We start from the raw sequence: 1,021,688 nt of genomic DNA, 5'->3' as shown, positions 1-1,021,688 counted from the left end.
GGGGAAGGTTAGGGAAGGGGAAGGTTAGGGAAGGGGAAGGTTAGGGATCAATTCATTCCTTGTATCAAAACATGACATTTTATACTGACTGCAGTACTTGCAAACCCAGTGCATGTTAAAACAAAAAGTGAAGTTTTCTGAGAAGTGAAAAGTTTATGATATTCGTTGACTCCTGAGTGGTGCTTGAGGTGTCAGTGTAAAACTAGAGACCTTAGTTACTGTGCAGTAAACTAGACCAGGCAGTCACGGTGTGTTTGATACTCCACTGAAATGCCTCAAGTTTTCAGTTGGTAAATGTTTACCCTACAGCAAATGTGAGGAGTTAGTTATCTTACTTATTTGTTTGGGATAGTTGCATGCACATGGTTATTTCAAAGTAACTGAATCTGTAATTTGCTTATCCTGTTCAGAGTACTTTGGAATAGTTTTGCTTATTTGTCTGGCTGAGATCACTCAAAAAGAGTGATCTAAAGAAATGAAATACATTTACTGTGGCTTTGATAAATCACATTAAACTTGAAGTACTCACTGATAACTTAAAATATTCATTTAAACTGAGCTTCATATAGTTTAGTTCACTTCCAAGATAAGATCAGATTGAAAACCATCTAGAAATTGTTTCACTTACATAAACCAAGACAAAGATCAGATGAAGTAGTAACTCTGAGACAGAACACTTTATAACTATATAATTTTGTCTCTTTAATCCTTATTTAATCTCAGAAACCTTTAAGACTTCTCCTAAAGTATCTTTACCTTCAGATCACTAGGACATTTATTTGATTACTGTATAACTAGAGGCAGCCAATAATGCTGGATAAAAGCTGTTTGCCCTGGATAAACAGGACAATAACTGCTGTGCTTCTTCCATCCTTCAAAGGAATGACTTTACTGTAGGAGAGTCAAACTTACATTCACCAGCAACACAATCAATATTTGAAAATTTGCCAGTCTTGTAATATCAGATTTGCTTAGGGCAAAGCAGAAGCATCCAAAGTCTGCAGCAGAAATGTGTGTAGTGTCCTCTAGCCTCTAAGCAGGTTGTTGTGTTAACTACCTTAAGTCACCTGGTGACCAATTAGCTGATTTTAGAAATGCCCCATGAAAAAATTCTCATCACGGCACATTTTGAAATATTTGCTTCTAGAACCTTTTTCTCTGCAAAATATATAATTTTACTTCTCACTGAAGCATAGACAAACTTAAAAAGAGTGACTTTGGAACAAAGCTAAATCATATTGTGGAGGGTAGGTGGCAAGACATTAGCAGAGATTATCAGTATTTCAATGTAAGCTGCTCTCATCCAGCACAAGTAGCAACAAGGACAGAGCCCAAGTTTTGGAAAACGCACAAAGATACGCGCTTACATGTGGACAGACACACTGAGTCATGGATACACATGGACATGTCTGAAGGAACACAAACTCATGTGCCCACATTTGCATCCCATCCAAAAAGGCAACATATTTTCTGGACCCACCTCATAAGAATTCGGAACAAATTTTAGTTGGCCTAAAATCTCAGAACAGTGGAAAACTATGGCTTCTTTTGTATACCAATAAATAATAGAAACCAAATCAAACAAAATAAAATAAAAAACCAAAACAAAAATCCAACCCACCAAAACCAACCAACCAAACAAAAACCAGGAAAAAAACCAAGCCAGAAATAAAACCAAAATTACAGAATGAGACACTTGTTCTTAGGGATCTCTATGTATGTGTCAGCCTGCACAGTTCCTTCCTTTATCATTCTTCCTTTTAGTATCAAAAAGAATTATTTGCTTTGCCTTTGGCTGTGGTTTCTGAGAGGAAAACTCAATCTCATGCCAAATCTACTGCCCAACACACAGATCAATAAATGTGATGTGGCCAGTGACACTGATGTGGAGGGGCTGAAGGAGCCCAGCCAGAGATGCAGCAGAAATGGGGAAACTGTGGCAGGACTGGGGAAAACTGTGCAAGAAATGGGAAAATTTGTCAGGACACAGCAGGCACCACAGGGTGAGTTTCAGTGCTTGGGCAGACATCACTGCCCCTGCAATCAGTCCTGACCTTTCCTAGGGAAAAGGCAGAGCACTAGAGGCAAGCAGTTCCTCCTGGGTTTGATCCATGGCATTACCTTGACCTAAACTGTCCAGCCTTCACAGGGACAGCAGACAAGATTAAATACTAGAGAAAATTAATAAAATCCCTAGTTTAATTGGCAGCTACTACCGATATTAAATAGATCCTCTTAAAGAATAGTGTTTCTGAATCACTAAGGTTGAAATGTAATTGAAAATGTGCTTATGAGAAACATTTTTTGCAAAGCCGGTGAAACTGTGAGGATTAGGTTGAAGTATCCAATGTGATCAATATCTTGCAATCGCATTAAGGCCTCGGGAAACAGGGACCCTCATTCCTTCCCATTTCCCATTTTCTGTTTTCTGTTTCTAGGCACCATCATAGGCAATCAGACATGAACAGAAAATGAATTTGCTACAAGCTGGTAGCATTGTAAGTGGCTTTGATATAAGTGGAACAAGGGTCGGTAACTTCTAAGCTCCAGTAGCCTGATAAGAATATTAAGTCTACCATTTATCCCCAATGAGTGCTTGATTAGCCATATAGTGCTCTGCTGACAGAGTTCACTAAAAATACATTATGCTAATAACACTTGAGTGCCAGCAAAACTGGGGAAACCCAAGTCTTTACACAAAGAATGAGTCATTATGGTATTTACCTGGCAGACACAGTTATAGGCAAAAATATGGGGGGGGGGAGCGGAGACATCTTAGTCCTGCTTGCAAAGATATGAACAGAAACAGAGGTGACTTCTCAAAGAACATTAGGATTAGAATAAATAAAAATAAACACCCTGTGTTGTCAAGCTGGTGTGTGGAAAATAAAGATTGCTTAGTTTTTCAGAGCAGGCAGCTGCTAGTGGAGATGAGTCACTTACCTGTATTTATCTTTGTCTGAGCAATGTCAGATGGCTACTCATCGGAGCCTCTTTCTGCCTGGTTTAACACCGGGAGCATTTCCTCCTTACTCTGTGCTCAGACCACAGTCGGGAATTCCCACTGCAGTCCCACAGCTCCCTGCTGTTCCCAGCCCACTGCCATCGCCCCTCTCAGCGGAGCTCCTGCCGACACAGCCTTTGCTCTCTTCTCAGGGAAGGATTTGTAGTCTGTCTCTCTTCTCAGCACCAGCTACAGGTGTTGCATATCCCAGCAGCCATCCAAACTGTTCTGCAGGTGTAGGAGACAGCTGGGTGTGGAAGTTCTTTGCTGCTTCAGATTAACTCACTGAATCTGTTCTCCCAAACACTGAACACCCAGGTCCTCCTCACGGTTCTCCTGTCCTCTACTGCAATTAGCACCCTAATTAGCACACCTAGCAGGGCTCTGGGCTCCATACAGAAGCCAGACCCATTCTATCTGCCAGCTACTGCACAGGCAAATTGGGGCACAGCACCTGGCCATGACTCACAGCAAGGGCAAGCAATCATTTCACAGGCCTACAACTGAGACTTTTGCACAAGAGGATCGAGCTTGGAAAAAAAAAAACAACAAACGTGATTAATTACAGCTGGTCAATTTTATTTTTCTGCAAATCTTTAAGTAGCCAAAAATGCTTTTTAAGCCCAGCCAAAATTAAGTCAAATTTGCCAAAGAGTTTCAAAGAACAAAATAACATTTCAAAAGGCAATAGAATGTCTCCTCGATTTCAAAAATAATTGATTTTTAAAAATCTATTTTAGAGGTGCTGTAAAAATATTTTCAAGAGTTGACAAAGTTGAAACCAAAGTGTTTTCTTTAGAATGTGTAAAATGTTTTAGGGTACCTGAAACATACCTCTATTTGTAATGCTTGATTTTACCCAGAAAATGGAAGAATAAAAAATAACCTGGGACTCTACTAACTTTGAGAAATATTGACAGTGAGCCAAACCCTCAGCTACTCACAGTCAACTATCACAAGGCACCAAACTGTTTAAACGCAAAGGTACAAAAAAGCTAAGTAATCTGATCTATTGTAGCTGCTTGCACATGAAGCAGTAATGTGAGAAAGGTCCAGGCCATGGAGAAATGCAAGAACTTCCATGCCACAATTTGTCTCATGCTAATGTAAGTGCCTAAAATAGGTCTGATAAATCATGCCTTAAAAATGCCCATTTCTTTTCACTGACTACAGGGGAAACAGGTGACTAGTGTTGGTGTAACATTCTACCTTATCAACGTCAACAGTGGGGTGAGATGAGTTTCTGCATTTTAATAATTCACCAAAAAAAAAAATTGATGTGAAAGCCCCAAACCAGGAGGCCAGAACCTAGAACAACTGAACAATGGATAAGATATAAATTCTTTTTGCTTACTCTGGCATTCAACATTTTATGATCTATTTAGTCTCCTGTGTTTTCCCTCCTTTACTTACCTTTTCTCCCATTTAACCCTCTCATCTTCCTTTTTTATCCACCCATCTCCTGTCTTTTTTTCTTGAAACATCACAGCTTGATAGCTGATTTTTAGAAGCTACTGTTGACAGTGTCCACCTGTTTCTGTCATCTGCTGGCTATCTTTCATCACCATTGGGAAATGAAAGAGAACACTTTAAAAACCAGGAGCATTATGGGAATTGCCCCGACACGGCAAACTGTATCCTCAGTAGGAAATGACATTAGATGTGGCTCCAAGCAAGGATTGCTCTGTTTTTTCAGGCTTTAACCCTGAAATACCACTTTCATTACCCTCCATTTTTAAATTTATTTTCTGGACTCATATCTCCCTTTGAAGTATTGCTATGAAATCAAGTATTCCTGGAACCCTAATCTCATTTTGTGTCTTGCCCTTCAAAGACCTACTGTGAATTCTAGATGCAATATTTTATGTTTTATATTCATCTGGTTCCCTTACAAGCAAGATATCAAAGTCCTTAATGGAGCCTTAGAAAATTTTTCACTTGGTCCAAATCTGGCTGATGATTTCACCGTTGATTTCCAAGTTAAAGGGACAGTGACCAGATTAGAAAAACACAACCCCCATACCCAAGCAGAAAAGAGTTTTGTGTAGAGTTAGTTAATAACAAATTTAACATTCTTTTGGCATTATATATGTGTATGTACATTTATATATATACATGCACTGCATCTACCTCTTAAATTTCATTTCACTTTCAGATAGAGCTTTTTGATTGTGCCAACTGCACCCTACAAAAATACAGTAATACAAAAATGAAAAGCAGTCTGTATTCTAGTTGTAAAAAATCATGTATTTGACTACACCTCTGAAGAGAGAGAGCAAAGCCTGTATCACCTCACTCCATAAAAGCAGTTTACAGGCACCAGACAACTAAATAGAAAATATCATTCCAAAGTAACTCACCAGGCTCCTGGATGACTGAACTGCTGATCACTTTGTCTGGCTGTATGGAAAGTTAATGCAAGCTGAAAGTTTTCAATTTATAGCAAATAGTGTACTTAAGCAGCAGAAAATTATATACTTACTGTTCCACTCCAACTGTGTGTGATATATGGAGTCTAGTGGAAAAAGAGAAATAAAACCAGGTGGTAAATAATCAAACTATTCTCTTCATTAGCCTTGGTATATATTCTACAGTTTTGCAAGCCATAAGAAACCACATGCAATGCTAGTGCCTTTTGTTTTCTACTGTCCTTTACTTTTTGCCATTTATATTTCCAATATTTCCCCTTTTTCCTTATTGTTCCTTTCTTCTCCCCCTTCTGGGATTCTGAAATTGTGATTCGTCAAATTTACTATCATGTTTAGGCAAACTTTAGTTTATAAAGTTAATTATCCATCACTATAAACATGCCAGTGTAAGTTCTCCAGCTAATCATACAAAGTTCTATCCTGCTAACCTGATAGATTCTCAGTTAATGCCAAGAATATAGGACAGGGCAGAAGGTTTTGCTGAGCACTTCTGAGCCTGATTTTTGGCAGTGGAAAGGTGCACATGCAAACTACATTTGAGACACAAGAATTATGATCAGGTAAAATCCTACCACTGATACCTAAGAATTTCATCATGGTAAGCCAACAGAGACTTCAGTAGATACTAAACATGAAACAAATTAAAGACACTGCAAAATGAGGTTTTATGAAAGCAAACCATCATTCTACCTTCGGGTTTACATCTAAAGTTACTTTTATGGAAATTTGGGACTTTGGGCCCTTTTTTTGATTATTCAAAATCTCTTATATTCTGTCTTTTTCATATTCTATGCTGTGCTCTTGGCAAAAACAGTGAGCCATGTTAGACTCAGAAACCGTAATTAGTATCTGTTCATACAAATGTTCCGGCCTGTTTTTTCTCATTACTCAAACTCCATACACAAGACATGTTTAGAAGCATAGATTGTTTCCCTACTGCGCTTCTAATTAACACTTCCATTAGGACCCAGGCAGAGAGCATGGAACATACTGAAAGAAAATGCTGTTTACAGAAACGGTGATAAAATGTATACAAATTTGTCCTGCAAAGTGCAATCAAGCCAGCTTGTGTGACATGTGGATGTGCTTCTCTGTATGTAGGCACAAACAGATGTGCTACACTCACATGCAAGACTAATTTGTTCATTAACATTAAAAAAAACCCTAGATGAATAACAGTCCATTAATTTTTATAATTACTTCTTGCATGCCCATATCATTGCTCAGTTTAGTTTCTGAAGCCCTTGGTAGCTTCAAATTGGCTGTCTGGCATGATCATACTGGATAGTTGAGTTGTCTTCCATTGGCTAATATATTAGATTTACTTGGGAAATTTGAATTAACCTTAAATCAAATAAAAATCAACAGTTTAGCTTTTTTCTTTTCCATCTTTAAAGGCAGAATGGATTATCGAATGGATTGCTAGGCATCATAAATAGTTCTGGATTTCTAGAAGAATTGATTTATGCCTTTGAATAAAAACATGCATAATCTTTTCAGTTTTGCATATGGTCAATACAAAGCCAAGTGGAAAAAACCTCCAAGGGCTGTAACTGAATTTCACCTCCAGAAATCCCATTGTGAGACTCAGGAGAGTCGGTCCACAAGGAAAGAGATTAAACAAATAGTCTTGTGACCTAAAGTGCAATAGGATTTGCACTGTGAGAGTCAGTTTGAAAGCCTGACAATTAGGTGCAACTCAGGTTTGTTGATAGGGGGATGTTGCTTTTGTTTTTAATTACATTTTATTGAACAACCAAATGATAAGCATCAAAAGACAAGATTGTCTTGGATCATCAAAGATGGGGTGGGGGAGGTTGTTTGTTCTGTGAATTCAGGCAAACTAAAAGAGCTTTTTCTTGTGTTTACCTGAGTAATTAATGAAAGACCAAATTGCTTTTGAGCCAGCAGGCTGCAGTTAATTGGAGTTATGTGCATTCAGTGAACTTAGTGATTTGGCTTAAAAAGGATTTACAGTGTAGGTGACAACCCTTTTCAGGGAAACATAACAGCAAAAGCTGAATTTAGAAGACAGCTTCCAGATGATGTAATTGGTGTGGAGAGCTTTCTCTTTCAGTTAAAGTTTGAAAGTGGAAAAAGTACTGGGTAAACTGAGCAAAATGCTTGGGAAAGGTTTAAATAATAAGTTTAAAAAGTGGCATACAGACATTCAGTCTACTGCGAAAATCTTTTTAACTGGCAAGATCAGTGACTTCAGTGAAGTTTGCCAGTCTACCCTAAGGAAAATCATGTTTGTAGGGACAGACTTGTTCTAGTTTCTAAAGTTATTACCGTGCCTATTTTTCTAATATATCTCACTAAGGACTGGGGACACACTGTGACGCTCTTTATCAGATGTAATAGCATCTAATAATCTATTATTATTTTCAAATAATAATAAGACAATTTGCTTTTAAGTATATGACTCAAAATGTCAAGAATTATCTGCATTGGTAATTCTTTTCCAGTAGAAATGCAGATGAACTGTATTGGGATTTCCCAATACTATCAAGCATAAAGTGTAATCAAAGTAGTATGTGAAATATCATTGTCATCACTGGGTTAGAGACCAGGCCTGGATGTCTTTACCCTGAGCCCTGCTACTGGAATATCTGCAAGACTTTCTGGGAGGTAGTAAGATATTTCAACAGTTTTATTTTTAGACTATCTGTTGGGACTAAAATTGTGCAGTACATTAGAAAACTTCTTTCAGCCTCAAGTGCTGTGGCTGTCTGCAAGGGCTGAAGTATAATCTGTGTTTGAGTTGCTATGGGCTAGTTTCCCAGTTGCTTCCTTTCTAATTTGGTAAACCTAAGAGTTCCATTACATTTTAATACGCAGTTCGTGAATTAATAGAAAAAGCTGGCATTTTCATAGGACTATAACTGTTTTTACCAGTATATTTATATCAGTTTTAGTGTGTACTATATTATTACTTACAAAGTAGGTTCAAAAATTACATTTACAAAAAAGATTTAATTGAATAATTTATTGAATTGAGGGGTTTTTTATTATTTAGAACTAATATATGGTATTATTATTCCTGTGAATATATTATTTCCCAATATAAAACTTCTGCAGAATCTGTTGAATGCAGGTTTCTGAGTTAATACAAGAAAATACATACACAAAGGAATTTTTCACTTTTCATGATCCAAAATCAGTATTAAAAGGAATTACAAATGAGGGGAGGGAAGGGGAGGAGAAGAGAGGACAGGAGTGGAGAGGGCAGGAGGACATAACATATGGATGATTAATTCTAGGCACAGAATCCAGCTAACAGGCTCCTTTTCTTATATGGCTTGTACAGGCCTGCATAGATAATTCAGATATCATAATGCCAAGTCACATAATAAATAAAGTCCCAGTTATACTCATCACCTCGTGTTTTGGCCAATGAAACATTTGGTCTCATTCCATCCTATGGGATCATTTGCATGTAAAACAAGCCAGAAAGTTTTGCAAAGGAGAAATTGTTCCTGGGGTGAAAGATATGCAGAGCCTCAGACATGTGCCAAGCCCAGAGTTCCTTTAAAGGCATAACAATATGAGAAGTTACTCTTAAAGTGATTTGGGGATAAATTATGTTTGTTGCTGCCTAGTTTGTAGCATAGAAACAAGAGGCACAAGGGGTTTCTCTCACACACACCTAAAGATCCCAGGACATAATTTTGCTGCATACCTCCACAGGAAGCAAATGATGCTTCCTCAGTTATATCTAGAAAGGGAAAACTCATGAAAAAGATCTTTTCAGTTCACTAGACAGCACAAGTGTAAAGAATTCTTTGTATTTTCTGCACATTGAAAAAAGAGAACAGGAAATACATCTGTTCAATGCTTTAATAAGCCCCTGGTAGCAATAGGATTGATCCACAAGAACTGTATTACACTGGACGACTTGTAAGCAACCTGTTACCTGATGGAATTTGCAACCACATATTGGGCATGAAGGACATTCCTCTCCCTATCATGAGGAATCTCACCACGGGCAGAGTGTCCAGGATTCACCAGGTGCCAGAAGCCAACTTAATCCAGTCCCCTCAAATATCTTGAAGCATTCTTTGGAAGCTCTTCCCTTGTCTTCCAAATCGTGAAATATTTGAGGGACAAAGAAGGAGATGCAAGAATGACAGCGAACATACTGATAGCACTGTTGTCAGGGTAGGATTCAAGTCCCTGCCCCATCAAAGATAATTGTTTTTTAAAATGTACAAAGGATTCAGTAAGACAGATCACAAATTAGAATATGTTGCAATATGGTGATCAGCAAACACCATCCAGTGTAGAAACATGTGCTTGAGTAACTGCAAAAATAATTTACAAGTAAGTTCTATAATCAGTGAGCTATTGGCTAAAAAGAAGAGACCACACTCACCTCAGCTTTGCTTTCTGCAGATTTGGAATTGGTTTGACACTACTTTCCAGATCAATTCCTCAAGTGACCCACACAAAGAAATGTCTACATTTACAACTCTTGACCTAGAAAGGGATCAGTACTTCCCTCTGTTTCCCTTTATATTTGCAAGTATATGTCTCCATATTTTTCCAATGACAAAAGCTGTCTCTAAATCCCTCACATCAAGGATATCCAATTTTTATTTTTATTTCTATTTTTTGACCATATAACTGAGTTTCCTGAAATCTAATGGAATGTAGAGGAAGAATGTTCATTCTCAGAAGCAAATTCTCAAATAATTTTTAATGCATTACTATGGTACTTTATATACAAAGTTTTAACAAACCAAATATTTAAAACCATTAAAATTTCTCATTTTTAATGAGAATTTTTAAAATTAAATCAATGCATTCGAAGGAGGCTGTAAAGAGAGGAAAGCAGTCTGAAGCCCAAAGCTAGGAATCTACTAATTAAGATATGCAATAAAAATGTTAATCAAGTAAACTTAGGGAGGATGGGGGAAAGTGATTACATAATCCTCTTGGCACTGTATAATGTCTCAGTGCTCTCACACAGGAAAATAATGAGTAGGTAAACAAGAGAGAAAAAAAGCCAGGTCCTTTGATTGTGGTCCAAAGAAGAAACCGCTCCAATTGGCATCTCTAACCAATATTAGCTGTTCAAGGAGGAAACACTGAGATCTAAGAGCTCTCTCTAGTGTGCCAGCCTGGGGACAGCTAACAGAGACTAACAAAGGAGCCTGAGAAACTGGAGTATTTAAGATGATTTTCATTGAGTATGGCCAGACCAATGTCTTTTGTTATTCTGTTTTTTATAACTCTATTCCACCATTGCAAAGCTATAAGTAAACAGGATATTTGATTCTGTGTTCTATATTGTAGATGTTTCACTGCTGACCAACAAGGAGGTGCTTCACTCAAACTTGCATGGATCCTTAAAGCGAGGGCTTTGGGACTATGACCGTCTGTAGCCTTGTTGCCCAGTAAGTGTAGTGCTGTTTGTAACAGGCTTTGTGCTAGGGCAATAACACCAAATTTGACACCTATCAGGCTCTGTTTGAACTTATTTTGGCCTAAGTGGAGCCATATTTAGTCTTGCTTAGTGGTAACAACAATTATCTAATCATCATCATGGCTGGGCTTCGCGAACAAAGATTTGGGAAGGGCTCTACCCACATTTGTTGCAAGCGCGTTGGTGGCTAAAAAGGCCAATACGAGAAAGGCATGTCCGGTTGCAAGAGGCACAGCAGAAAGACTCCTTAGGTGGTATATTCTGCAAGGTTCGATTCTTTCTGCGTTGTCTTTTCTCCTCAAGGGTGATCCTGTGTGCTTTCTCAAAAGCATCAGCAGCGTTGAAGATAGTGTGTCTCCAGGCCTCCTGATTAGAGGCCAGAGTAGACCAGTTATGTTGATCAATAAGGCCAAGGCTGAGCTGTTGTTTCAGGGAGTCCTTGTATCTTCTCTTCAGGGCTCCTCTCTTGCGGCAGCCGGTGGCAAGTTCACCATAAAGCAGGATCTGAGGGAGGCGGTGGTCCTTCATCCTGGAGACGTGCCCTGGCCAATGCAGCTGTGTTCTCAGCAACATGGCCTCAATACTTGTGACTGCTGCTTGTTCTAGAACAGATGTGTTGGTCACATAATCTGACCAGTGGATGTTTAGGATTGTACAGAGGCAGCGTTGATGGAAGCGTTCTAGGAGATGCAGGTGGTGGCGGTAGATGACCCATGATTCAGACCCGTATAAGAGAGTAGACAGCACTATGGCTCTGTAAACACTGATCTTTCTACTTTTCTTCAGGTGTTTATTTTGCCAAACTCTTTTATGAAGCTTTCTGAAAGCACTATATGCCTTTGCTAACCTGTTGTCTATCTCTCCGTCAATCTTACCATCCAAGGAGATAAGGCTACCTAGTGACCTTCTCTTAGATGGATGGCCTTACAGGGCTAAGCGAGCTCCATCTGCCCAGGACAATTATCTAATAATCCAATGACTATTACCTACTTTGTTTTAGCTTGTGAACAACTGTATGGGGTGATGGCAAGCAGGTACTCAGTGCAGAATGAGCTATTTGTCACCCTGCAATAAAACAAACAGTAGAGGAATACGGGCATGGGGTAATAGAGGGATGTTGAAACTATGGGCACAGGATGACACCAGGGCCCACAGGGCTATAAACATTTCACCAATGATCAGTTAACAGTCATTAAAGGAATGCAACCATGTGAGCAGGGTAAAGATAGCTTTAAGGATAACAAAGAGAATAATGACCAGGTCTCTAACACAAGCTAAATGTACTACACACAGTAATGTGGAAATGTGAACTGGTGATGAAGAAGCAGCAGAGCACAGATCATATTATAGAACATATAAAATTACTCCAGACAGACCCAAAAGTGAGGAGGAAGGAAACATACATCGGCATTGAAGTTCTCTCAAAAAAGAACTCTTCTGCTGATGACTGGTTGTAACCCTTTTCTCCAGCCCTGAACCAATGCCTGAACCTTATGACCCAGAAACACAGTGGAAGTATGATGGTAATACCAGAGACCCATGGAGATACTTGACTCTTTATGTGTACCAATCTTAACTGTATGTAATTTGAATCAAAAGTGTCAATACAATGGGCTAATGGCTATTCTTTGATCAATCTGCTAAGACTTTGATTAGAATAACAATAAAATCCCTGTTTGTGTATGATATATTCTTATTTTCCATGTTAGAAGATGTTAAATGTAGCAAACAGGTGAGAATAAATGCAACTTACTCTGTAACTTGGCTGCAACAAACTGGCAGCACTTGCAGGATGCACAATACCTCAGTGTATTTCTCAGGTGTTTCAAAAAGGTGAGAAGATACATCTCCACCAAGATGTTAAGCCATTTTAGGAGGTAAAAATAATATGTAAGTCCATACACACAGAGAAGGCATCTTCCCAAATTACCCAAGAATCCTCTGGTTTGGAAGCAGAATAACAATGAAAAAACAATTCAGGATTGTCCCAACTTCATAATAGATTGCAATTGCTATCATTGGTATCTGCAGCTCCAAGCATGATGCTGGGCTGAGAATTATTTAGAACCGTCCATTTATCTGTCACAGATTCATAAACTCATAAAATGCTTACCAAATTGTACAAGCATGTATTTCAGAGCACTTATTATTTTTGAATAAAATCTACTTTGTGACTAGGAAGCAGAACAGTTAATCACAGCAACCGGCTAATTTCTGGCAAAAAATAAACTCATTGGTACTAATTTTGATAACGTTCTCTTGTTACATCACTAACACTTGTAGCATTAAACTTCCTGACCTGAATTATTTTCATTATGTTTATATTGAATTATTTTGTCCAATACAAAGAATATTATGAATTAGGCTTAGAGATATCATTCAGGTTAGGTGGAAATCACTCTGTAAAGCTCAAACACTATATTTATGAATTGCCTGGCTAAAAGTGTCTACTATTTTGGGATTCTCTATCTTGATTTCAGAAAGGTTACCTGTTTGAATCATCCTAACATACCTTCCAATTCTATTACTTACTTATCAAAACAGTAATAAATGATTTGCAGTGTGCAATTTTTATTGTAACTGTGATACTACTGTAACTAATAAACATAGCTATTAGGATATGACTTCTTACCTGGAAAAGCTCCAAAAGTATGTGCAGTTTGACTTCACACAACAAATTTGGGGGAGGGGCCAGGTTTTTTTTTTAAGGAAAATATTCATATTTACATGAAAAGGTTCACTTTGTTAAGATGTGTAATGCAATATCAGAAAAATAAAAAAAGAATTATATTAATTGAACATGAATATATAATATCTATATGGAGATCACTCCTCATTACTTTTTTAAATCAACATATTTTAAAGAAATTATTTAAAAAGGGAAAAAAATTAAATTTACATATTATATATACTGTAGAAAAAAGCAAGAAAATTGTGATTTTTGTATCCGAGACAGTGACGTGTATCTCTTCTACTAAGGTAAAAAAGAATATGTCATAAAATCTATGAAAGTAGGGAAATTAAATAAATTAAAATATTTTTTTCCTTCTTTCCCTAGATATCAAAGTTAGCCATAGTTTTATAAAGACACCTTAGGAACAAAAGAGGTATCTGAATTACCTGGGCACAGACTGGTCTGGCTATTAATGCCATTCACCCTCGTGCACAAAAGCTACTCAGAAAGTACATCTGAGACATTGTACAATCTTAGTTTTGATTTTAGTCTCTTGGCTTTGTTTTCAATGGCAATATATACAGTTTTCTGTATACGAGTGGTGTTTTTCACATAATCTTCAAGTAGATATGGATTTCAGCACAATGCAGGTATTTCCAGAGGTGAAATACAACCCCAATGGAATGCAGGTTGGGAACAAATCATGTATATCAAGGAGGAGAAGTCTGGAGAATTAGGCTATAAATACACAGAAACAATGACAAGCCTCTAACCCTTAACTGTGTAGCACTACAGCCCAATATAATAATTTATGATGTCAATAAAACTGGATGGAACATCAGCTAAAAATGCCAGTAAAAAGGAAAAAATTCTTTTCCCAAACTATCAGTGACAAAGAAAAGGTTAAACTGCAATGAACATGGCTTTTTTCCCTTTTCAATCTGGAGTTTTGAAGAAAAAAAAATGAAATTTACTCTACTAGCTAGTCAGTGATGTATATAATTAAATAGAAAGGTTTTGGAGGATGTGATTTCATGGTTACCGTAGCAACTAGCACCTAGATGGTCCATATTCCTGTGCTCTTCTACCATGAAAAAATTTAAAAAAAAACCGTAAACCCATCTATGACCTACTTGAAAACAAATATGTTTGTACTGTTTAAATTCCCATTGTTCTTCACAGGCATCTATTATCACTTGGAATCAGGGATAATCGTACTCTGGAAAGCAATTTGCATGTGGCTTGACCTGTAGCACAGCAGTGGAAATCCTATGCAGTCACATGCAGCTCAGTTTGGCCATGCATGGCTCTCATTCTGCATGTGGGGAGAAGAAAGGAAGGGTTTAAATGGCTGTTGCATTTCGCAGCCTAAGCTACTTACATTTAGAAAAGTTTTCGATTTATTTTCCAGCATCACTCAAGTACTTTGATCCCATGCCTTTAAGAACAATAAACTTTTGAAATCTTATTTGTAGTGAGCAGAATTAGAAAGTTTTCCCCCAAGCTCACCTTGCTGTTGTTCCACCATGAGCTGAAGATGAACAGAAGGAGAAGTGCTGATATTGCCAGGGAGAATTCTCCAGTATTCACGTTACCAAGAAAACCTCCACCCCTCTCTCATGTTGCACCTGAGAACTCAAGAGAAAAGGTTCAGCAGAAGTGTTACAAAGGGTATAAATTTTATTATCTATTCAGTACTTGTGGACACTACTTAAATTATTTGTTCTGAGTTTAGAAGTTCTCTAGTTTCAAATCTTTCTCCTATGAGTTTTTTAAAGGATGCAATAACATTCAAGAATGAGAACAAAAATTCAGCCCAACAAAGTGAATTACCATTTTTTAAAATTTAATATCTCTTCCCCCAAAGGCCTCCTGTAATCTTTGACTCACCAGAAGTTTGCTTCTACTATATGCACATATAAAAGGTAGAATTAATATTAACATTGTCAAAAAGGGAAGAAGTTGTTTTCTGTTCTCTATTGAAATGTCTGGATATAATTCCAAACAAATTTGAAAGCAATTTCTTAAAATATCTCTCTCTCTCTCTCTATTTTTTTTTTAAATTTTCATAAGCATAAGTATTTCTTTCTGCAGTATCAGAGGTGGAAAAATACAATAAAACAAGATTGAACACCTCTTCATCACCTGTTCATTTTAGGTAGTGATTTACTATGCAACATATACAAATGTAATATATTTATTTATTAACTAAATATTTCTTATTAGAATGACAGCCTCACTTTTTACATTCCTTCACTGTTTTCCCTCTGGGTCTTCCAATCTTGACTTCTAGAAATATTAACCTTAAATCATAATCATTTCCATTGTGTGATCAGAATAGCAATACTCTGTGCTGCCAGGTAGGCATACAAGAAACTACTACCTTGTCCTCCTGAATCAGTTCAATCTTTTAGAATAACAGTGGGAAAAAGCCCAGTTTTAGAAATAAGGCTGGGGAGAGGTTTTATGCAGTCAATGTTCTGCAAGCTTCTTCATAAGCCTTCATGCACTCCAAGTCTTCACTGTACCTGCCAATCCATATGCAGGAGACAGGTGTTCATCCTTCCACTTTGTTAACTACCTTGTCACAATACATCAACATTTATGTATCATTTTGTGGAGGTTTGGTTTGCACAATTTAGTCTGCATTTCCACTGTGCTTGAGTAGGATTGAAGAAGTACCTGTTAAAGCTACTGGATTACCTTATGTTTATAAAGCTGTTTTTAATGATTACATTTAATATTCCTATTACATAGCAAATATTTCAAGTCTCTTCTGTGCTCAATACAGGTAGCAATTTTGCAGTTTTAAACCAGGGATCATTTGGCTGCCTCCAGAGGTTAGGCAATGTTTGCATTGTATTTTCACTTGGGTACACAACTGGGATGGATTACCTGTAAGCATGGCAAGACAAGCAAGCATCTAGCAGCTTTTTGATCTCCCTCAGGTGCACCCAGCAAGGACAGACATGGTGTACCCTGTATAGGCCTATCTGGGAATTTAAGTAAGACCACTGAATCATTTCACCTACATTTGAAAAGAGTCATCATATGTGAAAAACTTACATCAGGATCAGTGTGTGGCGTTTAATCCAGAGAGCTATTGGAGACAAGAACAAGACCCATATAAAATTTCATAGAATCATAGAATGGTTTGAGTTGGAAAGGACCTTAAATGTCATCTTTTTTCAACCCCACTGCCATGGGCAGGGACACCTTCCAGTAGACCAGGTTGCTCAGAGCCCCATCCCGCTTGTCCTTGAACACTTCCAGGGATGGGTCATCCACATCTTCTCTGGGCAACCTGTTCCAGTGCCTCACTGCCCTCACAGTAAGAAATGTCTTCTTTATATCCAATCTTAACCTATCCTCTTTCAGTTTGAAACCTTTCCCCCTTGTCCTGTCACTACATGACCTTGTAAAAAGTCTCTCTCCATTACTCTTGGAGGCTCCCTTCAGGTACTGAAAAGGCCACAATTAGGTCACCCTGAAGCCTTCTCTTTTCCAGGTTGAACAATCCCAATTCTCTCAGCCTTTCTTCACAGGAGAGGTGCTCCATCCCTCTGGTCATCTTGGTCGCCTCCTGCGGACTCACTCCCACAGGTCCATGTCCTTCCTGTGCTGGGGACCCCAGAGCTGGAGGCAGCACTGCAGGTGGGGTCTCACCAGAGCAGAGCAAAGGGGCAGAATCCCCTCCCTCCCCTGCTGCCCACACTGCTTTGGATGCAGCCCAGGATGGGGGGTTTCTGGGCTCCCTGTGCACATGGCTGGGTCATGTCCAGCCTCTCAACCACCAGCACCCCCAAGTACTTCCCCATGGCTGCCCTTGATCTGTTCCCCCCCCAGCCCGTGTTGATATTCTGAATAACGGGGTGCAGCGACCTCAAGCACTCTGGTGATGTTGGTGGTCAGCACGGCACGTGAGTGCACAATCCTTGCCTTGGCATCAGTATCAATTGGCCGGTCTCAGACCAAAAACTTAATGTTGTTCACATGTTTTGTAGGACACCTAAGGGGGACTTGAACCCTTTGGTCTCACTGCAATATAAATGTTAACACTTCCCACTGTACCAATTAAAAATGCAAAATGAACAATTCATAAGGTTAATAAACAAAGGTGTGTTTTCTGATACAGTCTGTTATTTGTCTTAGGTAAACTGCCTCAGATATTTGACATATGTCCAGCTCTACAGAAATGTGAAATATGCTGCGCCTCCTGACTTACGCTGCTATGACTGAAAGTGGAATTGGAATTATGTGAGGGGAGTTTAAGATGCTTCACCTTCAGTAAAACATACCCTGCCCTCTTTCTTCCCAACATCAAATACAACTGCAAATATGACACTGTTCAGCCTATGGAGTCATAAAACACATGCATAAATCACAGATAGATGAAGAAATGCCGGAATTTCTGAAGCATATCAACACTCCCTAAAGTATTCCTAACATAACCCTGTGCACTGTCAGGTTCCAACCAAAATAAGAAAAGGAAAGTTGGGAGGGCTAATGTTCACACACCATCAGTCCAAAGTTATTTAACACAATTGTTTCTGTAATTGCAGCTCCCTAGAAATGTTTGGTGTTCAATGGTCCTTGAAAATCAGACTTCCAATTGGCTGATGATGGGTTTTGTTAGATGCACATGCTGAGTTGGGAAATTCAGCTGCACACATCAACACTAGGGATTTCTCAACACTGCCACAGGTTTTGGGGTGAAAAGGGTCTTAATAGGATCTAGGGTATTTTTCTTCATACAGAGATACATCTCTCTCACTGAATTAGTAACGTGTATAAGAATCTAAGCTACTGAAACTCAATAACTGTTTTGAACCGGGGTGAGAGAAAAATTACAGTGACACCAGGAAATGCATTTTCTAGGAAAGGTCTTAAGGAACTCAAAATTAACCATTTAACCACTAATTACCACCATTACCTTTGATGAAATAGCTGAGTCTGAGATGTTGCAGACAATACAAAACTGAGGTTGTCGAAAAAACTTTGCAGATACCTTCTTTTTTTTTCAATTAGCAGTATATGCAAATCATCCCTCAATTCCTAATCAAGTTAAATGTGTTGCCTTCAGACTTTATCAACATGAATGGTGACATCATTAAACATTAAGAAATATTCAGGTATTTTCTCCTACAGGGGACATCAGTTGACGAGAGTCCTGCTTCAGGGGTGAGGAGGCAATGTCTTGGGACTGTAAAGGTGGGGAGCACATACCCCTGTCCAGGACCACATATTGTCTCCACATCTACTGAATGGAGAAATATCAAAAGGACTGAAGGAAAAAGGTAGTGGACTGGTCCAAAGCTCTTTGAGGTTCTTGTGTGTCCTGTAGCCCCTTCTAAATCCACACCTGAAGATACAATAATGACAAAACAGGATGACAATTACAGCTTATTTTACAGAGGCATCCTTTCTGCAGCAACATGAAGTATTACAGTCAATAACTTCGCTGCCTCAGGAAATATTGTGCTGGGTAAAATGATATCCTTGGGAGAACAGAACTCTGTGTTCAAACACTTGATCTCACTTTATAAATGAGACTTTTTTCTGATGGTGAAGAAAATTACAGCCCATGTGTAGGAGCTCTATGAGCGTGTTATGAATCTCAGGCTGGCACTGAGGAGCTCTGACCCTGGAGAGCAGCCTGATAGAAGTAGCCTAGCATTCCATGGGTTCAGATCCCAAACTACACCTCCTGCCCATTTGACTTGGTGATAATACCCTGGACTATCAGCTCTACAGGGTGAGGATGCAGATTCAACCTCCTCATCACGTGGAGCAATGGCAGATCAATGAAGATCCAGCGTTGCCAGAGCTGCGATCTGTGAGCACATCCAGCCTGAGGAGGTAACCCCAACATTCCAACAAAAGAGTTCCTAATGTCCACTTAGTGTGGATACTGCTTCAAAATCCACTATTCTTCCCAAAACAGATCACACCTATGTTTTACAGAGGTGTGCCAGACCAATAGACTGCCAAAAGTGGCCAAGTTCATAGGCACTCTCTAAATATTCTCTTTCTGCCATCGCAGTGAAACTGGTTACTGTGGCAGATGTTCAAACCAGCCAGGGCATTTTTTTCCTTATCCCATCAATTAAAATCTTCAACAATAGTAAAATCCATAGGAAAGAGACCAGCAAATCAAATCCATTACTGACTGGTATATGAAGTTCAACCAAGACAACTTTGCAAAGAAATGAGCTGTGCAAACAAAGCTGTGTCTATCACCATCTCCTGCACGCTGCCTGGGTAATCTGCATATTTAAAAAAGCTTCCCAGGATTCATGCCTGAAAGTGCATACCGAGGAAACTGAAGCCAGATGGCTAGATGTCACAGTGACTAAAAAACTGCTTTTAAAGAGGTAGGTTTCCAACAATTAATAGTCCAGATCTTCAGATAATGTAAATCACTGAAGTGAATTGCACAGTTCTGATTTACACTGCCACATAATCTAGTTGTGTGTGTTCAACCCTTATTTTCAAAACACTTAGCACAGATTGCTCAGATAACTTATTTTTGAGGTGGGGAGGGGGGAACCAAACATCCATTTGCTGAAAGCCTTTAAGGATATGACATATTCTGAAGCACTCTAAAACATAACTACGTGCTAATTAAAACTTCATATTTTTAAATAATATACCAGGGAAGAGATATAACTCCAGCTGGAGTCAACATCCCACTACAGAGAACAGACCAGGCGGAGTTTCCAAAGGCACAAATGGCAGTGAGGCACCTCCCATCAAGAACTGGTGATGACAGGTCAGGTCAGACAATTCTGCTCTCCCTCAGTATCCTAATGGAGAGATGTCAAAGAGCTTCTGAAGACAAAATGACTGTCACAATTCTTTGCTGATCAAAGGAAAATTTTCAGTTTAAGTTTCAGCTTAATTCTTAGCACTCATGGAGTGGCTAAAAGATATTATACCTCTTCCCACCTGGTGGACTCTTGTGTTACACCATGCATGGCAGTAATGAAGACAGATTAATGCTATTTATTTGCTGACAGTGACAAGAGTAGCCTGTCTTTTTTTCTGTATTTTATCATTAAAGTCTTGTTTTTCAGCCTCAAATAGCCCCAAGACAATGCACTGTAATAATTAAGTAGCAAAAAAAACCCCAAAACAAAACAAAAAACCCTCAACAATAATAGGCTGGATGAAGTCAACAAAAGGCAACAAATTCTACTCAGTGCTGACAATCCAGCCTTAACACGCTTCTGAGTTAGGAAACAATGGGTCTAGTTTTTATAAAGCTTTTCCCCCTTTTAAATTAGTTTCCAGGGATCCCTCTTCATCAAGCAGTATAGGTAAACATTAAAAAAAAAATGCAAACCAAAGAAACTACAACAAAGCTGGGCAGGTAGTGCAGCACTGGAGCACATTGCACAGAGAGGCTGTCAAATCTGCAAATTAGTTTTTCACAGCCCAGCTAGACCTAGACAGAGCTGACCTGATCCCACAGTGGTTACAGTCCTGATTTGTGCTGGGGTTTTGACTAAAAGACCTTCAATGGTCGCTTCCCAGTGATGTTTTTATGATTTTACGATTCTATGAAAACAGCTGCAAGATGCTGTCCTGATGGGGGATGTGCTTGGACAGCCAACACCTTGACAAGAAAACAAGTAATGCCACTGTGTTTTGATAACTTATGTGCAGCCTGAGACTTTCCCTGTCTGCCAGTGGTGGTATAACTTTTGCTGAAACAAGTAGGCAAAACATCCCCCAATGAAAATAGTTATACTTTCAAGCACGGTTTTAATTACAATGACAAAGACCATTGATTTTCACACAGGGAAATAAATTTATTCTGATGCTTGTGCTTACAAGATCCAGACCATAAGTATGAAATTCTTGGCTTACTACTTCTGAATTCTTGAGCTGGCTTCTTTCATCTGTTTTATTTTTCTTTTATTAAGAATTAATTAAAGCTATCAAGCTCATCTTTCTGATTGAAGTCAGCCTCCTCTGCTTGGGTAAGTATAGGCAGTACTTACAGCTGCAAGCAGTATAAAGTCTATTTTACAATTATTTTTTATTTTAAAGGGTCGCTGCCAAGGTGATCAGCATGAAAGCTAAATAAGCTTTCAACCTGCCTCCTTTGCTCTGATGCTAATATAACTAGTAAAATCTTGCCAGCAACACCAGTTTTAAAAACCATCCTTTGAAGCCATGACATGGCAAAAGGCTTCTTGAAATCCAAGGAGAGTTCATCTGCTGTGGCACTCCTGTCAGCTGTCACTGTCCCTTTTGAGGAGAAGTTAATCAAATTTGTTCAGCCTGACCTCTGCTTTAGCCAGCCTGGACCTCTCTAAGGCTGGACCTGTCCAGTGCTCCCCATCAGGGTCCTGCTCACTGCTGCAGCCAGGCTTGGCTCACTCCCAAACAGGGGTGTCAGGTCAGCTCCCTGCCCTGCCTGGCCTCTCATCTGCCTCCTCCAGCTGGCAGGGAGTCCAGCCTTTCTGCCACTTGTCCTTCTCCTTCCTCATCTAACTTAGGGATAATTGGTATTTCTGCTTTAATTTTTCCTCTTTGTGACGGGGGGGGGGGGTATGTACATCCTTCCCAAATTCAGTAGTTTCATGATTATCCACCACCACTGGCTGAAATGGGGCTGCAGGGACCGCAGGGCGAGGAGGGAGGAAGGCCCCCCAGCCCAGGACTAAGTTGTAAAATTTTCCTTTTATTTCAAATGTTTGTTCACCATTAACTTCATTTTCTTTTACTCAGATCAAGTGCATTTATTATGTGGAGAGCTGGTAGTGATGTTTTTAATTAAGGTTGTCTAATAATTTCCTTCATATCATTTGGTTTTCAGTTAGTTTATAACTCCAGGAATGTTAATCATTCTGGGCTAAATTTTACATGCTTTGTTTCTGCCTAAAGTGGAATTGAATATGAGATCATCAGCTACCCTGCTCCTGCATCCTATTTTTTTTTCCCAAAAATATTCTCTTGCTTTAGTAAAGAACAATTGTCTGGGAGCCAGATGATCATAAATTGCAGTTTCATAATTTCTACTCCATAATGCTAATAATTCTGTGCAATTGTATCTGTAATCAAGTAAGGTGTTATGCATTTTTTGCATAGAAAGCAGAAAATTGTCAGTCCATCAGATTAATCAGTGAAGCAATGGAGGTTTTCAAAGGTTGTACAAGGTCACCAGTGAAAACAGGGATTAAGACTTCATGGAAGAAATGTGCTGTTGTCTGCCATACACAGTGCTTCTAGACTGTTTTCTTTTGCAAAATATTAAGCAGAAGAAGCCAAGACATGAAAAGAATTTGTGTAGCCATCAGATTTTGCACTCTGATCGTAGAGGATATCCTGCATACCATCCAACACATCAGAGACTCAGTTGAGCTGGGACTACTAGGCTTTTTCAGCATCATTATAGCTGGCTGAAAGCCTAAATGCAAGTTTGTAGGATCAGCTTGGAGAGTCACACATAATTTCTAAAAGTTTAAATAAAAATTCACTGTAATTATTCCAAAAAAAAGGAAAGAAAGAAAAAAAAAGAAGTCGAGTTTCCATTCCACTGGACATTTCAGTAGTAATGCTGAGCTGGAGTCTTGATGACCTTTTCTTTTTCTCCTTCCATTCCCCTCTTCTCATTGTCTCACTTATCTCTCACCATTCCCTTCTTTGCAAGGTTAAGATTATATGCAAAATGGAAATTCAGGATTTCAGATAAATTTTCACTCTTTTTTCTTCTTCACTGTGTCGCCTTTGGGAAGAAGACTGCCCTCAAAAACTCTCCATTACTTGTAAGATTAGCTGCACTCTGGGGCAGACACAAGGAGACACAACCCCTAGGGCTGCTCAGCAGCAGTAATTTGGGTCTGAGCTCCAGAGAGAACTGTTTAGTTCCCAGAACTCCAGGCAGCGAGGCTGCCCTCTTTTATTCTAATTACTTCTACTGTCTTCAACAAATTGGCAGAAAGGCTTTCAAGCCTAGCCTATACTCTTCCAGCATCCACCAGTTCAAAGCAGGTACCTCACATCTTTTTTCCCCTCGCGATTCGTCTGCCCAGAGGTCTAAAGGGGCACAAGGAGTTCAACAGACATTGAGCGCTTCTGTCCTGCTCGGTGAAGAAGAAGAGTTGTATCAGTGGCCCAACCCCATTTACCTCAGCCATGGAGTAGCTTCATTGAAGTTACTCTTAAAGCATGCAGGCTTTGCCCCTTGTGAGGAAAGCTGCCTTCACCTTTGGCACTGAATGCAAGATCACTCACTCCTCTGCTTCAACTATAATTCTTAGGTCCAATGGATAAGGAAGACAGCCCGACTCTAAAGTTCTCCTATTCTGTAAGGTTAACCTTCACTTTAATCCTCATACTTTCCATTCATTTTTGTGAGTGTGATTTCTTGAATATATCAGGTCACAATCTTCAGTAGCAGAAAGAGAAGGGGCGAAAACCATTGTTAGACAAGAATGCTAATTCTGAGAGCGAGCATCGAAAGGTTGAGTCAGCCTGTGCCACATTGTGAGAGTTCAGCAATGCTCCATTCATCTGTGTGACAAGCCTCATTATAAGGAAGCTTTTTAAAAGCAATTCATTCAGAGGAAGCCTTGGACACAGTTCCAAAAGCAGAAAATAAAACCTAGGAGAACTGGGGAAAGCAAAAAGAGCAGGCAGGAGAATCAAGCAGGAAGGCATACAAAAAATCAGCTCTTTTGCAAGTTCATTTTTTCATTATGTTTGACATTCTTTGGGAGACAGAACTGTGCTGCACACTTGTGGCCTCAGGCACTGAAGCTGGAAGAAGATATTTCAAGAGCTGCAGAACACACACATAGCTGCATAAAACAAAAACTGAATTGACAAGATTGTGATGCTAACTTGCTCCAGAATTACATCAGCCAAGATAGTCTATTTTGAAGTGTAAAATTGCACATGGTTTTAAGTATTTTACCACTTATTTGGACCTTTGGGTAGTGATGAAAGATTGTGGTATCTAAAGTTCAGCTGAAAAATTAAAGTCAAACCCAATACAAACATATTAGACAGATTTCCTGATGAAAACAAGCAGTACCTGGAAGTTGTGTGTGATTTTCTGGGAGATGAGAGACACCGTCAGTACCAATTCTGATCAGACAGATAGAAAGATACACAACTTGATGAAGCCCTATGGGTTCTAACAACCTTTGTGATTGTCATTTTTAAGTTAATCCCACCATCACTGAGCAATTAAAAGAAAACAAAGTGTTTTGTGCTCCCTCTGGTGTTCTGGAGCAGCAGGTAGCTGACAAATGCTGGACCCAGAGCTCTGCTGTTTGACACAGTTTGGTGATGAAGAAGAAGAAATAACAAACTCTGACTTTCAGTGTGGCTTTGTGTGTGGCTGGTTTTTTTTGTTATTAAACAAAAGAACTAGAAAGGCAACATGTATTTTACCCATTTAGAAGAAAAGTCCATTTCTCTTTCTGAGATTGATAGAAAAATAATTTCTAATTATTTGAATTGGGTGAACTTAAAGGTGCCTTGCAAAATTCACCTTCTGGCCAATGCTTGGGACAAGGCTGTGAGACTGAGTGACTTGCAACAGTACAGCTATTGGCAAATTCTCTCCAGGTACTTGTTGCTATTAAGATTTTCAGTCTCAGCCTAAGCTAATGGTTGATCAGGCCTCAGCTAGGCTTATTAACCGAGTAGAATTGAGGGTTTAACTCGGATGCTCAGAGCATGTATGTACAAAAGACTTCCTATTAAAAATAATTTGAAAGAGATGAGAAGAAAAACAAATAGTGTTTTCATAAAAGGAAATTTGTACTCATTGGGTTTACAGGAAAATACAAATGAGTTTGAAATAGGTTGAAGTGTTCAAGGCCAGGTTGGATGGGGCCCTGAACAACCTGGTTTAGTCCATGACAGGGGAGTTGGAACTACATGGTCTTTAAGGTCCCTGCCAACCAAAGCCATTCTATGATTCTGGCATCTTTTGGTGCAAAGTTTTTCCTGTCCTACGCAGCATCCACAGGCACTATGTAAAGGGACAGTTCCTCTCTCACAACAATGGTAGTTCTGCTGGCAGTTCCTGCAGGAAGAGGAAGGTAGAAAGGGTGATGTCAGAGTGCAGGATGATCTCATTACTCCTGAAAAAGAATCACACCTCATAGTAAAAAATGAAAAGAGATCAGAAGTTCAACGGGACTTGTGAGATGAGATAGATTTGATTTATGCTGAATGAAGAGCCTCTCAACTTTCAAAAGAAGAGAAGCTGACCTTCTTCACATAAAAAATGTATTGCTCGATTTTTTTATATCTGTTTAAAGCTGGGTTTTGGTTCCAGAACTAACTAAAGGAAAAACATGCATTGTAAATATAAAGCAGAATATGAAAAGTACATGCACAAACATCAGTGAAGCATATAACCCTAACCTTCTTACTGGAAAATTGTGATGTTCTAAAGCACCAAAAAAACAAGAACATTGGAGTTTAAATACACTGTTATGGCCTTAAAGCTATAAAATAATATTCCTCTACCAGTACAGGCATAATTCTACTACTTCTTTGTCCTTTTTTTCTACCATATTACTACTTCTGCTCTGGAACTGCATTCATGTAATCTTTCTACATGGGCCACAGTTGCAGAGATCATTTGCAGAGTTCTCCTTTGGCAGCATAACTGCAAATCAGCCTGGTCCCAAGGCGGATACAAGACCCCCAAGGACAACAGGATTGCATCAGCAGAGCACCTGTGTAAACAACTGGAGAACTAGGCCACCTTCCTGCTGCATCCCATAGTTTTTACCTTATCATGCTCTTCATCATTTATAGAGTTGCTCCCAAAAGCAGTTTCAGAGGGATATAAATCGCCTTCCTTCAGCAAAGAAATTTGCATGAGGCACACACGAAAAAGACGTGAGAAAATTCCACTGGCCTTTTGATTAACTCCAAGGAGCAGAACTTGCTAACATAATGAAGCATGACACATCATCAGGATGCTGCATTTTTCTGGAGAAGTGTCAAACAATATTATGAAGCATGAATACTGTGCATTATGGAAAGAGAAAAAGATTTATGTTTTATTTCAACCTCAGCTACCAGCCCACCACCCTTAGGGTAGAGATGTTTCCGTATTCAAGATTACACAGTTTAGAAAGTCACATAAAATATTATGGCATGAATAAAAGTAAAAGTATAAAATCCAGACCTTTTGTTGTTGAAGGTGGTAGGTAAATTCCATCCTTTCTATGATAATATTTTTCTTTCTTTAAGGACACCCTAAGAAAAATTAATTCTTGCTTTAAAATAAAATGGACAAGGAATAACATAAAAATTGAACTACTTACATTATTAATTTGATTCAATTTTGTAAAAGATAGGTAGGTTCAAAGAACAATTTTCTTGTGATTCACTGAAAAATGTGTTTTTAATGGGAGCTCCATGCTTAAATATTCTGGATAGTTCAGAGTGATGATGTACATCTGTGTACTATTTCCCTCTGTGAAAATTACAACATTTATAAATTATGTTCATAACAGCCCAAAGCCGGAGAGAGAGAGATGAGATTTGGCAGCATTAGGGTCTAATTTTAGAATGCACCCAGTTGTCTGATAATATTTTACGCCAGAGATGCTACTATGCTTTATTATGAACTGCAGCTTATTATTGGTAATATATTACAGAAAAAAAGCCCTCCCTCATTTCTGCAATGACTTTTGTATGGCTAGAGCAAGTGGAAAGGAGCTTCAGCTTCTGGAGAAACAGCTTTAATTCCTAGACTAAGACTCAGCTCAGGTTTTATCCCAAGTGATGGAAGTCATCTCACAGGATCTGGGAGAACTGCTGGTCCATTCTCCCCAAGAGACTGTAAGGGCTGCAACCTTCACAACCTCTTTTGGGCCATCCCATCCTCCCTCTCTTTCAGAACCACTTTCAGCCTGGTTTGGAACCCTGCACCCCACTTTTACTTCCTTCTGTGCATTGTCATATATAAAAATGATCTGGTTCCATACAAGATTTCCTTTCTAGTCTCTTTTGACTTATCAAAAGTCATTATTGCTGCTGAAAATGTTCTTCACTGACTTGAAGACTCTACAATTAAGCCTTAACACCACCACTAAATGATGTAATGAACCATTTTAGTGAGAAAAGTCTCTACCAAACAGGCAACTGAGCTGCTAATATCTCATTCTTAGCACTATCACAATATTCATCAGGGTTATGTAAAGATTTGGACCTAATTATTTCAAAGAGATTTCTCTGAAATTTTCCTGTGTTCTTATCAAAATTTGAGCGAAATATTCTAAGGCCATTGCCTGAATTTCATCTTCTTAGAAATAAAAATTGCACAACTGGAATAATAATACGAAAAATTAAAGAAGAAAGAAAAAACCCAAAAAACAAAACAACAACCAAACCACAACTGGCATTAAGATTCATTTTCAACTGAAATAACCAGACCAATTTCATTCCTTTTGTACCTAATCTACGATAAGTAGAAGGAAAACATAAGCACTACCCTGAAATGCTGCAGAAGAATGACGAGGTTAGTGATACCTGATCACTGTGCCCAGTTATTTTCTACAGATCGATTCCTGCACAGCATGGTCTGCTTGAGTGGTGTGAAAGATCAACAGCTGTAAAAACAGAGCAATAGCTGCACTGAAGTTTTACACCTGCATGCAGAGTCCCTCATCAACTGCATGAACTTTGTCCCTTAACTATAAGGCAGAGGGGCTTTTAAGGTGTCATGCTGCTGTTTCCTTAGTAAACAATGGGCATAATTAAAGCTATTATGTATCCTCCAGGCAAAAGGATACCAGTATTAAGTTGGAAAAATAAGGCTCATGATTTAACTGGCTAGTTTTGTAATTCTTCTACTGGAGATGAGAAAACACGGCCAAATGAAAAAAAAAAAGGGGTAGTAATTTTTTGTTATTGCACAGGGAATGGCTGCAACACTTAGCTGTAAATGCAGTTCATAGAAAAGTGTTATTAATAAACAGAGTTCTGACAAGAAAAGTTTAGTTTAGTACAGCATAATGTAAGTTTTGCTGGATTGCATTGCATTTAGTAAACAGAGCTTACCTACAGATCCAATATATCTATAGCTGAGAAAAACATGAGATTAGCAGAACCACTTTGAAACTGTGAATTTAAGACCAGAAGTCAGTGATATAGTAACCACTTGCTGCTCTCAAAGGAAACCGAGAAATTAGCAGAAGGGTCGGGTAGAAGAAAAGAGGTGTAATTCATCATTCTCTGAGCACTTTTTTTTTTAGCAGAAAAATGGTGCTAAGATGGCTGAAAGAATTTAGTTTGGGGTTTTTGTTTCCAGAACCATCAACTATGTAAATGATACAGACCATGCTGATAAATGGTTAAAATGGAATGGAACAAACCCGAAAAATAAGAATCCGTGGCAACAGCTGTCCAAAGCAGAGCATCTCCGTCTTTCATTTAGAAGCCTCCAGCAGGTTGAGTGAGTTATTCCGTGCTGCAGAAATGCCTTTGGGATGTGCTCCTGCTGGCATCCTTGTACCACCTGCTTGGAAAGTACTGTACCATGGGCCTTAGCATTTGCACAGACTTCTGTGAGTGGGAAATGTCATCTTCCCTCTGATGTCTCAGTTTGTAGCTACAAAGGACGTGCAGGCACAGGCAGTGGCCAGGCTTACAGAGGCAAGACACACACGTGCAGAGAGGGCTCTGTGACACTTAGTTCAGTGAGGCTGGAATCTTCATCTCCATTTTTCCATCTCAGCAAAGCGATTATATGGTGAATGAACAGTAGATTTCATGCATGTGAAATAAGCCCTATTCTATACTAGCTGCTAAATGGGGCTTCGGGAACATTGCCCCCTCAACCTCTGCCTTAAGGCTTTAAAAGCTTCCTGTTAGAAACATCTTATTCCCCACAAAAATCTATTCAGGTATTGATATGTTTTCCTTTTGAAAATATTTCCCATGTCATGGCTGAAATTATTTACATAATGATAGACCTCATGTTCTCCCCTTGATATTTTCATAAACAACATTTTTACTTCTCGGGGGAAGTGGTCTGAAAAAAGGTTTCTGTAGAATGGTTAGGCTGGGGAATGATTAGAGATACGGTATCTGGAGAATAAAACTAATTGCACCCTACAGGTTATGGAATAATAATAATATATAAAAAAATAAGCATTGAAAACTGGAGGGGCCAATAGAACTGAAATTGGAACTTAACACTAGGTAGGAAAAGTGTGTACAATAATCTTGCATTGTGAGGAAACTATAATAAACAGTTATGCTGAATACATTTCTTGGAAGCAGACAGCTGGTGAAGTAAATAGCTTTCCATTTTGGTTTTTAGATTGTCTTTGATGAAAAAATCACTCATTTAACACAGAATATTTTATAATGAAGGTCACCAGCATTTTACTGACATTTACTGAATTCTTTCACCACAAGACATATTTTACCTATTTAACAGTAATATTTGGTCTGCTTACTCTTTGATGCATGTGCACCACATCTTATTCAGGACAGCTACTGGTGGGTACCCCATGTTACTGAATGCTGTAGTCAATTGCATTTTGATCAATAAAGAAAAGTTACTTCCTTCTCAGAGCAGTAGGCAGGTGGGGACTTAAACCTGATAGTTTAAGAATTAGTATTTAACTGAATCAGTATTTCAAAAATCTTAAGATCTCCTTTGACTACTCCCACTGGCATATAAAGTCCAAATCAAGCAATCCTCTAAAAAATGAATATTTGTTAAGTATGGAACCACAGAATCACTTTGGTTGGAACAGATCTCTAAGATCATCGAGTCCAAACATAAGTCTGACAGTGCCAAGTCACCACTAAACCATGTCCCCAAGTGCCACATATATGCATCTTTTAAATACCTCCAAGGATGGTTACTCTACCACTTCCCTGGGCAGCCTCTTCAATGCTTGACAACCCTTTCTATTGAGCAATTTTCCCTAATATCTGACCTATGTCTTCACTGGCACAAGTTGTATATCTTTTGTTACCTGGGAGAAGAGACCAACCCCCACCTGGCTACAACCTCCTTTCAGGTAGTTGTAGAGAACAATAATCTCCACTGAGCCTCCTTTTCTCCAGGTTAAACACCCCCAGGTCCCTCAGCCGCTCCTCATAAGGTTTGTGCTCCAGACCCTTCCCCAGCTCTGTTCCCCTTCTCTGGACTTGCTCCAGCACCTTAATGTCCTTCTTGTAGTGAGGGGCCCAACATCAAGCACAGAATTGAAGGTGCTGCCTCACCAGTGCCCAGTAGAGGGACAAGTAAACAAAGAGTAAACAGCAAAAAAGGGAGGACTCTCAATTACCTCTAAGACGTTAAAACAAACATCAGTTCCTCCTAGGAAGACATAACCCACCAGACTAAAAGATGGTTTCTAAGCTTGATATTTCATTGCAGTGAGAGCACTGGGGCAGATCCATCCTGGTAACTAGTTGCTTAATTTTTATGTATTCTTGCATTTACAGCAAGTAATTTAAACTACATTCACTCTGAAAAATTAAGCCCTGGTGCTGCATTTCAATCTTAAGAATTTATGTCACTGCCAGATGTTAGAAGGACACAGGAAATAAACATCTGAAAGTAGACAGAAGCTTTTTGTGGCTGGCTCAATTTACAGCTCTAAGATTTTCTTTTTGCATATACCATAAGCCTGTAAATCCCATATTCCAAGATTCCTACAAATAATTTCCAAGTACCTGAGTATTTTTCCAATATTCTGGTTACTTCCATTCAGCTGACATCTCTGGCTTATTGCATTTAAGAAACAAACAAAGCAGTTTTAAACAACATCATTTTAAAGACAAATTACCTTTCTGAATCTCCAAAGAAGTAATCTCACTCAGACACATGAAGATCTATTGTCCTCTCATCCCTAGGCACAACTTCCATTAGAGCAGATCAAGGAGGGAATACATTTTCTCGTATTTGGATTTTAAAAACTATCTCAAATCAGACCCATGAAGAATATTAAGGCCATTTTAACAGACAAGCCATTAAAAAAGAGAGTAAAGCACATACATTTTACTGAGCAGAAACAGCAATGTATTACACACAGGTTGCCACACTAGCACAACTCCATTTTACTGACTTCAGTATATTACCCTTGCCCAACAACACCAAGGTAAATAACAAAAATAGATAAAAAGAAAAAAAAATCAAGGCATAAGATTAGAGTCCCCTTCAGAAGAATAGCATTGGGTCTCATTGTGGGATCTCTGCAGTTAACTATAAAAATCATGGAAAGAAATGAGAGGTGTAGAGCTGTCACAAACAACATCCCATTCTCCTTGCAGATAACCTTCATTTAAAGCTTCCTAACCTGTTTGTGCTTCAGAATCCATAACAATGTTAATGTAGAAATTTTAACTTCAGTTATGCAGTAAACGTGAGCATTGGGCTAAGCTAGAAATTTTTCTCCTTCCACCACAGAAGCCACAGATGTTACTTCATGTTTCCGTGTGCAACAGCTTCAAAATCAGCTTCAGGCAGAAGTAACTGGAACAGGTGAGGACTTCAACAATGTGTGACCACCAATTGGTACCCCAGCAAATGCTGACTAGAGACATTCAGTGGAAAATGAGATAATATCAGCTTCTGCTTTTCTCACTTTTCAATGTGCTCCTGGAACAACCAGCAACGTATATACACACATAACATACAAGTATATCCTACATACCCTATATAATCTCCCTTCACTATTTCTTGTAAGAGGTGAACAAAGACCATTCAGTACTCTAAACCTGACAGTTATTCTCAGCACCCCAGAGTAACTGCCCTCCATGTGCTCCATTTGTTTTGGAGTGGAGCCAGATAAAACACTCAAAGCTTAAGTTCATTTTTTTCCCCCAAATGCTTCTGTATTCTTTTACACTGTTATAAAGAAAAAAACACATTGTGTAGTGTCCTGTTAATACTAAAGGTTCATTGTTCACAGATGGATTGAAAAGTGCCTGGGAATAAATCAAAATAAAGATTTTTTACCAAGTCACCGAAATCCAAACATTTTTTGTTACAACTTTATATTTGACATATGGAGCATTTACTTAATATAATATCAGTGTTCAAGCTCTTTTATCCCTTCCTCTGTTACCATGTTTAAGAAGGGGCAACAAAGCCCAGTGTGTTCTAACTTTCGACTGACTTCCTTTGTGTTTATAGTATTTCTTGCTGTACCTTTTGGGTCTGAGTATATTAGAAGAAAAATTATGTCCCCTCCTACTGATACTTCTGTCCTTTGGCTCAACTAATTAAAGTATTATCTTCTCTGATGGATGCGCTCAACTCCTTAGCCAAACTAGTTTGGTACAAGCTCCAAAGGAGGCAAAGGCCTGAGCTGTGACCAGGCCAAGAACTTCTCCTGTTCCAACCTGTTGTCTGAAAATCCTCAAAGGAACAGAGTGACACAGTGAACATCAGTGCATACGAGCTTGGAAGGCTGATCATGTAATTAGCACATGAACAGCGGGTGGTTTTTCCCAGGCTCATTGATCAAGAAACAAAGAAAGTTGTGGGTACAAGGAGTCTAGTGCACACCTTTTCCACTCCATGAAATTTGCCTACAAGCCAACCACTTTATTCTATAATTATGACAGTCTGAGCAAGCCTTCTTCGAGTTCTTAGCCAGGCTAAGCAGCCTGGCTGCATGGTAGTGATCTCCCCTGGAGATAGGACACCTCTTGAGGTTGTTCCTTGAGACACCAACTGCAAACCTTTGGTAAATGACCAATATAATTGATAATCTTGTACTGTAATACACTACTATTTTGTTTCTTGGAAATTCTGATTTTTGTCTTGGTAACTTTGGTTTTTGTCTTGTTCAAATGATTGTAATGGTAATATTGCCAATAAACTTTGTTAAGCAGCACTTTAACAACATCATATTTCAATTTTAAAAAAAAAGTGACGTTATACCTTAACTGCTGAGAAGAATTACGTATAATAATAGGTGATTATTTCTTAGGTGAGATGTTTTTAGATCAGCCATTTAAAAAAAAATAATTCTCATAAAGCATTATTTCCCCGGAACTAGAAGAAAAAAGGAAAACAATCAGTTTCCATCCTCACCATTTCCAAGTCTATTTCTTAACAACTTCTCTATTAGAGGAAAGACCTCTTTCTCCAACTACAGCAATAACAACAATATCTCTTTTACAAGAGAATTTTCTTTCCTCTGACCCAGGAACAGGGCAGATTTATCTCCCTGTCTTCCGACTACTTCTAAAATACATGATTTGGATTGCCAGCCACCACCCACCTCCTCTGTTTGCAGACAGTGCATAGAAAATGGGGCTGCAAGAGGTCACACAGGTATCACTTCTGCCATGAAGACCCGGACATTTCACCCTATCACAGCCACTGACACTCAGTTCCTTGCTTGCACACTCTGGTGGACAAAGGAGTGCTTTCAAGTTGCGGTCCATGGGATGACCTGCACAGATCATTACCCTCTAGCAAAAGGTCAGTACAGACTTCCACCACTCCAGCTGGGTCTGAAACAGGCTGTCTACTCTACCTTTAGCTTTCATACCACCTTTTGTCATGACCCAAGTTCTTGGGCAGAGGCTTTTATGTAGTTACCATATATACAATAAAATAAAACTTAGTCCTTATTAAAGTACGCTTAGTACATATGGGTTCATTTAGGTTTGTCACCAGGGAAGGCTACAAGCAGAGTAAATATTGTGATTGTATGAAGTACAAAAAAGTACTACTTATGTTGATCAAAGTCGTTCCCATTCTGCCCCCAGTTCAGCACAGCAGTGGAGTTAGTAGCTGTTTAGTTAGTGCTTACACACAAATAGCTGGCATTGCCATGTTACCACTCAATAGCAGGTAAACAGAAAGATTTCCAATTTCTAATGTCAATAGTCATTATTTTTGTCCAGTCTCTTGCCCAGTCAATGGTTGGGATGTATAAGTGTGTGTCCTTGCTGTACACTGTGAAGTGCAAAGGACTCGTGATAACTTATTTGCACAGGCCCTTTGTGTTAATCTGATTTTGTAGTAATTCTGTGGACTAAATAAAGTTATTTTGGTAAAAGTCTCACCAAGGATACTAAAATATGAGCAACTGCACCATTTGGTACAATTCATTTGCTGAATCAGTCCTATTAGTATATCATAAAATATTCCTCTACTTTATCACATGCTGGGACTTCTCTTCTGGATTATTTTCTTCATTGCACCATTCAAGAAAAGAGTACCATATAAACAGTAAAATTAGAGGCCTGAGCTTTGTGTAAGATTCTTTATGGTAACTTCTGTGCTGTTTATGTTCGTCTTTCCTTCTTTCCTAGTACATTCAGCAGTGACAGAAGTGACAGATGAGATTAAGAGTTATCCTCACATGTACTGGGGAATATTGGCTATTCTACAGTGCTGGTATCTTTTCAGATAAGACCAGTAGAATTTTAATACCAAACCATATAGATGAGCAAATAGCATTTACAAATAGGATTAAACTGCTTTGAAACCTCAACAGGTATACTTTTGCCTCCTAAACTATTTAGGGATTTTGAGAAACTCTTAGAAGATATTTGGTGTGAGAACAGATGCTGGTTAGTTGAAGTCTCCTCATTGTTTGAAGTCAGGTATGATTCACTCTTATAGATAACCTAACAAAACATTATGCTGCACTCACAACTCCTGTTGACAATAATGAACTTCTGATAGTATTGCTTACGTATGTTTCTCAAATTATGCCATAGTGGCTTCAACATGAAGGCTTTCACTGTTAGAGAAGGATTGGGAAGAAATATATATGTAACTGGCCAAACCAGAAAAAGTTTTCATTGTAGAGCAATCTATAAGAAAACATTTTCATCATCCTTTGTCATATAGAAGAGCACAAGAAAGCTGGTGACCCAGGATTTGGTGCTATTGCTTATTGCCACTGAAACAGTGGCTGTTCTGCTAATAGGCTAAGATTTTGCCTTCTTGTTCCAGCAGTTGCCTTTAACAGCAGGATTTAATGACTACAAAAGACAAATGATTTGCCAAAGATCTGGCCTCAGTCCCCTTGCCACTTTCCTGGAGCTAAGATGGCAAAGGTCTCACAGCCTCAAGAGTGACTCAATTGCCAGTACAGGGGGCAGAGCCTCTTTGCCTTCCCTGGCAGAGAGAAATTATCCACCTCCTTCCCTGGTACTGCTATCCAACACAAATATCCAGAAGCTCATTATTAACCACATTAAATGTGTTAAGTACCATACATATTTTCTTCAGCTTTGTATTATGTGCACTGTGCTAAACTGAAACAATTTCTTTTTAGGGTCTGTAGTCCCATTTTCTGACCTATGTTCTCTGTCATTTTTTTGCTTTGTTGCAATATGATCCCTCCCAGTAAAGAGGGCTTCAGCCTTTCCTAAAGAGAGTGAAATGCTATGTGCTTTCATAAATAGAAATGCTTCAATTATTCTTTGATTCCTTTGCACCTCTGTAACATGATGGGCTTTCATTTAGCAGACCATCTCCATATGAAAACATATCATTTGGCAACCTTGATGCAGACTTTTCTTCTGTTTATGTGAAATATGTACCTATTTCACCTACGTATTTTAACCCAGACTCTACATTCTTTGCTGTCACTCTTTGGTTCACAAGCTTAAAAAAACCCTCTCTTTACATCTATTTCCCTGCTGTCATATTTTCCTTTAGATATATTCTGAAGAAAGCTTCTTTTTGTGAATTGAAAAATGTCATTGCATGCTTTGTACTGTCTAATTTTTCATCTTATTAATACCGATAATATAATGTATTTGAACACTGCAATATTTTCATAAGATTCATTGGGGGTCTACCTTTTTCCAGCACTACTCTAATGAAGCATGGGGGCTGAAATAGATAGCCTGCTGACCACCTGAACCCAGAAAGATTAAAATGTATGATTCAAAGCTGTTTGAGGGATATACCTTCTGGAAGAAAGATTCCTGTAGTGCTCTATCATTAACATCTAGACACTTCATACTGGAAAACTCTGAGGAAAGTAGAAATTCAATTGCTTCAATAGCCAAAAATACACATTCAGGCAAAATGCTAGGGACAGGAATAAGGGTTGTTGAGCTGAATTTATGCTATCAATTAAGCTATTTGAAGAAATTTCTTTCTCTTCTGTAAAGACTAAATATTTAGGTAACTCAAAAATAAACAGGTAACTGAAGCAAAATACCGCCTCTGGTATTTCTCGTAAAGGAGGCAGAAAATGGCACCAATAAATATCAAGCAAAGAGAACAAATGAAATATGCTGATAATAAAGCTTCCCATGAAATTTTAGCCTCTGGAAATTAGGTGCCAAGAAAAAGGTATAATTAATGAATTGGAATACATACAGAAGTAAGATCAACTGTAGAGCAAATACACTATTATCAGAAATTACTTCTTGCAAATATACATTTGATGGACAGGGAACTGCAGGGGGTTTTAAAAATTTCAAAATGCAGGTTTTGTGAGAGCTGTTAAGTAGGTAGAAAGCTTAAAAGATTCAACAACAGTCATTTTCATCAGAATTGTCTATAATAATAAGTGTTGTCAAAAACCTTAAATGCAGAAAATTTTGTGCATGTCTGCTTTGAAATAGCTGTAGTCAATGAATATGGAGGCAATACCTTGGCTTTGACTTCTTCTAGACTCCTAGAAGTTAAAGTCTGTGTCTGGTATCACAGCCCAGGTATTTTCTACAGATTGTTAGAAGAGATATCCAGTCTCTTCTGACAGTCAAAGCCAAAAAACTCTTGGCTCTTGGTCAAGTGGCTTACTGACTTTGCTGAGGTTGAGGCTTAAATGACTTTTCAAAATAAAATTTACAGACAGCTGAACAAGAACCTCACCTGTACTACTTAAAAGGATATATTTAACTATCAAAAAGAAAAGTTATTTTATTCCAAATGGAACCGTTCTTTGTTATATTAATTATGTTTTGTATCTCCTAGTCTTCTCTCATCAAACACGCTGTGATTGCAAACCGCAACCTTTCTGGCTTACTTCATCAATGTTAAATCCAGATGTATTACACAAACTCTCCGCTGAGGACCATCTATTGTACTTGGAAGCCCTGAGAATTTGCTTCTGCATGGAACACTGCTGCCAAGTCAGAGTCATCTGCACTTCAGAGGAATATAAAGCGGTAAAAATCAAATTCTGTTTGACACCTTGATCGTGCCTTGAGGCTACAAATCTGATGGGTTTTGATTAGCGAAAAACATTGTGGTTGTGAGAACAGGTGGAATATGACAATTCAAGATGTTCCTAAAATGTAGTAAAGGATAAATAGACTTCAGTGTCTTTGACAGGTACTTCTAAGAGATAACTATAACTGCTTTAGTCTCGAAGGCTTTTTGGCCATGAATGAAACTTTTGGTAATCCGTAGGCATTGTGACAAATCATCAGCTCTCCTGCATTATTTTTAGGTATACTGGAGTTCAACCTACCTTCTCTGCTCCCCAGGCTATTGGGAGACTTCTTTGGCAGTTGCAAAGTTGGATGGGTTGCTATTTATCTTGCTGTGAAGTGGAGTTTTCTCACATAGCAAATCATCTTACAAGGTGTTAACATTTCCCGTTCCCACTCATCAAAACACTTACCACGAAACAGATGCACCAAAGATAAATCGAGTTTGAACTCATACTTTGGTTACCAGGATTCACTTTCAACAGATTTGTGCAGATCTGTACAGACACAATTCAGATAGGAAGATAAAGCTGAGCTGACCAAGGAACAGCAACCTGCTGTCCTCTAAGGACAGCTTAATTAAAGTAATCGGTTTGCTTTTCTCTCTTATATTCTGACACTCTATGGTATTTTGCACTGGCCAATAAAAAGGACAGGATATCAAGATTTTACTCTCTTTTTACTAGCTGTTGATGGCCCCATGAGTTATTCCCTCCTACAGCATTACAGCAGAATTTAAGCGTCCTGTATGTAGGAGAGTTTTCATTGCTTCTGTGCCCTGCATCATCTGTGCTACAAGATAGGGAAAAAATGGAAACAGCACAAAATAACTCAGTTGGATAGGTTTTCAAGACAAAAACTATGCTTATAGGTGAAAGAAATTAAAAGTAACATTGAAGTTTAATACCACCACCTAATATTCTCCTCCTATTTGTGATAATTCATCTTAAATGAGGAAAAAGACTTTAATTTATCATAGCTGAACTGTGTTTTCTTCTTTTGCAGAATTTGTCCCGTTGATCCTCATAAACTCTCAATAATCCAAAAATGATCGTTACTGTCAGGTACATTAGTATGTTATTACCAGAATAAATTCTTTCAGTTTTGAGTTGTTCAGGAATTTTAGCAAAAAATGTTTGCTTAGGGAAGATCGCAAATTAAAGTACCTGCTTTTCACTAATAAATTCACTAGGAATGTCTTTCTTCAAAGCCTAATGAGTAGTCATAAGCTTTTATCACTATGAGAATAAAGATAACTAATTTGACAGTTCTGCCTTCAGTCTTCCTCACATTTATTTTATATCAAAATTGCTCCTCTGACTTTCCTGAGACTGCTTCTGCTTTGTACCCTGTTTTGAAAATAATCATATCCAAATTCTTTTGTTTCAACAATGTCCTCATTTTTCATACATGCAATTCTGAAGAAACAGTGAATGGGGCTACCCTTTGTTTGTATGTGCTCCTTTGAACTGGAAAGCTAAGTCATATGCTGTGCAAACTCCCTTGATGGCTTGACAAGAAGGGATACAATTTAGGTCTGCTGTTTGGAAGATGTCCCTCTAACTTGTTCAAGCCCTGTCATTACTACCAAACAATCCTTTAATCAGTGACCTCTCTTCTCCCATATCAGTCAAAACATCCTAAAAAACTCATCCAAGGGGCTGGTTGAGGACAGAGAAGACCAGTTTTTTGCCAGTTCTGTAGTTACATGCCTCCATAGTTTCACCGCTCAGTACTTTGTACATATGCACCAAGAGAGAAGAAAATACGCCTACAGGAGGTACAGCAGCCAATGCCATATTCAAAATACAACCCGGCACCTCAAGTGTCAGCACAGAGACAGGAAACTTTTCAGAATTTGTTCAGGGCTGCATACAATACCTTGCTAACTCAAGTCTTACTTGGTTAGTACATACATAAGGTACTATTGATACTTTTTAGCCTGTAACTGGGCTGGATACTAATGTTGATGCTTTTAATTCAAACATAAAAGGAAAAAAAATTGTATGCAAAAAACTACTGTGAGAAACAGGCTGTAATCCTCATACCTGAGGGAGCACACGGATGCATTTGTGCCTCTCTGTGACATGGGGGCTCCCAGAGGTGTCTCCCTGTGATCCCCTTGTGCTTTCATGCAGGTGCTGTTGCAAATTTCCTCAACTTCCAAAACACGTGCTTTTTTTCAGGCAAATCCTTGCTCTCTCTTTTCATATCAAATTATACCAAGCATCTAGGACAAACACAATATGGATGAAATTAGGAGAAAACCCACGATTCGTCTAGTTGTTGTGGGAGCTGCTTACAATAATCTGAAGCCTAATATAGTTTGATAACTATTTTATTTCCATTGCTTTATAAGAAAACTCTCAAACAAAGCAGAGCTGATGAAATTTCTAGTCTACAATCATTTCAGATAAATCAAATAAATTACATGACCAAAAGGTTACACAAATTATTTAAACATCTGAGTGAAATCTTATGGGACCCATAAACATTTCTCAATGATGAAACATAACAATAAGAGTTTTCTTTGTGGAGGTTATGCTGAGGTTGTCTTGGATTCTTTATATATAAAACCATTAAAAGTGATTCCTGGGATATATATATCAAATGAGATTCCCTCCACTCCTTACTTGTAGCTAATATTTCACTAAAATCTACTAGCGTTGCAGCTATTAACAATACAATATTCTCTATACAGGGATATGTTGAATGCTTACTAAAGCACTGAAAAAATAGTACCTGCTTATTTTACCCACTTACAAAAAAAAAAAGGTTATAGAATATGAGCTACATATAATTTCTTTGACGTATTACCTGTCTATATTTCGGTTTCTGAACAGTGTGTAGCACAAAAGGATTCTTAAACATTTAGATACAATGGGAAATTCAAAAATTGCAAATTAAGATGTTGCAGAACAGTTCATTCAAATATCTCTTCCTGGTTTACAAAGATCCCAGTGCTCTGTTCTCCTTGCCATTTTAAAATTCCCAAGCATGGTATCACTTGCCTTTGTAGCTGCAGTTTACTCAGTAAGTACAAGCTAACATCCCTCAAGCATGGTATGATGAATAAATATGGCTTTACACCACCTTTCCTATCCTCCCAGGCTAGATACTTCCATGGCTTATGAAATAAAATCAACAACAATAATACATTAAAAATAGTCTGCAACATCTAAACATTGGATGTACAATAGATGTGTGAAGAAAGGTTAGTGGATGTTCAAATTATTACTTCAAAGAGCCTGATCTTGCATCTTTGAAGTAAATAAGAATTAAATCATTGTGTTTCTTGCAGAAGGTGCTTGTCTTGTAAGGTCTTTATGTAGGATTGGTTGTTCTGTAGTGTTTGTATGGGGTGATGAGTCTTATACCTGCAGCCAGTGTCAACATATATATCCAGAGTATTTTGTTCTAGAGCATAGACTTGATCACTTGTTCAGGAAAACATTATTACGGATTTCAATATGTAAATGTTACAGTATCAATTATTTATGGGAGGAAAGTATTAAGAATGAACAGCAAAACACAAACAACTGTGGAAAGATCTATAGTATTAACAATGCTGCTAGACTTTTTCTTGTTGTCTTGGACATAAATTGCAAATAGAAAATATTGTTGTGCCATTCTGTCACAAAATTATAGATTTAAAACCACTAAAATTCAAGCCCTAGTAAATGAAACTATTTTTTCTTGTCATCCCTCAGGACCACAATGTTATTACATAAGGGAAAAAGAGGAATAAGACATATTGTTTCTACAACTAATTCTCAAAAAATATTTATGTATTTTATAAAAAGCAGATCACCTAGGGGTAGTTTGTCTCTGGATTGTACTGTTAAATTTAGTCATCCTAAATATATGTTTCCAATATTCCTGCCTTGTATAGACCTGCAACATCTCAGGAAAAGACATCTGAATGTCAGCTATTTTGTGTCATCCTGTTGATAATTTGCAACTTCCACTGTTGCACTTACACATACACGAAAAAATTATTTCAAATGTTTATTTCTTTTGTAAATCCAAATAATCTTTTGTGAAGGAAGAAAGGAAAAATGTATTTCAAAACAGTAAAATGTAGCAGGAACCATATTCTCACTAAATTGTTTGGAATTATCATATGCAAAGGGCATTTGTCAGCGGAACATGTGCAATAATACTCTATAATAGCTTGCTTTTTTTTACTATTTCACTGGCTATAGGATTCTAAAGATGAACTATTAGCTCATGTGCTGATTAAACATTCAATGTTACCATAGTCAATGAACACTCCTTTTCAGATGGCTATACTAGACTTTTACATGCTCTGTTCATCACCACATTGAAACACATTCCTTGAATTCTCTTTCAGACAAGAAATTTGCTGAGGAGATACCACCATCAAATTTTTTTGAAAGAGCACTAAATAGAGAAAACATAACAAAAACAGCTAGCATTTCAGATATACAGAGCTTTTTAGTTCAAATCTAGCAATAAAAGTCTATTCCTCTAATCTTGTTGCCAAGATCTGTCTCAGGAGCATGAAAATATCCCTTCTGTATTAGAGACAATTTGTGTCTGGCTCTTTAATGTGACCACTGCCCTACATACCTTAATAACAAAGTTTACTTGCTTTTTAGATCAAGACGAGTTCGTTTCTAGTTTCCCTGTAGTGGCAAAACAAAAGTTGACATTGGTTGCTGCTTTACTATTCCATGAAGCCCCTCAACCCATGAACCTACAGCTGTCATCCTTCACATAATTCTCATTTTAGGAACTGGCAATCTACCAGCCAACAAGCCCCCACACCAGAACCAATCTGGAGTTCAGTCAGACAAAGGTTTTTCCCATCCATCCAGATGACAGTGACCCTGACTTGATTTTACCCTACCTCTTATATGCTGGCCATACAGGTGTAACAATGCAGGGGAAAAAAGGAAAAAAAAGAAAAAAAACCCACAGGTAGCTCTTATTTTGATGGATGTACTCAATAAAAATTCCATTAGGTTTTTTATATGATTTTTAGTGCAGCTTGGGTTGTTGTTGATGTTTTTTCATTTTTCCCCCTATTTTTCTTGCTGTTTTTTGTTTGTTTTGCAAGCCTTAGTTCTTAGCCAGGTGTTTTACATTAAGAAAGGGACCTCACACTTGTTTGATAGCCAACACAGCTATTGCAAATATAACTAACTTTAACCTTAGTACACCTGTAAACTTCATTGTTAGCATTACCAGATTTTGTAAAGGCTTTAACTGTAGACAGAATCAGATCAGATGATCATCTACAGCAAAATATTTCTCTAGTCAGTAGAGATGCAGGACTTCCATACAGATTTGCCCCCCTCTCTGCTTCTTACTTGGGAGGGACTCACTCAGCCTCGGTCCATTCTATCTTTGGTTTTCTAGCTGTGGTAGTAGGTTTCCTGTCACTCCTACTCTTTGGGAACAATACTGGGATGAACTGCTCGGCTCATATTTGATCAATGAACATGAAAAAGATTTTTTTTTCTTTTTTTTTGCTTTTCGCCAAGCTGGCTATTTTATAACAGCTGGTGACAACCTCCAGAAAGCTTAGATCCAGCTGCCAATCTCAGCAACTATCTTGTCCTTAAGGCTATTCATTAGTGGAAAAGCAGCATGTGAGTGCTGATGCATTTCTATAGCTCACATCCCCAAATACAACAAAAGCAGATGAATTTACAATGTTGTCAAACCACTCTATTTTAATGGGCTGAATATAAATGTTTTACTTAAAACAGCTATTTACCAGTTATGACAATAGGGTTTTAGTGAATATTGAAAATGCATACAACAAAATGCAAGAATGAGGGGAAAAAATCATATAGTGGCTTTACTGAACAGGTATCCTGTGACAGTACAAAGGAGCCACTATCAGAAAGACCCTCAGGAGCAGACCTTTTATGGACACATGCTCTATGGGGCATGCATACCTTCCATGAGAAACAAAGCAACCTGGAAAAATTAATTTGGAGACCACCAGGAGAGTCAAAGACAACTTTGAATAACGTTTTCTCCTTACTGTCAAAATGTTTACGATCGTGTATCTTCCATGCTAAAAATATTCCCGTTGCTTGAATAGTACACTTGGGGGGAAAGGCTAGATGATAGCCAAGCATGCAGCTTCTTTGAAGAATTTGACCCAGCAACAGGATTTCCAGCTTCTTAAAAATGACTCTGTTGGCCTGCCAGATGTAACATAGGATCCAGTTTGCTGACTACAAGCTACAAGTATCACTACCCAGTAATACTACACTGGGTCAGTTAGTTGGTATTCAGTAGCTTGGTGTACTGTGGAAAAGCTGTACCACAGTCTGCCAAATAAGGGAAACTTATAACCCCAGCAAGAAAAAACTGGTCCAGTGCATTGTTGTCACAAGGCGGTGATAATAATTTTCCCATGGAATCAAGAACTCTCCTAGAGCAGCATAAAATGAAACTGGCTCAAAACACAAATTATCCTGTGGATCAGTTGGTTTCCTGATGAAACAGCCCCGTGTCACATCAAAGTCTGCCTGCACACACACTGCAAACCCTTCTATTTTTTTAGCTATCAACAAATTATTTCTCTGTGGGTAGGTTTTGGATATAGTTTAAAGGCCAGATCTGGCATTCTTTGATGTGAGTAATCAGCACTGAGGCCAGTAGCAGTTTCTTAGTAGAACTGAAACAGCAGTAAACAAGTTAACTAACTTCCTTAGCATCTGAAAGCTTTACCTTGACAAAGCAGAAATGAGTAGTGAGGAACTGTCATAGCTTGAGGAGCACCACAAATGAAAATGGGAGGTGAATGTCCCTGCACATCTTCTGAAGTCAAAGAGAGTTGGTGTTACTCTGCATCCTATGCTTGTGTTGCCTTTGCATCCAAACTCTGGCTAACCCCATGCTAGTCCAGCCAGCAATAGCAAAACCACTCCAGAGTGGATAGAACAGCAGTTTTGGTATTATTGTCCTGACAGACACACTTTTATTGGTAGGTAGAGAGCGTGTGCCACAGAATCAAAGCCTGGTTGAGGCTGGAAGGGACATCATGAAATCATCTAGTTCAACTCCTTGCTAAAGCAACATCATCCTGGGATTTTTTTCATTGTTGTTTTGGGGATTTTTGCAGTTTGTTTTTTTTTTAAATCATTAATGCAGGATAATTCCATAAGAAAAAATGAAATACCTGAGTGTAGGGTCTCCTAGGATAGCACTGGAAACTTGAGAAGAGGGAGCCAAATCTGACAGTCTCACCTGTATTAGCTAGTAAAGAAGTACTCACAAAGAGTGATTCAACAAGAACAAATCCAGATTCCCTCGAGAGAAGCCCTGGAATGAACTAGTGTCTGTGGAGCAGACAACACAGGCTCCAGAATCCAGAAGTGATGCCAGAGCTATGTGATTTTGCTGCACAGACTCATGCAGATGCATGACAGGGTCCTGCTAATATACCAGCAACCACCTCCCTCTGCAAAAGGGGCTTTTCTCAGGCTGACTGAGCCGTGTGCGAGTTTGATGCTTCCTGAGCATTTGTTACTCTCCATGTGTGCTCACAAAAGATGCCAGGGGCCTCAGTGCCAGCACAAGTGTCTTGCTTGCTCTTCTGTCACCACAGCTTTGCCTTCACACCCCTGACTGAAATAGCTTTGCTGGCAGAATCCAGGGTGGATCTGTGCTTAGTTCCTGGAAACAAAGGAAAAGCACTTAAGGGAAAAGAATGTTTGAATAAATTTGTAATGTGTTGAAGATTGAAATACAGGATAAAATTTAGATCTCTATTGTTGTTACCTAGCTCGACATCTGAATTCTTATTATTCTGTTCAGGTTCAAAATCCCACGCTTCATCATTGTGATCTCTGAGTGCCTGCTGGCAACATCTGAGATTTTCAAAGGATTCTAAGGGAGGTTGAATTTTGGTGAGATTTGGGCACCTGAATTCTCCCACGATACCTAGATAATCCCAGTACACAAAAGTTTTTATTTTTAGTATTTTTATAAGTTTTTATTTTATTCTGGAAATTGTTTTGGGGGTCTTTTTTTAATAGTTCGGGGTCAAACACCAGAAATCAGTCCATGACACTAAGAAATTCATTTCTTAATGTTAGATCCTTTTCCAAGATTAACAATTGCATCACCAAAACCAAACACACACAGGACGTACAGGTCTCAGGAAAACCACAGTCCCTCTGAGGGTGAGGAAAGATTGTATTAAAAAGCAGACAGAAAAGGCCACTTTGGGCAATTTCTCCCCAGATTGAAATACGGGACCATTGCTGGAAAAAAAAAGTATCACAGATGGCAAGGCTCAGGCTAAAGGAAATCTAGTTATAGCAGAGGAGAAAAGCATATGTTCCAGATACATACTATAAATAGACTAGGTACTCTTATGGGATATATCAGCATACAAAACAGCAGCAACAGAAGAGGCCAGAATAAATGTGCAGGTGTTTTTATTTTTTTTTGAGTCCTGTCAGTTTTCTGCATGCATCTAGTGGCATTACAGGGATTTTTTTTCTGTTTCATCATACATTTTAAAATCTACTGTTTGATTCAAAATAAAGCTAATTTGCATTGGCACAGTGACTTAACTCACTGCTATATTATTACTGTGTAAGTAGGTGTAACAGCAACTGCAAATAAATGCTTGCTGATGGAATCCCAGCAGGGTTTCTGATGAGTTTTCATTTTGTTGAACCTTACCCAGGAAATTATTGTGTAAAAAGCTTTGCTCTTAGTTCTTTGCCTGAAATGTTATTTAGCCACACCTGGCCAAATTCATGACAATTATACTAACTATCCATAGAGGACATACCAAAAAAATCCCATCCCTTTTTAAATCATTGTCTCAAACCCCACGTATGAATAGTGAAAATATCCCCCTCAGATTAATATGCACAATGAGACTTCTGATCCAAATGCTGTTCACTGTATAACCTACATAGAGAAAGATAAAATGAAAGCTTTAAGGTGGAATCTAGGTGACTCACCACTGGAATATTCTAACTGAAATTATTTTACAGTAAAACATGTCATTCAAAGCAGAAGTATTTATTATTATGATGGTTTTGGCAAGACATTTGATTACGTCATTAGAGTTGATTTTCATTTTAGTCATTTGGGCTGAGAGCGTCTCCAATTATTTTGCTGTTTGAGGGTTTAATGGCTCATTCCAATCAATTCAGAATACCTAAGAAATGCTGCAATGGGCCCTGCATGTCCCACATTCTACAGTCTCCTATGAAGGAATTATTTAGGTCAATCTTTCTTACCTACAGTATAAAGCAGGAAAAAAAGTTTTCATTAAATGGCTGAAGAATAGCTATTGATGCTTTTATATAAATCCACAAGAGTAACCACCAAAAGGACATACAAAATCCACTGCTAATATTATATAAAGATTTGCAAGTCTCCTGCAAATATTACCACGGTGATTATTTGAAAGCCAACAAACAAGATTAAAATAAATGTTTCCCTTTCCTACACTAGCAAATGAGAATTTGCCAAAAAATGGGAATTGAAATGAGTTTTCCTATTGATTGCTGTGAATGTTTATGAATTCTTTTAAGTGATAATGATGAAAATTAGCATCCAATGTAGAAAAATTGATAAAGTACCTTAAAAAAGACCACTCTGTAAGGTTCTATAGAGGAACTGCACCAAGATTTACAAAGCATGCTGACCTACTTTTTTTTTTGAAATCCCACTCTAAAAAATCTATACGCTCAAGGCACTATGAATTTTTTTTTCCAGCTTAAAGCTAAATTTACCTTCCTGTTTAATTCCAAAATGGCATTCTATTGCACAGATTTTATTTACCTGTGACATGAACGTCACTGAGCAGAATTCCTGCACCACCAGGAAGTGGCCAAACCAGCCACCAACGCCACCACAGTGTGCCACCTGCCAGCACAGGGAGGAATCGATGTCCTGGTATGATTTACAAGGGCACCATTTCGAGTTCCATTTAGTTCAGTACACCAGAATAAACAAAACATAACAAAACATCTATCCTGTGAAAAGTCTCTGCTTCACAGCTTAGCTTTTAGTACTTACAGCTTTCAATGCCATGGGAAGACTCGCCGAGCTATCTTGCCCTGCTGAGAAGCCATGATTTGGAAGAGCTACCTACCTGAATCAGAGCAGAGGTTACAACAGGTGTCAAGATTCTGGATATCACTTCAAGATGTTATTCAGCTGTGGAAACATTTATGCATGGCCAAAGGAGGAGAGGGGGTGATAGCACAGTCACTTGAATATCCACACAGAAACTTAACTTCTTTAAAAATCTGTATGAAATATTTTGAGGAAATTACTATGTGTATAAAAAAGTCACAATTTACTTTAGAAATGTAAATCTCTCACATCACATGACTTCTTTTACGTGGTTTATCATTAACTTGCCATGGGTGTTAAGCAAGAAGCAACATGTGAAGCAGAGTGTAGAGCACACCGTGTTTCTGGGAAACCATTATGTGGATAGTCTCAGTAATGAGTAGGAAAACGATACCTTTTTTTAGATTTGGGCTTTTTTTACATCACAGTGCCACCACTCATTTGGGGAATACCGCTGTAGCTGGGATCCTACAGGTGTTTTGGAAGGACCTCTCCTGGGAGTCAGCTCTCACTATCCTGGTGCACAGCAATCTCTCCTCTCTGTAGAAAGTAGCTGCTTCTGTTTCTCAGCTTCTGCTGAACTCAGCACTCAGTGAAATGTCCAGTCTCCTGCAGGGGCAAGGAATCAATTTTCCCCATTTGCCTGCTGGCTGCTGCCTTGGCTCTGTGGGAAGTCAGATCCCAGGTCTGGGATCCCACTCGCCTGCGAGCAGAGCGAAAGCAGGAGCTGCTGCCTCTCCTGCAAGCGTAATTTCCATCTATTTAAAGAGCTGTGATTCACAAATCATAAGAACTCCAAATTTAGTGGAGCAAATTTTAGAAAAGCAGAAGTCCTGCCCTTTCTTCCCACTTGGCCACAGGTCTCAGGAGAAACCTGAGCCTGGGGAAAGGTGTAAACTCACCAACCCACCAGGAGCCAGGTGCAGACTGGGGAAATTTTGCTTTAGAAGCAAATGTGATTGTGTGGGGGATTTTTTTTGTTGTGTTGTTGGGTGGTTTTTTTGTAGTTTGTTTGTTTGTTTTTTAAATTTACTTAGGAATGTAATGAGAAAGCAAGCATGTAAAATACACAGTTCATTTAAAAAGCAATATATAAACAGAATTTTATCAGGCTGTCCTGGAGAAGATGTGATTGTTACCTGGGCAAAAATGCTTTATATAACTCCCTCACCGAGATCTGCATGATAGACTGACTGGCAGAGCTATTAATTGATTCTTTGTATTTCTGATCTCACTAGGGCCAGCAAGCGTTCCTAAAGGTTTTTAATTCCTCATCATTACATCCATTATGTTCACCTCTGAGATGTCTAAATGAATTCCATGTATAATGGCAATGTTATATAAAATGCAACATGACAGGAATACTTAGAATTGTTCAAAGCCGTGCTGTGGAAACCAACCTTATTTGTGCTAGCCATCCAATATGGGATTTGCATGCTTTGGTTTTCTACAGGCATACTGAGAAACTCAGCTCTGTAAGGGTTTAGGCATTGCAGGTGGGGTAGTGTTATATCCCTTGTGGCTCCACTATGAACAGAAAACCAAACACAAACTAAAATAATCTATACAGGAAGAACAGGCATGCTGACAGAGATTGTTTGACATTAGAAAAGCACAGCTACAGCTGCCTACTCTTTGTTACAATATCTACAGTAAATCTGGGGATAATGCTCACACAAGAAACAAAGAACTACCACAGAGGACACTTATATAGGAGAAATAGATTCTGAAAGGTGTCAATTTAAGTAATTTAACTACAGCAAAAGAAAAATAAAGCGGTTCTCTAAAATCTGAGCCTTTCAGTTGTGGAAAGCAGCTGTGAGAAAAATCTAGCCTTTCTTTGGAGAAGCAAAACAGGACAGTTGTATGATATAGGCAAGAAGCTGCATTCCTAGATGTATAGTGTCCTTTGCTTATCTATACAATACAATGTTAATAAAAGACTTATATCTGATTCTGTACCTGAACTGCCAAGAGAGTGGGGTTGGACTGGATAACCTTTAAAGATCCTTTCCAGCTGAAGTCATTCCATGGTTCTGTGATCCTATGCTATGGTTTCCGGCATGGCAAAATGCTCTGGGTTCATAGAAATGTGTACATTCATTGATTCATCAGTATTATCTTGCTCTGGTGCCAATAGTAGCTACCTCATGGGTCTCATTCATCCTGGGAAGGTAAGAGAAGGGCCACTCAACATGTGAGCAAATTGTACTCTCCATATGTCCTTTGCAGGTTATGATTACCTAGAAAAACTGGTAAGACATGGCTTTAGGACTTGCATGATTTGTAACTTAGAAGATGCCCCAAACTCTGCTGAAAATAAGCATAGTTTATTCTTCTGCCAGCTGAGTCCCAAGCTTCTTTTGGGCTTGCCAAATGTCTGAGAACAAATGCCCTGCCTGAAAAAAATCAATATGAAGAACAATTTGAACACAAAATGAATATCTGTGATACAACACGTATGAGAAAAACCTGCAGCACTCTTGACGATTCAAATCCATTAACACATAGATTGTTAGTGCTGTATGAACATAAAGAAACGTTCCTTTTTTGACTTTGTACTAACCTGTATTTTCTCCTAAATATCTGCAAGCCATATATTTTTTTTTCAGAGAAACAGCTATTAAAAGACTCCTTATAATGAAGAATTGAGGTAAAGCAGCATATGTTTAATATCTCTAAGAGTAACAAAATCATTGGTTCCTTCATATCATCAAAGATCCTTTCCTAAAACACATCAAAGCAGAAATCTGTGAAGAGCATCTAGGGGTCAGCACTGGCAAAATACAAGGTGAGAGCAGAAAGATTAAATGATTTTTTGGTGTTTAGTTTCTCTGGTTTTAACTTTGGAATTTGGATCTCAGACTCAGTCTCTCTCATCAGAAGATCTGAATCAAATCAAGGTGCAGATAGAATAGGTTGTGGACTGAATAGATCAAATGAACACCAACAAATTTTCAGGCTCAAATGATACTTAGACAGCAATTTAGCTGGAATTTCAGGAATAAAATATCTTGCCAACTAATGGTGTATAACTTCTGTGCCTTTCTGCTGGGATGGGGCCAAAAATCTAATCAAAAGGTTTGAGGATCTGACATACATGAAACGTCAAATTGATAAACCTACCAGGAAAATGAGTAGAAGGAACAGATGGACTGCTGCACAAACAGGAGAAGAAAAACCAACACACCCTTTGGAGGGGAAGTCCAGACTCACAGACTGTTTGATTTTTTTTTGAAGGAGTCAAAGGCATATAGATAAAAGAGGTCTTGGTAGTGTTAATCTCAATGGATTTCACAAAAGCTCACACCATAGGCTCTTAAGGAAAAGATACAATCATGAAGTAAGAGAAAAGTTACTTCCATAGGTAAATAATTGGTCAAAAGGAAGGAAAAATACATGAGTAAATGGGAAGTTTTCATAGCAAAGGAAAAGCCCACAGGGGTCTGTGCTTTTGCTTTTCAGAATATTCATAAGTGATCTGGAAAAAGGGTATGACCAAATTTGTTGATGATACCGAGTTTTTAAGGATGGTGGTACAGATTAAGTATGAGAGAACCACTCAAAAGACCTACCAAATGAGGCAGTAATTGATGGTAATGACAGCTGAAGTTCAAGATAGGTAAATATAAAGTGTTGCATAAAAATAATTCTAGCTTGCTACATGAAATGATCGACTCTAAGATGGTTGCTCCTATTTGGGAATGAGAACATGGAGGGATAGCAGTTCTAAACTGATTGCTTGGCAGTGGGTAAAAAAACCAAATAGAAAAGAGAGCAAAACTGTTACACCCCTGTATAAATCTGTAATACACACACCATTCAAAATTGTGTACAGGTCTGATTTTCTGCAACCTGGGAAGAGTAACATGGAAGGGATGAAGATTCAGGCAGGGACAACAAAGATGGAAAAGGTAGGAAATTGTTTCTATAAGGGGATTTAATCAACTAGGACTCCTGAGCTTGAAAAGTTAAAAATAATAGAAGATGTAATAGAGATCAATAAAAATCATGAGTGGCATAAATAGAATTCTGAAGAAATTGCTATAACTTCCTACATAAGAACTGGGAAAGTTAGCAGGTGTTGAGTGCAAAACACAAAACAAAGGATCCTCTCCCTGTGAAGTTGTGGAACTTCCTGAAGCAGGATGATGTGGATGTTTAAAATTCAGATGCCTCCTGAACGTTAAATTCTTGAGGGAGAAAATTTGCCTCACCTCATATGAAAAGAAATAACCTCTGATACAGGCAGTCCTTGAGCCACAAACTTTCACAGTTTGAGAGGAAATTTTGCATGTAATGTCATTATTGTATGCTTCAATCCACATATACTAATGGCCACTGTCAAATCCTACCTCATTGAGCTGAAGTATTGTACAGTATGACTGTTCTTATGTTCCTACCCTAAAAATTTCCCAGGCACATTAGGAAAATGAATCTAAGGAAAGGTAGCAAATGAACCAGGGTCTACAGGGCTTAAGTGAAGCATTTAAGATAAATGTAAGAATATTTTAGTTTACTAGACATACTTTCCAATCCATTTGTATTAGATGTCTAATGGCATTTATTTTATTTCCTTTTGCCATATTTCTTTGCTCCCTGCAGGAAGAAGGAGGAACTGAAGGTGAAGATGCTAAGGAAGGTCAGGTAAAGATCACAAAGAAAAACAGTAAAGAAGATTTTCGGAACCAAGAACAGTTAGCTTATTCTGAGTTTAAAAGACCATATAAAACGTAAGAATAGATTAGAAGACTGATACAAATGCACAGTTGATATTTATAAACAGAAGGGTGAAGGAGTTGCTACAGAAAACTTTTTTATCATTCTTCAGAATTGTGAATCTGATGTCACACCTTCCCTACTTACACAGGAAATGACAGACTTAAACTCTTCTTGCTTTTACCCTTCTCTGAAAAGCTTCAAAAAGACTCTGCAGAACCACATCCTTCCAACACCTAAGAATACGACCCCAAACCTATTAAAGGCATTGTGCTTACAAAATTATTTAATTAAATTTTTTCCAGAGCTTCCAGAGAAATCAAATTAAAATTTCATATTTTGATGTATCTGTACTTTCCGAACAAGAAACAAATAAATGTGGTTTAGCAAAGTGTAAAACCAGGCTTTATTCTTCCTTCCAGTTACAACTTTCTTTTTGTCAAACACTTTTTAAAAATAGATTTCTGCAAGATTCTCTGCATAATCACACCACTGAAAATCCTACTCGGCAGCTGTGTAAGACAGTCACTTAAACTATCCTGCACAGGCACTGTGATCTCTGTATATGTGGTATTTTCTACAGTAAGCTCATAAAAAAAATTTCATAGCCATTAAATGTTTAACTGATGACAAGAACATTTAGTTTCTCTTAAGTGAAAAATTATTGCATAAGTTTTTTGTAAAGACTTAAATCCTATGTATTTCTTTTGTAAACCTTAAAAGGAAGAATTTGAACAGACACACCAGAAAGATAAGGCTTTGACTGTAACTTTTGGTTTTTTTCTTCAAAATACAAAATCCTTGAAATAAGGAGGGGAAAAAAGGAAAAACTTCTTAATTCTTACCTTGGCAAATTCCCTCTATAGAAACAAAAAGAGATAAACCTACAAGGAAGAAAATGGAAGACAATTGTCATAGCAACCATTTAAGAACACAGTCAATACAGGAAATAATCTCATTAATCTCTTTTTTAATGAACGACAAGACATACAAAAATATCCAGTTAAATAACATGAGAATTTTTTTTTATAAATAGTATATTAAATCTCACTTTTAAAAATTTTGTACCTTAATTGCAGAGGTTTTGACTCATTCACTGCATATACAGCCCGTAGGGTCACAAACAAAAATAAAGATAGCCAGTCCTTCTGTTTGTTTAAATTCCCTAGACCATAATTAAGCCCAAATATTTTTATCAGGAGACAAAGACAAGGTGATAACACTTTTAAAAACCAGGAATAGATACTCTTGCACTGAAAATAAGAGTATTAGAAAATTAAACTAGTCCAGGGGTAGAGACTAAGAAAGTATAATCCTAATTACCCTTTCCCATTTTGTTGCAAGCCAACCTACTATGCTACAGAAATCTCAGTGGCTTCTGAGTAATATCTTCAGTTCATGAAACCACACCTTTTTTTTTTAATATTGACATCAGCCATTTGCTTATTTTCAGTCTCAATTTTACCATATACAGCAATCAAACCCTGCTAGATTTCTAGGTTTAAGATAAAACACAGACACTTATTTACTCTCCCTTTGGGGATAATCTTGACACAAGTAACACTTTACAAGCCGTGTTTCTGAAGGACTTACTTTCAGTCACTACATGCTGAAAGACTCGTTAGCAGATCTGGATGGAGAACATTGTTGTTCATTAGTGAAATTTTATTAGAAACAGAAGAGCATGAGACAGCAAATATTTAATAAACTGTTCCACCCTTTCCAAAGAAAGCCAAAGTGTTAAATACAGCCAAAGCCTGCTCATCTAAGAGAAAGCTAAAAATCCTGCAAAAAACCAACAGTTTCATCTGCTAGTAAATAGTTTTGATAGGATTCCTATTTTTTCAGCACAGGAGAATTTGCTCCAATAATAGGTCATTTGCCATTCCTCAAGTTTTCAGAAACAAATTGCATTTCCTACAAACCGTATCCTCTGTGTAGCTATTTATACTTTAAAAATCAAACAAAAATACTGCATGAGCTAAATAAAAAGGCTGTTTGTTGCATAATTGAAGGCTGCAATTATTTTCCAGGAAGTTAAATGCATCTATTTCAGATCCTTCAAGAAAAAGCCCTATTATTGCAACTATTAAACCCTGCATATTTCTGAAGTCTAACTTTTTACCCTGAGGGCTTCCTTCTTCAGATGCAAGAAAACAAAATGCAGAAACTTATTGCAGTAGAAAGGATGGGTTATAAATTTGATCTCGCTCACTCATTAAAGTGAGTTTTAAGGCTTTTAAAACGCTTTAACAGATCCTAAACTTTAAACCTCATTCTCCACTTCAAACCCAGGAAAGAGAGTGTTTACTGAAGCATTAGGTCACATCCACTCCTCCCTTGGGAGGCCCCTGGGAAGCACCCTTCAGTTCCTGGGCCAGACAGCACAGCGTGGTCCTCAGCCAGGGGGAGCAGCAGAAGCACTTTGTGTCTCCAGACTTGTCCCAAAGAGCTGCCCTTTCAAAACTCACACCTCCCTTGCATCCCTGTCATGGCCAGACCTCACAAGTGCTCTCCTCACAGCGGCCTGGAGCAGTCACTCGTGCCTCTTCACCACCATCTCTGTGCTCATGTGTGTCCCTCACTATTGCTGCCCCAACTGTTTGCACAGGGGAAAGCTGTGCTCTCTGTCAGGTGAACTTTTGACAGCAGACCAACTATCCCAGCAGCCACAGCTTCTCCACAGGAATGGGTGGATTTGGTGGTGGGAGGTAGGCAGGTACTTACTGCTCTACAGACCTGACAAAATCCAGCAGTGGGCACATTTGTGATCAAGGACACCCTTGCTTGGTGGCTTCCCGAATACCTGGTGCTCTGAGGTGGCTTGAATATCATTATTTCTTTCTCCAACATAGCCAAATCATAGAATAGACTAGAATAGGATAGAACACTTTCCATTTGAAGAATACTACAGTGATCATTTAGTGAAACTGCCTGACTGCTCCAGAAGTTAAAGCATGTTGTTAAGGGCATTGTCCAAACATGCAGCACAGCACTCACAAAACTAACATCGTGTGGGTTTGCTGCCATTTGCTAGTGAAAATTATCCAAAATTCAAGGTGCCAGATCTGCTGTGACTTTGCAAGACTACCCTATGGATGTGTGCCATCCTCCACTCGACAACCACTGTACTACCACCAGCCAGCAGCACCTCAAGCTGAAGGTTTCCTCCATTCTGCTGACTGGTTTCATACGCGTATAAATTTTGCTACAAAACCACTACTAAACTACATTCAAATTTTGAGCCATCATTGATTGAGGAATGTAAGAGGAATATATTCCCTCTCCTATACAAACCTCTGTTTCTCTCTGTCTCCCTTCCCCCTCCTCCCTCCTTGTATGCATCTTCTACATCCTTGTTCTTGGCGAGTTGCTGGGCAGATGTGGGTGGGAAGCTGAAAGAGTCCATAGGTGCGGGTGGCTGGGAGAGTCCATGAAGGGGTGTGTGTGTTGGAAGTGGAACGGCCATTTCAGTGGCACAGAGACCACTTAAGAAACCACTGTGACATTCAACAAAAGTCCTGGTAACCTCATTCCTAAGAGCACACAGAGGATGGGAAGAAGCTTTGGGCCTAGAGTGATCCATCATGTGATGTGGACATAAAGACTTAAAGAGTTATGCCTCGTACTATGAACTGTCAGACATATAAGCCTCCTTCTGGTATTTTAGGTCCCTGGCTAGCGCAGTTCTTATTTAATGTGTTTAGTCTTTCATCTTGGAATAACTAATTCATTAAGTCAAATGCTCATTTATTGGATTTCAGTTTCATCATTTGTTGTTTCATGTCTTCTGAGGATTTTGTTAAAACTCTTGATTAAAAGTTCATGCTATTTTCCTTTTGATGCTTGGCTCCATTTAATGAAGTCGCAACAAAGAACGCGTTGAAAGAACACAAAGAACACGCATCTCCAACTATTGTTGCTTTGTCCTTACCTTTCATGAAGGAAAGTGATATGATTTGTTTTCTATATAAACACGTTGATTTATGTTGTGCTTATACAAAATCAGAGATAGCTGAACACATTTGAGGGATTAAATGTTAAGCACAGAAGAATAAAATTATATTGTGCAAGCATCAAAATTGCAAATTGCTACTGGAAAAGAAAGAGGTTTAAAAACCCAAAGAAATATTTTTCTATTCATTTCCTATTGTGGGAAATGATATTACATATCAACACCCTCAGAGAAGATGAATCTCCAGCCCGGAAACCAATAAGAAACTGAACTGTTTTACAAAACCTTCAAAAGTTGGTGTTTCTTCCTTTTTTTAATTTTGCCTTTTTTTTAACTGCAATACAGTAATTATTCTCCTTGTCTCTAGTTAGCCTCAAAAATATTGTCAACAAAAGCATCAGCAGAAGTCTGTAATCAGCTCTGGAAGAATCCACATGAATTTATCTCCTGAATTTCTAAACTGAGGTTAATGAATGAACAGTCCTTGAACCTACATTGCATCTTGAGTATACTTGCTAATGAGGATGATCTACAAAACAGCAGAACACACTGAAACAACTTCCAAAGGGACTCATAGAATTCCTGTGCCAAGCAAACACACATTATAACCAGAAGTCACACAAAGTCCAGCTGCAATGGACGTGGCCACTTGAAAGTGGTCACTGATGACAAACTGCATCCTACAGGGATTTCTGTGAGAGCCTCCAGGCCTATGGTTCCAGCAGCCAATACATGTGCATTATCATGGAGAAGATCACTTGTAGAAACAAATTCAGTGACCTATGACACCATCCATAGGCAAAATATTTTTCCAACAAAGCACAACTAGCAAGATGACCAGCTCAATGGGGAATTTTACCTTTGTAGCTAAGGACTCAGTTGCATATGTATGTCCTTTCCTTCTGTGCAACTATCTCCAATTTGTACTTTGTTTTTTATGTGATTAGCTATTTATACTTCCAGAACTAATAAAGACATATAGCAAAAGGAATCAATAAAAGGTGTATCATTTATCCCTCAGAGATTTCAATGTATTCTAGTTAGATATTGTTGAACATTTTTTTCACTGATAACATTATAATCCATTAATTTACTTTCTGTAGTCATTTTTTTTCAAAGAAAAGATATTTTTTTTCTACACACCAACCGATTAGTCAACAAAGCAGTGAAATTACAAGGTTCTAAGACTGAGAGAAGTAACACTTGAAACAAAACAGAGAATGTAAAACTCTTTCCACAAGCTTACTGCAAGTGTCACCAGCTATATGAGATGATATGTAAGAATACTTTATAATTTCAAATAGGCAGTAAAAAAAAAAATCACTTAAAAGTACATAATTACCAATGAATTTGAGAAATGCTCATAAAACAATATGTGAAAATTTCCTGAAAACTGAACCAAAATGCAACATAAGGATACAATCACAGTATTTGCTTACAAACAAACAAACAAAAAAAAGCTGATTGAGATACAACCTATTTAGCCTGTTTTGCACAGAGTCCCTATAGAAACATGTACGGTTTTACCTATGTTTATATATATGTGTGAATATGTCTATAATACCAGTATACAACAAAATACTTCTTAGCTTTAACACAGAAAAAGTGAACTACCTCTCAAAATATAGCATCAAGAGAATTTAGAAGCCAACCCATTTTTCTGTATCATATAACCTTGCTCAGAGCAGGGCTAACTAATGTGGAGGTTGAGAGAGAGAAAAAAATACAGCATATCAGCATGAACAGTGCTACACGCTACAAAATAGAAGGAAATTATTTCTGAAAAGTCAGTCGGAACAAGAGCAATACCAGAGTGGCTCCATGGACTGGATTAATAAAGACCAATTGCTTACTGTCTCTTGTAGTACAAGAATGAGGGGACACCAAAGAAACTTGGGAGGTTCAAAACGGTAAAAAGGAAGATGTTGTTCATACAATGTGATCAAGCACTGCAGCATCGTGTTCCAAGATGATTAAGGTTCTTAAGGTTCCAAGGTGCTTAAGGGTGCTTAAGGTTCAAAGGACAACTGAATAAATTATTAGAAGAGATGGTTGTTGACGGTTATTAAATATAGAAAAAAAAATCATTGTTTTTGGAAGTCTCAACCACATATTGGAAAAATACTTTGAAGAAGTATCATTAAATGTAAGATCTGGAGGATTTTTATATGTGGGTATCACACCAGAATAAATGCAAACTTATTAAAATATGTTGCTCTTAGTGTGTTTCTGACTCCAGTTTCTGGTTCTATTTATTATCATTCATCACTGTGAAAAGCTCCCTGGGTAATCTCATGTGGTGTTACTCTGCCTGTGGTCCATGGACCAACATTGACTTGTCAGATATAGTGTGTGAAGTGACTACAGAATCATGTGAAAACTATGCACTCACCTTCCTGCAAATGCAAGCAAGTGGGACAATAAATCGGGTAAAAATAAAATGCACAAATAAACATCCAATAGTTAGCCTAATAAAAAAAAAAAGTTGAACAAAGACACTGAAACAGTCGTGTACAGAATAATTTAAGGATTTGGGAGTGGCATTGTTTTTTTCTAAGAAGATTTGAAAGCAGCAATCTGTATATACATTGGCTGCCTTAATACAGCCACACTGTTACACATTTTCCTCTTTTTCTATAATACAGCCACACCCACGCAGCTAGTTACATGCTAAGAAATAGGGACTGAACCAACCTGTATCAAGAAGGGTGTAGAAGACATAGCTCCAAATCCAATGTAATATCCCTTTAAATATCCCTGTGTTTGGATTAATACTGTAAGCAAGTCTCATTTCACAAATATATTTTGAAGTTTTAAATCAGAGAAGAGCATTGTCACTTATTTTATTATTGTCAGTACAACTGTACATGAAGTCACTTTTTCTTATTTAAGTCAAAAGCAGAAGAACAAAAGCAACTTGTTTTGTTTGGAGGCTTTGGTTGCTTGGAAGCACTGGAGAGCTGAAATACTTGAGTAAATCAGACAGCACAATTTGTGGTTCATTTTGTCTCCTCCATCTTACTCTGACAGCTCAGTCCTATGTCGTTAAATCTGCAAACAAGAAAAACAAGTAGTTTTGTGAGTGAAACTTAAGAAACTCACCTTCCTGTGTCTTCATGTTTTATTTCTGAATTTTTCCAATCTGTCAGTTTTTTTCTTTTCGGTGGGGCATTCACACTTCCAGTGTAGAATCTGGTGTCTCATAAGGCAGTTGAGCTGGTGTGACAGTCTTTATCAGAACATATGGGTTCACAAAACTGTTTTGGAAAGATACTCCAGAATATAAGGTGAACAAAGCCAACAGGTTTATATGGTAACAACTCTAAAAATCAATCTATATGGTTTCTTGGGGAGGGTTTATTGGTTTTGGGGTTTTTTTGTTTTTACATTTTCATCAATGATAGATGGTGAGAGATCCTGGGTCTGCTTTCCCAGGATCAGAAACACAGAATCTCATCTCTCAAAACAGAAGGACATGACAGAGTTGGGCATAGGTCAGTGAACAGGAAGAATCATAGAATCTTAAAATCATTTAGGTTGGAAAAGACCTCTAAGATCATTGACTACAACCATTAACCCAGCACTGTCAAGGCCACCACTAAACATGTCCTTAGGCACCACATCTACATCTCCTGTCTTCAAGTACATCCAGGGGTGGTGACTCCCCCTTCCCTGAGCAGCCTGTTCCAGTGTCTGACCACCCTTTCAGTGAAGAAATTTTTTCCTAATATCCAATCTAAACCTCCCATGGTACAACTTGAGGCCATTTCCTCCTGTCATGTCTCTTGACACCTGGGAGAAGAGATCGAACCCAGCTTCGCTAAAAATTCCTTTCAGGCAGCTGTAGAGAGTAATAAGGACCCCCGAGCCTTCTTTTTCTCCAGGCTAAACAGTCCCAGATATCTCAGCCACTCCCCTTTAGACTTGTGCTCCAGACCTTTCCCCAGCTCCATTGCCCTTCTCTGGACTTGCTCCAGCCCCTCAGTGTCTTTCTAAGTATTGAGGAGCCCAGAACTGAGCACAAGACTAAAGGTGCAGCCTCACCAGTGCCGACTACAGGGCAGTGATCACCTCCCTAGTCCTGCTGGCCACACTATTGTTGGTACAAGCCAGGGTTTCACTGACCACCTGGGCAAACACTGGTTCATGTTCAGCCACTGTCAACCAGCATCCCCAGGTCCTTTTCCACTGGGCAGCTTTCCAGCTGCTCCTCCCCAGGCCTGTAGCTCTGCCTGGGATTTTTGTGACCCAACTGCAGGACCCTGCACTTGACCTTGTTGAACCTCATATTGTTGGCCTTGGCCCATCAATCCAGCCTGTCCAGATCCCCCTGTAGAAACTTTCTGCCCTCCAGCAGATCAACGCTCCTGCCAAATTTTGTGTCCTCTGCAAAATGACTGGGGGGACACTCTATCCCCTCATCCAGATCATTGATAAGCATATTAAACCGGACTGTCTCCAATACTGAGCCATGGGGAACACCACTTGTGACCAGCCACCAGCTGGATATGACTCCATTCCCCATCACCTTCTGGGCCCAGCCACCCAGCCAGTTTTTTGTTCAGTGATCAGTGCACCTGTCCAAGCCACAGAATTCCATCTGCTCCAGGAGAATGCTGTGAGACACAGTGTCAAAGGCTTTAGTAAGGTTCAGGTTGACAACATCCAAAGCCTTTCTGTCATCTACTAAGCAGGATCACCCTGTTGTAGAAGATCAGAGGTGAAAAGATTCTATGTAGCTACTTTTCTTAATATATTCCTGTTTATAGACATATGAACCTTGTAGAATGAAGTCACATGAGCCTTGCTTACTACAGTAAAAATACATACACACACATAACATCAACTCGGGAACTCCAGGACACAGGCCTGTGTATGGATTAAGCCCATTTTTCTTAGGATGTATGTCCCATTAAAGTTCTGTAACCTCCTATCTCAGATTAATAAGATAATAAATAGAAACATAAAAGTAAAGAATAAAATATGTGTGTGCGTGTGTGTTTGAAAATTCTTCTGTATTTAGGCATGATGGGAATACTGACCACTGATTTGATTTTACAACACAAGACAAGTTGACAGCAGAGAACTCATTTATCCTTAACACTGTGCACAAAGTAAATATTCAGCCTTGTTGTTTGAATGTTCTGTCTGGACACACTGCTCACATACAATGACTACATCACTTTGAACAAGCTCAGCTACCCCTACCAACAAACCTTTGTGGTTTAAATTCCTCATTTTTTTTTTATATCTTCCATCACCACCCTTGGTGTGGTCGCGGTGGGGTCTGCAGCCCCCTGAACTGAGGAGGGTGAGGCTGGGAATGGGATCAGCTCCTCTCCCAGTTTAAATCCTGCGTGATGGCAGTGTTGCAGAACACTACCTTTGCATCAAGCTGGGGACACACCATGATGCTACTATGAGTGGTTTTGGTTTGCTGAAAGTTTAACAAATTTTGTGAAGGCCCTGAAACCCTGGCCTAGCTTTCAAAGGAGGAGACCCCTTTGAGATCTCTGGTCACCTCTGACACTTCCACGTTGACATGACTCCAGATGGTATCCACTGTAACATTCCCAGCTGGGCCTGGGATCTGCTGCTTCAGCAAGTCTGCAAGCTCCTTCCTCCCTCCCTTGCAGCCTCCTCCCACAGACTGGTAATTAGTGCAAGTGTAGGACTGTATTAATTGCAGCAATTGTCATGTTTAGATTTATGGGTTAATTGGTAATATCTGGTGTAACGTTTTCCCCTCTGGATATTTTTGATCACAGTAATTAACCTCCCTCATCCAGGGGAACAGACGCTCATTGCTGCATTCTCCAGCAGCCCGCAGCGAGGGTTCTGGTAGGATCCCTCTTCACAGGTGCCATGGTGGGCTCTGTGCTGCAGGGTGGGGATGCCCTGTGGTGTCTCCCCTCCATACATTTGTCTGGCATATCCTCAGGAAGCTCCGGAAAGCAGAGGCTGTGCTGTCTTGCCTTTGAACCGGCAGCTATAAAGCTGCTGCCAGTGATGCCTGTTTTTAGGAAGAGGCTGGATCGTTATGGCCAGCTTCACTTTCTTATTATTTCTTCAATTTCTATAAATGAAAGAAATTTCTATTATATTCTTCCACTTCTATAAATGGAAGTGGAGATAGGACCATGAGTGCCAAGCATAGCCATCTGATCCCAGAGCCCTTCTACTTCCTCTCCCGCAGTACTGATGGTAAACAAGGATGAACGTCCCTCTCTGGGTGTGGCTGGGACTGGAGAGCAGGAGATGGGGGGAAAGAGTTGGGTTTGTAAAGGTCAGCGCAGTGTTCCAGCATGGCTTGCTGTCTGCCCTGTGAAGGGATCTATTAAGGCAGGTTTGCTCTTCCCACTGTGCTGCCTGAGCCTTCCTGGATGGGTGATGCATCTCCAGTGATGCTGGTTGGACTCCTTTAGGGCTGGGGCCGTATTTGACTTTTGTTTGCAAACTGCAGCAGCCTGGCCATGGAGCTCTGGATAAGAGGAGACCCATTGACTCACAGCTCATCTTGCTGTTCTCCAGCTCGTGATGTGGAGATGCTGCTGAGAGAAGCCTTGAGTTTCACCCTTCATTCATACAGTGAAACACTTGGCTCTTCTGAAATCCATCTCCAACAGCAGCTAGTGGGTAAGGAAGGTGCCAAGTTACGACTAGCTGGGAGCACATCTGGAGGGCTTTCATGGAGAACCACTACTGGCAGTAGGCCTTGGCACTGAGACACGCAAAGCATTTAGTGTAATGAATCAATAGTCTTCATTTGTTGAGGGTTTCCTCCCCCTCAGGAATTCTTCCTTTCTAATCTGAACTCTAAATCTCATTTCCAAATCCAGTCCCTCTTTCAGGAGTGGGGTAAATCTTTGAGCAACACGTGCTCAGCAGTGAGAAAGCCAACTCTTTGGCCAACAGGTATATCTGGGTGATTTTTCTATCCAGTTAATGAGAATTTGGATTTTAGTAAATTTTCCCTCACTGGGCACAAACCAGGAGCAGTAACAATGGCAGGAGGATGGACAAGCTAGGACACTGCCCTGGGAACATGTGTGGCCCTGTTTGAGAAGGCAGAGTGACACCCTGGGGAATGAAGCCATCCTTTGGCATTCCTTGCACTTCCAGCTCAAGCCCATGTGAAAGGCTGGGATTTTTAAAGGTGTTGAACTTATTGCTCTTCAGTCCTAAGAGACTGGGGGGAATGTCTTTTGAAGGCCCCAGCTTAGCCCAAGATAAGCACAGCTTGCTTCATTTTTTAATTGGAGCTTTATTCATTTTCTGTTTTAAATTGGAGGTAAAGTGAAAAATCTCAGGAGCAGCTGCTATGACATGGGTTGGGTATTCACAGGTGGGGGCAGCAATTCACAAAATTCCATCAACATAGCCCAAAATTCCATCAAAATAGCCCAAAAGTCCTCAAAATCCCATCAGAATAGCCCAAGATTCAGCACAAATGCCACCAAAGCCACACGAAATCACACCAAAACATCCTAAACTATCCCTGAATTCCCCAACGCTCCATCAAAACGCAACAAAATTCCACCAAAACAGCCCAAAATCACACCAAAATACCCCAAAATAGATGAAAAATATGTCCAAAATGCCCCAACATCCACACAAATCAACACAAAATTTCCCAATAATATCCAAAAATACCTCAAGATATCCCAAAATATCCGAAGAATCCCAGAAAAATCCACCAAATTGCACCAAATATTCCCATGAAATTCCCACCAAAATGCTCTTAAATCAACTCTGAATCCACACAAAATATGCAAAATTTCCCTGAACCCCCCTAAAATCTATCCCAAATTCCCCCAAATTCACATAAGATGCCCCCAAACACTCCAAATTACTTCAAAGTCACCAAATGCCCCCAAATTCCATCAAAATCCACCCAAATCCACCTAAAATCAATCAAAGTTTATTCCAGAATTACCTGAGTTCACTGAGAATATCAAAAAATTCATCCAAAAAATATGAAAATTCCTGAAAATTCTCCAAAATTCACCAAAGGCCATACTAATTCACCCCAAATCACCCCAAAATGTGTCCAAATTCACCACAAATCTATCGACAATGCCCCCACATCATCAAAAATTCACTCAATTCCCCACTAAACTATCTCAAAATCCTATCAAAAGCCAACTAAACACCCTAAATTCATCAAAATTTGTCCAAATCCCCCAAAATTGATCCTAACACCCCCCTCCCCACCCTTTGGTCTCTAAAAATCTGAATATGAGCCATTCAATCAATTGGATCTGGTTTGAACCAGTCGAAACTGGTTTGATTGGTTTGATTTAGTTAGATCCAGGTTTAACCATTTTGAACTGGTTGGATCCAGTTTGAAACAGCTTGATCCAGTTAGATTCAGATTGAACTGGTTTGATCTGGTTTGAACTACTGGGATACAGTTTAATTCTGTTTGTTCCAGTTAGATCCAGATTGAACAGATTTTATCTGGTTTCAGCTGATGAGATACAGTTTAGTCCACTTTGAACCAGTTGGAACTGGATTGAACTGGTTGGAACTGTTTGGATTCAGCTTGAATTGGAAAAAGAAAGGGAATGTGCCTGGAGGAAATAAAAATACTCATAATAAGGTTGAGTTATAAATGTATTCAAATGATTTATTTTTAGTATGTTCTTAGCATATAATCATGCAGGCTGCTCATTACAAAATGCATGTCCCAAGAGCCCAGGGCTCCATCTGAAATACCAACCCCTTTGCACAAATGCCGAGTAACAAATAAAAAAATAAATTATCCACCTAAATAGCATTTAATGAGATTTAAATGGCGAAAAGAAACAAAGTAGCGGTAGAAGAAGGTTAGGAAAAAAAGCCTGGCAAATTGCCTTCTGGTTTTAGTATACAAAAGAAAAATAACAGGCAAATAGAGATTCAGCAATGAATAAAGGAGTATCAGTGAGCTGGAAGACAGAAATTGGTTGGTCAGTAAGAAACATCTGAGGTGTTTGTGTGCAGGGTACACCACGGGTGTGTATGCTGTAAAATGAAACAGGAAAACTGAATACCATTATAAAATGGAAGAGCAGACGCTAAAGAAACAGAATCAAGCTTTGTAGGATTTAGTTTTAATTGGTTAAGGTCAGTAAACACTGGATTTTCGCTGGCTTGTCCATTTCTGAGTTTTTAGGATACCTATGTCATGATTATAGTTCCCGAACAACACAGCAGCAACTGTGAACTCCTGGAGAGGAATTTCTGGGTCTCCAAAGCTGCTGAAGGGAAAAAAGGCTAAAACTGCCTGGAAATTACATTTCACTGGTAAGATCAGCAATCAAACCTTGGTTTTAACATATTATTTTCAAGGAAAGTACAAAATCTAATCCTAAACATCTTAATTATAGCAAAAATGTCAAAGGTTATACACATGAGAAAGTAAAATGTGGAAGTAAGAAAAACAGGGCAACTGGTATAGACTAATTAATCCTAAATTCAATTATAAAGTACAGGTATTTCAGGATGCAACAGTAAACAGACTTCACCAAATACTTACTGAGTCAGCAAGAGATGATTCTATGCTATTTTTAGATGAGGTTTTGCTAAGTGGCAAGGACAGAAGAGCTGATTGCAGAAAATAACCTTGAATGGGGTGATCATGAACGAATTCAATTTAAACTAGGATTAATAAACTATGGATTTCCATTTTTAAAGGACAGACTTTGGAATAGCAGAGTCACTGATGAATGAATGTAGAAGAGACTTGGAATTTCTTTCAGTCGAAAAATAAAGGAAAAATGTGGAATTCATGCCCTAAGGACAGGGTAAAATGTTGCATCCATACATAAAGGGCCTTCTCCCATTTGCACTGATTTGAGTAGCTACATCAAATTCCATCTCAGATGTAATATACACACAATCAGAAACACAATGGTTCTATGCCTACGATGCTCTCTATTCATTTGTGTTCATTCATCTCAGGATGGCAAGATCTCTGTATGCTATAAATAGACTGTTTTTTCTTAATATTATAAATCCTGGTCTTAGTAGATGTGTTGATGAGGCAGAGTGCCTGCCAGTACTTGACAAAGACTTGATATTCATCATTATCCACATTACTGTGTCCTTGCATACTCGGAAATTAGTTGCCGTCAAAAATATTCTCAAGACTGACCACAAAGAAAGATTTTTTCCACTTCAATCTGTGAGACTGAAATGAAATGTCTGGAAACCATCTCCAGGCTGCTCAGACTTTCCCGTGTTCCAGCTGTTGCCATGAGACCTCTGGATGAAGTGACCACATGTCAAAAATTCTCAAAACACGCTAATAGGCTAAAGATGAACGGAAAAAACTCGCTGTAAACAAATACCATTATTAGCAGATGGAACATAACAAATCAGTAACAGAAGAGGATGGTAACATCTAAATGAACTCACTTATATTATATCAGTTCGTTCTGTGCTGTCAAGCAGAATGCTGTTATCTACCTGCCTGCCCTGGGAGGGCCTAAAAGTGTAAGGAATACCATTTGTGCCTATCTGACACAAATATATGCACACACAGAAAGTGATTCTGCAGTAAGGGCTTGGATTACTTGGTTTTTTAAAATCAGGAACTATCAAGAAACAATACAGGAATTTTGAATTAATGAACAATTAGCAGGTTGAATTAAAGCAGAACAGAAAGTAGAGGAACATATTTAGCCATTATCAGATAAGTGGGAAAAAACATTGGTTTGAAACCAGTCAGAGATTTATGGTTTTGTTTTTTTTTTTTCACAGATTGTTATTCATTGTTGTTGTTGTTTTGAGGAAGCACTGTTTTGGGTAACAAAGTTTTTGTCATTATCAAAGAAAGGGCAAGTGTATTCACATGAAAGTGGACAAACTTTGTGCCAAAGCTGTCACCCAAAACTGAGGAACTTGTTATTCTGCACATAAAAAGAGGGACATTTCAGCACCCAAGTGGTGAAAATGTTATATTTCAAACAAAAGTATAAAAACATTTCAAAGCTGAGGTATGAGTTCAGGATCGAACAGAATCACTATCCTCTGGAAAAAAAATTAAGACACAATCAATTTCTCTGTTATTACATTATACATAACATCAATATGAGTAAATGTGTCTTAAGCTAAATATATTAACATAGCTGATACATCTTACTGTTATAATATCAATATGTGACTGTGTCCCAATTTCAATATATTAGATTGATAAAATATCAATGACAAAACCATTCCTACTCTTGTAATTATAAACCTATACTTGAGCTGAGATGTTATCACAACTCCTTGACTTCTCCTAGCACTATTAAAAAAAAAGAGATAAAATAGAAAAGATAAATAAAGATAAAGAAATGCTACAGACTTTAATACCATCTATTTAATTCTATATTAAGGTTGCATGCCAAGAAGCCTTGATTTTTTTTGACTGTAGGTGTATATACAGGTCTTGTTATATAGTTTGCTATCATTTTAATCAATTATGCTAAAATATCAAGTTACTTGTTTTCCAATTCTCAGCTTCAGTATTATCAGTAATGGCATGATTCTCACAAATTTAAGAAATAATCCAAAGTTCAGTGGTCAATCTTTCATTGATTTTCACAAGCAGTATGTCAGACTTCTGATGGTGTAAGCATTATATATGACAATATTTTATCTCTTAACCTACAAATATAGAATAAGCAAATAGGAACCTATCTTTTTGACTATCATCATGCTGACACCAAAAGAAAATTCTGTTACATTTTCCTGTCCTGGTAAATTAATTTACCATTTTGTGCAATTGAACTGTGCATCGTATTTTTTATTCCTCTGTAACCAAATGTGAGTACTGTTTAACTCACAGTGGGCATATCAACCTTAGCTTTACAATTGTAGCTTTGAGTAGCCTGAATGCACAATTGCAAGCAAGCACATTGTCCTTATTTTGTACAAAACTAAACAATTCTTTTCAGCAGATGCTTTCAAAGGCGTGCGCGAAGCAGTTTTATTTTTTTTGTCAACTGTTCAACTTTTACCACTAAACCTTAAGTTAATGAACTAAAAAAAAACCCCACACTGTAAGCAGGCCAGTGTCCTTAGGTTACTAGTCCAGTTTACCTTCAGTGTGAAAAGATCATCCTTGAAAGTACTCACAGTCTTCCTTTCCAATTGGCCTCACTGTTATTTGCTCAAGACGTTCAGAAAACAGAGCCTAGTAGCAAATACCCTTTTCCTCTAAAAGATCTGTACACTAATTTTTACTGCACCACCCAGCTTCACCTCTGTTTCATTTCAATCACTTCTGATTTTTCTCAATACTTAGAAAATTTGGTTTTGAACTAGCAGTCTTGTGTTTTTATGTTCTGTGATCGTCTTTTCCAACTAAGGTATTGTACATTATGTTCTGTGATCGTCTTTTCCAACTAAGGTATTGTACAAAGTCACTACGTGATGGTGTAGTCCAAAAACTGTTTCTCCCTGTGTGCAGGTAGGCACAAAACATGTATCATATGCTTATAGTAACAGTACTCCAAAACTACATCAATGTTCCCCCTTTTTCATTTCTTTGCACTGTTTAATTCTTAGAACAACACAGGGATTAGATGCCAATTTTGACATAAATGATTGTTACTGTAGTGCATTCAGGAGAACTATAGATTCCGGAGAGGAAGGCAAGCACCTCTGAGAACATAAGGAAAAGAAGGAGTGAGAGGATACTTAGCAGCCCACAGGAAGAAGTAAACTAGGTTGGGAACTAATAAGGAGAGACAAGGTGATTATTTTCCAGGCACTGGGGTGATAAATTTTCTCATTCAACGTAAATCCACCAGAAGAGACTGCAAGGAGGACTTTGCTTTCATTGGGCTGCCAGAGAGAGGAAGACGAACTGGTCTGGAAGATGCTCAAGTAACTGCTCATGGGTAGTAGCTCACAGGTCACATTAAGGGTGGATTATTAGTTCCTAGTGAAAACCAGGTTTTTTCACTTCTCAGTGTGATTTTGCACAGCCAGAACAGGGTCCTGGCAGTAACTCGTGCTGATTCATCAGCTCTCCTAGATAGGGGAGAGGGGGATCAGGGGGTGCTCAACAATATGAAGAGGAAAATAAATGTGTTAGATACATGAACGCAGTGCTATAAAGTTAGCCCTGGCTTGTGAGCCCAGTCCCTCTAGTATAACCCCTTCAACACCCTGGTGAGGGGGATGAATTCCACCTGAGGAAAGCAGAGCATGCCACAGAGGAGCTGTGCATTGCATCCCTGGGACTGCCTCTGCTGCTCGTGGCCAGTGGAAATCGTCTCAGGGAAAAATGTGGAAGCAACTCCTGCTCCTTGCCCACACAGGTGGAGGAAAACCCTTTAGGCAGTCTTTCCATTCTCTTTCTCTTCTGACATTTTGCATCAATAAAAAGTCTACACAAACTGGGGCTCTTAAAATGAAGCTGAGGATTTAAAATGAAGCAGCTACCACTGCAGTCACGTCCACGCAGCTTCTCTCCTCACCCAGTAGCATTTCTTTGGAAAAGGACATTGTGATACCTCGCTTGTAAATTGTGTGATATAAAATTAAGTTCTTTGCCCTTCCTTGGCAAAAGGAAATATAAAAATCGCTACTATAAATACTGCATCCATCTTTTAAAACATATAGCTTTTAAGACTGTATCACACATGGTGAAAACAGATCAGGAAAACAGATTGAGGCTTTTTAAACCATTGGTTTTATCCTGCCAACTGCACTTATTCCCACTGTCATTTACTATCAGCACTTTAGTGTTAAAAAAAAAGTGTAAAGACTCAAACATATTCTTGAAAAATAGTATAAGCTGCATGCTAATGAAGCCACTCTTCCTGAGGGTCTGTCTCCTGCTATTTGTCAATAAAGACATTTAAGTTTCTATAGTAAATAACATCTGCTCCTAAGAACATATTGCAAAGCAGCAATAAGAAATAGAAGGATAACAAGTACCAGGCATTGTTACTTTGCTAAGAGAAACACTAGTGACTCCCTCCATCAATCACCACCTCTGTCCCCCCAATCTCCTGAAAATAGCATCTTATTAATTGATGTATCATTCAAAAAATTTGAATTCCAGAATATAGTAACACAAATATTATAGAGTGGACAGATCATTAAAACAGCAGAAATATTTGTGAACTGTAAATAACCAAAGAAAGAATAGGATTTGTGCCATCATTCTCAGCGGCACATACAGCAATTTTAAGAAGCTGAAGCTGACATCTGAGTGACTTCTTAGCAAATATTACCCCTGGCTGCACTGGCAGATTCCACTGGAATATCTAAGACTGAAACACTACGTGACTGCTGCCAAGCCAGGACTGAGCCTTGGCTTTTATATTCCTTCTTACTGTGTTTTGTTCTGGTTTTGTTTGGTCATTGGTTGTTTTCCTTAAGAAATAATTAATTTGTGAAAGTATTTGGATTTCTGCTTTACGTTATTTTAATACTTAGCAATTAAAAAAATAAAAAGAGTGTGCAAATACTTTCCAGTGGGCCCAAATAAGATTTATATATTCTTATCTCTTAGTATTGCTGCTTTGTGCCATAAAAGCCGTGAGAAATATGTGAGCATTTGAAGGAAGGCATAGCCAAGAGGATATACAAGTAATTTAGTTCTTATCCCAAAAATAAACAGCATCATTGTAGTCTGCATAGATAAGCACTGCTCCAGTTCCATCAGGGGGTTCTGCTGCTCTCTATATGGCATGATATTTATCATTCATTCAATGACCTTCAACCGTTTACTGTGCTACAGTACCTTGACTCCTTCATAAAGGCCAAGTTTTATAGATTTAGAAAATATTATTCTTTCTGTATGGTGGCTTTACATAGGTCTAGATTTGCCCTCAGGGTAAAGCAGGGCAACACACCTTCACTCAGGTGTATCCACACAGATCTGCCAGTGACTGAATTTTACATTAGCAATCACAAGACAAAATACAATCTTTAACGTATTGATTGGAAATTTGTATTACTAGTGGGGATGAGGCACATTTCTGATCCAAAACATCCCCAGGATGTTTGAGTACTACAGGACTGGAAACAGCAAGTATTCAATCTACTGGTTCAAAGGAATTCAGGGATGTATCCAAATGCATTTAAAGCCTTCCACAGAAGTTTGCCCCTGAAGCTTTCTGGAACTGTCCCAGAAGGATGAGTTGGCCAGCAGGAGGGTCCCACCTCTCCCTGGATAGCAGTAGAACATTTCTGTAACTTGAGAACATCACCTGGCTAAAGGCAGGTGCAGAGATCTGTGAGTCATTCCTACTGAAATAACTTGTGTTAACTGCCCTGCTGTAAGAAGGAAAAAAATAAAGCCGTATATGCTGGAATTTGAGCAGAGAAATGTGACATTACCCTCAGGAGACTGCATGAAGGTGTTTTACTGAGATTAAAAGGAAAAAAAAAATAAAAAGTCACACCAAACCACTTGAAGCATATGAAGAAGTACAGCCTTTGCAGTTCCACTAGGTAGGATAACAGTTATAAGGGCTATTAGACTCCATATTACAGATCAGCAGAAGAGGTCAGGGACATATTTCAGCAAAGCAGTATATCTCAGCTAGGCAGAAGGAAACATTTTAATCTTCTTTGGGCTATTCACTGGGCTAAATCAAATGATATAAGCAATCATTACCGACTTTAAGGACCAGGGCTGCACACAGAGTCCCTGGATTTCTGTGGCTGTTGCCAGAAGTAAATCAAAATTAGGGTGCACCCTCAGCGCTAGAGAGAGTTTCCTTGAGGAAGACTGAGGGATCACTGAGGGTATTGGATAGGCCAGAAGTCTAAGAAAAGAACCCATCTGGTTGTGCAATAGTTGAACAGATCTGCAGTGGGGCTGAAAAGACAAGGAAGCCTTTTAAAGAGGTTGTTTGAACTCCTTACATTTAATGGTAGTGGTAAAATGCCAAAAGAGCTTCCTTGTCATTTTTTCTTCAATTAAATTTGCATTCAAATGTAAGAAGAATTAAAAGTAGACAGGGAGGATATGTGAAATATTTTGTTTTCCTCTAATATTCATTTTAGGTTTAAATAAAAATTGTAAGGTTCAAAGCTCAACCACTGGTTTCAACATGACCTAATTTCAGGCAATTTAGATCTGAGTATGGATACAAATTCCACTTTTCAACCCTCTCCAGCAAATATACCCCAAACTGCAGGTGAGCACAGGTAGGCGGGAGGACTTTAGGGAGGAAGGACAGTCTAGCTAAATTGTCCCACTAACTGGGGAGAGAAAATGTCCTTTCTGCAATGTCAGTAAAATGCAGAAATCAAAATTACAGTATTAAAAATAAATGTGACATACATTTTGAGAGGTGTGATATTGTTCTGCAGAAATGTAATAGTACAAATTCTTGGTCAGTCTGGGATATTTAGAAAGGTGTCTGTGGTTTTATTTTCCTTTATGCATACTCGTTGCCTGTTAGGAACATTTATTCAGTTTCACAATAAACATTTTATGCTTCTGTGTCCTGCAAGGTCAACCAAGCTTACGAAAACCAAGCTGCTGTCTGTCTCCCCTACCTCATCACTAAAATTCCCAGACAGAACGGAAACTCCAAAACTCATCAAAACACTATCAGATAGACTGGAGAGAATTAGAGCTGAATACTAATTTTAATACCTCTATTATGTATGCACAAGACAACTACACTTGAGGTTGAAATAAGCAACGCATCTTGAAGGACTCTTGTTTATTCGCTCTTTCCTAAAAGAAAAAAAAGGAACGATTCCTTCTAATGAAGTGAGAAGGTGAGGGTAGTTTTACTTTGCGAGTGAGATAGTTAATGAGGCAATATCCTCTTGAATCTCTGAGATAAGCTCTAGGTCAAAAGTAGACAAATTAGCATAACATTCATATTAATATATTTCAGAATCAGATACAGAAACAACCTGCACTCTGAAACCTGCCTAATCACAGACAGCTAATTTTCAAAGGAGTTTTGGCACTCATTATGGTGATGGATGACAGAACTAAAAACATCAACATTTCCTTGAGATCTGCCATGCTTTGTAGGCACTTCTCTTATGTACCCCATGAATTGTATTTTCTATTTTTCATAATTTATTTAGAAACTCAGAGAAGTAAAATGAGGTCCCTTGTTGATGAAATTTTGGCATGCTGCAACACTGCCTTTTTGTACTTGCAGCATAGATAAGCCAGCATGGTATCATATTCTAGTACCCAGCAGTTGTAGTGCTGCTATTCTAAAACTATTATCATCATATCACAATGAGAAATACATACAGACATTTCTAAAAACACACTCACACCTGCAAAATACTCTGTATATGAAGAAAGCTGCTTGTATTTATGAACTTTCTCATTCACAGATATAGAGATACATACACACAAACACCTCTGCTCTCACAGCTGTGTATACAGACTGCAGCCACTGTCAACATGTACCAGTCCATATGTTGCTATACGTAAATTATTAAATTACTTTCCTTTCCTATAAAATGAATTTAAACATTGGTATGTTCTAAAACATTGACAACTCTGGGCTAGCACTGCTGATGGTGTCTAGTAAGAACCAAAGAGAAGGGAAAGGATGTGTGGAAGATGCTAATAAATAAATAATAAATTCAGGGAGTAAAACCAAAGAGGTACCTAGAACAGTTTCCTAAAGTTCTCATAGATTCTGTTGATGAGACTGGTTTAGACTGCCTGCAATTCTGTGGAGTTCGTCTGGACTAGCCAACACAGTGAGTTTGATTTTAGGACACAGTGCATTCCTTACAGTCTCAAAATTCACTGCTGTTGGAGAAAACCAATTTTGAAATACAGCATTAATCATCAATGAAAATGAAATGCAGCCCTTTGCCCTGTGAGCACTGGGTTTGGATAAATAGGTACTCAGGGACCCATCTTAAAAGTGAGTTGAGCATCTTTGGAGGCGATGAGCACACTCAGCTTACACCGCCTACATGGGAAACTGATGTCTTTTGGCATCTTCTGGGTTCAGGCTCTTTTTGATTACACTGAAAAAGAACACAAAGGGCTCGTGCCTTAGGCAGCGCAAATTAGCCAAAAGCGTATATGCCTAAAAATAAGAAATGACTGGAGAGTGCAAGGCAATGGAAGGGATGATGGGAAGATTCATCCTGCAACTTACTGGAAGACAAGCTGACCATGGGCCTCCCAGCAGCAGAAACTGGAGAGCAAGCCAAAGGAAGGAAGCTCATCTTATCAGACATGAGAGCCGACAGCATGTTGGCAGCTGTGGACACAAATATGACAGCTGTGAGTCAGGTTACAGCTTTCCCTCTCCCGCCCCAGGGCCTCCTCTCCCCCTCTCATTTGTGACAGGAAGAAAATCTGCAGCTCACTGGGTGCCACAGCAATCAATGCTACTGTGGTGTTTGTTAGAGTGGTCACTTCCAGCTCACCGCTGGAAATGGCTTTATCACCTAAATATTTTTTTTGCTCAGTTTCACAATATTCTTCCTCATGCATCACCTTTTCTTGCTGTTTTCTGAACAAGTTATGGTCATTTCCCTCCCTTTTCTCTTCAGGGCTGTGCAAGACTTAGCATGACACACTAAATGAGACATTCTCTAGGCTCCTTCCAGCACTGTTATGCAGGTGAAACCATTGTTCTTTAGGAAAGAGCTCTCTCTCTGCTGGTACCTTCCTAATCATTCATTGTTGTGTTGTGTTTGCAGGGTAAAGTTTGCAGGGAGGGGGCTACAGGAGTGGCTTATGTGAGAAGCTGCCAGAAGCCTGCCCTATGTCTGACAGAGCCAAAGGAGGGGCAGGAGGTAATCCAGGTGCCGGAGCAGAGATTCCCCTGCAGCCCGTGGTGAGGACCATGGTGAGGCAGCTGTGCATCTGCAGCCCATGGAGGTCCACAGAGGAGCACAGATCCACTTGCAGCCTGTGGAGAACCCCATGCCAGAGCAGATGAATGCCTGAAAGAGCCTGTGATCCCATGGGAACCCCCTGCTGGAGCAGGCTTCTCACAGGACCTCTGGCCCCATGGAGAGAGGAGCCCACACTGGACTTGTGACCTCATGGAAGAGACCCATGATGGAGCAGCCTGTTCCTGAAGAACTGTATCCCTTGGGAGGAACCCCACACTGGAGGAGGACAAGAGTGTGAGGAGTCCTTCCCATGTGAAGGAAGAGACAATGTGTGATGAACTGACTGTAGTCCTCATTCCTTGTCCCTGCTGTGCTGCTGTGGGGCAGGAAACAGAGAGAACAGGGAGTGAAGCTGAGCCCGGGAAAGAGGAAGGGGTGGGGGAAGGTGGTTTTTAAGATTTGGGTTTATTTCTCATTACCTTACTCTGATTTGATTGGGAATAAATCGAACTAATTGCCCCAAGTTGAGTCTTTTTTTGCCCATGACAATAACAAATGAGCAAACTCTCCCTGCCGGTATCTCAGCCCACAAGCCTTTTGTTATATTTTCTCTCCCCTGCTGTGCTGGTTTAAAAGTTAACCAGCAAGGCAAAATGAACTCAATTCAAAAGAGAGATTTATAAGTCAGAATAACAATTTATTAAAATAATGCAATAAGTACAATTATACAGACAGACAATTGGTTTTAATCCACAAAACCCAAATGTACAAACCCAGCACCCTGGGGTATGAACAAAAGTGGTGTACCTTGGCCCACCCCCCGAGTCCAAAGCAAAGGGAGAGGGAATAAACCTGCTGGTGGGAGAGCTGCTGCAGTCTGGTCAGAAGTGGTGATTGCAGTCCAGTCGAGGGTGGTGGTCTCAGCCTGGTTGGGAGCAGCGGTGGTCTGCTATCTTCCTCTGGGTCCCACGAGAGAGAGCCCCAAGGCTCTGAAACTCCCAGTTATATACTCTCCAGTTCAGGCAGGAGTGCTCAGTCCCTCCCTCAGAGTAGGGAATTCCATAAAAGGGCATGTGGATGCTCAGTCCCTCTTATCAGAGCAGGGAATTCCATATAAGGATATCAGAGCGGGGAATTCCATAAAAGGGTACAGGAACATCTTCCCACCTTGCAGGCCTCTACTGACAGCAGTTTTTGGGAAATGGCATGGAGGCTATAGAATACACAGTTTTGGGTTACACCCATCCAGGGATGAATTGGTCCCAGCCGTTCTAACCAGGACACCTGCCTAAATGAGGAGGGTACTGAAAGGACAGCTTTGGTGGGCACCTGCCATCCAAACAGGGTCAAGTGCACCACAATTATAAGCATTATACTTTGGGTCTCTTATGGCAGCTTGGCTGGGCAAAAGCTCAAAGGTAAGCAGAGAAATTGTTTGTGACCTTCCAGTGTTTGGACTTAGTGGCATGAGGACTGCTGACAGCACAAAGCAGAGTGGCTTACACCCACTGTAAATTCACTTGGCATCCAAAGGCTTCTCTTGGTCAAGCCATTGATATTCCAGAGGGATTTTCACATCATCCAAGGACCACCTTGTGCTTTGTGTCCAGGGCTTAAATCGTTATGCCTGGTCATGTTCTCGCGTGATGTAAGAACAAGAAATTAAAGCCATTGTGACCATTAGCTAAGAAATACCTCAACAAAGGAAGCCTGATCTGCCAGGTATATGATCACTACATAGACATGAATGCAACACAGTATTTTAATTCAGTTTAAAACCAAGCATCTTCACCCAAAGATGCAGAAAGAAATTTTAAATAAAGGCAGGGTAAACAAAACAAAACAAAAAAGCATTACCAAACCAGAAAAAAACCCAAACAAATCACCAATAAATCTCTAATTCCTGCTTCCAGCAAAATTTATCTGTGGCTAAGAAAATTGCTTGTGAAAAGCTTTTGTTCTCCTCAGACTGTAAATATGAACCTTTAGTATAGGTAAACAGGTAACTAGAAGTTTCCTATCGGTTTTCTAGAAAGCTTATAACACAATAAAAGGAAAAAAAACTCAATTAATGATTTAGGGGTTGGTGGTGGTTTTTTCCTTGCTGTCTTTACAGTGCGTTTCATCTTGTATCTTTAAGCATTATAGATTCACAAGCATTATGCAAAGCATTATGACGATAATCGGCACAATGGGGGTTCAGTATTTAATGAAAGTAACTCTTGTTTTTAATTATAGCATTTAAGATCATCTTATTGTCAAGTGAAATACAGCCTTGCCTTTCTGCGATTTGGCATCCATGGTTGAATTTAGGAAATATCCCACCACCTTCTCCTTTGACAATAAACTTTGACATTTCCAGGTAACTGTATACATGTTATATACTTTGTCTGGGAGCTTTCCAAAGCCAGGACTGAACAGCAAACAAATGAAATGCATTGTATGAACTTCCTAGTGGAAAATATTTTATTAATTTTAACATACTGTAAACAGAGGAGGGCAGAAGTTCAGTTTTAGGTATCTCACTCCAAGATGCTTTTAACTTCTGGCATATATTATTCCCCCCTTTTTGCAGTTTCTCCCTCCTAAAAAGTAAGTCCTGTGAATAAAACAGCCCCAGTGCTAGACTACTTGGAGCAGACACTTAGGCAGCAGGTAATTAGATTTCACACATTTTATATTTTCAATTATTTCATTTACACTATAATCAATGTTTTTCACATGTAAGGAACACTATATTAGACTAGAGATTTCTATCTTGAAAGAGAAACCAGCAAACAAAAGAATAAAAACCGTGATTAACAAAATGTTCCAGATCCTGTTTGTATACAAATGTGCACCATACCTCAGCACCAGCAAAAAGGAATTGTATCCAGTTACACACATTTCAAGACCAAAAAGAAATCCATAATTGCTCTGTTTAATGTTTGTATCTTTTGTGTATATTTTAACCATATTTGCAATTTGCAAAGCTATTTGGCTGATGGCACTATTATAAATCTATTAAATCCATCCTTTGAACAGATGGTGCTATAAAATTCTATTGTATCTGGGAAGAGGTGTTTGAAAACATAGTATATATGTTTTCATGTATAGACATACATGTGATGACCACAAAAGCTATGAAAAACAGGTAAGTACACCAATTGGGAGGCCCAGTTTCCCAGGATGGCTGATCAGTATGTATTTTTCATATCAAATGCCATCTATGCAATGCTTGTAAAATAATACCCATTGGGTTTTGGAATAAAAATCTCCACTGGTACCTTAGCAGTATCTTTTTCCTGAAAGCTTTGTATTCCCTGTGGACAATCTGTTTCAGCAACAAAGAGACAAACAATGTATCATGTTATTTAGTTTCTCAGCATTTTCAGATGTATTTCCTTTTTCTTTTTTTTAATGGAATAATCTGTTATTGGTGTAAGAACCCAATAGAAGTTTAAACATTTATTTTCATCGTAACAGTAGCAGTAATATTTACTCATTGTCTTTGACAAAATTTTTTTCATGCAAGTATGCAACGGAAACAATAAAAAGCCAACAGTATATTGTCTGATTTGATGTATATAAGCAGCTGGCTCCAAGTGCTGAAATTTGTACAACATGTTGGCATAGTTCAAGGAGAGCAAATTTGCAATGAATGATGATAATTTGCAGTGAAAGAAATTAGTGCCTATTTTGATTAGGAATTAGCCTTCTGTTCAAATTTCAGCAGAGTAATGTATTCATTCCTGGTTAGAGCATTAGCTGGGTTGAAAGGGTGAGAGAAAAGCTGGTGGACAAAGGGAAAATTAAAAAGTAAAAAGATCAAAGAGCTATTTCGCTAGTTCAGTAATAAGGCAGCTTGTAGAGTTCAAACAAATCACAACCAGTGTGTTACCCTGGAATGCACATTTACCATGGTACCCAACCTTTGCTGAGGTAGGAGCTCCTGTTGTTCAGTTTTTACATTGCTTACCTTGGATTTTTGCACCTAATCACACCCAAATTGCCCAGTTTGAGGGGCAGGTGGAAATGTTACCATACCATGACAACATGCAGCAGCTGAGGATATGTTATGCACTTCATAATTACATTCACAAAAATATTGCACAGCTAAAATTTTGCTTCCTTCCCATTAGCACAGAAATACAATTCATCAATCATCTTAAAGCAATTCAAATTAAACCTACAGAGTTTCAGAGCTACTGAAATCTTCAGCTGCCCTGATATGGTTCCTACCCAGGGGGCCACAATTCTTTCAATTTCTAGCCAGGAAAAACACATTTCCAGAAAGAAATTCAGCTTTATGTATTAAAAGAAAAAAGTGGCAGAGAACAAATGAGTCCTGAGCAATCTCTGCTCAGCAAAAGTCAAAGTGTTGACTGTGATGGAGTGGAATCTGGAAGGGTCTGCCATTCAAGTGTGCAAGCTCTTTGAGGAGTTAATCTATGAGAGAAGCTTAAAAAAAATTCCAGTATTTCTGTTGTGGTGCCAGCTGTCAGGGCCCTGACAGTTTACCTCGGCACTGGATCTTCAGAACAAAGGAACTAGGTCATGAAACAGAAAATTTAAGCATATTCCCCATGAAACTCACCTTAAAAGATGAGCATTCAGGTTACTAAGTCAAGGACTGAGAAGTCAGAAAATGACAAATTTAGGAGTGTATGTTCAACCTTAACTCCTCCTCTTTGTGTATGTGCACTGTTGAACTACTAATTATATGACTGTAGAAATAATTGCATGTAAAGACCATATTTCAGTGCATGGCAAAAAGGAGGGCTGTTATTTAATTTTAAATGATTAATAAAAACAGGGGTTTAAAACATCTCATTTAATATTGTGCTTACCCACCAGTGCTTCTAAGTTATTACCTGGCAATTAAAAATACTCTTTTGGAAATCTGAAATTAAAACAATCAAAATTAGAAAAAATATTTACAAATAGTCTAAAGAAATTAGGCTATTTAACTGCTAATAATGTCTTCTACACAATGAGAACAGCCCTCTGGGTTTTTCCCCCCTGCAGAAAGATATCCAGTGTCTTCCCTAATGGCCAATTTTTTCCTCAATTAATATAATGTAAATTCAGGCTATGGAATGAATCTGGACTCAAGCATTAAGAAAGCCTTAACCTAAACCCAGTGAAAGCATTTCAGTACCCACACCCATTGGGAAAGAAGCACCTGGGCATTGGCAGCTTGGTCTGAGCAGAGACGAAGCAGTTTCAGCCAAGCTGTATTTTGTCACTGCAGAGACACAGGAAGAGCAACTGGTCTGGTATTTCTGGGGCCCACTCAGGCCACAGCAGAGACAACTTTGCCAAAAGCTATACACCCTTCTCATACCCCAAGATCTCCAAATTCAATGAGGTTCTCCTAGCAACACTGATTTCTTTACCACAGGAGAAAGCAGAAAACTAAAGCTTTGTTTATGAAGGGGAAAGATTAGGACCGCATGGGAAAAAGAAGTTAGTTGTTTCCTTTGCAATTTTAGGAATTGGAAGACATCATCTTTTCTAGTATCCTCCCACACAGCCCCAGTAAGTCTCTACCACCCCCAAGCTCCTTCCTTTAGTCATCTACCTGCCCTCATTCACTGTCTTGGTTTCCCCACTGTCTCCAATCGCAGTTCAGCTCTTTGGACCCCAGGCTGCTCTAACTCCACTGTTCAGCAGCACCTCTACATCTCTGGGTTCCTTTTTATTCTCTGTGCTGCTCTTCCTTCATCACTGCCTCTGAAATGAGGCAAGGAAAGGTGCAGCAGCAGAGAAAGAGGAGTGTTCCCTCTGGATGGAGCTGCGCTGAGAGGTCTTCTCTGTTTTCTCTCTTGGACACCAAGAACAAGTACAGAAAAGCCAAGGCAAGGACTTTGATTGCCAACAGGAAGACATATCCTGAAGCTCTTGCCTATCCAGCTATTAATTTTTCAGAAGACAAAATCATCAATTCTTTCAGCTAAAGGCTTTGACACAGATCTCCTTCATTTGCTGGGAGCCAACTTCAACTTCCTTATGAAGACACCCTTCAGTGTACAGCTCCCACTGTACACTGGGTTTATAGCCAAGAGAGCGCAAGTTTTCAAATGCTGATCCCCTCCACAAGAGCAGTGCTGCTCTTAGTTCCCTTCTGTTGTGCTCCAGATGGCAAAGGAACAACAGTCTGTATCTCCTCTTGCATCCATAAGGTAATGCAATGCATTTGCCTTGTCCCACTTTCTACCCAGCCACAAAACGCACGTACTGCACAAAACACTCCTAAGTTTTGCAAAGTTCTTTCCTCTTTTGGAGAAAACAATACAACACTACCATAAATCAAACTTCAGTCTTTAATGAACGGGACATTTCAAAAGGAGAGACAAAATCTTTCACGAGGATAAATAATAAAGCTGGAAAAAAAACCCAAACATGGAAGCTTTCGGGAGTACATTCTTCACACCATGATTTCTTCAGGTTATGGATTTATGGGTCAAGTCTATTTAAAACACCAGCAATGAATGTATGGTACCATGTACAAGACACAGAGAAATAAGGCAGATTATATCTAATATGTATTTACAAAGCCATCGCTCATAAACTGCTCAGAGAATAAATGTTTCCTAAAGCCATTTTAAGCACACTGAAATATGCTCCCTGACAAACACAACCTCTTTACAACCTCTTCCAAGTCAGAAATGGTTTTCAATTTAAATATTGGAGGCACAGTTTTTCTGAAGCATTATAGAAGTGGTATATCCTTCTGCATAAAGTGCTTCCTTAGTAGAGATAATTGAGGATGGAAAATACATTATTTTTCTGTTCTATCTACCATGGCAATTAAAAACAACAATTAATTGTGTCAAGGTGTAAAATGATGATTTTAATTACACTACCAGAGTAACATAAGAGGTTCACATGCAGTGACTGCATCCTTGATTGGTTCAGGGTACTACAGAAGAAAAGATAGAATTGCTTCCCTAGGGCAATGTTCTCCACCTCATTCATGTTGATTTACTTCACAAATAACCTCACTAACTTATTTTATTGACCTCCCTAGTAGCAGGCTTTTGAAAGTATAACCAAGATATTTTTCCTTTTTGTGGAAGCTTTATTATTTTACTCTATTTTTAAATACTACTGAGAGAAGTACCTGCCATACACAGCATCATATTTTACAGTCTGTCTTGTAATTTAAAATTGCTTATGAAAGTAACAGAAATATTTCTAAAAGAATGAAAAAGCTGATTTTCAACAACATTCACAGTATCATTCAGGACTCACAAAGTCCAGATTTCTTACTCCCATTGCTATCAGACTGAAGCACATTTGGGAAGCAGAACACTAAAAAGACTCTCCTTTTTTTAATTATGCCTTTACCTCTACCATCATTGAAATAGCATGCCCTGAGGCAAAATAGGGAGAAACAGCAAACTCTTGCCTGAAAAGTTCATAAAGCAAACATGATCCATATACCTAAGACTCTATTCCCCTTGTACCTTCAGGGAGAGAGGAATATTATTGAAATTATTAAGTTCATTTTACTGTCTAGTGCCTTTGAATAGTATTGTTAAATTGGAAAAAGAATATCACTGCACTCTTGAAGCCAGGGTCTCTAATCCAGTGCTAGAGGCACAGAGAACTGTACCCACATGGTGCAGAAGATATATTCAGATTTATATTAGACATTTCAAGCTGAAGAGGGCAATTTCATACTAATGCAATATCCTAGCTTAAACAGCTTTGTCAAAACAAGTTTTCCTGTGGTTTCTGACCCTTTTTTTGGTTGAACAAAGCACTAATACAGAGATTGTCTTAATCACTCTTGTTTTTTATTCAAACACCTGTGCTGGGCCATATTCATAAAGATGTTTCATATCCCATCATGCATCTCCCAGATGGTTTTTATTAAAGGTCTGTGGAAAGATTTTCACCTTACCCACTTCCTTGCTTCCTCATAACAGTTAATTAAAATACTTCCATGGAGATGCACAACATGGACCCACTAACTAGTGTCAGTCATTGTGCAAAAAATGATCCAGTGTGTTGTAACTGTTTTTTTTTTGTCATGGCAGCCTGTGTTCTTATTGTGATTCAGCAGAACTGCTGAGACATCAATTACTGTGTGTGGTTTCTAAGAGCTTTTGTAATTCATGTTTCAAATGCCAGCTTCACCCACAAAGCACAGCAGTCCCATAATCTACAAAATAAAATTTGGGGCTCAGTTTCCATTTACCTAAACTTCTTCAATAATAAAAATGTGTCTGCTGAAGACATCTGTTAGAACTCGGTAACATCTAATTTTAATGGAAAATAATAGAGTTCAGCTCCATAAGATTAGAGGTTATAGGCTAGGCCTTTTGGCTGGCTTGGCATTCCTGTTGAAATGTTCTGCCAGCCAACTTAATATATGCATTAAAAAATCCCAATGACTTGATGATTTCCTCCTAAGACTCAAAATAGAGCAATAGTTCCTTCTCTTAATGCTTTGCTCCAAGACATTGTTGAGCCTATGGCAGTGTCTGTTTGATGGGACTGACAATAATATTATTTCTTTTCACTAAAAATAAAGGCTTAATGAGGCAAAATCTAGAGTTAATTATATGTTGGAAACACACTCTGTTGGAGAGGAGGTGGAGTTGCAAGAATCACTGTATTTCAGGCCAGCCTTGCTTGCATTCCTGGGTTTCAGATACTGAATTTTGTCAACCCAAAGCTTGAGATTTAGAGTTTTTTTCAGCTCAAATTCAGTCTTCTGGTACAAGTAAATTGCTAAATGGCATACAGCTATTGTAGAAGATGTTTTTGGAAAATAAATATAACATCACCAATCATAACAATCAAACCATCTGTGACTTTTAACCAAAGTTTTGCATTTCTTTTTAATCCAAAATACTGTGAGAGATATTTATGATTCCCCTGGGTAACATATACTAGCAAAATAATCAGATTTGAAATGCCTGTGAAAATTATGAGCAGAAAAAGGATATACTGTCACTTCATCCAGCTTGTAACAGAGCACCCAATCCAGTGAATTGCTAAGTAGAACTGCTCACTAGGACTGCACACAGAAAGCTGCAGAGGCATTCACTAAAGACTCAAATACTACTAAATAAGTCTCTGTAAAGCCAGCAGAACCTGGGAAGATTGTGCCATCAAAATCAATATGCCCCATGTGAAAGCTGAGTAGCAGAAGTGTAAGATTGGAAAGAAAAATGATCAGCCAGCCTACAGACTTGCTGTGGGTGTTGCAGAGGTCTGAATGGCCTGCAGGGCTTTCTGAAAGACGGCAAAGCATGGGTCAGGTCAAGGTTTGGGTTTTACAATTCCTCTGTGCCCAGCTTTCCCTCGGGGCATGTGCCCTTACTCTGGCTGCCCCTTTCCCAGCTCAGCAGCTCACATTCCTTCTCCTTCCTTTCTACAGCACTGCTTCTAAGAAACTACCCATATACAGACAGCGGTAAGGGGTGGAAGAATTAGCAAATCTGCCACTTATATGACTCATAAGGTACATAAATTGCAATGCAAGAACAGGAGGGTGCCCTGGAGTAACTTCACAGACCACCTCCCCAACTATCACCATGCTTTCCTCGGCTGTCACTCATCAATAGCATTTTAATATGCTATGGTCCTGGTGCCCCACTATATTACTTCTGTCATAATCATATGCAGCTCTACAAATCAAGTGAAAACCTGGTGGCAAGTATTTTTATTTAATTTTGAACAAACCTGCAATATAAAGTTTGTAAGTAAGTAACCAAGTTTTTGACCAAAAAAACCAAAACCACCCATTTTCACTTTTTATTAAACCTAAAGTCTGTAAAATAATCAACACCTCTCCAGAGCCTTTTGTTCCTTCCTGTCTTCTCCTCTGTACTAAGACAAGGGCATCATGCTGATGTAGCTGACTGTGTGGCCACAGGCACGAAGAAGGCAAGGGGGATGCAATCAAGGAGGAAAGGAATCACATTAACAGCACTTTAGAGGCTCTGTGGGTACGGTTTCAGACCTGCAACAGAGCCAACTGAATCCTCACCTCCATGGAAAAGACTCTTACTGCTCACCCGCAACACACACCTCCCTTGTACTGGATCTGACATTCACCCAGTCTCCAGGCACAAGAGTTGTTATTGAGCGAGAGAAAACAAATTCACTTTCCCCACCGCCCCTTTACCCCCTCCAAGTATTTACTTCCCTTTCTTTCAGGAACAGCTACTGCACATTCACCTGAGTGCCACACCATGCTAAGGAGAAACAGGAGGAGTGTGAGCCTGACAGGGAAGAGCTGGACATGTAGCAGAGGGGACCCCCTTTTCAGAGACCAAAAGCAATTACATCAGCTGAAGCCATGTCACGAAAACACATCTCCAGGGAGTGGGGAATAATCCTGCAGACTTAGCTAAAGAGTCAGGAGGATAAGCAATACTTACCTGCTATTCACTCTTCCAAGTGCATGGCTAGGGAGCAAAAGTGGAGGAAAAGACAAGCAGAAGCTCTAGTAATCTCCCTCTCTCTCTTTAGTCCTTAGGTAGAACAGCTGAAAACAATGTTTGCCAAATGGGCTAAAGTACCTACTCAGCACCCCGGAGTGGGGCAGGTTAAGAGGATGCTGAAATCACAGCCACAGCCCATTCTTTTTTCTGCCCAGGGGTTAATCACCCATCTCCCTCTTATTTGGGATGTATTGTAAAACAACAGGCTAACTCTTTACAAGTGGAGGGTTGTTTTTATCATCGTGGCTTTTTTTAATGAACAATTTTTTTTTAAGCAATACTATCGGTTTTTTAGTGCTACACCACGTACCACTTTCACTCCTCTGCTGTCTTTAATGAAGCTTTCTGCGTGCTGGACACACCTGCAGAGCTCTTTAGGAACAGAAGATTGGTCATCATCAAGCAAATATTTCTTCACCTCTCACGACTCTATTTATGATATACTGATTAATCAATCATCAGAGAGATTAAAGGTCATCTTTATAAAATAAATGGCTTATGGCTACAGCAAATCATGGCTTTGAGATTTATTGGAAAAGGCTGTAAATTGTCAGTCATGTTATTGCACAAATAAATCAGATACTTACTGCAAATTGATTAACTGATTCCAATTTTTTTAGGAACAAATTGTTGCTCCAACCTATTTTTCTCTCTTCTTGGACAAAATGATTGCTTTGTAGTCTGAGTGAATGATTGCCTGTATGTTCAAGGCCACAGTTATTGCTTTAAGTTGCTTCACACACATTAACGTTTTTTGAGTGTCATTCACCACAATTTGTTTTCACAGGAGCACCGCTCTCTATTTGAAAAGACTGAATGGTACAACAGCTGTATGAGATGTTGAAAATAATATTGCAACAGCATAACCAGCATTATATTTATATATGGAACAACCCTACAATTAATATAGGTAGGCTTTTTCAAGTTCTATGATAAAAATAGAGGACTAAAGGTAATTTCCTGCACTGAAAGAGAAACATTTAAGACCCTCTCGTTATATCTGGCTTGCTATATCAGTACTGTGGGGTGAGGAGGGAAAAAAAGAAACAATTGAATGCTTCAATAACAGAAAATAAAATTGGCTGAAATTCAGGACATTCATTGCTGACACTACAATGAATTTTCTTAGTGAAAATAACTGTACAGAGGGACATGAAATTAGAAATTAAGAGCTGACTAAACACATTTAACTTACTCTTACAGCATTTGTACCATGTGCATGTCTCAAATAAATCCGCCTGGATCACAGCTAGTAGAAACATTGGTGGAACTTCCACTGTCAATTCAGATTACTCTTTGTTTCATCTCAGTGCCTTGCTGCTCTGACCAGCCCCCCTGCATGCCCACAGGATCCCTTCTGGGGCTAAATAGTTAAGCTTCTCTCACCAGCTAAAACCCAGGCATGGCACCATGGCTAGATCAGCCCAGGCATGTTCAGGTGGGTGGTATAGACAGGTCTGCACCAGGTTTTTCTCCAGCTGCAGAGACCTGTCCTATGTCGCCAACAGGTCTCGTATCCTGGCGCATTCTCTTGGCATGTCCTGCCGCAGGCACAACCTGCAGTGTCACCTTAGCAGAGCACAAATGTAAAAGGCTGCCATCTCTGGCACGTTGCAAAGAAGTATAGATTATTAAAATTCCTTAAAATAGCTAAAACACCTCAGGATCAGAGAATGGGTTCATGAGGATCATGCTTCAAAACACCCCAGAACCGGGAGGGGGGGAAGAGACGTTCACAAATGCAAGAGCCTTCAAAGCCACTTGGAGAAGGGTGTGTCAGCTCAGCTTGTTGCTGAGAATTTTAGAACAATGCCGCCGGAATCTGAAAAAAAATAAAAGCATCCCACTTGAAGGTACATCATGAAAATTAGCATGGATATGTGAAAAATATGGAACAGGCAAATTTTGTGCACAGAATATAAGACAGTCCAGAGGAGCCTATGGGTGAGATATAGAAAGCTGTGTTATAGATGTGAGTCTGGGACCATTCCATGTGCAATCCTCTGGGACTAGCCAGGTCTCCCTAAAATATCACTGAACTGAAGGACCTGGAAACAAGTCATTTATTGCCTAGTTCAAGTATTTTGGTGGAGTAGGAGTGGATTATTAGACTGGCAGGTGATGACACACATTTGCAGCATATATGGTTTGGGCTTTACTTCAGACCAGATTAGGCTTCTTGTATGAGCCAAAAATCCACCCACACAGGATGTTCACAGTAAAGCAATACCAAAATCTTGGCTCTGTTGGATGTAGGTCCCTACATAGGCAACTGCAGGAAGCCTTGCATGGTCTTTTTTTCATGCAGAAGATTGAAGCATGTCACTGCTCCTCCCATGATTGCCTGAGAAGTCTCACATGCAGCCATAAGCTCTCTTTCTCTTTCTGCTCATTTCTGGTGCCTTCTTCCCAGCCTCCTTTCTTATTCTGAGTTCATTCAATGTCCAAACAAAGGCTTTGTGAGCACAGATGAAAACTTTGGTTGTGCTACTGTGGGACAATATTGGGAGTGAGCAGACAGGGATCCTCCTGCAGAAGGAGGGAGGAATAAGACATGTTAAGTCACAGCTATCCACGGAAACCACTTCATCACCAGCTAATCCAAGGCACTGGCATGGCTCAATCAGCCAGAGAGGTGGGACTGCAATGTTGTCTAGAACTGAGCTCTGGAGGGAGAAAGCAGAAGCTCTTAGCTGTGATATGACATTGCTAATTCTTCACCAGACAGATCCTGGAAGCTCAAACTTGCATTCAAGAGAGTAGCCATGGCTCTGTGAGGCCCCATCACCCGGGTTTCTAACAGACAGCGGCTCAACAATGCACAAAGGGGTCTTCAAGCAAATAAAATCATGACAACCCTCACAGTCAGACTTTGAGAGTGATATGTATCACCTTGCTGCAGCTCTGTGACTGACATCCTAACTCCAGCAAAAGCCTTGGATATTCCTTTTCATCCCATCTGCTTTCTCTTACACACCCTCTATAAACTTGATTACAAAACTAGTTGTCTTGCTCTGGATAAAATCTGAAGCAGAGTCCAAACAAGGGTCCAAACAGGGTCCTGATGTAGGCTATGATGGGGAGTCTCCAGATATTCCTTTGTTGACATCTGTGTGGCTCAGAAATAGGGATCTGTTTCAGCTCTATAAAACTTTCTATTTCCCTGGGTGTCCCACCGTATGAGCCCAAGAGCCACAGGGCACCTTAAAGTCTGACTGGTTCATCTGAGTTTTCTCACCTGACCACCTGTACGAAGTGTCTGTAGCAGAGACACAGTTGTGCCGTGTTTTCAATAAAAGAGACTTCATCTTCTTGAACGTAATGTATCACTTTGCTGGTCATTGTGCATGCGATTGCTGTCATAAGGTTAGTGCATTGCTTGGATTGTTAACAATGAAACATTATTCTACCATCAGTAACAGTTTTGGGCCTTTAGGACACAGGCTGATGTCGGTGTCACTGGAGTATGTTTCTGAAACTTCTGTGAGAATAAAGGGAGGTGTTTTGCCATTTCTTGCTCACGGTGATCAGGAAGAAAGAAGCTGCAATTCTTTAAAACAGTGGTAGAATACAAAAAAAGGCTCAGCAAAATAAAGATGAAGCAGTTAAGGAAAGGATCTTGAACAAAAAGACTGACTGCAAATGTGAAGGAGCTTATGTCTTCTGTCCCTTAGCATACCATAAAGGAGCTGTTCTGAACATTGCAGGAGCTCTCACTGGTCTGAAGATCTTCAAGTGGCCCGTGCGTGGTTGGCACACACAGGATGCCCTTGTGCTGCTATGAGACACTTGTTGTGTTGCACCCCTGTGTCCTCCACATGGCTTGGAGCACATTTGGTGCATACTAGAAGGAGAACATCCAGCTTAGTTCCCTTGAAAGGATTCAAGTTTGCACACAGCAGACTAACTCTGTGAACCAAATGTATGCCTGGGAAGGTAGGACGACCTGCAACTCCCTTTGAAACAGTTCTAGCCCTATTACAAAGAAAATGCAAACACAATCCCAGCCACTTCTGTTACACACGCATAATGGCTGGGGGAAATGTTTATGCTATCATGAAGCAGCAGGTCTGGCAATGTGGACAGCAGACCTGATTAGCAAGTCTGATTCATCCCAGTCCCTCATTAGAGTCTTACCCCTTTGCATGTACAGCAGCTCAATAGCTCCTAAAGCATCCACTTTGCCAACATGAATGCAGCTGAAAAGGAGATGTTGTTTTGTCTCCAGTGTGTTGGAGTTCCTATTTTCTTTGTACTGGAATGGCCCCAGCAGCTGTGGGTTGTTGGTCATAAAACAGACAAGCTTGAGGATAAATGTTTTAGGGCACAGATTTAACTGGCACCCAGCGGGTCCTGAAAGAAGAAGCATAAAGATAACAGAAATGTCACATTTTCCCCTCTGAGCCTGCACAAAGCATAGTTCAGCCAAGTCACAGAACCTGGGCCAGGCAGTTAAAAGGTCTGGTCACCTCCCACCTAGGAGGAGAGGGTACCAGGCACACTGTATCACCGACTACTACTCTCCCTCAGCCCTTCATCTGATTAGGAACTGTTGCTTTCAAGGAGGTACAATAGGAAATTTGATGCTGTTTTTTCTGTAAACAAATTGATCAAATCCCCATTATCAAGACTGGTTTATTATACAAGAGCTCGTAACTTTTACAGGGGCTAAAAATGCCCCCTGAAAGTGCTACATGCTTGTTAACATATCTAAAACCCAAAAGGTGACAATGTTATACATGGAAAAGATTCTACTAATCAGTTAGGAGTTCATCTCACAAACACTGATGACTCACAGACAAGTCAAAATTTACTGGTCTTAAAGGCTCAATAATACCTAATAACTCCGTTTAGGAACTTTTTGGGTAATTTCTTCATGCATACTGACTCCCATGTGTCCTATATACTTATCTGTTGCAAATGAGTCTTAACCCATAGACTCAAAAAAATTCGGCATTAGTTAGAGCTAGGCTGATGTTTCTGTGATAGACTCCTTCCTGCAGATGCCTGCAACACCAGACAGTCAGTGTAAGGTTACTGAATTTAATGGAGCAAGGCTGATTATCACCAGCTGAAAGCCCAGTCCTATAAGCATGACAAGTTATTTTGGGTGTATTTTTTTAACTGTATCTTGAATACCTTTACAAAGTTGGACAAAAGTTTCATGCTTTTTACAATGAGTTCTAAAAACAGTAAAAATCTCTGTAAATGTTTTAAAGATTTAACAAAGCCAAATAAAAAAAAATCTCTGCAGGTTCATCCGTTCCAATTCTGAAGTTCCCTGTGGGCACACTGCTTCACAGAAACTCTTTTCCCAATGTAACAGAATATCCTTTTAATGCAAAAAGCCGTATTGTTATTCTTAACTCTTAGACCAATATTTGCTTTAGTTACATCATAATGAAACACTTTCTATGGAAGTCAGCTGGGGCAAAAAAGTCCCTATGGAACTGTAACAAATAGAATGTGCCACCTAGCTCGCTAATTTTAAAAGATCACAGTTATTTTTTCTGATAAATCTGGTATGATGCCTGTAATATACTTTCAAGTAGAACCAAGCAGAGCTGTTGAACTTTGCTTTTCAAATATCTTCTTTTCTTTTCCTTTTCCTGTTTTGCCCTGAGGTCTCTGAACTTTGGCAAGCATATGAAAGTCCTCAGAATCCCCATGATTTTCTCTCTCTTTCTTCTGTTACTCACCATCTTCTGGGTTACTACTGAAAAAGCCACACTGTTTAAGCCAGCTGTAGGTGCTCCAGTGTCTCTTGACCCAAAGAGCCCAGCGAACATGACTGCTATTGAGCTCCCTTTAAGGTGTCCAAATATGCAAACATCTTTCAAATGATGAAATTCAAATAAAAGAAGTAAATTTCTCATACTTAGAGACTTCATTAACTTATTGCTCTGAATATTTGAAGTGTAAGGAATAAGCAAAACCATAATATATTATCTTTCTTATATTGCTTAAGAAACTCAAAGCCTAGTAGACCTATAAAGCCCACTTACAGATGTCACCAGAAAAGGGCATATCTGGATGCATTATCCAAATTTAGACATTTAAATGCCATATTGTACACTTATGATGCTGTGATTTGATCACCTGAGTGAGAGATTTACCTGTCCTACTGGTACATTCCAGCTTGAAAACTAAGAGCACAGAATAAATCCTGAGGCTGTTGAAGTCAACACAGAAATTTGCATTGTTTCCAAAAGGATAGGATCTAGCACAGTGCAAAATCACTGTAGAGAAACAAGTTACAAAAGCTACTCTTCATTTGGCTTCAAACCACTGTATAATGACACAAAATTTTTGTATTCCTTTGTTGAGCAAATGAATATCCTATTATTTTAAAATAAGCTCCAGCCTATCTTTAATATATCCTACTACTCCATGAAAGAGTTTGTCAGTTTGAAGAAAAATATTGTCCTTCCTTTTGTATGATTGGTTTTAATACTGTGTTAAGCTGTTAAAAAAAAAAGTCATAATAACCTTCCTCAGGTTCTCTTGGTGGCATTGCCACCACTGAGCTATTATGTAAATTATTGCAATCTGGTTAGCTCCTTCCGTCTCTTTTCTTAACAAAAGGGGTCTGCAAGTGCTAATCAAAATGTTCCAATTTACATATTAATGAAGTTTTCATAATGGCATTTGCTTCATATGTAATATGAATGGTATGGAGACTTTTCACTCTTCTTTAGAGCCACCACTATATTCTGATTTCCTGAAGTAGCTGAGGTACATTTGAAAACAAACTGTAAGTGCATCACAGTGTATCTCTTTATATATATCAATATTTCTACATGTCTTTGATATCAGAATGATACATTCCAATGCTTGAATCTTAAGCATAGCATCACTTGTGCCTGTGAACAATTATTTACTCACAATCCCTCGAACGCTGTTGTTGCAATCATTCTGCAAAATGCTAAAGGCACATTTTTCTGCTGAGACTGCTGAGCACAAATAAGTAGCGAATCTTTTTTTTTTTTTTTTTGTGGTTTAAAAAAAAAACATAAAGAGGAAGAGGGGGATGGAGAGAGATAGAGAAAGATCAAGTTTTAAAAATACCGCAACCCACTCCTAAGAAAAGTTGGAAGGTAAAAAATTGCCCTGCCAGGACAAATGTTGAAAAAGCTGGGTGGGAAAGCACGTTGAGTTTCTCTTTTCCATTCTGTTTTCTGCTTTGCTGTTATTTTTAAGTATGGCAACCACAAAAACTGTGCTCAGTGTTAGATGTTTAAAGCTTTCTAATTAAAGATCTGGGATCACATCTATCTGTGAATCAATACAGAGGAGTGTATCGATTGCCACTTTCAGTTGAATAGCCAGATGTGAACAGTGTTATGTCCCTTAAATTCCTGATGTAAATTTTTAGGGTATGCCAAACAATATGGGGTATTCCAAGTGACAAATTGTCATTCGTATTCAAATTGAATATCCAATTCCTTCTTTTTATAGCTTTCAGTCATGGGATCTTGTTCTTTACCAAATTTTTGCTCCCCGCTGAAAAAAGGAGATGAAGTTAAATATCTGTTTGTTAAACTAAATGGACCGTGTAGAATCTCTCAAAACAATCCATTTTCTTTAACAATTTTCTTTATTCTTATTTGAACCTTTTCTAATGTTTAACTATTTTCTTCAGGAGTGTACTGTAAACTTGAGCATTCTAGAAATGTTTATTCTCAGTGAAGAAAAACCATAGTAGTCATCAATTCCCTATGTTTCTGCTCTAAAAAATCCCATTTTTTGACTAGAATTTTAACTGGGAACTCATTTTCAATGGCACAGACACTGTGATTTATATTACTGAATTTGTAACTCTACGAGACTTTTTTTAGGGTGTTCTCAACACTTCAAGATAAAAGATTCTTTGTCTTTATGAAATCTGATATTGGATTACTTCCATGCTCAATGAAAAGTATTTTAAGCTTTAAACTTTACATAGCTTTAAGACTCCATCAAAACACAGACTTACCTGGGTTTTGATAAAACGGCTTAAGTGTAATTGATAGGTGTTTACAGCACTTTACTGACATCCTCTGCTGGAGCACAAGTCAGTGTTTGTCTAAGAACACTGACCCAGGAGCTTACAAAAAAATCCTCTCCAACTATTCAGAAACAAAAAGATGAGAAAATAAATTTTTGTACAGAATTTCACTGATTCTCTCCACTTACTCACTCAAACAAAATTTTTCCTTTAAATTCTAATCCAGAGCCAATGGAGCCAATATTAAGCAGGCTCCAATGGAAGATGTTTTCAATCATTGAAAAAGAAACCCTAGTAATGGTTGTATCTGAAGCTTCATGACAAATACTTCAAAAGCAGATTGAAGACGTGTAGGAGTTGCAAAATGATATTAAGAAAAGGATAATTTACACTGAATTTCAGGAATGCACTTGAGAAAAAGATTGATTCAGCTACAGAGAATATTCCCAGGGGTGTTGATAAGTGTTTCATGGCTTCGAATATTTAGAAGCAGTGCTAAAGAAAAAATATCTTTTCTTTTTATATTAGTTCAAAGCATTTGAAACTGAAGCCATATTCATTTTTACTTTTTGCTCTTCTTTTTTGAAAATGACATATGATCAATATTTTTAATTTACTGAAATAGCTAGTGTTTGAAAAATGATACATTTCAATAACTGTTGCTACCACACTTTCACTAAGCAGATCAGAATTAATTCAAAAAGGGCAGAGAAAATAGTCAGTCAAAATGTAATAATAAGAATTTAATTCCATATTTTTAGAAGTGCATTTTTTCCACCAGAAAACCTGGCACGCATGAAAATGTAGAACACATATTCAGGATGCTTTAGAGATCACGCCTGCTCTTTGCATCTCCTATCCTATTCTCAATGTTTTATTCCCTAAAGGGAGAGGCGGGGACAATGTACAATGCCAGCCATCGTGTCCATGTCTTATTTTGTCCTGCAGGGGAAAGACGGAAAGTTTGTTGCATAAGGTTCTCCTTAACAAGACAACTTATGATCCCATAAGAGACAGACAATCCTTCGAGCCACGTGAACTTCTTACTAAAAACATATGATTGAGGTCCACATACCTTAGAGACCAGAGATGACCTCTGAGAGCAAAAGATGCAGGTTGGCCATCCTGACCTAACTCCACACCATCACCTAAAACAGGAAATAACACAACCAGTATAATTTAGCACATATGTTGCATGGAACATCGGGTAACAGATAAGGAAGAAAACACTGGAAATACCGCTTTGAAACCTGTTTTTTTTTCTCCATAAAGCCTGTAGGAGATGCATTCCAACCTTTTTTAATACATTTGGTATCTTTTTCAATACAGCCCAACTGGAGCAAGGGTTTGCATGAATGCTGTGAAACAAAGAACTAACCTGCTAAAGTAGATATTATTCTGATTCCATGACAGTGGTGAAAGTATTATTCTCAAAAACTGAATGGCTCAGTTTTGAGGCACATCAATAATCTTTTGTAGTTCTTTGCTATTCCAAAAGGCATGACCCATATTCAGAATCCTGGAAAACAAATTAAAACCTCACCTGCTTGGAAGGACAAGGCAACATCAAACACAACAGTTTATAGGTGCCTGGAGAAACAAAACATAGTGCTTTGTGGAGAGTTCTCAATTTCTAAAAAGAACAAATTCACTGATCCATATAGTCTCTTTTACTTCTCATCCCAGATCAAATGGCCCAACAGGGTTCTTTGTACAGATACTCAAAAAGACTTTACAGGCAAAATGATTTTGAACCCAGCAAAACTGCCCTGCAGAATTTTCTATTTTCGTACAGATCTGCACTACATTCTGCCTTTCAGAAAACTCCAGCAGAGTTCCTCCTATAACATCATCTATCTATCAGATTCGACCTGCTTAGAACAGATTTAGCAAAGAAGTGGAAGCAGAGAAGCAAAAGGTTTTAAAGCATTCCCTGGGAAATACAGTCTACCAGGCATCAGCATGAAATTACAGGGGAGGAAGGAAATGGGAGAGAAGCATATTTCTAGGCAGGTGTTGCATCTGTGACATGCCTGGTTGAGGTGTGGAAGGGAACAATAAAGATCCACGCTGGCCAGTTGTTACCCAAGAAAGGCTCAAATAATTCAAGCACTCCATTTGTGTGAGTATTGTAAAGATTAAAAGGTGTATGGTAGAGAAATGGTAGAAGTGGCAGGGAAGAGACAGAACAGAGGGGTATGGTGGAGAACCTGGGTCTGTAATGGTGAGAGGAGCCTGGCTGGTGAAAGCAAAAACCCTTGTTAGGAACTAATGAACCTCCTTGCACTTAGGAATTACAGGATATTATAGTACATGTAACCAGGTCTGTAAAGAGCTGCAAGGGAAGATAACACAAACCTGGACCGCCTGTGTTGACAATTTTCCTCACCGTGGGAAATTTATTCCCCACTAAGTGTGGAAATGTATCTAGTACTAAATCCACCTCTGGAACACGAACTTAAAACTTCCTAATAAACATATTGCTTACTTCTGTTATCCACCCTTTTTATCCCATAAAGATAAATAAGTGATTTGAAACTAGGTGCCATGGAGTGGAAATGGGTCCTATGTACCTCTCTGCTTTTACTTGTAATGAAAGACAATCCTGTTTCAATAAAATTAGGTTTGGAGTCCAGCCAGAAACTTTTTCTGTACTGTAATTTCATTTAATTTAAGAGAAAGGTGTTTCTAGCTATAGCTTTCCAGCTATGGCCAGGAACACAAGGAAGAAAACATGTAGTTGACTGACACTTAGAAGTGACAGATGTCATTGTTCTGGAAATACTAGGATAGAGAATAAACTTGGGGTAAGCAGCACTGGTAATCTATTACTATACTCTCCTTGTAAATAAACAGAAGTCCTCGTGTTTTCACATTTTAAAAATTGGCATGTCTAATTTATTAGCAATGAGGAATTATGGAACAAAATGCCAGTGAGCAAAAGGTGATGTTTGCAATTTATGATAAGAATTTGAAGAAGGCAATTTACCTGGAACCCTGAATGAACAGGTTCAATTTAGAGTGTTTGTCTACTGTATCTTTATCTCAGCTTTACCTGGGACATACAGCCCTCTGACTTGGCTCTACATTTCAAATATATAAGCAAGCAGAAAAGTATTTTGGGTCCATATGTCTGGAGACCAGTTGCTGTCCAAAACAATCACTTTCCCCCTTTTTCTAACACTTACTTCCCAAGTAAAGCTAAAAAGCCTATTTCAAGTCCCCTCACACCAGCTGTTAACAGAAATGTCTTGCTTTTCTATGGTATTTCTGTTGGAAAAAATTGCCAAGGTGTCCAGACTGTTGAATCACGGGGAAGTTGAGATTTAACCTTGGCAGAAGGCCGTGTGATTGACATTTCCATTGCCAGAGTTTGTCCGAGTCATTTCAAGAGCCAACTAGATTTCATTTTGCCTTATCTGTGGGTTATCATTCTTACAAGAATCATCTCATTCTGGCAGGATCTTGATTTAAGGCTTTAAAAGTCAGCTAGGCTCAAACTGATTTTGCAAGGTCACAAACACTGTAGGTTCACTCCATAATATGGAATTAGAAGATTGAGTGCTGGTCCTTTCAAGGTCCTAGCAACAGTTAGATGTGCCTCACAGTCTCATTCCCAATTAGGCAATTTTTAAGGCTGTCAGCAGCTCACAGTTTTGTCTCATGGTTCTCACCTCCATAATTCTTCCAGGTGCACAATCCTGACAAAAATTTGCTTCCCTTCCATTTGCAAGCTATGTGGAGTGCCATCGTTTGTGTTACATTTAGATAAGTACATACTCCAAATTTCACCCCATTAAATAAGATTTCCCTTCCCAAAAAATGTCTGCTGCTATAATTGCCTGTCTCACCCGTGGGGGCACAGAAAATGGAATGCCTGCTTGCACTACACATATGAAGGATCATCCATGCAAAATTATTACCATGTTTGATTTAATTGCCAATTGTTTTATTAATTGACAATAATTAGTTATTGTGAAATATATCGCTGCTTTTTGCACTGAGCCATTCCACAGGGAAACAAAATAAGCATGGAACTGTTGGTAAGTAATTGAGGGACATAGGTGTAATGGGTTTACTGTGAAAACACTGGGAGTTAACTTGCAGGTTTTACCATTCAATAAAACCCCTTTGGCTAATCATTTTTTTATTAAGTTCTCTGAAAGATGGTAGCTCACACAAAATCCCAGGCAAGCAGTCATCATACATGTGTGAACTGACTCTGGAATGTAGAAGTCCCACTGTGAGTGCAGTTCAGAACTGATGCAGACTGCATGCATATGAGCAATAAATGTGATTAGAGGGTCCTGGAATGAACTTCTCATAGGTTAGTCTGTCTACATCAGATCAATTATATGGAGCAGGCACTGCATGGCTAATCATGTGAAACACTGCTAATATGTCATAGGTTATATGAGCAAGTTTTCTGTGTTAGAAATCCGAGACAAAAATCAGAGAGTCTTTTACTTAATAAATTTTTGGTGTTTTGGTTGTTTTGTTTTGGTTGTTTTTTTTTTAATTTTGAGTATTGACAGCAAACTTTAGTTGGGTGTGTCATGTCGACATACAGCTCTGTATACTTGAAATATGTTACGTGAGGTAATGCCATTTACAGCGGGGGGGAAAGCCCAATCCTATCATATCTTAAATTTTGAGGTAGAAGCTACCAGTTATTTTTAAATGTCTTTGTTTATCTTTGCCATTGCTAATTTTTACTGCTTGATATCTCCTCTTTTAGTTGTTCTACGAAGTAATTGCTACATGCAACATTCTCATTAAGACCAAAAGAAAAGAAACTGCAAGGAAATGTTTTAAAATTGCTTCAGAACCTGGAAAGAATGAGACAAATGTTTACAATATAAAATACTAAAAAGGTGCTTTTTAATCAAAGCAGTCAACAAGCTACATAAAGTTTTATTTTGATAATGACTGCGAAACAGCACAATAATTATTACTACTTGTTACTATTTGCATTGCGGTAAAAGCAACAACAGAAAGTCACAAATCCTTCCCCACACAACTTTGGTCCCAGTGCAGCCATGCACTTAAATAAATATACAACTTCAGGTAAACCTCCTGAATTCAAAATGCAATTCATGTGCTTCAACTTAAACGATGTGTTTAACGACTTTCCTCGGTCAGGAGCTTAAAACCTATGAATCTCTTTTTGGAGCTTAGCAATATTCAGCTATAAGATGCTTTATCTAAAGAGGAATAAAGAGAGGAAGGTTCGTTTATATTTTTCCTTCAATCTTTCCCAGAAAGAATAATTTCCATTCAGTCAGAAAATTGCTTCCTCCTAAAAAGCACAACACAAACACACATGTCAGGGACTTCTACCGGATCATAAATATAACTATCCACAGTATAGCCACCCAGGCATAGTCCTGTTATTTATTACATACCGTAAAGAACATCTTCTTCCCATCATTTTGAATTATCCTTGATGCCGTGCTCTGTACCTTCAGCAGGGCACTACTCTTTGTTAGAAAAGGTCACTGAAACCGAACATGGTGAGCAAACTGAAGCCTGGCCAGTAGCTTGTTTTCCAAACAATAGCATTTCAATTCCAGTTTCCCGATGGAGATGCTTCTATAGCTTGCTTATCTTTTCCAGCACCATTACCTGCAGTCAGAAATTCAAGGACCATCAGACAATAAAACCCCTTTTTTGTCACTTTTGTCTTCAATTTCCCATAGCTGTTACTATTTGTCATCCATTTCCTCTCACACACAAGCAAGCACTTCAGCCTACTTGTGGCAGCTTCAGAAACTGGGACCAAAGGGAGATATCAAGGTCAGATTCACCATTATGAAGTTTTCTGAAGAGGTGAAAATGTTGCTAATTAAAAATATTATTTTTGATGTTCTAACTAAATAAATTAGACTATATTTTCATCTGTTTGACCAGTAACATGATATCTTCTGGTCCTGTTGTCAACCATTCTTTAAAATTTTCATTGTTTACAGATGTGCTCCCAGTAGCAAACTGTGCTAGCATGACCAGTGCTGCAGCTGGCCAGTGTTCATCAGTGACATGGAAGAAGAGGCAGCCCATACCAACAAACCCAGAGATGATAATTACTAGGTGGGGTTCAAGCTAGAGACACTGCATGGGAATACAACTGGTCAAATATCTGAAGCATTTTCACATCTCTCAGCAATATTCTCTACTTGTTTTTTTGATTAGTGTCACAAATCCTTTCAGTTCAGTGTGTGGCAGTCAATAATTCATACTCATGTCTAAAACACAACTATTTAAGAATTTTAGTCAGAGACTCGACCGACACCAGATGTAATGTGACAGGGTGAGGTACAGTGTCTAACTGGGTCGTGAAGCTTTTGTAAGGCAGTTATTTATCACCATTAAAGGATTTTTCTATCCTCAGTGAGCCATATACTGCAGAAAGTATGAGTCAGTGTGTGCAAGCAGCTGGAGAAAGCTCAGGACACGGAACTGGAAAAGCAAGTGAAACAATGAGCTCCACAGGTAAGCTACTGCTCAGTGCAGTCCTCAGTGACAAAGCAAGGCTCCAAAACTAAAAAAAATCACTCTTGCAAGTGAAATCACTGACTTATTCATCTCCCTGCATTTCCAGAATTACCTCAATATGTCACTTGGGTTCCTGAACCATATTGCTTCCTCAAGCACAAAACCCAGTGCTGCATTCAGAAGAGCCACAATGCAAGAGGAATGAAAGGAGGTATCAGGTAGAACAAATAAAGAGTAAGATATTTATATGAGTAATGAATAACTTGCTTATAGCCTACAAATGTGATTTTCCAGACACTATGGTGAGTATGTATAGATCAATCTGCCTTCTACCTGGAACAGTAACTCTGCCACTCTGCTCTGAGGTGACTATCGCATGTGTAGAATTCCTTGACCACGAATACTCTACACCTGTTGAACAGCAACACAATCAGTACTTTACAACTTTGTGAGAGTTCTGGTGAAGGAAAAAGTCTTCTGAAACCTCAGTACCATCCTGCTGCCTGGTGGACAGAGAAATCTCCTCACCCAAGTCCAGTGTAAACCATATCATCAGGTTTTTAGGAAAATTTCTGAAGAGAAGGAAAGAAAAGCACTGAAAAAGAGAAATGCATCATAAAGCTGACTAAAAGTAAAATCTGTCTCAAAAAAATGAATTATTTTGATGTATTTTTTGACACTTCCCTTTGGCTGGTCTTAATTATGGTCCTTCAGTAGTAACATTTTGCCTGATATTTTCTAGAAACAATTTGAGCAATGTGAAAAACGTGAAATCATCACCTTTGATGAAAAATAATTGACTGATAGCTTCAGTCCTGCTTTCAAAAGTGATGTGTAATATGGCAAAGCCAGAAGCAATGTGTTTCAGCAGCATCTGACATGAGGAGCTGAGCTGTAGCCATGTAGAGCCACACAGGAGGGGCAGTGTCATCATTTAAATGCAGCCAGGAGCTAAGCATCACACAGTCTCTTTCTTACACTGATACCTGCAGGATCTGGGAGAGAATTGAAGGAATAAAAATGAGAAACCTCGTGGGTTGAGATAAAGACACTTTAATAGGGAAAGAAAAAGCAATGTGTGCAAGCAAAGCAAAACAAGGAATTAATTCACCGTTTCCCATGGGCAGGCAGGTGTTTGCTCAACTCCAGGAAAGCCAGGCTCCATCACACATAATGGTGACTTGGGAAGACAAACACCATAACTCTGAACATCCCCCCTTTCCTTCTTCTTCCTCCAGCCTTAGATGCTGACCGTGACACCATATGGTATGGGGTTGGGGTCAGCTGGGGTCAGCTGTCCTGGCTGTGTCCCCTCCCAGCTTCTTGTGCTCCCCCAGCCCGCACACTGGTGGGGTGGTGTGAGAAGCAGAAACAACCTTGATGCTGTGCAAGAACTGCTCAACAATAACAAAAACTCTGCACTTCTAATGCTATTTTCAGCACAAACCCAAATCACAGCCCCACACTAACCATTATGAAGAAAATCAACTCTACCCAGCAAAAACCAACACATTATCCACCCCTTACTCCATATCACCTGCATCATGCTCAGGTCTCACACTCTTCAATACAACCTCATAAACCACCACCACCATTTCCATGCTTTGATATCATACACAGATGTAATTCTCTTAATCTGTGGAACATATCTACAAAATGTCCATAAAATGCCCATTGAGTTCATTTATCCATGACTTGGGGCTCCATCTGTTATGGTGGTGACTCAGGACCCCCAAAGGGGAGGCCCTGTGTTGTGGGGAGTTATTGGGTACCAAAGGCAGCTCAGGTCAGGTCACTGCTGCACTGCAACTGCTTCTTGTAAGGCTTATTCTCCATGGGTCCAGGTGGTTCCTGCTACAGCAATTCCTATAACATGCAGCTCAAATCATGAATTATAACAATTTAAAGGTAAACCCATGGCAATATCCACCCCTGGTTTTTTGGAATTGTTTTCATATATTGTAACAAAATCCTGCCCTTGTTCCCAGACTGGCTGCAACAAGGGGTTCTTGTTATAGTAATTACAGTCACCACTATGAGTCCACATGGGCTGCAGAGACTCATGGTCTTCACCACAGATTGCAGAGGAATCTCACACTCACCCCTACTCCCATGGGATACAGTTCTGCATGAACTTCTCCCATGTGAGTCCCTCCCATAGGCTGCAGTTCTTCACAAACTTCTCCAGAGTGGGTCTTTTCCACACAGTGGAGCCCCTTCAACTCAATTTGACACCGGAGTTCCAGCCTGTCCAGCACAATGGCACTGGAACAGCAGCACTGCCCTGGCCATTTGCCAGCCCAGATGCATCCCCACTGCCATTATCAAAACATTCCCAGGCCCAGCAGAGTGAGGTGATCAGCAGCACAGCACTGCAGCAAGCAGAGAAAGCAAAGAGCAGCACTGATGAGCATTAGGCTTTAACACACAGTCAGGCAAGTGAGCCCCGAAGCAAGCACAGGAGCCAATCATTAACAGCTGAATGGCAATAACAGTCATAAATAAATCCTATTGGGCACATTCCAAGCAAATCTGTCGTTATTCTGAACCATTCAAGCCCCATGTTGGTAGCCATAAAGGACCATAGAGAGTAAGGTGATATCTCACCTGTCTGCCACAGACAGAACTCAGGAAGGGGCAAGCCCAAACCATACATCTAGAAGCATCACCTCATGAAATGGTGGAAACAGGTCCAGTCTTCAAAGGAAAAGGATAAGAATCTCTTTGCCTTCTTCACTGAGATGATTCCTTTGTGGAATTAATCACTGTCAAGGTGAAAATTATAAAATAAAATTATGTCAATTCATTCTATAGTGAATGCAGACAAGACTACATAATAAAAAAATGGGGGGTAAATGACAATTGAATTAAGCAATATCAAACTCTCATAAATTTATGTAACTTGTCTCTAAAGAAATTAAGTACCACAGCATGCTCCATCAATGACCCTGCACATTTTTGCTAATATTTTTCCATAATTGATGTCAAAGACCTATCTCAGACTAATGACATTATGTTTGCAAGTTTCTAGTTCTCTCATCAAGGAACTTGGAAAGTAATTTCCCAAAGACTTCATCTATTTCTTTCTTCATTTTCTTGAACTCTCATAGCTATGAATTATTTGCATTCTAGTAATTCTCTTTCCTCAGGACACTAGAAATTTTCCTTTATGATCAGGTCTACATCATTAAGACTACGGCCCTGAATCATTTAAGAATACAAACTTGTTCTCAACTTCAGAAGATATGTGGTCTTTTTAAAGCTGCTGGAAAAAATTATAATTTGAAGTAATACATGTGTTTTACAGGCCAAGGTCTAATTTTTTTCTCTTGGGCTGTACGAGTCAGCCAGTGGAAGGAGCACAGAAGAGAGAATGGAAGAATGGAAGGAAGGATGGAAGGATGGAAGGAAGCCTGCTTGCAGCCCAGGCACACAGGTTGGGTTCTGTACGACACAAATACGCATCTTCTCTCTTCCCTGGTGAGTGTGACCAGGTTATCACCTCCTCACATATCCCAAACTATTCGACATGTTCCTGTTTTCTACAGGAACACTAGATCCCCTTCCTGCAAACAATTGCAGTTAGGTGGGAACCTGCCCAATGGCTGGCATCACTGTGGCTGTGAAAGTTGTTTGCTAGTGTGGAAAGGTTTGTAAAAAATTGAAAATTCATTCAGTGCAATGTTAAGTGTTGATAATTAGTTTAATTAGGAAATGTAATCCTCACCCTGAGCAGTTTGTCATCTCCTGTCTCTTCTCAAAATCTGTTGTGGTTTTTCTTTTTTGGCTCCCCAATCTCGATTTTAAGTAGATCATTTTCCCATTTTATTTTTCATTTATTGTAAATACAGCAGCAGAATCCTTTGTTAGTTGAAATACCCTTTAAAATTGAACATTCAGTACTGCTAATTATGTTCTTGACTTATTTATGATTATTAAAGAGATTTCCCAATCCACCCTTCACTCTTTTTTTGTATATATTTTTAAAGAAGTCTTCTGTTTATAATTATTTTTACATTGCCACTTAAACAAACTTGCATCTGTTGCCTTTTTTCCCTCTAGACTGAACCAGGATGGATTTTAATTACATCACCAACTGTTTCTAAAACACTTCCTAGAGTTTCCACTAGACTCCCTCTGCATGATAAAATCTTGACCAATACAATAATAACCAAAACCTGTTGGGGCATTTCATGTTTTCTCAAAGTCAACTTTCCTGTGGTCCAGAATGTTCACTTTACTTCCACCAGCCCCCAAGAATATTTTGAACTCATGATATTGTGATGTCCAGGCGTTTCTTTGCTTCAGTCCTATTAATCATCTTTGATATCTTTCCTAGGACTTGGTCCAAAATAGCCTCTAACCATCTGAATACTTCAATAATCCATGGAAGAAAGCAATCCTGAAATACCTCTCAAAATGTGTTCCTCCTCTTCATTTTTGTATTGAGTGGCATCCAAATCAACATCTGAGTAATTAAAACTCTGCCAGGATCAAACATCCTGCCTTATTATAGAAATCTCCAATGTATAAAAACATTTGCTGATTCTGTGTTATTTTATTTTAACTACCCTAGAGATGCAAACTCTCTCTGCAGCATCCTAGAACCAACTTACCATTTCATGGCTCTAATTTCTATACAGATTTCTATGTCAGCCACAATATTTCTTTTCACAAATCAATGTTCTGCCTAACAAGTTCACTTACCTACTGCTTTAATTTACTTAACCCTTTGGCAGATTCTGTATTCTTCATATTATATTTCTTTGCAAAATTTTTTAAAATGTATTTAACTTACAAAATTATATATATGTATAAAGCATAAAAAATATAAAAACATAATATAAGTGCACAGACAAACATTGGCAAGATGCATATACACAGCAGAAAAGAATTTAAATTACTGCTTCAGAATTTAATTTGAAAGCCATACTAAAGTCTCTCTGACTTCCTTAGTTGAATTACAGGTTTTGTAGTCACAGACTCATGATTCTTCCTTGCTCTTGGTAGAAATGGATATCTGTTTACTCTTTCAAGTGGAAAATGGGTGTTGATAGATCAGACAGACAGAGAAACGGAGATCAGAAGACAGTTTAATTAGATTTTAGATCCCAGAGTCATTGAAAAATGGGGGTGCAGCTTTCAGGGTGCAATACTCGAGTGAGGGAGTTGGGGTATGAAGAGAGAAAAATATCCCAGTCACTGAAGTAAGGCAGTAACTGAGAGCTGTCTCAGGCAGTGGAAGAGCACAAAGACAGCTGGAATTGCAGGGAAGTTACCTGTATAAGTAGGATGAAAAGCCTGCACAAAATCAAGCGGCTTTTTGCAGGATTCAACACAAAATGTGGAAAATTTCACAGGTTGTTAAAAATACTTGGAATTATGTACTCTGTGACTCCTGACCATATTCATGATTCTTCCCTAAATTAATGCTTTTTTCTTCTTTTACTTCACCTACCATCAGCAAAAAAGAGAAAAATATTTATACTCCCATCCGTGTTTGCAGGTACAATTCTACACATGAATTTTTAAAATATTTCCGGTGGCATATTTCCCATGGGCTATCCTAAACAGGTACAATTTGACACATGAATTTCTAAAATATTTCTGCTTGTATATTTGCAATGTGTTATTCATTTCAAAGATCACAACAGGCTGTAGCAGGTCCAGCCTTCTCAGTCAATCCCCATACAGGCCATTCTCTTAAGAGCTGGACTCAATGACACTTCTGGGTTCCTTCCAACTCAGAATATTCTGTGACCCTGTGACTCTGCATTTCTTTCAACTCACTAATCAACCTTCTCATTATCTTCACCAGCATTTGGCCTGTGCTGAATAATCGTTTTCCAATTAGTCTTATGGTTCTCACTTAAATAATTATCCAAACACAAATAAGTTAACTCCATTCTGGCAGAACTTCCACAGTGTCCATCTACCTACAAATGGCTACAAAATCTTCAGCCACTTGGATAGTGAAGTTTTTTATACAATTTTTCTAAGTAATGTCTTAGAATCCAGCGATAGCGATGAATTTGGAAAGAAAACTTCAACTGAGTTCTGAATTTCAGGAAATTATGAGATCATTTACATCAACGCCCAGATGTTCCAAACTGATGGCACCACCTTGTATTTTGAAACTTTAAAATTCCCACATATTCAGTGGGATAAGAATAGCTTAGAAATACACTGGGAGAATTTCAGCATTGGGAACCCTCTACTTGGGAAATCCCAGGCAGGGTAGGGTGAATATATGGATTACCTTTGCATTCCTCTGTTACGGCTTAAATCGAGTATGGAAAACCTGGGGAAAGGTTTAAAACTGTGGTTCTTGAGGAACTAGGTCTTGCCCAAAGCATATTGTCCTGAGCCTGCTGTCCAGCTACACAGGGCACATCTGAGACTTCGAGCTGCCCTCAACTGTGAGGATGCCAGACCAGCATTTGTACAAACAGAGAAGAATCATAAATGTGTTCACCTGCTTCTTTGAACACAAACTTGTTCACAATGAGCACCAAAACCAATTTGGTGTCTTTACAACGAACTCAGCTCTTCTAATGAAGGCACAGAGGCACAGCAGAATCTGGAGAGAAGCACCAGGGGCTAGATGGACAGGCAACCTTTTTTTTCCTATTCCAGAGCTTGATCATCCATGTTCTATCACAGCTCCTCCATCACACCTTATCGCATTATTTTGGTTTTATCAACCAGAATGCTGATAGTAGTTTCAAATACACTGGGGGGAAAAAAAAGATTCTGATAAATGTCTTAAATATAAACATCTTCCATGGAGCTTAGTTCATTTTTCCAGAAAAAAAAAAAAAGAAAGGAAAGGGGGAAAAAAAGCAGACAGAAAAAAATAAAAGACTGAACTTTGCCTTTAATTCACTCTTGTTAAATCAGCTACATTTGCCAGGTGCTAAAAACAAATGCTAGGTAGTAAGGGAGAGTCATCAAGACTCCTTTTTCTTTTTTATCACTGGCCTTTGTTCACATCATGATTGCGGTGTAGACATGACCATGGAGCTCTCAGTTTGCAGATGCCCTGAAAATGGCATTAATGGTCCACATTGTTCTTTTACCTATGCTGGAAAATTATCCACATCGAGTAGATGAAAACTTACAATACCAAAATATTACTGTCTTTGAAACTCTCATTTTCATAGTAATTTTAATTCAGTGCATACACTGGGGTTAGGGATACAGGCAAGAAGGTGTTGCTCTGCTTTTATATTCATTAAAATAACTGTATGTATTTTGATGTTAATATTCAGGCTACCTCATGGCATTTACTTTGATTTTTTTATAATTGACCAGAAAAAAATCCTCTTTGCAGCCTTTTGACTGGGTCTTCTCTGTAAAATATAGACACTGGGAAAAATATTTCCCACATTATGCCCCCTCTAATTGTTATAGCTCTATTATTGCAAAGGATGGAAGGCACCTGTCTACCTTTGATGAAAAAAAGGAAGGAGCAAAAGAGGAAGAAGGACATCTGGATTACCTTCCCATTGTACAGTATTATGGTTTGAAAGCCTTGTTATTTCAGCAAAGCTTATTTAATTCTCAGTTTTCCCAGAACAGGACAACAGAGTCCAGAGAAGTGGCAGATACAGGAGGTCCCTACTCATTTTCAGCACTCTTAGTGATAAGGCTTAGCAAAAGTCTTTCTGATATGATTAATGACAGGTTTGACTCTGGGAGGTAATTATAGGTTTTGACAAGAAGTTTGAGACTTTGGGGATGAAAGTGACTGTGAAGGTTTCACTGAGAAAACCAACCCCTGACAGGCACAACATGCTCATTACAGAAATTCTGAAAAAGCACAGAGATCTATAAAATAAGCTAGATACAGAAGAACACACTTTTATTAACCCCACTGTTGCTGATGGCATATGCATCCTCCTTGTTGTTTGGGGACTAATGTGATTTGTAACCTCGGTAACTGCAGACTTCTGAAGACACAGAGGTTCATCTGCTTGTGAACTCCCTCCCATCCTCCCTCCTTCACCCTTTTTCCTTTGAGGGTTAGGCAAGGGGAGTGGAGGGAGGGAATATCAGATAAATAGTGTCATGAAAAATAAATTATGACTGATCAGAAAGTTCTTCCCATAATGCAACTAGTTTATTTGCTGCTAACATTTTTTTAATTGTTTGGGTTTCAGTGGTGCTATGAATAAAGAAAATATAGAAGTGGCATGTGCATATCAGATTCTCAGAATACTTATTTTCAGTATTCTGAAATACAATGTCTGAGAACTGGAGCAAAACCTAATTAAAAGGGCTTCCTCCAAGGAGAAGGTCCTTAAAGACAGCAGGGCTTCCAGTAGGAGCTCTTAGTTTCTGCAAGTGTTTTAGGCTCTTCAGAACACACAGAACAGCTGCTTCAACTACTGTGGGGACTGACCATCATGTTACAACTCAAAAATACACTGACCTGGGTTTTACTACAGACTCTGACTTCCCAACCCTCTTTGTGATGGAGTGGGAACAGCCTGCATCACACAGCAGAGAGCAGAGCTCTAATGTCAATTCAGAACAGAACTCTTCCCCAAAGAAATATCTTTCTTTTCTTGCAGTGAACAAGAGAATCAAGCATGAGAAGACTTATTGTCAAATCTAAATGTATTTATGATTCACACACTCCTTTATACATCTTGCCACTATCAGGTACAGACCTCATTTCAGTAGTACCGCCTGGCTCCTCTGTGCCTTTTTGTCAACATAAAACAGCTGTAAACCTGCCTGCTCTGGCCAATTAAGTTGTTTTGTATTTCTGGAGTGGCACAAAGGAAAGCTACCCCTCCTCCTCAGTATGGTTTAATAAAACAGGGATATATGGGGCACACAGGAATCACAAAAGTCAGAGTGGAACAAGAGTCATGGGCCAGATTCTTGAGCTGCAATAAAACAGTGGCAATCCAAGGGAGAGAGAGCAAATTATGCTAGCTGGGATTCTGCCTCTGAGATTCCACAAACGCTGTTTTGTCAGAAAGTAAAATGAAATTATTAGGCTGCCTGTTACCAACATTCCCAAAAATGCTCTTCTCGAACCATTTGTGGGAGTTTGTGAAAAAGGGACATATTTCCAAATTAATTTTATGAGATCATTCGCATTACTTCATATTAATTGTGAACAACTGCCCCAGTGCTGCAGGGGGTTATCAAGATGGCCTGGGAATCATCATGTACCAAGAGGATACACCCTGGATTGGGGAGTCAGCATGGGGCCATTTTGCTGAGTTTTGAGTTCAAATCAAACCAGAAATTTGGCCTGGACTTCAGACCTGCAATGCGTAATTAAAACCTTAACAAGCAGAAGTGAGTTAAGTAGCAGAGCTGCCCCAGTGAGGTAACGTGAATTTTGCTTCTCCAGGCAAAACTAGGTCCTCACTGTTACTATCCAAACTCACATACTTCACTGCATTAAAAAAAGTCTGTGATGTGAATTACCTCACTGCATTGATCCATTTAACCTAAATTCAGATACCAGCAATGTAGAAATTTCCCCTTAAGCTAGTCACCATTGTGCTACTTTAGGATAAAAACTACCTTTGTCCGGAAATGCCTATTTCACTGGTGCCCTCTGCATTTCAGTTAGATAAATCCTGGATTTGTCCTCCTGGTCTTCACCTGCAATCAGTGATGGGAGTGAGCAAGATGATCTAAAGAACAACCCAGAGTGTTGGTGATCCGAATTGTCCCCGTGTGCTTCCTGTCTCTCTCTGTACTGATTGAAAAGGGAACCAAAACTGGTGGTTATCATGAAATAAACACTTTGAGAGTGAAGCTTACCTCTTGAGGCTCACTCAGTTAAGTGGCTGGAATTAGGTGGAAGGCATCTGGACCTTTCTGTCTAACAGGGATTTGTGGACTACACATTAATCTTAGATGTTAATTTAACGATTTGTCTTTATAGGAAACACATGAGGAACAAGAACAGATGAAATACTGCAGCACTGGTTTTTGTGACTTACCTGTATCACTTAGTTTCACCTTCACTCCACAGTGGAAGAAGAAGCTACTGGAAGATCATACTCTCAGGACCAGGCAGGAGAACAACAAGAAAAGACAGACCACACCACACAGAGCAGGGAAAATTATGTAAAATACGAAGCCTTAATGGTGAACTAAGTTAAAAACCTGAAAGGAAAAAATGTTTGAAATTTTAGAGAAAGTTATTTCATTCTGTATCTCCAGTAGCTTTTCTCAATTGACCAATATATTCCTTCGAAGCAACTTCAAAGTTATGTGCTTGAGACTTAGCAGAAATCAGCCTTTATGCCTGTGTATAAAATGCTCACACAAGAATTGCTTGCATTCTCATCCATCCAGGGAACAAAGTATCGTGGGATTCATGAGGCCAATTGCACCTAATCAAGGATCAGATAAAAAGCGTCCCATTTATTTCAGCAGAATTACAGTACATAGTTCCATTTTCAAATAATCACCGTCAAGACATAAAATAAAAATTCAAAAAGACATCTGTCAAATAAAATTTTAATAACATATGAATCAGAATAAGTTGTGGCCTATTGCTTGAATATTCCAACAGTAGAAAAGGAGGTTAAATTCAAATAAATTATTCATTGAGACTAGTTGCATATGTCTAGTATGTCTCCTTATAATTTAAACAAAAACAGGCATGGACCACAGAATAAAATGAGATTTTTTTAAATACTTCCTTGAATCTGGATGATGCAATTCCCTATCTCATTCCAAAATAATTATTAAACGCATTGAAAAAATACTAATAATGCATAAAAAATATATTCAATTGGCAGACGGCAGATACATTATTTATTACTTCAAGTTATTGATGAGCTTTCATACCAACTCGTCATTCTGTTTTGCTCTGTCACTCATGAGCTATAAGATCATCAGTAACTCATAATAAATAATGTATCCGTAGCCAGTCCTTTGGGTAACTACCCTTATTTATCTAGATATATGCACACAGATATGCACTTTCTCACTAAAAGAAGTGGTCAGCACATTAAACATTGCTGATTTGCAGAGGTTTCAAACTTACAAGCAGAGCATTAAAACAAGGGATTTGGGATATTACAGGTTTCTTTGTCTATGTGTGTTTTTTCATGCTAAGAATGCATTTCTAGAATGATATGCAAATATGGAAGGTTTTAAGGATCTTTTCAAAGCGTATTTACGATAATTCAAAATCATAATGAAACCTTATTTTAACAGATTTAATGTAAGCAAAGGGGACAAAATGAATACAGAGATTGGTGTGACTTACTTCAATGAGATGTACACTACCAAGTTTATGAATAATATTTGGTAAAGGTTAACACGGAAAATAAACTCAAGATGTAAATTATTCTTATAAAAATGACAATTACACACATTATTGAATTGAACAAATGATATTATTAAGAATAGATGGATTCTGATACAACAACATTTATAAGCAAATCTCTAATACTTTTTCATCTGTAGCCCAAATATTCTTGAATATTGCACTGAAATGATGACACAGAGTGATTACTAATGAAAATGCTCTTTGTTTTGACCGGCATGATATTTCAAAATTATATACAATGAAGCTAATAACTCTTTTTTCAACTAATGAAGTAAGAATTAGGTTGGTTCATGTCAACTATACAATAGTATTCAAAATGTTTAACCCGTTAACCTGAGTTACAATTTGCATTTTCAAAAAGCAGCTGGAAGATACATTTTCTACATGCTTTGTCTTTGGGGAAAAAAAATTGCTGGGGCCAGGTGCTAGAGTCTCTGAGTCTATTTGCTGTGTAGTGGAATACGTATTTTTCTATTGTTCCATCTACCTTGGTTTATAACTTACTATGGACAATCAGGGTTTCTAAATGACTGAGAAGAAAATATACATATATTAGCTACATAAACCAGATGAATTGATTAAATGTATAAGTAGGACGAACATGAACCACCGGTGCATTTCTTATTTTAAAAAAAGCTGATATGATTGTATAACAATGTAAACCAAATATTTCCATAGGGAGATGCAACATTAATTCTATTGTATAAGGTTTTGACAGCAATTTATGTAGAATATTATGGGGATACTTTGTGTAGTTCCAGTCATGCACATTCAAGGAGACAGCTTCAAACTGGAACAGAAAGAAGAACATTGTCTAGATTAACATGAGGACTAATAGAGATTTCTTTGTTCTACTCAGAGAAAAAAAATTACTGTTCATGTAAGTAGATATGTATATTTTGCAAATGTGTGTGTGTCTGTGTGTGTTATGGGAAGACAGAGATAAACATTCAAAAGAAAAACTATTTACACTAAACGACAGTGTAGTCTTTGGCACATGAACAAAAAGGAGGAAAACATGGCCAGAAATAAGTTTGCACAGAAAATTAGGAGATTTCCAGGGGAGTGAAGTTTTAAAGCACATTTCTAGTGGAAGTAATAGGCAGCACAAGGACCCTGACTGAAAAGGGAATTCAGCAAACCTGTGAATGTCATTAGATAACACAAGGCAGACTGTGGCTGCCCCTGACAACCCCAGGGGCCTTTCCTATGCTCTTGTAGGCCACCATATGATTTCTCCTGAATAAAGGCTAGCACAATTACATACAGAACCACAAGGTCTCATCTCTCAGTGGTCAGAAGAAAAAAAGAAATAATTAAAAGAAGTGCCTAATCACAACGAAGCAAACAAACAAACTCCCGCAACCCTACCGGCTCTCAGCTGCTTTCTCGGTGCCCAGCACTAAGCCATATGGCTGGAGCCTTATCTTAGCAAGGCACAAAGAGCTGCACTACCAATTTATTCTATTTGTATAGCACCTCTCATCGCAACTGAGAGGTGAGAGGCTGCTCAAGAAGAAGTAACAAATACATATGGCTTTTACATATTCAAAGAGGTACTTATGGAATCAACAGTGACTCACATCAACTGAAGTCAGTAGGTATGGTAGCTGAACGCACAGAAATAAAGAGATGCCATGCCAAAAGCCCTCAGTGCTTCCCACTGACTTCAAAGACCCGTGTTAGGAGAAGGTCCAAATTAATTTTGTACATGTTATTAAAGTTTTCCATCATCCAAGGCAGAGATACGCTGAGGCCTCAGGGCTGCAATGAGCTCTGTGGCAGAATGTGTTCGCAGAGAGGCTGGGAGGGATCTGAGCACCCTGATCCAGCTGTACCCAATGGAGGCCTTTGCTCAGCTGCCGTGTAAGGCTCAGAGACTGTCACATGCTGGAAACCAGAAACCAACCTCAGCCTCAGCAAAGTGTAGCAACTCAGTCCCCACATATGGGCTCACTTCACACGGTGTGCACAAAGCAACCAATTACAGCAGCGAGCCAGCAAAGTGTCTGGGCTTTTTTTTTTTTTTTTCATAAGAATGAAACGAACTAGTTCAATCCCCCACAGAATCTCATTCTTCTCCTTTTTAAAGCTAACATCTGCTGTCATATCCCAAATAGCACACCAGAAAGCAGCAGCCTGGAATTTCTCAAATGTGTAAATTTTTCATATTGCACTGAGACTGCAACAGCCTCACCTAACCAACTGGATCTATCTGTCACCTGCCAAGCAGCACTTGCAATTTGTTTACAGCCAACTGCAAGGACATATATAAACTCCCCCAGATGAGGAAGATGTTGAATTTACACAGACAAGTGACAAACGAGCTTGGAATGAGAATGCATACAAGAATAGCCCACAGTATGCCATTATATCATGACATAAATATATGACAACTACTCTAATCAATGCCCATGGCAAACGTTTCCGAGTGCTACCACCACTAGAGTAATTTCTCTGTGTTGCAGTTTTTCCCTTATTTTCTTTTTCCCTTCAATGAGACATTCATTCTAAAGTAATAATGAGTAAAAGAAGGCACCTATTAAAATTAGTACATCATACTGTACTGGGTTTTGGGACAACAGTCTGATAACTGCAGTTAATGTATCTCATTTCTTGTAGAACAGTGTCCAGGCACCAGTAATATGCTCCACTAGAAATATATACACACCCTGTGGTAAGTTACAAGAAGAGATAAAGTAAACTGTAAGCTCACTATGTCTATCATTACATCTAGACTCCAATTATAATAAGAAGAATAGCCCATCATATGTATCTGTAGAGTAAAACAAAACAAAGCTTTCAGCATATATGATCAGCAGTCTTTCATAAAAGGAGTAGACTCTGCACAAGCATTAGCATGAGATTCAGGCTTCCTTTTGTCAAGCAGCATTTCCAGTTCTTTCAAAGCTTGAAAACCATGCCTCTGTAGAGAAACAAAACATAAATCCTCTGGGCACAAGTGAAATCCTCCCTGATCCCTCAGTATGAGGCTTACATTGCAGGAGGTGTTTCATAGATCTCGGGCTAATCCTCTGGAAGTGAAGGACCATTTTTGAAGACAAGGAGAAAGTGCCACCAACCATGGCAGTTTTCCCAATCTCTACAGATTGTTTTTGGAGGTAAGACAGGTCCTTGTTCCAACCTCTAATACCATTAGCAAACGGTCTTTCTCTTTGAGAAGGGTAGTCTGTAGCTAATAAAATCTCCTGCCTAAGCACACATAGCCCCAGAGTTTCAAAATAACAATCCCACTTTTTCAGTTGAAGCCCATCCCTGGCACTGACTATTCATCTCTCTGCACTGTTTTTCCAGGAAGCTATAGTTTAGTTGAAGGTGGTTGGAAAAGCAACACACCTTTGTTCACAACAAATATATAAACCAAATTTTTCTGCCAGAGAGAGCTGAAGCAGGAATCACTGCCCAAATGCAGGCCAACCAGTACTGGCTGAAATCTAATCAGTCATGACTGAATGAATTTTTTTGTTTTTGCTGTCAGATGAATCCAAAACATCAAATCAGGAAATGGAAAAGGTAGCAAGAAAATAATCTGTTTCTCAAAAACACAAGAGGTAAACCATATAGAGCTCTAGATTATATATTTGTAAGAAATAAACAACTGTAAGCAAGAACAATGAAGCTTAGATTTGAATCCTAAAGAATTCAGAAAACTGAGACTTTTTCTCTTTTTTTGAAATTTTTTTTATCAAAGGAGAACTCAGCAGGGAATGATCTGACTCCATCAACTGCTTCTATCTCTAATGAATATAATCCAGAGGACACCAATTTCAACTAAATATTTGGTTCAAAAGGATTAATGTTTTCTTCCATGTCAGTAGACATCATTGATTTTTAATGTCTCATGCAACTGCCTACTGAAGGCAAAGGAATAAAAGACCTAGATTTGTCCCCAAGTATCAAGACAGGACACTTTATCTACACCAAAGATATTACCAGCTGCTGCCTGGCCTTTCTATTCTCTATTTCTCTATTTTCTACACAGAAAAATAATCAGGGAAGGTGCCTGGGAAGGTGACATGGCCCATTTGGACCAAGTTCTTATTGTGGTTAACCAGAGGGATGGGACTTTTATATTAAGCCTTGTTGTTTATTGTCCGTTCAGTAAAGATCTGACTGTAGTTCAAGGCACACAGTATGCATTATTGTTTATTTGAAGTAAAGTGTGCAGTACTTTCAAATCCTAAACCAGTTATGGACTCAGACAATGCAACAGAATCATCACTTCTGCCACAAAAACAAACAAATTTACAAATAAACAAACAAATGAAACCCCCAAACAATAACAAAAAAAACCCAACCAAACAACAACAAAAACCAAAATAACAAAAAACCAACCAACCAACCAAAACCTAACTAGAAGAGGGACAAGAGTGGCCTGAAGTTCTTTAAGAAAAAATAGTAATTGCACTAAGGAGGAAAAAGCTTCATTATGCCTTTATCCAATCCAGTGCATGAAGCAATTTTCAGCTCCAAGAGTAATACAATTTACATTTAGGCTTTCATAGCCCAGAAGAGCTGTCCCAGTTGCCAGGCTAAACCAGGGTAATTCAGGCAAGTAACCACTGTGCTATTTTAGATACCCTAGAGTATTACCTCCAGCCTTGCCTCCAGCTGCCATGGATCTTCCCCAGTCCTACAGTACATTCTCTACCCTTGTGAAGGTGTCTGAGGTACCTAAGGGCTTCTATCTACATACTTAAATCTAGGCAGCTGAATCCCACCGAATATGCTTTCTCTATTTTTATGCTGGGTCAGTAAAGAAGATTATAGTCCAAGCTCCTCAACAGCCCTGGGATGAGTTCTATGCAAAGAGGATGGTTGCTCCAGCTTAACAACCCCTATGTGCAAAAAGCAGCATAAAGAGGTCATATCAGAGCTGAAAATTGGGCCAAAGAGAGTATATTTTCCTCTGGATGCACAGTTATAATTGCTATTATGTTTAGGGAATTGGGCTTGATCACTGAATGGAAAACACTTTGCAATTAAGAGGGTTGAAAGCATAACTAGATTTGAATAATTGATGTTAATTTCCATTTGCAGAGAAGACTATCATAATGTTGAATCCAAATGCCATGCAATCTTCTGGTCCATTCCCTCATTTCTTGATGCCATAAATTACAAGGTAATGCTAACTGGAGGGCCTTGTACAGAATTGCTGCATGGATCACATCCCATTACATCCGAAATCAGGAAGAATCCGTGCTTGCATCACTCATGTTCATGAAGAAAGTTCTTCCCTTATTTGGCTATACAATTAACTTGAATGAAACTGAATGTAATGCCTCGAAAACAATACTAAATTAAATGGTAATGCAGTAATCCATCAATTACAACGGGGCAACTAATGGCTTGAAATAGCTTTGTACAAGAGTTTCTAGTTGGTTTAATAATATAATTAATACTATGTACTCACCATTAAAGTAGGAAATAAAATATTGTTTTAGTTAATCTCTTCTTGTCATTGACAGGCATGTGCAATGCAATCAAAATTAATATTCATTGTAATGTCGTGCCTCAATATGCAAGTATCTACAGAAAACCTAAACCCCAGAATTTAACTACTAAAACATAGTTTTAACATTGAACTTATTAAACATGGGATTGCTGTAAGCATCAGAAAAAGTGAACACAGTTTTAATAAACTTATTCTGTCCTAAATAATAGTCACACTAGCTTTACACAGGTTAGAGAGGGAGGAGGATTTGAGTGATGCTGGGAGTTAACAACCTCAGTATTCAGTTGGTTCAAGTCTTTTAGAGACACTACCAGAAGCACAGAAAATTGAAAAAAGATAAGTGCAAATTATCTGGCCAGCTGTGGTGAAAAGGAACAAAACAGAATCTATATTTGGAGAACTGAAGAGAAGCTCGCTCCTCTGCTTTCAGATGTTACACATGCAGATGATCAGTTACTTTAGATTTTCACACTTCCCACTGACATCAAACAAAGCTCGAGAACTGCAGGAATCCAAAGCCACATGCGTGTGTTTAGTGCTCTTTCCGTGACAAGCATGCAAAGGGATGCACAGCAGGTATCACCCTTTCTAGTCTCCTCCACTAGACCCTGGATCTGAATTATGCCTCTCCTGGTTTATTTAATTTACAAAAGCAACCTGTTCCATTGCTGACACTTGTAAAGCAGCCACCAGTGCCACTGTACAGAGCAGAGTACTCATATTTACTTTGCAGATCCTGCAGCTTTACCACCTTCGCCATCAGCCAAGGGTGGGGCCTGGGAGCAGGAGGCTCAGGAGCACAGAGGGAGGATAAGCACCCTCTCCCACCTGGATCCCACCACAGGAACATGCTTGCAGGCCTTCAGGGAGGGAAGGGAGGCTTTTTTCCATTGCTTTCCATTACTTTGTCTCTCTTGCAGAGCTGCTGTCTGATGGCCAAAGCCGAGGGCGCAAGGGCTGCTCTCCAAGTGCTCCTGAGGCGCCGCTGGTGCAGGGGCCAAAGCCAGAGGGTGAACAGATGAGCCCATCTCATGTCCCACTGCTAAAGCCATCCTGCTCAAGCGATCTACAGATGGCAGAAGCCCCTCACAGGGAAAGCCATTCTGAAGTGTGTCATGTGCACGTGCATGCTGGAACTTAAAAGCCTCGCAGCCCACTCCTTTGAACACCTTTAGATCAGACAGCTCTGCACACAACAGTTGTTTAACACTTCCTACGCATCTACAACATAGCTAGAAAAAGGAATCCAAAGCTCTGATTTCATGCTTTTTATGGAAAACTTACCCAAAAATCCTGGTTAGTATAAGATGTGAGCTGAGGACTCAGAGTTTTAAACACTAAATCTATAAACAGAAGGAGGAAAAAATATACATGCAGACACATTACAATTCACTGTTCTGTGTTTGCAGTGGCCTTTGAAACAGATATAAAAAAAACCTTTATCACAATAGGGATTGCTCAGAGGCTCCCCAGGAGAAATGACTTGCTCCTACACGGCTTTGGACCAATGAACTGGAAAGCACAGATAAGGATATTGGCTCCTCCTTCTTTCACCTTTCCTTCTCCCAGGTTTTGTCTCGCCCAGTAGCTGAATAGATACAGTTGTTTCTGGGCTGTGGAAAAGCAAGGGAATGGCGGTTCTGCTTTGCTTCCTAATGCTTTCCCCTGACTCCAGCAAAGCAGCCTGTGGGCAAATATATTCAAATAGAATGTTAGCACATGCTACAGAGGTCACTCACAGAGTAAAAAGCTATCTTGTATTATTTACAAGAAGTATTAGATAACATTTTGGCCACAGAGACACAAAGAAGCACCGTGAGCTCATTAAAGCTCTAAAGTGCATGTAAAGCAGAAGGGTGTCTTTTTAAGAGGTTATCAAAGGATCCCACATGTGTATCAAGTCGTCTCCAACGGAAGCAAAAAGAAATATGCCTGTTAACATTAATGGGAACTGCAGATTAAGTAGAAAAGCATTCAATCTGACTCTCTGAAACCCAGGGAATGAGTATTTCAGTAATGCTGAGATTTTAACAAGGGATTTAAAGGAATCTATACATTTAAGATAAGAAGCACACCCATTAGACGTCATGCCTAATAATTTGCAAATGTTTAACATAGCCATACAGATAGATTTTTTTGTTGTTGTCCTGGTTAGAACGGCTGGGACCAATTCATCCCTGGATGGGTGTAACCTAAAACTGTGTATTCTATAGCCTCCATGCCATTTCCCAAAAACTGCTGTCAGTAGAGGCCTGCAAGGTGGGAAGATGTTCCTGTACCCTTTTATGGAATTCCCTGCTCTGATATCCTTATATGGAATTCCCCGCTCTGATACCCTTATATGGAAGAGGGACTGAGCATCCGCATGCCCTTTTATGGAATTCCCTACTCTGAGGGAGGGACTGAGCACTCCCGCCTGCATTATTTTAATTGTGTACAATTATACAGACAGGCAATTGGTTTTAACCCACAAAACCCAAATGTACAAACCCAGCACCCTGGGGTATGAACAAAAGTGGTGTACCTTGGCCCACCCCCCGAGTCCAAAGCAAAGGGAGAGGGGGTAAACCTGCTGGTGGGAGAGCTGTTGCAGTCTGGTCAGAAGTGGTGATTGCAGTCCAGTTGAGGGTGGTGGTCTCAGCCTGGTTGGGAGCAGCGGTGGTCTGCTGTCTTCCTCTGGGTCCCACGAGAGAGCCTCAAGGCTCTGAAACTCCCAGTTATATACTCTCCAGTTCAGGCGGGAGTGCTCAGTCCCTCCCTCAGAGTAGGGAATTCCATAAAAGGGCATGCGGATGCTCAGTCCCTCTTCCATATAAGGGTATCAGAGCGGGGAATTCCATATAAGGATATCAGAGCAGGGAATTCCATAAAAGGGTACAGGAACATCTTCCCACCTTGCAGGCCTCTACTGACAGCAGTTTTTGGGAAATGGCATGGAGGCTATAGAATACACAGTTTTGGGTTACACCCATCCAGGGATGAATTGGTCCCAGCCGTTCTAACCAGGACAGTTGTTGTTTGCACTTTAGAGGGGGGAGAGGTTGTGGGAAAAATCAGGTTTTCTTGCTGTATTTGTTTTATGCCTGTTAGGGAAATGGAAATAAACAACACAGTATACCATAAAACCCAAGGGGTCAGTTGGAAAAAAGGTTAAAATGACTATATGGGACAGAGTCTTCGATGACCTTGTGCATCCTGTCCCTTAAATGTAAGCTGCCTTTCAAACCAACAGTGTTATGTATTTCATGAGTGCCTGAGGAAGAACAATAAAAATGCAGAAAGTATAAACATCAGGCTTCTGCGAGAGAGCTAGAATAAGCTAAAATTAAGAATATAACCTACCCAATTAAGGGCTTCTTTTGTGTTGCAGTCATGCCTAAGCACTTTCAAATGTTGAAGGAGATGATTGTGAATATTTGTGGCTATACTTCTGTGTCACTCAAGAAGAGGAAAAACTGCATGAGAAGCTTGGGTTTGGGGGAGAATGAGCACAGAAAAAGGAGTGTAATGAAAGCGTAGGGAGTTGGGAAGTGAATGGGGTAAAAAAGAGATCAAGAGGAAGAGAAAAAGTAATTTTGAAGTCATTTGATTTTGAGGTAGGATGAGGGAATTGCTTAGGGTTTGGTTTTTTTAATTGTTTGGCTGTCTACAGCTGTCCTAGGTGTCTCAGTGTCTGGAAAAGATTTGAATTATTAAAGCATGAATAACTAGCAAAAAACCTCCTCATTAAATTATGAATGAATATGTTTTCGTGCCCCTTAGCAGAAAAATCCTAGTTCTAAGAGAAATCTGATCAAGTGTAGAACAGTGTCACTCAGAAAACACAGCTCCTTTGCACTGCTTGGGATCTATGGATAGTGGGATCATGGATGTGAAGCTGGGAACAACCCTGTGTGACCACCTTCTCCTATAATTTATTGAGTGCTGTCATGGCATGTGGTACTGTGCAAACACTGCCCTAGGGTGTTTATCCTCTAAATCAGACACAGATAATAGAAGTCAGACACAAAATACCAGGGGAGAGTCCAAACCAGATGGAGACAATCCATTTTACATCAGACGTGGATGTGACTTTCTCCTGGGCTGATTACTTCTCGTTAGAAGAGCGCTTTGCTCAAGGATTTAATTGAAAAGTGGCCGTCAGTGCTACCAAGACAAAGAGCTCCCTTGCAGGAGTGCAGGGTGAGTGCAACAACGGTAAATTAAGCCCAGGGAGACGTCTCAGGGACACCCTATGACTGAGGACAGTTTAGCTGAGGTTCTGGATGCAGCACAGCCACGTCATGTAGTGCCACCCTTGAGTAATTACTACATTACAGAGTGGCTGTTCTGCATCTGCAGAACACAGACAGCACAGCACACCGGCCTGCTGCCTTGCTCAGAGCCAGCTTTTATTTCTGTGCCTGCTCTTACACTGCACAGACCATATTTTACTCAAGAGAGAAGAAGAAAACTGAGTTATACTAGTGTAGTGTTTTGCCTGTGTCAGCTATTTAGACTGTAAGCTCTTCATGGGTCTGACCATGTTTATGTATAGGAGGAGGATGTCACAATCTGACATGTGCTGAATAATTCCAGACCATAAATTTTGGCAAACTTGCTGACACACCTTTAAAATAATCATAATAAATATCCCCCCAAACAGAGCTATCAGGATCCTGAGGTCTGTCAGCTGCATTTCCCAAGGCACCAAAAGTCTTCACCAAGACAGTAACACACTAAAATGAACTCCTGGGAGATTATTAAAGTACAGAAAGCCCAAGTGACTCAAATTAGAGTACTTTCCACAAAGCAACCACTCTGTCAGTGATCTTCCAGCCCTGATCTCAAGAGAAAAGGGTAAAACATTTCCAGACATGAACCTGGGGACTAAAACTTTTGTAAGTCTATAGTAAATTTCACAGCCCTTATAGTTATTAGTTAAAAAACTTTCTTGGTCGCATGTTCACTTGCACTCTTACAAATTTCTTCAAGTTCTGGAGGGTCTGAACAATTCTCTTCTGTTCCTCCAGCTTATCACCCTTCCCCAGCATTGACATACGCTCTACTTCCAACAGACCTACTACTGTTTGTCTCCTGGTCTAACTGAGATTCAGCTAATTAAAGTCAGCTTATATTTGAAATTTTCTGTTTCTATTTTGAACCTGAAATGTGTGCAAGAAAGTTTATCTCCTCCAATAACTGTACTATCAGTTCTAATACAAGATGTTATCTGTATCTGACTAAAAAGTTACTGGGCAGAAAGCTAACCTCCTTAAGAATTTCCAGAGCAAAACTTCATATTTACCCAGTTTTTCCACATATACCTTTACGAAAAACAAAATAAATACTATTGCAAACCTTTTGACTATGCAAACATTTCCTGTTACTGAACAGAGACAATACTTTAGGCTCGATTTAGCACATGAAGAAATTTCAATTCCAGTATTATAAGGTCTCATCCTCTCTGATCAGCTCAGCTTTTTCTGCCAAGTCGCATCTTTTCTGGTATACAGCAGTCACCCTTCTTATTCAAGAGCACGATTCCCTATAGGACTCCTATCCAGCCATTGTGCACTAGAGGAGAAGTCACCAAAACAAAATTTATTTATTTGCTTCAATAATTACTGCAAACTGGATTCTTTGAATCCTCATTCACATTTGGTCTGTTTTGCTCTGCAGTTATTTTCACTGGGATGAATGGGACACTTGAAACCTAATGCATGCCTCAGTGAGGGTAAGTATAGTGGAATCAGGCCACAATGATGGATAAAGTAAACACATTCTTTTGTTGCCACCCATCCTATTCTTAAAAACCTATTTAAAATAGCCATCAGACAAAGAAGTTGATGAAAAGACACAAAATGAGGCCACGAATGAAAACGTAATTCAGCTTAAGAATTCTAACCCAAATGGCCTTGAGAATTAATAGGCCATTCATGGGAAGAGAACACCCTCAATAAAAACAACTATTTGTGTGAAAACCTCCCTTTATACCTTTAATTTTGGCAGGGCTTTTCCTCCTGAGCTTCTGTTTTGCATCCAGTCCACATGTACGTGCTTCAGTCCACATCCAGAAGGAAAGACAGACTATCTGTTGTACATATAAGCATAGATGAAATGAGTTAAAAATATTGCTGCAACTACAGGACACCAAAACTCAGTGACTAAAACTTCATGATGCATTTTGATTAGTTGCATAACAATACCTAGATTACCACACTATTTAGAAACTACAGACTTCCAATATTTTGGAAGCAAGAGTGAGTGTATGTTATGCACGAAGAAAGCATTCAGACATCTGTAAACCATAATATCAAACTTTGTACTTACATATAGAAATAATTTCAATGCAATTTTCCCCCTTTACAATAAAGGGTAATTATAAAGCTTGCAAAATGATGCCATAATACTTTGGAAGATTGGGTGACTCACTCTGTTGCAGGGCAGCAAAGACTTTCTCTCTGTGGTGATATTTTCCTGAAAAAATCATTCACCAGCTGCTCTCAACTATGTAATGATTGACAGTATCCACCCCAAAGACTCCTGAGCAATTGGCTACAGAAATATCTTTTCTAACAATTTGTTATGCTTTATCCCTTCAGTGTCTTATTTTTTGTCTGTCTGAAAAGCTCCTTAACTCATAAATGTCTGTGCAGCCTTGCTGTTATCAGGATTTTGTTCAAGTTGTACTTTCTTTTTCCTGAGGAATGAGTGATATTATTTCTGGTAACTGCTATGACTTTCGTGATATACTTGAATTTTCTTAACATTTTTCTATTTAATGCAGGCAAAAGAGACCAAGCATGAAATCACTTATGAAAGAAAGAGACTTACTCAGTATAAAGCAAAGGCTAAATGAGTTGTGTTTTGACTTTTTTTTTCCCCCCATGTTGTTCTCTGTTTAAAAGCACTTGAATGCCTGAATATCTGAGAAGTCATTGCAGAACTGGGAAAAAATAAAGGGGGCCTGGGGAAGCATACTGAATCTGGAACTACAATTTCATCCAAAGAAAAGGCCCAACTTGACCAAGCAGGAAGTTATTCTGACTGAATCAACCAGGAACAGTTGATAGAAAGAACTCAGAAATCAAAGAAGTCAACCAAAATGCTTCAAGATGAGACATCTGATGAAAAGAATCTCATATGCTGTGCAAGGCTGGAGTCTGCAAAAGATTGCACAGGCTGCTGCAAAAGGAACATGCCAAGGCAATATCCCTTAGTGAGAAGAAAGAGCTGCATTAATTTTTTCAACAGAGAAGGACTTTGTTAAATGTACCAAGGGCAGAGTTCATGACCATTAAAGCAGATTATGCATGACATTCCTGAATAGGAATGAGAAAAAATAAAACTCAGAATAATCTCAAAGAAAAAAACATACTTTTGTGGGCTAAGAACATGGCAGTCCCTGGTCCACTACAATTTGCATGGTGTGATAAAGCCACTGGAGAAATAATCATAAAGGCACAGAAAATATCTCAACAAATTATTAAAGGGATGTGAAGAACTAGGTGCTAAAGTCAATGGTCAAGTTCTCCTTGTTCTTGAAGCTTCAAGAAACAGAAAGCAAAGGCAAGGATCAAGAGTCTCAGTGTCCTCAATAATCAGTAAAATGTGGAGAGTTTAATAAAATAAGATATATACATATATAAAAAACTTGTTTATTACATACAATGATAACTGGCTAAGGGCAGATAAGTAAAATTGATTTTTCTCCTGACACCTCCAGTGTCAGGAATGACCTAGTTAGCACAAAGTATGAAACCATGAAATATGAAATGAATTCTCCCAAAAAGGATAAGTCAGGTGATTGTAACACATTGGAAATAAAGAAGTCTAAAAGAAAATCTGAAGTCTGTTAGGGACTGAAACAAAAGAAAACAATAAAAACATTACAGAGTTCTATGTTCATCTCAAAAGTGCAAAAGATATTTTATAGCAAAAACTGAATCATGTTAGCAGAAAATTAGCAGGTCGTGGCTGACATTTTTATACTGGTTGTAAGAAAGTACATCCTTGTTCTAGACTACTTAGACTCACTTCCTTCAGGCAGACTTACTAGACAATACTTCAGTTCAACAGTTATTTTTGCTACCCACTATCTCTGAAATAGTGGGTATGACTATGTAATTTTTAGCAAATTACATGTTTTCACACAAGCTGCTGAAAATCTAAATATGAAACATGGAAAACCACTCTAAAGCCAGACTTTTCCCCATATTTAGCAGTGCTAGATTACAGTTTGGGACTGGTGTAATATAGATTGCAAGTTGATAACATCTGGTTTGACAGAAATCATAAAATAAGAATGTCTGCACTTATGTGAGAAGCACTAGAGACTTCCAGATGTACAAGACCAAGCTCTCACTGTGATTTGGAGGTGAGGAAACTTCCATTCATTCCCAAAAAAGACAGTTAGTAGTCATGAGGTCACAGACAGCAGTAGCACCTGGGAATTAGCACCGGAGGCCCGGTCTCACAGACGCACTTGGAAAAAGCAAATATCCCTTTCCACAGTGGGAGATAATAGGGAAGACCAGAGCTGATGTTCCTGCCATTCTGTCAGACACAACAGGCTGACAACTGCTTGGCCTTGGGGCTTGGAGAGACCAGAAAAATAGCACTGCTGGAGTCCATGGAGAAACACAGATGTCTCTGGAGCAACACATGGCACTTCAGAGGCTACAGGAACGTTACTGGTTTATAGGGGGGAACACGTCTGTGTAACCTCACCATCCTTTTTGCTGTCACTAGTTAATATCACTGCAGAAAGCAGGAATGGGAAGCTGTACCTGTAGGAAGTCGGTGCTGGCTGGGGATCTGAACCGCTGGGGCTGTTGTGCTGTTTGGAGTATTAGATTACACAACAGTGAGCTGCCAGGCTCTGTACAAAGCAAAAAACATCCCACCCCCTGATTCGGAGGGACTATTGGCCAGATGTGCCATTAGCAAAGGGGAGACAGCTCTGGGGACAATTTAGCTCATCAACAGCATATTGCTCCCATGAGGGGAAAGGGCCCATCCTGCTCCCGCTCTTCCCCTTCCCCAGAGACTCATCCAGGTTTTTGTGGGGATTGCTCACTATCCTGTAGCCCCTTTAGAAAGATAGATGGGGGGGTAGGGGTCTGAAGAAACCACGAGGTTAATTCCCAAGACAAGTTAAGGAGCAAAAGCCCAGGGCCATGATTACTAGCGGGAATAGGAAAGGTGGGAATGAGACCCCCACTCCCTTTCAGTAGCAACGAGCTATTAATTTGCCTCAGCCATGTCTTGTGGAACAACAGCCCACAATCAATCTCTGCTCAGCATTAACTGCAGCAGCAGAGCGTTTCTGACAGACTAAATGCACACAATAAATAGCAAGGAGAGACAGCAGGCGGTTTTGCTGTTCAGTTCTCCAGCCTTCAAGTTCTGGAAATGATAAAAACAAAAGTGTTGCCCCACCCTACTTCCAGAAAAAGGTCTCACATTCCTCTGACCAATGTAAATCTACAAAATACTGAAATTTTTCACTGGAATGGAAGCAGCAGTGAATACTAATTATTAAGCAGTTACTAAGTATGGTTGCCAGCTGAATCACATACACTCAGCAGAGGACTTGCTGCGTTTGTATGGGGTGAGGCAGACATTGCTCTGTAACAGGACTGAGCCTTGTGTCAAGTAATGCAGGATCCTTGTTATAATTTCCAAACAGATGTCATTTTGTCATAGCTGCCGACATAATTTTGAAGATAAGAAGATTTGGAGATTTAGTCCGTGATGTTTTAAAGCTAAACACAGACAGGATTAAAGCTTTAAATTTAAACATAAGCTAGATATGGCCTTGCGACACAGGGTCATATCAAACATATCCCAAAAAACATTTTGGAAAAAAACCACCATAAAATCTTTAACTTATTGGAATTGTGGTACTAATGTTGCTTCAATTATTATTTTAGCATCTCATACATTATTAACTACTCTTTTCACAGAATAATGTAGCAAGAAAACCTGACCCAATATTGCTGTTCTGGAAAGAAAAAAAAAAAAATAGAACTAATGAGGCTTGGTTTCCTTGGATTAAGTTTTGTTGACTTTCACGTCTAGGATGATGTAAAACTCCAATGCAAGCTTTTCTCTGTGAGTGGAACTGCTTAAATGAACATCTCCTGTGTGGATTCTCTGGTGTCTGGTAGGTATGAGCTCACGCTGTAGTATTTTTTTTTCAATCAAGGATATTACAGAGCTTCTCTTTTCCACCCAGCCTCGTATTTCCAAACAGCTCTGCAGCATTTATAATATGTACTGTGTTCAGTTTTGACTGAGTAATCCCAAAGGGTTTGAGTCTGGTGTGAGAAAAGAGACACAGGCCCATCTGAAAACACAATGATCACTTAACACTTCTTTGAATGGACAACTTTTAGTGGGTTTATATTTAAAAAGAGAAACACTACGTAATAGATGAAGATGCAGCAGGAATTTTTTCACAATCTCCAAGTTACTTTTAAGCTAATCAGCTTGGATATGGGTACAGGTAGAGGTAAAACGTAGAGTTAAGTGCACAGACCAGGGAAACTAAAGGAAGGGTGGCCCATTCTGCTCTCTGGCCTGCTACAGCTGATGTACTGACACTCAGACTCATTTAGGCCAGTTCAAAGGTTAGATATATGTTCATTTCCAGGTAAGCTGAACTTACACTTTGGAACACAACAGTTTGTGCACACAAAGCTATATCCCGTTGTAGTCCTGATATACATCACTATAAATATAAATCAAATAATTTCAACAGAAGGAAATGACACTCGCTTTGGGGAAATGAGTCCAACTCAGGCATGAGAACATAAAGTCTTATTTTGAAAAGAATCTACTCTGTGATTCTGGGTCCAGGGAAAAGGAACTAGTAAATGCAGTTGTAACAAGTTTTTAAATACAGTGTGAGGATTTTCTTTTACTGATTACATAGTCTTAGTAATGAACTCTCATTCTGTCTAGTCATCTAGACTCTACATCAAACCAGCATTTGCTTTCTATTGAGGTTTGGTCATGCCCACATATACTATAGCATGCCCACATCAAACCATACCCCAGACAAATAGTTTGGAACCAAATCGAAGTTTCACATTTGAAAGAGTAAAAGAAGGACTCCCAGTGCTGTTGACAGTGACTGAGCCAGGTCTTATGGGAATTTTCAAATAATTTACTAGTATCTACTCAAACTTGTTCTGCTAGACACAGAATCACTATTGAAAAAAAATACTGCAAATGCTTATCAGTGTCCATCACTTTTGATTCCTTTTAACAAGGCTTTCAAATGAAGATTTCACGCAGTCATGCTAATGGCCTAAGCTGGTAAAAATAGTTTTATAAAACCTACAGCGAATAGGCTGAGCCCTGTGATTATCCTGCCTGTCGTTAGACATTTTAGTAACTTGTCCATGATCTCTTGACCCCATAGATGTTCAATGTTCATGAATATTTCTAAGGTGGAAGGCTTAGCCTTCATGTTGCTTCGTACCTGCACCATTGCTGATGCAATTCAAACAGTTTTGCAACTTACTGAAATATTAAGGCTAGATTTTTTAAGGTCTAAAAGGCATTTCCTTTTGGGGGCTTCTAGGGCCTGGGGTGAAGAGGACAATATGCCATTCCCATGAACTGCAAGGTGAAAGAAGCAGTTATGTTGTCCTGCAGAGCTATTAGTTCCTACAAATTAACAGATTAATTCCTACAGGTGACTATCACCCTCTCTGAGTTCAATACACAAGTAAAGGCTTGTGTGCTGAATCTTAATTCATGTACTTGTTTCTCTCTATTGATTTCTTATTATTGAATTTTCAGAAACATGTGCATTAAGAGAATCCTGTAGCTATCATTTTATACTTAGGCAGAGAAATGGTTAAAAATGAAGCCATGACACAGTGAAAGCCTCATAATCTTCAGAAATGGTTGTAAACTAAAATGTTTTTGACCTTCATTTGATTTTCAGAGGTTTTTTTTAATCACTGTGATCAGAGATGTTCTCTTTTCAGGAAAACAGATAAAGGTCTGAAAAACAAAGCTCTACAGTCTTGTTACCCTATTTAGGATGTGAAAACTGTTTATCAGTATAAAAAAGACAAACCAGTATCTCCAAACCTCAAACAGATCAACATGTTTGCACTGGGTCATCACTCTTGTGTGTCACAGCTGTAGCGGGACCAACCTGTCATCTGACCCTGCTGTGGGACAGAGACTGAGAAACATTCAATGGGTAGCAGGAGAAGGTGCCCATCCAGAGCTTTAAAAAACAGCAAAGAACCTCCAATAGAGATGTTAATGTGGGGAGGTTTTCTGTACTGAAGAAATCTAGAAAACATTTCTGGACTGAGAGAAAAGACAGCCTTCTTTGCAAGGGTACAATGGGCGGGAGGTGTGACTTATCCGGCAGATCCTGCGTAAAATGCAAATGTTCAAGGTTGTCATCCAGAAAAGATTTGGTTTGGAGGGTGAAAATTCCCATTACTGTAGATATTTTTTTCTTGAAGAGGGACTGGAAGTCCTACCTTGCATTGCCTTTTAAATGTAGTCCATCCACAGAAGCAGCTGGGTCAAATGACTGGATTTTTGATTACAGTGTTTCTTCTTTCTGGATTGTTCCTCACTGATCTTTTTATGTACTCCCTTTCTTTAAGAAAATAATATTTATTTAATATTAGTTTAGGACCAGACAAGAACATTTTTTGGAATCATGACTGTTCACTTAGATATTTTTTTATTGCATTAGTCTGTTAAAAAGGACTGGAGCCCAATGGTGTGTGATGTGATACTAAGTCCACAGGGTCAAAATATTTCTTGACAGAAACAATCAGAGAATGCAGAATGCTGTTCTCACGAACCTCTCATAAAGAAGAGACCTGGATAAGGGTGGGGACCAGTGTCAGTGGTCTGATTATTCCAACCATAGCACTTCTGCTTCTTAGTTCAGTTGTGTCTACAAGAATTACTTAGCATGGAAAACGGATTCAAACATGCTGATGGCTGCAAGCTGCAATGCATCTCTCTTATCCTGTGAGACACCAAACAACTCCTTTTTTTAATACACAATTATAAGTGCCCCACCCCAAACAGAACAGAGAAAGAATTCTTTTTCTCAGAAAAATGATGCTCTGGTTTAAAACTCTCATAAGAACCAATAAATATGATCAAATGCTTCTTCAAATGTCAAAAATCAAAATTTTATGCTGTCCATGGGGAAAAACTACTATGCTTTTTCGTCACATGCCTCTACACATCTCTGTATACACACCATTTACACGTGTCTACGTACCTGGCTCTCTGTACACATACACACAGAGTGCAGACATTTGCAACACTCAGCACAACATACTCATACTTCCCATGACTCCCTATTGCCCAAGAGCAGACTGAATACAGGTGGCCTCATAATAGCAAGCATAAAAATGACAACCATTTTTTTATTGTAGAATAATCCACACTGTCAGATGCACCACCATCTGTGTTATTCAGTGCTGCCTGCTGCCACCAGCACTGGCCCATTGTTGGAAAAATTACAGGAGGAGATGCCTGGCTTTATGAGAGAGCTTGAAACCGGTCCCAGAGTCAAGTGTGACATAAACCCCAAAGCTGGACTTATGTCTGTATTCAAATGGTGTCCCCGCTGCTACACAACCACAGGCATATCTGAAGGGGATGATCTCTGCTATTTCCTTGTCTGAGACCAATGAGTTAAAATAATCAAGGCCAGAAAATGCTTCACATGGTTGTGAGAGAGGAATTAGAGATCCCGGTGACTCCAGCTTACCTAAAACATTTGCCTGTGCAGCTGTCATCGCTGCGGTGCCGCAGAAACGCTCCCAGCACCAAGGCTGTGCATGAATCAGACACCAAACCTGCACCAGCTTCCACAGGACTGCCAGACTCCAGTTGTTAGTGGGTGAATCCTACAAGAACAAAACCTTTGTTGCAGTTTTGGGAACGTTCTCTTTTAATTTTCTGTTACCCATGTGCTTTATAATCATGACCTAATGAATCCTGGTCAACAGCAGTGTTAAGATAAACGTGCTCTGTGCAGAATAATAACTAAGGGAATGTTAAGACCTCCTCTGCCTGTGTTCAGCTCTTTGTTTTCTTCCCTTTTCCCTCACAGCTCCGGTGCTAACAAAGAATACTTTCTGATATGACAAATACTGTTGCTGGCAGTTTCATTTCTAGTAGATTGGTGCCTGTTTTTACTGTATTGCAGGAACTTCTATTTTGAGAACGAAAAGGTTATAAAACCCATTATAAAATTAAAACATTGTGAGGCTGAGGGATATTTCCATAATCACGTTTTGAATACTTAGGAAAAAATCTAACCAAACAATTACATTTCATAGAAAATACAGTGTAGTCACAAAGATTTTGTAAGCCTTTGTTTGGCCTTTCTCTACATATGCACTCATAATTAAAACCACCTACTGTATAAAAAATAAAACCTGCCAGATGGACTAAAGATTCGAGGTAATAATTACAGATTACACATGGACTAGGTATGGTCCCAGTTGTCCAATTCTACCCATGAAGAGCCTGAAAAAATGTAGCAGTTTTTCCTACACAAACAGTGCTTCCAGGGTGTTAAAAAGGTTGTTCACCACCATAATATTTTGATGTGGCTTTATCAGTGAAACTATAGTGAGCAAATCCAAAAGTCTTCAGAATGGCTTAGTAGTAAGGCTCCCTGCTCTCCACAGATTTGTATAATTTTCACACTGCTTCCAAAGAACTCTATGATTCCAGCCATTCCCATATACTCCTCAGCTGTGACAAGCTGTATTCTTTTTCTTGTCATCCAGGTCTTGAACAATCTGAAGTCAATGGGTATATGTTAGTCATCCACCAGCAGTTTATCTAATGTGACACTTTCTGCTATATTTTAATAATAAATTAATGCAATAATTTCATATGATAATGCAATTTAATACACTCTTTTTCTTTGCTCTGAAAGAATTTAAGAGTGAACACTGAAGCTTGTCTGATTCCAAAGTTATGTCTTTCAAAGTTGGTCTTCCTTTACTGTTTCCATACAGCCCTGACACATCTCAGCTGAGTAAGGTCATGTAGAGAGGCCCTGTTACATTCTTTCTTACAAGGTGTAATAAACTTACAATCATGACATCTTTTTCACTGACCATTCTGTTATTCAGAACAAAGGAAGTTTTAATTTCTTCAGACTGCTGTTAAAAACTTCCATATATTTGCTAGAAAAATTATAATATATGAACACCTCTTGGAATTAGGAAAATAAAAAAGGAAAAGAAAAAGATATAAAAATCTGAACATGCAGTAAACACTGTAAGTTGTGTCTGAAAGGACAAAACTGTACAATTGATGTAGATTGTAACCTTCGAAGAAGGATGCATCAAGAACATAATTAGGCATAAAAAATCATGACTGATCTGAAAATGCTTTCAATAGGTATAAAATTTCCACTATATTAATGAAACATACATATTTGATTGCTTTGTCTTTCACTTTCTTACTTCCAGTGTTATGGATATGAAAGAAAGGGATTTAAAAAGAGAAATCAAGAAAGTATAAAGCAGAAGATTAAACTGTGCTTTTTTAGTTCAGCCTTACATAAAATCCATCGAATTAAAAAGGATTAAAAGCTTTGTGAAATTTTCTTGAAAAAAAGTAAAGCAACATTTGGTTAAAAAAAGTTTGTTAGCTAAGTGAAGTGAATGTAAAATCTTGAACCTGGTGTTTCTCACTGGTATATTAAAAGGAGACTCCAGAAGCTCCAAAAGAGAACTCCATTAGGTTATATATTGTTATGCTGTAGCTATTCTATTTCATTTTCTCTGTTTAAAACATAGTTCTTCATCTCTATTCCTATTAGTAGAAAAGCATATGCAAACAATTGCACTCCCACATTCTTAAAAATAAATGTATTTATTAAAAATGAAATCCTGGTAAATCTGGAATATATTTAAATTAAATTTAGCTGTAAGAAAGGAAAAATACTGAGAACTTCACAGAGCATGAAAATTAACTATGATATGTTAATTGAAGTTGAATTTCAAACAGAACATGGAATCTTGTGGAGCTTCAATTACGAAAATGGTACATTCAGTTCAGCATAATAACAGTGTTCATTCTACCACACACTGAAGGGGGTTTTTTGAACTCAAAAGTCAAGAATTGTCAAGAAATGTGAGCACCACATCACACACAGCGTCTGCTGAGTATGGGTGTTTTCCAAACACTGATAGGAGCAGCATACTGTGTCACTAGAAGAGGGATAGTGAGTATCTTGCCACAGAAATCCATCCACTGCAGATCGCAAATATTACCACATTTAGAACAAATATTTGCCAAGGTTACTTGTACCAGCAGTTGTTTTTCATGACTGGATTGACAGTTTGACTAAGTCCATATAATTTTCACAGTTGGAGTTTCATGATTTGTCATGCAATGGTGGCCAGCCTGGCGCAGTGGGAAAGCCCACGATCCCATAAACCCCCCAAATGACGTGCCGGGATTTACCGTGTGAGTGCTGATCCACTGGGGCAGGGTCCAAATCACAAATCATTCCTTTGCCTCACAGGCAGGAGAATACTCCTGATCAACAACAGTACAAGGATAGCATTCCGATCCGGAGGTTTACTTGTTGTTGTGCTGCTTTTTTTCTGTTTCTGTGCATTCATGGGTTATTGTGCTGACAATACAGACAAAGACAAGAAAACATTCAGCTCTAGAGTGGAAATAGCTCCTTGCATGCTCTTTGGGCTATAATCTCAACTATTATTAATTTCTTTAAGAACACCCATCTCTACCAGTATAACTAAGGGAAAAGGGTGGTTGACACTTGGCAGGTCTGGAATCTAAATGACTTATAAACCTCTGTAGCTGATTCTCTAATTCACAATAATTTGTATTGAGTATGATTCTTTGTGTAAAAAGGACTTACTGGGCTCATTATAAAGACAAAACACTGGAATATAATGACGATTGGCAAGAAAAGTAAGGAGGAAGAGCACAGCATAATGGAAAAGAAAATGGAAAAAGCGAAATATGTAAAGGAATAAAGAAGAATAATCCTAGTTTTCTTTCAAAATGTCTTCCAGTAGGGCTTCCTTATGCCATCTACAACACACTCATACAGTGTCCCAAAAACCTTTCTCTTAGCAACCCCTATTGAAAGTTGTTGTTAGTAACGTATTGATGACTGAAAATTTAACATGTTCTGGAGGCTGATTGGGTTTCCAGCCTTACAGCTATTATTTCATCTCTCATTGTTACTCTGCTCATTTATGTGGGTTTCTTTGTTTTTCTTGTGGCAACATATGTGCTCTACGTCAGGTTCATTTCAGTTCATGCACCAAGGAATCCTACCTCATCTCCCAAAGTGGAACTCAGAGTAGTAGCTGAGACTACCAATTTAATCTTTTGACACGGATACTTTCTCTGGCCCAGAAGCCAACAGTAGCAAACTGCAGTGCAAAGGGGAGAGATAGCAGAGGGAGGACAAAAAGTCACTGAAATAAATAGCTTATAAACAAGTGCAACCCAAAGGTGAAATGAGCCTGTGGGTAGCTGTTGCTCGATTAATGGAAGAAATAAGGTTAAAATACCAGCTCTGAGACAGCTAGCTGTCACAATGTCAGAGCTCAAGAAAGACTTTTTTTTTCCCAGACAGAACATAAAATAACTTCTCCCTTTCATAACAGGGACATCTTTGCAAGCTATGTGTTACAAAGGAAGCCTGTTTCTTTAGGAGAAAAACAACATGCTTTCTTGACACAAAGACAATACTGGGAGCTCTGGGGCAGGTAAAAGGGATGGCAACATCCAGCACTCCTTATTTTTTATATTCCCCAAACTGCAACCAAGCAACTACTCAGCGTCCTACTCTGCCTATTGGGGAGTGCTGCATTTTGGACTGAAAACTTGCTAAGAGCCAAGCTTATAAGTAGCTACTGAAAACATTATTCTTTCTTTCATCTCTGCATTGCTTATTGAATATTTATGTGGCTCTGACTTTCTACCACCGTCAAAATTCCCCAGCCATATCCTGGCAACAAACCTCTGCTTTATCCTCTCTGAGGATTTTTAACTTCATTTCTGCTCTGACAATTTCCTGGTGCCTTTTTATTTAATACATCACTTAATCTTTTTTTTTTTTTTTGTGTGTGTGTGTGGGAACAGGTTAAGTGCCCTCCTGTTCCATTATACAGCTCTAGCACACTACTCCTCTTCCATAATTAAATATCTGCAGAAGAAGTGGACAGGCACGATGATGGATGCGATGGAGCACGGAGGAGCGATGGTGGGGTGGGCACATCAGGAGGAAGCCAGTACCAGTGGGAGCATGCTCACATGGAAAAGCCAGAGAGAGGGGAGATGCAGAAGCACTGTGGTTTGGCAGAAACAGTTGTGCAGCCATTATTCAGATGAGATCTCTCCAGCCAGAGAGCTAGAAACTACATATCTGTGAAATAAGTATACGGTTTTGGGTCATTAAGCCAACAGTATCTCTGTTCTCTCTCTGATAGGGGCAATAACATTTGACTGCAATTTTTAAGAATGTCTGTGGTCACAGGAAGGTTAGATTTTCTATTTGCCAGATCTATTGTTTGTTTGCTTCTTGGCTTTCTACATGAAAAAAGAAGTAAAAAACATTCCTGACCCAAGGATAGATAGCTAAAGTAGAGCTCAGATGTTTTTTTCACTATCAAATGGTACTCTTACGTGTTATGCTTTTCTTAGGTTAATCTAAGAAAGGGTGGGACAACAGATCTAACCCTTTTCCTGTAGGTTAATAATGTATTATTGTCTGCATCTTTTTTTCAAGTACTACCTCTGCCAACAAAGTTGTTTCTTGAGCTAAGCAAAAAATACAGATGCTTATGGTTTTCCTTGACTTGAGAACTTCTAGAGGTAGTGATCTTTTAGTGTAAAACAGCTTTCTTTCCTTTTTTTTTTTAATTGGGTATATCTAAATGTGATAGAATCTTGTCCATCATAATCTCACTTTTAAGTACTATACACCCAAATTAATGATTTGGAGGATTAAAATTTTAATCCAAAGCACTTGAAAAGAGACAGAGATCTCTTTGGATGACTGTATCACTTCAGAACCACAACACATATCTCATGCTGTACTAGTCTAATTTGTTGGGGTTTGTACCCTCACGATACTGTATCCTCATTACTTACTTCAAATATGGGAAACCCTCCCCAGCAAGAGCTCAATGTTTGGGATTCAAAGTGTTTAGCTCATCTGTCTTGAAAAACCAAACAGGCAAATCACCTTAAATTTTCCATGATACAGAAATTTGCACTAAGCTTCCAGTTCTTATGGGGAAATTTTTAGCTTTACAAAACATTAATTTTTTTCTATTGGATAATGAGTCACATAAATATTTTCAGCTCCCTTATCTCGTCTGGCCCTCAGAGGAAGGAAACATCTTTCAGCACTAGATGCAGGGCCATACCACTGAAGGATTCAATATGGTCATAGCTACCCAAAACCCGCCCATCATTGTCGCAATGAAACAAAAATATTTGCATTATTATTAATTCAAAATAATAATCAGCATGGCCATTTTAATGGCTCCTACAGCACTCAACTGGAACTTCGCTTGCCATCCATTCCTGTCAATCACCGTGGAAAAGCTCTGTCTGAAAGCAGAACTGATTCTGCTCAGCATGGAAGCTGAAAATACAGCTACAAGGCAGTTAGTGTTAATATACTCCCAGAAATGACATTAAGGTGGTGAAAAGTTCGATAAATACGAGTAAACAAATTAAAAGCTGTGACAAAAACACGCTCATACATATACTTACAGTGGCTTAATAGACTGAGTAATGTGGGACTTCCAGAAATGCAGGGAAAACTGGTCTGCTTTTAAAGCCATACAGACCAATGTTTTAAAATAAAAAAAAAAAAGGGCCTTTCTGAAAGCCTTGTTTCATGGTTTGCAGTCTGTCCAGTCCTCATTTGTTCCATAAGATACATCTTAAAATGAAATTGCCTGAATGAAGGATTGGATCTTTAACTTAAACAAAGTCTTAAACAGATCTTCAGCCCTATTCTCTTGTTCCTGTGCCAAACGACCGCTTGTTCATCTCAGACTGCAGTTAAATTCCTAAAGAAAAGGGACAGAAACCTTTTTTTTTTTTCCCCTTTGGAAGTAGCAGGCATTGCTTTCCTCTTACCTCAGGAGAAGAAACAGTGGAAAGCAGGTGCTACATCCCACCCTGTCCCTGCAATTCGCTGCCGCAGTGCCGGGGTTGCCTCACTCTTCCCTCGTAGGTGACCCAGGGGAGCAGGGCTGGAGGGCAACAAGGCCATGGAGTTGCACGAGGCAGATTGACCCACTGGGACATTTTCTGTAATTGCCTCCTAAATGAAGAATCCAGAAGTGACAGGGTCTCTGCTAACTGGATTAGATCTTGCCTCCTTCAGTACATTGCAGTGAGATCTTCAAACTAGAAAAGTTTCTCCTTTTCCCTTGCTCTTGCTCTTTGGCTCTCTTTTGCTGACTTTTCCCCTTTCCCTTCTGCCTTCCCTTCTCCCTTCCTCTTTCACATTCTTATTCTCTTTTTCTTCCTTTCTCTTCCCTTTTTAGCTTGGTGTGGGATATATTCAGGCCCCCCTTTCAACAGAGACGAAACTGTTGCCATGAGTGCAAAAAGATTCTTTGATGTTGCTGCAAAGATGTTCAAGGGCACAGAAACATCTTGCTAGCTAAATCTGTAACAGCTCTTTCCCTAGGAGTTCAAAAAAGGAACTGGGCTACAAAATATTTTGGAGACCTCTGCACTTCATTCAGCTTTCTGGAAATGAACTTGTAGTGGTTTAGCTCACATTTGTGCCCAAGTGGCAGTTAAGTTGGAAAAAGTGAGAAGATATAGAAAACCACTCTGTCTTGATCACCACCTGCAAGAGGAATGTATATCCACCTAAGGAAAATGCCCATGTCAACTTTCCTGCAGAACAAATAAAATTATTACTTGATCATAATTCGTACAACACACCAAACCTGCACCTGGAGCAAATTTTTACAGTGGGGCTATGAGACTTGAAAGGCAGAATCCATAATGAAAATTATGACAGTGCAGTTGTTCTGCTAATAATATAGTAATTTCAGCCACTTAAAATAATACTGTGGCACAGAAAACAGGGAACTGCACTACCAGACAGCAAGAGTGAGTGAACACAAATCAGCACAACCATATCATCAGACCCACTTGCTCGCTGTAGGTTAAATATTTGAAATGATATAAAGGGGATTCAGCCACATGATGCTGACTTTAATGGGACCCCACACAGCTAAATCCCCCCCATACAGCTACCCCCACATTTCTGATATGATAATTAAGCAGCGGGGTTGCGTGCCCTGCTGCCTTCATTCAGCCCTGCCCTGTTCACCTCAGAACAGAAGCCCAGTACATCCAGTAAAATCAGGCTTAGGGCACCAGTACACGAGTCTTGTACTACTGCACCCTGTTGCTATTAGAAAATGTTAGCTAGAAACATTTACAGAGTTAACTAAGCAGGGATGTTCTAGGCCGTAGCTGTGATCACTGCAGGTGAGTTCAGTGTCATGAATGGTGTTGATTACTGATGGTTTGTAAGGTTTCCAGACTATCAGATTACACAGCAGCTCATGGCCACTTTGCAATTATGTAACACAGCATTAAATAGAATTTTCATCAAAACCCCAATAAATAATGTTCTCATTTTCTTTATTTTATGAAGCTAACCCTTTACCAACATTTTCACCTGGAACCCCCTATTCGATATTACCAGAGATTAATTTGGCTCAAATTCCACAGACTTTAAAAGATGCATTTTACTTTGATTTTTCTTCTGTGTTATCCACTGTGTTCTATTGAGGGTATCACACTTTCACAGGACAGCTCGAAATAATTCTGTATTTTAAAATGCCCAAATCCATTTATTTTTAAACAAGCTATGTTAGTGTTATTAGACTCTATTTTAGCTTCAAAACAGTGTATAACAGTGTATAAGCTAAAAAATTCTGCCTATGTTAAATTGTGCCCCCTAAGAAGGGCCGTAAGCCTAGCAAATAAAAGCAACATTAGAGATTCTTCAAGCATTCATTAAGAATGAAATAACTTTGTTCCTGTGATCACTAAATTAAAAAATAAAACCCACCAAAACAAAAACATGACCCCCAAAAAACCCCAAAACGACCACCAAAATGTCAAAATGTAACAATAATCACTATCACCAGTAACAAATGATTATCCACAGGAGCTCAAGTTCTGCTGAAACTAAGTAGATGATTGTCTTCTAAGGCTGCTTTGGTATCTATTCTAGGTGACTAATACAAGTGAGAAAGTACACAGGATAACAGGTCTAATAGTTTAAAATAATTTGGGAGGGGAATATTTTTCTTAAACTATGTGATAATGCTATTAGCTCCAGTAACTCGAGCCTCGGGGTGATCCCATACCAAAGCCATCAGACAATATCTGAGCAGCAGAGTCTCTGACCCCAAGAGATTTGTAGGCAGAGACAGACCTAGACAAGACCAAAAAAATCTGAGATCAACAAGTGGTAGAGAAGCTACAAGCTTGTACTGCTTGCATAACTTGAGGTTAATACACAATATTTATTCATCACTAGGTATAAATCTGAGTAACTCTGAGTAAGCTCAGCAGCAAGAGATTACTTGTCATTTAGTTATGTGTCTGACTTAAAAGGATTATTTTAATACTGATATCAATATTACTTGGTTTGCACAGGCTGAGTGTTTGCCATGCTGTGACTGGAATTGGGGACTACAGAGTGTATCTTACTCTCCTAATGCCAGTTCTGTGGCTTGTTTCTGTCAAAGAGGAATCATCGTAAATCCCTGCTGTGATTGCAATGTGAGCTACTATTATGAAGGTGTGAGGGGAGAAGAGTACTTCTGTGTGCTACTTGGAATCCAAATTGAGATCTGTTCTGTCAGAATTATTCTACTGGTAAACAGACTTTTCCATTAGTTTTTATGGCCTCAACGTAGGAAATTATTAGGATAAGATGTACACAACTAGGGACTGTCATCCAGTTATTGAACTTGGAGTTATGATACAAGGATCATGGGGGAGAGTGAGAGAGAGAAAATGTGAGCTTTCTACCCAGAACAGAAAACACCAAAGCAACATTCACTGCACACTGTAAAAATCAATAATCTCTGCTCCTGTTAGAAGATACAGAAACAATAAATTAAATAACCACAATGATGACTAGTGACAACAGCAGCAAGAAAATAACCAACTTAGAAAAAAATTAAAGCCAGGAAAAAAAATCAAATAATTAAAAAACAGAAAAGCAGAATATTTGTGAAATAAAGGCATATGTATCCAGGTAGCAAAGAGAACCTATTAAATGATCAATACTAGTTGTCATATATATATATATATATGAAGAAAGATTCAGGGAAGATTTTTTTTCAAGTCAACTTCTTTCTTGCTTGTGCAGCTTTCAGCTACAATATTATGTCAACACATTTAGCAGACAGGTTCATGGCACGAACGTAATAAAAACAAATAAATAAACTGTCTGTAAAAGTGCCTGATGAATATCATTAGGTCTGTAAATACTACTGAGGTAGTGTTTTTAAAAGAATCCACGCACCACAGCCAACAAGAATTAAAATGAAATGCCTATGCACTATTGAAATATATTAACAAATATTTTTCTTTCCTCTTGTCATGATGTTCAAAGTCATTTTGTGTTCAAGTGCTGTGACTATTTATCAAAGACCTCTACTGGTAATTTGTAGGGAAATCATCTATGTTTTAGTTTAGACAAAGCATTAATTTTTATATTCAAGTAAAGGTCAACTACCATAGCCAGATGCAGCTGTAATGGAAATGTGTTCTGCTGAACAATGACATAGTTTTTTCCATATACTGTGTCAAAAGCCTCTTTAAATTAGACAGTACAGTATTAAAACAGCACAGAAAAAAAGCAGCCACTAATCCTTCAGTTTTCAGGTATGATAAGGAATTAGTGAGATGCGAATTGCAGGACTTGGACAGGAAAACAGCACCAAGAAGAAAACACCTGAAAAGTCCGATTTATAACAAAGGTTTGGACTTCTTAAAAATAGCAAGCACTAAACTATTATGGATAGCATTTTATATATTTATGTACCAGGTTATATGTATTTATAGGTTTTATAGAATTTTAGCCAATGTTTTTTAGAACAGAAGAGTAAAATATTAGGAATGGTTTGGCCACACTGAGTGAAGAATTGGGGGAAATTTGTGCTTAAAATACCAGAGTATTTGCACTGTCCTAGAAGTAAGTAAAGAGTCTCCTCTAATTTTTATGTACCTTTGGTGACCTCTTCATGAACTCCTCTCACATAATCATTTTGATGCGACAGTAAGAACTGAGACAAAATTATTTATGAACGAGATTCCAGTTTAGTAACGTTAGGATCTCATTTTCCAGGTCCAAGTGAAAACATATTCAGAGTACTAAAAAATACATAAAAAGTTACAGTCTATATCACTGAGTGCTATGTATAATCGATAAACGTTTATCTTACAATTGCCAAGTTCACAAGGACTTTTACAAAGCCGCATGTAAGTATTTCCATGAGAAAATAAAAATTATGTTAAAATTTGAATTCCAACTGAGGAGACTAAAAAAGGAATGTGCCACAGCGCTTTTCTTCAGAAATAAAACTACATTCTTGTGAATTTGCTGTTAAAACTGTCTCCCTGTTGTCCTTGATACATTGCTATAGATTATGATTCAGTTCAATCTGAAGGGTAGCCTGAAAGACAGAGATACAGATCCAAGCAGCCTTCACATCATTAGATTCTGGAAGCTATGCAGACCTAGATTGTGAATGAAAACTCTGCTTAAAGGCCGCCAACCAAGATCAAGATTTCAGTTGTATTTGCATTTGTACAAAGCCAGAAGGGTTTGGTTGAAACTGTAGACTTTCCTAAGCCAGTATTTTTAAGCTTCAGTGTCTAAAGAAATCCACAGCTAGACAGAAAACAGAATTCTTTTTGAGTTTGCTTTTATCCCCTACAAGAAGCAAAGGTTAGTGTTTCACAAATTTTCCACTGACAGGGTTTAAAAAACCCCTCTAATGACCCAGAGAGCGTTGAAATCTTTCAAAACAGTAATGTTTCATTTCTGCCATGCTAACATGTAGTGACAAAACAGAATTGATGCAAATGAGAAATGCAAAATAACTCATTTCAGCATTTTCCAAGAAAAAAATTGCCTTAGAAGAAGAAACACAGATCCAGCTTTCACCATTCAGTAAACTACTGCTTATGTTTCTGTTGCCTTTTTTTAGAACAGCAATTCTTATTATGCTAAGAAGAACAAAGGCAATACAACCAGCCCCCCAAAATAAAATAAAATCAAGAGTTCTTTTGAAGGAACTACTTGAAGTGCTCAAACACAAGGGGCTCGTAGTCTAATGTAAATGGTTATCTCAGTGGTAAAAAGAACGTTTGTATCTTTTTTTAAGTAAAGATGACAGGGATGGAATGAATCACACCCAAACTTGGGCATCAGCAGTGCCAATACCGAAATCTGAGCTGGCCCTCGTGGGTCACTGGCATAGGCCATCAATCAAGGGAAAGAGGCAGTTACCTGGTTTAGTTTAGATGTGTATCTTGGAATGAAATGAGTCACACCAGGTGCACTGCGGTCCCAGCTCAGGCGCAGACTGCTGAGGTTGGGTCAGAAGACTCTCACCCATGGGGTGCAGATCACAACAAGAAAAAAGAGGCAGGTATGGTTGTCGTACCTGTAAAGCATGCATTTAACCCTGGCAAGTAAAAAAAGAGAAAGGTATGTGCCATCCACACATGCCCTTTTTATGGGAAGTTGTTGCACAAACACGGTGGCTGCAATGAAAAATCCTCACAGACAAGTTTGCCTTCTCGCTTCCTTTTTTCTTTCTCCTGAAGGACAATATAAGATGCAGTTTGCAATTTAATTAAATGTGACATGTGTTGCTATAAGCCACATACTTGCAAGTACAGTATTTATGCCAAGTATGAGCAATCCTAGAGTAATTATGGTTTATGTTTTACAGAGGGCATGTCACTCGGCAGACAAGTTTCATGAAAGGACTGAGAAAAAGAAATGCCAAAAAAAGAAAAGGGAATTACGGGCCAGAGGGTTTAAAGCTCCCAGCTGAATAAAGTGAAACTGGAAAGTCTCTTAATGACAGAGAAGCAGATATGACAATAATGATAATAAAAAACTAGAGGTTAGAGTTTAAGGTCAGACTGCCAAACCAGACACTGCGCTCAGGCTGTTGAGAGGCAATTACTCCAAGACTTGCCAGGAGAAGTACTTTTTCCAAAGATCTGCCCCAGAGCCTTTGGGGTGTAATTCTCTTTCAATGCTACAAGCTGGATACAAAAGGCAATTTCAGGAGGTGGATAAAGAGAAGTAATGTCTTCCAGGGGGGTGCCTGGATGCTTTCATAGGTAGATTCTGTCTGAAAAATCATGCTACAGCTTTCATCACTGGAAAAAAGCCATATGGGAGATCAGGAGAGTCAAGAAAATACATATGAATATTTAAACCACAAATTTCACAGAATATTCTGAGTTGGAAGGGACCCACAAGGATCATTGACTCCATGTGAATGGCCCATACAGGGACCAAACACACAACTTTGGGGTTAGTAGCACCCTGCTCTAACCAAATGGGCTAATCTCAGGGATATATATATATAAATATTTTGGTAGTGGATACAATTTTCAAAAACACGTAAATGGAAACTACACTTATTTTTTTGTCACAGAATGGATATTCAGTTTAGACTGGTTGATATACTATAAATTGCTGTGATTACAATTGTACTGGCATTTTTCATATCATGGCATTGTAAGATATTTCAGTATCAATTAAACCATTATAAACTTGTAAATCTCCTTTCCCTTTCTATGTGAGATTCAGCTATGGTGGCAGCAACATTGCTACACTGAAATACTCGGGGAGGAGGTTATTTCTAATTACACTGAGACACTAAAAATTGCACAACCATCATGTTAAGGAGACTAAAATGTTTGAACGTAGTAAAACATGCTCAGGGTACAAATCCTAGGCTTCTAAATAATTTATTTGAAAATTATTTCTTTTATTTTCACACTTAGCACCTTGCGTGAAAAAAGATATACTTTCAGGACACTGAATCACTTCTGCAGTCACACAGAAAGGAATCAAAGAAATGCATAACACTGTATAAAAAAAGCACCAGGCTAACAAAAATATCAGTTACTACAGGAATGAAGTTCATTATTTTCTGTCTATCCATTTAATTGTAAGAATTGTGAAACCAAGTTGACCACCATAGGCTATCCCAAGCTCTTGGTACTCTGCCATTTCTCCAAAACCACCAAGATAACTGTTCGCTTTTCTCTTTCTATCTTTAGATTAAGGTTTAGATGGAAACCCCTGATTTAAGCATTAACCTTAATGCCTTGCTCTGAAAGTGAATGTGATACTCAATCATTTCACCCAGTTTCAGAAGCAGAGCCTCAGAAGTCAGAGGAAAAATTGCATCTTGTTCTTTCATGACTTTCCTGATGAGTCCAGCTGTCAACAGGTTGCTACTGAAGAGTTAGCTTTCACTGAAATTTCAGACCAACTACACTGAGACCAAAGAGAGATTATTTTGGATTTTTCACATATAAACATGTCAAAGAACTGTTTTTCCATGATAGCTCCTATCAAGAAGTTGCATTATGACACGAATAAAAATCTCTTCACTACAATCCTTCTGTTTACAAGGAACATATGTGATTACAGAGTGTAGATACTTCTAATTTTCTGTAAATTTCACCACAGTATCAGCTCCATGAACAACTAGATTTGGACAGAGCATTCCATTTGTGTTTTTATAAGCGCTGAGATAATGAAATCTACATTTCTCTCTCTTTCTACTGGAAATAAATTTTATTGGATATCTCAAGTCTGCATTTATTTTGCTTTGTTTTTGTTGACATCATCTCACCATGAGCTTCTAGAATGGTCACTGTATATAATGGACACGCATTTCAACTCCTAAAAGCATGACCTTGCATAGTGAACTGCTTAATTTCATGCTTTTTCTGATGCTCCAGTCCTCAAGGTGACCCACTGCTCCTCCATAACAACAATTGCTCACAACTTTCGCGATCAGCACATTTCATTATCGGACTCCTGCTTTTGTGCCAAGCACTTTAATGAAAATATTAAATAAGACTGTCCCAAAAATTGATCCTCAAGGGGCTCCACTGATAGTCTCAGAATATCATTAGGCCTTACATTTTAATACTAATTACATTGTAGTGTTTACATTAGGGCAGCGATGCCAGACTCAATGCTCTGCTCACACAGAGCCCTTGCCCAGAGGAGTCAACCACCTGAACTGAAAAGACAAATGGAGATGGCCTGGGAGCAGCATTCTGCTGTTTTGAGAGGGCCAAAATCTAGACATTGTTATGGCAGCTGTAATGAAGATTGTTTAATAGTATAACATTGTTTAAAATTTAGATTTCCGCTACTTGCAGACTAAGAGGGGTGGAAAAATATCCTGCTATATCTTACTCGACTACAAGAATGATGATCTGAAGTTAGAAGAAAACTGAAGTTTCTAAGCAGCTGGTTTAGGAAAGGAAAAGTGATAAAGACACTTTGCTGCCCATTATAATGCTTGAAGAAATATTCATAATATTTTTTGGATGTTCTTCACAAATCTGTCAAACAAGGCTTCTGAATGAGATTCCTAACCATTTAATAGAAACATTTTTCAATATTTGTTTCAGTATTTCTGGGAAAAAAATTATGCCATCTTTCACCAACACAAAATTGGTTTGATGACAATAACCAGAATCCGTGAAGAACTGTTTGCTTCTGATTGTTGAAGTACTGCAACCAGAAAATACTTAAGGGAAATATCATTTATATTTTTCATCTCGGTTTTCCTTTGATCCTTTATATAAATTGATGGTAATATCTGAATTGATTTATTTAAAAAATTGATTAATTGAATCATATACTTCGTTAAGAACTTTGTCAGTATATCACTGATAGCAACAAAATTTTACCATTGTTAGCTGGACTAACATCCTTCATAGTTTACTGTCAACAAGAAGTATAAAGCAACTGAAATTAGTACATATGTGTTTTCCTGGCACTTGGAATTTGCATTTTGCCAGTGTGGGTATGATGTCAAAACATAGTGACAGTGTGCATGCATCCAAGAAAGCAAGCCTACAAGCAGTGAGCATGGAACAAAAAAGAGTATCCACAAAAAAATCAATTTTTTGTTTTCCTTTTCCTTTCTGTAGTATAGATTTATTGCACTTCAGTGGACTGGTTAAGTAACTAAATAGAAGCTCTCCAAAAGCTATTGAGAAAACATCCTGACTGATTGCAAGGCAAAACTGACAGAAGTGCTACTACTACTTACAGCTTATACAGAAACGTTCATATTCAGAGTGCTTGACAGACATTAAATTAATCCCACTGTATCTTAATTCTAATTGCCACAGGGATTCAGACTGTTCAGAGGCATATCTGCTGCAAAAGTTAAGTGTCTGTAGCACCCTTCTACTGCAGGAAATACAGTTAAGCTCTTGTTTGTTATTTCAGTGAGAATATTCCTTCAAGGTTCTTTTCCTACATCTTAAGATGGGGCTCAGACGAGCTCATTGGTATCTTGTTGGCACAGCCTTATTAATCTGTCAGCCGTGTAAAAAATGGATGGAGCTGAAATTTCTCATTTGAGAGTTTTATGATGGTTACTGTGGTAGCCAAAAATGGCAATCTCACCTGTTATTTTTTATTTTACTCCTAAGCTTTCACATACAATAAAGTAAGAACATAACAGTCTTTACACGTTCTCCTGCAAGGGCAAAAATAATCCACCAAAACAAACCACAAAATACTTTTAAGCGCAGTTTCAAACCCTCTCTTCACCTCCCTTTTTAAACCTCAAATTTTACATTCAGTACGTTCAGTACATCAGTTTCTGACCAACTCCCTTCCAAGCACTTACACACTCAATCAGCTCATCTTGGATCAGAATTACAGGAAGACCAAATGTTTTTGGGTTTGACAAGCCAATTTCTTTCATGGTCCGAGACTAATATTTTGGAAAGGATGATTTCTTCAGCCCCTGTCACCTTACATCTGACTTCATTTGCACCCAACCTTCTCCTTGGAGCACAGTGGACAAAGCCCTGATGAAGTTGGAGAAGTACATATGCACAAGCGGATGGAAGCAAGAACTGTACGAGGTGCTGCATTCCCAGCACATCAGAAGGCTGAGCTTGTATTTGTGGCATTTATTAATGCAGAACAAAGGAAAACACTGCAAGAATTCAGAAACTGAACATCAGCACTCTGCCAGCCTTCCTTTGCGATTTTGATAAACTCTCAGAAGTGCTACATAGGCAGGATAGAGCGTTTGTAGCGTGTGCCCTGGAATTACTGCCTGCCTTTATTATAGACAGTCAAAGTGAGCTCTCAAGGATTACGCTCACAATGAAGACCTGGTTTTGGTTTCATGGTACTATGCAGAGTTTTAAAGGAAAAATTAAAAATTCTCCCTGAAGAGAAGCATTTGCAAAGTACTCACCAAAGGTACAGTCGTGCTCAACAAACAGAAAGGGTTTTAGCATCCTGCACACTCCGTGACATTTTTTGTAGAAAAAGGGTAAAATTCAAGCGAAAAGAATGTCAAAATGCAAGCATAGAAGGGCAGAAAAGTTTAGGTTACTGAACAAATGTACATTCTTTTCCTTTACATCTTGTGCACATAAAGCTAATGATGATTCTTGTGAAGTCCTGCCAAACAATTCAACCTACAGTAGCAGAAGCATAATAATATACAATTCCCTCCTAAATGGATCACATAAGAGTGAAGTTAGCTCCAGGAATAGATCAATAGATCGATCAATCTATCTAGCCATTTGGCACTCATGAATTGTTTACATCTGCCTAAATGGATTTTGTTTCCTATAAGACTGGACTCCATGGGCACCTTGCATTGTTATGCTGTCTCTACAATTATTTCAGGTATTAGTAATCCAAGAAATACAGACTTGGGGATTAGGATGGTTTGTAAATTTTAACCTGTCTGTGCCATCAAATGCTGTCACTTTTGTAATACCATTAGCAAAGGTTATGCAAATTAACATTTTGTTTCTATTTTAATTAGTATTAGTAAGGTGAGTGATCAGTGGGGCAAAAACTTAGCACACTGCTGATAAGATTGTGGCAGGACCCAGTTCTCAGCTCTACTTTTTTCAGTCTTTTACTAGACATGAGGAACTGCACTGCTCTTTACTTGCCTCAGTAGAGTGCAGTTTCTTTTACAAACATCTTTTTCAGGAATATAATGAAATCTTTGATTCTGGGACAATTAACACAGCAGAAATAAAGGTTCTTGGCCATTATTTTCATGCTATCCAAGTGCTTTACAAATATCTTATTAGGTACCATTTGCTGAAAGAGGGGTGGAAGTTTTTTTTTTAAATTTATTTATTTTGCTTTGTTTTGCTTTTGTCCTTCTATGCAACAAAGCCCATAAGGGCTTCTTTACTGTTATCCCTTGCTGCTGACTTTGAACCATATCTGTGCTTTAAGACTGTGGGAAGCCACAGAATAAAAGTCAATACTAAGTAGTTTTGTTCTATATTTCCTGATGCTGCCTTTGCTAAAAATATCTTAGGCCTGAAAAAAAAAAATAAATCAATAAACACCATTTTTATCATCATGGCTTTGATTGTCATGCTCCAAAAAAAAATCTGAAGAGCAATTGGCTCCACAGACAGAGAGACTAGAACTGAGTAGGTCCCATTCTCATCACGTCATGTGACAAGCAGGCTGAATACCAAGGGGAATTAAACTTCCACTTTTCTCTTCTGGTAGCTTAAAATGAGGCCATTTGGTGTATATTTAGCAAGGACCCTGAACAAAACAAGCGTGCAGCAAAGATTTCACTCTTCTTCCAGTGTTCTTTGCACTGTGATGGCTATTGTTTGCCATTCCATAAGAAGGTAATTTACTTCCAGGACAGTTCACTTCAACAGTATTTTTGCCATTAGCTTCAGTGAGACTTGGGTTCCTCAGCTCCTCAGTTTTTCTTTTCTCTTTATATCCCCTGATTCTCCCTCTCTAGTCTGTCTTCCTGCTTTATAGCTTTTCATAGAGACTGGATTCCAGTTTCACCAATTCTTTTTCCTCTTTCTGAATAGCATGGGATTTTTTCACATCCACAATATGGACATAAAAGTAAAAGGATCCTCATTTTCATGGTGTCATCTCAAATCTTTGATTGTTTCTGTGATCCACAATTCAGTGGCTTGATAAAAAGAAAGTAGCAGTGTAAGAAATAATGTTCCTAATCTTCAAGTGTTTCACTGTCACTGACAGCACAGTAGTGCAATGGCTTTTATGAAGAACATATTTACAGGCAGTAGAGAAATCATCATACACAATGAAAAAAAAAAACCTGAAGAAAATCAGACCTGGGTAAACAGTTCACACTGAGATCCATAGTTGTTGTCAATTTTAAAGATTCATCATGTGACTTAAATTCTTAAATTTGCAGTGAGTTCAATACAAAATGAAGATGTTGAAGGGTACGTCCAGGCAGGATGAAGTCCATGACAACACTGGAGTTACTTGTGTGGGTAGACCTCAAACATCCATGAACAAGTTCACCTCTCATCTGAGTGTTTGGAACAGAATCTTAGTTCCCAACCTTAATCTCAGCAAATACAAGACTGCACACACATGAAAATCTGCATTTGCAGATACCAGTATCTTTCTGGGTACACACTAAACATACTATAATGCTTCTCTTATATGTAAGCAGTAGGACTTCCTTTGCAAAGAATTTTCATCTGTAATATAAGCAAAAACAATGTATAAAATAATTTTCTCCACTTGCAAATAGACCCTTTAATTAATTTGTAAGCTTCACTTAAGGGATATAGTACTTTTAATTCCTAATAGCTGGCTCTGTTGCTGATAGTTAAGAATTCTTTTAGGAGCTGTGCATCCAGAGGTTGAAGGTTAGCTCTTGAAAAAGCATATTGCAGAACAGATGCTATGTTAGGCAGATCCTACAGTTTTCCCATGTAAGTTCTCTGTTCCTTAAGTTTATTGAAAGAAGAAGATTATGGAAAACTACAGAAGAGAATGTCAAAAGCAAAACATTCTGTAAAATTACATTCTAACTAAAGCAGTAAGTTAACTAGGTGGGTATTGTAACAAATAGTTGGCTGTGAAACAGGAAGTGAGTTGATAGACAGTTTAAATATATTTGGAGTTAAAATATGGATTTGAAGCTTATTATATTGCCTGGGTTCCACGATCAGTTACAGCTAACCTACTCCTGTACAGTTTTTTGCAAATACAGACCTAGGGCATATTTACATTATCCTAAAATAAAACCACTTTACCATTAATGCTTCAGACTAATTACTCATTGGAAAACAGACTGATAAATAATGCTACAAATATAGGCAAGGTATTTTCTAAAATGTTATAAATATTATTTTTGACATCTTTCATAGTATATTAATGCATATTATTTTGCATAAAGTCAAACTTAATAGGAAGTCATACACGATTTCACAGGACACACAGCAAGAAAAAATAAAATGTCTACACCCATTGTATTAACACAGCACACAAAAGTTATGGATTTTCTAGTAGGATAGTTGTTTTCTTCAGGTATAGAGCACAAACAAAACTTCTGATTACTACTTCTTTTGGTGTGTTGGCTTTTCAATCACTTCATAATTCTTTAGGCAATGTAGCTATGCACAAATGACTTTGTTTTACTGTACCTGAATGCCAAAGAGTAAGTCAAGTGTCTCAATATCGATTAACAAGTGTTATAATTTTAAAATCAAGCTTGTGCATATTCTATCTGAATTGCATTGGTTTTGGTATGACCACAGTGCACAGAGGACCCAGTGTGGGTCAAAGAATCCTTGACAACTCTGCCACACACTGTCTCAAGACTCTGCTAATCGTAGGTGAAGGCAATCACAAAACAATCCAAATAACTTCTTAGGGAACACCATCAACAAATTCATAACAACTTCATAAAAATCCTCACAGGGCAACATTTCCCACTTACCGCTGTTTGAGGTCAGAACTTCACCTGGAGTCTGACTTCCAGATATTGGCTGGGGATCCAGTGTGTGGTTTTCAGTTAGTCACTGTGCCAGTAAAGAATGAAGTGAGTGCCTTACCTGGCATGCAGCACCAGTGTTTCTGGGCAGATACACCTTAGAGAGGCCTACACACCACAGCTGCAACCAGATCCCAGTTCTGTGACGCACCACAACACCTTTGACAGTGGCTTAAGCTTCTGTGCCAAGGGTTGACGTGCTCAGAGACATTTCCTTGAGCTCCACCTTGTTCCCCACACCCTGCTGTGGCAACAAGCTTGAACCCAAACCAAGAGGCTGTTTCCTGATGCCAGGAAAGACATTCAGCTGTGCCCATGAAACAACCTCTCCTCCCTTCTTCCTCCAAAGGAAAGGTGCAGGCCAGATGGGTATCTCCTGTGGCACATTCCAGGCTCCGGGCTCCTGCCTGGATAACCCTGCCTCTAACACAGGGGGGTCTGAATTCAGGCACAAGGACTGAAGACATCACCAAAAAAAGCAACACAGAGAGGTTACACATGTAACTTATTCTACTTAATACCTACTTCAAAGCTACAATTACAAATAAAAATTATACTTTAGGCTTATTAAGCTGTCAAGGCTCCAGCAGTGTTCTGTGGGAAGACAGGGGTGCCCTAGTACACTGTGGCACCTTAGGATCCAGCTACAGCCTCTTTAAAACTATTGGGAATGGCAGTCAAAAGAGGCAAAAATGTTTCTTTGAATAAAAGGTTTTTTTGTTTGTTTGTTGTTTTTTTTTTTAATGGAATGTGCTGGTTATCTTTTTCCTCTTCCTCTCTCTCTCTCTTTTTTTTTTTTAACTGGGATGACAGGAGTAGGATAAGGAAAAGCAAGAACGGGGTAATCAGTAAGAATACAGGCTTCTGAAAATACAAGAGTCAAAAAGGGACAATCACCTGCCTGACTGTTATCCACAGCAGCACTCTGCCAACCACAGGATGGCTGCAGCCCAGGAGGACAGCAGGCAGGTAAGAAAACCTGCATTTGTGCAGGTCCCAACAAACATACGACTCATCTCCACTTATTTGGCCTTTGCAACAAATGTGTCTCACCCCTGAGGTGAATGATTTTGTTGGTACAGATTTTCGTCATCAGCTCTCTCTGGAAACTGGCAGGTTAAGAGAAATTTTCATTATCACAGTTCATGAAGCGCCCAGAAATCAGATCTTTAAGGCAATCAATTGTAGTTATGTAAAATCTTAGGCTGCATCCAGCTTCTCCCACTTTGCTCATGCTACTGTAACTGCATGATTTCAGTGGAACAGATTCTGACTCTTAACAATAGAAATAAGATGAGAGTTGCCCCCAAAATTATGTTTCAGGGAACACAAGAAACTATGCAAGAAAGATAATGTATTTGAGAACATTTTTAATAAATAATGTGACAAAAATTACTTTTCTGATTATTGGATCCTCAGTATGCAAAATTATGGCTAAAATATGAGGTTTCTTACATGAACATAATGAAAACATTAATCACATGGATTTTTCCTTTAGTACTGCACACCCTTTCTATGGAACCTTTCTTTAAAAATTAGCTAGATGAAAAATTTCAGTCCTCGGTAAACACCAAAACACTTTTTTTTTTCTTCTTTTTTTTTTTCCATTGGGGCTAGTCCTGATAGCTGTCAATAAACAAACACACATTTTTCCATTAGCACCAATGACAAAGAAATTTTATAATTACAAAAAAGATCATAAAATCTACAGACAGAGGACATCATTTGGCAAATTCAATGCAACTAATGCCTCTATTTCAGCTTTAATGACAATCCAATGTTGAGAGAGGCCACAGAAAAATTGGTAATTTTCTGTAAGTCCAGGAAAAGTGAGAAGTGTTTTGATTATGGCCCACATTTACATTTGCTACTTTACCGTCTGTCATCATTCAAATATTCCAAATACAAACATAGAGCATTAACAAAAAGATGAAAAATATCCCAAACAAATGCTTAACATTTTCAATAAGACAAAAAAAAAGGTTAATAGTTACAATGGTTTACAAACAAAGTCTAGTGATTGTGCTTTTAAAACCAAAAAAAAAAAAAAAGATAAGCAGTGCATTACAAAAAAAATTCATTGCCAAGATCAAACAAAACTTCTTTAAGTGGCACTTCTTCTTTAAGGTGAATTGACACAAGTAGAGGTCTGAGATTTGGGCCAGTAACAGTTGATGATATTACCTAATCATTATTAAAAATGTCCATTGATTTTCTTTTCATAAGCACTGTTGAAACTGAAAATTAGAAAAAGTTTCAGATAACCTTGCTCATGCTATGATTAGGCAAATAGCAATCACATTGGCTTACCTCCTGCCTATCCCAAAGGACATTTTTAATAAGAATGTACTTAATGATGAAAATGGAAAGACAAATCAAAGTACCACAGGGGATTTAAAATGAGTACATATTTACAATAAGAGCCACCTCATCCCAAATTAATTTTACTTGCATTCGTCAAACTTTATCATCTGCAAAAGGTTAGCAAGAGACTGGCAGAAAACAAGACACACAGTCTGTATTGAAACCGCAAGGTACCGTTTGCCCTGACTGCAGATGAAACCCCGAGAACCAAAGGATGCTCTGCACGATGCTCACTTTGGGGATCTTTTTAATCACTGGCTCACTGGTGTACTGGCAGTGCACTGAGCACCGCCTCGATGGGGAGAAACCTCGGGATCCCAGGCTCTGGAATTCCCTTCTGTTCTACTCCAGAAGCAGCAGCTGGCCCAAGTACCACGAAGAGCAGCTGACCTGCCTTCTCGGGCAGCGAAGGGGATGCGCTTTAGCGTTACGGAACAGGCAGGGGCTGTTCCTAGTAAGGAGGGCTTAGAAAGAAAGAGTAAAATAAAAAACTAGCAATCTGATGGCATGAAGAAAAAAAAAAGGAAAAATTGTACACTCTGATTGCACTGAACATTATTTCTGGCGTCAAACATCATCAGACTTGAGGCATCTTAAGTGATTTTTTTTTTTCTGATTAGATTTTAAAAGCCTGTTACAGTACATGTCGTTGTCTTCAGCTTTCTGTTTCCTGTATTGGAAAAAACAAAAAAGAGGACATAAATTACTACATGTTAAATTTTATTTTTTAAAATTTGTTTTACATACCTCTTAGAGATTTGCTACCTTTACATGATAATTACTACTTCTAATTACCCACAGCAGTGTGACTGTATGTTGGCCACCCTTTCTACAATCAGGATTTAAATTGAATTAATATCATTAGGCAGGAGGAAAAAAAAAAGTTCATTTATCAATATCTGAAAAAATACAGAATGATAAACTATCAAAAGCTGTGAAAGGTGATGTCAATGTGTTCTTAGATGCTCTAGTTCTTTATTTTCACTTTCAAAATAATCTGGATAAGGTAAAGTGCACTTTAAAATACTGTATTTCTGCAAGTTCTATTCCATAGGTTTTAATGTGTTGACAATTATATTGTGCTATATATTATTTGGTTTTTATGGTTTTGACACATTCTTAAACTTTATTTTCTTGAGTTGGGCATAACTTTAATAGACAGATAAATGTACTAATTTTTCTGAACAGAAATTTTTCTGGTTCAAGAGTGTTTTTTCTTGGCATCTGTCTAAACACATAACATAGCCTTATCTTCAGTATTACAACTGCAGTTACCTCCATCTCTTCTTCTTCTTCCTCTTCTCCTTGTTCATACGCTCCCAGTACTTGCATTTCTGCAACATTCCTTCGGGCTAGATTTACTTGATCTGCCCTCTGTCTGCCTCCTGATCCTCTTGACGACATAGAGCTGGAGGAGCTGGGATCTCTAGGATTATTTGATGTTGGAAACGTTGGTCTAGAATATGGCAGGATGTCCTCTGTATAATTAAATGCATACATTGTTATGGTTACAAGCCCAGAGATACCGTGAACCTAAAATTTCTGCATGCAGTTGATCTATTTTACGTTTTATGATTCCCAGGAGGTTTAAAGTGATGCCTAAAAGGAATATGAAATACATTGTTTCCATAACAGCATTATAGAAGCTTTCTTGAGGAAATTTATAGTATTTACACGGTAACATTCTCCACAGAAAAATTAATTCATGATTACTGTCCACTTCATTTCAATTTAGCATCCTTGCTCTATGTTCTACAGGAAAATGAAAAAAACACTCCTTGTGGTATATTTTCCATATGACTGAGTAGGAGGAAATGACAATATATGTATGATACAAGGAACTCATTCCACATAAATACTGGACCCTGCATTTTCTGGACTGAGTCTGAACCACAATTAGTGGTCATGTTTCAAAATTTCAGCATCATCCTCTATGGTAACCTTCTAATAACTTTTCTCTATAGCAATCCACTGTAACCAAACTCTTACTCATGTGTCAACTGAACCAACTTACTACCCAATCACCCCTGATATTGCCCATGGATACCTGCAGGTAGCAAGGACCAGGCATTTGTATCAATCTGTGTTAAAAGTCTTAGTGAACACTTGGCAAGTCCCATTAATCATGTTCCATTAATTGGTAACCTTACCAACTTCCATATATAAGAGATTACTTTGATTAGATCTAACTCATACAATGCTGTGTCAGTTATAAATACTAAAATTAATGCTTGACTACTAGGGCTTTCTTATGTTTTAAGCAGGACCGGGTATCATTCTGGCCCTTTTCTCCTTTGTGAATAGGCAAAATGGGCCAAGGGCAGATTCTTCAGTAGAAAAGTGAAGTATCTGCCTTATAGGTCTCTATCTGACTTTACTTAGTTCCCTTATAAATCAGATAATAATCAGACAGATTAAATATAACTAGACTATAAATGTATAGGTGGGAGCAAGGACACTGATCCTTTCAACTCTCAAGGAATATTTCTGTTTGGGCTTCCTCAGCATTAGCTTTAATACATGATGGGTCTAAGGACAGCAAGATAGAAAATCTGCTTTTCCTAAGCTTGTATTTCCATTTTACTCTAAAAAGAACCTGCAGTGTGACCTAAATTAACACTGTATAATCACAACAAATGGTGGCAATTCAGCAGACCTAACTTCACTTCAGCAGCCTGAGAAGAGCTGGCCTGTTCCCTGTGATCAGCACCTACTACTTCAGTAAAGCCAGGGCAGGCAAAACAACCTTGAAGAAGATGAGTTTTTGCTGGTGTGCCGTCTCGTTTTGGTGCTTTGTTTCCTCGCAGTTTCCCGTCGCTCTGCTGTTCCTGGGGTTCTCTCCGCTCTCCCGAGTTCGTCCGCACGTCCGAGTGCTGCCTCCCATCCATCCCGTCCCTCCCCTTGTAGCTGGCTCCTTTCCTTTCCGCAGACCTGTCTGTCCTCGCCTCTATGGAAGCAAGTTTTGGCAGCATGACTGGCCGCACCTCCAGCTGGGATTTGGACTGGGCCGTCGGTGATTTTATAGCCGGAGGTGGCACAGGAGGAGGTGGCAAGTCTACAGAGGGGAAAGAGAATAATGATTACCATGACATCATACACCAGTGAAATTAAGACATAATATTTAACTTGAACTGAAGAAACAGATGCCCTGTTTACTTTCAGCCCTCCCCTCTGCCCTCCTCTCTCCACCCCAAAAAGTATTATGTTACTGTTCAAACTGCTGATGGGTATTTTTCTGAAGCTGGAGCTCTGAAAACATGAAGTAAGACCTCTCACTGCCTTTTCAAATCACAATATTTTCTTAAAAATCATTTACCAAAAACTGCAATAAACTTTAAGCACATGAATATTAACATGCCACTCATGAATATCAACACGGAATTAAGGATACTAACATGATATTGCTGATATTTATCATTTTTGCTAAGTCCATTCAAGAGCACAGCAGCTTGTGCTACAATTGCTCAAGGTCTTTGGTGTAGTGAGCATTAAAGCAAGCTAGCTGGGGTCTAAGAATGTATATCAGGTCCACTGCTGACATATATAAGGATATTTATATATAATTATATATTATATATTATATATTATATATTAATTATTGAATTTTTCTTTCAAAATAATAGGTTAAACTAACATATATATCCTTGATGTCTGGGGGTATGTCATGAGAGATAAAAAAAATAATAATACAGTCAGCCAATGAAGTAACAAGCTCTCAGGAAGAACAAAAAAAAAAAAAAAGAAAAGACACACAGGACTTTAGAATTTGTCTCTTTAAATTAGCACAGCTTAAGGGCTTTTAAAATTCTGAATATTTTAAAATACTATTTATAAAGTATGCATATATTTTATTTTGTTGTATTTGTCTATTCCTGCATTAAGACATAAAACTAGAATGTGCAAGTTGTTTATCAGGATTCAACAGTGCTCTGTGGAATACAAAATACGAAGAAAAAATATAAAAGTCGAGCAAGGAAGCAACAACACAAAAGCAGTTCACAACAAAGCTGTAGGAACAATTCACATGGATATAAGAGAACTGGTTAAAAAAGGTGAGATGACAGAGATGTTTCTGAGGTTAATATTCTCAAGTGAGATTGTTAAAAAAGAAAATAATGCCACTATTAAAAAAATATAACTTCAGCATTTTATAATACCATGCATTCATTCTTTCTACTTCTAGAAAAATCTTGGAGCAGCTGTGTTTTTCAGACACCGTCACTATATATACAGCTAATTCTCAGTCTATTCAAGAGAATGTTTTAACCGAAATTTAACTAAATTGGGCCAAAAATAAAGGTAGTACTCCTGAACAAGAAAAAACAGGCATCTAACATATACATATCAATTCAGATGATCCTTGTGGGTCCCTTCCAACTCAGGGTATTTTATCTATAAAAATAATTTCATTTATGAAATGGGAAATACTAGATTATAGACTGCAATGTAAAAAGGCAGATCTCTGGGCAATGGGCTGAACTTGTTTATCCGAGGAAACTAAAAACTGAAATGGAGACCCAACTTCTGACACAGTAAGATATGAAATACAATATATTTTGGCAAGAAAGCACAGAATTGGTTATGTTGCATTCTTTTGTTATCCGTAACTGCTTAGACATGGTTTACAGAGGTAACCTCTGCTCAGTGCACAGCCTTAGCAATGTAACTCTGTAATTCCAGCCATCGGAGTAGCACTCAGACTACCTCTCCTAAAATTGCCCTGTGAGGTCCTGCCACCAAAGAGCAAACCAAACCACTTTCACTGGGCTACCCAGTCCTGTAGATGCAAATTTGGATTTCTGGATCCCAAGGGCCCACAGAGAGGTCCACGAGATCTTAAGTGTCAATACCTGCTGCAAAAAGTGTTGGTCTGGAGAAGTACATAACCTTCTACAATTCAACAACTATGTTAAAATTTGTGTGAAGCCTGACTGAGACCTCAGAGTAGTGTGTAATATGTTCCTTGAAAGCCCAGTGCATAAGGCCACATCAGATCCAGACTTGTAGCAATTACAGAATTTGGACAAGATTTAAAAAGTAAGATAAAGTCTGTATCAGGCTGTGGAAATTCCAACGTTTTCCTTTCCGAGGAAAACTTTGTTCTCACAATATGCCTTCTCTCAGAAGAGGATACACTGATTCAGAAGTGGATGAAGACACTCAAACCCAGAAGTGTAGGCTTCTGGAACCACAGCTGTTCACGTAATATCCTTCGTCTCACATGCCCCATTCACTGTCTCTGTTATAAAGTTATCAGAGCGCTGAAGAGCCATTCTGTTGAGCCTGCTGAGGTAAAGGGAGTGTAGGTACTTAACATCAGCCTTTTCAGACACCCCTGGAGCCAGTGTCCAACAGGTGTGGCACAGCAGTGCACTGGCTGAATACCAAAGGGAAGGAACAGCATCTTTCCCATAGCCTATAAAACACAACTTGGAACAAACTACTTTATTCAAGAATTCTATCCAGCTGCACAGGGCAATGAACAAAGTGGTGTTAAATCTTGACTATGGAAAGGAAAGATGCATCGATATAAAAAGTTTCATAAACCAGCAGTAGCTCTATGGTACAGCAATAACTAAAGAAAAGCGATATTCTCTTTTGAGAACGTTTTTGCAACCTCCAGGGAAACTATAAAAATCTTCATTATAACACAGTACTTCTCGCTGAGAAGAATCCTTTACAGAGGAAAAAAAAAAAACCTTTTCAGAGGTCAACACCATTACACCCCTGTGGTATTTATTTTAACAGCTCAGATCACAGAGAAAATCCAGATTCAATCTGCCTCCTCGAGTACAAACTGGCACACTCCTTATTAAAAGCAAAATGGAAGCTTCCATTGTAAGGAATAAAAAGTAAATCACAAAGCAACATCAAACCAATATCAGGAACTCAGAAGTATTTGTTAAAGGTCAGCTGTGCTCACATGTTTAATTCATGTCGTGTATTACTTATACTGCTTCCCATGTAACTCAAACAATTAATAGATGCCATTTCATAGCACAGTCTACAGGAGAAACCTTCCAGATATGTCTTTTGAAAGGAGTGATGATAATTTTCTAAATGAGAACATATACAGGAACCATGGGATAAGCAGAGGAAAAATAATCTGCTAAGTTAGTTTGACACTAAAGTGGAAAAACCACAAATAAGCACAAAAAGACGAATTGTAAGTAGTGACAAATGAAGCCTTATTAGCCAACTCTCTCTTTTAAACTCTTATCAGGCTGTAGATCTCCACAGTCATACCCTGAAGAAAAGAGCAGAGTTACAGATTTGATGCAATATTGGAGAAAATCCATGGACGTGCTCAAGGTCAGGCTGGTCGGGGCTCTGAGCAACCTGATCTAGTAGAAGGTGTCCCTGCCCACAGCAGAGGGGTTAGAACTGGATGATCTTTAAGGTCCCTTCCAACCGAGGACATTCTATGATTCTATAAGGTACAAAGTGAATTTTTTCTAATGCGTGTTTGTGCAGGCATGCAAAACTGAATATTGCTCCTGACTTACAAAAGGTTTTAACAGCATTTAAGATGCCTAGACACATCTTAATCTGAGCTACTATTATTCATGTACTGATGTTATTTTCGTGCTTTGTCTTTCAAGAAGCATGGCCCAGACTGCACACAATAATCAGATGAACAAATAGATACAGCAAAACCCAATAAGATGCATAAAAGCAGTGGGTTGTTGCCTTTTTTTTTTTTTGCCTTTATGTACATTTACATAATTAGCAAAACAGTTTTCATTCCACAAAACCTCCCCTAGTACCAAAATCAGTATTTACAAGATACCAAATATTTCACAGTGGACCCAGAAGTAAGGACTGAGAAAAGGGCAGGTATCTGAAAATTATTATCATTCAATAACAAGCTGATTTTTAGCAGAGGTAAGAAATGCATTCCTACTTATTTTCTACCTTGCTGAATTGTTTTTTGTACAGAGTAGATTTTTTTGTACTGCATAGGCAGAGGGAGACAAAAGTACAAATGGTGTTGGCATGGATAATGGTTTAACATTTCCAAGTGAAAATTCGAGGAATATCTGGCAGATGTTCAATTTCTCCTTTTGTGAGAAATTCAGCTGCCCTCACGTCATGTCACTGGTAACACAGCTAAATAACTCAGTTATAGTCTCAACCAGTCAGTTGAGAAAATGTTTAGTATTTTTGTCACTTAGAGATTTAAAAAAGAAATAAATCAAGATTTAAAATCTCATGTGAACTGTCAATGGCATAATTTCTATTGAAAGACCCACTGAATTGAAACAATGGCAAAGCACTTTTATCCTTTTTATCTGAATGCTTACAATTCCGAGGGCTTGAAACTACTGATAAATCAATTCAAGACACTTCAGAAGAGACTTTTAGATATATATATATATATTTAGAAAAGACAAATGTATTCTTTTAAAGTTTGGTTTCTCAAATTAAATATGTAAGTAGGTCAGACAAGGTTGAGAAGGAGGATCCATCTGCTAGTTGGGTCATGCAATGCACTCTTAGTAAGCTCTCTTAAAAGGCTGGAGGAAGAGCAATTAAAAATTCATACATTTTAATCCTTACCACCTACTGAGCTAAGATTTTTAGCAACAAATATGATGAACATTTCAGTGTCTGGATGACTGTCAAGGAACAAAACAACTGAGCCGAAATCCCATTTCACATAAAGTAGCAACTGATTTGAACTAATGCTCACAGAAAATACAAAATTGTTACTACTTGTACAATGCAGAGTAGATCAGAGACCACTCTCCTCTACTATAGTAGACCTCTTACTGGTACATTACTGACAAACACACCTTCAGAAATACCAATCTCTTTCACAAATCTTGCTGTACAAAGAAAAAAAAAACAAAGAATTTTTTAAGACTTATATATATTGCTGCTGATAATACTCTTGGCATTTTCAATCACTGATACAAATATTTATTTATATACCCTTTCTGTCAACTAATAATTTAAATTCTTCATGACACTGGTATTTAATGAAACTTCTAGCAAATACTAATTCAGGTAATTTGGGAACAGCAGAAAATTCTTTATGTGTGAAAGTAAATTCCATTTTAAAGGCTGAGAAAGTAATGAAACAATGCATTTTTCTCCTTTTAGTAGTTATGGAATGCTTCTAGCAACTAACAAATTCTTGAATTCAGAATATCTGGGTTTTTTTGGCCTCTACTAAAAACACAGGTATGTTCACCCACTATGAGGAAATAAAAAATCGTTGTATCAGGCACTCCTTTATAAAGATGATAAATAATATCGTGACATTAAGCCAATGGAAAAACTTAAGTATATCTGGGAAAGGTCAATGGTGTTTAAATGTTTCATTCATGCATCCATATCGCTTTTCTCCACTTAAGGAAAGCAATTAGTAAATGTTATTTTATAGCTAATTCTAACAGGACACAATAATACTAGATGTGGCTATTAAAACGAATGGTTAGAATCTACAGTAAGGTTCCAAATATGCCTATGTAAATAGACTGAGGGGAAAAAATAATTTTAAAAAAATCAAATCCAAACAAGCCCTTCAACCTTTGAACTGGGCTTTATTGGATCTGCAGAAATTAAAGCCATAATTTGCTATTCCCTGAATGACCACACTGTATTGCACTCTAAAGAGGTTAGTGGAAATTCTTTCCTAATTAGAAAATATGCTGAAGTAAGCAGGTGCTACATAACACAAAACAAATATTGATCATGATTGTCAAATCTATTGCAATATCTAATGATGATGCTCTATGATTTAGCTCTGTATAACTACTTTTACAAAAACCCATCATCAAATAAGACCCACCTCTTATCATCTCTGTGTTAGGAGCAAATGGCCACATAAAACTCCCGTTCAGATTTTATTTCTGATGTCCTAGCTGTTGTGTTAGTATTGAGGTTTGATGCTCTGCCAATTATTTAGCGAAGAGCATTCTCTTCAAAAGAATAAAAGCTGATAAAACGTCAATAAAATCTTGGGAAACGCCATTACAGGAGTCTCATAAACATAACGTTTCTGGTACAGTTTTGGGATTTACACCTTGTGTTGTCCTTTCACAGAAGCAAACACACACAAAACCACTGTAGCAACCTCTCGAAATCAGATAATATTCCAACAGCTCAGTTTCACTGACAGAAGGGGCCTGGGCAGAAGCCAAGAGGCCCAGGTGCACTGTGTCATGCCAGTATTTTAACGCAGCCTAATATCAGATAGATGCTACTGAGAGAAAATACCCAGAATAAAGTACAGATAATAGCACGGACAACCACTCATCGCTAAATTACTTCTGCTCATCGTGCTTTGAGCTTTGTATTAAATTTTTTCATCAAGTGGCAGGAATCACAGGGAGAAGTGGTTCAAAACTCCCTTCTTGTAACCCCAGATAAGGATCTATAATATTACGCTTTCATATGATAATGGCAAATGATGCCCCTCTTTGAAAAATTTCAGACTGGTAATGAAAGTCCTAATCAGATTGTTGTTGCAGAGGAGGTGGGGGAGCGATGCCTTTCTTTCCCTTACCCCCCCACCCTCCCCTGTTAGCAAATTCAGCAAACTTGACAAGATGAGTTAAGTCTTGGAGAATTTATCTTACATGAATTTCCAACAAAGCCCGCGGGTTGTTTTATAAAACTGGAAGGTAGTGCTTTAATAAAAGCTGCACCACCTGAGGCATTTTCATTAAAGGCTCTCTCTAGAAAACATCACAATGTTTGCATTATCCTCCTACACCCCCAAGAGAATACAAGCACTACCTTTTCAGCAAGAGGTGATATTGTGTGTGAAGGCACGAGAGAAGATGATTAGATTTGCTTTTACTCACAAAGTAACCGCTTGCAACAATGCCGTGGTCGGATTAGAATTCATTGATTTGTGTTGTCCACCACTGGGATGGTGAATTTTTTTTTTTTCAGGAAAAGATAAAATTCTGCAGGTTTTAATAGTCAGTCACATGACTGAAGATTTTAATCCTAACCACACATTATTCTCAATGACTGTACTATTTATGCTATCTGGGCTCTTAAATAATGACGGTAATTAGCCGATTAGGACACTATAGAAAACAGGTGCAAGGCTCTGGAGTGGAAGCATCAATGTACGGTATTAAGGAACTCTGGCATTTAAAATGATTAATCTGTTCCGCGTGTTTAGCAACAGGAAACACAAATCACTGAATTCTGAAACATAATGCTATCTCTGTGGAAAAATTTCACACACACGGGCTGAATGGATATTTAGAAAGGTTCACTGACGTTTTCAACCGTTTCAGTGGACTCACCATCTGTGTAGACTTCTCTGCGCAGATGTCCTGGCTGGTGTTTTTGCTTTTTGGCAGGTCGGACCTTCTGTATTACAACAGCACTCATGTTGCTGTCGGTAGATACAGGGCTGGTGGGTCTAGGACAGTGTGATGCATGAAAATGTCTACGGCCTGGAAATTGTTACAGAACAGTATTATTTTTCTTACCTTAGACCCTTCACTTTTTTTAACAGCAGAATGACTAAGTTACACAAAACCTAAAAAGACATCGCTGGAACAATAGTAAAACTCATCCAGTTTTAGAGTGAGCTGTAACTAAATCAGAGCATTTCCTATTAGTAGGCAGGCTGGCTTAGTTGCACAGAAATTATCCAGTTGCTTAGTAGCTGGTAGCTCCTGCCCCAGGAGCATGAACTCCATTGGCAGGCAAGCACAAGCAGCATTCCCACTCTGCAACTTTCTGAAAACAGCAAAATGTTTCCCTTTCCAGACGGGTTTCACCTCCCCTAGCTTGGGCCACGTGAGTTCACAGGTGCCATAAGCAGAGCAAGTCACCAGCAGGTCTCAGGTGCAGAAGCCCCCTCTGCCGCCTTGAGTGAATTATCAGGAACTGTAGGACTGGACTTTATCACAGCTTATTTGCAGATAAGCAGCGTCAGATCTTTAGGATGTGTAGTGAGGCAGAGGTAATATCAGTATATAGAAATCACTATATAACATGAATTTAACTGTTGCACAATTACTAGAAACTGGGTATAAAAAGACCTTTAGCAAATGCATAAACCTACACACATGTAAACACACATATTTATATGAACTTATGTGTACAGAATGGATAAAATCCTGGCCATGTGGCTATGAATGGGAGTTTTGCTACCTACTTCAATCGGCCAGGATTTCATCCAGAATTACTAAATTACCTCCCCTCTCGCTCTTCATGATGAACAGCTGTGTTGAAATGGAACAAAGGACTGTTAACTGGGAGAGGATATCAGAAATGGGAGGAAGGTTGAAAATCTGTGGAGTCAAGAGTGGACACACTTGTGACGGAGCACCTCTTCTCCAGGTCTGGCAGTTTAATACGACTGATTGTCAAAACATGAAACTTGTATCCCAGCCTGCTGTATTCTCAATTCTTAGCTGAACTATAACAATATCCATTTGGTCTAGTCAGGTTACTGATTACCTGTATATATCCAGTGTTATCAGTACCCAGTATATTGTATTTCAAATATCGTATTTCATATGTTCAATGATGATTGAGGAGAAAGGAAAAAGGAAAAAACATATGCATAAGGCCTTGCTGCACATGCATGATCTATAATCCAAACTGCAACTCATAATATCTGTCAAATTATGAAACCAACACAAAGTCAGCTTGTCCCAATAATACAGCAGTAAGAGGTTGAACAGGATTCTTCAAAAGAAAAACATTATTTTTTTTTCAAATCCAGGGGATTTGAAAAAATAGGTTTACTCTCTATTGGACATTTCAATACAGAGGGATTAAATCTTCTCATGAAGAGTGACTGAAAACACTGGGAGCCTTGTACTGGGACATGATAGAATTCTGTAAGGCTTTTTCTGTTGGGTTTTTTCCCCTCATTCAGTTCTGGGTGCAAATCCACCAGCAGGGTTGAGGTTTGTCAGTGATCAATGAGACCAAAAGATTAGGAACTACTTATGAGAAACAACGTAGGGTAGCAATCTATTTGAACTGTTTCACAAAAACTTTTCCTGACTCTTCCACAAGTGTTAAGGCACAGCCTCCACACCTGAATTTCTAAACATTCTAAGAACAGGAATTCAGAAAGCATTCTGTGGGTAGATTCAACTCACAGTGGCCACATTTTTTTTTTCCTCCCATCAAACTCACCTCCTGCTGCATCCTGCATTTGACGCCTGGCTACTTTCAGACCAGCGTATTCCGCAGCTGCTGCCACAGCCTGTGCAAAATCTGCATCGGTAAAAAACGATCCGTCGGAGGAGCTGACACTGGACCGCCCGCTCGAGATGTTGTCTTCTTCAGAGGCTGAACCCCAGCCATTGATCATGGACCCCGTCACAGAGCTCTCCAAATCCCCAACGCTGGAGGCAGGGGTCTGCTCGAGGCCACGCAAAAGGAGCCTCCTGTTTTGCATCTTGGCAACCTCTATGTCGGCCTCATCCTCTTCCTCCTCCGGTGCGTCGGTATCCATGTCAGAGACCAAGGGCCCTGAGATGTATCCATAGGTATGTGGTGGGGAGATGGGCCTTGGAGGGGGTGGAGGACTCACAGGTTGACGTCTGCACAAAAAGACAAAGGAAGAATTGAAGCCACTTAACACAGTCAGAGGAAATAGGAGACTGATGAAAACACTTCTTTTATTTCCCAACAAGCTTGACCTGCCTTTTTAAATCACCAGAATTTATATCTGGAAGGTTCAGCACTGTTTGCTTTTTAGTTCTTATTTTTGCCTTAAATCAGAATTGACAGTTATGTAGTTTGATATCTACCACAAAGACATCTGAATATGGTTCCTTTATCACTGATTTTAACGAAAATGGGATTATTTTGCATAAAGCTGTTCAGTTTCCCTAGGGTAGTACATGTACAACTAGGCAAAGAGGTGGTTACAGATCATGTGACCATTAAAAAAATTATTTGTGCACCCTTGAGAGTATGAGCAAAAGAAATGTCTGTATATCTCTACAAGCTTGAAACTATTGACATCAAGAAATGCATCTATCCAAACAGATTGCTCCGTGAAAGTTGTCTTCCCTCCACCCACCCCAGTGACTCAGAAAGATATGAAAAGAGAGACTGCTATTTCATTATTTTTTCAATTGGCCTAGGTGATAAAATAAAAAAAGAATTCTCTACTGTAATGTTAGTTCTTGATGTTAGGGATACCAAAATGCATACAGAGGTATAGGTTAATTTATTTTGATCTTAATTTGTCAGTAATGGTGTGTCCAGCTTAAAGAGGCAAAGTATTAGATATCATTAGATCTATGTTCAAGTTTAGTCACTACTTCGCTCAGGAAGTCCCAGATAGCAACATGGTCATTAGTTCTTCACTGGGCCACAGACATGATCTTTAACTGCCATTTCTCTGACAGGAAAACACACTTTCTGCAATAATGGTTGTCCTGTTAGCTTTGCTCACCAGGAATTTTTACTGCAGCCTGCAGTAAAATTTGAAAATTTCCACAGTAACTTTCCTTTCTCAGTCTTATTATCTCATTGAGAAATGATGACTCTCATAAAATAATATTTTCTTTTGCATGTGTGACATGCAATTTAAAAAAAAAATTAATAAGTAGGAATACATATTCATTTTGAAAGGCAAGAGCAAGTTGGAACTTCTGTGGACTACATCACCTAGCCACTGTTTTTCACTTGCTGTATTAAGTACTGGACAGAAAAAAGAACAGGTCACTTACGAATATATATCCAATAATCATTTAATAACACCACTTCCCCACTCCCAAATCCCAGAAGCCGCTGATGCCTGGGAATCTCTACCTGCTTTGACTAGAGACCTTGCCCAACAAAGTTTTACTGCCTTGATTTAAAGCTCTTGTGACAACTGTCCTTGTGATATATTTGCCAGGCTTCCTATTCTGCAGGTTTTAGTATTAGAGGACAGGCACCTGTTTACGAAATACATTAGGGTTCTTGAAAATATAGCTTGGCTGCCAACCTTTGAGGACAGGCCAATTGAGAGCAGCTGGTTCATGGGCATATAGAATTAACAATACTTCTTCCACTTTATCCGATGCAGTGGTTCTCACTTTGACAGGGACACTGTCCTACCTCAGCTCTCGCTTTAACATTGATAGCATCTGCTATCCCACTAAATCTTTAGGGTTTTTTCTCTCCTTGTTGACTCTTCTAAAGCATGGATTTCTGTTTCAGTTTGCTATATTTCTACCAAGCTGACCAGACAGAGAAATATTACAGTACACCATCACTACCAGAATCCTATTCTAGATGCCTGGTTCTGATAAAAAATTGAGAAAATATTCAGCAGTACTACAAGTAAAGCTCATGAAAAGTATGACAAACAGTATGTTAGACATTATTTTCAGTATAAAACCGCCATTTACAAAACTCCTGAAATTAATACAGAGAGACACCACTTGTAATCTATTCTTAATTCCAAAGTATTGTCACACCATATTCAAAATGGAACTGCCCCTTCCAGAATGGGCTACAGCTGTTGAGCACAGTACACCCAACTCCTACACAGAAGCCATGGGTCATATCAGTGCCATTAGATGTAACAGGCAGTCAGCCAAGCCTTACAAATCAAATAAAAAGAATGATATGAATATTTTAAAACTGATGAGATGGATATGGCAAAAAGAAAAGAAACAATGTCTGAAAAAAGACAGAAAAGGCAAATTTAACACTTCTGTGGACCAACATACCAAGGCCAATGGAAATTACAGGAAAATATTATTAGCCATCTCCTAATAAAAAGAGTGATTTTAAAGACTCAGGAACATAGAGGAAAAATACCCAGCACAAGAAGTGTTAACACAAAGAGTAAAGAAAACAAACCAAGGCAGATCAAGTAGAAGTTGAGAGCAAAAGTAAAAGCAGATATAGGCCCTTTCAAAAAAGATTCATAACTACTGCTTACTTAAAAAATGGGAAACATAGACACGAACTAACTTTTCAAACAGACATTCTGGAAAATACATCCATAAATGTCCAGTAAGCTGTATTAATAAAACCAAAGTTCTACAGTCTACTCAGTAAGATCAAATTAATTTCATCATAATGGGCCTGGATTTCACTAAAAATAGAAACTATAGCTAGAATATTGTAGGTAAGTTTATATATTTGTCATAACAAACAATGTGTGCAAACCACTGGAGGAAAAAAATAATAAAAGAGACATAATTTGGGACACAAATGCTGTGCCTTCTTTAAATAAAGCAAGACAAGTAAGCATCATACATAAAAAGCCTCATTCAAAATTCACTGTTTTATGGAGGAGAAGCTGTGAGAGTGTATATGCAAAATAGTTTGTACTAAAAGCAACTCAGAGAAGAAACAAAATTTCCCCGCCACAAATATCTATCTTTATTAATGTCGGTCATTCCTTTAAATAAGGGTAGATGGAAATGTTAAGAAAATTTTGCAAGCCGTAATTTCCCGTATTAGGATTTATGAGAGGAGGAAAATCTATAGGTTATATAAATTATATATTTATATATATTCATACATATTGGTGACAAGTTAATTGCACAGTTACTGTGAAATAATGCATGCTATTTTATGGTAATAATGCAGTAAATCTATTGGAAACAATGGAACTGTAATTATATGGTAAGCTGTGTTAACGATACCACTTTAATATCCTGATGACTGTGAATTTAACTTATGTCAGCACCGTACGCACCCTAAAGTGATATACGGCATTTCTTTCCGTGGTATGATAATAAAGCAACTTAATCACCTAGTTCTTAGCTTAAAATAGTTCTAGCATCCTGGATTAGAAGTTAAATATCCACAGAATAAATATCCAGAGGGAAAATCTTGGCCTCACTGAATTCAACAGGAATTTTCAGTAGGGCTAGGATGACTCTCGTCACACCTCTCGCTACATTTGCATTCACACACCTCCGGTCAGGTTGGTGTTGTGTGTGTCCCAGCTCCTCCTGACAGTCCTGTAACATGGGCTGGAGTTCTTCCTGGGGAGAGGGGGTGAGAGTGGCAGTTGACTGGTGGCTATAGGAGACAGCGGCTGGAGAGGAGGCTGCTCCTCGGACAGGTGGAGTAGGACCTCGCTCATCTTCTTCCTCTTCCTCTAGCTCATCCTGCTGCAGGTACATCCTTGCGGGTGGGACAGGACAAGGAATTTCTTGGTCATAGCTAAAATTAATTTTTTAAGAAAATAAGGACTTAAATTTGTACTGTGTAATTAGCATATCTGTTACATGTATAAATAGCCCAGAAACAAATCACTGTTCTATGCGCTCTTGAAAACAGCTTAGTAACGATGCACTGAGTGGATGTACACCACTGTCAATAAGTGCTCTCTAAACAGCCACACTACAGCTAGATGAGCAGCACCAGAATGGTGCTGAAGGAAGGTCTCACTGCCAGCTTGTAGGGCAAATTACAGTTCAATTAACCAGTGATTAAAGTTGAGAAACGGTTGATGTCTTCATCTTTCTTACCTTTCATCCACTGAAAGGCTGTAATCTTCACTATTGCTATGGGGGGGTGGATGTGCTGGAGGGGGTGGAAGAAGATCTGCCCAGTTCATCCCGGCCTGCTTGGGGGCCTTTGGGGTCCGAGCACCCTTCTTGTGCCCTTGACTCCCTGTGAATAAAAAGCAGCACACACTTGTAATGTTTTTAACTCTCTCCTCAGCACTAGCTGTGAAAAACAAAATAACTGTAGCCCCTCCCAGATGCTCTTGTATTCTCTGGGAATTTACTCTTGTGCTGAGTTTGGAGCAAATTTCCATTCCTGCTTTTTATACCAATTTCTACTTGTTGCTTCTTTGCAGAACAATTCTACATTTTAAATGGTTGAATTTAACCAGAAACTTTACGTAGTATGGAAAAAAGCACAAAGGATACAAAACTTTAATTGTCAACAAATAGTCAAAATGCGATAAAACTATAAATGAATTTTACAAGCAATGTCATTAAGAGTGAGCTTCCTACTTCTATTAATTACATTATAGATTATCATCTAAAACAAATGAGCTGTAGACATATTTTCTAAAGTGCCTTTATACTATTTAATTGCTAGAATCTAATATACAATATTATACAGATATGATCTATTAAAATTCCACTGTTGCATTAAGTCACTGAATATATGTAATTTGTACTTGTCCACTGAAACATTTTAGGCACAATGAAATTACTACTTTTAGTCTAAATGGCAGGTGCAGTTGAAAATAATTGCTGGAAGAACTAAAATAACAGAAGAAAAACAAAAAGAAAGGTTGATTAAGTATTTCACAAATGTTTTCAACTACTATTACTGGAAAATTACAGCTCATAATAAAACAACACAGTTTTAAGAGTTCAAATAACTTTGAATAGACCAATTATTCAGGTGGTCTTGAATTTTAAGTTTGGACACGGCTGTGATGAGAACTGACTCAACCACTGTTCCTTAGTATATATTTTAATTCTCCTTTGTTAATGTTACTCCTTTACTGTAGATAAAGCGACTATTTTTGAGCATGTTTTAGAATCCTTCATATTTCTCTCTTAAACTGAAGCATGATTTTATATTCCCACAGTTAAGGCTTATGCACATGATTAAATATGTTGCAGTGAGATTTAGGAAGCTTGTTTTTCTCGCTTCTGTTGTCTGAGATTTTCCACTCTTACAGACACTAAGAGACATGTTTTGGGTACGTACAATTATTTTTCTGGTATCTCAGTACATTAAGCAAGACCCTAACTATCCCAAGGCGACCATCATCTGCATTCTCTACCCTAAGCACCATGATATATACTGGGTTCAGCACAACTGATTTATTACTCTGGTCACCTTGCTTCATTCCTGCTGGAGTCCTTGGTATGGGACTATAAATTGTCAGACTTCTGAATAACCCTAATAGGCATCAGCACGGAGAATACCACCTTCTCATTTTTAATTTGCAGGGCTTCATACCCCTGAGATGCTCCACGCTGAATTTCAAGTCTTAATGTCATTGAGCACCGGCTCAGCACCACATCCAGATGTTGTAGACCTGGGAACAGGCAAAAGGCTGTCTCCCAGAACAACACCCCTGAGCAGCCGGGAGAACTGGGAGCTGTGATTATCTCACCCCAGCCACTGGGGATTCAGGTCATCCAGAGGCACAGCAGGCTCATCAGCATATTTATGTCTCTGCTGTTAGTCAGAATCGGTCAAGACAGAGCACAAGTTAGCACTGAGGGAACTGGACTATCAAAGGCAACAGCAGAACAGAATGTGGAAAGTCCTTGTCTTGATTAGCAGATGTAAAGTCCAGGGCAGAAGTGACTTGTGACCATAACTCACCCTATAATTGGTTTGATGAACATAAACAGAGTCTCAGACTTACAGTAAAGCCCCAAACCAAGCCCATGCATAGTTTCTGGTTTAGGTCTGAATATTTCATATAGCTCTACTAGAAATCAAACCTGAAAGTGAACAGGTTATACCACAATGATAAAGAGTAACTTTTGAATTAAACCATAATCTGTGCAATTTAAGTGCCCAGGTCAGCATTCTCCAGCACAAAAAGCTGTTTTGTTTCAACATTTTCACAAAGGATTTTTAGATAATTTGTACAGGAGATAACAATAAGAAACAAAATTTAATTTTAATTATCTGCTGCCTACATCTGAATGATGTACAAGAATAATTTTGACATAGAGTGACTGAAATCTATAGAATTTTTTTCCTCAAAAAAATGCATGGGTTTAATTTATAAAATGAAGAATTTCTTAAAGCAGTTCTCTTAGGTATCACTGAAATGCTCTGGTATCTTGAGCCTGTTCATGAATAAGGTTGTCCTGGGCGAGTAGACCCAAAATAGTCTTTTTTTTTTTGTGGCAGTTGAAAAGAAATTTCTATGACTTGCCCACCTGGAAACCATGACATTAACAAGTAGGGTATTAACATAAGGAAATCTAACCTCTATTTGATTTCATGACTTTCACAATTCTGGACCATCAATTACTTAACTGACATTTAGATGACACTAAGCAATCATGAGGATGCAACAGAAATATAAGAACCTTTTGGGCCAGTTTTTGTGCTGTTCTCCTGTCAGTGGGTTCCTCCTCACCATTCCTTCTCTAAGTCCAGTAGACAGTGCTAACCACGGCTACAGTGACCAAATACAACAAAGCCTAAAGTTTGGAAAACACTGTAGATACTCACCAGATGTACTACTGCCTCTGTCTGAGCTGTTGTAGGATCCACCTGTATTCTGGTCGTATGACTGGTTGTAGGGAATAGTTGGAGCAATGTTGTCATTTACTCGATAATCTGCAAGTTTAATAGTATAATTAATGCTACCCTTCAGAAACACATCTATGTACCTGCTTTAGAACACAAAGTAAGATCTCCTGAAAATAGTGAGGAAGAAATAAATTCCTTTTTTTTAGTAAGCAAAATCATCCTCCGATCGTGTTTTATTTTTAGTTTGTCTCTAATTGTAAGCTTAAGGAAAATCATGGGAACTTAGCAGCTCCACGTCTAAAATGGAGTAAAATGAAATCCTATGCACAGGGTTTTCACAAAGCCTCTGCAACAATTAAGTTTCAAAGGAAATATATATATATAATATATATATATACACACATTACCTGTGTGAACATTTTGCATACAAATACACTGTCACCTTGATTGATTTTCCATGGTCTCCGCCTAATTTATGCATGCAGGGCAACCAATGGACTGTGGTATCTACTCTTTGTATTTCAAAGGTGACAAACCCACACAGGAGCCAGCCCTGTATGACAAGGCTGAATGATCTGCTGGAGCAACAATGCAGCTCCACTGAATTTGGTTTGCAACAGAAGAGATCTTTGTTTCAGGTCTGTTGACTCCAAGGAGATTTCTATTTACACTGGATCGTGCAGGTTCTACAGGCAGGGCCTTTTTCTGCTAATGGCTGTAACTGTAACTTTCTTCTCCAGTTCCAAAGCATTTGATACATATATATTACTTTAAAAATCTAGATTTGGCAACCAGATCTGTAAAAATTTATCAGAAGTAAAATACTCATCTGGCACAACAATACTCTCACGCTAAAAAGGAATTGTAATTTACAGAGAACAGAAAGGAGCTGAGTTACTCTTCATACAGCAAATAAAACTGCGTCACAAACAGAACCACTGGACATAAAATAGTGACAATGAAGCACCGCATGTAACTCATCGAAACAGTTATTTCCCATCACAAAAGCTATAGGTATAATCAGCAGCAAGATGGCTTTGACTTAGGAAATGAGAAAACCAAGATCAGAATACTGACACATAAAAAAGCAAATCAAAACAAAAATAAAACTAAGAATTCTGTCCCCATCTGCTGCAGAAATGTTTGTGACAATGTAAGCATGGGAAAAGGAGCAAAATGATAAATTCCACACCAGAGTGTATTCTGTAATAGTTACTCAGCCTAGTTGCATTCCACAGACCATGCTGAAGCCCTACATACCACATATGTTTACACAGAGGATAAACAGTAAATCAGCACTCTGAAACATGTATATAGGACTGTCAGCAGACAATGCTTTAAGGGGGCCTTTCCACACTACAATATGCCAGAGAATATGCAGCTGTAATATACACAGTTTGAAAGATGCAGTGTCTTCCAGCGCATAAAAATCAAACGTGTTTTAATTCCCAAGCAGATACGTAATACACAGTTCACGAAAGAAAACAATTACAAAAAATACAGCTTTCACCCTCTAGCAAGGAGCCAAACCCCCTGAATTTTCTTTTGGCAGGTTTATGTCAAGGGAAGGTGTCACATTTTATATTGCCCTTTGGACTCCTCTGTGAGTAGATGGGTCCGGTAGAGAAATCAACATTCCTGTAAGGAAAGTTTTCTTTTTACTGGATCACTTATCACTATGCCATCACTTGAGTTACAACAATCCACGTAAAAAGTTCCAAGTTAGAATGGGTCCAGTTCCTAGGGATACTGTTTTGCAAATCAGGTTATTAAAAGAGGTTGCATGGTAGCCTGGAGAACTAGCAAGAAATCACATACCTATTTCTTCCAACTCTCACACAGTGTATTAAAGAAACATGCCCTCAAGGACACAAAAGCCCATTCTGATGTTTCCCGTTAACACTGAAATCAATCTATTAATCTATTTTTAGCTTCTGGATCCACAGACTTCAGTCAGGGTAACACAGGAATTTAGTTTCCAAACCTGTGTGCGGTAACATTGCCTCTCAATACAAGAATCGAAGGCTTGCTAGGAACATGTCTAAAACGAATTGGATCACTCCATTTGTGTCCCCAGTGTACAACATAATACAATTTTGCAGAGTTTGATATGCAAAATTTCATTCGTTTACATGAACATGTAGATTTAATTAGTCTCCATCCACGACTGGGAAGAGTGGGTTGACCTATTTAAAATTTAAGGTAGAATATAATGTGACTACCATGCATCTGGCTTATGAATAAAATATCTGGCCTCTGTCCTAACCAATCCCTTAACTACTATTAAATTTAAATTAATCTCATATCCATAGGAAATGTATTTTATTTAACTCTTCTCTAAAGATACAGCTTGTTATGTTTTTCAATAAATTCAATATCTGAAGGTTATATTGTGGTGCTAATTAACTTTCTGACACTGCTAGCTGTGGATTTCTAAATCTAAAGAGGCAGAAGTCTAAAAGCACCACAGAAGCCTGTAATTGCTGAACCTGAAAGCTTCAGACTCCCAGCACCAGAAGGTCAAAGCTCCTCTGATGCCTAAAGAGGAGAAACAAGCTAAAAGCTCTTCACCTTTGTTTAATTTGTTTTGCTCCATAATGTTGTACTGTATGGGTGGAACCTCTTGCTTTTGCTGAACAGAGGGTTTCCAGTGTTTCTCATTCGTGTCCCCGCTGCCATTGTTAACATTATTGCTGATATTTGACTGGATGAGTTGAGTGGTGGCATAAGGAGTGGGCTGCCCAGGCTGGCTGACAAATCTTCCGTCCTTTAGATTTGGACTATTGAAGGTTTTCATCTCATTCATTTTGTTGCTGAGGTCCACGTCCCCATACACAGTTGACTCAGGCAACATCAGGTTTGTCTGCTTGTTGTCCAGCTGATTGTTGTAATTTGCTATACAATCGGCTAACCACAGAGGAGAGAAAAGAGAAAAGGTCATTCTGTTCGCTTACACTGTACCTCCAATGAAACCCCCTTTAAAATTTCTTTTTTAGTGCATAACTACATGGCTTGCATCCATGAAGCAGAGATACTCAAGCAGAGATACTGTCATTTGCTAAATAATTTATAGAATATTATTTACCTTATAAACTACTGCTCCAAAAGTAGGGTTCACTGTTTTGTTTCACTGTAAATTCGGACCTTCTGAATTGCATCTACAATGACTTACCTTGCTGGGCTTTTCTACAGGGCCCATATAAACATGCATATTTTTAGACATTATTCTCAAAGCAGCATAGATATTCAATTAATAATTGTGATTAAAATAATATGCACTGCAGGGAAAAATTAACCAAAACTTAATAGTGGGAATAACTAAACAGTGACAATCACCTCATGACATCTCAACAGCATTTAGATATTCTTATATTTGTGATAAGAAATAAAGATACACAGATTTTTATAAAACAGAGTGAAAAATGATTACACATAGCAGAATTAAAGAAAAACAGTACAATGGAAAAGGTAACTCAGTACCCAGTAGCAAGCCTTTATTTGATCATTGTTTCCTTGTACAGTCTTATATTTGATTTGAAACAAAAAAAAACAAAACCAGGAAAGCAATCTGGAATTTTTTCTAATTTTTAGTTGCTTTGGATATTGCAAAATACTTAGTACCATAGTAATACCAGTGTCCTGTATGCTAAAGATATGTCAAAAAGACAGCACAAATTCATTCTTCTCAGAGTTTACTGTATCATGAGATGCACATATTGCAGAGAGTAAATCAGACATGTGCTGATGCTTTGGACACTCCTGTATGAAACAGTGTCCCTGCCTTTCCACGTTCTCTTGCCTCTGTGTGACAGCAGATCCACATATTTTTTTCCTCTCCGCATCCAGTCCACCAGGAGAATACTGAATGGAGTAAAATAGTCTGTGGGTCAGCAGTCAGAAGGCTTAGTGAAACTAAGCATTCAATGATCCTTAAGCAGAAATTCTCATTTTCCACTTGATTAATTCATCAATAATTACATAACACTCACCAGGAATATACTTTTGCTCTTTTAAAAGATGTGGTATTTATGCTAATGAATTTGATTCAAAGCCTGAAGTCCACTACCTGTGGCCACAATGAATTTACTGGAGAGGATGCCAAGTAAAACTACATACAAAATTCAAGATTTTACCATTATTCTAAATGAAATAATCAGTAAACACAGAGGATGTTCAGTTTCAAAAATATTCCCTAATACATACATATCTTTGAGGAATATTTCCTGAGAAAGAGATATAAAATTCTACTTGAGGATAAAAACCACTGATCCACATTTTCAGTGACTAAAGAACAATATCAGAACATGCCACAGAGAGCTTATCACTGTACACTTCATGCCCTCCAGCCTGTTTCCTTGAAGGTTTTTCTGGTTTGATATATTTTTCTTTATTTTGATATATTTTTCTTTCTTATGTGAGATGTTATTTATTGCTTCTGTTATTTATTGCTTCACAGTCTTCAGCTTCTTGACTTCTACTGTTTAAATGTTTTCATTTCTGCTTTTTCTTTCACCCACTGAATTATATTCTATAATATAAGAGTCATTTATACATTTTACCTCCTTCCATTTGCAGCTACCTCCGATTTGTGTGTAAGGCAATATAATCAATACAGTATGTGCAGTAGGTACATTTTTTTACATAGACACATTAGAATTCCTCAAACAAAGTACTTAAAATTGATTTACCTATATAACAGAAAATTTATTCTGTTAGATTTTTTTATAACATTAACTTTCAGAGCAATCTGTTCCCATTCTGTAGACTTGGAAGACAGTGCTATACTTAAAAGCAATTAAAAAACCAGCTACTTAGCATATTCAGAGCTAAGGGGGATATCCATCGCTGCTGCTTCAGAGCATAAACCAAGCCCAAGCTGACAGAATTAAAAACACTTGTCAGATTTTCCAGGACAGAAGAGACCATTATGAACACATTTTCTGACCCCTCAAGCTCAAAAGTTCTACTTGAGAGGAAGGATTCCCTTTGCAACACAACCAAGCTTAACATCAAAGCCAAAATGAGGAAGAATCCACTGCAGCTCATTACAAGATGTCCAAATAGTTTGCAACCCTCAAAAATGTGCATTCTCTTCCTTTCCTGAACGTGTTAGGTTTCAATAACTAGAATTTGCTATGTCTGTCCTTGCCACAGTGCAGCATCCCTGTATCAGAAATCTTTTCACACAGGTAGTTGTGGATGTGATATCCTCAGGCAGAGTGAGATCCAAGTCTCTAATGTCAAAATCTCTCATCTGAAGAACCTGGCACTGGTCACTGCCAGACAGCATAATTGCAGGAGATGAATCACCATTACCACCATCCATGAATTACCAACCATTAGAGCTGGTTTCACGTTAATTACAGGAGGTAATGCTGCTTTGCACTTATGCAACTTCACTACAGGTAATCATACTCCCTGTCTGAAATGCTGGGAGATGCTGCGAGCCAAAACCAGCTAGAGATGGTAGTGGAAAAGACTCATTTCATTCCTAACCAGTAACACAAACTGGGTTAAAACAAAAGGAACCTAAGGTCTGTTTAAAACAAAATGTGCAACAATTAGCACCTCAAGATATATTTCCCCAACAGTGTTCCCGTGGAACTCGTGAGATTTTCTTTAAGTGCACCCAGTCTGTCCAACCTCCCAGGAACTACCATTTAACCTAACATTTTGTAATTGCTTTTAGGGTGTGAAGTTAACTTTTTTATGCACACACCCTAACCAGAACGCCAGCTATCCACTTTTGTACAGAATGGCTCTCCAAGGGAAGTTCTGAATGTGCCAAAGTAGACTGACTTTGCTGCAAGTACTGTAGCAATGTTTTATTTCTTGCTTCCCATCACAGCCAAACCAGAAGGAAAATTCTGTGTCATTTCAGTACTTCTCCTTCTCCATCCAATCAACAAGGAAGTCCAGAACAACCTAAAACATGTCAATGTGACTTTTGGTAGCACTGAACTTCGCAGGGATTCCTTCAGCCTATAGCTTGCCACAACTATCCAAAGGGGACCAAAAAAAGGATGCAAAAAGGGACCAAAAGCATAATCATGACAGAGAGGACAAACTCTATTAAGTCTAAATGCACTGGAAATAAAAAGCAAACAAACCTGCACACTTTCTCGGGTATTAGAAGCATATACTCTGTAAAGAAGATTCCTTAGCAAGGTAGAAACATATCTAACCTGGTCGACTGTACGTTGTGAGGTTGCTATCACTGTTTCCATTGCCAGAGGTGCAGCAGTTGATGGAGCAGTCATTGTGATTGTTCCCTGTGTTAGGCCAAGTATCTGCTAGCCATGGCTGAGTGGCTGGTTCACTGATGTTTAGGAGTCCTGGCCTTTAAAAACAAAGCTTGGTCATTTCAAAAATTAAACAAAAGCATTTCCACATTGCAGTTACACTCTTCTCAAAAGGTGAGATATTACGAAATACTATCACATGTCTAAAGGCTTGAGCATTGGAAAATGCAGCTTGAATCAATTATTTAACAGTTTCTAGTCTCTTATATAACCTAGTCCTTGCTAAAACACTAACGTGAACAGCCATGGACAACATCTGTTCATTTTGCTGAACTACACATGTATATTGGTGTGTAACCTTTAACTGTCACTTTGGTCTTAAATTTTTTTTAAATCCTTTTTCTTAGAAGATTGTATTTTTGTTTTTCTGCCCCTTCACCCTTTCTTTAAGAAAGTCAGGAAATTGGCAAGTCAAACAAACAAAAAATTCACACATGGAAGCAAGATGGATATGGATAAATAAGAGCCAAATTTGGCTGTGAGTAGTCCCAATTCTAGGTGATTTATGGAGCCAAGTTCTCCTCACCATTAGACAGTATTACTGTAGTGGATCAAAGGGAACAGGAGATAACAGAAACCTCTGTGGTTGGGAGCATTTGGATCTCACTAACCACACCGAGTGGGTGATACACCCTTGCTAATGAGGAAGCCACTCTCTCAATCTTTATGTGAGTGGAACAGCAGCAGCTCCTAAGAAAGTTTAAAGTAACTGGAAATACTTAACAGCTTAAAAAAAATCCACATATGAAAGCTGCTTACTGCCTGCATTTGGAATAAAGCATATTCCTGCCATCAGCAGAAAGAAACAGCATTTCTTGTTTTCCGAGTTGCTGAATTTTTCTAGTGAGTGTTGAACGTTTCTGATGAATGTTCTGTAGAATGTTTGGTGCCTCTGAAGTTTTCACACTAAAAATGCAGTGGATGTTATAGTCCCACATAAATAGCATCCCGATACGATTTAAAATTGCCTTTGATAACTAAGGTGCTTTTAAAAATAGACAATTTTACCCACTGTCATAGATATATATATATCTATATATATAACACAGTCTCTCACAGGATTTAATGGGCAACTTTTCACTTAAAATAGTGCAGAAACTAGCTTCCGTAATATTAAATGCGATAATCTTCAAAAATAAAATATGTTAATCCTCTTAAACAGCAAGTTGAGAACATAAACTGCATGCAGTTAGTTGTGGGGGATAGAGTCTGTCAGTGCTGCAGGCTTAAGTCATAGTCTTAGAATGACATTTAAAAGTTCTATACATATATGTGTATATATATATTTCTGTACTGCATATGTCATCTGACAATTTAACATTGGAGGTGATGAGGCTTGACTTGCTGTCAGGCTTACAAACCAGCCAATGCACATATAGTAAAGAAGTTTTTTTTAAAAAAAATCTGAAATAAACATAGGGCTCTGTAGGTCTGTGAGCAGGTCAGTTGATTTGAAATATCCTGCTTTTTTCCCTGCCATTCTGCTCTTCCAATGAAACTACACCTCAAAGCTTTCAGAGGAGACAAAGCATTCCAGAATGTTTCAGTGCTTTAAAAGACCCACGTACTGGATTTTTGGATAGAGAGTTAAAGATCCTTTGTTTCTAAAATTTACTTTGCATTCACACCCGCTGTCATGTAAGAAATTTGTGTGAGGTGTGTAAGTAGGTGAGGATTCTACCAAACGGAGCCATTTAGGTGGGACTGTAGGCAGGAGATGCTTGCATTCCAGCTCCATGGTCTGGTGATGATCTGAGAGTAAAATTTCCAAAGATCTTTAACCTTGGCAACAAATTCCTGGAATCCCTGAATTGCTGTCCTGGGTCTGAGTAACACTGGACTGAGCAAGTGGCTGTGTGGATGCCTAGATGGCGGCTGGAGTCAATCCACCACAACCGCCATTACTCAAATCCTGTCTAGAAAAGGGATTGCTACAAAAATGGGTATTTTTTCAGCATCGCAGAAGTGGGGATTATGTTGAAATATATCACTGTGACATTTTGAATTCTGAAAAATGCTTTAACGTGCTCACATAACCGCACTTGGCAAAAATGCTAAACCTTTCCAAAACACTGCATATATAAAGTAAGGAAGTCAAAACCTTAGGTTTGGAAATCAGAGGAAGGTTTCATGTGCAAAAAATAACTTTTTTTTTTTTTTTTACATTGCAGAAGTATGTTTCATATTCTACAAAATAAGATACATCCCACACGCTGTAAATGCTATATATGCAAATGTACAAACCCAGCGTAGATGTCAGCACCTTGAATCAACTACACTGCTAGATTATGGCACTGCTGTTGAAAAATAGGACAGTAAAATTGATGCTGCTTCTCTAGCCCTACCAAAATGACTGTATATGATGTAGACACTTCTGGGTTCATTTCTGTCCTCTGAGTCTATATGAGTGTGCTTTGTCTAGCTTGTGCTATAGGAAGAGCAAGAAAGCCCAGTGGCACAAAGAACACAAAGGCTGTTAACTGTGTATCTTTTTGAACAACCTTGTCAGGGAAAAAGAGGGTTCATCTCTGTTCTCTCTTATTTTCTCACTATCCTGGAGTGAAGGCAGCAGCCCAGTGACTTACAGATTTGTCCATTAAAAAATCACAGGGTAACTGTTCTAGAGGTTTCCCTCCATGCATTTATGGCCACGACAAAGCAGCAGCATCCAGTGCTGGACAAGAGATACCTGCAATTGCCCTTACCATGTGAGGTTCAGCTGCAGCAGGAGCTGAGTAGCCTCACCTCTGCACAGCATTCAGTTAGACTGGAAATGTATTATTTTATGACTAATCTTCACAATTACCAATTTTTGTTGCATGATCCTGCAAATTAGGAACCACAAGATGCCACTTGTGAAACAGGAATTGATACAGGAATTTGTTGCCCAGCTGGTCTTCGAGATTTTAGTGTTTATTTCAGCATCCCGCCAAAACTGAGATGCTTATAAAAAGGCATGTTTGAATGTGACCTAGAAAAAAAATGGTGTGCTACTAAAGCACCACTGCTTTGACCTGCCTTTTTCTAAAACCTTTTATTTTTTTTTCCTGGAGAAAACTCCACCTCTATGCAGGGAATATAAATTACTGTTTTGTTCATTGCCATTCATTAAGTAATAACGTAAAACCAGTGAACGTATTTTAGTTAAATCCTCAATCTGGAATGGGCCAGGTTCTCAAAGTGGGGGGCTGTAAATTTAAAACCTACCTGTTCCCCTCTCCTTCAGTGCCCCGTCTCTTGTAAGCAACGCTTTAACTATTTTGCATTCATAGAAAGATTTTCTCTTAAAATGTCACCTTATAAGCCGTTTATGTCTTCAGCAATTTTTTCCAATAAATGTTTTCTTTCTTTGCAGTATTTGTGAACCAGCTATATTTCTTAATCTTCATAAATGCCATGACTTAATTACTTTTACTCCCTTAATCAGGTGGTAAGCCAGGTCTTCATTTCAAAGTTAAAGCGCTCCCTCTGCTGCTCATTTTTTGAGATGCAGTTTTTACAGGTTAACAAAGCTTAAAGTATTTCGACTAATTTTTTGGAAGTCAACCTAAAAATTCAAACCATCTACTCTCCTTCTAAACAGAAAAATAGATGACTACAATGTATAAATTAATACAATGAACTAAAACATATCTTTGCAAGAGATTATTCTGCCATCACTTACAAGGCCATTGTACTTCTGGCATCCTTAAATTTAGATGCACATGATTTATACCTTTAAGAATAAAGGACATAATTACCTGCCTCCACTGCTTACGGCCTCTCCTCCTCTTTGATACGTTACTGAAATAATTAAAGAGAAAAAAAAGGAAATAATTTTAAAATCATAAGAGTCCTGAAATAGCAGTATTACATTTGCCTTTGTTTCATTTTACCTAAGACAATAAATGTGTGCTGTTTATACATTAATTCTGAGTCTCATTTTGCAAGCTAATGCTTCAAATCAAAGTTTATACGTAATATTTGCTAGTCTTAGCCCCAACAGGGTTTTATATTTCAGTTCTGTTCAGAAAAACACACACACACACACACACACACACACACACACAGAGTGTATTGCTTAAGAAAGCAGGAAGCCATACATCAGGTTGAACTTATCCTTAACATAACTCTGCTGACTTCAGTGGAGTTACTCTGTGGAAGAATTTAGGTCATATATTTATTTCATGAATGGCTAGATGTTAAAGCTTTGCCCTACCTTATTATTCTGGCATGATTAAAGAGGTATCATGATTCCATAACAGACCTTATTTCCAGTGTAAACAATGGCTCATTACAGCTCAAGCTACTGCAAAAATACATTCACTTTCTGAATGTTACTGCACTACACTCAGGGAACAAGCACACTCTAAAAGTCCACAGAAGCTCCACATTTTATAAGATTTTACAGATGGATTTATAAACAAAACTTTCTAATCTAAAAATTTAAATGTGTGAGTCTTTCTAAAAAAAACATCTGGCAGAAAAAATATTTTATAAATCAGAAGAAATGATTTTGCTGGCATTTCAGAAACATTCTGCATTAACAAAGTGGATGCCCACATGCAGTTGTTTGATGGCAGGGATTGCATATCCTTCATAGGAAGTATGGTGTTTGAAAAGTTCATTTTTAGGACGCAAACATCTAAGAAGAAAGAGTGCTATAAATTCTGCAGGTTTGCACTGGGTTTGGCAAAGGGTTAAGGAGATTTCCTCCCTGCAAATGCTGATGGATTCTACACTTTCCAACTAGGAATGTGTTGAAAACAAGCAGCCAAATTCTGCTGTTTAGTAGAACTCCAAACTGGGAGTCTGCAAGAGAGAGATAAATGCTGGCAGTGATCACAGTAACAGGATTAAAATGTAGGATGCATTCCTACAGGTAAGTCTTTTACTATAGTTAATGCTAAAGAGGAGGGTCTGGTTCCAGTTAAAGTCAAAGGAACAAATGACTGAGATTGTGGATTGAAAAAAACAATTTTTTTTCCTTTTAATGTTGTACGTGTTTTATGTTTATCCCAATCTCTTCTTTAAAAATCTCAGGGCTATTTATTTTGGAGCTCTGACATATCTTAAGGAGCCCAGATTTTATTTTTTTAATGTTAAGGATTCAACTCAGAAAATACATCTTAGCCAACCTGCCAACCACAGTAGTGTGCCACAACTGAGACTGCAATATAAGCTCTCTGTTAAGCTAATTAAGTAACAGCAAAATAATAACAGTTTGAATTAGTCTGGACCATGGATCTCAAAGGCCTTCAGAAATATTATGGGCCACTCTGACTCATGCTGAACAGCAAGCAACTCCACTGAAAATAAGAGTATGACTTTTGAAACAAGGTACTATCCAGATTGATTAAAAGCCAGTGGATAAGGATCTAACCCAGTACAATTTGCTCTGTGGGGATGAGCACGGACAGACATGAGTTTGCTTCGTCTGCGGTCCAACTTGAAGGACGTAGCTCAGCTGCTCCACAGAGGCCAAATTAGTCCAGTGCTGATTATGAGCTAATATGCCCTGCCAACCTGAGTGTGCAGAGGAGGGGGTAGGAGGTTTTTACCCTGCCTGGATATCCATGTCCTACAAGTCTCACAGACCTCTCGTGAAAATAAAGGATTTAGAACACCGGAGGAAGAAACAACCTGTCTGTTCACTCAGGCCGTAGCTACAAGGAATGCAGTACACCAGTGGGTACTGAATGTGTTGAATTGTATCTACTGTAGAGGATGAGCTGCTCAGCTGCCAGACTGTGGGACCCACTGAAGGTCAGCTCTACAGAACAGAAAGGCTCTCATGGACTTTGGTGGGCTGTGGTTTGAATTGGATCATATTTGCACACTTCCAAACAAAGGGAAATAGAAGATGATTTTAAACGCGCACCAAATTTTAAATGCACCTCTGTTTAAGCAGAACAGGATAACTATTTTAAAATTTCATAGCACAAATATGGTTTAAGGCAGCAGGCAAAGAAATCTAACAGCTATAACATTTTGATTTTCTGTATCTTCTAAAGTAGACAACTCCTAGGTCACTGGATTAACGCAGATTCAGAGGAAAGAAAAGGAGCAAACGTGTCACCAACTATAATCCCACTGAATCCCTTTCAAGTCAGCATCTGGGTTCTGCTAAGTCATTCCTCCTCCATCAGAACCACATTTTTAATCCCTAGATGCAGGAGGCCACACTGTTCCACTGTAATACACACGAAGAGAGCCCAGGCTGTACAAGCTGACAAGATCATGCTACAAAATGGCATGCTGGCAGGAAATGGTAATGCTGCAAAATGGTACACACAAACAGAAAAAACTGTCAGCCACGAAGCAAATACACGCTACTTAGAGAACAAATAATGATAGCTGTCATTAATGGAACTGTTTAAAGGAACCCTTCAGAACAGCTGGGCTGGTTGGTTATGTCAGAAAAAGAGAAACAGTACCACAAACACATGCTTAAGTAACAGAGAAGGGGGGAAAAGTGCAAATATATACCTGTTGGTGTGAAGGTAAAAGACGGGACTGAAAAATCAAAACAAAATACAAACTGGTTATTAAGCTGAAGAGAGAAAGGGAAACATACCACATTAGTATAAACCTAGCAGACAGCTGAACATAAAATAAATGTATATAACTAACCCAGTAGTCCAGTCACATTGATATAAAAATAAAATTAAAATTGCAATTCAGAAAGAAGCTTGTCTCTGCAGGTACTATTCTGAAAAGAAAAAAAAAAAAAGCTTGATATTCTATTGTGCTCCTGAGGAGACCTGATTGTGGTTTAGCCTTTCAAATCCCTCTCAGTTTGGTATTTTAAGGTTTTTTTTCTGAAAATCCTAGCACAAACAAAACCCCCACACTGTTAATCATTTTAGAATGCAGAATGACAAATTCCTTAACAAAGCCTTATCAAGGTCCTATTGAATCTTATCTGCAGTTCACTAAGTAAATGCTCATTACGCTGAACTAATAGGCACACTTAAGTATTCAGTAAGGAAATAATAATCATAAAAAGGAACAAAGAGAACTGCTGTTTTACTGTCTCTGAATCAAGAATAGTACCAACTCTCCCTGTAATAAAGGCACTAAAATCGATTGCAGCAATTAATTTTTGTTTTCATAGATGAGACCCTTACACAGAGTTTTTCTTTCTTTCATAAATAATCACAAAAAAAAAGAGTAGAATATCTCCCTAGATGTAACACCTTTCTACCTTTCAACCCTTGGCTTTAAGAGGGAAAGGTTAACGACGGAACAATGACATTGCTTGACAATCTTCTCTCTCACAGCTACTATAAATCCTCTTTGGATCAATAGAGTCTCTAATCCAAATACAGAGCACCAGCATCTGCTCTTCCTATTAGCACATGCTCCCCCTCCTGTTGACAAGACAGTATAGTTTCCCTACCACTGATGGGCAGAACAAGGCTAACATTGCCCTTTTCAATCTAATGACAGCAATGAGAAAGGTAAGAAAAACAATAAAATATTCACTAAAATAGCCTTGAGACAGAATTTGATCGGCAAACCTGGCACAGAAAGAAAAGGTTCTGGTTAAGTGAATGACTTCTTAATGTAGTTTCTGTAACAACTCTGATGTTTGGAGGGAGTGCAGAGCGTCTTGTTGTTATAATCTAGGATATGCTGTAGATTTCCCCCTTTTACCAAGCCAATTTATTTCCAGGGATATGACACCAAGCAAAGAAAGGAAAACCTTGGAGCATTTGCCCATTTCAGGCTGCATTTATAGCAAAGCTCTTTATCTTGGGAATTCCATTGTATTTTCTTTGGGCTAGGCATTTTCACACAGTCAAGTTTAATTTAGCTACACTCAAAAATAAAGAACCATAGTAACAAGCTTTCATTAAAATAGAAGGTGCATTTAAACCCCAGCTATTCAAAAGAGGATCAAGAATATAAAAATTAATTTGCAATCACAAGGACATGAAAAAAAATCTCAAACTACTACCTTGTTACTCTTCTGTGAGCTAAGTACTAAACCTAGTTTAGTTTCTTAAGGCACTAAGAAACAGATGAACAGAGGTTCAACTAAAAGAAATTTTATCGCTACCACACGAAAGAACAACTTATTTCTTAGAGGTTCTATTAATAAACTCTTCTGAGTGTGTAAGACTGCTAGTACAATATGTATGTGTGGGAGTAGTGAAGTATTTTAACAGCTGTCAGGCCTGAAGCTAAATATAAAAATAAATTAAAAAATGCAGGACTGAAGAAAGTTTGGGCTTGCAGTTGTGATTTGATGCCCTGCAGAGTGGCAAACTACTTTACAGTCTATATTTCACTAAAGACTGCTTTTTTTTCTTGAAGAATACTTGATACCGGAGATACAGACCCTACTTTTCTGTACAGTTTCATTTAAATCCCCCCAAATTACACAAAAGACATTTATACAGCTATTGGAAAAAAAAAAAAAGCTGTTTTGAACAATAGCTGATGTCACTGAAGTAACCATTTTTAAGGACAAATTGTATGTCTTTTGCTTAATCATAGGTACTGCTGAAAGCACAGTGATGTTAGTTTGATAGAACTGTAGAAAGGCAGTATGGCAGCATGCTATTAGTAAAACAAAACAGCACAGGCCAATGCAGCAGAATGTGGGAGTCTGTCCTAGCTAAGAAATCCCAGGAGAACAGAATCAACGGTGGAACTCCTTCCCAATTCCAGTGGTTACAACTCCACTACAGCCACTGTGCCTGAAGTCTACTGTGAGCATTGATACTTAGTTAGCAGGGAGGACATCTCAACTCTGCAACACTCCAGAATTATTTCCATCTTTCCACTCACTCATGTGCTATTTTTAGCACTGCTTCTTTTACATAGCAACACATTGTTACTGTTTAAAAACATGTGTTAGATTTGCCTATTTTTCTTGTCCATCACACATTCACTCTTGAAGGGACTAAAGAATCTCATGACACCTTTCATACATTAAGATATGTCCACCTTTTAAGCCTAGGCCTATCTTTTGATTGCTAAGTATCAAATATTTTCCTGCTATTCCTTCAAAAGCAGGATCTCCCATTTTCTGATTCATTCCAAATTTTATAGCTCTCGCTCTAGGACTGCCTACGAGGTACTGCTTTGAGATGTAATGAACTGCAGCCCATTGAATTCAACTTCAACTTCAGGGCTTAATCAAAAGATTACTGAATCAGGAGGAACCCAGTTTTTATTCCAGAAGATCTTACGGGTAGAGATTCTAGCTTTGTTTGTCAGAGACCATACTGTAAAGCACAGCTAGTCCACTGACAATGTGATATAAAAAGTGTCAATAACATGAAATAACACGAAAATGGAGGATGCTTTAAGCTGGCCCCACTGCTGCCGTTCTAACCAAATGCAGATGCAGGATGTGACAGCCCCAGAATTCAGTCCCAGCGAAGGGTCTCACAACAGCATTTATGAAAAGAGCCTTGGAAAGCAGACTTGACTGCTGTGCCTCTGCAAACAGCCACTTCACCACATTGCCCCAGAGCAGAAGGAAATCCAAGTACACACACCAAAAGCATCGCTGTGATGTACACCGCTGTTAGCGTTCTCAGCAGCAAGCAAAGGGCTGAACAGGAGGGTCAAGGAACCACCATCCACCTGGCTCCTCTTCAGATGGTACAGTGTCAGACAGCAAGGAAGCTCCCAGCCTTAAATCCATCTTTACATTTCTCCTTTGTAGGAGTATCTTTATGAAAAGCTAGTCTAGGTATTTTGATAAAGACTTATGCTTTAAAGCCAGATTTCACACGTTATGTAAATATTGCTGCTCTCTGCATTGGCTCCTGATCCACACTTCCTGGAAGCATTGAAGTAATCTGATAATTCCTGATTGGGGTCTTAGAAGAACAAGAGACTGATGACCAAGTAAATAGCCAGCAAACAGGCATTCAGCAGCCAGCAGACTGAAACACATAATACGGCACCTTTTCTGATACCAGCATAAGTACTGGTGAGTCCGTTCCGCTTCTTCCTGTGGCGATACAACCAGATGCTGAAGACCATAAGGATAATCCAACAGGCTGCACCAATTCCAGCAATAAAGGCAGGCTGCTTTACAACATCAGAAATCTGCTGGGCTAAGCTGACTTGATCTTCTGAAGACACAGGGTTTCCATGAGAATCTGAAACAGAGACACCCAAAATAGCCAATTAATTTGAATGAACAACTGCAAAAGGTACCATGAAAAGAACTAACATAACTGTAGTCCAGTTTTTCAAGGCAAAATCCTTAAGATTACTCTTCAAAATCTCTTTCTACAGGTCTAGATAGAAATGTTTTGTTTTCCATACAAGACAGGTACCTCTAACATCACTGACTTTTGTTTGTTTAAGAAATCTGCTAAAATCAGGCTACCAGGTATACAAATAGAAAATAAGGCTCATAAACGACAAACTTTTGGACTGCTATGTATTATATTTTTTTTCATTTTAGCAAAGAAACATCAGCTTCAGAAAATTATTCAGGAAATCAGCAAAGAACACAGCAAGTAAAGGAAAGCTCAAGCTCGAATCATGAGTAGTAGGCTCTGTCCATAGGTAGAAATCAGCTCCTCAAACACCCACTGAAAATCACAGAATAACAAATTCAAACTACATTCATGAGGTTGGTATTGATACATTTTAATCCAGCAGTTCCTGAAAGATTACTTAAATCTTGTATTACCACTCTAATGTACTCTTTGCAGTCTCGCAGTCTCTCACTTTGACCTCAATTAAAAAAAGGTGGATTATTTAAAAGGATGTAAAAAAGCAAAAGTATAAAATAACCAATCCTGCCCTCTTAGACGTGGATGTAAAAGCTAAAGGATAACTAAAAAATGAATTGGCAAAAATAGCCAAGCAGCCTCATTAGTACTGAACAGGCAGTGTTTTTCAAAATCAGTTTATCCTTAAATACCCCATGTCAAAATAAAGAACATGTATTTTTCCACACACTATAATTTTTTTTTAAATAGAGACCACACCTGCAAGATTTGGTCTTTTCTGCTCTTGCTGAACAGAACTTTTGCAGGAACCTTCTAGGAACAGCAGTAAGAAGATCCAGTTAGTGACTAACGCTTTCTAACCAAAGTGAAGCAACTGAAAGACAAAATACAGCTTTCCTGATGTGCTTTACCACTACAGTGAGTGCTTACTGAAAATTTCATTACTACACAGGGTGAGGGCAAGAATTTGAAACCTTTACTCAGAGCGGATATTGCTTTACACATTCCACAGCTTAGTCTTTGAAATGCCTGTTTTTACTCCTGTGTAAATCCAACAGATAGTTGTTTTTTACTATTGGTAGTGACATGAAATTCAGAACGAGAGATAAGTGTTCTAAGGAGAAAGGTGCTGTTATTAATTCTATTAATGTGAACTATGTAAGAAATGAAAACCTATTTACTTAAAAATAATACCTTTTCCCTAGAATCTAAGAAGGGAACAGAATTTTTTTTTACGATGACATCTTGGGTTACTTCAAAATAAGCCGAAACAATATAGAAGAAATTGAAATACAAACAAGAGATTGAATCACAGCAAATTATACAAATGACAAACCTCCTCTGGAAAACGATATCTTTTTGAATGGGAAATGGTTAAATTAATAAGCTTCTTCCAGTGAAGAATTCCACATTCCAGTCTTTGCAACATTAAAGTCATATATCTATTTTGCCGAGAAATCACCCCTGTCTCTGACTGCCACCTTATTGGAAATTTTATTTCATATTTCAGGTCCCTTTATCTTCTGTGATCCTAAGTGCACTGCCTAGCCTGAAAGTTCACCAGGCAGACTCATTCTTTTCTTACTAATACACCCTTTGTGTCTGCTGGGTTTATGGATTTCATGCCTATTTGTGCAAGGTTAAGATGGGTTGCTTCAGATTTTATGGAGACAGTCAAGTGAAGTTCCACACAAGTGGCCAGATGGGCTTAAATGTATAAAGTATACTGTGACCAATGAATTAAAGCTGTCACTCTCTATCTCATCTTTTGTCTCTCTGCAGCTGAGGCCATATTAAGATATGAAAACTTGCATCATCAGTCTCTTTTCAAAATGCATAATTTCTGCATTTTTAAACAGCTACACTACTTTCTACAATGAAATGGAATAGAGCTAAAGATTTATGGAGAACCTATGGTCCTGAATAAATTCGGAAGTCTAATAAATATTTTTCTCTTAAAATATATATATTTAAAACAATAAATCCAGGAGAAAAAAATAATCACTAACTCAAAAAACAAATAAGAATGCTTTTTAAACATGTCAACCATTCAGCCATACAGAAAGACAGTACTTTTACATACAGAAACATTTTGCATTGCTCAGTCAATGCCTGTCTGAAGACTATAAAATCCTGTAGAATCTCTTTGAACATTTATTATTCTAATTTTTAATTAACATTAATTTCATGCTATTATTTGACTTGTCATTGCAAGCAAAATAATATACTTTCTTTTAAGAAATTAGGCTTATGGCACATTGTATATGGGTGGACTGTTAGAGCTATTCCATTAGCTGGTATTTATTTTTACACATGGTGAAGAGAAAAATGTGTCTATATTCACACTCAGCATCAGACAAAAGGAGATGGAAGGGATTTCAAGAGGTCCTATTTGACCCATGTCCTATTTCTAATTCAAAAATAGAAAGTAAGCTAAATATAAAGCAAAGGGAATGAAATCTAGTGAACTCCTTATCCCTAAAAATTTCCAGGAACTTTATCTCGGAAGCCTTTCTTTGAGAAGGACATCTTCCCTCTCCACAACAGCCCTCAATCCTCAATGATCAGTCATGAAAAAAGCTCTTGAACAAAAAAAAAAGTACTTTTTCTTCGTCCCAGGAAATTTCTGGAAGCTTTGATTGAAATATAAATGGTTCATAATGAACATTCCTGTTGCTGCTTGCACTCCTCGGGGAGATGTGCCAAAATAATAAGTGAACATAAACATTCTACAGCAAAGTGCATCCTATTGCCAGAGCAGCAGCCGCAGCATTTAATGTACTTGAAAATGCCTCAGAGTTGTTGGAGCAGGCTGATCCCACAACTCCCTAAAACCAGCATATTATCACAGTGACTCATTGCCTTCTTCTACCCCAAGATAAGAGCATTCTTTTTAATCACAGATAATGTTGCTATGGCTATTGCTCATAAGCTATTCGATTTGACTGTCTTGAAGCTCCAAGTCTCAAACTTCAATGAAAACTAATTAGAATTTACACAGAGAAGAACTGGAACCTCTAAGTCCCTGATGTTAAATATTCATATAAATAATAATACCGTAAAAGCTATCGTTAAGTTGCTAAAGCATAAATTAAAGATTAGTATACAATTAAGATTGGAATGCCAAAGATCCAAAAAAGACTGGAAATTCCAGGTTCACAGGTGTGCAAGGAACCTTAACCTGGCCTTGCACATGTACAACCTATAGAATGGTACTTTTCCATATGCGTGTTTCATTCAGTACACAAAATGTACAAACAGTAAGGAGAAATATCTAAGTGCTGTTAACATTGCTAATTCTGAAAATTAAAAACTTGCAAAACACCTGGAAACTGTAACATATTGTCCAAGTGTCTTCTCAAATATATGTCTGTGATGCAATATGAAAATTATTTGGTAAAATATTACCAACATAAGAATATGCTATTTTGTCTCCTTTGCAATTATGTATGCTTCCAAAACTGGTAAAATATCATTATTGCACTTCTATCTTATGACATACAGTTTGAGGAGACAGCACCAAACTGGTTTGCTGAGACGGGAAAAAAAAAAAAGATTATTTTCTTCAAGTAGTTTTCAGGCCACAAACAAAAATATCAACAAAAAAAGGGGTTGACAGAATGCCCTGAAGACATGCTAGCTAGTTCCCAAATCACATCTCCTAAATGAAGCAATTAGAATAATAAAGATTCGATGAGACTTTCTTCTGTTTTGTACACTTGAGACATCCAGTGGTTGAATATTACAGTCAACCTTTAACTGTGCAGTAATTGTGCAGGCATCTAATAACAAATTACTGCATACCATATATTCATACAAATTGTGTGTTCGAGAGTAACATTAACCACAGTTGTAGGGCTTCTCAGAGCTGGTACTGGAAACAAAGTGTGTTGCAATATGTTCCAATGTCACTACTTATTTGTCAATGAGCATAGGTAATACTGCCAAGCTCCCATAGGTAGTAACCTATTACTTTGCAAAAGTTAGGCTAGAGATCAGCAAAAAAACGTTGTGCCAATTCTCATCTTTTTGTATAAAGCATTTTTGTAAACGATGGCTTCAAGTTACATGTTGTGACAAGACAAAAAAGGTCTACTGAAATTCTATGATTTTGTTTGTCCACAGCACTGTATTATAAGCATAATATAGCAAGCTGTGTCTAGGTCTCAAACAATAACAATTTCTTTTCCTTAACAACAAAGCTCTTGCAGTCTTTCTTTATGTAAAATACCACATTTTATTTTAAAACAAAACAAATTGTTTTCCAGACCTTGGAATTCCACAGAAACCTCTAAAAGGTCATTCAAAAGCCTAGAGGAAAATTCAGAAGCCTCATGGGGGGGGGTGTGCTTTAAGAAGGCATTTTTCAGTTGATCTCATGATTTTAAACACTGGAAGGTGATTTTATGAATAACAAGCAAGTTATATTGTTGTCTTGTCCCTGGTGGCACGGGAAGTCTGGGGTACCACAGCTCAGTGAGCTGCTTCATGTCAGCTGAAACGTGGAAAATGAAAAAGCTTCGAGCTTACAATTTGTACCTGTCTTTGTAACAGGTTAAGTGTGTGCACAAGGTCATTTATCACAGCTCAGCTGATGCATGGGACTGTGATTGCACGCCTCAGCTCCCAGGGAATCCAATGTCTCCTGTCCTCCCCTCTTGTTCTCATTCTGGAAGGTGGCCTCCAAAAGGTGAAGCTTCCTCCCGTCACAGGTCTGGCTGAGACTCTGCCCAGGCATGTCTCATCTGTGGGGAGCACCCCACACAGCACACGGACTCAAACTGAGGTCACTGTAGAAGACAGTAGGTTACACTGAGGAAAAAACCCTCTTATTTGGATGCTCCAGAGCCAGCCACAACCTAGCCTCACATTTTTGTAAGAAAAACACATTATGCGGAAAGAGATGTCAGATTTTAATGAAAAGTTCCTTAAAAAAAGTGAACCTCTAAATCACATAGTATATTCTGTTTCCACACATGGAATTCTTATTTTACTTTTTTTTAAAAAAAAGGAAAGGTTGTACTAATTCAGATATCAGGAAAAGACTTCCTAAAGGAATAGTTGGGGTCAGTGCCAGATATGTAGAAACCTGAAGCTGTTGGTGGCAAGCATGTAGCTCCTAGAGCATGTAGGTACAGGGAGTGAGAACAGCTTCAAACCTTCTAAAAGCAGCATCCCTAGTCCTCTTCCCCCCCCCTCCTTGGCCTCCCTTCCCTCTCTCTGGAACCAAGTAATTTATCGCTGGTGAAAAGTGCCAACTGATGACATCAACAAATTAATTTCCTTTCTTCAGAAAGCTACCAGAAAACTCTAATGTTCCACCCCCATGCTGGGAGCACTTCTAAAAACTAAGAATGCAATTCCTTGAGGGAGCTTGTTCCTTGAGGAAACTTGTATCACAGGGTAGAGTTGGATAAACTGCAGCCACTCTTCTACCTGGATGATTTTAGGTTGATCTGTGCTACCAAAGAATATTACTCCTTAAATTTAAGTACTAATTTTCAGCAACCTTCTGCAGCACTGTCTAGGTATTTATTTGTAATGCTTCCCGTGGCATGGATGTCCACAAGACTCCTGTCTCCAGATCTTCACCAGGAAACAACCAAATTATGGGATCTACTACAGCATATCTAGAACTGGCCATGTCACTTAATTGGAAGCAAGCAGTGAAGACTATGAAAGCAAACTCCAACCACAAGGAAATACATGTATTCTACTAGACTTGCACATCTAAACACCTTTTGAGGTGTGTGATTGCTTCTTGTTTTCTAACATAGTGCCAGTAAAAGCCAGGAATCCAGGAGCAGGCAAAAATCTTACCCTGACAGTCTCACTTGTTTCTTTTTCCACATACCAAAACCTCAAAGTGATTAAGTTCCATTATAAAATTCACCTTCATTTAGTATTTGCTTATCATCAGAGAAATGGCAAAAAAAAAAGTGATTATGAAATCTTTGGCTTTGAACATTTGAGGTTATCCTCATAAGCCTCACTAACGTAGAATTTTCAGAACTTAAGCCTGGAAAGCTGACTGGAAAGCTGACTGTAGGAAGCTGTGAATGGCAGCTGGCTGTAGGAAAGAGCAATCCAACAAATAACTATGGGGTTTTCCTGTACTAATTCCACATTAATGGAATATCATACAAGCAGTGTGTAATTTTGTTGTAAAATCTCTATCAATGTAACTGGGAGTCATATGCCCGCACAATTTAACTAAGTTAAAGAGGGGCTTCACTTTAATAGCAAAGGAAATGTACATATAATTTTCCATATTAGTTGTTCTGTCCTGTTTTCTCATGCTGTTAATTATAGATTTTTAAATACAAAAAGTGAAATAAGAAGGAAGATCTACTAATGATACAGAGACAGATGGGACATAAAGCCCAAAGCAACATGGTGAGTTTGCTTTCACAACTATATACTGTAAGGATAAGGTATTTTGCTACAGGCATACTAGTAAAGCAGCACATGACTATACTTAAAGGTACTTTAAATAATCTTCAGGTAACCAACAGCAAAGATGCATTTCTCCCAGAAAGCTCCAGGAGCAACGCCCCTGATGTGCATTTATGACAGAGATGTTTGGTGTTAATGAAATTAGAAGGTCAAGATTATTGTAAATCATCTGGGTACCTCCTTTTCCTGTACTCAGGTTATTTACTAGCTCTCACACAGAGTTGATATTTATTGTGCCTAATTTTAGCATGCTTGGTTGTTTTTTTTTTTCAATAAAGATAAAATCTGATGAAGACAAATTACATCCCTAAACTAAAGTGATTCAAGACTTAGTGATTCATGCTCCCCTACATGTTTTATTACACCAGTCTTAAGGCTGAAAATTCACTTTGAAAAGTCAACAACCAAACTCCTCAATTGGAGACTAAAAAAACCTGTGTTGTTATAACCCCATCTTTAGAATGCAGTTCTAAGGGAAGTTTTAAACCAGAAATGCCAAATCCTGCTATTCCAAGGATCAAGTAACGCTATCTATTTCACTTGTCTTGAAAGTATTTCCGGTGCCATAAAAGACAAAAAGTAAACAAACAGAAATCATGGAAACCAATAGGCAGGATTACCAGCAAGCTTACCTAACTGGATAAACTGGGGATCGCTTTTCACTCCAGGTCCTGCCCCAGTACTCGCTGCCACTTCCACACTGTATCGAATACCAGGAACTAGGGAGGGGATGACTACGGAAAAGGTGGTACCATCCACTGTCTTGTTTATATGGTATCGACTTTCATTGCCAAGACACCAAACCTGAGGGGAAGTAAGTGCATGGTATGTATAAATGTTCAACATTCAGCACCAAAGGATAAGCAGAGTGAAAGATGACATGTTCTTTTCTTCTGGATAAAGGAATTAAAACTTTGTCACTACTTGAATATCTGCAGTCATGGATTGCTGTCCTAGGCACTCTACGAATAATGAAAAGGTACTTTTTCTTCCAAAGAGCAGATCCAACTACTACAATTATTTGATGCGTTTTTCATAAATCATTCACAGTTCAACTGGTGTTAATAAAACTAAAAGCATTAGTAGCACAGAACAAGAAAGCGAAGTCCCGTAGCCAAGAACTGTTCACATAAACAGCTAAGTAAGAGCATTCAGTTAAATGAATTTGCCATTCTCTTGCTCAGGAATTATTTGTCAAGCAAGGCTTTCATCACTGAAGTGCATGAGCAAGTCTTTCATCACATGACATCACAAGAGAACTGATGCCATGCTGGAATCCAAATTTTTTTTTTTTTTTTTAAAGATGGCAGCAAAAGGCAAAGACTGAGTGATTTTCTGTCTTCTAATTGAGAGACAACAGCATGACATCAGATCTCATTTTTTTAGATCTAGACCAGGATACAGGTCTAGCGACTTCAAATCACCACTTTGCAAATTATATCAGTGACATTAAATGACATGGGAGAAACAAGATGATATTTTTATCCTTGTAGGCCTGAACCATTGATGTGGCAAATGCTTTTTAAGATTATGGTTGAACAATTCAAGGTGAAGTAGCAGCCAATCTAGGTCTGCGAAAAAAAAAGATGAAGCTGTGTTGATTTTGGTTCTGTCCCCTTTCCACAAATGTATTGCTCTACAAAGAACATCTATCCAGAAAGTTAGTTAAATTCAGTACTTTATCTATAAAAAAGCAAACCTGGCTGAGAACAGCAGTACATCTGAGCCTGGGCTGATTGTACATAGGAGGGAAGATTTTGCTTTTGACATATGGAGCTCCTAAAAGATTTAGTACCCAGATAGCTGCTTTAAATCCCTCGTGCAATTCTGCTGCAGTGGAGACTGCCAGGTGAGTGAGCTCCAGTTTCACATGTAGAACAATTGCCACGGCCCTTTCTGCCTGGACACTGGAAATTTTATCTCACCTTCAGGATGTTGTAAGACCCTTTTTCCTTCTCTGAATGCCAAGGATTGAAACAAGGCTAGTGGGACACTGTGAGGATGTGAAATGTACTTTAAGTCCCTTTGAAATCGAATCCCAACACAGGATATACATAAGTGCTGCTGCAGAGCAGGTCAGAGCGCACAAAGAGAATCTCCTCTTTGTATTCCGATACTATATAGAGACTTTTTCAGTCAGTACTTCTAGTAAAATTACTACTAATACTGCTCTTAAATCCTAGAGGATGGTCATGAAAATGCTCTTTGGTAAATAGGAACTCGATTAAGTGTTGAAGAAAACATTTAAATCTACGTTTTGACTGCAGTAATTTTCACAGAAATTGTTACTTGCCACCCTGTAAAATGGTGCATATGCAAACAATGGAAACAATTTATTACCTGCTTGTAACTATGAACTACTAATTCAGAAAAAAAAGTTTTGTTCTTAGGCACTCAAGTACATGAATAAATGCATGATAAAAGAAACAATAACGTTATGTTAAACATCAGGTTGTTCAGTACAATACCATATTAATTGTATACCTCAATAGGCAAGTGAAAACAAACTTTTAGAGTGCTGTGAAACAAGGATGAATTCACATTACAACAGATGCATAAGTGAAGAAAGAATTAGTACAACAAGAGAATTTCTAACTTCATGGTAAGAAAGAAAAAAATGGTTTCTGCCGTGAATTTGAATTTCTGGCTTTTTGTTTGTGATACTGACACTTGTTCAATTAAGATGGTATACTTCTTCCTATTTAGTTTATCCTTTAATTAAAGTAGGTATACTCTTGCCTTTGATTCGAGTTGCTGAGAAAACAATGAATTCCCACACATATGCATATCTTTTTTTTTTTTCTGGGAGAAAACATAAAAGATAGAAAAACAAAAAAGGAAAGAAAAAAGAGAAAATTTCATGTGACTTCAATTCGTTTTTTTTCTTGTTATTAGTTTTTAATCTTAAATAAGTAGTTCTGCATTTATTTAGTTTTCAGACAAAACTAGTAATTACACGTAGCAACTTAAAGAGCAATGACATATATATTCATTGTGTCTGTTTTCTGTCCATGGTGAAAAGCACAAAGGAAAATAACAGCATCAACACAAGAAACATAGATGTGAAACGTGCCAGTGTGCCATCTACTGCTACACAAGCACTGCAGGACACTTGCTCCTCCATCTGATAGCCTATTCCCTCAGAATGCTAGCAGGTGGGGTAGGTATTATATCTACTTGGAAATGGGAATTTCCTGACTTTTATTGTGGTGTCCTTGCAATCTTAACATTCCCCTTATGCAGTTTCTTGTTGGAAATAATTCCATCTCTCCAGCTCAAGGTCTGTCTTTAAATGAAATAACTTCACAAGTATTTTTTTTCCAATTACATTATATATCTGAAACTGAGCCATAAACGGATTTTTTTACCAGTTGACCAGGTTCTGAAAAGGGTTTTATTATTCTAAATTGACCATGAAGCTTAGCAATCTCTTCCCTTTTCCATTTCTACTCAGGGAAAAGAAACATCAGAATGAGTTTTGATGGCTAGGAATACATGTTTATAGCACTGTGTTTAAACCTGAAAAGTAGCCAAGACATTCTCATTTGAAAGATTTTCTCAATCATACACATTTGCAGAAGACTGAAACCAAAGCTCCTGTCTCTCCATGGCTACAAAGCTTACTTGATATCCACAACTAGACATTCAAAACATCCGTAGCTTGCTTAGGAAAAATAAGCTTCATTTACTTTGCTATGTAAATTATCACAAAAAAATTTGAACTGAAAATACAGTCTATGTTTGTAAACGAACATCAAATAATAAATATTTATGATGTACTTTCAAATAGTTAAAAGTTAAATAGCATAATGAGAACTGTGTTTGGAAGAAAAGAAAAATTTCTGTACACTAAATAGATTTATTATTATACAAGCACATTCTTCTCTTGAAAGTTTTCCGTTTGTTTTAACTACCCAGTTACGCATAATTTACTCAGATCTTAACACTGTTAATTATTATCCCTAAGCTTTTCAACTCATTAAGCCTGTTTATATTTACTACCTTGGCCAACACGGTTCTCATACAGGTATGGTTCCCTCTCTACTTGAGTGTGCATTTCTCAAGTTTTAATGAAGGCAAAGGATGTATCTGTTTTAATTAAGAGTGTTGACCCTTTGCTTTGATTTATGGAGGCTGTTTTAATTCCCTTTCCACCATCTAGGCAGAATTACTAAATATGGAGTTTGAGTCAAAGCAGTGATTTTCTATCCCGTTTTCTCTGAGTAACCAGAAGATGGAGCCAAGCACCCACGAACAGCCCATCCCTCACTACCTGGCCATGCTCGCTCTGCCAGGGGACCAAGGCATGCCAGCAGTACCTTATATTCCTGAACCATCCCGTTCTGGTTGTCCTCGGGGGGTGGCTGCCAGGTGACCACGATTGCTGTCCCGTTCCCATCGTTCTTAGTTACTGAAACACTCTGAGGTGGAGCACTAGGAGCTGTTTGTTTGGAAAGAAGGATTGAACAGTTATGTTTGTCACACTCAGAAGCGAGGTTTTTAAAGAGGAAGATGGTTTCTGGGCTATACAAACGCAATCTTTTGTGCCCCATCCTTCAATGAGGGCAGCCCTGACTACAGGGTAAAATGATATGGAAGGAAAGTGTGTCAAACTGCAACCAGGCTCCTGGGTTCTGCAGTAGTCTTGCTGTGTAGGACAGGAAAAGTCCCACTCATCACTAGACTCTCCAAGCTCAGATACCCTTTACCTGAATGTCACAGTCTTGAGCATTGAATTCATCAATGGTCTCAAATCACCTCACCCAGCACCAACAGTTTTGAAAAATAAAGAATCTAAATTGACCTCAATCTAAACTTCATTTTCCTCTAGTGTGTAAATAATAATGAGTAATATGAAACTTATTAAAATCAGGACAGCATGTGTTAACACAAATATTAACACATTTATAACAATAATTTATGGTTTGCATTTGAAATAGTCCTCCTAAAAACCGGATGCTTAGCTGATGCAGCTATGCACACCTCTTGAACCACTTGCAGCAATAAACTGGAGCTACAGGGCATTTATAATGGGGAAGGAGGACAGAAAGGGAAAGGTTGTACACCCTAGCAGAGGCACTGAAGGCACTGGCCACCTTGCATACTCATTATGCCTGTGCAGTAAAAAAAGGAAGAGCTTTATGAACCTTCTCCTTTTAACACATGTATGAGATGGAAATGCATAATTTAGTCCACTATATCTGTTGCCTTCATTCATCTTTTTACTTTGTCTCACTGATTGATCCAGATATAAAAGCCTTCTAAAAAGCATGGTTTCCATTCCCTCAGCTGCAGTGCTTTGATGATTTCTGTGGTGTCTGCTATCTACTCAAGATAGTGATTAGCAAGTGCTTGAATCTGACAGAAGTCACTTGTGACCAGCCCATGAACTCAGCAGGGAGGAGTGCACACTGCAGGGAAGATAAAGAAGCGCATTTCTCATTGTGTGTTGGAGGGGATTTTTGCACATCCCTCTCTCTCTGTCTCTCATGCCTGGCTCTGAATATTTACTTCTGTGTCACCAAACAATTCACATAATGATCAGTCCGACACAGCCTCCTCTGCCACAGATTGCTGCTCTCAAACGGCACGCACTTCAAACAAAATCAAATAATGAACATATCAGAGGAAAGCTGGCCAGACTGCTACTTCAAAAAGGAAAGATGAAGACAGTCTGGCTCCTACTTGCCTTCTTCCAGGGTCTTTGCAAATTTCACTTCACTGTCTGCTCCCTGAAACTCATTAAAAAAAGGGCGGGCCTTGATTTCGTAGTTTACGCCTTTCTTCAGCTCGGGAATGATAACGCTGTTTTTGGTGGGAGTCCTCACTTCAAAGATTAACCACTCTGACTCTCCGTAGGATGCTGGTGTAGGCCGGTACAGAATCTTATATCCTTGAATGTACTGGGATTGCTGGTCCACCTGGAAAGACAGCAGAACACAGAACATATCCATAAACAGACAGGAACCAGGGACGATGCCCGTGACACTGTGCCCGGTCCCTGGGCCACCCGCTCGTGTTACTCAAAGTAAACATCACTGCCCCAGCAGACAAAGGTTTCTTGCATTACAGCAAATTACAGGCCTGACTCGAAAGTGCATTAATCTGTTTGATGCTGGTAGAACTGTGCTGGTTTCCCTGGATTTAGGAAGGCATTAAAGGTGGATAACAGAGTTGTGTAATATGTCTCAGCTCCACGAAACGAACAGTCTTTGCATCCACAGGGTGACACAGCTCAGCACAGGCCGGACTTCTGCCCACCTGAATTTGCACAGCAGCACAGGGGGCACACAGGGAAAGAGTGATCTACAGTGCCACAGCTCAGGGTGATGAATATGGAGATCAAAGAGAGAGCCTGCCAACCGTCCTGAGATGTCGAAGCTTCCCAAAACCCAAGCAATGAGCATCACTTCCTGCCAGCTTCACTTTGGAGAAAGCGAATTGGAAGGACAGCCAGCTGGCACCTTCTCCATGGTTGTGGCTGGGCTCTGTCAGATCTGTCCAAGCACTTCCCCCATGTCCACCCCCTCATCAGGAGGATGTTCTGATGGAAGGAAAGGGCCGTTCCAAGAGGGCTCTGGGGAGGCTCATAAAACTCAGTATGGTAACATGGATTAGACTTGGAAACATAGATCAAGTTGATGCTTAGTGCTCCTGAGTGCTTTTTAGACCAAAGTAATTTTATATCAAATGTATGGAGAAAAAGATCTTAATGTAAATAAGGGTGCATTCAATATGTTTGGCTATAAGTGAAACAGAAAGCTATCATATGCATGTGATCTGTCATGAAGCATACACTATCTTTTAACTACCAATTTCAATTTCTAGTGGATAAGAAAGTCCAATTACAACCACAATAAAAATTTTTGAAGTGCATCAGACTTTCCCTATTTTCAAAAAATCTCATACAGTAATATTAAAAAACTGTGTGCTTGCAATTTTACTCCGAAAAGCAACATATTTCATTTTTAATAATCACATAAAGAATCTGCGTGTTAGCTGAAAGTGAGGTAATGCTTATTTTTGAAATTGTAGAGAAGCCACAGGCTACCCCAGAGACTGACAAAAAATGCCTTTCTGGAAAAGGTTGTTCTATAAGGAAAGGTCAAGCAAAATCGTGCTAGGAACCTTGAAGATGTTTCAATGTTATTAGCTAAAACAGGAGATTGCCTGTTGCAGGTGGCCATGTTGCAGGTGAGAGTGTAATTACTGTGCAATAGTATTACTGTAATATGGTGCAGCACATATTATTGGTATTCTTGCAGCACTGAGAAGCCCTGGCCATGGACCAGGACTCCTTTGGGCTACGGCTCTTCTACAAAGTCAAAAATCCCTTTGTTCCTGTTCAAAAAACCCTGCCATGACATGGCAGGGGCTGCAGCCTGTGCTCGCCCACACTATCCCTGCCAATATACTGACATGTTCCAGTGGAAGTCCTAAAAAGACCTCAAAGCTCACTCCCTATGGTTTTACTCCTGCACCTGGTATAATTACATCCCCAATTTTTTCTTCATTCTGCATTTCATTTTAAAACTGCTCTTCTTTGAATTATATTTTCTTACCTCATTGTTCACTATTTGCAGTTTCCCATGTTGCTCTCTGTCTTTATTTCTAGCTCTGGATTGCCAAAAGTCTCTCACAGTGAGCCATTTGTAATCCTTTCTCACACTGACGCCTCAGCCTTGTAAGTCTACCTGAATCTTTTTTTATGTATATTCCCATCCTCCTTGCTTCAGGACTCCTAGAGTATTGTTTCCTCACTCCCTCATTTCCTCTGTGATATCCTCCACGTGGCCAACTTCCTGCTGCCTCCCATCACATGTCAGTGTGACACTGCCCTTTTCATCTCCTCTCTCTGTACCATATGTACTCCCAGGACAGCAGGGAAGCATAGGTTCAGATGAGGCTATATGGAATTGGGTGTGTTTGTCAGTATGTCTGTAGGATGGAGGTAACACTTTCAAACAGAATTATGCAGTATTTCTCTGCACTGGTGGCTGACAGACAGGGAAGTGCCTGTGCTATCTCATTAGGGGACTGATACACTCCCTCCTGAAAGCAGTGCAAAGGCTTCAAATGACGTGACTTAGGAGGCCTTTGATCAATCCTTTAGATTCCAGAGGAGGACTCTGAAACTCTCACCGTGTTGTAAACAGCACTCTCTATGGGGACACAGATGGGGAAAATGGGACAAAATTTAATGAAGTAGGAAAGCAAAGCCCAAGTCTCTTCATTCCAGAGAAAAAGGATCTGCAAGCACACAAACCACACAGCTTCCTGAAGTGTGACTCCACTGCAGTCAAAGCAGGACAATTCAGCTGTACCTGTAACCACCACCATAACACAGATTTATACTCACAGTCCAATGAACTTCAATTGAGGAGGACGAAAGGATAGTAGGGTTGTGCAGATGTAATACCACATCACCCAGCTCTCTCTGGACCTGCTTGTGATCCACACCTTGGCTTGTTGGTGGAACATCTGTAATAATTTAAGATTCCATTCTCACAAGTACATATGATTGTTAAAATAAATACACATAAATACAAATGAATATATCAGAAAGTATATGATGCTATCACCTACGAAGTTTACCCTAAGTACTTCCCAATTATGTAAGAAAAAACCTACATCAATTATTTTCCTGAGTAAATCACCAGTGCTGAGGTGGTACCAAATCAATACACTGCACTTCCTCAGAGAGAAACATGAGGGAAATGCTGCAGAAAAAGACACACCACACTAAAGGATGGCTTTGGTAAATGGCTAAAGCAGCATTTCTGTATTCTTTCCTGTTGGGAAGAAAAAATGTTCTGCAAATTCCAAGAGATCAGGAAACCTGTAAAGAACGGCAGAACCAGAAGCTGTATCTTCAGATAAATTCCTGGCAAACTTGCTGTGTTTAACTACAAAATCATGTAACAACCAAAGAAAAAGAAAAATTAGTCACATGGCTGCAGCTTCTCTGATGGCAAGTGGCTTCTGTAAACAGGAGGCACAGCCTGGGTGAGTCCTGTCTGCATTGTTTGATACTTGGTCCATCTTATAGCTAGAAGAGTTATTCGTATGAATGAAGGGACAAATTCCTCTCAAAATATGCAATGGTGCAATGGAAACATATTTTTTGCATGCTGAGCCCTTGAAAAGCATATTTAACTGAAATAGATGACTGTCAGATGCATAAAATTTATAGGGCAGCACTAACAATGTATCTAAAATAGACACATGCTATGGACAGCAGACTAACACAGTTTCTGTATTGATTTCATACCTCTCTCCTTGATCACTTAATTTTAAAGAAATACCATGCTGAGTATCATTAAAAATCACAGGCTGAGAAATTCATGAAAAGTACTTGAAATTCTTACTTTCTTTTTTTTTTTTTTAATTAATCTAATTCCAAATGTAGAGTAATGCATTACATAAACTTTGCTCCAGCCCTACTACTTTCCTGCCGGACCTCCTCTAGCGAGAAAGCAACATCAGGAAATCTTCAAGGGTTCTGTTCTCTGAAGATTGGAATTTCCTGGGAATTTCCATAGCTGTCTGCTTTCAAGAAGTGCTAAAGTATACAGAATTTCTGTATATATATATATGTACAACTACTCTAATAAGTCACTGCAGGTGTGTAGACTATCTTGAAAGAGGAGATGATGCATTTACTAAGTGTCTTCTACATCAGTGAGTGCAACAGTTGTAAAACATGCTTTTTGCATGGTGGTCATATTCTCCATTTACCAGCTTTCAATCCTGCCTAAATATTAGTGAAACCATTGTAAGGCTGCACCAGGACAAGCCGTGAGGCCTGCTTTCCTTCCAGAAATACAGTTCCCATTCATACAAAGCCTATGTCACCCTGAACTTTTATCATACGGTTTCCTCAACATATTTACAAGAAGCTGGTATTTCTTCAAAGTTTAAGAAGCAAACTGAGGTTTGTGTGCAGTCTGTGAGTGACAAATCTGGATTCTTAGCAAGCAACACTGATAACAACGAAACAACAAAACAAAAAAACTCTCCGATGAGTCACTGCTATTTCCACGTGTAGTATGTTCTGCCAAACAGTCCATTTATCAGAGTATTTCCCTCCTCCCAAAGTTTGAAAGCATTAAAGATAGAAGCTTCTGTTTGGAGTGTTGCCTAAACATCACCCTGCTTAGAATGTAAGAGGAAAGTCAGTGGAATAATTAGTTCTATCTTCGCTAGTCAAAAAAGATGAGTCATCAGCAATATGAATCAATCTATTCACAGGCTCAGCCATTTGCACATCTGTGCTATACAATGATGTGTGTGTTTCCTCGTTTCAGCTCCAAGCTTCCAAGGCAGGGACTGTCAGTGATAACACCTAAGCATGTGGTTGGTAATGTTGGTAAAGTGCAAAGATGAAAGTAAGTTAGGTTCCTGGACTGGACATGCATTATAGCAAGACAATACCACCCTCTAGACAAAAGTGAACTGGGAAATTTTTGAACTTTTTTAGCTAGACCACAACTGAAACAAAACTGAAATGGTATTGGAAGAAGAGAAGAACCTCTTTAAAGAACCTGACACTTGATTGTATTTCTTACTATTGAAGAAGACTTTATGTATTGGTTGTTATTTTCACTGAGGTTTTGTGTGGTTCTCCGGTTTTCAGTTCTACTAGGTGCTCAGAGAACAGCAAAGCTTTTCCATGTTACTATAAACCATTCAGTTGAGTGAACAGAACATTTGCTGTTTCTCAGAATCAGGTCAGTGACCAGTTGATTTGGGACAGACACAATACCTTCTCTTCAAGAATGAAACCACACTACGCTCCATGAAGAACAGACTCACATAGAACACTGCAGCCTGCCCACATAATAACATGTCTTGCTCTATTTCCAGGAGTCAGGAATCAGTAAAAGGTTACTAAATCTTTCCTTAGTAACAGACTTAGGAACCTGTGCAACCCCTCTGCTGTCTACATATATCCACTGAAATTGTCATCCATCAGGAGAAACGCATAATACCAAAAGACAGCAATGTGAAACTGGTCACTCCCCAGGGGAGATCAGAAAGACTTGCTTTCAGACCAATTACAGAAAAAATGAGAAGTCACCAAAAGAAAATGCTTTGTTTCCTCTACAGAACTTCCTTTCAAAAACAAACACGTACTTACTTATGCAAACAAAGAAACAAATATATAACACAGACACTCTTAATAAGCCAATGGGTCAGTTTCTGCAGTGAGTAGGAAGAGCAGAAAAGTAAACAAACAAAAAAAGTATGATCTGTATCACTTTTCCTTTGAAAAAGAGTATTTCTAGTTTTCCCTTCTTAAAAATCTAAGTCTTTCTAGTGGGAAAATACAGGCTTCAAAGTCGCAATGTATTATTCCCTGTACATCATCCAAAGTGTCATTTATTTGCTACAGTGAACACAGCTATTTTTAATTTTACATTACAGCTCGATTCAGTCCAAAGCTGGACTTCAGTCACAGCTGGAGTTGGTGCATGACTCCTTCATCCACTTCTACCCAACCTTTTCTTTCACTTGGTTATCTGTAAGCATTGTCTCTCTTCCCTACTATTTTACTTCCAACAGTTGTATTATTGAAATACTTTTAACATACTGCCAAAACCTCTTCTTTACTGCCTCATGATGCCAAATTCCTTCAAATTTTAAACTTTTCTCTTTCCTAATGCAGCAGAAATCAACTTAGATTACATAATTTTTCTCTCTCTGTCTCAGTCCTAAGCCTCATTTGATTCACTGAACATAGTAATAACGTTTCCATGGAATTTGAGGATTTGTGTGGTAACTCAGAAAAAGAAAGATTACTTTTGTTACTAACAGGAGCTGCTATTCTGCAAGATGTAACTATCTTTGGATAAGAGATACTAGGGTTCCCTTAGGCAACGCCACATGCTGTCAGAGTCTATGCCATAGAGAAATGCAATTTTAAACACAGTATTTTACTATAGTATACATTATAGCCAGGACAGGCAGATAGTCAAAAGCTACCAGAATTCCTGCATCTGGTATCACTTAGTCCACTTGTGACAGCTGCTGTGGACACCCAAAATGTTCAGTATCAAAAGCTTACCTTGAGTTTTCACTGGATCAGATATTTGGCTTGGGTCACTTAGTCCATATGCATTAGCTGCTCTCACAAGGAACAGATAAATCGCATTAGGTTTTAGCCCTTTAACTGCAAAACTCTCCATTTTCACATTTTCAGCTACAGTTTGCCAGCTGCTCCCAGATGCGTGGCTAAGGATAAAACACACACACCAGCAGGTTAGCACGTGCTTCTTTAATAACATATTAAACACAAACGTACATACAGCAAGATCACGAGACTCGTATACCTGAAGGCCTCAATTATGTAAGAGGTTGGTGTTGCACCTGAATTCAAATTAGGTTGCCATGACAATGTCACTGTATTTCTGCTGACATCTGTAACCTCGGGTTTTGACGGAGCACTAGGAATCAAGTTTGGGTCAGTGGGTCTTGGTGGCTGCACTGGGACTCCAAACTCTAACAAAGGAGAGAGAGAAACGCTGAATATGGACAGGACGCAGCTGTAAGCTCAGTGCTGTTCACACCTGCACTGGCAATTTATGACAGAGTCAGATAACTTCTGCATTTCAATTGCTGATTTCCCTCTATGTATTCTCTCCTTGCAGAGGAACCCTAATTGATTTACCTTGGACCTCAATGTATGCACTCCATGTAGCTTCGCCACTCGGGGTTGAAGCGATGCAGGTGTACCGACCGGTGTCACCCAGCTGAATGGGGAAAGAGCAGAATAAATATTTGAAACAATCAGGCACTCAGTGGGCTAGAAAAGTAATTACAGCTCTCTATGTACCCCCATGAATATGGATGAACGTATTAGAGGCTGCAAAAACTTCAAACTACAAACTTCTCCCATCAGAAGTTATGATTTCGTGTGCTGCAGAAGGAAAACGGGTATTTATTTCTGAGCAGTCACAACAGAATTGGAAAAGCCGCACATTCTAATTTAGTGTTGACTATTCTGTAATGAACAAAGTGAAAGCAAATTTTGTAGCATTTATTCCTTACTCTGCAGAGGTTCTAACAAATAAATTGAGAAGGAACTCAGATGACAAGACCCCATGCAACTGTCAACCCTCTACGTAAGTAATGCCTGGGGATTTATCAGGACTGAGCACTGGAGAACATGTCATCCTTAAATCAAAGCTTAAATATTCCACAGGGTACACATGGGGTTCCCTGTGTTAGTATAAATTTCAATCTACAGCAGACCCAAAAAGGAATCTCCATATGCTATTCTCATCCAGTCCTGAATGTTGGATTATTTGTCCATATGTGACTTAATCACATTTCATAAGAGTTTCTTTTTTTCCCCTGAAAGAAATGCTATCTTCCTAAGGTCCCAGCCTCACCAGATGAGCTGGACAGAAGTGATCAAGATTCAGAGGTTCAAGCTCTAAGCCAGTTTAACTTGTAATTGGCAACAGGGCAACTCTAGGGAATATGGTAAAGTGATGTATTCAGCCTAATTTCAAAAAATTACTACATTTCAAAACACAGAAAAGATGGCAGAGAATAAGCAGTATGACAAAATTTAACATTTTTAAAACATTTTACACTGTGCAAGGCATGACCAGCAGCAGTACTGACCAGGTACTAGAACTCCCTGAGGAGTATTTGACAGGGGGTTAACCATTTTAAACTACAGTACACTGAGGAGTGAATATGTTTAAGCACTAAAAATTCTTTTGAAAAAGATGTGCACATGGTTCTATTACCGCTGTATGCTGAACAAAGGTTTTCTTTATAAACATTTGAATTAACTAGATAATTTTAATCTACTAGTGCTAAAGCCCAAATAATTTAATGATTTGTCTTACTGAAATACAAGTTTTGCTTTCCCTTTCATGTTTCAAGTACCAAATAATTCCCTTAATTAATACCTTTTAAAAAGCATTTTTCCTTATGAAATCTGAAATAACGTGCCCTAGGCAGGTGTTAAGCGTAAAGAATGAACTATCTGAAAACACAAAGTATCAGACATTTTCATACATTTATGTAACATTTCATTAATTCTAAATGTAGGATTTACTACATCTAAAGTGCCCAGAGGTGGAAAAAACCAAAGCGAAACGAACAACAAGGAAACCCACTGGCCATTTCAAGCTACCTTGGCATATCGGATCTGCAACGCTCCCGTCTCCAACTGCTTGATGCGAGAGTCCTGGGTGGAAATGAGGATTCCATCCTTTTTCCAGAGGATAGTGGGCATTAAAGTGCCTGTGGCCACACAGTTCAGTACTAAAGTACCATCTACAGCTACGGTCTGATTCACAGGACCCTGTCGAATGACAGGGGGAGGCCGGTCTGCAATCACTGCCAGGAGAAACAACAGGAAAGAGATTTCTGCAACTGGAAGCAATTTTCTAATCATCTAAGCAACAGCAGTTGCTTGAGGCTTAGAAACAAACTAAAGATAATTAAACAAGTAATTAAAGTTGGAGGCACGCATTATTCAGGGCAGGGTGCATTATAATGATGCACAACTACGGAAGTTTAAAATGATTCCCAACACAGGATTTTCAGAACGTAAAGAGTATTATTGCACATTTCACTGCAGTACCCGCTAGGCACTCTCTATTCCAATGTCTTTATAAAGTGATCATGGAAAACGAAAGGACTTCCCAAATTCTTTCATCTTCTACCATTTGGCAGGCCTGCATAACAGAACTCATACTTCCAGCATTTAAAGACAGAGAAAAAGGACGTGGGGCTGTCAGGGAATAACCTGAAAAACACGTACTACTTAAAAAAACATTCATCACGTTCCAGCAACTCATCTTGGTGCTGCTTCCCAACTGGGAGATGCCCAGCAGTGGGGTAAAGTAAACACAAAGCTAATAGATAGAACTACCATATTACTGAAATTTCAACTCAGAAATATTTTTCCAGTAGTTTCTGACTTTTAGTTCTGTGATGACTTAATCTGTCAACATGACTTCAAAGCCACAAAGAAAATCCCACAGTGTGTTTACATCAATTTTAATGCATCTTTCATGGGTTATTTAATAACTGTACAGAGAAAGGTATAAAGCAGTCTCAGTATTCACAGAAAACAATGACTGTCTGCATGACTGTCTACCAAAAAAAAGGTAAAAGTTATCTTATTGTGTTTCAGTGATCTGCTGTACCTGTATCATCCAAGATGACATGGACTGATGATCTGAAAATAGCCATAACTTTAAATGACATAAATCTGTTCAACAGTGTCACGGGGCTCACGTAACTTAAAAACTGGTTTGGTAGCTGAAATACAAACCTGAAGTTCTGATAATTTGTGAACATCAGATATTTCTAAATTACTTTTCATAACAACAGACAGGGTGTTAGTACTGCTTTTTTTGGCTAAATTCCAACACCCATAATTTCATTTGCATGTTCAAATGACACTCTGTTTTCAACGGCTTAATTTATCCTTTAGTTCTTGTCCCAACCTGTTGCATTGCACTGTGAAGGCCATTAGTATCTTTCTCTGCAGAGACAGTCAAAAATAAGTCCACCTAAAATTTGTATTTGACTTTGACAAGTTTGTAATCAGCTTTGCAGTTGCCAATGGCAAGAGTCTGACCCATCTGTGCTCTAGGGGAGAAATCTAATGCCACTGAAATTCACAGTTAATTTGAATGCCACTGAAGTTGATGGCAACTTCTATTATCTTTAAGAATACCCACGTATCATCATTCAGTATATCCTGTCTTCACTTTCATGAAAGTACCAAAAAATTACTGTCCCAAGACATTATAGAAAACAACTACCCATCAGATATCCATATATCAGATATATCAGATATCCATATACCTTAAAATCATATCTCTATATATATTTATCATATATTTACCTACCATATATATCAAATATCCATGTGTCCAGACATATAATCCAGTGCACAGAATAAAGACAATATATTTAAACTGGTTTTTTTCCAAGTTCAGATGACATACGTCACCAGCCGAAAAACTCATTTCCTTAATTTTCTCTTTTAAGTTCATCTCTCACTTTGCCACAGCCTTCTCCCCAGTGAAAAAATTGGATAAAAGAGGATCACAAAATGTGGTTTATCACTTGTGAGAAACCAGAAAGGATGTAGTCCTATTCCTCCAATCTCAGTTCGGGGGTGTACATAAAAAATTTTATTCTCCAGGTTCACTGCATGTTTCTAGTACTGCATTATTTCTATGTTTTCTGTAGTGCAAAGGGCTATTTTATATAAACTATTCTCAGACAACAGCTTCCCTCCTCTTAGAGTCTCTGCACTTATCCTCTTTCTCCATAAGTGCTAAGATTAATATTTTCCCTGAGTATCTTTGCTGTTAAAAATATGGAGTATTTCTCATAATTAGAAACTGGCCTCACATTAGCATGTAGTACTGCTTGTAGTCATGCTCCCTGTAGCTTTTTCATCCTAATTTTTTCCCAACTACTCCTAAAAAGAGATGTATAAAAATTTTAATTTGTATGTTATCCTGCTGATCTCCATATAGGCTGAGGTTTTTTCATTGCTAAAATAGAATATTAAAAAACAGGGGAGATGCTAAGCAAATGGACACGCAATAATAGGGATAAAGAGCGAGTCAGGAAGTAATCTGAAAGTAAACTCAATGTAGTGGGGGAAGGTAAAAAAGAGTCAGATAAACATTAACAGATTTGACAAAAATCCATAAACTGAACGTACTTACCAAATACAAAATGGAAATAGAGTGTAACACAATATCCAGAATTTTAAACCCCTGACAGAGACGGCCAAAACAGGATTTTTATGTTCAAAGACACATGCAATCCACATTTATGCAAAGCAGATTTCAAAGCAGTGTCACATCACTCCACTGCTGTCTTCAAAACAAAAACAAAAACTTGGAAATGATAAACTGAATCCATGATTACCGTCTGTAACTTCCAAGTAGGCTTTTGTTATGATACTTCCTGCAACATTTAAAGTCTGGCAGATATAGTACCCAACATCAGATCTCTGGACATTGGTGATAGTGAGGTCTCCTGTCTGGGAAACTGAAAATCGGCTGGATGACTGAGGGGGCTGGTATGAGAAAAGCAGATTCTGCAAGACGTACAGGAAAGAAAACGGGGAGGGGGAGAAAGGGTTAAACAAATTCAAACATCAGTAATCTTAACTTTAATATATCGAAACAAATCAATCTTTTTACGTTATACAGCAAACTTGCTGCTCTTCCTGTCTTAAGCACGTCTATACCACAATGTGGTATTCTATAGGATCTTTTGTGATAAAATAGGTGCAGATACGCACACATAATTGTGTAAGATTTTTGGGAATGGTCTAACATCCTCTATGGTTAATGCCAGACATTGCACAAAGTGAAGATGTGATATGTACAGATACCACAACGGTGCAAGCAACTGCGGTGAACCTCAGTAATTTGCTTTTATGTTCTTTTTTAGAACTTGCTCCAGGGCATTCGATTTCTTTCATTTAAATGCAGATGTTGGTTTACTTATCTGTATTTTAACATTTGCCTTTCTAAGAATGGAGAAGTTTCTAAGAAAAAAAGAGATACTGAGCTTAGTTCACAGAATTTTTGGAGTTGGAAGGGACCTACAAAATCATTGAGTCCAACTCTTTAGTGAATGGTCTGTATGGGGACTGAACCCACAACCTTGGCATTATAAGCACCATGTTCTCACTGATGCTCTTTAGCTCTTGTTAATCGTAGTGTTTGTGTTTTATGAAAAGTCTTATGATACAGGAGTAAATCCTATGCCTATTTAGATAGTTTTGGTATGAAGTACATAGTATTTACCAACACTGGTCAAAAATCAAAATGGCAATCAAAATAATATAAGTCCTTTACATCAAATACTGAATCCAAATGTCTATTGCTGGCTGAAAAATTTGTGAATGGGAATACTTAGAGGTTACAGAGGCTATTTTTTAACTCTCTTTCTTGTTTAATTACATTTTGCATTTCCAAAAATCATCCAAAGGAATGGGAAACAACATCCTCTACTTCAGTATTGGCAAACCCTGTTTGCTGACCTCCTCTTTCAGTTCCTTCAATCATCACAAGTGGTCATTACTCAGTAGAGTCAAAAATGAGCCAAAAAAATTGATGTTCTAGACAACACTTGGTAAAATAAGAAAATAAATAAACAAGATCCAGCTAATGCAAAAATATAAGAATAATATTCTGGTATACTTATACCATTGAAGATTATCATTTGAATTTGGTTTGCAGTCTAGTTGTACTTAGGTATTCAGACAGAAATGTTGCAAATGGAGTAAAGAAGCCAATCTCTAAGCGTTCTCAATTTCTCTGACCTATTGTTTTGTAACACAAAGAACCCTGTCATATGCTATTGCACCATTCATTCCTTCATTCACAGGAAAACCAGAATCCCATATTCCTTCTTTCCTTCCAATAAAGAATACTTTGTGCCACATCCCTCCTTCAAAAGATGACTCTGAAAGAAAACTGTGATTCTCTTGCTGTGCTATATTGTGTTTCACCCACTGGCTTTCAAGATCCTTTACAAAGAGGCTGGAAATAATTTTCCCTCCCATTCAAATAAGGAACCTGGGAGAAAAAGTGACCTATTCAGGTATGGTCCGTCAATCAACTGATGGAGTGGGAAAGTAGATTTCCTCAGCCCATAACTAGAGTCCTACCCATGCAGTGATGCAGATCAATACAGCAAAAGGGTTAGTTTGCCAGACACTCAAAAACACATGGCAAACTAACTGCTGCACCATAAATCCAGAGAGAAACTTTCTGAAAATCTGGGAGTTTCCAACAAACTTTAGCATAACTCATCTCCACCTCCATCTCTTAAAAGTTCTCCCTGTTAGATGAAGTAGATTATCACAGCAGTGAAACATGGAATGTTTCTAGCTGATTTACAGATTTATTTTTTTACACTCATGGAGAAAATGGGAGACAGCAAAACATAGACATCCCTCCTTGTAGGGCTGACATCACATAGCAAGCACGTGACTTAGAAGTAAAAAATAAATATCCAGCAACTCCAAGCTCCAAACCTGTTTTCTACACCTTTAAAAGAATAAATAAAATCATCTCAGGAAGAAGAAGGGAGAGAAAGGCTGTTTTACCTGACTTCCCTCTCTCCGCCAAAAGATGGCTGGCTGAGGGTTCCCAGTTGCTTCACACTGGAAAGTCACCGTTCTCCCCAGTGCAGCTACCTGATCTCGAGGCTTTACAACAAACTGTGGAGGCTCTGAAAGGAAAGCACCGAAAAAACCAAAAAATAAATCACACTGCTATCAACCGATTCAAAAGAATAATCAGCCTACTGACTTTAAGTGGTGTAAACCAGAAAAGTTTCTTTAATAAGGAGAGGCAGCACAAAGACACGTCAGTCTCTAATGGCCTTGGCATCGCTCAGATAATTTTTTTAGTGTCTGGATCTCCCAATTAAAACTGTGCGACACGTGGTTTTACTGCTGACCGTGTGTACAAGGAAATAAATCCCACCAACTTGATGAGACAACTTGCAGAGCAACAGTCACCAATACAAACAAATCTGTTACAATTTGGTTTTTAAAGGACGAATAGGGCTGCAAGTCATAATGGAGAAACCCTTGAGGGACGACTGGCCCAGGGAACACACTTTGTTAAGGACTGCAAGAAACACTGTTGAGTAACTACAAAGTCAGGTTTACATGTACAAAACTCATCATCTTTGATTTAGGAAAACTGAGGAGAGAAAAAGCCCTTAATTGCTTATATAAGAGACTTCTGATGTAGTCGTGGACTCAAAAAAACTTAAAAGCCCAAGAAATACCATTTGACAAATTATAACCACTTAAAATCTTCAGTTCAAACACTGAAAAGGAATGAATTTAAAGGAACAGCAGAGCTAAATGTCTTCCTCATTTACATAGGCAAGAGCATGTTCAAACAAAATATATATGCAAATGAAGGCAAATTTGAAACATCTGCTCAGCCTAACGTTATAAATACTGCCAGTATCGTTCAAACTGTTTGACTTGTACAGACTTCAACAACCCCTTCATCCAGTGGTAAACAGAATGTCAAAAAATCATGTCAGTCACATTAAAAAAAAAAATCAGCATAGATGACAGCATTAGATATCTTGGTGGTGGCTAGCACAGAAAAAATATCTAGTGTGTTTTATATGCTGTTAACTCTTATTTCTTAAAAAATGTGCATTCAATGAAAGCCCATTTACTTATTCATTTCCAATTTCTTCTGATCATCTGTCCAAAACTAATTATGCTCTCCTTCTTCTTTGGACTGAGATTAAAGGGGATGTTTTGTATCTGACTTCAATAACTCGAACACTTTTTGGTGTTTTCTTTTTTTTTTCCTTCCTAAGATTTATGTATTTACAAGATTTTTCATTAGAAACAGTGTAATATATATAATTCAAAGACATGCTTTATAATAATGAGTTTTACAAATATCAAGCTATTGTGGCTTTATCTAGAATAAATTCAACAACACTCAAGTACTTTCTAAAAAAAAAAAAATCACTTTCAGTGTTCCTGTGGGCCAAGATTTGCATTTATCTGTTCCCCACGCCTTGTGTTTCTCCTCCCTAGTGAGTTCACATCAGAATATACTCTTCCTATTACCCTCCATCTTTCAGAGGAATTTTTAAAGCATAACATACTATTATGTACCTTTGGATGCAAATGCTACCTTCCCTAGCATTTCCTTAGATAAGAAACTATGCAAAGTGAAGGTAAGATTGACCTACAGTAATTAGCAGACTTCAAAACATTTAGCTCTGAAATGTTCAAGCAGTACCTTGGAAGAAGATGTGGGAACACTCTGACATAACAGCAGGTTTCATTTAGAACAGAAGGTGAACTGGTTGGGGGTTTGCCACAGGGTTGTAAGGCATGATGGGGAAAATGGAGATGAGGGTGAAGCACCTTTGTTATTCTCTTACATTCTAATAATGAGAATAAATTTAGCATCTAGCTGAATTCAGGGCTTGGTTGGTTCTATACTAGACTGTGACACAATGTCACACAAAATGGGACTGAGGTTCCTAAATCCTGTGGTAGTGCAGAGGATTTATAAGGTTTTAGATTTTGTTGAACTTGAGGATGGATACAGCTATAAAGAGATATTTTTTCTGACCATTGGAGAAACAGCTGAATGGTTGTGTTTGTAGATGACTGTTCAGGGACTACTGAACACAAAAAAGAAGGGAGAATTTAGTCTTACAGGCAAGCATGGTAGAATTTATAAAATGTAAATATGCACATGTTTCTTTAGATATTATTCTAAGTATGTATTTGTATGGATATTATTCTAAATATATATGCATATTACTCAGATGTGTATTATTCTAAATCTATTCCCATTAAGGTAAATAATAAAAGTCTTATTAGCTTCAATGTCAGAAGAATTGAAGCAGGGTTAAGTGAAACTGTTATTAAATTCCATTCAACATTAACTGTACTGGAAGCATTTTCACTGTCTCTTTTTTTTAATGCCAGTTTGATTTCACACCTTGGGTCACACACATGTGGTATGTAATGATAAGACTGTAAAAGATGCCAAAATAATAATCCATGTAAAGACAGAACAACTTTTATCCTTGAGACCTCTAAAGCAAACATAATTTTTTATAGCACATTTTGAAGTTCAACTAATGCAGTCACCGAAGAAAGAAGACATCAGGATTTGACTCATTTACATCACATAAAAACAGACAGAAAGTTTGCAACCCATTACCTTTCTCTTTGCCATTAAGTTACCCATACTTCATGCAGAATTTATTCTGTTCGATGTGTCTTGTCAATAACAAGTAAAAGATGGGAGCTGACTGGTTGAAGGACATGGAAGGGGATGGATGGGAAGGGGAGGAGAAGTTCCCGTCACAGTGATACGATGACTAGAAGATGGCCAATAAAATTTCAACTTACCAGACACAACTAAAAGCAAAAACAAAACAAAAAGAAAACATGGAATAAATAAAATTGAATAGACATGAAACAAAGCAAAGAATAAAGCAAAACTAAAAAGAAAAAAAAAAAGGAAAAAAAAAAAGATCCTTGGTAAGGACCGAAGAGAACACATATATATATTCTGATATATGAAAAATAAGTTTAAAATGTTAAACCACATATTTTTAATTTCTTTTTAAGCAGCAGTCTTTCAAATACTGAAAGCAGGTGGTAGAGGAAAATGGGTAACAGACTGAAATAATGATCAGGCAGTCTGGGTTCTGCTCCAAGCCTTTCTAATGAACTGTTGTGTAACCCAGAGTAAATTTTTTTTTTTACCTTATCATTATTCCTCTGCATCAAGAGCTTTCCATGGTAAAATAACTTAAAATCTCTAGTAAATATTACTCTGAAATGTTGCTGAAATGGAACAGTGACATTTACACCCTTTCTAAAGCATCCAAACATTTACAAATGGAATATTTTTTTCTGAAGCTACTAGCAATTACAAAAGAAAGTTTATTAAAAAATTAATAATATGCTAAGGCATTTAGCCCACACACGAATCTCTTTAGTACAGGACTGCTGTGTCAAGGTCATAATGCTTGCTATTAAATGTAAATTAAAAGTAAACCACAATTAAAATTAATTTGAAAAGATTCTTAACTCTTTTTTTTGCCCCTCAAACCTCAATTTCATTAAAATATTCAAAACCAGACATTTATTGCAAAATATTAGATTTTCCAATGGAAATGGTCAGCGGTTAATTATCAAACATTAAATTATCCTTCAACCATAGCTGAAAATTTTCATAAACTTCGAAATGGCACAGATCCTGGCAGGCTAACTTTGCTTGTAAAAGAAAGGCATGTTAGAAAGCATTCCAACCACATATCACTGATTGAAAGAACAGATTGAAAATAAAAACCTAAAAATAATGCATTTTGAAAATATACACAGCTACTGACCAATAAAAAAAAAGTTACTCAAAAAAGGGTAGTTGGTGTAAGATAATTACAGCACAAGTCCAAAAATACATAATTTTTTAAATGCACATTAAAAATAGTGAGCCCTTCTGCACTTTGGTGTTCTTTATGTTGAAAGTAAAACAACTGTTGTTCAGCAAGGGTAACGGTACACTGTCGTATCAAGTAGCTAAGCACCCTCAATACAGCATCCTCTGATAAACACATGGAGGAAACCAATAATAATCAAATTTGCCAACATTCACTAGGCATGAGGAATAGTGGCTTCCTGTTGAATGAATAGAGGGGACTCCAGGTGTATTATGAAAACGAATCGGAAACAGAATATGATATAATATTGGAATTTGGAACATGTTGAAGCCAAGAAGCTGCAACTCAATGTGCCAAAACCAGATCAAAGAGATTTGAGTTTTATGATATTAGAGACCTTTTTTTTTTTTTTTTAAGGAAATGATCCCAAACAGAGGAAGTTGAAATTACCATTTTTCAAACATTTGAGTTTCAGTTTTAAGGCACTATTCCGGATGTGCACTAGGTTTCTCTAGGTGTGTGGGTTCAGTATTTCTCAAAAGGAACATCAGCGTGCATTACTCTGCTCAAACTATCTGCAAGTCTGTGATTTGTAAGAGAAGTGGCCAAAAAATTATACACATGAATTCCTGAGAGAAACATGCTCTTCTCCAAGATTCAGCTCCTAGCTGCTCTTGTTTGTGTGTAAGCATATTACCCAGTAACAGTTCCTTTTTAACTGAAAAGCTCTTTACTAAACTTGCAGTTACAGTCTGACCTGCTCTGGAATTATAAATGCTTCTCCACAAAACACAACTCATATTCTACATGAAGCAGCCTGATAAGAGACTTAATGGGATGCAATTCTTGCATGGAGGAAGTAACTCTAAATTACCAATTTTCCATTAGTTGAGTAGTGCCAAGAAGAGAAAAGTTCAGCCTTCTTGGTAGCAGTGCAGAGCTGCTCAAGTCCTCTACTGAAAACTCACCTGAAAACCTCTAACAGACAGAAATCTGTCTTGGTTGCTCAATTACATTTCCACAAATTAAATTAACTTCTAAGTGCTGAATTTCCACTTCTCTTTTCACTAGACATTTCTTACTGTAGGTCAAAAGTAACCCTGTCAAACGAATATATTTTTTTGCCCACCTGTAAAAACAGAGGGGATACTGATACATGAAAATAAATCCCTGTAGAAACAGGGCATCGCATTGGTTGCAAATCTGTGGAAAGGGCAAAGGGTGAAGTTTCATAGAAAAATTTAAACAATTCTGTCACAGGGATATCATGTGGTTTAAAAGAACAACAATAATAGCAACATCTACAACAAAGACCACATTCTTAGTCTGATTTGCAGTCTACTGATATCTAAGGTTACTAAAACAGAGAAGAGGTTTTCCTCTATTATGGCATATTTTATTTGACAGCACTTTCAATTATAAAGTAAATTAATTTTCCCTGTGTTAATCATGGCTTTTCACATGGCAATTAGGAGGAATAACCTGTTTGTAAAGACAGGAAGTTAGCATGTAAAACCACAACTACCAAAGGAATAATATTTTTGCCTTTTGTATAACTTCCTTGACATGTGGGCTTTTTAGGGAAGATGTGTCCAGTCACTGAACAAAAAACCAAAAGAAAAGTGGTTTCCAGACTAGTGATGTGATCTTTTAATGCCTTATTCTTACCAGCAATCCTATCAACCTCACTGGGACTATTGGTATCATTAAATGCACTCACAGGAGTAGGAATTTGCAGTTTTAGGACTTAAACTACAGACCAGTATAGTTGCCAGATGTTAATGGAGTAACTATTTTTTTTTGTATTTGACAGATGTAGTATTGTAGGTTCATATGAGAATCAGGTGGGAAGTAACCTCAGAGGTCTCTAGTCCAACCTCCTGCTCAAGCAGGGTCAGCTACAAGGTCAGCCAAGGTTTGACCAAGTCAGGCCTTGAAAAACTTCAAGGAATAAGAACGCACAGACTCTCTGGCAACCAGCTCCACCACTTGGCTGTACACCCAGTGAGAAAATTCCTCAACACATCCAGCCTTGATCTCCCTTGTTTCAACTTAAATCAATTGTCTCTTGTCCTCCCACTATGCACTGCTGCGATGAGCTTAGGTTTGTAAATGCTGATCTAGGGTTTGCCTGTAACTCATTGGTTTCCTCATATTTAGAATAAAATATTACAGCGTCGTGTCTATTTCTTAGTCTCATATTTGACAAGTTATAAACTTTAAGTATCCTATTCTTGAAAGCTGTGGTAGTACCTATTTATCCCGAAGAGAGTAGAATTATAGACATTTTCATTCATTTAGACTAAGGCGGCGCTTTTGAGATCTTGAGATCCAAGGTGGTACTTAATTATCAAACAGTATTTTGTTCTGCATATTAAATACTCATTAATTATTGGTCTGACTAGTACTATTTAGGAATACCTTCCAGGTGCTCAGAAGATATTCTGTTATTTAACTGACACAAATTGAATACTTTCATTTTAAGCTCAGTGTGTTTCACTTTTGATTTTTTAAATAAAAATCTTCATGTCTTCAAGGAGTGCTTGACACTCCTAGAGGCAACAATAAAAGAAGCAAGAAAGTACAACTCTACACCAGAGAAATGAAACAATCCCAATCTTCAGGCCAATAATAACATACAACAGTCAAGCTCATGTACAATCCTTAGCTTCTGTACAAATCTTTGGCCATTATGACTCATCTAGGAAATGGCAGTCACAATAAAATTTAGATTCCTTTCAATTAATTCTGTGATCTGTTAATCCCAGTTCAAGTGAAAACTATCAGAGGTTGAATGTGCCTACAGAAACAAACTGGTAGGAGAAGGGACACAATTCAGAGTGGGAAGCAGGCATTTTCGAGGGGATTGGGCAGATACAGAATGGACAGTGAGAGAGGAGAAACTCCAGAGCAGGGATAGTACAGAGATAGCTGCATTATCTGTCATGGAGCATTGCAGTTCTACAGAGGGGCTGAAACTCAGCTGTTTATCATCTTGGGATGAAAGGAATGGGTGAGAAACCCACTGTTTATAATCTCTGTCTGAAATGAGCGGGCACAGTAAATTTGGGTACTAGAGTTACAGGCAGAGGAAATGTGAGAGTCTCAGTATGTTTAACAACGCGGTCAAGCTCAGATTGCTCATGCCTTAAAAAAAAAAAATAAATTCTGAACAATTTCACTTTCCAAATCTTTCCCTAATTCCAAACAAAAAGTGAGCAAAAAGCTGCCAGTGTCTTCTGTTCAAAAATACGTTTAACTGTTAATCCTGTTAAATTCTGAGATCTAATTAACTACTTTTTACGAAGTATCTGAATGAGGACCATTGAATGCCTCTGGCAACATGACTACCAGGTATTTATGTTGCTGTTTTGCAAAAACTATTATTAAGGGAGATAGTTTAAGACAATGTGCCATGTTCCATTTCCTATCCAGTGATTTGTAGGCTATTTGTTCTTATCAAAGCAATCTGAAACACTCAGTGTCCTCGATACGCACATCTCTCTGCAGTCATTTGTGGGAAGTATCACTTTCTACAGAGAAATAAACAAAGGCCTGAATCTCTTATTCTGAAAAAATATAAATGCTGCCATTCAGCTGCCTCCTGGCTTCAGCCAGTGAAAAATACGGGAAAATAACACCAGGTACATCACAAAAGAGTCAGGGTGTATCACTTTTCATCCTCACTGGTCTCTCTATTTTCAGCTGTCACTTCTTGAGGTCTAAATGCATATAAATAATTCATACTTTCCCCAATTTTCTGATAAAATCCACATTGATGTAGGACCAGGCTGGGACACCCTTACTCACCATGAATGCCTTCACAGTGCATGGTCCCAGAGCACCAAGTGTGACACAGTGCAGCACAAACTTCTGAGGAAAGGTCCAGGAGTCTGGCGCCAAACATGTCACAGTCATGCAAGTTGAGGTAAAATGTTTACATGAGATTTTTGATGTTTCAAATCAAAAGTGATGACTTGTAATTCCAAACCCCCACCAAGGGAGCGATTGTGGTTTATTATATTTACGATGACTGGAAAAATTCTGTTTTAGATTGCTGTTGATGTGTCAGATAAGCACTTCTTAGGTTTAAAGGGACAAGTGACTACAATAACTTCAAATGTACCAAACCCAAGAAGATAAAAATCTAAGTGATTGGAAAAGAAAGAGAGTAATTGTCTTCTATAATGGTACTGTAAGAGAATGAAATTAAGACAGAAAGCAGTTGACTTATTAGTTGGAAAAATAGTTTTGATGGTAAGATCACCTTTAGAAAACCCAGAAACCCATTACAACATTTCAGGCTCATGCACAAAAAAGTTAATAAGGGAAAAACCTCAGTATCAATGAGATGCTGTTTTTCTCACTAGACTTCTCAATGATTTTTTTAAAAGAATTGTATTTATTTATTTTTGTTTACAATTGATTCACACTCCCTCTTCTGTCTGAACACTGAAAACTTGTCAGGTTGTCCTGGTTTCGGCTGTGATAGTGTTAATTTTCTTCTTAGTAGCCGGTGCAGGCCTGAGTTTTGGATTCAGTATGAGAATAATGTTGATAACACACTGATGTTTTGGCTGTTGCTAAGCAGGGCTTACCCTAAGTCAAGGACTTCTCAGTGTCTCATGCTCTGCCAGTAAGGAGGTTCATGAGAATCTGGGAGGGAACATAACCTGAACTGGCCAAAGGGATATTCTGTACTATAGAACATCACATCTAATATATAAACTGGAAGGAGTTGGCTGGGAACTGCTGATTGCTGACAGGTTGGCCATCAGTCAGTGAACAATTGTATTGTGCATCACTTATTATTTCTCTCTCTCTCTCTTTCATAAAAGTTATTATTATTATTATCATTAGTATTATTAGTAGGAATATATTTTACTTTGTTTCAATTATTAAAGTGTTCTTCTCTCAATCCACAAATTTTGGTGGGTTTTCTTGGTGGTGGGTTGTTTAGGGGGTTGGGTTTTTTTTTTGAGGGGAGGAGGGTATTTTTTCCCGATTCTTCTGCCTGTCCCACTTGGGGGGGAAGGTGTGGAGGGAGCAAGTGAGGGGCTGTGTGGTACTTAGCGTCTGGCTGGGGTTAAACCACGACACGTGCTGGGCAGTAACTTAGAAACAGGCTGGCTGAGGACTACACCCTATGCAAACAGTGCCACTCTTGGGGACCAGCAGGCTGCCAGCTGCACTCCTCCCTGTGCACTTATCCATCTGCACTGCAATCAGCAGGAACAAGACAGCTGCAGTCTGGAAACCTGGTAGTCACATCACCCTGACGCTGACTCTGACCATGACTCATTCTCAGCACATGGCACATGCCTGGCTGGCTGGATTTAGCTTATGCCTCTTGACTTGAAACCCAGGGAAAAAGGGCAGGCGCCTGTGTGTACTCAGGAGGGCTCGTGTACTCCAGAAGAAAGTGGTCTGACAGGGGAAAAAAGGCAAGTATCGCTCCTTGGTGCTGACAGTACAAATAAAACCTTGAAAATACAAGTGCATCTGGAGCTGCTACACATACCAGGGAGAGAGACAGGCGAGGATGTGGCTTTAGAACACCTACCTAAACACACACAGCATGGCAGCTCAACATCACCAACTCCAGAAACAATTTTAGAGATGAGCCTAATGTGCCACGCATTCAAAATCAAGGATTCTCCCTCCTGCAGGAAGCGGAAAGGCTTCTGTTCCCAGCTCTGCAGCCGGAGCCACAAGCAATTTGTTTCAACAGCTTGTTGGTTTCGTTACTGGCATTAAAATGTTACTAAGCTTCTTTTCTCTCTTCGGTGGCTTAAACTCCATCCTCTGCTGCTAAACTGCACAAGATTTGTGCATTAACAAAATGCCCTGCTTGGGTGATATTCTTGTTTCAAGAGCAATCAAACAGCATCAACTCCTTTTGGATTTCCGGCCATTTTGAGATTTAGTTTAAGCTGAGATGTGTTTCCCTCCAAAACTCTGATGGGGCTGAGCAATAAAATCTGGCTCTATCTCAGCTCTGTATCAGCCATGGAACTATATTATTTTAAAGTCTGATTCACAGCAGGATAACAAATCTTCCCTTCAGAACACTTAAAAAGTCAAGGTGAAAAGGGCTACACAAGTGTGTGTGTGTTTGCCTATGCGTGTGGGGGAGGAACCTACTGCAAAAATTCGTGGGAAGAGAACAGTGTGTGAAATGTACTCACATGAGGTATTTTTGATTTGCAACTGATTTTGCTGATACTAGCTACAAAATAAGTAGTTTATAATCTCTCCTCCTGCAGGAGTCAATGAAGATTTCTAAGATAAAAATGTGGAAATAGACTTTGCAATATGATTTTAAAAGGTAGCACTTTTCAGGTTAATACATGTAGTATGCAGTTTAAAATGCGTATAAATCCTGTAGTCATTGCCTTGAGGTGACAAGACTATGGAAGGTTGAAGACAGAGAGAGGGAGAGAGGGATTTAAGATCTTCCAAAAGTTCCTCTCCTAGTCTCCCTGACCCCTTCCTTGCTCTGAATCTCCTAAACCATGCTATAAACCAAACATAATTTAGAAAGCATACTTATGACAAGTCTAATTCCATCTATTTAAAAACTAGAGTAACGCAGTAAACTGTGAAGTTGTTTCCCAGGATTCTCTTTTCAGAAAAGAGTTGTCTTCCCCTGTGTTTTACTGATGTAATTTTAGGCACTACTGCAATCTCAGTAGTCGTGGCTACAAATATTTATACTAAAGCCTTTTAAAAGAGTGAAAAAAAGCTGAATTTTAAATAAGCTGTGCAGAAGTACAAAAAGATTATGAGAGCTGGATACTATTCGAAGAAATCTTAGGAGCTTCCTACTAAATTTTTTGACTTCCAGTTAAAGATAGTATAGCTGAAAAGGAAACGGAGTGGGATTTTTTTCCCAGCTGTTTATGATAGCACAGATTACTTCTTGGAAAGAAGAACCTGAAATCCATAGCAACCTTCTTATAACAAGTTAAAGCTATTTGTGAAAAGTGGCCAAAGCCTCATGATCAATGGAAACCAAGCACACACTAAAAATGGAAGGACAATAAATCTCTACAGTGCAGTAAGTTGTGATCATTAAAAAATGTTATTTTGGGCATGCAATACTCAGGGAGGAATACTCTCGACTGAAACAGATACTATTTCAAAAGAAATCTGGATTTCTTCTCACAGGGATGCCATACCCCCCACATAGACAACCTAAGTCTACACTGATACCTGAACTTACTCTTTCATAATGGCCACAGGAAGGTAACTGTGACATATTAACAAATTTTAACTTCAGGTAGCAAAAAAAATACAAAACATTAAAACTTGTGCACGACAGACTAGTAAAGATGTTTTGCAGTTCAGTGTTTAGTTAGGTTATAGTCTTCGGGGAAAAAATCTGGAAAGTTCTGAGCACCGAGGAACTCCAAAGGAAGAAGTACAGAAAAGGCCATCAGACCTTGCTGGACCAAAGCAGAACTCTCAGGTGACTTTTTCCTCTGTACTGAGACCCAAGCCTCAATGTGCTACCTTAATTGTGTCAAAAGGAACAGCTGCTGCCTAATTTGTGGAGGTGCAAGTCCTAAGTGGGCTCTCATAGGCCACTGAAAGATGAAGAGAACAGAATCCCCCTCACTGCTGGGTTTAGAGAGCACAGAGCATTTATGAGAACAAGACAAGCAACCTTCCAGACAGCTTTGTGTTTCTGTCTCAGTCCTGTCGTCCTAGTCTGTACAGAAAGGGGAAAAAAACATCACCCTAAACTTTGGGAATTAACGTGTGGTCATAGGGACAAGAGGAGCACGCAGATACCTCTTGAAGAAAATACTGTGACCATATTTGATATTTAGCAGTTTAACCCGAAGAAGCCATTATTTTCCTGCACTGAAAGATGCTGATACTGAGCCTAGGAGGCGATTTAGTTCACATACAAAGACTGCAAGATACTTTATTACCAGTTCTTGAGTGTTATTCAGCACCTAACAATAAAGCATTTTAGTGTTCAAACAAAACACAATTCATAGTAACAAATGGTACTCCAAACAGCTTATCAAAACAATGTTTGAATGCACTGTTATTGTAAGTCAGCATTTTTAAATTTGTTTTCTTAAGAGCAATTCAGAGATGGCTGATTTTACTGATGCATGTATACTAACAAAAGTAAGAGAATGTACTACAATCACTGTACAGTCTTTATTAAAATTACTTCCAGGCTATAAACAAGGCAAAAATAAAGTGTGTATTGCCTTTTTATGGATGTTTAACATATTTAATAAAGCCTATGTTTATTTCAGAATGAATCTATAGCAGAAGTATTGTTCATTGAACAACCAATTAAAATTACTATTCCTTGAGCTCTATTTATTCATAAAACCAAAAATCTGCAAACTCAACAACTTGTAGTAAAATTCCATTTTGTCTGTTCCAAAGACAGAATTATTGAAATGTTATCTTTATAACAGCAGTCACACAGTAAAGTCTGCAGCAGTGGAACCTGATACAAAACCAATTGTTTTTTCCCTAGCCATGGGATTTAGGAAATTTCAGGCATTAGGAAAAAGACTTCAGATTTTGTTTGCTGCTTTTTAATTGAGTGCTGAAGTATGCTACACAAATCTACTTGCCTCAGTTCTCTTCAGCAAGTGATTAAAATGTAGAATTTTTAAGAACTTTACAGTAAACAAATCCCTTTCAGCACGAGAAAGCCTCTAAGTTCAACTTATTTTTGTAGAAACATTTCTCAAAATTATTTGGACTCCTTCTGTTCTACTTGCTCAGCAACATCTGTCTCAAATTCTTGTTTCAAAGTATCAAACTGAAGGAAGGAATCTCAACATTTTTTATGTGTTGTTTTCCTGTAAGCTATTGCTGTCACTGTTGTGAGACTCTATGTAAAAAGAAAAGCAACCTCCATTTCAAAACATTGAAACCATGGAGGCAGTTATTTATTAAAATATTTCACATCAATTCAAAGCAACTATAATTTTTGTAAAAAAATATTTCGCTGAAATATTTACTTATTTTTCTTTTATCTGTATTTTAGAAATGCTTCAGGAATCTTAGTGCTCATCCCTTGCATCAGTAGGACAAAAACCTGCAGGGCACTAATTTCTGAAGAAGAGAGTCTTCCCAGTTCCTTCTGACTAACATCTAAGATTTCTATTCTTTCAGCAGAAATAGGTGGCAGTCAAACTCCTCAGTTCCTTGATAGAAATCTGAAGCACTGTCACAGTTTACAGCAGTCATTAAGGGGGAAATGGGCTCTTCAAGCTACACAAATCACAAGAGATAGTCTCCTTCATTCATCCTGCCAAAAGTTTATAAATTAAAAAATCCTCAAGTTCATTGGACAGTCACTATTCTTCCTTCCTCTCTTATGGCACTGAAGACACAATGTGGTTTAAAATTAGTTCTTCCAAAAGGAGAAGTACTGACTTAAAGAGTGACCATGTAGACAAGTTCAGATTTTAATCCAAATCCTAGTTTTAAAATTCCAGTGGTTAAATTCCCACATGATGCTGTGAGGCGTTTGCTGCAACGCATAGTAACCACCCTATACCTCAACAGCATTTCTGTAATCCCATCAAATTCTGAATTTTGTCTTTGTTGTTTAATGTAGATAGTTCAGACTATAAACCAATTACATTTACAGCCAGTTTATAATGTGTACCAGCGGCCTGACACAGTGGAAACATTTCTGTGGTATCAGACAGATGAAAGAACAAATCCTATTCCTTTTTATTCTGGGTGGTATTCTCAGCCCTTCCCAGAAGCCTTATCAACTAGATGTCTCTTACTGCATGCCTTGAAGCTACTTTACACAAAGAGGAGGTGAAAGGAGGAGGAAATTCCAGACCTGAAGCATGTGCCACCTTTTCAGATTAAAATTCCTTGTCACTTGACTAGTACAGCAAAATCACAGCCAGAAGTCACTTATCAAAAGTTCTGCTCACTATCTACCTTGCAGACAAGCTCTCTTAATCCTAAAATTAAAGACACCATAATCTAAAAAGGCTTGGTATTCAAGATCACCACTGTAAAATATGGATTGGCCAGTGTAATTTCCACAGGAATTCTTCTTCTTTCCTGCCAAACTGATAACACTGAATGTGTTTAGTGCCTTTGAATGGTAAAAATTTACATTTTAGAGTTCAATCGGTGCTGCTGTAGGTTTAGATGTATATTAGGCAGGGTACTGTAACAAGTACTGCACACTCCTCCAGAGTCACTACTTGAACAAGGAGAGTTAAGAAGAACTCAAAGGTTGTTGTTCATGACCAACCTGCTGGTGGCTGACCCACAGACATCAACAGCCACAGTGTTGGTGATTCTTGGGAAATCCTCAAGTCAACTGACCTCCTTGACCTGTTTCTCTTAACTCCTGCTGACAAGTATCTACCCTGTCACTGCTACAGTGGTTCCTGGCCAACTGCATAGAAGGACTTCCACTGGAGCCGTAACTTACACTTGTTGCAGAGAGTACAGCTTGTTTCACCATAAATCATAAACTTATTATAAAACTAACTGCTAAAAAAGCCTAATTAAGTACTGCAAATCAGAGCAAAGCAAATGGAAGCAGGTGAAAATATATAAAACCTTTGGTTCTTAGATTTGCCTAAAAGCATTTTCATGGTTAAACGTGGAATTTGCACCCTTAAAGAAGCCCTACTTCTATTTGCACTAATAGTAAAACTAATTCTCTTTCAGAACCAAAGTTCTGAGGTATGCATTTTTGGTAATTTTTGGTAATTTTGGTAAATTTGGTAATTTTGGTAATTTTTTGTCTTAGGAACATTGTCTTCAATTATATATGTAATAATGAAATATATAATATCATTATTTCTACAGTCCTGCTTCAAGGCATAAAACTAAGCAAATTATGTAATAGAAACGTCCACAAAACATGAAAAGCATTTTGCATATATATAAAATACAATACAATATAAATAAATAACTAGATCCAACTTGCTTAGTGATAGAGCAAGAGAGAAATCCACTGGCTCCAGAGATGGACTTTGGGCCATTGTTTCCCTTTTCTGGAGCACATCAGCTACCTGGCAAAATACTATGAATTGGCAAAATAAAATATACTCTGGGCTGCTTCCTGGTATTTTGTATTGACTGAGGTATTTATTTAATAATTAATCATCTCCTGAATGAAATGCTTCCACATGTATTTAGCAACGTCTCTGGATGCCTTATAGATGCAGTACACGTTGTTGCAAAATGAAAACAGAAGACTGAGTCTCTCTAATTTTAGGAAAATGCAAACAACATCAGGATGACATTTTCTTAACCATTTATTTTCCAAGGAGAAAACAAGATAACTTCACAGTTTCAGGGATGGAAACGCTTCTAAGCAGTAACAGTAAAAGACTTAAGTGAAAGGTTGAAAGTTCCGTGTTAATACAGAACTCCAAATTTAGTTTAAGAACATGGCTGAAGTTGCAATAAGAATGCAACATCTGTACTTCATGTAGGAAACACGATCCCCAAAGTTAGGAGTCTGTATAGAGGAAAACAGTGATTCCAACAACGAGCATCTGTGATGCTACTGATGAGCACGAAGAACATTCAAATGGAATTTACATCCCCTCCCCTCTTTTGTATTTTCTACAGTTAAGAGTTTGTTATATATAGAGGGAGAGTTGAACTATCCAAATTGACAGTTCCTAGTCCAGGGACACAGTGTGGGCCCACTCAGCAGCTCTGAGGCAGAGCTGTGCAGCATTCCCCAGACAGGGAGCCCTGCAGGGCATGCACAAGGCACTCCAGTACCTGCATCCCAAGGGGTCAGAGCTGAGCTGGAGGAAAGGACCCTGCCAGGCCCAGGGCAGCTCTGCCGAGACACCAGGTTGGTTATTGGCCCTGTTACATCAACACCTCCCTGACACCTGGGTATCTCAATTAGCTCTGGTGCTGCACGCTCCGCCTTTTAACACCCTAGATAACCCTGCATGGGACAGAACATACACGGGTCAACCACAGTGCTTGAGGCCTGAAAAATGATGAGTAGAGAAGGAGATATGTCCTCTTCTTAGCAGTGCTTACCAGCCCTGAGCCTGAGCAGTGTCATCAGGAGCCCTGTCTGCTGCGTGCCACGTTTCACTGCAGTGGAGCACTTCCACTGTGCAGACACTTGACAGGTGACAACTGCCCCTTTCCTAGCATGGACACACATCAGGGGGCACCACTAACAACTCTCATATTCTTTCTCCGGCATATGGTCTGGTATGAAAACACCACAGCCTGTTGCCGAGTTACTGAAGGGGAAAAAAAGCCCAAAACAAAGACCCAAGACAAAAAAACCCTAACCCACACGACCCCAAAACCAAGCCCAACCTTCTCATTGCCCTTTTATGAATTTAACCAGACCGCACAGTGGCAGCTGTAACTTCTGAGGCTGTGATTTGCAGCAGAGCCCTCTGTTTACAAATAGGTAACAAAAATAACAGCAGAACAGACATTTACTAAACTCCACAGTCAACAGATCATGTGACAATTACCAAAAGTGCAGAAAAGACTTGTCATTTGCATTCCTTCAATCACCAAGGGGAAAAAAAAAATCATAAAATCTTTCAAAAAAACCCACAAAAAACAAAACCTCAAAGAGCTGTGTGTCCGCAAGCGATCAGAACAATGTCAGCTTAGCACTGAAACAAGATCAAAACTACCTCTCTAGATGGAACAAAGTCAAGAAGATGACCCTTAAGGAAAAAAATAAGCATTTTAAACACAGGAAGCGAAGGGAAGAAGAGGAGAAGGCAGAAAAAGAAGGAGAAATGTGAAAAAGTCATTTTCTAGAGGAGTACTTTTTTTCTTCCCATACAACTCGGTCTCTTGGATACGCTAATAAATGGATTTTGATCATTATTTACTACATTACCAACTACAAATTGGCCTTACACATTGCAGTTTCTCACATCAATCCCTTCTACAAAGGCATTAGTGCAGACAAATGGCTCAGGAGGTAATCCATTCACACTGGGAAACAAATTATCCCATAACAATATCCTCAGAGCAAAGCTGTTATAACATGAATATCTACTGTGTAATACAACTACTTAAAAAATTAGAATCTTGCTGAATCAGGACTTAATCTATGATCATGTTCCTTAAAAATACCAGTTTATTATCAAAAAGATCTCACTTGACTCTAACATCTACATACTTAAGTCATTTTATATCTACTAGCACCATTAACCTAAATAGGATTACAAGAACGTGTTTGCTTATTATTTTGAATAGGACTATGAAGGATTAGTGTTACCAATAGCTTATTTCCAGAAAAATAACTGCTCAACCAGTCATAAAGCAAATTTTCTTAATACTACCATTTTACAGGTTTAACAGCTGATACAAGACATGATCTTCAGAACAAATCATGATTTAAAAAATAATTCAGCCTTTTTCTTTTAAATAAACTGTGCTTAGTGCTTACATGTTCATCTTTTATTCTGCAACACTGACCATAAGAACTGGTTATTTTACAAACATAAGGTATCAGTTTTGATGTATAAACATCACGGTGACTAACAAAACAGAACATCTAAAAATTCTTGGTTTTATGAGAACTTCAACAAAAGAATTCCCATTTTCCTAACAGAGGGACACCAAATGTTTCTGTTGGAAAAAGGAAAGCAGGTTAAGGACAAGACCTTTCCTGTTACAGTAAATGTGTCAAAATAGAGGCCTGTTACCAAATAAAATACTTTTAAGCCTATCCTTCCCCAGAACTCCATAATGACTAATTCCCACTGAACAGGGAAAAGGACAGAAGAACCATCAGTGCCTAGAAAAAAAGCATTAGGATTACATCATTGCCTGTCTGCTAGCCAGGAAAGGAAGAGAGGGATTATCTGAATAGTGAACATCTGGATTGTGTATATAAAGGCAATGAAGGATTTTTATACATATTAGTTCACTGAGTTCCACTGAATTTTTATCTTACAAAGAGCCAGTAGTGCCATGATACGCTTTTATAATGAAAAAACCAACAGTAATTCCAGTGGTCTGGGTTACTGTATTAAAAAATACACAAACAGATTCATCATTCGCCGCTTCTTTACTATATTTAATTGAAAAAATTGACTTTCTTCTTTCTGTTAGGGTTTCAGATACAAAGATTGCAAGTGACATGATTCTGAACTTGAAGAATTGAAATTCAAAACATCCCCATCCCAATACTGTAAAGATTGCTCACAAAAACATCCTACATGTGAAGTGTTTCCATTTCCTCAGAATACAACTCAAGCCAAATTTGTATTTCCACTTTTTTTTTTTACAATACAGCAGAGAGTCCCTGCATAAGTTGCAACTCTAATAGTTGTGTACAGTCTCAAGCAGTTTGTTTACAGGAACTCTATAAAGCTGTTGTGCAAAAAAATCAGCTTTATTCTAGTATTTTGCAAAGAAACATTCTTACCTTGAACTGTTAAGGTTGCTGATGCTTCAGCTTTTCCAACCATATTTTCTGCAACACAAGTATAGGATCCCATGTCTCCTGCCATAACTTTCCGGATTTTCAAGGTATGATCATCACGGATTTCGTATCTTTAAATACACATAGTAATAAACAATGAATAGGAATAATGCAACTTTGTACAATTTCTGCAAAGGGTAAAGGTATGGTGGGTTTGCTCTCAAATATTCTTATTGCTGTATTTCCCATAAGGGAATAAAGTATAAACACATAAATTGATAATGCAAAATAAAGTTTTAGGAACAAAATATATCTAAATATTTGAAAACTTTATTCTGATATTATTTGCAACATGAGTTAACTGACAGCAGAATTTCACCAGCATACTACAATTGCAAAGCCCTAACACAGAACATTTTTATTGCTAAAATACTTTTAACAAGTAAATACAATAGTAGTTATTCTCCCTACAATTTTTCCATCTGAATGATTTTTTTAATATGGTCGAAAAGAAAATATTCTACTCAAGAAGATCAGAATTGCTTGAAAGTCAAGACAAATCACAATTCATTATTTTTTTTTTAAGAACAATGTGGCCTTTTACCACTTTCTCTCCTTTCATCACCTTTTTTGCTTCTTTGTATAATGCAGTCAATGTGTTTCTATTTATGGTAAGTAGATTTTTCTCTTAAAAATTATGTAGTTTTTATTAAAGCTATAGACTAGGCTAATAGGAAGTTGGATTTGGATGGCTGAAGTCAACTGTTAAAGGGTTTCTTTTTTCAGTCCACTCCCCTAATAGTTTCTAAAACTGATAATTAGAATTTCAAAGTAAGTAAATAAGTAATTAATCCATCTATTTATGTATGTCTGTATGTATCTATCTGTCCATCCATCTACTTATCAGAGAATGTATTTATTTTTAATAAGGTGTTTTACTTTTTGTCCTGAACTAAAGCAATGTCAGAAAAAACAGTTAATTGGAAACTTGGTGACAAAAACATGTACAACCAAGGCAGCTTTCTACACTACCAGACTACATTTTATACCAATTGCAATTCCAATATATACTTCTTGATGTTGTGATCTATTTTACTATTTGTTATACGATCTTCAAAACTTTTAGTAATCACAAAAGTCTCTTCAGGTGAAGAATTAACATGTATCTGATATTACTAACTGAACTGGGTTATTTTTTGTCATGTGTTGTTGCAACAAAAAACTTGAGAAGAGGCTGTTCTTAAGTTTCAACACGAATTGTAACCTTAAGTAGAGTGCAATGCTAATTAGAAACGTCTTCTTAGATCAAGACAGGCCTTCTCTATTCATGAAAAAGAAATTTTGGCTGTCAAATGTTGAGTGGCCACATCATACACCAAGCTGGATGTCATAAAAACGTAACTCCATGTATTGTACCTTGCTTTTGGTAACTCCCCATCATCTTTCCTCCACCTTACTGTAGGGACTGGGTCACCTCTTGCCTCGCACTTAAACTCCGCACTGTCATCCACAGTTACTGCCAAATTACTTGGTCTCTTCACAAAAGATGGTCTCTCTAAAGGGAAAGAGAAGAAAAAAAAAAGGATTAATCCAGCAGTTCTGTGTCTGAATCACAGCTGTCACTGAACTGTGGCTGTCAGAGTGAGGGGAGCAGAGTGACAAATCTGATGGAGGTGCCTCGGCTGCCGCTTTTCTCGCTCACAGCCCCAAGCAGATCTGTAGCCCTGCAGATGGCCAGCACTGTGGACCTCAGCACGAGGCAGCCACTCTCCACAGCGGCTCAGGATCCAAGCAGGGACTTCTTACTTCTTACACATCCCTGTCACAGCTAATACAGCTAAAGGAAAACACAATCTAAACACAAATTCTAAATACACGTCCATCCTCAGATAGAAAGCTGCAATGACTCAAAGGACCACTCATCTGCTGCACTGCTTCAAAGAGACAGAAGGCACAAACCAAACATTGTCTCACTGGAGGTTTTGTCTCAGTGGAGCCTCTAAATTTGAAGGCTAAGTAAGGCCCAGCACAGTATCTCTAGGAAGCTGTTTGCAGGTGTCAGCAGCACCAAGTGTTCGATGCAAGAACTTCCAATGCTAAGTTAGAAAGGCAACATTTTCTTTCACTAGCACATATAAAGTAAAGCAAGCCAAAAAATAACCCAGAATGTCTTCTCTGTAGTTTTTGTTCATAAAAATTGCTGTTATCCCCGACTTATATTGCAGGACATGGATGATCCAAGTCCTGGCTCGCCAGAGTCAGATTAATTGCTGCATATTTGTCCTCAGAATTTCTGAAACAAAATGGGATCTCAGTACAGGCTGTGCTATTCTGGCATCCCAGATATTAGCTGCAAATTTCAGGAAAGGTATGGACACACTCTTCTACCTGCAACAGGGTTCAAAGTTTTATGGTGCCGGGCTATTCATATTTTCATAGTTCCACACCAGGCTGGAGTGTAATAAGGTCTGCACACTCACAAGGAAAAAAACTGTTTTAAACAATTTCTGGGATACTCCAGGAATGATTACCCATCTAAAAAAGCAGCACCAGATGACAACAGTATGTCCATAAAAGAACTGGGAAGGTTTAACTGCAGAGTGCAGGGAAGGTTTAACAGGAGAGTACTTGGCAGGTTCTGCCTGAGGCAGATGACCATTTTGCCTATAAACCTGTGAAAGCTCTGAGGGAGTTGAGAAGGCAGTTGCATGTTTTGACTTGCATTTATTAAAGATATAAATATCATCTCCTTGAAACTGGAAGAGTCTGAAGCTGTTGGCACCATCAGGAAGTGCGAATACCCAAAAATACGTCACAAATTTCTCAGAGAAGTACAAAAGCACCAGACAGAAGGATAAAGAGACAAGCCCATTCTCTTCATGTGTCACATTTGTGTTTGAAAACGGCAGTTCTAAATATTACTCTGACTTTGCAGATAAAGATACAGAGATTCAGTATTATAAAAACTTAGTGAGTGGTTCAAAAAGTACTGAAGTGGAAATGTGAACTGAACAAAGCCCTATTAAAAAAGCTTCCTTTACTCTCGAGGATGTCTAGACCAGCTGGACACTTATGCTGTAGAAAACTTAACTTTGCTGGCAATATTAGGAAATAATGTTAAATTAAATAGCAAGTTGATCTTTAAGCTGTCAGTTCTAGACTAGGTTCATATACAAGATGTGAGAAATAAAACAGAGATCTACAGAATGTAGCTGTGAATTTAAAACGACACAAACACAGACAACTCCCCCTGCCCTGGCCCCTTCCTTGTAGGTGCTGAAAAAACCTGAAACCTGAATGCAAGAAAAGAACATTTAGGATTAAACCTCAGTGTAAGAATAGTTTGGGGAAAAATATTCAACTTAATTATGCAAGAGAAAAAAGACTGATCTGGTAAGTCCAGGACTGCTGCCTGACTGCAAAACCCACAAGAGGCACATTGTTCTCTAGATCAGTCTCCTAAAAGAAGACTAATGGACTTCCATGAGTTTTTGTCTGCCCATTCATAACACTCTTATTCAAATGCAGAAACGGATAAGGGAAATCAGCACTGATTTCAGTATCTATCTTTGTCACACGACTATTTGGTACATACAAGGAAAGCTTAGCAAGGATCACTTTGAAACTGTCTAATATTACAGTTTCTGGCATTCTCCCTCTGATCTAAAGCAGAAACCTAAAAGCAAAAGTTCAACTTCTAAATAACCAAAACCCATAAACGGAAGATTTATGTAGAAATATTTTAATATATGAAGTCAGCATATTTCTCGTGCTTTTTCACGCGTATCCAAGTCTGAGTTGAAAGAATAAGGTGTATTAAGGATTTCTAGACACAGACCGGTAAGACATTCAAAGCTTTACTGTCCTGTTTGAAAACAAAACCTCACTAGTTTCCCCAGGCTGAAAATCAGAAATATGTTTGAAGGGAACATGAAATGAAGAAAAAGCCAGGCAGACCTCTGATGCAATGTCTCTCTCTTATGGGTGTTTAGCAAGAGTACTATTTTTTCAGCCTAGTTTACCAAATAGTCCATGCCATGATCCCCTGGTTGGTAGTAGACTGGTGATGAGCTATTAACTGGTACAGTTAAATAGGAGCCTGGTGTCAGGACTTCACTCATGTAACTACAACTTACTTTCAATTTTAGATTTTGTTTGGAAGTTCTATAAGTCTATTTGACAACAAACTTCCTCCAGAAGTGCTTCAGAAGTCTTTATAAAACAAAACCAAAAAAGTGCAGTGGATTACAGGAAGTATTCCTTAGCTTCTAAGGGGTTACACACCACTATCTTCCTTGGATATTCAGTTTGAACAACTTCAAGATGGCACACAACCTCATTTTTATTATGGAAACCCCTGCTTCACATAGAACTCTGAACACATCTTCAAGTTGCCTGAGTCCTAACTCCTACAAAGTAGTGAAGGCAAATAATAGTGCCAAAGACTGACAGGACAGCTATTAACCATGAATTTTAAAAAAATCCCCAAATCAAAAACCAGCCACAGAATCACAGAATATGCTGAATTGGAAGAGACCCACAAGGATCATTGAGTCCAACTCTTAGCCCTGCACAGGACACTCCCAAGAGTCACACCAAGTGCCTGGGAGTATCATCCAAACACTTCTTGAACTCTGTCAGGCTTGGTGCTGTGACTGCCTTCCTGGGGAGCACGTTCCAACCACACCCTGGGTGAAGGACCTTTTTCTAATATCCAACCTAAACCTCCTCTGACACAACTTCAGGTCATTGCCTCACATCCTGAAAAATAACAACAAAAAAAACCAAGGGCTGCAGCAGCGCTGTGATGGAAACAAGCGTGCTATGAACCATGCCTTGGGTATTCTCACCCTGTGGTGATAAAACATCTATTTATTTTCCAGAAACAATTAAGCTACTTCAAGCCTCCCCTCTTTTAAAGTAAAATGAGACATATTTTGAATGAAAACTACCAAAGATGCATCTGCAGTGAACATGAGGGAGTTTTTCCATGCTGAAGAATTCTGACATTGAATTTGGAGTAAAAGCTTTATTTCTGCAATAGCAGCAAAAAATGTAGTTTTCAGCTAAGCTCAGTTATCTTGAATGAAAACATATTTTTTGATGCTCAGAGGAACCATCATTAGGATCACTTGAATAAGTAGACCTGTTGTACTCAGTACACACAACTACAAATGAAAGAATAATTATTTAAAATAGAAACTCAGAATAATTCTGATTTTATTCAGCAAGATGGAAAAGTTAATCCTCTGCTTCTTAACATTTTTGCTTCGCTATTATTTTACAATACTGATCCAATCAGCGGACACTGGAATTTTTTCAGTTTGAGAACTAAGTATGGAAGTGTCTTCTGATATAAAAAATAGTTCCAGGTGGACTGAAGAGCCATTAACTGCCTCCCATTTGCTAGAACACAACCGTGGCTAAAAACATTTTCTACAGTTTCAATAGATGAGAATGACCTTTAATAAAAGGCTTAGTAGGAAAAATTAAAATTGGACATTTTCATCAAGAAAGTCTTAAAGGAGGAATTCTTACCCAAAACAGTGAGCTCCGCAACTTCACTTTCACGTTCTCCAACCATATTTGTTCCAACACAAACGTATTTTCCAGCATCATTCTTTCTTGTGTATGTGATCATAAGCTTCCCTCCTCTGATCTAGGACAAAGTAAAAATGATAAAAATACCTTAATATGAATTATCGACTTAATAATATCGACTTGAAAAATATTTTGTTACAGATAATGAAACAAAAGGAACCAACAGTGATTTTCCAAACCATACAAAAAAAAGTGAAAAATATTAGTATTAGCCCAACTTCTTTCTCTTATAAAAAAAATATGCCTCTTAGTTTTATATCAGTATTTTAAAACCTCTCAGAATTGGACACCATTACTCTTTTTTTTTTCATTCTCCATAATGTAATACTGGCTGTTCAACAGCCTGTTAAATGCTTGTTGACCAGAAAACCTACAATCCCTTCCCATGTACTGATACGATCAGGTGGAGAGTAAAAATTAGTACTAGACATAAATCTCATTTTCACATCAAGTGCTGGAATTACTTTTTCTTGACAAGAAATATGTGTACGCTATCCTACTGCTGGTTGTGCTCATTATTATTTATGAATTTTGTGTTTGTTTTCGTTTTCATTTCTTAAGGAAGTGAAGGAAATTCTTTATTCTTTAGTTCTTTCACCTCTAAATTAGTAATTTTAAAGGCTGATAAGCAGATGGGCAGAAGCAATTAAATTCTTACTGGGAAATGAATAACGTTCTGCTCTTAATTTTGGATTCAGCTTTTGGAAGATAACGGAATACAAATAACCCCCAAATCAGAAAACATACTTACCCTCTGTGATTCCAAATCTTATTATGTTATATAAAAATACCTATTAAACGCCTATGAAAATATCTGATCTTCCTTTAAAACTATTTATTCTCCCATTTTGTTGACCAAAGGGTTGAACAAGTTTCAAAGTTCACCAAAACGCAGCAAAATTTGTACAGGCAGCTGAATACGTTACTTCAACACACAAAAATGTTACTTAATTGCATTAACTACATTTTGAAGCGAACATATGCTTAAGAGTCAAATCACTTGTGAAAACCACCACAGTTCAAGGCAGGGGTGGAAGTCCGCAACAAATAAAAGCCACATATGTAGCTACATGAAAGGGTCTGATGTGGTCAGTGACAAGGAGGAGAGTGTTCTCAATATGAGGCATTTAGCCGGAGTTGCCTGCAGCTAGAAATCTATCCCTGAAAATTTGACATCTTGAGCAGCGTTGGGCTCTTATTATCATTGTAAGATGTGGGCGCGCGGAGATGACAGTCAGTTATTGAGATAAATGAACGTGCACGTGTAACGCAGATAGTGTTGCATACAAATTTCATCCCGTTGCCTTTGGCACTCGCTGCTGGAGAACAGAAGAGAAATGTCCTTTATCATCCAGGAAGACGAAATTTCAGTGGGGATTTGAGGCATGAAGAACGAAAAAAATAAGGGTGACCTGCAAATACACATTTTTCAAGAATCTACGTGAATTTTTAGGTTGCTGACTGCCTGAACTGGCAAGCAGGAGAAGGGAATGTAAAATATAACTAGAAGTCTATCTATAATTATTACTGTTTTACAGCTCCCTACATCACGGAAAGTGATTTATTTTCCAATTAACCTATGCAAGGAATTTTAAAAAACAGTTTTAGAAAGATTTCTACTTGTGGTGTTTGTATATCGAGATACACATGCAGAAATATATACTTTTCATGTATATCAATAATGAATGCACTGGATTTAACAAAGAAATGTATTTACATATCACAGGAATTTACCAACTCATCTGATGATTTCAAACCCGTGTAAACTGAAAGCAGTGATTTTCATATGTCCTCTAAGTCCCACTGACATTCAGTAGCATTCGTGCTTCTCTGTTATTTTATCACTTAATAAAATCCCATTCAAATCCATTACAATATGACACAACTGCATTTCTTGCAGAAATTGTAACCTCCAGCAAGAGCTATCCTAGGAACTTCTTGTAGGAATCACCACAAGACTCTCTTCAAAGCATAGATGGAGAGAAGCAGCATTAAAGCAGAAACACATGAACAGCTAAAAAAATCACTGAAAGTTGCTTTTCTTCCAAGTTATTTGAGATTTAGATAAGGAAGAAGAGGCAGAGGAAACATTCCCTCTTGGATGTTGAGGAAGACTTCCTAAGATGTGACATGCCTACTGGAGGAAGCTGTGCTTCCAAGATGGAATTCTGAATGCATTTGCAAAGGGTTTTACTTCGCTGATCTTCTGTTTGGTTGGTTGTTTTTCTTAAAATGTAAGTAATGTTTAGAACTTTAGCTACAGTGATGGTTATGCCACATGGAATTGTGATGAATTACACAGCCACAATAAAATGTACCACAAGTGGATGTGGAATTACACGCCTGTAACTGCAGCGGCCACAGATGGCTAGAAAAAAAAGCAAACTTCCGCTGGTGGGTGGTTGGTAACTACTAAAGTTTTTCATTAAATTTTAACAATTAAGTACCCACCATCTTGGTAAAATTGATCAAGCCCTTCTGTTTGTTAACGAGACAATGCAAATGAAAACTGCAGCTATGACAAACTGACGCTGTCTGTGTGCAATGTTTGCCACTTTTCCTCGCAACAGGAAACCCCAGAAATACCTATGGACTGTACACCAATGGTTTTAAGCAAGAAAGGACACAATGAGACACATTCGTGTGAAATTTGGGAGGAACACATAAAGAATCACTGCTGCATTTCTTTGTCTTACTAAGCTCATGTTCAGTAAGTCCAGTTCATATCCAGCATTTAGAGCAGGAAAGACTCAAATCACTTTTGGGGACAGTATCTGAAATCCTGCAAATTCGAATTACAGTCTGTGGATACTTAACAGTTAATGAAGGCATTTTAATCGGAGTGCTTTGGTTCTTCTCATATTTTTGCCCCTGCCCCAGAATACACTAGCTGGACTTTATAGCAGCAAATGGTATAATGGCTTGAAAAAGGGATAGGTAGCGTGCCATTACACCCCAAAACTCCAGAAGAGTTGTTACCATATTGGATACAAGTCCTTTCTTCCCCATAAACAAGATACAGCAAACAGTTTTATTACACTACTCTGGTAGATGCTGTGTGTCATGGGAAAAGAATCACTCTGCTGAACTGCCAAAGCTTTCAGTCCAGTTCTGAAAGTGCCTGTCGTGTTTCCTTTATACCGAAATGAAGCCAAGCCACTTTTTGACTTTTCACACCTCTTCAGGGTTTTGTTCTGTCCTGTGCCTACCAGCAGATCTATCAGGGCTTTGCAAGTAATACAAGAATAGCACTGAATTCTAATAAGAGAAAAAGATTGTGATCACAGGTGATCTTCAGTTGCCTGTAACATGTATGGATTATCCTCTGCACATTGAGAGAACGTATGATAGTATGGTGGCTTACAAAGACTTATTGAAAGCTATTATCTATGACCTGCCTGCCTGACCACATTTTGCTCCTCATGAGTAAATTGCTCATTCAAGCAAGTCCACTTCATTTATCTCTTTAAACAATAGTCAGAGATGTTCATACAGAAATCTCGAGGCACCCACAGAGTTAACTAGGTCCAGAATTGTAAATTATGGCCACCCAGCAGCAAAAAATCATATACAAATAATGAATCAACTCAGTCAGCCAATAAATCAAATCCATAAAAACTTACCCAAGGGTTCTACAACATACCACCAAGTACTCAGTATAGCTGTACACACATTTATTCTTATTCTAAGACCATATTTTATATACCTATGTGTGTTGTGTATATGAGCGTAAATTTTTGTATGTATAAATCCATATCCATCTGTCTGTGTTAAGAAATATTTTTATATATGTGGGTGATTCATTTACTTTTCACAGAAATGTGCTATGAAATATGAGACAGAATGAAGCAATGAGAGAAATGCTTGAGAAGTCCAAATATAAAGGTGACAGACTTTTTTTTTAAGCTTTCCTTTAGCTCCTAGTTTAGTTCTATTTAAGAAATGAAATCTGGTCTATTGCAAAATAATTCTAAAGCAAACTTTAATCCAAAGGAAAATGAAATTTAGACTACAGAATGAAATACTGACCTCTGTTTGTATAGCCATGGTTTCTGCATATGTGATACCATAAATTTCATCTATTTCAGTCTTTTACAATACAGCATACATGACAATACATTTTATTTAAATGGAGAGTGATGGGTATGTGATATTAACCTATCAGACACGGTCTTTGCTTTAAAAGCATACCACCTAATTATAAATGACAATAAAACAGTAAAGAACAAGCTGAGTACAGGTAATTGTAATTAATAGTGTCACCAAGTAAAATGAAGGTTTTAATTCTTAGTTAAGAAACAAAGAGTTTTCTCATCTTCCTTTAGGTGGTCTAGCATCCCAAAATATCCATAAAATGACTTGCAGCATGGAGTGTAAAGCATGGAATATCAGCAATAGAAGAGAACTTTGCAGTTTCAACAAAGTTGAACAAAAAAAAGAGTATAAATGACTATCCATCTTAAATTTTTATTTAAAAATTTGTATTTTGTTCCAAGCTTTGTGAATCCCCGGCAGTCTTCCCTTTCTATTATAGCACGCTTAAATATCAGACACTAGACATCAAAACATGTTTGGAACAGGTCTTCACCAATGATTAAAGTTTGTTCTTGTTTAACTTCAAAGTTCAGACAGAGGAGTCTGTCCTGCTTTCCGTTCCATTCTCTGGGACCCCAGGAAGGTACATGCTGCCTCCTCCAGATCAAACACACAAAAAATTCTATTTGAGAGTAGTCTGAAACACTCTTTCAAGTGGTCTTCCTGTGCTGTAAATCTGTCATGACAAAGTGCAAGTCAATTGTTCCCCTCTACCTTCAGGCCTATCAGTATTGCAAGACTGTTTTGTTGGTCTGTATGGTAGAGTCTAAAGGACGGTACAAAATGCATAGTAAGATTGCTTTACGTAAAAAGAAAGAGCTTTTAAGGTAGATAAAATGACAATAGACTCAAGCTGCTGCTTCTGGCACCCCTGCCAATCCAGATAGGATACATCAGAGTCAGAATCAGATTCAAGTCCGCTCCTAAGACTCCCTTTCTCACTTTTATGGCCTCATTATTAACGGTTGTAACCACAAGATGATGGATATCTACAAAGGCTTAAGGTTTATCTGTGTCCTGAATTGCTTGGTGACTTCAGAGGCAGCTGAGTTATTCAGCCCTTGCCATTATCACAAGGCATCAAATATCAGAATTACCATATGTGTTTGATACTTCACCCAACAAGATCATGGAAACAGCCAAGATATGTGCAAAATGTCATAAATCAAATTCAGAAAAGAAAAATCCATACTTCAGCATATACAATTTTCAGAAGTTTTAAAATTGTAATGATCCCAAATTGAACTTTCTACAAACATTTGGCTTTTGTTAATCACAAAGGAAGATTTAATTCAAAATAATCCATATTGGCTCACATTAGTCAGAATTAATTTCTGAACAGACAGTTACGTTTATATGACAATATATGAACCAGGAAAATATTTCCCGGGAACGCTTTCACAGCTACAATACAAAACATCTACTATGTAATACTTCCTTTCTTATTGCAAACCAAGATTAAAATCCCATAACTGAAGCATGTGACAACTATCTTCATAGCCTTAAATCTGCTCTACAAAGATCTCAAAAAAAAAAAAAGAAAAAAAAAGGACACACAACACCTCCGAAACTGTTTTTCACAGTGTTATTTACTGAGTACAAAAAACGCACTAAACTCAACGCATGGGCAACACATAAGTCACATTCCATGGGTTACTAAAAAAATATATGGAACTAGCAATCTTTGTGCAACACCCAAAGAAGGCTCAACATAGGAATGACATGTCTGTAATGACAACTACAGCATTTCTGTAAAACTGAAAATTTAACCTCATGTATGAGTCTGCCCTGGATGCACTGGTGCATAGGTAGCTTTCACTGCAATCAGTGATTGAAATCAGAAATAAAAGTGAACTTGAACTGAACTCCATGTCTGGTATGTCTTCATTTCTCTCCCCTTTAGCAAGTCAGATGATTTGAAGTATCAGTTACATAGGAATTTTCTTTTAAGCATCACCACTACTGTGTTATTTACACACCTCCAAGGACAAAATCTCCGACCAGCCAGGGTTAATTTGCCACACAGAATCTCTCAGTTTTTAGTTACGTTACCTAAAGAATCACAAATGTAATATGGAAAAATAATACTAACAAACCACACATTTTAAAACATATTAAAAAATCCTACCTGGTAACCAAAAAAGAAACTACATAACCCAAATCTCCAGAGGAATTTAGCAGCCCGTTTCCTACTGAGAGTACTCATGCTGCAAAAGACAAGCCAAGGTCACTCTGAGGGGCTGTGTTAAAAAGTCTCCATGGATGAGGCCAAGGGTGGTTTTGTATCAGCTCTCCAGGGAGCCCAAAGGCCCATTTACATGACCAGACCCAACTCTGCAGTAACTCTGCACAGTGCAGAGCGTTCCTAAACCCTGCAGACAGCATCAGAGGTGGAGGGAGGAGTACAACTACCATGCCATTTCAGGGGGGTATGGAGTCTGATGGTAATTTTGAGGGCATTTCAGTTCCTAACAGTCATTGTAGGCATTACCCAAGTTGTCTTACTCTTCTAAGGCTGGGGTTAATGTTGTCAGAACAACGACATGGATTTAAGACAACTGTATATCATGGGGTGCATTTCATCAAGAGGAAATTTCCTACTTTCCACTAAGGAAAGAGGAGCTGTGCAGAGCCCGAGTCTTCAACAGCAGAGTCCTAACTTTCAACTTCAAAGTTTAGAAGCATGGATAGATAAAACTTCACCAAAACTTGTAATCTGAAGAAAGATATTTTTCAGAGTGTAGATCTCTCACAGTGACCGCTCTAAAATATGAGCTTTTTCAAGGTCCTTATATAGGGTCTTCTATAGGGAACTGTTCTGACAGGACTCGAGTTACCAAGAGAATTGAAGTAGGAGTTCATAGGTCTTCTTTTACCATGAGCTCCCACAAGAAAATGAAAGGCTTTCAACATGCAAACCCAAGGTTCTCCTAGAGTTAAAAGTACAACTGTGAAACAACAACAAAATGGTCACAGTTTGAGAACAGAGGACAGAAATAGAAATTAATTATTCAAAACTTTTCTCTTGGCATGGTCTGTGCAGTAGGTCATTATTTTCAGCTGTGGCTTCAGTCATTCAGTGACCTTCTGAGATGCAGCAGTTTTGGCTCAGACTCCCACTTGTCTCGAGGAGAAGGCACATCCCCTCTGAGACTGGCTGCCCACTGCTGGCTCCTTGCTGAAGGGGATGCAAATCACAGGCTCCCGGATCCTTCCCGTGACTGCTGCACTTCCTGCACTAAATTGCCTGTGAAAGCTTTCCTCCCTGGAGCTGGCACAGCAGCTTCCCAAGGGAGGAATGAGTTTCTGCGTTCCTCTGGGGATAAACCTGAGCTCTTTATGGCAGAGAACATAAACAGAAAACCAAACTAAGCAAATAAAATTAGTCACAGGTGACAAAAACGCAGTGGATTCTTTCATACATTTCCAAGTTTGTGTTTTGACAGTTTTATATTTTGAGACATATTTGACTTCTCGTTCAAAACATTTTCTTTCAAAACTTTATAATCAAATTTACTTCCAAAGGAGTGTTGGCCCCGTCAAGTAAACACTATGAATAAACAAATATTCTGCAAAACTAACCTTGAAAAAATATAAAATGTTTTCTAACATAACTAAAACCCTACTGATTCTCTGACTTTTGACCAAGATGACATGCCATGGAAATGAGACCACGCTGCAAAAGGAGCATATAAATCTGTGTTAAGTTTCTATTGCATTTATCTTTGACTGAGCCTAAGTAGAACTCTAACTTTTATAGAAGGACTATACTGGTCAGACAAAGTTGTGAAAACATTAAACCTTTCACATCATTTGTGTAACACTGTCAAAAAAAGGAACACATGCACCACAATGATCATATTTCATGAATGGTTAAACACAAAAGTCATATATTAATCTGCCACATTTCACCCTTCCGTCAACAATCACTGCAGCTCTCGTGACTGCAGCACATGCAAATCATAAATCACAGATTTCCTTGTATTTTCTGTGGTCTTCACACAAGCCTTGTGTTACAGGACTGAGGCAAAAGCCTGCAGTCACAGGCAATCACAAGCAAATCTGAGTGTAACCTTCATTTTTGTTGAAGGAACACTGAAAAATCGACTGGGCTAGACATCACAGCTACAGAAATGCTCCTGCTTGGAAGATGCTAGAATTTAAACTTACAAAGAAAAAGGAGAATGTATGCACAGAGAGGTAAAGATCAAATCCCCCAATTGCCCTGGCTCACACAGCAGCCCAGCATCATTACTTTTGTGCTCAACTTTGGATCCTCCAGAGAGACTCGACAGGCAATGAATGACCTGCAGATCTCGGGTCCGTTCACAAATGTTCAGCCCTCTGATGCCACGGGGGATTACACAATACAAGCTGATCTTTAGCAGCAGACAGTGAAGCCAGGAGCTCCTTGGAGTTTCTCTTCCTCATAAAATAAGCCAGCACAGGTTGCAGTCAAGCAGAACAAAGCACACACTGTTCCCATTCTCTACACATACTGGGATCGCTGCTCCCTGATGTTCACATGTTTCTCACTGCCATCCTTTAACCATGATACCCTCACACAGTTGTTGTTTGTGGGCTACTGCAAGGCTGGACACTGGGAAACACGGCTCCAGTGGCAGCAGGAACAGGCTGCCTACCAGTTGGGCTCTTCCCACTGGGCCCTCGCCTTTGGAGCAGCGACCCGCCCATTGCTCAGTGTGTAACTGGAGGTGATTGCCCAGTGAAAAGCCCGAAGGAATGAAGAGACTGAAGCCTGGAAAGCTGTGCCTCTGGCCTTGCCTTGTCTGCTCACGGCTGGGGGCTGCCCGAGCCATTCAGGGGGGGCTCTGGAGCCCTGCTGGGATAATTGCTTCCTTTGCAGTAGTTTCTTGCCATTCTTCTCAGATGCCACAGTGGGGTTTAAACTCCTGGTACAATTTTTGTTGTTTCTAAAAGGGTATGGTAAACTGCGCCAATGGAAAAGGTGGAGAGAGAAATGTGGCTGGAAGGGGGGGAAAAACTGTTCTGGACACTGGACACTAGCTGCTCCACTTTCCCCATCTGTATTTACAAAGCAAAGCAAACAACAGTCTAGCTGGCCAGGTTCTGTGGAAATCAGTGTCTCCTGTTTTCTGATGTTTGTTATTGGTGGAACAGCCTTGCAAAAGTGGCAGAGAAATTGAAATTACTCCACACTTTTTGTTTCATCTTGTGTCTGTGTGCATGCCGTTTTTTTAAATTAGTTCTATCCTAACATAAATAAGAAGCTCTGACGTCTCTGGGTGAGCAGTGTAAAAACACATAATGAATAAGAAGAAATCTTTACAAAAAACTTAGAGTGTTACCTGATCAGATTTCAGTTTGTTTGGTATGAATTAGCTTTTTTATGACAGTGACAGGAAGTTAAAACCTGCATATGCATTCCCACAGTAAACTTTCTTCCCTAAGAACACAGAAAGAGCCTAAACTATGCTTCCAAAACAGATACAAATCCAAATATTGAGTCTGAAGCAAACACTTAACTTTTAAAAACATTACTGTTTCTTTGCCAGCTACTTAGCATGACAAACAGGAAAAAAGGTTGTACTTTTGCTTTTAAAATGTAACATTCTGGTCAAATTTCTCAAAAGCAGATGGCAAAATTTAGGAGTCCTTTGCTGCTGGGGAAGGTGTGTGGTAGTCAACACTTCTGCCTATCAGACGGACATACTGACATGTCCAGGTAGTTGAGTTTGCAATTCCAGTTTCCAAACCTGGTCCCAAATGCTGACCAAAGGTGCTGCCTGTAGCCCATGGCCTGTCAGGATACACCAAGTGCCATCCTGACCCATCAGGGACCATTTACAAAGGGGACATGTAAGAGCTTCCCCCTGCTGAAGCCTCACCAAGGTCTGAACTCACCACTCCTGAGACACTCTATGACTCCAATCAGTGCTCCAAATATGTACAAATATTTATAGGAAAAATATTTTAGACTCTGTGTTGTAAGGAAAAGGATGCAAAAACACACTAAAGATCGCCAGGGAAAATTGGACAGGCATGGAAGACAGTATTTTAAGGACTATGCTGATAGCATTTATGCAAACTAGAGACCTTATCAATAAGCTTCCTGAGTCTTCTTGCCTCCTTTTCCAACACAAACATTAACAGGATCAAACACTGCTGCAATATGTAAACAAAGTACAGTAGGTCACATCACTACCCTGACATCTGCTCCAAGGTATAACTTGATAGAAAATGTTGTTACCAATAAATATCATCCTTGTTCATCTTAGAGGACATAGATCCACTGTTTTCACTTATTTATGTCCAGAAAAGCTAAATAATTGATACTTGCTACCCTTGAAAATTCATTTTTAGTGGAAGACTCTCAACGCGGTTTTCAAACTCTGAAAATAAAGGGGAAAAGTTCTAAAACTCCTTCAGTATGATAAATTAAAAAAGAAATATTCAGCTAACCTAAGACTTCATGAGCTGTGCATTGTCCTTTGCACTGTACTATTAGGGACTATAGTCCCTAATAGTGCTTCATACAGAGTTTTTCTAAGACAGTCATATTGTTGACTTTTGAAAAAAAAAGAAAGCCAAATTCTACTGAAAATGAAAGTCAATCATGACCAGAAAAGTAATAATTTCATTGAATATTTGATAAAGAGGGGGGAAAAATAGTGTTCTTATGATTCTCTTTGCCTTTCAAATAGTTCCAGATTTGACCAAAGTGCTGTAAAATCTTAACTAGTTTTGTCCTTTGATGAGATTCACTTTCGGTGGATTGCAATGAAATACTACATCTTTTTCCAGATCTGAGATTTGGCAAGAAATGTTTGGTAGAATATAACACGAATATTTCTACTATATTTCAGAAGAATGCTTTAATATTCTTAAATATCTGAATATGAAGTTCTGGAAGATCCTATTAGATTCAAAATTTTGTTAAAGACCTGTAAGAACTGAAGTACATATGCTGTATTATTGATATGACTACTAATGGTTTCAAACATGCCTGCAAAGAACAAGCTGACATGCAGGCCTTTTGATGCACTGAATATTAAAATATCATCTTTGCTGTATTTAAAGTTGCCTTTAATAATGTGTTAGATTTTGATCTAGGCTCATTCTGCTCACACAGCAAACTGATTCCATAGCAGAATTGCCTGGAAATTTACCACAAAGGTATTAGTTTATGATCCTAATGGTAACTTGTAGCCCAAACAGCAACTCTGTTCCTGAGACATAAGAGGAGGCAAAAACCAAAGCAGGAAGAGGGATTTAATGAGATGCATACTTCCTTGAGGAGCAAAAGACCAGAAGCTCATTAAGTGGGGATTTGGAAGAAAGAAGGTATACATATGGAATTCCATTGGAAAGAAATTTCATATGCTAAATGAATCAGATAAGCACATAGATATTAGAGTGGCTTGGAGTGTTTCTTTTTCTGTATAATGATGTGGTTAAATAAACAATATTTTTCCTTTTCAGAAACTTCTTTCGTGGCACTGTCAACTACTCTTCAAACAGTTCCACAGGGAAAAACCATTGGATCACACCTAACTGGAGTTAGCCTAATTGTTATGCTATTAAAAGTTTCCAGACAAGCCTAAGAGAAGGAAAATGACATAAATCTAATTGAAAGGAGTGATTTAAGACTTGTTACCTACAAGATAAATCTAACTGAAAGGAGTGATTTAAGGCTTGCTACCTAAAAGACTATTCAAAGTGTTTATAGAGAGGACAAAAAGGGATACAACCCTGTCCCAGTATCATCTCAGCTCTCTCAGCTGAATGTGGACACAGAATAAATTTGCATATCATTTGAATCCTGCAGATAGGTACCTAGGTGTAATGTGTGTAGACTTATTTTAAAGACTGCATTTTGTAACAGGTAAGAAGGAGCGAATACAAAAGTAAAAACTACTAGACTGTGGGCTGCTTGGGATTAAAAGTAATCTCCATCAGCAGAAACAAAAATTCCACTGGCATTCTCCACTGTACCAGAATAAATAGGTCATCTTTACCTTATAAGACTTTTCAACATTAGTGATGTCAATTCCCCAATGTGGAAGTCCTTTGAAACAATATAGGAGATAGAATTAACTGATTTTGATGTCTATTGGTTTCATTATATTTCATGAACACAAAGCTGATGGCCATTAACAGCATCCAGAAGCAGGTCTGGCCAACCAAATGGCCTACATGTTTTACCAGAGGACAATCTTGGAAAAAAATAAAGAACTCTACTAAGAGTACATTTAGAATCACAGAATTGTTAAGACCACTGAGTCCAACCTTTAATATTGTAACACATATGTGGAAAATCTGTGTCAGTGGGCTTCTCTTATAGAAGAGTTCCCTTGGCTACATATCAGTGCCACAGACAAGAAAAATATTTGCAAATACCGTTTTTCAGGTTAGCAAACCAAACTCCATTTAAATTATAACCAGGTAATTATCCAACATGGTACCTTGATAAAAAAATTCCAAATTAACAGAGGGCCCTTAACCTCTCAGTAGCTAGAACTTATCCCACAAAACCAATATTTAATGTTGTCCTTTTGTCTCTCACCACAATTTTTTTTGCACCGTGTAGCAACACAGCACTGTAAGCAACACGTCAGGTATGAATTTGCCAATTTTCAAATTTTAATAGAAAATGCTTCCTCATCTTTTGTCTATAGCCAATAGTTACTGTTTTAGCAATTTAGGAAAAACAGAGATAAATCTGTAAGTTTTAAAATTTCACATCTATTTTAACACAAAATTAGGAAGAAATACAACTCATTCTCCAAAATCAATAAATGTTTTTCTGTGCAAAAGCAACGAGAGACAGACTTCTGTTTAAGTTGTGTGAAACAGTGTAGGTTGATAAAGGCTCCAAAAGCGCAGGTATTCCAGACATCACAAACTGTAATGATGTGTTAACCTTGGTGACAGTCAGAACAGAAGGGTCAAAGGTTCAGCTGGCATCCCTGGGGGTGATCCTTCAAGGTGAATTTGAGACTCATTGACAGAGCAGCACAGTAAAACTGACACTGCAGACTAAGAAATGTATATGTTACAAAGACGAAGAACTGCCTTTTTCTTGAACTGTTTATTCACAGCAGTGGAAGAAATGGCCTTTGTTAAGATGGCTAAAGTAGGGAGAACACGCTTCACTACAGTTGAAATCCTAAAAGTGAACATTTCCAAATATCACCTTCTCTTTTTGAATTGGAAATAACTAGCAAAGCAGGATGACAGGTTGATTTATTCTGGTTGCTCCAGCTGCTCCTGATTTTGCAAATTTTAAAAGTTATCTACCCATGTCCTACTTAAAATGTTCGGATTGCTAAAGTTAAGGTTTCTCCTCCTACTGAAAAACCTGTTACAACCACCTACATTTATTAACCTCAAGAATAACAGATACAACAGACGACCTCTTACACCACCGAAGTGTTCAATTTTAGATGACAAAAGCAGAGTAACAGCTGTCACCTCCAGTTGCATAATTTCTAATATTTGAGAATGACAATGCAAAATATACTGGCAAGACAGATAACACGTGAATTTTCTTAGCAGAAAGTCACCTTAATGACAAATAAGCCAATAAAAACAAGAAGTGAAGCAGTAACAACACTAGCAACAAAAAGCACATGAAAAAGAGGCTTCTCTCTTGCTATAAATTACACTATATACTTTCTTGGAGAGGGTGAAACATTAGTCTCAGGAAAGACAGTGGCAATACTCACAGTGATTTCAGTAATGCCAGAACTTCACACTGAGAGTTCAGGATGTGTGCAAAGTGTACTTCAGTGAAACACATTAACCATAGTCATTGTAAATGAAAACTTCCCAGGATTATAGCCATGCGAAGTACCTACCATATAAACATTCCTAGTTTATTAAAAACCTTTGAGATCCTTGAACACAAGGGACAATAATCTTAAAACCACTTAATTGCTTCAGCATATAACTTGAATGATAAATAGAGGTTTTCTGTACAATCACAGAAAATCTCTGAGTATTTGTAGCTGGGCTAGATCCTGCAGGTATTATACCATCATAAGCACCTAGACATGGCCTGAATATGAAAGTAGAGATATGACTCTACTGTTTTGTCTACCAAAAAAAGAGCCTATTTATGATTTAGGATGTAATAACACTTTGCACTTTGGCTAAGTGGCATAACACAGCTTTGCTGCAATAGTGTCAGGCTGCTTTACATGTATGAATTCAGTCCCACAACTCGTGAAATGCTGAATAAGAAGAACTGAACAACTTCAAGGGTTGCCCAAAATGGCACAGGAAGATTGCAGCAGCCCAGCAATCTGCTTTGCTTAGCTTGCAGACTTTCTACCTCAAGGCAATCTTTCCTTTACTGCACAATAATTTTCTCTGTAGGAAAATGTTTTTGCAGCACGCTGCTAGAAGTCATGTTGCAATGACTGTATAGCCTTATGGTAAAAACAGATCTTTAATTCTATGCAGTGTACAGGTCTGCCAGAGAGCAGAACCGCTCATTTCTGGAATACCTACTAGGCACCATGAAATTGCTTCAACCTGCAGCTCCTGTGGCAACACTTTACCCTGAACAAGCAATTTTTTTCCTATTTGATTTGCATCGGGTCTTACTCCAAGACAAACGCTCAAACTGGGCACCAGAGTTCAAAGAAGTCCTAAGAGACAAAGGATTTCATATATGCAGATCCTGAGAGCAAGATCTGCGGAGTTTGAAATGTGTGGCATGGCAGAGAGAAGCCCAAGCCATCATGTCAACATCTTTCAACAACTAGACATTCTGAATGGCATAGACACTTTGAAAAACAATGATGCAAAACCCCCATAAACTTACAGATCCATCATCATTTTGTTCAAGGAACCAAACTTCACATTTTGTGAGGGAAGGTAAAGTTACCTAAGTATATGCATCTCCATGGCTAGTTTCAAAATTCAATTAATTCCATGTGGCACTAGAAATATTCCAAGACATACACCAGGAAAGCATTTTACTTTCTCATGTTTTACTTTTTTTAACAGCATTATTTTCCCTGCAAAATTAGCGAGTTTTATTCACTCTTAACCTGATTCACTTTTCCCCCTCAATCTCTGTGTAATTTACTTTTCCCCATGCAGCCAGAACCAGGAGGCCTCACAGGGGCAAGCAGACAACTGACAACAGCAGCAGACAGAGGCAAAAGCAAAGCTGCTGAGTTAGAAAAAATAATATGAGTATAAATAGATCCAAGTATAACTAACCACCCACACTTCCATGTTAAATAAAAGAACCATCTTTATGTGACCACTTGCCAAATAGATTCTTGTTAGACAACGATTTTTCAGGAGGAAAAAAAAAATCAATTAATTGCTCAGTGTAGCATGAATATTAGCAAGAATTATTTTACAGCTAGATAAAGAAAGAAAGCAGCTCTTTTTTTTCTTTCCTTTTTAAAGAGGACAACCATAAGAAGGCAGACTTGGTCCTGCATAATATTACACAGGAGTCTGGAATAACACCCTGCAATGTGTGTGCTAGTCCCACACTACTGCACGTGGTGAATATCTAAACTTGGCAGCAAGTAATTGTGAGTATATTATTACCTGGAGAGAGAGAAGTACTCTGTTGGGTTGAGGAAACCCAAGAACTGAAAAATTATTATTTTTGAAGTGCTGTGATTTGGACTAGACTTTTCATATATCCAGAAGCATCACAGGAAACTCAGTAAGGCAAAACTATCCAAACAAAGTGAAATAAGCAAAAGTGAAGTTGACAGAACTTCCAAAAAGTAGACCAAAAAATCAAAGCAAACCAAACAAGAAGCTCTAATCACTTACATCTGTTCAAGGCTCCAAAAACGGGCACTGTTCTTCTCTACTATTTTTATTCCACATTTTTCTTTTGATTATGAGAACATAATATGTGCAAACTCAGCATACAGATTGTTGAGGTTTTATTAAACATGCTTTTAGAGTTAGTGTCATTTTTACTTTACAAAAGTAATTCCTAAAATAAGCATGATACACAATAAAGTCTCAGTTAGCAGTTATCCGATATTTAGATTTTAAGTGACAACATGTGGCTGCTGTGGTGTGCAAGTGACTAGGAATATCAAAAATGCCAAGTACAATCAAATTTATAAGGTCCAATAGAGACTTTCAAGAACAAAAATGTACTTCCCCCCCCAGTCCCTCTCCCATCCCCCCAAATGGAGAGGGTTTCAGTGTTTGGAAAACTGAACACAGCGAGGAGCTGGGTTGCTCTGCTTCACTGTACATACCTGCCACAAATAATACTTTGATTTCTGTAGGATATTTGTGTATTAAAAGGCCTTTCATGCTTTACTAATGGAAATATCTCTCTGTATGACTATAAAGTAAACATAAATACAGTAAAAATAAAGTTAACTGCTCACATGTCCAGGAGTCTGCATGAAAGAACCTTGGAACGCAGAGGATTTGTGCTGCTTTTTTGCACATCTGACCTGTAGGAATCCTAAGTCCCATGACTGAACTCTAAACCTGTTTTCTGCCTGTACACAGGTTGCACACTTCCCTGTGTGAGTCCTAATGTCCGGTGTGACAGATTCATAAAAGCCTCTGAAAGCCTGATGTTTCCAATATTGCTTTGCTTGTCACTGTTTTTGGTCATGCTGAGGAATCAGAGAAAGTATACAGCACAGCAGTCCCTAAGGGAGTGGGGAGAACAGTGTTTCCAGAAATGGATTTTTAACTTGGAGGAGGATATCCACACTCTATATGTAAGATTTCCCTGCAGCTGATGAAGGGAGGGGAAGAGAAGAATTAACTTTATTGTCTGTAATATAAGCAAAGGCTCCTTTCCTGACTGCTTAAAAAAACTAACCAAACAAAAATGTTTCTTTTTCATTAGGAGAATAAAATGAATGAAGAAATAATTTCCCTCCCACATCCTTTTTTCATCTCTCTTGCCCATCCAAAAAAACCCCAACAACGAGACTGTCAGCCAAACAAAACAAAGAATTTACTTTCTCAGCATAATAAATCACCTTTGCTCCTAACCATCCAAATCACAAAAGTCCTACACACCCTGGATAGCTCAAGTAACCTAGTCTGAGATACCAACCACCTGGCTTTTTATTATTTTTTAAGGAAAAGCTTCCCAGATACCATTTCTATAATTTCAGATGGTCCCAGAGGTTCAAAACTCTCAATAAGCTGTTTTAACAAGAAAATCCTGATAGTCTAATGTCTAGGCCTGTGGATGTCTCAAAACTCAGATATCTAACACATACTGTATTTGCTGCAGGCATTTACTTTCTTTTACTATCTAGGTCATCAGTTCATGACTAGGGACAAAAGAAATCCATGGTGAATTTTGACTCAATGAGGAGTTTTCAAATTCCAGTAAGTCCACAGAGTATCTGCAAAAGAACTCCATTCTTCTTCATTTTACTTTTATAATTGAAAGTAGAAACTGGTGTAAAATAAAGCTGACTGTAGAAAAATACATACTTATTTCACATTAAAGTACTTTTCACTACTGCTGGGTGAAACAATAGTGAGAAACCATAGTTATGCATATCTAATGCCCAACTTTTTAAATGGTGAGAAGACAAAAACAGCTGAAGCAAAGCGCGTCACTGATGCAAAAGAACATTTCTGAAAGTTGTGACAGAAACTAAAAGGAACAGATACTGTTGTCTATAGGGTCAAATATGATCAGCAATAACCTGGTTTAAAAAGCCAGCAGTTTAATGACCATAGGCAGCCTTTGAATCTAATTCAATCTAACGCTGAATTATGATGAGTTTTAATTCCAGCACTTTCAGTTACTGTGAAAAAAGTCAATTAATATGATAACCTCACACAGTAGATTGCACTACTACCAGGCATGTTCTTGGGAACACAGGAGGTCAGTTTGATCCTAAATGCAAAATCTAGTCTCTGTGATAGCCAGCACAAGCCCACAGACCCTGGTGTTCTCCTCAGTCCACAGATGTTTGACACTGGGCCACCCTTTTACCCTGTGTCATGATGCTCCTTTCCTTTCCTCTAATTCCACAGACCAACGTTATCCTTTGGAGATGTCTGCTGAGAAGACATATCACAACAAGTATGAACCAATGCACATTTTACCCTATCCAGCAACCTTGCACAGAAGGTTCAGGGTTAATAATGAGCTGTTTAAACCAACTAGAACAACGTTGGGCATTGAGTATGACCCAAATACTTCAGACTAACAGGCTTTTTCCTTGCCATGTTCTTGCAGCAAACATCACGCTGACGGAGAAAGTATCTTGCCCACCAAGTACTTGGGACAGCTGAGCTACAGAGAAAGGTCTTCCACATTGGCCACAACAACCCCCTGCAGTGCTACAGGTTGGGCACAGAGTGGCTGGAGAGCAGCCAGGCAGAGAGGGACCTGGGAGTTTGGATTGACAGGAAGCTGAACATGAGCCCGCAGTGTGCCCAGGTGGCCACAAAGGCCAATGGCATCCTGGCCTGGATCAGGAACAGTGTGGCAACAGGACCAGGGAAGTGATTCTTCCCCTGGACTCAGCGCTGGTGAGTCACACACTCACCTGGAGTGCTGTGTCCAGCTCTGGGTCCCTCAGTTCAGGAAGGATATTGAGGGGCTGGAGCAGGTCCAGAGAAGAGCAACAAGGCTGGTGAAGGGACTTGGGCACAAGTCCTATGAGGAGAGGCTGAGGGAGTTGGGGTTGTTCAGCCTGGAGAAGAGGAGGTTCAGGGGAGACCTCATCACTCTCTACAGCTCCCTGACAGGAGGTTGTAGCCAGGTGGAGGTTGGTCTCTTCTCCCAGGCAGCGATCAGTAAGACAAGAGGGCATGGTCTTAAGCTCTGCCAGGGGAGTTTTAGGTTGGATATTAGGAAGAAATTCTTTACAGAGAGGGTAATCAGGCATTGGAATGGGCTGCCCAGGGAAGTGGTGGATTCTCCGTCCCTGGAGGTTTTTAAGATGAGACTGGATGTGGCACTTAGTGCCATGGTCTGGGAACCACGGTGGAAGTGGATCGAGGGTTGGACTTGATGATCTCGGAGGTCCCTTCCAACCCAGCTGATTCTAAGGGAATGTCCACACAGGCATTTTCAGGCCATTTGGTTTGGCACGTGGAGCCTCCAAGCCAAGGCAAGGCTCATTTTGCCCTCGCCCTCAGTGCAGCAGAAGCTGTGTGGCCACATTAGCCCCGTGCCGTGCTGGAGCGACCGAGCCTGTCTCTCAGCAGGGCTTATTAGCTCAGGCTCGGCGCCACATTAACTGCTGCCATATGGCTTCTGGTCGGCTCAAAGAGCGAGCTGAGCGAGCTCACATCTGCCTGACAAAGTCTGCAGAGCTGTGCTCTTTAGAATGGCAAACCCGAAATAAAAGCTGCGAGGGGAGAATCTTGTAATAGGTTAGGATTTTCAACCCACATTTACTTCGGTGCCTGCTCGTAGAAATGCAAGCTCTCGCTATTAAACGGCTGTGGTCAGGCTTGGAAACTGCTCGTGGATGTGCTGGAGATGAGAAGTTTTGTTTCAAAGAGCTAAGCCTGAAAAATGAAGTGAGTATGGTAAGGCTCCAAACAGGATGGAAGAAGCGAAAGAGGAAAATGAATACAAAAATAAAAGTCTGTCTGATATTTTCTCCTCTTTATGTTAGCCCAGACTATTAGATTTTTTTACAGCCTTCCAAGATGAGCATGGTCCTCTGTAGGAGAAGGTAGCGTTTTTCACGGTTCAGCCAAAACCTCCACAAACAATGTACAAAATGATGCAACAAATGCTAATGAAAGATTAATGTACCAATGAAAAGAGCGTGGATAAGCCTATGATAATTTAAAAAAATGACATGGGAAGGAGCAGTGTAGCAGAAGATACCCTGAGAACTCTTTTGTCTGAACAGAGTGGTTGTGCAGATGTGGAAACTTGACTGGTTTAGATATGGCAGGGTGAGAGGCAGGCATGCAGTCAGAACTGAGGAGAGAGATAGGAAAGGTGTCCTGATGATAAGGCAGAGGACAGTACAAGTACATGCCAAGATCAGAACAGAAAAAAAGAGAGAAATGATCCAGAAGACACAAAGATTTGTGGAATCTGGAGAGCAGAGAGATTTCAGCAGGAGCAACAGGGACCCTGAAACAGAGCTTTAAGCGTGAACACAGAAAAACAATGTCACATTTTGGAAAAACTAAGGGGGAGAAACAGCAAGATTTAGAGCCATTCTCACTATCCTCTGGGACAGCTGTGTGGTTCCAAATTATTTTTCACAATCTTTTGCATTTTTTCCCCCTTGGGGTGCCAAGTTAACTCACAGCAGCTCCAGCTGTGTCACCAGGGGAAACAATATTAATAACAGAAGAAATATAAAACATTAACAAAAACTACTCCTGATCCTCAAGGAAGCCAGCATTGTAGGGATCAGGAGATGAAGGAAAAAGAGAGGTGAAGTGCGAAGCCAACCCTCCCAGGGAGTGAGAAAAAGAGACAGAATAAAGAAAAAGGACTCAGAAGAAAGGAAATTGCTGGGGGGGGCAGCAAATACATATTGAGAATCAGAAATAAAAATACACTTCTCTTTCTAACCCTCCAGGGGCATATAGGAAATTGCTGCTTGCCCTTTAATCTGCCCCAAAAAAGAAAAACAATTAAAATGAAATAAAACCCTGAAGTATAAGTCCTTGCTCCCCACCTTCCCCTCACCCCCATTGCTTTGTGTTCTGTGCACTCAGGCCATGATCCTTCATGCAGTGTTGCCATTAGAATTATATCTTCAGGAATATGCATTCTTTTGCTGTGTATCTAAAATACATAACTTTGGGAAATTAAGAATTTTAGAGATTAACAACCGACAAATAAATGAAAAAGAGAGGAGGCCAGAAAAGAGAAATGAAGAAGAAAGAAATATGGATAAACATCTTGAATTAATTTGGAGCAGCACCATAACAGTATGGTTTCTGTCAGGAGCATTGCTGCTGTAACGGGTTAAGACTGTCACTCCGCACAGCACACACCAACAAATTCAATCAGTTTTTGTTTTCATTCTCTTGATTCACCTCCCCATTGCAATTTTTCCCACTGCAATTTAACTGCGGAAAGAAAGACCCGTATCCTAAACAGGCAATTAGTTTCTGCTTTTTCCACTGTTCCCTCCAGTAGAAACAACCCTTTCTCTTCCTTTCTAACTGACAGGCATAGCAATATCTTCCATTTCTTTCTTCTTCCTTCTCATGATCGAGGTCACATTGGGATCACCTATGTAGTTTTAAACTTGCCAAAGCACGATGACGCTATGAGTGGTCTCCACCAAGAAGAATGAATGTAGTTCTCTTTGACAATTCATTAACAAAAAATTTGGGGCAAATAAATAAAACATCTTCCTCGGGATGGTACCATTCAGGAGGTTTTCCTGTCACAGCAGAAGATCAGAGGCTTTTTCTTTTTTCACGTTTTGTAAAAAACATTTTCATCACTCACACGTAAAAACAGCATTGTGTAAGATGTAATAAATGCTTTGCACTTGTGATACTATTTGAGGGCTGGGAAACGAAATGGGAATTGAGAATTTAAGTTACAACCTATCTAAAATAAGAGTGTAAGTCATTCAAAACTGCTGATGTCACATGACAGCCACACAAAAAAGGAATGAAAACCTGTATGCATTATTCATCCTGTAACTTTGATCTTTAAAGCTAAGAAACTTGAACAAGGAAAGATAAATGGCTTCTCAAGCTTTTTCTTTTAAAAATCAAATGAGGATGATTCAGGATAAATGAGAGATAAGAGTTAATACGAAAGAGGGGGAAATTGCAATCACAGTGCTGCACCGGAGTTTCAATGAAAAGGCGTCGCTTTTTGTATTCAATTACAAAGAATTTTTTCTTTAGGTACCAGCATCCTTTTTCATGTATATGTAAAAGATTTTACCTATTAAAATTTCATGTTTATGTCTAGGTTTTTTCTTCTATTACCTACACCATGACTTGATGTGAACAATTAGGCAGCTTTCTGAAGCATGGGCTACTAGTGGTCATGGGGCAGGAACAGATGCAGCTCTGAAACTCTGACCTCCAAACCTGGCTCAAACATCAGTTTGCTCTGGAGCTTATGCAGAATGTGTATACATTCTCCCCTGGGAAAGTATTGATAATTACAGGCACTCTGACTGCATCCTGATTTTATTGAGGCTTAGTCAATTATGCAGGCATGGCAGCTAAACTACAAGACAAATTGAGAGACAGATCCAAAAGCACACAGAGGTTGCCCTGTCTAGATGGGAGATCTGCAAAATCCTCTTTGAACGCTCTGCGCTCCTGACAGTCTGTAATTACTGCCAGTTTTTGCCTAAAGATATGCTCAAAGGCCCCACTATCTTGGTTAGATTACTGATGTCAGCATCTTATATACAGGCAATTGCATTTGGGATTCACAAAGAAGACGGAGCAGTAAGGCAGCTCCTTGAGGGAGGCTCTGAGCAAGCCTAACGCAGACAGACACCCCCATGTCCGTCACAAATCATGGCACACCAGCCATTTGCATCCACAGCAGAGCCAGATGAGGAATGCCTTTACATCCCAGCATACTACAGCAGTTTGCTTATCCAAGCCTCCAAATTGGTACCTCCACACGAGCAGATACCACTAATCAGATGACAGAGTCAGACAGGCTGGATGGACGCAAGCACACGTGGTGAGATGGAGGAAACGGATGGAGAATCAGGTCAAAATTTAATGGCAGTGGTGTGTGGGAGGAAGGCAGTGGGAACACCATTTGAAAAGTAGTGGGAGGTTTCTGGAGTACAACAGGAAGACGGGTGAGAAGTGAATGAAGGCACACTGGATTCACAGGCTTACAAGCAACCACTATTCACTGTGATTACTGTGAGTGCCTGAGCAAGTCATTGCTAATGGTACTCACAGTCACTGCCACTCCTGCCGATTGTATCCAGACACGATACATTTGGACAGACCAAACCTAGTGATTACAGCAGTCAGCAGAAACTACACTGATTGCACTTCCTCCTCAGCCCGAGGGAATGCAAACTCACAGCTTTTGGCACCAAGGTGACACATGTGGCTACACCCTAATGACACTGTGCTGCCACACAAAAAAGATGGCTAGACCGATGGGGCTGGGAGCAGAGTTGTTCCTGGAGAGGGTAACTAGAAGCCTGGAGTCCTGGCCTAGATCCTCACTCCGAGCAATGAGTGGGTCTATGAACTTCACAGATGCCAAATGGGTAAACACCACGAGGGGCTGGAAACAGATCCAGGACCTTCCCCATCCCGGGGAGCTCCCTTCTCTCTCACTCACAGACATAACCTTGCATCTCCTTTCTCCACCATGTCTCAGCTCCAAGAGGAGCATCACACAGCCTCTCCTAGCACAGACAGATCACTTCAGATATTGAAAAATACATTTGAGCTTTACATTGCCCACAGTGAGAAATTAGAGCTATTCACTGGACTGCAATAAGGAACTCTTTTTTAGCTGTCTATATTACAGGAGGGATTCTTGATTCCACGGTAATCCCAGGAGAAAAGTTAAGTAGATGAGCACAAAATCACACTAGTTCTGCTCTGTCCTCATGATAACTGTTTTTCAATTCAATAAATTAAGTGAAAGGTAAGCATTTGCTTCACAGGCAAGACCATCATTCCCGCTTCATTTGTAATATATGGAGAGGGATTAGCCACATCAAGCATATGCTTTCATACTGTGGTGTAAAGAACACACATGAGAAAAATCATGTTTAGCTCCAATGCACTGAGAAAACTGTTTACAGACAACACATTCAAGAGCTGAAGAAAAACCTTTTTGATGATAATTCTTCATCAGACATGTGTGCACTGAAGAGCCTACACTGAGTCTCACTTGTGCTAACACTGAGCACTACTGGGAGAGCTGTGCTGAAATAAAAGGTCTGTTTCTATAATCCCCATCACAGATAGATGTGCCTATACCCTAACTCTCACTTCTTATTTGTTCCATTCACTAGTTTATAACCTGAAAGACATGCACATTTATTTCTCCTCAAAGCACATTTATTTGCCCTACAAATGGACCAAAACCATGCAAAGACTACTTTGATTTTTATTATCTCACCTATATAAACATATTGATTTCCTTAACCCTACCCAGGACAAAATAATATTTTCTTTTTATTGCATTCCCAAGGAAGTCGTGCCTTAACTTGTATCTTATTTATCTGCTATTTATCCACATATTTTGCTTTAAACCCTCTGCCAGGAACCAAGTTTCCGCCTCTGTTTCTCTAGCCCCCTTAATACTCAGTCTGTGAAGTCCAGTTCTGCTGACTCACAGATCAAGTGTCATCGCAGATGAGAAAAAAGCTTCCATATATTAAAAATAAGGTTGCTTATTTGAAGAAAGTATATATATGAATCAAAAAAGAGATGTCAAGCATCATTCCCTATTCAAAAAAGTACAATCTTAATGTTTATTTTAAATCTCTTGTTAGAAAGGAAAGCATTAATATGAAATGCTTCAAACAGCCTTTGACAGAGAACTCTTAAAATTGCAATGAGTCAAAGATCAACAGGCCTTTAAGAATTAAAAGAACTGGAAATGCTTTAGAAGTGGAGCCATCCAAGTTTTTTCATTGATTAAAGGCCCACTGGTATTACATACGTATTGAACACCAACACATACAGTTTCACATTTCCTGATCTGGTAATTTCATGGCTTAAAAAGAGGAAAGTAACACAAGTAAATTGTATTGTAGAAATTTACTGCCACTCAGTCAATTAAAATTTTATCATCAAATGAATGTAGGTGTTTGTTTTAAATACAGACACGTAAATGAGAAAAAAATAATAAAAGGTTGATTTAATGAAAAAATTAAATCTGTCACTTAAACTCCAGCAATTCATCCCTATTTCAGCTTTTGTACCCTTTTAATCTTTTATGTTCCTATTGCTAAACTGAAATAGAAATGCCTTAAAGGAGATAAGTGAACAGAAATGGAATAATTCCAAGTCAGGTTTCAAAATTAATATTTTTTTCCCATCTGCCCTTTAGCAAGTCGTCCATTCCAGCTCCCAATCTCCTGAACCCTCCCAGCCATTAGCAAGATAATACAGAAGGTTACTGCAAAGCTGTAAAGAGGTACATCTGAATGTATATTTATCCACTTGGCAAGATCCTGCTCCAGCTGTAAGAGGATGCAAATCTGCATTACAATGTAGCTTCAGTCTCTCACCTGTGTGAGAAAGCACCCGTGATATTAATAGTGCTGCTTAAGACCATGCCAGGCAAATATGAAATAAATGGATGCAGTTGAGCTGAGCTATGGCAGCACTGCTAATTTACACCTCTGAAAACACTCACTTGGGTACATGAAACAAATGTATATCTACACCTGCATCGAAACTCTTTTTCATTTCTTTTTTTTTATAGGAGGAGAAACTAGTAACACAGCATAACTCTACCAGATGTCAGGGTAAAAGAATACTGTGTAGGTGAATATTTGATACAATCATCAGAAAAGAAAAGCAAACTGAGGGGCTTTATTTCATCCTAAGAACAGTTTTTAAGAGTACAGGTGGCACTGCCAGTCAGTGATAGCTACTTTTGTTGTGGGTATGTCTTTGTTCCAGCAGCTGGGAGAGCAGTTTTCATGTATAACAAAAGAAATGTACTTAATAGGAAACACCTGAAAATCCTTCAAGAGAATAAACGATAGCAATAGAAAATGCAAGTTTAGAAGGCACTTCCTGGGGGAAAAAAAAAAAAGAAGGTAGCACTAGAATCTTCTCTTTATCTCAGGTCAATTGACTTGTCACGGTGGGAAGGAGATTTGAAAAGGAAATTGCGAGTTCTTAGCAAGTATGATTGGAAGAATTGAGTTAATAGCCAGCAATCAGTATAGGTTTGGTAGGGTACTTAAAAATTTAAATGTATGCATATGCCACAACTGCAGAACGCCTGAGCTTTGTCTTGTTTGCAAAAAACAAATGGAATAACAGGAAATTTAAATCTCAAACAAAAATGGTAATTTTTTACTCAGGTTGCTGGGGTTTAAGTGTACTTCCATTATACATTTCCCTCCTTTCAGTATATAATTGAGACATATAAATGGTATGTGCCTCTGATCTTGTTTTACGCTTGCAAACCTTCCAGTACCAACAGGATCCTACGTGTGTGTGCTTTCGGAGGATACAGTTTCTCACCATATGGGAAGATGTTTTGTATCACCACACTGGCAGCATACAAATGGTTTTTGAACTCCCTTTTTTGCTGCCATTTCTGTAAGACATTTAGGTTCATTAGCTTATTGTTTCACATGTCAAACACTAAAAAATGGACAGTTTTCTGATTTGAGATGCTGCTTTATCTTGAATAATCGTGCACTTCATTCAGCAAGTACAGATACAAATGAGTATGACAACAGCACTAATTAGAAAACAGCTTAATTGGAGATGGCAGGATAAGCCATCATCCCTCTAAAGAAATGTGTCTATATCCTCAACCCCTTTTCAGCCTTTCTCATACAACACCCAATTTTTCTGCATGTATTATTTTCAAAGGAATTGCAAAAGAAGGTCTCACTGAGACTACTACTCTTTCCAACCGAAGAAGGCAGATATTATAGGTTGCAGAAATTTGTAGGTGGATAAAAGGTAAGAAAATTATAGGACAGTGATGAACATAATGAATTTCATTTCCACAAGCTTCTAATTCCTCTGAGGAAGAGAAGAACATAGGTTTTGCATGGGCCTCTTTAACAAACGAATCCATACCCTGCAATGAAGTAGTATGAGATGAGAGGATACATTCCAAGCTAAATGCAAACTAGCCCTTGCCTGTGAGGCATGGAAAGAACACATCCTCTAAAGTACAGCACAGCGGGATGCCCACATGCTCAAGAGCCCAGTAATTTTAGATTGGTTGATTTTTGTGTTGTTTGCAGAACTTTTTATACTTACTGTAATTCTCTCATCTTTGTCATCTAGAGGGGTCCCATCTTTCTTCCACGATATAGTCGGCTCTGGGTGACCTCTTGGGGGCTGACATTCCATCACTGCAGGTTCACCCACAGCTACCATTACATCCGATGGATTTTGTCTGAAGTCATCCCGTAGAACTGAAAGAATAAAGAAAACGAAGCAAAAAATTACCCAACAATACACCAACAGTACAGAAAAGTGTTTTGTTTTGGCCTTTAATGCTGCCTGTTGTCAGTGCACTTCATATGAATGAACACATCAGTTAAGGAACATCATTTAACACCTACAGATGGTCTCTGGTACTTCCACACAGTAACACAGAAAACCCATGTGCAACTCTTATTTAACTTCCAACATACAAGCCAAGTGACAAGAAAGCTAGAGAGGGACTTTTTATAAGAGCATGTAGTGATGGAAAAAGGGGCAATAGCTTTGAACTGAAAGAGGACAGGTTCAGATTCAGTACTGGGAAGAAATTCATTACTGGGAAGGTGGTGAGGTGCTGGAACAAGTTGCCCAAAGAGGTTGTGGATGCCCCATCTGTGGCAGTGTTCAAAGCCAGATTGCATGGGGGTCTGAACAACCTAGACTAGTGGAAGGTGTCCCTGCTCATGGTAGGGGGGTTGGAACTAGATGATCTTTAAGGTCTCTTCAAAGCCAAACCATTCTATGATTCCTCTCACAGTTGAAGATGGCACAATTTCTTCTGCTCAGGTGACTTCGAGATAAGCATTGCAGAGATTCCTTTGTGTCCCTTTTTTCTCTGAGATACAAGGTCAGCCTGCCAATAACTCAAAGGTTTGAGGTTAAAGAGTGGTAGCTGGCCTTATGAATTGCATCCATCCCTGAATTTTTGGCAAAAATGAATACACTAACCAAAACTCCCAGTTCTCTGATGACACTACAAGACACTAAACATTTGTCCAGCCTTAGGCAAACTCATCTTTGCAATTTGGCTTGTGTCTTTTTCAAGGAGAAATATTAACAATCTTTACTGATCTCTGGGAGCCATGGCTTAGCCTAAGCCACGACCACATCCTTTAATTGGAAGAAGTCAAGTTTGCTACCTTTACATAGGTTTTTATTTTTGCTACATTACTAGAATTTGTTCTTTCTCATCATTTTGCCAAGCCCAGGCCTAGGAAACTCTAGTTTCTTCCAATGACTCACTATGAATTTTATCAATAGCTGTGTGGTTATTTTTCTTTTTGGGAGAGGAGACATCATACTGTGCTCAGCAGACCACTACACAGGGACACAGTTTAACAGAATAAAGGCATTCCTAAGTCTTGCCAAGAAAGTGGCATTAGGTTTAATATAAAAATAACTCAGATGATAACAAATCTAACATCCCAGTTCTCTCTGCTGCTGTTACTCCATACATGCTGAAAAAGGATAAGGTAATGGGAAAGCACATTACAACCAAAGGACTCTTAAGATTTTTAGAAAGCTGTATGTCATTCTTGCTACTGTGTCAACAGTAAATAGTGCCAAGAATCTGCAGCAAAAAAATATATCCCCCAAGCCATGGACCACAGATATATGGACATTCACCACTGAATAGAGGTTTGGTTGTTAATGCTGCTTCAAAGTGAGGTGTGATTTACTGTCAGCTGTTAAGGAATGTGGTTGTGCTTAGGGATTGGCAGGTACAGCACTACCACCAAAACATTCCTCTCTGTAAGGTCTTTCATGCTGTTAAGACCTCTGAAAATGGTCAGAAGGCAAATGGGTCATCTCCTTTGGGCCAGAGGTACGCATTTTCCTCACACCTGATTTCTGCAATGCCATCTCATCCAAAATGAAGGAGGGGAGAAAAAAATTATTTGTAGTTATTTGTCTTGGAGGATTACTGGCAAATAGCCCTGTCAATAATCAGTAGGACTGTCTTTGATTTTTTCTTTTCAAGTACACATTCCTTACATTCTGTCCCCTACCATTTAGTAGCTACAGTCACGGGCCTGTGTCTCCAGTTTGGCTCACTGGAATATAATACACAACAGGGAAAGTTCCACATTGATATAGAAATGTAGACAGGAATCAAAAGCAATAAATAAAAAATATCTTGCCACTATTATAGGAAAAAGACACAATTTCTGGAAGTAATGAAGAACATCTGTGTACCAACAAGAGTTAAATATAGTAGAGATCTCACCAGACATCTTCAGAATTTACTAACCCCTTTCCATACTAAAGCACTGACATTTAAAATATTTCAGTTCAATGACTGAAATTTCTGGATGCCCTGGAACCGGGAGATACTAATGCACTGAAAAAGGATAATCAAGGGTGAAACGTCTGTATCACTTTAATAATACAAACTAATAAAACAGAATGATAGGACCTAGTGAAGAAATGATAGGATATTTTTGGTTGAAAGGGACTTCTGGAGGTCATCTAGTCTACATCAACGAGATGCTATTGGATGAACATGTTCTCTTGGACAGACAAGGTCTCTTAAACAGATCTAGGGTATACAGTTCATTAAAAACAAAACCAACCCAAGAAACAGCACAACAAATAAAACATGTACCTACTGCTTCCTATACAAAAGCCTGAGAAAGCATGCTCCATCTAAGGACAAAGAATTTCTCTCTCTTAAAAGCAAAACTCATGGATATTTTCCTAATATGAACCTGGGGAAAACTCAAAATATTTTCAGCTATAATATCAATTTATGTTACATCTAGAGGAAAGAGTATGTTTTCAAAGAGGAGAATGATGTCACTTTAAGTTATTCAGAAAGGTAAGCCAAAAGACCAGCCCTTTAGCTCCCCTTCTGCTTTCAAGAAGACTTTATTAACTTTAACCCACATTCTCTTACATCTTCCTTACTATATTCCCCTACATACTGATGCATCAAAACTGGATTCTTCAAATTATTTTTAGTTATGGAAGCATTAAAATACTATTCACATACACTGAAAACTTTATATATCCTTATTCCATTTATACTGAATATGGCATTAATAACCAGATGTAATTTCTGGTGTTCCCAAGCAACCCTCAAGCCACCCAGGCACAGTAAATCACATAGCATAAGTGGCTAAGTTGACACTGCTTCTACTGAAGTCAAAGATTTTTTTTCTATTTACTTTAATACTTTAGAGACTTGATCTGGCTTCGAACAACTGGTCATAATATTACTTCTTTTTTTTTTTTCTTCCACTTCTCCAAACTAAAGAATATTAAAGAAGAAGGAACAGAAGTTGCCCTAAGTTACGAAAAAAACCCCATATATCCAGTTCCCTTTGCCAACAGCACATGAAAGTGCAGAAGAGTTTATTTGCTACGCCACAGTTCTATTGCAACACAATAAAAGGGGTGTTTTGACCATGAGTAAGAAGCCTCTTATTACTGCTGAAGTTTGTATCACCTGGATAAATCTAAGAGACATACAAAAAAAGCACCCTTAAGTTTAAAAAAATGAAATCAAGCGATCTTAATAAACCATAACTGCTTTTCAAGTCTGAGAGACACCATAAATCTAAGAGGAAAGCACCTAGATGACTTTAGCACCTCTGAAGCAACCAAGTCCAGTGCTTGCATAATAAAAACAAATTACTTCTGTAATTTCTTCACTCCTTAGTCTTATAATAGCTTTACAAGCACCGTACCTTGTCTGCAAACCAAGACCTTTCACAAATTAACCAGTTCTTAATAGAATGCCTTAGGAGGACATCAAAGGTCCAGGCCACAGATACATCAAAACAAGTATTTTTTTTTCCCATTTACTATGAATTATTTTGGCTCTAACATTATATAATGAAATGCTAACAAAATGTAATCCATTAGAGATTACTCCACAGATAGTCATCATGTAATTATTTTTGCAGCTGTAAAGTAGATACATGCTCTGTTTTTTGTTTTTTTTTTTTTGCCTCAGGCCCTGGCAATCTTGCATGAAGTTATAAATCTACAATTTTCATCCCTTACTGAAAAAAAAGCTTATTTTTTCCTTTCTTCCTTCATAGTCAAGGCTCACCGTAAATTGAGAATGCATTTCCTTTTGAAGATATATTGGAAGTATAGTTTGCAATCCAGTACAGCAAATGCTTTCTGTCACCAAACGGTCAAATTTCACCACAGGCACCTCTTCCTACACATGTGCAGCCGGAATTAAAATAGATACATTAAGAGGCTGTTGGCTTTTTTCTTTTTTAATAGAAATTCTGTGTAGAATCTTCACAGATATAACACCCCCTTCTCTGCCCACCCCACCCTCCTATTTCTGACAGACTATGGTTAAAGGTTGACATTTTGCCTCATATTTTCTAAAATACAATGACTAATGGTTGTTATCATTGTCATTGCACAGCTAGGACAACTCTATGATCTTGCTGTGTGAATATGATGAACTAATCAGGTTCAAGAGCAACTTTTGTAACTCCACTTAAAAGTCAACTGCTCACACAACTACTTCATATTGCGTACTATTCAATCACCTAAATAGTTTTACTTTCCCCAGAGAACCTTTCTCAGAGAATGGAACTTGCAATCACTTGAGGATAAATTTTTATTGACAAGCCAAGTAAGTAGAGACAGCATTTTTTTTGGTGCAAACCCTAAACAAGGTTTTGCCAAAGGCAGCATCCAGTGGTTTTTTTTCCTTAAGTTCTCTGTTGGCTACTATAAAAAAGAGTATGAAGTAATTACTGGGTGAAATAGGAGGAAGGTAGGCAGGAGTTTTTTGCCTATATACATCATAGATAATTAAGAAAGATTATTGTTCCAGTTTATCTTTAAATAACTGTGATTAAAAGCGGTAAAGAAAACACAAGGAAAAATAAACCAACCAGAAAGTTCTAGTCAATACCTGAAAAGAATGAATATTTAAGGAACACACCATTTACCATCACACATTTTGGGTATCATGCCTTAACAGGTGGTATCATGCAAGATCTGTAAACAAGAAAATCTCCTGAAAATTTTGATTACAGGTCTATTCTAGTACAGACACTTCAAGTTAGATCAGTTCAAAGCAGTGCACCAGAATACATCCGGGATCCCTAATCAGCCAAGATCTTACAGCCATGGTCACTCAGTGAACAGAGGAAGAGAGGGAAATAAAAGGTGTTTGGGGTGCAGTTTCTTAGTCAGACCAAGGCAATCTTAATACACTTCAAATCTTATAAAAGACATCACTCAGACTTGCTTCCCACTGACTCTCCTGCACCCTCCCACACTACTTGGCAAGTCTACTTGCTAGAGACTGGCAAGACAAAGTATCTCACAACCGGGTAACAGGAGAGATCCCAACAATTTCCACTCTTTCATCATGAAGATCATTGGAATCTTTCTTTGAATAGCAGCATGTGCCTCAAAAATGGGGGAAAAAGGGAAAAAAGTGAAATAAATTCCTCACATTCCTTTAGAAAACAACCAGACCTCAGCTAACGAGCAAGTTTCCACCAGCAAACAAAACTATCCTAACATCAAACGAGCTAAAGCTGAGTAATGCAGCCTTAATGGCCCACTGTCCTGTCTTTTGGCTAATTTTGTTAAAACTCCTATGTAACAGACCTTAAATTTTTTTAGTATCCACCAATTCCATTATTTTAATTCCTGCAAATATATAAAAAGTATTTCCATGCTCCCCTTTTCTTCCCCAACAAAACAGCAGTATTTACAAACAAAGTTTCCACCTAATATCTAATCTGACTAATAAAATATGACGAACGAACAACAAAAATGAGAACTTGCTTTAAAATGCTGTAAGATTAGAAAAACAGAAATAGGATTCAGGTGGTTATATAAATCCTCTAATCCCATGAAGCTGTAATCAAAGAGAAACTAATTATTTCTCAGTCAGGACTGAGCTGTTATTCAAAAGCAGAACTGTTCCTGCAATTTAGGACCAGCAATGATCCCTTTTCCCCACTACCTACTGAACTTGTAATTCAAATTTAGTAAGACACACCAGACATTTCTGGCACTCAAATATATTATAAGATGGTTGTCAGTTGGAACAGGACTTCAGACCAGGTGCTTAATTTTAATTACAACTAACTTAAGCATCAGCCAGAGTTATGGTACCTTGTTTAAAGATTTCCTGGCATGAAATTTATACAGATGTCAGGATATAGTTTTTAATACATTCGTGCCACTAAAAAGAAAGTGTTGGAGTACCTAATTAAGTTAAAAAGAAACAAAAAAAATTGCATGCATTATCAGATTTAAGTCAACATATGTGTTACCACAGTATAGTCTATACTTTATTAAACTGGTTTGACCAAAAAACTTGATCATTTACAAATGAGAAATAATGTTTTCTGAAGAAACCTCCCTAAAAGTCTCCATGTAGTCATATAAAGTTAAAGGAAAAATATGTTCCCTGAAAAAACCCTTTCCTTTCCTTTCTGAACGTGTTAAAACCAGGTTAACACCAGTGTTAACTACAATACATAGTCATTAAAATGGAACAGAAGGAGTAGGGCTATAAATAGTCAGAAATTACATTTAACAAGATCACTCATGTAACATAGGCAATAATTTTACGCAGTGACTGAGTCCAGCAACTGGATTGCGATTGTATTGAATGTTTCAAAGATGTCACACTTCTACAAGGCCTCCAAGAGGCAGGAAGTCGCAGCCAGCACGCCCAGGGCTCCTCACTTCCATGCTTTCCATTTCTCTTATGTTTCCTACCTTGGAGCACTTTTACCTCTTTCTACCCCTTCCTCAGTTGGACAAAAAGCCTTCTACAGGCAAGCAGATGCCAATCAGTTCACCACCTCCATCTCTAATACACTTCCAGCCTTCTCTGCGCTTCAATACTTTAGAACCACCAGACACGTGGCCAGCTCTCCGACAGCACAGGACATCCCTGACTGCACAGTCTGAGAATTCACACTGAACAGGCTTCCAGACAGAAGAGACTGCTCATTGTAAAGAGAATGATCATAAAGCAATGACCACGACTTGACACCATCACAGTAGAGATCAAGTTTGAATCTTCGGCTAATCATTTATGACAACACATTCGATGTAATGTATTCACACAGTGCTGTCCTGCTCTACTTCAAACTCTGCCCTTTAGCAAACCTTACTACCTCAAAGCCTGAAGAAACAAAATTACTTTAAAGTCAAATATTATTTTTTTGCTTAGTATTCATATGCGTTAGCATGAATTAGTTCAGCACCTGACCTGAGTCTATGTAACTAAGCTCACAGCATCACACATATACTTCTATTTAAGATCTCCTTTAGTTAAAGGAAACAACCATCAAAAACCCTCAGAAAAACAACTGTATTTTTTGAACTCTACTACCACTGAGACCAATTAATTTAGTTTAAACAGGTGGTTCATAAACACTTCCTCCATGATGAAGGGTTAATGAATGCAAGGAAAGATTTGAAAAAGTCCTTTCTCTCAGACACTTCAAAAATTTAAGATCTGCCTTTTATTGTTATGCTCTTTCTTGTGCTAACATTTCATATTGTCAATGATTTATTTTTAAGCACTTTTAAGATTTTGGTAGAGACATACAGAAATTTTAACAGTAATTTAAATTTGGAAGAATAAAGAGCGCTAAAGAATAGCATTATTTAACTTGAATGAATGAAAAAAGAATTAATGAGATAATTAGAGACTGAATTGTATACATAGAATGCTTTAAACAATTTTGGGAAGAGTTGGTCAGAAAACCCGTATTGCTACTACCCACCACAGTAACACAGAATTCCCAGCAGTGGGAAATTGCCTATTTCTCATCAAACATCCAGATCTAATAAAGATTTTACTGAATCTCACACCACATTCTGCTGTAAGAATGCTAACAGATTGAAGGTGTCAGGAAGCAGTATTAAGTTCATGTTACATACCTATGTAATTTAGTATTGACATTATTAGTACAGCGTCGCTGATGACACCAGTAAAGAGCACTGATAGTCAAAGTAACAAAGAAACATAGCTTTGTTTTAACAGATGAACAGAACCAAGACACAATCCAAAACTAGCTGAAATAAATACACGTAGTACAAACAGCAGCAGTGAAATTAGACCACACTTCTAAAGTGTTAACAAAATGCAGTGTCTCCTTTACTGTATCCTTTAAGTTGTTTGAAAACGGATGCTCTCCAAAGTATTATGTTTTTCATTGATTGCTTTTCCTCTGCTCGGCAGAAAAGGACCTCAGGTTGACAGCAGTTGAACATGAGCCATCCAGTGTGCCCCAGGTGTCCAAGAAGGCGAATGGTATCCTGGCCTGTACCAGCAATAGTGTGGCCAGCAGGACCAGGGCAGTGACTGTCCCCCTGTACTGGGCACTGGTGAGGCCACACCTCGAATCCTGTGTCCAGTTTTGGGCCCCTCACTACAAGAAAGATGGTGAGGTGCTGGATCACGTCCAGAGAAGGGCAACGGAGCTGGGGAAGGGACTGGAGCACAAGTCCTGTGAGGAGAGGCTGAGGGAGCTGGGGGTGTTTAGCCTGGAGAAAAAGAGGCTCAGGGGGGACCTTATCACTCTCTACAACTACAGTGAAAGGAGGTTGTACCCAGGTAAGGGTTGGTCATTCCCTAATACACTCAGCAATTCATGTTAGCAAACAGAAGAGCAGCACACTTCTAATCCATTAATGTAGAAGGAAATCAAAGAGTGCTGCACCTACCAGATTACATCTTTTAAAAGGTGCTGATGACAAATACAAGTCATATGCTTGAATCAAGCAATATACTACACTGAAAAAGCAGTTAAGTATTTAGGCATTTGGCAATAAACATATGACTGCACATAAAGACTCTAAAATAAACATATTTATTGTCATTCGTTACTGTCATTAAGAAACTTACAATTGTCAATAGAAAGAAATTCATGCTTAAGGAGCAGGTTGCAAGAAAAAAAGACTTCCAAGTAAAAACCATTGGCTGCAAGTTACTGATGATCATTACAAAAATTTATGGAAACCACTCACAATGTTGATTTTATTTCAGTAGTTTAAGATTTGGGCTTTAAGTATTGCCAGGAATCTTACTGGGCGACACAGCTGTCAACCCGCAACAATATTTCCATGTGTGGGAAGGAAATTGTAAATGGATTAGATGATGAATTGGGAATCAATTAAATGACCAAATCTGATAAGTCATATAAAGAGTAATTTTAACTCCTGTGAGAAGGGTAACTGACAGGCCTAAGAGAGCATGCTGCAGCACTGGGAAACCTAATTAAACCCTGAAGGATCTGTGATGCCTCAGGCACGCAGCTCTGAGAGTATCCCTTAGGTTGATTGAAAATTGAAAATAGATAAGGAGAAGAGACCTAATAATTAATTTGACTGACTGCGTAGAAAACGCGATCCCTCTCAATGTCTTCCATGTATTACACTCTAGGACAAGGAATTTACTACCTGTAAGTAAGAATTTATCTCCTGGAAGGATAGAGTCAATGGTACAGACTGCAGAGACAATTTCCTTTGCTTACCCTAAATATTTACTGGTATTTGCTTCGGGTTTTTTTCATCATCACCATTAATATTAGTAATAGTAGTACTAATAGTAGTAGTAGTATTAGCATTCATTTCATTTAGAGTTTTGGGGTTGTTTGAATCATGCTGGATTACAGACAATATTTTCAGCATGACTAACAAAGTGTATTTCTAAATTTATGGAAACAAACCAAGGGGTTTTAGACACAACACAGCTCACCCAATAACTACGTCTTTCAGACATCATACATTAATTTTCCCTAGGCGAAGAAGGGTTTGCGTCTTTAAATCCAAGGATTTGGCTGCATTCTGTAAATAAAGACTTTTCTCTGTACACTTTGAATCAAGGTTCTGGTGTTCAGTTTGCAATGAACTGTTGGCTGCAATGGCCTTCCTAGAAAGCAGATTATAATGGAGAAAAAGAAGCAGATTAAGAGGCTGCAGCAAGACCTTGTCTTGGCCCTCCAAATTAAAGCATAAAGAGATAACTGAAATGAAAGAAGAGATAGACGGACCAAAAAAAGAAAGAGAAAACGTGAAAAGACACTTCACCAAAACTCCAGTGTTTTCCTTAACTACTTACCAAAGCTTATCTCATGAGCAGGATCAGGTTCCCTTTTACGAAAGAAGACAAGAACCAACCCTTAGAAATGCCACTGTCCTGTAACTCAGGATTCCAGGGGAAAAAAGGAAGAAATACAGGTAGCTAGGACATAAAGCAAACATTTAGCCAATTTTCAACTAGAGGTTAAAGCTAGGATATTATGGCACTGGCAAATGGAGCCAGACTGCAACTGATTTAAAAGGTGTTGCTCTTAAATAGCAAGTTGTGCTGGCTTGAGTTGTGTAAAACTGACTCTCTTCCCATAGTTTTTAAACGAAAATCCCTCAGTAGGTCAGATCTAAAGGAACCTCATTTGTCTTTACCTGTGTTGTTAAAAGAGGAGAAGTGACTACTCCAGAGACTTGCCAATGAAATTGTGGCAGCACTGTTCCTGTAGTGCAGGAAAGACTTAAATGGCTGATGCTTGTATACCTGCTAATAATCATCCTTTCAAGAAAAAAGCTTTTCAGAGACATTTTCAAAGAAATAGATTCACATATCCATGATAAGGTTTCTGCAGTGTGCATAGCCCTAAATCTGCATAGGCACTATGTTACTGTTTCACCTCAACACAGCAATTTTATCCATGTCCTTCTGCTTAGCATTCAAATCCTAGGGTGTTATAAGTGCACTGCTACCATCAACGCTTTTTGAAAGGACTCTATTTCCATGAAGAAATCCCCATTATGCTGTTGAAGTGGTTGAAAAATATGACATTTTAATATCAGAGAATATACAGTATCATTATCACACTTGAAGAGCTAAGTCGCTTCTTTAATATTCTGGAAAATTGTATTCCCCCATTACAAGTGAGGTCAAGCCTGAACCATCAGTCAGAAGGGGTAAGATGCAGAAACTTTACATGGTTGAGTGGCTAATTCTAAATAACAGCAGAGCTAACAACAGCATTTGTGGGCACCACACACTACAGCAAGGCCACACTGCTCAAAAACGTTGCTGAACTATTGCATAAATTTTTATTGTGTTCTGTTGTTCTCTTATTGTATACAATTTTATTCTCTTGACAGGATCTGCAGACCACAGAGTTCCACTCTCTTTTTTCCTCTCTCCAGACTGCTATACAGCAGGACATATCTGAGTTAGATAGTAGATGTTCTGTTAATTATACTCTGCATGTCCAAATACATGAATATATAATCCTTAGGATAATATTATATTGGTTTTTTTCCTCCTAAAAGATTTAAGATTTAAATTGACAAGAGATTGCCATTGTAGAAATGGATAAACCTTTTCAAAATTACATTTATACTAAATATCATATACTTTCCAAATTACTTCTGCTGGTTTTGGAAAACAATGCAAGAAATCACCTCAGGGGAAAATGGCAGACAGACTTACACAGAGGCCATACAGAAATACAGTCTTCATCTAATTCAATTAACTGCTTTCAGTTAGATCCCAAATGGCACAAGGCAAACCTTTGTTCTATTTCAGGCATATTCTAAGAAATGAGTCATTCTGCTTTCTCACTATAAAGAAGCATGGCAAAATACCATACACTCAATTTTTTTACTGTTCAGAATTTGAGAAATCTCAAGACAGACACCTTCATGATTTACAATGATAGCTCATCATTTAGAAAACATCTGAAGGCTTCAAATACTGTAAAATTCTACCAAGAGCATTACAAAAAGAAGCAAAGTTAAAAGCTACAACAATGAAAAATGGTTTTGTAAGCAAAGGGACACACCAAGTTCACCAAGCTGGAACTGTGAATTGCAGCTCTTGGAAATTTATATGTTATTGTAAATGGCAAGACAGTAAAATCATACAGAAAAGTACTTCTGCATTTGGACTCTTATTCTGGCTTCAATCCCAATGAGATAGTCCAAGGCAACGTGCCAGCTGATCAGTATGTTAGTATTTAATGTGCAATAAGTGCTACTGAGTAAAAATCAGAGAAACATTGCCTGTTAGCAGAGTCTGCTGTATTGCTGGCAGGAAGGAGTGCACGAAGTTCTGGATCACCCCATGTGGTAAGACAGCAGCCAGAAGTCTGATTCAGAATTAACAAAAGGAAACAGAGGGCGATGCTCAGCGTGAACACAAATGCACATAAAGCCAGGCAGATTTCATTACTGGAGATTTTAATTTTGATTAAACGCTTCCTTTTATATCAGGTCGCATTCATTGTTTTCTACCCTGTGTTTTCATTAATGCTTTAATACACACAGAACATCAAGCTGCATAACTTCAGTTTGCAGCTAAAGATAGCATCTTTAATAACAGCTACAGAAGAGATGCTGGCATCCCTTGCTGCCCAACTCTGTGAAGCTCTTGAGGCACCGTGGACTGGTGGGGGCTTTGTGGCACACGAGGCAACACATCTGCACTCACCACCAAAGGAAAAGGAAAGTGGGTGACTGTAATGTTAACCTGGACTGTTTGGAATAGGAAGTTATAAATGCACCTGGGGCAAAACAAAGCAACGTAACAGAAGTGGCTGTGAAAGTCAGAATGGATCGAGGCAGTGAGTGCATTTTGGGGAAATGTTGTTTTCGCCTTTGTTTTACAGCCTGTGAGGCTGCAGTACGGCGTCATTTCTTCATAACTTCCCAGGAAATTACTGGGGTAAAGAAACTGTAACATGGTCTTTCAGTAATTTGACTGTTGTCTTTTTTGCCCCTCCTTTTTGGTATTTCTACTCACTAATGACAAAAGTTTGGACAAAATTCAACAGACCAAGCTTTTTTTTTTAATTCCATACGAGCTGGGGCAGCATTAGGAGAAATGCCTATGCTTGATTTCCCTTGCCCGTACAAACCTCAACTGTGGAGTGCCACGAGACACTCTACAAAGACCTACCATTTTAATTCCATTCCTACCCATCCTGAGCAGCCCACACAGGTTAATGTCCTGGTAAACCACAAGACTCTTTAGATTTCCATTAAGAATTGTTATAGAGAGAAAAAGCAAATGCGGTATTGAGACCAGGATTCTTCTGTTTCTTCACGAACTCTGAATAAATTTTCAAGTCGGTTCAGTGGCCTCGTTCTTTCCTGTATGTTTAAGCACAAAAAGTAAGCTTGAAAACATGATAAGACTTGATCAAGACTATCAGTAGATGCAGAAGAAATATATTTTCAGGACAATTTAAAAAAGTAAATACATTGCTATCAATTTTGCCAAACAGGGTATTTAGAAGCCACTGAACTTGTATGATAAAAGCGACTGGTATCTTCTAATAATTCATTTAGAAACAACTGAGTTAAGGGGGAAAAAACCAACCTCAAAACAGTAGCTGGATTGCCAAAATCCTTACACTTGTTTTTCTAATATACTGTGACAACATGTTTTCGGTGTTATAGGATTTTCCAGTGGGATGCTGATTACTTTCATTGTTAGACACTTTAAAACTTACTGGTGAATGGCACTGCTGGGATTATTTACTGCTACTCATTGTTCTTGGTGTCTTTAGTGCAAAAGAACACAGGCTTCAGCAGTCTACTTCTGGTTTCCCACCCTAGCTAGTTAGTTAGCATAGGAAGCTGTACCAGGTACATCAGATTTTCAATTAATTTGTTAGGTTTCTGGTATGCATATTTATATAGGCTTCAAGTAAACACACAAAATAAATGAAAAATTAAATTCAGCTTCTCTTCACTTTGCTTCCAAACAGAGCAAAAAACAAACTCCAAAGCAAAATGAAGTTTCCCTGTGGATATGTTTACGATGTCAGTACTTGAGTTTGGACCAGCCCAGCACTGTGAATGAAATCTCCAAATCTTCTCCACCAACCAGGCTTTGATTTGTATCTTGTGATGGGGCCTGATTATTTGAAGGGTTATGGATGGAACTAGACCAGAAGATGAACACCAGGTTCCAGTGGATGTTCAGTCAACAGACCAAAATGAAGCCTTCATGAAACGTGCACAGTGTGGACAACACTTCTCAGACCAACTGCTTCCCTCTAAAAATACCCTTCTACTGGCTTGCACAGTGAACATGCATAGTGAACATGCAGCAGGACTAAGAACAACTGATATCACAAAAAATCCTTATTAATATCAACTATAACAATCTTAGAAATGTCAGATAAGTTTTAAGTTCACATAACAGGGTTTTTTTTCCAGTGTACGTGAATTTATTAGACTTTGGGTAGTGATTACAAAACTAACCAGGAGGAATATTACATATATACAAACACATTGAATCAATGTACTTGACCTAAAATGGGAACCCTTAAGAGTATGAGTAACCAGCAAAAATACAGAAAGTGCTTTTACCAGTAATCAGAAGTAAGAAATGCCACTAGCATTTATTCCATTATGGTGTCAAACTTCTGTTATCACTATAAATCTGTACACATGGCCTTTGCTATTCTAACATGTAAAACTGTATGACAGACAAAACTATCTAATCTCTCAGAGGAAAAATTTTTAAAGAGGAAAGGGGTAACTCTATATATATTCATCTAAAAAAAAAGCACCAGTAACAAATACCTCACTAAACCCTGCCAAGTTCATGCAGACACCTGGGATTTGTATATACATCATTTGGATATAGCCCATTATCAAACTATCTAGAGAGTTAATCAACAGAGGACACTCTCAGCAAAACAAGACTGATGCTACATAATCAGAAACACCACAGCTGTAAACAATGGGAATGCACATTATTCCCAAACAGTATAAATAATTTAAGACTTCCAGAACTGAAATTAATCTACATACCATTTGAAGCACACAGAACCACCAATTCAGACAGAATAATGAAAGGTAAGGGAAAAACAGATGGATAATTAAAAAGATACTTTTCAAGTGGGAATACACTTAGCTTAGCCCTGCTGGTAACGAGTAAAAAAATAAATATCTATTACCTGCATGTCTATTTAATATGATTTTTTTTTTCCCAAAAAGGATTGGGTTTTTTTTCCTAAAGTCTTATTGGACACTGAACCTGCTATATCCATCAACATCTATCTGATTAACTCTTCAGCTCTTTGAAGAATCAGTGTTTTATAGGGCACTATTTGCAGAGAATAGAAACAATCTCATTTGCCCATAGTTGAGATGGGCATTCTTCTTTTAGCCCTCACTGCCCTATAAGTCAGCACCCTTTCATCCCCAGCTGAAGTCTCAACAGCATACTTCAAAGGAAAAAGATACTCATGGTGTCTTAACCTTGCCTTTGAAACTAAATCTGTAGATCCAATATCATCTAGCAAGGCTAATTGCATAGTATGCAAGGGAATTACTATTATTTCAATATAACCCACCACAGAGAAACGATGAAAGGTGAGGCACTGTTGTAACAAGCTTTACATAAAGACAGCTCCGCAAACGCACTATCAAAGGCAAATATCTTGCACAGGTAAAACAGGAAAATTCCACAAATTATCTGTATAACCTGAACAATTAAAATTCAAATATCATCCCTCCAAAGAAAACCTCAGGAAGGGACAAGAAACAGAAAAAAAAAGAGATAGAGAGAAGGTATGTGATTTCATGGTTAGATGTTACCATACATCTTTCATCTCACTAACTCGCTGTGCTCGATATTTTACATTCTAATCAACTTACCCTCTGCAACTTTTACATTTTCCTATAATGCACATCCAAATTACTCTAAAAGCTGATTTAAGATCAAGTAGAAAAATATGGAAATGCAACAGATAAACTAGTATCAAAATTTCATCATCAAAAAACATTTATTTCTCATGCAGGAAGCAACAGTGCTAACAAAAACAGACTGGCACGTACACGAGTAGAAGTGTGATCTCAACAGCAATTTGGAAAACCTCTTACTGCATTAAACAGCTTCTACTGTAAGAATGTAAAGAAAAGGTAACTAATTTGGAGACGACTCTAAGCTTTAAATTAAAAAAGAGAAATCTTCTACTCCTCATCATGAAAATTCACACCTTCCATGAGTCACATTAATGCAAAAATAGAAGAGAAATATTGAAACACAAGTTAGAAAAGTGCTTAAGCGTGTCCCAGTGTTTCTGGAGCAACAATAAATTTAAGATATGCCTAAAAGTTTTCTTCAATTAGGGAGAGATCTGTCAGTTCTCCCTCTAAATGCCAAAAGCAGGGGAAAAGGTCTTCAATCTGGTTAAAGTGCAACTACAGTGTTCAGGTAAAACCAAAACAAAACCCATCAAAAAATATTTTTTGTTACGTTTACCACATGGGGTTGGAAATTAGTACATGAAGACTTTTGTACGTATATATATACATATATATATATTATCATACTGTCCAGATAATCAAAATCCCTTTTGTTTGTCATGTTCCCAAATAAATGTAATGTACTAACATGTGCATGTATTGTTCATCATAAAATAAAATGTATCTAGATTTTATACCTGCTTACTTTAGGCAACATGATCAATCAATAACAATCATGTTTTATGGGAAGCCAAATTCTTTAGAAATGGGTTGGATGTTACTTACTAACTTTAATTATTTTTCCACATAAATCAATAGTAGTAGCACTTACATTCAGCAAACATGGAAACAATCATCCAGTATTTTTAAAGACATTTTTACAGAGGAAACAGCTATGAAAAAGAGCAGAGAAAATAAGGTTACTTTTAATTAAACACAGAAATTAATATCTAGCACAGAATAACACATTATTGATGTGGTAATTAACATATTGTATTCTGAAAGATAAATATATTAGCAAGCCAGAAGGGCCTGGCCTTATTTTATTATACTTTAATAGAGAGGAAACAGAGTTAAACAGATGGCACTCAGTATTTCTCAATGAATTCAGCATCTGTGAGTACACGTTGCATAAATGCCAATTAAAATGTGTCCGAGTAAATTTAAATCCCTTGCTGATAGAATGTAATCCAACCTAGCTGGCTTAAGATCAAGGTTAACCTTAATCATCTGCTCAACTTGTAGCAAGTTGCTCTCAAATTGTACAGAAATTCCCAGTGAAATAATAAAACAGTGTTCCTATTGATTTGTATTTATTTACATTCATAATTCTCTTCTCAAGTGTTGGGCCAAAGCACAAAGGGGAAAAAAACCCAATAACTATGTGAATCGTTTGACAAGTCCAAACTGAAGAAATACTTCTTTGATTTTAAAAGCTTCTGCAGAAACGTTTTGCAGAACTTTCCCTTTGGGTATTTTTATGAAGTAATTATTTTAGAAGCGTCTTGATAATTTTTATTAACCACACAAACCACTTTTTAATTTCCTCTACTCTGTTACTGACAAATTACCAATATTTTACATTAGGTTGTCACCTAAATTTTTCATACAGTGCAAAGTGAATTTTGAATATCATACAATGAAATACATACAGAAAAGACTATATTGAAAAGTTAAAGCAGTATTGTCATATAGTCCTATAGCAGTTGTAATTTAATTTGGTATTTTACCATCTTGTACTAAGGCAGAGAGGAACAGAAAGAATACCTTTAGTATTAAAAAAAAAAAAAACACACCCAGAACCATCCAAAGTCAAAACTTCAAAAACTTTGAGATTTTGCCATGTATTTCAAGAATTACAAAGTCCAATCCAGTAGCTTGGTACTCAGGATAGCTGAGCATCCACCCTCATGAGAAAAGAGAAGGCATTTTTGTGGCGTGCTGAGCCACCCATAGAAATTTGGTATCATTGACTGAACTGGGGCAAATGTACACCAGGCAAAGACTGGATCTTTTGCAAAGCTAATCAATTAAGTCCCTTTATACATAATCCATGTGTGCAGCCTTTTCCCATACCAATTATTTCATGCTGGCAATGTTTTGTTGAGGGAAAAGCCAGTCAGAAACTATAAAACATACAACCCAACAGCAAATGAAATTAAATGCCAGAAGTGCAAATTACTATCTAGGAAGTGAAATCTGAACTATTCATGCATGTATACATACTAGCAATAAATTAAATTATGGCAGTCAGGGAAAAGACCTAAATGTCATTAGAAAGAGTGCAATGGAAACACTGGTGCCACACTCAGAAACTATAAAATGAAAGCTTTCTTTGAAAGAGGAAAAACAAAAGGTTTACCACTGTTATCTACAGCAGCAGGAATAAAGTGACCCCACAAGACACACATGCAATTTTAGATTATTAGAAATTTTGAACAGTTTGCTAAGTCAGTAAAATCCTTTTTTGGGGCAGTTCTGCAAGACTGGCTGGGGAAGACATCATTATGTCTTTTATGGAAGGTCAATGCTCAACAGAATGCACACAAGGAGCCTGATTTTCAGACCTATTAATCAGTGAACTATTGAAGATCTGGCTGAGGAGCATCTTGGAAAATCAGGTCCCTAAGCACTTCAATAACCCTACACAATGGTACTGGAGAAGAATGGAATTTAAAAAAATAAATTTCAAAAGCCAGAGTCCACAACAGACATGCTCCCTAGATCAGATTATGAATTGGGTAATGTCAGCAGAATTTTCAGACACGAATTTAACTAAGCATGGTGCACTGCTCTTGACTGACTTCTCACTTGTAGTCTTTTATTGCAATAGAGAGACCACAGAAGAAACAGTAAAATACTAAAATGCTGAGGTAGTCAAAGGTTCTACAGTACAACATGACTGACTGTATAATGCACTGGGGAAAGACTCACATGATCCAAACCAAGAAAGCTTGTCATTCAAAACACCACCACCAGGAAAGATAAATTCTGAGCACAGGCAGCATTCAGCACAGAGGGAGACTGGTGGAAAGACAGACGGACGGGGTAAGTTGAGGATGAGCAAAGAACCAACGGTCTCCACTTCAAGCCCTTTCTGGTCTCTACCTTCTGGCAGAAGCATTTTTGCTTGACTTATCTGAAAAGAAGAGTTGTTGGGGAGAACAAATTCCAATGGACAAATGGAACAGATCCCAAAAGTCAGATTTTCCCTAGTCCCCTGCAGGAGAGCACCAACAAAGAGGAAGAAGAGGTCTGTATGCTGTGTTCTTCTTTTCCAATTTCGCTCTCCAGTTATTATTCCTGATTGCACCTATTCCTGATTTCTGCACCTGGCTAAGTTTCCAACCCTCTTCAGAGGCTTTATATCCTTGCACTTGAAAGTTTCACCAAAGGCAGGACAGGTCCATTCCCCCAATCAGTTGATAACAGCTGAATGTCACACACATGACAGTAAACTACAAAGTTTTTGAGAGCGTATTCAGAGCTTTTGATGGCAGAAGCATCTCCAGCTTCACAAACAAGCTTTGCTACTGATGATTCAGACTTATTTGTCTCAAAGGTCCTGGAAAACAAAAGGCAGAGCACCTAAAAGGATGGATCAGGCCCTACCAAGCACTAAATCTCACAACGGTTGCAACAATATTTGGATTAGATTCTTTAGCTTGAAATGAGCAGAATAATACAAGTCAACAATTGCTGTAATTCTTTGCAGTTGCACAAAGAACAAGCACTTAAGGATTCAACTGAGCAGCTTTCATTGTTTTCTACTGTAACTACTGCTCTATTTATTCAGAAGAGGTGACCTTCTAGTAACCTTGTACTGTGGCTATGAATGAATGGAAATGTGACCTCACTTTAAGACCTCTATGAAAATAATTATACTATAATGATTTTTGCATCTTTATGTCAGCATGCCAGATAAATATTTCATTCAGTTGCTAACTGGATAATGCATTTTAAAAACAACTCACAATGCTGAATGCATTTTTAAAATATATTGCTAAATGAAGCAAAAATTCAACTATTTTTTAAATATTTAAATATATTTGACATTTAAGAAATATTGGACGTATTTTCCTTAGTGTAAATGCATTATGCATTTTAAAAGTTTTAACTTCCATTAGGAAGCAGTAGCTATGAATAATACATCTTTTTCTAATGTCTTCTAAGGTACACAAAAACATCAATTTGTAACTAGCTTAAAAGAAATCTAAATTACAGGTAAGCCATCTAATGTGTCCCTTACTACCTTTTGGCAAGATTAGTCTAATCAGAGTTTTTCCACTAAATTACCCATATCAACAGAAACCCTGTACAATCATATCCTGCTCTCCAAAACAGCACATGATCTTTGCTCATGTGGGTAATTGCCAGGGTGGAAAATCGCAGTGAGGATGATGGTACAGATGTTCTTTTTCAGTTGACCAAACAAAATGAAAGAAAACAAAGAATTACCGTTTCATAATGAATCCTATTTAAGATGCACTGGTTTATACACAGTCACACACACACGTAAACAAATGTAACAGGAATTTTCAACAGATTTTTCTAACGGAAGATTACATTCTTCTGTTGACAGTACAGGAAAAGATTAGGTTTTAAGGAAGGGAAAGTCTTAAGAAAGCATCAACATGTGAAAAACAAATGTTCCATGTTTGCAAACTATAAGAACGCACACTACGATACTTATTAAGTTAAAAGTTCTTGAAGAGGTTTTCAAAGCAGGATAGATAACTGGAGACAATCTTTTTTCACTTGTATGCAAGGACAAAAGACAAGCAATCTCAGGACTGACAGAATAAAAAAAAGATTTGCCTGCAACCATTATTACGGCTGCATTTACTGATCCTCATCACTGAAACCAGAAATTGCACTTCAAGGTGATGAAGGTAGGTCATTGTGAGTGTATTCACCAGGGACTGCTGCAGAAACACTCTCACAGAAGGGACAATCCATGAAATCTGTTTTCCAGATCTCACAACCCCTTGCCGCCCTCCTGTCTTGTTCTTCTTGCCCCACAGGTACTCCTTGCTCTGTGTACCTCTGGGAGTTGTTCTCCACTGTGTGTTCATTCAGTGAGATTTTACCAGATTGTGGGCTTTTTTTTGCTTCTTACCATTCATTATTTTACACTGTACCCAAAACCCATCAGTGAGCATCATTGCTGCTATAGCTGAGGATTTTTAACATTTAGGTTATTTCCAAAACTGCCCTGCTTATTCTCAAATACAAAGCAAAACAAACTGTGAAGGCCTAGCAATTCCTTGGCAATGATATATATCAGCACCAGTCTTCAGCTGTGGCAATACAGAGTGACTGATATTTTTCTATGTTACAGGGACACACAACAAGAAAAGGAGACATGGAACCAGGCAAAGGTGGTGGAGAGCTTAAACAGCACCTGTTTGAAGCTAGACCACCACAGAATTTCTTCATATGAGCGACAGAAGTAATTTCTGTCAAAATGAGTAGCACAACGTACATCAGAAAAGGAGAGGTGGTTGCTGACCCACCTCTGGGCAGCAGTGAAAACCAAACTGCCTTCCTTTACCAATAGAAACACCTGGGATGAAGATCTTCCACTAGTGTATCCAGAACCTGGGTGGAACAGATCTGCACCGAGTTGTTTCTTATCTTTCAGTGCCTCATCAGCAGAAGTCTTTGTACTTGTGAATGAGGAGGACAAAAGTTAACGGCTTATACACATAAAATTTTGCTTCTCTGAGGGATGGAAGAACCTGCATCTCATAAACAGCTTCATAACTCATTCTGGTGAGGTAAGCACAGCTCAGAGAAAAGCACTGCCCGCCTTCCATAGTCTAAGTAACAGTGCTTTACTACTGTAAAGCAGATTTCCATCTTAGTTTGAGTTATATTGGACAAAAATAAAACATATTCGACATGGATATAAAAAAGACCAAAAGGCATCACTGTCACACTTGGATGGCATGCTGCTACCATCTATCTCAAGGGCTCCATTACTATTAGGGAAGGAAGGATGACTCAAAGTAATCAAGAGATTGGGGGCTAGGTATGGATTAAGTACCCTCAGCCTCCTTTCTTACAAAATCCAGATGCTCATGGATCTGGATTAAGAGGAACAACTGGAAATAACCAATAATCAGCACTTTTCAAGTATCCATTTCATGGTTCTCAGCTGAGCATCTTGCAAGGTGTGTAGTTGCTGCAGGAAATCTTCTTGCCACTCTTTACAACTCCTTTCATTACTGGTTTCTAACAGCATTACTGATCACAGAATCCCACAATATTCCGAGTTGGAAGGGACCCACAAGGATCGAGTCATTTCCTTCTGATGATTCCATAACTACTGCAACTGCTTTGCTATTCACTGTAAATATCATGTGTCAGGAAGGGAATAAACATCCATGTATGGGTACAAACTGCAACCAAAAATCAGCCATATTTTTTCGGATGTCTTTTTACAAATCATGCCACAAGCCATCTGCTCAGTGTTAGTCTAGACAGAAGATGCACTGCAGAAACTGCCTTTCCCTAAGGTTTCTGAATACTGACAGGGAACAGAATATGCAATTATATTGCAATAATATATGCACTGCTATATATGCATATTCCTGTATGATCTCTAACCAGGAACAGCGATGGAACTGTTCCTCCTATCAGCCTCAAGAATGTGTTTTATTTATCCGCATTTAGAACAAAGCAATCAAAAACATCTGACAACTGTTTAAACAGTAACAAACAGATAATCACTGAGAATTGCAGATGGAAAGAGCAAATCCACTATTTTTGAGCACCTCAAGTGTTACCTAAGTGGAGGAGAATCAGTCCTATTTGTTTCCTCTGCAGAGTGTGTAGCCATAACTACAGGCTGGGCTCACCCTCACCTTGTAATTCAGCTTTACAGGCAACTAAGACAAGAATACAGCATCCTCTGCAGTTTCTCTCTAAACCAGTCTGTCAAGGATCCATCACACACGGCAGGTTCCTGAGATGCTGACCAAATCTTGAATAAGCAAGTGACAAAGAGTCAGAATTCTGAATCATTTCTATGTAAAAGCCTAACACCCACAGACTTAGGTGATGACTACAAGATCTATCATCTTCTTACACTTCCAAATATTTGCTCCAAGAGAATGGAAGAGAGAAGGACAACGTAGAGAGCAACTTCTTCACTTCTTCATAATGAAAGAAAGTCTGTGGCATTGTCTTACCCCCTTCCCCAATCCAAACCCCAGTTTGTGGTGCAGGAGCTTAGCTGCTTATGTCAGGTTAAGCTAAGCACTAGACAGTGTGTTTCTCTTCATTTTGCCCTGGCTACAGCTCTGGGAACAGCTGAAACCAAATTTTTTCTGCAAAAAGTATCAACTTCAGACTATTTGTGAACTACCTTTGGATTTGACTTGAATCACTGAATAACTTCAACAAATATATGTTTAAATTGCAGGAATGTCATAATAACAACACTTAAATTGCCTCCCAAACAAAACTGAGAAGAAAAGGGTATTAGCACTGACACCCACAGTATATATGCTGGTGGTGGCACACACAGGTTACCTCTCACACCTGAGAGGTCAGCAATTAGGTTTGTATCTCCTTGTTGTTGATTCATGGAGAAAAGTTTAATTTTTCTTTCTCAACAATATCTCAAACACTTAGCCTTTGGTTTACACAAGCAATAAAACCCTAGTATTGCCAGCTCCATCCTGTGCTTGTTTGTGAGCTGTGTTCTCCACAAAAACTTAGGCATGCTACCAGAGTAATTTAGCTTGCAGTAGATTTAGGCTTCAAGCTGCTGTAAGTATTTGGTGTTAAAAATCATGGCTTTTTACAGTGATATTGTCAAAATTCTTTCCTTTAGCAAACATGTCAGCATTTAATTCACAAAGTAGTACTTGTAGCTTATAATAAAACTATGACATGGGCCTGTATTTTTGATGCCATGTTCACAGAAACAGCTGGGTGTGTACACTGTGGAATTCAACAGTATTCACATGATGCTTCCTGACACAAAGGTGGACCAAACTTTCAGTTCTTCCAAGAAATGTGAAGTTTAATCAAGAAGTATATGTTTACCTGTACCAAAATGAGAGTACCATGACTCGGGTTAATTTATTGTTTCATGACTTTGTCTAAAAGTTTGCAAAAAATCAGCAATGTCAGAAATGGATCATGCAGGATTATTGTCCACTGAGTACACCAGACTGCTAGGACATCACCTAAATGCCATTCCTGTTCCACTGCAAATATCCTGCACACTTTGCATGGGCCACTCAGGGTTACCTGTTTCCTGCAGACAGATCGTGGAGAAGCTACAATCAAGTTATTACATCCACACCGGAGGGGGTACTAATGATGTAGGGATTCTACTCCAGGTCTGGCACTGGTGAAGGCACATAACCCAGCACCTAAAGTAACAAACCTCATCAGTGCTCACAAACCTGGGAACAGAACCACATAGACTACCTTTATAATGTGAACATGCCTTTGCTTTCTCTAGTCCCAGATTCCCGTCCGAAAAAAATGCAGCTAAGGATCATAAAACATGAGAAACATGAAGGCTGTATGAAAACCTCAAATAGATGTAGAGCGTGACCTAGATCTAGACGTAAATACTGAAACGTAGATAAATACTGAGAGGATTTAGATCACTGAGCCCTTCAGAAACTAAAATGGGTTTATGTTAATGAAAATCCTTCCATCCTCTGCATATTGCCACCAGTCCATTCACATATGTTAAGAAATTCAACTTATTCATAGCTTTCTGTTCTTAATGTCCTGTTTGCCACAGCCAGACATTTTCCCTGACCACATTATCAATATGTTAACCTGAGAAAATATTAACAAGATGCTTCACTGTATATTTATAACCACATTAAATTCTGAAATGAAAGTCTGCAAACCAGTCATTAAATAGATTTAAATCACACTGAAACCGTACAAGGGAGATTTCCTATCATCTGTTTATAACATAAAAAGCATTTATGTGATATAGATCTGATAATTTCCATTCACCTGTTCTAATGGGTGCATGAGGTTAATAAAAGATGCAGATTTAAATAAGAAGTACCATAATTGGAATCTCATCTTTACATCTGCTCTCGTACTATCAAATGCTGCAGAGAAAATGGCTGTCAGATTCCTGGGGCAAAATATATGACGACTTCACATCACTGATTTTTATTGGATAATGAGGCTGCTGCCATACCTGGGTCCATTTATGTGTGTTGAAATTAAATTTCCATTTGTTAACAAGTTCCTTGAAGCCCTGTTGACATTATGTGTACTCTAACTATTGCCGTATTTTAAAATTATAAGTATTTGTGTTAACTCAAATTCAAGTTAGATCATTACAGTTCAGGAATAGCTACAAGAGATGACACAAAGAAAGAGAACAGCAATTCAAAATATTCACAGAGCTGGACTACACACATTACACTCTTCCATAGGTTTCTATGTTTTCACATTGCCTCAATATTGATAATTTTCACTGACAAGACAAAAATTCAGAATCTTCTCAGAATCTGCACCAGCAATTCAATTCAGACCATGAGCTGAAGAATTGGTTCTTATTGCCATCCATCTCTTTTACACACACAGAATCTCCAAACTAAGAATCAACAGTTCCATGTTCTTAAAAATCACATCACATGCTTGTATACACATACTCACTATCTGTTTGCCAGCAGTCCTGAAAAACAGGAGATCCACTTGGTGCCTCCCAAGATCCCGACAGTGGCTTCGTGTCCTTCTGATTTCAGAAGGGGCCTTGGGATTGTAACAACTACACCAGCACTAATGCAAGAATCTGATTCCAAGCAAACCTGCTTGCAAGTATACTGTGGGATTTTTTTCTTTGGTGTTTTGCTGCTGGTTTTATAAAAATAATTCTAAAAGCCTCATGCACAGGTCATCTCCTATGTAATTTACCCGAGAACAGTCCTCAGCTAACTATCATGACTGATCCTGTGGTTGTGGCTCTGATCCTGTAACACTGCTGCAAACTGACTGATTGCAAGACACTGGAATATTGGATGTTTGTTGTAAAGAAAAGTATGGAGAAGAGAAAAACTGTTAAAATTATGCCAATCACCAAACTTTGTTTCCTTTAGTGTTAGCCTATTATAATTTTGAAGTGGTTATAAAATGCATCCTTACACAAACTTGCAGCCCAAGTACAAATGCATTCTTATGTCTGGCAAGTGCGTGCTTCTAACAATGCAATGTTTTCTATAAGAATATTTAACAGTGCAATGGTTTCTATCAATAAACCTTCTCATTGGAGTACTTTATCACCACTAACAGATCATGTATATATTAGGAATTAATTCATTTTACTAACTCTAGTACAGAGTCTTAAGGATTTTTAAAAACTCAGACTCCAGTCTACATTTAGGTTTGCATTAGCCAGGTATAATCGAGTGATCAAATAATTTTCTGAATTAAAATTAACCTTACATCTAGATAAAACGAGCAAATCTTGGGTTTGTAATAGCAAAATCTCCATAGAAGGAGAGCCAAACCAGTAATTTATAAAACTCAACTCCATTTCAGTGACACTGAAATAACAGAAGGATTTGTGAGTAGTTTCTCTCCTTGTTACACCCAGATTACTGTGTCATCTGGGTAAGGCTGAAGACTTAAGAGTATTTCACCTAAACTAATAAAGCTATTTACTGAATCTGAACTAAGTGCTGAAGTTTACTTCTAATGAGTGTTGACTGATCTTGGCAAAGAAAGTGAATTAGAATACACTTAGCTGAGCCAGACAAGTCATCACTAGTCAGCATGTCCCCAGGGGACAGAACGAAGAAAAATTGCTTCTCAGCTTATTTTTTTTTTTCTGAAGGATCACCACAAACACTCATGTTGATAGTAGCACTATCTTGACATCCTTTCAGAGCTGTTCCTAGCTGTGGTAATATCTTGTCTCGCTGAGCATTTTTTTTTACCAGTTAAAAAATGGAGCCATTTTAACAGTTCATTTTGGTTTTATCTATCCAAACACTTACAACACACTCATCACCCCTCTGTTTGTAAGTCTGAGATTTGAGTGTTGTCACACAAAGGCTTAGTCTGCAAATCCCCCAGGGCCTGGAGTGCCCCACGTCAAACAAAGGGTTGCATCGCTGGTTTCCAGTGCAGCAGCTCTGGGGCAGCCATGGGCTCTGCTCCATGGGGTGCTGGACCGGTGGTCTGAGGATCCAGCTGGTTTGACTTGGCTTTTCCTGACTCCCTGAACAACTCAAGTCACGTCTCTCTGCCTCGCTTTCCAAACAGAACAGAAGCAGTGATATCTCTCAAAACCTGTGTCTAGAAAGCCTAAATAAAAACCCTGTCTCTGTGAGCACTCTCGGTCAGAATGCACTAAATATCACTAGAAGGTTCAGGGTGTTACCACATCTAACTGCCTCTACCACAAGCAATGCTATAATGGTTTTATGAATGTCACCAGCACTATCACTCTCATGAAATGAAAACAGGAAAAATAACCCCAACCTAGCAAAACCATAAACCTGAAATACTGTGCAGCTGAAAGCTTTCCTGGTTTCACTCAGTTGAAGTTCATGAAGTTCACGAAGAATATGAAAGGTGTTTTCACTTCCCTGGTAGCACAGAAAGTCACTCGAGGCTCAGCTCAGCAACCAAACGTAACGCGTGCCCTACGCATCTGTGGTGGCCTCTCGACTTGGGAACGACGGGAAGAAGGGAAAATCCAATCTTTTCAGATGTACTTTTCATCTGAAAAAAATAACTTGGCAGAATTACAAACTAATTGCTCTCTGGACATCTTTTTTCCTAGATCTTCTGACTCTGTTGATTTCCGAGTACACAAGGCACAGCAAGGCAGGGAGCCAACACTTTGAGAGAGAAGAGCAACAAAGGGTGCCTACACGCATTTGTGCCCAGAAAGGCTTGGGAGACACACACACACAATCTCTCTGCATCCATAAATGCAGAACCACATTGCCAAGACTCAGTTACTGCACCTAGTTGTGACCAGATTTACTGTTTCATGGGTCCTTACATTTGTGCTGCTTTAATCTAGCCTTGGTAAACTTTACAGCCCCTGATCCCCCCATAATTTTCTCCACAGTTTAGTTGTCTTTAAAATAAAGAAAGTTCAGAAGCGTTGTTACAGCCAGATAAACCAGGCCTTTGAGGTGTGAAATAAGAATGAAAGCAAGATAAGCTCTTCCAAAACAATACGTAAAGGTTCAGTGTCTTATTTTTCATTTGCATAAATTGCAAGCTCCAGTGACATTAGGTTTATAAAACAAAAACAAACAAAAAAAAAACACACAAAAAAACCCCAAAACGAACCAACCAAAAAAAAGAAAACAGAGCAAAAAAACCCCAAACCACTTTTTTTTATCAATGACAGATATTAGAGGCAGATAATTTGGAACACAGCACTGCTTAGACCACATTATTCTACTGACTGTATCACCACAGAGGAAGCTGGAACTCCTCAAAGGCTATTTTAGAAACATCAAAAACATTTGCAGCCTAATATAATAATAACAACAATGTCTCCCTAAAAATAACAGTTCATCTACTAAACCTCTCTGTGCAAAGGACACGGCTCCTCTGCTCCCTGGAGGTTTTCAGTGGTGCCATATATTACCTTGAATGATCATAAAAGCAAGCAAGCATCACCTGCCATGAATTTTTTTTTTAAATATTGTGAGATGTTCCTGGTTCTTTCTAACTACACTTTTTGTCACCTCTGTGTTTCCCAGATTAGGATCCAAGGCCAAAAAATGCTGGTTAAAATTAAAAAAAACACCCTCAAATGTTAGTGTAGTGTTGAAGGAGGAAATTAGCATGTCCTTTGCATACAAGCTTCAGAAAACCTGGAAAAAGCAGAAGGAATTGGGGTTTCCTCTAATTGAATCCTAGTATCCAGATAAACTCGCATACATCTAACCTTTGTTCTCTTACTACAAAGCTGCTCAATTACACATGGAAAATGAGGCACAATAAAAGCTATGGCATCTATTTACACCACGGGAATCCAGTTTAATTATTCCCACTAGGAGATATGAAGTATTTCCTAATGCAAATACTGGACTCTCAGAACATTGACATCAAGGACCTGCACCGTATTTTCCCCCACGGGGATGAAGTATTAAAAGTGATGCATTTTACACTCAGTTTAAGCACAGTATTTTCTGATGGTTCCGATATGCAATTAAAAAGGCAAATCTGTAAGTTTTCAGTAAAGTCCTTGCAGATTTTCTAACATGAAATAAGAATATGCATAACAGATTACAGCAAAATGCAGCTATTTCTGTAAACATCGACACAAACATAACACAGTACACTCTGCATTCGTGCACCTGACATTGAGATACATTAACTTTCTGCAGACACCAAGCATCTTAGTGCTGTGTTTCACCACTAGCTATGCATTACAAATTAGCACGAGGTACAATCCAAATCAGTGATAAATCTGTAAAACATATCACAGATCAAATCCTCATTTCTAAAGAAATGTCTGAGGAGTGGCATTAAAGAGTGTTTTAAAGAGAGTAGATTGATCTGCTAATGGTTTCATCAACAAGTAAAAAGATTTTTAAGGCACAAAATTCAGAACTGAAGCTTCAACCTAAATCAAATTCATATCTTTAACCATTCTACACAAAAACCATTCGATAACTCTATGATTTACTGCCAAACACTGAATCCAACCTCAAAATAGAGGAGTTTCATCCCTGCTCTCTGCCAGTGTTTGACACTTGAGCTTGCCCATAGGCACCTCTGTGTCCTCTTCCATCAGTTGCTCTCACAGGCCTCCTTTTCCAATCTCAAGTTATTTCCAGTGTCTTCCCTGCTCCGTAAACAGAGGCAGTCTCCAAGCAGTGACTGCAGAAACCTGGGCTCCACCACAGTATGTACTCAAGTACTACAGAAATTAAAATTGACTATTTCCTATATTTTAAAATAAATAATTAAGTATAAGGTCCTCAATCTACAGACAGCTGCTAATTATTCCTACTAGGAGATACGAAGTATTTCCTAATGCAAATACTGGACTCTCAGAACATTGACATCAAGGACCTGCACTCTATTTTCCCCCACAGGGATGAAGTATTAAAAGTGATGCATTTTACACTCAGTTTAAGCACAGTATTTTCTGATGAATCTTGAATCTTCTCAGAGTCACTGGATTTTATGTGAGGTCCCCTGAAGCAATGACTGAATCCCAAAGCACACATCCCTCATAAGCAAAAGCTTTCATTCCAGCGACAGAACAGGAAGTAGACTTTAAGAAAGTATATGTGTATTTTCAATAAAAGCATCTGTCATATGATCCTGGGATTACAATTAGGCTATATTAAAATAAAACGTCACAAAGTTTAATTTTGGAAGAAAATTGGGATTTACACTGTCTTCCATTCTGTGCTAGCAATCCAAACATTCTCACTTATACCAGAAATGGTTTCGTTGCAGATCACGCTTATAAAAGTAAATTGATTCTCAGTGGTTATGGTGAATGCAACACATGTGTATGTGAATTACATATATGCATATATGTCTTCATCCAAAATACTAGAGCTAATGTAGGGTTTTTGTTCAGCATTATGCTCAAAGGTACACTTGAGCACAAAAAAAAAAAAATCTTCTAAATATTACATTTTTAACTCGATACATAATTTTTAAAAATGCTGAATAAATGACATGTTTCAGACAAATGTAGTTTAACTTCTGTACAGAGACATAAACACATCTTTGCCATACACATAGCTCAAAATTACTACCATGTGCCAAATAAACTTTTACAGATGTTCAGCAGCAGAGTTCAAAGAAACTGCATTGTGTCGTCCTTGATATATACCAGCCAAATATATAAAAACAAAGAAATGTCAAGATATCAAATGAAGTGTCCATTTGCTGATGTTCAGATAAATGAGAGATGGAGGGTTGCTCATATTCTTTCTTTCCCATTACTTGAACTACATTCAAAGGATGCTCTGCTTCCATCATGAAGCATCCCAGCTAAGATATCACATGTTTTAAATTGATTTTTCCCCATGGCTTTCAAAAGGATATTTCTACATCACAGTACATGTGTGAGCCCCTCCTCTGAGGAACTTTTGTGTGGACACATAGAAACTGTCTCTCTTTCTCTCAGCATTATATATAGTATTGTTGGGATGGGGTTATTTTTGTAAATGTAATCACAAAAAACATTTAAGCATTTTGCTTGGTAGAACCAATAATATCCTAGATAAGGTATGTCTAAATAATATTTTTTATTGCTAAAAAGGCAATTATATTGCAAATTCATGTATTACACCTAAAAATCTTGTAATTAATCCTGTAACTGTGCGTTAAGTTTAATTCATCATGCCCCACTGACCACTCACCCGTTCCATACTTCTGTTCCCACTAATCCATTTTCCCTAAGGCCATTTCTATCATTCCTAGCTTTTGAACATTTGCACATCTCCAGTTTTTTAAAAATAAAAATAAAACCCCCTTTCCCCTCCACCAGGAAATTTTTCCTTTTTTCTTTCCATTGTAGATTTCCCATTTACCTCTCTATCCCTGAAACACCCCCATGCACATACTCCAAAATTACATTTCCCTAAGGCACAGGACAAGAAAGATTCAGTCCTGGAATAGTGACAGGTTTAAAGTATAATATTTCACAGCCCATTAGGGCTGGAAAGAAAGGCTTTTTAGCATTTAGTGAGCTACAAACTCCCTTTCCAAGAAAAAATATCCTTCTCCTGGTCTGTGTTATTCACTCCCTCACTACACATGCATGTTCAGATATATATATACACATAGGTATGCAGTCAGTCTAAAACATATCTTTTTGTATACCTCAATCACAGCTACCTTAGGCAACTTTTAAAGATTTCGACAATTTACTGCTTATAATTTTCTAGTATCACACAGGTAGATTTGTTCTACAGGAGGGAGGAGATGAGAAATAGCATCAATGCAACGTTTTTTTGGAGCTGGACTTTTCTGCCATGCAAGTTTTGTGGTTCATAGCAAATCCACGGGGTTTTGATGTAACATAATTTTATTCACCTTTCCATGGGATGAACTGCAGAAGTAACTTAGGGCTTTCACGCCCAATACCAGCAGAAGCTCTTGCCAATAAAACCTACCACCAACACTTCATGCTTTTTTCCTCTCCTAAATCTAAAATTTCCTCTCCTATAAAATAGCCTAGTTATTACTACTGAAAAAAATGACCAGTTTTTTTGTTTGTTTGCTTGTTTGTTTTTTTTTAAATAAAATGACAATTCATTGGAAAACAGTTTTGTGAACACTGAAATTAATGAAGCCTAATTCCTTGCAGATTTGTATATCATAACCACTTACTCCAGTACCTAACAAGGTACCCTTTCACTAATTAGTTCATTTAACAACAGCTCTGTTATGTGGTGCCTCACAACTGCTGAACTCATGCACAGCCCTTCCTCCAAGGTCCTCACTCTCTTGCTGTCCTACCTTGGTGCCCACAGTTCAGAAAACTTGCAGGAACGGGACGTCTGAGAAACTGGGCCCTGTCTCATCCCTTCAGATGAGGTTGAAATTGGCCACGGAGTTAAAAAATCTGTGATTGTGGGAAACCCTCACACGCATGTGGATGCACATGTGCATGCACACACGGTGTAATCACATAAAACTCATTTCCTTCGGAAACCAGCCTAGAAACGACTTCGCAACAGCAGATGTGAACACAGTTATGGAAAGCAGCTGCATGAGTTTGCCATGAAACAAACAAACATAAGGTCAACACACGTGCAGGTTCCTGTAACAAAGCTCAACTGGCAGTTCTTTGAAATATTTACATAAATATTTTAAATATCCTCTTTCTGTGGGGCAGAGGACATACATCTTGACATCAGTTCATGTAAGGCATGTTTCTTATTTTCTCAGGGTCGAATTCTTACCAACTGAAGTCAACAGAAGCTTTATCTCCGACTTCTAAATCTACAGTCAGGATTTCTGTCTCTGAGTATATTGATATAATTTATCTGGGTGTGCTCATACTTCCCCTTTCTCTGACTGCATTCATATAAATTATGTTTTTATATCTTCTCATGCAATGACTGTACTTGAACTATTCCAAAATATATCAATGACAAAACATATATGAAAATCTTTGTAACAAAATGACTTAGAACCCGGAGACATTTGGAAACAAGTATCACCACAAACCCCTGTGGTTTTAACTAGAGAGATGAGCTTTTCACTGCTTCTGACAATGGAACATAGTTTGGGCTCTCGAGAGCCACTTAGCAAACACTTTGTTACATCCATCTTCAAAACCCATCTGCAATTTATACTGTGGCATGTGTCCTCCTGGTAACATATAACTGTGACAAATCTTGAGGGGCAACAGAATCCAACCCCATCGTCCTCTCTTCCACTACATGAGAGACATTTAATCCAGAGAAGTCCACAGCACACCCACCTTCTACACCCCACAGTTCTCTCACCTGCTTCAGAAAGCTCAACAAGAAACCAAAGCCAGTGCTCTAATTAACCACCCCCCTCAAGACATCTTATGTTCAAGAATTTATGCCAAATATTAAGTTTATACATGGCTTGACAATAGTGGTTTCCAGTACATCGCAGGAGCTACATTTCCTTTTCATGTATTCCTCAAGGAAAGCTTCCTGTACTGAACTTCTGTAGTTTGAATGGTTCAGCTAAAGACAGTATTAGTGGCTGGATTTATACCACTTCCAGAAATGAAAAAGGGTTCTCTTAATCTATGATAAAAGCAGTAAAAGAAAAAAAAATCCAACTACATTTTGCAATACTCTACCAAGGGTTTTGCAGTGCACTGACCAGTTTCACAGGAGACAAGAGAGTTCGGCTGCTACTTTTACCTGTGTGGCTGATCTCCTGCTGACTAAAATAACCCAACCCCCCCTTTCCCAACTGAAATAGTGGATCTAGAAATAATAACAATTTTTTTTTAAATGAACAATCAAAATTTTAACAGCTTATGGGCTTTCTTTGTAAAACCTAGTGGTTAGTTTCCTTTATGTATGGAGTGAGACTCAAACAAAACTCAAATCACCACTGCAAGGGTGATCTGGGTAAAAGTTAAAGGAGATGAAGAGCAAAATGCATCTACTACTGAGTATACTGGCCTATAACCTGAAAATAAAGACTATTAGGATTTACAGCAAAGCACAGATACCCTAAATACCACAATTTCTCAATGTTCAGAAAACAAATTGCTTAAGTCTAGTACAACCTTGGTGATCACCAGCCTAGATGGCTATGACTGGGATTAGTTATCTACAATGAAATCTATTCAGCTCAATCTGAAGTTTCCAAGCACAGCTTTGCTCTTTTCAAAAGAAAAATGGGCCATTTGCTTTTACTGGTATAATTTTTGTTTGGTAGAACAGGTAGTGTTTTTCCATATTTGAATGAATAAACCAGTCATTGAGACAAGGCCTCCTAATCTGAGTCTAAACTGAGTGCGACTCTGTAAACACATCCCTGCTTGAAACACCCTTCTCAGTTTTACCCCTTTTTCCCATGAAAAAGGAGTCACACTTGTACTTTCTCAAATGCTGGGGGCACAACTGGGTTATCATTAAGAATTTGAATAGCAAACGTTTCTTACAATATATGAGATTTTAAGTACTTCAGTGGAGCTGACTGCAGTAAGAGCTTTGCCTGGCAAAATACATGCGACCTCCAAGGTGTGGACTCACCATTCCCTTTACTTAGGAAGGGGAGGTAGAGGCAAGCTGAAGTCAGAAAATGCAGGTATGAAATGTAGACATCAAAATTAGCCCCATCTAGGATGGCTCTACTAAAATTTCAATTGCATTTTCAGCAACAGACAGAACTCATAATTAGTGATGCAACCAAATTTGCAGAGACACAAGGAGAGTGCCCAGACTAATTTTGAAGGGTTGTTTGCTGCCAGTGTTTATCTGATGCATCAGAAATATAATTAGAAGCCAGTAATCACTGAAGGAGGTTGATCTGTGAAGTTGGTCTTCAGTGTGTGTGCTTGAGAGATGTTATCAGTGCTCCCTGTTGAGAAAGATTACTAGTACCCAACCCTGTTTAGTGTTTGGGATTAAAATTGTGCTCTAATTACATCTTCCTGCTGTTTTTTTTTCAATATAGATTCTAATTCTGTAAGCACATGCCTAATCTTTTACTTTGCCATACTTCTTCGTGTCTATAATCTTGCTGTGAAATAAGAAAAAGATTAATGTGATCATAGTCACAAACATTATTTCTTAGAAACATATCCCCCTCACCTTGAAACGTGTAAATATTAGCTGGTGGCTTCTGTCCTCCCAGATGTGTTCTGGGTGTGGTTTTCAGTTTAAGACTGCTGTCAGAGCAATGAAACTCCACTGCAGCACACAAACTGCATGGAACAGAGAACACAAAGCCAGATCACAGCGCCAGGACCACCACGTTTACCTTGCAAGACAGCTGTCTACCCCTCTGAAAAGTTTACCAATACTTGCTACAGTTTCTCTGAAAGAAGAGGAAAAAAGCTGCCTCCACTTGTTTTGGTTGGTTTCATTCTCGTACACTGATGCATAAAAAGTATTAGGAATTGTCATACCAGGCACTTCTCTACAGTAGAACACACACAAATGTTTTTTGGCATCAAAATGTTACTTCAGCCCCTACCTGAAGAAGAAATAATGACTGCACTTTGTTTCCAGTTTAAAAAAGCAAAACTAACCCAAAACCTAAAAAAAGTTCTGTTTCCTCAGTGAAACCTCAAAGTAAAGTGAATACAACTGATTTTATTTTTTTTTTTTAAATCTGCCTCGGGACCTGGCACACTCTGGAACAGCTTGCCAGTGCTTGGCTGTTTGGTTCACTATAAAGAAAAAGAGAGAATAAGAAAAAATTAAAAAAAAAAATAAAATCTTTCTGGTTTCTGGCAAAATCCTTTTCCCTCCTAGAAGCCTTCCCAATACATGCAATTCCTGATGCCTTTTCCTATGGACAGCTCAGACACTCCTGGGCTAACCTGCCTTCTGCAGTCCTCTCAGTTTCTTTGCTGTGCTTCTTGGACCAAGTCCCCAAACCCCTACACTCATAAGCATTCTCACAACTCCTGCCTTTCACATGCTCCTCTGGTTTCTGAGCTGATTTCTGGCACCATTTTTCTGTAGTTCCTTTCCAGCAATGAGTCAATCTGTAGTGCAAGTCTCAGCACAGCAGCTGCCTTCATCTTCCTCATATTTTAACGAGCAGCACTCTGCTTAGCATCTTGCACAAGGCCAAGCTTTAAAATGAGTTGTAGAGGTCAGCAGCAGCTTTGTTGCCTTTTTTCTGGAGCTCAGGATTCCTCCGAGGCTTGTTCCTTCTCTCAAGTAGTGTTCCAACATGGAGAGACTTACTTCACCTTTCCAGCAAGTTTGCAGATGTAGATGCCTACTTAGATGGCAAAGCCAACAGCTGAGAAAATGGTTGCAGTTCGATAAGAAAATATGGCACAGCATACTTGAAAGATGGGAGCTTGCTTTAGATTTCATCTACCTAAAAGAATTACTCACCTGCACATGCACACTTTCTCTTTTTTTAAACCCCAAAAGTCAATGTGGCTATGGAATACTGAGTGGATCTGACTTTGGATCCTAATGGGCCCAAGAGTCTAATCCTTGTTTCATTCTTCTGATTTGCATCTGCTCAACCTTCATGAATCTAAGGAAATCTATGCTGGTAATGAGGATACAGAACCTAGAAGAAAAATACCTTAATGGGAGCCAGAAAATAAAAGACAAGATACCTGACTTATAAATCCAGCACTATTTATATAGAATGATTTTTCTTGCTGCAGTTACAGAAAGACCTCTAAAGCAGAACCAGATTCTTAAAGGCAGCTCTTCCATACAATTTAGATCAAAAAGCATGCATCCTATTGTTTTCCTGTGCCATCCATTGTCTGCTAGCTTTGGAATTTAGAAACAGTCACAAAGCCAGTGAAATAACAAGGAACATGGCACGCACCAAACTTCCAGAATGTAAGCAGCCCATTCTTCTTAAAGTGGAGCACAGGTGGCACTGGCACATGTTATCAGTTCAACTTGCTATTTCATGTTTTCAAACACTGAAAATACTAGTTCCATCATGAAGATCCAAACAAGTCTTCCTTTACAGTTCCTTACACAGCTTTTTCCTTTTTTTGAGCGTTACAATGCAACAGTTCATATCCTATCAATCTTACCTTCATGTCTAATTAAAATGCTGCACCTTTTACCGAATAAAATATTTTTTTAATTAGTCAATCTTTTCTGTAACCCTGAATTGTCATATCACAGGAAGATGTGTATGAGATTAGGACAAGAAGTGGAATCTAAAATAGGATTCTGGCATTTGAAGGTTATTTGTCATATGGCGATTCATGCCATATCAGCCATTTTATACATGGCTACAAGGGAAACATCTGCAAGGTCTAACAGCTGATAAAGAATAACCTGCCCTGCTACTAAAAAAAGGAAGACTGCATTCTATTCAAAGGCTGCAGATAAGACTTAATGAACTGAGATTTCATAATGGAGAAGTGATGGGCAATGTAGACTTAATATATTCCACATACACAAAGCATTAAGAAAATATGTCAAAAAGAGAATCTTAAGCTGGCTTTAGCTTTTTTTCTTTCTTCTCCCCCCCAGAGGTATTTGTAGCCCTGCATAAAATACGGATTTAACGATTTTAAACAACTCTCAATATCAACTTTTCCAGAGATGCTATTTCCAAACTAAGACCTTGCAATTCCACTCCCTCTCCTACCTATGTTTTGGCAAGCATTATTAAAACACACTATTTTACCCAGGATAGAGCATGCAGAAAGGGCCTCAGGATATTAGCTTTGCTGGCCATTTTCACAGAGAAGAGGTTAAGCCACATAAATTTTAGCAGTACTCTTGCTGCTCATTTCAGAGGGAAACAAAGCTAGTAGATGGCATGGAAAAGAAGGATGTTATTAGAAGTTAAGGGAGGGGAAAAAAAGGAAAACCTTTTCACTGACAATAAACAACAAGCTTGACCTTTCGGAGGAGGGTACTGTATGTCAAATGAGCTGAAAATGATTTATAAATAATTTTATGATCACTTAATGATTTATAAAATGGTGAATCCTACAGCAGAAGAGGGAGCCGAAATGGCAACAGAGAAAGGAATTAATCCCCATGACTGTGGGCATCCTAAGTGGATTCCTTTGCAATTTTGTTCAGCAAAGGCCTAGTTTTGCATCCCCACTGAAATGAGGTGAAACCCATACATTGCTAAGTAAGTCCCTGACTCTTCATCTGGCCACAGCTGGTACTACAGGCTGGTTTTAGTTTCAGAGGCATGAAGACATATGAGTTTCAAAGCTAACAGAAATCTCAGAGACAAACAGAACTTCCATTCCACATCAAGCCTGTCGCACCACAGCCCTTCACAGTACTTGCAGCCTTGTCAACAGTCTTCCTTTCAAAATATATTGCTGAATCCAAAAGTTAATCTAAAACATTTCAGTTGGCCAGAAACTGCTACTTCTCAACCCAACGCTAATTGTGCCAACATTTTTTCCCTGTCCCAGTAACTTCGAGTGGTATTCTTGAAAAGACTGTTAAAATATGTTACAAGACTTGTCCTTCACAGCAGTGATATCAGAGTGGTAAGTAAAGAGGCTTTCATCATATAACAACTCTTAGCTGCCAGCTTGCTTTACTGCATATTAGTGAATGAAATGGGATAACCATGTGTTGTACAAGTATAATTGGCTGAAGCAATCAATATGATTGGCTTCCACTCGTGGTTTTCGTAGCCACACAAATCAGTTTGCATTTGCCTAATCGCCCAGTAGGTGCTAAATAACCAAACCTGTATTTTAGACTGGCATTTAAAAAAAACATGAAAACCTATTAAGGTCAATAACTGCTCCTGGCAACGCCAAAGGAGAAGCATGGTACCAACATTTCTAAATCGCTGAAACACACACACATACACAAAATAAAAGCAAGGAAAAAGCTCTATGTAAGCAAATGCATCTGGTGAAAAACTTATTCTGCAAAATGCATTGGAAAAGTTACTTTATTTTGTAACTACTTTAATAGTTCAGCTCTTATGTTACCCGTAATGCTCCCAGGTCTGTGTGGGACAAAGGGAAGTTTGCGTCCAAAAAAAGTGATACATATGGTTTTAATTGCTTTTTTGCAGGGAAGTCAGGGTCCAACGTAAAGAAAAGTTATTCCAAACTCCAGCTTGCAAACCAGGTTTTCATGTGAAAATTTCCAATAAAAAAGCAGCAACAGATGTGGCTGAGGCTATAAACTGGCTTGGGACAATTTTTTTCAGTCTGTCCACTTCCAGTCAACTGCCATCTACTTCTTCTAATCAACACTGTTTTCACTTAGGGCAGTCAAGGCTTCCCTCACAAAATCTCTTCCCGCAAAGAATCAGCTGCACATACAGCAGTGTCCAAGACCTTCCTTCTCCTTCAGTTCTCTTTGGTTTTTTTCTGCCTCATTTTTTCCCTTTCATTCCTGAAATCACAGATTTGATGTAGAGTATCATTTTAAAATGAGATAGTGAAATATGGTATCAAGCTACTACACAGCAATGAAGCTGTCTCTGCTAACACTGACCAGAGCAAAAGAATTCAACTTTGAAAATCTATAAAATACAACCAGCGATTTCCTAATTTGATTCCTCGGTCTTGGCTGCAGTAACTCAGGGCATTAGGCACAGTAAACCGTCACTTACAGAAATTTTATGCAATGAGACAGCACAATTTTAATGCCCCCAGAATAAATGCTTTGTTCTTAAATAAATTATTCTAGGAATTTGCACAACTGAGGAGTATCTGTTGTTATGTACTCTACTTTTCCAACGGCCTGTCAATTTATTTAATTCTGCAAGGGAAGCATTCTTCTGTGGGTGGAAAGCTGAGAAATATAGACTATGCAAAGCTAAATGTTGGGGCCAACATAAAGGTTAGGAGAAGATATGGGAATAAACATTTCAAACTTCAAGAAAGAAGAAGGCTGATGTGAGAGATAATGAAGATTAGCCTACCAATAAAAAAAGGTGAAATAATATCACATTACGAGTCAAAGACAGATTTTCTTAGCTCTGAGTAAATAAGCACACCAGAATGAAACAACAATAATAAACAAACCAGCCTAGCTAGTTGAAATTTTACAACACTGATAACTAATTTTATAGAAGACAGTTACTACTGGGTCAAAATTTCCTGTCAATCTATACATACAAATGTTTTGTTTAGTCATGATTCACAGGAGATCTGAACTGTTAGCATCTATGATGGATACAGAATAAGCAACTAAAGCAAAAGAATTCAGTTAAAATGCTAATACATTTTGTGGTTGCAAGCAACAACCTGAATGAAGTCCCCCAAGAACAAATCTTTGCTTGTATTTTCAATAAAAGTGTGGATGAAATGGTTGAAGTATGGAGTGAAGGAAAAATTCTCTATAAAGCTGAATTTATTCAGGTTTTTGTTTTCTTGTCATTGCATTCTTTAACTGTTACGTACATGGGGCAGAGATTATACACCTTTCATGTCCTTTTTATCTATTTTTCTGGCATAATATTAAATAAGTTCAACATTTAGGCTTTCGAAACAACATTCCATTTATAACCAAGGGATTAAAAAAAACCAAAACAAAACCCACAAAAATGAAAATCATATAGAAATAAAAAACACTGCAAATGCTGACTTATATGCAAACCCTTGAAAAATGTATAAAAGAGGTTAATTTAATCTGTAGTCAAATTAATGTATTCTGGGTCTCTTGCATAAAGAGCATTTACTGGTAAGTACCAAGTGAACAGGAGGATATGAAATTCTCTGAAAAGCAATGAGGCTTTCCTTCCCTCTGTACTCTTACCATGACATGCCACTATGTAGATCCTTGACTCAGCAAGAGCTTTTCAGACGAGAACACCTGACTATATTGAACAGACCCTCTAGTTCAAAGACGTTTTTGCTGAGATGAAAATTTTTGCCAGTCATTCCAATGACAAAAATACAATGTTTGTCAGGTTGAACACCGAACTCAGAGACTATTTTATGTGAAAAGATAGCCCAGAATTGATCTGACTGCTGGGCAGTCTAACAAGCTGAATCGATGGCAATACTATATTTAAAGGCAATATGAGAACTGGTTTTTCCTGTTCTTCTTAAGTGAGTTTACACTCTGTTCTCTTAAGTCTTAGAATAAAAAGGAAGAAAAGAAGGGCACAGACAAGATTCCCAAGGTTTTCAGATACTTTTCATGTCAATATGTCTAGCTCTTTGATGGCCATTTATAATGTATTTATAATTCTTCTATAATTCAGTGACTTAAAATTGTGAATCCTACCTATGATGACATCTTCAATCTGAGAGAAAAAAGTCTGTGTGTTGCTAATCCTTACCCTGTTAACTATGTGTTTTCAGTTGGTTTGAAAGTTCAGGCATTCAAATTAATACATGTTGGCATAAAAAAAACAAATCCAGTCCAACACAGCCTTACTTAAGGTTGTTCAAGAAACACTCCTAGTAAATTTAACAGACTTTTAAAAGGAAATTCTTGGATGTAACTGGTGATATCTAGCTCTTTGTAGACTGCAGAAACACGTATCCTCTTGAGCGTTAGTTGGGCTGGGAGGTTGGAAATATCAACAGTTTATGGACTAAAGTACAAGAAGAACAAGAAAAAAAAAAAAGGCTTGTTTATAAGAACACGCCAGCCATCAGACATTTGTTAATGTTCTATAAAGGGCTCCCAAAGTTCATCAAAAATTATAGAAGCCTTTCTGTTCCCTACTTGAGAAAAGGCATATTGCCTCTTTACATAATGACAAGGATGTACTGGAAAGGTTTTTTTGGTATCCACAAATTATTCCATGAAGAACAGCAGCATTGCCTCCATCGTGCCCTCAGAGCAAGGTTGCTAATCATGCAAGCAATGGAATTTACTTGACAAATGCTAACATCAAAAAAAAATCTTTTGCAATACAGTGCTGCTGTTACTTTAATTTTCTGTGCCTTTGTTTGTCCCCTCTGTCTCTGCAGCAACATTTAAATCTCCATTCTCCTAAACAGTAGTAGGAAAGTGTCACACAGGAATGCACTTCAGATCTGGAAATAAAACAAGTGTATGGACAAGCAGCTTATCCTTGTGCTTTACAGCCACCAAGGCCAATCATATAAAACTAACAACGTAATAATGTTATGTCATGCAAGTTATACAAGAGCACCACGTCATCTACAAGGATGGTGGGTTAATATTTACAATGCTTATCCACAGGATTTCTTGGAGCAAAGAGCAGCAGAAGCCACAGAAGATAATTTTAGAGCAAGAAGCTCTGCAGGCTCTAACTTCAGGGAAGAGAACCAGGCTCTCCTCTGTCCATGGCAGTGTCTCTAGTGAGGAAAACAAGAATTCTTGCTCCAATACCTGCCTACCTACCTGCACATGTTTATTTTAAGGCAATTCCTCAACTCTATGCTTCTTATTTTATCTGAATACAGGCATTTTCTTTAATCAGAGATGAAAATAAGTAGCTGAAAAGAAAAAAATGATGTCGTATGGTCTACAGAAAAGTCAAAACAATCATCACCTGCGTGAAAGGATTAAGTTAAAGAACATCTATGCAATAAGTCAAGTATACAAATATATTAACTTTCCAACTCTTCCTCTTCTTATGCAAATCTGATTTCTAGACATCTAAAACGTGTGCAACTTCAGCATGTGAAACCTCCTGCTGATGTGAACGTTCCTACAGTCAGCATCAGGCTTGAGAAATTCTCTGAAACACACTGTTAAAAAAAGCCATGAACAGAAGTATCCCAATAAAGTGCTTAATTTCTCTCATAAATTACTGAAAACACCGCACAAAACAAAGCAGTTCAATAACCACAAAAAAGTGGTTCAGATAATTACCACCAAAATAATTACGAAACATTAGTGTTACTGTGTCGCAATGATAGAGTGGCTGAAATGATGACAAATTTGCATCTGTTCTACTGAAATACAGAATTCAAAATCCTGATGCTGATACTGTGAACACTTGGGTTGTAGGATCTGGCCACTTTCTGTAATTTTCAGGACATCTGTTCGGTGACCACTTCCCAACTTTTGCTTTCTGCTAAAACGGAATTCATTACTTTTTTTTTTCTTTTAGTATGTTTTTCTATGCACATTTATTTACAATTATTTTATATTCCAATTATTTACTTGCAGAACTTATTTTAATTATTAAAGTATGATTTTGTTCCTTCTTACTTTTGTAACCCATAGTCTCCATTACTCTGTGTACATCAACATTAAGAATGTGCTTTGTTCTTTTGTTGTAAAAAAAAAAATAAAACTACAATTCTGTCTTTGTTGGTTTTGGTTTTTTATCTTTTTAGTTAACACTCAAGATACCAATAATATCTTTTTTCTTTCCGTAACGGTCTTTTTTATCTGAAAACTTAATACTATAGCATTTCTCTATTTTTCTTGTGGTTGTAACAAAATACAGTGGGAAATATTTAATTTTATAGCTTCATAATTAAGATAAGTGAAGCTGAATAAAAAATTGGTCCTATAAAACTGAAGCAAACCAAAGGAAGATCTGTAATTAGTACGGGCTCATAAAAGTTCTACAGAGAAAAAGTACACTTTTGTATATTATAAAATATTCTTCTAAGGCCAGTGCAAATTAATATTTACAAATTGTTCTGAATATTTTTCTCTACATATACAATAGTTCACTTGTTAACACTGACATATTTATCTGGCCTTTCCCAGTTGTAGGAAAAAATTATGTCAATTTTCCCTCAGACTGCCTTCCTATTCTGTCACACACATTATTTCATGAAACATGAATCCAAATGTTCTGTTTCTTTTCAATTTCCTTTCACCACAAATTCCAGAGTCCCCCTCTCCATGGCTTTTAGTAACAATTCAGCCTTTCTAGTCTAATGGCAAAACCTCAATACTGCTGTCTTTAATCAGGCTACTTTTCACTTCGATGTCTTCAATACCGAAGATTCAACCCTTTGTTAGAACTTTTTTTTTCCAGGTCAGATGTTATGTCTCTGATTCCACATTAAGCATCAATTCTCATAAGAAACAGCAAGCTTTGACAAGATGTCTGAAAAACACAGACACAAAAGGAAAAAAAAAAGGCAATGGATTTTAATAAAGAACTTCTTTTGAAAGCTGTAATAATCAAGTACTCAAGCACTTCTTAAAGACTTGGGTGATTTTGTACCTGGATATGGACCATTACAATCATAGTTAATGCAAAGGTAACTCATATTAATGGAAGAAAAAAAAATTATGTTTATTAGAGGGACTATATTTGTCCCCTTCCTTTCCAAATTAAAGATCCATTTGTTAATTGGTTCAAACCATCTTCGACTACAAGTCTGTGTCAGCCTTCTGACAGCTGAATAGATGCAGGTCCAAAGAAGCTGTGTCATGATTCTGACACTTTCTATCCTGACGAGCTCACTAACAGAAGATGTGACAGACTGTACAAATAAGGGGACACCATTTACTCATGCACTGAGGAGAAAAACAAGTAAGTGGATTTTCTTTCTTTTCACTGTCTGTGGCTTTTGAGTGGTTTGTTCTGTGGACAACACACTGCCAACTGTAACCTCGGTGTGACAACGAGAGTCACAGGTACACAGGCGAGCCCCTATAGAAGTAAAGAACAGAAAATCATTTGATGAGAAGAAGTAGCTGTCTTTGACAGGCTGCAGAAAGCACGTCCCCAGCCTGTGACAGAGTTCGATACAGGCTGAATAGGCAAGTCTTACACACTGCCTGTTCAACTCATCTAAGAGCACCCTTGACTGTGAAGAACAACCTCCCTTGATCAGCCACGTCTCTTGATCCCAACCAGTGAAACACTCCAAAGACACATCATGCACCTCTAGAAACTACACATATAAATAGAACAAAGTAGCAAACACTATGTAAGAGACATAAGAAAACCAAAACCTCCTCTGGACCTGTGGTCCAGCCTATGCTACGAAGAGAAATGTTCTAAAAATCTTTTATGATTTTCTTTTGTTATTGAGCAACAGGACACAGAACGACCCAACTGAGTCATATAAGCTGCGAGACACAGTGGGATAAGCAATATGAATGGTTCAGGTCTCCATTCCCAGTGAGAGCTGGGACAAACACCTGCATGAAGGCCACTTCTGTGGACTTCTCCACAGAGACCTGCTGCCAGCTGCAGATTCTGGTCAGTCAATAACATAAATTTTAAGTTCTTTAGACCTACATTCCACAACAGGTAGGGAATGCCACAAAGTGAAAATAGCATAACTAGTAGGATAACTCAACATAAAAAATCCAGCAAAGTTGTCTGTTCCACTGGATTGTGCACATTTTAGGATTCTGCTCCAAAAGAACCAGATGTCTGGTATTAAAATACATACATTAAGTTCAAAATGGGTTACTGAAATGGACAGCAGTTCTGATTCAGATGTGTTTATAAACACAGAGATTATGCTGAAAGACACACAGGCATTTAAAAATGCTATATATATTTGTGTATGACTCTCTGTATAAACTGGGCTCAAGTGTTATGCTTTGAATAATCTCTAAAAGGCAAACTTTTAAAAGTAAGGACAATTTACAGTAACAACAACCACAGAAATGATACGGGGGGGGAAAAAGGTTTACCTATGCAAAATAGATATTCAATTAAAACTAGGGGTTTAGCTCAGACATCCTTCTTTCTGCAATACCACCCCTTTCTAAGGACACAGGTGGTAGGAAAAGCTTCAGCAGCGTCAATACCAATGGAAGATGTAAGTAAGTCACAGATTAGGAAAATCATGATATATATGGCTCTTCAGCATTGAAAATACGTAGCACCTCACTGGGTCACTAGCAAGAAAACCCCACAGTTTGTATCTCAAATGGGTAGAACTACATACCAACTGGAAATCAGCTAAACTCTTCTGGGTTTTACCTAACCAGGTGACATGGAAATCCGTTCAAATCAGAGAATTCCTTCATGGGATGTAAGTAAACTGTTTCAAAATTGCAGCACATTATGTAACAAAAAGATTCAGCCTTGCTCATTCTGCCCCAAGGGGATATCAAGTAAAACAAGAATACAGCTGAAAACATTTAAAGACAACTCATCATTGAGAACTACACACCACAGTTTCCTAACAGGATACACAAAATAATCACTGGTGTGCATACAGACTGGATTTTCAGTGGCTCAGAATTCAGCGCTCTATGATGGCAATCAGTTGCTTTAGCATTGAGTTGTAAAATCAGGTATATGACCCTAATGTATAACCAAAGCTCCTTTTCATGTATTGGTAACTATTTGCCCAGTTAATTTTTTTATGTAGTTGTAGTTTGGGAACAGCAAAAATGAATGGTTCCACTTTCCTCTGAGCTGGAGGTAGCGAAAGGTTCACATTAAGAGGGAGCTGTTAGAACACTGAATGATAATTTAAGAACAGAAGGGAGTCACCAAAGAAAGGAATAGAAGTTTTCCCAGTGTTGAACTTGACATTGAGAAAGACTAGAAAGAAAACTACATTCTCCAATGCCAAAAATATTTTCATATGTTTAAAAAGAAAGAAAAAAAAATGGCACTCTGGAAGCTGTCTTGGACTGAAAAGTAGTCCTGAGGTCAGTGCTATCTAAGAAATACTACTCTAATGAGAGAAAGAATTAAGACAATGAATGTGACATACTGCAAACAGGTTATTGTCTTTAGATCTTATCCTAAGGATGAGGAAGAAAGAAACTTTTGAAATGCTAGTATCAATAACCTTGAAGACAGTTATTAAAAGGTACAGAATTTGTACAAAATTCTATGAGAAGGCTGTAATGGAATATACCACAATTCTCTATTTCCTATTAAAAAAGTAAAGGGATATTTGAAAAGACCAAGCACCTTTTGTTGCAACGTTTAATCAGATACTCACGTTTCCAATCCCCTCGTAGAAATTAAAGTGCCAAAGTTCCAGATAAACCCTAGTAAGTCTATGCAATGGAATTAATCTCATGGTGAACAAATGGCAAGGAAATACTCACCTCACAGTGTACAGATGGGAACAAAAAGGAAAGGACATACTAAGAGTGTTATTCAGTCCTTAAAGAGCTTCCCAAAAGACTGATGCCTGAGTATGTAGTTAGAGCCAACAAGGATTTTCACAATATTCATCCAGGGGATGCAAATCTCACCATGTGTGACAGAACAACTGTATTGCTCTGATCTTGCTTATTACAGTACTTGGAGGCTTCAAAAGAATATTATGGCTAGAAAAACACTTTTATATGTTTTCTATAGACATCTGAAGCACAGGTGAGCCAGAGTCCACAGTCATACAAATTGTTGAAGAGGGAAAGCACAACAACCTGATGAGTTGAAGGCTCACACGAGCCTTCTTAACTCTTCTGGTTTTGAGACCATAAGGAAGAGGGCTTCAGCATTCATAAAGAATCATAAAGTCTGGAAAGTACCCACTGTGCTATTTTAATTCCTCTTTCTGCAAGCTATGCACCATCCTAATCTAGAGCTAAACCAGATATTAAAGTGATGACTGCAGAAATGATCTGTTGTCAATCAAGGACTCAATTGAGAACTCTATTTGGGATAAGACTGAACAGAGTTTTTTCACAGGGTTGATCATACAAACCCAAACCCAACTAAAATTTCATCCAGAGTTTTTAGCATATTCAGCCATGACAAATTGAGGCAGATTTGTTTAACAGATCCTGTTTTGTCTCTCTAGTTACCTGGCATCTTATATATGTACAATACATCTTCGAGCATTGTGATCTGCTTATGATCGAAGAGACTCAAAAATGCCTTTTGTCTAATAGGTATGGACAGAGGCAATGACTTCCTATTTAACTTGACCTAGAAAGCTGTAACTTCACCTTATGTAAATATGGACAGCTTAACTGAAATCAGTAAAGCTCCCTCTGTTTGCTTAGGCTAAGAATATGGCCTAAGACTTCTAATATAATAAGCCTGCAAGTACCTCACCTCAGCTGTGCCAAAACCACTTTTACTAGATACACTGATCATTGATTCCTTTTTAAGGTATTAGACTTTGCCTACACAAATTATCGCATCCCGTTGTCTTGCTTTTATTTAGACTTTGCTGCTAGCAACCTAAAACTTCCTCCCACATCTCTTATTCGTGTTTCTGGTAGCAGGAATCCCAGAGCCACTCTGTACAGCTTGACACATGCCAAAAAGCTATTCTGAGTGTTTTGACTTGGCTTTAAGCCAATAAGATTATTTTGCAGGAAACGGACAAAACTGGAACATATTTTCTATTTACCTTGATAAAGTCAGTCAGCTGGAAATTATTAAAGAATTTGCTGCTGCTAAATTAAATTTTCTAGGAACTGCATCACCTGAATGGAAGCAGCAGAACTTCTCAGTTATAATGGGTTTATTTGAAGACCTGTTTCTTTCAGATTTTATGACCAAAATGATGAAATAACTTCTACTCTGCTTGATGCTGTACAGCACGAGATCAAGCTTATACTCTTTTGTGGCTTGGAGTGAAATTGCACTCAATTTCAAATTATCTCTAACAAGCAGCATTTTCTGGTATACTTATCCAAACTGCTCTATTTACAGCAATAGTGGAAGTGTTTTTTTGCAGTAATTAATTCATATTTACAGATACTGAATTTTAATTTAAATATATACTGGTAATCAGAAAAAATGTAGAATGCAATACATGTAACAGAAGATTTGATTTTCAGAGAAGTAAATGATAGTCCTTAAGAAAAAGATGGAGACTGCTGAGACAAAAATGTAGTGATTCTTTGTTAGTCATTTTAGACATGCTACTGCAGAAAGATTTTTAAGTTTTCCAGCTTAATTTCTTCTTTTTGTATCTATCTGTATATCTAAAAGTAATTTAAAATATTGGAAGACATTTACTATAAAAAACATCCCCCAAAAAACAGGAAAAAGAAAAGCCAAGGAAATACTATTACACAGCAAAACGTGAAAACTCAAACCTTGGAAACTATAAACAAGTAAAGTAAATTCACTGTTCTAACAATAAGTAGTTAGGGCCTACAAATATCAATAATGTCAACCAGTAGGACTAGCAAACCAATCTGTTATATTTTTGTGATGGTGTTAGTGGTCTCTGTTGTGTTGATATCCTAGGTTTTAATTTCCAATTTAATAGCTGAACTTGATTTTATTAAATACTTGCATTATATTTTTTCTCTTTTATGACTTTTTGGCTCAGAAAGAATAAGCAGAAGTGCTTTAAGGTCCCCAGGGACCTATTCTTAGTACACTGCTATTACCAACTGTTTCACGTTGTGGGTTTGATTTGTTGGGTTTCTTGTTGGGTTTTTTTTTGGAAACAACCATCTAAACATAAAATCTCTATTGCAAGCAAGCAGATGACAGAGATTAGTAAGTACATAAATAATTAAAGAGTTAAAGAAACTTGGCTACTGCTACAGTATAACCCCACCAGGTTAAACAACTGCAACTCAGCAAAAAGTATTTTATACTGACGAGTAGAAAATAACACCTTTGAGATTAAAACACAACTTGTGTAATAAGAGAATAAAAACTAAAGTTTGGAAGCACAACTAAAACAATATAGAATGCAAACCCCCAAATAAACTACTGTTGGACGGGGAAGAAGCACAGCACAGCAGCCTTGGCTCCAGGCCAGAGCCCGACTAACCTTGGCACTGAGAACTGCTCGGAGAGACAATCTGGTCACAAGCAAGTGAGACTAATCTAACATTACACCACCACTGTAAAAAGGGTTACAAATTTCTCTGCTTCTGCCCAGAAGGCAGCTGCAGTGCTCCTCACGGGGGCTTGGATCAGCTCGTTCGATTCAAACCGAGACAAAGCGCGGTTTTTATTTTTTCCATGGTGGGTTTGGGTCAGACGAGCGAACTTGATTCACCATGCTACAACCCGAGTGCAAGAGCCAGCACAGGGGGAGAAATGGGAACGTCTGGTTGTGGTTGAAGTAAGAACAGCCCGTTCCCTTCAGCAGCAGCGCAGGCTTTGACCAACTTCTAAGCCAATAAATAGCTACACTGCTTCCAGAACCACATCAAGGAAAACAGGCCGTATAGCAACACTCGCAGACAACTGCCATAAACATGTGTTTCTAATGGAATACAGTGACCGAAAAAGAAGGGAAAAAACAAAACAAAACAAAACAAAGCAGCAGCAATACAACAATCGCTGGTTGTGCACAAAGAATAACTGCAAATACAAGGGAGAAGTGGCTACACCTTTGCACAGCGGTAGAAGGAAACCCACCAGTTTTGGTTCCCCAAGGTCAAGACAAAGAGGCAGCCCTCAGTCCTCAGAGGGAATCTATTTTTCCAGGCTGAATTTAGGATGGCAGGGAAATCCCATTTGATTCCCAGCAAGTCTAGATCACCATCTAAAAGTGATCATACACGTTCTGGTCTAATTGATAAAATTTTTCACATTTTATTATTATTTTTCTATTTCTGAGGGGTGGAAAGAAGGAATGAAAGGAAAACACTTAATCCCTTTAAAATTTTACATATTGATCACCAACTACCAAAGAATTACTGTTCCTAGATACCAGCCTGTGTGCACTGCTTGCCCACAGGGAGTCATGGTGATCCCCCCACATGTAATCAGATGGGATGCATTCCATAGGTCTGACTGACAGGAAGGGAGGGAGGAAGCAAATCATGTCCCTTTTCAGTATGCATGATGGAACACCTGCTGAGATCATCTTAGCAAACTAATCATTTTGCACAGACCTCCAAAATTGCTAATGCTCTATTCTCTGCTGTTTTCGGCTGTTCTAAAAAAAAAAAAATTATTTATATAAAGTTGCCAGTCTTAGCATGCAGATAACTCAGTGAAATTTAACAGATGTGACATGCAAGGTCCCAATGAGACTAAATGGTTTATTGATCCTTCCCAGTCTTAAACATTATGAAAGCCAGACCTTGTGTGCACAGCAGACAGATCTGAATTATGATGAATCCCCAGGTGAAAACAACAATTGTGGCTAATGACAACTCGGGGGGAGTGGAGGTGGCTAAAAAAAAAAATCAATGCAATATAAAATAATTTCCACTTTAAGTAATTTCATTTGACTGAGCATGCAGCCACATGCATCCCATAAAGTTTGAGAAGCTCTTTACTGCCTTTATACTTACATGAGTACATGCAGAAATGTGTACCATCAGGGGGAATTCATAAACCATTGAGTGTCCCATGTTTCCTCTAATGACACTCATCAAATTAAAATATCTGAGTCACAGCCAGAAAGCACAGGGGACAGCAAAAGACCTTGCATTTTTCTGAATATATGACAGTCTGTTTTGGTTCAACATGTGCAAATGAAGGAAAAAAAATTAAAACCAAAAAAGGATAATTTAAATGAACGTTTTCCTTGCTCCTATTTTGAGATCACTCAGGCCATGGATTGCTCTTGCTGCATTTGTGCAGTATCAAGCATAACAATGTCCTGGTCATAGTAGGAATCCCTAAGGTCTAGTGTAATATATGTAATGAGTAATAATGCAGTCTCCTGCTGTTTCCTGTGTCTCTTGCTGCTATGCTGACCTTCTTCTCTTGATACTGCACATGTCAGCTGGCTCCATTTGCTTCTGGAATTAGCATTAAAATGGCAATCCTCAGAGATTGTGCTACAGCCAGAGCAATGATAATGGAGATTTTTAAATAATTTCTAGGGGGGGTTTAATTGTATATTTTAAAAATACAACACTCTTCCTATGAGCATAGGAAGCAAAAATAAAACTTCTTGTTTTCTTTAAAAATCATAAAATAGAAGATTACTTTTAGAAATCTGTGTCAGGAGACATATTTCTCCATCTCCACCTCTTGTTGCCAGGACAGCCTGTGGATGTATTTCTCAGAGCAATGCCATTAACGAGATTTTGTTGCGAGTTTATCTTAATTAAAAGAATAAATGTTTTTCCTTTCTAAAATAACTGCAACAGACATGAAAATTCCTGCAATCTTTCATCAGACTTTAAAATAAAAGACAGGCTAGATGAGTTTAAAAATCTGATCAGTACTTCTAAGATAGGTGGAAGGAACATAATACTTGAAAAATAATTTCCAGGTACTGAAGTGATTGGCTAATGAAATTTTGCATGGGCACTGCATCTTGGAGGATTCCAGTCATGCTATATGTCAAAGCTGTTATATATTAAATCCAATTCCTTCTATTGAACTAAACTGTGTTTTCTACATTTGTATTGCCTGCCCCTTACCTGCAACTCAGTAGGAAATATTGTCATGACAGATTTGTAAGACCATATGAAAGTTCAGGAAGAAATAAGATTAAGAAATAGCACACAACAAAGACTGTAAAATAAAAGCTTTTTTTGTTCTAAGATGAACCTTTTTGTTTAAAATTGATATCAAACTTACACTGTATGTTTATAGTGTTTTTTTTCCTGGTGAACACATATATAGGAACCATATGTTTTGATTATTTTTATATATTTATAAAGTATTGAAAATGAAAGGAAATATACTGAAACTGCACCACAAGCTATTAACAATTTAAAGAAATTAAGTTACATACTACACTGCCTGAATTTTTTAAACATCATCCTAATTATGTTTGGAGTGCGACAAACCTAAACCACTATTGCCTCGTTAAGTACTGAAAAAGATTAATATTTCTAGAAAAAAAAAAGTATGATCTGGCAAACAGAAAGATAAAGTTCAGCTGGTGAAAGCTGTAATTGGACATATTCAGTCCAAAAAATAGAGAACACTCCACAGTGAAGGAATGTAGTAGGTTCTCCCTCATTTTAAATCTTTTAATTAAGACTGGATGTCTGTCTTAAAGATATGCCCTAACTAAACCACAAATTGCAGGTTGGATGTTGAAATGACGGAGTGAAATTCTAAGGCCTGTGTTATTCAGGAGGTCCATTTCTGGTCTACATGTGTAGTGAGATGAAAGGCACTTTAAACCTAAGTAGCACTTAATTTGATTTCTGTGAATTTTGAAGTCAATGCATGCTTTCAGGGGTCAGAAGAAAAGAAAGGATGCAGGCACACAGACTTCAGTCTCTTTCTTCTAAATGAACAGGGTAATTTACCTTTCTTGAATGACAACACCCTTCTGACTCTAGTAGTGCTAGTAGTAGTATGCTTTAGAATATATGCCAGTTCATTAGAAAAACTCATTTACAGTATTTTTAAAACAGGAATACATGTTATTTATCTGATTTGTCAGTGTATCATTCAGACAGCATCTCAGCTTACTAGTCTACCATTCTGTGGAACAGCTAAGAGTAATATTGCTACCATTAAAGACCAAGGGAATTTTACCTCTTTAAATACCTAGTTGTAGGTATGGATTTTCTTTTCCATCAGCACAAAACATAATTAAACTAAATTTCTAATAAACGCATGGAAAACATTTTCTGTGACACGATACAAAGATTATAACCTCTTTATATACAGGGCTAAGTGTGTTACAGAGAGAACATTCCACACAACAACTCAAAAGTATCTCGACAAACTGACGGGAATTTAAGGGCAGCAATAAACATGTATTTTAAAGAGTGTATTTAATGAGTTATTAAAATGTCCTAAAGTATCAGTAGTACGATGATGGAAAAAAACAGTACTACACAAGTAGAGGAAATGTTAGGCACAAGTATGCAGATATACTATCTTTTTCCTTCACCAAGACATGGAACTACCATGAAAACTGTCTCTGGGTATCAAGGGTAGAAAAGAGAGGGTTTGCTTAGACTGCACAAGTCCAGTAGCCTTATTTACATCAATAGACACTGTGAGCTTTGAACTTTAAGCTGCAGCTCAGGACTCACACACATTACTACACACTGGCCATGGAGCCCCCCCAGATGCTGCGAGGCCGAAGACGAGCCGGGCTGGGCTGACTCAGCGCTACGTGCTGGGCACACGGCTGCCCCAAGGTCCATGGGGTTACAACACCCTTCCCTCCCCCTCCACTCCAGCTCCTGTTATTAGTGGGTTGGCAACAGGCTGGCAGCTGCAGGCAGGCAGCTCATCCCTATTCAGCTGTCAGAAGGACGTGGAGCCAGGATAAGCAACACCAGCCTTGCAGGGAAAGGCAGGTTCCTTCAGAGGAGACTTTGCCCATGCAAACAGCAGCACTCAGAAACAAACAGCTCAGGATAACCTGTTCTCCCAGGTTAACTTCCCATGCCCCTTGCCAGCCTCTGCAGCACTGACAGGTGCTCATCTCTGGCTGAGATACAGAAGCCCAAATGCCCTCCTTTTCATCCTATCCGTCCAGCAGTTTTTTTCCTGTTGCTTCCCATCTCTGGCCTCCAATTCTTACCGTATCAACTTCTGAAATATACACCGGAGCACAGAGAAAGGGAATCCGCTGTCTGAACAAAAGAATCATAAAGGGAGAGAACAAGGATTAGGGTTTGACTGTGTGCCCAAGTCGTGAGCCCTGGCCCGGTCTGTGTGGACATGTCACCAGTAAAAGACTCACTGCACTTGGCAGCTTATCAACAACTCACATGCCAACACTGCCCTCAGCACTGGCAGCTCCAACCAAACTGTCCTCAGCACTGGCAGCCCCAACCAAACACGGCTTTGGACCCATGGCAGGGGCTGCAGGCCATGCACAGCATCTCACTCTTCCTGACACACCGACTTCTTGCAGCTCACAAGTGGTTATGTGGGAATACGGTCCTTCTCCAAATGGGCTCATTTAAATAAAAACAAGAGAATCAAATAAACCAAAGCAAGTGGGAGAAAAAAAGTGTGTGGGGGGAAGAAACTATCAAATAATGTGCAATTACTTCGTGGAAAGCTGCTTCATGATGTGAAAGGTGCACTGATGTTTAAGTAACTTAAACGTTAATTTAATTGCTCTTCTTTGGGAAGTAACTGCATTGGTGATGGGATGATCTAAAGAGTTTCTCTACTATGTGAGCCTTTGCAAGGAAAAGCACTTTATTTTAAAATTCTTACTTGCCAGTGCTATGACATTATCACCTCTGATCATTCTTATGTTACCAGCACCATTTCCCTATTCCTACTCAACTTTTAACTAAGATGTCAAAACTGTAATTTTCATCGATGAATAAAAACTCAGTGCATTTTTAAATGGCAGAATTACTCATTAACTTCACAGACTCCCTTATCTCCTACTGAATGGCCATCCCTGAGCTGTCTAACTGAGATTGCCTTAGGGAGTTGCTCCACTATCAGCTGAAGTCACAAAGTCTTTGAAGTTGTAACATCAAGTTAAAAAGAAAACATTGCCTCCAAGGAATTCTAATTACAGTATTTCATTTCCAGGAACATAGTTTTATACTGACCCAAGGGTTCAAGGTACACATATCTTTTTCTTGTCGCTATGATAAATTAATAAAGCAAAATATATGTTTTAAATGTTCCCCAGATCAGAAGGCTTTAAATATATGGCCAAAAAAAAAATCAAGGTCAGAAATCATCTCCAATAAAAGAAATTAAATTGTAATGAGGATTAAAAACGAGGTCATTCATCCGCTTTGCAGTTCTATTTACAGTGTGTCTAGGTAGACTATTTACTAAATTGTGTATATGAACAGATTAATGGGAGTGGAAAAAAGGATACAATAAAATCAATAACAAGGAGACAGTCAAAAGTTTGGTTTACAGTTTTTCTTACTATAGCTAAATACAAACCAGCCAAACAGGTTGTATAAAGTTGTATGTCTTTATGAAAGGCTACTTTACCCTTATTTTTTACTACAGTCAGATAATGGAAATATGTCTCTTTCCCTAAAATCTACATACTTTGATTTGGTACCTTGGAAAACATTGTTAGCATTTTGTCTTTCTGAAGAAATCAAGGAAAATCTTTTCACTAAATCTCCAGCAATGACTTTGTGTGGACAGGTTCTAGTGAACAGAAAAAGAAGTTCCTTGAGGAAAAAAAAAAAATTACTGTTTGGAAAATTTTGTCCACCGACTTTAAAAAAAGTGATTCAGTGTCATATGCTTCACAATCAATTTTATGAATATGGCAGAAATACAAAGAAGACTGAACTAAGCCTATACAACAGTAATCTACATTGTTTACCTTACAAGACAGCACTCTAATTTTTCTACAGGGAACACTTAGTGTTAAATTATAAAGCAATAATTTTTTAACATAAAAATCCTACTGGGAAATGATATAACCTGAGTATTACAGAGGCAGTATGTCTAACTGATTAATTGTACCAACTTAAGAATTCCAAGTTGCCCGTATTTAACCGACTGGGAAATGCACATTTCATTGTATTTTTAATGCTGTATTAATCTCCAGTATTTCAATTTACCCAGACAGTCAAATTAAACATTTTGGAACAGTGCAGTGATACATCTTAAAACTGTGTAAAAAGACATTCCCTGCTATGAAAGCTTAAGTGTTCATTAGGAATTCAGGTGCAATAGAAAGGACTGATTAATTAACAGACAAAAGGTATTTGATTTTACTACTTTTTGGAAAGAGAAAGAAAAAAAGAAAGCAACAGGAGACAATGGGATGTGCTTAGGTTAGGTGCCACGTTATTTAAATGACGTGTTCTGCTAGCAAACCTAGCTCCCCCAAAATTCCATCTCACTTCCACTATTCTTCTGGTCTTGAAACTTGCACCAACCTGGGCATAACAAGAAGTCATTGGATTGTGTTTCAATAGGTTCAGGAAAAAAAGCTTCTCTTTATTGTCCCACTGGCTAAAATGGGCTTGGATGTCAGCAGGTGTCCTTTTCTAACAATGTCACATGTAGGACAGCTATGGGACAGAACCCATATCACAGAGTGAGCAACAGTGGAGGAAATGAAGAAGAAAATGGGAAATGCTTAGGAATCTCTGTTTCCTAAGACATTTTACTGCATAGGTGCTCATGGACCCAGGTGTACATGGCCCACTAATCATAAATTCTCCACAAATTCTGACTTGAGCAGGTGGCAATATTTAACAGCTGTATTATCCATATTGTTTAGATATGCTCATGTGTACTTAGGAACCTAATAATCAACAAAATACATTTGAAGAGTAATATTTCATAAAAGAATAGCAGAAAGAAGATCAACATGAACATGAAATTTCCATCAGCTTTATAAAAGCAATAGACCCTTTCATCTCTCCCCCATACTGTTCTCTAAACTAAAGAATTCATTAAATATAGCAATATTTAATCCAACTTTGTAATTAATTACAAAAATACGGTTGTCTCCTGAAACCCCTTAAACACTTTAATCAATTAGTCTGGCAGGGTTCTGGCTGGAGACTGAGCTTTGCCATCACACTCCAGAAACAATGTCAGCCACAGAGTTAAAAAGAAACCAGAAAAGGATAACCTGAAAGTCTAGATGTGTCTTCACAGGAAAAGGAGCAACAGTGCTCTAAAGAATGGATAAGACCAAAAGGGAGACATGATAACAGTCCTTGTTTATGTAAAAATTCCATTCCTGTAACTTGGTAATATATCGGAGACGTTTCAGTTTGTTAAATACTGATTAGAAGCTTTACTTGAACACAGATATCTGTTGTAAGATTTGGGAGCAGACCCGATAGGAATGGTTGAAGAAAGGTTATCACGTCCTGCATCCTATTATAAAGCATGCCTTGTCTGATTCGCATGCAAAATATGAAGAGTAAAATTATTGTACAGCCAAAAGTATGTTGGATGACATCCTCAAGTGTCAAAACCTCTGCTTTTGATTTGCTTAATTTTAATTCTTCAAGTTCAAACTTTCTGTCAGGATGACAACAGAATGATCCCTTGAGGCTTGTTCCTTTTGGAGCTATGGATTAGAAGAATGATCCAAAAATGCTGTCTAGAATGAATTAAACATTGAAACTGTGTAATGCAGAAAATGCAACTTCTGTGATATTTAATTGGTCTTCATATCTTTACTTTGAATCACAAACTGAAGAAACAAAAAAGTTATCTAAACCCATATTCTTTTTCATAAACAAGTTGTTGATAGAGGCTGTCCCAACTTCCATGAACTGCATCCCACAATTCTTTGCAATGACTCCAAGCAAACTTTGTTTCGTCTGTCATGATAGTATCTGGAGACAGAAGACTGTTTTTTTTTTTTAGTTTTCACTTATTTTTTAATTTATTCTGGATGAACCTGAATGTATGTCAGCAAGTTAACAGATGTTAAATGCTAATTTCAGAGGTTTCACAATAGTTTGCAAAATCAGTATATTGAAAGGTTTAACAAGTTTTATGCAGAGAGATATGTATGCAGCAGACTGACAGGGATGAGAACTCCAAAGACTCTCTTCATATGAGTAGTCATTATCACAGTGAATAAATCTTTCCATTTCAGATTTGCGTGTGCACATGAATCTGTGTGCGTGTGAGTGATTAAAAAGTCCTAAAATATCAGAGGTATAATGAGGATGAGACAAATATGATTAAATAAACAATATTTATGTGAACAGCACAGTCAAGGCTACCTGAAGAAACAAACTTTTGCCAAACAGTGCCCTACTCAGATACAGAGGGCTATTCCCATGAAGTTCCTTTGCATCCAAACACAACATGCTTTCACTGGGCATTTTTTTCTTTATTGTTAACACATGATAATTCCTAAGAATATAATATATGATATTCCTAAGAATAACCAAGTCAAGTTTGATACTTGGTACACCATACTTTGTGTAAGAGGGAAAAGGGAAATGCTCCTTATATTTTGCCTTATGCATAACTCTAAAACGCTTCAATGGTAAAGGCACTACAAAAACGTACACAAGGCAGAACTTTCAATAATGAAGACTTAAAATATTGCCACTGCTGCAGGGGATACTTCCACCCTACAGGATGCTGTCTGTAAGAACAAGTTCCTACACAGTTCCTACCTATTATACCTGCAGGACATAATGAGATTTCAAAGACTCAGTGTTGTGTGAGTGATGCTTTTAAACAGAAGCAGCTTCCCCAAAGCAGCGAGGTTTATATGGATAGATTGCCTACCTGTCTGCTTACCTGTCTCGTTCTAATAACTTTGTGGAATACAGTCACTTTCAACCAAATTTAACATCAGCTATGGCCTCCCAGATAATTACACTCCTGCAAGTTCCGTGCAAATGAGCAGCAAGAGCCAGAAGAGCCTAAATCAGTGTTTCCAGCAAGGAAAGAGCAATTCAAGCTTTCAGGCAGTAGTTGGCTCGCCGATCAGCACAGACATACATGAATCACAACAGCCCCATGGTTTCTGTGAGCCTCGCAGAACACAGAGAATTTAAGTGGGGTTACATGTGCACCTATCTGTATGTTGAAAAAAGAATCAGGAAACAACCACCAGAATCTGGTTTTCCCTTCTGAACTGCATTTTTGCATTGACTGCCTGTATATTTGGAGTTGTAACACAAGAACTCTGGATGCCAGGACAGAGCACACCAGAGTGCAACTCTAATGCCAGGAAAGCCACCAGAGAGAGGTAGAAAACATCTCTAACCCACTCATCTTCCCACCCCTTTTCTCTGTTGTTCTGAGAAGCTCGGGTTCATTCAGAGTGACGGAGTCTACAGCAAATGTAAGGTAAAATTAAATAAACATAAGGTATTATTGACATCTCAAAAACACCAAACCAATAAAATAGTAAAAACATTTAGGGTTTAATGGACTAACTGCTTTGTGTTATTCATGGTTTCAATGAGCACACAAAATGAGAAAAGGATTGGGCAAGGAAAATTTGTGTCCTTTCTGATGCAATTATAGATACAACAGCCCACATCTACCTAGCCCAGTCTTCCATTTCTCCTAATTAATGCAGTAAGTCAGGACAGTCAATTGCTGTGTTTTGTTGAGTTGTGTTTTTTCTAAAGAAGAATGTTTAGACTTATCAGTTTGACATCTTTAGCATCAATTAACAATTGGACCTCAAAAGGGCATATTCTGCTACAAAGTTCAATGTGAGATCCATTCCAAAGCCTATTAACAGAAGACTGTGGACTGAAACCTTGCTTACATTCAAAATGGAAGGCAACAGGACTCATAGAGATGGCTACGTTTTATCATAAAAGGACCGGAAAATAATGAAATATCAGATTTCAGTAAAAGCATTATTTGGTTTTTAGCATGTCAGGCTCTGTCTTTTCAAAAGACCATGTAGGAGATACCCATAAACTATCCCTGAATCAAATAGCCCTGTCAAACCCACAGCATAAAACACCAGAGGCCACTTCAGGTCTGGAAAGCAAGAGAGTGTCTCATCTCTGCAGCAGTATACCCACAAGAATAATTCTGTCACCTCTATGAGAATACAGATTATTTTAAGGCCCTACAATATATAATCATTGCTGCACTGTGCCCCATCCAGCAGATGCTGTTCACGGGTGGTTTTTTTCCTAATCTAGATTTCCTTTTTAACCATAATTAATCAATTTACATTAATAGTAGAACATAAGAATAGGAGAAAACTATTTCAGTCAAGTTTAATACTTGTAATATTAATATTCTCTTAAGATCACAGATATAGTTTGATTCTTCTGTTGAACTAAAACACTGCTTTACAGCCCATGAAAAACTATCAGTTTAAAAATATCTCTGGAGTAGCACTGATTGCTTTCTTTCTTTTTTATCTACACATGAAAAAATTGTATCAGCATCTCATGCTATATTATAGTTAACTTTTAAATTACTTTTAAACATGCAGTATCTCTACCATGGCCATGAATTGGAAATTTGTATTATTAAAAAATACAATGAAGTTAGATTAAAGCAGTAAAATTACTTTATATTTTAGTGGCATAGCATCTGAAAAAAGCCTGTTTCAAGAAGTTTCAATTTTACCATGCTTGATACGCTTTTGCTGAAAAAAATAAAATCAAGATTAAAGAAGAATACAGTAAGTAGCCAAAAGAATTGAATTTGCTCAAGGTGCAAAAAGATGTTCATTACTCATCTGAGCAAACACAGAGCTCATTTTCCGAGTCCCTTAATGAGTAAATGTTCAAGGAGCTGAAACTAGTTTTAGTTATTTGACTCTGGTTACAGTCAAGCAGAGTCTTGTTGCTAAAACCTCAATTACCACTCTGAGAATTGAAGTGTTGATGGAGGGTTTGTTTATGCCGTCTGCTTTCCGAAGGCTCCCTGCAGCAAGACACTTCCTCCTCTGTGGAGCAAGCAACATGGATCCCAAGAACAGCAGAACAATGACCATGATATTTTTCATGAACCCGTTGGTGACAGCTTTGTAACTGCTCTGGTCAATGCTAAACACCTCAAGAGGAATTCTAATCCTGGACACAGAAATCTATCAGCCACACTGACTTGATGAAAAGTTGAAATGCTCTTTTTGCTCATGGTCTGTCTTGAACTGAAAGCTTTAGTAGTGGCAGTGCTCAACTCCAAACCCTCCCTGCTGAATTTAATACAGAATATTTGCAAGTTAAAAAGTAACCCAAAATATGTACTTTACACCACCCCAAACACAAAATATTTGAGTACAAAGGGTGAAATAGACAGTAACTACATTACTTGACTGCTTATCAATTTAGCAAATATTTCTACAACAGCATAACAAAACTAAGCATTTGGCTTTTTATCTTAGTTCTCAGGTGAGCAAATTAGGATAATTCCAAAAAGTAAAATTACTTTCATGGAATTTCTTATGCCATACCACTGATCATTTATGTACTGCTATAACGTGCATTCTCTTATTCTGACTTTGCTGATGATAAAGATAAACAGACATGGATAATATCTGAAAATAGCTGAGCTATGTCCAACAGATATATAAAAATATATACACATACACACAGAGAAATATGCAGACGTATGTATAGACAAAGAAAGCAAGATAGGTTTATGTGGTTCTGTGATACAACCTACTGCTGAAATAAAAATAAAGCAATCCAACATTATACTTGTTTTGTTAGACAGAAATTTTGCTGTACCAACATACACCACAAAGCCCAAATATCTATTCTTTGTGTGTCTGGCTACACACACAAATCCTGTTTGTAAACCTCTGATTTGAGATTGTCAGTGACTGGATATAGTAAAACAACAGTAGTAAGAAAATAAAAAATGTACAGGTCATCACGCACATGATATATTAGAACTCTAAGACAGAAAAGAAGATATAATTAAAAGGTCAGGGGGAACCTAGACTGATGCTTTGTTATTTTTAACTCCTCTTTGACATCTACCCTTTATACAGCCAGAGTATTTACTACCAAATTAGGATGGAGTTTTCAAAAGCTCTCAATGTTGGTTAAATCTGCTACCACTGAAGTTAATGGGGGCCAGATTCACAGATGGTGTAAATCGGCTTAATCTTATAAAATCCAGCTTTGAGTATTTTATCACTGACTTCACTGAGTACAGATGAGGCCACTGCTGAGTCTTTTGAAAATCCCACTCCTTAATTCTTCTGCACACAGTAAATTTAAAGCCCAGTAATTAAAAAAAAAAAAAGGGGGGCAGAGAAAATAAAATTCTAGGCTAAATGAGGCTACTAGCTCCAGAGGACTTCACTTGTCCTCTCAACGAACATCTCAGCTGAGGCCTGTAATCCCAGTTTTCAAAGACACAGACACATATATAGATAGTATTACTAAATAGAATCGTGGCTCTTTCTAAGGGAAGTAGCAATATTCTGACTAATTCACAATGAGCTACACCCTTGTGAATGAAATATTCTCAAAGCTATTTGATAAAATCAAGGGAAGCCAACAACAGGTACAATAGCTAGTTTTTATACTATCTTCATCTGAATCAAATTAATTTGTGTAATTATAATGTATTCATCCCATGATTCAACTGTACAAGTGAAAATATTGGTTCCCTTCATTTGCCATCAACCTAAAGAAGTTGTAAATCCCTTTGTAAATAATAAATTGAAAGCAAAGAAAGGGTCTGTTTGTCATAAGAGCAAGAGGGATGATATCCTCTGTGAGGGTATCAACTTTTAGGGGAATAAATTCCACAGCGCAGAAGGAGAAGTGAACATTGCATGTGTACTGGTAATTTTAACTTCTACAGTGGAATAACAAATCCACCGGCTTCAGCTATGCCAAAACACTCCTGTTTCTTAGAAACAGTTTTGTACCACAAAGAACTGGAGAGACCAAACTGCTGAAGCACTGAAATGTCCAGAGAACTGATTAGGTAACATGACCAGGACTCTATCAGGCAGCTTATATTTCACACTGTTTGGAAAAGCAAAACCTTTTCGCAGTCTCTTCCCACTTTATATTTGGAAATCCTCACTCTATACGTGGCAAATATTTTCAGCCTAAACATTAGAGTAGAGGCTACCAACTACATTTGTAGGTTTACTGCTCAGTGCCTCTCTCTGAACATATTCTGATACTACAGAGCCAAAGAGAACATTAATAAACAAAGAAAATAAAATGCATTTCATCAGCTGTGTATCAGGGAATAGTCTAAGATCCTGGCTGACCACACAGGTGACCAGAGAGAACAGTCACTGACTGAAGGGTCAGGCTTATGACAAGGCTGAAGGCAACACCAGAAACTCTGTTCTCCCCAGGCACCCTGATGGAATTGCAAAGAACTCCCAGTGCTGCCTCCCTTGGGAAAAGCACAATGTCAAAATTGTCAGCATAGCAAACCAAAGTGTTTTCTTGCAGTTAGAAGGACACTGTTCCTGTTCTACACATACACACCTCTCTTACACTTCTGTGACATTTTCTCCATGTCAAAAGTCTCTAAAGCAAAGTGAAAAAGTTATACGGGTGACCTGGAGGTTTTCATGTTACAAAGACACAGAACATGATAGGAAAATTGATTCTGTGGGTTTTACACTAATTTAGTTATATACTGTCAAATCGCACATTATCATCATATGTCAATGTTATATCATCATATCTCTGGCATAGAAAAACAAACTACTTCTTAACTGACACTGAAGACATGAAATAAAAATTTCAACCTCATTATTGCGACTGGAAGCTGTCCCACAACCTGTTTCCCAATTGAAGTCAGACAATTCAGAAAGCTTCTCCATCTTTACTGCCTCTTGAGTTTAGTCACACAATTGAAGGGTGCACATGTAGACCATTTTTGCATTTTTATTAAGAAAACAGCTCAAGTGCTGCTCTCCATGATAACCTTAACTTTGCAGGCCCCTTAACATCTCACCCCTGTTTACTCAATAGTTCCTTTAGTTCATTTTTCCCCACAACTAACTCTGTGATTTCTAAGTAGCATCCCTGTAACAGTAATGCTTCCCACAACAGTCTCAAAGTCACAAAGGGGTTTTATTGAAGTTGTCCTGTTGTAATACTTATACAGAACTCAAAAATTGCTAGGCTGCTGATGTGCTGTCATTGTCATGTACTTCTTTCATTATTAGCTTATATTTCTTCTGATTTTTTTTTCTTTACCCATCTACTATCTCATATCACAGACCTAGCTGTACTCTGCCTGGCCTCATATACAGCACACACTGTGTAAAGTTTCTTCTCCTGTTTTCCTTCTCCATTTAACAACTGAAATGATTAAACTACAGCAAATGTTCATTGCAGTGATAATAAATGATAGCAGGGCAAGTGGCCCTCACAAAACCAAGAACCATCTTTAATACTCGCATTCAAAACGTATTGTCAAACCTTTCAGCAAGTTAAAACTTCTAAAATTTATCACACGAAGAGGTCACACAAAACTGGAGCAGGAAGAGGTGTTTGGGGTTTTATTTTTAAGTGTACCTTTGCACTTAATTCCAGTAGTGACAGACTCCATGAAACAGTGCTTTCAGATCTCACGTTCCACAGCAACACATACTAATGAACACTCAATTGCTTTCTTCTTTTCCTTTCAGGGAAATAACAAAGAGGGACAAATCCAGTTGCAAAGGAATCAAACAAGACCTCTTCCATGATGAACCCCTTTGATAACTACACGTGTTCCAAAGCTGCTTACAAAAGGTGGGATTTCAGAAGAACATTGTTGAAGGTGGGTCTCCATAGGAAAATGTAAGTACAATAAACTCCAATATAGCATTCATAGGGATTTACATACAAAATCCAGAAGAGAAATTAAAAAAAAAGAAAAGAAAAAAAAAAGATCCCTCTCAGGCGTTAAATCTTTAATCCTTGATTATTTGCCCATCAAGGTGACAGATGGCAAATCTACTGCTATTATTAAAGCTCTTCCTCTGCATTGGCATCTGTTTTCCCTGGGGTAAGTAGAACGAGGGAGTTTGCCTGCCTAACCAAATCAGCCAAGGCTAGATATGACTTCTTTCAGTATATTAATACTGAACAGAGCTACATATCCTCACATTGTCTTCCAGCATCATGCCTGCTAGTTATATATTGGGTTGTCATGATATTCTGTTCCAGTCTTTGCATAAAGGAGAACCTAAACAGATATTAATTTACATCTATCTACATATTTCTAGTACATGAATTGCTGACATAAATAGGCATCAAATATGAGCAATCTCAGAGAACTGCAATTGTAGTCATGGAAACAAGATCCAAGCATCAATTTGAATCTGGAATTCAAAATGAATGATCATTAAAAGAAGGTTAGTATTGACAAACCCTTTGATACAACTCTGTGTTCCTGCAAGCATATCTAATCCCCTATCATACAGACCTAGACTGAGTCCTAAGTAAAAATGAAGCTGCAAGGATTCACCCATAGGTTGCATCTGTGGGTGGGCAATCTGAGTTGGGGTGAGAGCGTTGCCCAGATTTCGGAACACTGCATTAATGACAGAGTAATTTTTAATACAAAGAATATTCCTGAAGGTACTAGCAGTTACGTGTGACATTATAACAAGAGTCTGCCATAAAGCTTAAGGGAAACTAGAGAACACTGGGTTTTTTTTTCATGTAAACTATGCAAAAAAATCCAGTGAAACAAAGTGAACTTGCTGAGCTTTCCCTCATAGTCAATCCTTTTACTTCTATTAAAGCATATGTAAACTCTAAGTGGTGTCTGGCAGGAACATGGGATAGTTCTGTTATCTATTGTTTCAGAAGGAGAAACTATGATCTAGTTCAGAACTCCACCAGTTAAGACTTTTGTCTTCTCTAAAACCCAATTACATTCTTCCCTTCAAAACATTAAAGTTAAATTATGCTCTAAATGATGTATAGCAATGATGGAAATTTTATCCACATTTTAATGAAAGTATTTTTTCATTTCTAAATGTGGAATGTTTTAGAATAAAAACATAAACTAAAAGATACTAAGCTTTGAGACTGTGATGATTATTACATGCATAATGCTACATCTCCATACAACCCCAATTATAATACTGTAACCTACTTTCCAGAAATAAACAACTGGTATTCAATGTACAAAACTACCCTTTTTTAATTTTCCTTTTTTTTTTTTTTTTGGGGGGGGGAGAGGGGAGAGCAGGGAGAGGAGGGTGAGGACTATAATTCATTCCCATTAGTTCCATTAACAGCCTTTTACAAACAATTTCAAACAAACCAAACACAGACAAAGCAAAGCAAAGCAAAGAAGCCATCTGCACAATTAAATGGTCAGTCAGCACATTTAACTTATAGAAGCCGTATTACTGAACAATGTAAACACTATCTCCCCGAGCTGACATCCTGGCTAAAAAAAAATATGCATCTTTCATGTGTTTGAGGTTAAAGCTGCTGTGAAGTGGTATACCTTGCTCCAAAGAAGAGGGCAAACATTATTTTATCCGTGAAGGAGAAATGGGAAGGAAACAGACCCTCTCAGTGGTGTTTGTGAGCAAGATTAAAAGAGGGGAAGCTTAAAACATGAAAAATGCAGCAATCAGGATCTTGTCTACATTTTTTTCCCCCCACTTGGAACAGATGTGAGTTAAAAGACAAGCAAGAAAGAAAAAAAATGCACGTGATAAGAGAAGGCAGCTGCCCATTGTGAAACGGATGCATTTATTGTCTCCAGAAAAAACTTTAATTCTGAGAAATACTTTTGGCAGTCAGGTTTTCTGAACTATTTAATTATGGACAATATGCTTTCTCCTGCCACCTAGATTATTAAGCTGGTTGACTTATTTAGAATGAGCCTTTTGGCCTTTTGCATATAGAAAAAAACCTATTAAACACTATGACTCAGGCATGTACCATAATTTTTCCAGCAACAAAACAAAAGGTCAAAGGCTGAGCTTAGAACTGACAGGTTAGCTGTGCTGTAAATCAATACTAGCCTTTGTTGACCACAGTGATCACTTTATGGATAAAGGTCAAATCATTTAGAAGGTTCAAAGAATAGTAATGAAACCTCATGCTTAAATCCATCCCTTTTTCTACATTCCCAAAATATACTTCTACTGTATTGGTCCTTCACTGAACAGAAAGATGACATGATGAACTATAAATCACTCTGTTACCAGTCATAAATGTGAGAGAGACAGAAATCATCATCCATAAACTCCAAAAGTTCCCCTGACACCAGAAATTAAGAGGATGATGCCTTTCCCTGCTGGTCTAAGAAAGCGATTACTAGCACTGTGCTAGTGCTGTAAAATACCACTTAATTTGGAATTCACCATGAGACTACTAATTGGGTCAATAGCCAGAAAGTGAAAGTCAGCAGTGACAGTCTGTCACTCAAGCATGCTTTTGCTATCTGCTTACAGAAATTTTATGCATCTGAAAGATGGCACTAGCAACGGGATGCAGCTGCAATTACAGGAGGAGAGGTAAGGACTTCAGCAATACCAGTGCACTGGTATACCTTTACACTGCAAACCCTCCTGGTACCCAGCTCCTGTTTCCTATGGCACTGCCTCCCTCATCATCCCATCACAAAACAGTGCTCTGAGCCCAACAGGGGAATGTTCAGGGCTAGGCTGGAAGACAATTTATTTTGAAAGTAGAAGTGTCCCAATGAATCCAGACTAGCTCTGACTGTCCTTTGTGAGACAGAAACATGTTCATTGTCTACACTGAAAGGAGAGAGCTAATTCACACAGATCTTTTCAAAGAGACTCATCTTATCTTAAGCTAAATTGCTGCAAATAATTAGGTAAAATTAAACCATAAAACATTTAATTATATAACATTCAGAGAGTCCTCAGTGGTTCTTCTATTGGAAAAAATTCTGTAACTGGAGTTTCCAGTGTTTACTTTGAGAATGCATTCAGAAGGACAGTGCCTTGGCTGATCATTTCTTTTGATCTACTGAAGTTTTATTACTTTCAACACTTTTTTGCTACTGACTTGGCATCCTGATTAGTTCCCGCTCGGCCACTTCCCCACTGACAGATTCCCATTAGCAAGACTGTAAGCCACTTTGTCACCACACTGCAGGGGAGGGAGAGCCTTTCTCCTGTATTTCGCCAGCCTGGCAATCACAGTTAGGATTCAGAGGGAAAGACAGATGCTCTTCTCTGTTTTGATGAAGGTCAGCAGCAGGAATTTGTCCCTTCCTGGAAAGTCCGGCACTATTACTATTTTACACTTCACTGGAGTCAGTCAAGAAAGGTTAAAAAGTCTGAGGTTCTCTCTGAGGTCAGAGACATTAAGAAGCGAGTAAAGCACATGGTCTTACCATGAGGTCTCAAAAGCTCTCCTCCTACTGCTTTGCTTTTGTTTAATGCATTTCTGCCCATCCTGTCAATGTAACTCACAAGTGTTTGTACATCTTTCAGGATGGTTTTCTTCTCTTTACAGCAAAACCGTGTCCGAAATACAATTCTGTGTGCAACCTGATTCAAAGGTCATACCCTTATATGCAACTATCAAAAAGATTTAAACAAAACTCTTAAGCTCAGTCTTTACATGCCATCTGCCCTGCTGGAGGCACTGCCTTTTTTTCCCCTCCTTTAAAAAAAATAGCAACAAGATTCCTAACCTGGCTGTAGGATGGGTCTCTCAGTTCACAACAGACATCATGCACAGATTACCTTAAAATGGAAACATTCATTTAAAATGGACAGGCACTATTTAGAAAATAATAATAATAAAAAACAATTTTCCTGCGGTTTTCCAAAAGCATTCCAGCGAGGTTACTTACATTGCTTTGAAATTGGTTTGAGTTATGGGAAGGCCACAGCCCGAGACCAGCAGCTGAGACAGCAACAGAGATGAAAGTTTTTTAGCTTCCAGATTCAAGGGGGAACACAGCTGCTCCAGCTGGTCCCCTCAGATCTCAACACTTACTACGGCGATCGAGAGAGCGATAATGTTTTATGTCTCAGTTTGAAGAATGCATTAATAAAACCAGTCCTTGAAGAGAATGAAAAAACTCCAAAATAATTAATCAAACACTAAGCTTTCAGCTCTGGAAATTGAAGCAGGCTGATTTTGGGGAAGCTGGGTTCTGTTACATGCTGAATTACCACCTCTGCATGAAACTCCCACTGGTGTGAGTCGGCACTAATTTTTTTTTTTTTAATGACAGTCATCTGTTTATGTTAACCCCACAAATGAATTTAATTGAAATACAGCAGCATATACGTGATATAATTATACAAGATTCTTGCAAAAAACTAGTGGGGAAAAAGAAAAATTGATACCGTTAGATGCGGACCAAGGCAGATACCACAGGAAAGAGTGATATGTAGTACATTTCCAAAGAAAATCAGCAGTAATAACCTTAGTGGAAAGGACTGGAGATCTTTAGGATCACTGTTTGACAGTGATTGTGTGATACTTATAAAATCCCCTCTGGGACCTTCATGAGAAAGTTGGAGAATGAGGGAGACAAAACAGACAAACAGGGATTTTCAACAACACTGGTAATTTTGTAATTTACCTACAAACTAGTACCGGTTTTAAAACAAAACAGTATCATGGCTGCAGTTGTTGTTAAAGTATTTAAATCTATTTAAACTGAATTTATCCAGATCCCAGAACAGAAAATAACTTTTTTAGAGCACAGAGGAAAGTAGATAACCAGAAAATCAAACTCAAATTTTCAGGCTTAGTTTATAAAAAGGTTTCAGTTCCCCAACTGAGAGCAACGCAAACCACTGAACATGTAATAATAATAGCAACAACGATGATGACACTAGTTCAATTAAAGTGTTTAAAAATGAACAGAGCAACTTTGGGAATCTGCTTTCTGTAGTGCTGTATCCTTGGTCAGTGGTTTTGGCTGGGACAGAGTTCACTTTCTTCATAGAAGCTGATAATGGGGCTGTGTTTTGGATTTGTGACCAAAGGAGTGTTGATAACACGGGGACCTTTCAGCCACTGCTGAGCGGCGCTTACACAGCGCCAAAGTGTTTTCTGCTGCTCAGCCTGACCCCCCAGCGAGTGGGCTGGGAATGCACAAGGAGTTGGGAGGGGACACATCCAGGACAGTTGACCCCAGCTGACCCCAGGGATATCCCACACCATATGGTGGTGTGCTCAGCACACAAAACCGGGGGAAGGAGGAGGAAGGTGAGGTGAGGGACATGACAGAGTGATGGCGTTTGTCTTCCCAAGTCACTGTCAGCCATGATGGAGCCCTGCTCCCCTGGGAATGGCTGAACACCTGCCTGCCCATGGGAAGTGGTGAATGAATTCCTTATTTTGCTTGGCTTGCCCCTGCAGCTTTTGCTTTATTTATTGAATTACCTTCATCTCAACCTACAAGTTTTCTCCCTTTTACCCTTCTGAATCTCTCCCCCATCACTCTGAGGGGAATGAGCAAGTGGCTGGGTGCCTGCTGGGATCAACCCACAGCAGTCAGAAACCAAGTGTCTGTCCAAAAAATAAACACCCTCTTCAAAAAAATCCCCACCCAAAACTAGTAGAAATATTTTGTACTGAATGTTTTTCAAATGTGGCATGTTTTTTAATACAAAAGTATACATATGTTCTTCTAAAGGAGATTGGAAATTATTTTTGTATGGAAGTTTTCCCAGAAGAATACTATATAGCTAAAATTTTAGGAAAACTTGAAGAATAAAATTAAACAGCTGTACTTGAAGGATGGTATGATGATACTGCATCAGGTCTAACAGAAAACTACTTTTTCTTTCTTCAGTCATCTAATATATAGCTTATGACGCTGATGATTCCTCTGCCAGCAGCCAAACTAACAACATTTTATTGTATCTTAAATTACCTCTAATTAGTTTTAAATGCCCTTTTTTTTTATAAACTCATCAGTAGCTATGATAAAAGATATCCTTCAAGACATTACTCATAAATTCTCTCTTTCCCAACAGTGAAAAAGCTGAAAGCAAATGATCAAAGCAGTTATAGTCCTATTAAGTTAGCTAAATCACACAGGCAGTTGGAAATCAATATGGACTAAGAGCTGCAAGTCAGTGTGCATGAAAGTACACATTTAGCCAGCCAAAAATCCCAAACTATTTACTGACAATTTGCTTGTTAACTGTAATGTGATCAGTGTTGGTTTATGTCACAGGATGGATAATGAGATCGTACAAAATCATCATTCTTGGTTCATGATGATTAATTAAAACAGTAAACAAATGAAAAGTCCCTCTCCACAGTAAACCTCATTTAAGCACCACTGAGCAACAGGTAAGGCATAAACTGCTGCTATAACACAAACAAACCTCATATGTTTAATTATGTACCATACACATAAATCTTAAGCAATGCTTTGTTCAGATATCCTGTAATCCGTCTTGTCTGAAACAAATCCAATCATGGTTTTTTCTCCATAAAGCAAGCTTTGAAATAAACAGAAATTAGCCTTTTTTCCCTTTTCTGTTACTAAATTATGTACTTTTTGGAAAAAAACCAACAGATTCTTTGTGTGTACAAAATGATTTTGTACATTTTATTGCAGATGCTCAAGAAATTAAGTTCACGAAGAAACTAATGATAATTATTATATGCTTTCAAGCGCAGGTGCAAATTCTTGAAGCTTTTGTTTCAGCAGTGTGGGAAGTGATTCATTTTTGTGTTGCTGGTTTTAATTAGCCTATATTTGGAAAATGGATTTCAGACAAACAGCTTTCAGACAAACCCCCCCATTTTAAGAAATAGAGAAAAAAACCTCACAACCTTCCTGAGTAAAGTGGACACGGAAGGTAAATATTAATTCATTTACAGTAGTGTTCTGGATGTAATTAACTCAACAATTAGCTATTGGTGGCCTAGAATTTCTTTCTAATCTTCAAAAGTATATTTCTTTCTAAGTTAGCAACTGGGCCCCATATTTGGACTCTCTCTCTCCAGACTTTAGAAACTTCCTGTATCAATATGAGCAGGTCTGCTGGTACTTCACAAAAAACCCCAATCATTTTTCAATCTCATACATCATGCTGAACATCCAGACAGAGCTTCAAATCTCAGATGAAGAATAAATATCAGAAGAGGTATTTTAATCTGAAGGGCCAGAATATTAATGTCATAACCTTAATAATTCCTTTGAACACCTGACATTAAAATGCTATCCCTTAAATGTACAGCAGTTGAACAGGTTTGAAAAAATCATCACTGACATTTTTCTGCCTTACCAGAAATAACTGTTACCTGGGTTTTATATCCCTTCTGTAGATCAAGGGTAGCAGCAGCAGCTAATTCCATTTGGCTACTGAACATTAAATGTGGTATTTTCAGTTAGGAATGCTTCAAGACAATTACATTACCTCCTTCAGAACTGACATTTGGGATACATCCAACAGTTCACATCCAACATCCACAACTATACCATGTACTAAGAATTTAGAATCAAAACAAAATCCTCATGACTTTAGTGGAAGCATTGCTAAATAAAGTAGTGAGAAATACCCTTTTATACTCTCAATCCTTACTTATATCTATTTATATTAATATAATACACTACTATGATTAGATTACTTATTTTCAACAACAGGTTAAGTTTCAAAAATAAAGCACCTAATCTTCCTAAGCTTAAAATAACTGAAAAAAAAATGAGATTCTTGTATATGAAAGTGCAATTCATGGGTTGGAGTGTCAAACATGTTAGAAAAATTATAACTTCAGAAAATTTGGTAAAACTACCTGTGAAACTCAGATGAAACAATGGAAAAAACTAGTCCAAAATTATGCTACTTAATTTATTCCATTATTAGTTAGAATTCAGAAATTATTATCAGCTAATTTTCAGAAAATGATACTATTAATTATGAATGTACTGGAATTTTAGGTCAGAAGTACATATTACATGAGGGACTACCAGCAAAAAGACAAGAGTTCATACAATTTATGTTAAGAAAAAAAGAACCGCTCTACTTAAGAGTTCATGAACTAGAACATTCAGGGCATTTTTTTAATGGTTTTCATAATTTTCCACTTCAAATATAAAACTATTTCTGACTTTCTTAGATCAGGTCTTTGCAATTTGAGCACTTGCTCAAGAAGTGTTAAGACTTACTTTCACTATTCCTTTGGGATTCATGAGAGACTCAAACTCATCTCCCCTACATCTTGCAGTGTTGCTTCCTGACCAAGCAGTCTAATAGACTACCAAGGAAAATTGGCTTTTACAGCTATTATCTTTCTGAAATGAGGGTCATTATTGATAATGCTGCCATGCTTTAGAGCCCATCCCACATAAAGGAGATAACCCTGCACATCAAACTTTTCAGACAGCACAGCACCCTTTAGTTTGCATTTCCCAAGCAGCTGTAGACATGGACTCAAAACCAGATGCTCACCTTAGCTGGGACACTGACAGCTGCAAGTCTCCATAATAATAAAAAAGTAGGCAGCTAATAAAAGCATGGGCTACCAGCAACTCATCAGAGCTTTTTTGAAATCTTTTTTTGGTTTAAGAACAAAAATTCTGCTGAAATTTTGCAGATCTGGCTCCTAGATATCACCTGTACAATTTAAGTAATTGTTTTAAAATATTCAGACTACTTTCCTGTTTGGTAGATACAAGCAGGATAATAACTGAAAGTGCAACATCACCATCAGCTACAGCACTTAGTTTGCAAGCATTCTTTCTATGCAGTTAAGAAACATCTTGAAGTTTTGCTGTCACTTTTACAGAATCTTGTGGGCAGCAGCAACGCTGTCCACAACTAAGCTAATGCCACACTACTGCTGAGTCAAATGCCTGAAAATGAATCTGAGCATTAAGTCAGGAAATCCCATTATTTGTGGAGAAATAAGACCTAAAATCTGGTGTTATTCTAGGCAACCACAACTAAAAAGTTGAAACTGGGGAGGAAAAAAGTCATGTACTGGGAGATGGAGATGAACAGCAGACACAAACTTTGTCTCCCTTTAGTTCTCATGAGGCTTTGCCATGGGAAAGCAGTTGAAAGCTCCCTCTCATCTCACCTTAACCCCGAAAGTTAAATACTGGCTAAACCCAAATCTGTGAAGTGCTGAAGAAGGATCTGATCAATGCTAGATTCCAAACCTAACAACTGGTATAACAAACATTCTGGGCTTTGCATGAGGTTACGGCCTCCAGACTTTCGTCTACCATGTTTTGAAGATCTTCCTACGAAGTTACCCTTTTTAGTCAGACCAAGCACATTGCTCCCCAAGTGGATGATCCCAATGTTGGTTCTCTAAGGTAATTCATTAAAATAACAGTCTCTCTAAGAAACTGATACAGACTGAAGTTTAACAACCTAATGGAGAAGAATTCAAATTGAAATCAGTGCTAAAGGTGCGACTTTATCGGATTTTTGCTTGTGTTCATACAAAATCTGCTAACCCTAAACAGGTTACAATAGCAAGTGAATGGGATAAGTCAATCTTTCCTTGACCTTATCACCACACTCCAAATGTGTTCATTAAGGGCAGAAAAATAAAAAGTTTCAAATCAGATGCTAGGACAAAGGTACAACTGTAGTCAGACAGATTTTTTTCATTAAGTACCTCAATTTATTTTCCTCCTCCTCTGAAAAGCCTACAATATTAAGTATGGGGAGACCCAGTTCCATTTCCAGGTAGCACAGAATCCTGAAATACTGTATCTGAAATACCATACATTTTAAAAAGTCATCTCTAAAAGAAAGCCACATGAAGAACTAAACACAAGACAATCTTACTGGTTAACCTCTCTAACTGATTTTTTACCCCAAGTCCTCCACCAAAAGCTAGAACATTAAACAGGTCTATTTCTTTCATAACTAAGCATTTCTTATAAATATTACAACTAACTCACAAATGTTCTGAATTATATATAACATGAGCCTAAAGCCTATTGCTATGGTTCAAATGGTCTTTCTGCAAATCAGTGGAGGATTTTAATCTGGTGCAAGAAGCTGGCAGAGGAGACACCTCTGGTAGGCAGTCCAACTTTTTAATGCTTACTACCAATTTGCAGCCACCTTTGAAGCCATTTCAGGTTCTCATTTAGACCTGTGTCACATTTCTATTTAAGATAAGTGGTTTATTATGTTTTGAGGAAGGCTGAAAAGATCATTTATCAACACACTCTTTTCCACTCAAAATGTATTTAGCTGACTCAGTCATTTCCAATTAAATTACATTAATTACCACCCTGAATGTTCCCCTCTCTTTTTAACTGTGATTTTCACGTTTTTTTTGTGAAGAATATTTTTAAAATATCGTTAAGATTGTAAATGATGGAGTAAATATTTTTAGCACACAGAACAACAGAACAACCTACATACGTTTTCAAGGGAAACAAATTCTGAGTGAAGAATATATGTGCAAGCAATCAAAAAGTCACCAAAATGAATGGCAATACTATGGCTCAGGTCCCCAACTTCAAATCTGGAAAATACAACTATTAAAAGTCTTGTATGTCATTTTATTTGCCCTCTTTTCAACACTCCTCTGACAATGATTGCAGCCATTTGATGAAAGCCTGGAAATTAGCATTTTCTATTCACTCATTTACATCCAAAAGTTTATCATCGTCTAAATAAATAAACCGCATGCTTTCACTAGAGATAATAAAACTATCATTAATTTCAATCAGCAATGAATTTAATCATGTAGACCTGCACTTGTTTCATAACTTGCCTGCAATTTCAAAAGCATTTATCACTGTCATCGTTTGTATATATTTTTAGACCTCAGTCCCCTAAAGATTTATGCACTAGAAACATGTCCCAGTGCTGCTTTTTAATTCCCTTAGAAAGAAGCCACGATCTGTATTTTGAGTTTGTAATACATACTTAAAACTCTGAAATAGAATTAAATTATAATGGAACATATTCCAGTTTTTTAAAGTAAATAGAAGTAAAATCAGTAAGCTATTTTTAGTGGAGTTTTTTGTTTGAAATATTTAAAACCCCTTTTCTTGGTTTTGGGTGGCAAGAATGTAGACACGGACACCATGTCTGCTTTTGCCATGTACAGAAGTGATGACCAATGGTTCTTTGCAGCTCTGACATTTACAGAATGGGCACACATCTTCTGAGTGCAAACAAGAAAACCAGTTAAAGAATAGACATGTGTTTCCATTTCTCAGCCTAAAAAAGTGAGTTGCTGATAAGATGACAGAGCAGTGTCAGCAGCTGGCCCAGAAGGCTAAGGCAGACAACTCTTCCTTGAAAAATAGTCTCTTTTTCCATTCAGGTGGTTTCTAGTGATAGCCAAGAACCCTGGATCTCACATGGATCCACGTGTTAAGTGATTACGTTGCCCTTAACAAAGTAAACACGGTAATTTATTACGTATAACTAATATAAACTTTATATAAAATATAATATATGCTACTATAAAATTAGGACTTGTGCAAAATCTCTTAAAAAGTTCATAAGGCATCAGTGATATCGTGTTATCAAACTACTCATTCTATTTAAATTAACAAAAAATTAGCATTCATATAGAACCATCACTGGTATTTAAATATATAATAGTTAAAGTCTGACCAAACTCCTTTGAAGTACATGAGTACTGTTTTGCTAATCAGTACAAAGAACAAGCAGAAAGAAAAGTGAATTTGGATGTGATGTTTCTTCTAAACTGTTTTACACCTCATCTGAAATTTGGCCCTGTGGTGCAGACAGGTGAACGTAACCACACTGGAATAACCACTTAAAGCAAACACTGAAAGGCAAGAGAAACATTACAGGAATATTTCAGCAAAACAAGTCTGACCATCTCTCATAATTATCTGCACAACTCAACCAGATAAGATAGAACCTGCATTGTTTAGCAAAGGTTATTATAGTCTTTGCTTCAGACTTCTGAAATAACCCAACCCATCAATTTTAATTTAATAAAATTATGTATGCAGCATTAGATTAAGGTATTTAAGGGATTTTATATATTAAAGACTATTTTGTATAGTATTAAAAATGTAATTTAAAATAATATCTAATTTATAAATAATCATCTAGCAAAAATTCTCTTCAGAAGAAGTATCAATCAAAGTCCTTAGGATATCATGAACACATCAAGGGAAGTGCTTTTTATTATTTTTTACTTTTTTAAAATAAAGGGGTTGTAGACTGTGGGGCAAAATGGGTAAAATGGTAATGGGTAAAAATGGAAATGGGTAAAAATGGAGAAGAAGGAAGACATGGCAAAATGGAGTGGTTCATTGGAACACAAGGTGAGAGGGAAAGTAAATCTTGTCATGGAAATGGGATGGCCACTAAAAAGATGCAGAGAAAATGGCAGGACATGTGTTTAGAAATGAGGAAACAGCCGTGGAAAGAAACCATGGGACTACATCATCTGCTTCCTCCAGCAGACAGGGGACAGAAGAGGGGGTGAAGAAAGCAGAAGAGATATCTGCTCTTGATAATCAAGACTGAACACTAATTTTATCTTTGGCTGTGAGACAATCACAGATAAAACATAAGCAATGTCTCTTCCCTCCTAAAAAGCACACTAAAGTGATTAATCTGTCAAATTTTAAAACCAATCCAAATCAAACCAAACACACTTGAAAATAACTCAGATATTTGAGCACTCTTCGACATGAGAGTAATAAATTTTAATTTTTTTAGAATCTGCAGCTCGGAGTAACAACAACTGAGCTGTAAGTCTTACGTTTTTCATATGTAGAAGAGCAAGTGCTTGTAGTGATTTGAGGAGACTGCTGAGTGGAAGTTGTAGCACTTTCATTAAAGTGTGTGATGGCTATTGTCCAAAAGGACTTGATCACTGCTCTTATCTCTAATTAAACTGTAAGAATTTGTTCACTGCATCTGTCAGTTTAGAGAGAACAGGACTTCTGAAGCATCAAAGGATACCCAGACTAGAAAATGCATTTAGAGTTCAGAACAAGCAACAACTGCCAAGGAGCCGTCCTGCAGTTCATCATCTCAGAATTAATATGTTGTCATTCCAGCAGCAGCATACAGTGACCTAACTTGCAAAAAATAAACCAGGCAAAAAATACTTCAGTAAACACATGAGAGTTGACAACATATTTTCTTTTATACGCATATATGAGAGAGAGTAAGAGAGACAGAAGACACAACAAGAGAGTTAACATCCTAAGAAGAACACGAGTGTGAATATTTTGCTTAACATTCGTGATAATGTTTCCTAGAAGGTTGTCTCAGTCGTACAACTGATTGGTGGAACTTTGCCAAGGACTAATGAGGCAAAACTTTCACCCACTGAGATACCATTCTTTTTGGGCTAAAAAGAAATAAAAGACTGAGAAGCGGCCAAAAACCCCTGCTCCTCCAGCCAGTCTTCCGCAACATCTCCACTACAGGACACATCAGGATGGACTTTGCAATAACACATAACAATTATGTGTGTAAAGCACCACATGTGTCTGTAAAGTATCAGGTTGTGTTTTTAATTGCTGGTAATTATTTTCTGTAAAAACATATTTCATAAGATTATAATGTTGCACAAGGGTCTTTTATAATGGTGTACATTTCTGAACCCGAACGTGCCTTTATATTGCACAACAGCACAATGGAATTGCTACAAAAGCACACTGTGGGAAGGGGGCCTCTCTGTCCAGGCAAGACCTACCAAACTGTAAGGTTCAAAATGGGTAAAAACTATTTATCCCACTATTAAAAGTTTTCATTTACAGATCAGTGATTTTACACAAAATATCAAAAGTCAAATCATGGATACACACAGAAATTTCAAGACTTACTCCATGATTGCCTGGAGGACTCCTCCTCCATCCAGGAACTGGTTAGAAACAAGTGCTGCAATATTTACATTTGCTGAGATGATGAAAGAGCAGTGAGGGATGATGGAGTGTATGACTTTGGAATTTAGACTGTGATTTAGTGGATTTTGCATGAACAAAGCATTCTGAAATCAGCGCCTGCCACATGGATCACTGATGATTCAGAAAATATTTCAGAGGAAAAGATACACACACACACACACAGGCCCTTGTTAGCATTTTGGCAACAGCTCACTGCTGTTCTTCTGCCAGACATGCAGAAGCTGAACTGGCACAACATCAGGCTACACCCTGTACATCCTGCACGGATCTTTCAGCTGTGATTGCTCTGGTATAACAAATGGCATCTGAGAACCCATAAATATCAGTAAACAGTTCCAGCCTATTAATAGCTTGTGTCTCTCCTTAATCTGGCATTTTGTACGAATAACATCAGGCTGTTCTGAATGGAAAGTATTTGCTTTGGGGAAAGACAGATAGAAAGACACTTAAAAAAAAAAAAAAAAGACACCAATCGAAGAGAGAAAGATGCACGGGTTCCTTTTTCTATAACCACTGAATACATGCAGAATTTAACTCCTGTGCAATAGCTTTACATATGTAACTGCGTGACTGAGTGCAATTGGGATAAAACAGATGCCACAATTTTTTTGCCACTACTTCCAGACAGGAAACACTAAAGCCACACGCGCTCCATAGGTTGGAAGGAAATCTGGTCAAGACCTGTGGCAAACCCTCTACTTCTTTATCACATACTTCCATTTTTGTCTGCATTGCTGTTACAAGCCCAGCAGCCTGTGTACAAGAAGTCTAAATCTTCTTCTGTCCAGTGCTCAAGCTCATTAAATGTCACAAAATGTTTCCAAATGGAGAAAGCGGAAAGGGCAAGGTTCATAATAGGATTTACAGAACAAAACATCCCTTTCATTCACCGTAACTTGGGAGAACGCTCATACCAAAAAAAGAAACAAACCCACCACCAAACGAGCCCCTGAATAATCAGTGGAAGAAGTTCAGTCGTCTAACTGCCCTAAATGCTGTTAAACAAAACCCATAAAGCAAACCTATTAATCCTCCAGCAGGGCTACTGGAGAAATAATAATTTATGCAAGCCCCCTGGTTACTCTGATGTCTTTATCTGTGGAAGTGCAGTGACCCCTAAACGTCTTTGACCTACTAAGTGGTAACAGATCAAACACTCAACAGCTTTTAATATATTTTCAGACTTGGTCCTTCTAATCAGATGCTGACTCTTGAGTTCTCCAGCAATGAATATTTCATAATATACAGCCAAATAGTGTTAGAGACCAACTCCTGTGGATTATATGCAATCTATTCTCTGCATACAATTATAATAACTTTGTTTTCTAAATTCTTATCATTCAGCAATATCAAGTGATTGAAGAGAATGAGACCAGGCATGGTAATAATACTTAAATAATAAGTGACTATGAGAAATATATGAAAATTCTTAGTCTACAGTATTACATACACTTGCTTCTTAAGCAATATTTCTTTATACCTGAAAGGTGCACTTGATCTATTGCATTCAGAAGTTTACACTGACAGGAAGTATGAAATGAAAATAATAAACTTTTTTTCACTGAAATTCCATGGCCATGCATTTATCATACTGGCAAGGAAATACGCTACTCCTAGGACAACTCCAGATGTGGCATCATTTTCCAAAAATAAAGACATTTAAATTGACCAACTCTACTTTATCAAAATGAAAGAAAAAAAAAGATTCAGTAGTGCAATCAAACAAAAGCAGAGGGGAAATTAATGGTAAAGATTATCCAACACAAACAACTGATGACTGTAAAAGAGATTATTTGCTTAGGTTGTTGTCTTCAATTGAGAAAGCCAAAGTAATCAATCTAACCAAGGGTAATAATTTTAAGTTTTATAAAATACTTATTCAGTTCTACTGGTTTCTGTTATATGGTCACCAAGGGTTTGTAAGGGTTTCATAAGGAAGAGTATAGAAAAGATCAGGACAAAAGTTCATGAGAAGCTACTGCAATGTGAAAAGCAAGACTGCCATTCACCACAGTAAACTATTCCGAACATAACCCAGCAGATCATCCTTCCTTTGGTTCACTTCTACTGTCATGGGAAGCACAATGTTACTTTGAGCTTGTCTCTACCTAGCAGAAATTAAATGTTAATAATGTTTAATGACTCATTTTCCAGTTAATCTACTACTTGAATGCAAAAATACTATGCCAAGTAAAATCCTTCCAAACATGCATACTTAATAAATCCACAGTATTCAAAATAGGGATTGAGAAGGCAAACATCATTTGCAATGTGTGCCAGTAAGTAGCTTACCTTCTCATGAACTCAGATTTGATGATTGTTTTGTTGGTTTTTCAATCCAAAAATGGCTTGTACTTTAGCAGTTTGCCAGAGGGAAAACAAACTTCAGCATCTTACCAAGTGCAACAACTGAAGAACAAGCAAGTGCTAATTTGAACAAAGTCACTAAACTGAATAAATAAATAATCAATCCTCTTTAAAAGATACATTATTGCTCTCTCATTTTTATTACAGAAAGTACATTATCCTTTGAACACCCTTTTATTGTATCACTTTTGTCCAATCAAGTTTTAATCATACAACTTAAAACAGAAAAAAATGAGCTTGAACTCTGGGGTTTGTTCCCCCTCCACAGGGAATTATGAAAAATTCTCAACCTGACTTATCCTCATTGTCTTGTCCAGCTGAAATGTAACCGACTGCCCACATTCACTCACAACATCTGTCTGAAAGGAAAGCTGTTACAGGAGACAGCCTTCAACATATGATTTGCCACTGCACACCTCACACTGTGATTTGCATTGAACAGGCTTGCAGGCCCCACTGAACCTCCTTCATTCTCAGTGCAGAAATAGAGTCCCAGAGGAAAAAAAAAATCCAGATAACAGTAGCCATCCCCTCTCTTTCTAATGCACAGAATAAGCATTGCTTAGAAGCCAGAAGGGGAACTCGAGTTTTGATCTCTTCCTGAAGAATCCTCTCTTAGAAACGCAGATTTTTAATTATTTTCAAACCATTAAAGCTGTCCCAGCTTGCACTGCAGGAAGCAGTACATTCTACTTCCTATGATGGCAGCATCTCCTGCATTTCTGGAATTTATATGGAGTGAGAAACAGCAGGAAGCACAAATAAGCAAGTCCTTTGAGATCTATATCATTCTTTGAGATCTATATCTGAACAACAGTTACACATTCACAGCAATTAAATAATATTCACAGTTAGTGTAATAAAACTAGCAATGTGAAAGCAGCCCATAAAGATGATTGTGACTTCCACAGCTAACAACATGTTGCCTATGTTCAAAATCTAAACTTATTTTTATTTGTTAGTTTAATTAAAATAGAGATTTTCCAACTAAACACGGCCAGCTACACATGAAGATTTTCTAGGACAAAAGAGGAACTTCTATGGAAACCAGCAGGCAGAAGAGTGCAGCCTCCACTTGTGCATTTGAAAGTATCCCTCCTGTAAAGCCCTGAGAAAAAACAAATGGGAAATACTTCTGAACATAGTTGTTCCCCACTGAGAAGAAGGGAAAATACGTACTTCACCAATGCTGCAAATGCAACAATTCTCATCCTAAACTAAAGGAAGGCTGCTGGAGTAGAGCTGTCACAGGAAAAGTATATTGGCTACTAAGTTCAGGTGCTCTAATTGTTCTCCTCCAGGGCTTTCTTGGAAGAGTGGAGTGTCACCCTTTATTCAGGAAAACCTCTCTGCCTGGTGAGTGGGAGAGAAAGGATTCCTACAGGCAGCAGTGATGCCACTCACTCATGAGAGTTGCCATCCCCGTCTGAAGACTTTCAAGACATTTTGGATTTGTATAAATAGAGGTGGAGGAATAAAAAAAAAGAAGGAAAACAGGACATGAGGAAGCCTTATTAAACAGCAGATTTTTTATTCTGTCGTTTTATCAGGTATGTCCTTAGTTAGAGACAAAGAAAGAATAAATTTGACACTATTTTTGGTTTGAAAGCAGCAATACATCACATATAGCTTTATTTTAATTATTACAGGTATTGAATCAGTTTTAGATTTACTGGATGGGTGCAGTAAGAAACTCCCTTCTAGACTGCCTTCTCAGGAGGTCTGTACATCAAGAGCTATAAACAGAGAAAGGAAAAGTATACCAATGGAAGGGAAACCAAGATTATTTCAGCAAGCCAAGGACAAATGGCAGGGTGTCGAGCAAGATAAAAGCTAAAATACATTTGCGCAAAAACTCTCTCTTGGCATATTAAGTAATGATGTTTTCTTGGCAATGTTCACATGCAGAAATGAGACTGTTTATAGCCAAAAAACAAACAAACAAAAAACCCCAAACAAAACAAAACAACACTGTCCAGTTCAAAACCAAGGCAAACTTGTAAAGTTCTGGCTAAAAGGAAGCAGTTTTATTCTGGCTCATTCCAGATGAGCCTGCAGGAGTCTGTTGCAGCTGGCGGGAGACTAAACTGATGCCTCTTCAAGTATTTTAATTCAGAAAATATTCTTTTGGACTTGAAAGAATGTACTTTCCAAACCCTCGAAAAAAAATTGCTTTTCCTCTAGATGAAAGGAGCAAAGCTTAGAATAGAGCAATAGACTTGAAATATTTGCCTTTTCTGTCTAACAAGCAGATGTTTTCTGAAGTATTGCTAGGGTGTAAGAGACAGTCTGGTGAGTGCCAGCATTGCAGGCAAGTGGTTGAACCTGTGATCTTGGCCAAGCATCTTCTAGCAACTTCCAGAGGGGGGTATGACAGAATTCCAGAGCACAACACATAAACCTCCAGGTTTTTCCATGTATTAAATCTTGTCCCATCTCCAAACTGGTTTCATTTCCCATTTAAACATTGACAAAACAAAGAATATCTATCATTTATACCACCTCTGCTCAGCAAAGACTTCTGACTACCTTTTCACTACCCTAACATGAAGAATGATATTGAAATAAGATGCACCCAAAAAATCGTTGGCACTCTATGTGAAACAGCACCTTTTGCTCAAAAGTATAAAATATCTAATACTGTAACTACAAAGCAATCACATTTCTTCTGTGCTGGTTTTGATTACTCCTCACATTGTAGAAATAACAGCACACATTCTCAGTGCTTCTGTACTAACACCATTTTCTTCCAAAAGTACAGTCAGATATTATTGACACAAACATTTAACATTTAGGTAACAAACTTGGATCTTTATCTGTAGTAGAAGGTATTGGTTCATTGATAAACAAATTTGCATGAACTGGATCTCTGAAATAAGTAAGAAAGAAGGTAAATTGTGCCAATTGTACTTGTATTGGTGTTCTAGTAGAAACATGTATGAAATGGGATTTAAAATAATTTAAATACCACAGAAAACAATTAGAAAAAGAAAAAAGTAATCTATGACACTAACCAAGATTTATCTTTAGTAAAAGAAAATCATTTAACTGTATTAAATGAAATTGCAAACATCTGATTCAACATTTTAGAGATATCTTTCATGAAAGGCCCACGGCACAGATTTCGACAGGTTCAGTGTTCTCTTAGTCATCCCAATGTTGCAGCAAACACAGTAGAATTATTCTCTCTTTTTTAAGTAAAAAATAAAAATCATATATATTTCAGAATAATCATTAGAATCTGGAAAAGCAATCCAAACTATTATGTGCTTTGTCTTTCTTATAGTTTTTCAATTTTCATAGAATCGTAGAATAGAACATCAAGTTGGAAGGGAACTCAAGGATCATCTCACCCAACCTTTCTTGGCAACCATACCATACCATCAACAACACCATACCATCAACCTTTTATTATTATAATATTGCTATCACAATTCAAAACACAACACAGAGGTTCTTCAGACACAAATTCTTAACATAAACTTACCCCGCTTTGTGGTAACCGGTATATTTGTATAACAAACATAAACACTAAAAACCATAGTAAAATCTTGAGGTAGCTTCTTTATCGTTCAAAAGACAAAGATGTTTCCCCCTTGGATGAGGCCAACAAAACCAGAAAGAATGAGAAGCTTAAAGGGCAAGTTTAGCAGGGGTGAAGAATGCTTATGTTGAATTTGAGAGTATATACACAGGTGCATGGGCATACACATACTCACACAAAAGATCTTTGCTGTAACAGGCTCATCCTTCATTCCCCAGCCACAAACAAGGTGCTTCGTTAACCAACAGAGTGACAAGCCATCACATCAAGATACAGTGTCTCCAGCCTGCCCAACCAGATACTGCACACACTCTGAATTGCCAGAAAATGGGTTCTGCAAGACTAAAGTCTATCTGAAATTGCCAGCTGAAAATTCCATCTCACGCTCGGTGAGCACGCAAAAAGTACTGAACGTGCTGGAAAATGAGCACATTCAGCTGCATCTTCCCTGCGTTATTTTACATAAATATTGGATTTGGTGTTTTGACAGTGCTTCTTTGTGGGGTTTTTCACCCAAAAAAAAAAAAAAGTCATTAAGTTGAGGGAAGCACGGGAGACACGGAGATGGACCAAAACATACATGTGCTCGATCTCACTGTTTGAATGTGATGCATTAGCCAGGAAGAGGAGACATCGGATTCTCGTGGAATTACTTCATACCAAAGCAGCTTCCAAACTTTATCCAACTCCTTGCTAGGAAAGTCTTTACAGTTGAATAATGAGAAACAGCCTATCTACTTCATCCAAGATGAGTGCCAGCCAGGTGCTGGCCGAGAGCCCTATGAGTGACAAGAAGTTACATGTTTCTACAGGTGGTAATGCTGGTTAGATGACAACACACTTTCACAAGTATTTTTGTCCAATTTAGACAACTGCCCACTCATCTAAATGCCCACTAAGGCGTTTTTAAAGGCACACTGGACATCTAGCCACGTACAGCAGGAGGCCCCCGGTCTTTAAATACCCCAAAGTTCACCTTTGCAAGGCATTTGTGAAATTCTGTGATTGCTCTTTCAGAAATGTAATGATCAAAAATGCTTCATTTACAGGGATAAATACAAACCAACCAAACAACATGATTACTGGAGCTACAAAATCAAACCAGAATCTAACATCCAAGCACTAGATTCTCCACCTTGCATACACTAATATAAGTTTTACAATTTTATCCCTCCCCCCCCAGTGACAACTGTATAACTCTACTGTCCACCAAAGCTTGCCCTTGTGATGCTGGGAACAGCATCCTTGTTATCACTGAAGTTAACAACTTCATATTAATCTTGCCAACATACTTCTGACATACTGGCTCCACAATCTACAAAGTAGATTTGGAAAGACAACTCTATTTTTCTGAGAGAATGGACCTACACACTCACTTTGTGTGATGTACTCAGACTGAAAACTCAGAGGAGTTCATAAAAGCAATATACGGACAAAGAGACTTAGTAAAAAAAAAAAGTAATACAGGCTGTAACATTTCAATTTAGGAAAACTTCAAAGCACAAATAGGTCTGTCTAACAGAACAATGGCACCTTACTATCTATGGAAGTACTGTGTACATTAAAATGATTAGCAGTCTAAAATTAGTTGTTCATTTCTTGAAAGATATAAGAGCAAGATCTGTAAATGTAACCTGCATGCATTAAATTATATAAATAATCACTATGATGCTTACACATGCTCTATCTGTAATTTTAATAATCTTATTGTGCAAATTCTTACTTCTCTTAATAATCAATCATGTATTCTGAAAAGAACATAGAAAAACTTTTACTATCCACTTTTTACAAAAAGTCTGGAATGCAACAGCGAAAATAAGATTTATATGTATATATAAACACACATACACAAAAGCTTCTTTTTATCTTTTTGACCCTAAAACTTTTATCCTCTTTAGGTTGACTATATATATATTATTCCCATCCCTTAAAGGGTAGAGGGGAGAACACAAAGTGGGAGGGAAGAAGCGACTGAGGGAGCGAGAAACCAACAGCTAAGCAAAAATTCCAGAGTCCACAGCCTTTTCACCTGGATGGGTAGGAGGAGGAAAGTTTTGGCTTCGTTTTTCCCCTTTTCCTTCTATTATAAATGATCGAGCTACAAAGAAAATAATTACACATGCCTTTAGATATTTCATTCTTTATGTATCAACAGGATGCTCAAGGACACATTCAACATTCCCAGGTGTTTTCTACTTCAGTTACTGCTCACAATCCTACTGATTTTAGCATCTATATCAGTAGCTGTAACAAAAGGCCTGAATCTCAGGAAGATTTCTTTTCTTAATTCTCACGGCATAATCCTCCCAGCAATGAGCTATTCAACAAAACAATTCCCTCTCCCTTAAAAAAGATACCAGTCAGGAAGTTAGATAATGCAGCAGGCAGCCCCTAAACCAGACCACCCTCTTTGCCACCACATTAGATATCGGGCCTTTGGAAGCCACTACTAAAATGCTAAAAGCCAAATCTGCCAAAAATTGGTTCCAGCAGACAGGAATGGAAACATCTGACTTAGTCTTGCTGTGGTACACAGAACTGAGATTTCCCCTGTCATCTCAGCAGAGTCCATGCTGTGCTGGCAGACAATGGGACTATTCTGAGAATGCCCCTATTAAGCTGTGCAATTATAGCAAACTGCCAACTGAAAACCAGATTTGTTTATGTGTAAGCCTAAATGTTATTTATCAATCAGATGGGAAGTATCCTGCAGTTAAGTTTCCTCCCTTAACTCTGTGTACTAGGTTTGCTCTTCCCAGAAGCCTTTCCAAAAGCTCCAGTTAACATGATCAAAACACAGCACTTCTTTTCTTCTGTCCCTAAACTGTGCTGTGCTTTGTAAGGCAGCTGACAAAGTCAGCTTGCAGCACTACCTTCAGCTCTGGCTTTTTGTTCTTCACACGTGCAAGACAAAACCCAAATATGCTGCTTTTTCAGCCGGCATTAAACACGTCACTGTGCTACGACAAAAGGCATCAGCTCTGAGATGATGTTTTATACAGCTTCAGTAACAGTTAATTCTCCCTGGTACCATCCATCTCTGTGAGGCACAGACTCCACCTTTGTAGAGAAAAAAATCAGGTATTTGAAAACTTACTTCATTTAAGTTCAACCTAAGTTAATTCTTTTTTATATCTCCCTATAAGATTTGTCTAATTTAGACTTTCATCTCTACACGTCAAAGGTATGGGAGTAGGGGGGGTTTCAGCCAGGCACACCACCAGGCACTGTGAACTGTCACTAAATAATCAACAATCTAAGCTGTTCCTCTTCAGAAATGAAGTTATGACACTGCCTGGCTGGTTTCATACAAGATAATCTATATCCTAAAGACACATAGCATTAGGATATAGGCAGAAGAAACTCAGGCCATCCCACATCAACAGCCAAAAAAGTCATAGAATCAGAGATAAGAAAAGACATTTAATATTTTAATTAAACAATTGCATTAAAAAAATCCTATTATACCTTGGAAAATACTCAGTAGAAGAGGATTGGTAATAAAAAGACAGATATTTGAAGAAAGTTCTCTGCTCAGTTGCATTCCCTGCCATTCATCTCTGCTTCTGAAGCTCACTTGTGACATATAATTAACCAAGCAAAGGCCCACAGTAAATATAAAATATGAGTGAATGGCACTTGTGAGATGAAAAGAGTAAATACAAATACAAAGGGACAGTCTCAACATTAAGTGAAGCTATTTATCATTACCACTGCTTCATACCGGACTATCCTGATACGTAAATAAAATAACAGCTTCCCTATATTGAACCCAAATCTTTAGCTGAATTTGTGAAACAGAGCTCTTAAAAAAGAAAAAAAACACCAAAAAACTCCTAACAAAAAAACCCTGATGCACATAAGTCTTTCTGAGAAAGAAAGTGTTTTCCAATGAAACCAGCTAAACAGAACACAGGTACCAAAACTTTGACTGTCTAAAACTTGACTCATATTTGTATCTTTATCATTAAATACAACTAAACTAGATTTGGTGGCATGAACAATTGAGTACAACTCTTAATTCAGCAGTGGGCTTCCATCACTTTGGAGGAAACAGGTTAGGAATAGCTGAGTACTTCTTTGATTTTAGTTCTTGTGCATGAACTGAAACCTTCAGAAGACTCAGAATTACTTGCTTAACACTCACAACTAGAAAATGCTGCATGCAGGAAGGCAATCTGCACACACCTAACTGTAGATGCATTTCAAGAGATGAAATATGCAGGGGCCATATTTTGTCTCAGATGAAGCCATTAAACTCTCAATATAGAGTTTTAAATTAAACTTTATAAAATGGTGATTATAAAGAAACTAGGTAACCGTACTAAACGAGTTACACTTAATATTCAGAGATTAATAGGAAAAATCAGCTCAAATTTTACCTGTATATAACAATTTTCTTTGAGGTTTTAATGTCTAGAATATGTGTATGTTGGATTGCATCCATTTTAGTAAACCTTCTCTTATCAGAGAAACTATTAATTTATCCTATTAACTTAGTTAATTGATTAACTAAGACTCATGTGCATCTGTAATATAGTCAGCTATAACCATCCATGGTAAATTTACGGTTTAGTAACACAGAATAAATAAATAAATATTTTGATTAATGGATCATTTTCATTTAGCCAACACAGAGAAAATTAAAAGCACCTGGAATCTGCAGGATGGCTCAGTATACAAGGCATTATTACTACAAGTTCCATCAATGCAGAAAGAATTTATCTTGCGCTTTATTTGACAGAGGTGACTAAACTTTCTGACTGAGGTGACCAGGTTACTCAAACAGTTATCTAGACTTCCATTAGCGTGAAACAAAGGAAATGCTTGGCCCCTGAAATCTTGTTTTTTTCAAAAGATGGACACCAAAGATTGACTGGACAGACATAGTAGATAAGTACATGTAAAGCAGAAATAAATGTTTCAACTGTTATCTTGAGTATATATAGAAAAAAAAAATGCTCGATTTATTTACTTGACAAGATGCATCATAAATATCTGAGAGTTACTCAATAAAATAAGGCACAGAAGGACTATGACAGCGCCAAAGAAATTACTCTTTTTTCAAGATGAAATGTTTATATTTAAAAAAAAATAATTGTAAAATAACCTGTGTATTTGGGGTCTCAATGCATGCTACTCTAAAAATTTAAAAGGTCCTATTACAAGACAAAGAAAAAAACAGCAACCTTGTTAAAAGCAGTAGAAGAAATATCAGGCTTAAACTCCAAGGAAGAAATCCACAAGGAAATAAAAACAGAGATTTGCAATGGAATTTGACTTGTGACTTTAACCACAGCTTTTACAGCCAGAGACAGTCATTGACACTACCCATTCACACAAAAAAAGTTTGGTACATCACTGCCATCTTCCACTACCTGTAACTATCCAGGAAGGAGAAATACGCAAGGAGCAATAGTTAACTGCATGTTATAAGGCAACAGTGCTACTCTTTCCAATACAGGATGTCTACTTCCCATGAAAATCACCAAGTATCTTATTGAAGGATACTTTGTTTTGCTTATTTCCTTATTTTGCTTATTTGCTCATTTGTATCCTTATTTGAAGGATACAAGGTTTTGCTTTCCATTGTGGATGCTTTAATAAAATTCGACTTAAATAAATAAAGTAATTTTTAAAGGTTTCTTATTTTTTAGACATGTTCCTTGTTAAATTTTATTCAAAGGTGTATCCTTACAATCATGTACTTCATAACAACAGTCTATTAGCACAGATGTTCTGAATTGATGAGCCTAGTCCTTAGTTTCAATACAAACTATACAAACTTCATAATATATTTATTAATATCTGTCTTAGAAAGCAACCCTTTTGCCCTCAGAACTCTAATGAAAAATCTGCTTCAAAATGCTCACATCTATTATAATTAAACCCCTTCTGAAAACTTCTACTCAGGTTTTATTTAAGATAATTTTCTACCCATTTGTTCTTAGGTAAAATGTGGTCTTTTAACTGTGAGGAAACACTTTTCTTTTCTACACTGTTCATACAGTATAGATTTTTACAGCTCTCAATTGCACTAAGCCAAGCAACGCTGCTCTCACAGTCTCTTCTTACAACCCTAATTCATCAGTCTCCCAGTCATTCTTGTAGCTCTCCTTAGCATCACTTCAAGTCTTAATTCATGTCTCTGGAACACAGGAGATAAAAGCTGTATACAGTATATCAGATGGGGTCTCACCTAGTCTTTCTACAACGGCACAAAAGTGTCCTTATCTACTTGACAACAACATTTTAAGCTGAATTTCACCAGATGATCAGTCATCTTCCGGCGCCCTCATAGACCTTCCAATTTTCAGTCATTTTTGCCTCATGAGATCATTGATTGTATATGACAATTCTGTTATTCACCTCAAAAGAAGGCATTTCTGTTCATCATTTAGCACAAGGCTATAAGCTTTGGCCAATACTGAATTTAATTTTGTTTTACCCTTTTTGCTGGGTGAAGACCTAATATGAATATCTGTAGACTCACTCATGCTATCCCATACAACCAAAGTTGAAAATGTTGTCAAGTTAAAATCAGGAAAAAAATGTCATTTAATGACCTGTCTTTCCCTTAAAATATACTGTCATTAACAGGGAGAGGGAATATGATAAAACATTCATCTGTTAAATTTTAAAAATCTTTACCATCCCGAACAATTTCCATAACTGAAAACATATGACCTTATACACCCACTTTCCCTCCCACTCCTATACTGTTTGATACAGCCACTACCATATTCACTACTGAAACAAAACCCCAAAGACAAGGATTATGGCAAGTGAGACGATTTCAATGCTGGGTTAATCTCTTCCCCTAACACCGAAACGCAGCTGTTTTCATCACACACCACTGGCAGGGTAAAAACATATTCAGAGTAGGCTGAATAAAGTTTTAAGTCAGCGTGTTCAGCAGAGAAAACACCCTGTCATTAAGCAACAGAAACGCTGAGGAAAACAATCTTAAACCCCACCACTACAACAGGTACCTTGGATTCACCTTTTCTAAGGGAGATCCTGGCCAGTAACTTACAAAGACATAAATTCGTAACAGTGGCTCATTACCATGAACCACAGAGTAATTTAAACACAGACTGGTCTTTTGGGGTTTGCTTCACTCTTGAGAACATAAAATTCACATCTTCCACGCTATCACTGCTGTAGAGCAGAGGAGGATTTGGATGCAACGTCGCCTCTCGACAAGATATGATCGCAACACATGTTGTACTTTCCATAAAATTCTGACCTACTTTGTGGTTTTAAACTTGGCCTTTCCACTTGTTGAATTACGTCTCAACTTCTGCTGTTGCAAATGAAACATTTTCAGTGTCTAGAATACTGAGAGAATTACTGAAATTGTGCACAGGATAACTACTCCTTCTCACATTTAAAGTAAATTTTAAAGTTTTTCCACCAGAAACTACCTCCGCTCTACTTTTCAAACTGCTTTTAAAAACAGCTTCTTTGTAGCTTTCCTTGCTATTGCACAGGGCTGAAAGTACTTTTCTCCTCTTGCTCATTTACACAGTATTGAGCAAGAGCTGATATGGTTTCCTTTTTTCTGTAGATGATTTTATAATTACACCATCTAATTTGACTTTGAACTTTCAATTTTCCTGTAAATCAGTCAGTATTGGAGGAAAAAGGACACAGAACTAAAATATTTAGCCGCAGTCCTTTTCTCATTTCATCTTTCTTCAAAAATTATTTAAACATTAAATTACTCATAAAATCATTGCATTAAACTATCAGACTCAATTACAAAATATCTTTCCTCGTCTCATTTTCCTCTATCCGAATGTTCTCCTTCCTTTACAAAAGAGAAGCTGCTTGACAAGGAGTGTTATTCTTACATGTCTGATTTATTTTATTCACCTTTCAAGAGAACCGAGGTAAATGTGACTTTCAGAAGGATTTATTGTCTCCTTTGCACTATTATCTCCCTCTGGAGAGATCAAATTTTGCTGTCTCTCTTCCGCCAAAAGAGAAATAGATGGGTTAGCTAAACTGTTAGATCTTATTTCTGGGTTGTCCGTATTCCTTTGTCCATCGACTGAAGCTCTGTCTGCAGCAGCACGCCTGCATCAGGGCTCCTTTTCCCAGGCTACTCTATAAACATTTCAATACCACTGGGATCACTGAACAATGGTTTGAAAAGTTCATGAGTTTCAAGGTTCCTTTCATGCTCATATCCAGCCCTGATAGTTCTTTATTTAGGTTAAAAATCAGACACCTAAATAGCAGAAGCCTTGTCAACAGGCTTCTGAATCAGCAACACCTGATCTTTAAAACAGTGAAGAGATCTTCCTCTTGTCCAGTGTGGCTGCATTCAAATGTGTTAAAATACCTTTGTGCAATGTGCTTTGTTACACAGGTATTTGTCCCCTCAATGATGAGGCAAATATTGTGGCATAGTCTGGTTTTTCCCGTGCCAGAAGTTTTGTTACTTTTTCACTTACCTGTTTAAAAACACTTACCTATCTCCTAAAAGAGAGCTAAGAACATCTTAGCACTTCCACTCATCAACTCACTACACTGACAACAAAACAGTTTCCAATGGAATATTTTTAGCACTGGTATATTACACAAGCAGAATATTTTGGAAGGATATTGAACGGTCCCTACTATGAAAGACAGTTACAGTCCATACCTGGTTCAGTGGTACTCGGTATCAGCCTGCACTGCATTCAGTATCAGCCTAAGGAGGACCCTTGCATCTGTGTTTTAATACTTTCCGCCCCAAATCTCTCTTTGTAACTCCATCTTTTCATTCTTTCACCATCCTTTTTGGCAGCTGAAATGAACAGAGAGTGGGATATGTCCCGTTTCCCATTCCAGCACCTCCCTGCCGTGGCACAAATACAGTGTTACCACTGCGGGCATGCTTTCCATGCAACAGAGACAGAATGTGAAAGGGCACCAGAGGATAATCACTGTTTTCTCAGTGTGAAGGACTGAAATAATAACAGAGTTGGACTAGTGGGCAGGGCAAACAGCAAAGGCCCAGCTGCCACCAGAGCTGCAGGGCCATTTTTGCCTCACCAAAAGTTCATTGTTTCCTCACATCTTCCCACATGATCACAATTCCAAACCAGAGCTGTGCTTTCGAAAGCTTACTTATTCATGTGAAAACGTGTTCTTCCTGTCGCTATCGTAATCACTGCACAAGCCTTGTCAAAATAAGATTTATGCAAACGATACTAATCTTTCAAAATCTCTCTTTAGTTGGGAAAAAAGTGATGTAGGGCCATGATAGCAGTTTTCAATTATGCAAAGGTTGCTGCAAAGGGAAAGAGGACAATTTTCAGTGCCCCTAGTGGAGTGGACAAGGAGTAAAACATTTAAATAACAGCAAGGATAATTCAGATGAGATGTCAGGGAATGAAATAATGAAGTAGTAGAATGTATTACACCTGGGAAACAGTGGAGTCTCCAGCACTGCCAATCTTTCAAAAAGAGAGAACAACTCCTGTCAGTGCTTTCTGCCAGGCTTACTTTTCAACTAGGTGAAAAATATGGCATTCCTGGAGGTACTTAAAAGATAAGCAGATGTGGGATTGAGGGACATGGTTTAGTGGTGGATTTGGTGGTGCTGGGTTAATGGCTCAACTCCTGAAGGGTCTTTTCCAAGCTAAATGATTCTACGATTCTAAAATATATTCCTATGATTGTAAAGGATTTAATGGTACCCACAAACACTCTATCTGTGAATCTCACCATTTAAACTGCAGTTTACTTATTTTTAATATATTCGCATTGCAGTTCTACACATAGTTTAAAAAGTTTAGAACATCATTGTATTACACATGTTCATGAGATCCCTTTATAGCCTTCAACTTCCTGCTACCATAATATCTAAACCTTTATGGGAGGAGGACAAATGGAAAAGATAGACTGGTGTCCACATTTCTTTTCTTCCTGACCCCTACACTATGACTGTTCTTTCTGCCCCACTGTTACGTGAAATAATACTCATCTTTCTTACATAGAACAGGAAATTTGTTACTGTTACTCTTCTTCTCCACCTGCATCATTACTATGCTCATCTAGAATCTCCACTCTCTTCTGCTAAAAAATACCAGAACTTACAACATTCTCTCCAATTATGTTAGCACTGGATTCATTATTTTGTTATAACCATTATTTCTTGAATTTTCTTTACCTCTCCTTATCTTCTGCTTCTGCCCTCTGGATGTTCCTTGCACTTCTTTTTTCCCTTTTATTTGTTCCTTTGAAGTTCTTATGAGAATCTCTTTGACACTTCCAGTATATCCACCAACAGTAACAAAACATGGTAAATCAGTGTTTTATCAAAACAATGTGGAAAAATCCCATTTCATTTACTGAAAATCCACCTTGAAAAATTTAAAAGCTGCAATTTGATTTCAATTGCACCATATAAATGCCAGACAGAATAAGAAACTGTCACTAAAATTGGCAAGTTTAATATAAGATTTAACCACAGCGAGTCTCTGCTTTTATGATGCCTCATTTCTTTGTTATTCCTTGGTTCTGTGGGTGATGCAAAAGAAAATGAGAAACACTGCCATCAGTGGAGTAATTTTTAAGGCAAGTATGCAATTTCTTTTATATATATACAGTACTGAGGCTATTTATGTGATAATTGTCTTCAAATGACTTCCCAATGCAAGTGCTTTACAACACTGCAACTCCCTCTGACATCTACATTATATAATATATTATATAATGTTGTCCAAAATGCTTAAATTATTCTGTAGGAAATTAACCTGCTATATAAGAGTTGAAAACTCAGTATGTCTTTATCAGAATTTATTGTTCTAAACAAAACTAAAACATTCCTTCCTTGTAATATACTCTTGAATGTAACACTGGGATGAGCGTAATAGTGCAAAATTTACTGAATTTTACTTCTTGGGGTCAACAACCAAGACAATGAAAAAAACTTGTTGCCTTGTCAGAAATACCACTAGAGTGGTGCAATGCATTTATTATTTCTTGCATGCTGTAAAATGATTTGGTAAGAATTTCATTGTGTATTTAGGTTCGATTTCACATTTGTTTCCAACCTGTGGTCTGGCCCAAACACGAGGTTAAGAAATATGCAAGCAAAACCTACACAGCATGTTTGATCTTCGAAAAATTCATGAATATTGTTACCACATGCTTTCTCCACACAGAAAAAGGAATCTAAATACCATCTGTGCAAGACAGTCTAATTAGGGGATTAGGACCACAGAAGTTCTGCTTGCTCACGTGTTCTAGTGCCTTCTCCCTCGGCCACTTAGGAAAAAACGTAAGGGAAGAGAAAAGGGACAGCAGCACCCTTCTGGATCTAGTGCAGACAGGAGTTAACTATGCTCACAGAATTTAGTTGTCCAACTCTACCCACGGGAGTTTGCATTTTTTTCCCTTGATGTATAATGCCTGGACCAGCACAAGGCTTGAGAATAAACTTGGCACCAGATGAATCACATTTTAATAAGTTCAAATGATATTCTGCAACCAACTGGTATTTAATGGCTGCAGCATACCACTGGGACCAATTTTTCAGGATTTGGCAGCAACAATAGAAAACTAAGTGATAAAAGCACATAAGTACTTCTTAAACAAAATAAATGAGGTATAAACATAAGTAAAGGCTGTACGGAATATATAAAAGTCTGACTACACGCAAAACCAAAGGTCCATTTGGAACCACACAACTTTAGAAACAGAAGAGATAAATGTACAAAGCAATGCTCTATTACAATAGCCACTAATGTGCTTCACCATCAGTTTAAAATTGTTTCTGTTTCCCACGTCGCTTTTCTTAATCACAGGATAATTTATGAATGCTAGTAACAACACGCAAGCAAAACCCTTAAAGGAAAATCAGATCCTTTTATTTTGAACACTAATTCTGACAAGTTTCAACAGCTTATATCATATTCAACAATTTGACAGAAATTTGTAGACCTAAGCAATGAACTTGCTCAGAAATAAGTATTCAAAACATTTTTTTTTTCTCTTTGGTTCACCAAATGCTCACAAACAGAAGGGTTCTATTTGTTTAAAATATTTACTGCTTTTATTTTCTAGCTGAGTTTTTTTTTACTGTTTCTGTAGTGACTGCTGATAGTTCCCTTTGACTAAAGAAAAATCAAAATGTGAAATTGGTCATTAGCCACAATTATGCAACTAGTCTGCTTCTTGACTGAATACACATTTATATCTTACCTACCACCAACTAAAATTTGTACTCTGAAAACATCTTCCAATTTGAAGCTAAGTCTGAACATCTCTGCGGAGTAGTATTTTTTTTTCAGACTATGGAAATATTCAATGTAATGCCCACTGCTACCCTAATCTTAGAGCTAAGAGAATGCCATACGAAAATTCAAAGTGCTACACCAACATTGTGCAAGATAATCAAGGTCCAGCAGGTCTCCAGCATCTTGCAGTGGTATTGCCAAGACTGGATCAGGCCTTTAGCGGTGCTCGGATAAAATACAAGTACCTTTTAAAGGCATTGCTTAAAAATAAAGATGATCAACGTTGTGCAATAATTAAGTTGGAGAAGGAAATTACTCAAGTCAGTAAGGGTTGAAGTATTCAACATGATTACATCATGGAAACTAATTCTGATTTTCAATGCTCTGCCTTGTTTAGTCTAGCACTGCTGTGGAGGACCAAAGACTGATTACAAGGAATAATGTTTTAAAGTGATTTGGTAAGATCCAGCTGGTCATCCAGAAGAAAAACAAATCCCCAAACATAATTTATTCAATTACTTAAGCTAGGTTTTAAAGCAGCTCTGAAAAATCAGGGCTTTACTAACTTCCCTGAAAAGACTTGCTTTGATTAGAATTTCAGTAAATTTACTTTAATTAAGTGAATATTCTGCAAGGGGCCAAGTCAGACTGGACAGGCTTCTCCCAGCATAACCATCTTCGGTTTTCCAGCTGAGCCATGTGAGTACTGGAGAAACCGAAGACAACAAATCCCATACCCATATTCCACCATGTGAAGAGTTGACTTGAAGTGTTCAGATTCAGAGCTCTCAGTTCTTAGTGACTAATATTCCCCCTCCCATTCTGGACAGTCTCATCTCTTCCCAGAGACTTCCGCAGTGAACTCCCACTGTCAACAGATGTGAGGGTGCTGCTCACTCAGCTCGTGAGTTCTTGCCAGAACTGCTTTGCTGCTTCAGGCTGCAGTAAATTAATCCCAGTAAAGGCAAGGTTTATTTGCTTCTCCAGTAGTTTCAACAAAACACTGATGCCACGGTTCTCAGCAAGGCTAAGGGTAACTGAGCACTGGAGATAGCCTTGGAAAAGCCAGAGTTCTGCTGGAATGCTCTTTCAAGTCCACATTACCTATAGGGTATTCACCTCAGAAAATCCACTTACCCTTTACAAGATACTGCTGTTTGCTCTTCAAATGTTTACACAGAGAAAACTGTGAGGAACAGTGCATATATACATTTAAGTCAAGGACACAAAAGTAGCCAGTGAGGATAATAAAATCAAATAAAGGGCAAGCTACAGAACCTTTTCCCCAAAGCTCTAAACTAGAAGGAACACAACTTTTTTTCAGCAGAAATTCTTTCAGGATGACTGCGATTCTTACAAATTCAACTTTGTGCATGGTTGATTTTGTTTTACAATTTTATGATCATAAAATAAAATCTAAAATAGCAAAGGCAGACCAACTTTGCTTCCATTTTCAATACCTCAGCTAGAAGAAATGCCTTGCTCTGTATTGGGAAAGTGAAGTTTTCCTGGCTGTTCTGAAAGCCAGAGCCAAGGTGTTACTAAACTGGTGAGTCAAAGAACTGCTACAAACTGGGCACTGGACTCTGCTTCCCTGTCTTTTACCTACCATATTGCATATGTTAAAATACCTCACACTTACCTACACCACCACAAAATTCTAACACGTACCTGAAAAAGCCAGTGCAGCAATAAGTTTGGGTTGGGTTTTTTTTTTTTTCCACAACTTAATTATTTTAAACATTATTTTAGTTGGACAGCCAGAGTCAGCAACACAGGAAAGAAATATCAAGAGCCTATGGCAAATCCCACATATCTAATTGCAAATGCTCAGAAATAGCACACATATTAAGAAAGCTGCAATCTGATTTTTCAAGGAACTTCTCTCCAGCAACATTCATTTGACATATGCTGATTACTGCCAGTGGGAGTATTCAAGTGCTAAACTGTAGTCTGGGCAACATATGAAAGTTTGTCTGCTCTGAGTGCAGCAGAGAAAGAAACATGGGAAGTTCTATACTCAACTATATTTTCTTTATGTGCACATGGATTTTCTACACCCAAGCTACACGGTTCCTACACAATATATGTATTTGTACAATACCTAACAGTGCAATATAGAATTTGTACAATATTTTGGGTTCCAGGAAGTTTGCATTTGTTGCTTTTCCATGGCCACATATAAAAATCAACATCATGGAGCAAAAATTTATGAAGGACACCGAGAGCTTATATGTGGGAGGAAATGTAACTTAAATTCTGCCAGCAACATAACTGAAAGGCAAATCTTTTAGGTAATAATCTTCAGTTATGCAGATTCAAAAATAATGTGACGTTTATTGGTAAATTAAGAATCTTTAGTCAGTACTTTCTGGATTTTATATTAAAAAAACCCAAACATCTTAACTGGCCTTGAAATATCCACTAATTCAAACCAGCAGATTATTGAGAAACTTGTTAAAAGTCATTATTTTTAAATCCAAAAGTTTTTACAGAAAGAAATAATCCAAAGGTGAGTTGGAACCTAATTATTTCTTTTTTCCTGACTCTGCCAAGCATGTTTTTCAACTGACACTTTCAGCCTTGCACTCATCCTCACTGAGCTGCTCATTCTAATCTTTGCCAGCTTGAGCTTCCTGATATTTATGACTTCATATAACTATTTTCTCAGAAATACAGCAATAAAAAAATTTGAAGCTAGATAAATGAATCATTTACAGCTGGAACAAATCTGACAGATTCTACTTCCTCCACCAACAGCTTTGCTGCCTCTTTAACTGCTACAAGCACACCCAGAAGATAAAGACACAAGACGCTGGTTGCAGAATGGCAAACTTTGGAGCTGGGTTATTTACCACAGCTGTGGATTTGGGTGAAGGACAAAACAGCAAAACAGTACTGCCTTATTTTCCCTTCTCCCAAAGGCAAACTGGTGTAAGGAAGAAGAGTTAGGCTTCATTTATCAAGCATTTGCAGAAAAAGCCAGAGGAAACGAAATTCATGAGCAACAACAGAAGCATGGGAGAATTTCAGCACTTCTCCCTGTAGATTGCCCCTAGTAAAGTCACCAGTCCCTCAGTTTTAATAATGTACCCCACCTCTTTTCAATCATAAGTCTAAAATACTACTTTTGAACTGTCTTTAAGAAGAGCTACTGTGTTTCCTTCAGTAGCTGACAATGCTGTATTGAGACTCCTGAGATTCTGCACCCTTGGGAAAACTGGCACATGCAAAGGACCCAGCAGGCTCACTAAGTAATGAAACAGAGCCCAAGGCAACAGCGGGTCTGAAACCTCAAAGACTGTGCAAAGCCACTTCACTTTGACTCCAGGCTTTATTCTTTATGCCCCTTTTTGAACTCGAATATTTAAAAAATGACACATACTATAATTTTCTTTGTTGTTTCTCCATTAACCTCTACAGAAAAATGCCCCTACCAAAAAAACATAGGAACATAAAATATTCCTTTGCAGGACCAGGCTCAAGTTCTGCTTTGCCCCAATATTATGTCTCCATTAGTGGAATGTGGCAGATGCTTAATAGATTTATTTTTTCCCCTAATACATAGAGTTTAGCTTCTGGCAGCCAGAAACTGTGGTTTGAAAGAATGTGCATCTGGACTTACGTATTTAGTAGCCATTCTTCATAGTTATTTATTTTCTTTAGGAAATAGTTTGTACCAGTATATTGCAACAACGAAGTCAGTTCATCCAGTCAGAAGGAAAAAAAAAACAGGTTGAGATTTTCCAATTCAGTAAGTTGGCAATTTTTTTTCAGAGTTTCTCCAGAGAAATGCCTCAGTTAAGCAAAACAATAAATCCTTCCCCATTTAATGGGAGTGAGAGAATAGACACAAAAATCATTTTCTGACAGTCATCTCAGAAATCACACAATCTTTAAATGTTACATTCTAATTCGAGAGGATAAAAGGAGAGATGGAATTTTTCTTTGTTTTCACATGCTGACTGTCAAAACACAAGAAAAGCTTAGAAAATATATTTTCCACGCCCATGCTGGACCCCTAAGCCTTTTGCTCCTGACCACTGCTTAATCTGGCAGTTGCCTGAACAAAATCTTCCTTTCCAAAGCATTTCCAAGAGGGGAATTACACAAGCTCCTCCTTGAACAGAGCTTTTTAAAAAATGTTATCACGCTTGTTATTCTGATGAAAAAGAATCTTATCAATTTACCCAGAAGTAGCCAGTTAATAAATCATTGATTGCATTGCTTTGCAACAGCCATTTCATGTATTAAAATTTTAGGTTTTATGAGGTCAATTCCCACCACAGGGGAGGATGACCAGGCAATGAAGACAAGAGAAACGTTCTTCATCACAGTTCTACAGCCAATCTCTCCCACTTTTTTTAAAAGCAAACCTACAAAAAACAGAAAAACACCTATAGACAAAAAAACCCAAATAAACAAATAAAACTATCTCAGCTATGAAGCACAATGATGTTATACACATCAGAATCATTCAAAACATTCCTGGTGGTCTTCCAGATGACAGAAAGGAAACATTTTATCAAAAGTTACTGTCCAGCACAGAAAAATTAAACATATTCAATAAAAGTTTCCATTTATCTCAATTAAATAATTGTTAGAAATGTGAACTGTTATTGAAGATGTGTCATTCAAATTTTATATGATTATTTGCTGGTTTAACTGCTAGAAGGGCTGACTGAGACCAGGAAAAACTTCAACATCTCACAGTAGCCCAGTATTTTGACTACTAGACCCGACAATTACTGCCACTAAAACCCTCCATAAAATCCCCTTGGCTTAAGAGCTGATTCTGAATAGTAATTGTGTCTATTATTCGATGCTAGGACCTTTTTCCCTGTTCCCTTCTAGTAAACCCTATTCATTTTCTTACTACTTTTCCATCAACAACACAACTGTTTCTATCCTCAGCTTCTTTGTGATGTAGATGGGTAGCAGACTCAAAAACAGTGAGATAGATTCACAGATAACCCTTTAAAACAGGTGTAATTCATTATCAAAAAATCTGGATGAATCTGGACAAATCCTGAAGTGAGTTCCCTAGAAGATACCAGCTAATTTAAAAGAAAGAAACAAAACCCTTCCCAGGCCTTCTCATGGTTTAACCTTCCTAGAACCTTGTTTTTTCTTTTGAAATCTACTATGAGCAACAAAGAAAGGAGGACAGTCCATCAGCTGCCTTCCTGGACACACATAAAGACTTATTTAAATGCTTTATCAACATTTTGGAAAAGACCTCTCTTTCAAAACCAAGTTCCCACCACTTCCTTTGTGGTTCCACCCAAACAGTGGGCAACAGCTTTAATTAAAACCAGCCAGTCAGATTTAGAGTATGCACTCTGTTTGTTGTTTTAAATTGTTGAATATCAATTACCTTATTATTTTGTGATTAGCATGAAACATATGCATCTATGTCTTGTGGCTTTTGGCAGTGATTTAAAAAAAATCCAGCAACTTTGCATACGGCTGTAAACCAGCATGTTTCCAGGCTTTTTTAGCGCTGACTAGAGCCATTCTCAATCTGCTCACCAGCATGAAGTTAATTAGGAGAGGCATGAAGCTTATGGCTGGGTGCAGAAATCAGCAATGGAGCAAAATTATCCTTTTTTTGGCATCAGCCAGTAACTGCCACTGCGTCTACGTGATTTTTTTTTTTAAAACGCTTTCACTTGTAAGTATCGGTTTAAGCTTTAACTTTGTATCTTATCCAATTTTCTAAATCCTTCAATGAATGTAAATTGATGAACATATGAAAACGTGGAGAGCTAATTATGTAGAGCTCAGGGAGGCACTATAATGTACTAATTTCCAGAAAATCCAGTTTCAGACACAGCCTTGGGATTCCTTTAGCAACAGTTCATTTTTGACCACAGTGCAACTTGGCCACTATATTCACAGTGCCGCAACACAAATATCTTACCAGAATATCCATGTAAAAGGGAATCTCCCCAAATGTTTCACAAGAGTACTGCATCACTGCAGCCCACACAGGGAAAAAATATCACTACAACCTTGGATAAATAGATTTCATGAAGGCCTTTTCCATTTTTCTTGTTACAAGAGCACAATGAAAGCAGAGGAATACGATGACAGAGAAGTAGACAGGAAAATCTTCCTACCAGTCTCCCTAGTAATAGATTTCATTCCTTTTATAATATTAGATCAGGGATTTATTAAGAAAGAAAATGCATTAAACAAGCAAACAAAAATATAATCTAGGACTACATGAAATTCAAACTCCTTTGTTTTTCTTGATTTTGCCAGTTAGGGATGGATTTCCTTGTCTAGGTCACCTTCTGCACTAAAAGGACTGCTCTGCTACTTAATAAGCCATTTGTTACCCTGCAATGCCTCAAACTGTGCACAGCATATATTAGTATTTCAATTTAGATAGTCTGCTTTTGAAATTACTCCCAAACATCCTCCTCCTCATGGTATTTTAGTTTGCATTACATGGCAGCCCTGCAGTGTGTAAACTGGATTCCCTTTAGCTGAAGCTAAGACAGAAGACAAGTTCCCGGGGAGGAGATTAGGTCATTCAGGCCAAGCATCTGGACCAGACCTAGTTTAAAGCAAAAGCCCTAAAAGCCACAGATAGTTGATGCTGGGGCCTTACCCCAAACCTTTTCACTCCTGTTGCACTGGGTATTTGTCAACATCACTATAAGCACTGTCCTGTTAGGTGTCCTTTGGTTTATGCTGGTAGAGTTTAACCAGAGAAAATTGAATCTCATATCCAATGGAGTTTTTATACATCAAGTAAACAACATTAGGTAGGTGCAAGAGGGCACATGAGAGGATGGAGTAACATCAGTTCAGATGGTAAGGACAAGAGGAGGCTTGGGATATTCTAAGTCAGCCCCTTCCTTCTCTTCTTAATTGAAAGTGAAGAAATATTGTAATGGGTCTGATTTTGGAAACTGCTGTCTCTCCAACACTGGCATATGTTTCTATTTGAAGCATTTCTTTAGGAAGTGCCATGAGCTTATCACACTCAAAAACCCCCCATTTTGTTTAGTGAACCTTTCTCTGATTGTTTTGCCCTCAAAACAGTTCTCTGGAAGAGCATCCACATTCTTTGGAAGATTGATTCCAAATTACACAGACTCCCAAATACCAAAAGCCAGGGGATTTAAGGCGGAGTCCCAGCCTCCCAAACCAAGATGTATTCAGTACATTGCCCTCTCTTGCATCAAACACCACCACTGCACTTCAAAGCACAAAACAGGACTTAAGACTTTGAAACGAGATACAAGTTCAGACAGAACCACCAGGTTATTTCAAAACTTCATAATTACAGCATTCCATCATGTCAAATTCACATTAAAACATAATTAGAACATTAACATTTTGCTAGATAAATACAAAAGATGAATTTTTATAATGGGTACATCAATCAAATATTGGTATGTCTGACCTTAACTTTTCTTTGTCTCTACTGTGAAGATTTAAAGACACGGTCAAGATATCATAAGCAAAAAAAAAACAACCAAACCCCAAAATGCTACCCAGAAGTAGAAATTAAGACAGTCCTACAAAAAATGTAGGTTTCCAGAAGGCAAAAAAAAAAAAAAAGTCACAGATAAAGCAGATGAATACTGAAGACAAGAGAAGGCAAAAGGAACCAGAGTTTAGAGTTACAAGTCACATTAAAGCTCATTATTTTTACTGCCTTGCATGTGACAAAAAATACTTACCTGTGAGAAACTTTTGGAAAGAAATACAAATAATTTTCCTTCGTGTACTGCATATTTAAACTAGATATCACTGAAAACTCCTGAATTCGGGGACAAGATAAACAGACAGAGGAAGTTGATGCATTTTACTGTATTCAAAATTAACATTAGAAGCAAAAATTAAAGAGTGAAAGCACATCCCTGAAATGAAAACTCTGGGATCCAGTGAAACTTTGGGTTCTAGATAAAAGAAAACACCTTGATATTGCTAATTCTTCTGGAAGTAGAGACAAAAAAATATTCACGTACATTCAAGAAAACATAAATACTCACATATACAGTTTATAGTTACCAATTCCGGAAGTAATATTTTTGCTTATAAATATGATGGAAACGCAAAAAATAAACACAAATTGAGTACTGTACAAATATTGCATGAAGTACAGTATAAGTACACCCATGACAGAAGCAAGCATGCACTTTACTGATCATAGAAAAATTACATTAGACTGCAGCTATTTCTAAGGATATGATGTGTTTTTAAAGATACTTTTCCCTTATTTAGCCTTCTGTCATATGGAACAATTATTTGAGAGCAGACTAGCAAAAGGAGGGATTTAAGCTGTTCATTGGTAAGGCAAGAACAGAAGGCTTTCTATCCTGACTGTATTGTCAAAAAGTTGGAGAGAGCAGCTGATTTTACTAGATAGCCACTACTTTGTAGCAATCATTTTATATTCAGGAAGGAGCTATCATTTTATAGCTATTTTTACATATATTTAAATTCTATATGAAGACAATTACAAATAAGGTAGTGGAAAGCATGGAAGAGTTTTAAAAAAGAGTAACAATACTCTCCTGTTCTGTGTTGGCTTTGCTCCATTAATTGGCTGAATTGTGCAGGATTGCCTGGAAGATTAATTGAGGCTAATGAACTGAGGTGCCTGCAAAGAGCAGGAAAGGCCCAACTCTCCAAGGCTTGTCACAGAGGCTGCTTTCAAAGAAGCAGGAATATACAAATAACTGCAAGTTAGGAATGGGAATTTGTCACAAGGCGAGAGAACAACTGAATTCACATTAACCCCATTCCTTATCCCTACACTCTTTCCAAGCCTAAAATAAAAACTGGTACCAAAACAAACAAAAAAAAATCCAACCAAAACAAAACAACTTGCTCTAAATTTAGTTTTGGGCATTTATTTATCTGCCAACTGAAGCTGTTCATCCATTTACACATATGAGATGTCCTCAGAGTATGTATTAAACACTGCTTGGGACCCCTGGCTGTAGGTGACCTGGTGGCTGTGAGGACCATGACCAGAACACGTGCCGACAGCTCTCCAGAGCAGAGAGCCAGACTTTCCAAAGGCTCTCGTTTGCCCTTCAGGTTGAGGCCAAAGAGCCTGCCTGAAGTTCTGGGAATCAATTAGCCGAGGTCCAGGCCAGCCCAGAAAAGGAATCATTTAAAGGGAAGGGTGGGGAGCACACAGGACAAAGCTATCTCTTGCACTAGAAGAGCTTTTCATGTGCATATGTGTGCCTCCAGCATTGTTCTGCCACTGAAGAGCCACATTAATCAATGTTCAGGACCCCTTTAAATACAGAAGTACAGAGCTGGCTATTCACTGGTGATTTATCACCAAGCCCAACAGCGCAGTCCACATGGAACAAGTTGATACTTTGGAAGCTGCCACCAAGAGACAGGAGATGGGGGACATGGCAGTGGGAGGCTCAATCCAACTATCTCCCTTTGGCTGCCACGCGAGGGGAGCGCGGTGCCGGCTGTCACCTCGGCAAAGCGTCCAAGAGCATCCCAAGGGAATGGATGCCTCCTCCTGATTAGCAGACTTGTGTAATTGCTGAGAATCCGGAAAATTAAAGCTCATGCAGTCATGAATGCTGCCATTATATGCATATATATATATACACATAATGTCCTAAGTGTCATTCAGAAGTGCCTGGAAACTGAGGCTATAAATTAAGATATCTACACTTCCCTCAGAAGGCCATGGGAGTTTTAAAGCCATGGGTCCTTATGCAGAGAAAAATAAAACCAGTTTTTCATGTTTTATGGTTCTATAAGTCTTGTGTAAGTCATTCAAATTTAACCCTGAGACAAAGTTTCAAAAGCATCTTTCATTGACCAGGGAATTTCTATTTAAAAAACTTTAACCAAAACTATCCCTGAAATTATCAGTTTTAATTAACCCCAAAACCTTTTCTCTGGTCATACATTATATCCCAGTGGACATATGAGAGTGTAGTATCTTCTCAACAAATCCAGTCCTTTTACATATTCCTCAAGGAGAGGGACAAAAAGCACCCTGACCAAAAAAAATGCACAGATGTTAAATTCTAATTTCTTATTTTTCCCCCACTAATGGTAGAAATAACTAATAGACATTTCTGTTATTACAGGGTGGTCAATATTTAAATTTTACGTTGAGATACACAGATAATTCTTGAAGTAAAAATACTACCACAGCACTTTCACGTTTAGGTGTTTTTGCGTAAGATACAAGCTACTGTAACGTGAACAAAAAACCCAAAAATGACATGTCAGAATTCTTAACACACATTCACTGCACAAAGAAACAATGAGAAATTGATGCAGGAAGAGAAAGGAAATCACTGCAACTCAAAACACAAAGACCCTGATAATAGCCAAAGGTCACAAGTTTAAAAGTGTCCCAAAAAGGCTCTGACACCAGCCCAAAATACGCATGTTGCAAAGTGCCATCTGTGCAACCCGTGTAAACGGAAATCTTCTTGTGATCTGTCTGAAAACTCAAACAGCCTGTGGACAATTACACTTTGCTATTTCTAGGAAATTTAGGTTTGTGATCTCCATTCAAGGAGTGAGTCTTCACGTTGGCTTGTATTTTGCTTTAAAGAATACAACCCCTCTGATAATTCTGCTTTAAATACAACACACACACAGAGTCTTCAGTGCCTTTGTTGCTGTTAAAAAAACCTCACTGCAAAACCAGATGTAGCATTTGGCTGTACAGCATTAAAGCTATTAATATTACACTAACTGGATTTGCCTCAGTGTCTACTGAGTGTCTTTAAAATAAAATTAAAAATTAAAAAAAAAGTACTCTTCTTCCTAAATTCCACATCATCTGATCCAAGTTTTCATCCAAGGAAAGTGCTCTGCATTTCTTTGGTTAGACCTCACAATACCTTTATTTTCACAAAGCTTTATGGGAACACTTAACTATATTTTGTAAATAAATATGGCTTTAAAAAAAAATCTGAAAACTTTTCTTAAAGCAACAGCTTCAAATTTCAGAGCCTAAAGAAATATTTCCTATCCATAATTTTTCATCTAAAAATTCTCTTTAAAGATATTTTACCAAAAAAAAAAAAAGAACAAAAAAACAAAACCCCAAACCTTCTCTATGCTTTTTATTTCTAAGTTTCACTTGGAAAAACACTGCAAGTGCACAGAAATATACATAAAGCACAATACACTGATATTTTTTTTTTATTGCACTGAAAGTGTACTAACTGACACTCCTGCAATTACAACACTAATCAGAGCACTAGGTTTTAGTGCAATGGCCAGTAAATGTAATATTGTACTTCAACTGACCTGAAGGTTTAAAATATTCCCCAAAGAGGACGTCGCTCAGAATTAAAGACTAAAACAATTTAAATTTCAGGGTATTTTCTAAAATTACCCAAATTAAACATGAGAAAGATAAAAGGTACATCTAGAATTTGACTATGAATAGTTACACTGCAATTTATCTGTAAATCTTAATATAGACATACACATACATATATGCTTTTAAATATCTTAATCTGTTTGTCAGTGGAAGCATAAAACAAGGTATAGCAATTAAAACAATAATAATAAACATGAGATAAAGAAACTAGAAAAATTTATCTCCCTGAGGAACAGCAAATTTAGGTCTTACAAAAGTCCTGGAAGAAAGGAGGACTGTAATCATTGTATTTGCAAATGATGTGGAATCAAGGAGAGTAAAAGCATTGAAGAACAAAAGTAGAAAAGCATCTACTCTGAAGCAATGTATGAACCAAATCAGGCATGTGGGTGGAATATATTCTGCATTGAGGTTAAAAAAACATATTCACTTTAACTATGAACTAAAGAGGGAAAATTGGCATAAGCCTGGAAAATGTTCAACATATTCACAAGAAAAACTTTCATGAAGAAAAGATTGGTGGTGATTCCAGGAGGATTCCAGGCTTCAGGCAGCCATTAGTAAAATCATAAAGTATTCTATATGAGAATTCATTAACTACAATAGTATTTACTTTGTTCAAAGACAAACTGAAAAGGACACAAGTGTAAGATTCTCCAGTGTAACTGAATGTACAAATTAGAATTATAATGAGACAAAATGCAGAGAGTATTATTTGGGTCAATTTGCAGTTGATGCAAATCTGTGTGGAGTTGTTCACTATGGCATTCATTTAAATACTCTAGTTTTTGAATGATGGAAAACACAAAGAAAAAGGGAAGAAAACCAGAGCAAGTCTCAGGCCTATCATTTATGAAGTACACAGACTTTGAAATCAACCATAAAGAATTTACATTACTTAGTCCAGTGACAGCACTCTCAGGGAAAAAAAAAAAGGCAAGAATGAAGAGGATTATAAAGAGCCAAGAATCCAGTGGTTAGCTAGCTATGGAACAATTTGAAAACAAGTGTCCTTTTCAAAACCAGATTACAGGATGAAATACGACAACAAAGGATAAAATTTATTAAATCTCTTCTAATACTTAGAAATCAAAGCTCCAGCCACAGGAAATCAAGCTAATTCAATCTAAGTTCTTGAAATAAAAAGATGTTTGCCTCACTTAACTAGATAAGTTAGTCTGCTATCCCTAGGTGGTTACACAGCTCCCTGTTGGAGTTAAAGGTGCAGGACAGGAAGCTCAAGGCTGAAGCTCTGGATGGACATGCTGTTTATTCATTTACTACAGGAAGAGTCTAGAAAAGTACTGTCACTAGACACCATTCAAAGAGTCACAATCATGACACACAGCTCCTACTAACCCTACAGAGTGCAGTGTTTGCCTCACAGTTGCAGTGTGGTTTTGACAGTGATGAAGAAACTCGGGTAAGTTAATTTTTCTAACTAGTGTGTCATAACCCAGACCAAAACAGGCAAACACTGTGTGTCCATGGAATATGCCCTGTGTTTACCCACTGAAGTGAATCCTGGACTTGAGGCTCCACAATTACAAGTGCAAGGGCAGAACACTCCGGGGTGCTCCCTGATCTCCACCGAGTCTGCTGAGAAAAGCATTTGTTATAATGACCCTTTTTTTTTGTAAGGCAGATGACAAAGCATCCAAATCAAAGAACTCCTGTCACTCAAGCAACAGGAGGATTTCTGTGGAGCTGCTAAGTTTGAGTACCATCACTGTGACCCCAATGTGAAATGGTAACCTGGGGCCTAAAAGCCCAAGATCCTCCAAGCTGAAGTTCTAAAAAGACCTTCTCGTGAGAGACACAATTCAGGAAAAAGATAAACAAACCACGTAGACTCAAATATTTATATCTTGTTTTTTCAGAAAGTAACAGGTAAGACAATCTGTCACTCAGAGAGGTAAAGTATTCCAATACCTCCTACTTTTTTCTCACTTACAGCTAGAGGCACATCAACATTTCAGAGATGCCTGAAGGTGAAAAAACAATTTGTTCATGAGACACTGAAACAACTTTCATTGGAGAGCTGTTAAAGAAGCAGTTTATATTTAAAAACTAAAATCTCAATATGCTATGAAACAAAAATTCCATGTTTATCCCAAAAGTATTGTCTACACAATTATGTGTCCCAAGAACATTTTTCTTGAAAACTAAAAAAAAAACAAAAAAAAAAAAGAACCTTCCCAGGTGGCATTTTCTGAAGTAGTGCTAAAAAACCTCCCAACAACCCTGAAACTGAACTTTTTACCTGAGCATTTGAGTAAAAAGAGTATATTATATTCATTACAAACTTCAGCTTCAAAGAAAATTCTTAATATAAATTTGCTGTAATTCCTAAATGGGATTAAGTACATATTTGAATTTAAACTCCTTTAATTTAAATCCTGTGTCTCTTTATACTATAAATCCCACTCATCTGTGGAGTTGTCTGGTTAACAGGGTTGATGCCCTAGAGGAAACTTTGAAGACATGAAAACTATTGTTACTGAGTGATACATAAGATCTCTTCCAACCATTATAAATCTTCAAGTAAACTGTCCTTTAAAAGTCAAACTGAACCATCCATACACTTAGACAATGTTTGATAACATGTTTCATGGGTCAAGTGATGTTCTCACAACATTCTGATTGAAGGAATTTGCGTTATCACAACACTGTGTTAAAATCAAATCCATGGTCATCTCACTCACCCAAATTTTATTTAGAGTACAAGAACCCACATGCAGAATAATTCTATTCAAGTAAATGAGAAATAAAGTAGTTCAGGAGTGTAGAAGCTTTAAAAAGGACCTGATGAAACACTTCTTAGTAAAAAGCAAATGAAGTATTCAAATGGGCATAAACTCATTTTTTCTTGTGCCTCAAATGTTTGTCATGGAAAGAAGTTCTCTCAGAAGCACAGCTGGTCACAGTGCACATATATATACATATATTTATACAGACAAGCATGGTTTTACCTCACTAATGGATAAAGAAATTTAAGTTCTATTTATATTCTTTTTTTTTTAAATGGGAGTTTTTTACCATTCTCAAACTTTAAGGCACTGTGATTGCAGCCTTCCAATTTCAGAACTGTTATTAGTTCTTGAATCAATGTCAGTAATTCACAAAAGCTGCAACTTAAGTCTTTATTACCTGGGCTGTCATGGGAGAAACATTACAAAAGCTCTCACCGCAGGCATATGCTTCGGTCACAAAACAATTCAGAGGATTTTACTGATACTACTCAGAGGAGTCAGAGGTACAGGAAGATTTCTAACCCTGCCTGTAAATCAACACAACCATAACATTTCTACGTGTAAGAAACACAGAAATAAATTAAGTCATAAAAAATAATCTTTCAAAAAACAGAACAAGAGTAGCTACCGGCCTTGCCTCATATCCTGCCAGCACAAAGAATTCCTGCTCACAAGAAAAACAGTCCATGTTGGAAGCAAGTAGAAAAGCCTGTGGGAATTTGAAAAGTGTAAGGCTATTATTTCTAGGCTTTCATGGCCAGAAGTGTGATCAGAGCTCCAGGAAAACACACAAACCAGAAGAAGACATGGCAATTTCACTTTTAAACCACAAGGACTCCAAAAGTGCAGTTTTGCATAGCTGTGGCTCTTGAAATTATATCAGTATTACCACATAAGCCTTCATAAAACAGTAAAATATTTAATTTTATTCCAAAAAAGGTCCTTCTTGCGAGGTCCTCCTTGTGCAGCTTCTCCAACATGTACAGAATGAGTTCAGATATGCATCCTGAAAAAAAAATACTCATTCATTTGCTGGCTACATGAATGGATTATTTTTTTATTTTCCTCCCTGAACATTAGGACAAAAGTGTCTTGTCAGGTACATGTTTGAATTCATTATTTCATTCTCAGTTCTGGCACTACCAGCACAGATTTGAGAGGTGGGGGGGAGACAAGAGACACAGGAGGGAGTTGTCCAAGGAGTATCCTTAAGGAAACAGCATTTTGGTCCACACACAGAGTTGGACTCTTTTAATAAATCAGTTCAAACTTCACATGTTGACACGTTTTAATGGCTCCAGCACTGACTTGTATATTTTAACATGTGTCAGTAAATACACAGAAATAAGCCAAGCTGACATAAGCAGTTTGAAACCAGCACAAATATTCAGTCAGGGCACTAAACTTAATTCAGTTAAGTGAGCTTCAAAACCTACTTTAAAAAGTAAACAAAGCTTAGCAAGTGCATATGCGTGACCCTGTAACACTTATAAACCCCCCAGGAGTCCAAGTCCTAAATGTGCAGAAGTCCAGCCAGGATACAGCTTCTACAAAGGAAGTGAGAAAAGGTTTTTGGTTTTATTTGAGTGTGTTTCAAACGTATTTAAATGGAAAGACAAAATACAGATATGTGGCTTTCCTTGCTTCTCTAACTGGCCTTTGGAAGACTACAAAAATAATATCAAGTTTATATTCAAAATATCTGCTCTTAACAAGCCTTTCACAAAGTATCATTCCTAAAATACATGCAAAATAATTAAGCAAAGTGATATGAACCATAGGCCCCTGCACCTCCTGAACACTGCTCTACTTTACTGAATTACCCTCAGTCATCCACAGTATTTGTAAACAATTCTCATGATTTCTCCTGACTTTACATATAATCATCCTTTTTGTTTGTTTGTTTTTAAATCTCAGAAGATAGACAATGTTTCCTTCTCCTCCTACCAGCTGGGTTTTTAAAGTAAAAAAAGAACAATTTTAAAAAACACACACAAAACAAAAATAAAAACCCATTATGAGAGACGACGACACCAATTATTCAAATTTTCTTGGTTTATACAGATGGTTCCTGAGCTTAAAGATGTGACTTGCAAGACCAACCAAACCCAAAGAAGAATTCTATTCACCTGATGTAATGAAGAGAAAAACTACTTCATTATCATTTAGTTTTGACAATTGCAGAGGATATTTTTAAATTATGCAAGTCTATGGAAATTGCTTAATACATAACTATTTAAGGTAATGTCATAGATGTATCTCAGGTTTCTCTAGCACCAACGAACCTACACACAGTGTAAATGTTGCAGCGAGATCTCCACGACCCAGAGGCATTAAGTCAGCAGGGAAAATCAGAAGTTCCCTCTGACAGCTGCTCAAACCCAGAGCTTCGTCGTGACTTGATGGCCACGAGCAGTGACAGAGATCTCTGCCCGTCAGGGAGAGCTGCTCAACCAGCTCCACTTCATTAAAGCCCAACCTCACAGTGGCACATCTTATCAGAACACAAAGGGAGTCTGGCCTCACGTTAAACACAACACCTCGAAAAATAAGAAATTTGGAGATCACAGTAAAGGCGAAAAATCTTTTGTTGAATGACTAAAATGGGAAATGACGTTTTTTGAAATGATGAAACAGTAGCATCTAGAAACTAATTAAAATTCCGCAGGGTAGCACAGCACTGGTGGTTTTAGTGCACCAACACTCATTGCAAGCAAATTTGCCAGTTCCAATCAACTATTTCGCCCCCCCCAAGTGAGTGTGTGGGTAAAATACCACCAAACTGACCGTGAACAAAAATGCTTGTTGGGGTGGTGGTGGTGGGGGAAACAATCTCACACAGAAATTACTTAAACCTGTAAAATGTTTGCCTGACAGGCACGAATTGGCTCCTGCCTTCTGATATGTAGAAGACACGTGAGCCACCATTTCTTCCCACCCGTACCTTTGGTAAATTAGGTCACATCAAGTGTCTCCTCTAATAACCTCTGTGATAGCCCAATCTCCCCTCTGTGATGGCCATTTTCATGCTTGTTTTCTTTCTCTCATTATGCCAGTTTTTGCCTTGTCTGCATCCTCCTCCCCCAGTACTGGTTTAATAATAAATAAATAAATGCAACAGTAGACGGTCATGTCTAAGGGAAGGCGAATATACTGCTTGTTTATCAACATTTTAAAAACAGAACACAGAAATTATTAACTTTTTTCTAGTCGACAGGCCAACTTTTATAGACTAAACGCTTTTCGTATTAGTTCATCCTTCACTTGGAGATCTCCTCTAATATTTTTACCGAGCTGTAGAACCAAAAGTAAATCTAGTTTTCAGAAAAAGTCCAAAACATCAAAGAAGAATCATTAAAAATTAAATACACCTATTATCCATACCATGTCATATATATTAAAAAGATCTAAATAAGACATATTTAACAACAATCATTTAGAGCTGATTTTTTAAAAAAATCTAGTTAAGAGTGCACATACTGGAACAGGATGTACTTAGTATTAAGCAACCCTATATCAGATCAAAGGATTTTAGAGCCATTTCTAGCCAGAGAATGACATTATTTATACTACTGTCTCCACAGAGGATAAATCCATTTCTTGTTTGAAAAGGTTAGGCAATAAAGAGAGATTTATAAAACTAGTACAAATAATTGGTTTCCTTTTCCTTATCCTCTGTTGGCTTCAGTACACGTTGGATAACCTCAAACCTCCACCCAGTCTGAAACAAAATATTTTTACTAAGATTTTAGAGTACTGTTTTTCTAAAAGATCTACATAATTATCACTAGGTTTGTACTCCCTATTTTAAAGTGAGATCCATCTACATATATTTTTTCACACTGTCCCAAAACTGACATTATGAAAAGCTGATTAATCACAAAATCAGTCATATTATTTCACTCCTCTGTGTGAAGTAACAATTACAATTATTCAGGAGGCAAAAGATGGGAAGATATTTCTAGTTTAAAAACATTATATTAAAATATATTTATAAGAGAGTGAAGGCTGCAAAAAAAAAAAAAAACCAAGGCAAAGAGTGATCTTAATGACCTCTGAAATCTGTAGAGTGACACTAGTTTTTACTATGGTTTACTTTTTAGTTTTTGCTTAATATCAGTGTTAAGTCAATTAAAAAAATATTGAATTCATTGGCTAGAGGTGGTTCTTTTGGAAAAAAAGAAAAGGCAGTTTGATATGCTGTGGCAGCCACTGAGATAATTTCCTAATAACATCTGGAAACCAAGAGTTCCAAGATTTTATTGCATTTCACACAATGTCATTCATATTATCATGAATAGCTACAACTTATTTTTAAAAGCATGTCAGACTTGCTGATGTCTATCAGTGAGTACACTACATGAATAAAATCACTGAAAATTCCTTTTAAATAAATATGAAGGGATCAAACTCTGAATAAAATCTTACGTATCTTTTGTTCTATTTATCCATAATGGAAGGCAGAAGAATGCCAGCAAAGAAAAAAATTTCTTTTTATGTGTAATTAAAAAACGAAATCAGTCTAAACCATTATTGTAAAGGAGGAATTTCTCAGCAAAATGGTTCAGTGCTAGTTTTCATGATCTCATTTGGCAATTTGATCCTGCTAAGCAAAAGACTTGGATACTTCTTAGGAAGTTTCACATACTTAAAACTTTCTGATTTCCAAGTGACAGAAGAATGAGCTTCAACATTTCGTAAAATTATTGCTTAAGTATTTGGTGTTTCAATGATGACAGCTTGCCAATTAATGCAAATTACTACAGCACTCAATGCACAATTTTAACACCTGGGCACCAGAAATTAGTGAATATTCACTTATTCATTTCACACAGGCCTCGAAGCAATAAATCAGGCACAATGGCTACAGTGCAACTTCTTACCTAAAATGGACAAACTGAATAGAACAAAAAATATTTAACTTGCCTATAAATAAATGCAGCTTTTGAATCTTTATTAGTCTCTATTGGAAATACACAATGAATATCCAGCCAAAAGGAATGATGTAAAATCACAGGTGCTGAGATAGAGAGTGTCCCCATAATTTACTCAATTGCCTAATCACCATATTTTTATCACATACAAACCCAAATATCACCTGCAAAAAAAAGGATTATCCAGAATTTATTTTAAATATTCTATAGCTCCTTCTGGTCCATTTTATCAGAGCTTCATATGATGCTCCAGGAAAAGTAAAAATTTCTAACACTGAACACTGCAAAGCATTACTGACTGCTTGGGAAGTTTACAGACTGTAAACATTAAAATGTAGGTCCTACAAAAACAGGTCAGATGACCACCCATTAATAATGATATAGGTATGACTGGACAGGGCTTTGGGGTAATGAGGTAGGACTGGATGGCTTCTGGGTTTTACAGAAGCACAGAAAACAAGACAGACATTTAAGTGCATCCATTTTAAGTCAGATATATAATACTTTGCAACAACTGTTTGGCCGAACAAAGAGAAATCTTTTTACAAAGATTTGAGCAGATAATCCTGAAAAAAGTGGTATTCTTCAAAAAAATGTGAAGAAACAACTGTTGACATGGTCTCAAGCATAAAACCATCACTAATGGAGAGCTACTTAATACAGTGACCATAACACAATAAAATTAACATGCAAAAGGGGAAAGAACGAACTAGAATAAAAAGGTGTAATACAGAAATCAACAAGAAATGTATATTGGGAAAAAGAACATCAGAAGAGAACTTTAAAGATAATATGCTTGTACCTCACACAGAACTATTCAATGATCCCACGGGAGATTTATCACATTTTATCACTTTTAACAGAATAACTGGTATGCCCAGAGAAATACCAGGCAGCAAAATAAGTTTTGTGGGTTTTTTTTGTTTCTCCCCCTGTCACTGGGCACTACTGAGAAGAGTTTGGCTTCCTCTCACCCGTTCCTTTCCAACAGGTATCTACAGACATGGCCAAGATCTTCCTGAGTCTCCACACCTAATCTCTTCTGAACTAACACAGCTTTGCCACATTTTTAGTGAAAACATTCCAACCTGACCTTCACTTTCCAATTGTGTCCCAGTAGTAACTCCTACTGATCCTACTATTTGTGTGAGTTATCAAAGCCTCCAGCTGTTCAACAGTGGGAAATATCTACAGTGTTGTTTCAGTACTGTACAATTCTATTCCAATCCACCTTCTTCAAAGCAATATTAAGTCATCAAATCTGAACAAAACCTCTGAAACTGTAACCAGGGACAACATATTGGTATCTCCAGTATATTACACATGGGACCCTTCTCTGATATTATGTTTCCCTTCAAGCACTCCACCATTTAGAAAGAAGCATGCAGCACAGTTTCTAGCTGTATGTTTGCTTTTGCTCAAATATAAATTGATGAAATGGACCATTTAGGAATTTATAACCAAAACCATCAAACTTGGCAGTAAAGGATATTTTCTGAGCAAGAGTACTAAGCAGAAAAATCAACTTTATTTCTTTTTTCACCCCATTTTAATTATCTTTTTAATCTTCCAGCTAATGGAAGCCTACCCTAAATGCTATTCTTTTGTGTTTCCTTTCAGTTGTACTGCAGTGCTCATCTTGACTAATAGGTGTCTGCAAATCAACCAGGCTGTCTGCCTCTCCCAGTATTTACTGACCAGAAGGTATAGCCCAAAAGCTAATGAGCTGCTAAACATTGCTGCCACTGAAGAGAGATGTATTGTGAATTTGCGATTTTGCAAAACACCATGCACATAACTGATGATTCCTGTCAGTAGCTGTAGTGTGAGACCACGATTGACTCCCAGATAACAATTAAAATGGAATACATTAAGTAACTCGTTATGGGAAGGAGAAGCATAAAGCTTGTCACTGACTGTGGCTTCATTTCTCTGATGCAGACACCTCATGAAAGCCTTAATGACTTGTCAGGTATCATAGATCACGAGTCCATGTATAAAACTTATTTGGAATAGTCTATAGCTTTGTTCTACTGCAGGCAAATCACAAATTTTATTTATTTTGACCTCTTTCGTGCCCAGACAGAATAATGGCTAAATGATTCAGAAGAGAAGTATTACCATACAGTCATTTCACTCACATAAAATTAAATCTATGATTTACAAAAGAACTTCTTATTTCTGAAGAGCCTGAATTCCACATTGGACTTTACTGTCATGTGCCTTAGTTCCCATTTTACTGCAGAAGAGAAAAAGGGAGCTCAGAACAGGATTCACAGCAAAACGTTTTGATAATTGCACTCCTGGCCTCTGGACATAAATTCTGAGTATAACTTCCTTTAAACATTGATGTCCTTTCATGAATCCAGACTACCCATTCACTAAAACTTTCATGGCACGGGAATGTTGCTGAAACTAGTAAATGGTGCACAGGGAGCACATGAAATTTCATCCTTTTAGAGACTTAGGCACTTATCACTGAATTCATAAACTATAACCCTCTGGATTAGGTGCAAAAGATTCACCACTTACAAGAAAAAGGGAGCTTTCCAAACACAGCAATATTCAAAAGTGTACTTTCTGTACATTGAGTAACTCAGTGCTCAAAATCCTCACCATACATTGTCCCATCCTCAGGGACCATCTCCTTACTCATCTAGACTGGTACAAAATAGGGTCAATGATGTTTATTTTGTTTATTCATTTAAAAATAAACAAATAATAACGATTAAAAGAAAATCAGTTCACGCATGACCAACTCAAAATAAATTTCACCTTCACTTTGCTCCCTTTTCAGTGAGCCTGCCCAAAATGTCAGACTGCAGATTTCAATATGTTCTTCCAATTATAACTTTCTGTGCCACTTGAATTCTGAGGTGCAGTGAATTTTATGCAATGACAATGAAGCTACCGTGGCCCAAAGCTCAGGCTTCTAATGAAGGCTGCCAGTTTAAATGAAAAATGAAAACGAGACACCAACAAAACCAGACACATTTCAAATAAGAGGGAAAAAAAATTAAGCAATATGTCAAGCCAACTTCCGAAATTTTCTATTTCTAATGTATTTTAACTCCTCACACTACAGCTGATAGATCTGGAGGCCTTAAAATTGTATATATTTTTTATTATTTTTACTAGTTTGCTGTGCTTCATTAGATAAATTTCAAGCTTGACTTTCTGCAAGTAACAAAGCATAAAAGACTAAATCATGAACCACTGCTTTCATTATACTCTCCCTTTTAAGGCCAAAACCCAGCTTTTAAGCAGCACTGAACATCATATAAGTGCATTGGCTCATGAAATATTGCACATTAAAATCAATCAGAGTTTATCCTGGGAGCCTAGGCAGAAAAAAACATGTTTCTCATGTAACTTTTAGAAATGAAAAAGGAGAATTTTCATCATTGTAGCTGATTATCACTGTATGAGTGAAAAACATGGACAGAACAGTACAGACATTTTTCTTCTTAGGAAATACCTGCTAAATGTGGATCTGTGAGCAGTAATCAGACAGGGGAAAAAAAAAAAAGGCATTCTCCAAGGACACCTACAATTAACTAGCTGGAACCAATTAAAGTCAAGTGAAATCCACTAAAACAGGAGATCCTCAAAGTTCTGCTCATGCCTCCCTGCGTGGCCACGTGCTGCCTAAACATGCACATGCAACAAAACTAATGTTTCAAACAACTAGCAATCGCAAAAATAATACTATAAAACAATTCTAAATAATACTCTATGCTGGAACTTTAATTTGAGCATGTCTGAAACACAAAAATCTCTTTGGTGACATGAATTAAAAAGCCCCTACAAAAATCTGTACTACTTCTTATTTAATCAAATAATATTTTTCATATATATATATATTCTTTTCATTCCAGGCTGATTCATACTAAAGATACACATAAACAAAAATAAAAATCTGTCTTGGATAATATCTTTTTTAAAAGGTTAATTTGAAAGATCAGAAATCCATACCTGAACTCAAAAACAGTGTTGACATTTTCTAACTTAACTTGTTCAGGAGAAAACTATCTACAGTGGTTTTTGTTTTCTTTCACAATGAAGGTTAGTTTCAACAGTTCTTTTATTTAATGTTTCTTCTACCTTTAGTTTAAAAGAAAATAAAAAAGCTTACCAAATGACAATTAACCAGGCAAAATGCTGGCAAATTTTGATGACTTTCTGCAGCAATTTCATTTTATCTCCTCTATTACAGACTATCTAGGTAATCATTTCATTCCAGGAAAGTCATCAAAACACCTTTTTCAACTCTTTTGCAAGGTACTACATTTGACTGCTAGTGAATACTTACAAAGTTGAGGCCACTTTCTTGCATAATACGAAAGTTTCTAGTTCTAAAGGTAATTCACTGGAATTTCTAAAAAATTTCTGTGTTTATCTGCCTAACCTTCATAGAAAACTCAAGCCTTGACAAGCACTCTGCTTGGACTCCCTAGGTTACACTGCAAAAAGCCCATGTTCCTCTTCTGGACAGAACCCTTCTACTGTCTAGGTAGACCTAGGGTGGTTTTTTCCCCTCCAAGTTTATTACGTTAATTTTTATTAATAAGCAAAAAAAATTAAAAATTAAAAAAAAAATCAAGAATAAACATGGTTTCTAAAAGAACAAGCACCACTACTAGTGGTTCATTCAGATTAAGACATGAAATTCCTTGTTATACCCAGCTAAAAACAAGATGTCTGAACATTGGCCTCCCTCAGGCTTTCCAGTCCCTCTCACATCACCCTGTCTCAGCCTTTACAAAGATGTTCCTCTTTCCCCTCCTTCCACCAGGACTGGCAGTAGCTGATCTCACAGACATGGCTTTAAAGACCACTTCTGGGATGACAATTCGTCCCCACTCCCAACCCATCCATGTTGTGTCCCATAACACTGCTGTCCCCTTGCTGTAGCTCAGCGTTCCCAGGGCTCATCTGGGGCTCAAAGCACAACATCAGGTGTGATGGAATAATCTAACTGCTGATTAATTTTATCAATTAGCTGAACACAGCCACATGGGTGAATTTGGCTCCCACTTGCCAGAGCCCAGAAGCAGAGGCTGAGTCCCTCAGAAGTGGAGTGCCTTTCATGGAGTGCCAGCACCTGGTTACCCCACAACCCAGACAATCACTAAATATTTTAAGAGAAAAAAAAACAACTGTGAGTAATCAGTATTTGTTCTCTACAGAAATAAGAAAAAAGGCATCATACTCAAGCTGGGAACCAAATTAGTGTGTTCAGAAAGGAGAAGTTACACATACCTGAATATTAAGCAATCTGGCTGGAAGTAAATGCAAGTCAACTTACAAAACAATTTTATTTCTCTACTATATGACCTTTCAGATTCTCCTGAATTAAATGAAAGCAGGTTCATTCTCAAGCACTCCTTCAGTGTGAAACTTCATCAGACATTTAAAACAAAAAACCTATATAAATTATAAACTCTTAAGATTTTTACTTACTATCTCTTGATATATATCACCACAGCAATGCATGTAAAAATCCAATAAGACAAGCTGCATGCAACTATATGACTAGAAAATTTTAGAAATTTTAAATCACCAAGCTTATGCCCAGGCAGTCTGATACCTCCCCCTTTGGACAGCACACAGGAATAGATAAAAGGGTTAATACATACTTGGTATTGTTCTAACAAGCAAGATATCAGCTGGTAGGTGAGACCATACAGAAAAGCACCACTGAAGCCCAAGGAAAATACCAGCTGTCTCTGCTCAGAAAAGACAGATTACCACCTGTCCCCGTTATCTTCCACACACAATACAAGGCACGTTGGTCATTTTAACAGGGATAACTGTACCCATATGCTGTTTAGTTTTGAACTGCACTCTGCCTACTTGTAAATATTAGTGATGGATCAGTCTAAATTGTAGATTAGCCTAGTGGTGATGTTTAGCTAGAGGCTGAACTTCACGCTTACTTTAGCTCCCTGAAGCCTTAATCTACAGCGTGCTGCGCTTGCATCACTGCTTTAGGCAAACAATGGAAAGCAAACCCCTGTGCTCACAGGCATACAGGCACAAAGAGAGGAAAAGAATTTCAAAAACATTCAAATTTTAAAAAAAATATTTTATGGAAGAATTGCTTTTAAGTCACAGTCTGGCAAAAGAGCTTTGCTTCATATAGTGTGAGAAGCCCTGCTTACCTTTTAAGCAATACACGAAAAAGTGGGGTTACAAAATCATAAATACTGCTGTAGATTTCAAAACAAGAAAAAAAAAAAAAGAAATAGAAGTCTTCCCGCATTCTATACAACTAGGGGAAAAAAACCCTCTGTTTTACAAGTTTTACAATGGCAGTGGAATATGCCATTTATGACACAAATACATAAACAGCACTTTTTTTTTTTTTTTTTTTAAGAGCAGATAACTAGAATCTCAGGAACAACTTTGATTTGGACACATGATTCTTGCAAATTAACTGAGTGGTTTCATGTTTGACTTGTCACTCTGAACTCTTACGGCATTGCTTTTATAATACATTCTGAGTTTATAAAGAAATAAGAGTAAAAAGAATCATCTACAGTGTAATGCCACCTTCATAACCACACAGCACTGCCAAAAAAAGCAGACTCAACCCGAATCCTCAGATCCCATAGGAGCTGCAAATTTTATTAGAGTATTCTGGCTCTTCTTTTTATTCTCTTTCACCCATTCTCTGTGTTGAAGACCACAAAAAAAAAAACAACCCCAAAACCCAAAACAAAACAAAAAAACAGCCAACCAAACAAAAAAAAAATCCTCAAAGAAAAAGCCCACTTGAGAATCGCTGGCATGGAATACAGCTGACTGCTGTCTGTCAGCCAGATGTTAGTGGCTAAAAGCTGCATCATTTGCAAGGAATAGCAAGGATGTCTGACTAGGAGGCAGGAATACATCAACAAGGAGTGGGATGAAGGACCTCAACTTCTGAGAGCCTCTGAAACTTCAGAGATTCGTGGAGCTCTCCAGCCTTGCTCAATCCCCATGAATGCTTCGCCCCAGCAGCTGTTCAGATGTTTGTTTGAACACATTTTTGTAAAAAATGTTGAAATAATTATTTTGTATAATGCTCTTGCATCATGGTCTAAGCCGCTGGTTATTGCAGGGCTCTGAGACAATGTCCTGTGGTTTTGACCCAGAATCAAGTATTCACTTATGCTGCTTTCAGTTTTAGAAAACAATTAAAGGCCTAGAGACATGAAAGATTCACACTGAAAGCAAAGGATTTCCTGTGAAAGCTCTGGTCACTCACTCCTACAACTCACTCTATTAGATCAGGTGTGAAATTTGTGATACTTCAGCAGAAACCTAACACTGTATCCATCCCCATGGTTTTTCCAAAAAACACGACATACGTCAAAAATCCACTTCTAGTCTTTTCAGTATTTTAAAGTTCTCAATTTTTCAAACAATAAAATTTCACCACATGTTTACTCACAATATATAATCTAATGCCTTCCTTGTCGGCACTTACTCGGCATTAAGTTGCTGAGTAAACACCAAACCCCCCCCCCCAAAAATACCACTTCCCGCCCAAAAATCACAAATCCACAGAACAACCTGATTTTCAACTCTGACATACAATTTCTTACTAGAAATTTGAAGGCTAGAAAACACAAAATTTTCATAAAATTAAACCAAGGGAACCTTTAATTTTAAAACATCATGCAAGAGTTGCACAACTTATTGACAAATTGCCTTAAAATATCTAGTAATTCAATTAGCTTCCACTTTACTGAAGCTTATAGGATTTATTTTACCCCCAGCTGAAGCAAGTCAAAATTTTTCTTGTGCTGATCTACAGAGCAACTGGGATTCACATGCTGCTTTCAATAAACCTTCAAATGCTCTGAAGATGTGTTTCTTTAAATATAAATGAATTCACCTCCTCAAATTTGGCCCCATCTTGTTAAGGGAAATATAAAACCCTAAATTAAATTTTAAAATAAAACTTGTGAATCTACTGAAATAGTTTTCATATCCGAACTTCAGATACATTATTCATTTTTATTCTATGTCCAGGTATATGCAGAATTATGTAACAATTACCATATGTTTGCTCTGAGCCTATTCAACTGTGTGTAAAAAGGATCATATACAACTTAATCATGTAGCTATCAATTCTCTAAGCCTGACCAACTGTTAATTGAACTTCTCAACCATAGCAGACTGTCACCCCCTGCCTGTGCTCCTGCCACCTGTGCCAGAGTTAATACTTGGGTGTCAAAGGTACAGCTCTGCTTCAACTTCAAACAGCAGCTTTTGTAACTCTAAGTCTAACCACAGAAGCCTGCAGAAAAATGGTTAAAATACTTAATTGCACTCAGTAATCAGTCCTGGATTAATATAAACTAACGACAACAACAACAAAAAAAAGATAAAAAATTAACAGTTGGTTCAAACAAACTCTCCTTCTACAGCATGGTCTTATGAACTGACAAATTCCTTTTAGTTTAAGCACTTTGAAAGAATGAATCTTCCATTCAGTCAAAATTTCATTGCTTCAGTTTGGTTAGACTTTTGTTTCCAGTAACCAAACACAGTTGTGCAATTCCAGGCAAGAAACATCAGTTTCCTACCAGATGCCATTACTTAAGGTTAATATACCAGGTGAAAAATAAGGAATGGCATCAGGTGGAATTCTGAAAATTCAATCATTAGGTTAAGGTCAAACAAGAAAAAGCAATTATAGGCATAAATACTGTATAGTAAGGTAGAAGTCACCAAAAGATGACAGAATCTGGAGGATCATGATTTTTCCATACCTTTACCAAATACATTGTTAGTCTGGCAGCAATATGCTATAGCCCTGCATGTGACTCTGACAGCAAGATGAGAGATCTTGGTCTGCATGTTCACACTCCTTGATCAGAAGCTGTCCTCTCTGGTAAATATCTGTTGAAATAAGTTAGCTTAAATATAGGCTAAGCATCACCTAGCACATAGCCTTTCCCTAACTAAGCTGTGTCAAAACAATTCTGTACAGTTCAAATAATTAAATTACTAGACATTTTAAGGCAATTTGTCAATAAGTTGTGCATCTCTTGCATGATGTTTTAAAATTAAAGGTTCCCTTGGTTTAATTTTATGAAATAGCATAATTCAAATCAGGTTTTCTCAAAACAGGTTGCCTTGGCGGTGGCTCCACGTGCAGTCACCCTGCCTCTGAGTAGGGATGTGATAACTGCAGGGAAGGACAGAAGCAAAACAGTTGGGACCAGAACCTCCCAACTTGGCTAAACCGTAGCCACAAGAGCACATCTGACTTCATTTGAAAGAAAAGCAGTTCATGTCACACCCAGTCAATTCCCCACCTCCGTGGGCTGCACATACAGAGAAAAGGGATGAGGTTTTCCTCCCAGTCCCCACTTTCTGAGCCACACAGGAGCAATGGCAATTGGCTGACCGGGATACCTCAGTCTAATACTTCAGCAGCTGCAATCTAGAGAAGTAAACTCCACAGTCCTGGAATTTCTGTGCACTCAAAATAGCCTGTGCTTGCTGCTTGCTTCTACATGTGAGAAATCTTTTCTTTGAGAAGACTTACAAAGGCAGAGTAAGCAAAGAAGAGGAATAGTCTGTTACTGCTGTGGTTCTTTTTTGAGTCTATACAGTCTCTCAAGTATTTAATTACCTTTTATATTTTAAAACTATTATATAGATTACACTAGGTTTGAGTTTGGGTTTTGATTGAGATATAGCAACCCAGAGCAGCAGCCAGTCCCTTACTGGTGGGTTTTCTCTGCAGCCTTAACAAAGTGCACAGACATCCAGGCTGAGCTTCCTCACATAAAACTAATACTAAAATAAACCTTTCCAAACTACAATCAGGTTATTTATTTTAGATGGAGACAAAATCATTCATATTAATCATTCATATTAACATCTAAGCAAGTTTTCTTAATGCCTTCCCAACTTTCTCAATATCTTTGCTGATAAATTCTGGGGTTCTTTTGACATGCTAATTAATACTATTCTAGGAAACAACCAACCAACCAAAAACAAAACCAAAATTAAGGCATTAGAGGAAAGTTAGCCACAGAATAATGGATGTTTTCAGACTGAAGAATTTTCTTACAGATAAGAAGAGAATTAGGTTATATCAGATATCTTATATGAAAACAAAGTAAAAAAAAAAATAAGTCAACCAAAAAAGTTATAACCAGAATAAAGTAGAATATTTTCCTCCTTGTAATACGTGACTTCTGAAACTGTGGGAAAGGTTACAAACCATATTTTTGCAAAACTTCATAGGGAAAATGAATTATTTTTCCCTGTTGCCCAGCATAACATAGGCAGAAAAAAAAAAATCATACGTAGTTTATACTTTCCTCTGGTTTGTATCTTTGAAATATTCTTTATAAGTTTTGAACAAAAAAATTAATATGTTCTTAAAGAATTTTATTTAATTAACAGAAAAGGCAATCTCTCACTGCATTGACCAGAATTTTCACTTTCTCTCACACAACTGTGTGCACAGAAAAAATGCACTAAGAAAAGTCTGTGAGAGTGCAACTTTAAAATGACCTGTGCTGGATCAATACCACCTTTCCTTAGTGCATCCCTTGCTTTTCCTCCTAAGAAACAAAATAGTAAAGTAAGCTGTAAGGAACAGCTGAGAGAGCTGCTTTATTGCACCAGATTTATGACAACCTGAAATCTATTACTTTCCCTTATAACTCAGGCACAGTTTGGCATTGACATTATTTTTAACTCCTTCCATACGATTAAGAGGTGACAGCCTTTGACAAGGGGGAGCTGGACTACACATTCTCCAGAGAAACCTTCCAGCCATAGTGATTCTAAGGCCACTAAATGTATGTCTTTAAATACCAAAATTAGTATAAATTACTTCTAGGTTTACTTTCTGCTAAAACTTTAATAATTCAACTACTATTCTTAATAAATGAACCTTGCTGCAAAAGACCTTCATGCACACTAGAAAACTGAATACTCAGCCACGTCCAAAAGTTTTGTTATAAACCTGCAAGACCACTTTGCACAAACTCAAATAAATCACCTCTAGTTTTCATACAACCAACCTCCTTAAAACGCCTCAGTGAGAGCATTCGCTTATTTCAAATATAAAACAAACAAAACTGAAATGCTCTCTACGATGAATTTCATTTTTATTGTAGGTTCAATGTGTTTTAAAAGGGATCAGAACATTGCCGTATGTATACAAAAAACTGACATGACCTCATGGAGTATCTTTTAATTAAAAGTCTGAAATGGTTTCAAAAAACTGCCACAAAAAACAGTACTTTCCTTCTGAAAACATTAGTTTGGTCTTGCTGGGCTTTTTTTCTCTCTTTAAGTTCATCTCTAACTAAAATGAACTTGGAAATTGGTGATTGCAAATTAACAGAAAAGAGGAATATTACTTCCAAATGCCAACAACATTTCTTCTGTTTCTTAACTTGAAATTCCTGCTCAAACTCATAAGCCCTAAAATATCACTGCATCTTGAAGAAATTTATGTAAAACTCCACTGGATCTTTCACGTTTAGGACCCTCATATGTAGTATCAACATAATTTCACTTACAAGAAATTTTGTATATTTTAATGTGATTCAGTGTCTTTACCGTGAGGAAATAAAGGCTACCAGAAGAGTGCTTATCTTTGCCGTCCAAGAGACCTATTCATTTACCTTTCCAATGGCAAGCATCAAGATTACAAAAAGGAAAATAGTATTAAAATGTATGAGTTCTAGAAATGTGCTATGTCAACACTCCACTGGGCTACAATTCAAAGCTAAATTTTCCAGGGCTTTAATTTGAAGGACAATTAGAACACTTGCAAGTCGGGATAAATTTTCTTTTTTATCATGAATGTGTGTAATCAAATAACATTTTGGCATTTTTTCCAAAGAAAATATCAAAAAGAAGCACGAAAATTATCTAAAGGAAAATAATGCATTTCTTAATTTTTTACCACTATACATTGGAATCAAATAAACACCTCTTATTCTTTAATTCTGAAACCTAGTTGTCATTTCCATGTATTTTTGAATAGATTTTACTTGGAAAGAAAACTGAAAAGCCACTGAAAATATTTTAACTGTTTTTTTTTTCTTTTAAATCCTACAATAAGCAACATTATGATGTTAGTTGCAAATCTCAGTAAAGCTGCACCAGCAGAATGGCCAATCTGTCTCAAATACTTGTCCTTACAGACTCAGCTGGCACTTCTTCCTCAAAGTAATCAGTAAAGTGCTGCCTTTGTTGTATAAAACTCTCACACAAAGGTATTTCTATATGGTCATAGGTCTCCTTAGATACATTTTCTACTGAAACCAGGGTAGAAAAGCTCTACTAGTTCACAGCCAAAAAGGACAATAATTCAAGTCTGGAATACAGGGTGGCTTCCTGGTCTAAGTACTCTTTGACATAACTCCTTTAAAAACCATTTTTATTTCTTCTAGGCCAGTTCCACCCTGTCCATTATAAAACCTGACAACATGATATGGACAGTCCTGAAAACTAAGATCAAGTTTTGTTACTTTTTAAATAGGTAGCAATACACTCCAATTTACATTTTATATTTTTCCTGAATACACTAATGAATTCATCACTTCTCAAGACAGCAAGGACAACTGGAAATTATTGCATGGTATTGCTTGCTTTATAGTAAAATTTCAAGAGCCATCCAAGGTTTTCAACACAATAATTTCTGCTGTACCTTCATAAGTGCAAATGTTTGTCATCCTGAATGTTAAGGTTGCAAATAAACACGTAATTCTTCAGAGGGGAAAATAACACTTTAAAAATAAGTAGTGTAATTATTGGAGATATGAATTTATTTACAGGAATTGACCTTTGTACTGATGGTGCATAAATCAAAGACCGAGCCAGTGCTGATCACTCTGAAAACACAGACTGCAAAGTACCCAGGATGCTTGTGCTAACCATCTAAAATGAAAAACATCTCCATTGCTGACTGATGCTATCAAAAATTACACTGAGCTTGACAAAGTCAAGTAAGCAAGCTAAGTAACCGAGCAATGCACTTCCAGCAGGTCTATCTGCTGCTTCAGGAAACTGTCTGTCAACGTGACACATAATAGAGATGGTTACAGCCCACACAGGGTAACAAACAGCCCAGAGATCTGACACAATACTGCCTCTGTAATTAGTATTATCCTAGTGATATATGCTATGAATGTGCAGCAGTTTGATTGAACTTTGGTGTAGACACAGCCTTCTTTCTCAGCTCAATTACTTTTCTTTTGCACATATTTCATATCAAACCAAGATGCAGTTTGTAGGCTTTCTAGCAGTCTATTCATACAGACTAATTTAACATAGATCACTTCATGTAGAGAGAAACCTCAGGCTGGGGAAGAAAAATATGTAAAGCAAGAAAAATAGCAAACAAAAACTACTTTAAGGATAGAGTTTCTCAAGACAACTAAGTCTTCCAAAGACAAATGAAAAATAGTAGTAGGGATAGAGATTATCAGCTCCTTTACTGTAAGCATGCCCAAGGCTGAAGTAGAAGCTAGGTACAGGATTCCACAGATAAAAGGCAAATATTTTCCCCATCATTAAAATTAAAAGCTTTCACATTAGAGTTTCCCATTCTTAACTAAAGAGATAAAAAAACCCCAGGTTAGTTCTGTTTCCTGCCTACCAGAAAGTGAGCGAATAAATGAAAAGTTACTGGATTCAAAATGAACCTTCTCTCCACTCATTAACAGAAGAACATTTCTGTGTCACCAACAGACTGCACACAAATCAGTTTTGTCCTCAACTACAGCCTTTTTCTACTCCATCTTCCACTAGAATCCAGGTATTTTGAACCATAACATTCCCTGCCTCCTTAAAGTTGTCGTAACTTCTATAGTTAAATGGCAGCCAAAGGAGACTTCACATTACACTCCCTCCAAAATCTTCCTAGGCATTATAAACCCTCAATGTAGAACTGCAGAGATTTGGCCTCTGCTCCAGTAATGAACAAGTTCAGGTGCCCACAATCACACCATAAAGCCAACTTTCCCCAGGACATACGCAGTATGAAGTGCAGAGACTTTTATTGGCTGACAAGTCTTATTTCACACCACCACTAATCCTTACCCCAGAAAAAAGCTGCAAGAGAACCAGTAATGCTCTGCCTAGGAACCTCTGGTTACAAATTAGCTCAAAATTATTACTACTACTATTTTGCTAAACAAAATGGCAAAGCATGCTCAGAAAGCATTTGTGTAATTTGACCATCTTAACAATCACCACTGGAATTGCTGAACAATATTTAGAAAAAAGCTTACTACATCACCAAAAAAAAAAAAATTCATCCTACCTTATATCCTGTTGCTGTCACAAAGAAACAATTATCTTCCCATCACCAAAAATCCTACTTCACCCCACAGTAACAAAGAACAACATCTGCCAGCACTAACTTTATTTCGACCCATAAAAAGTACTTTCCAATATATTTTGGATAAAATCCTCTTTCATAAAGAGTGCTTTTCTACCCCCAATTAGCCCTAGTATAGCACCACTCCTTCCCAATTCTTGTTGGAGAAGCTCTCTCAATTCCAAGCACATCTTGAACTTCCTCAAGAAAGTGAAACCTGTACCATTCCCAATCAGTGCCTTAAAAAATACAGCTGCAAAGCCTGCCATAACTTTTTATAGTGGCCATATTACTTCTTTTATAGATTACACTGTAAATCTAAGATACAAAAATAAAATGCACAGGCTCATAAAAGATCTTTATTGCATGCAGCAATTGAAAATACATTTTGTAGTTTATTTTTTAAGGTCGAGTTTCTCTCTGTATTAAATAATAGTTTTGGAAAAAATGTCTAAATAATTTTGTGCAGAATTTTTATTTCAAGTCAGATGCACACGAAACCTATATAATGCACAAACATGTTTAATTAAACAAACAAATTAGAAGCAAAATGCTAGTATGTATCTGATTTAGAAGATCAACACAAGAAATGTAGGGTATGTTAAGTATTTATTACTTCAAACAATTGAATATATATGAACACTGACATACTTTAATATTCCATTCAGTTGTTTCCCCTGTAATCAAAAAAAGCAAGGCCACACGTTCCAAAGTCTGACAGTCTGCTATCCTCACAGAAGGTCCTACCTGTCATCATTTATTACCACTGTGCAATGTATTTCAGATTCAATTTCTACTCATCAACCAGAAGAATCTCCAATACCTCTATAGTGGGAACAATCAGATGCAAATAATCATCAGGCATTAGACACACTAAGCCATATATCTCAACAAATCATCTTAGCCTAAGTAATACCCTTCAAGGGAAGTAATTATTATCTCTCCCGATCATTTAAAGACAGAAACACAAATAATTAAGGTCAGGAATAAAGAGATCATTACTTTTAATGTACCTTTGTGTGCTTCAGGTCTCAGCCACAATATGATGCCCGAACTCAGGGCCAACACCACAAACCATCGGGAGCAACCCCCTGCTTGCTTTTGGAGGGTAAGAAGTTACTGAATTTGAAAAAAATATAAATCCTTGGAAATAACAGATGCAAAACCATTTTACCCAGCTTGGACAGATCCGTTAAAAAGACTTTTCTTGGCTTCTTGTGGGTAATGATCCTGTTTCCAGGCCAGGGGCAAGGCTGACCCCGTGAGAGTCCTGGCCTTCCACCCCTCCCCGAGCTCTCCCATGGCCACACCTGCCCCGGGATCCCTCGTCCTGGGTCAAAGCCCCTGTGGCTGCAGGGCTGCCAAGTACCAAAAGCCTGAGATCCAGGAGAGAAGACAAATGATGGCTCATTAAGGACTAAAAGCGCAGGTACAAACAGCATTATCAGAAAGCAGATATATGTTTAAGAGCTCCCAGAAAAGGGGGAGGAGGGGAGGAACGGGAAGAGGAATGGAGCCATGAGGGCCTGGCACCTTCTGCCGCTGGGCAGGGTGCTTCATTTTCTTACACAATCCCAGCTGGCAGATCTGACACAGCTGAGTGCCCACAGGCTGGGATAAAAAAAAAAAATTATCTGCTGTGTGCACATCAAGACACTTTTAAACAAAATCTGCTGAGTAAGACTAGTGCACAACCAGCTACTTTGAACTGTTTCCTGCTCTTTTGGTGGTCTATGGCTTTACAAGATGCCATCAAGATGAATTACAGAGAGAGACAATAAGCAAAGTCTGCTGAATAGTTAATGTCTTCGGATGTAGACCACAGAACAAATCAAACTTTCTGCTCTCCACTTTAAAGATACCACACAGAGCCTCGTCCAGCCTTGTGTACCATCAATTCACTTCAACACAGGAATATTTCAAATAAGTGTTTAAAACACAAAAGAAACACAAACCCAAAAACTTAAAAATGCACATTTCCTCATTTCAGTAAGATATGACCCAAAGAAACCATATTTCCCATGAAAGAAAAGCATAATAAAAGCTACTGCTCTTTTCTGACAAGCTATGCTTCGAAGTTTCAACTGCAGTTCTGTTCTGTCCCTTCTCCTGCTTCGCTTAGATTCACTAATTTCTGTACTGTATGAATAATTATGTATTTCTTCAAGTCACAAATGTCACTTAGGAAGACAAAACAGCCTGACCATTTATCCTGTGATTTCCCTTACTGTGTTCTTAACTGAAGAATAAATGACAATAATGAAATAAACTCCAGTGCTGATTTAAGTTCCCAGAGCAGTGTGAAAGCTAAATTACAACAGAATTAGCAATGTTTTACCTACTGATTTACTTCATAGGTACAAAACTTCTACAAGCTGTAACTGTGGACAGGGTAGCATGCATATCTATATCTATATATCTATATATCTATCTATATATATAGGACTTCTTAGAGACAGAATCCCTGCATTTGTGGTCATGGAATTACAGTACAGTACTAATTGGAACTTCTATATAGTATTAGTTGACTTGTAGCCTCAAGTTACCTTTTAATATTTGGTTTAATAAAACTATACTAGGTTGAGCAGAAGTCTCATGTATCCCAGGCTTCTCAAATTTGGAATAATTTGTGCAACTTTCTGAGCCCATTCCAAATCTCCAACATTCTTTTCTGTGTATGTGTGCGGACTCAGCATTCCAACAGTGGTCTCACTAGATTATTCACCTGTACTTTACCTCTCTACTTGTATTTCCCAGCATATCTTGGAATAATCTTGTTAGACTACCTAATTTACAGCCTTTGGTCCCATAATGCAAACCTTCTGAACATACAACTTTCAGGTTCAGATACAACTTTCAGTAAAAGCATATACTTGCAAGGCAGTTCAGCTCAAATATGGAGAGTGGACTTAGCTTTACCACAACTTGTTTATCTGTTTTCTTATCTTGTTTATCTTATTTGTCTTATGTGCAAATCCTGCAAGTTGTGACTGATGATTATTGTGTAAATCCATTTTGAACTATGTACTTCTAGTCTTTCCACCTCTATCTATTAAACTAGTGGGTTTGTGCGTGTGTGTTTAGAGAAAAGGGTCACTGCCTGACTCTTTCTACAGAGCAGTCAGATAATTTGAAGAAAAGTAAATCAGTTTTTCACCATTAGTTTACAATGCTCTTCCATGGACGAGCTCTCCTCACGCTCATCTAATCCTTTGTGAAGACTGGTTTAAATCAGGTTTCTTTTCTGTCCTAAGTGAAGTCAGGAAAAGATTAAGCTTACTTTCTCCTTTCGAGTAACAAAATGTTTAAATGATGACCGCACACTGAAGGAACAAAACCAGGGGCTGGAATTGCTAATTACTGCTCCCATTTTCTACCCTTTTTTACTTTCAAGCTCTGCATCTATTCCCGGACACAGAGCAGAAACATGCGTGAGTTGCGATTCTCCCTCTAGAACAGGGAAAACTAATTGACAGCCTGAAGGCTAAATCCAGCTCCACAAGATGGTTTTACTTGGATCCCACGATGGCCTAGAGCAACACTACACATCAGGTACTGTGCTAAACAATTTGCTTAGCCCACAGGAGAGCGGGAAAGAAAGAAAAGGAGCGAGGACAAGCAGGGAGTGGGAGGAACAAAAGAGCGTGGGTGATGGCTGATGGGATAATAGCGGAATTTTAACCATTCCAGCATTTCCCCACCTTCCGAAGATGCCCCCAGAGAGCATCTATTGTGGGGCAGGGCTGGAGCAGGCTGGGTCCTTCACAGGGTCTGCCCCCAAACTGGGCTAAGACAGAGGAGAGACCACAACCACATCAGGCTCTTGAGCCCACATGTCTTTTGCAATACGGTTTTAAGAGCAGCTTTGCTAAACCTACTAGATCATCAGAGCAGACTGTGGGTAAACTGCTACCCCAAGAAACCCTACAAACTGAGGAAAGGAAGGCAGTACCATTCCTGCATGGGAACTACAATCTTTCCAAAGGGAGGTCACACTGCTGGAGCAGAGATAGTCTGGATGTTCCTGGTCTAGGCACAAAATCCTCTTCTGTTTGCATCCTCTCTGCATTAAAACAAAGGGCTGAGTTTGACTTCATAGGCTTTCCCTGAGCACAGATGAAATGAAAATCAGTGACACTCATCTGTTCCTGCAGGAGCAGCCCTGAGTCCAGCAGAAACTCAGTAAATTGAAGTCAGAAAAACAAGTCTCTCTGTTTCCAGCATCTTGTACAGCACCTACTTATTATTAGCATTTATCCTTTTTGGCCTTCTCTCTGTGGACAACAGAGGGTTAAATACACAATCATCTTGATATATTCATCTGATCCATGAGCAGCTGGCAGGGAGAAAGAAAAAAAAATAAGGAGGGAACCACAGGGAATCAACAATACAGGCTCTAGAGGAATAAATCCAGGGAAATGGAAAATTACAAGTTAGAGAACTCAATTTTTATCCCAGCACCACCCAAAAGGGCTAATTTTTGGAACATTTCAAACAGTTTCCAAAGTTATTTGCAATTAGTGCTAAAAATAGCTACAAAACATTTCAAATAGTCTTTAAAAGAGAGTGATGAAGAGCAGTCTTGTGAGGAACAAACAGAAGAATAAGAATTCCCAATCTCTCCAGAGCTGACAGACATTCTTGTGACCCTGAGAGCAAAATTTAATTTCTTCCTGCCTCAGCTTTTCTGTCTAGAGAACAGCAACAGTAAGACCACCTTCCTTTCCAAATACAGACACATTTAACCATTTATAAAATGCTTTTAAGAACTTTATTTGAAATACCTACTTATAAATAGGAGTGAGGACTTCTCAGAGTATTCCTGCAAAGGGAAATACTCCAAAACAATGCTAAGGTGCTGGAATTGAAGTATGCATTCATTCTCTTTCTTCTGTACACAGCCAATATTTACTAAAATGAGCTGACCATTATGACTTTTTTTCGTTTTTGGAAAATATTGTGACTATTTTGGGTATAAAAACCTAATTACTTCAGTTAGCATGTTAAAATGAAGTAATTCAGAGTGCTTCCCATTACACCTTTTATTAATACCAAAGGATTGCTTCAGCCCACTAAGAGTGAAAAACCTATATATTAAGGAGATTTTGTATAATATTTTATTAGCTAATTCCATGGTGGCAGTTTTGAATATTTCATTGTCTGCTCCTTCAATAATTATTAATATAAGTCCAGTAGATCTTACTTTATAAGGAAGCTTTGCCATCACGTCAAGTATTTTGCCAAAAATGCTGCTTGATGCCTATTTATGAAAGGACAGACCTTTCCATTGTATTTAGTGTTTATTCAGAAAGTGGTACAAAGGAAAGTTTTGATATATTTTGAGGAAAATCTGACCTGGTAATAAACCAAAATCACAGTTATTAGAAGGAGCAATCAAGAAGAAGACACCATTTAAAAAAATAACTCAGTTAAGTCACATTATCAGTGGAGCCTTTCCTGTTTTAAAACCTCACCACAGACTACACCAAAGAACTTATTCCACTAATAAAACTGGAGCCAAACAAATTATCTTCAGATAAAGATGTCTACAAGAGAGACTTACTAGTGTCTGATGAAAAATTTAAGAACAGCACGGTATTCAAGGAATCTGCTTAATTATTGCCATCTTACTCTCGCAGAATTTTTAGTCTACATGTTTTGTATACTTTAAGGTCAGGTTTGGTTCTTTTTTGACATCAGAGAAAAACCTGCAGGTTTTTACTAAACAGTCTATCAGTAGCATAATTGTTGAGTAAGGATAAGGCTTTAAGCTGAACACCAGACTTTTAACATTAACAGTTTCTGCCAGGAAAGCATTTACTAACAGGAATTAAGGAACAAAAGCAACCAAGAACGCCTTTGCATCTGGAAATGGTTACAGAAACCAAAATGGTAACTCACATAACACTAAGACTCCTTTTTTTTTTCTTTTAAAAACAAGCGTTAGGAAAAAATATGACACTTTTTCCTGTTTTTTCCCTTAAACTGGAATACTTCTAAGCTGTAAATTAATAAAACCCCCCTTTTTTGGTGTTTTTTTCCCTCACTTTATTATCAACTTCTGAAACTGAATTATAGCATGTATGTAGGTACAAAATTAAATGCCAGCCTAGCCAGCTCTAACCCACAGCTCCCCTCTCCAATCACTTTTGATAGCACGGAAGCACAAAGAAGCCCAGTTTAGAGAGTCCACATGTGTTTAATCTTTGATTAATTGAACAAAAACTAAGAGCCTCCAGACATATTTCTTTTAATCACGGGCAAGATACCTTTTCAGTTGCTTTGCTCATAGGAGAGAGTCAGCAGATGTCTGTCTGGTCTAAAGGGAATTTCTCTTTCTCTGGAGAAAACAGTTTTAAATAGGAGAGGAACAAATAGGAGAGACATATGCTGACTAGGCACTGCTTAACAGATGACGTAGAGAAGCATCTACTACCTCAGGGAGTGGAACGGGGCAGTTTTCAAATTAAATTTCTTTCAAATTCAAAGCAATCAGCTGAAATCAATTTACATACAGGACGCAAGTCAAGTCAGACAGTTCTCATCAAAACAGCTCACAGACACAATGATGCAAATCTGTCTTTGTCAGCAGTATGATCTTAAAGGAAGGTTTTTAATAGGATGACAGTAAAAAGAAAAATAAAAACCAATTTCTTCACAATTTTCAACACAGCTGATACTTTTGTTCTCTAGGGAATGATGATTCAAAATATTTCATCAATATGGAATATTTGCCAAATATTCTAAATTCATACACAAAATGAATTGGCACAACGCAAATTTATCTCCAAATTTTAAGTCAGAATCAAGCCTCTCAGTACTTCAGATAAACATGTTTTAAAATGTAGTATTGGGGGAAGAAGCATAAGAACCAAGGCATGAGGATTACCAGCCAGCATTTTATTTGTCTGACTTTATTCTTCTGCCTACAGGCGTATGTCCTATATCATCATCTAGGAAACGTAAACACTTATAAAAAATAGGAATGATCTTCATCTAGTTCTACCAAGATGTCTTGGGGGATGGTGGAGGAGGGGTGTTGGTGGGGAAAGAAAGATCAAGAGTCTAAAACAGAAACAGGAGGAAAATATAATAGATATCTATTGGTTGAAAACAGCATATAAAGACTTCCTTGGATCAGAGGAAGCTCACCAAAGGAGAGTTTTTCCTCTCAGAAAAGAGACAGCCAATGGTCCCAATTCATGTGATAACTTCCACCAAGGAGCTCCCTCTGAACTCTGCTTGAGGCTCTGTCCCATGGGAAGGGAAGAAGAACATGTAGCAGGGACTGAAAACAGACTGCAGTATGAAAACCTCCTTTTCCTCCTTCATACAACGAGGATACCTGCCTTTATTTCTATTTATAGTTGATGTTATCAGCCTGAATTGTCTTCCACAGGCTTTTAAACAGCAACAGCAAAACTAAGGAGAACTTTGGTATCAATTCACTATGTTGGTTGGATTCAGTAACATGACTTAAACATCTGTCTAAGGCTCATGCTTGGAAAGGCAGGGTCCTGCAACCTGAACAATTTTAATTCTACTTTTTTCTCTGAAACTAATGAGAGATAACCCTAAATCTGCAAGGAATATATTTCACCTTATTTTAAGAACTGACTTCCCCAGCTTTGGTTTCAGAAAACTTTTTACCCATCAGAGCTGCCATTCCACAAAAAGACGGCCACCACATTGCTTGATTTATGAATTTGCTGAGCTGCACAGCAATTTCTGGCAAGACTATAACATGTCTGATTTTGCTTAATCATCCATCCCAGCATGGCCACTGTAACATCAAAAATTACTCATCAGCTTAAGAATAAATCAGTATACCCACAGTACCACAACCAATCAAGAACTCTCTTCCTAAATTCCTCTGTTGTACATGGTTCCTGGGAAGACAGATAAGTAAGAACAGCTTTCTTGGTCCAGACAAAGTGTGTATGCAGCCTATTATTTTGCCCTGACCTTGGCAGGATTAGATAACTGCGTTGAATAGGAATCTTTCGTTTGCATGCTCTGTTTTCACAGTAGTCCTGACTGTACTGTATCTGCACTTAGAAAAAGCTTTCATTTGTTGTTTCAGTATCACTGTAATTCACCTGTGAACTGCTCTGAGCACAGAATTGGCTTTAATGCTCAGATATGTTGACATATATCCTCAATAAAAGTCCTCTCAGCCTGCTTCCAAAATACAGCAAATCTTAGCACTTCAGGTGCAGTATGAAAGAGGCCTCCAAACATCTCCACAGAACCACCAAAATCCTAAAACACTAATCTTACAACTGCAGACTATACAATCTCCTGCTTTTTAAGAACTAATCCTATATATTCCCAAATACATACAAGTTGCATTTTAGATAATACACATGCAAATTTCCTTTAACAACAGACTTAGACATCACTGCAAAATGAAGTTCTGCCATACCAAACTGCCAGGCAGAATCATATTTAATTATGGCATTTCCAGTCAAGCCTCGGTGTTTTGGTTATCTGTAGGGATTTTTTTGTGTTTTAAATCTGTACACCATTGCATAAATGATGCATGAATGCATAAATTAACCTTGTAACCCTTTCTACAGTATGAACAGCCAGTAACTCTGATAAGGCACATTCCTTACTTTATTCATTTATTTCATGAGTGCAGGCAAAAGACTCAAAAAGAAAGACCTTTTGTGATACCTTAACACCAACCACATACTTGAAACAAAGCCCTCACTTTCGTGAGACTTTGCCAAATAAAATTGTAAGCAACATAAACAGCATATGTTTGCCATACACATGGGTGCCTCAAACGATGGAAATTTTGATATGCATCCAAAATGTTTTATTCATTGTCATGCAACTGAAGAAGGGAGTAACTTGTTGTTTGCCCCATTCTCTTAACATGCCAGTGATTGCACATAAGGTGTAATTTAAAACACAGAACATTTATACAGATCAAGTCATTTGAATTTTAACAGTATTGCATATCTTGCAGCTAATAACACAAACAATAACTCAGAGAGACCATATCTTGCCTAAAATTAATGGAAAGTGAGAAACAATTTTGCAAATAATTGAGCAGCTCATATTCTGCATAACACAGGAAAATGAAGTACAGGAAAGTCATCACTGATCTTCAAATTCTACAGCAACCTTTTCTTCATCTGCCAGAGGAATTTCAGAACAACAGGGGATATTTCATTTTATCAACAATAAGTAACGAGGCTGATGAAACAACTCTCTCCACAGGATGGCTGAATCTATTCCTTGTAATTCAAAGGAACTGGAAGTGTTTTTAACCATAAAACACCTACACTGACCGTATGCCATTTTTATACCTTTTAAATAATTTTAAAACCGCAAAAAAAGCATTTGTAGAGCTAGAACAGTCTCTAGTAACTGAAAATTCTGAAATCTGAAGATTCTGTTACAACGATGACAATGCTCCATGGGAAAGAATCATGCCAAATTCCCTGGTCATAAATATAACCCTTCTCTGCAAACTCACTATGACAAGGCAAAGGGTGAGGGGAAAGAAAAGGGAAGAGTCTAATTCAGTGAGGAACTTCAGATTTCATATCTTTGGTAATCAATACTACTGTGCTTAAGAGGGAGAGCATCTGAGTGTGCACATACACACATATGCTAAAACATGAGAGTAGGTTTCAAAGAAATCAGTTTTTAGTTTCTCCGCATTTTCTCATTCACTCTGAAGTCTCATTAGGACAACCAGCTCTCCTAGCAGCAGCATTTAGTGGGATTTTCTGGTAGTAGTAACAAATTACTTCAGTTCTCCAGCACAAACTCAGTCAGTAAGGCAAACAGAAAATCTAAAGAGTAAAATAAGACGCTATGCATCTTCAAAAATTAGGCAGGGGGGCATTCAAACTCTCAGTGTTCTTCAACTGACTGTAATGACTGAGCAAGTAATATACACAAACTTGTGAAGTAGCTAAAACAGTTGTTCATGTTTTCCTTAAGCAGAGATACCTACATTATAAAAAGGAGTACATCTGCATGCAACTTTGACCTAACTGCAAAGAAATTTTTCCTAAATGATGTTACATTTTTGGTAAAATACGCTTCAGAGGCAGTTTCTAGTAATCCAGACTTACTATGCAGCTGCAACAAGCATTGAAAGAGTCAGGTTCAAGGTAAACCTATCATTGATAAATGGTAGGTTTCAAAATGCATTAGCAACAGCACTCCTTTTAAAAGTTACCCTAGAACTTTGGTGGCAAAAGAGAAATAGGTTTGCCTCAGAGAAATATTATTTGAAATAAAGATTTGCCAAGTCACTGACTACCAAACACAACCAGCTTCATTTGTATTTGACTTTTTCCTAATGTCCCGAAAATCTGCAGCGTAGAGAAAGGAAGATGAATATACCCCTGCAGCTATTGTTGCCGCTCTGGACATGAACAGGCTCCTACAAACTGTCTGTCCTACATAACAGACACCCACAAGATCCAGAGACACAATTTTCCTCAAAAAGGAGTAATTGGAAGAAAAAAAAAGGAAAAAAAAAAAAAAAGAAAAAGCAATTGAATCAAACTATCACACAGCAGTAACTGAATTTGTTCTTAACTGGGTGTATCCATTTATCAGACAAGCCTGAGAGATTCAAATGTATGAAGCAGCTGCAGCCACCTTCCAGTCTGCTAATGCACTTTTTCAAAACTGCTTTTATTGCTCTACTCAGAAAAATGACTTTGTTTTCCAAATGTTTATGTGATAGCCAAAACAGTCTTCAGCCTTTACTCTGAGGATAAAAGCATGGTTCCACTTTCTTCTCCCACCTGTAAAAGCTGACATTTATAGAGAGAATTACCCAGTTTCGTTTTGACAAGGACATGCCCTTTTCACGTTCTTCAGGACCTTTCACCACTGGGGAACGTGTCACTGGTAGGCAGTAATCCAAAACCAGTTACATTCCTCAGAAACAAAACATGGAGCTGATTTAAGTAGGTCTCCCGTGATCAAAAGGCTGAGTTCAGGAAGTCAGGGAGAGGGAGGGAAATGGACTTGTAGCAGCCTCAGCCTGGAGGATGACTACAGCCCCGTTATCTGATGATCCCATCACACACCCTTCTGGGCTGCACTACCCAAACTTCATTTGTCTGCAAACTAACTTTGAACACACACAGAGAGTCTCCATTTCAAAAATTTTGTGGGAATGGCATTTCAAGCATAGATTAAATCAGTCAACAAGAAAATTAAATAAATAAATCCCCCAATTAAACGGGAGTTACATCTCTCATTTCACTGACTTGTAATTCACCTTTCTGCTGAGTTCCTGCTTATGCAAATTTATCTCCTTCCCACTTATGAAGATCCTACAGATCTGAATTACAGAGAAAATGTCATGTAATTTTAAATTACAAAGCTTCTTTCCACAGGACTGCGTAACAGAGAATAGTTTTACCAGTCTCTAAAGTGCCTGAAACATTTTAATTCCTGAAATATCAAGTGGCTAGTTATTTGATTAGGGAAAGTTACAGTCCCTGAAACATAATCAGACAGAATATAGTCAGTGGGGGTTCAAGTATATGTTTTGTTGATTTAATATACCACTCTTCACCAGCCAAAGGATCATCTTGTTTTTAAGGGTTTTTTGGGGATGGGGCATGGTTTCAAAGAAATAACCCCAGAAACTTAAGGAAATACAGCTGCACAAATATTTTTATATCAAATAAAATAACATTATGGAAAAGATGTAACAAATCCCCAATGCTATGAGTAGACACATGGCATCTTCAAACATTTTGGATGGGATACAAAAGGCAAAGATGGAACAAGAGACTTACTTAATTCAATTTGCTGATAATAAATTGTATTTAGGTCGTGTTCAAAGGTATTAACTAAAGACTAACACTATCATTACTGAAATACATATCAATGGGAGAAAAAGCAGCATCCTTTGGAGTAAACGACATGCAAATGTGAGTCAAGTCACCAAAGAGAGGTCAAGGACTAGAAGGTGACAAAGCAGAGGGAAAACTATCTGCAATTCTGTGATTTATGATTTTAGTCTCTCCCCCCTTGCAGCAATCAAATCTGTTGTAAAAGCCCTTCAAAATACATAGGTATTAAAAAAAGATAAAACAGCTTCTAACACAACATACTTTTGAAACCCCACTACATTTTCCTCCTTTGCAACTGTGGAATCTATGCACAATGTACTTAAGGAAGATGTCCACCTTATTACATAGGTAACAAATTCTCTTTGTGGACTATCTCAAAGATGAGCACCGGAACTCTTTAAAAAATATATAAAAATGAACTGCATGGAGGACTAACAGGCCTGAAAATTTACTTTTAGTATTAAACTGAATCTGAAGCCAAGTCTACAACATCCAATGAACAGTGAAGGAACTTCATCTAATTGAAGGTGTTACTAAATGAGGAGATGGAAGAGAAGTGGTAAATTCCCTATCACATTATCAAACAAACTGGTGCAGACAGGAGCTGCCTCTTCCAGTGAGATTCAACAGCTACAGTGCAAAACATGTTGCTACTTCCTATGTTTCACAGAAGGGTTTTGGTCAAAACTGCAGCATCAAAGCATATAAACGAGTACTCTGAATGATCTTCTGCACTTCATGGAAAGTAGAAACCAAATAAAGGCAATTTTCCCCTGTAAACACACAAAAATTAAACTATAACAGAAGGATTTCTAAAACAGCAATTGTGGATGACTACATGTATACAAATGTAAATGCTGTGCTGCTCAGCCCAGGTGTACTGAGAAGTTAATCCAAGTTAATCAAAACAGTTTGCTGATTTGCAGCAATCCGCTGTGAATGCAGCTACAGTTCATAATGATGAGAGCATTACAGCTACAGTGCAGAGCTTTTTAATTTAATGCAAATTTATTCCACCAGCCTTCAACTCCTTCCTTGTTCCTCACCTCTTCTGTGCTATTTAAAGTGGTTTGGTGCTTTTGCACTGTCACATCACTATCTCTTTTACCAAAATACTAACCTTTTCTGTTAAAATTCTTTGTCTATGATCTCCAGGTATACAATTAAAACTGCATACCATTATAACTACAAATTTTATTTCCAAATATAGAGTGTGATTTTTTTTCTTGCCCTTACAGCATTCTTGGTGGTTATTTTCTGACACTAGCCCTCGATACAAGGGCTCGTGAGATCCATTTTGAGATGGCTTAACAATTTAATGCTACATTATTGTTAACTGGTGTATGTTTAAATGCTTTTAAGAGGAATTCTTTTTTTTTTTTTGGTCTTGAGTGTTGGCAGCAGCTCTTAAAAAAATTTGTGGTGATATCAATATTTTGCATTCAGACCCTGTCAGACTCCCTATTATAATCACATGAAGATGACTTGAGATAGGGGTGACAAACACGTTTAACAACTATGTACCAGTTCATTGATGCCACAGTGCACCAACCACTGAAGTCCACCTCAGGTTTCTGGGTTCTGATGAAAAGTTGTGGAAGACATAGACAGACTACATGCATTTCAAACATTACTTCAAGGTACATCCCAAACCAAAAGACCATGGAACAAGCACGGAGCATTAAAACTCATTTTAAGAATCAACGAGAAGTGTGACAAATGAAACAACAGCATTAGATAAAAATCAAAATCTCATAGACGTTAATGCCCACTTAAAATTACACCTCCAAGATACCAGATATAATGTTTGGAAGTAACCAATCAGCACCTGATTTAAACAGGTTATACATTTACTGGACAAGCATACTTCCAGCTACCCAGACACTGATTACTTTTATCGCTAAAAGTGGTTAACAAGGAAACAGCATGGTCATAGATCTTAATCATATGTATCTACTCTACTACAGGGGAAGCTTGAGATCCTTGTGGTATAATTATGAAAGTCCTTGGGGTTTGTCTTGAATGTGAGCAACACTAGGAAAAGGGCTCACACACAAATTTATAGTTTATTTCCTTTACCTCATGTCATAATTATGAAAATCTAGTCCTTCTTCTAAAGTTATACACAGACAGTGGCACTTATCTAAAAGATAGGAGCCTCATCAGAGCTAGATAGCAACATGATTCATTTAGTCAGCAGAGATCAGTGTTTTCAGAGTGACTCACCCAGGTCTGTGCTAGCTCTTCAACATGTCACCAGATGAATTGCTACACATTACAAAGGAGGCCTATCAAAGCAACTTAAAAATAGATACCTAACTTTGAATTGTGAGGCTTCCTCTCATACTTTAGTACCCCAAAACTGATATTTTTTGACCTACACTTGGCACTCCATACGAATGCCTAAAACACTTAAATGCACACTCTCTTCCTCAAAAAAAAAAGTAGAGTTTAAAGGGTATACAGGAAGAGATAAGCATTACAAAGTGATGTGAAGATACTTGACTGCACCTTCCGCTGGCCAAATACTTAAAACTAGAGAGATAATTTGTGGGCCAGGTCTTTTAGAGAAAAAAAAAATCATTTTGTGTTTCTAAATCTGCCATCCTTCTTTCTAGTGGTTATTTGTGCCAGAAAAATTCCAAACATACCCTTTTAGACAAAATCCAGGCTATCCTGCCTCCTATTACACATTACAGTTTGCATGGTTATCTGGAGAGGAAAAAACATCTATAAATTGAAATTAAGTATACGAATTAAGCAATCAGAACTGCGTGGAAGCATAAAAGTTGTGAGAACGCACAAAACCGTCTGAATTTCTACAGTGATATGATACATCTTCTGACTCTTTTTCCACTTTCCTACCTCTGTACAAATAATAATTAACCGTGTAATTCCTTCATTGCTTTTAAGTCGCTGCCTCAGAGGCAGCTCACACTTATTTTTATCTTCAAGTAACATCAAAGCGAGCGGCTGTTACCAAAGAGCGGGGAGAGGGGGAGAAAAAAAAAAAAAAAGAAGTACTTACTTGCCACCTCCAGCGATGCATTATGACTTACAGCTTCCCCGAGGTAATTCCTTGCCACACACACATAGACCCCTTCGTCCGGCCGGCTCTTGCGCCCGTGGACGATGCGCAGGAAGAATAAAGAGCCGCTGGGCAGCAGCATGCGGTGGGAGCGCGGGTCATCCTTGTCCGTCTCCACTCTCTCACCCCCCTTGTACCACTCGATGGTGGGGGTGGGCCTGCCCTCCGCTTTGCAGTTTAAAGTTGCCGGTTCTCCTTTGGAAACGATGAGATCGGAAGGATGTTCGACGATTCGAGGCGGGAAATCCTCTTGTCGAAGACGGGAACCTGCGAGACAAACAAACAAAAAAAAAAAAAAAAGCAGAGTTTTCTTAGGAAGTTGTTGCCAGCTACACTCACGGTACTTTTGCAAAACAACTACTTCACCTCGTAGAGCAGCATTTATTACGAACAGCTATTAACATCCTGAAGCGAACAAAAGAAAACCTTAACGCACTTCATCGTGCACGAGGTTCTCCCAGGTGAATACATCCAAAAGCATTTTTCAACAGGGGACCTATATTAGTGAAGTAAACTGCCATATTCCTAAATCATATCAATTTGTTTATTTATTTATTCATGTATACAGCTTTACACAGCCATGCATATGCATATCTAGAATTACGAAAAACTAGTCCCACAGATACTCGACAGACATCAGACCACCTCGACCAGCAAAACTGGTAGTGCTCTAATCCATAACCTGAAGTCATATTCAACCTCATTCGACCTTCTGGAAAGTCCATTAATTCATGCAATGCCTACAGAGTAACTCTACCATTTCCAGCACCCGCAAAGTTGCTTTATTTTGCTTGTCCTGTTGTCTCTTTTTAGTCCCTTGTTAAGCAGCACCATAAGAGGTACAAATGCACGGAGCGCCTGAGTGCTTCTTATGCCTCAGGGTAAATCAGAGAAACACTTTACATTATAAAACTGTTATTGTCTCCAATCTAGAAAATTGATCCAATGTGAGACAAGAGTATCCAGGATAAAAGAAAAGTTACAAGCAAACAAGATACTCTTCTAGAAAAGCATTCAATTTTAAACTAATTCAAAATGCAAGCTGATAAAAACTGGCATGAAAAAAAACTCTATAATTGTCTGGATAGATACATACCACAGAAGTATATGACAAGCAACTCGGTGCCCAGGAATTCCAAATTGGGAATAAAGAGGTATCAAAATTTCAGAGTTTTTAACTGTTAAACTCAAATTCAAATTACTGTTTCCCTTATTTCTCTCTTTCTTGAAGCACAACTTTGCCATGGATACAATTAAGTCTCTTGGGTCACTAAATCCTGATTATTAAAATCTTGGATGCCAAGATTCTTTATTAACATTAATAACATGAGGTTTGAACAGCTGTGAAGCACCAAAAAGAAATGCAAGATCTATTCTTTGCAGGCTAATAGACCATAAATTGATATGGAAACAGGAAAAAGGGAGTCCCAGGGACTTCTGTTTTCAATATATGCTAAATATGTGCATGTAATATATATACACACACACACACGTTTCTAGATATATAAAATAAAAATATTCTCAAATACACAAATTTTATTTCCTATTTTCTTCACCTCAAGATAATCAATGCAAATTAAATGTTACACTAATCAGCTAGCACTAACCACCCATTCACAAATCTCTGGTAGCATAGCTTGACTACACTGAAATATGTTGGCATTTTGTACACAGTAAAAGAAGATAGTTTATATGTAATGATCAATAATGGTCCTGTAAAGCTAACTCAAACAGCAATAAACCTAATCTTTAGGAAACATTTGTAGTACTGTATTGCAAGATTTTTTTGGTACCTAAAGCAAACAAGTAATTACATTTTACAATTGCTTTTACCTCCAACGTGCCTGAGACATGGAAACCAAGATATGGGTAGATGGAACAGAAGCCAGGAAGATCATGAACCCTTTTGCTGGCTACACACACCTGCACAACACAACCCTGCACATCACTCTAAAGCCAAGAGTTAGGGCACAGGCCAAATCCAGAGAAAGAAGAAAATGGTGCAAATCAGCACTGGTATGTTGCAGCACCTAAAGAAACCTCTGATGTACTTCCATGTGCCCTCAGAACACATCACAGCCACTGCAAATTGCATTTTTGTCTACTCATCCTGAACTCTAACACAGCTTCTGTGAAAAGCCCTTCATTCAGTATTTCTGCCCTCACAACTGGGCTGACCAATTTTAGATCTCTTTCCAAGGTAAAAATGCCTTGACAGGGATTAAAAAGCTTATTTTGTTTATATTTCTACTCACTTCCTATGTACCTCACAAGGAAAGGCACAGAAAGAAAGGATTACAGAGCTAAAAATCAATCCCTCTAAGTCACTCTGGAAACATAAAAAGCCAATTTCCATGTAAGATGTTTAAAGGGAGTTAAGAACTGTTTTAAAAAAAACAAAGTTTTCACATATGCTAGTATGTACGGTGTTTGCATTTTCACAGACAATGCTGGCCAACCAGCACACAGCATAGTACAAACCTCCTATTGTTTCTGTCAGCCTGGCCCAGACCACAAATAAATGAAATACCATTTTCAGATATATTGTATGCACGTTTTCCACAGTGACATTTAAGTGGCTTTACACTAACTTCAAGTACTGTACAGACTGAAAGTATAAAGACTGACCTCTAAACTTCGTTGAAAACTGAGACTCAAAACCATAAAGGGGCAGGGGGGGAGGAGAAATTCCTTCAGGATGGTCCAGAAATGCTCATATACATTTTATCTTTGCTGGCTAACATTGGAGGAGATAAATAACAGAAAGGTACATTAATTTTTTATTTTTTTTTAATCCTAGCAATTTATAAAGTACCATTTCTCTAGCAAATTACATAAAACTGCTTAAAGCAGAAAGGGACAAAAGTTGTATGATTAGTTGACTGGCACCTAGTCAGCATTAAACACAGATTTACTGACAACTGCCTGAAGGGTATAATGGCCTTGACAACCAAGTTATAATCTTTCTACACATCTACGCTTTTTCTCTTTTTTAAAATCTTTCTTTTCTTTCAGCTAGTCATTTAAGCTGCATTTTCATTTTATTGAGAAGAAGCAGCTTCAATTATCAACATAAATCTTAGAGTGGGCACCAATCCTGTAATTTTCCTGTCAAAAATCCTTCCCAAGAGGATATTTGATAAAAAAAATAGAAGCAGAACACCTATTACATGCTGGATCTGCCACTAAATATACAACAGAGCTGCTTTTTCTCTCCCTCAAAGATGACAGCACTGGGTTAGAGGAACTAACCAACTTGTGTTCTTTGCTTTTATTATAATTCAAGTCTTTCATAAAAAGTCAATAGGATGCCACCAATTAAAGTATGCCATACTAATTATTTCATGCTGCTACTTTAAAGAACAATTACATGAAGTCATGTTTCCAGTTTCTTGGACTGTGTCACAACAATTTTTACAAGAATTCAGACACTGACACAAACAGATGTGCAGGTTCAAAGAAAACTTACATTAGATGAATAACAAATTCATAGAGGCAAGATTTGCCTTTGTCCCCTCCTTAAAACTTCCTGTTGGTAGCACATACAAACACAACTTATTGAAAAACCAGTAGGGAATGAGTTCATGCAAAAGCTACTGATATTAAGGGTTCAAGCACTGTGCACCCCTTGTGTACAAACACTTTCTTCCTTTAGAGGGAAAACAAAAAAGTTGTGTGCTATTGCAACAAACTGCCTCAAATTTGATCCATGCAGCCTAAGGCAGTTAAAAATCAAAACCATATCTACAGTCGATCTAAACCTGAGCACAGATGGATATGGAAAACCTCATTTTTCAAGATCTATATAACTAAATTGTAATTTATCACAATGCTTATAAAATACTCCATGACAGACTGTGTCTTTAGCCAAATTCCAAAAAGCCTGTACACTCCTGGCTCCATTTCTTTTCCATTTCACAGATATAGCATTTAACCCTGACTTTCAGAGCACAAGATCCCTCCTTTTTTTTTTTCCCCCTCTTAGTATTGAAAGGCTATGTAAGATCTGAGTAACTGGCTTAATTGCTGCCAAAGTTATTAGTAAAATGTTAACAAACAAAACCACAGGTTTAAAAGTAGTGTTTGGTGATCCTTGCAAACAATAGCACATAAGAACTTTCCCAATTCCCCAGCGTTTCCACCATTAACTGCTTTCAGAAACTTTTCAGCAAGTGGGGGGGAATATTTTTGCGTTTGAGTATGTCGACTGGAAAGATGTCCCATAACTCTCTTGCTTTAGTGGTTAGAAATCTTTTTCTAATCCTCAGGTTAAATGTACCCTAAATCATAAACACCTCATTCTTTCTGGCTTCAACTGCCCTGTAGTTCAGATTTCTCCGAGCACTTCTTGGAATTTTATCTCTTTGACATGGAGATTGCAACCTTTTCCTTTTTTACCATCCTCTTGGATTCTGTGTTCTTGTTGCTGTTAGAAGTCAACAAACCAATTTCATCTGGTTTTCTCCCCCGTAAGATTCGCTCACCTTTTCCTTGCTTTAAATTCTACTTTGAGTTTATCCTTTTTGAACATGGAAGACCCAAACCCAAGCAGACTTTCAATACTATTTCAAGCACACACTACAAAATAATATCACATTATGCTACAGGGGAAAAATAATTAAAGGAAAAATCAAAGTATTTTTCTGAAAGTGGCTTTTCTGCTTCAATACCTGCAGCTAACCTAACCTACTGGGTTTGCCTGGTTGCACAGACAACAAATAATTTGCAAGGAAAAACAATAGAACGAGGAAGATCCACAGAGATTTTGTCCCATTGATTTTCTTTCTCTCAATTTCTCCATGTTTTTAATAATATATCTTTGTATACTACCCTTGAGCAGCTTCACTAAACATCTGATTTCCTGAGTTTTGTAGCCTAGAAGAATACTGCATATTAAGAAACAACTATTTTGATATTTCCATTGCAGATGTTGCAGTCTTCCCTTCGTAACCAAAGACATGAAGCAATTAATAAAGACAGTAATGCTGTGCCTATTTAGATTTTCTCAGAATAGTCAATCGTGTCAGAACAAAAATGTCATTGTTTAATTCTACTCTGACTTAAAACAAAAGAGTAAAAACTGCATTTAACTGATATTTCTGGAACGCTGATTGGAGAATGACATGGATCACTGTGTCACTTTGGACTCAGGAAGTAGGTGTTTGAGAGAGTTTTATTTACAACAGCTGCTCCTCTCTAACAGCTGAGCATTGAACATATATTCTATAAAAACAAAGTTACACTTTTTACCTAAATCCTGCCATTACTTTACCCAGTCACAACTGTGAACATTTCTATAATTACTTCAAAAGGATGCCACCTTTATGAACTCAACCATTCACCAGCGAGTATTTGTACACTAAGGAAAAAATGAATAGTTGGAACGTACCAGCACTGTCACATCAGTTGATTAATGCCCACACGGGACTACAGGTTTATTGAAATGCATTTCAAGATATGTTTAATGGTTCCAAATACTGATCTGGGAACAGGTCCAGTTCTTTTCAATAGATACCATAAAATGTGACAAGCAAGGCTCTCACCTTGGATCAGGAGAAGGTGCAATTTCCCTACATGTTTCCAAGGAATAGTAAATGCCCCATATCTTTTTCTGAGCACACACTGGAAAACAGGTGAGCAAGATGTAACTGAAAAGCCCTGAACACTTAACTGATCAGTCCCACCATGAAACCACTGTGATGTTCCCTGAAAAAGAAGTTGTTCTTATTTCCCTTTACATCATCATGTGAAGGAATCCTTTTGTTTCTCTCCTTTAATTGCTACTGTTCTGACCCTAATGAGAGACGAACTTATTAATAGATGTTCTTTTTAATTATTTCTTCTACTAAGGGATATTTTTGGGTAAAGCAAGTTGCACTTTAAATACGAAGTCTTAAATAAAATGTGGACCACAGCTTTTAAAATAAATTTGTAGGCACTCACAAAACATTTTTCCCACTTTAAAAGACAGCAACAAAAAACACTTCAAGGTTAAGACACCATGAATTACATTTCTGTCACAGCTACCACACTATCAGGAGACGTCAGAAACCAATAATTTACTGTTCACTTACGGCTGCAAAAAACCCTACAATAATGACAGAGCGCCTGGAGTTTTAAGCCACGTCTGTCTGTCTCTTTGAAATAAGAGATTAAATGGGAGCTGTACTAAAAATGCCTCAAATCCAGACTGATCTTTTGCCTGGCTCTTATACTGAGAGATTTACCCAAACACTGGAAGCTAAAGACATTCAATTTACACAATATTCATGACCTGGTCAACTGAACAGGAGTTAGCTGGAGTATTGGCAATAAGCTAAATAAACATGGGAGAAAAATAATTAAAAAAAAAATCATATATCATATTGGTGTAAATGGTTTGTTTCTGTTCCTTATTATGCAGTAAATCTGGACATACAGAAAAAAGCCATAAATTTCTAAGCAAAAAGTCTTCTGGAAAGATGTATATTATCTTATAGTTATTTAAAACACTCTGCCTGGTGGGAATGGGAAAAAAAAATTGTCAGATACTGCATTGCACTGATATTAACACTGAGACTCTGTTTTAATACCTAAAGACATATTTCCCAGGAGATGCTAAGAGATTCTTGCTCTCTGAAATAATCACTTTTAACAAAGAAGCTCAAAGTGGCAACAGTAAGAGTCATGCTTTAGTTTCTTAATCCCAAATTAAATACATCTCTTCTAAACTGCTCTTGAACGAACCATTTATTTTCAAGAGATGTAGCTTTACAGTCAACCTTTGCTCCATGAACGCATGCTACTGGTTTGTCCAGCACTTAGCATAAATAAGTCCTGACCTGGTTATTCATTAAATTAGCTAGAATATAAATTTAAAATAATAATATTTATATTGCGCTCTGTAAGAGGCTGACATTTACATAAAACCTCAGGCAGTAGTTAATGTTCCCAGCGTAAGAAACTGGTCACTTTTATTTTTTCTTTCCCTCAGTTCTGTTTTCTGGTAAGACATTTATCTCATCTGACTTTGGCAAGTACTGGAATAGTCTCAGCAGTACCTAGAGCACTGACTTTTGAAACCAAAACTCAATAGAAAAAACAATATCCCACACCAAACTGGGAATGGTGTGGGAATAAGTTGGGAATACTATTTTCCCTTAGGGAAAACATTAATGAAATTACAGAAGTGCTTTCATTAATAATGTAAAATCAACTCCGACCCAGTGAGCAACAGCACTATACTCTAAAACAAAAACAAACACAATGGTAATAAAGCCTACTTCATTACTCATTTTGTCTTCGAAATGGCTGCAGTAACACTGGGAGATATTTTCCACAGTGGGATGATACTGAGAAGAACTGCACAATGACAAGTCTGAGAATGGCTGAGATGTATCTGAAGGCCAGCTCATCTTTGGACGTTTGGCATCCTGGCCTGGATCAGGAACAGTGTGGCCAACAGGACCAGGGAAGTGATTCTTCCCCTGGACTCAGCACTGGTGAGCACCTCAAGTACTGTGTGTCCAGTTCTGGGCCCCTCAGTTCAGGAAGGACATTGAGGTGCTGGAGCAGGTCCAGAGAAGAGCAACAAGGCTGGTGAAAGGACTGGAGCACAAGTCCTATGAGGAGAGGCTGAGGGAGTTGGGGTTGTTCAAGCTGGAGAAGAGGAGGTTCAGGGGAGACCTCATCACTCTCCACAACTCCCTGAAAGGAGGTTTTAGCCAGGGGGGGGGTTAGTCTCTTCTCCAGGTAACTATCAGCAAGACAAGAGGGCATGGTCTTAAGCTGTGCCAGGGGAGGTTTAGGTTGGATATTAGGAAGAAATTCTTTCCAGAGAGGGTAATCAGACATTGGAATGGGCTGCCCAGGGAAGTGGTGGATTCTCCGTCCCTGGAGGTTTTTCAGATGAGACTGGATGTGGCATCAGTGCCATGGTCTGGTAACCACGGTGGTAGTGGATCAAGGATCTCTGATCCTAATGATCTCTGAGGTCCCTTCCAACCCAGCTGATTCTATGATTCTGTGATGTGACAAGCTGACAGTGACCACACCGAACTGCAGGAGGAGTGAAGCAGTGGGGTCAGAAAAATACTGCAGGAACACAAAGACATTGTGAGAGCTGCACAGACCCTGGAATGGCTGTCAAGAACATAGGGAAAAGAGGGGGCAAAGGATTATGGAAGAGCTGCAAATATTAAGCAGAGCTCAAGTAAAAAAAGAATTGCAAGACCACTACAGAAAGAGATACTTGAACTACATTAAAGTGATAGGATTTGATGATAATTGGATAAATCTGTGGACACCAGAGCTGAAAAGATACCAAAAATAACCTCAGGTTAAACAGAGGAGTTGGGACACAGCAGTAAGATCTGAGACAGCTTAGAGCAATCATTGCTGCCCTGTCCTTCTTCCCTGGCAGACTGTATCCCCTACAAAGGCAGGCCTGACAGCTCTGATCTGTTCTCAGCAGCTTGAGAAGAAAAGACAGACAGAGGAAATGGGAAAGCGTTGGGGGACAGGGGCTGGTGTGAGTCACAGAAGAATTGCCATTTCCAGGGCTTGCTTTTCTATTGAGCAGAGATGGAGGATAAGGAATCAAAGAAGAGACAGTCAGGTTCTATCTTTGATCTTTGTCCTCGATCATGTTTTATGCCAGACAGGAAGGGTACTTCATTGACTGTGAACCACTGGTTTGCCATTTGGGACAGGAAAACAGAACAAGGAGAAAAACAGTGAAACTGCACCAAAACCAACGGAAAAGTCTTAGTTGCACTGAAGGAACCAAATGAACTTCCAGTTTAGTGACAATACCCAGGACTCAAAATTATGTAGATACATTACAGAAACTATTATTACATTAATATTTTTATGCTATATATATGCTATATATTTTATTTATATGTATTATGTGTTAATAAATCAGATGTCAGACATACTGACACAAAAATTTTACTTTATCTGTAGGTTTGTCTGTAATCAGCGTAAAATTTTTCAACTATTTGTGGCATGATTACAGCACGGTAGGCTACTTTATTCCAAGGCTTATTCCATATGCACAAACAAATAAAACATAAAATATCCCTTTGGATGATCATATTCATAAAAATAGACCTAAAGATATACGTGGGGTTTGGATTTTTTTTTTTTAAACCATGTAATCACAAAAATAAATATAACGCATTCTCTTTATAGGATTTCAGATGGGTTGCTTCCACCTCGTACCATGCTTAGGAACACCAACTTCTAACTAATTTCCAGTTCCAGATTCAGTGTGAGACCAAATCTGATCTTGATCAACTGCATGTTCTAATGTCTGAGATGCTGAGAAAAGGGAAGGAGGATCCTCATTTCCACAGGGCTATCGGGGAGCCAGAGAAACAGCAATTCTCAACAGGGCCAGGGGTTTTCTCTTCTCAGCTGTATCAGGAACGTTCCTCAACTCTGCAACTACACAAGCCCAGTATTAAAACAGTCAATAGCATACCTAGGCTGTGCCTGTGCCAGTTTTGGTACATCTCATACAAATGATATTGTAAATTTTTTCTTGTTCCCAAAATTGATTTAAAGAGAAATACGATAATTCAAAACACCTGTCCAAAATCCTGCTTTTTAAGATGATTGTAAAGTTGTTTCAGATGCAACGGTGAATGAAATATGAAAACTACCCCTAAATCCAAATGTGAAGTATTTAAAGGAGAGGTATGTCAGTTCAGGAATAAGTTTGATTTTAATTACTCAGTGCTCGTTAATTTAGACATTTTGAACAATAAAATAAAAAGAATCACTATTAAGTAGCTGAGTTTCCTTATTGTATTTTATTGTAAGAAAACTTGTGAAAAAAATCTGGAGTAAACCAGCTTTCTTTCACTTAATTTAAATCCATTTGACTTTTTATTACAACATTAAGTTTGGACAATCACAAAAAGGCCACGCATTTTCAACTACAAGTTGTTACTGCAGTAACACAACACTGGCATGCTTTACTTGCATAAGGAAGAATGGAAATTTAAATCCAAATTAACAAAAAAAAAAAGTTAATGAGTTGTCTACAGTTACATAAAATGTTCAGATCAGTATCAATCCAAAGATTTCATAAGTTTTAAAATTTTAAATCAAGCAATCCCTTCATTAAAAGCTGTCTTTCCCTACCCTTTTTTCCAAAACATACTTTTTTCTAAATATAAAGCTATGTAAATGAGCATGAAAAGCATAAAAGGTAACATGCTTTCAGGGAAAGCAATAAATATCTCCTGCTGAGTTACTCTGAGTAACAATCAACATGATATTCACTGCATGATGACCGAAGGTATTTTCCTGTTGTTACTTTTCACCAATACAATGATAGGCCAAAACAGCCAACTTTCCCCTAAAATAAACTTTTACGTATTAATGTAATCAAAATAATCTTTCTCTGAGAAACACTCTACTGTTTTCCCTTTGACTGTGTTTGAATTTCTTGTCCCTCAACAGGCCAGAAAGTCACTGAATCATTTAGGTTGGAAAAGACCTCTGAGATCATCAAATCCAACCTTTGACTGATCACCACCTTGTCAACCAGACCAGAGGGAGCACTGAGTGCCACACCCTGTCATTCCTGAACACCTCCAGGGATGGTGACTCCACCTCCTCCCTGGGCAGCCCATTCCAGAGCTGGATAACCCTTTCAGTGAAGAAATTCCTCCTGATGTCCTGCCTGAACCTCCCCTGGCACAGCTGAGGCCGTGTCCTCTTGTCCTGTCACCAGTCCCCTGGCAAACCCTAATCTTGCTACAATCTCCTTTCAGGAAGCTGTAGAGAACAATAAGGTCCCCCCGAACCTCCTTTTCTCCAGGCTAAACGCTCCCAACTCCCTCAGCTGCTCCTCATAGGACTTACCCTCCAGACCCTTCCCCAGCTCCATTGCCCTTCCCTGGACACAGTCCAGCACCTCAAGGTCTTTCTTGACTGACCACAGGATTTCAAGTGTGGCCTCACCAGTGCCCAGGGCAGGAGGATTTGGTTTTTGTTTCTTCAAGGGTTTCTTGGATTCAAAACTCAAACTGAAAATCGGCGATCTTGCACATGGCCATTTGTTTTACAACTCTTTCTACTTATGCCTTTGCATAAAGCATAACTTTACACTGCTAACATTGAATCCAACTGCAGGTGTATGGCATCCCACATGGAAAGGCACATCCCAGGACATCCTTAAATGTATGAAAGTATGTGCCCAGAAGACTACCATGCACTGAGTTTTCTTCTCTGATGGATAACCATTATCATTTTGTGGTCTGATTTCCCAGAGCACAGCTGCTGAAAACCTTGTGAAAAATTACTGAAAACATCAACCAACATCTCTGCCACTCCTATACCTTCCCAACTGGATTTTAGTTCTGGTTGCATCGAAAATGGTACCACAACCTGAATGCAATCACAGTGAAACTTTCATATTTACAGTGGCTAAAAACAGGGCCTAGAGAAGTTCCAGTTACCAGGCTTGTGTATTTACTCCTACATAAACCTTAAGTCATCTTGATCACCTACACTCATGCACCCAGAGCCCTCACACTTTGAGCTCCGAATCCTGTTACGAGGAAAGCTCTCCGGGAGATGCCAAGAAACAAAGCCATGCAGGGAATTGCTCAGCTCTAGTCCTAAACTCCTCCTCTACTAATTCACACTGCAAAATTTCTGTGATCCCAAAACCAAAGTAAAACCCATACAGAGCTACTTTGAAGTGACTGTAGTAGGAAACATCATCACCCTTTCACACAGTGGAGAAGCCCAAACAAGAAGCTCACTGAAGTTTCTCCATGATCTCAGAGCTTCAGCCAACAAGCTGAATGTTATCCACAGGAAGAGTGAAAGGAAAGGCCACAGGACCTGCTGTGAGAGGGACTGCCCCAGCTCCCAGTTTGCCACCCCAAAATGAAACATGTGGGTGTAAATGGAACTGAGAAAAGTACAAAGGGCTTTCATTTTTACTTTACAGTCTCTAAAAGATTGCTGAACCCTCCTCTCAATTTTCTCAACAGCATGGCTTCTTGATACAAGATTCTACACTACATACACAGTTACAAGTATATATATAGAATACAGTCAGCAACGTGGCTTTTAGTTGTTTCTGTCTCATTTTATACTACAACACAATCTATGAATAAAGAAAAAGCTCAAAGAATTAAAACTATATTTAAAATCTCTCTACATAAAATTAACAGGAGAAAAAAGTACACCTTATCAAGTTGTTCTGATAAAAGAAACAGTAAAAAGCAATGTTAACAGATTATTTTCCTGAATATTCATACTGAATTCTTCAGGAAATCTGTGGTTAATAGCCTAAGTGTCCAGCAGACTGAAATGTATTAAAACACGTAAAACAAAGCTTTTGAGATGTCCTATATGATAGGTACACTCAAGGAAGATATTTAAATAGCACCATTTTTCAGCAAGTTTTTGACTGCTTCGAGACAAAGTACTGAACCACAATTTTAAGGATAATTGCCTAAAGTCATTTATACTTTAAAGAAAACAAAATATTTGAAATGGTCTTTTTAAGGATTAGTAACAAATCCCTAGAGGAATGCAGCCCACCTCAGTCAATTTTAAACCTTAAAAGCGAATTCTGACATATCCAGAACATTAATGAAGACAATGTTTATACCTTACATAGCATGCTAAGTGTGAGAACTTAACAGACAAACAAAAATGCTGTCGACTGCCTACTGAAGCTTATAATAGAAATAAAAGTTCAAAAATGGCAGTAGCTTATGTTTGTTGATAAGACTTAAGGAATGAAGAACATTATTAACAGTATGAGAAAAAGTTAGATATTCAAATATTTGATCAAAAAAGTCAGTCATCTATTTTTAATTATTTTAATTAATTTATAATTATTTTTTAATAGCTAGCTTAACAACTAGCTTTTTAATTACTACTATAAAGAGTTTTGGTGAACGGATCAGTGCTTAGAGAGAAATACAGATCAATATTCAGAGGTCAAAAATAGAAAAAGGAAGGAGAAAGGAGACATAAGAGAAAGACACGGTGCTACTCAACCATGAGGCTGAGTCAAAAGCAGAGATGAATATCAAAATCAAGCAAGGGAAGAGACACAGACCTCAAGAGCACTGTGGACCTGCACAAGAAATATAAAAAACCCAGCAAGTGAAAATTAGAAAAGCAGAACTGTACGATTTGAGAAGATTATAATGCATAATACAACATCACTGTGGGCAAGCAGGCAGAAGTTTGTGTGGTTTACACATATAACTGCAAATGATGGTGAAGCCTTTACAATTATTAAGGAGAATAGCTGTTTGAAAACAAGGGAAAAGGAATCATTATTTTTATTATTACTTCTAGCAGCAATCACTGTGACAGGGGAGGGGGTTCAACCATCAAAGAAAAATAGGTTATTGCCAGGAATTAATAAACCTTAGAGGAATCTGTGCACCTAGAAATAATATCCATCTTAAAAAAAAAGAAACACCAAAAAATCAAAACAAAACAACAACAACAAAACACAACCAAAAAAAAAACCAAAACACTTTAGCAGTAGTTCTAGTGAAGAGATTACTTCTCTGCCCATGGCTTATTTCACAAGTTAAGATACCTCTGCACAGAGAAGCAACTGGAAAAACAGCAGCAGCTACCTATAAAAATAGGCAGCTTGATCCAGAGAATTCTACTAAGAATGCTCCATCAGCTGAGAAAAGCTACTATTCTCTAGCCTGTAAGACTCTAAGGTATGATTATAAGAGTTTCCCTTTCAAGAAATTAAACTGTATTTTACAAGGATGTAGAAATGCTGATAAAAAAAAGCGCTACTTATATTTGTATAAAGAAAAAAATTTCTCATGTACAAGTATCTCAGCTTCTACTGCTCAGGATCATGGTAGTACTTCCATTATGCAGGGAAGCTACCTGTTCACTAAGCTGTAATAAATTGTAGAGGAAAATGCAAAGTGGACTACTTTTAATTCCCACCTCCATGCCCTGCCTCCCTCTCTCCTTCCTCCCATGTGCAGAACTTACTGAGTCCCTCCTGAGAAGTGGAAGTTGGCTGGGACCTTGACTGCCAACATGCAACATAAATCTCACCACAACTTACACTGCTCGAGTAGCTACATCCCTCTCTGTTACAGCTCAGGCAGACCATCAAACACAATTTGAGAGGCAGGTACAAGGAACTAGAGGTTTTGTTTGTTTTCATCCTTGCAAAGGACTATCCACAGTTTTAAGCACCCTTTTTTTTTTTTTTGGCAATAGGGTTTTCAAGGCTAAACTACTGGGTTTGTATCATAAGCACAGCATAGTTTCTAAATGCTAAAAGGCAACCAGCATGCAGACTTTTCCACTTTATGTAAAGAGCTATTTGAAACAAAACCCTAAATTAAGGCTTCCTGAATAGGCTGAAAGCCTTCAGTGGGACTAATTAGACAGAACCACTAGGCCTTGAGGCTCACAGCTGCTCACCAGTACCCAATGCAAAGACTGAGAATTAAACGCATGGTTAGAGGTTTAAATTGATTAACGGGCATCAGTTGTTCCTCCTCTACAGGTAAAGCCCTAATATCAATCTTTTTATTTTTCTAATATACCATTATATGACTAATTAGTAGGCATTATGGCACATAGATCAGTTTAAATGAATTTTTTATGATAATTAATCTGCCCTTCTTTTAAATTCTTACTTTAAATAAACAGGAAATTCTCCCCCAGTGTTTTGATTAAGGAAAAAAGCTAAGCAGTGCTAAAAAGTGGTCTATTAAAAATGAACGAGTCTTTTTGTAAGAGATTGTACTGCAAATTGTCAGTCCTCTCCACATTACACAGGATTTCTACTCTTAAATTATTCTATAGTTTCGTGGTTGCTGCAAATATTTATAACCTGGCATATCTGCATTGGGAACACCACACTGGAATAGCTACGGGATTTTATAAACAGAATTAAATTATAAGTAGTCAAGATACACAGGACAGATTCAACTGTAGTGTATTTTTCACAAGTGCAGTGGTAAACAGCTCAGTATCATGACTGTTAGGAAGGAAACACGGGAGAAAGGCCTGGAAGTCTTTATTTGCATCCATCTGCCAACACAGCGCACCATCATCACTGAGAAACATTACCATCAAACCAGCAGTTACGGTATCAACTTTGAAAATTATAATCTAATAAAAAAAAGAATGAACTAGTGCATAAGTCTTTGAAGAAGGCAAGAGAAAGGTCTCCAGAATACTTCAGCCCAAATCCCATCTTTTACCATTGGGCTTCAGGGAGAGCTCAGCACTCAGAAAAGATTGTGTCCCATTGAACCAAATGTTCTTCTTTCAGCTCAAGAGTGATGTGATGAGAAGCCATGTCCTCTAATGATATCCCTGTTTATATGTAAACACCAACTGCTTGCATTCAACAGTATTTAAAAAAATACATTATATATATAAAAATGAATAAAAACTGAGATTTTCTATTAGGTACATATAACCCCTACAGAGTGCAGAGGAAAGACAAAATGACTCAATATGAAATAATATTTTTTTTTAACATTCTAAGCAGAAAATTATGCAGAATTAGCCTACTTGGTGTGAAGCTGCCTAACCGAGCCAAAAATCAAATCTCCTGTTTTTTCATGCCTTGGCACTTTAGTAATGGTAAATTAGTCACTTCCTTCCACCTGGAACGAGAAGTTCACAGACTTCAGGTGTGTTCAGGATGTTTATGCCCTTTCTTTTAAAACCAGACAAGAAAACTTATTTCAGAGAAAAAATTGAGAAAGGTGGTGAGAGGGCCATTTGTATCAGCAGTCATAGAAGTTCAGCAAATAGAGAAGTTTCTGCTCCAAGGGCTATGGATCAATCTTACATAAAGTAGTTAAAACACCAATTTTAGAAGAAAACAATTATGACTTGTTTATGAAACCCAATCTGGTAGGTCTGAGACAGACAATAGGGAGAGTAGCAGGCATGGAAAAGGGCACAGAAAGCTGGGGAGCGGAGGGGGGAATTTATTTGGCAGCATTTAGGCTTCCCTGGGATTGGGAAACAGATGATGGAGGTTTCAGAACAGCAGTTGTAGACAGTGTTTCACTTCAGTTATCTAAGTCCTTTCTGCATCCTAACTTTAACGTGGGTGTTTATTTCAACTCCAGAAAAGAGACTGACAAGAAGTGTCTCGTGGGGAACTTCAACCACCCCGATATTCTCTTGGAGGGACAACCCAGCAGGGCACAGGCAATCCAAGGGGTTCCTGGAATGTGCTGATGACTAAAATCTGTGTAGCGCTGTTTAAATACTGTTATAAATAACGAAACTAAACCAAAACCTGAAAACAGTCCATTATCTAATCTAATCAAAATGATCACAAATTTTTTTTCTTCTCTTCTCTCAAGTGGTGGTTCAGTGCCAGTTTTGGTGCCATTTAATCAATGCCACGACACTAAAAGGATCAAGAAGCACTTTTCAGAATACCCAGAAAGCAAAAACGTCCCCGCAGAAACAGCTGACCTGACAACACAGATTCACAAAGCCTAACTGTTGAACAGTAAACATGTTATGGGTTCTTTTTCTTTTAGTATTAGTATTTAATTGTCAGTTAAAAATAAAAAAATCAAATGATGTCACAAAAATCAGTGCAACCAAACTGTTCTTACAAGCCAACATTACGATTTCACAACTGCTTTGTTACATAGCTTTATTTTCCATGCATATTATTTGGCATATTAAACAGGCTTTCCAAAAATAACAAGGCACCATACCATTGTTAATTTTTTTTCAATTAAAAATGCTGATGAATTAGCAACAATGTTATAGAAGCCCACTCAACACAGAATCCTGTTTAAAAAGACAGAAAACTTTGATCTGAGCCAAAGATGAAAACTTCTTAAATGTAAGTCAGGATATAAAGCTTTAAGAATGAAAAATAAAACCTCTGAGTCTCTCTTGCATAAACAGGACCATTTTTCATCTAGTTGTTGTATTAGTTCTTAATTGACCATGCAGCATTACGAGAGAAAAAAAGTTCAATGTTTGTACTTGTAAATCTCCAGAAAGTCATCTGTTAACTGATGAAGAAAGGCACAGGGGATCAGGTTAAAGCCCAGCTCCTGGAGCTTTCACCTTGTATTATTTATATGAACAGAGACTGAATTCTGCACAAATGCTGAACTATTAAAACCTTGTAAATGGAAGAACATCTTAACTGGACATAAATTGATAGCATAGGATAAAATGTTGAAGCAAACAAGAATTCCTAAGTTACTTTGAAAAACACAGCAGAGAAGATGGGGTTTGAATCAGCTACAAAAAAATTATTTAAAAAAAAAATCAAGGACTTTTATCCACATGACAGTCTAAAGCACTCTGAAACTGAAAAAAAGCCACAGCATTTATTTAACACTCTTTTCTTCTAATGACATAAGCTAAATATACTAGATAACACCCATTCAAGCTGCCATTCTATACATATTTTACACACTGAATGTTTTGTGTAGTACATGTAGAGCCTTCTCTAAAGGTCTCAGTGTGCACTTAGTATCAAAAATGCAGCAGACCCTATACAAGCATGTTCCTAGCAATTAAAGTCATTGTCACCATTGTCTGTACCTTTGTCATTACATTAACAGAACTAGAAATAAAAATAAATACGCTTGCCGGCCTATCCTGAGATCATCCATTTACAGATTTAGGCAATAAAAGGCACTAAGACCTAGAGCATTCTAATGGCATTTGAGTGCCTAAATCCATAAAGGTGATTTGAAAAATTGAAAATTTATTACACTGCTTAGAAAAGAATGTCAAGAGGTTTTATTTGGGTTGGTTTGTTTTTTTTATCCCTTGACCGTAGAACTCTACCTGTTAGGAGTATGCCCACATATACACCAAATCAAATGGGTTACCTCAGTGAGCATTAACCAACATTCATACAAGTTTCAAGCTCTAAGAACACAAATACTGTGTGATGGTGACTGGAAGCAATCAAGTAAACAATTAAACAGGGAGCTGTACCTTAAGTGTTTGCTTAAATACACATGCAGCATACTATGTCAAGCACCTCATCCCATCCTTCTTATAGCCTGATAGTTCCCATCTTTAGACAAGACCAGCCCAAGGAAACTGGGATATGAAATTCAGTTTTCTATTCCTCATTTACTAAATACAAGAGATCTTTCTTTGCTTGACCTTGATAAAATATCAGCTGATAATACTTTAAAATTCCGCCTGTAACAAACAAAAAACCAAACCAAAAACCAAACCAAACACGCAAAACCACAAAACACACACACAAAAAACCTAAAACAGAACTGCAGTTCTTCAGCCTCAATTAATTACACATCTTAACTAGATTATTTTCTTTCATGAGAAATCACAGAAATTTGGTGGGCCAATACAGACTAGAGTCTTCCTCTTTTATACCCACAAATCCAACTCCAAAACAAAAAACAAACTTGAAATCACTATTCTGAATCAAAACAACAGATCCAAAAAATATCTACCATCCTAGTTTAAGTAAATATCTTTAATGCCTAAGAATAAAGAGAATACTCATATAGGCATGTATCATCAAGCCATATTAGAGATCATCCCCAATCTTGAAAAAAGCCTTTTTTTGGCATACTTCAGGAGGAAGAAAGTCCCCATTTTCCTGTTAATGCTGTCACAAAGCCCAGAATGAATTACTAAAAATCGTTACTTTTATGTTAAAAGCTCTCACAATGACAAGAACGAATTAGCAGGGGACAAGAAGTAAAAAGACAAGTAATGCTGAAGAGGCCATCTCCACAAAACACTGCTGGGAATGCAAATGCCTAAAGCCTTGTGTGCTCATTAGTATTGTTCATTGTAGTCCCCTCTCTGTGCAGCAATTTACCTGCTCTCCTTCACTAATATACTATTCCCTCCCACCCCCTCTTAAGTATTTATTCCTTATAAATACCTATCACTCACCCTACAGCATGCTGCCTCTCCACTGAGACAGAACTCTGTTAATAACTATTAATAACTACTGGTGAAAAAAAGTCTTCAGGGTTAGAGAGAACTATAGTGGTAAGTGGTGCATTGCTAATAGTGCATTGCTTGCTTCCAACGTAGATAAGACAGTGCATTACTAAAGACAATAACCCAGAGGAATTAGAGTTTCACAGTCCTGGAAAAAGGAATCTACTCCTAAGAATTATTTCATGCAAGGGGAAGAAGGAAAAGGCAAATTCCAGCAACTGAACATAGAAATTGTTAAAAATTTGAAGTAATTAGTATCCCTCCCCAAGTGATTTGTAAAAATCATAAAAAAAAAAACAAACTTCCTTAAGAAATTTTGCAGACAATATGACTGCACATGTTCACCAGAAACTACTCTAAATTAAATAGTAATCCATACAACTTACAAATTTCTATAAATCATAAAAGATACACATTACCAAAATAAAACATAACTTAGTTATAACAGTAAAGCTGGCTGGCTCATTTCCTCCAAGTAAATGCGTTTTTAAGTTGAGCTTTCAATGAAAATATGATAGGATGGCATTATAAGTTAGGTATTGTTCTCAAGATGAAAGATTTCTTCACACAGGCATATTCACAACAGGGAAAAAAACCCTAAAAAAACCCTATATGGTCCTTTTCTATTTCTAAGGTTGACAAATTGCTGCATCCAGATGACAGGGTTTTTTTCTGTCTTGTATGTTCAAGACACCATTTCATGAAGGAGAAAAAAAACGAAGATAAAAAGTTTAAAAAGAGAATGTGGTTGAACTTGCCAAATTGTTATGCACCCTTCATAAAAATCTGTGTAGTACTGAAAGAATCCCAGAATGGGTCAGGTTGGAAGGGACCAGAGTGGGTCACCTGGACCAAGCTCCCTGCTCAAGCAGGGTCATCCTAGCACATGACTGAATAACACAAGGCCATTTTTAAAAAGTAGGAGTACTCTTGAAACTAGTTCTAAACAACTGAATATGAAACTAAAAATAAAAAATACTCTTCTATTAACTAAAATAAGATTTTTTTCTCCGACAAAACAGCTCCTTTATGATACAGACTTGTAAGTTATCTGAGAAAAAGGTATTTATTCACTATACCAAATCTTTATATTTTCAAAATCCACAATTTTTCTTGTGTTCCCCAAAGTGCTCCCAAAATAATGGTTATAGGACCTCCCCAAATGCAGTGCCCGAGAGATGTGACCCATACATTTCTTTCATAAAAATGTCCAAAATAAAATATCTGCTTAAACAAATAAGGGGAAAAGATGGAAGACTGAACCACAGAGACATCATCATGCTCCCATCATCATGTCCAATAGCAAATTTTAGTGCCATAAATGAGTAAATTTAGCTAAATTTAGGGTATAGTTGCTTTCCCCTGTCCTTCAAACCTAGCAAAATGAAGGAATCCCATGAACTCCTACAGAAATAGCAAGTCAACCAATTTTCCAGGACCAGAGAACAAGAATCTTGGGACTGTAGCATCGTCATGAGGAAGACCAGTGCAGGAACCCTAGAAACTATTTATAGTTTGGTTCTTTCTCTGTGATTCTTGAACTCAATAGACTCAAACAACAGCTATTTTCAAATAATTTACTGCAAGTGACATTCAGAGGGTTAGAACATAATTCTGGAATAGAGCTCAGCACAGTACTACTAAATTCTTATTAATTTTTATACTTGGATTTTTGTTAACAAAAAATCACAGTCTTGGAAAATTGGTCAGCAGATGAACTTAGATTTCTCACTACCATAAAATTACATGGGTCAGGTGGCTCACGTCAATCGAGAAAGTACCTGCAGTATTGACTTCTTAACCTAAAGACTCAGATTGACTAATATTAACCCAAGTTAAACATTATGAAAGTAAGAACCACACATCAACCAAAAGCAAGAAACTTGTTCACTATGAAACAATTAAACCTCAAGTCATTACCTGAGAGAAGTTAGTTCCCCCTCTCACAATCTCTAGTGCTCACAATGGCATCACTATCTCACTGCCATTGCCCACAGTTGGCCCAACATTACCTAACTTTAGCTACTTTTTCTTTTTTTTTTTGCCTTTTTTGCACCCCCCCCTTCATCTTTTAAATAAAACTCATTAGATTAACTCATGACAGAACCACTCTCTTATCTTGACTAGGTCCTCATTTACAAACCACACATTTTGCTTTGACCTGCTAGAACTTTCAGCAAGCACAAGTGATCACTGTTGCTCTGGAGATGGGCCCTATACTAATTTCACTTCACAGATAGTGGTGAAGGGCTCAGTGAGCCACAGGCTAAAGCACCACCATGCTTCAGAACATCTTCTTTACAGAAGTATACATTTTGATAAAAATGTGTATACATGTCCCTCTAAATCACCACCTTCAAGAACATAATTTGCTTCGAGCACCATGATGCTTCTGCCAACCATAAACTGGCAAGAGTGAGCAGTGTTGGGTACTACTGGAACACTTCATGTCAACCACGTGTGCTTTTCTCCCCCCCCACATCCTTATACTACTCAACTAAAATAATTTTTAAAGAAATGGATTTTCTAAGTTTTAAGTACAATTTAACTGCTCTTTGCAAAATTGATTTCTCTGCCACAAAGCAGAAGCATTTCAGCAGTCACTCCATTAAATCTGGTTAACGCACCATCAGTTCAGTTGTAAAAACATTATTTATATACATCAAATAGTTTCCAAAAGAACAAAACAATTTAAAAGAATTATCTGCAAAATGAGCTATTTATGTTTTATTTCTGTCCAGATTGCCCTACAGCTTCTATACTGTGATAAAACTTGCCAACAAATCATACAATACTGGAGAATCAACAGAGAAATTTACTGGATGTGCAAAAGGAAAGAGAAATTGGGGGAAATTCCAGTATGAATCACCACTAAGGATCCTTGGGAGGGGAATGAGAGCAAAAGAGAAAAGAGGAACACAGAAATAGTTCCTCCTGTAAAGAATGCTTTTCTATTGAAAACTAAACCAGACTTGGAAAGAGTGGCTGTGGATTCCTCAGACAGATGGTGTCAATAGATCTATTAGTCACTTTGGCAGCAGCAGCACGGTGATGGGGTTTACAAAAAGCCACTTAAAAACTCAATATAAACAAAAGAGAAGTACATTAAGAAGTCTATTCGACTTTCCAAGACAAGACACTTTTTCGCACACATCACATAAAAGCAGCTCCTGTAAATGGCAGAGTCTGCCCTTCGTGCTGCAGGTTCACAAACTGTGGTAGACACGGACTCACAAAACCCCACCTGGGACAGCTGCCCTTCCCAGGGGAAAAGCTCAGACCTGATGGCTTTCCTGTGCCAAAGTCCTTCTGCAACTTTGCTTTTGTGTAGGAGCTGCCAACACACAGTGCTGTTTTCTCACCGACATAACATTTAAAATTCAAAGTCACAGTTGCTGACGCTCCTGATGCAATCACAGAATCATTCAGGTTGAAAAAGAGCTTTAAGAACACGAAGTCCAACTAGCACTACCAAGTCCACCACTAAATCGTGTCCCCAAATGCCACATGTACACATCTTTTACACACCTCCAGTGATGGTGACTCTACCCTGAGCAGCCTGTTCCAATGCCTGACCATCCTTTCTGCAAAGAAACTTTTCCTAATACCCAGTTTAAACCTGCCCTGACCCAGCTTGAGGCTGTTTCTTCTTGTCCCATCACTTGCTACCTGAGAGAAGAGACAAATCCCCACCCGGCTACAGCCTCCTTTCAGGTAGTTGTGAATGAGAAGATCCCTCCTTTTCTTCAGACTAAACACCTCTAGCTGCCTCAGCCGCTCCTCATCAGACTAGAATTTGACAGAACAGCTAAATGCATTAGGAACAAAGTCAATTTTGTATTTATGCAGAATTACACATTAGCTGTTAAATGACATCCATCTGTTTAAGTTCAACAAATACACATTATTACACTCTACGAGAAACTGCACATACTTTAAAAATACATATTCCCAGGATTACTCTCTTCCTCACTGTTGGTTCACTGATTAAAAAAGGCTGTAGAAATAATCTTAAACAGTCCTTTTGGTGGCAAGGAGCTCAAAGACGCACTTTTAATTCTCAGAAATATTTAGAACATTCCGAAAGTCCAAGTCTATCCCACTGTCATAGTTTATCTCTCCAATAAGAAATTCAAGTGAAAGAGGCAGTAGTTGAATCCTGTTCTTTGAAGTGGAGGCAGATGTTTAACACAGAACACTCATATTCAGAGAGGACAGACATTCTGATAATCTTAACTGTTAGTCATGTAAAAAGGAATGCATAAGCCAAACAAAGACAAGGTTGGTCTTATCACAGGTGATGCACATGGTCGGAAAACTCCTTGGAAAACGGTCAAGAATTAAGAGTAGAAGAATTATAATTTAATTACCCACAACAAAGCATTCCACCTGCCTAGCACAAAATCTGAGTCACACAGTTGCTGCTTTAATTACACAAGATGCACTGGTTGACACTATGCCCACACTTGCACAGCAAATGTATCTTCAAGAGCATTTTCCCTCTCTTTGTTACTGTGTTAAAAGGGAAAGCATTTCTCAAAGAATCCACAGGACACTTGACAGGCAATAGCTCCTGGAGGCGAGTAAGGAGTCATGCTCAGGTAAAGGAAGGCAGCAAGACCTTAGCTTGCTTATAAGATCTAAATCTGACCGAACAATACATATATATGGAGAAAACACAATATGTAAAAAATAGCAATGACACAAAGCTCTAAAAAGTCCTTTCTGCTACTATCTGTCATTAGAAAATAAGTCCATCTTTGGTCTTCCCTTGAGGATGGATCCTGAACTGCAAACTGCAAGGCCCTGTTATCCCCCATGAAGCTATTCTTAGAGGATCAGACCAATAGGATGGAACCAGCAGAGAACCATCCCCATCTTTACATCTTAAAATTAATTAGAGTGGGTATACAGAGTCAGGTACAAGGATTTTTTTTTGCATTTACATAGGATCTTAATCCAAAAAAAGGTGGAAACCTCTTGCTATACTCTAAGACAAGAGCTATAAACAACTCATAAAATACTACACTGTTACTTTCATCAATCACCTTATAAAACTAAACTCCAGACTGTGTGTGTGTGTGTGAAGTCAACTATCTCTACTTGAAAAATAATTTGCTTTCTACTGAACCACAACCTGAAAAGAGACACATGCACACACAAACAAAAAGGCAGCTCCTGGCATTTCCTGCTGATCATACAAAAGGCAAGAGCAATACTGCTCTGTAACCAGTATTCTACGCTAAATTTTAATTAATTCAGTTTTCTGCTGTTGGACATGCATTTCCTTCAGGGAAAGAGAAGGAATTAGAGCAGTGTGGCCTTGTGCTCACACTGAGCAAAATCAAGCAAGGTAGAGCAATAAGAGAGGATGTGGATTCAGGGGAAAGAGTGGCATTTCCTAAGGAAACTGTAGCATTACCATAGCAATGCTCCAGTTGGTGTCTCTAACAGATATAGAAGGAAACAAACAAAAATGCTCAAGAAATGTGGATGTGAGGGGTAATGAATTGCTTGTCATTATAGATTTTAAAAATGGCATTTTCTATTCTAATGGAGCAGAAAATACATTTTATAAACAACGTTCTCGTATCCGAAGCTTCCCAAATTGTAAAAAGCTGTTTAAATGCACACATGAGAGTTACGCCTCTTTTTCACTTCTAATTATATATAAGCTTTCTTATTTTAATGACACTTTAAGAAACTTCATTTTTTCTTTAAGGCTGAATGTTTTCTCAGGGAAAACATTCCCCTCTTCCCTAGCATGCCTAAACTTGTATTTGTAATGAAGGAGACAGGCAGTAGTAGAGGATTAAAGGTCTGTCTAAAAGGAGTTGCTGAAAATTGTCAAAACTATTGGCTATTCATGAGAAGGATGAATATGCTACAGAAAAAAAAAAAAAACAAAAAAACAAACAACCAATGACCAAAACCCAACAGACTTATATTTGTACATTATACAAGGATGAACCTATTTCAAACTACATAACTAGGTATCATGAATATAAAATAAGGCAGTTGATGATCTAGAAGAACAAGTACATCCTTTCACCTATCTCAGAGAAGGAATGTGAAGCAAGATGAAGATTTTGGAAGGAAGAAAGAGACATTTTTATCTTAGGACAATGAATTTGAGTTTGGGACTTAAGGATCCAATAATTAACCTAGCTCCACAGTGAGAACACAAGAAGAAAGAAACCTTATCTTTAAGAAACATTCCTTACTATATAGTAAACTCTGATACTTAAATTTATTAAGAGCAATATATTTTTATGTTCAGGATACACTAAAATAATCAAGTAAGATTTATTTTCCTTCTTATAAAATTCAAAATTACTATAAAGCTTCAGTTGCCTACTCTGAACTATGTCGGACTTTAATACAAGATTAATCTAGTATGAGTTATCTATTCCCCAAATAATTTCTAAATTCTGACACACAATGAAATACGAGTGCGCCAAAACAAACTGCCATATGGAGCCTCTAACTTGATTGTTCTTAACAAGTACTTCATGATTTTTGCATGATTTTATTTATCAAGTTTACAAACTTAACTTTGAAGTCTATTCCCATGAATAGACAAATATGACAAATAGTTTTCGTTTCATAGAAGGCAAGGAAGGAGAGAAAGAGCTTATCTTTAGAAATGAATATAATTTCTGCTTACAAGGTTTACTCCTTAAGACTTTTCAAAGCGAAAAAGATGAAAAAATATAATCAAAATAGTTAGGATTTTATCACTGTGGTAAGGATGCCTTAATAAAGTAAGAGGAAACATATTACTAAATGTAATCTAGAGAATTCTTGTCTTCCTACTGCTCCTAAAATTGAAAAATGCTTTAATTATTTTGAGAAAATGCCTAATTTTCTAGATTTCAATCAGAAATACTATACTGAAAGTTATGGTTAATACCAACACATTCCAAGCAGGTGTGACATTTCCCACACAATTCCAAAATAATAAGGTAGTAAGAAATACCAAGACGTAAAAGCAATAATTTTTGTTGTTTGTAGTAGTTCTGCCTGTTGTTAAACCTAATGTTATGTCAGCACTCCTATCACGGGCAAACAAATCCAACTCATATTCCCAACTATATTTTAAGTATCTGAACCTTATCATGGGCAGATGTCATGTTTCCTGTAATAGACATCAGCAGGGAAGATTAAGTGAAGTGAATATCCAATACTTCTCAATAATCCCTAATAGAAGATAAATGCAGTGAGGATAAATGAAGAATTCTGTTGGATTTTTATTTCTTTTTTTTTTTTAATATCAATGTGTCACCCATACACAGAAAAACAAACGGCACTGGTGCTTCATTGTTAAAGGATACATAAATATTTATCCCTAACACAACATTCCTTCAACTGTGAGACTGAAACCACTTCCTTATGATGGCAAGATAATACTGGCTACACTCTGATTTTCCATTCATGTTGTCAAATGCAGTCTTGTTCCAAGGCTACTTCCAAAAAAGGTAAAATGATTTCAAGTGTCACTATGAAATTATTTTAATAAATCTTGTTCTTCAGACTCTCCATCAAGTGTCTTCATGCTAGAAATATTTCCTTAAAACCCAAATACAACTAGAGTAGCACCTACTTTTTATTGAATGCACATAAGTTAGGGTGGCCAATGTATCAGAGAGGCCTAATACAAAGAAGAATTAATTAGCTCAACTGTTGAATGCTTCCCAGGTTGCTATTGCTTCTGATGGCTGGGTGCTGTGATCTTCTTCCATGGCTTTCATGGCACCCTAATTGGCGATTTCTTAATCCCATTAAAACAAAAACCCAAAGAAAACTCCCAAAACAACAACAATCACCAAACCACAACACAACGCAACCACAAAAAACAACCCAAAACCAACCTGAACCTTAGGTTAGACAGGTGGCCATTTACACTAGGTCAAACCAAAAGAGCCCATATAAACATCTTTATTCAGTCAATGCAAAACAGAAGTGAAGAAAAATTCTGCTTGATTAATATTTTCAGATTCTGGCTAATTAAAGCAAAGTCCTTCCCTTACAGATCTGCTGATATCCCACGCATAACACAATGGCAAGAAGTGGTGAATACATTATATGAATGTCTTTTTAAATGTACAGTTTCCAACAGAACCTAAAAGATTTTCATGTCCTAAATCGGATTCCAATTCAGAAAAAAAAAAAACTAAACACCTCCAAATCACTTTTCACCTTTTCCCCCAAAATTTCTGCTGATTTATGAGAAGAATGTTTTGAAGTTTCAAGTTTCTGAGTCTATATGCTTACAAGCCAGATATATTAACATCTGAAACTGAGCCATACCTATGAAAACTGAAAATCTACATGCAATCTTTCAGGACAGGGTGCACACTAGCACAACTTTTAATACTTTTCCCAGCAGTGGTTTGGATTGGAAGGGACCTTCAAGATCATATAGTTCCAAGCCCCCTGTTACGGGCAGCAACTCCTTCCACTGGTACCAGCTTGCTCAGAGCCCCATCCAGCCCAGCCTTGAACATGGTTTCCTGTAGTTTAATTCAACCCAGGTACAAAGAGGCTTCTACTGCTCTGACCTGGTCTGTGATGACATAGAAAACCAAGTTTAGAAGGAAAAGAGTTTGGTCTTACACCTTCCCTGAAACTGGGTATTAGACCTCAAGACTGCCAAGTCATTTCACTGGGTACGAATCTTAGCAGAACTGCAGTATTAACACTGACAACATTTAACCCAACTTCTTAAATAGAGATGTCTTTTGATCCTACTTTATCCCCAAGGGTATTACTTCATATTTAAAAGAAAATAAAATAATTAACTTGGTACATAACTGAAGACTAAAATAATAATTTCCTACACTACAATATACAGAAAGGCATCATTTTGCTTAACAGTTGCCAGGGAACTGTGCACGTTCCAAAACATACCAGATACATTATATAATATCTGACTTTCAAAAAAAACCCAACACATGTGTATTTTAGAGACATACCTTAACATGTTCAAAGAAAAGTTAACTCAAGCTGTAATTAAAATAAGTAGGGCAGGGCAAGCAAGACGTCTGGAATAGACTGCTTACAGAAGACAGAGAAAAAACTAAGCCAAGCATTAAGTGACAGAGCAATCACACAACCAACCAAGTCAAACCAAGAAATTCTCTGTTGTTACCTCCCACAACATTATCCATGCTAAGGAACCTCAAATCAGGAAGGAAGGAAGGAACTGCTGAGGAAGTCCTGCATAGAGGGCTTGTTTCTGATTAATTAGTGGAGATCACATGTCGCTGAGGACCTCTGTGACTCTAACCCTCCATCACCCTCACTATCACACCTGCTGTGTTAAATACTGCTTCCCAATCTGCTGACATCTAAGTGCCTTCAAATCCCCACTATTCAGGACCTAGAAAATGACTTCCTACTCAGCAGGCACAGGGCTCAGGGCAGACCTTTGGGCCACCACTGCTGCTGCTGTCCAGCGGATGTACAGAAGGCAAGAGAATTCCCATGCTGTGAAGGAGATACCAAATAAAACAGGTACTTGTGCTGGAGAACGTGTGCTCATTGCAGAAAAATGTGACAGAGACCTGACTTACCTCTCTTTGCAACCCTTGAGAATTTAAGACCATGCTTAGGTTACCCTAAACACAAAACCACATAAAATCCTCAGGGCTTTTTTTAATATATAAAAAGCACCATTACAGAGCTGTTAAAAAACAAATACTGAAGAATCTTTTTTCGTACTGGGTTATGTCTTTCCTTACATCCCCTGAATTCATACAGCTGGAAGATTAAATGTCTGATGATTCAAAGATTCTCTTACAAGTCCCAGCTACAAATAGCAACTAGTCTTACACTGTCAACCAGAAGGCAACCTGGGACAAAAAAAGAAAAGCAAAATCACTCACAAAAAAAAAAAGAAAAACAAAATCAAAACCAACATGATGATGACACTTGATACCAAACATTCCAGGCTAAACATTTCATTTGAAGTGCCTGTGGAAGGCAGAAAGTAGCAAAGCTCCTTGTACTCTTGATACGAAAGGCAGCATTTTGCATACAGTAATTCTTTTGCTTATTGCAAATCTTCCCTGATTATGTGTTTATGAATGTTTAAAAAGTAAAATGCTGCCTTATTCCTGGAGCTATCTGAAAACATCACATCACATGTGAGCAGTGCACCTGGAATTTGTGGTAACACAGTGGGGGAAGGATAAGGTCTGGGTGGACAGAGGGTTCTTTTGATTGATGGGGGTCCCGGCCAGGCTGGGGCCTTGTAAGGTACCTCAGCCTTGGACAGGTACGGGGGCCAGAACGGTTGGTCAGTTTGTTTGTTTGTTTGTTTGTTTGTTTGTTTGTCTATTTATTTCTTTCGTTTTGGCTCTCCTGCGGCTACTGCCCAGGTTTGGCATGTTCTGGATATATTTGCTTTGCTCTGTTACAACCTGAAAGAGTGGGCAGGACAAAGGGTTGTTACTGGAAATAAAAGACTTGCCCAAATCGTTCTAACAGGAACGTAGCCTATGTACCCCTGTGTGGTTGCGAGCTATGCTGGCGAGGGTTCATGCCTTCGGTAGGGTCACCCATGCCAGACAGGTCAAAACCATAGGACCAGATAAACTACATCCCTGGGCAGGATGAGCTCATTAGCCTTCTGGCAGTCATCCTAGGAGAAGGACAACTCTCATCCCAAACCCGGGCAGATGGAGCTCGCTTAGCCCTGGAAGGCCATCCATCTCAGAGAAGGTCACTCTAATCAAACCTACGTCCTGAGGACCTCGCTGCCACCGTCCAAGCTTGCTCGGCCCTGGCAGATGAACCTCAGGATTAAAGGGTGGGTTCAGTTCCGCGCATACTGCATCTCACCTAAAAAATCCATTGCGCAGGCTTGAAGGCTTTACCCACATGCAAAAAGTCCTGTAGCGACGGGCGAGGGTCGAAACGGTAGGTGAAAGATGCACTGGGAGCCGCAGACTCAACCCTGCATACAGGCGGTTCAGGATATTGGTCATTTGAGACTGACGGAGATGAGAGTCTCTTGGGGCAGCACCCTGAACGACCAAGCAGCCTTTTCAAGGACAGCACTGCTTGCTCCACTCGGAGAGGGGCCTAGAAAAGGTGGCCTAAACAAAGCTCATCTCCACCTTCACCCGGTTGGTTAACCGCAGACCGACGGGCATCTTCTTCCAATGCGGTCGCACAAAGAGCAAAAGTCAAAGGCATGCACCTGCCTCCAAAGGTGTACTCAAATTAACTCTAGCATGTTGGAACATCAGAACCATGCTCGATTCTGCCAATAGTGGTCGTCCTGAGCGACGTTCTGCCCTAATTGCCCATGAACTGGGTCGTCTCAACATCGACATTGCTGCTCTCAGTGAAGTTCGCCTTCACGAGGAAGGCAGCCTCAGAGAACATGGTGCCGGTTACACACTCTTCTGGTCAGGTAAGCCCAGAACCGAAAAACATCTCTCAGGTGTCGGCTTCATGATCAAAAACTCCATTGTCCCTAAACTCGAAAATCTGCCGACAGGTCACTCTGACCGCATTATCTCCCTACGCCTTCCACTAAACAACAAGCAACACGTTGTCATCTTCAGTATATATGCCCCAACTCTCCAAGCTGACCCTGCTGAAAAAGATAAATTTTACACTGACCTGCACTGTCTTACCCAAAAGGTGCCCGCAGATGATAAGATCATTATCCTTGGTGATTTCAACGCCAGAGTAGGTAAGAATTTTGAAGCCTGGAAAGGAGTATTAGGCAAGCATGGTGTTGGAAACTGCAACGATAATGGTCGACTTCTGCTAGAATTCTGTGCGGAGCAACAGTTCACCATCACCAATACTATCTTTCAGCAGAAAAATAGTCTGAAGACAACCTGGATGCACCCCAGGTCTAAGCATTGGCACCTCATTGATTATGTCTTGGTGCGACAGAGAGATGTCCGCGATGTCCTCCATACCCGCGTGATGCCCAGCGCAGAATGTCAAACAGACCATCGGCTTGTGCGCTGTAAACTCAACCTTTATCTCAAATTCAAACCCAAGAGGGGCAGTATCCCAAGGAGAAGACTCCAAGTTAACGATCTCCAATCAGCCACAGTAAGAGAAAGATTCCAGGCAAACCTTCAAACTAAGCTTGATAACCATTCCACAGATTCTGCAGTTTCCTCTCCCGAAACAATTTGGCAGCATATTAAAAGTAGCATCCTGCAATCCTCTGAAGAATCCTTAGGGTTCTCCCTCAAGAAGAACAAGGACTGGTTTGATGAAAATAATCAAGAAATCCAGGAATTGTTGAGGAAGAAGAGAACCGCCCACCAAGCTCACCTTGCACTGCCTTCCTGTCACGCTAGAAAAACAGCCTTTCGTCTTGCTTGCAGCAAGCTCCAACAGAAACTCCGTGACATCCAGAACAAATGGTGGTCCGATCTAGCTGCAAAAACTCAACTATGTGCAGATACAGGGGATCACAAAGGATTCTATGAGGCCCTGAAAACAGCATACGGGCCTACATACCAAGTCCAAAGCCCACTACTCAGTGCAGATGGTCAAACGCTTCTGACAGATCAAACCTCCATTCTGAATAGATGGTCTGAACACTTTCAGACTCTTTTCAGTACCAACCGTGTAGTACAAGACTCAGCAATTCAGTCCATCACACAACAACCAGTGAAATACGAATTGGATACTGCCCCCACTCTAGGAGAAACCCTCAAGGCCATACAGCAGGTGAAAATCGGCAAGGCAGCTGGGGTTGATGGAATTCCACCTGAAGTCTGGAAACATGGGGGCCTTGCACTCCATGCTAAATTTCATGAGCTTGTGGTGCGCTGTTGGGAACTAGGCGAACTACCTTCAGACCTTCGTGATGCAGTCATCATCACCTTGTATAAGAAGAAAGGTACTAAATCAGACTGTTCAAATTACCGTGGTATTACTCTGCTCTCCATTGCTGGCAAAATCTTGGCAAGAATACTCCTGAACAGACTAATACCCGCTATAGCAGAAGAAATTCTACCTGAAAGTCAGTGTGGCTTCAGAGCCAACAGGAGCACCACAGACATGATATTTGTTCTCAGACAACTGCAAGAGAAGTGTAGGGAACAGAACAAAGGTCTCTATGTAACCTTTGTCGACCTCACCAAGGCTTTCGATACTGTGAGCAGAAAAGGTCTTTGGCAGATTTTGGAACGTTTAGGTTGTCCCCCCAAGTTCCTTAAAATGATCATCTCACTTCATGAGGATCAGCACGGCCAAGTCAGATATGGCAACACACTTTCTGAGCCCTTTCTAATAAAGAATGGTGTGAAACAAGGCTGCGTTCTCGCTCCTACCCTATTCACAGTCTTTTTCAGTATGATGCTTCAAAGGGCCTCGGCAGACCTCGATGATCAGGACGGTATCTACATTCGATATCGTACTGATGGAAGCCTATTCAACCTAAGGCGACTGAAGGCCCATACTAAGACCCTAAACCATCTTGTCCGGGAGCTGCTCTATGCTGATGACGCCGCCCTTGTTGCCCACACAGAAGCAGCTCTGCAGCGTTTAACATCCTGCTTTGCAGAGGCTGCTGAGCTCTTTGGGCTGGAAGTCAGCTTAAAGAAGACAGAAGTTCTCCATCAGCCTGCACCTCAGGAAGTCCCCCACCGTCCCCACATCACCATCGGCCAGTCAGAACTCAATTCAGTCCAACAGTTTAATTACCTAGGCAGCCTCATCTCCTCAGATGGTAAGATTGATGGGGAGATAGACAATAGGTTAGCGAAGGCATACAGTGCTTTTGGAAAACTCCATAAACGAGTTTGGCGTAATAAACACTTGAAGAAAAGCACCAAGATCAGTGTTTACAGAGCCATAGTGCTGTCTACTCTTTTATATGGTTCCGAATCATGGGTCATCTACCGCCACCACCTGCGTCTCCTAGAACGCTTCCATCAACGCTGCCTCCGTACAATCCTTAACATCCATTGGTCAGACTATGTGACCAATACATCTGTTCTCGAACAGGCAGCAATCACAAGTATTGAGGCCATGCTCCTGAGAACGCAACTGCGTTGGGCAGGGCACATCTCTAGGATGAAGGACCACCGCCTCCCTAAGATCCTGCTCTATGGTGAACTTGCCACTGGCTGCCGCAAGAGAGGAGCTCCAAAGAAAAGATACAAGGACTCCCTGAAGCAACAACTCAGCCTCGGGCATATTGATCACCATAACTGGTCCACTCTGGCCTCTAATCGGGAGGCCTGGAGACAGACCATTTATAACGCTGCTGATGCTTTTGAGAAGGCACGCAGGATCACTCTTGAGGAGAAAAGACAACGCAGAAAGAATCGAACCTTGCAGAATATACCATCTAAGGAGTCTTTCTGCTGTGTCTTTTGCAACCGGACTTGCCTTTCTCGTATTGGCCTTTTTAGCCACCAACGCGCTTGCATGAAAAATGGGTAGAGCCCTTTCCAAATCTTCGTTCGCGAAGCCTAGCCATGATGATGATGATCTGATCACAAAAACAGGAAATACACATTAAAGAGTGAACATTTTACACAGTTGCACCTAGGGTAAATACAGAGCAATTGCTATGCAAAGCACCTCACGTAAGAAGCTTCAATATTCAGCTTACAGGAGGAACCAAAGTACTGGGCAGCAAAAAGCTGCAATTCAAAGTGAACAAAATATAATTTTCCAGTCATGCAAACACTTTGAACAACACTAAAACTGGGTAACCAAATCATCTCATCAGTTGGAAGAGTTTAGAGTCCCTGAGGAAAGATGAATTGTTAAGGACAACAACAACAAAACTGAGTCAGCTGGCATCTACATTCCTCCTTAAATGCACACTCTTCCAATAGATACGTATGCAGTATGCTCTGGAATTAAGGTTTTCTCCTCTTATCTGCATATTTGTAAGTAGTGCACAGTCCAGTACTAAAAGCACCTGACCCCTCTCAGACTTAAGAGACAACGTTACTTGATAGCACTAGATGAGGAAACTCCAGTGGCGTAGTTTATCTGACATGGTTTCAGTCACCAAATCTGTTGTCTAGCTTGTTAAAATGGACACCATTTTCATTTGATCTTTTGGAACAACAGAAAATTTTAAGCATTACCAGTCTTGAAATTCCCTGTAGTAGATTTGCAACAGGCTGACCCAAGACTGTCTTCAATGAAGTAGTTTTGAATGGACAGAGCCTCACACCAAAGGTGTTCCTAGTCTACATTTAGTTCCTTCTGGAACACCACAACACAGCAAAGTAAGCTTTTGGGGCAAAAACACAGTGTTTATTTCATTTTCACTAGACATATCAAAACCCCTGGGATACATGATGCCTCGTTCTGTGAACAGGGCAGGGCAAATGTCAGCAGTGTCCACTAAAAGCAATCTTCAACCTCCTCTAAAAGCTGCTAATTATGTCAGTCATGCTGAACTCTGACTGACAGTTTTGTGCTCTGAAGTGATACCCACTCAATATATTAGTGAAAGAGACAATCTGGAGTGAGAAACTGAAATAACTATTAACACTTTATTTCCAAAACAGCAACAATTTTACAAACTCTCCTTTTGTGAGTAAAATTCCACTTGCAATAAACACCGCTGGGATGTAGGAATGTTAACTCCTTCCCCAGAAGAGAGGGAGAAGAAAACAAATACAAAACACCTAACCGGTTTTGCACTTCTCTTGTGGGATAAGCACTCGCCTTTGAGTTTGCCAGTGGCTCATCCACTTGGGCAGATTCTCAAGAGAAGTAAATTAACAGCGGCTCATTGACTTCACCAGAACTACACTCATTTACAGCAGTTAAAGCTGACCTACATTAAAGCAGCATTTCACACCGAGGAAGAGCTGCCTGGAGACACTTGGAGCCAGGAACTGAAGAGTTTTCCTTCCGCGTACTTAATCATTATGTTTGAACACTCATCTTCCTCTTCTCCAAGAGCCTGCAGCCTCCCTTACGCTGGAGTGACAAAGTGACAGCTCACACAATCAGCCATTTGGAAGTGGGCAGCCCCAGCCAGCTCACAGCTGGTGGATGGCTAGACAAAGCCTCCGAGAGCCTGAGCAACTGCCCTGGAAGCTTCTGGGAGGGAGTGGCGCCTGTGCTTGCCAGACGAAGTTACAGAGCTCCATTTTCAATTCAAGTCTTATGGGTTTTGCCAGCCATCCTTCTTTTAACAGTCAGAGACATGTTCTGCCTGGAGCTGGTGGTTCGTTCTGACTGGCGATGGACTGTAATGAAAGGAGGCTCTACACAAACAGAGTCAGAGATGAGGCAGGGAGAAAAAAGACAAAATCCGTGTCATTCAGAAGGGAAAACTGCTAAGACACCCTTGAGTTTCTTCTCTACCATGCATAAATGTAGGTCTGAATACATAATCCAAACCACTAACGAAGAAAACAACCAAACCCCACAACCACTGGAACTAAATAAAGATTTAATATACTCAGAGATACACAGCAACATTCAACGTCAGATTGCTCAGAGCCCTGTCCATTCTCATCTAGTTGAATATAATCCTGCTCACTGCCAAGGGGAGTTGGATGAGAGGACCTTTTAAAAGGTCCCTTTCAACCCAAACTATTCTATGACTCCATGGTTCAAAATTACAAGAAGAACAAGCACGTGAACTCCACAGCAAAAGAAAATAATATTCAAAGGATGTAACTAGACCTAGAAATCTCTATGAAGCGTCAATTTGAACCTACAGACTTCAAGGAATAGGCTTTGGGAAACCTACAGAGATGTTACTGTACAAAGTCCAACACCACAGAATCACTCAGGAGCAACAGGCAACCCGAAGCAAGCATAAATAGAAGCCTTTGCTTCTCATTTTTCTCTTCACCCTCTCCCACCAAATGGTTAAAAGAGGATATAGAGGCTGCACTCAAATTTTGATATCAAATGAGTACACCTTTGGTGTTTGTGTTTTTCTTTGGGTTTTCTGTTTGTTTGTTGTTTTGGTGGGGGTTTTTTGGTGTTTTTTTTTTAGTTCTGTTTTTTGGGTTTTTTTAAATTAGCTTAATCTAGTTAAATGAATTCTTATATTTACCAGGGCATGACATTGTTTACATAAGGCTAAGTGTAAAACCCTGACCTCTGTATTCCCATCAGGACCTCAGAGAATAGAGCCCACTCACCCCACCCCAGTTCTTACAACTTTAATTATGTTCAACAAAGCTGCCATGCTTTAAAGGTATCATTTACCAAGAACAAAAGCTGTTTATTTTTATTCCCGTTAATCACTTCCATTTTGTTTTATTCCACTTATGCACCCTGGATTTTGCACTCAGAATTGCTATCAGATTGGATCACTTCAGATGCAGCTGAACAGTTTCTTGTGCTGCTATGCAGTCCTACAAAAATCCACACCATTTAGCTTTTATCTAATGTAAACAGAATCGATCGCAAGTTCAAAAAAGCTTCCAAATTGCTTAGCTCTAAGAAATCTTTAAGAGTGAGAGAAGGCAATACATGGACAAAGGACAGAGACAGGTCTTACCTGTCTCATTATTTACAATTGAACATCATAAATCAGGCTGATGCCTTTAAAAGAAATTCCAGCCTTTCTGTATAACTTCCCTGTCATTCAAAATATGGCCATTCTCTTCCCACATACTGTTGAACTTACAGTTTCAGGAATATGGTTAAGACAGAGAATTGAGTGAAAAGCCAAGTTATCAATGCAACTTTAGAACTATCTAGAAGAAAAGCTTAAACACACTAGGGGACTTTTAAGTGTTACCTCAACAGGTCCTTTGAATTATTTAATGGCATATGAGGAAATCTACAAAAATACATTAATGTTAAAAGTTAAGCTATAATAGTTTAAAGCCATTATCATTTAGTTTATCGTTATCACTTAGTTTAAGGCAATTATCCTTTCCCTTTACATTTAGATGATGAACAGCCTAAGTAAAAGTTGTATTAGATTTGGTCTATTTAATGGAACTTCTAAATTGAAATAAAAAGTATGTAGTTTTAACTTTATGGCAAACTGCACAATCTTCTCGGTTTTTTTTCTATACCACATGAGCTACTTGCTCATTAGACACAAATGGGTAGAAAACAAGAGTTTCTTTGTTTGCATACATTAACTTAAAGCTGTAAAACTCATTCAGCCAAACTTTCACCTTTAAACCTTAACCTGACTTGTAACAACATTTGTAGCCTCTAAAATTACACTGCATGCACCCAGACAGAGTTAATCACCCTTCACTTTTGATGCACAGAATAATGATCTACCACTTAAACTTGAGCCCTTAAAAGCCTGAAGAAAAATATGTAGGTATCTCTGTCTTAAATCAGTAGCAAAATAACAAAACTCTACCTAGCATTGACCAGTTGAAAAGAAAAACAAAACTAGACTTGTAGCTCATGGAAGTTGAAAATAAGTGCATTTAAAGTCTCCTCAGATGAAATTCTTGCTTCCCAGCACATGCTATTGATCTGACACCTGGTACTTTTAGTCACTAAGGAAGGTCTGGCTTTATTTTTTGTGTAATTTAAAACTTCTTGGGGAAAAAAAATAAATTAAGTAGAGATTTGGAAAGAACATTTTCTAAAAGCTGATGAATTTGTTATCATTTTAAGTTCTTTCTTTAAACAAGTGATCTGTGCTTAACGCTTTGTTTAGAATATGTTATGGCTCCCTTCAAATCAAGTGCTAGTAGGAACTAGATTGTATTAATTTTCAAAACTGAGCAACAGTAACAGTTTAGTATTTTTGCTATCTAAAAAATTAGAACTATGGAAAAAAATCTCTTGGATTTATGTATTATACTTCCCTGAATGCCACACAAAAATATACAGCACAGGAAAATTCAAAGCCAGAAATGTTTTGGAAAAGCTATTAGACACACAAACTAACAAAAATCAAACACAGCAGATAAAAATGAGAAGCTACAACAAAACCAGTTTGGGTATTCAGGAAGCAGGGAAATGAGTGACTACCACATGAAAGACACCAACAGCACCAACACAATACACCATAAATTCAACCTTGCAATCGATGACAAAAAGGGATCCTAAATTGCAGAATCTGATTACTCTTGAATTTTTTCTAATTTTTTAAGAAGTGGCATTCTTAATTATCTCTTTTTTCCCCATTAATCAACTTCCTATGTAACAACACGTAGAATAAAAGTACACACAACTTGAGCTTCAGTAAGACAAGGTAAAAATTAAAATCAATAGTTAAACTTCCTTTGACTTTAAGGGGCTGAGAACTCATCCAGGTTTTCTTTTATTTCCTCAGGCCACAAAAGGAATGAGTTGCTGCTTCTCTTTCATTTATGCTAATAAAGAAGAGGGAGCTATTTTTATTTTCTCTTTATTACTGCTTTTAAAAAAAAGGAATCCTCATTTTAGAACAAGTTTTAACGGGTATGATACAGTCTGCACACATAATATGCTGGGTGGAGTAAAAACCCTCAGAAACACAGTGCACAGAGCCAATAATGGACTTGTCGCCAACACCCTGTGATTTCACGACTGCCAGAACAAAAACAAATGCCACGTTCAGTTCATTGCAAAGAAAGGGATTCATTAACTTGATGTGGCTTTTTACTTGACCTGTGTAAGGTGAGCAAAATAAAATTTCACTTTACGAGATTCAAAATGACCAGCTGCATGCCTACAGGAATTGTGATGAAATGACCGAGTTAAATTACTACCTCTGTTTAATTCTAATTATTACTAGACTGTAGGTCAATGTGAATTTTTAGCTGAGAGGTTGCTGCTTTCCTTCCTGCAATAAGGTAGCAAAATGAAAATGCCTTTCTGGGAAGTTGATGTAAAATAAAACGCAAATTCCTGTCAAAGACAGGAATATCAGTCCTGAAGACACGATAATCTCAGTGCAGACACTAACCCAATCTTTTTGGAATAATGATTGACTTCATAGACATGCAAACAGTAATTTCCCCACAAAAAATTCACAGTTATTAGTCACAATCAAACACAGTATCAATAAACCTTATGGTCAGAGAATTAGAAAAACCCAAAAGTTGCCTGTGCAAATGACATTCACTCCTTCTGGTCACAACATTAAAGCACCAGGTCAACCTCCCTGGCCTGGCTGTCCCAGCAAAGGGAGGGGAAAAAATAATCCCCATCTGATATGAAGTACTGGAGTGGGGATGGGGATTAAATGATTAAATAGCCTTCTTCCACATTATGGTCACGGCTACCACGTAAGTGTATGGATGAGAAACATCCAATCATTTAGCTTTAAAAAAAAAAAAAAACAAAAAACCAACCAACAAACAAAACAACTTACTTCTTTATTTTCTGCTGAATACATCACCATTTCCTCCCCAAAAAAGAAAATCAGAAACATTTTTTTAAAAAAAGCAGGACAGACAATAAGCAACTAAAAAAACCTGCCAATCTAGAAGCCAAAAGTGTTGTGAGCTGAGATTTTTCAGCAACACAGTTTAGGGAACTTAAGTCCCAAGCAGTGGAATTCTATTTTAGTATTTGCAGTGATAAGCTCCAGAGGAATAAATACCTTATTCTAGAAGGGCCTAGTTCATTTTTACTTTCTATGGCCATGAACTTGCTGCAGAAAGGTCAACCATTTTAAGCAAAAGCATCATAAATGATGCCACTGTTTGTTTCTTTTTACAATTCCGGAAAAAAAAAATATAAACCCTTAACACTTCAACACACACTTCACTGGTTTCTCTATTCGCTCCACTAAAGACTTGGAAGTAAACAGAAGTATGTTTATATCAGCACTGTAATCCTCCCACGGAATAACAGCCTTTGAACATTCTGAACATTATTCCTGATATGATACCAAGCTACATTACCATTCAGCTCAGGAACTGCCAGAATCACTCTCAAGTAAAGTTAAAATGCTCTGTATGTCTCTAATCTTGTTTCACTTTATATGTTCCAATATTTTGCTTCCCCTATAGGCAACGCAGATTAACACTCATGAGTGGGAGAGAAACAGAAATCGTTATTTTTTTATTTTCTAAGAAGCCAAGTACTCACCAGCAGCAAAATCCCATCCTGCACACTCCTTCCCATTTTAAAGCCCTGACTGCTTTGAAATTTACATTTAAAAAACCACATTTAAAAAAAATCCCAAGATGTTCTTCAAAACAATTATTCAGAAGTTCCTTTCTTAGTTTCTAATCTTAACAGCAGAACTTGACAGTTTTCTCCTTGTATCAAAAGGCAGCATCTACCTTCTGTATTCAAGAGGTAAATGGCAGCAATGGTTTCTTCTTTCTGTTTTGCATGCAGTTTTAAATTACTCCTTTTAATTTTTAAAGGCTGTACAACCTAAGCAATGAGCCTCATTAATCACTACTGAATGATTTAACCCAGCCATTCAGTTCCAGATGCCACTCGGTGCTAGAGATATGCTAATTCCTTCCAAGCTTTACTTCCTTTTGCAGTTTAAACCATAATTTTCCACATTGGTGAAGACAGGATTTTACTCTGTGCACAGGGCCTCCTGCCAATCACTTTTATGCCTGAGCAGTGGCACAGTACAAGTTCCATTCTGTGGTTACATCAGACACTTTTTTATTAAACCTGTTCTTTATACACCTTATCTCTCCTACATTCTGCTGTAACAGCATCACAGTCCCAAACTCTACCCTCTCCACGGACAACTCCTTGTCTGGCCAGCAAAAAGTAAAATAATCTGTTACTACCCTTACTTACCCTGTTTTCTTTTCTCCTTGTTTCCTCACACTACTTCTAATTTTTTTTCCCCTTTATCACCTCCCACCACTAAACACTTTGATTATGAAGTATCTGTCAACTGCAGTACCTAGGGCACTAGCTCTATTCCAAAACCAGAAAGTTGCACTGACAGAGTTGTTTTATGAGTGGGAGGTGAGGGGAGAAACATTCAGAATTTGCAAATCCCAGTTCTGAAGCTGCCTAGCATCCAAGAGATCTCCTATGACAAAGCCAGGGTAAGTGCCAACTTTAATACCAGGTGCCAAGAGGTTTTGAGAGAAGAAAAAGCTTAGCGACATCGCTGAACATTTGATCCAAAAATAGTATTTTATGACCTTGTATTATGCTTTCACCACAAATACAGGCACAACTTATTTTTGGACTTGGGAGCTGCTATCCTTATCTTGGGCTTACATGCTTGGGCTTGTTTGGCCTTGGAGATGTCTGGGCTGAAAAGTTTGCTTTTGTCCAGTGTTAGTAAAACACACTACAAAAGTGAGAAGCCTAGAAGGTTCTAAAAGAATACACACTCAAACACATATTTGATTGGCTTCTCACCTACACAGAGCTTAAGAGGCACAGGCAAATTCAAAGTTTACAGCTTTTTTCTGTCAACTGGCTCTTAAGTCAATGTTCACTACAATCTCAACTTTCAGACAGGCTAAGAACCCACAGTGATCCATAAACGCTTGCAACTGAAGTCAAACACTTTAGCAATTTAATTTAAACACTAGAATCGAGAGTTTCAAAAGGCACTACTGATTTTAAGTGGCTCCAAACTTAGGCTACAGGTTCCCAACTTCAACAATTCACAACGTCCTGGACTACAAAAATTTGAGGTTTAGTGTCTACTCAAAGTCAAGCCACTCTTTAAAACATGTCCATCTGGTCACTATCAAAACACCACTTCTTTCTCCATTTACTTCCAGAAGAAAGAGAAGTTGATGCCATGCACATCTTTAGGCCTACATTAAATCCTTGGCCATGTATTATATCCTAATTTCTAAGATAAAAAACTCTTAATGCCAATTATGCTACTGTAGAAACAAACAGTAAAATTAAAAGTCTTCTATATATGAATTTATAACCATCAACTGCTTTATATGTCTAATCTTCAACATAAAGGCAGTTAAGCAATTGGATAGGAGGCAATATAACTAACCCAGAACGTAAAATAAATATCTTGCCGGAGGATATGCAAATTTCAGAGCACACAGAAATGCCAGCCAAGCAAGTTTTAATGCAATACTGGCATGAAACAGTTTAACAGTACTAAAGAAATCACAATTCTGATTTATGCACGTGACAGTTGAAGGAGCAGAGGACAAAGACTACAAAACTGAGTGACATCAAAATTATACAGACTACCCAGTTCTCTCAGGAGGTTGCCATGGATGACTCCAGACTTCGCTGGTCGGAAACCCATCCTTGCCATACCCTGCACTGCACATCCAAAGAGACAGTTTGTTCCAAAAGTGAGCTTATTCAACTGCTAATTCACTGTGCAAGGCGGAGAAAAAAAAATATTAAGTTTCAAGATTTTTAAATCCAGACCTCAGCACAGCTTGTCAGATTTACAGGTCTTTAATCTACAGTAAGGGGTGTTCATATTATTTTAATCATTCACTGTATTAGCATTAGACTTAAGGTAATGCAATACCATATTGAGCAAATACTTCCCAACAGTAAAGGGCAGCTTGAATAATTTTGCATATCTGACTACACATTTCTTCAAAGAAAGTATATGTACTTCAAGACTGCAGCAGTCCAGAAAACACTCTCATTTCCTGATTAAAGATATTCATACCATTTCAAAATTAATGTATTCAACCAGCCATTTTGTTCTAAGCAGAATTTATAGTAAGTTGTATTAAAATTAAATGCCCTATTCATTTTATTTGCAGTTATTTACTTAAATGTAAATAAATATAAATATTAAACATATTCATGACCTTCTAGAGGTACAAAGCCTGGTGGCAGAAAATAAGAGGTAAACAGGAGTACCTTCTGGGATTTAACTCTACCACCAGTGAGCAAACTCATTGAGGTACTGCCCTCTTCTTTAGATATGGAATCCAATCTTTTGCTATAGAATTTCTTTGAATGTCAAGTAAGGAAGAATTCTTCAGCAACATATTCACTATTTTGTGAAAGTGTAGATGCTAATACATTTTATATATATATATATATATCAGCCTTCTGACTGAGATGAATACCTAAGATACCTTTATAAAAAATCTGACGGTTTTATACACTAGCAGTAAAGATTTTATATATATATATATATATATAAAATCCCTTAAGATAAAACCCGAATGTGTTCAAAATGAGGTTGGAGATTACATACATGCTACTGTCTTTATCAAAATCCATGTATTGAACACGTACATCAGAAGATGAAGTGCATTCCCAAGTTACACCATGAGGATCTTCTCTCCTGCAGCACAGGTTGACATCATTTCACTAAAAGCTAGATGGAAAAGTGCTCAAGTTCTGTGTAGCTCTTTGGATAGTGGTGCTAAAAGAAATTATAAGAGAGCTTGAGGACCTGAAAAGCAGTTTTCACGAAGACACAAAGATCCTTTATAAACTTATAAAACATACTGATGGTTTATTTAAATCTACAAGTGCACCGTCCGCTTACTAATGGTAGATCCTCCTCTTTAATTTTCCAAGTTTTTACTTCTGGAAAGCACGATGAGCTTCCCATCAAAATAAAAGTGAAGGCAAAAGATTTTTTTATTCCCCTTCCCAGCACAGAGTTTGCTTCCTTTTGGTAAGGCCACTTTAAGGCTGTACCATTCAATAAACCTTTCTGTCCTCAGCAAAGGCGAAATGACTTCTCTGTTCACGGGTGAGAGCAGAGCATTCTGCATCTTCCCCTTGGCTGCAGCTGCTCAGATGGCAAGCAAGTTCTAATTAAAAAGACTGGCCTGCTGCCACCCACAAATCACATTACTGTCAATTTATCTATTTCATTTTAATCAGTCATACACAGACACACACATACAAACACCAGTCTTAGTCGGAAACTTTCCTAAGCTTCAGAACAAGAGAGGCATGGAAAATATTTACAAGTCTCAGAGAGCCCTAGAATAGTTCTTAGCATTTATTAGTATTAAACCTCCTTAGTTGTTCACATACTCCTTCCCTTTTCCACAAAAAATAGTTTCCTTACTTTGTTTTCAAAAGGCCTGAAAAGAAATAGAATATACTTTCCTTAAGCTTCTATTCATTGTTTTGTTGAAGTGTAGGACAACTCCCCTACTACTTATACCTGAAATGGATACTCCCATATAAATACCTCTCCCTCTGTCTCACTTTATGCTGTTAACACCAATTAAATCATATACATTCCTGGTCTGAGAGGCCTACCCTCATACCTCTTAAGAAGTGTTCCAGAACAATATCTTATCATTTTTGTGGATAAATCTGGGCAAATGCACTGTTTTTTTCTAATGAATAATCAACTAACAAAGAAATTCTGACACTCAGATTTAAATTCATCACCATCTTATTTCAATTAAGCTTACCATCATCTTCAGGGCAAGGTAACTTACAGCACCTGGCCTAAGTTAATGACCAGGATACTGAAAGATTAAGCTCTTTAAAAACCAGACCCCAACACTGTAACACAACAACAGAATAACAGAACTCTGCATATCTGACTGAAAACTGAACTCATTATCAGCTTCCCAGCTGTTTCTCTTTTTCCCCTGTTGAGATTTTCCATAGTCTCAACTGTGCAAATTCAACATAGCTGGCTGCCATCTCTGTCAGCAGTACAAAATATTTGTGCTCACAAGACATTTTCTTCCTTATCATAAAATGCCCTTCTACCTCTACCACTGATGTAAGGCTGACACAATAAGCCAAGAGGCATCAGTCTATTATTGAGACAGAAGGTGTGCATACATCTATATCTGTCTTTCTCCTAGAGAAGGTATAAACCAGGAAATTATCTGCCCTTAAAAGCACATCTAGCTTTCAAGATACTTAAGAATATTTCTTTGTTGCTCTACTCTCATCTCTTGGTCAAGATTCTCATCACTAACAGGAAAATACTCTTACTTCCCCTCTTTACACAATTTATTGGACTTAAAATACACCTCAGTTGCTACTTCAGTAACTTCACTATTTAACTTACAATTTTATGAAGAGGCACTCATGTGAAAAGTTAAGGAAGGTTATCACCATTGAGCAAGAGATTATATAGCAAAGCACACAAATAAAATGTGTCAGGACCTCAGCATATAAAATTCTTAAGTGCCCTTTAGTTTGCCTGGAAAGAGCAAGGATCCTACTCCTTTCCTGGCCGCAAAACAACCTCAAAATATTAACAACTATTGACAGCAAAACGACTCATTACTAACCATTCAAATACACAAACCCCCCTAACAAATTCACAAGAATAACTTCTACATCGACTACACTGATCTTCAGAACAAAAGAGAAATTTTGAAGAAGAACCTCAAACAGCTACTTTGACACCAAGCCACGTGCCCATTATTCACACAACGCATTTAACTACGACAGAAACAATAAATTGCACAAGTGGAGCAAGTGACTGGACCTGCCAGACCCAGCAAATTATTACGCTCATTAGGCAAAGCTATCCCCTAATGAGACATAATATTACACTTCTTCAGCATTGTGAAACAAAACTCTTCCCAGTTATTTAGGAAATATAAGTGCCAACCAAAACCAATGTTACTTGAGAGCAAGGGAACAGGTTCTCAGATTCTTAAGTATGGCTATAGATTTGTCTGTCTAAATATTTTCTCTTTTTACTTCTCACAAAAGCAAAACTGGGTTTGAATCTCTTTGGCCATCACTTCCAAAGCAATTTATATTAAAGCATCATTTGGCATAGATATCACATGTTGCTGTTTTGACATTAAATAACACTGCTACCTAAGTGTCACTAGTTTCTGATATTATTTGTAACGGCCCATCTATCTTTGAAGATCCAATCAGAACCTTTAGCTTGTAGACTCCAAAGTATCCTTCACATAAATTCATGTTTTCTAATGAAATCTTATGGACCTACACATGAATTCCCCAAGCTTCAGGACCCTGAACATTACAGATGATCCCTGCTACTGAAAATACTGAGTTCCTCCAGGACAATGCTATTGGACTACATGACACAGAAGCAAGAAAACATTTGGTAACCAACACTGACTGAAGCGAGCAAAAATCAGCTTGAGTGTTCTTCTGTTTTAAACAGGTATCCAACTTAATTGCCAAGCTATATGAAAAAAAAGCATCCCTTACTGGGTGCAAGGTAACAAAGCCCACATTAATGCACATTGGAAAAAAAAAAAGTTTGATCTCCACAGATACTATCAGTACTCACAAGGATAAGTGTTTTTTAATCAAGCACCTGGATGCTTCAAGAGTGTTTTATCACAAGGAAGGAATGATCAATTTTATAGCATATGGTTATTTCTTTTCTAGCTTGAAGTCCTCAAGCACAATACAAGCCCTGCCAGCTTCTTCAGTTCTAAGCAGCTGGCTCAATCTTTCTTAAATATTCTTACAGTAAAATTACTTAGAACAGCACACAATGCATTAGGGGTAGGTGAAAACTACACAGTTTTTATGTTTTCTTGGGTGACTTACTTGCTTTTACAGATTATGCACTCAGACTTTCATAATCCTTTGAATTACTGTGTAATATTTCCATAGATCTTATTCCATTACTATTAGACAGAGAATATGGAAAAGCAGTAGAAACATTCCCTGAAATGCTCTAGCACTTCACAAGGGAAGTTTCTAAGTACTAACTTCTGAGACAAACAAACAAAACATATCAAAGATGTGGCTGATTTATTTACTCCAATAGGTAGGTTAGCCAACTAGAAAGGGCTTTGGGGACACTCCACTGACACCCTTAAAGTATTAACCATCAGGAGGTAACTCTCCCATGAAGGAATACAAGAGACAATTTTGCCCTCCACTGGCTAGAACTATCACTGGAAAACACGCCTGCCTTGCTGCTGTCAGCACTGCCTGCTTCATACTGCATGAAAAGCCTCTTGAGCAAACGTACCAATCCCATTTGAAGTTCAGCAATTAGTAAGGGATAACACGGACAGGAAAGGGAGAAAGGGTGGGTGTTGAGCAGATGGGAATCAGCAATGCAATGAAATACCTTGTCAAAATATAAAGATTTCCATGGAAGGAATCAGAAAAATCAGAAAAACCACATAGTAACATATTTAGCCTTGAGAATTGCTAGAGCAGTGAATACCCATGTGGAAAACCAGAGCCTTGACGCTCATTCCCAGCAAAAGTGTTCTGCATGTTGCCCTTCAGATAACCGAAAGCTCTTCTTTTCCAAACATATTAATTTGATGCTGCTGCTTCTTGGGGAGTGGAGAGATGAAAACTCCCCGGGTTATGCAGCCAAGTCTGTCTCAGAATGAAGGAAAAAGGGCAGAAAGCAGGTAAATACTCAAGAAAACAAGTATACCAGAGAAGTATCCCTTAAAGCAATTTTTACTCTTTATGCAAAGAAGCATTGAAATTACACTGGGAGAATAAGGGAGGAAAGCTTCTATATTCCAATTTTCAACACTATTCAAATTTAAATTTACTCAACATTTATTAACCACAGGCTTACATGAAAGAAGGTACTTCACAGGATTGCACAAAGACAACACCGGGGTAAAAATTAGGGCGTTTAAAATCTAAGTGGTTTACCAATTACTGTTTCAACAAACACTTAACTCACCTTTCTATTATTAAAAATTTTTCTCTTCCCCATCCCCCAATTACCTTCCCACCTCTCAGTAGAAGTTTCTAACATCTCATTTAGAGTGTGGCTACACAAACCATTGATTTAGTAGTGGGTGTAAGTGAAGGAAGTGAGAACCTTCAATGGAAGAGGGAGGAAAGGATCAATCAGTTTGCAAGATCAGCTGTCAGTAGAACTCAAAGGATTTAAGTGTGGAAACTGCTGTAGATGACTCCTGTCCTTCCTTCTGCACTGCAGCCATCTGCCCTCAAACTTCATCCTGCCAAAGGTTTCTGGCATCTCCATTGTTCCAGACACAAGACTAACTATTTGATCACATTCTAGTTCAGGGGAAAAAGCAATTCCTCTGGTAAGGGAGTTGGAACAGAGTTATTATCTGGTGCTTGTCTCTTATCTTTGTTACTGAGCTTGCTTACATGGCAAAATTAAAAATCTCCATAAAAATTCATGGCTTTCTTCCTTTTGTTTTCTCTCCAACTCAGCTGGAATCAACATTATTAGAGAGAGCATCCCCATCCTGGGGGGAAAAGAAAACACTGAAAACACACTTATATGCAACTTATTCTATTGAGCATTTATATGAGAAATAGATGAGAGAATTGAAAAATAAATAAATTTGATTCTTATCTGGGAGTTTAAGACAGCCCAATACAGAACTGAGTTACAGAGTGCACTGTCTATGAAGACTTTTCTAAGGTGTGCATGATTGGCATAAAAGATTTAGAAAGGGGAAATTGGTGCAAAGGCTCTTCCTCATTCCAATTGTTTCTTCCATTAGGTGAAGGCGGCAATACAGAGAAAAATCAAATTAAAGACAGCACGGCTGACAGGGTCAAAAGTGAACAGGGTCAAGAGTTACTCAGAGACGCAAAGCTTTCCATATTCAAAGCCACAAGAAGCAAACCTAATACCTAACAGCAAAAATGTAATAGTTAAATTTATGATATCATCTAGAAATAGACAGAAGTTATTGCATTAGGTGACATAATTAAGACTTAAAGCTTCAGGCAGTGTGCTTAAGTCTTTCAAAAACTTCATTCATTCATTCACTGACCAGATGTCTCATGCCACCATAACTTTAATGACTCAAAGGGGTCCTCCGCAAACTTATAAAAATCAATTAAGGTAGAAGAGTTCGCGCCCAAATTAACCTTAACTACAGCACAAGGGTTTACTTAGCGTGTGACAAAAGGCGTTGATGAGCATGGGAAGGAATACTGCAGGCAGAGAAACACGGCCTCCTGAGAGCAACACGAACCTCGAGCAGAAACAAACCCGAAAACCCCCGGAGCCCCCCCCCACGCCCGCACGGGCGCCCCGCACCGCTCTCGGACACCACAGGGGATCACACAGAGCCAAGCCTGCCATACACGACACCCTATTAGTGCGACCCTGTCTGTAATCTACAGGCACGATAAGATGCCCCAACACGCATAAGCTCCGCGCAAACAGCGCCTTAATGACCATTAATCCCCCCTATCTCCTCGGCCATCTCCCCTGCGCCCACTGGCGCTTCGCTTCACACACGTGGGTAAACTTTAACCGCCAAGGTGAAGCAAATCCCATCCCCGAGAACCCCCCACCCCTCCTCGGCCGCCGTGCCCCCCGCCCGCGGGATTAACCGGGGGCCGGGAGAGGGGATGCGCTCAGGGACCGCCCGGCGGAGGGAGCGCGGTACCCGCGGGGAGTCCCAGCCCACCGCCACGGGAGGATCACGGGGCCGCTTCCCGCCGCCCCCCACGGCCGGGGCTCAGCATCAGCCGCGGTTACATCCAGCGACCCCCGGGAGCCGCCGGCGGTGGGAGGGGACGGCCCCGGCGCCGCGCATCCCCGCGCACCCGGTCCCCGGGCAGCCCCCGCGGCCCGCGGCAGCTCCCAGGGCAAAGGCGGTCTGGACGCCCGCCGGGTTGGAAACAGAGCTTCGTTCCCGAGGAAAGGAGGGGGCCAGGAGACGCGAAGGGGCCAAACCGTGGAGGCTGGGGGGGGAGCAGGGGGGCGGCGGGAGCGCGGCCACCGCCGCGGCCGCGCATCTGACCCGCCTGAGCGAGGTGGTTACCTGAGGTGAGACAGATGAATCCAAAGAGGTAAAAGTGAGCAAACTCCGCGATCATTGTCCTCGGGTGGCGCCTGCAAGCAGTCTCATGCCAGAAGAGCGGGGGGGAGAAACGAAGAGCCCCCAGTTGTAATTCCACAGAAGCTTAACGTAAAGCGAGGTTCCCTAATCCCGCCGGGCTCCCGGGGCGAGCCCCCTCCGGGCACGGCGCTGTCAGCTCCGCGGGGCTCCAGCCGCACGCCAACTCCGGCCGGCCTCCCCTCGTCTGGCCCGGGCTTTCCTCAGCGGCGCCTTGACACTTCCCAGGACTATCCAAAGCGACAGGAGAAAACAAAAGATCCTCGAGTTCCCGCAGCCGAGGTCCGCTGCCGCCTCCCGCCGCACAAGTTGCTGCTCCGGCCGCGGACTCCACTCCGGGTCGCCGGGGACGAGGCGGTAGCGGAGCGAGCGCAGGCGGGACGGGCACGGAGCGGCCACGGCCGCGCTCCGCGGGGGAGAGAGGGGCGGGCAGGGCAGGGGAGCGCCCTCCGAGAGGTGCCCCCGCCGAGTCACTGCTTGCCCGGCGAGCGGCGGGCACAGCGCGGCGGCGGAGCGACGGCAGCGCCCGCTCCCATGGCGGGGGAAGGAGGCGGGCGCGTCGGGGGCCGCGGCGGAGCCCGGCCGCGGTCAGGCGGGGCGGCGGGCAGGGGAGCCCCGGCGGCAGCCCCGAGCTCTGCCCAGCATCGCCGCCGCCCCCCCTCCTCCTCCACGCGGGAATCCCACGCTCGCCCCCCTCCCCAGCGCCGGAGGAGGGCACAAGAGGGGCGATGGAAAGGAGGAAGAAAGAAAGGGGAGAGAAAGACAGAAGGAGGGCGAGCAAAACTTCCCCGGGCCAACGCCCCCAAAGCCACCCACCCCACCCGCCCGCCCTCGCTGCGGCGGCTGCGGGAGGAGGAGGAAGAAGAGGAGGAGGAGCGGCTCCTCGCCTTGCCCCGCCGCCGGGGCAGGGGTGCACTAGTCAGGCGGGGCCGAGCCCGCTGCGCCTGAACTTTCTGGTGTCACGTCGAGCCGCTCGCCGCCTCCGCCGCGGGTTTCCCCTTCCCCCTCTCCCGGCCGCCTCCGCCTCCTCCCCGCGCTGCCGCCGCGGCAGGTCTGGTGCCGCCTCGGGACACCTTAAAGGAGCCGCACCTACACGGCCCCCGCACGCCCGGGGCGGCGCTGCCCGGCCCGGCACCGCACCCCGCCCCGCCCCGCATCGCCCCGGCGCCGCCTCCCGACCCTGCCCCCGCCGGAGGTACCGCGCGGGGCGGCTCCCGGTCCCGACCGTGCCCCAGGCACAGCACAGCACCCGAGGGATGGGAGGGAGCGGGGGCACAGAAAAAAGTTCAGGTTCCCCCACCCACCGCCGCCGAAAACAAGCTAACACACAAAAATCCCCGCGCGGATCTCCACCGGCATTCCCGGTGGAGCGAGGAGGCAGCGCTTCGCCGGATGATTCCTGCGGCCTGGCTATGCTCCAGGCGCGGACCAAATCTTTAGGAGAAGCATCCTCAAATCCCTGCTGCCGCGCCTGGGTGCACAGACAAATGGTACGAGAGCAGCTCTAACAGTCAACTCCACATGGTCGTGACAGCTTTATCCTGTGCCACAAAAGGTGGTGTTTGGGCAAGAAGATTTAACACTGTAAGGGAAAACGGAAGGTGGACTTGGAAGAAACAGCACTACCTCCTCACAGCAAAGCTCCAGCTATTCCTAGGTTTGATTCATTAAGTTAGGAGGATTGAATGAGATGTAAGAAGAAATTTCATTTCCCAGCAGAGTGTTGAACATATTAACCCCATTGCAAGCGAGCCTTTTCTTGCAGTGGGATGATAAAACACCAGGGAAGGAACCTTCATGTACTTTCTGTCACAGGATTTATATGCACCCCACACTGTTAGCAGCCAAACAGGTTTGAGTGCTCTCAGCTACCCCACTCACACTGGTGTTTGCCCCATTTTGCCTCCCTCAGGGTGGTGTAGAGCAAACTGTCCAAAAGTCCAGCAACAGAAAGGTCCTATGGATTGCACCAAATCTGTTTTAGTCCACTTTTATGTGAGGCCTGTAAAGTCAAATTTTCAATACTGTAAAGCAAAACTGGTTTACATTGGGAAAGGAAGCTCCTGTTGAGATAGATATAGATATACTATAGATATATATAGGTAGATAGATAGATATACACACAGTGTATCTATATCAGCATCAGCCAAACTGGCAAGATTTTCCTCTAAAAGCGATGATAATACACCAAACATTAGAACACTCAAAAGTAAGACATCAGTTTTCACAGAGAAAAAGAAATTAGTGTCCTACTTCAAACACATTTAGAAGCAATCCTAACTGTGGAATCAATGACAGTGAATACTTTTGGACACAACCAGATTTCTTCAAGCTGTACTTGGCCCAAAATTTATCTTCCTGTTCAGGGACCTCACACATCATTCTGTACTTCATGAAAGAAAAATGTACTAGCACCTCCGGAGTTAAAACAGTGAAGAGGTCTGAGATAGTCTTTGAATCCTAGTAAGAAGTTTGAGATTTCAATAAATTAGATTTGGAGTTGTTATCTTTTAATTAATTAAATAAACAGGAGTCACGTGCAGGGCTAAAAATGAGCGTCGATAATTCATTTATTTCACCTCCCTGTTTTGAGATACGGTCAAATATAAGTAGACTCCCACTAGCAAGTATTTTGTAATCCCATTACTATCCATTTCTAATGACTGGGATTTTACACTCTCTTTAGGTAACCTGTTCCAGTTAGTATATAGCCAGATTACTTTTCTTTTAAGCCTAGACTGAATAGCCTTCAGGAAGAGAAGAAAACACACCACTGCCACCGATAATACTTTGAAGGCCTTTTTTCTTAATTCCTTCTGTAGTATCAATACTTGACAGACTCACATTGTACCAAATTACATATTTTAATTGATTGCTTCTGTTAAAAAAGCAAACCCACAATAGGGAATAAATAGGTTTACATATTCTGTGAATGTACATATTCTCTGAATGTACCTAAACACATGTATTTTATATATACATGTATTTATTTACTTGTAAGGTGTCATTTTTATGTAGCCTTGTTTTTATACGAAACTGACAATATCCTCTGCAATCTTTAATTATAAACCCATAATTTTTAATGCATTTCTATGACATATGTATTATCTAGCAACATGAATTAATCCATTTACTTTGTAACTGACAAGTATAAATGATGTGTACAGGAGGTAAATAAAGCATTTTCCTAATTCCCAGGGTGTTTCCTCTATTCAAGATAAATCTGTTTCCTGTTCATAAGTGCAATTGTAGGTTTCTAGATTCACACGCTCCTTTGCTTAAGTAATTCAGAAGAAGGGGCCAGTAAAATTTTATGCTATGTTGAAGTCTTGTGTATGCTGGATGCTAATTTCAAATTCAGGTGCAGAGAAATTCTAAATACAGCAGTGCATTAAAGATCTGAAGTTTGAACGACCTTATCATATCATCATGAGATGAGCCTAAGTAAAACATTTAAAGCTTTTGTGCCGCAGTTACCCCATCTTTAAGGATCATCTATGACTGTTACAATCACTATAGGGAAATTTTTACCCTTTGAGAAGTACAGAGTCATTCTACTTTAGGTACCTATAGTGAACATACAGTAGAGCTTCAAAGGCTTGTTGAATTTGTACTGTCTCAGATACTTCAGAACATAATGCTTTGCTGTCAGTGCTTTCTTACTTCAGAAAAATTGCTAGGAGTGAGTATATGCTGCTCTAATTATCTTCCTTAAAATTCATTTAGATTGTAATAATATATAACAGCTGCACGGCTGAATGAATCTCTTCAAATTGTAAGCCTACAGAATTTCATCAGAATGTCTTGTAAGTAATTGACATCATCTTTAATTCTGCAGATGTTCTTACAAAATGTGTGCTATTCAAGCATCCTTATTGTCCTTGGTACAGAGACATACATATATGTGAGACACACTCATATATGTATGTCTGTCAGAAAACGTTTCTAGGAAAAGAAATATTGCTTTAACTGTTTCAGATCTGGGGAACACTTCTTATATGAGTATGAAAAAGCAGATGTACTTGCTATGTTAATTCTGTAATAGGTAACACCATTTGTGAGACTTACACAAACATGTAATTTCTGAGAGAACAGAACCAGTCCCATGCACGAAATTACACACGCTGCCTGTGTTTGAGGCACAGGACTTGGTCATGAAACCACCAAGAAAAGAGAAAAGGTTCTACAGAAGTGATAGTTGTGATTCAGCAGATGGCACTCTTCCCTCGAACTGGCTGAAATCAGTGCTGTCTCTGACGCCAGGGACAATGAGTTTTGAGAGATTGTTCACTTTATGTTACCCAGAAGAACCTGAATTTCTGTAAGGACTAAAGATCCTCGGGTGCTTCTCTGTAAGGGCAGAGATACGCACACAGTGCCTCGGATGTGTTATGGAGGCAAATGCCCTCTCTCTCCACAAACCTTTTTGAACTTCAAATGACTCTTACCTTCCTGATCTTAAAACTGCTGTGTAGCCTTCCGGTGATCTCCGGGATTGTCTGCCAGGAATACCTGTGTGTGTGCGTGTACATTGAATGATCACACACGCTCCTGGCTGCATAAGCTCACGCATTTTGTCCTTCTGAGACTGGCAGAGAGGATGAGTAAATCACTAATATTATTCTATGTTACAATTAAGCTTCCATCGACATCACAGAGAATATATTGATATAACTAAGTTTCAAAAACTGTCTTTTCCAGATTGTTTAGGACACCAGGAAGCTGATCTGTTGGATTATTTAGTAAACCATCTTAAAAAACGATTAGAGATATTTTTTCTAAGCGTAAGCACTAAGAAGCTGAAATTAAATGGAACAATACAAGGAATTATACATCTCTGCCTGTTTGTCTCTAAGCATGCTATGGACCTAACCTATGGTAGGAATCCTATCTGAAGTCAATAAACATACCTGACAGCAGAACAGTGCATCATTTCAGTGGTATTTTCCAGGTTTCAATAGTAAAAAATGGATTTTTCTATGTTAGAGCTAAACAGGCAGTGAAGTTAGAAGAAGGAGCACTGTGAAGTGTAGCTGAATATAAAAAAGTGCATGAATAGCAAAAGCTTGAAAACCTACAGTTGCTGTATAATTAATTGGGATAATTATTATGAGCAAAAAAGAAATGTTATGATTTCCATGCCCATATAAGTCAACTTCTCTCTTTCTTGACCTGTCTGGTTACTGTTTAAACGTGCTATTCAAAGAAATTACTTTCTTGTGTTTGATTGCTAGGGCCTTACCATGATTTTGCTTCCATTTACATTAATTTTGGGATGTAACTCTTATGAGTTTGATGTTACTCCTAATTACACCACTAGTGAGTTCAGAATTCCGGTGTCTTTCGCTACATACGTAGAATAGTACCAGAGTCATTGTCAAGCAAGGAATACGAGCAACAAAATATAATAATTTATTTGTTGTGATGAATTCATAGGTAGAGATCCTAACCAAGCTCAAGCCTCGTTATACTAGGTGTATAAAAACAGCATGATAACAGATGCTTTCTTCAAAGGGTTTATAAAGCATCATTATGAACATAAAGAACTACGAGAAAAAATCACCGCTGGCATTAACATGCAAAATTCCACTGAAGTTTATCCTTTAATACTCCTTTTTATTGGGGGCCTTATTAGGTGAATCTTTCTGTTCAAAGATGCTATAGCACATCTGCACTGGGGGGAAAAAAAATCACTGAAGCTATATTCCTTCTGTTCCCCTAGTAAAAAATGCTAAAGGCAGATTTTCTATTCAGTCTACTCAGCAGACGCTCAAACGCTTTTAAAAAATTATTATAATTATAGGAAATATTGCGTACAACTTCTGCCTTGTGGTTTTGTTCCTGTTAATGACAAAAATGCTAATCTGCTTAATATGTAATTTATATACAAACAACACAGTATTTATTACAAAGCCAGTGTTATCTCTGATATTACTAAACAAAGAGAGACCTGTCCCTGAAATCTCAGTATTTGCTTTAAATGTTTAACAAATGAGCCATTCAGTACTCACTATCTCCTTGCCTCTACACAGAGCATAGGAAGAGTATGAGGGTGTCACCTAGTGGATTGTTCAGACTGCCTGGAAGAGAGCTAACAACACAAATCATCCAAATGGCATTGAATGAACTAACCAAATGAAAGAGAAAGGATTCTTTTTTCTTTATTTAATTACTCCAGGAATTGTGAAGGCTTCAACAGAGCGTTATTGTTCTGTAATATCTGCCTTTGGGTTCCCATTCATGTCACAGAATCTGTTGGCACTGAAAAGGGCTGTAAGAATGATGCATCCAAAATTTTGAAGAGAAAATTACCTCTGTTCCTGGATCAGAGGAAAGGTTTAATATTACCACAGACAACCATTTTAAATGAGTTGCACAAAACTTTTGTTTAAGATTACAAATAATAAGTGGAAGAAATGATATACTGTGGCTGTAGGTTTCATCAATTATATTTTAAAAGAAGGAACTATTCCACGGTTTTCAACAGGCCATCAAAAAAAGAAGGGTTTTTTACATGTATTAATTTGAGATTGCTGTACGCATTTATAATTCATGAATAGTTAAGGTTAACCTTAGCAATCTAGAGATGAAAAGGATTACATAAACTATCCATCTTATTTCTTTGATTGAATTACTGCACATATTTAAAGCAGACGCCACTTAAGAACCGAATACCTGCAGTGAATTAACTCAGTCAAATGCAAAGCAGATACCCAAGCCAGCTCACCCAGTACCATTTCAATTGCATGTTGAAATTTAAAATAACCAGCATACAATTCATAATTGCATGATGAAAGCCTATCAGATCCCATATATTTAACCTCTTTTAATTAAAAAAATGCTTACTATAGTTTTAATATTGCATTCTGCCCTTGAGTGGAGGAAGGGAAGAAAGTAAGGATGGAACTACAAATGATAAAGACATCCTGTTTTCATGCCTAGAGCATGCATTTTATTACACCCTCTGAAATTTCTGAGTGTGTGCTGTGTGACCAGCATGTGAAGAGGAGCAAGTCTTTGCCCTATGATGGTATGCTTATTTTTTGGTGTCAGAAGTACACCCTACCTGTCAGCAGACACAGTATGCTACTGGAAGCAGCAGCAAAAATCTTACATTAGCAATATGGTTTGCTGGCCCTGCTGTTGGTACCCTGCCATAATACGTCTGTTTTAATGAACAAGTGGATCTGCCTTCCTCTGTGTATAATGGCTGGCACATTCTTAGCCTTTTCTGCATATACAGAACACACAGAGTGAAGCTAAAATTCCCTGCAAAATACCCTTGGTGGAAAAGTATAAAGGCCCCCCCGCAATCCTTACCCATATTAAAAGCTCTCAAAACCACCCTTCAAGAGAACTGTGAAAATATGTATTACTTAATTTAATTACAAAAAAAAAAAGAAGAAAAGGAAAAGAGTATAAATGTATTTCAAGTGTTTGAGTAAAACCAAACTACCTCTACTTTTTGAGGCAGGAAGTGAAGGAAAAAAGATTAGTTAAATCCCTCAACCTCAACACAGAGAACAGAGCTCTGTTCACCAGAAGCATCTTATTCTGCTAGATATTAAATGCTTTCAGGCCCTCAGAAGAATTTCTTCCCTCTTTTGGAAATAGAGTTATTTGGGGATTTTCTTTTTAATTTATTTTGTTTTCTCAAAACAGTTGGTCTAGGTCCTAATAGATTCTGATAAGTGCCCAGGTGATGTATGCTGTGAAATTCGATAGCAGACACTGATAAAGAAGTACAAAACCTGCAGGGCAAGTAAGGATTGCTGCTGAGGGAGAGGATGCTGTCAGTGAGTCTCGTATACCCAAGCTATTTTATTTTAAAGCAGTTCCTTCCAGCAGCAGTACCAGGCTGGTACTTTATGTGGTACATACCACCTAAAGCTCCTTTTGCACAGAAGGTCAGGCTGCCTTCAGAATGGGGGTGAGAGGGAAAAGGGAAAACAAACTAGAGGGAAAGCCTTGGGCCCCTGCTAAATATTTCATTAAAAAGAAAACTGGTCTTGCATGTGTTCTCCTTAAAACCTCCCAAAGGACAAATCTGTCAGGGTATGTCTACATAGTTAGGAGCATCCAGTAACACAACTATTCCTCCCACTCTCCGAGACGGCCTGACACGAGCCAGCTCCAATCCAGAAGCTGAGTAAATATTCCACCATAGTGCCAAGCCTGAGCTAACACGGGTTGTGTCTCAACAGGCCTTATTAGCTCAGGCTCATTACTGTAATAACACGGCTCTGTGGCTGCTCTGCCCTGTGCAGGGAGCAGGCACTTCAGGATCTGCTCCTGGCTGTGTAGACATGCCGTCAGCGCCTTCCTCCTCTTCTTCCCGGAGATTCTGTCGTTTCATTTGAAGCCAGCTCCTCTCCAAAAACTGTCCTGGCACAAAAGGCCATTTAAAAAAGCAGTGGGTTCGTGGAAGGTTGTGAAGTGCTGACTGCCTCTGGCAGGTCTGAGGAGCACCCCTGTTACGCTGTAATGGCATTTTCCCAAGTACAAAGCACAACCTTAAGCAAGCATCAAATAGGTGTACAACTTTCAATTTCCTCTTCTGTCACCTCTTAACAGAGAAAATGCAAGAGTAAATTACACACTGAGCACTGGAGGAGGCCTAAAAAATGCAGCAATCTGCTTTCAAATAAAAAGTTGAAAACTCACCCTTCTCTTTTATGTAAATGGACAAGTTTTTGTATCTACTGAGTAGATACAATTTATCTGCTTTTCCCCTCAACTGTACTGCTGGACAAACAACATACTTTTTAGCTGGACTGCACAGTCAGAGCTGCACGGGCTCATAGCCAACCTCAAAGAATGCAATAAGAATAGAAAAATTGGTTTTTAAACTTTAGTGCTGTAAGGGCACAGGACCAGCATGGTAGTTCAGACAGGAAAATCAGACTAAATACATACTGAGACCGAAGAAAGTCTCTGGCAAAGTTCTTACGGAGAACAATAGGAGAGGATCTACCCCTTCCACGTGTGATCCCTGTAGCTGTAATTCTTATGTAGGTAAGTAAAATAAGAGCAATGAGACACAAACATTATGTGTCAAAAACATAATTTGAAACCTACACCTAAACACAAACATGAAGAAAATTATTGCAAATAATTGTGCATTACTTATTAAATTACTTATTTTTGGTTTTAGCTTCAACTGACATTTTAAAATGTTGCTTCATAATGATGGAGCTGAGAAATTGTCACTTTTCTGTATTCAAGATTGATAGTTTCACACAGAAGTAACAACCTTCAGCCAGGGGAGATTTCCTTGGCATTGAGAGGGTTTGCACTATTAAATTTTGCATTTTGCCATGCAAATGTGGTACTAGACAAGGGAACTCTTTTTAACTGGTAGGGAAAAACCTGAGTAGAAGTTGGAGAGATTTCATCCAAGTATATTCAGTTGGTTCTCATTATGAACAACTTTATACTTAATTGTAAAATTTTAAATTTGCTTCACTACTTTTAAGAAAATATACACGCTTACTTTTTGGGACACATTTTGGTATGCAATCCTACTTGTGTTGCAAGATTTGTGTTTGGATTTAAAGAAGCAAATGAGGTTTTAAAAACGTGATTTTCATCCTTATAATGGGGAAATCCTCTTAATCAGTTCAATGTGATGAATAAAGAGTCTACATGTCTTTCAGTAAAGTACTTATCACACCTCCAATGTACTTTGTCTGTTCTTATTTGGATTGATTCCAAAATAGAACAGGTTTTAGTGAACTATGCTGTAATGCCCTCTGCTGGTATTGAGCTGGTAAAAACACTTTAGATTTCCATTGCAGTTAACTTGAAGAGGTAGAAAAATGGTGTAAAGACCAAGGGCTCAAACACCATAAACTTCTACCAATGCCCTAGGCTGGTGATACTCTCTCAGACACTTCTAAGTAAAAACAGCCAAGTTGATCTTAAGCAGTACCAAATTTGACATAAACTTTTTACAAAGTTGCCAAGACCTTTCAAGGCTTCTCAAGAAAAAAATGCTAGTTAAATTCTCAAAATTCTGTGAAAAATTCCAGAGCTAAAGAAAGAAACTGTTAAGAGCATCAGCTGACATTCATTTAACCTCAAGAAGTTGATGCTGCATTAGCAAATCAAGACTGTGAAAATCTTATCAGAATGGTATCAGAGTTTCAAATAGGAATTTCAAAGCTCTTGTCTTACAATTTCCCCATCAAACACATGGCAATAACCACAGACTGAAGACACTGTTCAAGCAAGGAAGTGAATACGTGCACTAAAATTTACACTGCACCTTTGGTTATTATTTTGAATAGCTTTTAAGAAAATGGGAATGACAATTTAGACAGTTAAGTACACATATACTGGAGGATCCTGCTTCAATACCTTTATGGCATAAATACATGAAAAGAAGGAAATACTGAAAAACAACTTTTTTCCTGCCCAACTTGCTACTGCCTTACAGAAATCTTAGTGAGATGCTACCCATTCCCAAGGAGTTAATTAGTACCTTCTGTGAATAAGTATCAAACGCACAAACATCTTCTATGCAGCAAGATTAAACAAGTAATGGCTTTTAAAGTGCCATATCTCTTGAGGTATGCTTGGTTAAAATTGCCTTAATTAGATAGGATACAGATAAAAATAAGGTTTAGGGTGTTCTTATCTTTATCTTTCTGTTCTCTCTGAGCAAAGAGTAAAAATTACAAACCTGGCCCGAATTTGGCATCTTGGAAACATGAGTGAGATTTTCAAAAGTGCTTTGCAGAGGGGGATGTTCAACTGCCACTGAAAGAATTCCCCTTGGTATTCTTGAAACTCCCACCCTTAACCCTTTATTAAGAATCCCTTGAAAGAGATTTTTGCTTCAAGCCATAAATCTTCCCATCAGATATGCAGGGCGAATCACCAATTAACAGGGGACATGAAGGATTTTCTTGATTACAATTTGGACAAGTGTTTCTCTGGAGAGCTGCGGCTTTTGTTCAAAATCAGCCTGTCTCCTCCATGTTTGAGCACACAGTATGTTTCATAGTCCGAGCCCTGAGAATTTTAGTGCAACACAAACATGGGTTTGAATGGTCTAAAATGTTTTCATGGGACAAATTGCTATACAATAGGTGGCATCTTATTGTTGTGTCACAGCATCATTTCAGATGGCAAAAAGCTGCCACCTGAAATGATGCTCTGCTGCTGTGGGACACAATGGCATTGGATCCAAATGATGAATACATACAACGTGGTAATAAACATGTTAAAGGCAAACATTAGTACTCAGGACTGTTGTGTAGGTTTAGTCTAATCCTTTGAGGATTTTAGGTTCTTGGATCTGCCAGGCCCTGAGCTGGCTGTAGCTTGAGGTGACAACCCACTGCTTGAGAGCAGGTGTGGGAGGCATGCCTGCCACTTTCCAGATATGTATGAAAAGCTGGAGTCCATCTGTTTTCTTCCCCAACATTTCAATGAATTTCCATATCTCTGATTGTCCATTGCATTTAAACAACAGTGAAGACAAGAGTGAAGACTCATTTTATATGGCATAATGTAGTTATCTTTGAAATCTGCTTTATTCTGATGAGGATTGTAGTCATTTTTATTTTCATTTGTTTGTGTTTATGTTTGAAATTTAACATATTGACTACAGGACACAGATCAGTGATCAGAGTTCCTATTAGTGAAATAATGTGATGCCTAGCTAGCCTGTGTGAAATTTGTTTTATTACTTTTCTGGCAGACATTGCCCAATGTAGTCTAGCAAAGTAACATTCATGAGTCATCTCTCATCTCTACTCTTCTCTATTAAATACTGTATTAGTGTAATGTTAGTTTCAATTATATGTAACTACTTCTTAAGAGGTTAGCATTGTGTCCAGTGGCTAAAACAAGACACATTGAAGAAAGAGCCTATTCTTTTATTACCCATTGTATTCAGAATAACCTATTGATTTGACACTGATTTCTCACTTCAATTGCAGAGAGACTGAGATCCACAGCAAAGAACCCATCTTACAGAGAGCAGATGACTTATTTCTAGAATCTTGGTACCCAAACATAGCTTGTTGCAGAACTTAAACAATGTAATTAAAGTGTAGCAGTCATGTACCATTCTCCTCAAATGCTCCCAGGCTTGCCATGATGCTACATAGGACATAGGTCTCAATTCTGAATAGCAATTAAAAAACCTGCCCTGGTAAAGAGCAAACTTTGCATCTCCCAAACAAGCACACGACAAGAGCAACAGGCAGAAAGGAAAACAGAAAGGCCTTTCAGTGCTCTATTGCTAAGCAGGTGAGAATCCCATAATTCTGACTTAGATTCCCTAGCCAAAAACTGGATCCAGAACATCCAGAAGATTCAAAATGCTTACGTTCTGTCCATTCATCCTTCAGACCTTTGCTGTTTGAAACACTGCCCTGTCCAAATAGGAACACAACAATTCTGTGAGGTCATGAGTTCTGGAGTAATGTCAAAGTCTTATTTTGTCATTTCCTGGAAAACAATGGATTTGTACCCCCAGGGAAGAAAAATAACAACAGATAACTGGGGTGAATTTATGCCAAACGGTTGACATGTTTAGTAAGACATAGGAAATAGATTTCTACTTTTGAAATCAGCTTCTGGAACTGATACTTACAAACAAATTATTATTACGAACAACCTCTTATAGTACTGAAGAGTCAAGGGAAGAAGGGAAATCTTCATTTCTTGATCCCTGCAAATTATAATAAGGTGCTTTTCTGGAAGCCTTAAGCAAATGCTAGTGTGTCTTATCAGGCTCTGTACAAGGGTTAAATGGGTAAAAATTAAATGTCTTTTATAAGATTACACTTGTTATTGAAGTGGTCTCATTTTATTATAAACGCTACAAATCATGCAACTGATACTAGACAATAGATTATCTAGGAGATGAACATCAGTATTTTAAGATTTTATATACTAGAATGAATTTTAAGGGTTTTATTTGTCTCTGCAACTATAATCACACCACAGCTTGCAAAAATTCTTTTCTCTTCTATTGACAAAAATGAACATAGATCCAAATCATGATAGCCCATACCCAAAAAATGGGAATGAATTAGTCCTTTGTCACCCCTTTAGTTCGTGGTTTACAGACTACAACACAAGCTGATTATACTGATGTTCCTAATTATAAAAGTCAAGGGAATTTTCATCTTTCTGTGAAGTAATGTCTTCAGTTGATTACAAGTAAGATTAGAAAACAAATCCTTTAATGAAGTATGTAAAACAGAGTTGTACTAAATAGAATCACACATTACTCAGCAAAGCTGACAGCGGAGTGAAACAAGTACAGCTCCTCGAATATTTCAATGAAATAAGTAATTAACAGTTTTCTAGTATGTACTCCCTATATTCATGGAGTACAAAGAATAAATCACATAAAATAAAGGCAAGACACTAACTACTCAATTTCATGCAGAATTCCAACTCCTGAAAAGGTCTGAAGCCGTAGGCACTTAGAATTTACTGTTCTCCTTCAGAGAAATGATTTGCAGACCTAAATGAATATTTTAGGGGTTTTTATCTTTGAGTCAAATGATCCATCTGTTTACTAAAACAATTCACTGCAAAGCCAAAGAGGTCATTTCAGGGTAAAACCTCCATCTTAGCAAAGGGTAAACCAAACAGGGTGTCAAGTTGAACTATTTGAAGTATAAAGTCACATGAGATAACGTTTGATAATGGTCAGATTGTATGATCTCTCTGCTCCAGAATTTTTAAGACTGAGATACAAAGAATTGCTTTCTTGGAAGGTGTTAAATCAACAGAGATTTATATTTCTATGTCATTATCCCAGTTTTACACTGTTGAGTAGTATTGATAATGAACATTTTATATAAAAATGCATATACTCTCCAACTAAATAACTTACAGTCACACCATCAGACAAGGAAGTCTTTGTCAGTAAGCTATGAATTTGCATGTTAAATCAAGGGAATAGGCATAAGATGGACGATATTTTTCATCTTCTCCCATGAGAAGGTGAAAAAGAGAACGACAGCGAGAAACACTATTTATTTCAAATTGTTATTTTGCAGTAAAATTGGAATGCTTTGATGTGGGACTTGGTGGCAGGGGGAAAACACATTGAGTAGGAAAATGTTTGTACGAAATGAAACTATACCATATCACCTAAATTTAGTGTTACCAAAAATTTCAGTGGTATTAGATTTACCATACAGCTCCTACTGTAAAAGGGAGAACTCCCTTTAAATGGATATATTCTCAAAATTGGAATCTATTTTTGCTTCCTAAAATGAAAAAATACACAGAAGTTGCCATGATTCTTCAAATACAATCACTATTCCCAAAAATTGCCAGAATATATAGAGAACAAAAGTTGTTCTCAGTGAGGTGATTTCCCCCACTTTTGGTGTTTCTTTCTCCTATTCCATTGATTGGAAACAGGCAGGTGTAAATGGTGCATTAATGAACTCTGCAGATAGTACAGAGTCTAGTGAAGGAAACTGAATTAAGGAAAGAACCTGCATTTTGTACAGTATTATGTATAATCTTCCAACTTACAAACTTATCTGATGGGTAAAAGTACAGCACTGGCTCCTAGCGAGAGTTTATTGATGAGTTTGCAACATCACACACAGTACAGCCTGTTCTGGTGAACCCAGATTTCCTTTCCATGGAAAGGAAATCCTTTCCATAAATATCAGTGATTACCTCCATCAGTAAATTCCAAGATATATTTTTTTTACTCAATATGTTTTTCCAAAGTTTTTCTTAAAACCAAACTGGAAATTCATAGAGCATTTTCTCTTCTGCATTATAGGATTCCATGTACCTGATTTGGAATAGGGTTTCAGAGGTCAGCTGTCTAAAGATGAGTCCTGATTCCATCTACAACCAATACAAGAAATGGGCTAATCTGGAGGCTCTTTAATGAATGATCTTAACATCTATCTTAGAGCTGATGAATTAACTTCTTGGAAGTGCCTGTTTCTGCCCTCTTACTGCAAAATTGGTTTAGACTTGGCCAAATGATGTTTCATGTACCTGAAATTAGGCAAGAAAAATCCAGCCTTTGCATGTAATACCTGAGTGAAGGACCTTGATCTGCTTGGAAAAGGTTTTCACACAAAGGCATCTCCGATATCTAGTTTTAGATTTATTTAACACAGGACTTTGAGTTAGCAGTCTTTGCTGCAGACAAAGTCTGTGAAGAAGCAGTGAAACTTTTAACTAAGAGCTCTGAACTTGAGTGGTTTGGCTGAATCATGGGTCATCTGTTTGAACCATCTGAATCAAGCAGCTTCCTTGATTATTTTCACAGAAAATTCTAAACTAGTTGTTTGCACACACAATTTAATTAGAAACTGAAATGTCTATTAGAAAGGGATAGACTAATTACTTTGAAGTTTCCTGTAACACCATTAAAATTCCCCTACTATTAGGCAAGGACAAACACACAAACACAACTTTATTTTCCTGGCCATCAGTTTTGCAGCACAAGAGGAAATTGCTCAAGCCATAGTAAAGGACTTGTATGGAGTCTTACACAATGTTTATACTTCTCTCTTTGTCCCCTTTGTCTTTTGCCCATTCTTGTGTTTCAGAAGGAAACCATAATGAGCTCTATCTGCAATTAAGATCTTGTCCTAGTGTCTATGTTAGAGGTCTCAACTCCCTCTTAATTTGTCTTTGAAAAAAATGCTTAATTAAACTTGCTTTAAGGTGGCTGGGTCCTTGATGTTGATTATCCTAACAGTCTATTAACAGGAAAAGTCTTTTCATGTTTTCCTATAAATCTGCATCACTTTTTGGCTTATAGAAATTGTGTTGTCAATGAGCAAAATTTGCATGAACAGTCTAATGAAACAAATAGGGCACGAGGGTACTACTCATTCTTCCAGTGAAAATATCTAGGATGACATTTTGTTTCCATGACCCTGGAATTGCAGGAGATCCTTAATCAGAGGCAATGTGTTCTTTTTCTCGTGCCCATTTGGAAGATGCGTTTTCCTTTGAAATTTGTGAAGATGACAGAGAAACTGTTGTGAATATATGCAAAATATCAGCACCAAAATCGAGTCTTATCCTCCAAACATGCTACATGTTAGACACTAAGTAGGTGAAAAAAAGAAAGGAAGGGAGAAAGGAAAGAAGAAAGGAAGGAGGAAAGGAAGAAAGGAAGAGCAAAGAATAAATAAATCTGGTTATTCTGGGTATGAAAAACAGTAGAGTTTCCTGTGTTCTGCCATGTTCTGTACAGTACATGTGAAGATGATGATGATGATGATGATGATGATAAGGAGTTGCTTCTTGCTTTAATCTGTTTTCACATCTCTTTAGGGTATTAACACCCAAGCAAGTGTTTCATCATTACTGCTTGTTTTCAAAGCCACGAGTAAATTCTTCCAAAGCTCTTTAGATAAATGGTGAAAGTGCTGTTGTGAAAACACACGTGCTGCTGTCTTTCTGTTTCTTCTTTCAAATCTTGTCCTTTGTACTTTTTTTTATTCTGGTTTTGAGTTTATTAGACACACAGGCTAGAGTTAATATACTGATATTACATAGATCTAATCTCATAAGAAAACAGTTGCCATCTTCAAAATTATTTAAACAGTACAGGTGCTTTATATTAATCAAATTCTTTTTTGCTGGGAGTATAACTGTGTCAACTGAGGTGCTTATCTGTTCATGTTCTGTTCAGATAAATTACGGCTAATCATGTTTGAGGGCATGTTTAGGAGGTTTTAGACTGGTAATAGATATTATACCTTTTCAAAACTATCATAAATATAATACTTTAACAGCTATAATGCGTCTGGATAACATTCATTAAATTGAATTGTTTCATAATCATTGCCACCTACTGTGCTGCAGTAACCAAGCCTAAAAGCATGTTATTATTAGACTGTGCAGACTACACTTGAACTATACAGTAAATATTTTTGAGATGGGTATCACAGTCTCACCCGCTTGACTATCACTGTATATTCACATATTACAATTGTTAGGTATTTATTGCAAGACTGTAGCCTGTGCTATATATTTAAACTTATTTCTTATGGGACTAGGCTGTTAGCAGGAGAGGCAGAAGAACCACAGATAGGATTTTCATTTTTCGTTGGGAAAGACAGTTTTAAACTGGGAGAGAACAACAGGAATCAAATTGATTCAGATGACAAAATCAAACCTTTTTTGACTCAAAACACAGAGGTTCACATAAGGTACTTTCACTGAGCTGTAATCCTATTATTTTAAGTATCACCAACAAAATTAATGGTAGAATAGAAAGATAATCCAGTTGAGTTACTAGAAAACTTTGCAGCGGCAAAGTTCACATTAGAAAAGATGTGCCCTGACTTGGCTAATGTGCAAGGTGCAACAAAGTGCTCACTGAGAGAAGGGAGTAGGAGAGGGAAAAGGAAATCAGAAAACTTGGCCATGAATTTCACATGATGATATTATGCTACCAAGAAGGAGATAAGGGGAAAAGTGAGGGAGGGGAAATGGGAGAAGTAATACTGAAGACAGTTCAGGTGGAATACATTGAAGGAAACCAGGGAACAGGCAGATGCAGAAGCTGAGAAGAAGTGACAGCAATGCTGTATAATGAGAAGTGGAAAGGATTAGAATAGCTTCAGTAAGTCTAGTAGCATAGCATTAACCCTGAGAAACCTAATGACATTTGGGAACTTAAACAAGGCCTCATATCTGGATGCTATCAAGGTAAATGAAAATCTTTAGCAGCAGCACCACTTGAGTTCTTATTCCAGTGTTATGACAATTACTTGCTGTTCATCAAAAGACTGCACTAGTGAGAGGAGGACTGGGTTATGCATTAAATATCAGAATAGGAGAAAAAAATCATCCTCTGAATGTACAGGAGTACCTATGCCTTTCTAAATAATCCTCCCCTCTTCATTCTCTTTGACAGGAGTCAAAATGTTCAGTGTTTGACAGGGACTGAGCCTTAAGAATCGTCTCCAATCATCACTATCTTTATACTTTCCTCTCTGCTGCCTGTCTCGTGAAAGATGATTTCCCAAACCCAGTGCCAGCCACCAGTCTTCTTCAATCAAACTCTTCGTAGAGGCTCACAAGTGTCACATCAACCAATCCAGCACCTCATTATAAAACAGAGGGTGAAACATTGGGAAAAGAAAGCAAACAGAAAAGAAAAATGTAAATAGCATCACTTCTTGGTTACCAGGTGCATTTTATCTTATCTCTCACTGTCTCCCAGGCTGTAAATTCCTTAGGGATAAGGGCTGTTTTAACAAGTGCTTTTTCGAGTGTTTATCGCAGCATCACGCATGTGTTCTAGCACAGTGACAAATCTGTCATGGAGCTACTTTTCAGTAGTTATCTTATGCAATACTACTTGGGGATTATTAATTATTATGTCACCTGATTTCTGCTTTACAAGAGCAAAACAAAAAAAAAAAATCAAGAAATTTGGATTTCATTGTCACCTTTCAAGGGGAAAACCCCCGAGATCAGTGCCAAACCTAACTTCTAATCAGCCTGCAACTTGAGGCGATGCATGAATAAAATGAGTATTTAATTTATTCACTCTCAGTTTCCTTATGCTGAGATTTGCTGGTGCTTTGTTAATTTTCAACATGCTGATCAGATTACATGACACTTGGCAAACTGAACTGTTTTTATACCATATTGCAGAAAAGTCCTAAAAACTGTCCTGAAGTCAGGACTTGCCATGGAGCCCTAGATTGTGGGACACCTATTAGCCAACACCAGGCATTCAAAGCATGTGTAATTTTCTATATGTCCATCCAATTTCTGTTTGGTTGTATTCCTGCATCATCTTTTCACTTCAAGTGTGCTGATTTCAGGTGATGTCAATGTAATTTAATTCCAAATTCGTGGCATATTGGCCATTTTTAACCAAGCCCTTTCAAAGACTTATCCTTGAGGCAGAACTGTGTGAGTGAGCACTTTCTTTGCAATGCCTGTAACATAAATTTACATTTTACCCTCCACCTAACAATAGGTGAAACTAAAGGAGGAATTTGCCATTTTTGCTTCTTCTGGTACACTGATCCTTTACACTTTCTATTCATATTCCAAAATTACAGTGGTATTACTTCTCAATTAATAGTATTCTGTAGTTTCTTAATCTGCTTTTTAACAATCTCACTGAAGCAAGTAGGCTGGATAAATAGAAAGAATTTTGCCCAGTTGCTTAATACATTGTGTCAGATAGTAATAAAAGGATTGTTTAAGGTCTGGGATTAGACCTAAGAGATTAACGTTTACCTTCTTAAATTCCAATCAAATTTTACATCATCATCTACACATGCAAAGTTGAATTGCAATTTGCATACAAGCTGAATAGTCCACTTACGTAACTACATGTTTAATACCTGTTTTATTCGTTCAGGTAAACCAATGCATGTTCATATTAGGACTGCATGACAACAGGTCATATGGCTTATATTCCAACAGAGAACAAGAGCAATATTTCACATTTGAGCTAACAAGACACAGGAGAGCTGTTCAACAACTCTCAGCCTCCTATTTCTCGTGTATGTGCACTGTGGTCTTCACAGACTTAGTAGTGGCTGATATTAAGAACAGAGCTAAACTCAAAGTTTCGGTTAGCTAACAAGCAATGTCACTCTTGCCACTCTGTTTTCTTGTAAAGGAAATGGGTGTGCTACTGCACAATTTCTCTCCACTTCCATGTGGAACAGAATTACACTCCCTCGTTTATTTGTACCACCATTTTGTGGCGAGTCCTAGAAAGAAAATATATTGCCTTTTATTTGTGCCAGAACATGTCAGTACACTTCAAAGAGATAAAAAGCGACAGAGGATTTGGGGCTATGTACATTTTGCTTCCTAAACCTCAGGTTTTAGAGTATTAGTTCTTCTAAAGCTACTTTAAATGACAAGTGTCACTGCTAAGCAGAACTTTTAAGTCCTACTCCTAGCCAAAATTATTGATTACTTAAAAGAACTTCTTTGACACCAGCTGCAGGCTGCTGAGAAACAGTGGAAATACAGCAAATGGCTTATTTTGTTAGAGTTTGGTCAGAGTTATTTTCTTAGATGCTGCACATGAAAGGTTTAGGCAGCTGTATGGAGGGAGCTGAGGTTTCCTCTCATCTGGCAAGGGGAAACCCAGCCAGGGAGTTAGTGTGGGATAAAACAGGCTCTCCAGTCAGGTTTTCTCCAGTAATTGCCATGAGGAAGTAAGGACTGACTAGAATGTACATTTTGCTGTACATCCCCAGTGCGGAAGGGGTAAAGCAAAGGTAATGCTTATTTAACAAGGATCCATGCCTATGAATAACATTTTCAGCCCCTGAATTCCACGTCTCAACGTACGTGACAGAAATACATCCATTTCTTACAAGATGAAACTTTACACCTAACCTATAATCACTGGAAGGTTCATTTTTTAAAAACTCTCCATTCAGTATTGAAATAAAGACTTTTTTCCCTTTAAAATGAAAGAAGACTGAAGACATCACGCTGAGGAAATTATGCAAATTAAACAGAGTCCATACAAACCAATTAGTTTCAAGATCAGAGGTGACATATTTTCTAACTAATACCAGTTTAAGCTTTTATTTATGAGCCTATAAATAAATATACCCCCACAGGAACATGTCCAAAAGAAGACAAAGTAACTACAGAAGAGGACCAGGTTAATTTTCATACCACTAATTTGTTAATACTAATAAACAGTAACTTCTGAAGAATAGTTTACTGGTAAATTACAGAGTTCCTATTATTGTCCTGCATCTATGAGTTTACACAGGACTTGCAGACTAAAAATTTGCTAAGATCATCAACATAATGGCTAGATCCCTGGAGAGCCTTATAACAGACCCTTTGATTCAGAATATACTACAGCAAGCATTCATTCAGTGGTTTTCCTTGTGTCCACAATAACACCACCTGCCTTAAAATGGCTGCTTTGAGTCAGCTCTCCCCCAGAGCAGACAGTCTGCTAGTGCTCTCCAGTGCATTGCCTGCTTTTAATAGCCATGTACTACTTTTTTTTTCCCAAATACCACAGCATCTATTCATCTGGGAATCTGTGGCAAGCTGGATTGAGGCCAGAGAGTAGTCCCCCTACTCTGACTGCTTCTGGCAGAATGGCCATCCACAAACCTGCTGCTTCGAGCAGAATTGCTGGAGGTGCGTGGAAATTGTACTCATGGGTTCAGAAGGAACTTTGCAACTCTATATTTCGTCCTGTTCAGGAACATAATTCAAAAAAAATTTACAAATCCTGAAGTATTTGGTGGCTGAAGAGGGCATTCTCTAATTTTGTCTTTACTACTAAAGCATGAAATAAGTTCTATGAAAAGCATTTAAGAAAGGAAAATTTAAATATCTCACTCAATTCTGCCCTTATTAAATCAGTTTATGTTTTATTTTCTCTTTTTAGCTGATCTTTTTTGCTCATCTGAAATGTTTTGATTTTAATAAGTCACCATTTCAGAGGAAAAATTGTTTTCCTAAACAGTTACTCTCATTTCACACATTAATTTTCCTGCCAAAGAATTTGATTTTTACCAGCTATCCCTATGGGAAAAGCTGTGCCAGAATTTTACTCCTCTGATGCATAGATGCCTTTTTCAAATTTATTAGTGCACTTATATCCACTTTATGCCTTCTTAGCATTGTGCCAACATCATCTTTATGTTTGATCATTACCTTCTCTTTCCCTGATGAATGCTTTTGGGAGCAGGACTTCCCCCTCCACTTTGTTTCTGCATCACTGTTTACCAGTTGTCATTTTGTGATTGATTTGTAAACTCAGGTGTTTTTCCTTTATCATTTCACAGTCGTGAATTCTCAAATTTGTGATGGATAATCTAAGTCCCCAAGTTTATGACCTTGTTCTTCACATGCTCTGTCGCACCTCAGTTTAGGTAGTCCTTGTGGTCAGTACAGCTTTTCTTAAATGATGTTCTGATGTCCTTCTGTATTGATGACATCCCCAAATCTTACCATACATCATATTCTCACAAAAGGATGGTTAGGAAAACTAGTAATTTAGGACAGAGCATAGACAAATTTATTTGCAAGATTCCACTGTTACTCTACTTCAGCTTCAAAATTTCTATAGTTCTTTCAGCATCATCCTTTGAGTTCTTGCTCAATTTAATGAACTTATACTAGTTTCAATGTCCTACAGTAGACGTTAATTTTTGTTTACATAGAATAGAAAGAATATATACCCAGGTCCAGGTATATAGAATTCCTGCTTTTCTTTCATCTCAAAGAATCAGTTATCAAAGTAAAATATGAGATCTCATATTTGTCTTCATAGTCATTGAGTACTTAAAATCTTATTGCACTTTCCTTTTTCCCCCTCCCTTTTTCAGTCATAAACATGAATCTCATTTAATGAGACTGTGATCACAGTGTTTTACACAGTAAAAATCCATGTCAACACACAGTCTTTTTCCATCCACCATACTCTAAACACAAACCATGCAGAACCATTGATTGTCTCCAGTTTAGACCTAATACAACTGAGCAGGACATCTCACACCTTGGGCTTTTAACACTGACTTCCAGCTTCCTACCCTTCCACGCCGTCTTCTACCACCATCTCCTTTCTACTTTAGTTTTCTACCTCCCTCAAAGAACCTTAAGCCAATGTCCATTCCCTCTTGCTCCATCAGAACTTCTTTGCTCTGCCCCTTCTGCATTTCACTACCTTGGCTCACATTTCTGTACCCTCAGCTGCTGGTGGAGCTTCTCAGGTTGGCTGGGGAGCAAAGAGGAAAGCAGTTGTGAGAAGGGTAAAACTCATGCCCCTCGCCAGAATTTACTCTGCTTCTAAACATGCTTTTACCCAGAATGAGCCTCTTTCATTTTTCAGACATCAGTGCTAACATTTGTGGAGTCTGGAAAAGAAAAATCTGTTAAGTCTGTTTGTAATATAAAAGCTGAAAATGAAATAGAAGATTCAGCTGAATCTTTCCAAATTTGGTCTTTCCGGGAAGTTTGCTTCTCTCATAAGTCTTTAAGTCTCGGGTCAAAAAAAGGTATCAAAACGAATGGGCCTAAGCATCAGATGAAATTGCTTATTATTCTTTATTCAAAGTAACTAAAAAGAAATTTAAAAAATTTCAGTGTAGAAGCAAACAGAAACAAAAAGGGTAGATAATGAATCCTTCTCGTGGCTGCTATAACTAACCCTCCTCCCCTAGTTTGTTTTTAGCATCTCCCCAAAACTCTAGAAGTATTCCATGGCACCTTGTGGCCTTTGCAGTGGTAGTTTCTGTAGCACAGTGCAACAGCTAAAACTTCTGAAAAGGCCTGATCCTTTAGGAAACAAATAATCCATGTTTGCTTTGCCTGCCCGAATTTATATTCCTGTGAAAGATGAGACTCCAAGAGAACTCCGAGTAGCCTCCCCCACCACACACACACACACATACACACACTAAAACACTGCCACTGGCATCTGCTTAAGGACCAGTAGAATAGGCCAATGATTTTGGGGGCATCACGTCCTTTAAAGCAGTTCCCACACTCAGGGGGCTGTCAATGGTGATGCCAGTGAACCGTTTCGCAAAGTCCCCCAAACACTTTGTAAACTCGGATCCGGGAGGACAATGGTAAAGTTCAGTACTGGAAAGAGATAGTGTGCTGAATGCACAATGCCAAGCTTTGTCTGCAGGGGCTTCTGTCGAGGGAGAGGGCTACTTAATCTCCCCACTTGCCCTGGGGATTCTAGCTGTTTTAATGTGTCCTTTTTGAGAGCCTGTGAACTGTAGAATATAGGCTGGTAACAACTTTCTTTAGGATTGCCTCAGCAGAACCAAAAGCTGCCAACACAGAATACCAGCACAGTGGTGCTAATGAGCACAAAGAAGACCTTTAACTGTTTTTACAGCTACCATGGCTAGAGTTTCATGTCATTCCTTGCTGAAGGAACTAATTCTTTGGCTTGTTTTATATGAGCCTAGCTTCTATCATGCTGCAGAGGATGGCCTCTTCACCCATTTTTCTTTTTCTTTCCCTCTTTTTTGAATGATAATAAAGCCTGATGCATCTTTAATGAACTGTGGGGCTTTCAGAGCTTTTTTCCCCCCTTCTTACTATGAGGTGTAGATACACAGTGCATATGTACTGACTCATACAAAAAAGAAAAAAATTAAAATTATTATTGATTTGTCTAAGGATGAGTAGCATATGCAAATCAAAACCACTGACATATATTTTAACATTCAAGGATAAACTCCTGAAGTCAGTGAAATTCCTGAAATGAGAGTAGAATAAAATGATAAATCTTCACTTCAGACATGTTCCAGTATTTGCATTTTTAGAAAATATTAATAAACCCTAAAACAATAGAACAATATCAGAGACACCTTTTAGAGGAATGAATGAATTGAGGTAATTAAAGGTGTCCTACATATAGACATATCAACTTGATGGCTTTCCACTGTCCAACCAAAAATGCTTCCTTTATTAGTTACGTAGCACGTTACTTACATGTGGACATAAAAAGTATAAAACCTTTTCACTTTAGGCTTTGTGAATGTTTCTCTCTGCATCAATCTATTGACTGCACTTGTCACTCCTCTCACAACAGGCTACGTGAACATTTGTGTTTGACTGTTATCTCCTTCCCTCTAGGTATCTAGACACCATATAAAATCTGCATGTGCATATATCCATATTGCTCTCTGCCTATCCTTTTGTTTCCTTTTTATCCTTCTTCACTTTCCTTTTCCTTTCTACTTCACTCTGAATTTTTGCATTAAAAATTAAATAGATACAGCGTAACTAAGGTTGAAGCGTTAATGAGATACTCAGGGCAAAGGACACGTTCAAAAGCTGTAGTTAGCTGCTTTTTGCAGCAGGAGCATAGGACAAAGAAGCACAGTTGTTCTCTGTATGTATATTAGTACTTCATTTCAAATAATAAATGGACCATAAGCAATGGATTCTTGCACATGCAAGCCCAAAACGCAGCTGCACGTTTCGAAGCTCACCGGCTTGCTGTTGTCTTTGTGAATGAATATACTTTGGGGTCTCTTGAGAAATCAGAGAAACTTGCTCATATAACCAAATAAAAAACAGGCTGATCAGATTGAGTCCACAAGAAATGCATGTGGTAGTTAATCTGGAAGCATTAAATTAACTTTACTTTTAGTACTTTGGGGCTTTCTCTGTCTAGAGGCATTTATACACCACTAACTTTTTTATGTGGAAAGCTCTGCTGTGAAGCAAACCTGCTTTAACAGATCCTGATGCCTCCTGAGATTAGCCAGCAAGGTGAGAACTCATGCTGAGACACCAGCCTTACACCTGTATGTCATGAGCCAAATTCATGACCTATTTTGGTAAATTGTTGCACACTCTACACTTAATGGCCCAAGATGGTCAATGAAGTCAATTAAATAATATGGTTTAAGAAGAAAAAAAAATCATTAATAAAAAGCTGTAAAAACTTTCCTTCTAATTTATACTAGAATCATGGGATACAGATTCAGGTATTTAGCAAAAAGATAAACTATGCATGGGATTTTACAGGCAATGGAGTTTTGTTTGGCAACAAACATTTGCTGAGAACCAAAATTTCATAGAAACCCAGTAACTCAGTCCTGTTTTTTTTTGCTCAAGAATTTCTAGGGAATTAAACCAAGTTCTACAGGGTCAATATTCAAAGATTTCTGTATGCAGTTAGCCTAACAGACCAGATTTTCCCTAGAAATTGTGGTCTCAAGTCAAGCACAAGCCAGTTGCTCTCATTAACTTTTTCCTAAAGGTATTTTGAACCAAGCCTGTTCTTACAGAATGTTCCTGACTTTCATGGATGACTCCAAAACACATAGCTAAGATAGCAGTAGTGTTAGTGATGCCAGCATTTAGTTAGTCACAACTTCAAAAACAAAACAGAACAAAAAGCAAAACAGAGTATGTTAGGTTTTGAAGACAAGAGGAAACATGCAAACATGATCTAATGCAACAAACTACTAATGAAAACCATGACATTTATTCCAAAACTTTGCAGGCAAATGTAGGTTATCTAATCCATGCAAAAGCTGTAGGATGAACCTGCAGAAAGGTGGGAAATACCTATTGTTTGGCTTCCACGTGGGATAAAAAGAACTACAAACCTAGTTAAGTTTGCTTTGAAATGCTCTTGTGGCACTGGGTTGGCTTATCTCTGTCTGGAGCAAATGAACACTAAAAGACGTGACAGGTACAGAAATCATCAGTGGCAGGAGGCTTCTAAAGGCAGGTTTTATGTCACCTGCACTCACAGGCCTTGGGGTGGAGCAGAAGTGAATATTTCATGAAAGAAGAATGAATGTGGCCGGAGTAAGGTCATGTGTATTGGCTGCCAGAACATAAAGTTGGTAAATTGATAAGTGTCATAATGTTTGACTACCTTGTGGAGGAGAGACCGCTTTGGGCAGCAAAGACTTAAGGCGAAATCTATTTTCCAGGCTTTGACAGTGAAAATTAATCTTTATATTAGCAGTTGAATTTCTGACCTAAAAAGAAAAGTTAGTTGGCCACAAGAGATTGAGTCTGGATTCTCATGAAACAAGCAGAAAAGTGAAGAGGCAGAGAAAGGGAAATTAATTATATGAAAGCTACATACACATTTCCCTCTCTGAAGCTGAAGTCCAAATGGCAAAGCTTCCATGGCTTTGCTGAACGTGGAGCCAATGCCTGTGGCTCTCTGTGGATACAGGGAGCCCCTAAGTGACTATAAATTGCAGATACCTGCATGAATGCAAATATAGCTACATTCACACATCTGTGTTTTATTAGATCAATATCGGTCGCCAAAATAAGTATTATTATTTCCACTAATAAATAAATAACATTCTTGGGACTAGTCAAATACAAACTCAACCCTGCTTCTATAGAAAAAAAGCTAAGGTCTTGTACTTTAGCATTATTTTTGTGCACAGAGAATGAGTTATTTGGTAATGGAGTAATACAGTTTCCAGAAATTATCTTGTATAGCTGCAGCAGAATCTTACTAATTTATCCTAATGAACAGCAGCCCTATTTGTGAGCTGTATCTTGTCTATATGAGGAAATGAATGCACTGTGAACTAGCATGTGAATGCTACTCAACACCAATTCCTTGTATGGATATGCTAAGCTCTAGATTCATCCACGAAATTTGGGGCATGTAACTGAAGAATCCAAGTTAGGAGTGTAAGAGTCCTGCAGTTTTTTTTCTAATGCCAGTGCAGAACACATTGGAAATTTCACTTATGCTCTAGAACGAGCTCTTTTTAGCTATTACCTGCATAAAGTAAGTAGTTTGCCTCAAATTAAATACCAAAAGTTAGGTGAGATGTATCCTCGTGTAAGGGTGCTCTGAGATAATGAGCCAAGTGTATGCAAAGGGCATCTTGGGTAGGTGTTGGCCTGGCTCTGTAATTGTTGCCTTTGTCCCCAGACCAGCAGTGAACAGGGGTTTGTTACTGTGACTGCTTATGTTGTCTGGATCTCTAAGTAAAAAATAGAGTTCTGTCTTCAGGACTGTCAAATCAGTACTTCTTTTACAAGCTTTAAACATTCACAGATTTCTATGGAAAGAGTATAAATAAAGAAAATATAGTCATCAGGCCCTTTCCCTCTTTCACTCCTACCCCAAAGGACATTAGTATATTCTGTCTGGCCTCTTTCAGCTTTAACATTTCCTGCTACACTCAGTGAAATTTAAACAAAATCACTTTTACAAACATTTAAATGGAAAAGTATGGAGTTTTGTCATTTCCCTCCTTGTGTAGGACTAATTAACAAAGCTTTTTTGTGAAAGCAAAAAGCTTTCCTTTTTTAGAACTTGCTTGCTCTTCCATACTGATTCCCAACTGTGGTGGCACAATCCAGTATTTTCGAACAATGATGAGAACAGAAATAGATGGAATTCAATAAAAGCATGAATAATGGCAACCAGAAACGGAGTGGTGACATAATCTGTCTTCCAAACTGCCTTGAGATATAGTCAAGAAAATACCACATTGCAACGTGTATGTTGTGATTGTCTCTGATAGGTATCACCAAATAATCTGCAGGACAGATTTATCCACTCCAGTTACCATTTAAACATTTTTTAATGAAAGCTAGCTTACACACTTATGTCATATATGCCTTCAGTTCCCACTTCCTAATGATTATCAGCTGTTTATTTTCCCTCTTGTGCTCGAAAAAGTGGAGGTTCTACAGTTTTCCACGTGGTGGTTTCTGAAAACACACTCAGGAAGGATATGCCACATGAAAAACATTCAACAAACATGTTTAAGGGAGTAAAAGAGATGCAATGCTCAGAAAGATGCATAAATATACAGCAAAATAAAAGGGAACAAACAGAATGTGGTAGGAGGCTGGTAAGATTCCAGAATTGAAGGAAGTAGATGAATTCATATTCAAGAGAACAAGTCCTATTTCCAGTTGATGTTATGTTTTGTTTCCAACCCCAAGCTGTAAGAATGTTTTCTCAATACTATATTAGGGTATCAGGAAGACAAATCTATTTTTTAAAGTGCTATCTATTTTTTAAAGTTGCATCTTTTTTTGCAGGTTTTTTTGGGTAATAAAAACCCCTATAATTCATTACTAGTAAAACAATCTAACACAGTGAAGATGCAAAGTATTCAAATACTGATTGAATTGACAGTTATTAGAGGGATATGGCCCCTTACAATCTGCCTATTAGTATAGCTTTTTAGGGGAACAAGAGATACATGGCTCTTAAAGCTGTGCCATGATTTATCACAGTCTTCTGTTTTCATTTGTTTGTGACTTTCTGAAAGAGTCTTTTTTTGGGCTGAGACCTCTGTAATTGGTCTCAGAACAATGGAACTCCTCCTCACTCATCCCTCCTCCCTTCCCATCCCCCTGCTTTCAGTCTGTTCAGCATTTTTGTGTTAGTGGTGAGCGGAAAAAATAGCACTTATTAGAGACTTTTTTTGGGCTTCACCATGATTCAAAAGCTGTCTAAAAAGAAACCAAGAGAATTTTTATTTGGCACAGAGAACAGTGCAAGCTGCCCAGTTTAAAGGTGCAGTCAAAATATTCTGGCAAACTGCCCTTGGAGTCATTTTAGTTATCTTTGCCACAGACAGGTAAAATCCTTCCAGTTCCTTCCTGCTCACTGACATAATGCCATGCCCACAACTCTCTAGAACATTTCCAATTGCAATTGCCAAAAAAACAACTACTGGGAGCACACAGAAGTCAATAAATCGTCAAGATCAAATAGAGTATGGTGGAAGGAAAAGTGGATTTGGAGCTACTGCAATGGTTTGCAAGCCCTTTAAGTAAAGACCTCTCCTCCTTCTTTCAAATAAATCTGTGTAGGATTTTCATCTCCATTTGCTTTACAAACAGCAAGAAGTGCTGCAGGTGACCTGTCCTTCTCCATCTTTTTTTTTCCTTCTTCCCATCTTTTTTTCCTGATCTTTCTTCTCCCTTTTCTTCTATCCCTTTGTGAGATTGTGCTACTTGAAGTCTAAACTTTTTCACTTGCAAAGCCATTCCATTTGGTTTTGTTCCACTGATAGAGTCAGTTCATGAGGGTTTACATGTAGCTGGTAGTAACACACCCTCCAAGACCTGTCAGGCTGCATTGCATTGACAAAAAAGGCAACTGTGGAGGAGAGCTCAAACCCCTGCCAAAGCCAGAGCTGCAGTCCAGCCACACAGATCTAACATGGTATTGTATACCAGGAGGCTATGGTTCAGAATCATGGAATTGTTTAGATTGGAAAAGACCTCTAAGATCCTCGAGTCCAACTGTTAATCCAACATCACCGTGTTCACCACAAAAACACGCCCTCAAGTATCACAACCAGATGGTTTTTTGAACACTTCCAGGCATGGCAATTCCACCGCTTTCCTGGGCACCATGTTCCAATGCCTGCTCATCTTTCAGTGAAGAAAATTCTCCTAGTATCCAATGTAAACCTCCCCTGGCACAACTTGAGGCCATTTTCTCGTGTCCTGTCACTTGTTACCTGGGAGAAGAGACAGATCCCACCTCACTACAGTCTTCTTTCAGGGAGTTGTAGAGAGTGATAAGGTCACATCTGAACCTCCTTTTCTCCAGACTAAACACCCCCAGCTCCCTCAGCTGCTCCTCATCAGACTTCTTCTCCAGACCCTTCATCAGCTCCATTGCCCTTCTCTGGACAGGCTCCAGCACCTCAATATCCTTCTTGCAGTGAGGAGCCTAAAACTGAACACGGGATTCGAGGTGTGACCTCACCAGTGCCGAGTACAGGGGGACAATTTATGTTCAGATTGATCAGATAAAATGTTTTTTGCACCTGAAAGCATTCCCTAACCTTTGTCTATAATAACTGGCAAGTCTTTGTAATGGTTCCTCAGTATATGCAAGTGCAAGGTTTAGGACAAGAAGACATTGCTTTTAGTTGGGATCCAGAGATATGATCTCCTTGCCTATACTTAATCACTGTAACATTTGATGTGGGTTCAAACTTCAGTCTTGCTCCTCTTTTTCCCTCTCGAGTTTTGAGAAGCCACCTGGGCAAAGATGGGCCTTGGAATCGCCTTGCACCAGTGGAATGGCCCTGATATCACTCACATTCCTCCTCAGCTAGGTGAGGTCAAGGGGAGAAATAATCACAGCCAACCAGTGCTGTGTTGCTCGCACTTGATTAAATACACTGACACTATCATTAATCAAAGTTATGTTTTAATGGTAACTTCACAGTGAAATATATGATTAATGCTGTTGATATCAGAAGAATAACCTTCTGTTATCTTGCAACCACTTTGTCTTCTTTACAATGATTGGCAATTCGCATTTGAGGGTATACATGAGTGAATGAATGCACGTGTGTATTTATTACTGCCTTTTATCTACTTATCCACAGTATCTGTAATACAGATTTGCTTCTCTAATGCTGTCCCATGTAATATGAGCAGAAGCAACTTCGTTATTTACATATGGAAATCACCAGTGCATGCTTTCAGAGCAGCTCAGCATCCCATTCCCTGCCACCCAAGGAAAGTCTGGGGCAGCTAACAGCACCCTGCAGCAGTAGCTGGAAGATATCCTGCTGCAGAGAACTCTGCTTGTCTGAGGGCACAAAACATGGGCGTGAGGGAAAGAGCATATTTGGCATGGCATTGATTTATGGGGTGCAATGCACTCCTTCTGCATACCAAACACGGAGTGCAGGCTGGTGTGGAGATTAGGGGAGGTGAGGCCATACTTTACTTCCTGCCCCCTTGAGAGTCTGCTCGCCCAGTAAGGATGAGGGATAAAGAACTCTCTGTAAGCACCTGTTTCTCTGTTTTTCCCTTTTCCTTCTCCACTGTTGTCATATCCAGGAAGAATATAGCCCATATATTAATCCAATATCTTAAAAAAGAAAAAAAAAATTGCAATCCATAAGGAATGGATTTAGCAAGCAAACAAATTACATTCCGAGCTGTTCTCTAATGGGCCTGCTTCAAGGCTTTGTAATTCCAGTCTTTGTGTTTACTACATACACTGCTTTTCCCTGAAGGAACTGACAGAATTCGGCTTGATTACTGAAAACAGATGTTTGTAGCACATGCATCATGTGTTAAAGCTATGTTGTCTGAAAGACAGTGGAAAGAAAATTCAGGTTTCATCTCATGCAGACTTACAGGATTCCACTAGAGGGAGATCAGTAGAAAGCAGAAAAAACCTTCTCTATCCAGAAAGGATGATAGAAGCATAATCCTATTTTCCCCTAAGCTGGCATTTTTAGGTATGTTGCTATTTAGGCATTCTTAAGTAACCAGAATCCACCTATATATTTTTTCAAGGTGTTTGCATTTTTGTGCCACAATCTATGGATTGCAGTTGCTTCGAAATTTTCTTCCATATGACACTGTAATCTCTGCATTGGAAGACCTCATGTTTAGCTTTTTATGTTGAAATTTTGGTTTGTATGTGTCTTATAAATGAAAAATACAGATAAATACTCAAGAAATACTGCTACTGGATCACACTAATGTTTTGCTTTTGTCTGACTTCTCTACGTTTTATTGCATATATTGTAATTTGAGATTTCAGGAAATAAACATGTAAAATACTCTGGTTTTATTGATTTTAGATTCATTCTCTTATGAAAAGAACAAGATAATTCTCTGAAGGAGAAGAAAGCAGTTCAACCATTTTAGCATTTTGAGTATAGAAACAGCAATAAGAGTCTGAAATTATGTCTTAATAACTTAGTGTGTTACAGTTGATAAACCAATACAAGACAGACATGGTGTAAAAAACCAGAGAATGCCATACAATGTCACGCCCTGGAATTTACAATTTTCACTCCTTGTTACCACTCAGTTATAACCATCTTGCTGCTAAGCTGCCTTTTCAGAGCAGAACGTCACCCTAGACTCTGTATTTACGTGTTTTTCTAATGCCTGTGCAGGAATAACCTCCACTCTTAAAAGCAGTGGTACAGGCCTCACTATAATGACTCTGTTGGTTCATGATGTTACAATAACTCTGGCTATTCTATGCCTAGAAACTGGAAACTGAGACTGAAACAGTGATGGTATAAAACTGGGAGATTTAGCCAACCTGGAGAAAATGGACAAGACAGTATATATATATATATATCTCACACAGTACATATGAATACAAAAACACACACATATATTTTAGTACATATGATTCAAAAGGATTTCCTGATAATGTACATGTACTATAAAACATATTCTATCACTGTGGGGATGCTTCTTTTGCAAATGTCCCAAATGGGTCACCACAAAAGCAGTGTACTCAGTGACAGTTTGTGAAAGACTAAGTACTTTTGATTTCAGAGATTTCACCATCATCTTTGTAGGCTTTAAAAGGATAATTTTCCATATTTCTATAATAATTTGCCTTTTACTTCTGAATACATTAGGCAATAATCTGAACCTGGCCCAGGTTGCACCCGGAGCAGTATAGTTTTTACAATAAAATAACTGGAGAAAGGAAGAATTCTCGGGGCATTTTCAAGCCAGGTCCTTTGCCCACCAACAGGAAATAATTTCTGATGTTTCAAAAATGTAAGATTTTCTGTATTCTTATCAAACACAGCCTATCTAGTCCAGGATCTGGCCTCTGGGACTGATGAGTAAGAGGGAACAAAAACTAAACCATAACTGTCATATTAGACAACTTTTTAAGAAAAAAAATTAAATACATTATTTCCTTTTTTTCAGTACTACAGATGCACCCCAGGATATGGTTTTTACCAACCAGCACCACCAGATCCCTTTCTGCAGAGCTGCTCTCCAGTCACCCCTCTCCTAATTTATACTTGTGTCTGATGTTACCCCACTATAGGTGAAGAATCCAGCATTTGGACTTGTTAAATTTCATCATCATTGCCCCATGCTCCAATCTATCTAGATCCCCTTGCAAGGCTTCTTGTCCCTCAAGAGAGTCCACTGCACCTCTCACTTGTTATAATCAGCAAACTATTTTGTTCCTCACATTTCTATAAGTCCCAGCAGAGAACAGGGACTTCCTCACACTGTGACCAAACCTCTCCAAATCCTTTTTACCATCCTTCCAATATGCTTAGTAGAGGTGCCATTCTTTTTTTAGTAAGTAGTATAGTAGTGAGGAAAAAAAATAGAGGTTGTTATGTGAGGGTGTAAAATTTACTCTCTTGGCAGGCATGCTGCCTCAAAATACTACTAGTCAGGTAATTAATGGCACCTTGTGTCCATGGAGATATCAGCTTCCCACTCAAAATGACTTGGGAAACCAATGGCTGCCCTTCTGTCTCGTAGGTACAAAAGTCCAACGTGGTCCTGTGCAGGCGGTGCCTCCAGCCTATCCTAGCATCAAACACCAGTGCCACAAATCATAGAATCATAGAATCAGCTGGGTTGGAAGGGACCTCAGAGATCATCAAGTTCAACCCTTGATCCAACCCCGCCGTGGTTCCCAGACCATGGCACGAAGTGCCACATCCAGTCTCATCTGAAAAACCTCAAGGGATGGAGAATCCACCACTTCCCTGGGCAGCTCATTCCAATGCCTGATCACCCTCTCTGTAAAGAATTTCTTCCTAATATCCAACCTAAACCTCCCCTGGCACAGCTTAAGACCATGCCCTCTTGTCTTGCTGATAGTTGCCTGGGAGAAGAGAGCAACCCCCACCTGGCTACACCCTCCTGTCAGGGAGTTGTAGAGAGTGATGAGGTCTCCCCTGAGCCTCCTCTTCTCCAGGCTGAACAACCCCAACTCCCTCAGCCTCTCCTCATAGGACTTGTGCTCCAGTCCCTTCACCAGCCTCGTTGCTCTTCTCTGGACCTGCTCCAGCACCTCAAAATCCTTCCTGAACTGAGGGGCCCAAAATAACACCAGGGCACTAATGACGCCACATTCAGAGGTCCCCCCCCTCCTTCTGTGCCTCACAGCAGCTCTGGCTGTGGGACAGGCAATGCACTTCACCGTAAATTCTTCAGAAGGGAACAGCAACTGAGGTAGCTAGAGAAAATTCACAGTTTGTATTGAAGAATACTGGAGTTTTATCACCAGGGACAATGCACTCTGGAAGGCAGGTGGCTAAAGTGTTGTTAAACAAAGCTATGTGATATCAATTGGGTTCACTTACTGGCAAACAGATGTATTTTTCAAAAGCTGACATCTCTGCCTGGCTGTCTTTCCTTGTCTCACTCAAAGCAATAACACACATGTGGCCAGCAGTTGATTTTGCTAATATTTATGCTACTTAGATCTGGGAAAGCTGATACTCAAGTGGTATCCTGGATCTTGATTTCTTGAAATATAAGCTCTGGTTTCCTAATAGCTCTTCTTTAAAAAAAAAAATCTATTCTGAAACATTTTTTTTTGCCTTTTCAGTTGCAAATTTTATTTGATATGTTTAGAATTAGAACTTTTAGAATTTCCTGAAAATTCAGAAATACTAATCTGGCTGTAAGTTTAAACAAAACAAAAATCTTAAAGACAATTTATTCTATCATAAGAAATACTCTTTTCCAGGGCACGAAAAGGCAAGCTCTAAAAAGAATGCCAAGGAGAGAAATTAAATAATTTACCCATCTAAAAGGTAACAGCTGTAACCTGGAAAAATTAGCATGCATATATATAATGCAAATTCATTTTTACATCTATTTACATTCACATGCATTTGCATTCAGAGAGATGAATCATCAAGCCTTTTCATTCCGGGAAGTATGTTGGGAAAGTTGAAGTGAAAATAAGTACAGGGAAAAAAGAAGTATAGCTTTTGTGCTACCTGAGAATGGTGACAAATATTTTTTTCTGTCCCGTGGGAGCTACTGTCTTCAGAAGCACAAAACGTGTGTGTTCTCCACTCAGTTGATCCCTGAGCATATTTATTCATAAATAGGGTGTTGACATTACTGTACACTCACAGAGGTGTCTCATTATTTATGGTACTATACTGCAGCTTACGTACCTGAGAGTGCACAAAATGTCTACAACAGGTCACTGCAAGATACAGGAGGACAGAAGGAAAGTGTCACTAGTTTGCTTTAGGAGAGGCAGTAGCAAGTCAATTTAACTTACACGGTGATTTTCATCCAGCTTACACTTGGTGCTTAGGCACAAATCTTCTTTCAGCCGAAGCTGTGTCAGCTGAAGAAGATTCATCCACGAGTCACTGCCTGACACCTCCCAGCTGGAAGTCAGGTTCCTGCACAGTTGCTCCCTAACCTGTTCAGTGAAAATGAGCGATGGGAGCTGAAGCAGTGACTTGCACGTCTCCTCCGCTCATTGATTCGGGAGCGTTGGCAGGAGCAGCTGAGCCAGCAGCTCGCTGGGGGCCATTCCCTCCATACCCTCCAGCAGGGTGAAGCAAGGGAAAGCGAGGGAAGACCAAAGGTGCAGGGTGAAGAAGATGCATGAGCAAGGCCAACCAGTTCAGGCAGATACAGTTATTACCACCAGCAGACTGAGACTAGTGTAAAGGTTTAGGAATAAGTATCCCAGTAAATATCCCTACCTTTTCAGTAGCTCTGCAGGGCATTCTGCAGGAAAGTACAAGCCAGGTGTAGGCTGCCCGTGGAACATCTTGGCATAGTCTAGGTCACTAAACTTAACATGAGCACAGCAACACTGACCGGATTTTAAGCCCAAAGACCATGAAACCATCTAAATTGTCCAAAACAGAATCACAGAATCATTTACGTTGGAAAAAAACCTCCAATATCGAGTCCAACCGCTGAGCAATCACCAACCATTCAACTAGAGCACAGTACCAAATGCCACATCCAGTCATTTCTTGAACAGCCCCAGGGATGGTGACTCCACCACCTCCCTGGGCAGCCCATTCCAATGTTTAACAATCCTTTGCATGAAGAAATTCCTCCTGATGTCCAACCTGAACCTCAGCAGCTTGAGGCTATGTCCTGTCACTAGTTGCCTGGCAGAAGAGGCCGACCCCCACCTAAATGAAACAGCCATTTAATTTTTTGCCTTTTTCTGTGCTTAAAAACCTACAACACAGAATGAACTGTGCTGCCATGGCTTCACGTTCTAAGCATTTGAGTGCAATGGAATGATGAGGAATTCAGTGCTTATTTGGTTATTATGTTAAAATGTGTTGCTTCTTTCTCAATCAGATGTCTGTTTTTTAACCACCATTCACTGTTCTGCTCTATGCTGCCACGTTCCACATCAAGAGCTGTTTAGTGAGGATAGCAACACACTGTGATTAAATTTCTCCTTGATCTTACTTCAATAATAAGCTAAACAAACCAAGGTTATTATTAGTCTTCCCGTAAGAAACACAGAACAGACTGTTTGACTCTCTCCTGCATCCATGTTTTTCAATATTGTCTGATGTAACAAACATTAAAAAAGCAAAATATAGAACTCCTTCCATCCTGTAGGTTTGCATCTAAAATCCCAAACTAGAGAAATTATGTCACAAGCAGAGCAAATGGCCACAAAAGGAAAGTTTATCAGGCTTTCTATCTGTTTAAGATTCTGAAATATGCTTTTAGACTGGAGTCATTTGTTTCACTCATCTACCTTTTAAAGCTATGAGTGGGAAAGTGCGTCATATATAAGCTATAGTGATAGGCATTTTATGGATGTATAATTATATCATTTGATATAAAATTATGATAATCAAGTATACAGGGTGGATCATTCTGTAGTTTGAACACACAAGTGCTGTTTAGAATGAAGACTGGGATCCCAGACTCATTGAAATCAATGGAAAAATCCTGTTGACTTCAGTGGGATAAATAGTTAGCATTTCTAATTTCCCAGAGAAGGGTTAATAGCAAAATAATTAATTCTTTTCAGTGGTTTTTTTTTGTGTTCTTACTGTGCTACATAAGAATGTTCAGAGATCTCTCAAAAAAGGTAGACATTGAACACCTATGAAGGAAACTCACTGTACATACACAACCCCCTCTCATTTTGTCTGCAGACCTTTCCCAGACAATTTGAAATGCTGGGCATTACTAATACAGAAAGCTCTTTTAGCCACAGAGGTGCTATGCAGGCTGCAACCCTGGGTGTTTTGTATATTTTATCCTGTCATGACCTCTGCTTTTATTTAGGACAAAATTAATTCATAGCATTTCTCGGCTGTTTAAAATCTGGTCATTCCTACCAGATTTTCCCATGCAAATTGATTTGATAATACATACATTTCCAAAGTAAATTAGCTGAGCCATAAAGGCTGTTTAAGTTTTTACCATTCAGTTCTGAACCAAGCTCTGGAAATACATCAGATTTTTCTTCCAGTAAGTCAATTTTTATCCTATAAGCCAACTGACCCAAATATCTCCTTTGCTTTTAATAAAGGTGTAGTCCTCTTATAATCTCTTAACTACACACAACATTTCATATGAAGCTGTGAAAATTCAAGACCACTAATAATATGATGTGTCTCTCGTACCCACAACAACAACAAGAAAAAAAGAACACCTGTATGACTTTTAAGCCACAACACTGAATCATTTGGCAAGAGATCAAACAGAGAATCATTGTTTCCAATTGCTACTCATTTATGTGCTGCCAAAACACATTACTCTGCTTTAAAAGTGTCGTGCTGATTACCACTTCCAAAGAAGATTGCATTTCTACTAGTGATGAGCTCTGCTTCGTTGCCTCTGTCAAAAATGAACCCTTGCATTGTTAATGCTCTCTCTCACAGGTTTTAAAACACATAAAAGGGCTTATGAAGTTTGTCAAAAATATGACTAAGATTATTTAAGTGGTAGTTTTGGTTGGTATAAGATCTAGTAAGCTTAACCTAAATAGCACCGATGCAGGTGTTGATGATGTAATTTTGCAGTTTTCTAAAAGATTGTGGTCTGAGACAACTGTGACTGACGTCAACAGATAATTTATCAGCGAATTTTCAGTCCAGCCCAGAAAACTCTTTCCAAATGAGCAAGATACTCAAGTGTATGAATGAATTCATTTTATTTGCATGATTGAAGCTGTACATGGGAATTGGTCTTTTGGTGAACTGGGCCTTCAGCTGTCAAATTTTCTGACTAGTCACATTTTCAGAACTTCAGCACAAAATCCATTTATCCGTACGCAAATTAAGATTATTCAGACGCTCACAGCTATGCACCTACATAACTTGCAATGACAGTGCCCATGATTTTTGGACTTCTTAGGTTTGAATCTACCCTTCACCCTTTCAAATTACAGGGCATCTGCCTCTTAACTAGAGGCTTAATGCTAAGCAGTGTCAATGGAATAACATTAAAATGCAGCATTTCAACACTAATTTATACCTTGTATCTGTAAGTCATTTTCATGAGTAGCATTAAGTGAATTTTATAAAGCAGGTGTAGCATTCATGGCTAGATTATGTCTTCTGGGTCAATTTGAAGGAAGAATTTGCCAGAGAACAATTGGCTATGACATACAGAGAACGAGGAAGGATTTGTGATGAAGCATAAAATAGGTCAGTAACAAAATAGACATTTTTTTCTTACTTTTAAATAAAATAAAAAACCCAAACAAACAAAACCAACAAAAAACCCCCCATCCCAACTTGCTTCCATGGACTTACTAAAGCTTTTTCAGAAGACACATTTTATGGCATGGAAGAGAAGAGAAAAACTGCTTAGTTTCTCAGTAGTCCATATCTGACCAAGATTGTTATCAAGACTTCCAAAGTGAGAAGAAGACATTATGAAATGATGCCCTAAAAAGCTGTCTGAGGTGTTTTATGAACAGTTTTATGAACAGTTATGATTCTTTCTCTACCGAGTTTCCAACCTTTGAGACAACTAAATATGAATAGCAACGGGGGAAGAAAAAATCATTACAAACAGAATTACCATGAGGTCTCTTTGCCACAATATGTTTCTGGTTGCCTCAACCACATTGTTGTAATATGTGAAAATCTCTAGCACTTATATTTTTCAACAGGGTTTCCATAAGAGGCAAAATTTGAATGCTCATCCTACAAATATGGGAAAGCAAAGCAATCTCTTAACAAAGATTGATCAAATTGAAGTGATCTTATTTTCTACTACAGTTAGGTGTCTCTGCACACATAGACCTGATTTGCTTTCATTTTCACATCAAATCAGGTAAAACTACATATACTAGAGCATCAGTGAAAAACAGCTTAAACATAGTCAAAATGCAATTTTTTGACTAAAATTTTCATGGTTTCAATAAGAAGCTAGAGAATTCTTCTAGAGACAGATAGTTTCCTTTAAAAATACATGAAAACACAATCTCGTTTAAAATAATGTTGCAAGAAAATTTCAGCCTAATCAGAAATAGATATGCATAAATGTTCAGAAAATAATCTGGTTTTGGACATATCTAACAGTCAAAGTTTAAAAAATTTCCAAGTTTCCAAGCCCTATATTTCCAAAATTTAGGGTTGTTATTAAATTCTATAGCCAGCTCACTAACACTGAAACACTCACATCAGAACAATCAAGCCTATACACACCTAATGAATGGTTTTGGGGAAACTACTTTTTATTAACTGTTCTAAGCCAAAAATTGTATCTCAGTCACAATAGGGGGGTTCAGATCTAATTTCCCTAGAATATAGCACCCATCTACATGGAATCATTGGAAATGTTAAATGTCAGAACCTGCCCTAAGGTTTTATCTTCTGGGACCTACCCAAATGGAGACACAGACTCTTCTCCTGATCTGTTTTGGCCAGCTGTTTTCAGAGTTTCAGATTAAGATACAGGAAAACCAAATGAATAGATGACCTCATGAGATTTCTACTCCTTAGTGTAGGAGCCTACTAAGAGCAGTTTATGTTTCCCAGCTGTCAAAGTCATAAAGAAAGCATTGCATTAACTAATTTAATATAAACAAGTACCTCTAGACTCCATTGACTTGGCTAACATCAAGTTTGCATTTAAAGATCTTCCAAAAAACCAAAAAATCCGAGTTTATTTTCCAAAAATATGTGTGCAATGATTCCACAAATTATAAGCTTTACAGAAAGCATTTAACATTTCTTTCCAGAATGTATCTGTTTTTAATTAGCTGAATGTGATAATGGAACTTTGTCAGTTTTCAGGTTTCTAGCATTTAAACCAAATATTTTAGTTCACAAGGATGGGAGTTGCTCTGTGGGATAGTTCTGTGGCAGGTGGCAGCCTGCTTTCTTTCAACACACACCACGCATGCATTCATTAAAAAAAAAAAAAAAAGAAAAAAGAGAAAGCACTGAATAAATTCCAATTTGGCATGATTATGTGATGTGTGGCCTTGTGTGCATGGAAACTCTCACCTATTGGCACTTGCAATTTTAGTATCATGTAATTAAATTGATTTTTTTGTCAAGTCAGTTTTAAACTATGTCTTTGAGGTAAAAGGCCAGTGCATTAATCCACCGTGGTATTTATTATTTAAATACTAATCAAGAGGTCAATTAATGTTTTCATTGCTTTTGCAAATGAGTAATGGAGTACTGCTCAGAGCTCTTGGGAGAGTCTACTGTTAAATAGGAATCCAATTTCATTCCTTCTTTTCAAAGGGCCCTAAATGTATTTATTATGCAGCTCTTACCTTCTATGTAAGTGACTGGAGTGTTTCACTTGAGCTCTAATCCCTATACTGCACATCCAAAACCCCAAGCTTCTCAAATATTCTAGGATTCTAGTTCCATTTTTCAAGTCCATATCTATTTTGCTGTAAAAGGGTGGGATGAATATAAAGCTGATTTAATTAGAAGAATGAAAGTGTCTCTCTGTGCCAGGCATGAACTAGGAAGTTCCTATTTGATTCATATTATCTACAATATTGAACAGAAGAGGAATGAGGTTGGCAAGGGATGATTAGCCCCTTTCTTAATAGAAAGCCCCTTTGTTAATGGAAAGTCCCTTTGCTAAAATTGATTATTGTGTACGGAAAAAGAAGTTTTGATATACACATTCCTGAGTTTACTAAACACCTATATAAGCTCTATTTCCCCTCCACATTAGGGATAACGTTATTTCATGAATTTTGTGTTCAAGACAGACTTCCAGTTCCGTTATCTTGTGGGAGCCAGGCTTGAACAGCTACTTCATCATATAGTGAAACTCCAAACTGCTATAGAGCGATCATGGTGCAATGTACTTCTCCTCATGGTTATCTCAAGGTTTTACAATTATAAACTGTAAAAGTCTTTTGGCCTAAAAGCATGCTGGCTATCTCAGCTAGGAGCAGAGAGCCCAGATCTCAGCATAGGAGAGGATGGGTTCAAGATCTTCATCCCAGGACAACCTTGCTCACTGTCTCTATGGCATCTGTTGCTTTTCTCTCTCTTTCCTCTGTTCTCTTGTGCAAAGTGGAAAAATCAGATAGAGAGGTAGACACTTATATCAGGTTCTGTGAAGAATATCTTGAACTTTTTAAAAAGTGTTACTTAATTTCTTCCTGCTACTGCATTTGGTAACAGCTAAAATCTGATTTCATTATTGCGTCTGATGTTATACAAGCAAGGAAGAGCTGTAGACATGGCCTAGAACCTCTTAAATTCTTCAAATCCATTCTTCAAGTTAGGTCTCTAATATTAATGCTGACTAATTAGGCACTTAGACTAGATTTTTTTATGTAAATGAGTAACCATAAGCAATTGCAAGCAAAATTTGTTTCTCTAACATTTTAGTGATCAAAACTAGTTTTGAAAATCCCAGACAATACAGTTTAGAAGCCATCACTACTATACTGACAAATAAATCAAACCCAGAAATATATATGTACAAGTGAGAGTTTAGGAAGAACTTTTAAAAATTTCAGCCCCTCAGTATATAAGATTTAGCCCAGCAGAGAGAAGAGTAGAATCCAACGTGACCATTAAAAAAGAAATGGGAAAAAGACATGTACCCTTAAAAACTGGGAACATGACTGAGCTCTGCACTTATACTAAAAGAAGACAGAAAATTCCCTTCATGTACTTGGTGTAAAACAAGGCCTTCTACTTAAGTCAAGTTGCAGACTTTCTGCCTCTTTTTTGACCTTGCTCATCCAGTCCCCATCTCTGATGTATGAAGTGTGAAGCGAGGTGCTGAAATGCAAATGGGACTGCAAACGAGGATCACGGATGTGCATGTGCTGCTGGGACCTTCAAAGAGGCTCTAAAAACAAATCTACCACGGAAATCCAGCATTACTGCTCCTCATCAAGACAGGCGTGTGCTCCAGGCAATCAAGTAGGTTGTCTATTGCTTAGCAGAGGTAGCTAATGGGCAGTTCTTCACATCCACTTGAAAAAGAGTGCTTACTAATAGGATTTTCTGTCCTCATATAAGGGATGCAGCTTCTTCACTGGGCAACTGACTTTTTTTTTTTTTATCTGACTTGTATCTGGAACTTAAGCTTTGCAGTCTAGGGTCCTGCTGCCAGGGCTTATTTCCTTTTATTGGCTCCTGCTCCATTCTCAGACTACAGCAATGCAAAAGAATTGAATTGAGAATTTTTTTATTGCTAATATGTTTTTCACAGTTTTTCGACTTCATATTCAAAGTTTTCTTCTCACAGGAAAAGAAAATCATGTTTAGTTTATGTTACAGTAAGACCCAAAAGCTTACTTTGAGCCAAGTGCAATATGATGCTCTTAAAAAGGCAATTTTGACATTACTCCTAACAGTTCCATTTCTGAGTGTGCTGGATGCTTGGCCAAGATACAGTCTCACAAATGAGGTTCAGAGTATGACTACTGCTAATTAGAAGCTGTTAACAACTGAAGAGAATCATGTGGTACCAATGCTTCAATCGATATAGAGAGGAGGGCTTCCTACATGATGAGAGGTTACTCACAGGGTTGCACTGGTTCCCAAAGTAAGTCTATTGTTGTTGGCAGCCATGCTGTAGGGACAAAGATCTTATCAGCTGTGTGCAGGCACTGAGCCATGCTGACAGATGGCTTCTCTTGTGGGTAGAGCGTGTGTGTTGTATGCAATATGTTAGGGCAGTGATGCCCCCTTAGGACAAGAGAAGTGTCTTCCTTACCTTGATTTCCCCCACTGCCATTACTGATTCAGTTCTGAAGCCAGTGCATTTTAAGAACCTGCTCATAGAGAGATTTCTAGTATTCCCGGACTTGGCAGAGAGCTTGAGAGGTAAAAAGAGTAACAACGACAATCCCATCACCACCTTTCATCCTTCAGCTAGAAAAATCCAGTGGGATGAGCCAAAATTTTTTGGTAGGCCTGCCAAGGTTTGTAAATATGTCAAGAAGAGGAGGAAACACTGTGACAGTCCCTGCAACTTGAATGAAAACCACATGTGGACAATTGACTCCCTGGTGCTTTCAAGTGAGAGAGCTTTCCGTGTAAGCACCACTGCACTGTGGCAAAGCAGTTCTGTATCCTGGAGGTATTTAAGCTACATATACTTATTTCCCAGTAAGAAACAGGACTTTACTGAAAGCTTTCCTGGGATGCATCAGACACAGCATTGCCAGCTGGCTGAGGGAGGTGTCCCGCTCTGCTCCGCACTGGTGTGGCCTCACTCTGAGTCCTGTGTGCAGTTTTGGGCACCACAGCACAAGGAAGATATAAAGATATAAAGCAACTGCAAAGTCTCCAAAGGAGGGTAATGAAGACGGTGAAGGGTCTGGAGGGAAAGCTGTATGAGGAGCAGCTGAGGTCACTTGGTCTGTTCAGCTGGAGGAGATTGAGGGGAGACTTCTTTGCAGTTACAACTTCCTCGTGAGGGGAAGAGAAGGGTCAAGTACTTCCTCGTGAGGGGAAGAGAAGGGTCAGGTACTGACTGATCTCTTCTCTCTGGTGACCAGTGACAGGACCTGAAGGAATGGCCTGAAGCTGTGTCAAAGGAGGTTTTGGTTGGATATTAGGAAAAGATTCTTCACCCAGAGGATGGTTGGGCACTGGAACAGGCTCCTCAAGGAAGTGGTCACATCACCAAGAAGCATTTGGATAATGCTCTCTGGTACATGATGTGATTCCTGGGGCTGTCTCGTGCAGGGGCAGGAGTTAGAATTTGATCATCCTAATGGGCCCCTTCCAACTCAGGATATTCTATGATTCTATGATTACTCTTGACATTTTTTCTATTTACTTGCTTCACAGCAGAGAGTAACATAATGCTTCTGGAAAAAAAAAAAATTAAGTACCAAAAACTGAGAATGGGAAAGTTATTTTCCTTAGAGCGGTGATAATTTTAGCTTTTTTTTGCAAATTATGTAGTAATTGCCTGAGTATCATTGGCCATGAATAATACATGACAGCACATGGCATGAGAACAAATGGCTTCCTGAACAACCAGATCAGTGAAGTCTGGCTTCCCAAGGATTTTTTTCCTGCCTCCTCTCCCAGCATTCACATTGGCACAATTTGGTGCTCACTCTCCTTGTGATCTCTACGTTGTCCACAGTGTAAGGCCCTATCACCAGTTCTCCCACAGTCCTCCTTACACATCGTAATAGCTCACTCCTGTCTTCCATTGACCCTCTAGGAGATTTTGGCTGGCCAAGAGTCCATCCGTGCTTGTTAGGCACCCTGCACCTGCAAATCTGTTCTTTTGTCAAGCAGTCCAAACTGAATGGGACCTGCCTTTTGGAGAAAAAACAGGATTTCCTCCTCTGTCAAATTTAGTTGACATTCGAATGTTAAAAACAAGACTGTGATCACAGACGCTCTTTTAGTGTAAAAATGCAGACAAATAAAGACTGCTTTTCCCCTTAAATCTAAAATATTTTTATTATTTTTATGTATTACCCTACCTTTGAAGCAACTCTGCATTCACTTTTTGCTTTGCTACTTAATGTCTTCTTAAAGATTTTTTTGAGTCTAAAATGTCTGATTATTATAGTTTATGTTCTATACAGAAGTAGCCCTGACCCTCTTCCTTTGCTTTTCCACAGAGATTTACTAGTAAAGGCTGAAGTGCATAACAGTGTTAGGGAGGTCTCATGATTTCCAGTATGTTATGCTTCTGAACATTTATTCTGTTTTTATTATTTAACTGTGCTTTCTAAACGAACTGTCTGTCATTTAACAAAATGTAATGTACCTTTAATAAATATTATCCTTTCATATTTACTCCAATATGCAACCTTTGCAACCATCATTTAAAAAAGCCATCTGAGGCTTTTCCTTCGGAAGTATGAATATAAGAGGCTCTTTCCTATTCAGTTGGAATTATACAGATCATAAATTCAAGAAAAAATGGAAACCACTGTAATCGAATTAAATCATGAAACACAACCTTTTTATGAACCCTTGTAATTCATTGCTTGTGGAGCTCATTTTTATTTAACCAGAACCCAAGAGACAGTATTCCAGAGCCAGAATGTAAAGATCCTTACTGTATACCTTGCTATGAACATGATATTGTATAAAAAAACATCATTAGATTGCCAGTAGCTTGTTGAAGTCAATAAGGACAGGAGACTATTCCTGAGGTTTGTTTCACTTGAGAAACTTATTCTTGATTTCTATTGATTCATTCTGATGTATGGTAGCAATATCAGGAAATGTTCTATTCTCTAAATGCCGAAAACAAAGGTGATTTGGGAAACTTCATGTATTTGCCTTACCATTTTTAGTGATTATCTATGAAAACATTGTCTAATATTTTTAATATAAGTAGCCAGGCATTCTCCATTCACTGTAACACTTTCAACCTGAATATAAATCCATTAATTCTGACATACAAAGAAAAAATATTAATTTCATCATTGATTTCTGTTTAGGTTTACAGATCATCAATGGAAATGTATTTCTGTAATGCACTCATCTGTGAAAGTCTACATGTTTTAATATACGGCTTCATTTGTTTTGTGTTTTGGACAAATAGTGTCTGCACCTATCTTGCAGAAAAGAGGATATATGAAAATGAACTACTCTAAAACCTTATTCATCTTACACAGAGGTTATTTATCCAAGTATTTATAATTTGTCTTTCATATTTCTATTCTTTTTTGTAACAAAAGCCTGTATTTTAGGAGAAGAAATCTTATTGAATCTAAGGCAAAAATGTTACAGTTGACCAATTGGTGGGCATTCATTCCTCTCTACTCTCAGAGGTTGCTAGAGCTGTAGAAAACTGGTAACTGCAGAGTAAATGAGATGTTCACCCCTTGAGTAAGACAATTAGTTACTCTTATATCTCCACACCTATCTCAGTAGAATTCCTATTGATTTAAATCCAGATAGATTTATTTCCACTAGTTTTGATATAGAATATATTTGAAGAAGGGGTGTGGAGTTAGGCAGAGGTCAAATCCACAACTATATGGAATTCTAGGCATGGATCCATATAAATCTTTGTAAGGCTTAATCCTTCCTTTGAGCAGTACTGAGTAAAGGACTGGTAATCAAAGGCAATAGCCCCTGAATTACTGCCACCTTGGAACTGAACCACATCTCCACAAACAATTGTGAATTCATTTGTAACTCTATAGGTTGGAATAATTAATATAAATGGGACCACAGCATTTAGTAACGTGCATGCAATATTTTAGTATGGAATAATTCAAGACAGCAGTTGGCAAAGATCAACAGGCCCAATTTAACTAAATTTATCCATGCCAAAGGGGGGTCCTTAATGAGATTTGGATCCTATGTGATTAACTTTTGCCTAAATAATGCTTCATCTACTGTCATTTCATACAAATCATAATGATTTCTCAAAGACAGAAAAAAATACATCCCTGTGTTCAGCACCCTATTTTTTCAACTGCCTGGTAAAAAAAGAAAGCCCCAGGAATTTTATTGAGAAATCCTTGTATTCTTACTTTCTAAGTGGTAGCTAATAATACAATCCCTTCAATACTCCACTCACTTGAATGCAATGAAAATCTCTAGGGAGATCATTTAAGAAAATTAATGCTATGGAGCTACTACATAAAATTCAGAATATTCTGAATAGCTTTTTGAAAGAGATTTTTGATATAAATTGGGCATTACAGTAAAATCTCTTCAGTGAATTAGAATTTTCCATCATATCACACTGAGAGCCATACAGTGTAGAACAAAAGGGCAGTATGCTTGATTTGGTAGCCATGAGGAACTTCTGTCAATAAATCAGAAGTTGACTGATCACAACACATATACCAGGTACCTTTGGGGAACATAAAGCTGTGAAATGTAGTTAGAGTGTAGCAGTACAGTTAATTTCTACTATTTTAGTATTATATTCCCAGGCTTTCATTAGGCAATCATTCTTTAAAGGGAATTTAATTGTTTCAAATCCCTTCTGATTCTCGCCTGTATGTGAAAGGACACATTGAAAATACAAACAACTTCAGAATGTCACAAAGTTGCTGCTTACTGCTTTTATTCTGTGGCACCTTTTTGGCTTTTCATTTGAATATTTTGTTCGAATGTGTAGTTTCTCTGCCAGAGGAGGTTGAGTTAAAGTACATTTAAAATTGGTACTTGTGTTGGCCATAGGTACTTTAAATTAGAAAAAACATACATGGGAAATAATTATAGAGGTATTGATTGTAGAGGTATTGAAGACATGCTGGCCTAATTTTTTGCATCCTTAGGTTTTGCTAAAGCACTGAAAGATTATCTTCAGTGTGACTATTTTATGCATGGGTCTGTTTATTGTATTTAAAATAAAGACTAATTAAAATACTTTATTTACTAAATGATATTAAATTAATGCATGTCATATTGTTTCATGTAAATTTTTATATATTGATAAATAATAATTAGCCCTTTCACTTAACAACTCTGATAATAAAATGTAGAAATTTTACCATCTCAACACCATAGATAACATATTTAGTCTTCACTAAGATATTTTTATGAATGCTCTAAGTCAAAGAATTCATTGGTTTGGAAGAGAAAATTAGGTGGGTTATTGTTTTAATTTATTAGTTAATGTTAATATTAATATGATAGACTAAAAGACTTAATTTTAAAGAAAATGTATGCTCTATGGAGATTTTTTTTTTCATTAATGCCAGGAAAGTAGTTTGCTGTGCCAACGGCAGCATATTTTAGGTAGGTCTATTAATCTAATATCCTTGCCAGAATAAAGAAGAAAATGTGTAAAAAAAGTAAAATACAGGAAAGGATCTACTACTAGATGTATCAGAGTAAGATTTCATTTCCCAAAAGAAGGTTATATTTTCTATTTCTCTGAAAAACTATTTAAATGAGGTCTCATTAGCCTCAGTGGCTGGTGCTCAAGGTGTGCTGCTAGGTTTGCTAACCTTTTGATTAAATCCCTGGAGGTCTCTGACCTAATTCTTCTGTGCTGACCATCTAAAATATGTTCTGATGCATACTGTTGTTAGGGTAGTCCCAGAAACAGTATAATTAGTGAGCCTTAAGCTATTTAGAGTTGAAAAGGGAAGAAACCATTCATATGGAAACTCACACCCTTGGTGTCTCTCCAAACGGAATCAACAATCATCAGTGCAACCCTGGGAGCTTTTAATATAAGCTTGCCAGATTAATTTTCTATTTAACTCTCTTTCGGGTTTGCTTAACAAATATTGAAGTTTACCAATAAAAGAAATTATGTAGACAGAGCAGAATCAGATGCTATTAATAATTGTACAAAGGAAGGACATGAGAAGTTGTAATTGTCAGCAATTTTTCAAGTGTAATTTTTATTTAACTGTATTGGGAACAAAAGATGTTCAAATGCTATTAAAATATTTAAGTTTGGGTAGGTTTTGCATATATTAGAAAGAAGTAGTCACCTCTGGCTAAATAAAAAGGAAGTTCCTCTGTGCTTTGTTTTGATCAATATCACTGAATGTGACAAACAATGCAGGTCAAGCTGTGGCTTCTCCATCAGTCCCATTTATAGAATCATAGAGGGCTTGGGTTTGAAGGCACCTTAAGGATTACCTAGTTTCAAACCCCTGCCATGGGCATGGATGCCGTTCACTAAACCAGGTTGCTCAAAGCCCCATCCAACCTGGCCTTGAACACTTCCAGGGTGGAAGCATCCACAATTTCTCTGGACAATCTGTCTGTTATAGGGCAGTGCGTTCCTTATCCTGACCTAAGAGCCCAAGAAACAGATCGAGGCTGGGAGTTGTCACTTAGCTGAGACCAGTTACCCCCTTTATCTGCTGCAGCATATTTTGTGCTGGTCCTATTCTCCTCTCTCTTGTATTTGTTACTAATGGAGCTCCTTCTGAATGAGGAATGAGGGCTGGTAGGGATGTTGGGGGAAGGCATCCCAACAGCAGGAAAAGCAAGAGGGTAAGTGTGTTGTTCCAGCCCTCCCCCATTACCTTGTGTTGGACAAAGACCCTGGGTCGAGAGCAAGGGTACAGACACAGGACTTACACACTTACTGGCTGCATTTCTGGGTCTCTACCCCAAAATACAGAATCTCTGAGCTTAGAGACCGTGGTGTGGTGATGCATGTGTGTTAGAAGGTGCTTGAGGAGAAGGAAATAACCCCAGTGCCTTATCTGCTCATCACTCCTTCCCACCTCTCCTACTCTACATACACGGGGACACGTAGAGAAGACCTTTTCTATGACTGCAGTAGTACACCTGGCAAGGGGACACGGGAGAACACGAAAATTGATTGTGTCCCTTTATGCCTCAGGAGGAAAGTTGAGGATGGGCAACTCTCTGGCTAAATAAACCCTTAAACCAGGAAATGTGCAGTGCTATTTTTAAAGAAAGACATAAATACATTCAAATCAGAAGGCTGCGTACGATATTTGTCACGTCATGACTCTTAGTAGCCTATAACCAACTAATTACTCTTCTACAGAATACAGAGAAGTGCAGGAAACATTCAAACTGTTCCAGTCCTCCTCAGTTTCACTCCCAGACTTTCATTTTCCTTCTGTTTTCCTTCCATCCTTCTTCCTTGTAGTGACACTAAGAAGCCAAACTCACTGACTCAGCAGGAAACACTAACTAAATCATTTGTAAGGAGCTCTTTTGCAGAGAAAAGATTGGCAAATCACTTGAGCTCTTGTAACTCTCCATTGTTGTTCCATTACAGCAGAAGAGACAAGTGGCCAGTGAGTATTTGCAGTGCTTCCCTCACTGATTTCTATGTAACACTTAACTACAGATAAGATTCCACTTATATGGAAATTTCATTTATTCCAAACTACTCCTTATTTCACAAGAGAGGCTCGACGTAATCCAAGTTCTTGACATGACTCTGTACTGTATGCATATGTTTGGATCAAGTGGTTTCAGAAGAATCCAGAATAAATTTTTATTCCACTGTTCTCATCTAGTAAAAGGTGAAAAAACCCCACTGAGTCTGAGATACAAAAGAGCAAATTCGAAAGAGGATCTTATCAATTTATTAAAAAAGCTTCTTATAAGAGGAAGACTTTAACCATACTGATAAAAGACATATGTAAAATCCACTTTTTCTATTATTTGTGTACTCTAACATAGTTCTGGAAAAGTATATTGTTTACCCCTAAGGGAAAAGACAAATAAATAAGCAAATCAAAAAATATAATCAAGAAATGCTCCATACCTCACAGGACTGGACTCTTTACTATCTTGGTAGGGGAAAGAAGGAAACTACATTTCAATAGCTGCTAGAGGACTTAATGTCCTATATTGTTCCAGTTGGACTTGTGCTCTTAACTAAGCATTTAGCAATTGTTTTAAAATCTTCCCATAGACAGTATTTACTGAATCCATTGCTTGCTGACATAAACTGACTGTAGTCGGATGGGCATTGGATCAGTCTTACCGTGAACAGATGTGTTGTGGCAACAGGGAAATTAATATAGGCAGCAAGAGATTGTAGTGAATCATAATTTCTCATTATATTTGGTTCAAGCTGTGTCCTGACGGATGTAAAACACTTCCCAGCACTGCTCTGCCCTGCCAACACCACTGCAGAGCCTATCCCGGGGACACAGCTTTAGGAATGCTAACTCAGCCATTTCAAACTGCATCACTTTGATACATTTGTCTGCCTAAAAACAGCCACCCCCACTTTGTTCAGGCTGCCAAAATAAATGTGTCATGACGCTTTTTCTTTATCTCAGTTCAGCTTTTGGACAGCAGACTTGAAGAGCATCTGCAGCTACAAAAAGAGCTTAACCTTAACACAAGGACACTTTCCAACCAAGGAAGAAGAAAAGTCATAAAGGTGCCATCTGGGTATTACAAAAGAATTAATTATTCAGATTTTAAAATTAGATGTGTTCACTCTTCAGAGAACTTTTAGAGACCTATATAAGAAATAGATCTCAGTAAGTTTATTCTTTCTAGGTATTATATTTACTGTCATGTGGGTTTAAAAAAAATAAATCATCTATTCTGTCTATTCTGTTCTCTTCTGAGACTCTACTCTCTTGATAATATTTGTAGCTGTCTTGGTTTGGATCAATATTCAGCAAGTTGGCAAGCCCAGAAACACAGAGAAAGTAGCCTGAAACACTTGTGTGTACACCTGTGAATAAGCCTATAATTGACTTATATTGAATTTAGATATAAATTAATTGGTTTATAAAGAACATAAACAATAGAAGCATATTCTAACACACCTGTATGGCAAAAGCACATTGAATAAAGTTCTTATATTACAGGATCACAGACTGGTTGAGGTTGGTAGGGACATGTGGAGGTAATTTTGTCCAGGTCCCTTGCTCAAGCAGGGCCACCTATAGCTGGTTTTCCAGGACCATGTCCAGGTGGCTTTTGATTATCTCCAAAATGCGAGTCCACAAAGTGCCTGGGAAGCCTGTGCCAGTTTTCAGTCATCCTTGCAGCAAAAAAGTGTCTCCTAACGTTCAGAGGGAACCTCTTGTGTTTCAATTTGTGTCCATTGCCTCTGGTTCTGCCACTGGGCACCACTAAAAGAGCCTGGCTCTGTCCTCCTTTCACACTCTCTTTTAGTAATTTGTACACACTGATGAGATCCCCACATATTATTGCAAACTTTAGTGAACTTTTGAGTTATACTGTCTATTCTTAATAAGCTAAAAAAGTGGCTCTCTATGCTGATGTGAGGCCTGGATTATGACTCCCCATCTGTTAGCTATGTGCTACATGTAATCTCATCTGGAAAGCACACCTCTTTTACCTAAACAAACATTTCCTCTGAATGTTCCTCACTTCATTAAAAATTCTTCTCCCTTTGGGATGGTTATGCTGTTTGCCTGGCTAGTATGCCCTTCAAAGATCTTGAATTTTAAAGAATTTCCATCAGGAACTGTCTGGAATCAAAACATTGTGATTACTCAGATCTTTACTTTTTTCCTCCAAATCTTCACCACATTCTTGCAAAGCCCCTCAAATACATGTGTGTGTGTATATATAAAATGCTAAGTGTGACAGTCATATCAGCTCTATTTTTAAATTTTGGGTTTTTTAAGACAGGGTTATTTAGTTTCTCATTGCATACTATCTGATTGTTGTATGTCCTGGATACAATTTTATTATTGAATTCTTAACAAACCCAGAAGCATGCATCTAAATTTCGAATAAAAATCCAGTTAACTCATGGGTGATACTGTAAGTTCAAGAACTGAAAATCATTAGAGTGCATACTGTGCAACAATATTCACAGTATTCCCACAAATTTCTCCAGTATCTTTCCCAAATACACTGTCTATTTGATCCATCTTATAATGGTCTGGAAGGTATAATTAAACAGCTAAAATTTCAAAGGAAAAAATAGCCCCAAAGTCATTTTCTGCCTCCTGTGACGCACTAATGTGATGTTCATTAAAAAGGGTCTCTAAACTCTGTGTAGCATTTGAACACTACACAGTAGTTTTTCCAAGCTTTTCTCCCCCCCCCGACTTCTATGCTAAATTTGCCATTTGAGGTTTTGTAACAAATCCAGAACACTAACTTTATAATCACTTGATCAGTAAGTTTGTGATCCCTTCGACCTTCTTTTCCCTTTGTCTTATGATTCCTGACAAAATTTACTGCAACATTATCCATTTGGTTTTAAGAAAAAGTTAAAGAAAAATAATCTACATTTCAAATTATGAAAGGCCTCATTACACACCAGAGCACAAGTAAAAAAAATATACTGAAATTGAAGCAAATTATACTTTGCTATCCAAAAATTTAAATCTACTGAAAAACAATTTGGTTTTCCTTGGACGGTACTTATTCCTAACAGAAAGAGCAGAATCTTGTATTTGGGTTTACACTAATCCAGAAAGAAGATAGAGGAATTTATTCTGCTAAAGATTAGACAGAAATAAATGCACAAAATAGTTCTTGCAGAGGGTTTTTTTTTTTTGAGTAGATAAGTTATGAGTGTGAATGGCCTGGTTATTCCATTTCAAGCTTAGCCAAACTGCAACACTCCTTTTTCTGATGGATATTCAGAAATTAGCCATAAAAACAGGAAAATTAATTTAATTAAAAAAAAAAAGAAAAGAGGAGGATGAAGCAACTGGAATTGTTACTGGAAGTATTACTTCACATGAACCTTCTGATGGAAATAAAAGGAGGAGTCTAAGAAGAGGCAGAAAATCTAGTAAAAATGCTACTGATTTGGAAGAGATGATTTCAAAATATTCATAGTTAGACAAACATGGTTCTGTTTATATTTAGGAGTGCAAATTAATTTTGGATTTTCTGCAATAAAGAAAGTAGCAATGAGTTTTTGTAGTATTTTTCTCACTGCCTTTTAGGAAGGATTAGACCAAAACCCTATAAATAATATATTCTCCAGTAAATTGTGCCACAGAAAAACATCTCCTTTCTTATACAAGGGTCACTGAAAATCAATACAGTTCCCTATAAAAAGCTCTCTACAATGTTTTAACACTTCTGGGTGATGGTTCAACTTGTTACGGTTTATGGACAAGCAACATACAGGAATCACATACACGCACAAAGCGCTGGAAATAAATGGCTGGTAGCACTTCCAGAGGGATCTGATAAAAATAACTGTGGATCTTCTGATAGATGTTAATGTATGAAGCTGTGATGCTGGGACAAGAGTTGCAATTATAAACAGTGCAAACGAGGGAGGTCAGTTTTGATGGGAAATCCTCCACTGAGAGATCCTTTGTGTTTTTAGACTTCCATGTATTGGGTTCACCACTGTCTCCCACGAGATTCCTGTATCCAAGTAGGGACATTATGGTCTGGATGGGTGAACCACCACATGAGTAGAAATTTTATGCTACATTACCTTGAAAGTTAAGGGGTGATGGGCTGCAGTCTACCCAGAGGAGAACAACAAGAAGAGGGACCTCCAGGTCTACCTTGGGACCTGGCCTGCCCTCCTTATCAGTCCCCTGGAGAAGATGAGGGAGGGCACTCTCCTCATGCTCACAGGCAAAACCAAACTGGGGGAACCGGTTCACCTGGACAGAGCCAGGTTGGCTGGAGGAATGGGCCAACAGGAACATAATGAAATTTAACAAGGACAAATGAAAAGTCCTGCTGTGGGAAGGAAGGAAGGAAGAACCCCTTGCATCCACGCAGGCTGGGAGCAGCTCTGCTGGGAAGGCCCTGGGGCTGTGGGTCAGCAGCAAGATGAGCATGAGCCAGCAGCCTGCCCTGGCAGCTGGGATGGCCAGCAGCATCCTGAGCTGTGTGGATACACAGGTAGTACATCAAGGAGAGGGATTATACACCTCTACTCAGCACTCACCTGGAGTACTGCACCCAGGTTTGTGCCTCCCAGTACAGGAAAGTCATTGATAAACTGAGATGAGTTCAACAGAGGGTCATGCAGGATGGTCAGGGCTGGAGCACTTGCACGGGAGGCTGAGGAGCCAGGGCTTGCTCAGCCTGGGGAAGAGGCAGTGACAGGGGGACTGACAGGGAGGTCACTGAGGAGGTGGAGACATGCTCTTCATAGTGGTCCATCTCAGGGCAAGAAACAACAAGCTTAAGTCAAAGCAAAAGAGGTTCAGACTGAGTAGGAGAATCTTTTTTCCCTATGAGGACAGGCAGGCAGTGGAGCAGGTTATCCAGAGGTGACAGGTCTGTCCTTGGAAGTTTTCAAGACCTAAGTGGATCAAGCCCTCAGCAGCCTGGTCTGACCTCATATCTGACCCTGCTTCTTCAGCAAGCTGGACTAGAGACCTCCAATCATTGCTTCCAACCTGAATTAGCCTGTAAATCTGTGATCCTACATGGTAATTATTTTGAAAAATTATCAGCAATGCTAATACCTAAATTATAGAAAATACATTTCAACATTTTTATTTTTCAGTGCTACTCAAGAAAGTGAATTATTGTAGACACAATAAATGAATGTTGTCAGCTATACAGTGCATTTCGCAGCTATGTATTTAATGTAACTGTGTGCATTACTAAGTTCCTGCTTCTTTAAATAAAACAATTTGCCAGGCTAAAACCAAAGACTCACTTGTGTAACATACCCTGATGAAGATGGGGGGTGATCTCCTCTTACCTTGCTCATCCTGTGATAATCCATAATCTTTTGACCTACTGGCAGAAATTTGCACTTCTGAACATCTTCACAAATTGCTTTGCATACTTAATTCACTGAACTGACAGCACTGTCTGAGGGTAATTTGCTCTGTCTTTGCTCTTGCTAGGAGGCCCTCAGCAGAAAACCTCTCATCAACTCCAGGGGTTCCTGTCTGTGACAGCCCAAATGGAAAAGAGAGAGTATAAAATGCTGCAAATGCATTTTGTTTTGATTTTACTTGTCTCACGATTAATTAGGAACACGCGAACTCAAGATTAAAATGCTCATCCTGGGGAATCAAATCTAGCATGAATGGCCTCTCATAGCCTATCACAAATTTAAATCTTTGGAGAAGAGATTTCAAAGTTCTGCCTGAAAACTTCTCTAGAACCTGCTGCTGTATAACATTCTAAATTTCTATCCTAAATCCTCTACCCCAGAGCCCATTTTATAACTGCTTAATCTATTGTCAATATGAATAAAAGCTTAGAATCATCCATTATAAAAGCACACATTTTGAGCATTGTTTGAAGATAGGCTATTTGTCAATAACTGAATTTCTTCAAGCTGAATAGTCAACACACTCTGTAGGTAACTTTTGTCTTCTATTAGTTCTCTAAAAAAAAGAAGGCTGACAACAAATGGCAGTCCCATCTCCCTTTCATTCAGGCCTCTGTCAAAATAAGCTTTCTATTCCCTGATTATTTTAATAGTCCTATCCTGCACCTTCTCAAGTTCAAATTCATCTTCCTGAAATATGGTTGTTTAGAACAATTCTCAGCTATATAGGGGCATTTACTACTACTAAAGTAATTGTTAGACAAAGTCTTCACACAATATTGTGGCTTTTTTTTCCCTTTTTTCTTGGGGGGGAATGGGTGTCATTGTGAATTGGTCTGATGGCTACAAGAAAACTCACTAACCAAGCTGAGAAACTTGGGATGTTTCCATTGCTTCCTGTTTTAATAAAAGCTCTGCTGTGAAGTATAACATATTAACTGCAGGAGGAGATTTTCTATGAACTTTTTCATAGAAAATGACGGTGCAAGATTTATGTAAAGTGGGAGCTCCAATATTGCTTCTATAAGTTTTACTTAAATTATTATTGCCTGAACATCACTATCATTGACAAGCAATTCTATTGACTGGCGTCATATTTACATCTATATTTTAATACATATTAAGAACAAATCCTCAGTATTTGTGTCAGAAGAATGCTTGCAAAGAGAAGCACAAAACTGAAAGGACCTTTCTGACAGTTTAGATTGACATGGGGAACAGAGAGATTGCTGATAGACAGGAGCAGGGGATTTTTTTTTTCTCTTTCTTTCTTCTTTTTTAAATAAGCATAACAGTATCCATCTGTTCCTGGATTTAGAGTGCAGATGTACTCTAAGAAGTAACTTTGTAAAATTGGTATCATGGGGCTCTTTGTTCATTCTCCCAGTGACTCAAGAGCGCACTTGCTCAGATGGTAAGTTTTAAAAAAGAGAAAGGCTAGGGAAAAAGGTCTTAACTGCAAGCTTTGCATGTATCCAGAGATGTAAAAGTCAAGCTGAAGTCTACTGTGTATTACCACTAGCAACAAGGATTCTGTAACTTCAAATAAATTAATGTGGCTGCTCTTCTGATCTAGTGATTTGTTAAGCTCTGTCAGATGTCTCTTGGTTTTGCTGTGCAAACAAGTGTTTGTTTTGCTCTACAGGTTGTTGGCATGATGAACTCAATGCAATATAAGACACGCCAATAGTTTACCCAGGATTCTTGTATGGAAATAAGGTATTTGTGGGTTTTTGAGATCTCTAGCTACCTGCTTCGCATTGGAAATGACAGCCTGCTCCAAATCAAAGACATCCACACTCTGCAACCTCAATCTTCATCCAATACTTTTTGCACCCTGTTAGCCAAACTGCTTTTTGTCATGTGCTTTTCCCCAATATTGCTCATTCTTTCTAACTAATCCTTAAAAAACAGATGGTAATTTAGAAGAAATAGCAAATTTTCTTTCCAACATTCTTGTCATCCTGTTGCATATTATAGCTTTTTCTCCTCTCTCCTCTTCCTCTCAGCCACAAAATTTGTAAGCACATTTACTATCCTTACTAATCTTAAAAGAAAAAAATAAAAATACTTCATTTCTCACCGTGTAAGTATTAGTGTAGATTTTTACCTTTGATGCCAAAGAAGTATTTTCTTGAATGTGTTTTCTGAACTACCAGTTTTCAAAACAAGCACTTCATAGTGCATAGCATAACCTGTGTAAAATTACTGGGTTTAAGGAAGAAATGTCTCAGAAATGGCCATGAAATGAAGAGAGATTTCCTCTTGATATCTTGAAATGCTCACTGAAGGCAAGCTGTTCTATTTGACATGGGACAAGCAGTGATCCACTACAAACAATTCTCCTGATCACAAAGGAGACATAGTAGTAAAAAACATAGTAGTAAAAAAGAAAGGTAATGTGAGAAAAAGGGAGGGGATCCCCTATCATAGAAAAGAACACCACCACAATATTTTCATTATTAAAATCAGGGCCGAAAAAATTGAAGACTAACTTCAGCTCACAGATGGGAACCACAGGATTTCTTTGCATGCTGGAAGAGTCATTTGAGAAAACTAGGGGGAAAAAAAAAGTATTTGGAAATATCCCTTTAAAAAGTCATGAATCTACTTAATGAGGAGTGGTGATCCTTGCCTGCAAATGTTTGAATATAGAGTGTTAATTTAACAAGCCATCATTCTGGTCTCTGTAGCACAAGTGATACTCTGTGATCTGTTAAATGATCCCCAATATTTATGTCACAGTTGATTTAACAGGAAATGTGCTACTTCCTGGGATATCATGCATGCACACACTTCAATAGCACAGCACAATGCAATCTTAGAGATTACTCTGCAGCCATTGATTATGTGGAAAATAACTGAGGCTCATACTTAACACTTACTGCCCTTGCACTGTTTTGGGGAGGAAAAAAAGAGGCCCATTAGCTAAGAGTGAACATTTACTTTACTATTCAGGCTGGCAAACCACACGTGAAATCTGATGTGGAAATATTAATTACTTTAGTATTTTCCTGAAAATCTGCTCTAACAGGTAAATATTAAACAGAAAAGTATGCTTAGTAGCTTCAGTCAAGACAGTTTTATCCTATGATCTTCTTCAGGTTTCCTCACTCTGCGCTACAGGGTTGTGGCTCTCAAAGCTTCTTCAGCACTAGGGGACATCACTCAACACATCATCTGCTCCATTTGGCAACTAACCACAAGCTTTTCTCTTGGAAACCAGGATTTTATTTAAGGTTCTTCCTTCTATAACGTTTTTTGCCAAATTCTACATCTTCTGAGTTCCTCCAGTGTCTTAACTAGGATGATTTTCCATATTCCTCCTCTGATATACAGTGGGAACTCTTAGATTTTTTCCTCACTTCCCTTCTTTCTCTGTTTGCCTCTATACTTTTCTCCAGGACATAGATTAAAAAAAATGGGTAATTTTAGGGCTTCTTTACCCTCTGAAATAACTATCTAAACAATAGGCTTGGTCTGACATCTCCACAGCCTAAACCTGACAAAGAACTGAATTCCTACTTGCATCTTCCATTCCACTGCTTTCCTTTGCCTTTACTTTTTTTTTTTTGTATTCTCAGGTGCACATTTCTGTCATATGATTCTCATTTGAACACGTATATCTAAACTGATGGAGAGGTGGAATTACTTGCAATTGTTTTTAGGTATCTATAGTACTTCTGGTCATCTAAAGTCCCTTTAAAGTTTTAGAAAGAGAAACAAGCATAGTTATGCATCACTTCAGGAAACTGCTTTGGATGTCTTCCTTAGGACAAAGTAAATACAACACAAAGTGTCTAAATCATCAGCTTTTATCATTGTGATTTAGCCTTTTCTTTATGTACATAGTTAAGAAAGTTATTTAGATTTTTGCTATTACACATATTAACTATGCAATTATTTTCTGTTCTAGCCTTGACACTGTGAATGGTCTTTTGTGAAGATGTAGAAGAGGAAATCTTTCTGGATCATTTCTTTAAACTGACAGAGCTACAGTTAAAAGTTCTTGTGATTTTTTTAACCCTAAATCCTTTGACGGATCAATCCAGCTACAGATGTAGCTGGATTAAGCATGTTTAAAATGATGCCTACGTGGTCACATCAGACCTCATATGTTTTTTTTGTTCTTAGAATTTCTCAGGTATTAAATATGCAAGAGAAACCCATCCTATAAACTCCTTCAGTTTAATATCAGTCATGCATATGGAACAATCCTCAGTGGCTGAGCTTCCTTTCTTGGTTTGTTATTTATTCAGTCTCTATTTATGTCTATTACAAATACTCCTTGAAAGTGATCATCTTTAATATAGATGCATATAAAGCCTCTCCAGTTGGATCTACAGTTAATAAATACTAATAATTATTTTGATAATAAGACCCTGATGATTTAGAAAAAGTGCAACATCTATAAGATGCCAGTTTACTACATTGATTAGGGGAATAAAAAAAAATAATCTAGAGTTCAGTCCTACAACATAATAAGAATCATGAAAAGTCAATTAGAAGTTCATCCTTTTCCTGTAATAGAAGTCTTGAAATTTGTCAACAACTTCAAACTTGAAACAGTTTGGTTTAACATTTGCTCCTTCCCCCCTTGAAATCGATGTGTTTACTGTTTGCTACAAGGTTACTTCTCAATTTAAGGGCTCATATCCGCAACAGAGACAACAAAACTGAATGGGATAGTCAAAATTCTCCTGATTTAGGAGAATAAATAATTCTGATAAAGTGGGCTTTAGGAGAACACACTGAAACACTCTCAACAAGTCACATACGTCCACTTAAGAACAGTATGAAACTGCTGCATATATTCACCATGAAAAACATATACGGAAAGAAAGAGATGTAGGAAAAAATTATAGTCTTTAATCCTGAGACTTCCCATACAAGTACATGCTCTGCTTATATACCTCACAGATTAACTTCTATGGAACTGGAAGGAAGATGTACCCTACATCACTGCTCTCAGTATGAGTAACAATGTATGATCATACAGTATGACAGCAGTTATGAGCTTGTTTGGGTTTTATCCATTCAGACACCACCTGAAGATAAACACACAATTAAAAAGTAAACTGCTGTTTATTTTTGCCCGTGGGAACAGACATCCTGGAAATAATCTGAGTGATTTTAGGAATGAATCAGAGAATTTTTTGTACAAAAAATCTCCTGGAATGGCTTTCCATTTGGAGAAAGGAATTCTATAGGTAGGAGAGAAGACAAAAGTAATCTAAGAATACTTCTGTAAAATCCAGGAATTCCCTATTAGGCCCATAATTAGAAAAAAATGTAACTTTACCTAAAAGATTGTATTACAATTAATGTTATTTCTAAACAACCTTACTGATTATTACAGAAACCTACTGGACTAATTTTAATAAATACCACATGGCTTTTCCATATAAACTAAGGTATACACACATAGTGCTGCTGATTACTGTTACGTAGTGGAGAAAAAATACCGGATCATTAAATCTTTATACATGAAGAACTTGGTCGTTCCTTCATTCAGTGCTCATTCAAATAGAGGCACAAAATCTCCAATTAAACAAAACCAGCCATCCTCTAGGTTTTAATTTTTATTCAGCTTGTGTTTCCCTCTAACTTGATCCTGACTTTCGTGTTTGCTTGGAAAACGCCTATTAAAATATGGCCTAGAGTTAAGAACCGGAGCCTCTGGGGGACTACTAGACCAGGTTTGATTTTGTCAGCCCTCTCAAATGACCCCATTAGTCTCTGAGAGGCAGGTTAAACAGCTGCAACACCCCGCAGAGGCCTTTCTTGGGATGCAGTGCCCAGATGCTCACACGCACCTTGATGAGGGTGAAGGATCCTCATGGGCGGACACATGCAGAAGGGTCTGTGCTCTGCTCGGGTTATCCTCCCACGTCCCCATGCTCAGAGGGGAGTTACTGTCTTAAACATTGCCTTATATGCCTTAAAAATGGCCCTGCAAGGGGAGTGTGGGGGGGAAATGACAAAATCTCTGTTGTGGAGCAGCACTGCCTGCAGCCCCTGCACCCTCTGCCTACCATTGCCCACCCGGTGCACTTGCCACGGGAGTTCCTGCGCCAAGCCTCCAGCCCTGCTCCGAAACACAGGAAAAAATTGGGAAGTCTCCCTCTAAAATCTTAGTCCACATTGTTCTTGTGGCTCAGGGTGCTTTTGGAGGGCGCATGGAGGGTCCCCTGTCCTGCCTGGTGGGCAGGTGTAAGGCTGTTGGGTGCGGGGATCTACCAGCTGAGGACCAGACGCAAGCCAGGAAGGAATGGGCGAGGGGGCTGGAGGGGAACTGATTGCTCATCTCTAGGTAAAACTAAGCCACTTTATTAACAAAGGAATGACTTGTGGTCCCAAGTAAATTAGTGGCTGTTAAAAACACAAGACCTAGGGATCGTGACTCCCAGCTCTGTTTCCTGAGAGCAAAAATCTGACTTACAATGAATCAAAAAAGCATTCTTTAAGTTATATTCTGTCAATATGATGACCCCATATGCATCAGTGGACGTGCATGTGCCAAACTTGGAGAGTGGAGGAGAGAATTTAGAAAAAAAATTAATAGGAATATTCAGAAGGTAGAAGAGTCTAAATAATCCACATGCAGCAGAGTTCGTGCTATGTTTTCCTAAGAAAGCATCTTGACTGAGGGGAAATTTGTATTGCTTTGCTTTTTTACCTTTTCAGAAAAAACCCCCAGTATTTTAAACTGGAATAGAATTATGTGTCAAGGTTTTAAACCACATGCAGAGATGATTGTGAGAGGCAGGTGATGAAAGCTGCAATCATTCTAAGTGGCATATAAGAGACCTAAAGTTTTATGAATAGACAAGAAATTGCTCCCTCTCTCTTACACCTGCCAATCCTCTTCTTGTACCCTGTAAGACTGTCTTAGTTATGAATATCTGATTCACCCTGGACCTCCAGCAGTTCATGAACACCCAGGACTCTGCAGCTGAGCCCAGGCTGTGATCAGTAGCGTGACTCCTGGAGCTGGGTAACATTTCAGTCTGCAGAGGAATTACAGAATCGGGTCCCTCAGAGATCACTGCTGCAACACTCCGTATGGTGCTGCTTATCTGTGGCTTTTCTTATTTGGCCTAGAGACACATTTCTCTAGTTTATGCAAAGCAGAAGTCAACGAAACAGATTTTTATCCAATCACAGTTAAGTCTCACTTGGATTTTCTTTCCTGCTGCAATATATTTTACTTTTGTTTACAACAGAAACAAAACAAATAAACACATGGAAAAATCCCTGTGGTCTTTGGAAAAAATTCTCTGAGAAGATATATTGCCTCATGCACTAATATATACAGTTCAAACGAAAATAATGGGTGCATTGTTTCAACAAGAGAAATTTACTTTAAACATTTAAATAATTGAAAAGTACTGACACACACAAGGACAGTCATCTTGGTTAGTTAAAAGGCACAGTAATATTTTCCAACAATATTAACAATGTTGAACTTCTAGGGTGATGGTGAAAGATAGCCAGCTAGCAAAGATGATTAAAGAAACGTGTACAGGTGGTAATGGCAGATGTAAGGTGGAAAGTGTCAGAAGTAGGCAGTCAGGAATATTTTGGAAAGGTGCACTCTACCTGTGTAGCCCAGCGAATTGTCGCCATTATCAGAGGTGGGGAGTGGTGTCCCGCTGTCGTTCCCCCTCTCTAGGTCTTCGGAGTCTGTCGGAAACAACACCAGAGCTGCTGATGGGGTCACAGGAGTAACAGTAGTTGCCATTTTGATCACAACACGTCCAGACACAATTAAATCCACACATGACAGCAAGAGCCACAGTGCCAGCGCACGGCACACCTCGTCCTTCCCCCGCCTGCGTGGGGGAGCCCAGGGAAAGGCGTCCGGGAGCATCGCCCGGGGGTCCCCAAAATGCTGCCCTGCCGTCCCCCTCTGCCCACTCCAAGTGTCCCTCTGCACCCCGGCAGGCACAGTGGCCACCCTGCTCACCAGCCAGCGCAGGCTGCGGGGAGCATATGGGGCCGGGCGGGCAGGGGAGCTGAATGCTAGCATTGCTAATTTTCCACCTTATTGTTAATCAAAGCTATTGACTGTGATCACTCCCCATCATCGCTTCATCTCCTGGCAATTACAGACTCAGGGGACTTCACCTCTTTGTGGGGAGGAGGCGGGGGGGGGGGGGGCTGTGTCTTGGCAAGCAGAAGGGGGGCTGCTCTACCTCTCTTTGGGGAGATGGGGCAGGGGAAAGGGGTAGAGCCCCTCCGTGAAAAGGCAACAGTTTAGCTGCATAAGGAGCAAGATGCATTTTCTCACTTCAAAGGTGATTGCAAGGAAACACTTCATTTTAATGTCACACAGAAAAACAACAACAAAAAAAAAGGGAAGGCAGTTGGTCAGCTAAACACATAAATGAACACGTTTTAAGACCCCAAGATAAACTGCTGATCAAAACACCACAAAGCACCCCGAAGATAACTCATAATAATGAACTAAATCATTTGAAGCAAAAAAAAAAAAATCCCACTTGCTCTGAAAACAAAACAACACAACCCAAAGGAATTTGTCGTCAACATGACTACATATTTTTGCTTTTAATGTAAAACTGTTTATTAAACTTAAATCCTATTTTATTTACTTTTGATAGTGCACTGTCCAACAGATAATACCTAAAAAGAAACATTAACATTTTGTTCAGAAAGAAACTGCAAGAAGCAAATCTCTTTGCAATGATATCACTATCACAACAATAGGCTGCTTATTTCCTTTTTCTCTGTTGACAGGTGTCAGATAATTTATTAATTATTGTAAAGACCTTGAATAGGAAAGATACGTTTTGCTCTCCCACACAGACATATTCTGGACTTCTGTAATGACTGAAAGGAACTGTTCCTTTACAACAAAATCCACATGCTGCTAAAAATCGTTCTGAACTTTCACAAAACGCCTAAAGCAACTATGTATGAAACTAAAATAGAAAAAATATAAGTAGATTTTTTTTTCCGGATGCCTAATTTTCTAGCTCAGTCAATCTTATTTGTAAAATGTGATGCCAAACATTCATTTTCTCCATTTGTTTTTTAAACAATCTTACAGAGACAAAATCCGTACAAATCAAAACCTTTTTAAAGAATTACAAAAGAAAAATTTAAAGAAAACCAAAATCCTCAAGACCAATCCACTCAAGGGGACTTATTGGCAAAAAATATTTCTTTAAAAAAGTCAATTAAAGAATTGATGGCATGCCTTTCAAAATAGTGTCGTGCAAATTAAGAAAATAAAAGACCAAACAACAGAAAACCGGCTGAACGCCAAGATGATGTTTCATCTTGGCAGATGAAAGAAGTGAAATATGGTCATTTATTGGCCCATTCATCTTTGCTGGCTCACTAATGGCCAATGTCACGTACATCTTTAAAATCTGCTCTGAAAATGGCTGTGAAGTGACTGAATCAACACTCTGATTCTCCAGATTGCTCTCTCATTTGCATCCAAGGGTTGATTGTGTCAAAGTTTTAAATTACAGCAGTAAAGGACAGAAGGATGGGACTTTTTACAAAATTAAATGGCAGAGGCTGCGCCTACTTTTTTTTAGGCAAAATGTTTATAATCGACTACAGAAATCCCAGATCGAGATTTCAGCCAATGAACCTGCTGATCATCATTTTGAAAGATTGATTGCCTTCTAGGAGATTTAGCCAGATACTACTCATAATGATGAAGGAGGAAGAAGAGGCATTGAAAGCTACTGGAAGTGTTCCATGTGTCACTGTAATGTCTGGTGTCATCCGCAAAATATAATTGCATAACAAATTGAACTTTTTTACCCAAGATAGTCCCTTAGACATGGTATTCCGAGCAATGGGCCATTCTCCTCACAGCACCTCGCAAAACAACCAGTGCTAATGCCCTTTAGCAAAGCTCACTTAGAAGTTTAATCGGGAGCAGTTTCCAATTCAGAAATGCTCTGCATTCAGTAAAGCCAACAGGACATGAAAGCAGCAGCTTTAATAACCAGCCTACAACTACTTGCAGTTACTTCAGCATTAATATCTTGACTTCAAACCCTCAGTGAAGGGAAATCAGGCATTAGTCTCTTTTTAACACTTGGTATTTACATGATATCTCTTAGTGACAATGCACTTGCTATTTGCAATCTAAAACTACACAGACATTATTCACTCTCTCCTTCTTTGAGAAATGCCACTTTTCCATCTGATATTGAAATGATATTCAACTAATATTAAATTATGGTGTCTGGCTGAAAATGACTCACTAAAGATGATGGCTGAAGTTCAGTTCTTGCTGTGGGTGAATTCTACCCATGTCACTGAGCAATAAGTCTGCACTCAAGTCCCACATTTTGTGCTGTTGCCCTCTGTGCTGAGCTGAATTTAATTTCAACTCTATCACAAGTTCCAGCTTTGCTTGGGGGTCCCTGTTAAAACTTAACAGAAGTAAGTACTATTGACTTAAATGACACATTTCACTGTAAGACTGCTGTGTAAGGCACTCTTTGAACAGGTGGTAAAAGGCCTGAATGTTAAGACATGACATATTTCTTTACCTACAGTGTTGTAGAATCAGGCAACTTTCAACTTAGCTTTCCGAAACATAACGAAAGGTTTTACATCATTACACTTTTTGAACTAGTTGCCATCCCAAAAACTATAAAACTAGGAACAATTCACCTGATGTTTGAAAAATTTACGACTCAGTCTGAGTCAAAGCAGAGGCTGAGCTTGGTGCCTCATCCCTCAAAGAAATGCTGTAATCACTCTGTAAGAAGTTTCACAGAAGTGACAGAGAGACATGTCCCTCAAAACAGCTCTCTAATATGGCTGGACAACTTGGTGACAAGAAGATTTCAAACCAAGGTCTCTTATCTCTTAGCTGCTCAAAAGTAAAAAAAAAAAAAAAAAAAAAAGAGTATTTTCAATGGAAAAAACCCCTTAAGCTTTAAAAAGATGCCTAGGAAGTAATTGGTTGATTCATTATGGAAAAAATCCCCAAACAACAAAACCAACCAAACAAGCCCAAAAAACAACACCAACCTCTACAAAAAAACCTATAATATTTAATTGAACAAAAAACTACTTTACCTGTAACTATTCAAAACTTCAGGAAGAAGTCAAATGGAGTTGCCCTTCCCTTTTCCCAAATGAGTTTATTTTGGAAGAAGAAGTTGAAAAGTGAAGCCTTGACTACTGATGAGAAAATAAGGAGCAAACCACCACCCCTTACCAATTGCTACTACACTTTTCTTTCACAGAAGCATTTGAGAGATGCCTCATTTGAGAGGGGGAACCCCTTCACTGTGATGAAAAATATCTCATTCCTTCTTTCACAGAAGTTTCCAGAGTCACTACACATTAAGTTGGGCAAGTACCTCAAGGCATTAAAAAACCCCAATGAACATCTACTTTGACTTGGTAAGAGTGCCATGTTTAACCAGTACTGAGTGGTCCAGCTTTTTGGTGGAACTTTTTCAGGTTTAGTCAGCATAAGCACAGATGACACCTTCAAAGCAGAAAGAGGATTTTGCATAATCATACAGATTCAGAACAAATTTAGGTGGTCCAATGGCAGTTGGAGAGCACCGAAGATTTACATGAATGTGGAGAGCCTTTTCCAATAAAATTTCTACTGAAATCTGTAGGTTATTCCAGTTCATTGGACTGCACCAGGAGCTACCAAACACCACTCTTGCTTTAATTTACATATCTTTAAACTCTTCAAATTAATGAGAAAATCCAAATACTAAATATTTAGTATCGTTACTCATTCTCTTAGCTCCTACAACACCTCAGACCAGACAGACACACTTATTTTTGCAGCTACTTACATTCAAGTGTGTTGTGTAATCCTAACCTCAAAAATTGTATTAAACATGCTTTTAACCACGGCTCTGCTATTCACAGAAGAGTCACCAGTGAATTTTTTCCCCTCTGGTAAGAGTAAGTGATGCCATCGGTTATCACTTCTTTTGAACCAGGACATGTGTCTGTATGACAGGTTTTATTGATGATGCATCCTTAGAAGTCCCCAAATAATTCAGTATTGATGCCCTGGCCCATCCTCCTGGTGGACACAAAGAAAAATTGAAAAGAGCTAAACAGACATAACTTCTTACTGCTGTAGGAATCTCATGTATCTGAGTTTCTACACTGGTCATTATGTACCTGAAATTCAAAGCATCAACTTAGAAACGTCTGACTACAAAAAATAGTAACTGTTACCTTATTTAATTCTAAAATCTATAACTTCATTATTTCTTGTTATGTGTCTCAAAATTTCATTATCACCATCAGCATGGGGGTACAAAACTGGGAGGAAACAGCATGAACAGCATTTTGCAAATGAGCATTAATAAAAGATTAGGGTGAAGCAAATGAATATAAACTACTATCAATATTAGAATTGTGTTCTACAAATTGGATCAATTCCCATTGATTCCTTTCGAGTGATCTAGACAAATTCAGGAAGAGACATCAGAAAAAAAGCCCAATTGGGACTGCATCAAACCTAAACCTAAGATGAGGAACTAAATTAGTAGCCAGGGCTTTTTTCGTTATTTTGATTTATTCTAGGTTTTCATTGGAGTTACAGTAGAAATACATTATGATATGTCTTAAGGAATATTTGGTTTAATTCTATTTCTTCATTTGGTTATTCATAATGACAAAACATTTTATGCCATCAGAGTATAAGTAAGGATAGTACTTAAAGGAGAACTACTGTTAAAAGTCAAATTAATAAATCTGTGAGAAGTAATTTTTGTACAGGGAAGTTCTATCCAAAATTACCTGCTTATTTAGAAAAATACAGACAAGTTTTCAAGAATGGAGACCTATTCTTCAGATGTGAAACAAAAAGGAAAAACCTATGTAGCATAAAGCTGGTTAATCTGATGAATAGCCTTACCAATGTTTCATATTATCTCAAAGGAAATATTCTATCATTTTTAAAAAGACTTAGAAGATCACCTTTATAGAGACTTTCACAGTCAGTCTGCTAACCTGCTTAAATTGAATAACTTCAGGGAGTTATGACCGTTTCATCAGCTAAGAGTCTCCACAAGTAATAAGAAATCCTTCATTAAAAATTTACACAGCTCAGCTGCCTCATTTTAAAATTTAAGAAAGATTTAAGGTAAGGGGAAAAGGCAAGAATTTACTCTCACATAATGTCCTAAATCTGAGGGACTGGCACAAGTAAATTACCAAAAAATCCAAAAGAATGCTTTTTTATTAATAGCTTGTACAAGTACGTTCTAGTAATTCAATTAGTATTCTAAAAATAAAAGGTACACATGCACAGGTACAGAAATGTTATTTATTACACACAAAAGACATTTTTCTGACTAGAAAAGAACACTTCATGGTGTCAAAAACACCCATAGAAATGGATTGTTCTAAAACAAGGAAGTTGAAAGCTTTTATTTAATGATTTGAAGATTTTCTTTTTCGCTGTCTTTAAGGAACAGTGCATATGACCGAAATCCTGACAAAACCTCTGTAGTGGGTGCTATTTAAACACCTTTCCTTTCCTTTATTTTCACAATCCATTCAATAACAGTCTTTAACTCAAAAAAAGTAAATGAGTGAGGACTTCGAGTTATGCGAAAGCCGTAAAAACCTTGTTGTATCTTTCTTATTAATTTCTTTATTTATCAAGTAGGTAGCAAACAAAGGTGTTAGCAACTTCAACACAGACCCAGCAAATGAGTAGCATAACTGTGATTGTTGGGTTTGTTGTTATTTTTGTTCCCTTTTTGTTTTTTGATGGGCAACACTTGCCTTCAAATTCTAAAGCCGAAGTCTTATGTGGGATCGATCATGCAGGAAGCCAAATGGATGTAATTACACAGCAACATCACTGACTGAACACTTCAATTCTCAAAACTTGGTATTTAGCAGAGGGCACATAAACATGCACTGTAAGGCTCTGATGCTCCCAAACCTGCCTGTTGTCCTTCTGTCCACCTGTCCTCACACCCTGACTTCTCCCAGCTCTTCCTTGCACTCCTTGGGCTGTCCCTTGTAGATCTCTCCTGTTCTGCATCTGTTCCCATTTCTTTCCCTGCCAGATAAACCCGAAGGTAACAGCCATTCAGGCTAATTAAATGGTGCTGGAAGTGAGTTAACAGGTGGTGGCCCCAGCTGCTTTAGTTGCAGGGGTAGATAAGAGACCCATCACTAGCCTGTGTAAGGCATTATGATTAATTAAGGGCAAGAAGCCATTTTCAAAGGAGGGACAACAACACTTATAACAGAATTTTCTTCTCCAAGGTAACAAGCAACTTTTCTCCAGAAAATAAAAAAATAAATGACTTGCTCTGAAGTGCTCACTGGTCATCTTGGCTGTGTTCAATATGGCACATGCATCAGACCTACCTGACATAGATTTCTTATCAGTATTTTGTATTTTCTTTTTAATGCAAGCTCTGAATTTTACCTTACTTTAGGGAATTTCCTCTCTCTTAGAAGATCTCTTGTTTTGTTTTCATCCAAGTAAACTTACACATTTCTCAAGAAAGTTCCGATTATGGTGGGAACCACTATCAAGACATTTAAATAATAGCAACTAATACCATGTACAGTGGAAGAACTGGTTATGCAAGCTTCCCATGCAATCCTCCAATTCCACTGGACTTCTTGCAATAATCCCCTAACTATTTTAATAAACTGTCTGAGACTACTACACCCAGTCCTCCGGGCATTAACCCCTGGTGCTGCTGCTCCTGTGATTTCAGCCCTATAAGTAGGTTTTGAGGCTGAATTATGTAGCAGCTTTACAAGTAGCTGCCCCCAAAATAGTACCAAAAAACTGGGTTCACTTTTTGTTTACTGTAGAGATAGAACACAGCAAAAAATCTACCATGCTTAATTACCCCTTATTTTATTCAGCTGAATGGTGAACTTTAGGAAGGTGATGAATTTCCCTCATTAATGACTAACAAAGAAAATGTAGGAACTAATTCAACACACCAGCAGCCTTACACTGACATGATTTAAAATTGAAACTACCAGAAAAATGAATATTGAAGGGGATGTACACAATTCAAGAGCTGAGAAAGTCCTTCCTCATTCCCTTGCTTTTCAGTATATGCAAAGTCATCTTCTGAGTTGTCAAAGATATATCTGCAACACAGCTGTGTCATTTACATTTTACTAGTCTATCTGCAGAGCTCAGCACAAAGAATAATATTAAATCAATGTATGTCAATGTTTGTTTATAGAAATAATAGACATAATTGCCCTAATACACTATCCAGCAAGGGACTGCACTGGCACATTAAGTCAGCTTGTAAAAACAGATATTTAAGCAAGGAAGTCTCTCTCTGATACCACAAGAATCACAGGTCCTTTTGTTTCAGAAGACACTCCTAGCTACATTTCTAGCTGTTCTGGGTTGGGTTGCCTCCCCCTCCTTTTAGAGGTGCAATGTTTTGAACCATTTTGCTGTTGCCAACACGTTTTCTACCTTCCGACAGTGGTTTCAGTCACAGTGGTTTCAGTGCTGATACCCTCAGCACACGGATTTCTCAAGGAAATGTGTCTGGTTGTTGCTCTTCTCTGTTTTCCCTTCCTTTTTGCCTCCCCCAATCCCAGCCCTTTGGCTATGAGAAAGAAACCATGAGACAGGACAGGCTCTAACGGTTCCCATCCTTTCTCACACTGTGTTTAACCTGTCCTCAGCACAAAACAAAAGCATGCTTTAGCCTATGGGGTGATTCAAGGATTAAAAAAATGAAGGTTTAACCCTGTTGCAGTTTACAATTAAAATCTTTGTGGCCTACCAGGAAGGTTATTTGGTAGGTAATGCACAGGGATGATTTTGAAGTGAAGTGAAAAGGTGACTTTGAAGGTAAACAAATATTCACACTGACTTGTAAAAACACATGGAGTTGAAAAACATCCCATGTCAATCAGTACTTCTCTACAAGAATAAATTTACATTAAGCTACAAGCATCATCAAGTCACAAATATATATCCATGCAAAGTGGTAGTAAGTTGAGTCTGTCCAGAATTCCCTTTCCTATTCATCTTCCAAATATATTAAATGATTCTCACTTGCAACCCAACTTTTTTTTTTTTAAAATCCAAAGAATATCTTCTTTTATTCATACTAAGTAGAGTTAAGGACTTCAGGAAAATCTTTGTCTTTTGTTATCAGATCACAGGAGTTCTCTCTGTAAAGCTCTTCCGAAGAGCTACTGCTTTTGTGGGGCGTAATGAAATGTAATCTACAAAGAAGGTTTTTGAGTTTGTGCCTCAGAGAGAAAAGAAGTTGTACAACAGGTGTTCCTCCTTGCTTTGTTTACCTGAGCTGACTACTCACTGCTCAAAAACGTATCCTTAAGAAAACAAATGATGGAGCATGTAAGCATTTGCCTGGAAAATTTGATATTAGGCTGAAGCCCTTTCTTGTTAAAGCAGCAAAATGCTCCCATTGACTGTATGCAGGGTTCTGTTAGCACAGCTGTGAATACTTCAGGGAAATGGCAGAAAGAGCCACAAATAAAGAATTAGCAATTACTATCTAGCTCATAATGAAACATACACATATGTCCCAATCAACTTAATAATTCTCAGTCTAAACTGAGAAAGATTCATAAAATAGTGGTAAGTTAATTTAATAGTTCCTAATGGTTCTTTAGCATCTTCCAGCTGGGAATCTCATTTCTCACTGTGATTAATGTCAGCCTCAAAAGAAAGCACAAGGTCAAAAATTACTCCAAGTTTATGAACTTAAACTGCAGACAAAATAGAACAATGATGAAATTAAATAGCCAAGGAGGGGAACAATCAATAACTCTCCTATCTTGTCAAAATTCAGCTCTGCAAAATTAATACCAGATAAGAAATCATACAACACAGCAAGGGGTACTTGGGTTTACAAGGATCTACAGATTTCTCTAAATATTGTCAGTTTGTAATATTGTGTACATTGAGTGTAGGAATTACTAGCTAGAGGCAGTAATTTTGAAACAAAATAGGACCTTCAATAGATCCACAGGAACCCCTGAAATAATTAGAGCTGTAACTGGAAGCACAAAGCCCAGAGCAATAAGGTATGGACACTGAAAAATTATATATTTTAAACTACACAAATAAGAACAATGCCAGTGCAAATAACAAAAGCAGCCACATCAAAATTTTGATGGATAACATGATATCACAGTGGTAAAGACAGACCAAATCACATATCTATGGTCAAAAACCAACCAGACCTTTGAGATAAACTGCCCAACAAACATAACCTTATCAGAAGATTCAGTGTGTGCATTGGTAAATCTGGAACAACTAAATGGCAAATAGAAGGAAACAGCTATGCCACCCCTAAAAAGCAAAACCAGAAAACCCATAGTACTAGAGACCAGGAAATTAGGCTGCTCATAATAAGGTACTCATTTGTCACGACAGCAATGAACTGAAAATGGAAGCACATATGATTAAGAATTCATCGTGTCAGATTTACATGTAGAAAGTTTCCCAAGTGTGTCATTGCTGACTGGGTCACAGCTTTAATATCTCTGACCTAAAGTACAACACTGCAAGAGTGACGGCCCGAAAAAAAGAAAAATTTCTTCAGCAAGCCCTGATTGTTTGTTTGTCCTACCTTCATTTAATGTGTTGGTGCAGCTGCTTTGGGCAGGAAATAAAAAATACTTCTGAAGCAACATTATACATGTCACATGTTTCTAGCGTGATTGGTTCCATATTGTTGGGGCCCTCGAGCACCTCTAGCAGAGATCCTCGGCAAATTTAAACATGTCAAACTGGATAAAATCAGAAGGAGATGCTTTATCCCTGTGTGGCTGGGGTGGCTGCTGCCCAGCACTGGAATTCCAGCAGGGAAGATGATGCCCTGGCTTCCATCTGAGCACTGCATGCTCCCACAGGCTGCTGATAAGAGCACTGGTGGTTCACAACTCAGTGATACACCATTACTACTGCTAAATTTAAAAGACTGCATGCCGTGCCTAAATGTTTGCTGGTTTGGAACTTCAGCATATTGTGACACTAAATATTCCTAGGTATATCCAAGATCATTTCAAATAGCATACTAAACTCCTACCACACAACAGAACAAAATGGGAAGCCATTTAATGTTTTTGGAGGCTTTGAGTTTATTTTATTCATTTTGGTGGGAATATAGGTATGAAAGATTAGGGGAAAAGGAGACAAGAGAATGACATAAAGCCACAAATACAATACAAAAACCACCTAAAGAAAGAAAAGCATATTTAGCACATTGAAGGCAATTAATTATATTTCATTTTAGGAGGCCAGACTACAGAAAATTCCTGGAAAAACACTGTAATTTCAGAAGGCGCTAGATATGAAAAAAAGAGAGTAACACATTGGATCAAATAACACATCCAGCTAGAGACTGATCTGACACTGAACACCAGTTAGAAAGTAAAACAACACAGAATGGTATTGTTTTATTACAACAATTTTATATTTTAAATAGAAAAAGAAAACCTCAGAAGAGAGTGAGGGAATTTAAAAGAAAAGAAACTACTGAGCCTACCACATCACTCCCATTGCCCAAGCTTTACAGTTTATCTAACTCCACCAAATCTTGTGTTGCTGTTGCTCTACAGCTGTAGAGTGATGAAAGAATTGCGATATAATCTTGAAAGTATAACACTGAAGACAAATAAGCTGTAAGTGTACATAAGTGCTCAAAACTGAATACAACTGAAGCATTAAGCAAGTCATTGAAAAAGAGCTTACATCTGAGGTGAAGACTATTTCAAATGTACCTCAGGAAAACCTCCTAAAGCTGTTAAATATTTTAGAACTTTTTCTTAGCTACAAAACACTGAGCAATAAAAACAGAAATATTCATTACTAGAAGGAATAGAATTAAAAGCCATCTAAGATGTTTTCCTTATAGCTTTTGTATTTCTAAATTGTTACAGCAAATGGCTATGATTGTAAAAATGCATTTAGTCTCAGAAAAGTATCCACTGACACATACAACACAAATAAACTTTTATGTTCAGTGATGAAAGGAAACTGGGTAAGAAACTGAAATAAATAAATAAATAAAGTTTTGCATAAGCATTGACTGAATGTTAACTAGTTTTACCCCGATTGGTACTCATGCCTAAGGAGGTTCCCTAGGTAAGCTACCGTTAAGGCTTTTCTCATCAGCTTGAAACTTGAACATAATTATGTTTGACTAGATTCAGGCTGAGCGTGTCTCGGGGTCCTGCCCCCTTCAAGTCATCCCAGTCAAAGTCCTAGACAAAACCTTCCCTGCTCTCCATGAAGCCTCCCACCAGAGGTATCTTTCTCAAGACAACCAAAAGACAGAAGTTAGTATATAGCAAACTCTTGTCCTAATATGCAGACAAAATGTAACTGCATCTCACACCCATTGGTTCAGACATAGCTTTGAGACTCCTTCCGTCTTTGTTTAAGATGTTAGTTAAGATTAGCAAGGGAATAGGAAACACTAGAGCAGGATATCCAAAAGATGCTGACTCTGTGATAGCAGAAACCCTATTCTGTGGAAACTCAGACTAGAGTAAAACACCTCCAAGCCCTTCCTCATCCCACTCAGCTGAATTTATCAACATATATTTCATAACCTGAATTTGTAACATGGACACAAATTCCGTATTTTGTAAATATGAATAACTGACTCCAATTCCACTATTTGGGTTCTTATAATTGAAAATATAGGTTATTCGTAACTAGAAAAAAATTGACTTGATAAGAAATGCTACAGGCACATGAAGATTTTTCTGATGATATAGTATCAAAGAAATTTTAGTCGAATTTAAGCTGGCCCCTCATTTATCATATCCTCTGGGCAAGTCAGTTAATGACTATATTGATTCTCTTTTGTGTTCATTCTTATATACATCATCCAACCAAGTTGAAAGTAACTATATTAATTTTAGAGAAAAAACATTTCAATGATAAATGTTTGAAATTGCAGTTAAGAGTGATTATCACACAATGGATTTGCTGTTCTTAAATTATAGGACACATTCATATAATCACACCAGGAAATATCATGTAATACATGTTAGATGATCCCTGGAAGTAGTATATTGCTAGGAACTGAAAGGGACTTCAACAGAATTGTATCAGCTGAGGATCTTTTACATGTTGAGTGCCACTTTTACACAAAACTCAGGGGTTCTGGGCTGCTTGTGAAACTTTGCTCAGTCAGAGAAGAATGTGAAATAGGTATCTGAGAATATGGTTTCCTCAGCCTATCAGTATCTGAAGATAAGGTGAGGGAAAAATATTCCATTTCTGCACACACCTGATTTCACAGGCAACTTACGGTGTTTTGTTTATTGCTCTCATGAAATGCAGAGAGCAGAGAACATGACCCTCACCATAATGTTTATCTGTTTTGAAGAAAGATGATCAACGAAAGAAAGGGAAATTATCTTTCTTCCAAGGGGAGAAAGGGTGTGCTGCAATTTGTGCAATTGGCTTCAATCTGTGAAGAAAGGTATAGAGTAGATAAACTAGTACTTGACCAAAACACAGCACAACATATCAAATATTACCCTATCAACACAATATGTCTTTTAAAACTTCTGGAAGTGGTGTTGGTATTTTTCTTTGACCTTCCCCTTACAAAATATAACTATTCTTTCTTGTGCAACTGGTTTTCATTTTTCAACTAAACAGCTCATATAATCATCTGTCCTTCATTCGGAGACCAATTCAATCAGTTATTCTTTTATTTGATGTATATTTAGAAAGTTCAACCTTTGCAAGGACCTTTTTATATATTTTCTTCATTTAAAAACCCTCTTCCCCAACAGCAAAAATTTTCCCCAATCGAGCCTAAAGACCCCTAACATTTTTTTCAAACACTTCAGGGTTTAGGTTCTGTTAGCAGAAAATAAGGCAAAGTTTAGGATATGTGTTTGTGAAAACTGTGTTCACAAAGTCTTCCCTTAGCTGCTTCAAGGTCACCGTGTTAAAGGAAGCTGCAAGGTGGTGGGTAAGTTTCTCTTATGATCTTATTTAAGCTCTTTGGAGAAAAGAGAGGGAGCAGAGAGAGCACCCACTTCATCCAGTCTGTGGCTTCTTTCAAGGAAACAATTGATTTATTTTGCATTTTCATAACTAGAAAAAAAAAACAAACCTGAAAACAGATATCTGAGGAAAACAGAGCCGGATCTCTCATTGCAAGGACACTTGGTAAAACCCTCGCTGGGTGTCTCATGCAGCGCTCAATCCCAGGGAGAGCCCGGGCTTGGGAAGAGCCCCCGATGGCTGCAGCTGGGGCTGGAGCCCCACGGAGGTCAGGGAGGTTCCTCCGGGGGGAGCTTCCAGGGGCCCGGCAGAGCAGAGCTACAGCTGCTGCTGTGGGGGGGAGGAGATGAAATTATAGCGTGGAAGGGGCGGGCAGGGAGGGGAGAAAAGCAGAAAGTCTGAAGGGGTGAAAACGCAGAGTTTCACTGTCATCCCTCTGATATTCTCAGGAATCGCTTTAAGGGGATGAGAGCCATCCCTTCTAAGTCCGATTCCTCTCTCTCTTTATGTTTTGCAGGCATCCAGAGACAACAGAAATAAAGTGATAATGAACAAGCACTGAAAACACTGTTGCCTGAGCCTCAGTGGAACGAGTGCAGTCAGATACAGGCTCATTCAACAAACCCTATGACCAGTCAGTTTAGGCAACAGCAACGAATAATACACAGTTATGATATGACAGCCACCACCACTCCCAGCCAAAAACCCTTGCAAGTTAAAAAACCTCCTGTACAGTCTTATGGTCACAAAGCCACAAACTGGAAACCTCGGAAATTGTGGAAGTGAAGCTGCACAACCGACCTTACTACAACTTCCCAGGGCACATGTTGAGTCACTAATTCCATGGCCCTATCTGAGTGTTCTCCCAGTGCAGAGAACAGATGATAACGCAGTCAACAAGCAACTGAAGTACAAACTGTTTGATGTGTGTAGACACTGAATGCTGATTAGGAATCGGACTTCTTCAAAACCAGTAAATTTGCAGACGCCACAGCTGAATGTTTTCCAAGTGTGAATTAATATTTTTTCCCCAAAAGTTTGCAAGCTGGAGGAGGTATTGTTATCACCTCCATTTTAAAGCTGGAGATCCGAGATGCCATTGTGTTTAGAGTCAAGTTTTCTGAAGAAAGTTGCTCTCTTCAGATTTCCACAACCAAGGCTTCCAGCTCCAAGTTTAAAAGCCTGTAATGCTGGAGCTTGTATAGGGAGAAAAGGACACCAGTAAATAACCCAATACCCTGCTGATCTCTGCATTTTGGTGCTTTCAGTCTGCTGCCTGATAGTACAAGGTTGACTACTTTCAAAGTTTTAGCCTAGCTAGCCAAAGGCACCAAGCAAGTCAAAGATATTATAAAACCCAAATGGGGACATCTCCTGCTTTCATGAACATTTCCAGACCAATAAATTAGCTGATTTACATACAAAGAAGCATTTCCAATTTTAAGAAAGCATCAGTAAGCATGTAATAAATTTTTCACTTCCTCTGAATGTGTTTAAAGTTAATCTGTAACATTCTGAATAAGACTCACATTTAATGTCTACTTTTGAAAAATATGTTTAAAGTTATATTCCATCTTTAAAAATCTAGGTTTACGCTTACATAGCTAATATGAAATCAAATATAAAATGCAGACTTTGATTGCTGTCTTCTATTTTTCTTTTTTCTTTCAAGTCCTTCTCCCAACAAAGGAAAATGTAAACCCTAGTGCCAGTCGTAAGTGTGCATGTGGAAGAAAATTGATTGCTGAGGCAAAGTTCTGTATGTGCTGCAGCAAATAAGGTCACACTGACAAAAGTTCTTTTAATTTACAGGAAACAGTTTGTGACTGATTGCTTGGGAAGAAAACAAAGGAGAAGTTATTTTAGAGAATGCTGTGGCTCCTGGAATCAAGACAGCTTAAAGAAGGGGAAATCTTAAGGAGTGACAGACGCCTTGAAAGAAAGACTGCTACCCTGGAAACCATCTCAGCTGCTAACTTTTGAAATCAAATATCTTAATCTGTCACTTTCTTGCTGAGTTACCAGAATCAGATCAATAGTATTCAAATCCAGACAGGTACTAAGATGCCAGACACCTCTGCGGATCTATTCCTGAGCCTCTCTTTATCAATCTTACAATCTTAGGAATAAAAGACCAATGAATTATACAATATACACGTTCATAGCAAACTGAAATTTGTCTTAATGTCTTTATCATTACTGTAAGTTACAATACCCACAATGTTTCAGTAAGAATCTGAAGGTTTGCCAAGTTATGAAGCCTAAATTTATCTAAGACGTTTCTTAACCACTTAACTTCGTTAAATGTTGAATGTTTAAGAATTCTGTAAATCCAATTCTTATCTTACTAACCGGAAACTTCAAAGAGGGCACTCTATTTTCATTGTAGTTACACCTTCAGAAACATCAACTGCTATACCCCATAAAAGAAATAGCTTTTGTAAGCATAAATTCGCCAGTACTCCTGAAAGCCAGCACTTTGCTGAGCCTGCATAGGTATTCACTTTTTTGTAAAATAGTGATTTCTCACGTAACACCATTCATGTCTTAGAAGTAACAACAGGGATTTCCTTTGGCAAAAAGAGAGATACCAGTATGTTAAGTATTAAAAATGTTCTTTCTTCAAGTTTCTTAAACAATCAAGTGACAACTTAATCTTACAAACTCAGCTTTCATAGTGTGAGACACCTAAGCTACAAAATATAACTGTGCCTATCAAATATGAGCACAACATCCCAGCAGATTAGTTTTTCTATTACTATAAATTAATGTCAAAATTGTTTCTGGTATTTCTGAGGTACTACAGGAGCCCCTAGCAGCATTTAAACACGACATTTTGCAATACCACTTAGTGTGATTCTGAAATGTTACAAGCTGGATATACTCTCCTTCTTCCCAGTGTCTCACTGCATGCAAACCCCCCATTTGCAGAAACCTCATTAGCAGCTTCTAAGACTGTTGGCTCGGGTTCTGTTAATTTATATTAAGAATTGAACTGCAAAATAAGTGTGTTTTTTATTCTCTATTATACGGAAGCACTGCTTGTCACCTTCCAAACTGCTTTCTGGGATCATGTCTGGGTGAAGAAGACACGACAGCTTGCTCTTTTGTAGTTTAAGGAACTAGTGACATTTTAAATATATCAAAAAATCTAATTTGGAAAAATTAAATAATGTGGCCTAAATATTTTTGCTACATGAAGCCGGACTAGCTGCAGCGTGCCCAGGTTATCCTCAAGACAAAGAAGTCCAGACAAAAAAAACTTGGCATCTACAAATGCCATATGGAGGGTCCATGTGTCATTGTTGTGTAGTAAAATTCTCTTCCAATTTTTGCCCAAGTTATTTATAACATATTGACGTTTTTGCCTGTTCTTTTCCTTCCAAATCAGAGAGGAGAAGAATTATATAATTTTTGAGTCCCAAAGCAAAGAAAAATATTTAGCTTGAAAAACTACAGCTACAGAGTGAAATGGCTTTTACAGGCATGAAACCAGCACATTGTTAAGGCCTGGTTTTGTGGGACTTTCCATGGCTTGAGGCTAATGGTTCTCCCCAAGCAAGGCTGAGGATCCATCCTTTCTCATGGTTTGATGTTCCTGCTTCTAACCTTCATGGTTTGTTAGCCAGGTGACCTTCAACCTTTGATCCTGGGAAGACTATTAGTGGTGACACCAGGAGATTTGCCTCAATAGCAGGGCTGCAGGGGAGAAGTCCCAGGTGCACTATAAATGCACCTTATCACATCATTCTACAATTAATCAATGGGATATCAAAATACACTCAGAATGTGCATATATAAATACATTATGAATAAATACATGTGAATATAAATAAAAACTGGCATTTAGGGGAGATAAGTCAAGCTGCATCCATTATGCCGCTGTGACCCACTTTTATGCATGTATTGCCCACTTATTCTAATCCAAAACAGGATTTACGTGGGTACTTTGCTTCAAGCAAAATCTTAGTGCCGTGACTGGGGAGTGTTCTTTAAACAAAACTATAGAAATCAATGACACAAGCTACTAGAGAAATTATCTATGTGTTTCAGCAGCTTTTGTTGAACTGGGGTGTAATCCCAGCTCTTTAGACTACAAACTAACATTTCAAAACTTGGGACAGGTTTGACTACATGTCAGGGAAACAATTCAACACCTGCCATATTCGGGGCATTACTGTAACATCAATAATAAATAACATCCCAGAGCTTAGAGCTGTTTGAAAGGATTGCCATTGAGGAATAAAGTAAAACTTTTCTACCTCTTTCTCATTGCAGTTCTCACTGGTTCTTCCTGTCAAGATTCTCACTGGTGTCCTCTAAAACATTTCTTTCAGCATAAAAGATTAAAAGGAAGCTTTCTGAAAGCTTTCTGGTGAAAATGCTTCACTAGTTAAATTCTGCTGTGTTAGATGTAGTTGCAAAATGAAGATATGTCTGATGTAGTAATGCTGTGTCTAGATACAAATTTGAAAAAAAATTCTGGAATCACACTTTTTTTCTTTTTAAACCATAATTAAAACGAAGGGTTAATTAAGCTGCCTAAGACAGGAAGAATAAGGGCTGTGACAATAGAAGGTCCAAAGAATATGCCAAAATAATGTGTTCCTTAAAGCAAGTAAGACAAAGCAGTATTGTTTTAGTGAGTTTATGGAATCTGAAATACATGTTTCACTCATAAAACAACATGATTCAAAACAGCTGACCTTTCCTGAAAGAGAGTTAAGGAGAGATTTTATTGACAATTGCATCTCAAAATGGCTCCATTGACAAAACTGTAACTTGAACCAAAAGCCTCATCTTATAAAGTCTTTTGTGCTTTCTATAATGTGCTGTGGGAAGTCCCATTGACCTCATGACTTTGCAGGATAAGCAGGAAACTACATCTTCTCCTCTTTATAATTTAGTTGACTTGTGATCCAGGAAAGGAAGAACGAAGAACTGCCAAGCTTAAAACTCTGCATTCTTATTTGGGGTGTCAATAATTTTGTGCACTCAATGGATGGGAAGAATAGATAACAAGAGTTGAGTCACAAGGAGATAAGAAGAAAAAAAAAATTGGCTGAGAAATGAGTTCCAGCTGCTGAGTCATAGGAGCACTTCTCAATAAAGTTCGTGAGGATGTTGCATACAGATTCAGTATGTGTGTGTGACAGCTGAACAGTCCATGGATTAAGAGTAATAGGCTCAGTTAACATCCCTCCTGAGCTTTTAAATTCTAATGATTATCAAGCCTGTAAGTTTCTCTCTCTTTTTTCTTTTCTTTTCTTTTTTTTTTTTAATACAATAAGATATATGGATTGTATAAGACACAGAGTTTCTAGGGAGTTCCCATGCCTATTTTGGCTATATGGTACCCTTTGGTAGTATTATTACATAAACAATCATAAAGAAAGGGGGAAAAAGCATTTTCCATGCTATTTTTATAAACTTAAGTAGCTGAAAAATAAAATATTGAGTCTACACAACAAACACCTTCTTCAGTACTGAGGGAAAGAGAAACTCTAAACAAGCATAAAACCAGCCTCCAACTTTCTGCTCCTCACATTCCACTGTTCCCAGCAACACAGGCAAAACCTTTCTTGAAATTTCTCCATCAGCATTACTAATAGAGCCCCATCACTGACCATAACACAGTTTAAAAGCACCAAGACAGTCAATAACCTCCCTTGTTACACAGTCTCCAAATACTGAGCAATATGACAAGATGCATAAAATATTCCAACTGTAGCAGAACACTGAACAGATATTTAGGTTTATCCTTTAAAACACCAGTTAAGCCCATACTTTGTTCATTTCAATAGGACTTAGGCGTGTGGTTAACAGCCCTGCTAAATGAGGATAAAAGTGCAATGAAATTAATATTGGTTCTACATTTGAATTTCCCAGTGTCTTAAAAGAGACAGACTTTGAAAGTGCTTTGTAAATGCATTCATTTATTATTGCAAATTCACTAATAGACTTGTTCTGGGGAGTCCTATAATAGTACAGTGCAGATTCCTCAGATTACACAAAAAAAATCAAAATACCCATTATATGCAATGTCTTTCCTGTAAAATGATATGCCAACTTCCATAATCATTTACTATTCTCTCTTTAGAAAAAATTGATGTATTTTAAACCTCCTAATTACAATAACAAATAAAAAGCCCTTTCTAGTAATAAGGAAGGAAACTGGCACAGAACCATAATAAAGAAAAGCCAGCTGAGGAGCCTGCTAGAAAACAATACTATGTATAATTGGTGTTTAATTATGCAGAATTAACAAATGGCAGCAGCAATGGTTGTATTACTTGACCAGGGCTCTTTGCCAAGTCAACAAGCTGGTTTTAATGTAGGAAGTAACCCATTCAGTTATCTGGTGCCTTTGAGCAGGGCCCTGACTGCTGTGTTCTCCATCTGTGTTGCCAAAAACATTTAGCAGAAGAAAGAAATCTGTTGATTTGCTAAAGCAAGATAAATTTTGGTCATTGACATGGGTGAATGCACCAATAAGATCATAAAAAAAGTTTTCTAAACATTTTATTCATCTGCTGCCAATGATTTAGTAACACCATGAGAGCTCAAAATACTAATTAGTATGAATTTGCAGGGTTGATATATTATACAATAGAATATCGAACATGTTTATTTGAATATATCGCCCCCACTAACCCCTCCCCTCTCCATACACATATATTTGAATGTATTTAAAAACATGTTTAAATATTTATGTTCTCTAGAGCCTCATTACATAATTTTCTCCTATGGTAAGCAATGAATTTGCATTTTATAATGAACACAACTCCGGTGATACATCTGAGAGGTTTCCTGGAAAGTGTGTCTGTCGACGTGCCCACACTCACAACTGACTCCTGTGACAAACCTGAGCACCAGCCTCACCAGGAACATTCGGTATTAAATGTAGATAACCAAAACCTTTGGGGGAAGGAGATCCCCAAAAGCCTGTAGCAGTCTGCCCCTTCTTGTGAACTCCTCTTTCATGTGTGGGTTCTTTGAGCGTTGTCACCAGGATAACAGTGACAGTAGCAGATGTACTGTCAAATGAATGAGAAGCTTCAATGAGATGTGCATTGATACATATACTAATGTTGTATATTTATGCTGTTTGTAGAAAGGCAGAAAACCTATTGAAAGCCACAGAGAGAGAGGCAGAATTTGTGTTTTGATAGAACAGAGAATACAGAGTTGAACTAAACAATTGGGAAAATCTCTGTCACCCAAACTCCTCTACAAATTTGCATAGATTAAAGTTCACCTGAATAGCTGGACTTGGCATGGTTAAGAACCTGACTAGTTTTCTCTTAGGTCAGACCAGGATTTAGATTAGTGCAAGATATGGGTTGAGTTGGTCTCATCTGAAACTCCGGGAGAAAGATTAATTTTGTCCAATCTTTCTCATGAAGAGTCATTGTCACAGGAGTCTCTTTCAACCGAAAAAAAATGAAGAACAGAAGGTTGGTCTTTGATTTCAGTGTTTCTCAGGATGATAGAGTACGTGCAAACCAAGGACAACAACCTGTGGAACACCAAATGCTACACAGGACTAACTGGAGTCCTCCTTTACATCCTTAAAAATAACAGGCTTTAGCATTCAATGCTCATTTTAACTCCTACATTTACTGGCAAAGAACAGCAGTTTTCTCCTTCCCTTTTTTTTTTTTTGCTGTACTTTTTCAATGACACTCAGCACCATAAAGAGCAATTCTTAAATCCACAGCTTGTTATGTTTGGAAATAGAAAGTTAAATAAAAATTGTGTGTGCACGTACATCAGTATATGACCTTACAAAGCTGAGCTACTTCCAATGCAAACACAAGTAAATCTGGACATCCTCATATATTTGATATTTTATAGGGCCAGTAAAACTTGATCAAAATCCACTTATACTTGTCGGTTGTGTGACTTAACCTTTAGGGTAGATTAATTAGATTAACAGACCACATACTGTAGATTCCAGTACTTCCTCAATGGCTATTAAATTACACAGAAGGAATTATGTTTTAAAGTCCTGCTTCCTTAAATCAAATTCCAGCCGTCACCTTTCTTTCATTTATTAGACTGCAAAGCTCTTGTTCTTTTTGTAACAAAAACTGAACCTCTGTTAAATTCCATCCTCAGTACTTGAAGTTATTTGTGATTGCTGTGCTTAGGATCAAATAACTACAGAATCTGAGTTTATACTCGTAGAACACACTTCTTAACAGGTATTCTACCAAGGGAGTGAAAAAGGTGCCACATAACTTGTGAAGAGGCAGGGAGCAGCAGGGTGTTCTTGCTTTGAAGAGACAGGTTTCAAGCCATGTCCCACACAGTGGAAGCTCAGAGCAGCCTCTGGCATGGTGAAAGGGAATGCCCAAGCTGGGAGACAGGTACTGCATGAAGGAGGCCAGTTCTGCTTTCTCCAGCAGGACAGGTAATGCTCACATGCAGAATGCATCCTGGGGAAGGCACGGAAATGGGTAAATAGGGCTTAAGAAATACCTCTGCAGCTTTCCCAGCATGTTCACTTTCCTTTCTCAAAATGCTGTCCAGACAGTGAGAAAAGATTTTGAACACTTGTCCTGTATTCCCAGACACCAGGGAGCCCGGGCAAGCCCATAAACATGAGCAGAATATCCAGTACTTTCCAGAAAGCACCAGAGAAAAGCTACGGGCATAACACAACGCAACGAGTAAGGTGAAGAAAAGAGACAAGGTTTGGGGCTTTCTTGCACTTGCATCTACCTACAGGACATTTCCAGGGTATTATAAACAGTACGACTACTGAAAGAATACATAATTATGTCAAACTTAAAAACATAAGACCTGAGCTGAGAAATTTGTCCTGAAAAGGCTGTACTGCTGGGAGCAATACAATAATAGCAGTACCAAGGGAAGGGCTGCCCTCTGCACTGTTGAGATGCAAGAAGGGAGAATAAGATGGAATCTTAAGATCTGTGACACAAGAACGTGTTACTGTGAACATATAATCTACTGCACACCTGCTGATGGACACTCAAATACCAGCATGGTCTTGCTGTCAGAATTGCTAGAAACATTGAAAGAGTACAGAAAAAAGTCAGTGATAGTGCATTTTTTAAGCTTTTTGGGATGCCCAGACTAGCTTTGAAGCAATGCCACACAGTCCAGCACTAAACATACCAGTGTGTGCCCAGCTTTGGTCTCTGTTAATCCTCCAGACATTCTGGACTGTCTCATTAGGGCACCAGAAACACTTGTCATCATCAAGACACCACAGTCTCCTTCTTTTTCTGCAGCTCGTTTCTGGCTGGTGATATTAATTTTGCAGTACACACCCAACTTTCTCACTCCATTTACTGCTGACACAGCTCTTTCTGTGCTCCCCATATTGCTGGAAGTAGGTGCTGCCAAGTCCCCTCACGCTTTGTACAGTTGTTTCAGCAGCAAGGCCAACCCAGGGCTACGAATGACAGGCCAATTGTCTTTGAGGGTAGCAACTTACCCACAACTGTATTTCTCCAAAACTATGTAATTAAACCCATATGTCTTTAGTAAATAGCAAAGAAGCCTTAGGGGAAAAGCTTGATGGATAAAGACAAAAGAATCCCTCACCTTTCTTTACAATGTGCTAAAAGCCACCTACTTGTACACATTTTTAAGACAGAAATTTCATTTCATTCTGAAGCAGGCAGGCAGAGCCTTTGAGCAGCCTGAGACAAAGAGGGTTTGGAACAATGGAAGAAAAAGCAAATCCTGACAGCCCTGCACTTGTGTGATCAGGTAGCAGAGCCCAGGAGGGGAGTCTGCGAAGGCAATTAGGAGCAGGTGACACTTGCCAAGAGAGAGACTTCAGTCTTTAGGCAATTCATGTTAGAAGGGCTCCCACAGATCCTACAGAGGAACCCAAAGTTGCCTCAAACTTATCAGAACTTCTTTGGGATATTCAATCCCATGTCTGGCACAAAGCTGTGAAGAATTCTTACTACAATCATGATAGAGCATAAAAACATTCTTTAAATAGTGTTATTTTATTCTATTGGACTTTTATGCCCTGCCGATGCTGGCATCTTCATGCTTTGCACACCAGGAAAGGGAAATGTACATATTTTACACTATCTATTCCTGCCATCCTAATTTGGATGCCATCTACACCCCCCATGGTGGGAAGCTCCTCCACAGTGATGTAAAGCACCCCAAGTAAAACCACAACTGGAAGAGTCTGCACTCATTCATCAAGTACTTGTCATCTAGATCAGCAGCTAAAATTGCATGTCTAAAATAGGCGATATGATACTGCACTTTAAATTGCTACAGGGTTTCTGCCCCCAAATGCTTACAGTTCTAAATCAGAAAAAAAGCAAAACTGACAGAGGCTTACTTTGCTTTATGCCACAAATTGGCAGCAGAGAGGGAAACAGTACCCAGAGTCTGTACTCCATTCATCAGACTTCATTTGCACAGCCAAAGACCTTCGTATGACCACATTTTGAAATTTAGCAAAAATTCTCCTGCTAAAGAAAATTCTACTATGAATATTACCAACAAAAAAACAAAACCCCAAACCAAAAAACAACAAAAATCCTACAAACGACAACAAGAAAAAAACAAAAACAAAACCCACATCCTTCTCCCTTCCTTAAATAATAAAAAAAATAATCTTCTTTAATGCCTTCATCCTCTCCCTTAAGGTAGAAATCTGCATTATGAACTCTATTTTTCTCCCCTTTTGATTACCATACTGAATCTGGGGGGGAAAAGGCACACAGTGAAAGATACATTCTTTGAATGAAAAAAGGAAAAATTCTTAGTGTCACAGATGGCTGTCAGGATGAAATGAAGCTTGTGTCTGCTGAGGGAACCAGAGCTTAGTGTGAAATCTGAATAGAAAGGAACATAGCAGAAGGCAACATTTCAAAAGGAGTTCAGCACCAACCGGCATTGTGAGGGTTAATTTACTGCCAGGAACTGCTGGGCTTTTCATTCTCAGTAGACACACAATAGACAGCTCCCAAAAGTACCCATCATAATCACAGATGCTGGGGATTAATGTTAAAATGAAAGCTTCATGAATATTAAAAATATCAAAACTGCTAATGATGTAGCAGAGTTTGGAATAACAACCAATCTGAAAATCTAAGAGTGTGCCACGCAGACATAGTGAGACACTGTCCTTTTAAAACTGATTAAACCTACTCAATTTGTAACAGAAAGAGGCTTATGCATATTAGGAGCTGAATTGACTGCCAAACTTTACAAATTGCACAGGCTAATTACCATAATTAAGCTTTGGATTGAAGAAGAAAATTCCATTTATCTCAGAATGACTCAGTGGAACTTCAACAAAGAAGGCAAAGTACATCAGATGGTTTGGCCTTTTTCTTTTTTTTCTGCACCTAAGTGGTGTTTCAAAAGCAGTTGATAAAAAAATAATCAGAGTGACAGCATAGAAATACTTCTGCTTGAAAACTGGAAAAAAAAAATGCATAGTTTAGGGATTTGATTTTGGAATTTGTTGTAAACCCTCCCCTACAAACTAGTACAATATGCTCTATTTTTCAAATATAAAGTCTGAATTGGGGATCTTGCAAAGCCAAAAGCCTTTTATAACCTGAAGGCACACAATTCCTGTAACTGTTTTATCAGTTTTCTGGAGGACACTGGGTAGGTGTTTGATCTGCTGGACTCTGCTGCTCTAATGCCTGTTTGCTGTTCGTCCTCTCATGCTGATACAGAGAAGTTATTTTGAAGGATGAAATAACAGCTACTACACTTTATGATAAAGATTACATGTTATTCTATTACTTTGAGCTGGATCCAAAGGTTTCCACTAATCTCAAATGGGATTTGGAACTTTTCCTTGGGGAATGCTTTAGTCTGTGAACAATCACAGCACAGCTGCGAAAACTTTATTACAGGACGCAGAAAAATGTCTTGCTCTATTTCCTTTCCTATCCCAATTTAGGAAGAAAATATAATATGAAGGTCTTCCTTAAGCTTACCTAAACTTTTAAGTCAAATATGTATGAAACAATGCCTGTACCCAGAAACATGATGCAAAGGAGAACATTGAGATACTGAGGGAGGATTAATCCTCCCACATACAATGTGGCTGACTTTTCACCCATCAGTTACTTCATTTTTGTTTGCATTTCTCTAACTTTTGCTTCTGTGATGATGTCTATACATTTTCAGTTCTCTTTACAGAATGAGTGCCTTGAATAAAATGGTCCTGAAAAACTGCATGTAGAGGTTCATTTCTAGAAAATAAGCTCTAAATGCATTAAAAAAACCCAAACCAAAAAACCCCCACAAAAACCAAACAACCCAAATCCAAAACAAATTAACAAGAACTGCATTTAATTCCCTGTAGAATTCAGGACAGTTATACCAGATCTACCACTCTTGACACACTGTAAATACTTGTAAAATAAACATGAATTAAAACCATAGGTAACTGTGTAAGAGAAAACTGGGCAAAATAAAAAAGATCTTTATGTTTAAACAAGACTTTGTGCATCTACTTTGGAAGAATCATGGGGCCATCAGACCAGAACTCTGCAATGAGAAACCAGAAACAATTTCAAAATGCAGAGGGCTAGAAGTGAGATGTGTGACACAAAAGAAGAGGGAGAAGAATCCGGTGATTCTTGTGTATCAGCATAGATGCTTTTAGGAACTACCTGAATTTGCTGAGGCACATCTTTATTAAAGATTCACTAACATTATAAAAGAACATACTCATATGAAAGTGTGTAAGAGAGAAGAAACTAGCAGTGAATTCTAGACCACTTTATGCATCCAAGACCAATTCAAATTTTTAATGTGGTATTACTCATCTCATTTATACAAACCATACACATCTTAGAAAGACTAATTTCATGTAACAACTGAGACACAGAAATTACTACCACATTTACTCATTGTAGAATCAACAGAGATTATATTAGACCACCAGCTCATGGTTTCTTGTAAAAAAACCTTCCATCTATTTATGCCATGCCTGTCCCTCTTTTATGTGGCTGCTTATACAACCAACTCTGAGATAGCCATCAGCTGAAATTCCCCACCATGCAGACTCACCATCCTGGCAGAAACACTACTCTGCATTCTGAATAATCAGAAAGCATTCACTTCACATGCTCAAAATTAAGCTTGTGTTACTTTGTGCGGTGGTAGAAGAAAGAGAAGTCATGGAGACCCTCTCATCATGAGGTATTTCTAGATTTGGAATATGTGAGTGATTATGCTGACGATGTATAAATGTGAGCAGTTTTGTCTGTTACTAATTTTCTACATGGAAATGTATCAGTTTCCTTGTAAGAACTTGTATTCATCAGACAGACTAGAGAGATGCAAGTAGCAAAGGCATCACACAATCAGAGATTTACACCACTCTCTTATGTTCACCATTAAAAAAAAGGAAAACACCTACATTTGTTATTTATGAACATCCTAAGGAAGAGATCATTTCTCTTCTTGCCTCATTTCAAGAACCTTTTCCTGTTCTTGTGTGGAGCTATTCCAAATAACACGTCACTGTTACTGAACGAAACAGCAATAGAATAAACTGCACTATAAACCATCCTAATATGATTATGTCACATTCGTTTCATATCAACCTGTTATCAGAGACTCCATTTTGTTTTTCCTCAACAGTCCTGTATCCAGTGGGAAGCTCAGTGGCCTGAAACTGCACAGGGAGCTCGTGGCAGGCAAACCACTGAGATGCCCAAGCCCTGCCTTTAAGCATTCAGTTTTCTCCAAAATAGAACAAATTGGTGAGTGGCTTCTAAAGACAAACAAAAATATGCTTTTTCATTATTCTAACAGCAGACTCTTTCTGACTTAACTGCAAATCACCATTCACAGTTCAACACCTTGGGTGTAAAATGCCAGCACTTAAAATGTCTGTGCTTCATCTGATCTATTGTTCAATGGACCATTCCTTAAGTACTTTGTGTAGAATGAATTTGTCCAGATAAAGTGGTACTTAACAAAACAATCTCTGTGCTTTCTCAGGAAATTTTTCCTTGTCCTCACTTTGAGGCCAAGGAAAAATCTTTTTATTCATAGGTTTGTAAACAAGATCTTAAACCACATATTACTTGACATTTACAACCTTTCCAACAAAAAAAAACATAACCTAAAGAAGGTCAAGCATAGTGAGGTGCACATGACATGCAAGATGCCCTACTGTAGAGGTACTTCCTATTTTCATCCCTCAGATAAGAACAGGAAAGATAAATTCTAAATATTTGAGTTTTGAGTGAATGAATTTTCAGTTAATGGTTCGAGATTTCACACAGGTTGTTCCTTTACATTTACCTGTTTGGTTTTAGCTTCTTGTTTAAACAACCTAGCAAAACCCACTTAAAATACCTCAATCCAATCTAACATCCTAGGGAGGAGGCACAGGAAAGAAAAGCTACAGTTCCATCATTTATTACCTGCAGGAAGCAAATGTCCTCAAAATATTTAAAATAGTAAGGATACAAGAATTGTCTGTTGTTGAAACTACATTATTAATTTCATCCAAATGACTGTTCTATATTTTGCAGTTCTAGAAAGAAAATAAAGGTGTATGTACATGTTTTTTAGAGACTTTAAAGTAAAAAAAAAACAAACAACCAAACCAAAATAGCCACAAACAAGGTGCAATGATGTTTCACCAACTTAACAAAACACTAAGGAACCTTAGAAACTGGTATATTATTACTTGAGAATCGTTTTTACAGTTTATAATATGTCTGTTATTTCTAGAATCACTCAGGATTTTAAGTTTTCTTACGTATAAACCTGTTCTGTGACAGTGTGCTAAAATCTTCAAGTCTTGCTCTGGTGTTTGGAACAGAGATACTGAAGAACCAACCCCTGACCCTTCAAAGGGCTAAAAGACCCCAAAAGATGCCTCCCTTAAAAACTCTCATTCTTCTGCTGGCATAGAAGGAACATGGCAATTTTACCAGCTGATGCTGATGAGGCTCTGGAAGCCTTATGAGAAGTATGCTATGGAATTGCATGCTCAAATGTGAACCTGTCAGCACAGTAGAGCACAGACATACAGGTTTTAAAAATCTTGCTTATTGTTAAAGTATTTCCAGACACCAAATAGAAAAAAAGTCACTCAAGTCACCTTGAGCCTTTAGTATGAAAAAGTGTAGACACGATCTAAAAGATATGTGTAATGATCTTCAGAGGGAGAAATTTGGGAAATACCTCCAAGCTGACCTGTGGACTCTGGAAAAGAACATATTTTTATACTGAGCTGTGGACTATAAATATGCTGAAATTTCATTTATTCTGAATCTTGAAATATGAACAGAATAGTGGCAGGATACAAATACTCTGAGAATTAAGGAATATATTGCCTATCACCTGTAGGTTACTGGTTCAAATTCTGTCAGATGAATAGTGACAGAAAGTCAATACAAGGCAATGGCTGTTCCACAAACTACATGTGAATCAGGTAAATACTCCAAGAGCAGATCATGATATGACAAAATTCCTGATGAGTAACAGCTGGTAGTTGTAGCAAAATAGTCAAGCTGAACTCCTCTCCAACAAAGACTTACATTATGAAATTATGCATTTGAAAGCATGGGCTGCACATCATTTGTGCTGCAGGTTCCAAAGATCCATTTACCTTCAAATGTTGTTAATGTGGCGTGAGCACATCAATATCACCAGACATCATATTCCAGAACTCTGCAGAGATCACTTCTGCTGCCCAAGGAAATACATTAACTTCATAAAAATGTTCACTTCAATGAATGGTATTCACCAGTGCTCTTTCTTGCAAAGCAATAAATGAAAATGATAATTTCAAAAAGCCTATATTGGAATTAGATGAATATTATGTATTACTTAATATAAATACAATATAAAGATACTACTATTATTAGAGTTTTTCATTCTAATAGAATTCTATACTAATAGGGTTTTTAGAACTTAAAAACTAAAAGCTTTAAGGATCTTTTTTAAGAAATCGAGAAAAAGGGAAAGAAATAAAAGGCAGGAAGATGCTAGATGACATTCTAACTCCTTTTTTTTTGAGAAGAGCTGATTATTAGCAGCAGTATTCTGATTTTAATTTAAGATTTTTCATTCTAGAAGTTCGTCTCTTGTGTATTTCAATGAATGACAAGCTTCCAGTTAGTTTAACTCCCAGGAAACCCAAAGTAAAACTTTCTAGTGCTAGTGTAGCCAGAGCCGTGGGGAATATGTCCAGGAAGCAAATTCACTGCTGCCGTAAATCAAGCTGCTTTTTAAATTTAATTTCCCACGCTGGCCAGAGTTTTTGAGAAAAATAGAAAAGCCAGCCCTGAACCAGCTACACTGTAGATAATTGAAGGATTTTGCTAATAGCATCTGGAAACACAGTTAAAAAGTTCAAAAATTTAAGTAATCAGAACATAAAGGACACAATTTGGAACAGATTTCAGTGGCTCTAAAATTTAAAAAAAAATTAAATTAATAGGTTCCAAATAAAAATAATGGAGAAAAATGAGTGATATCATCAATGCTGTTATTCATACTATACACATTATTGCTCTCCTCATCCCATATTTTCACTGTTAATTTCTCTCAGAATTGTGTAAATGCTGTTTATTTCAAAACCTCAATCTAACTCAATTTTGCAGTAACTTTAAGGCAATAACTTTCATTATGTGCATTCTTAAAAGAACCTGATATCTAACTCAGTGAAAATACTTGGATTTTTATTCTAAGTTACTCCACTCCCTTTCACTAGATCTAGCTGCTTCTAACCAAAGTGCCTACCTCCTCCACAATCTTTATTTTCCATTAGTTCAAAGACAAATAAATAAACCTCTGCCATACTTTTATCACTGATAACTTCTTCCACCATAGCTGAGATGCAGTTTTACCCATACAGCTTTTTGTACTACAAAAAGAGGCTAAGTGGCTTTATCCTGGTTATAATACAGGAGGAATGCTTTCAAGGATTTGAGGAGTATTTGCAATGAATTTAAAATGATAACGTAAAATACTTAAAATATGTAAGAAAAACCTAAAAAAATATATATTAAAAAAAAAAAAAATCAAACAACATGCCCCTGCCAGAAACACTTTGTTTTGTGGCAAAGGACAACTTAATTTCTAAAAACCTGTGAATTCAATGTGCACATACTTAGCAAAACCTCTTTTCAAACCACACAAAGTTGTGGATATCTATATCAAGACTGACTACTATTCTCCAGTATTGGACAATAATATTAACCACCTGCTTTTACAGCCTACTGGATGAATATGGCTGCTTTTGACAGACAAGCACTGGAACTAAACCATCAAATTACAAACCAACTTAATCTAGGGAGGGATAGAAGAGATGGAGAGAGTTGAAAAGGATACAGATGTCTGTCTCTGTGTAAGCAAGTCTTAAATCATGGAGCACAACATTATTTCCTGGCATCTCTTTATAACGTGGCTAGAGACTGATGAAATACAGGACCAGCCATAGTAAATCTGATAACTGGTTCCATCAAGCCCAGATTTCTGGCTGTGCTGGATGTTCAGAGAACTAAAATATACTTAATCTATTAGACAGTACTAGAAATGCAAGAAGACTTCTCAGAATCCAGTTATGGTAGAAGAATGAGTTAACTTCTTTGTTTAAGAGAAAAGACTAAAAAGAAAAGATGTTACAAAGAAACCAAATACACTGCACATCACAGAGACACACCTAACATTTCAGCAACTGTTGCTAATATGAGTCCCAAACAACCCCCTTGGAGTGGAAATCACTGCCACATGTTAAATGTATTTAGGATGTGATGCAGGAGGGCAAGATTAGTACAAAAATCCCAAATATGTGTGGGGAAGGAGATAACCCCTAAGGAATTCCAGCTCCACATAATAAAGGTGAAACTGCTCTGCTCAGGTTTCTCCAGACCGGCTGCAGCTCCATGTGTGTCGCTATTCCCACCACTGGTTTCACGTGCAGCTGCACCAAAACCTGAATGTGAGGGGAACCTGAGAACCCATCTGTGTTTACCATAATATCGCCACAGGCACTGGAGTGGCAAACATGCAAATGAGACGATTAATCAGGAGGTAATTATGCTTGGGTTACCCTTTCTGTTACACGACTGCTTTGATAGCAAGATTAGGTATTATACATAGGAGCTGCTCATAGAGGAAAATTTTACAGTACCCTGTGAGGCAGTTTAAAATCCTTTACAAGCACATTCCCTGTAATATTTAGATGAACGTTTCATTGATGTGAATACATTCATATGTCATTAACTAAGTGAATCTTGACAGCAAGAAGCAAGCCTAAAAAATACTGATTTCCAAAATAAAACATTAACATGGCACTTTCCAGCTGAGGTGATTCCCTGCCACGGGGTACAATCTATTTATTAATTTCCTTCAAGGACTTTTTTCTCAAATGAAATGATTCTCAGATCTTTCCATCTCTTAGGACTCTGCTGCTGCAAAGCAAAACAGGAGTCACCAAAGGAAGAATATCTTTAAAAAAAAAGAAAAAGAAGGTGGAATGAGTATCTTCACTGACTATACAAAATGTCTTTGAATTCAGGTGGGTTACATCAAAAAGCAAAGAAAAGCTGTAGCAGTTAAGTTGCATAGTAACAAGCAAAATTTTTGTGCCCAGAGTGGCACTGGAGGATTTCTATTTCTAACTTTGAAAGCGATTTCTCTAGAGGATGCTCAATGATAGCAATCAAGGAAATGTATCCCAAGCTGCAACTCACAGATCAGCAACTCTGGCTTACTGGTTGCCACACCTCCTTGATGACTCTGGAAGCAGCAGGAATTGCTGCAGTTTGGGGCTGGATGTTATTCTGCACTGTACTACATTTAAGTGCGTTCTTAAGATGTGTCATTCTTACATTACTCAGCATTCAGAATACAGCTGACATTTAACATTCATTTCTGTAAACTGTTTAATTCCCTGAACGCTTACATGAACACACATTTCCTGCTTTTGAACTTTTATAGGATCTGGTCACAGACCGCCACAATCAGCAGAATAACATACAGGTTAGAGCTAACTCACAAGGCAAGGACTTCAGTGTTTAGTTGCACTGATGATAATACATCTTTGTGGCCTCGAGACTATGTTGTCTCTATCAGTTAAGGTTATTTTGCCCACTGAGAAGATTTAGTACTCTTCACAGAGAGGGCAGTGCGCCCAGGTAGGAAACAGGCTTTCACAGATGTCAAACACAGGTGAGAGTTACACCATGATTAGGATCACAATTGTGGAGGTTTGTATTTGTGGAGGGACCACTAAATACCCCAGGGCCCATTATTTATACCCCAAATATTTGTATGTGCACAGATATCGTGTTCAGCTTTCACCTCCTGAAGGGCCTGGCTTTGCACAGCAACCTGAGCTGAGACATGGGGACTTCGGCATAGCCAGAGCCAGGCACAGCATGTCTGTCCCTCACTGCCCAGGCACCTGCAGCAACCCATGCTTGCAGGGGGAAGAAATCTAGAAAGAATTGTACCCAAAAATAGATATTGCAAGAAACGGAGGATGAGATGGGTAGACCTAAAACATTTTTCCTTTGCAGGGAACTTCTTTGTCCCACACGTGCAGCGAGATGTCTGTGAAGCACGTTTAAGAAGTGACGTGTGATTAGTGCACTCTGGCATTCGTACAAAGGCACCCTGTGCAGGTTAACTACAACATTCCTATCAAACAGTCCAGTGTGTCCCTCTTCCTGTTGCCTGGCCTTCTCACTGACGGGGCTGTTTACATCTCCTGATGAAAAGCTCTGCCAGTGATTTTCCACTGGGCTTCCTCAGAGGCTGGAAGGTGGTTTCAAAAATCAGTCAGTGAGGAACTTAGCTGATTCCAGTTGGGTTTGGAACCTTGGGGGGGGGGGGAAAAAAAGTAAGCTAAAATCTGAACAGTGGCAGTGACTGCTGACAGGAAATGACAGCTTTTGTTGTGGACAGTCTCATGGCAGCTGTCTGGCTTAGGAGTTGCTCAGAGCCTAGAAGAGCTGGCTGTGGATCTGCCTCTGCTGTGTCTGGGTGAAGGCTGATGATCCACTGGATCCTTGTGTGCTAAAAAAGCTCCTTCTTGTTCAGAAACTGTTCAGTCCTTTCACCTCAACACCTAAGCATTAGCCTGCTTCCCACAGCGTGTTACATGAGTTAGGGAGCTGAAGTAACACTGCAATCAGTGTAAAATTCAGAGCTTCCACTGCTCTCAGATGCTCACTAGCACCTTTATCTCTCTTGAAATAACACTAACATCTGTATAATTCAACAGAAAAAGTAGCAACCAAAGCTAAAAATATTGCTTTTCCAAAATACCATTCAGAGCTTTGCTACCGTGACCCTGTAAATTAATTGAACACTGTTATAATTCACTGCAATTCCCTAACAACCTGAACCAAATCACAGCATCAAGGCAGGCAAATAAATAAATAAATAGATAATAACTCCTGTACATGAAACAAGTAATGCTGGACAACTACTTTAATATCCGTGTTGACTTGATGTCCAGGCTGTCTTACAGAAACTCACACGACTTTTTTTTGTGGAAAGATGAAAAAGCAATTAATTTCAAGCTGTGGTGTTCCATCAGTTGGGCTTTTTTTCATTTCTTAAATGGTAAGAGGGGACATTGAATGGGCCAGATCTTCAGGGAGAATAGGCCTACAACAGTCTCTTATGTGGAGTACCCAAAGTGGAACAGAGAATCAAGAAAGTAGGTTTTATTCAAATAAAACCTTCAGTACTTCAGAGAGAAAACTCCATGGACAGAAAAGAAACACCAAAAGTGACAGATAATTCACACTGTTCTCTCTACCTTGGCATATTTTCTTAACCCTTTATTTCACACCCTGAGAATCTTTTTCATTAGATCAACTCTGATAGGTCTGTGGTGATCATTGGGAGGTTATTTCTATCCCCATTGTTGGCTGTAATTGGTTTTTATTTTTATTTTTTTTTTACATGAAGTCCTAGTTGTACCTTTGTTGTGACTACCTGCTTTTCCTTTTCCTGCCATTCACCCACATTTTTAAAACTTCTTTTACCCTAAGAGAATAACAATATGTTGACAAAACAAGTCATTTTTTTGTTCATCATACCTGTAATTCTGAAAGAAAAAAAATCATTTTCTGTGAAGGCATTTGTATCATTTGAAATCCTGGAACAGATTTCACACAAGGTGTGTTAAAAATCAACCGAAAAAAATAAGATGAATTTAAGAATGAAAGACCATTAAATGATGCTGCCAAGCGAAGCTTTACAAGCATAAGTTTTGCCAAGAGTGGATTATGCCTAACACGTTTGTGTGGATAAAACTAGTAGCACACAGTATTTTATTCTCTATTATAACTTCTTGAAACAGTTTTACAGGAAACAGGAATCCAACCCCATTTAGAAGACTAAAACTTCTCATCTGTGCTAGAGTGCACAGGTGCAGTCAGAGTTTTGGTTTTTCAGCAGCAGAAATCAATAAGGTATTTTAAAATATTAGGCTCAATTTGTCTGCCTAAATTCAGAAACAGTGTGTTCATATCATGTCCTTAAATCAGCCAAAAGAATAAAAGTTATTATAGTCCCAAGTGAGCCCAGCAAACACAAGGCTTAAAGTTTACTCTTCTTCTCACTGTGAATAATTGATACTACTTTTAAAACATGGTGCACTACCTGTACTCTTCCTTATGCATAGATCTCTTCATGTTAATTCTGCATTATAGCAATTCACAGCACATACATTATGATTTCGGTTCTGCTAAAGAATGATAGTGATGTGATTAAAATGACTGTGAAATAATATAATTAAAGCTTTTAGGTGATCTTTACAGGTTTCACTAAAGCACTTTGAAAGCACTCAAGCCACAGATATGTTTCTGAAAAGCATATGAAAAATATATTATTTTAATTTAATTTCTTGGCCTTTAAAGAAAACAGCATAACCCCCACCCACCACCACCATTTATGCTGTTTTAGTCTGCTTTTAACAAATGTAGCCTTCATCAGATTCATGTGGAGCTGATACAAATATAATCTAGAAATACCATAAAAAAACCAAATATTGCAAACGGCCTGAGAATATTTTCCTTTGAGTGGACAGTTACAACAAAATGTGGGTAGATTTTTTTTAATGAAAACAGTAAAATTTGTCAGCGTTGTTAACCTAAATAGTGAAATAGTTACCAGAGTGTAGAGAATTATTAAAGGAGTGGTAATGATCCAGCTCCTGGAACAAATAGATGTTATAATATTTGTTATTTATTCTTAATAAGCTGAAATGATGGGGAAATTGAACTGAAACCATACAAATATAATGGCCCAGGGAAGGCTGCCCTCAAGTGATTTATTTTTTTTTATTATTATTAGCATTATAAGCAGCTTCCAATATTATGAGTAAAACATGCTCTTGATTCGCCTGTGAATTGTACCCAAGCAAACAGAATGCTCTTTCAGGTTATTGATATCAGAGGCCCCAAAGGAAAAATTGGCATTTTTACATGGATTAGAGCTTAGGTCCTCCTGGTGTAACCTGTTATATACTCTTTACAACGTGCAAATCACAAGTGGAAATCCAGGAAACATTAGCAGGGACGATTCTCAGCTTGGGCAGCATCTGATGCTCAGCCATGTCCTTCACCCAGATTCATGCAATTCACTTTGCTTCAGCAACGCAGCCTTTGGTGGCTGAGCAGCAGAATTTGCACTGTGCACCTAACGTAACACGACAGTGATTATGGTTTTGTTTTCTCTCTTATGACTGGATTTTAATAAAGAAAAAACAGAAGAAAAATCTTAGGTCATCGAGGAGAGTCCCCTGGTATTACAGGCAACCACTTTTCATAATCCCTTATGTAAACTGATCAATCTCCCTCAAATCCGTAATATTTTTATGACCTTCAGAGATGGCAGCAGCAAGGTTTATTATTTTCTTCTTTACACTGCATGGACTCTTCCCAGCTTTTGTTGTAGCCAAAGCCTTACCCCCTGCCTCCTGCAACAAGCACAATTTAAGAAAAAAAGTACCCAATGTACTAAAAAACAGCTGTCTCAAAGTTAGCCAAAAGCTTTGGTGCACTGAAAAAAAATCTCATACCTTACTATCCTAATATTTCTAGTAAATTATAGAACCCACACACCTGTAATTACAAAATCATATTGAAATGTGAATTTTTGCTAAGAACTGTGCCATACCAAGCCGCAGTTACCACTACAATTAGGAAAGGGGTCGAACAGTCAAATTTAATTCAAGGTATTTGCAAAGCTGAAGTTGATCAAAGATTCCAAGATTTGCCAAAAATCCAGCTTAATTTGATCTTATCTAATTTGTGGGATCATCCCTACTGCATCCAGAAGAAAAAGGATAAACAACACACTGCACAGCAGACTGATTCAGCATCAGAAGAAGAGCCTAATGAGACAATATTGTGGGTTGCATCTGGGTAATCCATCTCTCATGTAGAATTTAAATCTGAACATATTGATGCTATCTTTCAAGCTAAATCTACAAATTTGTTTAAGATCTTGAAACAGGAGTGGTAGGATATATTTCTGAATCAAGGATAAATAAGAATATTAGGGGGGAAAAAGACAACTGGAACATGACACATGAAGCACTGATAATTATTGACAGTAGCACATCAGATATTCTTTAAATACATAACACCGAATAGAACATTTAGTTATATTTTCACATCACACTTTTGTGTTGTTCAGAAAGCTGTCTAAAGAAAAGCAAACACTTGCTATACTTGTGTTTGCAGAACAACAGCTTTATTTGTGGTCTCATGAAATACCTCATGACTTGCTGATGACAGAAAAATGCCTGAACCCCTTCCTCAAAGGCAAGCTGTAAAATCAGGATTTTGGACCAGAAAACGTGTAATAAAATTGTTAGGTTCAAATTATGACTGCAGCAAGCACATGCTCAGTTTTCAATAAGCAGGATCTGCTCAGGCTTTTCTTAGCTGTAAGGTGATTAGGTATGTACTATAGCCTTCTCCACCAAACAGACTGACCTGGAGGACTGAAAGGGTCCAGGACCCGGCACCTGACTGTGGGGGAAGGGGCGGTGGGGTGTGGGTACCAACACCTGTGATGGACATGGTTCGCAAGACCAGCTTCAGAAACAAATTCAGAGGATCAAGCTCAACCTTTTTTTGCAAAGATCTTGATGCTACTCTGGGGAGAGGAAGACATTTGACCTGGTGGCTGTTACTGTCAATCTCTGGACTTGGAAAAAGCACAGCGTAGCAGCAGTAGCTACAGCACCTTTTCCTCTGCTCAGTTCTTCGTTGCACGTCATCCGGGACTGTTGTTTTTGTCTCTGGGAAGTGATGGGAGGATGAACTGCAGTAACATTTACCTCATTTACCTTTACCTCAGACCCTCAGTACATCCAAAAGCAATAGTTATGAGTGCAAGAGAGCGCTCTGAGCCATCCAAGCTCCATTTCTGTCACTACCACCAAGCACTGTAGATATATTTAATAACTAAGCTATCATGGCCTTACTTCTACCACTATAAAGCTGTGAAAACCACTTAAGAAAAAAAAAGGTGGTATGAAAACAAGGGCCAACAGCCAAATTCAGACCACTGCAGCTCTTGAAATACCAGCTCCAACTTTTATTGAGAAACACAGATATCTCACCCAGCAATCGGGCTGTATTTGTTTTGCAATTTGAGTGACTCAGACACATAAATATTTAAGTTTTAATTCAATTGCCTCTCCTGCGGTCGATGAGTCACTACTACTCTGATATCTGAGGAGTCTCACTAGGGGAGGTCCTGGAAATGTGTTATGGCTCCCAAGTGGGTTCCAGCCGGAAAGTCTGTAAGCTGCAGGTTTAAAATGTATAAACTTATTTTCCTTTCAAACACTCAAAATATATGTAATGAACTAGAATGTGTTTGCTTCCTGGACAGCAAAAAATCTTGTTGCCAGAAAAAATGTTTACTTTGTAAACACAGTTTTCTTTTCAGAAAACTGTTTTAGCAAGAGGTTCCATGATGAAAAACAGTTTAGGTCATAAAAGACCTAAAAGAAATAGAAACTGTAACACTTTTCTGTCTCTCTAAATCCCTGAAATTAACTTAGAAGAACTTACAGTCACTCTAATGTCCTATAAATACAGAACATACTTCATACAAATGGATGATGCAAGATAATTTCAAAGCCTTTGATCAAATAGGGAATATTATGAATGTTTCCATACATGAGTTGCAAAGAGAGACTAATTATAAAGTCAAAAAGCTACATTCCATTGGCATACACCTTACAAATCAAGTGGGGAAGTCAGCTGTGACTGCAAAGTAAGAGAGATGCTCCCTTTTCTACAAGACACTGTAATATTCCTGTAACCTTCTTGAGCCATCTTACCAACACTCTGCATGAAATGCGCCATCATTTGCACTGGCAGTTTTTATTTTGACTAATACTGGATAAACTGTGGGGTCTGTGTGAAAGAAGCAGATAGACACTGAATTCAGTTCTGTTCTGAATTCAGGAGAGTTCCCGTGTTTCATCCATGGAAGTATAGGTGAGAGAATAACCATGTTGGAGCTCAACAAGTCCAAAGCAATGACAGTGGCAAAGCCAGAGTCAAATCTTCACAGCCTTCCTGGCCTTGTGAGCCTTGCAGCCCCTCAGAGACTTCTGACCTTAGCTGTGAACCAAGGCAGCTACTTTGCAGATAAAAAGTAAACCTGCTGCAGATGTCCTGACACAGACCAAAATCCCCAGGTCTCCAGCTGCAAGTTATGGAGCCTGTGCAAATGAGCTCCCCACGGTCTCCACTTGACAACTCCCAGTCCTCAGAAAGAAGATCTTCATGCATCTCATGGGGACGAGGTCCAGAGCAGCACAACTTTGCTGCACAGCTGTTGGTGTGGATATATTAGGTGTGAGCACAGCATTATTAAATCTTCCCCCACCAATAACCATCTGTTGTTATACCTACTAACCAAATTCTATATTTGTACATGAAATGCAAGGACATGCATATGGACTATGTACTTCACCCCTAAAACAGGGACAAAAATCTTTGGTTTTCACTTCACTAGCATTTTGAAACTAGAAGTGGTATTTATATGAAGTCCAGCTGTCAAGGTCAGTTGGTAGGTTTTGTGGCAGCTCAAATAGGTGTCACAGTCTAACGCCATGTATTTAGGAAAGCACTGTTTTCACTGCTCAGTAGTGATAACACAGAATAAACACCCAAAGGAAACCTATTTTTACAGAAAGCAAAAACCCCCTTTTACTACATACGTAGCAAGCCTTGCACATTCTTCTTCATTTTTCTTTTCCTCCTGCCAACCTGTATTAATGAGGTGGTAGACAGAGGAAGGAAATTACATACTGCCTACATATGTTATTTCAGAATAAAGATTCCAAGAAGAGCTTGGAAATAAAACGTCCCCCACATGCTTCAGTTTAAAACCATCAGCTCTTTCCTCGAGTGGTTGTTAGATTGGCTTCTCCTTTTCACTTTTGAAATAAGCATATCAATTTTCTGGATGCTACAGTGCTCTTATATGGTGTTTTGTTCTTAACCATTGGATCCACCTTCCATCAAGTTCATTTTTCTGAGATACTGACAGGGGGCAGCCACTTTCCTACAGGTACATGAACACAAGAAGAGGGAAATACACACCATGGGTAATTTCGTGGACATGGAATTACATCATTCCACTGGTGCCTGAAATTTAGCAGTTAATTGTGGGTGCTGCAGGGCTGCTTTCTAGCACTGGTGTCAAATTTACAAGGATTTTACCACAGGAAGCCTTTAATGTCGGCTACAGTTTTCAGTTCTGGAAAGTATCAGAGGGATGCAGGGACATGCATCCATCCCCACGTACAGGGATCTGTCTTTCAAAGCTGGAGCTATTGTGGATGATGGGCTGTAGTTCACAAACAATCAAGATGGCACTGAACTACAAAGCATTTTTTTCTTTGCATGTCACATAAATAAGATAAAATTGAATTTCAAACCAAATAATTAGTTTATTTACTTTTCTTTCACTAATTTAATGCTCAGATCTTGATGGTAACTTGTGACCACACAGACTAAAGAAATTACCTGACATCACATAATCACTTGGGACCTATACAGCCCTAGATAAATCTTGTCCACAATGCTCATACAAAACAAAACATTCGAGTTCAGATAACTGCAAATTACTCTACTATTGCCTCTAAAAATGTACTTTTATTCTTAGAAATCCAGATCTAGAGTATTATCATGTGTAAATTAACCCTTTTCCATCAATCACTGTGGGCACTGCCTAATTTAAAAATAACAAAGTAACTAGTTTATTAACTAAATATCCATAATAAAATGGTAGCAAAAAAGTATTTGAATATGACTTATTGCCACTGTAGGGATTTTACATGCATTAATTTGGAAAGATTTGACATACAGTAGTTGTATTTTCCCAAAGGGAGAGCCAAAATCTGGCCAGATCTGTCACGGTTCTGTAAGTGTGCCAGAAATGACACAGAATAGATGTGATTAATTATCTGAAGAATTTTTGTGTGTGTATTTCCAAGAAATAGCCACAATCCCCTATATAGAAATTCTACCAACAACAGCCATCTTGCTGGGCAATCTGAGATAAGGGAACAGAGAGAAATCTCAGAGGCAATAAGGGTCTACAGGTACTGCCAAAAAAAAAACAACCAACCAACACAAAATGGAAAAAAAAACACAAACAAACAAACAAGCAAAAAAACCCACCAAGAAACACCCTCCCCAAACCCACAAAATGAACTTTACTGGCATTGATTTCTCATTCCAGAGTGATTTTTAGATCTTTTTCTTGCTCAGTTTCTCCTTGTTTTCCCTTTGATATAAAAACTCTACATAAGAAGTGGTTTGAATATCAAGGAAGTCAAGTGAAAAATGCATGTTTCAACAACTTATTAAGAATGCAACATTTTCCTCGCAAACGTCTTTTAAAAATGTTCTTTTTAAAATCTTTCCTTTCCTTACCAACTACAATAACAGAAAATACTTCTTCTGCTCCCTATTTTTTGTTGTCTCTAGGAAAGGCATACAATAGCTGCAGAAATAATTGTCATAATAAATCGTAAAGAATACGACTGAAATTAATTAAGTTTAAAGACCATATTTTAGTAGAGTTGATACCAAAACACTATGTGTATGTGTGTATGTGTGTGTATATATACACTATATATAGTTAGATGATAATTTCCAATCAAGCTTGAGTTACAGGAAAGCAGTATTTTAGACATGTTATGGTACAGCCTCGGTGTCCCTGCGACTATAAAGGAATTCCAGAATTCCTTAGGCACAGTTCTGATTTTTTTGCCTTGGGGAAGACATAAAACAATTGTTTTATGCTCAATCAGTGAAGCCTTTAGAAGGCCTTGCTGGGGAAACTGCTACTGCCATCTGTAGTGAAACTGTATAGGCATAACTAAAACGGAGCACAAGATACTCTTCCTCCATAAACTTAGACCTGCTGGAGTAATTCCTGTGAACAGCCACCTGCTCCAACAGGCCATTTGTTCCATTTGTAAAACTGAACTTAGCTCCACATTAACTTCTAAAGGAGTAATTCCTTACGCTAGCCAAACAGTCATGCAGCCATTCCATTTTGAAAATTATGTGTGTTCCTATACTTCGAATCAATAAGTGATAACACGCCATTCAAAAGTCATCCCTTTTGGGTTGTATGATTAAAACATTCAAACTGCAAGACAGAAGAATGAAAGACAAAAGAATACTGGAAAGACAGGCTTTGTGACTGCTCACATTTTTTTGCACCACACATTGTATAGTAGCCCATATCCAACACAAATGATATCGCATGGCCTTTGAAGCCGTAAGAATATTCAGCAGCCACAGCAACATGAAACTTCATGCCAGCTATTCCAGAAGGCTTAACAACTCTAAAGTTTGGCACTTTTTTGTCCCCTGGGGAGTGACATCATCAAACTGCCTTGAGACGCCGCCAGTTGTTTCCATCAGACAGCGTGAGGTCACTTTGGATCCTCACTCCAGCTGTCTCCGAGCTGAACCACATCACTGTGGCTCCTCTCACAAGCGCTGAAGTTGTGCTCCAGAGTGGAAAAGAAAAACAACACTTGAAACAAGTCAATTGCACAAGTTACACATTTAGTTCTACCTCCTTCTGGATATGTTACAAATGTCAGAAGTCAGCTGGGAATTTTAAGTGGAAATTTTCTGGCTACATACTGCAGTTAGCATGCAGTGCACATCTACAGTATGGTAAGGCAAAGTATGAAGGACAAACTAGCAGGATAAGGTGCAGTTCGTACCTGTAGTGGCAATCCTTGTCTGCTGTGGGGTCCTTTGGGAACTGTGGGTCAAAGGTGAAATCTAGCACTTCCAAGCAGTCCCAAATACACCACAGGACCTGAAAGCATTGCTGGGCCTGAGAGTGCCAAGTCCTGGCACTCACTCTCTGTGCTGTGGATGTGCCAAAGCAGTTCAGCACCAGCATATGAACAAAGATCATGACCTTTTGTCACCAGTCAAATGAAAGTGAAATTCTGAATTACATGATAGCCAAACCCAATGAAACAGAATCTTCACCAAGGACTAACTGTAAGTGCAGAGCTGTTCCCTCACTTCATCCAGACTCTAAGATATGAATGCCCCTTTTTGTCTGGTTTCTGCACATTTATACTCCTCTAATGCCCTAGAATTAACATTGTAAAATCACTGTTCACCTTGCAGTATGTTCCCAGGAGTTAATCCCAGACAAAAGGGAAAGCAAAAAAAGTACAGATCTCTTCATGAAGAATGCCCAGGTGTTTTGTACTCCTATGACACTGTTTTCTTGGTGGTGGAATTAGAGTTGGAAAGGGAAAATCAACTTCACAGCTTTTGTTCACCAAAACACACTTAGTAAATCAAAGTTATTAATTCAACAGTACATTTTGGAAAATGAGATCCGATACAATGGATAAATTTGATGCTAGAAATATGTTATATGTTTTTGATGTCCATGATGTAAATGACTCTGCTGGCTGTGGCCTTCCTGTCACCTAAACAGGAAAGGAGCATTTTAAATCCTTTTTCCACTTTTATTATTTTTATTGTGTGCTCTCAGTAGGGAGGTGAACAGTCAGTCCCAGCTGGTTACCGAATCACATTCATCAGATTATTTTTTAAGTAGTAACAATGTCACTTCTTTTTAATATCTTTTGAATTTCCTTGTTAAACCCTAAAATATTGTTCTTGTTTCAGTGCCTAGATGTCTGGAATTATTTCTAGACATTAGTCTGAATACTTGAAAAAGCAACAGAGGTGAATTAGCAGAGCATATTTAGCTAACAAGTAACTCCTTCTATAAAGATCTTTCTATTTTGAGAGTACTTATAGTGAACAGCATTATCGCTGATGTAAAAAGACGTAAACTCATGCTATTTTGGGGTTTGGGTCATTTGTACTTGTAAGAAACATCACATGAACTTTCACGTATCGTGGCACAACTTGGAAATTTGGTACAGCTCCTTTTGCCTTGGGAAGGGCTATCTGGCAGCAGCCCACTGGAGCTGAGTAGGTATAGATACCAAGAGTAGAAGCAGGTTTCTAAAACCTCTCTTCTTCCTCCCCTTTTTAAAAAATGTCTCTGTTTTTCTCTGTTCAAACACTCCACAAATGAAGAAATTGGATTATCAGGTCACTCCTAATTAGGTACAAAAGTGGTTTCTGGCGCTGCTGTGTTTTATAAAATTAAGGACATCACCCCAGTGAATTCATCCTCTTACACGTATGCTGCAACTACCACTTTTCTATTTAAGTTATGAAGTATTTCTTTTTCAGCAGGAACAAGACCCACTCAACGCAAGCGACCAAGCATGCAACACCACCCACCCAAGTAAAGTGTGGTGCAGCTAATTCAGGAGTAACTGTGTCACTGTTGTATAGGACTGTCAAAATGATGCTCCACGAAAGGAACAGGCTGCAAAACTGGGGTCCACCAGAAGCCCCACTCAGCTGGTGTGTGACAGAAAGCAGGATGCCAGAAAAGTGAAGTTTGGGAAACACTGGTTACATGCTTCTGCTTTGCCACGTCACTCCAATAAACCCATGACTGGAAATTGAGGGAGATGGGAGACCTCTAGATACATGGGAGTTGGTTTGGATAAAATTCAATAATCCCTGCCAGCATCTTCAGTATGAAACACAGAGGACTTGCCATGTCATCTCCTCTGGGCCTGAATAAACAGCACCACCCTCTTCTCTTGCTGTGGAGTGAACTGCCAATCCTGTTTTGAGACACTTGAATATAGAAAGGATGAGCAAAGCAGAAAAATGATAAGGCCATCTTGTCCTCAAAAGAAGAGAGTCGAACTGCCAGGATTAGGGCCTTAGCCTGATGAAATCAAGATTTAAGACACGGACTTTCTGTCTGACCTTGAAAAGAATCACTTTGCTACTGAATCAGATCTTAAAGTGGGAGTATTGACACGCTCTCCTTCATTATCAATAAGGCCTGAAAGCCTGTCAGACACCCTAGGAACAGAAACCTTAACACCAGTGTGACTTTTCTGATGTGGATGACTTCGAATGGATCCCCCCACTTTACTCATGGGGGGTTTACTTTTAAATACATATATATACACACACATCTCTTTATAAAAATGCTCTCCTCAAAGGTTTATGTTTTTGTGTTTAGTTTAAGAACAATGGTAGCAAAACATTTCCATTGATAAGTGCAATAACACTGATAATTTCTCCATTGATAAGTGTAAAAATTTCTTTTGAAACTGTCTGTGAAGTGTATTGTTACACATGAAAGTATGAATTCTCTCTTGTATTTTTTCCCCCTCTCTCACTCTCACCTTCTTCTGAGAGATTGCATGAACTGTCACTTACATGCACAATTCTAGTTATGTTTTGTTTATGGCTTTTCAGCAGCTCCGTAATCCTAGAGGATGAAAATATTTTCCATTTGCCACAGTGACACGTGCTGCAGGGAAAAAATATGAACAGCTGCAGACTTCCCTAATAGTGGGATCAGATAACACACTCTTCAGGATTTCAGTTTATCATTTTTCCTTAAAGGAAACAGTAGGTTGTCTGCTTCAGGCATCTCAGTGTGTGACTACACAAGGACCATCATCCTCTGCATAAGAAGCGAGTGCTTAAAAATGAAATGTCTCTACACCGAGTGTTGGAGGAACTTTCACCGGTACAGAATCAGCCTATTTTAACCATCTGCTGCTGAATCCAACTTACTGGCTTTAAATTACCTGTATGTGAGTACTCAAGACTTCCGTCCTTTGCAATTAAACAAACTCTTCAGAAGAAAAGTTTCACAGCCTGCAGGTCAGTGAAACTGAGGTGGCGAGTTGTCATTCCCTTACTGGAGAACTTTCAGTATTTGTCAGTGATATATTAGGTCCATAAAAAAATAAAATATCATTATTTAGAATGTTTACTTTAGCTTGGCTCCGAGAGGCATTTGTGACCTTACAGAAGTACTTCATTGAAGGTCATTATTTAGACTAAATTCCAGATACAGAAAACAAAGAGGTCTATTCATAACAACCAAGACAGCAAAGTATTCACAAGAGAAATAGGCAAGAATTTCAAAATGTAGACTAAATAGGACTATGATTCAATAGAAGTCTCAATCTAGGAAAGCAACCCTGTAAAGCTAACTCTTTAGGCACATAATTATTTTCGTTCTAAGCAGCACTGTGTTCCACACAACTTTAAAAATACTTTAAAATAATTTCTTCAGTTGGAGCCCAGGATTCATTACACATAGGATACCCTTTATTAGAAAACAAAAAAGCCCCACTACACTATCAGTCACCACTGCACTATCAAGGACATTGTGTTTGTGGTTCAGACTTAAAATTATTCTTACTGAATGACTAGAAATAAACAGGTCAGAAAGGGATGCAGCTTGCAGACAGGCAACTTGAATTCATTGAATCAACAATAAATGAGGGAGTCAAGAGAGAAGTTTGTATTCCCAGGATATGCTGTAGCAGCGTAGCCTGTAAAACCTTGATATCTGAATGAGCAGATCAGTTTTTAATGAATAATTCATCTCTCTATCTTTTCAACAATCAGCCCTGCTGAAAATATTGAGCACAAAGAACAAGCGCTTTTGGAGCGAGGACACTGTTCTGTTTTGTCATGAAGGATAAATCAGTGTTTCCTGAGGAATACATAAGCATCACTTACCTTAGGTGATCTCAGAAATATTAATGTAATTCAAGGAACCTACACACAGTCTCCAGACTAAGGAGACAGGTGGAACAAAAAAAGTTGAGAAGAGAATTGCTAAAGGCCAGAAACTGTACAAAGACTATGAACTTTTTACTGAATTCACGTCCCTTTATATGGAAGCTAAGAAAAATGGGTCAGTGGCTGGAGAGACCCCAAAGACTGGCATGTCAGTGAACATGAAGTCTAAGAACAGTTGGCTATAGGATCTTTTCTGGCAGTCGCCTCATGTAAATATCTACTCATCTTCCTTAGTTTCCTTTTATTTTAAATGAGAATCCCTATTAGAGCTGTGTAGTCTTATAAAAACCAACCTGGTCATGACAAAAGTGAACCTGTAAATTTCACATTTCCTCCTCTAGGACATAAAAGAATAACAAAAGTTCTCTCTGAGAACCAGGCTTTAGAATAAACAAACTTTGGCATTAAAATGCCATCATGAAAACCTTCAAAAAATACCGTTGTCAGTAAACGTCAGTGATTTACAAATGGAATATTTTTGCTTCTTCTTAAGTTCCTTCCTTTTCAATTTCTTCCATTTTTATGTATTTATAACGTGAAGACTTTGTACAGAAATGGTTACTACATGTATAGCCTGTACCAAAGGGCTTACGAAGCCTTGGAGATATTTGTGGTATTGTACTAATAATTAGTGAGACATGATGCCAAGAATAAAGGACCTTCCACAGAACATCCTTATAAACTCGACTCTCTTTCCCTCTCTGTTGAATGTGAAGGTTGAAAAGCAGTACAAAGAGAGAGGAAATAGTTTTCACTTTTACAGAGATGGTAAAAAAACCTATTTAACACTCACTTATGGGATAGAAATTTCTGCATTTATATTTAATATATTTTAAAAATCCTTAACATTTTTAAGCCTTCACTCTATTTAAAGACCTCTGCTTTAACAACGTGACCTAATCCTTCCTTCTTCCAGATTCAAAAACAAAGTTGATTCAATTTAAATGACATTAATTTTGTTTAAGAATATGGATTTTTTTTCTCTCACATCAAGCTTAAAGGGAAGAATGCCTTCCATTCTCCCATAAATTATACTAATATATTTTCTCATTTTATTTGTAGTCATTACAGCAGATCTCCTGATCCTGCTAGATTTTTGGTGTATGATCTCCATCTTCATCTTTAGAGACGTGTTGACACCTGTCAAGAAGGAAAGATCCCAGTTTCTAGAAGGAATGCTAACAGGAAATTTAAAAAACATCTTTTTTCTTGCCTTGAAGGGAGAGCGGAAAAATCTTTGCAACAGCTGAGAGGTAGCCAAGGATGTACTTTTGCCCTGTACATTCTTTACCTAATACACAGTTGTTTTGTTGTTACGAGCACGAGTCCACTTGTCATTGTTCTGGGGACTCTTAATGGTTCACGTCCTTACCAACTGGATTACTTGCATCTGAGGAAACTCTGACATCACTTACAGGTATTTACACAACTGTAAATCCTGATTTTGAGCAATCGTCCCAGGAAATACACAGAATATGGATATAAAAAATTTTAATCTCAAACTTCTTCAGGAAAAAGAAATGCAGGAAGTCGTTAAAAATATATATGTTTGGAGTGCAATATGCTGGAGTACAAGTGATAAGCAATATTAATACATTTGAAAGAGAGTACTTCTATATTACAATTTCATTTGAAACTTTCTGAGCTATGGAAGTTTCATTTGAAACTTTTGGATTGCTTTAAGCACTGTCTGGGCATTTTCTGAAAGATTCAGCATACTTAAACTGAAGAAATCTTTTTTCCACCTTCTCAAACAAATTTTTAAAAAAATCAAACCAATCCTTAGCAGTTACATTATTCTGATAGAGATTTGCATGAAAACATCAAATTCAAAAGGAAAATTGCACTAAATAAGTAGACTACTATACATAGAGGAACACGGGAAGCTGAAAAGCACGGAACTCATTTAAACACAATTCAACTCTACAGCTAAAGCGTTTTACAGGCAGGTGAAAAACTTTAAATCCTAGTTGTAGTTATCCCTCTGCTTTGTAAAGTATGAAATATCAAAGCACGTGACACTAATTTTAACCATGAATCATGTTTTACTCTCCTTTTCAAGAAGCCAGAAGAGATTTCAATTTGCTGGTGCCTAAAACTGCTGAATACAGATTCGGATTTCCAGATATCACTGTATCTATTATCCATGCTAACAGGATTAGCCAGCATTAGGCTGGCATCCACAGGAAGCGTGAGACACAGTAAGACCTGAGGAATTCTCTAGGGAGGCAAAAGGTCTGAGCTGAGGCATGCATGATATCAAAGCAATTCTTGGTACAACTGGCTGGCTGACCTGCAAGATGAACAAGCACATAATTTAATTAATTGCTCACCTTTTTTGAGCCATGTTGTTCATTTTTCTAATAAGCATATGACAATATAGAGCTACCCCTTTTTATGGAGACAATCAAAGAAATTGTACATTAAATCTTCTGGCGATGAGTCAGGACTGCATTTCACGTTGCCCTCAATCTCTGCCATCAACTCTGCTGATATGAGGTATATATTTATGCAACTTAATATTGCTGCAAAGATGAAACAACACTAATAATACTAGAAGTAGTTCTGGTTCCTACAGAGATTCCATACTTCCTGTCTCCTTGAGAATATGGGTAGAAAAATAAACTGAGAAAAAAAGAGATTTTAAAATGCTTTATTAGGCAAGGTGTAAAATACCCAAATAATTCTGTTGTATAAATAGTTTTTGTTGCTTTTGGACTAAATCAAATATAATCTATGCTGCCATCTCTACAGTCTAGAGCCTGCAAGTCAGAACAAAAAAAAAGCCTTTTTCTCCCTACATAACTAAATGGAGGGAATTTTATCTTCTCTTTCTATAGATACACACACACGTCTAATTATTTCTTTAATTGGTATCTGCTTAAAAGTAGAAACACGCTTTCTTTGGATTAGTGGCACACAACGCATTTGAAAATCTATTCCTTAAGTTACTGTAAGCACAAGGAAGCACACATGCTTTGATAATTTTGGATAGTAACTTTTAAAATGATGGACAAGGAACATAAGAAAAAAAATTCTGCTTATGGAAAATGACAGTTTCTTATCTATAATTGTTCCTTCATGCGGTGTGTTTACAAACAGAAGAATTCCTTTACTGAGCTCTTATGATTTTTTATTTTGACACCAAAATTGCTGGTGCTTTTTATCAGTCTATTGGACAATTTCTGAAGGACTTTGTCCCTCCACCCTGCCCTGGTAAGACCCCACCTGGAGTAATGTGTCCAGCTCTGGAGTCCACAGAACAAGACAGGCATGGACCTATTGGAGCAGGTCCAGAGGAGTGGCACAAAAATGATCAGAGGAATAGAACACCTCTCCTGTGATGGAAGGCTGAGCCAGTTTGGGTTCTTCAGCCTGGAGAACAGAAGGCTTCAAGGAGACCTTACTCTGACCTTTCAATACTTAAAAAGGGGCTTATAAGAGTCATAGAATAACAGAACTGTTTGGGTTGCAAGAGACCTGAAAGATCACCTAGTTCCAACCCCTCTGCCATGGGTAGAGACACCTTCTGCTAGACTGGGACACTCAGAGCCCCATCCAGCCTGGTCTTGAACACCTCCAGTGATGGGGAGTCCACAATGTCTCTGGGCAAGCTGTTCCATTGCCTCACCACCCTTATAGTAAGGAACTTCTCCCTAACACCTAATCTAAACCAACCTTCCTTCATCTTAAGGCCATTTCCCCTTGTCCTATCACTACATGCCCTTGTGAAGAGTTCCTCTCCAGTATTCTGGTAGGCCTCCTTAAGGTTCTAAGGTCTCTCTAGTGTCTTCTCTCCAGGTTGAACAACACTGTCTGTCTTCATAAAGAGATTTCTCAGCCCCATGGTCAACTTAGTGACCAGTCCAGAGAAGTCTGGACTGGTTTCAACAGGTCAAGGCGTTCCTTGTACTGGGAACCCCAGAGCTGGATGCAGCACCCTAGGTGAGGTCTCTCCAGGGTAGAGCAGAGGGACAGAATCTCCTCCCTCGACCTGCTGGTTACGCTGCCTTTGATGCAGCCCAGGTTGCTGTTGGCCTTCTGGGCTGCCGCTCAATGTTGCTGCTCCATGTCCTGCTTGTCATCCACAAAGATGGTCAAGCCCCTCTCCACATGAAAGATGGGGGCACACTTTTTAGTAAGGTCTATAGTAAAAGAACTAGGGGTAATAGTTTTAACCTAAAAGAGGGTCTTATTTAGTCTGGATATAAGGAAGAAACTTTTTACTATGAGGGTAACCTGGAACAGGTTACTGAGGATGGTGGTAGATGTCCCATCCCTGCAAATGTTCAAACGTTCTATGATGCTATGACATGCAAAATCATCCTAAAATCTGCATTACTCACAAAGCTGGGATTCTGTGCTATTAAGAAGTCAAAGTTTTCAGCAACTAGAATTCTACCTTGGAGTCTCTATAGTTATGTCAAAAGTTCTGCCCAGCCCTACAGTATACATATTAACTCCTGGTCAGGTCTCATATTTGTTGCATGTAGTTTTTTGGTCAAATTAATTTAAAAAAAGGGAGTAGCGTCATCAACAACTGCTTTTTAAATTCCAGCATTTCTTTAAATTCTTTCCAGATTGTACTGTTGTATTCCTGTTCTTTCTTCCCATCCCTAATCAATTACCATATAAAATTTCTAGTCCATACCACCTATATGAAGCTCATTATAGGTATAACATAAATGAAATAGTATTTAAACAACTAATGTCTTTACATGACCAAGCTATGCAAATTAAAAAAATTGTAGCTACTTGATGTTCCCTTTCCCTTTTGCAAAAAGCAAAGCAGAGATACATCTGTATTTTGTTTGATTTACTAAGTTAAAACAGGCTACATTTTTTTCCTGGGTTTTTTTCTATTAAATAACCATATCTTTGTATAATTTAGATGGTAAATGATGAAATAGTTTTTTCTTTTCTTTGTAAAAATGTATTTATAGAACTACAGAAATAATAGAGCACTCACAAGAAGACTCTATCAAAAATAATTTTTCCTAATACTAATCTTCTAGTCTAAATGATTTCTCCTTGATCACACAGCATCAATCTGATGCAAAACCTGTTGCTTTGAAGAGTTGGTGAAAGCATAACAAATTTTCAGGATGGCTTAAAAGTTTACTAAGGAATAAATGAGGATAAGGCAAGTAGAACTGACTTTAAATAAAAATATACTAGAAATTGGGCAGGGAGTTAAGCTGCAGGGATGAATGGGAGTGTGTGAGTCTTTAGAGACTGACGAAGCCAGCCTTTGTACCTCCTTTGGTCTCAGAACTATTCTTCCTGACAGCAAGAGATTTGCTATTAAAAGCATTTCACTCTTCTCAGTACTTTTCATTTACAAAGCATTAAAGATTTTTCTGTGACCTTATCAAGTCTCCACTTGCTCACATTCACCTCTACTCTAAAAAGTACCAACAAGAGTTTTCTCTTTAATTCCCTAATATAATTAAGTTAAGCTTGAAGCAACTCTTCTCTTCTGTGATTAGCTTGAATTTTGCTGTTTCTGACCTTGGTGCCTGAGAGCCAAGGAATCTATATTTTCCAACTGTGTCACCTAGTCTAATAAAGTAAAGAAGAATCCCCAACAAGCCTTATCCCCTGAGCCAAAACTCACTCAATTCAAAGTGATTCAGAAATAATGCATATTTATAAAAGTGGAGCCCTTAACACACTCTGATGCTTTGAAACTAGTAGATTAATGATCTGGAAGAGCAGCCCTTCCACAGTTAAATTATCATGGAAACACAGGCACATCCAGATCGCAGTGAACTACATTAGGACCCTGTAAACAACAGCAAAAGGCAGGAAGGTTCCTGTATAATAAAGCAGTTTTCTATATAGGTAAGTACATTCAAAGGAGGTAAGAGAAGGAATACCTCAAACACAAAGCCTTCCTCTCAAATGTCCACTTTTTTTCCTCCTCCACCTCTCTTTTTTCACATATACTTGCAGGACCTTACTGATGTTAGAGGAGATCAGAAATTATCAGCCTGTCACTGCCACTCCTTTTAGCACATGAACCTGATGGAGTTTAAGATAGACACAAAGAGGGCATAAGACAGAAAAGCAGCCTTGGGCTGCCTCCTGTTCTCTGATCATTGGTGTCTTGTGGTCAAGAATATTCATTAGCAGCACAGACAAACTGACTGATGGCATGCAACCCATCCATACCTCCCTGTCAAATATTGAAGAGGCAGCCCATCGATTTGTACAGGTCACCGATCAACTGTTTAAGCAATGCAACGTCACGTCAAGGAGGACAAGCAGGAACTCTGACAACTGAGTCACATATTCTGTAAAGTTTGTAGAAAAAGGGAGTAATAAAATTTTTCTACTTTCCAGCTACCCAATAGCTTTGTCTTCCTGTGTTTGAACTTATTGCTAGCAGGTATAAATGCCAACATAATTGACATATATTCCTTTTACTATCATATTTGTACATTTATTTCAAATAGGTAGAAATAAGATGAAAAATGACATTTTCTATTTGGAAATTCTCTGTGCACATAAAATACCATATGACTATTTCTATAGGCTTTTTACCTGCCCTAAAGTCAATGATTAAAATTCCTGCTCCAAAACTTCCACAAAGTCCATTATTGTCCCCATCCCAAGCATCACAAAAACACAAGCCACAAAAATCCACAGGGAATGGTGTGGCACATCTTGAACAAAGCAGAAAAATCTTTGTTTCTTATTGAGGAAATTAAAGAAAGGAAACTATTTTAATTTGCTGCATTTCTGCTAGCTGTCTTTTGATATAAAAACCAACATCCTAACACTGATTGTATTAAAAAAAATGATTGGTACATTTAATCAGTTAAGGTAACAAAATTTCCTGATTAGCACAAATGGATCTGTCTGTTATGCGATGGTAACTGCATTTTCACAGAAATGGCAGTAAGACCTCCACACTTTCATCCCCCCAAAATCTGGGGAGAGGTAAACAAAGTCTTTTCATACAATCTCTTATGCTTTTTAAATCTCCAGTGGAACTACTGACATCTTGTGTTCAGCACAGATGCCCGGGGGCTGACACTGGGGGGCTGCTGGGCAGCTTCTGTGAGGGGCAGCCGTGGCTGTCCTGTGGTGGACACAGCCTGGTCCAGCTGACCCACAACAGGGCACAGTTGAGTCCCACAGCCACGATGGGGTGCCTCAGGGACAGCCTGGGTGAGGGAGGGCACAACCTGCCCAGTGGTGAGGAGAAAATTGCGAGAAACAGCCCTAAGGAGGCAGAGGTGGTGCTCCAGGTGTCCCAGCAGGGATTCCCTGCAGCCCTTGGAAAGACCATGGTGGAGCAGGTATCCATGGATCCACTCTGCAGCCTGTGGAAAACCCCACACTGCAGCAGGTGGGTGTTCCCTGAAGGAAGCTACAGGCCATGAAGGACACGCTCAGGAGCACTTCATGCTGAAGGAGGGGAGCCCATTAAAAGTAACCACCCTGGAGCAGGGGAAAAGTGTGAGGAGGAGGGAACTGCAGAGAGAAGCTGTTACGGACTGACCACAGCCCCCCTTCCTCTGTGCTGCTTGGATAGGATGGATATTAGAAAAAGTTTCTTCACCCAGAAGGTTATTGGGCACTGGAATAGGTTCCCCAGGGAAGTGATCATGGAACCAATCCTGCCAGAGTTCAAGAAGTGTTTGGACAATGCTCTTGGGCACATGGTGTGACTCCTGGGACTGTCACATGCAGGACCAGGAGTTGGACTCTATGTTCCTTGTGGGTCCCTTCCAGCTCAGGATATTCTGTGAAGGTTCATGCAGCTACATCTGTATTTCACAGGGGCGATTACTTGTAAGGACACTAAGACTGCCAAACAGAAAGGACAAAAATATATAAATAATAATAATAAAAATGCAGGGCATAGGAACGAAAGGCCTCCTAACTAGCCTTTGTATTTAGGGTAAATTTTCTTGAGGTGCTTCGGCCCACCGAAGGCATCTTGACTACTTCTCTTCAAGCTTTCAAAAGCTTCCATGGAGAACTAAATCTCAATCCCTTAAAAAACCCAACAAAACAACACAAACACAAAACTCCACAAAATAAAATGAAAAGAGAAACACAGGAGTTTCTTTTTAGCTGGATCAGATCCCATATGGGGCGGAAGATGTGCCCAAACAGTAAGACCAAGTGTGGTATTGGGTACAAACCCAGTTTGTGGACCAAAGTAGAAAGAAAGAAATGCTGGATCATTTCTTTTTGTGGATCATTCTGCCTTTAAGGAGATCCTGGCTGCCTGTGAGATCACATCCCCCCAAAAATGCCAAGGTGCAAAGGAACACGAAACTTGTGGAACTGTGTGTAGCTCCCAGGCAGAACTGTTCAAGTTCGTCGCCTGAATTCAATGTATGATACCCAGGGAGAGCTAAACTCACAGTAATATTTACAACAGCCAGTAGCAAGAACAGAGTGTATTTTAAGTAAGCAACAGGAAATCCTGAAGAATTCATCTTCATCCCCAGACACAATCAAAACTCAACTGGACATGGCCCTGAACAACCTGCTCTGGCTGACCCTGCTCTGAGCAGGAGGTTGGACCAGGCAAGCCCTAAAGGTGCCTTCCTGCCTTGACTAGTATATAACTCACACAACCAAGGCACTTTTAGGAAGCTGTTCAAAAGCAGCATTCCACAACCATAGAAGTTTGGGTTTTTTCTATCATTTTCACTGTTAAAAATACCTTCTGCCCAGTGAAGAGTGAATGCTTTTAGAGAAGTCCTCGGGAATTATATATTTTGTTTTCTGACAGGTAAATGTACCACTCTATTTCTAGTAGTAACATTTGAACTTTATTTTAAATTCTGGTACAACATGTTACCTGATAGCTTAGAAATAAAAAAAAACAACAAAGCTATTTATATCCTAACAGATATCAAACAAAAAAAAAAAAGCCCCCAACTTAATGGGTTTTCAAATAAGACTTGAAACTTTCTGGCTGTACATTCTTTCTCAGAAAGGTGCAACGATTTACTGCCTTCATGAAACTTTTTAGTACCACTTCAATCTCAAAAGAATGTTATTTTATATTCAGTACTTTTTCTGACAGTCCTTTAAATTACTCTTTCTTTGACTTACAGAGCTATCAGTCACTGTTTAAAAGTCCCCAGTAAACTGAATCGACTGCCCAGAAAGAAATCCATCAATCATATTGACCAGTACTAAGAAAGGCCAACACGCCATGTTAATTGTCTGCAAAATTAACAGGAATTTGTAAGTGATTTTCTCCAGCAGAATCTCTCCTATGCTTTGCATGTGTTGAATTACTAAGTATTTTTACCACAGAAGTAGCTCAGGAAATCACTTAATATTATCAAAACACAGGAAAAACAGTCAGAGATGAAGAAGCTTTTCTTTTAAAACCTTGAGTGCATCAATTAATAGCTTCCACGCTTCTCTGAGGTTTTAGGGCAGGGCTGCTTGCAGTGTGTGTGCACCTTCCAACATCCCAACAGCTGCTGCAGTCTCAGACATGAGGCTCACAGAAAGCCTCGGCCAACTGAGTTTCAGTGTTCAAAATGCAAGTAGTAGTAGTACAACATACCTAAACAAGGACAAGGTGTTCAAATTCACTAAATAAACCCCACGTCCCCTCCCCCTCTATTGCTGTATTTCTAAATTCCAGAAATGTCCACCTTGGTGATCACACAACTCCTTTTGGAGAAGTCTTAGTGTAATTCCTTATGAACAGCATTAAAATTGTACACACAGCTGTATCCATTTTAGTCTGACAAGCCTTTGTTCTTAGTTTCAGCCCTCTACTTTTTTCCACATTATAACTTGGGGGGATATTCTCATATTGATGAGTTCAATGTTTCTTCTATAACTCACTGTACAGGAGAAGATAATTATCCCCTAAGTAAGGTCTGACACCTTTCTTGCCCCCCCTCTTTTTTTTAAAGAGTGGGTAGATGAAAGCATGCTTTTTGAATTTTATATTGTATGTAAAATAATCATACTTCTTTCCCATTTGATCTATATAATCTTTATCTAGCATCAGTCACATAAGCTTAAAAAACAACAGGGACAGATCACATGAAAGCATTCTGGAGGGGCAGATGTGGAGATTAACAACTATGAGAAGGATACGTTTTCACCAGCCTTCCAGACAGATCATAATATCTTTTAAGACAGATTTTTAATCCTGCAAGTAACAGACTGATGACTTGAAACATTCTCAAAGTGTAATATTTTGTATGACATCTACACATGTTGGGGGAAGTTGAAATCCAAAAACACACAAAATCAAGTGCGAGCTTTGGACGATTTGGGCTTTTGTTTGTTTTAGAAGCAGCCTGTCAGCACTTCATGGCCTGTTAAGTGTAATTTTGCATTCTTGTTCAAATTCTATTTCTTCCAGGAGACTTTTTGCAAGAATAAGACAGGCCAGACTGTGGGTCACACAATCCACACTGCATGTCTGTGTTGGCATAAAAAGGCTATAAAATTCAGGGCCATTGCAGTCAAGACCTAAAAGGTTACTGTAAGTGGCAGTTCACCTACTCCTTCAGTGTATCCTGATTATCCCTCTTTCTTCTCCCAGACATAAGCACTTGTGCCTCTCTTGCACTGACTGTGGTACTGATCTAACTTAACATCAGGCTGATGTGGCTCACCACTAGCTCCCTCCCCCATTTATTGCTTTTCTGTTCCCCTCTGAATTGCACTGGTTTACCAAGGGGTCATCAAGCACATCAGGTTAATCACCTACACCCTTGTTGCCCAGTTACATCCTAATTTACCTGATTTCAGTGCCTGAGAACCAGCAAATGGAATATGGCAGTAACAGAAGGCTGCATGCTACTCAGCTCTCTAGAGAACATTGCTGGGTGCAGACACAGAATTATTGGGGTTGGCTTTCAAAGGTTATCTAGTTCCAACCTGCCTGCAGTGTTCAGGGACATCTTCAAATGGACCAGGTTGCTCAGTTGGAGTCCACCTTCATCATGACTATTAGGCAGAAGAAGGAGTTTTACAGATTACTCTCCCAGAAGGGAGTTGCCAGGTGTGCTGTAGTCCTTTAGAGTCAGAGGAAATAGGTCATGGCCAGAAAAGCTCAGTTCCAGGAGAAGGTGACTGTGCTCTGAAGTTCCTTTTAAACTAAACTTACAGAAAAAGAAAACTCATTTAAACAATTCAAAATGTTGAAATTTAATCTGAAAGGAGGCCTCAACAACTAGACATTGAATGATGATAAAGCTGCTCCATCTTGCATCCTACTAGCTCAGCTTGCCTGAACCCAATAGTGTGAAGTTCTGCATTCCCCCCATACTAAGAGGTTTTGATTATATTATGAAAAGATGCAATCATTAACCAGTGCCAGGAATTTATCAGAGGATAAGGAAGAGAAGGGAAACAATTCTTAATGGTGAAAGGAGAGAGAAGAAGTGTGTTTGGAAAAATTACAACAGCCTTTGAAAGATCAAACTGAAGACACAGCCTATTCAAGAACTCAACTAAAATCAAACACATCCTGGAGGTCTTAAATCTAAGTGTTATATTTGTTATAAATTGATAAAAAGTGAGCCTCCTGAGAAGCAACTCTGCAACTCTCGCAGGTAATTTGATCATTTTTCCTCTACAAAGTTACAGCACTTGCAAAGTTCTCTCTGGTACTGGCTCTCCTGGGGAGCCGAGTGCGAACAGCTGAATGCAGTGACAATATCAAAATATTGATCTGCTGGTATAAACAAGCTCACTAGCCATCAATACCTTTCCTGAAGTAGTTTCATGAGCAGAAATTCTCCCCGATAGCTCTGTTCAAACCTGTTTGCCAAGCAGCAGCAGTGCTGACTGAAAACAGCACCTCTCCTCTGTGTCCCTGGCCAGGCCAGGCCAGAGGTGCTGACACCATGAGAACCACACTCAACAGTGGACTCAGGCTGAAAATAATCTGCTTGGGGGTTTTGTGCATGTCTTTTTTCTTCCTTTGGATGAATCTTATTGGTAAGTTACTTAATCCTACAGAACATAATGTGTCTAAAATGGTTGAACTAAACCAGATTTTTCTGACAGGAACAAAAAGCTGCTGGTTCGGACCCTCTCTCAGCCCCTATCCACAGCCCTTTTTTAAAGAAAAATGCAACAGTTTGGTTTCACTGCTGTATTGCTAACTATATGTGACTTAAATACTAACAGCTCAGATAAGTAAACCAAACCTTAATAAAGGATTTAATTAAGAATCCTCTGCAACTTGATGCATGTGTATTTTAGCCATAGTACTGACTACAAGAGACTGACACAACTTCAGCAACACTGGAGTCTCCTTGAAAATACTGACACCTTCAGTGAAGTACTGGAAATTAAATAAATATACTACACTGAGACATTGTCTGCTTTAACCTGCATGTGACTGTAATAGAGTAAGTACAGACTGAAAATAACAGACTACTGTTTTAAGATCACTAAAGAATAAAAAGATGTCAAGAAAACAAGATGAAGTCCAAAAGCTGAAATCACAAAATGAAAAAAAAATCAAAATGAATGGATTATGTACACTTTCTAAAGCTAAAACACCACTGTGGGACTCAAAATTCTCCTGATTAAATTAGCATTCTCTATTCACAAAATTAAGAAAAATCCTGTGTTAGCCATTAAGGTACTAAACATGTCATCCCCTTTATATGTGCAGTCTTACTGCAGCCATGGGAAGTGGAGCAACCCTCTCTGCTGGATCAGACTTTAGCATCTGCCACTAAGTGCTGCCATTCTCAGGCATCCATACTGAAGGGGAACCTCCTTATACAGACATTGTGTTATGGCACATAAACTGCAGGAATCTAGGTATCCCAAAGGATCTGCTCCCACAGCAAACAGGGAGCTCAGTCTTGGGGAGCACAAATGCAGGACTTCTTAAATAAATGAGGCAACCCTTTCAACCACCTCTTCCGTGTAGGAATTCAGTGAAAAATTCACTGGGTTACTTATTGAAGTTTTCCTCCTTTAGGATAACCCCCTCAGGCTTGTTTTTGCAATAGCAAGAAATTTGAGCATGATGAAGGGCAGAGCTGGCTACAGTCAAATGGAATCCACATGCTTGTGCAACATGAAAAGGCAGAATAATAGAAAGAAGTTACTACATGTCATGACTGTAGAGTTTCCAGCCCAACTTCCTCCCATTTTCCTTACTGTCTGTCTCATTCTCATTCACATCACAACTCTCTAAAAAATAAATAAAACCAGCTGGGCTTCTTTCTGTAGCATTATATCCAGGAAAGTATAGCTAAGCCCAGTGTTCAAGTTACACAAATTTAGATCAGCTCAGGATGAGGTCCATAAAACTTCTGAAGTAACTCACCAGTATCATAAAAGCTCAAAACCACTGGCCAAGCCAAAAGGTCTAAAAGCACTGGGAAGCAGCTGAAGCTGGCAAAATTATAAGCAATTGAAAACAGACGTGGTAACAGAAAGTGTTAAGAAACTTTAGCTACAGACATTGCTGCCAACTCCAGCTATAAATCAGACAAGTAAAATGGGAGGGAAACCTTCAACAGTCTGTTCAGATCTTTTTAGAATAAGAGCATGTCTGTTTATATACTTTCATACAGTGCTAGAAAAATACGGTAATTGGAAGGGAAATACTACATTTTGCCTTACACGAAGAACATTAAATAAAAGATTTTCAGAATTTACAGAAGAAATACAAAATCACAGAACTAAAGACTTCCTTTCAGTTTTTCAGTGATCTTTGAGGTGTTAAAGTGTATACATTTGAAACAAAAATTTTTGAAAATGTGAGCAAGGCATGCTCATCTTGGTCTAGAATATCAGCAATATTCTCAATGAACTTCATTCCAGTCACCAAGCCTACTTCCTCAACAGTAGGAGAATATTTTGTATGGACCTAAGGAATACTTTGTGAGTATCACAGGGGTAGGAGTGAGGTGAACGAGCAAGGCACCTCCTAATTTTGGTCTTTGTGGCTAACCTTCCTCAGATCAGGTCCAGAGTTTTCTTCTTTCCATCTTAAAACCCCAGACAAAATAATACTGCTTGTCTCTTTCAGTGTTTCATATCTGGGTTATATTCACTCATCACAGAAATGCTGTCATCCCTCACATGGCAGATGAGGAGCAGAAGTGATTTACCCAGCTCCCTTAGCAACTCAACAGACAGACTGAGCAGATGGACCAAAATAATCCAAGCAAGGGATCCCCACGCCCCCTCTCTGTGCTGGGCTCTGCCAGTCCCCACACCTAAATTGTACCACATCCAAGCCCTGGACACCAGCTCCATTTCCAAAGCATCCTGGTCTTCACAGAATCACCCTCATATTATTCCTATTGTTGCTGCTCCTACAGCCCACTCTACTGATGGATTTTTAGGACTTTTGATAATGCCAGTATAGAAACCCACTTGGACTGACATTTCAGCAATGACAAGCTTTGCTCCACAGACACCACCCTTGAGTTTCTCCAACAAGCCAGAAGCAGGCAAAGAAAAACTGATGAGGATGATAAGAGAGAGTGGAAAGAAAGTGGAAAAAGGAGGGCAGAAGCCTTGCAGTTCACTTCTAAGTACTGGTGATGTACTGATTACGAATTATATACCAACTTTGTTACTCATGAAAATAAGAGGTATTTCTGAAATCTAATTTACCCTTAGCCAGGACTTCTGCTACTAAGGCCATTATTGAAAATATAAAAAGAAAGTGGCTCTAGAAAAACATATGCAGTTAAGTTTTTATGAACTGTTTTACTCGTTTTCATTAATGACTTAACAGCAATATTTATTCTCCCCCAGATGGCTTGATAATAAAATGTACTATTAGTTTTAAATAATTCCAGATTATTCTAAACATTGTTTCTGCAAAAGCTAAAGTAAATCTGTTACTGATCTTGACAGGAGACTTAAGTCAAGTAAGCCTTTCATTAATTTTTCAAATTCTTATCTTATTTCTCCGGAACTATATCTCTGTGTTTGACTAAATGGCTAAATACAAAGTAAAGCCACGCAGTCTTCCCATTGATTTCAGCCATCTTATCTGACACACCTGGTACTTGCAAAGTTTCTTGCATGCATTTTTAAGAATCCAGTATCTCTTGCTCTAGAACTACTGGAAATACAAAACACTTGAGCAACTCTTGTTTACTGTAGTACAGAGCCAGGACAATAAATAAATGATGGTTCAATGCTTCTTGGATGTGTTTGAGTTTCTGTTGGATGCATTTCAGTAGGATTTCAAGAATACATTGACCTATAGAGACTAATTTGGGGTTTACTCAACTAACAAAAGTCCCAAAATTTTCTTATATGAAACATATTATTGTAGGGGACAGTTTCACTTTGATTTAATCAGAAATAAAGAATTATTTTTTTTAATTTAGACCTGAAAAGCCTAAAATAAATCTCACTCACTTTGAAATAAATGAGGTAAACTGCAGATGGCACAGTATAGACCTTTCATCCAGAAGACTACTTAAAAAAATTTAACATCTGTATTAGAATACACGGGGTTATCTAGAATAGGTATAGTTAGCATTGAAGTGTGAGATAAAGTTACAATAACAACAGCAGAAACACTGCAGGAAGTGCACACTAATTTTATATCCAAACACAGTTTAAGAGTCAGTGTGGAATAAAACTTCCCATGCTTCGATTCACTGTAAAAATATGAAGTCAGGTATTCAGAAGCGAGAGTAAAAAGGGCTTGGAATGTGGAGGGGTTTTTTTCTGCCAGTGATGAAACAGTTAGGGTGAGGAAAGCAACAATGAAATAATGAACTGTATTGTTTTCTTTAATTTCGAGCTTGGTAATGTGTCTCACAAGCAGGAAAGGAGAACCACTGGACCAGCATGTATTTAAACAATTGGCTGGATCAAGGTCAGTGCGCTCAGTGTTTGCCAGGACTGAAAGGAATTCAGATGCTAAATAACACTACTTTCCTTCCTAAATTACACTCTCCAGCCCCAGTGGTGGGAAAACACAAGGCAAAGTATTACTAAACAAGAATGAATATACCATTTATTACTGATTAGAGGGGCAGTTGGTTCTGACCCAGTGGTGATATACATGTGTTTTACACAACTATCCTACGGTTTTAGATACTCATGCCTACCTCATATCACCCTTATAAACCCTGACCCAGCTCTGTATGACAGCCACCCTCACCTGGTACATGGAGCCACGCTTGCAGGATGAGCCTGTAGAAGGAGGCAGTTGCAGGGCAACACCAGCACCTTCTGAATCAATTCAGTCCATCTTGACCCCTGGCACCAGGTGGACAGAGCCTGGTTTGGCCAAACTCAGCATGAAGGGCAGGTTCACACCGGGGGGGACAAGGGGACACCTGGTACTGTGGGCCATTAGTGCAGAGCTGGGGGGTGGCATCATGCCATTGGGAGTAAACCTGACACAAGAAGTGTAGTGCAGAAGTACCCAAGTGGCTCTGCAAGACACAGCTCATGGCTGGTTTAATAAGTTTGCCTATCAGCCCTTTCCTGGGGAAAACTGGGCATCTCCCCAGCACTGCACACACAGCCCATGCCATAGTATTCTATTATCCTGAATAATACAACACACACACACAAAAATGTTATCTTGAATGACAGTAAATTTTCTCCTAAAAAAGAAAAACAGCAAACCCACGACCTAGAAATATTTTCAGAACTTAGGAAAGAGTAGAAGGTAATGCAAAGAATGAATAGAAAAAAAGTGGTATGAAAACTATGCACCCTTTTTTTTTAATTAGTAATTTTTTTACTTTTCTTTCTTGCACTAACCAGCTGCTCATGATTCTCTAGAATGCATTAGCAAACGTGCTTTTGACATGGTTAAATATCCTCCTTCTGTGCTAGAATGATTAGACTAATGGAATCACATTATATTTATTATTTACAGAGCACATGGGAACGGCTTAGCAAAAGTTCAGGTTGAACAAAGCTCAAAAGATGACTATTTTTGGCACTTGTCTTGTTTGCAGAAGAAACAATATCTAAGGAAGTGCAGTTAATGAAAGGAGTCTGTTTAATCAGCATAAAATAAACAGCTAAACGCAGGTTGCGCAGGGAGAAGCAATAAAAGAACAAGTGACTCGCTACGGTATTGTTTTCTTTTCAAGTTCTGCTCACAACAGAAGGTTTTCAACAACTGTACTTAAATGCCTCAGTTTCAACCCTGAATTCCACAAGGAAGGAAAGAAAAAGCTTTCAGTCCTTTGTACTACAGTGCTCACAAGCCACCCTGGATCTTTTGTAAGCCTTATGGCATGTTCATGGAGTAAAAGGTAAAAGCACAAAATCAATAAAAAAGAACACAATTTGTACTCCAGATGCAAGTACAAACACTAAAGGGGCATAAAGACTGAATTTTAACTGGAAAGCTATGTTCACTGAAGAAATAAGCTTTCTTAACACTACATATGTAGACTCAAGAGTACACATTCAATTTAGGAACGTGCTGTCCTGCTGGAAAGCTTCACATGATCAGATCCTTTTGCCTCAATGAGAGTCACAAAATGAAACCCCAGGTTTTCTTCCAAGAGTAAACAGTTATGCTGCCATTTTGATCTTAAGCTGCTACTAGAGCCAGACACAAATAATGCATATAAGTTTCTTTGCAAACATAACTACAAAAACCAAATCAACAAAACAAAAAACCCCAGACTCTTTTCCCTTTCAGCAGCCTTTCTTTTGAGAAGAGACTAAAATAATCTCACATTTTACTAAGTCATCAGAAACAGAGAACTGTGAAATTCCAGTTTTAAGCAGAATTTTCTTTTGTAAATTGCTTTATTAAGCAATCAAGGTTTCATATACAACTCTTCCTAGGAAGTTAGATTAAATCATATTTCCATCATTAAAAGAAGTGTGTACCATACAAAAACCACTTCATCTGTTGAGATCTCTCTGGAGGCTTCACACAGGAGTCAGCAGAGTCAGCTGGAGTGTCCAACTGAGCTAAAACAACCTAATGTACATGAGTTAGTTGTCTTATTGCTGCAATCATGTAACAATCTCAATAGCACCTGGTTCTGTGATCTTGAACAGCGGTTTCAAACTAGAAATTGTGTGTGTCTAGAGTGTGTCATCACTTCTGCAGCATGTTTTGTTTTTCAAACGTAGTTTAAGATTTTAAGTACAGTTAAACTAGTTTAACTGGCAAGATGTCAGATAGGCCTGCAGAAAACATAGGTAAAACTTTCAATTTAAAAACTGTCCAGCAATGTTTTGAGCAAGAAGTAGGGCCAAGGATGAAGAATGTGCTTGTCTTCAAAAGAGATGAATAAAAGGAGTCATAAATCATGCATCACTACAATGAAAAACAGTACAGGTAAACTCCCAAACTTTTTAGCTCACTGTACCTCACAATATGGGAACAAGAGAACAGTCAAAGTGCTTAAGAAGTAGGAAGCTGAGAGCATTTGAAAGAGAAGAACTTTATTCACCACGCAGAGACCATGAAAATCACTGCCAAAACTGAGAATGCACTTAGGAGACTTGGAAATAAAGTTTTTTTCTTTTCCTAATGGTTTGTTAAGATGATTGCATCCATTGCTAATGGTCTGGGATGCTACAGATGATTCTTTTTCTGAGGTCCAGCTTGAAATTGTTTATACTTTAACTATTCAAGCAAAAGGTTGTTATGAGAGATGTAGCTGCAGAATGAAAGCTTTTCCAGCTCATAATAACCTGAGAGAGTGTCAATGTGATTCTACATCCTGGACTTTAAGATTTCTGAATTTCTTCTTCAGTTTATTTCCTTAATAAAAACCAACCAACCAAACAAAAAAAAAAATCCAACAAAAAATCCCTACGATTTTCCCTGAAATCACTCATGACATTTAGATTAATCAGATAACCAGTGATTAACATGTTCTAAAAAAAGAACAAGAATAGGACAAAGAAAACTTCTGTCAGCTTCATTTTCATTAGAATTTAAAGCTGAATGTCTAGAAACATTTATTTCTTTTATTCCAAAACGAATGTTCTGCAAACAAGAATGAAATCAAATTAAATTAATAACAATCTATTCATATAATCTGTAACTAGGCTGAAGAGCCTGGAAGGTAGGAAAAAGGTAAATTCCCAACACTCATTAACAGAGAACAGAAAAAAAGAGAAAATAGTGATGTTAAAAGAACCACTGCTTCAAAGCATGTACATTCTCTGAGGAAGCTGGTGAGGGCAACACATAATGACTTCTTCCAAGCAACTAAATCCAGGAGAAATAAAACTGACTGTAATTGCAGTGCTTTGTATTGACTGAACAGCCGAGGCACTCAGAGAACCTGGGAGTGGGGCTCTAACATGTATAGAAATGCAGTAGTTCACAGAGCAGTTGCTGTGATGTGTAACATCTGAGAAACAGCTCTGAATTTTAAGTAGAACTTGAAATAAAGCTGTGTCACAGATAAACTGTGCTCAGTGCTCTTTGGTTCAGAACAGCCACAATACCTGTTTTACCAGAGGGCACAGCGCTGTAGCGGGATGTTGATACACTTCCACAATGTCCTTTTTAATTTTTTCATTAGGAGATGGGTTTCTAATTACCACCTGGGGTCTTTGATTTAGATGTATTTTTATGTGCTAAGCTACTACGAAGTTCTTCCCTTTTGGAGGAGGTGCTGGGAGAAAGATAGAGGAAGGAAGGAAGGAAAAGGGATGGCATTCATTCTCTTAATGTTTTAGGAAAACAGCTTACTGTTGAACAAAATTCCCATGAGGGAATATATCTTAATTTTAAGATTCTGTTTTAAGAAATGAAGGATTTCACAATTTTATACTGCATTTTACCTTTTTCACAGTTAAAAATGTATTACCTTCATTTATTTTTTATCATGCTGGGTATGTTTACATTTGAAATGTATATACATGTCTACATAAGCAAGTTCTGCCAATTTATTTTCAGACCAAGAGACATTTGGGAGAAAAAAGAAGGGATATTTTACTTAGCAGCTGTCCACAATTATTTCAGAAGTGTACTAAAGTAAAATATTTTTGTGATATTCTGACACCACAGCAATAGTAAGGGTAACAGCATACCTTTATCATATAGTGATAAAGAAATAGAAAAAAGTGACATGCATAGAGTAAAATGATATTTCAAAAATCTAGAAGAAGATTTCCCTAACATTTTTTAAACTCCTTTCTATCATTTCCTTTTTATGGAAAATATGAGTATCTCCTTTGATACTGAGGAGAAATTAAAATAGTAACAAACCCAGGATTTCTAATAGCTGCAACTACACTTAGTGTCACTAAGTCAGCTTGTTAAATTTATGCATATAAAGTTGTATACTTAAAGGCTTACCAAAATTCTACCTGACTGCTCTGCTTTAGAAATAAAACTTTGATGTCTAGCAATTCATCTTCTCAATTCAGTAACTGATGACATCAGAAATGATAAGTAACTCAGTATCTAACTTGGGGACTCATGCAGACCAATTTAGTAGACACATCCTTGAAAGAGGATCTGGAGGCTGTCCCTGCTTCTGCAGTTGTGTGCTGAAAAGCAGTCCAAGGAGCTACAAGAAGTCCTCCTCCAGACCAGTGGTTTGCCTTCTAGCTTAGAACTCCCTCAAAAACACGAGAAAGATGTCTGCTTCCGACATTGGCTTGTATCTTATGCTGCTAATACCAGAATACAAAAATTGTCCAGGTCCTTGGATTTTAAGACTTGTCACATCATACCTTTAGCTTGTCAGTTAATCTGAAATCAGCCTTGACACCTAAGATGTGTTACAGTAGACAAAAGGAAGCCATTTGTTAATTATACTCTAAACATCAGCTATGAGAAGGTTTACAGAAAGATAGATGCATGCAAGGGGTTTGGTCTAGATGAAATCTGAAAGGTCCCTTCCAACTCAAACTATTCTATGAATGTATAAAAGGAAACAACCCTTAAAAACTACTTGCACTGTAGTTAATTCCCAAGAAGCTTCATTCCTGCTTTATCCAACTATCCATCTACTTTAACTGATGCTCCAAGACTCACAGCTGGGATCCAGGTTACCCAACCTCCATCTGAAGAAATTCTTCCATTGGGCCACATCTTTGCTAGGATATACTTAAACTTTTATGTTCAAGGCTTGCCCAGGATGGTCCTCAGACATAGACCGCTCACCCACAAACATTTCACAATTCATAACTTCATCACATCAATGTTACCACTTTTCAAACAAAACTGCAAACTGCCTTGCCCTAATTTGAGATGTGTGTGCCCATTGGAAATGGCCAGGTGAAACCAATAAATGTGTAAAATATTAGAAGGTGTGGCCTCTTTTTTAAGTTGAAATCGATCTCATAGTAAGATATTTATATCACATATTGTAGAGTCACATGAAGAAAAAATATGCACAGGCTTCATTCTCAATTTTTTTGGGAGTTAAAAACACTTGTTAATTAGAGGTGAATAATCTCTTTACCAAGCCTGTATTTATACTACTTCCCTGGAATGTTTTGGTTTAGATAGATGTAAAATTTTCTTTTCATGGAGAAACATCCATACCACGAATTTTGTAGATAGATGAAATTTTAGAGAGTGTCAGATTTCTTTCATATTTCTTAATAACTTTTTCCATTGTAAAAGCTGTTTAAGAAGGAATCTGTAGAAGGAACAAAAAGGTTAAAAAACTCAGCTGTAAATTATCATGTAGAAGGCTACTGTAAATGCAAAAAAGACTCATAATTTCATACGGTTTTGCAGAAAGAATAACTTAGGAAAGAAAGTGCTTGGGGAATTTACTAGAAATGAAAGAGTATCTTTGCCTTGTAGCCATGCTTAATGAAGGTATTAAATTTTTCTCTTCTGGAGCTGTCAACTTACCTTGCTGAGATTCACAAATTCTCCCTAAAGAGACATTTGTGTAGCATGCATTTCAAGAAAATGAGCTGAAAGATGGATATGAAGAGGCTGTCTTGCAAACAGAATATGGGGAGCTGAATAAAACACTACATTTGGCTGCTACATGGAGTTGTTTTCCTCCCTTGCTTTGTTAAGATACCACCATTGCTCTTGCACAAACTTGAAAGAAAACACCAGATAAAAGTCAGGGAAGGCTGAATATGCCAGTGGGTAAAAAGAAAAAAAAAAACTAACCACAAACAAAATAGAGGATACAGATACAAAAATACCCTGGAAATTAACATGAGAGACAAACAAAGAAAATGGATATGAAAAAAGCAGAAGACTGTATAGAAAAAAAATGGTAAGAAAGAGAGAAAATAACTAGATACAACTGGAAAAATTTAAGGCAAAATTTTAAAGATTACAGAAGTGAGTTTGGAACATAAATCACTTGAAGTGATTAGCTTAATATTTAGTTCAATGATTATCAAAGAGAAAAGGCTTCTAAGTAATTAAATCTTCTCAATATGGGACTTGAGCTACTTTGAAAGTTTTATTCAAGGACAGAAATTATCTTGAGGAAAGAGATGGGATTTTTGGAGAGAATAACAGCTTTAAACAACATGTACAGCCACAGAAAGGTTAAAATGGAAAAAGGAACTAAAAAAAGGATCAAAGAGAAATTAAGATAAGAAAGTCAGAGAGAATAAGACATTTTTTAAGCTTTTACCCAAATGTAGAACGAAGAAAGGAAACAGGAAATGAATACAAATCAGGGACTTTCTTGACAGAACAAAGTTGAGCATTAAAGGCAAATCTGTCATCTCAAACCCATGTGTTTGCACTCAGTTTTGCTACTTTAATTTTTAGACATGACATTGAAATAGAGAATTCTCATTGAATTAATAACTTTGAGCAAAATACATCTCTTAAGTCAGCATGTTACTGGGGCAAAACTGTGTTTTAAATTAACCTAATACATGTGACAGCATGTCACTACATTGCTTCAAAAATCAATCCAAGAACAGGAGCGTGGCTCAGCTATAGAAACCTTTCCTATTTTCTAGCTGGCATGCAGGACCAGGTACTACCATTGGCTATTAAAAAAAAATAATTATAATTCCATTTCATTTTGTAGAAACACAGAAGTTCAAACAGTCTTCGCCTGCAAAGGAGTGGAATAAATGCATTGCTTATTGTCCCCAGTTTTCTTCAGTAGTTTCCTAAGCACCAAGATAAGTAAGCAAGAAGTGCCATCCAGAGAAAGACTATTCCTTCCTCTCCTAACTTCAGGGAATGCTAAAAAAGAGACCACAGAAAGGTACCACAGTGACCTTTCTAATTGCTCCAAGGACACAGCCCAGGCACAGATCAGGAGACAGCCATGAATAATAGGATGGAATTTAACCACGCAATTAAATCCCTCATCATTGGATGTACTCTTTTCCTACCCTTTCCACTTCTTACTGGGCTGGTCCTATTGCAGGTACCAAAGATCTGGAAAAGGGCAGTGGGAGCAGTGAAAGGGAAGCGGGAGAAAAGGATAGACTCCACTCCATATTCCTTTCATCCTGTACTTATCTGCCCAAGTCTCATATGAACTACAATATCCAAGGAAACCAGAACTTGCTGTAACTCATAAAACCCTCCACAGATCTATCTTATATGCCCACTCCAAATACTTCATTTCCCATTCCCAACGTGGAATGTTCACAATGCTTCTGATCCTCGTCCATTCTGTGTACCCAGCACACACTGCAAAGTGGTCTGAAGGGCAACAGCCTAATTTGTTGGCCTTTGGAAATCATCTTTAGCTCTAACCAGATAGTCTGAAGTGACCTGTTCTCATGGATATATACTGACCTAAATACAGACATAAATACCCTTTGCTTGTAATATTTTGCATTTCTGAGTACTGAGGACTCCGGAAGAGGAGGATCCACCTCTAAATCTAGGCAGTCAAGACAAATATGAGAGAAACACACAGAAAAACAACAGCAGAAACAAAACTCTTTCATCCTTCTATTGACAGCAGAAGTGGGAGACAAACCCTGTGTTTTAACTGCCAGCAGTTAAACTATTGATTTGGGTCTATGACCCCTGCCCAGTTCTATCTTTTGGCACTATTGTATCTTGGCCAACATTACAATTTTATTTTGCCTCCACCATACTTTTGATAGGTAATATTTAAATAGTTATCATGGTTCACAGACTGGCTGCAGATCCCCGACTGTCTAGCTTTGTAGTCACAATCATAAGGCTGAAAGAATTTATTTTTAGAAAGCAGAAATTAAAATAGCTCTTTGTTCACAAAATAAGAATCCAAAGACACCCAACACACTTTTTACGTCTAAGCACCAAGCTGAATTTTCATTCAAGATCACCATTTTAAGCAATAAATTTTTTTAATTTTTTTTTCCCTACACTCAATAAAATTGCCATACTATCTTCTTTAGTCACAAAATCCAGTAATGGAAGAGAAGCTATTTCAAGAGATTAGAAGAGGTTGCAAGAGGTAAGTCTTGAAAGCATTTGCCAAAGTGCACAACTAAAACTTCAAAATGTCAAGCCAAACAGATGTGTATACCAGTGAAGGTCTTTCATACCAGTAAATATTTTAAACTAAAATTCAAACTGTCTTAAAAATAAATAAACAAAAAATTGGTTTTAATAATGATGCTTTGTTCATCTACACTAAAATGAAGGATTTAGGTCAGGGACCTAGTTTTGATTAGAGTTTGTAGTAAAATAGGCTACAGCCAGAGAATAAAAAAAAGATGGGCAGAGGCAGCCTGAAGGACATACAAATAAGAGAAACCATGATCTGTGGAGGCAATGGCAACTTAACAGCTTCCCAACTTGGCAAAGACTTTCATGTCGCCTGAAGGTGATGCAAACTCAACAGGGTCTGTAGATCTGTGGTACAAAACCCCAATTTATTTGTACGTATGGTGATTAGATAATCCACCACCAGGACATCTGCCATCATGTCAGTCAGGGCTAGGAAATGATAGAGCAGTGTAGGCAAACGTTTTATGTACAATAAGGCTCCAGTCCCTTCCCCCCTTACTCTTTTTTTTTAAAAACAGCTTGTACGATTTTGATAATCATTTCCATCTGTCTTCAAACTGCTTGAAATATCATGTTGCAAATGAAAGCCCATCTTGAGTTAGCTCAAGTCCTGCATCTGCAACTACATTTTCAGCATATCTGAAACCAGAACCAAAATCTTGATGACAGAATTCACGAAATCTTAGTTTAACCTCTGGAACATGAAAACACCCTCATTTAATATTCATTGACCCGCCATCTTAGTCTTGATCAATATTAATTTCTGATGCTAATAAATCTTTACACTCCACCAAGGACATGGAAGTCAATAATTGCTTATTATAGTGAGAAATGAGAATATAATCTTGCATTTTAATTCATTTCACACAGAGCAATTATCAGGCAGCACTGAAGTTTATAAAAGCATCTGTCTCAGGATCCACCGGGTAAAAACAACTTAAAACTTTCTGGACAGCCATGATTTAAACACCATGGAAAATTTCACTTTTTGCTCAATAAGCCACAAAGCACCACCTCATTTAATACCTCTTATGTTGCAAGGAGATTATTTCATATGGACAATTGATAGACACATATCCCAAAAGCTTCTCACAGAGAAACTATTTTGTGCACTTGGACCTCATAACTGAACACCATTCTTAAACTTTTAGGCTAAACATTTCTTTCCAAGACTTCATTCCCTCACATTCATTCAGGCATCAGACATTGAAAGGGAGCTCCTGACTGTTCTTAAGGTACTGCCAAAATTCCTATTGATTTCAATAGGAAAAGGAATATGGGGAGAGAAGCCAAAAGGCTCAAATATCCAATAGTTTATAACTATATTTATTTTCCAAAGTGCCTAGTTTTGCCTCTAAAAACTAGTACCTGCTCCACCAGTGTCACTTCTGGCTGGCACCAGTGAATGACTCCGATAAGTGGGATGGTGCTGTCATGACAAAAGGTCATGCAGATGAGAAGGCAATACACAGTGACTTGACATATTGATGGCTTGGTTCCTCTAATTCCAGTCCTAAAAGGAATTTTTAAGCCCATATGTAAGGCTGTACACAAATCTTACTGCACGATTAACTTTAACTGGCAAGTCCCACATTTTAAGTTAGATTCCATATAAGTTAGTGACTTTTGACTTTGATGATTAAGCTTTTTAATGGGATGCCACACGTTCACAGGGGCAAACAATCAATCAGTGCAATATTCAAACCTCTCCATCAATGACTGCAGCAATTGCTTTTTATCACACAGTCAGCAATCTCCTGCTTTTAGCCATCAGCCACACAAGAGCAGTTTTAGTCCACTGCCATTTTTGCATCTTTCACACAACACAGTGTGCCATTTTTATATAGCTAGAAAAGAGGCAGCTATGTGTTTCTAAGTTTTCTTACTTGTCTCTTGGTAGAATCTTTGTCTCATGCTAAAAAAAAAAAAAAGGAAATTGTCACCCAATTTTACTGAAATCTAATTTATACCTATGTTAATTATGCAGCCAATGGGCCTCAAGGGATTATGTGGGAAGCCAGTGGTACATTCTTTATCATCATAAATATTGTATTACTTCAAATGTACTTTGGAAATTCCGTTCTCAGCATTTCTTAATGATATTCAGAACTCCAGGACAGAGCAGACTCTTATCATCTGATGTTAGAACAAGTTCTACTACTTGTGTACTATTTTTTACATTACTGCAATATCAATCTTCCTTTATGTTTCAATAATCCAGTTAAAATTCATACTATTAATGATAGTCAAAGGGTTGCTGAAATTTCTATTTCAATGCTTTTGATTAAAAAAAAAAAAACAAACAAAAAACCCCAACAAACATTTGCAAAGCTATTACCACAGTAAGAAAAGGCCTGTACATATATTAATTAAAGCAAATCTACCAGCTGTGGAGGAAGATTTTATTTCACACCTGCAAAATAAGTAAAGTAATTTAAGTGAAATATTTTTTTTTTTTAATTCTTTCTTTACAGACCTTTAGTCACAATTGCCTTTACCATGTCTCTCAAGTTGACTTGCCACAGCTCCTACATTTTTAAGGACATGCTTGCTCCTGAAACTGCTGGGCATCTTAACTGAAATGCTTCACTGTAATTGCTGAGTACTGGCATTAAAAAAAAAACAAACCACCTTCATAGAATGCACACCTGATGTTCATTCCTTTCCTTTATGGCCCTTAGTCTGTAAAGCCACAAAAAGAACTCGTTTCTACTGTAAAGCAAATTGTGCAAGTGCTCTAAAAGTTAAGAGCCACGCAAATCACCCAGCCCCAGGCAGGAGAGAAATCACCTGTAAATTGTATTTTCTGTTTAAACACATTGCTGTTCATTATGAGGATTTGAAACATAAAATCTGAGCTGAGAATGTAATGAAAAAGACACAGAGAGCATCACACAGAATTCTACCTGAGTGTTTGGTGATGGACTGCACAGGGAATATGTAAAAAATGACATCATTGAAGGGTCACAAACTTGCTTTTATACTTTACAGTTTATGTATCTGTCTTTACTATACCTATATAAGTGCTGGTCTGACTTGCCATAAACCACATTAGGAACTCTGACCCACAGCTGTGGCTTCCTTCTTGATTCTTCAGGGACCGGACAAGGGTTGGGAGTGGAAAGGGACTTTGTCTTCGTGGCTTCCCTTTGACCCCCACAGCACACACGTGTGGTTTCCTCTTGGCTGCACACAGGTCTGATTAGTCCCACTAGTTGTGCTTATCATATCCCAGAAGCTGTGTGGAAACAGTGGTGAAAGCTTCTGAAAATTCCTGATACCTTCCCTTGTGTTTCAGAAACAGTATGGGGAAGAGATGATGACTGTATAAAGAACGTGGGTTTTTATAGGTTAAAATGGATATATCCATAACTCCAGATCAGCACAGAACACCATTGCAATCCCAAATTCAACACTGCATCAGAATGACAGCTTCTAGAAACACTTAAGGTACTGCCTCTGTCTTAATTTAAGACAAAGTTCCAAATGGAGTGAGTTCTCAAGTATCACTTACTTATCAGTTCTTACTCTCACTAATATTACTCAGGTGTAATTTAAAGTGCATGTTTTAAGTTTAGTCATTTAATAGGAGATAATAAAAAAAAATAAGAAAATGAAAATGTAATGATAATTGTAAATCCATTATACAAAAACGCAGATTTTTTTCCACATTCCAGAAATAATTTTTGTTCATTACTTTCAGACTGAGCTTTTTAATGGGCTTTGGTTTTGATAATTGTTTATAATAAAGTGATTATGATTTATTTTCTATATTTATTTTTAAAAACAGGCATTATTAATCCAAGTTCAGAAGCTGACTTTTTAAAAAAGGATTTTATTTTTCCAGTTAAACAGAGAAGACTGTTTGCTTTCCCTGTACTTTTCAATAGAGGCTTCTTCTTTACAGATTTTTATTAATCAGAACAGAACCACATTCAATATTAGTCAAATGAAGACTTCCATGATGGAGTTGAAAGACTACACTGTAAAGAGTTGGAAAGTATTTTTTCTTTTTCAACTTAAGCATGAAAGAACATCTTAAGGAATTTTTCACAACTTATAGGATCATTGACCAACAGACAAAAATGTTATTGACAGGCTAAGCTTAGCAGTACCTTAAATACAAAATGATTTCTCTTTTGGAAGCTTGTAGTATCCTTCATTTGTTGGGGATAACATTGTATTTCTTCATCTCCAGAAACCCTAAATTTTTTCATCTGGGAACACCGTTTCACAAGGGACTATCTGCACAGAATGATCATCTGGTACTTTCATAATCTAGAGCAGTTTTTCAGGATTTTCCTCCCTAATTCTGTATTTATTCTTTGACAGATACGTTTTTCTAAATCAGTGTGATTTTAGTGCAATGGCTATTTTGGCAGGGAAAGCTGCAAATGACCTGGGGGTTATTTGACAGCTCAACTGGGATTGAAAGTCCTAAAAACTGCAGAGGAAAAAACAAACCTGAGCTACAGAGCTGAAAACAGCTGAGAAGTCTTCAAAAACTTAGGAGCTAGAGAGCGGGAAGCATTCACTGCGCTTCAGAGTGCTCCATCCCGCCTTTGTGTTTCATTTATACTTCACTGAGTTTCTTAGTCTGTTACTTAAAACATGGATTTATCTGCAGGAAGGGGAAGCTTTCCAGTTAAGCTCACTCCCATATTCAGCTTCACCTCTAGCTCCCTTCCACCCTTCCTGCAAAAGACATCAAACCAGATCCAGTCTGTGCAGTCTGAAATGATCTATCCACACTCATAACTCCAGTGCCTGTAAAAACCCAAGTGTTTTCTTGAAGTGCACTTACTCGAAGTCAAAATCCAACCAGGAGGTTTGACCAAAATGGGCAGCAGTTCTGCTGCTTTTGTCTCAGTCTCCACCTGTGGTGCCCTGGTGTCCACACTGCCATAGCTGATGGCTCTGGTGCTGTATCCCTTTGGATTGCACTTCTTTGAGTTCATGCCAGGTCTCATGGGCTCATACCTGCCCGGCCTCCATGGAAAACCCAGCTAATCATTTTTCTGTCGTGTGTCTAAGTCTCATCAGCACTTGCAAGTGAGAAGCCTCACCTGTGATGACAGATAACAGTAACCTTATTCACTGCTAACCTAATGTTAGGGGTTTTTTTGGAGAAAACTAACAAAAACCTAAACAAACAATAAAATAAACTTTAATTCACTAACATAATAAGAATTTGCTGCTGACCCATCGTTTGTGTAATATTAGAGCTTATTAATAAAATACCATAGATTTACATAGTACTTTGCAAACATGTATTTTTAATATCTTGTAAGAGTTGTATAACCACAGTCTGAGCTACTTATCCATCACAGAATTGCTGATTCCACATCCTAAAGCTATCCATAGGTTTATAGCGTCTTTTCTGATTTGTGCTGACGTTGTGCTTTTTATACTGCATACCTCTTCCTTTATTATATATTGATTTTTATTCCTATTAACTATACAACTGTTTTCATCTTTTTTATTTTCCTTTTTAAGGTGCTTATGTCACATGAATTCATCTGTCATAGTTGGAGGCAGTCTACTTCAATAAATTATACTTAGCTTCTAACATATGAAAACAGAAGTTTCATACAACATGCAGGTTGTATGGAACAACAGCAGAAGTTAAACAAATTATAAGTGCTGTCACACAAATGTAAATAGTTTCAAACTGCATTCTTTTTTATAGCTTAAGTATTCCATTGATATACTTTAAAATATAGTACACACTGTTATAGACTGCACTACACAGAATGACAATTTCAAGTCCCACTCTCTATAGACACCAAGACATGATGGCTTGAATTCTTTCATTAACACCACAAAGAGCATAAGATACATTTTTGAAAATACATATATAACTTTGGCATTTAAATCACATCAAATTATTGAATGCTAAGCTCTTGAACACCTTAAAACTGTAATTCTAAAGGGTTGTCTCAGGCAGAAATTGGAAGTGAGATGGGATGGAAAATTACAAAACACATAACATTGTGATACTAATTCCACCCTGAGAGCATTATCAGAGTGCAGCTAAGGTAGGTGATTTTCAGAAGTGAATGGGACTGTAAGGCAGCATACAAGGACACAGCAATGAGGACGAGGTATCAGTGAATGACCAGTTCTCACCAACATGCTTTGCAGTAACTCCTCCCCATTGATTCTGAAATCAGCTGGGCCTTCTCAATTGTAACATTTACAGCTGTGAAATTTGGATCCTCAGCATAAGCAATATACATGTCTTAAAAAAAATTGGACCTGAGAACCTAGACAAACATTAATGAATGAGGGAACAGAATCATTCCAAACCTGAACAAAGTTATCTGTTTCATTGCCTGCTATGTAGGAGTATTGAGAAGTGAGACTACAAAATTACCTTAAATGTCTCTGATCAGATTTGGGGTGAACACAGAATATGATCTTTGCACATTTGTGATGGTTTTTTCTCTCCCCTCTGAACCGGCACCAAACTGAAAACCTTGAGGAGAAGAGCGTGTCTTAGTGGTTTGGGTGAGCAGGTCTTTCTCTCTTCCTTTCATCTGACACACACTCAACATTTTCCACGTCCCTCACAAAGCTGGAATTAGGTTCACCCCTTTAGATGCCAGAAGACAATTCTCACCTCTGGGCAAGGCAAACAAGTGCTCAGGCTCACCACATGCTGGCACTTTGGCTTCCATCAAGACTCAACTATTCAAGACTCCACCAACCACTGAAGCTTCCAAGGCTACCTACCAATCTAAGATTCATGGCATGAAACTCTTAATTTTACTCCAAAAAGTTATTCAGTGTTTCTTGTTTAATAATAAACTCTCACAAAAAACCTCCAAAAAACTATAGACTTTTAAAAATGCTGAATTGCCTGACTAGATATATTTTAACAGTTACTTCTATAATTTAAGGAATCACCTAGACTAATGCAGTTCAGTTAACAATTTTGCAGGAAATTAAACTTGGGCATCTCATGCTCCAGAAGAACCCTATCCTTTGAAAACTGTTTTGTACACTAAATTGTACCAAGTGATTTATCCCATCTGAGAATTTTCTTATTACAAGTGGAATCTTCACAAGGGGATATTCCAGCAGTTCTGACCACCATCTTCAAGTGCCTTTGAGGACACTACTCCAGATTAATGGAAACATAAGGAAGGCAAAAAAATCTACTGATCAAAAAGCTTTCCAGGCAAAGACTGGAACAGCTATGGCTCCTTTCTGCTCACTGGGCTAATATAGATAGGGACTATTTTTGACATAAAAAACCATTATTTGACACAAGGAAATCGAAATCCAGACCCAGCTGTTTTGAAGTTTGATGTCAGGAGAAAGAAGATGAAGAACTGGAAAGGAACAGGACATTTTGTGCAGTTGCGGTTGATCATATTTTTTTCTTGCACCCCTCTTCCCTGCCCCCACCACCTCGTGGTAGAGATGTAGCTCATTTAAAAACTGTGCTTACTGTCAATCATAGGTGGAAAAAGAACAAAGCTATGGCCTGACTAGAGCATCACTTCCCTGCTACAGCCATTTGAAATTACGTACGTACACTTAAGAGAAAAAAAACTTTTCTTTTTTTTTTGCAGCCTAAAGGACCACCTATATTCTACTGGTACCTCAAGTCTGACTGACCTAACTTTAACATTAAGCCTCCTTGTGCTGGAAGTTCATCAGCTTTCTCATATACCTGTGGTCAGGAGCTCAAATCTTACACTTTGATTTTACCTCAGGAGCTTGGATAGTATAACACAAATATTTGGACTAAAATCTGTAGTAATGCAGTATGGCCCCAATTTAATGTACTAATTAAATTCCAGATGTGCATTCTACACAGGTATTTCCCACTAATTGAAGATATTATTTTAATGAATGCACCATTAAGAATTTCAGCTAATAATTCTACTCCAGATTGTTCAGAAAAAAAAAAGAGACACCTTAGGAGATACAAACAATGACTGCATCTACATCAAAAAACTCTATTTAATGTTTGGTATTTGAAAAATATCTTAAGCCTACTGTAACAAAAAAAATAAATTAGTTTAATTCAACAGCATCTATCTACTAATTATGTTGCTAAGATATTAACAGGAAAGAATTTGGTTCTGTGGCTCTTAAGAGCAAGACTGTTAAATTCATAATAATATGGGACCTGTCTCATTCAGCAGAGAAAAATGAAAAACAGCAAAAAACAGACCCCTAAAATGAATATGTACTATTGAGGAGCCTAGTTTACTGTCACTGAATTTTATTCCCCTTTTCATTTTCAGTAATTGCAGTAAAATAGCTGCTCTTCAGGGACACATTAGGAAAAGAATAGTAATTAAGCTTAGGAAGGTATAATCTGTATAAAAATGAATTAGAAACGAGTCAGTCTAAAACTAACATGTTACAGATTCAAACGAAAACCTTGCTGTGCACTGTGAATAGCTTATTCAAAAACACTTCCAGATTTCTAGATGTCAGCTCTGTCACTTTGGACACATTTATTATCGTCCTCAAAACTCGTAACCCTTCAAAGTGAAAAATGACATCACTGAGGAGTCAACACTTTCCCTTCCCTAAGGAGCCATGCCTGGGAAATATAAGCAAAAGTCCTAAAACCAGAAAAATAGAAACTTTCTTTATGTATTAGCCCGCACGGTTTATCAACAGAACCACTTAAATTGCCCACGTTATTTCAGCAAAACACGTAGTCCACCATCTCAATGAATCCCAAAAGTAAAGAAAGCAGCATCCCAAGGGCTTTTGAAAGCTAATTTTCCATCATAGAATTTTGAATTGAAGCTGTTTCTTAAAAATAAATACATTCACTGCTGAATAGCTGCTATACTTTGTTTCCAGATAGCGAACAGCAGAAGCAGGACTAACAATCCATAAACAGTTGCTTTTCACATGGTGGTGCTTGACAAAGTAAAACAGTGAAACATGTAGTGGGATGTATACTATGGGAATATCTCACACACTCCAAAGAAACAGAACAAAAATGTTTGTGGGCTATTAGAATAAACATTATCCATCAGATTTTCATAAAATGGCACAAGCACCAGTGAAAGATACCATCAAGTTCACTGGCCTTCACATTCCTGCGAGGTCAGAACTGGTGTACTTCCAACTTTATATGACACTGCTTTCCTCTCTCCAAGTCTTTCAACTTCCCTTTTTGATGGGATTAGTAATACACAGCTTGTCCTGTCAAGTCTAAATACTAGATTTATCATCAAAATTATTTTAGTCAATATTTGCACAGAAGAAAATAAAAGAGCTTTAACCAGACCTCTTGGATTTCTTTACTATAAATTATAAAAGCAGAAATTAAATTAAACAGAAAGCAAAATAAAGCATGACCCTCCCTAACCACTTAATCATCTGTGGCAACCTGTACAAATGGATGTATTTTGGAATGTTCCCAAAGCCAAACTGTTGAAGATAGTTTTAAAACAAGATGTGAATTAGCTTGCCATGCTCCACCCTTGACTTAACCCTCAAGGATGTGGTCAAAAATTTACTAGACAAGCAGTGAGGGAAGCAAGAGCTGTGTCATTGAACATGTAGTACAATTTCTTTCCTAGAATTTCGCAAAGCACTGCTCTCTATATAGAAAGTTTAAGAAACATAGCACATGATAAGCTGATAATATTACTGTGTCTTAATTTTAATTGAAAATTTTATTTTAATGACTACCATGTTACGTGAAATTTCTGAGCATGATGCACTATTTTCAATTCCATCTTCCAATGACATATGAAAAATCCTGTGTTTAAAAATTGATAAACCAGTAAAGAAAACAGTTGAGAACAGCTTCTTCTTCAAATATACAGCCCTAAGACTCGGAAAATGCATACCACTGAGTATGAAACTAATGAAAGCAAGGAGAGGTGGTAAAGATTTACTGTCAAACTAGAAATGCTGGTTTTAACTACTCTAAGAACATTTGCAACAGAAATATCTGAAAACAAGTAGATCCGAAACACTGTCAGTAACATTCTGGTCTATGGATACACACAGAAACAGAACAACTCCCTGTCATGCTCTTAATGCTGATGGATAAGACACTGGCTCAGTTCCAATCTGACACACTTGGACATGCACTACAGCATGTCCTGGAAAACAGGGAGTTGGTTTTGAATATGCAGGACTAGAGATGACCTACCATTCTGTAGAATGCCAGACAGTAAAAGAGATTTAAAATAATATAACACGGAGGACACAAAGTAGTCTTAATATAATTTACTAAGTATTTGGCAGTGCATATCAAGTGCTGGAGGATATCACAAGTGGTTTACCTACATCGTTTATTTGTGGTGCAACACAAAATGAGTAACGTGCCCTGGCTCCTCATTGAATGTTAATATTAAATCATTACACATGGCAGCTGTTTTGTGTTCCATGTGGTTTTCAGTTTCCTGCTGACAGGTGTCCAAGTCACAGAAACTATCCCCACATGTAGTGGCAGCTGGCCACAATGTCATCTCCGAGATACCAGAAGTGAATAAAGAAGGAGTCTGTGTACTGGGATGATCAATACAATCATTACATAGCTCTCTGTCTGGTTTGAAAACCAAGCAGAATTTAGAAGAGTGTATTTTGAAGTATTTGAGAAAACCAGTCTTTCTAAAAGTAAAATCAGGATATTGGTTCTGTATGGAAAAAAAACCCAACTTGATAATCGCTTAAAATATTTGGTAAAAAAAATGAAATATAATTTGCAGAGCTCTCCTTTAATTTAGTGAGTTTTCCATAACACAGCTGTGTTTGAGTCAGGTAATCCCATCATTGTTAGAACTCAGTATATTACAAAAATAGACTTTGTCACTCCTATACAGTTGAGTCCAGACTGTTGTGTACCTAATTTACAATTAATTGTTAATTTACAATTTACAAGGTAGTATTAGGTCAACGTGTATTGTCATGTTTTTACTTCACTTGCACACAAATCAACAATACTATTTTCAGCTGCCTGTTGAAGCAACAGCCTATTGCACGAGAACTGCTGATATGCACTAAAGGATATAAGACAATAACACTTGCAACACCCTATAAAGCAGAAGGTGAGCCCTTGGGGGCTGGTGGAACCTCAGACGTGGTGCTGCCCTTGCAACCAAGTGATCAAATGCCATCTCAGTGACAGTGGGACAGACGGGACAGACCTTGACTGACTTTACAGAAACAGCTCAGTGAAGGAACAAAGGCTGAAGGGCAAACGTTGGACTACTTCACTGAGCAGCCTTTCCCAAACATCAAGTCAGCCCAAAATGCCATGATCCAGGCTTTTCCAAAGTTTAAAATTAGAAAAGAAAAGCTGAATGCTCAATCTCATGCAGACACTCTTCCCTTTTCCCCATTAACTTCCAGGCTTTAAAGGGTTTAGCAAACTGTTAACCATCTTGGTTGCGGTCTCAGTCCCTTAAGAAATTCTAAACCTGATATTGCAGAAAGGCATGGATATTTCATCCTCACACCTGCTAACCCTGGAGGGAAATATCTTTAAAACAATCTTCTGGGAATGCTTAAAAAAAAAAAATCCTTAGAGCGCATTCCCAAGAAATTTTAGCAATCTTCAAGCAGCACTGTGCCTTTGAAAAGAAGAGGAAGCAAAAACCCCCAGCAAAAAACGGGGCAAGTTAATTCAAAGCATATTTTCAAGTATCAATTGTGCTCAACTGTAGTAAGTTTTCCTTCTAACACATAAAGTTGCAGCTGAGCAGTGCCATTATAATGTACTCTATTAAAAAAAAAAATCACAATAAAAAATAGCTTACTTCTTATTTTAAGTGGTTACAAGAGAAATAAGGGTTGGGTTTTTTACATACCAGTCTAATTTTGCTAATAAATATATGTATAGGAATTAATGAACTCTGATTATCTGTAATGCACTGTGAATGCAGTTCTCTTTCTGTTTAAAATTACTTTTCAAAACATACAGAAGCTTCTAGAGCTACAGTTCGCAAAATATGTCACACCACTTACCCAGCATTTTGTTTAGAAGTTATATGTCTTTATTATTCTGAGGAATTTTTTAATTAAAAGGTACCTACATTTATAATCAGCAAAGAGCAATCTACTAAATATGCTAGGACCCCAAAATTACTTCAGTGGTGCTCAGTTGCTTACTATTTAGAGGCCATTTCTAGTAAGTGAAGGAGCTGCTAGGGTAGATGGACAACACATGCAGGAAGCTCCTCAGTGGCATTAACTTCCTTCCCTCACTCCAGTGTCAGCTACAGCCACATCAAGGAGTTATTCCTCAATATGCTATCAGCAATTTTGCACAGAAATCAGCATTTCTGGTACAAACACACACTATTCTGCCTGAAAAAAAAAAAAAATCACAGTCCCACAGCTCTTGCTGTGTCTGTGCCTTACAAAAGATAAATTATCTACCTACAGAAGACAGAATGAAGCAAGCTCGGATGGGAATTGTTCCTCAATAGCGTAAGTCACGTGCTGACAAGCAATCCCAAACTCCGATTTTGGATCCATATGAAACCAAAGAGAGCAGATGCAGAATCCACTGGTCTGGCAATAAATCTCCCCTGCCCCCCAGCACTGTGGTTTGCTTTATTGAACTGGCTCCTTTAGAAGTTCACAGCTGCCCTCCAAGCCTGACCTTCAACCTTCTGCCTGAGTTGGTGTTGCAAATATATTAACATTTGCACTTCAAGTGCATATCAGCAGTTCTTCACTTAATTTTTATTTTTTTGAAGTTACTGTTTTCTCTTTCAAGTAGAAACATAGCTGTTGAACATACCATAAATAATCAACCAGTTATTTTTGCATCACTCATGAGTACATCATGGAAAGGGGTACTGATAATTGGTATTATTTTATATTATTGTTCACACTAAATGCAGTGAGAACAGCCCGATATGTGATTACAGGAAGCCCATTCCTATGGACCACTGAGAACAAAATGTGCAGATGCATTTCAGAATAAACAAATGGATCCTTTTCCTAATTTGATGTGCACATTTTTAAATTTATTTTAATTAATAAAAGAATACCCGGAAAAGGCTGCTGACTGTTCCCCCTGCCCCCACAACAGTGAAAACAAATGCATAGGAACCAAGAGCACACTTTCTATCCTTCTTGGCCTTCCTGTTGACACAGATAATGAATTTGAGACAGATCAGTGAATCTTGCAATTACTAATCCCAAACAGTCCAGGCAGGTTTCAGACTTTACCTGACTACATCCTGTATCTGATCACGTTTCTATGAGATTTCTTTTCCAGCAATGCAAGTCAGGTTTACCTGACAAAGCTGGAGAAGCTCACAGTACCACCTACTGAGGAGAGACTCCTTTTTTTTGCTGTTGTGTTATCCTTATGCTTTCATAACGGCAGTACTACTACCTGTTAAATATCATTAGTAACCATTTAAAAGTATTCAAGAAAAAGATGAGTAAAAAAATCTTTCTATTTTTTGCACAAATTTATCTATGATTCTGTTTGTTTAAACTGATTAGCAATATTATCTGGTTCTGAACTATAAATATTTTCTACCATTCTGAGCATAACACTCTAATTCTGTTTGCAATAGAATAATTATCGCTGTCTATCCCAGCATATGCTTTAAAGCATATTTTTTTCTCCCTATATGAAAATAACTACTTAAATTTCCACTTTCCATGAATGCATAATTCAAAGTTGTTTACTAGATATTTTATAGTAGTTCTCTGTGACCAGGAGTAGAGATTTAAGCAACAGTATAAGGAAATTAATCTTTAGACCCAACCTGCCATTTTAAAATACCCCAATATATCTCTATTAGGCCAAAGACAAAAGTCAACAGAAGTGCAGTCTGCCTAACCTCCTTATTCCTACATTAATCAAATCTCATCCTGCTTAATTTTCTTTTGGAATAGGAAAAAAGTGAAATAAGAGAGTAGGAAAAAAAGAAAAAAAGAGATGATTACACAAACATACACTTCAAGGAGGTAGACCCTCTCTAGCTAGACTGTTGAAAAATATTCAATAAAATAAGGTAAGATAATGCTTTCTTTATGTACAAGGAAGATCAGTCATATTAATGAAATAGCCAAATGGAACCTTCAGGCCTAATGTAGTAAATCTGCAGTAAATTCCAATTAGTCTTGAAGTAATGAGTCTGGAAATGATTTTTCTCCCTTTAAGTAATACTTACACTTACAGAACAAAAATGCTAATAACTTGGATGCCATCAAGGACCAGGTCATTGGGTGGCTAAATTAATCATTTGTACATAATTCAAGATACAAGTCTTTGAAAAAAAACCCAAAAAACAAACCACCACCACCAACAAAAGAACCCAGCAACAACAAACCCACACATCATTAAATCAGAACCATAATGTTGGCCTTCAATAGAGTGGTGCCATTTGATGGCCCCTTTCAAGCTAGAAATGCCCTTCACTGTAAAACTGCCATAAAATATTCTATATCCAAGAGCAGAGATCTCACTGATTTAAATGGAGGTCTTCAGCAAAACAAAATGAAAAAAAAAAAAACAAAACCCAGAAAAAAACTACGTTGTACTAGTGCTTTGTGAAACAGTGTATAAACATACCAAAATGATCTCAGACACTGAAGAGAGTGTTTTAAAAAAATACTTTGTACAAAAAAAGTATGCATTATAATAAGCTAATACTGAATTTTTGTAAATGTTTTTGATTGAGGATATTTTAAAATGTCATAATTTGAGATCAAATGATGCTTTACATTATAGCAATTAAATGCTGCAAATTTTTGACAAATCTTACAGTGAATACACTTTGCCACATGTGAGCCTAGGGTCTGATCCCAGCTGTATCGAGGTGAAACTGGAAGACAGATGATTACCACTCTCTTTCACCTATTCCTTCTCCATTCTCAGACATGTAATACTAAGGTGGGGGGATGTCCTAGATTAACTTGTATCAGAGACAAAAATCTTATGGAATTCATAAGAATTGCGACTTCAGCCCCAAGTCTGGGCACTGAATCTTAAATTGAGAAGTTTAACTTAAGACACAACTGCCCTTTTTAAACTTACTGTTCTCCACAATTGTGCACGACCCAGAACACATCCACACAACAAACACAGTAAACAACCAAACAAATCACCTCCACATCTTTGATCAGTAAAAAAATAGGTGATGAAGGACCATCCTTTGGCTTTGCTTTCTTTCCACATGCTGGCTAGTAAATCAGAGCTAATGCAAAGAAAAGGCTACCCAGGAAAATCTGCCTCCAAAGGGGATAAAGAAGTCCCTTCCCAAGACATCCCTAGAACAGGCTTTTCTCCTTTCCATGGATTATGCTGTAAGAGCAATCACAGGCCAGAACACTAAAGCAGTAGATGTTTACCTTCTCTCAGCTGCCCTAATAACTTATTTTTTAAGATAATATAGACTGAAAATCATTCATTGCATTAATTTATGTGTTTCTATATACATATTCAACACTGCAAAGAAAATGGGTATAACTTGCTGCTATTCAGTTCCTCATATTTGCACCAGTTCACTGCTGCATACCTCCAAGGACCTGGGCACTCACAGATTGCATTTTTGTGCCATTATGATTTAAAGAGTGCAAGAGGGACAATTACATAACTGTTTACTTAAACTCCTAATTTCTCGGAAGCCCTGCACAATCCTTTTGTTATCATAATCTCTAACAGGCACATGTAGCATGGATATATCATGGCATGAAACTGGATATAGCTGACTTTGCCTGTCTGACTGGTGACTTACTGAGTCCTGCATGTCTGAACTTCTGGGAAACAGCTGCTGGTCCCACACTGAAATTAGAACATTTGAGCTTGTCTGATTTATGTTAATTCTCGTGGGAACAGTGACATGAAAAATGAACACCACTTGTAAATAAAGTACCAGTTCTCTCAGCAGTGAAAAAAAATATGAAATAATCTCAGTACGCACTGATCTATTTACCACCTTGCTACACTGAAACATAGACAGCCTAATGGTTATCGTAAAAAATGGAGCCTTGGGTATCCAGCTATTCAAAGGAGGAGGTTTTCTGTCCCTATCTTGTCATTATTTGAATAATTAGTTTGTAATTATTGGGTTGGTTTTGGTTGCAGAAGAAATATTACGATGTTGTCAGGCACAAGGAAGGTGAATAGAAATGAAGTCTATGTATGAAAGGCATAGGAAATCTGTTCAAGTGAGTGTATACTGTCCAAAAACTTGAAGCCACTACAGTTTATCTAGTTCTGATTGCTCAGCCTGACAGGACAAACATTTGAAATCTGCTTTTTTAACATACTGGACTCTCATGGGAGACTCCACGCAACATTACAGTGCCCATGGATCAAAGCTGTATTCATAAGACCAAAGCCAAGGCGGCTGGAAATTACTCCTTGAGGATTTCATAGATTTTTCCTGCAGATGAGAATAATCCCTCCAAATATTTAGTGTAGTCACAAAAAAAAAATTGATATAAGCAAAGGAATAACTAGTTGTCTCTGAGACCAGAATGTGACTGGATCATATAGCAGCATTCCTGAGACACTGCTAAGTATGCAAACGTAACAATAGTGATGCTGACGTTTGACGACCTTTCATCGTTCAGGATTTGTTACTTCTGAAGCAGTAGCAAAAAACATCTCTAGCGAAAAAGTCTAATTTTTTTCCGTTTTAAATTTTACCTTATGAGCACAGAGACCCTTTAATTGAGTCTGGAGATCCTGCTGCTTGAGTTCCATGAGGTAGCAGAGCACAGGCAGGGTTATTTAACAAGAAGTTATTTTAAGGAACTTTTCTTAATGAAATTAAGTCTTTTGCTAAGCTAGCTTGGAAAAGGGGATCAGGGGAGGAGAGAGAAATAGTCAATGCCTTTGCAACTACAGAGAATCAACAGGTTTTCAAAGGGCAGAGCACTGAGACACTTACTAGACATTTCCTTATGAATTTTACATGTCAAGGCAAAAATGCCTCCCCTACCCTCTGGTTTGCTGTTGCCAAAATTTCATTTTGTTTGTCACCTTCCTGTTTGAAAAGGCCTAAGATATACAGGTGAAGCCTACATTGATGCATTTAAGAAAAGTGCATGTTGCTTACTTAAGGAAGGAACTCCACAAAACGTTTTTACGTCTAAAATTTGAAAGTGACAGGTGGCAACTTTATTGTGGTGTGTAAATGCTAATATGAAAATGACAACTGAAGCAAAAAAAAAAAAAAAGGCATCAACAATGATATCTTCATACAATGTGCTGATAAAGTATAATGCTTCAAAAAGCCCCCCTCCAAAAAAAAAAAATATACATCTAAGACACACTGAACACCTCCACATTCTGCAGCTTTTGGGATGAGACTTTGTTGCAGGCACAGAGTGACCTGAATTTAAATTTTGATATGTTCTGGAATGGTATAATTTGAAAAGCTAGTTGACTAATCTGCAACAGCATTAGTGCAAATACCTCAGAAAAGGAAAGGAGGAAAGGATGGTTTTTGCCAAAGGAAAAAGAAAACCTGGAAATATCAAAGGACTAAAGCAAGGGCAGAGGAACAAGACACAGCACTTCATACAGATGTTTCATTAATGATTGCCAATCCAATTGTGTCCCTCCTCAACATGCTAAAGGAGATTAAAGACTTTACTACAGTCTTCAGGGTTTGGAGGTAAATTAATGTGAAATAGGAGTTATTGGAACTGGGAACTGGACTAAAGCAAAACATAAAACAAACAGAGAAAGACTGCTGGCAATAGAAGCTACTAATAACAAGTGAAATTTGGATTTTTAATTTTGTTTTAAATTTTTTTTCAGCAACTGCACTGACTGAGGAAGGTGAGGAACAGAATGTACATGCTGGAAAGAAAGCTAAGCTAAAGAGAAGAAGAATCTATTGTCATTTAAAGCCTTAGTGCCCCAATTTTTCCTCAAAAATTTAGGGATGGCAACATGTAACCCAACTACTTATCTCAGGATGTAAACCTTGGGGATTCAATTGGGGTACAGCATTATTTCCAAATATATAATAACAATTCTTACTTTAATATTTACATGCTTTCCTTCAGAATTGCCACCAAAAGAAAGGGGGTGGGATGAACACATCCAACCCATAAAACTGAAGTCAGGTTTGTTTCACAAGCCATATACTACTTTTTATACTTTCCCTGAATTTACATTTCATGCTCCATGAAGTCAGCTTTCCAATCGCCAAAAATTGTATGAAAGGGGTTTGCCTTCAACATTTTGAAAACCCTTAAAGGTATCTTTCATAAGCCACAAGTATTAATTCTTCTCATTCCTTTTCTTTTCCTGGGTGCATCAATTAAACAACATAAATGTAAGGTACCTCGCGGTTGTCACAACGCTGTTCCTGGGCAGAGGTGGCTCCCTCACTTTTATCCACAGAGAAATTCCTCAGAAACTCAGAATCACGAGACAAATCTCTCCAGAAGTTTCATTTTGAGCTTTTGTGTCAGCACTGATTTCAAGGGAATGCATTTTGTGCTTGGCTGTGATGGGCCACATCTTCCCACTGATGAAGCATTCCAGGCAGTAACAAAGGAAGAAAAACACTTGATATGTATATTAGCTGTTAAGCTATGAGTTGCCTACTTTTTTTGCTAAGTAGTATAACAATTCTCCCTTCAGAAAGTGGCCTGGAAGTACAGCAATTACAGCTTATGCTCAAGGAATCAGGGGTTCAAGTGTTTGCTTGTTGACAATGCAATAGCTACAGATCTGAGGAGACTGGGTTGTTTTCCTGTATCCTCATGCTTTGCTTTCTCCAGAGGCAATGCTCAAAAAGCAAGTTTTATGCAAAACACACCAACCCTTGCACGATGCCCAATACAAACAATAACACCGCAGAATTCAGTCAGTACTTTTTCTTGTTTCACAGAACAGAGAAATGAGGGAAACAGTTGTTTTTGGGTGGAGAACAATGAGACATTAAAATCTTAAGTCCCTAAGCTGACTTAAACTTCAGAAACAGAAATGTCAAACTCCATCTATTTTGTGGAGTAATTCATACCACTACATATACAGTCATGCAGACAAATCCTGTTGCTGGATGCACTAGGGCAAAGTCTAGAAGAGCATCAACATGTGGTTTTTCTAGCTTTACTTGAACTACTGGAGTAGCTAAACAGAAGGGATTAGTGAAATGAAAAGAACAAGCCTTGCTGTGCCTTGTGCACAGCAGATAATGCCAGCATAAAGCGTTCATATTCACAAATTGGTTACAGATTTCTGGGCTGCAAGCTAACAGAAGGTACCTTGGAAAAATTAAGGTGCTGAACCAAGAAAAAAAAAAAAACAACCAAAAAATCCCAACAAACAAAAATTACCACCCACCAAACATTCAGGCCAAATGAAAGAAATGACCTTAAATATTTCTTCTTGTACAACAGGTAAGGGGATATCTTAATCTGGGTAACACTACACAGTGACAGTACAAAGTGCTTCCCTTTCTTTTTCTGCATTTATATTCTACAGGACCTATTTCCTGTAACACTCCTAAAAAGTAAGTTAATAGTGTATGTTTGCTTTTTTTATTAAGTACTGAGGGTGAACTATAAAATCAAAATACCAATGAAATGATTTAAACAAAATATATCCAATATTAGTGATTAGAATATTCAAGCATTGTTTAATTATAAATTGACAGGTATGTGTGCTTTCCATTGTGCTTGCTTTCAGAGATTATTACTGAAGGTAGTGGAACACTGAAGCATTTTCTCCTTCAAACTGTGAATAGTTCTCCATCTGTGAGAGGGAATGTCAGTTACTAAGAACATGACTGATTTTTTTTGATTATTATTTGTTTACCAATAAATCTTGGGACAAGATGTATTGTATTCTTTTAAGTCGTTAAGACTAGGGTTAGAACTGAGAAGGTAAATTATTTCCATCAATTTATTTTCAAATAATTTATTTTCTTCGGCTTAAATGAGACCCTTCAAGTCTTCAGCATTGTTCTTTGCTTTAACAAAATAACATAATAGGTTTTACACCAGACCCTTTAGTGTAAGGGATGTTTTATCTGTTGAGATGAAATAGGCAGCCATGGTGGTGGAGCACACACCTGCATGACACACTATCTTCCTTTCTCTCCTCTCTGCTTGGAGAACAGTTGTTTCCCTAAGATGCACCTTCCCCAAGCTCCTGGAAAGCCACTCTGGCATCTAATAACACAACCAACATTCATGGTCTCATTTTTCCTTCAAGAAAGACAGGAACTCCCTACTCCTTTTTTTCCTTTTTTTTTCCCCCTCCTCCTTCATTCCTTATTTCGCAAATCTTCACTTGAGAGCTGATAAGACTTCCAAGAAACTGTGATTAGACACTTTTCCTATATTTTTCACACCTTAAAAGTGTTTCTGGAGCAAAATGAAACTGAAAGATGCATGTCTATAACTAACACATCAATATTCCTATTTTGTCTTGACCCATCATCCTAGTATGGCCACTGTAATTCCTGATGTTTATGATGTAGTCATAATCCAGTGTCTCCCAATAGAATAGTCTCTTGTTTCTACTGTATCTCCATAAATAGGGCTACTTGGATACAACTAAAAGCAATCTCGAAATACAAAGAGGGGAAAATGACCCTGGGCTGAAAAACCAAAAATATAATTTTCCCAGTAACTGAGCCCTGGTGAAAGAAACCTCAGGATGGAACATGTAGGAGCCACCCCCTGTTCTTTCTGCTTCTCAGGGCCTTGAGTTTTGACCAAAAACAACACACTTTTCCTACAGATTAAGAACACTAAACAACTTCCTGTTAGTACATCTAACAAGATTCTGGGTACTGTCTTGTGAGGGAAATTATAAATAAAGTATAACCTTGACCTGATTTGTAGTTTTTATGTGCAGGGCTATTCAGCCATTACTTTCCCTTTCCCTTTCAAACACACATTACTCTCATAGCCACTCTGCAGCCACAGAGCCAACATCAAATATTGTGCACACTTTGTTGCCTCCAGAGGGATTTTTTTTTGGCATGGGGGTCCTCAATACGGAGAAGATACTCAGGACAAACTGGGGATAAAGCCAATACTTGAACAGAGTCCTGGTTTAAAACAAACAGAGAGAAAACAAAAGTCTAAACCCCCCAAAGCAAAGAGCCATACCAGTGAAGAACCAGCATTCAGAAGTCTGCCATATCAGCTGAGCTCCTTCACACATTTTTTTTTTCCCACTGTAATTCACTGAGGCAAAACAAAGTCCAGTGGAAGGAAAGCAGACGAGAAAATGTTATGTCCTGCCAGCCCACATGAAATATTGATGATAACTCATGTGGAAAAGAATATAATGTTGAAGTTTATCAGCACTTGACACACAATACATTCCAAATAATTAGGAACTACTGTAGATGATAAATAGACCAGACTGTAGTCTCAATAGGAAGAGTTTCACAGCAGCCTTAATCTGTGTAGGCACAGTCACAAAGATATATGTTATTAATGTGAATTTTCCATTAAAAAATGCACAAATATATATATATATAAAACCATTTTTTTTCTTTCCAAGTGACACATGAAACTCGACTCACATAGGATACCAAAAAAACAGGAAGACCTACAAAACTGCAAATATCTTCACACAGCGATCAAGGTTTCAGTGGCTGCAGTTCACAATTAATTAGAATGAATTTTAAGAAATGGGACTGGAAACATCTCTTAAAATCTGTTAAGCTGGGGAAAGAAAGAGTATCTTCTTACCCTCTTCTATCTTTATCTAACCTCTTTCCTAACCTCTTCTGTCTTCATAGAAAGGATAAGGAAATTATGGCAGTTCATAGACAGCCTAATAATTTTGGAATGTCAAATTCTGTAGAAAATATGATTTAAAACTACATTTTCTCTAACTTATTAAATATATATTTTGATGTTGTGCACAAAAATATAGAATATTTTGGAAGTTAGAGGTGCAAAAGAGCTTCATTTCTGTGATTCTGAAGATGAATATTGTCTGAACAAATATGTATTATAAAAATACTAAGCAAAATAAACAGTTATGCAAATCTCTAAGAGATTGTTTAAATAGTACATGGAAACATCTGCCTGTGTATTTTTCACTGTGCTTTTAAAAAGAATGTTGACTCTACAAAGAGCTTCCTGTGAAATGTCGGGTTTTTACAGACATAAGTGTTCTTAATTAAGAGTCATTCTTTTTCCATCATTTACTATACAGCACTGACTCCCATCATTATCTGTTCCCTTCTCCTTAGACTCTTGGAATAGATAAATCTCAAAAATCCACCTGATCATTGTATGGTATTTATAATTTTTGGACAGGAGAGGTAAGGAACAAATTCTTTGAGACCTTTTAGAAGAATAAAAGTTACTGGCATTGTTTGGCAACAACCAAGCAATAGGTCTGTACTTTTTATTCTAAATAGTGTTATTTACAGTGTTCTTGAGTCATCAGCACAAAGGGTTACCCAAAGGGATAACAACAGTGTCAGGGATCCTTTTCAAACCCGCTGAAAGAAGAAGTTATGCTTTCTTCAAAATGACTCAGCTTGAAGTCCCTTTACTGTGATTGTTTGTAAAAGAAGAAAAAAGAAGAATAGAGCACACACAGAACTGGCACAAAGACCTGGCAGAGCGTTAAGTAGATGGAAGCAAGGATGTGTCCTGCAGGTCTGGACATAACTCCTACTCAGACAGAGATATGGGAAAAGCCACGAGCAGCTGCCTGTCGCTGGCCAACCCAGCCTTGCTCGGGCTGCCTTTGTCGGCCTCCTGGAGCTGCTGTGGAGGCAGCTTGCACTGACCACGCAACAGCAAATCGGAGCAAAGGGCTTGTTGGCTAAACCCAAACAGCTGCTGCTTTTAACACAACTTTTTCCTGCTTCCAGCGTGCTCCAGCTCCCGCTGTCTGGATGGGTGGGGATGGCTGTGCCGCCGACGGACAGCCAGAACTATAAATAAGCTGTGCTTTTGTTGTTTGATTAAGTGGCCAATCTCCTCAGCCACAGAATATTCTGAAATTCAAACCAAAACCTCCAGAAAAGTATATAGGATCAATGCAGTTGTGCACAATTCTGAGTTGGGTTTTTTTGAGTTTTGGGTTGATTTTCTTTCACTACCGCCTCCGCCCCAGGCAGCTACGAGTGTTGCTCAATCAGCACAAGAGACATTCAACATAATTATTTGCTGTCTCCCAGGTTGGCTAATCCCCCCTGAGTGAGGGGGCAAGCCTGCTGTGCAGCCCTAGGATGATAGGGAAGTGAGAGCCTTCTGGCAGCAGATCAAAGAGTTACCCTGCTAGCTTGAACTGCACAGGAGTCAGAAGCACACAGAGCTTTCATTAAGGTAGTGAACATTTTTCCTGCTCCGCCACTTAGCTGGCCATTGAGTTGACTCTGCTGATTACCTGAGGGAGGCATAAGTCAGAAGATGGGTATGCACAAAGACACCTACCTTTCTGTCAATCTGAGAAAAAGCATCTAGCCAAAGATGGTTTCATTAATTGACATGAAGTTTATATAACTCTGCATTCAGTTGGCTACTGCTACAAAATCAAGTCACAGCATTCAGTGTTTCATTTTTAAGTGTATACTGGGTGTGGGTGCCCAGGGGCTGACATGATGGGGGGTTGCTGCTGGGTGGCCTCTGTGAGGAGAAGCTGGGATTGCCCTGTGCTGGACACAGCCTGTTCCAGCTGGACACAGCCCATTCCAGCCAACCCACCCCAGGGCACAGCTGAGCCCCACAGGCACAATGACAAGTGCCCCAGGGAAAGCCTGGGTAAGGAAGGACAGAGCCAGGGGTGAGGGAAAAAGTGTGAGAAACAGGAGAAGCAACACAGACCAAAAGTCAATGAAGGAGATGCTCCATGTCGCCCAAGCAGAGATTCAGTGTGGGCTGTGGAGGGCCCACACTGTTGCAGAGGAAATCTGTGAGAGGGAAGAAGCATCAGAGAAGTCTCTATATGCTGACGGTACCCTCTCTACAACCCACTGCCTGTTGCTCAGGGTTGGGGGTTGAGAATTTGGGAGTCAAGGTGTGAGGCTGAGCCTGGGAAGAAGGAGTGGCGTGGAGAGAAGCTTTTTTAGTTTTGTCTTCGTTTCTCAACCTCTAACTCTATTTTTCATTATCAATACACTTAATTTATTTTCCACAGCCAGGGCCATTTTGCCTGTGACAGTACCTGACCTGCCTCATCCGATGTTCTCCATGTCCCGCTCCCGACAGGGAGCAAGCGGGGGGCATTTGGCTGTTGGCCAAGGCTAATCCAACACCACACAAATGTTATGGCCACGTTGCTTTGCAGACTGAAAAGGCTTCGCAGAGCTTACATAGGCTTTTCCAATTCGATTTGGGTGAAAAGCAGAATAAGAGAACTCTTTAGGAATGGTTTTGAAAACTGTACTGAAAATCTAGACGAAAAACATGTTGTGGTATTGGAATTCCCTGTAGATTGGGAAAAAATTCAGAGATCTCCATCTGTAACACATGGTAAGCAGTGCATATTTAGGCTTGGAATCTCTCTTTTTCATGCATACATGTGCATGCTACATGCAAAAGCATACTGGATAAAAGCAGACCTCTCCACAGTAGTAGCAATTTTCATACAAGCATGTGTATGAATGACTTCTCAAGGTGGAGTGAGAACTCCTGTTTTCTAACAAAGCTTTTCATTGCAGAGATGGTGTTATAAAAAGAAATTAAGGAACTCAAATCCATAAATTCTGCATCAGAAAAAAGGAAGATCAGTACTGTGCAAAGTTTTTGTGACACAATCCACAGTAAGGCACGATAATTTATAAGACCATATGTCAACTCATACTTAAAACAGAAATGAAGGCATCACAGTCTCTAGAATGAAAAGCCACTCCATAGCACTTTGATTGCTTGATAGTGATAGATGAGAGTTAGAAAATATGGTCTCCAAATTTCATATATCATACTGCAGATTCAAGAATGCACATACTGCACTTTGAAAAATCTTCACAGTGTTTTTGCCTCATGATAAAATAATCTAGGAGCCCTTTGCCTTGCTGTATATAAGATAAGCTGTGAGAAGCAAAGTTAACATCAAACAAACAAACATCTTATTCCTGGATATTTAGCAAATCTCCATGAATCAAATCCCCCCAAATATTGAAAACTCATATAGGTTTTCTTTGAACCATGTGCAACTGTCATATGCCTTTTTTTTTTCCTTTAAATGCACAGCTGCCTAATTGAGCATTAACAATCTAATAAGGTACACAACAGGACTTGAAATGCAACTTTTCTTTCAGACCCAGCAGTGCACAGGTTCTGTATCACTCCCAGCTTTTCAATTAGATCATAATTATAACATGCCTCATTTAGAGCTACAGGAACCCTGACCTTGTCAACAGTATTGGACCATAACGTGTCTGTCTTAATTAGATCTGATTAGTTCTGGGCCCAGATTTCATTGTGAATCTCAGCTCCGTTAAAAACTGCTCATCTGTTTGGCAGCTGCGGGTGTTGCTGAGCCTTTTTCATCATCCTGCATGGGTGTGCTTTGCTCCTCTTGACTCTCCTGAGACAGGAGGACTCAATGCAGCACATTTGCTTGGCCCTCAGAATAAAGCAGATTACAGAAAGCAAAGGAAAGAGGTAAAAGAGAAGACTTAAAACTGTTTTATGGACAATTTCACACTGTATCACACTCTGCTCAATTACAGTGTAATAAGGCTTAAAATACACAGCAGCAAGTGGTATATTGGGGGGAAAAAAGGAAGGGTTTGGGTAAAAAAAAAATTAAATTCACAGATGTTGAAACTGAAGACACATGACAATGGAAAAAAATCACACGTTGTCTATGAGCAGCAGAAAGGTGCACAAATAAGTGATGTGCTCTTTTGGTTGTTTACTGCTGTTTGGTTGTTCTTTTTTTCCCTTGTTTTTGGTTGGTTGGTTGGTTTGGTTGGGTTTTTTCCCAGATTTTTTCTTCCTTTAACATCAAAGGTAATAAAAATTATCAGCATTACAGTTCTGAGGGGTATTTCTCTACTGCAGGATTTTGAGCACACGTTAATAACCTTAGAATGTGTGAAAGCCTTTTGCATATAATGATTTAATCTAATCTTGAGTTTTTTGCAAAACACAATTGATAGAAAGAAGAGAAATCACATCCATCCGAATACCTTTCCCCTCTTCTACATTGCAATAATTGATCTTTCTTCTGTTTCAAACTTTTGGGGTGATATTAAAAGACTAACGAGATTTTTCCTCTTATTGAGATGACAATTATAACAGACATTTCCTCAGAATTAGTTAGGGCTCTATACTAAAAGCCCATTATTAACTTTCATAACTATATGTACCAATGAAAAATAAAGACATCTCAAAGATTTATTTTACAAAAAATTGCTGCTACAATTGTGACTTTAAAATTTATTCCATATCCAAATTATAATACTTGGACTATAAATTCCCTTTTTTTAAATCCCCCAATGATTCTCATGTAGTGGCTGTACTTGCAGTGGAAAGCTGAAAGTACTCAGCATTATAAACACAGACTTAAAAGCTGTCATTGTATAAATATGCCTACAAATCCGTTGGCTAAAAAAGGCATTTCCAAGAGCTTCTACTCTTCTCAAAAATACAGAATTTTACTTAAATGAAGAGACAACTCAGGCCTCTCACAGAAGACTTGTCTGTACTATACATAAGTAGCATAGTTTTTATACAAGAGCTACAGTTTTTAAACTTCATTCTCTGCAAGTCTCTTGTTCTTAGCAAATAAAGTGACAAGTCCTATGTGACAACAGATTGTTTTAAATGTATTCTATATCACAGCAATAGTAACTTTTATCTATCCAAATATAGCTAATTTAGTATGAAGTTCTAAGGATTATAAAAGTTCAGAGTATCTGAACAACACTTGTAGAAGCAAAACTTATTGCTCAAATCTAAGTTTAAGAACAAGTAAGCATTTTGGTGAGATTTTTCAGAAGTTAGAGCTAATCAATACCCACCTCCAAGTTAAGATAAGAGACAATATCAGACCACTTTGGGTTTTTTAAGAAAATCCAAATACTAGTGCATGATCTACTATCAAGGCCACGTGTGTCTGAACTTAAAAGTCTGGATTTTCTTCATAAAACTACAGACTTGTTGGGTTTTCTTTCCTCCTCTGTACAACACAATAAGTGCTGCTGCAAGTACAAAAAATTCCCAATTACAAAGCTTCCACTACCATAGCTCCCAAAGCCTTTTTTTTTTTTTTTTAATATGAAAACCTTAAGCAGGAGGAAGAGAAATTTTTAACTACCATCACAGCATCTGTGTAAAAAACTTGAAATAAAACAGACAACTAATTTTATTCAAACCAACAATTTTATTCAAACAACTAATTTTATTCAAACTCCATAACTATTGTTTCTTCCTGCTTCTTAAGTTTAAATAGATATTACCTAAAAATTACATTATATAGGAAGTCCTAAAATACAACTAGTCTTAATACACAAGTTTCATTAAAGAAAAGAAAATTAGAATAAAAATATTTTTATTTAAAGAAATAACTATGTCTTTAGAAGTTTCAGGTGTCACAGCAGATAGATGGCACCCCTGTTATACTCACTTTATGACATTAGCTCTTTTTTTCCCCCCTATATTAAATAATAATAACAAAAAACATTGGGAAACCCTTGCCAAAGTTGAGGTGACATGCAATGCTTTGCCATTATGTTCAATTCAGTTATTTTAGTATCAAAGCTTGATTTACCCTTGATAACACAGTTCATTGCAAGCCACTGCCTTCATGGGCCTAAAATTTCTCCTCGGTGATTTCCCTAGAGACTGAAGTGAGGTCTGTAGTTGCCTAGATTGTCCTTTTGATCTTTTCTGAAGGTGTGTGACAGCTGCTGTTGATGCACTCTCCCTGGCAATACTGCAGATGCCCACAAGAGAAGCAGGAGGAACCATCCAAGGGCCAGATTGGTCTCGGCAACCTCCACGACATCCCAGCTCGGGGCCACCAGCCTCCCTGGGCAGTAGGTCCCCTGTCCCCTGCAGCTGGGAGTGTCCCACTGCAATCCCTTGGCATTTCCTCTCCTGCAGGATGTAATATTCAGACTCACAACCTGTGACACTTCTCCAGAGGGTTTCCCCCAGCCCCTTGTTTACCACCAGGGCACCAAATCCATTCTGCAGCTGTTGATCCGTGGGGGCAGACAGAGCCATCCTCTTGCTGATGGAAGCCACAAGCTTCCAGCCTTTGCCTTGGTGGCAGTCCTCATTTGCAGCTCAATCAAACAGGCTCCATCTGCCCCCGTCCTGTGCAGAGGGGGTGCAGACACCTTTCTAGAGAGTCCCTGTGGAGATCCTCGTGCTCCCTCTTTCCTCTTCCCCGGTGCTACATGGTCTGCTCACCTCCTCCTGCAGCACCTTAACCTGGCAGGGACAGCCTTGCTGTCAGCCCACACCTCCAGGGAAGGATGAGGAGCCAGCAATTACCTCAGTTTTGGAGATCTGAGCCCAACCAGTCACACCCAGAGCTCTGCCCAGTCCAGACCATGGCTGGACTGGTGCAGCGACGGGCACGGTGGCTCAGCACCAGCTGCACTTCAGTTGCTGACACCAGCCACATAAACTGCTGCCTCTGCTGGTTGTGCTCTCCACAGGCAAGAAAGATAACTTATTGCAATGGACTTGAGGCTGGGCATATCTCACCTAAAACTACAGTTTCACTTTATTTCCTATTTTTTTCCATATGCTGTAATCAATGAGCATTTTTCTTCTAAGGCTCATTTGAAAACTTTAGCAATGGATAAATCCACTTTTGTCTAAAGCTTCCCCTTACCACAAGTAGTGAACAGGATTCGAAACTACAACATCACTTAAGTAAGCCAAATTCGTCTTCCACTTATGGTAACACGAACATTTCCATTGTTTTCAGTAGAATTTGTACAGTTCTAAGAGCAGAAACAACTGCTAAGATTCACTGGGCAGAGACCCTGTTTTCTGGTATGTCTGCAGGGGAGTGCATGAACTACAGGGGTTGTAGACACGTTAAACAGTAATTAAAATTTGGCCGTTGATGCAAGTGAGTTGCAAGTGCTAATTTAGGGGAAATTTTAATATCATTTGCATTAAAGTGATCACCATTAAGATCTCTAGAAATTATTTTGCAAGTAATTACACAAACATAATATTTATTAGGTATTAAACACACAGAACGCCATGGTAATCTTTGCATCTTTACCCCAGTGAATAAACATGAATCATTGTGCATCTGTGCAGATTTCTGCCTGATCTCTGCTCTCTATTAAGAGTGTGTCATAATGTTTGCAGAAACAGAATATTTATCAAATTCCATGCATGCAGCTTACTATAAATTAACACCAATCTATTTTGAATAACGAGATCACTAATTTTTCAAAACATTGCTCTAAGCGTTAAAAGTTAAATAACTCACTATTTTAAGATACTGTAACCTCACTACATTTAGTTTCATAAAAGGAGAAAAATACTTTTCCCAAGTTTTATGCAATACTTATTGCCATTAATCATAGGAAAAAAATTGCATGGAAGTATTATTGTGTTTTATTTAATAAACTGTAAATAAAAAATAGCACTACAAATTATTGAGAATTATTTTTTTTTAATTTATATCAACTAACAAAATACAGGACAAGTTTATATTTAAGTAATAAAAACCAGAACTCATGTTGTATTTTGTTAGTTCGTATCTATCTATATAAATATATATATACACACACATTTCTTTTGATCATGTTGAAATTTCAATGGTACTGTCTTAGATTAATTCTTAATTACACTGCATCAGCTGACAGTGCCATGCCCAAGCACTTAATGTTCTAACAGTAGTTCACAGAATCACAGAATGGTTGGGGTTGGAAGGGACCTCTCAAGATTGAAGTTCAACGACCCTGCTAAAGCAGGTTCATCTACAGCAGGTTGCACAGGAGAGTATCCATGTGGGTTTTGACTGCCCCCAGAGGAAACAACTCAACATTTCTGGGTAGCCTGTTCCAGTGTTCTGTCACCTACAAAGTAAAAAAAGCTTTTTCTCATATTCAGAGGGAACTCCCTGTGTTTCAAGTTTGTGCCTGTTGCCTCTTGTCACTGGGCACCACTGAAAAGAGTTTGGCCTCTTCCTCTTGATACCAGCCTTTGAGACACTTGTTCGCATCAATGAAATCCCCTCTCAGTCCTCTCTTCTCCAGGCTAAACAGCCCCAGCTCCCTCAGCCTTTCCCCACAAGAGAGATGCTCCAGTTTCCTAATCACCTTCGCAGCCCTCCAGAACTGGACACAGCACTCTGGGCCGAGTAGAGGGGCAGGATCACCTCTCTCAGCCTACTGGCAATGCTTTTCCTAATGTATCCCAGAACACCATGGGCCTTCTTGGCCCTGGGGGCATGCCAGCTCATAGACAGCTTGCTGTCCACCAAGACCCCCAGGTCCTTCTCCACAGAGCTGCTCTCCAGCCGGTCATCCCCCAACCTGTGCTGGTGCCTGAGGTGACTCTTCTGCTCTCCTGCAGGAGCAGGACCCTGCATTTGCCTTTGTTGAATTCCACTATGTTCCTCTCTGTCCAACTGCACAGCCTACCCAGGACTTGCTTAGTGTTGGCACAGCCTTTTGGTGTATCAGCCCCTCCTCCCATCATCAGCAAACTGGCTGCAGGTACCTTCAGTCCCTTCATCCAGGTCAGTGGGGAATGAGTTGAACAGGACTGGACCCAGCAGTGACCCCTGGGAACCACTGCTAGCTCCAATTACACTCAGTGCTGCCAGCCACAAGCCTCTAAGCTGATAAAGAACAAGTTTGCCAGAGCTAAGAGCACTGGATCTTTTCCCAGTTAAAACTTTCAAAACTATCTTTGCAGGCAGCACGCTGGGCACACACATACTGAATCCAAAGCAAAAAAAGTGAATCTGGAGGTATGAATTTCTTATGGCTAGAAAAGCAGGTGAGATTTGCTGAGAACACGATGCATTTGAAGTGGTGTGTGGCTTCCTGGGATGAGCATCCAGTCACTCATCACCTATTCTTATAGTAGCTGCTCTGCAGGCTTGGCACTGACTGGGGGAGGGGTGTGGATGTCAGAAACCAGAACAGGAGTAAAGAATAATTTATTCCTGCAGGCACTACTGTCACTTTTAGCACTGTAATGAACATCCCATTTGGATAAAGGTTTTCACTTGATGGAGCAAAATATTAATTATAAAAGGCATTTTTTCCCCAAAGATACAAATAATTAGCAGAAGGCAGGGATGGGGGGAAGAAATAAAGCAATCAAATATATGAATTTTTTTTTCCTTTTTTTCCCTTAAAGGTAAGTCAAGACCACAGCTTTCAAGTCAATAAGCTATTCAAATTGCCTATGAACTACTGAAGCAAGAAAACATCTTGATGATAAAATAAATTAGAACAGTATTGTCAATTCTCTCCACAGTTAGTTTAAAATATTCTAAGAATTACCATTAGCAAATGCCAAGCCTCTTTCCCTCATTATTGTCATCATCTCTTCCATTCCCACACCATTCCCTCTCCCTTTCTTCCCTACCCACATAAAAACACAAATGGAAAACTAAATAATCCAACTCTAGCCCAGAGTAAAAAAAAACACGCCAGCTAAATCTAAATATACTGGTAAATGAGAAAAATATCTACAGTGGAGGAGAGGGGTGGCACATTGGGTTTTTAATTTGTTTTATGTTTTTGTTTGGTTGTTATTAGTTTGTTGTTTTTTTTTTTTAATAGAAAGGTGGTCATGGGAATGTGTTTTAATCCATAACATGCTGCATAAAACAAATTCAGGTGTGTTTTAAACATTAATGAGTTGTTAGAGTTATGTATTGCCCCTCTCAATACTATCCCCCCAAAAATGGATGCCAGGCTTCATGTAAATATAGAGCCAAAATAAAACTGATCCATCATCAGACAAATTAAATTGTCCTTAAAATATAAGGACTCCTGGAAATGATGAGGAAGAGAGAGTTCTGACAGTCAGATAGATTAATAGTGTGATAATAAATTAAACATAAACCTCCAATCCCAGCTGCCAGTGATCTAATGGTCACTCAGGGACATTGCAGAGCTCTAACATCTGGTGCAAAGAGGGCAAAATTACCACTACACTGGCCTTTCACCTTCTAAAGACACCAGGATTGCATATGGCACGGCTGCATGCGTGCCAGATGCTCTCTTCAAATGTGCAACAATCCCTTCCTAGCAAACCCACACAGTTTAACTTTGACTTCAGTACAAGTTAAATCACAATAATTTTTAAAGAAAACAAACCCAGAACACTACTTTTCCCATATAATATTTCCTACTTGGGAGATCCATACTTAGATAAGAGAGGTACTTGTTTCACTGCAGGTCAAATGAGAGGGCTGGCCATTAAGTCCCGGGAAAAAGCTTTGGAAAGCGTTGTATAACAGTTGGCTCTCTTTAGCACATTTTCAGTATAACCCTTTCAAATGAAAATGGCTATGCATGAAAGCACAAAGTTGCAATTTAAAAAACCAGTGCCACAGCATACAAAAATAATGACGTCCAAACCAATAAAAATGTAAATCCAAATTTAATGGGAGATTAAATACACAAGGAAATTAACATTAAAGCAACAATTTTATCTTGCACACGATATATTATGATTCATTCTCTCTTAATATTTAGGAAAAGAAATGTGTCTAAAAGATTGACTGACAGTACAATATACCCATTTTGCCCAGCAGTACTGCAGCATTTAATCCTTATATAATGGTATATTTCTATTCACAACCAAAATTATACTTTATATCAACATGACAGTACTATATCAGACTGGAAGTACTTGCTTTGAACAAGTCTGACCTTCATCAATAAGCATGGGAATATTGGAGGATTTTGTCTTTGTGGTTTACTTTTCCTTCTTAAGGTAGTACACTTTTCTGCATATCTTGTTATTCAAACTCTCCTTTGTTATTTAGCCAACTATTAACTGCCTTTCAAACTATTAATTCTAGTAACTCAACTCATTAAGCAGAAATTAGTGGCACAAAGTAGTAAATTCTTAACCATGCCTTCCTAAGCTGAATAAACAAATCCCATCCCTACAGGTCTATGACTGTTTCATACTACACAGCAGTACAGTTTCATTTCAAACACGTTTCTGGAGTGGCAAGACTTCTGTGAGAACTTCATGCATAAATCACTTCGTGGAAAAGGCAGTTTAAGACTATGTAATTCCTTTCCAGGAATTGCATAAAAGCTCAATTGTCTTCTCATTATGAATTTTCTTCTCATAATTTACTGCATTATTTGTGCAGCACCTTACATAATGAAAATACATTGGGCCTAGAAAACCATTTGTTAATAGTAAGTTATAAAAAGAAAAACAAAAATCTTCTGCTGGCTAAGAATTGCAGACAAGCACGGGGATATTTGCTTCCATGCCAGAGCTGGTGGTAAGACAGGCATTTTGTTAATCACATCAAATATCACACTCCTAAACTTGCATCATCAGAACTCAGCTGACTCCTCCAAAAGAAGAGATTGATAACCTCATTTTTGACGCTTCCTCCTTTCTGGGAGATGATGAAAAGAAGGGATATGTAGGGGGTTTTTTGGGGGGGAAAAAGGGTCTGCAAAACTCTAATTGTTTAACTTGAGGGACCTTTTAGGACACAGTGCTCTACAATTTTGTTATATATACACACAAAATATGTAGGTGTTCTGCATTAGAGATTAACTACAATATACATAACAGCATTGCAGGGCACAATATATACTAATTTTTGAGAAATATATATATATTGCATAGTTCAGTACTTTCCTGCATCACTATCCAAAATTAATACGAGGATGCAATTACCTCATATACTGCTCAGTTAACTCAGATGTTTATTACTGTGGTATCAGCCTCACATTGTCATTGTTGTAAGTTACTTTGTTTTCCTAAATGTACTCTCTAAGGACAAAAATTTACACTATGCCACTTCAAACCAGGAATAAAAGTCTGCTGTAATACAGGTCTTAAGGGTATAACTGCATCTTTATTCTTGACTTCCAGTTTATGTGAAGATATATTCTGAATTTCCTTTTTCTCTATTTATTCCTTTCAGTCTTCAATATTGTCACAGTTTTTGAGCTTTCACAGGTTTTTGCATATGCCTTGTAGACCAGGTGCATTCCAAATTTATGTCATTAAGGGCTTTGTGAAGAACAAGAAATGATGTCCCATGCCAAACTTTGAAGCCATCAACCAGATGGAGAACTCCACTAGTAACAAGAGAGAGGTGATCACTGATCAAACCATGACTTTGCAGTTATCATGTGTTATCCTCCTAGACCTTACAATGCTAAAGTGTGCTTTGCATTTAATATTTTAAAATATTTATGTTCAAAGTATCATACAACTGAAGTTAAAATTTGGATAATGTGTTTGTCAAACTGGAAAACACCTAATATGACTGCCAAGGCAACTCCCCATTATTCAAGATCACCCAATTAGAAGCCCACAGTACTGGTGGGTTTCCTCACCAAGAACATATTCTGGCCTGAACCACAAAATAAAAGAATTTTGAATTGACAGCAGGAAGGAAGAGGCTATAACAGAAATGAAAACTAAACAAAGTTTTTAGCATCTCTTGATGGTTTTTTTATTTTATTCTTGTGCTATGGTTTCCTGTGGAATCATATTACTAACGGAATGCTTGGCATATGAGCTAAACGCATGAGACAACATCTGGATGTTACATTCCATTTAATAGCATTTGCAGAAATAGGCTGTTGGGATGAATCTCTCTCTCTCATGGTGAGAATGCCTCCATTTTATTTTACTATTGGGCTCCTGTGTAAAAATGCCTGAATAAACAGCCTCCACGTATCAGTTGACGGATGTACAAGGAGGTAGCAAGTTTTCTTCTTCTATATGTTTGTGTTATATCAGAGAAACCACACCTATAGCATATTTAGCATACTATAATGCATTAAGATGAAACTCAGTACAGTACCAAGCTCAAGAGAGGTGAAAAATGTTAGTGATGTTCTAATATCAAGCACTTTTCATAGCCCTTTGACTTCCATGTGTCTCCTCACATCTGCAGAACGTCAGAAAACATGAACACTTCTAGACTACGTCCTGAACAACATAATCTACCAAAACAGAGAATCAAGACAGCAAAATGAGATGATGTCCAATTACTTACATTTTCTCACTCTGACTGCTGCTAATTTTTGGCCAATTTTTGTGCCACTGTTGTTGTTCTATCAGAAAACATTCCCAACTTTATGATTAACCACTCTTATGTAACTAAGCTTTCAAATACACAATACATTTTTAAAAACTACTATGCCTATCACAATTTATAGTCCCATTTTAAGATTTTTCAATACAAATACTAGAAGCAGTATAATGCTGTAATGATTATTACACTCATCTGTTTGATTTTGGCTTTTTTTTGTTATTACTGAGTTTACTTTAACCTCTATACATAGAAGCTTCCAGGATGAAAATACAGATATTTCATGTTTCAGTTAAGTAAATCAGGGAGTGGTGAGTGCAACAGAGGTGAGGAAACAACTGTCTTTGTTACATAGAGAACAGGTCTAATACTCCTATTATAGGAGGGGGGTGTGTGTATGTATTTGGGGAGAAAGCAAATATTTTTCTTATGGTTGTAGACAGTACTCATACTTCTGACTCTGACAATCTTTTTTTTTTTCTTCTTTCTAATTTATATATCTGCCAGAAGGATCCCACCTGGCATCACATTAAAATAACCAGATAAAAAGAAAATACAACCCAAGAGCAACAACATATCCATGATGGGTTTCTGTGGCTTTTTTAGGAGATGAATAAGTCTTTGACTTATGCAATCCCATTATCCATTACAGAAAAGAAAAAAACCAAGGCCTCCCAAACATCAGACACCAAAGAGCTGTGGCTGCAGGACTGATTACTGCCCTAGGAAGAAGACAGGAACACCTTCAGGAACATATTCAAAACCCACAAGTCCATCACACTCTACTCTGTGTAAGAGCTGATAGAACTTAGCTCTTTGCTAAGTTCTGTAGTGTGGAGTGAGGGATGAGGAATCACAAGGAAAGCAAACACAAACGACACAAACCCACAGTGCTTTATAAAATCATTTCTAACAGTCATCTGAATACACAGGGATGACACTGAAATGGAGAGGTTAAGGATAAAGTATGTGAGCTAGACTATCTCTGTGCCCTCATATCTCATATTTAGCTACAATATGATGTTCAAAGTTATCACTTCAACCTTTCCTTTTTGTTGTCACTGGGCATCCAAATCTTTCCTGCAGTCAACATGGCACTCCTGAACAAAGAAAGAGTGTTTGTCAAAGACTGGGGACAAAAAAAAAAATAAATAGAAATGAAAAGGTGCTGTGCTAGCTGAGATGCATGTAAGAACCTGGATGAGAATTTTAAGTACGTGTGTGAACAGCAATTACTACACTTAGGGACAAACAGGTGATCACAACAAAGAGCTACCACGGCTTAATGAGTTATTGTTTGTTAGCTGAGCAATAAAGCCTGAGCGTACACAAACTCCCAGCTTGCTCCAGATACAAAGGCTGGTGTTTTCACCACTGGACGTGCAGCAGCAGGCCTGCACTCAGCCTGACACACCTCGCTCCTGACCTCCCATCTCTGAATGATCTGTCATTAACATGCAAACATCGTGTTAGAGCTTGTGTGTTTCGACGGGCACACTTCAGTACATGCCCTTGATCTTTAAAGTACCTGATTTCTGCAAGAAAAAACAAAACAATATCACATCAGAAGCATCTCAACAGCAGATGCCATTTACCACACACAGATCAACCTGAACACAGGGTATCAATACATCTCTCTTCACATTGGTCTCCTGAAGATAAAGAAAACAAGAACTCAACACTCATTTATATGAATATGAAAAGCACAAAGAAGAAGAAAGCTGTTGAAAACAAGATTTTTTTCCTTTGCGTGCTCCTGAATTCTTTATAATCATAAGAAAGTGAGATTTCAAACCTCATCTTCACATATTGACACCCTCACCTCCACATTTTCTGTGAATCTCTTAATGTAGATAATTTGCCTTTGTACAAACTACTTGTGTACTCCAGCAACAGATCACAATAGAAATGGCAGTAATTCCAAAATTCTTCCTTTTCAATTCAATAAATCAGTTTTCATAACTGTATTTCAAGAGATTTTAACAAATAAAAGTAACATATTATTTTACAATGTCAGTTTGTAAACAACACTACACATCTGCTGTAATTTTAGTGTGCATTTTCCAATCATTTAAGAGTAATTACTTCTAAGTTACACATTAGCCATTATAATACCATTAAAAATGCTCACATATTCAGAGCTATAGACAATTACAATATTTTAAATTTACAAACATTATATCTTGGATGGTACTTGGTTGCAGTAGAATAAAAGTGGCTGACAGTTGAAAATTAAAAACATTTCACATGGGAAATCTGGATTTTAGTTATTTATTGTTTTTGTTTCAATAAACAAAAAAGTGATGCTCTATCTTGTCATTCTTACTTGTCCTCAGATTAACTGCTGAGAGTTCAATTGTGAACACTACTTGAATTTGGCAACTTCTGGCACAGATTAAGTCATTTCTTTGAAGAAATGAAGGAGCACAGATAAAATTCACTCTGCATTTCTCTCACATACAGTAATGCCATCAATAATACATGCTCAGAGACTCTTGGGTTTCTATTTTATGCACTATGAATAACCAGTTCTTGTAATTGTATTGCAATCAGGATATTTTAGAACAGAAACTTTTCATAGCTTCATTATCAATGACATCAAAGGGGGGAAATTGGGGAATACCAACACTGGACAAGGCAATCATCTCACTCAAGTGAAGCAAAATTTAAGTTTTCATTACTAAAGATGGTTATCAAATGTTTGTCAGATAGAACTAACACTGGTTTAGGTTTTATGGAAAACCATGGCTAGAGCTCTGGTGTATGAAAAGGAGCTCCATTGAAGAAAGAGACAGAGGGACATTGAAGATGGAGACAGAGGGACTGGGATTCAAGCCTCAGGAAGGCAGCGAACCTTCCTGAGGCTGCCTGGCACCTGGAGAGAAGCACTGGGGCTGCAGATGTTTCAGAAGGTGGCACTAAGCCTGGCATGCCAGTCAAATCCAAGTTTTGAGACAAGCCAACTAAAACAAGCTTGGTGAGCAAGTAAGCTTGGCAAACAGCAAAGCTGCCTGGATCTTGTATTACAGAGCCTAATCTTTTTCCACAAGATTTTTCTATCCCCTTTCCATTTGACTTTTTTCTAGTCTCTCTCACAAGCCTTCAGCTTTTGCTGGTACAGATTCTTGCCAGGTCCCAGCCAGTTCCCCCCTCCACAAACTACACCATCATGAAAACTTGGACTTAAGTCTTCTCAAAAAAAAAAAAAAAAATAAAGTAAATGGCATTAACACCAACCACCCGGCCTTCTCAGAGATGGAGCTACCTGGAGGCTGCACCTTCCAGCCCTGCACAGACACACACTCTGACCAGCACTTTGTTACAGGCTGAGCTCCATTTGAGAAAGAGCTCAAAACACAAACGCGTCTGTCTTTCACTGCAGAACGGACAGGGTAGGGAGTCTTTTACCTTCTTGACACACAGGGAAGGGAACACCATCGTACATCAGGAAGAAATACATGGATTTGAAATGCAAAGGTATTCACCATACTGTCTGTTGGGATTGTAACACTCCAACACTCCTTTCTTGGAGTAAACAAAAAAACAAGTTATACTAGATCCTTACAATGCTGCTCCACTTGAGTTTCAAACTTGCTGTAGCTTATTAGCACTAATATTTATTTAAAATACTTTATTGAAAGCAGTGTTTCTTAAAGGTACTTTCAGTGAAGTTTATTTCCAAAGCACCTACTGTCAATTATTCAGATGTTAATCACAAAATTTTTCATTCCTAAACCTTTTAATTCCTGGGCAACTGTGTAAAGTTTGAGGTAAACAGAGAATCTGAAAGTTTCAGTATGTTTGCCCGTGGATAGGAATCTGAAGAAATTACTGCTAGTAAATAGACCATATGATATATTTAAAGCATCCATAAATACAGGTTTGAAGTATTTTAATTAGCATTTGGGATTCTTAATATTACTGACTTCCTGGTGCCACCTTCAAACATTTGCTTTGTAAAACAAGTACCATTCCTTCCAGTCTAAATCCTCCTTACTAGCATTGGGAAAAACATTTGGCCACCAAGTTCCAAAAGACTGAAAATACTTTGTACAAGTGAATTCCCCTTCAAGAAAGAAACGACCCTCAATCAATAACAAACCTGGAAGGAGTTACAGAGCCTGCTTATGCATTAACAAGAAACAGACATCAGAAGTCTTACATCTGCTTGTATACATGGGATTACTTTATGATCAGCAGTAATTTTTATTCACAGAGGTTACTTCCCCATAGACAAATGAATTAAGGTAAATTGCATTCTATTCACTACCCTTCTTCCACTATTGAATTCAAGACATTCCATCTTTATCTGCTGAAGTACTTCCAAAACAAAAAAACCCTAGTATTAACATCCAAACCTCAAAATTTTCCTTTTCCTAATGTCCTGACCCCATACAGAGGCTGATTTAATGTAAACTAAATATGTAAGTAATAATTATAATAGTCTTCGACTATTAAGCCATCTTAAGAAAAAATAAATTCAGGAATTAAATAATTTCATTTGATTGTTTTCATGAGAAACCCTCACATCTGTATCATGGAAAAACCAAACCACAAATGTGCACTATGGGTAGTATTTCCAATGGCAGTGATAGTATGACCTAAACAACAGTGCACAATTATTTAGGGCTGTCTTTAAGCCCCAAGAGCAAAGTTATGTAAAAATTATTTTTCCTCAGTGCATCTTCTGGAGGTTTTGCTCAGGAAAAAAAAAAAAAAAATGTTCTTTCCAAATGAATGATTTTGGATACTCTTGCTATAGTATTTCTAGTGCTGGTAAAGTCTGGACATTTTTGGAGTTTTTATTTATTGAAATAAGAGTCTGTGTTGTTTTTTTTTTTTAATTTATATTTTGTTCCTTAAAAAGTCGGCAGGAAAGTTTTATAACGATTTTTTTTCTGGCAAAAATATATTTTTGCCTTCAAAAATCTATATCTGATAAGAACCAAGTAATCATTGGCTTTTTACAAGAATTTTTTTGTCTGTTTCCTTTAGCCACATGTATATTTTGATTAGGTTTTAGCACAGCCTTTATCCTGAAGTAACACTTTCTTACAGATATACAAACTTATTTTATATATATTTTCATGTTCCAATTTCCCGTGCAAAAAAATAAAACCAATACCAATGCTCCTAAACTCACGAAAATGAGATTGTTTATGATGTCCTTCATCACAAAAAGAAGACTGATGACCAACAGCAGAGCAGCAGAGATCAAGATGGAACATTTCTACATTTGTCAAGCAGAAAAAGAATATTCAGTCTCTAGTCCTTTAATTACTGGTGTCCATAAAATTTGAGGAGAGCATGGAAGGCAGCACAGAACAAGTAGAAGGTGCTTACTACCATCACTAATTTTTGCTACTTCTCTACACATCAGGAACTGCGCAGGCAAATATGTACTAGGATCTAAAGGAAGGGAAAAAAATGCTTTTCGGGAATAGGTCTACAAAAGAGGAGAACTTTCAGTGCTGTACAGTTTTAGGCTATACAAGACACCTAAGGTTGGCAGTTCCTCTGCTACAGGGGAAGTTCAAAGGCCGTGATCTCCTCTGAAGGAATAGACAAGTGCTTAAATACATAGAGGGAGAGTTGCATCTTACAGACATTTCTTCCTGAAGAACAACCACTAATGCCAACCAACATGTTACTCAGTTAACGTGCTCAAAATGGCCAGAAAACGACATCCTGTTTTGTTTCTCAATGGGCATGCACTCTTGGAATGCTCCAAGAGTCTCTTCCAAACTTTGGCCTCAGTCACAGCCCCAAAAAGCATTGCCCTTCTCATAAGCCCTTTCTAGCAACATTGGAAACTTTTCCTCACAGGACAGGACAGGACAGTTTCTCTTCTGATCAACTGTGCACGCATGGGCTAAGTAAAATGAAGATATTTTTATTTTCTTTTGCATAATGCCTAATCTATAACATACCTTCACATCAAGCCATGAGTTGGGCTATGTGCCACCTGTACTTTCTTAAGCCAAGTTGAAGACCACTCTCTGCAGATACATTCCACGTCATTTGGCATCAGCCTGTAGCTAAAAAATTTTCCTGAGCCTTCCCTCAAAGCAAGAAATTTTAATGTAATGATATTAACTCTAAAGAGGAACATCAAAAATTGTCTCTTCTTGGCTATAAGCCTGCTTTTTATGCTTGAAAATTTGGCTTTGCTAAGTACAGTCTGGCATTGCTTTAACTTCTTACTTAGTTCCTTTAAGAGATTTCAATGAAAAAAATTAATAACTGAAGAAACATAGCATGTGACAGACTTACACAATACAAAAATGCCCCTTTGTGTACAACCTCACACTAGAAGCCCTTGCATAAGTATTGCTTGCAAATAACTTCAAATTGAAAAAAATTGTCCCTGTAAGGGCTAATTGATTATACCAGAGAGCAACTAATTGTACACATGGTATTGTCTGCTCCCTTTAAATTAGTAGGTGCAGCCATGTCACTTAAAAGACCATGAATGTGTTTCTAATAGAAAGCATAAAAGTAGTCTTAGTCCTAAACTCTTCCCTCATCTAGACCCAGTTGTAGTAAGCAGTCATTAATAAAATGCACTGCAGAAACCTATTGCTTTCTGCATTTAGGAGCCCCTTTATTTTCCAGAGAGATATGGAACTGTCATAAATGGGCACGAACAACATTGTCCATAAAGCAGAAAGCCAGGCATTAGGTACGGAGTTGATCAGCAAATATCATTAAACCCAGAGGCTTATATCAAAGACCTCAACTGTAAGCACAGGAAATAATCAGTTAAAGAAAAAAAAACCAGACAAATTCTGGCAAGGTACAGGAAAAACTGTTTCACTCATTGTACATATTTTGAGATCAAACATGTGAGAAAAGCCTGATTCACTTGAGATTCAAGCTGGAAAAAGAGGTTTTTTTCCAGTGGACATGAATCAAGAGTTCCTTGGAAAAAACTTATGAAGATGGTGCTCCTGAGTTCCCTCTGTAATCAGAGGAAACAACCCTAATCGTCTCCCAGAGTGCTTCTCTCCAACTGCTTTGAAAACGATGAATCCTGCCCTTAGTGCCCATTAGGCAAGAGCTCTTACTTCCTCAAGTGGAATGACCTCCTGAACCTCGGAGCAGCACAGCCTCCTGTTGTGAGCTGCGGGACCCACACCACTGAGGGTCTAAAAGAATTTAGCAAACTCCTGACTGTACTCCAGAAAAAAACAAGTCTGGGGTTGGTGATTAAAGCCAAGAGTGATGTATGAGGAGGAGTCAGGACACCTCAGGTTTCTCTTAGTGGTTACTAAAGTTTACATATAAAATGCAGCAGCAGTCTTGCAAACCATTTTCTGCGCTAGGAACAAGGAATTCAAGCACATTAAAGCCTATTCTATGATATAATAAATATCTTCCTTGTTATACAATATTTGACCGGAAAAACAGTAATATAAAATGCAATCACACATGACATGTTTTACTGTCCTGCCATGCAAAAATCCCCATTAAACATGGAACACCATTAGTCATTCCTCAAAATCCTTTTTTCATTTTGTACATCAGCAGTTATAGTGGACTGACAGGGATCTTCAAGACAGGTTCCCAAATCCCAGTCTAGCTGTCTTTGTTGTTGGAGTTATTGCTGTGAGGAATGATGGCAGCACATACTGCATTTTACCTTCTTTTCTAATATATGCATATAGACTACCTCCATCTGGTACAAAAATCAGAGTATAAATGTTATTAACTGAAGTGCAGCAAGGTGACTGTGAACAAGACTCCAGTGGTTTAAGTATCAAAGTCTGCCACTGCTGAATGTGATCTGACCCTATGATAAAAGAGGCCTTGGTTTCTTTTGGGGGTATGGAGTTCAGCAGTTTTTCAGATCACAGTTTCTACTCTCTCAGAGCACTGATTTTAAACAAAGGAAACATAAAATCTGATATTATGCTTATCACTCTAGTAACATCCCTTTGATAAGCACATTGCCCTTGGAAAGAATAACATCAAGTAAAAAGTTGAATATTACAGAACTTATAATCTCGTTTGACTATAACGCAAACATTTAAACTGTAGAAGTATGATTTAAAAATAGGAAGGAATTTTACTTAAGCAAAGATCATAACTGTTTTATTTTCCTTAAAATACCATACAAAGTTCAAGTAGAATTGAATTACAGAGAGATATAAGAGCACTTACAACGGAAACCAGCAAGAGAGAAACAGAAACAAGAGAATTACTGTGCATTGTTCCAGTTTGTTGTACAGATGCCCACGGAAAACACCCTTTAATAGCAGTTGTTACATAGAAGTAATGCTTCTTCAGGATGTCAGGTGTTAATCAAGTGCACTCTTGCACTTGGGAGAATACATACCAGGACAATTAATCATCTTGTTCCCCTAGATTCTACTGTTCTGAAAAAGTCTTTAGTATATTGGCTAAAAAACAGCAGAACCAAAACAAACCAAACACACCACTGCACATGAATCTGTGAAAAAAATAAAAAAATAAAATCCAGGATATTCTAGAGTGATTTAGACATTCAGGATCACATGGTAAAACTGCAGCAATCCAAGTAGGGCATACTTAAGAGTATCCAAAAGAGTTTTGGAGAAAAACCAAAGTCAAACAGGTCTCTAAAAGACCTGTTTAAAAAAGAAACACTTACTGCATATGCCATGGTAATCCTTTGCACAATGTGTGATCTTCTATTCTCCTATTAGATACAGAGGATAATTCTTTATTCAGACAAGGAACAATGCACACTCGCAAAAAGAAGCAAATATTTAAGTATTCAGACCCTTACACAGAAACCTGCCTATCAGGTTGTATCCTTGATTTAGAACAAGATCAACTTGCTTTAGGTTCTGCTCAACCCTTGCTGAAATTACTTGATAATAAGGCAGTAATTTGTTTGCCTGTTCAGGATTTTAAGAGAGATTAATCTGCTAGTGGCATTTAATGGAAATTAAATCACAGGCATATTAAAGGATAATTGGGAAGCATCAAAGGAATTGCTCAACTATAGTCATGCACATCCTGTTCTTCAAAATTACAGTACCAGAGACTTGTCAGAGTTTCTTTTAATTTCTCTGTAAGGAGAATGCAGTAGAATTTGGTGCCTGAAAGTTAAAGCAGAAAGTGAGTATTGAAGACTAAATTACAGAACACAGCTTGCAGCTGGCTGCTCCACAGAACCACAGAACAATTGCTGAGGGAATTGGGCAGCAGTGTGTCCATCCTCAGGCCGGAATGGAGAAGGGAGTACAGCCAGAATACAGCAGGACCAAGTCCAGGCACATGGGAGACAGTCATTGTTAAACCCTTGGTGTTTTTATTCTGTCCTACCAAGGACATTCCAGCTCTTTTGAGTTATTTAAACAGTTGAATGGTCTAGTTTATGTCATAATAAAACTCGATCTGTTAGTGTTTGAAAGCATTTTGGTCAGTCTCAGGGCTGCTTGACTAAAAAAAACTTAACACAGGCTTCCCCATGGATGTTAACTCTTTCATGACAAGAAGTATGCCTCTGCATATTCAGTCTATTTGATATAGACTACTGATACTTTTATCTCCTTCACATCTTCAGATAACCAAACTCTTCTGAAATTTCAGTTGAAAGAGACACAAAAGACTACGTATCTAATTACCCGCCTCCTGAAAATTATTTTCAGTCTTCTCAAAACACAGAAACTTGATACAGTCCTCTTTGATACCCTTGATTATTAACAGAGAGCAGTTTTAATCCTGATTAAATAATGAAACAAATCTGAGACAAACCAGAGACAAACTTAAAGCCATAGAGAAACTCAGGTAAGTGAAAAACTTTCAACAATTATTTCAGCCCTATGTTACATTGCACATCGTTGTTTTAACACCTCTACGCTAAAAAAAATAAAAATGTTTTGAAGCAGAACTAGTTCACTTGCAGTCAAAGCAGAATGATGATAGCCTGAGGGTAGAATGAAGGTAAGCTGCACACAATAAAGAACATCAAACTTTCACGCAAGTTTGATACTTGGGAGGAGAGAGGTGGGGCAGAAGGCATGACTACTCTTCTGCATGTGTGAGGCCTGGCCCAGGGCAAAACCAGCTGCTGTTTGGGTAGAACCTCCTCTGATGGTAGTACCCAAGCAAGCCAGACTTGTGACTCTCAAAAAAGATGGATAATACACCTGTGAGTCTGCACAGCCTGGTTAGAACAGGTGGATGCACTTTCTTGTGTTTTCTTGCAAGGTGCACTAGCAGCGCTGCTTTCCCTTTACAGCTCGGTACATTCCTTGCTATTTTGCTGTAAACAGCAACTTGTCCTCTGAAACAAACATCCAGGCAATAAACTGAACTTCAGTAAGAACAAAAAGCCCAACTAAGAAAATGCCAACAGATATCACTATATTTAAACAGAATGAGGTTTGGAAATTGCATTTCATTCATTTGCCTTTTAGCAATATAACACTGACTACAAACTTGAGTGAGCACAGCAAGGCTTCCTTAAATCTTATCCCAATGCAAGCAGCACACTCACGGATGGTCATCAGCTTGCACACCATATGCACAGGGAGGGGAGTTACAGGTCAGGAATGCTGTGCATTGGCAGGATTGTGTGGGGAAAATGCATATGGCACCTGCTAACACCCTACAGGCACTTTCCGATGCCTTACTCCTTCAAGAACACTAAATAAACAAGTTAAATTCCTCATTCTGAGATTTACAACTTGCGGGTGGGCAGATTGCTGTGCCTACACGGTGCCTCACTGAAGTCAGCGTGGCCCTGTGCAGGTGCTGCTGTCCATATGCATGTAGTAAACTGCAGGCTCAGAGCTTATACTCACTGTTATATAAATAAAAATCGAAGGCACAAAAAGAAGAAAAAAAAACTGGTTTGCACTTTCCCCACAGTCTAAATAAATTACTGTTTTGGAGAGAAATAACAGAACTGATCCTAGTGCAATTTCTCCCTGTACAGATGCCCGGAGAAATGTCTCCCCAGAGTAGCTTGAGAAAGGCAGCAGCACATATTTTTGCTTGCAAACTCGAGATGTTGGAGTAATGGTAATCTAGTCAGAGTAAACTATGAAGAAGCATGATTCAGTACTGCCAAATCTATTTTGACTTATTTATGTAGATGTGGATCCGCACAAAGAAAAGACCTTGGCTGCAATCTGCCTCGCTTTGTCAGGTCCTCCAAGTCTGGCTTGGGGAACGTGTGGGAGTGGCATAAAGCAGACAGCTGTTCCTGTAATCTTCCCTAACCTCCTGTTTCGTAACTGTTAGGTCACGTTATACCAAAAGCACACTGTAAGTATTACCTTTCAAAGCAACTCAGACTATACAGTTGTTGCCACAAAAATACTGTACGCTGGCACGGGGCAGACAAAGCAGAGATTCTACAGTCTGAAGAAGAAAGAAAATGGGTCAGAAGCCCTGTCTCTTCTCACACTGCCTCTCAAGCTTTTAGAAAACACAAGTCTCATCTTAGCCACCTGAATTCTCAGTTCTGAGGCTGGAAGTCACAGACTGTAGACTCATTAAAACAAAATGTTTTAGCATGCTGCTTGCTTTGTATGATGCCAGTTCATCACCTTAGCATTGATTCAGAAGCCCCTTCCCATGAGCCAGCAAAGACTTCCAGAACTTTTTTCATCAGTTTTCGCATTTAATTACTTAGTCTCATTTGCTCCTTTGGTGTTTGAGAAACCTCAGGAGACAGCAAAGTTTAGTGTCATGACAGAAGCCATTTTCAAAGCAAGATTATCTCCCCACCACCCCCCTTCCCTCCAATTGCATATAATTTCCAGGTTTTAAAAGAAAGAAAGAAAAAAAAGAAACCAACAAAAAGGAACCTAACCGGCATCCAGGCACATATCAACCTGATATTAGGGATGAAGCATCATTATTCTCACCCCCACGCTGCCCCAGAAATCTTATGTGGATTTCCAGTTCAGGTACATCATCAAAACAGCTTTTCCTCCAATAACATCTGCCTCATGACAGAGATAGCAAGGCTCTTACATTTACAGATAGCCAAGTTAAGCAGCAACCTTTGCAGCCTCTTCCACATTTCATCTTTGCAGCAGATATTATGCAACCAGACACTTTCCCATCACATGTGAAGTTAACATACTGGGAAATTTATTCTTTTCCCACTCCAACATATGCCTGACAGATAATGCAGAGATGCCAGAGCAGACCATGACTCCAGTCTGTCGTGGTTTCACAGCACAAGAGCAGCTCAGAAAGACCACATACAATTTTTCTGCCACGTTGTGTATTCAATATATATTGCCCAAATGAATAAGCCTTAGAAGTTTTTGCTTCACTAGGTTTTTAACAGCCAGAATAACACTTGTGGATTAGAAGACAGTTCAGGCAGGCTTAGCTGTGACAGCACAGCAGAGCAGAGACCACAGACCTGCGTGCGGCCTCAGCCAGCATTCCTTCCCCTTGCCTGAAGAGTAATCTGTCATGAAGGCTTGTTTGATTTCCATAATAGAAAACAGTTCAAGAATATAGCAAAATATTTTCCAGCCACTTGGTTGAAACTGAGTATTTTCTAGTTTGAAAAAAAAAAGTTGAAGTATTTTGTGAGAGTCTGTTAAGCCCATTGTTTGGGGACTACTTTTAAGCCCCTGTTCTTCAATTTCCTGAGTAGTGCCTTACGCGGCAGGTTGTAATCACTTCCATACTTCACAATATTTTAAATATGCCTATTTCAATCTACAGTCATAAAAAAAAGAGGGCTAAAACAGTGAACTACAGCAAGTTTGATTTTCTATCCATTAGCCATTTTAAAAACAATATGGAAAGGGTATGACCTGCAACAGCTTTTCTCTCCCAACTCCTTTTTAATGATGTTTTACATTAAAAAAACCACTTGAAAGAGCACAGAGTTTAAGATCTCTTTGCTGTTAGATATTCACTGATCAACAAAGTTGGTAAAAGTTACATTTTCTTTTTTCCCCTCCCAGTAACTTCTTTTTCTCCAAGTGAAGGAAATGCCTTCCCTCCCCACCCACCCCCCTTCTGGAATTGGAGCTTTTATGAGCTAAAGATGCAGAAGAGTATCAAATCATCCACTAAATCTCAGTGCTGAAGAGGAAGAGAAAACAAAAGCTTTACTGTGTCTGTGATTCTTCCTCCCTTCTGAACTAAAAGCTTCTTAAGGAATTTTTCTTTTTATTAAATGATAAAAAAAAAAAATCAACCTGAAGTTTTATCTATTGGTGTCTTAAAAAGGAAAAAACAATCTAGATTTATACAAAACATAAGTAGGATATCAGCAGAAATAAGTGCAACATTCTTAAGATGATGAAGTAATTTGAAGGCATAAACTACATACAAGCAAATTGATGTATGGTCCTGTACATGTCTGTCTTTCAAAATTTAGGCACAATTATCAACATCTTTAGTTAAGTACCATAATATTTAAAACATTTCTGGTTAAGAGCTTTTGAACTGAATTTTAAACAAAATTCATAGCCCAAAGCAAAAGACCTTGAACATACTCTGAATTACTGCAAGAAAGCGCAAAAGTGGTTACATTTTACAGTGACCCAGTTAAAGCTTCTTTCTCCATGAAAACCTTCATAAATAGGGTGCACCATGTTTCTAATATTCAGAGAAACAGGCTTCAAGCATATCACTCATCTGTTATATTGGTCTGCCATCTGTAGGTCACTGAGGAAATTCTTTACTCCTGGCATTTCAAACTGCTTTGTTCGTTAGTTTGCATTTTTGAGTAGAGAGTAAATAGAAGTGTTGCTGTGAGTAGTATCCTGTACACATCATAAAGAGTTGATTAGCAAATCATTCCAGATATGTGATCATCATTAGAGATGTAACACTCTCCATGATGCACAGTTGGTCTGTTAGCCTCAGCTCTGAGGATTATTAAGGTGCTAACTGGAGCCTCAGGAATGGCCATATATAGCTTCTCAGCTCTGTCTTTAGGTATCTTTGCTATGCCAAATTGTACTTCATTTTATATATATATATATAAATAAAAGTGTGTACACACAAACACATTCTTATATCCCACATGATTTCTCTGTAGGTTTTTTCCAAGTGTCACACAAAAGGGTTTTTTAAGGATACTGCATGAATAAAAGAAAAATCCAACAGCCTTATGATGCAAAATACTCTTTCTGCTTTGAATGTCCTCAGACAACCTTAGCTGCAATTAGTTGTCAGCGCTCAGATTCTGAAGCGAGCCGGAACTGCTGCGTCTGCATATCACGTTCACAGATGTCACTTAGACTGCTCAGTAGGAACAAATGTTCCTTTAGAGATTACTCCCTTTCTGTCTGTTAGGATAGAAGAAGATAAAAATAACTCCAGAATAGTTGAGACAAGGCACAGGTAGAAGGCTCAGTGCCTGGATCTCCCAGATTTGGGCAGGTTGTCTAGCACATTTCAGGGTGTAAATTAAGTTATGGTCCGCTGGGATTGTAGTGTATCACACCACACCAGCACAGATACGAAGAAATTCTCCTTAGAGTCATGTGTTCTGCACTGCAGTGACAAGCTATTTAAGGATAAACTGCCTAGAGACACTTTCCTTGCATATTTCACAGCCTTTGTGGAATTAAAGGCAAAGGACTCTTCAGGGTTACAGACTGGTGAATAGTTTCATGTGATATGAAGTTGCTCATCAGTGATATCAATAATTTGTAATAAGCCCAGTTCCAATGCTGAAGTAAGTATGGATATGAATCTGCACCCAGCTTCTATCTGAGAAACCAGAAATTCTTAACAAGGCTGTGACACCGCTGAAGCAAGAGAGATGCTCTTTGTGTTCAAAAAAGTTTCAGACCACTAAAATCTCTTCCACACGGTCTTGCCAAGTTTCAAACAGCACAGAACATCTGCACTTCACTCTATCTCATTGATCTGTGTGCAGAAATATCTTGGCTAGTTCTGAGCAGCTGAATCACTGGAGGCCTAGAAGTACCCGAGAAGTCCCTGCTCAGACCAGTTGCAGTGGGACCAGGCTGCTTCCAGGGCTCTGGCCACTCCTGCTGCCTAAAGTTGTGCTGCACAGCACTGACGTATTCACACTCACTGGAGCAGCTTCTATCTCCAACACAGGGGTTTTTTTTCTGTGTATGGGGCTTTTACTGTCTCTTTGTGTGTGTTTGCAGAGAGCGTGCATGGTCGGCACAGCCAGAATTTGTGCCAGAGTTTGAAAGAAGTTGATTATTGCAAAAGAGAAAGGAGGAAACAAACCCCTACAAATAACTCCTTCAAAAATTACGCCCTCCTTTGTAATCCCCATATATGTCATTCCCCTTCTTATAACAGACTGCATTTTTCTGAAATATAGCTGTATGATGCTGAGAATAAAGACCTTCATCTGTTATTCCAGCCTTTATTCCCTATAATTTAAAGGTGAAATATTTAGTCAAATCTTCTACTTCAAAATGTGTTAAATCTTTTCTTTCCAAAAGCTGTATTGAACTCCTCATACAGACATCCATCTTTGAAAACATGGCATCAAAAGGATGTGCCATACTACTAATTTAATAAAAAAAAAAAATCAAAATAAAACCCTACTAAGATTAATTTCACCAATATTGAGTGCTCCATTCTGCCTTGGATGGCAGCAAAACTGACATTTTGCCTCATTTTTCAAAGAGCACAGGAGGAGGTTTCTCACACGTCCAAAAATCAAGGCAGTGCTGCAAAGGAAGAATAAAGGGGGTCAATATTCTTGTGGCACATCCTGAAGTGAAATTTCAAGGGATTATCACCATCATTAGCAGAACCAAGTGCAGACAGCCTGCATCTATCAAATAGGCTTCCTCATCAATTAGAGGCACTTCAGGCTTATTCTTTGTTAAGAAAAAAATGATACCTATAACTTCCCAATCCCATCTGAACATCTTAACAGCAAGATGGGCATAACTCCAAATTAATTCAGAAAATCTTTCTATATTGGCCTGGTCTCAAAAAAAAAAAAAAGATGAGTAAATATTATGATGAGGATTGATCAGTAAATTAGATCAAAGAGCCAAGTATCCTCTTTCAGACAGATGTCCAAGAAACTTTTTGCACTTCAGTACAGAACTGATACTTCCCCTGAATTATCAGTATCCTGTATGTAGTGATTGGCTAAGAAAGTGCCTGTAGAGCTTAAGGTAATTTTTTATTAAATGTGCTCAGGTTTCGATTTCTTTCCCTCCTTCTGTGCAGCTCTAAAGCTACTGTTTTCAGAACTTGTTTGGGTTCCTGCTAGTTTCCAGCCTCCATACTTTCCTTTGGAAGAGAAATCCACAATGCATCTGCTTGGGGTAGCAGAAGTATCTACTCTCATACATTAAGAAAAATGCATCCCCTCCTCTCCCTCACTGTCCCACAGCCCTCCTGCCCCACCCCAAAAAAATTAAAAATCCACCAGAACCCCCCAAAAAACTGTCATCTGGTGTCTGCTGGACCTTGGACTGCAGGATTACACCCTGCAGGCAACTAAGCACTTCGGTTCAGACTTCCAGACAAGTTTTTTTAATCTAATCCTAAATTGCCTCAGGAACAAAGAGTGCTGTAAGCCTCTTGTTTCAAAATACAGATGGCTGTAGCCAAAATACAAATTTAACTTTAATGTTGAGAAATGTTAAATCCAGAAGAGGATTTCCTATTGTGCAGTGTACAGCTGTGGGACACTTCAGCCCACAACGAGACGCAGCATGTGTGCAGTCTGCAGCTCCAACACGAACGTGGCTCATGTCTTGGCCAGTAAAAAAAATTCCTAGCTATCCCATAACTACCACAGAATTAGATCTGTCACAAATCCCAAGCCAAAACAGGAGAAAATTTGGGTCTGGAAATTTGAACTATCATTCAGAACTTGAGACAACGAGGTATGTTTCTAATTATTTTACTTTTCAAACAGATTTGTTTCCCCGTAGAAGCCTGCCTATGGCAAATAAATTGGAAACAAATCTGGAGTTATATCATTGCACATCTGTGAGGTAAGTGAGCCTCTACCAGTCTATTCTCACAGCTTGAAAATTGAGAGCACATAAACCTGCTGAGATCTCAGGTGAGATGAGGTGATCTCTGATGAAGGACCAATTGGATTATTATAAACAACTTTCATTTAAGATTAGGCCTTTTCTTAAAACACCATTATAAATACAAGTTATGGGGTTCAGTGTGGGGATATCTGGACAAGTACTCCAGGGCTTGTAGCATAGTGAAAGTTAGGTTAAGTTTTTCAATTACTTTTTGGAAATAACCCCTTTCTAATTATTTCTGTATTTAAATATATATTCATGTACACACACGCTTGCTGATCAATACAAGTGTCCTGTGGCCTAAATAAAAAGCACTTCATGATTAGATGGAAGACAAGATCAATATTAGCTTTGTGAAGAGGACAAACAGAATTGTCTGAATTCTCATAATTTCTCTGACCACAAAAGTGACAGACCCCAATATATTCCAATACTTGCCTGTTCCAGCTGTGAAAACAAACTTTTCAAAGTTCTCAAACAGCAGGCTTTCACATTTCTGGGAAATGAAACACTACTAGTTGTTTTATTTATGGTATCTTTGCTTTATGACAGTTAATGAGCTGTAATTTTATGAAAGAGAACAAAAACAATACTTCGTGCCATCACAAATAGCCATCAGTATTATTTATTGCAGATGTTTTAATCTATTGTGGTAATAATGAAACATTCATTGTTTTGCTACCCTGAGCAATCCGTGAGAAATTTAAAATTACAAAAGCTCCCCCCCATTTCCCTGCTGAAGCTTCTGCTCCTTTCCAGAAGGTTCTGTTGTGGAAAGGATAATGACACGCTTGGTAAAAAACATAGTTGAGGAAACAGCAAATGTACAAGAATAGTTGCACGGTGAACCCTAATCAATGCCTTCTGCAGAGTGCAACTGTTTTGTAGACAAAAAGGACATTAGAGTCATGATTAAAAGATGCATATTAGTCCTCAACTTGATAATATTAACATAAAAGAGTTTCACAGTATTTAGTCAGTGGTTCTAGTATTGCAGCTTGAAGACTTACAAGAGCAAGTTGAAGACCATCAATTCATATGCATCCAGCCTCTGTTTTCATTAGGAACTACTCTGGCTGTTCAACAATTTTATCAAAGCCAAGTAGACAGGCATGCAAGAATATACCTGTCAGAGGTGGCTGTATGTACAGAGAACAGTATATTGACCCAATTTCCCCAAACTTAGCCAGCGGTTTTGCACTACAATCTGCCTTGAATCATCAAAGGGCAGTGATGGAACCTGCAAAAAGGCAGGTATTTCATGCTGATTCTTTGGCTGCCTGTCTAGTAAGCGACGATAGAGAGAAATCTGGGATGATTTTACCACTTGGACTGCATCAACTTTCACACAAAACCATTGGGGCAAACAAAACCAAACCAAAACCAACCCAGTCCCTAAAGGCTCTCAGGACCACGGTAGTGTTCCAGTGAACATTCCACCTCATTCCTCTGTTAGCTCAACCAACAGAGAAATGCAGCCCCACTCGCCTGGTAAAACAAGGAGACAACTTAATTTATAGCAGGTTTAGCATCTGTCAGGCAAGTAACAAGACAATCATTCACAAGGCTCTATACCTAAGACAGCAGGCAATTACTCAGCCGTCTGGGAAAGACAAAAGAAAAACTGAGAAATTTAGTGTGGTGAGCTCATGTTCCAGCGGTTGACTTTCTGCAATAACACTAAGGAGCAGGGAGCCCAACTTCCACAGTTCTTGCCACAGTGTTTGCCAGCATTGTAGTTTCACTTGAAGTCAAGTTTAATCACAGAGGAAGTTGCAGAAAATGGAGATGTGTCGAGGAAGAAGGTCTATAGCCTGAAGCTGAAGCTGTTTTGAGATCACCATTACATTCTTACTGTTGTAATCCAGTCATAAAGAAACAAGTAATTTGTTTATATCACAGCTAAAACTTAACTCTTCGAGAAGGCTGCTGCATGGATTGCCTATTCCAGTTTTATTGAAAATAACCCCTATGTTATAGCTGCAAGAACGCAACATTCATGCCCAGAGGGTGCAATAGCTGACACTCAGTTCCTTGCTCAGGCAACTTGAAGGAGTTCCCAGCAAGCAGCACATCCTTGACCACGTGCCCCAAACCTGTCTTGTACCTATTAATCTTATCTGGGATATCTGAAACTGCTAGATGAAGCACACTCCTCTGTGCCTACATTCCTACCATAATCCTTAATTTCCACTGCTTATACCAACCAGACAGTGCAAGGGAACCACTAAGGACCAAGGATCTTGCCCTTCATCACAGCTCATCACAAAGGGTCTTTATTACCCAAAGAATTCACTTAGCATTCAGTACTACGGAAAGCAAAATCATGTTTTGTGAAAGGCTGCTCTAGCAACAAAAAACCTGTGTTCTTTAAAAGTGCTGCCTATGTTCTCTTAACGGCTTCTGCAGCAACTGTATGTATAATTTAACTGTGAATTCTCTGCACACATAAAATGACAATTAACCCCAGTATTGTTATAGTTGAACTGCATTGCATTTCTTAAAGCATTTCTGAGGATATCAGGTACTATTTCATGTACTTTCACCCCTGTCATAGAACAGGTTGCATCTCAGGATAGCCTAGAATATATTTCAAAGTTCGTTAAAAGCCACAATCACCTAGCAACTTCCATTGCTGCCTTTCCCTCAAGGCAAGTCTCAGGTATGTCCTGGAACTCTTTCTGTCCTTATCTATCTCCACAATAGCCATATCTTCACAGCTCTCAGTTTCCCCTTTGAATAGCTCAGTGATACTATCTGCTGCACACTTGGTCTCTTTAGTTTCAGGTTCCACAAAACTAACTTAAAAACTTAGTAATATTCATGTTGCAACAGAGAGCTGGGCCTTGATGTTTGATTTACAGCTTCCTAGAGTTTGTTTGCCCGAGCCAAGAGATCTTTAAACGGGTTATTTGCATAGAGGTTTTTGATGGACTCTTTCCAGTAGGTAGGCTTTCAAATGGAAAACAAGGTAAACCTGCTGACCATTGTCATTAGTGGAAGGAGATCCCCTCCCTCAACCAAATGAAGCTCTTCAAGTGAGTTAATTACATTGCTAATGGGATCAAAAGACAAAAGTAGCATTCAAAAGTGACCTTAAAGCAACCACCCTGGCGCAGAATATGAAAACAGCGCTCATTGCCCCTTTTACTTGTGGCAAACTGGTAGATAGGCCGGCGATATTTGCTAGTGTTAGGAATAGCACGTCTAACTTTGTTTATTTACTTTAAGCCAAGGAACCTGTGCTCCCGCAGGTGAGCTAATGCCGCAGAGCAAGACCACCAGATACTTAGTTTCAAGAGAGACTTTTTACATGTGTGGATATTTTACAGAGACTGTTGGTTGATACATTAAAGGTAGAGACTTACAGATAGCCAGGAAGAAGGTTCTGACAGCGCTAAAGATATGTCAGAATTAAAGGGCAGCGTTCCCTGTAAGCATACCGCGATTTGCTTTGCAAGGTGGTAAGAAATACAGTTTAAGAACTGTGATTTTGAACTCCAGCGCCCAAACCCCTTAGTGCTAAAACTTGCACTGTGACACCATGACATTGCATGTGACAACACTACTACAGCACAAAAAACCCCAACAAACCAACTAACTGAACAAAGAAAGAAATAAAACCAGCAAGCCAGGTGGTAACTATGCCACACACACTACAGAACAGCTGTGATTCCAAACTTAAGACTGAAGTGGATTCAGTATCATCACAAGCAGAAAGTGATGAAGGATGAAGGCTTAGTCACGAACAAGGCCCCCTTCAGAAGTAGGAGGGTCAATCTCACGCTTCACAAAACCCTGACGACCATTTAGAGATGCTTTTTGAGACGGCAGATATTGACACTAAAAACAAAACAAAGAAAACAACATACAAAATACCGGCAGGCAGGTAATCCTCAAGTGTTGTTAGGAGAGGTAATTGCTAAAGAGATCCTTAGTCATCTTCATGTAGAAACTTCACACCCACACCAATTGCCTGCAAACATGCCTAGTTTAGCTAGAGAATAACAAACCTGAAGAAACAGCAGTTCTGTGAAACCACCTCTTTGAACTTTTTTTGAGAATGTTTTTATAGGAAGCATAATGGAGGATTTTCCAGTACAGTAAGAGTTGCTGTTCCCATAGTTTCACAATATTAGCAACCTCATACACCATGCATTACCCCGTAAGAACTTTTGTCACAATTATTCATGGCATTTATACAGAATTTTAAAATGAGCAGGAACTACTTACAATGAAATTAATGAAATTATGATTTACCCACCTTACAGTTAATGGCAAGATACAACTTTGCTCTTCACTGAGCCGTGTGTAGCTTAGTCAGAAGACAGGGCCCCAATATCATCTGTCAGATGTTAAAATCACTAAGTGTACTTCAATCCCTTGTAATCAAAAGGGTTGCATTGCTTTTCAGCAACCTTACTCACTTCAGTGAGATCAAGACTCAAAGCCTGTTAGACACCACTTTCCTAAGGACCAGTGGGGGAAGCTTTGGAAGAGAAATGAGCTTTCTCGTTTTGATATTTGGTACTAGGTAACAGCAAAAGTTTTTACTCTAGATTGACGAGATCAGAACTAGAAATATGCCATATGCTGTGTTAAACTGTCACCCTCATCATGCCTAGAACACTGTAACCAAAGTAATATAGTAGTAAAATTAAAAAACAATTAAAAAAAGAAGGAAGGAAGGAAACTCCAAAACTAGTCCATAAGTAGAGCTTTAACCACAGAAGTTTGAACAACACAGAGAAAAGAATTAAAGATCAACTACGAAAAAAGAAAAAGTTATTTTAGCTTTGTGTTCCCACGACAATTTAAGTTACCAACTAAGGCTATGACAATGCTTTTATTTCCTCAGAGAAAACTGTCTGGGAAACGTGTTCCCACTTCACTATTTTCTTCTCTTGGCCCCTGCAAGGGGACACACATTAAGGTCTCCTCCATCTCAAATTGTTTCATGTTTGCCAGTGCAATTCAGCAGTAACCCCTCCAGACTGGATTGCAAATATTCACCAGTTAAATATCACCACTAGGGCTACAGAATTCAACAAAAAAAACCTGCTCAAGAGCAAACCAAGTTCAGACCAGAAAGCCAACAACAAAAGCCACCAAGCCAAAAAGCAACACATGGTATTTTCATAAAATAAGTAAGATATCCCCCTGTTTTATAAAACAATTTTGTAACACTTACCTTCAGCTCCTACATCATTCCAAACTCTAATTCTGGAAGACCAGGCTGCTGATGTGCTGTTGTCTCTGTTCCCACTCTTCTCTAATGGTGGGACAGGTCCACAGCTGGTATAAATCAAAATCATCGTTAAAATTCATTCCTGCCAGCTGAGGAAGGGGCCTCTTTTTACTCTGTAGCTTGAAGTACACTCCATTTACTCTGCCATTTGTCATCTCATGTGCAGCAGCCTTAGCCCAGAAATAGTTATGTTCCTGATAGACAACCTCTCTCCTTACTTTAAATGGCACCTGACAACACATTTGCCCATTGAACTCTTGACAGTAAAAGTAATTTAAAGATCTGCGACAATATATATTATAGTTATTGAAATCAGATGCAAGTTTTGAGCATGACAAGTAGTGGTTTACTACTGCGGTCTAAAGGTATCCTTACACTTATTTCTCTCCTCTGATGGACTTGAGATAATTCATAGCTGTGAATCAAAACATTCAGCCACTTTAACAGCAGTCGCTGATTCTCCTTCATAGAACACAGAACCCAGACAGACAGACAGCTGACTACCCCAATGCATGAAAATTCCTGAACCATTCCTTTCTCCATCACCTCTCTTTCGGATTTGATGATCATATGAATCCTTTTGTACATAAAACTTATCTAAAAAAGGCAAGTACTGGTTTAAGATCAGCACCTTTATCCCACTAAATATACTACTGGCATTTCCCATGAGAGAAGAACACAGGCAGTTGCTTTCTATAGCAGGAACATAGAAGGCTTTTTGTCTCAGATGTTAAAATGAAACTCTCTAAATAAATATTCTGTGCAAAGTGAGATTTATACTGTAACTTTATACTACATGTGAACAACAACATTATAAAGAATTAATGCACGAATGGAGCTTTTCTACATTATTTTGATCATCCTTCTGAAATTCAAACTCATAACCCATGCATGCACATTTGGCAAATTAAGCAAAATTTCTTTGCACCTGTGAAGCATGAAGAGTGGATTTCAAATCACCAGAATAACAATTGCAGCTGACAGCAATGTAGCTTGAATGGCCAGGGTCCAAGTTGAAATGTTTTCCTGCTAACAGTTTGAGAATTAAGAACTTTTTGGACTTTTACATATGCATTTTACTACAAAGTTAAGCCACTAATGCTGAGGGCAAAAATAAAACCAAGCTTTCTCACGCTAATGAAAGCATCTCATTGAAATAAATGTGCATTGCATTCTACAGTATATTATTCCAATAATCTTAAAGTTCTTAAAAATATTCTTTAAATAGTTCACAATATTCCTTTTAGTCTCATCTCTGTACTTTCTAACTCTCAAATGAATTTGTTAGTTGTCAGAAAAGTATGAATACTATTGAAAACAACCAAAGTAGCAATGTGGCAAAATTGAACAACTGCTTCCTTTTAGTGCCTTTTATTCCAAGAACTAATAACTTTTTAGAACTTTCACCACCGAGATATTGATATTTTTTCATTCTGCCATCCCACATAAAAGTGAGTGGTTTTAATTAAGCAAAAATGGCCTTATTTGTTTTGAATGAAAGAACTATTTTTCTGTGTTAGTAAGCACACAAGTATGTTTCCTTTGAATAACTGGAGCAGGTGTAGTCTGGAAGATAAAATCTACCACAGCCAAATATTTCAGCAAGTACTCGTGCCCATGTAGCTCTGGAAGCTACTGGTTCTGTTACTGTATGAAAATACGGAAATTATACACTAAATACACAAAATACTGTTGAACACAATGATCTCCAGGGCCCTTTCCAACCTAAATGTTTCTATTATTCTATAAAAATGTGCTTCTTTCCCTGAACTTGGAAATTATATCCAAAGAATGTGCTGTGTGAGGGTGCAGAGATAATTAAACTGCACGTGTGAACTGTTAAGTTAGGCATCTGCATTTTTCTGAATGGGTAAGAACACTTGGATTACCACAGGCTTCTTAGAGATGCTGTAGCACAAGTTGTGAAAGGACTGAAGAAGTGCAAAAAGTTTACAGAACTTTTTGAAAAAACACAGAACTGGTACGGGACGAGCCACAGAGGTTTTGTCAGGCATTGACACTGACACAAGGGATTGAGAAAAGAGTACATTTAAAACCAAATCTAATTAAAACTTATTCTATGAATACTCCCCCACTTCAGGACTGCAGCCTGAGTCTGTAGCTGCTGTGCTGAAGTCCTGTAGTAATGACACAGTGGCAAGCAAAGAGCCTGAGCACAGCTTTATGAATATTCATAGGGCAGAAAAAGTGATGTGTGATCAAAGCCAGTTGGATAATGCAAATACAAACCAAATGCTGGATCTTTAATCTGAATTCTGGCATTTTAAGAGAATGCTCATCAATGATTAAATTAGTAGCATTTTGAGTATTTGAGTATGAAATCACATTCAATGTTCTTGGCAGCTTTGGTGTATTCTTTAGTAATTTATAATTTTACTCCAAATGTTAACCTTCTGAAAGACACTGGCATTTTTATTTAAAATGCTATGAATGGTGCAAAATATGTCACAGAAGAACCTGGAATCAGTGTTTCATTGGTAACAGTGGCATTGACCTTGCCAGTGGTCACAAAACAATCTTCTGTTGTGCTGATATAATGGTGGAAACTGAGTTGTTGTGCCTGTTTCCTGTTCATAGGAGAAGTCAGTTGCTATAAAACATAACTAGATTGTTCTCAGTTAAAAAAAAAAGAAATCAAGTACACTGTGGAAGCTGCTGAGAAAACCAGACAGCTGCACAGGCTGATATCTCAAGATTTTGTTCAGGTGTATTAAGTTATTTATATTTGTCTAATTTTTGCTAAGCTGGAGGGCTTCAATCCTAACATTTAACATAGCATGTTTGGAAATATTATGTAGCAGATCTTCTCTAACCAACTAATGAGAAGTTTCTTTCTGCTGCTTTTTATTCCAGAGCCTCATTTCTTTGTACTAAGGAAACCTAGTTTATAGGTTAGGACTTCTTTTCTCTAGAGAAAGTAACAATTATCCAAGTGTTGAGTAAATGCTTCTGGGTGAGGGACATGTATGCTGCTGTGCATGCTTCACAAGTACTATAAATCTGTTTTCAAGCTCTGTCACAAAAGAATTCATTCCTTTTGGTAAATACTCAACCATAGAGCAGGTACTACTTGGCAAACTACTTGCCATAACATTCTACTTTTTTAAATATTTCCTTCTCTTTGCAAGTGATGGAGGCTGCTGTGTGTCATCTTAAGCCTGATTTACTGTTTGGTAATACCTTATTCTTGCTTAGTGAGTAATATCACTTAAATGCAGAGCAGGGCTTTTTATAAGAGCCCAGAGACTGAGATTTTCTAAGGTGGTCTCAGTACACTACTGTGTAATTGAAATCTTCAAATTCACGTCAGTGACATGGATCTGACTGTAAGCATTCGGTTCCCAAAGAAACATGCTTTATTGCATGTTTTCCCTGCCTCTGAGAACACTTTTTCCTGGTTGCTTTGGAATTATGTATTCCTAGATGCATTCTTGGCTCCTAGGGCCTTTTCTGTTTTATTGAGCACTCCAAGCCCACAGCAGAGACATGCTGTACAAAAATGTTGTTGCACATTGAGTGGTCCAAAGGCAAACTTTACCCTAATGAGCTTAATTTCCCCAGGCTCCCTTTACTGGCTCCTGCAAAGGAAACCCTCTGCTGAGAAGCTTTGGGATAGCTTGGCTAAATTGAGCTTTTATAGAAACACCACCCTTATTTAGTTACTACCTTAATTGACTTATACATCTGGTCTCTTGGACTCCAAACAAAACGTTAAATCATTTGATTCTTCTAGAGCTTGGAGAAAACACATTTTTCCTCCATCATGAAAAAGCTGCTGTAGATTTTGCAGAGCTGTTTAAGTCCTGAACCCATAACTTACATTTTTATTCTCTTGCTTATCTTCACCATCATGAGTTGCTAACACTGTGAGAAGAACTAGATATTGAAAAGCATTCTTGCACAGCAGGAGGCAACATGCTGCTATATATATATATGCACTTATGTAGAACTCTCATCAGAAACTGTGTCAAAGCAGTTCTATCAATAAAGGAATGCTTAAGCTAATCCAGAGTTACATTTGCTTTCTACCTCTGCTGCAATGTCCTCAAAAGACCGCATATGCCCAGATATTTCTGGATTGACCTTATTTCCCTAGCTGCTCATAGCATATGGCAACACTGTCAGTAACCATCATAAAATATATCTGGAGCCAAAAACACGTACAAGAGAATACTCATTTATAGACTTTGCACTATATACTGACATATCAATTTATCTTTTTTTTTTTTTTTAGCAGCACTATGTTCTTATGAGCAAGAATCTCATGACAAGAATCTGTAAGACTACTAATTTTCTGTGGGGCTTTTTCAAAATCTCATACATACTTTGTCTATCATTGGTTTCACCCATGAAGTAAAGACAGCAAACACAGAACTACTTATAGCACTTGTAGTGATGAAAATAAAATGGCTCAATTAATATCGTTAGATACTACAATTATTACAAAGTTGCTATATTATATATCTTGGGCTGGAGCTACTTCAGAGACAAAATGCTTTTGATAAAACACCATCAGAAAAGGCTGAATTCCAGGATGAACTAACTCTTCAAATTGCCTTTTGATGCAGCATGGTTAGGTGATGACTGATGATTCCTATAGTTAAATTAAGTAGTGACAATGAGTTAGGGAAAATTGGTTCATTCTGATGATACACATTTTCACAGAGCAGAAGGTGCTGCAGCTGCAGAAGGAAAGGGGAAGAATTTCTCAAAGAATCTCTCAGGAAACAAATCAATTGTACTTGTTGTTCTCTAGATACAGGATGAATCCCTCAAAAGTAAGATGTGGTATAGACCAAAGCATCTACAGCAACGGGATGATGGACAGTACTTAACAACATATGATAATATACTGAACATACATCAAAAGTCACAGATCCAACCTTACAAGGCTCACAGTCTGAGATTTTAATATTTAAGATTAAAAAAAAAAAGGGGGGGGAGTGAACTTTCTAATCTGTGTGGGATAAAATGCATGTCAAAGACTTGCTTTGGCACCTGCCTCATCATTTTCATATTTCTCTAACAGTTCATATGAAAAGGGTTTCTGAAATACAGCAGACACTCCTGGGAGACAATCTGACAAAACAGGCTCAAGTCTGCATCCACCAGCACAATAGCATCATTGCTTCTCACTCTACAATTTCCACAGTACCTGGGAGGTGCTTATGTACATAGACTATCAGATGTCCAATTAAAACTTAAAGGTGCTGCATATAAAATACAAACTAAAATGTTTACAGTCATTAAAAAGAAGACATTAATGTCATAGTGTTATATGAAACTAAGCAGGCTGTGCTAAAAAAAACAAACACTACTATTCAGGGCCATGTGATTTTTAAATCAAATATTGGATATAAAACCATTAGTGGCTGACATGTAAAACTGTAATATTCCCAATGGTCTCTAAGAAAAAAGAAAAACTAAGTCAGTGAGAATTTATTTTCAAGGAAACAAGTAGTTAAATTCTTCTTATGTTGCTGAACACACACACAGACGAAAAAAAGAAATCTTTATTGGTACCTGAACATTAACAAATCACATACAACAGATGTTAAAGCAACCAGAAATTGATTGTGAGAAAAATATTGTCTTTGGATATTGTTGTAAAGGGACAACTGGTGTTAAGAAAGAAAGAGAGCATATTTGCAAAATTTTATCAAATGAACTAGAAACAACAAAAATTTGGAACATATAACTATTAGTTTCTTCAGTTTTTCAGTTTTGGGGTTTTTTTTAATTATGACATACAGAGAGACTGTATATTGGACAGAGTAAGTTAAAAACACATTTTAAGTAATATCTTAAACACCAAGCATAAAATTAACATCTCGTTACAATGTCCTGTAACCTACTCTGTTTTTATTCCTAATGTTTTACGTGTTGGCTTCTCTTTACACAAAACAGTAGTCTTTCTCCATTAACAATACACAGGCCCCATCTGTTTCTCATTAAATACCCTACTTTTCCTGTAGTGTGTTGTGTTTCTGTTGCAGAAATCTCTCAGAGAAAAATGGGTTTCATAACTAAGGATTTAGGTAAATTCTCGAAGCCTCCTCAGCTCTAATTCGCACAGAAAAAGAATGGTCTGGGAGACATTTCTTCCTACTGAGTCCTTAGAGTGTCCCTCACCTTGCTCCAGCCAAACATACCCAAGGTAGCCCCAAAACATGAAGGGGCATCTTTGTGCACTGTGTGAGAGTAAGATCTGTTTTGGGAGAGCAAGGATGAGGGTATGAAAGAGAGTAAGACCTCCAAAAGGTAGCTCCTTTCAGCAAAGCCTGTTAAAGGAGAAAATGCAAATAAAAAATGCAGAGAACAAAAGCCAGTGCTTTTTGTGGACTGCAATATATCAGAGGAAACATTCCACAGCTGTAATTTCCCAGCTTGACAATTCAGCCCATTGGGTAGGCTGAAACATATAAAAACCTTGATGAAAGGCCATATAATTGAGAGTAGCAAAGTGATTGATTCTGAACACATGTAAAAGAATAGCAAATAAATGTATTTGTAGCAGCTGCATTTTTCAGATCAAGTCATCACACAAAGATTTACTAGACAGCCTACCCAGGATTTAATTTTTTTAATTCATGCATTTTTCACATTAATTATTCAAATATAGACTTTTAGTAGGCTATGAGTAGTCAGTGCCTACCTCCTCTCAAGTATGTGGTACATAAATGAAAAAGGCTTTTGTTCTATTTCGCCCAAATTCCTACTAAGCCCTGTATCATGGAATATCTCAGACACACCAGGATCTTATATGTAGCGTGAAAACAGGAGGTTAGGTAGGAGAGAGAGACTTTATGAGTGTCCTTTCAGCAGGAAAACTTGGTGCCAAGGACAGAGGTTCTTGCTACAAAGAGTACGGCAGAGGAAGAAATCAAAAGCACGCATGTGCCTTTAAAGATACTAAAACCACCTAATGAGAGACACACTTCTGTAGGTTTCATTATTTCTGCTGTATGTGAACTTCCTAATTTTTTGTTTTGTTTTTGTTTTGTATCATATTCAATCTTTAGTGAAAACACAGGGATGTCCCAGGGGCTCTGCAGGACAAAAACAGCAGTTAGTCCGTTTGTGTCACAGTACCAAGTAAAACTAGTGATGGCAAATAAATGATCTCAACTCTTCTTTCATTATCAAAGAAGCAATCCTGATTTTTATAAATGTATTTCTTGTAAATATTGGCCATGCACTTCTGAAGAACCAACTCTAGTTTATTTCTCAAAAGAATGCAAATATGGTTAATTACACAAAGAACAGCCATTCCTGATCTTTTGTGAGGAAACCTAGTTAAATGGGAGTTTGCAAAAAACAAACAAATCACATCACTGGTGGGGTGACTGAACAAACAGCCATTTAGAAAATAAACTTGAGCTCATAAGTTCTTCTTCAGCATTGACCAAAACAGATGGTTGTCTTGAGTTTGTTCTCTTGTAGTTTTGGAATAGCAAAACAAAGAAATGCAGCAAAAAAAATAGCAAAAGAAAGAAATTATCAATGACTTTCATTTTTAAAAGAGTCTGATGTGGTGTTTTTATAGTTTAACAGAAGAATCCAAAGATTGCCCAGGAAACATAAAGTACATATTACCCTGGAGGTGGTCTATGTAGAGCAAGCTTCATGTTTATTGTTTTATTTCACTATTTTTCCTATGTGCATCCTTTCACATTGCAGAAATACTCCTTATTAGCACTGAGTTTTGTTTCTAAAGACATGCATGCCCATTATCTAGACATGATTGTGGTATCTTCATTCACCAATCCCTCACACAGAAATAAATATTTCTATAAGTATTCATTGCCATAAGGATTATTTTTTTTCCATCTGTAACAAGAGGGACACATTTATAATATCAGTAGTCCAGTGTAATGTCACTATAAAGCAATCATTTCACTGGAGGGCAAACCTGAAGTGGGACAGTGATGAATCAGGCAACTGTTCATTTTTAAGGATGTACAAATAGCAAACCAAACAATCAGAAAAATATTTACTACCTATAAAAATACAATGAATTAACAACTAAATTAATACTTTTTTTCCTGGAAAAATATATGAATTTAAAAAAATAAAATAAACAAAGGACTTTGATTTAAGGAAGTCTTGAGGGTGTCAATGGATTCTGATGCCCATCTTACTCTTGAAGCTTTGAGACAGGTATGGACAAGCATCATCACCTACAGAATCTATGTAAACAAAATAGCCCCCCACAGACCCACATATTTGCAACTCATGATTAGGAATTCAAGGCTTTTGTAGAAAAGAAAATAAAATTAGAAGGAAAGTTTTTTATTTTGGCTAAAACATCTCTCTCAACCAACACAAGTAGCCTTGAAACCCTGCTGTGCTCCAACTTGAACTTAATGCAGTGGCAGCCAGAATTTCTGATCCTTCAACATGCAACTCAAAGCTTCTGTCTTGCTAAAATTCAGCAGGTACTTCAGAGAGCCACATGAAGTAACTCTGATGATGGAAATATCAGTCAAGTCCTCAGTTCTCCAAGAGGTATGAACTAGAATCCCAAGGATAGACTAGAACACTGATCACAGAAGTACCAGGTTACTCATTTTCATGGGAATGCTGGCTGCCCAGGGGCTACTGTCACATGGGTTGGCAACACTCACAGAAGGTCCTGGAAAAGATGCAGTAGACTGAAAAAGCTTGAAAAAGCTTAAAAAATGACAGGTGGAGAACCAGGAAAGGGTGTGGTATAGAAAGAGGGCACAAGGCAAAGGCAAAAGGGAAGCTGATGCATGAGATGAAGGGATAAAGATACTCCCAACTACATGCCCAGACAACACAGCATTGCTCTAGACCCAGCTGCAATTCCCTTGGGGGATATGGAGGAATTAAGAGTCTCCTTTCCTTTTGCTGGATGTGGGAAAGTAGGCTGACAGTGGGATTTCAGATTCACAGGAAGAGGAGAAAGGCCATCAAAAGGAAAGCATCCCTTGAAGAGAAAAAGGAAATAGATAAAAGTGGCTTTGATTGGGAGACGTTTCTCCCCTGGTTCATAAACAGTGCACCTGTGACTCACATCTCAGGGGTTTCATTAGCAGGGGGACACAAAACAGTTCCAGTTCTCAGCCCTGGAGGTGAGCAATGACTATTTGAATCTTGCTTGTGTTGGGAAACAGCCTGAAAATGGAGGAGCTGAGTGCAAGTGCAAGGCTTTCAGATCACCGTAAGAGGAGCGAGGCAGTTCATTACTGTTCTTTTATGTATCTTGAGACTTCTTAATCATGTTTTTAGATGTTTGGAGTTAATAATGGTGCTTTTGGCAGGAAAGCAGACTTGGAGCACCATAAACTGCTTATCTAGGTACTGGGTGGTCCTCATGTTCCTCTTTGAATGCTTATGCCTAATGATTCCATGTATCTCCCAGCAAAGAGGCAGAGGGAGGTGAATTATTGGGGACCCTAACTATCTAAGATAAGAATAAAAAAGGGAATGCAGTCCTGAGGATTTTAGTAGAGCTCATGTAGAGAACTGTGTTAACTCTTCCATTGTCCTTAGAGTATAGCTAAAATAAAGAGTCACAAATAAAAAAAAAATAAAGTTACTCTTGTAGCTCTTAGAAAATACACATAATGTTTTACAGAGTGATTTAAAATAAATTATCATCACATATATTTAAAGGAGAATATACACAGGCTGGCTTTAAAAAATGACACTGGAAGATCCACAAAGAAAAATGGCAAATTATCGTTTGTTAGAAAAAAGACACTTTTCAATAAATATTATTGAGAAGTAATAAATGACAAAGTTTCTATAAATTTATAATTAAATAATTTTACATGAAAGTAGAACAAAGAGCAAAAAATTATGCTTTTTTCCTCTTCATATAAGTACTTCAAAATCACTTAAGGGCTGTCTTGAAATTGTGGATTGTGTTACAGAAATATAATCTCACAGCAGCTTCATTGACTATCTATCATATGTGACAATGTACATTGAAATTCAATTCAATTCCATTCAAATTTATTAAAGGTCAAAAGTTCTGGGGCACCAAATGTTCCAAATTTTAATTACTCTAAAATCTCTATGCTTTTATGAATCAATGTCATCTCACTTCAGTTTCTACCATAAAATCTTACTAAAGGCATTTTAAAATAAAACAGTTCATTCTATCCTTATAACTTAAGACAAATTAAACTTCTAAGTAAATTTATTTCTCGACATAAGAGGTTATTTCCTAGATGCTACAGACAGTATGATGAAAGTGAGACACTGAAGTTAATATCACAGACTAAGTAGTTGGCATGAGAAACTGCAAATTAGTTAAATGATAACAAGTAGAAATTGCTTTATGCTCTTCCAGATTCTCTTCTTTTCTCCTTATCTTTCTTTCCTTTCTCTTTACTTTCCTTCAGCCTTCAGCTATTTAACTGTCACCTTGTCACCTTTTTGTTTGCGTCCAATTCTCTCCTCTTTTTCTTCCTTTAAAAATATCTCTCCTTCTTTTTCTAATCTCTCTTTTCACCATTCCTCTGAGTTTCTTATCAGCCACATCTACTTAAGGAGAAAAAAAGGCTCCAGCATCTCAAGGCACTATCTTCTCTGTTCAAAGTTCTTTTTAGACACCAAGTTACTGGACATTAAAATATCCGTGATAAAACCCTCTTTGTGTGAAGTAAGATTTCTTATAAGAAATACAACTACCTGAAAGCAAAAAAAAAAAGTGCTTTGAAAGTAGCCTCAAAGTTAGGAAAGGCTGTGTTAAACATTTCTGGTTACACTTTGACACCAAAGATCACTAAATGGCTTTGGTTTGCTATTCTGTTTAAAGCTCCCAGTGAAGCATGTAGTGCAAATGATAATATTAATAGGCAAACTAACACATTTAAATTTTTTGGTGCACGTCAGGGTTGAATACTGTAACAAAAGAGCAGATTTGAACATCAAAGACTACTTTAGCTGTTCAAGAAGAACAAATATTTTATTCTCTTCTGTAAGATAAGGAACTTGCTGGTTTCTTTAGAAGAACACAGCTGCGTTGGGCAGGACACGTCTCCAGGATGAAGGACCACCACCTCCCTAAGATCCTGCTTTATGGTGAACTTGCCACCGGCTGCCGCAAGAGAGGAGCCCCGAAGAGGAGATACAAGGACTCCCTGAAACAACATCTCAGCCTTGGCCATATTGATCAACATAACTGGTCTACTCTGGCCTCCAATCGGGAGGCCTGGAGACACACCATCTATAATGCTGCTGATGCTTTTGAGAAAGCACGCAGGATCACCCTTGAGGAGAAAAGACAACGCAGAAAGAACCGTGTCTTGCAGAATATACCACCTAAGGAGTCTTTCTGCTGTTCCTTTTGCAATCGGACTTATCTATCTCACATTGGCCTCTTTAGCCACCAGCGTGCTTATACCAAATGTGGGTAGAGCCCTTCCCAAATCTTCGTTCGCGGAGCCCAGCCATGATGATGACCTTACACTTTGTTACATCAAACCAAGAGAGTTCATCTGTGCACAGAAATTAATCTCTTGTTGATGGCATACTCCCAGTGCTGTATTCCTGGGGATCCCAGGGGTCACTGCCACGTGGAGATATGGGCACAAGGACAGTGATGGTCGGGGCAGTGTCGCCTGAAGCCTAATGAGATGGTGACTGCAGAGCAACTCATCTGTCCTAAACTGTTGTAGCCCACCTCATTCTAAAAATCCTCCTGGAGAAAGCATGGGATCGCTGCAGCACATGACACCACGAGATGACACTAATTACATCTTGCTGTCCTCTGTGCAAAGACACCCTCACGTCCAGACTGTGTGAGAGCTGTGCATGGGCTGGGCACACACCACAAAGCCAGCACTTCTGGCCCTGTGGTGCCAGCAGAGGATGCTCCTCTCTGCCAGGTGCAGCAGGAGGTACGGGACATGCCCAGCAGGGATAGACACTACAGGATGCCTTGGGGAGTGTGGGCTTCCCACCTCCTCCCAAGCATGATCAGTACGTACATACGAGGCTCACAATGCTAAAAAGTTATTTGAAGTATATATTCATTTGATAGTCAAATGAATAAACCATGGAATAACTTGCAATATTGAACCCCAATGCACACTGCAACATGTCTAAATTGAGATGAGTCTGAGGAAACTTGGAAAGAAACAGCTGAATTTTGCATTCTAACAGACCTAGGACCTTGCTTCTTTATCAAATAGGTAAAAATTATGAGTATCGAATAACAAAAGAAATTTACAACCTATCAACTAATCACTGAAAACAAATACAACTTTTTTAGCAGGAAAAAAGTCAACAATTTCAGCATATTCCCTCTACTTAGGAAACACAGGACTGGGACTAACTGAGAAATGACTAAAATTTTTCTGACAGGTTTTAGCACCACAACGGAAAATTGTTAAAGCTTTTAATAAAGTAGCTCTTTATGTACCTATATCTAACTATGTATGTAAGTATACATTTCTGCATATATATACACATGCCAACCCCCAAAGATCAGCAAGAACAGGTATCATTCTTCTTTACTAGTGAGTGATATATTAATGACATTCCTAACAGTAGTAATGGTTAAACAAAGACTATGGCATTTGATATTTCTAGTACCAACCACAGTAAATAAGCCAATACAGCTGACCTCAATATCTTTACCTGAAATACAAAATGAATCAAACAGTAGAAAGGATAGTTTTAATGCCATTTAAAATCTTAAAACATCATAATTCTATTTCTACCAAAAATATGGAAGACACATTTCTGGTACAGCTATTCACTCTGGGACAACTTTAAATTCCAATCTTTACACAACAGCCAAAACCTGACCAAAATATTACAATATTATTCTCAATAAACCGAGAAAATATATTTTATTCACAAATTTAACAATTTTGAGTTTTTCTAATGTAAGAAAGTTACATCGTAATTATAGTAAAACAAAAAATATACAAAGTTTTAAATGTTAGAAAATATGCTTGTACAATCTTCAGTGTAAACACTATATGCAGTATATAGGAATAATAATCACAATATTGCTCTATAATATAGTTTTCTGAGAGATGGTAAGACAGTCTTAATACTTTGCCGCTTCAGTATCAAATTAACAGTGAGATCTCTTTGTGCTATTTCCTATGATCATAGTCATGTAAGTCGTAAAATATAGGCATTCAAACAATAAGTGTTGGCTTCCTTAAAAATGAAGTGAATACAAAAAAGCAATCAAGTGCCAGTAGAAGACATTATTGTCTAAGTGATTAATAAATGGTATTCTTTGTATATTTAAACATTTTAATGTTACGTCTAAGAGATGTGCTGTTCCCCCCTTGTCTCATCCCAAAGCTGTTAAAATAAAAAGTACCAATTCATATGGGAATAAATCCCCTTATTTCCCCTCCATACTATTTTTTTGTTGCAGTTGTTGTGTTTGTCAGAAATGATCACTTCTCCCCACTCTCCCCAAATCTGATTTCACTCGTTGGAGCTGTGGTGGGGCAGAACGAGGCTACAAATCACCCAGCTCCAAGACCCTTCTGTGGAAATGATATGAACAAAGCTTCGTCCAAGGAGGTGTGAGCTCAGATAAAGCAAATACCACTCAAGGAAATGAGAGTTTTGTTGTGGTCTTTGCTGGATCACTGTGGACCTGCCCTTGAGAAGCATCGCTAGAACTCAGATCATAACAGCTTTTCTGGGCAGCTCCTTATGCCTCTTAATATATCATGATCTTTTTAGGAGGAGCATCAAAGAGAATCTAAAGAACTGCAAAGTTATTCTATCTTCCAGAAGACAACTTAGAGTAAAACTATTTTGAAATCTCTCTACATTGTAAATATAAAATACATTTAGAGCATTTCTAAACTGCTACATCTGAAGGCTTTAGTGAAAACCCTGGGTAAGAGATACGGAAAACAGCCAAGTCCCCTTTCATTTAAAGTCATATTTTTAGGCTTTGGTTATGGAATATAGGTGTGACCCCAATTAAATAAAAAACATACATTACACAATCACAAGCCTTTTCAGAATTTTTTTATTAGAACTTTAACTATGATGTGCAAAAATGAATCAGCAAGAGAACACCTTTAAGTACTTTGTCAGCTTACAAGCAAATATACAAAATTAATGGCAGTCAACAAATAATCCATCAATTATAATTACACAATATTTTGGCTTTCTCTTTTCTCAGAAAGGATATATCTACTTCTCATAGCATCCAGCTCTGCATAATATCTGCATTCTGCTAGTAGAGAAATTTTGACATCATGGAAAGCAAGGTCAAATAGTAACAATGCAAATGACATTCCTGTAAAATCTCTCTTGTTGTTCTTAGTGAGACTGCTGCTAATATTTGAAGAAAAGAAACAATGAAGTCTAATCCACATATCTTCTCTTAATTTCAAGGAGAGCTGATTCAGACCCGTAACTTTTAACACATTTGACAACTGATCTTTCTAAGCAGTTAAATAACACAGTAGCAAGATGATATAATGACTAATTTACATTCTATTCTTCCTTTAACCAAATACTAGCAATGTGCTAATGGATTGGCTTGAGAGCACCCTGTCCTAAGAGAAGAAATCAAGTAATTTGAATCCATAAAGTCTAATAGCTAACTACAGGTGGCATGAAATGATCTGTTACAGTTGCAAAACAATTTTCAAAGATGTATTGCTCTTAAACTCCTGAACATTTGTGTAGTTTACTCATCGTGCCTAAATGTCATCCCAAAGTGATTAACTTCACTAATGCTTTTGAGAGACATTAAAATCTATGTCTCCATCTATTTCAATTCTTCATAGGAAAAAAAAAAACAGACTAAATCCTCAGAATCACAAACTTCCAAACACCTAAAAGTCAATTAATCAAAAGACAACATACAGGAATTTTACTTCAGGAAATGGTGTTTTTCATAAAAAATAAACAGATACTTCTGTTAGAATATTACTGTGCAAGAAACATACTGTGGAAAGATTTCAATTAACAAACTTCAGTTGTGCCTCAGTTTCCACAGCCATTAAAATAAAGGGCTCTTTTAGTCATAATGTTCACATATTTATAAGCCACAGGTTGTTATTTTTGTACATCACTTACGTACACATTAGTGGCCTTCTACTTTGGGCAGTGTATTTTTTAGGTGTAAATTACTTGTGGGTGGACGAGGCAGTTCTCAGTTCCACTTAGTCCAGCACCTCTTTCCTTGATGCTTCTGATCCGGGGACTGAGTGAAGTGGTAGATTTATTGATATGTATGTTCATATTTCAGGAAATACAAATATTTCTCGAGGCTGGAGATCAGCTTCCAGATAACAGTACTTTCAAGATAATACCTATCCCAAAGATACCAACAGCCACCCCTCCAAATTCTGGTTATTTTAGGGGTTTCCATCACATATGTTTTCTAAACAACCACACCACATTTAGTTGAATAAAACAGAAAACCTTAATTCCACTTTCAATATTTCTTCTCTTTTTTTTTTTTTGCAATATAAGTATTTCTACCAAAAAACACCCCAAAACAAAAACAACAAAACCCAAAACCACTGCAAAGATTTACAGACATAATGATAATACTATATTGCCCATCACAGGCATGTTTATTTATAAATAGCTGGACAGGAATAAAAAATAATGTCAGTGAGAACTGAGTTGCCCTTTAAATGAAAATAATCATCTGGTTATTTCGGTCAAGCAGCTGTATATGCAGTAGGAAATCTCACTCCCAAATATTATGATGACTCATCTACTTTCCTTTTCTAACAAGTAAATGTTCTTTCCTCTTTTAAAGTGCAGCGTTGATAAACCCTGCACAAGCTGCAACGCTACACTACATCCCCCTTTCTAAATCTGTAGAATTTAAACTGCAGTTACCCATTTATATCCATAAAATTACCCAGTATAATCACCGGGGTTATAAGGTTCCTTCACACAAAGAGCAGACCTTTGAGATTTGCTGCCTTTATCAAAGCCAACATTTGAAACAGCATGCAAAACGTTCAGGCTGGAAATAGGAAAGGTACAGCCTGGACACCTCACAACTTCCTGGAAAGAGAGGAGTTAATCAGCACAGGCAGTTCCGAGAGCTTGCAGTGAGACACAGGACTGTACTGCAGATGTGTGGAGCGCACTGAAGGTGTGGCCCGTGCTTTCCACATGCATATTTAAATACTTAAATTATGTGGCCTTAAGGCTATTATTAAAGAACAACCTCACAGAGAGGAAGAATTACACAGAGAAACGAGGCCTAACACATTTCTTCAAATAGAGAGCTGGGAAGAAGAGAAGGAAAAGCCTGGGTTACTCACGATTCTTTTCACCTCTCCACCTTGACCCCGCTTTTATTCTAGGCGCGATGTCCACAGCAGCAGTTATGTCTACTAGCCCAAGCAGCAGCAGCAGTGACAGCACAGCCATGCCAGGTAACAAAAAATAAAAAAAAAATCACCTCTACCTGGAGTACTGATAGAGATGAATTAGATGACTTTCCTTAGTAATGAATAATTGGAGCTAACAGCACTTACTCAGCAGAGGCAGAGGGAGATGTAAAACATTATTCCTACTAGAAATGTTTATTCAGAATTTCCATTGCATCGTCTATTTCCTTCATCCAGGGAATGCAAAGACAGAAGAGTTGTAAAGGCTTCCCCTAGCAAGGAGCCTCTGGCACTCAGACGCACGAGGAGATGCAGTGACAGCTTTCTGTGGTCCCTCAGAAGCCACCGGCTCCTCACCTGCCTCTGCCACCTCTCAGCCCTTCCCAGTGTTTATCAACATTCCCCACAGCACCCTAGCAGGGGACACAGCCAAGCTGAAAACGGAGGAGTTTTTTCTCCCTCACTTCCATATTTCACTGCAGTTTCACAGAGCTGATGACACGGAACGTTTTCATGTTGACACTCAAATCTCATTACATTTATCAATGGCCACAAAAAACCAGTTTGTCAAGCTTCCCCCCTACCCACAGAGGGGACGCAAAGGCAAAAATATAATGTATCCAAGATGAGAGAGAAACACTTAAAAAAGAAACTTTTTTTTTCCTTTAAGCTGTTCAGTAACTCTGTCTCTTATTCAGCATAAGTGTCTTCTATTTCTAGGGAAAATAACACAAACAATACCACCTCCCACGCAGGTTTATGTCAGCAGATGCTGCATAAATGGAACAGTTCACTGACAGTAAGAGGAGCTCTGAGAAATTTTGCATAGAGTCTGTGCTACTCAACAAACCTTCCCCCTGCAGCCCACCAGCCTCTGGGCACCCAGAGCCCAGTGCAAGCAGACTCCAGTGCTTGCAGCACAGCCAGCAGTGCTGTTGGCAGAGATTTAACCCTGTATCTGTCCATACCAGGGAGCCAGATCACAAACTTCCCCGCGGCGACTGAAACGGTCTCAAGGAAAAACTGGAACACAAATTATCTGCTAACCCTTTCACCAGAATTATGAAATCACTCCACACAACTTGTGAAGACCCAGAAAAGCTTCATCCTGAGAGCTGACAATCACTATAATAAGACCACAGGGCTTTTCACTCATGGTGACAGAAGGCTTTAGTTTGCACGAAGTCTACATTTATATTTAATAAAAGCAACTGCAAAATATCTAGTTCTTTGGCATCATCTGTCTCAGGAATACTGAAAAATTGTTACTTATAGAACAGTAAAACTTATTTTCTTAATAGAATAGCAATGAATTAGCATTCTCCAAGCTGACCTGCCTCATACATTGCATGATATCTGTTGAATAGATGCTATGGATACGAATGAGTTGCAGCATTAAGGGTTTTTTTGAATAAAGTACTGGAATAAATTTCTAGATACAATTTCAATTACCAAGAAAGGAGAGAGAAAGTAAGTTATTTCAGTCTTAATAATAGATTTATTAATTTACAGTGTTCACAGCCACTGCTGTTTATAAGCTCAAAAAGATTACTGCTATTGAAACACTCCACAACAACCAGTTAGAGTGTGACCAGCTGAAACCATTCCTTTCCAGACATTCTCACGCCAGTGATGGAAACTTCCCAAAAAAGGCCAGGAGGAATTTTTTCACCTAGAGCTGGCAGACCTCAGATGACCATAGAGATACTGTATCAGAAAGTTTCAATGGCTATCAAAGTGGTTATCTACGAAACCTTTAAAAGGAACTCTCAGTTTCTTCATTTGGACCAGTTGGAGAAATTAGGAAGGGAGATGTGCTCTTATTTCAATTTGAGTTTACTATGTTCAGTACAAAAAGCAAAGTATTTAGTCAGAGCATATAAAGAACCTGCCAAATTACCCACATGTTAACACATTACAAGCAGCCTCCAGTTTTGCTCTGAGCCCAGAAGCCCCTACATTGCTGTTTCCCCTGTGCAGATGACCAGGGGTCACCTGGTCACCTGGTCACCAGCAACGTGTCTGGGCAGGGAGAGAGTCTCCAAGTCCTTGTCTCGGTGGAAATTGTGGATGTAAAGCTTTGGTTTCTTTGTGATCGTTTTATTCATCAGGAGTCACACCTATGGGGTGAAGAACAACGGAGCATCACTCCTACTCATGCTGTTAGGCCTTTGACCCATAGCAAAAATAACTCCTATGGTAAGATGCAGCATGAAAAGAAATGGTTAAGGGGTTCAGATTATCCTTTTTTAAAGCACTTTCTAACTGCACATCCTTCACCATCTAAAGTCATGCAAGGGAAGCGTGTCAATGAGCACTCTCTAAAGATGACTCATCACGTTACTGGTTATGTAAGACACCTGAATGTACCAAATTGTTCACTGCACCAAAATACAGCAGAGGAAAAAAACCCTCAGTTAGTACAAGGTGGTCCTTTAGGAGCACACAAGCAGTAATGTGGAATGGTATTGCTTACTCTGAATGGAGAAAAACTGACTTTTCAAATGACAGCTGCAATTTTGAGCACCAAAACCAAAAGGCTTTGTGATCTTGCAGTCGGCTGTGCACTGTTTGAAGGATGGAAGATAAAGATTTTCACACAAACGAAAGTGTGGAATTTCAGAATGAAAAAAGTTAATCTGAGCTAAAAATTTGAGCTGCCTCATAGAAGAAAGCCCTGCCTGGTAGTTAATGCTTGTTATCCTTTATTTGGTCCCAGATCCAAACCTCACTGAGCCTTGTGCTGTGCAAAAGTAAACCGGTGCATCAGATTGGTATTTCTCCAGCCGACGGCTCAGCTCTCAAGCCCCGCAGTTGTTTTGTCTAACAGGCAATGTTACACAGAGTTAAGGGAAAGCTTCAGAACTGTAGGCCAGACGGCTTTTCATCTTACAAGATTGATGGAAGGGGACTTTTATGGACACAGACCTCTGCATGGGCATTTTGCACAAGTCACATCCATTTATCTCGTCACAGGAGCTGTTGCCTTCAGAAAAGCTGTGCCATATTCCTGATGGGTGTGAAGGGATGCTTAAAGTAGCATCCCATGAGCGACCATTTTTCATTCACACAAAAAAAATGCAGTCAGACAGGGAAAACTCATAACCAAAAATGTTTTTATATTTCTCTATCTAACAGAGTGCCTCATGTACATTGTTGCTGGTTGGCAGGGCAGTGGGCAATTACTGCCATCAAGGCAATGCCAGTCCACCACCTTCCCCACTGGAGTAATAGCAAGTAAAACCAAACACATTAAGCACTCAGAGGTGTGAAGCCCCATAAAAGGTGGCCTGCTCCTATGTGATTCAGTGTTTTATAGCTCATTTAACTTGTTTCAGTTTCTGCTGTGTAATTTCTGCTCACGTGAGTTCCTCAGCAATTTGAAAACTTACTCAAAAGCAAGACAATTAATTCTGGAATTAACCAGGTGGACAACTCTTTCAGAAATGCAGTGGACCCCCTATTTAAGACTGGATGCCTTCCTGACTTATATGTTACAGCTCAGTCAGAAGTTAAGCACTGGAAGATAAAATTACAAAATGAATTTATGGCCTGTGTTATGCTAGTTCTATCTAGCTTTAATATACATAATTCTGTCAAATCTTCAGACGTATTTAATTTCTTTTCTCCTCATCTTTCATTATGACTCAGCCCCTTAAATTCTAGTTAACTGCACTATAGATAACAGTCACTGGCAATTTGCTGCACAGTTCTTTCCTTGAATCAAGAATCTTCCACAGAGCTTTTTATTCATAAAAAGTGGAACTTTTTTTCTAGAGTTCTCTCTCCCTTCATTACAAACTTTACCTTCACCTTCTTCTAAATGGTAGCAGAGCTCTCTACAGCATCTTGGCACGGGCTTCCAGGGAGGGTGTGAAACAACTTCTGCATCAATTCACAAAGACATGATGAAAGCTACAGCCTCTCCCACTGGAAGCCTGCAAGGCTGTGAGGTCAGCCCTTTTGTGCACAGAAGTCCTTCTCCACTCCCCAAAGCTAATTCCTTACACAGGGGCATCTCTGTCGCTTCTGAAGAACCCACCACTGACTGTGTCGGAAACCGATAACCTGGGAAAGCTTTTTCACCACAGAAGTCACAAAGTGCTGCTTTAGTGCTCAAGGAGGACAGACTGACAAGGCAGAGCTTGGCTGGGCACCATAGCACGGGCTCATGAGTCATCCTCTCCTGAAAGTCACACTAGGACTGGGTCAGCCCATGAGTAAGGGCATCTATTGCTCCCTCTCTCTCTTATTGTGGAGGGTAATGAGGTGCCATTTAGGGTCCTTGAATTTAAGGCATCTTTATCAAGTTTGTAAAGCAAAGTAGGTCTCTATTTCTGCAGTACATCTATACTTAAACAGCTGCCACATACAGTTCTGACACTGCCTTTGACACGTTTCTGCAACGGTTTCCCATTTTAGAAGAAAGACTAAATCTGGTGACTGTCATGGAGCCCCTGTGAGCAGCCATGCAGAGACTTTGAGGCATGACAGGACAACAGTTACAGAACTCATAAAAGCTAAACATTAGCTAAGTTTCATTTTGCAACCCCTACGACTCTAAAAACTCCAGGGAGATCAACTCAGATGCAGCAATGTTTGCCATGAAAACATTGTAATTCTGTGAAGTGAAGGGCACACACACATAATTCAGCAGCGTGTGTGGGGACCAGACCTACACACCATTTTACCCCTGTAAGCTTGGGGAAAGGGTCGAGTTCCCAGATCAGCTTGGCAGGGTTTTTTGTTTTGCTTGTAATACAGAACTAATTAATAGATCAACTGAACAAAAGACCCTGAGACTTTCTGTAGCTCATGGAGAGTACAAAATTTTACTGTTGCCTTAGTACTTTTTTTAATCATCCAAATGCATAAAATTTTAAAAAATATGCCAAATTCACTGTTCTGTTAACATACCTGTTATTTTATCTGTTTACTTACAGAACACCAACAGTGCACTCAGCACTGTATAATCATATAAATTGACATTACCTCTCCCCTAAAGACTTCGTGGTCCAGCGCAACTGTGTCTTAAAAGTCATTTCTTCTATGAGAGCATATGTTTGTTTCTTAATTTCCTCACTTTTGAGCCTTTAAATTCTCAACCATAACATTATACATTTTGCTAGCACCTTTTAAGTTTTTGGTGGTAGGGGAAAACAAAAGTGTTCTTCATAAAAAGACATACACACAAATCTTTAAGTGTATGTACAGGCATCTATTTATACATGTTTCTGCTAATAAACTCACAAACACAAAAGGAGAGGAAGATTTGCACAATTAAAAAGCAGTTCTGATACATATTAAATTGAATAAAGTTACTTTTGGGTGAACAGCCTTAAACTATATATATACACTTATTAATTATATACAATTAATAGGAAATAAAGTTCCATCTAATGAAAATTGGATAAGAGATGATCTGGTTTTTGAGGGAAAAAGTATATTTTGCTTACCCATGCACCTTATCAATTTACCATCTATTCTCATGCCCTCAAGGTAACATAGATTTTTTTTTTTTACCAAAGAGACTTCAAAATACTTACAGAGATCAAAGAATTTTACTGGACTTATTTTTTCCATCTGTCTGCAGAAGACTAGGAATTGGACAAAATCTGTAAAGCTAAGTCAGCAACTATTATATCTTTTATAAGAAATTCCCCATTGCTGGCCTAAATAGCATGAGAAAAGCAGGAATTAAGACTTTACCTTTTTCTTATCTCATAACACATATTTTTTTATTTGCTTGCAGAAAACACTCTAAGTCCATCTGGAAGCAAATGAAAGAAAATCTGATCCAGGAACACATCATAGAGAAGGTTTTTTGTTCTTCTTGTTAAGAATGCAAAGTGAGTTCCTATGAGATATCTCCAAACTTGCACTTAGCAACCTAGACATCTCAGAAATTGTAACTGGCTACATAACAGAATGTGTCTTAAAGGCTGTTATTTGAGAAGTAGTCTCAATAGCTGGTGGCTATCTTGTCCTTCATACCATGGCATTCCAGGATAGATTATGCATCTACAGCCACTACTGGAAAAAAAAAACATGAAAGAAAATCCAAAAATAAAATGGCCAAATAGCTAAGGACCAGAAGAGCAGGGCACTCCAACTCCAGCTGACCCAGGGTGTCTGAGTGATGCTGATGCTACCACAGGCTAGTAAGTCAAGTTCCTTCCTGTACCTTCCCCTTTTAGAGCCACAAATTGCTTCTACACAGTACAAAACTACTTCTCCCTTAAAGGTAAAAATTATCAGCAGACTCTGAATCCCAAAACACCATTAGTAAAGAAATCACAGCTTTCATGAAAGCATCACATCTCAATATGCCTCCTTAGCTTTGGCACTAAATCAGCAAAAAGCCTGAGTACATCTCAAGAGCTCTCAGGACCCCCATACCAGGGCACTTCAGTCCTTTAAAGGCACTCTGTCTCTTACTGCTGTGACCTCAAACCAGGAGCCAGAGAATGCCTTCTTCTAGTGATTATTAACATTTTGCTGTGTGACTGTACAGCTAGCAGTTCTTCACAGTTCTACATGAGCTGATATTTCAACATAGCGAGTGTTTTATGTTAGCATAAATGAGGAGCCGTATGAGATTACCACAAGGACGCTTCCCAGATCATGTTGATAGTAAAATTTTATAAGATAATGTTGGCGCTGGTAACATCAAACTTATGGATTAAATATGTCCCAAACACATTTAATGTATTCAAGTAATTTATCATTATCTGTTCTAACAAACCGGCAATATTTATCCTATTAATTCAGGCAAATGTAGAACTGTTTACTGAGTGGTAGAGAATTATAAGAATATGTTCAGACAAAAATAAACACAAGAAAACTAAAGTGAATATTGTTTAATGCAAAAATATGCCATCCTACTCAGCTCTCAAAATAAACTGCTAAACTGTCGTCAGCCTTCTGCTTTTCAAAAAAATGATTGTTAGGCTAATCTGTCAGGCCTAATTTCCATTTCTATATTTACTTTTTTTTCACACATTTTAAATATAATGCTAGTGGGCTCCAAGAAACCCTTCGGAGAAGGCTGGGACATTTTGTGATTATGAGGTCAAAGACAAAGCTTGTTGCATTTTTTCTTCTTATCTATGCTTTTAAAACTTCTTCCCTTTTAGCTAATGGCTCTTTACTGAAATCTTATTTTCCTTTTTAGCAAGCTCTGACTTCTTCATACTCCATCTCAGTGTACTACTCTTTTCTTTTTCCAGTGTACCCTCCACTTATCATTCCTCATCTCCTGTATCTCCAGTTAACCACCTCCTGCTCCGTGCTGAGCTGAAAGGAAGAGATGAAAGAAAAAGATAGTTGTGCTCAGATGAGTGGATAACTGATGGTGACAAACCAAGGCAAGGGTGGCATTATCTCAGCTGCCGATTTTGAGCAGGTAACATGAGACAAACATGCAATACAACTTGTAGACTGCCCCTGTGCTACACCTCAGCTCGAAAAGCTAAAAATTGGAGCCAGCCTACCAAGTACATAAAACTCCGCAAAATTTATCCCAGAAGGTGGAGATATTCCCGGTATTCATTCTGTTCATTTAAGAAAAGAAGTTGCTTTCTACACATTCTTGCTGAATGGGGCATGATGCTGGAATATAAAATCAACTACTTTATCTAGAGTGGGTGGAACCAGAAGCATGGGGAACTATTTTGGCAGATGGGCAGAGAAGAAGAACTTTGACAAAATGTGTAAAAGCAGGTATAAGAGTCTGGTTACACTTTTTCTGCATCTGCCAACACTATTCAAACCTAAATTGCAATGCAGTAAAACCATTACAGTATCTTTATCCAAGCATGTGAGGGCATTTCCTCTGCAGTGCTTCCATACTGATCTTCAGAACAAGAATGAAGGTCGATGTCTCCCAATCTAATAAAAAAAAAAATCCCAATTGAAGGACAACTTTAATGGGCAATTGCATTGGTGTTAATGAATTGATTTTTTAAACTTTTTTCGTTTTCCATTTTGTCAGGGAAAACTTAATTCTTCAGTGTTGAATTTTGTTATTAGGAGATTAAGTAAATTATAATAATTTTTGCAATGACATGGCTTATGTCCCAAATGGTGCAAATATTGCTGACCTTAATATAGCAGAGCTATAGCAAACTGTGAGCATCTGGCCTCCTCTGCTTTGATCAACATTTTCAAAGCCTACTTGAGAAAGATGGATGCTCTTTCCTATTAAGAGAACAATGGGAACTGGGTTTTCCATGTATCCAGAGAGAAGGCAGTAATACAATCTTCAGAAGTCAATGGTAGTTTGTGGTCTAGTGGATTTTTTTTTGTGCCTTTGAAAATCTCCCCAGTGAGATTCTTTGGGTGAATTAAAGCCACGGGGTAATCTCCTAAATTGGAACAGAATCAATAAGCTAAATGAAAACATTTACCTTAAATTCTAATTTAAGCCCTGGACTGATGGAATTAAAAATATTGTATCTTTAATAGATGTATAGAAATAAGTGTTTCACCATTAGCTGATCTGTCATAAATAGCATGGGGCTAAAATTACTGTCTAAAAAGTCATGCAAACTCTATATTCAAGTGAAATAAAACACAAATATATTGAACACATTTTTCTGTGGGTTGAGCTACAGTAAAGCTAGGGGCACAGGCCACTGTGCCTGATTTTTGTTTATATTTCAAACTAAAAGATGCTTTCGTAGCTGATTCAGGGCAGCGTTTCATTTTATGTTTCACGTTGTTCTTCCATACACAGATGTGTTAATGGAAATCAGCCCAATAACAAAGGTATGTGTTTTTAATGAGTTCCACTCTTTCTAATCTAGAAAATCATTAGTATAAAATATTGATGTTTGGAATGATATCATAATAACTAAGACACAGGAAAACAAACATTCCTAAGTATATGAGCTACTTGAAATTAATAACTTCAGTAATAAAATCAATACTTTCCTCATAGTACTTAGTAATTGCTTCCAATATTGAATTTTTTTGTATGGCACCATAAGGTTTGCTTAAGATGTGGGTTGCTGTTATTATTTTTATCTGTCATAAAGAGAAGCATTCTTCTGGGAAATCATTGAAAATGCACATGTGAAATAAAAAGGAAACCACTGGAAACATCCAAGTAGCTGTTTTAAAGATTATAAAATCACAACTAGGAGACATCTAATCCTGATTCATTTTCCTTTGAAAAAACTGAAGTGCCCATAAAATGCAAATGCACCTTTCAATTACTGGTAGAAGTTTTTTATGGGAGTGAAAAATAGTATATTTAAACGTAAGATGTGGTTTTAACAAAAACTGTGACTCTAATAACCAAATTCTCCTTGCCAGTACCAGGATGAAACATAGCTAAATTATGCTATAGAAAAGATGAATTTTTGAGAGGCAGAGCTATAATAATATAATTTGCCAGCTTTTTTTTTCTAATAGATAAGATGGATGTTCTGTATAACACAAAATGTTCTGTATAACACAAAAATAAGTAATAATAATCAAAATAAAATGAAAAGACCCTCAACTGTATTAAAGACAGATGAGAGACTGATTATCTTACTATCTCATAAGATGGGAGTGATGATTATCACCTTTCAGAATTATCAGCATAAATCCCTGTTTATTGCAATGAATGCAACCTGAATGCTATAAAATGGTTTCAGTGACTGCAGGTGTTGCTCCTCACTGAAAATCTATTTTTTTCTCTAATTAGTAAATCTAGTCTATTATCCTTCTTTTTCTTTTTTTCCCCAATTGTTTGATTTTCCATGTTAGCTAAGTTAACACATTCACTTCTCACTTACATGTGGACCAGTTGTCTGATACATTTCACAGATCTCTGCTCTGTTGACAGCTATTCTAGGTGCATTTGGAGGTATTTTAAAGATGAAAGCTGTTAACATGACTTTCTCAGACAGGCCAGTTAAGACAATAGTTTCAAATTTACAAAGCTTGTAAAACAATTATTTAAAAAAACACTTTTTTTTTTTGCATTTTAATCAGATTTTTAAAATACTAACAGTCACAGAAATACTGTTAGATTTTCAGACAAAAGGCTAATTTTTTAAGTAGAAAAACTATATTACTATTAAAGATTATCACATAATGCACGTATATTTGCTTGTGCTGTGGTATAACACGCAAGGTTTTTGCAGAGAGCAAAAATTAACCTCCAAAATCTAATGGGTTTGCATTTGCACTGCAGACTAAAACTGCAGTCTGTAGAAAATGAAGCCTGTAGAAGTCTGCAGTGTGACATTCTGCCCGTGCCTCCCAAAGAAAGTGTTCCTGTCTTCCCAAACTGAAGACTTGACATCAGCAAAAATGAAGACCAAGAGTGCCATGAAAGAGGTGAGTAAGCGCCAAGTGTGAGTGGCAGCCCTTGGGCAGGGTGTGCACCTGCACAGGCTCCTGCCTGACACAGTGGCAGGGATGCTGTGATGGAAGCTCAGCCTGGAAACAGCCTGAATATCACTTTTGTGGGGCCCTAGAAGTAGGTGAAAGCATTCCTGGCTGACTCCCACTCCGCATTTCTTTCTCTCCACTGCAGATCGCTGCAATTTGGCTCCAAATATCTAATACAAGGCCAGAGGGCTGGCTCAAGATGTTTTTTTTTGATTTTATGCACACTCAATGTCCACTGCACAAATGAATCTCAGCCTCACTGTACATCTTTAACATTTGCTTTGGTTTTGGAGGGAACCACTGTCTCTGAAAGTGTTTTTTTTCTCCCACCATATTCCAAGACCTACCATTAGCTTTTGCTATGCAGTGAAACTTCATTAATTTGAGTTAAAAAAAGAAAAAATCAGTCAAAGAAGAGCCACCGTCAACTCTGATGTAAACAAGCTCCACAGACATCAAATGCATTTGGTTTGCAAACCTCAGGGCAGATTTCAATCCCACATATAACAGTATGACATCTGGAAAGAAGGAAAGAGGGGAAAGAAAACCCTTTAAGAACAAGACAAAGCTTTTCCCTTCACTCGCCCTTGCTTTCAGTCCCCCATCTTTTTTCCCTTTCTTTCTCCTCTCCATCCTCTACACTTCACGTAGCACACGTGCTTTCTCAGCCTGGGAAAGCCACGTGGCATAACTTCAGCTATGCCAATTCAGTTTGTCTAAATAATTTCTTCATTTAACATAAAGTTGATTGGTTTATCAGACCTACACATTCGGACGATCTTTATATGGAAAGATTTGCCCTCAATTGAATTAACAAACCCATCCTCTTCACTCTAACTTTATAGGGATTCTTTAACATTTTGCTCTTTTCCTCTCTTTGGAGCAGTTCAAGCCTTTTTCTTGGATGTATGTATTTCCTTATATATATATATATATATGCAATATATATTTGGATTTGTATTTACTAACTGTTTACAGCAAGGAAATAGATATAGAGAACAAAATGAAGCAAATGCCTAACATCTTGTTTTGTAAGGTGATAGCCACTCCTCTAACCAACTGCTACACTTTGTAACAGGCACTGCAAGGCCACCTGTAGATCCATTACCATTTATCTGGAATTTAGTCTATTAGCCTTAACACCACATGACATAATTCTCTGCTTACAACATATGTTGGCAGTTGCACTCTGTGAGGTCCATTTACCGAATCTAAAGAGCCAGCACACAGCAAAACTGTGCAATGTAAACACAGAAATCCCTAGAGTAACTTTGTATTTGTAATCCGCATTGCTGCTTGATTTGTTTTGAATTAGATACATTTTAATTTCGTGATTCTGAGATGTATGCAATTGCTTCATGTACTACCACGCTTATGTAATACAATCCAATGTAGATCAGAAATTAGGAACTGCAACTTACTATGTCACAGTTTAGAAAATGGTATAAAAGAAAAAAAGGGTAAAAAAACCCCGAACAACAATTGAAAGAAGTAGGAAGATGGAACTCACTTTTTCTAGAAATCAGCAGGAGTTATAACCAAAGTACTTAACAGAGTAATGAAACAGGTCTAATAAATTTGCAGCTACAGGGAGATGTCTGAACTTTATTTTGTGACTAACTCAAGCTCATCATATTGGCTTTTGAAAGTTAATTCTCAAGAAAGTCTAAAAAGCAATCAGTATTGAGAACCAATTTTTAAAACACTTTTTAATGTTTTGTTTAATAAAATTTAGACTGCAGATGTCACTGTATCAACTGTTGCTAATGCAACTACTAGTAATTGTAAATGGCACCAGTATGGTCAGATTAATTTTAAACAACAGAATCTTAACATGAAGAAATAAAAATTTTCATTTGCATTCAATCTACATAATAAACAAATCTAAGAACATTTGGATCCAAAGTATGCAGCCAGCTGAAATGAAGGCTATGACAGGTGACTGTAGACATTATGAAGATTATTATTCCTACTTACCATGAAATATTTTTTCACACTACAATGCACAGATGTGAAAGGCTTTAGGCATACTTCCTAAATCCTCTGCTATCAAATACTGACTTGGCTCTGGTAGTTCAAATTCCAAAGGTGAAGATTCACCAGACCTATAAATATTCCTTTGGTACATGGGAACACTTTTTTGTCATGCAATACAGAACAATTGATTAATTAGTATTTGCAAAAGTATTGATTGATTGGCTAAAACTTGTTCTGGGATAGAAGCCTGTGCTTTTGAACTTGAACCACTATATGTTGATGAATAAATATTTGGCCTTGAACTACCTTGTGAAGCTCCGCATCAGCATTTTACAACTGTAGAACATATTTCATTTTTTATTGGCAAACCATGACTCATTAGAATAAAAGTCTAATTTATGCATAGCCAAATGGTACAATTTGTCAAATAGGAACATATGAACCTGGAAATAGCCAACATTTTCCAGTAGATTTTAGAATTTTTCACCATTCTTGAAAGGGAGAGATAATGGTTTTTAAATTTTCTAGAGTACATATGAATAGCTTCAGGAGCCAAATCTTTTATTCTGTGTTTCAGTGCCAGCAGATGGTTCCTAAAAAACCAACCTCCTACTTTTTGCTCTTGAAATAGTACTCCATGCAAGATTTCTGGTTCTGGCAGCAGAACATCCATATTTTCTTTTATTCTCCTTGAATCTTAAGAATTCCTCCAACTGCTCTTAAAAAAAGAGGAGCATGAGAACATGCTATTCCTTTGAGCACACAGAAGAGAACTGTAGAGAGGAAAATCATAAGGCAGCATTTGAAAAGTAAAGTGGTAAGAAGGATTAATGAAGAATGAAGAAAAGTTTTAATACTCTAAATCAAAACGAAAATCAACAAGGAAAAAGAAAAAAACATCTGAAAAAAAAAAAGATTTATTTTTGGTCACATTTTTGTCAGGAACTTTGCTCAAGCTGTGAAGCTGATAAGCTATTCCAAATGGTCTTTGGCAAAAAAAGGACAGAAAATGTGAGGTTTGAGAGCCAAGAAACTTAAAATATAATGACTTTCTAAAACAAGTTCCTCCCACAAAACAGTGATCTCCACTCCAGTAAGATCAGTTGCACTGGGTTTGCCACTCCTGTCAGAACATTTCTTTTTAATTTACAAAAGATTAAAAAACATTAAAGTTAAAAGAACCTTTTCACAATTGAAATACCTGAATTGAAATAACTGTTCAAAACCTGTTTATTTTTTTGCATTTAATTTGGCTGAAATCCATAAGCAAAAATGTATTGTTTAGTTCTCTTTTTTATAGGAACTCTCTCAATTAAAACATTCTACATCAGAACTTGTTTCTGAAGCAGCCTATATGACTATAATTATCACAGTTAATAATTAAAGACAATAAAATTGACATAATTTACAAGACTTTAATGTTCGTAGCTTTGTTTACCAAGAAACTTTCAAAAGCAATATTATTTACTTAAATTATAACATAACTGCCTTGTCATGGGTCCTGACAAATAAAGCAGAATGCACGGGTATGTATCGTCTACTCACTAGAGAGGAATAAGACTACATTAAATTTATTACAGCCTTTAAAGAACTCAACTGTATGTTGTACAAAATGACAATCCAAAAGTTTCAACAAAAGTCTAGTAAAGTTTTTCATCTCTGAGACTACGAGCTCACTGTACATTTTGTTCTGAGCAACGAGTATAGAGTTTGCTTGTTTATTAGTTATTTAAAAAAAAAATTAAATGCAATACACTGAATTGATTTTTATTCCTGATTTTGCAATCTTAGCTTAACTATGAAGAAGGACAATTACCAGCTAGGAATTATAAAATCGCCAAAGCTTTTCATTAGCATTAGGCTCTAATGCTCAGTATGCATTGAACAAGGTTACTGCAGCTAACACTAATTAATAGCAGTTTATGCTCTACAATGCAACTCTCCAGTTTTAATTTTATTGGCATGCCATATATGGTGAATAATATCACTTTGGACTAATTATATCCATTTTTCCCCCAGCCACATAGTGGAGTTTGGATCATCCAAACAGAGCAGCAAGTCTTCAATTAGCCATGGGGCTGCTCCTCTCCCCATAAACACAAAACCAAAACCAGATGTCACAGATCTGCAGTGGAGATTTGAGGATATCTTATGGATCTCAGGCACAAAATAAAACTCCAATAATTTTTTTTTTAAATAAGGCAGCAGGATTTAAGCATCACAAAACGCTTGTGTAGAGTATTTTAAGTTGTTTCTACCTCATTCAGTACCAAAATCAATCCAACCATCTTAAATATGGATCCTATTCTAAATTCTTTTTCCTCACTCTCTCACTATCTCTAAATTAAGGAAATTTGAGAGTTATACAGTAATAATAAACCTTGAACTTCAAAGACAATAATCCAAAATAAGATACATCAAACTTTGGATGCAATGGAACCAGGTTGAAGTTATTTTTCTTTTGAATGAAATTCTGTTTAGCTTCAACTAATCTTCTCTTGCTTAAAATATATTAGACAAACATTTTGAAAGCAGAGGATCTACAATCCAGATGGTCCTAAGCTGAGAAGCTCCACACATATGAACTAATTATGTAGCTGGCAGTCTCAAATACATCCTTTAAGAATACTTCACCTTTAGAGATAATTTCGCCATGAGGAGGTCAATGGAAGTTTTTCCATTGTCTCATACAGAATTTTGCCAAAGACTGAGGAAAAGAAGTGTGTCTCGAAAAGGCCTTTAAATAACATGACTAGGGAAGAAGAAAAGCACAGTTCTGCTCTGCTCAGAAATTATAAATTCTGGAAAATATGCATACAATTAAAATCCCAGCTAATGTTGGAGCATTAATACAAAAATCCTAAAGTATAACAAGTCTTTCCTCAAGAAAAAAAACCCATAAACTTGCTATGACAAACGTTAGGACTGTACAAAAATAAGAATGTAATATATTTTAAAGTTTTAGATTGTTCCTCTTTTCTTTTATTAAAGACTGCTAGAGATTAATGTAATATCTAATCATTTTAGAAAAATCCAAAGAAGGGACTCAAGCAGTTAAAACTTGTGCAATGACATTTATAACAATGGTTAATAATTAAGTACTTGCTAGATTAATTCATTTTCTGTACTCTATAAGAATCATAGACAGCTACAAAATTTTAAAAAGATTAATAAATGTGGTGAAGTAGTTTTCTCTTACATTGTCAGACAGTCCTATAATGCTCTTTTCTCATTAGTGTGCATGCTAAGGAAATGGCATGCAGATTTCTGTATATAATTGTCAGGCACATTTCACTACATCACCCCCCAGAAATTTTCTATATGTTCCACCTACAATTACAGACAATTTAATATTGAACTAATTTACAATAATGCATCTGATGTTGTTGTTTACCAATAGATTTTTCAAAGCAATATTATTTACTCACACTTCAATCTGATTTGCTATTTTTTTCTAAATGAATTTTTCCAGTAGAAACCTCACCCATGGTTCTTGTTACTGATATCCTCCTCCTCCAACTAATTTAATACAGGAGAATGTGCTACAGTCTTCATTGTTCCTAAAGTAAGAGCTAATTCTTATTTATTGAGGTTTACAACAAACAATACACTAACAAAACACATTCCTATTATAATTATATTAAATATTGCCTTTGATGTTTAAGTTCTCTTTCATTAAGAGTTTTAAAATTTAACCCTTATCCATGAAACTATCAAGATGCAAGACTCAAGTGGACTAATTCTTACAGCAAAACTTGCAGATACATAAATAAAAATGCCCCTTACCAATAATTTTAGTGTATGTCCTGTAGTAAATAATTAGAATATTTCTCCAGAAACAAGATAGATGATAAGCACATACAGCTGCCCACAGATAGTCTTCAGTGGATTATAAGTGGAAACTGTCAGTCCTGAAAAAAAATCTCAGACCTCACGAAGTGCCTACTGTACAACTGACTTAATGTACAAAAAGGGAAATAAAAGTGTTGAAGATATACTATATAATTATCTTAGGGAAGAAAATTTCTGTTTTCAATGTAACGTACAGAATACAGAAGATAAAATGGCAAAGACGATGGTAAAGTGATAAAAGCACAGTTGATAAAAGATGTCTCTTCGATTAGTACATACAATAAATTCAGGCAAGACAAATGAGGTTTTGAATTGATACATCATAGAAGTCAGGAACGTCAAAATTGTATTTTCTAAGAGTTCATTATGAAATGAAACTAGCACTGAAATTAATCTTTGTGCTCTCCAGAAATTACATTACAACATATAGCTCAGGGACGTAGTGAACTAGTTAATATCTGTCCACAGCAAGCAGAAGGGAAGATGGGTTACCACAGGGAAGCTTATCAGTTTATTTCCCATCCTCTTCATCCATCTCTTCGGGCTGACACCTCAACTGAACTCACAGATGTCACAGTGCACAGTCCAGCGTCTCAGTAGGAAGGTGTGCTGTGAGCAGGTCTGGAGCTGCTTGATGTGCAGCTTATCCAGCTTCATGAGGACAGAAAGATGAGGAGAACAACTGCTTTGCCATATGACTGTCATGTCTTTTGTTTCTAAGTCTACACAGGGGATATTCCACGGCTCCTTTTGGTTCCTCAGCTTCAGTCAGGCACTTCCATCGGCCAAATTCAGGGCTGAGCTTTGCCTGTCCCACGCCCATACATGCACTTGGGGATCAGGAACCTCTGGAGGAGGAATGACAGCTCCCTGACACCTCTGAGGGAGTTCTCCTTCCCCCAGACTGGGTATATCAAGCCTGAAAGGAGATCAGGACCAGATACCCCCACTTAAACATTCATAAGCTGCTTGAGTAGATTTTTGGCTGTCAAAGCAAACAAGTGACAGTACAGACCAAAAGTTTATGCCCAGCTTCTGAGTCTCTGCACTTACCCATGATTCACAAAAGGCTTTTGACCTTGAAAAAAATTCAGTGCCATGGACACCCTCTCTCTCACTCTTCCCTTTCTTGGTCTCAACAGAAACGGTAGAAACTCTGAGTAATTAAGAATCCAAATCTTTGCCAGAGAGTTAATTACAGATACGTGACCCATCATGCAAATTCTGAAAGGTCTTGTTGTGATAATTAGGAATAAACTGAAAATTCTTCTAATGACCATATCCACATCTTTGTCAGTTTTGAATATATCATGCCACAGCAAAGACAAACCCAAACTCAACATTATATTCACTAAAAGAGAAAAAAAAAAAGCAAAACTATAACATATGAAGCAGAGAGCTACTGCCTGTCAGTATAATCCACTATGAATACAGTTCTTAAGATCCATTCTTCTGGGCATGTAGGAAAAAGAAGCTATTACTGCAGTGGGAAGGGACAATATTCTTCTTTAAGGTCAGAGAGGCAACTCCTGTTTGCTGGCAAATAGACTCCTTAAAGCATTATGTGATCAAAGGGACAACCCAGAACAGAGCCAAGGCACAACTGCCTGGTTTACTAACGTCACATACACTAAAGTGAATGTGATACTAAAAGAATGCAGTATTAGGCAGCAGAAGACCTCCAAATTTTGTGCCTGTAAAACCCCTTGCTAAGAATCTTAAAATATTCTTGTTGTTATTGTGATTTGTGCTGCTAGAAGAGTAAAATCTGATTACAACAATGACCCTGCCCATGTAGAGTCCGGCACACATTGCACATGATGCATTAAAGATGGAATTCTGTAACAGCTGACAGGACAGGGAAATGAGAGGAGGAGAGGAATGAGGACAGGGAAAAAAAGAAAAGAGAAGGAGTCAGGGAAATGTAGACCCCCAGGCACACAGCAACAATTTATTCAACCTGCCTGTTAGCTGTCAGGTACTTCAAGCTCACTAGAATATGTTCCAGTACTGATAAAAAAAATGTGTCACAGGGAGGTGGAGGAAAAATAGAAAAGCATGTTGAAATTTGTGGTCAGAATTCATAATCCCTATTCAGCAATGCCTAGTAAATGAAAAAAGAACAAGCAGCAGACCTTCAGCTAGGATTTTGTTACTGCTGTTGGGATGGTTTGAGAGACTGGTAGAGATGCACCTTTGTTTAACATTTGCATCTTATCTCCTCTATGGCTGCCTGCCTGTGTGTGTGGCTTTGCCTAATGATTTTCCCATTTAAATTTTGTTTAATTTCATGTAAACTGGTACTGTTTATAAGAGTTATTAAACAAATATTCTTTTAAAAAAATTTTTGTTTTATTAATTCCTTGCATTCTCAAAACATTTTTAGGCATTTAATGTCCAAACTTCAGCTGTGTCTTCGAATATTTATTATTTTTGCTTAGTATTGTTTCTGTGCCTTGATGAGGAGCATGTAAAAGAACACCGAAAAAAAAATCAGGAATTCCAAACAAATGTACACTTTTGGCACAAATCTTCAAGGCAATGTATGTTTGCACAAACACATTACCTTTTCATTTTTTGAAACAATTTTCTAGGGGGTAAAAATATCTAGAGGAGCTCTAGGAGGAATTGAGAACTGAAAACAAATCTGCTACTTACCTATAGCTGCATGCTTCTCCTTTAGTAATAGACACAAATCTGAAGTGTCTTGGTGTTTTTTAGTTAGCTTACTTTCATTCCCTAGTTTATCATCCAAATATCTGCCCACAGCTAGTGTTTCCTAAAAGTGTCTCCCTGAATCGTAAGCCAAAAAAAATTACAGCATAAGGAATTGTTAGCAGTTTGGGATTTTTTTCCCCCCTAGTGACAAGTAATACCTCCCAACAGATGCTATTCATTTTTTCTGGGTAAGCTTGATTCTTACGGGGTTTGCAAGGTAATAGAGGGAATGGATTGATGAATAGTATGAAGTAAATGAGTTGAGAAAAGTAATACTTTAGAAAAACAGAAGTAGAGCTGGGGTTTGAACATTGTGGTGGAGACAAAAGTGTTTGCGGTTAATGAAGAAAATAATTGGGAAGGGTAAGTTTTTCAGCCTGCATTGGCTGTTCCTTTTAGAAGATCCAATCTCCCATATCCACAGGATGACAACTTAAAAGAGATCTTAGAGGCTGAGAGAGCTCTCAGTGTTACACCATAATGCTGCTTTCACAAAGAATTTATGAGGACATGGCGGTGAAAAACTGGAGTCTGTTCGTTCCTCTGGCAGAGAGCAGGAGGATTAGAAAGACAAAACGATACAGTATCACACACATAAATAACCCACATGCATAAAGTTAAGATACAGTGTTTAACACAACACTCTTACAAATGGAGTTGGAACACAAGGTGCTGCCGATGGTGGGTTTGAACAGAAGTGCTAAGTTGTGGCTAAAGCATCTAAAATAGGATTTTCAGAGACACTCAATGTAGATTTAACTGATTTGCCAAAAGCAGCAGGGATTTTTGATGCTGCCTTCAACAGAAAACAGAGTTGAACCATAGTTTCCTTTTGAAGACAGCTCTACTAATGATTTACCTCTGACAAACTGCACCACTTTTCTACAATACAAAATTAATCCCATAAATACTCCTGGCTTCGGTACCTGAGCATTTCACTGCTATGAATCCCATGTCAGGCAAGGTGTCACACTGAAATCAAGGTAAACTTAAACCACCGTAGCTTTCTGGGACCTTCTGGTTATAGTAGATTTCCAACTGGGGATGTCACGTCAGTGCTTTGGGTTTAAATTAAAAAGCTCCAAGTGTCTTAAGAATATGCTTAGATGAGAATGTGCCTTCTGTGTGATAAATACCTGCAGCTATTTCAGCGTAAATCAGAAGGGTCTGTTGGTTTGCATTCACTGAGTAGAACTGCACATCAGGAATGGAACATGGATGGAGCGGCCTCTGATCATGTCCTTGCCTTCTTTGTGCTTCCCAAGGATGTGGGAAAAGAGGCAACTGACACTCAGAGACAGCTGAGCCATGATTTAGCTTCAGCGTGATTATGGTTTTCTTCCATGCCATTTATTTTGCACTTGCAATTGTGGAGTCCAAATTATGCTGGTTACCCAGAATTTGGGATAAACATTCTCTCCATCGCTCCCACCACTGCAACAATGAAATGAGTCTACAAACACAGACTGACTGAAGTTAAAGCACATCACAAGATTTCCTCAACAGTGAAGAACCTTTCCCCGTAGAAAATTCACTTTTCTTTTTTTGGATCACATTTAGTTGTATAATTAGAGGATAAATGTCTCTCACTTGTACTAAATTCTCAGATGCTAAAGGCATGTCATGGAGTTGGATTTGATTTCTCACCTTACTGTACACGCTAACATATCACCAGATAATACTTTTATTTTAGAGTGTTGTACCTCAAGCAAAATAAATATGCCTTGATGTTCTACTCCCAGGTTTAAAAATAATTCTGTTGAATCAGGTACTGTGTAATATTGAACATCAATCTTTTTTACTCTTCCAGGAAATTAATGGAATTAATTTTAATTGAAGATTAGATGACCTGGGTGCTTTGCCTTTTCTTTTGTAATCATTATGAGACCAATCTGTCAAAAAAATTAAGGTAAAATTTCAAAGATGAAAAGGAAAATGCACCTGCCAAAATGCCTTACTAATTACAAATAATTTTAAAATGCAGTTATTAAATACAATTTGTTCTGTATTTCACGTCAATGAAATATACTTGAACATTTCAAGTCCCTTCTCACCGTTTTTTCTAATCACAACCTCCTACATTGTCACAACTTGGGAATCCCAAGGCATTATTTTTGCAAGTGCATACATCTACATAAAAAAGTGACTATTCAATTTATGTCATTGCTGGTACGCCCTATCATTGTTCCTACCAGTGACAAAAATGTTATGTCAACATGATGATAGATGGCCTGGAGTCAGCACTGTGCAATTAACCTTTTTTTAAGCTTATTCTCATTTAAGTGGCATAATAGAATTTGGTTTTTCTTTTCAGGGACTTCCAAGTTATAAAAATTATTTTACAACATGCAGAAGCCAAGCTCTTTCTATGTTTCTTAATAAATAATTCCACAATTTTTGTATTACATGTTTACCTGTCAATCAAAATAAATATAACTCATAATTGGTCTACAAAAATATAACACTAAATAACAAGACCTCCTAAATAACAAACAAGTACAGTTCAGATGTTGTGTTCCAATTTGTTTTCTGATTTCCTGATTATGAAATTAAAATGCATATACTCTTGAAGTTTTTCAACATTCCTCTGGAAGCTTACTCTCTAAAAGAAGCTTACTCTCTCTTTAAAATTCTGATGTTATTAGTGTGAGCTATGAGCTGGTGGGAATTTCAAGACTTGAAACAGAAGTGCAAGAGGTGGAAGTGTTGGTTAACACACGGAGATATTTTCCTGGACACAAGAAAGGAGAATGAGTTCAGTTGAGTCCACTTGTGACAGCTCTTGTTTAAAAAGGCTAAGTGACTTTTCAAAGTCACACAGGGATGACTTTGCCTTCTGATTTCCGTTCCCTTGCTCCATTAGATCTCCACAGTGCCCCACGCTCACACTGACAGCAGGATGTGCATGAGCTAGTTGTGACTGACAGTTTGCTGTACTGTCATCACTACATAAGAAATATTAAAAGAAAAAAGGAGCTACAGTCTTCAAAGCAGGTTGCAGAAAACCTTGAAATACTACTTCTCAATGTTATAAATACCTCACAATGTCAGTCAAAGGTATAATTTTACCCCTTAAAAACATATCCTGGTTGCTTATTTAACTTTCTATTTTTTGTCCTAGTGGGAAGAGGAAATAAATAATGCCTACCAGAATAACAAAGACTTCCTTGCAAATCTTCGCTCATGGAAAAAGGTGTGTGGTTTTGATCAGGGTTTTTGTTTTTAAATCTTGGGTAATCCTACTGGCATTACATTTCACAAGATGGTATTTCATAGAATAAAAGAGTATCTAATAATTTGTCCAAATGAATTCTTAAATTGGTCTATATTGGTCAGAGCATTTCCTTTCTGTTGGTCAGCCTGTGTCAGATTCAACAGGAAAAAATGGTGTACTGTATTGCAGGAAAGATGTTATCTGCAGTAAATTATCCTATTCCTAGTGTTCCCTGCCTGGAAAAAAGCCAGAACATCACAAAATAGCCGTAGAGGCCACATGGTGAGTATGGCAGCTTCTCATGGCATAGGCAGTCAGCAATGAGGCTGATTCCCTATAGCCCAAGCTTCTGAATATAAAAGAAATAGTTGCTCATATATTTACAGTCTTCTATGGCTCTTGAGCATCTGCAGAGGTCCTGATATTAACACACTAATTTCATGCCTATTCCAGCATAAAAAGTTAACTTCCCTGACCAGTTAATGTGTTGCCTCATATTTGTAAGCTCCTTTGGCAATTCCAACACTTATTTAGGGAGGAGTGATTTTTATCTATGGCTTGGACTGTTGGCTTAAAAAGCAGGTTTTCTTCCTAAGCCAAAAATAACACGATTGAATAGCGATGCTTCTGCTGTCACAGCATTCCCGGGGACCTAAATCAGAGCGTGACACGGGTACGACTGGCACAGCTACTGATACCACAGTTATGAAAGCACATTTTTCAGAAAGGTACACTGGCCTGCAATGTGTATTGTCATACTTCTCTATATCAACATTGATTTTAAGTAACCGTCATTTCTTTTATTGCAACTTTTGCAGGGAAATCATGTACCAGCTGCTAACATGCTATTTGTCTCCTGGATGCTTGCACAGCTGAACCTAATATTATTATTTCACTGACCTTATAAATTTTACCTTTGGGTTTATTTGTGTTTTGGGATGGATTTTTTTTTATTTTATTTTCAATATTTAAGCTTTAAATCTTGTTTGATGTGTTAGAGGACAAATAACCTCTATTGAAACTGATGGGACTGTCCCTTTCAATTATAAAGACAAAGGAATCAATGGGACTCATTTCACACATTGAATGAGGTTGGTATTATTTAACACTACAATGAAGGACAATAATTGATGATAAATTACAAATGAAATCCTATTGGATTATGCATTACTTTACTCATAGTGGTGTGAAGGATTAATTAAATTCAGTAGGAAGCTGCAAAACATGAAGTTTTCTCAACTCTGCCTCATCTATGAAACCATAGGATGAGCATCTAAAACGTGCATTGTGCTTTTACTTCTTTGAGCAAAGACAAACCAAGTAATGCAGTTTATATTTTTCTATACATGCATTTAGATGGACAGTCAGTGTTTAATTGTTCATTTCAGCAATGGAGAGAAAAGGAAACACAAAATTAGGAGAGAAGTAATGAGACATATTTCAGATCCCGAACTGAAAGACTACCATTATGTAAGGCAAGGGGAAGTCTGTTAAACTATGTATCTTAATTTTTCCTGTACACTAAGATATATGAAATTAGTTCATAATCCTCCTCATTCACTGCAAGTTCTTTTGTAAGAAAAGAACTGTCAGTTCTTTTGTAAGAAAGAATTAATAAATACCCATTCACATGGGTCCTGGGGAAAAAAAAAATCCACAAATGGTGGATCCCAGCAGTACATTCCAGCAGTAAATGCATTTTTTGTATTTTTTGATTATAATTCATGTGTTTAATTGGGTAAAAATATAAAGCCTGACATTCACTTCTTAAGGATCTTTTTAATACTCTTCTCCTTTATTCCCACTGTTAGTCCCCTTGTGGGCTCTGTAGCTTCTCCTGGTACCTCTTGCTCTATCAGATGAGCTGAGTTTCTTCAGCCAGCTGGTTGCAAAGGTGTAAAGAGACCTCTGAAGCCCACACTGGTCTCCAGGAATGTGGATGGCTACGTCAGCCAGGACTGTCGTTCCAAGATGAGTCTGAAGTGATGCTCAAGTGAGTATTGCTGGATCTTTAGCCAAATGCTAAATTGTTTTACTCCAATGTCCTGCTCAGTTCTTGCTACTGCAGGAACTGAGGTGAACACCACCTGTGCCCCTGTCCCAATAACTAATCAACCCAGTGCCTTGAAGTCCTTTTTAATCACCCTGGTACTTCTTCCATTAACGTCATCGCTGCCAGCCTGGACTACCAACAGTGGATAATAATCTGAGGGCCGAATTAGCTCAGGGAGTCTCCGACTAATATCCCTCACCCGGACCCCAGGAAGGCAGCAGATATCCCTGTGGGATGGGTCTGGTCGACATATAGGGCCCTCAGTTCCCCTCAGAAGGGAGTCACCAACTACAACTACCTTTCTTTTTTCCTTTATAGCTGTGGTTGTAATCTGTCTGGTAGACAGGGTACAACGGGGAGACCCTCCAGACAGATCTGTCTCTTGACTGTCCTCTACCTGATTCTCTGGGTCCAGGGCCTCATACCTGTTCTTTAAGGGCACCACGGGAGGTGACAGGGGGTGGGAGGGAATTCTTTGACCTCTTCAATCAGGGATCTGTTTCCATTCCCCCCATCCACTTGGTATGCTCCAACTGCCTGATGGCAGGAGGGGCAGGGCTTCACTGTCTCCTCCTGAACTTCTTTTGGGGGTGAAAGGGTGTGACTCCACCAGTCCATTTCCCTTTCACTTTCCCTAATGCTTCTTAGACTCTCTACCTCTTCCTTGAGCATTGCCACCAGGCACAGCAAATCATTCACCTGCTCACATCGTACACAGACGCCACTCACACTGTCCTCTGGTACGAAAGCCAGGATCAGACACTCTGTGCAGGCAGAGACCTGAAACAGCTGCATCCTTAGTGTCCTTCTTGGGGGGCTCCGTCTGTGTGAACACAGAGCAGCAGCAACGGCTTTCAGTTTTTTGGAAACCATTGCTGGCTTTAGCTGAGTTGCTGGGGGGGGAAAGAAAAAAAACTCACCCAAGAGAGCTGGGAGGTGACTGTGCCCCTCCTGCTTGCCCTTCAACTGCTGCACAAACTGCCCTGCCACGTCCCTGTTTGCCCGCTCCTGTTCTCCACACTCCAGATCGCTGGTGCTCCCAGCAGCCATTTAAATCCCTCATCCATGGGTTCTGCCCCCTAGTCAGCTGCAATATCTAGCAATAGGAAGCTGTTCCAGTGCATAAAACTTAAAGAACCGTCTCAAGCTATTTTCTTACAAAATCATCAAAACATACTATTGGTAGAAGTTGTATAGACCCTATCCATGATCATTAAGAGGTCATTCCTCAAAGACCATTCCTGCAGTGCAACTGGTTTATCAGATCTAAATCAGGTCTGTTTTTTAAAAAAAAACTTGTATTTTTCTTCAATAATATCATAGAATCATAGAATTAGCCAGGTTGGAAAGGACCTCTGAGACCATCAAGTCCAACCCTTTTTTTTTTTAAAGGTTTTGTTTTCTTTTTTGGAAAGCAAGTCCGGGTTTTCTCCTATTCCGTACTCTGGCAAAAATCCAGTCTGGGTTTTGCCCCATTCCGTACTCCAGAGAAATCCAGTCCGGGTTTTTCCCATTCCGTACTCCTGTAGAAATCCAGTCCGGGTTTTCCCCCATTCCGTACTTCGGCAGAAATCCAGTCCGGGTTTTCCCCCCGGGGCTGGCGAATAAGGACTGGGCACGGCAGTTTGGGAAGTAGGATCGGGCAAACAGGGATGGGGCATGGCAGTTTGGGGAACAGGATCGGGCAAACAGGGACGGGGCACGGCAGTTTGGGAAGTAGGATCGGGCAAACAGGGATGGGGCACGGCAGTTTGGGAAACAGAATCGGGCAAACGGGCATGGCACGACAGTTTGTGCAGCAGGTGCAGGGCAAGCAGGAGGGGCACAGTCACCTCCCAGCTTTCTCGGTTTTTTTTTCTTCCCCCCCCCAGCAACTCAACTAAAGCCAGCAATGATTTCCAAAAAAGTGAAAGCCGTTGCTGCTGCTGCTCTGTGTTCACACAGAGGGAACCCCCCAAGAAGGACACTAAGGATGCAGCTGTTCAGGTCTCTGCCTGCGCAGAATGTTTGAGTCTGGCTTTCAGAATGAACCTTTGGCTTTAGTGTGTTACGTGTTTCCCTGATGCAAAAGTCCAGTTTTCTTCCTCCCCTTTATGGGAAGGAAAAAAAGTAAAGCAGAATTGTATCTGTAACACCACGTTACCTTGAGAGTCTAGCCTGTACTGCAGCCCAAACCCCTGGATTATCTTCACCCTTCATATGTTTGTTCACATTCTGCCCCTCTCAGCAACAAAATTAATTTACTAGGTAGGCACTGGCTGACACCTGAGTTTTGCTTTTAGGGGGAGCAGGAGTTGAAATGGTTCAAGCCCAGTTATCTCAGGCAATACAGATATAGTGCCTTCAATTTAAAAAAGATGAGAAAAGGAACTTTCACAACTTTATCAGGTTAGTGAAATGGACAAGTGAAATGTAGCCTAGCATTTTGTTACACGTTTTCTGCTTTCCATCTGAAAGTATGTGTTAGTTATGGCACCAAGAATACATCAACTTAACAAGGTCTTTGCACTTAACTAGGACTCTTACCTCATGTAGTCCGCTCTGTCTTAAAATCCTTTCTTAGAAGACCAATATGTAGTTAACAATTATCTGACCTGAGGCTTAGGTCAAAACCTTTGTACCTGAATACCATTTTCATGTTTTATTTTCTCCATAACCATGTCAAGCATATTGTTTCTCTTAAGTATTGGTTCTCCTTTCCTTAAATGCCCTTAAAGGATGGACCTTTTTTACACAAAATGGCAGTAAGAAAGTTTTCTGAACTATTTAATGCTTACAATAAATATCTAAGAGTTAATTTTTTCTTTATGAAGCAACAACTCAACTTCATTCACAGACTGAAGCAAAATTAGCAAGCTAATGAGCCTTGGCATACAGAGTAATGCAAATACGTGTTTACTTTCACAGCTTTATCTGAAATAATAAAATTATCCTCTATTTCATATTCTAGGCTTTCCTGCTAATATTTTAATAGAATACAAATAGCACATCTTAAAAAGTGAAGGACCAACAGAAAGGAAGTATCACAGGCCAAAGATTTTCCCAGCCCTTGTATTTTGAGGAAAAGAGGGAAGCAACCTTTTCTCCTACACAGACATCTACACTGCAGTATCTCAGGTCTTCCCACCTTCTGTGCAATACTGACTCAAGAGCTTTATAACACTACGGGGAGGTCAACAATGTTCTTGGGCTACCTGAGGAAGAATTTCAAATGGAGAAGTTGATATGAAACCCAAGTGGTCCTTGACACCAGCATGACAGATTCCCCCCATGCCCTGTCACAGCTCCAGCAGGATCCTGATGAAGAGTCATCAGATGCTTTAACTGCCCCTCTGGCCAGGGAGCAAAGAGGATATCTCAGGTAAAGGTCTTCAGGCTTTTACACAAAGCAACTGCTATGATTTCCATCTGGGAGGTGGAAACAGAAAGCTCACACCAAAATTCAGCATGTAGTCTATAAATCTAACCACAGACGCAACAGTAACATGAAAAGAAAAAAGAAAGGTAAGAGAAGATGATGATTTAGGGCATTTGAAGAAAGGAGCTAATAAATAACCGCAGAACAGAGGATAAGAACAAAGAAAACAAGGTGAGGAGTGAGATGACTAAAGGGAGCCATTGAATAGAAAGTACAAACAAAATAAAGATTTTTTACCTTCCTCTTTCTCATTTTTGATAACACAGAAGCACTTACAATGTTTTTAATCACACTTTTCAAGTGTGCACTTCCTTGTCTTCCAAGATTTTGCTGAATGCTACCTCCGATTTTCATTTTGGTGACCATGCAATGTTCAAGGCACTATCTCCAAGTTTGTGCTACAATACTCTTGCACTAGCTTGAATAATTATTTCAATATTTATTTATTTATTTTCTGCATTCAGGAGTGAGTCTTTAAAGGGTTCCATAGACAGTTTAAGGCACAAAACTGTCTTTGCAGTTAGGAAGACCACTAATCTCAAAATAAACACATTCTGTTGTCTTGACTGTCATAGAATGGTCTGTGATTAACAGTAGAGGTTTTGTTTTTATGTTCAGTTTCCTACCTTCAAAAAAATGTTGAGTCTATGCAAAAACTTTACACACATCAAATGAAATTACAGATTTACAATATTCTGTATCTTTTTCACTAATCCCTTTTTTTTTCCACAACTTAGATGGACATGGTAGAGTGATGTAAACTATTGCATATAAAGGTATTTTTAGAGGATGCTAGAATTAGGCAGCTTGCTATTAATTAATATCTTCCATTATTGTGTAGTATTTGCCTTAGGTTCCTTGAGAACAGAAGCAAATGGAAAGTGATGGGTGTGTTGTCATTGGAATCTGAAGGAGACTTTATGTTTACGTTTGCTATTGTTCATTTTAATGTCCCAGTAGGGTTTCTCTATGATATCTGGTCAGCATTCTGAATTTCATTAAGTCTGCTGGACTAGACTATGAAATATGAAACCATATAAGGAGAAATAAAAAATTCTTAACTCCTTTCTGCCCATTTCTTTTTATTCAAAAAGATAGAGTACACTAATGCCACCTCAGTGGTAAGCTTCTAGATATTATATCTATATTTTTGTATATATTGAGTGTGTTTTACTGTATTACAAGGGAAATTTATATATCATAAAAGGTGATTTCCAAGAAAATATTCAGCTGTGTCCATCCAGAATCTGTAAGGAAATCTAGAGTATGGAATTTAAAGCACACCCAAAAGCATGATCCTCCCTTGCGTGTTTCATTTGCAAGGATCATAAATCATTCCCAATTTTCATATTGTTTTTTCTTTGAAAAAGGACTACACATTTCAAATTCAATAGGAATGCCAGGGTCAGAATCGCTGTGCTCAGCCATTTGGTCTGATATAACATAGAAATATAATAATACTACCACAGCAACAGCTGAAAAGTTCTTGACTGACATAAGTAAAATTTCTGGTTTGGTTACAGAATTTAGCCATTTTTATGGCCCTTTGAATGCTTCCAACTTCTTAAATATTCTTTTAATTTTTCACTAGGTTCTTATGGTCCACCGAATATTGTCCTAAATAGAACAACAGGAATACCTTTTATTCCATTACCCTGATAATGACACCAGGAAAATGTCAGATGGTATGAACTTTTCCATGCAAATCAAAACCAGTATATTTTTTCTAAATTACAGAATTTTAAATATTTTTTATTTCTATATAATTCTACTTAAACCTAATGGAATCAAATTGTGAAGTAAGTTCTTTTTACAGAAGAAGAATCTATTTATGTGGTTTCAAAAATGTCAAATCACTGTTCAAAGTACTTTTAAACTTATTTTTAACCAAATTATCAGTATTTTTTTCTTTTATAAATGAAATGTATGTTGAAGTTTATAACTGCATAAGTAACACTCAAAATAAAGATTTTCAATTCTGGCAAAAGGACGCAGTGGTTTCAAGGCAATTACAGACTTTATCATTATGCACTGACATTCTTATAAACCAGGAATTCCGTGGACCTCCACTGTTATATATCAGCTAACTGCTCAAAATTTCTACAAATATTCTATTTTTCCAGCTTTGCAGAAAAGCACCTGAGGATCCTGGTGGACACCCAAATTGAACATGAGCCATAAACGTGCCCTTCCTGCAAGGAAAGGAGTGCTGGGTCCAGTGCTGGGCTCTCCAGTATAAGAGACATGGACATACTGGAGAGAGACCAGCAAAGGGCTGCTAGGATAATTAAGGAAACCCTGAGAGCTGGGACATATATACAAAGAGAATACGTTAAAAAAGTGTTACTGATCTCTAGCATTCCTATGGCCTTCAGAACTTCAGATTCCTCTGGTTCTTTAAACTGCTAAGCAGTATCTCAAATATAGCGCATGTTCTTTGTAGTAAATACCTTATACAAGGTTTATCTTTAAATTAAGCTAGCCCTCAGAAGCTTAACGTTTAAATCAGGATTAGTTCTCAACCAAACCAACACAGGCTGCACTTGAATATTCCAAATCAATGCATGACTAACAGGATTTTTTCCTGCCGCAGACTGACTAAATTCAAATATAATCTTAGCTACTGCTTCCTTTCTACTGATTACAGTCAAGGATGCAGCAACCTTTGCTGCTTGGGTGAACTCCTTCTGATATCTTAATGCAATTTACAGTACACCCTGGGATAATCCTTTGTTCGATATTGCTGAAGTGGCTTTTTCACTGACCAGCGGTTTGAGGAAAGCTCAAGACATTATTAGTTAGCAATTGTTAATTAAAACAGTTTACTTTTAAGCTCATTTTCATACATATAGCTGAACAAATGGTTTTAAATCTTTCACTCTGTGAGTATTAATTTTAAAAAATTTCTTAAAATACTTAATTGTACCCAGACAATCAATTTAGCTCGATGTCAGTACCTTATTCAAAGGAAATTCAGTCAAATATGCATACACATTTATGTACATGCAAGTACTATATTTAGTAATTTCAAAGAAAACAATTATTTCCGATGTCTATTTTATATCAATGGAATCAATAGACAGCTCTGGGGTCCCCAGCACAGGAAGGACCTTGACCTATTGGAGTGAGTCCAGAAGAGGCCACAAAGATGATCAATGGGCTGGAGCACCTCTCCTATGAGGAAAGGCTGAGAGAATTGGGATTGTTCAGCCTGGAAAAGAGAAGGCTTTGGCGTGACCTAATTGCAGCCTTCCAGTACCTGAAGGGAGCCTACAAGAAAGATGGAGAGGGACTTTTTACAAGGACTCGTAGTGACAAAATGAGGGGGAATAGCTTCAAACTAAAAGAGAGTAGGTTTTGATTGGATATAAGAAAGAAATTCTTTACTGTGAAGGTGTTGAGGAACAGGAACAGGTTGCCCAGAGAAGCTGTGGATACCCCATCCCTGCAAGTGTTCAAGGCAAGGTTGGATGGGGTTTTGATCCAGTGGAAGTTGGCCCTGCCCATGGCAGGTGTGTTGGAACTGGATGATCTTTAAGATCTCTTCCAACATAAACCGTTCTATGATTCTACGAAACATCCTCCAGCTTTGCCATCAGAAGAAAAACTTCTTAATGTAAATGATCAATTCCATAGCATGCTCATCCCTAACAAAGCATCTGCCCCTGCTGATGGCTTTTCCTGTTCCCTGGCCAGTAGGTGAGGGAAGGCAGCTTCTCTTAAAATACAGAGGTTAACCTATATTTTGGCTGCCACTGAAGTGCCTTTCATCCTTGTAATTTAAGGTCAACTTTTGCAGGATGCTTCAGGTTTTATGTTCTGTCTGTTGAGGCAAGCATGATTGCTTAACAGTGGGTCAAAACAGGCAGATAATTTCACCCTCCTAGAACACCACCCACTCAGAACAGGCAACAAAGGCTGGTAACAATTCACACTTTTAACAGTTGATATGAATGTTGCTATTGTTCCCAATATAGAACCCCAATGTTACAATATTACTGGTAGATCTTATTATATTTATATGTGATATTATATGCCATTTGCCCTTTTACTCTGAACTGAACTTTTTTGGGAGGCTGAATAATTATGACTGTCTCCTAACCCTTGCACCAGGCAGCTAAAGTAATGTTTTGTCTCTTTTCTGTCCTCCACATGCCTTGACCAAATAAAACAGCCTTTTTCATATTCACAGAGAGTGTATTTTGCACGTGTGCTCATGCCCCCATGTTTGGGGACAATGCCTATTTATGAGAATCCTGTGGCAGCCCCTCTCTGCACTTGGCTGAACTGTGCACCCTGGCGTGGGAAGCTGCACCTACTCCAGCATTGGTGGGTAAGAGCAGCACAAAGCAGGTGGAAGCTGTTCCTGAGATTGTTCCTTTAACTCTCCTTTAAAATTCTTAGAATTTGACTTACCTATTTTCCTGAGTTCCATGGCTCTGCTTACTACAGTATCCAAGCATCATATCACTTTTGCAACCTACTTATGACACACTTGTGAGAAGGGAATTATTTTTATTCTCCTTGCACTGACCTGGACGTCAGGCATGGAAAGCCTGATTTTCTTCCTCTGTGGGAGAAAATCCCACAGTTTATGGGGACTTTCTCTGTCCTTAGCCAATTCCCAATGCATTAAGAACTGAAAAGGAAATAAAATTATTTGTTGTATCTGTTTGCCTCTTCCAGAACAAATAATGAGAAAACCTCAGAGATAACACCAACCTGCTTTTGGAGTAGGGACATTAGCTGCTATCAAACTGTGTGTTTCCACAGCATTAAGGTCAACAAGTAGAACCCCCAAGTAGAGGAGGACTACACCAAAAATCTCAAGGCTGAACTAAAGTTATTGTAATCTGAAATGCTGCAACTAGCTAATGCTACAAGCAGAGAAAAATAATTTTTTTTTGTTTTCTGGGCAAAAAAACTCCAACACTTTAGTTATGTAAGCAATTGGCTGAATGACATTTTGAAGCAGCAACAGTACAGTAAAACTGTACAGGAGAGTATTTTCTGCATTTTCCAAAGTAGCTTAGCACAAAGTCATGCTCCAACTTTTTATTTTCTGTTTTACAAGAGGGAGTTTCCTTCCCATTCTCTTGCAATGCAACTGAGGAAGGTCAGAAGCTCCCCAGTGGCCATCTTTTGAAGGCAACTTTCATTCTTGTTCCTCCGAGCTGCTTTATATCAGCACACACCAATGTCAAACGTAATTACTGAACATAAAAAAACTTCCTAATCGATGAGAAAGTCCAAATCGAAATAAATGTGTGGAACTAAACCATTAACTGAGCGTTGCTCAGCACAGGAAGTGCTCTAGCATATATGCTGCAAGACGAATTAACGTGTTAGCAAGGAGAAAATCCAAGATCATATCTGCCAAACTAGAACTTAATCTGCTTCGAAGCAGAAAAAATTAGATGGAACAGATATTTCCATCACAGTGAAATGTTAAGCAGGTTGTAAGAGGCTTCTTTGCTATTGCGGATATTTCTATGCACTATTTTCTAATTTTAAAGCAGGTCAACCTAAGGCTATTACCTATCAAACGGCCAAAGTGGGCAGACTTCTTTCTCGTAGTACATTTTACATCGATGGAAAGAAAAAAATCTTAAACTTCTATTCATTTTAGCTCTTACCCATTACTGAAATGGAGTGAGTGGGACAGATTTTGCCATATATTGATACAGTCAGTCTACAGGTGGAAACAAGCACAGAGAGCTCAGTAGCTGTGATCAATGAATGAACATATCTGCACTGCAGTGACCTGATTGCAAATGCAGAAATAATCCACAAAACCCCACTTTAACCGGAGGCTTCCACCAGATAGTGGGCTTTGTATCACCTGAAAGAAATCCTAATAAACAGGACAGAAAATCAGAGTACATTAAGCAGCTGTAAAACTCAGTTTAGCCTGCAGTGAAGTATAAAGTAAGAACTGCTGTGCTGTGGATATCCACCCAATCATTTTCACAGAAAGCACCCTGAAAGGTGTTACAGACAAGCTTTATATCAAGAACTGTTATTAAGACAAGCCAAAAAGTAGTTCAGTCCTTTGTTTAGTCACAAAAATTCAAGGTGAGCTACAGAAGTTGGGAAGAACAGTTGCAATTTTTCACTCCATGTTTTTCATTTGCTTTTAGCAGATATTTTCTGTAATGTTCATAACTACATGATCTGTATCTGCCAAAACCATAAACTTTCAACTGATTAAGTGCTATTCCTTTCCATAAAACTCAACCTGCTACTGAAATTAAAGACAGAAAATTTATTGCAATGGAATTCCCACTTATGTAAGAGCAAACTTTAAGAAATGTACTGCAATACACGCTCGCACTTAATTTTCATCTGCTGAATAGATTGCTGTGGAAAATACATTGAAAAGCATCCCATATGTTATATTAAGGACTGATAGCATTTTCACTACTGGCAGAAGATGATAAACACCTGTCAGCAATACAGGGGGACTGGACTGACTGGAGGCTACGTGAATTTGCTTTAACTGTTTATATAAAATCAAAGCACGTGGTCAACTGAAGAGACTAGAAGGGAGAATTATTCCTACGGAGGGGTCAAGGTCAAAGTGACCATCCCATTGAAAAATACAGATATCATCATGCAGTATAAGGTTTTACTGAATGCTTTGTTTCTTTCAGAGAACTGAAGAAATAAAGTCCCTGGAGGAACAACTGAGGGACCTTTCCAGGCACTGCTCTCACAGAACCCACAACACTTTTAAGGTACAGGACAAAGTTGCATCTTAAAATTGCTATCTCACAGCCAGGGGTAAGGACAGTTTTGCCACAGGTATTACTAATAACCAATTAGTTATGCCCCCAGGTTACTGGCTCGAGCTGTATAAGGATTTTCCCAACTACAGAAAGAAAAAGCTTATAAAGTACAATCAGTGTTCTTACACGGTCTCCACTCAGACAGACAACAAACCACTTGTGGAACTTTTTGATGAAATGTGAGGGGGTGTTAGCCATGGCATCTGTTCAGCTGGGGCCCTGGGTTTGAGTGTGGCTGTGCAAATCTGGGATAATCAATTAGGGAGGGTGTCAGTGTGCCAGCACAGATGTCCTCAGTCAATTGCAGATAATCATCGTGTTCTTTGAAATTTCCACAGGAGATTGCATTACTCTTGGGACACCCTTGACCTGCCATCAGGAAAGGTTTCCCAGATAAGAAAAATAAAAGGATCCTATCTTTTCCTAGTGCAGCAAAATATATTGCAGGCTATTCATAACCTTGAAAGGCTTAGAGTGATGCACTGAGAGCTGCATCCATACTGCAGGACACAGGAGCAGTGCTCCACTCTGCCCCCATCTCCTCCTCCCCAGAATGAAATAAATACTAAAGCAGGATATGAAATACATCCAGGCACTTACTATAAGATATTTCTCCATGAACTACATATCGTGACAGCCTATCAAGAGGACTAAACAGTGGCATCAGTGATATCAGCAGACATTCTTTACCCAGGAAGATCAGCAGCTTTCTGGATGTGTAGCTTTTGCGGGGTCAAACAAAGGGAGAGGGTTTTTAGTTTCAGTCCATGCTTATTCAAGATGGCACTTTGAATATAAAGAACTATGTGTAGAAAAATGAGATAAAACTTCCTCTCACAGGGACTAGAAGAAATACTTTCTCTATTGGTGGTTCAAATTATAGCAGTACCAACTTCAAAAACTTCCTAAGTAAGAATAAAACAAACTTAATACGATTTTTCCATATCATCCAGCTTCAAATGTGGTGTTAGAAATTTTTTAGCTCTGATCAAGGGCATCAGTGGTAAGATGCTTGGAAACAAAGCTTGCTTTCATTAGAAGCAGAGGACAACTTTTGAATCTGGAAAAACATCTTAGTGTGAAAACAAAAGTTGAAGCTCATTTATACTTAATCCATCACCGCACAAAGGACAATTATCAAAGAAACAGAAGTCAAAAATGGCTGTGATACCAAGGAAAGGGAGCTGGATTCAGAGAACTATTTTGAATTCTGGTGACTGTATTCTCATTCTTAGTAAAAGTAGACAAAGTATACTTTTAATTTTTTTTTCATAAAAGATATATTGATGTGCAGTGACGGGATAAGCAATAGCATCAAGAACTTGTCCACATGGGAAAGAAGATGCAAGCAGAGGAGTCTTTTATTCATCTGAAGTGCATCTGGAAGACCTAAGGACAGAAGAATACTCACTTTTGCTCAGAACATAGTTTCAACACCCAGGCAATAGCTTAATGGGCCAGAAGACTTCAAAAGCAAGTATGGGCTACTTGAGACAACCTCTAATGTCTCTGATTCACACTAGTTCAGGAGAAAGCAAACCAAGAACAACACATACACTAAAATAAAAATGATTACATCAAGACTCTTAGATAACCACGATAAATATAGCAAAACAGGTATGCTAGAGCCAGTCATGTCTACATTGCAGTCAGGGCTGTGTAGCTGAGAGATAAACCTGCCAGTCTTTATCTGGCTTGGGTTTCAGGAGTCAATCATTTGTGACAGCAGAGAGCTCATCACAAGATAATTCATATATAAATAACTTCTGTGACTGTATTTTTGATATGTATGGGCTTACTTGGGTATGTGCTGTATCTCCTCTACTCTGAGGGTATTCACTCTTCACATACATTTGCTCTTATATCACATGGCTGACTTTAAGCTGTGAATGGTATATAGTATTTTTTTTTTCTGCTAAGCATTACTCGAAGCAAAATAAAACATAAAAAGTAGTAATGTCTGCTGTTTCTGGAGACTGGATAGGTAGAATTAATTTTTCCAGCAAATTTTTGCCCATTTCAGTGAGACTACTATAAAGAAGGAAGCAGTCAGTTTGAGTGCTCTGTGAAGGCAATAATGCTATAATCTCTGTTCCTAAGTACTGATGTAAAGTGTCAGACATTCTAAGTTGCAAGAAATTGTTCATCATCATACAGTCAGGCTGCAGAGACAAGTCTATGAAAAATGAAGTATTTCAAATACATCAAAGAAATTATTTTTCCAGAGTTTGAGCACCCTACTGTGTTGGTCACTTTTTATGACCGTAATGTGTAACAATACTGCCAATTTTGACACTGAAATATCAATTTATCAATTCCTCTAAACCAGAAGTTATACTATGTAAAAATGTTTGCTTGAAAAATTGAGATGCTTAACTTGCTCATTCATTGTAGGGAGAGAAATAAAAACACTCACCCTTTAGACATGAGCTTTGAGAGTCTGAAGAAACCTAGGAGACGGAGTTTTATGCCAATGCCATTGATCAGATGTCAGTGTCTTGCTAGACTGATTTAATTGTTTTGGATTAGCTTGGAGCACCCTTATTCCATTATAAGTCACTGTGACTGCTTGCAGAGAAAAGTCCTATCCAGTGTGCATAAGAAATGCAGGCCCCTGACACAATGAGAGAATGCAAAAGGGCTCTTCAGACAAAAATTACACTTCCACCTTTACAATTTGGGTTTTTTTTTAAATACTCTGCAAGGTTCTATCCTTTAGTTGTATAACATGGTGTTGTTGGGTGTTTTTTTCCTTCAAGAAACCTCCCAATGTTGTCATTAATCTGCTCCAACACCTCTAACACTGCGCGCTCCCTTTAGCCATGAAGGCATTCCCAATACCAGAATGCTCGTGTTAAGACAGTCCAAGTGATAAATGAATTGCATATTAAGCCTTAATTGTAATTAATTGTAAGTACACATGACAACGCCCACATTCAGTACTGTATAAAATCGGATGGGTTTCTATTACACCTATCAATGTGCAAGGTTTAGATAAGGGTACAAATTCATACAGAAGAATGCTAAATAAAATATCAATTGACTTCATCCAAGTCTGTTGACTAATGAAAGGATTTTAATAATATCTTTGTAGTTAAATGCCTGGTACATGTTGCCCTCTTGTGGAACCCATGATAAAGTACAAGTTCCTTTGAATTTATTGTTATGATTTTGCAGTGATATTTTAATGCCTGGAATGTAATGATTTATTAAATTCACAGTGTGAGTAGTTTATCATGATAAAACTGAATATATTCTGTAAATGGCTACACTTGACAAGCAAACCTAGGTAATTAACTCTAGTAAATCAGGCTCATGCACTGCAAATTGCATGGCCTTAGAATATTAGTCAATGTTTCATTTGGAAAATAAGAAAAGAAAATAAATCTTATATATAATTTCAGATCTCTGCCAAAGTTAAATTTTTGCCAACCATTCAAAATGTTATTTTATATTTTTTATCTGTTTGTTATTGAAAAACTCAAGCTTACCTCACCTATGATTGCTACTAGCTGTATTAGATATGACATAAATAGTATCCCTTGGATGCTTCATATTTCACTATCAAATTGCTCACATTCTTTTACATGCAGAGTAAAGTACTTTCAAAGAACAATACATTTATTCCTGTTTTTTTCAACACATATTTAAGAGAAAAATATTTTCCCTATCAACCGAGATGAAAATTAAGCCTGAATTAAACATTTAAACAAACATCAGAAAAGTAGAAAATAGATTTTAATGAAGCTAAAGAGAAGAATAAAGAACTTCAAAGACAGTTTAACAGTGTCAGGATACTTCAAAAGAGTTAAAGATTGAACAGTACCTCAATTTTCCCTGTGAAAATCTGCTCATATAAAAATATGAATATTTTAATTCCTTTAGAATGTCTCCTAACAGAAGGCAAATCATATTTAACACATTTACATGGCATTGTATTTAGGGCAACTTTGGATATCCCTAAGTGGTTGTTTTTGTTGATTGGGTTTTGGGGGTTTTCTTGCCATTTCAGTTCGATTTCAGACATGAGTCAGTTTAGTACAACACTTGTACCCTTGATCAAAGATTTCCATCAGCTGTGGACAAAGGTCAGGTGTCCATGTTAATGTTATCAGCGGTCTCTGACACTGCTGACAGCAAGGTGTCACTGCTACGCCTGCAGGATCTGATGGATTTGGTGTGATTGCTTTATTCTTCACCCACTGAGGTTTTATTTAGTTTAGAAAAAGGGGATGAAGGCAGGTTGTGATTAGCTAATACGTTTCAGCTCACCCTGTCCCATGACCCTTTTCCTAGGACTGGCACAAACTAAACATTTTACTTCATTTGCTTGGATGAAATCAATCCAGGAGGCAGGGAGCTTCAAAGTTTTACTAGCTGGTATCCCTGGACTGCCTCACAAGAAAAAAAAAAAAAAAAAATAGAAGGTTTTAATTCTTTCAATATATGGGATCCTTTATGGAGACTGTGAATAACGGCCTGAGTATCATTAATAAATATTTGGACAAACGGAAGTTTTCAAGCTTTGTTTTGCTTTTTTTCTAGCAACTCCCTCTTTTTTTCCCATCTGCAGTTTTTGGCTACAGCTTCTGCCTGCTCTAGGAAAACAATGATTAATGAGCTACATTGACTGATAAGGCCCCAAACCACTTGCTAGCATCCTCAAATGATTATTCCATATTTCTTCTAGCCCAGTTTTTTAAGAAGAATCTTGTATTTCTTGGACTTTTACCTCAGAATTTCATCTAAAACATCCCTTAAATCTGGTTCTGTGCTTTTATCACTATTGGAATGTGTAGGCTTGTGTTTGTGTACATATATTATATGCCTTCTAATATATGCTTATACATGATTATTGGGTGTAAATTCCTTGAGTGACCCTTGCTTCACAGAAGTGTGTTAAAGGAAAATAGCTTCTGCAATTTTTAATGCATTATGACTTCTCTGTCATTAAATATGTAACAAAATATGATCTCAGTAATATTAATATAGACACAAAAGTATTTCACAGGGCTTAGGAGGGCTGATTTGAAAATCTTTTCTTGTTTTTTTTTTTTTTAGGTTTTATTTATCAGGGCTGGTCTGATCAATTCTTGGAGTTGACTCATCATGCAGCTTCACAAACATTAATGCTGGCTCAAGGGAAGCAGAAGGGGTCCCTGGCAGAGAGCACTGGGGAGAACACAACCATTGCTTTTGCCAACAGTGTCAATTTTAACTTTGACTTGATTGAGATGTGGAGCAATACCACAGCTAGACGACCTGGATAAATTGAGGCTTTAGTGGTTTGAGGTCAATAAGGCCCTGACTTTAAACCCCAAACCACCTAGGTGCATCAGGAAGCATTAGGCTCACGTGTTCACGAAGAACAGCAGCACTGACACAGCCCTGCCCCGATGAGCTCCTGTGACTTTATTCATGAAGGAGCATCATGTAGCAGAACTGATCTCCACACCAGAAAGTTATGGATCAGGAGACTTTAGCAGCAATTACCCTAACATCCAAACTGAGGATAAATGAAAACAATATAGTAAGGTGACTGCTTTTATACTCTTACTCAAAAGCAGACATAAATACAGCACCAGTAACTGGTGATATCCATGTGGCAACTGCTCTCATTTCAAACAGCAAAACATAGTTTCTTCTGGTTTCTTGCCTAGCCAATTACATCTTCATCTTCTCTATCTGGCATATCATCCAGGAAAGGTGCAGAGTCATGAAGGCACTGACAAGGTACTTGATATTTCTGTTGATTCTGACAAATGATTCATGCAGAGCAGAAAATCATCGGTGCACCAAAAATGTTTTATCCATTGAAAAAACCCCAGAGAAATGTGAATTCTAGTCCTTCACATGCAACATATACACAGATGCACATAGACAGGGAACTAAGTAAAATCTCTAAAATAACTTTTGGCATCTATGCAATCCAGACACAGGCCAATCAGTGTTAGCAGTTTGGGTCTTGACTAGCCTTGCTGGCTTGTTCAAAGTTTTTATGATTTTAGTGCAATTAGAACTTCATGGTGGGGCTGCCCTGTCTTCAGGTTATTTCTGCAGAGGAGAATTAGAGAGTTGTAGAAGCAGAAGTTTTGGTGTGAAGATGTTTGGTGTGAAATGTTCCAAGGAAAAAATGTAGGAAATATCCAATACTGCAGTCATTGTGGGGAGAGGATCCTAAACTCCAGTATCCCTGCCATCTCCCTGATTTCCTCATAGCTTTAGGTGAAAAATGCTAAAGACTACCACACATAAGCTTCATAAATTCATGAGTTATTTGAGAAGAAAAAGATAAATCTTAGAAAGCTTATCTGCGCTTGAGTGGAAAAGAAAAGGAAAAGGATGGGATTCTAAGATCATGCTCAGCAAGTCAATGGTCAGGATTAAGATTGTTGTAATCTGGAATGAAGATGATAATCATCTCAGTTTTGAATTTCACCAGCGCAACTTAGTACAAAAGTAACTCCAGTGTGGCTTGGTAAATTTTCACTGATAACTGTGTTAGTAATTGAATAAGCAATGAAGAGACGACTGTGTCAAACGTATAAAAACACTATTTGATTTGCTCTAAAAACACATCCTTAGCATCTGACACATTCTGAAAATCAGGTTTTCAGACAGAGCAAACACAAATACTTTTTGGTTTCTACCTGTCACTGACCAATGCAGAAACACAAGTTGTTATTTGCAAGTCCCTTTTACCAACACACTACTCAGCCTGAGAACTATTAAAAAGAGTCTGAAAACAGTCTCTTCGAGGGAAAAATGAAAGTCATTCTGGGCATACAAAGTACTTTCAGTTGGATAAAACATTTCATGGGTCATGATCAATGTTTCATATCCTGATAAATTTAGATTAGCAGCCGTATTCCTTTACAAAGGTAGGTGAAAAAAGCTTTGTGTTCAATAGACCTTCCAAAGGCTGAAGGTCTCAAAAAGCTTCTAAAATAGCTTTTCCTTTTTTTTTCTCTCTAGAAATCAATATGCTTCAAAATATTTTACCTTCAAGAGTTATTGCATTTAAAAAGAACAAATTAAATGCAGGACTGTTCCCCAAGATGTTTGTTTAATCTAGCTTCCCCATATACAATACTATTATATCCAAAGATACTACAACCCAACAATTAATGCTGAAAATGTACAGTCTTTTCTCGTGGATAAATTTTTGGGGTTGATATCCAGAACTCAAATAAAATAACGTTATTTGACACACCTCTTGGAAGGTAGGAAGGGGTGAGAGGCCACTACATTAGTCCTACTGCTTTCTTTTTTGCTTTCTAGCTAGTATAAGATTTATGTGGTACCTCAGACTGCTGCTGACTTTGCTTCATAGTGAATGTGCACATATAGCAATTTTACAACTAAAATCAATGTAAAAATTTCAGATCTCTTGTTTTGTTTGTTCTTCTGTTAACACAAAGCTCATCTTTGCAATAACATCTTGGCAGAGCAACACCTAATACATTTTGTTATATTGAATGCTATTTTAATTATCTTAACACAAGGCCTATACGAGGAAGGAGTTACTACAACACACTAAAGCATTTCATCCTCTTTCTGTTCTAAAAGTGAACTATGAGAATAATGGTTTTCAAGCAAACACAATTTGGAATACAACAAGGAGAAGGAATATCATCAGCATTTGGCCCAACATCTCCACAAAGTCATTCAAATCAGTAGAATTAGAGCATGAGCCTCCAGCAACAGCCAAGGATTAAAATGAACCCAAAGTCCAGTAACAAAAGGAGGTTACACCTCTTTAATCATAGGATTTATAACTTCTCTATCCTTTCTTACAGCCATCTGCAGTTTCTATATTTTCTGCTCTTCACTTTTGTCCCATTGACTCTTATACTTCCAGGGAACATGATGGGCAACAGGAGCCATGATCACAGCTTGAGGTAACCATGTCACACCTCTTATGAACAACATGATAAAGAAGAGGTCCTGGGTAGAATACAGCAGGATTCACCACCATTTGACAGCTATTTACACAGGCATCAGAATGCAAATTTTATATTGACAAAATTATTTACATAAAGTACGCTTACTTACTTTATTCACTCGTATCAAGGCATCACTGAAAGGTATAGGAAAAGCTTGCCCAGGCCAACCCTCCCACTGCCTGGAAAGGACAGACACGGGGCTGCTGAGCTGCTAGTCTATGCCACAGTCCTGGAAAACTAGTCCAGCTCATAGTCAAAGGGGAGGTTAGGGCCAGTGGCAGTAGCAGACTCTTCTGGAAGGATGTATCTCTCATTTTCAATTTTCCACCCACAGGACAAGGTGCTAGCCTTATCACTTTTGCCTACCTAGTGGCTATTAGCATGGCCAGCATAGAGCTAAAAATTTTCTCTTTGCTTTTCAGCCAGCACTCTGTCAAAGCTCTTCTCCACAGCAGCTGGGAGAGGAAGATTTATTTTTGCCTACATTGTTGAGAAGCCCTGAGTCAGCTCTGCTAGAATGATCCCTCATGATGAAAAATTTATGGCTTTTGCTCTGCCTCCCTCCCTGCCTTTTCATATCCTTCTCTTCTCCCCAGACTGTTTTTCCCAATTGGATTTGGCAGCCTCCCCAATTCCTGCTTTACATTCTCCATCATCATTTTCACAATAAATGCATCGAGCATCATGCCGCTATTTCAAGACCTCTATCCTTTGTTTTAAGACTGATGGATTTTAAAGGGTGAGCCAAATCCCTAAATGCTTTAAATCAATACTGTTCTTTAAGAGTTGCTTTAATCACTTTGATGAGGCACCTATGCAATTTGTAGCAAACTTGTGGAATGAGTGAGTTACACAAGACAAAGAGCTGTGACCATCTAGAGAGGTTGGAATGTGCAAAATCATCCAAAATAGTCAGCAAAGCACAAAAATTGACTATGAAATAAGGAAGTAAATCAAGTAATAACCCTATTTCCAGCTGCCTGCATATTACCATTCCCTCCACCCACCACAGGGCTCCAGCCCACCAGGGTTGATGACGATCAGCAGCATGGATCAGAGAAGGGAGCTTTCCATTAGTGCCATCTGTACAAGAGCAAAGTGGGAGGGGAAGGGAAGGGTCAGCCAATAAACCTACTTGCTGGTACAGTAAACAAGCAGTAAGTCAGGGTAAAAAATACAACTGGGTTTACTCTAGAATTTTTTGGGCTTAATATACAAGGAAATTTTCTGCCCCAGAAGAAAGTCACAGCTCAAAGAAACATGTAAAATAAATTGTTTGTTCCAGTATAGTATTTTAGGAACAATTTCATAAAGAACAGATACAAACATTTTCCTTCAGTTTGCCTGGGGATTTCTCTGGATCTCATTTTGATCTCTGCACTCTTCTCTTGCATTCGTTTATAAATAAATTCTTTGTCTATGATCTCCAAGAGCGTTTCTGCCACATCAACAAGGAAATGAGAAGAAGAATTGACCTAGATGCTAACACATTTTCATATCTTATTATTATTCTTTTTTATGTATATTACTTGTTTATGGGTGGCACAAAATCTGTAGAAAGTATTTCCTATTCACACTCCACCTCCCCTTGCCTTTGGAATGGGGGAATGCTGCATCTGTGCTCGGATGATGCCAGATCGCTGCCTGTGCCTGCCTAGATTCAGCTGGCAAGAAGCCCTCTGGGGTGGCACAGCTGCTGGTAGGAACTGGGACAACACTTCAAGTTTCTCTTTTTGTCTAAGACTGTACCAGCCATAGTCAAGATGTGGCCAAAATATCTGGATTATCCTAAGTTACATGTTCACAGAATCATAGAATATCATGAGTCGGAAGGGACACACAAGGACCTGCAGCTCCTGGCCCTGCACAGGACAGCCCCAAGAATCACACCCTGTGCCTGAGAGCATTGTCCAAACGCTTCCTGAACTCAGGAAGGCTTGGTGCTGTGACCACTTCCCTGGAGAGCCTGTTCCAGTGCCCAACAATCCTCTGGATGAAGAACCTTTTCCTATTATCCTACCTAAACCTTCCCTGACACATCTTCCTGCCATTCCCTTGGATCCTCTCACTGGTCACCAGAGAAGAGGTCAGTACCTGCCTGTCTGCTCCCCCTCATGAGGAAACTGTACCCTTCAATGAGGTCTCCCCTCAGGAGTTACTGAGCAACATGTAGGTACTAAAAGCCAGTGGAATGCAGATTCCAAAGGAATACATAGTATTCTAAAACAGTCTTTTGTGAAATTTCAAATTTCTGTGTCTGCCATGAATGGATTGCTTATCCTAGCAAAAAAATATTCTGATTCACTCTTTTCTTTCTTCCTAAATATAGGTCTAGTACCTTTAATGAAGAACTAGTTTCAGTTCAAGGATAGGAATTCCAAGTAAGTCATAAACAAGTGGTTACCACCAGGTAGCAGAGCCGACAGCTACCTAAGCACCTTCTGAACAGCAGGGAACAGCTTTTGGGAGACTGTGGGAGCTGGATCCTAGTCAGAGCTGCCAAGGGAACTGGTACCAAGACCACATGCAAGGACCCACCCACAAAGACACTACGAACAGAGACAACTTTACAGAACCTTCTTATTTTTATTGCATTTGACCAGAGCCCACATACTTCAAGTGAAGCATCTTGAAACACATTACACCTCAATTCACTAAAAACAAAATGAGTCCTTTAGGCAACAACAGCCAGGTGAGAGGAGCATGAAGCATCCCCCAAGCAGAAAAAGAAGAAACATTCTGTATGCTGCACATCCAAGTAGATACTAGGAGTCAGCAGCAACCTGACCTTCACACAGAATATGTAATGTCTAGCAGCAGTGTTAGGATTGAACATCAAAATCTCATTTCTGACTACTGATCTGTGAAATGCTTGTTGACAGTGGAAGAGTTTCAGAGAACAAATAATACCAAAAGAAATATCAGCAAACAAAATAAGATATTTAATCAGTGTGAGATATATTTTTTATTTTTACTGACTGATCCATGCATCTGCTGATCTATTATTTCAGAAAATGCTGTTAACAACAGGAGTATGCCCTTGTTTCTATTAAGAGGAGCATATTTTGTCTTCATGCACTTATTGATAAAGGCAATAGCATTTCTAAGAAAACAAGTTGCAAGACTTTTCATTATTTAGCTAATTGCATGCTTTTAAAAGAAAGTGCATCTCTAAGTGGAAATGTCTGGCTGTGTATTTTGTCAAAAAGGTTTTTCTTAATTAACATCACAAGTGTTTCTGACAATTGAAAAAGATGTCAATAACATGGATGTTATAAATGATGAAACTTTAGCTGTTTATAGAGTAATGGAGATTGAATGCTGAGTAGATGCATTGCTGACACTTTGGACGTCAAATACATAAATATATTTGTTTCATTCTGGAAATAATATAGATCTAATTGGATTTTCTTGCCCACATGGAAGAATGCAAAACAGAATCCAATTATGGCAAATTGATTTTAAAAATACATTTTTACCAAGAGCCAAACAATGCAGTCAGAGCTACATTTATTTACTACTTACCATCTTGTAACTGTAACTTGCAATGAATTTTAGTGTTTTGAATCAACCAAAGAGGCATCTGAGCTTGTGAAGGTGTCAGCAGGAATTCCTTCACAGCTACAGCCCAATGGGTTATATACCCATTGGTATATATGTACATATACCTACATACACAGGTAAATGTGCATACAGTATGCAAGGTAAAATTGTACATCTCAGTTATGCTTGGAATACGATGATGAAGTCACTGCAAGGATTGAAAACCAATAAATTTATTTGCACTTTGAACTTACAGTTTTTTAAAACCAACATGCTGGGGGGAAACAAGGTTCTTTAATTACTATTGACTAGAATAGGGTAAGGAACTGATATAAATTTTTTAGCAGGCTTTTCTGATGCCTTGTCTTTTACCTTCTTAAAGAGCCATTTCTATACAAGAAATAGAGAAAAAATTAATTATGCCTTATTTTCTTTTATTTCCCCTTCTCATTTTCCTTCCCATCACACCCACTTCTGGTGTGGTTGTCTGCTCTTTATTCTTGTGCAGCCCTGCCCCTCATCCCTTTCATGTTCATCCCCATGCCAAACAATCATGGACAACCTGCTGCTTTTCTCTCCCTACATGATTATTAGCATAACTTGAGGTGCAAACATTTAAGAAACAATAGATATGTGTGTTACTAGAGCTAAGAGGTAACTCAGGTAGTTCATAGCAGTAAATAAGTTGTTCATTTTGAGGGAGTCAACTAACACGAGCTGATGACTTTACAGGCTTTGTACTGTTCTTTAAATGTCCTGAGCACTGTTGGAGAAAGGTTGGTGTAGCACAGAAAATGTTTTGCTCTAGACCACAGTGCCAAAGAAAGTGCACTTTTAATGAGGGGCACTTTATCTCTCTCACAGTGAAAATGGTCCCCTTCTCTGGACAAGAGCACGAAAGTCTGTTATTTTAGCATTATTAAAATTGATATAAAGACATCTTTAAGCCTTTTGTAAGAAGGAAATTGAAAATTAGTTTTTTTCAGTGTCTTTTTCCTCTTCTTCATTAGTTGCAGTTGTGCAATCATTTTTCAATTTTTGTGTGAGTGTGGACAACTATCAAGATACGTACATTAAAAATTCTAATTCAAAATGACAAAGCACTAGGGTATGCATACGTGTAACCAAAAAGGATTTGAGATTATTGCATGGCAAACAGATTAGCTCTTCTTTTTGAGATGCAAATTTCCACATTAAATTTAAAAATTGTTTGCAGCCAACTAGAAAAATATCAGAGCTGTGCTGTGCCATCTCAATACACAGTTGAACATACTTATCCATCAGAGTTTTTACTACTGCATAAATAATGTATACATACTTGACAGTTCTGAATAGGTATGTTGATTTTGACTTAAAAACCACAAATAATCCTATTTATCTGAATATGGAAGAATATGGATATGACTGGATGCTGAGAAGTTATTGTGAAAGGAATAAAGACAAGACTGGGTGCTAAGTGTTACAAAATTCAGACTGCATGGCATATTTTTTGATGTCTTAACCATGATAAAATCCATTGACTTTAATGGTTGCAAGAATAAGTTCACAAAGACCTGGCTTACAGGATAAGGGCCTCCTCTACCAGCAGTAGGCAATTTTCTTAGACAACTTGCAAACACATCAAAAATGAGCACTCTGGCCTTGCTTTTTATGTAGTAGATTTTTATTTTTGGTCATAAGCTGCTTCATACCAGAAAATAAAGAGAAAAAGATTGAACATGGAATGTTTTATAACAAAAATAAATTTCACATTTGAAGGTGCAAAAAGGAGCAAAGATCCCATTCTACAAACATAAAGCTGCCTGTTAAGGTTATGAGTCATATCTGAGTGAAAGCAAAACAAAGCAGCATTTATTTTTTTACTTCATAAATATACAACATATAAATAGCAGCAGACAGGATCATATTTTCCAGAGAGCAGAAAAAAAAAGAAACACAAAAAAACCATGGAAAGTCTGGGGATTACATTTCAGAGGTGAACTACTGCACTTCTGCATTCTCTAATGGCTGTTGGGGCTGTAGCTGGAGATCTTTGAGGATAAACACTCCATGTACCAAAGGAGAAGAAATATGGAAACTTCTGGTATGCTTGGACAAAGAAAGTGTGTGAAACATGAACTTACCGTTCAAAATGTTAAAGAACACAAAGAAAAGTAGGGAAACATGATTTTCCTGCTTCTCTTCAAAACAGGAGACAAAATCAAGTATCGTTATTGACATTTTAAAGGTGCTGAGAAATGTTCGGAAGAACTTCACGACCTTCTACTGACCTCTTTTTTTTTTTTTACCTTTTGAAAGGGAAGGACAGTCAAATTGTCTTTATGTCCCTAACTCTTCAAATTACCACAAAGACCAGAAATGTCCCAGATCTGAAGGAAATGTGAAAGCTTGGTATCACGGAAGAGAGATGATGTACAATTTCCTGATCCATCCTTTTCCTGGAGATTAATGCTATACTGTACTGCTCAACATGACAACAGGATATTTTAATCCATAAGTTTTTCAGAGCTATCAACAGATCTATAGTAATAATAATGTTTTCTTTATCACCTTTCAGCTCTTTTACGCTTTTAGGGGACACTACCCAGAGGCTGATCAGAGATAGTATTAAAATTGGACAAGGAAGACCAGGAGAATCTTGGAACATCCATCATGCACATCAAACTATGCAGTCTTCAGGCATTTTATGAAATTATTTTATGCATTTTTATTTCATCTGTAAATTTTCATAGGATTGCAGCATATGAAGAGACAATTTTAGATTTTGAAATAGGAGATGAGTCTACTTAGGTATGAAGAAAAGGTCTTCCAGTAATTGAAAAGTAGTTTCATTCCACTGAAGTGAAAGAGTGTGGAATGGAGTATGGAATCTGTACCTTATTAAGCATAAAATGTTGAAATTATGTATTTTTATATCTTTGTATCATTCCCCCCCCCCCCGAATTTCTCTCCATCTCTCTTTAAAACATAGTTTTTCTCCCATCATTTTCTTTGCCTCTCAGCACAGCTGGGATAATACTACTCTCAACTATTTCCACTACTTCCATTCTTATGGTCTAAAGTTTGACCATGATTACTTGCATGTGATTTACTTGCAGTCTGCAAATGGCCTTCATCTGAGACCTAGAAAGGCACCACAGAGTTTACTTTCCCAGACAAATCACATTCTGGTTCCCTACAAGGCAAATGCCTTTCCTTCAGTTTGCCATATCCAAATGTATTATTATTGCAGAAGTGAAGGCACCCTTCTTCCCATCTTCCCCCTTTCCTCAGACATACAGTAAAATGATACAGACTTGCTCTTCAAGAGCTCACTGTTTTACTTTACATTTTTAAATAGGTCTATTTAGAGTTTTTTCTCAGTCATAACACTGCTTGTTAAAATTTAACACAAGTTTGTAAACAAACAAGCAGCCCCTCAAAAAAAAAAAAAACAACTGAAAAAACCACAGCACATAAAAGCAACCAGCCAATTAAGTAAAACTTACTGATGGAAAATAGTGTCTGTGCAACATTTGAAGATGTCAGTAAGAATCACTTTCCTAACTAGAAACTTTCCTAACCAGAAGATGAAATAAGCTGTAAACAAAGTACAATAAAAAATGTATTTAATTGATATGTATTTTGTTCCAGAGCTTAACTGGGATCCCACCTACATAGAAAACTGTGTTGTACTATAACTCACAGTTAAATAAGTTTCCATGCCATCCGAGTAATCTCTGATAAAGAACATGTTGTAAGGTCTGAAACAGAAGCAATTATCTTCTAGTTTTAAAAGCCTATATAATCAACTAATTATTTAGATGTCAAACAGTTAATAGTCTGGGGGAAAAAAAAACAAAACCTGGAAAAAAGTCTGAGAGCTAATTATCCAAAGTGTTCAGTGACTATTTACAGTAGCAGATACACTGTAAGGAACAGCTGGATTCACTCTTAAAATAAATTTTCTCTTATCTAAACAAAGGAGAATCCAAAACCGTGGGACTAACACAAACTTTTACAGCTCTGCCAGTGAAAAATGTTAGCCTAGATGCCAACCAGTTCATTTACTCTCTAAAGAGCAATTCTAATTAGAATGCAAAAAATGCCACTTGTATTGAGTCTTCTCCCATTTTTGCTACATTTTTCTTCACACTAAGAAATGGTGGGTTTCCACCTTCTTTTTAAATGTTTTCTTTTGCCCTAAAAATATACTTCAAAATCACTTCGCTGAAGCTGAAAGTGGCTACGTTAAACACTAGATGGCAGAACAAGGCTGGAGCTGAGCTGCTGAAAAGAAGAAGCTGAAACATTCACAGAATCACAGGATATTCTGAGTTGGAAGGGACCCACAAGGATCTTCAAGTCCAGCTCTTAAGCGAATGGCCCATGTGGGGATTGAACCTAATTGTGGCCTTCAGTAGGTGAAGAGAGCTTACAAGAAAGATGGAGAGGGACATTTTACAAGAGCATGTAAGTGATAGGACAAGGGGGAATGGAAAAGAGCAGGTTTAGATGAGATATTAGGAATGAATTCTTTACTGTGAGGGTGGTGAGGCACTGAAACAGATTGCCCAGAGAAGTTGTGGATGTCCCATCCCTGGAAATGTTCAAGGCCAGATTGGATGGGGCTCTGAGCAACCTGGCGTAGAGGAAGGTGACCCTGCCCATGGCAGGGGGGGGTGGAACAAGATGTTCTTTAAGGTCCCTTCCAAAGCAGGCCATTCCATGATTCTGTGAAATTAAGAGATTAACATACAAACTGGTTCACCAAACAAGCAAATGCACTTAAACAAATTAATAAAAGCAAGGTGAGATTCAGTTGTATTGCCAGTGAAAACTATTAAGATACCATTTTGTTCACAATAAGGCTTATAGACTCCTGTATCCCGTTATGTCTATGACAAATCCCAGTGCACCACTCCAGTGGAGCAGCTCACACTTTGTGTAAGTGGACAAAGACACGTGTTAGCTCTCGGAGAAGTTCCATAGAGCTGTTTCACGCGTGATTTGCTGCTAACAGCACTGACAATGTTTCAGATGGGACAACAAATTTCACTGAGGCTGCACTGCAGCTCTGCCTTTGATTCTTACACAGTGAAGCACCAGCTGAGGCAGCCAAAGGCTTTGCAGAAGAGCAGTGATTCACCCTTTGCAGCCTAGATATGTTGGGTAGCATCACAAAACAAGCAACGTGCACAGACATCATCTCCTGTGCTAAGCCTTCTCCTAGCCACATTATATTTCTTCATACTCCTAGAGTTACACTTTGGAAGCTTCAGTCTTCCAGATTTTGGAAGAGCTCAGCTCTGCAGCCCCCTAGGAGGTCTCTGAATGCACACAGAAATGTCACAAACGAAGGCAACAAATGGTCGTGAAGGGCTGCTGAGTTGCTGCTCTAGGGAAGGCAGAGCAGCTGCTCGGAGCTTGCCTGCCTCACTCAGAGCTGCCTCTGTCACTGCCAAGGGAGGAATGTGCATCAGGAATGGTTTGGGTAACAGCCTAGCTACCATTTGTAATCAAATATGTAATTCACGCTGCATTATCTCAGGCTTGTAGTATCATATATATAATATTTCAGGCTTCATGCTGAATGATAGGCTGAGGATTGCTGCTTTGGGAGGATGAAATTGTATCATCTCCTAAGAATCAACATACAAGCATGTAAACTGCAGATAAAAGATGTGTAAGGGGAAGGAGAAGAAGGAGAGGAGGAGAGAGAGAGAGAGGAAAAAACCTCACTCCATGTATGTCACTGTTTTGTTCCAGTTTTGCCTCATTCTTAAAATGGTACATTTAACTGGAATTAAGCAGGTATTTCAGCCCAAATGGGTTGAAGTGAAAATATGTCTGACCTGCCACCTCCTCTGTCCCATGGGTCTCTATCTCCCTGGCACTGCAGCAGCAATACCCTGTCATTCCCGGGGGTCTGTTGTTCCTGCTATCCCTCCTTCCCGTGCTATCCCTCCTTCCCCTGCTCCCCCTCTGCAGCCCAGATGTCCAGAAACAGGAACGAGCTCAAAAATGGTGGAGAAAAGATGACATTTCTTCATGATGAAAAAGGGCAAATCAGATGACTGTACCCCAGAATATTCATGGCTGTTTGCCTTGTCCTCACAGATGCCTTGGCACTGCACAAGGGTATTTCAGCTAAAAAGGATGCCACAGGAAGCTAACAGGAATTTTCTTTCCTTGTTGTTCACTCTGGAGCTATGCAAACCTTTATATCTTGAGTTTGAGATTGATCAGGTTAATGAGGCAGTGCAAGTTTAGGCCTCATATACTTTAAAAGCAGAACAAGAGGTAAATGCTGTTTTCTCATCTCTAGTCAAAAATCTCAAAATGTCAAATTACAAATATATAATATAGATTAATTTCTTCCTTTTTTTTTTTTTCCTCTGGGATTAATTAGCTGTTTATCAACTGAAATCAGTCAATCTAGTGTAGAAGTACTGCAAGGTAGGGAGACCCAAAAATCTTCACATTCGTGTAGGTTTTTGGATAGCTCAATTTTTCTGTCATTTTCCTGCTTTCCTATGTCTCGTCTTATGTATCAACATCTTCACGTATATACCCAGGAATCCATCTCACTGCTCTCTTTCAACCCTTTCTTTACCAGCCGAGAGCATTGCACAACCACTGTGGTGAAGGTAATTTCACAGCATCTCACATTGCTCCCAGCTGTTTCAGAAACCAGAGGCTCTTTTTTTACCCGATGAGAAAAAAACCTACTCATTTTTCACCTCAGACTCCAGTCTCTTTGAAGCAGTTGCCAGGTTTTTACCGTATCACGATTACTCAGTCGGCATTAAAAGAAGAAAAAAAAATATGTGTATTTGAAAAAGAATAAGGCTACAAGCAGATTTTCTTTTTGAGTGTGAGCGTTATACAGATGGACCAAAATATGACCCTGACTATATAGCACCAGAGCAAAAACTGCTGGGAACATGCTGATTGCCCCAGTTTTTACTTACATAGATACATCTGCTAAGTTCAAGAGCCTTCACACTTGGCTGAGCACAACATCCTCTTTCATTGTTGGAAATATCAGCTCTCTAGCATGTTGATTGGATTAGAAAAAGTAATACTGATGAAGAGGTTACTCAAGAATAAGAAGACTGTTCTCCAGCAATAGCACAAGAGATAAAGAGCAGCAAAAGTAGGTGGCAGCAGGTGGCAGACTTGTATCCTCTGGAGTACTTCTCAAAAGCCAGAGAAGCCATTGCATTGACTGACACAAAACAGAGAAGAGGCTAAAAATTTACATTTCAAAAATAGTTAAAAAAATTAATGGACGACACCCACCCCTTTAAAGACTGTTTCAGATCCTACCTTGGGCTGGTAAATCCCTTGGACTGTTTTTGGGAGGTGGGATTTCCCTGTTCTTATATTGTTATGCATTTGCTGTCCGCAATTTTGGACTTGAGCCATCAAAAGAGATGGGTCCTGTCATAGACTTTTCTACATTCTTGTTAAGCTTCAGTGTATTTTGATGAGTGACATGTTACCCAACATCAATTTTCTCAATGATTCCTACAGAATTTAGTTAAAGAAACACAGTGTTACATTTTTGATTTTAAAGACTGTGCATAATGCAGTCCCTGGTTAATTAGAGAGCAAACCAAAATCACTAGTTTTTCCTGGCTTTCCTGCATTTCTGTGTATTTCCATTCAGATTAGGGCAAGATCCCGAGTAGATGGAATTACTTCTGAGCACAGTTAACACTGCAATCATGGGTAAAAACATGTCATCCTCCCTAACAGCAAGCATAAACAGAAACAGCTTTTAGTTTCATCAAGTTAAATAAGACCTCTTGGAAAGTAAAATATTATTTAAGCTGATCAAAGCATAGCAGAATCAGTCAGTGTATGAGCTAGTTCATATTGTTTTTATTTTGCTTTTCTGAAAACTGAAAGAATAACTTCAGCTGTAATTTACCATTGCAAGCTGAGAGCCATTTCTCACTTAAAGGAGAGAAATGATCCTGCTAGTAATTTACAGGAGCTTTGCTTTTTTTTTTTTATTTTGAAAGGAAACACCTTGTCACTGGTAGTTACACAAATTGCCTACAGCCTTCAGCTTCGTAAAAAATTTCAGGACAACTTAAACTTCTAGAACAACCTCTATAAATAAACACAATAAAAATTCAAATCCCCTGGAAAACCTCGTGTGTCAGACTCTGACAGGGGAATTCAAACGGTCGGGTTCTCCAGTGCTGCTCGTGATAAACAATGGCTTAAACCCACGAGCAGTGCTGGGGCTGGGGCAGGTACACACATCAACAAGACAGAAAGAGGGGCAGAAGCCAAAGCTCTGCAGGCAGCAATATTTTGCTCAGGGGGGCATGTGAGCAGTAGTAGTTCACACTAACACACTGGCTGGCACGCCTTGAGTGCAGGGATATGGTCCTCTCTGCAACCCCTCCGAGGGACATAACTTAATCCAGAAATCCAAAGAACACAGTGGGGATTTACTCGTTGTATACCTTAACCACCTCAGCAAAGTTTGCTGGGGAATGACTTTTGAAAACACCTGCACGCTTTAGGCGGGACAACTTCTATGTGAGTTAAAGTTGCTGTGAATGGCTTTACCATGAAAGTAAGGAGTGCAGCATTTTGTAACCATATAACTTTGGTAAAAGTTGGTGAAATAAATAAAGTTCAACTTGAGAGAGGAAAACGTGGGTCGTTTGCTAAAATCAGTCAGTACAGACTAGTTTCAAGATTTTTTGTAGCCAATTAAATGTATAAAATTCCCACAAATGCCTATGCACTCAGTTATTTTGAACTGATTAACCAAATGTCTGAAATTAGATGCACTCTGGGATGAATTAATTTTCAATAATGAAATTCTAAATGTTAGGTAACACTGCTTCTGTGTATATATCTGTCTAAACACAGAGGGATATATTTCCATTTTAATGCACAGGGGAGTAATACACATAACCATTATTAACAACAGCGGATATTATGGGGAAATATTTGTGCATTAAGAACAGATTCTATTTTCGTTTATTTGACATATTGTATTTTATCAGCTATTTTACTAAAATGAATCAACAAATAAGCATGTCTAACAAGAAAATATGATTGTGAATGACATATAACCAAAAGTTCATCCCTTCTTATAAATTTAAGAAGGGGGTCATAGCTATTCTGAGATACTACCAATTCTCTTTCTTACCATCTAAATTGAGGCACTACAATAGTAGGTAGGTTCATGAGCCATGGAATCTTGGAAGACCAGCTGACAGTGGAAAGCAGTTTTAGAGCATTGGAACTACTTCAAATAAAAACAAACATGAAAATAGATTCTGCTAAAATTTCTCTCACTTTGATTTTGAGTGGACTTGGGATTCTAAGTGGGAAAAAAAAATAACAAAGATTGAAATACAATATGCACCTCGCAAGGACACGAGGAAGAATCTTTACTGTTGAACTATTGAGTCACGTTCCCAGATCTGGGAACTAGGATCTCCAGATCCAGGTGTTCTTTAAACAGACTGCATATGCCTGCTCTGCTCTGAAGTGCAGACCCACTACTCACACACTCAGTAGCACCTTATTGCTTTCAAAATTTCACTAAAAATTAGTGGGACTGTACAAGCAGCGGTTGTACAAAAACAATTGCATTGAGTCTGTCCCTAAGCAGTCAAAACCAGGGAGATACAGAAAAACAACATTGCCATTTTGCCAGTGCTGAACTGTGGCTCTGGGTGGTGCATTCCCAACTGTTTGCAAGAAGCTGATGGCAGAAGCAAGAGCTGTCTGCAGATCTCCTGAGTCTCAGCCCAACATCTGTACCACTAGACAAACACCACTAATGCGTTGAAGGTACTCCCAGCTTTGTTCTCCTGGGGAGTTCAGAGCACAGTGTCACTTCTTTCCCAATGAATGCTTCAAAAAGCAATCATCTCTCTCATTGACAGAACATTTCTCTCTGTCAAACTGTTTTTAATGGATCTCCACGCATTCTGGGGTACTTATATTTTATCTTCCTCCCCAGAATACATATTTTTAGAAGTGGGTGATGCTCTCCAACACAGATAAGTCACAGCTGAGGTAAGGGAAAAGAATATTTTGCTTGCCCATCTTCAGGGCAGATTATGGCCACTAGCTTGGGTGAATTATTGTCTTGGATTGCAAACAGCATGCTGCAGCCTTCAGTTAAGATCCCTTGTAAAACAGCAAGGCATTCTGCTTTTATATTCTCTTACACATACTGTTATCTACTAGGACAAATTCACCAAAGTCAATCTACACTGATATATAACTATACAATAGAAAGGAGAAAAACTCTAAATATTGTACCAAATCCAAAGAATAAAATGCATGATGATAAAAAGAGTTTCATCAAATGAGAACAAGATATTCTTTCATTTCCCACTAGGAAGCAGTATAACCACGTTTTTTAACAATCTGGAAATAACTATTCAAGTCAGACTTCTGGAATATTTAAAGAACGGACCCTAAGACAAAAAAAAAAAAATTGGGCTGATGGCTGCATCAACTACTTGTGACACTGAATGCCCCTGCAGGAAAATAAAATTGGAGAGAATTCTGAATGTGATGGCACAGCTTCATGGAAAGTATTTTTCTTGTGATTAAAGGAGATAAACCTTCACAAGCTTTCTGGCATCCTTCCTGCATATGGTTACCAAGCAAAATACAAGAGAAAAAGCACAGAGAGCCTGCTACTTTATTGTATTGCACCATGCAAACTGTTCAGTTACAGCTTTTCAAACTTTTCAATGTCTTTGCTGTTATCAAGGTCTGAGTGGTGTGGCGCATTTATAGGAATATGAAAAAGGTGACAATATCATCAAAAAATCTAAGGAGCAAAGTTTGCCAGATTGGATTTGGGGCTAGGTTATTGTTTAGGAGATGGAAATTGTGATAACTCTCGCTTATGTATACCATATTTTATGATAGTGAGTTTTATGTCTGTGTCTTTAGCAAAAAAAGGAGAGGTGAATACTTCATCTCTGTCTATAGGGTCAGTGAGTCCATACTCCTCCTGATCCTTTAAGTCCTAAAGATGTCCTAATCATTTAAATAATAAAATGTCATATTCTTCACTGAGATTTCATTAACAAGAAAAGTCTGAAGGCTTAGATTCTCTTGCTATTCAAATATCACAACAAGCTTACTTATTGTGGTAATAGCACTTAACATTTACATCCCCTTATTCATCAACTACTTCACAAACATCAGCTAATAAGGGAGACTTAGATGTGTTTATTTTCTTTGCCTTCTAGACTAGAAACCCAATCCAGGGAAGTGATTCATTAGTCAAATGCAATACCTGCCAGATCCCCTAATGTTAATTTCCCCGGCCGTTTTTACTACCTGAAACCATCCTATTACAGTGTTTTAATTTTTAAGATATTTATTACTTTCCAGAGTATTAAATACTTCTTAGCATCCATATAAAAGACTGGCCATTTTTGAAATATTTCCAAATGAAAATGTTAGTTTGATAAATATTTCATAATTTTCATCATTTCCTAATATATTACTGGTTTTATAGTGATATACACTTAATGCTTATCTCCCTTACATCTCTTCTAGGCAGAAAGTTTCAAAAATAGATGCTTTGTACAAAATTGTGGGCCTTTTTTTCAATACTGATTTGTACACTCAAAAGACCTGTACTCCAAGTGATACCACAAACACTTCTCAGCTTTTCTGAATCTTTCATATTTCTCTTTCTTGAGAAAGAGAAGACATTTCAAGACATTTCCCTTGTTCTTTCTAATTTAATTCCATCAGTTTTGAAGACTGCTGACCGAGCCCTTGGCAAAACATCCTGTTGGTATTTATTTTATCCTTAATGTAAAATGTCACTGAAATTCACACACCCACAAAGGATCTCTATAGACATCGCCTAAGAGAGTTTACATGACCCCCTAGACAGAAGGGTCATCACTAGAAGGCAGATTAGGTTGAGCTGGGTAAACAGACTCACCCACTCCCACTTCATGCCAGTCTCTGTTATCACACAAAATACATACTGCCAAATTGGTAGCCCTAATACTCCTTTTATTATGGAAATGACTGCAGGAAAAATATACTTTCTTATGCAAGCATCAAAATTCTAATATTGGGTGGGTCAATGCGCGAGACTCTGTAAGGCAAACTGGTAACTGAGGGAAAGCTATAAACTACACAACCCAAACATAACAAAGGATAGAGAAAATAAAGATAACCTGGGACTTCATCTCGGGGCCTCAGTGAAGGCTGCAGCGAAAATTGCTAGAACTGCAGAGTGAGGACTTCATTCAGAATTTAGGCTTCACAGCTCTCCCCAAGCCTTTTAGTAAGGCTGCTCTGAGTCTTTTGGGGGCACGAGGAGGTAAGAGTCCTTTCTAAAATCAAGCATTTTAAAAATTATCCTCTATAGTAATAATAAAACACACTCTCTAGAGCAACAATACTATGATTTCTCCCCCCTCAATGAACTCCTTTAAATATAGGAAACAAGATGAAAAGATTGTACCATGCATCACGGCAGCAGTATAAACTATACAGAAACAAAATATAGCCTGGCTGGCAGCATTACAGCCTTCTTGGCTACTTGTCAGCTCTCTGAAGTGATGATATGCTGCATGAGATTTGCCTCCATATCTTCTACACACGACCCTTATCTGACAGGGGCCTAAACAATGGCCTTCAGAGGGAATGGATTATGATTTCAGCAGTTTCCATTTCAAGTTAAATTCCACAATTAAGTATAATTATGTGCCATATGTTTTCATCCTTTCAATTTATGTAGTCTTAAAAACTAAGTAAGTAAATATGTAGGCCCATAAAATAATGGGCTGTGTCATTGCCCTGTTGCAGCATCTGTGGCATACTGCTGCAATTCTAAAATGAAAATACAATCAGTGGAATTATTCTAAGCTAAGTTATCAGAATTACAGGATGGTTCTCATATGTATATGGAACAGTTTTGAAAGTTTGTCCACCTTTACTTCTTACTATATTCAGGTCCCACTTCAAATCTCTAAAATGCTGAAGAGCACAAAGGAACCAAGAACAGGTGCTCCCTAAATCCAGTACAATTTCCTCAGGAAAACCAACGAAGATACAACCTCTTCTCATATATTTACAATGACAGTATTAAGAAGTATGGTTTCATTCTTTCTTATTCACCCATATGACAACTTGAACATGTGAAAGAACTTCTTTATTGTGTGGGTGACCAAGCACTGGAGCAGATTGCCCAGAGAGGGTGTGGAGTCTTCCTCCAGTTATTCAAGGGCTGACAGGACACAATCCTGTGCAATGTGCTCTGGGATAACTGTGCTCTAGCAGGGAGGTTGAACTGGATGACCCACTGTGGTCACTTCCAATCTGACCCATTCCATCATTCTGCATCTGCAAGTTTGGATCTAAACTAGTTTCATTTCATAAAAACAACTAAAAATCAAAAGATATTCTTGAAATGCTTTTAATATAAACCATTGATTCATTTAACTGAAGATTCTGAGACTACCTGAACACACCTGCTCTCACAAAGCTCAAATGCTTTTGAAGCTGATTGGACGAAAACATCTTTCCTGCAGAACCTGAGGCAGAGTTACTCACTACAATGGATGTTTTTGGACATAGTAATTGCAGCACAATTGGTAGCAACCTCAACATAAGCACACAAAGATACCTACATTGATTAAGGGAGATTCCATGCTTGTGAACACAGGTGTAACCCCAGCTCACTGCGCTGTCTTCATTTTCCTCTGGGGAAGGGTCATACCCAGAGTCAGTCTGAGCTGAAGCTCTCTGCAACATTACAGCTCTTCTGAAGTCAGTTCCAGGGCTAACTTATAAGGGGGCTAGAATTTCATGTGCTAAATTCCAATACTTTTATTTCATTTCTTTGTTTGGACTTGGGTTTGGGTTGGTTTTTGAGGCATTTGCTCAGTTGGGAAGTAACTCGAGTTCAACTAATCAACTCTCAGATACTTCAGGAAATTATGATATTTTCTGTTTTAAAATAAAGAATTTTTCAATACCACGCAAACACTACAATGCACAACTCACCACTGAAACACTAAGAAGTGTTTTACAACAGGGCAATTCTAGTAAAGCAGATATATAAGCAGTTAACTTAGTTGACAGCGCAGCAAAGAAATTGTTCTACCTTATAAATCTTATAGATCTTATAAACCTGATCGTGAGGCATATGTGTCTTTGCATATAAAATATATAACTATGTTGTTTTAATGGAACATGAAAAAGGACCTATATATGCACAATGTTGCCCTACTTCCAACAGGATAGCTATTAAAACAGATCCATTTTTGACTTCTAAGAATCGCACGGAAAATGAACTCATAATGGAAGTGCAACCAGAATTACACTAAAGCATCAGCTATGGCCTGACCTGTTCTGATACGTTTCCTCACAAGAGAACCCACTAGAATGATTTTAGTCTGGTACTTTAGATATCATATTTCATTTTTAGATATCATATTTAGGTCCAGTTTTAAAACAAGCAATATGCAGAGAAAGGCTTCATCACAAGGAATGTAGTTGAAGACTGTGTTAAAAAAAGCATTCGAGGCTCTCTACCATTAGTGGCTTTATTTTTCCTCAAATAGTTTTCCACAGAAATGACAACTACATAGTTACTCTTAGCTGTTATATATTTAACATGCGCTATGGCAGCTTCTGTGCACAGCAACATCTTAAAAGATATTCCTACTAATGGAATTAAACTACAGAACTAACCAACAATGCTCCATTGTCTAAATAAGCAGTAAAGTGAGTAAAAAAATGCAGCTTTAAAGACATTTGGAAATCTCTCTTCCATAGTGGATATAGTTCCTGGAGCACTGCTTTTTTGATTATTAAACCTTCACCCTAGAAAAAGTATTCTAGGAAAAAAACCCTAACAAACAGTGAAGACAAATTCTCTACAGTGCCCTTGGGAGTCCTAATGCAGTTAACACTCTTGCTACAAATCAGCACCAATTAAATACAATTTTAAATTAAGACTGTGAGGAAATGTACCATAAGTATGAATCAGAAATTATTTTTCTTTCTTACTTAAGATTCGTTGTAGTAACCAGAAGTCAGATAAAGATAAGAAAAGCTCTTGTTTTCAGAGTTTGAACAACTAATGCTCTCGGTCTATTCAATGTCCAGCTACTATCTGAATCCCACTAATTCTTGACTCTACTCCAACACAAAGTTTTACAACCTGCTTATGAGCATTTTATTACAGGCATTTTATTATGTTCTATTCTATTATGGAACAGAACAATTCAATTTTAAAACACTTTGACTTTATTGAAACACTGCAGTTTCATTAAGCTAATATGCTTCTGCTGAATTTATACAGTTAGCCTAAAACACTGCATTTAATTTATAAAGATAATATTTCTCACTCTTCATCTTGCAACAGGTTCCAAAATGAACCAAACCTTGAGTGAGTGTCTCAAACACTTTCTAGAAAAGGGTTTTTTTCCAGTCTTGCACAAGGTGCTCCTCCAAAAAAGTAGTCAAGAGAGCACATGTGTGGGGAGAGAGGGGTGAGAGTAAATCATTTAAACAGACAAAAAGAAATGAGAAAAAATTTAGCAAAGTCACAAAAGAATGAGTCAAGGCAAATCTGAAGCTCATACAGGAATCACTAGGTTCCTGTAGCATGCTTGCAGCTATGTATCTAATATGACAAAAAGAAAAAAGTAAGACCTTATGAAACCAGTAAAGGAAATAATGCAAGTGATTAGCAGAGTCCAACAGAGTTCTCAGCATTTTCAGACACTACAGGGCTTACACACCCTGCAGCAGTCCCTAGAGAGTATTATCTATCTCCTTCCCACTCTTACCTTATTAAGAGTCCATTCTATCCTGAAATAAGAACATGCCTGGTGGCCAGCAGCAGAGTTCAAGAAGCATTTCATGGCTCACAGCCCGAACTGAGAGCTCACAGTTAGCCTGGTCTCTCACTGGTAATTCTAAACCTCCACTCTGTTGCATAAATCTTTAAATAGCTTAAACACCCTTTCCATTGATCACTGAGAAGGTATTTAACAAGTTTTGGCTGGGGAAAGATTCCCTAATAATTGATGATATGATGAACCCATAAATTCATTACCTGAAGTGGGTTTCTCTCATTACTAGCAGACAGGTTACATTAGCTTCTGTGCCATCTTATTTGTTTTCTTGTTTACAAATAAAGGCAGTAAAGCCTCCACTTTCTGCTCTCCTTCAGTATTTCTGTTTAGGGTACTATTTCTGTTTAGGGCTGAGCTGCAAGGGAAAAGATTGTGATACAGTGAAATGGAAACAAAAGGCTGTGGGTCTTGGCCAGGTTACAAAGTGATGCACGTAAGAATCAGAAAGCAGAACAAGGTCTCATGAGATGTGTACAGTGACAGTTTACTTTTTTATAGCATTGTATGGATCAGCCATGGACAGGATTTGCACAGAACGGTTTGCTGGGGATCCCACTTGGTTTTTCTCCCTCAGTTCTCACAGGCAATGGAACAAAATCCAGCAGGTGGCTGGGACTCCATCTGGGTCCAGCGCTTAGCATTATTATGCCACAGTATAAGACCACAGTGGGTTCACATCTTGGGTACTACATACAAATCAAAAGGTATTCTGAAGCACAGATAGAAATAATACAGGAAGAGCAACAAAAATAATAAGAGACAGACAGCAGTTTGCATAAGGAGGTATAAGGCAGCCTAGGATTTTTCAGGTGGTTTTGATTCTGAGGTTTGACCATTTTATTTGATGCTGTCAATTACTTTTGAAATAATCTCCTCCAAATTTTATTTTTATGCCTTTCAACCTTTTTTCCTAATAATAACAAAAATAAACTCTTTTTCATCCAATGTATGCTTAAATTAGAACCCTCATTTCCACAAAACCTTGTGAACATCAAAAGTAAAAATTGTGACTGCTGAATGAAGCCCTGCAGTGGAATATGGTTCTGAGGAGACAGACAAGGGCTTTGTACTCATGAAGTTTGTGATGGGATGTAGGGAATGACTGTGCACTCCTGAGGTAAAGAAGGCTGACCTTACCTCAACACAGAAAGGTCTGGAGGGCAGCTTTTAGGCTACATCAGCTGGTGAGGTGCAAGTTAACAAAGGAGCAGATTACAGATTACAGAAGTGAACTAACAAACAGAACTTAGAGGAGAGCAAAGGGCTTCAGATGGTTTGAACCCACATATTCCTTCTCATCACCTGGGAATGCCCAGCCATTTTACTGGGATCCAGCTGCACCCTGCAATTGTGAAGTGTACTTATATTTGATTACAAGCACTGCTGCAGCACAGTACTAAATCAAAATCCCATGTCACATCAGATAATGTCAAATAAGTAAATCTGATATTAAATATCAAACCCTTCAAGTGTGGAGTATCAAAAATAACCTGGTCAGAGAGAAGTGGACTCTTGACAATACTGCAGTCCAATGTGGTCTGATCACTTAGTGTAAGTAAAAGCCTTTAAGGACTATTAAATAACATTATTCAGTACAATTGTTCACCTGAGATTCCCTAACCTGCACGTGAGGGGAAATATCATCTTACAACAGTTCTTCTTCCTTAAGCTGCTGGTCGGAAAAAAACCCAAGCTGGCCCATTAGCCTGATCTGGTACATTGTTCTTGCATGGGATAATTTAGAAGCTTTAAAGTGGATATGTCTGTTTAGTTAGTATGTTTGTTTATCGGGGGTGCAGGGGCACAGGGAAGCACCAGTGAAATCTGGTCATTTTTTTCTCAATTTTTATCTTCTGTATCTAAGTCAGGTTTTGTTATGATACAATGCAACACTTACAGCTCACATCCCATGACTATTCAATATTTTTGTTGTGTTGCAAGAGATCTCTTCAAAGTCTCAGCAGGGTCTAAACAAAATGTCACTTATGATCTTCTTAATATGCTCATTTATTAATGTGTTTGTAAAAAACTCAACACATCAAGTATGGAGAGTTATTCTTTTTCACACAGCCTTTTCTGCTTAGAATTGTCATGTAGTTGTCTCCCAGGTTTTCCCTTATACTAATAGACTAGGCTGAAGTACATGTTTGGTAGGGCAGTAGTCCCCTGGTTCAAACATAGACCTCTGTAAAATGTGGATGCAATATCTGTCATTCACCAGTCCTGTGAATAAGAAAACCCTGCATATTTTTAGTAGCCTCTCATTTAATTTATACTCCACTTCTCTTAGCAGGCTTGAATTTGTCCTGTTGGATTTTTTTTTAACAGCGTGAATAGTCCCAGAACCTCTTCAAATTCTCGGTCTTTATTGCCAAAAAAGGGAGGAACTCCTTCAGACCCAAGTGTCAGTGAGTCGTGCTTACAGTTCATTTCACTGCTTATCACCCTCGAGTTCCTATTTCTACATAATTGATACATTTCTTACTTAAATATCACAGAAAAGTTTCCATATGAATTCTCCACGTATAACAATAGTTCTTTTAATGTGTTAAAATGAATCTCAATTAGGCCTAAATGACAATATTAGCAGTTACCCGGACTGGCTTCACCTCTGGTGCATGCATTGACACAAGAATTTCAGCTAAAAGGACTTTATCTTTTACTGTGGCAGAGAAGTTTTATACTATCACTGCTGAAGACATAGGTAAATGTCAAACGCTTTCTGACATTGGAATAACTATACTTCTGACTAAAAATTGAATTTAAAATTATTAAATAATTACCCACTTGAAGACTAAACTAGACAGAAAATAAATGAAATTCTACTTTATTTTGTGACAGTTAACAAATCAACAAACTTTAAACAAACTAGTGCATGTGCTCAGAACAGCCCTGTTTGAAAAATAATATTCTGAGCTCATGCGAAGTCATGATTTAGTGAACAAACATAATTTCTGTGTTTTCACAAAGAAGAGGTATGAAACAAAATACTTCCTGCATACATCTACAGACTCATACCTTCAAGTTAAATCCTGCTATATTCAACAAGCAGAACATTTGACAAATTCCATTCACTATTTCTTTTTAAAAAAAAACAACTCTTGTCACTCTACAATTCATCTTTGATCCCTAGCATCGAACAGACATGAATTTCCTAAATGACTAAAACTTATGGTTAAGTGTTTCCTTTTAGAGCTGTATGTAAATGCAATGTTAAATTTTATTTTTGTAAGCTCTTTAATCAGAAACAAGGGAATTAGCCAGCTGTTTGGAACTCATGTTAAGATCTAATTAAGCATCTGATTGGATTTCTGCGCATATCAAACAGCAAAGGCCAGTATTTGCACACAAGCCCGACTGCTTTCATTAAAATAAAAATCTCACCAAATGACAACAGAAAGGGTTTACTCCAATGGTTTGTATCAGAGATATCCCTCCACAAGAGAGCACACATCAGAATGGCAAAAAAATTTGCTTTATGTGTCAATCATACCAACAGGATTCCTTACTGAGTGACACCAAGCTTTCCCTTACATCTGTACTCCGTGCTGCTGCAATACGCTAAGGAATTGCCTGTCTTGAAGGATTCACAGAGAAAAAAAAAATTCCCACAAATTGTCATTTACTCCAATGTGGAAATAAGCTTTACTGCCACCTGTGCTTGGTTTATTTTTATTTATTTGTTTGGTGGGGAATGTTTTTGGGGTTTTAATTGCTAGTGAAAACCTATTTAAAAGTATTACTACTGAGGTTTATGTATGTATATCACATATAACCAGGATTATTATATCTGTTAAAGCAAACGCTAATTTTTTTCCCTTTTCATGGGAAAATGTCTAGAGATCAATGTTAAGAAAGATGAAAATGTTTTTTAATGCTAGCAGATTAGTACAATAGTGAGCTAAATAACAAACATAGTTTTATGGTGTAGGATGAAGACTGGTAAAGAAACTATCAGAGAAAACTGCTTCTTTAAGTAGTTCCATCTCAAGAGAAGTGGGAGCACCTCCTTCACTATTGCAATCAGCTCTGATTTGGGGCAAAGCATCCTTTTTCCCTACTTGCTAACTAGGAAAAAGCAGAGGCAAGAATGATTGCCATTAAGGAAGGGTAGTTAATCTCTTTGTCCCCTCAGTTTCCAAGAATGGGAGTTAATCACTGAGTTCTCCTCTTCCCATGGTATTTCCTTATTCTATCACTGTTCAAGGGATGGGGCAGTGGAGTGATGCTGACTCCTCTCTGAACAGTCCATACATGTCCCTCTCCCGAGAACTTCCACAGATTCCACAGAATATTCTGAGTTTGAAGGGACCCACAAGGATCATCAAGTCCAAGTCTTACAAGAATTGCCCATACAGGGATCAACTCATGATCTAACCCATGACCTTGGTGTTCTTGTCACCATGCTCTAACCAAACGGAGCTCATCTCAGGGTCACACTTGACTCGAGAGAGGATACGGAAAGCAGCTGCCCAGAAAGCAACATCAAATGCCAGAGCTGAGAGCCACAGGACAACACAACAGGACACCAAATCAGTGAGCCTGGAGTTGCCCACCCTTATTCAAGCCCCACGTGGAGGTGAGGCTCACAGTACCAACAAATTCATCTGGTTTTGTAGAAATCCTCTATGTACAGTTCATAAAGTGTGACCCCAAAGGATCCTAATCTGGACAACCAGGGCAGACAGGGAGGGGGAGAAATGAGAATACCTTAGGTAAAGCTATCTAAGGAGTTTCTGGCTTGGGCATGAGCAGATTTGCTAGACACAAGCACACCGGCCACACTCACTGAATTTTCCTATTCCTGTCTTCTCTGTTATGCCACACAAAAGGAATGCATTGGTTATGAGTTACTATGCAACACAAAACAAGATCTGTATTTGAAAACTCAGAGGAAAGGAACACAGTGCAACAGACTACATGTGCAATTCAGGTGCATTGCTTTGGCAGCTTTTGATGATCACAGAATCACAGAATCAGCTGGGTTGGAAGGCACCTCCGAGATGACAATTGAGGAAAAAAAACACCCTTGTCTATCGCTGTCTCGATATCTCTCTGCAAATTAACAAATATAAAATTTACAAAAGAGTCAAAAAATCACAAGTGTTTAGAGATATATTTGAACATGACTTTGAATGAGAGGGAATTTTAACTCCCGTACTCTATGCAGAGCTATCTCGTTTAGCCTACAAGAATGAGTTTTTGCAAGTTAACTAATTTTCAGTTGAGAGATTTTTTAGGACCTGTTTGGTAGAAAGTTTTCAGATAAAGCTCACTTTAAAAATTCAAAAGATTGTACAAAGTTTTCCGTGGTCCTCATTAGAAAATAACTGTTCAGTTTATAATAGAAATTGGCAATTATGTTAAATTAAATTCTATCTAGTCTAGCAAGGTGTGAGCAAGGTATATACTACTAGAAAGAAAAACTCTCATATTGACATATTATCACAAAGTTGATGAGATTCAACTTAAAATTTTTGAGCAACTAATATTGTTTATACCAAATCTACAGCCACTAGAAAGTGCCATGAATGAAAGAAAGAGCCGAGCTTGTTCCACAAAACAAGTCAAACTGTATGAGAGCTCCAACAAAGAACATTTTGTCCAATCACACTGAGTATTCTCCACCACAAAGCACTAATAGAAAACAATATTTCCTAAGTTAAAAAAACATCTGGGGTAGAATAATACTGGGAGACTTATAACAAAGCTTCCCAAGCAAACACAACCTCCTCTAGAATAAACAATGCTGGAATTGGATTTATGTATAGAAACTATATAACTCTATTTGTGTTATCAGTCTATGTGTGCTCTGTAAGTAACAGAATAATCCTTTTTATCTGTTTGTTCTCTTTTCTCCATTAAAGTTCCTTTTTCTTCCCAGCATCACAGATTTCTTTCTGCTTGAAGGGTTTTGAACCCAGTCTTCAGATGACAGCAAACTAATAATCTTCTTCATGGCAAAATGAATCCCAAACCAGTTCTGATTCTTAATTATCAATTATGGTTCCTAAACTAATGTTAGTTTAGACTTTTTCTTGTCTCTTTCCTTCTTCTGTAGAACACACATTAGACAAATTCTCTCCTCCAAAATAACTTACACACAAAATTAAGGTTACACTCTCACAGGTGCCCTGTAGCATTGGATAGTGAATGCAGGTCTGCAAGTAAAACACACTGTGTGGATAAAATTTTCTTCCTCAAAGTCTCCTTCTCTTTAGATATTGTTCTAAAACATCAATTGCCATCCTAGGATAGACATTACTCACTTCATTTGGAGAACTAATTCCTCAAAAAGTAACAGCTTTTTCTCATTGTAACTTTGACTAAAACACTTGTTAAGGCTTGGTCTGTGTGAAGAAGAGTTTTTAAAAAAAAAAGTCACACATAGAGCTCTCCACGCCTTTAATTTGATAAAATTGGATTAAATTGAGAGAACCAGCTATTTTGCATGTGTTTGTTAGCTTTTTCCTGAGATTTGGTCAGGGCTGCATCAGCCCAGATCTCTATAATCTTTTGGTCTGAGACTGATTCCACTGCTCACTGTCACTCCTCAGGTGCTTTGTGAAACACTAACACCTGGATCTCTTGTGATAGAACAAGGTTCAGCCAAGAACTATCTCAGTGAACAGCAAGAAGAAAACTGGCCCATTATTACGAAGTTAGGAAGTAATCTGAAACTGCACAGCATTTCATTTTATCTTTAAATCCTCAGGTTCTGAAGTCACATGATTCTGTCAAGCTCTCAATCTTTATTTATTAATTTGTCTGAAGGGAGAGATAAAAAAATTGAAGCTCAAATACAAAGAATTTAAATAATTGAAAAGGAAAATAAATGGCATTTTTTATCAGCCTATCTCATGATTTTTTAAAGCTTTGGATAGACAGTGCTGGATGTGAGTGATACTTTGAGCTTTAACTATTTATATTAATAATAAATGTTATTACAGTTTCCAAGTGAAGAGGGAATAAAAGAACCAAATATCAATTCTGATGCAACCACGCTTCAGGTTAGACAGGGAACCCTCGCATAGCCCACAGTGACTATAACAATGATTCTATAAATCAGTTGTGAAGCAGCTCTGGCTGAACATCACACTAAAAGTTGTATAAACCCATGTGCTCAGAAAATAGCCTTGTAGAGAGAAATTGGACAAGGCAATATTTGCCTGGAAACTGATATTTTCAGTCTACAGCTGGACTCAATGATCTTAAAGTTCTTTTCCAACCTAAAAGTTTCCATGATTTTAAGTATTACTGAAGCAGGTGGTCTACACACATTTCTTGAGTTCTCAGTGCCTTTTCCCTAATTTATATCAACGTTTATCCCTAAACAGTTTTCTCAAGCCGAAACAAAAAGAGCATACTCTCTTCCTCAGAATATCTTAAAACTCAGATTAAGCATTTGTCCACAGATGACTGTATTTGCCAGTATATCTGAAATCAATTGCTCTTTCTATGGTGCTGTTGGCTGGAAACTAAACTATCTTAATAGTCTCAGGTATTAAAAGTAAGTTTTAAATTTAATTTAATTTTAGATAGAGTTAATTTTAGTTTTAAGTGTAGGAGACCACATGTCCCTATGCAATGGCATCATAGGCATTTCAGTCACACTTCACCTTGGAGGCTCAAGTACTTGTTGCCTTGGCAACACCATGCTTAATGTGCTTCATTTTTCCTCTTTTCTCCTTTTGTGAGTATGAACTTGAAAAATGGAGGAGAAAGTAATATATCACACCTTTTTCTAACCAAAATCCTATGAAAGTAAATGCTAGTAATGATACTATCATAGGAGTGCTCACTTCACAGACAAACCGTGAAAAGCAATATACGTGATAGAAAAAAGACAAGCTGTTCTCTCAGAACTGAGCTCAGATATTCAGGATTTTAGCTTATTGTCAGCACCAGATGCTGTTTCCTTTGGAGGATAAGAATGAAAAATATCTTTTTTCCTTTGTTGAAGAAAGAAATGCTATTAATTTTATAATATTTATACGTCTATGTGCACACGTGCATATCGCATTTTAATAAATGTTTAAATTATTTCTTTAAATTAGTCCTCCATATTTTATAGTTGTGTCCGTAACAACCTTCAGAATGCTGCAGCATCTTTGCTGCTCTGACAACAACTTTTAGTAATGAATAGGGCTGATGGCACTGTATATTTGCACAAACAGATATACATACACTTGCCCATTGCTCACACACAGTCCTACATCTCCCTGTGGAATACCTGTGCTCACAGCTGCAACTGAAGACAATGAGATCAGAGCTCTTAACGCTTCAAAAGATACCAAAATTAGGTCCAAGGGATCCCTAGTGGAGGACGCAAAGTAGGTACTTCTGATCTAATCCTCTCTGCATTTCAGTTCCTCATTTACAAATCAGGATAATACATCTCTTTTACCTAGTTAGAGTCACGTGAACATAAGTTCAAGGGTATTTCTAAATCACTCAGATACTTTTGCAATGAGCAAACTGGGAAAGACCAGTATAAGATTAATTGCTGTCTTCAAAGCTAAGCAGTAAATTCAGCTTTTATCCAAAAACTCATGAACATTGAGTACTACCAGTTGTTTTAATTGCCCTTCAGTTTGCCACATTTCTATCCTTTAGAACACCTACTGGTATTTCAGAAAGAGTAGTTGATGACATGGCTTGGTACACAGATTTTATGAGTGTGCAGTTGGGATTGTCACTCATGGGTAGCTATGTCAAAAATTAATTGTATAGATGAGCCCTAACAAATGCAAACAAAGTACTTCTGAGGCATTGTTATGTGTTTTCTTTACAATGAACAGAACAATAAAACTATTTGACAAGCACCTGAGATGTTTTAATAATTTTTAACTGTTATGTTTATCTTGCTATGTGCAATATAATTTAGTTCTGCTAAATAATTTGGTTCTGCGATACACAATGTTTACTTGAGTCTACTTGACTTGGCCTGGCTGGAAGAAAAGGATCTAAATGATATGGGGTTTTCCCTCTATTTAAAGTATAGAAGAGATAATGTTATGACCTTATTCTAAAATAAAATTAATGTTTTATTTGGACACTTTTCCAGGCTGCAGCATTTCCCAGGTACCACCACAGAGAATGCTGTCTATGCTCTGTTAAAAATTGAGACCCATTTTTAAAATTCAAAACATCATCCCATTCACATAATCTTTATTAAAAATAATGATAAATTAATATTTCCCCTGTATCAAGACATATTTTTGCCTATTTCTGTTTATTTGGTTTTATCCTTTAGTTACAGAAGCAATATTAAGTTCAATACAAAGTTAACAAAGCCATAGTTGGATCTAACGCTCCTGCTCATGCCTATTTTCTTTTGGGGATGACACCTCTGTTACTCTTTAAAAAAGTTCTTAGACTTTTTCCAAAGCCTAAGACTTTGCCACTGTGCTCTCTCTCCCCCTCAAGTACACAGGCATACACGTGTGCACACACAAAGGCAGAAATGTTCTTGCAGAAAGCAAAAGGTTTAGCTTTTTAAAAAAGAAACATAATATTTTAGCTCTGCAAAATTACATATATATTTTTTAATCAACTGGATCCAAATCTAAGTTCATATAATACTACCCCACCCGTCCCCCAGCAATTAACCAGGTGGTGCTGGTCTTTAATTGTAAAGTTGGCCAACCATTTACGTCCTCACCATAAAGCAGCAGGAACTGACACAAAGGGAAGTTTTAAGTTTTTATACACTGTACACAATTTGTTGGTAATTTCTGCCCACGTAGCCAACAAGAACAGCTTTCTTCCATCAGCAAATTATCTAGCAGTAAACTGGACATATAGTGTCTTTAATGTTGACTTATGAGGGCTGACAGTTAAATATCCTATTACTCAGGGTTGACCATATACCCTTACATGCATTAAATAAAACGAAGATAGAAGATACAGAACAGCACATTTTCCAGAAAGCATCACACTAAAACATTTCATCTCAGCTATTAAAGACATGATACAAGTGTCATAAAAAAGTTGCTCATACGTTTAAGCTGTCACTAAATTGATTAATGATTAAGAGGAGGTGAACAGTTCAGCAGAGTTAAGTCTGAATCTAATACATACCAAGGCACCAGCATCTGCTGAACAAAAACGATCTTGTTTTTATTAGCTAGGTTCAGATTTGATGGGATGAACCATTCACCCAGACACAGTCATAATTCATGAGAACTATAAGCAACAATAAAATGTCTCTTCTACTTTGGCATTTTATATAGAAATAGACAAACATAACGTGGGTCAAATCGCAATCTTTGTATTTAGAATTAAAATGCCTGAAAATAGAATGCTAAAAGTACTATTAAATGAATATACTCTGATCTGAGTAGAAGTACTTGTCTATCACAATGCTGTACAGTTTCCCCATTAAATCATCTTGGAAAAAGAAATTCAAATAAGAAGCTTTTCTGAAGATAACTAGTGAAACAGGGAATACTCAAAGCTACAAGAATTCTATCCACACATCTCTGTGCTTAAATTTCACAATACCCTTAGGTTTCTTTACCCATGGAGCACTGGGCCTTCAGTTTTCCTCCTTGCATATTTTTGGATGTGAAAAACACGTAGCCTAAGGAGGGAATTTGCCCACTTTTCTCATCTCTCTCTCTCTCTCTCTCTCTAACTGAAGCACATTAAAAATGCAAAATCTAACAAATGAATGTTTAAAGGGCATTGAAAGGACAATTTAGAGGAATATTTGCAGTACTTAGAAAGATGTTTTTAATCACTCATCATTAACTATAGTTATCACATTAATGTGTAATAGTGTGAATCGGCAAGGATATGGAGCACGGCCAAGTGTACTAGTAGAGGAATAAAAGGGCTAATGAAAATTTAGAAGGAATAGTTTAGACAGAAAATAACAGAACTATATAATATGATCAAAAACAACAGAGATAAAGTCTGATAATTAAGTTGTATAAAAATATTCTCAATTCCTGAAAATTTTATATGCAAAAAGTATGAAAGAATGAAAACATATTTCAAAGTATATTATTATTGTTGTTAATAAATTTTCGATTTCTGATTCTATGTGTACAACAAATTTGACATTATTAATAATTTGCAATAATTAATAATTAAAATAGTTAATAATTAATTAGCTTATTGGGAAAAGATCAGTGCCTATTATGATGCATTTGAAGCAGCAGTAATTGTCAGGATGCTCTTGTCTCCTAAGACTGGTAAAGTGTATTCATTTCCTTATGTGATTATAATTATTTGTTTAAGGGCAGGCATTGTAGGCATTAATTAGAATCATTATGATAGATACTATACAAGCACACACGAATCTGATGTGATCCTTGCCTGAAAACTGACATTCCAACTGAAAAGAACAATAGAATGATTATAAAACAAACACGTGAAAAATTAAGACTGAGAGTGCAATAACAAATCTTGGTGTTTACAAAACAACCATATGCATAAACAGTATATTTTGTTTTCAAATGCCAGCTTCTATCTGATCTGCTTTTCAATGGTTTCTCTCTAACAGCACTGTTGAAATAGATTCTGATGTAAACTAATGTTCACAGAAAAAACTGGACATCCTCTATCTGTAGTTAATTTGGAAACTTTCCGAACAGCAACTTTCAGTAGACTTTCCTTATGGAGTGCGTGCACTGCAGTTACAATGCAAAACACTGCCAAAAGTGACTCTCTGGTCATTTTAGCTAAGCCTTATACAAATAAAATGTACTTAACGGTTGAGAATCAGATCAGTCTATTAACCAGGACACACATACAGATGTGTATCCTGTGATATTTAAGGACATTAAATAAATTCCAATAACCAAGTTAAATTAACATGCAGAAATTATGCATGAATATCTGAAAGTACTTTAAACATGATTAATGGAGCCTGGATGATAATTACATTAGGAAACCAGTAGCATTAAACAAAGATAATTCTGTGTAAAAGAACAAAATTCATCAAAAATTTTAACAAATGGACGAAAGATTAAAGATAAAAATCCAACTCAATTACAGTCTATGGCCCCACTCCAGCAAACCACTTAGAGCTTAAGTTTAGTTTTATCAAAGTTAACAGACCTCATCAGTCTAAAGATAAGCATCTGCCTCAGGCATTTCTAAACTGGGGTCTGTGGATTCTGTGCAACTACACCAAAACACATTTACCTTGCAATAGTTACATATTTCACTATTAATTAAAATGCTATCTGTTAAAACAAAGTGTACTCTAAAAGGTTTTAGTGAAATGCAAATGATTATATTTCTATCCCCTGCTGTGTGCAGTGTCATCTGGAAAATTTTCCAGGAAGTAAAATAAGAGATCTCTGATCTCTAATCGCAGAGAGACAATGCATTTTACAACCTTTTTTTCTTTTCATTTTCATAAATTGTGCCTCTTAGAAGCCTAATAACTATTGAAAAAACAATTTCCATGATGGTTGAATCAAATTTAAGCATAGCCACTCTGCCAGCATTTAACATTTGCTTCAGCTTTTTAGAACAAAAGAAATCTCCTAAACAAAAACCAAAGGCTTTTGGGATAGCGATAAGACCACTAGCATTGGCTCTGGGTATCACTAGAGAGCTCTGCTGAAAATTAGGGAGTAAATCTAACTGGTAATGATGTTTTATGTTGAAGATACAGCTTAGGGAGCAAATACTGCCTTTGGGAGTAGGCCTATCTGCGTGGGTTCCCTGGGGGCTCACAAGTCCTGCCAGCATATCTGCTCCAGCATGGGCTACTCTCTCCATGGGTCCACAGGTCCTGCCAGGACCCAGACCCAGTGCAGCCTTCCCATGGGGTCACAGCCTCCTTTGGGTATCCATCTGCTCCACCGTGGACCTCCAGGGGCTGCAGGGGCACATCCTGCCTCATGATGTTCTTTGCCATGGGCTACGGGGGAATCTCTGCTCCTGGAGCACCTTCTCCCCCTCCTTCTTCACTGACCTTGGAGCTGTTCCTCTCACATATCCTCAGTCCTCTCTCCAGCTACAGTTTCTACTGCAGTTTTATTCCCCCTTCTTAAATACGTTATTCCAGAGGCACTACCGCTGTCACTGATGGGCTCGGCCTTGGCCAGCAGAGGATCCCTCTTGGAGAAGGCTGACTTTGGCTCTCTTGGACATGGGGGAAGCTTCTGACAGCTTCTCACAGGCCTACCCTTGAAGCCTCCCCATTCCCAAAACCTTGCCACACAAACTCAGTACAATATTTTCACTCAACTGCGTTCGGTGATACATTTCAGGATGCAACGAAGATTCTTCTGCCCTATGTATAGTTTTTACATAGCCATAATTTGAAAAGATATAGAAACATTTAATTTCATTAAAAGTCTTTGAACAATATGATGTGCTCACAGAAAACACGCAAAATGTTACACAACATCCATACAGAAGAAAACTGTGCACATGACTTAGGATAATTTGTTGGACCCAGTTAAAATAGCTAACCATTAAATTTTTTGAAAAAGAACAAGTATCCTACTAAAAATTATTCCACTTTTCAGTTAATTTTTTTGATAATTCACAGCTTGTATGCTTATTAATTTCATTTCCTTGTGAGAAAACTTGATGGGTAGGACCCTGGCAATGTGTTCAGTGGAACTTGGATGTAACAGTTCTCTCTTTTCAGTTGGTGGCCAAGACAGGAAGTAACACTGTGATGCTGCAATTCTAGGGGATGTACATAATCAGAAACTGCCAATCCTGCCTCACAAAAAAACTCTGCTTCATAAAATGGAATTCTATTTGAGATTTCTGGCGGTGAAAGCACTATTTGTCAGTACACTGACAAATTCAATGGATTACTTTTGAAAGCATTTGGGTAAGGGTGGGATTGGCACTATGTCACTCTTCAACTAATGCGTATTTTTTCAACTCTAAAAAATATTTTCTCTAAAGCAAGGTCAAAGAAAAAAACGGTGAACTAACCATGAAATAAAGTATCTTTCATCTATTATCCTCAACTTTAGTAATTCTGACAATTGTATTAATGCATAACATATACTTTAAGTTTTTTCCTTTTTAAGAACCAGAACATTTTAGGTGTTTCACAGAATCATAGAATCAGCCAGGTTGGAAAAGACCTCTGAGATCATCAAGTCCAACCCTTGATCCGCTACCACCATGGCTGCCATATCATGGCACTGATGCCACATCCAGTCTCATCTGAAAAACCTCCAGGGATGGTGAATCCACCACTTCCCTGGGCAGCCCATTCCAATGCCTGATCACCCTCTCTGTAAAGCATTTCTTCCTAATATCCAACCTAAAACTCCCCTGGCACAGCTTAAGACCATGCCCTCTTGTCTTACTGATAGTTGCCTGGGAGAAGAGACCAACCCCCACCTGGCTACACCCTCCTGTCAGGGAGTTGTAGAGAGTGATGAGGTCTCCCCTGAGCCTCCTCTTCTCCAGGCTGAACAACCCCAGCTCCCTCAGCCTCTCATAGAAGCTCAATAAGTTTTTATTCACAGAACATCTACAAAGACTGCAATACTTGTTTCAACAATTGTATTGGGTCTGGCTGAGCTGCAGTTCATTTCCCCACAGGAGCCCTCACAGTGCTGTGCTTTGCACTGGCAGCAACAAGGGTGTTGATAACACACCAGTGTTTTGGCTACTGCTGAGCACAGCATCAGCACTGTAACATTCCTTCCTCAGTTAGGAAGATCCTGGGAGGGGACCCAAGTAGGCCAGCTGACCCAAAGTGACCAAGGGGATATTCCAGACCATATGACATCAGCTAATAAAGTAAACATTACTTTCAAACAAAATCCACAAGTCACTTCAACTCAGGTTGCGCCAGCTGGATTTTAATTTTTTTTTTTTTAGCCTGTTTAGTTAAAACTGAGGAAAAACATATGACTTCAAATAAACACATGAAAACATGGCTTTTTAAAGGGTTTCTTCCCTCCCTGTTGTAAGTCAGAGACTGCAGGTGTGAAATTCCAGTTTAAGTACAAGCTACTCTAATTTCACAGTTGAATCGCAGAGTTGCCACAGAGTCCCCATTGAGCAAATTCCACATTTGCATGCATTCAAGGTCATTACTGAAGGTGATAGAAATAAGACTCGACATCTCCATTTATTTATTGTCAGAGAATGGGTCTGAAATTTGCACTGGCTCTAATCATTCTGATTCCATGTCTAAGTCAAGGTTATTGCAGTCTTGTCTTGCCTTGTCAAAGAAGAATTTCCACTTCTAAAACACTAGCTTTCAATAATTCCCATCTTTGATCATATTTCAAGCTCAATAATTCAGACACAATCTGCTTGTACGTTGCTTCATCAATTCATATTATTACCTCTCATTGGATTAAAACAGCATTTTCTCTCCTTTGCCATATTCTTGAGCACTTCAGTGATGCACCTCAACATCTTAAATAACACAGAATACAGTTTAAAATATATACATACCTGGGCCTGTGTTTAATAATATAAACCTTTCTTTGTATACACATATTTACAAATATATGCACATGGTATATATAATATATATTCATAAAAATGTAAACATGCATATATAGAAGCTCATATAACAAGAGAGAATTTAGACTGTATATCCAGATACAAGCTACGTGTGATGACTAACAGAAATTTGAATCATGGTTACAGCACTCTATAATGAGAATGAAAATCACCCAAATATTGAAGAGTGCTGAAAATCTTACTAATAATTTATAATGAAAACTAATTCTGCTCAATAACTGTTTTTAAAAGTGAAGTCTTGAACTTCTGAAAAATATGTTATTGGGGAAAAAACAGTATAATTAGTCTCAAAATAAAAAAATTTCACAAGTCTATGAGTGGTTCACATGAATGAGACACTTTTACCCTCACTACATGGAAAAATTTATGCACAGCAAAATTACAACACATTGTCCAAAAAGACACATTGATCCAGAAGTGTTGAGAAGCAACCACAGACTGTGCAATTTCTCACTCTAAAAATTGTGTGATTATACCTATGTACTCATTTCAGAGCTTGATCAAGTCTCAGGAGTCATTAATTTAATTTCTTTAGTATCATGATGCAGTTCCTGAAGTCTACAGGTTTATTGGCTTGCTTTAACAGCATATTTTGCAGGCTTTGAACATGAACATGGAACATGCTTTATTTAGTCTATGATCATATGTAGCTATTATGAAATAAATTTATTGTGTCAGACTAATTCATGAAGTACACCCACCCTATTTTTAAAGGTCCAGCTATATTTTCTTGGATTAACTTCCATGGCTAGATAATCTAGACTGGAGAGGCAACTGCTATCAATTGATTTCCTTTCACTCATTAAAAAGCTTTCTGTTGAGCTGAAAAATAAGCAGTGAATTAATAAGTGTGAAATCAATTCCTTTTTACTCTTTGCAGGCCAAAGATAAATACCTGTAATAGAGTTGAAAGTTACAGTATATGGGCAACTTTTGATCTTTGTACTCTCTGTACTGCACTATATGTCAAAGATATCAATCTGATTTTGTCTAATTCACGGATCCATTTCTTTTCCCTAAGAAAATTAAGTTTAAATGTCACTATAAGGAAGCATAAGGAAGAACATCAATAAATAGTTCATTTGGTCACTACATTTATATAAACTGGTTTTCCACTGGGCATTTGCTGAGCTTAATACAGTGTATTCTTCATCTTATATGTTTAAAATCTTTTCTAGGGATACAAAAATAGATAATAACTACTATGTTTATTGTCACATATACTTATCATTCAGGTGTATTACTATGCAATTTTACAGAAGAACTGAAAATAACATAGGAGTATTAAATGAACATAATTTAGCTGCACAAGCAGGCTACACAAAGGCCAAGGAAAGAAGACTGAGCACTGAGTGCTTTTCCCATGAGAATTTACTGATACTTCCTCCGGGAAACATTATCTAAGCATCAAGGAAGTGTTCAGTACTACTTGCCAGTAATACAGAAAATATTCCTCAAATATAACACAGTCTTAAAACTTTCCCTCTAAATAAATATTTTTATTACTGTTTAATTATTCATTCCACTCCTGAAAAAAATTAAAATGATGACTTAATTAAATTAATTTAGATACAGACCTTTTCTGGTTTCTGTCCATGCAAAAGGAAAGATCTGATTTCTCAGCCTTGTGCCCACTGTTCTAAGAAAACCTATTTCTCCTGATTATAGGGCTGCAGAAATAAATCATGCAGAAAGGAGTTCTGGCTACCAAGGCCAGAAACATCCCAACTATCCTCTGGTCCTCTTCCAGCTCTCCTTCAGTAAACCCCCTCCAACAGAAGAGTTCAGAAATTTTAAAACTTTTACCAGCTGCACCACCATATGTTAACATGACATATCATATTGATAGCCCTGAAGTGCTAATACTACAATATTATATAATAAATATAACATATAATAAAATATTTGAGTAATTGTTAATATTGTTAATAAAGCCATTTTATTAAAAGAATTTAATCTTATTAAAATTGATATAAAAATCTTAAATAGAATAAAATGAAACAAAAATGTAAAGTAACTGGCATTGTTAACAGTAGGATGAATCATACTGAAAGTGTCTAAATATATTTGAAAAGTACAATGTTTATTTGAAACTTTTTTAAATAAAAAACTACTCAGTTATTTCTTTTCTTTTTAGCAATGCCAAAGGAAAAAGAAATAATAGCTTTGAAATTAAACATTGGCTGATGGTTTTGCTGCCTTTAGGTATTATGGGACTAATTTTATTAAGAAGGCAGTGGAAGTTGGAAGTTTCTCTGGTACAACGTTGCCTTTCCCTGGTTGTCCCATTGCTTGTAGCATGGCAGATGACAGAGACACAAAACTCTACCACATCCTGCCTTTAACAAGAAATCTAAGATGGTACAAAATAGCATTTTGTACCTGTGGAGATCAGCAAACGTGTGAGTGGTTCACCACTTGCTGTGGTAATGACTGTGATCAGAAAACACTGCCAGAAATCCAGGGGCACCTTCACACGTGAGCACAGAGCTGGTGCTCGTGGCTGGTGTGAGCTTTGAGAGATTACGTAGCAAACACTAACAAAGATCTCTAAGAGGTGCTGTCTAGTTTCTTGATGAACTTTAAATATTTCTGAGGTTAGGATTTCTTCTTTTAAGGACCAGATAATTATAAAAACCAATAAAATCTTTCAAGGATTCGTGATTCTCATGTGCCTACGATGGACAGTGAATTAAACACACCACTGAGGTCCTTCAACATGGTGCAAGCCTTGTTGGTGCTACCAAACTATTTCACTCTCCAAAGGATGGAGCACTGCAGGGACTGTTCTCTGGACAAAGCTAATGGCTCAGCCATGCCTCTTTTTCAGGATATCTAGTTTGTGAAACCCTAAACTGGCCTTTGACTGTCAGAACCTCAGAGCATTCTCCCATTGACATATAATGTTCTAAATGATCTCTCACGGTAGCAGTCTCCTATCAGTCCTGAATATCATTCTTGAAAACATTTTAAAGCTAGTATATGCTAATAATATGCTAAGAGTTGTGGGGAGTGTCTGTAATTTTACTTTAAATCAATAAGGCTCTTAAATTTCTATTTTAAAAGATGCTCAACATTACAAAAGGTCTAACCACTCAACAGGTTGCAGTAACTTCAGAAGACTCTGGGTTACAACCACCACAGAATTATCAGATTATACTAATATCTGATAGTAGTGCAGCTAATAACAATATGATATTTTGTAAGTCTTTTCCTACAATACAAAAACCTTAAAAAAAAAGTAAAATAAAGAACTAATAAAACACAAGCCATGAAAGGTCCTAAACTGCACTGATGTTTTAAATTTGCCTTTGGTAAAATACTATCTGAGAACTTGCTTCTGAATGATATGTGATATTCTGAATGACATAATATCCCTCTTTAAAAGGACATAAAATTGTGGGTCACAAACACTGTTCTTCATTCTAAAATACACTGCAGATAATGATAAACTAATTCTTGAAGTCCTGACAACTTATTTTCTGAGTCTAAAATTGATTTGTGTTCCTTACCCATTGATTTTACGACAGAAAGGTGAGAAATGTGTCTGAGATGCATTGATATTTAATGATTAGAAGGAAAATATATCTTTTGAATGCAAACCTCAGTTCTATCTTGTCTACCTGTTGCTCTGAGGGGTTTTTGCCAGCTTGCTTTTGTAGAAGGAATAATTTTAACTTGAGTTCTAGGTTACGTATTTTAAAGTTAAAATGCAACATATAGAAGTCTATCAAGGAAACACTTCTCAAAAAAGATACACAAAACCAAATTCAAGCTGCCTCAGCAAGCCAGTGAGCAAATGGTACCTTTAGAACTGGATTTACAGAATTCTGCCCTGTTTATAGCCTCAGTTTCTTACAGACATATAAAGCCAAAATCTACTTACTTACCTTTCCTCCTTTGCCTTGAAGAAGATGCTACACAGACTTTCACCAAGAAGCCATTTCAAGGCAACACAGAGTAGCCACAGTCCAAGAGAAGCACAATGCTTACGGTATCTCACTACTGCTTTATGAATTTATCTTCAAAATATACCTGCCTAAAAATAGTGTTCAGCCCTACCTGTCTGACACGAAAGTCAGTCGAAGGTACGTCCCAACAAAAATTGTAGGGACCTATACTAAGTAGAACTGAGATGACTGAAATTTTTTGTTTTTTTCTTCCAAGAGGGGAAGAAATTAAGCTCTTTTTTTTTCTGGTTTTGAGTTACCTTGGACTCTGGAACCACACTTCCAAAAGTGTCCCGGACAGCATCCAGTCAGGAAGCCCAGGAAGTTCAGTTCAGTTCACAAAGACTGCTCAGTCAGGAGCAAGACAACGTAGGTTTGTGTCACAACAGAGCATTGGCTATTCAGAGACCAGTAGGCCTCCAACCTCTGTGAGAACCTTTTCTGCAAGCCCTATGGCCTCTGGCTTAAGAATCCCACCTGGGCAGGAACTACCTGGGAGAACCAACATCGATTGTGACTTCAGTGCACCCAGAGAGGGTTCAATGCACAAATATCTTTCCAGAACAGAGTAATATTAGAGGATGTACATAAATATCTTCACTAAAAGAATGAAAGAGCTACAAGAGACAATACACAGTGTTATTTAACACTGTGTAAAGAACTCCTCAGGTACATCCTGAGCAACTGGAGTGAGGGGGCTCATGCTGCTTCTGGGCCATCCTATGAAGCTGAGCAAAAATGGCCTAGTCCTGTATGACTAAAATGAATACCTTGGATGGGAAAAAGAGCCCTTAGTATGGATCTTTCAGTTGTCAGAAACTCTCTGTAGGAGTTATAAAAGATACCGAATCATGTTATTGCTCATATTTTCCTGTTCGTCTTAGTCTGCACAATATGGAGAAAACAAAAAAATATTTCTGTTATCCTGTGATCTCCTGAATAACTTTTTGGTTCATCTGCTTCCAACCTCACTATTGTGTTCCCATAAAGATGACACTGCACTCAAACACATACATTTACTTGTCATACACTACAAAACTACTAAGGAACAGACTAGTTGTATCTTAAAAGCATGTTTCTTGCCAGTCAAAGAGTGCATCATTGAGCAAAGATATAGTGCTCCTTCCTTAGTATGCTTCACCTATATCCAGCAATTACCAGGTCATGGGCTTTCAGTGCTAAAAGTATTGAAAAGCACTTTTTTTCCCATTAGTTTTTCCAATCAATTTTTGACATGGCATCTCGCAGTAAGAAGTCCCCCAGGCTGACCAAACGTTACATAAAAGAAGAACATGGTGATTTTTTTGTTTGTTTTGGTTATGGTTTTGTGGGTTTTTTAAATCAATAAGTCTTGCTTAAAACAAATTAATTACAACTAAAAACAAGAGAAAGAAACATTTAGTTTAAGAAACAAGTTGGGTGTTTTTTTGTCATTTTATTTTTAAATTTTGGGCCGGGAGAAATACAAATGCGAAAAAAACACACTGGCTTTATAATTCTGCTCTTAGCAGTCTGTACTAGCTCAGAAGACTTCCTAAACTATTAAGTTTCAAACTGCAGATCTATAGGTGCCACATTAGCAATCACAGAAGGAAAGGGTTGATTCCCAAGTTGAAAAGCAGGTATTGTCGTGTTTGTTGCTCGTGGTTCATTTCTGCTTCAACTGAAGTTAAAAGTGAAATATATCCACTGACTTCAGTTGAACTAAATCAAATGCAAGTGCATGTGTTAATATAAATGCAAAACAGAACTAGTGTGGGAATGGGTTGCATGAACACAAGGAAGGGAAAACTCAAAGAAATCTGTACATTGAGCTCTGGAAAAGTTAAAATTTCTAACTTCATGAGCAAGTCTGAGCGCTCTGAAATACTCAGGAAGGCTGTGCTTCTGAAGAGCAACACAATTATTTTGGTGCCTTAGTTATGATAAGAGCTAACATTTAAGCTTGGTGCTTCTAATAATTGGTTTATGATTATTTTTTTTCTAAGCATTCAATTTTTCAGAGATAAAAAGTAGAAAAAAATTCAGGTAACCAGTTAGATATATACCACCAGCAAAGGTAGACTCAGCAATCTGCATAACTGCTGTTTTAGAGAAATCACTGTAATACATACTCTAAGACAAATTTTATTTATATTAGTTCCTAGCATCAGAAAAACAAAAATCATTATTGTCAATAAAAAACCTGGCACTTTTTAAAGTCTAAGCCCAGAACTTTACATTTGGCACTGCAGTGGGTGGAAGAAATAGCTGTAGCATAAATAAATAGGGAGGTTGTTTTATGCAGGTCTCGACTAAAATCCTATCTTATATATAAACAGCTCACCAAGGTCTATTTAGGTCCTGCCCCCAACACCAGTCAATGCCCACCAGAGTACATCACTGGGCAAATGTGTAGTGTTCCTTCCTTAATAGGCTTTCCCTGTATCCAACAATTATCAGGTCATGGAGTTTCACTGCTAAAAGTAGCATTTGCTATGGAAGAGCACTTTTTTCTTCCATTAATTTTTCCTGTCAATTTTTGACATGGCATCTTGTGGTAAGGAGTCCCCCAGGCTGACTAAATGTTACGTCGAAGAAGAACAAGGTGACATTGAGGTTTTTTTGTTATTTTTTTTCCACAAATTTTTCTCCTGTAAATATTACTGAATATTTCCAGCTCTTGCACCTGAGAAGCTAGCGGGAAATCATTTCTAACTCAGTTTCTCTATTGCAATGATATTTTCTAAATCTACACCCGTTCTACTTTTAACCATCTCTCTGAAGGGCTGAACAGTCCTAAGCCAATAAATCAGCCTTTCTATTCTGTCATACCTCCTGGTTTTCTCCATTTTCCAGCTCCACTACATCCCTTAGAGATGGTAGGACTAAAACTAACTTGAGACAGTATTCCAAATGTTAGTGCACTTTTATATATGCATATCAATGTTATTTACCTTATGCTACGTTCCTTTCCTAATAACACCTATCATTTGATTTCCTCTTTTTTTGACTGTTATTGAGCACTGAGCTGACATTTTCATAGAACTATCAATCATAACTCCAAAATCTCATTTGCTCATTTCCATGTGATAATAGCTAAGAATCCATCATTATATATGCAAAGTTGGAATTGTTTATTTCCCCTGTGCATCACCTCATATTTATCTAGATTGCATTTCATTCGCTGTTTTACTGCAGTTACTTAACATAGTAATATCTTTCTTCGCTTCATCATAGTCAACCTTTGTTCCTATTACCTTGAAAAACTTGGTGTCATCAGTAAATTCTGTCTACTCATACACACCCTCTTTTTCAGTAGTAATGAAAATGTTCAACAACTCAGACATGTGTGACTGCTGGTGACCTCCCTCCTCTCTCAAGAGCAGCATTTTATTCCTACCTTCTATTTCCCGACAGGCTTGACTCTGCTTGGAGACTAGAATTCTGCCTTTATTTTTCAGCTCTTTCCCTTATCCCTTTTCACATTCTTCTGCTCAAATCTCTTCAACATCATCATATAACATTCTACACTCATGTCCAGATGCCTTCTACAAAAAAACTAAAACCAGCTCAAATAGGTAACTTCTGGATAGGAGGGTTGGTACTGCTCACATGGGGATATGTAGCAAACCTAACCCTTATTTTGTGTACTTTTTGACAACTACTATGGGGGAAACAACACAAAACCTACACATAAAGCCCCAAAATATTTTATAACCATCACATACATACAAAGGAAATCTCCATGTCAGAAGCAATGAGCCTAAAAATGACTGGTGCAAACTGCAATACAGCACCATGTTAAAGAATTGGGATAATTACTCAATGAAGAGCCACGTGTCATGTCACTTGTTTTTCCTCTTTTAATGTCTTGCCAATTTCTTCAGAAGAATTACACCCAATATCAATTATTTTCAATCTCTACACTTTTAAAATGGGAATGACTCCAGCTTCAATACCTAGCTATTAAAAAAATTTGCATCATTTTTCAGCAGGCTTCAAGTGTATGTAAATACTCACATATAATATGACTGACCCTTTCATCATAATATATTGACAATATAAATCTACTAAGAAATTAATTTTCCTCCCTTTGGCTTTTACTTGGACAGCCATGAGACTTTTTATTGATTTCTATTCACAGGAAGTGCTGTGATATAAAAAAGGAGATTCTTTTTACTACTCAGGTTGATTCCAACACCAAATGAAGGTACCTGGGCTTCCCAGAAAATATGTACTGCAAGCAAGTACATATTTAGTATGCAAGGGAGTTTGCTTCCTTACAAAGTAATCCACTTAATTAGTTTACATGTACTGCAGGTATTAGATTATTTCATGGGAAGATCCAAAGCTCCATATTGCTGCTCCTTTCTTTTGTCCTCCTTCCCATCCTTCTCAACTCTCTTGCAATCAGAATCAGAAGAAAGGTACATTTTAGCTGCACTGCTATTCCCTTTTCCCCCTCTGAGGTCAGTAAAGCTGTAGACCTGTCCATTCCACCCTTCTGCCTCCATACCTCCATACCTTACCTCTCATTCCACTACATGGAATACCAGCCCACTGATTTAATTAAGCCTTGGAATAGGACACATCTTCCCTGTTCAATGAGGTGACTTAAAAATACCAACACATGCACAACCCACTTCCATTTGAATGTGAGAATACTATTTTTTATACACGTAATAGATACTTCCAAAATGCATTAAATACATTGCTTTTTTTCACCCCATTTAGCACTTGAGGTTCTTAGTTATCATAGGTATTTTTGTATGTCTACAAACTGGCTGTGAGTGCCATTTGTGAAGTACTTTCTATAATGTTTTCCTTATTCTACTACTATAGTCTCCTTTGCTTGCTATTCAAAACTCATTAAAACCAGAAAGCACTGAACTAACTCGCATTTGACAGTTCATTTAAAATAATCTAATATGACATCTTATATATACATCTCACATCTGCAGAGAGAGAAACACAAATTATGCATCCCAGCAATTTTATGAATTTTCCCGGGTGCTTTATCCACACCAGTAATTTTGAACACCTGAATGCATCCCCAAAAGAATATGTGAAAACATTTCACCTTCTCGGCTCTTTTCTTGCTAATCTCTTAGATTTTGCCAGCAGTCGTTCATTGCTCCCTAAATATACAGCCATAAAACTGGAATCTGAATTACTTCAAACACTGCCCAAGAGCACAGACAATGCAGATATATAGCACAAATATTCGTGTGCAGATCCAGTCTCTTCTCTGCTCATAAACTATCACAGGCAACACAACTAGTAGCAACCTAATATGTATTAAACATAGCTACACTGAATCTCAAATAATTATTTAAAGACTAACTGTTTAAAAAAGACATTAAAATCACCATAATTAAATGTGCAATGCTACACACAAGCACCTTGTCATGGCAGCAAAACCATAAAAGAAATTCCCTTTTCCATTTACACACACAGTCTCAATCCTGTGAGTGAGAACATTCATCTTTCACTTGAAACCTCCTTTTAAGTCCTAGAATTAAAATGAACAGATGAAAGAGCTTATCCCATCAACCTTTCCCCACCCTGAACATTAGATAGGCCAGAGTAGGTAAACTGCAAGATGTAGTATTTCACCCAATTAATTTCACAGCATGAATATTAGAAAGTGGGTCATAGTAGCTGAGTAGTAATTCTGCATTCTCTTGATTTTAATGAAAAAATAACAAGAATTGACACAGTTCAGTACTTCACAATATGACCAGCATCCAAACATACTGTACATGTCTTCTTTAATTAAAAATATGGATTACTCACTAAAAAAGTATCATTATCTTTGTTATATGACAGCTCCACTTTGGAAAGCCTGTGTGTGACCAAGAATTATATTTTAATAAGCCATGTAACAAGTTTCTGATTAAATATTAAAAAGAATTATCATTAAAGGTATTCAATTGATTCTTCTTGCTATTGTAAATATTAAATAACATTTTTTCTGACACTACAGATGAACCTACATTGGACAAATTAAGTCAGGATCCACTAATAAGGATTTAAAGTAGAGGGAAAACGAGAGACAACAGACTGAAAAGAAAGTTTTCGACTGGATACAAGGAAAAACTTTTTCCCCATGAAGACAGTTGAGCACTGGAGAAGGTGTTCCAGACAGGTTGTGCAAACTCAGTCTGGAGATTTCCAAGTGACGGACACTGGCATGAACAGGCTGATCTGACCTGGTGACTGACCCTGTTTTGAACAGTCACCTCCCAAGGCTGTTCTAACACGAGCTATTCCACAGTCCTGTGTTAGTCCACACTATCTACAAGCTGGTTATGTCATGGGGCTCCCATCTAGAGTGTCATCTTGGTTCCCTACAAAAAACAATCCAGCTCTTGGGTGCCCAGCAGTGCTGGCACACGTGTGGGAACACACACATACACACAACACACACTCCCTACTTTAATGATACCTCAAAAACATATACTGGGTACCACGTTCTGGTTTATGTTACACATGTATTGAAGTACATAGGATTTAACTTGAGGAGAAAGACTGTCTATAAATGCCTTGTCATTTTACCGTGTTTTGATATCTTCTGGGGGGAAAATGTGAATATTAAGGTAACATCAATAGTGCATTAATATATTTTGGAAGGAGATTTCCTTTCGTATGGTGACTTCATGCGGATTCTGTGAGCTGAAAGAACACAAGGATAAGACTTTAAAGCTCTATTGTCGAACATTTCAAATTATGCCAAATCTCACCCACTTTTAACTAAAATAATTAGGTAGCTTAGTCTATAGACTGGAATCAGTTACCTGGCTGTGAGAAATGTGTGTCAGGGTAGTATTAACGGGAATCATAATGAAACACCTTCTGAATCCTCAGACTGGTGACAAAATATATTTCTAAAACTATATAGAACATGTGTCAGTGAAAATTTTAGAAATAGATATATAAAAGTTATTGATGGTACGTTCTCATATTTTTCACAGATCCCTTTTCCGTATCCAAGTCTTACCTGCTTTTAGCTTGGGTGATCAGTATTGCTTTTCACTACCCAGCACTTCACTGCTACCTTCTCTGAATCAGTTTTTTATACCCTTCCACTGAATTGTGCTTCCTCCACAGCTGGCAAGGGTTCAGATAAAATAACTTTCTTTATTCTTCCCTGTCTCTTCTTTATCCCTTGTGGCATTTACAATGAAGTAAGTGTAGAAAGCACTATCTCCACTGATACATTCAATTACATCTGGTAACTCCCCAATCTGAACTAATTTCATTCCACTACTGTGTTCTATGAAAACAAAAAGGGCTCCTCCCATACTTCAGTATCTTTTAGACTGAGCCCTTTACTGAGGTTTCCTTTTGGTTTCAGAGTCTATTAGGAAATTTCAGCTTATAATATGTGTGATTTATATGAAAATCCCAGGAAACAGTGTTCTCAAACACCACCTCACAGCAGTGCCCTGCTGAGTCATGCCATAAAACCCTGAGTCACCTTGGAAGTCAATCTTGGTATAAGCTGATGGAAACTTGGCTGGGAAAGATGGAATCTCACATTTAGTGAGGCTCTTCACTGCAGACAGTGGATTTAACATGCGTGACTGTGTATATAAAGAGCTGCACTTAGGCTGGATTCTTATTTTACTCACTTTCTGACCCATAAGTCTTCCTCAGTGTTGACTCTGTTCCTTAATAAATATAGCCAGATCAGGGCTGGGAAAATATTTATTTGTCAGGTAGGATATGTTAAAAGATGTTAGCTTGTTTATGAACTTTCAACATTTCCTTGCCACATTCAGAAGATTAAGCCAGTATGAAATTATTATAATTCCAACATCATTCAACCTCCAGATGTGGAAAATCCTATAAGACATCTATGGCCCTGCATACTAGTGATTCTTTCAGTGACCTGAGAAGAGTGGCTCAGAACACAGTAATCAGAACAGTGATTTGTGCACCTCTGAACAGTGTACTAAATCAACTCATTTTGCCTTATTTCTGAGACCTGTATTAAGAAGTGATAAACACTTTTCTGTAAGCTCTCTGTTAGAAGTGATTTTTATGTGGATAAAAAAGGGCAATTTTTAATACAGTCAACATGAGTTTTGTTTTGTTCCTACATTTTATTTTGTGTTTAATTTTTCAAATACCATTTATCTAAGCAAAGAGCTTCTCAAAGAACAGAAAATGTATAATCCAGAAAAATGGGATATCACTGCATGTGAACAAAAAGGTCATAAAATAAGGAGAAGCAAAGAAATGATTGTTTTAGAGAATATAATAGAAAAGGTATCATTTTAAACTACGATGAATGGGATCATATATTTGTGTACTCTCCTCCAATCAACACCTATTCTGCAAATGTAAAACTGAGTGCATATATTTTTTTATTACCAATACAAATATGTGGCAATACACAGAGTAGATATTTTGGCAATATTATCTATTATACATTTGTAAGAGACCACTTACAACTTCTCTTAATCTGACAAGGATTCCTATTACTCTGCTTGTGAACGGTACGAAGAAAAGTATTTGTAGCTCAATACTACAAAAATTGGTTTCAAATTAAAATAAACCCCCTAAAATTCAAAATTCAAAATTTCAAGCCAAAAGAAACTTAATTCTTGTAGCCCTATATGTGAGAAGCAACCTAACATGTATTTTTCTGCAAAAATACTGCTCACTATCAGACCATTGTCTATTTTCCTCCAGCATTTATTTGAAACTGCACTATACAGTTACCACAATCTGTCATTTGAGAAATAAAATAAAAAAGGAAGTATTTTGAAATTATATCTGACTTTCTTGCAACAAATCAGTTTATCTATTATTTCTAAGTAATAATCCTTTGATTATGGGATAAGCTTCTCCATGCCAGATCCTGGCACAAAACTCGCAGGTCTTCTTTTATAGGGTTAAAATACAGTAATATCCATTTATCATCCTGCTTCTCTTCAAGCTGACCTTGTGTTACAGCTGTGTAGTTTGAACAGTAAATATTAACCCCTAGCTTTTTAAAATATTTTTTAATCTTCTCTATTCCTTATCACTGCAATAATTGAGACAGTACACAATTTATTATTCTGAATTGATAAATTCAGATAAATTTAGATAAACTCACTAATGAAGTTGTTTCTGAGGTATCCATTTAGAAGCACATCTTCTTGCATACTTTTCTGAAAGTACAGTAGTTGCCTGAGCTATTGATGTGTTTTGATATGAAAGTATTAAAAAGATACAGTGACTTTAGTGACTTCTGAGAAAGACTCAGTGGCTGTCTGACATGTTTGAATTGCACTGTGAGCACTAAATATTATCCCTGAGTGGCACATGCAAGGTTAATTCATGTCACCAGGCATGTCACCACACAGAGATGAATCCTTTAGTTAATGTTCTTTTTACTTGGTTTTTCTCTTAGAAAGTAAATGTGTTATTCCTGGGGCTCCTTTCTCCTTTTCTCTTGCCTTTGGGCTACAGCTCCAATTCTCATATTGGAGCTGCTCAGTGGCCTCTAAATCCTCTCTTTAACAGCTAGTGAGCATATGCCACAAATGTTGCTGCAAGGGTACAAGCTGTAGGACCTCTGTCTTTTATTCTCTTTCCTCTGCATTTCTTTAGCTTCACAGATGAGATTGATAAACACCTCTCAGCTATTCATCCAGCAATTTCCCTCTCCCTTAACTAGTAATCCCAAAAATACATGTATTTTTGTGCTCTTTGTCCCCTTAAGTTCAGAGAGTAGGGCTCCATAGTACAAGCAATCTGCTCTTCCTTTCAACACATGCTGTGTTGAAGACTTGGACACAGCCATTTCACAGAACTGAAGCTCTTCTCTCTCAAAATTTACTCATAATAATAAAAATAAAAATAAAAACAAAAATAACAATTAGATATTACTCAATAGATTTTCTACAACTGTATAAATGTCAGTCTTACAAAGCTATTAACAATAGCTAAGCAGAAGCAGAATTCAGCACCTCAAAACCAATATTTAAAACTCAAAAACCTGTTACAGAAAACAGCACTTTGGAGATAAAAAAATTGTAGGTTGTCTGTAGTGAAAACCATCCACCTCCTTTTCATTATCAGCATGTAAACTAGGATCATTGCTCCCTTATTCAGATGAGATTTAAAATCTGATGGTTCAATTGTGCAATATAGTTTTTGGAAATCAGTAATAATATGGCATTTCTTATCCTTAGGTATGGATGTTCACTGCTACAGCAAACAAGCCCACTGAATTATAGCCCTAACATGGAAATTACATCTGAACCATGCTGGGGCAATGACTTCTCTGTGTGCAAATTAAAGAGGTTTTTAATAACAGAGAAATAAAATCATTCATGCAGAAGTCTGTGTAATAAACAGTATCAAAAGCACAGCAATAATAATATGTATATTTTTATTATGCTTGCAACATTGGATGCTAACTACATCTATAATTCACAAAGTGAGTAAAAATGCAGCAGCAATAAAACACCATCATCAACATGTTGAGTCATTAATCAGAAGTTCAATTTATGAGTAGCAATTTATTGTAAGGGGTTGTGATCTCTGTTGTTCCCACAATAATTCCGGGGTAAGTCCCTGAATATTTTTATAGACTCCAAAAAACCACCAAATATTTATAAAACCAAGTATGGAAAACATTACATTTCCACATTTCATTTCACTTCAGTGAGCCACTCTGGGTTTTATATATATCACAGACCTTTGATAATTCATGTGAGAAATTATGAGTAATTTTGAAAAGATCTAAACATTTTCAAGTTTGGTTTGGAGTTTAGGAGAAAGATTAAAAAAGGACAACATCCAGAAATGAAACACTGTTGTGGGAGTAAAATACCTATATGTAAAATTATGCAAATGCATGTGCTGTAAATTAGGGAATTGGGATATGCTTGTAAAGTTGGAATATGAAGGTTTACTTTCATGCTTATGAAATGAATAGATTGACATTTGAATTTCTAGGCAGCATGTAAAATGAAGTATTTCCTATGTATTCTTTCTCAATTTAAATTTAAATTAGTTCAATTAAACAGTCTTAAATTAGTTATGTTACTTCTAATTATTTTAAAACCCATTTTTTCATACCTTTTTTTGAAGTCCTTCCCTGAAGCAAGTCTTGATATGACCAGGCATCCCCAAATCTATTTTTATGTATATTCTTTTACAAGCTTAAAACACCAGTGCGATTAAAAAAACTGCAGCACAAACCAGAATTTAAAATGGCATTTGAAAATGAAAGATTCTGATTATCTTTTCTAACTACCATGCATAAAAAAGATTCCCACTAAATTACTACTTTTGCAAATGCGTACAGTCTGACAGCAAAGCCTGGTCCTTAGTTCTGCAGTGTTCTATTCCCCTGTCCTCTGCCAAGGATTTCATTATTTCATTATTATAGCATTTTGTAACAGAAAATGCCCAACAACTTTCCAAACAGATGTTGATTTCAACCCCAAAACTGATGATTTTGTTGGCTTTCTGCAAAACTAGGATGTTTTAGATGGGATTGTGGTATTTAATTTTTTGATATTTAAAGAAAAATTATAAAGTGAAATTCAACATTTATGAAATGTCAGCAAAATAATTCTATGTAAAACCTTAATTTCTTCCTATTCCTTTCTTCTGTATATGTAAAGTTCATTCATATGGCAGAATATCTCTTTCACTGCATAGGCTGAAGATTGGTCACAATACCTAGCTGCAATATTTCATTTTGTTGACATCTTTAAAACTGTGAACCATTGTTTTATTTATTACTCAAGGCAAAGCCTGCCAATAAATTACTTTATCTGGTGATTCCTATATTGTTCCCTTAAACTATATTCTTAAGCAACATTCTTTATTTTAATCCCCAGAAGAGGAGAAAAGTAGTCACAAGAAGAAACAAGTTTGAAATTTAATCTAACTCTCTTTCACTACATACACATTCTGGGACAAAAAAATAGAATAAGGCAATTCAGAACTGTCTTTAGAGCCTGATAGCTGAAGAATCTTAGGGATCTGAGGAGTGTGGAAAAAAATTGCTGTATCCCACACTAGAGCAAGCGATGTCAAGGTTCCTTCACAATACTGGGATATTTCTTAAGTATCATCCTTGTTTCCTGTCTCAATAGAAAATGTGAATTCTGTTTTTAGCCTGAAGAGTGTAGCTGTATTATTTGCAAAGTTTTGTCAGTATCTCGAAGAAGAAGAAAAAGGACTCGATAAATTTGATCCAACATCAGGCACTCACCAGTATCATTATTGTTTCCTTCTGTAATCAATGGTGAGACACAGGTAATCAAGGAATAATTCAGCTCACTTCCACCTTGGCTACAAGGATGCCCTACCTTAGGTGTCCCCACCTAACATAAGCTGGAATGAACTCAGAGCCTCACAACTACTCCCTAATTTATTTCCTTGGGCTTTACACAGTTGAGATTTTAGGTTTTCTGAGACTGGATAGTTTTCAGGCACCGTGCCCAGAGTTAAAACTCTAGTCATAACTCCCTCTCCTCTTCTCAGGTCTGAGATGCTCTGGCCCAGCTGCTGAAGCCTGTGAGTCGTGCTTCAAGCTTTTCAGCAGATGTCAGAGTCCCTTTTGAGAGCATATGAGGGTGCTGAAGACTTCACAAAGGCTTTCAAAATTCCTCATTTCTCAGAGCAAACGATGCCATGAAATATATCATGTGTTCCCACAGCCTTGGTTACTTTTGGAAATGCCAGTGAATCCCTATAACTTACACTGTCTGCACTAGTGCTCAAGCCTTCTGCATAACTTGGACAACCTTCTCCTGTCAGAATAGGTTGGGAGAAGTACTTTTCCTGTAATATATCTTTAGGACTCTTATCAGCTTGACAATGAAACAGGTCTCACATTTAAAATGTTGTTGTGCTACAACAACATTAGTGGGGTTCATAGTATATCCTCAGCCTGACCTGTACTTCGGGCACCAAGGGCCTTTATTCTAGGCTTTAGTTTTCCTGGAAAGAAAATAGGAATATGCAGACTACAGAACACCCAGAGTACACTTTGCCTTGATCCTTGATTTGGGTAATTATAGGGCGAATAGGTACAAGATAAACAAGAGCATATCCCCTGTTTAGTCTAGAGGTAGCCCAGCTGTCAGAAGAGAATTAACAGACACCAAGGATGAGATTAATCTGACTAAAGGTAAATCCATACTCTTTAGTTTAGTAAAGAGAGAGAACAGGTAGCTCCAGAGGGCAACCACCAAAATGCATCTAGGATGCATCAACTATACTCTGACTTGCCTCACTTATTAAGTATAAAGTATCTAGAGCACAGAAGATCAGTTCAGATGCAAGTATCTAGAGCATTAAGTATATGTGTCTATGATGCTACTTAAATGGATGAAGATCATCAGGTGTCAGTTTAGATGAAAAATATGCATATTTGACGGGTCCAGGCAATGTGTTGCAGCCTTGCACTGAGCTAGAAAACACAATGAGATTTCTTGGTTAAGACATTGCTCAAAAATGCCAATTCTTTTGTTTACAAATATTTGAGGCTCTCAGGATGGCTGTGCCTACCGTAACAGTGTATAACAACAATACCTCTCTTCTCATACCTCTTCCTCCTGTCCCTGTCCTACTCTGTTTTTTCCCCTAACAAGTCAAATTCCACAGCATAATCACCTCATTTTCCTAATTCCTCAATACAACCATCCTCTGACTTTCCCCAAATCATTTTCACCAGACTGGCTCTTCCATTCAGCAGTTTCCTCCTGAAATTTTTTTGGCATCACCCTAAGAACCCAAAAGATTGGATAATCTCTCTGATCACTTTAGCTAAGTCCCACTCCTATTCTTCAGCAACAATGATCACAGAGAAAGTCTCGCCAATACTTCCCAATCTAAGAACACTGAAAGACTTTTTTCCAAATTCCATCAGTATATCAAATACAATATCAACTGCTAAATATGAGATTTCCTGGGCATAGACAACTGGAGCACATCTGAACTATCTTTTCTAAGAAGTGACAAAAAGATGTCAAGTAAGCCGCATTGCCAATTTTAAGTTCTTGCTCCAAAATGTCAAGCATTTACTAATAAGGTCAAGAGAATCCTTTTATCTGACCTTTTATTGGAAAAATAACAACCCTGAAGCACTTCTCCTACATTAAACAAACATATGAATTTGAGTTCACCTGGAAACATCAAAAATTGCCATGCAAATGATTAAGATAGTCAAGTGGTAGGTCCTACTAATTGGAACTATTAATCATGTGATCAAGTCCTTTGCTTTATCATAACTGAAGACTGAAGTAAACTTTCCAAGTGATGGAGAACTTTGCTGTATGGTTGGAACTAAACCGAACAGAAAAAAAAAATGAAATTAAAAAATAATTGCAGAAGTGTAAAAATGTGACACTACTCCTCCATATTTTACTTACATGAACGGGCTAAAAAAATAAAAATAAATCTTTCTGTAGACAAATGTGAGATAAAGCAATCATAAAGAATATACAAGAGGTAGGAATGAAGAATTCTGCAGTGAAAATGCTGTAAACAAGTCTTTTACAGCTGGGAATGAAACATGATGTACATTTATGAGACTGAAGACATAGTAAAGACTAAAATAAGAAGCAAGACAAAGTCTTCAAACAAAGATGAGTCACATCACTCTTCACTTCGACAGAAGTCAATTCATTAATACATTTTAATGATGACTGCTATTGTCCTGTGGCCCTTTAATGGAATTTGTTACTTTGTCAGTGCAATATTAAAATATTGCTTATACTTTATTATTTACATGAATGCTTATGTCATCAACTATCAGAATAGGGATTTTCCACAACCAGCCTAGAATGCAGCAGTTTTCCTCTTCCTTCAGACTGAAAAATTGTGGAAAAACATACTTGTACGAATTTTAACACGTTATTACTGTAGCCATATATATCATACATGCTTTTAGTATTTTATTGAAAAGAGGATAGGCTAGTTGGTTTATTTCTAGTGTCGCTGTTCTGTCAGTCTTTCTGAATTAGCAAAACAGACTGTTTTGCAAACGCTGATCAAGGGATTTCTATTATTTCTCACAAGGTGACTGTAACATAGATTGATTGGAACTTCTGCAGTAATAGAAAGGTTAAATATTTCGAACTAGAGCTCAAAGCCAGACTTGACACTGACTAAATACCTTCATAAGATACCACTGACCTCAGACCATTCTTTTTCTCACTGTACTATGTTCCTTTGAAATACTAGATGATTCAGGCTTTCCTGCTAAAGGACACACAACTTATTCTTACAATGTCTAAAAAAAAACCCCTCCAGAGCCTTTCAAAAACCATGGTAGACAAAATCCCTTGATAATGGAATATTTCTAGGGGGAAAAAAAATAAATCAGGAATTAGAAGCCATTTCATTTACAAGCTATATTAAACTTCGAAAACGTCTACAATAGGATAAAACACCATGAAGTCGCGCAAGAAAAGCAGCACTATGAAATAAAGACAGTGAAAGAACAGAGACTGCAATGTAAAGTCAAGGTGCCAGGCTAGCTTTAAATAAGCTAGCTCAGGTCCCAGAAGTAATCTAGCCATGACAGCAGGGAGCTCAATTTGGGTAAGCTGTCTGAATGCCGGAAAGAGCTAAACCTAAGTTAACATTTTGACCTCGCCATGTAGCAAGCCCTTTCAAGGACAGAGAAATTTTGAAATGAAAAAAAAAAAAAAAGCTTTAAAGGGATGGAAAATAAACCAGATAATCCATAATCACCATCCTCTTCCTATTCCTAAATTTCATGCATTTTAGTTCAAAATCAGAATTGTCTGTATATGTTGAACATTTTAAACTAAATAATTAAATTCACACAGCAGTTGTGATCTGTATATCAAGTTGCCATGATTAAATTATGAGACCAATCCAAACTACCTTCTTCAACCCAAGTGCTAAAACAAAGTTAACGTCTAAGAAGCATTTACTCCTGCAACAGCTCCACCTTCAAACCAGAAACCCTCCACAAGTTCTATTTCAGAAACAGGCCACCAAAGTGCTGAAATTTAAAACCACGTTAGCTTATTTGTGCTAAGGTGGCTGAAGTAAACTTGAAGTCTGCAGTAAAGCAAATCACAGTTATTTCAGATTGTAAATTGTAAACAAACTGTAAACTGAAGGGTAAAATTCTGACATGTTTAAACAACAGATAAAAGCAAATGAAATTGTAAAAAATAGGAAGTAAATCAATGGGAATAGAAAATAATGAATCTGTGTAGAAGTTAGAAGAGACCACATTAAACAGACAAATGAACATATGCAACCAAGAGGTGATTCAGCTCTGACTTAAACATCTGTAAACTTTTTCCCAATCCTCCTCAGTGGAAGATGCAGTTGTGAACATCCACAGGCTGCCAACTCCAATTCTGAATTTGCACAATGCTCAGTCCTGATTTAATAGCCAGATAAAATCCAGCTAATCAGCTGCCATTCATAGGTAAAGATGTGCTTAGGTAAAAAGAGATGGTGGAAACCGAGGAATAGAAGAGATCGTGGGCACCACCAGCCTTCAAAAAGCATGTTAAAGTGTTACAGGTAAAACAAACAAAGAGGTATAAGTGTGTATCACATTTCAAGTATTAACCTGTCCTAGACATTGTAGGTGACATGCATTCAAAGAAGAAGTACTTACATATTAAGTACTTTCAAAAATTGCAACAGATCAATTCTGTACTAGGTCAGTGCCATGATCTTAGTTGAGCATTACTGAATATAACAAAGTGTTTTCTGAAATGGTATTATATTTGAACAGTACCTTTAATTTTCACCTCTATTTTTAAGTGCCAGATGGACATAAAGGGAACTGGAAATTGTTTAATCTGACTGTGAGTAGGGAGTACTGTCGGTGAATATAATCCTGAAGGGCGCAACTGATCCATTTTGTAAAGACAGGAGAGAGAAAGGAAGAAAAAAAAAAAAAGAAACAACAACCTAGCATCCTTTTGTTGTGTATCATTAACTGCCTTTTTATTTTCATATATTAAAAGTGTGACCTTGGTGGTCGTCTCAGCTCTATGTCAAAATGAAGTAGGCTTAAAACCTCAGTAATTTGTGATCTGATTTAGAAAACAAGTTCTAAATAACATCATTAAATTTTTCCCTTAGGGTAATGCTGGGAGAGGGGAAAAAAAAAAAAAGACAAATAAAAAACACACCCAAAATGTAATTAAAGAAATGTCTAAACATGGAAACTTAACAGCAAATGGCTAACCAGATGTGCTTCATAACACTTTTAAGGGTTCTTTTATCTTCCTGGTAGCCTGTAACAATGCCTAGAGCAAAACACATTTGTAAAGAATAGGTGTTCCTTTGTTTTCATGCTACAGAGGAAGTAGAATTGACTGCTTTAGTAGTAGCATACATAGAATATTTGACATGTTATTTTTACCATTAGCATACAATAATTAATGTAGGAAAAATATTTAAGTATTAACAAAAATAGAAACTCACTGAAACTCACAGTATCTGCAGCCTTATAGTGTGGATTTATTGAATATAAAATATCAACTCCTCTGAATATAGGCTACACACAAGCTTCTTTCTGGATCAAAAAAATATGGTGATTTTTAAACCTCTACTTTTAGGGTAAAGTATTTTTGTAAAAATTTATGAAATGCTACAAAAATGGTTGCAATGAAGAAGATAAAGCAACTAATTATTTACACATTAGAGTACTGATAACATCATCATCAATACAGTATAAATACTTAGAGTAAGGTTACTGTCATTTTAACTCAACAGTTAAGGTTGAGAAATAAGCTTAAAACAAGACTTGTTTGCTTTCACAAATTCCACTTTGATTTAAAATTCAGATTAGCCAAATGGGAGTAATTTCCTGTTTAGTTCATGGAAAAATAAGATGGCAGACTGAAAAAAAAAGGATATTTTTTCTGCATAGGCAGACATAGGTGCATATAAATCACCCTTTGTCAGGGCAGAAATTGTGCAAATATGTTCAACACTTATTAAAATATCTAATAAAGCATCTCTGGACACTCTATTTCACAGCACTGAAAACAAATTAGCAAGTGTAGATATGTCTACTGTAACCCCTTGAGTAGTCATAAGTGAAAATACCCTTGTAAATTGTTACATTCTTTCACTGATATGACTGAAATTAGTTTTATAATTGATGTTAAAGACATTAAATTGCTTTGAAGCTCTAACAGATTGATCATCTAAATAAATATTAGATTCAACAGAGACTGTCATTTTGTGCTCTACTTTTGTAACTGAAGATTATTCTCAGGATAACTGATGAATTATGTAAAAACCCCATTTATTCTTATTAATTTTAAGATAGGTAGAATAACTTCTGAGGAAAATTCTATTTATATCATCTTCAAATATATACAGAGCATTTATGCCAGCGTCTTCATGAACACATGAGGCATAACCTTTATAGAAGAATTTAGGCAAATGTATTATTCTTAGATTACAGTATGCAAATGCCTGTACAGCAACCCTGCTATCAACTTGGGAGTGTCACAGGGCTATGTAAACTAGGCAAGTTTTGCCATCTAAGTTTATAATGGATACAATGGATACTCAAGACCTGATTATAACATTTTCATAGCTGGCATATTTTTGTCTCCAAGAAGATAAGAGCTTTAAGTAAAAGTATTCATGAAGCAAGGAATGAGTATTTATGAACAATTTTACTGATAAAAACTTCAGAATCTGGTCTGCATATTTACAAAGTCTTTAGCTGTGGCCAATCAAGTCCGTATCAGAAAAACTGATAACACCCTCATAATATAGGCTCAAATTTTTTTGTATCACCGTGATTGTGATTGAAATTTTTTCTTCTTGTTTATCTTTAAATTTTTTTAGTGGGCAGCCTTCCTAAATTCTTACTTTTGAGATCAGTTCTGGTGGATGCTCTGTCAGTGCATCCAAAACAAATAGAATACCAGTATATCTTAAAGAAAATCACAGGCACTGGCTTTCTTGAGGAAAAAGAAAATATGGATGAAGCGCATCTGAAATTACATCCTCAAAAAGAGAAAAAAAAGAAAAACAAAGAAAATTGTTCCTTCATACACACACACACAGAAACAGCTTACAAAGGCACCTACCTACAAGCACAATGACAGCAGCTGTAGCACCTCACCTCTATCAGTCATAATCTAGAACAGTGCCACTTTCTATTAACCAAGCAATAGAGGAACTAAAATTACTTATACTGGTCTACGCAAGTCACTCCGTTTGCTCCAGTGCATTTTGATGACTTAATTAGGAAGACGGTGCAGCACATGTGGTTTTCCAGCCAGGTTCATCACAAAGGCCAGATCATCAAAGCACAAGAGTTGTGTCTTCTGCAGCTAGATTAAAAATAGGGATTTCTTCATTAAGTGTCTTGCAGCTGACTGTGCCTCTTGGTTTGCCTCCATCTATTCAGACAATTAAATAAAGCGTCATGCTTTATTTATTTCTTTTTAAAGGCTAATAAAGAAGCTGTGAATTGAAGTACAGCTGGCAATCTTTTTATTTATTAAGACCTCAGCGTACACAGTGACAATCTCTGGAAGGCAAGGCACGTGCTGGGATTTTTTTTCCCCTTTTAATATATGTCCTTTTTTCAGGCACAACATTTTTACTAATAGCAACTACAAACCTCAAGCTAGGAGAGGAGTTGGAAAAAAAAACAATCACACAAAAACCCCAAAACAATTTAAAAATAAACAAACAAGCAAATCACTCAAAAAAACCCCAAAACAAAAAACCAAACCCACCATCAGCATGGAAAACCTAAGGTCATGCCATAAAGTTCACAAATGTGAACAATCTGAGTACTTTGAAAATGTGTTGATGGCAATCAAATTCAAAAAGATGGGTAAATGACAAAACTGTAAAAATCAGCTGGCATATATCTGATTGACTCAGAAAATATTTAAAATTTGGTCACAATATCGTAAATTAATAAAAAAATAGCTATTTACTTTTACTTCTACCAGCAGGCATGGGTGACTAAAAAAATTACATGATCATTATGCAGGTATATTAACTGAAAACATTATATGAGATTTACTACACACTTTCCATTTTCTTCTAACAGAAATTATTATCTCTTGTGTTACTAAGTAATCTCGTTTGTACAGTCATAATGGAAATTAGGCATGGTAACATTATACCATAGCAACATAGAAATGTTTCCTTGATAACAAATGCATTGTATCATAACATAATGTGATCTGGTTCATGAATATTAGGATACAGGATATTTTAAAAATATTTTGCAAGGATGACATATTGGTCTGCATTTCAAAGAAAGCTGAATGGTCCATGAGGCAAGATGACTTTTCAGTCTTTAGATTTACTAACTGATAACTGTATGTTGTTATGCATATACACATGTATACAAAAAAAGCAGTGGTCAAATTACATGATCTCAGTTGGTGCTGCTTCCTCTCTATAAGAGGTTTCAGTATGGCCTGTGCACATTGCAGGGATAGAAGAGAAGGAAGAGCCAGACATGAGCACAAGTACAGTCTTTAGAAGAGCACAGACGCCAATTTTTCTATTTCTCAGTATTCATTTTATTTACTCCACCTAAACTGAGCCCCTTCTTTGGAGGGATCTAGCCAAAATGGGAGTGGTGTTTGGTTTGGTCTATATTTTTTCTTTCCTTTTTTTTTTTTCCAGGTCCAAATTGACAACTGTTTCTGTCTCTTTCAAGTTAATTGGATGTGCATGACAGAAGCACATCTTTCCACATGTCCCTTGACCCTAGCAAGGCCTAAAACTGTCTGTCTACTCTCTCTGAATTTGACCTTGACTACCACAGTCGACGAACTTGGTGGCACTTACAACTGGAAACAACACATTAAATCATCATCCCTTGCTGCACATCACCTACAGACGCATTTGTCACTGTTATATTAAATTAGGATCACAAAAATGTAATTTATGGCTGAGAGTGACACTTCATAAAGCCTGTGAAAACAAAATTACCAGAGAACGTGCACCAAAACAAGGTATTTCTTGCCACTACAGTCTGTCAGCAGAGCAGATCCTCCAAGATTCTTTTTTCTACAGTAGAACTTATATAATGGAAAGTTAACAACACAAGATGAATCTGTGGCCACGGTTGTTAAGCTGAATTTGAGCTGGCAGTGTGCCCTTGACCTAGGGAAGGATACCAAAATACTGGGATGCACTAGTGAGAGCACAAACAGCAGCTCAAGGGGTGATTGGTTCCCTCTAGTTGCCATTCCCAAGTCTGCACATGGAATAGTGCATCTAGTGCAGACTAAATGATTTCCATGTGCCTTCTAACCTAATTTTTTCCATAACTCTATGAGTGTTCCTATATCAGAGCTACACACTTCCACTCATATTTATATGTATGTCTTTAATCAAAAAAAGATAAAAGTTATCTTCATTTGGCCTCAGAGTCAAGGAAAGAATAAGTGGAATTTGCATGGAATTTGGGGACCTATGTTTAAAAATGTGACTCTCTTAAATCATGTCCTTCCTTCTTCAGAGTTAATGTTACTCTGGGATTTATAGCTCTGTATCTGAGAAGGTACAGCTTTATGTAAGTTTTGGGGTTTTTTCTGGCTTCTGTCCTTTGCCTTATTTCCCCTGTGACCTACAAACCAGGCTCTGAAAGGTTTACTGGCTCATCATATAATAATTAAAAACATCGTTTTACTTTTAAGTAATACAAAATTATGACTAAAAACCCCCTGCCATGCCTGCCATAAATATGAGCTTAGCTGTCAGATCACTTCCTCAGAAAGGATGAAAACTATCCTCAACTACCTTCCGATTGGAGGAATTTAAATTCGTATCCCCCACCCCTTGAAAAGTGCCAAGAGACCACTGGTCACCTAATTTCCTTAGCTCAATAAGCCTTCACTCTCACTTTACATCTTCATGATCAGGGGCTTACATGAAATTTAAGCATCCAATTCTCTTTGCCTCTGGATCTGTGCCAAAAGATGGCTAATTGATAAAATATGGGTTGGTTGGGTTTGGCTGAATATTTCTCTTTTTTTAAACATTATTCTCTGAAAAAGACCTGCATAACCACAAAACCAGCTAAATTTTTCATCTGAGCTATTCAGTGCCTTGTTCAGATCATTGACAGATTTATTTTGAATATTTGATTGAAAATCCATTCAGGCACTTAGAAAAGTACAGAAGAACACCTGAATGCACATGATAAGACCCTGATTTTTCTCTATGAAGCAGCAAATTAAGATCTTCCACTCCTAGGAACCATTTATTCAAGGTACCTTCACAGGCTGCAGGGAACTAGAGGAATACTTTTGTCAAAATGTATCAATCACGTATAAATCTCAAGTATCATATTTAGAGAACAAAGTCAACAATGTGACAAGTAGTTCAAAACTACAACTCTTGTTTTCATTAGCCAGATCACAAAGTTTTGAGTACTGAAAAGTTAATAGTGATTTAAAAAAACAAAAAGATGATACCAAAAAATTCAGTTACTTATGTTACTGAATTATGATTAACTTGACAGCAGCTCTAATGTAAGACTTGCAAGATTCCAAAAGGATATCTTATACTATAGCATCTTAGAGGCAATGAAAGAAAGACAATCTGAATTTATGGAAGTTTCACTATGAATAATTGTCTCCTGTTGAGAAAAGGCAAACAAGCCAGGAGAGTGAACTTATTTCCTGTAGTATTTCATTAATAAGCCAAGAAGTATTAGGGAAAAGAAAATTTAGAACATTATTTTCTGCCCCAGAAGAAGTTAAATCCTGGACTGCTTCTCTTCAGGATTTCAGTAAGCTTCTATGATTACCAGAGAGGGTTAGTTTTTGAAAGTTTTTTTTTAAAACTTACAATAGTGACACACATTTTCCAAATTTATCTTTCATGATGTATGTTTTATATACTCATGCTTTGTTACATATCTGCATCTCTTAAAGGAAACGTATTTCCTGGAGAAACAGTGCATGGTACTTATGGAGAACATGGGTCTAGAAGCTCCTATCAAAATTTCTCCAAAACCTGGGTTTAGAAAAGCCTTTCTCCTCATCCTCCTCTCTCAGAGATCTACAGAGAATCCTATTAATCTATTAATTCTAACGATCTAATTAAAGTCTATTAATAATCTACCATGAGCATTCAAGATTTGTTATTCCATGTTTTTACAAGACTTTCTTTGTCCAGATATCTCTGTGAAGCTCAAGGATTGACAAGATCCCACTATTCCAGTTCACTTCCACAATACTCACTCCTAAAGGACCCAATTCCAAACCCAGCCAAATCCATGAGGATTGATCTTTTGTCTTTATTAACAGACCACAAATTTGAAAGCTTCAAGTCACTTCTACTGATGTTAAAGAGACTCAAAAAAAATTAGTTTAAGTTATTAAAAATTTTTGCTGTATGTTAAACTTATAGGTTTTTTTGTTTTGTTTGGGGTTTTTTGGTGTTTTGTTGGGGGGTTTTTTGCTTGTTTGTTTTGTTGGTTTTTTTTTACAAACTGGTAACTTTAAAACATTTTAATGACTTAACTGAAAACACAGACCTTAACATATGCATCTAAACATGATATGGCATTAGTTAATGCCATGTTTTCTTAGATCAGTGCACTTTAAAATCAGCTATCAAGTTTTTCAGCTTTAAATATGCAGAGCAACTGGAAAGAAGAAGAAAAAAAAAGAAAAAAAATCACATCTTTCCCAGATAATGTTCAATCCCTGATTAAATAAAGATGTGCCAAGGCAGAGATACTTTATGCCTCAGGAGACAGCCATAGTGGAATTGTGAGTGTATTTTATATGTGAATTAGAGGTAAGATGTAATGACATGAGATGAAAGGCTCAGCCATGATTTTAATAAAGGGGGGAGACAGTACTTCCCTGTGGACCCCATATGCAAAAGAGTGAGACTCGACAGGAATATATGAAAAGATGCAGCAAAAACTACAACAAATGTTTCAAAGTTATGGGGCCACCATTAAAATTCATCACATTTTACCAAAGATGACTATTCCAGTTCTGAGGGGAAGCTTTAACACATTTCTGATAGCTTTAATTTCACATGACAAGCTGTGTCATCAGTAAGCTGGAACAATTTTCAATTTTTAGGTAAGATGGAAATGGAGAGTTTGAAACCATAAAATTTCATTTTTTAAAGGTTTCTAATAACATGATCTAAAAATAATTCCATAAAATTTGTTATTTTAAAAGCATGTTTTTATTGAAATAACACGGTTCAGTGGTACTATCAAGACAGACATTTTAGTTGCTTAGTGCTTTTAACAATCCTCAGGAAAAGCTGTTACCTATTGCTCTATTGATATTTTTTATGGCTACAGCAGAATTCTAGAGAATCATTATTTCTTTTTCCCCCATTAAATTAAGGAAAAAGTTTGAGATTTTGCATAGGTATTTTGCTCTTTCTGGGCATTGAAAAAAAAAAAAGAGGAGATATGCCTTTGTAAGGAATAGACATGAAAAGAGCAAAATGAATGGGATGAACTGCTTAAAGGGAAAAAAATAATCCTGCTTTATTTGATCTTTTGTGATAATCACACTCCTGGCACCCTGCCAGCAAGGCTGAGCATGCTGATGTCTGGCCAAGTACAGTAATCTCTTGGTTCAAGTCTGAGGTCTGTGATGAAAATTACAAAGCAGGGACAAAAAAAAAATCAAAATGCCACCTGCGATTTTATTCTGAAACTAATTTGATGGAAAAAGTAATACAATGCAAACAGTCTTTTTAGTGGAGACTACAAAACTAGGACTAAATTGAAACCAATGCAAGTGGATGGAGGTAGCTATCATGCAAATACATTTGGATCTGCAGGCGTTCCTTTTAAAATGAGCAGTAGATGTCTTTGTGACAGGTAAATTGCTTTGAGATTATGTTTGAAGTCTGAGGTCAAACTTTTAAAATGATAATTTTAACTTACATCTTCCTTTATTCTGGAGTCTTTTTGCATTTGAAACCAGCAAAGCCAGGTGAAAAAAAATAACAATTCATTTCCTTAATTTATTTTCTTGAACCACCATTCATTACAGGTGAACAAATCCTTGAGGAAAATCTTTTCCTTTCTCTTTTCATTCAGTAGTCTATGTCTGAACTAGTTGTCCAGAGATATATGGGGAAGAATTGCATAGCCACAAAATTCTGTATGCAGAACATATTCAACTCAGAAAGTCAGCCAGTGAAATCTTCTGCGTTATTATTTAGATTCAAAGCAGAAAAAACCAACCCCCAAAAAACATCATGTAGCTTTTGTTTTCCCTCTGTAGTTATTGTGTTTTCCTGAAAGGTTGTACATCATTAGCAGCATGGATCAAAGGTTGTTCGGATTTGTCTTTACAAATATTAAAGTTTTTACAGATTTATTCTTAAAAAAACCAAAACCAATGATCAACACAACAAAACACATTTTGTTCCCTCTGTGTTACTTTAACAAAAATCCACTGTTTGATGAAGCAGTACAGGCTGCCTGTTTTACCACCACCTTCTCTATAAAGCTGGATAGTACCTTGCCATATTTATGCACACTTGCAACTCCTCTCTGCACTAGTAACAATTGCCACACACAAGCACCAGGACAATCCCTGGTGTCTAGGGCCTCACTGAAACACTGCTTTTCAGCATTTCACAGTTGCTGCTGTTTTGCTCCTTCTTCAGGAAGGTTCTCTATAGATTTCCAATTCCCTTTGATGTTCAGGTCTGTTCCTGCACTATCTTCCCTCCACCAACAGTGCTAATCAAAGGAATGCTTTAATAGCCGCCTTAACCTTCTCGTACTTATTTTTTCATGCTACTCCTTTTCTATAATTTCCTTTGCAATCAATAAAGCAACTGATTGTAGCATAAACAATACAGTTGAATTATTAAATCCCGTGTGTTACATACGTAGATTTGCTCATAAATTTCTCAACTGCACACACACACACACATTAACACACCAAGAGAGAACTTCAGGTGTACTCATGCACACATCATGACTCATAGAAACATGAACACTTATGTTTAAACAAGAGGTACCTACCTGGAATGAGCTGGCCCAGTAACTGATGGCATCTGGAAAGGCTTAATACAGCTACTATGACCAAAAAAGGATAATGTTTCCATTTCATGATGTGTCCTTCCTCACATTACACCAGCTTGGCAGCGCTAACGTAAATGTCACCTGCAACACACAATGGAAATAAGAACAACAGAATTAATGATAAATTTAAGGTACTTCCAAATATTTTTGCCCAGTGTAACTCTATGAAGTGTGCTGGTTTCAATACAGCTTTAGCTATTAAAATAATGTTAGATTATCAAGCAGTCAAGCAGTTGTAAACCACAACCAGAATATTAACTATCCTTGAAGAGTAGACAACCCCAAAACAGATGTTTTAAAGGGAGACATGAGGAGCCCCATAGTGCACATGTGTATTTTAAAGTGCTGCATGTTGTTTGGTTAAGTTACTAAAGAAATTGCTTCACTTCAGCAAGATAATTAAGTGCATGTTTAATTCATCTCAGTGCAAGGAAATACTTAAACCCTTGCATAAGTTGAAAACACTTTAATGCTATTCAGCTTTACTACGAAAGCAGGGTTAAAACTTTCTACCAGTCCCCTTATGACATGATGTTTTGCTGAATAAGTATTAGGGATAATTTTATCCATTAATAACTTCAACAGTTAAGACAACTTTCCGATGAGTTTCTGTGTTCTTAAAGGCCAAAAACGTACATCCAACTGACAGGAAAATGAAATCTTATGAAAATAACAATATTTTTAATCAAAAAAATTAACAAAAATCAAAACATTTTTAATCAAAATATGACTTTTAAACTCATTTTTCTGACCACCTCACCTGTAGGTTACCAAGCATTCACGACTCCACCGGTGCTGAAAAGTTATCTCTGCTCACACTTTTTTTTTTGTCACACTTCAGCTACATTAATACTCAGTATAGACTTTGCCAGAGATCACAGAGTCACAGAATTGTTAGGGTTGGAAGGGACTTCTGGAGATCATCTAGTCCCACCCATCTGGCAAGGCAGGGTCACCTGGAGCAGGTGACACAGGAACACATCCAGGTGGGTTTTTAATGGGTCCAGAGAGGGAGACCCCATGACCTCCCTGTTCCTCAGGTCTTGTTCACAGCACGGCAGCCTGTTCAAAATGCCTTTCCTTTACAGGTTTCTAAGAAACATGTGGTGTATTTTAGGTGATCGTGGGTTCTAAAAACAACAAGACTTTTTTTAGACAATCCAATTAATACACATGATCTGTAAATCACATGAATTGTTTTGTTTTGGGTAGTTTATCTGAGTGATTTTTTTGGTTGTTTTTTTAGAGGGTCTTTATCTCAATACAACCCAAAGTGCATGTGAATGCAATGTTCCATGTATTGCCTGGTATTTGGGGTTCATGTCAAGATCTTGGGGACAAAAGAGATGCTATTCTAAGTGCCTGTCAAGTTATGAGATGTGCACAACTGCCTGACCCTAATCAACAACTGGAAACCATGGGATGCGTGCTGACAGATCAAACTCTACTCCAGCAACAAGTAACTATATCAGACCTTAATAACATTAAAGCTGCACTTCTTAGATTCTCTCTCCTTGTACATTCTCCTCTTGTAGTTAAGAACATATACTTAGAGAGAACCAGTTTGGATTCTGACTCCTATGTTAATAAATGCCAGCAGACAGAATCAGAGCAGTGAAGAAAACTCTAGTGCCACCAGTCACTTGTTCAATCTGTTGAGACAGAGAATTTTCAGATGTAAACCTAATACCTATTTAATAAGTACAGATAGAAGACTTGTGTCTAGCATTCAGTGTCACATGACACTTTTGAACATTCAAAATTCCATAAATAAGTTAAATATGAACATATTCAATCCCCTACACGTGCTGCATTTTATATTTGCTTCTTGTGTTATACCTGTGCTTCTATTATCTTAACAACCAGAAATTATAATACTCCATTTCCTACTACTCTTACCTGAATCCTATAAAATATTCTTTTTTTTTCTCATTTCATCTGCACTGCACACAAAACCCCCAAGTTCCTTCCACTCCCATTCTTTTAATTTCCCCCATCACTTGTGTGGTTGCTCTTGTGTTGCAAAAAGCTTGACAGCTCTTAATGGCAAAGTTAATGGCAATTAATGGCCAAGGTGTCACATGCTGCTCCAAACTATTCGTGATATGACTCCAAGAATGAAATGAGGATTTGCAAGCTCAGGCCTTTGGGAGGTCAATCTCTTTCTCTGTACAGTAATACAACATTTATTAACATGTAATAAAACTATTTACTACTTTGGTTTTACACTCCCATGGTTTCTTCATCTTTACTTTCTGCTGCAAATAAAAGACTGAATATTGTTTCTAATGCCAAGTTGATGAGGCAGCTCTTTGATTTTGCTTTACTTATCAAAAGAAAACAAAACACAACGAAAAAATAACATTTTACTTAAGGTTTTACTTTGTCATTACAACATGAGGTGAAGGAACACCGAGTTAAAGAAGGAGGAGGGACAAGAGGTGCTCCAGGTGCCAGAACAGGATACCCTGCATCCCATGGAGAGGACCACACTGGAGCAGGTGTTCACACTACAGCCCACGGAGGACCCCAGGCTGCAGCAGGTGGATGTTCCCTGGAGAACACTGCAGCCCATGCAGGAGCAGATTTATCCTGAAGGATTGCAACCCATGTGAAGTAATCACACTGGAGCAGGGAAGGAGGAAAGAGGAGAGGCACAGAAGAGCTGTTATGGACCAGCCACAACCTCCCACTCCCCATCCCCCTGCACCACTGCAGCACTCCAGTGAAAGGTAGGGGAGCAGAGGTAGAAGAGTTGAGGATGAAGGGATGGAGTTGGCCCTCGAAAAAAACAGGGGGTGTGTGTAGAGTTTTAATTTTCATCTTTTTTTTTGCGTCATCCAACTTTATTTTAATCAGAAATAAATTTGCTTTTCAGCCAAGGTTAATGTACCCCAACCATAAAGTTGCAAGGGAGAGTTGAATCCCAGTAACATACTTTATGGGACTCACCCTCTCTGTGAAGGCATCCCAGGCATGAATCCAACATTTTGTCTTTCCATGCCTCTCTCTTCCATTTACTTAATCAGTAGACTATGACTGCTTTTTAATCTCTTTGCATGTGATAAAGCTCCCTGGGGAGCTCTGATCATGACTGCTTGGCTGTTTTGTTAAAACCTTTTCTGCCCTCTAATTCTGCTTGTGGCTTATGTTTGAAATATGATAATTCTAAATCCTGAAATTATTCCAGTGTTATTAAAAATATTATTCTTACAGAAAATTTCAGTGAAGATGGCTTTAATTAAGCCAGATAATTTTAATATGAAAACAAATCTTTTCAGTCTACAATTTAAAAACAATTCCTGTAGCTATTCCTTGAAAACAATCCTGAACAGGATGTTAATTCTCTATATTTGGGGTATAGTGCTTCTGAAAGAGTAGCACTGATCACAGGAGAGATAAAGCAGAAAGAGATGTCATCAGAATGGAAAATGGTTTTCAGACAGAAGTGGAGCTCAACAAAAGAGAAACAAGATCTTCCTTATCATCATCTACTGCCACTGCACTGCAATTCTGGTACCACACTGCAATGGAGGAAACCCACAGAAATCTATCACAACCAAAGGGATTCAGCTGGCAATTTAAAACATCCTTTCCCTTAGTACATGCTAAAAGCCCATGCCACACGCATTCAGAACTTCTATTCATATACTAATTTCTCCAGTGTCATAAGCTTTACCTTTTTGATTACAATAACTGAGCCCATGGCTTGTGTTTGGCCCTTCTCTGCAATTAGTCTCTCAGTGTCTGACCTACAAAACTAATATTGCAGCATAAGGACTGGCACTAATTAGATGTTGCCAGTGACAGAAGAAGGATGCACTCACCATACACTCTTCAGCTGGCCTGAGACCTCACTTAACCCCAAGTCAAATGACCACAGACCTACACCAGAACGTGCAACAAAAGGTTCAGGTCTGGCATGTTATCCAGGGTGCACAAGGAAGACAAACACTGCCTTCTCTATGACATTATAATCATTAAAGAATCAATGGGAAATTAAACTGCACAAACCCAGAGGGGAAAGAAGCACTATGGTAAATGAAGGGAAAGGGTCTAATCAATTATTTTCTTCCACTTTCAAAGTATAGTGCTATTTATCACTACAGCCAGTGCAAAAGCAAAGACACTGAAACAAGACCAAAACCAATGCTGGTTTTATTTTCATCTCTTATTCTTTTTGAATTTGATAATTATTGATGTTTCTCTTAGAAACAGTAACCAGCTTCCTAAGACTAGATTTTGACAGTGCATTGAGTAGAAAAAAAAAAAGGGACACAAAAGTCAGGTAATAAAGATTATAACTGGGAAAAATAACTTCCCTTTATAATATCTATGCACTTTGGTAAACATTATGCTAAACAAGATTGTTTACCTCCAAGAGTAGACAGAATTTTGATTTGCCACGTACCCAAAGGCCATTTTGGAGTGAACTGGCAAAATTTCACTGAAAGGAGAAAAAAAAAAATGTTCCTTTTGAAGCAATATTAACTAATTTGGAAAGCAGAGTTTTTAAAAGCTTTGTTAGGCCTATTGATAGTGGATGGTCCTTCCTATACTTTCAATCCTTTCAGTCCTTCTGTCTACTAGTAGGACACCCAGTTATCTGGTCATCTCTGTTTGGACTGACAATACTTCTGAACTTACTCCTCCTATGCATTATCATCAGTATAGTTGTATATCACTGAAATTAAGAACTCCCCTCTACTATTTTAAATATCCTGTTAAAATAAATTTATTTGGAATTCTAGGAGGATGGGAAGGAAGCACTGCCATACATTGTCTCAACTGTTTCCATTTAGGAGCAAAAATGACAGGGGTTTGATGAACTAGGGGAAAAGAAGTCTGGCTAGCTCCTCTTCTGTTATAAAGTACATCAATTCTACTAAGATCAAAGCAGCTCAAAAATTATAAATCTATTTAAACAGAGTAGTTATCAGTATAGTACATCTATGGATCTGGACTGTAATCCTGTCAGTGACAGAATGTTTTAGCAGACATTCATGAAGCTCACCTTATTTAATCTTTTAGTATTCCCAGACAGTTGCTTTTTTAACACCATTAGGTCAGTTTTAATAATTATGATGCAAGATTTACGTTTTACTTACTTTAAGCTGAGGTTTGCATTTTTTTTTTAATGTGGTGAGAAACCCAAGAGTAAAATAATTCTTATTAATAAGAAGAATAATGCATTGAATGTGCTCAATTTACATTTCCAAGCTGGCAGGTGACAAACTTATATGTAAGACAGTCTTACCCAGATTTTAACTGACTTGATTTCTGTATGGTATATTTACAGCCTAAGCAGTTCCATAGGAATAGTTCACCTAGTGCAAATCAAATAAAAAAGGTGCATCTCCTTGTACTTGAAGATTGCAGCAGAAACCCAAACAGCATTATAAGCCTCACAAAATGTGGTATGTGACATAAACTGTAACCTAAACCTTAAACACCCTCCACCATGCTGCCTGCACATGAAAGCTCAGTGTGAGGAGTCAAACTCATGGCAAAAGAAACAGCTTTTTCTCCCACCAGCCTTGGTCTTATAAACAATCTCCCTACCAGAAGTTCTGCTCATCTCTAACATTTCCTTCATGCCTGACCATATAAACCGAGATTAATCTTGATTAATGGACAACTTGAACAAAGAAGCTTTGCTCGGGAAGGAGTACCTAAGTGAGGAAGTGAGCAACAGAACATGATTTCTATGTAAGGAAGCAATACATTTACAATGCAATGAGTGTGCAATGCAAGGTATGGAGCATGAAGTGGAGTGTTAAGGAGTTTAAATAGAATGAAAAAAAAATTGTCCTATGAATTGTATTATTTGTGTCTGGTTTTTTAAACATATTCTTCAGGTACGTAAAAAGTAATTTCTTTTTTTTTTAATCAGAAACATACATATAAAAGTATGCGACAAAAAAAAAAAGAACAGGCCAGATAGGACTTTTTCTTTTAAGGGGTTGATGCTTATCTCTCAACAGCATCAGAATAGAATCACAAACTTCCCAAGCAATCAAGCCTAGGAGATTCCCCAAGTGTCTAGATTCTCCAGTCTGTCTATGTACCATGTTCCCCCTACCACCACTGCCATTCACACCGTGGCTCCCCTGCAGCAGGAAAGGTGATTTAGTATCCATTCGTTATTAGATGGGACTAAGTAAAAATCAGCTCAATGCAAAGACTAAACACAAAGGACTAGAAGGAAGAAAATGCTGCAGGGAGATTTTGCCTTATTCTTCAGGCAGAAATTGGGGCCACTCGAGCAAATTGACAGTGCTCTGCAGGCTCCTGCCCCTGCCTGACCCCCAGACTGCTGGTCTCTGTCAAGGACTCAAATTAGGTTACCCAGTGCTTACTGCTCTCTGTATTTGCTGCCTGCTATGTCAGGAGCAATAGAGGCACTGTCTGAGCAGGCAGGGCTGGGGTTAGGGAAAAACAAAACCCACCTGGAGGTCAGTCTGACAAGGTCTGTGAAGGGCAGCAAGACAAACTTCTGCAAGTACATAATCAGCAGAAAGAAGAACAGGGAAAATGAGGTGCAGGACCTGAAGACAAAGGACGTGAAAAAGGCTGAGGTATTTGATGCCTTCTTTTATCTCAGTTTGTGTTGGAAAGACCAGTCTTCAAGAATCCCAGGCCTCTGGAACCAGAGAAGAAGTCTGAACTAAGGCTAAAGACTCTCTCTCAGTGGAGGCTGATCAGGTTAGGAAGCGCTTAAACCACCTGTACACACACACACCAGTCCCTGGAACCTGACAGGATGCACCCATGAGAACTGAGGGAGCTGGCCAACATCTCTGCAAAGTGACTCCCTGATTAGCTTTGAAAAGTTGTGAGGATCAGGAGAGGTTCCCGAGAACTGGAAGAAAACAAGTGTTGCCCATGTCTTGAGGATGAAGGATCCAGGGAAGAGCATCATTTCAATCCCTGAGAAGGTGATGGATGAACCTATTCTGGAGACCATCTCCATACTCATGGAAAGACAAGAAGGTGATCAGGAGTAGTCAACATGGTTTTATAAAAAGGAAACCATGTTTAACCAACCCGAAAGCTTTCTATGAGATGACTGGCTTGGTAAGTAAAGGGAGACCAGTGGATGTTGCTTATCTTGACTATAAGAAGGTCTTTTACGCTTTCTTCCATTAGATTCTCATAAAGAAGCTGATGAAATACAAGCTAGAACAGCAGAGAGTGAGGTGGACTGAAAACTGGCTGAACTGTCAGGTTTAAAGGATTGTTATCAGCATCACAAAGTCCAGTTAGAGACCAGTCCCTTGTGTTATACCCCAGGGGTTGCTACTGGATCCAAAGCAGTTTGACACCTTTACCAGTTACCTGGACAGTAAGACAAGTACACCCTTAGCAAGTTTGCAGATGACATAAAACTGGGTGGAACAACTGATACACCAGATGGTTGTACCACTATCCAGAGGGATCTCTGCAGGTTGGACGAGCTCATGCAGTTTAACAAAGGTAAATCCCAAATCTTGCACGTGGTGAGGAATAATCTGAGGCACAAGCACACACTAGAGGCCAACTGGCTGGAAAGCAGCTCTGTCAAGAGGGACCCAGGGCTCCTTCTGGGCAAAGTATGGAGTAACAACATGTCCTTGCAGCAAAGAAGGCCAAAGGTATCCTGGACTATTCTGGGAAGAGCACTGATGGCAGGTGGAGAGAGAGATTCCTTCCTTTCTCTCTCCTCAGCAGTGGTGAGGCCACACCTGGAGTGCCAGGTCCAGTATTGAGTTTTCCAGTACAAGCTTGACAGTGGAGAAAATTCAGCAGAGGGGCAAAAAAATGATGAATGGGTAGGAGCATCTATCATTCAGGGAGAGGCTGGGACTGCTCAGTCAACAGAAGAGAAGTCTGAGGGGAATCTGATTCATGTAGACAAATACCTGCTGTGATGGAATGAAAAAGAGAGAGACAAGCTTTTGGCAGTGGTGCCAGGACTAAAAGCAGAAATTGAAACACAGGAAATTCCACTTAAATATAAGACAAAAACTTTTCTACTGTGAGGGTGAATGGACAGTGGAATAGGTAGCCCAGAGAAATGTGGAAACTCCATCCTTATATGCAAAACCTGACAAAGCACAGTCCCAGGCAACCTGCCCTGGCTGACCCTGCTCTGAGCAGGACATTGAACTAAATGATCTCCTCCCTGCCTCAGCTGTGATTATCCCACTTCCTTGCTTGGGGATCACAGCACCAAAATCAGAAATCCATATTCTGTTTTGGGAAATATGATATAAAGTGTCTAGCACAGAATAAGGGAAGGCTCCCCTGTCACTGAAAACTAGTCATAAAATGTTCAGAAGCTATAGCACAGGGTGACTAGAAAAGCTGGCAGCTCTACATGATCCTGGGGCAGGGGCAGACTGGATGGAGATAATATGCTCAGCATGTCTTTTAGGGCTTAAAAGAAAAAAAAAGATAGGAAAAAAAAGTATAATTACTAAAATAATCATTTATGCTGTGAAAAGTCCTCAATTCATGGCAAAAAAAAATGTAAATGAGGTTGACTGAGGATTGAGAGGGTTTGTGATGACATTTTTTGGGGAATAACCTTATGATCCCACAGGGAAACAGAACATGCAGCCAGACAAACACTTAAATATGCTGTGCAGTATTGTAAGCCATTGCCTGTCATCACTGTGCTTGTTGCGTTCAGGCTGATTATTCCCCTGGAATGCAAAAATCAATTCTAACTTGCAAACTATTATTTTGCACAGACCCGCAGTACTGCAGATTTGGTTCTCTATTTTATATTCAGTGACTCTCAGGGGAGCAATGAGAGGCCAAAAGGTAATTGGTAACAGTCACCAGTGAATTCATTGGACAAAACTTTCCTCAAAACCAGAAGGTGATTTCATTCTGTTAATTAGCCTTTTTTTTGCTGAAACTGCTGATATAGCTAAAAGCTGTGGGAAGAGAATGGAGAAGTGAAGACATTTGTATCATCACTCTAATAAGCTACTCAAGAGAGTGAGAGGGAAAAGGCCTTGAAGCCTTAGCCAAAAGCTTTACAGTGCAGGATAGTCTGTGTGCACACACACACAAGAGCCCATGTGAGAGGATGTAGCTCTAAAGACATCTCTAATCTAATAAAATTTACTTGTGCTTCATACCTAGAGAAAAGCAACACTTTGAGTTGTTCTTCCCCAATGCAGCCAGGCAGCCTGGCATCATTCATGCTCGTAGAACACAGAATTTCTCTATAATTAAAAAAGCCTGTCAAAGGAACAGAACTACCATCAGCAGGAGCTTCAACTGACTCACTCCATGCAACTGTAAAATAACATACTTTTGAAACATTTGTTTGGGGCTTTTTTTTTTTTTAATTCAGTTTCATATTTTTCAAAATTCTATTCCCTGGAATCAACCTGGGCCTCCTTTTTTGCATAATAAGGCACCATCTCTTAATAAGGGCAAGTAAATGGAAAGCAAATCCTTTAGTAACAGCACTACAGAAAACCATAAGGGAAAATGGATGGAATTCAGAGATGGATTTGGACGTGGTACCATATACAAAAACAGGTATAAAGCAGGGAGAGGAAAGAAAAAAACCAAGAATTCTTAGCTGGATCACTAACTGAGGCAGGGTATCTGCAGAGAAATTGCATATAGTCATGAGATTAAAAACTATAACAAAATTTATGGATTATCTATGAGGTTGCTATCTTTTACATGCTTTGTCTTGTTTTAGTCAGATTTTTCCTTTTCTGACTGTGATTCAACAACCAGGAAATAAAACTTCAACATGATTCTGAACCCAAATTACAAGGCTGACAAATATCACATACTAGTTTATATCTACACAGAAGAAACCAACATATACAATATGAAACAATTTTCTCACTGCTTTTTAAGTCTGGCATTTTCTCAAGTCACAGGTCTCTTACTTTTGAATGTCAGGAAGAAACAGATATTCTACTCCTGTTATATCAGATGCTTCCACCTTTCAGTTCTACAAACTCCTTTTGCACTTAAGTGATACAAGAATTAAATATCTTCAGTTTAAACTTAAATAGGTTCCTGAGGATGTTTGAACTTCTTAAAAGAAATGCTACCTTTTCAAAATAATCCAAATTTATGAAAAATTCAGTAACAGTGGAATATGTCCTAAGTTTTCCAATAGAAAAATGTTAAGCCCTGGGCAAATGTTAAAGGGTTTGTGCTTTTTGAAAATACAACCAAGGAATACTCTAAATAAAGCAAAAACCTTCTCATGTCTTATATTACTGATGCATTATCTCTTTTTGTCCCTTGGTATATTAAATCAAAAACTCTCAACTACCAAGACTTTCAAGAGGGTGTTTGGGAAAAAAATGGGTACTATATCTGTTGCAGAATTCCCAGTATGAAATACCATGTTTCCAAATTGCTTTTCCAGAGCTACCTACTCATCACTTTTTTAACAGGAAAAAAAAATTAGTAACGCCTTGATGTAATTAATAATTTCTTGATTTGTAAGAAATACTGTCAGTGTTCAAACACTATTAAATAGTGGACATTCAAAGAAGTAAAGCAGTCGTTGTCAAAAGTACTTCACAACAGAGTCACTTTGGAAAAGAAACAGCATTTGATAGAAAGAAAAACTGGTGTCTTATAGGTTAAAAAAAATTCCTTTGCATTTTCACTCCACTGTTATACCTGATCTAAAAAAGCAAGGGTTTTTCAAAGGCATTTAGCTTTAAACATTCACAGTATCTTTGAATGTCCTCAGCAGCACCAGAAAAGAGGGATTCAATTTTCAAAGATAATTGTGTCAGATAACTGTCTCATCCCTTTTCAGAAACAATCTGATAAATACCTAATTACCAGCCAAGTGATTTCAGAGCCACACAGCTGGGCCTGAGAAAAGGCTACAGGGAATGACAAGGTCCCTTAAAGCCATCAAGAGCAAGAGGCATTTGGTTTGTGAATTACTTCATTTATTCAGCTGATAAAATGCATGGGAAGTCCCCAGAGAAAACAAAATATTCATAAAATTTTGAAATAATAAATAGAACCAATATTTAACCAGAGAATTAAAATATTTTCAAATAAAACAGGTTTGGCTACTACAGAACAATTATATCCCAAAATCCACAATGGTAATTACTCCAATCCTTAAAACCACTAATTTTTTCAGAAAGCATTTGTACACTACTCAGCCTAATCTTGTCTCATGTTGATACATAATGCTGTATAGGGAATTAGCTTTACAGTAATTTATATTGTAATTGTGACCTTAAAAAATTATAGTCTTAGTTTGTGAACACTGGTGACAATTTATAAATTCTTTCTAGTTTGACACCTATCTCATCTTTCTTGAAAAACATGGTAATCCAGCTATCCTTTCTAAAAATACAGAGTAGCTTTACTTTATCTTCACTAATTTAAAACCCCCACAGGTATATGTAGCACCTCAGATTTCAGTGAATCTTTTTAAACTCTACATTGTAAAAGCCAATCCTGTAATCTTGTTGAATTCCTTGTGCTTGGAGAAGCGTTGGCCCCTGCTACATATCCGAAATGTTAATGGATTGGAGAGCACGAAATATCAAAGTAATGATGCAGAGTTCAGAATCACAGATGGGAAGGAGAAGATTACTGATAATGCTTCCACAATATTAAGTTGACCAAATTATGTATTCCTCAGGCTTTATGAAATACGTGTTTGCTTTTTGAAAAATGCAACAGACCCGGGGTGGTAATCTCAAAAGTACACATTTTTGACCTAACTCTGCTCCCGCATTGGAGCGAATTGATTGGATTTTTGTGAATGCAGTGAAATAGGGATGGATTTACACAATTCTGTAAATCTCAATTAAAAGTAAGGACACAAAAAAGTGTTCCATATGTGTACCAGAGAGGTGAGTCAATGGCTATTGAGCAGTGGGGGGGATCAGGCTGCCCAGGGGAATGGTGGAGTCACTGGAGGTACTTAAAAGACATGGCACTCAGGGTCATGGTTTGGTGGGGAACTTGGCAGTGCTGGGTTAACAGTTGGAGTCTAGGATCTTAGGGGTCTTTTCCAATCTAAACAATTCTACAAGGGTTTAAACTAAGCTGGTTGTCTTTACTCTGCTACCTCACAGTAGTGATCATGCAGTCAAGAACAGAGGGGCAGTTTTAAAACCTGTTCCTTTCAGATTCTCAGATAGCAAGTTACAGCATTTCTGCACGAGTCATTATTCACATTGCACATAAACATGAATTAAAGCTGTCTGAGAAGAGCTGACACTCCACCAGCATTTAAGTTCCAACAGTCAGGCTTGCATATTGATTGGGGCACGCAGAAAAAGGTCCTGGGGTTTTGCTTGTCTGAAAATTAAGGCTTGACCTCAGATCACAGCTTTGTCATAACCGGTGTTGTGAAACTGTTTAAATATGGAAGTAAAATTCCTGGATAAATTCTCCTGCCAGTTGCAACTGAGCAAAGAGAGACCCCAGTGTGAGACACTCACTGCAATAAAAAGCCTGGGCTCCACTTGAGTGCATGGTGAAAGCTTTGTGTTCCTCTAGCCTTCAAACTGCTCAGGTTTCTACCTATCATTAGATGATTTATCTACCAAAAATTTAAAACTCTATGAAATAAAAAAAAAGGGAATTCTAGACAAAGTCTCGGCACACAAAGCAAAACAGGGGATACTTTTGACGGCAAAGCTATGAAACAATAAGCATTTTGGGACTGTGAGCTGCAGCTTCTGCAGCAAAAGGCTTGTCAGAATTCTTTACTTCTTGAGATTGAACTTTAAGGGAAAGAAAAATAGCTTGCCTTTTGCCCTTAATAAGAACAAGAACAATTAGAAAGGATTTGCAGATCCTGCCCCACCAACAATCCTTAGAGACAGAAATTTATGTCAGGATTCAAAGAATACTCAGCTCTCCCCTAGAGCGCATTCATCCTTCTGGGGTCACCAGTAAAGGTGAAGCTTACACAATACAAGGACTTTCAACCTTGTCTGCTTCTTGGTTAAATAGACCTGTGTGAAATGCTAACTCCTTGGGGAAAAGGAAGAAGATGCCAGCTTTCATGAAGCTGCTGGAAGAGTGGCAGAATCCCTTTGAAACTGAGACTGATCTGATAAGGTCGTTATGGTTGTTAATAGCAACTCTTTCCTCTGCTTCCTTGTGGAGGGGACTGTGGCATTTAGTGGTAGTTCAGGGCAGCCAGCAGCTGAGCTGTCATTGCAGGGCAATGCTAGGGACTGGCTGGAAAGCCCTGTTCTGTCCATGTCCCAGCAGGCATAATAGCTTCTCCCTATGAGAAGGGTCGTAATGCCCCCTAGCCTTTCTGGAACCAGCGCTAGTAGCTTTTTGCTATGCCTCAGCCTCGGCCATCTCACTGATTTTGCTCCCATTGGCTTTTAAACCAGTATCCACTGTGAAGAGAAACACAAAGATTTGAAGTAATTGCATATCTACAGTTCCCAAGACTTTAAATCTGTGGGTCAAGGGCAAAAATCCTCATGTCACCACTCCCAGCCCTAAGTGGAATGTAGGGAGGATTTAATCCTTAACTCTTTTGTCGGGCTAATGGGCCCATGAAGAACTCCACACTGTCACCAGGGCAGAGACAGGCAGAGCAGTGCAGTGGTGGACCTTAAAGTACATGGCAGGGAATGAAAATGGAGATCTGGGATTATTTCAGAGAGAAAGTTTAGTGGATGTAGGACATGAGTCTTTCTGATCCTTCGGGTCTTGCTATTTTTGTTTCAGATTCCTGGAAGGAAAACAGCCAACAGGGGCTGGGGGACCACAGACTACATTCAAGAAAGTGCTATTCTGTAAACCCTAACAATCCTCTGAGCATGCTTTATGGAAGGGATTTTTTTAGTGTATGTGCTGTCAACAACGTATAAAAGATTAAGGTACCGCCAGCAAACTCCTCCCAGGAGTTCTGCAAAGCAGGAGGAAAGAGAATCTGAGGTTAGACCAGAAAAATAATTTTTAATATTTCTATGGAATTGAAGTCTCAGACAAAATATATTTAGAAATTGCACTTAATTTGATCAAGAGCAGGATATGCAAAAGAAGCTTCCTTCATAATCTAAATGGTAATTTGAAAACCAAGATCACTCCTAAAAAGAATATTATCCCCCTTTCCTCCCACCCCATTTCCTCCTTGGTTTCTCCCTTAAGAAAAACTTTTACAGTGTATTTTTAATCATCTCAGGGTCTATAGACTCGTAAGTTCTGGAACACAGTTTAAGGTCTGAAGTTATCTGTTATAGGGCCAACAGTAGCAGAGATAGACTGAATATTCTCACCCTGGAAAACTTGTGATGATGCTCCCAGATCATTAATTCTGTCTGTTAGAAACACAGAAGCTGTTAGTGTCCATCAATATATGAAGTAAAAATAGTGTGCTTTCTAAGTTTTGTTTCTAAGTACTACTGTAGAAAAGTAAATAAAAAGGATAAACCTCCTAAAAATGTCCTGACCAGGAAAGCATAACAGATAGGGAAGAGAGAATGAAGGATTTATGTCTCAGAAAGGCTATCCAAACTTATAATTTTTATGCAAAACTTGAAATAACATTTACACACAAGAGAAAACAAATGCACGTGTCTCAATAACAAATTCTGGAGTTTCAGCTCCCTAAATAGCACAGTAAACCAATAATTTTCACTCATATTTTCTCCTATGAATGCAATGCACTTTCCTGAGAGAAAACATTCAGCTCAAACAAAAGGGATTTCATTTCATCAGAATATCTAATGCACTAAAAGTTCAGATTAACTGGCTAGTATTTTGACAGGTCTCCAGTTCCTATCCTGGATCGTCCTCGTGCATTTTGTATCTGTCAGATGCACAATCAGATGTTCACACATGTATCGCGCTCCCTGTAAGTACAAGGGACACCGGCTATAAACATATTTTAAAAGTTATGGATGTGCCTGACATAACTGGTGTGACCTTTCCTAATAGAGGAACTGCTGTATAATCAGTCTCATGCGGGCAAGAAAATACAACATCTTGAATCACTGAATTCTGTTGCATCAGCAGGAATTTGAAAACATGGACCGAATAACTAAACTATACTAACTCCTAAACCTTCAGAGACTAAAAGAGTTTCAGCTAAAACACACAACTGGAAATTTATAGAAGTGGACAACTGATTTCCTAGCAGTAAACCATACTAACAAAACTAGCCTTTAGCTGGGTGTAGAAAAAACTGCTGAATCCATGGAAATTGTGTATTCATGACATAATAATCAGCTGTATTGCTGCATATTTTGTTTAAAAAAATCTTGAAATCTGGAACTACTGGAGGACTGACTACCATGCAGGCGTTGTGAGCAGTATAATTTTAAAAAGGCTGAGTTATTCAAGAGAAGCATTTCTGTCTTTGACTTTTGAAAATTCTTTATTTTCTTTCATTGATGCAGCTGTCTCTTTGAGAATACCTGAAATAAAGTGGCATTCATTTTCTAACAAGCCCTATGCTATTATAAATAGGATACCAGTGAAGCAAGACAATAAGATCATATACTCTCTTCTCTGAACTGGAAACTAAAATGAAGAACGTTAATTAGATGTTACAGAAAATTATCCATGTGCTCATTTGTGCTACTGGCCCTTTTGGATGGCAATATTGTTTTTCTAAGACTCAAAAAAAAGCAAGTTTAACTTAACTCACTGAAAGAAAGACGTTGTAAAAAATGACTCAAGATACTCATTCATCCCTGTTTAAAATAATAATTTTGTTCCAATATTTCCATTAGCTTGGCTTTTCGACACCCACCCATCCCCTCCTTTCCTTTCAGATAACTCCAAGCAGATGGGTTCTTTGCAGCACACTAATGCTACAACCAGTGAGAAGAAAGCAGTGGATTAGATGTTCATATGGCTGCAATGTAAATTTGCTCACAATTTGAGCATATGATTTATCATATAGTCAGATGAACTAATCAGTATTGATGAAGAGGTTCATAACGCCTCAAAGTCACATTCCTTGCACACATTAAACTGATTCAGAGCTACCCTTCTCCAGTTGTTTTCCTGTTAGTGAGAGGGAAATAAATTTATTCTAAATCCTTGCTCTCATCTGCGCCAACACGTATCACAAGCCACTTTCTATTCATTTCCTGATGAATAGATACTTAATTTGTTTTCAGCCTACCTTGGAGATCTTCAGTATACATTGGCAGACAAAAAGCAAATGTGTCGAACAACACAAAAAGCACGTTCTATACAGTACAAAATATTCATAAACTTTTAACCTGGAAAAAAGTAACAGTTAATAATATTTTCCCAGAGAATGAGTATGCAATAGCATACTTACAGCATAAGGTTGTACCTTGCACAGCAAGGCACTAAAATTGAAACCTCTAACAATATATGATCATAATTGATAAATTAATACCAGTAGAGCTTCTTTTAACCACAAAGCAATTAAAGAATTTTGGTAGCTGAAACAAAATACTTTAAATATTCCCTGCTACTCTTACCATTTATGCCACCCTGTGTGCACACTTTTGCTAATGTCTTTTTCCCAGATATCAGCATCGTAACACTTGGTCTGACTTTGCTGAATGAGCTTTTACTAATGCCATAACCAGGGGATGATCCATCCGTAAGCAGGAATTCTACAACTATCCTGGTCTTTGCACAATAGTTTATATCTTTTGCTAATAAATCGTTCCCTTGTTCTACATAGTTGTTACATGTGTAACAACTTCAATAACACTGTCTTCCCCTCTTGGCTGAGGCAATGCTGCCATGAAAATCTGTTCCTCAGTTCCTCAAGATGTCTCCTGGACCAACAAATACTTGGCTTATTTAGAGTACTCAAATAGCTCAAGACCCATGAACTGAACCGGCAACAGATGACAAATCAAAATCTCATTTTCATAAAACGAACACTACCTCTCCTGGCATTTAAAGTTCTTGTCAAGATTGCCTTCAATCAAATAAGGAAGTTAAACTGAAGTCAGGAAGAAAGAGCCTGCTAAAGTACACTGTTATGCTCCTCAGTGGACCAATAAAGATACGCATTGGGACACACTTTAATGTATGTTTTGGAAGACAGCACTTTCATCAGTACACTTGCAAAAATGTTACCCATTTGAATGCCTGCAGAAAATAACTCTCTGCTTCCCCCACTTCCCCATTAAAATCAGTTTAAAAATACTCTCACAGGCAAAACTTAACCAAATACAAAATAATTCATGACTGACAAGTTGCTGACATTCTTCAAAGCAATAGGTGCTACTCTACCACCGCGGGCAAGGAAAACTAAGTCAAATAAAGATATAGTGCATGAATAGAAATTTCAGCAGGTTTGATTACAGTGAAAAATAAGAAAATCCAAAGCTCCTGAAAAGCTGTTTGAAAGCCACCAGCCTTTGGTAAGAAAAAAAAACAAACTATGTTCCTCAAATGGTATTCAAAAAATCAAATTTCCCTGCAAAAAACTTTTCCTCTTTAAATATTCAAACTCCAATCTTCAAAAGCCAGTATTTACGAGACTCCTCTTTTAGCAATTTGCTGCACTAATTTAAAATAGCATTGCTCACATTTACATATAAATTAAGCCAACTACATCATCACATTCTTTAAGCAGTTTATTTACTGTGTACTTGGCAAAGCACCTGTTTTAGTTTTCCATAAAATAGAATATATCATGTAGAAACACACACATCTTCTCTGTGTGATACAGCAGATTCAGAATACAATATTAGAAGAAGTGAAGTAAGAAGACAGTGCAGGAATGACACAATATAGTTTTATTGCTCTTCTATTTAGTAGAACCTGTCAGTCTAACTGTGAGCCTAAGCCACTAAATTCCACACATGAAAGTCAATCTGATCTGTTAGGCAAACATTCAGGTAATTTTTTTAATGGATAACTGTCTCCATTCAAATATAAATCAAACCCTGTGTAATAAGTAATAGAAGATACAAGAAGAACTTCTGGTAGCAGATCTATCTTCAAGTCATGACACCTACAGTAAATTCACCCTTTATTAAAAATATCTTGTCAGTGTCAATGGCTTTCGAGGGTTTATTCTGCGATTCTGATAAAGGCTTAATAAAGGTATTTACTACACAGAATACATAAGCAGCTATATTGACAAATCACAGATTAACCTCTCCACTCCTGACCTTTCTTCTTCTACCTAATCTCCTACCTAAGCTGTCTCACTGATACCTCACCTAGCTGGTGTGCCATCAGCTTAACATGGCCAAAATTGACCTCTCTGTCTTCCCACCCGAACACTGCATCACCACCAACCCCCCATCACTCAAGCCTGTAATAAAAATGTCATTTTTGTTTCACCTTTCCCTAGCCTTCCTAATCCAGATCATAAATAAATCTTTCTGCTGCTTCTTCTACGCATTAAAGATAATTTTCTTCTTTTTCCCTGCACAGCTAAATGCTCACTTAAGCTCTTGGTTCTCATTTTGATTCATTTATTCTCAAGCTCCATTACATCGTATCAACCATTCCCTTTCAGCTCATTCTAAATGCAGTTTTTTTGCTTTATCTCCATTTAGGTTTCATCACAATGGATAAAAATTCCAAAAGCATAAAATAGTCTAAAACCCAAAGATCCTTGAATCCATTTAGGATTCTAAATGGATATAGGTCATTTTTGTAAGCACTCATGCAGCTCAAGATGCAGATTATTGTTGGACACATGAACATCTACAAAAGATTTTCCTCCTGACAATGGCACATAAGCCCCTAAGAATCTTGAAAATTGGACAATTTTACACACTCACCCACTCTCGTAATCCTTTTGCCACCTTCTTGTGTTCCATGCATCAATTTTTTGGGTGTAATTTCTTAATTTTGTCCTTTTCTGCCTCATTTTCTGTCTCAGCATTTTAAATTCTACATCTTCAGCAACCATCTATTTTATATACAGCTTTGCCACTTTGTCCAATAAATGTGTAAAATTCCATTTCACTTTATGCCTTTGGCATAAAACATCCTCTGTGTACTTCCTCTTAAATGGTACATCTAACTCTAAGAAGCAGTTCACTAATGCCAGCTGTTAAGGTGTTTAATGCTACAATAGCAACAAAACAAGGAACTACTTATATAAAGTATATGTATATAAACAACACATAGCTGAGGGCACATTGTCATTCTGCTTACAATGATTTTACATTCTAACCCACGTCATTTGTGTGCTGTACTATGAGAGTGGGAACAATAAATGATCTATCTATACATATATTAAACACATAACTTTGAATATTATATCCACAAGACTATGTTGAAAATTACCAAACACTCGACACTAGAATTTTAAAGCCAAACATATGTAGGTATAGATAAACAGTCCATTTTTCCATTCTTTCCTGATTGTTTCTGCCCAGGACTGCCGTCTCCCATATATCACAGTATAATTTTGCTGAATTTGCCATTAGAAATCTAAGTTTTTGAGAGTAAATGAACAAAAAAGAATGCTAAGGTAGAGAAAAGTATTTCACGTTGTTAGCCAGAGCCAATGCATGTGGATCCTGCAGTGTGCCCTGAGGCAGCACTACATTAACAACAGTGGTTCATAACCGACTCAGAGAACAAAGTGAACTACCTGCTGATGCTGCAACAGCCTGTTCTGACTTCACGTGCTTAATGTCACAGAGGGACATTTACAGACTGGGAAAAACACCTGGACCTGTGCTGTGCTGAAATGGCAAGTGGTGACAGGATGAATGGTCAGCAGGCCATGACCGTCAGCCAGCATTCCACTACCCAGGGCAGTGGAAGGGAGAGAGGATTGACTTCCTAGAACAGTGTGGTTTAGAGGCTTAGATAAATAGGAATTTTTGTCCTTGGAGTCCAAATTAACACAAATCACCTATGACATCAGAATTACAGCAGCAATGTCTCCAGTTTGGTGGACTGGCTGGGTTGTCCTGTTCCCTCTGCCCCTAACTAACACCATCACTAGGTTTGTTCTTCGATGTGTTAAAGTTTCTGTCCCCATAAAAAAAGACCAGGTCCAGTTGTTTGCTCCGTTTTGGTGATATTATCATTCCTGTGGGCACCCAGCCAGCTAGACACTTCCTTTTTATTGGATAAGTTTTTCACTCAGTTGATGGTTTAGCTTCATAAATGCTACAGGAGCACAGAGGACATAATAAGAGTAGGCAGCCATGACTATGGAAGAGGAAGGGAGGAATTGCCTCTGCTGGCACTTGTGCCAAACTAAATGACTGTATGACCATGGCTTTAGATCGTGACCAAATCCCAACTCTAACTTGTCAGATATTCTTAATAACAAATCTCTACCTCCGGAATGGATTTTTAAGGCATAGCTATGCAAATGAGCACAGCACAACAAAACGAAACCAAACCCTAGGGAGAAGGTATTTAACAGCCTTCACAGGTAAGCTTTATACATAACTAAATTACTCAAGAAATATTGCAGACCTCTCCACAACAGAAAGTACATATGTTCTCTTATTTATATTTCATTTAACATTTGTAAAATAAAGGAATGTTTAATTCTAATTAAAATATCAGAGCCTTTTATTTAGTAAACCCTGATGCTTTCTTTTTATTGTTATTAGAATGTTTTCGATAAACACTAAATGTGACATTAAAAACTATCATATCTATTTTATAAAAAGAACCTTACCTTTAAGCCTATATAAATGCATCACATAAAATACTTGGAATTTTTTCCTTGAAAGAGGTACTAAAACTTCCCCCTTTAATTCATTAGCTTTCATTCAACTCTGATTGCTGCTATAAAATGCTATTCCTTTTTTTATGATACCATGATCAGGTCTTTTGGCTTACCATAAAGAAAGAGAACATCAATCATTTGTATTATTCTATCATGATCAGTGCTCAGACGGGAATGCTCAAGTAATTTTATTAAATCATGCATTCCTGCAGCCTGCAGTTAAAGAAAAACAAACCACTGAATCCAAAACTCTAGTTATCTGAGAAATATGAATTGCCCTTTTCAATATGTATTATTAAGCCTCCTGTACAAAAAAACTCTAGTACTGAAGCCAAAAATGATTCACATGAGATATGTTTAGGGATGAAGCGCTAAGAAAATTCTGGCAGAAGTGTTAATTCAGCACATTTCAATGATGGAATAAAATGGCCAGCACCAGTATCAATCATCTGATATTATCTTTTGTATAACAGCACGTACTCCTCTCCCTTTAATTGTTGCTGGCTGAAACAGCATTTCAGCTGAGTAGAGACCTGAGGATTAAGGTCACGATAATACACAACCAGAACTGCTTTGCCAGGTGTTCTGCTGAGTATATCTTGGCTGCAACTCTGAAGGCTCCACTTCTGCTGAAAGTTGTGATCAAGAGACCCAGACAGTAAAAGACAATGAAATGACCCCCACTCTAAGAGGCATGTCTTAGCGTCTTATGAAAGAGCACTTGTGACCAACAGATCAAGAATGATTACGACCAAGAATGTTTTTCTTACGTCTCATGGCAGAAGGAGGAACCGTGAGCACAAGACACTTTTCCTCATGGGAATGTCACTACTGACAACTCACTTATAAAGATGATTCCTCCTGCTAGACTTCATACACTCTTACATCTGTCCAGATGTCTGGAGAAGCTTACTTCACATTTTTCACTTTACATTTCAGTGAACGTAGTTGCCACAAATGTTGCTGGACAACCAGCCCTGCATACAACTTTGTTACTTTGTCCTGTATCATAATAAAAAGCACTACAAATACTGCCAGTAACAACACCAGCTTATTTCCACTGAGTCCCAAACTTTGATTGCAAGTCTGTGGGAGTGATAGCACAGACTTTTCTGCACATTCTTTGGATGTGCATTTCCATCAAATTTAATTATCTTCCAGCTATCAAAATTAAAATGGAGACCTGCAAGTATGCCTCCATATTCAAAACATGTTATTGAAGGGACAGAATGGGTTAAAATCAGGGAAAAGGAACGTTTTAGGCTGTCTCTAGAGAAGTCAAAACAGTATAATTAAACGTATTTATCCTCTTGCCTGCAAAGAGATACTGTGCCAACAAGTTTACGAAAATGCAAGAAATTCCTGAGCAAAGAAAAATGGCCAATTAGTTGCTTGCATATTTAAAAGAAGACGAGGGAAGAAACAATCTAACTTCAACCCCTGGAGACCTACAAAGAATCGCTACATCTAAAAAGACCACAATTGCCTGGAGATAACAGCTGGGAAAGAGCCAGTCACATAAGAAGTGGAGAAATACAGCCTAAAGTCATACTACAGAACAATGCCTCTATGAAGCATTTTCTTATAGGAAAGCCATGGCAGGGTTCTGTTTCTGTGATACCTAGTTCCTGTTACAGGAATATTTGCAACAGCAGCAGTCTTCCCAAATTTTTCATGTGTATTGAGCTGCTTCAATCCCTATTTCCAATGCCATTTGGCTTGGAGTGGCTCACATCCACACTGCTTTGGGTAACCTCCACTCAGAGTTGCCTGGTCACACTTACATCATGTGAAATTTGAAGTAAACTCTGGTCCCTCTATCACAGACATTCACCCATCAGCATCTTAAGCACATTTTCATAAAGCACGTCTGTAACTGCTCTACAGCCACGGGGTTTTCTCTAGGGATGCTTGTGCCATTCCACACAGGGGAGTGATATGGTATCACGGAGTGAAGATGACCCAGGTGCCCAGAACAAAAGAAGGGGCGATGCCACTGGTGCCACATAGGCAGTTAGGGTAGTTAGGAGTGTACTGAATTCACCTATCAGACCTGTACAGATCATAATACAAACTACAGTAACAGTGCAATGTGATTGAAATGTTGGCCCATTTTACAAATCCTGTTTTTTTCCAAAATATATGCCTGAATTAACTTCTAAAATACATTATTCTTGTTCTAGACATTCTAAATTGAAAAGGAAACAAGGTGTTGAGTTTTAACATCGGTATTTTGGAAATAAAATGAAGACCTACATGCAGCATTTATCTTCTGAGAAGTTTTTTAAATGCTTTCCATGTGATTTGGGGCAAAATTCAAGGCACAAGGTGGGGAGAGGCTGCAGCAAATGACTCTAGGAAAAAGTTTTAAAAGTTTCCAAGAAAAAGCAGGCCTGTTTTTCAATTATGGTTGGCACTGACAATACCAAATTACTAGCAAACTCTGTCAGGAATCAATAATTTTTCCTGCTCATCATATTCATATACTCAGCTCTATTCCCCTATTGAAATCATTAATCCTTACTGAGGATTGGGTAATTGTCTGGTGGTAAGGGTAGCAAATTAGAACCAAGATACCAAAATACCTTGAGATATTTTATAAGATTCTACAACTAGTCACAGAGTAAGCAAAACAGCTCTGTAGATGCAACTTGAGAGCTAGTGTTGTTAAGTTTCTCCATCCATTTGCATATTTATATGTTAACTCTCCATAATTCAATGGAAAAAGAAATTAATATCATAAACATAAGAAACTGGAAATTATTACTTAATTTTTTGTAATGCTACCTACTGGACATCTGCAAGGAAAATTCCAAGGCACAGCATGCATATCATTGGTCTTTATATTTGTTATTTACTTGTTCAGAGTTTACTGTGTATAGGGATTGCAAGGTAGTTAAGAGCTGAGGCAGTTAAGGGCCAAAAGTCCATGCATGCAGCTACAACTATGCCACAATTTAGGGTTGCTGGGGTTGTCCAGCCCAGGGGCTTGTATTTCCTCTTCCAGGGAGCACCATCCACTCCCCTCTGCTGGGCTTTGTGTTGGTATATGCCTTGTTGTGCTTAGCACAGGAGGGAAATAAGACTCGAAAAATAGTTATAGAGATCTGGACCCCTCTGTCCCCACAGAAAGACTTGGCTTACCTGTCACTGGTGGACACATCTCTCCCATTTTTTCTTGAAGGAGTGTGAGACAGATGACCCAATTCTTTCCCTTCCTCTGCCCTGCCCCAGTTTATTACGTGGGCATGGCATGTTTTGGCAAAAAGGGCAGAACCTTGCTAGTATAGTACTGGGCAGGAGACATAAGCAAACCTTTCCCTCCTGCCAACTGAATTCTGAAAACTTGTCTCAGGATTAAGCCAAGGTCTTTAATATCCATGAAATAGAACAAAGTATCAAGAATGTGAACTTTGAAGTTAGTCCTGCCTTGAGCAGGAGGTTGAACTGGCTGCCAAGTACTCAAGTTTGAACTTACTTCATCTTATGTGCATATGTTCCAGCTACAAAGACATGGGAAAACAATCTCCCTTTCCCTCATGGTTGCAGCTCTTTAATCCTGATTCTCTGCTTGTCACCTGACCAAAAAGAAGATACTTGGCAGCTTTTAGTTTTCGAGTTCTACTGTCTGAGAAACAAAGGACAATAGGCATATACTTTACTGTGTCTTAAGTAAAGAAGATTATGTTCCTCAACAGGCATTCTACACTGTAGCATTAACACATATAATTCTGCTGAAGCCATTTATACAATTTCATATTGCTTACCTGAGTCTTCCTAAAGTTTTGGTACTGTACATGCAATTGTTACATGACCTCAGTAGATCTATAACCTTTTGTATAAATTTCAACATTGTAATGGGGATAGCTGGGGTTTGAAATACCACAGTTAAGTTGAAAGTACACAGCCTATTGACCTAAGAAACTTGTTAAAATTATTTTAGGAAATTTAGTAATCTTATTTTGGTCTTCCTATTTTGACTTGATTTAAATATGCAGTAAGAAATTACTATTTTAAAGCTAGGACTGTATCTCCCGTACATAAGTGGAGTTGCTCCTACCAAGCTCATGGAAAAATTGCTAGGGAGTATAAGGACTTTCATATTTGTTCCTGAAAGACTAAGAATACTAATGAGTTGAAAAATGGATGTTTTAAATAGAGGAGAGAGACAGTCTCCACAAAGGGTCTAAGATGCTAGAAAGTAGTAGTCAGAGTACCGTAGTCTCATCACTTGTCATGCCTCTTAAAATAACTACTATCAGAAATTATTTTTACTGTAATATCAGTAGATCTTGCTTTACAGTACTGCACTCTTGCTATATGGTCAATAGGTCACACACATCCCTAGGAATGCCTTTGCATCCATTTAGAATAACTGTACATAAAGCTCATTTATCATGCTTTGGTAAAAGGCAGGTACTCCAGACTGCTCTTATTTCTCTTTTTAATCACATTAACAAGAAAACAACCAAAACACCACCATGACAAAAAACACCACAACCTGCAAGGACTGGATACAAATACATACGGAATTTACCGAATGTCCCCCTTTATCAGTCTGCATTTCTGCAGTTATCTGTGCTTTCATTTGCATCTCTCTGTTCCCAATAGTAACTCGGGCACTGGAGAGCTTTCTATTAAGGCAAGCAGCACTGATTGATCGCTGCCCGGCTCCCCCCACCGCTCCCGCTCCCGTGCCAAGCCGCTCACAATGGGCTCATTGCTTCCTTCCATCACCTCTGCCTGAATGCCTGAAGCAACACATCCCTATCTATACTTCAGATCAGGTTTTTCAAGGAGCAAAGGACCTAATTAAATCAACTGGAAAAGGAGTTTAATCAATAGCAAGCTATAAACTCACATCTTTGTTTTATCTATAAGTACATAAATTACGAAAGAAAAGTTGAATGCAGGAAAAGAGATTGAGAGAAGCACTATCCAATCTACGCTACCCAATGCTTCCATTAAATTAAGCCTCAAACTATTAAAAAGAATAGCCTGAATTTCAATCAGGAAATGCAATATTCATTGTATGCTTTAATTGGGGCAGGTGAAAAACTAATTTTTCCCTGTTCTCAGCTTTTCTTATCAGCTTGCAATTTCTGCTCTTTTACAAACCTTTCCTTCAGCTATTCAAGGTATAAAATTCTATTCAATTTCCAGTATATCCGAGACAGTAGTTTTAACCACATATTGCAATCTCTGCCTTTGCCCATTCAGTTTGGAAGGCACCATAATAGATATATATTCTTCTCAAATATGTCTTCATTATTCACAGTTTTCATGGTAATTTCACTTTTTTTTTACTTTTCAAATACTATGTGTGCTGTGTTATCTCCACAGCACATGTGCTTTTCTGTGCTGTTAAAAAGGGCTTTGGGCATCTGAATGGCATTAATAGCCAGGAGTACCACTTCTGTTTCCTCTTTGCATGAAGGTTGTTAGGTTTTTTTTCTCTGTTCACATTGTTCTTTCCTTTATAAGCATGGGCTCCATTAGTATTTCCGTGACGTTGTTTTTATAGGCTTCTATTCTAGACTGCACAAGTTTGCACCCATCACAACACCACACTTGTGTACAGTGGTCAACACTACGTGCTTGCACCTCAGATATGTTTGGTCTTCAGCAATTTCTTACAGAGAGCATTTTAAAAAGTACAGAGACCACTTTATATAGAGGGCATAACACAATACTGGATTTTCAGTCCACCCCACTGTACCTGCTTTGCTTATTTTAATTTATTTGCAGAGTACTAAACAAACATTCTTCTCACATTTGCCTCTTATCTGCATGCTGATACCTTCATATGCAGGAGAGGATTCCATATTTCTAAAACATCACACAGCACTTACCCAAAGAACGATCCCAGCTTGCTTTCCATAGACATATATGGAGATTCACTTCTTGTAAACAGAATTTCTCTCAAATCCCATGGAAGCAGATACATCTGAATGTAACTTTCATTTTTGTTTAAACCAAATGCCCAGCTGGCATGGAAATGACAGCAGGAATATGCCTGAATAGGTAAATATAATATACATACAATAGAAACTTCCTTTTTTTTGCTGGTAACAGCTGCCTAAACCAAAATGAATAAATCCGATTCCTTCCCCCACCTCCCCACCCCAGTTTCTTTCAAAACAAGAGTTATGCAGTCATATGCCATATACTCTGAGTCCAAGACCACAGCAGGTGTTGACTCTGCCCATGAACTGTAACCAAAATTCAGAGGTGGGGTCTCAGAGACAAACTCCCATGTTTCCATGCGGTGGAAATGGGTGCCTGAAAAGACCTTCACTAGTGCTCTCACTGAAGGGCAGCCAGCAGCAGCATCTCTCCTCACCAAACAACCCCCCTGCACAGGTCATACAATTAATTAACACATCTGAGCTCAGGACAACCTACCACTCCCTCATGCTGCCAAAATGCAGGTAGGGAAGGCTGGACTAGGCACCTGTAAGCTCTGAAGGGACAAGGCTGCATTCGGAGGCAGAGTTGTCGTGCCTAAGCTGCGAAAGGAGAGACAAAAACCTGGAAGAACATGCTTGATTTCCCCACAAAAAGCCTAAATAACACGTTTGCCAAAGAAAAAAAGGTAAGTAATCATCTCAAAGGAACATTATTATGGTAGTGACAGCCACCAATTCACCTTTTCCATCATCCTTAATTCTGCAAGGAGGCTGCAATGAGACACAAATCAAAATCTGTAACCATCTATTACTACAGCAATCAAGCTTTTTACAATAAAAGTTTCAAGAAGTCCTAGATATGCAATGGATGCCAGACATTGGGTTAATAAAATAGCTTATTCAAAAAAAGCATTTGCTGCCTAACATTGACTCAGTATTCTTTTCAAGCCATTACTTATCTTCAAAAGACTTAGGAACCCCATTGCTCTCTTTGCCCTACAAATCACTGGCTTACATTTAGCCTGCAACAGTATTTTCTCCACTTCCCATATTGCACTGCTCGTTTTATTACTGTCTATATTAAAAAAGAATATGTGGAGAAACCTAACTTACGTTTTAAGCCTTGATTAATTAATTAAATGTAAAGGACCCTACATCTTCCCACAAAAGCTACATTTTATTTACGGTTATAGCCATGCCATTTGGATATATATTTTCAGAAAGAGAATGAAGAAGAGGCTTGCCTTTAGTTTTTAAGATTTTTTTAACATGAGGAAAAAAATCTGTTCAGAACACAGTAAGAAAAAAGAGTGAATAATTCTGGTGAAAGTTATTTAAAATGTATTTTAAAATCAGCTTTACTTAGTGTCCTCAATGCACAAATATTTCAAAGTCATCACTTTCTTCAACTTTGCATTATGTTGCTGATAATTATTATCTTCAGAATGTTTAACTAATGCCTGTTCCCAAAACACACTCTATATATGAATATATGCATATATATAGGCTGTCGGAATATCAGATGATGATAAACAGTACAAATCCCTTGCTAATGTTTTTAGACAAAAACAAGAATGAAGTATAAAATTATATCAGGCTTACAACTGATAAAGAGAAGAAATAGTTTAATCTTCACTATATGAATCATCAGACCCATGCAAAAAATTTTTCTCTTCTGCAAAATAAATTTGAAAGTAGCACACTTGAAACACACCCTCTACCCCAACTGGTAGTTATCAAAAATAACTGATGTACTTGTAAACTGCTTCACTTTGCACATAAAGGGTTGAAATTAATTTGTTTGCTGCTTGCTTTCTTTGACAAGTTTGAAAACTAAAAAGAAACGTTGCACTTGTGATGAAAATGGAGGGGAAAAAGATTAATTAAGAATCATACAGCATGCAGCACCTTGTGCTGTTTCCAAGGTACAGTAAACAACAAATCAGTAGTTCCATCAGGTGGCTATATATCAGACTGATCACATCATAAACAACCGAGCTTGCATCTTGAAAATTTAACCAACAGTAAAGTCAGAAAGCCACTTTAAATAAGCAGTTTTAATGTGGGGTTTTGTTTGTCTGCTTTGTCTCTCACCTTCAGGTGGAAATATCTGAGGAAAAGAGACTTTCTTCTGACTTACTGATCATCAGCAATTTTCATTTTGGGTCTTGTTTGCAAGGGAGCCTTGGGTCACCAACAAATTGTAAGAAACTAATTATTACATACCTACAGTGAGAATCTAGCTTGTATATTCAGTTTGGAAGCTGCAATTATTTTTAAGGTAAGTAATTCTCTAGTCTTTTGATCCAGAGACAGTAACAAGGAGATCCTTCCAAGCATATATCCCTAAAAAAAAAGTTAACTAAATGTCAAAAGTGTTAAATCCCAGGTGTTTGAGGAGCAGAGATCATCTAAAATTGTCATTATATTCAGAAAAACATGCTACTTCAAAATAAATACTTCATGATTGTAGCTCAAGAAAATGCCAAGAGACTACAACTGTTGACATTTATATAAACAATGAAATGTGGGTAATGAAAGGCAGTGGAGATAAATCAAACCCAGTTCATGCTCCCTGATTTCTGAGTTCTGGTAATGTATTGGCTGCATTTTTTATTTTAATGAAGTTTTTAATTTCTGTTGTTAACTACTGTTAAATGACCAGCTTTCTACCACATCTGCCTTCCAATTACATATAAAGAGCAGCTGCTCAGATGTGCTCTACCATTTGAGACAGGAGATGTCATTTTTGCTTACAAACACATCAGTTCTATGCATCATTTATGTTTTGTAACAGCCAGAAATTCTTCAAAATTACCTCTCCCTACTCCTAGCACGTGGGTTGGGTTTGTAGTAATCAGATGAGCCTTTATAACATGCACCAAAGAGCAAAATGAATCTATGTGGATGAAAATTAAACTCCTCCTGGAGTACCAGTATGAACCTCACAAAGCACAAGACAAGTCAAAAGGATGTACAGATGCTTGACAGTGCTAGTAACAAGGCTTGTGGCCTTGTGTCATTGAGAAATGGATAAAGTACACTAACTTGAAATAAATGTGGAGCCTTCAAGTAAATCTTAACCCATTTAATACCTATGATTGCTGTGGTTTGAGGAATGGAACAGAGACACTCAAGTTCCCACATCCTCTAAGACATCTAACAAAAGTGACATGAGTAGATGACAGTATTTTTCACTTTTTAGTTTAAAAAAGAGTCCTGTACAAGGAAATTTTAATCTTCTATTTCCAAATCAAACATTAGAAAATGATCCAGAATGGCAACACTGGTGATATGTGTGTAATTAGTTCCTTGATTTGCTTTTCCTCATTCAGGTAATATTTGACTTTGATATTTATGCAGACCTTTGTTGGATGGAAAAATGAAAGAAAAATAAATAAATTTATGCTGCCTTCTAGTGTTTTCTCACTTACAGCCAAGAATTATCTTCCTTTTTTGTTGTATTTTTTTAAACCTTCCAGAATCAAGTCCAGGGAACTTTACTGCCTTCAAATAAGTACTGAAATTTTCTGTCTATTAAAATCTAAGCCTATAAATCTTAATGTAATTGTTCTCCTGTGGTCAACTGATACTATATATAATATAGACACACACATATATTACTATTTGAAGCATTGCAAAGTAAAAATACAATAATTTGTTACTATATTCACGTATTTGTATAAATGTTATACCTATTTGAGTGTGTTGTTCTCAACTTTAATACCCACAGTGGTCTAATCTAAGAATTTTAGAAGCTAAAGCTTGGAACACACACCATCACCTCAGGGTTATGAATTCAAAGGAAACATATTAATGCTGCAAATTTTTAATTTTTTAATCTGTAATGTATGGGATTATCACCCTGTATTTACTCATTAAAAACTTGCAGTAAAACTTATTTACAGAAAGGTCTATGTTGTCTGATGCTGAGCATCTTTGCTATCCCCAATCATTTACCAAGTAACTCAACACTGCAAATGGCAGGGATAGGTGGCACCTCTCCCCTTCTCACAGTGGCTTTCAAATATCCTTCAACTTTGTCCCACAGAGCAATATTTTAAGAATGGGAAAATTCAAGTGTTCTTTTCTTTCAGAGTAGTAATATTCCACTTCAGTGTCTGCAAGGGTAAAGCAAATGATTAATATCCCTGTGCAAATTATGATTGTCTGTAGGATGTCAACATTTAGATATCTAGAAGCAGAGAAACTAGATTGTGACCATTTTCCTATTTCTTATGGATTATGGAACAGCTGTCAGATGGTAACAACTTACACTATTAAGCTCGTCTGCATTTGAACTGGTGACCTAGGAGTGAAATATTCTCTCTCTCATGATCTTTCATTCTCTCATTAACAAGGCCCCCGAGTCTTCTGCTTTCCACTGAATAGATCTTACTGTTTCTTTCCTTTTTTTTTTCCTCTTTCTCCCCCCCCCCCTTTCTTTTTTTCCCAGTCAAAATTACATATTTTTTTTATTATCCTGTAGGATTGCTCTGACTGGTGCATCTCTTTCAGATACCCGTGACCAGGGACAGAACAATTGCGGGCTAGAGACATAACTACAAAATGGAAAAGGTAAAAGGAAAGAATACATACTTCATACCACATAGGTGAGATACAGGTTGCAAACTACTTGAAGACTAAAAGTCAAGATGAAGACAAAAACATAAAACATGATGCTACATTTTTATAGATGTACATATACACACACTTGCACCAAATACACCAAGTTTACCAGCACTGAGACTGAACAAGAGAAAGTAGAGAGAGTTCATCCTGACAGAAAAGCACTGAGCTCAAAGAAGCTCTATATCAATGTATCTGCCAAAATGCCACAGTGAATGTACAAATCATCCTAGAAATATCACCCTTTCTTACTTTCCAAGCCCTGTAACTTTGATAACAAGCTGATACCTCTCAAAGACTCAACAAACTCCTACAGTGTTTTACTGAACACACCCTGAGGCAACGGATGTTGTAGAACTATAAAAATCACAGAAAGATACACTAGAATGAAAAACACCAAACCCCCCCCATCAAACAACAGAAAACTGTTAAAATTACTATATATTTATACATGAGAGATGCAGAAAACTAGAAACAACATAAAAGAGGAATAGGCAGCAACAGCTTAAACCTCAATGCAATGAAGAGTGAATGACAGCCAAACATCAAGGAGCAAGAAACGTAAAAATAAACTGTCATTAAGAAAGAATAGAAAGGAAATCAAGCATTTAGTAGCCCCAAATCACAGCTATGTTTTCATGCCATCCTTCTTAATGCAGTGGACAAGTAGGAAAGTAGAAAGGTGAAAAAGGAAAGAAAATTGGCTACATTTAAAAGACCTGGCATAGCTAATTCCATGGATATGCAAGACTATATAGAAGTTAGCATAAAATAGTAATACAATAGTAACTTAGAAATTCTAAAACATACTTTTCTCATTTGTTTTTATTTTTACAAAAGCAACTAAAAGAGTGGCTTCTGTTATTTTTTTACAGCCAGACTTTTAAAGAAGTATAAAAAGAAGTTCACAACCAATATATAACAACTATGTATATAAACATATACTTACATGATTCAGCAAAGCATCTGACCTGAGGCACACAAACCAGGCATGTTTTCCAGTCAACTAGGCAATTAAAATTAAATCTGGACTCTCTTGCAAGTGAAGGTGTTACCTTATATCTTAACATTAATTTAAACAGGAATTCTAAGTGATTGGACATTTCTGCAAGCTAAGGGTTAAATTAGTCTCTCCTCTGTTTCAACTATAACCAAAAAGCATTTTATGAGTGCAATAATGCACTTCAATAAATGGAGCTTACAATGGATACTCACTTTTCTCTGGGGAATGAAGAAAACTTGTATCCTCTTTCTGCCTCACAACACACTGGCAGTCTAAGGTATCCTTTGAAGGCACACACCCAGTTGTATATTACAGGATGTATTTCACTTATATAGATGCAGGAAGCACTTAAGTATAGCGCCTCACCTAAGGTACAACTATTGTCATCTCTCTTACTGTTACCTTCCTTACTTGTGCAGAAACTAACCTAGACTATTTCTTAACTCCATCTGAATTCCCATTTCAATTTTGCGAAAAAAATTGTGAGATGATCGTAGAAAAGGGCCGTAAAGTTGCATCCCACATATTTAAATTCTCATATTGATACTACAATAGCAACTCTATTACCATAATAATAGGTATATGAATATAAATAAATGCTTCACTTCATTTGTGTCAGCATTTGCAGAAAATAGTATGACAGAGAGCAGGGCTCCAGGGATTCATTTGACATTATTGAACAACCTCTTTGCCTAGGATATGCCTTTAGCTGCCCTGCTACAGACAGATTACACAAAGGAAGATCTACTGTTGGCTTTTGAATGGGAGTCTCAGAGACTGATCTCTGCTGCAGGAAGAATTCACTAATGGGAATGCAAAGAGTGTCACCTGTATAAAACAAAAAAACAAACAAAAAAACCCCAAAGCAAGAAAACCCTAACAATTTAGCACCCAGATAAATACTTTCTAAAGAATGTTTCCCTGAAAAGATCCTTGTGAAGACTCTCTGCATGCACCTCGAGGAGCAATGGCTGAGATTTCCCATCTCAAATTTGGATTAAAATTTTATAATTCCATTTCAAAAACAATGAAATACAAGGGAGGTTTTTAGCTTCAGAGAACATAAAACTTAACAATAATGAAATGTATCCTAAAATATAAGAGTTTAGTATCAAGTGCCACAATCCTGGATACAACTCACTGAACTCATTTCTGAAAACTTAATAGCAACCTGCATGTGGTAAAAAACTACCAAACGCATTTTAAACAGTTATTTTTAATGGATGTGCACTATGTGTACAGACCAGTTTAAAACTTCAAGAAATTTGGGGTATTCTGCTGCAAAAGGATTTCCAGCACTCTAGTTGGGGAGTATCCTCCACTGTCACGAGGAGTGATGGTTCAGGAAAGAGCTTGTTACCACTTCAAACTCCAGAAGGAAAAGAAGGGGTGTGGGGGGGAAAAAAGCATCTCAGTGGGGCTCCTTTAAGGATAGACTCCTGCTGGTCCTGGGTATATTGGATAGCACCTCATACCATGAGAAAAGTCGGGAAGGTCAAAGTCGTTATTCATAGCAGAAGGCTACTAAAGTAGAGATTTAGAAGGTCATTAAAGATCATTTAAACAATAGCCTCTAGTTTATTCAGCAAAATAAGGAGCAGTCTTATTTCCACATGTAATCACTTGGAGACAGGTACAGCCCTGCAGCTCACAAGTTTAAAAAATAACTTTTTTTTTTTTTTTAGTATAATGTGCCTAATTACCTGCTCTCTGTATTTTGTGTTTCATGCACATCAAAACCCCACAGGTTTCCAGTTCTTATACTGTCCCACCGGGGGGGCAGGCCAGGGGGAGAGATATTTAAATGTCTACAATGCTAAGAGCCTGGCCTATCAACTTGTTTAAAAGTGACAGGGGAGGAACCATCCCAAAAAACCTATGGATCACATGGCATGCCTGAGGCCTCCCAGGTAGAATTACAAGGCAAAGTTTCAGTGCAAAATTTCCCTGAGTGAATGAAGTTAAGGTAGAACCACAGCTCTGAAGGGATCTCTTTTTTGACTTTTTAAAAAGTATTAATAACATGACACGAAGAATTCATTTAAAGTCATACTGTAAGAACTGAATTTTTATACTGTTCCACTACTGATCTTTAATAGTTCTTTAGATGTGCATCAATTGAGGATGAATTTTTCTTAGAAAGAAATAAAGAGCCAACTAGAAAGTTACACGGCTGTATAAAAGAGCAATACAGGAAAGCCTTTTGTGAATATATTAGGCCTGACCTTAAATGGGTGGAAAACTACAATGCTTCGTTTTACACCAGCTGGGAATCTGACTTATTGAATTTAGGGTGACATTTCCCCCCAATCTTTTATTTATTTTACATTCATTGCCAGTTTTCTATATATTGCACGAACCCATGTGAACTAAATCTATTAGCTGCTGTATACAAGAGCACGATGACATTAAAAATAATAAGGATAAAGTTCTGCTCTTTCTTTCCATTTTTCCTCCTTCAGTATGATTTACAATTCTCTTTCAGAACTTGATAATTCTTCTTGGCACTATTCAGGTTACCTTGTTTCAGTAAACAAAACAACCTGAAAGTTAAAGTAGACAGTGCAGAAAGAAAGTTAGAGATTAAGGATAAATTGAAGATGCTCTAAAGTGGTGAAAATAAATTGATTTTTATTGCAGTGAAACCACCTGTAATAGGTTGCTTCAGCAACCTTGTACCATGTAATAGTAGACTGACCTGCCTCACATATTAAAGCACAGGGGGTGAGGTTCACTGTAAGGCCAGTTCTCAGCTGAGGTCCATCCTTTGCACAGGTGGTAAGAGAATGGTGGGAGGCTTGGGGCCCTTTCCTGCAGAGAGGGTGGTAATAGTTTGTACTCCCTTGGAAAAGCAAAAGACAAACAGGAAATGAGCTGCATTTAGTTTTCACTTCTATTTCTCAGGAGCATTACAGATGCTGCCTTTTATTTGAGGTGAATAGTGAGACAATTATTGTATGCACAGAGATCTCATCTGTGGAACACAGGGGTATGAAAAGAAGATAGTAACAAAGAACAGAGTGCAAGGAAATTAAATGGGGACTGTTGATGAAGAATAGAATCAACACAGTAAGAATTCTGCAACAGGTACAATCAGTACCCATTTATTCTACAATAAGAATTTTAACCTGAAATGAGTGGGCAGCACTTGGCTTTGTAGGAGTGCAGTAAAAGCTGAAGCTGATGAGATGCTTGAAATGGAAAGCATTCTTACTAATTAACAAACTGGAGTAAAAGAATCAGTAGGTAATCCTTGCATTATGCCACTGGATATTACTCCACACTGTTAATTTGGCACTGTATTTACATTTCGGATACACTCAAAGCTGCAGAGTACTGTACTTTAAATATATCACAGAATGTGGTAGAGGGAAGTAGGAGATTTTGGCAGCTGTGAAGAAAGCAGTTTGGATACAGCATTTAGGAGGCAGTAACAAATAATACAAAGTAGTTGATTGATCATTGAGAATGCACTCTCATGTCAAGAATCTTGGCTAGTAAGCAAAGATGATGAGATTATAAAACCAATCTCACTTTGCTATAGCTCTTGGACTTCCAACATCTGTTAGAAACAAATTGACCCTGCTTTCTGATGAAGTTTATCCTCTTACTCTCAAGAGCACTCAAAAATGGTCCTTGAATGCAGGAATATAATGTGCAAGTTCTTGCCTCTTCCACATCCCAGTCCCAGTCTGTGAGCTCCAGCCTCAAATTCTCAGATTGCTGAGATATTATAAACTTGTCATTCAAATCCAGTCTATACATACCCTCAGTAAACACTTTAATTTCAATAAAACATCATGCTTATTGTAAAAGTATTTTGTTGAAGTAGATTCTGCTTCCTAAAAGTAATTTAAGTTCGCAGCTGTATTTGCCACTCTTGAAAACATACTTTCTCTCTACAAAAAGCAAATGGTAACAACAACAACAACAACAACAAAAACCAAACCAAATAACATCCCCGACAAACAAAATAAAAAACTAAAAAGACCAAGCTACAAAACCTGAGAAAAACAACCCCAATGCTAATCATTTCCCACACCTTGGAAAACAATTTCACAGGCATTCTATTTTCAGGTAAGACTACATACTCTTAAACTCCATATTCTACATTTCTTTGAGCACAGGTAAGAGTGGCTTTTAACTAACCTTAATTTAAGTGTCTATTAACTAACCTTAATTTAAGAGTCTATAACCACTAAAGAAATACAAGTACCTTCAGGTACGTGACACCTTAAATACCTATTTTAGGATGAAGTCACCCTCTGGACACACTCATTGCTCCCCACTGACTATTTGGTCAAGCTCTTAGTGTCTAACAGTGCAAGTCTAACCTGAACATAACTGACTTGGGATGGCAGATTCCTTCCCACTTGTGGACACTTGGTTAACATTTCAGTATGATTAAAAACTGGAAGGAAATAAAACTGTTCCTCTCAACACATCTAGAAGCCACATCTGACACACAGCCTGCAAGGGAGTCGATCAGAAAACTGTTAAACCAGATGGTTTTCTCCTCCATTCTCTGCATATTGAAGGCTTTGCTCTTTCCCAGTCGTTTCCTCATTGTCACTCATCTGTGACTTCACTTTCCATCTGTATTGCCGTATGCTGAGTGATAAGGTCATATCAAAATCCTATCCATAATTTAAAAATAACCCTGTTATATAGCAGCTTAGGCAAACAAGATAAGATTTAACAGCAGTATAAAAAACCACTCTTCTAACTCCCCTTGCAAATAAAACTCTACATAACCACTCTACAAGTAAACGAGTATAAAACTAGTGTTACACACAAATTCTGCTTGTGGTCAAGTTCATCATTCTCAAACATCAAGACTCTGGACTGGTTTAGGGTGCTTTTGTCAAATCTGATGAAGAGTGTTTTCTCTTTATTATACATTCCTGCACAAAGAAATAGTAGACTATAAGGTGTTCTTTATAGTAGCCAGTTCTAGACAAAGAAACATGGAAGTGGCTGAAGTAAACTATTTCACAACAAAAGGGTTTTCTTTCTCTCTCTGTCTCACGTTAATGCCTCGCTCCGGCATTCTAAAATACCCGACAAAATGGTGGTGAAATTTATGTAGATACTAAGACCTCCAATGTCTCTCAACCTGCTGACTCAATATCCTTCACTCAGGATGCTACTTCTCATGGGTGATGAAGCAAAGAACACCTTAATCTGCACGCGTCAAAATAAGTAAAATTCATGTTAGCCCTTGCAAAACAAAACTACTGGTGCAGAAGGTCACTGAACACTTCAGGCCAAACACTGAACTAAGGACCTGATCCTGCAAACTTTTCCTTGACAACACAGAGTCATTGGAGAACATTAAGAATATATGAAAACATGTGATGATAAGCCCTTGCTCAGGGACTTTTGCATGAACAGGAAATATTATCCTGCAAATTTACTGTTGTTCAGGAATTTTGAAATTGGGTTACATATTAAAAACTGCTAGTTACTCCCCTAATAATCTAGGAAGAATTGTGAGTGTGGATATAGTAAATGGAATACCAGTTCAGCAAAGCATTTAACCTTGTGCTCTACGACTATTCCTACTCAGCAAACTCCTTGCCTCAGATGAAAGTTTTAAATCCTCTAGGTAATAAACTGAAATGGAAAAAGCCACCAGATGCTGAAATTATGAGCTCAATGGGATAGTTTTGATGTCTATGCAAACTAACGGCAATACTTGAAATAGCACAGGCCCATATAGTCAACCAACAGCTATATAACTGCAAAATAAGAGGGAAGACACAGCTAAAGTAAAAAATAAATATGTATATAAAAATACAAACCAGCTAGAATCCTTCAAGTTTTTCTAGCTTTGTACTTAGAAAACCAGTCAGTGGGGACAAGGAGGGACAAGAATAGCACAGGTACACAGAGCTGCTTCTCTATTCTCTAGTGCGACTGCCCAACTTATAGCAGTTCCTGGCTGAGGAGGTTCCTAAGTCTGAGGTCAAACCTGCATCTTTACTCTTATTTTTTGGTATGTTTTTTTCTTTTCCTCAATTTATTTAATCGATGTCTTAATCCATTTTGGCCATTGCAGCATTTACATTTGCCATCGTGGTCTGCGTACCACAAAAAAAGCAATTTCTTTGCATTTCATAAATGTGGTGATTAAACAGAAAAAGCAGATTCCACGAATCAAAGAAATATTTGGTTGTTTTGGTGCTCCTTATAGACAGAGAAACCCTTATTTGTTGACTGCAGTATGGATGGTGCAGGGAGAAGCTGGTACACTGGCACAGGCAGGTCAGGGGGCTGCTCAGTGTGACCACAGGTATTAGGATGCCATTCCTGGCATTTTGTGAAGCTTTGTGTGAGAAGCACAAAACCTCTACGTTTTTTAGGTCTTTTCAAATGCTTTGTTCATCTGCTTCTACCAGAAATCTAAGTCTATTCCCTTAGCAGGTGGGTCCAAAGGCCGGATGGTCGGGATCTATGGTCAGTTTTTGTTAATCACCCTCCTGCTGCTTTCAGTGCAAAGGGAAGGCTGAAGCATTTTACACTGATGCCGCCTCAGATCTATAAATGGAAATAGTAAAGCAGGTGTCCCTGCACCACTCTGCCTCCACAGCTGCCAGCTAGGAAGCAGGAAAGGATTGATATTGATTAGGATACTTTTGGGTTTCCCATGTGAAATGACTTCTAAAAAATAGTTGGTTTGCATTTGTTATCACAAGCTATAGTCTTCTGGATAGATTAATTGTTGCTGCGAATAACAAGAAAAAAGTAATTTTGCCTTCAATCTCTGTTTCCTCTCAGTAACCCTTGTGAGTTACAACCTAAAGTGAGCATAAAATTAGAGAAGAGGAAAAACCCCAAGCTTCTCTGTATTAAATAACATAAGCTTAGCAAAATGGAAAAAAAAAAAAGGCACAGAAAATGAAAGAAATTAAAACCATAAATGTAAATTTAAAATTAAGAAGACACTCTGAAGTCCTCATCTGCAGAGTCCAATAATCACCAACAATCTTAACTACAGGCTGCTCTACAGTGGATGTATTTCCCAGTATTTCTATATCAGGGTTTTCATGTTCTTGATTTTTATATGATTTCAAACATCCAGATTGGCTAGTACAAAACAAACATCTTGATGGAGAAGGGGAGGGGGAGAGGGAATCACATGAATAGCACAAGCCAATAGGTTGTGGAGTTTTGCAGTCATAAAACTCCACATAACATTGTTCATGAAAAGCTTCCATTGATACAATCAGGGCTAGCCCAAATTTAGAAAGAAACAAGCCTGAAATCTATTCTCAGTGTTAATATTTAAACTGAGTTACTTACACTGAAGTCCTATATTACTATAAAGCACATTATTACAGCTAAGTTGCAGTTTAAAGATTTTTAGAAAAGGTGAGCATGGATTTGTGAATGAGCCTTATTTAGCTTCATGAACAGCAAGTAAAGAACAAGCAGCATGGTTGTGTCTTAAGACTTGATTCATAGAAGTTACTTCCTTTAATTAGAACCCCATCTTGTAATTTCAGCGTAATCAGGTAGATCTCCAGTCTGAGATTTTCACTGAATTTTACCTTTGTTCATTTGAAAACTAACATATTTCTGTGGGGTATAGGGCAGATTTCAAAGGCAGTGAAAGGGGGTAGGGTTCTTCTCCCATTTGAGGGATTTTCAGAAGCAGTTGGTCTGAATTTAGTCCCGAAATCCCTTCGTATGCAGATTAACACTCTTTCATTTACATAAGGAAATCTTTTCCTCAAATCTCACAGTTGTCATGCATAGTAGCGACTCCGGGCTATACCTTTGATTACATTATAAATTAATATTTGTCCTTGGTTTCCAATCAATAGGAAAGAGTATTTTGTCAAAAGGCACGCTGTTGGCAACACTTGAGCATATTCATGAGGGCTTAGCAGTGATTACGGTGCTCAGGCACACGCAGCAGCAGAGCCCCTCTCCCCGTGCTTTGTGTGCACCGCACCTTGCATCCTTCCTGGAGATTTTCCATAGGCTCTAATAGTTCCCAGTAGACCTCCCCACGGCAGACCCCCGCACAGCTGGGAAGCCGACGTTGCTATGGAGCACCACCACCATCGCTGAACAAAGGTGCAAAACAGTGCATTACAGCTGACACGCAGCTATGGAAGGCATTAAGTGTCTTTACCGAGCTGTCACTTACAGCCCTGTGGGAGACAGAGCCAAGTCATGGGTCCAGGAAAATAATACAGTGCATTAGCAATAACTGTGACAGAAAGCTGAAGGGGTTACACAGAATTAGTCATACCACATATGGCTGTACTTGGCAAAGGGTGACTGAGCTAATATTGACTGTTTCAAAGCACACAGCTCTGCTCTGGCCTTTCAGAAACTTAATGGTATTGCTAGAATAATGATCTGACAAAGAGTTACTGCCTCTATTAAATAAATATATACATATATTGGATATTATATGTATATATAAAATAGACATGTATGCCTAATAATTTATCTGTATGAGAGTTGAACCATACTCTCTTTTGAAACTTAAACATGCCAGCCTTATTCACTGCCTTATAAGTTGTGAATGCACATCCCAATAGCACAGCTCATGCCTTGTAAGTATATGTAAGTAAGCTCAGTAGTGCTTTTCACTATTTTATATTTCTGACACTCACTTCTGTAACTTGGGAAAATTTCCATGTAGTCAAACACACTAAATTGGGCAACATAATGATCCATAAAGTGTCCGTGGTGCTGTCAACATCTTCAGTTCTTGGAGTCACTCATTATAAAATATGCTTATTCATACATATTTTTAACCACAGATTTACACAAAACAGGAAACACAGGCTTTGTTCTTTTTCCTCCAGATTTTTTTCAGAGGAACACTATATCAACAGGCAGGTGGCCATACAAAATCCATCAGTTGTTGCTTGATATAAAAGCCAAGTCTACTCTTGTATTAAAATATAATTTGCAGACTTTGTGTAGCTCCTTCCAGTTTAAGGTCTCATTTTCCTTTTATGTAAGTTTGAAAGTCTCTCAATAAAATTCTCCACTGGGATGCAAGTTTTTATACATCACACACATACACACATGAAATCCTGATCTTCATATGACACTGTGAATTTACTGACTAAACATACATTAGGATCAGAGAATAAGAAATTTTAGAGTTACAATTACAGCTGTGGTACAGGTTACCTTCACTTAACACATCAGATCCAGAGTTGTATCAGGTATGAATTCAGCTGGCTAAATATGCAGCTTCTGATCAAACCAAGACATTGCCCATCTCCTGCACACAACACTGTCCCTACCAATTCACTATTGATTACTATTACAGACCACAATACAGGACACTCTTAACTTATCCATTAAGGTTTTTATTGTATTCTGGCAATTTTTAGATGTCTCCTCTAGATCACGACCTTTTCCAGTGCAACATGTGCTGTGGAAGCAAGGGTTTTTCTCTCTCAAAGATGCCTAGACCTTTTCTTTTTTTAATGAAGACTTTTTGTTTACTTTCAACGTGGCTGAGTATTATTTTATGTCATTATTCCAGAGCACTTTTTTGTTTGTTTGTTTTTGAAAATGCAAAGCAGTTCTTTGCTACGGGTTTTAACAAAAATCACGAGTTGAGGGGCTTATTTTAAACCTCAGTAAAGTGGGGAGATTTGCTTTTACAAGAAAATGTAATCTGTTTTGTGATCAGATGGATAACGCTTTGCAGTCTACAGAAATGTAACTCAGTTCCACATTTCTCAGCTATCAAAACACACAACATGGAGTTAAATTGTATCTTCACTATGAAAGCAGCAAATTAAATCAGGCTGTTTTAAATCTATGATGAGCTTAATTCAATCTTCAACTAAGTTACTGCAAGGACAAGCACAGGTGGAAGTTTTAAAGAAAAAAGTATTGTTAAGTAAAACACTTCAAGCATATAAGTCATGCTTAATCAGTAAAACCTGGCCCAAATGCAAAAAGTGGCCAGATTCTAAGTTAAAAAAGAACTCCCAAGTTTAAATAAAAATATAGCAGGGGAAATCATAAGGTATTACATATTAAACAGAGGATGAAGAATGCAAGCTCTCCCTTGTCCAAGCACATCTCCTTTCAGTGTCCTTCCTAGAGAGGTGCAGGTGCTTTTTCACACCTTCAGCTGCCTGCACATTGCAAGATACTTTGATGCACCCTGGCCAAGCTTTTTTCTGCTGTTTAAGTTCTGCCCATTGCCTGACTTCATCATCCATCATAAAAAACCCCTGTTACTGAAAGCATACACATCTAATTCATGGAGTGCTGTGTTCCAAATGAAGTAGAGAGTGACCTTGTCAACTGCTACCTAAAATCAATTAACTTTGACTTTCAAATATTTAACAGAACAGCACTTCTGGCACATAAATGTTTGAAATATATGTATCAAATACACTTACAAAAAAGTAGAGTTTGGATTCGTATTACCTGTGAAGGTGCTGTTGGTTGATACCACATTAGTTTAGTTTTTCTCTGGAGGAGTAAGACACTGCATTGGTGCAGTAAACAGGAATACTTTAAGTCATTATATTAAATAATTTTTGACATTTCAGTAATTTCTGTACATGCTTTGAAGATGGTATGTATTTGCCCATCAATAATGAATATTTTACATCTATTTTTAAGGAAATTTTTCATTTCATATGGGTTTGGCATGAAACAAAAAGAACAAACCTTTTAAGAATTTTAACCTGAGACTTCCTAAAAATTTTTAAAAGAAGGAAGCAAGAGTTATACACTTGCAAACTTTTCTCCTAAAGTAACATTCAGTTAGCAAAATAGTTTAGGTCCACTGTTACTAGGCAAATGTAGATTTTTTGTTGTATTTTGGGGTTTAATTGCAATATACCTTTATTATTTTCCCAAATAATTCAAAAAAGCAGTGGTTAAAAAAAATGACAGATGCCCATTAGCATAACTGACTGCTTGAAAAATAACATTAATGCCTTATTACTTATAACATATTCACCCAAATGTTTCATTAACTTCATAATGTAATATTAATGAGAAAGATAACTAAAATTTTCTGGACCCCAGCAAGTGCAAACTGCCAGCTAATCATTAAATCCTAGCTCTCCTTTCACTTAGTTTCATCTGCACAGGTTCCTCACAAATTCCCATTCATAGATCACAAAAGAACAATTTGGGTTACTTCAAGAATTAATTAGACATTTGTATGAAAGCCACTAGAACAACTGCTCCTCCTGCGAGTTCATAAAGCTGTTTAATTTGCTCTTGTATTTTCATTCAGAGAAGCTGGCAACACCACAATAAAACACAGCATGCAGAGATAGCAAGCCAAATTTCTTACTTAATTGTTCACTTTCATTTACTATGCTCATTTAAAAGAAGCAAGCACTAACACCTTTTAACCTCAGCAGTGACACAGCTGGGGCACTCTTCACACATAATACGGAGTGACTTAGAATAACGCGCCCCTTGTCAATCTGTAAAGAGCATTCAGGTTGAGATTTAAAGTCTGTACTTGCATTAGCAAAAGGATGAAAACCCCTCCATTGTACAGTTTAGCTTTTATTATGTTTATATCTCAGCAGCTAATTGCCTGAAGAAAGGAAAAGAAACACTGAACAGGAAGTATTGAAACGTGTATTAAATGCTGAAGAATAATAAGACAACATAATTACTGATTTCTTTTCTTTTTTTTGAAACATCTTACCTTCTTCACTGAGGAGTTAAATAGCTATTTGAATGATGCTTTTTTGACAAAGCTGTCTTTATAAAGCTTCTACTGAGTAGAAGTAATAGACAGACTCCTATATGGGACACAGGACAGATTGAATTTCTGTATTCAGCAGAGGTATTCTGCAAGAAACTTGGCTTAGCCATGGAAATAATGTCACTGAAAAGTCACAGTGTGCCCTGTGGAGAGCTAATCGAGGGTGGAGATGAAGATAATCCTCCCTCTGAACAGCAGCTCTGGCTAACCATAGCTAAATATCTGCTTCATACTACTGCAATATATTCTCCTACTCCCCAAACGTGGAGATGGAAAACACTGGTGCATCCTTTCACCTCAGACATTAAAACCCTTTTAAAGATTTTCGAATTCACTGTCTGCAAAGGAAAATGTAGCCACTCTGACTTACAAGCAGCGAAAAACTGGCTGGAGCATACCAGCACTGACGTCCATCTGTCAGCATGGCACCCAGCCCACAGACAAGGTGGAACGCCAGTTTCGATAGGGCGTAGGTGCCAATTAAATACAAATTTAGAGTGATAGCCTGCAGAAGGCAGAAAATAGCATAGATTCTGCAAAAGAGGCATTTCTGATGGTAAATACTGCCAAATGTTTTATTGTAAGGGATCACTTATGTTTATGATAGCAGGCATTAGGAGTCAGATCCAAATCCCATGAAAGTCAAAGTAGCCTTCCAAACACTGCAGAAAGAATACATATGTAATATGTGTCAAAGTCTGCTCTTACTAACTTGAATAGCAAGACTATTTAATTCATCAGAACAACGGAGGCCTTAGAGAACGTGCCTTTTTCCAGTCAATCTACATGACAGTGAAAACTCTCTGTGCGCAGAAAGTACTAATTATGCATGACTGACAAGGTAAAAAGAAAGACTGCAATGCTTAACCTGAAAAAAAAACCCCACAACACAAAACACACGAAAAAAAGCTTGGCTGGTTGTGGCTCTGTCTTCATCCTCCCCCATGGCAAACAGGTTGCAATTAAATAATATTCATTCCAGCTACTTCCCAAATAATTACTGAAATAAATGTGTTACCAAGATAAACAAAACCGGCAAATTTGCTTCTATTCTTCAGCAAATAGTGTTCAATGAATAAAAAAAAAATATATTTAGTCATTACTGTTCATTGACAAAAGAGACACTCAAATTTCTTCATCATTTCCCTCCTCTTTTGTTTCGCTACCTACCTTCCAACCTCTGCTACTCCAGCCTTCCAGGACACTTTCCCTCCTACAGAATGTATTTCCCTGAGATAAAGCAAAATAGAAAACAACACAACATAAAACCTGATGATTTCTGTGGACTGCAAGAGGTGAGAAGGGAAGAGTTGCAAAGGCAGGGAAAAAAACGGGCAGCACTAGAGGACCAGCTGATATCAAACATGTCAGACCTCACAGGTGTGAAATCCAAATTAAAAACTATTGGAAACAGCTGAGTGTGGGAAGAACTGAGGGGGAAGTGACTCAGGTTAAAAAAGGAGCAGTTATGGATTGTCAGAGCTACAGACTGTGTTGGTGCACAGAACTTTTGGAGCCAGAGTTGGAAGATAAGCAGATGGAGCGTATAACAGGGTTTCTCCTTCCCAGTAACATGGACAACATCACATTTAGCTTTCAGACACAACAACCCCTCCAAATGCAATCAGCTCTTCCTCAGTCTCCCTTTCTCTCCACTTACAACCTTTTACCCAATACCCTGCACCCCTCACCCACGTCCATCACCCTCAGGTGTTTACAAACGCTGCCGACTGCACAGATAAGCTATTCTGAAAGTTTGCAAGACACATTACTGTGGTTTATGCAGCATACTTTAAATGGAAATATGTTGCACAGGCACAGTTTTACAGTGTGAGAGTTGAACATCTTGGTATTAATACAGTTCTTATCGCTTGTTTCTGTAAGGTATGTCACACAAACAGCCTTCGCATTCTCAAGCTTTACTTAAAGCTGTGTCTGAACAGGGAAATAACACCTCATTTCCAATGCCTGTCTTTGTTCCTCTGTTGAAATTACAGCATTTCCAAGTGTCAAATTCAGCTATCAGGAAGATTTCTGCCACTACAACAGAAAATGTTTTTGTTTTTCTTTTCCTTTTATTTTTTTTTTTAAATAAGGAGGTGGGAGTAGAGTTGTTATTATTCAGAGACAGAAAATAAGTAAAAAAATCCCACAAAATAAAAATATTTTTTCCGATGTCTTCATAGCACATTTGACAAAATGCTCAACATTAATTTTCATTAATTGATGTTGGAGAAGTAGCTAGTGTCTGTTGTACAAGGAACTGAACTTTATAAGGGCATGTAAGTATCTGTCCTTCATTAGAAAAAGACAAAAGGAGGATTTTCCAGAATCCCTGGCATCAAGTTCTTGATATAAGTGGTATTATCTTTAGGTGCAAGCTTGGAATGGGGTCCTTTTTCTATTTGAATCTTCTTGTAGAGAAGCCTTGAAGCATGAATTTCATATTTGGGGAAATAGGACCGTTTAACAGCTCTGCATTTGTTTCCCATTTTCTTCCTCTCCTACAACAACCTTATCATCCTCCTTCCCACTCTGAAAAATGTCAACTGCAGCACACTTTCTGTATCCTGTGCAATACAATCTCATTTACTGAAAATAGTTTGGGGGAGAGGAGCTTCTGAACGGTTTAGGGGAGGAGGAATTGCAATCTGATTGCCAATTCCTACAAAAGACCTTGGTAAAGTCACTTCCACTGAATTCATCACTGGAAAGCATAGAACAAGTAATCTCTAACAACAGTACAGAACCTTAGGTAATATTCCAGCACAGAACATAAATAATCATGCTCCAAACCGCATGAGAACTTCACGAAAGAGAAACAGTAAGAGAATCTGTCAAACACTGGAGCACAAACTGATGATGGGTAACAGAAACAGCAACCAGTTAGTAACAAAGAACCATAAAGATACAATGCAGTCCTTCAGTGTGGCCTAAACAGTGCATGTCTTCAAATTTGGCAGTGAATCGTAAAACCAACAGCCTGTTACTAAAATTGTCTTGCAAGTGGGGCTATCCTTGCGTTCCTCGTAAGACATAACAAGCGTGGCTTCATAGAAACTGTGTTTTGATTTAACAGGATCCTAAATCATGAAAGCTCATTAAACTATAACGACAGAAAATTTTAGTTGAACCCACAGTGTTAATATACAGTGTCAGGTACAGAATCTTAATAGAGGATAATTTTCTGCCTTTATCTTGCCTAAATCTGAATAACAAGTTTGAAGAATACACATGAATTTTAGCATTTCCAGCTACAGACCGTGTCTCCACCCCCACCCCACCACCCCAACGAAAATCAAGATGTGAAATTGTGAAAAAGTATTTCCTTATACGAAGAACTCCTAGCATTGTGTATGATATCTCTAGGACAGCAAAAAGGCCCCTTTCCTGCCTGGTGACAGGGTGTGAGCACAAATTTCCTGGTAAAGGCTCACAGAGCCTTCCCTAGAGTTTAAAGAACATCTGCCATGCTTTTCTGTAAGTAGATGAGTTAAGAGGGGAATATTAAATGGTAGCAGATCAGAGTGCCCTAATTTGGCTGCCTTGCAAACAGACAAAGGGCGATCTCTCAAAGAACATCTAAGCACGAAGACATATTATTATTATTATTAACAGTAATTACTTTATCAATTATTATTAATAATAATGAAGGATAATAGTAGCAATATGTTTCCATTTATGTATTAAGGCCATACAGCCTCTTTTGGTCACAAATGAGTAAACTAGAATCTCTAAAACCCGATTTGGCCAGAAAATTACATGTACTGAGATGAGCAGCAACCAGAATTTCCTGTCTCAGTGTCTGAATTAAAACAGAACCTTGTTACCTGAGGGGCTACAATTGGAGACAGACATTACTGAAGCAACAGACAAATCCATGGATTAAGGGACACATTTAATGATCTCTCTGGATGCAAGACTCCTGTTTCACAAGTGGACTTCAGGTAGTCTAAGCCCTACCATAGACCTAACCCTAAGCTTTGTAGACTGAGCTGAATTATTCTCTCATCACCCTCAGTTCCGACTGCACAGTAGCCTGAGAATCTATTGGTGTGACCTGCAGAAGTGTCAGGGAGCCACAAAGCGAATACATTAACACAAGCATAATGACTTGCTTCTGCCTGTATGTTGCAAGTAGAAGAAAATCATGCTAGGAATTTGGAAAGAGCTGCTGTGCACCACCAGGGCATTTCTGAATGCCAGCTGCGATGGAAAAACAAAATCCCACACAGAAAAAAAATCAACACAGTTTTTCACTGCTTAAATCTCCACCTAAAATACTGGATTTGCTTGGAAAAACCTAAAAGAGTAAAATCTGTTCAAGATCTCAGCCTTATCCCCACTTTTTGTGGCCTCTGCTGCACAGCCACTGTAGTACGAAACAGAGATTTTATTTATGTAAACCCTCCTTCTTACTGAACTACCACAGAATCTTTTTTTTTCTGCCCATTTTACTATCCCTTAGGAAAAACTCCTAAGCAGAGAGCCTTTCTGACTAAGATGGGGCTGGTGCAATGGGTTCATGGTTCTTTTGCTCCACTCCCCTGCTCTGGGCAGAAGGCTCTGTACCGACAGTGCGCCAAGCTGGGCTGTTCCCCACGTCCTGCCTGCTCTTCTTTAACTCCAGGTCGTAAGACACTCTTCTCTATAGCTCTAAACTCCAAATAACTGTGGGCATGCCTGTGGTCATTGCCCTCATCCTACGTTGCCAAAGAAAAGAGTTGACTGAGGATCAACCTTTTGAAGGAAAACAGATGTCCTTCAACCTGTAACCCCAGAAACTCACTCCTGGTATCAGAGATCAGGAAAGGAGTAAGTTCATCAGCTGTTTCCTACTTTGTGAGATGTTGCATCATTTGAGAAGCACACAGTGAGTACAGGCAACTGTCAGAAAGAAGGTGCTGGCCTGGCTGAACAAGATCTGAGCTGTTGCAGGAAAATTCCCATTGCTCCTTAAGCTATAAAGAGGAAAACATCATCAGGTTATGCATGGTACTGAAAAGAAAAAAAAAATACAATTAGAAGGAAAGAAGTTTTACCAACAGGCCACATAATGGATCATTAACCAATACATCCATATTCAGAAGCCCAACAGATTTAGTGAGGCACCATACAGCTCATTAGCACTAGAGATAATAGCCATTGATTAAAAACTGACACATTGATCATTTGTTCTGGTTTTTGATTTGCTTAAAGCTTCCTCCCAATTTCTTACAGTCTCTTACTGCATTTTATCCCCTAGATCATGAAAACTGTAGTTTCAGCTTCATGGACACACATCCTTAGTCCATCTATTTATGGTATTTATGCAGCATGTCCGTTGATAGGTTTCTGCCCATATAATTTAGTCATAAAATCTTGCCAGGCCCATGACATGATTTGCTTCAAATTATTAAACCACTTTGTTCATTATTTATTATTGCAATATTGTTTGCCCTGTAACGGCTAAGGTTATGTTAGCATTTCCATTACAAACACAGATACATCAAGGGATTTAAGACTTGACTGTAAAAATCTTGCTCTAGGCTGGGAATCTGCAGACAAGGTTTCAACTGACAAGACATTTTTTTTTAAACACTTTGTGCTAAGAATGAAAACAAAATGTATCTCCTAACAGTTTGGCTGTAGCAGTAAGGAAGAAAATAATTGCCATTTGCTATCAAATCACTTTCACATACACATTTTCCTAAATTAAGATTTTTATAGTATGCCCTGGGTCATTTTGTTGTATTTCAAAATTATAAGGCAATTCAACTCTGTAAAGCTGGCTGCTATATCTTTGTAATAGTTTCATATTTTATGTATGGAACTCAGAAATTGTACAAAAGCACCATTCCCTGCACATGTAAATGTAACAAATTGCTATTTAAGGACACATAATGGGCATTTCTCCCCCTCAATATCCATACAGAGGGGTTTCAATATAACTTTACAACCAAATTGAAAAATCCAAATTAATATTAACATTTTTCTATACTGAATAATTTATTGCTTCTCCATAAAGTGCTGATCCTATTGCCTATGCCTACCTCATCAGTGTTTATTGGACCAGTGTATATTTTTTACAAGTGTGGCTATTATTTCTTCTGGGATTGTGTGTAGATATAAAGCCGCAACACTGTATGAAATTACAGTTCTTACCAGCATTAGGATTTAAAAGATTACCTTTGCAAAGAAAGACTTCAATTTTGACAGTGCATTTGCTAATAATTCAGATGCACAGAGCATCCTATTCTGATGGATTAGAGAGACAGACAATTCACCTTCAAAGAAGGTGGAAGTAATCTTTGCTTGAGGCACAGCAAATTCCAATACAGTTCACTTTTTCTACTAATGCATAAGCAGATATATGATAAGGATTAATAATAAGGCTATATGGATTCCTGTACTAGGTTGTTTCAGAAATCATAAGCAGAATTTCTCCATCTGCTTGTTTATACAGGTGTATTATCCATAGCAGCTCACGGGTTACATAAATTAAGTATTTTGGTATGTCAAATATTTTCAGTTGTTAAGATTTAATTGACCTATCCCTGACACAGGAAGCTGGAAATTTAACTAATCATTTGTTTTGGACTTCCAAGTAGTGCTACCTTATCATCAAAAGGATTCTGTATTGCACTTGATTGCAGTTTGTGGAGTGTGAATTTGAGATTGAAATGGAGAAAGAGGACGAGGTTCAGGCTCACATTTGGTCACACTTCAGTGTTGAATATAATTCCTATAACAGCAAAATGATGTGAACAGAGGACCACTATTTTTAATAATGGAAAAATTACAGCAAAATTGTAAGGAAAATTTTTGAACTCCATCTTTAAAAAAATATATGCCTGATAGATATACTGTTCCAGAGATATCTAGAACATTACAACACTTTCATCTGGCAACAGCAAAAAGAAGCATGAAGACTCTATATATTTAATAAAATAATCATTTGAGTCACATCTGAGAACTCATTTCTCTCAAGCTTAAATCTTTATATCAAACATGGTATATTATTTACTTTATCATCTAGAGTCAATTATATTTGCATGTTAATAGATTCAGCTACACTTTTGAATAGACTGTGACTTTACAGTCACTGCAGACACATTTGTGAACTTATCCTTTCTTTGTTCTCTGTGGTACCTTTATCAAAATTGGTACTTTTAATTAAAATGCTGAGGTAATGTGGTCTGTTCAGCCTGGAGAAGAGGAGACTGAGGGGAGACCTCATTGCAGTTACAGTTTCCTCGGGAGGGGAAGAGGAGGGACACGCAGTGATCTCTGCTTTGTGGTGACCAGTGACAGGACCTGAGGGAATGGCCTGAAGTTGTGTTGGGGAGGTTTAGGTTGGATATTAGAAAAAAGTTCTTTACCCAGAGGGTGGTTGGGCACTGAACAGGCTCCCCAGAGCAGTGGTCACAGAACCAAGTCTGACAGAGCTCAAGTAGAATTGGAACAATATTCTTGGGCACGTGGTGTGACTCTTGGTGCTGGTCCCATGCAGGGCCAGGAGTTGGACTCAATAATCCTTGTAGGTCCCTTCCAACTCAACATATTCTGTAATTCTGTGACTCTGACCTTCCTTTAGCCTTCACAGTCACATACAAAAAAAGCAGTAAGACTCTATGAAATGATACAGTATAGCCCCCTGCATCAAATGTAGAATCACAGAATCACAGACTAGCTTGGATTGGAAGGGACCTTAAAGCTCACCCAGTTCCAACCCCCCTGCCATGGGCAGGGGCACCTTCCACTATCCCAGGTTTCTCAGAGCCCCATCCAACCCGGCCTTGAGCACTTCCAGAGATGGAGCCTCCACAGCTTCTCTGGGCAACCTGTTCCAGTGCCTCACCACCCTCACAGTAAAGAATTTCTTCCTATATTTCTTATTTCTTCCTACCAAACTGTGCCATTCAATTGAAGACACCTATGAGTTTGCCTCATGCTCCAGCAGAAGGGATGTGATGTCAGTCTATGAACAGAGGGCAGTGACCCAGGCAAGGCTGGATAATAATGTGCTAAAAGCTTGGTTATGACTGGGGGCATTAAGCATGTATCCTCAAATAATGTCAAATTGATTTGCAGGTCACCTTTATGTAACTAATATACTCTAATGCTGTCCTCCTACCTTTCCTAGTTGACTTCCTCTTCCGAACACTCCCATTGAGTGGGGAGAGGCAGCAAATATCAAAGAGACATCAGCTCTTTAATCATGGAGCTCCACGAAAGACAGTGAATGTCACCTTACTTTAGGTGAGAAACATATTCTTACTCTACAGAAAAGACCTACAGTTTTCCAGACCTTCCACTTTTTATTGTCTTCCTCCCCCACTATTTTTAATTAGTTTAAATATTCTTCCACTCAAAAGCTGTTACACTCAAAAAGGAGTATACAGTGATTTGCAAAAGCAGCACAATTCACAGATATGGTTAAAAAAGAATCCATTGCAGGTGGTTAAACCAAAGAAAATACAATAATAAAAGATTCTTTCATCCTTGCCCTGGTCTCTGCCCCTGCTCTGCTGTATTTCAGAGTCAGCACCACACTGCCTGCACTAAGCTGCTCCATATGGACAGGGCTCTTCCCTCCAGAGAAAGGAAGGGTTAACTAGCGCTCATGGCACTTGTTTGCAACTCTAGACACTATCACACCTGTGACTTCCCTGTACTATCTTATGGAAGTCAATTCAGTTCCTTTGGAAAAATCACACGCGGTGGAAAAAAAAATAAGTCCAAGATCGATTTTGACTTTCAAGGAGGATCATTAAAGGCAGGACCAATAATCAGGTGCTTTAAAAGCTCTCATTAGGTATCTTCAAGTAACAGAACATTTGAAATTTGAAAATGCATCAATAACTATTTCTGTTTCAACCACACTTCCTGCCACACAGCAGAGGTGACAGATACACTACAGTAGCTATTGATCTGGTGAATTTAGTTTCTACTCTTTCTCTGGTCTTATCCCCTTTGACTGATTTAGAGAAAGACATTTCCACTATTTTTCTTGTCAACAGGTTACTATGTTATTAAAGCAATGGTTATTGATTGAAAGCCATGACAGCCTGTACATCCCAGTAAATTTTCACCGAGAAGCCTTAAATTACTTTGTGGATGTCTTTCAATCTGGAAATTCAAAATTAATGTCTGAAATAACTGCATAGATTTAAAAATAAGATTATGAAAAGTTTGTTGCCAGTAACAGAAATCCAGTGCCTACTAAGCTCTTTTCATATTTTTTGTTTGCTTGTTTTAAGTTGTTTCTTTCAATGTGTTGTCCATGCCTGTTAGCTAAGCTATGAAAGAACTGCCTGGAGACTTTGGGACTAAAATTCAAACTTGTTTTGTGAGGCAGCATCTATTTCCCTGTCAGAAGGAACTACCACGGGACCTCCTTCATGCCTCTCAGCACAGCCATGAGATTAAAGTTTTCCCTATAACACCCAGGGGGAACACTCCAGAAAGCAGTTTAAAATTTAAACAGATAATTCAAAAGGAAGCCTCATTGCAATAGCAGGGTCCACTCATATGCTGAAGGGGAAGTGAGTTAACCAGGGGCTAGAAAACTCCCCCTTTGGACTACAGTCCTTCCCCACAGGACCTTCCTGTGCTATTCTGGAGATACAGGGATGTGTTTCAGGGAAGACCCTAATTGATCCCAGAGCTGGGTGGCCTCTTGGCCCAGAGGAGCTAAGAACTGGATTACCGGAAAGAGGCATAGACAGGCAGAGCATTAAAAAACATTAGGTTTTAAGAATGACCAAAGTTGGGATTACTTACTGATATTGATTACCTGTAAAGTCGTAAAAAGAATTCCCCACTTTTAAAAGCACTTTAGAAAGGCACTTCTTTCAGAAGTTTAATTATCTTCACAGCTTGGAACACAGTAACCTGAGAAATGGTGGTGTTTGACACAGGATGGGCAGGTAAGTGGGAACTCTTCAGCTTGTATTGCCACTGACATTTGTCTCTCATCCAGCCACAGCTTGGATGGTAACTCCTGACATCACATAAACACTAATCCATCAAGTACAAGCACAGCCTTTTGGATAGTTTAAAAGTAAACTCCAAATTAACAACTAGTATTATTTTTCCTTACCATACCTTGGTGGTCCTGCACAGATCCAAACCAGAAATGGTCTAGTTCACACAAATTTCATCAGCTTACCTACAGTCATATAGTTAAACCAATGCAAGACTCTAGTTGATACTCTTAATTTCATTCAGATGGAGGTCATATTGATTTACCTTGTATTGGTAAATTAACAGTCATGAGCTATAACTATTCAAAACCTGACACTTTAGTCATTCAACTAAACTGATATTGAAATCTAGTTTAGGTCAATTGGTAAAAATTATCTTTTTAGATAAACCAGATTCCTGATTTGTAACAAAAGGAACTGCTATATTCATACTAGCATCAGATCTTTTCTTGAAACCCATTTATCTGCCCTTCACTCCCTTTCTACTTTTTCATTTCTTATACAGTGCTGTTTTATGTATTCCTCCCTAAGGCACAAAAACATATCATATGTCATGTGTGAACTTGTAAACTCTTTTGAGATACAAAGATAGTAAATTTTGAACAGTATCATTTCTAGTGTCTGAATAACTCTACTGAACAAACCATCTATCAAACACACAAGAAAACATCCTCCACAAGGTAAGAATTACAGCAAGAAATAACAGTGTAAAACCTGCCTTATTTACCTAACAATCAGATCTTATAACAAACACACCTATACACTACATGTAAATTGTTATTATATTTAATACAGTGTCATAGTCATCATAGTATACAGATAATCATGGGGCAACACTTACAGAGGGATGCACTACTGATTACTGAACCAGCAGCTGCACCACAGAAATCAAACCCCACAGGCTTATAGAAAACAATCCTAAATCTTTATCTCTCTTCTTTTGGGCTCCTGCCACCAAGAGCTCAACCTGCAGCTTGAACAGCAGCTGCACACAGAGCTACCTACACCATATATATTCCTCAACACCCCCTGCCACGGGCAGGGACACCTTCAAGTTACTCAAAGCCCCATCCAACTTGGCCTTGAACACTGTCAGGGATGGGACATCCATACTTTCTCTGAGCAGCCTGTTCCAGTGCCTCATCACCCTGACAGTAAAGAATTTCTTCCTACTCTCCAATCTAAACCTACCTTCTTTCAGTTTAGAGCCATTCCCCCTTATTCTATCACTTGTAAAAAGTCTCTCTTCAGCTTTGTTGTAGGCTCCCTTCAGGTGCTGTAAAGTCTCCCCAGAACCTTCTCCTCCAGGCTGAAGAGCCCCAGCTCTCTCTTCATAGTAGGGGGTATTCCAGCCCTCTGATCATCTTCATAGCCCTATTCTGGAATCACTCCAACAGGTCCGTGTCTTTCTTATATTGGGGGCCCCAGAGGAGGACACAGTGCTCCAGGTGGGGCCTCACAAGAGCAGATTGGATTACTTTGTTTGATGCAGACAGAAAAGAATATTCAAACTACTCATAGGGAATGACAGTAACACCTAAAAAGTGGTTGAAGAACTTAAAAATAATCTATTTTTAATTCCTAATGGGTTGGACTAACATAGCACAAACTTACAAAGAAGCATCTTTGCAAGAGGTTTATTGCATTTTATAGCACTAAGGATGTCATGTACAGCCATCATTTTGGTTGGTAAATCAGCACACCAGTGATTTCCATTACTTTCATTACTATATGTGAAAGTTGGATAGTAGTATCTTTACAGATCATTGCTTTCTAGATGTTTACTCAACTAATTATAATCATCCTTTAAGGAGATGCAATCCATCATTTTAATAGGTAAGAATCTCATTTTTCCCCTGCACTGCAAACAAGTTCGATGAAACATTAAGTTTCAATTTCACACAGAGATCTTTATTTTAAAATAAATGTAATGATGGCAGAAGCACTTGCCTATAAATATTTATGAGCTGTCAACTGCAGGGATTTCTGTCATTAACTGCGCGCGGTGACTACTTTGCCCCGTGTGCCTTGGTAGGCTTGAGCACCTTGTGGACTTAGCTGGGGGACTTCAGTCCCTGACAGCAAGGTTTCCAGAAGACTCCAAAGCTGCTCTTTCTCCTCAATTGCTCAGATGAGGTGTCATGAACCCCCCTGCCAAGGAGGGAGTGCAGGCTTGACCCCTGGGAGGACAGGAAGGGCTGTGGAGGAGCTCCATCCATGGCTGAACCAGGGAGAGGAACGATGTTTGCTTCAGGGATTGTTTGTTTATGCTCTCTTTTTCTCCTCAATACCCAAACTGCTCATTAGAAGTTTGTGTTGACTGGCAACAAATTAAGTAAAATATCCCTGGGCTAAGAGTGTTTTGCCTCGCCAATATGTTAAATACTTTCATAGCTAGTTTGGAGTTAAGTGCCAAAGGAGGGAACCATGTCACAAAAGACTTCAGCTCGTTATTGTTGGCCCTGTTCATGCCCTATAGCCTAAAAAGATGAGTGAATTACAAGCTGAGAATTGATACCTTTCCCTGCACATTTTGCAACATAGTAACTGCACACATTGACATCAAACACACCAGTCAGCCCTCCTCCCTCAGCTCATCTCCCAGGGAAGGGATTATGGAATGCACTCTCAAAGGAGAATTAAAAGCGATAAGTGATAACACAGGAACATTTAAAAAGGGAAATGGCTAAATGAAAAAGACAAAACTAATTCTAGAAGTCTTTAATTTTGTTTCCCTTCTGTTTAGCTATTTTTTCAGTGCTCAACTAAAATCTGGGTTCTGTTGAACATGGCAATTTTACAAGTAGGGATTCAAAAGTATTTCCATTATGTTTACTCACATAAATTAACAAGAAGTACTTGTCAATTCTAAGCAGTTCTGTAAGTTGGTCAAAGTCAGATTTAATGCAATTGACGTTAAAGACAAAAATACCCTCACCATCTTCACTAAACAGACAAAATGTTCAATTAATCACATGGTTCCAAAGCATCAAAACCAAAAAGCTCCCTATAATGAATGTATGATACCTCTTCAAATAACTTTAGGAGGTATAAGATAGAACATAATTTCTCGTCAGCATGTCCTTCACTAAGGCCATTTAACTTTCAAGGAACTTACTGTAGCATAAAAATTAGTCAAAGAATTATAATTCTTATGAAATAAGAAAGGACAAAGGACTAACATGTTAACCTCACCCTTAATATTTCATTAAATCACAGAGAATCACAAAATACAACACTGGTAATCCCCAAATCACATTGAAAGTTGACTACCCTGAAAATATTTCATGCTCTAGCTACACATTATACAATTCTCAGATCTCAGTAGCCCTACTGAGATCAACAGGATAACTCTTATGCTGTCAAGTCAGGGTTTTGCACAATTTTTGCCAAAAAGCAGAAATAGGAAGTTAGGGCCGAATAAAAAATGAAAACCAAGTGTGGTTAATCCATGAAAAGACTTCAGGCATGTCTTCAAAAATCAGATTCCTGAAACACCTGCACTACTAAATCTTGACATCTCCAGTCCACTGACACCTGGGTTTTTGATGGTAAAATCCTTGAGGTACCTAAATGTTAGTGTTTGACAACACTCAGCAGCACCAAATCTTGGCAGTTTACTACCTATCCCACCTGCAGTAACTTTGGACTCACAGAGGAGATTTTTCCAGCACACAGGTTATCCAAGGTGCTCATCCCAAGGAGGTCACCCGAAAGCAAATTTAAAGGTCAGGTGTTCACATTCAAACAGAAGTTGCCACTATCTTTTGCTGAGGTTCTAGCAGAGGCAGGGGCAGTGGTGCTCGTGGTTTTGCAGCTGATAGCTCCTTGTCAGGGATAGATAGGGCTATAGAAATAGGTTTCTTTTTTTCCTTTTTGAAAGAATTATCACATCTCTGGATGTGGGCAACTCTGTGGCTGAGATCACAGCCAAAAGCCACCAGGGAAGTCAGGTACACCACCTTCCAGCTTGCTCGTGGCAACTGCTGTGCTGCCAGAGCTGCAGGGATAACACAGCCCGAACCACGCTGCTGAAAGCTCGATGGCACACCTCAACTAGTTCATCTTTCCATCCAGTATAACGCTCCCACTTCCCAAAAATCAGTGCAGACACATGGTCTACCAACAGTGCTGCTGAAAAGTTTCAGGCATGAATTATTAGAATGAAGAAATCCTGGCAGGTTGCTTGGTTTGTGTTATCCTGGCGATTATCCATGCTCATAGCAACTGAGATCAATGGAAATGTCTCCAAAGTTCCAAATGTTACGGAGGTTTCAATCAATCTCTTGAAAGAAAAGGAGGATTTGATAGGTTTGTGATTCTCTTTCATGTAGAAAACAGCAAAAAAAGAACCACATGAAGTTTGCTGTGCGTGCAAGATTAATATGAATGATAAAATAAGACAAGCTCCCTCACCAGCTTTTAATATTAAACTAGACGAGTAAGCACAGTATGTTTAAAGCATTTGTTTAAATGTCAATATCCTGTCTGCTTCAGCAGCAATGCAGGTTTTTGTGTCACTTCTCCTGCCCACTATCGATTAAACAATCATGATTGCTAATGAGGAAGAAAAAGGCACTATTTTTAATTCCACGCTGATTTTTAACTCCATTATTTCAAATGTTAAATTACCTTTTGTTGTTTTAAAAATCCATATGTTCTTTACTATATACTCTGAAAATTATAAGCATGTACATTACACCATTTCTCAGTAATTCACATTGATGTCCAAGGATTACTTTTCCCTCCCTTCAGAATTCAATTAGCCTGAATCAATTGCCCTACCACAAACTGTCAGTGAAGCAGAACATATAATCACTATGAATGAAGTTTTCAGAAAAGGCAAAGTCTAAATATTCATGTGTGGTCTGTTCACCTTCACCTAAGCAGGGGTAAGGAAAGAGTATGTAACTGAAACCCATAGATCTGTGTGCTGGAGGCACTGGAAAATGTCAGTACATGGTGTTCTTACTCTATATTTCTATGGAAGAGTTGCATTCATTGTTTAATACACATAATAAAGTCATTTAACCATTTTGTCTTGTGACAGAAGTATGGTACATGAAAAGATGACACCAAACTGATGTCCTGGACTATGGAAGGATAGCAACTTCTTTGTACTCAAGCATTATGTGTATACCCCAACGGTGTCTGATTTCTAACCTTATTCTAGTTCTATTCTAGAATATTTCTAACCCTAACTCTAATCTGAATACTAGCAAAAATATCCAAGCTATGACTCCTGTAGGTGATTAATTTAGCAAGGCAATGTTTTCTCAATATAAATAACCAAAGTGGGCATGCAAGTCCTCAAACATTTCCCCTTACTTTAAATTTGGGAATTAGGCTTAATGGGGTTTATTATGTTGGCAAATAAGCAAGTAATTTCCAAGTAAATATAACTATTACAAAGGATTTTTTTGGGATGGCAGTATTTCCCAGAATTTAGTAGGATCTTACTACTTGATTCTTTCCTCCCTTTTGGGAACCCACTTCCCAGTGATTCAAGAGACTTTTAGATGCAATGTATCAAGCAGTTTATTTTCTCATGTCAGGAGGATGATCCCTTAAGGGTTTATTTGAAGTACTGGTGTTAGTACATCCATACTCAGGTCTCAGATGCCTTAAAAAGGCTTTGTAGTACATGAAAATCATATTTTATAGTAAGAATTTTCATGGACCCTCAATGAAGTCAGCCAGACAGCTATTGTCTGCTGCAGAGCCAACATGCTTTGGCCTGTAGAGCATCTGACAGCAGTTTCAGAAAAGAAGTTGGAGGAAGAATAGTTACAAATTGGAATTATCTCACTTATTACTAGAAGCTTCAGTCTCTATCCACTAATATAATCCATAAAATATTAGAGACACAAAAACTAAGACATACTTATCTCAAGCTGTACTAACACGTTCAGTGAGAAAAAATTAAGATTCCCTCCAACCATAAACAATTATCTCAAGAGCTGTGATGGTGGCACCTTCTATGTAGTAAAGTCCACACAGATGAATTAAATGCTTATTCCAAAACTAGATCTAGTTTCTCATATTTCCTTTGGTCAAAATCTGCTTCGAGATAAAGACATAAAATACATGCAGGGGTGTAGTACAAGACAGGTTATAATGGTTTGTGATGGGTTTTACAGCACCCCATTTAATTGTATTTGCTCTCACCCTTATTTCCTAGTGTCTTGAATTCTATAAAATTATTAAAGGTGAGCTTCAGGTGTGTCCAGGAGCACCACACCTGCAGGGTGCTCCTCTTAGCAGGGATCTAGGTCAGCCAGCACGGCGTGGAAGAGCTACTGTAAAAAAGAGTAAGAGATTGCTACTAGTGCAGGGATTCTGGTGAGGCAAGTGAGACAAGAAGCAGCTATGCCAGAGTTTCTCAGCTTCTTATCAGGATGCTTGTCTGCCAGTCTGTCCTGACACGGGGGATTGGCTTCTGGCATCCTCTGCTAGACTACTTCCCATCTGTGTCTTTTATTGATCTGTTCTCCAACCTGTTATCTCTGCTCTTCATGCCACAGATGAGTATTCACGTTGTATTCAACCATTTCCTGGATCTCCTTGGTCCCCCTGCAGGGTATTTGCTGAAGACTGTAGCTCCTAAAATGATTTTGTATGTATGTGGTATTCCACTTGAAGCTGGGACTGGAAGCACTTCATATTATGAAAATTGGCCTCTTTAAGCAAAGATTTCAACACAATATAGTAAAAGAAAATGCAGGGTCATGACCACCAAAGGAAAAGCTGGAAGACTATTCATGGAGAGGCACACCACTCCTTTCTCCAGTTTTGCTGCTCTTCCTTGAAAAATATCTTCAGTCATTGGCAAAGACGCTTCTCCACTACCACCTGCAGAGCTTTGAAAGAGGACAGGCAAATCAAAGATCCATAAACATCCAGTCAGACTGATTACATTTCACTGAGGGGCAGATCTTTTAAAAAACTCTGTATTTATGCCATGCACATAAAAGATGAATTAAAACCAGAACATTTCAAAGCACTTAACATAACTACCATAAATTGTTACCAGGAATGCAGAAGCTTTTAGGTTTTCACCTAGTGGAGCTTGGTCAACTGTCTCATCTGTCATAACATGTGCTTTGTTAAATTTCCTACAGTTATAGCTTTGAAAAAGAAATAATTTATGAAAACCATTTACTCAGAATTGTTCAACAGTACAAAAAGTCTTTACTACAGTTTCATGACTTATTCTAACAATTTTAATGCTTCAAGGCAAATCCATTGTTCTAAAGCTGCTTAAGAGGGTTAGTTTGGCTTATCTATAAAACTCTGCACATATTCCACATAGAGATAGATACTTTCATATCATATTTGTGATGAACTGCCTGTGCTCTGTGCTTGATTGAGTTACCTGTTACTCATACTGATAATGCATTTTACGACATCATTCCATTTGGCAATTATTTAATGTTGCCCACTAAATCACTTTCAATTACTTGTGCTATGGCATCTGTGGTATAACAGCTTAAAAATACATTTCCACTTTTCTAGATTCTTATCTAGAAAATTTAAACCTATTATCAAGAATATCAGCTATTAGTAAAACTTGTGAAAGCTGATGGGGCTGAGGATTTGATACTGCATTCAGATAAATAAGCAATAGACATAAAAAGACATAGGATGAAAACAACATTTTTCATGTCCTAATGATTCCACACAGATAACCCCTCACATAATGTAAGTTCCACTACATGGAAGGTCTTCATCAGCAGTTCATGTTCAATGAGGGACTGCTGTTTGAGCAGAAACTTTGAACACAGTATTTGTGCATAATCTTATCTATAAAGGAAAAAGGAAAAGGCAGGGGTAGGATGGGGAACTGCAAGCCCAGCACAAAATTTAAAATACAGCTATCCAAATACAGGATAAGATATGGGATGTGATATCTTACCCATCCAGCTTGATCCAGCTCGAAGCACTAACAGTAGAAGTGCCAAAAGGAAGTGTTAGGCACACTAGAGATCAAGGATAAACTCTCAGAATTTAAGCAAAAGAGATTTCAGGGGATATAAAGTTACCTGAAACTCAAACTCTAAATGTTGGGGTATTTCCACAATGTCTAAATCCGCACAGAAAAGCCCAGCTTTGCATTCACAATGAGCTACTGTGGAGGTATGAGATGCCACTACAAATTCTAAACTTATATTTTTTTTCCTCAAGTGACTTTTTAAAGATGGGTGATTCTGGCTCTTCTGTCTTTTGTTCTGCTGACTAAACCTGCTGCAGGAGGCATGACATGTAGACAACAGCACCAATGAAAATTTGGGACAGGTCGGTACTGAACAGTGATTAGAATCTGCTCATGCGTTGTTAAAAACAATTTAATCTGAGGAAGAGAGAAAATTGGCAACTAGGCCAGTTGTTAATTGGTGAAGAGAAGGGATAGAACAGAGGAATCCTAACAAACTTCCCATCCTTGCTAAATATTAAATAAATATGTAAAGCTGATCTATCAACAGTGGATGCAAGCTAGAGCTGGTCTTCTAGGAGTGCTGTCTGGTGCCTTAAGTGCATTAAAATGTCATTATCCATACTCACCAAAGTACCTTTCTCACTTTCTTTCTTTAAACCTTTTTGTAAGCTATAATTACAATTAAGCAGAGACATGTTTATTGTCACAAAATGTATGCCAACAGCTCACACTAATGCAATCCAAACATTAGTATGAAACATTTTTCCAATTACTGCACAGACTCCCTATAGTGTTTCAAGCTGCTTTATGACATTTTAAACTCCATATATAATAAAGTCCTTTAGAAAGCTGCAAAATCTTTCTATTTCTTTCCTATGACCCGAGAAAACCTAAATCTATTAAAAGCACATTTTCATAGCAGCAGGATAAAAATGCTTTTACTACATTTATCTTCAAAATTGGTGGTGTTAAATAGTGCCAGGGGATAAATAACCATAAAATATAACATTAGTGTATGGGGTACTGCTCTAACTAGGCATGAGGGGATGTCTTTCTACCCTTTCATTTCTTCTTTCTATTTGTCCCATTAGAGCTGTGCAATCATTCATCAGTCACTGTGGCAAGCAGTGCTGTTCCGTCCTGACTGCTGCCTAAAACAAGACCTAAGAAATAAAGCCACAGAGAGAAAATACCATTCACAGCAGTCCAGAGATGTCCACACCTATATTCATGACTGATTTTCTGCCAAAACACTTTTGCTATTTATGGAAATAATATCTTAATAGCTTCACACACGAGCCTTGAGGTCCTTTTAGAGAAACACTCATTTCACACATTAGATAGAACTAGCAAAAAAGTCTGAAGAGTTAATAACCACACCAAAACCCCTCAACTTTCAGCTGATTTGAAACCCAGATGTTACAATCAGCTTCTGCTAATCTAATTCTGCTTCTGACTCCTGCCACTTGAAACAAACTTATGATAATTTAGTACACATGACGGTCACAGTGTTTGAGCTTTAAGCAGATGCTAATTTTCCAATCAAAATACTAATAACAGCAGCATTGAAGCAATCCTAGAATAAACCTAACAAAAAATTGAACAAAACATAATACTTATCCATGATAAAGTCACATTTTTTTTTACTAAGAACATTGAGAAGAACAGTATAGTTTGTGAAATAGATAGAAGATGGCTTCTTGACATAGCTTTTGATAGAAATGCAGCTAGCAGTTCTTTACCCATTATGCAACATCCACCAACTAGATAGAGAGGAGTAACTCACAAGAACATCTGGGACTTTTTTATATATCATATCTTGCAGAAATCAGCCAGAATGTTTACCTTCTCACTGAAGATTATTTTTCAGCCAAAAATATGAAAGATAACTGCCTGAATTTGGGGTCAAAGCTGGAGTATTTGCTATGTCTCTTACAGAAGAGTCAATACATAAAAATGCCACCTTCTGATTCAAATGTGTAGTTTGTTTTTCAAAGGATGACATATATCCTTAAAACACTTCTAAATACTGAAATTGATGTTTAGAAGATTAGGTTTCCTCAGGAAATCTTGCACTGGAAGAACTGAAAACTGCACCTTCATATTGTGTGTTCCACCTTAAGCACATACTCACTAATTCCAAGTATGCCCTCTCACTGATGTCTTAGAGAAAACAGACTTTTTAAAATTGAAACTAAACAATAAAACCCCTGAACTGTCAAGTTCTGCATAAAATGCAAGAAGAACTGAAAAAGTATAGAGTCTTCCTTTGAAAGGTTAAACAATTTCTTGAACTTGTAGCTACTGAGAACTCTAAACCATCTGGATTTTGTTAATCTAAATTACTTATGAAGTCAAGGAAAGGAAATATCATACTTCAAACCCATGGTGTCTGAAGTATAAAGATCGGTAGATATACATTTCTAAATCACTTTAGCAAGACTGAATCTGACTCATAAAATTAGCATTTTATTTCAGCAAAATTAATGAGTCATCTCACCAAAATAAAGAGCAGAAGGCCTGTGTGGACAAAGTCCCCATTTTCATTTCAAGACCAGGAGTCAACATATCTGTAGCTTTGGTGACCTTGTGGACATAGTACATGCTTTACATTTTTTCCTTGTTAAGTACTTCTGAGTCAAAGCCTAAATTCCCAAACCCAATGAGCCTAACAAAGTCAGGGATTTATTTTAAATTCAAAGTGATTTTTTTTCAACTAGCATGAGCGAGTAACCTTAATTTGTCATGGAGACAAGTGCAGTAATCATAATGGGAACTCTTCCACATGCAGATCAGTGGCAGAAAGGGATAAAGGAAATTCAAGAATAAAGCAGAAAGGACACTTTAATCTGAAGTATCATTAGCATCCACAAATTCATACATCTTGTATTGACACCGCATCTGTTGCTGCAGTGGATTTTGTGAAGTGTCTCAAAGCAACTGGAAGATGACCTTTTTGTCACAGAAAGTGCCAGACAAAACTAAGAGAGCTGAAATTAAGGACAGTCACTTTGCAGCACAGAAAAACACACCTTGCTCATTTTCTTTCCAAGCCTGCCAACCATGCTTCACTGAAATTTGTAGCTGTGCAGCTGTAGGAGTTTACTGTATTCCACAGTTCAAATGTTTGGATGGAAAGAAAAGCCAAATATTTAACTAAACTTGTTTAAAAGAGCAGCAGATCTCTAGGAAGCTATGAAATACAAGGTGTGTCAAACATTGAATTTAATACACCACAACCTTTCAGTACTCCATCCTAAAATAAATGACAGGACAAAAATAAAACTCACATCAGCCTTACGCAAGCAATATTTTATTAGTATCAGCAGAAGACAAAGACTGTTTTGAAAACTTGTTTTGAGAGCAGTTATGCCAGTTACTATGCTATCTAATACAGCAAAATACAGCAAAATAAGAAAGTTGTGTTTGATCCAATTTGAACAACCATCATTCTCTCAGTCCAGAATTTAGCCAATACATTGACACTGTTGAACACTTCCAGCAGCAAAGCTTAATAAGAAATATAAACAGGCCTACATTTTTTACTGTCTTCAGTTTAATTCATAACTAAGCAATGCCTAAAGGAGGAGCCATCCCATGAGCCACAGCCATATGGGAAGCCAAGAGACCAACCTGCTGGCAATGCCTGACAAGCACACGAGTTGCATGCACTTGAAAGAGTTTGTTCCAAAATGACAGTACCACACTATGCTTAAAAAAATAAACTCTTAGGGAAATAAATTTCAGTACTAGCTGGTTCAAATGACTATAGTTGAGTATATGGTAAATTGCCATTCGAACTGGTTTCACTGTATCTTTATTTATACTCTCCTGATCTAAATGCTGTGCAGCTCACAAATGCTGTGCAGCTCTACTGCTATAGAGTGCTCAAATCTTTGGCATATCTCCAAAAGTTCTGCTTTAGATTCTACGCACCCAGGAGGAACTATTCCCGACTCAGACATTTCTATTAGCACTGTAAATATTCTGTACTGGAGAGAAAACATGAGGACTCTTTCACAGAAAACTATTCCAGACTTTCATAGTCAAAAAGGACATCTCTGCTACTATCTTTTCCACATTACTTAATTTTTTTATGAATGACGGTAAGGACATAAAATAACATCTCCACATAAGTATTCGGTAATAGATTTTTGACCAGCTGAACTAAGACACAGCAGGTTATTCCTTAATCTGGGCCCCATAATAATGGAAACCTTTTATCTTGGGAGGGGTCACTAAACCACACACGCTCCACTGGGAAGACAAAGCCTTTCAACTGACTTCAATGAGGATTAAGAGATGGTGCCAACTGAATTAAGGGATACTATTATCCATACCAGTGTCAGATTTTGGTGGGAGGTAGCGGAGATGTTTGGGTTTTTTGTTCATTGGTATTGAGACGGATAAATGAAATATCATACTGAAGTTTTTTTGCAGAACCTTTGCAAGCTTAAGAGCTTGTTTGTTTTTTTAAATATCTGACATAGCAGCACATTAATAAAGCCAAGACCAACCCAATCTGAACACAGAATGCGAAATCCAGTATATTTCATGTGTCTTTTCTGACCATCAACTCTAACAATAGCTCAAACATAGGAGCAAACAAAGCCTTCCCCTACATTTAGCAAAACCCTGAAGAGTTTCTGGAATACAGTCGTTACTACAAGGGATACCAAGGGACTTTTGATGTTGAATTCCTTTTCATATGGTTTGAGGTTATGGAGTGGGTTTGATCAGCATGATACAGGTCATGCCTGCCACAGGACTCATGTGATTTTATTTTTTGAATAGGAGACATGATCTAATGTGAACAGAAGAAGATGATATCAACAAATACATTGCTTTAAAATCCTGTGAGGACTTATAACCTCCATTATACAAGGTGGATAAAACTTCATATTGCTAATGCAAGGCAAAATAGCTTCAAGTTCTAAATATTAAAATAATTTTTTTAATCTTGACAATTTTTCTCAGTTTTTCACTGTAAAAAATTAGACTGTACAAATTTATGATAAAAACAAGCCAAAACCTATGTTTGTGGGACCCTCTTTTGTCCTCATTTAACCTGCAACAGTTACATGAGCATGTTAAAGGAAAACTAGGTCTATCTACCAAACATTTAGATCAGGATCAGAGGCCACTGTCAGATTCTGTCTCATGTTTTAAAACAGTATGTAAGACCTCATTTACCTATAAAACGATGGGTTTTACTACATTCATAGTTAATTCATGATTATGAAGAGCAGTATCCCAGACCAGCTACTTACTTTCCAGATCAATTACATACTGAATGTAGAAGAAATTAATTTCATGGGTAAGTTACATTTCTCCTTTAAAAATTTCCTAACACTTGTTGTCTCAGTCAAGAGTAATTTATATTTGTCTACTTTCAAAATTAGGGGTTCTTTTTCTTCTTACTTAGATGACTCCTCTGCAAGCACTTAGACCATCTTAAAACAATTTTTTTTAAATTACAAAACCAGTGTTTATTTGTTACAACCACTAAAGACCAAAATCATTCTTCTGGAGAAACAACATTATTTTTCATAACCTATACAAATACACAAGTTCTACATATAGGAGGATGTTAATTAAAAAATGTGTTTTCCCCCTTTCCCTCATTCCCTCATTGCTGCCTCTCTCCCCCTTCTTCCCTCTTTAAGACATTTAGGAACCTGCCAATGTATTCCTACCAAGTTGTCTTTGACAATGTTTATGTTCTTGCAGTCAGTAGGGGCCCACATTAAGAGAGAACTGATTCACTCTCAAATTACTTCTGGCTTATGCCAGAAACAGAATCTGCACTATTTGATGTCATACAGGTGTGGATTATCCAGCCTAGAGCAGAGTGCTATAGGATATGGCTGTGACACATCCTCCTTGCCAAAACTGAAAGTGCAAGAAATTCAGGTCCTCTTCATACATTTTTATTATTATTTTTAAAAATCTTAGCCAGAATTCAACTTGGAACAACATTTATTTAGTTTCTATGGCTTGCGTGTCTTCTATCTTCAACAAATTGTATTCTCTACCTGGGGTACATTTTTTTCATTATGTAAGTTTTTCTTTTTGTCCAGACACCATGGTTCATAGAATAATGTTCTAGAAAGAATGCTGTGCAAAACACAGCTTGGCCCAAAATGGTATCCTTTATTAAGAAAATTAGGAATTTAGCTGAATACGAAGAATAAGGGAAAAAGAAGGGGAAAAAGTAAAATATTTTCATATTTTATTATTTTTCAAAACACAACAAGGAAGGCTAGATCTTATAGATAAGGTAGAAATTTTCTATTTAGATAAAAACTCTGCAAAGTTAAAGTTGAAGGGATACTTTTAAGGATTTTTTTCCTCAGCTTCATCTTATTTGCATACTTATTGGTAAGTTTCCCTATTTAGATGAAAAATTCTTTTTGTCAGAAATACAGACACTGGTGTTCATTTTCATGTTCTAGCACAAATAAGCCAGTTCTTTACATCTTTTGCTGTAGTCTGTGACTTTTTTTTTCCAAAGTGAACATTTTCCAGCATTTAAGTGATTTTCTGACAGAAGTTACTGTCTAAAATGAAAATATTTCCAGATTTCTTTCAAAAATTCAGCATTACACTAACTGCAGTGAATGTTTATGACAACTACTCAGATACTTATTTGGATGAGTGGATGGATGGAAGGATAGGTGGATGGATGGATGGATGGATGGAAAAGAATTTCACAAATAATGATCAGATTTCATGTACTATTTTGTTAGGAAAACTTATCTTTTGAAAAAAGCAACTTGGTGATATATATTATTGGGAGACACAATGACATATACACACTATCACTTCCAGAAACTTCTCTGGCAAAAACTAGTGTATTTTTGTCTTGTATTACCACTATAGAACATCTTGATTAAATTAAACATGAAATACGACACACGTGTCTTAATGTACATGCTCTGGTTCTGAGGCTTTTGTTTCATAAACCATCTTTCTCCTGAGATGTAACCATTTAGGTCATGACTAGATAGAGATTAGGTGGGGATTCATTCAGGTTAAGTCATTCAGTAGAAACCCCCAGAAATTCAGCTTTATGGTTCTGGCATGTCAGTGTTTTCCTTTCTAAGTGATCTTATAGAAGACCAAGAGCCAGAAGTTTTCATGGCTCCATTTAAACAATTCAAAGTCACAAAATGAAGCGTATAAGCAAAATACATCCTGGAAAGCTGCAATGAAGGAAACTGATTTCATGTCATTTAAAAATCTATGATTTGGACAAGAGAGAGAGATATAAAAAGAAAACAGCAGGAAAATTTCTTTCCTCCTATTGTATGAGAGCAGTTTTTTCTCATTAGGCTGCCTCTGCCTGCTGATTCTTCCTGCCAACACATTGCTGGTTTATCCTGTATTCCTTTTTAAGACCATGTCATCCTTCTTGTCTGGTTTTCATTTTCTTCATTAATAGGAAAAGGAGAAGAAAACTATGCAAAAACCAGACCCTGAGCAAGTATATCTATAAATTGGCTCAGAAAATAAACCAAAACAAATTCCAAGTAGAAAGTCACAACATTGTAATGTCATGTTACCCCAAAATACTGACTACAAAATAAGACAGTGTGACAAATGGAAGTCACTAAATATATTTATGATCCTTGAGAAAGTAGTGTAGTAGCTATGTCTTCTAGAAAATCTTATTTATGGAAAAGAGTGAAATTTTTGTTTCAAATGGTTACCTTATCCTGAACTGGGTATCCAAGACTAGAGGAGTACATGCTCCTACAACTTTAATTAGAGAATCAGACAAAGTAATAAGAAGTATTTTTTCCTACTGCAGAAGCCCACCAAGTTACCCTTTACACAGATCAAGTTAAGCATGCAGTCAGGTTTTTCAGAATATGAGAGTAGCTGAATAGTTTCATTTTAAGGATACAAGCAACAGTATAATTTATTATACGTTTCTTAAAAGCTCAGATTTCAATGCTCCTGTGGCAAGCATTTGAATGTTTGGTGTTGGAGCAGATGGAACGTTTTATAGGAGGGCTTTAATTCTCCATCCAGAAGGCATTGCTTTTTCTTCTGGTCAAAGGTGAATTTATTCCCTCTGCTAGTTCTGTCCTGGGGCTCTCCCTAAGCAAGCTCTGTCAACTGTGCTATGCTTCTGCCAAATTACATGATGATTTTGTCATGTGGGCTAATATTCCCCAGTGGTTCAGTTTTAATCAAATGCATAAAAGCGAAGCACTGTTGAACAGAGCAGTAACAAAACCAAGTTCTTTAGAGACATAGGAAGGAAGCAAAGTTGTGTTTTAAACTTTGTGCATGTGCAAATGTGAAAAACCTGCCACACCTCAGAAATGCTCTCAGTGCAGGTACTACAGAGAGCAACTCACACTTATAACTGCCCTTAAATTTGTAACATTTCTCACTGTAATAATAAAAAATATGATTCATATTGGAAATTACATTGTGGAGCAAGGGATCGAGTTCATATGGGTGAACTTTAGGGCTGTTATCTCATACATACTCCAACAACATCCAACTATCTTAGTAGAACTGTAAAGCAACTTGCATAATAACCTATGCAAACTTCAAGATAAGGTTTTAAAAGCCAATGGCAGAGGCAAGAGATGGCTCAGGCCAGACAAGTGAGCTTCTGTTGAGGGATCATGCAGGTTTTGCAACATACTATTATACAGCAATGAAACTGTTATAATTGGCTGTCTCACTGAATACATGTATATATGTATGCTTTGTATATATGTATATATATATACATGCTTTGCTACAGCAGTGCCTGCTATGCTTGTGTAGGAACAGTGTCTTATCCTTTACAGAGAATCATAAATAAAACAAAACAAAACAAAAAAAAGAACATAGAAGAATTCAAAGACCATTTCTAGGTTGGCAGATGGTTTATAGATGGATAGTGGCAACCCTGTAGAGAGAAACAGTTGATGCTGACAACACGTGTCCATAATATACACCTTTCAAGGCTTTTTATTTTAGATTAACTCTAGTCTGGCCCTCTGGACTGAATGCCCATTTGCAGCTGGAGTGCATTAGTTACACTCCTGGAGTGTGCTAAATCTTCCAAATCTGAATCCTAGTTTCATCTGAAAGGAATCAAGTTGAGGCACTGCAAAAGCTCCACATGACATCGACCAAAAGCTCAATAAGAAAGAAAGAAAAATATGCATTTCAAAAGCATGCTCTTGATTCAAACTAACACACTAACAAAGATGTGCCCTGAAAATACATATACATGTCTCAGCCCACACACATATGTGTTACTAACATCAAAACCCCCAAAACAATTCTACCATAAAATGGTGGATATAATTTATCTGTTTTCTTTATGAGTTCATTTTCTTTGTTTACTACAAACCAGCATAACTCTGTCAGGATTAATTCACCCAGTATTTTATTTTAAACTTCAGTCTAATTAAATTTTAAAATCTTTTAATGAACCTTGTCATACAATTTTTTCCTCCATTAAAATTTGATCTCAAAATAGCCATTCAATAATTTGAAACTAGTTAAAATTGTTCATTAGCATGGAATTCTCAATACTGAATTAGATATTGCACTTGTAAAATAAATGTTGCATGTTAAACAAGTTGGTGTCTATAATGCCATGTAGCTTATCAGGGAAACTCTCTGTGTACATTTAGCTTACAGTCTTGCCAAATACACCAGTTGATTTGCCTTGGCAATACTTTCTCCATGTAAATAACAAGTGTGTTTTACTTCTCAGCAACAATGGAAAAATTAGCTTTAAATCATGATTCTTTGATTCTATCACAATAAACTTGAAGATGAATGTTTGAAAATACTCATTTAGAAATAGGAAAGTGCAGACCCACAAAACATTCTATTATTACTGAAAAGACTGAGAAACATAATTTTTCTCATATAAGGATAGGGGAAGAAGGGCTTCTGCATTTACTTATTCACAGTCACACAACAGCAAAGTTAGAAGACACAATTTAGGGAGATAAAATGCCTGGTATTCAAGATTTCTGTGTTAGTTTAGAAGACCCTTTGCTCAATTACAACCAGCAAATATTTGGATTTGTTTTTAAACTCTGGTGTATTGCTCATTTCCCAAAAGACAGTTTCCAATAAGCATCTAGAGTACTTAGTAAATGAAAAGGATTACATTTTTAAGTGTGCTCTGTTGCTCAGGGTTTTACATGACACAATTTGTGAACAGATCTCCTTTGCTTTGTTTTTTTGCATGCTCAGCAGTGTACGTTCAGTACATCAAGGACTCTACTTTGAAGAATGTAATTGCACTGTGCTATAGTGGGCACTCCAGAAAGCACCTTCTTCTTAAAGACTGCAGCACATAGCCACTTTTTATGGAAAACAGTTTGGTTTATCCCTAAGGAGTTCAGTTGGCTGCTGCAGAGTAAGGCCATGTCTTACCAGGATGTCTTCATTGAGCAATTATCTCAGAAAAATCAGGACCTGGCTTTGAATTCTCTGATACTCTGCTACCTTAAAACAGCTTGTATTTCTGCCTGTACTACAGACTGTGTAGTCCACAATGGTATTTATATATGTATCCCAATTTATATTGCAGTAGCTAAATATTTTAGGCACTTAGATGTTCTGATACTTCAGATGCTCAGAATAATTCTATGTTTACAGCAATCAATGACAAGTGGGATATGTTGATAGGGTAAGCACCAGCTTTGAAAAGCTCCTGTCCACAGTGCAAGTCCAAAAGTCTCTTCAGCTGACAGCATTGCTGGGAATGAAGGCAGTTGCTTTTAACAGGGAAAATGTTTTCCACAAAGTTCTGAATAAAGAATTGTACTGAAAATGCACTTTTTATGTATACCAAAGGAGCAGAGCAATGACAAAAGCTAACATTTAAAATGCAAAGCAGCTAGTATTGTGTGACACAGTGTGAGATATATCTCAAAGTCTTAAGGCTGACTAATTGAATTGCCATTGATAAGATGTCACTTAAAGAGACATCTCTGCAGTGAAACATGGGTTTGCTGTAAATGACCTGTCATTAGAGCCATGGGTAATGTCCGTGTCCAGACTGAAAAATATTGTAGCTCCCAGCAATATGCTCAGTAGGAGTTAAAACAGCAAGAATGCTAAGAAGTCAGTGTGCACGAACCACCAGAGAATTCTGCCTCAGGTGCTATGTTAATTTACTTGTTGGCATACATTAATTGAAACCAATCAATAAGGCTGGTGGTACAACAGAGGGAATGCAAAAGAAGTAATCGATTGCCACACTTACTCATTTTAAACTTGGAAAACAGGAATAATTTAGTCTAAGATTTTTCATTTCTGTCAATACAGATAATGGGATTACTTATTTGTTTTCTATTCTTTCAGCACTAATTATAATAACTATGATGTCTTTCAACATCCTCATGTAAACCCCAGTATTCTGATTAGCAGCTGTTAACTTGCATATAATGAGAGTGACTTCTTTCAACTAGAAGTTATAAATTATATGTTTTTGCTGCAACAAAAAGTGCTCATCATTTTGTCACACTGAAAACAATTATGTATTTTAATAATTATAAACTCAAAGTCAATTTGATTTTTCCATTTATGATATACTAGCTTTTCAAATTTTTCATTCTTGAAGATAAATATTTCATATGTTTATGAAGCACAGAAAGAGCTGAGACTGGTTTTTTTGATTTTTTTTTTTGCATTAAATTTGCTTAATATATTCATTCTATATGTCCAGTGATGACTGGTACATCTTTTAATTTTTAATCTAGGTTGCTGTGTCTTTTTTCTTTTTTTTTTAATCTTATTTTCTACAATTATTTCTGTGAGCTCCAGCAGTCAGTTGTCAAGACCACACCACCTAAAAAAAATGAAATAGGAGAACTTCATATGTGGAGAAATGCTATTATCACCCTCTTTTCACGAAAACTGTTCATCCTTATTGATCTCTTTCCAGAGGGATAATGGAAATCAGCAAACTGTTATTTATAACTGCTTTGCACAAGGAATGGGCATTTATACCGTGGTAATCATGGTGCCAGACACTATCATTACGCCTTTGGTGACACTGACTTTTCTCAAATTTGTCCATAAATGAACAAAATCTGAAAATTTAGCCTCTGTCAAACATGTAACACATCCTTCCACGTCTGTGACAGCATTACTTTCCTTCTGATCGCGCTCAAAGCCATATGAGTTCTCACTACTATGTCTTAATTTTTCGTGGTCTGTTGGACTGCACATAATAGTGCTCAGATCAACCTCCAGACAAAGAACTGGGCCTGCAACTGTTGTCCTTGGGCACATGCAGGTGTGCAGATTTGTATCAGGTTTGGTGATGGCAACCCACGGTTGTGGGGGAGCGTAGGCAAGACATGAAAGATGCTATACAGGAAAAAAAAAAAAGAACATATTTGCCCATACTGATTAGTGGGCAGGATGTTTCTTAAGGGATTGCCCACACTGGGCAGATTTTTCCCACACTGGCATGTTTTGCTTGTAAGTGAACAAAACCATCCAGCTACAATTTCTGTGTACATGTATCTGTCTCCAGACTCTTGCTTAATTCGGGTCTAACATATCAGTTCTACAGGATCATTTTCTAATGCAGTCTAATTACTTCTAATTCTTGGAGGGGAAAAAAAAACACTAAAAAAACCCACAAAAAAACAAAATAAAAACCAACCACAACTACTAGCTTTTCGTTAGACTGAAGACTCCATAACCCTGCAGATGCTACTTTTACCAAAGACTGGGAGTATCAGTGAGTACTACAAGTGTATGCAGTGAGGGGGGTGTTGTTGCTAGACGAGCCTGAAAGCAAAATGGCAATTAACATCCAACTGAAAACCAAATTTTTTCTGTAAACTCAGGTAAGTTTACTGCAGGCCTTTTGAATTACCTTTTGATTACTAATGTGGCAGAGATTTGTGAAACATTGAGGAACAGCATCAAACTCGCTTAGGCCTTTTCCATGACAGGGCTGTACAACAGTAGGGAATTATAGATTATACATTTTTCAACAGGAGTTCTTCGGCCACAGGTTAATTAAATTCCCAGAAAGGAGAAAGTCGTGGGTGTCAATTAGTATGTAATGGGTGAGACTGAAACCAAGAGCTGAATCCCAGGTTACTGCCTCGGGAATTCAAAGTTAGGCTGAAGCTCATTTTCCCTCTCTCGTATTCTCTAAATCTTATTCATGACTAACGATTTCAACAGTTTGAAGTAGTTTGAGCTTTTTATTTTGAAACCTGGAAGGAAAAATACTGAAATCTCCAGGAACTGAAATGTACAGACCATAATTACAGAGGTGGAAATATAAACTTCCAACTCAAACTTTATTTTTTTTTTTAAACACCGGTAAAAGAAAAGTTTCTGTGGCAGGCAAAAGAAGTATAATATTCTACATCAGACTGCTCAGAATTTTTGCCATTTATTTGCAGCTACAGCACAGGATTCAGAGCCAGCTGTTAAATATGTCTATTAAAGTAAAAAAATCACCTTTATGTATTTTGCACTACTCATTTAAAATACTAAGAATGAATGATAACAGCTAAAGACATACTAATTCTCCTTTCTTCTGGTAATAAAGGCTAAATAAGTCTAATTTTATTCAGTCCCACATAGTTGATCAAACCCAGAACTAAAATTATTTCATAAGACTTCTTTTATTGGAATGGAGAGATTTAGTAGCTGCATTTGTGAGGAACAGAGCAACAGCCAATTCATGGATTTGTTTCAAGACAGTAAATCTAGGGAATGTTCTCACATTTTCAGGAACTACTATGGACAGTCTTTGCTCCCTTTGAAAATTGTGCCATTCAGCTTCTTCTGGAAAATGTAATAGGCAGGCCCTGTGGATGACTGCAATGAAAAACTTGTGCTGTGAAACCTCCTTTCCTAAAGATTCAGGTCCTAAATCCCTTCTCCAGTTCTATTACAACAATGCCAGCTACAATTCATTCCCCTTCCTTCCAGACACTGCAGAAAATGGAGGTCAGCTCCACATTTCCCAGTTTCCCACCAGCACCTGCCAAAGTTGCTCAGAGGGACAAACTAGGAAAGGATCTGGGATTGATCTTGGTGCAGTTTGCTTCTCATTAGCCAAGAAGCACACACTGCTCAGTCATTCAGTAGGACTCAAAAAATACAGAAATACTGTGGTAATGTGAATATTAATTTGGGTCTCTCTCTTCTCCTCTGCTACTTGTAGGAACTCAGATATCTTTGAGACCTCAATCTCTCTAGCAAATTGAACTGAAGAGTCAGATAGCAGATTCCAAGATTAGCTACAGAGAATGACTGTCATTGTAATTGCTCAAATATTTTGTCTTCACCTGTTTGAAGCATGTGAGAAGAGGAAAATGTAAAATTATTCCAATTACAGGTACTACACCCCACCTATGTTGGCCAACACCACCGTGAAGTCCAGCCTGAGGAACAGTGTGATTGAGTCCCCTCCTCTCAGACAAGTTTTATCTTAAAGACTTTGGCGTTATCGTATATGTATTCAACAAAATAACTTTGCAAAGAAGCAAGCAGAATGTATCCTACCCTGACCTGTTAGGGCACCTAAGATAAACAACAATAAAAGAACAGATTTCTTACCAAAAGTAGACTAAATGGACAGACAAGGGACAAAGGGATAATAAAAATATTATTAAGGGCTTACTGCAGCAGCACTTGACCAAGTTATCCTTGCTAAAAAAAAAAAAAATTACCAACAAACCACTAGCAGCTTTGTAAAGAGATAACAAAGGGCAGAATGCATCCTGAGTTCTTCGGCTGTATTTTTTCCTTTTTCTTTTAATATGCAATAATTCATTTAGTTTCTTTTAATATACAATAATCTCGCTTGAGAGGGAAAAGACTCCGAGAAGCAAGTGTGCTGTTTCTGTAGGACATATAATGCTTGAGTATCCTCAACCTAATGTCTCAAGTTTACATTCAAAGATCCACTTTTAAAGCATTGCATAAATGGCTTCACAATTTAATTAAAGGCTTATAAGCTTTATTGAATGGTCTCTTCAGCACGCTCTGCTCACCAGCTTATGACTACAAAGGCATTATTTAGGGAACATTAACCTCAATATTTCATTTGAATCAAAACTTATAATTTTAAACTTTTAAAGGCAACTTATCTTCCACATAAAATTGCGAACAAAAAGTGGATCTCAAACACGATGTAAAATAACTGCCTATCAATCTTTCCTACCAGACCTTCCACATTCATACTGTCTTAGCCTGCAGATCCAATTATCCTCCAACATTTGCTGCTCAACCATGCTGAGATTATTCACCAGTCCTCCAGTTAGACTGCAATAAGAGGTCTGTAGGTGCATTTACTCTCAGAGAAATAAGGTATAAATGCTAGGATTGTCATGGTATCTTTTTGAGTTACATGCACAGCCATAAACTGTGAAATAATGAATAAGACTATTTCCAGCTGCTTTATCCATTAATTTACATGACATTTGGACTTGCTAATTTAAAAAAAATCTAGGTGCAGCATACCTTCAAGATGATACAACCCTTGACCCAAAGGCCTTACAAATAGAAGTACTAATATCACATGGAAGAAATTTCCTCCTGTGCCCAGACAGCCGAAGCTCCAACATGGATACGTGATTACCCTCTGTAAAGGCAATCTCAGCTCCTTCTCACTACTTTTTTTTTTTCTTAAGCTTAGCATTTTAAGAAAGCAATCACACACGCTGAAACTGCATTGACCTGAAAGATTATGTTCTGCACAAATTTGGCAGACTTCTCAGCAAAAACTTTAACAGTAGATTAATGATAAAATGGTTTCTGATACTCCAGTCCTTGTGGTCTTTGCACACTGCAGTAGTTGTACATCACGGTAAAACAAAAGCCCTCTGCCGCAGGACATCGGTGTACATTGCCAAAAATGTCAGAACCACAGTTTTCAGCCCAAAGCTGCAACTACTTGAACTGCAGGAGTCATTTGATTAGCTGACAGCTGCAATAAGCTGTCCTTTCTCTATGTGGAGAAGCTACTGGTGGGAGGTACAATTCACACAGGCAGACTCCATAAATCATATACCACTTAAAGAAAAAGATACTTAAGGAAACATTCACAAAATACTGTGCAATACCTTTCCTATTTATTATCTTTATGTTCATGCCATAAAAGTTTGTATTTCAAAAGCTCAGAATAAACTTTAAAGACATGAGCCAAATTCGGGAACATCCAAACTTTTTGTTCCCGTTTGTATCGTTTTTGCTGATCTAGAGAATCTACATCCTTGGTGTTTCTTGATGATCTATTTCTAGTGAATGTATTCCTGCTGACCTAGAAAAAACAAAATTAGGTTCTTTAGTTACAGGTTGAAACCAGCATGCTGGTGTTTATTTACTGTGTTACTACTATGTAAGATAATAAAAAAATTGTAACGTGTAATTAGTTGAAAAAGACACTAACATCTCAAACCCATGCGGTATTAGGAATATACAGCGTATTATTGAATGCATTAACATACATAGACATTTTTGAGTCTTAAATGCTTTGATAACCTTTAGTCTCCAGCTGTCTAAGGAAAGCTGTAGACAGATATTAGTCATGAAGGTATGGGAAGAGGCTTCAGTGTCACAAATGAGTGTTTGCCAGCCACTGCTGAGCCAGGCAAGTAATAGGCCTTCAGATCTACCTCTTCAAATGCTTTATGTATTATTCAAACACTTTTCATGGAAACAATTGAAAATTGCTGGTGGGTAATAATGTAACTGTACGCCCAGATTTGTTTTTTTCTTTAAATCCATATTACATTCATTATATGAACCTAAAGCAGGTGTACATTCTTCATTCTCATAGCAAATCTCCTCTATTTTTTATCAGTAGCTTATTGCTAAACAAACAGAAATGCTGTGTTTGAACAAATACAGCATTAATAGAAAAATGGGTTATGTAATACTTGATATTGCCTTTCCTGAGCTCCTTTTTAATATGTTTTTTAAATTACATAGCATTAAAACAAAATAAACAATGACACAACTTATTGTTTTGGGTGGGTTTTTTTGGTTTTGTTATGTTTGTTTGTTTTTTTTAATCTAGAAGCACACTGAAAAGGATTGATACAGGCATTTTACTTCTGAACTGCAGTCACTCTACTCTAGATGATTAGTACAAACCAATTAAAAAGCTACTACAGTTGAAGCAGAGTCTTGGAGAAGGGTGCCATATCTCTGTGACAGACACATAATTAGCTGTCACACCCCCAGAGTATTCCCAGGCACCAAAGACTGGAACAAAGCAGAGCAAAACAGGCACCTTATTCCTGCACTCCAGCAATGGCTGCAACCAGCAGGTGGCCCAGGTGGAGCAGCATTTAAGTTGCTTTAGCTGCCTATAGAAGCAGTCCTTTCCCATTCAAGTTTTTGAGCCATTTTAAGAAGTCATGGAGAAGAAGAAACATACATTGCCAAGGGTATGTATTTCCATCACTTTTCTCCAGAATTACTGATGAGAAGAGTATCTGTTCCACTAGAGGGAGGAGCAGGCTCAGGAACTGAATTTCCAATTAGTGTTCCAGTGCCACCTACAATAACAGACTCATTCCTACATGAAGGATGGTCTGCTGTCAGAAAGTGCTGAAAAGGCAAAACTGGAACAGGAAGTTTTGTAACAACCATAAAAATAAAAATAAAAACATTTAAAAGGAAGAATCTCACCTGAGGTACATTTCATTTTCTTATTTTGTTCCTGTTTATTCTGAAAAAGTGATGTGGGCTCATGTCTTTCATATTATATTTAGATTTCTAGACCATGTTTTTCTTTGACAGAAGAATAAAGTTACCTGGAATAGAGCAGCAATTAGTAGCTTATCTCTGCTCTTCTATGATATTAATATTGCTAATTCTGCGTTTTTCCCTGAAATATAGTTGAAATAAAACTGACCTAGAGATTTCAAAGCTTCAATTTTTCCCTAAGAAAACTCAAGAACTGCAAAGGCCCCACGTCGGAGTTCCTATCTGTTCACCTGTATATAACTATGTGCCAACTCACTGCCATGAAAAGATTAAGGTTGTTCACTACAGAAACTATTTTTAGAGACTTTGGTTGGGTCAAGTCCAGTCACTATTTAGTGCAGCACAAAGGAAACGAGGGAGCAGCTGTATCTTATGCAGACAAGCAAGGCTACAAGGAGACATGGCTTTAGTCCAACCCATCCATCTCACCTGCCAGAGAATAGCTGTACCAGAAAGGGAGGACATTCAAGGGAGAGCTGGAACCTGCCACGCATTCCTTTCCTCCTCCCCCTCTGCAACAGTGCTCAGACTGATGAACAGCCTCTATAATGCCATCCACACAAGTAACATACACAATACTAAGCATAGCAGCATGTTACTGTCTTCTGGTTGGGTTTGACTAGCAGCTGCCACAATTGAATTTCTCACTGGTGACTGAGAGACGGGCTGAAAACAGACAAGACTCCAACAAAGAGTGCTGTATTCAGAAAGGAAGGTGCAGTTAAATGTTGGTTCCTAACTCCCCAGGCAATCATTTTCATAATGTTTTAGCATATACCCCTAGAAAGTCTTGTCTCTTACAGAGGTTTTACTGTAGCACATTCCATCAGGCCAGAAGGACAGAGACATTTTCAAGAGAGCTTGACAAATTTCTGTTTATCCTTGACCGAAGACATTAAACTCCCAGGATATTAAGATAGAAGCCTTGAACTTGATGGGATGCAAAGAGTAGGGTCAATATGCTTATGGTAGCCCCAGCAGAAAATGTGCTGTGCTATTTTATATTGCCTAATTATTCTAAATATTTAGTCTTCCATGCTTCTTGTTACTGTAGCTCAATCAAGAATCAATGAAAATCTGAGTAACTGAGGTCAGCTGAAATTTTTCTGCCTTCCCAGAGATGTGTGAGGGTTTGGACCATTCTCCCAAGAAATATGTTATACTGTAGTAAGAATAAATTCAGAAAGAATTTGAGAGTCATCCATGATCATCTTAGCAGAAAACAGCAGTAGTGCCTTGTACCAAAGTGCCATAAATATTTAGTGCTTGTCTTTATTATAGGTTATTCCTGACATCAGGATAAGAAGACATGTGTAGTCTGGGATTAAAAATGCATTTCAGAGTCGTACAGAGGTCAGTGAGAAGAAATTTGCATTATTCTGCTATTCCTAAAATATGCAGATTTCCCTTCTGAATGTCTTGATCTGCGATGATAAGCAGATGAGCAGAAGAGCTGTAGGATTCACACTTGGCTCCTGTTGTCAGAAAAAACATTCTGAATAATATCACCCGCATCCACCAATGGCTGGGCTCTCCCTGGATCAATGCAAGGTTACAGCCACTGCCTCTTTTGATCTCTGTCGATTAGCACAGAACTTGTGGTCTCATTAGTCAGAGCTGGGTGATGCTGGGCACGGAGGGCACTTGAGCAACAGCAGATTATGAACTGTGCAGCCTTACAGAAAGTATCACACTAAAATTGATGCATTTTGCTTCGCAGTATTCTGCATATCTTGACATAAATCAAGATCGGTTTCACGCGGTTTCATCTTTTAAAGTGCTGCTTGTTGCTGTGAGCTGCATAAAGTGAAATCGTTTCATTGGCACAAAGTCAATGGGAATAGGTACAAGAGAATTATTGTAGTTGCACTTGAAGTTATTTATCAAATGAAGTGAATGCATACAGGTTATAACTTTTCCCAAAATAACCAAGGGGAGGTTGCTTTCCATCAGTGAAAAATTAGGGAGCCACTTTGAGCCCGTAGGCACTTTTCCCTTACAAATATATATCTGTGATCTCAGGTAATAAACAAGAGATGTACTCTAATGGCAGTAGAAATCTAGTCTAGCAGATTAAAGATAGCCTTTCCTGAAAAACAGGTTGCAATATCTAAATTAACAATATTTAAAACACATTTTTTTACAGAAATACAGTTGTGAACTATATAGTCAAAAACCACATTTTTTTACAGAAATACAGTTGTGAACTATATAGTCAATGTGAATGGACTGTTTATTGTGTAGTTGCACATTGGTTGTGTCACACATGAACTTAAGGAACGATATTGAGAGAGGAGTTATGGTCCCCAGAGAAAATCATTCAGACCACCTACTTCAAATTCCTCCTAGTAAAGATTTTGAAAGAATTAGTACTTATTTGAAAAAAAAGTTCACAATCAGAAAGGTTGTTCATTTTATGAACATAATGCGAGAAATTAAAAAAAAAAAACAGAAATCACACATTGACAATCTACATGCAAACACAAGCAAAAATATTTTAATTGCATAAGCTACTGATAGAAACATAACACCCCTCCCTAATCAAGTAAGGCTGAATGTAGATCATATTTAAGTATAGTGAGGCATGAAAATGTCTGTCCTTCTCTTAGCTGTTTATGCTTAGTACATTTTATTAGTTACCAGAACTTTTAAGATGAAAAAAACCTCACTATGTCAAAACATGTCCCAGAGCTAAACTTTGCAGCTTATACCTTACACCTTACAAAACTTTCAGTCTTGAAATATATATGTATTCCTCAAGTGGAAATGTTTTGGACAGAGTTCTGTTCTTTTGATTAAAGTATTTTTTGATCTTTTTCAGCTGAGATAATGCTTCAAGGTAGACCAATACCACTTATGCTACACATGGTTGAGGAACTAGAAAATTAAAATCCTGGTTTGGGTAATGTTCCAAACACAACTCAGATGATGTAACATTCTTCATTCCACCATGGCTGTAAAATTTTGGAAAATGTACTCATTTCCCCTTAGAAGAGGACTGCCTCTTGGTTTGGCTTATGATCTAGTCATTGTCATTATTTAGATATATATTATTCATATGGTGGTCCTCTCCTTACTAGGGCTGTTTTGTGAGATGAGGTTTACCAACACACACAGGCTGTGGGTTATTCCAAAGTATACTTCAGCAAACAGAGATAAAATTAACTTGCCGTGTCAGATCTCCATGCAAGATGAAGAATATTTGGACCCTGTAATTCCTTCTGCCATACTTTCCATTCTCTCATTCCTCTACTATTTCACCAAGAGGAAGTGTTCCTATCTTTGCATAACAGAATGTAGATAGTTCAAAAGCATGCCTTGCTTTCATCCATATACAGCACACCCAATCTATAAAGTTATTTGAAATAGTTTTTTCAGCTCTTCATTTTGACAGCGTGGGCAGCCAAACTTGATTACAATGCCATGATACAGGAAACAGTGATACAATTTAACTTTTCTTAGGCCTTATGGGGGAAATGTTCTCAACAACAGCTTTTTCCTTGTTTTGAAAAACATTCAGAAGGGTTATTAGCCAAAAATACTTAGTTGCATCAGGGGCTTATCTGAGGACTGAAGTTGGCTTTATTTTATTTAAATATTTCAGTTAGAACTGTCTGCAGTCCTGTCTGCCTTCAGACAATTTGTTCAATTTTTCTGTTAGATTTTTAACATAGAAGGGATTTTTTTTTCAGTTGTCAGCTATAAAAACTCTCATATGGGTTCAAAGATTCAAGTCATATCCTTAAATGCATTTATCACCAACAAAATTCTTGACACAACTGGGGTGGATTTGAGGCACAAACTTGCAGAATAATTTAACTGAGTCACAGCTACCACTGGTGACAAATGAGAATAAAGAAAAGCATTTGACTTTCACATATTAATTTGGGTGTGGCAGGAATTGCAGTTAGAAAAAGTAAAGTACATTTGGAAAGTTTTATAAGGAATCAAAATGAGTTTACAACTCCTTTGTCCAGCTGTTCCGAGTAAAATCCTACTGCAAAGTATTTGCATTCTTGGAACAAGAGCAAGTTACAAACACTGTTGCAATTTGTTTAGGTTTCCATATTTGCATTGAATCTCCTCCTGTATTGAGGTGATCTGTTCTTCCATGTTTATTGTTTTAGAGGATCACTTTACCTTTCACGTTCAGTTTTTTTGGTGCTTTCTAACACTAATTTATTTTGAGTGTAGAAATCTTAATGAAGACTGAAGAAGTTCCTCGAGTCTTGAGGTTTTTTCTAGAATGGACTGCAGGACACTGAAAAGTGTGAATACAGCAACTTAATGCATGTATGCACAAAAGCCAGTGTCTTGCATAAACTAAATCTCTTCCATTACCTTTCTACAGTTACTTTTAGAAAGAAAGGAGCTAAAAAAAAAACCCCAAAAATTTAAAATAAACCAAGTGTTTAATTGACAATCATGTCTGATGTCAAACGGGTACATAAAATATTAGAAGCATCGAACTGTGGTATATTAGATCACATACTTAAATATGGTTCTTTTTGAATACAGAGTCACCTTTACAGCAAAATTGCTAGTGTGAAAAAATCATCATCATTGGCAAGTGAATCCTAAATTAACAAATGAGTCAAATTCTTTCTAATGCCATTTTTAGGAGCAGAACAGGTTTATTGTTATGGGGTAATAACAAAGATGCACATTTAAGTTCTTTCTTCATGCTTCTCCATTTCTTCTCTCATGTAGGGGCTCTGAGAGCGAAATCCAGAGCGTGCAATGGAATTTATGCAGAATTATTTCCCCTAAATTGAAGAAAGTGATATAGAACAATCTACATTCCAATTGCTACTTATGGTCTTTCTTTCTTCAGCCTGAAAATTTCTCAGGAGAGATGGGGATGACGCAAAACTTCCTCAGCTAAGGAACTTAGATTAACCCCACAGCAACAGAGAATCAGGATAAAAGGACTTTTGAACTCAGTGACACTCCTCGGTCAAAGGAAGCCCTGTGCTTTGAGCCAGGAGAAGATCCAGGCAGCATGAGCTACAATAAAAACCATGGCAGCTACTTTACTTCAGAATACTGAGGAGAAAAAGAAGGAATCATAGAATCATAGAATCAGCTGGGTTGGAAGGGACCTCCAAGATCATCAAGTCCTACCCTTGATCCACTACCATCGTAGTTACTAGACCATGGCACTGATGCCACATCCAGTCTTATCTTAAAAACCTCCATGGACAGAGAATCCACCACTTCCCTGGGCAGCCCATTCCAATGCCTGATTACCCTCTCTGTAAAGAATCTCTTCCTAATATCCAACCTAAGCCTCCCCTGGCACAGCTTAAGACCATGTCCTCTTGTCCTACTGATAGTTGCCTGGGAAAAGAAACCAACCCCCACCTGGCTATAACCTCCTGTCAGGGATTTGTAGAGAGTGATGAGGTCTCCCCTGAGCCTCCTCTTCTCCAGGCTGAACAGCCCCAGCTCCCTCAGCCTCTCCTCACAGGAGTTGTGCTCGAGTCCCTTCACCAGCCTCGTTGCTCTTCTCTGGACCTGCTCCAGCACCTCAATATCCTTCCTGAACTGAGGGGCCCAGAGCTGGACACAGCACTCCAGGTGTGGCCTCACCAGTGCTGAGTCCAGGGGAAGAATCACTTCCCTGTACCTGCTGGCCACACTGTTCCTGATCCAGACCAGGATGCCATTGGCCTTCTTGGCCACCTGGGCACACTGCTGGCTCATGTTCAGCTTCCTGTCAATCCAAACTCCCAGGTCCCTTTCTGCCTGGCTGCTCTTCAGCCACTCTATGATATACTGTGAGGGAATTGTTTCATTTGGAAGTAAGGGACCTCAATTCCAGCTACACTCTTGCCAGAAATTCAGGTCTCATGATTCTGTTCAGGCCTCTGATACCTCTTCAGCTCTAAGTTAAACTATTCAACGTTGTGGTTCAAAGAAGACAGGCAAGTGACATCTTCCACCCCTGGTGTGCCATGCTGGAAGGAGAAAAGGATGAGTTTTGGGCCCAAATGGCACATAAGAAAAGTCTGTGGCCTGAGAACTCAAGCACTTGACTGAATATAAAACTTTCTGGGCTCTGATTCCGACTCCTTAGACCAATTTTTAACATTATAACCACATGATACTTGTCTGAAGCCAGTTATATTACTGAGAAGTCATACCAGCACTAGCAATATCTCCCCTCAGCTGGGGACAACCAGTAGGTTACCAATTCACGCTGCTGTTGCCTGCCACCCCATTTTCTCTCTCCTGCCACACTCATTTTGTTGGTGTAAGGATCAACTTACTCTGACAAACAAGAGATGAGTATGGAAAGAAGACAAATATGCTCAGTATGTTCACTACTGATAAAGAGGAAAGCCAGAGGACCCCTGGGGAAATAAATTTACTCTATAAAAACATGACTTGACAGACCTGGAGCACAGATCTGGAAATGGCTAAGGAAAGATGGATGATATAGGACTGTAAACAAACAAACAAAAATGCCCTTATGGAAGTCACACAGAGGGAGGAAGAAGGATGGTACACGCTTGGACCTCTCTGTGGACAAGGACAGATTAATGAGTAGAGAAGTTCGGAGGACAGAGAGAGTTAATTGAGGCAAAGGATTGATGTGTTTGACAGACTATAAATTGGCAATGGTGAGAGAGGGCTGATGGGACTGATGATTAGAGGATGGATAGGGAATGAAAGATTTATGGACTGGGCAGTTTAGACAGATAGAGTATTACAGGTGAAACAGGATAATCTATGAAGTCTCTTGTAGATTGGAGGAAACATTTCATTATGTCCCATGGTGTGCGGGGTAAGGATTACTTGAGTTTTATGAAACCTAATGGTACTGTTTAACCTACATGCTCAAGGTATGTGTACTTGCTTTACAATTCTTTCAAGGGCTCAAGGGTTATTCATTTTCCCTGTCCTTTCTACAGCTTTTTATTTTTTTTAAAGGCTGTCCTATTATAATTGCTAAGGAGGACACACAATGATTCTCTTGATATTTCTGTTGTATGATGTATCCCCCTTTGATGAACCCAGAAATTTGTAAGTGTCTAAACTTTTCTTGAAGAGGCCATTTTCCCTACAATACAGGCAAATGCATGTGCAAATCCACTCAAATTGGTCGAGTTATGGTGTTATGGAACACAGAAAGAGATGGAAAAAACATTAGACCATAAGCTCCTCCTGAGTCTAGAACCAAGTGTTGAACATGTATCTCCACAGGGCTTGCCTAATGCAAGTGTTCACAAATAATGTTACCAAGAAACTTGAGTATTTATATGCAATTATTCTAGTATTTTCCTCAAGAGAAGAGATCAAAATGTGTAAAGTTCCTGATCTTTTATTTTAAAAAAGGTGTAGGTAACAAGAACGTACAGAAATATATTAGCACAAGGACACACATTATAGATGTTAAAAAAACATAATTTGCATTCTAAACCACAGAAAAGGGCATCTGAAGAAAATATAAAGGTGGAAAAAGTAAAGTTTAGGCCCACTATTAAATTCTTCCTCTCTTTCTTTCACAAGCACAGGTTTGTAGCCTCTGATGGTTTAACACATTAACATACAACTTCTGTAACCTGCTACCTGAGAGTCCATGTCTGGCTCTAAGCAAAGCAACACGAGACTGCTACATGTTTCTGAGGACACAGAACACACTCAAATGGGCAAGTGCAAAATTTGGGCAAACAATAATCACAGTTTCCTGCTCATTTTTAAGTTTTGACCTAAGGACTTGTTTGTTTGCCAGCTGATTCCATGCCAGAAGCATCATAGCCCATGGAATCCCCCTCACATAAAAGGTCAAGCAAATATAAATCCCTTCCTTCCTCCAACCTTCTTTTTTTTTCTCTCCCTTTTTACACACTTACCTGTTGAACTATACAAGTCTGCTAAATTCATACCTAACCATATGCCACTGTAAACGAGTCGGGGAAATCCAGACAGAAGAAGGCAGACTTCTCAACTCCCAGTTCTACTTAATATTTTACACATGAGTAAAGCACATTGCATTTGCTCCTCTGGATACATTGAAATTTCCTATGGTTTCCTCAAAAAAACCTGAGCCTCCTATGACTAACACCTGTGACTCTGTTGCTTAGAGTGAAGTTCAGATGTGCACATAATGCCTTGAAAAGTCACTTGAAGGAAGTACTTTGAAGGTAAAAGGTCCATGGGGATTATGTTGCTTATTGTGGCCCAAATCCAATTACAGCAGAGACAATATGAAACGTCCATAAAGTGAAAAAACAAAACAAAACAAAACAACCCCCCTCCCAAAATAAACAAGATAAAGGAAAGCAACAGAACTCAAACAGCCTTCCCTCTTATTAAGAATCTAGTTCTCTTTAAAAACATGTTGGGAGACTATGTCTAATAAACCTTTGTTTATGCCTTGATGAAGACACCTGTGGATGACTCAGTCCAAAATTGGTTGAGTCCTCATTTCTCCAATATTCAACTGGTCAATATTCAATACTGAGGATTCAGTATTACTAAGGAAAGCAAGACGAAAGGATTGAATTTTCCTTTCACTAACTAAAAAGTCAATCAACAACAAACAAGCTGTTTCACGTTTCCACAATGGCATCCTTTGTTTTTATGAAGATTCTTATGGAAATCAGTGCAGCTTCTAGGCAAGTGTCAGCCATGGTACCAAAAATGCTTGCAGGAATCTGTTATTCTAGGGGTTGGGCCACAATTGCTACACAATTTTCAGAAGTTTGGCCATGTTTGCTGAAAGGCTGAAAAGCAATTAACCACTCTGAGAAGTACTGGAATAATTTTATCAGCTTTCTGTCTTCTTTCCTTGCCCCTAATCACCAAAAGCTACATCTCTTACTGCACTCTTAAAGTCCGTTTACACCAGTGTAATGTCCCTGGAATGCACAGCAGTGCAAGATGTAAGTAGAAAACATTCATGCAGACAAGTATAAAGTGAATGTAGAAAAGGAACATGTAGTAAAATGATGTTTGGACATCAGCCTTATTACTCCATAATATAACAGGGCATTCTTAACCTGTTTTGTCTGCAAACTGCATCCAACAAAGGCATCTTTTTCCTTTAGTGAAGAAGGTGAACTTCAGCTTAATAAGAAATCTTCTCAAATGCCAGTTCTTGCCTTTCAGTTGAACCTCAGCATGTCTCTACACACAATGGTCTACGGTCAGAGAACTGTCCCTTCTGTCCTCATGTCTGTGAAGCATGGGTATGCCACAAGACGTTTTTACCTCAAAAAGAAATGCCTCTAAAGTTCTTCAATGTACTCAGAACAATCAGCAACTTAAAAATTTCCTTTTTGTAATAAAAACGTGAATTCAAATTGAAAAACACCTCAACTCCATTTAAATCCTTTTTTGAGTCATCGACCATTAATTAACCTTAATACACCCCAGACAGCATAAGAAGAAAAAAATTTTAAAATTAACACTTTACAAAAAAAACAAAACAAAACAAAACAAAAACAAAAAACAACCCGGATTCTGATCGTGTTATAGTAAGTTTAATTGCATCCTGAATTTCGCGTATTTTTTTTTGCCCTTCTCTCTCCGTGTTAATTTTTTTTTTTAATACCTTCACACTCAGGTGCGGAAACACTCCTGCTGCCGACCCTGCCCTGAAGGAGCGGGTCGTGGCCGGGGGTGTCCTCCCGGTTCCCCCCTCGGGGGCGCGGTACCCCCTGGCCGGCGGGGCCGAGCATCCTCCGCGGGGGCGCTGCCCCGCGGGGAGGGGGCGGCGCGGGGCTGCGGCACTGCCGCAGCAGGAGCAGCTGCTGCAGCGGAGGAGCCGGAGACGACCTCCCTCCTCCTCCTCCTCCTCCTCCTTCAGCGTGCTGGGGGCCCTCCATTGTGCGGGGCTGCGCATCCCCCTCCGAGCGCCGCAGCGCCCCCGCGTAGAGGGGCGCTCCCCCCGTCAAGGGCTGGAGGGCGCGCTGTCACAGCTCCCCCTCCCGCGCTGCGCTTGCCATTTCTGAAGGTATTTATACACCTATATATATACACACACACAGAAACGCACAGACACATTCCCCCCCCCTTCTCGTTGAACTTCGCTCTCCGCCCCGCCGGGGATCGGGCGCCGGCGGGGGCACAGGAGGGCGCTTCCCCCGCAGCGCTGCTCCCCCAGCGGGGCCATCCCCGCCAGAAGGGAAAAGGTTACTGCAAGCGCGGCGAAAACAAAGCCGACGATGCTCGCCCCGGCTGCGGGGACCGCCCCGCCAGAAGTTGCGGTGCAGATCCCGCATCCCTCCCCCACCTCCGCCCCGCTCGGCGGCAGGACAGCCGGACAGGCACCCCGACATCGCCCCGGGGCCGGCGGGCACGGCGAGGGAACGCCGGCTGCGCAGCGGTCAAAACTTCTTTGTTAGTAACACCCGAGCCCGAGGGCGGCGATAAGAGCGGGGAGCGCATCCCGGGGAGCCCCCGGCAACTTTTCCCGACCGTACGCACGCCGCCGGTACCCGCACAGAAACTTGTTGGACCGCTATCCCTGAGCGCTCGCGACTCTCGCATCCCTTCTCCCGCGGTGACCTCTCCCGGCGCCTCCAGGAAACTGTTGCCTTTTCCCGGTGCCGGTGCCCGGGCGCGGCGGAGCGGGGAGAGGCCACCACCACCCTGGCACCGGCAGCTTCTCTGGTACTTGGGAGACTCACCCTCCGGGGTCAGAAGGCTCTCAGAAAACTAGCGGTTCCATCATCCAGGCAGTCCTTCCCAACTTTCCTTGCATAGAGCGAGGGCAGAGCTCCGCGTATTTATATGGAGAGAGAGAGAGAGAGAGAGAGAAAGAGAGAGGAAGCGCGCTGAAGTCGACAAGCCGCTCAGCAGACTTTTGAGTAAAAAGGGAGGATGAAACCGGATTCTCCCCAGTTATCAGGACCCTGGGAAAAAAAAAATAAATCAAATCCTTCTCCGGCGGGGAATTCTTTCGGCCGCGCTGTCCGCGTTACTCTCCGGGCGCGGGGCGGGAGGCATTGCACACAAATAGAGCCCGGCAGCGGCCACGATTGGCGGCGGCGGCGCCCCCCGGGTCCTACAGCCCCGGCGCCGGGCAGCGACAAAGCCGAGCGGCGGCTCCGGGGCGGGCACGGGCTGGGGGACGGGGCGGGGGCGGCCCCGGGGGCCGAGTCCCCCTTAATTGATTCGTTACCTCGCCTATTGTGATACGTGTTGCAACGTTTGAGCGGGAGAAAGGCGCATTATGAAGGGTTGTCATGCCATCTCCCCTTTCGTGGCTGCTCTTGCAGGGCTATTGTGCGGTCTGGTGAGAGAAATGTGTCTGATTTTTTTAAAAAACTGGGGTTTTTTTGTCTACAACCTTTTTTTTTTCTTCTTCTTCTTTCCCTTCCCTTTCGAAATTATCTGTCGTCTTCCCTAATAATTATGTAGTTGATACAGTAATCAATTATGCATTGAATTCCACTTACCTATGCTTTTTTCCCCCCTCAAGTTAAGGCTTTCCAAGGGCACATCTGCTCCTCTGTGAAAAGGGGGTAAACAAACATTCTTTAAAATTACGCAACTTATTCCTAATAAAAAGAGAAAAAAGTAAAAAAAAAAAAAACAACACCCAACAACAGTTATCAGGATAAGTTTTCTCCATTACAGAATACAATTTGTGGTATTTATGATATTTAAAGTATGGTCCCTTTTTGGATGTAAGGAATCATTTGACTAGAGAAAATAATGGTCCTTTTTGGGATGTAAGGAATCGTTTGACTAGAGAAAATATCGCATTCGAAAAGGGCAGTAAAAAGAACAAAACCAAGACACAGCTTTTATGTATCAACTGCTACATGGAAAGTAAACATGAGATAATGACGACATAGGTCAACATGACTGAGAACTGAAAACATAAGCACTTACATATAAGCCAGAGTACTTCTATTACTGTCTGTAGATAATGTATATTGTATAGTAAGCATACATCTAGGTAATTAACATTAATAGGCCTAGAACTGTGTATGTAATGAAATCTTTTAAATAGTGTATGAAGATTATCTGGAAATAAAGCCTGCAATATACTGCAAAGCACGATGCGGTTGAAAGTCTAAACAGGCCCACTTGTCCTACACAGAAGAATGGAAATCAGCAACAAGGGGACGTTGTTCCAAAAGGTCCAGTGTGTAGGGTATTAATTATATGGCAAGATCCTTACAGTATAGTTGCGAGCTAACAAAGTAAATACAGATATTATTGCAAATATTATTGAAATGTCATATCCGCAGCACAAGGTTGCTTTCCACTAGCCCATTATTTCACCAAGTATATACATAGAAAGAGACAAAATGAGTTTAAAACAAAACATGGAAGGAAATAGAGTGTTTAAGCAACTCTTGCACATTGAGAATCAACAGTAGTTGCTGGATCACTCTTTGAATGAAGTACTTGGCACACCTTGGAGCAGAGCAACAGAGGGGACAGGAGGAAATCAGCATTTTGTGCATCAGCAGGCTGTGATGAGAGACACGCTGATGAGTTCAAAATCAGGTCTTCAGTGCTGCATTTCAGATCTACCTTACAGCTTGCACCTTTAAGGCCTTGCATCTCATAGCAAGAAGTCTGACTATTTGTCATTTGAGTTCTGTTGCTGCTTTGGTTTGGGTATTTAATCCTTTAGATAACAAGATATATATCCCAAACCAGTAGCATTTCTGTTGTCAGAGGAGGTACACTAGAACAATTAATAAAATTCTTCTATGAATGCACACCTTCAGTTATCGCTGTAGCTACACATACATATTTTTTCTTATTAAATAGAAGAAATTTAAGTTATAGTTATGTTACTTTGAAAACAGGTGACTATTGCACTAGCAAATACAAGTTTTAAAGGAAGATGTAGTTGTTTGCAGTTTTGACCAAATATTGTTTCACCGTTCTGTTTTTGTTTCTCTTTAGAGCTACTTAGGACAGCTTGTGTTTACCTGACAGTTCAGGATATACCTCTCTACATTTGCCATCATCACCTTAAGGAGATTCCTGATTAACATTGATTTAAAAAAGAACAGACTCTGGGCTATTTTATTTAACAAAATCGTGTGAAATCACTGATATCATCTGCAAATTTAACAAAAATAGTAAATTAGTATAAGTGGAAGTGAAGGAGACAATAACCAACACTGTCACAATTAAGAAATTACTCTGTGAAGGAGAGAAATTGTCATGCCCATTGTAGAGTCTACAGAGATTAATGGAATATGGCTGTGAAACTGTTTTAATAGATAAATTGGGTGGGTGGTTAAACATCTGAGCAACGATGATTACTCTGTAGTGAAACAAAACAAAGAAGAATAAATCACAAAGCTGCTCTATTACCACAATTAAAATGCAATTGCTTGATCAATTATCACTAGCTAATGGCTTGATGGAGGACAAGCAAATAAATAAAACATTATGCTAACCAAAGTTCTTTGGAGTATAGTCATAATTATATTAATATCTGTATAATTATATATTGTATAATTAATTGTATGCATTTATGCATTTATACATGTATAGTGCATTGCATAACATAAGCAAGGCTGTATATAATGTGTTCAGCTATTCCTTTGTAGTATATGAGTAAACATCAATAACACATAATCACGATAATGCATGCAGTGGGTAAATGGCTAACACATGGTGAGATAACTGATAAAGCACATTTCAATATTTTCCAGATCTCTAAGAATCTCCTTGTTTTACCTACTTATCAGCCAAAGGTGATTGGGAAGAGTTTCCCCTTGGAACAGTTTCCAAGGTCAGTATATGTGATGACACACATGGGTTTCCAACTTGCCCTTGGAAAATAACCTGAGTTTATGTGGACACGGGGTGGTAGTAAAGCAAACTGTGACTGTCATATATCAGCATTACATTTTTATATCTAGTAACCAGCAAAGCGTGCATTCCTATACAGGAAGGGAAGTGGTAGCACATATGTTTGTATGACGTAAAATCTAGTGTACAAAGGCAAATAACTTGCTGATGTATAGTATGAGCACCCTGGGATAACCTGGTCCAAAGTCAATGGCAATAACCCCTTGATCCAAAGTCCTACTCAAGTATAATACTTATTTTATCTACAGAAGTATTCACATGGTATAGTCTGAATACATAGGGAACAATCACTTTGTGATGATTATTCAGTATGGAAAAAAATGTATGTACTTATATTGGCTAGTAACAACACAGATTCTGTTAAAAGTTGAGTAAGATTTGAGAAGAAACAGGTTCATGGTGAGCTTCAGTGAACTTCTCAGATATTAAAATGCAAATTAATGGCAAGCAGGTCGTACATCCAGTTGTACAGAGTTATGTCTAGGATTTCTTTCTAACATTTTTAATGCTTTGTCTTATGCAAAAACATTACATATATTTGGCAAACTTGTATTGCCTTTCCCGGGGCAAGACTAATCAGAAAACATACAAGTTTGAAAATATTTAAAGTGAGCAAGGTATATGTTGCTAATGTGTAGGTATTGCTAGAGGGTACTAATGAGAGAACAGAACCTGTGCTCTCCCAAAAACAGTGTGAGACCTCACCAGATCTCATGTCCTATTTTTGTCCCAAGTGCAGGTAGCACCTACATTAAATCTTTTCACTTCTGTACTTGCAGTTCATTTTTTTCCTTGTTTATCTATATTTGCTGGTTTATTTGAAGAAAAGTCTGAGAGACTACTGTCACTTCATCACTTCTGTGTGAAACAACTTGAAAATTGGGGACTCCTTCCTTTTACCTTTCCCATTTATAAAAGCAAGAGATGCCTCCTGACTATCAGAAAGAATATACTGATGAAGGTAGAAATTCAATGTAGGGAAGTTTTGCAAGGAAAACAGTAGAATGATCTCTGAGAACAACATTTGAGTGTGACACTGGATTTTGAAGTCCTCCTAGAATAATGGGCTGGACCTTTCTCAAGTACTCTGTATTACTCAACATCTAGGACATCTAGTGATGAGTTGTCAGAAAATGTAGGAAGGAAGGAGAGGGAATGGAGAAAGGAAAATTTAGAATCACTAAGATGAGACTTCAAAAAGGGGTTGAAGAGAAAAAGTAGAAACCCACAAATATAAAAAAATTATTCTATATTGAACAGAAACACTGGTCTGTAGGATTAGGCAATAATAAAAAACAAGTTTTCTTATAATAGAAAGGTAAGAAAAAAATGTAAGATTGAGTACTTTCATGCAACTCAAAGCAGCAGTTATCTTTGTTGCAGTGCATGAAGGAGTATAATTGAAGAGGAACAGTCATTCAGCACCATTATACATTCCTATATCTAGCCCTCCACACAATCCTATTTTTCCAAATCTCAAAACACTTTCAGTCGGATTGACAGCTGTTGTCAACAGATAGGAATGGTTACTGTTGAAATTTTTTTCAGATGCTATTTGGCTATTAGTAAAGATAATATTAGTAAAGAAATGAGGTACTCCCAGTAGGTGGATGATATGGCTTTGCCCATCTATACAGTACAGTCACACTCATGTCTAAGAATATCTGAGATGAGAGGGGGCACAAAGAGGGGAGACAAAGAGAGAGGAAATGCAGTTAACTGGAGCGGAACCATTAGCTCTGTAAACATCCTCTGTAACCAAAGCAGTGGCATCTGAAGGAGATGTGAGCCCCTGTGTAGTGTGTGTGTCTGGTCTCACTGCACAGGTAACATGAGGACACCTTGTATATGCAAACCAGCGTGACTCCACAAACCCACTGTGCCTACATCTCAGGTCTGATGTACCTGTCAGCAGGGCTGGTATGTTTATGCTTTCAGGTGGCCCTGGACCAGAGTCCACAATCTCAGGATCTGTGTTTTGCTTTTTGCACCTGGATTAACAAATTGCAGCAGGGCCGAAGAGTGCACTTTCATTTTGTTGTCTGTGAAGACATGGAGAGTTGAAACACAGAATAACAAAATCACAAAATCATTTAGGTTGGAAAAGACATCCAAGATCGTCGAGTCCCGCCTTTGACGGAGCACCACCTTGTCAACTAGACCAGAGCACTGAGTGTCATGTCCAGTCATTTCTTGAACATCTCCTGGGATGGTGACTCCATCACCTCCCTGAGCAGCCCATTCCAGTGCTTAACAACCCTTTCCATGAAGAAAAACTTCCTGATATCCCAAACTCTTCCTGAAGCACAGGAAAATGGGATTCCTACATTTTGGGAGAGTGAGGGCTCTCTGTTCCTATTTTTTATTTTTTTTCTAATGTGTAGGAGAAATTAACTCTTTGGATGGGGGTTTTTTATCTTTTGAAATGTATTGTGGAATTGGAGACCTGACCATTGAAAGGTCATTCTATATGCTGTCTGCTTAATGTTTTGTTTTTTTCAGAGCTTAATAACAAACAAATAAATATATAAAAAACAAATACTAAGTCCATATGCTGTAGTTGAGCATGCACAAAGACTGAACAATAAAATGAGCTTGAAGAAAATGTGAAAAATAGGAAAGCTACATATATCCACTTAGTGAGGGCTGCAGGGGAAAGATAATGTCAGGAAAAAGCTAAATGAGCTAGTACATTCCAAAAACTATAGGAGAGAATAAAAACTTCAGAAGTGTTTATCAGAGGAAAGCAAAGTGTCAGAGAGAAACTGTTCCTATTGCCAAATGAGGAGTAAAAAGAAGGTTGAAGAAAATTGATTCAGACATTGGTGTCTTTAATTTTCTGCATACTTTTTCCTTCTGATAAAGAAAACTAAAAGGTCATTCTGACAAGTTTTGATGGTGCTTCTACAAAAAATTTTAAAAGCATGCCTAAAAAAAAGAGTGAGATCTGTGGAAGATATAATTTCTAGATTATATGACATTTGGTTTTAAGAAAGTCAACACAGAAAGATAAAGTGGACCCACTGGTGCAGCTGAGGAGTGAGAAGATGAGCCTCTAAAACATACAGGCTCTTCAATGCAGTTTGTATCACTCACATCCATAGACCATAACAGCTATGGCAATATGAAAACTTGCATTTTTGTTTGAAACATGAACTTGGAAAAGTGCTTCCTTGGACATCAAATCAACCTTCCTACATTAGAGGAAATCTTGACAATTGTCCTCCAATTTAAAGTGTATTACGGTAAATTGAAACACAAAACTCAAATAGTGCAATTTGTTTTATGTGATGCAGATAATATTGGCTTCACTATAAACTGAAATAACAGCACAGAAAGCATATACAATATCCATTCTAGTGGCACAAGGCTTCAGGTACACATAAAATTTTGAACTGTTGCAGGTGTCTGAACCTCAGGATTAGTTTCCCCCAAGGGCAGGGAGGAGTGTAGGGATCTCCTACCACTGCTGAAAAGCCAGTGTGGTATTTCAGTAAAATCTGTGTTCTTGCTGGAGCAGTAGGGGATATGAAAAGGGTGGCAACTCCAGATATATTCTCTCTGTTATTTTTACACTTGCTTCTTGCTGAGGGAGAGTAAACAGCCTGTGTTGTTTGCATTCCTGCACCCCGATAATCAATGATTTGTAAAGGATGACTCACCCCAGCCACGCTTGATCCTATTTGAAAGTGTATGTGGGGCAGAAGGGAAATTGTCAGGGCCTCAATATAACCCTTAAAAAGTTGGTGAAGCTTTTGTGGGTTTGGTTTTTGGTTTTTTTGGGGTTTTTTTGGTTTGCTGGGGGTTTTTGTGTGTGTGCATGTACCAAGAGGCTACAATACAAAGTAATTATGTCAGCAAGTTTACTGCTGGTTATAAAGCCCTATCTTGTTTCAGATCCTCTCCTCGTTGCTCAGAAGCAGAGAAAGAAAAGGAAGTTTTTCATTAAAACTATGATAAATTTAGAAGGCAGTTCTTTCTCCACCAATGTATATGTTTGGCTGTTGGTCAATAATGTTTTGTTAAGGCAATACTTCGTGGAGAGAATTGAGTGTTTAACTAAAAAAGTAGGTATTTTTTAGGGAAACACTAGTTTCCTATTGAACACATGAACTCTAGAAAAGCTAAAGAAAAAATTAACTGAATGCTTACATTCAGAAATACTACCTTGTGTCTCCTTAGAAGCTGTAGTGCTTCTGTATCATTTTGGTCTTGGTTTCTCAGCCATGCTTCATCGTACATTCCTTACATACAGAAACGAATTTTTGAATGTAAACTAAATTTTTATTAGCTCCAGAATCTTTATACATCAGAGAGGAGAATTTTTAGGATTTTTTTAAAGGGCTTTTGCAGGTAGGAGGAAATTTTTCTAGGCAATAGAAAGGTAGGTTTGGATGGGAGTTTGTTGTGGGAAGCTACCTTTACAGGACACTCTCTTTCTTTCAAAACCTGGAATTTATTTTTATTTGCACCATATGACATATAGGATGAATAAAACCAGAGCTAGAAGATAGTAAAGAGTCTGCCAGTTCTTGACCAAACTGTTGAGATGAAACACTGATGGAAAATGCTGATTAAGTTACTACTGATGTGCACAAGTGTTTCATTTTTGTTTGGGAAACCTTAAGAGAGACCCATGAGAGGGAAAAGACAGGATGGATGGGCTGGGAAAGGTGGAAGAGGTCTTGTGGAAAGAATGCTGTGGCCGAGACCATGGATAGGTAAGTATATGGGTGATGCAAGCAGTTTATGAGCCTTTTTTCTTTAAGTTACTCTGACATACAAGAGATTATTGAATTTGGAAACTTTGAGGGGTGAATCCTTTGCTATTTTGTGCAGGAAAGGAAAAGCTCATTCTGGTTAGAAGATGGAACTAACTTAGCTAAATTTTTTTAATTCAGTTTATGTTAAGAGTTCTAATAAACTGGTAAATGGATTTCATTGTCTAAGGGCCATGAATATGTTTTAAAGGATGAAAATGAGCAATATAATGTCTTGAAGGATTTCCCCTAAACTAGGCTTGTTAGGTGAAGAAATAGGAACAAAAAAAATTAAAAAGGTTTCTTAATTTGACATGTTTGTGACTATCACAAATATCTCTGCACAAACAACAACGAATGTTTGAAAGGGAGGAATTCTACATTTGTACAGAGTTTTTATAAAGTTACTACTTGTAAGTTGTACCATGTGTGACTCTAAGAATTTTTCCCTTTGCTTGTGCTATATGGTTTTTCTATTATATTGTCTTTTACAATCACTTAGAATTTTAGATTTAATTTTTTTTTATTTTTGTAAAGAATTGCTGGAGACCTTTCAATTTATTTTGTAACACTTCCTTGATTTTCATCTCTGACTGGTACCTTGGAAAAAGCAATGTTTCCTAGAAAACACTAAATCTACCTTAAAATAAACTGATGAGGAACTATTAAAGCCAAAAAATAAACTTGCTTCTTTTTTAAAAAAATGTGATTTGGAATTCTTCTGAAGATGATCTGAAGTGCTGTGTCGGGGGAAAACAACCTCACTCTTAAAATATCTCACTGAAACAATTTGAAAGCAAATTGGCATAGTTTAGTCATTAGCCAAACCATTCCAAAACATAGCCTTAAATTTCATCTAAAAAAAAATCTTACACTGAACCACTGAAACGCGTTTTTGTTTTCTTTCTGTTTTGTTTTTTTTTCCTTCCCACTGAAATGCATTTGCTGTGCTGTGGGTACAAAGTCACGGGCTGTTTCTTCAAAGCTCAGAATTGTATTTTTGACTATGTTCTCTACCTATCAGCTTTTTATTAAAGGAGTCTCAAGAATACAGATTTTTATTTTTTTTTTTTTTCAGTTAAGGTTACCAGAAATTGAAATCAGTAAACAGTCTCTATATCTATGTCAGCTGATTGGATTAGATGAATTTATTTTCCACATCTTTTTCTCTATTGTTTTGATGCTGATACTTACAAACATGAGTGAGTTTTTGGACAGTGCTTGGTGCACAAGTGTTGCTTAAGCATCAGATATTATTACTGGGTATCGTATTTGGTGTATTGGATGATAATTAATGTTTCTGGAAAGAGAGCCCAGACTTCATTTGGCCTACATGGAGAAGTGAATGGGGACTGTAGAGTGTGTTCTCAGTTTCCTCCAGTTTTAGGAATAAGTCTAAAAGAAGGAAGGTTTCTTGTGTTTTCACTACACTTTTGGGGGTAGTAACATGGAGCCAAGATATCTGTTTGTGATATACCAAGCACAAACCAACCCCAAAATTACGAGTGCAAATAATATTAAGATTACTTTTAGAAATATGTCTTTATTGTTTATTTGGTCATTATTTCCTAATAGGTATTTTCAAGATGAAAACTACAGAGGGCAAAAAAAAGCATTCTTTTAAAACCTGGAAAGAAAAAAATGTGCATTACATGGTTGAAATATTTACTTTGAATTTCATGGCTTTTCATATATGTGCTCTAATAATTGATTTAAAAAACCAAAAGGTTCTTCATGGGGAGAAAACCATGTAAGTGTAATCATGCCTGAGCCAACTGGTTGTATCTAAGGGGTGTATTTATTCTTACCTAATCAGAGACAGTGACATGCAGACTTGTGCCATGCACAGCCTGTGAGAGTACCAAAAAACCTGTCAGAATTTTGGAGCTGGAGCACTCACCCATGTGCTGCTTACGGGGAACACAAGCTCTTGTCAGAGCTGCAATCACTAACCAGAGAAAACCATGTGAAAAGAGCAACTTATTGTATCAGGCAGAGAGAGAGGGAGCACTAAAGGGAGAGGAACTCGACCTGGAGTGGCGTGAAAGGCAGTTCAGCTCTCCCAACAGCAGCAGTTTGAGAACAGGCTCACCAAGGTAGGATCCTGAGTTTATCCTGTTGCCTGTGCTGAGGAGGGTGTTAGTGTGGGAGGAGAGGAGCAGCCTGATGCTCTTTTCCTTTTTATATTCCTTAGTGAAACAAATGACTTTTGAAATAGAGCTGGCTTTCAGAAAACGTTTAATTATTCTACACTGCCCTGTTTACTCTCCTACTGCTGTTTTCTCCTCTTTCTTCAATTAAATACTCCTTGTTAAGCCTCCTTGTTTTCCAATTATGTGAAGGCATTAGCTCATTGAGTCCATAAGATATATTTTATCAGCTTGCCAAAATTTGAAGCCATTTTTACCAGTTGATTGTCAATAGAAGAATGATGATTGGTTTCACTAATTCTTCTTCATAATTAGGGTTGTTTGGTTGCTTTTGAGGATGGGCAGAATGTGAATAACAAGTCTCAGTGATATTTTAAAGAAAAAATTCATATATCCAAATGGTACTACTCTATATTTTCTTATTCTGATTATGTTCTTCTCTTCCTTTCTCTCATGGTAATCTCTAGAAAACAAATATAAAGTTCTCTTTGCTCCATTTTGCTGTTTGAATATCATCTTTTTCCTTTTAGTGACAGTAGAAGACACAGTATGAAAATGAGACACAACTAAATCTGAGTGAATAATCAGTGATTATTTTTCTGTTGTCTTTAATTTATTGCCACTTTTGGTCTTTTAGAACTTTAAAAACAATCACCTAGTGTAGCAAGGAGATCCAAAGGCAAAGAGATGCATTGCCTGGAAGGCTTCTGAAAAACTGTATAAGGTAAGCTTGTCTAAAACTGAGAACCATGCAGATTTCATAACTATGGAATTATATCCCGTGCTCTGTTTCTGTAAAGTGCATGTTAACCATGTAGAGCTTCCAGTAGTAAGGATGCAGTCTGACCTATCTCTTCATGAGCCAGACAAATACACAACTTTTTCTTCAGTGAAGATTTGCAGGAAAACTATCTAAGCCCTGACATTATAAAAAGAAGTGATGTGTGCTTTTCCCACTGACAGTTAATACTGATGATGAGAGACTTGACAACTTGGGAAGACGAAGGAAGCTCTTTGGAAGTCAAGAACTGAAACTCCAGCTTGCATATGAGGAAATATTCAGGGTGTGTTTGGAAGTGAGTGAAAGCAGCCTATGATTTTTTAGGAAAGAAATGGAGGCATCCCAAGCAGGGAGTAATAGGCAGGGGTTAAAAAAATTTTAAAAAAATGAAAGAGCGGGGGGGGGGGAAAGAAAAAAGACAAACATCAGTGTAGGAGAGTGAGAGAGCTGTGGCAGGTAGGGAGGCCATTGGACTGACTGCTCTGAGAGGTCAACCTAAAACAGAGAAAGAGGACAGACTGAAGAGATGAATAATGACTAGCGAGAGTCAAACATGATCTCTCTGGGCCTCAGCAGGAAAACTGAGCAGTGAGGAGCACTGACAAGCTGAATCCCAGAGTCTGAGGAGGTAAGAAATGATGATGTCCAGACCAAGGAAGAAAAATGGAGCATGATGTGAAATCCATGGTAGCACCTGAGATACAAATGAGTTTCCTTTTTAAAACCACAGATACAACAAATGATGAAAATGCTAATCCTAATGATGGCTTCTGCAGTGAATATTTGGGGGAGGGGAAATAGCAATTTTCTGTTTTGAGACAGGTCTTCAAGTTACTAAATGGGGAATAAGCACAGCACTGCAGTGCCTGAAGACTAGGTTATTTTCAAGAGCTCTGTGTTGTAGGAGGACCATGACTGAAGATGAATTAGTAGAGTCTCGTCAGAGAAAAATGTTAATAGAAATATTTTGATCGATAATGTTGATATTTATTTTTTAAGTAATGAAATATAATTCCTACACACTTGCTGAATTTAAAGCTTCTGTCCATATAAATATGTAAAAGTAAGATTTTACTATTCACTCAATGAGTAGTCTGGGAAAACTTACTATTAGCTCACTTCCCTCCCTCTTCTGTACCAATCCAGGAAAGTTAAGTCAACTAAAATGGCATATGACATCAGAATAGTATTAATTATATATAGCACTTATGCCTTAACTTAAAACTGTAAGCAACAATTATGGTAGCAAAGCTAAAATACTTTAATTTTAGAAAGAAAGAAATTTGCCATGTAGTAATCAGCACTATCCACTATTACCAAAAAAAAAAAAAAAGAATAGTAGAAATACTGCAAATTCTAATGTTTAAATTAAGAAAGCTTTTTTCCAAAACTTTTCTCATTTGAATTTTACAGGTGTTTTTAGCATTGAGGTAAATGTGTTTTAATGAAAACCATATCTGCCTATTTTACAGGGTTCAGATTGACCTAACCTAATCTGTCTATGTTGCTGGAGATGATAAAATGACTGAATAAAGCATCTGGGAAGTCCTTGAATTAATTGTTAAACAGAGGCCGGCAATAGAACTTGAAATCTCCATTTGAATAAAAATTTTGGCAGAAGAGGGAAAACCTTTACGGAAAGTCAGGTTTCCACAGTTTTACAATGAATTTTACAAGAACAGGTGTCCCATTTTGATGCATAACTGGAGACCCCTGTTATCAAGGCTGATACTTCCATTGTTTGGTGGAACAGCACTAAAACCTATTTTGCTGGCTTTATGTCACTTTTCAAATCCTTGGAAGGTGCATTTTCTTCACGCTAATTTAAATCTAAAACTTCATTTTATCCTGTAAAAGGAAACTTTAATGTATCTAGCTAAAAGAATTGCTTTAGTTTTGAGTGGGGAGGTTAATATTTTCCACCACTTGTCAGCAGTGGCATCTAGAATGAGAAGGCAGCATCCTGACCCTGCTTGAGCAGAGAGGTTGGACCAGATGACCCACTGTGATCCCTTCCAACCTGACCCATTCTTTGATTCTGTGATGCTGTAACAGCTCCTGAAACACAGCATCCTCTATAGCCACCATTTTCCGGGATCTCCCCAGAGACCTCTACAGCTATTTCTCATGTGGATTATATGTATTATTATTATTTATGTAGCATTGCACAATATCTGGATATGGATAAAAGTATCTCTTGAAAAGCCAGACGTTTTGAAAAGCTAGATTCACAAAGAAGATACAAAAGCATATTTGGCACAAGAACTTCACATTTAATCTTACCCAAAACAGATTATTCTTTGTCACTCTCAAGCTCTAGTTTTTGATTTTACGGACAGTAGAAATAAACCTGCGAAGACTGAAACTTATTAATGGTTTAATATATAGTTGGGTATACTTTTAAGTGTATAAAGTGAAGCCTTTTTTGGCTACTTTTTTTTAATATATATATATATATATGTACATAAATTTACCCCAGGTGATTCAATTCAAATTGAATTCCAATCTTAAACATAGTAGGACTTGTTCACTCAGTGACTTTAACATTTTTTCAATAACCAACTATAAAAAGAAGTGTAACCAATGTATTTGGGAGTTATCTGAGATCTGCAGCCTTTGGGTCTCAAGCCTGTAGTGTTAAACATTTTGCTTAAATCTGTTAAAATGCTTAATTGTATAGTATATTTGTGCACAGTAAGCAGTTCCAATTAATATATGTTAATGGACCACTTGCATATCTTAATAACTTGTGTGGCTCAGGAGTGCATGGCACATACTAACCTCTAATCACCTAGGAATTTCTGGAACATAAAAGAACAACTGAAACAAAGCAGCATAATGAGCTGGGCTTTGTTTTCTTCAGTTCATTGATATGGCCAAACTTCTATTGGATTTTCATGTAGATTGCCTCAGTCTGCATCTGCATTACAAATTTTTATTCTTATTGGTGTTAAATGGATATATAATACTCACATGGCTGTAACAATGAGTTTACAGGCTCACTTATTTTACATTATAATTCAGTATTGTAGTGGAACTAAAAGCAAATATTTTGCTATAATGATTATGCTAATTGACTTTTAATGTCGTTTTGTTTTCCAGCTACTCACCAGCAGTCTCCCAAGTTTAATAAAGCTCAAACATTTAATTTTATTGCCTTAGACTATTGATTATCTGTTTAACACTAAGAACAATGTGATCCATTGTCTTTGCCTTGCTGATTGTCTGAATTATCTTGAAGAAATAAGAGATGTGCATGAGGAGAATCTCATGCAGTAAAAAAGTCACTTGTATGCGTTACTCATGGCTCTTGTACGAAACCCAAAAGCCTTTAATCAGACTCGCAAGGGAAAGAAATTTTATTGTTTCACAACTGAATTCAATATTCCCTCAGGCATTACACCACCGTTTACACTTCTCTATCTGGATTTTTATTGCCAACATAAGCTTATTTAAAGGAATGAATAGCATGCTGTCTGCTTTGAGACAAACATTTAAATTTTACTTTAAACCCATCTCTAATAATCTAGTAGCATTTTTTTTTCAATCTTAGAATTGAAATTATTAAGGAAAACCACCTGTGTTTCAAAGAAATAACAGAAAACCAGAGAAATTAGTACAATGGAAGGCTACAGCCATTGCATCATTATGAAATATTTTTCATTTATAATGTGGCTAAGAAACCTTGAATAGTGGAAAGACTGAAACAATCTATTCACAAGAAACAGTGGATAACTCCTTTTAGAAATCATATATCGAAACAAAACCATATTTTGCAGCACTTTTTTGTAGTATGGTGTTTCATTACAATTATCAACATTTTTTTGGTGTGTGGAAGTATATTTTCATATATTTTCACTATCTGCCAATCACATGGTTCGAAAGAACTACTAACTTCTGTCAAAGGTACAGAAATCCTGGCTTATTGTATAATTACTTCTTTTGAAAACTTCCTTGGTATTGACTGGGCTGCATTAGTTTTCTGTTTGCAAAGTAAGACAAGTTCCAGGTGTTGTGGCAGCAGATGTTTTACTATCAGTGAGCTCATAGAAACTGTCATTCTGGTGAATCACTAAGTGTGATCCTGTGCTTGGTGAGCTGGAACAAATCACAAGCGTTTCATGCTGCCTTTATTTTATCGCATCTTGTGCCTCCAAATTTTTTGGGAAGTGTGTAACATGCTCAAGAGTGACCCCTCATTTTTCTACATATCTGTAGCTTCAGTGTTTGTATCAGGAATATCAATTGAATTCATTGGAGAACGGAAAACAAATGAGATAACAAATCACGTAGGATATTACTTTTGAGAAAGTAAATGGAGGTAGATGTGTGCAGAATGTGCTGGTTGCTGTTATTAGGTTCTCTACCTCTTTAAGAAAATCTGTTTCCATATATTCTGAGATATTAATATGTGGTGTTTAGCCAGAAGAAATTTGAGCTTTCTAAAATGCAGTTTCTAGAGTTAAGGAATAGGAAGAGTTCTCAGTTCCACTTAAAGACCCCTTTCCTCCTCCCCTCTCAAGTTAAATTTTACCTTTAAATAATACTATTGGGAAAATGGAACATAGAATCATGGAATTGTTTGGGTCGGAAGGGACCTTTAAAGAACATCTGGTCTAACTCCCCCTGTAATGAGCTCCTTCAACTGGATCGGGTTGTTCAGAGCCTCATCCAACCTGACCTTGAATGTGTCCAAGCACGGGGCATCTGCAGCTTGTTCCAGTGTTTCACCAGATACAACACGTAAGTTTATGCATGAAAGTAGAAACGTGCTCCAGATTTAGACTCTTCTTACCCTGGCTATGATTTTTTTCACATGAGTAAAAAAAAAAATTCTCAAAGAAAAGCTTTACCCCATAGTATTTTGTACGTCCAAATTGAGCTGCATGCTTTAATTTTGTGATAACCTTTCAACCAATTCTAAAAAAGGTTTTTAGTTTCTGAATAAGATAGGTTTAAAATTGAGTATTGGGACCCTCATTGTCAATAAGTCTGGCACATTGTTTGTCTCCTAGTTTTGTGGAGATAATACAAAAAGTCACAAAACTGCATTTCCTAGTGTTTAAATTCAGGAATATTGGACTAATTCCTCACTACAGCTTATTTTTTGGTTCCATCTCTCTGGTTCCCTCTAGTATTATGCAAAGCAGAAAGGTTGTTTGTGCTTTGGGGCAGAGAACAGAGCTTCTGGCCAGCATGGCTCCAAAGAACCAGGTAACTTGTGGTGAACACCCTGTCAGTGTCTGTCCTGGGCAGCATTTGAATCCTGTTACCTCCATAAACCCCCTCTAGAAATAATTCTTATAAAATCTTTTCTGAGCCAGGGTTTTGAATGTGCATGACATATTGGACAATTATAATAAACTTTTGATCTATATGCAGGTATTTTAACATTTTCAAAGTTGTTTTGCCCCTTCTACTTCAAAATAAAAATTTTAATCTAAAAGCGATTGATAAATCTCTGCACTGTTTTGGAGTCTATGTGAACTTTTCTTTATAAAGGTGAGATTTAAGCATGGACAGCATGTAATTTTGGATTTTTTTTGTTTGGTTAGTTGATTTGGCTTTTTTGGTTGTATTTTTTTTTCATGGAGAAAAATATTTTGTGAGCTCTTGTGATTATTTATTTTTCTGTTGCACAGAAAATGAATTGAGAACCTATTGGTAACATCAGTTCTTGATACCTAAACATCTTTCTGCAGGTTTGTAAATGTTACTATTCTTGGTGAAACCTGTTTAGAAGGTTTCAGGAAACATTGTTTACCATATACATTAAATGATGTCTCAGTAGGAGCCAAAACAAGTCTTGGTTTCCTACTTTGGACAACAGAGAAATCAGTAAGATGTTAATTGCAATTAATAATTTGAAGTGCTTTCAATTGTAATATATACTATGACTATTGTATTTTAATAGTTTTAAAATAAAAATGTTGCAAATAAAGAAAAGAATATTGTGTGTTTCAGGCAGAAACAATTGCTTTTTGGAAGAAAAATAGTTTAGAAACATTAGTAAAAATAGTAAGTTGATATAAAATATATTTATTATGAGAATTTCAAGATATATTTTTTTGTAGCTGAGTATTGATTTTTACTTTCTTATACTTTGAATCTCACAATTGTTATATATTTGCATGTTAATTTTACATTTTTATAAGGCAAAAAAAATGAAAAATTTATACTGTAAGAGGGGAAACAATATTTCAGTGTAAGAGTACTTAGGCTGCTTTAGAATTCAGGACTTGTAAATTTTAATGGACTATCTAATGGGCCACCAAGAGTATCTGTATGTTTTCTCTGTGTCAGCTGCAGTAATGACTGAAGATTTTTCTAAATAATATGTATAAATTATTTAAATGTAGCCCATAAGATTCAAGCAGAACAAGCTATGGGACAAAACTGTCCATAAAACACCTGCAAACCCTGAAGATTTTATCCTATAAATGTGCATTTTTTACCCTGTGAGATTTGGATAATGATAATTATTTCTTGGTGGCTCTGCTCTCCTATTTGTTAAATAGAGCAAATTGTGCTTTTAGGAAAGCATTATGCTTTTAGGAAAGCATTCTGCCTGCCTGTTATGTTATGTTACCTTAATTGTCGATGTGAATCTGTGTTATTCCTGTAACACCTCCATCCATCCCTGCGGCCACTGTCCGCTCACGTTTCTGTGACACTGTGAAGTGTTTGAGAGGAAGATGTAAAATACAGAGCAGGACTGCCAGGAGTCATCTTTGTGGAAGGACTGTGAGTGTCCCAGCAGCCACTCAGACGAGGGTGTTGTGGCTGGTGGTGGGTTTCTCTCTCTTTTAATATTTAGGTGCCGCAAAGAGTGGAAAGGTGAAAGTGAGGGTAGGAAGAAGAGAGACGTAAGGTCCAGGTTTCTTCTCCTTGTTGCTCCAAAGCAGAGGGCTAGAGAAATGCAAAAATGACACAAAAATGGATTAGGTGTAAAAACTGCTTGATGGCTTACAAGACAAGCAAGGTCTCTGTGAGGGTGGTGAGGTACTGGAACAGGTTGCCCTGAGCAGTGGTGAATGCCTCGTCCCTGGGACTGTTCAAGGCCAGGCTGGATGGGACCCTGAGCAACCTGATCGAGTGGAAGGTGTCCCTGCCCAAGGCAGGGGGTGTTGGAACTGGATGATCTTTAAGGTTCCATCCAACCCAAACCATTCTATGATTTTTAAATGAGCAACACAGTTATGAGTGTGCTGTGATGCATGTGATGGGTTGGGTGACCTTCAGGGAGTGCAGGATACGGATGTGGTGAGCCCATGCTTTGATGAAGTTTTCATGACATTTCTTTGCTTTGAGATCATCAGTGTTTTAGAGCATTTCTGAGACTCTTATGTCTGAGTTGGCTTCTGGCTGTGACCCATGTTCTTCAGGAGGCTCAGAAATAAAAGCAACTTCATATGCTAAGCTGGAAAAAATAAGCAATTGCAGGTGTAAAGAAGGTGGAAATATGAAAATTTGTAGTGGTCCAATTAATTTAACTCAACTTTTGTCATTTTTGTATGCACAATGTTAAATAACTTTTAGCTAGCTTTTATCAGAAGCCTCAAAAAAACTTATAGAAAAGGTGGTTCTTTATTCCACTGGGAAACTGAATTGAAGGGTGATTATATGATTTTTCTGAACTCATCAAAGGCAGAGCCAGGAATGAAGTTTGCATTTATGAGACCCTGACATTTATTCAGTAGATCACAGCACTATGGTAGAATTTTGAGATATAGTTCCATTATGATAATAAGTCAAACATTTCTATGAACTCTCTCTTTTTGGGTATAGTAGAAAAGGGGTATCTCCTTTTCATAGGGTATTCTCTAACATATGCATCCTGCAAGTGTTGTAGTCCTTCTTTTGTCTTAAACAGTTTTACTGTTGTATTGTATTTTTTAATACTGCTATTGTATTTTTTTAAAAAGTTAATTTTGTAATGGTTTTAAATGATAAGTAATGTCTTAAACACATCAGGCTTGACTTGCTCTGAGTCAATTTAATTTAAATTCAGGCCGTCTTTTCTCCTTTTTCTTGCACACCCTTTCCCTCTCTCTTCTTCATGTGATTCTAAAATCTGAAAAAACAAACCTGATTGTTTTGCAGATTAAAAGTGAAAATTGGTTATCTCATGAAATAAATAGAGAACCAAGCTTGGTATTTTTATTCTTGGAAGGATGAGATTTAAATTACTATTGATCAGGGAAAAAAAAGTTCAGTTTGAGCAAAAGAATAAGGATATACTCAAACTTATTTGCTGAGGCTTTGTAAACAATTTAGACATACAACAGACTTGCAGCAGAAAAATCTATGTTTGCTGAAAGTCATTGGGTTTTGTTAACTCTGTAATGCTCCCAATGTTTTTAATGCTTATTGTTAAAGGAATGCTTATTGTTAAAATCATAGAAGAGGGAACTAAGGCCTTGTAGTGGTTTAACCCCAGCCAGCAACTAAGTACCACACAGCCACTTGCTCCCTCCCTCCCCTCTGCTGTTGGGATGAGGAGGAGAATCAGGGGAAAAACCAACCAGCCAACCAAAACAAAAAACCTTTGTGGGTTGAGATAAGAAGGGTTTATAAAAATACTAATGATAATAATAGTAATAAAAAGAACACAAAGGAGAGGGGGAGAGAGATAAAATGCCAGCAAGACAAGTGATGCACAATGCAATTGCTCACCACTCAGTGACTGATGGCAGAATGTCCCTGAACGGTGTTTGGGGTTTTGTTTGGTTGTTTTGTGTTTTTTTTAAAGGCTAAAACCTGGACAAGACTGTGACATACAGGATCATCCTGGAAGGTGAATGCTCCTCCCTCTTCTGTGGGGTAACTGGGTTTATTTCTGTTCTGGAGCCTCTTGCCCTGCTGAACAACAGGTGATTGGAATGCTCTGAAACAACTGCTAGTACCTTTGGAAGGTATTAATGCCCTTTGCCTTGACATGTTGATGACACTTTTGGACAGTTCAAGAACAGTTCTTAAAATATTTTTATCCTGAAGGCTTATTGTGGTGTTGACCTTGTGGCATGAAAAAAAAAAATAAAGAAAAACAAGCACACAAACAAAAAATCCTGGACTTTTAAGAGAGATCTAATAGGTCTGATATTTGCTTAGCATCCTTTTTGATTAACCCCCCCACACATACATTTCTTGGGTTTTGATGTCTAAAATGTTTCTCTCATGGTAACTACAGTTTTCTCTTTCCATTTTATTTTATGTGGGTTTTTTAGATAGAACAAATACTTCTTAGCAATTTTAGAACATCCATAATAATGCTGTTCTAGTTTTTGTGTGCATAAAAAGCAATCTTAAAATTTTGTTGTTTTGTTTGCAGTGTATATTTCTGTGTTAGGTTGGCTTTCTGTAGTACTTGCAGAAGCTCCCAGAAGGGACCTTTTAGTTCTAAAAAAAGGTAGGAATTTCCATGCACTTATCCTCACTTTTAAAAAATGCCTCTCCACTTTTATTTTTTCTGTTTGATTTTTTCTCATCATGATTCATATTGTTGATTATTTTTTTGTCCTGCCTCTACTTTACCTTTTCCACTGTACTACCAATCCCCTGTGTGTATATGTTAGGAATCCCTTGTTCCTTCCTCTGAAACATCGGGAATAGATTAGTCAGGCTGTTAGAGCTCTGCCTAAATCACGGGCAGAGAACTGATTTTCATCAGTTCTTCTATTTGAAATAGAATCAGACCTTTTCAACATGTCTTTTCAACACTCCACTGATGTGCAAGTCTTTAGGTTCGTACACCTTTATAAAAAACAGATCATCACTCAAGGTGCGAGGCAAAGTTCGGTCTTTGCTTGAGGCTAAAATTTTTGGCTGTAAAACTTAGCATTTTCCCCAAATAGGGAAGAAATAAGGGAAGAAAGAAAGGGGAAATTGAAGAGAGATGCTAGATTTAGTTGTCAGTTGTGAAGTTTTGCTGGCTTAGATCAGTTCTTTAAGACTACTCATGGTCAGTAGCACAGCAGGACCTGCACTGAACCTGCTCTGCACTTTATGAGTAAGGGCAGGGTGCTGGGGTTTGGAGACATTTTGCCCTTGTTCTTCTATTAAATACTTCTGTTTCCTGGGATACAGTTACCTGAAAGATCCAGAAATATTATATAACCCAGCTGATGGACAACAGAATTACATTTTGAACCAAAATGATCTTGTTTTAATGGAGTTCTCCACAGCATGCACAGAGAAGTTGGTCTGTTATTCATCAGAGGGTACGAAGTATACTTTTGCAAAGATACGCTGATACAAATGAATGGTTATGAGAATTTTATGACCCACTCATTTCTTTAATATTTTAAGTAGGATGAGGCAATTGGCTGGCTAATGAGATCTTAATGGGGATAGTGGTCTGAATGAGGGGAGTATAACTGTCTTCATTTAGTCTAAATCTGTCCTGCTTAGGAATTTACTGTCCTGAGAATTTTTCTTTTAATATTGCAGAACTGGCACTGACGAGATTACAACTATATGTAATGGTTTGAAAAGGGGCAAAGACAGCAACAGAGAAAGTAATCTTAGCAAATGTAAGCATTACTGGTGAGGTGTTTTGTTGGTTTTTTTTTGAGAGGACCTGCATATTTTCAGGTCCAGATAGAATTTTCTTTTATCGAAGTCCAGGACTTTAAATCTCTGTGGCCCAAAAGACAAATTTCATAAATAATTTTCATCAGTTAACGTAATAGCTTTCATTTTAATTTCCTACCAGAGATATGCAACAAAATGTAGGAGTATAGCGACATAAATCTTAGTTCTATGGGCTTTTGTTTGTTGTGTCCTCTAATTTTATCTTTTAATTCACTCCTATTTCTTTCTATCATTTATTTTTTTTCTTCCTTCTGATAGTGAGAGCTTATCACATGAAGAGTTTAATTTTAGTTGATGTATCTTTTCTACTTTAAGAAATTGGTTTTGCTCTCTCTTTTTGCTTCTCATCCATTTCCATCTGATTCTCCCAAGACTAGCATAGTAACTATGACTCACAGTTTATATTTGCTTTCGTTTCCCTTTTGGTCTAAAATTGCTTTCACAGATGTCTCTCTTGCTGCTGTATGTTCTGAAGTATAACACTGTCAGGTCAATTAGGTCTCTGAAATTTATGTAGCACTTGGTTGCGGTAGCAGTGCTACTGTAGCTGTTATGGTCTACAGTATTTTGGCAGGAAGTAGCATCTTAGACCAACCATTTTAGTTTGAAACAAAACCTGCAACTTGCAGGAACATGCGCTCTTCCTGTCTGAAAGAGAAATAGCAATCTTTAAAACTAAATACCAATTGAAAAGAATTATTCCAACTTAATTAGCTGTGTTACTTAGACCATGGGATAATTGGCATCTGTGTCTGTATGGAGGTGTTAACCATGTCTTTACCTTTTTTTCCTGACTTACAAGAAAGGGAGATAGTGAATTTACCATCTGCGGGATGTTGTTGGTTAACAGAGGGAAATTGCAATGTTCCATGAAGGCAGTTCTTCTATTGAGCACATAATTGTGAGTATCCTCTAGTGTTATGAATTCCAGTTTCCAGTTCACATGCGAATTAGTTCATCTTTTACAGGCACTTTGGGAGCCTCCCTGGTGGGGAGGAGATGGGAGTCAGAGATGACTCATGATAAATGCCCTTCCCTGGGTGCGTGTGCCCTTCATCAGCTGTCTCTGCAAGGTCACTGTGAGCCTGTTTCGTGCCAGCTATCTGGGGAACACTGTTTGGTGCTTTGGATGAAGTATCCTGCATTTTGGAAAGGGTGTGGACCGGGTATGGAGTGTTTTTTTTGTCCCCGTGAGAGGCATCTTCTGTGGGGTGTCTAGATTTGTTCTTTTTCCCGAGGTGTGAGCAAGTTACATATGATACATGTCATGCATTTGGGGGTGGTGATGATAAATAAGGCTGTTTGAAAGGTGGAAGTTTCTGGGAAATATATTTTAAGATCGAAACTTCTTCTAGCACAGGTTGTAACTTTTCGAGTGTTGTATTTTCGTAAAAAAGAATTGTCTGTAAGAGGTATTTTTCCAGAACACTGCTCTAGTCAGGTAAAAATCCCCTTTAGGTAGCTGAGTGGTAACAGAACAGTTCTCCTCAGAAGATATGGTGGTATTTAAAAAGATGTCTCATATTATTTCCATTGTTTACCTATATTGTTAAAAATGAATTTATAATGACTAATTAGTACAACTACTACTGCAACTTTTATAGTAATAGTATCAACAAGTAATAATTCTTGGTTCATCATACATCTGTTGAATTCTTTTTCATCTTCTTGGAAAAATTGCTGTGTTTTTGGAGACAGAAATTAGGCAGGGCAAACTCCTGATTGTTTTCTGCTAAAGCTTGTCATATAAAAGGGACAAAAGAGTCCTACAAGAGGCTCCTCAGGGTTTTTTAATGTCCTTAGAATGACAGTTTGAGTACAGCACCATAGGAGGGATAGAGATATAACACCCTTTTTAAGTTTGTTGTAGTGGATAATCTCAGAGCCACTTGTCAGCTTCATTGATGTAGTCTTTCTGTTTCATGATTACTATCTCCTTTCTTTTGTTTGCTACTTTAATTACTATTTGATGGTTATGGACAGTATGGATTTTCTCCCTGAAAGATAACAACCTTTTTCTCTTCTATGGTGCTTTCTGCTCTGTAGTCAGAAAACATCTTTCTTTCAGATGATCTCACTAATATATACAGTTAAACTTAATTGTTTGCAATTTGTATGCAGCTTTGAAATATCCTCTGTTTCAAATCTGAAGAGCTTGTGTGCCTGAAAGCGTATTTTCTTTTCTTGATATAGGCTCTTTTTCTATAAATCTTGTCTTAGCTTGAGTAAGAATCTGTTTCTAACATGGATCATTATCCTAAATAAGATATTAAAATGTGACACCCCATTCAAACTGAAATAGTAAAAATTCAGTACAACTATTATTGCCTTGCTTTAAAACCAGTGAATTTAGGAAGCCATTTTATTAACGTGTTCTAGAGCATAACATTTGCTTAATAAACTTACAACTCTACATGGGCAGCTAAAATCTTAACATTGTCATTTAGTAAGCTTAGTCAGATAAAGGCAGTGAAACCCAAAATGTATATCCTCATTCAGGAAATCCAAATTTCCTGAACAATCCTAACAAAAGGACACAGATGCTTGAACATGCACAGAGGCAAAATTAAGGGCTTAATTTCAGTATTGTGAGTTTTAGAATTAGTAGTCCTCTAGCTCCCAAAGTCTTGAAGAATGTAAATTTTATTAGGTGAATATCCCTAGGAATTGTTAGTTATGTGCTTCACTAAACCAGTGCTGCTTTGGCAGAACTTAATAGATCAGCATGTTTCATGGGTTCTGAGCTCAGCTATCTGAATAGCACTGGAGCAACTCTTCTAGCAGTGTATGATATGTTGCATTTATTTTTTTAGGATTTTTAATTTTTTTTCCTGAATAAGGGCCAGGGGACAAAACAGCTCTGTGTAAGAAGGGAAAATGAAATAAAAATGGGCTATGCTGGCCTGCTGCTCCTGTGGGCCTGCTGACAAGGAGGGTGAAGGTGGCAGTGGCTTTGGGAGGAGCAGCCTCACCAGGATCCTACAACACTTCCTGGGGCTGCCTAGGGCTCGAGTGCAGTGAGAGCTGTGGGGCCAAGGCCACTTGGACCCAGGGAAATTTTCTGCTCCAGGCCAGCACACCTCTTGTCCTTGCAAAACTCTCAGCTCAGCCCAAAACACAGCTCTCGGGCAGCAGCAGAACTGGAGGTGATGGAGATGCTGGTAATCTACTTTCTGTGTGATTGCAAATTAGCTAAAGCACATAAACCAGTCCTTGGAGTAGGTTTGCAATTACAGTCTTCCTCTCTCAATAAGATGAATATTTTAATCATGGAAGCAAAGGGTTATGAACTGATTTCTCTATGATAGGGTCAGGGCTTTATACTTGCCAGTGGAGCATGATCATTATAATCAAGCAGAAGTCCAGTATTCACAGAGGAGAAGAATAAGGACCACAAGGTCTATAATTCTGTGCTTTAATATTTTTTTCCTTATGTTAAATTAACAAGTTTTATATAGTAAGTGCAAACAAGCATCAGGCCACCTGGAGGAATAGCAACCATTTCAAGAAAACCAAGAGAGACATCAACACTTACTTTCCTGGAGATAGTTACAGATGTTGCTGATGATGGTGTTTTGCAGCAGGAATAGCAAGTCCCACTCTTAGAGGCAGTGGGGAAAAAAACTAACAGTATCAACAAAAACAGATTGGAGGAAATGGATTTATTAGAGTTGCTAAACAGGTGAGAATAAGAGAGCTTGACAACAGTTTCCCTTCACGTGGTCTGAAGGACATTAATGCGCAGAGCCAGCAGTTGTGGACAAGTATCCACCAGGAGTGAGAATTTTCTTGAAGTTTAATAACCTCTTCTGCTGTCATGGTGTTTTGTTTGCCTTCAAATCTTCTTAAAGCTGGAGACAACCTGCAACAGAATCTCTTTGGGAACACCTTAGATTCTTCTTGATGGTTAAGGTCAAAACTGTAAGATGTGTTCCTTTTTCCCCCTGGAATGATAGATTAGGATCTGGAAGAAATTTAAAAAAAAAAATATTTGGGATTGATATTGTTTTTAGCTCTACCTCTAATTACCTATTTTAAATGATTTTTTGTTTCTGTAATGTATTCCTAGAATGTACGACTGGTCTGGTCCCTCTCTCGTTAATGAGATTGCTGTAATCTTCCAATCCATTTTTGTTTTGGCACTCAGTTTGTAGCCCTATTAAGTCTGTCAAACCTTTTGACAGCCAACTCTGAGCATTTGCCAAGCTGGCTATCTTTAATTTGAGGAAGGAAACACTCATAGAGATGGCTTTCTCTATAAGTGTTGATGATTTTCTTTAAAAGGACAAGTTCCAGACAGTGACTCATGCATGTCTTTGGGAAGCAGCCTAAAAATCAAGTTAGCTGATGGGAGTTACTACTTTGTCAGGAATAGGATGAAATCTAATGCTGCAAAACACCATCTCTAGATTTTTTTTTTTTACTTGAGTGAGCAATGGTCTAAATTTTATGTGATAGTACACCTACAGTTGTACTATGGCTAATTAAATGTGTCATCTTGCTTTAGATAAGTTTCTTTCATGTTGAGACTCTTGATGTAGTTGATGCAAACTGGTTTTGATTCAATGGAGCTAATTTATATTGGTTAAGGATCTGGTCAATTATATTCTGCTAATGTCATCTTGTGAGAGGGAAATAACAAGGATTAAATTCATAACCTCATGTCTCATTAAATAAAGCATCAAACATAAAAAAAGTTCATTAAATAATAATTCTATTTAACTAAGCAAGCTTGACTGTGGTTGAAGATATGGATAGAATGCATGCATAATTGACAAGACTGGAAAACAAATTACAAAAAGGGCAAGTTCAGCCTAACCTTAAGAATGTGTTAGAATTCATTCGAACTCACCATTAGGAGTTTGGGGGGAATGTCTTCATTTTTGCCTCAGCTGAGGAAATAAAGAGTACACTAAGATAACTCAACCAGTAAAAAAGCCCTCATATTAACAAGTCGACCTTCAAATAATCATGTACAACAACTTCTATAAATGTTTACTGATGTAGTTCCACTTGTCACTCTTAATATTTTCATATTGATAGAATGTTTAGTATCTAATAAAAAGAAATTTTTGACTGGAATATACCTTTTCTAAGCAGACATGATGACAAAGTAGTGCTTTATTGGAGATTTACCAGCACATACTTGTGATCATTTTAGGTATTTGAGATGCTAAATCTAAATGTTTTTCTGAATAAGATTGGGGCCATTTAAGGGCTTAAAATCAAGCATGTTATCAGACTGTAATGAACTCTTGTCTAGAGCTAGGCAAATATGTAACCAATATTTTTTCCTGTATTTTGTAGAAAGATACAGTTCTATATAATTTTTGGGCTGAGTTCTGTCATTCTATTTCTGCTCTCTGCCTAATGTCTGAAAACATTTCAGTACATTATTGTTGCTTAAAAAAAAAGGTAGTATTTAATTAGAAGTAGTTATTAGAAAAAACAAATTAGTTAATTTTTAGAATTATAACCTAGCTATTTTGTGGCTAGGATTCTCCCTTGTAGGTGTAAATTATATTTTTCCCTGATTATAAAGTTTGCCAATGTGACATTCTGTTTTATGTACAATAGTATTTCTTCAGTACACTACTCACTGTGCTGCCATAGCTGGAACTTTGTCTGGGTTGACAGGTCTGCTCTAAATCAGCCTGAATTATTCTAAACTTTGCCTTTTGTCTACTTGATTATATATGCAGGAAAAAAACATAGTAGGGAATTATATAACTTTCCTAAGTTATTAAAAGAGTGAGATTTGACTTAATAAAATGACCAAGGTTTTCAAGACCATTTCCTTTATGGAAAAGATGTGCCTATATGTTGTATCTGTCACAAACTGTCTGCTAATTATAAAGTTAGCTTATATTTCAGCTGAAGTGGCTTTTTTGTTTTGTTTTTTTTATCTGAATAGATACAGGGGTACACATTGACCAAGTCAGCGTCCTTCAAAGGCTGAACCCAAATCCTCTCTACCTGCTACCACTCTAGTCTAAATAATGTCTTATTGTTCATTCCTGGACCTATCTTCCTCACCAGTATGTATTGGTTCTAGTCTTTTTGTTCTCCTTTCTTAATTAAATAGATACTTTTTACCATTACAGATTAAATTATCCAACAATATCTGACTGTAGTGATCAGAATAATGAGCAAATGTTATTTTTAATATAGATAACTTTGAGCTTCTATTCAAGCTAAGTGGAGTATTAAATTAAACAATGGTTGAATTTTGGGGAAAGCTTTGTACCAGCTAAATTTTAAACTGACTTTTAATAATGTATTTCTAGTAGCACTTTCTAAAGTCTATCTAATGTTCTTCAGGCAAGTTGAGATTTTCTGAATCACCATAGACACACTAAATATCATTTTTGTCTGTTTATACTCATGAACTTTTCAATATTACTTCCTAAATAGACTCTGTGCCCTTGATTTGAGTTCACTTTGTACTTTTTGTGCCATAATCTCTGCTGGGACATAAAAAACCTTGAATTTTTAGATAAAACTTACGGCCTACTGACCTGTGCCTAGGATTGCAATTTGGAAAAACCTGATTTCATATCTGTCTTTGCTCTTGACATTTTTCCTGTAGCCTTGTTTAAAGACAGAAAAATGCTCTTCTATCTGTAGAACCTGAAACCTTTTTTCTTAAGAGTGTGGATTCTTGTATTTTGTTTTACTACTGCACTAATGGTTTTTGAAACAAATTGAAATGTATTCCTGGTTTAAAGATCTCACACCTTAAATAAAAGGGAAGTCATCTGAGAACACAGGTTGTGTGCTACGACTTTGTATGAAAACTGCTCGTGGGATGATTTGATTTGTTGCTTTGCTTTTTTTTTTCCTAAGCGCTGCTGGGGGGGGAAAAATTCAAAGCAGGAATTCCGGGTTGTTGTCTTTTCCATATTCAGATGGGAAAAGTGAGGCATGAGGAAGCCTGGAGACTGGCCCAGTGCCACAGCCATGTCAGTCACTGGTCCAACAGCACTGACAGGGGTGTCGTACTTGAGAGCCAGACAAGGTATCTGCTTGGCCAGCACGCTGCTGAGCTGAACGGTGTCTGCAGCTTCGGTGAAGGTTGACTCCTTTTTTTCCTTTGTTCAGAAACATTCTGAATGATCTTATCCAACTTGCTAATATCAAGAAACATTAAAAATATGGAGCCTTATATACTCATCATCCTTCTTGAGAAAGAGACTATGTATGATACAGGCAGACAGCTGCAAAATGCCAGTTTTTAGGAACTGGGGACAGCGTGCAAGTCAGAGGGATGCAGAAAAAAATACATACAAGGTTTAATAAGGGCTTGTTAAAGCACAGCAGCAGGATAGGATGAAAGCAGATGGGAGCATGTGAGTCCATCTGGAGTCAAATCTCTTAAACTTTTAACTATGAACTCTTAGCGTAGCTGTTAATATTATTGATAGATCAGAGTAGAATGCTGGTAATCAAGACCCTGAAAAAGTAAGAAGGTAAATTTCTAGAATGTAAGAGTTAGCAAAGTCCTTCTAAATTAAAAAAAGATTGTGTCATATTTGTCATTAAAGAATGAGGCATTTTATTTTTATTCCCACTTGCAAGGACCAGTAGATGGAAAAGATTAGCAGTAAGCAGCAAAAGCTTGAGGGGAAAAATGACCAATGTCACCTTTCGAGCCACAAAAGCTGCAGCAACTGAATTTTTATGCTGCTTCCCAGCTCACCAAGATGACTTACAGTTAACATTTGCAGCACTGCACTGCTGAGAACTAAAGGCTTACTCAGCAGAAGGAACGTAAGGTGAATACACAGCGCTTGCTCGTACAGGGTCAGCGCGAGCTGAAAATGCTTCATACTATACCATCATCAATATTACTGGAGAGGGAATGCAACCAAATGATAACAGGGCTGGCTGTGACCTTGGTGTAAGTGACAAACACCCTACATTATAGCAGTTCACAAGTGGCAATAAGTAATAGTGCTCGCAGAGGTGGCCATCAAATATAAGTAATTAACTGAAGCAATGTAGGGAGAATACATGAGCCTGGGAAATGGTCCAAGAAAGAAGTATAAAACATACCCAGACAAACTGGAGGAAAAAAAAGACATTTTTGTTTTAAGACAAGAGACTTATGAAGGTTGCTGATAGTTTCCTGGACTGGCTGGGAAGTGGAGATAAGTTGGGTGAATGCTATATATATAAAAAAAAATATCTTGCATGCCTTGGATAATATCACAGTGGCAGAACTGGTAGTTCCTTTCTTGCTCACAAGCAAAGCATATAGTAAAGTAATACATATCTCCTGGGAGTGGGGAGGGAAGGGGATGTCCGGACTAAGGCTTGAAACATAAATATATCCAGGGCCAACATCCTGAACTTACAGAAAAAAAAATAGCCTTAGCTTCCACTTTTAATAGGTTTTTTTTCTTATTCTCACCTCTGTGAAGGAAAAGGGATGAGGTTTGAAAGCATCTCCAGCATGTAACTGAAACAGTGATGTCTTCCTGAGTCAGCAGCTGAGGGGTGGGATGGGGGAAAATGAAATTAAAAGCAAGACTATTCCAGTGCAGAGATGTGTCAGAGCTACAGGTCACTTGGAAATCTTTAGTCCTGCAGAGGCATTTCTAGCAATTAAGTGTCTTGTATATTTTGCAAGTACGTGCACCCTTGTCAAAAGTATGAATTCAGAAGAAAGACATTTGTGTTAGCTTTGTCTCTAACCATCTATTACTTTCCAAAGCTACGAAATCTGTGTTGAGGTGAAAGCTCAAACTTCAAACTGTTTGTCTCACTGTGAGAGGAGTGTGCTGTCTTGCAAACATCAAAAGCCTTTTACATTTTTTCACAGTAGGTCAAACTTTATTAGCTGTCTTTATCACATTCTGCTTCCCACCTTTTCTGAAAACTGGGTGTTACAAAGTAGACAGAGAACATTTGCAGTTTCTTGCAGAAGGGAAGAGACACACACTGTACTGCTGTTAAATCCAAGAACTCATTGCCTCCATTTTGCGTAACCTCTGGAAAATGTTTATGTTGAAAAATAGAAGAAAAACATAACATACCTCTTTTTTCCCCTCTTTGTGCTTTACAGAGGCAGTTGCAAAACAGAATATGTTACTTCAGCCCTTTGGGTAATCAAGGGCTGGGGCAAATGATAAGAAAGTTGTGAGTAGATCATTAATTTGCAACTCTTCTTTTTCTCTTTAGCTGAACAATCTCATTTTTATAGAGGGTAGCAAGAACTTCCATATTGAACGCTTACTCTGCTTTTCTGTGAATTCCATGACTGGACAAGGAAGCAGGCAATATTCTCCCCTTTGTTATGCTTTCCCCTTTCGATTTAATAAGCAGGGGCAGCCTTAAGCAGGTGTTATGGAAAAGAAACAACAATTGCTTAAGATTGTCCTGTGGCTCATATCAAACGTGCTTCTGAAACTACATGACAAGCAGAGAGATTTGAGGGTGAGACAGAAATAGAACTTCTTCAGATGCTATGGTTGGAGAGAGGTGACCCAGGGAACACTTTATCAATTCATGATCACAAAAAACTTGTTTCCTTAACTGGAGCAGTGAACTCTTTCCTCTATACCAGAATTGCTTTTTAATCTGCACAAGCAGATTTGCAAGCGTTCAATGTTTGCAAATTGGCCAGAATTTGGTAAGTGCTCAGTATTCAATGTGCCAAGTCTGTTTATAAAGGGCTGCTTTCCCTGAAGCCAAACCAGTTGAGCTCTCTTGAGTGTCAAGCCCAGATTCCTGTAAAAAGTAAAGACAGTTTTGTCCTACATGCACCTGCATCATGATGACTTCAAATCCTACAAAAAAGTGGAGCTTGCTGGTTCAGCGTGGTGATTTCCAGTGTGTCTTTAAGAAAGTAGAGAATAATAGTAGGGAGGTTGCCCATGAAGAGGTCTGACAATAGTTGAGAACTGGAAATAACAATGATTGTCCTGTAAGTCTTCACTTTTGTTTTTTATATCTTTTTAGAAGTCTATCAGTTATAAAAAGGAATATGCACTGGTGAATATCTTTGAATACTGGTTGTTCAAAGATGCCTTATCAAAAAGTCAAACGCTTTTTGTAGTACCTCAATCCTGCAGTGAAGGACAAATATCAAAACCACTAGAGAATTTGAATAACACACTTTCAATGGACTTCAGAAAATGGGATGTTTATAGGTATTTCTATGCTTTTGAAAATATGCTTCTGAATCAAACTGTTTAGAAATGTATAAATCACCTAAAAAAAGAAATTATATGCTATGTACCACATGCAGTTTTAAAGTCAAGTCCATGAACAATTCTAGAGTGTTATCTACTTGCAGAGTTGTACATAATCCAGTAATTATTGATGTATGTTTTTCTTTTTATTCTTCAGTAACGTCAAACTTCTGTTCTCATGTGTTTTTTTCCCCCAGGAATGTACCGTGCTTGAAAACGGTAAGAAAGCTTTTCTTTTCTAGAACACGATCCTAGCTGGAAACCATGTTGAAAACAGTAGAGTTGTCTTTGTCCATGTTATATGTGCTTAGGTTTAGAAACTGGCTCATCATGTTGAATATTATTCTGGTAAAATTCTGTGGGAAACTTTGGAATCTCCACAGCAACCTTTCAAGTGAGAGCTGGTCAGTTTGCTGCAAGCACACAGTTTTCACTGGCTGCCTGAATTTTCCTGAATTCATGACTCTGTCTTCATATTATCCAGCCTTCCTAAAATGTAAGTTTCCCTGAAATGATAAGATTTTTGTGGATCTGCACATATAGTTCTACCCAAGACAGGCACCATTTTAGAAGACAGAAGAAGCTGTTTCACTATGAAACCACCCAGAACAGTTGTTAGAACATATTTCCATTTACAGCTGATAGCCAGCTGGCAATGTCTCCTCCCTGGCTGCAGACGTTTGCCAGACCTAAATGTGGGTTTGTTCTCCCCGCCTTCCAATTTTGCTCTATTTTAATATTGCCTTTTTCTCTAATATTTCAGATTCATCTACCCTGTGGCCTCAAATTATTTTCTATTGATTTTTTTTTCCTTTTTGATGTTTACCTGTGACTTATTCGATGGTAAGAATTTTCATACCAGAGAATTTCCTCTGCATCTGCATTTGGTTTACCCTTTCAAAGACATCACGTTTTCACTGACAGACCCTTTGTAAGGACACCTCACTTCCTTCTTGAAGAGGCATTATTGGTGCAACCCAAATTTTCTTTAACTAAATCAGAACGGATGAAACCAAAATTTGACACTTTATGTTGAACTTTCCATATTCAGGCACATTTCACAAGGAAGCTTCTACTGAAATGTTCATCAACTATTTCCCTAAATAATAGTCTATCTCGATAATATTGTTTAAAATATATTGTTTATAATATTTATCTTTTGTCAATTCTTTGGGTCATATTATATATGCAATTTACAGAAGTCCTGGTACCTTTCAGAATTCTGGACATTGCCATTCGCATTACTTAGAGCAAGAACCATGAAAGATTTTAGCAGACAATTAAAACCAGGTATTTTTATCCCCCCTGGGAAAAAACAGGAGTCTGGCTGCAAGTAGAAACTACAATTTTATGACTTTTGTAGGGAAATAAGAGTTAATATATAATGATGTTGAAATAACTTTTTGTGGGTTTTGCTTTTTCTTTCCCCTCTGAGTATTTCAGTTTTAAACTGCTGAATAACACTGCTGTACTAAATATAAATTCTATGTAATAAAAAATGTGCAGTTGTACTTCATATGTACATTATATCTTGTATTAAAAACAAAATTAGTTCATGTATTATGCATATTATTTGGGCAAGCTATGGCTTTTTGTTTGTTTGTTTTTTGCAGTGTGCTAACTGATGAAAATTTGAGTGCAAGTTTTCCATGTGTTAGACATTATTTCACCTGGTGTTTTTATCAATCTCATTTATCAAAATTTGTCTTTTCAATCTGATGCCAAATTATCATAAGAGCCTCTTCATAAATGTTTATATACACTAGGAATAAAAAAAAAAACCTTATGGAGAGCATCTCTAGAAAACTGTTACCATCCATTTGCTTCATAGGGAGCTCTATATTCTTCAGGTACTCCCTGTATCTGCTTGATTATTTTTTTATTGGCTGGACTTTACCTTTTCTATGCACTCTCAAATGTATATGGTTGAAAATAACAGACAATTAGAAATCTGCTTTTGGGAAAAATGCCTTTTTTTTTCTGTAGTCTCTTTTCACACAGGCCACAAAATGGTGCTACTTCAAGCACAAGCACATCCATTCAACAGTATAACTGATGTTGAATTGTCTGCAGTTATTTTTATTAGTTTTCTATTAATTTTCAACTCAATTTTGAAGTTACTGGATTTCTAGGGAGTTCTCCAGGATAAAATTGGTGAAGAGAGAACCTTCCCTTTCCCTATTCTGCTTTCTTGTATTATAGTACCCTTAAAAATGGACATTTTCTGTAGATATTGTGAAGAACTAACAAATACTGCGGTGTGCTGAACCTTGTCTTTGAAGCATGTTTCTTGTTACCTTTTAAATCAGTAGAAATATCTTATTTCAGATTGATCCACTGAAATTTATTGCAGAAAAGTGAACAGAAAATGACTGAAAAGAACCATCTCATTCAATCTAGCAGTAGAGCAATTATAATCTAAGAAAATGTTTTAAATTTCATATTAATTCCTTAAAATAATCATAAAATCAACGGAATAATATTTTTGGAAATTGCTATGGCTGATCACTGTTAATGATTTTTGAAATATTTTAAGCAGTATTTTTCACTAAGTGTACAGAGCATTCAAATCCCTTTCCATAATTTCTAATAATTTACATACCCCACATGTTACCTAGATTAGAATTACAAATATCAGGTATGGTGTGGTTTACCTTGAGTAACATTCACTGTCTAAATGTAAATCTAGTTAGTAGGTTTACAGTAGACTGAAGAAATTGAAAACTGTTTTTTTTACTTGCATGTGATTAAGTCTGAGACATAAAAGTTTTATATTCTGTCATTATATAAAATCTTATCCTTTTTTTGCTGGGTGAGCTTTGAGATGTTGCACATAAAAAAAGAGAAGCTTCAAGGCTATTAGCCCTTTTTGACCCCTGAAGTGAAAATAAAATAGAGGCAAAACAGGCAATATTGAATCTGAAACTTGTGTGCAGCAGCACAATGGAATTTCTTCTGAAGGGAAGCAGGATGGTAATGATCCTGAGAACTTGCTCTCTACATGAATAAAGAAGTATCAAAAAGCAGTAAAGACAAGTGAGGAGAAGGAGGAGGAGGAAGAAAGGTTATTATAAAACTAATCATAAATTATCAGCGAAGATTGATAATGATATGCCACAACAAGAGGGAGGAAATTACTCAAAATATGATGGTGCAGGAAGAAAGAAAGAAAAGGTCAAAGCTTCCTGCCCCCCCACACTGCATCTCCCACAAGTGTTGGTCTCTTTTCTGTCTCTTGCAGTACATTGGGAAGTGGAGACTTCATTTGTCCAGTCTGGAGGCATCAGCTGGAGCTCCTTTCTGTCCCCATTATGTGTACACATCCTTCCTTGCCCTGCATCTGCAGAAGTCTGGCACTGTGAGGCATAATATACACCTGTTTGGCAAAAATCACACTGTTGGTTGGGTTGATGTCCTTAATCTCTGGACAGGCTAGTTTAATCTTTTCAAAACGAAGTGACTGTGCAATATTGTTCTGCCTCAATATTTGTATATAAGATATACTAGAAAACAGTGGGGGGTTCAGCAGTTTTATTGTTAATACTGACATATATCTTGAATATGTCTGCTGAATATTGGCTGCTTCACAAACCCACATTTATCTTTTTGTAACATGAGACCAAACACATGTAGTTCTTGCACAGTGGCCATGGAGTGATGACACGGAAGAAGGCACAGAGACAGAGTATCAGACTTGCTGTAGTCAGCCTCTGGACAGCTTAAAAATGGCAGATAAGAGTAAAACAGGGACCAAATTGAAGTGATGAAGTAAACACACATAGGAGCATTCACCCATGTTTCCTCTGTAGTCCAACATAATGTCTAGCTCCAGACATTCGACCTGTGCTTTCTTACAGGCTCATTAAGCTTTGGTGCTCACCAGTGAGGGTTTGGAACAGGTATGTGGTCAGAAAGATGAAAATAATGATAAACATTTGAAATTGGGAAAAAAAAAAGAAAGAAAGAGTAAAATGTTCACTATAAAAACTTCATACTGTGTTATTGAAATTAACACTAAGGTGTTTGCTCAGTTCTCACTTGTCATGTTTGGCTTGTGTTGAGTGGTGATTACATGACACTGATGCATGGACGAATATTCTAATAGATTTTTAATTGAACTGAGGAAAATACTTGTGGGGTCAAAGTTTTTAATGAATGAACAGATTAAATGTCCCATGAAAGGTACCATATGGTTTTTTAAAGTCTGAAAATTAGTTGCAAAGTCACAGTTAATTTAATTATATGGTCTCTGTCTTGGGATAATAAAGTAGACTGAGAATTATAATAGTCAAAGAATGAAACCTTTGCTATTGAGAGACATTTTGAAAATGAAATGTTTGGCTAACTGCTTTTAAATGACTACTCATACTCATAAGGATATTATTTTAAAGATAATGTCATTAGGTTATAACACAATAATGATTGGTGGTGTGTCATCTTCTTAGTTGTACCTTCTTGCTGTGCTGGGTATCACAATTTCTGCATGCACATTTTGCTCATAGTAAAGCAAAGGTAAGTGGGAAAACATGGGAAGAAAATATCTTGGGCCACTGATAACATTTCCTGTTTATAAGTACACTGACCTACCTTTTTAACCACTACTAAAAGTGCAACTATTAAAGAACATCCTTGTAAGACAGCATCTGCCCTCCAGTGCACCTGTAGCTGTCACTAAAATGATTAAAAAAAAAAGCTTATGTATACAAACCATAATCTGTCGTAGTCTTTCTCAACCAATAATGTATTCTGATAATCCTTCTGCTTCTATATGTAATTTGTGCTCATAATTTTTGAAATTTTCAAATGTATGTTCTTCTTTCCAACACAGTATTTTTTACCAGCTGTGATCATCACTAACTCTTCTTTTTTTTCTTTATTCTTGGTATTCAAATTCTACATCTGCATTGACTTTCCTCTCTCCAAGTGAATGATAAATAAAGTCAAGTTTTTGAATCATTAATGTGAATACTTATGGGCATCATGGACTAAAGTTTATCTTGTGATTAACAGACAAGACAGGACTTGTGTAAGGAATTAAAAGCAGATTGTTCATGGAAACAATTGTTCTTTACACCTGTGAATATTCTGCTTTAATGACACAGTGAAATGACAAGTCTATTCAGCAGAAAAGTCAGTCACCAGTAAGAAATAAAGCTGGTTTTGATTACATTTCTTTCAAATATAGTGTAAAAAATTCTTTCAAATTTAGGTTTCTTTTCATTCTAGTCAAGTAACTCTAAAGATGTACACTTGAGGTGTGAAAGCATACAATCAACTTTTATATTCTTCTGAAAATAGTTAATTTATTTATAGTGTCTGGAGCAAAGGAGCTTCAGAAATGTTATTAATAATTGTTAAAGAAGTGAATATAATAATAGAAAATTAATTAATTAGAAAAATACATTTTACAAAAGTTTCATAAATGTAGATGCAGAAAACGTAAAGCAAAAACTCACCAATCAGTAAAATATAAGATTATAATGCTTTTTTTTTCTTTACTAACAACTTGAAGAAGCCTGTATCTTTGCAAATAGATTTGATGAGAACCTTTAATAAGTATCCACTCTGAATTCTTATACCAAAATGAAATGTTAGGAAAAGGCTAGAAGTTATGTCCTGCTTCAACACTTACAGAATAGAAAAAAACTGGTTTGAAGTAGTGAATACCCAGAAGAAAATGAAGTAGATAACCTGAGTCATTAAACTGCATTGTTAAGAGTGATTCAATTAAATTTTTTCCTTATCTTACCTTATTTTCAGGGGCAGAGGGTTTCTATAGACTTGTAATACCGTCTGGTATTAGCCAGTTTCCACCTCAAATGTATTAGCTTTTCTTTTTCAAATGAGCAGTTTTGAATACTTTCAGTCACAAGTGTTCACAGCAGACTAATATAGTTAATATTATTGATTATACTTAGGGTGAAATATTTCCTATTTTTTGTCATATTATTAAATTATGCAACATAGAAACTTCCATGACATAAAGGGAACTACGTATAGGAACAATTCTTACTGATCTTAATGACTGTACTACTGAGTATTAAAAATGTATTGTATACGAGGTAAAGAAATTGGAATGTTCCTCTGTGGAAATTGGTTTTGTTAGACAGGAAACATTCCCTTTCCTCTCCTCCCAAAATTTCTCACTGAAGACATGATTTGAAGGCAGATTGATAAGATTAGGAAAACAGTTTGGTTTTTACCTCTGCACTCGAGGAGAATAATCATTCTCACCTACCCTTTGACTGAACCTCAAGTTCCTTAAACTTATACCTTGAGAAACATTAATACTAAGCACATGAAAAGATGAGACTAAAAATTTCAAAACCTTTTTGAATGAAGCTGGATGGACACCTAGGGAAAATACTTTAAACGGTAATAAGTTTAAAAGGAGTGTTTTGACATGATTTATAGAGCACTGGCTGCAGAGCTAGGGAGAAAAGAATAATAGTAGACTAGGTGTATCCAGCCTGGTTATGTCATGTAAAGTGGAAAGCCCAAGTCTCCTATGGCTTGTAAAGGCTGAAGAGTATAAAAATCTGACCATAGTCTTGTGTTGGGGAACTGGGCTTCATGACTCCAGTGCTTGGTCTCACTCACAGTGTGCAGTACATCTTATACACATTTGCTCTGTAAACACCTTTAACTTATGAATTTTTTTTAAACCTTAAGACTGAAGTAAAAGTAATTTTTAGACAGTGGCTCTTCAATTCTGTGCATCTTTTAATGTGGTCGGTAATGACTGTGACCGTTCTCACATTAAGTGCAATCTTTGGTTTGATGTGTGCCATTTGCACCAGCTGGAAAGCTGAAAGTAGATTTAAATTCACCAAAAATAGCCAGTTGAGGTTTCTACCTGTGAAATACTATTTTTATTTGTAATAGCTGAAATCAGAGGGAAGTGTAGGCACTCGTTCCTACCCCGGGTGTTCCCTGATGTGAAATAAAAAGGGAAGGGAAGAATATTTAAATATGGATTAGAAGCAGGTAAGATGTTAAGAAAACTGCCTGGTGGAGGAGAAGTGGAAAAAATTATTTTTATATTAAGATATGACGTGTCAGTAATATCAAAATGTTTGATATTGGTATTACATTACTATGAGAAACAAATGTTTGGGTTACTTATAATATAATAATTTTATGGTAAATCTAATGTAAATAATCTTTAAATCCTGGTTTTAAAATTAAACAAAATGAACCATGAATCAAAATGTAATACTTCAGCATTATTAAAAAAACTTTCATTCTATGTTAATTTTGATATTTATTACATCTGACTGTATCTGTTGATAACAGCAAGGAAGATCACTCTTTCTGATATATGTTATTACAGTTGTTGCTTCTTTATACTGTTGGGTCTTGCTTTGCTTAAATTAGACTTTGAGATGATTCAGACTATAGATATCTGCAGCTAAATAATTCTGAAAGAGTCTGTGGGGTTCACGTGTTTCTTAACGAGTCTACATGATACCAAGTGCTCTGCCTGTGCACAGTATAACTACTCATAATAAACTACTTATGAAAAAAAACCAAACCAGACAGTAACAATAAAAAAGAGGCAACTGATATTATAAACAATTGCTGAAGAAGGAATTTGTGCTGAGGAAATTCACAGAGCTGGCACAGTTCAGTTGTAACCAACAGTGAGAAAGAGGAGGAAAGTTTGTTCAAGTGGAAGTTTCTCAACTGAAGAACAAAATAAAACAAGCTCATGAGAGAGGCAACGAGGGGGTAATTCTTTATCTCTTGATGAAGTCATACAATCTTGACTGAAGAACAAGTAGTGGTGAAAAAATTAACATAAAACTCGATTCTGATTTCTGGACCTTTACATGTACAGAAACTAAGGGAATTGGTCTCTGACCGGTTACATGCATGAAAGCAGTTTGGGAGTGAGTGACTGATGGGGATAGTACTGTTCTCATCTACAGTGTTGTCCTTTCTGAAATAAAAGGAGACTTCTTTAGACTTTCTATGTAGTAGGTCTGTTTGCCACCTTTAATTCTTCTGATAGTAGTGTGAGAACTTATTCAGAAGCACCTGCTTTTTTGTAGTATCTGATCCTGAAAATATGAACACAAATTTCTACATGAGACCCATCCCACTATGCTTGACATTAATTCATGCTAGAATTGTTGTTGTGAAGAAGAATGTGTGACTAGAAAGGAGGTGGTATTTTCCTCTAATTCCAAGATGACACTCCATCAATCTGGATGAGGTAATTATTCATCCATTTCCCTTTGTGTGCATACATAGATATAACCTCCAATCATAAATGCCCCAATCCTAAGAAAGTCGCAGTTGTTTCTATTCTTTTTTTCTTTTCTCTACCCCTCTTGGTTAAAATATTCCCATTATTGATAGCAAGATAGGAAGACAAAGAAAGATTACAAAAAAAAACACAGAACCCCAAAAAACAACCAACCAAACAAAAATACCCTAACTAAAACAAAAAAAAACCCCTTTTTAAAAACATATATAGCATTTGCATAAAATGTGTTTGTAAAAACATGCTTTGGTTAGATTAAGCACCCTATATTTTGTGGGGTTTTGTTATTATTTTATTTTTTTATATTTTTTTTGCTTTTCTTTGGTTTGTTATGGCTTTCCTTTCCCTTTAAATGCTCTCTGGTTTTCATTCATTGTCTGTTCCTGACTGGTGGATCATTGTGATGAGTTAACACATTAACCATTAAATACAAACTGTTTAGTGTACACTATTCACACCATCCTTTTAATGCAGAATAATGGACAATTTCACACAGATTTGTGGTACTTCTAGATATTTTAATGTTGGCCTACTATCACTTAGAAGTCTAGTGTTATTGTTAAGCATGTGATGAGCTGTTGTCTAAGTTCTCCTACTTCTGTTCTGGTTTTAGCTGGGGTAGTTTTCTTCGCAGTGGCTGGTATGGGGTGGGGCTGTGTTTTGGATTTGTACTGGAAACAGTGTTGATAATACAGAGATGTTTTTCTTATTGCTGAATTCTAACCTTACCTATTAAACTATCTTTATCTCAGCCCATGAGTGTTCTCGCTTTTATTCTTCCAGTTCTTTCCTGCAAACCAACTCTGGGGGAGTGAGAGAGTGGCTGGGTGGTGGTTGGTTTCTGGCTGGGGTCAAACCACAACACTTCTCCTTTTTAAAAAAAAAAAAACAACCAAAACCCAAAACAGCAAACTAAATTTTATGGAGAGAGTTCAATTTCATGAGTCTATTAAAAAAGCAGTGACATTTCATATTTCATCTCCACAACTGGAACATACTAAAGCCATTATATGGATGTTTTCTACCGGCCCTAACAAGATAAGGAATAAGAGTAGCAGCTCCCCATTTTTGTGTACAAACTGTTACTGGTATGCTTAGACACACTCAGCTGGTGCATTTCATAAATATTTGCTGATAGCTTTAGGCAAATGCTACAGTAAGCATCCCTTTGAAGCATTTTAAGTGCATGTTCTGGTGGTTGCACATTTTAAATCTTATAATAAAGCTAAAATGTGTTGCATAGAAAATTGCAAGCTTAAGTGTGTTCATAATTTTTACACTCCTCTTCCCTTTTATGTAACTCTTCTTTCATGAGTACTCTACACCAATTTTGTACTATGCAGGATCCTGTATTACTTAGGCTCTCCATACCAGGAAGCTAAAGTAGGGTTGCTGCTCTCTTTGATCCACCCCATGGTAGCAATCCTTGTGCTGCCCCATCCTGACTGTGCTGTGCATCCTAGGGATTCTGCCATAACCATACACACTGGTTTTCTTTTCCATGCCACTTGGGTCCAGTGGCTGGCTGGGATGCATCTGGATTACACACATGAACCTAGGAACTAGAAAAAAATCCTGGGCGTAGCAATTTAGACGTATATGGGAAGTTCAGGATTTCATTTCAAGCACTTGAATGGGCTATGCTGTTGTGGCCCCCTATTTCTGTTGTCCTTGCTAAACAAAACTTCTTGTCTCTGCCTATTCCAACCTCCTTCTGTTTCCACCACTTCCCTGCTGGCTTCTGCAGCCCCATGTTTATAGGAGCAAATCAGAAGGTCACTTGTTGTGCTCTTCAGCTTGTAATCTTCCCTCTAAAGTTCTTCATCTCAGCCCTTGTTCAAGATTTTTGCACATAGTCTCCTCACCTTGATAGACCTCTCTTTTTTACTCCCTCTTCTTTCCTGTCCTTCTTTCAAGTATTATCTGAAACTTCAGACATGAACCTAATCTTATGCTTTCTCAATTGCTACCTTTTTTTTCCCCTCCCAATTTCCTGTATTTACCAGATCCATGAGTCTTTTCTCCCATCTTTTCACACCAGCTGCCAATCCTGTTTTTATTCTGATAGCTCCCACCCAAATTCGCTTTTTATTTGTTTACAACAACCAATTTTCTCTCTTATCACCCAAAGGGCTGTGGAACGTTTTGCAAAATGCGACTTTTGCAAATGAGGCTGTTATTCCATTTTCCATTAGGATAGCAATTTCTCAAATGCCTTGGAGATGCAGATAACTTAAGAAAATCCTGGTAAATATAATGTTGTTTCCTTTTTATCCCGTTTATGGTGTTTCTGCTAGGTAAAGTGATATTACTTGTGAAGAAAGTAACAACTTGGCAAGTTTGAAGCAAGTGGCAAAAGTGTATGGCTTGTTTCTGCTATTCTGTTTCATATCACACTGTCAGCATCCAAAGGGTATCTATTTTTTTTCTTTTTTTTTTTTTTTTTTTGCTAAGTGTGGAGGATTGCCAGCAGCAGCTCCACATTTGCTGGCATTAGGATGACAAGGCTCAGCAGTGCTATGAGGCTGAGGCAGCTTTCCTATGCATTTCCAATTAATCCCAGCAGGTTGCCTCTTTGTGGCAGGATAACATATAAAGTGCACCGTAAGATTGTGGTACTTTCTCTTCTACAGATGGAAAAGAAAATACTTGTATCTGTACTTCAGATACATAGCTAGACAGAGCTTGCCTGCAGTCTTTTATCTGTGCATATATTTTGAACACTGGAGTGCACAGCACAATCCAGCAGGTGCTCCTTTCTCAGCTGAAGATCCCGTTACTTGTTTTGAAAATCAAAGAGAAAACCTGCTCATGTACTGGCAAAATAGTGAGATCCTAAGAGCCAAAACAGATGAAATGATTTCTTTTAAAGTTACCACAGTAGACTGTTGTGTGTTTTTTTTTTTATTGGCACATCTGTTATTGGGTGTGCTTGTTGTGCAGGATGTTATTCATATAGATACACAAATGAATTTTACTGAGGTATCAGAATTGCTGGTAGATGCCCTGCCTCGGTGATGAGTAAATGAAAACATTGATTCCTCTCCCTACAAAACAAGGGCTAGGTGATATAGTCACACACAGAGTCTCTTACAGTTCTTGTAAATGAATAATTACCAAAATTTGAATCATTTTTTATTAGACAGAGGGCTCATTAATCAACAGTCCTAAACTATCAAAGTCATTATTGAATAATATTTTATTATAACAGATTATATTTCCTACAGAGTAGTATTTTCTGCAGACATTTTGAATTTCAAAGGAATAGCTGGATGTCTTTGGGATCTGTTAATACATGCCAGATCAGAGCCAAATAGCCACCAGCCACACAGATACAGTGTGACATTTCTGAATTCTCCTGTTTTCTTTTACAATCATATTTGCAGAAGTGGAAACAGTTAACAGAGCAAACATTTTTCTTAATGATTTTGTCAGCTGTACCAAACCCTTTTTTATATAAAGGCATAAAAATTTATCCTAACTTTCATATGATGTTTAGAAAAATATATATGTTACAACTGTATAAGGATCCAAAATTAAGGTGTTCTTACATGTTTATATATTCTATATATTCTTTCATATACAATTCAACTCTTTTCTTAACATTTCCTTGCCTGTGATTTAGATAAAAAAAATTTCCTCCCCAAATCTGCTCATTTGCATAAAATATATAATTGTCTCCTGGAATAAAATAGGAAACTACTTAATGTTAAGATGTTGGTGTTCTGACAGATTTAAAAAAATAATGGCAAATAGAAGTCTTATTTTCAGACATAGTTAACAATTATTTAAACCTTTCACTGCTATTAAAGTATATATACTTACGGCACATGTTTAGGAAAAAAAAATTGTCTCTATGAATCACTCATATTCATTAGTGAAATGTGAACCTAAGGTCTCATTTTGTAGTGAAAGTGTATAGCAGGTGATTAAGCTTTAGGAGTGAAAACAAGATATTCCTATAAAAAGGTAAACTCCAGGCTTCAGTAAGGTGATAAGATAAATATTCTTGCTGGTAACAGCAGGAAATATTCTTTGATGTGTTCTCTGGCAGCTCAGTACAAATGGTCCTTACATGAACGCTGATGGAATGGAAAACTAACTAGAGGAGTCAGCCTCTAAAATATATCTCCTTACAATCCTGTTCTGGCAATAGAAATATAGTATTTTAGAAATAAGGAAATAAGTCAAGCTAACTAGTTTTTTATTACCAGTGTATACGAAGAATAATTTTCAGAAAATATTATTAAGATCTTTCTGGAAGAAATATTTACCTTTGAAGGTAAAAATCATTAACGTTTTTGAACAGTGAAATTAAATCTATCTAGAAACTAGTTTTTCAAAAGATGCATTGCTTTCAGAGAGGAGAACAAATTAAGATTCATATTTATCACAAAAAAATCTAAAGATTTCTTAAAACTGTACTAATAATATTTATGAAATTCTTAGTATGTAAGTTGTATAGTTCTTGAGGGGAAAAAGCATTTCAAATGAACAGAGATTCAAATTTTTTTTGTGTCAACCTTCTAAAATGAATTGAAATATTTTCTCTCTGTGCCTTCATGTACTTCCCTGGTATTTCACAACATATATTGAGCATCTCTGTAGGCCACACTCAATCCAAGTAGACTTTCCAGTACATGTAAGAGCCAACTTCCTCCCCTCACATAGGCCAAGGAAGTTTTCCAGGCACCATGGTATAAGTTCATCAACCAAGAAGAAGCCAAACAATTCTCTCTAAAAAGTGCTATAGTATATTAATGAAAAATTAGGTATATAGTTGTAGCTGAAATTTTTCTTCAACCTACAAAACACTTTGTTAGTCTTTTCTAACAGATAATCTCTAGTTGTGATCACGCTTACTTTGGTACCTTATTCCTTGGCCCCAAAAACTGATAGGAAGATGCAGGGCAAGCACTGGAGTGTTTCTGGATTGCTGCATCATGAGGGGTCTCTACAGGAAATCATCCCTGACAGAAGGAGGCAAGGACAGACAGAAAGGTCCCAGCTGGAGGTTGCTTTGTGGGGTTGAAACACTTCTGTTTGTCATTATGAAAGTTGATCCATGCAAGGGTGAAAAGCATCTCCCTCTCTTTTTCCAGCCGTATCCTGGGCTGCATCCAAAGCAGTGTGACCAGCAGGTTTAGGAAGGTGATTCTGTTCCCCTACTCTGTTCTCACAAGACTCCACCTTCAGTGCTGCATCCACCTCTGGGACCCCCAGCACAAGAAGGACACAGAGGTGTTGGAATGAGTCCGGAGGAGAGCCAGAAGGATGATCAGAGGGTGGAACACCTCTCCTGTGAAGACAGGCTGAGAGAGCAGGGGTTATTCAGCCTGGAGAAGAGAAGGCTCTGGGGACACCTCACTGGGACCTTTCAGTGCTTGAAGGGGACTTATAAGAAAGATGGGAACAGACTTTTTAGCACGGCCTCTTGCAATAGGACAAGATGTAACATTTTCAAACTGATAGAGGGTTGAGTTAGACTCAGTATAAGGAAGAAATTTTTTACAGTGAAGGTGAGAAAACTGGCACAGGTTACCCAAAGAGATGGTAAATGCCTCATTCCTGGAAACATTCAAGTTCAAGATGGATGGGGCTCTGAGCAACTGTCCCTGCTCATTGCAGAGGGGTTAGATGTGATGACCTTTAAAGGTGCCTTCCAATCCAAAGTATTCTGTGTTTCTATGACTCCATCCAAATACAAATGCAAGCTTGAGCGAGACCAATATACTTTACATCCCATGTAGAATACATTATTTTTATTTATGTGTTTTCCTGGATGCATAAACATACAAATGGAATGGCTTGGAATAATTTATTTGAAGGATAAGATATATATATGCTATTTCTAATTTATAAATGATTACATTGTACAAATAGCAAAAAGAGGGCATAACCAAGTGGCTTGCAGTGAAAATTGAACCTGGAAATAAAATAGATGGACTCTTTTCCTTGGGGAGAGGTTTGGGTTCCATGAATGCTGTACTGCTTGAGAATGTTTTACTGAGAAAGATAGAAATTATCTTTTCCAGGGAAGTACCACAAGTTTCCAGTCTTTCCATTTTATAAAATTTCATATTACAGGGAGGTACAAGAAGATACTGATGTGAATTCCACTAATTATTGAAATAATCACTGCATCTAAATTGAAGTGTTTCAGAGAAGCTTAAGAGGCTGCTCCTGATTGCCAAAGGTGAAGTATTCTCAATTACCTCAAGTGCTAGTGACCTCCACAGCAAGGACAGGAAGCCTTGGTTTTGATGCCCACTTGGGAAAGAAGTTTCTCATAGAGAGCGAATGGTCCTGGATTTGAAATTTACAGATATTGAAAACAAATTGCCTTCGTCAGGTAGAGGAGTAATTTTGATTGACTTTTTTTTTCCCATGGTTATGTGGATCACGTTTGAATTGTGATGGATGGAAGTATAATGGTTACTAGACAACAGAATCTGTTTTGCTTAACTACAGTCTTTTTTGGTTTTGTGTTTTGGCTCTGAAACAACTCAGGCTATTGAATAAATGCAACATACAACAGCTATTCTGAAGAAAAAATATTGAAATGTGGGAACCACTGATAGTGAAAGGAAGAGATTTAGCAATTTTTTTTACTTCAATATGGATTTCAGAGCTGGTTACTAAATTTGTTCATGAAATGAGTAGAAAGAGCTAGAGAAGAGAGTGAGCAAATAAAAGTTTAGAGGCTTATCTAATAACAAACTGCTGTGTCAGCAGGTCTGAATGATGGCAGTTTTATACAGCTGGATATTTTAATGCAGCACTATTAATACAGTTAGTGTTTTCCTCATTAAGGAGAAGTTAGAGCAAAAAGCTTTCCTCTATCAATTTGTTTCAGTGCTTTTGCCAGCAGGAATCCACTTAATTATACCTTAATTTATAGTTTTAATGAATGCCGTGAAGTTGTTGCTTTTTCTTTTTTTGGTTATACAGTACATTCCAAGAAATGAAGTTACAATGTGCATTATGCTAAAAAAAAAAAAGAATACTATAGTATGTTGATAAATAGTGTATGATCATAATCTATGCTTTAAACAATTGCTCTAAAGAAAAGGTACAATTTTTCGGTCTGGATTTTAAGACTGGATTTCATACACAGATTAAACTTTGGTCCCATGAAAATTGAGAATAAAATTCAGATCTTCTTCAAGAAGTCATGCAGAATGAAAAAACTAGTTGTTACACTAAAAGAAATAGAGAAAATAAAATCAATACATTTGGTATATCTATAATAATTTTAAAGTTATATAGGTATTTATTTGCACATCTTTATGAAAAAGTTTTATTTGATATTGGTATATAACTATGCATCTGTTATGGTTTTACAAGATGTAAGTTGTTTTATCAGTTAATTATTTTTTTATAGCTATTGATTCTGAAAATATTTCAGTATATTCTTATACTCGAGGTGGAAGGAATGCAACAAAGTTGAGGCAACTTAATACTGCTGAAATCAGTCCATGGTAAGAAGTTTCTCAGTGTAAGAAAAATAGGAAGGATAAACAAGACTAACTTAGAGAAGTTATTTTTATCTAGTACCACATAGTCCAGAAAAAAGTATTGAGGCATCAGAATTTATTTGCAGGGAAACTGAAATTATTCTTCTGATTGATGTTTAAGGTTTCCTGTTACTATCTGATGAAAGAAAATATAGTTCCTTGCTATAAAAGATTTGTAATATTCATTCACAGTGTAAATGTCTCCCAAATGATTATTTAAGCCAAACAAGGTTATGTTGTCACTGGAGAGTGGCAAGCAAGGTCTTGGGATTTGCATAATAATTGGCTTGAAACAAGTGATATTCCATACAGTACCATGTATACAGAGAGTAATGAGTATGGTAGCCACAGTCTGTGAGATCAGTATCAGGACTATAGTAGAAACTGAATATTTTTCAGTCTTTGGAGGTTTTGAAACATCCATACGAGCTAATGAGCTAATTTAGATAAGCATTAAACATGAATTTAATCACATTACTGGTAATTATTAGCAGACACACAATATGAAGGCCTTACAGTTTCCTTCAAAAACTGTAATAAAAATAAAAAAATAATAAAAAATACCTTGTTCTACCTAATTCATTACATATAAATGACTCAACCAAAGCCTTTTAGATTTAATAAGATACTTAGTTTAGAGTCATTTTTCCTTATATATTATTTAGCTGAAAGCCAAAGTGTGTTTTTTTACCATATGTTAACTCAGGAACAAAATGAGACTACAAGTCTGAAAACATTACTTACTGAAAAACCCAAACCCATTTCCTAAGATTACACAGCGTATCTTTATCTGATACACCACTTCATTCCTGCATTGACTCCTGCACTGGTCATGAGTTATCAGGTAAAAATATACTTCCAGTAATCTCCCCAACTCCTCTGAAATATTTTAAGTTAAGCATGTGAGTGAGAGTCTTGAAGTTTAGAGCAAAAACTGTGCTCAAATAAGACTCGATGTTTGCTTGGCAAACATCATGCTGGCAGGCATACCTGGCCCCAAAGGCTTGGGAGAGAGCAAGAAGATTTCTTCTCTGCTACCTACACTCCCCACGCATTTCAGTGATTAAAAAATAACGACTGGAGTATAAAAAGAAGCATATAGCAATTTTTATAAAAGGATTTTTGAAGTAAAGTTTCCAGTCCTAGAAATGTGAGGCCAAAAAATAATTTTTAGTTTGCTGGTTTGAAAGGACAAGTAGCTGTTACACAAAGTCTTGAAGCTGAAGTACACAGAGTTTGGCCCTTGAAGTGATGATTCGGGAAAGAAACACTTAATAATCTAATTTCGAGTAGCGGAAGCGAACTGTTTTCTGAAAGCTGGCAGATGACTATGACTGCTTGATTTCTCTCAGGCAGAAGGAGAGGGCTTTCTTGTTTAATAGAGTGGTGAACTCATCTACTTTTTCATTTTTCAATGGACCATTGCTCAGGAGCACATCTTCCATGCCTTTACTCAAGTTACTCAGAAGCTGCATTTTTTCAGCAATATTGGAAAATGAAGATTTATATGAAAGGAGATAAAATACCTTTTTTCCAATGGATTATCAGTGATATGAAATTATCTTTTTAGAGGCTTGTTGAAAGCAATTTTTTTCAGTGTAAAAATTGGTGGAGAAGCCATTTTCTGTATAATAAATTTTTCAGTAAAAGATGTTCAGCCAGCTCTCTGAGTAGCTGTATTATCTTTACCTGTGGGTAACCTAAAGTCTGTCTTTGGTATCTAGCAAGTCAGCTGTCAACCTAAGCTAGAATGTGCTTTTGCACACAACAGAGTGGGCAAAGGGAATCAAGCCAAAGCTACATTTTTCCTATCTCAGAAATGATTAACAAAATGGGCCATGTGTAATGTCTTCCCTCCAGCATGCTTAAATCTCATGTGGACTTTTTATGAAAACTCACTTCCAGCCCCCAAACCCCACAATATTTGGCACAGAAACAAGGGGAATTCATCAGATGGAAATGTAGTTAATTGGTTGTAGGGTTGTAGGCATCAATTAGAAGACAGAACAATCAACAGGTTTTGGACACTGTGTAAAATTTTTCTGCTTCTTGCAGCTGTTCCTCCTTCCTGTCCTTCACTCAACTCTGTTCTTTGGCTCTACTTGAAAACATTTTTCTCTCCTCTTTCTTCTCTCTTCCACTGATGCAGTCACCCTTTCTTCTTTTGTTGCTATTCCAGCTGGGTAATCTTTGCTAAATACAGCATTCCTGAAATATTGTGGAGCCAGGATGACTTCTGCAATTGCATTCTTCAATTTATTTACGTTATATATCTTTCTCTTATGCTATATTTATATAAGCAGCTACAACAGTGGAGCACATTATCTGTAGACTAATTAGAATGTACTATAATAAACACAACTATTAATCATGACTTTCATTATTTTTTGCTCTAATAAACTGTTGATATAATCCAGGACAATGTCAAGAGAATGATCATTAATAACAAACACTTAGTATTTGCTAATTAATTAAAGCTGCTCATTTATTTATTTGAAGAGTAAAGATTAAAGGAACAGACTGTTCCTCTAATTTACTGTAAATGAAGAACAAAAATATATTCCCTTGGAATTGAAATTTTCATGAAACTTTGCATAGAGCATTAAGGACCCTGTAAGTGGAAAGCTACAGCTGTTTAATGAGTAAACTTCAGTGCTTAATTTTCAGTCAGAGGACTCAGAAGCTGTATGGTGAATGTGTGAAATTGTATTAGGCAAATAAGAAAAATACTCTCTTTTTCACACTGTCTGCATAGAAAGAATGTCTCTCACTACATTTTTTGTGCATTGTTTATAGTGAATGGAGATGTGACCTTATCTCCGTGTCTCATTTTGATGTCTCTTCGTTCTGTTGTGTTTAGCTAATATAACACAAAACCAGAAAATACCAACTTCTTACAAGAATATAAAATTGGACTGAGAAAGGGAATTTAACTTTTTCTCTTGTTGCCTCAGGCAGAGCTCAAATTAAGTTTCACCCATTTCTGTGGAACTGATTTCTCCAGCCTATCTGCTGGAGTCATCTTACACAACTATTAATACCTTCTATTGCTTATGCCTTTCAGTCTGCTTTTGTAATACTCTAATTACACTTGGATGTACTCCTCCTGTTTCTTCACTTTGACAAATTTAAATATGAAAAGTTTCTAGCTGTTCAGTGCTCAGTTTTACTTAACATATGATGTTGTCTTATCTCTTTTAAGAGTCTTCATCAAAAGCCCTGTGTTGGTGGAGGTTTTTTTCCCTAATTTTGATGTATAGTAGCAATACCATGAAGGCATGAAATGGAATGAGAACGTGTGGTGATAACTCAAGAAAGGCTGTTAGAAAAACCACATGTAGTAAGAACTCTGTAGTTCTCCCTGTTTTTAACAACGATCATCTTTCATGGTGTTGAAGGGCTGCTTGTCAGTGTTGGGGTGCTGAGGATTCTTTCCAAGATTGTGGTGGAAAATGTACCCCCTCCAGAGCAGTTTTAACTTGGACACTTTGGCTCCACTGCCTGCTATATGGAAATCCATGTCTGGGCTGTTGAATCCTGAAAATTAATTTACTCAGGGTGCGTTGAATGTACTGATGCACTAAATGACTTCTGTAGGGTCTATTAAAGATAAAATCTTAAACAAACTTCAGGAAGATTGTCTCAAACTATGAAAGCATTTTTTGAAATGAAAATGTTTGTCAGCTGAAGAAATACCTATTTTTGTTCGTTTCTTTTTGTTATAAAATATTTCATGCCCACTGTGTCCTATGTTTCCGAATTTCCAGAGGAAAGAGTCTGACCTTTGCAGAATGTGTTTTGAAGCTCATTGGTATTTTGTGTCTTTGAATGCAAAATTATCTTTGCAAGTTGTAAAATCTGGATGTGGACTCATTAAGTAGTGCAATACATGCGAAAACTTTTTAAAAATACTCTTGAAATGCAATTTTTCAGATCCTTCATGGTGGGACTGGATCATTCTCCTGTATCATGGCACAGGGAGCAGTGCAGTTTCAAAAGTATTTGATATTTGTTGTAGAAATTACTTATTCAATTGTGTGGTTTACAATTGTCATTTTTTAATTTTATTTTTCATAAGTATAGGGGACAGATATTCAACTTTAATCAAAGACAGAGCTATGTCAGTTTATATGACATAATGATAAAAAAAAACTTGAGGTAGCCTTTTTTGCCTTTTTTTTTTAAAGTAGGAAAGGTGCTATGAAAGTTATAGCAATTTTTCTTAGTGTGCTGTGAAAGGTAGAAGGAATATATAAATATATATATATATATATATACACACCATACTTGCTGTTCTCCTCTCCCTTATCTTTGCATAATCAAATTTCAAAAAAAAAAATTTAAAAAAAGAGTAATTTTGACTGATGTAGCTCCTTCAGCCTGTCAAGTTTTTTAAAAAAACAACATACTGAATGAGCAAAAAAATGATGTGCCTGCATGTCTATGGAAGCAGGGCGTTCCAGTGGGATCTTGTTCATTCTGTGAGTTTTTGTGACCTCTGGATGAGCAGAACGTTGCACATGAATATGTAGGCCAGCACCAGCAAGGCAGATGTTACACTTAACTGACCTTCACTCACTGGAACTGCTAATCAGTTTGGCTGTCATTCATTGTCCTTTGGAGGCTTTCTTGTAGCAAATGAATGCCAGGGAGACATACTATATCCTGTAGGTCCTGCCAGAAATTAGGTTTGGACTCGGATATTTTGGAATGAATCTGAGTTGAGTTTGACAACAAAGGGAAGGCTGCTGCAGTAACACGTGCAGATGATGCACTTCTCAATCTGTTTGTATTCTCCAGACAGGGAGAGATCAGGGCCCTTTCCTGCCTTTCACTCAGCTGTGGGACAGGAAGGCAAAGTATGCAAGAATGTCAAAACATATAATCTATTTATTTATGCAGACAAACTGCTACTGAAGTTGCACCTATGTAACCTAATGAATGGGGTATCAGTGTTCCACTTAATAACAGGTAAATAATTAACGACCAGCAGCAGAAGTCTTCAGCTTTGTAGTATGGAAATTAGAATGGGGTAAGGACACACATACTAAATATTAAGATAAACCTTTTCTTATACAGCTAATGGCGTCTTACATACTTTAGCTGCTCACCGAGTAAACTGTGTTTCATTAAAAAGCAAATTTTCTGTCTTTCTTAAGCAGGTTTTTTTTTCTTTCCTAGCATTTCATTAATGGTTTTCAGAGGTTCTGCAAAGGTACATGAGGATGAGCAGCACTGCACCTGCATGTACTGGATAGAAGGAATGTGGAAACAGATGCATAATAATGTTTACGTATCAGAACAAATGAGGGTTTGTAAGACTTTAGAAGCTGCAGTGGGATAGTAATAGTAGGTAGGTTTCTAGACAAGTAGCTAATTAAAAAAAAAAGGTATAAATACCAACGAAAAAGTTTCAATCAATATTATTTGGAACAATGTTACATGTTGTATATGACAAAGAAACATATTCTTTGTCCCCTTCCTGAATAAAGGGGAAGTAGATACTCCTTAATTATTGCCTGTTTTCATCAACCAGTTATAGTTTTCCAGCCTTTGGGCCAGTGGTCACTTTTTCAGCAGAAATAATATGAAGCTGTTTACTAGCAGCCCGGGTTCTATACCCCTTCAGCCTCCCTCAGGTTCTACCTGCTCTATTCTGTTTATTTCTTTGATGTTTGCCATCTTCTTCTAGATTTTAATCAGATTTGTAAGAGTACACAAAGCAGTAATGACAAACTGTATGGTGTTCTACAAATAGAGGATAAAAACATAAGGTTAATACCATAGCAAAGAAAGAATCCCCCAGGAATGCTGCAAATTCATGAGCACATTTGGTCACTGGTTGTGTAATGTAAATCTGTTTGTGCACACTGTGTGAAATACAGACCTTGGTGTTTCCTATTAATTTTAATACAGCGAATATTTCACGCAACTATATGTTTATATTCCAAGCACAAATTGCATCTTATTATTTGTTTTTGGAGATTGTAGTAGGATTTATTAGAGTGATACTGAGATGTAAAGCTGTCTCGCTTCCCCCTCCTTTTTTTTATTGGTTGATTTCAACAGATAAAACAGATTTCTTCTATTTCTGTTTAGTTATACTTACCCTTAAGTGTATTGATTACCATAGCACATAAACTTCGATATCTGTTTCTTGAGATGCCATTATCAGCTTTTCCCTGCTTCCAGTGCAAATTCCTTTTCTATGCCTCGTTGCTCTTGGTACTTTTTCCTGAAGCAGCTTGGACATTTGTGGAGTTACAGTAAATGCTCTTCTATAAAAAAAGATGCTGGGAAGGCAACAACCAAGAAGTTCAAAAATGAGGGAGCACTGGCCTTCAGGCTCATGTAGGCAGATGTTGTGGTACTGCTCCTTGGTTGAGCTCTCCCCTGCCTGCTCTAAACTTCTCCAGTGCTTGGCATCACACAGGCCTGTGTCTCACGACCATTCAGAAACTCAGAAAAGCTAAATTTGCTGAGTGTATCTTGAAAATAATGTGAAAAAAGAGACAACAAAACCCTCTGACTTAATTAGTGCTGTGCAAAGATTATGTTGGTACATAGAGGAATTTATACTGCAAGGCTGTAATTGCAGCTTGCAGCTGAGGAACATCCAGTTCAGCTCATCAGGAAAGTCATCTTTGTCCTTTCTCAGTCTGCAGTTTTTATTCTTCTGGAGTAGCTGTGCCTGTCCAGGAGGGCTGTAATGGGCAGCAAAGAAAGCCTGGGCATGAAAACCCACTCCCTCTGTCTTTGCTTAAAAGAGAGCAATTGGAAACAGTGATATTATCTCAAGAATATTAGGGTGATCCCTTGATTATTTTGGCCTTCAATTGCCTCTCCATTACCAGAAGTGTTCCACTAAAATACAGGATTGAGGAAAAGATGCAGAATCCTGTTTCCAAAATAGTGCAGTGCACTTCTATGTTAGCAGACGTCCTTTATCGCTGTGCTGACCAGTTGACCTCTCAGTGTTACAAGGTCTTTGGGGTGTTGTTTGCCTTGCTATGTGAGGTTTACACCTCAGAGCTGAGCCAGAGCTGGCAATGACCTGGGCTGTTAATAGCACAGCACGCAATTTTGATGTTGGAGCTTGAGTTTTTCGAGCACTCTCCAGTCGTATAAGTTTTAGTGCCATTTGCTAACCCAGGCTATTTCTTGCTATTCCAGAGCTTTTAGCCTCTGTTTCCGTGTCACTGCTGAGTGCAGACATGATCCATACTGGTTAAAAAGGTATTCAGAAAGATGAAAGGAAATAGCTTTTAGAAAGAACGAACTTGTATCCATGAATACATCTTTGATTTTGAGATTTTATACGGGGAAATTTTTTTTTGGAAAAAGAACTCGCTGAAGGTTTTTAAGATTTGTAAAAATGAACTTTAAGAGCGTTATTAATAATAAATATATTTTCATTATAAATACGCTATCTATAATTCCATATGGGTGTAACCAGGTCAATTTTTTTTTAATCTAGCAATCCCATTTAAGAAGTTTGCTTTCCCCCATTCTTTTTTCTCCTTTTCCAGTTGTGAGTTAAAACTAGGAAAACCTGCTGTCTTATTGGCAACTAAAATCTTAGCAGCAGCACAAAACCAGCCCAGAGTGATACATAGCCACTGAATCCTTTGAACCCTGCCCTGCCTGAGACCTTAATCCTGGCTTCGGATTGAACGCTTTTTTAAATGTGGAAGACAATTCAATCTCTGAAAAATCGTGATCCCCAGGCTTTCTGCAACACAGGCTCTCAGTTCCGAAGAGAAAAGGAAAAGTCAGGAAAACATTTCTGTGTGCACCTGAAAATTAGAAAGTAAAGTGATAACAGAAGAGTCTAAGATTGTAGTTTAGAGAATTCAAGAAGAAGAGACCAATGTCACTTTTCCAGGCTGTTTGGTTCAAAAAAAATCCCTCAGTGCTTGTTTATTCTCTGTATATCAGGCTTTTCAGAGTGACATTTACCGCTGGTCATGAATGTGTGCAGGAGTTTGCTTTGCTTTGTTTATTTTGTCCGGAAAAAAACATTAGTTGGGTTGTACTTTAGCAGAGAAATGTTATTGTTGGGCTTACATATGCAAGTAAATAAGGTATAAAGTGGCATAATGGTACCTATCAGCCAATTCCTGTTTATTTGTTGAACCAACCATCATTAGTGGCTGTGAATGGGTCTCATTGTACTGGTGTCATTGATGTTGTGCTTAGTCTTTTGAGCTCTGGGACAGTTGATTATGGCTGAGAAAAAGACTAAATAATAGGACTTGAAACACTCTTCCGCAGTTACCAAGGCACTGGTACTGAATAGTTGTTTTACTCTGTAAAAGAGGAACTTTTTGTCCAAGTAGAGACAGCAGAGAAACCTCAACCATCCTCAAAACTGAATGCACAGGATGTTTCTGTATGAGATAGGTGAGTCTAGGAATTATGTAGCTAAGTTTGTGGTGATGTGTGATGTGCTATTTCCAAATTCATGCTTCTGAGTCTTCACTGAACCGTGTGTTTTTAATATGCTCAAATCTCCTCCAACCTGAGTACCTGCTTTATTTGTGCTCCCCCATTGCACAGACCTTATATATCTTTAGGTATGCCAAAAGTGATATGAATACAGTTAAGAAAAAGAACTCTCAGATCCTCTGCTGAAGAATTATTGTTCAACAGATGGTATTTTATTTTAATTATTAATTATATGGATGGAAAACACATGGCATTGATGCAGTGACACCATACAGACCCTTGGTAGAGCAAAAGCCATTGCTGTCCTGGGCCTGTAATAAGTGATGGGAAGGAGGAATTGATTCTCTCAGGTCGCTGAAGACAGAGCCTCAGAAGTGCAGGTTATTCGTCCTGCCTTAGTAGAAGGTGATCCTGGCCTTGGGACTCCTGTCACTTGTTTGGCTTTCCCGTGGCCTGGCTTTTCCCTTGGGGCAGAACAGCGCACAGGAGGAATTCAGAGTCTGCAGTTTTTGTGTCTGGTTCTGTGCAGCCGATGTAAACAACTGCATTGCAGTCAAAAGGGATCATATGGTAGGGAACTGCACCCTGGAGTGCCTCTTTCTCTCTTTACTGGGCTAAAGAACACCAGTGGCATATAGATTTTCCTTTGTTATCAATGGTATGCTGTTCATGCTTAAACTAATCATAATCCACTGAAATAAGTTTTTGGGTTTTTCATTGCCATCATGGATAGCAGGAAGCAAAGAGGGAATCTGGAAAGAATATAACTGAAAAGACAGGAGGAGGGCCATAGAATGAAATGTAAACAGTACTGGGATAATTTGATTTACAGAATACTTCAGCTGGTGTTACTAATGAAAAATAGCAGTACACCAGGAATGGTAATTTGGTACATTGATACGGGAAACGATTTCTTTTGTTTCAGCACGAAATATATGTTCTGGGGACAGCAGAAACCTATGGGGAGGTAAAAAAGCTCCTATTTCCTGGTATCTTTGGGATTTAATAGAAAAGAACGTTGAGGACAACATGGGACTGTAGCCACCACAACAGACCAGCACCATAACAACCTAGAAAAAGGCTAATCTCAGGACCCATAGTGGAACATGCTCAAAAAGCACTGTTTAAATAGAAGATTGGAGTCATGTTAACTCAAAGGGACCAATTATTCTTTTTTCAGCTGTGCTGGTCTCTCAGCCTAAAGGCACCTGCTGAACTATTCCCACTCTCATTTCAATCCAGAAAATTCACAGGTGGTTCGTGTTAGATTATGGGGACCTTCATAATCATCATTTTGATGTTGCTACTTCTCTGCTCACTGTATTTCAGTGCTTTGATCAGGGGACTGGTTTTCCTTATAGTCACAGATGGTTCCTGTTTGACAGGCTGACAGGCACACAAAGTAAATAGGCATGAAAATAAAATATTCCTTTGTTTTGGTGAGTCAGGCCAGTGTCATGTGGGTAGACAGTGCTCTGTAATCCTTCTGCCTGTCTTAGGATGGGGAGTGGGTATCGTGTATAATGGTGCACAGGAATTTTGTATCATCCTTTCCTGGACTGTCTTGCTGAGGATTTGATCAAATCTGAACTTACAATGAATTTTCAGTGTTACTTTTTCAATTAAGGTGGTAAGCGCTGCCATTACACAGCCCTCTGAAATTTCAAGGGGTTAGTCTGGACAAATCCCATCTGGCAAAGATGTGCCTGATCCTGCATATCAATAGGAGTTTTGAGCACAGATCAATAGCAGGATGAAATGCTACATAATTATTGCGTGTCTGTGCCTTTATCTACTTGCCTGCATTCACAATGCAAAACCAAAAAACCTCAGAAAAAAACCTCCTTTGGGTCACTAAAGATACAGATCCTAATATAGCATTAAACTAGTTACCTAGGCAGTATAAAGGCTTTTATGAAAAAATTTCTGTATTATGAAAAGAGAAATCTAATAAATAGTGATTTTGAAATTGATTAAATACTTTGGATTAGGGACTGTTGCACAGCATTTGTGGCAACTCTTGACGAAACATGACATCTGGTCGGTGAATTCTCCTGGGGTGGTTTTGTGGGATTGGAAATCTGGTTTTCCACAAAGAAATTGTTGCTGACCTATTGATGCGATATGACACTGCTTCCTTTTTTTGGCAGGTTGGCCAGTGATAGGGAAAGTTAGTCCCACCAGCCTTTACACTGATCTGTTGCCAGGTAAACAAAAAAACCCAATCAATTGGGGACCTGGCTGACTGCCCCCCCCCCCAAAAAAAAAAAAGTGACAGCATGACAAATTTCTCTTTCTCATTGTCTATCAATTCAAGTGAGCCTAGAGCCATGCTTTTTGTCATTACCTTTAGTTTTATTGATAACGATGAAGCTACCAAGAAAATGTATGTTGTTTTATTGATACATTACCTAGTTAAAGACCAACTCTATATTTGGTACTTGAAATAAATAATTTAGTTATTTTAAATAGTTGAAAGGAAGCTTCATTAGCAGGGAACTTTCATATACATTTTCTCTTTTCTGTTTCCTGAACGGTTTTGCTGGATCAGGTTTAGCTGGTCAATTAAGCTAAATAGGGGTTTGTTAAGCACTCTTGTGGAAAAGGAGAAGAAAGCCTGTTATTCGTAAGGGCACTAGGGGAATGAAAGGTGTTAATTTTTTTAGGATTTAATCCATTTTGGAACCTAGTGGCTCACAGGCTTCAGATGAGGACTTCTGAGTGAGCTCTTGCTACAAAGACTGCATCTCCCATTAGTCCATAATTAATGGAATAATTTGATGCTTCCTGTGGTGACTGAGAAGTCCAGACCCTGAAACTCTCAAGCAGGGCAGATGAGCATATAGGAGAAGTGGCAAGAGGGGGCAGCAGTGGCCTGTGCAGGGGTTGATTTCTCAAATTTAAGCTTGATGGTGGGGCAGGCACACAAGAGTTTTCAAAATTTTAGTCTCATATGAGGAGTCCTAGAGCAACCTGAAATTCTGCCACTGGTTTGGAAAGTGGTAGACGTTTTAACTGGGTTTGGTAGCTTAAATTTATTGATCCTCATTTCCAATTTACAGTAAGGGTGGTTTCTCAAGCTGCTGAAAACAATGGGTTTATTTTTAAGGAAAATATCTTAAACCACTCAATTTTTTAAAATGGTAGATATTGTAATTTCAAGATATAATTTCCTTTGTTTAATATGCATGAAATTCCAACAGACTATTCACTAAGAAAAAGACTAGCTAGAAATTTCAAACCAATGTCTTCAAGTATTTTCCTACTATTTCTTTTCCTACTACTAATATTCCTACTATTCCTAAAATACTAATTTACAATCTCAAAATCAATACTGTAAATTTGTATCAATGACTTACCTTTAGTTGGGTAAATGCAACTGGATAACTCTCAGTTAGTAAAATTATGTGTCCATCAGTGGAAACAACCATAAATATAGACAGAAAAATGGTGTTTTCACATAAGAAATTACTTGGTAGTTGTTTGCTAATGCTTTCTCAGACTTAGATAAATTAAGATCAGGGAAGGCTGTATCTTAAAAAAAAAATAGGGCCAGAAGAGAACACAGAAGATCTCATGAAAAAATAAGTAGCAATTGTATTGTAAAAGCATACAAAAATACATATTAAATGCATATATTGAGTTGTAAGGATTATTTTCTAGATATTTGAAGTGGATGCTAATGCTCAAATGCTTTTTGATCCCAAGTACTGAAAAAAGCTAAAGACATATCGGTGTAACAATGAGTGTGTGAAATAAAGATTGATCCCACTAAGTCAATCTGCCTTGGAAACATGTTTCTTTTTATTTGTACTTGTGTTAGATTCTACTCTTCTTACCATCAGGTTTTGTTACTTCTCCCAGAATCTGCAAGAAGCCAATTTTTCTTGTTTTTCCAGCCCTGTGTTATGACCCAAAAGATGTATTTGAAAATAGTTGAAAACGTTAATGGTTTTATTATTGAATCTTTCTACGACATACGAGACTTGAGGCTTTTTTGTGAGCTATGTGAAGATTAGAAACGGGTACACAGTCATTGATGTAGGCTCAGGCTTTGTTTCTGAGTAAACCCAAAGCTTTGTTTGCCACAGCATTGTTGTCTTTCTGTTGTGTCAATGACAGACCCCCAGCTTGCCTTCTGAAGAATCTTACAGGCTCTCTACGCTGCAAATCTCACTTAGGTTTGTAAGAGAAACTTACTGATAGACATATTTATTCAATGCGTCCCACGGTACAATTTTTTATTGGTTTCAGCTCCAGAACTACTTCAGTTAATTTTTTCTCCCTTGCTTTCCATAAAATTTATATCTTCCTTTTTATAAAAGGAAAAATAAACCCAAATGACTAAAGCGGGCTTATTATTTAAGTTTAAATATTATGACCAGGCTGTTAACTTTGGTTACTACTGGCAAGAGTAACATCATCCATCTACCCCTCCTCTGCATTCAATTAATGGCTGGGTTTTTTATTCATCTTGGCTGATTCTTTTCACTTTTTTCCATGTGTCTATCACTTCAGGAAAATTAATGAGTCAACATTGTTCCTCATTCTAGAGAACTGAAAAATGAGAAAAATCATTCAGCTTGTTCAGCTTGTGTCTTTGCATTAAATCAATCTTGAAATAATTTATCCTTCCCATGAGCCTTTCAGATACACAGATCTCATTTATGCAGCTTCTGTGCAACTTTCTTCACAGCTTTCATTTGATTTGCTTATCCATGTTCTTCTGCTACTAATGTCGGATGCTGGGCTTAATAGGATGGATGGCAAGTCTTTGTGGTGTTTCAAATACTCTGAGTAAATCAGATCATTAAAATACAGCTTAACCTAATGGATCACCCTGGAGTGTAAAAAAATCTTTTTCCATATTAAAATGAACAAACCCACATTTTTTTAGCAACTTCCACAGCACTGGAAAATAATCATTAAAATGTATATGGAAAAAGAGTATGAAACTCTATATGTGACTTATAATTCCTTAAAGCTCACAGTTTTTACTCTTCTGTCCACACCCTCATTTGGGATTTAATTTGAGGGAGAGGACATTTTGTTTACACGGGGTCCTGACACATGATTGGGTGTTCTTTGTTGCAATTATTGCATGAATAGGCTCAGTTTGTAATCAGAAACATCATTAAAAAATAATTTATCATGCAGTATTCCAGTCTAATCAGGTTTACATGTGCTAAGACCTTGGTCATGGATATAAATGTGTTAAAGAATGAAACAGAAATTTGTGTGCTTGACAAAGCACATTTGGATATATTTACTTTATCTGACAGGTGAAATCATCTCAAAGTTCATTTGTGCCTTGACTGCGATGGCTGAAACATCTCTCTGGTCATTGCAGAACTGCTCTGGCCCCAGATCCAGAGCCTGCCCCAGCACCTCCTACACGTTGTGGGAAGCTCTGTTAAGACACAAAACCTGCTCGTTGGTGTGGTTGCTGAGATCCCTTGTCAGTCAGAGAGGTCAGAACACAGTTTCCTAATTTCTGCCGAAAAGAGGGGCTGAAATCTCACTTTGACCACCAAGGACTTGGCCGAGTCTGGACTTCGATGCAAGAGCTCACAGGGGCATGTTTTAGGGTCCTGATTCTTCACTCTCTAGACAAGGGTCTAGTCTTCCATTCAGTCCCTGCATGTTCTATTGGCTTATGTCTTTTTTTCTATTTTGTAATAATTGGCACAAACGTAGAGTGATGGTGCCAAACTGGCTCTCTCCCTGGCAGGACAGTGAGATGCAGCAGGGGCATGTCTCCAAACTTGTGAATGAAGAAGTGCTCATAGGCCAAATTAAATGTCAGAGAAACTTGTTCTGAGGAGGACTAACCGAAAGGACAGAGTTAAGATTGTGCTCTGTTAAACCTTCACCACTTCAGAGATGTTGTAATTCCAGGAAAAAATGCCATCATGAAGGGTTAGGACACTGTGCATTTCAAGCTGAAAATCAATGAATCCTTGCAAAGACCTTAAAGATTCTTTATAAATGCACACCAGCAGTAAACATTTCAAACCAATTCAGTTGCCTATTGCACTGCAATTTGCCATTTGATGCAGTTCCTGTTCAGCTTTGCTCTGTTGCTGTGTTTGGTTTATCACTGGGCAAGACTTTAATCCCCTAATAGCAAACTGAAGTCATATCAGCACTCAAATGCTGCTGTGATCTGCTGCCACTTTATCAATGTGAACAGTGTCTTGCTCCCTGACCCTTGGGCCAGGCTCTGGGGCTGAACTACATGGATGTACATGTGCCACCTACACGTGGGTCATGCAGAACAGCAAACACTAAACACGACCCCTGAGATTTCTAGCAGAGCAAATAGAAGTGCCCACGAGAAAGAATAAGGGCTGGAGCTGCTGCTTCACAGGTTCAAGCATTAGAGCCTCTGGTTGAAAGATAATCACATATCCTACATGCAATAAATGATCAGGTCAGCCCTGTACTGAACAGGTATTTTAGCACAGAAAGAAAGTAGTTTATAAAAAAACAATCAAAAGATTAACAGAAAAGATGATTGCTCACAGTTTTATTAAGCCTCAAACACCCAAAGGTAAACATAAGCATGAAGAATTAAGATAAAACCAGAAAGATACAAAATGTGTACTTTGTCTCCCACCATGACATCCTCCAGGTCTGTCAGCCTGTCTAAACGAACATCAGGCCTCAAAATGATTCATGAATCTAAGATTTGAGGTATTGTTTGCTCTAAAAGCTTAAAAAAAATCAGAATAGAACTCAGAGGCTTAAAGATTAAATTCATTAGGAGGCAGACAGGAGAAAAAAAACAAACTTGAAAACCTACTCTGGGCAAGTACTTGATTTCTTTTTTAAAAAAATTATTTTTCAGAAAATGCACTGTAAGTTTTTAAAAATATAGACATGCTGTAGAAACCTCATTGGCAATACCTTTGTAAAAGAAGAGAAGGTCAGTTTTGAAATATTTTCCATCTATTGGTTTAAAGCCTAAGGTAGTTTTTCTTGATCAGACTTTGCATAACTGTACAGAACATGATTGGAAGGCTTAGCAGGTTCCCTTCAGAAAGAATATTTCCAGGAAGAATTTCATGGTTCAATCCAATTAGCCTTTTTGTAGCTGCAAAATTCTTCATAAAACCAGCTCACTAAGTTTGTGTGCATTGAGTAGTTCAAGTGAAAATCCGTCAGTGGAACTGAATTAAAACCATAGAGCCAAGGTCTCTCCTAGTATAAATCATTTACATTGCTATAATAAAACAAAATGCAACAGAAGCAATTCTTCACACCACTGAGTTTTTGGCATGGGAGCTGGTCCCAGAATCCAAACCTTACTGCTTCAGCTTCCATATTTCATAATGTGTAGGAAAACCTAAACTACAATATGCTGTAATAATTTTGTGACATTTGAGAATAGAATAAATGTGACCTGGGACCTAAAAAAAGCTAAAATAAGTTGGGATTTATCTTATTTTTCTTTTTCAATGGTCTTGGTCAAGCTAGTACATGGCACTTTCTCATCTGTAAAATGAAGTGGAGGTATTGTACCGTGTCCTGACTTTACCAGTTGAAGCCTCTTTCTTTTTTCAAAGTCATAAAGTATATGTCAAGCACTCTGAGCAACTCCTTTATGCCTTGCTTGCAGTGCTGCAATTAGTATCACACTGTGTCATATTTGAAGCTCAGTGACTGTTAAATGTGCTACGCCTGCATCACACTAACTACTATATCAGTCATTTTAGATGACCCCCTTGAAAATTGCTGCCAAAAGTTTATATGTCAGAAACCACTTTCAAAATGCTTATGAAGTGAAGAATTTTCACAGCTCTTTACCTACTCAAATACCAAAAACTGTCAGTCAACGAAATCAGGCTCGACAGTTTATATTCCAAGACTTCACTATTCAAAGATTTGCTTGAAAAATTATTCCTATCATCTGTCAGCAACTGGCTTCTGTGTTTAGTCAGTTGTTCACTTTTATGTTGTAGTAACCACTGTAAGTTGCTACAAAAGATCTGCCAGAACCTTTGGTATTGCTTTTGAATGGGGTGAGTCAGGGACTTGTGCATCAGCACTGCAATACTGGAACGCTGCCTGTTGTGGGAGCTGGGAATTTGGTCCTCTTGTCCAGGTGTGTTTTCATTAGCTCTGTGCTGTTTTAGCAGGGTCTTCAGTCCCAAACGATAGCAAAAATAATATGATCCAGGTACTGGAGATTTATTTACAAAGCAGTTAACAACTGAGAAAGCTTTTAGAAAAGGGAGTTTAGGAGGGTTTTTTTTACATTTCAAGAATTTGAACTGTAAACTTGTCCAGTAGGTCCATTACCAAGGATGAGATTTGATTTATAGCTGAAACTCTATTTTAATTTTTTAATTTTCTGGAAAAATATATCAATCTGCTCTGCTAAAGCCGAGGCTTTAGGCTTTGGTCCAAGCCTAAACCTACAGAATCCATAGGCTAGATTTAAGTGTTTATTTTATAATAGCTGCATCAACAGAGTGCTAAGAGTCAATATCTACAATGAACTGCTCTTAATTATAAGTGAGTCACTCTTTTATTTGTAATCTCAGTACTGAATCAATACCCTCTTACAATCACTGACAAAAGTGAAATTGGACTTCGTGTGCCTTATTACCAACCTGTACCAAACCTTTCCATTTCCTTGCTTCATAACACTAAGGAGTTTCCTCAGCGCCATTGGTCTTTTTGCTCAGCCTGAGCAGGTGAGGGATCTGGGTATTGGGGATTATTCAGAAAGAAAACTTATTGGTGCTGAAAGCTGTCGACAGGACCTACCTGACAGACCTACTCAAAACATAATAAATGTAGGTCTCTATAACTGGGTTCTTCACATAGCAAAGACATAGAAGAATTCCACTGCAGTCATCTGTCTTCTATATAGTAGAAGACAGGTTCAGCACTCTCCCCATTCTCAAAGGATTTAATTTCCTTTTTTTTGGCTTTTCAGGAGATGACCCAAGCTCTAGGCCAAGGGCAGGACTTCATGTTGTGTCCCAGTAAGGAGGAAATTCAAACAGGAAAGGGGGAGATCTGTGTGCTTGTCTTTTGATTGCTGCTGCCTTTTACATGGAACTCTCACTGGATAAACAAAAATAATGATGGGACTGGAGCAGACTGCAGCCCAGCCTCTATGTGTTATATCTCCCTCTGTGTGGGAGACTTTTATAGCTCTCTTAAGGGTGTTGCCTAATTTTCCTACTAGGCCAACTGACACTGAAAAAGAACTAAAAGAGGTTTCTTCCTTGTTTAAAGCTGCTTTTTTTCTCCTGTGAAAGAGGCTCTGTAGACCCAGGAGAATCAATCATTCACCAGGTCATTGTGTGAGGTGCTGCCTTGCCTCCTGCAGGAAGGAGATGCAGCTTCCAGAGATCTGTCCCTGCCAATACCCAGTGACAATCAAGTCTTTGCATGCAAAAGATAATCCATATCACAGAACTTCTTCTTGACATGGTATGTCTATACAGTCCTTATAAGCATTTCTGTGTTTCCAAATATATTTAGGTGTATAAATATTTATGGCTGTAACAATAAAGGTATTAAGAAAGCACCCTAGATGATGTTAAATGAACGCATAAACCATGCACAAGAGTGTCGGTGGCAAAATCTTCACTGGTTTTCATGGGCGTTCAGCCAGACTCTCTCCAGAAAAAGACATTTTGAGATTCTTTGCTGGGTACAGAGAGTTCTGGGTATCAGATTGCCCTTGGATGGGAGCAGAGACAAAAGCATTTCTAACAGTCTGTTCTTGTTTTTCTGCAGTCTGATGAGGAGCCTTTTAGCTGTCTGGCCTAGCCATTTTAAACACCAAGCCTTTGGATGGTATTTCTCTAACGTCAGCCTTGTTTCCCTGGCCTGTCACAGCATGTTAGTTATCAGAAAACTCCAAAACACAACCATCCGGCAGAGGAGTTTCTCCAAGAATGGAGTTAGTATATTTTTAATTACATGAGATGAGAATCAGTTGTATCTAATGTTCAGTTCAGACACTTCTCCCCTGGCATCATAAATGTGTGTGACCTTTTATTACAGGTGATTAAGTTGGAAACAAATCTACTACCTCTGTTGTAGTTGCCTGTTGAGAAAAAGAAAACCAAGTAGGATTAGAAGAATCTAAATAAAATTGGACTCCTTAACCACTTGTTTTGTTATCTACCATTGCTGGAGTGATAAATCTGCTTGAGAACACAGGAATCATTTTACACTTTGCAAGTGTATTTCAAAGACTTGTATGCCAAGTGCATAATGGTAATATATGATACTTTGTGTATTCCCCAAGTATAAAAAATGATGATAACTCCAGTATGAAGACCATCAGCAGCCCTAATCTTCAGGCTAAAGCAGACTTGCTTGAGAACATGTTTTACTAGGATAATAAACAGTGATGTTGATGAGGAATTTTGACATGAGTAGTGTAGGCTGTTCTGGCAAGTAATTTTTTCTAGATTATATTGTGTAAGATAAATAAGCCTTAAATAAGCAAGGATTAACTTAAGAATAGGATCTATAGTGTTATTAAAGGTGGTCCTCCATGAAGAAATATACTATCAAAACAATATTTACTGCACTGCATTTCTCTCTACAGGGCTATTCTTACTTTTGTTCTAATTTTGAACTTACCTCAGGTAGGATCAGGTCTGGGCTGTCACTGATCCTGACAGACAATGCAATTCCACCTGTAATTCCTATAGTTTTTCACCTGGATCAGTTTAAACCCCCACTGTTGCTTTTGGAGTTCATGGGTGGTGCCAAAAATGCTGACCAGATACGTGTATCAAAATATTGTTTAATGATGGGACCACAATACACTAACTATGGGTAGCTTGCACAGCCAAAATATCTACATTCATTATTTTGCTTGAGTCTGTCCCCACCCTGCCTTGGAACCCAGGAATTCGGGTTTTTTTAAACTGTTGGAGTGATCTTTATCTGAGTGCAATTTCTTAAGTAAACTCCTAAACTGCATTTGTTCTCCAAAAAAGGATTGACTTCTTGAACCAGTCTGAGGTCCTTCACCTTCTCATTTTCCTTGTGACTTTGACAACCCGGTCGGGTGAGTTCAACAAAGGGTCAGCCCTTGTGTTACCTCTCAAGTGTTGCTAGATGGGTAGTTATCAGAAGGTGTTAAGTTAACGCTGTACATTTGGATCTACCTTTAATATGTATAATACTTTTACCTTATTATGACAAAACTGCTCCCGAACCAATGTGTTTACTGCTGTTCATGAGCACTGTCAAACCTTGCTATTGCAGTTTAGGGTTTTAACACCAGGTTTGAATTCTGTCCCAAGAACCTTCTGCCTCTCAGCAACACTAGCAGGAGGAAACGTGTATATTGTTTTAGCTCAAATACTCTGTCACTGAGAGTTTCTCCTGACTCTCTTGTGACACTGGTAAGTTGTGGCAAAGAAGAGTGGGAAGGTATTGATTTCTACTGCACAATTTACTAGAATGTATCTGTTAATCCCAAAACATCAGAAGTTTTGTACAGGATAAAAGAAATATTCCTGTGGTCTGTTTCAGATCTAACAGTCAGGCTGGTCCTCTACTGAGTGCTGTATTATTCTTTCTTGTAAAGAGCCCTGGATACCATTTCAAAATAAATAAACCAGCCTACTTCTAAAATCTGCCAACCTATATTTTATTCAGGATCCTATTCTTTTGGCCGTATCCTGTACTTGAGGCAAGGTTCAGAACTCTTGTCCGTGAGAAAGCACATCCTTTTTCGAAATAATGAATGAGGATACAAATTATAAACCAATTTCTTTGTTGTTGTTGTTGTTTGTTTGTTTGTTTTAATTACTAGCTGAGGAATAATTCATAAAGGTGGATGTTGGTAAAAATTTGCATAAGAATGGCATTATCCAAAGAAGAAAGAGAATGTGATTAAGTAAAAGTGTGTGTCACTGCTCCTTTAATGGCATAAGTGTTGCAAGGTACGACTGCCCCAGCTGGGCTGTAGGGATGGCCTGGAGGAGAAAGGGGGCACCCTCTAAGAAATCAGTTTTTATATGCTGGAGTCTCCAACACAGCTTTTCCCTAGTTGGTCCCATCCATTATTTGTAGAAGTACCTTTATGTCCTCTCAAATCTCTGTGACTGCAGGTCTTCTTTGCTCCCTCATTCCTCACAGACTGATTGTTGCCTCTGGGGAGCTCCAAAACTGAGACAATTCCAGCACTGTTAGTCTATTTAATATATGCCTTGGTAAATTTTAAATCAGTATTCTGCTAAATATGTTTAAACTAACTGAACAAATTGGTTATTGCCCAATTACTTCAGTCAGCAGTTTGGTTAGTTCCTGTCTTACCACAAGAAATGCTAAATGTTTTTGTGTGGGGCTGGAAGTTTGATTGCTGACTTAACTTGGTAAAACTTTTCCATTTCCCCTATCACTGGCTCATGATGTTTTGACAAAAAATCATGGTGGGTTTTGTCTTCTGTTTTTCCCTTTTCCCCCAATTCTTCTGGTTTGGTTTGGTTTGGTTTTTTCCCCTCTCCATTTTCCCCCATGTTTTCTTTTTTCCCCCTTTATATTCCTTATTATTGTTTTTTTTTTATTCAATTTTTTAATGCACCAGAATTTGAAGAGTATTAGATTTTGTCAAAGGAAAAGATGGAATGCTCTGTATTTACTAGAGAAAAGTATATTTTACACTCCATCTCTACAACAGGGAGAACAATTCCAGAATTGCTTTTTGAAGCTCCTTTAACATCCAGCCATATCAGCACAGGGCTTAGTCCTCATTGTGCCTCCTGGGGAAACTAGAGTTTTGAAGGATCCACTCTTTCTGTCTCGACTGAGAGATTTCTTGAGAAGCAAAGAGCAAGCAGTGAATCAAATGTTCTCATTCCTTTGTACCTTCCCTTCTCTTTCCAGATTCCTCACTGCTTTTCATTTGCAGGCAAACCCAAAGAAGGTACTCCTTCCCTGTGGCCAAATCAAAGGCAGCTCTGTTGCTTGCTGAAGTAATCATAAATTGAAATCATCAGTAGCTCAGAACTGACTGAGCTCAAATCCCTTAACACAGAACCAGGTTAAGTGATAGCATTGCTCCCAGTACTCCATAAGGCAATTTAGCCGTGTGCCCCTCCACCGACGGAATGTTAGAGAAAATATTTAAATTGGTCATAAACCTGAGAAAGTTAGAGTTTTACTAAGTGCTTAGCCAGCTCAGCTATTGCTTGTGATCCTTGCTTCATGATATAGCTCAAGTTTCATTAGAAGCTGCTTTTCATTCAACTTAAATAATCCTTTAGAATCCTTATAAAAATGGAAGACACACATGCTTGAACTGTTTTTCTTCTACTAAAGCACACATTGCACAAATGAAACTGACTTTCAGATTATGATTTGCACAGTACCATATAATATAAATGCATCTGAAATTTATAGCACACCATGAACTGTTTAATACTCAACACTTAAACTGCTGCGTTTCCACAGCAAGCTCTAATAACTGAAGATTTAATACAGAATCTGATATCTGGACTGTTATTAACATTGTTTTCTTAGTATTTTACTGCTTGCTTGTAAACACTATTTTATTGAAATGTAACAGTATGTACATGTTCATATACACTGTGAAAAGGAACATGTTTTCTTTGCCAGAGGTACTGCAGATGTAAATGAAAAAGTCTAGACCTTGAATTTAAATATCCAATCCAATATACAGAAAAAAAAGAGTAAATCCCTTCCCACTACACTATTATGACCTTGTGTAAATATTCAAGTTTTTGACAAACAGCCAGAGGAAGTTGCTGTTCTGGAGATCTGGTTTGTTTGAGTTAGGTTTTCAAACTCTGTAATTCCCTTTAAAGAACAGGGGTTCCCTCCCTTCCCCCTTTATAATCTGCAAAAAGGAGGAAGGACACTTCAATATACAGTATTATTTTTACTGCTGGGTCTTGTGCCAACAGAAATGCAGGGTTTAATTTTATTAGACTGTAGAGATTAAAAATACCATAAGAATCTCAGTAAATGGTTATGACTTGATGTATTCATGTTCTAAAGTGAGCATCTCCTCTGATCTAATTGAAGTATATTTTAAGAGTTGTCCTTTCACTCTTTGCCACCTTAGATAATGATTTTAAGGCAAGACTTTAGCAACTGTACAAAACAAAACCAACCAACCAACCAAAAAAACCCATAGGAAAACTCTTGCCTAGGTTGTAAGTCAGTGAAGCATAATACTGACATGAGAAAATACAATTTTCATAAAATTACCCAACAGATTTAAAAATTAGGGTAGGATGTTAAGCACCTACCTCCAATCACCTAATTGAGAAAATCCTACCTGTACTGCCAGAGACAATCCATATCAGCCTCCACAATGCTGGATTTTTATCTGAAAGAAATCCACCTTGTTCATCAGGAAGGGGAAAAGCAAAGAAAATTAGCAGCTGTTTTGGGAGGGAGGATGTCATACCTTAAGCTGCCAGCTCAGCAGAATTAAGTCTAGAATCTGTACAAATAAAACTAGTTTTCATGTGCTTTTTGTACAGAGCTTCACTTTCTAAGGTTGATCCTATATTTTGAGTCTTAAAGTCCACAAGTTCTTCCTCTGTAATCCATGACACATGTTTTCCTGCTCCCTAGTTACTATTCTTTGGCTAGATCCTTTGTTTTGGTGTCCCTTTACAGATGTTTTTATCACTTTGTTCACAAAGTTAAGTACCTGGGAAAAGGAGCCAGACTCTAACTTGATGAAAGATCCCTTCTAGTTTCTTTTTCTCTATCAAATTTGCTCTAAAAGGAGAAATGTCTAGTCAAATTTGGTCTATAGATAACCTCAAACACTGCACAGCTGTTTCATATATATAGTTATGTTAGAATTTTAGACACCTGACTAATACAACCTATTTGATGAGGTTTTAGGTCTAGATATTAACTTATCACAGATATGGCCAAGAAGGCATCTTGCATCTCTGGCACCTTCTGAAAAGTTTTGACACAAAAAGGCATGTTGGACATACTGAACCTTAGAAAACAAAACAAAACAAAACAAAACAAAAAGAAACACAACAAAGGAGTAAAAAGGAGAACATTACCTTAATAAGAGAGGAAGTGAGAAGACCTGTTAGGCTGGTCACTACTTTCACAGACTTTCCAGGTCAAACGTGAAATGTTTTATGTTTTATGTGTGTGTGTTCATGACTTACAGATGGAAAAGAAATTCCACAGAGTTCTTACTGGTCCCATTTTTTTAAAAAAAATCCTACAGTCCTCAAAATACATATTCCAGTATTAGGAAATAAATATAAAAAAAGAACAAACAGAATTACCAGTGGAAGAACAGTGATTTATTTTTAGCTTTACAGAACTTTATGATGCCAATTTTACTTTTTTTTTTTAAATTTTAGTATGAGGACTTATTTTCTACATTTATAGGTAGAATACACAGAAAGCAAAGGAAGCATCTGCTACCAGTCTCTATTTTACTACTAGGCTTGATTCATCCACTTGTACACAAAAAGAGTGAGCAGAATGATTCTCTGATTCAGGCTGTAGCTATTTTTAGCTGCAGAGAGTATATCTATCACATACTCTAGGTTTATATTGAATGCAGATACCAGAGGAACTGTAACCAAAAGACTATAGATTGTGCAACAAAGACACAGAGCACTACATTCACTAGTCAATAGCTTTGTATGCCTTTTACTCTTTAGAATGACATTTGAAAAATCTTAACAGGATCTAAAAGGGCTTTAATAATTCTGTTTCTTTTTGGCCAGTAAAGAACAGAAGTGTCAGGTAACAAAGTTTAAATGAAATGGCAGGATGTGATTCTTTTTAACGAGGTTTTTCCTTCAATTTTCTCCTCCTTTGCTAAATAATTCAACTGATATTTGTATCTCTATCTCTATATTCTATTATGTGATGGGAGATGTATTTCACAAACAGATATTTATTCACTACATTTTAGCATGGTATGGGGTCTCCTAAGCACATATAGCATATAAAAGAATGCAGAGGGACTTTGAGTAGAATCCACGCATTTTAATGCTCCTCAGTTGCTCTCCAGCACTGCAGCTCATTTCCTTTCACTCTCAGATTCCCAACCTGTGAATGTACAGCCAAAGACATTGTTTTTTGCAAAGACTGCTTTTGCTCCAACAGAATTCTAAGAAATGTGGCTGAAGGTCTGATAACTCCATCACTTCTTTTAACATAGAGGTGGATTTTGCAAACCTTGGTTTTTCCAGCCTAAGGCATAATGAAATGACCATGCCATTTCAAAATTACTGAACTAGGACTTAAAGGAATATACCCTAATATCTGAGATATGTTTTCTGACATCCTATACACCAGGGTAAATAAATCTTGTGCTTTTAGTAGACTGGCTTGATGTCATCATCTGGCACAAAGGAGCTAACGTGTATCAGTAAATTAAAATTCCAGTTTTGTTGGTGTTTTGTTCTGCATACAAATATTTAAGACAGAAAAGTACTAGAAGAGGTTTCATTAACATAAATGACAACAGCACATGAAGAATTAGAGCCTGCTGTCTAGGTAAAGACAATACTGCAGAGAGAAATCCTTTTCTGAATTCTCCGGTATAAGATTAAAGTTTAAAAACCTCTCATAATTATCTTCACTGCAAACTTGTTTTTCATATCAGCATCTTATTTTAAAATATACAGGCATACATAAAAAATAAATCCCAGTAAAGTATGCAAAATATGTATTATATAGCTCATTATTGCTCCATGTGCATTCTAAATACAGAAGATGCCATCCAGGCTTCTGAGCTCCTGGGAGAGTTTAGACAGGTAAGAGAGAAAGTAGAAACAAAGTAGTCTGTGAAAGGGTCAGCATCTCCTAGACCACTGCCATGGATCATCATTTACACCTCAAACTAGAGAGCTTATAACCTTAACAAGCAAGAAAATCTGTGTTTCATGCTGCTTCACCATGAGAGTAAAATTTGCACAAAGAACAAGACATTGGAGGTCAGCTCACACAACTTTTTCCTGAGCTGTCCATATGAAACATTCCTGGTATGGGAATGATGTACACATGGTCTGTGCAGAATAGATGATTACTTGGGCTGGCAGCTCCCCTTTGTTCAAATTCCAACCCTTGTATTGCTTCCCACTGCTAAGTCTCAGCTTTAGCCTTAAGTCTTGTCATCAAGTACATAAGCAACAAGCGTATTTCTTGGCTAACAAATTCATCTGTAGCTGTCTGAGAGTAAAACAATATTTTGCAACCAGCAAAAGAAGACATTTAAAACTACTGTAGCATACACACTGTTATAAAAAAGCTACTTGCTTTACAGGTTTCAGTTTTTCCTTTCTAGCCTAGTTATTATTTTTGTCTTGAAAGCTTGTTGTAATTATTAAAAATTGTACTACTCCACTAAATATTTTTTTTTTGCTTTAGGGCCACGACTTCTCTTGAACTTTTTATTATGTCTGAAAAGAAGTTGGATCTTGGTAGCTGATGATATCTCCACTGTCAAGTTTAACCCGGAAGTCCGAAGGTTAAACTTAGCCTGGGTACATATATATAAAGGTTGGGTGAGGGAATATAAGCCTTGAATAGAGTACTCCTCAGTCTACTAAGGAACAAATGCTGTGTTCAAATAGTCCCCAAAAATCATTATGTCCTCATTCATCTGTGCCAGCATGGATTGCTGAGTTATCTTGAAAGCATAAGACAAAATAAGAATCTTAAATTCCAATTGTATTTTATTTGCATTGAGCCATAACCACATGAACTAATGTATGAAAGCACAAAGGATACACAAGTCCAGCTCAATAAAGCTATAAAATTAGACCTGAGGTTTACGCATCTGCACTTCTCATTTTATCTTTCATGTTGCCATTTTCAAGATGAAACAAAATTGTACAACATAAAATTAATTACCCCTCATATTCTTAACTGCATTAGCACTCCTAAAGATGCCTATCTGGATAGACATATAATAAATTATTAAGACATCCCTGTTTGTTTGAGCTATCTATTTTCTTATAATCTACAAAATCATTCAGTAAAATAAATGTTATAAAATATTTTTATATCTCTAATATATTTATTATATTATACTTTTTTTTTCCTGACTGTTTCTGTTGTCTTCCGGCCTAATATTTTCTTGAAGGCTGAAAGGACAGGACAAAACATACTGTAAATCTGTTGGCTCTTACTTGATAAATTATAAAAAACTTTTGATCTTTTGATCTTGAAACAACATAACCTAAGCCTTCTCTTTTTGGCTGGAATCCCAGACTCCAAATGTCATTCAAAGGATACATTTACATGATAAACTGTTTGATACTCTACATCCTTGTATAAATTTGTGTTATTTGTGTTTTGTTTGTTATGTATTGATGCTTTCCATGAGATTTTTCATATTCAACTTTGATCATTTCATTGGGGTTATAAAATGTTGGATATTTAAAATAAAATTTTAAACAACTTTTCCCACAAAGGAATACCAGAACTTGCAGAAGGAGAAATTTAAAGTGGAGCAAAAGTAGTCTTTCTCCATTGCTAGATGAAACCAAAGAATATTGCACTAAACATGAGGTACTATACTGTGGTTGAGAAGAGAGGTGGATATTTGAGAGAAAAACAAAACCTGATAGGAATTAGTATCAGAAAAACTATCTTGCTCAAGTTTACTTGAGCAAAGCTATCTAACTAACATGTGAATTTTCATTTCTTTTCTCTTTATGATTTACTATCCACATTTAATTCTCTTGTTTAAAACAAGTTTTACAGTTGAAGGCAAATTCCTTTGGCAATAGTGAAACACATAATGTGGATAAATAATGAATATACATGGTGGTATATACAGAAAAAATTAGTATCTCCTTGTATGACCCAGTATGTCAACAAGTGTAAGTCAAGAAAGTATTTGGCTTCACCCAACTTTAATTTAATGGGAAGAGTAGGAAATTATTTACTACGAACTGTTTTAATGTTACTGCATAATACAGCCTTGCAAAATTGTCATGAAAATTTACTGTTAGAGATGCAAATGTATATTTGTTTCCCTTTTTTCACAGTAATCAATCATGGTAAACTAATGATTTTTATTCACTGCATTGCAAAATACTATTAATTTCATCAAGTTGAATGAAAAAAAATTTGCCAAACTGCAATGCTATAAATACATATTTCTGTATACTTGTCTTTTGTAAATAAATTGTGCACTGTAGCTCTGTAGCTTTCTTGTGTGTTTGGAATGTAATCAGCATTGCAACTGAAACAGAGTGCACAAAGATTACATAAAAATGACAATTGTGAAATGCATAAACTTTGGGGTTTTTTTTAATTTTAGGAATGTTACAGGCAAAAATAATACTAATTTTAGCTACATGACAGGGCAAATTTGTAGGTTTTATGTTGTAGAGAGATATCTTTACAGTTTTCAGAACAGATTTGTTGCATTTTCCTTATAAATTAAAATTATCACGATTAAGATCCAGGTCATATCAGTGGTTCAGTGCTAGTGATTCACTCATCTCTCTGTATTTGTGTTTGCACTGGAGGTGTGGGACTAACGGGTAGATCTGGATGGATTTCACAGAGAAGTGGATTAACGATAATTTTGTGGGTCCAACATTCTTCCTGGAGTGCACAGTACAAAACAATACAAGAAATATTTCACATTGTGACAGCCATAGTCAGCTGGCTCTGAGAAAACTGAAACACCTCTACAGCTCACCTTATTACCTTGGAGCCCAGGAACAGAGTGAGTATCCATAAAACTTGCTGGAACTTTTTGGAAAGACAAACTTATTAGGATACTGTAAAACCATAAATTTATTTTTATTGAGAACATTAATTTTTTTTGTTGTTGTTGTTTTATTCATTTGGACATTGGCCTAATGATTCAAGCAGTGGTGTTCTGTGGAAGATTTAAGTTTCTGTGCCAAGTTTAGCACGATTTGAAGTGGAGGAAGTTTCCAGTTACAAAGCCCAGTCCTCCATCGTGCATTTCTGTGCACTTGGATGATTCGGGCGGTGTCCTGGACTGATTAGTTTATCATTTCATGGTGTAGAGCTGGTTGAGATTCTGGAGAGGGATTCTGTTGCAGGAAGATCCCTGTCAGTGATGGGGAACTAAGGCAGGTGAGAACCTTCAGGTTTTTTAGAACAGAGAGAAGGCTGAAAGTAAGAAGCTTTGAACTGGAAGCAAAAAAGGGACAAGTTTCAACAGATACCTACTAGTCCTAGAGTTAATGAGAAGGTTCAGAGTTGTTGAAATTACTGATGAAAATCAAATTACTGCAAGTTATATACTGTGTAAGGCAACAAGTTAGTTTTACTAATAAAGAGCAACAAAATCAACCTCTTATTTGCACAAACACAAGAATTTTTTGTTGCGGAATAGAAATCAATGACTGAAGAAATAATGAAGGCATCTATATGAGTCTTTATGACAGCAATTGCATCTGCCAAAAGGGGGAATATTTTTTCCATGTTCAGGTGGGTGATGCCAGAACTGAAGATTAACTTTAGATCAGGGATATATGGTGTAATTTTCTTTTTGGCATGGCTGATTTAAATATAGGAATTGAGCTATGAAGGAATGGGAAGCAGATAAACTATCATTAGCATCAGTCTAGTAACACCAGCTGCAGTGAATACCAAACAGGTTTATACTTAGCAGGGGAAAGTAAATGTAGCTGCACTGAGATTTGAATATCTATTAACAGCTTGTCCAGTGGCTGAGATTAGACTGGACTCACTTCTGTTGATGTTTTTCACTCACAAAGTGTTCTGCTTAACGTTAAGATAATCACTGTTTATGAAAACAAGAAAATCATAAATATACGCAATAAATCAGAGTAGGTCCATGCTTGATCATATATAGAATTTATTACTTCCTTCCTCAACATACAAAATGAACTTTCAACAATTCTGGCATTTAAACCTAAAATTTACAGTGTACTATTGCCAAATAGTCATTTGCTGCTGGAGAAAGCCTTTCAGCTCATGATGCAAAAGATTTAACCTCTTCTAAATATCCCACGAACAAAAGAGATACATTGTTCAGATTTTGCAACCAGAGTAGATCACACATGTATTTTTTTCAAAACGAATCAATATGCAGTAACATAGGAGTTACTACTGTAATTTCAGCCACTCTAGTACCATCTTTTGTTGCATTGTGAAGCTTTTTGTCTTGGTTTCTTTTAGGCTACCGCTTGTAGCATTGTTTTGGGCTTTCGTGACTCAGAATCACGATAGCCTCTCTCTGTTTTACTGCTACCATCTGATGTGTGGCCGCAGGACAGTGTCACTGTCCTTTCACTGATGAACAATTATGTTAACTCAGAGTGGAGCATGGTCTGGTTTTCATCCCAGTTTTACGAGTGTGAGCTGCTTTGGACTAGAGTATAGGTGAGCACCATCAATTAAGAGCCATGTTGAGTAGTACAAAAGTGACTGTGAAATTTTTGCAGGTCCTGACCCGACTAAATTCCGAAGCCATGATGTGCAGAAATCAAACACTCAGAAAAACCTTGAAAGTATGTACTTAAGCACAACTTATTTCTTTATGGTTTGAGTGCCTGCTTAATGTGCTTCCCTCAATATCAGCTTTGAGTTGCACTGATTTAGAAAGAAGCTGAAGGTGTTAATTGCTTTGTATGATTTTGCCAGTAATTATAGTGTTGGAGAATTTATGGATATTTTCTCACAGGAGAGCAAAAAATTCCTTCCTGGATGCTTCTTCAGCTGCAAAAGAATTAGACTGAACTTGAGCATTTCAGGGGCAGTGGTAAAATGGCTATTGACTTCTTTGATTCAGAGACTGATATTTATCTATTTGATGAAAAAAAGATAGTCACAGCTTTGATTGTGTTGGGTGGTGGAATCAGAGGTGAAATATAGTCATGGTGATAAAGAAATGCAAGTAATTCTCAGAGTTTGCTCAGGTGTCTGTCAATGCACGGTAATTCATTAGAAATCTGCTCTAAGAAACGTGCCCTAACCCCTCATTTCACACAGATCAGCTGCAGTGGTACTGTTGAATGCTGTGACAACTGAATCAGTTTTAATTCTAATTGTCAAGCAAAATATATTTTAAACACGTAACAGAGATTGACTTAAAACAAATGTTCCTCTCAGCTATTTTATCAGACTAGATTAATACATAGTGACTGGAGCTTCTGTCACCAGGACCTTAGTAACTTTCTGGACCACTGTCCTTTGCTTAGTTGACTGACTGCTATTATTGGAACATCACACTAAATACACCATGTAGCATTTTTCTATTTTGCTTCTCAAAGGGCTTATGGAAATTAGAACCTGAAAATTGTTTAGCTCAAAAATGCTATTATATCTGAAGAGAACAAAAAGTAATGTATTTAAAAAAGGAGTCTTCTTCATATATGAGTGCTGGATAAACTCTGGAGAAATTTTATGCATTAAGAAGAGGAAAGTGGGCAATTTATACATTTAACATAGACTTCAGACTAAATGGATTTGGCTTCCTGTGTACATTATACAGATGAAACAGGAAAAGAGAAAGCTTTGTTCAATTCCTTTTTCCATTTCAGGATATAAGTAAAATTGTTAGTCCCCTGGCTTTTCAGAGTCTGAAGGGTTGTAGGCTGTAGGCTTCATTCCTAAACACTATGGAAAATCTGATAGCTCTTTTAGCAGGTATACATCATCACACACATTTGGACTAGCAGAATATTTTTGAGAAGAGTTTATGCTTAATTGGAGATATTATGGAACTGTTGAATTTTTGGATCACAAAATAATATTTCCTATACAACAGAGTGAGCTGGAGATTTTCATAGGAATAAAAGATGTTGCATTTACAAGAACAATAGCTATGATCCTTCTTGTATCTCTGGAAACCCATAAAAATGTCGTCATCAAACCTCACAGTCTTGACTATTAAAAGTGGTAGTAGTAAGAAATACCTATAATAATATATAAATTTTTTGTTTGTTTCCCACCCTTCCTGGAAAATCTGGTACAGAGGAATAAAGAAATAAAAATGTAAGTGCCATGTCAGTATCTGATGGAGACAGAAACATGAAAGTCTTCTTCATCTTTATAAAAAATGAGTGGAGCTAGTTGTTCTCCAGTGTTAAATGTATCATTGTGCTTTGAAAAATGACTCAACCTTACCTACAGGTAATTTTTCACCTACGTCAATCACCAGTTCACTTCTGTTTGGACATAGGATTAAGACAGGAATATAAAAGTAAGATCGTTGCTCTGATCATTCTTCATCTATTTTTTTGCTCATTTTTCAAGCATTTTGCACACTGGATGGGTGGATACAGCCAGAGAGCATGGACAATGTCTCTATGTCCAGGCTGAGGCTGAGGCTGGTGACCAGTGGTGTCCCTCAGGGCTCTGCCCTGGCACTGGGGCTCCTTAATGTCTTTATCAATTACATAGTGACATCAGCAAGTGTTGCAGAAGACACGAAGCTGAGTGGTGCAGTTGCCACCCCTGAAGGATGGGATGCCATCCACAGGGACCTGGACAAGCTTGAGAAATGGGCCCATGAAAACATCATGAAGTTCAAGTCCCAGTGCAACATCAGTACAGAATGGGGGAAGAAGTCATTGAGAGCAGCTCTGTGGAGTAGGACTTAAGGGTTCCACATGATCTTTAAATTCCAACCCAGGCCGATCTATGATTTTACGATTTTGGGCAAAACAATGGACTGCCTAAGGATAGTTCAATAATAACACTAAGACTAGTCACCTGTAAGTAAACCATGGAGGATGGAGAAGTCTTGTGCTTAAATAGCATTGAATGATTTGCCTTGTGCAGGGCATCACCTCCATCACACCTCAGAGTAGTCTCTTCTTGTCGTGATCATCTGCAGAGATGGGACAACATTGAGGAAGAGAAATTAAGTGAGATTGACATAAATGTGATGATTGTTTGTATGGTGATTTTTTTTTTTGGTTGTCTCAGCACCTAAAGACTGTCTTGAGTGCATGTTATAAGGCTATACAGGCTTGTGTTGTGGAAACAGAGTAGAAAGTCTCTATTAAAATTGTCTGTTGCAAAATGAAATGCTTGTCAAAACGTTATTGAAAATAGCTAACCTTTACAATATAAAATCAAAATGATTTCTCCATTAGAAAAGGATAAAAGAATTGTCAAGAAAATTCTAAAAGGCAAGGTGAGCATAGCAAAGTAAGATTTCACATTAAAATAAAAACAACAACAACAAAAACCCCCAAATAAACCAACGTAAATTCTTTCTGGAATCTCTTTTCTCTGCTGGCAGATGACAGTGATTATACTAATTACAGTTATATTTTCTGCAGAACTTTATGGATAATGTATGAAATTAAAATATTGTCAGATGTTAAAATTACTGAGACCAAAACTTTATGCGAACTTTTTGAGAGCAGTAATCTCAGGAAATGGGCAATCAAGGTTTAGCATTGTTTTGGCATTACATTCTCTTTGCAGTAAAATGCTGAACAGATGTATCTGATAGCAGTTGTAACCTATTCAGAAGGAAGGCTGCCAGTGCTAACCTACCACTGGTAGAAAGCAATAAAGTGTCTCTGGAACCTGTTCACTACATATGGTTTGCCTGAGGTTACTGTCTTGCTTTTCTTACAGTGTTACCCAATAAATCACGGTAAATATGGATTCATTTTGAACTTAAATGAAATAAGAAGAGGGGAAAAAAAAGGCAAAAAGCAAAAAAAAAAAAACAACAAAGAGCAAATTGTAAGGACTGCTGGATATTTTCATTTCAGACATGAAATAAGCCATTTATAAGACTAAACTGTTTTAAAAATCCCTAAAATAGTGCCACTAAAATGTTTCTATTGTTGTTTAATATACTTATTTTCTTTTCAGAGAGAAATGCTGTTGCAGCCTAGACTTATACAACATCTGCTGTGTTAATTACCAATATATTACTAAGCCCTCAATTTCCTTACTCAAACATAATTCTTTGAAACATTATGAGAAACAATGGATTAAGGAGTATATCACTTGGGGATTTGATGTACTGTTCAACTTAGATTCTTTCATTCTGGCCAGATGGAGTTCATAAGAAGTTGTGGGGGAGAAAGCCTCTAAACTATTGCCAAAAAATCTTTACTGCACATGCAAGATTTGCAAAAATAGTGAAAGAGCAAGTTATCCAACAGCAGCCCCTAGGGAGAAGAAGCATAGGTTTTACATATAAATCAGTTATGTCCTTAATGTAAAATCAAAGGTAATTCCATTTCAGACTGGAGAAAGCATGTTCACATACAATGCAGTTTCTGTCTGAAATGAGACATTTGCTTCATCTGTACCCATATCTATTTCTATAATGGTATTACTTCAAATACCATGGAGCAGCAGATAAAGACTTGGAGTCTTCTTATGGTATATACCAAAGAACTGGCTGGAGGGCCGGGCCCAGAGAGTGATGGGGAACGATGCTGCATCCAATTGGCAGCCGGTCACTAGTGGTGTCCCCCAGGGATCAGTGTTGGGCCCAGTTCTGTTTAACATCTTTATTGATGGTCTGGATGAGGGGATTGAGTGTACCATTAGCAAATTTGCAGATGACACAAAGCTGGGGGCGTGTTGATCTGCTGGAAGGCAGGAGGGCTCTGCAGAGGGACCTGGACCGATTGGAGAGTTGGGCTGATTCCAACGGGATGAGGTTCAACAAGGCCAAGTGTCGGGTCCTCCACTTTGGCCACAACAACCCCCTGCAGTGCTACAGGCTGGGGACAGAGTGGCTGAAGAGCAGCCAGGCAGAAAGGGACCTGGGAGTGTGGATTGACAGGAAGCTGAACAGGAGCCAGCAGTGTGCCCAGGTGGCCAAGAAGGCCAATGGATCCTGGCCTGGATCAGGAACAGTGTGGCCAACAGGTCCAGGGAAGTAATTCTTCCCCTGGACTCAGCACTGGTGAGGCCACACCTGGAGTGCTGTGTCCAGTTCTGGGCCCCTCAGTTCAGGAAGGACATTGAGACGCTGGAGCAGGTCCAGAGAAGAGCAGCAAGGCTGGGAAAGGGACCGGAGCACAAGTCCTATGAGGAGAGGCTGAGGGAGCTGGGGTTGTTCAACCTGGAGAAGAGGAGGCTCAGGGGAGACCTCATCACTCTCTACAACTCCCTGACAGGAGGTTGTAGCCAGGTGGGGGTTGGTCTCTTCTCCCAGGCAACCAGCAGTGAGACAAGAGGGCATGGTCTTAAGCTGTGCCAGGGGAGGTTTAGGTTGGATATTAGGAAAAAATTCTTTACAGAGAGGGTAATCAGGCCTTGGAATGGGCTGCTTAGGGAAGTGGTGGATTCTCCATCTCTGGAGATTTTTAAGATGAGACTGGATGTGGCTCTTAGTGCCATGGTCTGGGAACCATGACGATGTCGGATCAAGGGTTGGACTTGATGATCTCAGAGGTCTTTTCCAAACTGTAATTTTCCAACCTATGATTCTATTCTTTTCTATGATTCTATTCTATAGGATTTTGGAAGATGAGATGAACAGTCAAAAATTCTGCACATTTGATTTTCAATTACTTATATTTGGGGGACAAAAAATAATTCAGTTACCTAAGGTGGTAATTTTTGGTGGGATTTTTGTCATCTACATCTAAGCTTGGCACTTTGACCTGCCTTTAAGTGAAGAGAGATGAGCTGCCACCTTTAGTAAGCCAGGTAACCTTTTTTTGGTAATTACTGTGCATGAGGAGGTCTGCTAATGTTTTTATTTTTCCATTGATGCTACAGGCAGCCTGAGGGGCAAGCTCAGATTATGGTGTTTCCATTGGCCAGTAGAATCCTTCCCCCACGGCCACGGGGTTTATACTGTGGACACAAATGAGCTGAGAGACAGTGCATCTAATTGTTTTTAATTTATTTACTCTACACATGATCCCCTTCAGAGAGTGTAAACTGTCCTGGAATTCAGCAGCCAAGAGTCAAGCCCAGGCCAAATGACATGTGTGTTCATCTGGGTAATGGGATGATTTACAGAGAGACTCATCTTTGGCTCTAGGTATGCTCTGGGACCATTTTATTAGACTTGCCTGTTTATTAGACACACCTTGTGTGGGTGAGTCCTTTGGACTGTGCAAAGATATGATGTGAATGAATTTGCTTCAAGGTCAAAGAGATTTTTTCCTCAGGAAATATATTAACTTATTACGCTATATTTTACGTGGTAGGATACTACTTAAAACAAGTATAATATTCTTTAGGCCTTCAGAAAATGTTTATTTAAAAAGGATTGACTATATAAATAAATTTAGAGAAAATATGTATTTATCAAGTGCTGCAATTAAGATTCATTTACTTTTCTTGGCAGTTCTTCTTGAGAAACAAAAATTTTGCTCCATAGAATAAAGGAGCTTCATTAAATCAAGTCAAAGTAGATGGGGGATTTATACTAGAGAATGATCTGCACCACCAGGTAAAATTATCCCCAAAGGAAGATTCTTGGTGTAATTCCAGTGAATTCACTGAATAAATGTGTCCCTTTAATCATATATGAAATAATCTAGCTTCTTCATATTCAATGTCACTGTCTTGCAGAAAGAGATTTCTAATATGCTCTTTCCTATCTATTCACTGGCTGAATTAAAACTAATAAGATTCCTTTGGCTGATTTTCTTCTCTTACACAGACATTATTATTACTTTGTTACTTTATTCTACTTTTAAAACAGTGAAATATTTTACCAGTAAATAAAGGTTAGGTTGCCTCAGTATACTTAAAATCTTTAGGAGTTTTTATTAGAAAATATATATATACCTGTACCAAACAATTGTAAATGTAGTCTGTAGTGTAGCTCGACAAAGTTATATTCTTTATCTTTTAAATTATCATCTCTGCGTGTTAACCTAATATCTACAAAGAGATGGGAAAACCGTAAGCCTTGGGAATAAAATAGAAAGTTACAAGCAGCAAGATATATGTTAGGAATTAATTTTGCTTTGCCTTTTCTATTTCTCTGAAGGAAATAGAATATATACAAACATTCTTGAAGTTTTTTTAGTGCTTTGAAACTGCTGATGTTATTTAGAAACATATCACCTACTTCTGCAGTTTTCAAATGATGCAACAGTGATAATTTTTATTTGAAAGTTACTGTCTTATTTATACAAGGAATCTGAGGCCCATGTAGAGCATTTACAGTCATATGTTTAACTCCATAGAAACAGTTACTACAAACTTTTTGCCATACATCAGAAAATAAAATTATTGGTATGAGATGGATCTACAGATGCAATAAATAACAATTGTGATAAAGAAAAATAGTTTCTCCAATGGAAATATATTTTTCTATTTTCTCATAGAGATTTATTTTGATCACATGTGGTTTATAAATGAAACATCTTTGTTCGAAAAGAGAAAATATTTATTTTTACAATTTAGTAGGAAATTAAGATTTACTTCTAACTTTTATTTGAAGAAAATAAGTAGCAAAGGTCAAATGCAAGACTTGGACAACTTCAAACTCATACAGGGCTTTTTTCAAAACTATTTTCAAAAGGTTCTGATTTTACTGCTGATTCTCATTTCAATAAAAGGGCAATATACAATTAAATGCACAAACCCTATGTTTAAGTAAGATGAAGGTTGTGACACAAACTGACAAAAGACAGGAAATTTAAAGTTAAGGCTGTAACTCTGGCTTTAAGTCATGCCATGGAAAAACAGAGAGCGTAATAGATAGAGTGTCAGCCTCAGCTTTCAATTTCCTGGCTTTTGTCAGTTTATGTCACAACGTTAATCATATTTAACATAATGTTTGGATTTAATTTCCTCATCTGTTTTTCTGTAACTTCTTCTTGTTGCTGTTGTTGTTATAGGGGAAAATAAATTTCATTACAATTAAGAAGGTACATGTTAGAAGCGTGATTTATTTTTTAAGTTGTGCTGGTTTTGGCTGAGATTTAATTTTCTTCCCAGTGGCTGGTATGGGGCTGTGTTTCAGATTTGTGCTGAAAGCAGTGTTGATAACACAGGGATGTTTTATTTACTGCTGAGTAGTGTTTGCAGAGAGTCAAGGCCTGCTCTGCTCTCGTACTGCCCAGCTGGTGGGTGGGCTGGGGAGGCACCAGGAGTTGGGAAGGGACACAGCCAGCACAGGTGACTCCAACTGATCCAAGGGATATTCCGTGCCATATAGAGTCATACTGAGCAATAAAAGCTGGTGAAGGAGAAGGAAGAAGGGCACTGGGAGTGATGGCATTTGTCTTTCCATGTCACTGCTACGTGTGATGGAGCCCCGCTTTCCCGGGAATGGCTGAACCCCTGCTTGCTGGTGGGAAGCAGGGAATGAATCCTTTGTTTTGTTTCACTTTCATATGCAGCTTTTGCTTTACCTGTTAAACTGACTTTACATCAACCCACCTCCTCCATGGGCAGCCCATTACAACTCTTCACTTGCTGGACTGCAGGTAAATTCCTGATATAGACAAGAAAACCAGAAAAAGGCCTGATTTCAGTACTCAGGAGAGCCCACCCAGCGGTTGTTTTTCTTCCTACCTAGTGTTACCTGTTTTATACTGACAACTGTGCACAAAAAAAGAACTTCTAAAGCATGGCTTCCTTTTGACAACCCCAGAATGAATTATTAAAATAACACTTTGTGAACGATATATTCTGTCTCACACGTATATTGTCTCCAGATGATCAGCCTTTTTGTATTGTGACATGAGAGGGAGAAGCTGCTTTGATTCTGGAGAAAATGCAAATTACATTAAAAAAAAAAAAGAACAAGCAAGCACTCTCTTTGTTCTGTAGACAGGAGTTCAAAGAGATAAATTAATCTGTTTTCTACTCATGCAAACTTGATGTGGCTGATAGATTGTTTTGTCATCATTCCCTCCCCTATGGAGCCTGTCTGTTGTGATTCAACCCCAGCCAGTGACCAAGCACCACCCAATTACTCCCTCGCTCACCCCACATTGGAATGGGGGAGAAAATCTGGAGGGTAAAAGTGCAGAAACTCATAGGCTGTATTAAAGACAGTTTAATAGGGAAAACAAAAGCCATGCATAAGCAAAGCAAAACAAGGAATTCATTCCCTGCTTCCCACGGGCAGGAAAGCCGGGCTCCAGCATGTGAAATAGTGACAAACACCATCACTCTGAATATCTCCCCCTTCCTTCTTCCTATTTCTGAGCTTTATATGCTGAGCATGGCACCGTGTGGTGTGGAATATCCCTTTGGCCAGTTTACACAATAAAATATACTACTTCTACTGAAATGTCCAGTTTTAGATGGTAACTGAAACTGAGAATATATTGCATTCTTGGTTTATGGAGAAATCAAATGAAAACAAACTCCTGTTGACTTCAAAGGTATTACTCATGATTCCCCACTGTGACAATTCATGGCTAAGAAATGGTGTCTTGGTTGCTCTTAAGCACAGTGACCTACTCCAGGCTGAGTATTTAAATGTTAACAAATAGCTATTACACAAAACCAAAGATTTGATAGCTTTTATACATTAAAATGAAGAAAATCCTTTGCATACTCTTCACTTGATTACCATTTTGGTGGTGTTAGTAAAAATATTACTTGTTACATTTCCAGGCCTATTCTAATGGAAAATAGTGTTTTCCTGGAGTAAAAAGTTCTGTGCTGTATTACTGCTTTTCTTAACATAAACTTGAATTTATTACATGTAGCAATGATACTTTTGTTTATTCCAGGCTTTTGAATTTACCAATACCTGTGAGGTATTTGTTACCTCATAGTAACATATCTCTTATTTGTCTTTCTGGTTGATTGCACCATTGCCCAGCTGTATACCCTTGGTCAATCTAAAACTCTTGTTTGTGAAATTTCCCATATTCCTAATTGAGAGGTTTCCATATCCTCTAAGTTGAGAGACCTTTAGGTGTTGTGTTCATTATTCAGTCTTTGTCAGAAAGTTGGTACTTGAAAATCAATCATATGAACACATGATGGTTATGAAACTGGCAAACAACTACACAGATTCATAACCATTATTAAAGGTAATATTATATGTATAGGATATATAAGAAACTTGCACTTAAATATAGGTGTAAATCACTGCATAAAAAAGTACCTATAAGAATCGGTGTACTATTTTCTCTTCATAGAGTTCTTTATAAAATGGATCATTTCTTTGCCAATGCTTTTAGGTACATATGTAATTTTAATATAAGGAGCACAATGAATTAATTTAGTGTATTTTAAGAAAAAGAGAAGGGTATGAGTAATATTTAATTATAAACTTTTTTTTAATTTGTAAGTTGTTGTTGTAATTTTATGATGCATTTGGGGAAAAAAAATCTAGAATCTTTGCCAAAGTAAAACAGCCAATCTTTACTTTCACTGAACCTACTCGGCTTCACAGGACTCAGACTGTGGTGAAGTCTGCATAATCTGTAGGGATAAAGCATCACAAAATCCCATTCATCACCTAGACTTCTACTGTAATAAATTTATAAGTGGATTATGATTCTGCCTGCTAATTTTTACCCCTAATCAATGTACAGTAATGAGTCAAATTCTGGTTCAATTCTGAACTGGGTTACTTATGTTTTATTTGTGGTGGGATTTATTTCTTTTATTTTTTTTTGCTGATGACAATACTAAGCTTTGCAAATAAGTTGAAAAAACTCTTTCCTGCAAGCTTTAGTTTTCAGGACTAACATATTCAGGATATTTTTCTTTGTTTATAAAATAGGTTTCATTACAGTGAATCTTTCAGTGAATTTCTCTTAAATCTTTATGCTTTTCCTTATGGGATTTCCAGCATGGGCCAATATTTACCTTTTAAAAATGTAAAATCAAACCCGAAGAACTTGAAAGTAGTCATGTCATCATAAAAGCACGTAATAATTCTTTCTTTTATAATTTTTTTAAAAGTTATCTCCAGCCACACCTAATTTCATAAACACTAACAGTACAGTTGTCTTGCATGAGCTGATTGAGGAGAATTGCTTTCTCAGTCTTCTGAGCAGGAAAGACGACAGACATTTGCAAAAGGACAAGGAGGTGCAGAGCCGTACGAAAAAAATGATGGTAAATAGACCTACTGAAAACAAAACTGAAAGGTGGGAAAGGATGTTAATTTGAGAATCTTCTTATGGCAAAAGAGAAAACACTTTATATGCAGAGATAAGAATTTATTATAAGTCTAATTAAAATTTTAACAGATTCATCAAGACAATGTAGTCAGTTACTTTCAGTCCAGTAGCAATACTATTAATGCCTGCAGCCAAATTTATTTAGTTAATGCAGAAATCTCTTTGATAATAGATTTTAAAGTTTTATGCAAAAATTTGCTAATACCCGCCGTTCTTTCTTCTGCTTTTCTTCTTCTCCTCCAGGCCCCAAAAGTTCATCAGGACAGGGTACAAGGGGTTTCAGCAAGTCACCATTGTCCTGCCGGCAGCAAATTCCATGGCAGCCTGGCACTGTGCCTTAGGTGCTCTGGGATGAGCCCGTGCTTGTCCTGTGACCCTGTGTTTTAAGTGAATAAAAAGTCTGGGGCCTTTCATTAGGAAGTATAAAACATTGCATTTACTGGGCTACAAGCAGCCTGCAAAATCTCTTTTGGTATTGACAGGGTGGAGGTCAGATGGCAGGAGCCTTTGGTGTGCTGTTTGTAGAAGAGTTTCAATTTAGAGAAAAAGGGAATTGTAATGATTTTTTTGGCTGATCCCTAACTGATATTCTCTCACTCTTTTGAAAGCTCCCATTTCATTCATGCATTTGGCACAAAAATCAATCCAGTACGAGATGCAGCAAGGCTTCATAATCAGCTATTACAAAACCAACTGAGGCTGCATCAGAGAAAAAGGGGAATTTCACTGTTGTGTGCAATTTAACTGGACACCCCAAGATGCTCCTCAATTATTACTTGTCCAGCCACAGTGCACCTTTTCTCTCACCCTTCCTACATTATACTTTAGCAACCACTATGAAGTCGCACAATAGAAAAAGATATCAACCTCTACGATTTAATTGTCTTGTTTCTTTCTACTTTTTTTTTCCTTCCAGATTTTGTTTAAACCAATGCATAATTTAACAAAGGTGCTATCCATGTTTGCTTTTTTCCCCTCCTTCACATTAATGATAATCTTTATATGTTTTAAATTTCATTAGCAGTGAGAGGGTTTGATCTGCAACCTGATAACAGTTTTTAAAATCCACAAGGTCAATTAACAATCCGTGTTTTGTGTGAAAAGCTGTCTGTGTGTCACTGTTTATAGCACTGACAGCTTGACTACTGTAGCTGGAATTTCACAATAAGTAAAGACCTTCCAAGCAACAATGGGCACCAGCAATAATCCTAAACTGAAATTGCTTCTATTTATTGATTCTTTATGTAAAGACACAAAGATAAGAACTGATGACCACAGTATGACAATGTGTGGTTACAAAATTCTCACTTGATGGTGTTTTCTATAACTGGGATCAGTATTTAAGCAAGGGATTAATGTACAAATATTCTCATGTAGCTTTGTAGCTGAAAAAAACACACTGGCTTGTCTAATTCACCAGTTGATGGTCACATCCAGAAAAATCTGCTGCAGCCTTTTGTTAAGAGGGTAGATTCACAGATAATGGGTAATATTGCCTACTGGAAATCCTGATGACGTTGAATGGCTGAAATCTTCTAAGTACATAAGTTGTTTTAGAATCTAAGTACAATTTGAGAACAGTGACATGCATCTAATCCAAAGACGCTACTCAGACAATATGAGAAACAGGCCTGTGGACTAAATTGTGTGGTGACAAGGAATAGGTTGGGAAAAAAATTACCATACTGGAAGAGACCTTGAAGATCATCTAGTTCCCATCCCCCTGCCATGGGACACCTTAATCTAGAAAAGTATAATTAAATAAATAAATTAAATATAAAATATATAAAGTTTTATATATAAGTGTATATATATAAATTCTAGATAATATAATTGAATACAAAATTTATAATGTGATATAAGCCTATTAGCTAATGTAATAGTTGTGCAATATCTAATAAAACTTTTAATGAAGGTAGTGAAATGAAGAGTGTCTTCTGAAGATATTTTGAAGGCTTTTCCTGACATCCAAGGCTCCAGAAAATCCGAGATGTGGATTTTAATCACTGGACTACATAATCAGTGAAATCAAAGTGAGATTGATGCTTACCTGATCTTGAAATATTTTGTGTTAGAAGCACATTTGGAAGAGAGAGCTCAGGTGCAAATTAGTATTTTTATCTCTTTTTTTTTTTTGCAAAGAAAGAAAATTTTTGAAGCATTAGGAAACGTAAAGACTTGCAAAATTTCTCTTGTGCACAAACATTTTCACAACCACAACCATTGTGTTCCTTTTTAATTTCCTTTCATTCTTTTTTTTATTGTTATTATTTTTTGTTTAATGTGAGTCATCATAGATTCTGGAAGAATTTCATTCAACAGATCCCTTGAGCTGGGAAGACCAGTGGCACTTGCAGAGCACTGCTCTGGTAAGAGTCAATGTTGGTATGAGTGACCAAATGTCTAGACCACAGCCAATCACTGCAGCAGCAGATGATAGTCAAAGGCTTTCAGGAGTCACAGAGGAGGTAATAATTGCATCAAATGAATCTTTGTAATGAATCTAGTTCTTCTGCTTTGTGCTCTCTCTCTCTCTTTCAAAAAGGAAAAAAAAGCTAAGTGCGGTTTTGGCACTATTACGTCTTCTCTTCACCCCTTAGGAGAGCTTTTACCTTTAATTTTGGTGTCTCCTGCTGTGACCATGCTATTACTTAGCTGCGACAAGAGTTTTAAAATTACAAACATGTGGGGCTAGGGTTGCTGCATTTTGCTTTAGCCTTTCAAAGTGGCTTGTTGATGTTAATATACAGCACCCCTGCTGTGCTATTTTTTTCTTATTCTGACTTTCTTTTTTGTTACATTTTGCATGTGGAGCCTGAGTGATTAATATTTCATCAGATCTTCAGTGCAGAATGTCACAAGGATGTGTTGCATTTGGCTTTTCTGGAGCTCCATTGCCCCGGAATTGTGACTAATACCTGGAGTTCAACCTGTAATGGCTTCTTGGGATCACCATCAAATAGAAATAAATGTTTGCCACATCATTAATCTACAAGGAGTTCAGTTTCATCTACATTTTAAATATGTTATCTGCTCTACAGTATGTCAGAAATTATTCTGATAATGTATACAACTGACTTTTCTTAATTCAATGTTTAATGTAAAATTCAATATACAATAGCATTGTTTCATTAGTAGAAATGATTTGTTACAAAACAATGTTCATCTGTGTATTTCAACTATTTCAACTGGAGATGACATAAGGAAAGTAATTTCAAGCTTACAATTTTTGCAATTTTAAAGCTCCTAAACAAAAAAGTTCATGTATGTTCACGCACATATATACATAAATACCAGATGCCAGTAGCACATCTGCTTCATCTACAATATATATTTGTTTTCATAAGTTTTGGATGCAATTTTTCATATTTAGCTTGAAATCGTCTTGAGTTTGTACTAAAAAACATCAGGAAGAAACAACATATTTTTCCTGATTTTTTTTTTATTGCAAACATGAGATGATTATATAATACAGAAACAGTAATTTCATTTCTTTCTGAAACTAATGCAGGCTTTAAGGGTGCATTTAGTGGTGTGTGATTCTTAGCATTGGTTTTTCACATGCACATTGAATTTCTGACTTGGGTTAGCCTTGAAAACTCGTGACAATGGTGATGGTGGGTGGTAACCAGAATGCTGAGATTACATGAGAAAAAAAAGGACTTAAAAGTGTGTGGGGAAAAAATCATCTGAGCTAAATCTGCAACTCAGGCTGGAGGGCTCTTTGATTATATTTCTACTAGATAACCTATTTGAGCTGCAGTATAAATGGATAATCCACATAAGTGCTCTTATCAGAAGCCTTTGACTCTATATAGTGATCTCAGTAGGCTACAATTCTTCTACCAAAACCTCAGTGATTGCATTAACAATAAAAAAACCAGTTAACATTGGCTTTTTAAGTTATATGTACAAATATTCAACTTTCTGGTTTGCCCCTGTTGCAGTTAATTTTGTGAATAATTTTGTGGATCTTTCTGCTCATTGCTTTCCAAAGCTAAAGTGAGTGTTTAACAGCAAACTTGTACCCAGGCAGACTTACAGAAACAAACCAAACTGTTCTCATATGAAGTATTGAGCACAAATATATGGAAGTGATGTAGTAAGTATTAATCTTTCAGAAAAATAAAGAACAAAGGAAAATGAAGAGAAAAAGATACCATGAGTGTCTCCTCAAAACTTTAAAGAAACTTGATACTGGTACAATATGAGTCTCATCTCAGAACTTTAAAGCAACTTAATACTAGTACAATGAACTGCCTTAAATTCACTATTTTTTGCTACAAGCTATCAAACAGAATGAAAAAGGTTCTTTTGACTGTTATTTCATTGAAGCCCTTTCCAGTGTGATAACGTTTCCTTCAAAATTATTAAAGGAAAATGTATTGAAGGAAATGAAAAGTATATTGTGTCATCAGCCTATTTTATTTGAAGGGAAGCAGAGCCCCATCCCTGATGATTTGGATATTCTCTACTGTTTTTATTGCTTGGTCACCTGTTGGTAGAGTCTCTTTTACTTCCCACTGCATCCCACCTTTGACCATGTAGTGTGCTACTTGAGGGATAACTTGGCATTTGGTGTTGCCAGTTCACATTTGCATCATTATCTTCTCTACAGGCTCTACAACATTTGTTAGTGTTTTTTTTTAAACTATCAAGAAAAATCGGGAAATTTCTCAACAGATTAGGCTGGCAAACGCAGTAATTCCCAAATCTTCCACTCTTCATGGGTGTGGTAAAAATGTAACTAAAAGGAGAAACTAGAAAACCAGGACAGGTAACAGGAATACTGCTATGATGCTTAGGAGAGGGAAACAGCTTGTTACTTTTGAATGCTTAGAAGCTGCACTGTGCATTCATAACTTGGTGTCTTCGTTTCCATATCATCAGAGGTAATTCAGCTACCTCAAAGCACACGCTGAAGGAGCACAGAAACTTAAACCAGCCTTCTGTAGCCCAGGGAAATGCTCCAGCTCTCAGTCTGTTGGGTGTTCAGCAATGGGGATGTCTCAGGGTGTCCCGCAGGAGTCATCCCACCCTGCAGCCCCAGCGTCTTCAATCTTAGTGTCTGATGCATTGCTGTGTTAAGAGGCTGCAGAGCCATGATGATGAAAAGTGTTTTATTGTTGCAAAAAAAAAGAGAAGAGCTCCGAGCAGGAAATCTCCAGTGTTCATGCAGGAATAAACAAATCCTCTTGGCTAGGAGACACTTCTGTAAGACTAAGGTTTAACTCCTCTCTCTGAATCATATACAGAGAAGTAATTGTTTGGAAAGCAGATAGTGTCTTACTTTCCTGTTTGATAGTCTTGGCTTGCTTCACTGGTACATTAGAATATATAAATTCCTAAATTTTTTGGTGGGATGCAGGGTAAAAGTAAAAAAAAAAAAAAAAGCTATCTCTTTCTTGGAATTTTTTAGCCTCTTTGAGAGGTAAAGTTTTATGAAGCTGAGGAAATAGCCAGCTTGTGTGCCCTTCCCATGGTGAGACTTGCTGTGAATAGCCAGATAATGTGTTTCCCTGTGGATCTCTTTACCTGCCCGCTGACATGGATCTGAGCATGCCAGAAGCCTGCCCCCAGCCCTTGGCATTATCATTCTGGGTAAAGGAATGTAGGGCGGATAAAACTGGCATTGGGACTGATGTCCAAAGACACGGCAACATCAGTTGCAAGCTCCCCTTTCCCGTCTGAACTGCGTGCTTACCCTTTTCTGGCACAGCCACTGTCATAAAATTCTTGCACAGGCTTCATTTCCATTCAGTATTTGGCCTGCTGCAAGCATCAATTTAAGTCAATAGAGTTTTTAGTTTGGGGAGCTCTATGCAAGCAGTGTATTGAAACAACTAATGCATTTTATTAGAGCAAGAAAAATCTAATCTCATATAATGTGCTCTGCCATCGCTTTGCTGTGTTATGACTGAAGATGAAGTTTCAGATCTGTCTTGCTCCTGACCTGGGCTTAAGCTGAACATTCACTATAAATGTGTGTAAAACCTCATATCTCATTACTGGCCTCCTGGGTTTTCTCTAAACAAATACAGTGGATTAAAATGCAAGTTCATTAGGTTAAAGTGCTTAATTATTTTAAAACTCTTAGTGTTAGAGTCAGATGTCAGGATTTGATTAGCACTGCAGGGAGGCTCTGTAAGGAGCAAAATGGAAATAGCCATTGTGCTAGTATGGTTAAAATGCTATAAATATGTAAATAAGGACACAAATAAGGGTCTAGATACATATGCAATATTTCTTAACTCTCAAATGAAATAATTAGCATAATTTATTTTGATGTATCCCTATCTCTGATCCTTAATTATATCAATGCTACATTATTTAATATTCCATGACAAGTTGTCATAATCATATTCCTTTCAGTCTTGTTTATTGTTTTCTCTACTTATTAAAGTGCCTTTTATTTGTGTGTGGAGGATTAATATCATTTATTATTGACTCTTAGTGCACCAAGATTTAGAGTCCTGGGATTCTCCCACAAGGTGTGTTATAAGGCTGAATTTTAGCTTAGAAAGAGTACTCTAAAATGATTAATGAGCCACTAGCCAGGGAAGAAATGAAAGTACTGTGTCTTACCATAAGAAGACATAATTATGTTGAAGCAGGCAAGGGTCTGTATTTTCACCTTCTTTGTTTCATTGACTTTCTTTTTTTTTACTCAAAAAGATTTGGTGTATAGGAAAGAGAGCAGAAGGTGATTTCCATGTGAGAAAGATCTATGATCAGTGTACTGTATAGGTTTTCTCACCAAGTGTGTGTGGGTGGAAATGGAGTTAGGTGGTTTTCAGTGCACTCTTTGCAATTCGGTCCCTCCAGTAAGAGGAAAGGGTTGTGCAAAATACCAAAATGCACATGCAGTTTCACTATTCTTTTCATGTTCTTGAAAAAGAACAACAACCCAACTACTTAATAGCAGCGAACAGGAAATGAAATTGAAAATGATGATTAGATTAATCTTGAGCTTGCAAGCCCATAAAGTTCTTTTATTTGGCTGTTCTTAGTTTCAAGGGGCAGCTGAGTCAGCTGGGAGCTGTAATTCTTCTTTCTTAGAGGTCTTTTTTTTCTGTGTTTTTTTTTATGCAAGGATTTTATTCTTAGGGTGTGGCTAATTCCTCTTAAGAGCTTGAAATATTATTAATTCTAGCCCAAGATGAAACCTGCCACATAGCACTGCATTGAAAGGTCCTTAACAAATGAAATTTCAGGTGTGTAAGTGTTTGTGATTTACAAAGGCTTGGCAATGGTAAATAAACATTTCTTTGGTAGATGTGTCAGTGCCTGTTGCAAACTTCAGCTTGTGCCAGGCACTGCTGCAAAACAATTTGTTGTGCTTTTGAGATGAAGCATCTCATGTCTTCTGCTTGGATGCCAACTGTTACACAATATTCATGATGGGTCTGCTCCACTGAGGTTGAGATATTTAATCTGCAGCTTGCTGGAGGGTTTTGAGACCTGTTAACAGGGTGAGGTTCACGCAGGGAGCAGTATTCCAGTCTATTCCAGTCCCAAGTGTGACAGGCTTTGCTGTAGGAATATTTCACTCGCATGCCTCTCTCCCTATTGTGACACTGTAATGAGATTTTTTACATGGCATCAAAATGGTTCTGTAAATAGCTAGGGCAGACCCCTGCCCCAGGGAAGGAAGTAGCAATGCCATTGAAGGGAATGAGTCAAATTCAAGTTTTTTGCCAGGTGGTCCCCAGGGCAGAATTCAGAAGGCAGAGTTGAACCTGATCGTGCTCCCCTGTACGAGTCACATGGACCCACATATGAGTTCAAGGAAGAGATGGATTCATCCATTGGCCAATGGTTGTAGAAGTGGGCATTTAATCTTTTGGAAAGTAATGGTTCTGTTTAGAAATATTTTGAAAGAAAAAGTATTCCTGGTAGGAAGACCTTTTCTTTTATTTTTTTTCTATAGTATTAATGTCTCTATACATAGGAAAAAGAAAAACCCAAACAAAACACAATAAAGAATTTTCTCTCAAAACCTGTGTTTGGAAGAAAAATCTAACTGAAGGTAGAAATTAAAAGTTCAATGTTGGCATCAACATCTTGTAGTTAGTGCTTCCAAACAGCATATTTAAAATATTTTGAAAGGTAACCTTGAAGATGTGAATTGGCATCCCATGTTGCTTTTTTTCTCACTTATCCTCAACATTTTTTATTGCTTCTAACTTTGTACAGGCTTCAGTTTCTGATTTGAGACTCTATATCCTCAAGTTCTGTCTTGCCCTGATGACTGCCTGAATTTTCTATCACTGATCCTAAAGTGTGTTCACACAGACACACCGCTGTAAATGTATTAACCTTTGGGTTTCTGCAGATGTGTATAATTTTACTCCCCTACTCTTACGGGAGGAAAGGGAACACCAGAAAAGTACAAGCAGTGAGATGGTTAACTGGCTCCAAGACAGATGTTCATGTTGCTCTAATTTTGACAAAAGTACATTGGCTTCCTGTGAAGCAAAGGATTGATTTTTAAACATAGTATTTGCAGACCAAGCACTATGTGGCTCAAGTCCAGCTCTCCTGAAAGACTTATTAACAGCCCCTCACATTCTCTTTGTTCTTTTGAAAATCATCAACTGCTTCAGACACCTACTGTAGCTTCCTGCGGTTCATATACCAGCATTTTTTTGATGGTTCCTTCTCTTATCTATTGAAAATTTATACTCCATTTTCAGAGGGTTTTAGAACATTTTTTAACATTCTCCATTTGGTAATTGCAAGAAGCTACCATATTTTTTCTGTAAACAAGAATTTGCTTGCAATTTCTTAGATTATGCTTTTCTAGTATACAATCAACAGATTTTGTCTTATCCAAAACATACTTATAAGAAATCTGTTCCAGATCCGGTTTTTCTAAGTGGTTAAGAATGCCATTATTAATATTTTTATTTTGGTTTATTTAATTTCTTATTACTAATTAATTAATAAACAGGTTTATAGAATTATCAGACATTTTAGTGTCAACATCTACTATCTTGTTCTGATACATCACATAGTTTTACAACATATAATACAGGGAATACACCAGGAATATCTTTGTATGGATTACAGCACTGAGACTTGGACTGGCTTTCCAGTACAGAGAATGGCTGACACGATTTCTCTGGTCACAGTGCAAGTCAGGTTGCATGGCTCAGACAGTGGGGTCAGGTATTTTAAAAAGGTAATCTAGACATAATATTTAAACCAGCTTTGTTTTTAATAGGTTGTTGAATGCCATAGCAATATTTGTCTCTATTTATATACAAATTTCTATACATTTGTGTGCATACAGATGTACCTAAAAGGACACAGAAGTTTTTCTTTTTTCACAATGAACCCCACTTCATGTTTGTCCTCAAACACTCAATAGTTTGTAAGCAAACTCTATCATAGTGATGAAATTGGAGACCTGCAGGAATAAGTGTAAGCCTTACAATCAGAAATTTCTTATACTTGTGTTTTTTATTATAATTCTATTACTTATTTATTTATGTATTTACAAATTTATTTATGTATTTATATGTAAAAGAAATTCCCCTCTTCCCTTAATTTTTATGCACGCTAAATGTGTGCATTAGTCATCAACTGCAATAGTGTGAATACAGAGTAAACCTTAGCTTTCTACTTCCATTTCCAAACACACATATTATTCCTGTAAATGTTTAATATAACATTGTCCAAAGCTAAATCTGCAATTGATTAAATACATGTTTAAAGGAGTGTTTGGTCTCAGATAAAAATTGAGGTAGAACCTAATAACAAAACAAAACAAAAACTAAACATTCAGCTTTCTGTCACTAATTTCATGACTTTCTCATTTTGCAGAAAAAATATTCTACAAATAATCTTATGTTTCAGTTGCACTCACTTCTTATTCACTCTCATATTCAGAGTTCCTCATGTTGACACTTGTAACATATTTTAAGTAAACTGCCTGCAGTTTACAGATGTTGAGAATTAATCTTGGTGAAGGGATCACCTACAGGAAAAAGTAGGGAATGTCACATTTCCATTCTCTTTCAAATCCAGTGTTATTAACTGATGTCATATTAAAATGTCCTCCAAAATACAATTGTTCTTATCCTGATGAAATAAGTAATGCCAAAATTTCAGAGCATCTTACCATGGTTTTCTAAATAGTTTTCCCGGGATATATGCAACGGTGCAGTATTTTACTTAATTTTTTTTTCTCTTTGACTTTCATGTATAGAACTGTAGAACATGAAAAAAAAGTGTCTGTGAAACTCAAAAGCACCATGTACTACTCTTAGAACTGCTAGCCTTTTTCCAAGACTCTAATGATCATGTAAGAAACAAAGCAATTCTCTGAGTGATTTCTTCTCTCTCTCTTTCTTCTCATTTTTGTTTCAGAAAGTAACTTTTCTTCTTTATAACCAGTGAAATCGATCCCATTTTATCACAATTTAAATCTTCTAATTCCCTGCAGCAGACTCAGTCTGCAGCGTGTTATGTTTGACATACTTGAGTCAGAGCTTAAATTCTAACTTTTGTCCCTGTTTAAGAAGGCAGAAAAATCTACTGGCATAAAGTGACTGAACCTTACTGCCTAGAAAAACGTCACTCCTTTAAAACTGAGTAACATCAGCGTGCAAAATACCACCATGACGGACTATAATAGAACAAAATGTTCCTAGAAAGCCTGGCTTTCTTATCAGTTTTATTGTTTTTCATCTCTTACTGAATTATAAAATGCTGCATGTGATTCAGATCATTTATTCAGACAGCTGTGAGAATGGCCTTCCAAAGCAGGGTTTACGATATTTAATTTTATTATTTTACGGTAAATGTACAAAAGCTTGAAAATAAACAGTAGGAGAGGCATGGATAAATGACACAAATCAGATGTTTTACAAATCAGAAGCATTATGCTCACACTTAAGGCCAGTTATGACTCAGACTATAAGCAATTTTTTTGTGGTGACTAATAATTTGGAAAAATAGGTAGCCATAATTTTCGTATCACTGCTGTTATCCATCCTTCTCTCAGGGTAAATTGCAAAGGAAATGTGAGTCTCTCTTAAAGTATGATGGTGTGCATGGCATCCTTTTTCCTACCATCTAATGAGGCTATCCAAAAATAATAATGTTAGGGAATACTAGAGGTATGGATAAAGCACATTTAAATATATATTTACAGTAAAGAGTAAAGAAGACAAAAGAGAGATTGATTCACATAGCAAAAAGCTTGAGCTTTGGCTAGGGAAATTTTTCTGCTGTGTGTGCAGTGGCTACAGCTCTGCTAAAAATGATCACCTGCAGAAAATCACACTTTGTAAGTTCTCAAAGAAGCAGAACATTTTTTGCCCTGCAGCTTTTTTCTTTCATGAGTAAGAGAACATTTCATGAAGCATAGATCATTTTTGTGTGTGAATACTTGCTAAAGGTAAAATATCCCCCAACAGATACATCCAAGTGCCAGGCACTGAAAGATTCAGAGATCTACTGGCTGAGTGCTGCAACACCTACTTGGCCTTAAAGGTAGCTGAGGTTGAGGATTAAGCAACCCAGAAGTTTAGCCCAGAAAGATTCATGATGGGTTGGAATCCTGGAAACAGGATCCTAGAGAGAGAATAAGTCCTTGGCCAGGGTCACTATTTGTGATCTAAGGTGTTATTTTACTCATATGACCCATCCCTGCCATGCCTATAAGCTGGGATATTAAAAATAAAATTAAAAAGTAAACAAAAAAATAAATTGTGCAGTGTACCCTCCCTCCTGGGCACCTGAGCCAAGACTGATCCCAGCCTTCTTCGTGTGGTATCCACAGCTATAACCATGTATCACATTTCAGTTTAAAATGAGACCACTGTTAAGAAAATGTGGTGGTTGTGTTTATAAACACACATTTTATAGATGCAAAGTAGGCTTTATCAGATTTCATAATGTTTGGAGTGTTTGCTCAGGAAATGGAAAGTTTTATCTATCCTAGAGTTCCCCTGCCCCATTTCTCATTTCAAAGTTGTTCCAGCAAGCAGGGGACAAGTGAGGCTGGAGGAATAAGGGCATTCCCTGTCCCCTTTCCTCCGGTGCCAGGAAAAGACCTATCAACTCAAACACTATTTCCAGCCAGTGCTCAGCATACCTGGGAGGAAGGAATTTTTTGGAAGCCAGGGGCTATAAAACACCTGCTTTTAAATAAAATAGTGTAATACAAATATGAATCCACAGGCAGTCAACAGTGTAGCCCTTTTTGTCTCTCAAGACAAAATAATTTCAGCATGTCAAACAGAAATCTTCCTTAGCTGATATCACTGTAAAGAAGGAGCAAATCTAAAAGCTTCTGAATGAAAATTGAAGTTTCTAGTATTCCAAATATTTGTATATATATTTACAGATCTCTATGTGTATGTATATAAATGGAGGAAAATATGGCTTCTTTTGCTTATAGCATTTGATGTTACCTCATATGAATTTCGGGGGGCAGGGCATTCAGCTCAGAATTCTGAACAGTCTTCATCCAGGAGAAATGTTTGAAAAAGTAACAGTTCTTCAATGTAGTTCTTTACAGAGCTCTTGTGTGTAACATCATCTTCCCTTAGGTAAAAGCAGAAAGCCTCGAAGATGGACAGATGTTGCCAAAATTACTCCAGATTAGAAGACAATAAAATACATGCTCATGTCCCATCAAATTTCTAAAGTAGGAAGATGTGGAGTGGCATCAGAGATAAATAAAAAATAAGAAAATAAGACAAGCATGATATTTAACTAACTTTTGGGAAACTAATTTTATTTTGAATCTCTTGAGAGCAGAATACATAGGAAGTCACATAGAATCACAGAATTAACATGATATGAAACATAGAATGAACAGTGCACAGAATCAGCATACGGACATTTTCCAAGCTCAGGAAATCTTCACCAACAGCAAAATACTGGGTGATAGAAAAAAACCCCACCCTGTACTTGAAAGAATGAGATGAATGCTTCTTTCTACAGTTTCAGAAGACAGAAAAAAAATTAGAGAGGAAGAAAACAGCACAGGATTCAGGGGCTTGTCCCCCAAACCTTCTGAAGTGGCTGGTATTGTTTTGCCCAGCATTTTGAGACCTTCATCAGAGATCCCTATCTCTGGATTGAAGCCACCGGCAGCAAAGGGAAGGTTGTCTTCCCTGGTTGTGGAAGTTGTACTGAGTGAGCTATTTCCAGCATAAATAGAGTCTTTTTTTCTCTTTTATACAGGAGACAGAAGAGATATCACTTGCAGCACCTTGTGTAATTCTTGTTGCCTATGTTCAGGAAGATTAAGTGAAAGAGCATGACAATGATTGAGGAATTGGGAGCCTTGCTTATAGGGGCAAAGAAAGGATCTAGCAAAATAAAAGCAATGTTTAAATGTATAAAAGACAAGCATGGAGCAGGGGGAAATTTCTCTCAGCCAGCAGATAACACTTGTCAAAAGACAAATAAGGATAACCTCAGCACGTATGAATTTATGAGGGAAATTAAAAGCAGGTTCCAAATTCTCATAGCAATGAGACCAGAAAAAAATATGTGCTGGGAATTTTAACTGCTTGCAACAATATTAGTTCTGCTGCAGGACTGCAGAAGCAAATGTTTGGTGTACTCACCTAATACGGGAGAAGGCCCCTTTCATCCTGTTTCCCATTTTCTTGAGAGTTTGAACTTGCAGCAGTGAATTTAAGATGAATACTTTGGAAATCAGTGTTTCATCTTTCAGCAGAATTGTCTGTGTTTGCCTTTCCAAAAGCTGGAATGCCTATGTTTATATTTAAGTTTGTAGAGTTTAACCACTTTCATTTAAATAGATCAATACACTAAACATAGTTATGTGACATTAATAAATGTATTTTCTTGGCATGAATCACAAGCATGTCCTGTGAGTAGATTTTTGAAACATTCAGTGGGTGGTTAAAATTTTAAAGGCTATCATCATTCAGCAAAGTAACCTGTTGTTCAAATGCAAACTTTGAGTAAATCTTATTCATATACCTTGTTAGCAATAAAACTGCAGATCACTAAGGGTTCCTCAGATATTCATATAATTTCTTTCTACTGACAAGTTAACTGCATAACAAGGCTACTAACATAACTGCTGTGTGTTCCAGAGTTGTTAATTCTGCCCAATATATTTGTGATTTCATTGGGATGCTGTTGATTACAATGGTTACAAATTAATTTATGCATTGCAATGAATTCCATTCACAAGGAATTGCAATGACAGCTATATTACTGATGCACTGTCTTTCTATAGGGCTTTCAATTCAAACTTTAATAATATAACCACATTCTTTAAATGAACAAATGTATTTTCAATTATAAACATTAAAGTGATAGGTATGAGAGAAAAGGAATATTGCTATTGCATATTTGGTTATACAAGCAGAAGGTCAAACCTTCATTATCACTGTATTCTCTTTGGGAATTTGACAGAGGCTACGTTACAAGTAAGATAATTAACATTGCAAAAAGATTTTTGTATTTTTAGGTTGATTTTCCTTCTGAAAATTTATTTTCATACCTATGGAAAATGACTTGTCAGTTAGGCCTAATGTTTTAAAACATTTTTATTATATGTATTTTTGGTTTTATAATGAGACTATAGGGAGATAAAAATGGAACAATAGTAAATTTATGCTTTTGAGTATTAAGTCTGGGCTGCAAATGAATTCAGTTTTCTGAAAACTGTGTAAAACTTTTAAAAACTCATTCCAGAAACTCTCTTTTTGAAAGTCTTATAAGTGTAGTGGAAAGAGAACAGAAAATTAATTTCTCCCTACAGCAATCTTAATTCTCCAGACTTATGGACTTCTCCAGGTGGTGTTTTTCTTGCACAGCTTTGTGCCTTTGTTTACTCTGCATTTTTAGCCTGTATTTACGTGGTCTTTGTTGTTTAAATGCTCAAGTTAACAAACACCTGACAGCTGTAGAGTAGGTATTGCAACGCACTTCAATGCCCAGAAACAGATAGTGTAGTGCACATCCATCAAACTGGCACCTGGAGAACCCTGGGAAAGATTCTGTGTCTTAATGAAACTTTGACAACAGTGGAAGTGCCTTCAGAGATTTCTCCCTGAGTGTAGCATGGGAAAAGTTAACAGATTGGTTCCCTTCCTAATTTATCATTTGTCAGGCCTTCAGGTACAAAATGCTTTAATCCTGAATTTTTCATTGCCTGATATTCTGGACTTAATTTTCACACTGTGTTGTGTCAAAACAAGAATACATCATTATAAAGGAGCAGAAATATCTTTTTGTAGAAAAAGTAGAAGTGGGTTTTTATTTATTTTTTTTTAATTTGGGAAGCTAGGGCTATTTAATTTCATACATCTCTAGTTTTTTAGGGAAATAGGCTGGATTAAGTAAAATCAAATAAATTGATTACTGATTTTGATTTTGTTATTGTTTTTGAAGCATTTGTAAATTTATGCTATCTCCGATTTCAGATTATTTAAATTCTTTAAGAAAGTCTTCTTATGACACTATTTCATCATAAAACACATTAGAAAGACACAAAAGTTCTGAAAAGGACTGATAAAGTCTCTAGTCTGGCAAAAGAACTGAGAGACTCGTCAAGCTAAAAATATTAAAATAACTGTAAGCTTTTCTTTCCCTCCAAAAATATAGGCAACTTCATTTTCCAAAGTGTAAGAATAAATACCATTGTTTAAACATTATAAAGATGTTAAACTTAAATAACAACAAAAATACTAAGCTAGCATATTTGGTTTTGCATGTAAAAATTGTATGTGCTCTTTTATCCTCACTAAGAACTGTCCATGTAAGGTTTAGACCTGAATTGAAGAAAAAAGGAAACAAACATCCCCAGAGAGCCATGTCCTTTATTTAGGCATGGAAATAAGCAAGAAGGATCCTGCTGTCAACTCCTATTTGAGTCCCTCAAAAGTCTGAAAACCTGACCAAGTACCTACTATCAGGGGTTTAGGGTTTTAATCTCAGGCCAAGATTTTGGTTGTGGTTTGTCGGTTTGTTTTTTTTCCCTAATGAGGAAAGATAATAAAACAGAGAGACAAGGGTAAAAATTATATAAAAAATGAATGATCATTTTCCAGAAATAAAGTGTGGTTAAGTTTTGTAAACTCTCCTTACTGTATTATAAATATTAGTGAACTTCGAAAAAAAATGATACTGTGAGACACGATATTGCTTTGTTATTAATATTTAAAAAATAATATATATCTGGGATTTATGTCTTCAAATTATGGGATATGTAGCTTAAATTCCTCTTAAATTTTACCATTTTCTCCTCTGTTTTACGTCTCAATACCTCTTTTTCCATTATTTTCTCCTAGGGGTTTTCTCCTTGTTGTTCTTCTCTCTGCTTTTCCTCTTTCTGTTCACTTTGTTGCACTGCTTCTCATTTTTCTTTCCCATTTGAGTCTATATTTTTCTCTATATTTTCTGTTGTCAAGTTTTTCACCCTCCACTCTCCCTTCAGTTCTCGCTTGTGTTCCCTTTCATTTCACTCATAATTTTTTCTGTTTCTCATTCTTTAAATTAATCTCTTTTTTTCTTTTTCTACTCTTATAATTTGCTTAGTATACACACACTGCTTTTTCCCACTTGATCCATGTGTATCCTCTGCAGGGAGCCTTACTGAAGGTTTTTCTATTTGCACTCTGTCTTGGAGTCAGTCACTGTAAACACTGCAGATATCATGAACAGCAATTTTAGAGGCAACTCCATCATCATTTTAGGAAGTGATCCCAGCATGCTGCTTTCCCATGCATAGATATTGTGTCTTCATTCAAGATACACACACGATTATCTCTCTTTTTTCTGTGGTGCTGTCCCATTTCTATGGTAACACTGCACATCTACCATTTGTGTGTGATGGAGATTCTGGCAAGTGGGTCCCTTTAGCAGATCAAAGTACCCACAATATATAGAATGTTTTGAAGAAACTAAACAGAATTAAAACAACATTTTAGTTGCCTTTTTTTTCCCCAACAATCTCTTTGAATATGGGCAAAGATCAGAATAAACAAATTTTACACTCTTTCCTTATATTTTAAATAATTATAATTTTTTCCTTAGAAAAGTTCTTAGGTGACAGCACTTCTATGCTCACTGGTGAAATTTTTTCTAATGCCTGTCTAACTTGTAATGCAAGACTTCTCCCTGGAAGGGGGACTATGATGTTATCATAGAATCACAGAATCATTAAGGTTGGAAAAGACCTCTAAGACTGAGTCCAACCATCAACCTGCTTACAAGTAATGTCAGGACTACAGTTAGAGCCTGTGTTCCAGACTCTAAGACAGGTCTTAAAACCTGCAGGTTTGTGTAGCAAGCTCTCACTGGTACAGATATGATGATTATTATAGTTTCTTTAGAAAAGTGCTTGGGTGTGTTCCACGTAGCTCTATGTGTTGTTTCACTCGGCAGGAGCAATATTCATTGGAGTAACAAGTTTTATTTTAGCTGTTAAATTTTATAAGTGATATTTTTTCTTAATATTCATTACAGCAGCAAAACATTCATGATGGAGAGGACCTGCGAGTTAGATATAAGATTTAGATAAACCTTTCAGGATTTAGGAAGAGGGGAGGTAGCACAGAGGCTTACACAGGGCGAGAAGTCCTGGTTTCTCTGTCCCCTTTACTCTGTTTTAATGATGAAATGACTCTGTAGGCTCAGAAGACACTGTGATGTGGAATGCACAGGGCAGCCCAGGGGACCAGTGTCTCCCAGCTCACACAGAAGCAGAATTCCTGTCTTTGCCTGATTAGCTTTCCCCACTTCATCTTTAAATAGAATTTCTATGGGAAAGGAGGAAACTCCTCCTGCTTAGACTACCCTTTAAATTTGGGATGAGGTTCTGCCTGTGGCAGCTAGTGAGTTACCACAGTCTGAGAAGTGTAAAAAGCCTGGCTTTTTTATTTCCTGGTGTAAAACCCCCCAACACAACAAAGCAAACCAAGGCAACCAAACAAGCCAGCAACCACCCTCTCCCCCCAAAAACCCCTAAAACATAAGCTCACCTGTTTCATAAATTTCTGCTTCATTTGGATGGATCGTTAGGCTTGGTTATTATGATACACTGATATATTTTTGGTACCAGAGATTACTGCTTAGCATTTTTGATGTGTGCTTGTGTGAGCAGCTCTGATTCACTCGGAGGTGGCTTCCTGAGAAGACTCAGCTTCAGAGGAGCTACTACATTTCTGGATCTGGTTTGGCAGCAACAGACACCACACTGTTCAGGCTGAGGTGGTGCAGGTGGCATCACCCTGCGCTGGGAGTGCCCACTCACTTTCAGGTGGTTTTCATGCTTGCTAAACACCCACTCTGGGGTCTAAGTTATTAACATGGTGCCTGCAGTCCACATCACAGGTTTTTTGGTTGCTAGTGCTGTTCGAGACTCTCTGAGATTGGACAGCTCATTAAGATGCATGAATAAATTTTAAAATCACAAAAAAATAAAAAAAGAATGTTAGCTGTTAATTTCTTCTACCAAAACCAATAGTGTTAAAAGTCAAAAATGTTTTTAAGATGTTACAAAGAGATATCTTGAAGTTATAATATTTTTGATTATTTTTTCTTTCACATCCATCATCATTAAGAGAATCAGAAATGTTGGAATGGATTATGTGGTTTTAATAATGCTGTCTCAAATACTTCAGCTCTCTAAGCCTGAATAATGAAGTTGACTATCTTTCTCTGGGTTGGGAAAAGACCTAAGAAAAATATTCTGAAATGTAGGTTCAAAGGTTACTAACTTTAGCTTTTCAGTTGGTATCCTTCAAGATTTTAGAACCTGATGCAACTGCTCTGTATCAATGCCTGTAGGTTCTTGCAATAAATTGCTTTCTTCAGGTTCAGATGGAACATTTTTCTCTGGCCTTCTCCCTTGTTCGGACTAGGAGTTCCCCCTATGTAAAACTTATCAGGCAGTTTGGGAAGGCAATCAGGAAAAGTAAAATCTTATATTTAAAAGGTAATCATCAGAAAAAAGAGACACACAATTTGCAGTTTTCTTTATTTGGAATATTTATTTGTGTCCCAAAAAAAAAGAGAGGAACTGTAGCAGAATAATTTGTAACTTAACAGAAAAGTGTAGGAGAAAAAAGCAGTGTTATATTTTACACTTCATTTACTAGTTATTACTACTACCATACTTACAGCTATCATTCTGAAAAGCAGAAGAGCTTCTAAAATTAAGACATTTCTAGGAAAACTTTCCTTTTATCTGACAAAACAGTACTGATATCAATATTTTGAAAGATAGTAGAATTTCCATATAAGGTAGTAGAGTGGTCAGAATTTCCCCATATTATCTTTTTTTTTTTTACCCTCTCTTCCTCCCTCCCCATTTTTTTAAATTTTGTTGAAAAAATCAATGTTATTTGAGGCATACTATCTTTATAGATGCTGATAATCTGGCTCTTGCATTTCTTTTTTCCTTTTTTTTTTATTATTACTTTTTAAGCTACTTTTGGGGTTTTTTTGAAGTTTTTTCTCTCTTATGCTTTCATTATAACTTTATTTTACCTCTGCCTACTACAGTCTTCCCATGTCAAAGTTTAGTCCAATCTTCCTGATAAGACAAAAAAATGCTGTTTTTTTTTTCGCTGAGTGGAATATTTTGTGCATGATGGTGGATAAATCCAAGAATGATGTGGACACGACCATAAGGTTATATACAACTGGGTATCCAGTACTCAAACAGCTGTGCTGTCTTCTACCAGATGTCCCACTCACAGTGCAGTTCTAAAATTAACAGGCTCCTCTAAGTCAAAGCTAAATGAAGGAATGTCTTTCACAGGTACTCAGGCTAACCTACAGGTAATAGATATGGAATTGTGTCAGGCTCCAGTCTCTTAAGAAACCTGGGTGAAAAGTCAAACAATTCAGTTGAGTGAATCAGAATACTTGTGAGAATCTATTCAATATCCACAGAGATATCAAATAAAGCAACAATAATGAAAATGGAGCTATGTATGGAACCTTTGATGACAGAACTAATGAACAACCGAGATTTACTGGCTTCTGTTGCTTTGCATCCAGCTTAGTGTAGAGGAACAGTATTGATTTGTGAAAAAGGTTTACCATTACAATTAATGTATTTGTGGGTATATCCAAGTTCCCTGTGTGTTGTACTGGCATTGTGGAGATGGATGAATAATTGTGTGGTGCACTGAAGCATATTTCAGCTGAAACAGCAGTGCACCCAGGTGACTGGAATACCACTACATTTCCCTTTCAGGTGAAGAAATTCTTCATCATATTCTTGTGTGGTCCCTACACCAGCTCTGTGCTGTCTGAACTGGCAGATCATCCTGTCTTTCATGTGTCTATTTGGGGTGGCTGATTTAGGTTTAAATAGCAATGAGGACAAGGTAACTTTGGCTTAGATGCAAGTGGTAAGTATGGTAAATGGTTTTCTTCCAACATGAAAGCATCAATTGAAACAGGAAATGATTCTATTCATACTTACTGGTCAAAGGTAAGGAGTTAGTCTTAAACTTTTATGACCCTAATCGAAGCAAGCACCTGTGACACATATGCCACACAACTGGTACTTGAACAATTATGGATACCTTATCTCATCTATCAGACCTGCTGAGAAGGCTTCCAAAATCTTTTGTTGCTTGGCCATTGATGTGATAAATTGGCATTATTTTAATGGCCATTTCCTTGCATATGTGTTTTGATATGTTCCAAAACTTCAGGTCTAAATTCTTGCCGAGGTAAAAATCAGTGAAGTCACTGGCATTCCATCAAGTTACACGTATATCTGGCGTTCTGTCTAGTAGGTTTTATGGTGTAACAACAAATAGAACATTCAAGTGAAAAAAAGTGAGGATTTCTCAGTTTGAAGCTAGATGGTGACAGCCACGTTATTAACACAGATTTTATATAAACATGATGCCATTTATGCAAAGGTTTCAACATATCAGTGGCTTACCGTGAATACATTTTTGGTCCTCTAGAAATCAAGAGGTACTTGGCCATGAAATCTGAGATGGCCAGGATTTCATAAAGTGTGAGAAAAAGTATGATAACACATTCTAAGTGCTGGGTTTTAACGTGAGCCTCAGAAAGTAAGGATGCCGTTCATTATTTTCCTGTTTTCTGTCACAGATTGAATTATATTGTCTTTTACCTTCAAGAATCAATTATAACTTCCTTCACAAAGTCAAACACTAAGACAATCCCCTGTGAAAGTAAAATTTGCAGAACAAATTTGTTCTGCTATTATTGTCTCTATAGTTTTCCCACAGTTCTCTTGATACAGAAGCCCAGTTGTACTGGGGAGGAGGTGTTTCTGTGTGCATTAGCAAATGTTTCTGTGCAGTATTCTGTGTCATGGAATGCAAAGAAATGATTAATCAATGAATCACACAGTAAATAAATTAGATGGTGGCTCTTATGCCATGGGCATTGTTGCACACAAAGAGCAGGATCCTCCTTCCAGAAGGGATGTGGAATTGTACAAGCTCATCTCAATTCAGCCCCAGGCATGTATGCTCCCCACTGGCAGCTGAGTATTTAATTTCTTGGAGCATTTCTATTATTAATTTGTCTAACAGAAACAATCATCATAAAATTATTAGGTCTGCTCTCATAATTGCATTATTAATATCTGTGTGATCAATCAGATCAACTCTGATTTGTGCTAGGTGAGATTTTTGCTCTGCCAGTAGACAGAAAAAAAATAAATATGCTTCTTTTAGGGCATGCATGTGATGACTATCTCTATTTGGATGTACATATTTGAACAGAAAAAAATTATAACTGGCTATGAGCTTCGTATGAACATGATGCAGAAAAGACATATTCTGTTACATGTGGGTAAAAAACTTGTTGCTGAAATCAGCTATAAAATGAGAAGGGGTTTTTTTGGTTGGTTTGCTTTTTGGTTGCTTTTTTTTTAGTGATAAGAAAACATGGATTAAAATCTCTGGGGATATACAGCAGAATCTACAATGACAGTCCCCCTCCCCCCCAAGCCAGATAAGAAAGCCTATTAGGCAGATGGTATCACACATGAAAAAAGTGATCAAGCTGTGAGCAAGAAAGCCAGATCTACTTAGTGTGATAATTAGAAAAGAAAGGGCCCCAAAGGAAGTGCAGAACAGTAAAATATAATATCACAGCTGGAAAATGTGGTGGAGATTTTATTGTGGATGCAGGAATAGGTCAGATCAAGACAAGAAAAAGGAAGGACTATGAAATTAGGGGGAAGAATTTGGGGAGAATGTGCCTATCAGATTGAGATTGTAGTTCACCATGTCACTGAAAATAGGATTGATCTGATTCCTGTCTGACGCCAGCAGCAGTTCAGGAATTTGTGATACAACACTCTTTTTGGTTTTTTTTTATTTTATTTTTTTCTGTGCTCTGTCCAGCAAGTTATATTCTGTATTTGCTTGTCCCATGCATATATGCATACAAAGTGAAGAAATCCATTTATAACAACAAGAATTAACTCAGTTAATAATTATACCATAAAGTAGTTTTGCAGATAAAAATTTAACATGTTTTAGTACTGGAAAATATAGCCAGTAAGTTAGATCCATGCAGTTATCTCACAGAATAACTGTATTTTTGGGGTATAAAATAAAAATAAAAATATTCCTATCTTTATAAGTTGTTTGAAAATAAATAGTAAAAGATATGAAACAAAAGGGTTTTTTTTCCACCCCTCTTCTCAGTGCCCCAGTCTCTCTTTCAATTACTATAGAAAAGGAATTTTCTCCTTGCTGTGGTGAAACATTTTCTTTTTTCTCTCACTGCTGCAGAGGATTTTAAAATTTCTAAGTATTCAAAAAACCACTTCAGTATTTAACAGGCATCAAAAGCAAACAGTAGACTGCAGTGTACAAGGCAACTTCATCAAAATGTACAGAGGGATCAGCTCTCCCAGAACCCAAGGCATATGGACTCATGCAGACATTTTATGTCTTTGAATTTTTTCTGTAGATTTAAATAACAAGCACCCTGCCTTCTCCATGTTTTACCATGAAGTTATGATTTTATTGTAATTAAAAATATGAAGTCTCTAGACCATTTAATTTAAAAAAATAAATATTAGTCCATTAGGCTGACCTTTAGCTTCACTAAAATTGCTGTCCAAATTACTCTTATTTCAAAGTTGCACTCTCAGGCAATTCTAACTTTGGCCTTTAAAACAACTAAGTAACCCTACTGACTCAGCTTCACAACATATACTGCTTATGAAACTCATGTAGCTCCAGAGTGACAATTCATGGCCATTAAGAAAATCCATATTTAAACTCCTATTCAGCTCTAAGCAAACTTGATCATGATGTTTCCGTCGGGTTTGAGAAGGAAGAACCAGATTTTAGATTTTTTTTGTGAGGCTCCATTTAGGGTGGAGACATTTTTCAGCCAATTCCCATCAGTTCAGGTCTATATTTTGCAGGGTAGACAGCAACATCACTAGTTTCCAAGGTTATAGCAAAAATCTCAGAGAAGACAATGATGATTTTTCTCCATTGGAACTCCTTTCAGTCACATCCATCTTTTTTTCTCTACTAGACGGCACATGTTCATTCACAAAGGAGATAGTTATACCTCAGACTCTTTGTATGGTGTGGTTTAAATCTATTTATTATTTTTATGGAAAAAGATGAAAGGAGGCATCATTAATGAAAGCTAATTATGTATTGTACAAAAGGGCAATTGCTATCAGTTTTAAATTCTTCCCTTTTTTTTTAAGTTAATTTACTGTTCCTTCTGTGGATATTAACAGAAGAGGTCTCTTTGTTAGAGACCATCTACTTTTATGAGTACTTCTGGTAACATTTCTAAGTTAACTTTTCTTACACCAAACTATTTTATTTTAGTTATTTTATTTTATTTCCCAGGCCTTTTTTCACATATTCTCTTCTTTCTATCATCTTTGAATCTTCTGTGTTTCTGCTTTATCTCATTATTGTCTCCTTATATGGGGGGAAAGAAAAAGAATATTGAAGATAATGTCTATTGGAACGCTGCTGCCTATTTTTCTCTTTATTTTTGTTTTGATTGGTTGTTTATAAAGGAGGGAGATTTGGGCAAATTCTTAATACACTTATTCCTTTTGTGTGTTTTGTTTTACTTTGCTTTTAAAAAAAATTTCTACTTGTTCCAGGCAGAATATTTTGCAGATTCATATTCCACACTGAAGAGGAGAGCTTTGAAGGGGCTTTCCAGGGGTTGCATAGGAAATCTGATGAGAAAACTTTGAATTTGCACCCACTTCTCCTATAAAAATCTTTATTGTCTGTCACAAACACATTTGCACTCTGTAATGTCGACATTAAATTGGACAGGTAATATTTATTCATACTTATGAATCTCTCTGTGTTCTAGAGTGGAGGAAAAGAATGGACCAGAATGTCTCCAAGTCACTTGGACAACCAAGGTTTGAGGTTCCTGTGCAGGGCCAGGAGTTGGACTTTGATGATCCCGGTGAGTACCTTCCAACTCAGGCTATTGTGTGATTCTATGAGTCCTCTCAGGTTGAATGGAAACAAAGATTTACCTCTGTGGTTTTCCCAGCCCACAGAATAAACTATGGCACTTTGAGGCAAGCCCTTAAGTCCTCTTTGCAATGATTGTTTGAATGCTCATTGGGCCAGACTGAAAGAGTTGCTCAGTCTGGTAATTAGTGCAAATACATGGGAAGCCTGAAATAGAGACTGGCTGTCTTTTACCTCTTTGATTCCTCACTGTTTATTTTATCTCATAGCCGTGAAAGAACCAGACCCCAGTGGAGCTGCTGGTTGCTGCTGTTTCTTCTGCTCCCTTCAGAGCAGGTGAATCTTTTGTAGTGGTCTTGTTGCTTATGTAGATTTAATGAACAAATATACTCACAGAAGTTAATGATTTAAAATACAACCATCTAAAAAATGGTGGAGTATCAAAGGCTGTCAAACTGCACTAAATTTGCAGTAAATGGTAGCGTAATAATGTTCAGATTATTTTTTTAATTAATTATCTTTCAGTTATAAGAGATTTAAATAGCACTTTAAAAGTTATTAGTTTTGTTGGGAAAATGTCACATGTAGTAATACTAGAGATAACTTATTCAAAATTATGTAACATACCCGTTTAAACGGTATTCTTGAGACATTCTAAGTTTCTGTTTTTGCTGACACATGGACAAATGGGAAAACTCATTCTTGGATTATTTTTTTTTCACCCTAGAGAAATCTCAAAAAATTCTTCTTGCAGCGTTTAACACCTGTTTCTGTTTTCTTTTCTTATTTTTTTTTCTTAACTTAATGTAGTAGAGGTATAAAATTGGCATAAAAATAAACATTTATTTATATTGAAACAGAGGCAGTTTTGCTTCATGCTCATTAAGGATAAACAGACACACGCACACTTCTGCTGAAGTTGAACAGGACTTCAGGAATGGTTTCTCTGAAGGCTGGGATGTCAGTAATCTGTGTTATTCTGTGAGAACATGGAATGCTTTGCAATGTAGAGGAATTATTTTTCATGGGATCATTTTGATAATTGCTTAGTAATAGATGTAATAGAATTTTAGCAATAATTTAATATTAACAACAAACAGGAAAAAAAACCCTTTATATCTCATTCTTTACTAGTGAAGGAGGAAAATCACTCACATTTGAAGGACACTGCCTTTATTGTAGCCTTTAATCATACTTCATATTTCTAACCTAGTGCAAAAATAAACAACTTAATTGTCGTTAACTTCAACCTGACCTCTGTTGGATTTTTTTAATGCTGATCAAACAGAGTTTTAAATGCCATGGAAAATGCAAAGAAAATTAGGCATTTATATGCTTATTCTCATGATACTTGACAGGCATGGAACAGGGAGGTAGAACAGAGATGGGACTTGTTCCTTGTCCCTTGAGGGAGGTGGCGATACCTGACCAGAGAAACAACCTGAAACAGGTTTGTCTGCACCTGTTGGTAAATTGTGGTGTAAGTGTAAAAGATTTTTATGTTGCAATTAAATTCTCTTCCTGTAACCCACAATACATAAAACGTTTCCCTTTAATACTCCTCCTCTAATGGGGAAAGTTTATGTCTCATTCACATGAGAGTGATAATGCTACTCCAAGCAGTAGCAGTAAGACAGACAGTAAGGCTGTATCACTCAGCTTTGGTCAAAATACAGTTTATTTTCTTTTATTGGAATGAACACAGGCCTGATATTTGTTGCCTTGTCAGTGTCTTCTGGAGTAATGGTAGCTTTCTACTGTGCCATATTTTTCACTCTGTTATCCATAGTTCATCTGTCTGACTGATCATTTATTCTGGAAGCTTTGCTTTCCTCAACTTATGATGTTTTTATATTATTTTATTTGTTTTTATTCACTATATATTATTTTTTACTAAGAATTTTGTTTGTTAAAGACTTTCAAAGTTGTCTTGTGAAGCTGAGATATTTCCATTAGGAATCACCCACTGGTGTTGTTTCCAGCCTTGTATTTGCTGACGACAGGCACATACATACACCTTTGCTTCAGTTTGCTCTTTTCCTTATCATTTCTCATGTTGCATGATGGGTAGGAAGCCATGATAAAGGCTCATCAAAGTCAACAGAACTCTTCATTTATCTGAGTTAGGTTGCTTTTGTCATCCATTAGTCTCGAAGAGGCCCATCTTTCAAAGCACGTCACAAAGTGCTCTGTGAATGTCATAGGTGTGCTGCTGTATGTGGGGCTCCTTTGAATATATAAACTAATGTGTTCTGTGTATTTCTAGGTAGAGTTAGAACCTCAACTGTTTTAAAATAATTACAATTTAATGTTTTTTCCATTATTTACCAGCTCTTATTCTATTGCCTACAGTATTTCAGTAAGCAGTGCCTCTGAGCTGTTATGTCTCAATATGAAAACATCATGAATTACCTTTTCAACAGGCAGAATTAGTGTATGTTCTGGGCTTTTTTTTTTATATCTGCCTATATTTTTAGCAAAGAGAAATGGTTAGGGTTTTATTTGTTTGTGGTATTAGGATTTTTTTTAGCAATGTCTCTTGCCACCCCAATTTCACTGGAAAGTTTTTCCTTTTAACGCTCGTATTTAGCCATGGTTCTATCTACTAACATAAAACAAGTATTTATGCTCCTCCTTGCCAGTTGTTTTAAATGCTTTTTATTCCTTTTTAAACAATTACTCTTTTAACAGCATCCACACGTGCCCACAACCACAACTGAATCTGGACTCTGCTTTTTGCTGGTGATATTTTCTTGTCTGCACAGATGAAACCATGTTACAATTTTCTTTGTCAAGTCACTAAACCTTTATTTATGGTGTGTTGGATATTTCCCTTGGTGCTTTGCTTCTAAAAGGTGTTGATTCCCATCCTGTCAATGGCGTAAGCCTAAAAAGTTCAGAGCACTTGGAATTTGATAGAAATATATGGTTCCTTGCAGTATTAATTTCCATGTAAACCACCATATATTGCTCCTCTGTCACCATTTTCTGGTTAGAATGTCTTCTCCTTTTTAATGAATTTTTATTTAATTAACATTTTCTTCATTCTACTCATCTTTATTTCACGAGTCAGTAAAATTGAGAGTAAAGTAGTGCCAAAATATCACTGGAAGTAATTTGACTGCATTAGATAATTTAAACTGGGCAATAGTAAAATCTGTTACAACCTGCTAAATGTGTTTTTTTATATATATGTTTCCATGTCTGTCATTTCTATCACTCAGCTCATCTATATGGTGTCAGAGAAACCAGGTGCTTCAAATTTTTATGACTGGAGTGCAAAAAAATCCTCGAAAAATATTTTTTTAGGCTTTTGGAATTGGTGATCCAAGTGATAAGGCCTACGTGAGTTCTTTGGGTTTGCATCAACCTGTGATTACAGCAGGATGAGTGAAGATCAGTCCCTGACAGTTAGAGAAATATCACTATTGCAGAAGTGTGCTGAGGTCAGAAGACTCCTTCCCTTCCCTTTGCCTACTTAGCATCAATGTGCAGGATTACATGTTCATATCATTGCACATCTGGAAGAAAATGTTACTGAATATTATTTAGCTGAATCTAGAACCATTAGGGGACAAAACAATTCTCAGCATCTTATGGGCTGCTCCCAGGAGAACCAGCTGACACTGACACTGCTCCTAAACTGTGCCTGTCTTGCTGCATAGAAATGGAAAAGAGGCAAGAGAAAAACTCCTGCAGTAGATTTACAGTAAGAACTATATTCTTTTGAGAAAGTCCCTGAGTGCACTTTTAGCATTTTTGAGGGTTTCCTTTATCCTTAACCTCATTATATTCACATGTGTTGTGGGCAACATGCAATAACAGCTCTTAGGCTCAGCCCTTAGAAGTTTCCATATATGGGGGCAAAATAAAAATGATACTTTCACTTACACACTTTCATCTGCCAAAAATGGATGAAACCTTTTATCTTAATCTTGCCTTCCCTTGCATCTAATGGAAACATTTTTCATTTCCTGGTCTGACCAACTCCAGGAGTAGTTTAATTTTATTTGACCTGTGCTATAAAGTAAAACAAAAGCAGTGTATCTATATAGCTACTCACAAGTACACATGGACACTAATCCACTGCTCAGAGAACCTTCTGCTGTGGATTTGTTGCAGTAAAGAATCCTTTCCTCTCTGTTCCTTGCTGTTTCTGACTTGATGGTAGGATTGTGTGTTATGGTTCAATATCATAAATGTTGAATTTGGTGCTATGAATAAAACCATTGAAGATGGTAAACATGCAGTTCTTCTTTCCACATTGTAGATGAAGAGCAAAGTGTTCTGGTACAGTAAGTGAAGCTGCTGTAGCTTAAAAAAAAAAGTTATATTTCATTACAAAGCTAAACATTAACAACAGATTTGCAAGCCAGCAGTTTTTCTAAGTCCTCAAAATAAAACATTAACTGATTTGCATTAATATTTTCTTGTTAAAACAGTTGAGTCATAAAGCATAAAATTTCAGCGAATGTCAATCTTATCAGTAATAATAATAAGTAGATATTATTACACTCTCCATCTGTTCTGTCTTTCATTTTTTGAAAAATTGTTCATTCAAGTAGGTAACTTAACCCACAGACTAACTAAAATGATATTTGCATCAGGCACTTGATCAGCAAATTAATTTCACACAGTGTTTATAAAATATTTAAAATAGAGGAAGGTGGTTGTACTCTACAAAAGTGGAAGGTGGAAAAGGCAAAGTAGAAAGGCCAACTCCCTGATTCCACTCCCACCCAAACCTTGCCTTCCACCACTGAAAGTATTCTATTCACTTACTTCCCACACATAATGGGCAAAAACTCCATTACTCTGGGTTTAGCAGGGTGCAAACCTGAAGAGTTTTTCACTGCATATGGAAATTCATTAACGTAATCCTGGAGTGATGAACTGAGGAATTAGGCCCTTTATTTTTAATAAAACTCATGTTATTAACTGAGCACTTTTCTCTATGGAAATCTCATTTTCAAATATAACTCTCGATCTTGAAAACCTATGCAAACATGCCCACTGCTGGGACTAGGTCTTCTGAAGTTATTCATTTTGTTGAGGTTGGCTATGACCCTACTTTTTGGTATGTTGGGCCAGTGACACTGTTGCATTCCAAAATATGGTATCTGCAGAGAGAGATTTGAATGGTCTCTGCCATGGGCTACGAAAGTTGGGGAAAAAACCTCGATGTAAGAAGCAAACAAGATACCATGGGTGTGACATGCCCTGCCTGAGCCAGAGAGTCCGTATCCTGATCTCATCAGACCTCTGCATAAAGCCCATTGTGTTCCCCTGCTTTGCATGTGTATTCTCTTTATCCTTTGCATCCTGTAGACCCAAATACCTCGTCCCCCCCATAAAATCCCCTAAGACAAAAAGGGTTTTTCACATGAGGTAATTCCTAAGACCCCAAGATTTGTCAACCCTTACCTCATCCTTGTGAAACACCCCAATTGTAATAGAATGAATATGCATGCCCCCTGTTGAATATGTAGATCCTGAACCCCTTAAATATCAAGTTGTAAGTCCAATAAAGCATTCCAGTTTTCTGCCTCCGCTAGGATCACGAAGTTATTGACTCGCTACATGAGTAGCTCAGGCTTTGCCTCCTTCGCTGGGAGAAGACGGTGTGTCCAAACCTTCCCAAAGGTGCATGAGATGCCTTTTTTGGGTGAGCAGCACCTCTGCATCCCTCTGTCATCTTCTGCAGCCCTGGGTAGAATCAGACCTGCTCAGATCTGACAGCTTGGCTGGTTGCTGCAAAGGAACGTTTACATCTCGCCCTTCCGCAGCAGCTCCAAGACAAAGATGACATTTTGTCAGCCCCTAATGGGAGCTGCCTCCTAACCCAGGCAGCTCCAAGGCCATGTGATGGGTTCATAATTCAGGATTGTGGGATAGCTTCTTCACAGTGTGAATCTTGGTGTGTTTTCAAGGAGAATTACATTCTCCATTTCTCCTCCTACGACTAATTGCCTGGCAGTAGAGGAACAGAAAAGAAAGAAGACCCTTCAGACCTTCTACGGCACTGTCCTTGAAAATGTAAGCTGTACCTCTTGTAAGTAGACAGGGTAGTATTTTTAGTGATAGAATCTAAAACAACAGAAGAGCAATACATATAGCATAGCATCCTTTGTTTGCAATTGTCTAAGTTATTTTAGACCAACAGTTTTATTTACTATGTGTATTTTACATTTTTCTTCTAATACTATTAAGGAAGACAACTTTGGATCAATTGCCTTGGAAACCATGAACTCAGCCAAGGTGAAATGTATAAACCACTCAGTATTGCAGATCTGCTTGGCCTCTTTCCATCCGTTTGTGTATTTTGCCCTTCAGGCTATTTTTATTAGTTCTGTTCGTATTTTTCCAGTGTGTCCTTTCCTTATAAACTTAAATTATGAATGAGAAAAAGCCCATGAAAAGTAGAACAAATGACAAAATCAAAATGCTTGAAGAACTGAAAATATCACTTCAGAATGTTCATTTTACTATTTTTTCATGACTTTGTCACATATTGGATCCTTCAGTCTTTTAGCATTTAAACTCTTACATGTTTCTTACAAGCAGACTCTGATTAGCCTCTCCAATTGCTCGATGCTATTCTGAGAAATGCAAACGAATGTTGACGTGGTAATATTGAATTTTCTTTTCCTGTTTTAAGTTTAGTTTGTTTTCTTGTCCCGTTGAAGATTTTATAATCCAGGGTGGTTTGTAATACAGAAGGGCCATTAACTGCTCCTGTGATGCAGGTAGCAAAACTCACAAGACAGGAAAGACCTTTGCCATACAGTACATTATGAGAAAAAATAGGCTTTAAGTCATCCACACTTACATGCAGCTCTGCTTACATTTTGGCTGCATTTCATAAGTACCAGACAGGTAATTTCGAAGTTAGTAACCAAAAAAAATGCACATTTTTGAATAATTTAACTTTTTGCAGCTAAAAAGAAATAATTTTAATTAAATTAACAGTTTAACTACTTCTTTCTGTCAGTTTGACATGAAGCTGAATGAGAAACACAATATTTGGATTTTAAATGTAATTTTAGATAATATTAAAAAAAAATTAAAATTCCAGCAAAGGACATTTTCATTTGCAGTAAATGCTGATAATAGACCTTATAATGTAATCGTCCTCCAACTGCAGTGATCGAAACTTGATCCTGTCTTATAAGGGCAAGTTATCTCACTGATACAACTAGTCTTGCTGTTATGATTAAAGTTCCCTATTTATAGCATTGTTTCTAGATGGAATGATTAAAAAAAAATTAAAAATATTTTTCACATGGCCACAGGAAGAGTCTAAAAAGCCATAATTCCCACTAGACCGTTTTTTTCTTGGAAAAACAAAGCTCTACCTATCCTTTCATGTTTTTCCAAGCTCATCATGGTCTCTGCTCAGGGCAAAAAAGAAAAAGAAATGATAACATGGGGCATTAGAAGTAAGTTACCTAGTCCAATATAACTGGTTCTGTGGATTAAGTGAGGCTGGAGATCTGCATTTTCTATTATAATTTTATCCATTGCAACGAGAATCAGTATAGGCTTTAAATTAAAATATTGCATTTGGTTTGAGGCAACCATAAACATCTTCATTAATATCTCAGCAGAGTCTGTGATTGTTTGAAATAGCACAAGAGTACAGAAAGATTGCTAAAGGGCAACCCTGGTAGTGGGAATATTGTTTTCACACATCCATCAATCATTGTCTTACTTTAGGTTTGGGAACAAATAAAGATGAAAAAAGCTCAAACATAATGACATTCATATTTGTTACAGAATTCTTTTTATTTATGATTGTTTGAGCCAAAGTACAGAAAAGTTGTCTTTCGTGTGTCCTTTATGCAACACAAAAATAGAGACTGTTTTTTTTTAACCTGAAATGATTTACTAGAATTCTCATTTTGAGTACAGAAAAAATTTATGCAAAACAATTTAATTTTATAATGTCAATATCACAAGTATCTTCCAATTCACAACCACTGCAGCCACAGCTATTGTTTGAAATGTCACATTCAGAGTTTTGAATTAACAGGCACAATTATTTTGTGGTTTGTATTCTCTCTCCTACTTTTTATTGGAAAGACCTTTTCTCTGAAGAGTTTGTAATGGAGCTCCTCGTTCAGCATAGTACTTAAATGATTATATGTGAAATATTTTCAAGACTGTTATAAGTCTGGTCGCCTGGAATGTATTTGTGAGTGTGTGGGATAATAGAGACAATTGCTAAATTATTTTGGGCAATGAACTTTTGATGAAGACCTTAAATTAGACTGAAGAGGCTCTCAGGAGAGCCAAATGACTTCTGTTCATCATGAGTAAAGACAGGATTGAAGAGGGTTGAAAAAGAGAAGGTTGAATGATTAGAGGAGAAGGGAATCTGTGGCACATATGGAGCTCTTCCACTGGAAATAAAATCTCCAGTTCAGCTGAGAGGGAGAGTTTTAAGTGGATGACCCTTAAATTTGGTCTAGTTAAAATGGTTTCTGTTTGGATCAAAGTGTTTCTTTTTGATGCTGAGAACTAGTGGTAGAGATAAGTGCACCAGCATTCAGCTTATTTTGGTCCTGGCGACCTGGTGAGTCAGCTAGGGAGGGCTAAGAATAATAGCATACAAGAACTCTAATACTGATGTTATAGTATGCAGATAAGCAGACTATTAGTCTTGTGAAGCATTAAAAGTTAAGTGAAAACTATTAAAATGAAGTGACTGAAAAGGAACATGGAACTCAAAAGAAAAGCACATGACTTGAAGATGTACTTAAATTTTTTTTCCAAAAAGAAGTTGTATGAATCTAACATTTTTTTTTAGTATGGCTGGAGACCCTAACCCACATAAAAATTACAAAGCAATTTGCATTTATGTGAGGCTTTATCAGAATTTCAGAAGCTAAACAAGTATTTTTAAAAATATATACATGTATATATTTATATAAGTAAGACATTACGCCAAAAGACAGCTGATGTTAACCAGTCTGTGGGGTGGGTACTGTTTTCCTACTACTAGGGCTGTTCCTGATGGCTGGCACTGATCACAGCCTCTTGGGTTGCTTTCTGTCTATGGTGCTTACATGACTCTTTGAAGATATTGAAGAGGTTAAGTTACCTTGGAAAAAAAGTGGCAGTAAAATTATAATAAGCCTTGCCTGTGATTTTTCATATCCTTTTTCAGTGCCTTTGGTCATTCCTCATTGGAAACCTGTAGGCCATTTTGCTCACCTTCCCTCATCCACTCTGGCATGGATAACCATGGATAAACTTCAGCAAGCAGAAATCCCCTTGAATTCTTACTAAAAAGCACCAAACCCTCAATACTTATTGGACCGTACAGAGAGAGCTTAGGAACGACAGACTCTTGTAACTCTGAAGTTTGAAGTCTGACAAGTTAAAACTTGTGTATGGTGCAGGAATAGAGAGGTCAATGCTCTGTGCTTAGAAATACTGAGCTGTTCCTTGTGTTATTATCTCCCTCTTTGGAAGAAGCCAGAAACCTCAACAGAAGACTCTACTGATCAAGCCATGATATAATCCAGTTGTAAATAACAATAGAAATTCTGACACTTCTCCTGGCTCTAGTATAGATCACTTCGACAGAGAGGTGCACCAAGTATCCAGTGAAACTCCAGAGTGGGGTTTAAGAACCATCTAAAAGTTCATTGGATTCTTGGGGTTTTTTGCATCTTTCTTCTGCGTGCGGAAGGAAAGGAAAGATAGATCTGCAGTGAGAAGCAGAGAACAGCAGGTCTCTTCACATCTCATCTGTATTTTCTATGTAGTAATGACTATTCTTTCAATCTACCTTGCTAATATTACCGTCAGATCTTCCTATTGCAATAATGTAACTCTGGTTAACTGTCATATTATTTTGTGTCCACTCTTTTCTTTGCAAGGCACCTAAACATCCAAGCTCAGGATTTTCTGCTTCCATATGTGCCAGCAGAACCAAAAGTAATTTCCTTTTCTAATATCAGCCATTCATCCTTTGAGTAGATGATTTGGCATCCTAGCTAATATTGGCTTATTGTTGTCCTTTATGCTTTTTTTAAGTCACTAAATTCCAATTTTGCATTTCACAATATTTAGTGATGTGCAGTAAAAACAAAATGCAGAAGTGTAACACAACGTCAATGGTATTTTAGTGAAAACCTTCCAAGTCACATCCTCCATATCACCTGGCAGGTTAATAAGATTTCTCAGTTTTGAAGTGTATTAGTTCATTTCAGCAGGGCAAAGGTTGCTCATGTTTTTGGGCAGGGTAAAAAACAATTTGGAAAGATTTACTTAATTAGCAGAAACAAAAGTGAAAAATCCGACCTATTAAATGTAGAAGCTATTAAGGAGACAGATGGATAAACAAAGCTGTTTTTCTCTTTGGCTTTGGGTCCACTTATTAAGGGTGGTAAAATCAGCATAATCCTTTCATTTACTCCAGATTCTAGGTCAATAATAAAAGCTGTGCATGAGCAGTGCAAGAGTTTTGAAAATTTAGCTCCTGCTTTGGATACTCACTCCATCTGGATTCTTGATTATAGCTGCATACACAGACCATTAGGACAGATGTCAGAATAGGTAATGGATTGTGACTCTTTCTGCAGCACCTTTGGATACATCTTCCTCCCTCCTGTCCTTTCCACACTCCACAGAAAAAGCCTTCAAAGTCTGTTTGGTCACCAGCCATTACATCAGCAGTTTACACTCACTGGTGATTAGTGAGTGATAGATAATCAATTTCATAGAATCAGATAATCATGGAATAGTTTGGATTAAAAGGGACCTTAAAGATCATCTAATTCCAAGTCTCCTTCTATAGGCAGGGACACATTCCACTAAACACTGCTTGCCCGAATGGGGAGATTTAAACTTGTAAAATCAGAGTTGGAACAATACTACAGAAAATCTACAAGGTTTGGGGATCTCTGTGATTCCCGGGTCTACATAAGCCCCTGTAGCAGCAAATTACCATCCACTTATACAGTCTCCTTGGCAGGAAAGTCTGCTGTGTGAATTGATCACTGTAGCCTCATTTTTCACCTTCTTCACCTGGTTTTTCTCAACGCATTCTATTTGGACACAACCAGGTCTTATGCTGGTTTTCTGTTGTTTCTTGCATTCTCTATCCAGAAATGCATCCCTGTTCCTGTCATTCACCTTGAAATTCACTTCTTTGGAAATCTTTGTATTCCAAGCATGCACTAATATCCAGCTAGAGTAAGCAAACCTCTCTTTTGCAAGTTTTTTAGGAAATGTATGGGTGCGGTATGCAGGTAGAATAGCCAAAAAAGGGTATTTCAAATTTAGTCATATACCTCAATAGAACATACTCCCTGCTTCCCCAACCTTATGTGTAAAACTGGAAGGCTGGAAAAATTAATTGTTCTGTTGCTTCGATGGCACCACGGAAAAGTTCTTTACATTTTTAAAATTAAATTAATCCCTGAGCAGTAACTGAACACATTATATGTTCAAAATCTCAAAAATGTTCCCTGTGCCTCATACACAGACTTCTAGATTGATTTATTTATGCATTAAATACTCAGCTTTGATATTAATAGCTAGCTGTAAATTTTATGCATGCTCAATGTTTCCTTAATTTCTTCAAAATGTTTATGAAATATTAATATGTGGATTGGGACAGTTTAGTTCGTTAACTATAAATTAATAGTTGGCCTTCATTATTTAGTATTTAAATTCTGGCTTCCAGTTTTTGTGCTTTTTTCTGCTCTAATTATTCTTTTCCTGATGGAAGTAATTATAGAGCAATACAACACCAGGTCAAAAAATATCTCTCCATATTTAAAAAGACACTTAAATATATTCGTTTAGAAGTCAGAAGGTCATCCCACTGTACAATGTTTTCTTAGCCCTGTGAAGGTAGAAAGGAAACCATACATTTTTAAAATTTTACATCTTTTCTTGTCTGATTTTAGTAGTGTGGATATTCATAGTGACAACTGCAAAAGTAATACATATGTGTAGTATTGAGTTCACCTGAATGAACTGTATAAACAATCTATTCCTTAACTTTGACATAGTCTTGTTAATCTTGCTCAGACTGTAAAGTCATGTATTTTGAGAGTAATTCTTCTAAAGCTTGTAGGAGTACTTATGGAGGAAGATTGTGCCTAATGGAGTGCATAAATTATTGCAGGTCCAATGGAACCAAGAGACTAACAGGGAATATATAGCCCAGCTAATACAAAACAAGATCTACTAAAGAAAAAAGAAGAACCAATTTTCAGGATGAAGGACCTGATCCTAGAATAAACATTGTTATTTTCTCTGTAGAGATAGTTCAGATATTTACAATGCAGCACCTACCTCTGAGACAGTCATGTCAGACTTTCTTCATACTCAAGGGAGAAACAAACAATTTTAGATGATATTTCTTATTCTAAGATTGTTGCCTACTTAGGGGTGTAAGGAATCACACCTTGAAGTAGCAGTTTTTACCTGCTGAGGAAAGCTGAAATTACTAACTCAGGTACCCATGCCTACATTAGTGAACTTAATCCCCTTGTTTTGATGGATCCCATGCTAGCTTCTGGAATTTTCACTGTACAGAAGAAAAAAAGCAACTAAAATAATAAAACCAATATATCAAGAATTCAGCAAGCCACTTCTATAGCTTCTGTTGTCTGTGCAATATAGTCAATGTCATGTACATGAAAGCAGCAGAAACAGAAGTGAAATAGGCACCAGATTACTTGTTCAAACAGATATATCCATTTCCTCCCCCCTGCTGCTTGTGCTATAAGAAAGTAAAGTATGAGGGGAATGACCAAAACATAACAGAGGACGTCTGACTTGGAAATTTCTGTAAGATTTTGAAACATAAGCTGGTTGTTTTTTTTTATTTTTCTTATGCCTTTTCCCCACTCCCTCTTTTAGGTAGTGTCTGATTTGTACTTGTCTTCTGCATCTGACCTGCTACTCATTAAACTGTTGCTGCTTTTCCTGAAACTTCCAGGCTTTGTAGTTTCGGTGGAAATTTAGTTATAAGACAAGGCAGAAGAAAAATTAGGTTGTTTGTCTCCTGACTCTGTCACTGCCTTAACTGTCCTCCCCGTACTGAAAGACTCATTTTTCAGGTATAGGCTTTTTTCCATTATGATCCTTCTTTAGATTTAATTTACTATTCAAAATTCTCCCTGTAGTTCTTTATTTTGTGAAGACATTGAAAAAGCGTAAGGGAATGTGCTGATAGCAACACAAAAAGTGAGATTTATCATTCGTGCTTCACTCTTTAGTATTTTCACTTACAGAATTGTTGGTATGGACCCAAAGATGTTAAAAGAGAAAAAAATAAAATAACTCCCTTAAAGAGGTGAGGGGAGGGAAATGAAGGCTGATGGCAGCTGTTCTTCCAGACACCGACGTGGGAGCTCAGAGGACAAGAGCAGACGTTGCAGAATGTTCCTGGGGACCCATCATGCCATCTCATGTCACCTAAATGTTATTTTTATTTGGTACTAATAACACAGTGCTGTGGTCAACCATATAATGAAAATCCCATCAGTAGCAGCAGTTACTCATTCATGACTGACTAATTCCTCCAGTGTTAACAAATAGAGTATAAAGTACCCTGTGGCACAGAAGGTTTGTTCTGCTGCCACTTTATCAGGAGAAAGAAGTGCATCGTGTCTTTCTAGGGTCAGTATGATCCAGCACCTGATAACTTATATGAATCATAAACCGCAGATGTGTTATTATGCCAGTGATAAATATTATGAAAATCAGTTTCCCACAGGCTATTTGCTAACTCTGAGTCCTTCACAAAAATGAGCAGAAATATTAAACTCAGTCCCACATTTATTGAAGCAGTATACTACCACATGATTTAAAAAGTGTTGCTTTTTCATAAACCTCAAATGCAACAAGTTGTTCAGGTTTCTACACAGGTACAGGGCAGAGTCACCATCAGATCTGTGTTGCACAACAAAACCGAAAAGCTCTTTAGCTAAATGATTGTTAGGCTTTTTTTTTTTTAACATATCTTTAAACTGTCTCATTTAGATCAATTATAAATTCACAAGACTTTATGGTTTGAAGGAGGATGATGGTAGTGATACATCTTTCAATTAGATCTTTATGACCATAGCAAGTGGACTGTGTGATTCACATCTCCAGCTATTAAGGTGCCTTTGTTATAACCTCAGGCCTTTATCTTATCCTAGATGGACTTCATAAAATGATGGTTCCCACCTTTGGGATTTATTAAGCAGGTATGTTGTCCTTCACAGTTCTGAAAAAGGTCAGCTTCAAAATGTTGCTGTTCTCTACAAGCAATCATCAGAAAATACCAGTATTGGAAATGCTTGATATCTTAAATCTCAAGATAATGGTGCTGGGACTTCCCAGCTCCAAAGCAGGCTTAATCTAAATTCTATACAGTTGACTCCAGAAATGTGTTGAGTGGCTGCCATCTCTTTTAATACAACCAAAGTGGTCTATTTTTAACCATGGGCTTCATTTAATCAGCGTGGTTGGAATTTTGGCTATGGACTGTCATTATCTCATTTATTTAAGTAGTCCCATTTTTACAATGTGAATGCAGTTGCTGAGCAGAGAAATCCTAAAAAAAATTATCAAATCTTGTTACTCTTTTGGGTCTAGGCAGAAATCTGCTGCATGGCACACCATTTGGAATAGAAAGAATAAAGGGCAATGCACTCCAGTGATAAAACAATAGCAAATTTAGAATTATTGAATCGCAACATATTACATGACACCTTGTGACCTTGGGATCTGTGAATAACTGCATAAAGATGGGAGGAAGTGAAGAGGAATAATGACTCTACTTCTAATAATGGAGAAAGAAAAATACTAATCCATCAAAATACTGACACCAGAGTTGCATAGCTGTTAATGAATCCTGAAGAATACTCTAGGTCTTGGGAACATACAGAAATGTGAAAGCCTGGCTTATTTGAGTTACTGTGCTTACGAATATACGCACGGGAAAAAGAAGGAATCCTCCCCTTTTCTGGATTACATTAAAACCAACGAACAAACCAACCCCAAAACCTTAATTGTTTTCTAACCAATTTTCTCCATTATATTCTAACTGGAATTAGTTGTCTTGCCAAAACCAAAGCAGCAGCTGATAAGTCCATATATTTCTTTTAAAGCTAAGGATAAATGAAGCATGTCTGAGCCTCCTTCTCAGTTTTTCACAGTCCAGTCCATCTGTAGATGTTTTTGTTTCAGATACAACAATTTTAGTAAACTTACCTGCAATAAAGTGTTGATCTGAAACATGAAAAAAAAACCAACCCAAAAAACAAGAGTTATGGAAATTTTATTCTTTATTCTATCATATTCTCCAACAGATCCTTGGGAACCACAGTGTACTCGTAACAGCCATTGAGTAAAACACAAAATGTAGGTCTTTATATTGCTTCTTGCAAAGGAAATGACCTCGAACTGAAACCAGAAAATAAGCTTAGTTTGCTTAGAAACTAAGAACAGATTTGATGCATCATTACTGATTTAGCTACAGCTAGGCTGATGCAAAACTGATGTGCAAGTAGTGAGAAAATTAGAAGAATAATTTGAAATTGCCAGTGCAATATGTGCTGTATGGATAGGCAGGAGCTTGCTATAGAGTGGAGAACATATAATTATACCTTCATGTTCCATGTAGAGTTTTCTGTGAACATTTTTCATGCATGAGTTGTTCTTTCTACTAATGACAGTTGGAAACCGTAATGCATTTGAAATCTGATGAGCATCAATTCCAAATTGCTTCTAGGGTGTGGTGTGAATCAATTAATATCTTCTGTTCTGACATAAATTCAAAGACTACAGTTTTCAGAAGCACATACTGGTATAATTGTAGAATATGCAGTATGTATTGATGAGCATTCTAAGAGGAATATAGAGCTAATTTTATGCAACTGTTCTTACGAAACAAAATCAATGTTATTTTCTACTGATATTCACAGAGGCATAAAATAGATTCAATGCTAATAGTTCTGCTAATTGCACATATCCTTATGCATGTTTATGAATACAAGATAATCAGAGTACCTCAGAGCAAAAAGAAGCACAGCTCTTAGGAGAACATTTGCTAACTAAAGCCATTAAAATAATAAATGTTAGTTTATAAAGAAAACAAGAACTGAACACCACAGAAAACTCTAGGTGAAAAAACCGTTCTCAATTTTAAGAACAGATTTTTGTAAGAATTCAAATACTTCATTTTAGTGGGTCTAAACCACAAATTTTCCTATATTAATTTGAATTTTTTTAAAATACACAGATAATCTGTTTATCTTATTATTATTTAAATATCTTTAATTACGTGAACTCCTCATTTCATTTAACAGGCAGGTTTTTATAAACTGGAGAAATCCAGCAATGTCCAGTGTGTTTTGAAACACTTTAGAAAGAACTAATATTTTCTGAATGTCAAATGCCTAGGAAACTCCCTTGCAAACAGCTATTTTAATTGAAATATTTAAGCATTTCTCCTCCTACTTCTTTCTGCTTCCCATTGCTCCTTTTTTGTCCGGCCATAGGATTTCTTTTCTGTCACTTTTTCTCCCCTAATTTTGTGAGTCTGCCTTCCTCCTCACTGCCCTTTCGTGCCCAAGGAAGCTCTCAGTGCATGAGATATCCGTGCTTGGAATTTTAAGCCTGCAAGAAGGTCCTTGCAGCTCTCAGACGTGGCAAGACTTCATTGCGTCACTCACAGATGGTGTCTCTAAAACAGTAACAACTGTTGCCTTACTTAAATTTTTGATATAAAATATTATTGCTTCAAATACAATTCTGGTTTCTTCAATTCCTTGATGGTGTGTTATGAAGACGAAGAGAACACCTGCAGAATGAATGTTGTGGAACCAAACAGTGAACCTGGAAGGCCCCTCTTGTGGATATTGGGAAGATAAGCAGATATCTGAGAGCTGATCCCTGAGGCACTGTGCTAGCAGAAAAGTCTCACCAGAAAAGCGGTAAGGGACACCATTTTTTAGAATGAGCACTCTGGAACAGCTGGAGTGAAAGAAAGCCAGGCTGAGAGTGAGACAATGGGGAGGGGCCTCCTAGGAAGGAGTCAGAGCTCTTTACAGCTGAAACCTTGAGAAGAGGCCAATAAGGGTGAAAAATATTGCTTGAGAGTCAACACAGCTTCTGTTAAGGGAAATGTTGCCTAAAGAAAAAAAATCCAGGGCAACTTAATTTGGAGGTAAGGTAAGGGAAGGTTTTAATGATGCCTCTCAGCCATTGGGGTTACAAATCACGCGCGTGCTCCCCCAGACCCAGTTTTACAATTTTATAATAATGTCCATCCAATCCCTGATTTATCCACCCCCCGGCCTTTACCCCGTTCTACCCACCTACCCGCCCCTTGGGAATTGAGTCTGGGGTTGTTTTGGGACCCTTCTTTCATCATCTTCCTCCTCTTCAGGGCACACTGTCCTTGGAGCTTGTCCAAAGTTCTGGGTGATATCTGGTGGTCCAGGCCAGGGAGCAGATGTTCAACAAAATGAAGGTCTATTTTGAAAAGAAGACTAAATATGCTACTGGAATTTAGGGGGACTTGATATGGGGAATATGGAATGGGGTAAGAGGGTTGGGTGTACGTATAATTACTGTGCTAAAGGGTGAGGGAATAAATGCGGCTGCTTTTAAAATCTACGTAACTACTTCTAAAACCTATAAATTAAAAATCAAAAATCAAAAAAACAAAAAAAGCCCTTAAGGCAACAGAAGCCATGACTCACACATATATCCAAGTTCTTAGAAGGAGTCAGCTATCACTAGAGTAACGTACAAGTAGTCAATATAATGGAATTAAATTAAAATTAAATTACGTCTTTTATGTTTTAAAAAATATTCTATCATAGATAGGTGAGGTGGATTTTTTAGATTAAGTAATGGTTTAAAGAAAAATAGAAACCTCACTGCAAATTCTGGGTTGACTGAGAGAAAACCCAGCTGAATATTTATGTAGCTGGAAATTATTGAGTGGAAACTAAAAATTGCCATATCCTACTCATGACTGCCTCAATGTTTATAGAAAATGGATAGCTGTTGGCAGAGGGGCTAAAGAGGAAAATCAAAGCTGTGTGTAAAAGGGAAGTAGCTTATCTTTGTCAGGGGAGAATGCACTTAGACCAATTAATGTAGGTATTATATCATATAGCCACAAAGTGCCAATGTTTAGGAATAGTCTGAGCAGCCAAGTTTTGTCGCCTGGAAAGTATTCTCAAAGATTTTACTTTGTTCCTCTACTGAGTTGTCTGAGTCTTCATTGCATAAATTATCTCTTGGATACTTTCAGTGAGTTAAATTTCATGGCTTTTATGATAATTTAGGAGCTCCTACACATTTGCTTTGTTGAATTTTGTATCCCTGGGATTGTTCTTGACTCCATTTTGTATATTTTGTCATTTATTTCCTGCATTGCAGAACATGATAAACTCTTAAATACAGTATATTTGGAGACAGAAAATAAAGCAATGAGTATCACAGCTCAACAAAAACCAGAAAAGAAGCTGAGTGGACATATGGTAATTGCACTACCTACAGTTCTTCCTGGGAGGAATTTGGTGATTAGTTCTCTTCTCTGAGAGCTCAACATATCTGAATAATGCTGCCCATTGTAACTGGAGCCTCAAGAAATTTGAGGACTTATGGCTTTATTCTGCCATTTGCCAGGAGTTTCCTTATTTCTTTTCTTCCTTCTTTCTTCCATTCTGGTGTCTGTTGCTTGGGATGAAGAAGTATGAGCACTTTTTGGGGTTTGGCTTTGTTCTGTTTCAATAGTAGAGCAACCATGTTTCAAGAGGTATTGGCTTTGTACTCTGCTTCTCTGACTTTGGCATCCCAGTGCAATGATTCATTTCCTTAATTATTTCCTTAATGCACACTGTTGGGAACAGCCTGAGCCTATATAATATATGGTTGATGTTGTCAAGCTTAAGTTTGACTGCATAGAAGAAAAATTTATATCCCGTCCAATTTGGTATTACCATGGATGGGAGTACATGATGGAGACCTTTTAAGGTACTGACAATTTCCAGTGTGATATTTCAGCAGATTTCCAGCACCAATGATTTATGTAGCTAACTTTATAAACTTCAGTTTTATGGAAGAAGTGTTAAATTGAGTCTCCATCACATAAATTGGTGGCTTTCTTTCTGCCTTCATAAATGAAACATTTGAAACCAATACAGCAACTAAAAGAAAATGTCATTTGATTAAATCTAGCTTACGATTCAATAATTTAGTTGAATTGCTGCTCTCATTTAGATATCAATCTCCTGCATGTCTTTTAAGAAGTATACACAGTCCCAGACTTTGCTTATGATAATAATGGAAATGAGGAAGAAACTCAGATGTATAAAGCTCCACCCTGCACACAGCCAGGGCAGTAATTTAGCCAAGTGAAAGACATAAAGGTTACAGAAATAGCCTCTTTTAGAAAAGAGTCATGTAATGAAAGTTGGCCCATAATACAACCACCCAAACTGTTATAGTGCTGTGGTGGGTTGCACGTGTCTGGCTGCCAGATGCCCATCCAGCTGGACTCTCATTCTTCTTTAACAGGACATGCGAAGAGAATAATAAGAAAAAGCTCATGTCAAGATAAAGATAAGAAGGTCACTTACCAGTTATTGTCATGGACAAACCAGATTTTACTTGGGAAAAATTAATTTAATTAACAGAGAATTAGAAGAAAATTAAATAGTGAGAAACAAAGTAAGATTAAACAAATGCTTTCTCCCATTCCCCTTTTTTTCCCCAGGGTCAGCTTCACTCCTTCATCCCCAAATTCTTCTTTCTCTTCCCCCAACATGAGAGGCAAAAGGGGATGAATCATGAAGGCTTCAGTCAGTCTGTAACATCATGTCTCTACTGCTCCTTCCTCCTCATAGTTTTCCCCTTCTCCACAGTGGACTGGACTTCCTGTGGGCTGCAATTCCCCCCTTCTGGATAAACCTGCTCCTGTGTGGGCTCTTCACTGGGCACAGCTCCTTCAGGGCATGTCCACCTGCTCCAGCAAGTAGAAAAATACAATATATTTTATCAGAAAAAAAACCCAACAGGACAACCATTATTCATACTCTGTTTCATATCACTGATATTCACAAGTAGCATTTGACCTCTAGGGACTGGTAAAGTTTTCAGCTTCTTCAGAATAACCAGTTCTAACCCTTTCATAACCTCATATTTCTGTTCCTACTGTACTGGAAGATGAGGTATCTGTTCAGAATTATTTTGGGGGAAAAAATATGTCTTTTTCTTTATACTAGGAGTACTCTTATGACAGCTTTCTGTAAAATTCCTCTGCTCATTTTATCATACCTGTGGATACTTTGCAGCTTTACTTTTTTCTTGGAGATGAACAAGGAACTAAACTACACAGAGGATTTTCTCAGTTTAAGCTTTACAAACTTCTATTTTTTTAATAGGCCTTTTGACCATGTTCTACCACCATGAACCACTTACAGAAGGAAATGGGAGTTTACATAGAACTGTAAAATAATGAGGCAAAACAACTACCTTAGATCAAGAATTTTTTTATTAATGCTGAAAAAATAAACCGTAATAAAACACAATTTTAGCATAGCTTTAGGAATATTGTGATTTCATTTTCCTGTTGATCTCTTGAAGGATTGCATTTGAAATATAGCAAGGAAACACCAAACATCATCTCCTCAAAGTAAATTCCACTAGCACTTTGTTAGGACTACCTGGTGCAGCTGGTGTTGCTGATCATGTAGTGTAAAACAGCTGGGACCTGTTATCTTTCCCTATTTACTCTCTCTCTGCTTCTGGCTCTAGCTATAATTCTAGTGAAACACAAGGGAGCCCAGACTAAAAGAAACCATGATGTTTGCAGCAGAATGGAAAGTAGCTAAGCACCTGGGTTTAAATTTTTGCTGTTAAGACCCAGCATTTCCAGCTGAACTGTGAGGATGGGCTAATTTTGCGGGCATTTGACTTTGTATTTTTAAGCTTGTGGGTTGCTTTTTTTTCCCCAGAGGGGTTAATCTTGTATGTTCACAAGACTGGATCTTGTGCTATAACAAAAAAAAAAAAGTAGAAAGAAGAAAATTAATGTTGTTAGGGTCCCTTCTTATTTTATGTTGGCTGGTTAATGCCCGTGATTTAGCAGCTCTGAATGACATCTCATACTACACTAAACCTACTAGTGTCTGATATTTTAATAATATTTAGATTCACATGATAAACTTTTCCATAGTTTGATAATAAACACGGAAACAAGAAAACAAACCTTTTCACAGTACAATTTTGTTGCTATAGGGATGCAGAGGCATCAAGAGGCTTTCAGCCAGGAAAATGGCTTCTTCCTGTGGGAGGGAAAATAAAACCACAGCAAAGGCCAACTGAAAAAAAACCCCAAAGATCCACATACGGCACTCTTAAGGAAGAACAAGAATGGATTGTGTGTGACTACAAACTTAAAAAAAAAAAAAGGAAAAGCAAAAGAGCAGATAGGGAGAAATTTAGGGGAGGGGAAAAACCCCAAACCAAACAAACTACCCTCCTATTAATATTCAGGAGAGGAAGACTACTTTCCATTAACACGACCAAGCATCTGGAGTAAAAACTTGATGGAAAAAGTTTTACCTGGTGATATTTCCCCAGTTGTTTCCTCCTTCAGTGGGTGAAATAGTAAATGACTGCAAAGGTGCAAGGAGTTCAAGATTAGATTTTACAAACCTTATTTCCTCGTGGTACAGTAGTTCAAATTATGCTCTTCTTGCTCCCATAGAAAGACCAAGAAATGGAAGTATACAGTTTTCTACTGACAATCCAGCATTCAAATTGCTTTTTCTTGAAAGGTAAATGGATATTTGCCCAGTGGAGGAAAGCAAATCCCAGTTCTGGAGGTGAAATTTCCAGTGTAGTGAACTTAACTGCTTACTATATCACTCACTTTTGAAAGACCACAAAAAAACTTCAACAATTCAATTCTTTTTAAGAATTGACAAGTTGGCAGAACTAGTTCATAAGAAAAAGATATTTAGAAAACAAAAACATGGTTAGTTTAAAGTTCTGCTTAGGTGAAGTCTTCGAGGATGGTTCTCTTGCTTGTGATAACAGCAGGCAGTCCATGTCAACAGAATAAATTAAGATATGTCAGCAGTCAATTTTGACTAGCTAAAATAAGTTAGGTGCCCAAGGAAGCAAATATTCTAACTACTTAAGTTACAATTTCGTATATGTATTATGAAGCTAGTTTTTCAAATAGGGAGGAAAATCAGACGAAGTCCTCATTTCAAAAACAAAAGCCCACTCGCAACATTACTTTGCATTTCTGTGGTATGGAGCTAATAATCAAATTCTTATTTATTGGCTACTTAAGTTCTCAGTTTCAGTTTGAGAATCATTCTTGTTTTCCCATGTATGGTTTCAAAAAACAGTTTTATTTGGGACTCCTAGGTAAAATGCAGTCACTACACACCCAAACAATCCATATAATTTTTTGAGTGTGGATGATAATTTCCACTTTTCCAACTAAAAGTGGTTTGGAGCAATATGGTGCATGGTGTTAAGCAGTTGCTGCATTCCACCCTAGAAATGATTGCTTTGTCTTGTAATTAATGTAATTTCTGTATATGCATCACTTATAATTGTGTAAAATGCTTTGAGGTACAGAAGACAATATTCAGCCAGTGACTGAATAAGCAGTCAGTGTCCTTTATTTCTTTACTAAATCTGAACATTAGAAGTTTGAGCTATATCGGGATTCGGGGCCAATTTTAGCAGCAGTTCTCTTAAGAGTGAGATCAGTACCCCTGGCTGTGGTGTGGAGCTGTGTCTGCTGTTACCATGAACATTGAAAATATCCTGTATTTCACTGGAATTAGTCAGGATACACAAGATGGGTAAGTCTGCTGTCTCTAGCCCATCTTCACCCAAAGTCTTAAATGTTTGCTTTTAACTCTGAAGTTGTACAACAGTTTTCAGGTGGCACAATTGTATTAGGTTTGTATCTATTTGTGCTGAGTGAAATAATTTAGATCTTGTCCTTTTAAAATAAGTGAACACTATTAGCCTCATGAAGTACTTATGATGTCTTTAAAGCTTTATATTAACTTGGGCGTCAATTTTATTTCAGCACTTGAAACACTGGCTTTGTTATAGGAGTTCAATGAAAGGAAGAACAATAGTTCCATTTTTAAGAGCAATTCAGATGCATAGCAGCACATAAGCTATTTCCAAAATGATTTTACTTATGCAATTTTGATTTTTGTAAATGTTTAGTATTGATATTTTTAGCACAAAAATTACTTATCTTGAGAGGTTCGAAAAATCATGCTGTTTCACTGACATAGAGAGACACAGCAGGGGAAAAAGAAGTGTATTATGACAGCCTGTTAGGCTGTAGGGTATAGGGTAAAATAGGGAATTGAAAATCAGAACGAGAAAGAAAAGCACAGACAGGTGGGTGGAAAAAGTGCTAGAGGGAACATAAACTGCTGCAAGCAAGATTTACCATAATCATTCACAGAAGGTTTACAAAAGGATATTACAGCTACCTGGGAGACCAGAGCCTAGGGCCATTTTGGCACACAAACTAGAGGGAAACTGTAATGCAGTAATACACTGTTTTGGGATCCAATCAAAACAGAAGGGTTTGGAAGGCAGAAGGTGGCAGAAACGGTCAACATGTGAAAGGCACCTAATTTTAAGTAAATAATACTGATGCAATGACACTATCGGAGACTTTTGTCTTCCACAGACAGTGGAATGACAAGCTGTCATATCCACCTGAAAAAGTAAATATCCTGTAGACTGAGGGTGAGCATTCTTTATGTTAGTTTAATCCTGGAATTTGCGCTGGCTAAAAGAAAAAAAGGAAAGCAAACACTGGCATCAGGAACAATTCCTGCCATAGTAAGGAGGTCCTCACTATGAGCTCTGACAATAAATCAGCTTTGTGTACATAGTTCTTCTGGATTTTAACAACTCTTCCCTACCGTAGGTTAGAAATGCAATACATATCTTCAGTGTTTTCATAGTAGGAAATACATTTTTTTCATCTGTTAGTGACAACTTCACTGTGGGAATTGCTAATGGCTGTTGCTCTGTCCTGTAAATTTTGTGAATTTTGTGACTGCTGATGAAATTTTTCATTTGAATCTTGTCTCTTTTTCAATTTTTTTTTAATTGGAAGGAATTGTGGAAATATGGTTTTAGTGTTGAAATACTGGCTTTAGTGTTGAAAAACTGTATGACAGGAGGGAATACAGAAGGGCTGGCCGCTCGGTCACCTGAAATGATTTTATTTCAGAGGGGTTTCAGCTGCTGATATGGCAGATTTGTATTTGCAGACACCCATGAGCCAGCCATTGCAGCACTCAGGGTACAGGGTCTCCTCTGTAGAGCTACAGCTTCATAACCTGCCGAAATGATGAAACTGGGCTGGCACGTAAAGGGGTGGGCCCGCCTGTCTTCCCCTTCCCTTCCCATGAGACATTCCAGCCTCACCTCTGTGACAGTATTAGTTACGCAGTGCATTAGATCACCTTCCCAACCTGGCAGTGCATTTCCTCTCTTTGGCTGTAACAGTCTGACAGACCTTCAAACCAGCTTACCATGCAGCCACCTGGCTGCAAGGGATGAGGAAGGGAACACGCCTTCCCCTGGAGCATGGGAGGGGGTGGCGACCTGGGCTAAAATCATCTTACAGTGTCCTGGAGACACAGCCTCAGCTGCATGACCCTGGCTATAGCGTGGGACTGAGGATTGTATTATGGGTTGTCTCCAACAGTGAGAACTGGAACTATGAAGCTTCCTAAACCACCTGCTACATTTGTGCCCAAGAGCTCCCGATTCCTGGTACCTCAGCTCTATTCTCTTGGTTTCCCACTTTGTAAGCTGAGAAGGACCACACTCTCCTTTTCTGGTGCTTTGTATGGCTTCTGTATTTCTACAGTCAGGTTTTCAGGTGACGTGCATGTCTGTCTGCAGCACCTGGCACAACAACACTGTGACCTCAGGGGAGGAGGGGAGAGGAAGAAGTCAAGGATGTCTCTCACTGTTACAGTGATACGAATGAGAAAGAGCAATGTGTTTACTGGGATTGAAATCTGTAAGCTTGGCCAACTGTAATTCATTTTGATTTCTGGTGGGTATCAATAAATCGTGTGGATCTCAGCTGTGCTAAATTAACCCTTTTGTTTCACTGACTAGTACTATAAATAATTATATAAAAACTATGTAAATCATCACAAATGTGTTATAATTATTTCGACAATTATTCTGCATCTCAGTGGGTATGGGGGAAAATGAAAGCTGTTCCTAGAGCATTTCTGGTTGCTAAGGAACAGTTACTTCAGTCGTAGAAATTGTCTCTCACACCAGATACATTATTCTGGCAAATTGGACTTTCAGATTGAGTACCAAGGGAAAGGGGAACAATCAGAAATAGAGAAAATTGCTATTACAGAGCTGCATGGGGTCTAGTATATGTATGTCAAAGATTCTGATTTTATATCTGCCTCTGTTTCTATTGTCATGAACTCTTTTCCTTTTGTTTTCTTTTATTCCCTCCACAAAATAAAATAAAATAAAATAAAATAAAAACCAAGTCATTTGATAAGGCAGCATACCATAAAATCTGGTTTCTTCTTGGTATGGGAGGGATTGTAAATATCATACTCACGAGCTCTCATCTTTTCAAAAAATAAAACCTGTGTTGTGGGATTTAAGACAGGTTTCAGCAGAAAAGCATGTGGGGCAAGGGGGAAAGGTAACAAAGGCTGTTCTATGTCTGTTGCTCTGATGGGTGACCCAAACTATTTCTCCTCACCAAGGCAGTGCTGTGCCCCAGCCTGGCACTGGGGTCCCTGGGGAGGGCAGGGGACTCCGTGGAGCTCCAGATGCTGCCGAGCACCACGTGGATGTGTGGGATGAACGGGGGCTGCAACACCTGAGTGTGCTGGGGACTGAGTGTCAGCCAGAACTGCAGCCCAGATTTTCATGAGTTGGTTGGACTATGAAAAGTGATACCCATACTGTGAGAGCAAGAACACAGGAAGTTTCTGCAAAGGCAGTACAGCAAAAAATCATCAAGTTCATTCCTTAGACTGGGAGTACTTTGTGTGTGTGTGTGTGTGTGTTTACAGCTCATTTACTCCACACATAAATTATAAATTGGCCTGGGTCCTCTTCAGACTGATCTATGTTTAATTCTCCTTTGTTAGAGCTTCATATTTTGTTGACTTTGAGATGCCTTTTTTTAAAATATTGTAATTATATTATGTTACCATTGAATAAAATAAGACCCCGGCTAGCTTTCTGTCAAAAGCAACGGAAACAGAGAATCAGTCTTTACTGAGGTCCACGTTTTAAGTTTGAAGCTGTTACAAATTCTGAACTATGTTATTGTATGTTGTGTTTAAACATCTTGGCTAATTAAATTTCTGCCTGAGTTTCTCCTGTAGCTTGCTCAAAGATTTATAATGCTAAAGATCAGAAGGTTGAATCAAGGATTTAATAAAATGTGTTGTACAAAGAAAGAAGTTGTGTAGGTACACAGAATAGTAAGTGCTCATTGTTGCACTCCTCGTGGTTGTAATGACAATTACTGCAAACCTATTGAAAACTAATTTAACTCTCAATCTTACTTTGAAGCTTAAAAATGTCATTAACTAATTACTTTATCTAAACAGATTTGAGGTATTGCTGGAGACCTTCTAAGAAAAAAAAAGAGTTGTTTTTGTCATGTATAGTTTTTCCTTACGTTTCTTATCCTTGTGATATAGTGTGTTCCTGTAATACATATAAACAGACACAGCAATGTGTTGCAGTCATTCATAGATCCTACCAAAACATATAAAGTATTATCCTACTGTGTGCTACTCAAACCACATTAGAGTTAATGGATTTGTATTTTCTATGTCTGAGACAACAAAACTTTGAAATGTTTTCCAGGGTTTTTCTTCCCTGTGAGTGATGGGATGACACTTGCGAGAGCTATCTGTCTGCTACTGCAACATACAGATAAAGCAGCTTAGAAAAGAGGCAAGGGAAAAATAAAATTCAAAATAAATTGCTGTTTCTCGAAATGTTATGTTGTATGGCAAAATGTTGAAAAGTTGTTTCTGCCTGATATCGATCAAAGGGTTGCTTGTTTGTTTGTTGTGGGTTTAGTTTTTTGTTGTGTTCTCTTTGGTTTGGTTTTTTTTTTTCCTTAATTTTGTCTTTCTGGCATGCACTGTGCTCCTTTGCGTTGCTTGAAAATCAGAGTTATAAGCTGACCTTTGAGGGAAGCTAGAGTTTGACTGCTTTGTAATTCAAGGCCCAGAAGGTGCAAGTTGGATTGAATCCAAGGTTTTGTATTTAGAACGTAACAGGCGCTTTGAAAAGTAACCCAAACAATGGGGGAATTAGCTTTCTGAACTCAATTTACTTTGCATAAGAGAATGATTGAAGTGTTGCCACATGGTCTTTAAATAAGCTTTCTTAGGCAAACATTTCTCAAGGGAAGGATCAACCCATATTTTCATAAATCCGTGCTCAAAACTGAGGCGTTACTCATACCTTTGAAAAAGGAGTGGTTATTGTTTAACACTCCTAGGAACTGTAACTGAATGGACTGGGATACACAGCTTCTGTCTTTATATATCTTATCCAGTCCATTTACAGCTGCTCCTGGGTGGACTTTATCAGAAGGTTTGAAAGTACACTCCAAGGCGCTTTTATATTTCCTACCTACTCTCTTCATAGAGCAGTGACGTTTTAGTGGGTCTGATTTTCGGGGTCACAGATCCCTTTTGAAGACAAAAGGATGTTAAGAGAGCCCCTACAAATCCAACCAGTGCTGCACATTGGCATGAACCTGCAATCATTAAGGTCCAAAGTAAGAAAGATTGGAATCTGAACTTTGAATTCAGTGCCACTGAGAAGTCATGGGCGAGGGTAAATCTCCAGAGCTCTGTCCTCTTCCATGTGTGCTTTGCTTGATGTGGGGGGAGAAAAAAGGTGTCTTTTTGTCATGTCAAAGCCAGGGATCATTGCCAATTTGACCTGCAGCTGACTTCCTAGTTCAGGGCCAGCATTTAGAATCCTCCACCATCCTTGTTGGTATAGAGGAGTTGTGGATGAAAGCCCCTCACCTTGGGGAGGCTATGTGTTTGGGGTGCTGGCAGCTTTTAGGAGCCAGTGTGGGGCTTTGGAGGTTGCTCCAAGGTGGGGCAATAGGATGTTTCTCTCTCTCTTTGTGCTGCACAAGTCTCAGCTGTGGGGTGGACTGAACATGAAGACACTACTGAGCAGAGCGATAGTGAGCAAAGTTAATAAGGTATTCAGCAGCCAACATTGCTGGCTGGAATTATTTCTCCCTGGTCAGATTCTAAAGCAAAAGTAGATAATCCAGCATGAGATTCCCTTTATAACTGCAAGTGCCATTGTTACACAAGGAATTGCGTGTATTGATTAAAATCTCTTAACAGAAGAGAAGGGAAATGAGCTGATGACAGTTCAAAAATTCTCTTTTCAATAGAGTATGGCTTAAGGCCATCAAAGGAAGAGAAGAAAAAACTAAATTCATGTGAAGGAGAAAAGGGAATATGTTGTCATCTGTTTGCTTAGATAGATAAAGTAAGAAAGAAAAAAAATTTTTTTTAAGTAAACCATACAAATGGATTCTAAATATTACAAACAATACATTTGAAAATAGATGATGTGGAAATGGAAAACTTATAGATGCATTAATAATCATTATAATTTTTTGTTTTTCAGAAAGAATATTTTTCCATTTCTTTTAGTCGCTCTTGTCCTTTACAGAAATTCAATAAATATAAAATATTAAATACAAAAAGACACATAAGTAAAATATAAAATTGTACAGCCAAGAGCTACCTTATTTTGAAATAAGTTTTTGAAATATGAGAGTGTATTTCCCTAAACAAAACGGTTTTCTTTTTCCTTCAGCCATCTCCAGGAAAGCAGGGTGTAGCATCATGTGTAACAGTGACTCGGGAAGAAAAAAAGGCCTTAACTCCAAACATCTCCCCCTTTCCTCCTTCTTCCCCCCACTTTATATACTGAGCATGATGTCATATGATCTGGAATATCCCTTTGGTCGATTGGGTCACCTGTCCTGGCTGTGTCTCCTCCCAGTTTCCCATGCACCTCCAGTCTCCTTGCCACCACAGCGGTGTGAAAGGCAGAAAAGGCCTTGTCTCTGTGCAAGCCTTGCTCAACAATAACAAAAACATCTTTATTATCATCACTGTGTTCAGCACAAATCCAAAACAAAAGCCCTGTACTAACCACTGTGAAGAAAATTAGCTCTATCCCAGCTAAAACCAGCACAGTGAGTTAAAACCAACCTCAGAAGGCACTACACGGTGTGAAAAAGGTAGGCCGGATATATCTTTTAGTTGATTTTCTTCTGCTATGAACAATTGTTTTGATATAATGTAAGTATTTTGCTGTGATGAATTTGTACTCTATAAATAGGAATAAACCAGCACAGTCAGTATCTCAATGTTAACATGTAAATAGCACCTTGGGAGCATCTATAAGTGTATTAGCCACTATTAACATTTCTAAAGTTTTATTAAGACGAATGTAGAAAGATGCAGCAAAATAGAAGAAATCAATTTAACCATTTTGCCATAGTGGATCTTCAGTATTAAATAAAATTTGAAGATTAATTATGCAGAGAAAATATCAACCAGCCTGTTAAAATCTTGTCTCCTTTCTAAAAGATTACTGTAGATAATCCAAAGATAAATAATTGGCACTGATCCTAATTCAGTAGATGATGATGGGGGAAATTTAAGTCCTACTTTCAACAAAAATGCTAAATGGTATGAAAAGCTAAATATGAGCCTTTGGGGAAAACACTAAATCATCATGTGCAAAATTGGGAGCAGCTATTAAAATCCTTACCTGAATCCAGATTGTCTCTCCATTTTTTAGTGGAAGAAGTTAACTTAATTTCTTTGAATATTGCTTTACCTTGGAATATAGAAACTGACTCTGGAAGATACAGGATCCTACAATCCAGAATCCTCCAATACAAACAGTGAAATATTAACAATAATACCCAATCTAGACTAAAATTGACAATGTTTCTCAAAAAAAAAAGTTAAGATTCAGATCTAAATTTACTTTAGCACAAGAAGGCCATGGATGTGACATCTGGCTTACACTTATATATTTCACTTTCTTCTGTGGGGTGGAATCAAATATCCTGGCCTTAACAAAATGACTTTTTTACCATTATGGAAATAATTCTCATGTTTCTGATAAACCAGAACTATGGAAAATTATTTTAAGAGGTTTCTTTTTCTTCCTTCTTCCTCAGCATTAACTTTGATTGTAAATTTTACTTTAATTCTTTTTCTTTAAATTTATAAGTGAAATTAATCATTCGAGATCAACTAAAGGACAAAAAAATATATTAAAAGAAATTATCACAGTGAAGCAACAGGGAAAAAACCCCGAAAAACCCAAACCAAAACAAGCAAACATCTGTAAAGCTTTTTGACACAGGACTTTATTTTTAAATGAATTCTCGGCAGGAGACTTATTGTAAAAATAACAAAAATATTTCACACAAAGAAAATTTGATGTAGACATTAAATAGAACTGGAAAAATATCAGTCTTCACAAACATTCTAGAGTGTAACCTCAGAATCATAAATTTGCTTTTTGACTCTGCTGTTGTCCTTTAATGTTTATTTCCCACAGATTCACAAACAACTCAGATTTAATTTGGTGTTTCTGGCATCTGTAGAGATGAGACTCTCGGTGGTGTTTCTAAAGGAAATACTTTTTTTATGGAAAAAGGTGCTCTTCCACAAAAGAGGGATCTAGGGGAGAAAGGAAAAGAAACGAGCTATTTTTAGTGGCATGGTGATAATACAACATCATTGTGTAAATTTCAGCTTAGAATGAAAGATAATAAATACATAAGATGTCTCCTATGTGACTTAGGAGGTCACATAACACTTCCAAAAGAGGCTTCAGCACTTGAACTCTCTTTCTAGAAGTCAATGACATTTAAGCTCCTAAGTGCTACAGACACTGGAAATTGGACCTGATTTTTTTTCAATTTGTGATCTTTTTTTGGTTTCTCTATTGCTGTTCATAATTTTTTTATTGGGTTACATTTTGGTTATTTTTTTTTCTTTCTTTTATTTTTAATGTATGCCAGGAAAGAAGTTTGATAGTTATTTTACTGGAGTCCCTGTTTTTATGAAAAGAAAAACACGGCTCTCAGGTGAAAAATTGGTCCATATGCATGTGAACTATCTGCTGTGCCTTTAGGAAGATCATTACAGTCTATCTGGAGCACTATGGACATACCACTGAACAAATATTGGATTACATTATGCCTATAAACCTCAGGCACTGTGCACTTTTCTAAATTATTCGCACATAATCACTCCAGGGGATTACACTTTAGGATGATGGGAGGATGCCTAAAACCAGACAGCCACAAAATACCTTTATTCTTCAGTGTGTTCTTGGAATACATTTATCTTGAAGCTTAAAATGCACAGTGGTGAGATTTGGAAAAGATGATGATGGTTGCAGATCTGCCAGAGAACAGGTTAATTGTTATATTTAATATAGTTATTGTAATTATTGGGAATGAAAGGCAGGCTTTTTTCTTCTTCCCTTTTTTTTTTTTTTTCCAAAGGACACTTCCAATGACAATTTTTTCTTATGCGTGGCATGGATAGTCATTTTTGGCATTCAGGATTGCTGCTCAAAACTCTTGCTGTCAGAAATAACAAGTGTGTTAAATTGGGTCTCTTCAACTAGTAATAAAAGATTACTGTTATTAGTAAAACTATTTGCTTTGTGAAAAATGTAGTATGCCTAAGGAGTTTTTGAAGTATAAAACTAACAAAGGTGATGCCGCATCTGCTTTTCCTTCTCAATTTGATTTTTTTCCTACTGTGAATAGAATACAGAATAACACTGGATACAGAGAGGAATTTTGGAAATTCATGGCATCTAATAAAACCGCCTCATACAACTGTTCATGTTTTACATGGACATCTTAAGGAATTGCCATCTGCAAATGATGCATAGAACAGAAATAGAATATACTGATGTTCTTTCCTTCTTATCTCTCAGTTTGGCCAGGTCATCTCAGTGGAAAGCATTCAGTATGGTGAACCCTGCATCAATAGCATCAGAGACTCTTTGTTTTTTGAGATTAAGTGGAATTTCTTTTCATGAGAGCTGACTTCAATATATGCATCTGTTGCAGAACATCACTTTAAAAGTAAATTAAAATACCCTGTGGAAATTATTGTAGTGGTAAACTATTTTGAGACCAAAATGCAGTGTTTTCAAGCACATATATTAGCTCATAAGTGACTTTTAAATGTCACCCACCCTAGCTGTGACTGCTCCTGTTTTCTTTTGTAAAATGAAAGAGAGAAAACTTTTTTTCTCCCTTGTTTTGCAGTAATTACAAAACTACAGAACAGATGAATTTGGAAGGTACCTCTGGAGATCGTCTGGCCCAACCAGGATCAGGGGATCAGCCAGAGCAGATTGTTGAGGGTTGTGTCTGGTCGGGTTTCGAGTATCTCCAGAGATGGAGACCCCACAACCTCCCTGGGCGACCTGTTCCAGTGTTCAACCACCCTCGCAGCAGAAAAGTGTTTTCATATAGTTTAGTCAGGTTCCTTGGATTCCAGACTGGGCCGTTGCACAGTCTTCCTCTGGAGGAAGAAAATACGAGAAAGAAAATTCCCAATTATTTCCACACAGCATTTTAAATGTAGTCAGAGCAACCTTAGTTTTATGGATCCTATTTGCATACAGGTAATTAAATAGAGCTACTGGGAGTGTTTCAAAGTTTCAGCAAGATTGAACAATAAAAAAGTTGAAACTAGAGCGGCAATTCAGACTAGAGGGAGAGCTGGACACTGGGGAACAGACCCTCTGAAGAAGCTCCATAAGCTACACCACAATTTAAAAATGCTGCTGTTTTACAAAAGGTCATACTCCAAAAGCATAGAAAAGCAATCCACACTCAGAATTTTTAGGAAGTGAGGAATTATTCATGGCTTTAAATAATGATACACAAAGGTCTGTGCATGACTTTTTTGGTGGGTTTTTTTTCATGTGTAAATAGAGGTGTCACAAAAAAACTGCCATTTGAGCTTGAGACATTTAAAACTAATATTAGTTTTGCCTCTATTAGAGAAAAATCTATGATAGGAAACTGGGACCTTATGTATATTGAGATGTCTCAGATGGCATAGCAGCTCTTGAAACACAGGGAAAAAGTTCCTCTGTGCTTTTCATTTATGGTTCAAACATGCAAAGTTGAAAAGAAAATGTTGTTACTAGAGTACAAGTAATGAATCTTTTCTAGGAGGGAAAAATAGTTCTTGATAAAATCTCCATGAGAGAGGAGATTTAGGATTAAAGGAGAATTTAATTAGATTAAATCTTTTTATCCTGGTGTGGTTCATGAGTGTAATCATTCTTCCTCTGAGACTGATGAAAGAAAACATAATTTTTTTTCTGGATGAACTGTGCAAATTATCCAAGAAGTTTCTGAGTGAGGTTATATACATATTATTATTCCTAAACTTGTACATCAATGATAAGGAGGATTGTGGATGTTTTGATTTCCACAAAAGCAGAAAAACAAATAGACTTCTGAGGTCTTAAACTTCAGATGCTGCACCCCTACAAATGTTTTGTTACTGTTCCAGACACCTGCCTTTTACAATGAAGTTTCACCACTTCCTGGGGAAATCTTGTGTATGAAAGGAAAGGAAACCTGGTTCATGCTCTTTGAAGTCATAATCCAAGGGGAAAAGAAATCGAGGTAGAACAGACTTTTGTGGAACAGAATGCAAGAAGCAGTACAACTTATAGTTTGTAGGAGGTTTTTCCCCAGTTCAAACTGTTAAATAGGAATTTTGCCACTGACTTTTCAGAAGGTGACACTCACAGGGCAGCATAAAATATGCTTCTTATGTAATTAAGGATTGTATTACACGGAAAATTGCTAATACGTTTTCTAATGATACTTGCTAATAATACATAATATTCACAGATAAACGTTTCCTTCTTTGATGAGTTTCTGTGTCATTTTTTTGTCTCCTTCCATCACTGCAGCCCAGTATTGGATTCACCCTTTTTCCACACTGTGGATATAACCACATCTACCAAGTTGCATATCTTCATTAGGCTCTTCTATTAGAAGTCACAACAGATTAGAGATGTCTTTCAGTTCCCTGAAAAACAGCAGAGCTTACACTACATGTGAGATTAAAGAAACAATCAAACAAGAAGATATGTCAGTGCATGCATGCAAGAGTGTACATAACCACGTATTTAAATTCAGTTTTAAAAGGAATGCATTAATTAGACAATCAAATAATAATAAAAATAAAACAACTAATTGAAAGTTTGGTACAGACTGAAGTTTTTAAGTTTTATATTTATATGTCTAATGAATGTATTTTAGAACTTTGGGGTTTTTTTGTTAAATCTGACTACATAAGTTACTTTCTGTGTCTGAAAAAGTGCCTGAGTTCCACACTGGAACATGGAACAAATCCCAGGTTTAAATACTCTTCCATGAAATCCAGTGTCATTCCACATACAAGAGATTTTGTTTAACATTTACTTAATAAAAATGAGAACGTTTCCAATCAGAGTCTGTGTCATTTCCCATGGTCATGTCAAACAACAACACACAAGTTGTTGCAATCAGGTTTTGTTTGTTATAGCACTCGCAGAACTATTTGCAAACTTGAACTTAGCTGTGAATTTTAAAAAGTAAGGTGCCAATCTGCCAGCAGCTATAATTAACCAGGGCTGGCCAAATATTAATAAAAGTATGACTTCCTGCAAATGTGAGTATTAGTAGGTCATTGATACACCTCTGTAATTTTAGGAAAATACTGTAAAATTATACCTAGAGTAAAATGTAACTGCAGTAAATATTTGATTGACAGAGAAGGTTAAAACCCAATAATTTGATGTAGAAATTCTTGTAACCTCTGAGTAAAATGTTTGGAGAGGATTTCAATGAAAGTGCAAGGCATAAAAAATAAAATATTAAAAATAATACAGAAATAAACAGTTCAGAAATGAAACAACTGTTACAACTACTTTGTGTCTATGTTTTTGTGTGCTCACTTGTTTGCTTTGGATGGTACATCTCTCTAATTCTGTATTAGAAATAATACTTTATATTGATTCTCATAAGCAGCACAACTTTCATATGCTTATAATCCCCTTGCAAAACCCTTAAAATAGTATATACTATTCCAGGAGGATGAAAAGGTTTCTGTTTTTATCCAGTGTTCATGAGTACCAGCAAAATTTGTTATTATCATGGTAACAATAGAGAGGTAAGTAACTTAAGAATAAATTTTCAGAATAGTAAAGGACACCTTAGTCTTTATATTGAGTTTTAGTGTTTTGGAACTTGCATTCAAAAAAGAAAGTCTCAATTTTCCTGGTGGTAACTTTTGATGGAAGACAGAGACAATCTTTTAGTCTTGTAGGACACCATAATTTCCCAAAAGTTTTAGATAAAAGGTAAATTTGAAAGTTATTTTATGCAGGAGGTTTTCTTAAATCACCATATTTAGCAACAGTCTGTTGCAAACACCATTGTAAAAACTGTATTGAAACGATGCCTCAGATTTCACTGAGTCCACTTATATTATCAAAACAGAGTTTTTTCATGTTCTGCTGACAGAGTATATGTAAATAACTTAAAAATAAATTACTCAATGCACTTGAAGGAGTACCAGTTGCAGACTATCAGCAAATGTTACAAGGTGTTACAATTTGTTTGAATTTGGCACATTCTGTAAGTGACTGTCATAGATCAGGTTATAATGAAACCTGCTGGTACAGTGCTGGAGACATCAATATTAGATTTGACTGGTGGAAAATACATGAATTCTCAGATCCAATTGATCAGGGCCTCATACTGTCACTGCCCTTTTGGCACCATGATGCTTGTAATTTTGGTGGGCTTGTGTATCTTTAAATAGCTTTCGCTGCAGCTTCCTTTTTTTCCTTTATGTTTCATAAATAATCCAACTTTAAATTTTCTCATGGAAAAATGGATTTGCTTAAGTGGAAACAAAAAGGTGATAAATGTAGCCAATGTTTCTTCAGCTTTCTTTGCAATTATGGCTTGTGAAAGGCTTATTCCTTTAAATGTTCTATATGTACCAGTCCTTGGAGTGCAGGTGGATGCTTATGAGGTGACATTAGGCTAGAAAGTTCTCTTTTCCAAGATGCTTTTATATATATATGTATATACATATGCAGAATTATATAGTGATTTTATTTCTCTTTTTGTTTTGTTTTTGAAGGTTCATTTGCATTTGATGTAAAGTGTGTGCATACTTTTATCTATTAGATTTATCTATTCATCAATGTAGAGCAGCATCAGAAGTTTATACTGATTTAGTCATACTTCAAAAATGTTGATATTCTCATTTTCTCTCAGTGGAGTAAATGGATTTTATATCTGATTTTGTTAATATATTACAATGCTGAAATTTCTGTAAATATCTGTATATATATATCTATATACACACATATATAGATACATATACATGTACTCACTTTTATTTTTCTGTGGGACAAAATATGGTATTTCAAATGGAGTTCATGAATGTCCTCATCAGGTGATAATATATTCCACGTTTCTGAAAGGTCCTTATGTGTCATATCCTCTTCTGGTTGCTTAATTTAAATGCTGAAAATGTGAATTTAAAACAGAAATGTATGTGTTCTTTCTGGAAATCAGTTATGTACAATACAGAAATGCTTAGAATCACAAGCCACATACTAATTTGTAACAATACCTAACCAAAGTTACCTCTAGGAACCTAAAGGAAACACAATTCTGAAACTGATTTTAGAATTGTTTATTTAAAGAAACATGCCAATACGAAGATTTTCAAAAGATTATTAGGATTTCAAGTGACTTGCTTTCACATATTGTTTTTAACAGTTAAAAAAATATTGAATGAATTTATACATCTCTTTCAAAACCTTGCTTCGCTCTTCATTTCTGAAAAATCAGGGAAGAAAATGACAGTGACAGTTTTACCTGCTGCTTGTATTTTCTATGCCAAAGCAGAAAGGTCTCAAATATGACATTTTTAATGATTCAGAGAGCAAGGTAAAATTGAAGCTAGAGGAGATGGTGGGATCATAGAAGTCTTGGGATCTTTGGCACTTATAATCCCGAGAAGGGTAAGATCTTTATGGATGATCCTATGAGGGGGAGGGAGAATCCTTTGTGAGATTAGTTTGTACACAAAACGAATTCTTTGTAGTAATACTGTTTTTTTCTTCTTTTCCTCATATCACACTTCTAAGTTTCTCTTGCTGTTCATCAGACACATCTTTCACAAACTTTGAACACCCAACCTTCTAACTGGGATGTTGATGTTGTATGTTTGAGGTCGTAAGGAGAGATGAAGAGGTTTTATTCATATCTTCATAAGTCCAAGAACAGATAACACATGTGGGAATTACATAACTTGTAACTCTAACACTTAGTTATCTACAACTCACTAGTCACCTACTTTTTTAATCATCAATGGAAAGGAACTATCATCACTATCCAGTCCTGCTCACATATCCTGCACGAAATATCTTAGGCAGATCAAAAGCACCATATCTGAAAGTTGTCTGCTTTTCTCCATTGACTTTAAAGGGAGCCAGTTCCTCAGCCCAGATGGAGTTGTCTCTACAATGATGCCAGAAGATGGTTGAGATAAATCCCATCCACTGAGTGTTAACAAGTCCTGCATGCTCCTGCCTAAGTGATTTCCAAGTCCATACAGTGTGGGATTTTCTCTGTTTGCAGACAGAAATCTTGCTTCAGTGCTTGTAAGTGCATTCTAGCTGCCTCTGCTGTGTCCCTTTTCAGGTGGCAGGACACATCTGAATTATAAGATATGCACAACCCCATTTAGCAGTTCTAAAATAAGATCCCATTTCAGTCTGGACATGTGGTGGCACAGTCCTTCACTCAGGAAGGGCTGAATCAATGTGCCTTTCTGTCTAACTGCATGAAGGGGGGAAGAGAAGATGGTTTGCTTTTCTCTGCACTGATCATGTGAATAACTAGGCTTTCTGTAAGACCTCTCCTATTTATTCCTGTGTTCTTTGTTGCGAGCATGGGGATGTTTTTCCCTAAAACTGATGGTTTTATGTGAAATGAAGATCAGTATATGTTATGGTCAAGTCTAGCCAGGTACTTATAGCTTATGTCTAGACACATTTAAATACCAGCATCAGTCAAATGTTTGACTGGGCTGTAAGACTCTGGAAATGCTGCAAAATGCATTTTATAGTGCATTTGTAGAAGCTATTGTACTTTCATCAAGTGCAGTCCTTTAATCACCTAAGTCATATCCACAGAGATTTGCAAGCACACCTTCTTCTCCTCTGAAATTTCTCGTTATGTGAAATTATGTATTTTGTGTGTCAAAAATCAGCTCTGAGAAAATTCTACAGCAAATATTTTGGGATTTGAAACTGCTAAGAAAATAGGAAACGGCTTGGTGACACCTGCTACAGCAGCAACATTAAGAATGCTGTCAAGCAGAAGCCATTTGTCACCCACCCATATTGAAGAGGCAAAGTCAAAGCAAACTTAATCTACACCACTTCTATATTAGTGGAATAGCCATTCAATAAAAAAGATTGGCCCAACAAGGGAAAGCCTTTCAGTGTAGCGTAAAATGAAATAGCTCTAATGAGAATTTATGTTATCTGAGTTACCCAACTCCTTTGAAATTTAGCATTGTCGTATCATATGCCTATGAAAACATTGATTTTTTGACTTCTAAAATTAGTGAGTGAAATATCTGACACTCACCTAAACAAATTTGTAAAAATTCAGTTTATTTGTATGCCGGTTTAAGTGAGGAATATGTTGAGTTGCACTCTGAAAATGGGTGTATTAGTATAATATCAGTTCTGCTGTGCTAAGCAACTCAGCTGGGGTCATGAAATAAAAACTGAAAAGAACCTTTGATAAGTAAATGATGTTGCTGTCATTATTATTATTATTATTATCATTATTATTATTATGTGTCATGCAAATTCCAAGAAAACTACCTAGAGCTTGCTTGCACTACGTGCTTCCCCTGATCTCCATGATCACTTTGCAGCTGCCATCCTGTTATTTTAGTTCTGCCAATGTGACAGCTACTGTGTTATCTGTCAGCAAGAAGTGATTTCTTTTAATCTCTCTTCTGTTTACATTCTTAAACCGTTCTTCTTAAAAAGTGAAGATGTAAATGTGATTATGCAAAATGCATTATTTCCCATTTGCCTGTTTGCTAGCCAATAGATATTTGAGTAAGTGAAATAAAGGAGGTTTGCTCTATGAGCTGACTAATACAGTGTTAAGCTCCACGTGCTTTGGATAAGGTGCTGTGCTCAGATGATGGGATAGTGAGGAAGACACTTCAATGAGCCTGAGAGAAAAGTGTGCTGTCAGACATTGCCAGTTTCTGCCCTGTGAGCCACGTCTGGCTCAGAAAACCTCAGTTTGGCACAGGATCTTTTGAGACTGTGAATTTAAATGGTTTTGCTGTAAGTGACCCAAAGAGATGGTACCAGGAGTCTGTAAAGTAGATGATTTAGGTCCAAGTCACAGAAGGGCCTCAGAATCACAGAATGGGTAAGGTTGGAAGGGAGGTCACAAGGGGTGATCTGGTCGAACCTCCCTGCTCAAGCAGGGTCATCATAGAGTGTGTTAGGATTGTGTCCAGACAGCTTTTGAATATCTCCAGGCAGGGAGACTCCACACCCTCTCTGGGCATTCTGTTCCCATGCTCTACCACTCCCACAGTAAAGAAGTTCTTCCTCATATTCAGATGCAGCTTCCTGTGCACCTTTTGCCTCTTGTCCTATTGCTCAGCACCACGTCATTCTCTTTTGCTCAAGTCTTGTGCTTTTCAATGTCATTATTAATCTGTGGTGGTGATCCTATTTTGCTGAGATGATGTCATAGCTTATTACCTGATGGTAAAATAGGACTCAACCTTAGCATAATCTAATTCCATCAGAGCAGCATAAGAGGAATAGAAACACTGAACATAACTTGCAAAATCCTTCAATTATGATATTTTATAAATACACTAATGCAGCTGAACTAATGTAAGGCTGTGTTAACATTGCTCATGAAGCATATCGAGTGTTTAATTGCAATGCAAAAAGAACAAATAATGAGAATAAGTTACCCAAATTATTTCATTATAAAATAATTAATGTGATGGGCAATCAAAATATGCATTAAAGTCTGCTCATTACGTTGTCATTCAAAATTACCTAAGCTAAGGTTAAAGGTGTTATTAAAAACATTAATTTAATTTGTTATATAAAAGACAGATAATTATCATAAAATATTGCAAATGATAATGAGAAACACTTTAATGAAGTCTTGGTTTAATTAGTGGGAATATCATTATGATTTGCCTGTGGGTAAAATGGCAGACTGTTAATATATTTTCTTTTCATTATGATTAGAGTCTTAGAGAGTTATTTAACAACTTATATGAAGAAATATAGGCTTACATGTATATCTTTTGATGGTATCTCACTTTGTTTGACACAGATTTATGATAATTTAAAGATTTAATAAATCCAGTTTCTGATAATAGTGTTCCAAGTGCTGTTTATCCTGTTAAAAGTCTCAATTGCATGTAATATCCAATGCTGAGAGACTCTTAGGGGAAAAAAGAACACAACCTCTCATGAAACTTGGAAGAACCTGAGAACATTTTCTTGGAGGCTTTTTACCTTTTCAGACCACCATGCAAAAAGTATTTGAAAATACTTTAAACTTCTGTCTATGCTATACCAGGCTTCATCTCTAACTGTAGCCAAGGGCTGCTCTACAATAAAAGCCAAGTCAGAATAGCTTTCTTCGTATAAAATTCTGAAAGAAAGAACACCTTTTTTTTAACTCTGAGAAATTTGTGAGCGAACCAAAACATTGGAGAAAAGGGTATGTTCAACTCACTGAGTTTTCATTTTCACTGTTTTAAAATGTGAATTAAATTATTTTGCATGCTCTCCATAAGAAAAATACTAGAAATAGACATTCATCTGGAGATTGTTCTGACAGGGAGAAATGTCTGTGCTTGGGAACTTGTTATCCTTGTGATGATGGTCTTTTTGTTTTCTTTCTGCTACTCCTTCATCAGCGGTTTCTTTAGAGCTGCTAAATGCCATCAGAAGCTACCAGGTTATTACTTATAGCAATCAGAATAATGTGGAAAAATCCCTGTTGCTGGGGCAGTTCTACCTTCCTCATTTTTTCTGATTACAGCAGCAGCAGTCAGGTTTTTTTCTTTAATAGCAAGAGGGCTGTATTCAGGGACAGCATCTCCCTGTAATGAACTTGGCTTAACTGCCTATTTTATCAAGGAATGTAAGAAACTGGGGAAGATTAAAACAGCTACTCTCATTTGCCATCTTCTATTTCCCATCTCCCCCTTTTTTTTTCTCCTGTTTCTCTTTATTTCTAACTTTCATATTTAATTCATAGCTAACACAGTAGCAACATAATGAATTCAATCCTCACTATTTACTGACTAATGCTTTCAGCCCAGTAAGCACATTTCATTTGGCACAATCTTTTGTGTGCATTATTTTGCACACGAATTCAGGTTTGGATAGACATTGGTAGAAGCTAAAGCCTCTTTTTATAAAAACAACATGAACTGTGACGTGCAAGCTGTTGCATGTACTCCTGCAGGATGTATTATGGCATGTTTGGGTGAAGAGAAATACCATAAACTTTTTCAGGAATTCATCTTATTTTCTTAGAGAAATGAAAATAACGTGGATGTTTTTTCTGATTTTTGGTAACAGCTAAGCTTTTCCACCAGGAACTGCCCAAAAGTCAATTTTAATTGGATTCTCATATACCACTGAAATGAAACTCTCTTTAAGAATTCATTTGACTTCAGTGAAATAGAACTATAATAGAGTACATATATAAACTGTATCTCAAGCAGTAATTTTTGTTTGATTTCTCAATTCAGTTTCATAGATTTTACAAGGTTAACAAGAGAAGAGGTCCTCATGACAGCCTGATAATTCTGCCATGCACTGCTTCACAACTGGCAGACACTTTAAAAGCTACTGAGTTGTAGCTTGAGCTACACATGCCCCAACTGCCACTGTGATTAGTTAAACCTAGCAAAAGTAATTTAAATAACCCATTTATTTCACAACTGGATAGGTTACAGCCATGCCAAAGCAAATATCCACATCTGTCTGATGAGAAGGGGGGACTTGAGGGTACACTTTCAATCTGAATTAAAATTATAATATTAGTTGCAACTGGATAGTTCAGAAAACAGATGGAGAACCACTCAGTGACACAACCATGGTCACTGAAGTCACTGTAATTTTAATAATTAGTATTGGAATGTTTGACAGATATTTCCCATGCAAGGGAGATATTGAATGTGTTCAATCAAAATACTGTTTTCTAAAGGAAGAAATAGCATTTTGTGTTTTTATTTTCTAAATATGAATTGATAAATAGATGCCTACAAGTCACAAGATGTACTGTGTAGTGCTTTCTGTATATTTTCATTATTAACTCCAGTATTAGACAAGTTCTTTGATCAGATATTCTCTGACACTGAGACAAGGCAAGAAGCTAATTTTACTCTCTAAAATCAGCCTATTCAAGAGTAGTAACAGGTGACTGAAGATGGGCAAATAAAAATGGTTTTCCATTAATTGATTCATTTATCATGAGTTCTGCTAAAATGCTGACTGTGAATGGATTTTTCTATGTTTTCCTGCAAATACTTACCTGCCTAAATTTCACTCATGAGTCAATGAGACTATTGGAAAATCCTGCTGAGTATATCAAAGCTCTGTGATAGTTTATAATTTTTTTTATTATTTTCTTCACACATGAGGGGAAGAAGTTATATTTATTTTGCTGTGCTGGATTAATTTTTTACAAAGGCTAGCAATTTCTAATGTGGGTGCATATTTGTTATAACCCATTTTCTCCCCAAAGAACTTTACTGCATTTTAAATGGAGTTCAAGGAGAAAAAATATCCATTCAGAATCATTTTGGAGTGGATGGCTCAAATTAGTGTTGTGTGAGGCATCTGGCTCATCAAGGAACATGGATAGATGAGGTCAGTCACTATCTGCATTTTGTTCTCAAGATTTTAGAATTTTGAGGGGCATATCCTGGAAATCACTGTGCTCTTAAAGGTGATGTAATGAGCAATGTAGAAGCATTTGTAGAAAGAAGCTTGGAGGTCACTATCATTAAATAATATGGTTTTGACGCCTCAGTGTTATCAGAGCTGAATACATTCAGGCACTAACAGCCAACTTAAGCACTTTGCTCCATAATGCAAGATCCCTCCTTCCTTCCCTTGGTCCATTAGCACCTGAGTGGTGCCTGAATAAGCTGTTTATTAGTTATTAGCCTACATACATGTCTACCAGCAGCATTTTCATATGGATCAAAAGCATACTTTTGGAAGGTATACCCTGCTCATTCCAAGTGTGTGGGCTTTGGTTTGCATTGGCACTTTGGTGAGTACAAACAGCCCTCTTTTATGATGAGACTAAGCTGAAGGATGCACTGCAAGCAGTTATTGAATACACATAAACTCCATGGGACCAGATTAGAGTCAGCCCAAAGTAAACCCCTTGAAGCATGGATAGTATGGATATCAGATCCTAAACCCC

General features: G+C 37.8%; 1 protein-coding gene and 2 long non-coding RNA genes across 9 annotated transcripts in view; 1 reads left to right on the top strand and 2 right to left on the bottom strand.

The window, feature by feature from the left end:
- Positions 1-4,571, bottom strand: part of LOC113972016 — a 34,344-nt gene extending 29,773 nt beyond the window's left edge. The window contains exon 1 of the long non-coding RNA XR_003535737.1: positions 4,418-4,571. This is a non-coding gene — a long non-coding RNA (uncharacterized LOC113972016). The remainder of the gene's footprint in view (positions 1-4,417) is intronic.
- A 147,888-nt stretch (positions 4,572-152,459) lies between these two features.
- ROBO1 (roundabout guidance receptor 1) lies at positions 152,460-865,915 on the bottom strand. Of its 7 annotated transcripts, none has more exons than XM_027692614.1 (32): positions 865,634-865,915; positions 775,378-775,518; positions 523,530-523,613; positions 410,560-410,886; positions 265,522-265,679; positions 238,480-238,600; positions 234,358-234,496; positions 232,945-233,072; positions 217,498-217,506; positions 214,687-214,811; positions 212,490-212,661; positions 209,719-209,924; positions 208,237-208,318; positions 207,899-208,067; positions 207,634-207,800; positions 203,926-204,047; positions 201,256-201,487; positions 199,886-200,007; positions 196,199-196,370; positions 188,829-189,026; positions 185,389-185,415; positions 182,661-182,703; positions 178,804-178,958; positions 175,190-175,525; positions 172,598-172,705; positions 169,897-170,041; positions 169,337-169,588; positions 165,596-166,005; positions 163,738-163,890; positions 156,213-156,521; positions 154,742-154,944; positions 152,460-154,136 (listed from the first exon to the last, which is right to left on the bottom strand). In XM_027692614.1, the coding sequence occupies exons 2-32, from the start codon at positions 775,463-775,465 to the stop codon at positions 154,122-154,124; spliced, it is 4,977 nt and encodes a 1,658-aa protein (XP_027548415.1). In that variant the 5' UTR covers positions 775,466-775,518; positions 865,634-865,915; the 3' UTR covers positions 152,460-154,121. The 7 variants fall into 7 exon arrangements, with proteins under 7 accessions (XP_027548415.1, XP_027548418.1, XP_027548417.1 ...); XM_027692617.1 differs by having other exon boundaries at positions 169,337-169,549; XM_027692616.1 differs by lacking the exon at positions 185,389-185,415.
- LOC113971995 lies at positions 386,192-403,187 on the top strand. Its single transcript, XR_003535728.1, has 4 exons — positions 386,192-386,288; positions 393,755-393,843; positions 399,140-399,237; positions 403,085-403,187. It is a non-coding gene; the product is annotated as an uncharacterized LOC113971995 (long non-coding RNA).
- Positions 865,916-1,021,688: the final 155,773 nt, after the last annotated feature.

This window comes from Neopelma chrysocephalum, unplaced genomic scaffold, assembly GCF_003984885.1.
Source record: "Neopelma chrysocephalum unplaced genomic scaffold, ASM398488v2 Primary Assembly neopelma1_87, whole genome shotgun sequence".
NCBI classification, from domain to species: domain Eukaryota; kingdom Metazoa; phylum Chordata; class Aves; order Passeriformes; family Pipridae; genus Neopelma; species Neopelma chrysocephalum.
This window is presented reverse-complemented; position numbering and strand designations above follow the sequence as displayed.

Bases quoted from the DNA above. Each gene is read 5' to 3' on its own strand.
- ROBO1 (XM_027692614.1), bottom strand. From the start codon at position 775,465: ATGAAATGGAAACATTATCCTTTTTTGGTCATAGTAGCTGTATTAAGC. The intron at 201,488-203,925 runs GTGAGTATAAAT...CTGTCTTTCCAG, and splicing joins CAATTGAAGTTCATTGGACT to GTGGACCAGCAATCCCAGTA. The intron at 175,526-178,803 runs GTTAGATATGTT...CTCTGTGGTTAG, and splicing joins CACAACGTACAGTCGACCAG to CCGATTGTATAGCAAATTAC.